At 37.7% G+C, this 1110190-nt stretch overlaps 7 protein-coding genes across 14 annotated transcripts in view; 4 read left to right on the top strand and 3 right to left on the bottom strand.

Annotated features, from left to right (window-relative positions):
• The window catches only part of LOC150087353 (uncharacterized), a 521069-nt gene extending 384338 nt beyond the window's left edge, over positions 1-136731 (top strand). For all 4 annotated transcript variants that reach the window (XM_090371151.1, XM_090371150.1, XM_090371149.1 and 1 more), the window contains 11 exons: positions 17334-17434; positions 39171-39316; positions 59918-60101; positions 65386-65765; positions 80551-80676; positions 83099-83299; positions 87028-87233; positions 91501-91804; positions 105196-105519; positions 124224-125111; positions 135899-136731. In XM_090371151.1, coding sequence (XP_090227277.1) covers positions 17334-17434; positions 39171-39316; positions 59918-60101; positions 65386-65765; positions 80551-80676; positions 83099-83299; positions 87028-87233; positions 91501-91804; positions 105196-105519; positions 124224-125111; positions 135899-136240 — 3202 coding nt within the window. In that variant the 3' untranslated portion in view covers positions 136241-136731. The remainder of the gene's footprint in view (positions 1-17333; positions 17435-39170; positions 39317-59917; positions 60102-65385; positions 65766-80550; positions 80677-83098; positions 83300-87027; positions 87234-91500; positions 91805-105195; positions 105520-124223; positions 125112-135898) is intronic.
• A 21529-nt stretch (positions 136732-158260) lies between these two features.
• LOC150087352 (uncharacterized) lies at positions 158261-246761 on the bottom strand. The gene is made up of 5 exons (XM_090372016.1): positions 246705-246761; positions 240881-241012; positions 209515-209591; positions 183882-183956; positions 158261-158332 (listed from the first exon to the last, which is right to left on the bottom strand). Exons 1-5 carry the CDS (start codon positions 246754-246756, stop codon positions 158285-158287), a joined length of 384 nt encoding a protein of 127 aa, XP_090228142.1. The 5' UTR covers positions 246757-246761; the 3' UTR covers positions 158261-158284.
• Positions 246762-321582: 74821 nt separating this feature from the next.
• On the bottom strand, positions 321583-913787 carry LOC150087350 (uncharacterized). 5 transcript variants are annotated; one of them, XM_090372014.1, is made up of 20 exons: positions 913421-913787; positions 859250-859423; positions 697903-697973; positions 562854-562942; positions 541375-541484; positions 535453-535567; positions 522293-522369; positions 520373-520390; positions 520111-520202; positions 499858-499911; positions 497028-497106; positions 490045-490126; positions 486909-487112; positions 461724-461787; positions 442491-442670; positions 404699-404789; positions 380833-380968; positions 361431-361575; positions 343041-343124; positions 321583-322471 (listed from the first exon to the last, which is right to left on the bottom strand). In XM_090372014.1, the coding sequence occupies exons 4-20, from the start codon at positions 562883-562885 to the stop codon at positions 322334-322336; spliced, it is 1701 nt and encodes a 566-aa protein (XP_090228140.1). In that variant the 5' UTR covers positions 562886-562942; positions 697903-697973; positions 859250-859423; positions 913421-913787; the 3' UTR covers positions 321583-322333. The 5 variants fall into 5 exon arrangements, with proteins under 5 accessions (XP_090228140.1, XP_090228139.1, XP_090228136.1 ...); XM_090372013.1 differs by lacking the exon at positions 486909-487112; XM_090372010.1 differs by lacking the exon at positions 697903-697973.
• On the top strand, positions 607608-607937 carry LOC150087351 (protein GVQW3-like). The gene has a single exon (XM_090372452.1). The coding sequence runs from the start codon at positions 607608-607610 to the stop codon at positions 607935-607937; it is 330 nt and encodes a 109-aa protein (XP_090228578.1).
• A 53779-nt stretch (positions 913788-967566) lies between the features above and the next one.
• On the top strand, positions 967567-1059431 carry LOC150087348 (clotting factor B-like). The gene is made up of 8 exons (XM_090371147.1): positions 967567-967655; positions 1030035-1030295; positions 1032680-1032922; positions 1037932-1038236; positions 1056245-1056351; positions 1056554-1056813; positions 1057045-1057211; positions 1059143-1059431. The coding sequence occupies exons 2-8, from the start codon at positions 1030208-1030210 to the stop codon at positions 1059359-1059361; spliced, it is 1389 nt and encodes a 462-aa protein (XP_090227273.1). The 5' UTR covers positions 967567-967655; positions 1030035-1030207; the 3' UTR covers positions 1059362-1059431.
• On the top strand, positions 1042847-1043967 carry LOC150087349 (uncharacterized). Its single transcript, XM_090371272.1, has 3 exons — positions 1042847-1043175; positions 1043328-1043478; positions 1043830-1043967. The coding sequence occupies exons 1-3, from the start codon at positions 1042847-1042849 to the stop codon at positions 1043965-1043967; spliced, it is 618 nt and encodes a 205-aa protein (XP_090227398.1).
• A 1301-nt stretch (positions 1059432-1060732) lies between the features above and the next one.
• On the bottom strand, positions 1060733-1093786 carry LOC150087347 (high affinity copper uptake protein 1-like). Its single transcript, XM_090372009.1, has 4 exons — positions 1093506-1093786; positions 1083174-1083258; positions 1064964-1065111; positions 1060733-1060990 (listed from the first exon to the last, which is right to left on the bottom strand). Exons 2-4 carry the CDS (start codon positions 1083256-1083258, stop codon positions 1060786-1060788), a joined length of 438 nt encoding a protein of 145 aa, XP_090228135.1. The 5' UTR covers positions 1093506-1093786; the 3' UTR covers positions 1060733-1060785.
• Positions 1093787-1110190: the final 16404 nt, after the last annotated feature.

The following is a 1110190-nucleotide window of genomic DNA, read 5'->3' as shown; positions in this document are numbered from 1 at the left end:
TGATATAATTTTTCTTTAAAACTAGAAAACCCATGCTGTTGTATGTGTTTACCATAGTGTAATTGTTCCTTGGCTGTGTCAGCAAACTGCTTTTCTCACAACTATCTCATTTATAACAGTAACAAACTATGAAATAAATAATACATCAAAATGGTTAACTGACAGGTGAATCATGTCAAAGTGGTGAGTTATCAGATGTTGAAAAAGATAATCTGCAAAAGAATTTCAGGAAATTATCTTGCCTATTAATTGAAAATACGGATATTTGGATAGACAGACAAAATAAAAACTAACAGTTTCATCAAGGAATAACATACTTGTGCATCGCTGCTAACAATAGCATCAGATGATTTAGCATTAGTAGAGGCAAATGATGCAAGAAAGCAAGCTTACACAGCATCAACCAAAAAAAAAAAAAAAACTCCTTTTCAGACAAACATTCACTTTAAATGTTTTGCCAGTTCTTCCTTGGATTATTTAAGCTATCAACTTTCACAACAGATGGAAGCTTGCTCCAGCAATCAACTACCCATTGGCTAAAGGGAAATTTCCAAACATCTTATTTTACAACTGTCCCCTTGGGCTTGTAATCTAAGCAAGGGGAAGTATTATCCCATCAGCATTGAACCTGCTCCAACCATTCAAGGCCTTATACACCTCAGTCAGATCACCTCGCAGTTCCTAGTCTCCAGAAGCTGCAGTTTGTAGAATTTAAGCCTTTCTTGGTAAGAGCCTTTGTTCCCCTCACAAATCTTGTTGCCCTTCTCTGTACTCATTCTAGCAACTCTACATCCTTCCTAAAATGAGGCCTCCAGACCTTTATGCAGTACTCATGGTGTTGCCTGACTGTTGCCTTATACAAGGAGATACTAACAAAATTCTTTATATCTTTGACAAGATCCCATTATCTGCTCTGGCAATGTCTGTTCTGAGCAGTGCAAACTGTTCTGAGCAGTTTGCACAGCTCAGAACAGTTCATATCTGACTGCACAATTTTACTCCCAGGTCTTTTTCATTCTATACCACCCTGAGTGTAGTACCACACAGTTGGTACATTTCTCTGCACATGCCAAATGTGCAGATTTCTGGTGAGTGTGATGGGTCCGGTACCACATTGATTTCCAGAAATTTTTGAATGGTGGAAAAGTTCAGGTTGTGCGTGAAATTGTCATCATGCAAACTTCGATTCCCTGAAGTCAAATTTTCCTGCTGGTCCTTAGAATTCCACTGTGCAATCACTGTTGAACTCATTTCTATCCTGCCCAGTCATAGGGAACAGTTTCCTGTGGGTTAAAACACACACACACACACACACACACACACACACACACACACACACACACACACACACACACACACACACACACACACACACACACACACTTGATGGAGATTGTTTTGCATGTAGCTAAATCTGGTGAGTGTGATGGGTCCGGTACCACATTGATTTCCAGAAATTTTTGATTGGTGGAAAGTTCAGGTTGTGCATGAAATTGTCATCATGCAAGCTCCGATTCTCTGAAGTCCAATTTTCCTGCTGGTTCTTAGAATGCTGGTTCTGGAATGATGTATATGGCAACAATGAAAATAGATTCACTATTGAATTTGCACAAAGATGCACAAATATCTCCAATTTCATGTGATACTGCTGTCGCATTGCTGCTGTTATGTTGTGCAAAGATATGTGGTGTCCTGATGATAGTTGAACCTTCAGGTTGATATATCACAACACCACTACTACGAACATCTGACCTTTTAAATTGAGTCACACATTGGAATGGTTTAAGTAATATATGTCCATCATTATCCTACCACGTTTCACTTAATATCGATATTTTGGATTGCCCATAAACTTTGTACATTCATTGACGATATAGATATACCACTTTGTATGAAATCTTGCAATTCATCCTGTAGAGATGGTAGCTTATTATTTTTCAAATGATGTAGTTCAGCATGAAGTTCTATATTACTAGTAGCTTTGCCATGGTGAAATGTGAAATCGTTGTGGGGATTTGTAATATATAAACCTTGCAATGAGGTCACTCAAGATAACACCACATATACAAGTTGCTGTTGATGATCTTTCTCATAATTATATACAACTTTGTCGAAGGTCTCTCCTTGAGATTTATGTATACTCAAAGCACAAGCACATACTAAAGGAAATTGTGTACATCTACATATTAACTTCCTCTTGTTCTTGAATGGAATTGTAGTTGATCGTTTTATAATAGGTACGGTTTGACTAGGTAAATGTTTATCTTTTGACTCAGGAAATTTCATCTGTAATCTTTTTCATCGTCCTCAAATTCGAAATATACTAAAGTAACGATTGCACCGTTTAATAATCCATTGACCACATCTATATTTGTAGTAATTGTACAGTTTTTCTTTCAATAATGTAGAATGTATGGAAGTCCTGCAGTTTCAGTCAGTGACACTTTATTCACTGAAAAGGAACCGACATTTTATGCTAATTGTTCTTCAGAATGATATCCTTATTAAAAAATCTTGTGCAACCACTTCATGGGTTTAATTTGCAAATCTTCTGCTGTATGCATTCGGATAATTTTCATTGCCACAAACAGCAATACCTCGCTTGGCACTGCTTCAAACAGCATAGATTTCACTATAACATGGTTTTCGATTAAATTTGTCTGTGAAAAGGCCTTTGGTATCAGGTTCCATAATAGTTATAAAATTTATTGTTTTATGACTGTAATGTTCCATCATCCCGAAAGCTCCTGTTGGTTTATATTTTTGTATCTTAACTTATAATAAATTTATTAGTTTTCAGAGGAAGCAATAAACTTTGACTAAATTTAAGTCAAATTTACACTAATAGCCTAGACTCTACATAATTATATGCTGCATTGTTATAGCGTTACGTGTACATATATGCCGCAGTGACAACTCTGTCTCACCTGCACATGTGCCGATAGCTCTCCTCAGGCAGTCAGCGGCAACGTGCAATAGTGTTCGGTGTTCCATCCTGACGAGACAGGTGATAGCTTTTCGAACTTTTCATTTCACAACTTATTTATTACCCCTTTAAATATGAAACAATGAGTCAAAAAAGGAAAAGTAATGAAAGCAGTGGAGCTACTAAATGTAAATGGCTTACATTAGAAAAAAAAACTTGATATTATCAAGTGCCATGGAGGTGGTGCATCGTATGCAAAAATCGTGAGGGGAAAATGGAATGAATGAAGCATCAGCGTGAACGATTATTTGAAAGAAGGATCAGGTTAAAGAGCAGGGAATTTCTACAACATCTTACATGATGAAAGTGATAACTAAGCAAAGAAGTTTGCTATTGATTAATATGGAACGTCTTTTATTAATATGGAGAGAAGATTGTAATCAAGAGAGAATTCCTTTGAGTCAAAACCTCATTCAAGCGAAAGCCATGAGCCTTTATAACCCACTCAAGGAAAAAGAAGAAAATGAAGAGGAGGAGACTAAAGAAATATTTACAGCCAGTTGTGGTTGGTGTTTCTGATTTAAAACTGCTTTGGGCTTCACAATGTATCTCAGGTGAAAGTGCAAACAAAGTCACTGCTGCAAGATTTCCCAGTGAATTGAAAGACATCATTGAAGAAGGTGGCTACAAGGACAAACAAATTTTCAATGTCAACAAAACTGGGAGGCTCAGGATTGGGCATACTCATCTCACTCACCTGCATCTATTAACTAATGACAGCGTTCCACAATGTACATCATGTCAAGTACAACTGACCATTCGCCATTTGTTAGTGGACTGTCCCCACTTTCAGAACATCCGCTTAGATACTTTTAAATCAATTGCTAAAACACAGTCATCAATAAATTTATTGCAGATTCTGGGAGATGATTCTAATAAAAAAGAACTATTTACTTTCCTAAACTGGATAGAAATATATCATAAAATATAGTTATTATTTCAAACTCACCATTAGAAGACACAATATGGCCCAAGTAGCCTATGTGTCGTTAAAACCCAACAACAACAACAACAAAACTGGACTGTTCCGAAATAATATGCCCTCACAAATTTTTTAGCTGAAAATGAAAAGGCCCAACCTGGATATAAAGCATCAAAAGATCATTTAACACTTTTATTGGGAGGAAACTCATCTGGGGATTTTATATTGAAGCCTCTACTCATGTTCAGAGCAGAAAACCCAAGAACTCTAAAGGGTTGTGCAAAAAGCACATTGTCCCTAATTTGGCGATCCAATAAGAAAGCATGGGTTACAAGAGAATTGTTTACAGAATGGTTCATAAATTATTTTTGTCCGACGGTTGAATGTTACTGCAAAGATGAAGGGATGGAGTTCAAAATCTTGATGCTTTTAGACAATGCACACTTTTAGAGTAGGATCATCATCATCTTTACAAACATTTTGGAAAAATTATAACATCAGAAATGCGATCGAAAATATATCTGCATCTTGGCTAGAAATCACTACCAACAACATGAGTTCTGTTTGGTAGCATGTTTTGCTCCATTTAGCAAATGATTTCACTGGTTTGGAACCACAAGTTCAGACAATTGCCAAAGACATGAAGATCAGAAAGACTTGGGTTTCGAAACTTTCAACACTGCCAATGTGATGATTGCATTGACTCAGTGCAAATGACTTAGACGATGAAACTCTCATTGAAATTGATGAGCAAACTGCATATGATAAAGAGGGAAACAATTCTGAAGTAGATAACACTGAAGTTGCAACAAAAGAACTTTCAACAGAAGAATTGGAGCAAGCTTTGTGGTGGAATCGACATGGCCTACGAGGAATGGAGATTCGAAAGTTGAATGTAGCATCAAGATATGGCCAATTTTACAAGATTGGATTCGATGCTACAAAGACTTGTAGGCCGAGAAAACGAAGAGACAACTTCACCAGACTTCATTATTGAAATACCTAAATAAACAAACCTTTTTTTCCCTCATCTCTCATTATGTTACCTTTTCATTAATAAAATTTTTCCAGTATTTTTTATTTCAAATCCTTTTAATTGGTATCAGGCGCAAATTGTTTATAGATTGTTTATAGATTTATTATAATTTGTTTAGAAACAGTTTCTCTGGTACACATTCAATTAAAACCCATTATAATTATACCTCAATCAGCATGGTTTCAGATAACACTGAACAGTTTCAGTACTAATAAAATTAGTACAGGTGACCCCCGCTTAACGCTGATAATTAGTTCACAAAAAACAGAATGCTAAGTGAATCAGCACTAAGCAAGTGCCGTATTCCCATAATGTTACATATGTATTTGTGTGTTGCGGCCTATGCCATAGGATATTTCCTAATCAATAATAAATGGTAGCGAAAAGATGCACAAATATCGGTCAAAATGTTTAATTTTAAAAATTTGTACTATAAAATATTCTCGATATACATACATATATAATTATGTGGTAAGTAACTACATTACGTATCAACTAAAAATCTTGAATTTATTAATCCAATGGCCCTGGTCTGTAGAGTTTTCGTAACTTTTGTCGATTTTGGGTTGTACTTTGGCCGTCTTCCTAGTAAACTAAAAGGGGTTTTACTTTAAAATTCCCACAATGTTACCACCCAACAATAAAGTCAACCAATCCTTCGCCGATTTTAGGCATTCGTTTCCAAAAAAAGTCCTGTTTCATATATGTTAAAACTTGTCGAGAAGTTTAACACCACTCAATAATTTTTAGACTTTCTTTTTTGAAAGTTTCGGCTCCTTCTTGATCTGCACTTGCGGCTTCTCCCTGAATTTTAAATCTATCTTACCAGCCCTTATTAGCTTTCAATGGTTCCACATTTTTTTTTTTTTTTTTTTTTTTTTTAAGGTGAGCTTTCTTCAGATTATCATATAGGCTAATCGCCTTTTCTTTAATAATATTTAACTTAATGGAATTGTGCATTGTCTATTATCTTCAATAAAATTATTTAGAAGTCTCTCCATTTCAATTATAATAACCGGCCTAGTTGCTTGCAGTGGAACAGCTGTTTTTCCCGCTGCCAAAATTAATTCTTTATTTTTTATAATTGTTCTTGCAGTTGAACCTGCCAGTCTTAAATTACTGCATACATCCACTTGTTGTTGAACGGAATCGATTCGCTTCAAAACGTATAATTTAATTTTCAAATTCAATATTTTTCTTACCTTAATAGGCTTCATACCGCGTCCAGACGTTGTTCCTTTTTAATTCTTATGCACCATTATTAATGTTCAAAAATGTAACTGTGTTGCATTAATTATGATACAATGTTCGATTAAACTGTACGTTACGGACGATGTCCGACACTGTACCAAATGAAGACTAGACTTTGGATAAATGTATATAATGCAAATATTACAAGCAATACTTGATCAGTTTTTTAAATTTTGATCGTAACAAGCCACCATATTGCAATTAAATTAGCGTGGGAAAATTTTACAAGTCAGTGTGGGAAACTTTGCTATTCATTTTCAAGCTATCGACTACATCAGATGAAACGTTTTCGTTAAACATGCCAAAAATTCAATCCGTATGCGGGTAAAAGAGCGTTATAGTGAGTTGTGACAGTGTTAGAGCGAGATATGGGTTATAACATAAAAACAGCGTTATGACGAATTAGTGTAGAGCAAACTGCATTATAATGAGGGCCTGCTGTATAGCAAATGTTGGGGAGTTACTCCACGACGATCAGATCTACAAATTTCACTTGATGCCATCATCAAGGGAGTAATTTTCAATCCATTTTTAAATTTTTGTCCATGGAAAAGAAAGTTCTTCTGCATTTATATCAAATATGAAACTTGGAGATGATTTCTGACCTGGTGCTATAAATAAATATTTATCTTCAGACCATAATAATGTTTGTTGTTGAATTAACAATAGTTCATCATCATTGTTGACAGGTTCCACAATTTCATCTGAATGCTCCTGTTCACTATCATTATTTGTCTTGGCCATAAAACTCTTAATAACCAACCAGTCAACCATCATTTGTCCACAAGAAATCGTCACTCACTTTTATGCTGTAGAATTTATACAAAGGCGAATTTATCAAATGCCGTAACCATATTTTCACTATTTTCTTCTGCACACATCCTTGTAGATATTATGATTTATGTACGAGTCTTTGTTTTCTATGTACATTAATGGCATAATCGACATCTAATCCTCTAGGTAATTGATGAACCATCGTATTTTCGTTAACTGGTACATTTATTACTTGTCCAATTATCCCATATTGGTGGAGGCAATCCCATATCTAGTGGAGGCAAATGAGTAGGATATGTTGGATATATAAATCCATTTGACTTGGCTGTCGTTGGTATACATCCCTCTTTTAATGAAGTATGACATGTATTACACGTCATGAAAGTACTCACTTCTTGTAAATGAAATTCATTTTGAAGTAATTCATATGAAGTTGTTGGAAATAGTTTCAAATCTAATTGAAACCATAAACAATCACAATAAATCCAAATGGGTTTTTGTACACTAGTTTTTCAAATTCACTGTCAGCTCGTGTAGACACTATAGGGATGTAATCAGGAATCTCAGTATTAGCTATTTCTAATTTCATTTTTTTTTTTCGTGCACAATATTCCTTCATCTAGTTTATGCAGAGTTTGTAAAGAGGAAGTTGTTCTTGCTCAGCTCTGCATAGACCATTGTCATCTGAAACATTCTTTTCAGCTGAGGGCCGATGACGTTCCTGTGCAAGCAGTGTGACACCATTTTATCTATCAAGCATGTTTTAAGACTCCAATTTTTAGAAGTGCATATTCTATTGCTTTTAGCCGTTTGACTGAGCCTTATACACTCAGTCAGAATTTATCTGACAATGACAGTGTCAGCAGTTGAACTTTTTGAGTGCTATTAATATGTAAAGATGTATATAAATTAGGAAATATAGTTTTTTACCCTTATATTGCCTTTTACTTATTTATACATATTATATACAACTTATGACGAGGTAACCTTTTTAATGTGTTACCAAAATCTTAATATTTTTTGTAAATTTAAATTATTCCTGGCACATTATAACCTTCGATGATTTTGTGATATAAAAAATGAAAAGAATGTATATAAATTAGGAAATATAGTTTTTTACCCTTATATTGCCTTTTACTTATTTATACATATTATATACAACTTATGACGAGGTAACCTTTTTAATGTGTTACCAAAATCTTAATATTTTTTGTAAATTTAAATTATTCCTGGCACATTATAACCTTCGATGATTTTGTGATATAAAAAATGAAAATCAAATCAAATCTGACTGTACAATTACCCCTAGATTCTTTTCATTCTCCACTACCTTGACTGTGGTACCACCCAGTTAGTACATTAGTCTGGGGTTACTGCTACATATATGCAATACTTTACCTTTGTCAACGTTAAATTTCAGTTACCACCTCTCAGCTCATCTGCTCAACTTTTCCAGATCCTGTTGCAGTATTGTACTATCATTACTGTCATTAACAACCCTGCCAACCTTTGTATTGTCTGCAAATTTAGACATTAACCCTTATCATCATCAATATCATTGATAAATACCGAAAACAACAATGGGCCCAACACTGAACCCTGGGAGACTCCACTAATAACATTAGTCCATGAAGAGCAGTGTCCATTGATAACCACTCTGTCTTCTCCCACTCAACCATCCTTTTATCCGTTCTAGCAACTTGGCCTTAATGCCATACTGCTCCAATTTGTACAGTAGTCTTCAGTGTCCCACAGTATCAAAATCTTTCCTAAAATCCAAGTACAGCAACTCCCCGACTTACAGAAATTCGACTTTACATACGTTTTTCCCAGCTTGTGCAAACTTAAATCGTTGAAACATATTTTGCACATTGGGGTTTTTTTTTTTTTTTTTTTTTGTAATCCATTCGAAGTCCTTGGAAGTTAAATTTCACTATATAACTAAGCTATTTATCTCTCTACAAGGTCATATTTACAATGGAAGTTGTGCTACCCTTTCATTGTTATCATACATTCATGTTATAAGAATCAATTTTGAACGTCTTTGTGACAACCCCAGGGGCTCACATCTTATGAGTATCCTTGGCACACACACAAGGTCCTTAGCTAGATATAATAATTTTTCTCTTTCTTGGTGATTCTCTTCTATTTCTAACTCTTGTTCTCTCTCTCTCTCTCTCTCTCTCTCTCTCTCTCTCTCCCCCCCCCCCCCCTTTAGGGTAACTTTTTTTTTTTTTTTTTTTTCTGGTGCAGCATAAGCCTTAGGCTTCCTTTCATCATATGGCTAATAATAATAATAATAATAATAATAATAATAATGTGCAACAGTATCAAAAGCTTAACTGAAATCGAAGTATATGATATCAAAATTATATTTTGCATCCAGCTGCCTTGTAACCACATCATAGTATCTAATCAAATTGTTTGGAAAACTTCCCCTTAAGAATTCCGTGGTGTCTGAATTATTATTGCAGTCTTGTCTATATGATCTTGCAAAGCTTCTTTAACCAGTCACTCCAGAACTTCTGGAATAGATAAACTAACTGATCTGTATATATCTGTATAGATTCATTCTACGTCACAACCATCAGCATACTTCCCAATATTGACTGTTGCAGCACAAAAACTCTTTAGGTGTGTGCTGCATTACTTTTACGAACATCATTAGATAATGTGTGTTTATATTGTCCATTGCTCTATAACTAGCAGTTCCCTGAACCTTTAAAGTAGTCTCCACAATATTAGCAAACACACCAGCTTCATTCAAATGTATTCTGTCTTTAATGTTCATTCTACCTAGAAGTATGGGCTTAGTTTATAGAAATTCCCCTTCCCAAAAGCCTTTCAGCTACTAAAAGTTTCATACCTATTAAGAAATATTGTTCAAGGTTTAGGCCTAAATGGTTATCAAATGAACTAATGAGACTCGAGACAGGGAAGAAAAATGCCTGGGATGCATATAAATTATCAAGCAACTCAGAAGCCTATGGTAGGTATAAGCTAGTCTGTAATCAGGTCACAGAAGAGGTTAGGTAGATTACAAGAAATCTTTGGCAAAAGATGCTAAGAAAAACAGCAAGGATTTCTTTACTTATATAAACTCTAAAAGGAAGGTGATAAATCTGATTGGTCCACTTGATATCGATGGTTCGACTGTTGATGATCCTGCTCAGATAGCAAACAAACTGAATAAGTATTTTGCATCTGTATTCACACATGAGAAGTTATTAAGGTTTGAAAATGGCAGAAAGTTATCAGATTGTAGCAGGATAGTTAATGATTTTGTAATAACTGAAAGCAAAGTAGAGGCGAAATTGTTGAAGTTAAACATAAGAAAGGCACCTGGGGTGGATGGGATCTATCCAGTTATATTAAAGGAGGCGGCAAAGCAAGTAAGCAAACCCTTAGCCATAATTATTGAGAGCGTCCTTGGACTCGGGAGGTCCCCATGGACTGGAGAAGTGCAAATGTATCCCCAATTCACAAAGGGAGTTCAAAGGGTGACACGATAATTACAGACCACTAACGTCTGTTCCCGGTAAAATAATGGAGTAATTGGTTAAAGATGCATTTCAGGGTCATTTAGACAAGACTGTAGTAATAGTTAAGACACAGCATTGGTTTGTTAAGGGAAAGTCTTGTCTGACAAATTTGATAGGATATTAGGTTGTGGTTACAAAGGAACTGGATGCAAAACATAATTTTGATATCATATATTTGGATTTCAGGAAAGCTTTTGACACTCTTGCGCATGGAAGACTATTGTACAAATTGGAGCAGAATGGTATTAAGGGTAAGTTGCTACAATGAATAAAAGTGAGATGGTTGAGTGGGAGAAGACAGAGGGTGGTAATTAATGAATGCTGCTCTTTGGGGACTAATGTTATTAGTGGAGTCCCACAGGGTTTTGTGTTGGGTCCACTGTTGTTTTGTATATTTATCAATGATATTGATGAAGGTATATCAGGCTTAATGTCGAAGTTTGCAGATGATACAAAGGTTGGCAGGGTTGTTAAGTTAATGACAGTAATGGCAGTGTGCTACTGCAACGGGATCTAGATAATTTGGGCAGATGGGCTAAGAAGTGGCAACTGAAGTTTAACCTTGACAAATGCAAAGTACTGCATATGGGTAGAAGTAACCCCAGAGAAACGTATCAACTGTGTGGTACTATACTTAAGGTGGTAGAAAATGAAAAAGACCTGGGAGTAATCGTGCAGTCAGATATGAAGTTTTCTGAGCAATGCAGACAGGCTGCCAGGGCAGGTCATGGGGTTTTGTCAATGATACAGGAATTTTGCTAGCAGGGAAAAGGAGGTGATTGTCCCTCTGTATAAGGCAATGGTCAAGCCATGCCTTGAGTGCTGCCTGCAGGTCTGGAGGCCTCATTTTTGGAAGAATGTAAATTTGCTTGAGCGTGTACAGAGAAAGGCAACAAGATTGGTGAGGGGAATGAACGGATCCCCTTACCAGGAGAGGCTTAAGTTCTGCAAATTGCAGCAGCTGGGAACTAGGCACCTGCGAGGTGATCTGATTGAGGTTTATAAGGGTTGAATGGTTTGAGCACGCTGAATTCTGATGGGATCCTTCCACTTGTTCAGGTTACGAACCTAAGGGGGCATAAATTGAAATTAAGAAAAGACAGATGTAGAATAGATGTGGGGAAATTTGCCTTTAGCCAGCAGATGGTTAATTGCTGGAACAAACTTCCATCTGTCGTTGTGGAAGTTGATAGGTTAAATAAATTTAAGGAGGAACTGGACAGGCATTTGGAGGGAATGGCGTGATTTTTTTTTTTTTTTTTTTTTTGGCTGATGCTACATAAGCTCATACACTTGCTTCCTTGCATCACATGCCACTACTATTACTTGTGAATATCGACTGTTGCAGCACAAAAACTCTTTAGGGGTGTGTGTATGCATTACTTTTACCCACATCATCAGATAATGTGTTTATATTGTCCATGCCGACCGGGCTAGCTGGGTGGGTAAAGTGCCTGCCTGGCAACCCAAAGGTCGCGGGTTCGAATCCCACCTCGCGCTTGGATCAAAGTACTGCAAAAACCTTGGGAGGTGCATTATGGCCACAGAAGCCGATGCGCCAACAACTACCAAAAAAAAAAAAATATATATATATATATTGTCCATTGCTCTATAACTAGATACCTGGATAGTTCAGCAATGGACCAAGGCACTGGCATATACTGGGAAATTCCGTGTTCCACCACATCCTGCAAATGCTTGGTAGGATTGCCTTGGTGGAATTTGGTGGCTAGGGGAGCACAGAAAATGCTTAAATGATCTTTGAACTATTCCTCCATGGTGTATGCCTTGTGACATGGGGCATTTTCTTGTTGAAAGAATCCCATGTCATCCTGTCACACGATCACCACGTAGGGCCATTGTTTCAGACCAATCTTGGTCTCAAACGATGCTGATGTAGGATCTGACACAGTGCAGGTGTGTTCAGCAGGAATGAGTTGACCGATTAAGGTTCATAAAAAAAATTTCACACACCATGATACCACTGCCACTGGCCTGTTTTTAGTTAGTCATGTAATCTGGTTGCATTTGGTCACCTGTTCAACATTGAATATTTACCTATTTGGCACGGAGCAGGAACTTTGATTCATCCGACCAAGTAATTCTTTTTGAGTCCTCTAGTGTCTGTGATTGATACTCCTGTGCCTGGTGGGGATGTCATTGATGGTCTACTCTGTAGGCTTATTTGCAAGAGCATTGGCCGGATGGTGTGCTTGGAAACATTGCTGTGGGTGCCTGGGTTGTAGTATGCTGTTAATTTAGGTATCGTGAGCTGTCTCTCGCTGATAGTACAATACTGCACACAGCACGTGCCATCTCCTATTAATCTTGAATGCCAACCACTGGTGGTTTCCATATCCTGGCATGTTGGGTAGTTGTGTCCCTCTTCAGAGCATTCCACTCCATGAGATGTTTGAAGTGGAATGCACTACCTTCACTATGGCATCCTTCAAAAGTGCAGAATGCCAACAGCTTCTGAGATGCTGGCCCCCTACCTTCCTAACTTCACAAATCATTCCTCGTGCAAAGTTCCCTTTCCCCGCTGTATGTGCTATGTATTGACGAACTTACAAGCGCTACCCATGTCATTATGCAATGCCATTCGGTGATGTAACTCCTTGGTGCTATTGGGTACATCCATTTTTGGAGACAGGTAATCATATTTAAGCTCATGAGTGTATACACAGTCTGACTTAAATCGTCAAATTTTCAGGATGGACCTATATATATCTGACTAACTGTCGTACAGTTTACGCTTAATATTGTTAGTCCCCCATTAATGATATTAGTGGATATAATGCTGTCTTTATTCCCCTGTCCTTAAGCTTGTAATCTGCTGGTTGCATCATAAATTCTTGCTCTTGGCAACTATTTTCCTGACAGTGGAAACCCACCCAACAAGTTTCAATCCCCTTGAACCAGATTAGTATGTACTTGACTATTCAGCTACCCCGTGGCCAGAATTATTGGGGGTATTAGATGCTGAGAGGAGTTCCTAATTTGTTTTTTCTCTAGGATGGCAATCTATATCTTCAGCAATTGAATTTTTTTTTTTTTATTTGCACCATGTTGTAATTTAAGATTGATCCTCTCCTTAGATTGGGAACTATGAGAACACTGAAGATTATTTCTAACAAGAAAGTGCAATGTGATATACTTCATATTGATGAGTCGTTCTGTTTCACAATTCATAGATTGCACCAGTTAGCCTGTAAAAATGTTATACATAAAGCTCTATCTACTATATGAATTGATACACTATAAATATTGTAGTCTGCCAAAGTCTCTTACCAACCGGCCATGTGACTGATCAAGATTGTCTGTACAGTTCTCACACAACATTCTTTCATCATCAACATCATGTGGCAACTCAGAAAATCATTTCATTTTTTCAGTTAACATTTTTTTAAATTGGACATCTCTTAATGATCTTGGACATTTTAGAATGGGTAAGATGATATTTCCCCTACTGCATAAATTGTAGAATATTTCTAGTAAAACTGTTCGTCACAGTTGGAGCTAACATACAAACTCTGGTTATCTTCCTTTTACTTGTGTTATCAGCATTAGCATTAGTAGAAACATTTGATGCAAGAAAGCAAGCTTATGCAGTATCAGCCAAAAAAAAAACCACTTCCACTTCACCCCTCTGTTCGTTCAAAATACCTGTCCAGCTGAGCCTTAAACTTATTTAGGCTATCAACCTCCACTACAAGGGATGGAAGTCTGTTCCACCAACCAACCACCCGCTGGCTAAAGGCAAATTTCCGCACGTCTATCCTACATCTGTCTTTCCTCAATTTGAATTTATGCCTTCTCAGGTGATTATTCTGAGCTAGTGGAAGAATCCCATCAGCATTGAGCATGCTCAAACCATTCAAGGCTTTATGCACCTCTATCAGATCACCTCACCAGTGCCTAGTCTCCAGACACTGTAATTTGCAAAACTTAAGCCTTTCTTCGTAAGAGCACCCCTTTGTTCCATTCACTAATCTTGTTGCCCTTTCTGTACTCGTTCCAGCAGCTCTACATCCTTCTTGAAATGAGGCCTCCAGACCTGTATACAGTACTCTAGGTGTGGCCTGACCATTGCCTTATACAAGGGAATAATCACCTCCTTATTCCTGCTGGAAAAATTCCTGTATATCATTGACAATACTCCATGAGCTACTCTTGCAGCCCGTCTGCACTGCTCAGAGAACTTCATATCTGCCTGCACAACCACCCCCAAGTCCCTTTCATTCTCTACCACTGTCAGTGTAGTACCACAGAGTTGATACGTTGCTCTGGGGTTGCTGTTTCCCATGTATAGTACTTTACATTTGTCAATGTTAAACTTCATTTGCCACCTCTCAGCCCATTATGTTAAATTCAGTTCTCGCACGATGTATGTTTCCTTTTATATTTAATAAATAAAATTGTAGCTGATCACTTTTGAATCACAGATATGTTTTCTATTCACTTGGATTAAAAACCACTTAAGTTTAAGAACAATTTTCTTCTGATTCGATGTAAGTAATACTGGATATTTTTGTCATGTGGTCTTTGCCACTGTCTAAGTGAGAAGAAAGCCAAAAAATTCTCTGCCCTCCCAATTACACTTGAACTCGCTACTATAATTTTTGAATTTGGTTCATAAAGGTCAAGTTGTCAATGAAAGAGTTAAGCAACTCTTCCATTTTTATCCAATAATTGATAACTTTAATAGACTATCTTTCATTGTTACAACTCAGACAAATCGGCATTCTCATAAATTCTCAACTGCCATCATTAATGTTAGTGTTCTTACTCCCTGACATGTTGCTCCCAAATGAATAACTTGATACATAACTGTGCAGTTGAAATGTGGGCTGTCTCTCAGTTTTATTTGTTATTTTGAGATAATTAAAAATAATTTCTGAACTTATATTTTTGTGAAATATATGTGAAAACCATGAGTAGATAAATTTCTAAAAATTTTTTGCTATTGGTATTAGCAGTGGCAAATGATGTTCTCCTCCCATTTTACAGTCTCATATTCATTTCCTCTAATAGTTTCTGTAGTTCTTCCTTCAATTTATTTAAACTATTGACTCCCCCAACAACAGGTGTAAGTTTGTTCCAAAAATCAACCACATGTTCGCTAAAGTCAAACTTCTGCACATCTATTCTGCAACAGTCCTTCCTCAATTTTAATTTGTGTTTCCTCGTGTGTGGTCTGAACAAGAGGAAGAATCCCATCAGCATTAAGCTTGCTCAAACCACTCAAAACCTACAGATTAACCTGTAAGGTGCCTGGTCTCCAGATGCTGCATTTTGCAGAACTGAAGCATTTCTTGGTAAGAGCACCCCTTTGTTCCCTTCACCAATCTCATTGCCCTTATCTGTACTTTTTCCAGCAGCTCCATACCCTTCCTAAAATGAAGCCTCAAAACCTATATGCAGTACACAAGATGTGGCCTTATATATTGGAGTAATCACTTTTGCTAGAAGGGATAACCCTTCTAGCAAAATTTCTGTATATCATTGACAAAACCCCATGGCAGCTTGTCTGCATTTCTCAGAAAACTTCGTATCTACCCCCAGTTCTTTTTCATTTTCCACAACCCTGTGTGAGTACCATACAGCTGGTACTTTGCATTTATCAATGTTAAACTTCAGTTGCCATTTCTCAGCCTGTCTGCCTAACTTTTCTAGATCCTGTTGCAGTAGCATACTGTCATTACTCTCATTAAACACCCTGCAAACCTTTGTAACATCTGCAAACTTGGACATTAAGCCTGATATGCCTTCATGAATATCATTAATAAATATAAAAAAACAGCAATGGAACCAACACTGAACCATGGGGATTCCACTAATAATATTGTTCCGTGAAGAGTGCCGTACATCGATTACCACTCTCTTTTCCCACTTTATCATCTCTTTATCCATAGCAGCAACTTGCCCTCACAGTATCAAAAGCTTGCCTGAAATCCAAGTATATATCAAAATTGATTTTTGCATCCAATCAAATTAGTAGACAAGATTTCCCCTTAACAAATCTATGCTATGTCTGAAGTGTATTTGCAGCCTAGCCTAAATGATCATTCATTACTTCTTTAACCAGTGACCCCCATTATTTTCCCTGGAACAGAAGTTAAACTTAACAGGTCTGTAATTACTTGTGTTACCCTTTGTGAATTCTTCATACGTTTTTGCACATCTCCACTCCACGGGAACCTTCCCTGAATAAAATGCTCTCATAATTATTATTGAAGGTTGCTTACTTTGTTCGCTGCCTCCCTTAATATAACTGGGTAGATCCCGTCCGTCTTTAACTTAGTTTTTCTTCCACTTTCCTATCAGTTATTACAAAATCATTTAGCTCCCTTTTAGAGTTTGATAAACTTATGGCATCACCTTTCCCAAAGAATTCCTCATGTGTGAATGTTGATGCAAAGTACTCATTCAGTTTGTCAGCTACCTGAGCAGGATCATCAACAGTCAGACCATCAATGTCAAATGGATCAATTTGATTCATGCCCTTCCTTCTGGAGTTTACATAAGTAACATTCTTTGCTGTTTTTCTTTGGATCATTTGTGAAAGATTTCTCCTAATCTGCCTGTGATTGCCTGATCTCCTTTGCGGCTGGAGTAGAGTAGTTTATATGTACCATAGGCTTCTGTGTCACCGTTATCTGTTATAATTTTTTAGTTGAACTACAGTTAATTTGGCCATCTCCAGATTGATCATTTGAAAAACATTTTTTTTAGCATATATAATAAGTGTTTTGTATTAAATCAGATAAAATATCTTTGTTTTTGTAGGTTTAAGCTAATTTTCTGTTTGTTCTCCTATAGGAGAAATGCAAAATCTGAAGCAACTGCAGTAGGCAAGGCTGCAAAACCAGAAAAGGAGAAAACTAGTGCTTTAGAAGCATATGATCTTAATAATTATGCCAGTAAGTAGAATACTTGGTTAGCATTACTCCTTGCAATTTTTTTTTCAATTTAAGAATGGAATTTTTATATTATAATCTTCAAAATAGGTACCATTCACCTTCAATATGATGTATCGTAGAAACCAAGACGATGCAAGAAGCAGTGAAAGAGTATTTGTAAAAGAAGACGCAAGAAGCAGCATTTGCAAATTTACCCCAGAAGTATGATTCAATGCAGGGAATGTCTATAGTAGTTTTTTAGATCTGGTTGGGAAGCATTATCCAGCAGAGGTGCTTTGCTGGAATTTAAGGTGGAAATTTAGTGGCTGTGTCTATTCATGTAGCCCAATTGAAGCTGCACAAAACAAAACAAAACAAAAAAAAAAACGTATTTTACAAATAACAATACAAAATACTTAAAATGAATGGTATTGATTAGAAATCTAAATATCAGGGTAGGAATCTTACATTTCCACAAAAGTTCAGGCTCATGGTTAGCTATGGCAGTGGTAAAATCTTCAGTAAGGCAGTTGAAATTGTAAACTTTTGAATACAAAAGTTTACAATTTCAACATACAAAATGTTGAAAGGCTCTTCAGAATACAAAGATTTTTATACACTACAGCATTGTATAGGTATTTCAATCACATAAAGAGAGCCTATCTGCTCTTTGCTGACTCGGGCCAAGTATTAAACTTTACGGTTTGTGGTTTTGTTCATATCGGATTTTGCCTAAGTTTCCAATATCTTTGTAATTGTATCACGTCATGTGAAAAGGTGGATCTGTTGTACATTAAAACCTCTGACACACTTCACAGGAGAGCTGTTTTGAAGCTTACTGGCTACTCGTCATCTAGTAGGTGATGTATTTGAATATTGTGGCATATGTTTGCTAATGGAAACACCCACCCACATGCCAACCAGAAGCCAGTAATCTTTGAAGCAGATATCCCTGCATTATCTTATTAAATTGTATAGTAGATTCACCTTTTCAGATGATGCTATACTAATTAAAAAGATATTTGTTGTTGTTTGTTATTTGGTTTTTAGGAACATTAGCAACTAAGGCCATGTTGCTCTGTGGATATGCGGTGGTCATTCCCTGACCTTGCCGCATCCTCCATATTTGGTAGTCACGGGCTCGAACCCCGGTCTAATCAAGAAGCTTGTGCTACTCAGTGCTGCTCCTGCCCACCTGGCTACAGAGGTGCCAAGATATTTGTCTGGGCTTTACTTAGCCCAAGCCATAAGTTCAAATATTTGGTCCTTGGTGTTCTGTATGAGCAGAAGTTCTCTCAGTGATTGAAACTGAATGCAGCTAAATCATATGAATTTTGATTTGATGTGAAGAATAATTCACTATATAATTATAGAAAAGGATCATAGCTATTTGAAGATAGTGTATGTAGAGGATTTGAGATGAGATTTATTGCTATTAAGATTTTATTTTAATAGCAATATTGCTATTAAGCTTTATTGCTATTAAGATTTTATTTTTCATTGAGTGAGTTTTTCCTCTCATGTTACATTATCGGCTGAAATACAAGAATCAGGAGCAGTGATGGTGCCAGGTATTTTGCCAAAGATACATCTACCATCTTTTAAAATCAGTGTATTTTGTGTGGCTACGTTTGGCCCAAAGTTCTTAAATAATCACTAAATTTTGACAATTGAAATAGTTGTCATTATAATTTTCAAAAATTAGCATTTGCCATTATTAATCAAAAAATGTTTAGATGAAGAATGGCAGAAATTTACGAGACTGGTTATTGCATCTTGTACAAACTTATGTGGATAGGAGATGTGCAAAGAAAGAAAATTCAAAATGCAGTGGTGCATCTGTAAAGTTGGGATCATCATCAGTAATTCAGTCTTGAGACTGGTCGGTTCCTCAGATGAGCTATCTCTACCTTTGTTTCTCCTGTGCTGTTTTAGTTTCTTAAAAATTTCAAAGTCCTGCTTCACCCACCAATGTCCTGATGATGGTATTTTTTGGTCTCCCCCCCCCCCCAAGGCATTTTCCCTTCACAGCCCCTCCATGGCATCTAGGATAAAATAAAAAATATTTGGTTACTAAACCTAAAATCCGTATTGGAAGGTAAAATGTAAAAGAGAATAATAATAAAAAAAAACCCTCCCACATCACCTGTCTAACCTCTCCAAATAATTTGACTGGTTCCTCCTTGAATTTATCCAAATTACCCACTTCCACAGCAGATTGTAATTATTTTTCTAAGTAACAGTATTTACTAAATTATGAGGCATTTATTATTTTAACTTCCTCCTCTCTCTCAATATATCGCCAGATGTGGAAAGTAGATAAAAATGCAAGACTCATTTCTTTTTTTCTTTTTTTTTTTTTTTTGTTTCTGAATAACATCATCTTTGAAAATGTAACATTATTGTTGTGTGTTGTTATTATTATTATTAATATCCATATGATGCAAGGAAGCCTGAGGCTTATGCTGCACCCGGAAAAAAAAGAGAGAGAGAGAGAGAGAGAGAGAGAGAGAGAGAGAGAGAGAGAGTCAAAAGTAGAAGGGAATCAACAAGAAAGAGAAGAATGATGATATCCAGCTCAGGACCCTGGGTGTGCCAAGCCCATACTCACCAGATGTGAGCCCCCTGAGTTAATGTTCTTATATTTTGTATTCCTTTGGATTACGAAATATGCCCTCAGTGCCACAAAATTCGAAATTTACTCAACACTGGGAATTTTCAGCACAAACCAGAAAGAACATCCTTAAAAGTTTTTCCAAAATATTGCAGATTAAACGAGGACTAGCTTAGCGTTTTATTCATCATGGTAAATTCAAAATTACTGTCTAATTCAATTAACGTATTGACGTATATACAAAATTTTCTGCATTTTCATTTTTTACTCTTCATTAAAATTATATTATTATACTATTTATTATATTAAGAAGTATATATTTTTGGTACTTGGGCAACTTAGGCCATAATGTGCAAGTACGATATAAAGATGCAAGGTGTTTGAGATATAAAATAGCATATGCATTCAAATTTAAGGTAATAAAGATAGATTATATCATTAAGGAAATGTGTATTTATATTCTGAAATTGCAGCTGGAAGTTAGAAGGCAGATATGGGGGTGGATGCATTGCAAATTAGTCTGGTCCTTGAGGTTGTCATAGACATTCTCTCAGATATGCCAGACAAACTGTACTTGCTACCTGGGAGTCTAAAACGATGATGGAACTGATATTCGGGTGACACTCAAGTCAAGTAGACCCAATTGTGGTGAAGTCCGGAAGGTCTGTCACAGCCAAATCCTCTGCTTGCACCTTCACAGTGGTGGGACTGTTAGTAATCCTGGGTATACCCTCCATGCATAAGTACATGGTGGGTGACCACCCAGGTGTGACCCAACGCAAGCAGGGGTCGAGGTGTGGTGCCCACACCACATGAAGGAATGCCGCCCCTCTACGTTACCAGGCAGTACTAGGTGGTAGATGACTCTCATCAACCGGGGCAATACCACCACTCTGCTTATTGGAGGCTTGAAGTGGCGGAACCCATTTTTAGTCTCTTGAGCTAAGTTCCGGCCAACCTTTCCCCATCTCTTCCATAATGAATTATGATTGACTTTTTGAAGTTATGATGAACATCGTGGCGAGATCCAATACTCCTTACATTTCGAGGGTACTGCTCTAAAATGGTATTCGCAGGCCAGCCGCCAGTTAGTACACCAGACCAAACCTATTGGTAACTTTCTAGGAGACTTCCGGATCAGCTAGTGTATAATCTTGCTACCTCTACTCTGCCAAATAGTGACTGGAGGGAGTCCAAGTGGGGGACATTGTCAAGGCCACGTTATGTCAAGAATCTAGGTATAATTTTACCTTGCGTAGCCCATATCCAAAAATTTCATTACTTCATATAGCATGTCCCACCCACTTTTTCTTACTGTTGAATACACCATCAATTGTCAAACTAATAGAGCAAGCTTATCTGCGAAAAGATCTAAACCTCCCAAGCACTTCCTAATTCATTTCACAAATATACGTGGTCTCAATTCTAATCTCAACGATGTCCATTTCCACTTGCAGTCTGTCAAACCCCATGTACTTTTTCTGACAGAATCTCAGTTATCGGTTGATTCAACTACTGCATCATCTCAGATGCCCAAATTATTCGTAGTATGATTCCTTTCGCCTCAAAGGTGGTACTTGTTCATATGTCCGTTCTGATATTCCCTGTCAGACTTGGTAATTTGGAATATCCTCTCTTCGATCTTCTCTGGCTTAAAATCTCTCTACCTCATTGTGTCAAATTCATCTTTTGTCACTACTGTTCTCCCAACTCCATTAATCACTTGGAGCTCTTTGACTTCCTCTCTTTGCAACTTGACTTTCTCCAGTCCAACTTTCCTAACAGTAAGGTAATTTTCCTTGGGGATTTTAATGTTCACAACTTCAGCTGGCTTCCGTTTTCTAGTCACACCGACCCAGCTGGTCGAGATGCTGAGGCTTTTGCAATTACTAATTACCTAGCACAGATTGTTCATTTGCCTACAAGAATACCGGAATCCTAATCACACAACCAGCACTCTTTTTTTCTCACAAACAACCCTTCTAAGTACACGGTCGAAGTGAGAGGTCGTTTAGGTGCCTCATATCACAACTTGGTGATTGTCTCTTCTCCAATGGAACCTTTATCTCATGGCTGTTCCCAACCTTGTGTTGTTTGGCATTACAAGAATGCAAAATGGGATGACCTGCAAGATTTTTTCTTTTCCTTGGTCCGATTACTGTTTCAAAACTTCTGATGTCAACGTTTGCTCAGATCATATCAGTGAAATTATTCTTGCAGGAATGGAATCCTTTATCCCAAACTCCCCTTTAAAATCTCGTCCTTTATCTAAACCTTGTTTTTCCAATAAATGTGCTAAGGCTGTTCAAATGTTGCATATCATAATTGGCTTGTTTCTAATTCTTCAGTTTCATTTTCTGCCTAGACCAAAGCTTGCAACAATTGTAAAGCAGTTATTAATCAGTCCAAACTAGAGATTGAACAGGCTAAGAATAGAAAACTTGCTTCTTGCCCTAATGGTAGCCAAGCATTATGGTCTCTTGCCAAAGCTATTGGCCACAACATTTGCCCACCTCTGTCCAAACCAGATGGTTCTGTTGTCACTTCAGCCAAGGATAAAGCTGACCTGCTAGCATCCCATTTTTCTTACAACTCATGTATTAATGATCTTAATAAAACACTTCCCACCATTCCCAACATGCTCCATTCAATGCCTCCTGTGGTCTTCTGTCAAAAGGATGTCAGAAGGATTTTGACGAATCTTGATGCTAAGAAAGTTCCAGGTCCCGATTGTATTTCTCCACTTGTTTTCAAAACCAGTGCTCCTGAACTTACTCCTGTTCTTTGCCCCCTTTTCTCACTTTCTTATTCCAAAGGTGTTTTTCCTTCTGCTTGGAAATTTGCTCATATCCAGCCAGTTCCTAAAAAGGGGTGACAAATTCCTCCCATCCAATTATCCCATTTCAATTAATTTCCAACTCTTAAACTACCTAAAAACCTTCCGTGTGATCAACGATTGCCAGTATGGATTCCGTCATTGTCGATCCATTGGTGTTATTCTGGCTTTTGTTACCCATTTATAGACTAATTCAGTGGAAAGGTTCAGTGAAACACAAGTAGTTGCTCTAGACATCTGAAGGGCTTTCGATCATGTTCGGCATAATGGTCTTCTAAACAAGCTTCCATCTTATGGTTTGCCAACCGTTTTTTGTAATTGGTTATCCAGTTTTCTCTCTGATCACTCACTGAGGGTGATGGTAGATGGCTCTCTGTCTTCTAACTGCTCCATTAATGTCGGTCTTCCCCAAGGTTCAGTTTGTTTCTCCCACTCTTTTCCTCTTGTATATTAATGATCTTCTTCCATTGACTGGAAATCCTATCCATAGTTTTGCCGATGATAGCACATTGCATTCCACTTTCCATTTTGAGAAACCTTGCCCTGCTCAATCAGCTTCAACTTCTCTAAAATCTACTACCAATTCCTTAAATGCCAATCTTCAGTTAATTCTCCAGTGGGGCAAAGACAACTTAGTTGATTTCAACCCTTCTAAAACTCAGTCTCGTCTTATATCTCGGAAAAAGGATTCTTCTGCTCCTATGGTTATGTTTAGTGACACTCAGATTTCTAGGCAAAATGATATATTTCTTTTGGGGACTACCCTGACTTCTAATCTCTCTTGGCACAAGCACATTGGGAATATTGCTTCCTCTGCATCTAAAGAAACTTGGTTTTGTCTTTCACTCTCAGCGTTACTTTTCTTCCAAACAACTGCTCACTCTGTATAAATCCCAAATCCACCCTACCATGGAATATTGTTCCCACATCTGTGGTGGTGCCCCCAAAGCCTCTCAGGCTTCTTGATTCCATTCAGAAGAGGCAGTTAGGTTAGTTAATGATTCATCTCTAACAGTCTCTCCACTCGCTGTCTCATAGATGTTCTCTTTCTGCTGCATGCTTCTTCTACAGATATTTCCATAGGTACTGTTCTTCTGAATTGGCTTCTATAATTCCTGTTCTCTCTCTCTCTCTCTCTCTCTCTCTCTCTCTCTCTCTCTCTCTCTCTCTCTCTCTCTCTCTCTCTCTCTCTCTCTCTCTCTCTTTCAAAACAGTCCGAACATGGGCAGCCACCACCCAACATCCATTTACTTTCCAACTTCAAACTCACAGAACCAACTTTTCATCTTCCTCGTTTATTCATTCAACTGCCATTTTCTGGAACAACCTTCCTTCATACGTATTTCCTGAAAATTAGAGTCTATAGAAGTTCAAGTCCAATGTCAACAAATATCTTCTTTCATCTTCTCAACCTCCAACCCAAGCACGGTACTAAGTACTATAGGTTCTAATACCTCTCGTGTTTGGGGTTTATATTTAAAAAAATGGTGATTTTAGTTTTGGGCAGTTTTGCAATTTCCATAAATTATATTAAAATTCAGTTTGATATGGCACTAACCTTTTATGCTGTACAGTTTTGTCTGGTCTTTGTCAAATACATTCCTCCTGTATGTTGGACAATGAGAGTGATTTAATTCTTTCCATTTCTGCCAATTGCAGCAAGTGATAATATTTTCTGCACCTGAATTTCTTATCCAAAGAAAAAGAATACAGCTTAATCTGGAAACTATTGATGTCCTGTTTCTGCACAGCAACTTATTATAAAATTATTTATGTTATGAATTTGTTTTATTCTTTTAATATATTTTTAGTATTATATTCAATACACTACAATAAAATATAAATTTAAATTAATGAAATTTATAGTATAAATAACGGAAAGGATAGAAATAAATTCATTTTATTACTGGCATATAGAAAATTTAACAATTTTCTTAATATCCGATTTCTTTGTTTTTTTGTTCTGGCAAGTACAAACAATGCAGGTTGGGATTGGATGCAGTTTCAGTTACTGCAGGTGCAAATTTAATGCAGTAGACCCACACAGGACTCTAATATAAGCATCCTGCCCTTAGTATACATAAATCATCTGGGTTGATATTAAGGTGACACTTCCAGAGGTACTATCCAGAAAAGAACCTATGATATTGGCTTGATGGATAGCTGTTTTGAGTTGACACATTCTGCATTTACGATGTATTATTTGATTTCACTACATACTCTGCCCCACCATTCAAACAGGCAGTCCTAGAAATTGCCCCACTCCCTTAAAGCATAGGAATTGTGTTTTTAGCACATCCTTTAATATGCTGTATCTAAAGTGAAATATATTTCACTTTAGATACTGCAAGCCATCTTGAATCTGATGTGGTGCTATAATAAAATACGATAGAAAAATATCATCTGTAACCCACACGTTTGGTATTAAGTAAAACTTCCTCCCAGTAGGGGCAACAAAGGTTGAGTAAACCTTTCAGCATTGGTGCTGATTATTCAAAATAGTATCATTGAAATTCAGTGCTCATAAGCTATGTCCTAGTCATTCTTTGATTCCAGTCTTGCTAATCTGTAGGACCAGTACCGTGAGGAACCAGAATGCTTTTATATTCTGTAACACGTGGGAATTCAAAAATGTAAATCCTGTGTGTTGAGAGTTCCAGCTCTAGCACACCATTTTATCTCATGCTTTAAAAGTATGGGGATCCTGGGATGGCTTGTCCAGTATCAGTTAGCTAGTATGCTTGCCTTTACAGTTCAGCCATGCTAACATGTCTGCGAATGTAGACTAGTCCAAAAGATAGGATGTGGGCTGCTCGAGGTGTAGGTATAGTGCTTGTTCCATAGCAAGAATGAAAGCCATTTTTTAACTTTTTTTAAAATTCAAACTGATTCAAAGGTACTTATATAGGACTTTGAATGGTATAAACTGAATTTTGTCTTGCCTGAGATGATCCCGAAAGTCAAGCACAAAAAAATACATATTTTATAAATATCACGTATCTCTCTCTCTCTCTCTCTCTCTCTCTCTCTCTGTGTGTGTGTGTGTATGAGTGTGATTGGATAACACATCAGTCTCTTTTCTGAACCTCAAAATCAACTTAGGTGCATGCTATTCAAAGGTGAAAGATCATAAGTGAAATGTGATAGCAGGGCCATCCAAATCAAAGTCTGGCCTCCCAAAACTCGTGGAATCATATAGAAGGTGATTTGGTGGGTGGGGGGGGGTATAATGAGGCAGCTAGTAGAACCCACAGGAGCATCCATCAGGAACATAGTGTCATTGCTTGCTTTTAGGTATTGATTTTTTTATGCTGTATGCAATTTAAAGAATAACTTAAGTATTCCACCAATTTGAACTTAATCTGTGAATATCAAATCAAACTCTTAATCCTATTGATGTGCCACCTGATCTGTTAGGCCCATCAGCAATATATGTTAATTCCTATTTCAAGAATACTAGCTTCCCCCACCTCCAATTATCTTTGAAAGTCATACGTTGGTTGTTGTTACTATTATTAGTAGTAATATTGGCAAATAAGGCAAGGAAGCAAGTTGATACAGCATCAGCTAATAAGAAAAAAATCTTCTCTAATAATGTGCCTATTTCTTTCTTAAAAGTCTTCAAACTACATATTTCCGCAACACTTACTGATTGAAAGCAAAATTTCACACATTATTCTGAAGCCATCCTTTTTAAATTTGTGTCCTATGTATATATAAAGTAAGGATGCCACCAATATTAAGTTTACTGAATCAGGTCTGAGGCTGAGGGCAACAGTGGGTCCCACTAGGGACCCAACAGCTAAATGATAGAGAAACAACAGAACATTACTGCAGTTTGCAGAGCCAAAGCCTTTCATGATAATAGTAACCCTTTGTATTCTTCACTAGTTGGCTTCATCTCTGCACCTGTTCCAAGCGATCTATATCTTTCTTAAAATGAGGCTTCCAGAATGTATGCTGTATTTAAGGTGCAGACTGACCATTGCCTTATATCAGCGGTTCCCAACCAGTGGTTCGCAAAAGTGTTCAGTGGGTTTACACTAAAAATTTGTAATGGTGTTTGCTTAGATTTACATAGGTATATTATTGTAAACCACAAAATATAATTAATAATAAACAATAAATTAAAATTAAATAAAAAGTAAAGAATTGTCAAAAAAAAACCACATCTCCCACAATTCCTTATAATTACTTTACTACCTTACAGTACATCATATTAAATAAATATCTAAAATTATTTCTTGACTAAGTGTCTGAGGGCACTTAGTCAAGAAAAAGGTTGTTTTTGCATTTGCGTGATTATATCTCATTGTGAATACCTTCACAACAAGTTGCCTAGATATTGCACTGCTTCGAATAAGTAACACTTCACCAGTGGAGAAGACTGATGTTACTTATTCTTGGTGTATACCATCCCCTAGACGGTACTGTTTCGAAGCTTGTTGACTTACTCATCCTTGGGTGGGCAGGTACCTGTTGTTGCAATAGTGACAACCCAGTTATGAAGTATAACTCCACAATATGAGAGATGCTTGATGGTGTGCATGGTTTAATCTAAACCTATTTCTTGACTAAATGACTAAGAGTATGAAAAAGGTTGTTTATGCGTGGGTAATGCGAGATATTAGCATTAGTATTAGTAGAGGCATTTGATGCAAGAAAGCAAGCTTATGCAGCATCAGCCAAAAAAAAAAAAAAAAAAACCCCACTTCCACTTCACCCCTCTGTTCGTTCCAAATACCTGTCCAGCTGAGCCTTAAACTTATTTAGGCTATCAACCTCCACCACAAGGGATGGAAGTCTGTTCCACCAACCAACCACCCGCTGGCTAAAGGCAAATTTCCTCACGTCTATCCTACATCTGTCTTTCCTCAATTTGAATTTATGCCCTCTCAGGTGATTTTTCTGAGCTAGAGGAAGAATCCCATCAGCATTGAGCATGCTTAAACCATTCAAGGCTTTATACACCTCTATCAGATCACCTCGCTGGTGCCTAGTCTCCAGACACTGTAATTTGCAAAACTTAAGCCTTTCTTCGTAAGAGCACCCCTTTGTTCCATTCACTAATCTTGTTGCCCTTCTCTGTACTCGTTCCAGCAACTCTACATCCTTCTTGAAATGAGGCCTCCAGACCTGTATACAGTACACTAGGTGTGTCCTGACCATTGCCTTATACAATGGAATAATCACCTCCTTATCCCTGCTGGAAAAATTCCTGTATATCATTGACAATACTCCATGAGCTACTCTTGCAGCCCATCTGCACTGCTCAGAGAACTTCATATCTGCCTGCACAACCACCCCCAAGTCCCTTTCATTCTCTACCACTGTCAGTGTAGTACCGCAGAGTTGATACGTTGCTCTGGGGTTGCTGTTTCCCATGTGTAGTAATTTACATTTGTCAATGTTAAACTTCATTTGCCACCTCTCAGCCCATCTGCTCAACCTTTCCAGATCCTGTTGCAGCAGCATAGTGTCAGTAGTGTCCTTGATAACCCTGCCAACCTTTGTATCATCTGCAAACTTGGACATTAAGCTTGATATACCATCATCAATATCATTTATAAATACAGAAAACAATAATGGACCCAACACTGAGCCCTGAGGGACTCCACTAATAACATTAGTCCACGATGAGCAGTGTCCATTGATTACCACTCTCTGTCTTCTCCCCCTCAACCACCCCTTTATCCATAGTAGCAATTTGCCTCCAATGTCACACTGCTCCAATTTGTGTAGCAGTCTTCCATGTGCAACAGTATCAAAAGCCTTTCTAAGATCCAAGTATATAATATCAAAGTTATTCCCTGCATCCAGTTCTTTTGTGACTGCATCATAATATCCAATCAAGTTGGTCAGGCAAGACTTCCCCTTAACAAAACCATGCTGTGTCTGAGCTATAACTGAAGTCTTGTCTAAATGATCCTGCAGTGCTTCTTTAACCAGTGCCTCCATTAATTTTCCTGGAACAGAAGTTAAGCTCACAGGTCTATAATTACTTGTGTCAGCCTTTGATCCTCCTTTGTGAATTGGGGTCACATTTGCACATTTCCAGTCTATGGGTACCTCCCCTGAGTCCAAGGAAACTCTCATAATTATGGCGAAGGGTTTGCTTACTTCCTTTGCTGCCTCCTTTAATATAATTGGATAGATCCCATCCACCCCGGGTGCCTTTCTTGTGTTTATCTTCAACAGTTTCTCCTCCACTTTACTCCCAGTTATTTCAAGATTCTGTAGCTTACTGCTAGAGTTGAATACACCTCTGGCATTCCCCTTGCTGAATAACTCCTCATGTGTGAATGTCGATGCAAAATATTCATTTAGTTTGTTAGCTACCTGAGCAGGATCATCAACACTTGACCCATCAATATCAAGTGGACCAATCTGATTCATCCCCTTCCTTCTAGAGTTTACATAAGTAAAGAACTCTTTGCTGTTTTTCTTTGCATCCCTTGCCAAGGATTTCTCGTAATCTGCCTTCGCCTGCCTAACCTCCTTTGTAACTTGGTTGCATATCAACTTGTATCTATCATAGGCTTCTGTGTCATGTGTTAATTTGTATGTATCCCATGCATTTTTCTTCTCTGCCATATGCCTCATTAGTTCATCTGACATCCATTTTGGCCTAAACCTTGAACAATATTTCTTAGTTGGTATGTAAAGCCTAGTAGCTTCCAAGATAAGTTCTTTGAATGCTTCCCATTTTGAATTTGCTGTTGGTAACATCATCAGTTGGTCCCACTGTATAGAATTTAAATACTGTCTCAGTCCATCGTAGTCGCCTTTACGAAAGCAATAACCCTTCGCTTTACCCCTAATGGTAGTTACCTCTTTGAGTAAATCCCACTTCAGCACACTGTGATCACTGCCACCTAGTGGTTCGTTAATCTGCAGATTCTTAATGCATGAAGAATCACTGCTGATAATCAAATCAAGAGTATTACTCCCTCTAGTTGCCTCCTGAACATGCTGATGTAGAAAACAATAAATCCACAAAAGCCCTGCTAGTGTGTGAGTAACCAGCCCCCAAATTCCAGTCAATATCTGGGAAATTAAAATCTCCCATTATAAGACTCTCTGATTTACTGGCCCACTCTATTTCCCTGTACAGTTCCTTATTATACTCATCAGAGTCATTAGGCCTGTAGCACACTCCTCTCAATTTTGATCTCCCAATGCTTATGTCACACCAAACTGACTCAACACCGCACTGTCCGGCGATGTTGACTGGCTTCACTTCCTTGGTTTTTATGTGTTTCTTAACTAATAGCATAACCCCTCCCCCCCTTCCTATCCTGTCTATCCTTTCTGTAGACGTTGTACTCCCCAAATTCCAGTTCTGCATCCCTTATATCTGTGTGACACCATGTCTCTGATATCCCAACAATATCTGCCTTTGATGTTTTGAGCAATACCTCAAATTCATCAAATTTATTTACTAAACTCCTAGCATTGGTGTACACGCAAGTATACCTGCACCTGTTTCTATTCTTAGCTACCCTAACACAACCCATGTGTTTACTTGTACCGCAATGGCTCCCAGCAGTCTCTGAAATACCATGCATCTTGTTTTCCAGGCTTCTGCTCATTCTAATAGAAGCAGTGCAAGAATCTCTTTCACCTCTGCCAGTGGCTACTGTCAATCTATTGGTCTTTGTCTCCCCCCAATCTAGCAGTTTTCCGACCCACCTAACACTGCCTCGATAGCATCAGCAAATATTCTTGCACCCTTTCTATTTAAGTGTATCCCATCCCTGTAGAAGCAATCTCTCCTGTTAACAAGTACAGTCCGGGCTGAAAAAAATTCTACCCCTTGAGCCTTGCACAATCTTTCCAGGGCCGAATTGATCAACAAGGCTCTCATCATATACTCCCTCCTATCGTGTCTGGGCAGAATATAATCTGAATATAATCAGAATATAATCAATATAATCAAACAATGCATGCATATTATGTTTATGCATTTCCCATGCATAAACAACCTTTGTTAAATGTTTTCCATTCTTTTTTTTTTTTTTTTTTTTTTTTTCTTCTCCATTCTCAATGATCATTAGTAGTAGTGGTGGCATGTGATGCAAGAAAGCAAGTGTATGAGCTTATGCAGCATCAACCAAAAAAAAAAAAAAAAAAATCGCCCTATTCCCTCCAAATGCCTGTCCAGTTCCTCCTTAAATTTATTCAACCTATCAACTTCCACAACAACAGATGGAAGTTTGTTCCAGCAATTAACCACCAGCTGGTTAAAGACAAATTTCCACACACATCTATTCTACATCTGTCTTTTCTTAATTTGAATTTATGTCCCCTTAGGTTCGTAATCTGAACAAGTGGAAGGATCCCATCAGAATTCAGCGTGCTCACCCCATTCAAGGCCTTATACACCTCAGTCAGATCACCATACAGGTGCCTAGTCTCCAACCACTGCAATTTGAAGAACTTAAGCCTCTCTTGGTAAGAGGATCCCTTCATTCCCCTCACCAATCTTGTTGCCCTTCTCTGTACACGCTCAAGAAAATCTACTCCTTCCTAAAATGAGGCCTCCAGACCTGTACGCAGTACTCAAGGCGTGGCCTGACCATTGCCTTATACAGAGGGACAATCACCACCTTTTCCCTGCTAGCAAAATTCCTATATATCATTGACAAAACCCCATAACCTACCCTGGCAGCCTGTCTGCATTGCTCAGAAAACTTCATATCAGGCTGCACAATTACTCCCAGGTCTTTCATTTTCTACCACCTTAAGTATAGTACCACACAGTTGGTACGTTTCTCTGGGGTTGCTTCTACCCATATGCAGTACTTTGCATTTGTCAATGTTAAACTTCAGTTGCCACTTCTTAGACCATCTGCCCAAATTATCTAGATCCTGTTGCAGTAGCACACTGCCATTGCTGTCATTAACAACCCTGCCAACCTTTGTATCATCTGCAAACTTTGACATTAAGCCTGATATACCTTCATCAATATCATTGATAAATATATAAAACAACAGTGTACCCAACACCAAACCCTGTGGGACTCCACTAACAACATTAGTCCACGAGGAGCAGCACCCATTGATTACCACCCTCTGTCTCCTCCCACTTAACCATCCTTTTATCCATTGTTGAAATTTACCCTTCATACCATTCTGCTCCAATTTGTACAATAGTCTTCCATGCACAACAGTGTCAAAAGCTTTCCTGAAATCCAAATATATGATATCAAAATAATTTTTTGCATCCAGTTCCTTTGTAACCACATCATAATATCCTATGAAATTTGTCAGACAAGACTTTCCCTTAACAAACCCATGCTGTTTCTGAATTATTGCTGCAGTCTTGTCTAGATGATCCCCTAATGCATCTTTAACCAGTGACTTCATTATTTTACCCGGAACAGAAGTTAAACTAACTGGTCTAATTACTAGTGTCACCCTTTGATCCCCCTTTGTGAATTGGCGATACATTTGCACATCTCCAGTCCGTGGGAACCTCCCCTGAGTCCAAAGATGCTCTCATAATTATGGCTAAGGGTTTGCTTAGTTGCTTTTCCGCCTCCTTTAATATAACTGGATAGATCCCATCCACCCCAGATACTTTTCTATGTTTAACTTCAAAATTTCTCCCTCCACTTTGCTCTCAGTTATTAAAAAATCATTAAGTATCCTGCTACAATTTGATAACCTTCTGCCATTTTCAAATCTTAATAATTCCTAATGTGTGAATGTAGATGAAAAATACTCATTCAGTTTGTTTGCTATCTGAGCAGGATCATCAACAGTCGAACCATCGATATCAAGTAGACCAATCAGATTCATCCCCTTCCTTTTAGAGTTTATATGAGTAAAGAAATCCTTGCTGTTTTTCTTAGCATCTTTTGCCATGGATTTCTCGTAATCTGCTTTCGCCTGCCTAACCTCCTTTGGTTAGGCAGGACTGCAGACTAGCTTATATGATGATTACAGACTAGCTTATATCTGCCATAGGTTTCGGAGTTGCTTGATAATTTATATGCATCCCATGCATTTTGCTTCTCTGTTAAGAGTTTCATTAGTTCATTTGATAACCATTTAGGCCCAAACCTTGAGCAATATTTTTTAATAGGTATGAAACGTTTAGTAGCATCCACGATTAATTCCTTGAATGCTTCCCACTTAGAATTTACTGTTGGTAACATCGTCAGTTGATCTCACTGTACAGAATTTAAAAACTGTCTGAGACCACTGTACTCACCTTTACGGAAGCAAAAACCCTTACCTTTACCCCTGATTGGTAATTAAATCTTAAAGTAAATCCCACATCAGTGCACTGTGATCACTGCCACCTAGTGATTCCTTTATCTGCAAATTCTTAATACACGAATAATCACTCTTGATAACCAGATGAAGAGTATTATTCTCTCTGGTTGCTTCTCGAACATGCTGCTGCAGAAAACAATCATCCAATAAATCCACAAAATCTGACTAGTGTGTGAGTGACCAACCCACAAGTTGCAGTCAGTATCTAGGAGGTTAAAATCCCCCATTATAAGACATTCCGATTTACTAGCCCACTCTATTTCTCTGTACAATTGTTCATTGTACTCATTCGAGTCATTAGGCCTATAACACACTCCTACTCTTATTTTTGCTTTAGCAGTGCTTATGTCACACCAAACTGACTCAACAGTGCACTATTCATCTATATCAACTTGGGTGCACTTCTTTTGATTTTATGTTTTTCTTAATTAACAGCATAACACCTCCCTTTCTATCCTGTCTGTCCTTTCTGTACACATTGTACTCCCGAAATTCCAGTTCTGCATTCCTTATATCTGTGTGACATCACGCCTTTGATGTCTTGACCAACACTTTTAATTCATCAATTCTAGCATTGGTATACATATTCTTATTCCTAGTTACCCTAATACATCCCATATACCCACCTATTTCACAATGACTGCCATCCGTCCCTGAAACCCCCAACACCCCTAGCTCCAGGTTCCTACTTATTCTATTAGAAGTTGTGCAAGAATCACCTTCACCTCTGCCTGTGGCTACTGTTAAACTATTAGTCCTTGTATCCCCCCTCCCAAGCTAGCAGTTTTCTGACCCACCTAACACTGCCTCCCTGATTAAGTGTGTCCCAGCCCTGTAGAAGCAGTCCCTCCTGTTAACAAGTACAGACCAGGCTGAAAAAAAATTCTACCCCTTGAGCCTTGCACAGTCTTTCCAGGGCCGAATTGATCGGCAGGGCTCTCATCATATACTCCCTCCTATCGTGTCTGGGCAGAGTTGCAGACACTTTCAAATTCAACCCTAATTCCCGGCTTTTTTTCAACAATGACCTGTACTTTTTAAGTAATCCTGCTGGTCTCCTACTCTTAATATCATTAATGCCAACGTGTACAACTATATCACCTTTTGTGCCCTTAAAAGATGATATCCGCTGTACAACATCATCAGTTGTTATGTATAGGTTTTTTTTTTTTTTTTTTTTTAGAACCTATAGTACTTAGTACTGTGCATAGGTTGAAAAGCTGAAAGAAGTTCTTGTTAGCATTAGACTTAAACTTCTGTAGATTGCAATTTTCAGGAAATACTTATGAAGGAAGTTGCTCCAGAAAACAGAAGTTGAATGAATAAATGAGGAAGAAGAAAAGTTGGATTTGTGAGATTGAACTTGAACAGTAAAAGGATTTTAAATGGTTGCGACATGTGATCGGACTGCTTTGAAAGAGAGTGGGAATTATAGAAGGCAATTCAGAAGAACTGTGCCCATGCACGTATCTATAGAAGAGGCATCCAACAGAAACAAAACGTCTATGAGACTGTGGAGAGAATCTGTTACAGATGAGACATTAATTAATCTAACTGTCCTCTATTGAAAGGAATCTAGAAGCCTGAGAGAGCTTTTGATGTCACCACCCCAGATGTGGGAACAATATTCCATGGTAGGCCAGATTTGCAATTTCTGCAAAGCCAACAACTGTTTTGAAGAAAAGCAATGCTGAGAGTGAAAGAGAAAACCCAGTTATTTTAGATGCAGCAGAAGCAATATTTATAATGTGCTTTATGCCAAGGGAGATTATAAGGCAGGGTAATCCGCACGATCTTTCTTAGAAATCAGAGCATCATCGAAGATAAGCATAGGAGCAGAAGAATCCTTTTTGTGAGATATAAGACAGGACTGAGTTTTAGAAGGATTGAAATTAACTTGTCTTTGCACCACTAGAGAATTACACGGGGATCAGCATTTAAGGGTTTGGCAGTGAAAACTTGAAATTCAAACTGCTTGAACAGGGTGAGGTTTCTCAAACTGGAGGGTGGAAAGCAATGTGCTATCATCAGCAAAACTATGGATAGGATTTCCGGTCAATGGAAGAAGGTCGTTAATATACAATACAAGAGAAAAAGAGTGGGCGAAAAAACTGAACCTTGAGAAACACCAGCATTAGCGGAGAAGTTAGAAGACAGAGAGCCAACTACCATCACCCGCAGTGAGCTATAAGAGAAAAAACTGGATACCCAATTACAAAGAATAGCTAGCAAACCATAGGATGGTGGCTTTTTTTTAGAAGACCTTTATGCCAAACACGATTAAATGCCTTTGTAATGTCAAGAGCAATGGCTTGAGTTTCACCAAATTTTTCCATTGAATTTGTCCATAGATGCGTAACATAAGTCAGAATATCACCAGTGGAATGATAATGGCGATCGTTGATCAGACGGAAGGTTTCTAGGTAGTTTAAGAGTTAGCGGTTAATTGATTTCTCCATTACTTTGTAAAGAGTAGAAGTAATCGCAATGGAACGATAATTGGATGTGGAAGGGATTTGTCAGGAACTGGCTGGATATGATCAAATTTCCAAGCAGAAGGAAAAACACTTTTGGAATAAGAAAGTGAAACAAGACAACACAAAACAGGAGTAAGTTCAGAGGCAGAGGTTTTGAGAACAAGTGGAGCAATACCATCAGGACTGAAGCTTTCTTAGCATCGGATACATCAAAATCTTTCTGACATCCTTTTTACAGAAAACCCCAGGAGGCATTGAATGGAGTGTACTGGGAATGGTTTGAGGTGATTTATCAAGATCATCAATACATGAGTTGGAAGAAAAATCGAATGCTAGCAGGTCACTTTATCTTTGGCTGATTTGTAGCAATAAAACCATCTGGTTTTGACAGAGGTGGGCAAAAATTGCGGACAAAAGCTTTGGCAAGAGACTGGAATACTCGGCTACCATTTGGACAAGAAGCAAGTTTTCGACTCTTAGTGGATGAATCTAGTTTAGATTGATTAATAACCGCTTTAAAAGTATAAATAAGACTTAGGGGATTTTGACCCCTGCTCGCTGCACTTGCTTCTTTTGATAAAATAAAATACAGAAGCTTTCAATACTGTGCGTGCGTGTGTGTGTGTGTGTGTGTGTGTGTGTGTGTGTGTGTGTGTGTGTGTGTGTGTGTGTGTGTCAGCTATGAACACATAAATACGCTGCATGTGGAAATCAAGAATGGTACCGCATGGTCATGGTAGATAAACAAAGTGCGTGCATAAGGTTCATCTAGCATGACCAAACTTCTGTTACGTATTTTATTATTTGTTATGTATTACCATGTAACACGCATCCCTTTTCTTCCATTGGCTGAATAAATATCACTAGGAGGAAAATTATTTTAATGTATAGAAAGATAATTTTTATTATTACGAAATGTTGCTTATAAAAACAGTACTGGAAATATTTTATAATAAAAATTCAGAAATACAAGATTTCAGAGAATATAGGTTTAGCGGTTCACATTAAAAATAAAGGGGTGTGCGAGTCAAAAAAGGTTGGGAACCGCTTCCTTATATGATGGAATAATCACTTCCTTGTCACACTGCTGGCATAGTTCCTATATATCGTTTAAAGAACTGTCCTAGCAGCATGTGTCTGCACTTCTTAGAAACTCTATATTAGACTGTATAATTACCCCTAGGTTCTTTCGTTCTCCAGCATCTTGAGGGTGGTGTTATGTAATTGGTATGTTATCATTTATCCTTTCATTTACAACATTAAACCACAGTTGCTATTGTCTGCTCATCTGTCTAACTTTCTGGGTTTTTTCCTGCAAGTTTTCTATGATTTCCCGTCAATAAACACCCTGCCAACCTTTGAATCATCATGAAAAATTATAAAATAAGCTTGATAGTCCGTCAGCATCAATGAAAAATATTGAAAACGGTAATCAACGTTTGTCTTCTTTTGCCATTCAAGTATCACTTTATTATCTATTGCAATAGCTTGTCCCACACTGTTCCAGTTTATACTGAAGGCTTTCATGTGGAACAGTGTCAAAAGCTTTACTGAAATCTAAATATATGATGTCAAAATTGTTTGCATCCATATCTTTTGTTACTGCATCATAGGAACTAAGCAGATTGATATTAAGACTGGAAGCCCCTTAACAAACTCATGCTGTTTTTTCTAGATATTTATATTTCTGGTAAGATAATCCTGCAGTACTTCTATAACCACTGACCACATTATTTTTTCTGGAACAGAAGTCAAGCTTACAGCTCTATAATTGCTTACATCACCCTGTGCTCCTCTTGTGTGAATACAAAACATTGGCAAACCACCCTCCTATAAGACCTTCCCCTGAATCCAAGAATACTGTCATAATCATAGATATAAGGTAAGCAAAGATTTTGCTTACCTCTTTCGCTGCTGCTTTTAATATTTAATAAATAGATCCCACTAACATCAGGTGCTGGGTTTACTTTTAGCTTGAGCAATCTCTTCTTTCTCTCAGTTATAAGAAAATCTTTGTCCCCATTTGAAAGTTCTGGTGTTCCCATCTCTAAAAACATTCTTCACACATGAACATAGATGCAAAATATTTATTTAGTTTGTCAAAATCTGAACAGGATCATCAATAGTTATGGCATTCATATCTAGGTAGCGAGTGTTGTTGAATCCTTTCCTTCCCTTCCCTTGTTAACCTAAGAAAAATATTTCTTTTCATTCTTAGTCAAGGAGTTCTCATAATCTGCCTTGGCTTGATTAAACTCCATAGTGACCTGATTGCAGACTATTTTGTACTTTTGTAAGTTTTCATGTTGTATGCTAATTTATAATCACCCCATGCATTGTCCCTCTGCTGCTAGTCAGCTCATCTGGCTTCCCGGAATGCTTTTCATTTAGAATTTGCAGTTGGTAAAATCATCAGTTGGTCCCACTAAAAGGAATTTAAAACAATATAAAATCACTGCAGTTGCCTTTATGAATGCAATATTCCTGGGCGCCTCCGTAGCCAGGAGGGAAGGAGCAGCAGTGCGTAGCACATGCTTCTTGATTAGACCGGGGTTCGAGCCTGTTACCACCAATTACGGAGGATGCGGAAAGGTCAGGGAATGACCACCGCATATCCTGGAGCAATATGGCCTTAGTTGCTAATGCTCCAAAAAAAAACAAACAAAAAAAGCCATATCCCCCCCTCCCCCCCCCCCCCAAGAGTAGTTATCTTTAAGTAAATCCTACATCAATAAATTATGATCAGTGTCACTTAGTGGTTCCTTTATCTGAGTACCCTTAATGCAGGGAGTCACTGGCGATAATCAGATGAAGCGTGTTGCTGTGTCTAGCTGCTTCTTTAACATGCTACTGTAGAAACAGATGTCCAATGTATGCATCTAATTTCTGCTACTATGTGAGTGAGTAATGTATAAGTTCCAATGAGTAGCTAGAAAGATAAATTCTTCCCCCACCCCATTATAAGACAAATCTACATTCGAATCTACTGGCCCACTCCACATATCTCCGTGTTGTTCGTTATACTCATTGCAGTTGTTTGACCTATAGCAGATTGCTACTTTTTTTTTTTTTTTTTGTAGAATGGCTGTTTGGATTTACAATTTTTTGCCTTTTGCAAGAAACATGCCAAAATCATTTATCACTTGCTAATTATAATTTTCTTGGTTGAGTTACCCCTTTGACTACATAAATTAGGTATGCTTATGTCATTTGATGAGTATTAATCAATTTGTTTGAAAAAAAAAACAATTGTATATGTAAGTTCAAATATTTATACATCTGAGTTTTATAACTCTGTTTTTTAAACTTGAAAATGGAAGTGATTGATAGGTTTATGCTTATTTTGTTTATTATATATGTTTATTATATTTTAAGAAGTCATAAAAGGTTTTGTTTTGTTGTAAATAACAGGGGAAAAATCCATTTTTGCATCAATTTGTCATCTAATTTAGAATTAGTAGATCTAATTCGATCAATAATTTTAGCAATAATCATATTTCTTGAAAAATAATTATACTCATGGAAATGTTTTTCATTTGCAACTAGGTGTGGTAATTATTGATGACAGACCAGAGGTCAGCATGGATGATTCGCCTTTTTTGTGTGATGCTGATGATGGCTTTCAAGAAGTAACATCCAAGAAACGACATAAAACAATGATTGATGGCGATATTAAGAAGATCAAAAAGGAGGTATTGTATCATTTTTATTGTGTGTGCGCGCGCCTAAAATTTTATTCCATTTGCTAACGCATAGGAAACTTCCAAAACTTTATTGGAATGTATCACTATCTCATACATGGGTGGTCCCAGGTAGGAGCTATAGCTCTCTCCTTATGGTAAAAACAATTTTGTTTAATGTGCTGATTGAGGCTTAATGATTCCTCAGAACAGTGCTTTTCGTACACTGCCACTTTAGCTGCATCCATCCCCCTTTAGAATATGTGCCACCGCTGATGTCATATCTCAATGTAAATAAATTAGAGAAATAAAAAAAAGAAGGTTGTGAGTTTTAGTTGTGTCAGCTCAATCCTGTAATACTAGTAACATTATACAAGGTTAGTAATTTAAAATGAAACCTTGTGTTTAGCAGTAAAAAAAAAAAAAAAAAAAAAAACTAATTTTGAAATTTTATGTGGGTGAGTCACTATTCTGTTAGCAATGGCCCTAGGTCCTGCATGTGGTTTATACAAGAGCAAGTGGTCTTTGCTTTAAGTTCCAGTCCCAGAAATGCCTATGTGCATTTCAAAATTTCTTTTCCAAATAAGGAACCTGGTAAGATTACCATTCATCAGTTGATAAGTCACTTCTGATTTGTTAATAACAAATAATATAGCTACCCTTCTGTTTAACGTAGAAAGAATAGCACAAGTTCAGGTTGTATTTGTCGTATGAGAGTGTTCCTAGGGTGATTACTTAAAAAAAAAAAAAAAAAAAAAAAAAAAGTTGGATGTATGTCACATTTGGGTAGTATAAACTGAAAGAACCTTGCAAAGGTGCAAGGACATAATGTGATTGTTAGGCAGTTGTGGTTCCCCACAAATATGTATTAAGTGATCAGTGAAGCTGCACAAATTTTCAAGACCACTGGGTGCGGGTAGTGTGGGTTCTGTTACAATTTGTTGCTCAACCTGTCCCCTAGGTACTGAGATGCACAACTCCAAGAAGGGATCTCCTAGCATCTGTCCATGGCACATGGAATGTGTAGTTGATAAATAACACTTACTGGGCCTACAGTGCTGAGACTAGAACAAGAGCAGAGGTGGTCTGGGAATAGAAAGAATACTTCAAAATGTTAAGAATGGGAAAGTCAGGTAGAGCAGGAACATAAAGGAGATGAGGAACCCTATAGAAGGATGAAGTGGTGAATGCTATAAAAGGGTGGAATGGTGTCAAGAGAGAAGTATGCGTGGATTCTCTGTACAATCTCCAGTTCCTATGCTGGAGGAATACTAGTGTCTGAAATAGCCACTACAATAGGAGGTTGAATCCCACCACTGAAAGAAGGTGGGCATCAGCATATCTCACTTAGCTGCCAAGTGTGCCCAGATCTAAAAGAAGGATCTGGTTAAGGAGCATGTCCAGGTCAAGCAAGTGAGAGAATGATGCCCCACTAATCATCCCACAATGACATCCATTGGATTGCTGTTAGCACATTCCACATGAGTAGGAAAATACAGAGCCACAGGATCTCACTATGGAACAAGTCATTCTATAGTGAGATCCTAATCAGTAGGGTACTGCAACAAAGTAAGGTGGGCATACTGGCTAGGCTTGGAATTATGGGTTGTAGAGTTAGAAGTGTCAGAGGACTAGGGGCAGTAGTTGTTACCGAGAAGCTTATGTCTGTCTGTTCAGATTAGTGTGATATTTGAACATCAGTGGCAAAGGTGAAGAAGGCTGTGTAAGCCTCTTTGATGTGATCAGTTTGTTCCCACAGAAATGAGGACATTCAAGATTCTCATTCTTATGACAGCTTTCTTAATTGTCACAGTTAGATTGCATCTCTCTCTCTCTCGCTCGCTCTCTCTGTACACTGAGGTCCTGTAGGTGTCCACTGAGAATGCTGTGGCCATTGTCAGTGTGGAAAAAGATAACCGTGATGGACTGTAGCAAAGCAAGTTACAGCAGACTTGTCAAAAAAGAATACGATTGAGATAAATATCCTGATTATCTTGCCTTTTTTGTCAGCCTGTCCATTGCTCTTGCTACTCAGATATGAGGATGTTCCATGCCCACTTTTTCTCCTGTTGGCATCTGTGTTCAGATTCTGACCCGGTCGGCTACTTGGTTGTTCCTGATGAAGTGGACAAATCTACATAAAATTTAAATGAAGTTTTGCTACAAGTTCTGGAGAAGTGGGGGAGCATTATGCATTACATGCTCAGTAGTTGGGTTGCTAAGTGTATGTTGCCTCTATGTTGGAACTACACTGCCGCCACCCCATAGGAGATGGAGGCAAACACTGCATTGTAGATTAGTTCTAGGGAATTTGCTTTGACACCCTAGACCATCTTGGTAGTCCTGTCCAGCAAGAAGTTAAACTTTTGATCTTCTGACCAAGGTGTGTGGTGGTTGGTGAGGGACTTTTCCTGATAATGGGTTGGAGGAGATTGGTGAGTTAACTTAGCTTTTTCTGGAAGAAACAGCTTGTGTAAACCAGTCTACTCGGACACTGTGTGGAGGACTCTCCTGGATTGCAGGACAGCTCTAGTGGAGCTATGGATGATGATGATCACTAGGTCATCTGTGTATGACACCTTAACTGCATTAGGGAAGAACAGGTCAGCCACCCACATTGGGAACTCTGTAGAATGGCCAGGACCATGTTCCATGCTGTAGGACATAACTGAGCTTGAGGGCATGCTCTAGTTACAGGTCGGGAGAGAAGATAGAATATAGTCTGGATGGTGAGCTTCCTGGTTCCCATATGAGCTATTTAAGAATTTTTAGCCAACAGAACATAAAAATCAGGCTGTTAAAACACATTTCTACAGTTACATTACACTCGCGTTATTCGAGGGGTGATAATTTAATTAGTGGATAGGTGCAAGATTTTATGTTTACCGAAGGAACTTTCCATATCATTCGCTAAAGGTACTCTCCCTGATCGCTACTGAGCAGACTGTGCATGCTAGTACTTGTTGAGATAGTGTTGCATGGAGATTTTTTTATCCTGCAGAACTGATAAAACGTGATTTTTCAAATATCAACAGATATTTGAAACATTGTTTATCTTTCAGTAGTTAGTACCAGCCTTCCCTGGCTTGTAGCCGTGAAGGGTATTGTGTACGGCGTGTGTGTTTTGTATGCAATAAAGAGTTATCCTTCTTCTAGTTAGCACTGGAGGACAAACCAAAAAGCTCAGAGGTGTGACGTCACAAAATGGGCCATACTTTATAGAAGTTTGTAATTGGAGTTTTTCTGTTATTTTCGAAATTTGTAAAACACCCTTCCTCCCTGATCCCCCCCCCCCCCCCCCATAAGTGATTATGAATCCCAAATTTATAATTTTTTTTTTACTTTCGCAAAAATTGCTGGAATCATAAGTAGCATGTACAAAGATAATGCAGTATTTCTTCTAATAAAATTTTTATAGGTGGCGGCATACATTTTACGTTCCACTTACATTGTGGAACAGTAATAATCCCTTTAACCCTTAATTTGTGCTTTCTAATTGTTTAAATTGCCTAAAGGCCAGAAGTTGAAACAAAACTCTTAATCCATTCGTTATATGGAAATTTTCTTCATTCTACAGAAACTTTTAAATGTAATTGCCAAAAGGAATCCAAAACATTTACTAACTGTAATTAAATCAAAAATGAAGCAATTTTAAAAAATATAACTGGTCGAATGAGCCCTTAAAATGCTGGCACCCTACTCACCGCACTCTAGTTCTAGCTCTGGGCAGAAGCACTTCAGGGAAGGCCATGAGTCTGTTGCAGATGACCTGCTCAGCCTTCCTCCTCAATAACTATTGAGCAAATTGGAAAAGCCCAAGAAATCATGGATGAAAAGCAAATTGCATTTTGTGAATTAGCTGTTAAAATGTCCATTTCATGTGGTAGTGCTCACAATATTGTGAAAGATCACCTGATAATGTCACATCTGTGCCCGCTAGATTCCATACAATTTGACTTCAGAACAAACACAGTAAAGAGCAAAGAAATACTCAGTCATTTTGAAACACAGGGTCAAAACTTCTTAAATCGAATAGTAACATGATGAAACTTGGATTTTTCACTGTGATCTGGAGACAAAACAACAGTCTGGTGAGTGGAAGCATTCTGATTCACCAAGACCTAAGATATTTCAATCTTCTCGTTTGGCTGATAAACAAATGTTTCTTGCTTTTTTTGACATAAAAGGCATTCTTATTACACATTTTTTGTGGAACAAATATGGATAAGGAAGCATACTCTGAGGTTCTCAGGGTCAAACTTTGCCGTGCCATTCATCTGAAATGTCAAGAACTTTCCAGTGCAAAGTGGTTTCTCCTTCAAGACAATGTCAGGCTATGTCCAACAACGATGCTCGCAGAGCCACAATGGAAGCATTTAATGTGTGGGTACATCAGTGGCGAAAGTGTGTAATGGTCAAGCGGTAGTATTACGAGAAGAAGAGATTCAGGTGAAAATTAAGATAAAATCTTGACCAGTCAGCAAATTAAATTATCACCCCCCACCCCCCCGTACGTAGGAAACACGGGTGAATCACTATTTTGTTATGAATAGCTAAGTTGCTAATGTGCTATATAAATAACAACAGCCATATAAAGAAATGTAATCAGTCCTTAACTCTGCTTGCCCACATCATTTTTTAAAAATCCTTGCATACACTAAAAATTTGTGTGGTGTGCTTTGTCATGAAAGTATGTTGTTGGACTAATATTTTCCATTGACAAATGTTGAACAATACAATACCAGAACATTGTCACTCAAATTTGGGATATTGTCACAACATATGCTTCCAAGACAATGTGACCTACCATATAGATATTTCAACTAAGAATTTTTTTTTAGTTTGTTTATCAAGTGCATTATTTTAAAAGGATTATGGCCACTGCATTCCACCAACATCGCTACTGGATTTCGTTTTGGGGGAAGCTTAAAAGAAAGCATATAGCAATAATTCACAAGTTTCTGGAGGAACTTGAACAGATGTAAAAGATGGACATATAAAACTTTTAAATTTGAATTGACTATAACAATGTGCTCAAACATTGGTATTATTATGTTTATTTTATGAGAGAATGTCTGTAACAGACATTCTCTCAGGTATGACAAGCTGGTCTTGCTACCTGGGAGACTAAATTGCTGATGGAACTGATATTTCAGGCTACACTTGAGTCAAGTAAACCGAATTTGGGGAAGTCCGGTCATGCTGCGACAATCAAATCCTCTGATTACACCTTTGAGATGGTAGGACTGTTAATACAATTGGCTATAATCCCTATGTGCAAGTCCTGAAATATGGCACCCTAGGATACCGGACGTGACCAGCCAAGGTGCAAAGAAAAGTAAGCAGGGGTCGAGGTCTGGCGTCCATACCACATGGACAAATGCCCTCTTTGTTACCAGGCAACACTATGTGACAGATGACTCAAGTGGTGTGGTTCCACCACTTTGCTGTTTATTGGAGGCTTGAAGTGGTAGAACCCATGTTTAGTCACCAGAGCAGCAGACCCCCCCCCCATTTTTCAGTAATGTGATATGATTGGTGGCTTTTGAGTTATGCCAAGATTCAGTCTTCCTTACATTATTATTATTATTATTATTAGCCATATGGTGCAAGGAGGCCTGAGGCTTATGCTGCACCAGCCAAAAAAAAAAAAAAATCTTCAACAATTTCTCCTCCACTTTACTCTCAGTTATTACAAGATTATCTAGCTTACTGCCAGAGTTGAATACACCTCTGGCATTCCCCTCCCTGAATAACTCCTCATGTGTGAATGTCGATGCAAAATATTCATTTAGTTTGTTAGCTACCTGAGCAGGATCATTAACAGTTTAACCATCGATATCAAGTGGACCAATCTGATTCATCCCCTTCCTTCTGGAGTTTACATAAGTAAAGAACTCTTTGCTGTTTTTCTTTGCATCCTTTCCCAAAGATTTCTCGTAATCTTCCTTCGCCTGTCTAACCTCCTTTGTAACTTGGTTACAGACCAGCTTATATCTATCATAGGCTACTGTGTCACATGTTAATTTATATGTATCCCATGCATTTTTCTTCTCTGTCACATGTCTAATTAGTTCATCTGACATCTATTTATGCCTAAATCTTGAACAATATTTCTGTTTTGGTATGTAAAGCCTAGTAGCTTCTAAGATGAATTATTTGAATGCTTCCCATTTTGAATTTGCTGTTGGTAACATCATCAGTTGGTTTCACCGTATAGAATTTAAATACTGTCTCAGACCACTGTAGTCAGCAAAAACCCTTCCCTTTACCCTTGATGGTAGTTACCTCTTTGAGTAAATCCCACTTCAGCACATTGTGATACCTGCCACCTAGTGGTTCCTTTATCTGCAGATTCTTGATGCATGAAGAATTACTACTGATAATCAGATCAAGAGTATTACTCCCTCTAGTTGCCTCCCAAACATGCTGCTGAAGAAAACAGTCATCTGATAAATCCACAAAAGCCTTGCTAGTGTGTGAATGACCAACCCACAAATTCCAGTCAATATCCGGGAAATTAAAATCCCACATTATAAGACACTCTAATTTACTGGCCCACTCTATTTCTCTGTTGTTGTTTTGGTTTTTAGGAGCATTAGCAACTAAGGCCATATTGCTCTGGGATATGCGGTGGTCATTCCCTGACCTTTCCGCATCTTCCGTATCTGGTGGTGATGGGCTCGAACCCCGGTCTAATCAAGAAGCGTGTGCTATGCACTGCTGCTCCTTCACACCTGGCTACGGGGGCGCCTCTATTTCTCTGCACAATTGCTCATTATACTCATCAGATTTAATTGACCTATAACACACATCTACTCTCATTTTTCCTTTCCCATTGCTTATTTCACGCCAAAAAAAAACTCAACACTGCATTGTGCACCAAAATCAATTGGATGCACTTCCTTAGATTTTATGTGTTTCTTAACTAACAGCATAACGACTCCTCCCTTCCTGTCTATCCTTTCTGTACACATTGTACTCCCCAAATTCCAATTCTGCATATCTGTACACCATGTCTCTGTACAGATATAATTCTGGACACCATGTCTCTGAAATCCCAACAATATCTGCCTTTGATGTCTTGACTAGCACTTCAAGCTCATTGAATTTATTAACTATACTCCTAGCATTGGTGTACATGCAAGTATACATACACCTGTTTCTACTCTTAGTTACCCTAACACAGCCCATGTATTTACTTGTTCCACTATGACTCCCAGCAGTCCTGGAAATTCCCATTGCCTTTCTTTCCAGGCTGCTGCTCAATTGCATTTCAATAGAAGTAGTGAAAGAATCACTTTTACCTCTGCCAGCTGCTACTGGTGATTTTTTTATTTATTTATTTTTACTATTTATATTATACCCCTAAACTTAAATTGCTAACTCACATGGCACTTTCAGATGCTAACTAAATAATAAATGTGCAATTCTAAAATACTGCAATGTCATTTAGAGAAAATTAGTAAGGAAAGATATGTGGGACAATATGACTCCACTAAACAAATTTTGAAAAACAGTTCTTTACTTCTTATAAAGCAACACGAATGGTGGAGGATTAGAAACTCATTTTAAAATGTTTGCAATAAGTAAAAAAAGAAAGTTATTTGGTTAATATTATCCATTATAATGTTAAAATATAAAATATAGTATAAAAACATTTTAAGGGTACGGCTCAAATGGTGATCATAGGCTGGCTGCTAGGTAGTCCACCTGACTGAATCTATTGGTAACTCTCTAAGAGACTTCCAGGTCAGCTAGTATACAGGGTGTCTCAAAAATATTGGAACAAACTTTTAGGGGAGGTAGGTAACATATAAAGGAATGTGAATCGCATAGGAACCCATAATCGGAAACGTCACACTAATACTTTCCTGTGACGTTTCCCATAATCGGAAACGTCACAGGAAAGTATTAGTAGCAGAGGCACAAGAAGCACAAATGACACAAGACAGTAATTAGTGGCAAACATTTGTTTGACATAATATTAACAATGGAGTACGAGATGGATGAATTTCATGATGCTCAAAGGTCCCACCATGAGACGCGATGCATGCGTGACACCGACGCAGCATGGATTGGCAGACACGGTCGAACACACCTGGAGTTTTTTGACAATAGCAGCAGCACAGACAAGTCTCGCCATGATCCATTTCCATCTCCCCAGGCAATTCATACACGATAGATGAATATATATATCTATTGTGGGCCCGCCATAGAAAGAAAGCAAGACTCCATAAATCAGGTGAGCGTGTGGGGCCAGGCAATGGGTCCACCACGGCCAATCCATCAATGCCCAAAATGCCTGTTCAAGTGGTCACAAAAATACCTTCCATAATGGGCAGGCGCCCCCATCATGTTGAAACCAAATGTTCTGTCTCACATTTGCTGGAACATCATCAAGTAATCCTGGTAGAACTTGTTCTAGAAATATCCGATATTTAGCTGAGTTCATGCGGGATGGTAACAGGTACGGGCCGACTAAACAGTCACCGACCATACCTGCCCACACATTTATTGCAAAGCAATGTTGTGCCGCATGGGGGGGCACACACACACAGTGTGGGTTGTCGTGAGCCCACACATGTGCTGATTGAATAAGCCTTCCCGAGTGAAATAAGCCTCATCCGTGAACAAAACATAGGCTGAAAAATTTAAGTCTTGAACACTTTCTTGGAGAAACCACTGCGCAAAAGCCACACGTGCAGGATGATCTTGGGGGAGCAGTAACTGAACCCTTTGGAGATGAAAGGGGTGTAAGGAATCATCATGCCAGACACGCTGTACACTGCAACGAGCCATTCCTAAGGCAGAGGCAATGGCACATTTGCTGGTAGTAGGATTATTCTGGACGGCATTCAACACACTTTCTTCCATGGTGGGAGTTCGTGTCAAACGTGGTCTGCCCGCACTACTCCTGTTACCTCTAAATGACCCATAATCGCACATATTTTTATGCACATTCGCAAACAAACGGTGGTCCGGTACATGTCTGTCTGGGAGGCATTCTCCATAAATTCATTGAGTGGCTCGTCCATTGCCCTCTGCTAATCCATACCCTAGGTGCATGTCTGCCAGCTCACAATTCACAGATCTGTGCATGCTCTTCGTGTGGCAACTACCTTCAATGAGTAAACCAGAAATTTTCCCTCTCGCGAACTGATGAACAGCGCCGTGTACTGACTTACGGTGACATTCCAGTTATGGGTTCCTAAGCGATCAACATTCCTTTAGATGTTACCTACCTCCCCTAAACATTTGTGCCAATATTTTTGAGACACCCTGTATAATCATACTGCCTTTACTCTGCCAGATAGTGACTGGGGCAAGCCTGAGTATGCAGGCGCCTCCATAGCCAGGTGGGCAGGAGCAGCAGTGCGTAGCACACGCTTCTTGATTAGACCAGGGTTCGAGCCCGTCACCTCCAAATACAGAGGATGCGGAAAGATCAAGGAAAGACCACCGCATTTCCCGGAGCAATATGGCCTTAGTTGCTAATGTTCCTAAAAACCAAATAAAACAAAAAACAAAGTGTGTATGCAGGAGCCATTGTTGAAGTCAAATTATGTCAAGGAGCTGGGTATATCCTTGCCATATGTACACCATAACCAAAAATGTCATTACTTCATGCAACAGGTTTGCTCCACCTTTTATTACTACTGAATACATCATGAATACTCAAACCAATAAAACAAACCTACCTATCTGCAAAAATATCTAAACCTCCCAAACATTTGTTTGTTCATTTCACAAATGTTCTGGCCCCGGGTGCCAAGCGTTTCTTGAGCCCCAAGCGATTTTCTGTGCTAAATAGTACTGCGATTTTCTAAAGTGACTGAGTTTTTCCTTGTTTCATTTCGTTCGTAAGTCTTTCTGTTGATTAGCTCTACATTTTAAAAGTATAAAAAGAGAGCCAGAAAAAGGAAAGTACCTTTTTCTTTATTGTATATACTAACCGTACTAACTCCTACGCTTGGCCACAAGCGGCACTGCTCCTGCCTCCCCGTGGCGGGGCCAGTAACCTGGGTGGAAAAGCTAATCCCCCAGGGCGAAAAGGAGCCGACATGGATAAAGAAAATTATCCAGCCTTAGAGCCTTCAAGCTCAAATACCATAGATTGGTATAACTCTGATGAAGGTAGTGCGCAACATAAGTGCTTAAAAGTAGATAATCAACCTGAGTATCCAACTTTCCTGATTATCCATTCCTTAACTAGTCAACCAGTGAGCAAACTCTCCCCATTTATTATACAGAGATTTCTAGAAAATGCTGCTGGATCACCTAAAATGGTCAAAAGGTTACAGTCAGGGGATTTGCTGATGGAAACTACACAGTCGAAACATTCAGAATTATTGTTAAAGATGACAACATTTAGTGGTATCCCTGTTAAAATATCTCCCCACTCAACCCTAAATAGTTCCAAAGGTGTTATCTCTGAGTGGGATCTATTGAATGTAACAGAAGAGGAGCTTGTACAAGAACTTAAAGACCAAAAGGTCATACAAGCTAAGAGAATTTTGACTCGTAGAGACGGCAATCTCATTCCAACCCGCAGTGTAATTCTCACATTCAATACCCCAAACTTACCAAATACTGTAAAAGCTGGTTATTTAAATTGCCATATCCGCCCGTATATACCAAATCCAATACGGTGTTTTAAATGTCAGAAGTTCGGACACTCTCAGGCAACATGTCGAGGAAACACAATATGCCCAAAATGTGGATCCCAGGATCACACTCAAACAGACTGTACTGCTACATCTCCAGTTTGTCCTAACTGCAGGGAAGAACATCCTGCATATTCTAGAAATTGTGAGTTATGGAAAGTTGGGAAAAAAATACAGAAATTTAAAGTTGAAAATAAAGTGACTTATCAGGAAGCGCGACGACAAGTACTGAAAGATACTCCTGTACGTACATATGCAGCTGTTACAAAGAAATACCGTTCAATTGCCACACAACCCACTGACTCAGTTCCACCGAACATATCACTTGCTGAATGGGCTAGAGCTCAGCTTTCAGTTCCTCAGCCATCCTTGAAGCAAAACAACAGAGACCAGACTTGCAATACTCCAATCTCCATCCCAAATACTAGTGGCATTAAGTCCCAAAGTGAGACCAGGATGACACAAGCCGAATCTTCTACTAAAACTCAAATTAATACTGCAGAAATGGATACAGATGACAAAACTGAACAAGAACCTATATTAGAAATTCATGCCGAAGAAGATATGGACACTGGACGGCCTACCTTTCCTAAAAAAGATAAAATTAAAATAGATCGCAATAAGCCTACTGCCTCTAAAAGGCAACCGGATCATCCTACCACTAAAACTAAATAATGAAGTGCATTTTACAATGGAACTGTCGAGGACTACGTACTAATACAGATGAACTTTATGACCTAATCCGAGATTTCAATCCAGCAGGCATTTGTTTACAGGAAACATTTTTAACTCCTCGAGTGACCCCCTCAATAAAGAAATATATTTTGTACAGGCGTGACAGGAATGCTGCAACTGCAGCCCATGGAGGTGTAGCGGTTTTGGTATCCGTTACTATTCCGTCTAGACAAATCCCTTTAAAATCCAATTTAGAAGTTGTTGCTGTGAGAATAGAAATTGGAATATCTTTATCTCTTATTTCTATTTATCTTCCGCCGAACCAAACGTATATACTCAGAGACTTTGATGAGCTCCTTGCCCAGATACCACCTCCTTTTTGTCTGATGGGTGATTTTAATGGACACCACCCATTATGGGGAAGTCTCCATATGGATAAAAGAGGGCAGCTAATAGAAGCATTGCTGGACAAACAAAATCTAACTCTGCTGAACACCGGTGCACATACTCATGTTCATTTTCCTTCAGGAAATACTTCAGCCATAGATCTATCTATTTGTTCCCCGGCTCTGTACCCAAGTATACATTGGGCTGTATTGGATAATCGCCACAATAGTGATCATCTTCCAATTACTTGTAAATTCCAAACTACCACCACCTATCCGGAAACTCGCAGAAGATGGAAATTTACAAAGGCAAACTGGGAAAAATTTTCCTTAAATACAGTTTTAGATAAAAACTTCATTCTGAACCAGTCAATAGATGAAGCTAATGACCATATTACTAAACGGATACTAGCAGCAGCTAACATAGCTGTCCCTCAGTCGTCGCCTCATCCACGCAGGTGCAAAAACTACTGGTGGAATGATGAATGCAATAGAGCAAAAAAAGAAAAGAACAAAGCTTGGAATATCTTCCGCAAGCATCCCACTATTATAAACCTTTTAAATTACAAGAAATTAAATGCTAAAGCACGACAAATAAGAAGGAAAGCCAAAAAAGATTCCTGGATACAGTTCGCTTCCACTATCACCAAAAACACCGATACAAGATTAATCTGGAGGAAAATCCAACATCTGAATGGCAAATATCCATTGTCATTCTCTCCAATATTGATCTGTAATGGACAGGAACTGTCTTCCTCCAAAGACATAGCAAATGCTTTTGCTGAAGCCTTTGCAAAAATTTCAGCAGCAAATTCATATGATGCTTCATTCCAACAAATTAAAGTGGTAGCAGAAAGGTATAAGTTAAATTTCAACACCGGTCTGTCTCTTCCATATAATCAGCCTTTTACTATATCCGAGTTAACGGATGCTCTTAACAGAGCACCCAATAGTGCAGCTGGACCTGATGGTATATTTTATATTATGCTAAAACACTTGAATGATACTGCTTTGCAAATTCTTTTAATATTTTTCAACAGAATTTTTGAAGAACATATTTATCCTAGCTCTTGGAAACATTCACTTGTATTAGCCATCCCTAAACCAGGGAAAGACCTCTCTAATCCAGGAAATTATCGTCCAATTTCCTTAACTAGTTGTTTGGGGAAAACACTGGAGAAAATGGTTCTGAAGCACCTCACCTGGTTTCTTGAGTCACATAACATCTTACATAAAAATCAGTACGGTTTTCGGCAAAATAGATCTGCATTAGATATGATGACCAAAGCAGAATCGAACATCAGAAACGCTTTTGTCAGAAATGACCACCTTGTTATGGTAAGTTTTGATTTAGAAAAGGCCTTTGATACAACATGGCGTTTTGGTATTCTGCGTGACCTTTACACCTTTGGTCTACGAGGCAGGCTTCCTCTGTTTATTCAGAGCTTTCTCCAGAGCAGAACCTTTCAGGTTAGTCATCTAAATACTCTATCTAGAATTCATATACAGGAGGAAGGGGTCCCTCAAGGGTCTATCTTGAGTCCAACTCTATTTTTAATAAGAATAAACAAAATCATCCATGATATTCCAAGCACAGTAGAATTATATCACTATGCAGATGACCTCACGATTTCGTGCCAAGGAAAAACTATGAATTCTATTGAGAGACAGCTTCAAATCTCAATTAACAAAATCGAGCTGTGGATGTCTCACAATGGCTACCGCTTATCACCACAAAAATCTAACTGTATTCATTTCTGTAAAAAACGTAAGATCCACCCTGAGCCTGAACTACATCTTAAAAATACCACCATACCTCTTTCCAATAGTATCAGATTTCTTGGCCTAATCGTGGACAATAAATTAAATTTCTTACAACACATCACGTATCTGAGAACCATTTGCTTGAAAAAATTAAATATCCTCCGAGTACTATCTTCATTACTCTGCTTCGGCTATATCGGGTATTAATCCGATCTCGCTTGGATTACGGAGCTCCAATCTATGACTCTGCCAGGAAAAGTGCACTAACTCGGCTAGACACCATCCATCACAGTGCCCTAAGAACTGCTTTAGGAGCATTCAGAACATCCCCTGTACAGAGTCTATATATAGATGCACACGAACCTCCACTCCATCTTCGGAGGAAAATGTTGATGCTGAACTATGCAGCAAAAATACGGAGTCTTCCTTTTCATCCTATCTTGCCATACTTATTTGAGCCCCAGTGGACCACATTTTATCAAAACAAGCCTATTGGGATAAGGTTGCTACAGTTAACACAATGTTGGAATCTAGACATGGGTAATGTCTTTCAGGAAATGAGCAATCACGACCCTCCGTGGTCTGATTATACACCAATTTGTGACTTCTCATTCCAACAATGGGGGAAAAAGCAAGCAGCAGACCTTACCATCAGGAAACTCCATGCTGCACATGTAGCAGAAAATTCTCGGTATCTTCAAATATATACCGATGGCTCGAAAACTAGTACGACAGTGGGCGCAGCAGCAGTTTCTTCTATCTTTTCTACTTCTGTGTCCCTTCCAAAGGAATGCAGCATCTACTCTGCTGAACTGTGGGCGATTAAAATAGCTCTGGATCACGTTATTAATCTGTCTAGTAAGCGAATTATGATCTACTCTGATTCTCTGAGTGCAATAAAATCATTGAAAAATCCATCCAAACCAATCCACCCCATCTTGAAGCAAATTAGATCACAGATAATTGCGTTACAAGCTGCAAACCAGTTAGTCCGTTTCTGTTGGATACTGGGTCATGTAGGCATCAAAGGAAATGAATATGCAGATCAAACCGCTAAACATCCAATCACTGCAAGATCTCCTAACTACCAAGTGCCATATGTAGATTACAAATCAGTCATAAAAAACGTGTGTGAAGAGCAATGGTTGCAAATCTGGCAGGCTCAGTGTGGAAAAAAACTGCTTCAATTTAAACAGGAACCTAAGTTATGGCCATCAAGTATGCGATCAAATAGGCAAGAGGAGGTGATCCTGGCTAGGACGCGTATTGGGCACATGCATCTAACCCATATTTATCTGCTCATGGGGGAAGATCCGCCTATTTGTACATATTGTCAGACTACACTTACGGTGAGGCATATTCTAATAAATTGCAATCATTATAATAATTATCGAAAAAATTTTCAAATCGCTTTCATATCTGCAAGAACCTTTGAAATTACCCCATCTGATTGGAGACAATGCAAATCTAGCTGAGTTCTTTTATTTCTTAAAGCAGACGGGATTATTTTACAGATTTTAACTGTAAATTGCACTATCAAATAGAATCAGGCACAATATGGCCTTAGCAGCCCTTGTGCCATTAAACAACACATCAACCAACCAACAAATGTTCTTGGTGTTTTTTCCAGTCTCAGTGATGTCTGTTTCCAATTAGTCTGCCAAGCCCCATGTAATATTTGATGAAATCCCAATTATCAATTGATTCAACCACGGCATATCTCGGTTGTCCTAATTATTCACTGTAAAATTTATTTTGCTTCAAAGGTAGTACTGTGCATGTCTGCTCTGACGTTCCCTGTAAGATTGATTAACATCTCTCTGCCCGTTCTCTCAAATTCATCTGTTGCCTTATTCTTCTCTCAGCTTCACTGAACCTTTGGAAGTCTTTGACGTCCCCTTAAACTTGGTTTTCTCAAGTTGTTCAAATTTCAGAACAGTGAGGTAATTTTCCTTGATGGCTTTTATATTCGCAAGTCCTGGCTTCCATTTTTTTAGTCACACAGTCCCCCAGCTGGTTTTCTGAGTAAACCTTAGTAAAAGCAGAAAATGTGCTTAGGCTTTCTGCTTTTACTAAGGAACTTGCACAGATTGTTCATATACTTACCAGAATACCAAACAATCCTAGCCACACAGCCAACACTTTTTCTCACACACACAACTCTTCCAAATGCACAGTTTGAGGTTCATGGTCCTCTAGGCACCTCAGATCACAACTTTGTGATGACCTCTTCTCGAATAGAGCCTTTCTCTTGTGGCCATTCTCAACCCCGTATTGTTTGAAATTACAAGAATGAAAAATGGAATGATCAGCAAGATTTGTATTCTTCTTTTCTTTAGTTGGAATACTGGTTTAAGTCTTCTGATTTCAACATTTGCTTAGATTGTGTCAGTGAAAGTGAAATTATTCTTGTACGAATAAAATCCTTTACCTGAACTCCACCTTAAAGCATTGTCCTTTATCTAAACCTTGGTTTTCCAATAAATATACTAAGACTGTTCAAGATAACATTGCATATCGCAATTGGACTGCCTCCAAATCACCAGCTTCATTTTTTGCCTACACCAAGTTTGCATCGATTGCAAAGCAGTTTTTAATCAGTCTAAACTAGATTTTGCACAGGCTAAGAGTAGAAAACTCTCTTCTTGTCCATATGATAGTCGTGCATTCTTGTCTTTTGCCAAAGCTATTGTCCTCAAAATTTGCCCATATCTATTCCCACTTCTGTCAAAACTGGATAGTTCCCTTGCCACCTTGGCTAAATATAAGACTCTCCCCAAGTTTGCAGTTTTCTAACTCACCTGACACTGCCTTGATAGCATCAGCAAATATTCTTGCATCCCTGTAGAAGCAGTCTCTCCTATTAACAAGCACAGGCCACATTGTGAAAAATTGTACCCCATGAGCCTTGCACAATCTCTCCAGGACTAAAAATGATTGATAAGACTCTCGTCATATACTCCTGCCTGTCCTGTATGGGCAGAACTGCATACACTTTAACTGCAACTTGCAACTTTTTTTTTTTTTTTTTTTTTTCAACATTGACCTGTGTTTCTTAAATAGGTCTACAGATATCTCGAACTCTTTAATATCATTAGTGCCAGCTTGTACAACAGTATCACCTTTTGTACCCTTAAATCTGCTGTACAAAATCATCAGATTTTGCTCCTGAGAAACATACACTAGTCCTATTACAGCTATCCTTATAGCACAATATATTTCTGATTTCCATGACAATCTGGAATTTAGTTGTTTACTGAAAGAAGGGAGGGGGGGCCTTGCTTTGGTTAAGAAGCATACAAATTTGAAATGAGTTTGACACAGACACACACCTTGCCAGTGTAATGTTGGAGTCAGTCTAGTTTGACACGAACAGTAGCCAAACATAAATGAGAATCTGTTATGGGAGTGTTATGAGTATATTGAAAATTATACAGACAGCGGCCCAGGAAACCAGTCTTTTCATGGGGAGATTAATTTTAACTTTTCAGATATCAATTAGAACTTGTGAATTCTCAGGGAATCAGAGCACACCTTTGTTAAAGGGAGATCATGACTCAAATCTGATTAGCTACTTTGAAGTTGTCACAGAGCAACTGGATGAAAGGAATGATCCTCACATCGATATTCACTTCAATAAAGTCTTTGTGATATAATGTACCACGTGTACAATTGTGTAATTTGGCATTAGGGGAAATCATTACTGTGGTTAAAGGAATGGTTGAGTAGTAGGAGACAAAAGAGGATTATGGCTATTGCTGTCTTTATGGATTAATGTGCCAAGCAGAGTTACACAGGTTTTGGCATTAGATCCCTTACTATTTTTAATGTTTATTAATGACATTGGATGCAGGTATTTCTAGTTTATCTAAGTTTGCTGATGATACAAAGGTTAATAAGTGATCAGGGTATCTTACAAACAGGTCTAGAAAAGGTAAGCAGAGGGACTATAAAATGACAGTGGATGCTTAAAACAGATAGGAGTAATACAGAATAACATACCATTTTTCATGGTACCAAACTCAAAGTTGTGGGGTATGAAATAGATGTAGGGATAATTGATATGTTACACGAAATTCTCTTTGCTGTGCAAGAACAAGCAAGTCAGAATAAGAAAATTAGCAGGAACAGAGAGGTGATTGTCCCGTTGTATATAAGTAAGTAGTTAGGCCACATCTGGACTTACTTCATACAAATTTGGAAACATTTTAGGAAGGACATAGATCTGCTGGGAATGGTGTAGAGGCAAGTAATAAGATTAGTTTTGGGCACAAAGGGACATTCTTACAAAGAAAGAAACACAGTGTTTCTGTAAATTGAAGAATGTTTGGCTTTGAATGACTAAGTAAACTAAATACTTATTCTATTTCCATGTTTAAACACACAAAATAAGGCATAAATTTAAATTGGAAAAGGAGTGCTCCTTACTAGATATCTTGATTTCCATTCTGCCAAAGAGTAATAATTTATTGGAATGATTAAGCCTTTCTTCGTAAGAGCAACCCTTTGTTCCATTCATTAATCTTGTTGCCCTTCTCTGTACTCGTTCCAGACCTGTATACAGTACTCAAGGTGCGGCCTGACCGTTGCCTTATACAAGGGAATAATCACCTCCCTCTCCCTGCTAGAAAAATTTCTGTATATCATTGATAAGACACCATGAGCTACTCTTGCAGCCCGTCTGCACTGCTCAGAGAACTTCATATCTGCCTGCACAATTACCCCCAGGTCCTTTTCATTCTCTACCACTGTCAGTGTAGTACCGCAGAGGTGATACTTTGCTCTGGGGTTGCTGTTTCCCATGTGTAGTAATTTACATTTGTCAATGTTAAACTTCATTTGCCACCTCTCAGCCCATCTGCTCAACCTTTCCAGATCCTGTTGCAGCAGCAAGCGTCCTTAACAACCCTGCCAACCTTTGTATCGTCTGCAAACTTGGACATTAAGCCTGATATACTATCATCAATATTATTTATAAATACAGAAAACAACAATGGACCCAACACCGAACCCTGAGGAACTCCACTAATAACATTAGTCCACGATGAGCAGTGTCCATTAATTATCACTCTCTGTCTTCTGCCACTCAACCATTCCTTTATCCATAGCAACAATTTGCCACCAATGCCACACTGCTCCAATTTTTGCAGCAGTCTTCCCTGTGCAACACTATCAAAAGCCTTTCTAAGATCCAAATATATAATATCAAAGTTATTCCCTGCATCCAATTCTTTTGTGACTACATCATAGTATCCAATCAAATTGGTCAGGCAAGACCTTCCCTTAACAAAACCATGCTGTGTCTGAGCTATAACTGAAGTCTTGTCAAGATGATCCTGCAGTGCTTCCGTTAATTTTCCTGGAACAGAAGTTAAACTCCCAGGTCAATAATTACTTGTGTCAGCCTTTGATCCTCCTTTGTGAATTCGGGTTACACTTGCACATCTCCAGTCTGTGGGTACCTCCCCCGAGTCCAAGGAATCTCTGATAATTATGGCTAACGGATTGCTTACTTCCTTTGCTGCCTCCTTTAATATAACTGGATAGATCCCATCCACCCCAGGTGCCTTTCTTGTATTTATCTTCAACAATTTCTCCTCCACTTTACTCTCAATTATTACAAGATCATCTAGCTCACTGCCAGTGTTTACTTCATCTATGACATTCCCCTTCCTGAATAACTCCTCATGTGTGAATGTAGATGCAAAATACTCATTTAGTTTGCTAGCCAACTGAGCAGGATCACCAACAGTTGAACCATTGATATCCAGTGCACCAATCTGATTCATCCTCTTCCATCTAGAATTTACATAGATAAAGAACTCTTTGCTATTTTTCTTTGTATCCTTTGCCAAAGATTTCTCATAATCTGCCTTTGCCTGCCTAACCTCCTTTGTGACTTGCTTACAGACCAGCTTATATCTATCATAGGCTTCTGTGTCACGTGTTAATTTATATGTATCCCATGCATTTCTCTTCTCTGCCATATGTCTCATTAGTTCATCTGACATCCATTTAGGCTGAACCTTGAACAATATTTCTTAGTTGGTATGTAAAGCCTAGTAGCTTCCAAGGTAAGTTCTTTCAATGCTTACCATTTTGAGTTTGCTGTTGGTAACATCATCAGTTGGTCCCACTGTATAGAATTTAAATACTGTCTCAGACCATCGTAGTCGCCTTTACGAAAGCAATAACCCTTCGCTTTACCCCTAATGGTAGTTACCTCTTTGAGTTAATCCCACTTCAGCACACTGTGATCACTGCCACCTAGTGGTTCCTGTATCTGCAGATTCTTAATGCATGAAGAATCACTACTGATAATCAAATCAAGAGTATTGCTCCCTGTAGTTGCCTCCCGAACATGCTGATTTAGAAAACAATCATCCACTAAATGCACAAAAGCCTTGCTAGTGTGTGAGTGACCAACCCACAAATTCCAGTCAATATCTGGGAAAGTAAAATCCCCCATTATATAAGACTCTCTGATTTACTGGCCCACTCTATTTCCCTGTACAGTTTCTTATTATACTCATCAGAGTCATTAGGCGTATAGCACACTCCTACTCTCAATTTTGATCTCCCAATGCTTATGTCACACCAAACTGACTCGACACTGCATTGTCCAGCGATGTTGACTGGCTTCACTTCCTGAATTCTAGGGATAATCTCTTATAGTTGTATAGCGTCTTTGAAGTTAGTTACAAAAGTCAAGCTGTTACCCTTTGTTTGTAGCCTCAAGTAAATGAATTTGCATAATGCTATTGTATCAAAAGATATTTTCAATATAACGATAGGGTATTACATAAAAATCTCTTTAAAATAGTTTTAATTAACTTGTGATCCAAAATTCATATCCTACTTTTAGTGAGTGTTTTATCGCAATCTAATTGAAAAAAAATGCACCTTTTTTTTTGTATATGGACAACAGTACTGACAAATGACTGCAAAATGGTATGTCAGTATTTGAGATATTTGACATCCACAAAAATTCTTAATCTTGATTCTGTGACTACAAAATATCATTTCTGTTTTCCTGGTTTTAGTTTAATATAGAATTGTAATTTACTACATTGTTTCCATAATTTTTTTCCTTATCTTCTGTGATTCTTCTACCTTTATAGCCCAGAAGTAGAAATAAAAGTGGATCAAGGGCACGTCAAAGTAGGCTTCCTCCCAGATTAGCAAAGCAGCGAGAAAACAATCAGCTGAACTTCAGTAAATCTCCTGTATCATCAAATAATAATTCCTGGGAAATTTCATCAGAATCTACTGGCTTGAAGCAAAATTTACAGTATTCTGTTAAAGGTAATTGAAAACATAGATGTGCAATTAGGCTGCTCCTTTACAAGGTTTGAACAAAATGTTTTGTGAATGAACTTATGATTCTTGAATACACAAAACAGTAGTAGCTAAAAGGTTGGGTGATTCTTACGCTGATGTCTTTTTTGACAAGTTTAACTCGTTATGCATCAGTCCAACAGAAAACTGCTTTAAGTGAAAACTTGTTTTTCTCCTTTCTTGTTCAAACTGAAAGTGAAAAAATTGCATGTGACTTGTTGTCCAGCAATTTTCTGTCAAGAAAACATTCTGCTTTTGCCGCACCCACCTAATTTACATGATTTGCCACTATGTGACTTTGACTATTCCCAAATTATTACAGGACTTGGAAGGAAAACAAGTTGAGTCAATTCAAGAATTCTAATCAAATACAATGGGCATTCAGAAAAGACTTTCCAAAAATGTTTTGATCAATGTCAGGCAAAAAGGAAGGTGTGTGTGGTTGCAGACATATTGAAAAATATTAACAATGTAAATATTTATTATCAAATATAATGAACTTTTTGATCAAACCTTGTATTTTTATTATTCAATTTTGACTGTTGAAAACATGGAAAAACTTACTAAATTCCATTAGAATACTACTTTATTTCTTTATCCATAAGTTGATGTCTTGTGATATTACTGTTTAACACATATTCCATTAATATTGGGTATTTTTCTGCGGGTTTTGATTTCCGTAATTAAAAGTCATGGACTATAAAAATATATAGTTACGTAGTTTCCATGAATTGCCATGCTGTTAAGTTGAAAGTCACACAATTTGTAAACTTTGTACTAAAAGTTTACATTTCAGTTCTGTGAATCATTACAATAGTTTTTCTATATATATTATAAGTAATAAATAAAAAAAAATTGAAGTATTGAAATTGAAAACTTATTATTAGGTAGTACTAATAGCATTGATAGGTGAGAGAACAAGTTGGAAATGAAATTAATGCAATTTAACTAAGGAGAGGGTTCTTGATCCAAATTGAGTTCCAGGTTAAGCGGGGGGGGGGGTGAGTTTGAAAAATCAGGAGAAATTATGAAGTCCGGACCAGAATATAGGTGATATCACTCAAAAGCATGAAAATAAATTGTTACAAAAATAAACTATTTGCATCTTGACATCATCATAAGAAAACAGAATAAACATAGTGTTTTCTTGTGTTTTAAGATTATTTAGAATTTATTAGCAATTAATTGAAAGTCAACTGCTACTTTTTATCAGAAGCCCAATAGCTGTTTCTAGTATTCATTGAGTAAATACTTTATCTCTTTTAGGTAATGTGTGCAGCTTATATCTCTTTTAGGTAATGTGTGCAGCTTAATATTGTTAGTTGTAGTTTGGATAAAGATTCCTTAAAATTATCAGTTTGTTTGATTTTGGGCAATGAGCAAAACCAACACTAAGGAAGTGCAACAACTGTTTATTCAGCTCTTTAGAATGACCATTACTGTCCTGTGCAGGGCACCAATGTACTAGAACCCCCACCCATCTGTACTTATGGATGACTATGCTGCCCATTTTTAGCTGCTTGAATTTTGTTATTAATGACAAAATTTGTGATTTTGTGCACTATAATTACATTCCTCCAGTTCAGTTTTCACTTAGACCATTTTCATTGTTTTGTTGCGCGTATATTTTGCATTTTATTATACAATTAAGAACAAGATAAAAGACCATTTGAAAATTTTACAACAATCGGCCACAATTGATTCCCTGTGAGTTAGTGGTTTTTTTTTTTTTTTTTTTTTAGCCTCCCACAAATGTGCATTGATGAGAACACAAGCTTGTACAAACATAATGAACATCAATACCATATGAATTAGAATGCAATGTAAATTGTCACACCATGGTCTGTGTATTGATGTTGCATTGTGGTGTGTTGTGGTGATGTGCACAAATGTGGATTGCTGAGAGCACAAACTTGTATATAAACATAATGAACATCACACCGTATGGATTAAAATAAAATGTAAACTGTCACAGCATGGTCTGTGTAGTTGATGTGCTATTATCTGTAATGTGCCTGATCACAGATATTTTTCAACAATGCTTTTCAAGTATATTATCTACTCACATTACTGAGTATTTGCCGTTAGTGCAGAACAGTGGTTTTTGAACCTTTTTTTTTTTTTTTTTTAATTGTGGCACTCCTACTAAATTTTCTGCCTGTTACATCTCTCTCTCTCTCTCTCTCTCTCTCTCTCTCTCTCTCTCTCTCTCTCTCTGTGCATGTGTGTGTGCGCGCGTGTGAAAAATAATAGGATTTAATCACATTACTGAATGACTAAGCGAGCAAGAAAAATTATTAAACTGGGTTATGGAACCGGGGCACTACTAGTTATAGTAGAAATACCTGGCAACCATAATGAAAATAGACAAAGGTTTATTTTCAGTGTATTGGGTAGGAGTGCTGACCTGTCATTGTAATTACCACGGAAAAATTGAGAATGCCAGCAATGTAAAAGCAGATAACCTGAAATTAAATTAGATTAACATAATAATGATGGTATCTAAAGTAGTGGGGTCCTAGGACTTTAACTAACTACTTCTTCAAAGGGTCAGCACACAAAACCATAGGAGCCACCACAATTAGCAGGGTCTCTGTTTCTGTTATGATGCACACGTGCAAAAGCTATACATCATAGCTGACCCGACAGAGACCAAAAGGAAGGAATAAAATTCAAACATAAATAAAAATAAATATATAAGTATAAAATAGAGCTAAAAAGCTAAAGTATTACCAATTAAATCTAGTTAAAGGAAATAAATGAAAGCTGAACATTCATAATTGTAAAGTCTCGATTAGTAATTACTTTTGCTGGGATAAACTTGCATTACTCAATTTTGCATTTAAAGGAGGAAGGGATCAATGGGAATTTGACTAACTTTTGATGATAATTTTTTTTTTTTCCCCCCACGAGAGAGAGAGAGACTAATGTGACACAATTACTATATTGAAGACTCATCAGGATCACACTAGCATCTCCAGCAGTAGTATGAGGAGTTTGTTGTACCATTATCTTGTAAACACTACACCTAACGTTTGCTATTTTGGCAATATTCACCCCTGAATATTTTGTCTGTATTCGTATTCATCTGTAATCTTTTCTCTGTCTGTGTAAGAGAAAGATCTGCAAAACAAATCCCAGTGATGTGCAGGCAGCTAACAATGTATACACACAGGTTTTTTTTTTTATCATGTGAGTTGTCAGAATCTTCTCCACTAAAAGCTGTTCTTTTGGCCATTGCAGAGGTTAAAAAAAAAAAAAAAAAAAAAAGGTAAAGTGCAGCCATTATCAACCCACTGCAGGATGGAAGCCTCCTCAACAATTCATGCTGAGGGAAAATGGACAATAATCTGCCACGCTGGTCCGGTGCCGGTTGCCAGATCGACCGTATTCAGCAATCAGGGGCTTGAACCTCGGTCTACTCAAAGAGCGTGTGCTACTGCACTCCTGCTCCTGACCACTCGGCTATGGAGCCATTGCAGAGAATGTACCTCAAATAAATAAAAAAATAAATAAAAAAAAAAAAATCACACCCAAGTGATCATTAAGAGCAGTTATATGAATATAATCATAACTATTAGTGTTTTGGTGTATGTGTCACTATTTGCAGTAATTGAATTGTAATATGCATTAAGTTTATGTAATTCCATGGTTTATCATGGGTTTAGATAACTCCACCCCCCCCCCCCTGTCAGAAATTTACCTAGTCACAATAGAGCCAAATCCTACAACCCTTTCCCCCAGAAATAAAATTATACACCCGTTACGCTGATGACATACTCATAATAGGCAATAGGTCCACTATAGACAATCTCTTTTTAAATTTTAATTCAATACATGATAGGTTAAAACTCACACTTGAAATTGAAACCAACAACCAAATAAATTTTCTCAACTTTACTGTTTACAAAACAGGTACCAAACTAGGCACAAAGATTTTCAGAAAAAAATACACATACAGGCAAATACCTACATTTTGCTTCGCACCACCCCCTCTGCACAAGAAAAAGCGGTTTTATACAACCAAATACATAATGCCCTCAAATATAGGACCTCACAAAATGACTTAACTAATGAACTTCAATACCTCACAGAAAAATTTACAGCTAGGAACTACTCAGCCCAACTCATTCAGCACACTATTTCTACCGCCAAAAGTAAAATTAATCCACCAAAACCCACCACCAACGCAAATATACGCATCATCCTCTCATACTATAATGAACTTGTCGGACAATTTCGCCGTGTGTTTACAGGTACTGATATTTCCCTTATTTTTCCAGTTTATAATAAACTGGGATCCTTATTCAACACTTACAAAGATACACACAAATACCCAACCAACGATTTGAACAATATAATTTACTTGATTAAATGTCAACCAAACTGTGATGCCTGTTATATTGGTAGTACTACTACCAAGTTTGGTTCTACCAAAACCTCCAACACTCGCGCATGCTACCACCATAATAGTTTTAGATCGGTACAAGCTAGTACAGAACTCACAATTCATTCCCAAACCCACAATCACACTCCTTTAATTGACTCCGCTATCACCATTATAAGACTTAAAACCAGCCACAAAATTCTTCAATATGAAGCCCTCATTATCAAATGGTTTTGACACAACACTAATCTCAACATCCTAAACGCAAAACTTCCCTTTCACCTTTCCTCGGCTTGGAATCTCTCACATCCGGGATTCCCACATGTCCCAAAGAGCATCACGAGAGTATAGAAAATTCGTTAAAATACAGCACGCGTTACTTCTCATTTAACACCGTCAACTGAAGACGTTATAACTTAACAAAAGTCTGTCGTCACGACTATTGGCAATATCAATTCTTTTATGTTCCAGATTAATTATTTTCTACTTTATGACAACCAGAGACGGAGTAGTGCACTTCTGCTTCCTTACGCTTATTTTAAAATTCCGTTAAATTAAATCTTATCCCACCTTAATGCATTAACTTAACCATTCCACCTTATATTTAGCCATCAGTCTTTTCATAAAACTATTGCAGATTATATTCAAGGTGAGTATCGCACTTTAAGCATTTCGCTATTTTTATATTTAGTTTATGTAATTCCTAAAATTTTTCTTGCAGAATGAAAGATTCTATGAAATGTACTGTATCTCATTAAAATGTTTTTTGCATACAATTTTGGCCATTATTAAACATAAATATGAATGATTAGAATTACTTTTATTAATATTAAGATGAACTAATATTATATATATGCATTTCAGATACAGCTCCTCCACCACCTCCACCAATAAATGCTTGGGAGAAGCCTATAACTCATACACTGCGGTCTCATTCTCCGATTATTCCAAGTTCAGTACCAAATAATTCCATATCGTCAACTTCTACATGTCCTAACACTACTGTAAGTGCTAGCAATAGTAACACAGCAACAGTAACAACTGAAATTCAAGCACTTACTTCATCAAAATCTAGTAGCTTTGATCGAAGTGATCAACATGACAGTGGTATTGATGTAAGTGATCAGCCAGCTTCAGCTGCATCATCACAAAGATCATCTCCTAGCAATGATTGTAAAATCATTCCACAAAAAAGTTCTGTTTCCTCTGGAAATTCTTCAGCTACAGACAGTTGTACAGATATGGTGAGTGCAAAATAACCAAATTTTTTCTTTTCTCCCACCCCCACCATTTGAGATTTAAGTTAATTTATATACTAATTATTAGCATTGCAAAGAAATTTTTTTAATATATATATATATATATACACACAGTGAAACTTCCCTTTAACGGACAGCCATGGGGAACGAAAATGTGTCCGTTAGAGAGAAGCGTCCGCTAACAAGAAGTCTGAGGGAGAAAAAAAAAAAAAAGAAAAATCAAATGTTTAATGTAAAATTAAATTAAAATATATACAGATTTTGAACAATATTTTTGTAAATAATATACAATAACATACACAAGAGATAAAGAAAAATCGTTAAATGCTTGATGTAAAATTAAATTAAATAATATACATACAATTGTGCTATGCATATTATGACTTTATCTTAAGAAAAACCTTCTTCCGGCTGATAATTTTGTTTTCCACATTTGTTTGGAGTGAAGAAACCATCGAAAGTCCTTCAGTATCTTCTTCAGCGGCGAAAAACATTTTTAAACGATTGATTTGTATGAGCGCTTCTTCTATTTTCATCGGTGGTTCATCATTAATATGTTCTTCGACAGAATGACCTCCTTCCATTTCTTCATCCTCATGAGGAACTTCTTGAAAAATATCGATGATAATGTCGCTGATATCTAGAGCACCATCTTCTGTAGTTAGGTTTGAGTCTATATCTTTGTAGCCAGGGTCACTTGTAGAGGAAGTATCGTACATTATCAATAGATGTTGAAGTTCTTGTTCTTCTTGGTGCTCCACATTGCTGTTCACAACTTCAATTTTTGCGTTTGAGAAGCCAGACTTTACAAAACAGTTCACGACAGTTTGTTTTCTAATTGCGTTTACTGAATAGGGAATCCATTGAATCGCATCTAGGATGCTGATTTTCTTTGCAAGGTCACTCGCACATGTTACATCGTTCATGTTTGCAATGAGATGTCTTAAAACACGTTTTCTGTAGTGAAGTTTAAAATTTTTTATTATCCCTTGATCCAAGGGCTGACACTCTGCAGATATGTTTGGTGGCAGAAAAATGATTTGAATTTTGGACATTTCAATGTGTGGGTGAGATGCAGCATTATCCATGAAAAGAATAATTTTTCTGTTTTGACGAATCATGTTTTGGTTAAAGTGACTTATCCATTCGCTCATGATATCTCGTGTCATCCACGCTTTTTTATTAGACTTCCAGTCAACATCCAAAAGATTCAATTTTATGCCCTTGAAACAACGAGGATTTTGTGGGTTTCCTATAACAAGAGGTTGTTCAAAGTCTCCCAGCATATTTGTACACAATAGTACAAATATGCTGGGAGACTAATATGTACAAATAGTACAGTCAAGCGATCCTTAGAAATTTTTCCGCCCTGGCACTTTTCGTTGTTTAGACTCATTGTGTTTTCAGGAAGAGGTTTAAAAAAACAACCCTGTTTCGTCACAGTTGTAAATATCCTTAGCTTCAAAATCAAGACATAAATCTTCCAATTTGACGGTCCACTCTGTTACAAGCACAGTATCAACAGATCCACCTTCACCACTTACGGTTTTCCAAGAAATTTTATGCCGAGTTTTGAACTTGTCTAGCCATCCCACAGAAGCTTTGAACTCATTTACTCCCATAGATTTCGCAACCTCCAAAGCCTTTTCCCTAATAATAGGCCCATTAATGGGAATTTGTTTAGCACAAGCGCGACAAATTTGAAGTCCAACAGTTTTTGGGAATGATTTTTGAACCTGATCATTTACGTGTTGCCAAAATTGTTTGAGCAATTCATTTTTTTCCTTTAGGATGTCGCTTACCTGCGTCTTCCTGATTTTGAATTTTACAGCGAGATTGCGAACACTATTTTTTTGCCGATCATTAATTAGTTCGACTATTTTTTTAAAGTTAAATGTTTACGAGAAGACATTGTGCACTTCACACGACACTGAAGGAAACTGAAAAGACGAAAGGCCGACCATATTCCCCCCCCCCCTCCCCGCACACACCGAATTCATCACAAGTTTTAAACGTGCCTTAAAATTCTTGAAAAAGGCTTTAGAACCGCAACGTAAAACTTGATAAAATTCAGAGAATCGGAAATAGAAAATAAACACACGATTGAGGCAATACGTGGAAGAAATGTTCCTAGAAAAAGGGCCGTGAGCTTGCCCGCTGTCCGTTATGGGGAGATCAAATTAAGTGCTAATCTAAACGAAACAGTGCCGATTGCCTGTCCGCATCCGTTACAGAGAATGTCCGCTAGACAGAAGCTGCAAACATGTTAAAACTAATGGAGGTGAGTTGGGGAATTTGAAAATGTCCGTTGTAGAGAGATGTCCGTTAACGAGAGGTGTCCGTTAGGAGAAGTTTCACTGTGTGTGTGTGTGTGTGTGTGTGTGTGTGTGTGTGTGTGTGTGTGTGTGTGTGTGTGTGTGTGTGTGTGTAAAAGATTATCCTGAAAGTGCTATTAAAAATAGCACTTTCAACTTTGATCATTTTCACAATATAGTATTTAGTAGTAGCAAATAATGCAAATGAATTCAGCGACTTTCCAACTTGATCATCAGAGAGATTTGGGATTTGAAAGACAATTTTACAAGAGTGAAACAAACGAGAGTGTGTGTGTGTGTGTGTGTGTGTGTGTGTGTGTGTGTGCGTGTGTGTGTGTGCGTGTGTGTGTGTGCGTGTGTGTGTGTGCACGTGCACGCATGCACAGGTCTCTTTGCCCATTTATTTTTAGTAGCACAGTGGAATCTCGTTAATACAAAGTTCAAGGGACGTAAATTTTCACGTTTTGTAGTAACGATTTTACCGTTATTTATTATTTTATTTTTTTAAATTTAATTATATATTTTTTTTTTTTGTACATACTGTATATCTAAGAATAATAATAAATAAATTAATAAAATAAAAACAAAAGCCTTATCTAACAATACAATAATAGGAATAACATATTTTTTAAAGATTTTATTTTATTTGTAGGATAAACTAAGAGAAAAGTAATATTAACGGAAATGAAAATATTGTACAGTATATATTTTGATATATACAATATTTTAGTATCACAGTAAAAATAATTACAATAATTATAAAAGGAGACATACAAACCATTAACTTCTTAATAAATTAATCTAATTTAAAGAAAGAATCCAATGTTGTTTGCACAGTTTTTGTTCTATATACATTTTTAACTACAGCACAGACATTATCAAATGCAATAGTTGTTTCTTTATCAATGTTACTGCAGGCCAAGACATTCTCTATGTTCAATTCATTTTGGGCATCTTTTTTAGATGGCAGTGTGCACGCGCACATCTTCACCTTCACTGTCGCTGGTAACAAAAACAGCATCGTTTTGTTTGGTACCCAGCAGCTCTTCTGGTGTTGGCATTGCAGTGGTAGCAACTTCATCATCCACCTTCACAAACTCTCAAATTTGCCAACAAAATTCATATCTTCTTTCAAATTCCTCCATTCCTCACTGTTGCTATCACATTTGTCTGCTGGACCATATTTTTCGATGATGTTTTCTCCAAAGCCACTCTTTCTGAAGCAGTTGATTATAACACTTGATGTAATACTTTCTGAAGCAATAACAAGATTACGGATAGCATAAAAGACATTCCAATTTGGCTGCAGATTGTTCCTACCTATCTTGCGGATCAAGTACCTTATTAGGTGGACTCTATATGCCCTCTTGAGATTATAAATAAAGCCTTGATCCAGTGGTTGCATTAAACTGGTAGTATTGGGGTGTAAAAACAACAGCCGTATATTTGTCGACTTAAGTGTCGACCCATTTGTGGTCAAATTCAATGGTAAAGTTTGGTGAAACACAAGCAGTTGCTCTTGACATATCAAAGGATTTTGATCATGTATGTATGATTTCGGGTTTTTCAACCTGCACAAGCTTCCATCTTATGGTTTGCCAACTGTTTTTTGTATTTGGTTATCCAATTTTCTCTCTGATTGCTCACTGAGGGTGTTGGTAGATGGCCCTCTGTCTTCTAACTTCTCCTGGTGTTCCCCAAGGTTCAGTTCTTTCCCCCACTCTTTTCCTATTGTATATTAATGACCTTCCATTGACTGGAAATCCTATCCATAGTTTTGCCGATGATAACACATTGCATTCCACTTTCCATTTTGAGAAACCTTGTCCTGCTCAATCAGCTTCAACTTCTCGAAAATTTGCTACCAAATTTCTTAAATGCCGATCTTCAGGTAATTCTCCAGTGGGGAAAAGACAATTTAGTTGATTTCAATCTTTCTAAAACTCAGTCTTGTCTTATATCTCGCAAAAAAGGATTCTTCTGCTCCTATGCTTATCTTTGGTGACACTCCGATTTCTTGGCAAAATGATATTCTCTTTTGGGGATTACCCTGACTTCTAATCTCTCTTGGCACAAGCACATTACAAATATGCTTCCTCTGCATCTAAAACACTTGGTTTTCTCTTTCGCTCTCAGTGTTACTTTTCTTCCAAACAGCTGTTCACTCTGTACAAATTGCAAATCTGCCTACTGGAATATTGTTCCCACTTCTGGGGTGGTGGCCCCCAAAACCTCTCTCAGGCTTCTAGATTCTATTCAGAAGAGGATAGTTAAGTTAATTAATGGCTCCTCTCTAACAGAGTCTTTCCACTCGCTGTCTCATAGATGTACTGTTTCTGCTGCATGCTGTTTCTACAGATACTTCCATGGGCACTGTCCTTCTGAATTCTATAATTCTCACTCTCTCTTTAAAAACAGTCCAAACATGTGCTGCCACCAACCAACATCGATTTACTGTCCAACTTCAAACTAGCGGAACCCAATTTTCATCTTCCTCGTTTATTCATTCTGCTGTCATTTTATGGAACAACCTTCCTTCATATATATTTCCTGAAAATTATAGTCTACAGAAGTTCAAGTCTAATGTCAACAAATATCTTCTTTCGTCTTCTCAACCTCCAACCCAAGCATGGTACTAAGTACTATAGGTTCTAATACCTCTCGTGTTTGGGGTTTTTATTAAAAAAAAAAAAAAAAAAAAAAAAAAATTTCAATTATCAAATAATGAAAACGCAGTGCATTCTGGATTTAGATAATCAACAAGTTTTGGCAACTTCATTTCCTTTTTTAAACTCTTGTAACTTTTTCAAAAAGACTATCAGTCAATGGAACTTCCAAGGTATTAGGTGCGGTAATATAGCAATGTATCAGAAATACACATATCTCCGTGACAAGGTAGAAGGAGTTGTGCCATCTGAAGAGCATTTTGGTTCCCACAGTTATTACTGGGTTGTTATTTGATTGACCGTAGCCCTTCTGTTACGCAGCTACCACAGTACAGTGGTTTCGCCACTTGTTCGATTTTCCGATTTTCACTTTGCTATGAGTGCAGGAAGTTTTAATGCCCTCTTCAATCAAGGCTGTAATTATCTGACATCAAGTGGACAAAATAGGTGTTCCCCGGTGAGTTATTTCGGGTTTTTCAACCTGCACTAGATTGAAATCAGCCTGCCAACCCACAGTTCTGCAGGCATAATACACTTATATGGCTTACTCTTGGGCTGTGAACATAACGTGTTATTTATTTTTATATTTCAATCTGTCTTTCTTTTTGGCTTCTGCACCTGGTCTATACACAATGAAATTTGCTGCTTTAATTTCATTTTTCTTTAGTTTAAATTGATCGTGGAATAAAAAAAAAAGATTTGTACTTGGAAGAATCTGTCTTGAAATCTGAATATTTTGTCTTGTCTATAGCTTTCTATTTGTTCTTGAACCTTTTGAAAAAAAAGGAATGTCCAGACTGGACATTCAACAAATCAACAAATTTTTTTCAACATCAATTTCATCATTTGTTGAGGAAAAAACCCAGCTAGCACTATCTCAAATGGTGATGGCATGGTAGCCACAAGATGTCTCGTTTCAACTTTTTAACAAAACCACCGATCCATTGACACATCTAGTATTTGATGCTGTGGTATTGAAACAAAATGCCTGAACTATATCCGTCAAACCCCACTCTTCTAAAGTGTCAAATATGGGAATATATCTACTTCTTGATGTGATAGCAGGTATAATAATTGTTCTTAATCTTAACTGCTGGCAATTCCAGGTAGTTAGTATTCTTTTTTCCCAAAATATTGGCAATATCTTTGAACCTCAATGGCAAACTATAAAACTGGAGTTCTTTTCTGCCAATTTTTACCAATTTTATTGATAAATACCTTTCTGCTCATAATGTGTCATATTCATTGGCAACAAGATGGCATCGTTACAAGCTGTTAAAATATGAATAGCATATCTTTCACTAATTTTGCATCTGACGTCACGAAATCAAATACAGCAGGCTCTCGATTAACCAGGACACGTCAAGATTCCAAAAAAAAAATAAAATAAATAAAAAAAAATTCAAGTAATAACTAGAATAGATATAAACCAATATTTTGCAAGTCATAAATAAGCGACAAGCGGCATTATAAGTCGTCATTCGGAGATTAGTGTACCTATTATCTTACAATCCCCACTGTCTTCACACTCTCCGCTCAAAAAAATGAATAATAAGAAAAAAGAGAGACCAAATGTTTTAGTTTGTTTTAGTGCATCGCATCAATTGTTGTGTTCCGTTGCAGCGCAAAAGGACAAATTTTGTTTCGTTATCGATGTCAGAACAAGTATCGTGCGGAATTCAGATTTGGCAATAATAATATAGTAGCAATATGTTATTGGTCATTCCCGAGTTATGTAAAACTCAACAAGCTAAGAAATCCTGGAACGTGTGTCGGGGGCTTTTGTATTTTTGGATTAACCGGGAAATCGAGAGTCTACTGTATATGATTTCAGGGATGAACTCATTTTCTGTTTGCTAATGAAATGAACTGCTCCTTTAGACTTTTTCAAGTTCTGTAGATCATCGTATAAATTTTTTAACTTTGTAATACAATTTTTAATAGTTTTAGAGGGCATCTTACTGCCTAAGAGTATGCTTTTCATTGGCACAACGAGATAAATTTACAAACTAGATATTTTTTACCTTTAGTTCCAAATTTAAAAAAAAAAAACCAAAAAAACACGTTTTTGCATACGATAGCATCTTTTGTTGCAGGCTTCATTCACCGACTGATCTCACCCCACTGAACCTTTTTTACACAATGAATGAAATTTGTTTGTTTAATGATAACACATGCCGCACTGACCTTGGAACTAGGTTACGGTGTCAGTTCGGCATGTGTTCCAGAGATCAAACTCATTTGAAATTCTGCAGTTCTTAATAACTGATAGAAAGGTGTGTGTGTGTGTGTGTGTGTGTGTGTGTGTGTGTGTGTGTGTGTGTGTGTGTGTGTGTGTGTGTGTGAGTGAGAGAGGGAGAGGGGGGGCTTATGGGAGAAGAGTAATAAATTGTAATTAAACTGAACAGCTAAGTTTACAGAATGTAAAACAATCTTATTAAGTACTTTGTTAATTGCAGAAAAAGAATAAATTCAATTTCATAAAGAAATTAACATGTCTGAAATGTGATGTCTGTTGGCTTGTATTGGCTAAGTTGTGCATTACTTTAATTTCATTTAGCAGTAGGCTTTTGCTACTCTGGCAAAAAATAGTTTTGTGCCTCTAGGTATTGACCCAGCTGAGTAATTATTTCAACCACTAACAACTTATTGCTAAAATAATTAATGAGGTGGACTCACATGTTGAACTTCCCAATTTCTGATAGTAGGAACAGAGAGGTTGAGGCAAGCTATCTCACTGGTTGAGCTGTATAAAAAAATATTAATTTTGAAATGACTTTCTATAGCATAAATCATAATTTCAAGAATACAATATTGTTGGTGGTTCATCGAGTTATTGTAATTATACTAAGAAAAGTGGTTAAGTTGAAAACTGATTGGTAAACTTAGTAATCCTCAAGTCTAGGCTCAACTACCATGCCTGAAACAAAAAAAAAAAAAAAAACGAACTCTCTCTCCCTCCCACTCAGTCTGATCCTTAGCCAATTCTGAAGAGTAACCATTAATTATAATTCTTTTGTCCTCCTATCATGTGATCATCTTGTAATACTTAAGAGGACCTTATGTTGCAATCTGTCATGTGGGTGAGAGAGATGCCTGTTAAAGTGCAAGTGTCAACTATTATTCAAATCAGTTTCATTTATTTGTACTTCTGAGCTTATTGCTTGTCACCTTTAGAGTGATATGAAAGTACTATCTTTGTGCACAAGTTTCAGTGTTTCTTAATCTGTGATGTCTCATTTAATTGAAAAGTATGAATATACAAGCTAAGAGAAATTTTCATTTTAGGGTTTTGCACTGGATAAAATAACTAAACCAGTGAACTTTTTTAAATTCGTAATTGTCTTCATACACAAATTTTCCATCAGTGTTCATTTAGTATGTCTAAACATGATATTTTACTAATGGTTGCCTTATTGACAACTTATTGACTTATGGACATTTTATATAACACTTTCCCGTGGTAACGTGCAACATATCAGCATACAAAGAATATAAGCTCTTGGTAAGCCTTAGTTCTCTAAAAAAGTAAATTGCCAACAGTTGAAACTTTTCCTTGGTGTTTACTATCAAGAATTAAAGATTCTTCCTTATTTCTTGCTAGCAAAGTTATTGCACTTAACTTTATGTGCAGTAGCTTTGCCAAATTGTCTCATAGAGAAAAATTCCTTTGTAGAACAACAGTATTATAAAATAAAGCTTACATATGTTTTCTCTTCATATTTTCCCTTTTTATACTTAGTATTTATCTTTGTTGCACAAAATTTATTTTTAATAGTGGGAGTGAATATTTTGAGTTTTACTTAATTTTGCTGAATGCTGAGAATACAAATACCTGCATTCTTCAAAAAGAAAAAATCACTGTGTATCCTCTTTAGAAAGAATGGCATTGAAAGTATTACTCAACAATAACTCAATATTAATCTTGCACACAGTAACCAAGTATGAAATTTGTTTTATGGTAAACATTCAACAGTAATCACATTTCTACTCCATGGTTCATATTTTTCTTTTCTGTTTCCATGTTTTGTGATGTTTTTTTTTATGTTAACACTTGAATCATACCATACTATTGCAATAGTGATAATCTCACTTTAGACATCAATTTATCACCATTTTTAAACTTAGGGAAGAAATTATTGCTATGTAAGAATTAATTGCATTAAAACTAGGAATGCACTTCTTCCACAATTGAAACTTGAAATACTGACACTTTAACCCCTTCGTGGATTATCCCAAGATATCTTGTTTTTAGTTTAAAAAGTTATTTGGACCTATACGAAACATCTCGGGATACAATAATACCTCTAAATTTAGGACTGAAATGCATTTATCTGGCTAATTTTGCCTTAGCCAGGTAAATTCTGAGATGTCTCAGGATTTTCTTATGCCTGGAAGCAGACGACTGGCTTTCATTTTACTTATGTTGTAGAACAATAGAAGAACAGTAGTGCACGTTCCTGTGCTGCCAGTAAGCAAAATATAATTTGCCGCCCTAAAGACAGAATACTGAACCCATGAAAACAATTCACAAAAATAATATTGAAAAATATTTCGGCGCCCTCTTGAACTGCCGCCCATAAGCGATGTTTACCTCGCCTATCCACTTTCGGCAGCCGTGTATCAGAATGTAGTTAATTCGCAATTATTGCTTGTGGCAGGAGGTTACTGCTTGTGCATTCCACTTGATTTTTTAAATTTATTTATATAATGAGTAATGAAGGGTTTTTCTGTTCCTTTCTTTAACTCAAGCGCTAATTTATTTTAAAAAATCTGTAATATAATTTGCACACTTTTTGGCATACACAAGATAACTCGGGATATATCCCAAATGGGTTAATTTCTACGAAAAAATTAATAAAAAAACAAACTACACAATGAGTATTTGCATGATGCATACTTTTAATCTGTAAAATAAAAAAAGTCGATCCATTAAGGCACATTTTCTGGGGAAAAAATGTTCCGGGAAGGGGTTAAACAATGCTTGAGTAAGATGGTTGATAAAAGGTCAGCACTGTAGAGGCATTGCCATCACCTTCAGCTTGATGACAGGACAACTGACAAACTTGTGATAACTTTATATAGCTCTTCCTTTAATCTTAGAGACAGTCTTGGCTAATGTTTGTATCATACTCTTGTATATTTTAATATATTTTCTGATTATCACTTACAATTAAGTAAAAATGATTGAATAAGATTTTTTATTTATAGAGATATCAAGTTGCATTATCAAGTTGAGTGCCTGCCATAGCAGATATCAAACACAAGGATGCAATAATACTTTTTTTTCCTTTTTCCCCCTTCCCCCCCCTTTTTTTTTCTCCTTTTTTTTCCTTTTTCTTCTTTTTTTTGAGTGTATTGTGGATCTAGCCCATGCAACTACTACGTACGGTAACGTTCATATGTTCAATCTTGTAAATTCTGATCCCCTTTGGCCATCTCAGAGTATAAACAAAATTTATTTAAATATAAGAATTATAAAAAAAAAAATTTTTTTTTTTTTTTTTCCCTCCAAATGAATATATATAGGAGAACTGTGTAGGGTGGAAGAGATAATGCCACATGAAAATTGGATGACATGAAGTGTGCCATAACTACCAGGAAAAGATAAAAAGTTGGGAGCCACTGTGCTGGATAACAAGTATGCGTTAGTGGAAGTTATAGTTTGTTAAAACTATAATTGTCTGTGAATAGATGTAAATAAAACAGCATCAAACAACTAAATAATCCAAACTGGACTGATGGGATGCAAGTAACAATAATATACATGCGTGTGTATTAAATGGAAAATGTTGATTAAAATTAAATAAACGTTTAATTCCGTGAGCTTATCGATCCTGTAATGCTTTGTATCCAGAGCCTTTCAATATATACTCAACTATTAAGATGTAATGTCATCAGAAAAATAAACCGTCTATATATATTAAATGTAATATAGAATCATGAGTATTAAACGTGTAGTTTGTTGTTGGATAAAGATAAATAATCAATGAAATGACAGTTACACCAAAAAGTCTAAAGGATGCAAAAGTAAATATATGTATTGTAAGAATTGATAAGTCTGATAGTTTGCATAGACAGACGTGAAAAATACACAGAGAGCCAGGTAAGGATACTAGAGGGGTAAGGATAGCAGGTACTAGAAGGGTAAGGATAGCAGAAAAAAAGTGTTGTAGATATGTAAAAGGAGAAAGAATGTGAATATCCTATAAATTATGATGAATTAAGAGAATTATAGGTTGAATTGCAAAGCCAATTAGAGGAAACTGCAAAGTAAAATGATTATAAACAAATAAAATAAAAGGTGGGATAGCTATCATCAGATACGTGTGGGCAAATTTAAAGTCAAAAACAGGGATAGCAAAAATCTGATGTCAGCTAAAGTAAATACAGTCGGTCCTCGTATAACACGTGTTTACATTACACGAATTCGATCATACACGATTTATAAATAGGGGAACGATATCTTATATAACACGAACCGAATTCGCTTATGCATGATTCGCCTTTGTGTTTACAAGAAATGGCAGTCTAATGCGGAATCACCCCAACCGAACGCAACACGATAGGAATGAAGAAGATTCTGAAAATGTATTTGTGTTTTATATCAGTGAAGGGGAAACATATTTCACCATAATAACGTAAAAACCAACACAATTCCAGCTATCGATATAATCGCAAATGCAATTAGATGGAGTTCACTACCACTTTATAACAGATTCCACTAGCAGAAACGAAACTGGAAATTGTTTTTATTGTTTTATGGTAGTAACCCCCAGAAATGTGCTTTAGTAAAATGTGGGGTGTTAATAGTGTATTAACACCCCACAACTGAATAAACAACACCTTTACGGTGTTGTTTATTCAGTTGCTATACGCGAGCAGCTTTGTTTATGTGTATCAAGCGTGCCTCCTCGTTTTGTAATTGCGCTTTATTCCCTAAAAATTAGTAAAATACTTAAAAGGTGTGAAAAGGAAGCGTCCTGGCGAAGACACTGCAGATTCAGAGAGAGAGAGAAAAAAAAAAAAGCAATATCGATAAACAGAGGCGGACTGGGTCAAAAATTCTTACCCGGGAAAATATATAGTGGCCTCATACTACGGTTTATGGCCAAAATCACACCGGCCTCCGGCCCACCAGGATTTCCCGGGTAAGGCTTATGGCCAGTCCGCCTCTGTCGATAGAGAAAAAAATATGAAATTGTGAAACGCTTTGAGCGAAATGAAAGACCACGTGATATTGCACGTGCTACAGACCTAAATGAGGCAACGCCGAGAATTACAAAGAATGCGGAGAAAATAAAAACAACTTTCGTAGCAGGAACAGCTCAAAGTGTAATTGAAATCCATTAGATTAAGACACAAGAATTGGAAGGGATGGAACGGCTGTCATCTGTTTGGAGAGAAAATCAAACAAAAAACAAGTTTGCTTACGATAGAAGCAAAAGCATTAGCAATATTTTATTACGTAATAGTCATTACGTATTATAAAATACGTAAGTATTTTATTACGACTATTTTATTTAATATAATAATTTTTTTTACGAATAACACGTATTTTATTCGTAAAAATACTTTTTTAGTATTAAAAAATACTAAAACTACTTTATTATAATGTAATAAATAATAAAAATATATATTATATTTTTATTACGTATTTTAATCGTTATAAAATACGTAAGTATTTTATAACGATTAAAATTACCCGATTATTTATTGTGTTTGGTAATGTTTTGGTTCCAAATGTGTGTTCAATCTTGGGTGGTCAGCACCTAACCCCACTTTTCCCATAGGGCCTGTTGTTTATATTGCACGATTTTGCATTGCACGAGGTTTTCTAGGAACACAATTATCGTGCTATACGAGGACAGACTGTATACATACATGGTCGGGTATTACATCAGGGAACTACACCTGACCATGTGTCGGGAACTGCATTTCTATACTTGTCCATAACAGTGGAAGAGAGGCTAAATAAAGCAAAAAGAATAAAATTACATGGGATAAAGCAGTACATTATCTTAACTTATAGGATATTCACATTTTTCTGCTATCCTTACCCTCCTAGTACCTGTCATTTTTGTGTATTTTTCACTTCCATCTGTGCAAACTCTGTCAGACTGATCAATTCTATCAGACTCTCAAATTCTTATTCAGGAGGAATAGTAAATAATTTGGGAGGTTATAGTATTGATTATTTTGAGTAAAAAAGTTCATATAAACATGTCCAATTCTCAATGGATATGGAGATACAGCAGTTTGAAACTGTCATGCACAAAGCCATTATAAGAGGTATTAAAGAACAATAAATGACTTATTGTTTGTATTTATTGACTTTTTGGATAATACAAAACACAAATCGACAAATTGTTTACAGTTCACAATAAATGTTTGAAAATTCCACCGCCAACCTCAGTGCACTTTGCGACTCTTGTGGTAATATGATGTGTTGTTCTTCTGAGGTCGTCTTGGTGTTCCTTTACGAGGGCAGCAGTATCCAAAATGCAAGCAAGGAATTCGTTCTTATATTCAACTTTTCTTTGTATACTGCGCTTTTCCTCCAACCCTTGGTGGCCATTGAATGGGACCACGGTGGCTGATCCATCATTCAAGGAAGGTTCAATTTAGATGTTGTATCACCAGATGGGTATAATATGCAGGGGCTCTGTCAAGCTGAATACCAATCCTTATAGCCAAGGGAACATTCTCCAATAGTAGTGGAAGTTCGTTTTGCAGAAATTCTAGGTAAGTGGGCCCTGTAAGAAGATTTTGTAATACAACAGGCCCAATCAACTGATTGTCGATGATACCACACATTTACAGAGAATCAATGTTGAAACTTTGTTTCTACAGTGGCATGTGGATTTTCATCTGACCATATATGTGAGAGTTATGGGTGTTGATACCGTCAAAGTAGCTTCATCTCTGAACAGTGTTAATGGAATTAATTGGCGATTAGCATTTGCCCACCGACAAAATTCCAATCGCCAGATGTTGTCTCCTGGTTGAAGGTATTGCACTGGCTATATGTGAAATGGATATAAGCCTTATTCATGCAAAGTTTGTCATAGTCTTGTCTGTGGAATACCGATACGCATAGAAATTCTTTGTGTGCTAATAGTAGGACTATAGGTCTACCTAATGAAAATGTCTACTATTTCATCCACATTTTGTTCATTTGCACGTTCAGAAGAAATATCAGCACTGGAAACTGTATCATTCTCATGCAGTTTGGTGTAAACACTCTTGAATCCAGTATTCTGAAGTTAGGAAACTGTCAATGGTATTCTCTACAAGCAGCAGTAGTTTCCACCACAAAAACCATATTGGCATATTCATCATGTGTGAAGATGTGCAGCATTCTTAACAACACTTCTAACACCAAACAGTGTCAGGTTATAACTGCCTCTTCATCACATCTAATTCAGGGAGCTGTGTGCGTCAGTTTCAAACAGGTGTATCTCTGTATGCATTGAGAATTGGACACATGTTTATATGAACTCTTTTACTCAGAATAATCAATACTATAACCTCTCAAAATATTTACTACTCCTGAATCTCTGTCTGTCTGTCTGGTAAATTATTGAAACTATCAATGGTATCAGTTTGACAGTATTAATCGTATGAACTGAGCTTAAGGTATTCAGAGTAACATTAATTTGGGAGAGGGAGGAGGGATGTAATGGGTACACACCAGAGTAGATGATAGCGTTATTTATGACAGTGGGCTCTCTTTTTTTCTGCTGCATAAAATTTATTCATTTTTCTTGTTTTTACTTTTGAATTTAGGAAGTTCCAAACCCAGCTTCAAATAATCTACAATCTATTGGGCTTTCCAAATCATCTGAACCGGAATCAGATGAATCGAAGGCAATACATCTTTCTGTTTCTTTTACAAAGGAACCATTTGGTAAGGTAAATATAACATTTCATATTTTCTCTTAAGTTTCAATAATGTGAATATTTTTGTGATAGACATTAGTTAAAATTAAATAAATCAATATGGAGTTGTTAGAGTAATCTGTATATATCTCTGTGGGATTTCGTTGATGAAAATTGAGGTTTTCAATTTTCAACAATAAAAATAACATGGTTGTCACCACATGTATGTAACATGGTTGTGATGTGATTTAAAATTGTTATCACCACCCTATTTCTGCTGCAAGGATCATGTTTTGAATGTATTTGAATTGAATTTGCTTTTCCCTTAGCAATGCAAATTTGCAGTGCTAGGGGAAGTACAAATCCAAGCCCTTTTGCATTCATTTCAGTAAACATTAAATATGGATACAGTATGTGGCTCTTGATATATTTTGTAAAGCAGTCTATTTCCATTTGCTTTTACATCAAAATTCTGAAAATTCAAAATCTTATATCGAAATTTCTTTCTTGCTACCCAGACTGTAAATAATAAACTTAAAAAAAAAAAAAAAAATTTTTTTTTTTTTTTTTTTTTTATACTAAAAGTTGTGTGTGCATCTGTGCAAAATGCCCAAAGTTGCTAAACAATGCAGTAGTACCTTTCAGCAGTTAGTCATTATTTTCAACCTGACAGTTGCTCACTGGTACCCACTTAAAAAGGACTGAAATGCCAAGCCATGTTACAGTATTTACTTTGCCTCTCTTTCGCTGGTGATCTATCACAGACCAGCACACCACCTGTGTTGCCAAGAATCGCACCCACAGCCTATTTTAATCTCAGAAATGGGGGTATATCCTAACACCCCGTTCCTGTTAATATTAAGCTTCATGTTGCTGAGGTACAGTGCCTCTAAACTCAGCATAGTAATAGTCTCTTGTTAGTCTTGGCATTGACCTTTGTACACCACCTCACTGTTTACCATGTTAATCAGAGTATAGCTGTGGTTAAAGTAGCTTTCAGTAAAATTTCATTAATATTTCTTGCCTTAGGAGTTGAATCAGTATATTATTATATTTATATACAACTCTCTGACAACCTTGTCCAATATGGCTAGGAAAAAGTGTTCTAAGCCACTCACTTTTTCTTAACTTGAATTTCAGTAGATCATAGTTTTCAGAAAATACATAGAATGGAAGGTTTCTCCAAGGAACAGAAATAGAAGTGAGAAATGAGGAAGAAAAGTTAGTTTGAAGATCAAGTTTGAATAAATATTAACATGCATTTTGGACTTTTTTTTTAATTTTTTTATTTTTAAACCTATCCATCCCCTCCAGGAAGAACTATAGATTCTTTATAGTTCTTCCTTGAATTTATTTAAACTGCCCACTTCCACAACAATGGATGGAAATCTGTTCCAGCAATCAAAACACCCTTTAGCTGAAGGAATACTTCTGCACATCTATTCTGCAACCATCCTTCCTCAATTTGAATTTATGCCTCCCTCATGAGCGTAATCTGAGCAAGAGGAAGAATCCCATCAGCACTGAGCTTGCTCTAGCTGTTCAAAGCCTTAAACACCTCAATCAGATCACTTCTCAGGTGCATAGTCTCCAGTTGTTGTAATTTGCAGAAATATGCCCTGACCATTGACTTATACAGTGGGATAATTGCCTCCTTATCCCTGCTAACAAAACTCCTGTGTCCAGTGTTCATATAACTTCATATCTGACTGCACAATCACTGCCAGGTCGTTTTCATTTTCTACCACTACATGTAGTACAACATAGTTGGTACGCTACTCTGGGGTTATTTCTACGCATATGTAGTACTTTGCATTTGTTGTTGTTAAACTTCAGTTGCTATTTCTCAGCCCATCCCCCTAACTTTTTGAGATTCTTTTGCAGTGTTTGTACCATCTACAAACTTCGACATTAAGCCTGATGCCTTCATAAATATCATTGATAAATATAGGAAACAACAATAGGGCCCAACACCAAACCCTGAGGGAATCCACTAATAACATTGATCCATGAGGAGTAGTGCCCATTGATTATCACTGTCTTCTCCCATTCAACCATCCCATTTCTTGGGGAAGTAGATAGAAATGTTAAATTTGAAGATGACAGTATACAATGTAGCAGCAAAACATTCATTATAAGAATGTTTAACTGTTGGTTTTTGGCAGTCTCTTTGAATTAGGCAGCCTATTTAACCAGACTACTTGTTTTCAATTAATACTTCCCATCTCAAATAATTTGATATCAAATTTACAAGGATATATACTGTATTACTTTGAACTAACTTGTACTGAATTAAGAGTTTTTTTTTTTTTTTATGATAAATATGTTTTGATGCAAAATGTTTTTGCTCTAAAATTTTAAGCAAAAACATTTTGCCTGTAAGCTCTGGGAGTGAATTTTTTGCATTAACTGAAAGGCAGAATGTTTAATTTCTTAAAAATAATCATTCTTGCAGGCAGAAGAAACAACAGACATGAAGTTGGATTTCACCTTTGATTCTGAACTCGCTCAGCTGGCAGAAAAGGCAGGAAATAGTAATAAAACCATCAATTTAGGACACAATATACAGGTTTCTAATGGGACATCTGTTGGTGTTCAGTCACCTATGTCGCCGTCAACAGATGAACTGAATATGAAAATTGCTTCTGTTAAAAAGGTAATAGGGGAAATAGCACTCATTGTTAAAGCAAACCTTTTCATATTTCTAGATATAATAAGGTATCAAGATTAATAATTGTATTCTAGTAGTCTTAGAAAGTTTTCCTATCACGTAATATTTTAGCAGCAGAGGACACTATTCTACCAAAAGGCATGGGATGCTTTCCTATTGGAAGAAATTGTGACTGAAAAATATTTGTAAATTTTAGATTAATAAAAGAGTGCAGCAGTTAGCCTGAACTGATTTCAGATGTGTGCACTGAATGATGAGCACATGGTAAGAGCTAACATAGTTTTAGAGGGGAATGATAGTGGGATGTTGTTTGGGAGAAATGGTTCTGTATGCTATTGCTCTGGAATTAGACATTCTAGAAGTGACATGGGACCCAAGAAGTGAGCTGGTGGAGTATAAAATGCTGAATGAAAAAGGAGCTGACATGAGACAGCTGATTACCAAATCTTGCTTAGGCTCTGAAGAATCTAAATTTGGAGCTTTGAGTGGCCATAGCAAATCTGTAGTTCTTTTTAAAACTCACAGAAATGAATGCTATGATTTTTCATAGAGGAGTTCTGGTCCACAAGACTAACAAAAATACACACTGAATGACAGCAATTGGCCCTGGGAACAGGTTATGCTACATGTTCTTCCAGTCCTATGGATGTTTGGGCATGGAGAATACTTGGAGAATGTTTGCATCCTGGGTGTTTTGTCCCAACTGCGAAAGTGTGGGGGGGGGGTAAAGAGCTAACATGTCGTTGGCTTTCAATCAAAACCTCGTATGCTGAATTCGTAAAAAAAAAATTTTGTTTGTGATGAGGTTCATTTTTGGTCCCACGTTGCCCTGCAAAACCCTTAGTAATCAATCGATCAAAACAAGTGTTTAAAGACTACAGAAACCTCGCATGTCGTTGGCTGCAAATTCCAACAAAACTTCGTATGTTATGGTTCTCCTGAAAAGTAGTCAATTTCAACTTATGAGGTTTTGATAGACTGTTTCTTGTAGTAGGGACTAAGTCCTTTGATTGCAGTGTATGACATACCATGAGTGCTGGGTCCTACATTGATATTCTTACAATGCTGAGTACTGTGTTCTGGCAATTTTGTGGAAGTGGCTCAACACCTTCCAATATGATAGTGCTCCATTACAAATGAATACATAACTATACATAAAATATTATAAGCTAACAGTTTTTATGAAAGGTATTATTCAGAACAGCTCGTTATGAGCTCCTTCACACATTGCACACCCTTATACCTTGAATAAGTAAAACTTCCCCAATACAGAAGTTTATTCTTATTCTGGTGCCATCTGAGTGGTGGTTGCTACCACCCAAATGGCACAGTTGTTTCTGTGCTAGTCTCCTCATCCTGGTGGGTAGGAACCCAAAGCACAAAATCTGATAATCGAGGTGTGTGACTTATTTCCATAATATGAGAGATTCCAAAAGATAAAAGTTTCAGATTTGTAGTTTTTTGGGGCTAAAGCCTGAAGATATGAAACATTTTAAACAAATGTACATAAGTTAATACATAGCTAAACCTGCTTTTAAATCAGAATAAGTAGCCTTCTACCTTGACTAAGTTGCAAAAACCTTGGGAGGTGCAATATGGCCACAGAAGCCGATGCGCCAACAACTACCAAATCAAAAAAAAAAAAAAAAAAAAAAAACCTTGACTAAGTAACATTTCCCCAATAGTGTAGTCTATTGTTGCTTGTTCTCATTTCAGTGCCACTGCCACCACCTCAGCTTTGTTTTAATGCCATCAGTCCACCTTTTGTCTTCTCTCCCTTCATTTTAGCTTAAATATCTGTTTAGCATTTTGCCTCCTCCCATCCTTCATATATGCACTTACCATCTAAGTTTACTTTGCTTACCTCTGTTTTGATATTTGTTGTCCCAAGAATTTTTTCTTATTTTCTCATTTGTAGCATGGTCCTGCTGTTGCTTCCATTTACAGGTGACTCCCGCTTAACGCTGATAATTCATAAGTTGGCAGCAGTGTTATTAGCAAAAATCCTGTAAATCATGGGCAGGATACCATGTGCCTTCCTAGCCATCTATTTTCACTTATTGGAAATTTTCATGTAAGATTGAATAGTAACACCAGACATTTCCATCTTAAACCACTTTTAGATTCCTCCTAGCTTATGTCACTCCAGTATTTTTGTATCTTCAAATGTATAACCTGACATTTATAAGCATTAAACTTTATTTGCCATTTTCTGGACCCTATATGCATCTGGTCCAAATCTTTTTAAGCAGTTAGGAAGAAATCATTGTGACATATATTGTTATTATTATATTATTTCTCCCTAGTGGGGTGGAAGGTTCCACCCCATGACAGGTACTGGTACGAAGTGCACTGGGTGGTTGCTATGTTTTGTGTTACTGACGGTCGAGGAATTCTCTGACTATCCTACAGGTGTTCAGAATTGCTGCTTTCTGGAGTTCCTTGTAGATGTTCTCTGGGAGACTTGATGCTGCTATTCTCTCGTGTAGGGTCTTTGGCACCAAAAAGATGGTTGACACAACTACCAGGCTGATTATTACATCTTGCATATGCTACATCTCTTTGATCTCCTGTCTTAGGTCCATGTACTTCTTGGGCTTTTCCTTGTCTATTTTCTGGAGTTTGTCAGTGTTGGGCACCACTGTGTCGATCAGATACATAGTCTTTTCAGTTCTGCCAATAAGGGTTGCAACCAGTCTGTTGTGTGGGATTGTCTTGTATGTTATGGTGCAGTCCCAGTACAGCTAGGAAATGTACTTGTAATCGGTACACTTTTTCTGATTAACTGGTATTTCCTTGCTAGCTTTTGATGTATTATCCTGGCTACCTGTCAGTGTCTACAAGTATACTTATTATTAGTGGCATGTAATGCAAGAAATCAAGTTTATAAATCATCAGCAAAAAAAAAACCTCCATCTCTTGTCCAAACCCTCCCCCCCCAATAATTTGTCTAGTTTTCCCTTGAATTTATTCAAACTGCCCGCTTCCACATCAGATGGAAGTTTGTTCCAACAGTCAGCTACCACTGGCTGAAGGCAAACCTCGCATCTATCCTGCAACCATCCTTCCTCAGTTTGAATTTATTCCCCCTCATGTGTGTAGCCTGAGAAAGAGAGAAAATTCCATCTACTTTGGAAATCAATGAATACTGTTATGGGCCTAAAAAAAAACAACTTTTGGGCTGCATACATTCTGCTCACTACTAGTCAGATATCTATAGTTTAATACATAGGTGGCTATTTGCTTAGAAATTTCACTAATTAAATCTCCTTTTATTATGGGAGTTTTTTCTATTAAGATATGATGTAATATATCTTTTTTATTTTATATTATAATACATTATTATTAATATAAGAAATTATAATATATTATAATACTACATTTTATTGGGGGTTTTTTTTGTTGTTTTTTTTATGATATTTCGGTATATTGATTTTATTTATTGATGTGTATTAAAAAACCTGAATTGTGCTGAATTTGCTAACAGAAATTCTTTTCAAATTCTAATTTATATTTTAATAGGCCAAAAGAAGGTTCAAATTTAACAGTCAAACCATGCCATTTAAATGCACCCCAAAACAGCAGAGAATTCAGTTTTGTATTAGCTCATTTCATATTCAAGACCATTTGGTGTAAAGTTTAATTATGTTAAATTGTGTGTTATTAATGTTCATTCCTGTTGATCCTAATTAAGTGGTACATTATTTTATTAGGTTTGGGAGAGCATTCCACCAATGCCCACTGTTTTGGAACATCCTCCTAATGGTCCCTCTAGTGTTGTGGAGGAAACATGTCCAACATCATTTAGTTCTTTTTCTGGAACAGCAGATCCATCAACGAATTCATTTTCCAGTAGTTTAGAGTCCACATCACAGACACGGAATGATTCTGCAGTTGAAGGAAGAGATTTATCTTTTAGGTGGGTTTTAATCATTATAAGTAAATGATTTCTGTTAACATAGGATTTTTGTATATACAGGTTGTTAGAATCTCCTCCCTCCCCCCCAACCTCCCAGTGCTATATCTGTTCATTAGTCAGTGTTGCAGCAATCTTGCCACCTTGGCATTCATATGATAACTTTTTGGGACCTGATTTTACAATGTTAGTGAGCATTCATCATACAGAACAGTATTGACAAATTATTGAATAGTTTTGTTGATACATTTGTATGTTACTATTGAATAGTGCTTGTTGATATCTTTGTATGTTAAATGATCGAGGAATGTATTTTTTTTAAATTAGATAGGTTCCTAGATTCTGGTATTATGCATTTTAACATTTTTCATGATTTCATAAATAAATTTCAAAAAATCACTTCAGTGTCTGATGTGGCAATAAGTGCTAAGCCTAGCGTTTTAACAGAGGACAAGTTGTTGGAAATCTCTGATAAGATGCAGCAAAGCCCTTCAATGCCTAGGAGAAATGAGCACAAGAGAGTACCATCTCCATTTTTGCAGCCCACAAAGTTGTGAGAAAAGAAATACTTTTCATAAAAATTGCGTCTGTGCAGTAGTTAAAGGAAACATCGCCAAAACAGGTTTTTATTATTATTTTGGATGGTTTCAAACTTTTGTTCAAAGTAAGGGAATTGATATACTTTTACTGATATACATTTGACTGTAGTGAGGTGTGGTTTCATCTTGCAAGGTATGTAAACTCAATAAACAGTCATCTGTGGACATTAGAAAAATCCCTGTTCACTTCATGATGTGTTGTTTTGTGATCAGAAAATTGGCATTTAGGTTGTGATGTTAAGCACACTGTTTTCCTCCCAGATAAACTTCCATAAGATACAGCTCTGAAATATTGCACCCTTTCAACAAGGTTACACACTGTGTAACGTTCCCAGGGGTTATTTGCAGATGTATTTGGAAACAACTTCGGCAGGAATTTGGCTGCCACAATCACCTGACTTGATGTCACTTGAATTTTTTTCATGTTGGGTAGCAGCAAAATCTAAAAATTTATATAGTTAGGCCGAAAACAATTGAAGAGTTGAAAACCTCAGTATCAAATTACATTACTTCAGTTACACTGGAAACATTAATGACAGTGTTATACGACACAATGGAAAACATTTTCATAATCTTTAATGTTTTATGTGAGTTTTATTAATTTAAACAAGATTAAATTTGAAATAATGAAGTTTGTTTTCATTCTGTTAGAGTATTAGTTTCCCTGCAGTTCCTTTTATAACACTCAGTATTTTCTAGTCGAATGGTTTCTTTGGCCATGGCTTGAACTGGAAATAAATTTTCTTATACTTTATTGTGATAGAAGAGTTTCTCAGAAGCAAGAGAAAGGAAAAACAAGTTAGTGCTTTCATCGTATCTGAAAGTGGTGTGAAAGTTCAGTTATTTTTAAAACTTGGATGGCTTGCAGACAGCCAGCATTCAAGTGTCAAAGGTGATGTAGTACATTCTGGTTTTCATGCATATGGCATGGCCTCTTCATGCTGTTTTAACAAAATATGATTATTTGAATTTGATAGACTGGATGTATTCCAAATTGTCTATGAAGGTTTGCACGTCACATTTCTGGATGCACAATAGTAACTAATGTGCTGTTGTGGACATTGAATATATGGACATGGAATCCTGTGTTCTGCAACACTCCTAGTGTATCTTGATTATTTTACCAGATTAAAAGTAACTGAGAAATGCAATTTCTAAAATTTTCTTGATTATAATTTGTGGGTTGTCTTTTACAGTGAATGAACAGTGCATGAAAGCTGTTGCATGTGAGATGCTGACTGAATAGTACTGATAAGAAATTGCTGTTGGACACTTCATCCAGTGATAAAATAACTTTAGCTCAATAATATGTGCTTATTGTACATCTCTCTCTCTCACTCGCACACTACTTTACGATGATGGACAAAAAACTGCATCACTTGTGCAAATAATGTGTAATACACATTATTTGCAAATAATGTGTACAATGCAGCACAATACACATTATTTTGCAAATAATGTGTATTGTGCTGCATTGTGGGTTGTAGAAATGTTTGAAATGCATTTGTTAGATGGCATATATATCTCTCTGAATGAAATCCAATAAAAAGACTCCACCTGATATAAATATCTTCCCAAAGGGTAAAATGCATAATTAATGGAAATATGAGAAATCATGCAAATGGCAATCATGACAACCAGACAAATTTTATTGCATTTACGTGTACAAACTGAAATGACAAGGTAACGTAATAGTATTATGTACTGTAAATATTTCGTTATTCCTCCTCGAGCTGCAATTACAGCCTTGCAACAATCTGGCATAGAGTTAATCAACTTCTGGATATATGGTTGCCCAATTTCGTGGTACCACACTCTTATTGTGCTCTCCTGCAGCTGAATCTTGTTGGCTTCTTCTGAGCAATTTTAGATGACATTATGTACCAGCAATTTTCAATATGGTTCAAATGTGGACTGTTGCCGGGCCAGTCCAACACTGTAATGCCAGCATTTCTGAAGTATGACTGCACCTTAAGGGAGAAAAACGAGGGGATACATTGGTTTAAGTATGTTTTAAGCCTTGTGAGACAAGAAGACAAACTCATCATTAAATCTAAATAGCATAAAACTTAACCAATTTTGCTGTGTGGCATGGTGCTGAGTCCTGTTGAAAAATGTAGTTTTGGATGTGTGGGTGGTGATCCCTAATAATAGGTTTCAGGCACTCCTCCGAGATAGCAGTGTAGGTTTATGCATTCACCATTCCGTTAATAAACTTAATTTGCCACACCCCTTTGTTATGTATCCCCAGACCATCTGACCGGCGGGGAACTTTACAGTTGGTGTTATGCAGTCAGAATGGTATGCCTCTGATTTTCGTCTTCTAATATATCGCTTCCCATCCAAGCCATTCAGGTTGAATTTCGATTCATCAGAAAAGGTGACGGTGTCCCATTGCTCCTTTGTCCATGAAACGTGCTTTAGCCCAAGCAAATCGCTTCTTCCTCATTTGTTGGGTCAGCAAAGGCTTCTTCTTCTTGGGCTTGACAGGCATGCAGACCACATTCCAAAATCCATCTTTGGAGAGTTCGTGCACTTGTTTCAACACTAGAGGCCATCTCAAAGTCCAGTTTTAGATCAAGAGCACCAGCATGGCGATTATGAAGGATAGCTGTTTCAAATATCGATCTTGCGAAAGCATAGTCACTCTCTTATAGGCCGATCCAGATGTTCTCTCCACATCACCATTTTCAGGCTTTAATTTCAGCACCCAGGATACTGTTGACTGGTGGCAGCTTGTTTTATCAGTGATAGCACACATAGAAAGCCCTTCCTGGGACAGAGCAACAGCTACACTTCTTTTTTTTTTTTTTACCTTGGTGTCAAATTGGAGCCATGTTTACACCTCCACAAAACAGGATACCAATGAGCATGTATACCCTTCCAATGCCGTATTTATAGAAACAGCTGATGTGTTATCTGACCCAATGCCTTTGCTCTGTAATCAAACAATATCTTATACGTTTCACTACAAATGTCACTTTTTTTTAAAGATGATGCAGGGTTTTTTTGTCCGCCATTGTAATTCTTAAAATGGACCTAACAATCGAAATTCATTTCTGTGAATTTTTTTTTTTTTTTTTTTTTGTCCTCGCATTTGTTCCCATTATATGTATGAGGTCAGTTTTTTTTTTTTTTTTTTTTTACTGTTTTGGCATGAGATTTTTTATGGCCGGGTGCCCTTCCTTGACGCCAGCCCTCACCCTTTATCTGGGCTGGGGATATGCGGTGGTCATTCCCTGATCTTCCGCATCCTCCGTATTGGGTGGTCACAGGCTTGAACCCCGGTCTAATCAAGAAGCATTTGCTATGCACTGCTGCTCCTGCCCACCTGGCTATGGAGTCACCATTTCTGTGATTTCATATACTTCTGTATATTTGTTTTTGAAATGGTATGCTATATTTCATTTGTTCATGAAACGTTTTATTCTTATATACTGTTCACTCTGACTTTAATTCTAATATACTCATAGCAGCTGATTAATGAGGGATTTACAACTGGCTTGTGTTTGTTTTTCATGATCATAGTTAGAGCGAACAGGATGTAGCAGTTTTTATTTGTTAAAATTTAAATTTTTAACTGACTTGAACAAATTTTTGCTGACTTTAACAACTCACCATGTAAACTATTAAATTTAAAGTATCTGTTCACATTAATCTTTTATATTTAGGACTAATTCACCACTGCAACAGTCCAGCACTACTAACCTTGGTTCAACATTAACATCCAAGACTCCACTGAGTGTTGAATCTAATACAGTATGTTCCATAAAGCCTCAACAAGTTCAGCTGACACAACATAATCAGATAACTGGTCATAGTTGCTCTGGACCTGTAAGTCCACCACCAATATGTGGATTAGATTCTACAATTCCTGGTGTCAGAACATTAGCAGGGATGGCAAGTTCGGTTCAAGTAGCAAGTATGCCAACCATTCAGAGCCCCCCTACTGTGCTGTTTAATTCTTCTCAACAGGTATATTATTAGAATTATCCTTTTTCATGCATGTTTTGCATCTGAATTGTGGCATTGACATAAGCACATTTAATGCTAACTTGTATTGTATGAGTGCTGTTGATTAATTATTTTTGCTTATCTCTTGGACAACCAAGTTTTTTTTTTTTTTTTTTTTTTTTTTGCTCTCTGCTGACATTGTCACTTCACTGAAAGTGTTACTTGGTAATAGCCATTCAGAATTTTTAGAATATTTTTATTTTTTTCTATTTTCTCTACTATTGCAGTGCAATATTAACACTGGAATTGCCATGTCAAGTAATTCGTAATTTTATAAACTTACTAAAATAATTAAAAAAATTTATTATTAGAATAATTAAAATTTGATTTTAATTGATGGTTTAAACATGTTCACTCCCTTTATTTATATGTGTCAAAAAGCACTAGAAGTCGTATGCCATAATGCATATTGAGCTGTCATTCTTAAGTGGTCAATAAATGTGGCATTAATGTAAAGGCACATCAAATTAACTACTACTCAAATATTGGCACACTGATTGAATGTATAGTACTTAGTACCATCTTAGGGTTGGAGGTTGAGAAGATGAAAGAAGATATTTGTTGACATTAGACTTGAACTTCCATAGACTAATTTTCAGGAAATACGTATGAAGGAAGGTTGTGCCAGAAAACGGCAGTTGAATCAATAAACGAGGAAGATGAAAAATTGGTTCTGTGAGTTTGAAGTTAGACATTAAATGGATGTTGGCTGGTGGCAGCACATGTTCGGACTGTTTTGAAAGAGAAAGTGGGAATTATAGAAGCCAATTCAGAAGAACAGTACCCATGTCGAAAAGGCATGCAGCAGAAACAGTACGTCTATGAGACAATGAGTGGAAAGACTCTGTTAGGGAGAAGTCATTAATTAACCTAACTGCCTTCTTCTGAATGTAATCTAGAAGCCTGAGAGAGGTTTTGGGGGCACTGCCCCAGATGCAGAAAAAATATTCCATGTTAGGGCAGATTTGCGATTTGCACAGAGTGAACAGCTGTTTGGGAGAAAAGTAAGGCTGAGAGCGAAATAGAAAACCAAGTTTTTTAGATGCAGAGGAAGCAATATTTTTAATATGCTTGTGCCAGTAGAGATTACAAGTCAGAGTAATCCCCAATCATTTTGCCTAGAAATCGGAGTGTCACCAAATATAAGCATAGGAGCAGAAGAATCCTTTTTGCAAGAGGCAAGACAAGACTGAGTTTTAGACGGATTGAAATCAACTAAGTTGCCTTTGCCCTGCTGAAGAATTAACTGGAAATCAGCATTTAAGGAATTGATAGCGGATATTTGAGAAGTTGAAGCTGATTGAGCAGGGCAAGGTTTCTCAAAATGGAAAGTGGAATGCAATGTGCTATCATCGGCAAAACTATGGATAGGATTTCCAGTCAATGGAAGGTCATTAATATACAAGAGGAAAAGAGTGGGGGAAAGAACTGAACCTTGGGGGACACCAACATTAGTGGAGAAGTTAGAAGACAGGGAGCCACCTACCATTACCCTCAGTGAGCAATCAGAGAGAAAACTGGATAACCAAATACAAAAAACAGTTTGCAAACCATAAGGTGGAAGCTTATTTAGGAGACCTTTATGCCAAACATGATCAAAAGCCTTTGAGATGTCAAGAGCAACTGCTTGTGTTTCACCAAACTTTACCATTGAATTTGTCCATAAATGGATAATATAAGCCAGAATATCACCAGTGGATCGACATTGACGGAAGCCATACTAGCAATCGTTGATCAGACGGAAAGTTTCTAGGTAGTTTGGTGGTTAATTGATCTTTCCATTACTTTAGAAAGAGTAGAAGTAATTGCAATGTGACAGATTTTTCACCCTTTTTAGGAACTGGCTGGATATGAGCAAATTTTCAAGCAGAAGGAAAAACACCTTTGGAATAAGAAAGTGAAAAAAAGGTGGAAAAGAACAGATGTAAATTCAGGAGCATAGGTTTTGAGAACAAGTGGAGAAATTCCATCAGGACCTCGAGCTTTCTTGCCATCAAGATTCGTCAAAATCCTTCTGCCTTTCTTTTGACAGAAGAGCACAGGAGGCATTGAATGGAGCATGTTGGGAATGGTGGGAGGTGTTTTACCAAGATCATTAATACAGGTGACCCCCGCTTAACGCTGATCATGTGTTCCGGAAAAACGAGCGCTAAGTGAGCGCCGCTTTCCCATAAGGTAACATATGTATTTATGAGCTGCGATCGGTGCCATAGGACATTTCCATAATGAATAATAAACAGTAATGAAAAGATGCACAAATGTCGGTCAAAATATTTAATATTCAAATATTTGCACATATAAAATATTCTGCATTGCATACGTATAATTGTGGTAACTACTTGCGTATCATAAGTAAATTTAAAATTCCAATTAAAATAATGAATTTAATTTAATTGATGAATTTAATCATGAAAAATGTGTGGAAAGTTCTTTTTTGAAAGTTTCGGCTCCTTGATCTGCACTTGTGGCTTCTCCCTGGATTTTAAATCTATTGAACCAGCCCTTACCAGTTTTAAATGGTTCCACTTTTTTTTTTTTTAGGCGAGTTTTCTTCATATTGGCTAATCTCTCTCTCTCTCTCTCTCTCTCTCTCTCTCTCTCTCTCTCTCTTTTTAATATTTAACTTAACTGAATTCTGCATTGGAATATTATCTTCAATAAAATTAAAGTCTTTCCATTTCAATCCTAATAGCCGGTCTAGTCCTAGTTGCTTGCAGTGGAACAGCTATCTTTCCCGCTGCAAAAATTAATTCTTTATTTTTTTTATAATTGTTCTTACAGTTAAAGTTGCAAGTCCTAAATTATGGCACACATCCGTTTGTCATTGACCGGAATCGATTCGCTTCAAAACGTCTAATTTAATTTTCAAATTCAGTCGTTTTCTTATGTTTATAGTCTTCGTACTGCGCCCAGACGTTGTTGCTTTTTCATTCCTGTCAGTCATTATTAGCTCTTCGAAAATGTAACTGTGTTGGTTGAATTAATTACGATACAATGTTCAAGTAAACTTTCCGTTATGCACGATGTCTAATACTCTACTGAGTGATGACTAGACTTCGGACAAATGCACATAACGCAAATATTACAAGCATTTTCTTGATCATTTTTTAAAACGTTGATCTTGGAACTACGTAACAAGTCACTGTACTGAAACTAAATTAGCGTGCGAGAAAATTTCACTGAGCGTGGGAGATGATTTAATGCTGTTTTGCTATTCATTTTCAAGCTATTGACTCCATCAAATGAAACGATTTCGTTAATATGTCAAAAATGTAATCTGTAAAAGAGCGTTATAGTCAGATACGGGTTATAATATAAGAACAGCTTTATAGCGAATCAGCGTAAAGTGAACCGCGTTATAACGGGGGCCTGCTGTACATGTTTTGGAAGAAAAATGGGATGCTAGCAGGTTCAGCTGTATCCTTGGCCGAAGCTACAACAGAACCATCTGGTTTTGACAGAGGTGGGAGCAGAGATGGGCAAGAGTTACGGCCAATATTTTTGGCTAGAGACCAGAATGCTCTGCTACCATTAGGGCAAGATGCGAGTTTTCTACTCTTAGCCTGTTCAAAATATAGTTTGAACTGATTAATAACTGCTTTACAATTGTTGCGAGCTTTGGTGTGGGCAGAAAATGAAACTGAAGAATTGGAAACAAGCCAATTACGATGTGCAACTTTCTTCTTTTGAACAGCCTTAGCACATTTATTGGAAAACCAAAGTTTAGGGAAAGGCAGAGATTTTAAAGTTGATTGTGGGATAAAGAATTCCATTCCTACAAGAATAATTTCACTGACACGATCTGAGCAAACGCTGACATTAGAAGGGACAAGGGACAAGGTATTCTTGTATTGATTGCGGCCTCCAGGGTTACCCCTATATACCGCTGTAGCATCTGTAGGTTATTTATAGCCGGCAAGTGTGTGTAAGTGTGTGTGTGTGTAAGTATATATGTGTGTTGTGATGGTTGTTGTTTGCCGGCCCTGGAGTCTTAGCAGCCGGGAGGCAGGGAGCAAGCTACCTGCGTCCCGACTCCCGTCCCTAGCCACGTGGAGGCGCTCCAGGAACTATCTAAATTACACTTAGTGGGATTCCAACAAGTGGAATCCCGGTTATAGTAAATAATGAATAGGGAGGATAAAGTAGGAGAAAAGAAAGTAGAAGAAGAAATGGGAGCAAAACACTCTCTCAGGAAAAAGAAGAAACAGGAAAGAGGAAAACACTAGTTGGAAAATCTGACATTAGAAGTCAAAACATTTTGAAACAGTAATCCGACCAAGGAAAAGAAGTAAAGACATCTTGCAGGTCATCCCATTTTGGATTCTTGTAATGCCAAACAACACTAGGTTTGGAATAGCCGTGAGATAAAGGCTCCATTGGAGAAGTGACAATAACCAAGTTGTGATCTGAGGTGCCTGAAGGACCACTCACTTCGATCGTATATTTAGAAGGGTTGTTTATGAGAAAAAGATCAAGCGTGTTGGCTGTATGGTTAGGATTGTCTAGTATTCTTGTAGGTAAATGAAGAATCTGTGCAAGGTCATTAGTAATTGCAAAAGCCTCAGCATCTCGACCAGCTGGGTTGTTGTGACTAGAAAACGGACGCCAGCTGGGGTTGTGAACATTAAAATCACCAAGGAAAATTACCTCACTCTTAGGAAAGTTTGGACTGGAGAAAGTCAAGTTGCAAAAAGAGGAAGTCAAAGAGCTCCAAGTGATTAGTGGAGTTGGGGGAACGGTAGAGACAACAGATGAATTTGACAGAATGAAGTAGAGAGATTTTAAGCCAGAGAAGATCAAAAAGAGGAGATTCCAAATTACCATTGTCTGACAGGGTATATCGAAATGGACATGAGCACAAGTACCACCTTTCAGGCGAAAGGAATCATACAGGGAATAATTTGTGCAACTGAGATGAGCAGTAGTTGAATCAACTGATAACTGAGATTCTGTCAGAAAAAAAAAAAAGTACATGGGGTTTGGCAGGCTGCAAGTGGAAATAGACATCGTCGAGATTAGAATTGAGACCACGTATATTTGTGAAATGAATTAGGAAGTGCTTGGGAAGGTTAGATCGTTTTGCAGATAAGTTTACTCTATTAGTTTGACCAATTCGTGGTGTATTCAATAGTAATAAAAAGTGGGGGGGGGGACATACTGTATGAAGTAATGAAATTTTTGGATATGGCGTATACACATGGTAAGAATATACCCAGATCCTTGACATAACGTGGCCTCAACATTGCCCCCCGCATACACACTACTCAGACTTCCTCCAGTCACTATCTGGCAGAGTAGAAGTAGCAAGATTATACACCTAGCTGATTTGGAAGTCTCTAAAGAGTTACCAATAGGTTTGGTGGTCCGATGTACTAACTAGTAGCTGGCCTGCGAACACCGCTTTAGAGCTGTACCCTCGAAATGTAGGGAAGATTGGATCTTGCCATGATGTTCATCATAACCTCAAAAGTTATCAGACATACTGCATGAAGGAAGAGATGGGGAAGGGTTGACAAGAACTTATCTCTGGAGACTAAACATGGTGCCCACCACTTCAAGTCTCCAATGAGCAAAGTGGTGGTATTGCACCGGTTGATGAGTCATCTACCACTTAGTACTGCCTGGTAACAAAGAGGGGGGCAGCATTTCTCCCTGTGGTGTGGGTGCCACACCTTGCCCCCCTTTTGATGTTGGTTCACACCTGGGTGGTCCAAAGTCTTGAAGTGGTCACCCACAGTGTGCTTGCGAATGGTGGTTATACTCAGGATTATTAACAGCCCCACCATCATGGAAGAGCAAGCTGAGGATTTGTCTGTCACAGACCATCCGGACTTCACCAAAATTGGGTCCACTTGACTTGAATATCACCCGAATATCAGTACCATCATCGTTTTAGACTCCCAGGTGGCAAGTACAGCTTGTCTGTGACAACATCAAGGACCATCATTGCAACAATGCTTGGTTTTTGTGTATAGACCTGGTACACAGTTTTATTTATTCTTTGCTACTTGATGATGTTACTTAATGTACATGAGTAAAATTTTTTATAAAAATAGGGTTTGTTCTGATTTACAGCTCAGCACAAAAGTAAGTGTTCACTTTTAGCTACAAATTTCAAACCTTACCTTTTCAACCATTTAGAAATTTTCAGAATTTGCTGGTTTTTAATTCTAGAAATTATGGCAAATTGGGCATTTTCTCCCAAATATAGATGGCAGTGAATGTGTTAGTTTATAATTTGTATTTTATTTATAATTTTAGATTAATTCAGGATTTGAACTGATGAAAGTTTAACTTTTATTACCATTAACCTTCAACAGCATATGGTTTAATTGCTGGATATTGGCTTACTGGTTTCCCAAGAACTGATTTTAAGAGTCTCTCATAATGCTGAGCATCTTCTCTTCTGTATGAGATACTGAAAAATTTTGGAATGCTAATGTTAATACTTGATTCAAACTTTGGAAATTTTCAAGAAATCCAACTTACTTTGGCATGACATTTGTGTGCTTCATTAATTTGTGAATGAATGTTTTTAAATTTTAGTACAGTCCAAAATTACTGGGAAAAAAAATGCCAGTAAGTTTGAACTGAGTTAATTTCCTCATTACATCCAAATATTATTTAAATAACATCACATGGGATTACTGAGTTTATAAAAATCAATTTAAAAGTCCATACTAGCCTTCTTAATTGATAAAGAAAGACAAACTACAAAAGTTTCAAACCATGAATGCATTGGTTCTTTTCGGTATTTAAAAATTGATATTTCAAAATAATGTAAGGCATTAAACAATGGAACCTGGAAAGTAATTAAGCCTTGAGGCTTAAACTTGGGAGATATTAGCTTGTGATCCACTATGTGATATTAGCTTGTGATCCTAGCTATCAGCTCGTGCACCTTTTGGATGTTGTGATTACTGGTTGTTGCTTGGTTAACTCACAGGGTGTTTACTTACCTGCCAGAATTTTAATTTATGCCATTAAATCAAATTATTAAGAAGAATGTATAAAAGGATAAGTGAAAACTGTAACTGTTGTGAAAACCTATGGAGGTGAGTTCAGATCATTTACAGACTGAGAGCTGAATCTGAATTCCACCTTAACCAGAACTTGCTTCACACTTAATTTCTGATTCATGAACTTTGGGATTAGACCTGATTTCTGTAATTTAATTACCCTCCTAAATTCTTAATGTGGAAATGGATACACATTTGAGCAAAATTGCTGATAAAGTCTGTTTTGACTAAATGGGTTTTAAATATTCATACAAGAACATCAGTATTAATGGAGAGAAATTTTTAGTATGAGATATTCCTAATAATACTGCAAAGAATTTCAGGAATTCTCATTTAAAATATGAAAAATCTTTATATAAGTTTAGTTATGGTAGCTGTTTGTGAATAGACAATTATTAATGTGCTAATTTAATCAATATGTAAAAGATAAATTGTACCAAGGGGGAAACCAATGAATTTATTGCACATAATAACAGAAATTGGTAACCTTTGCTTTTGCTGCTATTACTAATTGTACAGTTCAGTGTAAAAAGTGTGGCGATAAAATTCACAGACTGGTACTGTTGCACCATGTTGGACGAGTTCGAAAATAAATGGAAGTGGTATGTTGTAGTTGAAACTTTCCAACAGATGGTGGTAGAGATTGTCCAGTAGACTGACAGATTGAAAGTAACAACCAATTTCATTAGTAGTGTTAACGTTCTGTGTCGTGATTTTTCAATGGAGCAATGAAAAATATCAAATTTTAGCTTTAAAGTGGAAAATTCTGCAACAGAAACATATGAAATGTTAAAAACTGTTTATGGTGATGAAACTTTAAGTTGTACCAATGTTTTTAAATGTTATAAATGGCTCAGACGTGAGTATGTTTACAACAACCCAAGAAGTGGGCATCCATCAACCTCTGAATGAAGACAGAATTGCAAAAAGTTTAAGAAATTGTAGCAAGAGATTATTATTTGAAATAAATTTGTGACAGTCTCACAGATGAGCAAAAGCAACGAAGAATATCTTCATGTGAAGTCTTCATCCAGACTTTTAAGACAATCCTAATTTCCTCTACTGTATTGAAGTCCAGGACCTTGATGATACTGAAATTTTTTTTTGACAAACGGTACGATTCGTTAGGAATTTGTACCTGAAGGAATGAGAATCAATGCTGCATTCTATGTACAGGTGTTTTAAAGGATATTGTTGCTTTTCCCAGGTGAGCAGCAATTTCGAGAGAAAGACACCTAGTTTTTGTTGTGAAGACATTTCTGATGAAACAGTATTGTACAGATCAACCATCCACCCTACTCTCCCAATCTATCACATAAATCAACCAAAATAATGATGCATATGTCAAGAGGGCTGGACATATGAAAGAAAATACTTCAATAGTTTGATCTGTCACCTTAACTGTGGACAACAACAGAAGCTATGTAATCAAAACTAAATCATAGCATATGAAACTAAAAGTTGGCACTTATTACCTGAAAAGGGTCTAAAAGGGTAGAAAATAAATTCTCTGAGAATATTCCTTGCAGAATACCAACAGATAAACAAAATGATTCTTCAGCGTCATCATTTGAAAAGAATGGAAACCATTCTTGACAAAATCCTTTTTAAAAATAATGAGACCATAAATATCAAAGAAAATTACATCAGAGCAATTGTCTGTGGGGTGGGGAGGGGAGGCATGGGTATTATCAAATGCTGGAGAAACATTGAATAAAAGGGCATGCAAATCCTTATCATTCCAGGCAAGATGAATAAAAGTTTCAGTAATAAGCTTTCCAAAACCATGAAGCAGAACACACTGAGATGGAATGAAAATTACACTGTAAGCATGAGATATCTTGACCTGGAATACTTTTATTAACTTCAATATTTTAGGGACAATTTCTAATAAGACCTTGTTGAACAACTTTCTTTAACAAAATCTTAATTTAAATATAGTCCTTAACAGAAAAAATATCAGTACCTTTCTTAATCACGTTAGCCAACGTAATTTTTACCTCCGCTAATATAGCTACTGTTTGGAGTCAATTTTTATGCAGTTTCTAGAATAATTCTTAATTTTACAACACACACACACACACACACACACGTCTTGGTCTTTACCTTATAGTGCATTTTACTGCAATTTAAGAAAGCAGATGATACTGATCTGTTATTACCTGCAAATAATATATATATATATATATATGTGCTCATAGATATCAGTAATGTTGGGGAGGGTTAACATATTCAACCTTTAGTATTAGTAGTGGCAAATGATGCAAGAAAGCAGGCCTATACAACATCAACCAAAAAAACCTTCCCATTTCACCTATCCATTTCCTCCTGGTTCCTCCTTGAATTTATTCAGGTTATCCACTTCCACAACATAAGACGAAAGTTTGTTCCAGCAATCAACCTCCCGTTGGCTGAAGGCAAACTTCTGCACGTCTATTCTGCAACCATCCCTCCACATTTGAATTTATGTTCCCTCTTCTGAGCAAGAGAAAGAATCTTAATCAGATTGCCTCATCTAGTAACTTTGAATATTTCCATCAATGATTCTCATTTACTATGGACCCCAGTACTCCAGGCCCATTTGTCACTATTAGAATTTTTTGGTAACATCATTAGTTAGTTCCACTGTACAGAATTTAAAACTAGCTCAATCCACTAGTCTGCTTTAAAAAAAAAGCAAAAACCCTTCCCTTTACCCTTCATGGTAGTTACACCTTTGAACCATACATCAATACGCTGTGCTCACTGCTTCCTAGTGCTTTTATCTGCAGATTCTTAATGAATGAATAATCACTGCTGATAATCAGATCTAGAGTATTACTCTCTTGTTGCCTCTCTAACATGCTGCTGTAGAAAACAGTCATCTGATAAATCCACAAGTCTTGCTAATGTGTGATCAAAATCTGTAAAGTCAGAATCCCCCATTACAAGACGTCCTGATTTACTGGCCCACTATATTTCTCTGTATAGTTGTTTAGGATACTCAACAGGGTGATTAGGCCTATAGCACACTCCTATTTTCATTTTCCCTGTGTTTATGTCACACCGAACTGACTCAACATTTCACTTGCCCCGTGTATGAACAGCATTAGATTTTTAACTAAGAGCATGGCCCCTCCCTCCTTCCCTCATGTCCTATCTGTCCTTTCTAGATTCAAAAAAGTACTTATTTCAAGCATAAAGGTTTGCTCTCCTTTGCACATCCAGCTCTTTACGAACAGTTTCAACTGAAGCACTTGATTGTAGGAAGCCTTCCAATAGATCTTTAACTGTTTGGTCAATTTTCTCAAGGGGAAAAGGCTTTAATTCTTTAATTTTCAAATCCTCTTAACTGTGCGAACTCAAGTAATGAATACTCGGATACCAGGAACCCTCTGTATGTCGAAAAGCAAGCGCAGCATCAAATATCTTAACATATTACTGCAATATATTCAACATAGTGAAGACACAATGATAATGGTTCCCCCAAAATTACAGGATAGAGGAAGCAGTGGTGAATAATAATGGCAAGGATTCTTAAGGAGTTTGCTGGATTGTCCACTTCAATCAGCAAATTATGTCATGCTGCTCTTAAGCATGAAGAGTTGAATGACTTAGTTCGCAATTTCAACTTATCTAAAAAGTAAACATATCTCCTTTGTTCTGGGTTACAACAGTGTAAATTGCTTGAAATAGGAACTAAAATTACAGTATATCACAAAATGTTTTCAAAATAATTCTTTATGGAGGATTTTGTGTTTCCGTAAAGATATTAGTAGTCTTCTGAATGGACTGGACATTAAACACAATCCTAATGAATATTGTATATTTACTGATCCCTCAGAATCAAGTTTGAAAGGAGTTTTGCTGCACATTGGAAATGTGTTCCCATCAGTTCCCGTGCTTCATGCTGTTGGCTTGAAAGAAACTTGTATGTCCAAGATTCTGAGTGCAATAGTGTCATGAAATTTGTTTGGGATGTCTGTGGTGATCTTAAGGTAATTGGATTAATCACTGAACATCAGTGAGGTTTCCATGTAACAGAAAAGCATTACATTGTGCAGCAGTGAAATAAGAAAGAATTTTTACCAGAAGGTAATGTAGTAATATAAACTTTTTTTTTTAGCCAAAAAAAGGTTCTTCCCCCTCTGCATATAGAGCTTGGATAAAGGGAGGATTTTGTTAGTGCTCTGGATAAATGAGAGGGAAGGTGGAATTTGCTACTTAAGGGAAGTGTTTCCCAGTTTAACAGATGCAAAACTCAAAGAAGAAATTTTTGTTGGGCCTCAAAGTTGCATTCAAAACAAAGCTACAGGATACTGAACTACCAACTTGATGATTGCTTAAAGCAGTTGTGCATAGATTTTTTGGTTAGGAAGAAAAGACAATTATGAATCTCTGGTGTTGACTTTACGGCAATATTGTAAGCATAAGCTGCTGAATGTCTTTAAAAATCCATTTTCTTCATTGAGTTTTCCTCTTCAAAATTTTGGATATCTGAGTGGTCAGCAAGGAGAACACTTGGCTTTTGTCAGTTCCAAGTTTGCTAGGTACTGCCATTATCATTGCTTTCTTAAGAGAGAAAGCAAAATGGGTTATAGGAAAAACTCTGAGAGGAAAACATAAGGAAATGTAATGTACATATTACATTATGTTTGGTTAAAATATTTTTAAATGAATGACTCATTTTTAAGATAGCATATGTATTATTGTATGATATTTGAAATCGGTCATTCATTTTATCAATAAAATTTTGGAATATGTGGTAGAGACATCATTTTGGTATTTTTGCAGAGGTGGTCAGTGGATCAATTTCCTTTAGAATCTGCAATTTTTATTATAGAGATATTTTTTTTTTTTTTTTTTTTTTTTTTTTGCCACACTGTAATTATTTGTGCTACGCTTCCTTGTTAAGTTTGCATTATTAAGGGCTATGTCAGAGAATTTTATGGTGTCATTCAAGGGAGCCATTCCTTGAGGTTCAAGGAATACCACATAGAACCACAGTCGGGCATTTGTACATTCATAATTCCTGCATATATATATCCCTTGTGTAGATATTTCACCATGGTTTTTATAGTGTGCAAAATAATCTGGAATTTTTAAATTCAATCTTTAAATTTTACAACAGTACCAACAAGCTTGGGGGGTGGGGGGTTAATGGGTTAAACCAATCATTTTATATCTTGTTTAATTTTTACTGTGAATCCACTAGAGGGCATTTTTATATTATCCTTTATGTAGTTTCTAAAAAATCCTGTCACTGGGAAGTTCCTGTGAACTTCCCAGTATTGAATTGTTGTTAATAGCTCTGTATATTGTTCAAATCTTTTTATCACAAATTGATGTTCTTCATTTTTTCTGAATCTCGAAAGGATTTAGAGCCAAAGATCGCAGAGACCTTTATTTCTTTCAGGTCCTTGTTGGACAGTTCCAATGAGAGGCAATCAACTGACATTTTTACTATTGTCCAACTTATCCTATTCCATTAATATGGCCACTTCTGCAACATTTCTCCTGAAATATTGCAGAAGTGGCCACGGGTAACTTAAACCTTTAGAAATTTTGAATACAAATTATGGGTACAACATTCTATCATTAATATTGGAGGATGTAACCTCATTCCAAATTCTTTTAGTGGTGCTGCATTCTTAACTATCACTGAAGTCCAATATTGGACAAAATGACCATTTTGAAGTTTCCTCTTTAGAAATATTGATCTGTTCTGTATCGAAATGATTTGCAAATTCGGAAGTCTCATTTTTGGCAGGTATTTAACAGTATTTCTGTCTGATTATTATACGCGGATAATGCATTGCTACAAAACAAACTTGTAGATTGCTGTTCTTCATGGCATGCTACCACCCATTTGGTTTCAATGCCTATTTTACTTTGATCATAATGCAACAGTGTAAATACCTTTTTTTTTTTTTTTTAGGGCTGGGTTACCTACTGGTGAACTGCAGCAGTTAGAACTTAATTAGTGTTAATTAAGATCTATATAACATTAAAACAATCACTGTTACCTTCCTGCCACAGTGTAATTTTTTAAATGCAACACTCTGGACTACATCTGGAATATACTGTCTTGGTTACCATAATAAAGAGTACAGAAAAGTGAAATGTATGTAGTTCCACTATAAAAAAGTTACTGATTTGAAATTCATATATGGTACTTCTTTGCTAAATTACTTTTCAAGATTTTGTTTTCTGCTTTAAAACTGGGCTGTAATATCAGATTTTTAGTTGATTAAATATGGTTTTTCATTAAGCTCTTTCAATTATGGCAAAACATTCAATATTATAACCTTGTTGATAATTTTATATGAAGTGATTTTTGTCTTTTTCATTGAGATGGCTCAAACTGGACTGTTTCAACATCTGCAAATGGATGGTAGCCAAGTGTTAAGTCGCCAATCACAAGCAGCAATGGCTGCTGCTATGGCCCAGTTCTCACAGCCTCCTCATGGATATGCAGCTCTTAGTACATATGGTCTTTCTCACCAACCACCTAGTGCCCAGCTGTCCAGTGCCTTTGGTCAGCAGAGTATGTTTGTACAGACTGCTCATCCTGGCCCCCCTCCACCAACAGCTCATCAAGCTCAGGATATTTACTCATCAAGCCAGTTTAGGGTTCAGCCTGGTTATCCACAAAGTCAGCATGTCACATCAAGTCAGGTGAAATGATTTAACTCATTATCTAAAAGAAGAAAAGTTAAAACTAGAAATATAGTAGAACCTCCATACAGAAAGCCTAAATCAAACAAGATGTTTTCTGTTATAAAAGGGGCGCCTCCGTAGCCAGGTGGGCAGGAGCAGCAGTGCGTAGCACACACTTCTTGATTAGAGTGGGGTTCGAGCCTGTGACCACCAAATACGGAGGATGCAGCAAGGTCAGGGAATGACCACCGCATATCCTCAGAGCAATATGGCCTTAGTTACTAATGCTCCTAAAAACCAAATAACAACAGCTATTATAAAAGTGATCTGAAGTTCCATAAAACCATAGGTGCCATTTTTTTCATTCACTTTGTACATGCTCTGGCTGCATATTGAGGTTATACTGTAATTCCAGTTTAATCCTATAGCAGTGACTCCTTAACAGTGCAATTCTTTTCCCATCCTGATAACATAAAAATTTGGAATTTTTAGATGTTCATTATATAGTAACTCAGTTGTTGTTGTTGTTGTTATTTGGTTTTTAGGAGCATTAGCAACTAAGGCCATATTGCTCGGGGAATATGCGGTGGTCATTCCCTGACCATTCCGCATACTCCGTATTTGGTGGTGACGGGCTCGAACCCCGGTCTAATCAAGAAGCATGTGCTACGCACTGCTGCTCCTACCCACCTGGCTACGGAGACGCTCTAGTAACTCAGTGCCTTAACACAAAAAAAAAAAAAAAAAAAAAAAATTATTTAATCATAGTTGATTTTGGTTTTTAATATTTTCCTTATTTGTGCATGTTGCCTCATGAGACGTTCTCTTCGTGAACTCTGTGGATGAACTGAGCATTTCAGAATGCTATATTGAATAGTTATATTTCTAAAAGAAAATGTTATTTGCCTTTTCATGCATGAATATAAAAAATAATTAATATAAAAATTTTGGATAGAACATTTATAAAGTTTATATATTTAGCTAAAACTGTAACAAACTACACTGGTGTTCAAAGAAAGTGCATCATCCCTTAAAATTGTAATTGTCGTCCAAATAACGTACGTATATGGCAATGTTTCTTAAAGATTGCATCAGACAAGATTGACACGCATAGGTGATGATGTAATATTGCATCAGCTGTTACTTTCAGCTATATAATCGCACTCTGCAAAAGTTGCAGTCGTTCCTTGCTTGTCTCAGGATGGCGAGTTACGTGCAGTTGACACCACGAAGAAAGAGTGCTATTGTTGCTTAACACGAGAAAGGATGTTCTTCCCATCATATTGCTTATAGCGTGTCTTGTAATCGGTCAACAGTGAGATTTCTTTCCAAACTCAAGAATACTGGTTGTGCTGATAGGAAAAAAGGAACCGGACACAAACGAGTCTCCAGGCCAAAACAGGACCACACTTTGAAGTGCTTATGCCTTAAAAACCGTAAAGCTTCATCTGAGCTAAAAAGAGAATGGGAAGAACATACAGGAGTAGTAAATGCAGTAACAGTGAGAAGACGTCTCTTCAAAAATGGACTTGTAGCCCTTCATCCTAAGAAGACCCTCCTCACACAAAAAATGAAAAAGGCCCAACTAATTTGCAGTAAGGAGTATGTCAAATGGACACCCCCTCCCCCCAGGCAGTGGGAATCAGTTTTCTCGGATGAGAAGAAATTAAACCTGCATGGCTCTGATGGGAGACAAACAATTTGCCGTAGACGTGGTGAAGAATACCATCCAGACTGTATGGTGTCTGCAGTGAAATTCCCTATCAGCCAAATGACATGGAGGTGCATTTCATATTGCAGAATAGGTCACCTGCAGTTTATAAAAGGTTCCGTAAATGCCAGTGGATACCTGGCTATATTGAAAGGCAAATTAACTTCAGGAAGCCATAATTTGTGCTTGAAACCACAAACTGTTAGTTGATTACCTTCAGAAATTAATCTTGTCAATGCCTCAACAGTGTGCTGCTGCCATCAGGGCCAGAGGCGATTCAACTAAATATTAGTTTTCATCTGGTGAACTTTTCATTTTGTTTTCCATTTAAAATGATAAACTGAAGCAAATTGAGGGCTTCTGATAACATTTCAGCCATAATTGTCGTGTTTACCAAAACTGTTGTATAAAGGTTGCAAATGCTCATTCTGGAATATTTTGAGAGCATCTGTCAAATATCTTAGCTTTGCCTTAACTATTAATAAATATGTTTTGATTTATTACTATTTATTATTACTATATATTTATTACTATTAATAAATATCTTTTGCTTATATTTCTATTTGTGATGCCAGTCATTAATGTAACATACCATCGCAAAAAAGAGAAATGTGAAATTCCTAGGTGATGCACTTTCTTTGAACAGGATTCATAAAGTTATGATTATATTTATTCCAAGTCATAAAATTATGATTTTGTCTATTGTTCACGTAGCTAGCATGTGAATTAACTAGATTATTTTACATGAGAATATAGGAAGTGGGAAGCTCAATTATTGAAATATATGTGATGTCAGAAATGTCTTTAATATTTGCTGTTGTGCTTTTATAAAGCAGTTAGCATTTTAGAATGCTATATTGCATAGATATGTGCAAAAAAAAAAGTGTGGGAGACTATCAGAATGCAACATAGGAGCTGTATTCTGCTCTTAAATAATTAGTTTCCCGTAAAAAAAAATTTGTCTGCCCAATTCCCCAGTTAAAATTTTTGCTATATCTTTCCATTACTTAAACACCCTATTTCCATCAAATGAAAATGATAAGTGTCTTTACAAAAAATAATAGCTTGCCAGTAAGTTCGTGAAACTATAATTCCCTGGTGTCCAAATATTTAGATTTTATAAATGCAGTGAAAACTTAGCTAAACCAAGACCTCTGTACTGTCATCCCATTAGGGCAAAGTTCACAATTCTTGGGAAGGTGAAGTTGTCATATTTTTCAAAGACACTTTAAATACCACACCAGTTAAAATTGCCACTACAGCAGAAAAACTTCAAATGGTTCAGCTGCTCTTCTGAAGGGCTACCTGTTTGTTGGAGTGTTCTACTGACCACAGTGTTGAAGTTCGCTTGTATCCGGATATGATCCTGATTGTCATCCATGTTTTCAAACAAATGACAGTTCTCACTGGGAAATATGGTGGATCTGATCCTACATTTACTTGTATGATCCACCAGAACTTCACTCTAATGGCTTTGTGAGTAGCACATTATTGCAAAGTAGAATCCATTTCTTATTAGTTCATAACTCTATTCTCTTCTGTGTGCTTCCTTTAGACTATGCGACAACTCCAAATATACTGTTTAGTTAGCATTCCTTACCTTAAGGTTAAATTTTTAATGAACAGTTATCTTTTATAGTGCAGAAAGCTGTTGCTAAAAATTAACCTGATTTATATTACTGAAACTATCATTTGAGGCAAAGAATTACTTTTTTAACTTTTTATCTATGACTTATATAAGAAACATTTATGAACTTTTATTCCCTGGTGAGATGTACAGCTGCTACTTTTGTAAGGTTTTTAGGAATGATCTCTCTCTCTCTCTCTCTCTCTCTCTCTCTCTCTCTCTCTCTCTCTCTCTCTCTCTCTCTCTCTCTCGCGTGCGAACCAACCTATATGACATGTTTGAACATTTCTGCATCTTATGAAACGATTAATGTCTTCAGTGATCGTCACACATTGTATCATATATGGAATCATGTACTGGATATGCCCAATTACCAATATATTCATTTTTCACATTATCATCCTCTGAAAACTTAGGCCCCACAAATGTGTCTGGGTTTGTTGCCTCATCAGTATGCCTGCTGGTGCAACTACAGTGTCTTGACCAGCATAATTTCTGGCAATAGTCTGCATTGTTTAAATGGTAGCATTTTCATTAACTTGCACTTTGGCAACTTTACTTCTACTGTGATGTGCACATTCCCTGAATGTGTAACATTCAGGAAATAGTTGTTTCAGTCAGATATGGGTAAAATACTAAATGAACTATGAGAACAATGGGTAATAGAGGTTGAGAGCATGTCTACTAGGCAGAAACCATGAAAACACCATTTCAGTACCACTTGAGAAACCCCTACCAAATCAAAGAAATGAGGGACCAAAAAAATATCATTCCACCCTATCTCTGAAATGAAGTGGATATTGATGGTGGGGCATCAGATATTGCTGTACTCATACTCCAATTACCAGTTACAATTTGTGAAGTATGTAGAACATGTCATTGCAACATTCATTATATGATGGTAAAGAAAGGGAATGTGAGATTGTCAGTTGCTTTTAACCCTGTATAATTAAAATCTATACAGAAAAAAAATTTTATCTCCAGGCAATGACACCATGCTGTTATAGTTTTTCTGAAAGAGGAGAGATTATGCTAACGTATACTTCCCAAATCGAGGCAAACTTAGTTTTCAGATTTTTGTTACTCACCAAAGCAATTCAGCTGCTTGTGCAGGATGGAGATTTTTTTTAGGACATGGAATTATTTGATTGCAATTCATGTACAGGATTACCGACTCATTGATAACAAGCAATGGATTAAGGGAGCATTTGCCATTTATGAAGATTCTGTGATGTTCTGCCTTTTTTATGGTTGCAATCTGTTTGACTTTATTTCCAACTTTCCTCAGCTTTCTAATAGCACAATTCCAGAAAACTGAGATGTTGTTGCCTTACAGAACTTGTTCGTTTACTTATGCAATGTTTTATTTTAATGCAACATCACGAACAGCCCTTCAGAATATACTAGTAGTTGTCCTCTATAACTGGGATTAGAAATCTGATGGTTTCTTCTTCATTGGATCTCCTGTCCTGTGGTCATTATAAATTACAGTCAGTCCTCGTATAACACGTGTTTGCATTACACGAATTCGATCATACACGATTTATAAATAGGGGAACGTTATCTTATATAACACGAACCGAATTCGCTTATACACGATTCGCCTTTGTGTTTACAAGAAATTGCAGTCGAATGCGGAATCACCCCAACTGAACGCAACATGATAGGAACGAAGAAGATTCTGAAAATGTATTTATGTGTTTTATATCAGTGAAGGGGAAACACATTTCACCATAATAACGTAAAAACCAACACAATTCTAGCTATCGATATAATCGCAAATGCAATTAGATGGAGTTTACTACCAGTTTATAACAGATTGCACTAGCAGAAACGCAACTGGAAATTGTTTTTATTGTTTTATGGTAGTAACCCCCAGAAATGTGCTTTAGTAAAATGTGAGGTGTTAATAGTGTATCTCGGCCTTTACGGTGTTGTTTATTCAGTTGCTACACGCGCGCAGCTTTGTTTATGTGTATCAAGCGTGCCACCTCGTTTGTAATTGTGCAATTTTAAAATACCTCGTGTGTAATTTTAAAATACTTAAAAGGTGTGAAAAGGAAGCGTCCTGGCTAAGACACTGCAGATTCAGAGAGAAAAAAAAAAAGAAGCAATATCGATAAACAGAGGCGGACTGGGTCAAAAATTCTTACCCGGGAAAATTTATAGTGGCCTCATACTACGGTTTATGGCCAAAATCACACCGGCCTCCGGCCCACAGGGATTTCCCGGGTAAGGCTTATGGCCATTCCGCTTCTGTCGATAGAGAAAAAATATGAAATTGTGAAACTTTGAAATTTGAAAAAATATGAAATTTTGAGCGAAATGAAAGACCATGTGATATTGCACGTGCTACAGACCTAAATGAGGCAACGCGGAGAATTACAAAGAATGCAGAGAAAATAAAAACAACTTTCATAGCGGGAACAACTCAAAGTGTAATTAAAATCATTAGATTAAGACACAAGAATTGGAAGAGATGGAACGGCTGTCATCTGTTTGGATAGAAAATCAAACAAAAAACAAGTTTGCTTACAATAGAAGCAAAAGTATTAGCAATATTTTATTACGACTATTTTATTTAATATAATAATTTTTTTACGAATAAAATACGTATTTTATTCGTAAAAAATACTTTTTTTTAGTATTAAAAAATACTAAAAATACTTCATTATAATATATTATTTTTATTACGTATTTTAATCGTTATAAAATACGTAAGTATTTTATAACGATTAAAATTACCCGATTATTTGTGTTTGGTAATGTTTTGGTTCCAAATGTGTGTTCAATCTTGGGTGGTCGGCACCTAACCCTACTTTTCCCATAGAGCCTGTTGTTTATATTGCACGATTTTGCATTGCACGAGGTTTTCTAGGAACGCAACTATCGTGCTATACGAGGACAGACTGTATTTTTGAAGGGATGAAATCCTTTAACATTCCACCCTAAACCGTGATTTCCAGTAAATGTGCTAGGGATGTTGTCAGTATTTTTGAGCATAACACATTGCAAGCAATTGACACATCCATACTTCTAGTTTTCAATGAGTCAAAATAAGAAAAAATTAATATTTAGAAAGCTTATACAGCATCAGCCAAAAACAACCAACACTCCCATTTCACTTATTCATTTGCTACAATAGTTTATCTAGTTCTTTCTTCAATTTATTTAAACTTTCAACTTCCACAACCTGTGGAAGTTTGTTCCAGCCATCAACTAGCCAAAGGCCAAACTTCTGCACAACTATTCTGCAAGTGTCCTTCCCAATGTGAACCCCCCCCCCCCCAAGTGTGTGGTCTAAGCAAAAGGAAGAATCCCATCAGCATTGAGTTTGCTTGATCCATTCAAAGCCTTAAACACCTCAACCAGATCACCTTGCACATGTCTAGGCTCTGGATGCTGCAATTTGTAAAATTGAAGCCTTTCCTGGTAAGAGCACTGTTTTGTTCTGCTCACTAATCTTGGTGCCTTTCTCTGTACTCAAGACATGACCTGACTATTGCCTTATACAATGGATAATCACCTCCTTATCCCTTCTAGCAAAATTCCTGTACTATCTTTGGAAAAATTCCCATGAGCTCTCCTGCCAGCCGACTGAACAATTATGTGTGAGTGTAGTACCACACAGTTGGTACCATACTCTGGGATTACTGCTACCCATATGCAGTAATTTTCATTTGTCAATGCTAAACTTCAGTTGCCATTTCTTCTCCCATCAGCCTAAGTTTTCTAGATCCTGTTGTAGTAGCATACTGTCATTATTCACCCTGCTAACCTTCGTATCATCTGAAAACTTGGACAAAAAGATAAAACACACTAAGTTTCTTTCAGAAATTATGGGGGTGGGGGGCTAAAAGAAAAATGGATGGGCATGTCAAGTTCTATACATTATTTAGTGATACTACTGCTGTCAGGTTGATCAATTACACAACATGAAACATGCCAGAATAGATAAATCATACAAGGTGGTCCTTCTATACAAGGTGATACATCTATCCTCTATAATGGGAAGCCTTGTCATTCATCAAAGTTATCATAGTGAGGGATAGATTGAGCTGACTGGAATATTTTCCAAAATCTGTCAGTCACGGCCAATTAGTGGTGTAGTAAAGTACATATCACCAAATATTTTCAGTGCTGCAGAATTGTCAACAGCAAGAAGAACAGCACAAAACAAGACATTTTTGATGTCTTGGGATATTTTGATGATATCCACCATGTATTTGCAATATCTTGCATCAAAACAACTTTAGCTGTTTATGTTGTTGACTGAATAATGGTTGTATTTTGTAATTTCAGCATAAGTCTAAACATCTGAAGGCTGAAAACCAGTCATTGTCGCTGAAGGGACCACTCTATCCCTAAGACAAAAAGTGGACACAAATGTGTATAGATTATTTCATACTTGCATTGAAATCTAACTCTACAGCCTTTTCTATTTTGTAATACAGTTTGAAAATTCAAATTTTATATACCTATTTTTGAATATTTACCCAAGATGTAACTGAAAGGAAGACAGTTCTCACTTCAATTCCCGACTCACTGAGGGGAATATGGGCCACATTTTACATAGTTCTGTTTTAGAGCAATAAAAGTATGCTCCAATATTTTTAAATTACATTTTGCAATGACAATCACTCTTTAGGCAAGCCAAGGATAGTGCCTCTTAACTCCAAATGTGAGTTAGGTTTTCAGCCGGGGAGAACAGATATTGCTTATTTGGTACAAGAAGGGTATTTATTTGTTATCTAATGTTTCATTAGATTATCATGTAACATTTATGCTTGATAGCTGGAACTTTGTTGATTTTTGAAGTCATTAATACATTACAGCTGTTAATTAACTTCGTGCAACCCTTTTCAGTGCAGCTTTATTTCTGCTGCCTTCCCCTTACCGTCCATCTCTAACAAAAACAACTGAAAATGTGCTCTTCAAAAATTATTTGAGTTTACATGAATTATTATGTAAAACAGCAAGGTAAAACATTTTAAAAATGCTTCAGACATTAAATGTTGACTACTTATCAATATAGTGTGTGGTTTTATAGAACAAAACTCACAGTACCAAGCTTCTTTTCTTCTACCCTTAACCCCCTATCTCTACACAATGCAGTCTTATTTGGATTTTCATTGTTCGTCACAAAATGAGGATGGTTATTCAGTCTTTCTTAGTATGAGTAAGGCTGAATGATGCAATGAAGCAAACCTTTTCTGCATCAGCCCAAAAATAAATAAAATGATAACAGAAAATCAAATAAAATAGATTTTGTATGTCCTGTCTCATCCATGAGGGAGAACAGTCTTTTCCTCATTCATTTTACTTGATCCTTTCAGATCTTCTCCTTAAAAGTCTGATTGAAAAATCTGCAGTCCTTCTCCCTACTAATAAAGACTCTATAAATCATAGAATCAGGACACCACATGTCCTTTAATTTCATGCACCAAATTTCATATAATACTAAATCATAACATTTAATGAGTTTTATTTATTTATTTATTTTTTTTTTTGTCTTTAACCACTTTTGACATGACTCTAGGATTTCTCTTCCCCCAATGCAGCTTATATTTAGAAGCATTAAACTTCGGTTGACATTTTTCAAACCATATATGCAACTGAAGGTCTTTTTTGAAGCAACATGGCCTAGCTTCAATTGTTAACTGTCCTTCCCACCATCAAATCATTAACCAACTTTGACATCTTACCCTAAATACCCTCGTCAATATCATTTATGAAAATAAGAAATAGGAGACCAATGCCAATCCCTGAAGGACCTACTTGTTACACTGGGCCAGCCTGCATTCCAGCATAGGATTTTACCGGTGCTGCCACCTTATATTTCTATGAGCGATAAACCTGTCAAATGTTTAATTAAATTCTTGATATATAATGTTAAAATAGTTATCTGCATCCAACTGTTTAATTTGACTACATGGTAGTGATTTACCAGATTGGTCAGGCATGGCTTCTCTTTAATGAAGTCATGCGGTGCTTGGATCTATTCAAAATCCGGAGTGGCATTCATATCCATAGGCTCTGCGAACGTCTCTACTACAAAAATTCCACCTTTATGAACTGCTGCAATCTGAGCCAACATTTTTTATGGTGTGATACACTTGTATGCAGCCTGTTTAATTACAACTGAATAAATACCAGCTTTTCTAAAAGCTCTTATCTGAGATCATTATATCACTTATTTTACAGCAGTCTGATACTTTAATGGTCCCTGGAATTTGAGCTTTTTTCAACTGTAAATGTCAATAAAAGGTATTTGTATGACCCATCTAAGAAAGCCAACTAAGAAATACTGTCAAAGGTTTAGGCCTAAATGGATGACAGATGAACTAATGAGACTCATGGCAGAGAAGAAAAATGCATGGAATGCATATAAATTATCATGAGACACAGATGCCTATATAGGATAGTCTGTAATCAAGTCACAAAGCACATTAGGCAAGCAAAGCCAGATTACGAGAAATATTTGGCAAAGGTTTGAGGTTGGCAAACAAGTAGGGGCATTGACGAGGCCATGGTATGTCAAGGATCTGGGAATATTCTTACCATGTGTACGCCATATCCAAAAATTTCATTACTTCATATAACATGTCCCACCTAATTTTTCTTACTATTGAATACACCATGAATTGTCAAACTAATAGAGCAAGCTTATCTGCGAAAAGATCTAAACCTCCCAAGCGCTTCCTAATTCATTTCACAAATATATGTGGTCTCAATCCTAATCTCAATGATGTCCATTTCCACTTGCAGTCAGCCCAACCCCATGTACTTTTTCTGACAGAATCTCAGTTATCAGTTGATTCAACTACTGCTCATCTCAGTTGCCTAAATTATTCACTGTATGATTCCTTTCTCCTTAAAGGTGATACTTGTGCATATGTCTGTTCTGATATTTCCTGTCAGAGACTTGCCAATTTGGAATCTCCTCTCTTTGATCTTCTCTGGCTTAAAATCTCTCTACCTCATTGTGTCAAATTCATCTGTTGTCTCTACCGTTCTCCCAACTCCACTAATCACTTGGAGCTCTTTGACTTCCTCTCCTTGCAACTTGACTTTCTCCAGTCCAACTTTCCTAACAGTGAGGTAATTTTCCTTGGCGATTTTAATGTTCGCAACTCCAGCTGGCGTCTGTTTTCTAATCACACCGACCCAGCTGGTCGAGATGCTGAGACTTTTCCAATTACTAATGACCTTGCACAGATTGTTCATTTACATACAAGAATACCGGACAATCCTAATCATACAGCCAACTCGCTTGATCTTTTTCTCACAAACAACCCTTCTAATTACACGGTCAAAGTGAGAGGTCCTTTAGGCACTTCAGATCACAATTTGGTGATTGTCCCTTCTCCAATGGAGCCTTTATCTCATGGCTATTCCCAACCTCGTGTTGTTTGGCATTACAAGAAAGCAAAATGGGATGACCTGCAAGATATTTTTCTTCTTTTCCTTGGTCCGATTACTGTTTCAAAACTTCTGATGTCAACGTTTGCTCAGATCATATCAGTGAAATTATTCTTGCAGGAATGGAATCCTTTATCCCAAACTCCACTTTAAAATCTCGTCCTTTATCTAAACCTTGTTTTTCCAATAAATGTGCTAAGGCTGTTCAAATGTTGTATATCGTCGTAATTGGCTTGTTTCTAATTCTTTAGTTTCATTTTCTGCCTAGACCAAAGCTTGCAACAATTGTAAAGCAGTTATTAATCAGTCTAAACTAGAGTTTGAATGGGCTAAGAGTAGAAAACTTGCTTCTTGCCCTAATGGTAGCCGAGCATTCTGGTCTCTTGCCAAAGCTATTGGCCGCAACTTTTGCCCATCTCTGCTCCCACCTCTGTCCAAACCAGGTGGTTCTGTTGTCACTTCAGCCAAGGATAAAGCTGACCTGCTAGCATCCAATTTTTCTTCCAACTCATGTATTAATGATCTTGGTAAAACACCTCCCATCATTCCCAACACGCTCCATTCAATGCCTCCTGTGGTCTTCCGTCAAAAGGATGTCAGAAGGAATTTGACAAATCTTGATCCTAAGAAAGCTCCAGGTCCCGATGGTATTTCTCCACTTGTTCTCAAAACCTGTGCTTCTGAACTTGCTGCTATTCTTTACCGGCTTTTTCAACTTTCTTATTCCAACGGTGTTTTACCTTCTGCTTGGAAATTTGCTCATATCCAGACAGTTCCTAAAAAGGGTGACAAATCCATCCCATCCATTTATCGTCTCATTGCAGTTAATTCTACTTTAGAAAGAGTAATGGAGAAATCAATTAACCGCCAACTCTTAAACTACCTAGAAACCTTCCATCTGATCAACGATTGCCATTGTGGATTCTGTCAGTGTCGATCCACTCGTCATATTCTGGCTTATGTTACCCATTTATAGATCAATTCAAGGGAAAGGTTCAGTGAAACACAAGTAGTTGCTCTTGACATCTCAAAGGCTTTCGATCGTGTTTGGCATAAAGGTCTTCTAAACAAGCTTCCATCTTATGGTTTGCCAACTGTTTTTAGTAATTGGTTATCCAGTTTTCTCTCTGATCGCTCACTGAGGGTGATGGTAGATGGCTCTCTGTCTTCTAACTTCTTTGCTAATGCCGGCATCCCCCAAGGGTCAGTTCTTTCCCCCACTCTTTTCCTCTTGTATATTAATGACCTTCTTCCATTGACTGGAAATTCTATCCATAGTTTTGCCGATGATAGCACATTGCATTCCACTTTCCATTTTGAGAAACCTTACCCTGGTCAATCAGCTTCAACTTCTCGAAATTTTGCTACCAATTCCTTAAATGCCGATCTTCAAGTAATTCTCCATTTGGGCAAAGACAACTTAGTTGATTTCAACCCTTCTAAAACTGAATCTTATATCTCACAAAAAGGATTCTTCTGCTCCTATGCTTATCTTTAGTGACACTCCGATTTCTAGGCAAAATGATATATCTCTTTTGGGGATTACCCTGACTTCTAATCTCTCTTGGCACAAGCACAATACAAATATATTGCTTCCTCTGCATCTAAAAAACTTGGTTTTCTCTTTCTCTCTCGGCATTTCTTTTCTTCCAAACAGCTGCTCACTCTGTATAAATCGCAAATCCACCCTGCCATGGAATATTGTTCCCACATCTGGGGTGGTGCCCCTAAAAACTCTCTCAGGCTTCTTGATTCCATTCAGAAGAGGGCAGTTAGGTTAATTAATGATTCATCTCTAACAGTCTCTCCACTTGCTGTCTCATAGACTTACTGTTTTTGCCTCTTCTACAGATACTTCCATGGGCACTGTTCTTCTGAATTGACTTCTATAATTCCCGTTCTTTCTTTCAAAACAGTCCGAACACGTGCCGCCACCAGCCAACATCCATTTACTGTCCAACTTCAAACTCAAAGAACCAACTTTTCATCTTCCTCGTTTATTCATTCAGCTGCCGTTTTCTGGAACAACCTTCCTTCATACGTATTTCCTGAAAATTACAGTCTACAGAAGTTCAAGTCCAATGTCAACAAATATCTTTTTTCATCTTCTCAGCCTCCAACCCAAGCACGGTACTAAATGCTATAGGTTCTAATACCTCTCGTGTTTGGGGTTTACATAAAAAAAAAAAAAAAAAAAAGGATGCAAAGATAAACAGTAAACACTTTACTTATATAAACTCTAAAAGGAAGGGGATGAATCAGATTGGTCCATTTGACATCAACGATTCGATTGTTGATGAACCTGGTGAGGTAGCTGACAAACTGAATGAGTATTTTGTATCTACATTCGCACATGAGGAAATCTGTATGAAAGTGGAGGCCAGAAGCTTATCAATCTCTGGCAGAGAGCAAAATAATTTTGTAATAACTGAGAGCAAAGTGGAGGAGAAATTATTGAAATTGAACATAAGAAAGGCACCTAGAGTGAATGGATCTATCCAGTTATATTAAAGGAAGTAAGCAAACCCTTAGCCATAATTATGAAAGCTTCCTTGAACTCAGGGTAGGTCCCTATGGACTGGAGATGTGCAAATGTGTCCCCAATTCACAAAGGGTGACGTGAGTAATTACAGACCTGTTAGTTAACTTTTGTTCTACGGAAAATAATGGAGTCACTAGTAAAAGAAGCAATGCAGGATCATCTACACAAGACTGCAGTTATGGTTTAGACACAGCATGGGTTTGTTAAGAGGAAGTTTTGTCTAACAAATTTGATTGGGATGTGGTCACAAAGGAACTGGATGCAGAAAATAATTTTGATATCATATACTTTGATTTTAGGAAAGCTTTTGATAATGTTGCATATGGAAGACTACTGTACAAATTGGAGCAGTATGACATTAATGGATAAAAGGATGGTTGAGTGGGAGAAGACAGAGTGGTAATCAATGGACACTGCTCTTCATGGACTAATGTTATGAGTGGAGTACCCCACGGTTTGGTGTTGGGCCCATTATTGTTTTCTTTATTTATCAATGATATTGATGAAGATATATCAGGACTATACGAAGGTTGGCATTGTTAATGACAGTGATGATAGTACACTACTGCAAAAGTTGAGCAGATGGGCTGAGAGGTGGCAATTGAAGTTTAACATTGACAAATGTAAAGTACTGCAAATCAGTAGCAGTAACCCCAGAGTAATTTACCAACTGGGTGATACTACACTCAGTAGTGGAGAATCAAAAGGACCTGGGGGTAATTGTGCAATCAGTTTGCAGAATCATCCATGCAGCTGCAATTGCAATCCCAAAAACATCTGTCCGGTTCCCACTGGTATCCCACCATGGCCAACCTTATAGCCTTTAAACGCGCATGAGCCAAATCACGTTACACTTGCCATCAGAATCAGAAGGAATCGCGGATCTGTTTTGTCATTTATTGCCCAGTCTACCAGCGCTAAGGTGGTCTGGGTTAAAATCTGGAAAATTAAGGCGAAATATACATCTCACCCCTCATCGATCCTAGACTATAATGGATGCACTATTGCAGAGCCAGCCGACCGGGCTAGCCGAGTGGGTAAAGTACCTGCCCGACAACCCAAAGGTTGCGGGTTCAATTCCCGCCTCGGGCTTGGATCAAAGTACTGCAAAAAAACCTTGGGAGGTGCAATATGGCCACAGAAGCCGATGCGCCAACAACTACCAAATCAAAAAAAAAAAAAAAAAAAAAAAAAAATTGCAGAGCCAACTGCAATAGCCCTCTTTGGGAAACATTTTCAAACATCTCTGGGATATCTTCCTATTCTCCAGAGTTTCTGGTCCTGAAATATAAAAGAGAAAAAAAAAGGGCAGTAAATTTCACGCTAAAGGGCCTTTGTTGCTATAAATGAACCATTCACTATGCAGGAATTAGAAAGAGCTCTCTCACTTTCTAAAGCAAGTGCTGTTGGACCATATGGCATCCATTATGAAATGATTAAGCACGTTTCACAAACATCTATGGATCGTGTCCTCCTTTTATATAGCAAAATCTATACCGAAGAGCAGTTTCTGGATGCCTGGCGCATGGCAATTGTTCTTGCCTTTGCAAACCTAGGAAAGAATCTTAAAATCCTTGCTAATTATCGTCCTATTTCTCTGACCAGCTGTCTGTACGAAATTGTGGAGAGAATGGTTAATTTTCATTTAATGTGGTATTTAGAATCAAACCACCTTCTCTCCAACATTCAGTGCAACTTCTGCAGAAACAGGTCCACTCTGGACCATCTTATTAGACTGGAAACATCCATCCAGGATGCTTTCCTAAAACCAAACATTTGGTGTCAGTATTTTTCGACATGGAGAAAAGCATATGAAAACTTGTAGATTTGGCATCTTAAAAGATATGCACGACCTTGGTCTTAAGGGCACTCCCCATTTTTATTAAAAACTTTCTAGCCAAGCAGTCTTTCCAGGTTCGTGTAGGATCCTCAATCTCTCGCCCATTTTGTCAAGAGGAGGGAGTATCGCAAGGATCAGTAATAAGGGTCACGGTACTGGAGCATTTTGAACATATAGGCTCCTGTTCAGAGCCTATACGTTGAAGCAAAAGAACCACTGTTATTGCTTCAATGTAAGCAGTTGTCTCTTTAATATGGTTTAAAACTGAAATCCCTGCCAGACCATCCTACGTTGCCAATTGTTTTTGTGCCACAATGGGAAAGTTTGTACAACGCCCATCAGACTGCCAATCGTCCTTTTGATATTTGTTTCCAAGAGCTACTCAAGGTCACAGAGTTTCATTCCAAAATAAGAACAGTGCACATTTTTTACAAATTTGTAGTATCTTTTCTTTGCTTGAGGACTATATAACTTCTATAAGTATAACAAAAATAAGTTTGGGTTGTTTGATACGATTACCTCCAAAAATAAACTGAGCTCACTCTGAAAAACACTGCTGAATGAAACTCTGAAGGTCAAGTAAGAAATGATTGAAGGCAGTGTTGCCAACATGTGAATATTGTTTACAAATTCCTAGCATTTACTCCTAACTTAATACATTAAATAGTATAACTCTTGATGTGAACTCAGTGATTTGTGAAAAAATATGATATAACATTTCTGAAATCAGTATATAAAAAAAAGTTAAACTGCTATTAGTTTACAAACATTGAAACCATCAGAGTGGTGTTATTAGTTACTTATCCAGGTAGCAGTAATTCTAGAGTAGTGTACAATCTTGATGATGTATAGTCTCCTTAGACAGTTCATGAGGTTCTGTGCATGACATATATATATATATATATATATATATATATATATATATATATATATATATATATGTCATGCACAGAACCCCATGAACCTACATTTTATATATATATATATATATATATAATGTAGGAACTTAGCCAGTAAAGATAGAAGTAATTATACAAAGGACTACTTAGACCACACACCTTGAATATTGCATTGAAGCTTCGAGATACCACTTTTATGAAAGATATAGACCTGCAGGAGAGAGTGTGTGATCTGAAGACTGCGATTCGTTCAGATTACAAAAGAATTATCGAAAGAAATGTGAGTTATAAGCTATGAGGTACAGTCTGTCCTCGTATAGCACAATAGTTGCGTTCCTAGAAATCCTCGTGCAATGCAAAATCGTGCAATAAAAACAACAGGCCCTATGGGAAAAGTAGGGTTAGGTGCCAACCACCCAAGATTGAACACACATTTGGAACCAAAACATTACCAAACACAATAAATAATCGGGCAATTTTAATCGTTATAAAATACGTAAGTATTTTTTAACGATTAAAATACGTAATAAAAATATTATATTATAATAAAGTATTTTTAGTATTTTTTAATACTAAAAAAGTATTTTTTAAGAATAAAATACGTATTTTATTCGTAAAAAAATTATTATATTAAATAAAATAGTCGTAATAAAATACTTACGTATTTTATAATACGTAAGTACTGTATAAATTATAATACGTAAGTCGTAATAAAATATTGCTAATGCTTTTGCTTCTATCGTAAGCAAACTTGCTTTTTGTTTGATTTTCTATCCAAACAGATGACAGCCGTTCCATCTCTTCCAATTCTTGTGTCTTAATCTAATGGATTTTAATTACACTGAGTTGTTTTTATTTTCTCTGCATTCTTTGTGATTCTCGGCGTTGCCTGATTTAGGTGTATAGCACGTGCAATATCACATGGCCTTTCATTTCGCTCAAAGCGTTTCACAATTTCATATTTTTTCTCTATCGACAGAGGTGGACAGAAGCCTTACGGGGGGAACCACGGTGGGCCGGGGGCCGGTGTGATTTTGGCCATAAACCGTAGTATGAGGCCACTATAAATTTTCCCGGTTAAGAATTTTTGATCCAGTCCGCCTCTGTTTATCGATATTGCTTTTTTTTTTCTCTGAATCTGCAGTGTCTTCGCCAGGACGCTTCCTTTTCACACCTTTTAAGTATTTTACTCATTTTTAGGGAATAAAGCACAATTACAAAACGAGGAGGCACGCTTGATACACATAAACAAAGCTGCGCGCGTGTAGCAACTGAATAAACAACACAGTAAAGGCCGAGATACACTATTAACACCTCACATTTTACTAAAGCACATTTCTGGGGGTTACTACCATAAAACAATAAAAACAATTTACAGTTGCGTTTCTGCTAGCGAAATCTGTTATAAACTGGTAGTAAACTCCATCTAATTGCATTTGCTATTATATCGATAACTGGAATTGTGTTGGTTTTTACGTTATTATGGTGAAATGTGTTTCCCCTTTACTGATATAAAACACATAAATACATTTTTAGAATCTTCTTCATTCCTATCGTGTTGCGTTCAGTTGGGTGATTCCGCGTTCGACTGCCATTTCTTGTAAACACAAAGGCGAATCGTGTATAAGCGAATTCGGTTCGTGTTATATAAGATAACGTTCCCCTATTTATAAATCGTGTATGATCGAATTCGTGTAATGCAAACACGTGTTATACGAGGACCGACTGTACTATGTTTGTAACAAAGGTATGTGCAGGATGAACTGATTTGAGGCCTTGAAGAATTGCTTTTGCAAATAAGATTCCATATAGCTGTAATGACTTGAAACGTTTGCTGAAAATATCTCTGACTGAGTAAAAAAAATGAGATGGAACAATCAGCAAAACAATCTAATTTTTAAAAATTTATTCAAAAATTGCTTTTATGAATAAGATTTTATTTTTTACAGTACATAGCTGTATTGACCTAGGATGGTCGAGAAATGTTGAATAAACTTATGAACTTCTGAAAATTGAGCTTGTATAATCACTACTTGTATTAAGAATTTAAAAAAAAATAACCATTACCATTATAAAAATATTTTATTTTTACAATACTTATGGGTCCTTAATTTCTATAGTGCTTATTAACCTGGAAATAAGAATTAAACAGGCAAATGATGTCCTACTAAAAATTCAGTATTATGTATAGAATGTTTGGTTTTCATAAATTGTTTTTGCAAATAAGAGTGCTTAGAGCTGTAATGATTAGAAACACCACTGATGTTTTTAATCTAACTGTTGCTGCTGAAGACTATTTTACCATAAGGTATATAATTGCTGAACAATGTGAAAAATTCTTTGACAGATATTTTTTGTAACCATCATAAGCTTGGGGTGTGAAAATGTGCTATTGTAAAGATCTTGAAAGTTTTCATATGTGGTTTTGTTTAAGCTTCAAAACTGAGATTTGGAAAATGATTTGTATACCACTTATTACAAAATGGGAGTGTTCAGTAGTGGGTTCAACTTGCGTACAATTTCCAAATAAGTGAATTTTTTTTTTTTTTTTTATGGCCAGCATTTTTATTTAAATGTACAGCTAATTTATTTCTGGTTAAATTATAATAAGAATAGTAATATCAAAGTGTCATTACCATAAGCTGTTGTGTTCTTTTTATATATTTCCTTCTTTCATTTAGGTTCTTAATGCACAGCAGAATTTGGCAACATCTCATTTATTGGGTTCACAGTTAGTTCAGACAAGACCTACACCCGGACCAGCTCCTACTCCTGCTGGCCCCCCAAACCACCATCTTCAAGGTCTTCATAGCCTTCAGCCAGTTCAGCCAGGACCTACTACATCATACTATTCTTCCTCTGCCCAAGGTCAAACAGCAGCTAGCTTTTACCATCAGCCTCCTGCAGCTCCTGGTTCTCCAATGCAACAGTTTCCTTCCCAACAAGGATATGGCTCACAGTCTGCAATGAACATTATTCCACCATCTGCTGTGAATCAGAACTTTCGTAATTTTGGTGGTCATCAATTCAAAGCTAGCACTGTTATGAATAGTATTGGTCCTAGTGTAGAATCTTCAACTTCATTGAGGTCAAATTCGCGCTCTCCAACAATGGACACTGCTTCATCAAGTCGAAGTGGAGGAGTGTTTGCACTTGGAAATACCACCACAACAACAACAACAGTTAATTCTGGATCTGTTGTTGCTGTTCCACAGATATCAAGTCCTGGAGTAGTTGGAAAGGTGGCCCAGCAAAGTAGTGCTTCAGGTGGTGCTAGGCTTACAACTTCAACTTCAGGTAAAGGATCTCAGTATGCCCTAACTCAAGCCCAGCAACATTACTATTTTAGCCAGCAGAAGTTCAGTCATGTCCAGTCTCCTGGTGTAAGACCACAGGTGATGTTTCCAGCTATTGTTAGAAATAGCCCTCACCAGTCTCAACATGGAACTACAGCAGGTAGTATGCATTATCCCTCACCCATTCAGAGACCTGGTGGACATACATCTACTGCTACCACAACTACTGCTAGTAGTCAACAGCAACAATCGCAGAAAATCGGGCGCACACAAGTAAGTATTTTTTTATTTTATTTTTTTATTTTATTTTATTTTTTTAAGTTTTTGTTTCATTGTGTATTTATTTAACGAAATCTTTGCTTATGCTTCACCAGTGCCTATGAAGAATTAAAATTTAATAAAGCGGAAGTTATAGTACAAAAAAGAAGAAATTCTTTGCATTTGAATGGTTTAAGAAACTTAACTTCAGGTGTACGTAGTGCACCCATTTGAATTAGATTCTGATAAAAGCAAGTTTTTTTTTTTCTTTATGAAAACCCAAACACGAGAGGTATTCGAACCTATAGTACTTGATACTGTGCTTGGGTTGGAGGTTGAGAGGACGAAAGAAGATATTTGTTGATGTTAAACTTGAACTTCTGTAGACTGAAATTTTCAGGAAAAACGTATGCAGGAAGGAAGGTTGTTCCAGAAAACGGTAGTTGAATGAATAAACGAGCAAGATGAAAAATTGGTTCTGTAAGTTTGAAGTTGGACACTAAATGGCTGGTGGCGGCACATGTTCGGACTGTTTCGAAAGAGAGAGCGGAAAATTAAAGAAGCCAATTCAGAAGAACAATGCCCATGGAAGTATCTGTAGAAAAGGCACGCAGCAGAAACAGTATGTCTATGAGACAGCGAGTGGAGAGACTGTTAGAGAGGAGTCATTAATTTACCTAACTGCCCTATTCTGAATGGAATCTAGAAGCCTGAGAGAGGTTTTGGGGGTGCTGCCCCAGATGCGGGAACAATATTCCATGGTAGGGCAGATTTGTGATTTGCACAGAGTGAACAGCTGTTTGGAAGAAAAGTAACACCGTGAGTAGAAGAGAAAACCAAGTTTTTTAGATGCAGAGGAAGCAATATTTGTAATGTGCTTGTGCCAAGAGAGATTAGAAGTCAGGGTAATCCTCAAAAGAGATATATCATTTTACCTAGAAATCGGAGTGTCACCAAAGATAAGCATAGGGGCAGAAGAATCCTTTTTGTGAGATATAAGACAAGACTGAGTTTTAGAAGGATTGAAATCAACTAAGTTGTCTTTGCCCCACTAGAGAATTACCTGGAGATCGGCATTTAAGGAATTGGTAGCAGATTTTCGAGAAGTTGAAGCTGATTGAGCAGGGCAAGGTTTCTCAAAATGGAAAGTGGAATGCAATGTGTTATCATTGGCAAAATTATGGATAGGATTTCCAGTCAATGGAAGGAGAACATTAATATACAAGATGAAAGGAGTGGGGGGAAAGAACTGAACCTTGGGGGACACCAGGAGAAGTTAGAGGACAGAGGGAGACATCTACCATTACCCTCGATGAGTGATCAGAGAGAAAACTGGATAACCAATTACAAAAAACAGTTGCCAAACCATAAGATGGAAGCTTGTTTAGAAGACCTTTATGCCAAACACAATTGAAAGCCTTTGAGATGTCAAGAGCAACTTCTTGTGTTTCACCGAACTTTTCAATTGAATTGGTCCATAAATGGGTAATGTATAAGCCAGAATATCACCAGTGGATCGACACTGGTGGCATCCATACTGACTATCGTTGATCGGACAGAAGGTTTCTAGGTAGTTTAAGAATTGGCGGTTAATTGATTTTTCCATTACGTTAGAAAGAGTAGAAGTAATTGCAGTGAGACAATAATTGGATGGGATGGATTTGTCACCCTTTTTAGGAACTGTCTGGATATGAGCAAATTTCCAAGCAGAAGGAAAAACACCTTTGGAATAAGAAAGTGAGAAACGGCAGCAAAGAATAGCAGTAAGTACAGGAGCACAGGTTTTGAGAACAAGTGGAGAAATACCATCGGTACCTGGAGCTTTTTTAGCATCAAGATTCGTCAAGATCCTTCTGACATCCTTTTGACTGAAGACCACAGGAGACATTAAATGGAGTGTGTTGGGAATGGTGGAGGTGTTTTACCAAGATCATTAATACATGAGTTGGAAGGAAAAGGGATGCTAACAGGTCAACTTTATCCTTGGCTGAAGTGACAACAGAACCATCTGGTTTTGACAGAGGTGGGAGCAAAGATGGGCAAAAGTTGCGGCCAATAACTTTGGCTAGAGACCAGAATGCTTGGCTACCATTAGGGCAAGAAGCAAGTTTTCTACTCTTAGCCTGTTCAAAAATCTAGTTTGGACTGGTTAATAACTGCTTTACAATCGTTGCGAGCTTTGGTGTAGGTAGAAAATGAAACTGAAGAATTGGAAACAAGCCAATTACGATATGCAACTTTCTTCTCTTGAACAGCCTTAGCACATTTATTGGAAAACCAAGGTTTAGGTAAAGGCAGAGATTTTAAAGTTGATTGTGGGATAAAGAATTCCATTCCTACAAGAATAATTTCACTGACACGATCTGAGTAAACACTGACATTAGAAGTCAAAACATTTTGAAACAGTAATCCGACCAAGGAAAAGAAGTAAAGCCATCTCGCAGGTCATCCCATTTTGGATTCTTGTAATGCCAAACAACACGAGGTTTGGAATAGCCGTGAGATAAAGGCTCCATTGGAGAAGTGACAATAACCAAGTTGTGATCTGAGGTGCGTGAAGGACCATTCACTTCGATCGTGTACTTAGAAGGGTTGTTTATGAGAAAAAGATGAAGTGTGTTCGTTGTATGGTTAGGATTGTCCAGTATTCTTGTAGGTAAATGAACAAGGTGTGCAAGATCATTAGTAATTGCAAAAGCCTTGGCATCTCAACCAGCTGGGTCGGAGTGACTAGAAAACGGACGCCAGCTGGAGTTGTGAACATTAAAATCACCAAGGAAAATTACCTCACTCTTAGAAAAGTTTGGACTGGAGAAACTCAAGTTGCAAAGAGAGGAAGTCAAAGAGCTCCAAGTGATTAGTGGAGTTGGGGGAACGGTAGAGACAACAGATGAATTTGACAGAATGAAGTAGAGAGATTTTAAGCCGGAGAAGATCAAAAGGAGGAGATTCCAAATTACCAATGTCTGACAGGGAATATCGGAACAGACACATGCACAAGTACCACCTTTCAGGCAAAAGGAATCATACAGGGAATAATTTGGGCAACTGAGATGAGCAGTAGTTGAATCAACTGATAACTGAGATTCTGTCAGAAAAAGTACATGGGGTTTGGCAGACTGCAAGTGGAAATGGACATCGTTGAGATTAGAATTGAGACCACGTATATTTGTGAAATGAACTAGGGAGTGTTTGGGAGGTTTAGATCTTTCCGCAGATAAGCTTACTCTATTAGTTTGACAATTCGTGGTGTATTCAATAGTGAGAAAAAGTGAAGGGGACGTGCTGTATGAAGTAATGAAATTTTTGGATATGGCATACAGATGGTAAGAATATACCCAGATCCTTGACATAACGTGCCCCCCCGCATACACACTACTCGGACTCTCTTCAGTCACTATCTGGCAGAGTAGAGGTAGCAAGATTATACACTAGCTGATCTGGAAGCCTCCTAAAGAATTACCAATAGGTTTGGTCTGGTGTACTAACTAACACCATTTTAGAGCTGTACCTTCAAAATGTAAGGAAGATTGGATCTTGCTGTGATGTTCATCATAACCTCAAAATTCATCAGTCATACTGTATGATGGAAGAGGTGGGGAAGGGTTGACCGGAACTTAGCTCTGGAGACTAAACATTGGTTCCACCACTTCAAGCCTCCAATAAGCAAAGTGGTGGTATCGCACCGGTTGATGAGAGTCATCTACCACCTATTTGATTTTAGTGAAAATATTCTACCATCAAAGTTCAAGCACAGTGCACTTACTGGAGTTGCACTGACTGTTATCCACAGTGAATGGATATTCATCCACAATTTTGAAGAGAGAGAGAGAGTTCCCTTCAATAAAAAGACTGCAGGAACAAAAGGCATTTTACTTGTAAAAATGCTATTGCAGCAACAGCTTAATTTAATGAAAATATCAATTTTCAAGATTTTTACACAGATGTAAAAATATTTCTGTGTAAAATTCAAGCATAACAGGTGTGCTGCTTTAAAAAAATGACAGAGTTCACCTTTGTAGTCTCTTCATTTTTGGAAGAAAATACTGGAGCTGCCCAATGTCTAGATCATCAACAAAGCCATTTTGTGCCTCTCTGACATCAGAATGGCTACACAAAATTTTGTTTAAAGATAGTTTGGAAATAACATGAAGTTGACTGTAATGTCTAATTGATAAGGGTGGCTTTGAAAATAATGCCTCAGTTTATCTTCTTGGATAATACTGCAAGTTTGCCAATTTAAACTGCCTGATACGTATGTAAATTCTCTATTTACATTTCTTTTTCCACATTCACTACTTTTATGCATTGTCCCCACCACTGAACCAGAGCCGTACTTGAAGGCTGTAGTGCACCATCAGTAAAAGTGTTTGCCAGGAAGGCCATCCTTCATAAATCCAACCAAAGAAAAAGTCTGATAGCATAAGGATGGGACTGTACTGGAAGTGGCAAGAACAGACCACCCAAATTCTACAGTATCCTGGTAACACACACTTACTCTCAATTTTCTTTTCCCAGTGCTTATGTCACACCAAACACTCAACATTGCATTGTCCACCAACATCAATTGGATGCACTTCATTAGATTTTGTTTCTTAACTAACAGCATAACCCCTCCTCCCTCCCTTTCTGTTCTGTGTATCCTTCCTGTACACATTGTACTCCCCAAATTCCAATTCTGCACTGCTTATGTCTGTGACACCATCTCTCTGACATCCCAACAGTATCTGCCTTTGATGTCTCGACTATAATTGGTGTACATGTAAATATACATGCACCTGTTTCTACTTTGTTAGCCTAACAGAGCCCCTGTATTTATTTTTTCACTACGACTCCCAGCAGTCCTGGAAATCCCCATTGCTTTGCTTTCCAGGCTGCTGCTCATTTCAATAGAAGCAGTGCAAGAATCACTTTCACCTTTGCCAGTGGCTACTGTTAATCTATTAGTCCATGTATCCCCCCCCCAAAGCTAGCAGTTTTCCGACCCACCTAACACTGCCTCGATAGCATCCGCAAATATTCTTGTGCCCTTTCTATTTAAGTGTATCCCAACCTTGTAGAAGCAGTCTCTCCTGTTAACCAGCACAGGCCAGGCTGAGTTAAATTCTACCCCTTGAGTCTTGCACAGTCTCTCCAGGGCCGAATTGATAGACAAGGCTCTCATCATATACTCCCTCCTGTCATGTCTGGGCAGAATTACAGACACTTTCAAATTCAACCCTAACTCAGCTTTTTTCAGCATTGACCTGTACTTGTTAAGTAATTCTGCTGGTCTCCTACTCTTTATATCATTAATTTGAGGCTATTCCAAGCTATAGTGACCAAGCTATTCCAAGCTGTGGTGACCTTTTATACAAATAACAAGTTAGTTAATGTACTTGGTGCATTGCGATTTTTTTCTTAAATTAATGAAATTTCTGTAGTGATATAAGGAAATAATTCTTATTTATTAATTATGTAAGATTATATCTGTACAGATCGCTTAATAAAACTAGGTGTTCTTTTCTAAACTTAGTCATTCAGTTTAATTACAACTGTATAATATATGTACAAAAATTGGTGCAAATGCATCATATTAGTATACAGCTAAACTCTGAATTAGCAAATTTTTGCAAAGGCGGCATCGTTTAAGTTATATCTCATATTGTGAATATCTTCACAAGGAGTTGCCATGATATTGCACTACTTTGAATAAGTAACACTTCACTAAAGGAGAAGACTGTTGTTACTTATTCTCACTTATTAACGCTGACTTGTATATAGTCTAATTCTCTTGCTTCCTGAGGCATAAGCCCGTAATGCATCTTAACTGTATAATATTTATTAGTTTTCTCTTATACACTCTTTTTTAGTCTTCCCCCCCCCCCCCCTCTCTCTCTCTCTCTCTCTCTCTCTCTCTCTCTCTCTCTCTCTCTCTCTCTCTCCAGTGCCACCATTCGTGAGTTGTGATTGGTGGCACATTCATGAAGTGTGCACAGACTGTCTAAAGCTAACAAGATTATATTAAAACCACGTTTAAGCTATTCATTTCTTTTTTCCACACAAATTTGTATGAAAAAAAAATGTTTGCCATGTTTATATTTGGCTAGTTTTAATGAAATTTGGGATGGCTCTTCAAATATATTCAAAAAAACTAAATTATACTATTTCATGAAAATCCATTCCCCTGGGAATCGGGTTACATGTGGAGGCAAAAGCTGTGTGTGTGTGCACGCGTGCATGCATAAACACACCTACAAATGATCAAGTGAAAAGCAGCCTGCTCTCGGTTTCAGCGGTGGGGTGATTCAGAAGGTACAACATTGTGTAACTTGGTATGCATCCAAAAAATTTTGATACTGAAATGTTGATGATGATGTCTTGTTATATTCTCCAGTTTTTAGGCCTACCTAAAATCTGAGTAATAAGTATTAAAAGAGACAATTAGTTACTTGTTGGTAATAGGCTGACCTGTCCTTGGCATCTTATTAATTTGTGGATGAATATTTGGTGGACATTTACTACTATCTAGAAAGAAGTGTTAAATGGAAAAGTAGATTTGCCTAGGAAGTAAAAGAAGAAAAAAAAAAAAAAAAAAAAAAAAAATTTGAAGTTTATATGTATTGGCTGTCTTTGGTTAAATGTGTAAATAGCCTTGAGAACAATAGCAAACTGACAAGTCTGTTTAAAGGTGATTTTGTAAGGAAAAGCAAATCAGAACTGATAAAAAAAAAAAAAAAAAAAAGCAATATGAGCACTTTTCAGTTACCAGTTTGAAAAGTACAAGTGGTGGCTAATGAGTGGCACTGGCACGTGTTCAAATCCATGGTTCCATGGTCCAAAAGTTTTGAAAAGGGACAAATTGATGACATCAAGAAAACTTCTGAATTACAGACTTCTGGTAATAAACTGTAGTCAGTAATCCCAGTTGACTGACTGCAGAATGTGCACAATGGGGATAGATTGATTGACCTCAGCACTTATTAGATGGGGTCCACCCTCCACTAGGCACACAGTGTTAGTACCTGTGCTACCTAGGCTCTCATCCTGTATTATATCTGCTAATTCCCTTCGCCCCCCCCACACCCTCTACTAACAGGTACAAGTACAAGGATCACAGAGCATGATCATTGCATACATGCTAGGTAACAGCTACTGTACCACTGTGCAAAGTAGATCTTTCCCACCACCACCTCCAAATGCTGGAGTTTAACTGTACATCCAAGTAGGATGTATAGTTAGACTCCAGCTGGTTTTTTATCTTTATCTGGTTTTTTTTTTTTTTTTTTTTTTTTAAATTATATTTGTTAGCTATATTGGGGAGCTTCTCTTGTTATTTTTATTTTTGTCATTACGTGTCCAGAATTGTATGAGCTAGCATGAGCAGATGATAGTGGGAGGTCTTAACCCCCCACTCAACTAAAGTAACACTAGTCAACAAAAAATATTTTTTGTCATACCTCTGTAATGGAAATATGTGATTCTGGAGGAAATAAAACACACTGATTCTGAAAATCACCATAAAAAGTCTATTACATCTACACCAAAACATGGCATCATTTTAATGTTAAAATAAAAGGATATACAGGTAACCTTTATATAATGCGGATATTAGGTTCCAGAAATATCACGCGTTATATGAGGTTCATACGCGTTATATGAGTTTCATACAAAATGTAGGGTTATGTTCTGTAGTGTTGTTTTTTTTATTATTATAAAAACTACATTCAACAAAAACATTTTTATTCATTCAAGAATTCATGTAACTAACTATTTAACAAATACATAGCTTAAAATTATAAAGATTAGGAATTGTACATAAATTTCATTGCACATAATGTATAAATTTCAAAATTAAAGAAATGGATATTTTAATCATCATCACTATCTTCAGAAAAAATATTTCATACATATTCTTTATTTACGAGTGGCCTGATGTCTTTATCACTTGAAATCTCTTCGACATCATTTGTCGAAGAGATTTCATATCTACACCGCTTGTTCACCACTCACATCTCCCAGAGATGGGAATGAAGAAAATTAATTTTCAACGACATTAGACAGCCTGTGTTTTTGTAGCACTCGAGTAAATTGGACACCAACATTTCATAGTTTTCTTCTTTCCTATTACCCAAAAAACCATGTACTACCGCCTTAAATGATTGCCAATTCAACCATCCTTTAACTGGGTTTCAAACACATTGTCTTTTAGCAGTCTCCTAATTTGGGGTCCTACTAAAATTCCTTCCTTAAGTTTGGCATATGTTAAATTACGAAACACTTCTTACGTATGCAAATCTGTTACCTTCTTTTTCTAGTCCCTTCTTCTGTCACATGGCTGTCCCATAAATATAAAAAACAACATTTTGTGAACCCCCTGCAAACTAACAAGCAAACCAGTAACCTTAAGATCACTGCATATGTTCCAACCTGGTATTTTATAGCATGTAGAACCTTAGAAATGCTTAAGACTTTCTTTAAGTCTGCCTGAATGAAACACAGGAACTGATGGAAATTTGTTGCAATTATGAAGCAGAACTGCTTTTAAACTTAAATTTTGAGGCATCTATGAATAAATGCCATTCATCTGACTTATGCACGATACATAGTTCTTTCAGAAGTCTATTAATGTCTTTGCAAAAACACATACTGTCCTCCTTAGCAAAATATTTCGAAAACTTTTCATGTCTTTTTCGAAAAACTGAAATCTTTGTTTCTGCTGTGAGTATATTTCACTGGAGTACCCTAGAACCTAACAGTTCAGCTTGTTCTTTCGGCAAATTCAAGTCTCAAACCAAATCATTTAACTCATCTTGTTTGATTAAATGTACCTCACTACCTAAACTTATAGCTGATAGTCAACATCTTGTGAAGTCGTAGGAGGGCTGCACCCTCATACTATCAAGGGGCTGTTTATGTTTGGAGGATAGATTTACAACCAAGATTTCATCAATAGGATACTGATCGTGACATGTAGAACAGGTCACGATCAGTTAATACTTGGAAAACCTTGGCACAGCCTACAAAAATCCTATCACCAAAAATGCTAAGTGTGCTCTCTTCAAATTGTAAATTGTTGCATAGGAATTTGAACCTAAGAACCATAAGTAGGAGTCTGATTATGTTTATCACAAGAAAACAGAGGCCAGAATGGATTGTTAGAGAATTAGCATGTATCTGTTAAAATAAATCTGTGTCATATATTACTGGCTAGATTGGCATATTTTGGTAAAACATAACTCCCTCTATATTTAATAACTGTTGTGATGTGAAACCATCATGGTAATTTTCGAAATCTACGCATATAAATTGGTTAAAAACAGCATTTAAGTTCTTGGAGGTAAATACCGTGTTGGCTAGTGTAATCAAAAACTGTTGGTTACCTGAATCCTGCATTTTAAAGAAAGCTGTCGGTTGGAGTTAGAAATTATTATGCAGTTGTGATGTTTGGTTACACACTCAGAAGATGTCAAGCATGGGTTGGCAAAACAGTTGCACATGCCAGCTCATAAATTCATTTCATCAGTATTCCTGAGAATATCTGTAAAAATTGTTATTGGTTATTTATTCAGTGGAGTTCAGAGTGCAAATTGGAAACATGGTCTACACCTCAGACATGTCTTCTAGATGTCTGTGGTAAACACAAGTAGTGGACAAGAACAGCATGGACAGCCTAACTGCAGTAGTCAGCCATGCAGGAGGTCAGAGCTGCTAGTCCTTCAATTCCCCCAGCCGCCTTCCATTTTCCTGGTACAGCAAAAGCATGGGCTTCCTTGCATCATATGACTGATACTTAATAAAAGGTACTGTAGGATTTCTCTCATTAGATACTGAATGCAATTCTAGAAATCAGTGAATTTTCAGTGGAAATCTTTTGCCTAGAACCATTTAACATGGCCATGTGTCACACACACACTTAATAAAAATGCTGATTCTGCTTTTCTTCATATATGAATATAGGCTTAAAAGATAGAAAAGTTCATGTATCCATAACACTGCTTACAAACTCTTAACAGGAAACAATTTTTTCCTTTTGAAAAGAAACATGCAATGTCTAAATTAAGCATGTTTTTTTTTTTTTTTTTTTTTGCAACAGCATAATATAGAAGGAATGATATGAGCAAGTTTCAGTGCAACACTTTTCACATCTACTACAACCATTAGGGTTGCCAGGTGGCCTCAAAATAACTAGATAGCTGTCAGTTTCACATATCCACAGCTTGTGATTTTGCACATTAGTATCAATAATGGTTTCATAAAAATGCTTGAATCCCACAAGGAAAATTTGGTGGGGGTGGGTGGAATGTTCTTATTGTAAGTGGGTAGATTATAGTACATTTCAACTTATAATTTAAGTCTGATTGCATAATTTTTATAAAGATATATAGGAAAAAATGGCTTTCATATCCAAATAATTGAGTATATTATTGAAATAGTTAATTTTACAAGAATAATAAAGATTACAAAATATGGTCCTGCCTAAACAGCAACAGTGGTTGCAAAATTTACACAAACAAATTGAGGAAAAACCGGACATCTGGCAACCCTAACTGTCATTATTTAAAACCAGCTGATTAATTGTTCCTTGCATTATGAACTTAGTATTGTAACAGTTTGAAATAACAATTTTCTAGAATATTAAGTACTTATAGAATATACTGCAGCCATGAAAGATCACAATATGCAGCTGTAGATCTTAAAATAGTCTTTAAACATTATTCCAACTCTTATATTAATTTGTAATTTTAATTTTTTCTTATCTATTAAAAGTTACAGGGAAATTGAAAGTTTTATTATTACTAATTCTAATTTTTAACTTTCAGCAAACTGGAAGCAACAAGTCATCCTCACAGTTAACATCAGCTCAACAAGCAAAACTTAGAGCTGAAGCAGTTCATCAAACACACATGTTCTTTGCCCAGACCAAGGTCACCAAAGCAGATGAGGCCTTGGCTACTGAAGTATCGATAATAGAAAAGAATGGGATGCAAAATGGCTGCAATCTCAAAGGTCCTGTCTCCAATACTTGTGCTGACAAATTGGATGATAAAGAAAAGAGTGGAAAAAATGAACCTCCAGATCTTTCAACTTCCTTGGGAAAGGAAGTAAATCAGGCAGATAAGGAAATCCATGAAGATGGGGTTATACCTCAGGTAGAAGAATGAATTCCCAGTTATGAATTAAATGAACTTGCACACCTGTTCCCAGTACCCAGCAAACACCTCTTCTTCAGAGTGGAATGTCTTCAATAAATGTTCTACTCTCACTTATTTTTACTGCTGCTGGTCAGTGGATTTGGTTGTGTGCAACCAAGAGGTACCTGGGCTTGTTTCTTTTTTGGTAATGGTCATCAGAGGCAGTTCCGTTGCCATGTTTTTTCTGGAATGTGACACTATCCTGTATTTGTTTGAAACCTATCAGTACGATATGGCATCTAATAAATGGTTCGTAGCATTACTTAACAGCTGTGTATCAGGTTCTTCTGTTCTGAGAATTTGTCTGTTCTCGTGTTGGAGTGTTCTGTTCCAAAGGTAGGACATAAGAATAACATGTAGATGAGATGTTCCTTTTGTTAGTCCACACTGCTTTGGACATTGGTGTGGGGTGAAAAACTAAACAAGGACAAGCTGTACCATACAAGCTTGAGATTCCTTCCCCTCCCTTTCTTTTTTTTTTTTTTTTTTAATTTTTTAAAAATTTTTGTGTAAGTAATAACTAAGCTTCAGCACAAGTTTTGCCTGTGTATCAGGCTACCTTAAAACTGTGGTTGAGTGACAAGAGTACTTGTGGCGGTATGGAATTCTTGTATGGTGTAAAGCTAACATAGCACATATACCGTAACTCTTTACAGTGCAGTTGTCAGTATGGCAGTGCATTATTTCTATTGATGTTTGGAGACAGATTTTTATGTTGTGTTAAAGTGATTTAGAGACTAAAGTGGACCAAAATGGCGAACAAAGATAACTGAATACATAGGTTTCAAGTGTTTTCTTTTACCATATGAGCTGCACTGTGGTTGTCAGAAGTAGTTAATGTAATTTAAAAGACATTAGCTTCGCCATAGCTGCAGTGGCAAAACTACCATGTAAAAACTACAGCATCTCTTTCATGATTCCCATTCCCCAACTTTCTGCTCTCTCTCTGTCTCTATTCCCCCCCTCTGGACCTCCCATCATTTGGTGTATTTGTTTGGGATACTGGATGAGGAAAGGGCAGTGGATCCTTTCTTCTCCTTTATCTTCCAGTCATACTTTTTTTTATTTGATTACTTCATCCAGTGTTCAAGGTGATTCAAAGAACTGCTTACCAAACTTTGCCACTACTTGGTATCAGTTGGACATTTCGACATTTATATGCTCTTAATCCTCCCATCCCCTTCAAAACCAAGTTACCGGAATCCAATTTGGATATTCCATGTAAGAGTAAATCCATCTTCATTCAGTCTAGGGTTGTTAGGGCTTCTTGTAAGTGTTTTACACTTCCTTGAAAACTGGAGCACAGCAGGATTGGGCCATGCTTGTCATGACATCAGTAGATATGTAGGCTAAATATGATGACTACAGCTGTTTCTTATGGTGTGCCACCCCACTCAGTTTACCTTCCCACATATTTTTACACCATACAACTATTGTATGCATTATTAGACTAGTTTGTGCTCATGTCAGGAAGTGTGCACGATACAGCCTGCTGTCACTACTCCACCAGGGGTTTATGGAACAGACTTGTAAAGTGATAAACAATGCTATTCCCCTCCCCTCTTTTCCCCCATTTCATTTTTCTTTTCTTTTTTTTTTTTTCTTTCTTTTTTTTTCTTTTCTTTTTTTTTTCTTTTTTTTTTTTGTCAACAATGTTGTATGTAGTTGAATTTTTTGCTGCAATAAAGCACTGTATGGAAAATGTACCTTAATAAGAAATTTGTCTCACTTAAAAAAAAATATATATATACATATATATATATATATATATACTACAGTCCTTGTAAAGACGTAAATGTTTTCACCATTTACAAACACTATTCATTTTAACAAAAAAAAATATTTATTAATAAATCATTTAAAGTTTTATTTTTTTTTCCCCTCAAGATTCTAGTATCTGAAAATTGTTATTTAATTCACTATCTGCAGTTGTACAAGAATCAAATGCATGTAAATAACTGATGAAGATTAACTGTTCCTTTGAGTAGTTTTGGCAGGATTTACAAAACTATCAAATTCAAATTAATGTGAGATTTCAGCCATTTTACAACTACAGTGAAACTATTATCAACATAATCATTAAACTTGATTTAAATAAAAGTGAGAATCTGCCACTTAGGCTCTGCATCCAAGTTGATGTATAGCAGGGGTGGCCAACAAGTCGGTCGCGGCTTTAATTTCAGTCAATCATGACAAATTTTAAATATATATAAAATAGCTTGCTCAAAATCTAAATGTTATTATTATGAGCTCCACTGCATACGCTAATTACAAATCCGTTGCACTATGTAACTACTCTTTTTGCCGCACAGCCGCTAGGCTTGTCTAATGAAAATTCATGCAGTTACGTGGTGGAGAGCATACTATGTGTCGAATTCTTATTTAGCTTACTTAATATTAATAACTGGACAGTACTTATACGTTCATTTAATAACCTTTGAGATTTAAAATGAATACAATGAAAAAGAGCAAAACGTATCATTTTCATCAAGAGTGGGAACTAGAATACTTTTTTTTTTTTTTTTGTAATGATAAAAGAAAAATGCTGTTGTTTTATTTGCAATGCTTCCATGGCTACACCCAAAAAAGGTAAATTTAGAAAAGCACTTCAACGCACTGATTGGTAGTATTTTTGCATATAAATATCAATTTTTGGCAATGGCTAAGGATCTCAAAGGGGAAAAAAATCCCAATCATTTTGCAAAAAATATCCTGTTTTTTAATTTAATAGTGAGAAATATGTTTCTCACTATTAAATTTTTTTAATATTTAATTTTTAAATTTTAAACCAGATTCAGTGATTTTAAAACAATTGAAGACATTGTCAATATATTTCTTATCCATTTGATGTCAACTTAGATACGAAGCAAATTGCAAAAAAGATTTTAAAATTTATAAACATTTTTCAATATGTGGTGATTAACCTTTTTAAACATTTGCAATGAAATTCTTGAGATGGTAGATGCGGCATATTTTGAAGAAAAAAGTAGATCGCATCACAAATTAAGTTGGCCACCCCTGGTGTATAGAAAGCACAATGTAATGAGGTGACATTGACATTCATGTGGAGATATTTTTAATGGTAATTCATTGAAATAATACACTACTGTTATGGTTTGCACAGGTAGATATAAAAATATAACTCCTAACAGACTGTAAGCACCAACTTAAATTTTAATTTGTATATAAATATTCACCAAAACAATTTTCCTTCTTGGGGTGCCAGAAATACTTATTTTGCTCCTATTGATTTTAAACCTACAATATTTACTTATCAACAGCATTTTCCTCTGCTCGGTGCATTTGTAATAGTCTTCTTTTACCTTCTTTAAAGATTTCTTTCATCATGTAATGATTTACATAAGATTTTCCTTGAATAGTCTAGCTCAGTGTTTCCCAACCTTTTTTTTACCATGCCCCACCTAAGTCTTTCTAAAATTCTGATGCCCCCTATGTAACGTTGGGAAACACCGATATACATATTTTTTATATTCAAAAATTGAATTATTCCCTAAATGAAGCCTAATTACAACTTGTTCAGGACACAAAACTTAGGTTTTAGGAAGAAATCATTAGGAAATTATTAAGAAAAAAACAGTAAGTAAATTTTCAAAACATATAATGGACAACTAAAATTCAAGTACAAAATAATTTATATGAAAGATTTTTTTATAATATTTTAATTTTTAGTAATTATTATTTAATAATTTCAACATTCCATGTGAAGTCACTTCTAGATGAGTGCACTAAATTTAGTGAGACCCTTGTGCTTGATGCTTGCCGCAGAGAGATTTTATATTGGGCTCCAATTTAGTCAGCTTCAGTCTCAAGTCTCCCCGTTTTGTGATATCCAGTCGATTTCTTTTCTTTAGGAACAAATCATTTATGGCACTAAATCCACATTCAGCTAAATATGAAGATGGAAACGGTAACAATAGCTCTCTTGCAAAGTTGGTTGAATTTGGGTATTTAATTTCTGTTTCATCACAAAGCCATGCCATCGCTCCTTTTATATTGAATAAAGTTTTAACTGACTCATCATTTTGCATTTCTGAGAGTTCTTCTTGGTACTGCATTGATACATCAGACAAATCCACTAACATTGGTTGCATCATCCAGGTTGGAAAATCAATTTGTTTTAAATCAGAAAACCTTTCTTTTAAATCAGCGGACAGAATTTTCAGATGATCGACAATAACAAGTACAGAGGTATCAGTCACTTCACATTTTTGCAGCCAACGAAACTGTTCAAAATTTTTGTTACAAATATATTTTTGACATAATTCAATAAATGTAATGAAACCAAATATCTTCGCTTTTGCATCGACGAGAGTTTTATTTGTTCCTTGAAGTTGTTTATTTAATATATTTAGTTTTTCAAAGATATCGGCTAAATAACTCACAAATGCTTTACCATCGACCGTTAACAGATGCTTCATTTCAGGTTTGTCACTTAAAAAGTCACTAATAGTATCAAATAGTTCCATGAATCTTTTCAAGCAGTTCCCTTTCGAGAGCCACCTTACTTCAGTGTGAAGTAAAAGTCTCACATGGTCTCCATTTTGTTCTTCACAAAAAAGCTTGAAGAGACGCTCACATTTGGCATTAGCTTTAATAGCATTGACACATTTTATAACTGATTTTAGTACTTCATGAAGAACAGGCGAAATATTTTTAGCTACCAAGTTTTCCCTATGAATAACACAATGCACAAGAAGCATTTCTGGATTCTCATCTTTCATCAATTTTAAGCAGCCATTTTTCTTGCCCATCATATTAGGAGCACCATCTGAAGCGCAAGATGTTATATTTTTCATTGGTATATTATTGTCATCTAAGTAATTTTTTAGCTTATTATATATATCTTTGGAGGTAGTGGTGCTCTCTAATGATTTACAGAATAACATTTCTTCAGCAAAATTACCTTTATCAATATATCTCACATAAGTTATCAGTACGGCTTCACTGTCTCTCAAAGTTGATTCATCCATTTGCACTGAGAATTTTCTTGTTTTCAGCTTTCCAACAAGTTGTATTTCAATATCTTCACTCATTTCATCTATTCTTCTGCTAACAGTATTGTTATTGAGTGGCATAGCTTTCACGTCTTTGTCATCTTTTTCCAGAACTGTTTTAAGAAATGCTGATATTGATGGTTTGATTAAATTCTCTCCTATAGTATGATTTTTCCCAGATTTAGCAATGAGTAAAGAAATTTCATAACTAGCCTCAAGAGTACGATTGACAGTTGCAGTATGAGCAATAAACAGACTTTAATGTTGCTCTTTTTTCAAAATTCTTCTTTAAAGTTTGAAAGTAATCTAAATCTGAATTTACATGAGCATTATGTTTCGCCTTCAAATGCGCCTCAAGACGACCTCGCTTCATTGATTCGTTGGGCAAGCATTGTTGGCATAAAAGACAAAAAGGTGACCTTTGATCGTGGATAGCGGGTATGAAACCAAATTTTAAGTATTCCTCTGAATACTGACGAACTTTTTTTTTACTTGCACTACTCATTTTACTGCGCAACTGAAAGAAATAAATATAAGATAAATCAAAAACTAAAAATAAACTATGCATTAAAGTTAATTTAATTTTATTTTAATATATCAAAATTAATTATTAGTACGCTTTTTGAATGAATAAATCACACGAATTACTGAATTCGGGCTATTAAATCTGTGGTCTCTGTGAACAAGCAGATAAGTCTAATTTGTCAAAAATGAGATAAGTGCACTATAATAAAGTATTTATTATTTACTATTATGTGACACGCAGCTATCTTCGTTATTGTAGTTTTAGCGTGAGTAATAAATATTTGTATATTCGAATATATGCGTGTTTATATGAGAGTGTGAAGTTTATTTTTCCTCTCCTGCAAATTCGAGTTTTTGGACTTATTTGCTTATTTACTGAGACCACAGAAATACATATATGACAAATACATACCATTGTATATCACGGTTCTTCATTAATAATAATTCTGTGCGTGGACAAAGTAATTTTTATTTTAATCTGAGATCGTCAAACCTATCCAAATGTACAGTCACGATGCCCAAACGAGCGTTTGTATGAAAGGAATTACCTATTTCATATAACATGCTGAGTTTGTGGTAGGCTACAGTAGACAACCACTTTGCTTGCACATTGCATATGCCATAAGCAATCGTCCAATACAGTATGTACTATTCCTTCACTAGGCATAGTAAGCAATACTCTCCGAGCAAACTGTAGTTGATATTACTCCAAACTTTCAAGTGCAGCTCTATAGAAAGTACAACATTTAACGAATGCTTATTTAAAATTGAGATACCAACAATTCTTCTTTTGTACAAGTTAAATCATAGTAGGCGGTTGTTTTAAACTCTAGACGAGCAATTTTTGAATTGCCCCCCTGAACAATCAAATTGCCCCCATGTGGGGCGTGGGACCCACGTTGGGAAACACTGGTCTAGCTTCAGTATTGAAATAGTAATAATGCAGCAAATGGGGAAATTTTCATTCTCTAGTAATTCAGCTAATTCCAGTTAGGTGAGATAAGAAAAGGCCTAAATTATAAAAGTACATTTTTTTTTTTTTTTATTTGTGACAAGAGTGTCTCCATAGCACTTTATCTTGAATTTTTTTTTAATAAAATTACTCTTTTTTTTTTTTTTTTTTTTAAGTAAATTGGTGTTTCTCTTCAGTCACTCTGTGTTCTACATTTCAGCTATTCATTTATCTCATAATATAATTTCAGCAAAATAAAAAAAAAAAAAAAAAAAATGCAGGCATAAAGAGGAGCGACAATTTTAGGCAAGTTTTCTATTCATTGTGTATTTAGAATTTTAACTTGGCTGGTTATAACTATGTTAATTTAATGGTATATTATCTTTTAACTTTTGTAGAAAATTATGAACATAGCAAGGGGAACTTTGCCACAGAGATAAACTTCTCTTTTCTTTAAATTACTATCTTCCATTACAGCAGAATTAGTTATCCAGAAAAGGGTTCGCCCCCCCCCCACCCTTTTTATTTTTTCTGGTTAATTTTTCTGAAAGAAACAAAGCTATCATTTAGTGATATGAACATAATAAAATCATGGTTTCTTGGTGGTACAGGCATTCTTTCAGTTATTACAAGCTTGGGTTTTCCTACCTGGGGGACTAAGGGACCTGATATTCAGATGACACTTGAATGAACTGGGTAGAATTTTAGCAAAGTATGGTGTTCTGTGACATTCAAATCATCTGCTAGCACCTTCACAATGGCGGGACTGTTAGTAACCTTGGATATAATCAATGTGTATGTCGTGGAATACAGCACTTGATACTGGAGGTGACCACCCAGGTGTGAACCAACGTAAACAGTGATCGAGGTGTGGCATCCACATCACAGAGACCAGTGGCACCACCCTTCTGTGTCACCAGGCAGTTCAAGGTGACTCGAGGTGAGGTAACTCACCTCGACTGATTCAATACCACCACTTTGTTTATCGGAGGCTTGAAGTGGTAAAACTCATGTTTAGTCTCTGGAACAAAGCTCCAGCAGGCCCTATATCTTCCATCATGCAACTTTATTTGATATCTTGTGACACTATGATGGGCATCATAGGGAGAGCCAATCTTTCTTACATTTTTGAGGATACAGCTCTGAAAGAGTGTTTGCAGGCAGCTTCTACATAGTCCACCAGACAACTTATTAGTAACTCTCTAGGAGGCTTACAGATCAGCTAGTGTATAATCTCTCTGCCTATAGCGATAGTGACTGGAGGGAGTCCTAGTAGTGCGTATGCAAGGGGCATCATTGAGGCCACATTATGTCAAGGAGTTGGGTGTATTCTTGCTGTGCCTAGGACATATCCAAAAATTTTTTACTTCGTGCATGTCCTCCCCTCCTTTTCTTATCACTGATGAATACACTGTAAATAGTTGAAACAAATACACTTCTACGGACCAGTTGCAGTAAATATCCCATATCTAGCAACCTTGGGACCTGATCTTTGCCAAATCTTAATGGCTATATTATAGTCTCACATACATACGATCTTTTCTAGCGTAAAATCTCTCTACCTGAGTCTGTCAAATTCATCCATTTCTGCTGTTGTTCTCCCAACTCCATTAATTGCTTGGAAATTTTTGACTTTCTCCAGTCCAACTTTCCTAACAGTGACAATTTTCCTTGGTGATTTTAATGTTCACAACTCAAGCTGGCTTCTGTTTTCCAGTCATACACACCCAGCTGTTCAACATATTGCAATTGCTTTTGCAATTATTAATGACCTTGCATGGATTGTTTCTTTAAGAACCAGAATACTTGACTATCCTAACAACACACTTGATCTTTTTCCTCTCAAACAACTCTTCCAAGTACATAGTCAAGGTCCTGTGGGCATATCAGATCACATCTTAGTGATGATCTCTTCTCCAGTGGAACCTTTCTGTTGTGGCCATTTTCAGCCTCATGTTGTTTGGCATTACAGGTGACCCCTGCTTAACGCTGATCATTCGTTCTGGAAAAACAGAGCGCTAAGTGAATCCGCGCTAAGCGAGCGCCACTTTCCCATAAGGTAACATATGTATTTATGAGCTGCGGTCGGTGCCATAGGATATTTCCTAATCAATAATAAACAGTAATGAAAAGATGCACAAATGTCGGTCAAAATATTTGCACATAAAATATTCTGCATTACATACGTATAATTATGTGGTAACTACTTGCGTATCAAAAGTAAACTTAAAATTCCAATTAAAATAATGAATTTAATTTATTTAATTTAATGGATGAATTTAATCATGAAAAATGTGTGGATTTTGAGTTGAACTTTGGCCCTCTTCCAAATAAACTAAAAAGGGTATTAATTTTAAATGGCCCGCAGCATTACCACCCAACAATAAAGTCAACTGATCCTTCGTGGCTTTGAAACCTGGCATGTTTTTTTCTTCTTTCAATTTGAAACTTCTTTTAGGCATTCGTTTCCACAAAAGTCCTGCTTCATCTATGTTAAAAACTTGTTGAGAAGTATAACACATAATACCCCTTTTCAATAATTTTAACAAGTTCTTTTTTGAAAGTTTCGGCTCCTTGATCTGCACTAGGCTTCTCCCTGGATTTTAAATCTATTCTAACAGCCCTTACCAGATTTAAATGGTTCCACATTTTTTTTTTTTTTTTTTTTTTAGGCGAGTTTTCTTCAGATCATCATATTGGCTAATCTCTCTCTCTTTTTAAATATTTAACTTAACTGAATTCTGCATGGAATATTATCTTCAATAAAATTAGTCTTTCCATTTCAGTCCTAATAGACTGCCTAGTGCATTGCTTGCAGTGGAACAACTATCTTTCCCGCTGCTAAAATTAATTCTTTATTTTTTTATAATTGTTCTTACAGTTAAAGTTGCAAGTCCTAAATTATGGCACACATCTGCTTGTCGTTGACCGGAATCGATTCGCTTCAAAACATCTAATTTAATTTTCAAATTCAGTCTTTTTCTTACATTTATAGTCTTCGTACTGCGCCCAGACGTTGTTGCTTTTTCATTCCGGTCATTTTTAGCTCTTCGAAAATGTAACTGCGTTGGTTGAATTAATTACGATACAATGTTCAAGTAAACTGTCCGTTTCGCACGATGTCTAATACGGTACTGAGTGATGACTAGACCTCGGATAAATGCATATAACGCAAATATTACAAGCAATATATTTGATCATTTTTTAAAATGTTGATCTCGGAACTAGTCTTAACAAGTCACTGTACTGCAATTAAATTAGCATGCGAGAAAATTTCACTGAGCGTGGGAAAGTTTCTCAAGTCGGCGTGGGAAACATTTTAATGCTGTTTTGCTATTCATTTTCAAGCTATCGACTCCAACAAATGAAACGATTTCATTTAAATATGCCAAAAATTCAATCTGTAAAAGAGCGTTATAGTGATCTGTGACAGCGTTATGGTCAGATACTGGCCATAATATAAGAACAGCGTTATAGCGAATCAGCGTAAAGCAAACCGCGTTATAGCGAATCAGCGTAAAGCAAACCGCGTTATAACGGGGGCCTGCTGTACAAGAATACAAAATGGGATGACCTGTAAGATTTCATTTCTTCTTTTTATTGGTTGGATTACTGTTTTTAAATCTCCTGATGTCTGGACTTGGTGCATCGTGGCCTCAGTTGCTCACACATCATAAAACTTATACACTCATTCACTTACTCTCCTAATGTCAATGTTTGCTCGGACCATATCAGTGAAATTATTTTAGTGAAGGAATCCTTTATTCAACACTCCACCTTAAAATCTTTTAATTTATTTAAACATGGGTTTTCCAATAAATGTGCTGAGGCTGTTCAAGATAAGAATGTTGCATACTGCAATTGGCTTGCATCCAAATCTCCAGGTTCATTTTTTGCCTACACCACACTTGCAACAATTGCAATGCAGTTATTAATTAGTCCAAACTACATTTTGAACAGACAAACATGGTTTGCCTCTTCAAAATCAGCCAAAGCAGTTGCTCTTAACTGTTAAAACTTGATGGTTCTATTGCCACCTCAGCTAAAGATAAAGATTGACCTGTTTGCTTACTACTTTTCTTCTAACTTTTGTATTGATAATCTTGGTAAACCAACTCCTACTATTCCCAGTACACTCCACTCAATTCCTCCTGGGATCTTGTGTCAAAAAGGAAGGCAGAAGAATTTTGAATGACCTTGATGCCAAGAAAGTTCCAGGTCCTGATGATATTTCTTCACTTGTTCTCAAAACCTGAGCTTGCTCCTGTTCTGTGCATTTTTACACTTTCTTGTTTCACGGTTTTTCCTTCTGCTTGGAAATTTGCTCATATGCAGCCAGTTGCTAAAAAGGGTAACGAATCCCTGCCAGCCAATTATCATCCCATTTCACTTCTACACTAGTCCAAAGTAGTGGAGAAATCCATTAACTGCCCACTCCTAAGCTATCTGGAAACATTCCATCTGATCAATGATTGCCAGTGGGGATTCTATCAGTGTTGGTCCACTGATGATATACTGGTTTATGTTACCCATTTATGGATATGTTCAGTGGAAATGTTTGGTGAAGAGAAAATGTTTGAAAAGTCAAGAGAAACTTAAGCAGTTTCTCTTGACTTTTCAAAGGCTTTTGAATAGATTTGGCATGAAGGTTTTCTTAATAAGCTTCCTTCTTGTGGAGTGCCGAAGTTTCTGTAATTGGATATCTAGTTTTCTCTCTGACTGCCTACTGGCTGATAGTAGACAGCTCTGTCTTCTGACGTCTCCAGTAATGCTGGTGTTATCCAGGGATCAGTTTTTTTCTCCCATTCCTTTCATCTTGTATATTAATGATCTTCCATTGTCTTGAAATCCTTTCCATAGCTTTTCTGAGATCGTATCAGTGATAATAACACATTTCATTCCACCATCAGTTTAAGGAACCTTGCCTTGCACAAACAGCTTCAACTTCTCAAATATCCACTACTAATTCCTTAAATGCTGATCTCCAAGTAATTCTTCAGTGTGGCAAAAAATACTGTTATTTCAATCCTTCTAAAACTTAGTCTGGTCTTCTGTCTTGCAAAAAGGATTATTCTATTCCTATGCCTGTCTTCGATGACACTCCTATTTCTAGGCAAGGTCATATATCTCTATTGGGGTTTTATCCTGACTTCTAATCTCTCTTGGCATCACAAATATTGTTTCCTCTGCAACCAAAAAACTAGGTTTTTCACTTTCACTCTTGCCATTAATTTTCTTCCAAACAGTTACTTACTTTGTACAAATCTCATATCCATCTTACCATGGAATGTTGTTCTCACATCTGAGGTGGTAACCTCATAACCTCTCTTAGACTTCTAGACTCCATTCAAAAGAGGGCAGTTAGGTTAATTAATGAACTGTCTCTAACTCTAAGTCTCTCCACTCGGTCTCACAGATGTTCTGTTTTTGCTGTATGCCATTTCTACAGATACATCTTCCATGGATACCGTTCTGCTGAATTAGCATCTGTAATTCTCCCTCTCTTTCAAACCAGTCATCCTTTTACTGTCCAACTTCAAACTCACAGAACCAATTTTTCTTCTTTCTTGTTTATACCTTCAACTTCTATTTTCTGGAACTAACCTCCCTTCATGTGTATTTCCTGAAATTTTCAACCTTTACAGAAATTAGTCTGATTTCTGATTTCAAGAAGTATCTTTCATCTTCTTGGCATTCAACCCATGCACAGTAATAAGTACTACAGGTTCCAATACCTCTCGTGTTTGAGATTTTCGTTTAAAAAAAAAAAAACTTATGTAACACATGAAACAAAAGAATAAATTTTATTCATATCACTTGTATAATACCAACCACACTATATAATTAATAAAAATTTCTCTATAGAGAGGGGAAAAACCCTGTAAATTCACCATTACGTAAATTGCTGTAAATAAAAATTTAAAGTCCCTTTGTAGATATTTCTTCCACAGCCCATCAAAGTTCTTAGTTTTTTGATGTCTTTCGTGTAATTTTTATTTATATAGGCTGTTGATTAAATTTTCTGGTAACACTGATATGTCTGTACGGTCCAATTATGTCTGTAGCACAATTCTTTATATTTTTTAATAACAATGCAAAAAAAAAAACTAAAGACAAGTCATGGAGTATACTTTAGCATCATCAGTGTATAGGCTACTTTCATAACAGTATAGGTTATCACTTTATGACAGATGAGGAAACAGTTTCACTGTTAAATAGTAATCTAAAATAAACTGAAAAGAGCCAGTGAAACATTTAACACCCAATCATTTGTTAGATTGGCTAAATTACAAGAAAATTAGAATCCATTTATGTGTTCGAGAATTTTCTCTCATCAATTTTTGTTTTCCCCCTGCTTCCTTTTTCATATAGGTGCCTCCGTAGCCAGGTGGGAAGGAGCAGCAGTGCATAGCACACACTTCTTGATTAGACCGGGGTTCGAGCCCGTCACCACCAAATACGGAGGATGCGGAAAGGTCAGGGAATGACCACCGCATATCCCGGAGCAATATGGCCTTAGTTGCTAATGCTCCTAAAAATCAAATAACCAAATATAACCACCCTTTTTCATATGTAGATAGTACATTTAGAATTGATTATGTGACACACCATTTGTCCCAAATGTTTCAGATGACTGGGATTCTACTACTACACATGTTCAGACTGGGATTCTACTACATATGTGATAAATATCCTCTGCTACTTACTTTAATGTACACATTATATTTTAGCTTAATTAATCCAATCAGAGAGAGAGAGAGAGAGAGAGAGAGATGTGTGCTGAAGAATCAAGGTTGTTGCGGCTACATTGTTTTATTCTCTTTTATTCAGAGGGACTTTTGCCATGGAATTAAACCATCACAGAATTGAAACATTTTGAATACTTTAAGTGACAGTAATTGAAGGCAGTATTTTAAACTCATTTTATTTGAATTAATTAAACAGTAAACTATACTTTATTTAATACAACCTATAAGACCTGTGGGAATGATCGGTGTCTGCAGTATGATTAACCCATTATGATTAATTACATGATTGTGTTTGTAAATAACACATTATATAGGTAAACAGTACTGCCGGTTACTTGCTAGATTTGTCAGTAATATATTGACAAAACAGTGGTTCTAGACATCTACATATAAAAATGTAGAAATACATTAGTACTTGCTATACCAGTGGGGTCAAAAAGTTTGGAGACTACTAATATTTGGAAAATTACAAAGGATACCAGCTATTCAGATGAATTTACTTCCTGGTAAGCTTCTTTTTGTAATTTCTAATACCTTTCTAATAAGCATCTATTCAGAATTTCCTTCTGTCGCCTTCCAGGGGAACATTAAGTGTCCTGCAAGTGAGAATGACCTTTCCATTTGATTGAGATTGTCTTGATTTTGGGCATTTGATAGGACTGAGCTTCCCCCCCCCCCCCCATATAACTACACACACAAATGGTCACTGCCAGGGATGTGAGAAAAAAGGCATAGTTCTGTGGATCAGTAGCAGTGGAAATCATGTCGTCTGAGAACTGTCCACTTTGATCATCAGCGGTAATACTAATTTGACTGAAACAAGCCCTATTTGCAAACTTGTTAAAAATGATTAACACATGCCGTAAATAAATGGCTATAAAAATAATTAGAAACACTGGTTTCTGAAGTTGAAGGGTGGCCTGAGCAAGCATTAGCTTTGACAGTCAGCCTTCTTTAAAATCTTGACATGTGCAAGTCATGAACAAACTGCATTAGATCATGCCTGTAATCCAACACTAGTGGTCTAGTCTGTGCAGGACCTGTAGAGAGGAAGTTCTTGCTTTCCTCTGCACATGGCAATCATCTTAAACAAACATTCATTCCTTGTGAGAACATATGATTCCCCTATGTTTGAGTACTGTGACACCTTTAAACCATATGACATATTTTATTGGATTGTCCACGTTATAGATGTGAATGTATTTTACTGCTTTTAGTCATCTGACTTGTACAATGACCATATACCAGCCATTTTTAATTATTTAAAATGCTTTAAATACTAGGTGGTTGTAAAATAAGTTTCCCTCTTCAGAAGACCCTAGTGTCAAAACATGTCCTTTCACAGTTAGCACTGTGAAAATTGTGAGCATGTCATTTGGGGTATGGGGAAGAGATTTGTAGAAGGGAAAAAAATTAGCTCAAATTTCCACCACCAGTGGGGAAAATGGCACTGCACATATGTAAAAGTTGTTATTTACTTCAAGACATGCCACTTATGCCAATGGCATCCTGTTAGATAAAAGAAGAAAGGCCAATGCCAATAACCATTATGGCTCTTACAAAAAAGGAATGTGCTCTTATTAGTAAAACTATTCTATCAGAATAATAGTGATGTTAATGCAGCACTACATAAATATCGGAAACTTAAAGCGGTGTTCTCCCCAGGACCTACTGAATGGGTGCACCACCCGGCTAAAATTTAAGTGATTCTCACAGTACCATATGGTACTGATCTCAATCGATATTAATTCAACCATGGTATGCGATCGCAGTCAATGTGACGGAAGCAAATGTTAAATTAATATTTTGCTCTGGATCTCTTAATAACAGAGAATTTATAATACAGTAAACCCCTGCTATTGGTGATCGCCGATTTAATATAAAATTAAACCTAAAAAAAAAAAATGTGAATTTTAAAGGGCCGTGAATATTTTCCACCATAAAAAAAAAAGACGTAGCTAAAATTATCTTTCCCAGTCAAAACAGCGCTCAGTGAGTGGGGGGGGAGAGGGGTGACAAAATTGCGAGCGTGGATGTTTCTCGCTAATCCTTGTTCAGTATGTGTCATGTGCTTGTCATGGAAGGTTTCGTCGTTTGCTTTTAATTTATATGCTTATAAATTGATATGCTTACAAAAATGATAAATCTACCGTTTTGCAGTGGAAAACAGACTTTTTCGAGTGTGTTAACGGAAGAAAGTGACTTTATTGTAGACAAGTTTTTTCTAACCCCTACAAAATTATGGCTACGAATAACAAGAGAAATGTGAAAATATCAAAGAAGGTGATGATAACATTAGTGAATAAAATTTCTAATGGTGAAAGTGTCTCCTCAGTGGCAAGACATTATAAAATCAAGAGTCAATGGTACGATCAATCAAAAAATCGGAAAGAAAAATCTGCCACAGTGTCCGTGAAAACGTGCTAATTGCTTCAAAAATTTTCTCTGTAACTCGTGATGTTAAATTAGAAAAAATGGAAAAGGCTTTAAATCCATGGATAGAAGACCGAACTCAAAATAAAATTCCGTTAAGTTCACTCATCATTCGTGAAAAGGCTCCTTTATCAACACTTTAGCGAAACTGGTGATAGCACTGGCGGGATAAGTTTTTTTGCTAGCAAAGGCACTGGTTTGAAAGATTTGTTTGAAATTTCTAATAAATATTACATTTAATATTAAATTGTTTCTTATTTTCATTTCGATGCCATATGCTTGCATTTCACTATGTACATAGTCATATTATGAAGGTACATGTAATACATACATAGACAAAATTTTAGACTAGTTTTTCTTATATATTTCATACTTTGGAAGGGAACCCCTTTATTACTATGGGAGCCATAACTCAGTATTCGCGTTTTCGGTATTCACATTTCTCAGGAACGTAACCGCCGCGAATAGCGGTGGGTTTACTGTATTGCAAAGTATTACACTTCCCCCACCCGGCTGGCAAAAGTTTTTGGGGAGAATACTGTTTAAAGGTTTGCGTAAAGGACTTTCAATGTCAGTGGGGCTTCGAAAACTAATAAAGAAATTTGAAACAACCTGGTTGGGGGGGGGTGTAATTCCAGGCAAGGGATGACCACGTATCAGAACAGAGGTAATGAATGAAGTGGTGGGTGCAATGGCCTCCAGGTCAGAATGCAAAACACTACCAGTCAGTTAGTGCCATATGTGTGTCAAGAAGCTTGAACCTTCCTTGGTCTGCTGTACATAAAGTGCTTTAAATATGCGTTACAGTATGGTGTGGATTCACAGGAGTTTATAATCAGACCATTCTCCTTTGAAGAGTCTACACCTAACCCCCCCCCCCCAAACACACACACGGAAGGTGTACGGTAACTAGTGCAAGGTACTGTACTCTTCTAAAAGATCACATTATTCCCGCTCTGCAAGAAGGGCAATACTTGGAAACCGTAGTGTTCATGCAAGATGGTGCCCCTCCCCGCGTTGTTGGTATTGGGCTTAACAACACAAGGGCTAGTGAGGCCAAGTCCTCCCACGTTGGTCAACAAGTGAAGGAACTGCTCCATTCAACATTCAGAAATTATTGCATCATATCTAGAGACTTTCTGCAGTTCTGGCCAGCCCAATCACGAGATCTCAATCCCTGTGATTTCTGGCTATGAGGATACCTGAAAGACAGCTTACCATGGCGGCATACAGAAGCTGTAGCATGCGGTCCTCTGTTTTCAGAATGTCATCTCAATTGAAGGAAAGAATCTAGAACAATATCTGTAGATTTCTAAGTTCTGATATTAAAATCTAATCCTAAGTTAAGTATTCCATCATGTTTACAGTGCCAATTTCTCTTCTGGTGGCAGAAATTTGAACTGATTTTTTTCTTTTGCAGATCGCTTCCCCATACCCTAAATGACATGCCCACCGATTTTTCACAGCCCTATCTCAGGCCGTTTTGACGCTAGGGTCTCCTGAATAGGAAACTTATTTTATAACCACTCGGTATTTTTACTTTTATTTAAAATTATACCCTTTAAATATACTTTTATCATTACACTCTTTTTGAATTTATTTGTTTGGTCACTGAAATCTTTTTAACTGTTATCCTTTCCTTGACCTGATTTTGGTGCATTTTAGCTTTAGTTGCTAATACATTAATAATATCCAAACTAAACGAAGCCCTCTTTAAACTTTGCTAATTACTGAAAAGTGTTCAAATGACACATAGCATCTTCTCTGAAAGATGATTTGATACTATGATCCAAAAACTATTTTTAATATTTTATGTGTTTCCTATTGCACTTTTCTCCAATATGACCCATTTTAAAAAAAACATACCTTGTATTTGACATGCACTGATTCAAAATGACTAAAGATAAATGGATGGTTCATGAGTTACTATGTCAAGATTTAAACATGTAACTAGCTGCAACTCATTACAGCACAAATTTCAAGATACAGACTAAACTTTGTGATCATACCTCATACAATTTATAAATATTTAATCTTGTCATGGGAATTCCATTTGTCTAATACAAGGTCTGTCTAATAAAAAAACTCTTAAGACTTTATTGCAAAAGAAACAGTAGTTTAGACCACCAAGGTGATGAGTAAGTGTAGGGAAGGAAGTTACCAGATTACTGGCACAAACTGCTTTGTTCTACCAAATCAGTAATACGCAGTTCAGGCATGATATCATGTCTCAGGCCTGTTGCAATTGTAATGGGTACAAAAGCAGAACAATACATGGCCATCCAGTTTTGTTTGAATAATGAGAAGAACTGAGCAGGTCTTCTAAAAATTCAGAACCAAATTTGGTGATAATTTTTTAATTAAAGCTATTTTTAACTTGAAACATTTTTGAAAAACAGCTGACAGTTTCTTCAAGATGGCCAGTGTTGAGAATGATCTGCAACTTCAGGAAATAATGAAGTGTTTACTAAAGTGCTTGAAATGTGTTGTGATTAGCTGCATACTGGAAAAAAGCAATTAAATATGCTTCTAAGTGTATGGCAGTAGTGGCAAACAATGTGAAAAAGCAAGCTTATATATCATTAGAAGTAACACTTTACCCATCCATAGCCAGGTGCATTTGGGCAAGGAAATCATGGAGCCACAGAATTTTTGATTATTCCTGTTTACAAGGATAGAATACCTTTTTTATGTATTATGGTTTAGAAGGTGAGCTGCAACGTTGGACAAGTAGACATCTAAGTTGAAAATCTAATTAAAGTGTATAAGGCACTAAAGGGACTAAGTAAAATGAATGAGATGGGTCTATTCTTCTTAAATGGGTGAGACACAAACTGGAGGATACAAATAAATGTTAGGAAATAATAGAAGATTCAATCTTATGAAGTTTGTCTATGGGCAGTTGCTTGTTAAACTTTAGCATAAGTAGTCTTCCAATGTTGATTGGAGGCAATCATTAAGTTTAGAACAGAATTGGATGAGCACCTTGTGGAAATGATATGAAGATTGTTTTATTTTAGTTAATTTATTTTTGGCTGGTGCAGAAAAAGTTTGCTTAGTTGTGTAATTTTATACTTACTAATACCAAAAAGAGCTAAAAAAAGATGGATGGAATTTCATTCATTATATTGTTACTAGTAAAGTGTGCAGATATGACAGGAAAAACAAATTCCTTTTTTTTTTTTTTTTTTTTTTCAGTAGAAATTACCACTCACTGTATTCAAAAAAAGTGAAAATGTTGCTTTCAACTCTACCTAATATTATTATTAGCTATATGGTGCAAGGAAGCCTGAGGCTTATGCACACAGCCAAAAAAAAATTACCCTAAGGGAGAGAGAGAGAAAAGTAGAAGGGAATCACCAAGAAAGAGAAGAATGATGATATCCAGCTCAGGATCCTGGGTGTGTCAAGCCATACTCACCAGATGTGAGCCCCTGGGGTTAAATTGAAGGTATCATTCATTAAAATTTTTTTTCAAAAAAGACAGTAAGCTAGGCCTGCTATACATAGGTTCTGATTCAATTGTAGGTAAAATTAGAAAACTCCACCTGACCATGCCCTCTCCCCTCTCTGAACTCAAAACGAATGTGGAAGGACAGGGCTCTGGTGATATTCCGACTATCCAATCGCTTGTAACAGTGTAATCTAACCAGCAAACAGTTGAAGACTTCCAGTAATGCTTTCAGAGGAGGGGGGCTACTAAGGAAGGAGACCACTTATAATAATGTTTCATTCTTCATTAGAAAAATATTGTTAACTTTGATCTGATCTCATGGATAGTCAGCTTAATTATATATACACACACACACACACACACACATTATTAAAGCTCTTGATCATACCATCATTTTGTATCTACTAATATCTTACAAAATAAAAAATTCAAAAATTTATATATTTTTTGTATCATTCAAAAGGTGATAAAGAACCAAGTATATTATGATGTTAAATTGAGTAAAACTGTGTAACAAATGCTTCTACATTGTGACTTGTTCTTTAAATCTATTTGGTTTGAGCTTCAAGTATTGAAGTGGAATGAAAATTAAACTTGATAAAATTACCTTGGAGGTTGGGGGAAGTGTGCACTTTTTCATTGATGAAATTAAAAGTTGAAAAAGTAGCCCTACTTTTAACTTTTTCAGCTTTTGAGTTCATCACACCATATGGATTAAAGAAATGAGTCTTCCAATATAGTGCATAAAGCCATCTATTTACATCCTTAATTGGCTCCTTGCCGGCTAGACATTAAGTAAAAAAAAGACTTAGTAGGGTTATTTTCTCATAAACAACATATGTTATAAATAGGTAATTGATTCCTGAATATCCAAAATATTTTGATATTACTCTATTTTAATCAATTATTTGCACCACGTCTACACAATACTATCTATATCCTCAAGTCATTTAGATTACTAGAAGAGTATTAAAATTATTAAGTTAAACTCATATTTCCGTGTCTTTGGCATTTGTGAGCACCAACTTAAACAGTTTTCTGTGTATTCTCTGGGGTGTGTGTGGCTGTATCCTTCTTTGAACTAAAAAAATATCCAGTGATAATTGAATGGAATCTTTTTCTGTACTTCAGAAAAGGACGACTACTCGCCCAATACAGAAACATATTGCCACTTCCTGCACAACTGTATGATATTACCCAGTTTGTGTGAGAAAAGCTAAGAGCTTACTTGGTCATTTTGGGTTTTCTGTTTTGTGGGGAGGACACGGCCATAATTTCCAAAACAGCTGTGTAGGGTGTGGCAATATAGTCATCCTTTCATAGCCTTTATTATTTGTTGCTCCTTATGTCTTTGTAAATGGGTCTCAAACTTTAGGTGATGTCCAACAAAAGTGAAAAATACAGGGATGATATTTGTATATGTGGAACATCTTATTTCTTCATGTTAAAATCCTCTCCATATTAGAATTTTTCCTGTCCTTAATCTCATGAAATGCTTTTATAGCATCTCAAAGTTAAAACAACTACATACTGGAAATAACTAATAAACCAAAATAATTTCAAGTAGAGAAAACAAAACTTGGCTAAAGTAACATTACAGTATAATGTAGGAACAGTATACACAATCAACTGCCTCCAAAACGAAAGTGTAACAAAGGTAATTTTAAATCATACAGGAATGACAAGTTGAGTCAAATTAACAGATCCCCCCCACTATGGGGCAGTGTGTAAAAGGGAGACAGTCGGACAAGGTTGGCCAAAAGTCGATCGTGGGTTTAATTTCGGTTGATCATGACGAATTTTAAAAATACAATCATCCCTCGATTTGTGCAATGAAATTTTTGAGATGGTAGATCGCATCACAAATTAAGTTGGCCACTCCTGGTGTTAATAGATTATTCTCCATTTAAAAAAGAGAGGGAGAGATCCAAAATGCATTTTTAATATAAGCTGTCTTTTTATGTGAAGAAAAGATAATGAAAATGAGATAAATACATAAAAATGAAGTTATCTGGAACCAGACATTACCAAATATAATAAATTGAACCTATAATGTCAATGTAAAGTATACAACAGTTTACTAACATAGGGTCAAAATGCTGGTAGCTTTTGTAATAATCGATGATACAGAAAGTCCAGTAATCTGGCTATCCAGAAAAAAATCCATCCAGGCACTTGAGCAGACCAACTAGCATATTGCATATTTCAGCAATATCTGCAACCCAATATGTTTTATAAATACTGATGTCCTAAACATTTACCAAAAAATATTGTTTTATGACTTGTAACTCACATTTTAATTTATCATATAATGTTTTAATTATTTACATCATAATTTAATTCTGTTTGTTGAACTTCATATAGAATTCTGTGTGACTCATTACTAATGCATTTATAATCCAAATTTGCATTGCAGTCCATAGGTTGGAAAATGCTGTCCTAAATAGAGGCTGAATTAAGTATATCTGTGCCAGGAAAAGTTCCTGGGAATAAACTCAAGATGGGTGTCATTTGTATTAGAGGTTATATACCATCTGGCAGTGTAGGATAACTGGGATTTGCTTTCAAGCACAACATAGGATCTCTTGTGTATACTGCTTTAGGATAAATTTACACAAGTGACCCTGTTTGTTACTAAATACTTTTCTGCAGTTATAAAAAAATAAATGGAATAACTGCTTTCCTTGTTGGTGTAAACATTAATCATCTTTTATTTACCCACAACACTAAAAATAATAATTTTTGTATATGCACAACATGTTTTGAAATACATACTCAGCTTCCTAAATGTTACATTATTTGAGTGACATAGGTATTCTCAAAAATTTTATGTTGAAGATGAGAGATGCTTCTCTCCCTCCACCCCTTTTCTTTAGGATTATCACATTATATGACCGTCATCCTGAAGTCTGCTGGAAATAATCCTTTTCTCATCTATAAAATAAAAGAAAAAAAGTGTTTCTTCTGTATTCAAGCCCAAATATGCTGATCAAGCAACATGAATTTAGAAAGTATTTTCCACAGTTTGCATTACTTTTAAACAGTTATTACAGCTTCTACTGTATTCCTGTGCAAATAAGTGATACTACCTGTTTGAAAAATTCCATGAATTCTAAACCATCATAGATGTGAGAAATCTCTACACTTTTTTTTTTTTTAGGTGAGACTACTCAAGTGATTCTGTGGCAATGGAGAATTTCACTCACAAACTGACCTAGATAGACAATTTGGGATATATTGACTTGCATGCTGAGTACTGCATATTCCCTGACAAATGAAAAATGAGTGTGTAAAGGTATTTGCTCATCACTGAGTAATGAAGAAAAGAAAATGCATGTTGATAATAAATGGGTGCAATTTTTCTAAAAATTGCCGGAGGCAAATAATTTGTCTCAAATTATAAGTTCCATATTAAGCATTCCACATTAAATGCTTCATCAGAAAAAGTTTTCAGCGCAGTGAAAACTGCTTGGTGTAAAGAGAGAAACAGTCTTTTATTAGAAAATTTAGAAGCCGAACTTGTGGTGAAAGAAAACTATCATGTCCTGTTCAGAATTTAAAAACTTTAAAATCTTTGGAAGAAGAAGAAATTTTAAAACTAGTGAAATCTAAAGAAAAATATATAAAGTAAAAGTAGCCTTCCTCACTATTTTTAAAATAACTTTTAAATAAAATTATAGTTCATATAGGACATACATAATCGTATAACAAATAAATACTATGATTGATTGATAAAAAAAAAAAATGTATTTTAATTGTAATTTTATATTTTTATTTTACTTGTTGAAGGAAAGAATGCTATACTACACATTGTTTCAAGTTGTCCTGCTTACCAATTCCTCATTCACCTAACAAAGGAATTACTGTAGCATTGTTATACCCCTGCTAGAAATAGCCTCAGATGTGTGTTACAGCAGTAAAACCACAACTCACAAAAATTACCTGGAGCAGTTTCCCCAAATCTTGTTATTTCAAGGCTAGCTACATTTATTAGCTTTATCTGCTATGGTTACATTGTGTAAAAAAGAAAAAAATGCATTATACATTAGGTCTAATACTCCAGCTGTGGGACTGGTAATACTGTTTCTTGGATTTAAATGTTAATATTTATATCCTATATAGGCACCACTGCCAGAAGAGTTAACTTTATTGACAGCTAACTGTGTACAGACTTGAAATGTGCATGCCAGCATAAGCCATCCCATGATGGCCTATGCTGCTAGCCCTGCAAATTTGAAAATATTTGTATCACTTTTATTTTGTTACATAAAATTATACAAAAATGCAAACAGAAAAAACAATCTTCAGTTCTAGAGTATACTAGAAATATTTAAGTGCCCTTTGCTCTTTAACAAACATCATATATATATATAATACAAAGTTCAAGGGACCTACATTTTCACATTTTGTAATAATGAGGTTTGTAGTAACAAAGCCCCCAAAAATTTCAAAAAAATTTTTTTTCATACTATATATCCAATAATAATATCAAAAATAAATTTTAAAAAAGTCTTGTCTAACAATGCAGTAATAGGAATAACATTTTTTAAAGATTTTATTTGAAAGATAAACTAAGAGAAAAACAATTAACGGAAAGGAAAATAATTAAAAATATCCTTGGCCACATATTTTTGAAGACTAGACCACACAGAAAACAACTAGTCTATAGCCTTTTCTTTTTCAAGTAATCCAGACTTGCCACAGACATTTCACAAAACCAAGTTATTCTTGTTTTGGAGCTAGCCACTGCTGCATTTGAAGTCTCTAATTCCATATGGCTGAGCTGGATAATTTGCCTTTTCTTGCAAATTCAGACCTGATATTGGCAAATTAGATGCACACGTTTGTTCCTACCACTCAGTTTTGATTCAAGCTCTAGTATTGCATCACTAATTTGTTGCCTGTTTTTTTTTTTATGGTTGCTCTGGTGTCACGCATTATTGTAGGTAAAGTGATGTATTCCTTTGCAATGTCTGTTTTATTTTGATCCATCCCATCAGCCTCTATAATTTTCAGTTTAATTTCCATGCTTAATTCTGTCTGTTTACGTTTTGTGGCCATTACACTGCTAGATGAATTTAATATAAACAAACTTGAAATTAATTTAAAGACAAGTTCAAAGACATCAGCTCAGATAAAATGATGTTATACTGTACTTTTGAACTGGTGTAAAAATTGCAACTGACCTTAATCCCATGGAAAGTGAGTGATTGTAAACAGCTTAGAAAAACTGTTTTTATTCTTTTGTTAATTTAACGGTTCATTCTTCACAATGAGTGCATTTAAGTTGTAGCTACCATAAACTGCTTTTGTTTACACAAAAGTAAATTCTAACAAGTGGGTGGCCTCGGGAATAGGGGCAATAATTGCACAAATCTTAACTGAGTGGTCAAGAGCAAGAATGCATAGCACGCATTCCTTGAGTAGACCAGGTTCAAGCCTGTGATTACTAAATACATGAAATATTTGTATTGACGATTTATTCTAAACTCTACTGACTTGGTTGTCGTGCCGGAGTATAAACAGAAAATTTAAAACAAACTTTGTAATACATATTAACCAAATTTTGTAATAAATGAATAGATTTACATAGAAAAGCCTATCCCTTCGCAGGGGAGTGGTAAATGCTTAATATAAATGAATACTTTGTATAAACAGAGTTTTTATTAACGAGATCAGTAGTACATATGATGTACTAAAATATGAAGGTAGTAGGGCATATGATGCAAGAAAGCAAGCTTATATAGCATCAGGCAAAAAATAAAAAAAAACACCCCATTTCACTCATCCATTCTCTCCAAATGTTTGTCTAGTTCTGCCTTTAACTTATTTAAGTTGCTGACCTCCACCACTAAGACAGATGGAAGTTTGTTCGAACTATCAACCACCCGCTGGCTAAAGACTAATTTCTGCAGATGTATTCTACAATTGCGTTTCCTCGATTTGAAGTAATCTGAGCAAGAAGAAGAATCCCATTAGCATTGAGTTTGCTCAATCCATTCAAGGCCTTACACCTCAATTAGATAATCTTGCAAGTGTCTAGTCTCCAGAAGTTGCAATTTGCAGAACTTAAGCCTTTTTTTGGTAACACCAGCCCTTTGTTCCCCTCACTAATCTTGTTGCCCTTCTCTGTACTTGTTCCAGCAGCTCTACATCTTTCCTCAAGATGTGGTCTGACCATTGCCTTATACAATGGGACAATCACCTCCTTATCCCTGCTAGCAAAATTTCTGTATATCATTGAGAAGACACCATGAGCTACACTTGCAGCCTGTCTGCACTGTTCAGAAAACTCATAATCTGACTGCACAATTACACACAGGTCTCTTTCATTCTCCACTACCCGAGTGTAGTACCACCCATTTGATATGTTACTCTGGGGTTACTGCTACCCATATGCAGTACTTTACATTTGTCAATGTTAAAAAATCTCAGCCCCATCTGCTCAACTTTTCTAGATCCTGTTGCAGTAGTGGTCTATCATTACTTTCATTAACCACCCTGCCAACTTTTGTATTGTCTGCAAACTTAGACATTTACCCTGATACTTCCATCAATATCATTGATAAATATCAAATACAACAATGGGTCCAACACCAAACCCTGAGTGACTCCACTAATAACATTAGCATTTTAACATAGGCATAGGATGCAAGAAAGCAAGCTTTTGCAGAATCAGCCAAAAAATTAAAAAAACCACTCCCATTTCACCCCTCCCTCCCTCCATTTGTTTCAAATACCTGTCCAGCTCAGCCTTAAATTTATTTAGGCTATCAACTTCCACAACAAAGGATGGAAGTCTGTTCCACCAACCAACTACCTGTTGGCTAAAGGCAAACTCCTGCACATCTATCCTACATCTGTCTTTCCTCGATTTTAATTTATGCCCTCTCAGGAAGAGGAAGAATCCCATCAACATTGAGCATGGTCAAACCATTCAAGGCTTTATACACCTAGTCTCCAGAGACTGTAATTTGCAAAATTTAAGCCTTTCTTCGTAAGAGCACCCCTTTGTTCCATTCACTAATCTTGTTGCCCTTCTCTGTACTCGTTCCAGCAGCTCTACATCCTTCTTGAAATGAGGCCTCCAGACCTGTATACTCAAGGTGTGGCCTGACCATTGCATTATACAAGGGGATAATCACCTCCTTATCCTTGCTAGAAAAATTATTGTATATCATTGACAAGACACTACAAGCTACTTTTGCAGACCGTCTGCACTGCTCAGAAAACTTCATATCTGCCTGCAAAATTACTCTCAGGTCCTTTTTGTTCTCTACCACTGTCAGTGTAGTACCACAGAGTTGATACGTCACTCTGGGGTTACTGCTTCCCATATGTAGTATTTTACATTAGTCAATGTTAATCTTCATTTGCCACCTCTCAGCCCATCTGCTCAACCTTTCTAGATCCTGTTGCAGCAGCGTACTGTCATTAGTGTCCTTAAGAACCCTGCAAACTTGGACATTAAGCTTGATATACCATCATCAATATCATTTATAAAAACAAAACAACAATGGACCCAACACGGAACCCTGAGGGACTCCACTAATAACATTAGTCCATGATGAGCAGTGTCCATTGATTACCACTCAACCATCCCTTTATCCATAGCAGCAATTTGCCTCCAATGCCACACTGCTCCAATTTGTTCAGCATCTTCCATGTGCAACAGTATCAGAAGCCATTCTAAGATCGAAACATATGATATCAAAGTTAATCCCTGCATCCAGTTCCTTTGTGACCACATCATCGTATCCAATCAAATTGGTCAGGCAAGACTTTCCCTTAACCATGCTGTGTCTGAGCTATAACTGAAGTCTTGTCTAGATGATCCTCCAGTGCCTCCATTAATTTTCCTGGAACAGAAGCTAAACTAACAAGTCTGTAATTACTTGTGTCGCCCTTTGATCCTCCTTTGTGAATTGGGGTCACATTTGCACATCTCCAGTCCATGGGTACTTCCCCTGAGTCCAAAGCAGCTCTCATAATTATGGCTAAGGGTTTGCTTTTTTATGTTTATCTTCAAAAATTTCTCCTCCACTTTCCTCTCAGTTATTAGAAAATAATCTAGCTCACTGTCAGAATTTAACTCACCTCTGGCTGCGACCAAACCGTTTGTTGTTTGGTTTTTTTTTTTTTTAAGGAGCATTAGCAACTAAGGCCATATTGCTCCGAGGGGATATGCAGTGGTCATTCCCTGACCTTTCCGCACCCTCCGTATTTGGTGGTCACGGGCTCGAACTCCAGTCTAATCAAGAAGCGTGTGCCATGTACTGCTGCACCTGGCTACGGAAGCACCCACCTCTGGCATTCCCTTCCCTGAATAACTCCTCATGGGTGAATGTAGATGCAAAATACTCATGTAGTTTGTTAACTACCTGAGCAGGATCATCAACCATTGAACCATCAAAATCAAGTGGAGCAATATGATTCATCTTCTTCCTTCCTTCTAGTGTTTACATAAATAAACAAGTCTACTTTTTTTCTTTGCATTGTTTGCCAAAGATTTCTCGTAATCTACCTTTGCCTGCCTAACCTCCTTTGTTACTTAGTCATAGGCTTCCGTTTGGACACCTCCGTAGGCAGGTGGCCAGGAGCAGCAGTGCATAGCACGTGCTTCTTGATCAGGCTGGGGTTCGAGCCGATGACCACCAAATACGGAGAATGCGGAAAGGTCAGGAAATGACCACCGCATATCCCCGGAGCAATATGGCCTTAGTTGCTAATGCTCCTAAAAACCAAATAACAACAACAGCTTCCGTTTCACCTGTTAATTTATATGTATCCCATGCAATTTTCTTCTCTGCCACGTCTCAGTTTATCTGACAAAGTATATTAACACACAGTTTATTAAGCATAAATTTATTATTCAAGAATTAAAATAAGTAATAAGTAAAAATAATTTCATAATAAAGTTTTTATTGCATTCTCATCGAACATACTATGCCGACTTATTGTTTGTGGCTGTTGCTGATTGACGTTTCCAAAACAGCCACAAATCGACATATTTTCTGGTTCGAAGCGGGTCAGCGGTGGGCCACAATTTTAAGAAACAGTGAAGAAACTATTTTTGTCATCAACTAAGCTCTGCTTGGGCTGACGATCAGATTCATTTGTGAAAATCCTTATTTGCATCGTACTCAGAGCGTTCATCAAATGCTCTTCAATTTCCCCAAAAACTGTCGGCACGCCGTAGCCAGGTGGGCAGGAGCTGCACTGCGTAGCACAGGCTTCTTGATTAGACTAGGGTTCGAGCCTGTGACCACCAAATACGGAGGATGTGGAAAGGTCAGGGAATGACCACCGCATATCCCTGGAGCAATATGGCCTTAGTTGCTAATGCTCCTAAAAACCAAAAACTGTCTTTTCGATTAGTTATTCCCAAAATGGGCCAGTTGTATCTCTTTCATTTAACTTAAGCCCAATTGACAATTTTCTAAATTCATTCTCACCAAATGCCAACGTTTCATGTTTAGAAGGTTTAATACCTTCGTTGTCCTCATTTTCCTTCTCTCGTCATCGATATTGTCACTAGTTCTTAAATTTGAATTTTTCTTTTTTCTTTTTGAAAATTTCAGTGTCGTTCGGATATTCAGCTACTGTGGCCATGTAAACAGAAATAAAAATTTATGGAAAAATGTGGATAACACACTTCCTCGAAACAATTTGTCGAGATGAAAGAAAATCACTCCCTCCTAATTCTCGAACGGGGCGCTTACAGTTGATTCCCAGCAGTGTCCAACCTACGGCCTGCGCAGAAAGTGAATTAAAACAGCATTTTAAATTTTGCTAATTATCATAAAATTCTCATTAAGTGAGCATTTGATGGCAAAAGTAAGGTATTTTTTAGAAAAACAAAAAAAAAGTCATTTTTATAATTTTATATAATATTGGGGTAAACACACCATAGACACCTCTTAAACAAAAAACTACGTTAGTAGTGTGAAGGGCATCATTTTATCTGTATCTCATATTGTGCTCTTCCTCCACAACGAGTTGCCATGTATTTCACTACTTCGAATAAGTAACGCTTCACTAAAAGAGAAAACTACTGTTACTTATTCTCAGTGGGCACCACCACCCAGACAGCACTGTTTGAAGGCTTGTTGGCCTTTCATCTGTGGTTGGGCAGGTACCCTGGTATTGAAGACAATACCAAGTAACAATAGTCCTCTCTTTTTCTGAAGTGTTACTTATTCGACGTAATGCAATACATGGCAACTCGTGAAGAAGAGCACAATATGAGATACAGATAAAATGATGTCTTTCACACTACTAATATAGTTTTTTGTTTCAAAGTTGTCTATGGTGTGTTTACACCAAATTATATAGATTATTATACTCTTAAAGATATGATGCCTTGTTGCATTTAATTTTTACTTTTATAATTTTAATAAAATCTAAAAAATAAATTAGTGACATAGATTTGTTACACATAAAAGTATTGGGAATTTGCATTTTTTATATATAGCCTGAAAATTAAAAACGGTAGCAAAAACAGAAACTTCCTTTTACTTGTAACAAGATATGGAAAAAAATTTAACACACTAATTTTTCTCGAATCACTCAGTGCGGGCCCTGAAAGAATTCTAACTTTGAATATGCCCCTTGTACAAGAAATGGACACGACTGCAGTAGAAGGTGAACCAGTGCTCATTCGGAATACCCCTTGATCTGCTCACTGTTGACCAGCGCAGTCTCCGTATGTGGGACAGGTGGTTGGATAGGTTTTACTAAGTTGCCAGGTACCACTAAGTTGTAGAATGGTATACCCTTTAGCTCTCTCAATTCTTGCTTATCAGCAGTACTAATTTCCTAAATTGCCTGAAGGTCAAAAGTGCAAACAGTGTGTATGCAGTTAAGTCTCTTCTAAGCCATTCTATGAAAATTTTCTTCACTCAACTGAAACTATTTTAAATGTAATTTCCAAGGGGATTAAAAAAAAAAAAAAAAAAAACGCTCTAAAAGGAGGTCCTACTGAGTAATTTAGAACTCTGAAAATGGTTATAAAGTTTTATATAGTAGATATCGTAACAATAGACAGTCAGATGCAAATTTAGTTAAATAGCTTTAAGCTTATTTGAAAAGTAGCTAAACATGTGAAAAAATTTACAGAATATTACAAATTTTGATACAGCATCCAAATGTCACTGTTAATAAAGGTGCCGGCCGTCAGCATTAACTTAATCCATTCAAAGCCCTAACTACCTCCATCATGTTGCCTCATGGGTACTTCGTTTTGAAACACTTCAGTCTGAAAAACTAGTCTCTCAGTAAGTGTACCATTTTGTTCCCCTTACTAATATTGCACAGTGTATAGTGCTGCTTGTCAAGTGGCACTGTGGGGATAGGATCCCCCTTCCAACTTTGCATTTGTATACTCTGTGTTACAGTACAAACTGTGTAAAGGCCAGAGATGTTTTATAATCCCATTGCACAACAGGGCTTCTCAGCACCCATTGTAACAAATCCACATCCAAAACTGAAATGTCCACATTTATATACAGTACTCAGGATGTGACCTAACCACTGCTTTACACAATAGAGTGGTCTTCTCCTTATCCCTGCAGGCAAAATTCCTATATAATATTAACAAAACCCCACAAGGTCCCCCAGTACGTGGTTTTATCAATAATTATTTGTACCCCCAGGTCTTTTTCATTCTCCACCACATTGATGTGGTACCACACAGTTTGTTATTCTAAGATTACTGCTAATCATATGGAGTACCTTGCATTTGACACATCTCAGACCCTCTGCCTAATTTTTTCTAAATCTTGTTGCAGCAGCATGATTACTGTCATTAATCACCTTACCAACCTTTGTATCATCTGAAAACTTAGACATGAAGCCTGATATCTGTCAACTTTAATAAATATTTAAAACAATAGGCCCAAGAGAGAAGAGCAGTGACCACTGATACACTCCCTGTCTTGTCCCACTCAACCATCCCTTTATCTGTAGCTGTAACTTTTCCCCAATGCCACACACACACACACTACAGCTGTCTTTTGTATGAAACAGTATCAAAAGCTTTTCCTTAATTTTTCCAAAATCTAAGTGTCAAAATGTTTTTTGCATCCAGTTACTTTGTTCCTGTGCCATATCCAATCAGATTGGTCAGATAAGCTCTCTCCTTGAGTGCATGCTACGATTGCTATGGGCCTGTCAAGACAGTCCTGCATCACTTCTTTAACCAGTAACTCGATTATTTTTCCTAAAAAATCAAGTTTATAGGTATGTAATTGAAAAACTTGATTTCCCTTTGTGAATTGGGGAGACATTTAGCACATCTCCAATCCATTGGAAATTCTCCCAAATCCAAGGATGCTCCCATAATTATGGCTAAATGTCTGCTTACCTCTTTTGTTGCCTCTCAATATAACTGGATAGATTCCATTCATCCCAGGTGCATGAAAGGAATGAATTCATTCATGCTGTAGTATAAAGAATTTTTTTATAGATATATTTACTTTTAGCCTTTCACAATTTCTCTTCCACTTTCAGTTATCACAAAATCATTTGGCTCCCTGTTACAATTTGATATACTTCTGGCATCCCCATCCCTAAAAATTCCTCACATGCAGGGCTGTCTTTGTGTTCACATGCCATAGATACTCTTCATTCCGGATCCTTGCTACATTACATCAAACACATTAAAATGCAATTGTGCTAAATATTTTTTTCATTTTGAAGTTACTTCCACAACTCTTATTCTAGCAGTAACTAAAAATACAAACTAAATGATTTTACTAACAGAAAAAGCCTAAAAAAAAATTTCTTAGAAATCTGTGTTTAAAAATCAGTTCGAATAAAATCAGACATTATTATTTATTTATTTATTATATTTTTTTTCATGGTACCAAGGCATAGTGAAAGAGGGAAAAGAGCTCACGTATACATACAAAATATCTCTTCTGTCAGTAAAAGGATTGTCAGTAGTTATGCCATTCATATCTTGTGAGCCAGTGTTCTTTCCTTTCATTCTAGTGTTAACATAAGCAAAGAATATTGCTATTTTATTTGCATTCTTAGACAAAGACTTCATCCACATTAGCTTGCTTTAGGCAAGCTAATGCAAATTGAGACTGTACTTATTTTGGTTTTCTAAGTCACCTGATTATTTATAATTATCCTATTGCACTTTCTTTATCTAGTCTCATCACTTTATTTGATATCTGTTTACACCTAAAATTTGAACAAATCTATCAGCTGCTATATAAAAAGCCTATTAGCTTCTGTTACTTTCCTTAACACTTCCCATTTAGAATTTGCAGTTGGTGACATCATCAGTCAGTCCTACTGGGAAATAAAATAACTTTAAGACCATTGAAAGCAAAATCCCTTCCCTTTATCCTTGACAGTAGTTATATATAGGCACCTCCGTAGCCAGGAGCAGCAGTGCGTAGCACACGCTTCTTGATTAGACCGCGGTTCGAGCCCGTGACTACCAAATACGGAGGATGTGGAAAGGTCAGGAAATGACCACTGCATATCCCCGGAGCAATATGGCCTTAGTTGCTAATGCTCCTAAAAACCAAATAACAACAACAGTAGTTATATAGGGTGTATCCTTGTTTATGAGTTACAGCCATTTTTGTGTTCCAGCATATATCTGCTTACATTTAGGGGGAATGCTCAAAATGATCATTATGCAAATGAATACCAGCCTACAAAAGCCTCATCATAGCCCCTCACCCAAACAGAAGTTCCAGGTATCTGTCAGATTTGCTGTTCTGGTACTGATGGGTCTATCACCATCTGAAACTCATTTTCTAAACGAACCAGTTTCTGCAAGGCATTCATGTATTCTCTGAAAGGTCTCATTTGGCACAGGACAATCAGGAAAGTTTTCCGTATACAAACGTGTTGCATCTAGCAAGTCCACACATGGCTGCCATTTCCCAATTTAAATAAGCCTCCGTTATCAGAGCAAATTAACAGAATCAGATTGTTAATAACAAGCTCCAAATATAGTGCCCTTGTCAGTAGAAATATAACTGAAATCACTCAAAGAACAATACAGTATCTTGTGATACATAACTATCAGGAAGGCCCTCTATGAGATTTGTTTGCAAACAGTTGAATGGAGCCAGCTATGCTAACTCCATTTGTGGAAAGATCTGCTGGAACAAAAGTGACTGTAACTTGGAAGCAAGGTGAAATCAAACCTATGTTCACATGATTTTTTTATTTATTTTTTTAATTATTACGTTTAGGTCCTAAATCCATTCCTGAAGTGGGTCCCACATGTTATGATACACCCTATTATGGCCTGGATAGGAGGGATTTATTTGGGGAGCCATGGCTTTTCAACATTCCTTTTGGAGTCAATGCACTTTACCATTGATAAATGGTAAAAGTGCATTGACTTCACAGTATTCTAGTTGTGAAGAAAGTTTACCCTTGGACCTCCAGGAAAGCATCCACTACAGAATGATATCATTACCAGTAGGAAAATGGATGCCAGCCAGGTATTTTTTCAAATAAGGAAATAGGTGAAAGCCAATGGCGCTAGATTTAGTGAATATTGGTGATGGTTAAAAATTTCAAAACCGCATTGATGCAGTGCACCCAAGACAAATGACAAGATTTGTGAACATGTGTATTGTCCTGGTGGAACATGACTCCTTTGGTAGTTGTACTTGATGTTTTCATGCAAACCTTACAAGGTCTGCATAATGTGCCCGTGACTGGTCTTTTCTGAAGGTAATCCACTAGCAACACTTCATCCCACAACCGATGCCATTACTTTTCCAGGAGCAGCAGTGCATAGCACACGCTTCTTGATTAGACCAGGGTTCGAGCCCGTGACCACCAAATACGGAGGATGTGGAAAGGTCAGGGAATGACCACCACATATCCCCGGAGCAATATGGCCTTAGTTGCTAATGCTCCTAAAAACCAAATAACAACATTACTTTTCCAACAGAAGGAATCAACATGGCTTTCTTTAGAGGCGGAAAGAGCTGTGTTTCCTCTGTTTGGACTGCTCCTTTGTCTCTGGCTGAACATGATGGACCCACATCTCCATGGTCACAAACCTTATAAGGAAACTGGCTTGAACTGCTGTCAACTTGGGGATCCATCATGCTGACACTTTTTCGTAGTGAGAACCTGTTATGTGGTACAGATGTTCAGATGAAATGCAACAAACTGTCACTCATCAATCACTTATCACCATATTGTGCACACTCGCAACAACTTATGATGGAACTGACACATCTTAGAATGGGTCATTTTCCAGGCTCTCCCTCCCTTGTTAAATTCTACTACCTTCTTAACCATGGAATAGGAAGGGGCATCCTCCCCAATGTTGTAACCATATCCTCATGAATTGTCTTTGGCAGCAGTCTCTTTTTACTCAAATATTGGATGATGGCAGGGGGATTGATTTTGTCCATTTTTCCTTATTCGTACAACTTCGTTGTCCTCAGGACCTGTAATTAAAAAAAAAAAACTTTTTTTTTAAAATACATTATCCAAACTGCATGAAACTTGATGGGTAAATTATGAGTACTGCTACCTAGGACTGTAATTCCTTTTTCTGGAGATTTATAATGCACAGAGTCGCCACTGATAATCACAGTATTTCTTCCTCTTGTTGCCTTTATAATATGCTGCAATACAGAAAATGGTCATCTAATAAATCTAGAAAAGTCTTCCGATGTGAGTGACAACTCAAGTTCGTCAATATCTGGAAAGTTAAATTCCCCCATTTTAAGGCATTCTGATTTACTGGCTTACTCTTTGTTTTAAATTTTAAATAGAGTGTAACTCCCATCTTTTCATCCTATATATCCTTTCTGTACACAGTTCTGCATCCTTTATGTCTGAGTAGAACCATCTCTCTGATATCCCCACAATGTCTGCATTTGGTGACCAACAATTCTTGCAGTTCATTAAATAATTTATTCTATCTCTTTACCATTAGTATACATGTACCTATTTTTACTCCTAATAGCCCATATATTTGCTAGTCACACAAAGACCTCAAGCACTCCTTGTAATCCCTGACACTTGCTTTACAGACTGGTGTATGTCCCAATAGACACAGTGTGCAAGAATCACTTTCACCTCTACCTGTGGTTGCCATTAAATCGATTAATATGTTTCCTCCAAGCTAGCAGTTTTCTGAACAACCTAACTACCTCAATAGCAGCAAATATTTTTACCCTTACTTCTATTTAAACATATCCCATTCCTCTAAAAATGCTCTCTTCTTCTGTTAACAAGCACAGATCATGTGAAAAATTCTACCCTGTAAACTTTGCACAATCTCTCTCCAGAGCCAAACTGACAAGACTATCTTGTATACTTATTGTGTCTGGGCAGAATTACAGACACTGAAATTTAATACAAACTCACAACCATACTCAATATTGCCCTGTATTTGTTAAATCATTAAATCTCTTAATGTGAGTACCTCTGTGTACAACAATATCACCTTGTGTACCCTTAAAAGAGGATGGGTGCTTAACATAGTCAACTTTTGGCTCTGCTAATATACCTTTGCTGGTTCCTCCTATTTTTTTTACAAAATATATTTCCTGTTTCCATCACAATAGAGTCACTAACAATAACTTCTTCCTCTGGGATCGACACTTTCTGCTGTGGAGGATTTCAACGTATCATGTGATGCTTGAGCATAGTCTCCAGTGTTATGCTAAGTGCTTGTTGGTTCCCGCTTTTAAATTTTTTCGAGGACGTCAACCCTGTCACTCACATAAAAGTAAAAAAAGTAAAGTACAGCCATTATCAACCCACTGCAGGATGGAAGCCTCCTCAACAATTCATGCTGAGGGAAATGGACTATAATCTGCCACACTGGTCCAGTGCGAGTTGGCAGATCGACCGTATTCAGCAGTCAGGGGCTTGAACCCCGGTCTACTCAAAGAGCGTGTGCTACTGCACTCCCTGTCGTATGGACTTTAATCCCTCACACTCTGCAACCGAAGCACACAAAGACATCCCTCTTGGCCACATGCGTCACTACAGATAACTGCAAAAAAAGGCAATACTGTAATTAGCACACTGCTGGGAGTTGCAACATTGCTCTTTCTTGAAGCCAAAATATTCCCTTTAATCTGACCTTTTTTTTGCTTGTTTGAGCAGCAATGCTAACTATTTACATTCCAGCTAGCCATTTTAAAATGTGTGTGTTATGATCAGATTATCTAAATAGACCACAAAAAACAGTTTAAACACAAAATAATGCATGATTAAGCAGTATGTATAAATTAATTTATGCAGTTTTGTCCTGGTCAATTCAGCCAGTAAAGTTTAAATTCAATGGTGTACTGTGTACTGCAGGTTTATCAGTTTAAGTGGTTTCATTACTCTGTTGATTTAGAAATAAGTTGGGGAAAGTGCTGCTTAATTGTTAATAGTTTTACTGATAGCCACACAGAAAATAAATGGAAGCATCTAACACCAAGCTGAAGTTTTAAGAAAATATCAAGCTGAAATTTATACCAAGTTGCAAAATATTATTCCACATCCTAAATGTTACTACTCAATCGAGAAAAATATAGGATAAAATTAGTCTTAAGAATATGTAAAATTCACATCTCATTAAAGTTTTCTATAATGACGACTCTTATACCACTTGAATATTAAGATAGTTTATTTAGCTAATAACTAAATCCCTATACATTAAGGCAGGGTGGGGAACGTTTTTAGTACTAGGGGCAAATTGCAAGTGCATAAGAACCTGTGGGGATGCATCTTTGCTGAGAAAAATGAACTTAAATTCTTTAAATTCCAAATAATAATGAATCTTATATGCTTTAAATACCGAAACACCAAAGACACCACAGTTATAATGTTTAAATTTTAATGAAACTTTTACCTTGCACCTTAAGGAGAAGGTTGGCATTGCTTTGCTTTGGAAAGCTGAGAGATGTTAAGTTGGCACTGATGATAATGCCGCAATTCTTAGTTGGTTTGCAAGATTATTGTCTGTAAGTCTAGCATGCAAATGGTTCTTGGCTAAATTTAATGTTGAGAAAAACTGTTCACATCAGTAAGTGGTAGAAAACAGTGATGCAATTTTCAATGCACGAGTCCTCAAAATTAGATATTTTTCAGTATCTACATAGCATTTATAAGGTTCCAAAATAGATACACTATTAAATTTGGATTTCAAAGTATTATCCGATTGTAAATGAATTAATTCTAATTGCAAGGAATCCGGAGCTTCATCTGGCACCACATCAAAAAGGAGTTTCGCACATTCTTAGTTTTGTTTTTCATGATTTTGTAAATCTTGAAACCTCTTTTGAAATTGATTCAAAAGATTAGAATCACTCACTCTGCAGCATACTCCACTATCGATTCTGGTTTCAGTTTTTTCAGTGTTGGAAATGTACTATGCAGTGTTTTTTCAATTGAATTAGGAACAATTGCAGCATTGATTCAGGGCTCTTGATATCGACAAGAGAGATAATAAGCTGATTTGGCCCTTGTAATTTTAAATTTAGATCATTTAAGTGGCTAATAATATCGACCAAAAAATGCCAAATCACATAACCACTTTTGGTCCTCTAACCACAGTGGGCACCTTTAATGTCCATGAAGAGTTTCACTTCATCTTTCAGCTCATAGAAGTGCTTGAACATGCACCCTTTACTTAGCCAGCGAACCTCACAATGGTACAATAAATCACCGTATTCTGCTTCAAGGTCCCCTCGACATGGGCACCTGTACATGGTGAGGGGACCTCCCAGTGATGCAGCTGGGCTTCCACATTAGCATCACTGGGATCTAACACCCATACCTTGGTTCCAGGGTTACATCTTTGGAATCCGGCGTGTGCAGCCGTGCGCCATGACCCGTGGAATTCAGAAATGGGGATCCTGGTGGTTGAGGGGCCCAGCCTTAATACACCACTTTGGCCCCTGCTTTGACAAGACGGGTGGTCCCGGACCGGCCCCGACTGGGATCAATCGGCGGGTGGTTCTTACTGCTGGGGTCAACTGCGTTCCAATAAGTCTCCCTCCCTTTGGTCCTGGGACAGGATCAAGGCTTATTGGAAACGTGGGTATGGTGCTCCTAAGCTAACTTGGCATCCCATTCGTGTACGCAGTACCTGCTAGTTCACGAGTGGGCATCCCCTCGTAGGGCTCTGTGGTGGGTGAGGTACTTAGGGCATCGGAAATTTTTATTTTACTCCTATGAGTATTATAAATTTAAATTCTTCTGGGGCCCCAACAAGGCCCCTACCTAATCGAGATGATGACACAGAAAACACCTCTGCAAAAAGAGCCAGGACTGAGGATACACCACCACCATCAGTGACGCCGCTTTTCCTCATTCTCCATTCCACCGGAGAGCAGTCAATTGGAAAGATGTCACCCTTCTTTATCCAGAAAGGATTAGAAGGGTTGGCATATTCAGCAAAATCCATTAAATGACTGCGTTCTGGCGACATTTTGGTTGAAGCTTCCAGCACAAAACAAGCTGTAAAAATCTTGAACTCTACATCCATAGGGGGAATACCTATCACCGTAACCCCCCACAAAACTCTGAATTCTTCACAAGGTGTTATATCAGAGTGGGACCTTCTTTATGTTTCTGAATAAGAGATCTGCTCTGAATTAAAAGACCAAGGAGTGACAGCTGTCAAGAGAATATCTATACGGAAGGATGGGAATCTCGTCCCTACCCGAGTTCTTATCCTCACGTTTAACACCCCATGGCCTCCAAGTTCCATCAAGGCAGGCTATCTAAACTGCCCAGTGAGGATTTATATCCCAAACCCACTGCAGTGTTTTAGATGCAAAATACGGCCACTCACAAACATCTTGTCGTGGTAAACCTGCCTGTGCTCGATGTGGTGTTAAAGACGAAGAGAGCAAGGAATGTTCAGCTCTAAAACTGATCTGTGTCAATTGCCAAGGAGAGCACCCGCCTACTCTATAGCATGCTAGCGGTGCAAGGATGAAAAAGAAATCCCAAAACTGAAAACAGAGCTGAATATCTCCAACCCAGAGGCCAGAAAACATATCCAACCAATAAATAGTGGGAACCATATGCCCAGAAGGTTTCTGCAATGTGCACTATCGGTACACAAACTGAGATGTCTATACCACCAAGAGAGTCATTCACTCCGATTGCACGCTATTTATTGAGTTCACAAAAGCCCATCAAAAAAACACAATCAGCTGCCACTCCTATATCCATACTTCCTAGTGTTCCACCACTACTAAAACCAAGTGGTAAAGAAAAGCTAAAAAGTTCGGAAGAGTCACCCTTAACACCAGAAACAATGGATGTAGAAATAAGGAGGTACCGGATGAATCAGTCTTGGAACTCTTTGTGGAGGAAGAAATGGACATGGGACAGCATCAACACTTCCCCAAAAAAGATAAATCCAAGACTGACAAAAGTAAGCCCTCAGCACCTCGGAAGCCGCCTGATGGACCCACCAAGCCAAAATAATGGCTAAATTCCTATAATGGAATTGTCGTGGATTCCGGCGAAATACTGATGACATCAAGGCCCTCCTGCAAAAGCACGAGCCAGTTTGCTTTTGCTTGCAGGAGACTTATCTAAAAGCAAATGATGACCCCCACCATGCATAACATCACAATTTTTCGTAAGGACGGAATTTTGGATGGTCCTGCTCATGGAGGAGTGGCTATCCTTGTAGGCAACCAGACCCCAGTCCAGGCCTTGCTACTTACAACCAGCATAGAGGCTGTTGCAATTCACCTTACAGTGGGATTTCTATTAACCGTCTGTTCAATTTATTTGCCACCTGGGTCTGACATCTCCCAGGAACACCTTGATGATCTTGTAATGCAGTTGCCTCCCCCTTTCTTACTTCTAGGGGATTTTAATGGACATAACACCCTGTGGGGTAGTGCTAGCAATAATGGAAGGGGACGAGTCATAGAGCATATGCTAAATGACAATGACCTCTCCCTTCTAAATGTGGGAACCAACACATTCTTCCACATGCTTACCCATATGTTTTCTGCTATTGATCTTTCTATCTGCTCCCCCTTCTCTACTCCCTTCACTCACTTGGGAAGTGGAGGAGAACCCATACGAAAGTGATCACTTCCCTGTGATAACCTCGTTACACAGTGGGAGGCCGTGTCTTCCTTTCAGGTTACCACAGTGGAAGACTGATCAGGCTGACTGGACTGCCTTCCAACATCAGGCAAATTTTGACCTCAGTACCGTCAGTCAGGAGCCTATCAATGGTGCAGTAACGTACATCACAGAAATTATTGTCCAAGCAGCTGCAAATGCCATCCAAAAACATCTGCCCGGTTTCCACTATTTCCCAAACCATGGTGGAATTCATAATGCACAGCAGCAAAAAAGGCTCAAAACAAAGCATGGGGGATATTCCGCCGATATCCTACCACAACCAGCCTTATAGCCTTTAAACACGCATGAGCCAAAGCACGCTACATTCGCCATTAGAGTCAAAAGGAATCGTGGATCCGTTTTACTTCATCAATTACTCAGTCCACTAGTACTAAGTTGGTCTGGGACAAAATCCGGAAAATGAAAGGAAAATATTCATCCCACAATTCTTCAATCCTAGATTATAATGGATGCACTATTGCAGATCCAACTGCAATAGCCAATTCTCTTGGGGAAACATTTTCTAACATCTCTGTGACATCTTCATATTCCCCAGGATTTCTGGTCCTGAAACATAAAATCGAAAAACAGGCACTTAATTTTAAGTCTATGAGGCTTTATCCCTACAACACTATACAGGAGCTGAAAAGAACCCTCACTCTTTCCAAGGCAAGTGCTGTTGGACCAGATGGCATCCATTATGAAATGATTAAGCATCTTTCACCAAAATCTATGGATCATCTGCTCCTTCTGTATAGCAGAAGAAGATTCTATTATATAGAATCTTTATTGAAGAGCAGTTTCCGGATTCCTGGCGCAAAGCAATCGCTCTTGCCTTTGCTAAGCCAGGAAAGGATCCAAAAGTAATTACTAATTATCATCCTATTGCTCTGACTAGCTGTCTGTGCAAAATCCTGGAGAGAATGGTTAACTTTCGTTTAATGTGGCATTTAGAATCGAATGACCTTCTTTCCAACATTCAGTGCGGCTTCTGAAGGAACCGGTCCACTTTGGACCATCTTATTAGACTGGAAACATCCATCCGGGATGCTTTCCTAAAACGTGAAATTTGGTGTCTGTGTTCTTTGACATGGAAAAAGCATATGACACAACTTGGAGATTTGGCACCTTAAAAGATTTGCATAGCCTTGGTCTTAGAGGGCATCTCCCCATTTTTATTAAAAACTTTTTAGCCAATCGATCTTTCCAAGTTCGTGTGGGATCCCCACTCTCTCTCGTTCCTTTAGCCAAGAAGAAAGAGTACCACAAGGATCAGTTTTAAGTGTCACGCTTTTCGCCGTCAAAGTAAATTCCATCACAGAACAACTTCCTCCAACTGTAAACAGTGCCCTCTATGTTGATGACTTTAGCATATTTTGTCAGTCATGCAACATGAGGGTTATAGAAAGACAACTGAAAAAAGCCATTGATCACCTAAATTCGTGGGCACTGTCTAATGGATTCAGGTTCTCGCCGCAGAAGACCGTTTACGTACACTTTTGTTGTAAGCGTAATCTTCATCTTGAACCTGAATTCAGGCTTGGACAAAATGCTATTCCAGTAGCGGCGGACACAAAATCCTTGGGACTCGTATTTGATAAAAAGCTCACCTTTCTGGATCACATCCGTAAACTCTGCACAAAGTGCACAAGAGGCCTGAATATTCTGCACTCTCTTTCCTCCACATCTTGGGGTGTGGATTGATGCACCTACTACACATCTACCGTGCACTTGTACAATCCAGACTAGATTACAGGTCCCTGGCCAGAGACAGTGTACCTCAATGGCTGGATCCTGTCCATCATCAGGCTCTCCGTATCGCTATTGGAGCATATCGAACATCACCTGTCCAGAGCTTATACGTCGAAGCAAACGAACCACCCTTATCGCTTCGACGTAAGCAGTTGTCTCTAAAGTACGCTTTAAAACTAAAATCCCTGCCAGACCATCCTACATGGCCATTCGTTTTTGAGTCACGATGTGAAAATTTGTACAACACCCATAAGACTGCCAATCATCCTATTCGTATTCATTTCCAAGAGCTAGTCAAAGAACTTAAGATCAAGGTAGACAAAGTTGCCCAAACACCAAAGCAACCCCTTCCACCCTGGCATGCTCATGTTCCAGCACGTGAGTTGTCCCTTAGAAATTGGGGAAAGTCGGACCCTCCATCATCTGTCTACCTGCAGCTTTATTCAGCACACCGAGCTGAACATTCTGACTTCGCGCCAGTTTACACAGACGGCTCTAAATCGGAATCATATGTGGGATCTGCTGCTGTATTTACAGACACCACTACATCGGAGCAGATTCTCTCTGAATGCAGCATATTTACTGCAGAGCTGCATGCTATAGAGTTAGCCTTGGATCACATTAGTAAATGCCAATACCAACGGTTCGTTTTATATTCTGATTCTCTCAGCATGTTACAGGCTTTAATAACTGTGAGATATAATCCTCATCCAGTTCTGTCTTGCATTCAACAGAAGATTCACTTTCTCCATGAACGTGAATATGATATCCGCTTCTGCTGGATTCCCAGCCACATTGGGATTAGGGGAAATTATTAGGCTGACACCGCAGCCAAATCAGCAATTCCCAATAATAATCGCTGCCTGCCAGACTCCTATACAGACTACAGACAAATAATACACCAAAATATACACTCCCAATGGCAGGATTCGTGGAATAGACAGACTACGAATAAATTATATCATATAAAGCCTGTAATTGAACCGTGGCAGTCTAGTCTGCGCAGGAATTGTAGGGAGGAAGTTGTTCTTGCCTGGACCCGCATAGGACATAGTCATTTGACTCATTCGTTTTTGCTGAGGGCTGATGATCCTCCTATGTGCGAGTCCTGTGGCACAATTTTATCAATCAGACATTTTAATTGACTGTCCAGATTTTAGCAATATCCGTTTTACCGCTTTTAATCATCTGACTGAGCCGTATACTCAGTCAGATTTTATCCGACAATGACAATGTGTCTGCCGTTTTTAGCTATTTTAAATCAATAAAGGTTTTTACTTGTATTTAAAATTTACATGTTATTGTTATTTCTTTATTGATTTATCTTTTCTACATTTTATACCTTTGTTATTTTATATCTTGACATGGTGACCTAAGTAATTAGGTCAGTGAAATTCAAATTTTTATATATCACCTGATTTTGGCACATTATAGCCTTAGTTGCTAATGCGCCAATAAAATTCAACAACCAGCCAACCAGCTTCAAGGTCCTTAAACATTTCTTTAAATTCTCTTTTGCTCACATTTGTCATTCCTAGAGAATGTGCGCATTAATTTTGTTGGTGAATAAGACAGTGACACACTATTAACACATTAGATTCCAGCTGATGGCTCCCCAATTCTTTCTTAATTAAAGCAACAAGTCCTTTTTGAGATCCTACCATAGAAGATGCGCTGTCCGTAACTAAACCGCTCAGTTTTTTGTAGGATAAATCGAAATAACTTATTGCTGATTTTACTTCAGAAAAGAGATCTTCACCTGTGGTAGAACCTTGCATCGATTTTAAAGCAAATAAATCTTCTCGTATCGTGAAGTTTGCCGTTATCCTACGTACAAATATAGCCAAATGTACCATATTTGCTATATCTGTTTCCTCTACAGATATAGCAAATATCTGTAGAAGAAAACTGAAATAAAACACAAATTCTGATGCTGCTTGTTTCAAAGATACTTGGATTTTATTAGCCATGTCTTTTATACAGTCAGAAACTGTTCTCTGTGATAAACTAATATTCTCAAACAATCTGACTTTTTCTGGAGTTAAAATTCATGCAACAGCAACTATACACTCTTTAACAAACTCGCTTTCGATGTGTAGTTTTAGTTTCTTTGCAATTAGCTCACACACTTCATAACTTGCTTACGTTACAGATGTATTTTCGTGAATAATATGTCTTTTGAAAATAGATTGCTGTTTGCATGAGACACATACACTTTCCATTTACTTCCATGAAAAAATAATTATTCGTCCATTTTTCATTAAAGAAAGAACTATTGCCTGCAGCTCTTCTTTCATTATTACTAGTCATTGCAGGAAGGGGTTACTTTTATGCACTTTATAATATTGACTTAAATAGAACTAAGTAAATGAACCGTAAATGTTGCTAGCATTCAAAATTATTGCACTTAATTTTCAATGATGTGTAATGGTGCAACCGACAACCAACCAAGACAAAACTTAAATCAACACTCACTATCCATCACCAATAACATGGCCTAATAAGACAGAGCCATTGCACATGTGTAGTTTTGGGGAGAAACAAATGCTAAATGCAAATTGGCTGTAATAATGGTGTGACTATTCATCATCAATTTGTATGTATTGCAAATCATGATTAATGTCACAAGACAAGCATTACAGCTAACAGAAATTTTTTTTATGGAGTGCTTATAACAACTTATATTAAATGACTTTTTCCCTTAAAGCTTACGCCGTTTTATCATATGGCATTTTAGAGGATTTCGTCGGCAGGCGATTTCAAATTTGACTCGGGACGAAATTTTGCAGTTTTTTGCAAATTTTTATAAACTGCAAAATTTGCAAATTTTGCAGTTTATAAAAATTCTTTACATGATATAGTAAACAGAAGGTTTGATAGTTATCACACAGTTCCCCAAACAGTAGACTAAGCAGTTAATTGGTAACAGAGTGAAGGGAAAGGGGTTTTTTTTGCACAAAGCAATATTGTCAAAATGAGAAAAAAAGAAACAGCAAGATACATGTAAATGCTAAGAATGCATTTTGACCATAACATGAACAAGATTTAACTTGTAACTTCAGCACACTATTTATCCATTTAATTCTATATTATTTAATTGTATGAATTGTTTATTAAAATGTTTTGTTTTCATAAGGGGTTCGGTAAGCTGATATTCAGTGTTCTGCTTACCGTTACATTCACCTTATTAGACTCTGAACATGTGAGACAAAGCAGGTGAGTAGTGTGTTTGTTATTTGCCCTCTAGTTTTAAGGTGGAATCTGCTTACATACTGAGAAAAAAAAAAAAGTAAAAGGAGACAAATAAGAGCCTCTCTCTACATGGTTCGTTGTTGTTGTGGATGTGATTGAGTGTGGAGATTGCTTCCAGTCACCATATATATCATCTCGATTTGAATTTGGTGGAGGAAGTCCAATGGTATGAAGCTGGTTCAGGTTTAGCTGTTAGTCGTAATGCAAGAAACCATGACATTCATAGTTTCTTGCATTACCATTCTCTTAGACATTCTAGAAAATGACGCTATTTACATTATGGCATTACTACAGAAGTGGACCATCAGTATGATAATGCTCTGTCATACAGGACTGTTTTTTATGGAATGCTGAAATATTGGGTTGGCCAGCTCAAAAGCATTCAACACAATAAATTAATTGGACTGCTGACTGGGCTATAAATAAAATGGGTTCCTCCAAACCAGGTTTAGCAGTTGCTTTAGAGGATGAATGGAAGCAAATTCTGGCCAATACTACAAATGGCACAGTATATTGAGGATGGTTGAGGCTGTCATATAGCTAAAGATGGTGCTAATATCATCTGATGGAGTATCATATGTTCGCAATTTATAAATAACACAAAAATGATCACTATTTAGAATGCTTTGAAGATAGTCTGTTCACAGATTCTGTGGATACGAGATCAGTGAACAAAATACATTAATAGCTAGCTTGTGCCTATGGAAAAAATGCAAGCAATGTCTGCCATTATTTAGGAGTATAAGATTTTGTCTAATAGTTTTTCCTATCAGCAGACTTCATGCACTGGGTCCAGAGCTCTCTCTCTCTTGGGGTAACTCGGAAATTTTTTTTTTGGCTGGTGCAGCATAAGCATCAGGTTTCCATGCACCATATAGCTAATAATAATGGAATCCTCACAAGTACGGTGGCCAGATACTATATAAAATTGTGATTCAGAAGAAGGGATAGTAAAATTAATGTGAATCCACTTCTAACAACACAAAATGGAGATTTGTTGCAACAATCAATAACTTTCACATCTATCCTGCAATCATCATTTAAATATACAATTTAAATTTATCTCCCCTTGTGTTTTCTGAGGAGTAATTTTACCATCAATATTTATTTTAAGGAAATTATTCAAAGCTGTAAACACTTCAGAAGAAGGGATAGTAAAATTAATGTGAATGCCAAGTGCAACATGATGTGAGAAAAAAAAAAATGAAATTATTTTAATGGCACCAAGGCATGCTGCACATATCCAGATCATGTATTTGTCTCTAGAGCTTATTTCCATGATGTACAGGCTGAAAAAAAGGATGGGGAGGGGGGGTAGCACACTCTGTGAGCCTGATATCAGCTAAACACAGCATCGACTGAAAAGAGCGGCAGAAATTCCCCCATTCGTTGATGGAATTAAACACAGATCTCTCCCAACAAATGGTTGGTTGTTATGGGATTTTAGCACATCGGCAATACCATATTGATCCATATGTATTATGTCTGTAAAGTGAGCATGTTCTGTGGTTTGGTGTTTTCTGGATGAAAAACCTATGAGTGCCATAGTTTTTTTTTGTTTCCAGGAGAAAAAAAAAAATGCATCCTCACCTGACCATCTCAGTAAGTTGTGAAAAAGGCCCATAAAACTTCCTTGCATCATTGATGGCATTCAAACTCAGGTATTTTTCACGTGTTGTGGGGAGGACAGTGATTATACCAAATGTGCTACATATGAGGGCAAGTGAGTGGCATACAGCGATATATCATACACACTAAGCTGCTACAAAGAAAAGTTCAAAATGCGAACTGCAACTGAATCCAAAGATGTATATATAATGTATTAACAAACAGAGCCCTGAAGTCTACAAAAATGGCTATTACTCCACAATTGCTGTTGGAAGGGTTTGATCTTGCCTATGTATGTTTGTAGTAGTTTAATGTGACATTTACATTGGAGTTCGGTTTGTTTCTTGAGGACTGATGCCTGCATATTTTTATTGGGCAATAAGATCGCAATACATCTGGAAACTTTTGAAAGTCCAATGAATTAATGTACATATTTACTTTGGTTTAGAATATATTTTTGTTTGTTTCAGTAGCCAGAACACCATTCTCTGTTTTTAATTTCAAAAATTATTAATAACTGGTGAGCAGAAATTTCATATACATCCTGGACTGAAAAGAAGAAAAGGCTAATGAAATGAAATAAAAAAATAGAGGCTGAAGGAATGCTGCAAAAATTAAAAATTCAAACTGAAATAGCATCACAATAAAGTTGTGAGATTGTGACTTGCATTGCACCAGACTTTGGCAATACATTGGCTGTATGCCAACGTAATGTGGACATTATAAATGTACAGTACAGTCTGAATAAAAGAAAAGACCAACATACCTTTTTCCAGGGAATGGTTGCCTTAAAGAAACTCAATTTTCTAACAGTGGCAAGTGTTAGGTTATATTTTGGATTCTGAAAGAAAAATTTGTGATAGGTTCTATTAAAAGGAGAATAATTATTTCTTTGCTCTTAATGAATATTGGAATATTTTTTTTTTTAGTTTATTTATTTACATAAACACTCTATTTACAATCATTCAAACCTGTGTAAGAAACTCCAGCAGAAAATGGAGCTTCTCTTACAAAATTGTAAAACACAACAAAACTCTCAAGACTAAAAAGTAGAAGAAATGCATGTATGCGCACTCAATGACATTTATGTATAGGTATATGTATGTGGCCTGTTTGTAGCAGCTCCAGGACTGGGTCCATCTCCGCAAATTGTCTGTCTTGACTACAGAATCTGTGTAATTCAGGGCCTGAAATGGGAGCAGCCAACTGAGCAACTGCTGCCTGATGCCCATCCCAAGGCATGTGGAGCCAGACATAATCTACTATCTGCGCTTCAGTAGTACACTAAAATCCCACATCCACTGGAGGTAGTGCAATACCAGTGGATGCCAGCAATCCCGTACTCAGGATGCCCAGTCCTGAGTACCAGCAGTAAAAATAAATAAATAAAATAAAATAGTAAAAAATAAATAAAAATAATAATTTTAAAATATATAAATTAATAATAATATATATATATATATATATATTATAATTTAAAAAAAAAAAACAGTGGTTGACATCTCTGAACAACCTGAGATCAAAAGAATTCAAGTCCAGGATGACTGATAGGTGGACACAGGGAACAGCTCAGCAAGAGCTTGTTGAATTATTATCCAGTGTGGTGAAGCATCTGCATTCTTCTGCTGAAGATGTCATTGGTGAAGCTTTCAAGGGCTTGAAAGTTAGTCTGTCTTTAAGATTGACTTCTGAGATGTTCTGAACCTTATTTTTAAGTTGTCCTTTGTTCTTCGTAGTTGGGGCAGGACAATAGGATGTGGTTCCAGGATCCCTCTTCCCCACAGGAGCAATGAGGATTTGTCGCCAGTCCAAATTGGAACAGTTTCACTTTAAGAGCGCCATGTCCTGTTAGGATGTACTTATGGATGGGTAGAATCAATTACAATGTGGCTTATTCATGGTAAAGATGGCATCCGGGATAAAAAGTCTGGTGACCTCTCCAGTGGGACTTTCATCCCATCTAACCTGCCAAATGGAGAGGAGTTTATTCCACAGGTTTATTTTTTCCTGTTTGATATTTATAGCAGGATTGCAGTCTATTCCAAGGAGCGAGGTTGGTAGGCTTTTTTGTTTTTGTAGATGAAACCTCTATAAGCTATATATAGGTCCAGGGGAAGGGGCCCAGATAGAACCTGCAGTGCATTAGTTGATCTTGTTCTTGGTACTCAGTGTGTCGCAAGCAGCATAGTTCTTTGCATGGAAAGGAGTTTGGCCTGGATTTTACTGTTAGTGACCCTATGGAACCAGACCCGGGCAGCATAGGAGGCAATTGGCAAGAAGTAGTAGAGAGATAGGGTTCTTTTAGTGAGTTCCCACTCCAAACAGGAAATCCTGATGACAGCTGCAGTGAAAGCTTTGGTTTTGTTTGCTAAACTGTTCACGTGTGATTGGAAACAGCCCATCGTTCAATATTATGCCAAAGTGTTTAGTTTGTGCTACATATGGAATTTGCCTCCCGTGAATAAGCACTTTAGGGGGTCTGTGGTAATTCAACCTGTTTTGAAGATCATTAGCTTTGTTTTTGTGTTTGATATTTTTAATTTATTTGTGAGGGGTCCAGCTTACCAGGTCATCCAGGACAATCTTTGCTCGGTCCTCAAGGGTTTTCCTGGATCTTTCTGCAATGCAAATAACCAAGTCATCTGCATATGCGAAATTGACGCAGTTGTCAAAGCTTCTGGTGAGCCACTGGTCAAGTACGGAGTTCCAAAGGAGTGGTCCTAGCAGTGACTTGAATTGATCTGTTACTTAAGTAGGATCTTATGACTTTGTAAAGATATTGATTGCAGTTTGCCAGTCTAAGGGACCTGAGGGAACTCTCCCATCAAAGGCACCCTCAAAATCTACAAAGATGGCCATCTCATAGACTGCTGTGGAATGTGTACAGTGTTTTACAAGGGCTGCAATGGCATCTTCTGCAGAGGAGTCTTTCTTGAAGCCATACTGTGAGTTGGATGAAAGGTTTTGAGTTTAGGACAGTTTGGATTCTGGGACCAATCATTCTTTCAAACAGCTTTCCCAGGTTGGGTAACAGAGAGATTGGGCGGTATGCTCTTGGGTCGGTATTAGGTTTTCCCAGTTTTTGAATAATTTTAAGCAGTGCCTACTTCCAGAAATTGGGAAATACACCTTCCAAGAGGCACTTGTTGTAGATATTTAAGAAAATATTAGGGTAGAGCTCATGAAATCTGGTGATTTCAAGGCCTGGACACTTTTTAGGATTCAACTTGGCCACTGTAACACCAAATTCAACAGCAGTTTAAAGATCAACGTCCAAGGTACCTTCGTAAGTGGCATTGTCTGCTTGAATCTGAATTTGGTGCATATTGTCAAGATTGGGATCATCTTCGGGAAAGATGTGTTCAATGATATTCTCAACTGTTGAGTGCCAGTCATATGTTTCACTGTTTTGATATTGCACTGTGTTGTATATATTTGGGCAGATAATTTTGTTCCTACAGATCTTGTATATGAGCCCCCAGGGGTCAGTGTTCCCTGCTTGGGAAACCAATTGTCTTCAAGACCTTTTTTGTTCTCTGTGATGGCTTTATGGTAGATTTTTCGCTTCTCCCTGTACTCTTGCTTGAGAGCATTAACTTCAGGATCAGGCCATTGCCTGTGTCGTTGAAAGGCCACATGCCACATGCATTTGTTTTCTGAGATCTGTAAGTTCCTGTGTCCACCAAGGAGTATGAGGAGTGTGCATTTGTCTTCTGAGATCTGTAAGTTCCTGTGTCCACCAAGGAGTATGAGGAGTGTGCATTTGTTTTCTGAGATCTGTAAGTTCCTGTGTCCACCAAGGAGTATGAGGAGTGTGCACTTTCTTTCACTTGGCAGCATATTTGGTGGCTCTGAAGAGGGATGACTGTACATAAAAAGCATATTCAGCTGCAGAGAAGTTGTTAAGGTTTGGAGCTGTTGCTTTGAAGTCAAGGTTCAGAGATGCTCTAAATTTAGCACAATTAATGTTTTGGAATGAGAATCTTCTAAGGTCCTCCAGATTTTTGCCATTGTTCTTTGGTGCTGCAGCTGTGATAGTGAAGGAGATGGCACAGTGGTCACTGTTAGAATGTCCCACTCTGCAATGTGATTCGAAACTGGGGGCGAGGTTAAAGTGAGGTTGATGTTGGACTCCCCATGAACGTTGGAGAAAGTGTAAGGTTTACCACCTTCACTGTGTATCGTCCAGTTGTGGGCCAGAATGAAGTCCTCAAGGAGGGTGCCACGAGAATCAGTTTGGTTACTGTGCCAAAGGGTTTGGCATTAGAATCTGTTGTTAAGTTGGCATGTCCCATTCTGCTGTGGAAGTCCTCAAGTAGGTTTAGGGCTTCTTGAATATCACGTTGGTGGGCAGTAGCGGGAAACAAAGTAGAAAGATAGTTCTTGGGTAGCAACATGAATGCAGGAGGAGTTCTGGGTACACAGGCTGGATATCGATGTGGTAACGATTTGATTGTTCAGGATGATAATAGTGGCCTTTTGATAAACTTAGTGTAGAACATCCTGAATGCGATAGGATATCCCATGATTTGAAAGAGTTTCCACCAGCTTGGGAGGTGCAATATGGCTCCTGCAGACAGATAATATCGTATTTCCTCTCCAGGGCAGCAACCCTGATCTCATCCGCCACCATTCTTGAACAATGCCCATTCACCTGAAGGATTTTGATTCTGAGCTCTTGGTTGTGGTTTCTCTGGTTTGTGCTGCAATTTGTTGTGTTATTCATGGAGGATTTTTGTACTGGCTAATTCAACTGCACGGAGATACTCAGGGAATTTGGAGTCTCAGACAGAGTGGTTGTGATCCTTATTTCTGCGTTTGCAATTTACACATTTGGGGGAGTCCGCTTTGTGTGGACAGTCTGCAAAAACGTGCCCACCTTCTGCATAATGTCTGCAAGACACAAACTTGTGTGCGTAGTATTGATATGAGTGACCATAGGACAAGTACTTGAAACATTTAGACACCACTGTGAATATTCTAAATTTGTGCAAGGATACCCCTAAGAATATTCTGTCATTACCTAAGATGTGCTTTAGGATATTGGGTCATATTAGGATATGACCCAATTTGTCAGTTGGTTCTTGGACCCTGTGCTGAATCTAAGTGTTATCTTCTGTCTGATTTCATCCAGGGAAAATCCAAACTCCTGCAGGTTTTTGTAGATGTCTTCCAGTATTTCCTCTTTTGTGTACTCCTTTGGCACGTCGTAAATTAGTATAGTAGGATTCGAAAGTTTTGGTTTCTCATGAGTTAATCCTACTAAGTTAAGAGTTGTCATATTAGTAATCCTGCTCAAATCCTCTCCATTGATGGCCTCAACAAGGACTCCTTTATTTCTAACTGTTCTGATGCTCTTTATTTTAACTTTTGTGTTCAGTTTGCAAGGTTTCTTCCACTTTTTTCCTGACTGGATTCAAGCTGTGATTTTTCTATGGGACAAAAGATTACAATGGTGCTGTGGTTCTTTTTTGTGAGCCTGGGGTATCTGAGGTTGCATTCAATAGTTTTGCACATGGAGAAATGCCCTGGGCCTGGTCCTTAGTAACCTTATTTGGTACTCGAACTGTGGAGTGCTTCTTTACAGTGTCTGCATATGTTATGGGTCCTTGCACCCTTCCTGCCATAAGGTTGTCAAAATGATCAGCCCTGATTTGCAGTTCTGCTGTCTTCACCTTTAACTTTTCATTCCTGATAATGAATGCTGTGGTTATGGACTCCAATTCAGCCCAAAGTCCCTGGATGAAGTTGTCCAAGTTTGCATTTTTGTTTGTTTCAATTGCCATGTAGTCAAGCAGTGTCATTTTCAGATTAGTCATTTCTGCGTAAATTAGTGCAGGATCAAGGTTATCATTTTTGTCCAAAAGCAGAAGTGAGCCATGAAGGCCATTAAAACCCCTACACTCACTGTGGCCAGGAGAACTATTATTTTTAGCAGTTTCTTTTAGTGAAAGTGTGGTATCTTCTGCCTTAAATGTGGAGGGATTGTTAGTCTCATCAGACTCTTCAGAATGGGCCTCCAGTCTCACATCATCACAATCCGGGATTTCAGAGCTAGGTGGTGCCAGTTTTGCCTTTCTGTTTCTTTTTCTCCTTCATTTTAATTTGACTGATTTATTTTTCCTTAATGCACTCTTCCCTTGGGTACCTGGAGATGGTGGGGGGAGGGGGATTGATTCTTTCATTAACAGACATAGCGGCTTTTTGCAGGAACTGCACTACCCTTCAGTGGTGTTTTCTGAAGAAAGGGAGGAAATTCTTCCAAATCATCCTCTGCAGAATCCCTAGAGGAGCTGGGACTATCGCTTGAGCTCATGCTTACCATTTTACCCAGTGCTGTTTGTGCAGGTGAAAAAGTTACTTAACTCATGCAAAATAAATCAAAAATTACAACTTATTTTAGTTGGCTAGACTTGTCACTGCTGAATGTAGTAAATCTGCTTGTACGAGGCATAGACATGTGTTGCCATGGTCATCACCTGACTGCAAGTACAAACCCATAGTGCATTTGCCTGACCTTGACCTGTAGCCGGAAGCAGTAAATAGCTCTGGTCAGCCATGAGTAGCAAAACAGCAAATTTTGCAGTATGAGAAAACTATAAATAATAAATACCTGGGTGTCAAAGTTGCCACACAATGGGTATCCTCTTGTTCAGCATCAATTTAGGAATACATCAAAATCGTCATATAAACATAAGCATAATTCTGTTAATTTAACTGATTAACCAGAGGTACAAAGCCACACAGCCATACAACAGAAGAGCAGTGCCCTCGTTTATGAATATTGGAATAGTACAAAAAAAAAAAAAAGGAAATTGTTTATTCTGTAACTCAAGGTTATGTGTAAAATTTCCCTGCAGCCTTCTTTTTCAGCCCCTAAATATGTGCAGCAGAGCACCTAAATGTGACTGAATATTAGTAGTGGCAAAATGATGCAAGGAAGCAAGCTTAGACAGCATCATCGGAAAAACTTAAATTTAGTCAACTTCCACTTCTAGCAACACAAAATGGAGGTTTGTTGCAACAATCAATAACTTTCACATCTATCCTGCAATCATTATTTAAATATACAATTTAAATTTATCTCCCCTTGTGTGTTTTCTGAGGAATAATTTTACCACCAATATTTATTTTAAGGAAATTATTCAAAGCTGTAAACACTTCAATTGGATCTCCTTTCAGGTGCCCAGTTTCCAGGTGCTGCTATTTACAAAACTGAGTTAATAAATTGTGTAATCAAAGTACTGATTTTTATCTTCAACTAAATTTGTTGCTCTAACCAACTGTTCTCTGCACCAGTTTCAAAAAGATCCACATCCTTATTAAAATGAGGTTTCAAAGCACCTGTATGCAATACTCAAGATGTAGCCTAACCATTGCCTTATACACTCACTGACCAAGAATTTAGAAATCTTTTGCAACTGATGCCAATGGATAATTTAAACTATGTTATGCAAATGTGTGTTCCTTAGTATCAGGTAAATACTGTGTGCTTTCTGGGGCTTCTTAAGCGATCCAGTCATGGGGAAGACCGCTGATGTCTACAATTTTCAGAAAGATGTTATTGTTGGAGCACATTTAGCAGGAACCACAGTTGAGAATACAAAGAATATCACTGATCTGTCAAAAGCAGCCATCTCAATGAGTGGAAGACAAAAGGAAAATGCAGCTCTAAATGAAAAAAATGTGGCAAAAAGTCAGTATTCCAAGAATGAGACCACAGGAATTTAAAGATTATGCATCAGAATAGGAGATTCAGCATGCAGCAAATAATGACTGAAAAATTCAGTATAGGCAAAGAAAGTTCATGTAGTGTGCCTATATGAAAGCAGTTTTTTTTTTTTTTAAATTAAAAAGATGCAACAGTGGAAAGAGATCACATGGAATACTTTTTTACACCAATGGTAGGGTGAAAATATAGCGTGAACTTCATGAAGCAGTGTATCCAGACTTTCACATGTCCACCACTCGAGAGGCCGGAGGCAATATCATGGTATGTTCTGTTGGCACAGATTGGGCCTGCTCGTACCATTCGAACCAACTTCACTCTAAAATGCTCCATTTTTACCCAGATTACAATGGATTTTTCAAGACAGCAGAAATATCCACCATGTGCAAAAATTCTATCTGAATAGTTCAAGGAACATTCCCAAAATCTCTAATATTTACCATGACCATGCTGCATAAGCAAGCTTATGCAGCATCAGCCAAAAAAAAAAAAAAAAACCCACTTCCACTTCACCCCTCTGTTCGTTCAAAATACCTGTCCAGCTGAGCCTTAAACTTATTTAGGCTATCAACCTCCACCACAAGGGATGGAAGTCTGTTCCACCAACCAACCACCCGCTGGCTAAAGGCAAATTTCCGCACGTCTATCCTACATCTGTCTTTCCTCAATTTGAATTTATGCCCTGTCAGGTGATTTTTCTGAGCTAGAGGAAGAATCCCATCAGCATTGAGCATGCTTAAACCATTCAAGGCTTTATACACCTCTATCAGATCACCTCGCTGGTGCCTAGTCTCCAGACACTGTAATTTGCAAAACTTAAGCCTTTCTTCGTAAGAGCACCCCTTTGTTCCATTCACTAATCTTGTTGCCCTTCTCTGTACTCGTTCCAGCAGCTCTACATCCTTCTTGAAATGAGGCCTCCAGACCTGTATACAGTACTCTTGGTGTGGCCTGACCATTGCCTTATACAATGGAATAATCACCTCCTTATCCCTGCTGGAAAAATTCCTGTATATCATTGACAATACTCCATGAGCTACTCTTGCAGCCCGTCTGCACTACTCAGAGAACTTCATATCTGCCTGCACAACCACCCCCAAGTCCCTTTCATTCTCTACCACTGTCAGTGTAGTACCACAGAGTTGATACGTTGCTCTGGGGTTGCTGTTTCCCATGTGTAGTACTTTACATTTGTCAATGTTAAACTTCATTTGCCACCTCTCAGCCCATCTGCTCAACCTTGCCAGATCCTGTTGCAGCAGCATAGTGTCAGTAGTGTCCTTGACAACCCTGCCAACCTTTGTATCGTCTGCAAACTTGGACATTAAGCTTGATATACCATCATCAATATCATTTATAAATACAGAAAACAATAATGGACCCAACACTGAGCCCTGAGGGACTCCCCTAATAACATTAGTCCACGATGAGCATTGATGCTTTCTTGCATCAAATGCCTCTACTAATGCTAATGCTAATGACTGCCTAATTCTCTAGATATGAATCCAATCTAGAATGTCTAGGATACATTGGAAAGAGCAGTTCTGCTTCAGATCCTTTCAGACACCTAGTCAAATCTATGTGACTGTGTGTATGGAAAACTCAGGCAAAAGATGGTCCTATTAAATAAAAGTTTCTAATTTTTTGGCCAATGAATTCCCATGAGCTGTATTAGCTCATGGTATAAAAGTATCCTTTTTCATTCTCCACTGCCTTAAGTGTGATACCACCCAATTGGTATATTCTGGGGTTATTCCACGTTTCTTACGAATTTATTCAGGTGTTGTTTTAATAGCAATAAGAGTTCTTATCTGTTACCCCTGATTACTGTCATTAGCCATCCTTTGTATGATCAGCAAATTTAAACTTGATATGCCTTCCTTAATATTGTTAATAAGTATTGAAAACATTAAGGGCCCAGCACTGAAACGTGTGGGACTCCACTAATAACATTAGTTCAAGAAGAGAACTGTCTGTTAATAACCAGTCTTCTGTTACTCAACCATTCCTTTATCCATAGTACTAATTTTTTCCTAATGTTATGCTGCTCCAGTTCATAAAGTAGTCTTTTGTGTGGAAGTGTCAAAAGCTTTACTGAAATCTAAGTATATGAAGTCAAAATTTATTTTTGCATCTACTTTCTCGGTTACAGCATCATACTGTCCAATAAGACTGTCAGACAAAATCACCTCTTAAGAAATCCATGCTATGATTGCCATATAACTACATTCTGTCAGGATGATCCTGTAATATTTCTTTAACTACTTACCCCATTATTTTCCCTGGAACAGGTTTCAAGCTTACATGTCGACCTGGTGACTAATCCTACCTCACCTGGGGATTCTTTTCTTTGTGATCGATGTAAGGAGTGCACCGATCTTAAATTACAATTTGGTGCATTGATGGAACAATTTGAGTTGCTGAAAAAATGAGTGCTTGCCCTCGAAAATAATGCATCTGGGAGCTCGTCAGGGACTCAAAACTCCAGCAATCTACCAAGTGATGCACACCCGATTCGAGCCTCAAAACAGAAAAACCAAGTGCAAACAACTCTGGTTAAAAAGGACATTGTTTTATTAGGAGACTCCATTGTCAGGGAAACGGGGAATATTTTTTGTAATAAGGATAGGTGGAGCAGAACCAGGGTATGTCTGCCAGGAGCAACTATTGATGATGTCACCAACAGATTGTCAGATTTTAAAGGGGGTAAAGAAAATATTATTATTCATGTGGGGACAAATGATATTAGACGTACACGATCTGACGATTTGTTGGAAAAATACAGGACCATGCTGAGGAAATGTTGCGAGCTAGGCCATAATGTCTATGTGTCTGCAATTCTGCCCAGACACGATAGGAGGGATTATATATTAAGAGCCTTGTGGATTAACTCAAGACTTGAAGGAATCTGCAAGGCTTTGGGGGGTAAATTTCTATCAGCATGGCCCACACTTGTAGGTAGAAGGAATTTGTTTTGTAGAGACGGGATACACTTAAACAAAGGTGGTGCAAAAGTTTTTGCCAGTATTATTGAGGATACCTTAAAGGCTCAGGGAAACTGCTAGTTAGGGGGGGATGTGGGTAATACTGACACGCGTTTATCTGATAATATTGATCAAAATAACTCTTGCACATACCTTAAGAGTTCTTATCTGTTACCCCAACTGGACGTATTATCTAGATGCCCTGGGGGCAGAAACGTTTCACGTGAGCGGGTAGCTAATATCAGCAAAGAGAGCCTAAAAAACTTCAAGGGTTGTGTTAGGGTTGTTAAATATACAAGAACAGTAAATCTTAATTGTTTATACAGTAATGTTAGAAGTGTCGTCAATAAAATGAGCGAATTCGAGCTGCTGGTTAAAACAAGTAACACGGACATAATAGGGCTTACAGAGACGTGGTGCTACCCGGAAATTGGGGATGATGAGTTTCAGTATGGCTTGTATAATGTATTTAGGAAGGATAGGTTAGATAGAAGGGGTGGTGGGGTAATGCTTCTTATCAGAAGCAGCCTGAGTGCGAAGATAGCTTTCCCGGATTCAGACATTTCACATGCTAGTATAGAGTCTGTATGGTGTGAGATAGTTGGAAACAAAGGTATAATGCGAGTAGGAGTAATCTACAGACCAGGTGATTGTGAAGATTATGATAAAAGCCTCTACATGCAAATGGAATGGACAAGTAAGCGTCAATGCCTTATTATGGGCGATTTCAATTTGCCTCTAATTGATTGGAGAAAATGGGAAGGAAACTCGACATGGGGAACAAAATTTTTAAATCAACTAGATGACTGTTATTTGTATCAACATGTCAGGGAAAGTACTAGAGAAAAGAATATCCTAGACCTCATCATCACACATGAATCAGATGATATAACAGGGCTGACAGCAGAGGAATCAGTAGCAGGAAGTGATCACGGAGTTCTACGGTGGATGATGGCGAGAGAGGTAGCAGAAGTAAAAGGCAAAGGAATGGGTTTTAATTTCAGAAAAGGAAATTACGATGCCTTAAGGTACTACATGGCCTCTATTAACTGGGTAGATATCGTGTAGAGAATGAATACAATTGAACTGTGGTATGCTTTTAAAACATTAATCACAGATGCCTTGAATGCGTATATACCATTAAAAAAATACTCCACGAGAAGGGTTTCAAGTTGGATGAATAGTGAAGTTGCCACATTACTTGAGCAGAAAAAGGTGGCCTGGAAAGGTTACAGAGCAATAAAAAGTACTGAAGCCTATAACAGCTACAAGGTGACGTGTAATAGAGCAACAGAAAAGGTTCGACAGGCAAATGTTTATGAGAAATCACTAGCAAACAGAGCAAAGAGGGGGGATAAAGAATTCTTCACATATATAAATGCCAAGAAGAGCAGGACAAACCAGATCGGACCTTTACGTAAGGGAAAGGAGATAGTAATAAATACACCAGCTGCCGTTGCAGATGAACTCAACAGTTATTTGGCATCAATATTTACAAATGAAAAGCCTTTTGTGGCAATGGGAAATTGTGGGAACGAAGTTAAAAAATATGTAATTAATGATATTGAAATTTCTCAAGATTATTTAATGAAAAACTTTCGAGCCTACAGACCAGTAAGGCTCCTGGAGTTGATGGAATATACCCTATAATCTTAAGAGAGGCGGCAAGCGAGTGCATTGAACCATTGAGGCTAATTATGCGAGCATCCCTAGACTCTGGGGAGATTCCCTTGGATTGGAAAAGTGCAAATGTATCTCCCATACATAAGGGTGGCTCTAAAAGTGAAGTTGGAAATTATCGACCTGTCAGTCTGACTTCAGTAGTAGGGAAAATCATGGAGGCAATGATCAAGGGTGGAATTCAGGATCATTTGGATCGAATTGAAATTCTCAAGGATACTCAGCATGGTTTTGTAAAGGGAAAATCATGTTTAGCAAATCTGGTTCGCTATTTCGAAAGGGTCACTCACGAGCTGGATTTAGGGAATAATTTCGACATTGTTTATTTAGATTTCAGCAAAGCTTTTGACTCAGTCCCACATGAGCGGTTGCTTTATAAGCTGGAACAGGTTGGAATCACTGGGAAAATCCTTAGATGGATAGAAGGATGGCTTCAGGGCAGGAGGCAGAGGGTTGTGATAAATGGCTATTCCTCAGATTGGGTTGATGTAAGAAGTGGGGTTCCCCAAGGATCAGTATTAGGACCACTGTTGTTTTTAATTTTCATAAACGACATTGATGAAGGGATAGAGGGTGTGATGTCTAAATTTGCAGATGTTAAAATTGGTAGAGTAGTTAATGATCACTGTCAAGCTGAGCTTCTTCAGAGAGACCTAGATAGACTTCAGGAATGGTCAGAAAAATGGCAGCTGTGCTTTAATCCAACAAAGTGTAGGGTATTACACCTGGAAAACAGTAATCCCAAAAAAACTTATTCACTTGGTGGAGTTCAACTAAACCCAGTACTGGAGGAAAGGGACTTGGGTGTTACAATACGGTCAGACATGAAATTCTCTGAGCATTGTAAACAGGTTCCATAAAATGATCTATCGAACTTTTGCAAGTAGAGATAGGGACGTGATAATCCCATTATATAAGGCTTATGTTAGACCACACTTGGAATACTGTGTTCAAGTATGGAGACCGCACCTAAAGAAAGACATCGAGCTTCTTGAAAGGGTGCAAAGAAGGGTAACTCGCCTGGTGAGATCGGCAAAAGGGCGTCCTTATGAAGAAAGACTTCGAATATGTGGGTTGCAGAGTTTGGAAACTAGACACCTTAGAGGAGATTTGATTGAGGTGTTTAAGGCTCTGAGAGGCATCAGTAAAATGAATGAGGACAAAATTTTCAAGATTATAAATGATGCTAGAACTAGGGGACATAAATTTAAGTTACTTGGGGAAATGTTTAGATTGGACTGCAGGAAGTTTTATTTTAGCCAGCGAGTTATAAAATACTGGAATAAGTTGCCTTCATGGGTGGTAGAGGCCGACAGTTTGGGGAAATTCAAAGGTCATCTGGTTAGTACTTTCCTGTAAGGGAAGCGCATAGGATGATAGGTTTAATTTCCTTTTTTTTTTTTTTTTTTTATTAATTATTATTATTTAGTTATTTATTTTATTTTATTTTTATCATTGTTTTGTTCGGATTTTTTTTTTTTTTTTTTTTTTTGGCTGGTGCAGCATAAGCCATAGGCTTTCTTGCCCCATGCGGCCGTTACTAATACTACTACTGTCTATAATTACTCACTTCTCCCATGGATTTACCCTTGTGACTATGACAGACATTTGCACATCTTTTATCTATAGGAATCTCCTCTGGATCCAAGTATACTCTAATAATGATGGTTAAAGGATTGCTTACCTGTTTTGTTGATTCTTTTAATCAACTGGATAGATTCCACCAGCCCAGGTGCCTTAGATCTTTGGCTCCAATAATTTCTCTTCCACTTTCCTTTCAGTTATCACAAAATCAAATAGTTCTCATTTATAATTAGGTATACTTCTGGTATCCCCATCTGTTATTAGGGATCATTACCTATTATTAGGGATCACCACCCACACATCCAAAACTGCATTTTTCAACAGGACTCAGCACCATGCCATACAGCAAAATTGGTAAGTTTTATGCTATTTAGATTTAATGATGAGTTTGTCTTCTTGTCTCACAAGGCTTAAAACATACTTAAACCAATGTATCCCCTCGTTTTTCTCCCTTAAGGTGCAGTCATACTTCAGAAATGCTGGCATTACAGTGTTGGACTGGCCCGGCAACAGTCCACATTTGAACCATATTGAAAATTGCTGTACATAATGTCATCTAAAATTGCTCAGAAGAAGCCAACAAGATTCAGCTGCAGGAGAGCACAATAAGAGTGTGGTACCACGAAATTGGGCAACCATATATCCAGAAGTTGATTAACTCTATGCCAGATTGTTGCAAGGCTGTAATTGCAGCTCGAGGAGGAATAACGAAATATTTACAGTACATAATACTATTACGTTACCTTGTCATTTCAGTTTGTACACGTACATGCAATAAAATTTGTCTGGTTGTCATGATTGCCATTTGCATGATTTCTCATATTTCCATTAATTATGCATTTTACCCTTTGGGAAGATATTTATATCAGGTGGAGTCTTTTTATTGGATTTCATTCAGAGAGATATATATGCCATCTAACAAATGCATTTCAAACATTTCTACAACCCACAATGCGGCACAATACACATTATTTGCAAAATTCACAAGTGATGCAGTTTTTTGTCCATCATCGTAAAGTAGTGTGTAAGAGAGAGAGAGATGTACAATAAGCACATATTATTGAGCTAAAGTTATTTTATCACTGCATGAAGTGGCCAACAGCAATTTCTTATCAGTACTATTCAGTCAGCATCTCACATGCAACAGCTTTCATGCACTATTCATTCACTGTAAAAGACAACCCACAAATTATAATCAAGAAAATCTTAGAAATTGCATTTCTCAGTTTACTTTTAATCTGGTAAAATAATCAAGACACACTAGGAGTGTTGCAGAACACAAGATTCCATGTCCATATATTCAATGTCCACAACAGCACATTAGTTACTATTGTGCATCCAGAAATGTTATGTGCAAACCTTCATAGACAATTTGGAATTCATCCAGTCTATCAAATTCAAATAATCATATTTAAAACAGCATGAAGAAGCCATGCCATATGCATGAAAACAAGAATGTACTACATCACCTTTGACACTTGAATGCTGGCTGTCTGCAAGCCATCCAAGTTTTAAAAATAACTGAACTTTCACACCACTTTCAGATACGATGAGAGCACTAACTTGTTTTTCCTTTCTCTTGCTTCTGAGAAACTCTTCTATCACAATAAAGTATAAGAAAATTTATTTCCAGTTCACGCCATGGCCAAAGGAACCATTCGACTAGAAAAGTGTTATAAAAGGAACTGCAGGGAAACTAATAGTCTAACAGAATGAAAACAAACTTCATTATTTCAAATTTAATCTTGTTTAAATTAATATGAAACTCACATAAAACATTAAAGATGCTGAAAATGTTTTCCATTATGTTGTATAACACTGTCATTAATGTTTCCAGTGTAACTGAAGTAATGTAATTTGATACTGAGGTTTTCAACTCTTCAATTGTTTTCGGCCTAACTATATAAATTTTTAGATTTTGCTGCTCCCCAACATGAAAAATATTCAAGTGACAACAAGTCAGGTGATTGTGGCAGCCAAATGCCTGCCGAAGTTGTTTCCAAATACAGACCCTAAAGCATTTGCAATTTCTGCAGGAGTACACAGCTCCTGTCCATTCCAGTTGAAAATTAGGGAGGATAGAATAGGAAATTTGCCATTTAGTTGTTTTATTTTTCTCCATATTATTCTACAATCTGTATTTTTATTAACTGAATTTGCAAATAGGACCCAGGAGTCTCTTTTTGCTTTCTTCCTGATATGGTGAGCCTTGGCTGTGAGTTTCTTATAATTTATAAGATTATTGGTAGTAGGACATTTGCGGAATATATTCCAGGCTTGGTTTTTTTTTTCTTTTTTGGCACTCTTGCAATCCTCATTCCACCAATAATTTATGGATCTACGGGAGCTTTACTGTGACTGTGGGATGGCAATAGACGCAGCTGCTAGTATTTGTTTAGTAATATGGCTGGTGACTATGTCAAGTAGATGCGATTCGATGATCTGATTATCAAAGGATACATGATATGTGTACTTTGCCCAATCAGCCTTGGAAAATTTCCATTTCCTGCCATTTTCTGAAGTTAGAGTGTGAAGTTGAATTTTACAGATTAGTGGATAGTGGTCGCTGTTGAGTGGATCATCAAGAGCTGTCCACTCAATACAAGGAAAGAGGATCGGAGAGCAGATAGATAGATCGAGGAGACTGTTCCTGTTGGGAGATGGATGCAAGTTGGTGAACCAGTATTTAGGACGGTTAAATTCTACCTGTCAATGAGCATTTCAATAAGTTGTCCTCGTCCATCTGCATTGGGAGAGCCCAACAATGGATGGTGTCCACTGAAGTTGCCCAATAAACAGAAAGGGGTTGGCAACTGCAGAATTAAATCTTCAAGTTCATGAATAGTACAAGGCTGACTGGGCAGCAGACAGATAGAAACAAGTGTTATAGTGACTCCAATTGCTATTCGTGTAGCAACAGCTTCAGTAGAGGTTTGCAAAGGAATGTGTCTGCAAGGGACTCGTGAATCTATGAGAATAGCAATCCCTCCGTGAGCTTTATTTGTAACCGATATATCTTCTCTGAAAACAGTGTAATTTTTGATCGAGAGAGATACCTTAGGAATTAAATATGTCTCCTGTAAATAGATGCCAACTGGATTATGACATTTAATTATTTCCTGGATGTCATCAATATTGCTACGAAAGCCTCTGCAATTCCATTGGACTACGTTGTTCATTGTTTAGATTTAGATGAAGGAGCTGAGTCTGTCTGTTTTTTAAAAGTCTGTTTGATGCGGTCACTTTTAATTTTATCTCTTTTTGGGAAAATTGGTCTTGTGTCTATTTCATCCTCTGGATGGATCTCCAGAATGGTTTCTGTTTCATCTTGAATGAGGATTTCATTGGTATTCATAAGGATGGAGTGAATTGGCTGTTTGCTAACGGGATCTGGCTTCTCTGTTTGAAATGGTCTTACAGTAACTGCATGGGCAGCAGGTGGTATGGTGACTGGTGTTGTTAGTCCTGCTTGAAATATGTTGCTTTGGTGATTGTGGTACAGAAGAGAGCAAGGATCAAGCCCATTCAGAAGTGGAGATGTTTGGTGGAATTGATATATCAGTTTGGACTGATGCTGAATGAAATTTTTTAGAGGCTTCGGCACATGTACGTCTAGGCATCTGTAGTTGTAATTGCTTTCGTGCTTCTGGGAATGAGACTTTCTTTTCTGTTTTGTATTTCTGGATTTTTTTCTTGTATTTCCACTGTTCAAAATATTTAGAGAAGGCTGGATGGTTGCCTTTACAATTGGGACAAAGTGAAGACTGGGCATTACAGTCAGCTTGGGTATGCTCTTTTGATCCACAGTTTGGACATACTGGATCACCTCGACAGACTGTTTGTGAATGTCCAAATTTCTGACACTTATAACATCTCATTGGGTTTGGAATATATGGGCAAATGCAACAATGCAAATACCCTGCTTTCACTGATGAAGGTAGGTTGGGTGAGCTGAATGTTAGTATGATGCTCGAGTTGGAATGATCTCACCTTCTTTTTTCATCATAATTCTTTTGGCCTGTGTGACTTTCGGATCCTGCAGTTCCTGTTTGTTTGTTCCTCTGAGACATTCATTAGGTCCCATTCTGAAATTACACCTTGGGATGTAGTAAGTGTGGAATGTGGGGACACCTTGACTACAACTCCACCAAATGAGTTGAGTCTGAGTAAAGACTCAGAGTGTTTAGAGCTAGTGGTCTCTACATGCAGGTTGCCAGATTTTAGTCGTCTCGCCATTTTTGGGAAACCAGCTATGTTCTCAAGACATTTTTGAATGAGAAATGGTGATAGATTGCCTAGGGGCTGGTTTGTTAGTGAATGTAGAATCAGAAAACTTGGGTGTTCAATTCAAGGAGCATCTGTCTTCAGTCTCTTTGGATTGGAGGAGTCACTATCAGGTTGATGCAAATCCATATGATTCAGATTTGCAGTCTTTATCGGTGGGAAGTTGTCACATTCCATGTTTTGCTCCTTTTGGCCCTGGGGAGTTTACTTTACCACCAAGATTTCCGGCCCCAACACGGGTTTTTTTTTTTTTGTTTGTAGTTGTTGGCGCATAGGCTTCTGTGGCCATAATGCACCTCCCAAGGTTTTTGCAGTACTTTGATCCAAAGCCCGAGGCGGGAATCGAACCCGCGACCTTTGGGTTGCCAGGCAGGCACTATACCCACCCAGCTAGCCCGGTCGGCCCCAACACGGGGAGGCAGGAGCAGTGCCACTAGGTGACTAAGCAGCTGAGTTATTTGGTTAGTACTGTTAGAAACAGAAAGGTGGCCTTCCTTCTGGGCCTTTGCCTGCTTCTTGTAGTGCGAAAGTGCCACAGTAATTTATAAATAAAAAAATGGTAGACGAAACAAAATATAATTTGTTCAAAGGTTCTTTGGATATAATGCTTTTTGGAATGCACAGAAATCACTTGGTCACGGAACGCTTGGCACCCTGGGACAATGCATGAAGAATCATATTGATATTCAGATCAAGAGAATTACTCCCTCTGGTTGCCTCTCGAACATACTGTTGTTGAAAACATCCAATAAATCCACAAAAGCCTTGCTAGTGTGCAAGTGACCAACTTTCAAATTCAACCCTAACTCTTTTTTTTTTTCAACATTGACCTGTATTTATTAAGTAATTCTGCCATTCTCCTACTCTTAATGTCATTAGTGCCAACATGTACAACAATATCACCTTTTACACCCTTAAAAGATGATATCTGCTCTACACCATCATCAACTTTTGCCCCTGGCAGATATACTCTGGTCCTGTTCCACCCATCCTTTTTGCACAATATATTCCCTATTACCCTGACAATAAAGTCACCAACAACTAGTTCCTGTGGGACAAGTGCATTCTGCCTCAAGGATTGCTGCTTTGTTACCTGATGATTAAATGCAAGCTCCAGCACTTAAGTGGACAGCTGAGAGCTTGTTGGGCCTCCTAATTTAAGTCCTTCGAGGGCATCTAACCCTGTTCTTCATGCTCTCATAAAGGCCCATAACAATGCCGAGTTGGCACCTAGCTTCTTCACACTCCTTACATCGAGCACACACAAAGACATCCCCCTTGGCAATATCATTCTTGATAGCTCCACAAACATCAAACAAGCAGTACATTTCAAATGGCTGTGATTCAGAGGACAACTACCCCCTCGGTTCTCCCCAAGCCACAGCACTCCCACTAGCTTGAACTTTTTGCTTTGCTGCTCTTATCTGAGGCGTGATTTTGATTCAATTTCAATACAATTAAAAATATTACACTAAACTTATATCCCAATGCAGTAATAAAGCTATATATATATATATATATATATATATATATATTTCAGTGTCATTTTAATTTCTACCGAGTTAACACTATATGAATTTCATATATCCTATCAAGTTTAAGTTATGTGTATTAAGTTAAAAAGTTAGGTTTGTAAAATCTAAGTAGTTATAATAGATAATAAATTTAACTATCTATTGCCACCTACGTGGTTTGAACTCTCATGCTAGCTATTTGCAATATTATATCTATGCCAAATCACTGATTCTAAAAGCTCTGCGAATATTACTGTCGTATGTTATGGTCTATGTCACAAGTTCAATTATTAAAACACGTAAGTAGTGCTATAATTTACTTCTTCTATAGGGAAATTTACTTCTGCTACAGTGGACTTACTTCTACAGGGAGGAGATAATAGAAAGGGGGGCAACAATATTTGCTGATGCCATCAAGGTAGTGTTAGGCGAGTTGGAAAACTGCTGGCTTGGGGGAGGGAGGATACACAGACTAATAGATTAACAAGAGATGCAGGTAGAGGTGAAAGTGATTCTGCACTACTTCCATTGGAACCAACTTGAAAGCATGGTGCTGGAGATTTCAAAGATTGCTGGAAGTCATTATGAAACAAGTAAATACATAGGCTGTATTAGGGTAACTAAGAGTAAGAACAAGTTCATATATACTTTTATTTACATCAATGCTAGGAGCATAGTAAATAAAATTGATGAATTTGAGGTGCTCGTCAAGACATCGAATGCAGACATTTTTGGGATATAGATGTGGTGACACTCAGCTCTAAGGGATGTGCAATTTGAATATAGGAAGTACAATGTATTATTATTAGCCATATGGTGTAAGGAAGCCTGAGGCTTATGCTGCACCAGCCAAAAAAATTTCCAAGTTACCCTGAGAGAACGAGAGAGAGAAGTAGAAAGGAATCACCAAAAAAGAGAAGAATGATGATATCCAGCTTAAGACCCTGGGTATGCCAAGCCCATACTCACAAGATGTGAGCCCCTGAGGGTAAATATAGAAAGGACAGAGTACATTGGGGGGGGGGGAGTGCTCTTAGTTAAGAAGCACAAAATTTAAGGCAGTGCATCCAGATGACATCAAGGGTCAGTGCAATGTTTTTATTATTATTATTAGCTACATGGTACAAGGAGGCCTAAGGCTTATCACTCACAGACTAGCAAAACTTTTTTGGATTTACTGGCTGACTGTTTTCTACAGCAGCAGGCTAGAGAGGCAAAAAGAGAGAGAGAGAGAGAGAGAGAGAGAGTAATACTCTTAATCTGATCATCAGCAGTGATTATTCATGCATTAAGAATCTGCAAATAAAAGAACCACTAGGTGGCACTGATCACAGTGCACTGATTTGGGATTTACTTAAAGATGTTAAGTACCATCAAGGGTAAAGGGAAGGGCCTTTACTTTTGAAAAGATGACTACAGTGGTCTCAGACAGTTTTTAAATTCTATACAGTGGAACCAACTGATGATGTTATCATCAGCAAATTCTAAATGGGAAGCATTCAAGGAATTAGTCATGGATGCTACTAGCCTTTTCATACCAACTAAGAAATACCCTTAAAGGTATAGGCCTAATTGGATGTCAGATGAACTGATGAGACTCATAGCAGAGAAGAAAAATGCATGGGTTGAATATAAATTATCAGGTAACCCAGAATCCTATGGTAGATATAAACTAGTTCACAATCCATCACAAAGTAGGTTAAGGCAAGCCAGGGCAGATTACAAGAAGTCTATGCCAAAGAATGCCAAGAAAAGCAGCAAAGAGTTCTTTACTTATATTAACAGCAGAAGGAAGAGGTTGAATCACATTGGTCCACTTGATGTTGATTGTTGATGATCCTGCTCAGGTTGCTGACAAAATTAATGAGTATTTTGCATCCTCATTCACACATGAGGAATGCTTTAGTGAAGGGGATGCCAGAAGTTTATCAAACTCTAATAGCCAAAGGATTTTGTAATAATTGAGAGGAAATTGGAAGAGAAATTGTAAACATAAGAAAGGCACTTGGGGTGGATGGGATCTGCCCAATTATATTAAGGGAGGCATCAAAGGAAATAAGCAAACCCTTGGCCATAATTATGAGAGTATCAATGAATTCGGGGTGCCCACAAACTGGAGAGTTGTAAATGTATCCTCAATTCACAAAGGGGATCAAAGGGTGACACAAGTAATTACAGAGCAGTTAGTTTAACTTCTGTTCCAGGGAAAAAAATAGAGTCACTGGTAAAAGAAATAATGCATGATCATCTAAACAAGGCTGCAGTTATACTTCAGGCACAGCATGGGTTTGTTGAGGGGAAATCTTGTGAGACCAATTTGATTGGATACTGCAATGTGGTCATAAAGACACTTGGGTGCAAAAAATAAGTTTGATATCATATACTTGACTTTTGGGAAAGCTTTTGATACCGTTGCATATAAAAGACTGCTGTATAAATTGGAGCAGCATGGCATTAATGAAAAGTTGCTGTTATGGATAAAAGGACGATTGAGTGGGAGAAGACAGAGTTGTAATCAATGGACACTGCTCGTCATGGACTATTTATTAATGGGTCCCCCAGGGCTTGGTGTTGGGCCCATTATTTTCTATATTGTCACACATATTGATGAAGACATATCAGGCTTAATGTCCAAGTTTGCAGATGATACAAAGATCAGCAGGATGGGTAATGACAAGAATGACGGTATGCTACTGCAACAAGATCTAGAAAAATTAGCAGATGGGCTGAGAAACGGCAATTGGAATTTGACATTGACAAATGCAAAGTACTGCACGTGGGTTGCAGTAACCCTAGAGTAACCTACCGACTGTGGGGTACTATGGTCAGGGTAGTGTAAAATGAAAAAGACCTTGGGGGGGGGGGTAATTATGCCATCATGTACAGTTCTCTGAGCAATGCAGACAGGCAGGCTGCGAGGACAGCTCATGGGGGTTTTGTCAATGATATACAGGAATTTTTCTAGCAGGGATAAGGAGGTGATTGTCCCATTGTATAAGGCAATGGTTAGACCACATCTTGAGTACTGCACACTGGTCTGGATGCCTCATTTTAGGAAGGATATAGGGCTGCTAGAATGAGTACAGAAAAGGAGAATAAAGGGGTGCCTTAACAAGAAAGGCTTCAGTTCTGCAATTGCAGCATCTGGAGACTAGGCACCTGTGAGGTGATCTGATTGAAATGTTTAAGGCTTTGAATGAATTGAGCAAGCTCATGAGGTTCTTCCTCTTGCTCAGACTACACACACGAGGGGACACAGATTCAAATTGAGGAAGGATGGTTGCAGAACAGATGTGTAGAAGTTTTCCTTTAGCCAACGGGTGGTTGATTGCTGGAACAAACTTCCATCAGTTGTTGTGGAAGTTGATAGCTGAAATAAATTCAAGGAAGAATTAGACAAACTATTGGAGGAAATGAATAGGTAAAATGGGTAGTGTAATTTTTTTTTTGGTTGATTCTGTATACGCTTACTTTCTTGCATCATTTGCCACTACTAATGCTAGTTACTCTTGTCACCTTTTGATCCTCCTTTATGAATTTGGGACACATTTGCACATCTCCAGTGCTGGATTAAGGCATGGGCTACCAGGGCAACTACCCGGGGCACCAGAAACTGATTATAGCTTGATTATAGATTATAACTTGGCTACACAGATTTCTAGGATATGTGAAGAGGCACCAAAATAATCTTTTTGCCCAGGGCACGAATACCTTTGTCTGGCTCTGCACATCTCCAATCTGTAGGGACTTTCTCTGAATCTAGAGATGCTCTCATAATCATGACTACAGGTTTGCCTCCCTTAACATAATTGGAAAGATTTCATCCACCCCACGTGCCTTTTTCATGTTTTCATTCAATAATTTCTGTTCCGCTTTCCTCTCAGTTATCACAAAATCATTTAGCTCCCTCTTATAATTTGATAAACCTCTCTAAAAAATGCCTGTATTAAGTTGTCACTCAATGTGGCCATGCAGAAAATAGATTTCCAATTAAGGAATAAATGTGAGGAACTAATGATCCCTTCTAAAAATAGTAGCACAATATGATCCACTTTTAGCAAATCATCTTAAACATGATGGAGAAAATTAATTATCTGTTTCTTTTTTTTTTTTTTTTGCCAGTGCAGCTAAAGCCTCTGACTTACTTTCACTATATGGTGAATACTATCACCACAAATTCAAAATGAATTTATTCATTCACGTGCTTCTACAGTAAAGAAACAATTAATAAGCGACTTATGTGATCATAATCAATATTCACTTATGTGAAAGCTCCTCTGATATATCCAGAGGGGGGGGGGTCTCTTTTTTTTTTTTTTTTTTTGTGCATCGGCTTCTGTGGCCATAATGCACCTCCCAAAGTTTTGGCATTTTACTCTGATCCAAGCCCGAGGCGGGATTCGAACCCGCGACCTTTGGGTTGCCAGGCAGGTACTTTAACCACCTGGCTAGCCCGGTCGGCAAGGGGTTCTCACATGAGTGGATGTTGATTTTATGACAACAAATTACAAATTAAGTAATCAGTTCTATGTTATATTAAATATATGATAAAGATACAGTGAGCATTGAAAAGTAATTATGGAAAAAATTGGATTCAGGCAGCCTAACTTTGGCATATTGTTGATCCCAATGCTATGATACCATGGCTGTGATGTTTGGACACATATCAGGCAATCAACAAAGGATCTGTGACAGAAATCATTGAACACTGTTCTACTTGTTATAACATTTTTTGGTATTATTAAGGGTATTTATCTGTTTTTCTCTCATTCAACACTTCGTTGGGAAGAACACCATACAGATAACGGTAAAACATGAAACTTAAACATGGAAGAATGCAAGCACAAATGCTGTTAAGGTCATTGTTTATGGGACTTGAACTAGTGGGACTACTAAAAAAAATTGCCAGAACATGTAACTACAACACACAAAACTAGAAGTGAGGCAGATTGTCTATTAAAGTATATGTTCGACTTTAATTTTATATTTCAATAGAGATTGGTATGGTGTTCTTGGAAGAGCTGATCATGTCCAAAAAGGTTTACATGATCCACTATGAACTTCAGAGATGCATTTGATTTGGTATGTCTTTGAATGTGGAACTTTGTAATATGCAGGGTGATTTTTGTGAAATGCAATTAGAACTGCTAAAACAAAAATGTCAACAATGATGGACAGCAATTGAAAGAAAGAAAAGAGAACAGCGAAAAAAGACTGGAGAACTAGCGCTAGCCACACTCAAAGGAAGAGGAAATTATGCATGTAATGAAGAGTGTTATCAAATGGTTACAACAAAAAATATACTTTTTTCGCCTCCTAAAGATTTAAATTCTAAGTTTGGAATTCCTCTTTGATGTTAAAAGTCTTCTCAATAATGAGAATAGAAACCATATTCATAAAGATTGCATTGAGCTTGGTAATATTTACGATACTGATGTTTAAGGCAAAGAACTGTATACAACAAAATTTGTGACCTCAAAATGTTACTTCATACTCTAAATGGTGTCTTACCAAAGAAACCTCCAGGAGTTCTTACATTTATAATTTCTTATGGTGAAGATGTTTCAAATTTGTGATGCACTGCAATTTCTTTTTATAATGACAGTTGCAAGATTTCCATCACTAAGTTGAAGTTAATTCTCTCTCTCTCCCCCATAAGATCATCAATGGGACACAGACCAATCTGCATTAAAGGTGAGATTTTTATTTATTTATTTACATAAATTAGCATCAGAACATTTTTTAGTAAAGATGAATAGATTTATTAATTTTTAAATCTCTGGTTGTGTGACATTGTTTTACATTTGTAAAAATGTTCCTTTGTGAATAAAATAGTAAATTTTTTTTTTTTTTTTTGTATTTAAGTAATTTACATAAAGGAGAACAAATATATTACAGGGTGCCATATAACATGGTGCACCTATGTATAACCCCTTCTTGTGATCAATATAATATAGATTTTATTTTACTGCTATGATGATTAAAGTTTAATAATTTTGCACAATATTGCTTTAGTGCCCCCCAAACGAAGATCCTGGGACTACCCTGTCTACTTCAAACAACAAATATAGGAAATTGACATTTCATCATGCTCACATAGGGTCATACTGCTGTTAAATCAGTTTGCTTTGATTTGTATTATATTGAGAATTTCTCAACTCTTCTTATAAATTTCATTGCAACCTCAATATTTTATCCAATTACTTATATATTTTCACTTTCAAGAATAATTTAAAAAAGACAAAATATCTTCAGATGTTTTAATATGCTTCTTACAGTTATAAATGAAATTAGTATAAATTTTCTAATGAAGTTTACATCTGCATACAAAGCAATAATTTGGCAAAGTGCAAATGAAAAAGCTTTTAATGTTAGCCACAGACGGTTTGATTACTTTAGATGCAATTTTCTTTGTCACAAAGAACTTCACAAAAAATATAAAATAAATAAAAAGCATCCTCAGAAATGAACTGGTGATGTTTTGTTCACTTAGCTTATATTACGTGTAGTTTATCACCAACTGGTTGGTGATTCTCTAGGAAGGACTGTGGCAAAGAATGAGGGCTTCCTGTGAAATGATTGAGAAATTACGAATTGTAAGGGAAATGACTGCAGTTTACTCACTAGTGTTAGGAGTACTTCCAGGAGTTCCTTTTCTGTATTTCTCAACTTGTTAGGGATTACGGGGCTCCCTTCACTTTCTGTAATATAACAATGTTTACAATATAAAATGACACGGCAATGTTTACAATATAAAATTAGCAATGTTCACAACAATGTTTAAAATGTAAAATGCCAAATTGTCATTAACAGCTCTGTAATGTATTAAATTCTAAGTAGTAAATTGTTATTTCTCAGTATCCCAATACTTTTGATAACGTTGTACAGTCAGAATATTATGAAATGGAACATTTTAAAGTAAGTTTTTTATAAATTTGATATCAAAAATATTAAAAATTGACAATGCCCAAGTACGGCACTGATTGTAGTAGTCGCATTTTTCTGGGCTCTGGCATAGAGGATAAGTTTTTGATAAAATTTAGAACTTTTTCAATTTCTTTCTGTTCTAAATTTATTACGATCAATATGATTTAAAGTCCAAAAATCCCCAACCCAACTCATCGAGAGAAAGAAGACATTAAGTCCATACTTAAAATTTTTTTAAAATTATTTTAGCACTCGTTTTTTAAGTACAGACTTAATGTCTTCTTTCACTTGGTGATTTTGGTAGATGGTTTGATGTATTTGGGGTCGGGTTGGGGATTCTTGGACCATGATTCCTGGTGCATTGGATCATTAGTTTTATCTTCAAGTGATTACAATTCATTTAATACTCATAACTACAGAGAGAATAAGTATTGAAGTGTTCTGCAGAATATCATAGAGGTAATTCCTCATTTCATAGTTAATTATTACAGTATGAAGCCTGATATAACTGAGTGACCAGGATCAAGAGTACAGTAGCACACACACTCTTTGAGTGAACCATGGTTCAAGCACATGTATGACTGCTAAATACAATTAATGATTGTATTCATGATTTAATGTAAATTGCTCTGACAGGGATGTCTGTTGTGAATACTGTGTGTTTAAAATTCCATTTACCCCTGCAATATAGGATTTGGGCTACAGTCTGTCTCAAGACTTCAATCCTCCACATATTAATTTATTTTTCAAATTATTCTTCATTTTATATTCCTAAACATTCAACAGGGCTTTTCAAACGAATGGGAATTGTGTGGTCAACATGCAGTCACCAAGCCTCGAGAGCAACAAAATTTGCTTTTGTAATAAACTTTCAGTAATAAAAGGTTGGAAAAGAAGCTTCCTATATCAAAAAATAAAGGTAAGCCCTGTTGATTCATAATAGTAATAAAAGGGTGCATCCTATTGTTTAAGTCATCTTAGAGAGGTCAGCAGACTTCCAATAACAGTTTTCAATTCGTCTCCCATTCCCCCACCTTCATTTCTTTCCTTAGATTCCTTTTCTTTTCTTCCCTTGGCTCTCTCTCTTATATTTGCCCTATTGTATATTCCCCAGAATGAAATACTGTATTAATATTTTTGAACCCTTATTTACTTGACAGTAAGTAGTTTCTTCTCTTTTGACAGTTTGGGCAGACATTATTTAGTCCATGCCAAGCTGTAAGCATTTTTTAATCATGTTTGTGTACACGCACACGGCCACATAAATTACATCACCCTCAAAGTTCAATATTTCCTTAGACTCCCTCTATAGGTAAAATTATGTCATCCCAAGACACTATTACATCACCCTGTAAATTTTGTATGACATTGCATCATAATTTTGTAATATTGGAGTGGTACTGCATCATCTTGTTTATAAAAACATGCACCTTCTGCTGCTGCTATCTTCACTTCCTATTCAGCAGCAGTATTGTATACACTCAGTCAACTGCAAGGAAGAAAAGTAATTATTACTCTCAATAGAGAGGTGTTTTCCTGGAAAAGTTGGATGTAACCAGTCTAAGTTACTTAAAATTCATAATCATTTTACATCAGTGTATAACAAATTCGTGGCTATAGGAACAATTATTTCAATTGTAATGCTTATTTTTGGAGAAAATGTGTGTCCATACACACACACACACACACAGTGGTGGACACAAATTTTCTCCAAAAATAAGCATTACAATTGAAATAATTGTCCCCATAGCCATGTGTGTAGTGCACCTGTGTCCTTGCATGTTAACAACAACTTCACTCCCATTGACAGATTTTTATGAAATTTTATATTTTGCTCATTTAGAAAGATTTTCCAAGCCATCATGTATTTCAATAAAATCATGAAAAATAGAAATCCAGCCATTGTTATTTTTGTTTTGCATATCACATAAGCTATTCACATCTCATATATTGCAGTTGAAGCACTGGTTATTACATTTGTAACCATGCTGTTTGAGTGGGCAGTATGGTGGATGCACAATAACTAAATGAGTTAAAAGTGAATGAAAGAGAGAAAGAGAGCATCCCTCCCACATTATTGCCTCTTCAGATGTAGGAGTTTAATCTACAATAAGTTCGTGTTTTTCTACAGTTTTGTGTTTTCTCTCTTTGTTACATACTTCTTTGTTATGCTTTTAGAGCCCACCTTATAAGCCAGTTAAAGGGATTCAGTGGAGTAACAGAACATAGCCAGTTTGTATAATGGTAAACAACCCAGTGTTGTAATGTGACATTTCAATAAATATCATAATCCAAAAATTACGTGGTGTAATAGTGTTATTTCTTTAATTACAGCAGCATGTATTATCCCCTTCCAAATTAGTAATTCCCTAAAAAACTTTGAACTTTGACATTTGCCGAGATGGATAACAGGCAAGCAAATTGTCACAGACACTCATGGAAAACTTGCCAGATGGTTGTTTGTGATGTGTTTAACTTAGCAGAAATTGTCCTAGAGACAGTGCAGGATGTAATGTGATTGAGAATTTATTCTTTCTTGTTTACCGTGCACACTACTCTTCCCCCCACTGAACGTTTTAAGACCCAAACCTACCTGTCTTTCTAAGATGCATACAAGCACTTGAATGGTCTTATCATTGCAGAGAGATGATTGAGAATTTATTCTTTCTTGTTTACCGTGCACACTACTCTTCCCCCCACTGAACGTTTTAAGACCCAAACCTACCTGTCTTTCTAAGATGCATACAAGCACTTGAATGGTCTTATCATTGCAGAGAGATGATTGAGAATTTATTCTTTCTTGTTTACCGTGCACACTACTCTTCCCCCCACTGAACGTTTTAAGACCCAAACCTACCTGTCTTTCTAAGATGCATACAAGCACTTGAATGGTCTTATCATTGCAGAGAGATGTCCATTCAGAATCTTTTCTGGTACAGACATTTTGCCTTCACATGATAAACCAATTTCAAGCCTGTGCGTTAGATGGTTCTCTGTATTCTTCCAAAAAGTTATCAATTCTAACCTGTCACTTGCACTGCATAAAATAAATATCCCAGGCATACTTGTTTGATGACCATTTTCACCACCCTCTAATGTCTTCAATAATTCTGCTGTTAACAGATTCACTTCTTTTATTGCTTGTGCTGCTAAACTAAAAACAGAGAGAGAGACACCATTTACTTTCTTTCTTGTTTGGCAGCCTTCCTAAGATGATGGAATTAATAATTACCAATGAGGCTTATTCACTCAGCAGCCAGGTAACTTTAACGACCAAGGTAAAAACAGAGAGAGAGACACCATTTACTTTATTTCTTGTTTGGCAGCCTTCCAAAGATGATGGAATTAATAATTACCAACGAGGCTTATTCACTCGGTGTCCAGGTAACTTTAATGACCAAGGTATATATCAGCCTTTTGTTCTTTTTGACTGAAGAATTACTCATGAGTTCACTCTCACCTTTTCAGAATCACCTTTTATATGTAAATCATTAAATAAAAAACAAACTTTTTAATATTCTTTTTTGGCTCCTAATTTCAAGCCCACCTTTTCAGAATCACCTGCTATTTGCAAATCATTCAAGGGAAACAAAAAATACTTTTTACTATTATAGCAAAAAGATACTGCATTTATTAATTAAATTATTTTTATGCATTTAGCTTTGTCACAATTTCGGACATAGCTATATTTAGGTGAATAGCTAGATCTCCAAAAAGGACTGCAAGCAAGGCCTCTGGGATATAAATATGCCAGTTTTACTACCAAAAACAAGAATTTCAGTTTTTCAGAAAAAAATAATTCTTCTGTGTACTTAGTTTGTTCACCTTGTTTTAAACAGAAGTTCTGTCTTAAAGGCCTTCACACAATCGAGCCTTAAAGAAGCCTTCATCACTTCTCACTCATCATGTGGAAAAGGAATGAGGGTTCAATTCCTACTACCAGCCAAAGTTGAGGAAAAGTAATTTTGATGGACATTATTCACACAGTGACAAAGTTATTTAGGATAGCATTGCTTAGTTTTGTTACAAATTCAGATTTTTCATCCATAAAAACTGACTCCTGAATTTAAATGAGATTATCAATAAAAATCTACTGGGTTTCTTAAATGTATATAATATTAATTAAGTCTTGATGAAACAGTCTACTTTTGATGCCAAGAAAGTGTCAGTCAGGGCCAGATTTACACATAAGCTAAACAAGCTACAGCTTAGGGCCTCACATTACAAGGGGCCTCGCTCCATCTTAAAAAAAAATAATCCTTTTTTAATATTGTCACAGGTTTTAATATTGTCACACATTTTCCTTTCTGCTTGGAAATTTGCTCATATTCAGCCGGTTCCTAAAAGGGGTGACAAATTCCTCCCATCCAATTACTGAGATATTATAGAAATCTATTAATGCCAACTCCTAAACTATCTAGAAACCTTCTATCTAATCAATAATAAATTCCGTTTATTAGTTCTCAGTCACGAGTTCCTACAATGCAGAGAGGCAACAGCTACAGACGAGCCAGTGGCTGCAGGTTTGTCCAAGAGGCATTCTGGACAAAATGCCAGACCAGTGTGGCTGTGTAGAGATGTACCATCTCTACATGTACCTCTGTGTAGAGATGTACCATCTCTACACGGCCATACAGAAATTATGCTGTACAGTGCTGAGCTTGCCCCAGACAACTAATGCAACAGCTATAGGGGCTTACATTAAAGCATAAAGACACATACATTTAGAATAGAATACAATAGGAAAGGAAAAATTATTGACACATGTAGTTCCAATTAAATACACAACTGGTGTGACTTGACTATCACAAAATTCACGAGATTAGCTAGTGCATGAGAACTGCAGTTCAAGAATACATAAAGAGTTACCTGATGAGTGGAAGGTACGTTCTCTGTGGTCATTAAAGTTATCTAGCCATCTAGACTGTAAAGTCAGGGTGAAAGGAGAGGAAGAATGTAATATTGTGGTTATATTTAGTTTGGTGAAGATTTGTTAATATGAGTTTAGCCACTTGCAACAGGAGAGCTTTGTTTTGGGCTATTAAGACTGGGTCTATATTCAAACTGTTGACAAAGAACAGAGTGTTGAATAGGAAATGCTTTTCGATTGAACGGAGTTGGATTAGTAAAGGGGCTAATGTTGCTTTGGACCTAGCTGCTTTCCCGGGGATTTTCCAAGCTATGACTTCCAACGTCTCTGGGCAGTCAATGTCTGTGTTGTACATTTTTGTAACGAAAGGAAGATTGTATCAGATTGAAAGTAAAAAATCAGATAGTTTAGGCAGTCAACCATAAAAGCTCCAGTAGAGACAGATTCGGAGCTGGACTCAGTGGTGAGCCGTGAATATTTTAACAATGGGCTCGCAGTTTTTCTGACTTTCTACCGAGTAAATCTGATCGGTCATGGAAGTGACGTCATCCGCAACTTCCACTAGAGGTGCTTCCCACGCTCGCACTACTAGTAGTGTGATTAGAGCGCGTAACGCATTTCTCATGACCGGTGTGATATCTCGAGTCAAGGGTGGATTAAGGGGGATGGACAGATGTGGCTTATTACTCCCTTAACACATTCGCTGCCGATCACGCACCAGCGCGTGATGTTGCAGCAGTATTGAAGAGCCGATCACACTCAGATGCGGAATGTGGCATCATTACCCAGTAGCCAATCATGCACGGGCGCGGGATTCATCAGACTTTTGTATGAAGTTGTCAACTTCAGTTGGCATTATGTTTCTGCTGTGTATAGTTGTTTCGGCGTCAAGTAAAGGGTGTAAACTATATGTAGTTCTACGCGGTTGAACATTTTGTTACGTGACGTGCGGAAAAGCCTTGTAATATGATTGTGTAGATGACAGTTTAGCAGGCCAGTCACGCCCAAAAAGAAGAAATGTGCAATATAAAAAATCCCTTACAGATGAAGAAATTGCAAAAATGTTGGAGGATTTATCTGACGTATATCCCAGGGACGTCAGTTACGACGATTTTATCCCTCCAAAGGACGCTTCAGATTCGGAAAATGTAGATGAAGAAGATATACTTCCACTGCAGGATTCCGGTAAGTTGGATAATGTCATATGGGAAAATGACATAACATCGATGAAACAGTTTCGTTTCACAAAATCCAAGTCTTTGCTGCAACCCGTGTCAGGTGATAATCCTATAGATTACTTTTGTCATTTATTGACCGACAATATCGTGGATGAAATAATTACACAAACAAATGTTTATGCTCATGAAATACTGCTTCCCCGAGAAAATAAAGAACATTCTCAAATAAATGAATGGAAGGACACCACTACAGATGAAATGCTGGTATTTTTAGGATTAATTTTACATATGGGAACCATTCGACTGAACCGCAAACAAGATTATTGGAAAACAGATAAGCTGTTACATGTGTTCGCAGATAACATGAGCAGGAATCATTTCTTATTATTACTGCGGGCCTTGCATTTTGCAAAAAATCCAGAAAAGAAAGAGGTATGCCCAAGGGATCGCCTATATAAAATTTGAAAAATGGTGAATCTGTTCAATGCACGAATGTCGGAAATATATTATCCAGGACATGAGATTAGCTTAGATGAGTCTATGATATTGTGGCGTGGAAGGCTTGTTTTTCGACAGTACATTCAAAACAAATGCCATAAGTACGGCATCAAGTTATATATGATTACAACGCCTACTGGCATGGTTATTAAATTTCAAGTATATACCAGTATGTTGGATGATTCTGGTGGAAAAGGACATGCAGAAAAAGTCGTCACGAACTTACTTGATGGGATATTAGATGTTGGGCATAGCATATATATGGACAATTATTACAATAGCTATGAACTCGCTAAGTGTCTCCCTGACAGACAAACCCATTGAGAGGGCGCTGACTCTCTTTTAAAATTACAGCTGTGAGTTACAGGCTCCGAAAAAGCGATAAGTGTTTGCCTTTTTATTTACATAATTGTTATTTTATATTGTACTTAATACGTAGTCTTATAGTTAGTCACGCTGGTTATTTTTATTTTAATTTAGATAAAAAGTTTTGGTGGATTACTACTTAATTTACACAAAACCGTTATTTCGTTTGAATCTTGCAGCCATTGTTTTTGTATATAGTGGTAGGGAATATAAATTTTTCATTGAAGTAGCTAGGTAGCTCTAACGCATAATTATATAGAGTAATACGCTTCACTGTTTCTATTAGATAGCGTAGTATTGACATTTAATTAATTTAATTTATTGATCTTATTAATTTAAAATAGCATGCCCCAAACCAGAGCAGCAAAGCAACGGGCACAAGCAGCGGCAACCCCCAAGGCAGAATGCGCTGATCCCACAGGAACTAGCAGTTGTTGGTGACTCTATTGTCAGGGAAACGGGTAACGTGCTTTGTAAAAAGGATAGGTGGAACAGGACCAGGGTATGTCGGCCAGGGGCAAAGGTTGATGACGTTGTAGAGTGGATATCATCTTTTAAGGGCACAAAAGGTGATATAGTTGTACACGTTGGAACTAATGATATTAAGAGTAGAAGACCGGCAGAATTACTTAACAAGTGCAGGTCACTGTTGAACAAAAGCCGAGAATTAGGGTTGAATTTGAAAGTGTCTGCAATTCTGCCAAGACACGATAGGAGGATGAGAGCCTTGTCGATCAATTCGGCCCTGGAAAGATTGTGCAAGGCTCAAGGGATAGAATATTTTTCAGCCAGGTCTGTACTTGTTAACAGGAGAGACTGCTTCTACAGTGATGGGATACACTTAAATAGAAAGTGTGCAAGAATATTTGCTGATGCTATCAAGTCAGTGTTAGGTGGGTCGGAAAACTGATAGCTTGGGGGAATACAAGGACTATTAGTTTAACATTAGCCATAGGCAGAGGTGAAGGTGATTCTTGCACAACTTCTATTAGAATAAGTAGCAACCTGGAGCGAGGGATGTTGGGGGGTTTCAGGGACGGATGGCAGTCATCCCGAAATAGGTGGGTATATGGGATGTGTTAGGGTAACTAGGAATAGGAGCATGTATGCTTGCATGTATACCAGTGCTAGAAGTATAGTAAATAAATTTGATGAATTTGAAGTGTTGGTCAAGACATCAAAGGTGGATATTGTTGGGATAGCAGAGACGTGGTGTCACACAGATATAAGGAATGCAGAACTGGAATTTGGGGAGTACAATGTGTACAGAAAGGATAGACAGGATAGAAAGGGAGGAGGTGTTATGCTGTTAATTAAGAAAAACATAAAATCAAAAGACGTGCACCCAGTTGATATAGATGAACAGTGCACTGTTGAGTCAGTTTGGTGTGACATAAGCACTGCAAAAGCAAAAATAAGAGTAGGCCTAATGACTCAAATGAGTACAATGAACAATTATACAGAGAAATAGAGTGGGCCAGTAAATCAGAATGTCTTATAATGGGGGATTTTAACTTCCCTGATATTGACTGGAACTTGTGGGTTGGTCACTCACACACTAGTCAGATTTTGTGGATTTATTGGATGATTGTTTTCTGCAGGAGAATGTTCGAGAAGCAACCAGAGAGAGTAATAATCTTTATCTGGTTATCAGCAGTGATCATTCGTGTATTAAGAATTTGCAGATAAAGGAATCACTAGGTGGCAGTGATCAGTGTACTGATGTGGGATTTACTTAAATATATAATTACCATCAGGGGTAAAGGAAAGGGTTTTTGCTTCCGTAAAGGTGAGTACAGTGGTCTCAGAAAGTTTTTCAATTCTGTACAGTGGGATATAAACTGACGATGTTACCAACAGTAAATTCTAAGTGGGAAGCATTCAAGGAATTAATCGTGGATGCTACTAAAAGTTTCATACCTATTAAGAAATACTGTTCAAGGTTTAGGCCTAAATGGTTATCTAATGAACTAATGAGACTCGTAACAGGGAAGAAAAATGCAAGGGATGCATGTAAATTATCAAGCGACTCATAAGCCTATGGCAGATATAAGCTAGTCCGTAATCAGGTCACAAAGTAGGTTAGGCAGGCGAAGGCAGATTACGAGAAATCCTTGGCAAAAGATGCTAAGGAAAACAGCAAGGATTTCTTTACTTATATAAACTCTAAAAGGAAGGGGATGAATCTGATTGGTCCACTTGACATTGATGGTTCGACTGTTGATGATCCTGCTCAGATAGCAAACAAACTGAATGAGTATTTTGCATCTACATTCACACGTGAGGAATTAAGGTTTGAAAATGGCAGAAGGTTATCAAATTGTAGCAGGATACTTAATGATTTTGTAATAACTGAGAGCAAAGTGGAGGAGAAATTGAAGTTAAACATAAGAAAAGCACCTGGGGTGGATGGGATCTATCCAGTTATATTAAAGGAGGCGGCAAAGCAACTAAGAAAACCCCTAGCCATAATTATGAGAGCATCCTTGGACTCAGGGGAGTTTCCCATGGACTGGAGATGTGCAAATGTATCCCCAATTCACAAAGGGGGATTGAAGGGTGACACGAGTAATTACAGACCAGTTAGTTTAACTTCTGTTCCGGGTAAAGTAATGGAGTTACTAGTTAAAGGTGCATTGCAGGATCATCTAGACAATACTGCAGCAATAATTCAGACAGAGCATGGGTTTGTTAAGGGAAAGTCTTGTCTGACAAATTTGATAGGATATAATGATGTGGTTACAAAGGAACTGGATGCAAAAAATAATTTTGATATAATATATTTGGATTTCAGGAAAGCTTTTGACACTGTTGCATAGGAAAGACTATTGTACAAATTGGAGCAGAATGGTATTAAAGGTAAGTTGCTACAATGGATAAAAAGACGGTTAAGTGGGAGAAGACAAAGGGTGGTAATCAATGGGTGCTGCTCTTCGTGGACTAATGTTATTAGTGGAGTCCCACAGGGTTCTGTGTTGGGTCCATTGTTGTTTTGTATATTTATCAAAGATATTGATGAAGGTATATCAGGCTTAATGTCGAAGTTTGCAGATAATACAAAGGTTGGCAGGGTTGTTAATGACAGTAATGGCAGTGTGCTACTGCAACAGGATCTAGATAATTTGGACAGATGGGCTAAGAAGTGGCAACTGAAGTTTAACCTTGACAAATGCAAAGTACTGCATATAGGTAGAAGTAACCCCAGAGAAACGTACCAACTGTATGGTACTACACTTAAGATGGTAGAAAATGAAAAAGACCTGGGAGTGATTGTGCAGGCAGATATGAAGTTTTCTGAGCAATGCAGACAGGCTGCCAGGGCAGGTCATGTGGTTTTGTCAATGATATATAGGAATTTTTCTAGCAGGGAAAAGGAGGTGATTATCCCTCTGTATAAGGCAATGGTCAGGCCACGCCTTGAGTATTGCGTACAGGTCTGGAGGCCTCATTTTAGGAAGGATGTAGATTTACTTGAGTGTGTACAGAGAAGGGCAACAAGATTGGTGAGGGGAATGAAGGGATCCTCTTATCAAGAGAGGCTTAAGTTCTGCAAACTGCAGTGGCTGGAGACTAGGCACCTGCGCGGCGATCTGATTGAGGTATATAAGGCCTTGAATGGGTTGAGCACGCTGATTTCTGATGGGATCCTTCCACTTGTACAGATTATGAACCTAAGTGGGCAAATTAAGAAAAGACAGATGTAGAATAGATGTGCGGAAATTTGCCTTTAGCCAGCAGGTAGTTAATTGCTGGAACAAACTTCCATCTGTCATGGAAGTTGATAGGTTGAATAATTTAAGGAGGAACTAAACAGGCATTTGGAGGGAATGGTGTGATTTTTTTTTTTTTTTGGCTGATGCTGCATAAGCTCATACACATGCTTTCTTGCATCATATGCCACTACTACTACTACTACTACTGGGACAATCAGAAGTAATAGGAAAACATTTCCGAAAGAGGTTCGAGAAAAAAAAGCTGAAGAAAGGGGAATCTTTATCAAAATGTCATGTGGTGTAATGATTGCTAAGTGGAAGGACAAAAGAGATGTCAGTTACATATCTACAGAATACCAAAATGATATGATGAAAATGCAGAACAAACGAGGCAAACTGAAATCAAAACCATTGCCTATAATTGAGTATAATAGGTTTATGTCAGGCATTGACAAGCAAGATCAAATGCTTGCCTATTATCCTTGCAAAAGGAAAACCATTAGGTGGCCTACAAAAATATTTATGCATATTTTGCAACTAACAACTAACAATGATCAATAAATATTCACATAACAAGGTGCAACTTTATGAATTCCATTTATCAGTGATCAGATCTTTATTGAAACAGCCATCTGATCTCCCTCATACTGGGCATGATGTACCTGAACTGGAACATGTGCTCAAACCACGGGAAGAAAGAAAAGGTGGAAAGATATTGAGGAAGCAATGCAAACATTGCTATTCCGAAGGGAAACATAAGGATACAATCTCTATCTGCAGTGTTTGTGAAGGATCACCCGGCTATTGCTTAGATTGTGCGAACGTTATACATAAGTAACATTCTTACACCTAGTATTTGTAATCTGTATTGGATCGGTATGAAATAAAACGTATTTCTTAATGTTACCATGTTTTTTGTTTTATTATTTACATACTATATTATTATGTTTTTGTGTCACACGCCAGTGTGTGATGCGGCATTTAAAGCCAGATTTGACCTCTAGTGCCTATCACATGCTGGCGCATGAATCTCAAAATCTTTTGGAAACTGCTTATACAACACTTGAATATTGATATGGTATACCTAACAATCCCTTATTACCAATTTTCAAGCTTTTTCGTTATGGAAACACTGTCTGCTTCTGGCGACAGTCTCCTCCTTCTGTGCCGCGCTATTGGCGATAGCATGTTGACTCATGACCGGCAGCAAACGTGTTAACCAATGCATATAAATGAATGTGTAAAATGTTCCTAGGTCTAACTAAAAAAAAAAAAAAACCTGGTCATCATGCCTCTCCTTACAATGATAACTGGATACGACGGTATCCGGAGTTCTAACTTTTTAGAATTTTTTTAATAGTATGATGTCACAATCAGGCTTCCTGAAGTTACTACTGCAGTAAGTATGATTGCTACAATTTCTGTTTTCCTCTTGCATTTTCATTATATTCCATTGCTAGGTGCCCCTAACAGCTGCATATGTCGCTTCATCTAAAAGATTGGTAAATCAATCGGTGCTATTTTTCAGAGATATTTAGATATTTGCACTTGAAAGTATACATCTCTTACTTTAGTTATGATAAATTCATTGTATCTTGTCTTCCAGAAATTATGAAAATCTGTAAATGATCTATAAAATATTTACAATAAAAAAGCTCTTTTAGTTCATAATCGATATATACAAAACAAAATACCTAAAAGAAACGTGAAGGATGTTTCGCACAAACCATCTACCACGCATGCTCATCGCACGCACAACTTTTATATTTGTCTTTTTTTTTAACAACTATAATGGATAGATTTTTTTCATGATAAAACTTTAATATTGAGAATAAAAAATAACATGAAATACTTCCCATATCACAAATAACATAAAAACTATCACAAAGCATTCCACAATATAAAAACAAATATTACATAAAAAACAAACTTTCTAGAGAAAGTACACAAAAAAAAAAAAAAAAAAAAATATATATATATATATATATATCACAGATTACATGAATAAAAATTTCACAAATATTCAAAAAAAAAAATTCTAAAAATTGCCATATAGAATTTACTTCTTAATTAATATTTGTTGTCAATATGCTTTGCTCAATAGCTGAGCGATGATTACAGAGGTTGATTGATTTGACGTAACAATCCGGATAAAATTGAAGCAATGGTTTTCCATTTAGATGTATGGTCATCATAATCTGCAATGTGTTTAATTGTCACAATATTATTCATTATGCTGAAAGCTCACTCAGCTTCAGCACTGCTAATCGCAATGGCTTCAAAGATATTTCTGACTTCCTTAATTGAAAAGGGAATTTCACTCAAATTTAAAGATAAACTGTCTTCGACAAAATCTCTAAAATCATTAATTTTTATTTCATATTTTATGAGAAAACAAATTTCTTATTTGGTTTTCAGAACAGAGACAAAAGTTCTTTCACAATCCACAATTTCGGGTAGCATAAGTTTAAAATTTCTTTCAATGGTATCGCTATTTTCTTTATTTAATTTAAAATCACCCTGTTGAAGTAATGACTTATCCTTTAAGGATAAAACAATGCATTTAATAACTTGTCATGAGGTAATTTTTTTACTTTTGATTTTGATTCCTTTAAATTCTTTTAACTTCAACATGCTTTCAATTTTAGCTTCATAATTTCCTTCAAAATTTTTCAAATTAGCAATAGCATTGATAGTTCGAATAATTAATTTGTATGCTTTTACCATTGTGATTCTGTAAAGCTTCTGAAAGTTAAGAGAGCTTCTGCAGGATGTTGATCATTAGTGCTAAATGGTTAAGAAATTCCAAATTTAAAAGTCGATTTAATAATCCGGAATATTTAACTTCTGATTCAAAATTTTTGCACAAAGCGGGATAATTCTTCCAACCCACAATTGCCATTCGCAAGCTACAAGCTGCGCATCATGCCCGAACACACGACCAATCTTTATAGTCTCCACATCAAGTTCTTTAGCAATCATCCTTAATTCGCGCTAGTTTTTTGGAGATTGGTGATACAGTTTTTTTTTTTTTTTAATTATTGCCTCTATGCCATTATATTTTAGAACATTTTCTACACAGTGAAAGGCTTGACAAAGTTTAAAAATCTGTGACAGGAGAAATTTACTGGAAGGCAAGGATCACTCACTTCTCCGAAAAACATATGCCCATTTGTCAGAGTAGAGGGGAACCACAACACAGGTTGACCAGAGGCTATAATCAGTGTCGAGAATCTTCTTAATCCTCTGGCTGGCTATGGAAAGAAAATTGACTAGCACGACTTCTCAGTATATGACTACAGAGGTTTTACGGACACCACTAACATTGTGAAATGGTAATCCTTTCACCCTTAATTCGCACTTTCTAATTACCTAAATTGCGTAAAGGCCAGAGGTGAGAACAATGCATACACAGTTGTCTCTCCTAATCTGTTTGTTACATGGAAATTTTCTTCATTCAACGGAAACTTCAAATTTAATTACCAAAGGGAATCAAAAAAAATTCGCTATAAAGCAGTTCGTTACACAGAGGTCCAACTGTAATTAAATCAAAAATGAAGCAACTTGAAATTACAATAACCGATCAATTGCACCATTAAAATGCTAGGAATTGGGCCACGCTCACCCTATCGTTGTTTCGGCTCTGGATACTCAATAATTGCATCCAGGATTTCATTTGTAAAATAAATGATCATCTCAACAATGGGCTCGCAAATTTTCAAAAAAAATAACAATGGGCTCTCGTGAGCCCATGCGAACCCATTATAGCTCGCCACTGGCTGGATATAAGTCTATTTAAGAAACCAGTATTCAAGGGAAGAAATTTGCATTGGCCATGCCAGCCCAAACAGGGAAAAGCATAGAGAATTTCTGGCTTGATGATTTTCAAGAAGAATTGTATTATAATATGGGGAGAGTGTATATGTTGAAGGTTTTGTTTGCCAGACAAATGACTCTTGAGTTTTTTGGACAGGTAGTTTAGATGAGTAGCGAAGTTGAATTTTAAGTCATAGAAAATTCTCGAATCCTTATGGTAGGTTAGGATTGGAATTGTTTGCGCATTCAGCGAGGCAGTTATCAGAGAGATGCTCTTTTTAAGCAAAATTTGGAGGCAACTAGATTTTGAGGGGTTAGTGCAAGATTGAAAGATTGAACTCTTGGAGGGTGTTACAGATCAGCTCTCCAGTGCAGTTAGCTGATTGACTTGAGTCAGAGGGGGCAATGATTTTAACATCATCCGCATAAGTCATTACATGCTTATGGGTTAGTAGGAACAGTTGGAGGATTACAGAGAACATTATTGCTGATAGTGTCTCACATTGGGAGATTCCAGATGAGCAAATGGCACAATATGATTTGTTTTAGAAGTTTACTGTTAGGTTAGGACCCTTTCTTTGAGGAGGTTAGCAAAGAGATTTAATAGATTACTGTTGAATAGGTAAACCTCTCCAAGGAGATTCAGGAGAGTGTGTGGAGACTGCATCAAATGCACAGCTGATGTCTATGTAAATTATGTCGATTAGATTTTTGGAATAAAGACCCTTCAGAATTATTTGGTTTGTTGTGAGAAGGTTGGTCGATGTAGATCTTCCAATAATTATAGTAATAAAGGCATGTGATGCACGAAAGCAAGCATATGAGCTTATGTAGCATAGCATCAGCCAAAAAAAACAAAATTCCCACAACCATTCCCCTCCAGTTCCTCCTTGAATTTATTTAAGCTATCAACTTCCACAACGACAGCATTAGCATTAGCATTAGCAGAGGCATTTGAGGCAAGAAAGCAAGCTTATGCAGCATCAGCCAAAAAAAAAAATAAAGTAAAATAAATAAATAAAAAATAACCACTTCCACTTCACCCCTCTGTTCGTTCGAAATACCTGTCCAGCTGAGGCTTAAACTTATTTAGGCTATCAACTTCCACGACAAGGGATGGAAGTCTGTCCCACTTACCAACCACCCGCTGGCTAAAGGCAAATTTCCACACATCTATCCTACATCTGTCTTTCCTCAATTTGAACTTATGCCCTCTCAGGTGATTATTCTGAGCAAGAGGAAGAATCCCACCAGCATTGAGCATGCTCAAACCATTCAAGGCTTTGTACACCTCTATCAGATCACCTCGCTGGTGCCTAGTCTCCAGACACTGTAATTCGCAAAACTTAAGCCTTTCTTCGTAAGAGTACCCCTTTGTTCCATTCACTAATCTTGTTGCCCTTCTCTGTACTCGTTCCAGCATCTCTACATCCTTCTTGAAATGAGGCCTCCAGACCTGTATACAGTACTCTAGGTGTGGCCTGACCATTGCCTTATACAAGTGAATAATCACCTCCTTATCCCTGCTAGAAAAATTCCTATATATCATTGACAATACACCATGAGCTACTCTTGCAGCCCGTCTGCACTGCTCAGAGAACTTCATATCTGCCTGCACAACCACCTCCAGGTCCCTTTCATTCTCTACTACTGTCAGTGTAGTACCACAGAGTTGATACGTTGCTCTGGGGTTGCTGTTTCCCATATGTAGTACTTTACATTTGTCAGTGTTAAACTTCATTTGCCACCTCTCAGCCCACCTGCTCAACCTTTCCAGATCCTGTTGCAGCAGCATAGTGTCAGTAGTGTCCTTGACAACCCCGCCAACCTTCATATCGTCTGCAAACTTGGACATTAAGCTTGATATACCATCATCAATATCATTTATAAATACAGAGAACAATAAAGGACCCAATACTGAACCCTGAGGGACTCCACTAATAACATTAGTCCATGATGAGCAGTGTCCATTGATTACCACTCTGTCTTCTCCCCCTCAACCACCCCTTTATCCATAGCAGCAATTTGCCTCCAATGCCACACTGCTCCAATTTGTGCAGCAGTCTTCCATGTGCAACAGTATCAAAAGCCTTTCTAAGATCCAAGTATATAATATCAAAGTTATTCCCTGCATCCAGTTCTTTTACGACTGCATCATAGTATCCAATCAAATTGGTCAGGCAAGACTTCCCCCCTTAACAAAACCATGCTGTGTCTGAGCTATAACTGAAGTCTTGTCTAGATGATCCTGCAGTGCTTCTTTAACCAGTGCCTCCATTAATTTTCCGGGAACAGAAGTTAAACTCACAGGTCTATAATTACTTGTGTCAGCCTTTGATCCTCCCTTGTGAATTGGGGTCACATTTGCACATCTCCAGTCCATGGGTACCTCCCCCGAGTCCAAGGAAGCTCTCATAATTATGGCTAAGGGTTTGCTTACTTCCTTTGCTGCCTCCTTTAATATAACTGAATAGATCCCAGGTGCCTTTCTTGTGTTTATCTTCAACAATTTCTCCTCCACTTTACTCTCAGTTATTACAAGATTCTCTAGCTAACTGCTAGAGTTGAATACACCTCTGGCATTCCCCTCGCTGAATAACTCCTCATGTGTGAATGTCGATGCAAAATATTCATTTAGTTTGTTAGCTACCTGAGCAGGGTCATCAACAGTTGACCCATCGATATCAAGTGGACCAATCTGATTCATCCCCTTCCTTCTAGAGTTTACATAAGTAAAGAACTCTTTGCTGTTTTTCTTTGCATCCCTTGCCAAGGATCTCTCGTAATCTGCCTTCACCTGCCTAACCTCCTTTGTAACTTGGTTACAGATCAACTTGTATCTATCATAGGCTTCTGTGTCACGTGTTAATTTGTATGTATCCCACGCATTTTTCTTCTCTGCCATATGCCTCATTAGTTCATCTGACATCCATTTTGGCCTAAACCTTGAACAATATTTCTTAGTTGGTATGTAAAGCCTAGTAGCTTGCAAGATAAGTTCTTTGAATGCTTCGCATTTTGAATTTGCTGTTGGTAACATCATCAGTTGATCCCACTGTATAGAATTTAAATACTGTCTCAATCCATCGTAGTCGCCTTTACAAAAGCAATACCCCTTCCCTTTACCCCTAATGGTAGTTACCTCTTTGAGTAACTCCCACTTCAGAACACTGTGATCACTGCCACCTAGTGGTTCATTTATCTGCAGATTCTTAATGCATGAAGAATCACTACTGATAACCAAATCAAGAGTATTACTCCTTCTAGTTGCCTCCCGAACATGCTGATGTAGAAAACAATCATCCAATAAATCCACAAAAGCCTTGCTAGTGTGTGAGTGACCAGTCCCCAAATTCCAGTCAATATCTGGGAAATTAAAATCCCCCATTATAAGCCTCTCTGATTTACTGGCCCACTCTATTTCCCTATACAGTTTCTTATTACACTCATTAGAGTCATTAGGCCTATAGCACACTCGTACTCTCAATTTTGATCTCCCAATGCTTATGTCACACCTAACTGACTCGACACTGCACTGTCCAGTGATGTCGACTGGCTTCACTTCCTTGGATTTTATGTGTTTCTTAACTAATAGCATAACCCCTCCTCCCTTCCTATACTGTCTATCCTTTCTGTAGACATTGTACTCCCCAAATTCCAGTTCTGCATTCCTTATATCTGTGTGACACCATGTCTCTGAAATCCCAACAATATCTGCCTTTAATATTTTGAGCAATAACTCAAATTCATCAAATTTATTTATTTAACTCCTAGCATTGGTGTATACGCAAGTATACATGCACCTGCTCTTCCTCTTAGCCACCCTAACACAACCCATGTGTTTACTTGTACCCCCATGATTCCCAGCAGTCTCTGTAATATCCTGCATCTTATTTTCCAGGCTGCTGCTCATTCCAATAGAAGCAGTGCAAGAATCACTTTCTCCTCTGCCAGTGGCTACTGTTAATCTATTAGTCCTTGTATCTCCCCAATTTAGCAGTTTTCCGACCCACCTAACACTGCCTCGATAGTATCAGCAAACATTCTTGCACCCTTTCTATTTAAGTGTATCCCATCCCTGTACAAGCAGTCTTTCCTGTTAACAAGTACAGACCAGGCTGAAAAAAAATTCTACCCCTTGAGCCCTGCACAATCTTTCCAGGGCCGAATTGATCGACAGGCCTCTCATCATATACTCCCTCCTATCGTGTCTGGGCAGAATTACAGACACTTTCAAATTCAACCCTAATTCACGGCTTTTTTTCATCAGTGACCTGTACTTGTTAAGTAATTCTGCCGGTCTCCTACTCTTAATATCATTAGTACCAACGTGTACAACTATATCACCTTTTGTGCCCTTAAAAGATGATATCCGCACTACAACGTCATCAACCTTTGCCCCCTGGCAGACCTACCCTGGTCCTGTTCCACCTATCCTTTTTACAAAGCATGTTTCCCGTTTCCCTGACAATAGAGTCACCAACAACTACTAGTTCCTTTGGGACCAGCGCATTCTGCCTTGGGGGGTTGCCGCTGTGTTGCACGATGACCAAGTGCAAGCTCTGGCATTGGTGTGGGCAGCTGACAGATGGAAGTTTGTTCCAGCAATTAACCACCCACTGGCTAAAGCCAAATTTCCGCACATCTATTCTACAGCTGTCTTTCCTCAATATGAATTTATGCACCCTTAGGTTCATAATCTGTGCAAACGGAAGAATCCCATCAGAATTCAGCGTACTCAACCCATTGAAAGCCTTATACACCTCAATCAGATCACCTCGCAGGTGCCTAGTCTCCAGCCACTGCAATTTGTACAACTTAAGCCTCTCTTGGTAAGAGGACCCCTTCATTCCCCTCACCAATCTTGTTGCCTTTCTCTGTATATGCTCAAGCAAACCTACATCCTTCCTAAAATGAGGCTTCCAGACTTGCATGCAGTACTCAAGGCATGGCCTGACCATTGCCAAAGGGATAATCACCTCATTTTCTATGCTAGCAAAATTCCTGTATATTATTGACAAAACCCCATGACCTGCTCTAGCAGCCTGTCTGCATTGCTCAGAAAACTTTATATCTGACTGCACAATTACTGCCAGGTCTTTTTCGTTTTCTACCACTTTAAGTATAGTACTACACAGTTGGTACATTCCTCTGGGGTTACTTCTACCCATATGCAGTACTTTGCATTTGTCAATGTTAAATTTCACTTGGCCCTTCTCAGCCCATGTGCCCAAATTTTCTAGATCTGGTTGCAGTAGCACACTGCCATGACTGTCATTAAAAACCCTGCCAAACTTTGTATCATCTGCAAACTTCGACACTAATCCTGATATACTTTTATCAATATCATTGATAAATATACAAAACAACAGTGGGCCCAACACTGAACCCTGTGGAACTCCACTAATAGCAGCATCCATTGATTACCACTCTGTCTTCTCACACTCAACCACCCTTTTATTCATTGTAGAAACTTACCCTTAATACTATTCTGCTCCAATTTTGACAGTAGTCTTCCACGTGCAACAGTGTCTAAAGCTTTCCTGAAATCGAAGTATATGATATCAAAATTATTTTTTGCATCCAGTTCCTTTGTAAGGATAATCCTGCAATGCATCGTTAACCAGTGACTCCATTTCATTTTTTTACCCAGAACAGAAGTTAAACTAACTAGTCTGTAGTTACTTTTGTCACCATTCCAATCCCCTTTGTGAATTGGGGACACATTTGCACATCTCCAGTCTTTGGGGACTTCCCCTGAATCCAACGATGCTCTTTAATTATGGCTAGGGATTTGCTTAGTTCCTTTGCCACCTCCTTTAATATAACTGGATAGATCCCATCCACCCCAGAAGCTTTTCTTATGTTTAACTTCAACAATTTCTCCTCCACTTTGCTCTCAGTTATTACAAAATCATTAAGCACCCTGTTACAATTTGATAAACTTCTGGCATTTTCCTCCCTTTGTGTGTAAATGTAGATGCAAAATACTCATTCAATTTGTTAGCTCTCTGAGCAGGATCATCAACAGTTGAACCATCGATATCAAGTAGACCAATCTGATTCATCCCCTTCCTTTTGGAGTTTATGTAAGTAAAGAAGTCCTTTGTTTTTCTTAGCATCCTTTTCCAAAGATTTCTCGTAATCTGCCTTTGCTTGCCTAATCTCCTTTGTGACTTGATTACAGACTAGCTTATATCTGCCATAGACTTCTGTGTCATCTGATAATTTATATGCATCCCATGCATTTTTCTTGTCTGCCACGAGTCTCATTAGTTCATTTGACAACCATTTAGGCCTAATCCTTGAACAGTATTTCTTAATTGCTATGAAAAGCCTAGTAGCTTCCATGATTAATTCCTTGAATGCTTCCCACTTAGAATTTGCTAATGGTAACATCTAGAATTAGCATTAACACAGGCACATGATGGAAGAAAGCAAGCTTATATAGCATCAGCCAAAAAAAAAACACCCTTATTTCACCCATCCACTCGCTCCAAATCTTTGTCTAGTTCTGCCTTGAATCTATTTAAGCTATCAACTTCTACGACAGATGGAAGTTTATTCCAGCAATCAACCTGACTAAAGGCAAATTTCCGCACATCTATCCTACAACCATCTTTCCTCAATTTGAATTTATACCCTCTCAGGTGATTATTCTGAGCAAGAGGAAGAATGCCATCAGCGTTGAGCATGCTTAAACCATTCAAGGCTTTATACATCTCAATCAGATCACCTCGCAGATGCCTAGTCTCCAGACACTAATTTGCAAAACTTAAGCCTTTCTTTGTAAGAGCAACCCTTTGTTCCATTTACTAATCTTGTTGCCCTTCTCTGTACTCGTTCCAACAGCTCTACATCCTTCTTAAAATGAGGCCTCTACACCTGTATACAGTACTCAAGGTGTGGCCTGACCATTGCCTTATACAAGGGGATAATCACCTCCTTATCCCTGCTAGAAAAATTCCTGTATATTATTGACAAGACACCATGAGCTACTCTTGCAGACCATCTGCACTGCTCAAAAAACTTCATATCTGCCTGCACAATTACCCCCAGGTACTTTTCATTCTCTACCACTGTCAGTGTTGTACCACAGAGTTGATACGTTACTCTGGGATTACTGCTTCCCATATGTAGTACTTTACATTTGTCAATATTAAACTTCATTTGCCACCTCAACTTTTCTAGATCCTGTTGCAGCAGTGTACTGTCATTAGTGTCATTAACAACCCTGCCAACGTTCATATTGTCTGCAAACTTGGATATTAAGCCTGATATACCATCATCAATATCATTTATAAATACAGAAAACAACAATGGACCCAACACTGAAACCTGAGGGATTCCACTAACATTAGTCCACGAAGAGCAGTGTCCACTGATTACCACTATGTCTTCTCCCACTCAACCATCCCTTTATCCATATAAAGCAATTTGCCTCCAATGCCACACTGCTCCAATTTGTGCAGCAGTCTTCCATGTGCAACAGTATCAAAGGCTTTTCTAAGATCCAAATATATGATATCAAAGTTATTCTTTGCATCCAGTTCCTTTGTGACTACATCATAGTATCCAATAAAATTAGTCAGACAAGACTTCCCCTTAACAAACCCATGCTGTGTCCGAGCTATAACTGAAGTCTTGTCTAGATGATGCTGCAATGCTTCTTTAACCAGTGCTTCCATTAATTTCCCTGGAACAGAGGTTAAACTAACAGGTCCGTAATTATCTGTCTCCCCCTTTGAGGAGTGGGGTCCCATTTGCACATCTCCAGTCTATGGGTACCTCTACTGAGTCCAGGGAAGCTCTCATAATTATGGCTAAGGGTTTGCTTATTTCCTTTGCCAGCTCCTTTAATATAACTGGATAGATTTCATCCATCCCAGTTGCCTTTCTTGTGTTTATCTTCAACAATTTCTCCTCCACTTTACTCTCACTTATTACAAGATTATCTAGATTACTGCCAGAGTTGAATACACCTCTGGCATTCCCCTCCCTGAATAACTCCTCATGTTGAATGTCGATGCAAAATATTCATTCAGTTTGTTAGCTACCTGAGCAGGATCATCAACAGTTGAACCATCGATATCAAGTGGACCAATCTGATTCATCCCCTTCCTTCTAGAATTTACATAAGTAAAGAACTCTTTGCTGTTTTTCTTTGCATCCTTTGCCAAAGATTTCTCGTAATCTGCCTTCACCTGCCTAACCTCCTTTGTAACTTGGTTACAACTTATATATATATATATATCATAGCTTATATATATATCATAGGCTTCTGTGTCACATGTTAATTTATATGTATCCCATGCAATTATTCTTCTCTGTCACATGTCTAATTAGTTCATCTGACATCCATTTAGGCCTAAATCTTGAACAATATTTCTTTGTTGGTATGAAAAGCCTAGTGGCTTCCAAGATTCATTCTTTGAATGCTTCCCATTTTGAATTTGCTGTTGGTAACATCATCAGTTGGCTCCACCGTATAGAACTTAAATACTGTCTCAGACCACCACAGTCACCTTTACGAAAGCAAAAACCCTTCCCTTTACCCTTGATGGTAATTAGATCTTTAAGTAAATCCCACATCAGTACACTGTGATCACTTCCACCTAGTGGTTCCTTTATCTGCAAATTCTTAATGCATGAATAATCACAGCTGATAACAAGATCAAGGATATTACCCTCTCTGGTTGCCTCTCAAACATGCTGCTGCAGAAAACAATCATCCAATAAATCCACAAAAATCTTGCTAGTGTGCAAGTGACCAACCACAAGTTCCAGTCAATATCTGGGAATTTAAAATTCCCCATTATAAGACATTCTGATTTACTAACCCACTCTATTTCTCTGTACAATGGTTCGTTGCACTCATTATAGTCATTAGGCCTAGAACACACTCCTACTCTTATTTTTGCTTTCCCCCTGTTTACATCATACCATTCCATGGTGAATCTGGTTATGATGTATTGGGAAGAGTTGCTTCCTCACTGTCGGTAGCATATATCTTTCTAGGAGTTTTAGTACAGAGAATGAGATCAATATTGGCCTGATGTCTTTGTTGCTTTTGATGTTTTTGCATTTCAGTAGTGGGAAAATTTTTTTTGAAGCAAAAGTCTTTTAAAGTCTGGGGGGGGAAAGTTATTTATGACCTGACTGAAAAAGAAGACCAGAAGGTGTAAAATGTACTAGTGATTTTAATCATGAAGACCAGAATATTGTTGTGTCCTGTGGTATCTTTAGATGGGAGATTTTTAATTGCATTTTTCATCACCTCTTTCAAGACAGAAATACTGCTTAATTTGTTGATGGACGGCATACATTCTTTAAATTCTGGGCAGGGATCTGTTTTGCTGTTGAAGCGATTTATGTGTTCCAACCAGCAGTTGAAGTTGAAATCTGACTGTATTGGATGGTATATTTTGGGGTATATTGTTGAGTTTTCCTTAATCCTATTAGCTGTGAATTGTTGGATTTCTTTCCTCTTTAGTTTGTTAAACGTATTACAGTGAGCTAAGAAATTTAGATAGTCTTTTTCTAAGTTAGATTTTTTAAAGTTCCTGAAATCCTTTTGCTTTAATTTGAAAAGGGATTCAAATGATTGCCAATATGTTCCATCAACATCATTCCACTGGTAATATACTGGCTTATGTTACCTATCTATGGACAAATTCAATGGAAAAGTTTGGTGAAACTCAGTTGCTCTTGACATTGCAAAGATTTTTTATCATGTTTGGCATAAAGGTCTTCTAAATAAGCTTCTATCTTATATTTGCCAACTGTTTTTTGTAATTTGGTATCCAATTTTCTCTCTGACCGCTTGCTGCAAGTGATGGTTAACAGCTCTCTATTTTTTAACTTCTTCACTAATGCTGGTGTTCCCCAAGGTTCAATTCTGTTGTCTAACTTCTTCACAAGGCTGGTGTTCCACAAGATTCAGTTCTATCTTCTAATTTCTTCACTAATGCTGCTGTTTCCCTGAGGTTCAGTTCTTTCTCCCACTCTTTTACTCTTGCATATTAATGACCTTCCATTGATCGTAAATCATATCCATAATTTTGCTAAAGATAGCACATTGCATTCCACCTTCCAATTTGAGAAAACTTGCCCTGCACAAAAAATTTCAACTTGTCGAATATTCACTATCAATTCCTTAAATGATGATTTCTTGTTTGTTGCCACAGTGGCCAATCAGCATTGGCCACTGTGTTAAGATATTCTGAGGGTAGCAATATTTCAAATGAGAGGGAAGATAAAGCTTGGGAGTAAAACCTAAATAACTTCAAGTGGCTTCAGGGTAGTAAACTATAGAAGATTACTTAGTCTCAACTTTGTCTACAGTAATGTCAGGAGTATTGTCAATAAAATGGCTGAATTTGAACACCTGGTTGATTTCTTAGCCTGAGTGCAAAAAGAGTCAGAAGTTACGTCTGCCAGCATAAAATCTGTGTGGTATGAGTTAGTTGGAAGCGAAGGAACAATGAGAGTGGGAGTAATCTATAGACCAGAATATTGTGAAGAATATGACAGGAGTCTATGTGCAGATGGAATGGGCAAGCAAGCATGAATTTCTTGTTTTGGGTGACTTTAATCTGCCCCAAGTTGATTGGAATAAGTGGGAGGGAAGCTCATCATGGGGAAAAACTTTTTAAAATAAACTAGATGATCATTATTAATACCAACATGTTAGAGAAAGCACCAGGGGTTAGAATATCATGCAGTCATCAGATGGAAGATGAAGAAATATGTTGCAATTGATAAAGGTAAAGGCACGGGTTTTAACTTCAGAAGAGGGGACTTTGACAGTTTAAGGTGCTATATAGCATCTGTGAATTGGGTGGATTGCCAAGGGATGGCGAATAAATTTGAATTAAGGAATACAGTCAGTTCTGCTATAACACGTCTTTTCGCAATGCAGATTTGCTCCAACGTGATTGATATATTAGGGAACAATGAGACTATAATGCAATTTTAACATTGGCTCATGTGCAATTTCATCTGCAAGTAACACCAGGTGAATGCAAAACCCGGCACCAAGCTGAACATAGTGACCTGCATAGCAAAACATACAAGTTTACAAAGCTTAAAAATATGTCAAACGTCAAATGTGTGAGAGCTATATTTCCCATTTACTGTAACTGTGTTGGTCAGAGATACTGTTGTCATTCGCTGTATCCACAAGTTTTTTGTTCAAACAGAAATTTCGTGAGATGGGATAGTGTGAGTGGAGAAGCACATTTCTGGAGGTCACTACCATAAAACAATAAAATTAATTTGCAGTTCCCGGTTTATTGGGCTTTTCTGTTAGTGCAGTCTAATTATAAATGGGTAGTAAACTTGATCTTACTGCATTTGAAATAATAGCGATAGCTGAAATTCTGTGGGTTTTCACATTATGGTGAAATGTGTTTCCCCTTCCTCTTCAATCTTATAAAAAACATAAATTTTCAGAATCTTTTCTTTTTTGCATGCAGTGTTCATCATTATTGATTACTTATCTTTTTTACTGTTTTATATTTTACAATCCAAAAAGAAAAAAAAAAAAGTCTGTGAATAGAAATATCAATTAGTGTGTATATATTACATTAATAATTAAGCATGAACATAAGCATACATAGTCTCCTACCAATACAACTAAATGGGAAATATAGCTCTCATACATTTGAAGTTTAACATGTTTATATGCAGGTTCAACGTATGAGGTTCACGTATGAGTTTCTGCCTTAAAGGCAGAAACACACTACATATTCTCACCTTACACATGTGGACATCGTGTATCACTTACCTCAGTTCACCCATGTGTGTCTTGGACTGTTCTCCCACATTTGTTAACTTTTCTTTATAAAAAGTATATTCATACAGCATCCCAGACATGGGTAAGCATCCTGTTTCCAAGAAGCCAAGCAGTGAGTGCAAAAGGAAACCATTAAGTATAGAAGAGAAACTTGAAATAATAAAACGTTTTGAAAGAAATGAGAGAATATGTGCTATCTTGAGAGCAGCAGGCTTAAGTGAATCCACATTGCGTACCATCAGAGACAATACCACGAAAATAAAAGCTACGTGTACAGCTGGAACAACTTCAAGTGCGGCAAAGTCAATTAGAACAAGGCCTAAAGAAATAGATGAAATGAAAGGCTGCTAAGTATATGGATTGAAGACTAAACCAAAAAAAAAAAAAATCAGGGCAAGCTTTCTCACAGTGAAAGAGAAAGCATTAACTATATATGAAGACCTTAAAAAGAAATCACCAAATCCTGCAGAAGTGGTTTGTTTAGTGGCTCCAAACACCATTACTCTTTTCACAATGTTAAGCTATCTGGCAAAGCTGCAAGTGCAGATGAGAAAGTGGCAAAGGCATTTCCATCTGTGGTACAGAAAATAATTGAAGGCAGCAGCTACACATTGGATCGGATTTTCAACCTGGATGAAACAGGCCTCTATTGGAAACGTATGCCTTCAAGGACCTACATCTCTATTAATGACCTTCCATTGATTGGAAATCCTATCCATAGTTTTGCTAAAGATAGCACATTGCATTCTATAGGTCTATATAACTGATATTTTAGTTGAACCTTACAATGATGCTTCCAAGAATTATTGAAAAAAAAAGAACTTAGATTATAAAATTCTAATAACACACCAAGCCATCCTCAGATGGTTGCTGAACTCTCTCCGAATATCAAATTTATCTTTTTAACCTCTGAACACGTCTCTACTACAGCCCCTTGACCAGCGTGTGATAGCAGCATTTAAGGCCTACTAAATATTTAAGGTGAACATTCAAGATGTTAATTGCTGCTATTGAAGGTGACAAGGCACAAACTGTAATAGAATTTTGGAAGAGATTTAACATCAAAGTTGCCATTGATATGATGTAGAAGCCTGGAATGATGTTACAAAAGACTGCTTGAATCGTGTGTGGCGGAAACTTACCCCTCATTTAATTCGTGAGGTTGAAGGCTTTGAACCTTCAGAGCAACTAAAACAAATCAAAGCAGGTTGCTCTTGAAAAAGAAGTTGGTTTCGATAAAGTAGAAAATGAAGATGTAGAAGAGCTAAAATGTCACAATGATGATCTATCTACTGAAGACTTGCAACAACTTGTTGCAGCCGGTCAAGATGAGGATGACAATGAAGTCCAGCAGGCTGCCCCAAGAGAACTTAAAACAACAGTTATCAGCTCCTTTAAAGGGAATTGAAAAGCACCTGCAGTGGATTGAAGATAATCATTGTAATGCTGAAAGTAGCAGGATAGTGCTTGGTGGCATTTGGAACCATACAGGCACCTCCTGTATGAAAGGAGGAGGCAGAAAAGCAACAAAAGCTAAATAGCTATTTTAAACCAGTGCAGCGCAGAAGAAAGAAAAGCAGGACAGTGAATCACACCCTTCCACATTGGGTATAACAACATTTCGTCATAAGAATGATAACCCTCCTTCTACCTCTTTGCCTTCAAGCAAAGCCTACTACTCACCAGCTACAGCCCTTCACCACACCTACTTCAAACAAGCAAACGTCATAGCTTTCAAGATAAAGTGCTATATTTACTGTAATATTTATTTATTTATTAGAAATTTCAGATGTTTAAACCTGTATTAGCAATTTTATTGGGTTTCTATATATATATATATATATATATATATATATATATATTTTTTTTTAGTGTTTTACTTACCAGACTGAACATTTTTTTTTGAGTGCTCTGCCCCTATCCCTATTTTTCCCATAAGCCCTGTTGTTTTTAATGCACAAAATACCATAACACGAAGATTTTTAGGAATACATGTACCGTATTATAGCAGAACTAACTGTATTTTAAAGCAAAAATCACAGAAGCCACGAACGCATACAAACCTTTAAGAAAATATTGCAGGAAGAGGGTGCCGAAATGGATGACTGCAAAACTGGCTGGTAAAATTGAGCAGAAAAGGATAGCATGGGACAGTTACAGTGTGACAAAAGTAGTGAAGCATACAACAGGTACAACTTAAACCTGTAATAGTACCACAAATAGTATCAAAGTTAAACTTCAGTTGCCACCTCTCAGCCCATATGCTCAGCTTTTCTAGAACCTGTTGCAGCAGCGTAGCATCATTAACAACACTGTTGACCTTTGTATTGTCTGCAAACTTGGATATTAAGCCTGAAATACCATCATCAATAAATACAGAAAACACAATAGACTCAACACTTGTGGGACTCCACGAAGAGCAGTGTTCATTGTCAACCATTCCTTTATCCATAGCAGCAATTTGCCTCCAAGCCACACTGCTCCAATTTGTGCAGCATTCTTCCATGTACAACAGCATCAAAAGCCTTTCTAATATCCAAATATATGATATCAAAATTATTCTTTGTATCCAGTTCCTTTGTGACCACATCATAGAATCCAATCAAATCGATCAGACAAGACTTCATTAACAAACCCATGATGTGTCCGAGCTATAACTGAAGTCTTTTCTAGATGGTCCTGCAGTGCTTCTTTAACCAGTGCCTCTATTCATTTCCCTGGAACAGAAGTTAAACTAACAGGTCTGTAATCGCTTGTCTCACCCTTTGATCCTCCTTTCTGAATTGGAGTCACATTTTGCATATCTCCAGTGCAATGGTACCTCCCTGAGTCCAAAGAAGCTCTCATAATTATGGCTAAAGGTTTGATTACTTCCTTTGCTGCCTCGTTTAATATAACTGAATAGATCCCATCCACCCCAGGTGCCTTTCTTATGTTTATCTTCAACAATTTCTACTCCACTTGCTCTCACTTATTACAAAATCATCTAGCTCACTGCCAGAGTTTAATTCACCTCTGGCATTAATCCTCCCTGAATAACTCCTCATGTGAGTGTAGATGAAAATACTCATTTAGTTTCTGAGCTACATGAGCAGGATCATCAACAGTTGAACCATCGATATCAAGTGGACCAATCTGATTCATCCCCTTCCTTCTAGAGTTTACATAAATAAAGAACTCTTTGCTGTTTTTCTTTGCGTTCTTTGCCAAAAATTTCTCATAATCTGCCTATGCCTGCCTAACCTCCTTCATTACTTGGTTACAGACCATCTTATATCTATCATAGGCTTCCGTTACACATACATTAACATTTACCTGTTAATGTATATGTATCCCATGCATTTTTCTTCTCTGCGACATGTCTCATTAGTTCATCTGACATCCATTTAGGCCTTAACCTTGAACAATATTTCTTAGTTGGTATGAAAAGCCTAGTAGCTTCCAAGATTATTTCTTTGAATGCTTCCCATTTTGAATTTGCTGTTAGTAACATCATCAGTTGGTGACACTGTATAGAATTTAAATATTGTCTCAGACTACCATAGTCACCTTTACGAAAGCAAAAACCCTTTCTTTTACCCCTGATAGTAGTTACCTCTTTGAGTAAATCCCACTTCAGAACACTGTGATCACTGCCACATAGTGGTACCTTTATCTGCATATACTTAATGCATGAAGAATCACTACTGATAATCAGATCAAAAGTATTACTCCCTCTAGTTTCCTCCCGAACATGCTGCTGTAGAAAACAAACATCCAGTAAATCCACAAAAGCCTTGCTAGTGTGTGAGTGACCAACCCACAAATTCCAGTCAATATCTGGGAAATAAAATTCCCCCATAAGACACTCTGATTTACTGGCCCACTCTATTTCTCTGTACAGTTGTTTATTATACTCATCAGTCATTAGGCCTATAACACTCCTACTCTCAATTTTGCTTTCCCAGTGCTTATATGTCACACTAAACTGACTCGACACTGCACTGTCCAGCCATGTTGACTGCCGTATTTCCTTGGATTTTGCGTGTTTCTTTACTAATAGCATTACCCCTCACCCCTCCTCTCTTCCTATCCTGTCTATCCTTTCTGTACACATTCTACTCCCCAAATTCCAGTTCTGCATTCCTTATATCTGTGTGACACCACGTTTCTGATATCCCAACAATATCTGCCTTTGATGTTTTGACTAACACCTCATATTCATCAAATTTATTTACCAAACTCCTAGCATTGGTGTAGCCACAAGTATACATGCACTTGTTCCTGTTCTTAGCTACCCTAACACAAGGTAGCTAAGCACTGGAAAAAATTCAACCCTAACTCACCGCTTTTTTCCAACATTGACCTATACTTGTTAATACCTATGTATACTTGTACATACCTGTGTATGTAGTTGCAAAAAAAGTTTTAAACAAAACAAATCCAAAACAGTTTTACGATCGGTGTTTTTTGAAGCTATGCAAAAAGAAACCATGTTAAGTCCCAAAGCAACACTCGTCTGAGACCAACAAAATCAATCACTTTGCGAAAAAGACCATTAAAATCCAATTGCATACCATTGATGGAATTCAAACAAAAGGCTTTTCCATCCAGCATGGAGGGTGGAGGGAGGTAGTGATCATAACTGCTGTGCTATATGTGAGGAGCAAAAACAAACAAGCATTATAACATACTTTTCACCACCCTTCAAAATATAGTATGTCATATACATGTTATAGTAACATTTAAATTTGGTATAACGTTTGAAACTAAATGGAATTTTAAAATATTAAATGGTAATTACTTAAGACTGCTAATCACAACTCTATGCCAGCCAAATATTAACCTTTAGTTTTCCTTCCTGATGCAAGAAAATCAAAGTTAGGCTTGTCTCTTGAGTAACAATGAAATTTTGGACAATCGCCAGTCAGAAGTCTATAAGCAACTGCACCAATGCACCACAAATTCAGCTGTTTACCTGCATAGATATGTTAAATGAGAAAAACTTTAAATATACAATAATTGTAATTTACTTAATTTACACTGAAAGGACAGAATTTGTGGAACATCTGGTTCCTGGGCAACATGACGCTGTCAGCTCTCTCACTAGTCGACGAACACCACTTGAGAGGTATATAGGTACACTGCATCACTGCATTCACATAGACAGTAATTCAATGTCACTATGCATAAACATCGTGAGTTAACAGGCTTTGAAAGAGGGATGATAGTGGGTGCCTGATGATGTGTCACTCTACAAAGGGTACTAGGAAAGTTTTGCAATATGACGCAACAATGAATCACAGGAAGCTGCTTGTTGCTGCATGTTGAGACATGTTCAAACGTGCATAGTAGCCACCGTGCCAAGTCGATGGGCTCAGTTATTCATTAGTAGTGAGAGTGTAAAGTGCTTGCGATGGCATCGTGGTCACGAAATGAGATAAGGACAGTTTTGCGGTATAATTTCGTGCGTGGTTTAACCATAGACCAGTGCTTAGAAGAAATGACTCTTGCACTAGATGATGATTGTCCACATCGTACAACGATATTCAGGTGGTATAGAGAATTCCAAAGGGGAAATTTCACTCTGGAGGATTCTGAGAGGCCGGGAAGGCCACGAACGTCAGTTACGGAGGAAAACGTTACTGCTGTGAGGAAAATGCTTGACGAAAACAGGCGAGTGAATTACCAACAGATAGAGGATACTTTGGGCCTAAATGCACCAGCAATTCGTTCGATTCTGCAAGATCATTTGCACGTGAAGAAACTTTGTTCTCTCTGGGTGCCGCATCAACTGACTGAAGAGCAGATGACACGACGTGTGACTTGGTGCCGGGAGATGTTAAAAAAGTTTGATAAGGGACAATCTCGGTATGTGAACAACATTGTGACAGGTGACGAGACTTGGCTGTACTATTACGATCTGCCGACCAAGGCTCAAAACAAAGTTTGGGTCTTTGATGATGACGACACACCCGTAATTGTCAGAAAATCCCGATCTGTAAAGAAGAAAATGATAGCTGTATTTTTCAAATTGAGTGGAATTGTGGAACGTGTCGTTTTGGACACGCAGAAGACAGTCACAGCTAAGTGGTATACTGAACAATGCCTGCCTAAAGTCATTGGATCTATGAAGAACCTGCGGCCAAAGTCAAGAATGGACACCTGGTACCTCCATCACGATAATGCTGCAGCTCACCGCGCCAAAGCCTGCACAGAATATTTGACCACTACAGGACTGAAACTTCTCGAGCACCCTCCCTACAGTCCAGACCTTGCTCCCTGCGACTTTGCACTGTTCCCGCATGTGAAAATGAAGCTAAAAGGGAGGCGGTTTTCCAGTGATGAGGACCTTCTACGGGCTTGGGACAACGAGTGTGCTTTACTCCCTAGTGAAACTTGGCAGAACTGGTTTAAAGATTGGTTTCGGAGGATGGAGAGGTGTATTGAATGTAAAGGAAATTACTTTGAAAAAATTAAATAAACAAAGCTGTATTGCAAAACTTTCCTAGTACCCTTTGTATTGCGGAGGTGGTATAGAAATTGCACTATCCCCGTTCGAAAGTATCAAGTGTATCAGGAATATGCCATTGCAGCAATAACATCTCATCGTGAACAGGACTGTGGGTGGAGAAAGCTGGTGGATGAACGTGGCCATCGACGTCTGTCTCGCATTGTTTCAGCCAACTGGAGAGTGACAGTGGCACAAATCACCACAGACTTCAATGAGGGAGATGCCAAGAAACATCTCTACCAAGACCATCAGATGATCATTAGCCACAATAGGTTATGGGAGCCTCCGACCCACCAGAGTCCCATTTCTAACACCATGACACAGGACTCTATGTCTCAACTGGGCGAAAGAACATCAGCACTGGACCTGGATGATTGGAGACAGGTCTCCTGGTCTGATGAGTCTCATTTCCAGTTATTTAAAGTGGATGGGAGGGTGCATATCAGGAGGAAACTGCATGAAGCTGTGCACCCGTCATGTCATTAAGGAACTGTTCAGGCAGGTGGAAGGCCGGTAATGGTCTGGATGTATTCAACTGGCAGACATTGTGACCTCTGGTACATCTAGACATATCTCTGAATGGTCCAGGTCATGGTCATCGTGTACCCACAAGGCAATAGACACTTCCAGCAGAACAATGCGCCTCTCCACAGAGCCGTGGTGACTAGAACATGGTTCAAAGAACATTCCGCAGATTTTACCAACATGGAAATTGCCTCCCTGTTCACTGGACATGAACCCTGTGGAGCATCTTTGGGATGGTGTGGAAAGGTTCGTTCGAGCTTTGGATCCTCCACTCAAGGATGCGATGGAATTATGGACAGCAGTGCAGCAAGCATGGATAGAAATACTTGTGGAATGCTTTCGTGAACTAGCGGACTCAATGCCTCGCCGTGTGCCTGCCCTTATCTGGGCCTACCTGTTACTATGTTGGTATCCCATAATTTCTGTCCACTCCGTGTATATACTGTATATTGTAATTCAAAGTGCTTTCAACATTTTCAGACTTGCTGTAATGGTTGAGAAAATGCAAGGGTCAAAGAAATAAATAACAAAACACATTTACCAAAAAGAAATAGTTAAAAACAGGCACAGTGTAAATGGCATCCAATTTTACTTGCAATAATGGCATGTTCACTGATATTCCACAATTTTTTTTGTTTATATTGTAATTGTGAATTCTACAAGTCCAGAGCATGGTGCTGTTAAAGTATAACACAAAAAAAAAAAAAAAACTTTATATTTCAGCACAATCACTAGGTCAGAAGAGTTTACAACTAATCATTTTTGACAATACAAACATTAACTGTGTTTAGCAGTGACATAACTGAAACCATGGCCAATTGAAATGCATGCCCATGCTGACGGCTCATATTAAATAAGGAGTTTCTTATTTGAGAAGTGATTAGAGATTTTATTTTTATGAGAGTGGTTCAATATGAATGACAATTTTTTTTTATTTCCATCTTAAAAAAACATTGAGATGCAAAGCAGCAATCATTGAGTGGACAGATATCCATTGATGGAGCTGAGTGATTTGCACCAGAATGCAGTTGCATGCATTTTAGTTAACTGTCATTCAAATCTACATGACTAGTAAATATGGTTAATGATTGTATTCATTGTTAAAATTAGTTGTAAACTCTTCTGAACTAGTGGTCGTGCTGAAGTATAAACAGAACATCAGCATGTGTAGGCACAGAAAGACTAGTTAATCAGCTCAGTATCATGAAGAACCAAATTCTGTTGCATAATTTTATAACAAAAATATGAAACGGGATGAAAGTTTTACCAGATTTAAGTCTTGATATGAGAATGAATGTTTATGATAATCACAGGCATGATAAGTAGTTCATAGTAGGTCATGAAAACACAGCCAACTAATTCCTTGTTTGCGAACAGAGAACATTTGTTAATTCTAGGACCATTCAAAGAATTGATGACCTCAAAATGATTGAGGGGCATTGGTTCATTTGCCGACAACAAATATGGATATCAGTATAATGGAACAAATCTTCCATAAGAAGATTAAGTGTGGCAAAAGTCTATTCACATTACATACCTAATATTCCACTTTTTAAAAATCATTTTGCCATGCAATCCTGGTGCAACAAAAGAAGCTTCTACAAAAAGAGTGTTGGGAATTAGCAAGAGGAGATGGTAAAAATGTTTAGATAAAGAGGAATTTTATCTCAGGAAGTAACAATAATTTGTATTGCTGATATACAGGGTGTTCCATGTAAAACCGGCCCGCCTTATGCTGATGTGATATTCATTTTTGAACAACTCCCATTCGAAGCTGTTCAAAGAATGAATTTTAGGCAAATCATTTCAGTTTGTGTTGCTCAATATGCATTTGGCACTCATAAGTGATAAGTGTGTGAGATTATCATCAAGAATGCCATATTCTGTGCAAGAAAGGATTTGTATAGTGGAAGCCTATGTACATACTGGCTCTTTTAAGGAAACACAGGAATTTTTTTCTGAGAAATTTCCTGTTGCTACCATCCCAGCTAAGAGTACTATTCAGTGCTTACTTGCAAAATGACGGACAATGGGTTCCATTGTAAATGCACCGAGAAATCGTCTATCCTCTGTTAGGACTGCAGAGGTGGTGTTGAACATTCAAAAGAGAATTTTAGCTAGCCTTGGAAAATCTATCAGGAAATTGTCACAACAAATTGGAGTGAAAGCAACTTCTTGTTTTCGTGTACTTCATTACCTGAAATTGAAACCCTATTGCATGACATGTGTCCAAGAATTACTGCCTTATGCAGCAAAACGGATTGCAGATGGTGAACTCGACCCACTGCTTTATTTCATGAGTGATGAGGCATATTCCATCTTTCTGGTTATGTGAATTCATATAACACTCGATACTGGTGCCAAAAATCCTAACAGCTTACATCAGAAACTGCTTCACGACCAGAAAAATCGGGGTATGGTTATGTGTTTATCTCTATAGTTGTCTGACAGCACCAGGGGTTTCCCCCATCTCCGCATGGTGTGTGGTTTCTGGCAATCAAAACGTCAGCCCAGTATTTTTTGGCACTACGGTGAACATAGCAATTTATCTTCAGATTTTTGAGAACCTCTACACTCAGTTAACAGAACACGAGCATGAAAACTGCTACTTTCAACAGGGTGGTGCCACATGTCACAGTGTCTCATGAATCACTGGCCCATGTTTGTGACAGTTTCACAGAGGAACACACAGTTGGCAAAGGATTGTGGCCGCCACATTCTCCAGATTTGTCTTTGTGTGACTTTTACCTGTGGGGATATTTGAAAGGAAGAGTTTACCTCCACACAACAAATGAACTGAAGGACAGCATTCAAAGAAATATTGAGGCTATCACCGTCACTGTTTTGCATCATGTCACTTGAATGTGATTACACGTGCACAAAAGTGTATAGATGCACAAGGACATCATTTCCAGCATCTCTTATAACTGTGTACATTCGGAGAGAATAAATAAAGTTACTTTTGACTGAGTTTTTTGCATTTATCTCATTATACTCCTGTCTAGATTTCTCTCATTATTTTGCCAATGACTGGGGACGGTTTTACGTGAAAAACCCTGTAGTATACCAATAAATTTTTTTAAAAAAATTAACATTCCTATTTTAACTATTGCATATTTAATTATTTATATTTAACTGAACTAATAATTATTTTTATAGTTGAAATTGATAAAAAAAATTGATAAATAAAAATATTCATCAAACTTTTTAGTTTGATAAATATTTTCAATTGATTGTTATATTATATCATGGTGGGGTTTTAGAAATTTATAGTGCATCTTGCTTCATCTCCTTCATTGAATTTCAATCTTAACCCACAAAAAAAAAGGTGATTTATTAAAATACTTAACTTTTATTTTTGCAAGTAAATAAAACAAGAAAATAAAAAAACTAGAAAAAACTTTAAAGTAAATAAAAACCCAACTTTCATTAACATTTAACAAACTACATGATTTTAGATGTTACTGGAATGTTTACTGAACTTTCCAGTAAGTACACCCCCTGTCTTTGAAAGCTATACAACCCTATGGCATGGAGTGCAAATATTATTCCCTCTCTGGATCAGGAGTTCTTACTATAAGTTTGCTAGGTAATTATATTTAACACAAAAAAAAAAGGATTGAAGACTTACTTGAAAGATTTTCTAAGACTTTCATCCTTGATCTAAAAATCTGCTCCCACATCTTCCCTGCCCTCTGTTAAATGTAAAATATAATTAATATCCAAGTTCGTTTTTTTTCCCTTCAGAATGTTAATATTCTGACATTGTAAGACTCGTGTTTTGTTAATGGCATACTCCAATCACAAATGTCTCGAACTTGAGAGCGTAAGGTATAACATAAAACTAGATAGCGTAATACGTATCACTGCATTAGCTTTGTATAGTCATGTGTAGTATAGTATAGTCTATTAATCAATTAAATTTATTAACCTTATTAATTTCATTGTTAATTAATTAAATTGTATTTAAATGGAAATCAGGTCCCAGACTAGAGCAGCAAAGCAACATGCACAAAGGAGCAGGAGTGCTGTAGCTCAGGGCAGAACCGAAGGGGGCAAAAAATATGCCTAAAAAATGTGCAATTTGTGAAATGTTTGCAGAACTTTCTGGAACAGGACATGACCTGGCCAAGGAGGGTGTCTGTGTGTGTGTGTGCTAGGTGCAGAGAAACTAGGTGCCAACTCAGCGATCTGATGGGAGTCTATGAGAGTTTGAAGAGTAGGGTAGATACCTTCAAAGGAATTAAAATGGTGGACCCATCAAGCTCTCAGCTGCCCAACTCAACACCACAGCTCACTCTTGTGCATCAGGCAACACAGTGGCAATCTTCAGAGCAGGACGTGCTGGTCCCACAGGAGCTAGTTATTGTTGGTGACTATATTGTCAGGGAGATAGGAAATATATTGTGCAAAAAGGATAGGTGGAACAGGACATGTCTGCCAGGAGCAAAAGTAGATGACGCTGTAGAGGAGATATCATTTTTTAAGGGCACAAAAGGTGATATTGTTGAACATACTGGAACTAATGACATTAAGTGTAGGAGATTTGCAGACTTCCTTAGCAAGCAAAGGTCAATGTTGAAACAAATTTGCAAGTTAGGGTTGAATTTCAAAGTGTCTGCAATTCTGCCCAGACGTGATAGGAGGCTGTATATGATGAAAGCCTGGTCAATCAATTCGTCCCTCAAGAGACTGTGCAAGGCTCCTGTGGTAGAATTTTTCTCATCGTGGTCTGTGCTCGTTAACAGAAGAGACTGCTTCTACGGCAATGGGATACACTTAAATAGAAAAAATTGTGCAACAGTATTTGCTGATGCTATCGAGGCAGTGTTAGGTGGGTCAGAAAAGTGATAGCTTAGAAGGATTCACAGACTAATAGATTAACAGTAGCCGCAGACACCAGTGAAAGTGATTCTTGCACTGTTTCTACTGGAATTTTCTTTCCAGGCTGCTTAATGGAATATTTATTCCATTAAGCAGCCTGGAAAGCAACATGCTGGGGATTTCCAGGACGACTATTTTTTTTTTTTTTTTATGTAAACCCCAAACACGAGAGGTATTAGAACCTATAGTACTTAGTACCGTGCTTGGGTTGGAGATTGAGAAGATGAAAGAAGATATTTGTTGACATTGGACTTGAACTTCTGTAGACTGTAATTTTCAGGAAATATGTATGGAGGAAGGTTGTTCCAGAAAACGGCAGTTGAATGAATAAACGAGGAAGATGAAAAGTTGGTTCTTTGAGTTTGAAGTTGGAGAGTAAATGGATGTTGGCTGGTGGCGGCACATGTTCGGACTGTTTTGAAAGAGAAAGCGGGAATTATAGAAGCCAATTCAGAAGAACAGTGCCCATGGAATTATCTGTAGAAGAGGCATGCAGCAGAAACAGTACGTCTATGAGACATTGAGTGGAGAGACTCTGTTAGAGATGAATCATTAATTAACCTAACTGCCCTCTTCTGAATGGAATCAAGAACTGAGAGAGGTTTTGGGGGCACCACCCCAGATGTGGAAACAATATTCCATGGCTGGGTGGATATGCAATTTATACAGGGTGAGCAGCTGTTTGGAATTTAAGTAACACTAAGAGAAAAAGAGAAAACTAAGTTTTTTAGATGTATAGGAAGCAATATTTGTAATGTGCTTGTGCCAAGAGAGATTAGAAGTCAGGGTAATCCCCAAAAGAGATATATCATTTTGCCTAGAAATCAGAGTGTCACTAAAGATAAGCATAGGAGCAGAAGTATCCTTTTTGTGAGATATAAGACAAGACTGAGTTTTAGAAGGGTTGAAATCAACTAAGTTGTCTTTGCCCCACTGGAGAATTACCCGAAGATCGGCATTTAAGGAATTGGTAACAGATTTTGGAGAAGTTGAAGCTGATTGAGCAGGACAAGATTTCTCAAAATGGAAAGTGGAATGCAATGTGCTATCATCAGCAAAACTATGGATAGGATTTCCAGTCAATGGAAGAAGGTCATTAATATACAGGAGGAAAAGAGTGGGAGGAAAGAACTGAACCTTGGGAGACACCGGCATTAGTGGAGAAGTTAGAAGACAGAGAGCCATCTACTATCACCCTCAATGAGCGATCAGAGAGAAAATTGGATAACCAATTACTAAAAACAGTTCGCAAACCATAAGATGAAAGCTTGTTTAGAAGACCTTTAGGCCAAACACGATCGAAAGCCTTTGAGATATCAAGAGCAATTGCTTGTGTTTCACCGAACCTTTCCATTGAATTAGTCCATAAATGGGTAACATAAGCCAGAATATCACCAGTGGATCGACACTGACAGAATCCATACTGGCGATCTTTGATCAGACGGAAGGTTTCTAGGTAGTTTAAGAGTTGGCGGTTAATTGCTTTCGACATTACTTTAGAAAGAGTAGAAGTAATTGCAATGGGACGATAATTGGATGGGAGGGATTTGTCACCCTTTTTAGGAACTGTCTGGATATGAGCAAATTTCCAAGCAGAAGGAAAAACACCTTTGGAATAAGGAAGTGAAAAAATTCGGCAAATAATAGGAGTAAGTTCAGGAGCACAGGTTTTGAGAACAAGTGGAGAAATACCATCGGGAACTGGAGCTTTCTTAGCATCAAGATTGGTCAAAATCCTTCTGACATCCTTTTGACGGAAGACCATAGGATGCATTGCATGGAGCGTGTTGGGAATGGTGGGAGGTGTTTTACCAAGATCATTAATACATGAGTTGGAAGGAAAATGGGATTCTAGCAGGTCAGCTTTATCCTTGGCTGAAGTGACAACAGAACCATCTGGTCTGGACAGAGGTGGGAGCAGAGATGGGCAAAAGTTGCAGCCAATAGCTTTGGCAAGAGACCAGAATGCTCGACTACAATTAGGGCAAGAAGCGAGTTTTCTACTCTTAGCCTGTTGAAACTCTAGTTTGGACTGATTAATAACTGCTTTACAATTGTTGCGAGCTTTGGTGTAGGCAGAAAATGAAACTGGAGAATTAGAAACAAGCCAATTACGATATGCAACGTTCTTCTCTTGAACAGCCTTAGCACATTTATTGGAAAACCAAGGTTTATTTAAAGGACAAGATTTTAAAGTGGAGTGTGGGATAAAGGATTCCATTCCTGCAAGAATAATTTCACTGACACAATCTGAGCAAACGTTGACATCAGAAGTTTTAAAACAATAATCCGACCAAGGAAAAGAAGAAAAGAAGTCTCGCAGGTCATCTCATTTTGTATTCTCGTAATGCCAAACAACATGAGGTTGGGAACAGCCATGAGATAAAGGCTCCATTGGAGAAGAGACAATCACCAAGTTGTGATCTGAAGTGCCTAAAGGACCTCTCACTTCGACCGTGTACTTAGAAGGGTTGTTTGTGAGAAAAAGATCAAGCATATTGGCTGTATGATTAGGATTGTCCAGTATTCTTGTAGGTAAATGAAGAATCTGTGCAAGGTCATTAGTAATTGCAAAAGCCTCAGCATCTCGACCAGCTGGGTCGGTATGACTAGAAAAACGGAAGCCAACTGGAGTTGTGAACATTAAAATCACCAAGAAAAATTACCTCACTGTTAGGAAAGTTGGACTGGAGAAAGTCATGTTGCAAAGAGAGGAAGTCAAAGAGCTCCAAGTGATTAGTGGAGTTGGGAGAACAGTAGAGACAACAGATGAATTTGACACAATGAGGTAGAGAGATTTTAAGCCAGAGAAGATCAAAGAGAGGAGATTCCAAATTGCCAAGTCTCTGACAGGGAATATCAGAACGGACATATGCACAAGTACCACCTTTAAGGCAAAAGGAATCATACAGCGAATTATTTGGGCATCTGAGATGAGCAGTAGTTGAATCAACCGATAACTGAGATTCTGTCAGAAAAAGTACATGGGGTTTGGCAGACTGTAAGTGGAAATGGACATTGTTGAGATTAGAATTTCAAATCCAAGATTAGAATTTCAAATCAAATCCAAAATAGAATTTCAATGCCCTATCCAAGTAATGAAATTTTTGGATAGGGCATACACACGGTAAGAATATACCCAGATCCTTGACATAACGTGGCCTCGACAATGCTCCCCTGCATACACACTACTTGGACTCCCTCCAGTCACCAATCTGGCAGAGTAGAGGTAGCAAGGTTATACACTAGCTGATCCGGAAGCCTCCTAGAGAGTTACCAATAGGTTTGGTCCGGTGTACTAACTAGCGGCCGGCCTGCAACACCGTTTTAGAGCTGTACCCTCGAAATGTAAGGAATATTGGATCTTACCACGATGTTCATCATAACCTCAAAAGTCATCAAGAAAAAAGTAAATATATGAGCTGTGTTAGGATAACTAGGAGTAAGAATTGGTGCATGTACACCAATGCTAGGAGTATAGTAAATAAATTTGATGAATTTGAGCTGCTGGTGAAGACATCTAAGATGGATATTGTTGGGATATCAGAGAGGTGGTGTCACACAGAGATAAAGAATGCAGAATTGGAATTTGGGGAGTACAATGTATACAGAAAGGATAGAAAGGGAGGAGGGGTCATGCTGTTATTTAAGAAATACATAAAATCTAAGGAAGTGTATCCAGTTGACATAATGGTCACTGCAATGTTGAGTCAGTTTGTTGTGATGTAACACTGGGAACGCAAAAATTAGAGTAGGAGTGTGTTATAATCCTGACTCTGATGAGTACAACGAACAACTGTACAGAGAAATAGAGTAGGCCAGTAAATCAGAATGGGAGATTTTAACTTCCCAGATATTGACTGGAACTTGTAGGTTATTATTATTATTATTAGCCATATGGTGCAAGGAAGCTGGGTGTGCCAAGCCCATACTCACCAGATGTAAGCCCTTGAGGTTAATTATTATGCCCAACCCACGACCCCGAGATTAAGAGTCTTGTGCTCTACCAACTGAACTAGCCGGGCACAAAAGAATTTCAGAGGGATTTGAGCTGAGGTCTTTGAATTCAGGAGCAACTGCTTTAACCACTGGGCTACTGAGGCATTTTTAAATCGCACACTAGCAAGGCTTTTATTTGATTTATTGGATGATTGTTTTCTACAGCAGCATGTTCAAGAGGCAACTGTAGGGAGTAATACTCTTGATCTGATTATCAGTAGTGATTCTTCATGCATTAAGAATCTGCAGATAAAGGAACCACTAGGTGGCAGTGACCACAGTGTGCTGATGTGGGATTTACTTAAATATGTAACTACCATCAGGGGTAAAGGGAAAGAATTCTGCTTTCATAAAGGTAAATACAATGGTCTCAGATGGTTTTTAAATTCTATAGAATGGGATCAACTGATGATGTTACCAACAGCAAATTCTAAATGGGAAACGTTCAAGAAAGTAATCTAGGAAGCTACTATGCTTTTTGTCCCAACTGAGAAATACTGTTCAAGGTTTAGGCCTAAATGGATAGCAGCTGAACTAATGAGACTTGTGGCAGACAAGAAAAATGCATGGAATGCATATAAATTATCAGGTGACACAGAAGACTATGGTAGATATAAGCTAGTCTGTGATTAAGCCACAAAGGAGGTTAGGCAGGCAAAGGGAGATTATGAGAAATCTTTGGCAAAGGATGCAAAGAAAAACAGCAAAAACTTCTTTACTTATGTAAACTCTAGAAGGACGGGGATGAGTCAGATTGGTCCACTTCATATTGATGGTTCAATTGTTGATGAACCTGCTGAAGTAGCTGACAAACTGAATGAGTATGTTGCGTCTACATTCTGACATGAGGAAGTCTGTAGAGAAGTGGAGGCCAGACGTTTATCAAACTCTAGCAAGAAGCTAAATGATTTTGCAATAACTGAGAGCAAAATGGAGGAGAAATTGTTGAAATTGAACATAAAAAAGGCACCTGAGGTGGATAGGATCTATCCAGTTATATTAAAGGAGGCAGCAAAGGAAGTAAGCAAACCTTTAACTATAATTATGAAAGCTTCCTTTGACTCAGGGAGGTCCCCAAGGATTGGAGATGTGCAAATTTGTCCCCAATTCACAAAAGGGGATCACAAAGGGTTACATGAGTAATTACAGACCTGTTAGTTTAACTTCTGTTCCAAGGAAAATAGTGGAGTCACTGGTTAAAGAACTGCAGGATCATCTGCAGTAATAATTCAGCCACAGCATGGGTCTTGTCTGGCAAATTTTATTGGATACTATGATGTGGTCACAAAGGAACTGGATGCAAAAAATAATTTTGATATCATATCTTTGATTTTAGGGAAACTTTTGATACTGTTGCACCTGGATGACTACTGTACAAATTGGAGCACTATGGCATTAAGGGCAAATTGCTACAATGGATAAAAGGATGGTTGATTGGAGAAGACAGAGTGGTAATCAATGGATGCTCTTCATGGACTTATGTTATGAGTGGAGTCCCCCAGGGTTCGGTGTTGGGCCCAGTGTTATTTTCTGTATTTATCACTGATATGGATGAAGGTATATCAGGGTTAATGTCTAAGTTTGCAAACGATATGAAGGTTGGCAGGGTTGTTAACGACACTAATGATAGTATACTACTGCAACAGAATCTAGAAAAGTTGAGCAGATGGGCTGAGAGGTGGCAAGTGAAGTTTAGCATTGACAAATGTAAAGTACTGCATATGGTTAGCAGTAACCCCACAGTAACATATCAACTGTGTGGTACTACACTCAGCGGGGCAGACAGTGAAAAAGACTTGGGGGGATTTGTGCAGTCAGATATGAAGTTTTTTGAGCGGTGCAGACAGTCTACAAGAGTAGCTCATGATGTCTTGTCAATGATATACAGAAATATCATGTCAATGATATACAGAAATATCATGTCAATGATATACAGAGAAGAGCAACGAGATTAGTGAGTGGAACAAAGGGTTGGTCTTACCAAGAAAAACTTCATTCTGCAAATTGCCGCATCTGGAGACTAGGCACCTGTGAGGTGATCTAATTGAGGTGTATAAGGCCTTGAATGGTTTGAGCAAGCTCAATGCTGATGGGATTCTTCCTCTTGCTTAGATTACTCACCTGAGTGCCATAAATTCAAATTGAGAAAAGACAATTATAGAATAGATGTGTGGAAATTTGCCTTTAGCTAGCGTGTGGTTAATAGCTGGAACAAACTTCCATCTGTCGTAGTGGAGATTGAAAACTTAAATAAGTTTAAGGCAGAACGAGACAAGCATTTGGAGTGAATAGAGGGGTGAAATGAGTAGGTTTTTTTTTTTATTTTTTGGCCGATGCCAAATATGCTTGCTTTCTTGCATCATATGTCTCTATTAATGCTAATGGATGTGTTTTCTATAATATGAGTAGGAAGGTTCTCTAACTACACAAATATGCGGTCAGTCTGGATATTAAAAAGCAGACCTTCATATCCTTAATTAATTTGATAGGGCATGGATTCAACTAGTGGTCGAAAGGTACTGACCTGGCTTCATTTTTAGCTATTACAGTAGCAATGATTGCTCTAATATTTTCAGTAATATAGGTGGGATAATGTGCACTTTTGTATCATGGTATAATGTGTCTCAATTTTCAGCAGGGATTTAGATCTTAGTCCCTTCTTCTACAAATCTGGAGATTTTGGAGAGAGAGAGGCAACGCTGAATTCAAGTTCTTCCAACCATTCACAAACAGACCTAGTGTGATTCACAGTTTTATTATCATCTGAAAAAAGGGTATCTCTTTCAGAATAAAATTCATACGTCGGAAAGAATGGGAAAAATGTCCATCCTTTCAAACATATCTTGCATAATCATTAAACTTACCACAGCTTGTGACAACAAGTGGTAGTTGTCTCATGTGGTTTCCTCCAGCCATAGCCATTCAATCTGCAAATTGGGATTCCTCAGACTAAAATGCCTGTTTCCGGGCATTGGCTAAAGGAGCCCATATAAGATTTTCTGGTAAAACAGGTTCCTCCTTCCCTCCTCCACGATAGGAATGGCTAGAGCCAAACATTAGAATTTATAGTGCAGTTCACTGTGTACTGTTTCAGCATATATGAATGGGTATATTTTCATCTGCATTCAAACTGTCTTGCAATTTCTCAACAATTTTACTGGTCTGGTGCCATGATCTCCAGTCCCTCTTTAATTTTGGATATAACAGTTTACAACTTGAGATTTCCATAATTACTGCCCAAGAACCAACAGTCTTTTTTTGAAAATCTGTTATACCAGGCACTTTGCCTATCTCAATGTTAAATTTAGGTCCGTGTCTGTGCTGACAATATTGAACGCATCAAGAGTGATCACATTGCAATCCCAAAATACAAGTACATTAACTTTGCATTATGTACAGTGGCAGACAAAAAAAACTGCTTCACCTTAACAAAAGTAACATTGTAGTGAAACATATAAGATATTGTTTGATTACAGTCATTTTGTTTGTCACAAAGCAAAGGTATTGCATAAGACAATGCTTCTATTGCATCAGCCTTTTCTATAAATACGGCATTTGAAGGGTATATACATACTCATTAGTATTCTGTTTTGCAGAGGTGTAAGCATGGCTCCATATGTTCCATTGACACCAAGAAAAAAAGTGTAGCTGTTGCTCTGTCCCAGGAAGGGACTTCTGCACATGCTATTGCTGATAAAATAAGCGTATTTTTATCGCTGATAAAACACACTTTAATTCCAGTATCCCGGCTGCTGAAATTAAGGCGTGAAACCGGTGATGTGAAAAGAAGACCTGGTTCAGGCCATAAGAGAGCGACTATGCCTTCCCAAGATTGATATTTAAAATGGCTGTGCCTTCGTAATCACCATGCTAGTGCTCCTGATCTAAAACTGGACTTTGAGATGGCCTCCAGTGTTGAAATAACTGCACGAAATATCCAAGGACAGCTTTTGGAATGTGGTCTTCTGCATGCCTATCGGCCCAAGAAGCCTTTGTTGACCAAAAAAATGAGGAAGAAGTGACTTGCTTGGGCTAAAATGCATGTTTCATGGACAATACAGCAATGGGACACTATCATCTTTTCTGACAAATTGAAATTCAACTTGCATGCCTCGGATGAGAAGTAATATGTCAGAAGACGAAAATCAGAGGCATACCATCCTGACTGCATAACATCGACTGTAAATTCCCTGCTGGTCAGATGGTCTGGGGATTCATAACAAGCAAAGGGGTGGGACGAATTAAGTTTATTAATGGAACAGTGAATGCAGAAACCTACATTCTTGTAGGTTTCTACATTCACTACTATCTTGGATCACAACACAGACATCCAAAACTGCATTTTTCAACAGGACTTAGCACCTTGCCATGCAGCAAAATTGGTAAGTTTTATGCTATCTAGATTTAATGATGAGTTTGTCTTCTTGTCTCACAAGGCTTTAAACATACTTACACCAATGTTTTCCCTCATTTTTCTCCCATAAAGTGCAGTCAAACCTCAAAAATGCTGGCATTATAGTGTTGGACTGGCCTGGCAACAGTGCAGATTTGAACCCTATTGAAAATTGCTGGTACATAATGTCATCTAAAATTGCTCAGAAGAAGCCAACAAGTAAGATTCACTATATCCTTATAGTGAATTATTAATAATATCATTGCTCCTGATCTAAAACTGGAATCATTAATTATTATAGTATAGTAAGTAAGATTCAGCTGCAGGAGAGCATTGTATGGGTGTGGTACCATGAAATTGGGCAACCGTATAAGTTAACTCTATGCCAGATCGTTGCAACTCGAGGAGGAAAAATAAAATATTCAGGACTTATTTTGCTGATTTACAGTACATAATACTATTATGTTAACTTGTCATTTCAGTTTGCAATAAAATGTACGTTTGGTTCTCATGATTGCCATTTACATGATTTCTCATATTGCCATTAATTATGCTTTTTACCCTCTGAGTAGATATTTATGGCAATTAGATATATCAGGTGGAGTCTTTTTATTGGATTTCATTCACAAGGTGTCTCAAAAATATTGGTACAAACGTTTAGGGGAGGTAGGCAACATCTAAAGGAAGGTGAATCGCTTAGGAACCCATAACCGGAAACGTCACGGGAAAGTAGTAGCAGAGGCACAAGAAGCAGAAATGACACAAGCCAGTAATTGGTGGCAAACATTTATTTGGCATATTAACAATGGAGTACGAGATGGATGCATTTCATGATGTTACAACAGATGCTCGAAGGTTCCACCATGAGAGGCGATGCATGCATGACACCGACGCAGCATGGATTGGCGGACATGGTCGAACACACATGGAGTTTCTTTGACAGTAGCAGCAGCAGCGCAGACAAGTCTCGCCAAGAGATCCATTTCTGTCTCCACAGGCAATTCATACACGATAGATTTGAGGGCTCCACAGAAAGAAATCAAGGCTCGATAAATCAGGTGAGCGTGGGGGATAGGCAACGAGTTCACCACGGCCAATCCATCGACACCCAAAACGCCTGTTCAAATGGTCACGAACACACCTTCCATAATGCGCAGGCGCCCTGTCATGTTGAAACCAAATGTTGCATCTCACATTTGCTGGAACATCATCAAGTAACCCTAGTAGAACTTGTTCAAGAAAGATCCGATATTTAGCGGAGTTCATGCGGGATGATAACAGGTATGGGCCGACTAAGCAGTCACTGACCATACCTGCCCACACATTTATTGCGAAGCGATGTTGTGCCACATGGGGGTGCACACCACCATGTGGGTTGTCGTGAGCCCACACATGAGTATTGTGCTGATTGAATAAGCCTTCCCTAGTGAAATAAGCCTCATACGTGAACAAAACATAAGTTGGAAAATTCAAGTCTTGAACACTTCCTTGGAGAAACCACTGCGCAAAAGCCACATGTGCAGGATGATCTTGGGGGAGCAGTAACTGAACCCTTTGGAGATGAAAGGGGTGTAAGGAATCGTCATGCCAGACACGCTGTACACTGCAACAAGACACTCCTAAGGCAGAGGCAACGGAACGTGTGCTGGTAGTAGGTTTATTCTGGACGGCATTCAACGCACTTTCTTCCATGGCAGGAGTTCGCATCGAACGTGGTCTGCCCGCACTACTCCTGTTACCTCTAAATGACCCATAATCGCACAAATTTTGATGCACACATGCGCAAACAAACGGTGGTCCGGTACATGTCTGTCTGGGAAGCGTTCCCCATAAATTTGTTGAGCGGCTCGTCTATTGCCCTCTGCTAATCCATACGGTAGGTGCATGTCTGCCAGCTCACAGTTCGTATATCAATGCATGCTCTTCGTGCGGCGACTATTGCTTGAATGAGTAAACCAGAAATTTTCCCTCTCGTGAGCTGATGAATAGCGCCGTGTACTGACTTATGGTGAAGTTTCCGATTATGGGTTCCTATGCAATTCACATTCCTTTAGATGTTACCTACCTCCCCTAAACATTTGTACCAATATTTTTGAGACACCCTGTATATCCCATGTAACAAATGCATTTCGAACATTTCTGCAACCCACAATACAGCGCAAAACACATTTGCAAAATTCATGAGTGATGCAGTGTTTTTGTCCGCCACTGTATATGCAAATGAGGCAGAATCTTGAATACTGTCATTCTGGTTGACGGGATTCTAACCCAAGCCTTTTCACCTGGATGTGCGAGAATGGTGATTATAACCACTGTGCTACCTGCAAGGGCTGCACAATGGTTATAAAAGAAAAGAAAATTGCAGGACTACACACTGCTTGATTATAACTCTATAACAGTATAACATTCCTGAGAGGCAGTGCTTGGAGTAATGAAATTGAACTTCTAGTTGAAGTTAATTTCATTACACCAAAGAACTTCAATTCATTGCTCAAAATATTAGTGTTCTTTCATTTTTAAATGCAAATATTACAATAAAAAGGGTAAAAAACGAATTAGAGTGGTGGAAATTGGTAATTATAGTTTGTTTTCCTTTCAAGGTCATTTTAACAAATGCAAAATAGCATTTATGGGAAATCAGCCAGGTTGTAAGTCATTATCACATGATGAGACATTAAAAATGGGGTTAGCTATAAAGAGCTTTAGCTGTATTTCTATTTGTTATTTCTTCTCCAAACAAAAATGTCCGAACCAGCGTTAGTTTAACGGGTTATATCGAACCCCTGCAGTTCGGCAGTGATACCCCCAACTGTGAACCATCCCTACGCTTCAGTGTGATTAATACTGATGGCTTAAATTAAAAGTTTGCTCATATGTCAATACAATGTCTTCTCCACATCAGGGACTCTGCCTTTTGCCTGGGATATATATAGTTGAATCGTGTGACATTGCTGCAAGTCGCATATGACCTTGTGGTTTATCTAATAAGGAGGGAATTGAATCAGAAAAGTATTATTGCAGAAAAAAAAAAAAATACACCAATTATAGCTATTATTAATGCTACAATTAGGATTACATGTCAAGTTAAAAATTCTCTGATTATTTCCTTGTCACCTTGTCCAGAAATTTCACAAACCTTCAGACATATAGTGATGATGTACAAGTTTAGCCCTCTAATAGGCTTTTCCTTCGATTTTATTTAAAACTTGAGAGGCTGCAAGGGAAAAAAAAAAAAAAAAAAAACTACTGTAGGAAACCAACAAATAGTAGCATTCCAATTCCCCTCTCTGCAACACAATGCTCAAACATGGAAATATAAATTGCATGGCCAACTTATTAGGACCACCGCTGCCTCTCAAAGCAGTTGAGCTATGTATTAAGTACTAGTGTTTTGTGTTTATGGTTGTGCCTATAAGACTGATAACTAACACCTCCCACCATTTTTAACATAAGTACATGCCACAATAAAACATACTTCAACCCAGGGTTCTCAAACTGTAACCCCTAAAATGATAAATGAATTTGTGTAGTTCCCATGTACAAACCTGATTTAATTTGCATTACAGATGGCAAGAAAAAATATACCACTTTTTTTAATAATTAAATTTTAATCTATATATAAAATAAAATAATGATAGAGCTTTACAACTTTATGAAATAAATCTGTTTAATGGAAATAAAAAACAATTGAATAAAAAAAAAAAAGAAAGTTTCAACCCCCTTTCTATGTTACTCCTGATTCCCAGGAAGGTCAAGACCCACAGTTGAGAATCCCTGCCTTAACTGGTTTAGAACCAGAGGTAGGTGTCACTTAAATGTAATGAGTGGATGTGGAGTGTTCGTGCACATCATTACTAATAATGGGTCTCAGCTGAAAACAGCCTGTGACCAAATGTTTGTGTTCCAGGAAAATGGTCAAGATTGGGCAGGCATGTAATGGGCCATTTCCAATAACATCTTGGTAGAACCATAGTCTACAGTGATTGAAATGGGGATGAGATATGACCTATTCATAATCTATATGAAAGAGTACAGGTGTTCTAAAGATATGATACCACAAGACTACAAGGGTGTGATACTTCAGCTCAGTATTTGAACACAAAATCTTAAGCTTTTACTGAGTTTGATTTTCGATCATGAAATTATTCCGGTTGCAGTGAAGACTGATGCTGAATCCAAAGTGCTAAGCATTGGGCTTATGTTCAACTTAGAGACAAATGCCATTGTCCACAGTTTTGCTTACGATCATAATATATTTTTAAATTGTATAGTATCACCTGAAAATGTGAATCAGCTATACCTTTAAAAATCTGGGACACCGTAAGGGCAGCTTTTAAAGCTTACTGGCTTCTCATAAACTGCAAGCTGTCTTTATTAGTAAATGTAGGCTGAACAGTAAATAATGTATTTTTTCTAAGTAAACAGGTCAAGTGGTGTATGGACGTAAGTAAAACTTCAACTGTAGTGCATATAACAACCATTACGTGGACCTCATGCTTATAAATTTAGCAAATTGTTGTAAAGGTATTTTCTTAATCAGCAACTTGTCTTATGTAAATACAAAAATTCTTGTAAATTACTTACCACACTACCTGAAAATCCTAGTAATTTTATATGACCTCTTAATTTATCAAGCATGATGTTTTCTGGGCTAATATCACAATTTATCACACCTAGAGCAGCAACAATAATAAACCAGTAATTAATGTTTTCATATACCAAATTAAAAATATATCCACACTAGAAAATAATAATGTTAAATAACATTGTCTTTTAAAGTTGATGCTTCAATACTTTTTTCTTTTGGTATGATAAGTCACCAGTACAGTTGATATATGTATATTTAGGACCTTGGAGGTGTCGGCTGCTGGGCTGAGCTGCCCCAAAAGAGATGAAATAAAAATTAAAACAAACAAGTTATTCAGTTCATTACATTTTAGGCACATCAGCAAATAATAATTCATGATTTATAACAAAAAGTGAGCAAAAAAAGCAATGATTTTTATGCACAAACCAACAACATTTCATTTCTGTGCATCACCACACTGCCCATTCATTCCTTCAATCAATGCATGGCAAAAAACAGTATTTCATGCTTCAGATACAGCATATCATTTGAATATCCTATGTGATACGTATGAAAAAAAAAAAAAAAAGAAATAATAATTGTCCCATCTTATTAGTCCAATTTTAATGAAATTTGGGAAGGCCCCACAAATCGTTCTAAAAAGAGCCAGAAATAAAATTTCACGAAAATTGTTCCCCTGAGAGTTAAGCAATTACATGTATATAAAATCTTTATTGCAATCAGTGACTGGTTACATGGATGCCTGATGCAATGCCCATCACAGCAACAATGCTAGGTGTTTAACATAAAAATACATAAAAATTAACTAATACAGGAAAAATTACATAAAACAAATTAACACAGGAAATGAAAAACCATTTTTTTTTTTTTTCCATAGTACACACATTGCGATGAAAAACAATGGCAGTCACTCAGCTGAAGACAAAAGCTGTTCCCTCACGATGTGTCTTCAGTAGGATTTGTCCTCTGTGAACTTTTTGTAATTGACTTCCATCTCCTAGATGTTGTGAAGCATCTCCGTGGGCAAGAATCTGTCAATTATCCTGAGCCTCCACTACAGAGAGGGGGAGGGTCCTTAAGGGTTTCGGGGGGATTCTCCAGTTACACATCTACCAAAAACTTTGCATATTGATTTCACCCGCTATCATTTTAATTGAGACGAGTAAGTGGATGGTGAAGATCCATTTCGAGATGTTTCTGTAATTAAGTAGTTTGGTAATGTCTGAAGTGCATGTGAGGGGGGGGGTAGAAGTTATGCTTGAAGAGGACCCAGCAAAGAAGCCAGTACTCATCAGATGCAATGGTTTTTAGTGTGGTTTTTGTTGCCGATGCCCAGATTTCAGATCCCTAGGTGATGACTGGCTGCAGAGACTGGTATATGTATTGGAGCGTATATTCGGGCTCTGTGACATGGAGGTGTTGTTTGGCAAGCCATCTGTATCTGCAGACCTTGTTGTGAATACCTGCAACATGATGTTTGAAACTGAGCTTAAGGTCGAAGATAATGCAGAGATCTGTTACTGGGGTGATGGGGGTTCTATGGATTTCAAGGTTTAGTTGCATTGGGTTTGATTTAAGTGAATATGCCATTTGTGTGGATTTATCTAGAGAGAATTGAGCTAAGTATGTAATAAGATCCTTAAGGCTGTTAATGATGGTTTCGGGAGCAGAATCAGTTTGGGTGGTTCCATGGATCTGATAGAGGAGCTTAAAGTCGTATGCATAACTGATAAATTATGTCTGCTGGCAAGGAATGGGTGGATGGAGCGTAAAGAGCAGCCCAGAAAGAACTCCACCATGGGGAACACCTACACAAACTTTCCTTGTGAATGATTGTTTATTCGCAGTCAGGTGAAGGACCCTAGTTGTAAGTAGCGACTTCAAGAATTCTAGTATATTGCCTTTGATTTAGTATCCCTCCTCACAAAGTTGCATGAGGGGCCAGACATCTATGCTGTTGAATGCAGACTGGATACCAGATAAACAATTGCCATCTCAGCCCTATACTACAGAGCCCTCAGAATGGTGTTGGTGGTTGCCAGCAGGTTGGTAAAGGTGGACCTGTATTCAAGGCATAGTGAATAAATGGTGACTCACATGGTAGAACCTGGTTGGTCAGGATGGGAAGAAAGCATATCTCCATGACTTTTAGGAGACATGTGGCTTTCATTATTGGCCTGAATTGTGAAACTGAGGTCACTCTTTGTGTTTTGGTTGGACAATATATTGGTTCCAGTCTGTTGGGAAACTTTACATTCTGAAGGTTCTATTAAGGATTCCTAGAAGTGTGTCAATGATGAAAACACTAATGCTCTTAAGAATAAATTATTGGATCCCATCATATCCAGTGCAAGACATTGGTGGGATATCATTGATGGCCTGAATAAGCTCTCCTTTTGTAATGATGGAAGCGAGGGCATCTCGCTGACAACTGTTGTGAATGCTCTTAAGGTCTGATGCTGACTTTGGCTTAAATCTTGCTATGTAGTCTAGCCATTCATTTGGATCAAGTTTTTGGGGGAATTCACAATGCCTTGCCTTAAACGGTAACTTCCCAATCTTGATTGTTTTGTTGACATAGGCTTTCATGGTTTTAGATTTGCTTCTGTTGAACTGGGCACGGGCTCTCGAGTATGCTTGTTTGTTTGGTTTTTTTTTTAAGGAGCATTAGCAACTAAGGCCATATTGCTCCGGGTCATGCAGTGGTCATTCCCTGACCTTTCCGCATCCTCCGTATTTGGTGGTGACGGGCTCGAACCCCGGTCTAATCAAGAAGCGTGTGCTACGCACTGCTGCTCCTTCCCACCTGGCTACGGAGGCACCTTTAATCAAGAAGTGTGTGCTACGCACTGCTGCTCCTTCCCACCTGGCTACGGAGGTGCCAATTCTCGAGTATGCAATCCTGTCTGGTGGGTCTGATGTTGCTTTCCATTTCGCATGTAGCCTTTGTTTATTCTAAAATCCAAGGCTGAAAAGTTTATTCTGAAATTCATTTCTGTTGGTTCCACCATGCTTTGGTCCGACAAGAGATTGAAACTGTTTTTTGACACTGCGGTTCGAGCAATAGACTTCAGCCAGCAGGTAAGAAAGTGCAGCCCAAGCTACAGGTGACATTGATGTAGAGTAATGGTGTCCAAAGTAGGGTATGCACACCCCTAGGGGTGCGTGAGATAATCGGCAATAAATCAATATTTATTAATTATGAAAACTAGTTTTTCGAAATATAATTGAAAATAAAAATTATAAATAAATGTTTTTAATACTTCAGAAGGCAAATTTGTTTGATCATGCCATCAGTTTCACCCATATCCGAAACAAAACAGCCACGTGCTCGCAGTTGAACAAATGTAGATCAAGAAAACAAATGATTTTATAAATGTAATTTTAGATATAATATAAATCCATGTAAACGATTTATAAATAAAAAATATATTAAACTTATATATTTAATTTTTTTTATTCCAAGGTGCATGTTAGTCCTTTTAAGTAAAAAAAAGGGTGCACGACCAAAAAAGTTTGGAAACCACCGGTGTAAAGCTTCCCAAGGAAAAATTGATGCTGCGAAGCAACATTTATGTGAATTGAGAAGTGAAGGGCTAACCATTCTCTTTTTTTTTTTTTTTTTTGGTAGTTGTTGGCGCATCAGCTTCTGTGGCCATAATGCACCTCCCAAGGTTTTTGCAGTACTTTGATCCAAGCCCAAGGCGGGATCATTGTCTTCTTAACTAGTGCCTGATGTTGCCAAGATGTCCTGGATTTGATTTGAAGAATGAGGGCTACTGGTAGATGGTTTGACACAAAAGCTGTCTGTTCAGGCTGGCTGTCATAAGGTGAGGGTGTCTGTTACATAGATTAGGTCTAACAGGTTAGTGCTTCTGGTAGGGGCAAAATTCTGGAGGGTCAGACCGACTGCAGCCAGATTGGAAGATAACAATCTGGCTTCAGACAGTAGCAACTGTCTGAAGTGTTTTGGGTTATATATCGCTTCTTCAGGTCAGAGTGCTTGTCAGCCATAAGAATTTCAACACTGCCCAACACATGCCCAATCAACATCTGCATAGTCTTTAAGGAAAACTCATTAGAAGTTTTGCAGGGATAATTCTGAGACCAAACTGTAGAGAGTATTTGGATATGATTGATAATTTATCATTGATCTGGTTTGTGATAGTTGCTCTTTATCTGAGGCCATGATCTTTGTTAGCAACTGAGATTCCCCTTCTATATGCACAACAGTATTTTCATCTGGATGGTTCTATTTTGTTGTAGTGAAGTGAGGAAAATAAAAACATTTCCTTTAACATAATAATACATTCAGGGTGCTTCTGCAGCATCTAGAAAAATACACTGACACTGAGGCCGGCTGCATCTGATAGTGTATGTTATGGCCAGGTCAGCTCCAGCTGTCCGCATTAAGAGAATCTTATTTGTGGCCCGTATTAATTCATTTTTTGTAACATGCATGTTAGAGAGGGGGGGCATCAGTCATTACCAGATACAAATAATTCCCTGTTATATTTTCTGTTGTTGAATCTGGCAATTAATTTTAACCATATTTGCAGGTCAGGTTGCTTAGGGAAAATCAACATAAAAAAGGAAGGTATATATAAAGTTTTCTCAAGGTACTATTTGACAGCACCATATTTCAGGTCCTCTGTGACAGCATAGTAGTTTTCCCTACTTGTCATTCATTTGGAGAGGTCTGGGTTTGATTCCCGTCACAGGCTAAAGGAACTTCTGAAGTCCTTTTCAATCACAGCTGTAGCTAGCCAATCTCAGATGGAGGAGTAGGGTTTCCCCCATGCTCCTGGTTTTCCAGCCAGCACAACATGCAAATCATACCGTGAACCCACATCTACAGAATAATAAAAAATAGTGTAATATGGTAAATCATGAATAGACCCAAAAACAACAAGATTCCAGGTGATTAAATATGAACAGAACAGAATAATACTGTTTATTTCTTTTTTGAAACTGTCATAATAGCAACCAGTAACTAAGTTAATCAATAATTACTTCAATTTCATAAAATAAATATTCATATTTCATATTCCATAAAAATATTTCTGGCAATGGCTAACCTTTATGATAAAGAAAGTCCACTGCTTCACACAGTTGCGCCAAACATATTCTTGTGTTTTCTATGTCCATAGTTCCATATTGATCAAGGTAAGATTCCAAGGTCTCACCTTCAATATATTCCAGGAGTAGAAGAAAACTATAAGACATAAAATACTTCATTTGAGTTAAATAAAATAAGGAGCTTTCTATAATGTTAAGATAAACTTTAGTATAATGGAAAAGTCAATGAATTTCTGGAGTCAGATGAAGGCTGTAATTTTAAAAAAAGTATCTTACCATTTTGCTGTTTCAAGAGCTAACATCAGTTGGGGGAACAACAAATGATTTCGGACTTTTTCCAGAATCCTTCGCTCTTTGAGAACTGCCTATAAATATGATTAATGATTTTTAATTTACGTAAATCAAAAATGATCTTATATTTTTTAACATGCATCTCATAGTAAAAACAAAGCACAGTACACGGGATGGTTCAAAAATCCTTACACATAAAGAAACTGGATCATATCATCATATGTTAAAATTGCATGCCATATTGTTGTTTGCGCAGAAAGATTTTATCATAGCTCAATTACTTACAAATAAATAGTCACATTTAGCATTAGCATATGATGCAAGAAAGTAAGCTTATTCAGCATCAGCCAAAAAAAAAAAAAAAAACACACACCACTCCCATTTCACCCCTCTGTTCGCTCGAAATACCTGTCCAGTTGAGCCTTAAATTTGTTTAGGCTATCAACTTCAACAACAAGTGATGGAAGTCGGTTCCACCAACCAACCACCCGCTGGCCAAAGGCAAATTTCCGCACATCTATCCGACATCCGTCCTTCCTCAATTTGAATTTATGCCCTCTGAGCTGATTATTCTGAGCAAGATGAAGAATCCCATTGGCATTGAGCATGCTCAAACCATTCAAAGCCTTATACACCTCTATCAGATCACCTCGCCGGTGCCTAGTCTCCAGACTCTGTAATTTGCAAAACTTAAGCCTTTCTTCGTAAGAGCAACCCTTTGTTCTATTCACTAATCTTGTTGCCCTTCTCTGTACCCGTTCCAGCAGCTCTACATCCTTCTTGAAATGAGGCCTCCAGACCTGTATACAGTACTCAAGATGTGGCCTAACCATTGCCTTATACAAGGGAATAATCACCTCCTTATCCCTGCTAGAAAAATTCCTGTATATCATTGACAAGACACCATGAGCTACTCTTGCAGCTCGTCTGCACTGCTCAGAGAACTTCATATCTGCCTGCACAATTACCCCCAGGTCCTTTTCATTCTCCACCACTGTCAGTGTAGTACTGCAGAGTTGATACGTTGTTCTGGGGTTACTGTTTCCCATATGTAGTACTTTACATTTGTCAATGTTAAACTTCATTTGCCACCTCTCAGCCCATCTGTTCAACCTTTCCAGATCCTGTTGCAGCAGCATAGCGTCAGTGGTGTCCTTAACAACCCTGCCAACCTTTGTATCATCTGCAAACTTGGACATTAAACTTGATATCCCATCATCAATATCATTCATAAACACCGAAAACAACAACGGACCCAACACTGAACCCTGAGGAACTCCACTAATAACATTAGTCCACGTTGAGCAGTGTCCATTGATTACCACTCTCTGTCTTCTGCCACTCAACCATCCCCTTATCCATTTCATTTCAATATTGTTATATAAGCACAGATTTTTTTTTGAAACATCTGCACAAATATTCAGTGTACGTCTTAGATACCTGAAAGAAAGGATAGTTTCCTAAAATTTTAGTGACAATAATTTTTCTATAATTATAGATTGGTGCCATAGCCAATATCAGTCTGTGTGAGTAGCATGGTATTTATAATCACCATTTTTTCCACACCACGTGTAAAAGGATTGAGTTTCAATCCCATCAATGGCACAAACTTTTATGGTCTTTTTATCACTCTGTGGCTGAGTCAGCTGGTCTCAGGTTTTTTTCCCCCCAAGGAAACTTGAGTTTTTCATCCAGCAAAACAGTCAAATTGATCAGAGAAAATATGCAATTTATGGATATTATACATATAGGCAAAAAAAATAGCTCCTGGGTGGCCCTAATATGATAGTTTATATCTCCAAAAGATCTCCAAGTCTGCCATGGTGTTCTAGTCAGCATGATGCATATCCATCTGCCACTCATTTAGAGAGGTCAGGGTTCGATTCCCATCAATGACTGGAGCAATTTCTAAAGTCCTCTTCAACCAAGTGATTTGAAGGGTTTCCCCTGTGGATATTCCAGGTTTTTCAACCTATATAACATGAAAATTGGCCAGCAACCACATTCTTTTACAGAGATAATGCACATATGTTTATGAGTGTACACTTGGGGACCGTTAATACCAATATAATTACCAATATTTTTTTATATCCAAAATACTAATCATATACATGTGTTGTTGTTTGGTTTTTAGGAGCATTAGCAACTAAGGCAATATTGCTCCGGGGATATGCGGTGGTCATTCCCTGACCTTTCCACATCCTCTGTATTTGGTGGTCATGGGCTCAAACCCTGGTCTTATCAAGAAGCGTGTGCTACACACTGCTGCTCCTGACCACCTGGCTATGGAGGCACCATATACATGTGATTTCCAACTTGGTTAGGCCTTTCTACAATATAGATCACAGGTATTCTTGCAATGTCAAACTGATATAGTGATCTCAAACTAAACACACAGCTAAAGAGCAATTTTCATTAATGTAGATGTAGTATTTGTGAATTTCGCAGCACACTGGTTTGGTGTTAGGTGTTTGTTAAGAGCCAGAGAAACTAAGGCTTAGAGATGTCAATACAGTAATACCCCGAAGTTACGCGATAGGTGGGTCCGACGAAAATCGCGTAAGTCGAATTCGCGTAAGTCGGGGTACAACTTTGCATATAAATACATATAAATTTTACTTAATTGGGACCAAGGACTAACAAAAACACTAGTTTAGAAGAAAAATATTAATAAAATTGCAGTTCTTTATACATATTAATACAAAATATGTATTAAAAAAAACAAATGACTTACGTAAAAAAGTTATTTCGAGATCAATGGCTTCATAAAATCTAACAAATTCGTCTGACGACACAGCGCCTTCTTTTTTTCACGCAGAATTTCTTCGTAGCAAGCTAATAATTTTTTTATTCCTTGCTTTGTAGCTATAACGCGTTCTTCGTTGGAGTCTATGTTTTCTAAAATTTTTAAGCCCTTTACAATTGAGCCCTTTTCAATTTTCAACCTGTCAAGTTTGCAATTGTCATGTGCTTTTCGCCGTTGCTTCATTTAGGCCTGTAGCACGTGCAATATCACATGGTCTTTCATTTCGCTCAAAGCGTTTCACAATTTTATATTTTTTCTCTATTGACAGAGGGGGACTGGCCATAAGCCTTACCGGGGAAACCCCGGTGGGCCAGTGTGATTTTGGCCATAAACCATAGTATGACGCCACTATAAATTTTCCCGGGTAAGAATTTTTGACCCAGTCCCCTCTGTTTATCGATAATTGCTTTTCTTTTTCTCTCTGAATCTGCAGTGTCTTCACCAGGACGCTTCCTTTTCACACCTTTTAATTAAGTATTTTACTCATTTTTAGGGAATAAAGCGCAATTACAAAACGAGGAGGCACGCTTGATACGCATAAACAAAGCTGCGCGCATGTAGCAACTGAATAAACAACACCATAAAGGCAGAGATACACTATTAACACCTCACATTTCTAGGGGTTACTACCATAAAACAATAAAAATCCAGTTGCGTTTCTGCTATTGAAATCTGTTATAAAGTGGTAGTAAACTCGATCTAATTGCATTTGCGATTATACCGATAGCTGGAACTGTGTTGGTTTTTACGTTATTATGGTGAAATGTTTTTTTTTTTTTTTTTTTTTTTTTGGTAGTTGTTGGCGCATAGGCTTCTGTGACCATAATGCACCTCCCAAGGTTTTTGCAGTACTTTGATCCAAGCCCGAGGCAGGAATCGAACCCGCGACCTTTGGGTTGCCAGGCAGGCACTTTACCCACCCGGCTAGCCCAGTCGGCTGGTGAAATGTGTTTCCCCTTCACTGATATAAAAAACATAAAAGCAGCAAAGTTGAATTTTGTTGATCTTTCGCTCTCATTCTCCACCGTCGCACCGTATATCGATAACATATGAAAAACGACCTTGAAGATAGTGGGCGGCAGCGTTGCCAAACGAAAAAAATCAAGAACCGCGTAACTCCGAGTTCGCGTAAGTCGGGGTATTACTGTATATTGTGTCTGTAACTGCAGGTATTCTTTGGTCAGCTAGATATTTGCTGGATGAACAACTGAGTTTCTGGGAGAAAATCCATGCCATTCCTCAGCTGAGAATAACTCAGCTACACTGAAAAAAAAAAAAAAAAAACCACCACCGCATAAAAATTCCTCCAGGTATTGCTCAGATTTGGACCTCAAGCCTTTTCCATCTGGTGTGCAAGGAGGATGATTACAACCACTGTACTACACACACTGTTTGAGAAATAGGTCTGCACTATGAAAACTGACCATTTACCCATGGAAAGTCAGACTCCTGTCATATAAAAAATGTCTCTCTGGATTCCGGAAGATGTTCAACAATTACTTGACAATAAAATGATTATTAATATAAATTATTCATATTTTGGGGTAAAATAAGATTATTTTCTTGAACCCAGAAATCAACTGGAAATAGTAGTTTTTTTGAAATGGCAGTATATTATGTCAATAAACTGTTATTGTCAACTGTGACAATAACAATTAGGTAAGGTGTTTCATGGCTGTCAGTTTGTGGCCTCAGTACAAAACTTGGTCCTTCCCAAACAGATGAGTAACATCCATTTGGTCATTGAGGTACTGCCAATAAGTCATCAAGCAGACTTATTGACTAGTTACTACAATTTAGTTAATGTACACAATGCATTACATTTCAGCTATTTCAGTTTTTTTCTTAAATTAAATAATTTTTTTTTCTTTTTCTGCAATTAATAGGAGTGAAAAGTAACTACAGTTATCTTCTTATCAATTGATTATTATGATTATAACTTTATAGAACACTTAATAAAACTACAGTTTTGAATTTTCTAAACTTAGCTGTTCAGTTTAATTACAACTATATAATATTTATTACTCTTTTCCCATATACACTTTTTTTAAGGTCTCTCTCTCTCCCCACACATACACAGTCACAAGTTTTACATAACAATACAGTTGCATTAAAGCTACACAATCTATGAAAAAGAAATAATAATTACCAGATTTCTATTTATCTGACTAATGAAATTTAGGATGGCTGAATAAATATTTCTACACAAGCTAAATATAAAATTTCATGAAAATCTGTCCTATGGAAGTGGAGTTGTCACTTGGATGGACATGGTGAAGATAATAGGCACTTAGGCATATATACAAGGTGTCCATAAATAAATACCCTGATTACAACATGCTATAACTTTTTAATGAATGCTGGTAATCACAAACAGTTTTAAAAGAAATAAACAGATATATAAAGTTTTGTTGCATTATTAATAAACTTGGACATGTACATCCTTAGTGACCCTTAAAATGTCTAAACAATATTCACACTCAGGCAACACATTTTCCAGAATTTGTGGGTAACTGTAGCAATTGCACTCACAATGTGTTCATGCAAATCATTGAAATCAGAAACAACTGATCGTAAAAGATGTGGTTTTCCACATCTTTTACATAACCCACAGAAAAAACTCTAGCAGAGATAATGCATAATGATCTAAAGGCCATAGGATTGGTCTGTCCCTCCCAATCCATCAATTTGGAAATTTTGCATTGAGAGTTTCACAAATGTCAGTTGCCCATTGAGGAGGTGCTCCACTTGTTGTAAGATGACATCTGGCTGCCTATCCTACAGCCAAGGGATGGTGTAACTGGTAAGCATAACCAAGCATGCATTTGCAGAAAACAGCATTTTCAACAAAGACAGGACCAACCAATTATCCTATCTGCATCAGCCACACCAGACATTAATCTTTGGACTCTCCTGAATGTGCTCCCTTAGAATATGTGGGGGTTTTTGGATCCCCAAATACAGAGATTGTGTCTATTGACTGTACCACTAACATGGAACATAGCCTTGTCTGAAAAGCAGACATGTTACAAGTCATTATCCTTGTTAATGAGGATCAAAATGTCATTAGCAAATTTTTTATGTTTTGGACAGTCATCAGGTTCCAGTTCTTGAATAATTTGTACCTTATAGACTTGTAACTTCAAATGAGTTTGTAACACCTTATGAACCATTCACTTTGGTATCTGTAGCTGGCGTGAAGCTTGTCTCACTGATTTTGTTGGTGACTGTCCAAAAGCAGTTTGAATGTTTACTATTGTCTCATCAGAAACTGATGGTCTGCCACTGCTTCTTTCCTTTTCCACTGTTCCTATTTCCAAGAAATTTCTCATCTATGACTTAACTTCACATCAGGTGGATTCTTTCCATACTTTGTTCTGAACAATCACTGAGCACTTACAGGAAATTTTGTTTCAATAAGCCAAACAACACATTGTGACTTCTCTGTCACAGACACCATCTTTATTCTGCAACATTCTTAGTGGCAGATATGATAAAAAAAAAAAAAAACATCAGCACAGAAACTATGCATGTAAGTGCTTACCTCTAAAAATAAAATGTATGTTAGATTCTCCATTTAAAAATTATAAAGTAAAGTGCAGCCATTATCAACCCACTGCAGGATGGAAGCCTCCTCAACAATTCATGCTGAGGGAAATGGACCATAATCTGCCACGCTGGTCCAGTGCGGGTTGGCAGATCGACCATATTCAGCAGTCAGGGGCTTGAACCCCGGTCTACTCAAAGAGCATGTGCTACTGCACTCCCGCTCCTGCCCACTTGGCTACGGAGGCCTTAAAAATTATAGTATACTGTAATCATTTAAAAATGATCATCATTGGTATTTGGTATTGTAGGTCTTCCATAGTAGAAACAGTGATAAGGATTTTGTTTTCCTTGCTAAGGTGTTATATGATGTGCTAAATGGATGATTTTTCATCGTTTTTTATATTTCCAGAAAAGAAATTCTTAACTGAAAAAAGGTCGATGGGACTTTTTGTGCCTTCTTAATTACAATGAATGGAAGAATGAAAATGTCTGCATTTTGTTACAATGGCCCTACCATCCAATAATTTTTCTTAATTACATCATGAAGTTGCAGTATAGGTAACAGATTCTATAAATATAGTTGCATTAACCAAGCTATTTTATACAGCTATGAACTTATAGTTTATGAAGGTCAGTGAAAGTTGGGTGGAGTATCCATACAAAGTAGTTTGCAGTTTATAAATTAGTACATTAGAAAGTAATTATGGATATCAGCACTGCATACCATAATAATGAAGATTTAATGCCGATTCTTGTCACTCAAAACAGTTTGTATTGCACCCATTAAAAACCAAACACTAAGTGTGTCTTTCAATATTAGTATTAAAAAATTAGTATAAAAATTCAATTAAACAGGTGTAATCTCAAAAGAGAACTGTAAAGATTGTAAGTGTGAGGGGAATGTGTATTTATATTTAAATTTCTTTTTAACATAAATTTACTTACATTCATATTAGCAAAGGAAAATGCAAGCCTCATATCATGATGTGAGTAGATACACTGACCTACCACTGTTTGGAAGTGGTCAGAGGTATGCTTGATAAAATTCATATTGGAATAATTAAATGTCTGTTAAGACAGGATGGAATTTATAGTTAACTCAAATTGCCATTATTCATACGGTGCCTCCGTAGCCAGGTGGGTAGGAGCAGCAGTGCCTAGCACACGCTTCTTGATTAGACCAGGGTTCAAGCTTGTTACCACCCAATGCGGAGGATGTGGAAAGGTCAGGGAATGACCACCGCATATTCCAGGAGCAATATGGCCTTAGTTGCTAATGCTCTTAAAAACTAAATAACAAACAAACAAACTATTATTCATACTTTAGATCAAAAGACAAGGCAATCCATTACACTATTCCCTTTATACAGAGAAAGGGCATATAGTAGCATTTTTCGATCCGAGAAATGTCCATCCAAAAATTAGCACTTACATTTACATTTCAATATTTTCAAGAACTTAAAATAAAAAAGAGATACTCCAAATAGCTTCTTTTTTTTTTTTTTTTTTTAATTAAAGTGAAGTTCCAAAATAAAATTTATACAGATTTCGAGTTACACCAGTTTCTTACCAAATCAAAAGTGTTCCATTACTTAAAATAAAATTTAAAAAAAAAAGTATTTTTCTGTTTATCCTGTGTATTTTGTATTTTTACATAAAATAAATGACTATTCTATGCTTGTTTTTTCTGGAATTTGTTTTTGCAAAGCTATCAATTAAAACTTAACTGGATTCAAATCTAAGTCTTTTCTACACAGTAGAGAAGACAGCAATTATCTAGTGTTTTAAATATTGTATTGTGAGAACCGACCAAGACATTTATGTTTAAATCTGCCAATGTACTTAACTTAAGAATCAAAAATAAAACAAAAAAAATGCAATAAGGGATCAAAGCAAAGACGGATTTTAAAATCACAGCCCATGGCAATTTTGTCTCTACTACTGAGTATCATTACAGAGATCTGTAACAAAGGAATTGAAATCAAAGCCACAATGGCAGATTATAACAGGTGACACATTATGCTAATACTAACTGAGCTGGTATACTAGTTGTGAGCAGGAGTGATTAAATACTGAGAAATCGCACTAGTTTTCTTTTGATCTGACGATGTAATTCCAAAACGTCACAAAGGAATTGAAATCAAGGCAACAATGACAGATGATAACAGGTGACACATTATGCTAATGCTAACTGAGCTGGTATATTAGTTGTTGGCAGGAGAGATTAAATACTGAGAAATCGCATTTGTTTTCTTTTGGTCTGACGAGGAATTCCGAAATGGATTCCAAAACATAGCCTGAGAGTCAATTAGCTTACTGACCTGTACTAGGTATTAATGTATATAAATATTTTGTGAATTTAGAAACAATTTAGTTTACAATAAACTAGTGAGGCCGCCATAGCTGAGTGGTCAGGCATGCGGATGCATAAGTACACGTGCCTTGAGTGACCCAGGTTCAAGCCCGTGACTGCTGAATACACTGCTGTTTCTTGTATTCTCTCTACCTTGTGAACTCCTGTGTGGTCATCCCGGAGTATAAACAGAAAATTTATTTAATTATATAAATAAATGTGGGGTATAAGTGTTTCTGTTATATAATTTTGAATTAGTGCCAATTTCTTAATTCTTGGTAGTTTAAATAAGAATTTTTGAACAACCTTCATAAGTAGCATATTTATAAGGGTTAGGTAGTTCAAAAATTCTGTTCATCTTACTGAAAAGTCTTAATAGTAAGCTGACATAATTTACCAAAATTATTATACAAAAGTAATTTGATATGGGTAGGGTCTTGTAAATTTTTACCTACTGGATAAATGGTGAAGAAATCTTTGAAGAAAACCTTGATAGTGATTGTTTCTTTTGTGGCAGTGTTCTTTACTAAGAGAATGCATCTGTCAAATTTTGTAGCCAGCTTATCCACAACTTCAAGGTCTGTCAATGTCCACTTCAGTGCATTTTTCTGAAATAAAAAAAAATAATAAAATAATATACATATACATAAATGGAAAAAAAAGTGTTTCAAATATTCTACCATTTTGATCAGAATTTGAAATAACTTTATACATGATTATGGACATATGCAATTACTCAAAGTCAGTTTAGATAATACAATATTTAAGCGAGAGAAGGAATTATATAAAATTTAGTGTGAAAACATAGTTTCCAATAGTTATGTTTTTGGGATTCTCCAGATGGCCTTTCTCATCACACTTTCGAAACTTGGATGAAACAAGAAATGAAGTCCATTCCAGGTGGCATTAACAGTTGCAAAACAGTGAAATTGCTTGATATACAATTGAATCTCCAAAATTGAACCTCCTTGTAACTCATTGTACAAGTGTAGTAGCCTAGTGTGTGTGAGTGTGAGTGTGTATGTGACCCCAAGGGAAAGGTAGCATTAGCAAAGGCACATGATGCAAGAAAGCAAGCTTATATAGCATCAGCCAAAAAAAAACCCAAAAAAACCCTTATTTACCCATCCACTTGCTCCAAATGTTTGACAAGTTCTGCCTTGAATCTATTTAAGCTATCAACTTCTACAATGACAGATGGAAGTTTGTTCCAGCAATCAACCACCTGCTGGCTAAAGGCAAACTTGCGCGCGTCTATCCTACAACCGTCTTTCCTCAATTTGAATTTATGCCCTCTCAGGCGATTATTCTGAGCAAGAGCAAGAATCCCATTAGCATTGAGCATGCCCAAACCATTCAGGGCTTTATACACCTCAATCAGATCACCTCGCAGGTGCCTAGTCTCCAGACACTGTAATTTGCAAAACTTAAACCTTTCTTCGTAAGAGCAACCCTTTGTTCCATTTACTAATCTTGTTGCCCTTCTCTGTACTCGTTCCAACAGCTCTACATCCTTCTTAAAATGAGGCCTCCAGACCTGTATACAGTACTCAAGGTGTGTCCTGACCATTGCCTTATAAAAGGGGATAATCACCTCCTTATCCCTGCTAGAAAATTTCCTGTATATCATTGACAAGACACCATGAGCTACTCTTGCAGACCATCTGCACTGCTCAGGAAACTTCTATGTGCCTGCACAGTTCCCCCAAGTCCTTTTCATTCTCTACCACTCTGGGATTACTGCTTCCCATATGTAGTACTTTACATTTGTTAAACTTCATTTGCCACTTCTCAGCCCATCTGCTCAACTTTTCTAGATCCTGTTGCAGCAGTATACTGTCATTAACAACCCTGCCAACTTCGTATCGTCTGCAAACTTGGACATTAAGCCTGATATACCATCATCAATATCATTTATAAATACAGAAAACAACAATGGACCCAACACTGAACCCTGAGGGACTCCACTAATAACATTAGTCCATGAAGAGCAGTGTCCATTGATTACCACTGTCTTCTCCCACTCAACCATCCCTTTATCCATAGCAGCAATTTGCCTCCAATGCCACACTGCTCCAATTTGTGCAGCAGTCTTCCATGTGCAACAGTATCAAAGGCTTTTCTAAGATCCAAATATATGATATCAAAGTTATTCTTCGCATCCAGTTCCTTTGTGACTACATCATAGTATCCAATCAAATTAGTCAGACAAGACTTCCCCTTAACAAACCCATGCTGTGTCCAAGCTATAACTGAAGTCTTGTCTAGATGATCCTGCAATGCCTCTTTAATCAGTGCCTCCATTAATTTCCCTGAAACAGAAGTTAAACTAACAGGTCTGTAATTACCTGTGTCTCCTTGTGATCCTCCTTTGTGGAATAAGGTCACATTTGCACATCTCCAGCCCATGGGTACCGCCCCTGAGTCCAGGGAAGCTCTTGATTATGGCTAAGGGTTTGCCATAATTATGAGAGCTTCATGTGTGGGGGGATGCAAGAATTAAAGTTGGGCTACCTGTTCCTTGCCAAGACTGAGGAGTTGCCTTTGCTTGGATGAAAGGCTGTTTTCAGTCTGATGCCTGGTGTGCTTCGTAGACCTCCCCCAGGGATCAGCTTTACGTAGGGTTCAAAAAAGGTATAGTAAAGTAAATACACAGTTTGGTAAAAATAAAATTATTTTCCTCTTCCAAAACATATGGTATATTTTGGAAGAGGGGAAAAGCAAAATACGTCACACAATCACTAAACCGAATTCCCATGTTTAGTGTATTAAACAATACCTTTTTCACCATAAATGAGGTCCTGCGTATGCACATTGAAGGGCCAAAATCCTCTGGGCCACTTAATTTTTCTTTTAGGCGGCTGTTGAAAATACAAATTAATAAAAGTTGCTATATCGATCATTGACAAATGACAATCAAAAGGTCTAAAACATTCACTAAATAGTAAATTGATTAATCTTTACAAGCGGTTACCCCTACTGTTGATTTTTCCAAAGGTGTAGCGTGATGCAGCGTTTGACAATCATCGCCGATCACGATGTCATGTATATCAATAGAACTGCCTTAGGGGGGAAAACACACTATTATCACTTCACGAGACTTCACTTGTATACATATCTAACATCAAATATGGGGGAGCTATATTTACCAATTAGTTTATTGCTCGGAGAGTAGTGTTTTCATTGGCTGTATTCACAAGATAAAACGTCGGGCTTCAAGGAAAAATGACATTGTCAGGAGCTCAGATTTTTCTGTTCGAACAGAAATTTCGTTAGGCGTGACCGTGTGACAAGAGGAAAATGGAGGAAATGCTAATATAAAATTAAATTTGAAGTAAATAATCTGTTTTGAGCACATAAGTAAGAATATCCGAAAACAAATAACTTCAAGGACATTGCTCCTGTGCCCATTCTGAAGCACCCTCCACTTCGACCAGCTACTCAGCATACTCACCACAAATGTCCAGTCACAGGGACGCTCAAAAATGGCCAAAGGAGGGAAATAGACCAACAGAATTACAATTAACAAATTGAGAAGATGAACAAGTCGATCATTTCAATTTGCACAACTCATAAAAATTTCTTACAAGTTCAGTTTTTAGGGTTGAGAAGTAGTTTTTTGTTGTTATTAAATTTCATTAAAAATTTTTGTTTTGTATTTTGACAGAATAAATCCTTATTCGAAATTAAACTTGCAGTATTTTAACTTTCCTTTAACATATAACTAATTTTTCCTTAGCGCTGACTGAATTTCAAAATTGCGTATTTTGCCCTTGAATGTCATCCCTAATTGGATTATATAGGAAATTAAATTCTTCTTTATTCATCAGTAAGTACATCTTGAAACGATTTTTATCTTCTTCTAAGTCCTGCAGTAAATGATGGAATTCGCCTTTTTCTGTTCTCTTCCAGTTTATGTTGTGTATCCATTGCATACTTTTTTGTTTTCTCAGCCATAAGAGAAGTACATGCATTTTCTAAATCTTCTTCAAAATCTGAAGAGGATGATAAACTGTGGTAATTCATTTCGCTTCAGCTTTCCTCAAAGAGAATGACACATATACAACGTTACAGGTTGCCAGACGTACCTCTTTTGGAAGTATAATAAAATTTCCAAGATACCCCTTTTTTAACATTTGAAAAATGCAGAAAACATAAAGCACCCTGTTGAGATGATTATTTAGGAAGAAAGAATTAACTGACGATAAAGTTGTTGAAATGCACCCTTAATTAAAGACTCAAAAACGACATTCTATCCTATTTACAAAGAGGGATGTAGAATATTTATATTATGCTTACTTTGTAACCTTTTACATTCTACTTGACATGTTTTTTATTTCGTTGTAATGGTTTAAGGCTCAGGCAACAAACTTTTTTTTATTTAAAATTCCCAATATCAATATCGATTTGCTGTATGAAGAATATGTTCTGTTGAAATCATTCCGTAGAAATATTGAGACAAAAGACCTCAAAAATACCACAGATGTTTGGATAAAAATTTGAAGTACGTAATACAGAAAAATATGTTAATTTTGTTTTCGCTTTGCCTCACTCAAATGCAATGAATGAGCAAGTATTTAGCTCAATATTTAACACACGGAAAAAAGGATAGAAATAAATTAGACCTAAAGAATGTTGAAGGAGAACTGTTGCAGAAAATCAGTCACAATATGTTATGCAAAGAATTTTACACATTATGTACTGAAAAATGAAAAACTGTTAAAGAAAATTCACTCAAATGAAAAGTATTGCTAGGTAAATATTTTCTTTTTGATAAAATAAATCAGGTTTATTGAATGTGTATTGTAAACAATTATGTAAAACATTTGATATTATTTATAAAAAGTTTCCTTTAGTGTTCATAACTCTTGCAATATTTTCCGAATTAAAGCACAAGCTATAATTCAGTTAATTTTATTAAAATTTGACTAATTTTTGCATTCCACGAACCTGTAAAAATCAACAAAATATAGAAATAAAATGGTTGTTATTAAAATTGTTCGGTTTTCTTAAGATATAAGGCGAGTACCCCTAAACAAGGAATGAATACCCCAAACATAAGCACAAGTACCTCGAGATCAGATTTTTAATCTGGCCACCCTATGTTACAGTGACGTTTCTTCTCCGACCGACTTTGCAGTTTACACTAAACAGGGACCACAGAGTACTACTCTGTGACAGGAACTTGACGAGAGCCCTATGACGTGGTAATAGTGTGTTTCTGCCTTAACTGCGGCTTGCCTTTGTAAGCTGATCACGTGACATACATGTCGAGAACTGACTAGATTACACATTGCCTTCATATGTGACATATGTGCATTGACTAGACTGCACATTGCCTTCGTAAGCTGGCCATGTGACATCAACGGTGCTATGCCAGTGCTTTACTGGAATCTCAGCAACACACAGTCTGAGAGAATATGAGTACCTTTTTCTACAAATGCAAGAATGAAAGGGAAGTGACGTTACAGTGAATGTCATCTTTCCACCAACTGCATACCATGTGATCGATCACACCAGTCTTAAGATTAAAACACACTTAAGATAAAAATATAGCAAAAATCCATGGAAGAGGTACCCGCTTATAATGACTAATATTCTTAAGATTAAAACACACCAAAGAGTTACAGTATGAAAAATAGAAGGAATACATGCGCCCAATTTTTCCGGCTGTTTGTTAATGCTTTCTCTGTTAATCCTTAATTCTCAAAATAAAAACACATTATCGTAAGCTAGTCACATGACATCTATGCCGCCATGCTGCTGTTTCCTTTGGATCTAGGCGACAAGCAATCAGAGAGAATATGGGCATACTTTTCTACATACATTCACTCATCAGGCGGACAAGGTAAGCTGATCACATCACCCTTTCTCTCAGTTAATTTCATCTGATTTCCACACGTAGGACATGTACGTGCGGAACAACTCATGTACCATTCAGTCACTCTGAAATGCCATCTTTCTTGATATTAAAAAAAAAAAAAAAACTTATTCACTCTCCTGGGGATTCATGGCATTCAAAAGCAAAAAATATCCTCTTTTGCTAAATATAACAATACATCTTCAATGAAAAAGAGCCAGGGTTGATAGTCAATGAAAACCAATCCAAACCCAAATGAGCAGTAATTAGCAACTAATCAAAATGGGAAAATTACAGAGAGGTCTGCTCATTTGCTTCTGAATGACTTTCATTGGCTATCAGTTACCGCTCTTTTCATTGCCCACAAAATAATGTAGTACATTAATGTATTTTAATCTGATGCATTAGTGTGTTTTAATTTTTTTAATTTAAATTTTTTCACACATGTAGAAAAGGGTACCCATATTCTCTGTGATTGCTTGTTGCCAAGATTCAAGGACAAAAAAGGGTACATGTATTATTCTCTCTGATTGCTTGCCGATGAGATCTGAGGGAAAGCAGTGACATGGCTGCATAGGGACTCACATCTGGCGAGTATGGGCTTGGCACACCCAGATTTCCGAGCTGGATATTATCATTCTTCTCTTTCTTTGTGAATCCCTCCTACTTCTAACTCTCTCTCTCAGAGTAACTCAGAAATTTTTTTTGGCTGGTGTAGCATAAGCCTCAGGCATCCTTGCACCATATGGCCAATAATAATAATAAATGTCATGTGACTATCTTACCCTGTCCATCCGATGCATCAATGTGTGTGTAGAAAAGGGTACGCTTATTCTCTTCAACTGCTTGTCACCGAGATCCGAAAGAAAGCTGCAGCATAGATATGATCAGCTTATGATAATGTATGTTTATCTTGAGAATTAACAGCCAGTGAAATGAGGTACGTGTATTTCTTTTATTTTGCACTGTAACCCCTTTACACTGGCATGTTTTAATCTTGAGAATGTTATTACCCCATCCATTGGATGTGTTAGTGCTTTTTAATCTTAAGAATGTTAATCTTTACATGTGGGATACCCTTTCCGTGGATTTTTGCTACCCCATCTGATATGGTACGCTGGTGCGATCAATTGCATGCGGTGCCAGCATGGTATCATTCTTCGAATGTGTAGAACAAGGTACCCATATGCACGCACGCGCTTGCTCGCTCGCTCTCTCTGTCACTGAGATCAGAGAGGAAGCACTATGGACCAATTGATGTGATCAGCTTGTGAAAGCAAGGTGCAGTCTAGGCAGTTCTCTCAGCATTCACTGTAGCTCCACTTCCCTAAAAATGTATCGGTATTCTCTCTCTCTCTCTCAGCTGGTTGCCAAGAGGTTGGAGGAAAAGCAACATCATGACTCAATTGTCACATTACCAGCTTGAGAAGGCAAGGCGCAGTCTACGCAGTTCTCTTGGGATAAATATCATGTGACCAGTTGGGAAGAGCGCCGCTTGTCCATCACTGCATCATGCCACGCCTTCAGAAAAATCAATGGCAGAGGTACCCACTTTAGCAAAAGTTACATATCTAATATTTCATGTGCAAATCTTCTAAACGGAAACAATCAATCACTTTTTATCAGCAACTCACAAATCTTGTTCAGGAACAGCAATTTGACAGTTAAATGACTTAACAAATATCTCAGTGTACTTGGAACGGAAGTAAAAATTTATTGCTGAGGTCAAATTGCAACTAAAAAAATGCCCCAGAAAATCACCCCATCTTTCCCAGATATGCACATTTTCTTAAATACCTGGAAAATGGATGATTTATGCTAATCCCAGCCAAAACCAGTGTCATAATTTACATCACGCCCAAAACCACGGTGCTGTTCTAATTTTTTACATCACAACCAGAGTTTTCAGAATGCGGTGTGTGTGTGTGTGTGTGTGTGTGTGTGTGTGTGTGTGTGTGTGTGTGTGTGTAAGCTTCTGATTTAATGGTTATTTTAGTTTAATTTTAAGAAAAAAAAATGTCTTGTTTAAGAGATTAAAAGTCTTCTGAAGTAATACCAGCAGTTAAACCCATAAAAGTACTGTATTACTGTTATTATTGCATTAATACAATAAAAGACAGTCGTTGGGATTATGAAGTGGTTAGCTGTAAATATTTTAACAATGGGCCCACAGTTTTGCTGACTTTTTGATGTGAAACATCCATGGAGGTACCTACATCATCCACGGCTTCCACCCGAGGCACTTCTCACGTTCACACCACTAGTCTGTGCTACTCATTAGTAGTGTGATTACAGCGTCTGACGCATTTTTCGTGACCAGTACAATAACTCGAGTTCTAACTCTCTAGAATTTTTGAATAGTATGACGTCGCAATCATACTTCCTGCAGTTACTACTGCCGTAAGTATGATTGCAACAATACAAATATTTGTCAACAATTTTTTTTTTTCGTCTCGCATTTTCATTACATTCAATTCTTATGTTCCCCAACAGCTGCTTATGTTGTTTCAACTACAATATCGCGTACCTCAAGAAACACTGTTTTCCAGAGACATTTAGATGTATTGAAATTGCAAGTATACGTCTCTTCCTTTAGTTATCATTAATCCATTGTACCCTGTCTTCCAGAAATTATGGAAATTTGTGAATGATCAATAAAACATTTACAATACAAAAGTTCTTTTATTTCGTAATCAATATATACAAATTAAAATACCCAAAAGAAACGTGAATGGGGCCGCAAATTCCATTTTGCCATGGGCCTCATGAAGGTATAGATTGTACCCCAAATCAATTTTGCTTTGGGGCCCCATAAAGGTATAACGCACCACTGAAAAAATCTGTCCCCCTCTCTCAGTGGCTGTGTGAAAACAGAAAATCTTGGGCTAGTTATTCACTTCCAAGAAGGAGAGAGAGAGAGGTGCGTTATACCTTTATGGGGCCCCAAAGCAAAATTGATTTGGGGTACAATCTATACCTTCATGAGGCCCATCTAAATTAAAAACTAGAACATTTTCAATTTCATTTTATTGTGACCACAAAAGAAACAAATTATATGACATAAGAGGTAAATATAAAATTTCATCAAAATCGGTAAAACCATTTTTTGCAAAAAACGTAATTTCCATATTAATCTTCAAGTAAAGTTCATTGACCTTGGCAGGGAGAAAGATTACGTACTTTCCAACAAAGGTCACTTAAAAAAATATTAATAAAAATCAGCAATGAGTTTTTGAAAGAGCGATTTTGAAGCCCTCTGATCGGGGCCCTAGGCAGATGTGTTTTTTGCGATAGGATAACGCACCACTGCACGAAGGATGTTTCAAATAAAACCATCTACCGCGTGTGCTCAGCACTTTTTTCTTTTTTTTTTTACAACTAGCGAGTTCGATTAACCCGATATACAGTTAACGCTATTTGAAAAATGATACTTTTCACTTTACACGATGCAAACTTCCAGTTAACGCGATCTTTTTTTTTTTTTTTTTATGCGATAGTTGAAAAAGATTTGAATCGCGCGTTAAGCTTACCGCGAGTCGTATGGTCAATAAACAAACGTTTGCCTGCTGCCCGCCTCGGTGTGTTCCATCAACCATTGGAAGAAGACGTGTTTGTCTCCTGCTAATAAAGTCAATGCAGACGTGCATTTAAAAATTCAAAATTTTAAATGAGCCAGATGAAAATGTTACCGCGAAGGAGATAACGGTAAAAGAATTAGATGAAATCTTTCGTATCGCATAGAACCTCTAACAAAAGGTTTGATGTTCTCTGCGATATTTATTTCGCCAGGGCACAGAGAAGATTGTTGTCGGCTATCGGAAATTGATTGATGAAAAGAGAAAGTCAACACTGTTCAAATATTTCTGCAACAGTAATTTTTTCGTTGTGTATTTTATGTCCGTCCGCAAAGCTTCTCGGTTCACGGCGCCTTTAATGTCTCAGTAATTTTTTCAACGCTCACCCAGACCAAAAAAAATACCTAACAGTTTCGTTTAGTAGTTAGGTCCAAACAACTTAATAAGAAAAGCTGAAACAGTGAACTACCTCGAGCTAGTAGTTCGTGCGATGTCCGACAGATGTCGAGTATCGCTGTGTTTCCCTCGAAAATTTAAAATATTCCGCGGCGCACAGTTTAAGAACCGCTGTTTTATGCAATAAACATTTAATTCCATAATTATTTTCATTATCTTTCACATTATATACAGTTAAAGTTATTTAAAAGGTATTTTTAAAATTCTTTATGGACATTCCAGAAGGTCAAGGACCAATTATAATTTTTCCTATTGGTTATATTCGATTAACGCGTTTCCGTTTTGCGCGATGCGCTCGTGGGACGAATTAATCGCGTTAATCGAGGCCCGCCTTTATAATATAATCATGAAATATAATAAAATTTCATGATAAAATTTTGATATTGCGAATAGAAATAACATGAAACATATCCCATATAACATAAAAACTATCACAAGACATTTTAATATATAAAAACAAGTATTGCATTAAAAAAAAAAAAACTATTTTAGAAAAGGTACACAAAAATCGCAGATTACATGAAAAAATATATTACACAAATATTCAAGAAAAATTTGTTCTAAAAGTTGGCACAGAATTTACTTCTTTATTAATATTTGTTGTTCATCTGCATCTGTTGTCAATAGTTGGGCGATGATTAGTGATTAAAGATTTGTCGTAACGATCCCAATCAAACTGAAGCAATAGTTTTCCGTTTAGATTTATGGTTATCATATTTGCAACATATTTAATTGTCAAAGATGTTCTTTTTATTGTCACAATATTATTCATTACGCTGAAAGCTCGCTCAGCTTCGGCACTGCTAATCGCAGGGCCCGAACTACAGTGGCATGAGTGGAGCGCCAGCCCCAGGTACAACATTGGGCGCATTCGACCAGTTATATATTTTAAAATTGCTTCATTTTTGATTTAATTCATTCGGATCTGTATTTAACAAACTTCTTTATAGCGAATTTTTTTAAAAAAATTCCTTGAGGCTTAACATTGTATGGTTTGCTTCCACCTCTGGCCTTCAGGCAATTTAAGCAATTAGAAAACGAAAATTAAGGGGATTACTGTTCCACAATGCAAGTGGAACGTAAACGTATGCAGCCACATACTGAGAAGTCATGCCAGTCAAAAGATTAAGGCAGATTCCCAACACGGATAATAGCTTCTGGTCAACTTGTGTTCTTTGTTTAAAATAAAAATAAAAAAATTTATTAAATGAAATACTGCATCACCTTTGTACTTATGATTCCATAAATTTTTGTGAGAGTGAAAAAAATTATAAATTCAGGATTTATAATCACTTACGGAAAAAAATATCAGGGAGAAAGTGTTTTACAAATTTCGAAAATAACAGAGAAACTCCAATTACAAATTTCTATAAAGTATGACCAGTTTTGTGACGTCACGCCTCCGAGCTTCTTGGTTTGTCCTCCAGTGCTAACCAATTGAACACTGGAGATCAATAGAGCATTTGTGAATTGCACAAAAGTTCAAGTGTGAGTATTCGCAGGTTAAAAGAAACAAATGTGCAATTCGATTTTTTTTATTCAGTTGTTTCGTCTCCACATTAAAAAAAGTAAGTTTTAATAAGTTGTTATAAACAAACCTTTCTTATATGTATTTTAATTTCCTTTAGTTGAACTGTAACCATATACAATCGGACCTCTCTTTAACGAACTTCCATACAGCGAAATTTTCTTGATTTTTCCCTTGGTCATTACATTGAAAATAGTTTCCATATAACAAACTGATTTAGAGAGACCTGGATACGCATTGTTCGCACCTGGCCCTTAGGCAATAAAGCTGATGCTGTAGAAAGCACAAATTAAGAGCTAAAAGGATTAAGAATTAATCTGTTTAGTTTTTAATAGCTAATGGCTTTAATTCCAAGAATTAAGAACTAAAACATTTTACAATGTAATACTGCCTGTATTATAGGAGGAAACTGGACAACCATGGCATGGGATAGAAAGATTTAAGTTTGAGAGAAGCCTTTGCGAGGAGAGGGTCAGCAATGGCTAAAAAGAAGTAAAACCTATACAAGTTATATACTACTATGCCGAGAAGTTCCGCTGGTCAGCTGTTCACAGTCATTGGCAAAGATTAAGGCGTATTCCCGAAGTGGGCATTGGCTCTGGTCAACCTATTTTCTGCCGTAAGTATCCTATTAGAGAATTAGGCGAGAGTGGTTTTTCTTTATCTTGGAAATTCATCTGATGTTTCGAAGAAATGAGTCACCCACACTTTAACCAAATTTTCACCTGTCTCTGTTTACATTGAAAATAGTTTCCATATAACAAACCGATTTCGAGAGACCTGGATACGCATTGTTCGCACCTCTGGCCCTTAGGCAATAAAGCTGATGCTGTAGAAAGCGCGAATTAAGAGGAAATCCTTCAGTGTAGTGTGAAAAAGTAGAAGTGCTTAAGTGTAGATCGCGACGTTAAAAAAACAAGAAATCGCGTTAAAATTTGATGTCCCTGCCAGTAGTGTGTCAACCATTCTGAAAAACTCTGTTTCGATTCTCAAACTGTTTGAGGAAACGGGACCCAGACTGAGACGTGCGAAATTGTGCCTTTGGGAAGATGTATAGATGAAGCAGTTTTTAAGTGAAGTTGATTCCAGACCAAAATATGCCAATATCAGTGCTATTAATAAAAGAAAAGGCTATGGAGTACTCATCTTTTCTGGGGCACAAAACATTCCAAGCAAGTTCTGGTTGGTTGGAAAAATTTAAAGAACGTCATGGCTTGCTCAACAAAGTTATTTCTGATGAAAGTGGAGTTGCAATCGAATCCCCAAGGGCTCACATCTGGTGAGTATAGGCTTGGCAAAACCCAGGGTCCTGAGCTGGATATCATCATCCTTCTCTGTGCTTTCTTTGGTGATTCCCTTCTACTTCTGACTCTCTCTCTGGGTAAAGCAGGAATTTTTTTTTTTTTTTTTGGCTGGTGCAAGTAAGCCTCAGGCTTCCTTGCACTATTGGCTAATAATAATAAGACTGTACCCATTGGAAAGAAACAGTTTGAAAAAATTATGGAGGACTACGAGTCCAAAGACATATTCAACGTTGATGAAACATGTCTTATTTTTTAAATGTTTGCTGAAAATGACACTGACGTTTAAAGGTAATAAATGTTTAGGTGGTAAAAATAGTAAGGAGAGAATTACCAGCCATAGTTGCAAATCTTGGCTGATAACGAAAAACTGAAGCTTTTGGTAACAGACAAAAGTAAACAACCCTGATGTTTCAAAGGAATCGAATCATTTCCTGGAATCGACCTGTCAATCAGTAAGCTTATGATCAATGCCCGAAGAAGCTAGAGAAACATCTATAAAGGACTGGCCACGATGGGTCACACATGTAGGTGGATGTCCTTCAGTATTCAGAATCCTTAATTGGTGAGGATTCTGAATACTGAATTTTAATTGGTTTGGAGACTGTTCCACAGAACCGAATCTGCATTAGCATCTAACATAACGATTAGTTTTTGCCATAAAGAGCCTGTATTATTGAGTCCACATAATAAACAAAGGGTTGAATAATCCTGGTAGTACCAGGATCTCATTCGTCGCTTTACTACCAGAACACTGGCAGTAAAGCGACGCCACATATAATCTGTCCAAACCAGCCCTTAAGACAAGCACAGGCTGCTTGTCCTGAGCATAATTTAGCTATTCTCGTTACAGTTAACGATGCATCTGCAATTACAACTTCCACCCAAATTCTTCTCCTTGCATCACCACCAGAACCAAAATCCATAGGATCGGAAGGAACCATTCTAAAGCGCATTGGCAAACCTTTTACCAAATGTTTATAAGAAGTTGGTTCCTGTAATGCCAGAACCTGAATGCTTTGTCTAAGACACCTGTGTTTAGATTACTCATAACAGAGGTTGCACACATACAATTAAGCTGTAGAAACTTGATCTTTGAATGAGATAAACTACTTGGGTTATTTTCGGTACCTGGTGTTTTATTCATAGGAGGTCTTAGCACTAACTCTAGGGCCTTTAAATATTCCTGCATTTTGCGTCTTTAAACGAATGCGCACAATTTCTTTTGCGTTTTTTTTACAATTGTGGCACTCAGGGGGGTTTGTCCTTATTAGGGCACTCGCTGAAATTGTGTCTAACCAAACCACAATGTCCGCATGTCTGTTGCTCTTGAGAGCAAACTCGGGCTGAATGTCCTTAGCCTAGGCACTTAAAGCACCTATGCACAATGGTATAGTCCCTAACCGTATGTGACGTCCATCCTAGAAAAACTATGCGACAATAAGCATTTCTGCAACTGACGAGTGATTTCCAACACCCAATTTACATTGGATTTATTTGGTTTTGAACGTATTACTCGTCCTTCCATTTGCTAGTTTCGGTTTGGTGGGAACCTTGTATTACTACTCGGCGCATTGTGGGTGGTCAGTTTCGGTCCATCAGACATGAGGCTGATTTGGGGCGTATCCGTCATCAGGTCGGGTCGCCACAGGCATCCTCCTATTTGTTCATTGCCGTTTCTATTTAGTAGCGTCAAGTTTAGGTAAGTCACGTCCGGGTGTTCAGTCAGTAAGGATTTGTTGATAGGGACGCCATTCCTTTACTTAGGTTCCCTGCTCTTTTCTTGTTCCTTTGGTACTTGTATGATTTTTCGGAATCTCGCAAGTAGATAGGGCATTTATTATCCCTTTCTATAAGACGATGGAGCGACCACACTTGGAATATTATAACCAGGTCTGGACGCCGCATCTAAAGTAAGATATAGAACTTGTGGAAAAGTGCAAAAAATGGCAGCTCAATTGGTGAAGAGCGCTAAACATTACCGTTATGAAGAACAGATTATGTGGTTTGAATTGTTTGGAAACCTTGTAGCAGGAATTGACATTTACGATTTGGAGTTTGATTGAAAATTAGGAGACCCTAAGGGGATTAGTAGAGAAATATTCCCACTGGCGGGCGAAACAAGAACCAGAGGGCATAAATATAAAACCTTAGGGACCAGCAGTAGACTAGATCTTAGAAATCTTACCTTCAAGCAGCTGTTGTGAAGTTTGTTTCTTCGCAACATCAAGATCTGTCTCATATGTAATACACTTTTTGCACACGGGAACGCGTTCTAAAATTTTAGCATTTAATATGCAAATTACCTTTACTTTTGAACTTTTCTTAAAAACATGCAGTTTAATTGATAAGTTAGCATAAATAGATACCAAACATACCACATCATTCTGACTGCCCATTCGTTTCCTGATGCCACCCAGCCAAGAAACTCTACACAACTTCCTTTTAAGTGGAGATTTTAAATATGAGCTGTTTGAGACGAATTCGTAATCTCGTGGATGCCATGGTTCTGAGTCTTTTTGTAACTGCAAACGCAAAGTTGTTGGGGCATTTTCTTCCACCCATCTGGGGAAAGAAATACTTTCATTTTTTATTTCTTGCTCTACTTCAAGTTCACTAGTTTCAGCTGTTTCTTCCCACTTTTCAGTTTGAAGTCCCTTTGGAGGCTCTTCAGTTCGCAACTCTTGCTACGTTTATAGGATAAATAAATATTAGTATTCACAAATCGATTGAAATAAAAAACGCTAAATTCTGTTTCACTAAATCCTTCGTGATACATAATGTAAACACCAAAATATTCGGGTAAGATTAAAAGCAATTACCAAGAAATCTGAGGTTATTATCTCGCATTTGTCCTTCATTAACAGCTCCAAATCAACATCACCACGATCAGCTTCACTACACGAATCGTAACAAATCTCTTCATTTGCTTCTTTCTCTTCGGCAATGAAAGAACATTCTGCATCTGAAGTGCTTCCGACTGCATCTACACTCGAATTATCCCCAAGGTCTTTAAAATTTTCAGCTGATTCAGAAAACATTTTAGGATGATCCAATTTTTCCACCGATGAGTACCTTCTATACTAACGCTGTGATAGTAATATAATTCAAAATTTTAAACACGGTATTAGGCTTTAAACAATGACAATTATTTTATTCAGTTATGTGTTAGTCGATTATTGTTCTAAATTCGTCAGAACTATTTGTTGCAATGAAACTTTGTGATAAAGAGAGGCTGTAGCTTACAAGCATATTATAACATGCAATTATCAATTAATACAAATTATTTTTATTAACTAAATGCAGGTTACAGAAAAATTTAGGAAAAGTAATTTCTGCTAATAAAAACAAACTCATTAAATTATTTCAATCGCAGTTGCAGCTTCTCGCTCCTAGAAAGCTTGTTTCAGAACTAATATTTTTTGGCTATTTTGCATCGACATAAATTATATGAATGTTCTTTACAAGTCGTCGAATTATGTGAGGGATGCATTCTTAGATAATGCTGCATAAATTTGACTTAGTAAGAGAAAAAATACGAGACTAAGTGATATGACAAATAACTCATCAGAAAAGTCACTGAAGTTTTATTTTTTGCGTCTTCTCCAATATGCTTCAGTCGTTTCCTTTCACCCAGCTGCTTTTCCATCTAGTGCACAGACAGTGCTGGTCCTTTGAGAGGAGGATGCATATGTACAGTGTAGTGTTTACTGTCAAGCAGCACCGCCCCCTCCCCTCCCCTCCCCAAACTGAAAAGAGCCTAAATGCCAACAAAGGAAAAGAGCGTCTCCTCAGTTGAGACAAGAATTCTTCCTTCCGCTATTTTCGCAGACATTAATTCTTGCAGTCGGTTCCCTCGGTCTTAAACTTTGTCCTTCACTGCAGTAACTTTGCGGACATCGATATAATGACTGAGGGAACCGTAAAGTTTTTTTTTAACTTTACGGTTCCCTCGGTCATTATATCGATGTCCGCAAAGTTATTGAAGTGGAGGGCAAAGTTTAAGACTCTGGACTGAAAATGTAGCCTTTATTTTCCAGCGCACTAGATATATTAGTCACATTCTTGTGGTTTTACATGGGTGACAAGGTTCAGCACATTTGTCCTAGTCCTTCAAATAACCTCATAGCCAAAAAAGACAGGCGCTCAAGTTAGAATCAGGGCCGTGCCAACCCAGTAGCGCAAGTGGTGCACTGCACTGCACCGCACCAGGGCGATACGGCGATTATTATTATTTTTTTATGTATAAATATTTATTATATTTTATAATATTGTAACCGTTTAATATTTACTACTACAAAAACGGTATATTTTAATTTGTGTTTCAGTTTATTTTCAAACTTTTTTTGTGAGTCACAACAAAAACATAACTAAAATTTAATTCACATAAATGTTAATTGTAAATGATATTAAGTTTTAAAAATTACATAACTTTTCTTTTTATTAAAAAGGAAGCAAAAAATAATTCACTAAGTGGCAATACACCCTGGAAGGGAACTGCTTATAACAAATCCTTGAAATTGTATCATCATAAAAAGGGGATTTAAGAGTAATAACTATAGGCAATATAGTCTAACTTCTGCAGCAGTAAAAATTATGAAATCAAAGATACCATGAAGTGGTATCTTTGATTCATTGATACACTGTGGGAATCAATCCAACAATAATGCAATTGTAAGCGCGACCGTATGGATTTGTTAAAGGAAGATCTGGTCTAACTAATCTAGTAAGATGTACGGTGCTCACGGAGAAATTGCGTGAAAAGAATAACTTTTACATAGTTTACTTGACAGAGTGTTCTGGCAACTTGGCAAGGGCTGGTTCACAAATACGCTCAACTACTAACCGTGTCGCCCTAGCCGACATGAATGTCTTTTGGATATCTATATCGCCTTGTCCAACTTGAATGTCTTTCGCATAATTTAGAAACGAGTGAAACTGCTGCCTGCAAAATGATAAAGAGTGGCTAATAAATGGGCAGTGCTCCAGTCCTATTGAACCGATATCTTGAATGGGTCCCACAGAGTTCTGTGCTTGAGCCCATTATTATTTCTAAAACTGTTACACATTATCAAAGCTCTTGTTGAGTAATTGTATATTTGTCTATGAAAATGTTACCTTCTGGTTTTTTATCTACGAAAACACGTCTATCATTTGAAATTTATCAAGGAATTGAATTGACGAGTTTATGTGATTGACACGGGATTGCTTTTATTGATCTTACAAGAATTGCGAAGGGCTTAGGGTGTGGTAGAAGATCCAATGTGGTGTTTTAACCACTTTAGTAAGAATTTGAATAACAAAATGACTATGAATTAGTTCAAAAGTACGTATGCCACTTGTTGGTACACAGGTTAAATGTAACTGCGAGTGTTGAGCTTAGTTTATCCTGTTTATTCTTCTTGACAAAAAAAGAAGATATAGCTACATAGCTATAGTCCTCGCAGTAGCACAGTGGTTATAATTACCACCCTCCCAACACCTTAGCAGCCCTTGTGCCATTAAACAACAAACCAACAACAACACTGTAGAATCCCGAATTTTTCTGTCCCGCAAAACACAAGTAATTCGCTGATATAATACACACAGGTGGATGATTTTCTTCTCTCAAGTAATCCTAATATAAAATATTAAAAAAATATATAATAAAATAAATATATATATACTACGCCTCGATTTAACAGACAAAAAATTTGTCCTAAAAGAAAAATTTAGAACATATTTATACCTGCTAGCGTCGTATGTGCAGAAAATTCCTTCTAATGAAATAAAGGCTTTTTACTGCTAGATAATGCACCTGCTCATCCTAATACTGAGGTAGTTCGCAGCGATGGGAGAATTAAATGTGTTTCTGCCTCCTAACACTACTTCGCTGATAAAGCCGATGGATCAGGGTATAATCGTTGCATGTAAGAGGTTGTATAAGAAGAAGTTTTTGGAAACGGGATGACTGTTTTGTAAGAAACAGAAGATACATTCCATTTTTTTTACACACACAATTTTATGTACATTCTCATGATATAAACAATTTATATACAAGATTATATGCAGTTTTATGGACATTATCATATACATATATATATATATATATTATAATTAATATGATAAATAAAAGTAAAGATGGCAGTTCGAAATTCCGGAAAGCTTAAAAAATTACATCAAAACGTCAAAAGAAAGTTACGATAGCCTACATCAGATAAAGGCGGGAAAAATTTGCTAAAAACAGTACTCCGAAACGGGGAAGAAAATATGAAATTAATAAATAATGAAATCTGATGGCAGCAAAGTAAATATTGATGCTAAATCAGGTATTTCATCGGGGGACTACACCTGACATAGCATCAACGGACTGCGTTTCCATACCTGCCCATAGTTATGCAAGAGAAAAATTTATAAATGTAAATAAATAAATGTAAAAAAAAAAAAAAAAAAAACGAAAAAGTATCTCTTACAAAGTATGGACAAGGTAGTCCCTACGCAGTATTATAATTAAAATATAATTAAGATAAAAGGGTGAATATTATAAAAAGTAGAAGATTAAAAATATTATACCTGAAAATTGCGACGCGAAATTACATGAGGTCAATACGATAGCTGCAAACAAAACAAATAAAACAGCTACTAACGAAAAAATAGATGACTAGTGACCTCTATAATCAGTTTTTAAGCCAGTATTTTAAATATACAGAATAAGGTGAAATTTAGGTAGATAAGAAGAAATGTGGCGAGAAGTGTACCAGACAGGACCATATATATATATAAAAAAATAATAATAAATAAATAAAATAAAACGGGAGAGGCTGTGGTTTTAAGCTTAGCATCGCGCAAAGCAGCAGATGGCTAAAACTTAAATTAATATAAATAGTGCATTAAAACCAATAGAGATAACAGAATGATAAAAATTGTTTGGACAAACAAATGCGCCAAAGCGCGCAAAGCAGCAGCAAAGGATGCAGATGTATATAAAATAATATAAATGCCAATGCAAGCAACACTAAAGGCCACAAGGAAAAAATAGATTAACTATAGAATAAAGATTCTATAGTTAATAAATATATATATATATCTCCATTCTATATAATGGTAATCAAGGTACTGTGTGTGTTTGCATGTGTGTTCTTATATCGGGGTGGCTCCTAGGCCTTAGCCCATCTCCACCTTTGTACTCTGTTATGGTGCAGGAACTCTGCATAATGGGCCTGAAAAGTGTCAGTGTATGTATGTTGTTTTGTTTGTGACAGGCTATTATGCCACCAGGATGCAGCCAACGTATGGGCAGCTGCTGCTGCCGCCTGGTGCCCATCCCTAGCACCGGGCCTGGGTCAACAGTCCTTCTATACCGGTGTTATTACCACCGAAAGTCTCGCACCCGCCAGAGTGCGAGAGGCACCAGGACACTGCAAAGTTTACATACATCAGATCTGCAATCTTCAATTCAGCAGCTGCGTGGAAAGATATGAAGCCTTCGCCAATGCTTGGAAGAAGTTGTGTACGACGTAGAACCTGATATGGACTTTGAGGGAGTTGAGGCATCTAATTTTCGAGACACTCTTCGGAGGGCCAGCAATAAAAATGCAAGTGGGAGTGATGTGGAACAGTGGCTCGAAAATGATGGTGATCCGTGTTATCAATTTTTTCTGAGGTAGAGATTGCAGAAAATGTTCTTCATGGAGAACAAGAGGATGATGATGAAGAATCAAGTGCACATCATCCTAAATTATCTGTTAAGACTACATATGAATGACATCATACATTATATTGAATCATCATCAGACCCTGATGTGCTTCCTTATTATGAACATTTTAGAGAATTTCGATCTACAGTAATAAGCAGCACCAAGATGAGCAACTGAAGCTTTGATTTCTTCAAGACCACTTCATCAACTGGACCTGTTTCCCCAGAACCCTCTACCAGCAAGGAATTAACACCTCTCCCTCCATATGACAATTGTTCTGACTCTGAAAATTGTGATTCTTTTAATTAAGTTAATATTGAATATTATGTATTTTTTAAAACGTTTTTTGTATGTTTTTTTATTCAATGGAGTTTAAGAATTAAAGTATTTTTTCCCTCTAAAATGGATTTAAATGAAAAAACTAATGTTCACATTGAAAACAACTTTGTGTGAGCTTTAAGGGAAAAAAATAAAGAGATGGAAACACTCCATTAGTTACATTGTGTAGTTTTTGAAGTGTTTAATTAAAATAATGTTTGGTTCCTGTCGTAAATTTATTTTTATATTTTTAACAGATATTTTAGTGGAGTGTATAAATTATTTAATGTACATTATATTTTATTCATATTTACAACAACATTTTAATACATCCTGTACATTGTAAGCTCGTTATTAATACGTGTATATGTTTTTAAAATACATTCGATTTTTTAACTTAGGCAAAAGCGGACACCCCTTCTCCCAATTAGTCCCTTAAATCGAAGGCCTACTATATATACATACATACATACACACACACACACACACACACATACAACTTTTGGGACACACACACAGTATGTCCCAAAAGTCACTGCACATTTTGGTGAAATCCGAAGAATTTGAGAAGAATGACTTAATAGCACGATTACAAGTTTATTTTTATATAATATTCAAGTTTGAAACAGAAAAAAAATTATTACATACAAAGGGCAAGAATTTATTGATTTCCACATGTGCCCATCAGTGTGCCTGCAAATTTCAAATCGCTCATCCGTGTTCCAGAACACATTTGCCTACATTTCAGGAGTAATTTCCTGTACTGCCTCCCGAATGCGTTGTCTCAGATTAGGTAAATCTCGAACCTTCTTGCGATAAACCTTTGCTTTTATGAAACCCCAAGCAAAAAATCCAAGGGAATTAAATTCCCTTGGTCCAAGGTCTTCCATGCCCGATCTACCGATTCGCAAAGCGCCTGTTGAGGTATTCCTGGACAGTTTGAGATTAATAACATGGTGCCCAATCCTGCAGAAACCCTACACTTGAAATAACACCATCAAGAATTTGGGGTTCAAGAAACAGCTGAAAGATGCATATCAAGATACACAGTTCCTGTGACTGTTGCGTCTCCAAAAAGTCACAGAGTAACATGGCGCCGCTGTACAGAAGATACTATACATGTCCTCTCTTCTCCCCCCCTTTACTTAATACCAAAAATTGTCAGTGCTGGATTGTTAAATCGAGAGTGGGGGGGATTTATGCATTTAAAATTTGCTTGGCCACTTTTCATATACCATACTTCAACAGTGCTCCCCCCCTTTTTAATCATAACACCAGCTATGAACAGAAGAGTAAGGTGTAAGGTATATTGTTGTCAAGCTGCACCAGGGGTATCTCCACGTTGCTTTCTTTGTGGGTGTTCCAGTTTCCTGGGAATGCCAGAGGTTTAAGTGTGTGGGTATTGCACATGTGTAATGTCGTGTACGGTTGTATATTGTTGTCATGCGGCACCAGGGGGTTCCCCCATCTCCGCGTTGCTTTCTTTGTGGGTGTACCAGTTTCCCAGGAACACCAGAGGTTTAAAAGTGTGTGGGTACTGTACCTGTGTAATGTCGTGTACCGTTGTTGATCTGGTCATTTAGCGCTGGAGCCCACCTTTGCCCCATGGTGGCAGAGCAGGAACCCAGTAGACTTGTTACTCTGGCAGGTCCAGCCGTGTAATTTCCTAGGATTTCAGCGGCTAGGACCTACAAAAAAAAAAAAAAACTTATATACACATACACAACAGTGATACATGATATATACGCATCCATGCAATCGTAATTACTTTGGATGTTTGCATACAGCACGTGTGCATGCATTCATATGGCAGAGCAGTGCATAGGATAATTAGGCCGAGACTGGGTGAAGATTATTTTTGGGCTAGATTAAATTTAGTGTGTAGAGCACTTGTGTTGTGTATAGATACAGTGGGGGAGGGGAGGAAGAAGGTTGGGGGGAAAGGCAGAAGTATGGGGGACCCAGAAAAGATTTCCCCAGATGGTCAGTGAGGCATGCCCACACCTCACAGAAGGAAAGGTGGGGTAGCAGGGGGGGGCAAGGCAACTGGTCGTCTTGTCCTCCTGCCAGGAAGGGGTTTGGTTTGGTTTGTTTGGATTTTTTGGCGCATTTGCCAGGAAGGGGTATTAATGGAGAGCCAGGCTAGTGCTTGGCTCAGGCCGCCAGAATAGCTGCTATTCGTCCTTTGTTCAGATTTTTTGTCTATCTTCATGGTTGCTTGGTAGGTCATCTTTGGTGTTATGCGCATTTCGGTTTCTAGCCATTATGTGGCTAGTGTGCATTCAGGTCCTGTCTTCTGTACAAGGCTTCAGCGAACTTTGAGAAGGCAATATTTCCTGCCTCCCGTCCAGGAGGTGTTGCTCTCTATCTCTGGGCAAAAAGGTGATCCGAGTGATGAGCTGGCAGCAGAGGTCATCATAAAGCTGGCATTCATGTATGAGGTGGTGCCAGCTATCCACAGCAGCAAGTAGGGTAATCTGTAATGCCCAGGGCTGTAAGTTTAGCCTTAAAGGCACCATTGTCCTGTTAGCAGGAAGATCGCATGGAGTCCCGGCATGAACCATTGGATAGAGTTTTCCAACGTAGGGGAAGAATTGTTTGGCGACTTCTCCCATCTGGTTTGCCCGAGGGGATTTGCAAGTCTCTTTTTCTCAGTCAAATGGTTTGTAGTAGGATCTGCTTCGAAGCCGGCGAAGGTGCAGGCTCTTCCCTTGGAGAGTTCATATAATACTCCACATTTAGTTACTTCAAGGTCTAAAGGTAGGTTCCAGCCAGCACCTGCAGCGCAGCGGAGATGGGAGAAATCCCCTGAGCCGTCAGACCCTCAACATACCTACCTACCTACCTACCTGCAGCGCGTGGGTGCTAACTGTGCTGCAGGTCCAGGTTATAGCGAGCAGCATGGCTCTATGAATAGTCGAGGATTCTGCGATTTACAGCCATGGTGACTTTGGGGTACCATGCTCCGGAAGCATAGGTAGCTATCGGCAGGAAGGCAGCTTTGTAAAACAGCTTGAGGGTCTTCTTTTTCAATCCCCAGTCCCTTTTTTGCGACTCTGGTAACAAGGGCTGTATAGCCCCGTATCTTCTTATGTATGTATTTCAAGTATGCCTGGAAGGAGAGAATGGGGTCAAGTATTACTCCCAGGTATCTAAGTTCCTTGGATAGTTGTAGTGTGATACCATCAATCTTAATCTGTCGGGATCTCCTGTAATCTAGGGCACCCTTGATGAGAATGGAGTCCGTTTTGGTTGCAGAGATCCTAAGGAAGTGGATATTGGTCCACTCTTGTAGAATTTTAACAGCATGATTTGCCTTTCTTTCCAACTGGATTCTGCTGTTTGCTTCTATCATCAGGATGAGGTCGTCTGCAAAGGCTTGAGAAGACGCCTCTCCATTATCGGTATTTAGGAATTCATCCAAGATGATGTTCCATAATGTGGGTCCTAAAACTGAGCCTTGTGGACAGCCTCTGTTGATTTTTCTGGTGAGTATTTTAAACGGAACATTCACCATGATGAGTCTACTGGAGAGGTAGCTTTGGATTACTTGATAGAAGTTGCCTGGCATCCCATACCCCCGGAGCCGGCCCAGGATGCTCAGCCACCAAAGGGTGTCGAGTACTGGGGGAAGGAGATCGGGAAAATAGAAGAAAATGAGAAAAAAAAAGAATGACTTTTCGATGAGGTTTAGGTTGAGGAGGACCGGTAATAATGGAATAAATTCTACGAGAGATTAATCTTAAAACAAAACTTAGGTTTGGTAGTTCAACATATTCTTCGATTATACAGGGTGATTCACTACCAGTGCAGCAAACTTGCAGGAGGTGTAGGGGGCACAAAGACGAATCGGAATCGCATAGCATTGCAGGGTCCGAAATGCCTTCGTCATGCGGTAGAGGACGTTGAACGGGAGGTCGCGTGAACAGCGATCCCGCTGGAAGTCAGCATTTGCGAACCGGTTCCCGAGGCAGTAGGATAGACGAGTATTCAAACGTTGAACTGGCCGACATGCACCTCGCGTATGGAGCTGTGGACTGTAACGGGCGCACCGCTCTGCACTTGTACCAGGAACGTTTCCCGCACAGGCGTGCTCCTCATCATACGATTTTCGCACGTGTGCACAGGTTACGTGAGACTGGTTGTTTCACGAGAGGTTCCATGAATCAACAGCGAATGACGAAAACGCCAGACAATGAGAATGTCCTACATCTTGCAGAAGGCAATCCGAGTACGAGTACTCGAGAGATAGGCCAACAATTGGGTATTTCCCAATCCACTGTATGGAGGATACTGTCAACAAACAAAATCAGTTCATACCATCTGCAATGCATCCAATCAGTGGATCCTGCGGATTATCCACTCCGGAGGACTTTTGGTACTAGGTTTCTTCAACAGAGTGCGGCAGACAGCGCATTTGCTGCATCCGTATTGTTCACAGATGACACAAGTTTCCCAAGAGAGGGAACCTTCAATCACCATAATGTCCATTTGTGGGCTTTGGAGAACTCCCATGGTACGCAAACACGTGCAACTCAACGCCGTTTCTCTGTCAATGTTTGGGCCAGCATTGTTCGAGACCACCTCATTGGACCGTACCTTCTGCCCCCTCGTCTGGACGGTAGGGCATACTTGATCTTTCTACAGCAAGACCTGCCCGAACTTATTAGGTATGTTCGGGGTCTGACGGCACCTGTGATTTCTCCCATCTCCACGTATGTTCTCTGTATTGGACAAGCCAGAGATTTAAAAGTGTGGGGGATATGCATTATGTAGTTTGTTGTGCCCATTGTTTGTCCGGCCTGTTAGCCGCCAGGCCCCTAGTGAGACCCGATGTTACCAATACCTGCCAAAGGGAGGCCGGCCGGGTGTTACCAAATTTGTACTCTGGCTGGTCTTGCCTCTTACTTTCCTGGGATTTCAGTGGCTAGGACCAAAAAAAAAAAATAAATAAAAAATAACGAGGTTGATATTAGTGATACTTAACAAGTTAGTATTATTATTAGTATGCGATGTGGGGCTGTGCGGTGAAAGTGAGTTTTAAAAACCAAATAGGTTCGGGCACGAATTTTGATGTTCTCTTTTGATTTTGAAATGTAGGGCTAAACGCCATGCAAGACAAAAGTTTGGGGAGAGGATGAAGACTGGGGGGAAGAAATTGGAAATAAGGGGCCGCCAGAGTAGATGGCCCCTGCAGGTAGTGAGGAATGCCCGTGCCCCACTAGAGTGAGAAAATTGGGGAGGCAAGCCTCTCCTCCCCAGGGGTTTGGAAAGAAAGATCCGCTCAAGAGAGAGTGCGGATTTGGGTCGCCAATAGGCTATACCGGCGGGAAAGTGCCACCGTATGTCGTCTCCATCAGTTTGCAGGCCCTAAAAAGCTGGGCGTTGAGTCTCATCTAGGTGGGACACTAATAGGGGGTTAAATCTGGGATTTCATCCTTCCAGACTGCATGTGGTCTGGGTCCTATTTTCTGGTCATTATCTTGGGGTCATAATCAAGTCTACTGGCTGTCATTATGGGGTTTTATCCCTACCGTGATGTTTGCTAGTCCTCACACTACCTTTTGTCATTATGTAGTGGGTCTATGCTGCAAGGTCTTGGGGCAGTGTCCCTTTTCAGGATCATTTAGACAAGACTTCAGTTATAGCTCGGACACAGCATGACTTTGTTAAGGGGAAGTCTTGCCTGACCAATTTGATTGGATACTATGATGCAGTCACAAAAGAACTGGATGCAGGGAATAGCTTTGATATTATATACTTGGATCTTAGAAAGGCTTTTGATACTGTTGCACATGGAAGACTGCTACACAAATTGGAGCAGTGTGACATTGGAGGCAAATTACTGCTATGGATAAAGGGGTGGTTGAGGGGGAAAAGACAGAGAGTGGTAATCAATGGACACTGCTCTTCATGGACTAATGTTATTAGTGGAGTCCCTCAGGGTTCAGTGTTGGGTCCATTGTTGTTTTCTGTATTTATAAATGATATTGATGATGGTTTATCAAGCTTAATGTCCAAGTTTGCAGACGATATAAAGGTTGGCAGGGTTGTCAAGGACACTACTGACACTATGCTGCTGCAACAGGATCTGGAAAGGTTGAGCAGATGGGCTGAGAGGTGGCAAATGAAGTTTAACATTGACAAATGTAAAGTACTACACATGGGAAACAGCAACCCCAGAGCAACGTATCAACTCTGTGGTACTACACTGACAGTGGTAGAGAATGAAAGGGACTTGGGGGTGGTTGTGCAGGCAGATATGAAGTTTGAGCAGTGCAGACGGGCTGCAAGAGTAGCTCATGGAGTATTGTCAATGATATATAGGAATTTTTCCAGCAGGGATAAGGAGGTGATTATTCCATTGTATAAGGCAATGGTCAGGCCACACCTAGAGTACTGTATACAGGTCTGGAGGCCTCATTTCAAGAAGGATGTAGAGCTGCTGGAACGAGTACAGAGAAGGGCAACAAGATTAGTGAATGGAACAAAGGGGTGCTCTTACGAAGAAAGGCTGAAGTTTTGCAAATTACAGTGTCTGGAGACTAGGCACCTGCGAGGTGATCTGATAGAGGTGTATAAAGCCTTGAATGGTTTGAGCATGCTCAATGCTGATGGGATTCTTCCTCTAGCTCAGAATAATCACCTGAGAGGGCATAAATTCAAATTGAGGAAAGACAGATGTAGGATAGACGTGCGGAAATTTGCCTTTAGCCAGCGGGTGGTTGGTTGGTAGAACAGACTTCCATCTCTTGTCGTGGAGGTTGATAGCCTAAATAAGTTTAAGGCTCAGCTGGACAGGTATTTTGAACGAACAGAGGGGTGAAGTGGGGTTTTTTTTTTTTTTGGCTGATGCTGCATAAGCTTGCTTTCTTGCATCAAATGCCTCTACTAATGCTAATGCTTTGTTCTGATGTCACGACTATTTAAAGGTGTTTTTTCGCTTCCATTGGCGGTAATCATGACTCTTGTGGTCAGACAATATAGTCACTTGTCCTTTCCTAGTTCATTTTGTAGTCAGTCCAAGGTCTTTATAGTCAGCTCCTCTGTGTCATCTTGCTATTTGCAGGTTTGTTTTGTCTCATTCCGTTAAGGTCTTCTGTATATGGCGGTTAGTGTTTGGCACCTGGTAAATAATCCCTGGGCAAAATCAGTTAAGGCTAAGTATTCCTCTTGTGTATCTAGTAGATGTGACTCAAGATCCCTCGGTAGACAGTGAACTCTAGTTATTAGTCTGCATCTAAGGTCTTCATATTGGACACACTCAAACATAATGTGCACCCAGCTTTCTTGTTCCCCGCAAGTACCACGCAGATCCTCCACTATTCCCAATGCTGTAAGCTTTGCATTGAAAGCCCCATGACCCGTAAGGAGGTAGGTTGTGTAAAGTTTGGGTTGCAGCCAGGTTGGAAGAATGGGGTATACTCTGTCTACGTCCAGGATGAACTTTTTGGTGATTATTGAAGAAGCACATGTTCCTCAGTTGTTGCGCCGCTCAATGTGGTTCCAGCATGATGGGGCTCCCCCACATTAAACCAGTGACGTCCGCCAACACCTAAATGTTACATTTGGACAGCATTGGATAGGTCGTGGTGGTCCGGTTCATTGGCCTGCTAGATCGCCGGACCTATCATGCCTGGACTTCTTCTGCTGGGGTCAAATGAAGACATTGGTGTACGAGACCCCCGTTGATTCAGTTGAAGACCTCGTCGCTCGTATCTCTGTAGCTGCCGGGGCGATTCGAGACACGCTAGGAATCTCCCAGAACGTTAGGGATTCCATGCGGCGGCGCTGTGAAGCCTGTGTGACTGCTTCTGGTCGAACTTTCGAACACCTTCTGTAGCATGGCTATTTGCCAATGTAAAACTTGTCATTAAAATGATTTCTGTTACATTAACGAGTTGCTGTTTCTGTTTTTTCTTTGCCTCTTTGTTCACGCGACCTCCCGCATGACGAAGGCATTTCGGAACCTGCAATGCTATGTGATTCCGATTCGTCTTTGTGCCCCCTACACCTCCTGCAAGTTTGTCGCACTGGTAGTGAATCACCCTGTATAAGTTCTAAAACAACAACAACAACAAAAAAAAAAAAAAAAAAAAAAATATATATATATATATATATATGGAGGTGGTGGAAAATACACAAAGTGCCAGGGACTAGAAGGGTAAGAATAGTAGAAAAAGGAAGTACTGTAGATTTGTAAACGGCGAAAGGACGTTAATATACTAAAATTAATGATGAATTAAGCCAATTCAGCCCATTCAGCTGACATCAGATTTTGCAATTCCTGTTTTTGACCTATTACTAAATTTGCCCACCCATATCTGATGACAGCTTTAATACCTTCTATTTTTTAAAGAATTTTCTATATATATATTTCTTTAATTTTATTTGTTTAATCATTTTACTTTACAGTTCCCTCACCTCTAGTTGGCTTTGCAATTCAGTCCATAATTCTCTTAATTCATCATTACTTTTAGGATATTAACGTTCTTTCGCCTTTTACAAACCTACAATACTTCCTTTTTCTACTATTCTTACCCTTCTATTCCTTGTGTACTTTCCACCTCATCTGTGCAAACTTTATCACTCCATTCTTAAACTTATACTTTTGCATCTTTCGTTGCTGCTTTGCGCGTTTTGGTGCATCTGTCAATACCTTGCTTATTTATTTTTATCCCTCTACTGAAACTTTGATTTTATTACATTTAATATATATATAATGAAAGAAGTGGAATCTTTTTAGATTTAAAAAAAAAAGTTACTAAAATTTTTTTTAGTAACTTTTTTTTTTTATAGGAAATCCTGGGTTCTGCAACAAGTTTGCAGAACCCAGGATTTCCTATCAATGTATGGGTTCTGCACAACTCCTTGAAATCCGAGTACTGCTTGAAAGTTTTTTTTTTTTTCTTTGAAAAAAAAAAAAAAAAAAAAAAAAAAAAAAAAACAGAGAGAATGAAATTTCCTTAAATATTTTAATCCTAAAACGTTTTCTCCAAAATTTCCAAAGGAATGAATAAAAAAAAATTCTTACCTGCTATTTTCTGGGATTTGCGTCGGAGTTTGTTATAAGAACTTTCCGTTTTATTTCAAATGATTTAGCGTGGGTGAATATTCCTTCTGCTGGGTACCCCATGCATAACTTAGTTCGACTGTAGACATACATTATACAGTGCGGTAAAGCATTCTAACTTTGAGCAAAGCCATTGTAGCAGACGATCTTTTATGCTTAATTCCACAACACAGTTATAACGTGCACGGTTCCAAATTTCCACAAAGAAATAGAAAATAATACCTTTCATGCTTACCAAAAACAGGCGAACCTATCACAAATTAGTAACAGCTAACTGAATAGGAATTTCTCAAAACTTTTTCTAGCAATATAAGCTAGAAACAGTAACCTCTTTCGAAGTTACCGCCTCCCGCTTCACTCCCTTCAACACTGCATCCCACGCACAGTGTTGCCATTTTAGCGGTTTTCCCGCTAGATTTAGCGGAATTGCTTCAGGTTTAGCGGATAAAAATATGAAATAGCGGATAGCGGATTTTTTAGCGGGAAGAGTATAAATGTTTAGCATTTTATGTATTTTGGCAATGTAACATTTATATTAAGAAATATTAAATTAATTGTTTAATTAATTATTTAATTAACAATAAAAATAATTCATAATTGAAATAGTAGGGATATCATATTTCATAGTTTTTTTTTTATAAAGCGAAGAATCGGTTTTATATTATTCTGGATTTCCCTGAGGAGAACCCCAACAATTTTACGTAGTTACGCTCGCGGTCAAACGACCTGATCATTGGGTCATGGCTTTAAATTGTTGAATCAAATCTAAAATTGTGGAAAAAATTCTAATGACGCCTTTTTTTGAAACAGCGAAGGAATGGCATTCGATAATTTTTCTTCGTCGTATTTGTTTGCCTTCCAAGAAATGCGATCCGAATTACCGACATCTCTTTCAACGTTTCTAATAACCACAGAGCAATAAGTAATAAGAGTAATAAGTAATAATTATTTCTAATAACCACAGTGTAATAATATCTTAGTATAGTCAGTCCTCGTATAGCACGATAGTTGTATTCCTAGAAACCCTCGTGCAATGCAAAATCGTGCGTTTAGTAAATCCACCAGCCGACAAAATCAATTCAAATATTTATACAGGGCCATAAACGATGGTGCAGATCTGAAAAAGATAGTGCATTCATGTCAAACAAGGTGGTTATCCATTGAAGTTGCTATAACAAGAATTTTAGAACAGTATATTGAATTAAAAGCCCATTTTGAAATAACTCGTTTGACAAATGTTATACTGCAGAACTTCTTTATTCAATGTTCAAAGATGAAAGTAATTTAGCATATCTTTTATTTTAAAACCTATCTTATCTGAAGTACAAAGAATAAACAAATCTTTTGAATCAAATACTGCCGATCCTACATTATTACTACATGATTTAAACATGCTATTGTCGATGATTGCCAATAAAATGGTTTTACCAAATACATATATTGAAAGGATAGAAGAGGACATTAATAATTATTTAGACCCTAAGCCATATTTAGGTTACCAATTTGAAAGAAAAATAAATGAATTAATAATGAATAAACTTATCACAACAACAACAGATGAAATGGCAATAAGAGAGAGAGAGAGAGAGAGAGAGAGAGAGATGCCGTAATTTCTTGATTGATTTGTGTCAACAATTAAAACAACGCCTTCCGAACAACATAAAAGAATTAGAAAAAATGTCATTAATCTCAATTAACAATATATAAAAGCAACAAAAAGAACCACTGATAAATTTATTACAAAATTTAAAATTGTCTGAAGTAGAAATTGAAAAAATTGAGCAACAGTATACTCAGCATGAATTGTTGAGGAGGCTGCCATCCTGCAGTGGGTTGATAATGGCTGCACTTTACTTTTACTTTTTTTATATAAACATTACTCTCGTTAAATGGGAAAACATCAACAATACAATGAAGTTTTACTCAGAAGTTTCGAAATATCGAGATGCAAGCGGTAAAAATCCATTTAAAAAAATTAGCGAATTTGCATTGGGTATTTTAATTTTGCCATTATCCAATGCAGATGTGGAAAGAATATTCAGCAACTTAAATCTAGTAAAAAACAAAACACGCAACAGAATGAGTGTTGGCACGGTTAATGCAATCTTATCAGTACGATACGGGCTCAAAAGAGTTGAAAAGTGTTGTAAAAATTATGTTTTACCTGAAGAAGTGCTTCGCAAAATAGGTACACAAGAAGCATATGATGAGGCGGTATTGAATTTCGAAATTTAGATTTTTAGATATTGATTTTATATTAAAAACAGAAAAATAAATAACTATTTATATGTACTGTTTGTTTGTTTTTATTCACTACAAAGTACAAACAAATGAAAATTTAAAAAATTTGGCGGGTCAAGTGCTAAAAATAGCGGATTTTGAGTATGCGGCTAGCGGGAAATATTATTAAGAGTTGGCAACACTGCCCACGCAAAAGCGAAGTAGCACGCAACCAAATCTAACAGTCGTTTGGCGCAGAGAACAGTAGCGCCATTGCGGCAAAATCTCAAGCCCGCTATTTAACTTTACAATCCAACAGTAGTAATGTGTTACAACTCTGGTTTCAATGCGTTAAAATCGGGATTCGAAATGGAAAAAGTAGCGTCCTATACAATTTGCGATCGTCAGAATTTGAACTGCAATGAGTAAACGTTGGGTAGATAGAACAAACTTCTCTGAATAGCTTCGAGAAAGGTTTCTTGTAAGTCATCACCGAAAGACTAGACTATTATTTAGTGTTTTAACTGATTCGCTGCTATGACATGTGTTGCTAGTGTAACTGGCAAAACTGACGATGCAACTGTCATTCGGCACCAAATAGTACAGCTGCACTATTTGGCGACATATTTCAGCGAAGTACTGCAGAGGAATCATTATTTATTACTTATGTAAATTTTAAATATATCAATATTTTCCGTTAAACTAAAATTTTAATTTTTATTATGTATTTTTTTATTTTGTTTAATTTTTATGAAATACAAAATTAATGTCTACCTTTTTTTAGTTTTTAGAGCCTTTTTAACTAGCTTTAGCAAACATAGGCCAAATACCACATCGATCAGGATATCAGTATTTATACACTAGTTTGACTCAGTACATTTATTAAATATCAATGCACTTTAACCATAAAAAAAAAAAAAAAGGCAATTTCGCTCCCCACGAATTCCTATGTACAGTATACCATACACAGGACATGATTAGAATACAAGAACTCCCCGACTTACGTAATACGCGACTACGTAAGTTTTTGCCGGCCGGTGCAAACTTGAAAAAAAAAAAAAAAAAAAAAAGAAACGTATTTTGCATCCCGTAGGAATAAATGGAGGTATCTTGAAAATCTCGTAATATGAACCGAATAACAGCTTTTTTTTTTTTTTTTTTTTTTTTTGTAATTCGTTCTAAGTCGTTGGAAGTTAAATTTCGCTATATTACTAAGCTGTTTATCTCTCTAAAAGGTCATATTTATAATGGAAATTGTTATTTTATAATCAGCCATATGGTGCAAGGAAGCCTGAGGCTTTTGCTGCACCAGCCAAAAAAATTCTGACTTACCCCCGAGAGAGAGAGAGAGAGGGGGGAGGGTTAGAAATAGAAGGGGAAAGAAAGAGAAGAATGATGATACCCAGCTCAGGACCCTGGGTGTGCCAAGCCCATGCTGACCAGATGTGAGCCCCTGGGTGCACTACACTTTCATCGTTATCATATCATATGTTCCCGTTATAAAAATCAATTTCGAATGCCTTTGTGAAAATTTTCTAAAGCACGTTTCTGGAGGTCACAACCATAAAATACAAACAATTTGCACTTTCCAGTTTTTTTTTGGGCTTTTCTGTTAGTGTATTTAATTATATACGGGTAGTAAACTCATCTTATTGCATTTACGATTATACCGATAACTGCAATTGTGTGGGTTTTTACACTATTCTGGTGAAATGTGTTTCCCCTTCACTTAACTCTTCAAGCATATAAAAAACAAATTTTCAGAAACTTCTCTTCATTCCTACTGTATTTACGTATTACAATGATGAAGGGAAAGGGGCCAACGGAAAGTGCACGTGCTGGCAGTGCCAGGAAACGAAACAAAATTTATTTAGAAATGATTAAGTACGAAGCAGGACAAAGTTTGTCATCTATTGCAAGGGAATTAGGTCTCGCTGCTTTAAAAGTGAATACTATTTTAAAGGGCAGTGCGCGTATAAAAAAACATGTCAAAGGATCAAGCATTTAAGATTAATAGTGATCACAAAACAGCGTTCAGGTGCTATATCGAAGATGGAACAGTTGTTAATAATATGGATGGAAAATCAGATTCAGAAGCGAGTGCCCCTGAGTCTAATGACTATTCAAGCAAAAGCAAAAAGTATTTATAAAGATATTAAGGATAGGTACGGTGAGCCCAAACCCAAGTTCGTGGCAAGGTCTTTCTGTCTTTCTTGTATCACATGCTACCACCACCACTATTACTACAAGCAATGAGTGGTTTAATAGGTTCAAGTATTGCGCTGGTTTCCACGTCAAAGTATGCGGTGAAGTTGCCAGTGCCGATTCTGCAGCTACAGAGAAATTTTGTGATGTGTTGGAAAAAATTAGTGATGAAGGCAGCTATTCAATGCAGCAAATTTTTAACGTTGACGAGACTGGCCATTTTTTCCAAAAAAACTTGACTGTTCATTGAGGTACAGATTAATCTGTACCTTAATCTCTACTGCTGTAAGTTTTGACATGCCTGCTAAATGGCTAACAAAACAAAAAGCCATAAATATGAAAAGAAATATATGCACTGTTATATACAGTTTTTTTAAAATTTCCTTGTATGTGTTGCATGAGCAGAGATTATCTGAGAACTATAAAATTTCTTACTGCACCATTCCAAACACAAGTGAACAAAATTATTTTAAAACATGCACAAGTTCGTTAAGCCATGCAATTGTCCATTCCTATTCCAGAACAAGGTGAATAACCGGTAATATACAGAATTTTTTTGTGTGTTGTCCAGCAACAATTACCTCCCATAAAATACACCTGGTATATACCACAGTAAAACTGCCATACTGCTAAGTCTGCCATTTACTGAGGTGATTGATGGCATGTTGCAACTGTTTTTCCGGCGCCTCCGTAGCCAGGTGGGAAGGAGCAGCAGTGCGTAGCACACGCTTCTTGATCAGACCGGGGTTCGAGCCCGTCACCACCAAATACGGAGGATGCGGAAAGGTCAGGGAATGACCACCGCATATTCCTGGAGCAATATGGCCTTAGTTGCTAATGCTCCTAAAAACCAAATAACAAACAAACAAACAAACAACTGTTTTTCCATCACTTAAGCAGTTGGCAATAAATATTTGAGTTCTGGTTGTTTTTGTAGTGAAACAGGAAAGGAGGAGTACAAGCAACTAACTACAGCAAAACTGTGGGCAAGATTTCTAATCAGTGGTATATACTGTAGGAAAGAACAGGCTAAAGAACAAAGCTTTTAGTCAAGAAGGGTGGGGGAATTTACTTGTAACTTCATTTAGTTTTGGGAATTAATCTCTGCTCTGATTTTCATTCTACTTCCCATAGTAATGTTACACCTGAGGTATTTAAAAATGGTTGGTTTTAAGTGTTTTTTAAACTATTTTAAAATATGCGCAAGTTCATTAAGCCATGGGATTATCCATTACTAGTCCAAAACAAGGTTAATAACCAGTAATAAACAGACTTTTTAAAACATATGCATGCACAAACAAAATGTACGGGTAATTTAAAATGAATTTATTTTATAAATTCATTTTAAATTACCTGTACATAGGTTAGACCACTACTGCACACTCAAACGAACAACTGTAATTGTTAAATTACATAATAACAAACTATATTTTATATAATAACACACCTAAATTAACAAAACAAATGAAATTGAACGTTCAAATAATATTTTATTATTTGAACATTCAATTTAATTTTTATTGTAATGTATTTTGTTATGACAGTACACAACTGTTTAAACAAGGTTCTGTAACAGTGTGGTAGGGAAAAACCTTAGAAACCATGATTAAGAGTGCAATCCAGGGACATTTAGTTAGATATGGCATTCTGAATAACACACAACATTGTTTTTTTTTTTTAAGGGAAAATGATGTTTAACTAACTTAGTAAGCTATTTTGACACAGTTATTCAAGAGCTGAATGTAGGGCACAAAATTTTGACAGTTTATTTGGATTTGACTCAGTCCTTCATGAGAGGTTATTATATAAGCTGGAACATGTTGGGATTACTAGAAAAATTTTAAGATGTATTGCTGGATGGCTGCTGGACAGAAGGCAGAGGGTTGTGATTAATGAATATTCTTCAGACTGATGTAAAGTCAGAAGTGGGGTCCCCCATGGATCGGTTATTGGACCACTAGTTTTGATTTTCATAAATGACATTGATGTTGGGATAGAAGACTTGATGTTAAAATTAACAGACAACAAAGCTTAGTAGGGTAGTTAATGATCGGTACCAAGTAGCACTCCTTCAATATAACTTGAACAGGCTACAAAAATGGCAGCAAAATGCAAGGTCTTACACTTGGGGAATAGCAACCCCGAAATATATTATGCACTTGGGGTTTAGAATTAAAAACAGCAGAGGAAGAAAGGGATCTGGAAGTTATAATACAGGCAGATATGAACTTTTCTGAGCAGTATAAACAGGCAGCCAGGAAAGCCAATGGTGTTCTATCGATGATTTATTAAACATTATCCTGTAGAGATATGGAGGTCATAGTTCCACCATATGAGGCACTTGTAAGATCACATTTGGAATACTATGTTCAAGTATGGAGACCTAAACTGAAAAAAGACATTGAAAGGGTCCAAAGAGAAGCAATTTGCATGGCGAGATCGGTAAATGGGCGACCATATGAGGAAAGACTCCAAATATATGGGCTACAGTGCTTGGCAACCAGGCACCTCAGAGGTGACCTGATTGAGGTTTATAAGGCTCTGAGATGGGTTAGTAAAATGCACGAAGGCAGAATTTTCACTGTTATAGAGAATTTCAGAACTCATGGGCATAAATTCAAATTACAGGGGAAGAGGTTTAGACTAGATTGTAGGAATTCTTTTAGCCAACAAGTTGATTGCTGGAACAGGTTCAATGGTCAACTGAATAGTTACCTATATGAAGAGAGAAGCAAATAATTCTTTCTTACATTCTTATCTACTTTTTTTTTTTAAAATTGAAACTGGTATTTGATTAGGATTCGCAGAAGTGCTTACTTTTTCTTTTAAATTTCTTGTGCTCTGTGCATTATTTCACTTTTCTGTTATACGCATTCCTTCCCCTCAATTGCTATATTTTCATCCAGTAAACCCTCTTACAAGTGGCGAAAAAAAAATTTCAGAAAAACATGTACAATGGCCAAAAGAGTCAAATTATAACAGTGTTGGTGTGGACATATTACCCATAATTCATCCTAAAGGATGGTTGGGAGAAGAATTACAGTTGCCAGATGAAGTATTTTTTATTCCTGCTATATAAATTCAAATAAACTCTGTCACGTAGCATCTGTTAGACTTTGAACAAACAGTTATCCTTAAATCAAAATGGATAATAGAAAATACTGTATCATTATTTAGAAAATATTGATGGAAAAAGGTATAGGAGGATTTGATTTTATTCTTGAAATAAAAAAAAAAAAGAAAAATTTTTAAAAAGTAGTATCTGTCAACATGCCACAGAAAGGGATAAGAATAAGCCTTTCAAAGATTTGTATATGTTTTATAACTTTTTTTCACTTTCATGGGTGGTATAAATTAAGAAGAAAAGTTGTAGACTGAAAACCATAACATTATTTTAGTTGAGAGTTTATAAACCACTGTAATATCCTGCCACTTAATCCAGCAGAACTAGAGCTTATGCAATCAATCTTCAGGTTTGAAAGCCTTAAGATTTAAGGCTTTCAAACCAGTGGGTAGACAGATACCTGGATGAACCCAAGTGAGTGAAATTAGGTGATAAGGTTTATTTTTATTTTCTTACTAAATAAGTTGGCTTCCTGGCATGTATTTTTTGCCTTTATTCAGATTAAACAAATCCCACATCAGCACATTACTAAAACACAGCACTTCTAAAATAACTGTTATTTCTGATAGACAACAAAAACCATTACAAAATAATGAGAAATAATTGTTTACTGTCCAGTTGTTGATATACAGTCAGGTACAGTTGAGATTCAATGAAACAGTAGTAACAACCAACTATATTAAAACAAAGGAGGAATGCATGTTTAAGTGTGCATAATGGTTACTGCAGTTATGACAACATATTTATATTACAAAATGCAATGTTACATATGTTATACACTTTTATGAAGATACATGTTATTGCTATGGCATTATGTTTAAGAGGAAAAACATGAGATTTCATTTAATGGTTAATATGCTGATTTTACACATCACAAATATATTTTAATTTCATAATATTAATATTTTAAGATTATACTCATTACTTGTTTCTAGAATTAACACCATCATGATATGAATCAAGAATAAAAGCTAAATAGCTTCATATACAATATTTTATATTGACTTGCCAAATGAGAACACTATTTTTTCTGCATTTAATGAATTATTTAATTTAAAAATATGCTAAGAGCTGTTCACAAACTTAAAAAGTTATCCATACTAAATTTGATCCCTAAAATGTGACCTGAAAATAAGCCAATATTAGCAACAGTAATTATTTTAAATTTCATAAGATATTAAATATGACGAAGCCTTTGAAACTTCCTTCTACAGAAAAAAATTTATCGTTTTTTTTAAAGAATTTCGGTGAGCAGAATAACACATTCAGTTTGCTTAGCTAGCAATAACTGCCATCTGTTTCCTAAAATTATAGTGATGTTGATGGCAATGAATATATAGTATGAAAAAGGGAATATCTACAGCAACCATTTCTTCTGCCTTAATATTAAGGCATTCTAAAATATGATACATATCTACAGGTGTTTATAACACCAAAGTTGGAAAACATGAGAAGTTAAATATGATTCAGTTAATGAAATTAACTACATCATTAACTGGTAGTTAATGCAGATAATGGACAAAAAAAAAAAAAAAAAATTTGTTAATGTGTACTTGTCTAAGATCCTGTATTTAACTAAGTTAATGATAACAATTAAAGTTACATTACTACAGAAGTAAAAAAAACACACTTTCTGTACACTAGAACAGAATTCCAAAAAACCTGCAAATAATTATATTACATGTGAACATAAATAATAATAATAATAAAAAAAAAAAAAAACATAACAAAGCTTCTTTAGTTGAATTCGCCTCTAAAAATCGGCATCATTAAATTCTCATACAGAAAGTTAATATTAAAAAACAAGAATAGTTCTCTTCTTGCCACCACAGCTTATTAAGCCCAAGCTTCGGTTGTTTTTATTTTGTTTTTACTCCCTGTTTTTTGAGATTTTAAAAAGTTGACTCACATAGCTGAAAAACATTTCAAAATAGTCTTTTTAATAGTGATCGGTTTTTTGTTTTTTTTTTTCTTTTTAATTTTAATATTTCCGTATGAGAATATATAATAATGCAGATATTTAGAGGTCAGTTAATTCAACTAAAGAAGCTTTATTATATATTTTTTTAATTATTGTTACAATACAGTAATCTGAAGCTTTTGTGAATATAGCCTTTTGATTAATATTACATGTGAACACAATTCTTTCAACATAAGTTTCAAAAAAAGCCTGCCTAACCTAACAATAGACACTGAATGCTTTCAGGCCAATATAATCCATAAGAAATTAACAAAAAAAAAAAAAAAACAAACCTTATACAGTTCTTAAAATTAAAGCAAACACTATCAACTTATTTTAAGGCAAGCCATTTTGATACCATAAGAGCATGTATATGTGTTATTACCAAAAAGAATATCAAACATAATTTTAGTAAACATTATAAACAAACTTGTTATAATATTAAGTTGAATTTAGGTATGAGATTGGTCAAATAAAAACATAAAAATTTAAATAACTGTTTAATCAAACCTGTGGCAAGAACCTCATTATTTTTTAACCTAAGAGAATACAATCAGAGAAATTCTATGGGTGCTTGGTGAGCTATTCATTCGCTACTTTTTGGACCTTGTTATTGGAGTGGATGTTCTTTCCTCATAATACCTCTGACTGGTCCAATGACTAGCCATTTGGAGCCAAGGCAGGAGGATAACGAGGGTGTGGAAGTACTTCAAAATACATTCTGAATGGTATCAACAATTGCATCCTGTGAGGCTTGGCATGGTCATGATCTTGGCTGATCTCAACATCTGGTCTGAACTGCAAGCTTCAAAAGTTATTTTTAGTGGTTTTATGGAGCATCTGCATCTTAAGACATTGCAAACCCTTGCATGTTGTGCAGGATGAAAAACCCACCAGAGTTTAAACATATTGCATTATTGAGAAAAGGAATCACAATTCTCAGTTATTCCTTTCATGAAACTTTTCAAAATAAATGTTCCAAAATATACTGGCTCTCCTACACTCAGGCTGAAAATAATACACCCACAAGTTATCCCTCAGTCACTATAGAATCTAGGAAGTCATTCCCTTCGGCTTAATATCAAGCCAACAAAACAGAGCAGTGACTTAGTCAAGCTATCCCCCCTCTCAACCAAAGGCTGTTCAGTGGTGAAGCATATGCAATAAATTGAATAAAATTCTTCTCTGTATACCGCCAGAGAAGAATTTCTTTAGTAGCTTGACTAAGACTTAACTTTTTCAGGTCTATATTATGGCATTACAATAAAAAACCATTTGCACATATAAAAAATTTTCCACTGATAAGTTTTTTAACATACAAATTATTCAATTTAGTGAATATTTAGCTATGCAAAACCTAGAAAACGAGTGCAAAAGTTTCTGCTTAAATAATGTATCATTTAAAGACTAAAGCTTAAGTTGTTAAAATATATTGAAAACCATAACTTTAGCAATCTCTTAAATAATTTCTTTAAACCAGCCTAAATTTTTCTATAAAGTTTATCTCTCACTATTTAATTCTGATGTAATTATTGAGATTTTAGTGATAAATGATGCATTTCAGTATGATGCATTTCAAATGATAAATTCCAAAAGTATTATTATTTAAAACTTTTTGAATACTTCCCCCATGTTAAAAAAAAATAAACAGACAAATGCATACATTACCACAACTGTAATGGATGATTTGGAGAAAACAGCTTGCATAACTTTATTATTATATGGTATTAATTTGATATATTTGTTTTTGCAGTAATTGGTGTTTATTTTTCTAAGTAATCACTGTTAATGATCACGAGGCCAAGAATTTAGAACCGAAATCAAAATTAATTCAAAGTAAAATGAAGTAGATATTAAAGAAAAGAAGAATACTAAATAGAAAAGAATGCAAAATGAAAAATCTCTCACGATAAGACTGTTTGAAGCTGCTGTAAAGCTAGATGTGACATTAAAGGATTTTATATTGCTATATTTAAAGAATTAAGTCACAAAAAAATAACTATTTCAGAATTACAAAACATAAAATTTTTTATGTGAATGCAAATTGTGGGTTTCTGTATATTAACAACAAAAAAGAACGATTTTACTTTTGCAACTATCTATAAGGTATAGCTGAAATTATAATCCCTACTATCAAGAGTAGGTAGGTGTACATTTCATAGTGATTTTTTTAAAAAAAAATTGTTAACAAAGTTTTTTTTTTTTTTTTTTTTTTTATATTTTCACTCACCTGATGGATATATTAGAGTTTCAATAGTTCATGGCAATGATTTCTATGTGTTTATAAAACACTATAACATAGAACTATAGTGGGTTCAGTATAACCATAAAAATATAATAGAATAATTCCCAAACCTCATGCAATGAATTTAGAATTTGCATTGTTTTTGATGAGAGAATAGAAAAATAAACAAAAAGAGTCATAAATAAACATACATATATATTAAAAAAAAAAAGAGGAAAGAAAGAAAACACTTATAGACATGGTTAACATCATGGACAAGTGATATTATGTCAACTCTGAGCCAGTGATTCTCAGTTGGATGGACAGGTATTTTAATGACCTTTTTTAAGCTTATTTAAATATTCACACAACAAATTTTTGGACCAATTTTATGATAAATGTAGTTATAAAGGCATTATTTCTCCTGCATAAATCTGATCTACAATAATTATATAGAAACAAATCAGCCAAAGATTCAATCAAATGCCAAAAAAGTTGAACTTTTATCTTTGACATTTAGATAGCAGAAACTGAACATAGTGAATTTAATTTAAACCAAGAAAGAGAACAGAATAAAAAAAAGTTCTTACAACAGTGTTAATGCTTGATGTGTCTACAAGTCATATTAAAAATGAGAACATCACCCCTTTCTATATGACTTTACCATATATAAGAAGGATAACAAAAACTGAAACTGACCAAAAAAAAAAAAAAAACTACTCATTAAAAGAAATTAAGTATAGTCCTATCGCCATGGGACTAAACTCAAGGTCATCAGTCTATTTTAGAAGTAAACAGATTCACGAATTGGAAAAAGAGAACAAATGCAAACGTTAAAATTTACTATTTTAACAATAATACAGTGGTATTAACAAAAATTAAATAAATTGAGATATTTTGTAATATTAGCAAGTTAAAATAAGTAAAACCGACAAAAGACAACAGTCAGTCTCCCTTAGACTAATTAGATATTATACCAAGAATTCTTTCATTCATAAAATATACTTTGTCCAGTGGTGACCTCTGACATAGTAGTATGAAAGAAGTTGTACAAATTTTTATTTTCAAGATTTGTGTCTTTAATATTCCAAAACTATGTAACTAAAACTCATAACAAAATCAGATATTACCTAGTCTTGCCATAAATACTATATAATGCAAAATGACTCGCATTATACAGAAATGATAAATTAAAGACCTTACTGAAATAGAAGAAGGCACTTTAGCACTCTATGTAGAAGGCTGCCCTTGTACTCTTGCTTGTATATAATGTTTTATACTTATGTTTTTTTCTGGTTTTGAGAGTCATATTATTACAATCCTATGAACTTGTAATTTCTGGTAATTATCCTCCTTTGGCCTTCCTTTTCCTAGCCATGTAATGTAGCATGCTGTTGTAATTTTTACTAGGCCTAACAACCATTGCTTCATTCATAATCTCAGTGGTGCTCGCCAAACCTGTTGTGCATCCCTTTTTTCCAGGTATAACTTGCACTGAATTTTTTAAACTGAAAGCTGTTATTCTCTTCAAGTCACAATAACTTGTTGTCTTAAAGATTGGTGTTAATTGAATAAGCCTTATTGTTGTTTAACAAAATGAAACCATCAGTAAGCCGTTCGGAATTCTTGTTGCTGATGACAAATCACAACCCTTGCATGACTCTCTGGACCAGAGACAGTTTTAATATTGAAATTCCCATATTCAATTATGGTATGTTTGTAATGCATACTAGTTACTCTATTTTATGCTTAAAATCATTTTGATATTTTCACTGAAACATTTTTTTTTCTTAGTTTACTATTTATGCTTAAAATCTCCACTAAGAAAAAAATTAAAAAATAAATAAAAAATAAATAAAATCACTAAAACCATTTTAGTGAAACTTGTTTTTTTTTCTTAGCTTGCTATTCCAATATTATATCTTATACTATTTTAATTTTGTACATAAGCCCCCTTCCCCCTGTCACTGAATCAGCTGTGTCAGGGCAAGCCACTGTGCCCATTCTTGACAATAAACTAATACCATATTCTGCTCATTACGTAATCAAGGATCACTCAATGTCTTCCTTAGACTTTTATAAGTCTTCAAGTGAGCAGTCTAATCATTGACAGCAGTATACACAATATCCATCAGAAAGTTAGACATCTCAGACATGGCTTGACAGTTTGATTCACTCAATCCTCATATATAGTTTGCTGAAACCATGCAATCACATTTCCTCTTCCCATAGTTTATAATTTAATGTGTTCCAATCTGTGCTTTTAAGGATCAATATGAGGCCTTATACTGAGAATTGTTGATTGTAGGACTCTGTTAAGCGATTTTACAGAAAGCAGGAGCAGAATTTAGTGGAATTTTACTGGAATATCCAAAGCTGTCCAGAATATATATATATGTTTCATTTAGGAGCTTCACTACCTTCTCTACTCACTGGTTGTAACCCCTTTTATACAAAAATGCAGTGCAGTATGCACAGACAATTAAAAGGCAATCTAGCTAACAGTCATAATGTAGGTCTTCCATGTACCATATAAAGTTCTGGTGATTTTCTTGTTAGTAGGCTGTTGTAAAGTTCCCCTACAAAAGTATGAATGAAACAGGATGGTGACCTCTTTCCACCTTGCAATTGAGCAAAGATTCAAATTTTATGATGTTATTTAACTACACCCTGGGAACATCTGTTGTTGTGAAAGTTGATAGGTTAAATAAATTTAAGGAGGGAATGGTGTGATTTTTTTTTTTTTTTTTGGCTGATGCTGCATAACTCGTACACTTGCTTTCTTGCATCACATGCCACTACTACTACATCTCAAGCTTGTGATAAAAATATGACTCACACTTCTATAATTACATAAACATGGGCCATAGATGCTGATCATGATATTTATTACACTGGGCATTATATTCTGCTTTAAGAGTATATTTCTTCAAATGTTGCTACTCTTTATCCATTACAAGGATCCCCAAGGTCTTGTAATACCTTAGGGATCTTGTAGTGGATAAACAAGATGACTGGAATTATCAGTGCAACATTTTAAAAATCTTTAGGTGTCATACTAACTTTATGCACAGCATACAGTCAGTATGACAGTCGTACTATTCAATGTACAGAGCTTAAATTACTATCTGAAAGTTCTCACATTTGGGATTTATAAACCATATCGTTGCCAGATTATATGTACATATTTGCATACCTTGTAAACATTCACTTGCAAAATAGTATTTACAGCATGACTAGGTATGTAAGCTTTTCATTTAATACTTTGCCTTTCAGCTTATTTCATATTTAAGTTGATACTCTACTTTTTTAATGTAATGATGTGAGAAGACATTTTTTTCAAAATCTGAATTTACAGTAAAGTAAAGTGCTTGCCTTAATTGGACCTCAATTTAACAGACTTTTGAAACAACAAAGAAAGGCTACTAAATCAGGCTTTTCATCCAAGTGAGGCCAACTGATGGTATTTACTGTCCATTAAAATACTTTAACAATAAAACACATTAAACTCACAGTTAATGTGCATGATGGCCTTGCTTTCATAATGCCATCATACAGTATCAGATAGATATTAAAACCAAAATACTGTATGAAACATTTTTGTTCTCTTTTATATACCATAGGTATCTTGTTTAAATACTATACATAACTCATAATTACAGTTTCTGCTGTTACAAGTGAAATTTGTTGCACAAGGTGAGAAATTTTGCTCTTGTGAGTGTGGTAAAGCCTTCTCATTTCAGTACTGCCTTCAAACCAAAATTACCATAAGAGGTTAGAATTGGATACTCATAAAATTCAGGCGCCTCTGTAGCCAGGTGGGCAGGAGCAGCAGTGCGTAGCACACGCTTCTTGATTAGAGTGGGATTCGAGCCCATGACCACCAAATACGGAAAGGTCAGGGAATGACCACCGCATATCCCCGGAGCAATATGGCCTTAGTTGCTAATGCTCCTAAAAACCAAATAACAAACAAACACACACACAATCATAAAATTCATTACTTTATCTTTCAATGTCTGAAATATGGCACTATTATTATTATCACCTAATAATTCTCAGGCAGCATCAGACAAACCGTCTGACTAAAGCTTGCAAACTTCAAGACTATGCCTTTTACAAGATTTATATCAGTAAAGAGTGCCACACAGGCAGGATTTTTCCTATCATCACCCAGCCTGTTATTTGAACCTCCAGATAAGGTGGCTGACAGCTCTTCATACTCTGAATTAGCTTTTGTCAGAGTCATCACTATGTAGTAAGAAAAATTTCAAGCTCTTCTAACACACAACTAATAAGTGAAGTAAAATAGAGTATTACAACATTTTTTAAAATTTCTAATACAGCAGTTATAGAGGTTACTAGAATGCTGTCAAGAACTGCTGTATAATTTCATAATACAGCAGTTTTTGACAGCATTCTAGTAACTTCAACAACCAACCATATGCATTTCATTCTCATCAAGCTTAATAGATAAATGGTATTATTAGAGAGGCCTTATCCTATAATATCTGTTAAGTTCTCCAAATGGGGCAGTATGCAAATATATAAGCTGTAATCAGCATGAACTACTAAAACCAATAATTTATATTTAAAAAAATTGACTTATTGGATAGTGTCAACTTTTTTTTACTCAAACTTCCAATACAAGTGTACTTCACTATTATCAAAATATCATAAAGATAGCAAATCTTAAAAGTCCTACCATCTGGTTTTTATGTACAAGTATAACTTTTCCGAATTAGCTTAGGGTATTTAATAAAAATATAAGTCTATTTAGTGCTTTATATACATAATGGAACTTTCTTTCCAAAAGTTTTACTGAAAGGCAATTTTGTATTTTCTTTACAGACTAATAAATCAAATACATCATGACAATCCATTTAAGACATTAAGCAGGAAAAAATAAATAAATATATATTGAAAATATTTCTGAAAGTTTTTGTACCCATACAGCTGAAATGTTTTAATCTAAATTTGGATTTTAGTTGCTGAATTACCTTTTTTGCACTTTAATTTTCACAGAATACCTTCAGTAATTTGAAACTATAATTTATAATAATTCATACTGCTTGGTCTGTATGATTTATTGTGACAGTGTGTGTGTGTGTGTGTGTGTGCGTGCACTTTTTAACATTTGATATTTTCTCCATATTCATGTTTAATTACCCAAACTAATAATGAAGTGGTTATTGAATAAAACAATAGCTAGCATGTTATTCATTTAAAATAAGATTACCAAGATTATTTTCCCCTCAGCTGCTACTAATTTCAGATTTTATATATAAATTATCTTTCTGTGGTAGAATTTGCTTTAACAATGCATTTCTACTCTTTGTGTAGCAGAAAAGAATGAACCTTTTACAGCATTTGTTTTACTAAAATTAGAGGAAGCACATTTTATATTACAACAGAGATTCTACAGGTTTTCCAACTTGTATCTTGAAATGAGACAATACTATACAAAAACAGCAGACAGTTCACACAATATACAAGTCCATCCCATCCGACCATCTCCTGGCCTTAATGCATTATTACCAACTTCACATATTACCAACATTAATAACTCTTCGTACATAATCACATGTAATAAAAAACCACTTGGACAGACTTAACTGTGCGTGTTTGATAAAGTAGTGACAAAGGAAAACACAAAAGTATCTGGGATTTTGTAAGTTATTATTATCAGGTACCAGATTTGAAAAACTCTGAAGTTCATGAAAGTATCATTTTTCTGTCTATTTCTTTCTTAGTCCAGAAATTAATGCAAAACTTTTTTGTTTTGAAGCACCCTTCAATTAGGAATTAAGACATCTTTCAGCTGCACACATGGTAGCTTCTTTTATGTCTTCAAAAACAGGCACACCAGCTCTGTTCGCCAAATCTGAGAGGTAGACGCGTCCACGATTATAATCCTTAACTGACTGACAGGAGAGCTAAAAAAAAGAGGTTTATTAATTCTCCTCAAGATTTATTACTATTTAAAGTGAATACTTTAAATACAAGGGCAGGTTAATAAGTAACACACTATAAGCTGTAACATCTTTATTATCTCAGATACTGTAATCATACATCACATAAAACACAATCTTTCAACTTTGTGAAAATATCACTTAATGTAAGGACTACCACACTCACTCCATTTTCTCATGCACTCTTTCTAGAGAGTGAATATATTTTGGTAAAAATCAGGAGGTTAACATTTGCAGCAATGTTTCATGTCAGAATTGAGTTTCATATCGCTCTCAAACACCCTACAATGCAGGTATGTCTTCAGTCTACCAACAAAAAAAAAAAAAAAAAAATCTGATAGGGCAAAGTCAGGGCTATAGATTAGGTAAGGCTCTAATTCCTGCCAATTCTGTTCAGGTCTTTTGGTTTTCAGAGCTTGATTAAGCTTTTCCATGGAAAAATAGTATCTTTCTTTGCTGATGGTTGTTCAAGGTGTCATCATTTTTATTCCAGAAGAAGGGGCTCATAAGTTTTGTTGATGATTTGGCTTTTTTGTTTACAGGTGATGTCTGGTGTGCCCATTTCATGGATTGTCATTCAGTTTGTAGATCATAACGGAAGAGCCATGTATCATCACATGACCTGTTTGAAGCACACAGGACCACCAGCACCAAACCTCTCCAAAAGATCTTCACAGATCACAAATCCTTGCAGCTATCATCTCTTGTGTGAGCAGCTTAGGCACCCACCAAGAACAGATTTTTTCTTTACCCAAGTCTGTTGATGATGGTCAAAACACTTCCTTTTGACATTTTTGTAGCATTCATCACTTGTCTGGTGGTTATGCACCTGTCATTTCAAATGAGATGGTCATGAGTTCTTTGTTCGTAACAGACATTTGGTCTTCTGACTATTGGTTTGCCCTTGATATCGAAATCACCTTTCTGAAACCACCTCTAGATATTACTTCGATCAACTGTCTGGTCCCCATAGACTGCCAGGAATTTGATGGGTAGTTGTGGCCGACTGATCACCTGATTTTAACAGAAATTCCATCATACACCATTGCCTGAAATGTAAATGTATGGCTGTCACTTTGTCTATTCATACCTACAGATCTAAAAACACCAGAAAAATAATATTAGGTAGGTAATTGGCAGTAAAACAAGTGTACATCATAAATTTTTTCTCTCTCTTCCTTATGCACACACCTGTGTGAGTAATTGTACATTACTCATTGACCTGCTATTGTAATAATAAACCTTTAAATAAAGAAAAAATAATGCTTTATTTAACAAAAAAATTCTTTATATATATATATATATATTTTTTTTTTTTTCATATAATAAAGCAACAGTTTAAAATATTATTAATAATAGTTTATGGTTGTTGTTGTTTTGGTTTTTAGGAGCATTAGCAACTAAGGCCATATTGCTCCACGAAATGCGGTGGTCATTCCCTGACCTTTCTGCATCCTCCATATTTCGTGGTGATGGCCTCGAACCCCGCTCTAATCAAGAAGCGTGTGCTACGCACTGCTGCTCCTGCCCACCTGTCTACAGAGGTGCCTAATAGTTTATGGACCAGGGACACTGCTTTAATTATGCAGAAAGTACCCAATGACCATAATAGCTACATAAATTTGTAAGTAGGGAAAGGCAAAGTACTAACGTTACTGCAATCATCATTATGGAGAACAAAGGGTTAATGGAACAGAAATTGCAATCACAAGAACAAAGAAGATAAAAAAGAAGTAATAAGAATTACATAATGCTGTTCATCCTAAGACTTTGGCACTTTCTTCTGGGGCCGGAAGAAGGTGCCAAAATCAAAGGGGGGGAATGGCAATAAGTAAGTAAAGCCTCTGTTTCTGACATGAAATATACGCAGCTTGTGATACATGTGAAAAGTCGGTAATGTATATTAGAGTGAAAATTTAAACTTAAATCATAAGGCATGCATATATTTCATGGCTGGCTCGACGGAGGCTGGAAGTAAAGATTAAAAAGAAATAGAATAACTTACTAGGGTCGTGCAGGTCAAGGCAATCCGTACTGCTGTGGAGTAATAAAAAGTATCAACTAAATGTGAGTTAAAGTATATATGGTTTGAGCTAGTGACCCCTAGTGTAAGAAATTGGAAAAATGAAGTAATTAAAATTAAATTAAATTAAAGCTAGTTAGCTACCCCATGCACCGAAAGTTAGAAGCTAAGTTAGAGAAGTAGTAAAATAAATTAAATTACGAATGTAACCTGGGGTAGGGGTTAATCACGTGAAGTAATGCATCCCAGGATAGAAAGGAATAACAGGCTAACAAAGTAGCGGTAAATAGTCCCTAAACTTTGTATAGGTGAGAAAAGTGTTTTAAAGCAGAAAAGGAGCATCTCGAATATTGCATTTGATAAACTAATGGCTCATGAGAACTGTAATTACAAATCAGTTGCTACCAATATGGATAAAGTAGAATTAGACACCAACACATGCATTTTCCAAAAGGCGGAACTGCAGTCATATGTTAATCCACATTATGTGCATATAATAACCAGCAAACTGGAAATAATACCTTACCAGGATCTGAGAAATATTCTTTCATATGGTTAAAAATTCAGGTTGTATACAAAAACCAGCCTAACCACATTCAAAAAGCAGTTGCATCATGACCCCCTTAACTACTGCTTCATGCTTGCCTATAAATACAACACACCTATTGAATCTTTCAGCACATAGATAAATACTGTCATCAAATCTAATAAATAATTATAAAGTTTTAATACCGCACGGATCTCCACCAACAACTATCAACTGCAATATATCCATAATTAAAAAACAATTATCAGAGCTACATGACCAATTTATCACTACCCCTGTCAACAAAGCTGCCAGTAACTATGCCTTCATATGTAAAGCTTTTTACTTTCATACACTAAATGTTGAACTCAAATTCTAGTGATACATACAAGCCAGTGACAAAAACAGAAAATATTAAAAAAAAAAAAGTAATAGCTATCAACAAAAAATTAAAACTTTGTACAGTATTAATAATTATAATTTTCCATATATATACTTCATACAAAAATTCCATAAGTACCCAATTGGCTTCAGATTTATTACTTCATGCAAGTGCAGTTATGCATACAAACCTGGCAATACTGTAGAGTGGTTACTGAAACCAATCATTAACATCCTACCTGACAGCAGAATTATCACCAACAATATCCCTATTTTAAATGCCTTGCATAATAACAACATATACCATATACAAACCTTTGATTTCAATAGCCTATTCACTAACACTGATCAAACTAATTTGAAGCTTGACCTAAATAACCTGTATAATAAATATAAACATATAATAGACTGCAAACCAGCATATTGGAACAATTTATTGAATTTGTGCATTTCCAACATCTACATTTTTGATGGTAAAACAGTTTACCAACAAACCATAGGTATCCCTATGGGTAGCCCAGCTAGTTGTATTATTGCCAATCTACACTGAGTGATCACTGAATTATGACCACCCCTATGAGAACAGAATGCGACCCGTTGACCACGTGAGGTACAAGAGTGTGCAGTTAGTCGACCTACGTAGCATAGATAAGGTGTCAGTGGTTAAGTAGGTAGTAAAATTCCGGGTGTGATGGGTAAAAGGAAGGATTTATCAGACTTTGATAAAGGATACATTTTGGGAGCTTAACGAGCTGGTGCCTTGATTTCCCAAACAGCTGAACTGGTGGAGTGTTCGAGAGCCATCGTTGTTAAAGCGTACCAGGACTGGTGTCAAAATGGTCAAATAACAACCCAATGACAAAACTGCAAAGGTGAGCAAAAGGTTGATATTAGAGGTGAGTGCCGGGTCTGACGACTCGTACAGGCAAACAGGCACAGCACTGTTGAAGAGTTGACTACCCAATACCACATGGGCCAACCTGGAACAATATCTGGCATGACCATGCATCACACACTCGCATGTATGGGCTATACCAGCAGATGACCCCCACGGCATCCTCTCCTAATCAAGGTTCATTGGCGTAAAAGACTGGAAGAAGAAATAACGTGATTCATCTGACCACATCGGATGAGTCATGTTATTTACTCCACACCGTGGAAGGTCATGTACGGATTTGGCATCAACAACATGAGGCTCTTGATCCATCATGCATGGTATCAAAAGTGGAGGCAGTTGTATGGTGTGGGGCATGTTTCACTGGCAGGAACTTGGACCCCTGGTGCACGTGGAACAATGTCATCATCAGCCATTTTCAATCCACTGCAGGATGAAGGCCTCTCCAGCAACTTTCCAGTTCCTTCTGTTTTGAGCACTGGCCATCCATTTACTACCCACAAACTCATGAATTTCATCTATCCATCTACGCCATTTTCTTCCAGGTTTTCTTCTAGTTCTTCTTGGGTACCATTCTGTTATTTTCTTAGTCCATCTGTCATCATGTCTTTGAGCTATGTGTCCTGTCCAAGACCATTTTAGTTCTTTAGTTTTGATAAGAATGTCCTTTACTTGAGTTTGCTGCCTAATCCATGTGTTTCTCTTCTTATCTAACAGTCTGATTCCCAATATAATTCATTCCATTCTTTGCTGTGTAGTTCTCAGCTTCTCTTCCATTCTTTTGGTGAGTGCCCAAGTTTCACTTCCATAAGTCATGGTGGGGAGTATACATTGGTTCATTATTTTACGTTTCAGACAAACTGGGATATTGCTCTTCAGTATGTGACTATATTTCCTGAATGCTATCCATCCAAAATTTATTCTTCTCTTGACTTCCAGCCATTTATCATTATTACCAGCTAATAACTTGTCCCAGATAAGTATATGACTCCACCTTTTCAATTACTGCTCCTCCAATCATTATTTCCCTTTCTGTGGCATACTTGATCATCATTACTTTTGTTTTAGCCATATTCATCTTTAGTCCAAAATCCTTACTAACTGTGCATAACTGATTAAGATTTTCCTGTAATTCTTTGGGATCGTGGCTTATGACCACAATGTCATCTGTAAATGGATTAGGTACTCTCCGTTCACATTGACTCCTTTCTGCAACCAGTCTAATCTTCTGAAAGCTTCCTCAAGGGCAGCAGTAAACAGCTTCGGAGATATTGTGTCTCCTTGTCGAACTCCTTTCTCGATTTTAAATTTCCTACTGTCTTTGTCTAGTCTAATAAAGGAGGTAGCACTCTCATATATTTTCTTCAAAATCATAATATATGGAGTATCTATGCCTTGTCTTTCCAGTGCCCGAAACATTGCCTTATGCTGTATGTCAAATGCCTTTTCATAATCCACAAATGCCAGGCATAATGGTGTTTTATATTCATTTGCTTTTCTCCATTAGCTGTGATATTACGTGAAGGTGATCCATAGTTGAGAATCCTGTCCTAAAGCCAGCTTGCTCTTTCTGTTGATTCTCATCAAGTATTCTTTATAATCTGTTAGTAATGACCCTCGTGAACAACTTGTAGATGTGAGATAAGCTAATTGGTCTATAATTTCCAATTTCTGATTTATCTCCTTTCTTATGCAGCAAAACTAAGATTGCATTATTCCACTGCTTAGGCGTCACACCTTTTCTAATGCACTTTGTGAAGAGCCTTGCCAGTTTTTGTGTTATGTCTCTTCCTCCCAATTTTAACAACTCTACAGTAACTTCATCTTCCCCCAGGGCTTTCTGATTCTTCATTTTCTTCAATGCATGTTCTACCTCATCAGGAAGAATATCGGGTATGTCGTATGTGTTGCTACTTTGCAATCCATCTTCCCCACTGCTGGCATTATTCCCTCGTTCCTTGTATAATTCTCTATAGTAGTCTTCTTATTTGAATTATGCCTTCTCTGCTGTTTATAAGTACGCCATCGCTATTCTTCAGTTTCAGTATCATTTGTCTTTCTGTATTACTGCTCATGGCTGTTGATTTAAATCCTCTGTTTTCCCTTAATGTTTGTTCTACTTTTCTTGTGTTAAATCTTCTTATGTCCTCTCTGAGTCTCTTTCTAATGGCTTTGCATAACTCAGTATACTCAATTTTCTCCCTGTCAGTGTTTTTCTTGCTCTTCATTTGTCATCTTCGGTTCATCATGACAAGTGTTTCTTGACTAATTTTTTCTTCTTTGGATTTCTTTTTCCCTATAGGTTTCTTGGGCTTTATCACTTTCAGAAAGTTGTAGTATTTCTCGTCGATATCTTGGTCCTGAGCAGTCTGCAGAAGCTCAAACTTGTTCTTAAGTTCCAGTACATGCTGCTTTTTCTCCTCCTCTGTTATCTCAAAGACCTCTGTATTATTTACTCGAGTCAGTTTTTTCCTTTCCTTTCCTACATCTATATCAAGTGTACGTCTTACCATTCTGTGATCACTTCCAACATTTACCTTATTCAGGACAGTAACATCATTCACAATATATCTTCTGTTAGTGAGGATGAAGTCGATTTCATTAGTTGTTAATCCATTTGGACTCTTCCATGTCCACTTTCTGTTCACCCTTTTCTTGAAAAAAAGTGTTCATTACTGACAGCCCTTGAGATTCTGCAAATTCCACAAGTCTTTCACTTCTTTCATTTCTTTCACCAATTCCAAAATTTTCTATAGTTCCCCTTTCTGCACTGTTTTGTCTTTTTCCAACCTTAGCATTGAAGTCCCCCATAATAATAGTGTAGTGGGTTTTCTGCTCATCAAGAATACTCAATTTCGGTGTACATTTCTTCAACCTCTTCATCATCATGGCTCGATGTTGGTGCATAAATCATTATAACCTTTAGCTTGTATCTCTTAGAAATCTTGAGTATTAGTCTTGACACCCTTGGTGATGTGCTTTTGAATTCCAAAATGTTGTTTTTTAAAATCTTTATGGACCAGAAACCCAACTCCACCTTCACTCCTTTCACTGTTTTCATTGGTGTACAGCAGATTTTCACTTGATAAACTTATATGTATCAGTGGTCAATGCTACCGTTATGTGCTTGCTGACTGTGCACACTCCGCTATGTTACACTTTTTCCCGAATGGTGATGGTGTCTTCCAAGATGACAATGCACCGAGCCATCGGGCACTTGATGTAGGAATGGTTTGAGGAACACAGTTCTGACTTCCAGCATATTGATTGGCCTCCGAACTCCCCAGATATCAATCCCATAGAACACTTGTGGGACACTATGGAAAGGCATATCAGGCATCTGGATACACCAATCACCTGCATACCTGCATTTCTAGCCGCATTACACACAGCTTGGTTGGCCATACCTCCTGAATGCTTTGAACATCTTGTTGAATCAATGCTACGTCGAATAGCTGCTGTACTGATGGAAAAAGGAGGACCTACGATGTATTAGGTAGGTGGTCATAATTCAGTGATCACTCAGTGTATACCTATACTAGCATGAAACCTCACTGCCTCTGGAAATCTGCATATTTAGATATATCAATGATTTATTTGTAGCAAATTGCCCCAACTTCCTACAAAAACTCGCCAATATATACTGAGCTTACCCTGGACAAAAACCAATGATAATAACATGGCTGCCAACTACCTGGATTTAGATATAGATCTTAATAACTCCCAGACCAGGGTTCACATATACAATACATGCAAAGCCTTCAACTTTAATGTATATAGTTTCATGCATTGGCATTCAAATATTTCCAAAAAAGGCACATGCTAACATCATCTTGTCTCAAAGCATCAGAATATGCAAAAGCAAAAAATTGATAGTTAACAATATCATAAATCTCTACAATAAGCTTCTAAGCAACCAGTTCCCCACAGCCTACTTATATTACCACATCAAAAAAGCTCTCAGTATCATCAAATATAAAAAGTTGATTAACTATACAATTGATATCAATAATGTCATGGCTAACTGATATTCTATAGCTGCTAGGCTTGTACATATGTATAGTTTATACTCCCAGCCTCTTTGGGGTCTTAAAACCATAGAAAACTTGTACCCCCCCCCATTGGCTAACTAAAGGAGTATTTATTTATTTATTATTATCATTATACACATTCTTAAACACTAGAAAGATGCTCCCAGAGCTACGTTCAGGGTTGCTATTCCCGTTCCTACTATAGGAACTAGAATAGCAACCCCGAACCGCTGAAGCACTATCTTTTTGTCTTCTTCAGTATTCTTTATGCTTTCCTAGTCCCCTATATTTTTATTTCTTGTGAGCCATTAGTTTATTGAATGCTATATTCGAGGTGCTCATTTTCTGCTTTAAAACGCTTTTCTCATCTATACAAAGTTTAGCAACTATTTACCGCAATTACTATTTAGCAACTATTCCTTTCTATCCGGGGATGCATTACTTCACGTGTTTAACCCCTACCCCAAGTTATATTCGTAATTTAATTTAATTTACCGCTTCTCTAACTTAATTTAATTTATTTTACTACTTCTCTAACTTAGCTTATAACTTTCAACACATGGGGTAGCTAGCTTTTAATTTAATTTAATTTTAATTGCTTAATTTTTCTGATTTCTTACACTAGGGGTTGCCAGCTCAAACCATATATACTTTAGCTCACATTTAATTGATACTTTTTATTACTTCACAGCAGTACGGATTGCCATGACCTACACGACTCCAGTAAGTTATCCTATTTATTTTTAATCTTTACTTCCAGCCTTTGTTAGGTCAGCCATGAAATATATGCATGCCTTATGATTTAAGTTTAAATTTTCACCCTAATATACATTACCGACTTTTCACGTATACCACATGCTGCGTATTTTTCATGTCAGAAACAGAGGCTTTACTTACTTATTGCCTTTCCCTCCCTTTGATTTCGGTGACTGGCCCCAGAAGAAGGTGCCGAAGTCTTAGGATGAAGAGCATTATGTAATTCTTATTACTTCTTTTTTATCTTCTTTGTTCTCCGCGATTGCAATTTCTGTTCCGTTAGCCCTTTGTTCTCCGAAATGATGATTGCAGTAATGTTAGTGCTTTGCCTTTCCCTATGTACAAACTTATATATATATATATAGAATATATTTATATATATATTCTTTTTCTGTACAGTCCAAAGGTGGCTCAAGGAGTTTACATGTTCACTACCGCTGTCTTTTTTGCAGCTAATATATAAGCACCACATTTAAAAATTGGGCTGTGCATTTTCTGTGGCAGTCCACACACTTTATTTCACAACATGTGTCCTACACCCTGGACCACAGCTGATGTTTTATAAATGATTCTACCTTCAAGATGAACCATGCCTTGTAAAATTTAGCTCAATTTCTCTATTGATATTTCTTGTTTTTGTGGTGTGTGTGTGTGTGTGCGCGTGTGTGTGTGTGTGTGTGTGTGTGTGTGTGTGTGTGTGTGTGTGTGTGTGTGTGTGTGTGTGTGTGTGTGTGTGTGTGTGTAGAAGCAATATGGGGGGGAAAAACAGAAAATGAATAACAAAAACAGAAGTAGAAATGGAAGAAAGGAATGTGTATCTAAAAATTTAGAAAAATATTAAGTATGGGCAGGGCCGGCGGAAGTGGGCCTGCATTGCAGGCAGGCACCACTACAAGGTGGGTGCCGTTTCAAAGTGTTAGTGTGAAGTTTAGTATGTTTGGGGGCGCCCACCTTGCAATGCAGGGGTGCCCATTTCAGCTTTGAAGGCGGGCGATGTTCAGCCTAGCACCCACTCTGAGTATGGGGCAAATACAGCCAAAGTTATAAGCCAAAAAATAATAAGTTTATATCGGCACCACTGGACCATCTAGAACAATAAAAAAGTGTGAAATATCACTAAAATGATACAATATACCAACCACAAAATAAATCAAGGAACAAAAAATAGACGACCGCTATATCTGATCAATCAGAAGACTTTAAGCACTCACTGCTAGACCAGAATGACCAAAAAGAAAGAAATTCAGTTGATAACAGAAAATAAACAGATTACAGAAGGCAGTATGAGTAGTGCAAAGCAAAGCACTCACCACACCCATTAGAAACAAAACTGGAAAAATAATATGTTTAATAGTAAAAATAAGGAAGGAAAGAAAGAAAGAAAGAAACATGACCGCAAATGTAAATGAATAGTATATACAATACCTTTGTAGAAAAGCTATTAATTTCGAAATTTGATATTCCTATAAATGTGTATATATCACCAGCTAGTAACAAAGATATAATTGATATTACCATGTTGAACGGTGATAAGTAATGATGTGTATTAAATAAGCCAAAAATGGATTAATCAAATTTTTTATATATATACAGTATATACACCAATGAGCCAAAACATTATGACCACCTATATGATGTTGGTCCTTCACGTGCAGCCAAAACAGCTAATACCTGGCGAGGTATGGATGCTACAAGATTTCTAAATGTGTCTTGTGGTATCTGGTACCATCACGTAACCAGCAGATCATTTAACTCCTGTAAGGTCTGTGGTTGAGACGCTGCAGATCAGAGTTGCTATTCCAACACAAACCACAGATGCCTGTGGAATTTGGAGGCCAGGGCAACACCTGGAAATCTTCCTCATGTTCCGCGAACCAGTCTCGAACAATCCGGGCAGTGTGGCATGGTGCATTATCCTGCTGAAAGATGGCACCACCAGAGGGAAAGACTGTTGCCATGAAAGGGTGTACCTGGTCAGCAATGATGTTTAAGTAGGTGGTACACGTCAGAGTGCCTGGCACATGGATGACTGGACTGAGGATATCCCATCAGAACATTGCCCAAAGCACAACACCACCGCCGCCACCGACTTGTTTTCTTCTTACAGTGCATCCAGGCGCCATCACTTTCCCAGGTACGATGCACACGTACCCAGCCTTCCACATGGTGCAACAGGAAATGTGATCCATCAGACCAGATGACCTCTTCCAATCATTCAAGGTCCAGTTTCGATGCTCATGTGCCCATTGTAGGCGCTGTTGCCAGTGAACCATGGTTAGCATGGGAACACGGAGCAGCCTGCAGCCCCATTTTCAGCAGGGTTCGATGTACTGTGTGTTATGACACATTACTCCTGTCACTAGCATTCCAATTACCGGCGAGTTGCACCAAGTCGCCCTTCTGTTGCTATGTACCATCCGGTAGAACCTTCGCTCACCTCGAGTATCGATGAGCCATGGTCATCCAACACCTCGCCAGTGGTTCGTGGGTTTACCTCCTCGAACCACTTTTGGTAGGTACTAACCACAGCTGACCTGAGCATCCCACCAGCCGTGCCGTTTTGGATATGCTCTGACCCAGTTGTCTGGCTATTACAATTTGGCCTTTGTCAAACTTGCTTAAGTCTGCTGCCTTTCCCATCTGAAGAACAAGAGTAACACTGATTAACAGAGCTCGGTATCAGGTATATTTTATACCGTGTTCTGACCCGCATCATAGTTCACCTGCAGTTGCTTCGATTTGCATAAGGACTCACTGGTCATAATGTTTTGGCTCATCGGTGTACATATATATATATTAAATAAAATGTATAAAACTAATTACCATCTTTATACACTGACAGGTACTTCAACCAACAAGTTGAAGAACACATTGATAGGAACTTCAATGTACAAATAAAAAGTAATTAGTGGAATCATTATCTGTTTCTATGAACCTTATACCAGCATTCTATAGTCCTAATTATGAAAGCTCTCTGGCTTATAATGGAATAGCATTATAGATAATATAGTTATAAAAATTTAACATATTTTAATAAAACATTAGGGAGGACTAATTTTGTAATCTGGCATGAAGAGACATTGGTCCAATAGACAGTAATTTAATTTTAAATAAAGAAATAGTATTTTCAAAGGAACTAAGCAAACATGCTTACCATTTCATCTTCCAATAACAAATGGCTGAATATGTATTTCAAAGTTATTGCTGTGTTTGCAATTGCACACTCCCTATGCTTTTTGATAGTAGTGAAATTACATGAAAATTAACATAATTTATGACTTAATTAATCCTTTGCTGTGAAGGTAGTCAATAATTTACTCATATCGTTTACTAATATTAGTAAATGATGAGTCAAGCCAAAAAAAATAAAATGGAATCATGAATAAAATTAAAATAACATAAAATAAGAATAAAAATGGGCATAATTTTTATTGTCGTATGAAACTTCAGTCATTTAAGAGATTGCAATCTTCATCTTCCAAATCAGATTCCATTTGAAAGTGAGGAACATGGTACAAGAATTTTTTTCATTCTTGTATTCATTGTTCCAAATTTTACTTTTGAGGTCAACTAAACAGTAATACTGATTGGCAAACTGACACAAACAAAACCATACATGTAACAGTATGCATGAGCTGCCCCCCCACCTTACTGTACATGCCAAAAACCCGAAAGTGGTACTCCCATGAATTACTCCGTTAAGTATTTATCATGCCAAACTAACCAAAGTGAAACATTTGTGAATATGCATGGTGAGAAGCGTTTTTTTTTTCACAGATAAGTGAAAATGCATGTAACATTTTCAACCACTTGGCCTTGAAATACACATACGAGTCTTTGGCAGAGTGTAGTTGACCAAGAAACAACCTCAAGAATGCATTCGGGTAAAGAGTGCCAAATGCACATTTGTGGTTTTGGCGTGGTGCTGACGATATGTGCCAATATGGCTAATGTTATTAATAAAAATAAAATAAATTCATTACCCAATGAATTTATTTTGTTTTTATTAATAACAAGATACACAACAGATAACTATTAACAGTGTATCTGAGAGCAGAACAATGAACAGAGTTGATAACAATAATAAGAAATCCAACAGGAAGATAAACAATGATATAGATTCAAACATTAAAATCATATGTATAAAAGAGGTATGTATTAAGTTAAGTTATCGGTAAAACAAATAATAAATAAATTAATTAGAGAATAGAAAAATAATAAACTACAATAATTAGATGAGAGCTAGTCACTTTGCAGTTCAAGAGAAGAGGCAAACTTGTGAATGGAGTTCATAAGTGATTGACAGTTGTTAAAAAATTCAATGAGAGAGTCATTTGCTGATTTTCTGATTCTGTTCAGTGGACTGAACTTCATAAAGTCGGTGGTAGCAGAGTCATGGCAAAACAGTGTAAGACTTGTCTACAAGGAGCACTGAAGTTGATTTTACTAAGGATATCAGATGCTTCATAAGCTCCAGTGATTACTTTGGCTAGAAGGGTGACATCAGCAATAACTCTTCTAGTGCACAGAAGCCTCAGACGAAAGTAATCGCACAGTGATTCAAGTACACTGAATGATAAGATAGAGGATTATGGAATGTAAGGTAATGGACAAAATTTTTTTGGACTGCTTCAATTTTGCTAACTAAAGTCTTTGTGTTAGGATTCAGTGAACTGAATCCAAGGATTGACAGAACAATAGTTTTATAAAGGATAACAGCATATCTGTAGTGTTTGAACTTGTAGGTGTTCCATTTGATAAATCCCAGTTTTTTTTTTTTTTTTTAATGCTTTGCTGGTGATTTTAAAGACATGGACATCAAATTTAGCACTGCTGGAGAAGAGAGTCCAAGTCATTAACTTGGTCACGCCTTTCGATGATCACAGAGTTAACAGTGCACTCTGCATTTATTAGTTGTGGAGATCTGCAGGATGAGAAAGAGATTACTTTGCACTTCGAGGGGTTAGAAAACAAGCCATTCAGAGATAGCCACAGAAAGAATTTATTGAGGGCACTGTGAAGCTGTTGAGAATTGGTTATCTCTCTATCTTAAGACCTTAAGATAGAGAGAAACTGGAATGTTAAAGGAATAAATTCATTGCCCAATGAATTTATTGCCCTTAACACTGGAGAATTATTATTAATAAATTTAGCATTACATAAATTATCAATGATTATTTTTAGTAATTTTTCAAGTATCTCATTAATTACCTTTATGCAGCTGTCCCTACATGAAGTTATAAACCTAAACCACACTGGAGTTTTATGAAATTTTTGTATTAAATATATGCTGTTAGTTATGAAGCATATTAAATCTAAGGCAGTGCATCCAGTTAACATGGGTGATCAGCGCAACGTTGAGTTAGTTTGGTGTGATACAAGCACTGGGGATACAAAATTGAGAGTAATAGTGTGTTATAGACCTAATGACTATGATGAGTATATCAAACAGCTATACAGAGAAAGAGAGTGGGGCAATAAATCAGAATGTCTTACAACGAAGGGATTTTAACTTTCCAGATGCTGATTGCAATTTGTGAGTTGGTCACTCACACACTATCTAGACTTTTATAGATTTCTTGGATGACTGTTTTCTACAGCAGCATGTTAGAGAGGCAACAAGAAGAAACAATACTCTTGATCTTGTTATTAGCAGTGATTCTACATGGATTAAGTATCTACAGATAAAAGACCCACTGGGTGGCAGCAATCACAGTGTACTAATGTGGAATTTAATTAAAAACATAACTACTGTCAAGGGTAAAGAGAAAGGCTTATGCTTTCGTAAGGGTCACTACAGTAGTCTCTTACAGTTTTTAAATTGTGTGCAGTGGGACCAACTGACGATGTTACCAACAACAAATTCTAAATGGGAAGCAATCAGAGAAGTTACTAGGCTTTTCATACCAACTGAGAAATACTGTTCAAAGTTTAGACCTAAATGGAGGTCAGACGAACTATTGAGACAAATGGCAGAGAAGAGAAGTGCATGGGATGCATATAAATTATCAAGTGATGCAGAAGCCTATGGTATATATACATTAGTCAATAATCAATGTCGCAAAGGAGGTTAGGCAAACTAAGGCACATTACAAGAAGTCTCTGGCAAAGAATGCAAAGAAAAGCAGCAAAGGTTTCTTTGGTTATATTAGCAGTAGAAGAAAGGGAATCAATTACATTAGGCCAATTCCTGATGACCTTGATAAGAAATTGAATAGGTATTTTGCATCTACATTAACACATAATGAATTTTTTAGGGGAGGAGAGGCCAGACGTTTATCAAACTCCAATGGAAAACTAAATGACCTCATGATAACTGAAAGGAAACTGGAAGAATAACTGTTAAAGCTGAACATAAAAAAGGTATCTGGGGTAGATGGGATCTATCCAATCATATTAAGAGAGGCAGCAAAGGAGGTAAGCAAGCCTTTAGCCATAATTATGAAGGCATCCTTGGATTTGAGATAGATGGATTGGAGATGTGCAAATGTATCCCAAATTCATAAAGGGAGATCAAAAGGTGACATAAGTAATTAACATCTGTTCCAGGAAAAATAATGGAGTCACTAGTTAAAGAAGTAATGCAAGATCAACTGGACAAGAATGCAATTATACTACAGTCACAGCATGGATTTGTTAAGGGGGTGGTCAGGTCTAACCAATCTGATAAGTTACTATGATGCAATGACCAAGGAACTGGATGCAAAAAATAATTCTGATATCATATACTTGGATTTCAGAAGGCTTTTGCTACTATTGCACATAAAAGATACTGTATAAACTAGAGCAATGTGGCATTAAGGGCAAGTTATTGCTATGGATAAAGGAATGGTTAAATTGAAAAAGACAGAGAGTGGTTATCAATGGGCACTGCTCTTTGTGGACTAATTTTATCAGTGGAGTACCCCAGGGTTCAGTGCTGTACATTTGTTTTTGACATTTATTAATGATACTGATGGAGGTAATCAGGCTTGATGTCAAAGTTTGCAGATGATACAAAGGTTGGCAGAGTGGTTAACAACCGTAATCAGGGTGAGCTACTGCAACAAGATATAGGAAAATTGGGTCAGTGGACTGAGTAATGGCAGTTGAAGTTTAATCCCAAAGTAACTCATAAACTGAGTGGCACTACACTTAAGGTAGCAGAAAATGAAAAAGGACTGTGAGATAATTGTGCAATCAGATGTGAAATTCTCTGAGCAGTGCAGACATGCTCCCAGAACAGCTCACGGGTTTTTTTGAATGATATACAGAAACTTTGCTAGCAGGAATAAGGAGGTGATTATCCTTTGTACAAAGCCATGGTTCAGCAGCATCCTGAGCATTGTATACAGGTCTGGAGGACTCACTTTAGGAAGGGTATAGATCTGCTGGAATGGGTGCAGAGAAGGGCAACTAGATTGGTGAAGGGAACAAAAGGGTGCTTTTACCTAGAAAGGCTTCAGTTCTGCGAACTGCAGTTTCTGGAGATGAGACACCTGCGGGTGATCTGATTGAGATGTTAAAGACCTTGAATAGATTAAGTAAGCTGAATGTGAATGACATGCTTCCTCTTGCCGAGACTATACATGGGGACCATTAATTTAAGTTGAGGAAGGATGGTCACAGGATAGATGTGTGAAAGTTTGCCTTCAGCCAGCGGTTAGTTGATTGTTGGAAGAGGCTTACATGTTGTTGTGCAAGTGGGCAGTTTGAATAAATTGAGGAAGAACCAGACAAATTCTTGGAGGGTACAGATGGGAGAAGTATGTAATTTTTTGAGGGGGGGTGATGCTATATAAGCTTGCTTTCTTGTGTCATTTGCCACCACTACTACTACAAATGGGAATTTAGTATCATTACTTTTGATATTTATACTTTTTATGAAATTCAAGCAATTTTTTGGCAATACAACTTAAATAGTATTATAACCTCCTTTAGATTTTAGTGACTTGATATTGCCATTACTCTTTGTAAAAATTACTTTCTACAGTTTCCTAACTATACCACAATTAGGAGACATCCAGTTATTTGTTTCCTTGGAATTATTTCATGTTCGTTCATCTTTGGATTCAACTAGTTTTGTGTCCATGGACTTATTTCCTGTTCTTTCATAATTGGATTCTTAACTACACCACCTTGGTGTAGTTAAGATCCTAATATAACTTGGTGATCTAAAGTCACCAAGTTATTCATATCCTTGGAATTATGTCATATTCTTTCATCAATGGATTTAAACTAGTTCTTTATCCTTGGATTTATTTACTATTCCTTCAACCCTGGATTTTTATTTAAAGTGACCAGATTCTGATACAGGACAATCGATTTTCCAACTCCCCATATCTGATGACAGCTATACCACTTTTTATTTTATTTTATTTTATTTTTCAGTATTAATTTTACTTTACAGTTCACCCACCTTCTATTGACTTTGTAATTCAGTCCATAATTTTCTTAATTCATCATAACGTTTAGGATATTAAAAGTTCTTTCACCTTTCACATATCTACTATACTACCTTTTATACTATCCTCACCCTTCTAGTTACTGGCACTTTGTGTAATTTTCACATTCATTTATGCATACTTTATTCAATATAGTAATACAAATTTATATATATAATTACAATAGTAAGAGTGTATTAAGTACAATAGAAGTATTCAAAGTGAGCCTTTAGGCCAAACCTTCTTTTCCTACATTTTCTACCTTTCCATTATTATTTCATAAAATATTAAATATATATGTAGGTACAGTTGATCATACCATTGGCTATTATATACATATATATCTTACAGCCATAGAAATGCTGTACCCATATTGTTATGCCTGCCCATTTTAATCTTATTTTATTTTAATTTTATTATGATTTCATTTTAAAATTATATATTTCTTGGCCTGTACTTTTATCATTTACTAATATTAAAATATTATTACCAACTTAACAGCAAATCTGGATTAATTATGTCATAAATTAAGTTTAATTTTCATGTAATTTTGCTAATACCAAAAAGAAAAGAAGCATGCAATTGTGAACATAGCAGTAATTCAAAATAGTAAGCATGTTTTCTTTATTTGTTGCTTTATTTATCTGTTGGACTGACAACCTTTCATGCCAGATTACAGCAAAATTAGCCCTCTCTAATGTTAATTAAAATGTTAAATTTTTTTTTTATATATAACTCATTTATAATGCTACTCCATTATTGTTTGTTTGTTTGTTTGTTATTTGGTTTTTAGGCGCATTAGCAACTAGGGCCATATTGCTCCGGGGATATGTGGTTGTCATTCCCTGACCTTTCCGCATCCTCCGTATTTGGTGGTCATGGGCTCGAATTCCAGTCTAATCAAGAAGCGTGTGCTACGCACTGCTGCTCCTGACCACCTGGCTATGGAGGTGCCTACTCCATTATAAGCAACTTTTTTGAGCCTTCATAGTTAGGTCTATGTAATGCTGGTATGAGGTTCACAGAGAAAGATAGTGATTCTACTAATTACTTTTTATTTATGCATTGATCGAGGTTGGTCCCCATTAAAGTGTCTATCAATGTGTAAAGATAGTAATTAGTTTTATATATTTTTATATCTACTAAACCAATATTGTCTCAACCGACAACTAATAAAGTAAAATAAAATAAAATTAGTAGCATTTCAACTATAATCCCCATTCCAGAACTAAAATAATAGATTGGGCTAATATTTCTCACATCTCTCGTGATTCGAGGCCCTCCATATACCTATGGCGGGTTCCACCATCAATGTTAATGCTGGAACTCGCATACATACTATTATTGTTTGTTTATTTGGTTTTTAGGAGCATTAGCAACTAAGGCCATATTGCTCCGGGGATATGCGGTGATCATTCCCTGACCTTTCCGCATCCTCCGTATTTGGTGGTGACAGGCTCGAACCCCGGTCTAATCAAGAAGCGTGTGCTACGCACTGCTGCTGCTCCTTCCCACCTGGCTACGGAGGCGCCCACATACTATTATGGAGGCTGTCATTTTACAACGTGATGAGAGGTGGCGACCTAAAAACTTGCCTAATATACGTTGCAACGACAACACTGAGTCTGGCAGTTAATGTTCTCTTCTGTTATTCCTGCCCTCCCTCCTTTTCTTCACTAAGTGCGGTCCACAACTGGGTATCTATACACATGCGAAAGGCTATCTTTCTGTAATTTTAGTATGTTTAATCCTACAGCTTCAGGCCTTTTCTCTAATATTTTTATATCTATAAATTTAACTTAATATATATATATATATACACTGTGCTGCCACTTTATTAGGTACACCCCTGCTGTGCACACAAATGATTTGTCTCACAACGTTGCAAGTCACATGACCACAGTTGTGGATATAATTGCAGCAGAATAACCTTTCTAGTATCAGTTAAGCGTACAAACCGTAGCAAGAATGGGTAAAAGGAGTGATCTACTGGACTTCAAACATGGTGTGGTAGTAGGTACAAGATGGACGTGCTGGATAAAGCATCTCTGAAATGGCAGTTATCCCGAACTTTTCACACACTACAGTTTCAAGGGTGTATTGAGAATGGTGAAATGAACAGAAAACATTCTCTAAACGGCACTCCTGTGGAAGAAAATCGCTTGTTGATGAGAGAGGTCAGAGGAGAATGGCTAGAATTCTGCAAGCAAACAGATGGGCCACAATGTCTCACATCATGTCAGAATACAACCTTGGTTTGCAGAACAAAATATCGCAACGGATCATTAGTTGCACTTTGTCACAAATGGCTACAACAGCCGGTGGCCAAATTGTATACCTTTGTTATCAATGAAGAACAAAAGAGCATGCCTCTTGCGGGCACAGAAACACCGGCACTGGACTATCAAGGATTGGAAAACAGTTGCTTGGTCTGATGAGTCGAAGTTCCTAGTTCATCATGTTCATGGAAGGCTCAGAATTTGACAAAAACAGCATGAATCCATGGAACCGTCATGTCTGACAACTACTGTGCAAGGTGGTAGGGGCAGTGTTATGGTGTGGGGAATGTTTTCTTGGCACATGTTGGGTCCATCGATACCCACAGATACATGTCTGAATGCCACATCGTACCTAAACATCGTTGCTGACCAAGTGCCTCCGTTCATGTTGACAGTTTATCCTCAGTCAGATGGTTACTTCCAGCAGGATAATGCGCTGGTGCACAAAGCCCAAATCACTATGGAATGGTTCCAGGAACATGACAATGACTTTTCTTTGCTGCAGTGGCCCGCTCAGTCAGCAGATCTCAATCCTACTGAACATTTTTGGGATGAGCTGGAAAGGGCTGTTCGCTGCAGGTCTACACCTCTGTCGAATCTCAAGGAACTGTGTGACACATTCATGCCTGCATGATACTCCATTCTTTTTTTTTTTTTTTGGTAGTTGTTGGCGCATCGGCTTCTGTGGCCATAATGCACCTCCCAAGGTTTATGCAGTACTTTGATCCAAGCCCGAGGCGGGATTCGAACCCGCGACCTTTGGGTTGCCAGGCAGGATACTCCATTCCTGCAAAATGTTTTCAGCATCTTGTTAATTCCATGCCTAGATGAATTCAAGCTGTTTTGAAGGCTAAAGGAGGCTCGACACGCTCTAGGTAGGTGTACCTAATAAAGTGGCAGCACAGTGTATATATATATAATTTGATTAATCCATTTTCGCCTTACTTAACACAGTACAACGTGGTAATATCAATTATATCTTCCATTACTAGATGGTGCCATACACATTTATAGGAATATCAAATTTAGGAATTAACAGCTTTTCTAAAAAGGTAATATGTATGTACTTCAATCATGTAGTGTTCAATTTCTACAATGGCATTAGTGACTGCTAACAGAATAAATTCTTTTGCAATTGATAATAGCTATTATCAATTGTCAATGTATTATAATATCTATTATAAACAAAAGCTGCTAGGACTAAATAAAACTTAAATACCTTTTCTCCATCTATTTCTATATCATCTTCCAAATACTGGATGCAAAGTACCATATTACATCCCAGCCCAACATAATGTGCAGCCTACAGATAAAATAAATTGTAATGTTACTATGTGTATATAAAATGATAAATTAAAAAATATATATATATTCTTAAATTAATACACATATGGTAGTTCATTCATGAGAATATTTAGGAAGAGGGAGGGACACACCGTAAGCATCTAAATAAATAAAAAAATTTAGAAAATTTTAAAGTTCTGATTACTGTAAATTTATTTAATTGTCTTCATGAGAGAGAGAGAGATATTGGTTTTTTTTTTTTGGCTCAAGGGCTGCTATGGCCAAATTGCACCTGTTCCTGTAGAGAGAGACTGTACAGATTAGTAAAAAGAGTTTATAAGAGCATATATGTATTAATCTATTCTAGAAAGTGGAAAAATTCAGATAAATTGGAGTTGTCTCCAATAATGTCTTAGTTGAACAGGCTCATTCAAGTTATGGAGGAATCGGAATGATGTGGATCTGGCAGACTGATAATGATCGCACTCTATAAGAATATGTTTCAGAGTTGAATCACTGAAAGCATAGTGGGGGATTATTTCCTTGCAATAAGTAGAGATGTGTAAGATGGTTATGTCCAATACATGCTTTGGCAAGTATAACTTCTTCGTGTCTGTTTGAGCGTAAACTAGATTTCCATAGCTGTGGATTCTGTTTTATATTTTGTAACTTGTTATTTAACTGATTATGCCAAATTTCTTTAAATTTTTCGTTGCATATTTGGCATATGATTAGTTTATAGTCTGTGTAAGGAATTTGGATATTGTCATTGTGAGTGGGATTTTTTGCCTCTTTATCTGCATGCTCATTTCCTAGTATTCCAGTGTGCCCTGGGATCCAACAAAAAGTGACACTCTGCCTATTGTTATGAAGATCTGATATTTGAGTTATTTGATTTATCAATGGATGTGGAGAGTGAAAATTGCCATGGATAGCTGTCGCTGCACTAAAAGAGTCTGTATAAATTATAGTCTTTGGAGTGCAGTTATTAGCAATCAAGGTCAAACCCATCTTAATGGCATATAGTTCTGCAGTGAAAACACTGCATTCCTGTGGTAACAAGACAGAGACTGTTGATGTTGGTAGAACCACAGCAGCTCCCACAGCTGTTTCACTTTTGAAGCATCAGTATAAATTTGCAGAGTTTGTGCATTTGCCAAGAAGTGTTTCCCCCAACGTTGGAAGTAATCATCACATGAAGGTATGCATGCTTTCCATGGAGGCTGCACAATTTTTCTGTCTTGATGAGAATTGGTCAAATGCACATTCCACTGCTGAATTAGTTCTTGTAGGCAGATTCCTGTAGGTTTATTTTCATGAGATTTATTTCTAAAAAGGTTTACCCATTTATTTATTTATTTATTTCATATGATGTTATCAATACACGAAGGAACCAGTTTTTTCTTGCTTCCTTCGTGTATCGTGGCTGGGATATCCAACCAACTGGTTGGTTCAGCACCATTGTGATATCCAGCCCAAGGCGGGAATCAAACCCGCGACCTTTGGGTTGCCAGGCAGGCACCTTACCTACCCGGCTAGCCTGGTCGGTGGTTTACCCATTGAGGATCACAGAGGTGTGGCCAGATAGGATAAGATGTAAGACTATTTATTTTAACCACATAGTTGATGGGAGAAATCCCAGGTGTCGTCTGACACGAACATAAAAAAAAAAAAAAAAGTTGAGGAGCAGCATCTTTCTAAGGTGGATTGTTGTTGTTGTTATTTGGTTTTTTAAGAGCATTAGCAACTGAGGCCATATTGCTCCAGGATATGCGGTGGTCATTCCCTGACCTTTCCTCATCCTCCGTATTTGGTGATGACGGGCTCGAACCCCGGTCTAATCAAGAAGCGTGTGCTACGCACTGCTGCTCCTTCCCACCTGGCTACGGAGGCGCCACTTCTAAGGTGGAGTGGAGGTTCATTGGCTTCTATATATATGCTTTGGAATGGCAAAGTCCTGAATTCCCCAAGAGCAATCCTGAGCACACTGTGTTGTACTGTTGTTATTTGTTTGTTATTTTTGGTTTTTAGGAGCATTAGCAACTAAGGCCATATTGCTCCGGGGATATGTGGTGGTCATTCCCTGACCTTTCCACATCCTCCGTATTTGGTGGTCATGGGCTCGAACCCCAATCTAATCAAGAAGCATGTGCTATCCACTGCTGCTCCTGCCCATCTGGCTACGGAGGCGCCACTATGTTGTACTGTGTTAAGATACGCTAACAGAGTCTTTCAATCAGAATCATAAACTGGAGCACCATAGTCTAATTGAGATCTTATTAAAGCTCGGTAAAGATGAATCAGAGTATAGCAATCAGTTCCCCATGTCATAGATGAGATGACTTTAAGTATATCCAGCTTTTTCATACAGAGAGTTTGTGTTTGTAGTATGTTTCTGGATTGTCAGTTTGGTGTCAAACATCATGCCCAAGAATCAGATATTGCTGGTGATTGGTATCGGTGGATTTCTCAATGATAATTCGGGTTCTGGAGGTAGCTGACATTTTTTACTAAAGTGAATGGCTGTAGTTTTGGTTGCTGATAGACGATAGCCATTACTTGAAGTCCATGACACTATTTTGTTTATTGCAAGTTGCAGTTGTCTTTCAATGGAAGGCATATTCTGTGAATGGCAAGATATCGAAAGGTGAGCAGCATAAAGATAGATGTCTATGTTATCCAAAATGTTGTGTGCTAAATTGTTTACCTAAGAGCAAAGAGTGCTGCGAACCGATCCCTGTAGTACACCTTCTTTTTGAAAAAGACATTGTGAAAGAGCATTACAGTAGTTCACTTGAAAAGTTCTATTTTTAAGGTAACTCTCTATGATCATTGGGAGTCGACCTCTGAGTCCTATGGCATAGAGATCTTGTAGAATGCCATAGCGCCAGGTGGTGTCAAATGCTTTTTCAATATCTAGGCACACCATGACAAGATGTTCTTTTCGGATAAAGGCGTTCCGTATGTTACATTCAGCTTTCACCATTAGGTCTAATGTGGATCGGTTTTTGTGGAAGCTGTATTGATTACAACTGATGACTGAGTGGGACTGTGGGACTCTATGCACCATACAAGTCTATTGTGTATTATATTTTCTAATGCCTTGCCCAAGTAGCTGGTAAGGGATATTGGTCTACAGTTGCACGGATTCTTCTGACCTTTTCCAGGTTTATGAAAAGCTAGCACTCTTGAATGACACTATGAGTGAGGATAGTGGCTTTCAGAGAAGATCCAATTTAGAAACAACAATAGGGGATTTAATGCCTTTTTTGCAACATGAGGTAATAAATCCCATCAGGACCTGATGCCCAATTTGTTGATGTGTTTAGAGTGTTCTGTAGCTCCAAAATTGTTAAGGATTGATTATATGGGAGTGTTAGTCTTGAACTGAAATTTAATTTGTATTTCTCAGCCCTTGTTTTATGTTCCTGAAAAGATGATTCATATGCAGATATATCTGAGATTTGTGCAAAATTTTTTGTGAGAGCATTAGTTATTTCAACTGGAGATGATGTTTTGCCCATTCCATCTCAGTATTGTAGAGGATGCTGGTAGGAATCTACCATTCGGTTTTTTTATTTTATTGCAGATTATTCTGCTATTGGTATCCTTCGTTGTAGTAGAGGCAAACTGGATCCAAGAATCATTTTTTAGCCTTTTTCCTTACAAATTGAGCTTTTGCTTTAAGTTTTTTGAAATTTATAAGGTTCTCCATCGTTTGGTGTTTTCGAACAGGTTCCGTGCCCAGTTTTTCTCTTTTTTTGGCAAGCTGGCATGCACCACTCCACCACAAATTGGCATATTTAAAAGAACTAGTACGGATTTCGGGTATGGCCTTGGTTGCAGCATTTAGAATGTGAGTTGTGATGTGTTGTGTGACATCTCAATGGATTGATGTCTGATGATTTCATTGTCGAATTATATATCAGAAGCAAACAACTTCTAATCAGCCTTGGAAAATTTCCATTTTAAGCAGATATTATTTGCCTGAGTGATTCTAGTTGTTTGAGTTTCACAAATTATCAGATAACGGTCACTTTAGGGGATTGTCCAGAGTTGACCAGCAGATGAGTGGATACAATGTTGGAGAGTAGGTTGTTAAGTCTATAGCTGTAGTTGTTCTAGTAGTGAAATGAATGTAAGCATCTGCACCAGTATTCAACAGCATTAGATTAGATTTGTCAAGCAGTGATTCCAGAGGAATTGCTGCTTGAAACTGTTGTTAACATGATTCCTAAGGAGACATGTATTGCTACTGCTTCTATGGAGGTCTGCAATGGAATGTGTTTAGTAGGGATTCTTGAGTTTATGGCCACACCTCCAAGCACAGTGCTATTGTTATTTCTATTATGCTACAGTATAGTTCTTGATTTTTGGAATTACTTGTGGTGGTAGATTAGTTTCTTGTAAACATATGCTCACCGGACTGTACTGTTGGATTAGGTCATAGATATCATCGATGTTGCTATGTAGGCCTCCACAGTTCCACTGTATGATGTGATTCATTATTTGTTTTTAGTAGTTGGGTTTGATTCAGTCTGTTTTTGTCTCTCCAATTTTATTCTTTCTTTTTTTGAGAAGATGTTTTCATCTGTATCCATATTTGTTAAATTTGGCCGAGTTTTCTACAATGGGACTGCTGCTTTAGTTTTTATGGTTTCTGAGGAAGACTGCGATGTAGTTTGTAGTACTGTAATGGTGTGTTGTTGGCACAATCTATCACATGCTGTTCCTTAGTAGATTGCTGTGAGGTTGACAGTATTTCGCGGGTCCAATCTACAATGGACATGGTTGGAGAACTGACATGTCAGTTTCAGTGGCTGCTCACTGGAATTCCTTCACTGCTGTTGCATAGGTATATTTTGGTGTAGTAAGCATATAATTTGCTTCTTTGCCTCCTGGTAAGTCACTTTCTTCTCTACTTTGTATTTTTGGATCTTTTTTCTGTTTTCCATAGTTCACAGGCCCTTTAATAAGTGGGGTGTTGGCCTTGACAGTTCAGACAATGTGGTGCTTCAGAATCACATTCTGTTTGTATGTGGGATTTTGACCCACAGTTTGGGCACACTGCATTCCCTCAACAGATGGTCTGAGAGTGTCCATACTTTTGGAACTTATAGCACCTGATGAGATTAGGAATGCAGGGGCTTACACGGCAATTGAGATAGCCGGCTTTAACACTCAATGGTAAATTAGGGGTGCCAAATGTTAAGATGATGTTCTGTGTGGGAACAAGCCAACCATCTTTTCTGATCATAATCCGCTTAGCTTGTGTGACTTTCTGTTCTTTTAACTCTTGGACCACTTCTTCTTCTGTGACATTGATCAAATCACACTCACCAATTACCCCTTTGGAGGTATTTAGTGTTGCATGTAGGATAACTTGCACGGAAAAATACAACCAAAGGTTGAGAAGTTTAGCAGAGTCTCTGATTGCATACGACTTGCACTTTCTATTAGTAAATCTCCAGATCTAAGTCTTTTCACCATTTTAGGCGAACCTGATGAGTTTTCAAAGCATTTCTGTATCAGAAATGGGGAGAGCATACTCATGCATTTGTTTGAAAAGGAGTGGAAGGTAAGGAAAGATGGGAATTCCTGCTGCTCTTTGTCAGTTCTAATTTTCAATTAGAACTGTGTCTTTTCAACTGTGATGTGTCATGGTCAGCATCATTTACTTTTGAATATGATGAGCACTGAGGCTCAATTGGGAAAAAATTATCAAATTCCATGTTTGATCCTTTTAGTCCCTGGTATGTGGACTTTCTTCTCCCAGGTTACTGGCTCCGCCACATGGAGTAAGGAGCAGTGCTACCAGTGACCAAGCAGTTGTAGTAGAGTTTGTTAGTAATTAATATATATATATTTCATGTGTTTCGGAAACTGATGCTTATCTTGGGTGGCACCACTAAATTTTCCTTTAATTTGGACTCTATTTTCTAAATTATTTAATAATGCTTCTCCAATATTACTCCATCCTTAATTTTGCATGTTAAATTATTGCCACGTTTTTATTGAAACGTAATATTACAGTTATATATATATATATATATATATATATATACACACTGAATAAAGAAAGGTAGTTTTCCTGTCTGGGTTCTTACTTTAACACTTGAAGCACAGAACCACTTGAGGTAAACAAAAGAGAAAAAGGCACTAGAAAGAAAATTAAACCTTGTCACTTAGAAAGAGCACTCTATATATCTCAGAGAAAACTGCTTGTCACTTGGGGCCAGAGAGAGAGAGAGAGAGAGTTGACCTATGTGGATTGATTCTTTTTTCACACAAATAAAATTCTTTTGTCAGGCAGTATTCAAAAGGGAAAAAATATAAATACAACTATACTTGATTTTTTTAATGTCTCACATCCAAATCTGATTTTTTTAATTAAAACTTCCTTTTACGATCTATATATACTGTTCTTGGCATCTTACACCAAACAAAATACCCATCCCTTTCGATCCCATGATGCACCACAACTGCATTTTCCCTTGGGCATGCGTGGAGAGGAAGGAAGTCTGTGAAAAGTAACAGGGCACATACACTCTCCTTCACGTTCACTTGCCATCCAAAATTAGAAAAGAAATAGCAAGAATAACCAAAAAATTTGAATATACTATCATGAGCGACCACAGCCCCATCCCTCCAAAGAAGTTGTTGTTATTTGGTTTTTAGGAGCATTAGCAACTAAGGCCATATTGATCCGGGAATATGCGGTGGTCATTCCCTGACCTTTCCGCATCCTCCGTATTTGGTGGTGACGGGCTCGAACCCCGGTCTAATCAAGAAGCGTGTGCTACGCACTGCTGCTCCTTCCCACCTGGCTACGGAGGCACCTCCTCCAAAGAAGTCCATGACATTTTATTCTCAATGTGAAAAATGCAATATACAGGCAACTCCCATATAACACATTACTTCTACAACATTTCAGTCTAACACGATTGATAAATTGCGGCAATCCTCACACAACACGGTACTTATATAACATGGTTTCGCTCTAACACGGTTTGAGAATTGTAGGCAATCTCGCATAACACAGTATTTTTGAGCTTTTGTGCTGGAAAAACCCTGCTATTATGTTAGATGTAATTTTCAATGTTTCCATTCCTTTTTGTGAATTCCTGCTGTTGACTTGCTAGTTGTTATTGCCTTCGTAATATTTTTCTAAAGCACATTTCTGGAGGTCGCTACCATAAAACAATAGAAACAATTTGCAGTTTCCAGTTTATTGGTCTTTTCAATTATAAAAGGGTAGTAAACTCGATATTCTTGCATCCGCTATAGTACCGAAAGCTGGAATTCTGTGGGTTTTCAAGTTATTATGGTGAAATGTGTTTCCCCTTCCATGAAATATTCAATCATATAAAAAACATAAATAAATTTTCAAAAACTCATTACTCTGTATTTCACTTGTGCATATCATGTTTATTGCAACTTGTGCATGCCATGTTCTTTGTTATTAATTGCTTATCATTTTTAAGGTTTTAAATTTTACAACCAAAAGAAAAAAAAAAAAAAAAGTCAGTGAACAGAAATATCAATTAGTTAGTATGTACATATTACAGTATGTATTAATTAAGCTATGTATGTAGGCATAAATTTATTTTTATTTTGCTAACCAGAAAATATTCTTCCGATTTTCATATATCATTTAACTTTGTCAATTGGTAAGGTAATAAGATTAAATTTGTGCTTTATATCTTTAAAGCAGGGATCCACTGTATTTTGTTCGGAGATCCCTGGGTTCTGTGCTATTGAACATGTGCTTGTTTGAGACCATAAAAAATTGTGACTCCGAAGTGTGAAGTTCATGACTTTTAAAGAGAGCAGGAGGTACACGAAATCTAGATGCTGCAGAATAGATTGCGCTTAGCAGTGATGAAGAGGAAGAAAATTAAATGAACGTACATTATCTGACATATAAGTATCACAGTTTGTAAGGTAAGATGTTTGTTCAGTTATTACTATTTAAGTTGTAATATTAAGTTATTACTACTATAAAAATTAAGTTTCTGATAGTTATAAAAAAAATGGTGTATTTCTGTTAGCTTTTGGAATGTAACCCCCTTTTTTGTACTGGTTTTTTGTCCCGTATAACACGGTTTCGCATTACACAAGATTTTATAGGAACCAAACTACCATGTTATACGAGGGTTACCTTTAAAGCAGTTATATCAGAATAAAGTCAAGAAACTCAGGGAATAATAGTTGGGAATACAATAATCAGCAATATAGCCTTTTCCAATATCACAAAAAAGAACTCCTACAGCTATCCAGTATCCTATTCATTGTTTTCAACTACAGAAGAAGATATAGAAAATTATTGAACCCCAAATTTTTCTGTTGCAGGACGATTCAACAGACCAGTGTCCAATCCAGGGAGATTGGGGATGCCCTCACAGCCTCAATATTTATAACATTGAGAGGATCAGCTAAGATAATTTCCAGATTTCAGAAAACCAATATTACCCATAATATTCCATATTAAAAAGAAACTTCCACAGTGGTTTGCAGTGAGGATCTAATCAACAGCCCAGCAGCCTGAAAAAAGTTACCAATGCAGTCAGCCCTACATATCTCCATTCCAATATGTAGTACACAACCAACAGAAGTTTGAGGCCCCAATCTTATCCAGTCTAATCAGAAGCTCATCACATGGCCGCAAAACACAGGACCAGGTTATAAGAATGTTTTTCTTTTTTACAGTTTACCTAACAGGATGTAAAAGCATGTCTCTGAAAGTAAGTTTTCATATACAGCATGTAAATTTCAATTTATAGTAAGTCACTAGAGAAGTGGCTAGAAATATAACCTGAAATATGACTATTTTAAATTTAAAATATTCCAAATTCCATATTAAAAAACATGTCAAGTGAATACACTTACATGTACTTTCCTTTACTAGTCAGAACCAATATTATCAAAAATGCCCTTTAGCAACTATATCTCTTTTTTTTTTTTTTTTTTTGAAACTGAAGGTTTAATAGCACTGATGTAATTGTAAAAAGGTATTACAGCTACTGATCCTTGAGGTTGTCACAGACATTCTCTCAGATATGCCAGACAAGCTGTACTTGCTACCTGGGAGTCTAAAACGCTGATGGAACTGATATTTGGGTGACACTCAAGTCAAGCTGACCCAATTTCGGCGAAGTCCGGATGGTCTGCGACAGCTAGATCCTCTGCTTGCACCTTCACGATGATGGCACTGTTAGTAATCCTGGGTATAACTTCCATGGACAAGTACATGGTGGGTGACCACCCAGGTTTTAACCAACGTAAGCAGGGGTCAAGATATGGTGCCCCACCACATGGAGGAATGCCGCCCCTCTATGTTACCAGTACTAGATGGTAGATGACTCTCATCAACCGGTGCAATACCACCACTTTGCTTATTGGAGGCTTGAAGTGGTGGAACCCATATTTAGTCTCTAGAGCTAAGTTCCGGTCAACCCTTCCCCATCTCTTCCATCATGCAGTATGATTGATGACTTTTGAGGTTATGATGAACATCATGGCAAGATCCAATATTCCTTACATTTCGAGGGTACAGCTCTAAAGCGGTATTCGCAGACTGGCCGCTAGTTAGTACACCGGACCGAACCTATTGGTAACTCTCTAGGAGGCTTCCGGATCAGCTATTGTATAATCTTGCTACCTCTAATCTGCCAGATAGTGACTGGAGGGAGTCCGAGTAGTGTGTATGTGGGGGGGGGGCATTGTCGAGGCCACGTTATGTCAAGGATCTGGGTATATTCTTACCACGTGTACGCCATATCCAAAAATTTCATTACTTCATACAGCATGTCCCACCCACTTTTTTTACTATTGAATACACCATGAATTGTCAAACTAATAGAGCAAGCTTATCTGCAAAAAGATCTAAACCTCCCAAACACTTTCTAATTCATTTCACAAATATAATCTCAACGATGTCCATTTCCACTTGCAATCTGACAAACCCCACATACTTTTTCTGACAGAATCTCAGTTATCGGTTGATTCAACTACTGCTCATCTCAGAATCCCAAATTATTCGCTGTATGATTCCTTTCGCCTCAAAGGTGGTACTTGTGCATATGTCCATTCTGATATTCCCTGTCAGAGACTTGGTAACTGACAGGGAATATCAGAATGGAATATCAGGATTTTAAGCCAAAGAAGATCTTCGATCTTCTTTGGCTTAAAATCTCTCTACCTCATTGTGTCAAATTCATCTGTTGTCTCAACTGTTCTCCCAACTCCACTAATCAATTGGAGCTCTTTGACTTCCTCTCTTTGCAACTTGATTTTCTGCAGTCAAACTTTCCCAAGAGTGAGGTAATTTTCCTTGGTGACTTTAATGTTCACAACTCCAGCTGGCTTCCGTTTTCTAATCACACCAACCCACCAGCTGGTCAAGATGCTGAGGCTTTTGCAATTACTAATGACCTTGCACAGATTTTTCATTTACCAACAAGAATACTGGACAATCCTAATCATACAGCCAACACTCTTGATCTTTTTCTCACAAACAACCCTTCTAAGTACACGGTCGAAGTAAGAGGTCCTTTAGGCACTTCAGATCACAAACAAGAATACAAAATGGGATGACCTGCAAGATTTCTTTTCTTCTTTTCCTTGGTCGGATTACTGTTTCAAAACTTCTGATGTCAACGTTTGCTCAGATCATGTCAGTGAAATTATCCTGCAAGAATAATTTCGCTGACAACAAACGTTGACATCAGAAGTTTTGAAACAGTAATCCGACCAAGGAAAAGAAGAAAAGAAATCTTGCAGGTCATCCCATTTTGTATTCTTGTAATGCCAAACAACATGAGGTTGGGAATAGCCATGAGATAAAGGCTCCATTGGAGAAGAGACAATCACCAAGTTGTGATCTGAAGTGCCTAAAGGACCTCTCACTTCGACCGTGTACTTAGAAGGGTTGTTTGTGAGAAAAAGATCAAGAGTGTTGGCTGTATAATTAGGATTGTCCAGTATTCTTGTTGGTAAGTGAAATTATTCTTGAAGGAGTTATTTGTTGTGCCATTTATTGGTTTCAAGTGTCACATTTTGATTTATTTTGTGTCCATCAAGTTCCTCTTCTCAAGATGTGTCCATGGACATCAACTTCGTAAAGATCGGCCAAGGTAATCAGACGTTATGGTCATTTTTATTAGCGTTGATCTCGCCAGGTCACAACGTGATTTTGCATTGTATATTGTTATATTGTCAATTTTGTTAAAGTGAATAGTACCACAAATATTGCCTAAATATTGATGATAGTAATTATTGGGAACAATAATTGAACAATTCTACAGCCACATAACTTTCATGATGAATTTTGGATATTTTGATAGCTTTCCTTGTTTGACTTTAGTATGCTGCTTAATAAACAAAGGCCTTTGTTCTCGGTGTACACCACGTGGTCAAGCTCTGTTTGAGTGACCGTTAACGTAAGTTGGTAGCTACGTACCTCAAGATATATCCAGAATATTTATTGGTACTAAATTTATTTGATTTAAAATATGATGAACAGAAGTTACTAATTTTATTACATTTAATTTCATTACATTTAAGATATTGAGAACATATATATATAATAATATGCGCAGTGCCGTGCTCCCAATGGCTCCCCAGGACGAACACTAAACCAAGCTTATCATCCGGTATTCTTGATATCTAGGGGTTAAGACTTCCCCGCCCTCACACTCGTAAAACTCCGAGACTCTGAACTAAACACTGCACCCCAGCAGCAAAGCAACTCAGCAACTGCCCTTCAGAACCTTTCATCCCGCGGATTTTCATCCTGCTGCAAAAAATTATTTTGGAACCATTATCCAATTCTAGGAACACCAACATGCAGGAAGCGACCGATGAGATGAGGACTGTATCAGCCTTGAAAAAGAAGTGGAAGAAGCTGGACATGCCCAAACTTGACAGAGAAACGCGAAGCCAGAGTGCTCAGCTAAAGGACACCCGGGAGGATTCCATCCCACAAATTGATTTGACTGTGGAGAAAAAACAATCAGAGGCCTCTGCCCCCTTGGACCCCTCCTGGACAGAGGGCACATTGTTGGGAAAAAACTCAAATCCCGCATACTGCCCTTGAGGATCTCATGAAAGACTAAAAACCAGATAACCAATGGTGTTAGGGGACAGATTGTTTCCCTCTGGACAAAGTTGGAGACAATTCTCTACCAGACAAACCTAAAATATGAAACAACTGCTGTGAAACTGGAGGCATACTTAGATGGTGGGGCAAACAAAATGCAACAGCATGCCCCATATTATGCACAAGCGCTGAGGACGTCAGCTGGTGAATCAACAATAAAAAGCAGTGTACCTGCTATAACGAAAAAGACCTTGCCAAAACAACCAAACCTGGTGGTACTGCGACCAACAACAATTGAGGAAAATCAAACAAGTGAACAATTAAAGATGCAAATCATGACCAGCCTAAAAGAGGAATTCAAGACAACCAGAATAAAGTTGGTCAGGAAAATTAGAAATGTCGGAGTACTGATAGAGACAGAAACAAGGGAGGAAGCACAAAAAATTATCACTAATACCAAAATAACTGAGCTGGGGCTCACAGCAACTACCCCTAAAAGAAAAGGGCTCTCAATAGTTATATATGACCTGGATAAAGACCTGATCCCGGACCAACTGAGGAAATCTATCAAAGAAACCTGATGTCTGCTCTCCCAGAACACAGAAGGGACGAACTGCTGACACCAAAACATTCAACCAAGTCCAAGGATGGCACTCAACGAAACTGGAGAATTGAACTTGTGCCTGCAGCATGGAAACTATTAAGCACCCAGAATGGAGTACAGTAAACCCCCGCTATTCGTGGTATCTGTATTCGCGATCGCTGATTTAATATAAAATGAAACCTAAAAAAATGTGAAATTTAAAGCGCCGTGAATATTTTTCCACATAAAAAACATGGGCGTGCCTAAAATTATCTTTCCCGGTCAAAACAGCGCTCAGTGGGTGGGGGGGAGAGGGGTGACAAAATCGCGAGCGTGGATGTTTCTCGCTAATCCTTGTTCAGTATGTTTTATGCGCTTGTCATGGAAGGTTTCGTCGTTATTGCTTTTAATTTATATGCTTACAAAAGTGATAAATCTACCGTTTTGTAGTGTAAAACAGACTTTTTTGAGTGTGTTAATGGAAGAAAGTGACTTTATTGTGGACAAGTTCTTTCTAACCCGTACAAAAATATGCCTACGAATAACAAGGGAAATGTGAAAAGATCAAGAAGGTGATGACATTAGCGAATAAAATTGAGTTATTAGAAAAAATTTCTAATGGTGAAAGTGTCTCCTCAGTGGCAAAACATTATAAAATCAATGAGTCAACGGTACGATCAATCAAAAAATCGGAAGAAAAAATCCGCCGTAGTGTCCGTGAAAACGCGCTAATTGCTTCAAAAATTTGCTCTGTAACCCGTGATGTTAAATTAGAAAAAATGGAAAAGGCTTTAAATCTGTGGATAGAAGACCGAACTCAAAATAAAATTCCGTTAACTTCACTCATCATTCGTAAAAAAGCAAAACTCCTTTATCAACACTTTAGCGAAACTGGTGATAGTACTGGCGGGATAAGTTTTTTAGCTAGCAAAGGCGCTGGTTTGAAAGATTTGTTTGAAATTTCTAATGAATATTATATTTATTATTAAATTGTTTCTTATTTTCATTTCGATGCCATATGCTTGCATTTCACTATGTACTGTCTATGTACATAGTCATATTATGAAGGTACATATAATACATACATAGACAAAATTTTAGACTAGTTTTTCTTATATATTACATACTTGGGAACGGAACCCCTTTATTACTATGGGAGCCATAACTCAGTATTTGCGTTTTCGGTATTCGCGACATTTCTCAGGAACGTAACCCCCGCGAATAGCGGGGGTTTACTGTATATGTAAATTGGGGCAGCCACCGTTTCTGTGAACATGTGGCTGTACCCAAATGCTTCAGGTGCTATAAATACAGGCATACAATGCACACCTGCACCCAGACTGACCCCACATGCGGCCACTGCTCGGCAAAAGGCAACACTTACAGGGACTGCCCAAACAAGAGTACTGACCCAATCTGCACCAACTGCAAGAGTCTGAAGCTGGACTGCACCCACTCAATCAGGGATAACAAGTACCCCACCTACCTGAAGATTAAGAGCTTGTTCCAATCCAGGCTGGATTATGGGGGGTGCGCCTTAGAGGATACAATACTACAGAGGTAAAATTTCTGCAGATCAATGCACAGAGGGCCAGAGCAGTAGCGGATCAGATCCATATCAAGGCTGAAGAGAAGAATGTAGATGTCATGATAATACAAGAGCCATACTTCCCAACGCTAAAATTATAGTCGGTGCAGATGTGAACTGCCGGTCACAAATGTGGCATAGTCACACGCCAGACAGACATGGCACCAGAAACGGAACTATATTGGAAGAGTGCCTTGCAAATTCAATGTTGACAGTATTAAACCAACCAAACAATCTGCCCACATTCAGTAATACACTGTGGGAGGCCACCATAGATGTTTCCTTGGCTTCCAGGAACATCGCTAATAATACTACTAACTGGTCCATCCAAGAGGCCTGGACAACGTTCGATCATCGAGCCATTACGTTCCAACACAACAGATCACTGACTAGGGTACCAGCAGCTAGATAAACCACTCACAGATACTCCATATCCAAAGCAAACTGGGAACTCTTCCAAAGTACCTTAAAAACCAGCATACAACAGAGACAGAGGGAGCTTGAGCACCTCAAAGACCCAGATCACCTCCAAAGCAAGATAACAGAGATCATAACACACACAAGCGACATCGCTATTAAAAAGAAAAATCCAACCCCTGGGGCTGTGCCCTGGTGGAACCTAGAACTGCAACGACTCCAGAAAGAAACACAAACCAGAAGAAAGGCCTTTCAGCGGGCCAGGCACTCCTGGCCGACAGCGGAGGTCGAAGTACTCCGACAATACTACAAAGAAGCAAGGAACACTTACACAGCCCAAATCAGAAGCTGTAAACAGCAATCTTGGGAGCACCTGGTCTCCACTACGGGAAACGTCTACAAACTGACCATGAATAAACTCCCCCGAGGGGAAGTTATTTCTGCCACCATATTGACCCAAGGAGGCATGTCCACAACCTGGGAGCAGACCATTTCCAATATCCTGGACAGTCTTCCACCCAGCTATACAACCGGAGACAACAGAGCAGATCCAACTCTGCTTAGAAAATGAAAGCTATCAAACAGCAACGACAGAACCTCACTTCACCGTATTGGCGCCTCCGTAGCCAGGTGGGAAGGAGCAGCAGTGCGTAACACATTCTTCTTGATTAAACCGGGGTTCGATCCCGTCACTACCAAATACGGAGAATGCGGAAAGGTCAGGGAATGACCACCGTATATTCCCGGAGCAATATGGCCTTAGTTGCTAATGCTCCTAAACACCAAATAACAAACAAACACTTCACCGTGGAGGAGCTCAACAGCGCTGCCACCCTCATTAGGGGAAATAAATGCCCTGGAGAGCTGGCAGCACCTCATGCATGATTGCCAGCTCTATGACGACCTCCGCAATGCATTCATCACCAAAATACACTATCTACCATACGGCCAGGAGCACCACATCTTGGACACCAGGGAAGAATATCAGGCTTTCTCCAGCTATGCACCGGCCCTGTTCACAAGACGGAGAGCTCTTATCGCAGCGAACCGCAACCAACCACTGACACAATAAGGAAATGAACAAACCTCGAAGGAAATCGTCCCGCGGAAGACGCCTGGAACCAAATGGCCTCCAATAATCAAGGCACTAAACCCTGAAGTGGACCTAAAGTCGAATCAATGAGAAATGACTCTATAAACAACATTGACGCAAACACCACATGGATGGGAAATGATACAAGAAAGACCCACAAATGCCGACAAGCAAACCCGTACCTTTTGATGGTAAAGACTGCAGAACGGACGGGAACCACCCCATGAACGATCACACTTTGGTCCGATCGCTCTTGGAAATGGACTAGGACCACTAGCAGCTCTGCTGCCAAATACTATATGGCAAGCTGAATGGGGTACTCTAACCCTATTCATCTTTAATTCCCTATCCCTGGCAGGAGGGAGAGGAGACATGCTCTGTTTCCTCCCTCCCCTGCCAACCCATCTCTTCGCCTGGTGAGGCATGGGCCTGCCTCACTGACCATCTGGGATCGCCTTCTCTATATCGTCCCCATACTTCTGCCTTTCACCCCCCCCAGTCTTCAGCCTCTTCCCCCACTCTACCTGTGTACCTTATCCATGGCAGGGGGCGATAACTCTTCTTCGTCTCCCCCACCCGCCATCCAAACTCCCCTCTGGTGTGGCACGGGCATGCTATACTGCCTAGCAGGGGTCATCTCCTCTATCGACCCCTTACTTCTACTTCTACCCCCCTAGTCTTCAGCCTCCCCTCCCTCCCACTTTTATCTTTCATCTAATGTATAGCCAGGCGCCTCCGTAGCCAGGTGGGAAGGAGCAGCAGTGCGTAGCACACGCTTCTTGATTAGACCGGGGTTCGAGCCCGTCACCACCAAATACGGAGGATGCGGAAAGGTCAGGGAATGACCACCGCATATCCCGGAGCAATATGGCCTTAGTTGCTAATGCTCCTAAAAACCAAATAACAAACAAACAAACAACGTATAGCCCACACATCTAAATTTAATAACAACAAAACATCTCTAGCGTTAATAACAACAAAACATTTTGAGGATTACCCTGACTTCTAATCTCTCTTGGCACAAGCACATTACAAATATTTCTTCCTCTGTATCTAAAAAACTTGGTTTTCTCTTTTGCTCTCGGTGTTACTTTTCTTCCAAACAGCTGCTCACTCTGTATAAATCGCAAATCCGCCCTACCATGGAATACTGTTCCCACCTCTGGGGTGATGCCCCCAAAACCTCTCTCAGGCTTCTTGATTCTATTCAGAACAGGGCATTTAGGTTAATTAATGATTCATCTCTAATAGAGTCTCTCCACTCGCTATCTCATAGACTTACTGTTTCTGCTGCATGCCTCTTCTACAGATATTTCCATGGGCACTGTTCTTCTGAATTAGCTTCTATAATTCCCGCTCTCTCTTTCAAAACAGTCTGAACCCGTGCAGCCACCAGCCAACATCCATTTACTGTCCAACTTCAAACTCACAGAACCAACTTTTCATCTTCCTCGTTTATTCATTCATGTGCCGTTTTTTGGAACAATCTTCCTTCATATGTATTTTCTGAAAATTACAGTCTACAGAAGTTCAAGTCTAATGTTAACAAATATCTTTTCATGTTCTCAACCTGCAACCTATACACAGTACTAAGCACTACAGGCTGTAATACTTCTCATGTTTGGAGTTTTCATAAAAAAAAAAAAATAAATATATAATTTCACAACCAAATTGTAAAATTAATACCAAAAGAATGGAATGTATTCTTGTAATTTTTAAGAGCATCCTTTATTTACTGTATTCCAGTTGACTTCTGTTTTTTGCTTTAATTCATATTTAATCGCTTAATTGCCAAATAATTCAACCCTGTTTTGCAGTAACCTTTGCATCTCAACGTAGTGGAGTAAAATTGCATTCAGAACCACTGTTACATTTCATTACACTGCATATAAGGAAAGTGGTAGGTGCAGTATGCCCTGGTATAGGTCCCAAAATCAAAAACTACAGACAAAGATTATAATGCCCTTATTAACGTTACAGGTGTATATGTGAGGATTTGATTATGTAACTGAGCCATTCCTTATTGCTTGTTTAATAGCTTCTCTGTTAGTTAGTTTCTCTGTAAACGGTGTCTGAATGCATGCGGAAGACATTTACTAGAAGGAACTGACAATCTTGAAAGTTTACTTTGAGAACTCAAAGTAAACCCAAAAAAAAAAAAAAAAAATGATGAATTCCATGACATGTTTATCTAATGGAAAAGATTAATAAATTCTTGGGTTTTAAAAGTATATTTGTGTAAAAATATGTATAATGACGTGTAAATATATTGGTTTTAATTCATCTTTCTAAAAGATGAATTAATACCAATTACCATGTGTGATCATTGATACCTGATCACATGCCTTTAATTCAAGGTTAGGATTTTATACTTTGTATAAGTTGGATCTTAATATTTTAGGTGACTTTTTGGTGCTTAAAATGTCAACTTGTATTCTGGTATATACTGTAATGGTAATACATATTATACATTTAAATAAGCATTCTTTAAATTGTATCCATTAGCTTTATAAAATGAATAGTATATAAAACTACAACACTTACCACAATCATCTGTGCTAAGGCCCTTGTATCTTCTGTAATAACAAACAATAAAAGTTGGCTATTTTCTATTGCTGCAGCTTCTAAAGGGATTAATCTGTCACTCCAATGCCCTTCTTGAGGACTAAAATAAGTGAGCCCTTTTTTTCTGTAAATAAGTAATGTTCATTATTTCCTCCTCCCGGAAAAGTAATATTTTTAAGCTGCACAAAAAAAAAAAAAAAAAATTTTGTAATCCCCATCATTACACTGTTTTCTCCCACAGTTGGAAGGTTAGTGTATTATACATTATTGAAACTGTTCTTGAATATATGTGGTGTGATCAAGATATTTGGGGACTAAACTAATATTTGGGAAATTTAGCTTACTAGCTATTTAGATGGGTCTCCTCTGAAGTGGTCTCCTCGACACTGTAGACACAGATTCAAAAACCTTCGGCAACTTCTTCAAGTACTGCTGATAGCTCCTCTGTCACATTTTAATTAATTTACTCAGTTGTTGCAAACTTGTGACATTTCAAAGGAGCTTTAAGCTGGGGAGGGAGGGGAATCCACCACAAGGAGATAAATACAGTCAGTGGCAGATTGGGGCAGTCAGGCAGGACCAGTGTAATGGCATGTCTTGCAAGAAATTTTTGAATGAAAAATAGAAAGTGTGCAAAGCACACTTTTCCACCACTTTCTCTGAACAGCATTGCACAATCACTGTAGAACCATTTTATAGTATTCCTGGTTCAATGTTTGATCATGTGGCACAAATTCATAAATTAAGAATGCCTTATAAGTTTAAAAAAAAAGTGATCAGTATGATCCACATTTGGTTGAGATTACCTTGCTTTTTTGGAGAAGACCAAGTCTTCCAGTGAGAGTACTGGGCCTGTATTTCTGGATCATAGCCATACACCCACAACTGGTTGCAAAAAATGATGGAAGAAACAAACTGTGGTTCAGCAGTAGCATGTTGACAAAGATCCTGATTTCTAAGATATTTTCCAGATCTCACAAAACCAATGTTACTCATATTATTCCATATTAAAAAGAAACTTCCACAGTAGGTTGCAGTGAGGATCTAATCAACAATCCAGCAGCCTGCAAACAGTTACCAATGCAGTCAGCACTATATATCTCCATTCCAGTATGCAGCAGAAAACCAACAAAAGTTAGAGATGCAATCTTATTTAGTCTAATCAGAAGCTCACCACACAGCCACAAAACATAAGACTAGGTTATAAGAATGTTTCTTTCTTTTTTTTTTTGCAGTTTACCTAACATGATGTAAAAGCACGTCTCTGAATGTAAGTTTCTGTAAATAGCATGTTAATTTCAGTTTATAGAGTAAGCCACTAAACGTATCCTAAATTTAAAATGTTCCAAATTCCATATTAAAAATCATGTCAGAATACACTGACGTGTACGTCTCTTTACTGGTCAGACCCAATATTATCAAAAATGCCCTTTAGCAAACCGTATCCTTTTTTTGAAAACTTGCCACTCTCTGTAATTATGAGTGAAGATGAGAGGCAAACTTGGCTGAAACACATTCCATTCCCAAATCTTGTGTTAAAATTGAATGACATGTCCCATAAGAAATACCAATATCACTAGCAACTTTGTGGATAATTAAACATCAATCAGTCCTGATCAAATTAGGAACATGAGCAATTTATTCCCTGATTTCTGAAGTTGAAAGGTGGCCATAGCAAGGATCATCAATAGCCAAGTGGCCCTTTTTTTGAACTTTGCAAATCACCGAGTCTTCGAATGACACATAACATATTCTCCAAAGCTAATTTTAATATATATTAGGTAAAGCAACCTAAATATGTGTTTTCGTTGCTTTACCTAATTTGAGACATTTGATGCAAATTTTCTCCTTAGTAAAATTGCTCATTTTAAAATGTGACAAAACACCCAACATGTGCCAATTCAGACTAACTGCACACAAATATGTGATTCATGCATTACTATGCACACAACGGTCAAGCATGTTGCAACAAGTCAAAACTGATTATGACACAACAATATCAAGATGCAAAGTCAGTTCAACTTTTTGATCACACCTTATGTTTGTCCAGAGTATTGGCCTTTAGTTTTGCATTTGCTATGATAAATCATATATTATTTGGAAAATCTCAACCAAGAACTGAGTTTATGCCTAATATTAATGCTAATATCAAAATACTTAATATTAATGCTAATATCAAAATACTTAATATTAATGCTAATATCAACCTAATATTAATGCTAATATCATAAATACTGTGCAAGGATGCTACAGGCTTTTGCTGCACTAGCAAAAAAAAAGTAAAAAGTAGACAAGAAAATCGACAAATTATGCACTTTCCTTCTTATGTAGGCAAACTATCCACTACCTTTGAATTTCCTCAAGCTGTCAGCTCAACCACCTGAGGAGGCAACAGTAATCAACAACTCACTGGCTAAAAGAAAACTTTTTACAATTTAGCACATCTCTTCCTCTGTAATTTGAATTTATGGCCTTTAGCTTGTAATCCTTTATAACAGTGAAATTATTACCTTTATTCATTTTACTAACCCCCCTCCATAGGATTTATAAACTACATTCACCCCCTCCCCAAGATGCCTGGTTGCAAGCTCTATAGCCCACATAAATAAAGTCTTTCCTCGTACAGTAATCCATTTGTCAATATCATATGTTTTTATATGATACTGGCAAAAGGATATTATAAACTCAATAATAACAGTTGAACCAGAAGCGTAATGGATAAAAGAGTTTCACATGCATATTTGTTACTTGGGACATACATGATAAAATCTAGATGTGGTACCTACCGAATTGCTCAATTTGTTTTTTTTACATAAAATTTAATGGAGTAATACACAAGAGACATAAATTAAAAAAAGAAAGCATATCACCAGGAAGGGGATTTACTGATTAAATAAACTAACCACTGGTTAAATAAAGTTGCTTTGTGTATATTGAGATTTTTTCAAAACAGACAAAGCTATTCTCAAAATTTTTTATAAATTTCATTGGAACTTTAATGTTTCTGTCAATTACTTATACATGTTCAAGAATAATTTTTAAAAAAGCTAAAAATATCTTTAGATATATTAATGCACTTCTTACTATTAATAATGAAATTAATATAAAATTCTATACAGGAAAGTATGAAAACTTTACCTTGCTTAATGATGACCTCTAAACAGCCTGCAACAGCTACTAATAATTTTTGTTAGAAAATAAAATTAGTTGGAGCAACAAAAGTTGAATATTATCTGAAGTACGTGGATTTATCCATGCTGCAAACTTTGGTGAGATCTGATTTTGGGGGGGGGGGGGAACGATTACTTGTTACTTCCACAGGAAGTAACAAGTAATGTTATGGAAAGAATGGAAAATAGCCATCTGGATTAAGGAACAATCCAGATGGCTAAAAGTTAAAGCAAGAATACGTTGAAAGTGCAAATGAAGCTTTTAATGCTAGTCATGGATGGTTTGATTGCTTTAAATGTAATTTCCTCTTAAAGAACTTTATGGAAGGGGGGGACAACTGAAAATCAATTCTTTCTAAAATAATGCCAGAGTATCCAAGTCCTCGCAGAAATAAAATGGTGATTGTTTATTTATCTTATATACCTGAAGTTTGTAGTAAGGAGAAAAACAGTTGGCAACTCGAAGACAAGTTATGTAGGAAAAAAGGGCAAGGCACACTGAGTGAGAAGCTGAGCCACCAACTGTTTTTCTATTTAGTAATATTTTTATACTTCATTAAAAGTGATAAACATGATTTTAAAGAACATCTGTGCTTTTTATGCACATCAATTTTTTTTCCTCCTTTAGAACATATCTTCTGTGCAATACATGACATATGCAAGTCAACACATTGTGGTTAATCAGCCTGATTTTTGTTACTTTCGTTGTTCGGAGTTCTAGGAAAATAACTACAATGAACAACAAGGACTTTCTGTATTACAGACAAGGTAGACTCAGAACTCCATCAAGGAAAGGCTATACCAAAAATATTGCCTATCAAGAAGTTTAATAATGCATTCTCTAGTAATATACTGCTAATAACCAAACTAAACTAAAATTCGAGCAAACTACATAAACTTTTTGCTAATTCTTATTTTTAATAACTTTTGCTTTTATTGATTAACAATAATACTCACCTCTAATTTGATAATAAAATAATTTTGAAAAAATTTTACTTTACTGAAAGATTTGAAAATGTGTGCTGGTAAATGTTAGGGGTAATACTACATAAGTTTAGTATGCTTTTTAAAAAGAGAATTTTTTAAAAAGAATACTAAAAAATATTTAAAATGAAAATTCATATAATAGCGATAACTCCTTCCTCCTAATTTCTTCTTCTTCCCAATATATTTCTATTGAAGTCATTCTTACGAAAGAAGGCTTCAGTTATGTAAACTGCAATGTCAGGAAACTAGACATCCACAAGGCAACCTGATTGATGTTAATGGCTTTAAAGGATAAGGTACACCAGATACCATAAATTTAAATTGTTATTGTTATTTGGTTTTAGGAGCATTAGCAACTAAGGCCATATTGCTCCGGGGATATGCGGTGGTCATTCCCTGACCTTTCCGCATCTCCGTATTTGGTGGTCACGGGCTCAAACCCCGGTCTAATCAAGAAGTGTGTGCTACGCACTGCTGCTCCTGCCCACCTGGCTACGGAGGCGCCCCATAAATTTAAACTTAAAAAGGATAGTTGCAGAACACGAGTGAAAATTTGCCTTGAAAGAGAAAGAATGAAAAGAGAATAAGCTTGCTTCCTCCCATAACTTTACTAACAACCCTTCATTATTATTAAAATTATTAATTTTAAGATTTTTTTAAACTTTTTTTTTTTCTCTTGCTTTTAATAATACTGTCTCTAGACAAGATCCAATTTTTCTGCATATAATAGCATTAACTGCTAGCATTCTTGACATAAATTACAAATAATGCAAAAGTTGGCAGGGTGGTTAATGACAGGAATCAAAGTATAATGTTGCAACTAGACCTAGGAAAAAGTGGTTTGAGGACATTGAGAATTGCAAGGTATTGCATATGAGGAGACTGAGAATGATAAAGACCTAGGAGTAATTGTATAATTCAGACAAGAACTACTTTGAGTAATCCAAACAGGCTGCTATGGCAGCCCATGGGGTTCTATCAATGATATACAGGAATTTTACTAGCAAAGACAAAGAAGTGATTATCTCATTTTATAATGCAATGGTTAGGCCACACCATGACTACTGCATACAGTTTAGGAAGGATGCTGATCTGTTGGAACAAGTGCAAAGAAGAGAAACAATATTAGATTAGTCAGGGATGCAAAAGGGTGCTCTTACTGACGACGTGTTCAGTTCTGAAAATTGCAGCATCTAGAAATTAGGCATCTGTGAGCAGACCTCATTGAAGTGGTTAAACCTTTACGTGGATTGAGTAAACTAAACATTGATGGCATCTTTACTCTTTCTCAGACAACATACATAAAGAGACATGAATTTAAACTGAAAAAGAATGGCTGCAGAACAGATGTGAGAAAATTTGCTTTCGGCCAGAGAGCAATTGTTGAAACACTTCATCTGGTGTTATGGAAGGGGATAGCTTGAATAAAGTTAAGGAAGGATTAGACATATCATTACAGGGGATGTACAGATGAGGTTTTTCTTTTTTTTTTTGCTAATGCTGTGTAAGTTTGCATCTTTTACCGTTATTCATACCAATATCCCAATCATAGCTTCCCCAACATTCATATAAAAAGAGTTTTTAGGGGCATTAGCATATATGCATAACACACCTATTACCTTCACCATATCTGTCCATCCACATCTAACAACTCGACTCCCAGTGTACAGATTTCCACGAAATTTTATATTTGGGCTTTATTAATAGAGTTGTCATGCCATTCCAAATTTTATTAAAATCAGATCAATAAATAAAAATGCTTCAATTATTATTTATTTGTCCATCCATCTGCATGTCATGACTTGACTCCTAGTGGTTGGATTTACACAAAATTTTATATTTAGGTCTTTTAGAAAGATTTGTCTGCCCTTCCCAAATTTCATTAAAATTGGAACAATAGAAATCTGGCAATTATTATTATTATTTATTATTTTTTTTCCCTATATATCACACAGGAAAGCTATATAGCACATATTGTAGATTGTTTGTTGCATGTGTTCATCAGGGGAATGGATGGGTAATGTCATGGATAAACAGAAATGAAAATTTTCTGGGTTTGCATATTAAAGTCATTGCTTTTTGCTCTTTTGTTTTTTTTATAATAAATCATGAATTATTACTATTTATTAACATGCCTGAAATGTAATGCACTGCATACATTAACTAACTTTTTCTCCTTCACTTCAATAATTACTTTTACTCTGAATAATAATTAGTATAAAATTTTAATTTTATAGAAATCCTAAATCTTGTTCACTTAGAATACTACTGCTCTCTCATTTGAAAAAATGTTAAGGATTATTAACTCTTTCAAATGTTTATAATGATCAGTGGGCTCTCTTTTACACACTCTCCCCCCCCCCCCAAATTACCCAACGTCTCATCGCATTGATGCTCAGTTTCTGTTGCTTACTTTTTTAAATATACAGACATGGCATTCCAAAAGTCATGGAAGAAAATAAATATTTCCAATTGTCATTTTTTCTTGTTGCAGGTTTAATTTTTATGGGGCGAAAGATAAACTAACACTAGAGAAGGTTAATATCGGTATTTTTAATTTATGAAACTGGGATACCGGTATTCCAAAAATCACATTTTTCGTAATAAATTTTTATGAAAATTAGGTGCAATAAAATAAGGAAAAAACAAGTAATTACTTGAATTCACGTTTTAAATCAAACTTTTATTACAATAATAAATATTCTAGCAAAAATTATTAAACGTATAGTTATTCTAAAAACATAAAAATAAGCATCCGCACTACCTGTCTGTATAAAGTGAGCACTTAAGAAACTCAATAGTGTTATCATTTAAACTGGATCTAATTTTGGTAGATATTTAATTAGCGGTAGTAAATGTCCTTTTGGATTTTGTGCTGGTTGGTGCTTTGTACTGAGATAATCGCAGACGAGTTGCAATTTAAACCCCCCCCACCCTATTCCCTCATCTTCAAAAAATCCTTTTTATCCAAAAAAAAAAAAAAATTTTTCCTTTTTGACTTTTTATGGCACTATACCTGTATTAACGAAAGAAAGGGGCTGACGTTTAAGCTTGGTGAGAAAACCAAATCTATGTTCTTGGGGGGGGGGGGGGTATTAATTTTTATTTCCCTGTACCTTAGTATTGCCGCAGTGGCCATTGTTATGATTTTCATACAGCAGCTCCTCTCAAGCACTAAGCCCCACAAGCTACCGGACTGCATTAAAAAATGAGAAATTCCAGGAGCTGAGGGATATTCCCCCCCACACACACACACACACGAGTATATATATTATATATCGTATATATATATATATATATTATATGTGAGCTGTCAGTTTCTCAAGAGCAATGACACAAATATAAAACAAAAGTCATTTATCGTACAAATCTACTTACAATACATAACTGGCATTCATTTACATCTAATCCATTCATTTTTCCCATTTAATTTGTTAATACATGCTATCATTTCCATAAAATTTCTCTAAATAACAATCTCAACTCTCTCTCTCTCTCTCTCTCTCTCTACAACTTTAAACACAAAACTAATTCAATCTTAATCACTTCCTCATAATCACCAAAATCAATTCTCTTCACAACAGCAATCCATAAGTAGCTAACTTAATGCTAATAATACCATGTAATCTCTCTTAATTTAGCAATATCAATTTTCTTTACAACTTCAACCAATAAACCAACTCAAAACTAAACATTTCCTTATTTCAAGTGTTTCTTCAACTTCAACCTTACTCTAAAATAATCTCCCATTTTATCTAAGTACCATTTCCAAAACAACACAGTTCAGAGGACTCACCTTCCTTCTCTTTCACGGTGAGATTCCTTTGTGCGGGTTCTTTCCGCAGAGTGTGGTGATGTCTCTCTCTCTCTCTCATTTTAGTTTAACTGTGTATCTCTGCTACACAGCTCTCCCAATACTGTCTTATTTCAAGAACAGTTCTCTGTTAGTACTGAAGGAAATTACCACAGCAGTAGTAGAAGCCAGGGCACTATCTGACTGGCTTGTTATTCAACTTCGGGATTAACTTCTAGCACAGGAACATGCCCAGCGGAACCCTTCACTATATAGCTAGACACTCCCAGAACTGGACTCGAACTGAATCCAGAATTATCACTGGAAGTCTGCAACCCCCTCCGAACAACAACCACAAACCCCTCTTTTGGTGCGAGCACCTTATTTATTTCCTTCTCATTTATTAATTTATTGAATTGATTGAATTGATTACAATCTATTAATTAATACAATTACAATCTATTAAAATCTATTAATTTTGTTAAACTTCATTATCAATTAAATTGTACTTTTAACTAAATACATATAACGATTTAGATTACAAATGTAACATAATTAATTAATACATAACTTGATACGGAAGTTATATAAACAGAACTCGTAGATAATACTCGATCCTGAAAAATATATATAGTGTTATAACTGTGTTGGGATACAAGTTTAGGGTTATAATTTTGTACTGAAATTGGAATTTTATTGAAATTAAATCGAAATCATGACTCAGACCAGAGCAGCAAAGCAAAAGGCTCAAGCTAAAGGGAGTGCTGTGGCTCAGGGGAAAACTGAGGGGGACAGTTTCCCTCTGAATCACAGCCTTTTAAAATGCACTGCTTGCATGATGTTTTTGGAGCAATTGGGTACAGGACATGATATTACCATGGGGGATGTCTTTGTGTGTGCGCGCGATGCAAGGAGTGTAACAAAATCAGGCGACAGCATTGTTATGGGCCTATATGAGAGCTTGAAGGACAGGGTGGTTTGCTACTTAGTGGATTATTCAGCTATGTACAGAAAGAGGCTATATCTGACATGTACAATGAATTTGTTAACAGCATGACATTTTTGAACTTCTGCCAGTCCCTTTGTCATATGCACTACTCCCCTAAAAGTTTACATAAATTGTGGTTTACAAGGTGTGGCTATTAAATAATGAAACTGCCACCTGTGAAACAAAGCACAGCAGTTGACCTCGAACCTTTTCCTACTTGTCTGCCATGTCACATTCCAACATGCTCATTTGCTTTGTGGTGAGGCAGGTTTTCATTACCTTGGGTGTTTTTGCAGTTTCACGGAAAAATGACAGACAAAAGAATTGAACAATGAATCAATCTCAAATTTTTATCAATCTCTGGTTATGAGTTACTACATCAAGTTTATGGGGAAGATACTATGTCAAGGGCTCATATGTTTGAATGGCATAAAAGATTTTAGAAGGAAGAGAGAACATGGAAGGCAATAAATGACCAGGCCTGGTATCCACGAAAACTGATGAAAATGTGGACCATGTAAGGGCATTAATTAGAAGTGATCATCATTTAAGCATTAGAATGGTTGATTCAGAACTCAATATGATATGGATAAAGAAATAGACAAATTTTAACTGAAAATTTAGACGTGTGTGCCAAGATGGTGCCAAAAATTCTTAATGAAGATCAAACAATGAGAAGACTCCAAGTCTGCAAAGATGAAAAAAATTGAAGAAGATTTAGACTTTCTGAGTACAGTACTTTAATTACTTGCAATGAAAGTTGGCTGTTCCAGTATGACCCAGAAACTAAAGGACAATCAATGTAATGGAAGATAAAACAATCTCCCAGACCAAAAAAAGCAAGCATTTCAAAATCAAAAATGAAAACCATGCTTCTTGTTTTCTTCAATATTAAAGGAATTATTATGGCTGAATACATCCCACCAAATCAGACTGTCAATCAAACATACTATGAAGTTCTGACAAAGCTGCATGAAAAAATTCAGAGACCTAAACTGTGGAAGGATGGTTGGATACTCCATCGAGAGGCGCATCCGTAGCCAGGTGGGAAGGAGCAGCAGTGCGTAGCACACGCTTCTTGATTAGACCGGTGTTCGAGCCCGTCACCACCAAATATGGAGAATGCGGAAAGGTCATGGAATGACCACCGTATATCCCGGAGCAATATGGCCTTAGTTGCTAATGCTCCTAAAAACCAAATAACAAACAATAACAAATAACTCCATCGAGACAATGCTCCAGCACACAATGTGCTCTCTGTTCACTAGCTTTTGGCCAAAAAGCAAATCCCTGTGGGTGTGAACATGCACCCTACTAACCAGACTTTTTTCTCTTCCCTAAATTGAAAAGAGTACTTAAGGGAACCCATTTTCAGTCCACTGAAAACATTCAGAAAAACAACTAAAGTGTTAAAAGGGGCTTAAGAAGATGACTCCCAGAAATATTTCTGTTTGGAAGAAACACATGGGACAGTGTGTGCAACCATAAGGCAATAACTTGTAAGGTATGACAAAGTTCATTATATTTATTTTATTGCAACAGTCTCTTTATTTAATAGCTACACCTTGTATTAACTGTTTAAAAATTCACCGGTCAATGCCACAATGACATATAATATCTCTGCACTTATAATGACTGCTGAATCCTTCAAGCCTTGATTTGCTGTTTTCCATATTGCTTTTCATAGTTACCATCCTTCATCCAAGTTGGATATAATGTAAATTTTTTTTCATTTACATTAAAAAAAAACAGTTTGTAACTTATAAACATTAAATAAAATTAGCACACTGAATAATTTAACTGCTGTTAAAATAACATTATTTTAACAGTGGGCAATGAGCTCCATTTCTCCTATAGCTTATATCTTGGGAACCTGATCTCCAGTAATTTAACTCTCACAAGATGAAAGAAATTATAAAATACAGTTCATATGATTCCTGATTATAAATTTTCAAATAGTATCCATAGTGTTTCTTGGTCATAACATGTTGCTGTTATGACCAAGTGTGGCATTACAGTATATTAACTGGTAATTATTTCTTAATGGAAATAACCCACATAGGAAATGATTCTTTTAAAATCACAAAAAGGGAAATGACACGAGCACTGTCAATCAATTCAGCCCTACAGAGATCGTGCAAGGCTCACGAGGTAAAATTTTTCACAGCATAACCTGTACTTGTTAATAGGAGGAACTGTTTTCACAAAGATGGGACAGACTTAAATAGAAAAAGTGCAAGGATATTTGCTGATACAATTGAGGCAGGTTAGGTGGGTCAGAAAATTGCTAGTTTGAGGGACACACAATAACAGATTAATGGTAGTCATAAGCAGAGGGAAAATGATTCGTGAAGTGATTCTATTGAAACATGTAGCAGCCTGAAAACATGGTGTGGAGGATTTGCTTGTCCAATGAGTACAAGAAAATAAATGGGCTACGTTAAGGTGCGCTAGTGCACATATACTTGTTTATATATGTTAGAAGCATAGTAAACAACTGAAGAATTTGAAGTACACTTGTTAAGTTATCAAATGTGGATGCTAGAGGGATACATAAACATAGTGCTGCTCAGACATAGGGAATGTAGAACTTCAATATGATGGGTATGTGTACAAAATGGACAGACAAGTAAGGTGGGGGATATGCTCCTTGTTATGAAGCACAGATTGTAAGGCAGTACACGCAATTATATAGATGCCAGCATAATGTTGAGTTATTTTAGTGTTACATATACACTAAAGAAAACAAAAATGAAAGAAGTGATTGACTGGGTTGAGTCACATTAAATGACTGTGATGAGTCTAACAAACGACTATAGAGGCAAACAGAGTGAACCAGTAAATCAGAATGTCTTAAGAATGGAGAATTTAAATTTCTAGATACTAAATGGAAGAGCTTGTGTGTTAGTCACTCAATCAATAGCAGAACATTTTTGGATGACTGTTTCTATACCAGCATCATGTCAACTTTTAACTTTCAAAAAGCTGGAGATCAGCCATATGTAAGCAGTAGGAAAACAGGAGACTTTTGGGGCAAAAAAAGAGGGTTCTTGCTGAAAATCAGGAATTCATTGCAAGAAAAAGAAGGGATAAAAGCAGTTTTTCATTAAAAGCAGGAGGTTTTTGTAAAGTCCACAATGCACTAGAAATTAAATTTCATTGGAAAAATACATATTCTGCATTAAAATACAGCCATTGGATTGTTTAACAGTATAGCTTGCTTTGAAAGCTTACCTAATATTATCTTGCCTGTGGATTTCTGTTTGGATATTCTATTGGACATTGACTGATTTTTATTGCTTCAAGAAAGATACTGTTGCAGACTTTTTCCTCTTCAAAAATGCTGAGTCAAAGTTTTATGTATAACAAGAGTAATTCCAAAGCTTCACAAGAAAGGGAAGAACCGAGTTTTTTTTTTCTAACCTGGTTGAATATTGTCTCACACTCAGCACTGCTATGAAAAATTGTTAAATAGCAAGCATGACTTAGGATAATTTGTTATATTTCAGGCTTTCTCATGCACTGTCAGTTCATCCATCTGGCACTACTGCACGTAACATCAATTCTTTCTCTTTTCATAATAGCAAGTTAGTTTCACACACTGAAACTGACAGAATTGATGCTGAAAAAATAACTACTGCTTCATCTATTTCTTTATCTTTAATGACAAGAAATACTGGAAACTTGTTCACAAAAAAGTTTCAAATTTGAAAATAGGAGCTGCCATTTTATCAAATTTATATTGCATTTATAAGAATATACTTTTTCAACGGGAACTTGTGCATCACATAGCCATATGTAGCAATAAAGTACTTCCTTAATGAACAAAAAAAAACAGAATCCTCTTCTCTTGTTTTAGACCCTTCACAACCTTAGCAGCATAAATTCCTATAAGTCAGAATAATCCTTCTGGGTTAGTCTGCTATGGTAATGAACTTCCAAAATGGTAGTGGGATTTGAAAGCTATTGGTAAAATAAATCTGCACATAACATTCCTCAACAGATCTAGGAATAATGACCTCAGTACATGGGTGTTAGGTAACTGGATCAAAGAACTATGTTCAGATTTTCAAACATTGGCATATCATTTAAAAGAAACAAGAATTGCTTTATTCAAGTCAGAAGAAAGAAGCACAAGCAAACTTTTTGCATGAGTGGGGATAACATGCCTAGAGTTATCAACTTGCTTGGCCTGTTTAAGATTGTTTTCACCAGGAGTCTGTAATTAAAAATTTTTTTTTTCCCTTCAGGGAGTTAATTTGTCTTCTTTTGAAACTTCTTTGGGATCACAAAATGGATTTGGATGTGAGTGAGTGTGACTCACCGACTCACATCCAAAGTGCACACACACACATTGTCACATTTCTTTTATCCAGGTTTAAGGGAAGTACTTGGGTAACAAAAGCATTTATAGTTTTCTCCTTCACCTTGGCCCTCAGTGACTTGTCTAACTTTTCTGATAGTACAGGCAGGGTGGTTAATAATATTAATCAGGATATATTACTTCAAGAAGATCTAAATAAACTAGGCAGATGGGCTGAAAAATGATAATTGGGGTTTAACATTAATAAATACAAATTACTGCATTTGGATATTTTCTGGAATAACATGCCATTTGGTTAGTAAATGGTCATTCATAAGAAAAAAGATCTAGGAGTAATCACACAGCCTGACATAAATTTCTCTGGAAAATGTGTGTGCTTGACAAATAAACTTGAAGAGACTTATCTCAATATTTTTTTATGAAACCCTTCAATTCTGATCCTCACTATACTGCCTAAGTTCAAATTTTATAAATGCCTTAAATGAATTTTTTCAGCACTCAAATGAAAACAGATGATCCAAAATATCTGATATCAACAATTGAAAGCTCCAACTTGGACATTTGGAACTATAATAAATTATCCCAAATACAAACAAGTACAAAAAAAAAAAAAAAAAAAAGACAGCATCATAAAATGAAATGAATATAAAGAACAAATAGAATTATTAGGATAGTATATTTTATTCATAATTCTTTATATTTCATTTCATTTTATGATGCTAATGTCTTTATTCCAACCTTATTATTTGGAACTTATTACAGTTCCAAATAATAAGGTTGGAGCCTTCGATTGTTGATACTAGATATTTTGGATAGTCTGTTTTCTTTTGAGTGCTGAAAAAATTCATTTGAGTAATATAGTGAGAATCAGAATTGAAGGGTTTCATAAGAAAATATTGAGGTAAGCCTCTTCATTCAATTTAATTATTTATAATGTGAAACAAATTAAAGCTCGTTGTTCTTATATGTTTTAATACCATTACTATATTGTATATTAACATTTTATGATAGCCTTATGGACTAGGTCAGAGGTTCTCAAACTGTCTCAGTTCATGGTGCCCTTAGTGTCTCAGTAATTTTTTCACTGTGCCCCTAGGCCAAAATAAATACCTAACAGTTCCATTTATTAAGTAGTTAGGTCCAAACAACTTAAGTAATTTTGAAACTGTGAACTACCTTGAGCTAGTAGTTCATGTGGTATCCGACAGATGTCGAATATTCGAGGGAAACACATGGTTTCCCTCGAATATTCGATAAAGCACTCAAGCTGCGAACATTTGGACATACATAGTCCAAATGTTCGCAGCTTGAGGCTCTAGCCCTAAATGCGCCTTAGTCTAAATACATCGTACACTATCAGGCATCTCTCATATTGTGGAGTTATATTTCATAACTGTTTTTGCCATCATTGCATCACTTGGGTACCTACCCACTCACCGAAGAAGGGCCAAATAGCCCCGAAACGGTGCCGTCTGGGTGGTGGTGGTACCTATCTGAGAATAAGTAACATTAGTCTTCTCCTTAGGTGAAGCGTTACCTATTCGAAGTAGTGCAATATCATGGCAACTCGTTGTGAAGGTATTCACAATATGAGATATAACCTAAAACGATGCCGCCTTAAAAATTTTCTGTTTATTCAGAAATGGCTGTGTATTATGATGCTAAAGCACTTTATACATACATAGTCCAAATTTTTTCGCAGCTTGAGGCTCTAGCCCTAAATGCGCCTTAATCATATTAGGGCCTGTGATGGTGGTGAAATTTTTGTGTAATAGCATATCATTGTACACCTTACGAGGTGTGACAATAAAGTTTTGAGAATAATTTTGTTTCTGTCAAAGTGGCCACACTGTAAACCATTACGTCCTCCTGCTGTGTAGCCTGAACCCTCCTCTACCTACATGCAAAGGATAAATGTCATCAGTCATTATACAAGTTAGTTCACGTAACGACGTGTTTCAGTTCCATGTTACGTGAAAAATGGAAAACAATTTACAGCAAAGAGTTGGGATAAAATTTTTGGTGAAAAGTTGCAAATTGTCAATGGATATTTACAAGTATGAAAAGTTGATCAGAGTTTATGGAAATGATACCATGTCAAAACCATGCATTTTCAATTGGGCAAAACAGTTTTGAGAAGAATGTGAATCCATCAAAGATGCTCAGCGTTCAGGGCATCCTTCCACGACTCGAATGACGAAAACATTGTTTGTGTGGATGATCTTGTTTGAAGGGATAGGCGGTTAATCACAAGAATGATTGCTGAAAAGCTAAACATTAATCGGGAAAGTGTTAGATTAATTTTGACTGAAAATTTGTTGATGAGGAAAGTGTGTGCAAAGTTGGTACCAAAAAACCTCTCTCATTAGCAGAAAGAAATTCGACTGCAACATTCTCAGAGGTTGGAAAGCATTGAATATGTTCCAGATTTGCTTTCTCATGTGATTACAGAGGATGAAAGCTGGGTATCTGCTTATGACCCCGAAACAAAAAGGCAAAGTCAACAATGGAATTCCTCACCAAGACCCAAAAAGGTGAGAATGTCAAAGTCAAAAGTGAAAACCATGTTAATTTGCTTTTTTGATCGAAAAAGAATCATCCACAAAGAGTTTGTTCCACCTAATAAAACTGTCAATCGACAATTTTATCTTCAAGTTTTGGAAAGGCTTCACAAGCGAGTCAATCGAGTTCAACCTGAAACTGCTTCGTCATGAATTTTGCATCATGACAATGCTCCTGCACATTCTGCTATTGTAGTGAAAGAGTTTTTAACTTCAAAATTGATCACAACGTTACAGCACCCTCCGCATTCACCTGATTTGTCTCCTTGTGATTTCTTTTTATTTCCTTGACTAAAAGGAGTCATGAAAGGAATGCATTTTCAGTCAGTTTCTGAAATTCAGAGTAACGTAACATGGGTATTAAAACAGATACCAGAAATTGGGTACCCGAAATGTTACGATCAATGGATCCTACACTGGAATGCATGTGTACAATCTGAAGGGAACTATTTTGAAGGCGATGACCTCACATCTGTATAATTTTCAAAATAAAATTTTAAAATGAATTATTCTTGAAACTTTATTGCCATATCTCGTATATCCATTCTTTTCCAAAGTTTCTCTTCAGATGAGAAGCCTTTATCAAGTCTTCAGGTAATATACTGATTTACTAAGAATTATTCAGTGTTACAAACCATAATATCTATTTAATAAAGCACAAAAGTTGATTTATAGTTCAAATTTATTTAACTGATGCACAGTAAAAAAAAAAAAAGTTTGGTTGTCTCTTGAGACTGTGTAACAATCAACATAATCAATGATATTATAATGGATATATAATTTAGGGCAAGTGTTGAATTGTACATTATCTAGATCAGTGGTTCCCAACCAGTGGTTTGCGAACCCCTGGGGTTCACAATAAAAATTCTGTAATGGCATCTGCTTAGATTTACACAGGTATATTATTGTAAACTACAAAATATAACTAATAATAAACAATAAAGTAAAATATAATTAAATAAAAAGTAAAAATTGCCAAAGAAAGAAACCACATCTCCCATAATTCCTTATAATTAGTTTACTAACTTACAGTACATCATGTTAAATAAATGTTTTCCATACTAAATTTTTTTTCATCAAGGATCATTGTTGTGTATAGGTACTTTTTTTTTTTAGAACCTTTTCAACCTATTCACCATACTTAGTATGGTGAATGGGTTGAAAAGTTGAAAGAAAATAATTGTTGACATTAAACTTGAACTTCTGTAAATTGTAAATTTTCAGGAAATACGTATGAAGGAAGATGGTTCCAGAAAATAGAAGTTGAATGAATAAATGAGGAAGAAGAAAAGTTGGTTCTGTGAGTTTGAACTTGGACAGCAAAATGATGTTGACTGGTTGCGGCATGTGTTTGGACTGCTTTGAAAGAAAGAACAGGTATTATAGAAGCCAATTCAGAAGAACAGTGCCATGCAAGTATCTATAAAAAAGGCATGCAACAGAAACAGAAGGTCTATGAGACAGAAAGTGGAGAGACTCTGTTAGAGATGAGGCATCAATTAACCTAAATGCCCTCTTTTGAATGGAATCTAGAAGCCTGAGAGAAGTTTTGGGGGCACTGCCCCAGATGTGGGAACAATATTCCATGGTAGGCCGGCTTTGCGATTTCTACAGAGCCAACAACTGTTTGGAAGAAAAGTAATGCCGAAAGAAAAAGAGAAAACCAAGTTTATTAGATGCAGAGGAAGCAATATTTGTAATGTGCTTTATGCCAAGAGAGATTATTAGTCAGGGTAATCCCCAAGATTTTGCCTAGAAATTGAAGCGTCATCGAAGATAAGCATAGGAGCAGAAGAATCCTTTTTGTGAGATATAAGACAGGACTGAGTTTTAGAAGGATTGAAATTAAGTTATCTTTGCCCCAATGGAGAATTATCTGGAGATCAGCATTTAAGCATTTGGCCGTGGATACTTGAGAAGTTGAAGCTGTTTGAGCAGGGCAAGATTTTTCTCAAACTGGAAGGTGTAATGCAATGTGCTATCATCAGCAAAACTATGGATAGGATTTCCGATCAATAGAAGAAGATCATTAATATACAAGAGGAAAAGAGTGGGAGAAAGAACTGAACCTTGGGGAACACTAGCATTAGTGAACAAGTTAAAAGACAGAGAGCCATCTACCATCACCTGCAGTGAGTGGTTAGAGAGAAAACTGGATTCCCTGTTACAAAGAACAGCTGGCAAATCATAGGATGGAAGCTTATTTAGAAGACCTTTATGCCAAACATAACCAAAATCCTTTGAAATGTCAAGAGTTTCACTCAAGGCTTGAGTGTCACCAAACTTTTCCATTGAATTTGTTTATAGATGGGTAACATAAGCCAGAATATCACCAGTTGAACAACACTGATGGAATCCATACTGGCAATCTTTGATCAGATGAAAGATTTCCAGACAGTTTTAAGAGTTGGTGGTTAACTGATTTCTCCATTACTTTGGAAAGAGTAGAAGTAATCGCAATGGGACTATGATTGGATGGAAGGGATTTCTCACCCTTTTTAGGAACTGGCTGGATTTTTTTCCAAGCAGAAGAAAAAACACCTTTGGAATAAGTAAGTGAAAAAGGATGACACAAAACAGGAGTAAGCTCAGGAGCACAGGTTTAGAGACCAAGTGGAGAAATACCATCAGGACCTGGAGTTTTTTTAGCATCAGATTCATAAAAATCCTTCTGAACTAAGCCCACAGGAGCCATTAAATGGAGTGTGCTGGGAATGTTTTGAGGTGATTTACCAAGATAATCAATACATGAGCTGGGAGAAAAATAGGATGCTAGCAGGTCAGCTTTATCTTTGCTGATGTGGCAACAGAACCATCTGGTTTTGTCAGAGGTGGGCAAAAATTTGAGACCAATAGCTTTGGCAAGAGACTAGAATGCTCAGCTACCATTTGGACTAAAAGCAAGTTTTCTACTCTTAGCCTGTTCGAAATCTAGTTTGGATTTATTAATAATTGCTTTACAAAGTATAAATAATACTCAATAATAATTTATATTATTATGCAATGTTGCTTATAAAAACGTAGTACTGGAAATATTTTATAATAAAAATTCAGAAACATTATATGATTTCGGAGAATAGAGGCTTAGTGGTTTGATTAAAAATATTATGTTTAAAGGGGCTCGTGATAAAAAATATCACATTGAAAGGGGTTTGCAAGTCAAAAAAGGTTGGGTTTGTTTGTTTGGTTTTTAGGAGCATTAGCAACTAAGGCCATATTGCTCCGGGAATATGCGGTGGTCATTCCCTGACCTTTCCGCAACCTCCGTATTTGGTGGTCACGGGCTCGAACCCCGGTCTAATCAAGAAGCGTGTGCTATGCACTGCTGCTCCTGCCCACCTGGCTACGGAGGCGGCGCCTGAAAAAAAAAAAAAAAAAAAAAAAAACGGTTGGGAACAGCTGATCTAGATAGTATATAGTTCCTTGCAGGTGTAAACTGTTACAGGGCCTTTTTTTTTTTTTCTTTTTTTTTTAGTGAATTTCAAATAATTTTTTTGTGAAAATGAGTTAAACATTATTATAAAAAAAAAGTCACTAATACATTATTTTCATACTCACTTAAGTAGTGGAATAGCAAGTCTTTCCCTCCATGCTGAAGGCCTTCCTGACCCTCCTAAATATATATCTCGACAATGTGAAGCAAATGAAACTTCATCATTGTTACCATTTGCACTATGGGCAGGAAGAATCCACTCTGAAATGTTTGGAAAAAAAATACACAGCTGAAAATAAAACTGAAACATTTCTAGTTTATGGGTTATTCAAGAAAGACTTATACCAACTATATAAAATAATATAGTCTTTTTTTGTTAAACTTAATTCAAATAATCAGCTGCCACGTGTTACTTGTTTAATATGATTATAAACTTCCTTTAAAAAATAAAACTAATTACTTTCAGAGAAAGAGAGAGATTATTTAAGATGTCATCCAGAGATTAAATCAACTTTAGAATTTAAAAAACTATAAGTTTCCTTCAGATATTTCCCATATCCCTGAAAAAATGTATACATAAATTGCAGTGCATATTTTTGTGCTCAGAAATTATGGACCAATATGTTATCTGTAATGCATATGTAGCCCCTATCCCTTTCCCAAACAAATGCAAAAATAACTTTGCATTTATTTGGGAAAATACAGAAAGTAAAAGACTGCAGTCTTGGGATAACAAAGAAGTATGCACAATGGAAGCTCAAGAACATGACACTGCCACAAAAAATGAATGGCCCTTTGTTAACTGTTGTTCTGATTAGCTGCAATAAAAATAGTTACAATGAATTTTAAACCATACCTTGAACAGATGGCAATACGAAGTATACATTGAGTTTCCACTTAATTAGGTACACCTGCCTACTGGTGACTAGGTCCCCCTTTAGCCCTCAGAACAGCTTGGATTCATTGTGGCACAAACTAAACAAGATGTTGAAAACATGCTACAGAGATACTGCTTCCTATTCACTCAATTACTTCCCACAGTTGTTGCAAACTGAATGGTTACAGATCTGAAGGACTCTTTCCATCTCATCTCACAGCTGCTCATTTTTATTGAGATCTGGTGACTGGGAGGCCACCACCATAGGCTGAATTCATTAGTGTTCTTGGAACCAGTTTTTTTTACACTTCTGACCTGTGACATGGCAAATTCTCTTATCGAAAGAACTCAACCACAGATGGATACAATGCAGAAGGGATGCACCTGGTCAGAAATAATTTCCAGATAATTTGTGCATCCAAATATTGCTTGAATGTTATCAAGAGGCCCAATATATGCACATGAAAACACTCCCCCACACTATTACACCTGCACAACTTTTATTATTATTATTATTAGTTATATGGCGCAAGGAAGCCTAAGGCTTATGCTGCACCAGCCAAAAAAAAAAATTCCTGAGAGAGAGAGAGAGAGAGAGAGAGAGAGAGAGAGAGAGAGAGAGAAGTAGAAGGGAATTACCAAGAAAGAGAAGAATGGTGATATCCAGCTCAGGACCCTAGGTGTACCAAGCCCATACTCACCAGATGTGAGCCACTGGGGTTTGTCAGGCTCTGTTGACCTCTTCCATCAACTGTTTCTGATCACAGTTGTCTGGATGTTATCAGACCAACCTCAATATTCCCAAGGCATACTGTCAGTGAAAACATCAGGAGAGTTGCAGTTTCCAAATTACTCATACCAGCAACTGTTGCTGACTACTCTGCCATATTCAGAGTCACTTAAATCTTTCCTCTTGCCCATTCTTTATACTGTATATTACTAACATCTGATGCTATTACCGACGGAGAACTCCATTCTGTGAAGTGGGTAGGCTTACCTAATAATGTGGACAATCAGTGTAAATGGAAACGTCCCCCTTTTTCCTTTTTTAATTAAGAGTTGCTATCTATTCTTGGTTAGCATCCAAACTAAACACAGGAAGCTTTACAAGAAACACACAATACCCAGCTGTATCACACCTAAACTAAACCAAAGTAACAACTGCTATTGGTGTACACTGTGCAAATGGCTCCTCCTTGTGTTTCTTTGTTTGACAGCAGATATTTACTTTCTACACTAGAATAAAAATATGAACTAGTTATTGTTGGTAACTCTATTGTCAGGGAGACTGGGAATATCTATGCAAGAAGGATAGGTGGAACAGGACCAGGGTATGTCTGCCAGGAGCAAAAGTTGATGACGTTGTAGAGCAGATATCCTCTTTTAAGGGTACAAAAGGTGATATTGTTGTACAGGTTGGAACTAAAGACATTAAGAGTAAGGGATCTGCAGATTTACTCAACAAAGTACAGGTCAATGTTGAAAAAAAGTTGGTAGTTAGGGTCGAATGTGAAAGTGTCTGCAATTCTGCCCAGACACAATAGGAGGGAGTATATGATGAGAGCCTTGTTGATCAATTTGGCCCTGGAGAGATTGTGCAAGGCTCATGGAGTAGAATTTTTTTTCAGCCTGGTCTGTGCTTGTTTACAGTTGAGACAAATGCTCTTCGTGGACAAATGTTAATGTTGTTTTGTATATTTATTAATGATATTTATGAAGGTACATCAGGTTTAATGTCCAAGTTTTCAGAATATACAAAGGTTGGCAGGGTTGTTAACGACAGTAAAGACAGTATGCTACCCCAACTGGATCTAGATGTTGGGCAAGTGGGCTGAGAAGTGGAAACTGAAGTTTAACATTGACAAATGCAAAGTACTGTATGGGTAGCAATAACCAAAAAGAAATGTACCAACTGTGTGGTACTACAGTTGTACAATAGACAGTTGTACAATAGATGTGCAGAAATTTTTCTTTAGGCAGCGGATAGTTGATTGGTGGAACAGACATCCATCTTTTGTTGTGGAAGTTGATAGCCTAAATAAATTTAATACTGAGCTGGTTAGGCATTTGGAACGAATGGAGGGGTGAAATGGGAGGGTTTTTTTGGCTGATGCTGCATAAGCTTGCTTTCTTGCATCGTGTGCCTCTACTAATGCTAATGTGTTAATGCTAAAAAGTAAGGGATGAATCACATTGGTCTATTTGATATGAATGGCATAATTATTGACAATCCTTGTAAAGGCTGCTGACTCACAAACTGAATAAATATTTTGCATCTACATTAAACATGTAAATGTTTTATGGAGGTAATTAGCAAACATCTATCTATCTAATACTGATTTAAAGTTAAAGGATTTTATGGTAACTAAAAAAAAGCTCAAAGAGAAACTACTGCAACTAAAAGTAAAAAAAGGGCGGATGGAATTTATACAATTGTATTAAAAGAAGCAGCAAAAGAGGTAGTTCAAACCATTAAATATAATATGAGAGCCCCCACAGATTCATGGAAAGTACTTACAGATTGGAGATGTGAAAATCTATCACCTATTCATACAAGGTTGGTTCAAACAGTGTAGTGCAGTGGGCAATTACAGACCTATCTTCAAAAAGGCCTCTAAGGTTGGGAGAATGATTCATATCACAAATTTAAACAAGTACACCAACCTTTTAACTATAACAGTTTAATACTGAAAATATAAAATGTGCCAGACGATACAGTACTGTAAAATAATATTTACAAAAACTGACTTACAAAATAAAATGTATGATGAAATTTTAAAATACAATAAAATATAATAAAAGTTAAAAGCGATAAAACAATGATTGTAGCTTTCAGGGGCATCCGCCTCCTTTCTCAACAACAATGATGTTTAGGCAACACATCCTTAAATAACAGGTTCATGGCACACTTGGCTCACCAGGCGCATGCTCAGTATTTCTTCCATGTGAACCAGAACCGTAAGTGGCTCGGGAGCGTGGAAACGCAAAGCGCTCATCTTTTGCAAGGACCACAGCCTCCAGAAGGGGGTGGAGCTGAACACCCCTGTCCCTATTCATACTATTGTTTTTGGACGAGCCAATCCACAAACTCTCCAGCCACTTACGGTCACAGAACCTATGCACCCGGTCAAGGATGACAACATTTACTGGGGAGACCTGGTGTTGTTTTTCCCAATAATGCCCAGCAATGGCGGACTTATTAAACTCTGCGGTCTGTATGGCTCGCATGTGCTCCCCAGACGGTCTTTTAGTCACCGTCCTGTCTCCCCCACATAACATTCCCCACAATCTGGGCATTTGATCTCATATACAACCCCCACTAGTGGAATCCCCAGTAATGGGGTCTTTGACCTGTGACACCACTGTGTGCAACCTCCAGCCCGGAAGCTGCACACAGCGTGCCTGAAAGTCACGAAGTATCCTTGCAATACGATCTGACAAGCCCAGATAGTAGGGAATATAAACTGCGGTGACTGGAACGGAGGGTATTCCATGATTAGGCTCCATGTCTCTATTATATTTATCAATGACCCTCTGGGGGTAACCGCATTTTATAAGATCCGCCCTAACTTGCCCAATTTCTCTCTCTCTCTCTCTTCAGAGGTACTACAATGTGTCCTAACCCTACCCAAAAGTGCCCTGGCAACACTATTTTTATGCTGTGCAGTCTGATGTCGCTAGATGTAGTGTCATTATTTACTTGTATTCCCATAGCTCATGGGGTGGAAGGTGTAAAAGTGGCACTACAAAAAGATGATACCCTAAGTACTAATCACACCTAGGTGTGGAGGATATATGCTTTGGCATAGAATTATGTCTTTTGAGTACCACTTTGGTATATAAAGGAGTGATGTACAAGCAAGTTCACGGCACAGCTATGGGTTCTCCTATCAGCGCTATTGTGGCAAACCTAGCAATGGAAGAGTTAGAGAATAGGGTTTTTACAAGTTTTGAGTTCCCTATGCACAAGTGGAAGAAATACGTGGATGACACATTCACTTTGGTACAAAAGGGGAGCGAATAGGATGTAGTTAGTTTTCTCAATGGTTTCTCTCCTTTTATACAGTTTACCTCAGAGGTAGAAGTGAATGGTTCCCTCCCATTCCTGGATGTAATAAGGTATAAGGTATGTTAGTGTCTAACGGCTCCTGGGATTTCTCCCATCTCCGCGGGTGTACATTGTATCGGGGCCAGAGATTTGAAGTGTGTGGGGGTCATGTGCTGTATATTGTGTTGTGCCCTTTGTTCCTCCGGTCTATTAGCCGCCGAGCCCCTAGTGGGACCCGACGTTACCACACCATGCCACGGGGAGGCTGACCGGGTGTACCACTGTAGCTAGAGTACTCTGGCGGGTCCTGCCACCTACTTTCCTGGGATTTCAGTGGCTAGGACCAGATTTGAGAATGAGATGATCGCTGTTTCTTGAGCAACGGTTGTAATTTTAACAGAGCGTAGGGTTGTTCGCTGATAACTTGTTCTAGGGCCAAATAGGTCGGGCAGTAATTTTGATGTTTTTAGATTTAGACCTGTGGGGAATGCGTGTATGTGTATATATAAATATATGTATATATACACACACGCACATATATATATATATATATATATATATATAAACTAAATAAAAAAAAAAAAAAAAAAAACGTTGTGCAAGAGAAAAGTAAGGGAGGAAGGCAGAAGACTGGAGGGTAGGAAACAGAAGAAAGGGGCCAATAGGGAAGATGGCCCCTGATGACAGTGTGGCATGCCCAGTGCCTCACCAGAGAGAGGAGTGGGGTGGCGGGTGGACGAAAACCACCACCCCACAAAAAAAAAAAAATAAAAATAAAAATAAAATAAAATAAAATAAATAAATAAATAAATATAAAAAAAAAAAAAAAAAAATCATTCTGTAAGAGAAAAATAGGGGGGGGGGGATAAAAGAACGGATGGCAGGAAACAGAAGAAAGAAGCCGAAAAAAAAAAAAAAAAAAAAAAAAAAAAGGAGAGAGAGATATACTCCGCAAGTTCAGGGTAGGTACAGCTAGCACGGCCAGTCAGTTGGAGCCGACAACTTGCTGGAAATCCAGCAGTGTGAGTGCTGCTATGGTGGATGGGTCATGTTCAGTAAGGTCTAGTTCAGGTGCCGCCATTGGGCTCCATTTGGTGAGTCTGTGTCGCATCCAGACTGAAGGCTGGTCCAGTAGTCCATCAGAACGAACAGTGGGGGGGTGGTCAAAACCGGGAGTCCAAGATTGATGGTCAAGTCCAGGGATCGATGCTAGGCCTCTTCTTGATGAAATGTGTCACATCTGGGCGAGAGAAGTTTGTCCAGAAATCAATGATGAGGAATTTGTCAAGGTATGTGCGGACCCTGTCTTTTATTGCACTGCTAGTCAAGTCTTGTGCAAGTTGGTCCAAGGCGTTAGCATCCATGGCTCAATGATGCGTAGCAACAATTGGCAGTCATGGTTGTTATGACCTATTGATTCGGATACTAAGGTGGTGGTAGCGCTTTCTGCCTGGTAAATAAGTCCATTGCAAATTGAGTCAGAGCTCGGTAAGTTTCTTCATTCTGTAGGGTGAGGTGTTCTTGATTTTGGTAGTTGAAGCGTAGTTTTGTTATTAGGATCCTCCTGAAGTCCTCGTAGATTTCACAGCTGTGGGCAAGGTGCTCCCACGTCTGATCCTCTCCACAGTGGCAGCGGGGTGAGTCTGAAATTCTGAAGTCATGTAGTTTTTTCTGGAAGAAGCCATGTCCAGTGAGGAGGTAGGTAGCATAGAGTCCTGGTGAAAACCAGACAGGTGTGAGGGGGTAGGAGGCCCTGACATCAGGGAGGAATCTTTTGGTGACAGCGCCTTTAGTTGATGCCTGCCATCTTTCTTGCCAGGTGTCTGTTAGATGTTCATTAAGTCTCTTCTTTTCAGCGTTTCTATTATTTGCTGGGTCAGTGGTGAAACCTGCACAAGTAACTGCTCTTCCTTTGGCTATTTGGTAGAGCAACCCATGACGAACAATCTCCAGGTCCAGTGGAAGAGATCCAGTGAGGACCTGGAGCGCATGGGTGCTGACAGTGCGACAGGCACGCGAGGACAGAAGGAGAAGAGAGCGCTGGATAGTTCCTAGGCGCGATCTGTTTACTACGGTATTGGCCTTCTTGTACCAGACTCCAGAAGCATAGGTGATAACCGGGATGAAAACTGCCTTATAGAAGAGTGACAGCGTTCTCTTCTTTAAGCCCCAGTCCTTCCGGGCAACTCTTGAGACTTGGGCAGCATACTTCCTGATCTTAATCCTGAGTTGGTCTAGATGAGGAGTGAAGGAAAGGTTTTTGTCTAAGATCAAACCTAGATATTTAAGCTCTGTTTTTAGTTTTACTGTAACACCATTGACCTTGATTTGGGGAGGTCTTCTCAAATCAAGGGTGCCTTTTAGTAGGATCGAATTGGTTTTCTCTGGGGAGATCTTTAGGTTGTTATGCTCTGCCCAAGCTTGAAGGGTGGAGATGGCCTGGTTGGCAGTTGCTTCTAGTTGGGTTCTGTTATTGGCAGAAAAGAGCATGACCAGGTCATCTGCATAGGCCTGGGTTTGTACATTGTTGAGTTTGGTGTTCAGGAAATCATCCAGCACCAGATTCCAGAGGAGAGGCCCCAGGACAGATCCCTGAGGGCATCCCCAGAAGACTGGTCTGGAGACACTGCAGTGGGGAGCAGACACGACAACTCGCCGGTCCTGGAGATAGGTCTTGATGCATCTATATAAGTTTTCTGGGACATGCGCTCTTCGGAGCCTGCCCAGGACGCTGGGCCACCAGAGGGAATCGAAGGCACCAGCAAAGTCAAAGGAGATTAGTAGAAAGTATTTGGAGTTGCAGTTGGTAGCAGCTTCAATGATTGTTTCCAGTGCATCAATCGTGGAGCGTCCTTTCCGGAAACCGTACTGCTTAGGTGAGGAGAGACCAGCGTCATTGTAGTGGGCTTCTATTCTATGGGAGATCATCCGTTCGAGAAGTTTGCTGAAGACTGGCAGCAGTGCAATGGGCCGGTAAGATTGTGGCAGATCATGTGGTTTGGTTGCATTCTTCAATATAAGTCTAAGGATTGCAGTCCTCCATTGTGTGGGGAAGAATCCTTGGTGGAGACAGTGGTTTAACAGGTTGAGTATTGTAGTGGGAATAAGTTCAATGACCTTCTGGACGATTTCTGGATCGAGCATGTCTCTGCCCGGAGCCTTCTTGTTTCTGATTCTAGATGCAGCTAAGTTGAGCTCGGTTGTGGTGAAGGGTTCTTCAATTGCAGTTGTGTGATATGTTTCATTTTCCGTGCAGAGCTGTAGCTGTTCCGGTGTGTGTGGGTCAGCAGGCTGCTGGAATGTAGCGTCTAGAATATTATTGATAGTATCTTGCCACGATCTGGTGTACAGTCCGTTCGGTAATTTTGTGGTTGATACGACCTCACCTCTGGGGAGCTTGTTAGTGGTCACTTTGTACACAATCCCCCAGGGATCGGCGTTCCCTTCAGTGCTTACCAGGGCTTCCCATGAGCGCCTTTTGCGCTGTTTTATTGTTGTGGTATACTGGTTCCTGGCCACTCGATATTGCTGCAGTAAAGCCTCTGTTTCTTCTGGAGGCCATGTTCTTCTTGCACGTTGATAGCGTTTTCGTCGGTAAATGACTTCGCGTCTAAGAGTCTGGAGTTCAGGTGACCACCAGGGGACAGCACCAGGTCTGAATCTCTTCTTTTTGATAGCCTTGTTTGCAGCATTACTGACGAGCTGTGTAATTGCGCATTGATGCTGGTCTGGGCTGAGGCCGCTAGGATTGAAGCGGCTGGCTGCACTGGTCAATTCCTCCTTAAAAAGGTTCCAGTCAGCCTTATTCAGGGCATATCTTCTTTGTTGAGTTCGGTTGGTTGGTTGAGTGACTAGTGAACGGTGTAGTTGGAAGGTTAGTACCCTGTGGTCAGAGGTGGTCCAGTCCTCACGGACTGTCCAGGAAGCAAGGTGCTGAGCAATGGAGCTTGAGGCTAAGGTGATATCTATTGTAGCTTCCCACAGGGTACTGGAGAAAGTTGGCAGGCAGTTAGGTTTGTTTAGAATGACCAGGTTGCTGTTAGACAAGTAGTCCTCAAGACGTTGGCCATTTCTATTTCCTCTGTGATTTTGAGTTCGGCTGTGCCAGGCTGGGGACCTGCAGTTAACATCAGCCCCTATATGTAATAGTGTACAGAGAAGGCTCCAGGCTTAGTACTACAGTTTTTAGGAAACCAATGTGTAGAAGCCCATTATAGGTCAGCACAGACTGCGCAGCATAAAAATAGTGTTGCCAGGGCACTTTTGGGTAGGGTTAGGACACATTGTAGTACCTCTGAGAAGAGAGAGAGAGAAATTGGGCAAGTTAGGGCAGATCTTATAAAATGCGGTTACCCCCAGAGGGTCATTGATAAATATAATAGAGAGTGGAGCCTAATCATGGAACACCCTCCGTTCCAGTCACCACAGTTTATATTCCCTACTATTCGGGCTTGTCAGATCGTATTGCAAGGATGCTTCTTCACTTTCAGGGACGCTGTGTGCAGCTTCCGGGCTGGAGGTTGCACACAGTGGTGTCACAGGTCAAAGACCCCATTACTGGGGATTCCAGTAGTGGGGTCGTATATGAGATCATATGCCCGGATTGTGGAGAATGTTATGTGGGGGAGACAGGACGGTGACTAAAAGACCGTCTGGGGGAGCACATGCGAGCCATACAGACCGCAGAGTTTAATAAGTCCGCCATTGCTGGGCATTATTGGGAAAAACAACACCAGGTCTCCCCAGTAAATGTTGTCATCCTTGACCGGGCGCATAGGTTCTGGGACTGTAAGTGGCTGGAGAGTTTGTGGATTGGCTCGTCCAAAAACAATAGTATGAATAGGAACAGGGGTGTTCGGCTCCACCCCCTTCTGGAGGTTGTGGTCCTTGCAAAAGATGAGCGCTTTGCGTTTCCACGCTCCTGAGCCACTTTCGGTTCTGCTTCACATGGAAGAAATACTGAGCATGCGCCTGGTCAGCCACATGTGCCATGAACCTGTTATTTAAGGATGTGTTGCCTAAACATCATTGTTGTTGAGAAAGGAGGCGGATGCCCCCGAAAGCTACAATCATTGTTTTATCGCTTTTAACCTTTATTATATTTTATTGTATTTTAAAATTTCATCATACATTTTATTTTGTAAGTCAGTTTTTGTAAATATTATTTTACAGTACTGTGTCATCTGGCACATTTTATATTTTCAGTATTAAACTATTATAGTTAAATGGTTGGTGTACTTGTTTAAATTTGTGATATGAATTACAGACCTATAAATTTCACCTCATTGTCATAGAAAATAATGGAGTCAATAGTTAAAGAAGTAATGCAAGATTATCTTGATAGGAGTAGAAATATAAAGATATCACAACATGGATTTGTTAAGGGGAGATCATGCCCGACCAATCTGATTAGTTGCTATAAGGTTGTCACAAAGGAATTTTGACATCATATACTTAGATTATGTTGTATAAATTGGAGCAATGTGTCATTATAGGTAAGTACTACTATGGACAAAGGGATGGTTAAGTGGTAGGAGACAGTAGTTATAAATGGTCACTGCTCTTCATGTACTAATGTGATGAGTAGGATACCACAGGAGTAGTGCTGGACCCTTACTGTTTTTTAAGTGCATTCACATTTAAATGCATATTTGTCTGTTATCTTCACCATATCTATCTGTCTGTCTATTTGCATGTAACAGAGGGACTCCCAGTGGATAGATTTTCATAAAATTTTATATGAGCCCTTTAGAAATATTAGTTGAGCCATTCCAAATTTCATTAAAATCAGACAAACAGAAATCCAGCAATTATTATTTCTTTTTTCCATACAATTTGTTATTTACTCATTAATTTACTCATTAAAAATTAATGAGCAAATTAATTTGCTCATTAATTTTTTAGGCTGTTTGCAAGCTGAGCCAACACCATCACCAATGTTTCTTCATCAGTTACGCTTTTTGGTCTCTCACTTCAAAGATGACCAGCAACACTGTTTCTTTAAAATGGTTTATTCAAATTATTTTTATTGTAACAGATATTCAAAATGAATATCTGTTACAATAATAACCTCCAATTTGCAAACACTTTTGAATTCTTTAAGTGAATGATGCCTTGACATATATCAATGTCTCCTTTGTAATTTGATAGCATTCTGATGACATTACTTCCTTAAGTTTGTCAATGTTTCTTGGATGGTTCTGATAAATAGCAGACTTCAAATAACCCCAAGTAAAAAAAAAAAAAAAAACGATGGGTATGAGGTTTAGTAAACTAGGTGGCCATTCAACTTTGCTTCATTGTCCTATCCACCTGTTGAGCAACTGTTCATTGAGGCAGTTTCACACAACTAATGAATAATGCAGTAGTACTCAGTCTTGTTGGAAGAACACATTGATCCTTTGTTGTAAAGGTACATCATCCAGAAAATCATCAAGTAATTCTGTAGCATACATAAGTACATTTCAGTTATAATGTTGTTGCCAAAGAAATAAGGCCCAATTATTTGGCCATCTGATTTTCCAGCCCACACCATAAACCAGGGATCGTTTTGCACATTAGTCGCTTCCATCCAATTAGGATTACTCTCTGACCAGTAACGAAAATTGTCTATTGACGTTACCACCTAGGTAAAATACTGCCTCACTACTGAAGACTGATACATTTCTGTTTCACAACATCCACTCACAAAACTCTTGTAGTTGATCTGTGTTTTTACCATGCAAATCCAGAACAAGTTGCGCTTTTTATATAGGTGATAAAGATTCTTTTTCTGACAATGTACACTTTCAGTTGAACTTTGGCTAACCTCTGTTTCTTGATTTAATTTGCTCATTAATTTTTTAGGCTGTTTGCAAGCTGAGCCAACACCATCACCAATGTTTCTTCATCAGTTACGCTTTTTGGTCTCTCACTTCAAAGATGACCAGCAACACTTTGTTTCTTTAAAATGGTTTATTAGTGATGTGGCAGTTGACTAATCAATTGGAGGTCAGTGTGGATTCTGCCCGTTAAATTCTTCAGCAATTGAATGATGTGTGTGGCACCTAGTACCTCATACATAAATGTTAAGCTAACTCTGTCATCCTTAGATAATTTGTCAGCCATTTTTTAGCTATGAAACAAAAAAAGAAATATTAATTTGTGGTATTTATAATGGTGCACAATTTTTGAATTACCCTGTTGTTTTAATGCAGTACTGTTAGCTTTGTTTAATTACAACGGTGCTTGGAATGTTAACCAGTCTGAACACAGTTGTAATTAAAATTAATGGCTAAGTTTAGAGAATGCAAAAACCATAGTTTTATTAAGCATTCTATAAATTTATCATCTTAGTGATTAATTAATAAGGACATAACTATATTTACTTTTCATTTCTATTAAGCACAGGAAAAAAAAATTACGGAAAACAAAAATAAATCAAATGCACCTGAAATGTAATACACTGGGCAAATTAACTATAACTTGTTAATATTCTATTATATTATAGATTCTTTAATTGCAATATAAGATATATGCAATTAATCCCATCATGGCATGGTGGTGCCAGAGGCTTACAAGTATATACACTGGTGTTCAAAGAACGTGTATCACCCCATAAAATTGTAATTGTTGTCCGAATAATGTATGTAGGTGGTAGATGACTTTCATCAACTGGTGAAATACGACCACTTTGCTTATTGGAGGCTTGAAGTGGTGAAATCCATGTTTAGTCTCTAGAGCAAAGTTTCCTGCATCCCCCCTCCCCCCATACTTCTCCTTCAACCCATGCACGGTACTAAGTACTATAGGTTTTGATACCTTTCGTGTTTGGGGTTTTCATAAAAAAAAAAAAAAAAAATATATTTCTTACAGATTGCATGAGATAAGATTAACATGCGTAGGTGATGGCGTAATATTGCATCAGCTGTTACTTTCAGCTATATAAGCACGCTCTGCAAGAGTTGCAGTCATTTCTTGCTTGTGTCAGGATGGTGAGTTACATGCAGTTGATGCCACGAAGAGAGAGTGCTATTGTTGCTTTACGTGAGGATGTTCTTCCCGTCATATTGCTTACAGAGTGTCTTGTAGTCAGTCGACAGTGAGTAGATTTCTTTCCAAACTCAAGAATACTGGTTCTGCTGATAGGAAAAAAAGAACTGGATAAGAACGAGTCTCTATGCCAAAACAGGACAGCATTTTGAAGCTTGTTGTTTGTTATTTGGTTTTTAGGAGCATTAGCAACTAGGGCCATAATGCTCCAGGGATATGCGGTGGTCATTCCCTGACCTTTCCACATCCTCCGTATTTGGTGGTCACAGGCTCGAACCCCAGTCTAATCATGAAGCATGTGCTACGCACTGCTGCTCCTGCCCATCTGGCTACGGAGGCATCGCATTTTGAAGCGCTTATGCTTTAAAAACCATAAAGCTTCTTTGCCTGAACTGAAAAGAGAATGGGAAGAACATACAGGAGTGATAGCAAGTGCAGTAACAGTCAGAAGACACCTCTTCAAAAATGGACTTGTAGCCCATCATCCTAAGAAGAAGCCCCTCCTCACACAAAAAATGAAAAAGGCCCAATTAATTTGGTGTAAGGAGCATGTCAAATGGACCCCCGAGCAGTGGAAGTCAGTTATTTTCTCAGATGAGAAGAAATTCAACCTGCATGGCTCTGATGGGAGACAAACGATTTGCCGTAGATGTGGTGAAGAATACCATCCAGACTGTATGGTGTCTACAGTGAAATTCCCTACCAGCCAAATGATATGGGAGTATATTTCGTATCTCAGAGTAGATCACCTGCAGTTTATAAAAGATGGCGTAAATGCCAATGGATACCTGGCTATATTGGAAAGCAAATTGCTGCCAACCATTAGAGACCATTTCAACTTGCCAAGTAACTGCATCTTTCGGGGTGACTCTGCTCCTTGTCATCAGGTGAAAAGTGTAAGTAGGCACTTCTGTAGTTACTTTAGCTTTATTTTTGCAGTAGAAGTTTGACAGTAATGTGTTTACATTTGTTACAGGTGAAAAAATGGTTGGAAGAATGGTTCATTACAACTCTTAGCAGGCCAGGAAACAGCTCGGACCTGAATCCTATAGAGAACTGTTGGCATCGTATGGAATCTGCAGTTGCCAGAAAGAAACCAAAGACCCTTCGTGAACTTCGGGAAGCCATAATTTGTGTTTGGAACCATGAACTATCACTTGATTATCTTCAGAAATTGATCTTGTCAATGCCTTGACAGTGTGCTGCTGCTGCCATCAGAGCCAGAGGTGGTTAAACTAAATATTAGTTTGCACCTGGTGAACTTTCATTTTGTTTTCCATTTACAATGATAAACTGAAGCAAATTGAGAGCTTCTGATAACATTTCAACCATAATTGTTGTGTTTACCAACACTGTTGTATAAATGTTGCAAATACTCATTTTGGAATATTTTGAGAGCACCTGTCAAATATTACTTAGCTTTGCTTTAACTATTAATAAATATATTTCGTTTACAGAAATAGATTCTATTAACAAATAGAAATCTTCATTTCTATTTGTTATGCTAGTCATTAATGTAACATACCATCACAAAAAGGGTTAGAAATGTGAAATTCCTAGGTGATGCACTTTCTTTGAACACCAATTATATACAGGCAGTTCTCGCTTTAAGAGTTCCTGTGTTTACGAGTTTTTTTCCCTTGGGGAAAAAAAATCAAGTATCAACAAAATCGAAAATATGAACATTAATTGCAAAAAATGAATGTTAAACATTCATAAATACAGCAAACCCCCGCTATTTGCGGGGGTTACGTTCCTGAGAAATGCCGCAAATACCAAAAACACGAATACTGAGTTATGGCTCCCATTCCAAAGTATGAAATATATAAGAAAAACTAGTCTAAAATTTTGTCTATGTATGTATTATATGTACCTTCATAATATGACTATGTACATATGCAGTACATAGTGAAATGCAAGTATATGGCATCGAAATGAAAATAAGAAACAATTTAATATTAAATGTAATATTTATTAGAAATTTCAAACAAATCCTTCAAACCAGCATCTTTGCTAGCAAAAAAAACTTATCCCGCCAGTGCTATCACCAGTTTTGCTAAAGTGTTGATAAAGGAGTTTTGCCTTTTCATGAATGATGAGTGAACTTAATGGAATTTTATTTTGAGTTCGGTCTTCTATCCACAGATTTAAAGCTTTTTCCAATTTAACATCACGAGTTACAGAGCAAATTTTTTCTTCCGATTTCTTGATTGATTGATCATACCGTTGACTCATTGATTTTTTTTATGTTTTGCCACTGAGGAGACATTTTCACCATTAGAAATTTTATCTAATAACTCAATTTTATTCACTTTAAAATTCACATATTTTTAGGTTTCATTTTATATTAAATCAGCGACCGCAAATACGCGAAACCGCGAATACAGATACCCGCAAATAGCGGGGGTTTACTGTACTGCATTCCAAACCACCTGTGTAGCTATACAATGCAGTGTACCCCACTTTACAATATTAATGTATTAACATATTCCAGAGATACCATTGAATCATTAAAATATCATAATGTGAACCCAATAACACATTGTTTTTTGGTAATTTGTTTCAAGATCTCAGAAGTTGAAATTTTCGCTGTATAACTAAGCTATTTATTCTTTAGAGAGATGTAAAAATTACATCTCTCTAAAATGTAATTTTCAAGGTCACGAGCGTGACCTTAAGACCATATAAAAGGTCGTGAGCATGGTTTGTAAATTGTATTAGTTAACAATTCAAATCACGCACTACACTTTCATTGTTATCATATGTTATAATAACCAATTTTGAACGGCTTTGTAATATTTTTCTAAAGAACATTTCTGGAAGTCACGACCATAAAACGATAAAAACAATTTGCACTTTCCAGTTGTTGTTGTTATTTGGTTTTTAGGAGCATTAGCAACTAAGGCCATATTGCTCCAGGGATATGCGGTGGTCATTCCCTGACCTTTCCGCATCCTCCGTTTTGGTGGTCACGGGCTCAAACCCCAGTCTAATTAAGAAGCGTGTGCTACACACTGCTGCTCCTGCCCACCTGGCTGTGGAGGCGCCACACTTTCCAGTTTATTGGGCTTTTCTGTTACTGCAAGCAACTATAAATGGGTAGTAAACTCAATGTGATTGCATTTGCGAAAATACCGATAGCTGGAATTCTGCAGGTTTTTACGTTATTATGGTGAAATGTGTTTGCCCTTTACTGAAATCTTCAATCATATTAAAAACATAAATATATTTTCAGAATCTTCTCTTCATTCCTTTTTTTTAAAGCTTGGTAAATGTGTTACTCCGTGCAAATCGTGCTAGTTGCAATTTGAGTGTTCCATTAAAAAATTCACATCCATGCTAATCTATAAAGAAAAGAGATTATCTTGGAAATAAATGCCTCTGGAAGCATTTTGAATAAGACGACTCCTTGCGCAACAAACCAACGAGTGCCGAGCCAATAATGAGTGATCAAAGAGTGTGCATTTAGTCAATGATGAAGAATAAACATTCTTTAACATTTGTAAGTCATAAATAATTTCTCTATTATTATAACTTGCTCGATTTTACAGGCTACATTTTCATTTCTTTGGATAAATCAATCATTGTTTAAACATAAACTAATTAGCTAACTAATTTCATTGTTGATAACATAACCCCTATTTTTAACATAATATCTATGGAAAATAAATTCCTGCTTTATGAGTGCGCGTTAGGAACGAATTAACTTGTAAAGTCGAGAACTACCTGTAATTAAATAATTACATTAAACTAATAAGGAAACGCATAAATTGACATTTAGATATTATTTTAGTACAGTAGAGTCCAAATTAACCAAGACTCATTTAACCAAGGTTCTGCATTATCCAACGTGAATTGTCAAAAAGTTGTATATATACTTGGTCATCAAAGACAAGAGTACATAGTTCAGTACAGAGTGGGAACTCACACCAGTTGACTGTTGAGCTGTGCTGATCTTTTACATTTGTTGATTTCGTGAATTTTTACTCTCTAATTTTAAAGATTTAAGAAAAAAGAAATAAAAAAGATTAAAAAATTTTGCTCTCTAATTTTCTAATTTTTTTATTTGTCATGTTTTTCCTATGTTATTAGGGTTAGTGTAAGCACTACGAGTGGAAAATGGAAGTGTGTTGTTGTGTCTTTAGATTTTAAGTTGAATGCAATCAAACACTTGGATCAAGAAGAAACAGTAAAAAAAAAAGTAGCTAGTCACTGTAGGGGACTGGAGGAGAAAGGGGCAGAAATTGAAAAGTGGTTTTCACAAAGAGCATCTGTATGTGATAGTGAAAATTTTAATAGAAAATCAATGAAGAAAGGAGAACTTGAACAAACTTCTGAAGCTATTTTTTTGTGGTTCACACAGATAAGAGACAAAGGAAGTCTGATTTCTGGACCAATTTTACAGGCTAAGGCATTAGAATTTCATAAGCATTTTAATGAAGTGGAAGAACAATTTACCGCAAGTATTGGTTGGCTGGATCATTGGGAAAAAAAAGGTTTGGAATTAGAAATCTGAACATCACTGAAGAAAAATTATCAGCTAGTACAGAAGAAACAGCAACATATACTGATAAATTAGAAAAATTATTAAGGATAAAATTTGAATTTGGATCAAATTTACAATTGCGATGAAACAGGCCTGATTATAAAATATTCCCATCCAAAACACTTGCAGCTAGAAAATAAAAATCAGCTCCTGGTTATAAATGAAGCAAGGAGAGAATGACAGTACTGGCATGTTCGAATTCATCAGGGGGGCATAAACTTAAACTAACTCTCATTGGGAAGTCAAAGAAGCCCTGAGCTTTAAAAAATGTAAAATATTTGCCTAACTACAAAAATAAAAAAAAAAATTTTTGTATGTATGGATTAAGTTTGTTTAAAACATGGTTTCATGAAGAATTTGTCCATAGCACAAAAAAATATTTGAACAAAAAGAAACTTCCCCATAAAGCACTTTTAATTTTAGACAATTCTCCATCCCATCTAGATGAAAGCGAAGTAGTTTTTGTTGACACCAGAGCTATGTTTTTGCCACCTAATGTAACATCCTTTCTTCAACCTCTAGACCAAGGTGTTTTGCAGACTTTGAAATGCAACTATAGGCAATCTACATGTGTATTTAATAATAATTTACCAACAGTCTCTTAAAACATCTGCTTGAAAAGGTTGAAACAGGGACCAGTGTTGTTGAGAATCTTAAAAAAATAAACATCAAGGACATTATTTACTAGCTGGCTGAAGCATGGAATGATGTTAAAACATCTACTCTTATTAAATTTTGGAAACATATTTTATGCTTCCAAAACAAAGCCAACAAGAATGAGATGGCAAATGAAGATGAAAGAGGTGACCCTTGTAGAACTAGCCAACAATGTTGCTGTTTCAGACACTCTTACTAAGAGAATATTAAAGAGTGGATGAATTCTGATGAACAGCTGGAAATGATTGATGATATTATCATAAAGCTTGTTGACAAACAAAAAGATGAAAGTGACAATGAAGAGAGCACAGAAACTACAAAAAAATATCACACACACACACCACAGGTCTAAATGCTATTGAGTCAGCTTTACATTATATTGTACAGCAGGAGGATACCATGCTCCCCAATGTTTTGTTACTTAGGTGCCTACAAAATATAGCAGGTAAAAAGTAAGGAGCTTCTATGAAACAGAAACTCATTAAGGAATTTTTTTATATAATATTAAGTTGTAGTGCCAATGACTAAGTGTACATTTTTCTTGTCCACGACTTATAATTTTTATAATAAAACAGTTGTAAATAAAATTAAATAACTTTTAAATTGTATAATAACTTTCACATTGTATAATTTAAAAGTTATTAAGTTCAATAAGTAGGTCTAACCTAAAAATAGAATGTTCATCTTCATGTTAGTTTATTCAAATCTAGTTTATTTAATAATAATTTACCAAACCTTCCGTGTTATCTGAACTTTTGATTATCCGAGGTTCCCTTGGTCCACATTACCTTGGATAATCGGGACTTTACTGTATTACAGACACATTACTATAAGTTCTTATAGAGTAACTGTGATATATACTCTTAGTTTCCACAGCTGAAATGTGTGATGCAGCAGGAACTGGAATCTGGTGGCATCTTTGTTTGGGGATTTATTAAAAACATCAGCATCTATGGCCATAGTGTGCCATACATATGGTTAATATGTATGCTATTTCTTGTCAGATAGAGATAATTGCAAAATTAGTACCAGCAGATTAATTTTTAACTAGTTAAAGGAGGTAGTATACATTAATCATTTTGAGAAATTTAAAAATGCTTGAGACCTTTATTTTATTATCTAAAAGTGAAGTAAGTGTAAGAGGGTCTGATGTTGTGGCCAGAGTGAAAAGATTCTGGCATTCTCTTGTATATTTTGTGCATTTGACAAGGATATGTTTCACTGAAAGCAGTGTTACAGTGATGACACTGAGAGGGGAGGGGAGGGGATCTCCCCTCTTAAAAGAACCTGGTGGCAAAACTGGACCAGCACTCTGAGTCCTGATGATGTCCCAAGCATGGTTGGCCAGGGTTACAGGCGCACATCTGTGGTGGTCACGGGTGTCACTATTGGCAAGTAAAAGCAGAGTTGGCTGGGAAATGGCACTCTAAATTTTTAGTGTAGTGAGGGTTTCTTCCCTGTATTTCTTGTTGTCTACTCACTACCCACTTTGAGATGACACCTCTCAATGAATTTAATGTACTGTGAACACTAACCACTATTCCTCCAATCGATGTTGCTCAGAGTGTTTGTCATTTTTTGTTTCAATTAAGAGATCCCCAGAAGGAAGCCTCTTAACTGATGATTTTGGGGAACCTGCTAACCCCTCTAAACCCTTCTGTATGAAAAATGGAGACATTTTCCCAATAGGTTTCTCAATTTTTGAATGCATAATTAAGAATCTTGGAATCAGACCTGACAGTACTTCTGTTCAAGGTCTCTTTGCTGCATTGGCATTGTCTGTATCCTTGATTTTATTTTCAGATAGGGACCATGTTGGAGTCCCTGAAGAAATGATGTTATTAGGATTCATAGCGTTTTTAATATTTGTTCAGTGCCCATGCTCCACACCCACCACTGAGTCTAAATGGGACACCCACTATCTGGCAAGCAATAAATGTGCTTGGGAATGGGATGCCAGGGCTACGCAGACACCATACCCGCATGGCCACCAGCTTGAATCCTGTCCTTCGGACCATGAGGGCTGGGGCATGGCATTGGCATAGTTGACCCTTGCTGGCAAACCCATTAGCTGAATGATCCTGGCCAAGCCTTCCAGGACCAACCATCTTGTTGAAGCAGGGGCCAAAGTGATGCATTAAAGCTAGGCCCCTCGACCACCAGGATCCACCTTTCCGAGTTTCTATGGATTGCGGTACACAGCAAACATGCTGGATTCCTATGGTGCTAGCCTGGAACCTAGGCTGTGGGTGTTGGATGTCAGTCATGCTAATCTGAAGGGCCAACGGCATTACTGTGAGATACCATCTGCTGGCCTTCCAGATTAGCATCAGTGAGAGATTCCCTCACCATGTACAGGTGCCCACATGAAGGGGTTAAAAAAAAAAGCAACAAGAAATATTTTGGAAATCTTTATAATATAAAAAGATTTTGAATAATAAATAAATAATACCTATTAAATTAGTTTTATTATTAAGTTTTGTCCAATTCACTATACTTTTGTAATTTGAAATGTCAAATTAGCATTTATGACCGTTATTTAAAAGCATTACTGGGGAATAAAAATGCATACTATTTATTATGTAAGTGCAATATTATTGCAGTACCAAATAAAGGAAAAGGTGACTTTATTAAACATACTAAAACAAAGAAGCAGGGTGCAGAGCAAGTGCTAAAAGTAACAAGTGGCCAAAATGATAAAATAAATTTTTCTTGGGATCGTAGAAAAAAAATTATTCAAAACTAATTGTTTAAGACTGTAAAAACCCCCCAAATTTTTTTAATTAGTAGACTCTTGATTTACCAGGATAGATGGTAAAAAACAAATCCCGGATAATCAATTTCCTGGTTAATCCAAAAATACAAAAGTCCCCGTCATAAGTAAGAGATACATTCCAGGACTTCTTACTTCATCGAGTTTTATGTAACTCGGGAATGACTAATAACATATTGCTACTATATTATTATTGACAAATCTGAATTCTGCGCGATACTTGTTAATGTTTGGCCATTTTGATACATCTTTATTATATTGATTCCTTAGAAATTTAACAGATGCACTGTTTTCAAACTTTTGAATAATTCAAAGTTTTTGTTAAAGTATAACTCTTTTTGCGTTTACCCATCATTTTCGCGATTTCTAAACAAAAAAAAAATTTTACTATAAAAAAAATTCTGACATCCCTGACATAAATAACGAAACAAAATTTGTCCTTTTGTGCTGGGTTTCTGCTTTCGTAAAGGCGACTACGATGGTCTGAGATAGTATTTAAATCCTATTCAGTGGGACCAACTGATGATGTTACCAACAGCAAATTCAAAATGGGAAGCATTCAAAGAACTTATCTAGGAAGCTACTAGGCTTTACATACCAAATAAGAAATATTGTTCAAGGTTTAGGCCTAAATGGACGTCATATGAACTAATGAGACATATGGTAGAGAAGAAACATGCATGGAATACATATAAATTAATGGGTAACATGGAAGCCTATGATAGACATAAGCTGGTCTGTAACCAAGTCACAAAGGAGATTAGGCAGGCAAAGGCAGATTATGAGAAATCTTTGGCAAAGGATGCAAAGAAAAACAGAAAGCAGTTCTTTACCTATGTAAACTCTAGAAGGAAAGGGATGAATCAGATTGGTCCACTGGATATTGATGGTTCAACAGCTGAGGATCCTGCTCAGGTAGCTAACAAACTAAACGAGTATTTTGCATCTACATTCACACATGAGAAGTGATTCAGGAAGGGGAATGCCAGAGGTGAAGTAAACTCTGGCAGTGAGCTAGATGATTTTGTAATAACTGAGAGGAAAGTGGAGGAGAAATTTTTGAGAATAAACATAAAAAAGGCACCTGTGGTGCATGGGATTTATCCAGTTATATTAAAGGCGGCAGCAAAGGAAGTAAGCAAAATCTTAGCCATAATTATGAGAGCTTCTTTGGACTCAGAGGAGGTACCCATAGACTGGAGATGTGCAAATGTGACCCCAATTCACAAAGGAGGATCAAAGGCTGGGCTGACACAAGTAATTATAGACCTGTGAGTTTAACTTTTGTTCCAGGAAAATTAATGGAGGCACTGGTTAAAGAAGCACTGCAGGATCATCTAAACAAGACTTCAGTTATAGCTCGGACACAGCATGGTTTTGTTAAGGGAAAGTCTTGCCTGACCAATTTGATTGGATACTATGATGCAGTCACAAAAGAACTGGATGCAGGAAATAACTTTGATATTATATATTTGGATCTTAGAAAGGCTTTCAATACTGTTGCACATGGAAGACTGCTGCACAAACTGGAGCAGTGTGGCATTGGAGGCAAATTGCTGCTATGGATAAAGGGGTGGTTGAGGGGGAGAAGACAGAGAGTGGTAATCAATGGACACTGTTCGTCGTGGACTAATGTTATTAGTGGAGTCCCTCAGGATTCAATGTTGAGTCCATTATTGTTTTCTGTATTTATAAATGATATTGATGATGGTATATCAAGCTTAATGTCCAAGTTTGCAGACGATACAAAAGTTGGCGGGGTTGTTAAGGACAGTACTGATGCTATGTTGCTGCAACAGGATCTGGAAAGGTTGAGTAGATGGGCGGAGAGGTGGCAAATGAAGTTTAACGTTGACAAATGTAAAGTACTACATGTGGGAAACAGCAACCCCAGAGCAACGTATCAACTCTGTGGTACTACACTGACAGTGGTAGAGAATGAAAAGGACCTGGGGGTAATTGTGCAGGCAGATATGAAGTTCTTTGAGCAGTGAAGACGGGCTGCAAGAGTAGCTCATGGTGTCTTGTCAATGATATACAGGAATTTTTCTAGCAGGGATAAGGAGGTGATTATTCACTTGTATAAGGCAATGGTCAAGCACACCTTGGGTACTGTATACAGGTCTGGAGGCCTCATTTCAAGAAGGATGTAGAGCTGCTGGAACGAGTACAGAGAAGGGCAACAAGATTAGTGAATGGAACAAAGGGTTGCGCTTACGAAGAAAGGCTTAAGTTTTGCAAATTACAGTGTCTGGAGACTAGGCACCGGTGAGGTGATCTGATAGAGGTGTATAAAGCCTTGAATGGTTTTAGCATGCTCAATGCTAATGGGATTCTTCCTCTTGCTCAGAATAATCACATGAGAGGGCATAAATTCAGATTGATGAAAGATGGATGTGCGGAAATTTGCCTTTAGCCGGCGGGTAATTGGTTGGTGGAACAGACTTCCATCTCTTGTTGTGGAAGTTGATAGCCTAAATAAATTTAAAGCTCAGCTGGACAGGTATTTTGAACAAACTGAGGGGTGAAATGGAAGGTTTTTTTTTTTTTTTTTTTTTGGCTGATGCTACATAAGCTTGCTTTCTTGCATCACATGCCTCTACTAATGCTAATGCAAACCACAACCCAAAATGTCAAAAACATCTCTTTTATAAGGATTAAAAAGGGGAGTTTGGCTTGTGAACTTTACAGTCAACACTTTTTTTTTACTTTATTTATATATATATTTCACCACTGTGTGTATGTGTGTGTGTGGGGGGGGGGGGGTTCATTACCGGAAAGAATATTGCCATCCCAAACATCACCTCGGTTTTTGCTTCTTAGATATACCTTAAAATCATTACCTTTTATATACGATATCAACGATAAATGAATTCTTATTGTTAGCACTTTCTGATATATTTCATACTATAAAAAACAAGATGTGAATGTTTGCACGCGCGCACGCACATCTGTTTTCTCATAGATAACAGGAATTAATGCTGATCTTGTTCTTGTACTGATCTTAAAAATTTCTATTTTACCAAGATAAATAGTAAAATTTACCATTGAATACTTACCAAACAGTCGTGCAAAAGAGTGCAAAATTGAACATAGCATATGAGATGCTTTATTTGCTAATGAATCAAATAGCCGTGGTCCATTCTCCAACTAAAGAAAAGAGATTAAAAGAACTGTTATGAAATTATAGGGACAACATTTAAATCTTTGGTCATATAAATAAAAGAATCTTATTTAAAAACATTAAAACAAATTGTTTAAGCTAACTACCAGTCATTTAATTTAAAAAGAATGAACTAACCTTAAAACTGCCTAAAGCTAATTCTTGACTCTATAACTCCCTCTATATACAGTAGAACCCCCGGATAAGAAATTCCCACATAAGACGTTTTCCCCTGTAGTAGGTTTAGTTTAAGTCCCAATTTCAACTCTATATATTGCAACGTATTATTTTCCACGTAAGAAGTTTCCCGGATAAAAGGTTTTCCCGCATAAAAAGTTTTCCCGCATAAAAAGTTTGTGATAAAGAATACACAGTGTATTATTATAATGAAATTTTCCCACTTAACACATTTTTTAAATATAGAAATTCTTTATTTTCTTTATTTCCATATTTATTTCTTCACGTGTCAACCACGTGAAGCACAGTGAAATGTTTGCTATTAAGTTCTCGCGGTTCTGAATTACTTAGTGGATTGTTGCTGTATCTTATTGTAATTGTAACCTTTTAAGGTATGTTGAAAGCTGAACTTATAATACTGTACTTTATTTATTTCTGTAGATTACCATTAGTATTTTTGGTAATTCTTTAGAGAATAACCACGTTTTTGTCTATCTACCATATTGGCTCTAATTATTTGTACCTCCTTGGCAGTTTTATTTTAACGTTACAAATATTTATACTGATTATACTAATTATATTATAATTTTCTAATTTGGAAGGATAAACTCCAAAGGAATAAAAAGAAAGGCTATGACATTAAAAGAAAACTTGATGTATAAAAGCAGTGGAATCAAATCCCTCTTGCACATAAGTCAAGGTGGCAAAAAAACTTAATATGGCACTTTCTACAGTAATTGGACTTATGTCACGAAAAGAAGTATTGAACTCAAATGCCCTTAATGTTTCATGTAAAGTTAAAAGGACACGAACTGGAAAATATGGAAATAGCTTTAGTGGTTTGGTTCAAGCAGATATCGCCTACAAATTGCTGATAGGCTTGGAGTGGATTTCATTCCTTCCAGTGGGTGGATTGATAGATTTAAGAAGAAATATGGTTTAGTTTACAAAGTAATTTGAGGAGAATCTGCTAGTGTAACTAAGTTACAAGTTGATTAGTGGAGAAAAAGGAAACTACATGTTTTGATCAAACAATAGAAGGTGTGATATTTTTAATGTTGACAAATTAGGACTCTTTTATAAACTACTTCTTAATAAGATTTATGCATTCAAAGAACAGAATTTCAATGCTGGTAAACTGAGTAAGGAGAGAATTACAATGCTAGTGGGGGCTATTATGGATGGCTCAGAGAAACTACCATTGCTTTTGATAGGAAAACCCAAGAAACCATGCTGTTTCAAGAATGTGAAAACACTTCCATGTAAATATAGGAACAATAAAATAGCACAGATGACCTGTGCTCTTTTTGATGAATAATTGCGAGTTCTAGATTCAAAGATGGCAGGAGAGAATTGAAAAATTCTTTTATTTGTCAATAACTGCCCTGCTCATCTGAAAAACAATGAGCACTTAAACAATGTCCACAAAGTGCCCCTGTTCACCACCTTTGGATGAAAGTAATACACAATTTTTAATATTTTCATTAATTTATTGAAACATTAAAACAATACAAATTCTTTCTTTCGAAATACAAGTACTTTCTCCAACCGATCACAAAGCATTGGCTCGGCTGTACATGTAAATCAGCCAAACTTCACTTAATTAAAATATTGCACGTATTCAAAAAGTTGGTGAACAAAAAATTTATTCCCACATGCACCACCTTGCAAAATATCCTGCCGGCACCCACAATTGTGGTGTGGAGTTTTTCCCTGGGGATTCCACATCAGTTGTGCAACCAATGGATCATGGAATAAACAAAGTTTTAAAGATGCAATTTCATAAGTACCTTATACATAAATTGCTTACCCTCGTAAAACTGAATGGAAACACTGAAAAGTTCAAAATTTCTTTGTTAGATTCAATGCGTTATTTAGAAGCATCATGGGATACACTGAGCCCTACTGTTTTAATTAATTCCTTTAAAAAGGCTGGGTTCTATAATGATATAGAAGAAAATGTTGATAGTGTTTAAAGTGATGAATAAGAAGGGATTCCTTTTGACAAATGGGATTTCCTACAGAGAGTAGTTTGGGATTTACAGTAAATTTTTATGATTACGTTGATGTAGACAATGATGTTATCACATGTGAATTGCAAAGTATTGAAGACAATTGCAATGAAAATCAAAACATGACTGATAGTGAGTCTTGAACAAGAAGATGAGCCTGCTGTACCAACGTTCCAAGAAGCAATGATTGGCTTCTCTTCACTGCAGCAATTCATTAAAAGTGTGCCCGATGTTCCTGAGTCAGCATTCAAATGTGTTAGGAAAACTGATTTATTCTGTATGAAATTCTCCCCAAAATATTTGGAGCAGTCTTCTCTGGATAATCACTTGAAAAAATTATAAACATTTTTTTTGTACTACTTGTAATTATTGTAATTGATTTTTATCATTCTCGTTACCTTTCTTCTCATTGCATTCTTCAGCTAAGGTAAAGAAAGCCAACACGAGAATGACAAGAAAAGTCGGATAACTTACACGGAAAATTAGTTTCCCAATGCCAGACTCTAGCGCTGGTCGCTCGGTAAACAGATGGTAGGTGTTATCGGTCTGGAGCCGAAATCAAGAAGGATATATAGATTGACAGGTAGGCATGGCAAATGATGAAATGATTGGTTGGCATTATAATGTGTATTTATGAGTAAAGAATGGTGCATAATAGTTTTGTGATGAACGGTAAACAGATAATAGTAGTGATGAATCTTTAAAGTTGGAAGAAATTTGTAAGGAAAATAAAACGTTGGTTGATGAAAACTAAATTAATAAAAGTTTTGTTTTGTTCCGTTCATTTTTATGTTCTTCATTATGTTTTTTTCTCATTATTAAAAGCAGATTTTTGGAATTCATGAGTGTTTTTACTATATTGTTGATTTAGGTTTGGTTACGAAAAAAGGAAAAGATTTCTCTGTTTTTCATTATATTTCATAACCTGACTTTAAATGGTAGGTTAAGAAATAATAGAAAAGGTTTCCTTATATTTTGTGACCTAACCTTAAACGTTAGGTTAGGAAATAACAGGAAAAGAAAGAAAAATTCTTTTTATATATATATAGCGAATAGCTATTGAGGTGTTGACTGACATTACGATGTGTGTGTATCTGCAAGAGTGTCTTAAAAAATAAAAGTACAGTAATAAAAAATTAATATTTTGTTAATAAACAATTTCTGCGCTAGTCCATCCATGATTCTAAAGAAAAAAGGTTAGGTTACCCCCTCCATTTCGGGAGGGGTTCAAGCTCTCATGGGATTCAAGTGGAAGTAACCTGACCTTTTTTCACCATTACGGAAAGCAGAGATTAGGGCAAGTTACCATTAGTGCTTCTGAGTTACAGGATATTAAACCGATGTTATCGTGTGTTGTTGAGTTCGTGCACCAATCAGCACATTGTTTGCCACACCTACCAGTCAATCAATATATCGTTCTCGGCTTTGCTCCAGACTGAAAACACCTACTGTCTGTTTACCGAGCGAGTAGTGCTAGAGTACCATATCAGTAAACTAATTTTCCGCGTAAGTTATCTGATGCTTCTCGTCATTCTCGTGTTGGCTTTCTTTACCTTCACCCATTCTTGTTATAATTTGAAATCTTATTAAATCTGGACTAATAAATATTGTTTTACATTAAATGACAATTTTTATTCTTGATAGTTTTCCTACAATTTACATGATCATTCATATGTATGTATATCTTTTCATTTTTATTTGTGTTGTTAATATTTCATACCCTTAGGTCATTTTCCCTTCTAAGAAGTTCTAAACCTCTGGTCCCTTGTAAAACTTCTTATCTGGGTTCTACTGTAATTAATTTTACTGCCATGAATTTCCTACTAATTAATTATTGTTCAGGAAATTCAAGTTCTTAGTTTAATGCTGAAAATTTACTATCCTGTGGGCACAATGAATGAATGATTTATTTAATCCTTTTCAAATATGAAGGTTTTTCAATTAAACAAGTTTAAGACCTTTAAAACATTATTTCTCAAAGTAAAAAAGGAAGGTCACTTTTCGTATTCAGGCAGTTCTCCATGATAGATGAGTGGTTTTCCCACTTGTCTGGAGAGGTCTAGGTTTGATTTCCCCCCTCATTGACCTCAATGAATTTCTCAAATCCTCTTCAGTCGAGGCTGTAGTTAGCCAATCTCAGAGGGATAGAGTAGGCCCCTCCCTCCCCATGAATTAGTCTGAGATTTTCAGCCCACACAACATGCAAATTGGACAATGAATGAGTACATTATTCTACAGATAAAATGCACCACATGGAAAAAACTTATGCTCAGAAGCCATTAACATACCAATAATAATTTCTTTTTTTTCCTTTTTTTTTTTTTCTTTTTTTTTCCAATTTTGGTCCCATCTTTTATTATTATCATGATTTGTTCTCCTTGTGGGATTTTTTCCACCCATGACAGGTACTGGTACCAAGTGCATGGGGTGATTGGTTGTATCAAGTTATTATTATTGTAAAATTATTATATATTATTTCTCCCTGATGGGTGATTCCACGACAGGTACCGATACTAAGTGCACAGGGTAGTTATGCCTGGTGTTACTGTTGGTCGAGGAACTCTGTAATTATCCTACAGGTGTTCAAGGATTGTGACATTCTAGAGTACCTTGCATGTGTTCATTGCTGCTAGGCTGTTACATAAGGTCTTTGGTACCATACCGGTGGTTGACATGATGATTAGGATGGTTGTTGCTTGTTGCATATGCTACATCTTTTTGATCTCATGTCTTAGGTTCATGTACTTCCTGATCTTTTTCTAGTGAAGGTGCCAGTGGTGGGCATTGCTACATCAATTAGATAGGTAGCCTTTTCCTTCTTGTCGACAAAGGTTATATCCAGTCTGTCGTGTGGGATTGCCCTGTCTGTTATACTGGTGTGGTCCCAGTACAGCTTGTAAGTTGTGGTCAATAGCACAACCTGGGGTTCGTACTTATAATACAGTACACTTTCTTTGATCAACTGGTATTTCCTCACTAGCTTCTGATGTATTTTCCTTGCCACCTGGTTATGACTTCAAGTGTACTCTTTTTGGGTTCCAACACATCATCTTGCATTCTGCGGTGATGTGTTGGAGCATTTCTGAGACCAAGTGGCATTGTCGACATGTCTCATCTGACACTCGGGACACCTTTGTGATGTATTTTCTATAGATCCTGGTGTTGATTACTTGGTCTTGGATGGTGAGCGTGAATCCTTCAGTCTATGGGAAGAGCATCCTGCTTCTGAGCCATGCATTGGAAGCCATTTTATCTATGTGATCTTGATGGAGGTTTTTGTGCCAGTAAAGTCTAAATCATAGGTTCCCAAAGTGGGCGGTACTGCCCCCCCGTGGGTGCTGAAGCCTTCTAGGGGGGCGATAGTGGGTTCAGAAGCAATTGGGGGGTGTTCAGGCGGTCTAGGGGTCGGTGGCTCCTTATCCATATTTTTTTATCTATAGTGGACCCAGTTCATCTAATAAATTCTATAATTTTTACTCTATGGACACAGCTGAAATTCGCTAGGTGAAGCCAGAACTATTTTCTTCGATTTTCCCACTTCAATTTTCAAAACCTTCTATTGAATTTCACGCAAATGACAAGAGTGTGACATCAAGTGTGTATTTTTTTAGGCCTTTTTCTGTTATTTTTCTAAACCCACCCTGATTAGCCTAGGGCCTTTGAAATAAGACAACGCGAGCTACTGTGAGTTGACATAAGAAGCAATAAAGTGAAACAGTAGCAACAACTGTAATGCTAATGACGTAAGCTTGACCAGTCAATTATATCTCCGCGTCTGTTGATTCGTTTGAGACAGATTAAGCACGAATTTTAAACTAATTCAGTAGCGTGTTTCATCTTCAAAGCTTCCAAGGCTGTTTTGTTGATGTAATAATTCATGAACTGATATGTGATTGTACATTTTTGCTGTTTAGGAATAAGTTTCATTATTTTTTGTGTGCTTTGCCAACAATCATCAGTCGAAAGTGTGATAGATAAGTGGAGTCACATAAAGTGTAAATTAAATCTTTTATTTTGTGAATATTGTTGCAAATTTTATTACTTCATTATGTCTGAATCTAAGAAGAAATGTCGACAGTACAGTATTGAGTATTTGAAATATGGTTTTATTCAGTCTCCTACGAACCAATTATTACCTATGTGCTTGATTTGCCAAATAGTATTTTCAAATGAAGAAACGAAGCCGTCTAGGCTACAAGAGCATTTGTAGCATTTCTAAAATGCATGTTGATGAAAAGGATAAAGACTTGTCCTATTTTCAAGTACTAGAAGAAAAATATTTTAAATGTCCAACTATATCAAAACTTTTTGCGTCGTCCACTAAACAAGATAATGACTGATTACAAGCTTCTTATAATATTTCATTATTAATCGCAAAAGTGGGAAAACCACACACAATTGTTGAGGAATTAATCTTTCCGGCAGTAAAAGAAGTAATAAACACTGTGCTTCATAAGCCAGCATCAGATATCAGGAAAATTCCTTTGAGCAATAATTCAATGCAAAGAAGAATCAATGAAATGGCTGAAGACATTGAAAAATCATTGTGCGATTATTTGAAGACATACCAATTTTCCATTCAACTCGATGAATCAACTCTCCCAAATAATGAAGCAATACTCTTACATACGTACAATTCATAAAAGAAGAAAAAGTTTGTCAAGAAATATTATTTGCTAAAAATTTGGAAGCGGATACAAAAGGAGAATCTATATTTAATACCACGAATAAGTTTTTTCAAGAGAAAGACATTCCAATTCGTAATATTTTGTCTGCTGCTACTGATGGTGCTCCAGCAATGACAGGGTGCCACAAGGGTTTCATAGCGCATTTGAAACAAGCAGTACCAAATGTACTTGCCTATACATTGTGTTCTTCATCACCAACATTTGGTTGCAAAGAATTTAAGTGGACACCTGCATATGTCGCTCCATTACGTTATTAGAGCAGTCAACAAAATTAGAAGCAATTCATTGAGTGACAGATTGTTTAGCCAACTTTGTAGTGAAAACGATGAAGATTTCAATCATTTGCTGCTTCACACAGAAGTTCGTTGGCTTTCAAAAGGTATTTGTCTGAATCGATTTTACAATTTGTTTGATTCAGTACTAGAGTTCCTAGAAAACAGAGACAACGGATTTCGGGCCAACCTGATTACATCCAAAAATGACAGCGCTTATTTGACAGACATCTATAAAATATTTAATGAAGTAAATCAACAATTACAAGGTGATGAATTGAATTTAATTTAAAAAAAAACGTTACTGCCGCTTTTGTGGGGAAACTTCTTCTGTTCAAGCGGAATCTAGGCCGAGGGGAATATAGCCACTTTTCAAATTTATCAGCAGTGTCTCTCAAAATGGAAGATTTACTTACATACTGCCAACACTTGGAGGTTCTCTATGCTGATTTTAATGAGTGATTCAAGGATATTCTAAACATGAATATACCAAATTGGGTTCTAGATCCTTTATAACATATAAACACAGCAGGATCATCAAATTTAGAAGAGGAACTCATAGAACTCACAACAAATGAAGAACTAAAAATAAAATTCAAAAGTGGATACCAAGAGTTCTGGCTTCAGAAATCAATACTGACACTGTACCCTGGATTATGGGAAATAGTGAAGAAATTTTTAATTGCATTTCCATCTCCTTATTTGGCTGAGCGTGGGTTTAGTGCTGTAGCAAATTTACTATCTAAGAAAAGGAACCGATTGCATATAACTGAGTGTGGTGATTTATGACTGTTTTTAACGAAATTTGAACCCGATATTAACAAACTTTTAAAAATGCATCAGGTTCATCCTTCACATTAATTTGTTATTTTTTCTTTGTATTTTTACTTTGTAAGTTTGAAATAAACAATTTTCTAGTACCATTTATGGTGTTTTAATTATTACAATAAGATTTTTACTAATGTAATACAATCTCCTAATATGTATTCCGAATTTTCATATTTAAACCATTGTATGAAACTTCACATTAATTTGTTATTTTTGCTTTGTATTTTTACTTTATAAGTTTGAAATAAACAATTTTTCAATATATTTAATGGTGTTTTAATTATTACAATAAGATTCTTATTAATGCATTTGCAATCTCTTAATATGTATTCCGAATTTTCATATTTAAACCATTGTATGAAACTGTGCATAATGTTATTCAAGCATACACTTTACAATCTTTACATATGGGCTATGTTTCATCAAAATTGGTATAGCAATAACTGTATTCAAGATGAAGCACATATTGGCCACTACTTTTTCAATAATTTAACGGCATAAGCAGTAATGTATCATTAGTTGCTATTTACGTTGAAAATATCAAATGGCTTGAACGCGGAAAACTGTTATAATGGGGGGCGTTACAAAATTTATGTCTTGCAAAGTGGGCAGTGGCCCGAAAAAGTTTGGGAACCTATGGTCTAAATCAAATCAAAACTTGATGGAGGTCATTGTAGTGTCTATCATGGAATGTCTTTTTTACCCACCTTCCTAGGTTCATTTGCTCCATCTGGGCAGGAAGGGACCCCTCGATTAGGTTGAGTGAGCTATGGCACTTGTCTTTCTTCCTTATGGCCTGGTAGAGTATTTTTTGTCTGCTGTGTTTTTCTGGAAGTAATCCTACAGGTTAGCTATCGCTGTCCTCTGTTACTCGATGAGGTCTATCAGGCTCCTTTCCGAGCTATTGTCAGTTTATCCACGGAAGACTTCAGATGGTATCGGTGGCTCTTGGTCATCACTGTCCTTGTCTTTCTCATGATATTCTCCAGCTCAGTGTTAGTCCAATCTATGAGCCTTAGCACTGGGCTTGCACAGGTGTTTATGGCTTGAACTATGTTTCTTCTGTTCAGCTTTGCTTTGAGCAGGCTTCTGAGTATTTTTCAGTTGGGCAGACCTTAATCTCCTTGTGCTCTAACTGCTAAGCCTGCATCATCCATAGGTATTTGTAGGTCTCTCCCCCTGTCATGACTTCCAACTCTTTACCAGTTTGTAGTTGGTAGTTTCAGCCAACTAATTTTTCCTGATGCAATCTGAATTTGTCTAGACCAAATTCCATCCTGATATCATTGCTTAATTCGGTGGTGATCTGAAGTAGTTGTTGGAGTTGCTTCTCGGTTGCCATGTAGAGTTTGATATCATCCATTCACATCAGATGGAGATGGGAGAGGATGTACAGGTTTTTTGTTCCCCCCTTGAGGTTATATCCATACTTGCTGTTGTTGAGCATGGTGGATAGCAACTCGAGTGCTAGACAGAACCACAGTTGGCTCAGGGAATCTTCTTGAAGGATTTCTCTCCTGATGGGGATTTGTCTGATTGTGATATTCTCGACCTTGATGTTGGTACTCCATTTCACCATGGATGCTTCTAGGAAGTTTGTCAATGTTGGATTGACTTTGCAGATCTTCAGTGTCTCTATCAGCCAGCTATGAAGCATGGAGTTGAAGGCTTTGCAGTAATCAATGTAGGCCGTGTATAGGTTACGATGCTTCTTGTAGGCTTGCTCTATAACTATGGCATCAATGGTTAATTGCTCCTTGAATCCCTTTCTCATCTGCTTGCATCCTTTCTGCTGTTCAGCCATGAAGCTCTGGCTCTCCAAGGTGTCTGCTATCTTCTTGGTTATGCAGCTGGTCAGGATCTTGTACATCATTGGGAGACAGGTGATCGGCCTATATTTCACCGGGTTTCTTGTATCTTGGTCTTTAGCCTTCAGATATGTAATTCCTCGAGTAAGAAACTCTGGGATTATGTCTGGGTGACTTATCATTTGAGTTAACTTCTGTGCTAGTTCATTGGGTTTGCCAGTTGTGTCACTTTCTGATTGACTGTTATACTACTTCTTCCCAAATCTCTCATCTCTTGTACATCCTTGGTTTTATCTGTTCCAGTTCTATCAAGGGAGCGCAGCTGTTATGTCGTGCTTTACTGCTTCATATGTTGCCCCAGAACTCCTCGATCATCTTCTGCTCAGATGGTCCATTTCTGTCTTTCCTGTCTTGTCCAATACTCCCGTAGAAGGCTCATTAGTTTTCATTGAAGATTCAGTTGTTTATTTTCTGACAGGAGTTCTGCTTCAGTGTGTCTACGTATTCTCCTATTCTCTGATTTTTGGTCTCATGTTTGCTGTAAATGTTGCCTCTCTTGAGGATGCTCTTTACTTTTCCAATCAATTTCTTACTCCTATTATCCTGTTAGTACTGAGTCAATTGGTCTATGTTGACTCTTAATTCTTATATCTTTCTGCTGAAGTCTTCTTTCCCAAGCTGGTGGCACCTTGTGTTTTTGATTCTTCTGATGTTAGTCTCTCGTTTCTCTTCCATTAATCCTAGTAGCTGCTATGGCAGCACAGTACACAGCTGTGTGGGTGGCCTCCAGTGTTGTACCTTGCTGTTGAGGTAATGTGGTATTATTTTCTGAATGAGGTGGTCTGTGACTCTCTGCAGGATTCTGTTGAATCTCTGCTTTAGTATCACGTGGGTCTTTGTGGGGTCCATTCCCTCAAATTATGTTATGGCCTTCCACTTTTCTTCTAATCATGGCCTCATCTCTTTCCACTTCAACTGTTCTGGGTTGTATTTCTTCTTGCTCTTCTGTGTTGTCCATATTCTTTGTTCTGTGTAATTGGTCACTCACATCCTGCTTTATTTTTTCCACAATTGCAGGAGCTATCAGGTTCTTTGTGACAATGGTCCTTTTCTGGTCTGCTATTTTCTGTTCTGAATAACCTGGAATTGTTCCAACCACTTAGTACGCAGTCTTGACCTGTACACTGTCATAATGGTCTCTAGCTTCATTATTTCATAGTATGTTCATAAAATGTATAATAATAATAATATCTTTACTGTAAGGTTCACCAGTACACGCAGGTACCACGACTCTATAATACCCCTTCACAGCATCGTGCCAGATATAAGGTCTGCACATTATATGTATTCATTTAGATGCTCCACTTCATACATTGGCATTTTCTTCCTTTTTGGGTGGTCACTAGTGCAGATGCACAGGAAACACTTCCAGTCAGTTGGGCTGGCCTTGCCCTTCCCTTGTGGTAGCCATATGGGGTCAGTGCCACTTGTTCCACTGTCAGACAGTCTGACTTTTTGAACTGATCTCTCTGTCTAAGGCCTGATAGCAAGTGACTTTATCCTGCATCACACTCTATGCAGTACGATTATTACTCCTCTTCGACATCACCATCCATGTATGGAGGTGGATCTGTTTAGCTTCTGCTTACATCCACTGCGGTAGTGTTAGTTCTTGGGAATGACACCAGATGGTGGCACTATCTGTCTCAGCTGTCACTTTGATCCTGGGGGAGATTGGTCTGCTGAAGCAACTTTTGCGATGGTTTTCCCCCCCTTTATTTACCTTTATTATTACTATTATTACATCAGTAGTCAAGCATGACGGAAATGCATTCACTTCTGCCATGGCCAATTAGGCTGGTAATGCAGTGTTGTAACCACTGGGTCATCGTGCCCCTTATTATTATATTTATATTTATTTTAGGCATGTCACATAGACTCTCCGTATACTGAAGCACTGGATATTATGCATTTTGCCATGCTGTTTGGAAGAATGAACAAGCAATATGGTGAATGTGCCGAAATGAAATATTCTAGGTTTGTGCATAAAAGTTGTTTCTTTTCACTGTATTTTTTTTTTGTTACAAATCATGAATTGTTAATATTTGCTAACACGTTTAATTAAACAAGTTAATTAACTTGTTAATTAATTTGCTTCTAAACAAGTTAGCATTAGTAGAGGCATATGATGCAAGAAAGAGCTTATGCAACATCAGCCAAAAAAAAAAAAAAAAATACGCTCCCATTTCACCCCTCCATTCGTTCCAAGTACCTGTCCAGATCAGCCTTAAATTTATTTAGGCTATCAACTTCCACAACAAAGGATGGAAGTCTGTTCCATCAGTTTAGTTAACTTGTTTAGAAGTCTTGCTATAATTCCTTCTATTTACTTTTATTTATTTAGTTTTATGTAGAATTCTAAATAGATTTGTTATGAAATTTAATTAATATCCATTAAATATACCAGAGACATCTATATATAAAAAAAAAAAATCATAAAATAAAATAAATAAAAGGCACTTACAAACACACTTTATAGTTTGTTTTGAACGAATTACCACAGAGCACAGCTTCTATTTGATTTACATCTTTCATCACTTCATTTGCATTCCTCCCCCACCTATGATCAAATGTCCCAAATGTGTCTCTGCTTTTCATTAATATTTTATTAAATTATTATTTAAATAGATGAAATTATTTTCATTATAATATTATTTCAGTTAATTATAATAATAAATTCATGCATTCTGCCTTTAACTTCATTCAGTGCCTAAGATGAATTCGTGCCTATAACTGAGACCACATTTGCCACACCATAGTTACACCACTGCTCATATTGCACACCAATGTTTCAATGTTAAGATGGTTAATGTTTATCAGACATTAACTATGGTCCATCATCCATGATTAATGGATGATAGTCCTACTCTGGCCTGCTTTTTGCTGTTCTAAATATCCAGTTGTTCCAACCACTTGGGATGTTGTCTCGACCTGTACATTTTCATATTGATCTCTTTCTTGGTTATGTCATAGTATGTTATTACTAATATTATCATTATTATTATTAGCCATATGGTGCAAGGAAGCCTGAGGCTTATGCTGCACCAGCCAAAAAAAAATCCCGAGTTACCCTGAGAGTGAGAAAGAGACAGACAGAAGTAGAAAGGAATCACCAAGAAAGAGAAGAATGATGATATCCAGCTCAGGACCCTGGGTGTGCCAAGCCCATACTCACCAGATGTGAGCCCCTGGATTTGCATGAGGTATGTATTCATTTCAATGCTCCACTTCATCTATTGGTGTTTTCTTCAGCACAAGAAGCACTTCCAGTTAGTTAGTTAGTTGGGCTGTATGGTCTTGCCCTTCCCTTGTGCTAGCCATACAGAGAACAGTGCCCCACTTGCTCCACTGTCTCCGACTTTTAGAACCTCTACCCAAGGCTTCACAACATGAGTGATGAACCTGTGCCACACTCGATGCAATATTATTACTGCTTCTCTTCGACATAATCATCTATCTATGGCAGGGCTGCCGCAAGTGGGTAGGCGAGGTAAGTGTCATTTACGGGCGGAAATTCAGGAGGGCACCAAAATTTTTTGACATATGTCGGACCTCTGTTTAACGAACTTCTATTTAGTGATTTTTTTAAATTTTCCCTGGGTAATTACATTTATAATAGTTTCAGTAGAACAAACAGAATTTCCATATAACGAACGGATTATGAGACACTTTACTAGGAATGCACTGTTCGCACTTCTGGCCTTCAGGCAATTGAGTCAATTAATGCTGCTGCTAAGCACGAATTAAGAGCCAAAGGGATTCCACCTATCCCACATACCCAGAAGTCTCACTGGTCATCTGATTGGTTTTATACAATCAGGTAAATAATGCGATTTTCGTTGGTTTCCAGTATTCAACATGGCAAGCAAATAATTAATTTGAAATAAATACAGTACATGAAACTGCAGACACATTAAGTTGCTTATCTGGATCTGTGTTTCATATTTATATTTTCCAGTTATAAAATCTTCTTTTCCTTCAAGTTCTCTGCCCTCAGGCAGGTTCAGGGCTCCACTGGCACTATGCTTCTGTCTTACGCAAATGTATCCCCAATTCACAAAGTGGGATCAAAGGGTGATATGAGTAATTACAGACCAGTTAGTTTAACTTCTGTTCTGGGTAAAATAATGGAGTCACTGGTTAAAGATACATTGTAGGATCATCTAGACAAGACTGCAACAATAATTCAGACACAGTATGGGTTTGTTAAGGAAAGTCTTGTCTGACAAATCTGATTGGATATTATGATGTGGTTACAAAGGACTTGGATGCAAAAAATAATTTTGATAGCATATACTTGGATTTCAGGAAAGCTTTTGACAACGTCGTGAATGGAAGACTACTGTACAAATTGGAGCAGAATTGTATCAAGGTTAAGTTGCTACAATGGATAAAAGGATGGTTGAGTGGGAGAAGACAGAAGGTGGTAATCAATGGGTGCTGCTCTTCATGGACTAATGTTATTAGTGGAGTCCCACAGGGTTCGGTGTTGGGCCCACTGTTGTTTTGTATATTTATCAATGATACTGATGAAGGTATATCAGGCTTAGTGTCGAAGTTTGCAGTGATACAAAGGTTGGCAGGGTTGTTAATGACAGCATATTTGCTGCCCCAAATATGATTTTACTTACTGGCAGCACATCGTGGTCCTGAATTTTTTTTTTTTTTTTTATTGTTGTTAGTACATCGGCTCCTGTGACAATAATGCACTTTCCAAAGTTTTTTGCATTTTACTCTGATCCAAGCCTGAGGCGGGATTCGAACCCACGACCTTTCGGTTGCCAGGCAGGCACTTTACCCAACTGGCTAGCCCAGTCAGCAACCCTGATCTATGGAGGAGGACCTGTTTAGATTTGGCTTATATCCAGTGCGGTAGTCTTAGTTCTTGGGAGCTGCACCAGATGGTGCCACCATCTGCCTGGCCGTAATTTCCACCTTGGGGGAGATAAGTCCACTCAAGTGACTTTCACAATGTTTTTTTTTATTATTATTCTTATTATTATTGTAATTTATTACTACTATTATCATTATTATGCCAGTCTCCCAGAGTGATGGAGACTCATTTGTTTCCGCCAAAGCAAGACTTGAACCCAGGTCCATCAGGCTGGTAGTCCAGTGTTGTAACCACTGGGCCATTGTGGCCATATCATTAATATTATTATTACTGCTGATCAAGGAACTCTCTGACTAACAGGTGCTTAGGATTGCACTTTCTGAAATTCCACGTAAGCATTCTCTGGGAGACCTATTACTACTAGGTTCTTATGGAGGCTCACTGGCACCATGTCAAGGATTGACAATGTGACTTCCGGTTTTAGGTCTGTGTATTTCCTGATCTTTTCCTTGTAGGATTTCTGAAGGTTGCTGAAGTTGGGCACCAGTATGTTGATCAGGTAGGTTGCCATTTCCTCCTTGTCAATGAGAGTTATGTCTGGTCTGTTGTGCAGGCACATTTTGTCTGTTATTATGGCACGGTCCCAATAGAGTTTGTGAGTAGGGATTTCTAGTATGGCCTGGGGTTCATACTTATAGTATGGTATGCTTTCATTGATCAAGTGGCATTTTTGCACAAACTTCTGATATATTATGCTGGCAACCTGATTGTGTCTATGAGTGTATTCTGTCTGAGTGATAAACCTGCATCCCACAGTGATGTGCTAGATTGTTTCTGGCACCAAGTGGCATCATCAACACATCATCTGTTACTTTTGGGTCTTTGGCAATGTATTTCCTGTAGTTCCTGGTGTTGGTTACCTGGTCTTCAATGGTGAGTATGAATCCTTTGGTCTTGAAGAAGAGCCTCCAACTTGTGGGCCATGCACTGGAAGCCATCTTATCTATGTAATCTTGGAGGTCACTGTTGTGTTTGCTATGGAGTGCCTTCTTCATCCATCTTTCTATCTTTGTTTCTTCTGTCTGTGTGAGTGGGGTCTTCTTGCTGAGATGAGTGGTGTATGCCATTTGTTTGTCATACTTATGGCTTGGTAGACTGGTGATGGATTTTCCTGAAGGTGATCCTTTATGTTCTCAATTGCCTTCTTCTGTTGCTCAATGCGGTCTGTCAAACTCCTCCCTCCATCTTTTTTGGGCTATGGTTAGTCCCTCACTGGGTGCCTTTGGGTGGTTTTAACCAAACTCACCCATTTAGAGGCTCATGGTCATCATTTCCTGGTTGATCTCAATCTCCTCCAGCTCAGTATTGGTTCCAATCTATGACCCCGAAGAAGTATGTTAGTACTGGGACTGCATAGTTGTTTATGGCTCTGACTATGTTCATGTTCCCTCCATTCAGCTTTGATTTAGCAGGCGCCTCAGTCTCTGATGGTATTTTTCAGTGAGGTGGGCCTTAATCTATTTGTGTTTTAACTATTGCACTTGCATCATTCCCAGATATTTTTAGGTCTCTCCTTCTATCATGGATTCAATCTTTTCACTGGTTTTCAGCTGGTAGTTTCAGTTGACTGGAATTCCTTGATGCAATCCATGGGTCTTGCATTTGTCTAGGCAAATGCAAAATTGAAAACCAGTGATTTTCAATCGGGGTGCCGCAACAACATTGCAGGGGTACCACGTAATTTGGGTTTAAGTTACTTAAACTTACTATTTTTTAATTTATATGTTTATTTCATTATAAAAAGGTGTACAGTATCTTTTTAATTTTGTGGTGATATATAATTGATGTTTACTTAGTACCTCTATATAAAGAATAAAATTATATACTGTATATATATATATAACTTGTATTATGAAATGTAATTTTTATAATTATATTATTGTAATAAATATCATATAACATATATATTTTTAATATTATATATATATATCAGTAATAAGGAAAGGAAGTTAATAATTATAACAACTGTAACTAATATTTGTAAGTATTAGTTATTATGCAGAGCAATTATGCATTACAACCATAATGTGGATAAAATATTAAAGATAATAATAGAACAGATAAGTGAAATAATTCCATTCAGGAATTTTAAGAAAACGCAAAAGATTTAAAAAAAAAAAAAAAATTGTTATTGTTGTTTACCCACAATCCAGATGACTTCAACTGGGGCCAACCACCCAGACTGAAGGCATAAAACGACAAGAAGTTCTCGGTTCCTGTAATGATCAATATATGCTAAGTAATTTGAATTTAAACCAAATACAGGTGACCCCCGCTTAACGCTGATAATTCGTTCCGGAAAAACAGAGCGCTGAGTGAATCCGCGCTAAACTAGCACCGCATTCCCATAAGGTAACATATGTATTTGTGAGTTGCAGTCGGTGCCATAGGATATTTCCTAATCAATAATAAACGGTAGTGAAAAGATGCACAAATGTCGGTCAAAATATTTAATATTCAAATATTTGTACATATAAATATTCTGCATTACATACGTATAAAATTATGTGGTAACTATTTAAGTATCAAAATTAAACTTAAAATTCCAATTAAAATCATGAATTTAATTGATCTAAATTGATTTAATTTAATTGATGAATTTAATCATGAAAAATGTGTCGATTTTGGGTTGAACTTTGGCCCTCTTCTAAATAAACTAAAAGGGGTATTAATTTTAAATCCCCTGCAGCGTTACAACAATAAAGTCAACCGATCCTTCGCCGCTTTGAAACCTGGCATGTTTTTTTTCTTCTTTCAATATGAAACTTCTTTTATGCATTCGTTTCCACAAAAGTCCTGCTTCATCTATGTTAAAAACTTGCTGAGAAGTATAACACATAATATCCCTCTTCAATAATTTTAACAAGTTCTTTTATGAAAGTTTCGGCTCCTTGATCTGCACTTGCAGCTTCTCCCTGGATTTTAAATCTATTCAATCAGCCCTTACTAGTTTTAAATGGTTCCAATTTTTTTTTTTTTTTTAGGTGAGTTTTCTTCAGATATAGGCTAATCTCTCTCTCTCTCTCTTTTTTTTTTTTTTTTTTTTTTAATTTTTATTAACTCTTCGAAAATGAAATTGCGTTGGTTGCATTAATTACAATCCAATGTTCATTTAAACTGTCCGTTACGCATGATGTCTAATACTGTACTGAGTGATGACTAGACTTCGGATAAATGCATATAATGCAAATATTAAAAGCAAAATACTTGATCATTTTTTAAAATGTTGATTTGATCTCGGAACTACGTAACAAGTGACTGTACTGCAATTAAATTAGCGTGCAAGAAAATTTTACTGAGCGTGGGAAAATTTCTCAAGTCGGTGTGGGAAACGTTTTAACCGTATTTTTATATTCATTTTTAAGTTATCGACTCCATCAAATGAAACGATTTCTTTAAATATGCCAAAAATGCAACAATCTGTAAAAGAGCGTTATAGTGATCTGTGACAGCATTACAGTCTGATACAGGTTATAATATAAGAACAGCGTTATAGCAAATCAGCGTAAAGCGAACCGCATTATAACGGGGGCCTGCTATATAGGTAATTAAAAATAGTTAAGAAAATTTAGCATCAAAAGTAAGAAATTATAATGTAAGCATATATTAATCATCGTTGACCCGACAGAGAACGTAATTTAATGATTAAAATAAGGTTAAATATATAGTATAATGCATATTTACTGTATCCAGGATATAATGTAGTAACAACAATAGTCGTCAAGATCAAAATAATATGTGGTGCCTCCTATGTGATGGATATGGTAATAATAAATAAATAAAATTAAAATAATTAATTAACCAATCAAATTTAAGTAATCAGATTTAAGTTAACGCAAAGAGAAACATGCAGATAGTAAGAAGAAAAACTAAAAGAGTAGGAATAATAGAACCTGAACTCCATAAAGGCAAAAAATAGTAGTATAGATAAGAAGTAGTTTCTCCTACATCCTCGGATTACCCTAATAATTTTGGAGAAATAAAAATAGTGTAGGACAGCTTAAAGACAATACATGATATAAGTTGTGGCTCGGGTATGCCCGGGATCGCAAACCCATTCCCATAGTAGGACCCTGAGCTGAATTTGCATGTTACCTCCACGTGAACTTAAGTAAACTTAACTATGTAAAAAAAAAAAAAAATGACGTTGTTGTTTTTATTTGTTTTTTAGGAGCATTAGCAACTAAGGCCATATTGCTCCGAGAATATGCGGTGGTCATTCCCTGACCTTTCCGCATCCTCCGTATTTGGTGGTCACAGGCTCGAACCCCGGTCTAATCAAGAAGCATGTACTATGCACTGGTGCTCCTTCCCACCTGGCTACAGAGGCGTCCTAAAAAAAAAAAAAAAAATGACACACTATAATTTGCAAGCTGGTGGGTACAAGTTTTCTATGCCATAAGACACCAAGAAAGCAAAGTGTATCATATGTACATATATACATGGCTCGAAATCCGTAATTATGACAATTATATTGAAGCAATGGGTTCCGAAAACAAATTTTTGAAATTAATCATGTTTATCGCTTTTCTGAAGTGGTATTTCAAGTAAACGATGGGGAAATTATTATTAATCAACTTATTGTACAATGCTATTATGTTTGCTGAACAGTTTTTATTATTATTGCAAATGTAAGCAATCCTCAGACATTGGGATAAAATGATATTAACACTAGCAGAGGCATATGATGCAAGAAAGCAAGCTTATGCAGCATCAGCCAGAAAAAAAAAAAAAACTTCCACTTCACCCCTCCATTTGTTCGAAAAACCTGTCCAGCTGAACCTTAAATTTATTTAGGCTATAAACTTCCACAACAAGGGATGGAAGTCTGTTCCACCAACCAAGTACCTGCTGACTAAGGGCAAATTTCTGGACATCTATCCTACATCTGTCTTTCTCAATTTGAATTTATGCTCTCTGAGGTGATTATTCTGAGTAAGAGACAGAATCCTATCAGCATTGAGCATGCTCAAACCATTCAAGGCTTTATACACCTCTATCAGATCACCTCACCAGTGCCTAGTCTACAAACACTGTAATTTGCAAAACTTAAGCCTTTCTTTGTAAGAGCAACCCTTTGTTCCATTCATTAACCTTGATGCCCTTCATTGTACTCGTTCCAGCAGCTCTACATCCTTCTTGAAATGAGTCCTCCAGACCTGTATACAGTACTCTAGGTGTAGCCTGACCATTGCCTTATACAAGGGAATAATTACCTCCTTATCCCTGCTAGAAAAATTCCTACATATCATTATTTGTAAGACACCATGAGCTACTCTTGCAGCCCGTCTGCACTGCTCAAAGAACTTAATATCTGCCTGCACAATTACCCCAGGTCCTTTTCATTCTCTACAACTGTCAGTGTACCGCAGAGTTGATACGTTGCTCTGGGGTTGCTGTTTCCCATATGTAGTACTTTACATTTGTCAATGTTAAACTTCATTTGCCAACTCTCGGCTCATCTGCTCAACCTTTCCAGATCCTGTTGCAGCAGCACAGCGTCAGTAGTGTCCTTAACAAACCTGCCAACTTTTGTATCGTCTGCAAACTTACCATCATCAATATTATTTATAAATACAGAAAACAATAATTTACACAACACTGAACCCTGAGGGACTCCACTGATAACATTAGTCCACGATGAGCAGTGTCCACTGATTACCACTCTCTGTCTTCTCCCCCTCAGCGACCCCTTTATCCATAGCAGCAATTTGCCTCCAATGCCACACTGCTCCAATTTGTGCAGCAGTCTTCCATGTGCAACAGTATCAAAAGCCTTTCTAAGATCCAAATATATAATATCAAAGTTATTCCCTGCATCCAGTTCTTTCTACGCCATAAAACACCAAGAAAGCAAAGTGTATCCTATGTACATATATACATGGCTCTAAATCTGTAATTATGACAATTATATTGAAGCAATGGGTTCCAAAAATTTTTTTGAAATTAATCATGTTTATCACATGATTAATAGTCTGAAGTGGTATTTCAAGTAAGCGATGGGGAAATTATTATTAATCAACTTATTGTACAATGCTATTATGTTTATTATCCAATCAAATTGGTCAAGCAAGATTTCTTCTTAACAAAACCATGCTGTGTCTGAGCTATAACTGAAGTCTTGTCTAGATGATCCTGCAGTGTTTCTTTAACCAGTGCCTCCATTAATTTTCCTGGCACAGAAGTTAAACTCACAGGTCTATAATTACTTGTGTCAGCCCAGCCTTTGATCCTCCTTTGTGAATTGGGGTCACATTTGCACATCTCCAGTCTATGGGTACCTCCCCTGTGTCCAAGGAAGCTCTCATAATTATGGCTAACAGATTGCTCACTTCCTTTGCTGCCTCCTTTAATATAACTGGATAGATCCCATCCACCCCAGGTGCCTTTCTTGTGTTTATCTTCAACAATTTCTCCTCCACTTTACTCTCAGTTATTAATAGATTATCTAGTTTACTATCACAGTTGAATACACCTCTGGCATTCCCCTTGCTGAATAACTACTCATGTGTGAATGTCGATGCAAAATAGTCGTTTAGTTTGTTAGCTAACTGAGCAGCATCATCAAAAGTTGAACCATCGATATCAAGTGGACCAATCTGATTCCTCCCCTTCCTTTTAGAGTTTACATAAGTAAAGAACTATTTGCTGTTTTTCTTTGCATCCCTTGCCAAAGATTTCTTATAATCTGCCTTTGCCTGCCTAACCTCCTTTGTAACTTGGTTACAGATCAACTTATATCTGTCATAGGCTTCTGTGTCATGTGCTAATTTATATGTATCCCAAGTATTTTTCTTCTCTGCCATATGTCTCATTAGTTCATCTGACATCCATTTAGGCCTAAACCTTGAGCAATATTTCTCAGTTGGTAAGTAAAGCCTAGTAGCTTCAAAGCAAGTTCTTTGAATGCTTCCCATTTTTAATTTACTGTTAGTAACATCATCAGTTGGTCCCACTGCATAGAATTTAAATACTGTCTCAGACCATAGTAGTCGCCTTTACGAAAGCAATAACCCTAACATTAGGATGCATTGATTTTGATATATTAGATCTCCAGTTTGTAAGGCTGACTACTTTGAAATTAAATGCATCTCTTTTATATATATGTTTACATCTATATTATTATGAAATATTTCTATATGAAGTTAGAAAAGTTACTTAAAATTATATTAAATAACGCAAATAAAACTATTATAAAAAATAACAATACTCAGCAAATACAAACATTTGATTTTAACAGATTATTCACTAGTATTAATCTTGACAATTTAAAAGTTGTTCTCCAGAAGCTATATTTGGAAAATAAAAATGCTATAAAGTTCGATTTAAGCTACTGGGATACTCTAATAAATTTATATATCTTTAATAATTATGTATATGACGGAACATCGTTATACTTACAAGTGAATGTCACCCCTATGGGAAGTCTAGCATCAAGCATAATTGCAAACCTCTATCTATATTATCCCGCTCCTGACCACTCGGCTACAGAGGGCCTCCGTAGCCGAGTGGTCAAAGCAGGAGTGCATACCACACGCTCCTTGAGTGGACCGGGGTTCAAGCCCCTGACTGCTGAATACGGTCGATCTGCCAACCCGCACTGGACCAGCATGGCAGATTATGGTCCATTTCCCTCAGCATGAATTGTTGAGGAGGCTTCCATCCTGCAGTGGGTTGATAATGGCTGCAACTTTACCTTTTTTTTATCTATATTATACAGAAAGAGCATTCCAAGATAACCTACTTATATTTTTTATTTATTTATTTTTTTTTTATGTGAACCCCAAACACGAGAGGTATTAGAACCTATAGTACTTAGTACCGTGCTTGGGTTGGAGATTGAGAAGACGAAAGAAGATATTTGTTGACATTGGACTTGAACTTCTGTAGATTGTAATTTTCAGGAAATACGTATGAAGGAAGGTTGTTCCAGAAAACGGCAGTTGAATGAATAAATGAGGAAGATGAAAAGTTGGTTCTGTGGGTTTGAAGTTGGACAGTAAACGGATGTTGGTTGGTGGCGGCACGTGTTCGGACTGTTTTGAAAGAGAGAGCGGGAATTATAGAAGCCAATTCAGAAGAACAGTGCCCATGGAAGTATCTGTAGAAGAGGCATGCAGCAGAAACAGTGCGTCTATGAGACAGCAAGTGGAGAGAGTCTGTTAGAGATGAATCATTAATTAACCTAACTGCCCTCTTCTGAATGGAATCAAGAAGCCTGAGAGAGGTTTTGGGGGCACCACCCCAGATGTGGGAACAATATTCCATGGCAGGGCGGATTTGCGATTTATACTGGGTGAGCAGCTGTTTGGAAGAAAAGTAACGCCGAGAGCGAAAGAGAAAACCAAGTTTTTTAGATGCAGAGGAAGCAATATTTGTAATGTGCTTGTGCCAAGAGAGATTAGAAGTCAGGGTAATCCCCAAAAGAGATATATCCTTTTGCCTAGAAATTGGAGTGTCACTAAAGATAAGCAAAGGAGCAGAAGAATCCTTTTTGCGAGATATAAGACAAGACTGAGTTTTAGAAGGGTTGAAATCAACTAAGTTGTCTTTGCCCCACTGGAGAATTACCTGAAGATCGGCATTTAAGGAATTGGTTGCAGATTTTCGAGAAGTTGAAGCTGATTGAGCAGGACAAGGTTTCTCAAAATGGAAAGTTGAATGCAATGTGCTATCATCGGCAAAACTATGGATAGGATTTCCAGTCAATGGAAGAAGGTCATTGATATACAAGAGGAAAAGAGTGGGGGAAAGAACTGAACCTTGGGGGACACTGGCATTAGTGGAGAAGTTAGAAGACAGAGAGCCATCAACCATCACCCTCAGTGAGCGATCAGAGAGAAAACTGGATAACCAATTACTAAAAATAGTTGGCAAACCATAAGATGGAAGCTTGTTTAGAAGACCTTTATGCCAAACACAATCGAAAGCCTTTGAGATGTCAAGAGCAACTACTTGTGTTTCACCGAACCTTTCCATTGAATTAGTCCATAAATGTGTAACATAAGCCAGAATATCACCAGTGGATCGACACTGACGGAATCCATACTGGTGATCGTTGATCATACGGAAGGTTTCTAGGTAGTTTAAGAGTTGGTGGTTAATTGATTTCTCCATTACTTTAGAAAGAGTAGAAGTAATTGCAATGGAACGATAATTGGATGGGAGGGATTTGTCACCCTTTTTAGGAACTGGCTGGATATGAGCAAATTTCCAAGCAGAAAGAAAAACACCTTTAGAATAAGAAAGTGAAAAAAGGCGGCAAAGAATAGGAGTAAGTTCAGGAGCACAGGTTTTGAGAACAAGTGGAGAAATACCATCAGGACCTGGAGCTTTCTTAGCATCGAGATTCATCAAAATCCTTCTGATATCCTTTTGACGGAAGACCACAGGAGGCATTGAATGGAGTGTGTTGGGAATGGTGGGAGGTGTTTTACCAAGATCATTAATACATGAGCTGGAAGAAAAATGGGATGCTAGCAGGTCTGCTTTATCCTTGGCTGAAGTGACAACAGAACCATCTGGTTTGGACAGAGGTGGGAGCAGAGATGGGCAAAAGTTGCGGCCAATAGCTTTGGCAAGAGGCCAGAATGCTCGGCTACCATTAGGGCAAGAAGCAAGTTTTCTACTCTTAGCCTGTTCAAACTCTAGTTTGGACTGATTAATAACTGCTTTACAATTGTTGTGAGCTTTGGTGTAGGCAGAAAATGAAACCGAAGAATTAGAATCAAGCCAATTACGATATGCAACATTCTTCTCTTGGACAGCCTTAGCACATTTATTGGAAAACCAAGGTTTAGATAAAGGACGAGATTTTAAAGTGGAGTGTGGGATAAAGGATTCCATTCCTGCAAGAATAATTTCACTGACACGATCTGAGCAAACGTTGACATCAGAACTTTTGAAACAGTAATCCGACCAAGGAAAAGAAGAAAAGAAGTCTCGCAGGTCATCCCATTTTGCATTCTTGTAATGCCAAACAACACAAGGTTGGGAATAGCCATGAGATAAAGGTTCCGTTGGAGAAGAGACAATCACCAAGTTGTGATCTGAAGTGCCTAAAGGAGCTCTCACTTCGACCGTGTACTTAGAAGGGTTGCTTGTGAGAAAAAGATCGAGCATATTGGCTGTATGATTAGGATTGTCCGGTATTCTTGTAGGTAAATGAACAATCTGTGCTAGGTCATTAGTAATTGCAAAAGCCTCAGCATCTCGACCTGCTGGGTCGGTGTGACTAGAAATCGGAAGCCAGCTGGGGTTGTGAACATTAAAATCAACAAGGAAAATTACCTCACTGTTAGGAGAGTTGGACTGGAGAAAGTCAAGTTGCAACGAGAGGAAGTGAAAGAGCTCCAAGTGATTAGTCGAGTTGGGAGAACGGTAGAGACAACAGATGAATTTGACACAATGAGGTAGAGAGATTTTAAGCCAGAGAAGATCAAAGAGAGGAGATTCCAAATTGCCAAGTCTCTGACAGGGAATATCAGAACGGACATATGCACAAGTACCACCTTTGAGGCGAAAGGAATCATACAGCGAATAATTTGGGCATCTGAGATGAGCAGTAGTTGAATCAACCGATAACTGAGATTCTGTCAGAAAAAGTACATGAGGTTTGGCAGACTGCAAGTGGAAATGGACATCGTTGAGATTAGAATTGAGACCACGTATATTTGTGAAATGAATTAGGAAGTCCTAATTAGATACGTATTTAGATACGTAGATGATCTATGTGTGTTCAATTGTCCACATTTCGTTCAGGATTACAGTAAATTATATGCAGAAGAACTTGTATTAGAAAAAACTAATAGTTCTGATACTATAGCAAATTACCTGGATCTTCGTATAGAAATATTTCATAATAATATAGATGTAAACGTATATAATAAAGAGATGCATTTAATTTCAATGTAGTCGGCCTTACAAACTGGAGATCTAATATATCAAAATCAGTGCATGCTAATATCATTTTATTCCAATGTCTGAGGATTGCTTACATTTGCAATAATAATAAAAACTGTTCAGCAAACATAATAGCATTGTACAATAAGTTGATTAATAATAATTACCCCATCGTTTACCTGAAATACCACTTCAGAAAAGTGATAAACATAATTAATTTCAAAAATTTGTTTTCTGAACCCATTGCTTCAATATAATTGCCACAATTACAGATTTAAAGCCATGTATATATGTACATAGATAAACTTTGCTTTCTTGGTGTCTTACCGAGTAGAAAACTTGTACCCACCAGCTTGTAAATTATAGTGTATCATTTTTTTTTTTTTTTTTTTTTTTTTTTTTAGGGCGCCTCCGTTGCCAGGTAGGAAAGAGCACCAATGCATAGCACATGCTTCTTGATTAGACCGGGGTTCGAGCCTGTAACTACCAAATACAGAGGATGAGGAAATGTAAGGGAATGACCACCGCATATTCTCGGAGCAATATGGCCTTAGTTGCTAATGCTCCTAAAAACCAAATAAAAACAACATCTTTTTTTTCTTTCTTTTTTTTTTTACATAGTTAAGTTTACTTAAGTTCATGTTGAGGTAACATGCAAATTCAGCTCAAGGTCCTACTATAGGAACGGGTTTGCGATCCTGGGCATACCTGAGCCATAACTTATATCTTGTATTGTCTTTAAGCTGTCCTATACTATTTGTTTGTTTGTTATTTTGTTTTTAGGAGCATTCACAACTAAGACCATATTGCTCCAGGATATGCGGTGGAAATTCCCTGACCTTTCCGCATCCTCCATATTTGGTGGTGACGGGCTCGAATCCCAGTCTAATCAAGGAGTGTGTGCTATGCACTGGTGCTCCTTCCCACCTGGCTACGGAGGCACCTCCTACACTATTTTTATTTCTCCAAAATTATTAGGGTAATCCGAGGATGTAGGAGAAACTACTTCTTATCTATACTACTATTTTTTGCCTTTATGGAGTTCAGGTTCTATTATTCCTGCTCTTTTAGTTTTTCTTCTTACTATCTGCATGTTTCTCTTTGCGTTAACTTAAATCTGATTACTTAAATTTGATTGGTTAATTAATTATTTTGATTTTATTTATTTATTATTACCATATCCATCACATAGGGGGCACCACATATTATTTTGATCTTGACGACTATTGTTGTTACTACATTATATCCTGGATACAGTAGATATGCATTATACTATATATTTAATCTTATTTTAATCATTAAATTACATTCTCTGTCGGGTCAACGATGATTAATATATGCTTACATTATAATTTCTTACTTTTGATGCTAAATTTTCTTAACTATTTTTAATTACCTATATTTGGTTTAAATTCAAATTACTTAGCATATATTGATCATTACAGAAACAGAGAACTTCTTGGCATTTTTTGCCTTCAGTCTGGGTGGTTGGCCCCAGTTGAAGTCATCTGGATTGTGGGTAAACAACAATAATAATTTTTTTTTTTTTAAATCCTTTGCGTTTCCTTAATATTCCTGAATGGTATTATTTGATTTATCTGTTCTATTATTATCTTCAATATTTTATACATATTTTATTTATATATATATATATATATATTCAGAGAGAGAGAGAGAATCGGATCTAACAGGTAGAAAATTGAGTAGGGGTGCCGCAAAATAAAATAAATTACTTAGGGGTGCCATTATTAAAAAAAGGTAGAAAACCACCGGTCTTGGCCAAACTCTTGAGTGATCCAGAGCAGCTGTTGGAGTTGGTTCTTGGTTGCTGCATACAGTTTGATGTCATCCGTGTACATCAGGTGAGAGAGGGCATGTACAGCTTCTTCCCCCCCCCTTCTTTTAAGGTATATTTGTACTTGCTGTTGTTGGGCATGCTAGACAGTGAATTAAGTGCTAGACAGAACTACAGAGGACTCGTTGCATCTCCCAGGAAGATTCCTCTCTTGATAGTGATCAGTCTTGTCATGATGTTCTTGATCTTGATGGTGGTCCTCCAGTTCAGCATGGTTGCTTCTAGAAAGTATGTCAATGTCATGTTGGCTTTGTTGATCTTTAGTATCTCTAGGGCACAAAAAGTCAACTATAGGGCACAAAGTTGAAGGACTTGCAGTAGTCAATGTTATTATTATTATTAATAGTATTTAGAAATCCATCTATTGCTTCACTGCTCTATTTATTCTTTCTTCAGAAAGTTCTTTTGGTTGTTAACAGAATTATTCTTAGATGGAAATTTTTGACTTCAGCATCTGAATTGAAATAACATCCTGTTAAAGCTTTTTTAAATGAACTAAAAACATAAAAATCATATGGTTAAAAATCTGAACTATTTCTGAGTGCCTCCCAATGTATCATTTAAACAAGGACTGAATTAGGCTGGCAAACTGTGGATATTCATTATCATGAAGCAGGAGCCCTATGTAGCAACTTAATCAGTATCGCACATCACCATCTGTCACATATTTGGAAACTTTTTGGTTCAATTCCCATTTATAACGAGAGGAATTTCTAAACTCTAAAGTATTCTTCATTTTAGGCAGTACAGTAATACCTCGACTTACGCTACCCCGACTTACGCAAACTCGGAGTTACGCAGTTCTTGATTTTTTCGTTTGGTGTATATCTTAAAATTAGCTTACCAGTGATTTGGAAGTCAAATCATAAACTTGGGTTTCAGCTTCTGTTTTTGAGGACTGGTTTGGTCACCATTTCATACCTGAAGTCGAACATTATTGCAAGTCTAAACAGATTCCATTTAAAGTGATGCTTCTTATTGACAATGCACCCAGTAACCCTCCTGCCACCCTAATTAATTTCGACCCACGTGTGAAAGTTGTGTTTTTGCCTCCAAACACAACCAACTTGCTTCAAACGATGGACCAGGGAATCATCAAAACATTCAAGGCTTACTACACGAGGCATCGTTTGCACATCTGAATGAAGCTATGAGACAAAATAGTGAGATATCTGTTAAAGACTTTTGGAAACAATTCAATCTTTTAGATGCCGTATGAATCATTGAAGAATCTTGGGGTGAAATTCACAAAAAAACATTGAATGGTGTCTGGAAGTAACTTTGTCCATTTTTTTTTCAAAACCAAGACGAAAACAACACCAGAAACTGATCATGTCGCTCATGTGATAGAAAAAGTTGTTAATCTTGCCAGGCAATTAGATTTGGAAGTCAATGGTGATGATGTCAACGAGCTGTTGAATTCACATAGTCAGGAGCTGACAATGAATGAGCTCATAGAGATGCATGAGCAAAACATCACTGAAGTATCCAACACTTCAGACCCAGTTCCACCAGAAAAGCACATAAAGCACATGACAATTACAAGCTTGACAGAAGGTCTCAGCTCAATTGAAGAACGTGTTATAGCTACAAAGCAAGGAATAAAAAAATTATTAGCTTCCTATGAAGAAATTCTGGGTGAAAAAAAGAAGGCGCTGTGTCGTCAGACAAATTTGTTAGATTTTATGAAGCCATCGACATCGAAATAACTTTTTTACGTAACTCATTTATTTTTTTAATACATATTTTGTATTAATATGTATAAAGAACTGCAATTTTATTATATATTTTTCTTCTAAACTAGTGTTTTTGTTAGTCCTTGGTCCCAATTAAACAAAATTTATATGTATTTATATGCAAAGTTGTACCCCGACTTAAGCGATTTTCGTCGGACCCACCTATCGTGTAACTTCGAGGTATTACCGTAGTTAGCAGATCTCAGGTGGAGGGTGTACGGTTTTTCCCTGTGAATTTTTCTGGGAATTTTCAGCTTGCAGAATGTGCAACTTTGCCTGCTAAAAAACACACTTCTACAGACATAATGCACTTACAGTTATGAGTGCATACTTAGGGGCTGTTAATACCATTTTTTTAATATATACATAAGCACAAATAAAAAGATATATCATGAAGTAAGAAGATTCCTCTGTCAGTTGTTCAGTCACCTGTATTTTAAACTGAAATGCAGACAACTGAAAGTGTCAGCATAACATTCCAAGTTAATTTTGTCATCATGTTCTTTAAAGTTTATCAGCAAAAGAACATGGTGATTAAAGGAAATAGTTACCATAAACTTTCCAGGAAATATGAGATTAACATATTTTCAACCATGAAGACTGAGGATACTTGGTATCCCCATTATAAAAGCACTTGGGGTGGATGGGATCTATCCAATCATATTAAGGGAGGTAGCAAAGGAGGCAAGCAAACCCTTAGTCATAATTATAAGAGCATCCTTGGATTCAGAGGAGGTCCCTATGGACTGGAGATGTGCAAATGTATTCCCAATTCATAAAGGGGAATCAAAAGGTGACATGAGTAATTACAGACCTGTTAGCTTAACATCGCTTCCAGGGAAAATAATGGAGTCACTAGTTCAAGAAGTAATGCAAGACAATCTGGACAGGAATGCAATTATACTGCAGTCACAGCATGAATTTTTAAGGGGTGGTCTTGTATAACCAATGTGATAGGTTACTATTATGCGGTGACCAATGAACTGGATGCAAAAAATAATTTAGTTATCATACACTTGGATTTCAGGAAGGCTTTTGATATTGTTGCACATAAAATACTGCTGCAATTGGTGCAATGCGGCAGTAAGGGCAAGTTACTGCTACAGATAAATGGATGGTTCAGTGGAAGAAGGCCGACAATGGTTATCAATGGGAACTGCTCATTGTGGACCAATGTTATCAGTGGAGTCTCCCGGGGCTCAGTACTTGGGCCCATTGTTGTTTTCAATATTTATTAATGATACTGATGAAGGCTTAATGTCAAAGTTCGCAGATGATACAAAGGTTGGCAGAGTGGTTAAAGACAGTAATTGGGGTGAGGTACTGCAACAAGATTTAGGAAAATTGGGTCAGTGGGCTAAAAAATGGCAGTTGAAGTTTAACATTTAAAAATGCAAGGCACTGCATATGGGTAACAGTAATCTCAGAGTAACTTATCAACTGTGTGGAACTACCCTGAGGGGAGTAGAAAATGAATCTGGATAATTGTGCAGTCAAATATGAAATTCATTGAGCAGTGCAGACATGCTGACAGGACAGCTCATTAGGTTTTGTTAGTAGGGATAAGGAAGTGATTATCCTTTTGTACAAGGCCATGGCTTGGTTAGATGCAGCCTAACCATGGCCTTTTGTACAAGGCCATGGTTAGGCTGCATCTAGAGTATTGTACACAGGTCTGGAGGCCTCACTTTAGGAAGGATGTAGATCGGTTGAATAGGCGCAAAGAAGAGCAGCCAGATTGATGAAGGGAACAAAAGGATGTTCTTACCTAGAAAGCTTCGGTTTTGCAAATTGCAACGTCTGGAGACTAGGCATCTGTGGGGTGACCTGATTGAGGTGTTTAAGGTTTTGAATGGATTGAGTAAGGTGAATGTGAATGGCATTCTTCCTCTTGCTGAGACTACACATGAGGGGGTATAAATATAAGTTATGGAAGGCTAGATGTGTGAGTGGTTGATTATTGGAATAGGCTTCCATCTGTTGTTGTGGAAGTGGATGGTTTCAGTAAATTCAAGAAAGAACTAGAGAAATTCTTGGAGGGTAAGGATAGGCGAAGTGTGTGTGTGTGTGTGTGTGTGTGTGTGTGTGTGTGTGTGTGTGTGTGTGTGTGTGTGTGTGTGTGTGTGTGTGTGTGTGTGTGTGTGTGTGTGTGTGTGTTGGCTGATGCTATATAAGCTTGCTTTCTTGCAACATTTGCCACTATTACTTCCACTTTACAACTACAATTTGAGTAATAAATTTCACCACATACAGCCAACATGCTTTGATAAATTTCTTGTGGTTTTTTATAGTCTTGTGTACTGGCTGTTACATATATCTTGCAGTTCTTCGGTAGTTAAAAATTGATCATTGAATGTGCAATCATTCTATTTGAAATGCCATATGAAAAATTACACACTAGTCAAATTAAGCAATTCACAAAAATTGTAACAAAGAGTAAACAAAATTAAGCAGGATTGTTATGAACTAGCATGTAGACAAGTTTTTTTTTTTTTAAACACGCATGCACCTGAGAACTGTCATATATGAACAACCCTTATACAATACAGACGGCATCTAAGAAAAATATTTCTTCTCTGCTTCCTCAGCATACTGCTGCATTTACAATTATCAAAAAAACAGCAATAAGCAAAGCAGCCAAATAACAAGAAAAGATTGGCTGCTTTGCTTATTACTGCTTTTTTGCAAAATTCTTGTATAAGAAGAAATGTGTAGATAACCTGATATGTAAAAAAGCACCAAATAAATTGAATCACTAGTAGTCACGGGACGTTTTCCAGTTGCTAATATTTTATAGTTTTCTATTTGACTTCATGCTGAATTTTTGTGAAGGCTGCAAAGTACATAAAAAAATTAAATGTATTTATATATATATTTACGTTTAATTAGAATATCTGAATTCTTTATGGTTGAGTTTTATACACTGTTGTAAAAAAGTTATACAACCAATCCAGTTTTATCAATAATTACAAAAAAATAAAATAAAAAAATCAAACTTTTACACACACACATAAAAAAAACATGATGAATGAAATGAATCAATAAGCTGTTTTCAAACAAAAAGAGACCATATCAAAATATTCATCAAATCAACATTCTTTCTGCTTCACCTTGGAAAAAAAAACAAACTGGTGGAACATATGATGAAATGGTTAACACACTGAAGAATCCTCAACAAAATGACTATGCAATTCAGATTAGCATTAGCATTAGTAGAGGCATATGATGCAAGAAAGCAAGCTTATGCAGCATCAGCCAGAAAAAAAAACAAACTTCCACTTCACCCCTCTGTTCATTTGAAATACCTGTCCAGCTGAGCCTTAAATTTATTTAGGCTATCAACTTCCACAACAAGGGATGGAAGTCTGTTCCACCAATCAACTACCTGCTGGCTAAAGGCAAATTTCTGCACATCCATCCTACATCTGTCTTTCCTCAATTTGAATTTGTGCCGTCTCAGGCGATTATTCTGAGCAAGAGGCAGAATTCCATCAACATTGAGCATGCTAAAACCATTCAAGGCTTTATACACCTCTATCAGATTACCTCGCTAGTGGTGCCTAGTCTCCAGACACTGTAATTTGTAAAACTTAAGCCTTTCTTCGTAAGAGCAACCCTTTGTTTCATTCACTAACCTTGTTGCTCTTCTCTGTACTCATTCCAGCAGCTCTACATCCTTCTTGAAATGAGGCCTCCAGACCTGTATACAGTACTCAAGGTGTGGCCTGGCCATTGCCTTATACAAGGGAATAATCACCTCCTTATCCCTGCTAGAAAAATTCCTGTATATCATTGATAAGACACCATGAGCTATTCTTGCAGCCCATCTGCACTGTTCAGAGAATTTCATATCTGCCTGTACAATTACCCCCAGGTCCTTTTCATTCTCTACCACTGTCAGCGTAGTACCACAGAGTTGATACGTTGCTCTGGGGTTGCTGTTTCCCATATGTAGTACTTTACATTTGTCAATGTTAAACTTCATTTTCCACCTCTCAGCCCATCTGCTCAACCTTTCCAGATCCTGTTGCAGCAGCACAGCGTCAGTAGTGTCCTTAACAACCCTGCCAACTTTTGTATCGTCTGCAAACTTGGACATTAAGCTTGATATACCATCATCAATATCATTTATAAATACAGAAAACAATAATGGACCCAACACTGAACCCTGAGGAACTCCACTAATAACATTAGTCCACGATGAGCAGTGTCCACTGATTACCACTCTCTGTCTTCTCCCCCTCAACCACTCCTTTATCCATAGCAGCAATATGCCTTCAATGCCACACTGCTCCAATTTGTGCAGCAGTCTTCCATGTGCAACAGTATCAAAAGCCTTTCTAAGATCCAAGTATATAATATCAAAGTTATTCCTTGTATCCAGTTCTTTTGTGACTGCATCATAGTATCCAATCAAATTGGTCACGCAAGATGTCTCATTAACAAAACCATGCTGTGTCTGAGCTATAACTGAAGTCTTGTCTAGATGATCCTGCAGTGCTTCTTTAACCAGTGTCTCCATTAATTTTCCTGGCACAGAAGTTAAACTTACAGGTCTATAATTACTTGTGTCAGCCTTTGATCCTCCTTTGTGAATTGGGGTCACCTTTGCACATCTCCAGTCTCTGGGTACCTCCCCTGAGTCCAAGGAAGCTCTCATAATTATGGCTAAGGGTTTGCTTACTTCCTTTGCTGCCTCCTTTAATATAACTGGATAGATCCCATCCACCCAAGGTGCCTTTCTTATGTTTATCTTCAACAATTTCTCCTCCACTTTACTCTCAATGATTACAAGATTATCTAGCTTACTGCCAGAGTTGAACACACCTCTGGCATTCCCCTCGCTGAATAACTCCTCATGTGTGAATGTCGATGCAAAAAATTCATTTAGTTTGTTAGCTACCTGAGAAGGATCATCAACAGTTGAACCATCAATATCAAGTGGACACCAATCTGATTCATCCCCTTCCTTCTAGAGTTTACATAAGTAAAGGACTCTTTGTTGTTTTTCTTTGCATCCCTTGCCAAATATTTCTCATAATCTGCCTTCGCCTGCCTAACCTCCTTTGTAACTTGGTTACAGATCAACTTATATCTATCATAGGCTTCTGTGTCACGTGTTAATTTATATGTATCCCATGCATTTTTCTTCTCTGCCATATGTCTCATTAGTTCATCTGACATCCACTTAGGCCTAAACCTTGAACAATATTTCTTAGTTGGTATGTAAAGCCTAGTAGCTTCAAAGCAAGTTCTTTGAATGCTTCCCATTTTTAATTTGCTGTTAGTAACATCATCAGTTGGTCCCACTGTATAGAATTTAAATACTGTCTCAGAACATCGTAGTCACCTTTACGAAAGCAATAACCCTTCCCTTTACCCCTGATGGTAATTACCTCTTTGAGTAAATCCCACTTCAGCACACTGTGTTCACTTCCACCTAGTGGTTCCTCTATCTGCAGATTCTTAATGAATGAAGAATCAATACTGATAATCAAATCATGAGTACTTACTCCCTCTAGTTGCCTCCCTAACATGCTGATGTAGAAAACAATCATCCAATAAATCCACAAAAGCCTTGCTAGTGTGTGAGTGATCAACCCACAAATTCCAGTCAATATCTGGGAAATTAAAATCCCCCATTATAAGACTCTCCGATTTACTGGCCCACTCTATTTCCTGTACAGTTTCTTATTATACTCATCAGAGTCACTAGGCCTATAGCACACTCCTACTCTCAATTTTGATCTCCCAATGCTTATGTCACACCAAACTGACTCAACACTACACTGTCCAGTGATGTCGAATGGCTTCACTTCCTTGGATTTTATGTGTTTCTTAACTAATAGCATAACCCCTCCTCCCTTCCTATCCTTTCTGTAGACATTGCACTCTCCAAATTCCAGTTCTGCATTCCTTATTTCTGTGTGATACCACGTCTCTGATTGGTATAAGTGCTGCAGAGAAAAACCTAGAGCACTTATACATATAACGTATATTACCAAGGCCGCATATGGTGATTATATACCCATTTTAAAATTAAACAACACATAGTTTCCTTAGAGAACACTTACCAGGGTGAATCTAGCAACAGCGAAAGGTTGCTATCCCTAGTTCAGATGATTCTCTGAGATGTAGAGTAATACATTTAGTCTCCTTCTAATATTAGACCTATAATAGGTCTAATCCAAGATGAGAAAGTGTCTACCAAGTCTGTGCTAAGCAGGTTATGAAGAAAATGTATCACAAAAATCTGTTAAGTTTTCTAGGAACTACTTTGTCCCAAATGCATTATTTATAGTTGACATGTCATGTGGAAACATGCTACAAATTTAAACAGGGGCAGGTTGAGGGATGCCACAGGGGAAATCATTATAAAATGGATTTCATAGCTTTAACATTCTGAAGACCCTCCACCCAAGGACAAATCTGAAACATTATTTAAGTGGATGATCACACCAAAGTTGCACAATGGCCAAAAGAGTGGAGGGGCAAATACTTGTTTTTGATAAAGAGACCTCTAAAATAATTAAATATACTAGTGTATCCAGTTTTGTAATTCACTAGAAGTTTTTTAATTTGATCTAAGAATTAAAACCTTTTTTTGTAAATTTTAGTGAGCAATAATGGATAAAGGTAGAACTTGAAGTTTTTCAGTTACCAATCACACTAAATAATGAAAGTTTTAAAATGAATAGTAAACCTTCACTTCACCAACCTTCTCCAGTGAACCAGTTCAGTGGACAGCATCCAATGAACTGGCTCCAACATCTGAGCCTGGTTCAGTGCCCACTGAATCAAGCTTTATGCCTGTTTGGGACTGGTGTCATAACTGTCTCAATGTGATGGTATTTACCATGTGTTAAAATATTTGCTGCCAGGATTTGACTCATCATTGCCTTTCATCAGCCTATCAGACATGAGTAGGGAGTTGTCTGAACCTTCAGCAAAGGTTCTTGGGCTCTTTATTAGACTTCATACACTTTAGTCTGAGTTTCTACTACCATTATATGGCAAAGCAAAACTCACATAATAAGTGTAGTAAAGGAAAGTATTTTACTATTTTATGTTGTTTATCTCATAGTGCAGCATTTTACAATAACACTAGCAACTTTGGTGGCCTACATATATTTCTTTCAAGTTTAACGGACAATCAGATTTAGCGACATGCTTCCATGCAGTCTGTTAAAGTGTGGTTTTACCATATTACAAAATTCTAGTTAGATAGAGCATAGACAATTTGCAACCCAAACTCATCAGAATGAGAAATAAATATAAGTTGCAAGATAGAAGGAAATAGTTATTCAAAAATATTAATTGCTTAGGACAGAACAGATGAGACATTAATAAAGAAAATAATTATAAAATGGCTGGCATCACTCTTTTACAAGAAAGGTCTATGTGAGAAATTTAAAACAACAGAACACAAATATTAAACAGATCAAAATTTTAAATAAATTTAAAGTAAAATAGGTATCACGTTTAAGAATAAATCAAATTTCAGATGGAAGAAATATATACCAGCTGACATGCTCATGGGATATTAACTTAAGACAGATGGGGAAGAAATTTAACACTCAAATGAATAGGTATTTGAAATGACTAGTGTATACTTATACATCACTATCATGTACACAGGGCATAACAAATAATCTGAACTGAAACTTAAAGCAAAAGGCTAATTGAGTTTCTATAAAAATTAAAAAGTATTCTTTTTTTTTTAATAATAATATCAAAACTAAAGTATTCAAGAGGAAACATACTTGTAATATAAATAGCAACAGACACCTTTATTCTTTTAAGAATAAAAATAAGAACTTTACATTTCCTGCTAGATAATTAACTGCTACAGGTGGAAGGATGTTAATTTTATAGTAATGAAGTTAGGATATTAACTTAACAGAACATGGTTTCAGGAAGGCTTTCAGAGGTTAAATTTTCCAAAGTACTGATCCTTGCTGTTTCTAGCAATCATAAGTTAACAAGGCTGTAAACCAAATCATGGGTTGTTGTCATCATAGAATTAAATATGCCCATTGTTAGGGCAAAAATATTGTCATCATAGAACTAAATACGCCCATCGTAAGACCATTTGCTGCCAGTTATCTTTTGTAGGGTGTTATATGTGAGCACAGATTTGGTATATAGCCCGAAATGTAATAATGCTCTATTCTACAAAGTTATATTGCCAAATAAACAAATGAATAAAAAAAAAAGTTCCCATAGTACTAGAGTTTATTAACAATGATTAATATCATAATGATGAAGAACAAATGTTCGTTCTTTAAAGACGTGATTTATACACTCAAATTTTTCTGAAATAGGGACTGAAGAATGTGATTTTCTAAGGTGCAGGAATCAGGTGTTGTTTCATCATAATTTAACACTTACATGCCAATATCATGCACAGGAAATAATTACATGTATTATATATTTATACATTTATACAAACATACCTGATTTTGAAATTCTGTCATAATGCAGCAAAACTGGTCAAAGTTTATTTTAATGCTGTCAAGATCAAGAACTTTAAGATCCATACCATTTAGCATATGATTTTTCTGATTAGAAATGATAGATTTTAGATTATCAAGGGGTAGTTCTTGACATGTTACAATTCTGAAAGCCATACATACCTATTCAACAAAAAATTTCATTTCATTAAACATCTACAGTAAACGCTTCCATAGAAACACCAAAAATAAAACAATAATTTAAAAAAAAAAAAAAAAAAAAAAATATATATATATATATTGTTATGACCATTAAAGTTTTCCTTGTGATTTTAACAACAAAAACAAGGCCAAATGATTATATCCTTTATATCATTTGATAAAACTGATATCTTTTATATCATTTGATAAAAACACACTGTGTTTTTGCGCGATCACCTGGCAATCAAAATTAGTTTTGCGAGGTGATCTGATTGAGGTATACAAGGCCTTGAATGGTTTGAGCAAGCTCAATGCTGATGAGATTCTTCCTCTTACCCAGATTAATCGCCTGAGAGGACATAAATTCAAACTGAGGAAAGACAGTTGTAGAATAGATGTGCGGATATTTGCCTTTAGCCAGAGGGTGGTTGATTGGTGGAACAAACTTTGATGTGTCGTTGTAGAAGTTGACAGCTTAAATAAATTCAAGACAGAACTAGATAAACATTTGAAGCGAATGGATGGTTGAAATGGGAAGGGTTTTTTTTTTTTTTTTTTTTGGTTGATGCTGTATAAGCTTGTTTTCTTGCATAATATGCCTCTACTAATGCTAACTAACAATAAAAATGCCTTTTGGATTTTATGAATTTATAAATTTAAAAAAAAATAATAATATTGATAGACAAGTGCTGGGAAAACAAAAATGAGAGTAGGAGTATGTTATAGGCCTAATGACTGTGTGAGTATAACAAACAACTATACAGAAAAATAGTGGGCCAGTAAACCAGTATATCTTATAATGGGGGGGGGGGGTTTACTTTCCTGATATTGACTGCAACTTGTGGATTGGTCACTCACACACCAGCAAGATTTTTGTGGATTTAGTGGATGACTGTTTTCTATAGCATATTAGAGAGGCAAAAAGAGGAAGCAATACTGTTGATCTAATTATCAGCAGTAGTTCTTCATGCATGAAGAATCTTCAGGTAAAAGAACCTCTGGGTAGCAATGATCACAGTGTACCAACGTGGAATTTACTTAACAGACATAACTACTGTCAAGTAGAGGGAAGGGCTTTTACTTTCGTAATGGTGACATCAGTGGTCTTTTTTTTTTTTTTTTTGTTTGGTAGTTGTTGGCGCATCAGCTTCTGTGGCCATAATGCACCTCCCAAGGTTTTTGCAGTACTTTGATCCAAACCCGAGGCGGGATTCGAACCCGCGACCTTTAGGTTGCCAGGCAGGCACTTTACCCACCCGGCTAACCCAGTCGGCAGTGGTTTCTGACAATTTTTAAATTATTGTATACAGTGGGACCAGCTAATGATGTTACCAACAACAATTTTTTCATACCAACTAAAAAATACCATTCTAGGCTTTGACCTAAATGGATATCAGACTGATGAGACTTGTGGCAGAGAACTAAAATGCATGGGATGCTATAAATTATCAGGTGATAAGGTGATACAGAAGCCCATGGTAGATACAAAAAGTCTGTAATCATGTCAAAAAGGAAGTTAGGCAGATTACAAGAACGCTCTGGCAAAGAATACCTAGCAAAGATTTCTGTACTTACATTAACAGTAGAAGAAAGGGATTGAAACACATTTGTTTACGTTTGCTTTATTCATGCACAGGTTCTTTAGGGAGAGGAATTCCAGACATTTATCAAAATCTAACAGGGATAAATGATTTTTGATAACTGAGTGGAAAGCAGAAGGGAAATTATTGAAGCTTTACATAAAAAAGGCACCTAGAATGAATATTTATCCAATTATATTATGGCAAAGGAGGTAAGAAAACCCTTAGCTATAATTATGTGAACATCTTTGGGATTCAGGGGATTTGCACATCTCCAGTCCATGGGGACATCCCCTGAATCGCAAACACTACCAATCAAAAAGTGACATGAGTAATTACAGACCTGTCAGCTTAACCTCTATTCTAGGGAAAATAACGTGGTCTTTCATTAAATAAGTAATGCAGGACCAACTAGAGAGGAATGCAATTACACTAAAATCACAGCATAAATTTGTTAAGGGGCAATCTTGTCCGACCCATCTGATTGGATATTATGATGCAGTAACAAAGGAACTGGATGTAAAAAATAATTTTGATATCACATACTTTGATTTCAAGAAAGCTTTTGATGCTGTTGCACATAAAAGACTGCCATACAAATTGGAGCAGTGTTTTTTTTTTATGAAATCCCCAAACATGAAAGGTATCAAAACCTATAGTACTTAGTACCGTGCATGGGTTGAAGGAGAAGTAATGTGTGGCATTAAGGACAAGTTACTGCTTTGAATAAAGGTATGGTTGAGTGGGCAAAGACAGAGTGGCTATTAATGGATACTGCTCTTGAAGAAATGGCAATACCTAACATTGACAAATGTAAGGTATTGTGCATATGGGTAGCAGTAATCACAGAATTAACATATTAACATATGAACTATGTGGTATTACACTCAAGGTAGGGGAAAATGAAAAAGACCTAGGGTAATTGTGTGCAATCAGATATGAAGTTCTCTGCAGACAAGCTGCTGGGACAGCTCATAGGGTTTTGTCAATGATATATAATAAGTCTGGTATCAAGGATAAGGAGGTGATTATCCCTTTGCACAAAGAAATGGTTAGGCTGCATTTTGAGCAATGCATATAGGTCTGGAAGCCTCATTTCAGGAAGGAATGGTTGCAGATTGTTGTTGTTGTTGTTGTTGTTATTGTTATTTTTGGCGCAAGGGCTGCTTAGACCATATTGCGCCTATCAGTGATATGAAAGTTATCAATGGTGACTGTTATGGAAACAGTCAGAGACGATCATAAAGTTTTATTCGTTTAAGAAAACAGAATAACTCCAAGAGATTAGCATCGTTGCCTATGATGTGAGAGAGTTTTAGAGGTTCTTTTAGATTTGGAAGGAAGCTGAATGAACATTGCCGAGCATGTTTGTACAGAGTGCATTCAACAAGAATGTGCTTCATTGTTAGCTGACAGTTGCATTGAGAACACTGTGGAGGATCATTTCCTGTAAGGAGAAATAGGTGAGTAAACTGGCTGTGGCCGATTCGTGCTCTGGTTAAGATGACTTCTTCCTTTCTGTTAGTACGAAAACTAGAGGTCCATAACTGTGGTTCTGATTTTATTTCCAATAGCTTATTACCCCTTTGAGCTTGCCATAGAAGTGTCCATTGTTCCTTACATGTCCTTCGTATCATAGGTTTGTAATCAACATATGGAACACAAAAGCCTGAAGATAATGGGTTAGATGGATGTTTTGCAGCATGGTCTGCGCATTCGTTTCCTGGGATCCCAGTGTGACCTGGGATCCAGCAGAAGATGACTACTTGCTGGCGTTCCTGAATAAGAATCATCTTACTTCTTATGGTTTGTATTAAAGGATTGGTTGGTGAGGAGATGCTTTGTAGGGCTACTAGTGTACTCTGCGAGTCGGTATATATTATACTTTTTTTAATGGAGCAATGAATAATATTTTCTAGGGCAAGTTTAATGGCGAATAACTCAGCTGTATAACTGCTGCATTCAGTAGGCAGAGATACAGAGATGGTGTTAAAAGGGAAAACTGCTGCAGCACCTACTCCACTATCAGACTTTGATCCATCTGTGTATATTTTCATGAAATGCGGATAATTTTGTGTGTGAGAAGTATGAAGTTGTCGCACGTTAATATTTGCAAGGGAATCTTTTCCCCAGTTCAGGAAGTAATTGTCACAGGATGGATTAACCCAGGACCATGGGGGAACTGAAGTGTTTGGATCTTGGAGGACTTTTTCAAGGTGCACATTCCAGCTTTCAGATAGAGCCTGCAATCTGATGCCAGTAGGTTGGACTGCTCTGGGTTTATTTCTGTAGAACATTTTAAACTGTGGATCACTAAGTATAGGCCAAATTGGATGGGTAGGCATGCTTTGAATTTTAGCGGCTTAATTCAAAAGTAACACCTTCCTTCTGAGGCAGAGTGGAATTTCATGGGCTTCGGCGTAGAGACTTTGTACTGGCGATGTTCTATAAGCACCTGTAGCAATCCTAAGGGCAGAATGTTGAACAGGAGCAAGCCGTACTAGCACACTCTCCCTAGCAGAGTCATACACCGGGGCTCCATAATCAAGACGAGATCTAATTAGAGTTCTATACAGGTGAAGTAAGGTGTAACGGTCAGCACCCCATGTTGTAGAAGAAAGAACTCTGAGAATGTTCATTTTTTTCTGGCAGGTTGTCCGGAGATATTTGATATGTTCTAAAAAATTAAGCTTCCTATCAAAAATTAGACCGAGGAGGCGAATGCTACTCATAACTGAGATAGGATGATTTGTTAGGTGTAGCTCTGGGTCAGGATGCATCCCTCGTTTGTTACAAAAGTGAATGGCACTCGATTTTTGATGAGATAGTCTGTAACCATTCTGTGTCATCCATAGTTCAATATTGTTTAGTGAGATTTGTAGTTGCCTTTCAATGAAGTTCATATTCGGCGAACTGCAGGAAACAGTCAGATCATCAGCATAGAGATATGAGTTCACAGTCTTGGGAATACATTTGGTAATATGATTTATTCTCAATGCAAATAAAGTAGCACTGAGAACTGAGCCCTGTGGTACTCCTTGCTCTTGTATATAGATTTGTGAGAAGACTTCTCTATAGCGAACTTGAAAAGATCTATACTGAAGGAAGTTTTGTATGTAGCATGGTAAGTGACCTCTCAGGTCAAGGGAATGAAGATCTTTTAAGATACCAAAGCGCCAGGTGGTGTCAAAGGCCTTCTCTATGTCAAGGCAGACCATGACAAGATGTTCATTTCGTATAAATGCATTCCTGATATTTGTTTCAGCTTTAACCATAAGATCTAGGGATGAGCGATTTTTTCTGAAACCAAACTGGTTATCAGAGATTAGATGTTTTGAATCCAGATACCATGTTAATCGGCGGTGTATAATTTTTTCTAATGTTTTACTCAAACAACTGGTAAGAGAGATGGGTCTATAATTGTGAGGGATAGAATGATCTTTGCCTGGTTTGGGAATTGCCACTACATAGGAGTGATGCCAGCGAGTGGGGTATGAATGTTCAATGAATATACGGTTGTAAAAGGTCAGTAGCAATGACAGTGATTTATTGTCTAAGTGTTGAAGCATTATGTAATATACTCCGTCTGGACCAGCAGCACTGTTCTTTGAGGAATATATAGCTTTTTGAAGTTCAATCATAGTAAGTGTCTGATTGTATGGTAGAGAAGCAGCGGTTTTGAAGTTAAGTTTTGATTTTTCGGCTGAGGCTTTGATCTTCTGAAATGACGGATCATACGAGTTCGAGGCAGACAACTGGGAGAATATTGTCCCTAGAGTATTCGCAATTTCTGCAGGACTAGAGAGCTCCTGTCCATTCCAGTTGAATATTGGCGAGGATAATGGAGGAAATTTGCCATTTAGCTGTCTTATTTTTTTCCATATTGTTCTTACATCAGTATTTTTATTTACTGAAGTCGCAAATCGGATCCAAGAGTTTTTTTTAGCTTCCTTTCTGATGTGTCGGGCTTTGGCTCTTAGTTTCTTATAATTTATAAGGTTGTTGGTAGTAGGGTATTTGCGAAATATATTCCACGCTCGGTTTTTTTCTTTTTTGGCATTCTTACATTCATCGTTCCACCAATAATTTATGGGTCTGTAGGTGACTGATTGTGATTGTGGGATGGCAATGGATGCAGCTGCTAGAATTTCTTTGGTGATATGATCAGTGGCTGTGTCAATTGGGAAGGATTCAATGATCTGTTTATCAAATGAAACATGAGAGGTATACTTGGCCCAATCTGCCTTGGTAAATTTCCATTTTATTTGGTTTTTTGCAGTTGAAGAGCGTGATGTTTGGATCTTACAGATTAATGGGTAGTGGTCACTGTTTAGTGGATCATCTAGAGCTGTCCACTCAATATTAGGAAAGAGGGTCGGAGAGCATATTGATAGATCTATTGCAGACACTGTTCCTGTTGGGAGATGGATGTAAGTGGGTGAACCAGTATTTAGGATGGTTAAGTTTTGTCTGTCAATGAGCATTTCAATGAGTTGCCCTCGTCCATCTGCATTGGGAGAACCCCACAATGGATGGTGTCCATTGAAGTCGCCCAATAAACAGAAAGGGGTTGGCAACTGCATTATAAGATTTTCAAGTTCGTGAATAGTACACGGATGATTGGGTGGTAGATAGATCGAAACAAGAGTCAGAGTGATGCCAATTGCTATTCGGGTAGCAACGGCTTCTATAGAGGTTTGTAAAGAAATGCGTCTGCACGGGACTCGCGAATCTATGAGTATGGCTACTCCACCACGAGCATTATTTGCAATAGGTCTATCTTGTCTGAAAAGAGTATAGTTTTTTATCAAAGGAGATACCTGAGGAGTCAGATATGTCTCCTGTAGGCAGATGCCCACTGGTTTATGCTGCTTAATTATGTCGTATATGTCATCAATGTTGCTCCTAAAGCCTCTACAATTCCATTGGACAACGTTGTTCATTATTTCAATTTAGATGAAGGAACTGAATCTGACTGCTTTTTGGAAGTCTGTTTGGCACGGTCAATTTTAATCCTTTCTCTTTTTGAGAAAACCGGTCTTTGGTCTATTTCATCCTCTGGATGGATCTCCAGAATGGTTTCGGTATCATCTTGATTGGAAATTTCATTAGTATCCATAAGGGAGGAGTCAAATGTCTGTTTTCGATTAGAATCTGCGTTATCTGCTTGGACGGATCTTACGGGATCTGCACCGGCAGAAGGTGGTATCGTGACTGGTGTATTGTTAGCTCTAGTAGAAATCTGTTGCTTTGAAGGTTGAGGTGCAGAACTGAGCAGGGAACGAGCCCATTCTGAAATAGAGGTATTTGGAGGTATTGATGTATCAGTCTGCACCGATACTGAATGAAACTTTTTAGCGGCTTCAGCATACGTGCGTCTAGGTGTGATTAGTTGTATTTGCTTTCTGGCTTCTGGGAATGAAACTTTCTTTTCCATTTTATATTTCTGAATTTTTTTCTCATATTTCCATTGTTCACAGTTTTTAGAAAAGGCTGGATGGTTACCTTTACAATTGGCGCAGAGTGGAGCCTGGGCTTTACAGTCAGCCTGGGAATGATCTTTTGAACCACAGTTAGGACATACAGGGTCTCCTCGACAGACTGTTTGTGAGTGTCCGAATTTCTGACACTTGTAACATCTTATTGGGTTCGGGATATATGGGCGAATGCGACAATGCAAATACCCTGCTTTTACGGATGAAGGTAAATTAGGTGAGCTGAATGTCAAAATTATGCTACGAGTTGGAAGGAGTTCTCCATCTTTTTTCATCATAATTCGTTTTGCCTGTGTGACTTTCTGGTCCTGCAGTTCCTGAACAATTTCTTCTTCTGATACATTCATCAGGTCCCATTCAGAAATAACACCTTTGGATGAATTAAGAGTGGCATGTGGGGACACTTTAACTGAAACTCCACCAAATGAGGTGAGTCTGAGTAGAGACTCAGAGTGTTTTGAGTTGGTGGTCTCAACAAGCAGGTCGCCAGATTTCAGTCGTCGTACCATTTTAGGGGAGCCAGCTACGCTCTCAAGACATTTTTGAATGAGGAATGGTGATAAACTACCCAACGATTGGTTAGTTAGCGAATGCAGAATCAGAAAACTTGGGTTTTCCATTCGGGGAGCATCCGTCCTCAGTCTCTTTGGATTGGATAAGTCATTATCGGGTATGTGCAAATCCAGTGTATTTGGATTTGCAGTCCTAATCGGTGGAAAATTGTCACAGTCCATGTTTTGCTCCTTTTGGCCCTGGGGGTTGGTTTTACCACCCAGATTTCCGGCCCCGCCACGGGGAGGCAGGAGCAGTGCTACAAGGTGACCAAGCGGCTAAGTTAGTTAGTTAGTACTATTAGAAATAAAAAACAGAAAGGTAACTTTCCTTTCTGGGCCTTTGCCTACTTCTTCTAGTGCAAAAGAGCTACACTAATTAATAAATAAAGAAAACGGTTGTTGAAACAAAATATAATCTATCACTTGAAGGCTCTTTAGAGATAACGCTTTGAGATACGCAAAGAAATCGCTTGGTCACGGAACGCTTGGCACCCGGGGCCTGGTTGCAGAGCAAGGCAACAAGATTGGTGAAGGGACAGTCAGCCCCAGGTACCAGCCAGAAAGGAGTGGCATTAATTGAAAATACGAGAAGGAAAGTATTAACTGTAACAAAATAATTTCAACTTTTTTTAAAAAATTATCTTTTTCCACTTAAATTTACAGTTGTCAGTTGAAATTTCTATTTGACACAATTTAATCAATGACAAGATACTTTGATTTTTATATTAACTGACTGTGACTGTAATACTTGCATTCAAAATTTTTGGTATGTTATTAAGGCACATAAAACTGGGGATCAAAACAATATTCATCCTTTACAAACACATTTAGTTTAACCACAATTTTTTACAGAGTTCATCTTACAAGTCATTAAGTTAGTACCACATTTTTGGTGGGCAGATTTATACGGAGTATACAGGCGAGCCTTTGTATTTCCTAGAAACTAATTTTTCATTTTGATTTCTGCTTATTTTACATTTTACAGATACTTTCCATTTTTTAATGAACTTCTTTATAGAGATCCCTACATATAAGTACTAAATAAAGTGAAATCGACCCAGCAGATTTCAACAGAGAAAAGCAAAGAAAGCAAGAGAAGTTATTCAAGCAATGTCTGGATCATTGTTGAAGTATGTTACACCTTCAATATCTAGTGCAATAGATATTCAGCATGATAAATCAGAAGAGCAAGCACAAGAATCATCTTCTCAAGAGGATCTAACAGAGAAAGTTATTCATCCACTAAAAATACATGAGTAGAGAAAAGATTCTGAAAAAGGAAGAGGAAATAAACATATTTTTAAAGTATTCTGATGTCTATCATCAAAGTTTCTTGTGACGACCGACTAACTGGTTAAAATAAATTTATTAAAATGAAAATATAATATATGCATAAGATAAAACAAAAATAAAATAAAAGCGTTAAAATAAAAGCGTTAAAATATTCCGGTTATTTGGGACACCAGTTAATCGGGTCAGCCGTTTATTTGGGGCAAATCTTAAAAAACAGAAACCAATCGAGAAAATAGCCAGGGTTTACTTCGCTTAATTGGGACAGGAGACTGCAGCATTGGAGATTACCCTACGATTGTCTCCAACTGTACCACGTGGTTCGGTCGAAATTCTGGAGGTCACAACCATAAAACAATAAAAACAATTAGCAGTCACCTGTTTATTGGCTTTTCTGTTAGTGAAATCTATCATAAACGGACAGTAAACTTGATCTTACTGAATTTGCAATAATACCGACAGCTGGAATTCTGTGGGTTATTATGGTGAAATCAGTTTACACTTCCATGAAATCTTCAATCATATAAAAAAATTAATTTTCAGATCTTCTCTTCATTCCTATTTTTAAAGCTTTGTAACTCGTTACTCCGTTCTCACTTGCGCGTATTGTGTTACTTGCAATTTGTGTGTGCCATGTTCTTTGTTATTGATTGCTTATCTTTTTACTGTTTTAAATTTTAACCCCCACCCACAAATGTCAGTGAACAGAAATGTCAACTAGTTAGTATGTACATATTACAGTACGTATTAATTATTCCGATTATCACGTATCATTTAATATTTTAATTGGTAAGGTAATAAAGGGTAAATTTGTGCTTAATATATATTTGCTTTTATAGCCTGTGGATAATATTCCTCCTATTTTCACTAATTAGAATCGCTGTCAAAATTCAAATTAAAATTCAATTCACAAATATGATCACAATGACCGGCGCTTACTGCACATCGTATAGTGAACGGTACTTTACTATGTCAAGTTCGTCGTAACGTGATTTGGTTGTACAGTGAACCAATTGTAAAGGGGGGGGTACATTGTATTTTTAACTATTTACGTGAACCTTCAGATAATTGGGGCAGCCGCTTAATCGGGCCAAAATGCACTAATCACGATGTGTCCCAAATAACCGGAATGGACTGTACAATAAGATAAAAGTGTTAAAATACAATAAGATAAAAGAATTAAAATATATATAATAAAAGTGTTAAAATATATAGTAGCTTTCGAAGCGAAGTGCCTCTTCATCAGCTAGTCTGTGACTGGTGTACTTCAGTATATATTAATGATTACAATAGCACAAGTCAGCTGGGCATGATCATGTATCACGAGTCTGGTGTCGGTAAAGCAGAATTACGTACACACGATGATCGCCAGCGCTCATCGCACTGCAATACAGTACATTAACGTTCGATGTACTGTATTGCAGTGTGATGAGCGCTGGCAATCATCAGTTAAGTACACCAGTCACAGACTAGCTGATGAAGAGGCAATTCACTTCGAAAGCTATTATATATTTTAACACTTTTATTATATATATTTTAACACTTTTATCTTATTGTATTTTAAAGCTTTTATCTTATTGTGTTTTAACACTTTTATTTTATTTCTGTTTTATCTTATGCATATATTATATTTTTATTTTAATAAATTTATTTTAACCAGTTAGTCGGTCGTCGCAAAAAAATTTGATGATATAATGCAACCCGACGCACAAGGCCTGATTTCTAATATTCCGATGTCACTTTTTGACCTATGCCGGTACCATATAACTTGAGAATTTATTTTATTAAGAAAGGCAGTGAATATTTTCAAAACTTCCTGGTTTTATGAGACACTACCAAACAGAAAAATTTTTAAGAACATGGATGGTTTATTCGCCATCAGCAGGAAATTCATTTTGTTTTTGCTGAAAACTATTTTCATTGGAGAATAAAGAAATAGAAATATCCAACTTTATTATGGGATTTAAAAATTTGGTAGAAATTAAACGCAAAGGTTTCTTGCCATGAAAACAGTGAACAGCATCTCTTGTGCTTGGAGAAGTGGAAAGGAAGAGGAAATAGACATATTTTTTTATTTCCTGCAGAGAAAACCTGCAGGGTTGAAGTTTCAACAAACTAGCAACCACATTCATCAGACAGTACTGGATAAAGAAAGAAAAAAAGAAAGAAAGAGAAAGAAAGAAATGGAGAGATGCTTTACATTGGCTTTTTGGATGCAATCTTAATTCTGGCTCATCAGAGTCTTCCTTTTCATATTGAATCCATATTTTCTACAAATAAAGAAAATTTTAAAGAAATGGCAGAGTTGCTATCAAACTCATGACCCCATTTTGAAAGAACATATTTTAAGAACTGAACATTCATCTGATAGGAAAGAATCTTCATATTTATCGCCAGAGATTCAAAATGAGTTTATTAACATTTTACGGAAATTATGCGAGAGAAAAAAATTTCTAGCTGACAACATAAAACAAGAAAATTATTTTGGAATTTTATTTGACAGTACACCAGACATATCCCACAATAACAAAATGTGTGAAGTAATCAGATATGTTCACATTGTGTGTGACAAGGTTGAAGTGGAGGAGTAATTTTTAGGCTTCTTCCCCATTGTTGGAAAAACTGCTGCGAACTCACAAAAGAAAATTTGAATAATTTATAAAAGGATGGACTGGATATAAATCCAGTCCATCCGTGCCGTGGTCAAGGCTATAACAATGAGGAAATTCATGGTGGGGTCCAATCTAAAATCAAGGAAATTAATCCCAAAGCACTGTTTATGCCCTCTGCAAACCACTGTTAAATTTATGTGAAGTGCATTCATTTTCAAGCATTTTGTCATGCATAACCTTCTTTGGAACTTTGGAAAACCTTTATTCTTTCTTTTCAGTCTCTCCATACCATTGGGAAATAACGAAAAAACATACAGGAATGTAAGTCAAAAGACTTGCCTAAACAAGCTGGAGTACACATTATGAATCTGTAAATATGGCCAAAATGAATTTTGAAAAAATAACTTCCGCTCTACAAACATTGTGCAAACTTCAAGAGAATATAGATACCAGAGGGACCTCTGAAATTTTATTATCATCCATATGGGATTTTTCTTTTCTAAGTTATCTTTCTTTCCAGCATGAAATTCTATAAGAAGTTAACCTTATACAAAAATATTTAAAAACAGTCGGAATAAGCCTGGAAAAATGTGGTGTGAAGTTACAGACATTAATATTATTTATTAATGAAGAAAGAAAGAAATAAAATTGTAGAAAGGGCTCTTCAATTCACAAATACAACTTGTGAAGAAATAGGCATTTCAATAGGAAGAATAAGAAAATGAATGCCAGGAGAAATGAGGAAGGATGCTGGACCATCATTCCAAGAAGAATTAAAAGGAGCGATGCACAAAATGCCTGGATAGGTTTTGTCAGAATTGGAGGTTCGTTTGAAAGTGATGGATGAAATTCTTTCAACGTTTGCCATTATTCTACCATATAATTTGGTTGTTGCAAAGAAAGAAGAATATGAAATGCATATTTGAAAGCTGACTGAAATTTTTGATGAATTTTGTCATGAAGAAATTGTATTAGAAATTGGCTGACTAAGACATCACTTACAAGCTACAAAAATAACTGTTGAGGAAGCAAAACAGTGGACAGCTTTGCAGTTTGTATAGTTTATTATAAAGTGGGATTTTTCAGAATCTCTACCAAATTTATTATTATGTTTAAGGTTCTTTTTAAGGTAATCCTGCACTTTAGAGTCGCACATCACAGTCAGCATATAAGTCACCGCCAGCTCCAACCTGTTGTGAATTGTATTCTGACAGAGCAGTTCTGACTTGTCACTGAACCTGCAATTCTGACGGAGCATGCACATCACTCGATGAATATGATTACACAGAATTAAAAATAATGAAAAATAAGATCTTTTAGTAATTTGTTATTTAAAGAAAAGATGAAATAATGCCTTTCACACTACAACCGTATATTTTCTTTAAGAGTTGTCTATGGTGTATCTACACCGATATTATATAGATATAGTAATTTTTTATATACTTTTAATCTGTTTTCAGAAAGAATAATGAAATCTAAGAACTTTCAGTAATTGTTGTATACTTATAATGTGTTTAATGCATCGCGGCCAGATTACAAGTTACTATTAGCTCTGACTTGACTGAGCATGCATGAAGCTCACTGTATCTGCCAGTCTATGTGCTGGGAATTGTCAAGGAGCATGTGTGATGCTCACTGTATCTGCTGGTGGTCTATATAATGGCAATGTACTACGTACTCACAGTATTTTTTTTTTTTTTTTTCTTTCTTTTCTTCTTTCTCTTATCTGTATTCTGGAAAAATAGTTATTTCAATGTGTTTTCAGAAAGAATAAAAAAACAATTTCCTGACTACATAAGAATTTGATTATAAAAATAATAAAAGTAGGTAATTACAAAAACAATAATGGAAATAGGTAATTATTATTAATTTTTAATTAATAATAACACTGACATTTTGTATTACCTAAAAATAATAATAATATGACTATATTTTGTGATTATTTGTATATATTTGTAATAATTTGTATATATTGCACATTGCAGTGTTACCAATTAACATATAAGACTTGTTCCTGTCAATCAATGTACATCACTCTCCCAAGCATGCACCAATTATAAACCGTACCTTAATTATTCTGCAAATCATGCATATAATTATCCATTAATATTTAAATATACCTATGAATCCTAAGATTTCATTGCAAAAAAAAATAAAATTTATAATTTAAAAATGTGGTTAAGGTAAAGAAAGCCAACACAAGAATGATGAGAAATGTTGGCTAACTTACGCAGAAAATTAGTTTCCCGACACTGGACACTAGCACTGCTCACTCGTTAAACAGATGGTAGGTGTTATCGGTCTGGAGCCGAAATCGAGAAGGATATATTGATTGACAGGTAGGCGTTGGCAAATGATGAAATGATTGCCGGCGGGTGTGACAGATGACAAGCTACTGTGTAGTCATTGGTTGACATTATAATGTGTATTTATGAGTAAAGAATGGTGCATAATAGTTTTGTGATGAATGGCAAACAGAATAGTAGCGATGAATCTTTTAAAGATGGAAGAAATTTGTAAGGAAAATAAAATGTTGGTTGATTTTTTGATGAAAACTAAATTAATAAAAAGTTTCCTTCTGTTCATTTTTATGTTCTTCATTATGTTTTTTTCTCATTATTAAAAGCAGATTTTTGGAGTTCATGAGTGTTTTTACTATACTGTTGATTTAGGTTTGGTTACGAAAAAAGGAAAAGGGTTCTTTATTTTTCATTATATTTTGTAACCTGACCTTAAAAATAAAAGTACAGTAATAAAAAATTAATCTTTTGTTAATAAACAATTTATGCGCTAGTCCACCCATGATTCTAAAGAAAAAAAGGTTAGGTTATCCCCTCCATTTCGGGAGGGGTTCAAGCTTCCATTGGATTCAAGTGGAGGTAACCTGACCTTTTTTCACCATTAGGGCATATTATTGAACAAGAAAATAAAAATACAGTCATAAAAAATTTATTTTTTTATGATTGTATTTCTAAATATGACTGTGATTCTAAAGAAAAAAGGTTAGGTTACCCCCCCCTCCACTTCGGGAGGGGGATCAAGCACCCATGAGATTCAAGTGGAGGTAACCTGACCTTTTTTCATCATTATGGAAAGCATTCATTAGAGCTAGTTACCATTAGTGCTTCTGAGTGCTACTAAAGTGATACTAAACCAACGTTATTGTGTGTTGTGTTCGCACACCAATCAGCACATCGTTTGCACAATTACTCCCAGGTCTTTTTCATTTTCTACCACCTAAAATGTAGTACCACACAGTTGGTACGTTTCTCTGGGGTTACTTCTACCCATGTGCAGTACTTTGCATTTGTCAATGTTAAACTTCAGTTGCCACTTCTCAGCCCATCTGCCCAAATTTTCTAGATCCTGTTGCAGTAGTACACTGTCATTAACAACCCTGCCAACCTTTGTATCATCTGCAAACTTCGACACTAAGCCTGATATACCTTCATCGATATCATTGATAAATATACAAAACAACAGTGGACCCAATGCCGAACCCTGTGGGACTCCAGTAATAACATTAGTCCACAAAGAGCAGTACCCACTGATTACCACCCTCTGTTTTCTCCCACTCAACCATCCTTTTATCCATTGTAGCAACTTACCCTTAATACCAATCTGCTCCAATTTGCAAGGTAGTCTTCCATGCGCAACAGTGTCAAAAGCTTTCCTGAAATCCAAGTATATGATATCAAAATTATTTTTTGCATCCAATTCCTTTGTAACCACATCATAATATCCTATCAAATTTGTCAGACAAGACTTTCCCTTAACAAACCCATGCTGTGTATGAATTATTGCTGCAGTCTTGTCTAGATGATCCTGCAATGTATCTTTAACCAGTGACTCCATTATTTTACCCGGAACACAAGTTAAACTAACTGGTCTGTAATTACTCTTGTCACCCTTCGATTCCCCTTTGTGAATTGGGGATACATTTGCATATCTCCAATCCGTGGGGACCTTCCCCTGAGTCCAAGGATGCTCTCATAATTATGGCTAAGGGTTTGCTTAGTTGCTTTGCCGCCTCCTTTAATATAACTGGATAGATCCCATCCACTGCAGGTGCCTTTCTTATGTTTAACTTCAACAATTTCTCCTCCACTTTGCTTTCAGTTATTACAAAATCATTAAGCACCCTGCTACAATTTGATAACCTTCTGCCATTTTCAAACCTCATGTGTGAATGTAGATGCAAAATATTCATTCAGTTTGTTTGCTATCTGAGCAGGATCATCAACAGTCAAACCCATTGATATAAAGTTGCCTTTCGAGAAGGCAACTTTATATCAATTTATATTAATCAGATTCATCCCCTTCCTTTTAGAGTTTATATAAGTAAAGAAATCTTTGCTGTTTTTCTTAGCATCCTTTCCAAACATTTCTCGTAATCTGCCTTCGCCTGCCTAACCTCCTTTGTGACTTGATTACAGACTAGCTTATATCTGCAGTAGACTTCTGTGTCATCTGATAATTTATATGTATCCCATGCATTTTTCTTCTCTGTCACGAGTCTCATTAGTTCATTTGATAACCATTTAGGCCTAAACCTTGAACAATATTTCTTAATAGGTATGAAACTTTTAGTAGCTTCCACGATTAATTCCTTGAATGCTTCCCACTCAGAATTTACTGTTGGTAACATCATCAGTTAATCCCACTGTACAGAATTTAAAAACTGTCTGAGACCACTATACTCACCTTTACAGAAGCAAAAACCCTTTCTTTTACCCCTGATGGTAATTATATCTTTCTGTAAATCCCACATCAGTACACTGTGATCATTGCTGATAAACAGATCAAGAGTATTACCCTCTCTGGTTGCCTCTCGAACATGCTGCTGCAGAAAACAATCATCCAATAAATCCACAAAAGTCTTACTAGTGTGCAAGTGACCAACCCACAAGGTCCAGTCAATATCTGGGAAGTTAAAATCCCCCATTATAAGACATTCTGATTTACTAGCCCACTCTGTTTCTCTGTACAATTGTTCATTGTACTCATTAGAGTCATTAGGCCTAGAACACACTCCTACTCTTATTTTTGCTTTCGCAGAATCACTACTTATATCACACCAAACTGACTCAACAGTGCAATGTTCATCTATATCAACCATATTATTGGACTGGTCAACACTATTGCTAGTCGCATTCTTGGAGATTTTTGCTACACAAACTACTCCGTGTGGCAGGGCTTGAAGTACTCCAATTCATAAGGTTTGAAATCTGTTGTCTGTATTCACCTGTAAATCTGTACACTGGGCCAGCTGTGGTCTAGTTGTTAAATTCATGGCCACAAGTAAGGAAGTTGTTTCAGGACTAAACCCATATGTTGCCGCAAAAATTGCACAGCCCAATGGGAAATGGGGTACTGAAAATTCGGCTGCACTTAATAATTCAATATGTATGCAGTCACAATGAATTTGTAAACTCTTCTGGCTATGGCTATCTAGATAATAAATGGAAATGTTGGGCAGGCTTAAAAACTATGAAAAACTCAAATAGAAAACACAATTCTTCACATGGGATTGTCTAATTACAGCCCTGATTGAAGGAGGCCTTTAAGAATTTCTCCAATTTCTGATGGGATTAACATACCTCTCCAAACAAGCAAAAATATGACAAAACTTTGTCAGATGAACTGATAAATTTAGTGGCAAAGCAGAAAAAGGCATGGAATGAATAAAAATTGTCAGTAGACAGAATACCAGCCTTAATAAATTTGTCTGTAAAGCAAAAATAAATCTGCAATCAAGTTACTCAGAGGATTAGGCATGCTACAGTAGATTATAAGAAGTCTTAAGAGTGAAATGAAAAGACAAAGAATTGTTCCTTGATATGAATGGCAAAAGTAAAGGATAATCATGCACAAGTTGCTGATAAACTGAATAAATATTTTGTATCTACATTCACATGTAGATTTTCAATAGCAACAAGCTCTTTAGAGCTAATCTTTTCATTAAATTTTGTAAGAATGAAAAAAATGTACATAAATGCTTTATTCTGACTTTATTGCCCAATGTTATAGTAAAATTAGAATTTAAAACTTTTTCTTATTCAAAAATATCACTCTATACCTATTGTATTACCTAATTATTAGCTTCTGAATTCCATAAAAATTCTTCAGTTTCAGATTTTAAGTTCAAATCTGACCATTGAGATAAACAAGTGCGATGCTTCCCTTCTTCAATTTTCAAAGCTACATTCATGCTGCCATAAACTGTGTGTATAATTAGTCAGAAACACAAATTAGTGATATGTACTAAAAAAAATTAAGAAAATCCGTATTTTAATGGATGTGTTGTTTGAAGTGACCTTCAAAATATAGACCTATATACTCTTCAGAGTCCATACAGGATAAACATAGATCTACAGATGTACTTTTGAAAAGGTTAAAAGGGGTAAGTAAACTAAATGATGATAGCATCTTTAATCTTTCTCAGGTGAAAAGGGGCATACATTTAAACTAAAAAAGGGTAGTTGCAGACATGCAGAAATTTTCCTCCATTCAAAGAGTGACTGACTGGCAGAATAAACTCACATCCAGCTTGAATAAATTTAAATTGGCTTGGACAAATTATTAGAAGGAATAAGCAAATGAAGTCTTTTTTTTTTTTTTGCTGATGTTGTGTAAGCTAGCTTGCGTTCTTGCACCAATACTTATACTAAAAACCAACAATATACTCACACAGAAGATACATTAAGAAACAGTGTAAATTCCTTTTAACACTAATAATTAAATTCTTCTTCCACAACTTAATCTCATCTGTTTGGTTAGCTTCCTTTCTATCCTGGGCTAAGTCTCTTCCAACTGTGCTTCACATCCCATATTTTATCCACAATTGGGATAACACCTGAATTCCCTCTAATATACTCATTTCTTACTTTAACCTTTCTGCTAACTCCACTCATTCATCTTAATATTTGCATTTGTGCCACATGTAACTTCTGTCCTTGCCCCTTTTTTAATGCAGCTGGCCTCACCACTGATTTATAAAACTTATTCAGTCTAATCAGTACTCAGTCACATAACACCCTTGTCTGCTTTCACTTCAACTTTGAAGATACATTGAACACAGAAGATACATTAAGAAACAGTGTAAATTACGTATAACACTAATAATTACATTCTTCTTCCACAGCTTAATCCCATCTGTTTGGTTAGCTTCCTTTCTATCCTGGGCTAAGTCTCTTCCAACTGTGCTTCACATCCCATATTTTATCCACAATTTGGATAACACCTGAATTCCCTCTAATATACTCATTTCTTACTTTATCCCTTCTGGTAACTCCACTCATCCATCTTAATATTTGCATTTGTGCCACATCTAACCTACAAGAGAACCCTACTGTACTGTCCTCATCAATATCCTCAATATTATTCATCAATTATAATGTAAAATAAAGTTATGTTACAGCAAAAACTTTTTCCCTGATTTTCCCCACAAACATTACATTTCTGATTATACAGATTTATTTTAAGTATCAACATTAATACTTACATCATTTAATGTAATCTCTCCTAAACCATTAGTATCCAGATCATCAAATACTTCTCGAAGTTTACTGCAAGATAAAGTCAGCTATCACTTATTTTTAAGCTTCCCATCAGAAAGAGAGGAACAAAACTAGAACGAGGAATGTTAATGTAAATATAAATTTAACTCATTAGGCAGCTGGAACTGAAGTAGTAAGTGTGTGTGTCAACACATCAAGCTTTACAATAATTACACGAAAATATTTATTACCAATAACACATGACAAAATTTTTATTTTGAACTTTTGTTTTAAAGTCTGATCACAATTCACAACACAAAGGATGGAATTTATAAATTAATTCTACTCTTTATATTATGCAATAATATTAACACATATGCTGCCTGTTTGGCCTATGACCTAAATGAACCAATTTAAGAATTATGGGATTGAGTCAGTCAATACAGGACTGGAGAGGGCACAGACAGTTTGGACTTTCTTCTCACTACAGCTGAATTACTGGCTGCTAGTGAAGGTCAACTGACAAAAATATCCAGTTCTTCTTCCACTAAATTGGTAAAAAATGGTTCTTAAAGTCAGGTGATTTCCATCCAAATGGATTAAAAACCCCTTTGCTCACTCACTCACTCACTCACTCACTCACACACACACACACACACACACACACACACACACACACACACACACACACACACACACACCAACATGCAGTTAATGCGTTAAATGGTAATGAAACCAAGCTGAGATGACTGAAAAGTTAAAAATGATAAAAATAAGGACAAATCATAAAAATTGAAGGAATTAACGAATGCTATCTGCCTCTCCATAGCCGAGTGGTCAGGAGCGGGAGTGCAGTGGCACATGCTCTTTGAGTAGACCGGGGTTCAAGCCCCTGACTGCTAAATACGGTTGATCTGCCAACCCGCACTGGACCAGCGTGGCAGATTATGGTCCATTTCCCTCAGCATGAATTGATGAGGAGGCTTTCATCCTGCAGTGGGTTGATAATGGTTGCAATTAACTTTTTTTTTTTTTTTTTTTTATCTGCCTCTCCTTCAAATTGCAACAAGGAAAGAGCAAAATCCATGATATGAGACACAGCATGCAATGGTACCCCAGTTATCGTACAATCCCCCCCCCCCAAGTTGCTTACCAGAGTATTATGCATTTTTTAAACCTGCTAAATCAAAATTATACCATTTCATTTCATTTCCCAGAACTACCTCCCCGTACTTAATTAGTGAAATTCCAGTGACTAAGTTTGCATTATATAAATATTTCAAATCATACTTTCACTTCTCAGTTATGCTAAAAAGCTGGTATCATGACTTTCTAATGTCGTTTAAAGTAATTTCAATATCATGCATAACATACTATGAGATTATCAAAAAGCAATAAGAAAAAAATCTTAACACCGATACCATATTTTGATTCTGTACCTGAAAAAACTGGTGCTTTTTGTAAACCAAAAGAAAATCTCAGTTTCTTTTAGCCAACAAATGTGATGTCCTTTCACTGATTTGATCTCAGATATGAAAATAAATAAAACTCTCAAATATACCTGAGCAGCAGAAAAATAGGGCAGTGTTTGTATTCAGTATTGTATCAGAATAGAAAGCTTTTACATGTTAGAATGTTATATATTTTCAATGTGCTGCTTAACAAAATGCCTCAATTCATTAAGGAATGGTTTCTGAAAAAAATCTTTAAATCTGTCAGGCCTGGTTGTGTTATTGGGTTTTAGGGGCATCGGCGACTAAGGCCATGTTACTCCGTATATACCAACTGTAAATTGTGTGTTCTGAAGTCAATTTTCTGTTTTGCTGGACGAAAAAAATCAAGTTTTTTTGGGGGGGGGGATGCTACCCTTGCCCGAGACAGACTAACTCAGCCACGTTGTGAAAAAGACCAATAAAAATTCCTCCCGTCATCAATAGGATTCATTTGAACTCAGGCCTGGTGTGTGTTAGAGAGAAAGAGAGTGCATAAATGTTCCTGCATACCATCTTTGCTGACCTAATGTCGGCATCTAATTCAATACTTATTTTCCCCCTACTTATCTCCTATAGGAGATGGAGTATTATTATGAAATATTAGGATCTGTGATCAGGTACTTCAAATACATGCTGCAAAAGAAAATTTTTAACTATTAAAAATTGAATAGCAAAATACACTAACAAAACTTATCCAAGTAGATATTCCACGCAGCGCAACTCCTTTGTTCTACTTTTTGCTTCATTATTTATGCTGGTTTCTGAGAAATACCTTATGTGGGTAGCATACACAGATAATGTAGCACTGTCCTTTCCTGCTTCCAACTGTTCTGATGTAAAACTCAGAAGTTTATCCAATGAGGTCAATTATGACGATATAAGCATTCATAAACTAAAACTCGTCAATATTTGCTTAATTAGTTGCCATAACAAACCATTTTAAGGAAATTCCAAGTAATCCTGGAATTCTTATCAGATACATATACAAGCTTGAGAATTAAAATTTTAAGATCCTTTTGTCTTATGGGAACTGACTTCATCCGTACACCCAAAATTAAAATACTATCATATTTACATACACTTTTCAATTTGCAATGATCTCAAATCTGGTTTCATGCCATACAAAATACACTTTGACTGCTAAATAAATCTATTCGAAGGACAGATTAAGAAAAAACCAACATTCACTCTGCATTGTCAATGTGGACAAGTCACACCCTACAGATGTCTGAACTTCTCATATAACACGACTCCCACCTGAAGAGATGGAAACTTGTTGAATGGGGAATGTAGCCTCATCTGCTCAGGAGTAAGTTGCATTTGATTTGGTAAGTAGGACCTCTAGGTTAATGAGGAGTAAAGTTTTCTTATTAATAAAGAAAAAAGTTTTTAAGAGTTGAACAGACATGACTGGTGAATGAAGGGCTATTCATACAGGCAGAGCCACTGGTTACAAGACATATACTATTAAAATTGTAGGCAGCAACAAATGAGGTAGTTAAAGTGGTTAACATCATTAAATTCTGCGACTTATTTCAGGAATATTTGAAAATATTTTCCAAGAAAGGGATGGCAAATACAATCAGCTTTTGCCGCATTCTGAAATATACTGATTATTTCATGGAAAAATGTTCAGGATGAATGGATGTTAATGGTGCAGCAGCATCAAAGGCCATATTGTGCTAGGCCCAATATCTCATATAAATAAAAGGATCGGTATGCTCTATTTAAAGAAGTACTGTAAGATCACAGGTTAAAGGTTAAAGGAAACTAAAGGAAAGTGTATGAAATCAGGTATATTAGAAAATATAATACAGTTAAATAGAGTGATATAAATTTGTTCTTTAAGAAGGTAAAAACATCACATATATTATCATCATCAGTTAAAATACAAAGTGTATAAGGTTCAGCCAGATGTTTAAAAATGGTAAAAGATGCATGGCAGTCATTTGTAAAATGTGGACAATTGATAATTATATGTTTAATACTTAAAACATGTTTGCAATACTTACATAAAGGAGGTTCAACAACCCTCTAGTCAAGGATTTGGGAAATTCTAACCCATGGAGACTCCTTTATAAAATCTCCAGGGGTAAGACATACACCCCGGATGTCTTTGGCTCAGTACAGCTTTGCGAACAGGAAACCATAACCTGGTACAATTCAATCAGTGCCATAATTGATGAGCTTTTTCCCACAGTCAATCCAATAGAAAACCAACCTGAACATGCAAATATCAGAAGAAGAAATTCACTGTACATATCAACCTCACCTGATGAACCTTTTACATCCCAAGAACTTGAGACAGCAATGAACAGAATGAATCTAAATAAATGCCCTAGCACAGATCTTATTGAGTATGCATTCATACAAAGGATGTTCAAACTCAAACCAGAGCACCTACTTCTCCTTTTTAACCAATGCCTTACAGAATCTTACAGGATGGGAAAGACCCTTGAGAGACTGCACTCTTGCTGATTGCCCACCACAACTCTACTGGTTAATCAGGAGCTATTTCAGCTACAGAACCATTACAGTTAGTAAATTAATAAGAGGAGTTTACCTCAATATAGTACGTGGAACACTTCCGTATGATACCCTCCAGAAATTAAAACGGAAAAAACGAAAAAATCGACAACTTACCGGTACATTAAAGTAAAATATAAATAATTAAAGTAAAATATAAATAATTAAATAATCAATTTAACACAATTCAAAATCAATTCAAAACAATTAAAATTCAAATTAACGCAATTAAAAGAATCTAACGAAAATATTCAAAACGATTTTCCTTCCTGAAGCTGACAATGCTTTTCGACCGACTGTCGTGATCACAGGAATGAAAATTACCGAATCAGGCTAAACCTGCAACTTAAATAGTGATTATATGTCTTCGCGCATGCGCGTAAAGGTCCACGCATCGGAGATCAAATATGGCCGCCGAACATTAACAGAATTCTCGTGTAATTTAATTTCAACGGTTTCTGCAATTAATAGTCGCGTATAATTACGTTGAACGTTAAGTATTTTGGCCTCGTTAAATAAAAAAGTATGTTTTTCGTTAATGGCATGAAAGGCTAATTCTGACGCTGCTGAACGAGAAGCACGCACTGAGGCTTCGTGTTGATTTACACGAATATTAAGAGAAAACCGCGTCGAACCCTGGTAAGACGAGTCGCAATCACCGCAAGAAATGTTGTATACTAGATCATTAATTTGTGTTGTGAACGCGGAAAGAACCGAGCGATTGTTCAGTATAGTGTGTAACTTCCGTATAGGCCTAGCTATAATTTTAAATTCGGTATCTTTAAAGAATCTGTTAAGTTGTTTGTGCCACTGTTCAACATATGGGACAGAAATAAAGTATTTTTTGATATTACTATTGTTGATTGGTGTAGTATTTTTTATCCTATCCTTAGCTTGTACCCTAAGTCGATTTATTGTGTTAATGGGATAACCCCTGTTCAAGAATCTGCTAGTTAATATTTGTATTTCTGAGTCCAAAGCAGAACCAAGCAGAGAACCATTACAGTAGAGGCAAGACATAGGCAAATCACATGATCAATTTACAGACGATGCCCATGGGGCTCTGTATTGGGCCCCTTAAGCTGGAATCTGGTTCTTTAGGACTGGCTTCACCACAGCTTCGACAGTACCAAGATCATTGCATTCACAGACAATCTCACCATCATCTTCACAGGTCGCTCTTGGCGAGCCCTTGAGACCACTGCAAACTGCATTCTTGACGACTGGACTAAAACCAATAAGCTCCAAATCAATCCAACAAAATCCAATATGATGATCTTTGGAGCCAAACTTGACCTTCAGAGCCCCCCCCCCCAGGTTAAAATCCAAGACACACAGTTACCTCTTGTGACTCAAACTAGAGTCCTAGGGGTCATCACTGATCATAGACTTTCTTTCCTCCCCCATCTTCAGAAACTCAACATAAAAGTAAGAAACTTCTCAGCCTCGATAGTCAGGATCTCCAGGAGTGACTGGAGGCTCTCCAAGTGCACAATACTCCTTTACTACAAGGCAGTGTTCCTCCCCATAGTCATGTTTGCTGCAGGGGGGGTGGTTTCACTAGGCAGTTAATTGTAAAATTAAAGAGAAGCTGAACTCTGTCCAATAGCAAATTCTCCTGGCCACCCATCGGATCTGCAGAAAGGTCTCCACTGTGGCAACATAAATCATTACAGGGGTTCTCCTGCTGGACTTCTTAGTAGTTTATAGGGGACTATGCTACAGAATATAAAAGAGGAGTCCTGCAGCAATCCTAGGCATCCACCTTAACTTAGACACAGATGTGAAAAGAGAGAGACTGCACTGCTATAATGAGCTGGTTAATATACAACAGACTTTGCAAAAGAAGTTTTCGCTCAGAGAAAGATGCTTATTCAGAGGGTGAACCCAGACCAGCCCTGGGTTTAAAATAAGTTTTTTCTCTCTCTCTCTCTCTCTCTTTCCTTGTGTTCTGCACTGGCTCTGGGACTTGTTCCTGGAGCCAGCATAGTAATAGCACTCACACTAGTCTTTCCCAGTCAGTCCCATGTGGGATGGAAAACTTTTTCCTTTTTTTTTTTTTTTCTCTCTCTCTCTCTCTCACACTATTTCTTTAGCTGGCATCCCAGCTGCTGCTCTCTTCCTTACTGTGGCTGAGTGCAGAATCTCGTGTTTTTTTATTATTTATTTATTTATTTAATTATTTTATTATTATTTTTTTTCTTATTTGTACTTGCTCTGACCAGGACAGCCTCACCCACTACTGTTCTAAGGAGTGTTTCGCCCCTTTTATTCCTCCTCTCTCACAGTCAGTCCCAGATTGGGATTCCCTGGGCTGGGAAGTCCCTTCCTTATTATCTGGAATTGATTCCTCCTTGAGAAATTCTTTCCTCAGGGAGGAGGGCGAGATAGTAGTAGTAGGGAAGGCATTGCCTTCCTGCAGCTAGGGACAAGTACCTGGAAGCACTCTTCCAGGTGATTGTGCTTCTAGGTAGCCAAAAGGCCAAAACTACACCACAGCACACACACTAACGCTCACAAACAGTTTTATTTTTTCCTTTCCTGTCATTCTCCTTTGTGGGATGAAAAACTTCCCCCTTCTCTTCTTCTATCTTCATCTGGCGCAGGATTTTCTTGTGTGGAATGAAAAAAAATTTTTTTTTTTTTTTTTTTTTTTTTTTTTGCCCTATACACATATGGCCTAACCTTAACAGAGTCTGTAAAAATGAACAGGGCAACGAGGCAGAGATGAACCTATGTTCTAGGAGCCACCCAAATAGAAAATGCAAACAAACAAAAAAAAACCTCATTAAAAAAATTAATGTGTTGGATGAGCAGGCTCAATATGGACTTTCGCATGAATAATTTCTTCTTTTCATATCTTGCATGGACTAAAGAACCATGGAATAATTACAGGTTTAATTTGATATAGTTTGTCCTTCATACGCTATAATATCAGCCACCATTCAAAGCATGTACAACAAATGATAGGCCTATAGTTTGCATATGAGACTAAAAACAAATGTGTCCACTCAGGGACCAAGCTTATCTGGTTGCTTTATCTGCTACCTCATTTCCTTTGATTCCAATATGAAGAATTCGACAAATTCGAAGAATTCGTTTTCTGAGGTCGAGGATTTCCTGTGCGGACGTGCCTTTCTGCCGCTCTTGGAATAGAGAAGTTTTTTCTGATTTATTTTCTGCTTTATTAGTTTAAATTGACATATTAACTTATTTCTAGAGTAGCTTTATATTCCTATTTACGGTACTTAAAGTTAAAATAACTTAGATAGAGATTTTGTAGGTATTACTTAGTGTCGGAAAGGGTATCAAATCCACGTGTTTACCGTTCATAAACGGCCGCCATTGCTACGTGAAAATTAATCAGTAAAATCTATTAATCTTGTCGAACTTCATTGGCAATTAAATTGTAATTTTAACTGTACATATAACCACTTAGGTTACGGAACATAAATAATTAGTAAAAATAAATAATTAATACCTAACTTGATACGGAAGTTATATAAAGGGATTTCGTAGATAACACTTGTTACTGAAACGCAATACAGCATATCCGGAATTCGATAGCATTAGCTTTGTATAGTATAGCGCATAATATAATATTGTCAATTAATCAGTAGATCTGTTAATCTTGTTAAACTTCATTGTCAATTAAATTGTACTTTTAACTATATATATATAACGACTTAGAGTACAAACGTAACAAATAATTAATACATACTTGATACGGAAGTTATATAAAGGGAACTCGTAGATAACACTCGATACTGAAAAATAAATATAGCGTTATAACTGTGTTAAGATACAAGTTTAAGGTTTTAGTTTTGTTCTGAAATTGTAATTTTATTGACATTTAAATCGAAATCATGACTCTGACCAGAGCAGCAAAGCAAAAGGCTCAAGCTAATGGGAGTGCTGTGACTCAGGGGAGAACTGAGGGGGGCGGTTGCCCCCTGAATCACGGCCTTTTAAGATGCACTGTTTGCTTGATGTTTGCGGAGCAATCGGGTACGGGACATGATACTGCCATGGGGGATGTCTTTGTGTGTGCACGATGCAAGGAGTGCAAGGAAATTAGGCGACAACTCGGCGTTGTTATGGGCCTATATGAGACCTTGAAGGACAGGGTGGATGCCCTCGAAGGAAATAAATTGAGGGGCCCATCAAGCTCTCAGCTGCCCACATCAACACCAGAGCTTGGACTTGGTCATCTTGCAACACAGAGGCAGCCCCCAAGGCAGAATGCGCTGGTCCAACAGGAACTAGTAGTTGTTGGTGACTCAATTGTCAGGGAAACGGGGAACATGCTTTGTAAAAAGGATAGGTGGAACAGGACCAGGGTATGTCTGCCAGGGGCAAAGGTTGATGACGTTGTAGAGCAGATATCATCTTTTAAGGGCACAAAAGGTGATATAGTTGTACACGTTGGCACTAATGATATTAAGAGTAGGAGACCAGCGGAATTACTTAACAAGTACAGGTCACTGTTGAAAAAAAGCCGTGATGTAGGGTTGAATTTGAAAGTGTCTGCAATTCTGCCCAGACACGATAGGAGGGAGTATATGATGAGAGCCTTGTCGATCAATTCGGCCCTGGAAAGATTGTGCAAGGCTGAAGGGGTAGAATTTTTTTCAGCCTGGACTGTACTTGTTAACAGGAGAGATTGCTTCTACAGGGATGGGATACACTTAAATAGAAAGGGTGCAAGAATATTTGCTGATGCTATCGAGGCAGTGTTAGGTGGGTCGGAAAACTGCTAGCTTGGGGGGAGACAAAGACTAATGGATTAACAGTAGCCACGGGCAGAGGTGAAAGAGATTCTTGCACTGCTTCTATTGAAATGAGCAGAAGCCTGAAAAACAAGATGCAGGATATTTCAGAGACTGCTGGAAGTCATTGCGGTACAAGTAAACACATGGGTTGTGTTAGGGTAGCTAAGAATAGAAACAGGTGCATGTATACTTGCGTGTACACTAATGCTAGGAGTTTAGTAAATAAATTTGATGAATTTGAGGTATTACTCAAAACATCAAAGGCAGATATTGTTGGGATATCAGAGACGTGGTGTCACACAGATATAAGGAATGCAGAACTGGAATTTGGGGAGTACAACGTCTACAGGAAGGATAGACAGGATAGGAAGGGAGGAGGGGTTATGCTATTAGTTAAAAAACACATAAAATCCAAGGAAGTGAAGCCAGTTGACATTGCTGGACAGTGCAGTGTTGAGTCAGTTTGGTGTGACATAAGCATAGGTAAATCAAAATTGAGAGTAGGAGTGTGCTATAGGCCTAATGACTCTGATGAGTATAATAAGATACTGTACAGGGAAATAGAGTGGGCCAGTAAATCAGAGAGTCTTATAATGGGGGATTTTAATTTCCCAGATATTGACTGGAATTTGTGGGTTGGTCACTCACACACTAGCAAGGCTTTTGTGGATTTATTGGATGATTGTTTTCTACACCAGCATGTTCGGGAGGCAACTAGAGGGAGTAATACTCTTGATCTGATTATCAGTAGTGATTCTTCATGCATTAGGAATCTGCAGATAAATGAACCACTGGGTGGCAGTGATCACAGTGTGCTGAAGTGGGATTTACTCAAGGAGGTAACTACCATCAGAGGTAAAGGGAAGGGTTTTTGCTTTCGTAAAGGAGACTATGCTGGTCTGAGACAGTATTTAAATTCTATACAGTGGGACCAACTGATGATGTTACCAACAGCAAATTCAAAATGGGAAGCATTCAAGGAACTAATCTTGGAAGCTACCAGGCTTTACATACCAACCAAGAAATATTGTTCAAGGTTCAGGCCTAAATGGTTGTCAGATGAACTAATGAGACATATGGCAGGGAAGAAAAATGCATGGGATACATACAAATTAATGGGTGACGTGGAAGCCTATGATAGATATAAGTTGGTCTGTAACCAAGTCACAAAGGAGATTAGGCAGGCAAAGGCAGATTATGAGAAATCCTTGGCAAAGGATGCAAAGAAAAACAGAAAAGAGTTCTTTACCTATTTAAACTCAAGAAGGAAAGGGATGAATCAGATTGGTCCACTGGATGTTGATGGTTCAACAGTTGAGGATCCAGCTCAGGTGGCTAACAATCTAAACGAGTATTTTGCATCTACATTCACACATGAGGAGTTATTCAGGAAGGGGAATGTCGTAGGTGAAGTAAACATTGGCAGTGAGCTAGATGATTTTCTAATAACTGAGAGGAAAGTGGAGGAGAAATTGTTGAGGATAAACATAAAAAAGGCACCCGGGGTGGATGGGATCTATCCAGTTATATTAAAGGAGGCAGCAAAGGAAGTAAGCAAACCCCTAGCCATAATTATGAGAGCTTCTTTGGACTCAGGGGAGGTACCCATGGACTGGAGATGTGCAAATGTGACCCCAATTCACAAAGGAGGATCAAAGGCTGACACAAGTAATTATAGACCTGTTAGTTTAACTTCGGTTCCAGGAAAATTAATGGAGGCACTGGTTAAAGAAGCACTGCAGGATCATCTGGACAAGAATTCAGTTATAGCTCAGACACAGCATGGGTTTGTTAAGGGCAGGTCTTGTCTGACCAATTTGATTGGATACTATGATGTAGTCACAAAAGAACTGGATGCAGGGAATAACTTTGATATTATATATTTGGATCTTAGAAAGGCTTTTGATACTGTTGCGCATGGAAGACTGCTGCACAAATTGGAGAAGTGTGGCATTCGAGGCAAATTGCTGCTATGGATAAAGGGATGGTTGAGTGGCAGAAGACAGAGAGTGGTAATCAACGGACACTGCTCAACGTGGACTAATGTTATTAGTGGAGTTCCTCAGGGTTCAGTGTTGGGTCCATTGTTGTTTTCTGTATTTATAAATGATATTGATGATGGTGTATCAGGCTTAATGTCCAAGTTTGCAGACGATACAAAGGTTGGCAGGGTTGTTAAGGACACTACTGATACTATGCTGCTGCAACAGGATCTGGAAAGGTTGAGCAGATGGGCTGAGAGGTGGCAAATGAAGTTTAACATTGACAAATGTAAAGTACTACATATGGGAAACAGTAACCCCAGATCAACGTATCAACTCTGTGGTACTACGCTGACAGTGGTAGAGAATGAAAAGGACCTGGGGGTAATTGTGCAGGCAGATATGAAGTTCTCTGAGCAGTGCAGACGAGCTGCAAGAGTAGCTCATGGTGTCTTGTCAATGATATACAGGAATTTTTCTAGCAGGGACAGGGATGTGATTATTCCCTTGTATAAGGCATTGGTCAGGCCACACCTTGAGTACTGTATACAGGTCTGGAGGCCTCATTTCAAGAAGGATGTAGAGCTGCTGGAACGAGTACAGAGAAGGGCAACAAGATTAGTGAATGGAACAAAGGGTTGCTCTTACGAAGAAAGGCTTAAGTTTTGCAAATTACAGAGCCTGGAGACTAGGCATCGCCGAGGTGATCTGATAGAGGTGTACAAGGCTTTGAATGGCTTGAGCATGCTCAATGCCGATGGAATTCTTCCTCTTGCTCAGAATAATCACCTGAGAGGGCATAAATTCAAATTGAGGAAGGACGGATGTCGGATAGATGTGCGGAAATTCGCCTTTAGCCAGCGGGTAGTTGGTTTGTGGAATAGACTTCCATCGCTTGTTGTTGAAGTTGATAGCCTAAACAAATTTAAGGCTCAGCTGGACAGGTATTTCGAACGAATTGAGGGGTGAAATGGGAGTAGTGGTTGTTTTTTTCTTTCTTTTTTTTTGGCTGATGCTGAATAAGCTTGCTTTCTTGCATCATATGCCTCTACTAATGCTAATGCTAATGCTAAATCTGAACATCTAAGCATCTAAACTTAGGATACTTTTGAAAATGAAATGCACAAGGCAAAATTCTTACGTGTTTTGGTAATTAACTATATAGTATCGGTGTAAATACACCATAGTTAACCCATAAATTTAAACTACGTATGTAGTGTAGAAGGCATCGTTTTAATTTTATCTCATATTGTGGTTGCCTTCACAACGAGATAGCGGTATTGCACTACTTCAAATAAATAACGCTTCTCTAGTAGAGAAGATTGCTGTTATTTATTTTCAGAGGATACCACCACCCAGATGATCGTTTTGAAGCTATTGGGCTTCATCATCAGTGGGCGGGCAGGTACCCTGGTAATACAACATGCCACTTTGCAACCGTGATGGTATGTTGTATTACCAGGGTACCTGCCCGCCCACTGATGATGAAGCCCAATAGCTTCAAAACGATCATCTGGGTGGTGGTATCCTCTGAAAATAAATAACAGCAATCTTCTCTACTAGAGAAGCGTTATTTATTTGAAGTAGTGCAATATCGCTATCTCGTTGGGAAGGCAACCACAATATGAGATAAAATTAAAACGATGCCTTCTACACTACATATGTAGTTCAAATTTATGGGTTAACTATGGTGTATTTACACCGATACTATATACTTAGGATACCGCACAGTTTCAATATGACTTGTCACAATTTCTATTGCATGGATCTCTGCAGTATAAATGTTGCCAATCACTCTAAATCCTTTGGTATGAAAGGGGGGGGGGGTCATCTTTCCAATGGATTTCTTGATGTTAGAATGCATAATAAGAAACCTTGGTATAGGCTCTGATGCTACTTTTGTTTGGGCTCTCTTTGTGGAGGTGGTGTCACAATTTTCTGATAGAGACTTTATTAAGGACCCAGAAGAATTTCACAATTGGGATTCATAAGTATTTCATTTTGCGTTAGCATTATAGGCCCCAAGCCATCGTGGAGCCCAAAGGGATGTCCCTATCCATCAAGCAATAAATGTGGTCAAATGTGCCAGGCCACCCAGACACCATATCCATACTTCAACAGATTAAGTCCTGTTTCTTGAACCATAAGGGACAGAGCATGGTTAACCGTTGCAGGAAAGGCTACTAGATAACTGATCCCTGGATGGTACATTGAAGCTGAGCCCCCTCAACCTGAATCCCCCCCCTACCAAATTTCAACAGATCATAGCATATGGTAATCATACTGAATTCCTCTAGAGTTAGCCTACAACTTAAGCTAGGAATTGTGAATGTTGGAATCCAGCAATGCTAATCTGAAAGACCAGCAGCACTGATGGGATGTCCCTTACCAGACACAAGTACCTATGTCAGAGAGGTACCTTCCAACTGCAAGCAGAAATACAACTATTTTTTTCAGTATATACCATCTATTACAAAGCAAGCCTTTAAATGGCTCTTAATGATGTATTTATGTATTTTCATATAATTTGAATGTACTAAATTTGAGACTGTAAGGAGTAGGTGTAATTGTATTTAAAACTGACGACAAAAGTTGAAGCAATCATTAAAAATTTAGAAATGTGGACTAATATTTCAAACCACTGTATGAATATATGTGATTTAATTCCAATGCTCAATACTTTATGGAAATGATGCATGAACAACTGACAAAATGAATTTTTAATTATTCAATACATGTAAGTTCTGATGAACAGCTTACATGATTATTTTCTTCTACTTTATTTAAACCAAAACTATATCATTGATGTCAGTAAGCATTTAAAGTTTGACATCATTAGAAGAAACAGTTCCTGTGGAGGAGCATTCTTACAATTAATGCTCAAAATCAATTACAATTAATATACAAATCAGCATTCTGGCTGATTTTTGGTTATGTATAATAACGATTACAGTTCTTGGAACTTTAAAATACAACAATGAAGATTTTAATGCAGTTTCCTAAAAACTTATGTGACAGTGTTTTTAAAGGTTTCTATATGTGAAATCTAAATACAGGAATTGATGAATGCAGATTCAGATTTGAATATTCACTTTCCAACATCAAACTAAATGTATATACACTTGCGCTAGCCAGAAACTAGACTCTCCATTAATATGAACAAGTGTCAATATTCTATCTGAATTTTCCAGATAAATCTAAAACCCTCCTCTCTCTCTCTCTCTCTTCCCAATATTTAAGATTTAAACTCAGAGTTGAAAAATTGTTAATAGTTTACAATTTAAACACTCTCAATTCAAATTTTCAATTTTAAAAAATTTAAATTCAAATTCGATATACTTGCATCTGCTTTGTTTTATTATTATTATTATTTACTTAAAATAAGAATAAACACCCAACTAATGGTTACAAACCACCAATCTAAATATCTGAAACAAACAAGAAGTGGGCTAATTACCCTACTAATCAATGCACTGGATTAACACAGATCACAACACGTACTTTTTGTTTTATTAATGGCACTGAAAATAAGATTAAAGAAGCATACCTTAAAAGAATGGCCTTTGTATATATAAAATGTTAAAATAAAACAAATTCCATGCTCAAATTTATCACAGAACATTTCATATTCAATATATAAAAATTTTTTTTTTATGTAAACTGATCAAACTGTCAAACTTCATCCTGAAAAAGGCCTCTGAGGTTGGGAAAATTCATATTTTAGCATTAAATCAGCTCACACGCCAACCATAAGAATAAGTATTTACTGTGACTAAAATATTTACATATTAAAATAAAATAAAATAAATATTTACAAAAACTGCTATTATATTAAATTAAATTATATACATGTAAAAACATTAAAACTGTGATAAGATCCTTAAGATAAAATACACTAAAATAAACCGGATTAAAAGCGATAAAAAAACAATAAAAGTCTCTGGAGCTTTCAGAAGCATCGGCTTCCTTCCTCAGCAGTAACAAAACTTCCTGCAGCACGTCCATATATAACAGGCTCACGGTACCTATACACGTGGTGCAGTCGGCGCATGGTCTGGAAGCGGAAATAGCTTGGGAACATGTTAAGCAGAACCGTTCATCCGTACTTAGGATGATAGTTTCAAACAGAGGATGCATACGCATACCTCTGTCCCTATTCATAATATTGTGGTCGGATGAACAGATTCGTAGGCTCTCGAGCCATTTACGGTTCCAGAACCCATGCGCTCGATCCACGATAACCGCATCCACTGGGGAAATTTGATGCTGCTTCTCCCAAAAATGTTCGGCCACAGCAGACTTATTGTAATCAGCGGTTTTTATAGCATTTGCATGCTCCCCCAGACGATCCTTGAGCCGTTGTTTTGTCTCGCCCACATAACATTCCCCACAATCCGGGCATTTTATCCTGTATACTACTCCACTACTCAGGTCCTTAGCTATTGGGTCTTATTTCATAGCAAAGGACCTGAGTATTGGAGTAGTATACAGGATAAAATGCCCGGATTGTGGGGAATGTTATGTGGGCGAGACAAAACGACGGCTCAAGGATCATGTGGGGGAGCATGCAAATGCTATAAAAACCGCTGATTACAATAAGCCTGCTGTGGCCGAACATTTTTGGGAGAAGCAGCATCAAATTTCCCCAGAGGATGCAGTTATTGTGGATCGAGCGCATGGGTTCTGGAACCGTAAATGGCTCGAGAGCCTACGAATCTGTTCATCCGACCACAATATTATGAATAGGGACAGAGGTATGCGTATGCATCCTCTGTTTGAAACTATCATCCTAAGTACGGATGAACGGTTCTGCTTAACATGTTCCCGAGCTATTAACACTTCCAGTTCAGACCATGCGCCAACTGCACCACGTGTATAGGTACAGTGAGCCTGTTATATATGGACATGCTGCAGGAAGTTTTGTTACTGCTGAGGAAGGAAGCCGATGCTTCCGAAAGCTCCAGAGACTTTTATTGTTTTTATCGCTTTTAATCCGGTTTATTTTAGTGTATTTTATCTTAAGGATCTTATCACAGTTTTAATGTTTTTACATGTATATAATTTAATTTAATATAATAGCAGTTTTTGTAAATATTTATTTTATTTTATTTTAATATATAAATATTTTAGTTACAGTAAATACTTATTCTTATGGTTGGTGTGTGAGCTGATTTAATGCTAAAATATGTCAAACTTCAAACAGTGAGTTTGAAGTTTGACAGTAAATGGACGTTGGCTGCACGTGTTCAGACTGTTTTGACAGAGAGAGAGAGAGAGAGAGCAGGAATTATAAAAGCCAATTCAGAAGAACAGTGCCCATGGAAGTATCTGTAGAAGAGGCATGCAGCAGAAACAGTACATCTATGAGACAGCAAGTGGAGAGACTCTGTTAGAGATGAATCATTAATTAACCTAACTGCCCTCTTCTGAATGGAATCAAGGAGCCTGAGAGAGGTTTTGGGGGCACCACCCCAGATGTGAGAACAATATTCCATGGTAGGGAAGAATTGCGATTTATACAGAGTGAGCAGCTGTTTGGAAGAAGAGTAACACTGAGAGCAAAAGAGAAAACCAAGTTTTTTAGATGCAGATGAAGCAATATTTGTAATGTGCTTGTGCCAAGAGAGATTAGAAGTCAGGGTAATCCCCAAAAGAGATATATCATTTTGATTAGAAATCAACTAAAATCTTTGCCCCACTGGAGAATTACCTGAAGATCAGCATTTAAGGAATTGGTCGCAGACTTTCGAGAAGTTGAAGCTGATTGAGCAGGGCAAGGTTTCTCAAAATGTAAAGTGGAATGCAATGTGCTATCATCGGCAAAACTATGGATAGGATTTCCAGTCAATGGAAGAAGGTCATTAATATACAGGAGGAAAAGAGTGGGAGGAAAGAACTGAACCTTGGGAGACACCGGCATTAGTGGAGAAGTTAGAAAACAGAGAGCCATCTACCATCACCCTCAGTGAGCGATCAGAGAGAAAACTGGATAACCAATTACAAAAAACAGTTGGAAAACCATAAGATGGAAGCTTGTTTAGAAGACCTTCATGCCAAACACGATCGAAAGCCTTTGAGATGTCAAGAGCAACTATTTGTGTTTCACCGAACCTTTCCATTGAATTAGTCCATAAATGGGTAACATAAGCCAGAATATCACCAGTGGATTGACACTGACAGAATCCATACTGGCGATCATTGATCAGACGGAAGGTTTCTAGGTAGTTTAAGAGTTGGCGGTTAATTGATTTCTGCATTACTTTAGAAAGAGTAGAAGTAATTGCAATGGGATGATAACTGGATGGGAGGGATTTGTCACCCATTTTAGGAACTGGCTGGATATGAGCAAATTTCCAAGCAGAAGGAAAAACACCTTTGGAATAAGTAAGTAAAAAACAGGCGGCAAAGAATAACAGTAAGTTCAGGAGCACAGGTTTTGAGAACAAGTGGAGAAATACCATCGGGACCTGGAGCTTTCTTAGAATCAAGATTTGTCAAAATCCTTCTGACATCCTTTTGACGGAAGACCACAGGAGGCATTGAATGGAGCGTGTTGGGAATGGTGGGAGGTGTTTTATCAAGATCATTAATACATGAGTTGGAAGAAAAATGGGATGCTAGCAGGTCTGCTTTATCCTTGACTGAAGTGACAACAGAACCATCTGGTTTGGACAGAGGTGGTAGCAAAGATGGGCAAAAGTTGTGGCCAATAGCTTTGGTAAGAGACCAGAATGCTCAGCTACCATTAGGGCAAGAAGCAAGTTTTCTACTCTTAGCCTGTTCAAACTCTAGTTTAGACTGACTGATAAATGCTTTACAATTGTTGCGAGCTTTGGTGTAGGCAGAAAATGAAACTGAAGAATTAGAAACAAGCCAATTACGATATGCAACGTTCTTCTCTTGAACAGCCTTAGCACATTTATTGGAAAACCAAGGTTTAGATAAAGGACGAGATTTTTAATTGGAGTGTGGGTTAAGGATTCCATTCTGCAAGAATAATTTCACTGACACGATCTGAGCAAACATTGACATCAGAAGTTTTGAAACAGTAATCCGAACAAGGAAAAGAAGAAAAGAAATCTCGCAGGTCATCCCATTTTGCATTATTGTAATGCCAAACAACACGAGGTTGCAAATAGCCATGAGATAAAGGCTAAAGGATTTTAAGCCAGAGAAGATCGAAGAGAGGAGATTCCAAATTTCAAGTCTCTGACAGAGAATATCAGAACGGACATATGCACAAGTACCACCTTTGAGGCGAAAGGAATCATACAACGAATAATTTGGGCATCTGAGATGAGCAGTAGTTGAATCAACCGATAACTGAGATTCTGTCAGAAAAAGTACATGGGTTTGGCAGACTGCAAGTGGAAATGGACATTGTTGAGATTAGAATTGAGACCACGTGTATTTGTGAAATGAACTAGGAAGTGTTTGGGAGGTTTAGATCTTTTAGCAGATAAGCTTGCTCTATTAGTTTGACAATTCATGGTGTATTCAATAGTAAGAAAAAGAAAAAGTGGGTGGGACATGCCGTATGAAGTAATGAAATTTTTGGATAAGGCGTCCACATGATAAGAATATACCCAGATCCTCAACATAATGTGGCCTTGACAAGGGCCCCCCCCCCCCCCTGCATACACACTACTCGGACTCCTTCCAGTTACTATCTGGCAGAGTAGAGGTAGGAAGATTATACACCAGCTGATCCAGAAGCCTCCTAGAGAGTTGCCAATAGGTTCAGTCTGGTGTACTAACTAGCGGCTGGCCTGCGAACACCGTTTTAGAGCTGTACTCTTGAAATGTAAGGAATATTGGATCTCACCACGATGTTCGTCATAACCTCAAAAGTCATCAATCATACTGCATGATGGAAGAGATGGGGAAGGGTTGACCGGAACTTAGCTCTAGAGACTAAACATGGGTTCCACCACTTCAAGCCTCCAATAAGCAAAGTGGTGGTATTGCACCAGTTGATGAGAGTCATCTACCACCTAGTACTGCCTGGTAACATAGAGGGGCGGCATTCCTCCATGTGGTGTAGGCGCCACTCCTCAACCCCTTCTTACGTTGGTTCACACCTGTGTGGTCACCCACAGTGTGCTTGTGCATGGAGGTTATACCCAGGATTACTAACAGTCCCACCATCGTGAAGGTGCAAGCAGAGGATTTGGCTGCCACAGACCATCTGGACTTCGCCGAAATTGGGATCCACTCGACTTGAATGTCACCCGAATATCAGTTCCATCAGCGTTTTAGACTTCCAGGTAGCAAGTACAGCTTGTCTGGCATATCTGAGAATGTCTGTGACAACCTCAAGGACCAAATTTGCTGTAGGGAAATTCAAAAAATAAACAGTTTTATGTTTACATTCCCAAATGTAATGATATTTTGTTTTACAATAGGAAATTCACAACGACACAAACATTTCTGGGGCGATGCAAATTATTTGATTACTTTAGTTACTTTATTGTGTCTGAAGAAGTTGGTGGAGCTGTTCTGTTGTTGGATCATTCATTTCCTGTAATGCTGAATGATGCCCCGGAATCTAACAAAAAAGTAATTGTTCTATTAGTCTTTTGGAATTTATTAGTTTGGTCCTTATTTGTCTTAAAATAGGATTAACTGAAGATTTGTTTGTTCTGTAATGCAGATACACTACTACTGAAGGAATCGGTAGGTTGTGAGCTGTTGTTTGAAGAAATTTATGATACTATCCAAAGCTAGCTTAATTGCATACATCTCTACATTGAATATTGCTACATTCAACTGGAGGTGCTACTGAGAGTGTGGAGGTGGGAAGTATGACTGCTGCACCCACAGTCGATTCTGTTTTTTGAGCCATCTAAATAAATTTGGTAAGACTGGAAATAGGGGTAGGATATTTTCAAAATAAATTCTATGCTTTATTCCTTTTTTTTTTTTTTTTTTTTTTAGTATGACAAGCACCATTCCACCAGATAGCCCAACTTGCTAAGGAGTGTTTTCCCAATGAAGGAAACAGTCAAGGGGGATGTACCTTGAAGGATCAAGCATTTCACAACCTCCTGGAATATGAAAATGTATATTCCAATCTTGTATCAGTTCCTGTAATCTGATTCCAACAGGTTTATTTTCATTAAGCTTGCTTCTGTCATGATTTGTGAGCAACACAAAATGGAGAGATTATCATCATAAAAATATATTTAAAAGGTTCCTGGAATATCCTGAGTCGTGGTTTATTCTGGTGGCATATGTGGTACTGAACACAGATCCCTGTTGGACTTCTTCCTGGATAAACTATTGGTACCAAAATAGAGCATTTTGGTACCAAACTTGGAAAGATTTGGACTGTAAAAAAAAAAATTAGGAGTGGTTAGTTACCCACAGCCTTAAGAAGGTCGTTAAGAATTCTTTAGTGCCGTGTGGTGTCAAATGTTTTTCAATAACCACATTAACCACAACAAGATGTTCCTTTTGTATATATAAAAGCATTTCTTATGTTTGACTCAGCTTTAGCCTAAGGTCAAGAATGAATCTATTTTTCCAAAATTTGTGCTGATTACAATTCATCTACCCCTGGGAATTAAGGTACCAAGTGAGCCATTCCCATATCAATTTTCCAGAATCTTACCTAAACAACTTATAAGAGATTGGTCAGTAATTCTGTAAATGTTGTAGTTATTTTCCTGGTTTAGGGATTGCTAGAATGCCTGAGCGATGTCAAGAGACAGATAAGAGTTTTCAGTAAATAATCAGTTGAAAAAATATTAGTACAGAATGCAATGCAATATCACTTAAATGCCGGAGCATTAGGTAAGGTATTCCATCTTGATCAACAGTGCTGTTGGTTGATCTTTTGAATACTTGCTGTAGTTCAGATATTGTGAATTGTTGGTGAGGAAAGGAATGGAATGATAGTTTTAAAATTTATTTCAAATTTTTTTTGCTACTGCTTTAGCCTGTTGGAAGTAAGTACTATAAGATGACATTGCACATATTTTGGAGAATGCTGCTACAATTCTCTTCAAGAGAGGCTATCCCCTGCCCACTACAAATTAGTATTGGAAAAGCAGTCAGTAGAAATTTACCACTCAGATGCCTAATCTTCCTCCAGGTTAAATTGATATCTGTCTTTTGTAAAAGTAGAGCAGATTGGATTGAAGTTTCTTTTTTAGCATTCCTTCTTAGAGCTTTTGCTTTGAGCTTTTTATACTGAATGAGATCAATAGGGGTAGGATATTTTCAAAATAAATTCTATGCTTTATTCTTTTTTTTTTTTTTTTTTTTTTTTTTTAGTATGACAAGCACCATTCCACCAGTTATTGTCATGCTTGTCTTTTCCAACAGTTGACTGTGGTATAGAGGCTTGTGCCACAGCAAGTATGTTTAATAATATACTCAGTAACATTATTAATGCTGGTGTTGAATAATTTCATCAAAAGAAATGCATGAATTGTATTTAATCCAGTTTGCCTTGAATAAAATTTCGATTTTATTCAAGTTACTGGTTGTAATATGGCAGTTGTTTGTATTTTATAGATGATTAGTTAATGGTCGCTGTTAAGAGGATTTTCTAATACTGACAACTCAATGCTTGGAATTAGGGTAGGGATGCAGATTGACAAGTCGATTGCTGAAGTTAATCCTATAGAGAAGTGAATATAAGGGGAGGAACCCACTTATATTCACTTCTCTATAGAATCTAGAGTAAGATTGTATTTATCTAAAGTGATTCTATCATCTGTCCTCATTTATCCATTTGAAGAAATCCCCATAATGGATGGTGCCTAGTGAAATCTCCTAATAAACAGAAAGTAGTTGCTAGTCACATAACAAGATCTTTGAGCTCTATTAGGTTATATGAGCAGTCTGGTAACAGATATATTGAAACTAAAGTCAGCATGATTCCGGTTGCAATGCAAACAGCAACAGCTTCTAAAGAAGTCTGTAGAGCAGTGGTTCCCAAATTGGGTGATACCCCAAAGGGTTGGCTGGACAAATTTAAAGAGCGCCATGGCTTATTCAAAATGTTATCTCTGATGAAAGTGGAATTGCAATCGAAGAAACCGTACCCATCGGAAAGAAACAGTTTTGAAAAAATAGAGGACTACGAATCCAAAGACATAGTCAAAGTTGATGAAACATGTCTATTTTTTAAATTTTTGCCAAACAAGCCACTGATTTTTAAAGGTTATAAATATTTAGGTGGTAAAAATAGTAAGGAGAGAATTACACTCTTGGTTGGTGCAAATATGTCTGGTAATAAAAAGCTGAAGCTTTTGGTAACAGGCAAAAGTTATTTTGTTATTTGGTTTTTTTTTTTTTAGGAGCATTAGCAACTAAGGCCATATTGCTCCGGGATATGCGGTGGTCATTCCCTGACCTTTCCGCATCCTCCATATTTGGTGGTGACGGGCTCGAACCCCGGTCTAATCAAGAAGCGTGTGCTAACGCACCGCTGCTCCTTCCCACCTGGCTACGGAGGCGCCTCAGGCAAAAGTAAACAACCCCAATGTTTCAAAGGTGTAAAGACGTTAGAGTTGGACTACAACTACAACAAAAAATCTTGAATGACAAGTGAAATTTTTAAGCCGTAGATTTTAAATTTTGATAGAAAGATGAAGAAAGAAAGCAGAAAAATCGTGTTGATTGTTGCAATAGCCCTGCCCACCTTTACTCAGTAATTTCGAAATTACAAGTGTGAAGCTTGTTTTCTTCCCTGTGAATACATCATGTAAACTGCAGCCAATGGGGCAAGGATTTGAAAATGCACTACCGAAGGCACATCTGAAAAAAATTATACTGAGAATAGAAACCAACCAACCTATAGATTTGTGGATGCGCATATCAGAGTTGGTGAAAGTGTGGAGTCAAGATGTGATGGAAACAATGATTAAGAATTGTTTTGCAAAAGCAGGTTTATCTAAAACACTAATTAACAGCGATGAGAGGGATGAACTACTAAAAGACATTGAGCAATCTTGGGAAGAGTTCCAAGGGAGGTTTGATCAGTGGAGAAATTGTTCTTGACCAATTTTTAGGAGGTGATAATGATGTCATAGTAGTTGAATATTCGAGTGACTCCAACATCTTGGAGGGCATTTAAAGAACTAGTGACAATATCAATGATGAATTGGATGAAAATGAGGGCAATATTAAATATTTCAAACAAGAAATGTTGGCAGCATTTGAAACTTTGTGTTGAGGCCTTCAGTGGAAAGAAAATGCAACAGAAAATATATTTGAGTGTTTAAACAAATGAAAAGATTTTTATGAATGATGTACAGTAGAATGCAGTACAACAAAAAATAACCAAATATTTTACGACATAATTCTTAAAAGTGTACTAATCAATTGTACGCATCATGTAAGTAGCCATTTCTTAATATGTATGTATATTAATAAATTAATTGCTTTAAAATGTTAGAAAATTAATTCATTCCCACTTATTTCTGATTTATTTCCCATCTCTTATTATATTTCAGAATTTACAGTGTTTTTCATTGTTGAAAAGGTCATATTTGTTTATAACGAAATTTCTGTTTAATGAATTTTTTCAAGAGATTGATCGATTTTGTTATACAGAGGTCTGACTGTACTTGATGTTGATTGTACTGTTATCTTTATATATATAAATATTCAGATAAGCAAATGTCAGAGAAATTGTACTATGGTGCTTTCAAGTACCAAGCCAGACAGATAACATGTGGCCATATCCTTCAAAAAGTTAGGCTCATTAAATACTAACAGATCATCAATAAAATGATAAAGAATAAGACTGCTATTTAATTTCCTTTCAAAATAGCATAAATAAAGATTTGCAACTATACTGGAGCTGCCAGCCACTACAGCAATGCCACAATATTGCTTGTACAAATTAGAACCATTAATTACACAGCAATTAAGTAAACAAGTTCAAATTCTCCCAATAAATTTGGCCACATTTTAATACATGCTGGAATTCTTCATAATAATCAATTAAAACATTTCTAAGGCTAACATGGAGAATATTTCTAAAATGGTTTTTAATATCAAAAATGCTGATGTGTTCTATGGTATATTTATCATCATTAACCATGTTTAAATACAGGGACATTATTAAAAATAATTCTGGTAAAGCTTAAATTATCAACAATAGTTTTAAGTAAAACTCCAATTTCTTGTGTGGTATTTTTGCATAACTGTTTTTACAAAAATTAATGAACCTAAAACCTACAGGTGATTTATGAAACTTGGGAATCCAATATACATAAGAGAATTTAGTATTAATTTTTTGTGTAGTGCTAGTATTTTTTTAGTAGTGGTGGCAGGGGTAATAGATACCCATTTATAGGTTGGACTGCCATCTAGTTCATTTAACAAGTTACACCAAAAAAAATTAACAAGGTACACGTGCAAAGTTTTTTTACTGTAATGCTCTAATTATTAAAAATTATATCAGTAGTGGTAATAATAAATTTATCTTGTAAATTACTTAGTTGCTGTCAATTTCAAGTAAATAGCTTAGCTGGTTGTTGCATGTTATATAATCCATAGAAATGCTTTGTAGTAGCATCAGAAGTGAGAGCTATCCACATATTGAAAGTGTCAAAGTTGATACTATATTTACTAGCCATTTTTAGGCAGAATTGTAAGAAGTCCACGTTCTGGTGCTCCACCTATTAGGGAATGCATAGTGGCTCTCCACAGTTTACTAAAGGTTGAGAACACTCCTCTATAAAAAAAAACTTATCAAAAAAAAACTCTTCAAAACCATTTTTAACTTGTATATTATCTTCAGAAATGAGGTACAGATAACTGTTATTAAAGAAACACTTCTGCATGAGAATGATGAAATTATTATAATAATAGACTAATAATGTTCACAAATCAATCAAAATATAAAAAATTTATTTATTTAAACAAGTGTTTCTCAATCTCTAATAACACAATTCAACTATAAATACAGGATTTATATATAGATGTTACTCAAAATAACCAAATTTCAAATATTGTTAATTAAAAGAGTCTGAGTTGAAGATATTACATATATCTGATTCTCAAGTATTGCAAGGTTATAAGCAATTAAAGTTATACAAATGATTATTGCTGAAAACTGGGTCAATGAAGAGGAAATCACATTGATTTGTAAAACATTTTGCTTTTTTTCAAAATAAAAAAGCATAAAAAACAAAATACACATTTTTAAATTTAAGATTTTCAGTAAAAATAAATAATAATATTTAATAAGTATTTCAATTCATCAGGAAAAGGTCAGGCATTAGTATGTTGCAATTAGAATTTTAAAACATCAAAATATTTTCAGAAATAAGTGGGCCTATTAGGGTCCACCACCACAGCCTGAATTCTTGATGCAATCAAATAAGTCTGTCACCCCAAGTCCTACCATTAACTTCATAAGAAAATTAAAAACATATTCTAAAAATGTAACTCACATAAGCTTGTCTCCTAAATGAAGATAAGCCATCTTAACTGGATGAGCTGCATCTTGAACAGAAAGGTCTTGCGGCCTAATTCCTTCATGCAAAACTCTTCCACAGCATAAAAGAGCATGGTGAATATTTTGAAAGACAGGGATACCTTGCCTTTCTACAAGATCTTGCAAATATCTCTGACCTTGCTGAAGATCTTTAAATTCTCTATAAAATAGAACACAAGAATCAGCAATCTTAAAATTGGAAAACAATATTCACATTATTAGCTCATTATAATGTGAATATTGCATTATCTCTGTGTCATAATAGCATAATAGACAATTCCTCGATTGTGATGTTGCTGCTTGGCTTGTTAATAGCTGCATGGTCACAGAGTCGAGCTGTGGCTCCCACACCACATGGAGAAATGCTGCCCCTCTGTGTTACCAGGCAATACTAGGTGTTAGATGAATCTCATCAACCAATGCAATACTTCCACTTTACTTAGTGGAGACTTGAAGGACTGGAACCCATGTTTAGTCTCCAGAGCAAAGCTCCGGCAACTGTTCCATCATGCAGTATGATGTCCATCATAACCTCAAAAGAGATTATGATGGACATCATGGCAAAGTACAATCTTCCTTACATTTTGAGATTAGAGCTCTAAAATGGTGTTCACAGGCCAGCTGCTAGATAGTCCACTGGATCGAACCTATTGGTAACTCTCTAGGAGGCTTCTGGATCAGCTAATCTAAGAAGTCCAAGTATGAATCCAAGAAATGGATCTTTAGGAACATAATACCTCCAATAACTTCATAATTTCTGCCTTGAAATTTCCCAAAAAATTTCAATAACTTTTTTAAGTGCATTCCATGCAATTTGCTCATTTATAACCAAGTTTTAGGCCTATTAAAAGAGCAATCACTTTAAGGTCTACAGATGTACCAAGAAAACCATTCATATTTGATGCTTATCATGAGAAGTTTCATGTTACCAAAAGTTTCTTTCATTTGTGCAGCACATGCCAAGGGTACTGATGGTAATGTATTTCTGTTATGGAGAAACACTGGTTTCAAACTCACTTTTGAGGAATTGACAAATAACTGCCATTCAGCTGGATTGTGCAGGTGTCCTAGAGTTCCCATTAGAGAATTTACATCACTGCAATAAACCAAATCTTATTGAGAAAATAAATGTATAAATGTTTGCTGATATTTGCAAAAATTGCATATTTTGATGTCCTTTTGCAGGAGATTTCAACCTTTCAGCCTAGAAGCTAAAAGTTCAGATCACGAACAAGATCATTTAGTTCCTTTTGAGATATTAAGTGTGGTTCCGAAGACGAACATGTCACTTCATAAGTGGGGTCCCTAACTTACTGGTTGTCTCCAGTCATTCTGAGTCTCACTATCAAACTCAAAATCATCTGGTTCTTCTTCATCCAAGTTGTAAGTTTCCAGTGATTTTGGTATTGCTAGTTTTTCACTGTGTAAAACAGTTCTTATACTGATAGTATATTTAGATATTTTGTGGTATGTTTAGATTTATAGGTAATCCCTGAAATGTTTGTTGAACAAAAATAACAATCAGTACAATGATATTTTGGTTACTTCCAAATCATATGAACTGCAAATTGCATATGATGGTGCGATCCATTTAACCAGGCTGTAAATAATTTAACATAACTTATACAGCAGAAATGAGGGGCATAAGACTTATCTTGATCACCGACTTTACATCTGAAATAAAGCTTGTACGCATTTTATTACTGTGATTTTAAAGTTAGCTCACCATATATGTAACAAAAATTGTAAGGATGATGATACATTTACGAGGCATCTTAGGTTGTAAATGCACAGAAACATTTAAAAATATGCAACACTTAAAGAAAAAAGATCACAGACAATAATGACCTTAACTAAGTGATGTTTAGCACACAACTGAAAGAACAGTCTACTCTGCAGAAGCAAGCAATGTTACATCAGGTGTGAACTTGTTTGAAGAGCCATCTGTTACGAGTATAGAATTTCATGGAAGTTACAAACATATTTGAACATGCCTTGGCCTGTCAGACCACACAGCACACAAAACAAACCTTTCCACACATTCATTAATTTTGTAAAAACCACACTCTTACTATTTCATTATTCTATTATTTATATCAAAACTTCTTGTGTCACATAAAAATTTTGCATGATAGAGAAATTCTGTTTGCATTTTTGAATTTAGAAATAAAAAATACACAAGAATTCGCTAGAAATATTCATGTGACAAAATGTGTGTTGACCAGTGTTATTAGCAATTTATTATGCAACTTGTACAAAGCTAGATGTCCTTATTTCTAAATTGTTGTAGCTTTAAACTTTATTTGTGTCATCTATTGGTAGGATGTTTTTCTTATAGAAAAATAAAATTATTCAGCACAAAATATCTCAACCACATTTCAAGATATTAACAAGCCAAGCAGCAACATCACAATCAAGGAATTGTCTATTATGACACAGAGATAATGCAGTAGTAGCAAAGGACAACATGAACAGAAATGAAAGTTGATACACAGCCCACACACTACATTTATTCATCTAAGGATGGCATATGCTCACAAAATGATTTTGCACAAAGTACATTATAATTACAGTAAAGTCTGATTGTATGATCCACAATCATGGTCAACCATATATTTTTTCTTTTTGGAACATTTTGTGTATATAATTTATTGATTTAGTTGCATTTTTTCATATGCAGGGATCTGCGCATTGTTTTGGTTCACTAATTTGGTTCACCAACTAATTATCCACTCAAATATGAGCTGACTTTTCTTTGCTCATATAAGAGCGTACTTCTCTAGGTTCACATAAAAGCTTAACTCTTATCTATATTAGCTCATTACATATATACATATATATTACTTATCTCTTAGCTACATGCATATATATCCTTATATACATACACTTTTCTTTTCTTTTTTTTTTTGCTATGGTGTTTAATAGTTTGGATGCCAACAAAGTTTTTAACTGAGGTTTAAAATAAAATAGAAGTCCAACTAAACTAAATCTTTATTCTAATTTCTAAGTTATACACATTAAAAGTAACGTAGAGCCAAAACAATTGAAAAATTATCACTTGAATTTAAATGCAGAATAAAAATTGCTCTTACATTTCTGTAATACTTTCTCCCATTACCACCGATCCCGGTTGTTCAAATTCATGGATTACCAGTATCAGCTTTCTCTGTGTTCCTTATAAAAAAAAAAAAAAAAAAAAAATCAGTTTATAATGCATGAATTCACACTAACTGTAAATTTCACAAGAAAATTTATGTAATTATTTTGTGCAAAATTATAGTTAAATTAATACCATAGTTTACCATATGATACGCCAGAGGAACCACACGAGTGTGCACGTGCGAGTGTGTACAGAGAGAGAGATAGAGAGAGAGCAGCCACATTATTAGGTACGCCATAATGTTGCACAAAAATGAGCTGATATGTCACATGATTGTGATAAACACGTTCAGCCTACATCCAGACAGAAGGAAACATCCCCAGTCAGTGATAAAGCATAGTTGACACAAGATAACTCACAATAGTAATAGAGGCATGTGACAAGAAAGCAAGCATATAAGCTTATGTAGCATCAGCCAAAAAAAAACAATTTCACACAACCATTCCCTCTAAAAGTTTGTCCAGTTCCTTCTTTAATTTATTTAAGCTATCAACTTCCACAATGACAGATGGAAGTTTGTTCCAGCAATTAGCCACCCGCTGATGAGTAAAGGCAAATTTGCGCACATCTATTCTACAACTCTTTCCTCAATTTGAATTTATGCCCCCTCAGGTTCGTAATCTGAGCAAGCAGAAGAATCCTATCAGAATTCAGCGTGATCAACCCATTCAAGGCCTTATACACCTTAATCAGATCACCTTGCAGGTGCCTAGTCTCCAGCCGCTACAATTTGCAGAAATTAAGCCTTTCTTGGTAAGAGGAACCCTTTGTTCTCCTCAACAATCTTGTTACCCTTCTCTGTACACGCTCAAGAAACTCTATATCCTTCCTAAAATGAGGCCTCTAGACCTGTATGAAGTACTCAAGGAGTGGCCTGACCAATGCCTTATACAAAGGGATAATCACCTCCTTTTCCCTGCTTGTAAAATTTCTGTATATCATCGACAATACCCCATGACCTGCTCTGTCAGCCTCTCTGCATTGCTCAGAAAACTTCATATCTGACTGCACAATTACTCACAAGTCTTTTTCATTTTCTACCACTCTAAGTGTAGTACCGCACAGTTGGTACTTTCCTCTGGGATTACTTCTACCCATATGTAGTACTTTGCATTTGTCAATTTTAAACTACAGTTGCCACTTCTCAGCCCAATATTCAAGCATGAAATGCTCATAGGTAGTAGTAGTAGTAGTAGTGGCATGTGATGCAAGAAAGCAAATGTATGAGCTTATGCAGCATCAGCCAAAAAAAAAAAAATCACACCATTCCCTCCAAATGCCTGTCCAGTTCCTCCTTAAATTTATTCAACCTATCAACTTCCACAACGACAGATGGAAGTTTGTTCCAGCAATTAACCACCCGCTGGCTAAAGGCAAATTTCCGCACATCTATTCTACATCTGTCTTTTCTTAATTTGAATTTATGCCCCCTTAGGTTCGTAATCTGAACAAGTGGAAGGATCCCATCAACCCATTCAAGGCCTTATATACCTCAATCAGATCACTGCGCAGGTGCCTAGTCTGCAATTTGCAGAACTTAAGCCTCTCTTGGTAAGAGGATCCCTTCATTCCCCTCACCAATATTGTTGCCCTTCTCTGTACACGCTCAAGTAAATCTACATCCTTCCTAAAATGAGGCCTCCAGACCTGTACGCAGTACTCAAGGTGTGGCCTGACCATTGCCTTATACAGAGGGATAATCACCTCCTTTTCCCTGCTAGCAAAATTCCTATATATCATTGACAAAACCCCATGACCTACCCTGGCAGCCTGTCGACATTGCTCAGAGAACTTCATATCTGACTGCACAATTACTCCTAGGTCTTTCATTTTCTACCACCTTAAGTGTAGTACCACACAGTTGGTATGTTTCTCTGGGGTTACTTCTACCCATATGCAGTACTTTGCATTTGTCAAGGTTAAACTTCAGTTCCCACTTCTTAGCCCATCTGCCCAAATTATCTAGATCCTGTTGCAGTAGCACACTGCCATTACTCTCATTAACAACCCAGCCAACCTTTGTATCATCTGCAAACTTCGACATTAAGCCTGATATACCTTCATCAATATCATTGATAAATATACAAAACAACAGTGGACCTAACACAGAACCCTGTGGGACTCCACTAATAACATTAGTCCAAGAAGAGCAGCACCCATTGATTACCACCCTCTGTCTTCTCCCACTTAACCATCCTTTTATCCATTGTAACAACTTACCCTTAATACCATTCTGCTCCAATTTGTACAATAGTCTTCCATGCGCAACAGTGTCAAAAGCTTTCCTGAAATCCAAATATATGATATCAAAATTATTTTTTGCATCCAGTTCCTTTGTAACCACATCATAATATCCTATCAAATTTGTCAGACAAGACTTTCCCTTAACAAACCCATGCTGTGTCTGAATTATTGCTGCAGTCTTGTCTAGATGATCCTGCAATGCATCTTTAACCAGCGACTCCATTATTTTACCCGGAACAGAAGTTAAACTAACTGGCCTGTAATTACTCGTGTCACTCTTCGATCCCCCTTTGTGAATTGGGGATACATTTGCACATCTCCAGTCCGTGGGAATCTCCCCTGAGTCCAAGGATGCTCTCATAATTATGGCTAAGGGTTTGCTTAGTTGCTTTGCCGCCTCCTTTAATATAACTGGATAGATCCCATCCACCCCAGGTGCTTTTCTTACGTTTAACTTCAACAATTTCTCTTCCACTTTGCTCTCAGTTATTACAAGATCATTAAGCACCCTGCTAAAATTTGATAACCTGCCATTTTCAAACCTTAATAACTCCTCATGTGTGAATGTAGATGCAAAATACTCATTCAGTTTGTTTGCTATCTGAGCAGGATCATCAACAGTCGAACCATCGATGTCAAGTGGACCAATCAGATTCATCCCCTTCCTTTTAGAGTTTATATAAGTAAAGAAATCCTTGCTGTTTTTCTTAGCATCTTTTGCCAAGGATTTCTCGTAATCTGCCTTCGCCTGCCGAACCTCCTTTGTGACCTGATTACAGATTAACTTATATCTGCCATAGTCTTCTGAGTCGCTTGATAATTTATATGCATCCCATGCATTTTTCTTCTCTGTTACGAGTCTCATTAGTTCATTTGACAACCATTTAGGCTTGACAACCATCGGAGTCCACTGTACTCGCCTTTACGGAAGCAAAAACACTTTCCTTTACCCCTGATGGTAATTAAATCTTTAAGTAAATCCCACGTCAGTACACTGTGATCACTGCCACCTAGTGGTTCTTTTATCTGCAAATTCCTAATACATGAATGATCACTGCTGATAACCAGATCAAGAGTATTACTTTCTCTGGTTGCCTCTCGAACATGTTGCTGCAGAAAACAATCATCCAATAAATCCACAAAAGTCTGACTAGTGTGTGAGTGCCCAACCCACAAGTTCCAGTCAATATCTGGAAAGTTAAAATCCCCCATTATAAGACATTCCGATTTACTAGCCCACTCTATTTCTCTGTACAATTGTTCATTGTACTCATTCGAGTCATTCGGCCTATAACACACTCCTACTCTAATTTTTGCTTTCGCAGTGCTTATGTCACACCAAACTGACTCAACAGTGCACTGTTCATCTATATCAACTGGATGCACTTCTTTTGATTTTATGTTTTTCTTTATTAACAGCATAACACCTCCTCCCTTCCTATCCTGTCTATCCTTTCTGTACACATTGTACTCCCCAAATTCCAGTTCGGCATTCCTTATATCTATGTGACACCACGTCTCTGATATCCCAACAATATCCGCCTTTGATGTCTTGACCAACACTTCAAATTCATCAAATTTATTTACTATATTTATATCTAGTATTGGTATACATGCAAGTATACATGCACCTATTCCTATTCCCAGCCACTCTAATACATCCCATATACCCACCTGTTTCACGATGACTGACATCCGTCCCTGAAACCCCCAACACCCCTCGCTCCAGGTCGCTACTTATTCTAATAGAAGTTGTGCAAGAATCACCTTCACCTCATGCTACGGCTACTGTTAAACTATTAGTCCTTGTATCCCCCCCAAGCTAGCAGTTTTCCGACCCACCTAACACTGCCTCGATATCATCAGCAAATATTCTTGCACCCTTTCTATTTAAGTGTATCCCATCCCTGTAGAAGCAATCTCTCCTGTTAACAAGTACAGTCCAGGCTGAAAAAAATTCTACCCCTTGAGCCTTGCACATTCTTTCCAGGGCCGAATTGATCGACAAGGCTCTCATCATATACTCCCTCCTATCGTGTCTGGGCAGAATTGCAGACACTTTCAAATTCAATCCTAATTCACGGCTTTTTTTCATCAGTGACCTGTACTTGTTAAGTAATTCTGTCGGTCTCCTACTCTTAATATCATTAGTGCCAACGTGTTCAACTATATCACCTTTTCTGCACTTAAAAGATGATATCTGCTCTACAACGTCATCAACCTTTGCTCCTGGCAGACATACCCTGGTCCTGTTCTATCTATCCTTTCTACAAAGGATGTTTCCCGTTTCCCTGACAATAGAGTCACCAACAACTACTAGTTCCTTTGGGACCAGCGCAATCTGCCTTGGGGGTTGCCGCTGTGTTGCGTGATGACCAAGTGCAAGCTCTGGCGTTGATGTGGGCAGCTGAGAGCCTGATGGGCCCTTCAATTTAGATCTTTCGAGGGCATCCACCCTGTCTTTCAAACTCTCATATAGGCCCATAACAACGCTGAGTTGTCGCCTGATTTCCTTACACTCCTTACATGCGCACACACAAAGACATCCCCCATGGCAATATCATGTTCCGTTCCAGACAGTTCGGCAAACATTTCACAAGTTGCACATTTTTTAAGGCTGTGATGCGTTGGAGAATCGCCCCCCTCAGTTCTCCCCCGAGTCACAGCACTCCTGCCACTTTGTGCCCGTTGCTTTGCTGCTCTAGTTTGGGGCATGATATTTTAAATTAATAAGATCAATAAATTAAATTAAATTAAATTAAATGTCAATACTACGCTATCTAATAGAAACAGTGAAGCGTATTACTGTTTCTATAATTATACGTTAGAGCTACCTAACTACCTTAATTAAAAATTTGAATTCCCGATCACTATATACAAAACAATGCCTGCAATATTTGAATGAAATAACGGTTTTATAAAGTATTACGTATATCTACAAAAACTGTTTATACAAATAAAAATAAAAATAACCAGCGTAATTAGAACTATAAGACAACGTATTAAGTACAATATAAAATAACAATTATGTAAATAATAAGCAAAAGCTTATCGTTTTTTTCGGAGCCTGTAACTCGCAGCTGTATTTTCTAAAAACAGTCAGGTGTGGAGGACAGTTGCCAGCATTTCTTCATGACCAAAATAACGAGACGTGCAAGGACAAACAGTAGAAAGGATAACACAAGGGTTGTATACAAGATATGGCAGATAGCTATGTGTGGAGGATAATTTACATGCTCCTCCAGTAAAACATACCAAGGGCTATGATTCTGCTGGCATTATTTAAGGATGTACTGTAGCTATAAAGTCCCACTGTTGAAATGGAGGCAATCACCTTTGAAAGCTTTGGTGTTGTTTTTATCACTTTTAACTCCATAATATTTGTGTCTTTTTGATTTTATCTTTTTATTATTTTTTATTGCTTTTAACTCCATAGTTTCATCAGTGTATTCTATTTTTATATTAAATATACAGTTTCATTCCATATTTAATTTAATTTGATTAAAGTCTTTATCATATATAAGGGTTGGTGTATTTATTGCAGTTATAAGGTGGCCGCTGTAGCCAAGTGGTCAGGTGCATGGGTGCATAAGTACACGTGCCTTGAGTGACCTGGGTTCAAGCCTGTGACTGCTGAATATGGTGCTGTTTCTTGTATTTCTTTCTCTACCTTGTGAAATCCTCTGACTGTGTGGTTGTCCCGGAGTATAAACAGAAAATTTATTTATTATTTATTAAGAGTGAAAAATTTCCCAACCCTTGAGGCTTATTTGAAGAGCTACTAAATCTACTTTGAATACTTCATCTAAGGATACTGATTCAACAACAATTCATAAGAATACTGATGGAAATGGCCGTAGACCATTTCCATCAGTATTCTTATGAATTGTTGTTGAGTTTGTTGGTGCATCAGAAACTGTGGCTTTAATGCACTGATTTCTGTCTAATATTATCTTATTTGTTTGTTTTTCTACTGCTAAGAGTTCACCACACAAAGTGGTATGTATCAATTTTAGGATAACAAAAATGTCATCCATATTCTGACGATCTACTAGAACATTCCATAGTGTCATTGTTATTGTTATTTGGCTTTTTAGGAGCATTAGCAACTAAGGCCATATTGCTCCGGGGATATGCGGTAGTCATTCCCTGACCTTTCTGCATCCTCCGTATTTGGTGGTGACGGGCTGGTGACTTAAAATCGATACCACCACCAATATTATTATTATATATAATGTCTCAAAGAGTTTTTTGTAAATTTATAAAGATTATGCAATGCCAAAAGAGGCAATTACCAAAGGTACAGATCTTGTTGAAAATTAAATATGTCATAAAGATCTTATGTAATTTATTATGCATTCTCTATGTACTAACCTGCTGCCTGCTATATTTAACATAACAAACACTGGTATTAATATGGTATGTTTGTGAGAGATATAAAATTAAAAATATGCTATTTTGCCAATGGTGCAGTAAATGGTTAGCCATTCCTCTCTTGGTGTTTTATATTGATATCTTGTTTTCATGCCATGCATCTGGGATTTCACTGAATAAATAAAACAACTTTGTCATTCCCACCAGCACATTAACTTCCTTAGCAGCATGTTGAACCTAATTATGTCTTAAAAACTTCACAAAATATAGCTTTATATCAAATATGAGTATATTTACCAGCAATATGGGATGCTTCAATCATTGATGCAACTGAACGTGTTTGGTTGTCAATTACAAAAAACATTACTTCAGCATTCTAGAAAAGAAATAAATCTGTTTTTATTAATATAAAAAAACTTCATATAATGACAGTAATAACAAAAAATAAGAATTTTATGAAAACAAAGCAATCAAATAAGAAAGAAAAGGAATATTATTAATTAGAATTTTATCAAAAGGTTAAATTTCTAATTAACTACTCTCTCATTTTGCCATGTCTGAATATTAAATTATCAATTCTCAAGGATTAATCTAGTCATACTTAGTATATCCAAAAGAAACCTGTTGGAAGCATTTATCTGAAAACAATATACCATCCCATTCCAGAACAGACCACGGTGTCAGTCAGTCATGCAACATGTTCAAGAGTAAACAGTTGCATGACGACTATTAGTCAAAAAAAGGGACAATATGCTATTATACAGTTTTTGGGTGCAAAGGGCTGTAAGCCATAGCAATTCATTGTGATACATACTGTGTGGGGAAATTCACATTTCCAAAACAACCACAGTAGAGCTGATGTAGATAGGTCTGAAAAGGTTTACCAGTCAATTCTGCAATTCATTCGGTAAAGGTGCCATCCAGTAGGCAGAGGTGTGCATGCATGTACACACACACACCGTTGGGCATCTGAACCCCAAAAAAGATTGTTAGATGGCACATAATGAGATGCTGGAATCCCCTCTTACAGCCCTACCATTTACATATATTTGAGGTTCTAAAAAAAACAGATACTGAAGGATTATATTGCTTCACTTATATTCACTTAATATTAAGAGTGAATTTGTGTGAATCAGCCTAACAGATCATAGGCAAATGACACCAAACAAGTTTCCACGATAAAATTGCAGAGCTTGTGTAATTTTCCTAGCATTATATTGCACATTTTTTAAGAACTCATACATTACTTATAAACATTTTATAGGGCTGTAAGAATGACACTGATTTGACCGTTGCTTTTGGAGCCTCCTGTCTGAAAAATCTGTTTTATACAGAAGTAGTACAGTAGCACTAATGTATAACAATCATTCCATATGATGTTCCTTGTACATGTGCATTTTCAGTGTTTGGAACATCATATTAATTAAAATTTTTAGCTGAAATTTAATGCCATTAGATCCTAATACGTAGAATGGAAAGAGAGGAAACAGAATGGGAAAGGAAAGGGGAAAAAAGGCCAGAGATTTAAAAAAAAAAAAAAAAAGATAAAGATGACATTCTTCTGTTTTAAGCAGTAATAAATATTACTCCCATCTTACTCAATTAGACACATATACAGGTTTGCTAAAATAAAGCAAGTTGAGAACCACGATTTTACTGTAGTATCACTCTAAGGAAACCACAAAGGAAATCTGCAATAACATGGAGCTGTTGCTGGACAATGCATTATCTATCACATACTACTTGTAAATGAAACCAAACACATCTGAGAGACAGTTGAAGAGGGAGAGCCTTATTGTGGGCACCCAGCCATGGACAGAAACTTTATCCAAGTCCAAATGCATTATATTGTATCATTCCAGAAGACCAAAAGGTGAGTATCAGATCCAATAAATTGTACATGAGAAAGTTATCCACACTTGAATCCCAAAAATCTTGCAGCAGTATACAAGGGCATGGTTTTAAGCCCAAAACCATTTAACACAGATGACTTTTTATCATTAGTTCATGATGCAATAAAATATCCAAGTCTAGTATTTGGACTCAGAAGTGCAGCAGTTGAAGCTGGGTAAATATGCTTAATGACTAATATCAAGACCTCAAGGAGCAGGCATCTGCTAGCAAACTTATGGCAATAACTTTTTTGAAAAGTAGAGGATGATCCACTCTATTCTTTCCAGAAAATATAATTGTTAAATAACCTGGAAAAATGGAACACCAAGTCTTTTCCACCATGAAAATGTGCTACACTTCATGGTTTGCTTTGCAATCACTGCACAACAGTGAGTTTAAATTGTTATTTCTCTCTCTATACCCAACTGATTTGGGACCATCTGACTTTTTCTTGCTCACAAAATAAAGAACACATTTTTGATAGATCATTCAATTATGGAGCATTGTGTACCAGACATTTTTCTGGGAGAATATGGGATATGGGATAGGAAAAAAATATTTAGAATAGTTTTCACAAGTGGAGAAATATGAAAGGAGAGGCTGTTAAATTTGAGTGGAAGAAAATAATTACTAATTTCATTATAATTTTATGCAAAGAACAGACAAAATACTTATGATAAATAATAAATAATAAGCAAGAATCCCTGAAAGTGTCTCATGCAGTGCTGTCATGCTCTCACATTGCAACAAAACTGGAGGCTTCTGAAAATGGTTTAGATATACAGCAGTGAAAGAGCTAAATAAAAAAAAAAAAATACAAGGAAACAATCAATCCCAAATTGCATAAGTATTAACACTATGTGAGTAATCAAAAATAAACTCTAAATTAAATCTACACCTTTAGTTTATATGCAATTTTATTCATTCATGACTTGAGAAAAGAGTGGATAATGAACCCAAGATTCTCTGAAAACAACTGTTCATGAGATTAAGATCTACACTTCGCTAAAATTAGGATTTCCATGTTATAGGATTTCCTAAAAGAATTTCTGCACAATTAAAATATGGTGGTGGAAAAATCATATGGAATGGATGTGAGGACAAAAAGTAATAAAGAAGAAACAGGAATCAGACTATAGGGGAAAAAATCTGTAAAAAAAATTTCTATAAATTTTTCTACTTTTCAATAATGCAAATCAAAAATTTTAAACATATGAAAAAGAGTATTCCTTACTTGCTTAGCCTGATTTTCTAGTTGTATTAATTCTGGTCCCCAGTGGGCTACTTGCTACGAAAAATAAATACAATACAGATTAACTACATTTCTTAATTACTGGGAAATTATAAACTCAAAAGTATAAAATACACACACACAACTTTTACAAAAGGATGATAGCAATCATTCTTCCCTTTTTCCTGAGAAATAGATCTAAATTTAAATATATAAATAAAATCTGAAATCTAAGTATTCATAACTTGTTAACAATTTTTAATTGCAACATAAACATCAAAGTTCTTTTCATAGTGAGTTGGTACAAAAATATGTGCAACCTTATTATCTGTATCTCCTATTATTTTTGCATAAATTGCTTTCTAATTTAAAAATAAAAATATATGGAGATGTAGTGGTTGAAAGTTGTAAAGAGGCCAACCTTGTCCGAGGAAAGTTTCTCTGCCCTTTGGTGATATTCACTAAAAATTAAAATTTTCAACTTTCATAGAACACCTCAGAATTTGTGACCCTTTCATTTTTTGGCCAGCAAATAACATTTCAGCTTTATCAAATTTGCATTTCTTATAAAGCCGAAAATATAAATTGAAGTTCTGTAGCATCTGATACACCTTAGCAAAAATAATTTGACAGTCTTTCAAAATAACACCTACGAATGCTCATGAGAGTTTGTGGTCAACTTGGCACTGATCATCCAAAACGATACATGGTAATTCAGTGAGACAACTGATACATTATATTTGGAAAATACTGTCTATCGGTACTTATATAACATGGGTACTTAACAGAATGCAGTTGGCCCACTTTCCAAGAACTGGTAAACTGGTACCTTCAGTCAATAAATACATGTTAAGTTAAAAGGAGCGCAGACATTAGCAGCATGTCAGGACTGGTTATCGCTAGTTGCGATAATCTACCTGTTTATTGGAATAAATTTAGTTTAAACTCGTTAAGATGTCAGAAGTTGAAGAAGTGAATATTATATTGTTGCTACAAGGAGCAATGAATAAGAAATGTAGAGGTGCACAGAAATAAAATCTTTTTTCCTTCATGCAAGTCTAGTCAAACAATACAATAGAAAACTGTTTGTAAAAAAAAATTCCACAAAGATTAATTTCTCATCTGAAGGATTACATCTTAAGACATGTATGTGTGCATTCTCCTCAATTAGCATTGGCATTATTAGAGGCATACGATGCAAGAAAGCAAGCTTATGCAGCATCAGCCAAAAAAAAAAAAAAAAAAAACCACTCTGATTTCACCCCTCCATTCGTTCCAAATACATGTCCATTTCAGCCTTAAATTTATTTAGGCTATCAACTTCCACAACAAAAGAAGAAAATCTGTTCCACCAATCAACTACCTGCTAGCTAAAGGCAAAATTCCACACATCTATCCTACAACTGACTTTCTTCAATTCGAATTTATGCCCTCTCAGGTGATTATTTTGAGCAAGAGGAAGAATCCCATCAGCATTGAGCATGCTCAAACAATTCAAGGCTTTATACACCTCAATCAGATCACCTTGCAGGTGCCTAGTCTCCAAACACTGTAATCTGTAAAACTCGAGCCTTTCTTCGTAAGAGCAATCCTTTGTTCCATTCACTAATCTTGTTGCCATTCTCTCTACTCATTACAACAGCTCTACATCCTTCTTAAAATGAGGCCTCCAGACCTGTATACAGTACTCAAGGTGTGCCCTGACCATTGTCTTATACAAAGGGATAATCACCTACTTATCTCTGCTAGAAAAATTCCTGCATATCATTGACAAGACACCATGAGCTACTCTTGCAGACCATCTGCACTGCTCAGAAAACTTCATATCTGCCTGCACAATTACCCCCAGATCCTTTTCATTCTCTACCACTCTCAGTGTATTACCACACAGTTGATACGTTACTCTCAGTTTACTGCTTTCCATATGTAGTACTTTATATTTTTGTCAATGTTAAACTTCAATTACCACCTCTCAGCCCATCTGTACAGAATATACAGAATAAGAAACTGTACAGGGAAATAGAGTGGACCAGTAAATCAGAGAGTCTTATAATGGGGGATTTTAATTTCTCAGATAATGACTACAATTTGTGGGTTGGTCACTCACACACTAGCAAGGCTTTTGTGGATTTAGTGGATGATTGTTTTATACATCAGCATGTTCGGGAGGCACCTAGAGGGAGGAATACTCTTGATCTGATTATCAGTAGTGATTCTTCATGCACTAAGAATCTGCAGATAAAGGAACAACTGGGAGGCAGTGATCACAGTGTGCTGAAGTGGGATTTACTCAAAGAGGTAACTACCATCACGAGTAAAGGGAGAGGTTTTTGCTTTCGTAAAGGCGACTACGGTGGTCTGAGACAGTATTTAAATTCTATATGGTGGGACCAACTGAAGATGTTACCAACAGCAAATTCAAAATGGGAAGCATTCAAAGAATTTATCTTGAAAGTTACTAGGCTTTACATACCAACTAATAAATATTGTTCAAAGTTTAGGCCTACGTGGATGTCAGATGAACTAATGAGATATATGGCAGAAAAGAAAAATGCATGAGATACATATAAATTAATGGGTGACATGGAAGATATATATAAGCTGGTCTGTAACCAAGTCACAAAGGAGATTAGGCAGGCAGATTATGAGAAATCTTTGGCAAAGGATGCAAAGAAAAACAACAAAGAATTCTTTACCTATGTAAACTCTAGAAGGAAAGGGATGAATCAGATTGGTCCATTTGACATTGATGGTTCAACTGTTGATGATCATGCTTAGGTGGCTAACAAACTAAATGAGTATTTTGCATCTACATTCACCCATGAGGAGCTATTCAGGGAGGGGAATGCCAGAGGTGGGTTACACTCTGGCAGTGAGCTAGATGATTTTGTAATAACAGAGGAAAGTGGAGGAGAAATTGTTGAAGATAAACGTAAAAAATGCACCCGGGGTGAATGGGATCATCCAGTTATATTAAAGGAGACAGCAAAGAAAGTAAGCAAACCCTTAGCCATAATTATGAGAGCTTCTTTGGACTCAGGGGAGGTACCCATGGACTGGAGATGTGAAAATGTGACCCCAATTCACAAAGGAGGATCAAAGGGCGACACAAGTAGTTATACACCTGTGAGTTTAACTTCTGTTCCAGGAAAATTAATGGAGGCACTGGTTACAGAAGCACTAATGGATCATCTAGACATGACTTCAGTTATAGCTCGGACACAGCATGGTTTTGTTAGGGGAAAGTCTTGTCAGACCAATTTGATTGGATACTATGATGTGGTCACAAAGCAGCTGGATGCAGGGAAGAACTTTGATATCATATATTTGGATCCTAGAAAGGCTTTTGATACTGTTGCACATGGAAGACTGCTGAACAAATTGGACCAGTGTGGCATTGGAGGCAAATTGCTGCTCTGGACAAAGGGATGGTTGAGTAGGAGAAGACAGAGAGTGGTGATCAATGGACACTGCTCGTCGTGGACTAATGTTATTAGTGGAGTCCCTCAGGGTTCGGTGTTGGGTACATTGTTGTTTTCTGTATTTATAAATGATATTGATGATGGTATATCAAGCTTAATGTCCAAGTTTGCAGATGATACGAAGGTTGGCAGGGTTGTTAATGACACTAATGAAAGCACACTGCTGCAACAAGATCTAGAAAGGTTGAGCAGATGGGCTGAGAGGTGGCAAATGAAGTTTAACATTGACAAATGTAAAGTTCTGCATATAGGAAGCAGTAACCGCAGAGTAACATATCAACTGTGTGGTATTACATTGACAGTGGTACAGAACGAAAAGGACCTGTGAGTAATTGTTCAGGCAGATATGAAGTTTTCTGACCAGTGTAGACGGTCTGGAAGAGTAGCTCACAGTGTCTTGTCAATGATATACAGGAATTTTTCTAGCAGGGATAAGAAGGTAATTATCCCCTTGTGTAAGGCAATAGTCGGGCCACACCTTGAGTACTGTATACAGGTCTGAGATCTCATTTTAAGAAGGATGTAGAGCTGTTGGAACGAGTATAGAGATGGGCAACAAGATTAGTGATTGGAACAAAGGGTTGTTCTTACGAAGAAAGGATTAAATTTTGCAAATTACAGTGTCTGGAGACTAGGCATCTGCAAGGTGGTCTGACTGAGGTGTATAAAGCCTTGAATGGTTTCAGCATGCTTAATGCTGATGGGATTCTTCCGTTTGCACAGATTATGAACCTAAGGGAGCATAAATTCAAATTGAGGAAAGACATATGTAGGATAGATGTGCGAAATTTTGCCTTTAGCTAGCAGACTGCTGGTTGGTGGAACAGACTTTCATTCTTTGTTGTGGAAGTTGATAGCCTAAATAAATTTAAGGCTGAGCTGGACAGGTATTTGGAACGAACAGAGGGATGAAATTGGAGTGTTTTTTTTTTTTTTTTTTTTTTTCTTTTGGCTGATGCTGCATAAGCTTGCTTTCTTCCATCATTGCTTCTACTAATGCTAATGTGTTCAACTTTTCTAGATCATGTTGCAGCAGCGTACTGTCATTAGTGTCATTAACAACCCTGCCAACCTTCATATCATCTGTAAACTTGGACATTAAGCCTGATATACCATCATCAATATCATTTATAAATACAGAAAACAACAATGGACCCAACACTGAACCCTGAGGGACTCCACTAATAATATTAGTCCATGAAGAGCAGTGTCCATTGATTAATACGCTTCTTCTTCTTCTCCCACTCAACCATTCCTTTATCCATAGCAGCAATTTGCCTCCAATGTCGCACTGCTCTAATTTGTGCAGCAGTCTTCCATAGAATGAGCAGCAGCCTGGAAAACAAGATGCAGGATATTTCAGAGACTGCTGGGAGTCACTGCAGTATAAGTAAACACAAGGGTTGTGTTAGGGTAGTTAAGAATAGGAACAGGTGCATGTAAACTTGCGTGTACACCAATGCTAAGAGTTTGGTAAATAAATTTGATGAATTTGAAGTATTGCTGAAAACATCAAAGGCAGATATTGTTGGGATTAGCATTAGCATTAGTAGAGGCATATGATGCAAGAAAGCAAGATTATGCAGCATCAGCCAAAAAAAAAAAAAAAAATCCACTTCACCCCATCATTTGTTCGAAATACCTGTCCAGCTGAGCCTTAAATTTATTTAGGCTATCAATTTTGACAACAAGGGATGGGAGTCTGTTCCACCAACCAACTACCCACTGGCTAAAGGCAAATTTCCCGATATCTAACTTACATCTGTCTTTCCTCAATTTGAATTTATGCCCTCTCAGGTGATTATTCTGAGCAAGAGGCAGAATCTCATCAGCATTGAGCATGCTCAAACCATTCAAGGCTTTATACACCTCTATCAGATCACCTCGCCGGTGCCTAGTCTCCAGACACGGCAATTTGCAAAACTTAAGCCTTTCTTCGTAAGAGCAACCCTTTGTTCCATTCACTAACCTTATTGCCCTTCTCTGTATTCGTTCCAGCAGCTCGACATCCTTCTTGAAATGATGCCTCTAGACATGTATACAGTACTCGAGGTGTGGCCTGACCATTGCCTTATACAAGGGAATAATCACCTCCTTATCCCTGCTAGAAAAATTTCTGTATATCATTGATACTAAGACACCATGAGCTACTCTTGCAGCCCATCTGCACTGCTCAGAGAACTTCATATCTGCCTGCACAATTACCCCCAGGTCCTTTTTGTTTTCTACCACTGTCAGTGTAGTAATACAGAGTTGATACGTTGCTCTGGGATTGCTGTTTCCCATATGTAGTACTTTACATTTGTCAATGTTAAACTTCATTTGCCATCTCTCAGCTCATCTGCTCAACCTTTCTAGATCCTGTTGCAGCAGCATAACGTCAGTAGTGTCCTTAACAACCCTGCCAACTTTTCTATCGTAAACTTGGACATTAAGCTTGATATACCATCATCAATATTATTTATAAATACAGAAAACAATAATAGACCCAATACTGAACCCTGAGGGACTCCACTAATAACATTAGTCCATGATGAGCAGTGTCTATTCATTACCACTCTCTGTCTTCGCCCCGTCAACCACCCCTTTATACATAGCAGCAATTTGCCTCCAATGCCACACTGCTCCAATTTGTGCAGCAATCTTCCATGTGCAACAGTATCAAAAGCTTTTCTAAGATCCAAATATATGATATCAAAGTTATTCCCTGCATCCAGTTGCTTTGTGACCACATCATAGTATCCAATCAAATTGGTCAGACAAGACTTTACCTTAACAAAACCATGCTGTGTCCAAGCTATAACTGAAGTCTTGTCTAGATGATCCTGTAGTGCTTCTTTAACCAGCGCCTCCATTAATTTCCCTGGAACAGAAGTTAAACTAACAGGTCTATAATTACTCGTGTCGCCCTTTGATACTCCTTTGTGAATTGGGGTTATATTTGCACTTTCCAGTCCATAGGTACCTCCGCTCAGTCCAAGGAAGCTCTCATGATTTTGGCTAAGGGTTTGCTTACTTCCTTTGCTGCCTCCTTTAATATAACTAGATAGATCCCATCCACCCCGGGTGCCTTTTTTATGCTTATCTTCAACAATTTCTCCTCCAATTTCCTCTCAGTTATTACAAAATCATCTTGCTCACTGCCAGAGTTTAGTTCACCTCTGGCATTCTCCTCCCTGAATAATTCCTCATGTGTGAATGTCGATGCAAAATACTCATCTAGTTTGTTAGCCAACTGAGCAGGATCACCAACAATTGAACCATTGATATCCAGTGGACCAATTTGATTCACCTTCTTCCATCTAGGGTTTACATAGATAAAGAACTCTCTGCTATTTTTCTTTGCATCCTTTGCCAAAGATTTCTAATAATCTGCCTTTGCCTGCCTATCCTCCTTTGAGACTTTCTTACAGACCAGCTTATATCTATCGTAGGCTTCTGTGTCACGTGTTAATTTATATGTATGCCATGCATTTTTCTTCTCTGTCACATGTCTCATTAGTTCATCTGACATCCATTTAAGCCTAAAGCTTGAACAATATTTCTTGTTTGGTATGTAAAGCCTAGTAGCTTTCAAGATCAATTCTTTGAATGCTTTCCATTATGAATTTGCTGTTGGTAACATCATCAGTTGGTCCCACCGTATGGAATTTAAATACTGTCTCAGACCTCCACAGACATCTTTACGAAAGCAAGAACCCTTCCCTTTTCCCTTGATGGTAGTTACCTCTTTGAGTTAATCCCACTTCAGCACACTGTGATCACTGCCATCTAGTGGTTCCTTTATCTGCTGATTCTAAATGCATGAAGAATCATCACTGATAATCAAATCAAGAGTATTACTCCCTCTAGTTACCTCCTGAACATTCTGATGTAGAAAACAATCATCCAGTAAATCCACAAAAGCCTTGCTAGTGTGTTAGTGACCAACCCACAAATTCCAGTCAATATCCAGGAAATTAAAATCCTCCATTATAAGACTCTCTGATTTACTGGCCCACTCTCTTTCCCTGTACAGTTTTTTATTATACTCAATAGAGTCATTAGGTCTGTAACACACTTCTACTTCAATTTTGATTTCCCAGTGCTTATGTCACACCAAACTGACTTGACACTGCACTGTCCAGTGATGTCAATTGGCTGCACTTCCTTGTATTTTATGTGTTTCTTAACTAATAGTATAACCCCTCCTCCCTTCGTATCCTGTCTATCCTTCCTGTACACACTGTACTCCCCAAATTCCAGATCTGCATTCGTTATATCTGTGTGACACCACGTCTCTGATATCCCAATAAAATTCACACATAACTAGCTTATTTTCTGAATTTAATACACCTCCAATAAAATCTATCCAATCATGTGTTCCATGCAACAATACCAAAAACTTGCACTGGTAAACTTGCTTTCAATGTTTCCCTTTGCCAGCAAGAAGATTAATGCATATTCCTGATACAGACAATAGACACCTGTCAACATGCATTCTATGTGCAAGTACTCTATGATAAATCACTCTTGCATAATGTAATAATACAGAGGGCATTATGCTGCTGGAAGAGGAATGCTAGTGCTGTGGAAGATGCTGGAAGTTCTACATTGTCCATAATGTCAAGATAATCAATTGCATTAAGCACTTCCTGAAGAAGAAGAAGGGGTGAATTCAGGATAAAAATATCCATTTTCCAATAATTAGCATTAGTAGAGGCATTTGATGCAAGAAAGCAAGCTTATGCAGAATCAGCCAAAAAAAAAAAAAAAAAACCCACTTCCACTTCACCCCTCTGTTCGTTCAAAATACCTGTCCAGCTGAGCCTTAAACTTATTTAGGCTATCACCCTCCACCACAAGGGATGGAAGTCTGTTCCACCAACCAACCACCCGCTGGCTAAAGGCAAATTTCCGCACGTCTATCCTACATCTGTCTTTCCTCAATTTGAATTTATGCCCTCTCAGGTGATTTTTCTGAGCTAGAGGAAGAATCCCATCAGCATTGAGCATGCTTAAACCATTCAAGGCTTTATACACCTCTATCAGATCACCTCGCTGGTGCCTAGTCTCCAGACACTGTAATTTGCAAAACTTAAGCCTTTCTTCGTAAGAGCACCCCTTTGTTCCATTCACTAATCTTGTTGCCCTTCTCTGTACTCGTTCCAGCAGCTCTACATCCTTCTTGAAATGAGGCCTCCAGACCTGTATACAGTACTCTAGGTGTGGCCTGACCATTGCCTTATACAATGGAATAATCACCTCCTTATCCCTGCTGGAAAAATTCCTGTATATCATTGACAATACTCCATGAGCTACTCTTGCAGCCCGTCTGCACTGCTCAGAGAACTTCATATCTGCCTGCACAACCACCCCCAAGTCCCTTTCATTCTCTACCACTGTCAGTGTAGTACCACAGAGTTGATACGTTGCTCTGGGGTTGCTGTTTCCATGTGTAGTACTTTACATTTATCAATGTTAAACTTCATTTGCCACCTCTCAGCCCATCTGCTCAACCTTTCCAGATCCTGTTGCAGCAGCTTAGTGTCAGTAGTGTCCTTGACAACCCTGCCAACCTTTGTATCGTCTGCAAACTTGGACATTAAGCTTGATATACCATCATCAATATCATATATAAATACAGAAAACAATAATGGACCCAACACTGAGCCCTTAGGGACTCCACTAATAACATTAGTCCACGATGAGCAGTGTCCATTGATTACCACTCTCTGTCTTCTCCCCCTCAACCACCCCTTTATCCATAGCAGCAATTTGCCTCCAATGTCACACTGCTCCAATTTGTGTAGCAGTCTTCCATGTGCAACAGTATCAAAAGCCTTTCTAAGATCCAAGTATATAATATCAAAGTTATTCCCTGCATCCAGTTCTTTTGTGACTGCATCATAGTATCCAATCAAGTTGGTCAGGCAAGACTTCCCCTTAACAAAACCATGCTGTGTCTGAGCTATAACTGAAGTTTTGTCTAAATGATCCTGCAGTGCTTCTTTAACCAGTGCCTCCATTAATTTTCCTGGAACAGAAGTTAAGCTCACAGGTCTATAATTACTTGTGTCAGCCTTTGATCCTCCTTTGTGAATTGGGGTCACATTTGCACATTTCCAGTCTATGGGTACCTCCCCTGAGTCCAAGGAAGCTCTCATAATTATGGCTAAGGGTTTGCTTACTTCCTTTGCTGCCTCCTTTAATATAACTGGATAGATCCCATCCACCCCGGGTGCCCTTTTTGTGTTTATCTTCAACAGTTTCTCCTCCACTTTACTCCCAGTTATCCCAAGATTCTCTAGCTTACTGCTAGAGTTGAATACACCTCTGGCATTCCCCTTGCTGAATAACTCCTCATGTGTGAATGTCGATGCAAAATATTCATTTAGTTTGTTAGCTACCTGAGCAGGATCATCAACAGCTGACCCATCAATATCAAGTGGACCAATCTGATTCATCCCCTTCCTTCTAGAGTTTACATAAATAAAGAACTCTTTGCTGTTTTTCTTTGCATCCCTTGCCAAGGATTTCTCGTAATCTGCCTTCGCCTGCCTAACCTCCTTTGTAACTTGGTTGCATATCAACTTGTATCTATCATAGGCTTCTGTGTCATGTGTTAATTTGTAAGTATCCCATGCATTTTTCTTCTCTGCCATATGCCTCATTAGTTCATCTGACATTCATTTTGGCCTAAACCTTGAACAATATTTCTTAGTTGGTATGTAAAGCCTAGTAGCTTCCAAGATAAGTTCTTTGAATGCTTCCCATTTTGAATTTGCTGTTGGTAACATCATCAGTTGGTCCCACTGTATAGAATTTAAATACTGTCTCAGTCCATCGTAGTCGCCTTTACGGAAGCAATAACCCTTCCCTTTACCCCTAATGGTAGTTACCTCTTTGAGTAAATCCCACTTCAGCACACTGTGATCACTGCCACCTAGTGGTTCATTTATCTGCAGATTCTTAATGCATGAAGAATCACTGCTGATAATCAAATCAAGAGTATTACTCCCTCTAGTTGCCTCCCGAACATGCTGATGTAGAAAACAATCATCCAATAAATCCACAAAAGCCCTGCTAGTGCGTGGGTAACCAGCCCCCAAATTCCAGTCAATATCTGGGAAATTAAAATCTCCCATTACAAGACTCTCTGATTTACTGGCCCACTCTATTTCCCTGTACAGTTCCTTATTATACTCATCAGAGTCATTAGGCCTATAGCACACTCCTACTCTCAATTTTGATCTCCCAATGCTTATGTCACACCAAACTGACTCAACACTGCACTGTCCAGCGATGTCGACTGGCTTCACTTCCTTGGTTTTTATGTGTTTCTTAACTAATAGCATAACCCCTCCCCCCTTCCTATCCTGTCTATCCTTTCTGTAGACGTTGTACTCCCCAAATTGCAGTTCTGCATCCCTTATATCTGTGTGACACCACGTCTCTGATATCCCAACAATATCTGCCTTTGATGTTTTGAGCAATACCTCAAATTCATCAAATTTATTTACTAAACTCCTAGCATTGGTGTACACACAAGTATACCTGCACCTGTTTCTATTCTTAGCCACCCTAACACAACCCATGTGTTTACTTGTACCGCAATGGCTCCCAGCAGTCTCTGAAATACCATGCATCTTGTTTTTCAGGCTTCTGCTCATTCTAATAGAAGCAGTGCAAGAATCTCTTTCACCTCTGCCAGTGGCTACTGTCAATCTATTGGTCTTTGTCTCCCCCCAAGCTAGCAGTTTTCCGACCCACCTAACACTGCCTCGATAGCATCAGCAAATATTCTTGCACCCTTTCTATTTAAGTGTACCCCATCCCTGTAGAAGCAATCTCTCCTGTTAACAAGTACAGTCCAGGCTGAAAAAAATTCTACCCCTTGAGCCTTGCACAATCTTTCCAGGGCCGAATTGATCGACAAGGCTCTCATCATATACTCCCTCCTATCGTGTCTGGGCAGAATTGCAGACACTTTCAAATTCAACCCTAATTCTCGGCTTTTGTTCAGCAGTGACCTGTACTTGTTAAGTAATTCTGCCGGTCTCCTACTCTTAATATTATTAGTGCCAACGTGTACAACTATATCACCTTTTGTGCCCTTAAAAGTCGTAGTCGTAGTCACTCTACAACGTCATCAACCTTTGCCCCTGGCAGACATACCCTGGTCCTGTTCCACCTATCTTTTTTACAAAGCATGTTCCCCGTTTCCCTGACAATAGAGTCACCAACAACTACTAGTTCCTTCGGGACCAGCGCATTCTGCCTTGGGGGTTGCCTCTGTGTCACGCGATGCCCAAGTGCAAGCTCTGGCGTTGATGTGGGCAGCTGAGAGCTTGATGGGCCCCTCAATTTAGTTTCTTCGAGGGCATCCACCCTGTCCTTCAAGCTCTCATATAGGCCCACAAGAACGCCGAGTTGTTGCCTGATATCGATACACTCCTTGCATCGCGCACACACAAAGACATCCCCTATGGCAGTATCATGTCCCGTACCCGATTGCTCTGCAAACATCAAGCAAACAGTGCATTTTATAAGGCATCTTCATGTTCCTACTTCCTTTAAATGTCAGCACAAAATGTCGAAGTTTATGGGAAACATAATGGGAACATAAGCAATGGGAAACATAAATCACTAATCTAAATTATAATCTCCTAACAGTTTTCTTACGATGCTGCCCCAAAAAAAACTGAATTCAACCTCATCAAATTCATATATTCTTTGACACCTTCCCTACTATTTTATCATCTAGTATAATTATAAATATAAAAGTGGCAGCCAATGTATTAAACTCTGCGGTCAGTTATGAAAATTCATGTGGAAACATTAATGTTTCAGCAATGAAATGAAACATTAATGAATGTTTAATTTCTGAAACATTAATGGAAGCATTAATGTTTCAGAAATTGTGATTAACCATCTTCGTTTTTAACTTAAGAAATAGAAAGAAGTCAGCTGGAGCAAATCTGATGAATGGGAGGGTGTAACTCCCATTTGCAAATAAAAAAATAAAAAAGAGCATGTGTGTACTCTGTACGCAAGAAAGATGTTTTATGCGAAAATATCTTTGACAAAAATGCGAAACAGAAATGATGCAAATTACGTCACTTCCTAAAGGACGTTGATGCAGTCATTAATGTTGAATCGGTAGAGTAAGCAGCAGGCATGAGCCCGCTACTTACCGATGGATGATCAAATGTCAATAACCCTACTCTTTATCCTGAACGTGATGGCAAATTTATGGATGACAATGCCACAGTAGTAACGAAGTTCATCGACTTCTTACTACAACTGTAAAGTAAGAAGTTAACTGCTAACTATTACTTCTTACAGAATAAAGGACTTCTTACTCCTATTATGGAGTAAGAAGTCCAACACTGGAAGAGTTAGTAGTAATAACAGTTAATGATTACTATTACTACTAACTCTTCCAGTGACAACAGTTAAAATATTAACTATTATTACTAATAATTACTGTTAACAATCCAGCAAATACTCCTATTCACTGTACTTCTTACTCCTACTATGGAGTAAGAAGTCCAACACTGGAAGAGTTGGTAGTAATAACAGTTAATGACTACTATTACTACTAACTCTTTCAGTGACAATAGTTAAAATATTAACTATTATTACTAGTAACTACTCTTAACGATCCAGCAAATACTTCTATTCACTGTTATTTAATGTTAGTGGTTATTACTACTAAAATTAAATTGACCAGTAATAGTTAGCAGTTAACTATTGGTTAACATTAACCAGTTAATGTTAGTAGTTATTACCACTAACATTATACTCCTAGTTAACTATAAACTTAATGTTAGTAGTAAAAACTATATACAGGCTGGCCTCGATTAACGCGATTAATTCGTCCCACGAGCGCATCGCACAAAATGGAAACGCGTTAATCGAATATAATAATCAATAGGAAAAATTATAATTGGTCCTTGACCTTCTGGAATGTCCATAAAGAATTTTAAAAATACCTTTTAAATAACTTTTTAACTGTATACAATGTAAAAGATAATGAAAATAATTATGGAATTAAATGTTTATTGCATAAAACAGCGGTTCCCAAACTGCACGCCGTGGAATATTTTAAATTTTTCGCGGTGAGAGATAGTTCACAGTTTCAGCATTTCTTTTTAAGTTGTTTGGACCTAACTACTAAATGGAACTGTTAGGTATTTCTTTTGGTCTGGGTGCACCTTGAAAAAATTACTGAGACACTAAGGGCACCATGAACAGAGAAAGTTTGGGAACCTCTAACATAAAATACACAATGAAGAAATGACTGTTGCGGAAATATTTGAACAGTGTTGACTTTCTCTTTTCATCAATCAATTTCGGATAGCAGACAACAATCTTCTCTGGGCCCTGGTGAAATAAATATCGCAGAAAACTTCAAACCTTTTGTTTGAGGTTCTCTGCAATACGAAAGATTTCATCTAATTCTCTTATCGTTATCTCCTTCGCGGTAACATTTTCATCTGGCTCATTTAAAAATTTGAATTTTTATGCAAGTGTGCAATGACTTTATTAGCAGGAGACAAACAAGTAACACGTCTTCTTCTGATGTTTGATGGAACACACCAAGGCGGGCAGCAGGCAAACGTTTGTTTATTGACCGTACAACTCGCAGTAAGCTTAACGCGCAATTCAAATCTTTTTCAACTATCGCTTAAAAAAAAAAGATTGCGTTAACTGAAAATTTGCATCGTGTTAAGTGAAAAGTGGTACAATTTTTCAAATAGCATTAACTGAAAATGGCGTTAATTGAACTCGCGTTATGCGAGGCCTGCCTGTACTCTACATTACTAGTTTTAGAAATATAACTACTAACTGTATATACTCCTATTCATAGTCCACTATATACTATAACTACTAATCATATACTACTATACAGTATATGATTAGTAGTTATACTAACCATACACTATATACTAGAGTGTCTGCATGGACCGCGGCTGGCTCTCGGCCTGACCTGACCTGGCCCAAGTAACACGAATGATGTTTGGGCTCGGCTTGGGTACAAATAATTGAAACAAAGTGTTATTTCAAACATTTTGGGCTATTTGTACCTGACTTCAAGCCCAAACATCATGTTTAGGCTCAGATCGGGCGATGTCATTTCCGTCTCTTAGTATGAATGATGTAACTTTTTATTCTCACACTTACTATTTACTCTACCGAATCGACGTTAGTGACTGAATTAACATCGTTGCCGCCATTTAGAAAGTGACGTTATTTGCATCATTTCCATAAGAAAATTTCGTTGCCAATTGGTTTTGCTTCAGTCCGAAAATATAATAGGTGCCGCCAAAGATGTTTTCACATCAAAAATACCATCAAACAATAAATATGGAATGCACAGTGCACTGTCGTACAACAAAAACAAGTTCTTATTTTCATATAAGTCTGGTCTGACCCATCAAATTCTTTGCAATGATCATATTTAGAATAATAAGTAAGCTTTCTGTTTATACTCCAGAATTACCACACAAGGAAAGGGGAATTCAAGAGACAGGGAGAATACATCACCAAATTTAGTAATCACACAAGCTTGGACGATGGTCACTGAAATGCATTTACAGGCAACCCACATATAACATGGTACTTGTACAACACGGTTTCGCTCTAACACAGTTAGAGAACGAACTGCAGGAAACCTCGCATAACACGGTATTTTTGAGCTTTTGTGCTGGGAAAACCCTGCTACTATGTAATTTTTCAACCTTTACAATCCTTTTTGTGAATCCCCCTAGTTGTTATCGCCTTCGTGATATTTTTTTAAAGCACATTTCATGGAGGTCACTACCATAAAACAATAAAAAGAATTTGCAGTTTCCCGTTTATTGGTCTTTTCTGTTAGTGTAATTAATTATAAAAGAGTAGTAAACTCGATTGTCTTGCATCCAATATAGTACCGAAAGTTGGAATTCTGTGGGTTTTCACGTTATTATGGTGAAATATGTTTGCTTTCCATGAAATATTCAATCATATAAAAAACATAAATGAATTTTCAGAAACTCATTACTCCATATCTCACTTGTGCATATTGTGTTTGTTGCAACTTGTGCGTGCCATGTTCTTTGTTATTAATTGCTTATCATTTTTATTGTTTTTAATTTTACAATCAAAAGAAAAAAAAAGGTAAGTGAACAGAAATATCAATTAGTTATTACAGTATGTATTAATTAAACTATGTATGTAAGCATAAATTTATTTTTATTTTTCTAACTGGAAAATATTCTTCCGATTTGCACATATCATTTAACTTTGTTAATTCGTAAGGTAATAAAGTTACATTTTTGCTTTATATTGCACCTGTGGATTTTTATATCCTGTGGAAAATATTCCTCTTATTTTTGCTTATTAGAAATGCCATTTAAAGTGGTATTTTATTATGAAGAGTCCATCATAAATTGATTTCATTAGAGTGAACCAATCGTAAAGCGGGGGTCCGCTGTATTTTGTGGGAGATTCCTGGGTTAGGTTCTGTGCTATTGAACTTGTGCTTATTTGAGACCATAAAAAATTGTGACTTCGAAGCGTGCAGTTCGTGACTTTTAAGGTATTTGTAAGGTTACTTTGGTTTTTATTTGATCTTTTATAAATTTTTCTGAGTATGTATTACTAAACTTTTTTCTTAAGAACCTTATTGGAATACTGTAATTTCTTTATTGTGAATTAAATTCCAGCACTAAATTATGTCTAGAAAAAGTATCATATGTTGCAAAAAGTTTAAATTTAAATGAATAAGCATTTAATCTCATTCAAAAATTTTACAAGGTTTCTCTCTTCCTCCTTTTCAAATGAAACACTTAATTTAATACTAAAATTGTCCACTCATCACGAAGTCTTACAGAATGTATGTAATAAAATCTTTAAACATAATATTAATATGTAGTTATTTTTTTATTATTTATTTTTTTTTTTGTAGTTGTTGCCGCATCGGCTTCTGTTGCCATAATGCACCTCCCAAGGTTTTTGCAGTACTTTGATCCAAGCCCGAAGCGGGATTCGTACCCGCGACCTTTGGGTTGCCAGGCAGGCACTTTACCCACCCGGCTAGCCAGGTTGGCAATATGTACAGGTGACCCCCGCTTAACGCTGATCATTCGTTCCGGAAAAACAGAGCGCTAAGTGAATCCGCGCTAAGCGAGCGCCGCTTTCCCATAAGGTAACATATGTATTTGTGAGCTGCGGTTGGTGCCATAGGATATTTCCTATTTATATAATAAACGGTAATGAAAAGATGCACAAATGTCGGTCAAAATATTTAATATTCAAATATTTGCACATATAAAATATTCTGCATTACATACGTATAATTATGTGGTAACTACTTGCGTATCAAAAGTAAACAAAATTCCAATTAAAATAATGAATTTAATTGGTGAATTTAATCATGAAAAATGTGTGGATTTTGAGTTGAACTTTGGCCCTCTTCCAAATAAACTAAAAGGGGTATTAATTTTAAATGGCCCGCAGCGTTACCACCCAACAATAAAGTCAACAAATCCTTCGCCGCTTTGAAACTTGGCATGTTTTTTGTTCTTTCAATATGAAACTTCTTTTAGGCATTCGTTTCCCCAAAAGTCCTGCTTCATCTATGTTAAAAACTTGTTGAGAAGTATAACACATAATACCCTTCTTCAATAATTTTAACAAGTTCTTTTTTGAAAGTTTCGGCTCCTTAATCTGCACTAGCGGCTTCTCCCGGGATTTTAAATCTATTCTACCAGTTTTAAATGGTTCCACATTTTTTTTTTTTTAGGTGAGTTTTCTTCAGATCATCATATTGGCTAATCTCTTTCTCTCTCTCTCTTTTTTTTTAATATTTAATTCTGCATACTGAATTCTGCATTGGAATATTATCTTCAATAAAATTAGTCTTTCCATTTCAATCCTAATAGCCGGTCTAGTCCTAGTTGCTTGCAGTGGAACAGCTATCTTTCCCGCTGCTAAAATTAATTCTTTATTTTTTCATAATTGTTCTTACAGTTAAATTTGCGAGTCCTAAATTATGGCACACATCCGCTTGTCGTTGACTGGAATCGATTCGCTTCAAAACGTCTAATTTAATTTTCAAATTCAGTCTTTTTCTTACATTTATAGGCTTCGTACTGCGCCCAGACGTTGTTGCATTTTCATTCCTGTCGGTCATTATTAGCTCTTCGAAAATATAACTGCGTTGGTTGAATTAATTATGATACAATGTTCAAGTAAACTGTCCATTACGCACGATGTCTAATACTGTACTGAATGATGACTAACTAGACTTCGGATAAATGCATATAACGCAAATATTACAAGCAATATATTTGATCATTTTTTAAAATGTTGATCTCGGAACTACGTAACAAGTGAGTATACTTAAATTAGCATGCTAGAAAATTTCACTGAGCGTGGGAAAATTGCTCAAGTCGGCGTGGGAAACGTTTTAATGCTGTTTTGCTATTCATTTTCAAGCTATCGACTCCATCAAATGAAACGATTTCGTTAAATATGTCAAAAATGTAATCTGTAAAAGAGCGTTATAGTGATCTGTGATAGTCAGATACGGGTTATAATATAAGAACAGCATTATAGCGAATCAGCGTAAAGCGAACCGCGTTATAACGGGGGCCTGCTGTAGTTATAAATCAAAATAAATCATAAATTTAATGTGATTGTTGGGTTTGTTTTTTTTTTACCGAACAAAGTGTAGCAATATTTGGTTCAATGGAAGACAGACAGCCTCAAATTTGGTTCTGCATCAGGTTTGTTCCGGTACTGTGACTTCAACAAGGTATAAATTGCAAAAGCTCTCTCTCACAAATACATAGCTGAAAATGGCAGCAGGGTTTTCACAGCTTTTTCACTAAGTGATGGATATTCTGTTTTTAATCCATGCCAAAAGGTTATAAGATTTTCAGTCTTGAATAAGTTTTGAAGTTCAAATGCTGTTAATATATCAAAAAGGTTTTCTTTTTCTGTCAGTTTTAGGTTAGTCATTGCCACAAAAAACTCGTCAAATGGAATAAGAATTCAGTTCAGATTTTTTGATATTTGTGGAAAATACTCTCTAAAAGTGACCTGTAGGAAGTTGAGATGCTCTTTAATATTTTTCTTAACTTTGTCCAAAGTCAGTTCATTTTCAGTTAAAAAATTGTGTAAAGTGCTAAAAAACTCGGTACTGTTATCAATAAAGTTGTCCCAAATTTTAATTTTTTTTTTTTCCATGCTTTCCACTTGGTTTTGAACAGCGAAAAACGTTTTATTTGCATCTTGTAATGATAAATTGAGTTCATTTATCTTCAAAAAAATATCTGACAAATAAGCTAAATTTTGAAGCCATATTTGGTCTGTTGTATACCCACTGAGATGAAAAGGATGATCCACAAAGAAAAGAATTAATTCTTGTCTTAATTCAAATAAATGTGTAATTATTTTGCCACGTGACAGCCATATAATATCCGTCTGTGTCAAAAGGGTTACATGCTCACTGCCCATTTCTTTACGTAAAGAAGTGAATAGTCTGGAATTTGTTGGTCTCGATTTCATAAAGTTAACTATTTTGACAGCATCATCAAGTACATTTTTAAGCTGTCGAGACATTCATCTTGACATTAGAGCTTGTCTATAAGTGTTGCAATGTGTCCACGAGATATCAGCACATATATTTTTTATGCGAATAATAAGGCCCACAAATTTTCCTGTCATTGATTTTGTTCCATCTGTACAAATTCCACAAGACAAAGACCAGTCAATTCGTTTTTCTTCAAAATATGAGTCATCTAATAAACGGAATTAGGTCTCACTGCTTCAACAGTGAATACTATTTTAAGGGACACTGCATGTATAAAAGAACATGTTAAAGGGATCAACATATTTCACACCGGGGCCAGTCCGTCCCAACAGTGATCACAAAACAGCATTCAGGTGCTTTATCGAAGATGGAAAAGCTATTAATAATATGGATGGAAAATCAAATTCAGAAGCAAGTGTCCCTGAATCTAATACGTCTTGCTGAACATAAATACATCTTGCTTGAACGGCCGTTCAAGCAAGACGTATTGAAGATAGCGATAAGTACGGCAAAACCCAAGCCAAGTTAATGGCATGCAATGGGTGGTTTAATAGTTCAAGCATCACACTGGTTTCCAAACATTAAAGTATGCGGTGATGTCGCCAGTGCCGATTCTGCAGCTGCAGAGAAATTTTGTTATGAGTTGGAAAAAATTTCTTCTAAATCTCCACAGCCCTCAACTTCTGCAGCGATGTGCTTATCAGCTGGAGACTTAATTCTGGAAACGATACTTGAAAGATAAAACTTGCTGGTGTTATGCCTGTCTCTTCTCTCTTTTTGTAATTTTATAATTTTGTACACTTTTATCATTTTTCCTGCGCATGAGATAAAAAAATTGAATAATGCTATTTACACATTTGTTGAACATTTCTTTTTTGCTTCTATCAAATTCAGTGCACATAGTTGCGAGTGCGGAATTTCCCTAAACGCTTATTGCTTATTTATTAATTCCAACTTATGTAGCATTCCATGGAACACAACCCTTACATTAATCAGGGAGTGGCTGTACACTTATTTTAGAGATTTTTCAATAAAAACTTTAGAAGATACAGGAAGAATTAAAAGCCATGGGCAATCCCCCCCCCCTCGGAGTTCTAGCGTTAATGATTTTCATAATATTATACTAATACTGCATTTATTAGGCTTTTAAAATAGTGCAAAAACAGTGCCTTGTAACAAAAAGAGAAGATAATGAGGTTATGTACCTACTGGATTATAATACGTAATTCCCATATTCTTTAGCGTAGGAATAGCAAGATCTGTCCTCCATGTAGTGGGATTGCAGGAACCTCCAAGAAACACTATAGGGTAAGAGAGAGAGAAGTTGGAAAAATCTTTATGAAATGTGCTTAAATGAAACATTAAATCTTAAAAATACTTTATTTTTCCAGAATGATTTTATTACTATTGCTTGTTACAGTTATATTAATATTTATATTCTCAAGGTATACAAATTTATGCATAAACTTACCTTCATATTTTGAAGGACCTGAAAGAGAAAAAAGATGTTTAAGTATTTAATGAAACTCAACCATTTTACTAAAACAATGATTTTTTTTTCTTTTGCTGTAAAATGTACATATATCAGATGACAATAGTGAAGTCAATTGAATTAAACCAGCACTGGCTTAACAAATTATCATAATTAACTTAGTGCAAAATACACTATACTCCTATATGTATCAACAAAATTACAGGCAACCCCTGTATAACATGGTACTTCTACATGCGTGTAATGTTATGTTCATGCAGTGCATGCGTTGTTGTGTTGTTTAGTTGTTTCTGGCCGTTTGTCACCTGAAACAACAAAACAACACACACACACACACACACACACACGCACTGCACAAACATAACATTACGCACATTTCTGGCCTGTTACCGTGCTCTGTAACCATCACAGTGTACAAAGACGGAGTTGAACTCTCAGGTGCTGTCCTACATAAGATACTATACATGTCTACACATGGTACTTCTACAGAACGGTTTCACTCTAACACGATTGATAAATTGCAGCAATCCTCGCATAACACAGTACTTATATAACACAGAGTATTGCGGCAAGCCTTGCATAACACTGTATTTTTGAGCTTTTGTATGGAGAGAACCGTGCTATTATATTGGATGTAATTTTTCAACATTTCCATTCTTTTTTTTGCGAATCCCTGCTGCTGACTTGCTAGTCGTTATGCAAGAGGGAGCAAAGATTATTGGGAAATCGCTGTATTTTATTTTGTTGGGAAATCCTTGTGTTCAGTTCTGTGCTATTGAACTTGTGCTTGTTCAACGTCATAAAAAATTATGACTTTGAAGTGTGCAGTTTGTGACTTTTAAGGTTTTTGTAAGATTATTTTGGTTTTTATTTGATTGTTTTTAAATTTTTCCTGGTATGTATTACAAAACTTTGTTCTTAAGAACCGTATTGCAATAATTTCTTTGTTGTGAATTAAATTCCACCAAAGCATAATCAACAAATCATGCTTAAGGAAAGTAAAAAAGCACCACTCAAAAGACATTTTTCAATTTTCTGTATTGGAATCATAGATTTATCACTCAAAGAAGTAAAACCGTCAGTAAAGAAGTAAATGAGTGTCAGAGTCAGTTCATTTAGGAAATATGATCGAACTGGCAGAAAATGGAATCGGTGTGATAGTAGAACTTGCTAAGGCGGTAGGAGGGGATAGTTTTGAACGGATTTGGTGGAAACCAAATCAATTCAGAGGATGAAAGCACAGATGAAAATTCTGAAGTTCCAAATTTTACACTAAAAAAGTATACAGGAAGGCATAAACTTAACTGAGCAATTAGAATCTTATTTTTTGAATGCAGATGCTTCACTAAAAGGAGCACAAAATTCAAAAGGGAGATTCAAAAATGCTTAGCTCCATACCATGAAATTTACAAAGATCTATCAAGTAAAAGCAAACAAACCCAGATTACTGATTTTTTAAACAGAGAGCAGAAGATACATGAAATCTAGATGCTGCAGAAGAAAGTTCAGAAGGTGAAGATATTCTGCAACAGAGAAAATGTTCTCGTTTGATTGTGCTTAGCAGCAATGAAGAGGAAGAAATTTAAATGAACGTGCATAATCTGACATATACGTATCACAGTTGGTAAGATGTTTGTTCAGTTATTACTATTTTTAATAAAAATAAAGTTTCCGACAGTTATAAAAAAATGGTGCATTTTTGTTAGCTTTTGGAACGTAACCCCCCCCCCCTCATTTTTGTACTGGTTCTTAGTCCCATATAACACAGTTTCACACCACACAAGATTTTATAGGAACCTAACTACCATGCTATACGAGGGTTACCTGTATATCCAAAATAATAACTCAAAAATTATTTCCAAAATTTCCAAGCAAATTAATAACAACCATTTAACTTACGTGACATTGTTCTTCTTCTTGTATTAAGACATTTAGCCTCTTTTGAGAATTTTGACAATGGAGTTGGTCGGGATATTCTGAATTAGTAAAATAAAATGTCTTGATAAATGATAATTTCGTGAATTCATTAGGATTTTCATTAAAAAAATGACAGATGGTAATTAAATCAAAAGATGAGATTCGGTTGATGAAGTCCGTTCTACAGTTTATTCATGCAGTGCAGGAATGCAGCAACTGGGAGTTTGAGAGAACATAGCTAAATACTGTTTAGTTGAATGACATGCCTGAAAGGCTAAAATCACCAACTATGACAGTGGAGTGCAAAATAAAATTTTCAGTGACCCAGGATGCCATTCAAAGATCACATTAATGTCATGGTTGGATGGAAAACAGCAAAATATTATGTTATATTCTTCAATGAAATGTGGATTAAAGATTGCTTCAAAGTTGTTAAAGTTAAATGGGCTTTCAATACTTGGTAATTTTCAATTTATTGAAGAACTACTCAATTTTGATTAGTAGAAAATTTAATATAGCAACTATAGCCAGCTATAGCAGGAGCAAGCAATTAAGTAAGTAATTAACTTCTTTACTCAATATTCAGTGAGATATAATCACTGAATTCAGTGATTATGTCTCACTGAATAAAATAAAATGACAAAGGCTTTGTCATTAAGTATAACTAGTTCAAGCTCAGATTATTTCTTAAGCTTTTAGCATCTCCATATACTAATAAACATGGCCAACACAAACTAACTGGAATACAAATATTACATTTCTCGTGTTATTAAGGTGAGTCAAACAATGAAACAATGACCTAAATGGATGTCAGATGAACTAATGAGACATATTTTTTTTTTTTTTTTTTTTTTGATTTGGTAGTTGTTGGCGCATCGGCTTCTGTGGCCATATTGCACCTCCCAAGGTTTTTGCAGTACTTTGATCCAAGCCCGAGGCGGGAATCGAACCCGCGACCTTTGGGTTGCCGGGCAGGTACTTTACCCACTCGGCTAGCCCGGTCGGCGATGAGACATATGGCAGAGAAAAAAAAAAAAAAAAAAAATGCATGGGATACATATAAATTAACACGTGACACAGAAGCCTATGATAGATACAAGTTGATCTGTAACCAATGTTACAAAGCAGGTTTGGCAGGCGAAGGCAGATTATGAGAAATCCTTGGCAAGGGATGCAAAAAAAAACAGCAAAGAGTTCTTTACTTATGTAAACTCGAGAAGGAAGGGGATGAATCAGACTGGTCCACTTGATATTGATGGTTCAACTGTGGATGATCCTGCTCAGGTAGCTAACAAACTAAATGAATATTTTGCATCGACATTCACACATGAGGAGTTATTCAGCGAGGGGAATGCCAGAGGTATATTCAAATCTGGCAGTAAGCTAGATAATCTTGTAATAACTGAGAGTAAAGTGGAGGAGAAATTGTTGAAGATAAACACAAGAAAGGCACCTGGGGTGGATGGGATCTATCCAATTATATTAAAGGAGGCAGCAAAGGAAGTAAGCAAACCCTTAGCCATAATTATGAGAGCTTCCTTGGACTCAGGGGAGGTACCCATAGACTGGAGATGTGAAAATATGACCCCAATTCACAAAGGAGGATCAAAGGCTGACACAAGTAATTATGGACCTGTGAGTTTAACTTCTATTCCAGGAAAATTAATGGAGGCACTGGTTAAAGAAGCGCTGCAGGATCATCTAGACAAGACTTCAGTTATAGCTCGGACACAGCATGGTTTTGTTAAGGGGAAGTCTTGCCTGACCAATTTGATTGGATACTATGATGCAGTCACAAAAGAACTGAATGCAGGGAATAACTTTGTCAACTGTGAACGATATTTCGACTTCACGAACTTCATTGTGGAGTACAAAGATTCAGAGCAATATGTTGTACCAAAAATTGAAATTAGACAGCAAGCAGCTTTCTTTAAATGTGGATATTTTGATTCTGGCACGAGTTTCCAAAATTCAATTACAGAAGAAGATTTGTGCTGCATTTGCAATGCCTGATCCTCTTTCATCTCTAATAACTCCAATTCCCCAGCCGCTTTATTTCAGAAATCGGAAATACATCTTCAACAATATCACAAATAAATGGTTTCACAAAATATGCAAATATAGATTTCAAATCTTCAAACCTATGTTTGAAATCTGCTTGCAATTCTTCCAATTTTTCTTTGTATTCATCTAACTTTTCTTCTTTGATATTAATTATATTTGCTTTTACTTGTGGAAAATTATTAAATATTTTGTTCTTAAGATTGTAAACAAAAAGCCGAAGTTTAGCTTCAAAACTAAATACAGTTTGTGACAAATCAATAATAATTTTTTCCTTTCCTTGTAAAGCCAAATTAAGTGTTTGCAAATATTCTATAATGTCTGTAAGGAACATTAAGTCAGAAAGCCAAGTTTCAATTTCTAATTCTGGGTATATTTTTCCTTTTTCTTTTGTAAATGTTATGATAGGATTTAGGAGTTCCACAAAACGGCTCAAAACATTGTGATAAATGGGATAAATTACTGGGCAATTCATCTGTTTCGTCATTCACTCGCAACTCTTCTAAAAAGTTCTTTAAATTGACGATGTGCTTTGGCATTTGTTCTAATGAAATTCACAATCTGCAAAACAATCTTCCACACATTTTCGTATTTGAAGTACTTCGCTATGAGATGCTTGCGGTGAATTATGCAGTGAAGAGGTAAGAAACATGGAATTTTAGGATCATTGGTTAAAAGACCAATGAGACCTTGGTTTTTCCCTATCATTGCAGGTGCTCCGTCAGTCGCAACACATACAAGTATATCACGAGGCAATTCAAACCTGTTCATTACTTCATCAAGCGCATTTCTAACACTGATACCGCGAGTTGTTTCAATAAAGGCTACTAGGTACTAACATTTCTTCCAACACATTTACATCTGCAGATACATATTGGACAAAAACGGCTAATTGTGGATCATCCTGAATGTCTGTAGACTCGTTGAGAGCTAAACTAAATGCTGTACAATTTTTCAAATCACACATCAAACTATTTTCAACATTTTTACTAATTGCACCAATACAACGCTCAGTTGTACGGCGTGACATAGGAACCTGTGCGATCGATTTATGCAGTTTTCTATTATTTGGATCCAAAACTTTAACCATTTCTTCCAAGTTTCTTTTAATAAATTCTCCTTCTCCATATGGATGTTTGGCATGAGCAATATTCCAAGCGATCAAAAAACTAGCTTCGTTTGCTCTGTCATCTTCGCGACTAAAAGAAGACAAGAGTCTTGTTGCTTATAAAGACCAGTTTGCAAGGACTTAAGTTTCTCTGTTCGCAATTTTGAATTGAGTGAACATTGAGTTGAAAAGTGGGGATGACTTACTTCGTAATGTCGACGTAAATTGCTTACTTTGTAGTTTGCAATTGTAACTTTACAAATAAGACACAATGACTTTCCATTATTGTCAATAAAAGCAAAATTTTCTACCCATTCTTCTTGAAAGATTCTATTTTCTTGTTCGTATTTTTGTTTTGTGATATTTTCTGAGGTCATATTATCAAAAATTAGATCATATGTATCAAAAATTTTAAATAAATTTAATTCCAAAATCTGAAATTGAAACAAAATAATTAAATTAATTTACGGTGCGTTTAAATTGCTTAATAAAAAAGTCTACTTACCAAATTTTTTGAAAAAAGCACGAAAAGCACTGCTGGCTGATGGCACCAGCAGTGTAAATGAACGCAGATTTATTTATAATCCAAATAAAAATAGCAAAAAAAATAGCAAAATATTTAGAATAAAACCAAAAATAAACACAACATAAAATCCGTATAACAAAATATTAGTTAGTTAATTAATTTAACAAGATTCAGTGAAAAAAGTTCTGAAATAATTAAAAAAACAGATTCAAATTTTCAATGGGAGCCGCACTTAACTCAACGAAGAGCCGCATTTGCCCACTGTTGATATAGGATCTTCCTTTTTTTTAGTAAATCAAAAAACAATCAAGGGAGAATACAATTCATTATCAGAATAAATAACAATTTTTTTTTTTTTTTTTTTTATGAGAACCCGAAACACGAGAGGTATTATAACCTATAGTACTTAGTACCGTGCTTGGGTTGGAGGTTGAGAAGACGAAAGAAGGTATTTGTTGATATTGGACTTGAACTTCTGTAGATTGTAATTTTCAGGAAATATGTATGAAGGAAGGTTGTTCCAGAAAACGGCAGTTGAATGAATAAATGAGGAAGATGAAAAGTTGGTTCTGTGGGTTTGAAAATAGTAGCTTATAAACAATTCTGGAGATGTCCTCCATTGCAAAATATACATAAGACTTTGTTCCAAGTAAGATTCCAGTAAAAAAAAGAAACACATTTCTCGACGGTATGTGGTATAACATTTACTCACCAATAATGAAACATGCAACTTCAAACACAAATGACAAACTGAACACTTTAAAGGTTACACTGTCACTTCCTCCAGTTACATAACAAACTCCACTAGTGCCCTCATGTAATTATACCAACAATTAATACTTGGTGGCATGATACAGATGGTCCTTGTTATTTGAGGATAATTGGTTCCAGAAAATTCCACTTAAAACGAATCCACGTAAAACGGGGACCAAATATTCGTAATGTGTATTATGTATTTGCACATAGTAAAAAATGGACTGAGCAACTGAAAAAAGATACAATTATTTTCTTAGATATTTTTTTATTATAATATTTTGAACAATGTAAGGTTATGTAAAGTTAATTGAAGTTTCACTATTTTTTAAGTTTTTTGAATAAAGAATGAATCCAGAGTTGCTGGGTTTTTTGGTTTTTTTTTGCCATATTTTTTCAGATAAAATTGTGTTGTAAAATTAGTTTTTAACTTTGCACAAAAATATTCAGTGCTTGTTTAATTTTCTCAAGGGCTTTCTTTAATTCACAAATCCTCGTAACTGTGGGGACTCAGATACCGGGGACCCCTTGTAGCCCTCTATAGCGTAATTCGCATCCCTGCATTTAGGATTCTATTAGACAGTGTGGTATTGACAATTAATTGATTTAACTTATTGATCTTATTAATTTAAAATATCATGCCCCAGACTAGAGCAGAAAAGCAACGAGCACAAAGTGGCAGGAGTGCTCTGCCTCGGGGGAGAACTGAGGGGGCGATTCTCCAACACATTTCAACCTAAAAAAATGTGCAACTTCTGAAATGTTTGCCGAACTCTCTACAACGGAACATGATCTAGCCAAGGAGGATGTTTTTGTGTGTGCCAGGTGCAGAGAGTGTCTAGAAATTAGGTGTCAACTCAGCGTTCTGACGGGGGTCTATCTTGAGGTGTAGGGTAGATGCCCTCGAAGAAATTAATATGAGGGGCCCGTCAAGCTCTCAGCTGCCCAACTCAATGCCAGAGCTCACTCCTGGACATCAGGCAATGCGGCAGCAATCTCCAAGGCAGAATGCGCTGGACCCACAGGAGTTAGTTATCGTCGGTGACTCTATTGTCAGGGAGACGGAGAATATATTGTGTAAAAAGGATAGATGGAATAGGACCAGGGTATGTCTGCCAGGGGCAAAAGTTGATGATGTTGTAAAGCATATATCATCTTTTAAGGGCACAAAGGGTGATATTGTTGTACACGTTGGCACCAATGACATTAAGAGTAAGAGATCTGCAGATTTACTTAACAAGTACAGGTCAATGTTGCAAAAAAGTCGTGAATTAGGGTTAAATTTGAAAGTGTCTGCAATATTGCCCAGACACGAGAGGAGGGAGTACATGATGAGAGCCTTGTCAATCAATTCGGCCATGGAGGAAATGTGCAAGGCTCAAGGGGTAAAATTTTTTTCAGCCTGGTCTGTGCTTGTTAACAGGAGAGTGCTTCTACAGGGATGGGATACACTTAAATAGAAAGGGTGTAAGAATATTTGCTGATGTTATCGAGGCAGTGTTAGGTGGGTCAGAAAACTGCTAGTTTCGGGGGGGGGGGGATTCACAGACTAAAAGGTTAAAAGTAGCCGCAGGCAGAGGTGTAGGTGATTCTTGCACTACTTCTATTAGAATAAAAGAGGCGTGGAGCGAGGGGGTGTTGGGGGTTTCAGGGACTGATTCCAGTCATCATGAATCAGGTGGGTATATGGGATGTGTTAGGGTAACTAATAATAAGAATAGGTACATGTATACTTGCACATATACCAATGCTAGAAGTATAGTAAATAAATTTGATGAATTTGAAGTGTTGGTCAAGACATCAAAGACGGATATTGTTGAGATAGCAGAGACGTGGTGTCACACAGATATAAGGAATGCAGAACTGGAACTTGGGGAGTACAATGTGTACAGAAAGGACAGACAGGATAGGAAGGGAGGAGGAGATGTTACGCCGTTAATTAAGAAAAACATGGAATCAAAAGAAGTGCATCCAGTTGATATAGATGAACAGTGCACTTTTAAATCAGTTTGGTGTGACATAAGCACTGCGAAAGCAAAAATAAGAGTAGGAGTGTGTTATAGGCCTAATGACTCGAATGAGTACAATGAACAACTGAACAGAGAAATAGAGTGGGCTAGTAAATCAGAATGTCTTATAATGGAGGATTTTAACTTCCCAGATATAGACTGGAACTTATGGGTTGGTCACTTGCACAATAGTAAGACTTTTGTGGATTTATTGGATGATTGTTTTCTACAACAGCATGTTTGAGAGGCAACCAGAGAGGGTAATACTCTTTATCTGGTTATCAGCAGTGATCATTCGGGTATTAAGAATTTGCAGATAAAGGAACCATTAGGTGGCAGTGATCACTGCCACCTAATGGTTATTTAATAAAATAAACCACCTAATGGTTATTTTATTAAATAAACCACCTAATGGTTTATTTACTTAAAGATATAATTACCATCAGGGGTAAAGGTGACTACAGTGGTCTTGGACAGTTTTTAAATTCTGTACAGTGGGACCAGCTGATGATGTTACCAACAGCAAATTCTAAGTGGGAAGCACTTCAATTAATAGTGGAAGCTACTAAATGTTTCATACCTATTAAGAAATATTGTTCAAGGTTTAGGCCTAAATGGTTGTCAAAATAACTAATGAGGCTTGCGGCAGAGAAGAAAAATGCATAGGATGCATAGAAATTATCAGACGACACAGCAGCCTATGTTATATATAAGCTAGGCTATAATCAAGTCACAAAGGAGGTTAGGTAGGCGAAGGCAGATTACGAGAAATCTTTGGCAAAGGATGCTAAGAAAAATAGCAAGGATTTCTTTACTTATATAAACTAAAAGGAAGAGGATGAATCTGATTAGTCCACTTGATATCGATGGTTCGACTTTTGATGATCCTGCTCAGATAGCAAACAAACTGAATGAGTATTTTGCATCTACATTCACACATGAGGAGTTATTAAGGTTTGAAAATGCCACAAGGTTATCAAATTTTAACAGGGTGCTTAAAGATTTTGTAATAGCTGAGAACAAAGTGGAGGAGAAATTGTTGAAGTTAAACATAAGAAAGGCACCCGGGGTGGATGGGATCTATCCAGTTATATTAAATGAGGTGGCAAAGGAAGTAAGCAAAGGAAGTAAGTTAACAGGAGAGACACTTAAATAGAAAGGGTGCAAGAATGTTTGCTGATGCTATCGAGGCAGTGTTAGGTGGGTCGGAAAACTGCTAGATTGGGGGGGGATACAAGGACTAATACATTAACAGTAGCCACTGGCAGAGGTGAAAGTGATTCTTGCACTGCTTCTATTGGAATGAGCCGTAGCCTGGAAAATAAGATGCAGGATATTTCAGAGACTGCTGGGAATCATTGGGGTACAAGTAAACACATGGGTTGTGTTAGGGTAGCTAAGAAAAAGAACAGGTGCATGTATACTTGCATGTACACCAATGCTAGGAGTTTAGTAAATAAATTTGTTGAATTTGAGGTATTGCTCAAAACATCAAAGGCAGATATTGTGGGGATTTCAGAGACATGGTGTCACACAGATATAAGGAATGCAGAACTGGAATTTGTGGAGTACAATGTCTACAGAAAGGATAGACAGGATAAGAAGGGAGGAGGGGGTTATGCTATTAGTTAAGAAATACATAAAATCCAAGGAAGTGAAGCCAGTCGACATTGCAGTGTCAAGTCAGTTTGGTGTGACATAAGCATTGGGAGGTCAAAATTGAGAGTAGGAGTGTGCTATAGGCCTAATGACTCTGATGAGTATAATAAGAAACTGTATAGGGAAATAGAGTGGGCCAGTAAATCACAGAGTCTTATAATGGGGGATTTTAATTTCCCAGATACTGACTGGAATTTGGGAGCTGTTCACTCACACACTAGCAAGGCTTTTGTGGATTTATTCGATGATTGTTTTCTACATCAGCATGTTCGGGAGGCAACTAGAGGGAGTAATACTCTTGATTTGATTATCAGTAGTGATTCTTCATGCATTAAGAATCTGCAGGTAAATGAACCACTAGGTGGCAGTGATCACAGTGTGCTGAAGTGGGATTTACTCAAAGAGGTAACTACCATTAGGGGTAAAGGGAAGGGTTATTGCTTTCGTAAAGGCGACTACGATGGACTGAGACAGTATTTAAATTCTATACAGTGAGACTAACTGATGATGTTACCAACAGCAAATTCAAAATGGGATGCATTCAAAGAACTTATCTTGGAAGCTACTAAGCTTTACATACCAACTAAGAAATATTGTTCAAGGTTTAGGCCTAAATGGATGCGGATGAACTAATGAGACATATGGCAGAGAAGAAAAATGCATGGGATACATACAAATTAACACATGACAAAGAAGCCTATGATAGATACAAGTTGATCTGTAACCAAGTTAAAAGGAGGTTAGGCAGGCGAAGGCAGATTACGAGAAATCTTTGGCAAGGGATGCAAAGAAAAACAGCAAAGAGTTCTTTACTTATATAAACTCTAGAAGGAAGGGGATGAATCAGACTGGTCCCCTTGATATCGATGGGTCAACTGTCGATGATCCTTCTCAGGTAGCTAACAAACTAAATGAATGTTTTGCATCGACATTCACACATGAGGAGTTATTCAGCGAGGGGAATGCCAGAGGTGTATTCAACTCTGGCAGTAAGCTAGAGAACCTTGTAATAATTGAGAGTAAAGTGGAGAAGAAATTGTTGAAGATAAATACAAGAAAGGCACCTGGGGTGGATGGGATCTATCCAGTTATATTAAAGGAGGCAGCAAAGGAAGTAAGCAAACCCTTAGCCATAATTATGAGAGCTTCCTTGGACTCAGGGGAAGTACCCATGGACTGGATATGTGCAAATGTAACCCCAATTCACAAAGGAGGATCAAAGGGCGACACAAGTAATTATAGACCTGTTAGTTTAACTTCTGTTCCCGAAAAATTAATGGAGGCACTGGTTAAAGAAGCACTGCAGAATCATCTAGACAAGACTTCAGTTATAGCTCAGACACAGCATGGTTTTGTTAAGGGGAAGTCTTGCCTGACCAACTTGATTGGATACTATGATGCAGTCACAAAAGAACTGGATGCAAGGAATAACTTTGATATTATATACTTGGATCTTAGAAAGGCTTTTGATACTGTTGCACATGGAAGACTGCAGCACAAATTGGAGCAGTGTGGCATTGGAGGCAAATTGCTGCTATGGATAAAGGGGTGGTTGAGAGGGAGAAGACAGAGAGTAGTAATCAATGGACACTGCTCAACGTGGACTAATGTTATCAGTGGAGTCCCTCAGGGTTCAGTATTGGGTCAATTATTGTTTTCTGTATTTATAAATGATACTGATGATGGTATATCAAGCTTAATGTCCAAGTTTGCAGATGATACGAAGGTTGGCAGGGCTGTCAAGGACACTACTGACACTATGCTACTGCAACAGGATCTGGAAAGGTTGAGCAGATGGGCTGAGAGGTGGCAAATGAAGTTTAACATTGACAAATGTAAAGTACTACATATGGGAAACAGCAACCCCAGAGCAACGTATCAACTCTGTGGTACTACACTGGCAGTGGTAGAGAATGAAAGGGACCTGGGGATTGTTGTGCAGGCAGATATGAAGTTTTCTGAGCAGTGCAAACGGGCTGCAAGATTAGCTCATGGTGTATTGTCGATGATATATAGGAATTTTTCTAGCAGGGATAAGGAGGTGATTATTTCCTTTTATAAGGCAATCGTCAGGCCACACCTAGAGTATTGTATACAGTTCTGGAGGCCTCATTTCAAGAAGGATGTAGAGATGCTGGAACGAGTACAGAGAAGGGCAACAAGATTAGTGAATGTAACAAAGGGGTGCTCTTATGAAAAAGGCTGAAGTTTTGCAAATTATAGTGTCTGAGGACTAGGCACTAGCGAGGTGATCTGATAGAGGTTTATAAAGCCTTGAATGGTTTGAGCATGCTCAATGCTGATGGGATTCTTCCTCTTGCTCAGAATAATCACCTGAGAGGGCATAAATTCAAATTGAGGAAAGACAGATGTAGGATAGACGTGAGGAAATTTGCCTTTAGCCAGCGGGTGGTTGGTTGGTGGAACCGACTTCCATCCCTTGTCGTGGAAGTTGATAGCCTAAATAAGTTTAAGGCTCAGCTGGACAGGTATTTCGAACGAACAGAGGGGTGAAGTGGAAGTGGGTATTTTTTATTTATTTATTTTATTTATTTTTTTTTTTTTGGCTGATGCTGCATAAGCTTGCTTTCTTGCATCAAAGGCCTCTACTAATGCTAACTCTTAGCCATAATTATGAGAACATCTTTGTAGAATGTTGTGCATGGAAGATTACTGTACAAATTGGAGCAGAATGGTATTAAGAGTAAGTTGCTACAATGGATAAAAGGATGGTTGAGTGGGAGAAGCAGAGGGTGGTAATCAATGGGTGCTGCTCTTTGTGGACTAATGTTATTAGTGGAGTCCCACAGGGTTTGGTGTTGGGTCCACTTTTGTTTTGTATATTTATCAATGATGTTGATGAAGGTATATCAGGCTTAATGTTGAAGTTTGCAGATGATACAAAGGTTTGCAGGGTTGTTAATGACAGTAATGGCAGTGTGTTACTGCAACAGGATCTAGAAAATTTGGGCAGATGGGCTGAGAAGTGGCAGCTGAAGTTTAACATTGAAAAATGCAAAGTACTACATATGAGTAAAAGTAACCCCAGAGAAACATACCAACTGTTTGGTACTACACTTAAGGTAGTAGAAAATGAAAAAGATCTGGGAGTAATTGTGCAGTCAGATATGAAGTTTTCTGAGCAATGGACACAGGCTGCCAGGTCAGGTCATGGGGTGTTGTCAATGATATACAGGAATTTTGCTAGCAGGGAAAAGGAGGTGATTGTCCCTCTGTATAAGGCAATGGTCGGGCCACGCCTTGAGTACTGCGTGCAGGTCTGGAGGCCTCATTTTAGGAAGGATGTAGATTTGATTGAGCGTGTACAGAGAAGGGCAACAAGATTGGTGAGGGGAATGAAGTGATCCTCTTACCAGGAGAGGCTTAAGTTCTGCAAATTGCAGCAGCTGGAGACTAGGCAACTTCGCAGTTGCCTAGTCTTCTTATACACCTCAATCAGAGGTGTGCAAGGGTTGAACATGCTGAATTCTGATGGGATTCTTCCACTTGTTCAGATTACGAACCTAAGGAGGCATAAATTGAAATTGAGGAAGGACAGATGTAGAATAGATTGCGGAAATTTGCCTTTAGCCAGCGGGTGGTTAATTGCTGGAACAAACTTCCATCTGTCGTTGTGGAAGTTGATAGGTTAAATAAATTTAAGGAGGAACTGGACGGGCAATTGGAGGGAATGGTGTGATTTTTTTTTTTTTTTTTGGCTGATGCTGCATAAGCTCATACACTTGCTTTCTTGCATCACATGCCACTACTACTACTACTTTTAAAATAAACACATTGTATGTCATTCAAAACGTCTTAACAAGCAACTGAGTTTTAAATTAACCACAATTAATTTCATAATTAAAAATTAATTAATTTGCATAACTGAGTGAGATTTATAGTTGCTTTCAGAGATCTTTTGCGATTTTAGAAGTTAGCTGATTGCACATTATAACATGACAGTACACCTAAATAAGTACTTTTACCAGTTTAGTAAAAAATTAAACAAAATCAGACAAGTATAAAATTAAACAAATATTAAAGATCAATTCTAGGTTGAAGTGTTTTTTAATAGATTTTGAAATTAATTTTTACAAAAAAAAAAAAAAAAAAATCGGAGTGAAGCTATTATTGCTATAAATGAGAAAATCACTGAATTCTGCTGACAGTAAAAAACCAAATGTAATCTATAAAACTACTCTATCAAAATCATTCTTGAATTTCAACTACATACTTATTTCAAGAGATATGTTATATAAAATAATTCATACAAAATAACTCAACTAAGTTAATGTTTGACGACATACTGCTTCAAGTCTAATAACTAACATCCCAGACAGAATGTTGAGAAATTGCAAGTTTAACATATATAATTATATTGGCTATTTTCTCTTTGAAAGAATAAAAAATTAAAATCAGACATTTAATCAATCAGTGCAAACCTTATAAAATAATCTGTTAGAACCATAAAATTTTACTGTTACAAGATTAACCTAAACAACTGTTCTGATATAAAACATTTATTAAATTTATACAAATTGAAATTATACAAATTATACAAATTATACAAATTATACAATTATACAAAGAAAAAAGAATTCTTTACTATTCAGTTAGTACAATTTACTCAGAAATAAGAAATTAGTTAATTAACAATTTCATCAAATACTTTACACTTTTACATCATAAAATGAGATTGTCTGTATATCCATCTCATGTATATCATAGAAATAAAAGATTATGTATATCATAGAAATAAAAGATTATGTATATCATAGAAATAAAGATTATGTAAAGCACAGAAATATATGATATTACATATATTATAGAAATACATGAAGATTATTATATGATATTTTAAGGAAGAACCTGAAGTCAAAATATTGAAGAGGATGGAAGGCCATTAAGGAGTACTTATGGGGGCATAAGTAAGACATTTTGGGAGAAAGCTTTTAAATTCATATAGTTTGAGAAGTTGATAGAAAGACAGTTGTATAAAAATTCTGATTAACCAAGGCACACTTACTTGTGTTCAGTACATGTTTTCAATTCAGAAGCATATACACAAAATTCCCCAAATGTAAGGTAGTCTCCATTTGGGCGTTTGGAACACTCATTGGCACATTTTAACATTTCATGGACTGTTTGAAAAAAAAAATAATAATAAATAATAATTCATAATTAACACAGAGCATAAAACTACCTCAGAAATTAATTTTTTGAGACTTTTAATGCATTTCACTAATAATCCATTATCTGTGGTATGATGCCATTCAAATATAAAAATCATAGGTACATAAGGAACATACAGATAAACATTATATAGTATAGCACCGATACTCCAATTTTGGTATATGTGGGAAGTAATATAACATTAAGGATTTCAACTAAGGTTGAAACTGCGAAGAAGAGGTAGTATAAACTCACACATCTTTTATAAAGGTATAGGAGCAAAAAAATTTGAAAAACCACTGTTACAGAGCATTAAAATCTATTATTACTAAAATGCATTAAGAGCTTATGCCTCAAGGCTGCAAGAGAATTAGACTATGTACAAGTTAGTGCAAATGCATCATATTAGTATATATCTAAACTCTGAATTAGCAAATAAATGCAAAGGCGGCATCATTTAAGTTGTATCTCATATTGTGAATACCTTCACAAAGAGTTGCCATGATATTACACTACTTCGAATAAGTAACGCTTCACCAAAAGGAGAAGACTGTTGTTACTTATTCTCAACGGATACCACCACCCAGACAGCACCGTTTCAGGACTATCTGTCCCTTCTTCGGTGGGTTGGTAGGTATCCTAGTGATGTAATAACGGCAACTAGGTTATGAAGAATAACTCCACAATATGAGAGATGGTGTATAAGATGAGAATAAGTAACAACAGTCTTCTCCTTTTGGTGAAGTGTTACATATTCGAAGTAGTGAAATATCTGGAAACTCGTTGTGAAGGTATTCACAATATGAGATACAACTTAAATGATGACATCTTTGCATAAATTTATTAATTCAGAGTTTAACTGTGTATTAATATAATGCATTTTGCACTAACTTGTACGTAGTCTAATTCTCTTGGCCTGAGGCATAGGCTCAATGCATTTTAGTCTTAATTCATCTTATACACCATCAGGCATCTCTCATATTGTGGAGTTATACTTCATAACCGTGTTGCCATCATTACATCACTAGGGTACCTACTCACCCACCGAAGAAGGGCCAAATAGCCCTGAAACGGCACCAGGGGGAGCCTGATGATGTCTGGAGCTTCTGAGAATAGGTAAGAACAGTCCTTCTCCACTGGGAAGTGTTGCCTATTCGAGGAGTTTATGAGTTTTTGAGTGGTGTGAGTTGAAGGAGTTACTGTCCCTTTCATTCTTCTACACCGTTTCTTTTCCTCTTCCACTCCTACTATTACTTTCCCTCTACCTTTTTGCTTTTCTAAGTCTAATAGGGACAAGTGGATAGTCGAGTTATTATCCCACACATATACAAAATAGCCCTGAAACGGTGGTATCCACTGAGAATAAGTAACAACAGTCTTCTCTTTTGGTGAGGTGTTACTTATTTGAAGTAGTGCAATATCATGGCAACTCATTGTGGAGGTATTCACAATATGAGATACAACTTAAATGATGCTGCCATTGCACTAACTTGTATGTAATCTATTATTATTAAAGATAAAAGAATTTTGTAAATAAATAAAGCTTATATAGCATCTGCTACAAACAAACCATACATCTAGTTTCATGTTTTATCTACTTTTTCCAAATATTTATCTAATCCCACTTCAAAACCATATAAGTTTTCTAACTCAAGATGATACTTTGTTACCCAAGCCAATAAGAGTCTTGTCAATTATATATAGGAATTTGCTAGCAGAGACAAGGTGATTATCCCTTTGTATAAGGCAATGATCAGGCTACACCTTGAGTACTGCATACAGGACTGGAGGCCACATCTTTTCTACAACTGTCTTTCCTCGATTTGATATGTACCCCCTCAGGTTCGTAATCTGAGCAACCAGAAGAATCCCATCAGCATTGAACCTGCTCAAACCATTCAAGGCCTTATACATCCTCAATCAGATCACCTCACAGGTGCCTAGTCTCCAAATGCTGCTACTTGCAGAACTTAAGCCTTTCTTGGTAAGAGTACCCCTTTGTTCCTCTTACCAGTAAGGTGATCTGATTGAGGATGTAGGCCTTGAATGGTTTGAGCAGGCTCAATGCTGATGGGATTCTTCCGGTTGCTCAGATTACAAACCCGAGAGGGCACACATTTAAATTGGAGAAATGCAGGTGTAGAATAGAGGTGCGGAAGTTTGCCTTTAGCCAGCAGATAGTTGATTGCTGGAACAGACTTCCATCTGTTGTTGTGGAAGCTGACAGCTTAAATAAAGTTAAGGCTGAACTAGACAAACATTTGGAGTGACTGAATGGGTGAAATGGGAAGGGGTTTTTTTTTTTGGCTGATGCTGTATAAGTTTGCTTTCTTGCATCATATGTCTCAACTAATGCTGATGCTAATAACCCATTGACTACATGCAAATTTTCTTATGCTTAGGTTATAATTATCATTCCTTAATTTCAATATCCTCTTGATTGCATCGTCTTAGAAAGAAAAAATATATCTCCAACAAAAATTTTAATGCCAAAACACCTTGAAACATCCTTGCAAGATGTTTCGAGATTATGAAATTTGCAGATCTGTAGCCTCTTCATAATGAGCTCCCTTTGAATCCTGTGTTAACAGGATTAGTTATGGATATTCTGTGTTAACAGGATTAGTTATGGATATCTTGGTCTACCCCTAACCGATTATTTTATCATTTCAGACAAGTCTATATCCTTCCTGAAATAAGGCCTCCACACCTGTATACAGTATTCAAAGATATGGCCTGCACATTGGTCTATACAGCGAGATAATGACCGCTATCAGATTTTTAGTAGCTTTAACATACTGCTGAGAGAATATCACATTTACAGTGCATACACAGAGAGAGAGAGAGAGAAAATATCTTTATTGAAAATTATAGAACATGTATATTTTGTGATTGCCTATCAAAGCAGAATGGTAAGACTTTCCATTATTATTCCATTTTAGCTTGAGTTAGATTCTTGACAATTGCCGATAAAAACTTGCAATCTTCCTCCCCAAAGCATGTCTAGTGTAGGCTATAGTAGGATTCTTAACCAGGAAAGCTCTTCTCCCTATACAAAATTAGGCAAGGGTCCAGGGGAAAGCAAGACCTCCCAAAATTTAACATTGAATCTAGAATGGAATGTAGGAGAAATGGAATGTAGGTGATCGTACAAAAAGGTTAAGAACCTCTTTGTATACAACGTTCATGTTTAGGGGTTCTGACGAGCCACTTCACTCTCCAGATATCTTTGCTTTTCAAAAATTCATCAACTGAGCCCTACAGAGAAGTGTGCTATCAGTCATAAAATGGAATTCAGGGCCATTTTTCAATCCCTAAGCAATCTCACTGAGGTCTCCAAGGTTTCACTTCTATATTGTCAAATAACCAGAGTTCTGCCATCTAATACTCTCAGGGACATGTGGGCGTAAATGGTGATGCCTTCCCCACACTATTATTTTTCCATCACTAAAACTTATTCCATATGCTGAAGGGTTGATATTGTGCACCATGTTCTCTCCAGATGGAAAACCATTCAGAATCACTATTCAGGCTGAATCTTGATGTAGAGAAAAGAATTTGGCTCCACTGTTCAGAGTCCAATTTAGTACTCTGTAGCCCATAAGTAGGAGTATCTTGTGGGAAACTATACTCTGAGGCAAATGAGAGCTCCAATAAAAGTTAACACACAAATATTATTCTATTGCATTTGCCTACTCAGAGCAACTAAACATCTTTCAACGCTGTCACCCATGGATGGCCTTCATCTTACCTGTAATTACATGTTATTTTTTCACCCTGTCAAGTCCATGCTATGACAGATCCAGGCTGTTCTGAGAGTAAAAGGGAAAAATACTTGCTATTAGGTAGGTGTACTTAATAAAGTGGCCACTTAGTGTATATACATTTAGATATAAGACCAATTATTATTAAATAAAATTTATAACAACAGTATCCAACGAGTATGGGACTTCAAAATACTACAGTAGTGTGTGTGTGTGTGTGTGTGTGTGTGTGTGTGTGTGTGTGTGTGTGTGTGTGTGTGTGTGTGTGTGTGTGTGTGTGTGCGCACATACACTTTTGTAACTGAAATCTCACACATAAAATAAATTTTGATATATTATATAATTATGATATCAGACATTTTAATGAGAATAATGTGCAACAACAAAAAAATCCTGAGATAAATAAAAAGGAAGGCTAAAGGGTTATGCACCTCCCTCTAACCATTTTATTATGTGGAAGTTACATAAAGCAGAATAACAACAGAAAGTATACTTTTCTATATATAGTTCAGGTGGGAGAGTAGGTTATAATTCAGTGAGACACCAGTGCACTTGTCTCCCAACTAAGGTACTCAAGATAAATATTTAACCCTTCAGTCATTGTGTGACCTTTCATGACACCATTAATCACATGGACGACTACTGTAATCCAATTTAAAAATCCATTTTTGCACTTGTGCATTTCTTTTTTCTTTATAATCTCATGATAGGTGTTTTGGTAATATATTCAAAGACATGTTATGCAGCTTTTAAGTTTTTGAAAAAAAAAAACACTGCCTTAAATACTGAGTCATCAAATTCACAACAGTGCATAAAAAGGAATAAAGGTGTTGGTTTCCAGCATATTCCTATTTTTAAGAAATGTTTCTCTTTAAAAATAGTAACTAAGTTGTTCTTTCAGCAGCACAGTGCACAGGTAAATCTAAATGAAAATTAGTGAAAATCTAAGCGCTTCAAGTCAAGTGAGATCTTATTAATTTCTTGAAAAAATGCTGATTATTCTCTGATATTTTGTGGTACTTCCTGTACCACTTCTTCAGTTTACATATAAATCACCACCATAACTGAGAAAAATTCACCAAAACCATTTTGCAGTGTCATCTGGTTGTAGCAGAATAATAGTCACATCCAGTACTGTTCACTTCAATATCATTGTTTCGTTCAGAATTATTTAATTCCCGGAGTGTAAAACGTCACAATGGACCCTAGGACAAACAGTCTCACTGAGCCAGTCTTCCCCCTACAATTTATCTTTTCTATAATTCATGGCTGTGGTCTGGGCTCTTACTAAAATTGGGTTCTGTCAATGATACATAGGAACTTTGCCAGTAGAGATTTCCCCACTGTGTAAGACAATGGTTAAGCCAAACTGGAATACTACGTACAGGTTTGTTGCTCTTCTTTACTCTCTCAAACCTATGTCGTTCCTAAAATTAGGTTTCGGGAAGGACATAGATCTGTTGGAAAGGAAGCAGAGAAGAGCAACGATATTACTCTGGGTCACAAAAGAGTTTTTTTTTTTTTTTTTTTTTTTTACCAAGAAAGACTAGGGTTCTGAAAACTGCAGTGTCTAACATCTTTATGGTTACCTAACTGAATGTAATAAGGCTTTAAAAGGGTTAAATAACTAAATGCTGATGGCATCCTCACTCCTTCTCATAGGACACATACACAACAGAACAAATTTAAATTTAAACAGAATGGTTGCTGAACAGCAAGGAAATCTGCATTCATCCAAAGAGTAACCAACTGTTGGAATAAACTTTAATCAGGCATTGTGGAAGTGGGTAGTTTGAATAAATTTAAGGAAAGTTTGGACAAATAATTGGAAGGAATGGGCATATGAAATTGGAAAATTTTGTTTCTGGCTGGTGCTATATAAGCTTTGATGCCTTGCATAATGTTAACAATATTAAGAAAGAACCTACTATATTTTATTCAGTTTTGTTTAGCAGTGCACCATGAAGTGAATGAAAGTATTATGGAGTGAATCAAAGCAACTAGTTACTTACCTTGAGAACTGGAAGGAAAAATGTCCATGTCATGGAAAGTAAATGGCACTGATTGGGCAGGGAGTTTATTGGAAGCTTCAGCTCGCTCAATCCAGACTTGAAATAATTTCCTGAAATTTTTTAAACTAGTTATTTAATGAGCATATGAGTAATAATATTAAAGTTTATGCCATTATCCTAGTTCTTAATTAAAATATGAACAGGTTCTGCAAATTAGTCTGCTAGTTTTGGCATAAACTTGCAAAGTGAAAGTGGTAACATAGGGGATTAAAATCCACCCCATCTTACAGCATGGTGTGGAATTTAATTTTTGAAGTTTTGAATATTTTCACCCCCCCCCCCAAATCATAAACTAAGTGGCGATTTTCACATACCAACATTCAAAAGCATATAATGCTACGGAGCCTCCGTAGCCAGGCTTAAACCAGGGCTTGAACCCCGGTCTAATCAAGAAGCGTGTGCATAGCACACGCTTCTTGATTAGACCGGGGTTCGAGCCCGTCACCACCAAATGCGGAGGATGTGGAAAGGTCAAGGAATGACTACCGCATATCCCGGAGCAATATGGCCTTAGTTGCTAATGCTCCTAAAAACCAAACAACAACAATATAATGCTACTTTAAGTGAATGTAAAATTTCTAAAAAAATAAAAAATAAAATAAAAAAACTTGAATGAAATTTTATTTCCTAGTTAACATTATCGCATTTATTTTTTAAAGTTGCAAACTTTAAAAAATAAATTATCACATTCCCAATTAGAGTAATTAATTTTTTTACAAAAGGATTTTAGATAACTATAATGGAATTTCCCCAATATTCTAATCATTTTCCTAAAACAATAGATCTTAGATAAAATAGACAGTGCACAGACAAAACCTCCTATAATAAAATCAAAAGGAATATTAAACATTCTTAATAGCAAAATGACTGTTTTACTGCCCCAAGAAATCTGCTGTTTTTATGTATTTCTTGCCTCTGCAAGCAACATACATTGCTATAAGTAGAAAGCATCAATGTCTCATATTATTAGTAGTAGCAGTGGCAAATGATACAAGAATGAAAGCTTACAATAGCAAAAAAAAAAAAAAAAAAAATACCAACAATTCTCATTTCACCTGTCCACCTCCTCTAGTTTTTCTAGTTCTTTGAATTTATTCAAATTGCCCATCTCTGCTCACCAGGGGGTAATTGATTGTCCTAACAATCAACTACCCTCTGGCTGAAGGAAAATTTTTGCACATCAGATCTGCAATCATCCTTCCTCAATTTGAATTTATGCCCCTTGGTAGTCTGAGTAAGGGGAAGGATTCCATCAGCATTGATGCTTACTCAATCAGATCTCACTACAGGTGCCTAGTCTCTAGGTGCTGCCATTTGCAAAACTGAAGCCTTTCCTGGTAAGATTTCCTTTCCTTTTGCTCCCCTCACAAATCTTGTTGCTCTTCTCTGCACCTATTCCAACAGATCCATGTGATCCTAATGAGACTTCAGACAATACATAGCTGACAAATGCAGTACTCAAGATTTGGCCTAACCATTGCCTTATAATCACCTCCTTATCCCTGATGGCAGAATTCCTGTATATCATTTACAAAACCCTATGAGCTGTCCTGGCAGCATGTGAACCTAACCCTAAATTTCATGAACAAAAAAATTAAGGAAGAAAGGTGGGAAATCCATCTGACGAATTTCTTATCACACATATGTCTGTAAGCCCAGGACAACCAACTAGGTTCTCGACTCTTAATTATACTGAGGGTATCCTAGTTACCCACCAATCACAAATATCCCTGAAAGTCCATCTGGGTAACAGTCCTCAATCAAAATTTTCAAAGTTTATCTCTGTGCTAGTCACGTAGGGTCAATTTGATCCCAGACAATATTTCAGCAATTCATATTCTTCACCTACTCCATCCACACAGCTGAAACTCCTAATAGCTGTTTTTGAAAATATTTTCTTTGATTTCTCCACTGAAAATTCCAGAAAACTCTGTTAATTATCACACAATTAGGAAAATATTCATGAATTAAATTAAACTTAATTATATGCATGTGTTGATTGGTCTGTGTCACTTTCAGTTATAGATACCAAGTTGTGTTTACTGCCATGCACTTTCCTGTAATTGGTAATGATCTCTAGCTTCACAACATCAAAGAATCATTGGAAACCAAACTGCTGACACAAGCACTTCACATTTCATGCAGCAGGCACACCTGTTAGTGACAGGCTGTTGTCCAATTGCAGGCATGCAGATTTTTAAATTTGCATTCCACTCACTGACAGGTCTAAAAGATGTTTTAATTGCAAAAATTAATTAAAAATATGTGCTTTTAAACATAAAAAATGGAATTTTTATTTTTGAAATCTCAAAATACAGGTGAGTAGGGTGTAAAGTAACCCTATACGACTAGAGGAAGAACAATCCTTTTTGCTCCTGTGGATGGGTAGTGAGGAAAATTTGTGATTTGTTTCACAATATGAAATGTCATTTTTGATGCTTTTTTTTTGTGCAACTTATATTTACTGACATAGGAACAACTTGAAAAATACATCTGCACTACTGGGGCATGATATTCATATACTTCCTTGAACTCAGGGAAGGTCCCCATAAACTGTAGGTGTGCAAATATATCACCAAATTCACAAAGGGGGTTCAAAAGGTGACACAAGTAACAACAGACCTGTTAGTTTAACTTGTGTTCCGGGAAAAAAAAATATTCGAATCACTGGTTAAAGAAGCATAGCAGGATCATCTAGACAAGACTGCAGTAACAGTTAAGACACAGCATGGGTTTGTTAACAGGAGGTCTTATCTGATCAATTTGATTGGATACTATGATGTGGTCACAAAGGAAATAATGCCAAAAATAATTTTGATATCATATACAAAGGGTACTAGGAAAGTTTTGCAATACAGCTTTGTTTATTTAATTTTTTCAAAGTAATTTCCTCTACATTCTATACACCTCTCCATCCTCCGAAACCAATCTTTAAACCAGTTCTGCCAAGTTTCACTAGGGAGTAAAGCACACTTGTTGTCCCAAGCCCGTAGAAGGTCCTCATCACTGGAAAACCGCCTCCCTTTTAGCTTCATTTTCACATGCGGGAACAGTGCAACGTCGCAGGGAGCAAGGTCTGAACTGTAGGGAGGGTGCTCGAGAAGTTTCAGTCCTGTCGTGGTCAAATATTCGGTGCAGGCTTTGGCACGGTCAGCTGGAGCATTATCGTGATGGAGGTACCAGGTGTCCATTCTTGACTTTGGCCGCAGGTTCTTCATAGATCCAATGACTTTAGGCAGGCATTGTTCAGTATACCACTTAGCTGTGACTGTCTTCTGCGTGTCCAAAATGACACGTTCCACAATTCCACTCGATTTGAAAAATACAGCTATCATTTTCTTCTTTACAGATCGGGATTTTCTGACAATTACGGATGTGTCGTCATCATCAAAGACCCAAACTTTGTTTTGAGCCTTGGTTGGCAGATCGTAATAGTACAGCCAAGTCTCTTCACTTGTCACGATGTTGTTCACATACCGAGATTGTCCCTTATCAAACTTTTTTAACATCTCCCGGCACCAAGTCACACGTCGTGTCATCTGCTCTTCAGTCAGTTGATGCGGCACCCAGAGAGAACAAAGTTTCTTCAAGTGCAAATGATCTTGCAGAATCGAACGAATTGCTGGTGCATTTAGGCCCAAAGTATCCTCTATCTGTTGATAGGTCACTCGCCTATTTTCGTCAAGCATTTTCCTCAAAGCAGTAACGTTTTCCTCCGTAACTGACGTTCGTGGTCTTCCCGGCCTCTCAGAATCCTCCAGAGTGAAATTTCCCCTTTGGAATTCTCTGTACCACCTGACTATCGTTGTACGATGTGGACAATCATCATCTAGTGCAAGAGTCATTTCTTCTAAGCACTGGTCTATGATTAAACCACGCACGAAATTATACCACAAAACTGTCCTTATCTCATTTCGTGACCACGATGCCATCGCAAGCACTTTACACTCTCGCTACTAATGAATAACTGAGCCCATCGACTTGACGCGGCGGCTACTATGCACGTATGAACATGTCTCAACATGCAGCAACAAGCAGCTTCCTGTGATTCATTGTTGCATCATATTGCAAAACTTTCTAGTACCCTTTGTACTTGGATTTCAGGAAAGCTTTTGATACTGTTGCACATAGAAGACTGCTGTACAAATTGGAGGGGTATGGCATGAAGGGTAAGTTGCTACAATGGATAAAGGGATGGTTGAGTGGAATACGACAGAGAGTGGTAATCAATGGACACTGCTCTTCGTGGACAAATGTTATTAGTGGATTCCCCAGGGTTCGGTGTTTTGTATATTTATCAATGGTATTGATGAAGCATATCAGGTTTAATGTCCAATTTTGCAGATGATACAAAGGTTGGTAGGGTTGTTGACGACAGTAAAGACAGTATGCCACTCCAACTGGATCTAGATAAGTTGGGAAAACGGGCTGAGAAGTGGTAACTGAAGTTTAACATTGACAAATGCAAAGTACTGCATATGGGTAGCAATAACTAAAGAGAAACATACCAACTATGTGGTACTACACTCAGGGAATTGAAAACTGAAAAAGACCTGGGGATAATTGTGCAGTCAAATATGAAGGTCGCTGAGCAGTGCAGACGGACTGCCAGGGCAGGTCATGGAGTCTTGTCAATGATATATATATAGGAATTTTGCTAGCAGGGACATGGGGGTGATTATTCCATTTAACAAGGAAATAGTCAGGCCACATCTAAAGTACTGTGCTCAGGTCTGGAGGCCTCATTTTAGGAAGGATGTAGTGTTGCTAGAACGAGTACAAAGAAGGGCAACAAGATTGGTGAGGGGAACAAAGGGGTGCTCTTACCAAGAAAGGCTTATGTTCTGCAAATTGCAGCGCCTGGAGAGTAGGCAGCTGCAAGGTGATCTGATTGAGGTGTATAAGGCCTAGAATTGGTTGAGCAAGCTGAAAGCTGATGGGATTCTTCCTCTTGCTCAGACTAAGAACTTGAGGGGGCACAGTTTCAAGTTGGGGAAAGATAGTTGTAGAATAGATGTGCAAAAATTTTTCTTTAGCCAGCGGGTAGTTGATTGGTGGAACAGGCTTCCATCTTTTGTTGTGGAAGCTAATAGCCTAAATAAATTTAAGGCTGAGCTGGACAGGTATTTGGAACGAATGGAGGGGTGAAATGGAAGTGTTTTTTTTTTTTTTTTTTTTTTGCTGATGCTGCATAAGCTTGCTTTCTTGCATCGTATGCCTCTACTAATGCTGATGCTAACTGCCTATAGCTCTAAAAATTATATGGAATTTACTGCTGACCTGTCATGTGGAATTTCCCTAACAAGGTTCTGAAGGGTGTGGGAGGGTTTCAGAATTCTTTGACCTCTTGAGTGGGTATATTACTTCCCATGTAAACATTATGGACTAGGAAAAAGATTAGAGGCCTAACCTGAAAATCCAAAAATCATGATATATAGGTAAATAAACAAAGCAAAAAATCAGATATCATATAAACATCTGGAGAGGAGAGAAGAGAAGAGCCATCCCATAGCAACAGCAGCAAACCAGTGGCATAAATGCCACAAAGCAAAACATCAGTAACTATCATTCACTGATAGCTGTCATAAAACTACATTATATTACAAAATTTAAATTTTATAGTATATTAATATTCTGTTTTAGAACTTTGGAATTATAAAATACATTTTAAAAGTATTTTGGCCTTTTCTTTTATTCCTCTTTTAACCCAGCAACCACTGTGAAAGGTTTTTGGAATCCAAATGTGCAGATCACTTAGAACCCAGAAGCCTACATTTGAAAAATCAGCAAACCATAATTCAAAATCATTCACTTTTTTTGATGCCACCTTTGTTTTCACTCTTTTCTGAACAAAACTGTAAAAAATCCAGTTTGGCTAAGGTAAAGAAAGCCCACACGAGAAGCATGCAAAAGTTCGATGAAATTTACCAGTAAAAGTACTTTGCCGTAACGGCATTTGTATTGTTGCTCGCTTGGTAAACAGACGGTGGGTGATATCGGTCTGGAGTAGAAGTTGAATCCCACGGGAGCTTGAAACCCTCCCGAAGTGGAGGGGGATAACCTGGTCTTTTTTCTTTAGAATCACTAATTGAATTAACTAACTGAATCACGAACAGAGTCATACTGGAAGTTCTGGCATCGTAAAAAATGTTCGTAACGTAGTTTCACCGGTAAACGTTTTCGAAGTTTGATGTGCTTCTCGTGTGGGCTTCCTTTACCTTTGCCTTTTTTTTTTTTTTTCCCTTAATAAACAATTTATCCACTAGTCCACCAGTGATTCTAAAGAAAAAAGGTCAAGTTACCCCCTCCACTTTGGGAAGGTTTCAATCTCCCATGGGATTCAATTTCTACTCCTGACCGATAACACCCACTGTATATTTACTGAGCAAGCAACGATACAAATGCCGTTACGGCAAAGTACTTTTACCGGTAAATTTATCGAACTTGTGCATGCTTCTCGTGTGGGCTTTCTTTACCTTTGCCTCCAGTTTTTGTATTAAAATACATTTTAATTAACTTTTTGAAACTATGTCATTAGGTAATGCATTTGCATCATTACTACATAGTTGACAAATTGAAGTTTGTACACTGGCATCATTATAGTCTCATCTACATCTGATACAGTGAAATCCTTCACTCAGAAGCAGCCATAAGTCTATCAGCGCCCTGTGCGAGATTTTTTGTTACACCCTCTCTGACTTGAAATTTACAGCAAATCAGTGAATTTTCGGGGCATTTTGCACTCCCTAAATTTTGGTGCCCTATTCGGTGGAACTGCTCGATCGTGCCTTAAGCCAGCCCTGCTTAAGGCACGATCTAGTTGCTCTCCTTATATTTCAAATAAATAACACTAATTTTAGAGAAGACTACTGTTACTTATTTTCAGTTGAGTACCACCACTCAGCACTATTTGTAAATGTATATGGGACAATAAACACTCTTATCCACATCTCTGTCCTATTAGACATAGAAAAGTGAAAAGGTGGAGGAAGTGATAATAAGAATCAATAAGGGCAGGCATCCATCGAAAAAGGGCAGGGCCAGTTACTCCTCAAATTCACACTCACTTAAGTATTTCACTCATAAATCCCTCAAACAGGCAATGCTTCCCCAGTAGAGAAGACTTGTTACCTCTTCTCAGTAACAAATGATACTATCAGCCTTCCCCAGATAGTACCATTTCGAAGCTTGTTGACTTCTCATCAGTTAGTGGGTATATATACCCAGAGGTATAAGGGTGACAACCTAGTTGTGACTTATTTACACAATATGAGAGGCATAAAAGTTAGACTAGTAATATTTTAAGGCAGAAAGCCTCAAACTATGTCATTAATTAGTGCATATGCATCATTACTACATAGTTTAATTTTTTTGACAAATCAAAGTTTGTACAATAATGATGCCAATGTACACAATTTGGTTTGTCTAAAATATTCAACTATGTAGTGATGACACAAATGCACTAACTAATGACAGTTTCAATTTTACATAGTTTGAGGCTTTCTGCCTTAAAATATTATTAATACAATGGACCCCCGCTTTACGATGGGTTCACTATATGATCAAATCACTTTACGATGGACTCTCCATAATAAAATACCTTTCACTATACGATATGTAGTAAGCATGGGATATTCTCATCACGTTTGCGAATTGAATTTTAATTCTATCTTAATTAATTAATTCTATTAAACAGAGCTTAAAAAATAGGAATAAAGAGATGATTCTGAAAATTTATTTTTGTTTTTTATATGGTTTCAGTGAAGGGGAAACACATTTCACTATAATACTGTAAGGTAAAAACTCACAGAATTCCAGTTATCAGTATTATCGCAAATACAATAAGGTCGAGTTTACTACCCATTTATAATAGCTTGCGCTAACAGAAAAGCCCAATAAACTGGAAAGTGCAAATTGCTTTTATTGTTTTATGGTCATGACGTCCAGAAACGTGCTTTAGAAAAATAACACAAATGTGTTCAAAATTCATTCTTATAACAAAACAGAGCAATAAAAAGTGAAAGTGTAGTGCATTTTAATGATTTGAATGGCTGATTCTACTAACCAGTGATCACTGGTGCCTACTTATTTCGCTCTACAATGGCTTACGATTGTCTCCGACCGAACCACATGGTCCTTTGTCTCAGCCAGTAGCAGCATTTGTAAATGTGTTGGGCATGTGTTTTGTTTTCGTATTCTTTAGTATAAGTAATTTTTTTTTATGCTTACTTTCCATAAATTTACTGTATTGAATTCTTGAATGTACAACATTGCATATGTTGTTGTTGTTTTTTTTTTTTTAGGAGCATTAGCAACTAAGGCCATATTGCTCCAGGATATGCGATGGTCATTCCCTGACCTTTCCGCATTCTCCGTATTTGGTGGTGATGGGCTCGAACCCTGGTCTAATCAAGAAGCGTGTGCTAAGCACTGCTGCTCCTTCCCACCTGGCTATGGAGGCGCCCCAACATTGCATAATATGGCCCTTAACGAGCACAGCAAAAAGAAAATTTCAATTAAAATTAAACAAGAAATAGTGAAAAAACATGATGATGGTGCTAAAATTAGTTCATTGGTGTGCAAATATGGTTTTTCACAGTCAACCATTTCTACCATAGTGAAACAAAAAAGAAAACCTTAAAAAAGTTAAAGTAAGTGATGAATCTAACACAGTCCAAAAAGGCAGAGAACTGATTATAGAAATGGAAAGGCTTTTGTTGCTGTGAATAAAAGAAAAACAAATGAAGGGTGATACAGTTCCTGGACAATACATTTGTGAATGTGCAAAGCAGATTTTTGAGGATTTAAAGACTAAAACACCTTCAGCTAGTGATACGCGATATGGGGACTTTAAAGCCAGCAAAGTTTGGTTCGATCCTTTTTAGAAAAAGGTCCGATATTAAAAGTGTCATAAGGCATGCAGTGCTGATCAGGAAGCAGCTGAAAACTTTAAGATGGAGTTTCAAGAGTTCGTTGAGAAGGAGGGTTACCTTCCTCAACATCTTTAATACAGACGAAACAGGCCTCTTTTGGAAAAGGGAATGCCAAAGTGAACATACATTACAAAAGAAGAGGCCTCGTTGCCTGGTCATAAGCCTATGAAGCATAGGCTTATTCTGTTATTAGGGTCCAATGCCTGTGGTGATTTTAAACTTAAGCCAATGTTGGTTTACCACTCAGAAACTTCCAGAGTGTTTAAACAGCAAAATGTCATCAAAAGCAGGTTGGGTGTCTTTTGGCGAGTAAAAAGAAAGTCTGGGTGACAAGCCACCTCTTCAATGAATGGGTATTTGAAGTGTTTTGTCCTCCAGTCAAAGGTTACTTAGAAAGAAAAAAAAAATTCCTTTAAAGGCACGGTTAATTTTGGATAATGCTCCAGGTCATGATCCCCAACTTGCCCGATCTCTGGAGGAGCAATTTAACTTCATTACTGTCAAAATTCTCCCACCCAATACCACCCCTCTGCTTCAGCAAGTGATTGCTAACTTTAAAAAAATTTACACATAGAAGATGCTTGCAAAATGCTTTGAAGAGACTTCAGGAGACAAAGCCATCGCCTTAAAGGAATTCTGGAAGACCAGGTTTAACATCTTAGACTGTGTATAAATGATCATTAGTTCTTGTTTGTTGTTGTTTTGGGGGCTTTACAGCACAAGGACAGCAAAGGCCATGATGCGCCTAACTATGGTGATGTTAAATCTTGAATTGCGTCTGTATAGATGCTATTCAAATTTATATTGTGTTGTATAGTTTTATATGTTTGAGGAAATCAAAAATTTTGGACACATGTGGTGTGTCTCCTAGTAGATCAGAAATGCTGAGAGAGGTGTTCGTCGTGGGAAATGAGATAAACATAGCTTGTCGCTGAATACTGTACTTGGGACAATCAATAAGTAGATGGTGGACAGTGAGCTGAGTGTTGCAGTTTGTACATAGTGGTGGGTCAGTGGCTGCCAGCAAATAAAGATATGTCAGGTGTGTGTGGCCTATCCTTAATCGGGCTAATACAACTTCTTCATGTTGGTTCTCACGGATACTAGATCTCCATGGTTTTAGATATGTTTTTTATGCCAAGTAGCTTATCGTTGGCTTGATTCTGCCAGATATGTTGCCATAGTTCAAGGCATCGCTTATTTATAATGTACTTATAGTCAGATATAGGTGTAGTGAAGGATTGGTCTATAGGATCGGTAGCAGTTTTGGCAGCTAGGTCGGCCTGTTCGTTTCCAGAAATGCCAGCGTGACCAGGGATCCAACATAACAGAACCTGTTGTTTCTTCTGGTTTAACTTGGTCAGAGTATTCTAGATCTGTCTAAGTAAGGGGTTATAATTTTTTGTATTGTGTTGTATAGCTTGGATAGCACTAATGGAGTCGGTATAAATAACGCTGTGGAGTCTAGTTCTTGAGAGTGTGTAGTTTAAGGCTATGTGGATAGCACAGAGTTCTGCAGTATAGCTGCTACATTCAGTGGGGAGTTTTTTGGACAAAGTGATGTAAGGAAATACTGCTGCTGCACCAACATGCTTTTCAGTTTTAGATCCATCTGTGTAGATCGGTGTGTACTGGCCGTGCTGGGTTCTCAGTGTGGCATGTATTTGTAGCAAGTTCTGTTGGGATATGGTGTGTTTTCCCCAGGCTGTGAATGAAAAGTCACATGGCGGTATATGATACATCCATGGCAGGACTGCATGAGAGGCAGTAGGCTGTATCTTACTCGGGTCAATTTGCCAGTCAACTTGTAGTGAGCGAAGACGTATCCCAGTTGGTGGGTTTATTGATGGGTAGGCTCTATAAAGGTTTTCCCATTTAGGATAGAAAACACCATTCCAAGTGGGGTGGTTTGGATGCCCTTTGAGTTTTGCGGCATAATTTAATAAAAGCATTTGTCTCCGTAGCTGTAAGGGTGTTTCATGCGCTTCGGTATATAGGCTCTGAACCGGTGATGTACGGTACACCCCCAGTGCAAGACGAAGAGCGCTGTGGTGTACAGGATCAAGCCAACGTAAAGCGCTTGGTCTAGCAGAGCTATATACGACAGAACCATAATCCAGACGTGACCGTATTAGTGCACGGTAGAGATTTAGCAGCGTGTAACGGTCAGCTCCCCACGTTGTGCCCGACAGAACTCTTAAAATGTTAAGCTTTTTAAGAGTGTTAGTCCGGAGCATTTTTATATGATCAAGGAAAGTGAGTTTTTGGTCGAATATCACACCCAGAAAGCGAACACTAGGGACCACTGGTATGACCTGATTTTCTAGTCTAAGTTCCGGATGTTGGTGTTGGTTACGCTTTCTACAGAAGTGTATCCCAACTGTTTTTTGGTGTGAGAGACGAAAACCATTGTTTTGGGACCATTTAGCTATTTTGTTGATAGCACATTGCAACTGCCTTTCTATCATTCGCATGTTAGGCAAATGGCAGGCGATACTGAAGTCATCAGCATACAGGGTAGTGGATATCGTTTATGGTAGGTCGTGTGTTATGGAATTCATTATTATACTAAAGAGAGTAGCACTTAGCACTGACCCTTGTGGTACTCCTTCTTCCTGGATGAATTTTGAAGATAAGTGGTTGTGAACTCTAACTTGAAATGAGCGGCAATGCAGGAAGTTTCTGATAAACTGTGGTAGGTGTCCGCGAAATCCCAGATCGTATAGGGTTCGCATAATACCATATCTCCAAGAAGTGTCAAAGGCTTTTTCGATGTCAAAGAAGACCATTGCAAGATGTTCTTTTCGGACGAAGGCATCCAGGATGTTTATTTCTGTCTTGATCAAAAGGTCAAGAGTGGATCTACCTTCCCGGAAACCACATTGCACAGGATTTAGGAGATCATTTTGAGCTAGAAACCAGGTTAGTCAGGCGTTAACCATTTTTTCCATGACCTTGCTCATACAGCTAGTGAGTGCAATAGGTCGATAATGTTGCGGATTTGTAGGGTCTTTGCCTGGTTTTGGAAAAGCCCGAATGTAAGCATGGTGCCATTTGTCGGGGAACATATTTTCTTTGAATATTCTGTTATAGAGGAGTAACAGAGTCTTGAGAGCCGGTTCGGTGAGTTTTGCTATCATGATGTAGTGGATTCCATCTGGCCCTGCTGCACTGAGTTTAGTAGACGATAGAGCATGATGCAACTCTGACATTGTGAAGGGGAGATTGTACACAGAAATTGATGCTGATTCAAAATTGATACGTTTTTTTTTCAGCTTGTACTTTGTGTGCCTGAAAATATTGCGAGTATGATGTTGCGGCTGTATATTCATGAAAGTTTTACCCAGGGTGTTTGCAATATCCTCAGGTTTTGTGATATCATGGCCACTGACAGGGAGCATGGGACAGTTGACACGTGGGTGTTTTGCGTACATCCGCTGTATTTTTGCCCATATTGTTTGAGATTTTGTCGTGCTTGTAATTGTGGATGCGAAGCGTCTCCATGCTTCCCTTCTGCTAGTCTGCCTGACTCGTTTTGCCCTTGCTCTTGCCTGTTTAAAGCGGATGAGGTTTTCTGTTGTTGGAAACTTCCTGAAGACATTCCATGCTTTGATCTTCTGTTTTTTTAGCTGCATTACATTCATCATTCCACCACACTTTTGATTTGGCCGATATTTTTGTGGATTGTTTTGGAATTGCTTTGTCTGCTGCTGCCTGCAGTATCTGATTAGATATGTATTCTACTGCCAGGTTTATGGATGTTTGTTGGATCTAGTTTTCTTCTAGTATTGCTAGCTGCTTGTACACATCCCATTCAGCTTTTGAAAAGTTCCATTTGGGGATCCGATAAGAAAGGTGGGGAATGCTTGTGTTAATGCGACATATCACAGGATAATGATCACTGCCCAGAGGATTGCTGTGAATAGTCCATCCAAATAGAGGATATATGGTTGCTGTGCACAGAGAGACATCAATAGCTGATGTAGATCCTGTCGGAAGATGTGTATAGGTGTGAGCCCCATTATTGAGAGTTATCAGATTCTGTTGATCGAGTAATTTTTCAATGATTTGTCCACGCTTGTCCAGATTGTGGTTTCCCCACAGCGGATGGTGACTGTTGAGGTCTCCTAAGATACAGGAGGGTTTGGGAAGTTGTATTACTAATTCTTCTAAATCGGCATAGCTTATATTTTGGTTAGGTGGCAAGTATAGTGAGACTATGGTTAAATCAAAGTTAATATTGACTCGTGCAGCAACTGCCTCAAGGTTTGTTTTTAGCGGGAGTGGCTTTGAGAGTATCTGGGCGTTGATGATCAGTGCTACTCCTCCATGGGCAGGATTGTTCGAATTTTGTGCAACACGATCTTGACGATGTATTATGTATTTCTGAAGGGAAACATTTATATTTGGTGTCAGATTGGTTTCCTGTAAGCAAAAGGTTTGTTATGTTTGTTATTTGGTTTTTAGGAGCATTAGCAACTAAGGCCATATTGCTCCGGGATATGCGGTGGTTATTCCCTGAATGACCTTTCCGCATCCTCCGTATTTGGTGGTGACGGGCTCGAACCCCGGTCTAATCAAGAAGCGTGTGTTACGCACTGCTGCTCCTTCCCACCTGGCTACGGAGGCGCCCTAAGCAAAAGGCAATAGGGTCATATTGTGAAAGAAGATCTTGGATGTCGGACAAGTTACTGCGATAGCCTCTGCAGTTCCACTGTAAGAAAGTAAGCATTATTTGGGTTTAGTGGAACCCTCGACTTCTTTTCGAGGGACAGAAGATTTGCCTCGGTCAAGTTTAACTTTCCTCTTCTTTGGGAAATAAGGTTTCCCTGTATCCATGTCCTCATTGGAGAACAGTTCTAGAACCTGTTCGTCGTGATTCAAATTGTCTTCTGAGTCCATGTATTCTGTTTGGTTTGAGTCAGGAGTAGTAGATACTGTGGTATTCTGTTGAATGGCATCAGGTTGTACTGAGATTGGCGTATTTATGGCTTTGGTTTGTTTGTTTTTCGTTTGGGGCGTTGGTACTGGGGACAACAATGACCTTGCCCATTCAGCTAGTGATTTACTTGGTGGTATAGTTACTTCCGTTTGGGTAGAAATTGATATGTGTTTTGTGGTTATTTGTGCATAAGTGGGCTTATTAGTATTTGGAACCGGTAGGGATTTTTTGGGCTCTTGGTAGGTTACGTTATGTTCGGTTTTGTACCGCTGTATCTTTTTTTCACGCTGCCAAAGGGAACACTCTTTGGAATATGCTGGGTGTGCCTCTTTACAGTTCAGACAAATTGGTCTTGTGGCTGTGCAGTCAGTACTAATGTGTTCAATGGATCCACACGTGGCACAGGCAGCTACTCCTCTGCAGACTGTCTGTGAGTGCCCAAATTTTTGGCATTTATAGCAGCGTAGTGGGTTCGGGATGTACGGTTTAACTCGGCAGTTAAGGTAGCCTGCTTTTATCACTGTTGGTGACTTGGGATTGTCAAAAGTAAGTATTATGTTCCGTGTAGGAACTAATATGCCATCTTTCTTTGTCATAATTCGTCTGACATTAATGATTCCTTGGTCGTGTAATTCTTGTTTTAGTTCTTCGTCTGACACGTTCATGAGGTCCCATTCGGTGATGACACCTCTTGACGTGTTCAGGGAAATGTGGGGTGAAACGGTGATAGAAGTTCCACCAAAAGTTTTCAGTTTTTGTAGTTGCTCAGCCTGTCGAGCAGTGGCAAATTCAACTAGTAGGTCACCTGATCTTAGACGACGAACTGTCTTTGGAGTTCCTATTGTGCTTTCTAGGCATTTCTGCACTAGAAATGGAGAGAGCTTTCCAACTGGTTGTTCTTCAGTTGAATGAATAATCAAGAAGGTTGGAGTTCGGATTCTGCCTACGTCAGTCTTTTGACGTTTTGCTGCGACAGAACCAGACTCCTCTTGTTCTTGCCTTGTCAAGGTTTCTTCTATGCACCCAGTGTTTTTCTGGGTTTTATGGACTTCTTGCTCCATTTCACCCTGGAAGGGAGACCTTTTCCCCTCCAGGTTACTAGCCCTGCCACGTGGAGGCAGGAGCAGTGCCACCTTTGTGACCAAGTGGTAGTGGGTTAGTAGTAATGCAAAATAAAAGAAAAAAAGAAAGAAGGTTACTTTTCCTCCTGTTCAAGTAAAGTGATTTCTTTACTGAAGCTTATTTAATTGATTGTTAGTGTAATGCTGTAAATAAAGAAGACGATTTTATTTATTCAAGAGAGCGCAAATTCACTGGCAAAGACACTTGATCACAAAATCGCTTGGCACCTGGGGCCATTAGTTCTTGGAAATGAAGTTTTAGCTCAGTGCCTCAATGCAGCCTGGAAGAACTTATGGCCTTCGGTCATCCATGATTTTGAAGGATTTGAAGCTGAAGGTGTTCTAGAGCAGGAAATTATCACTCTTGGTGAGTCCTTGGCTCTAGAGATTGATGTGACAGATGTGTAGGAGTTAATTGTAGACCACGGAAGGGAGTTAACAACAGAGGAGCTCCAGGAATTAGAGCAGATGGGCGAGCATGACAGTGGGGATGAGGAAAATGAGGAGAATGACTGTGTAGCAACAACTCAAGAAATTAAGGAATGTTTGCTGCGTGGGATGTTGTAAAGAGTACAGTAAGAAAAAACCCAGATATTGAAACCACTGAACTGATGACTTGCAAATTTGAAAATCAGGTGTTAAATTATTTCAAGAACCTTCAGAGAAAGCACCAAAAGCAAACCACTTTGTACAGTTTTTATACCATAAATAGCAAGAGGCAGCGATCAGAAAGAACACAAGATCCTGAAGGTTGTCTTGATATCTTGATGGTAAAAGATTCTCTTCCAGCTCCATTACCACACCACCATTGACACAGCTTTTCCAATGTAAGTTAAATGAAAATCATGATTTTTTTTTTTTAATGTTTATAATTATCAATTATCATTTTAAACAACATTGGGGGGGGGGGGGAATAAGTAAAAATGTGTAGCGCCATCAGCATTTTTTTTTTTTTTTAAACTTGTATCATGCTCTACTGTTTATTCTGGTGTATAAGACGCACCACAATTTTAGGGCAAGTTATTTTTAGATAAAAGGTGCATGGTATACATTGGAAAATACAGTATTCAGTATTCTATATAAAACTAATAGAATTTCTGTTATAAAAATCACCTTTTACAGAGATAAATAGCATAGTTATATAGCAAAAATTTCAACTTCCAAACTTGGAACGAATTATCAAAAAACAGTGTTACTGGGTTTACATTATGACATTTTCACGATATGATGGTGTCTCTGGAACAAATTAATATCATAAAGCGGGGGTCCACTGTATTTGAAATTAAAACTGCCTTTAGACCTGTTAATGAGTGAAATGCAAATTGTAAAATCCACATGCTTCAATAAATGTGTGCAGTTTTATGCCAGCCTGTCAATAATAAGTGCACCTACTGCATGCGGTGTGAAGCATGAGCATACCAAAAATTTGATTCCAGATGACACTTTAATGTTACAAAGCCCAAGAGCATCACCATTTGGAGGAAAGCATGCATCAGTAAAGCCAGTTTTGCAATCAACAACTGTATGTGATGTGACAGGTTGTTGTTGTTATTTGGTTTTTAGGAGCATTAGCAACTAAGGCCATATTGCTCCGGGATATGCGGTGGTCATTCCCTGACCTTTCCGCATCCTCCGTATTTGGTGGTGACGGGCTCAAACCCCGGTCTAATCAAGAAGCGTGTGCTACGCACTGCTGCTCCTTCCCACCTGGCTACGGAGGCGCCTGTGTGATGTGATGTGACAGGCATCACTCAATTAGGTTTAACATAACTCATGAATTTTCTCTAATCTGTGCAGCAGAGATTAGAACCATTATTGTTTGCAATGGAGAACAGGACCATTATTGTTCGCGATGGCAATCTGCGCTATACCAGGACTATTACAGCTGGAGTCCCACAAGGTGGGGTCCCGTCCGGAATCTTGTTCTCAGCTGTTCTCGTGCCATTTGTGACAGGCCAAACTGACATCCTCACTTTTGCCGATGACATAAAACTGTTTACTCCCATCAGCCCTGGAGACACTGCTGAATACACCAATACCTTAATCCTTCAGAAAATCCAGAACCTTGAGGCCTTCCTCTCCAGTTTCGGACTTCAAATCAATCCTGAGAAGTCAAAGCAGTTGACTTTCTCTCTCAAACAGAGCCCAACAATAGTACAACCCATTTTAAGAGGATGCGCGATTTCTGCCATCCAACAACATACAAATCTGGGCGTTATTTTTGATCAAAAGCTCTCCTTTCTACCGCACATAGACCACTTGCAAATAAAGTTCTGTCGACTTCGGTGGATGATTAAACAACAACTAACGCACGTCCATGACCAGGGTGTTGGGTGCAGATATATTAAGACGTGTTTATCCGGTCATACTCTATGGCGCTGAAGTCTGGACTTCAACTGCTACGACCCATCTTAGACAGATTTTCGCGAGGGAATTCTGGCTACTGAAGTGGGCCATATGAAAATTTCGGCTTCCCCCTACACCAAGGACCACCCAGCTGGCGGCAGTTCTCAACATCAGACGTCTTCCTGCCATCATTCATGAGAGAAGACTCGTCTTTGCCATCAAAATGATGGTCGGCATTATTTCAGTACCAGATTTCTGGGCTAACTGCGGATGGAGGATCCCGGTCCCAAGCCTTAGGGCTAATCCAATCCTACAGGCCATTCCAAACCAGTTAAAGCTAACTAATCGGTTCCTACCTGTGCAAATGCTACAAGACATATAGTCCTTGGATGGCGACCTCTACAAATTCGCAGTCGACAAGGAATATAGGCAAAGTACTTGGTCGACTTCCTTCCCAAGACCACATCAGAGAACATTAGAACCTGCTCCCGGAGACCTATTCATCACTGCCTTGAATCCATTATCCCAGTGTTCAAACCTTTCAGGAGTCATAATGCTTTTTTTTTTTTCTTTTTTTTTTTGTGTTTATTATGTTGTGTGATTTTTTTTTTATGTAAACCCCTTGGCTTGTAGCCATGAAGGGAGTTGTATACAGCAATGTGCTTTCTGTATATAAATTTGCAAAGTGGCCAGTTTTATATTCAGTTTATATGAATGAGCTGACATTATGCTACTGGATGAATTCCTGCATTTTTTTTTTACCACTATTTACATTTTGTTGTTGTATCAGAATGCTGCTGAATGAATGCATAACAGGAAAACTTGTTGATAGACAACTGACCAATCGCACATGTTCTCCATTTACCAAGCATATAGCAGAAAGCTGCTGGTAGAAAGATAGAACTTTTCCATGGTTTTCATACTTTTTTCTTTATCTTCAACATACTTGGCATCGAAGAAGTTTCAGCTTGAATCTATGTTTGTTATATATTCAACTGCCAAGTCTTCGGATACCCACAGAATTTCTCGTTTGTCTAATATGGCAATTCTTTATACTGTTTCCAGTTGCTTTGTACAATTTCTATATGGATTTCATTTTGGCTAGAAAAAGTATTTCACATTAGGATGATTATAAATAGGATAATGACTGCTATTCAGAAGATTGTCATAATGTTATATCCAAAAATAGGGTGCAAGGTCTAAATAAAGGAGGTGGAACCTATTAGAAGGTGTGCGGGTGTGTGCGCGCGCGCGCGCGCGCGCGCGCGTGTGTGTGTGTTTCATCAATTAAGGGAGTTTTCTCTCTGACTATCAACCATTTTATATGTTGTCCTCTTCAATTTTCTCACAGATGGTGACGACGATTCATGTTTCCCAAAATATCAAAATATAGAAAGGAAGAGGTAACTGGTCAATCAAGGTTTACCAATTAATTATAAACTGCTTTTTTTTTTCTTTTTTTTTTTTAATATATGGAGAGTATTCTGATACTCTCTGATATTCTTATAGCTTTCGGCAATGCATTTATCTACAGCCTCCAGATCTAATCTTAACCAAGTCAGGCACATGAGTTCATTGTGATCCCAGACATGCTTTTCATCTACTCTGTCTACACAGTTAAAACTCCTAATAGTGTCTTATTTTATTTTCCCACTGAAAATTCCAAAAAAATCCCTGTTAATTATTGTATAATTAGGAAAAATACAAGAATTAAGTTAAACCTAATTACATGCACATGTTGAGTGACATGTCATGTACAATTACTGATAACATGCTGGCTTTACTGATACGCACTTTCCTCCAATTCGTAATGCTCTCTGACTTTATGACACAATAACACCATCTGGAATAAAACTGTTGATGTGCACACACTTCACACAATGCCACTCTTGTGATAGGGTAGCATCCAACTAAACATGTTCGCTGAAGTGAGTGGGTTTTTCAATTTACATTTTGCTCACCAACAAGTCTAGAGGAAATTTTAATTTCAAAATTTAAAAATGTTTTTAATATAAAAAACAAGGATTTTTCACAGTTATGTCCAGAAAAAATTGAAAATAAATGAGGCATCAAAACACTGCACAATTTGAATTATTTTTCACTGAATTTTCAAACATACACATGGGTTCAAAGTGACCCCAGTGCCTATATAATAAGAATTCTTTGCACTACTGGTGATAGGTTAAATAGACCTGTCAGAGGCTGTCACTGTTCTTCCAGTCTTATTAAATGTTTACCCAAAGGCAGCCAACACGTACATACATGCCTCAAAATCTCTTTTTAAGCACGTCTGCATATTACACTTCAATGGTGCACTAATTTAAACTATTTAAATATATCATATTTTCTTTTAGCACTTCTTTCTCAATGGTAAATGTCCACCAAATAGTCATTCACTTTCACAAGAAGAAATTCAGCAACTTTTCAGCACACAAATTGAGATGACAAGGAATATACTTGCTACTCCCATTTTTAGACCTACAAGCTCATTATCAACACTATGTGCTAGCCAGTTTTTTTAAACAAATTTCACATGTTTTCAAGTTGTTCTTCAGAAGAGATTATCCGGAGTATTTATGAGAACCAAAAGCAAATTTCACTGCTCGTTCAAGGCCATGAGTGGTTACATTGCTTTTCTGCAAAACAGTTTCCTTTATGAAACTCCACAGGAAATTATCACATGTTGACCGGTCTGGCTTTGAGGTGGCCAGTCGACTAGAGCAAGCCACATGGGTAACCCATGATCAATCCAAAACTACAGGTAAACTTTGCTAAGGTAAGGTTTACTTAACAGTGATTGAGTCTTGAATACCAAGGTTTTCCAGCTATGGCAAGAACAGAACCAGTTTTTGCAGCATGCCAAAATATCTGCGCTTATCAACTGAATCATTAAAGAAACATCTCTTTATCTGTTCAGCCAATATCACGGTATGTGGAGGATTATGTTCCAATCCCTCCACGAAATGGAAGGATATGCCTTAGACCAGAGCACAACTGGGTGGTTGTTGTATTCTGGTCCAGTATATCGCACATTGAGTAATGAATGTGTGAAATGCTGAATCAAATTGAAGATGACTTTACCGCATTTTCGGTATTGTGTCTACTAGGCTATTCATCCTTGCATGGGCATCCCATCGCCTGTGGTTCACAAAATTTAACTCCTGAATATACAATAGGAGATATGGGTGGAAGTTTAGGTCGAACTTCATATACTTTTTGTATTCTTGAACAAGGTATTCCAAGTTCCATGGATTGTTTACGAGTCAACTTCTTTGGTGACATGGCAACAGAGTATGAATTCGTCTAATAGTTCTAATAGTTATTAGATGAATTCACACTGCTGATCTCTGGCCGATGACCTTCCAGTTCTAGGATTATCTTTTATGCTGCTGCTGCTGCAAAGAGATCATCTCCATTGCAGAAGTGCCTGTTTTGGAGGACTTCTTTTCTGAATTGTTGCCTGTTCCGCACCTCATTCGGTGACTCTCATTTTAATATGCAAAAGATAATCATTTCTACGAAGGTAATAAGACATTCTGGCTGCTCTGTATATGCATATTTTCACTGAGAAACTTGTTTTGAACTTAGAACTCTTTTTTATGATCTAATGACTGCAGTGACACACACACACACACACACACACACACACACACACACACACACACACACACACACACACACACACACACACACACACACACACACAGGTGCCTCCGTAGCCAGTGGGCAGGAGCAGCAGTGCGTAGCACATGCTTCTTGATTAGACCGGGGTTCGAGCCCATGACCACCAAATACAGAGGATGCTGAAAAGGCAAAGAATGACCACCGCATATCCCCAGAGTAATATGGCCTTAGTTGCTAATGTTCCTAAAAACCAAATAACACACACACACAATGTCAGCACGAATAAATACCGAAGTTGAATATCTATCTTGTGCTTCGGATTTTCGACTGAATATTTATTAAACAGTTGTTCTGTTTGCTTTAGACAGCCATGATATGAATATTTTTAACAACACTCAGTGAGAATTGAAACTACATTATTAATACAAGAATATAAGCTTTTTAAATTCATACCTTGTGAAATTTCCATATAGGACAAATGACATCTTTCAATACAAACGATAGTTCCGCAGCTCCTTCCCTGCCCTGTATACGGTCACTCCCTACCGAAAAAAAGAAAGAGAGAGAGAGAGAGGGAAAATATATATATCACAAAATGAATCTTTCAAAAGTAATAACATTTTATAATTCAAAGAAATGTGCATATGAAAGGCTTATTTATCAAACTGTACACGAATTCAAAAAAATCTATCCTATTGAAAAGGAAAAAGAACCACCTAATTCAACTTCTGGAAAGAAATTTAAACAAATACAGACAGAAGTATAGAAAAGAGAACTGATGCCTGAAACAAATACATAACACAAAGAACATCATGACATATGATATAAGGGTGCTTTATCTTAAAAGATTCAGCCTGAGAAATCATATAATTTGTTCAAAAGGAAACAACATTTTTATATTACGCAATTTGTAGAAAAGGTGGGAGACTAATAAATACCAATCCATTGAGCCCAAAAAAACAATATGTACATACTCTAAAGGTGAGTGAAATATTTCCTTTAAAAGTTATTTAAATAGAAGGCAGAGATTACAAAATCGCAGCAATAAGAAAAAACAGAAATTTCGACAAGGAAAATTAAAATACTCGAATTAATTAATTAACAGAAGTAAATACAGGTGACCCCCGTTTAACGCTGATAATTCGTTCCAGAAAAATAGAGCACTACGTGAATCTGCACTAAGCGAGCGCCACATTCCTGTAAGGTAACATATGTATTTGTGAGTTGTGGTCGATGCCATAGGATATTTCCTAATCAATAATAAGCAGTAGTGAAAAGATACGCAAATGTTGGTCAAAATATTTAATATTCAAATATTTGTACATATAAAATATTCTGCATTACATACACATATAATTATGTGGTAACTACTTACCACAAGATCAAGTTTACTATCCGTTTATAATAAATTGCACTAACAGAAAAGCCCAATAAACCAGAAAGTGTAAATTGTTTTTATTGTTTTATGGTAGTAGTGACCTCCAAAAATTTGTTTTAGAAAAATATCATGAAGGCATTCAAAATTGATTCTTATAACAGAACTTATGATAACGAAGAAAGTGTACTGCAATTTTCCATTATAAAAATGAAAAAAATAAAAATAAAATTTAATTATGATAATGTTCATATCCAGAACAAAATTTAATGGGAGTGCAAATAAAATAACACAAATAATACGATTATTAATCAATACACTTTAATTAATGTGTTAAATGTCAATAATTAAGTTTGCTGCTTAGTGCAAACTATATTGCACTTCGTTAATATCATATTGCGGAAGCTAATCCACAAGTTGCCTTGGCATTACAGTATTCTAAATAAAACACACTCCCTATGGAGAAGTATACTGCTGTTTTGTTTTACTTAAAGTGTTTGCCACTATTTATTATTATATTATTATTTAAAACCCTTTTTATTTAAAGGCTTTGAAACTCAACCCAAGCATTGAGTTTCAATCCATTTTAGGATGTCACTAATGGGCAGGTAGGCAACCCAAACAACCTGTGATGGAAATATCCATATGTGAGATGCAAGAAGCTGCAGTAAATAAAATTACTGCAGCTTCAGGTAAGCAGGTTTATAGCAAAAGCCTTATGCTACATGGACTTATATTGTCACTGTACGTGAAGGGCAGCGGCGTAACTATCACACCACCAGGTCCACCACCACGGAGGGAGTCAGGAGGCCCGACGGTTGTGTTAGTTGTTTGTTATTTGGTTTTTAGGAGCATTAGCAACTAAGGCCATATTGCTCCGGGATATGCGGTGGTCATTCCCTGACCTTTCCGCATTCAGTGGTGACGGGCTCGAACCCCGGTCTAATCAAGAAGCGTGTGCTATGCACTGCTGCTCCTCCCCACCTGGCTACGGAGGCGCCGAGGGCCCGACGGCTGGTTTGGTATGGTTGCTATAGATCACATGGGGCTGTTCAGCAATCTGGCAAAGGAAAAGAGTCAATAGCAACACATGCCTCAGATCTGTCACATGCAGTCAACATTTTGGTAATCTTTTTTACTTATCTTCAAGTGAATTTTAATAAAAATTAAAATACAACACTATATCAACTGAACAGTGAAATATTTCAAGTTTCTCTTGTGGTTAATATAATAAGCAAACAGCAAGAAGCTTTTCCAAAAGCAATAACTTTTAAATCTGCAGTGTTAAAACTGAGAACTTATTTTCTGTGAATCTGCCATATTGCTCATTCATTTCTTAAATCAGCACAAGGCGTTATAATATCCAATGCTTCAGCTACAATATATAGTATATGGGTATTTTATGTGATATGTATGAAGAAATAAGAATTGCCAGATTTCTGGCAATTATTATTTCTTCATACGCATATGCCAACGTGCCCAAAAGAACAGAAACAGACACTCCAGGGGCTCACATCTGGTGAGTATGGGCTTGTCACACCCAGGGTCCTGAGCTGGATATCACCATTCTCCTCTTTCTTGGTGATTCCTTTCTACTTCTCTCTCTCTCTCTCTCTCTCTCAGGGTAACTCAGGAATTTTTTTAGCTGGTGCAACATAAGCCTCAGGCTTCCTTGCACCATATGGCTAATAATAATAATAATAAATTTAATTTAAATAAAGGTTTTGGTAGACACAATTAATCCTGATAACCAGGGGAATTAATCTAAGTTAACATATAAGCTAAGGTTCCATATATGTGAAGTTGCCTGTGCTATACAATAACAATGGCACAAGTTATGCTATTTAATAATGGGACTAAAATGCATTACATTTCAGATAAAGATTTTATTTATTAAAATAATAACAACTAGAGGGCTCTGCCTCTGCTCCCTTTGCTCGCAACCACCCATGCATGCTTTTCTACATAAAAGACACACCTGTTGAAACGCACTTATCGATATCTAATCAGGAAATGACCTATGTAATTATTTACCTGTGCATTTGTAGTGCGTGGCATTCTCCAGATTGTATAAATATCACTATGTAATTGTTCACATAGGTCACTCAGGAAAAGGCCTGGTAAAAATTCATATCTTGGGTATCACTCCATACTTTGACTAAAAGTCAGGAAGAAGGCAGACTGGCAGGTGCCATTCACTGTTTAGCCCTGCCCCTTTCGTCCTAGGTTGACATGCCTAAGGTGTTTACTCCCCCACTTTCCACTGTTTTAAAATCGGGAACTCGTTTTCTGATTTTAAAACAGTGGAATGGGGGGATAAACACCCTACCTAAGCTAAACCCCCTCCTCGATGACACAAAACCATCAGAAACAAAATGCATTCAAATTAATCACAGAATCCCAGAACTGGACCGCACAATCACTCTGTTCTACAACCACACCCACTGCGCAGAGACGAGTGGTACCCAAATAATAGATTTTTGCCAAAAGCGTTTTGCTTCAGGCTCCATAATGCATGAGGAATATTGTTGCATCCGAATGAGGACTAAAATATTTAACTGAAATATTTACAATTTTTATAAAATACTAAACTATTTACAAATATACAATATTCATTAATATATAAAAACATGTTACAATGAAACATCAAATGTTAGACTATGAAGCATGAGGTTGGTGAACATTATGGAGGCAGTTGGCAATAATTAATTGCATTTGTAGCGGCGTAATTGCCTCGCTCTCTTCTCCCATTGGCGTGAATAAATATCACTAGGAGGAAACCCTTTTTAATGTATAGAGAGATAATAATACTTTTATGCACGAGCAGAAAGCATTTCGTTTCAGCGCATCCACTATGTTGTGCACAGCAACAAACATATTATCCAGCTCTTCAACATATGGTCGAAAAGCATTGTCTGCTTCAGGAAGGAAAATCGTTTTTCAAAATTTATGTTTAATTTTAACAGATTTTAATTAATTTTTTTAAATTGTCTTTTGAATTTTAGTTAATTTTTGAATTGTGTTCAATTGGTTTTGTTTGCTTTAATCATTTTGCATTAATCTTTTATTCATTTTAATTTCTGGAGAGTATCATGCGGAAGTGTTCTACATATCATATTGAGGTAAATTTCTCTTATTCTTCTAAAAAGTGCTTCAGCTAATATATGGGGGGGGAGAAGAAATGTTGTTGTTGTTGTTTTTGGTTTTTAGGAGCATTAGCAACTAAGGCCATATTGCTCCGATGGGAGAAGAAATATTCACTGCCGGATTTCTGTTAGTCCGATTTTAATGAAATCTGGGAGGTCTGACAAATCATCCCAACGGTATTGAATATAACATTTCTAGAAAATCTCTCCACTGGGAGGAATGAAAATAATAATTGTCGGATCTTTATTTGTCCGATTTTAATGAAATTCAGGATGGCTCGATATTTTTTTCTAAAAGAGCCAAATATAAAATTTTATTAAAAAATCCATTCATTATGAGTTGAGTTATAACATTCGGGCAGACGGACAGGTTAAAGGCAACAGACGTTTTACACATATATGCTAAAGCATATTAATGATGTTTAATAATTACTGTTAAAAGAGTTTATCTTTTTTTTTTTTTTTTTTTAATTCCCCAGAATGTAACACTCCTGTTCCAACGGACCTGATGGTATGCATCGTCCCTGAGCTTGGTCCTATCTGTAGGCGTACCAGGTGCCACATTTATTAATTAATCTTATTTTATACAACTGCATGAGGAGAAGGTAAGGAACGTTGATTACTCAAAAAAACAAAATCTGTGCATGGATTATCATAACTAGTAAGAAGAGCAGCACAATGCAAAAATCTACGTGCTATTTATGCATGCAAATAAATCAGTTTATTTTAATAAGTTTAAACATTTTAATAATTAAGTAAAATTTACCTTGTAACTAATAAAAAGGCTGTCAATATCGCAAACAAGCATAGCTACTTTCATATTCCTGCTCAATTGATTATAAATTATTCACCAATAAATTTAACGTTAGATTACCACCCTGTCTTGTAGTTCACACTTTTTGTGAAAACTATCCTGTCGCGTCATCTGTTATGCTGCAAAAATGTCTAAGAAACTATAGACTGGTGCAATCGATCAATGACAAAACAGCTATCACTGAAAAATTGCAGAAATGTGGTAATGATACCAAATCGGAAAGTGTACAGGTAATAAACAATTTTTGTTTGACATATAGGTCAAAAATTGTTTATTAATTAAAATAAATAATTAATATTATTAAAATAATTAAAAGAAAGATCAATTGTAAAATCTGCATCAGAACAAATTGAATCGATCAGTTCAAAATGTAATCATTCTAGAATGGTACCTTTTGAAACTAAGAATCAATGTCCCGTTGTCCAATGATTTGGGACATTCTCTACATCTTATTTGTAACATGTGATAAGCAAAGTGGACAATTCTCTTACAATGCTAACCCTGGGATCAACGCTGGCTTGTGTCTATAGAAGAGCTTAATGGTAGTATTTCAGCAAGTAGTGTTTTAATCCGGTATAATATACCAATTCTAATGATGAAATTAATAATAATAAAAATTTTGTTAAAAATCTATAGAAAGGATAATAAGCACAGAAAACAGAAATAAAAAATAATACTGTATTTAGAGTTAAAACATACCTTTGCTGTTTATGTTTCTGAACTGCTTCAAAATCCACGCAAACAGCATACATTTTGTAACCACTCCCCCACTAGGCATCCCATTAAACAGCCAAAAACAGATACAAATTATTAACATAGTAAAAAGTAAAAGTGTGTATACAGGGTGTCTCAAAAATATTGGTACAAACATTTAGGAGAGATAGGTAACATCTAAAGGAATGTGAATCGCATAGGAACCCATAACTGGAAACATCACAGGAAAGTAGTAGCAGAGGCACAAGAAGCAGAAATGACACAAGACAGTAATTAGTGGCAAACGTTTATTTGACATAATATTAACAGTGGAGTAACGAGATGGCAACCTTAGCCTAGTGGTCAGGCGCGTGGGTGCATAAGTATACATGCCTTGAGTGACCGGGGTTCAAGCCCGTGACTGCTGAATATGGTGCTGTTTCTTGTATTCTGTCTATCTTGTGAACTCCTCTGACCGTTTGGTCGTCCCGGAGTATAAACAGAAAATTTATTTATTTTATGAATGCATTTCATGATGTTACAACAGATGCTCGAAGGTTCCACCATGAGATGTGATGCATGCGTGACACCGACGCAGCATGGATTGGTGGACACGGTCGAACACACCTGGAGTTTCTTTGACAGTAGCAGTAGCACAGACGAGTCTCGCCACGAGATCCATTTCCTCTCCACAGGCGATTCATACACGATAGATTGGAGGGCTCTCCACAGAAAGAAATCAAGGTTCGATAAATCAGGTGAGCGTGGGGGCCAGACAATGGGTCCACCACGGCCAATCCATCAACGCCCAAAACGCCTGTTCAAATGGTCACGAACACACCTTCCATAATGGGCAGGCACCCCGTCATGCTGAAACCAAATGTTGCGTCTCACATTTGCTGGAACATCGTCAAGTAACCCTGGTAAAACTTGTTCAAGAAAGATCCAATATTTAGCGGAGTTCATGCGGGATGGTAACAGGTATGGGCCAACTAAGCAGTTACCGACCATACCTGCCCACACATTTATTGCAAAGCGATGTTGTGCTGCATGGGGGTGCACACAATGTGGGTTGTCATGAGCCCACACATGAGCATTGTGCTGATTGAATAAGTGTTCCCGAGTGAAATAAGCCTCATCCGTGAACAAAACATAGGCTGGAAAATTCAAGTCTTGAACAATTCTTGGAGAAACCACTGTGCAAAAGCCACAGGTGCAAGATGATCTTGGGGGAGCAGTAACTGAACCCTTTGGAGATGAAAGGGGTGTAAGGAATCATCGTGCCAGACTCGATTTAGTAAGCACGTGATAGAGCCGAAATGCTTTGGGCATTGCAGGTTTGGCCACACCATCCATACCTGCAACCAGACAGAAGCCACCTGTGGCCACCTCTCTGGAAAAGGTCACAAATACAACAATTGCTCAAATAAAAGCCAAAACCCAGTATATGCAAACTGCAAAGCTATAAGAACGGAATCAAACCATTCTTATAGCTTTGCATTCACTCAGGGACCTGAAATGTTCATTATACAATAAGGCAAAGAGTAACTATGGTAATACGAGCTCAAATGTACAGCACCTCAGAGGTCAGTTTGCCAACAGAATGCACAGCGAGACAGAGCAGTAGCCGAGCAGCTCCATGTCAGGGCAGATGAAGAAGGTGCAGATATCCTCCTGATCCAGGAGCCATACACCCTTGCCAGGCAAGTGTGAGGTTACCCCTGATCCAAGCAGACAACGAAACACCTTGGGCCACAGTTTTGTTCCACAATACTTTTTAAGCTTTCGCTATTATTTTCTAATATAACAGCTATAAAAATAAGTAAATACTGCACACTATGGGCGGCCTGTGCACACATAATTTCCCCAATTGTTATTATTATTGTTATTTGGTTTTTAGGAGCATTAGCAACTAAGGCCATATTGCTCCAGGATATGCAGTGGTCATTCCCTGACCTTTCCGCATCCTCCGTATTTGGTGGTGATGGGCTCAAACCCCGGTCTAATCAAGAAGCGTGTGCTGCGCACTGCTGCTCCTTCCCACCTGGCTACGGAGGCGGCTTTCCCCAATTGGCTCATTCTATGTAGTGTCCCACCTTCACCACAAGTTACCTACAGCTCTCGCTGAAACTCTCCCGAATCAGAAAATAATAATTGTAGCCGATGTGGCCTGTCGCTCGCCTGCATGGCATAGCCCCACGCAGGGCAGAAGAGGAACACACAACTGAGAAGATCTTGAGAACTACATAGCTGGTACAAGACTCACAATCTTAAACCTGCAGAACCAATTGCCAACTTTCTGCAACACCATATAGGAGATGACAAGGGATGTATCAGTCGCCACCACCAACATGGCTATACACATCATTGACCAGACGGTTGAAAACTCATGGACTACATCTGACCATCAGGTCATCTCGTTCAAAACCTCAAGAACACTTGATCATGACTCTGATTGTCAGAAAAATTGAAAACAGGTACGCCCTCAAAAAATGAGATTGAGAAGCCTTTGCAAACTTCTTAGACTCCACTGTAAGAAGCAAATAACAGTAAATGGAAAACGAAACTGACCCAGATGCCTTACAACGGAACGTTACTGAGATGATAACGAATGTAGCTGGAGCAGCAATCAGGCAGAAAAACCCCCTCCCCGGCGCAGTGCCATGGTACAGCCGAGAGATACAAGCACTAAAAAAGAAACTGCTAAAAGAAGAAAGGAATTCCAGTGCACTGGCAAAACTTGGGCAGCAAACGAAGTGGAAGAGATGAGACAGTGGTATAAAGCAGCAAGAAACTGTTACACAAATCTGATTAAGAAAAGTAAAAAGAAAGTCTGGGAGCAGCTAGTTTCGACCTCAGGAAACGAAAACACCTGAGGGTGGTATATAAAGTTGCCACCTACAAACTCCCCAGGGAAGATGTTCTCACTACTACCAAAACCCCACAAGGCCTAATGACAACAATGTGGGAACAGTCAATTAATAACATTCTAGGCACTGAATTCAAACAAATGGCACTGCCACTCACTGAAAACCGGCAGAGGATCTGTTGGCAAAATGAAGACTATGAAACTGAAACCCAAGAACAGTCGTTCACGTTGAATGAGCTGCAAGGAGCAGCAGAGCTGATAAGAAATAAAAAATGTCCGGGGAAGGACATGCTAGAGCCCGAGATTATTAAGCAAGTAGCTTGGCTCCAACCAAAGCTCTTGCTACACTTGTACAATCAATGCCTAAAACTAGGGTACTTCCTCAAGGATTGGAGAACAGCAAACATAAAATTGATACTAAAAAATACCGAGTAAGAAGCCAGAACCACCAACACCATACCAACTGGCGCCTCCGTAGCCAGGTGGGAAGGAGCAGCAGTGCATAGCACACACTTCTTGATTAGCCCGGGGTTCGAGCCTGTCACCACCAAATACGGAGGATGCGGAAAGGTCAGGGAATGACCACCACATATCCTGGAGCAATATGGCCTTAGTTGCTAATGCTCCTAAAAACCAAACAAACCATACCAACCCATGGCCCTCTTAACGGTCTTAAGCAAGCTCTACGAAATACTCTTGCATAGCAGAATACGACAACGCTACTTGGTGGCAATCTGGTTGCAGAAAACCAATACGGCTGTTGATGCCATGAGGTGCCTCCTGATATTGGGAAATGACTGTCAAAACAAGTACTTCCACATCATCGGCGTAGACTTTGTTGGGCATTCAACTCCCTTTGGTGGCCGAGTGTCTGGCAAGGCTTCGCTGTGCCCCGATCCCAGCTAACCTATACAATAATATAAAGACATACCTCTCAGATTGAAAAATTGAAGTCGTAGAACCATACCAGAGAATCACAAGAAGAGTCTACAGAGTATGCCCATTTTAGGTCCCCTACTATGGAATATTGTCCTGGATGAACTCCTGCGTACTGACCTTGGGGAACTTCATACCCAAGCCTTTGTGGTCTTGGGTATGAAGTTCTTGTCTTGCTGGTTGTGGATGACTCAAGCCACATGCTAATAATGCCCTGACCATCCTGCAAAGGTGGGCTGAAGGCAACTACCTCCAAATAGCTTCAGACAAAACCACGTCGCTCCTGCTGAAAGTTCCCCTGGATCACAGGAGGCCACCACAAATAAAATTAAACGGAACTGCAATCAAATTAGATGCTGAAATGAGATACCTCAATTTCCACCCCATCTACAACGACTTCAGAACAAAATCAGCAGATATTCTGCAATGATCGTGCAAATCATGCACAAGGACTGGGAATAAAAAAACCAAACGCTCTCACTATATTACAAAACCATGTTCATCCCTGCGGTCATGTATGCGGCCGCTGTCTGGTATCACAGGACTAGGATTGCCGCAAATAAAGAATAATTGACTCAATCCTCATAATAATGAAAGCATGTAGCACGGTCAGCACTCAGGCACTCCAAGTGCTGGCGGGGACTCTCCCGTTGGATCTGGAGATCATCAGACATGGGCTCCACTACTACCTCAAGTGGAAAATCACCATCGCCTTCTGGGATATACTGCAGAACAGAAGAACCACATGATGACAGAAAAAACTCACCTCATGAACCACCTAAAACGGGAATGGCAAAATCGATGGATTACCACAACAAATGGGGATGTCACAAGAAAATTCATCCCCACAATCAACAGGGTATATCCAAAATTACTACCCTGGTTCAACCCAGGACTCCGTTCCACATACACAACACCTACTTGCTCATGGGGCATGGTCCCTTCAACGACAAACTTACCACAATTGAAATACTTCAAAACTCATTCTGTTGCTGCAGGGAAAGAGAAAGTTGGATACACCTTATGCATCAGTGTACACGGTACGACGACCTGCGAGGAATACTGATAACCAGAGTGACTTACATCCCATATAGTCAGGAACACCATATTTTGGACACAGGAGAGGAGTACCTGGCCTTTGCCACTTTTGCTTGGGAACTCTTCGCTAGAAGAAGAACCCTGATTGCAATCACAAACTGACAAAAGAAACGGCTCACAAATATAGGACAAGTCAAGCTTCCTGCCTGCAAATCCAAGAAAATGGGATGAATCCCACATACAACAACACCTACCAACAACCCAATCCAAGAAAATGGGATGAATCCCACATACAACACCTACCAACAACGCAAACTGGAAGGCACTTGGGTGTGACTATTAGACCCGGACGGGTCCACCTCCCATGTTAAACTTCACTACTGGACTCCTGATCCAGAGTGCTGAAAGGAAATACATGGTCGGACTTTCCCCATGAGTGAAAACTGAAAATAATGACGAGACCAAGCTTAGCTTAGCTGCCGACAGCCATTTGGCGACCTGAAGAGGGAACCCAGCCCCTTCACCTTTAAATCTTACTTCATGGGGGGGGGGGGATCTCCCGTTCCCCCTTCCCGCCACCTCCAAGTTTCCTCTCTCTGGTGAGGCATGAGCATGCCCCACTGATATCTGGGGCTACCTACCCTATCGGCCCCATATTTCTATCTTTTACCCGCAGTCTTCAGTCACTTCCCCACTCTATCTTTATGCTAGCGAAAACCCATGCACCAAAAAATTTAAACATGTCAAAATTACCTCTCGCCCATATTTCGGACTTCCAAATTCAAGCGACAAAACCCCTACATCAATGCCTCTTTTTTTTTTTTCTTTTTTTTTTTTAAAAGGTCCTAGCCGCCGAAATCTCAGAAAATTAATCGACGGGACCTGCCAGAGTAAATCTAATACTAGGTTTCTGGTCTGTCGCCACGGGGAAAAAGTGGGGCAAGGTTGGGCCTCAGCAGAGGTCCAGAGGTTAAATTACCAGAAGAACAACGGTATACGACACTACACATGTGCAATATCCATACACTTCTAAATCTCTGGCATTTCGAGCGAACTGGTACACCCACAACGAAAGCTACGCGAAGATGGGGGGAACCCCTGGTGCCGCTTGACACTAAATACACTTTACCTAAACATCACTGCTGACTAGGTACACCCTTTCGTGGCAACGGTCTTCCCCTCTGGAGGTGCAGCCTTTCAGCAGGATAATGAGCCATGCTACACCGCCCGGATTGTTCGAGACTGGTTCGCGGAACACGAGGAAGACTTTCAGGTATTGCCCTGGCCTCCAAATTCCCAGGATATCAATTCCATCGAGCAACTGTGGTTTGCGTTGAAACAGCAACTCCGATCTGCGGCATCTCAACTACGGACCTTACAGGAGTTAAAGGAGCTGGTTACGTTTTGGTACCAGATGCAACAAGACACATTTAGAAATCTTGTAGCATCCATGCCTCGTCGGGTAACAAATGTTTTGGCTGCACGCGGAGGACCAACATCATATTAAGTAAGTGATAATAATGTTTTGGCTCATCGGCGTATATATGAAAGGGGAAATCCCTGGCCCTTCTGTTCCAGGAACCATAATTCCTTAACATGATATATCAGGCGAGTTACGTTCTTTAACGAGTGTAAACGAGTTATGACAGAAGTATAATACCGCAAAATCGTCCCAACACTTAACTGCAAATCGATATGGTGAAATTAAATCGGCAGATTTAGATTATTGATCGAAGAAAGCCAAATACTGCAGATATGATATCCACACACAGTGTATCAATTCTTGTTAATACCATCGTTCATCACTCCAAAGGATTCGATTCCAAACTGACATTTCGAAAATAAAACATGTAACTATTCCACGAAGATGGTCACCACAGCAGATAGTGTCTATGTTTCATTTTTTTTTTTTTTTTTTTTTTGTGCTAAAGCAACTAAGGCCATAAGTGTTCAATTTATTGTATATAAATTGTATATATTTGATTTGACGGTTGAACTGGCTGATTGCTAGCTAAAGAACACGACTTTTTGGGAGGAAAAAATCACGCAATTCTCGCCCGGGGCGCACTAAATCGACCATGATTGCACAGAGCTCCTATTTAGCCGGGACTCAAATACAGGTCTTTTTTGCATTGTACACGTTGGAAAAATATAGGGTTAATTCCCGTGGTCAGTGGAAGTCGAGAATGTCACCTCCCCCGTCAAGGCACGCACAATTTTTATAAACTTTCCCCCCCCATAATCGAGGATAATTTTATTACCTACCTACGAATAACTCCCCCCCCTTTCCGGAAACTGGTTTTGTTTTTCATCCCATAAAACAGGAAACCCCCATACAGACATAATATGCTCACCTTAGCTGCTTCAAATTCTAAGCAACCCATTCCAAATAAGTTGTTTTGTTATTCTGAGTTCTTTTTGTTATTAAACAACGCAACCCAAATAAGTTTTTGTTATTGTGTGCATTAAGTGAAACCCATGTTTAGTCTCTAGAGCAAAGTTTCCGGCATCCCCATCTCCCCATACTTCTCCTTCAACCCATGCACGGTACTAAGTACTATAGGTTTTGATACCTTTCGTGTTTGGGGTTCTCATAAAAAAAAAAAAAAAAAGTGCCTACGCAACCAGTTATAAGGTGTCCACACATTGTCTGTATCTGCGTATAGCCTTCAGTCGGTATGCCTGTTCGGTGGCATCTTAGTTTCCAAGACAGGTCAGCGGAACGATTTAACATGAAATATCCTTTTCTCGGTGATCTTAATTTGTCTGTATAATCAAAAAACCATCACTTAGAAAATCATGGCGTAAAGTCTGTTATAAAATTTGTTGACAGACCAGCAGGGCAGCCTTTACACAATAGTGGATTCTACACTTAAAATCATTGAGGCTTCGTTAATAATCTTGCACAGGTCAAAATGTCTACTTTTTCTGAACCCTTATCAACTGGGACCAAGCATATGATGGGTGGGGAGAGAGAGAGAGAGAGAGAGAGAGAGAGAGAGAGAGAGAGAGAGAGAGAGAGAGAGAGAGAGAGATTTAGATAGTCCATATAATTATAGGGGTGAAAGGAATTTTATCAAAGAAAAATGGATACATCTTTATTATTATAAATTAGTAATAAAATATTTCGTTTTTTTCATGAGATTTAAAATCCATGTAATTAAATACAAGATAACTCTTTAGAGCAGTGGTTTTCGACTTTTTTTTTTTTTTTTTGATAAGTTAATTTATTTTATTTTGTGGCACCTCTATTCAATTTTCAGCCTGTTAGATCCGATTCTCCCTCTGTGTGTGTGTGTGTGTGTGTGTGTGTGTGTGTGTGTGTGTGTGTGTGTGTGTGTGTGTGTGTGTGTGTGTGTGCGCAGAGAGACTGAAAAAAATATATGTTATATGATATAGTTAGATAGTTATGCTATATACTGTATATACAACAAAAGTTAACCGTAACGTAATATTGTATGTAATGAAACTGTTATCTTTCATAATGTGAAGCTTTTTGTATTTTTTTTTTTTTTTTTTTTTTGGAATTGTAAATAGAATGATCAGTTGGTAAATACTATCATTGTGTTTTATCGAACACAATAATAAGGATGTACCTTTTATAAGGAAATAAATATATAAATTTAAAAAAAATTATATATATATATTTTTTTTTAAGTAACTTAAACCCAAATTACGTGGCACCATGGGAACGTTGTTGCGGCACCCCGGTTGAAAACCACTGCTTTAGCGGGTAGAATTGGTTATTCGGTCTTTCTTACTGACCAATCGGGGAGGGGGGGGGGGAAGTTAATCGTTCTCTTATCACGTCGTTTCCCTTCTCTTGCTTACCTGGACGTTCCGACGACCAAGTGGAGTTGTGCATGTGATCAAAGAACCGGTACAGGTTCCGGAACGTGTTGCTCTTTAAAAAGTTAAATAATAGTGGTTTAAATTAAAGTTATCTTGTCATAATAATTTATCAGATTAGTAAGGCAAGATCTCCCCTTCACAAAATCATGATGAGACCCATTCAGGATATATTCTTGTCGAGATGATCCTATACTGGGTCGGTAACTACAGATTCCATAATCTTACCAATCACAAAAGTCAAACTCAAGATGTGTAAAACTCAAAGTCAAGGTGTAAAATTGGCCATCACTTCTTCAGCTACTCCTTAAAATGTAAAACTCAAAGTCAAGGTGTATAATTGGGTTTCACTTCTTCAGCTACTCCTTAAAATGTAAAACTCAAAGTCAAGGTGTATAATTGGCCATCACTTCTTCAGCTACTCCTTTATGAATTGGGGAGACACTGGCCCTTCTCCAGTATAAAGAAGTAATCCCCGAATGTAATGATGATCTCATTAACATTACAGTGCGTAGCACACGCTTCTTGATTAGACCGGGGTTCGAGCCCGTCACCACCAAATACGGACGATGCGGAAAGGTCAGGGAATGATCACCGCATATTTCCGGAGCAATATGGCCTTAGTTGCTAATGCTCCTAAAAACCAAACAACAACAATATACTGTATATACAGTATATTGTACCATTCACCCCAGAGTCTTTGCATTCTCTCAGCCTCAGTAGCTTTTCAAATAGACGCTTCTCTATTAACAACGTGTCACCTATTTTACAATGATTCTGGTTCACTAATGTGGTTTCAACAGTAAAGATAACTGCAAGATACGTGTTCAACTCAGATGCCATTTCAGCTGTATTGTTGATCATACCATCGCTTTCATCTTGAAACATAGCCTGCTAATTTTCTCCCATTCTCAGCTCTCTTTTCATACTCAGCTTTTGCAGCTCTTATCCCATTAGTGGTTTTATTACATATTTGCTTATAGTTATTGTATGACTGCATTGCGCAGTTAGAGGCTATCAGTACCATACGATAGCCCGTAACCGTGCAATGACTTTTTTTTTAATTTTTTATTTCGCTCGATTAAATCTTGCGGCTCTCTTGTCAACCATTTTGGCATCTTTCTTTTGCAGCTTCTGGAACGAATGTGGTTGTAGCCTCCAGAATAAGTCCCTTAAACACTTCCCATAATGCTTTAAAGCATGAAAACAAAAAAAAAAAAAAAAAAAAAAGGCGGCTCAAAGTCACTCACTTGGTTTCCAAAGCCGTACCAACGCTATGAAAGAGAAGGCCCAATGAGTGAGCTTTAGCCGTCTGTCATTTTTATCCCTCATATAGTATCAAATAGCATCCAACTGCTATTTGATACAAAAAATACCCACCTGAGTCCGTCCTAGCCTCCATTCCTGTAATTAAAGCTTTGATCTTTTCCTTTGAATACTGCATGCAGTATCAAAATCAGGTTCTTGGAGACCCAGGGCTGGCGTTCTTAGTGGGTCCTTTAGTATAATGCGCATGGTACAATCAGTTAAATCAATGTGGTCACTTCCTGAATAATATAATCGGTTAATTAAGAGTAGCTATTAGCTACTCTTTCACTAATATTCCATTCGTTATTGTTAGTAAAGATAACAATCGCAGTGTCGATACATAATATGTTAGGAACATATTTTAGAACGTTGTTCGACTATGAAAAGGGGAGTTTCTTTCTACCAGGGTCGAGTCTGCGTAAGTGTAGTATCCACTGCCGCTAGCATTCTAATCGTGAAAACCTCGCGATTGGTAGAGGATTTTTGTTGAAAAACTGCCTCAATGTAATAACCGTTAATCATTCCTCGGATAAACGACGCACACGTACGCGGCCGTCCACATGGTGCAACAAGAAACGTGAGTCATCGATCAGACGACCTTCTTCCAATCACTCAAGGTCCAGTTTCGATGTTCGCGTGCCCATTGTAGGCGCTCTGGCCGGTGAACCGTGCTTAGCATGGGCACTCGGAGTGGCCTGAGGCAACACAGTCCCATTTTCAGCAGAGTTCGATGTACTCTGTGTGTTGTGACACATTACTCCCGTCACCAGCATTCCAATTACCGACTAGTTGCGCCACAGTCGCCCTTCTGTTGCCACGTACCATCCGGGAGAGCCTTCGCTCACCTCGAGCATCGATGAGCCGTGGTCGTCCAACACCTCGCCGAGGTTCATGGGTTCCCCCTCCTCGGACAACTTTCGGTAGGTACTAACAACGGCTGACCGTGAGCGTCCCACCACCCGTGCCGTTTCGGATATGCTCTGACCCAGTCGTCTGGCCATTACAATTTGGCCTTTGTCAAACTCGCTTAAGTCCGCTGCCTTTCCCATCTGAAGAAGAGTAACACTGATTAACGGAGCTCAGTATCAGGTGTTTTTTATACCCCGTGTCCCAACTCGCGCACGCGCCGAAGTTCTGCAGTTGCTTCGATTTGCATAACGACTCGCTGGTCATAATATTTTGGCTCATCGGTGTATTTCGCACTAAAGCTGATCATGAGTCTGCTGATCTTGTTTACAGTATGTCTTTCACACGAGGAAATATTTAAATGTTTCACCTCACCGCAGAAAGTCGACTTTGCATTCATTATATAAAATCACAATCAGGATAACCTAAGTGCTTTGTAACAATAACAACATATGCAGCTGATGTGCCCATCACATAACAATTTTGAAGCCGTAATCAAGAATAGCACTGCTCAGGAAATGTAACGCGACCCATATACAAGTCCATACAGTAATGGAATGTAGCATCCTTTCATTAACTACTAAGGAATACGCAGCTCAGTAGCAGACCAGTCCGAACCATCATATACAAGAAGCAAAGAAAGAAAGATTGGCTATTCAACCATCGCCATCCCGGTCTCTTCCTTCACAGGAGCCCCCAAGTTTCTCCGAAACGAATCCAGCGACGACAGGTGTTCTTCAAGGGTGATGGATCACAAATTCAAACTCAAGTGTGGTCCCTAATGTTAATGTAGTAATAACCTATACAGCTTCTTAAAGCTTTTGAAGTGAAAATTTTTGAAAAAGTCTATCTTCCAAACAACTGAAAGCCTGCAGTGCGTAGCACACGCTTCTTGATTAGACCGGGGGTTCGAGCCCGTCACCACCAAATACGGAGCATGCGGAAAGGTCAGGGAATGACCACCGCACTGGAGCAATATGGCCTTAGTTGCTAATGCTCCTAAAAACCAAATAACAACAACAACAACTGAAAGCCGATGGGTGATCAGTTCCGTTCGAAAACAGTGCTTTCTCATAATCAAAATAATAAGTTCACTATGCGTATAGTTATTTCGCTTAAGACTGACATCGGCAAAGATTTGTCTTGGAAGATTTTCCACTGGTATCTGCACTGTAAAAGCTGTTTCTCTGCACTACCTTTCTACGAATATTTTTTTCTTTTATTTTTCAAATTATATTCAAAATTTCAAACTACGAGTATTTTTCACTAGTTTTCTACGAATATTTTTCTTGATTATTATTATTAAATCTAATTCTCTAAACTATCTGCTTTGGAATTATATCATTAGACATAATACATCTTTGCATTCGAATTCCTTTTCAACTTTCAGGTAAATTTCAGATAAAAAAAAAAAAAAAAAAAACATGGTGATACTAAAGATTGATTTTTTTTTTTCATCCAATGAATTTTAATATGTATTGATGCATTAATATGTACATATTATCCAACACATGGACTTATCATATAATGACAGTTTTTCGAAGCTACTATTTGTCTAATCGCTTAACCCCATCCTATGAAAGCAGGCACAATTTCGAATCTTGATCGCAAGAAGTCCCTAGAACTTCTGAGGACCTCCTTTGGAAATGCTCTTCATTCTAAATTATCCCAGAGCCCAATACTTCTACTATTAATCTACAATCACAGATAGATTGCGACTATTATACGAAACACAGCCTATTTTGCTTTGTAAGTTATGCTGGCTGGACAACACAAGTCAAGAACCTTGCATTAAGCAGTGAAATCTGAAAGAAGTTTGACGCAGTAGACTAGCAACACATTGAAAATCAATTTTTTCTCCCGAAAAAAATTTATATTCTTACAATTCGGTGGAGAAGTACTTATAATTACGCAAATATTCGCAACGCGAGGTCTCCTGCTAACTACTGATTTGGTTGTTGTCGTCATGCATGAAAATACTGTCTTATTAGGAACATCCAAGTCTCGAACTTACAAGCGTGTATTCTATCCATAAATTGCGTGCGTTCTATAGTCGATTCGCCTGTTTTTCTGGACGAAAAACCCAAGTTTCGTGGGGAGGGGACCTTGCTGTCCAAGTCTGAGACCGACTAACTCTGCCACATTGAAAACAGCCCACAAAAGTTTCTTGTGTCATGCACGGAGATAGACAAGACAATCAGACAAGGGTTGAAGTTTGGATTCTTCTTTCCTTCCTCGCAAGAAATGCCGTCAAAGTGCCAGTGTTATAATTTTCCGTAAGGGAGAAAGATGAGTCTATTTACAGCCTGAGAATGACTTAGTGGAATTAGACAAAAAAAAAAAAAAAAAAAAACAACAACAACAAAAATTACCAAGACTTCTGATAAGATTCAAACACTGCTCAAGTAAGTTAGAACATCATGGATCTTTGTGTATCTAACATCTGTAATACTAAGACCGATTTCTATCACTAAGAATCATCCTCTGTCATTTGGTCTAAGCAAATTTCGACTTATATTATTAACACCCAACTGTTCGATAAGCTGCAAAACAGAGTTAGTTTAAACCTGCCTTTACTTCAAACACTGCATATAATACGAAAAACTGAACTGAATATATACAATATTGATGTCATTAAAATACGAGTACCCCTTTATGTTATAGTTCTCAGTCTTATAACACTAAATTTGAATTTAAACTATAAGTAGAAAACTAAACACTGAACTTGTTTGTTTGCTGCATGTGAATAAATATCGCCAACAACCACTTTGAGACTTGGAGTGAAGAATTCTAGTAGCTGAGCTTGATTTCGCCACGTACTTGTATTTCCTTCCGGATATTTTTTCTAAGATAGCAGCGACTGTAATTTCAGCGTCACTAGCCAAAGGCCACTTCTCGTGTGACAAGGAATCAAGTGACAATTATCCAATGTCCATTATTGCGCAACGGCTGGAAACAGCTTACTATCTCGGAAACTGTAAACTTCGTTCAGCTACTGAAGTCGTAGTAGAATTGAATTATTATAGTGCTAAATTTAAGCACGCGGAAGATAAACAGTTCGTTGTCAAAAATAAGTCTCTATTAAGTAGATAAGCTCGCAGTGACAACGAATAGTCATTACTAATCATTAAAATAATGAATTTTTAAGTTATTAAATGACAGCTAAATTAAATTTTTTCTAGAAATATGAAGACAAAAAATAAAAGGCTACACCACTAGGAATATGATTCGAAACGTTTTAATGCTCAATACTGCATTATCTATCTATACTTTAAAAAATGTTTTCCTCCTAATGATATTTATTCCAGCCAATAGGAGAACAGGGCAAGGCAATTACATCACCTATTCGAGCCAATGGGAGAAGAGGGTGAGACAATTACGTCACTACAAATGCACAATTAAATAATTACATTGTCGTCCACTGAAAGACAACTGCCTCAATAACGTTGGCCAGCCTGGTGCACGTGCTTCACTGTCTAATACATGACCACGACTGGCATCATAACATGTTCCATTGTAATGTCAGCTGATGAAGGGATCCGATATAGTCTGTAAATGTGTAAATAGTTTAGTATATTGTAAATATTTCAGTACTGCTCTTTCGGATGCAACAAAGAATATTCCCCATACATTATGGAACCCGAAGCAGAAGGCCTTTTCCTAAGTGACCTATGTAAACAAAGGTAAATAATTACATAGTGATATTTATTCCCCCTTGAGAATGGTGGTGGTGAGGGGGGTAGCCAATGGGAGAAGAGGGTGCGGGTCACGTAGTAGAAGTGGGCGGGGAACTTGTATCACTACAAATGCACAGGTAAATAATTGCATAGGTCATTTCCTAATTAGATACCGATCAGTGCGTTTCGACAGGTGTGTCTTTTACGTAGAAAAGATTTGACTTCCTCCGTCATACCTCTGCATTTTACGTAGAAAATACGCGGTTGGCGAGCAAAGCCCCCCTAGTTATTATTATTAGCATTAGTAGAGGCACACAATGAAAGAAAGCAAGCTTATGCAGCATCAGCAAAAAAAAAAAAATCGGATTTCACCCCTCCATTCGTTCCAAATACCTGTCCAGCTCAGCCTTAAATTTATTTAGGCTATCAACTTCCACAACAAAAGATGGCAGTCTGTTCCACCAATCAACTAGCCGCTGGCTAAAAGCAAATTTCCGCACATCTATCCTACAACTGTCTTTCCTCAATTTGAATTTATGCCCTTTCAGGTGATTATTCTGAGCAAGAGGAAGAATTCCATGACCATTGAGAATGCTCAAACCATTTAAAGGCTTTATACACCTCGCAGGTGCCTAGTCTCCAGACACTAATCTGCAAAACTTAAGCCTTTCATCGTAAGAGCAACCCTTCGTTCAATTCACTAATCTTGTTTCCCTTCTCTGTACTCGTTCCAACAGCTCTACATCCTTCTTAAAATAGCCGACCGGGCTAGCCGGGTGAGTAAAGTGGCTCCCTGGCAACCCAAAGGTCGCGGGTTCGATTCCCGCCTCGGGCTTGGATCAAAGTACTACAAAAACTTTGGGAGGTGCATTATGGCCACAGAAGCCTATGCGCCAACAACTACTAAAAAAAAAAAAAAAAAAAAATCCTTCTTAAAATTAGGCCTCCAGACCTGTATACAGTACTCAAGGTGTTGCCTGACCATTGCCTTATACAAGGGGATAGTCACCTCCTTATCCCTGCCAGAAAAATTCCTGTATATCATTGACAAGACACCATGAGCTACTCTTGCAGACTATCTGCATGCACAATTACCCCCAAGTCCTTTTCATTCTCGTCCACTGTCAGTGTAGTACCACAGAGTTGGTACGATATTCTGGGGTTACTGCTTCCCATATGTAGTACTTTACATTTGTCGATGTTAAACTTCATTTGTCACCTCTCAGCCCATCTGCTCAACTTTTCTAGATCCTGTTGCAGCAGCATGCTGTGATTGGTGTCATTAACAACGCTGACAATCTTCGTATAGTCTGCAAACTTGGACATTAAGCCTTTGTACCACCATCAATATCATTTATAAATACAGAAAACAGCAATGGACCCAACACTGAACCCTGAGGGACTCCACTAATAACATAAGTCCACGAACAGCAGTGTCCATTGATTACCACTCTCTCTCTTCTCCCACTCACCCATCTCTTTGTCCATAGCTGCAATTTGCCTCCAATTCTACGCACTGCTCCAATTTGTGCAGCAGTCTTCCATGTGCAACAGTATCAAAGCCTTTCTAAGATCCAAATATATGATATTCCCTGCACCAGTTGCTTTGTGACCACATCATAGTATCCAATCAAATTTGTCAGACAAGACTTCCCCTTAACAAACCCATGCTGTGTCCGAGCTATAACTGAAGTTTTGTCTAGATGATCCTGCAATGCTTCTTTAACCAGTGCCTCCATTAATTTCCATGGATTATATGAATGACTCCGCAGGATATTCTGGGGCGTCGAGATCAGCTAGGTGAGAACCGCTCATTAAGCTTTTCTGAAATCTCAAGAAATTAAGTGGCAGGACCTGCCAGAGTAAATAATTTTAATACTGATGTACCTAGTCTGCCTCCACGGGGCGAAAGTGGGGAAACGTTGAGCCTTAGCAGGGGTCCAGCGGCTAAATGACCAGATGAACAATGGTACACAGCACTACACGTGTACAATATCCATACACTGTTAAATCTCTGGCATTTCCAGCAAACTGGCACACCCATCCCAATGCAAGCAACGCGGACATGGGGGAACCCCCGGTGCCGCTTGACACCAAACACACTTTACACTAAGCACTGGTGTAGACTAATGCTTACAAATTAGGACTGTTATTTATTAAGGTTACTTGTTACTCGCTGTTGTGTGTATATATACACATATATTTTTTTTTGTTTGTTTGTTTGTTTGTTTGTTTGTTTGGACAAGGAGTTGTTGGATAGTTCTCCCAATGTCCGATTTTTTTAATTTTTTATGTATGATTATTATTTTTTATATATTTTTTTATTTATTATTTTATTTTTGTTTATTTATTTAATTTTCTTTGTGTGTGTTTGTGGGACATGGGGTTATTGTATTGTTCCCCCCCCCCTCGTGTCTTTTTTTTACATATTTTATTATCATTATTTTATTATTATTTTTAAAGTTATTTATTATTATTTATTTATTTTTTTTTTTTTTGCTGGCTCCCAGGTTTGGGCAGCCTGAGAGTGGGATCGCTGGCACCCACAGGTATAGCACTACTTCCAGTAGGTGCGGGACTTTAGTGCACGAGGCACTGTCAGAATTGTGGACTCAGGCCCGGTTCTATTATCCTGGGAACGACCAGGTAGCGGCTGCTCCCCGGTGGCGCAGAGGCCTCTTCCATACTGGCCCATTTTGCAGAAGTTCTGCGTAAATTCGGCTTTTCAAGTGGAGATAGACGGAAGTCTAAGTGCCACCGTAGACACGATGATGATAATAATAATAAGCTTTTCTGATTACCCAAAGTAGCGATTCTGTCATTACTTTTTATAAGTGTAATCATTACAAGTTAATTGCATTTATTTTGTCGTCAGGTGTTAGTTTTCAAATGGGGAAAGTAGTCCATTTGCAATATTTATTCTATAGGGTACCTCAAAAATTGACTTTAATTGTGAATACGGGGTACATTAATTAACTCAGTAAAGGGCAATGTTTGGTGTGTGTGAAAAGCAATGGCGGTGAAAAACTGATCGGCACAGCTTTCTGTTCTTGACTAATCAACATTTCCATATCTATCCATCTTCCTGGAAAGTTGACACCGAGATAAGACCTAAAGCCGTGATGGAAATAGGAGATTCGCCGTCTTAGCTGCAGTGCACCTCCTCATCAACTATATCTGGTGAATGGCAGGCAAGTAGATTTACACTGAATAAATCGGGCATATTCGAGTACATGCCAATAACAGTTCACTAAAGAGTAGTTTGTCTTGCGGGAGAATACTGTCAAACCTAGCAGATCCACTATCATGTCCCCATAGATTGCAACAGAGTTATTTAGGCTCGGAGTGCCAGTGGGCTGTAAAATACCTCGCTGAACCATATCCCACTCGAAGCATATCTCGCAGACAATCGTGTCAACGAACTGTGCACCTTCAATCCTCATCCCACTTCTTTTGAAACCACTGACAGAAACTGCTGATATGGAGAGGGTGTCCTAGAACGTTATTTATACATGTCCTGCGCAGTACAGTCAGACACAAACTTATAACGAATTCTAAAAATCGTCAGTCGTATTGGATCCTTCTCAGTTGGTGAAGTTGTCTTCACTTTCTTGCCACCTCACACATTTCGCATTTGCACATCCATTTTAAAGCAACTTATGTTGCTCGAAGGTTAAGGAAACTCGTTCCATCTTTTGTTATCACTGTCTCATGGATAACAGTTGCTCGACAACTCGCAGGTAAATTAGAATGCAATTATGAGAAACTCAAGTACTTTACCCTGGCTTGAGTCGGAATCTCTTTTTCTTGTTAGGAAAAACTACAGGTACTGATCAGACGTTCCGTGTAACTTTCTGTACTTCTTCATCAGTGATTGAGATGCTGTCTCTATGATAACGTCAACTCGCACACATCAGAATAAATTCCTTGTAATTTATTTCGATGCGCAGTGATTTGTACAGTATCGCCATCTACTAGCCACAAGTCACACTAAGCATCTTAACATCTATGCATATTTTTCTTTAAAATGTGTATATATTTTTGAAGCATCTTATATTAAGCACCCTGTTATCGTGCCTCAAATGTATACTACAATCAGAAACTGAAAATATTCTCAATGAGAACTGCACTCTTTACAAATATCGCTTTGACCAGGCAGAGGAAAAATTAAAAATTCTGGGCCTCCCCCAATCAAATTGCCCAACTTGACTTCTTTCCCAAGCCCATCGCGGTGCCGGACCTGGCGATATAATAAATAAATAAATAATCTGTTTATACTCCGGGACGACCAAACGGTCAGGGGAGTTCACAAGATAGACAGAATACAAGAAACAGCACCTTATCTACATAAAAACACACGGTATTTATAACGACATTTTGAATAAGAATCCTTTGGCTTTTTTTTTTTTTTAACTGCTTTCTTCCATAAACTGCTAATTTTGAATTACCGAATGAAAAACTCCAGTCCTGCCTGCTTTTCCCACACTATCTGGCCATTAGACGTTGTTGGTATTACAACAACTGGGATATAGAGGAAAAATACCGTTATCCTCCCCACAAAGTTTTGCTAGGTTCATGCGAGAGAGCGCTTTCCCCATTAACTTCAGGAAAAGTGGATGATCTGGAGTGGTGGCCTAGAACTGGCCCCAAGTACACAATAAAAATGTATAAACAAGATTTTCTTGATTATGACCATCTAAAATCCAAGCAATAGACAATTAAAAAAATAAATAAATAAGACGGACACGATTGCAATATTTGTAGATCTAACTACTGTTTTACAAAAATATGCGTATGTACAAGTACAAGTACATAACGCATATTTTGGAAGACAATGGGTAACCCACCACCACCAGCGAGGCAAGGTAAAAAGATGGAAGAAACATCGCCTCAACGTTTTACCATTACTTAACTAGCATGTTCCAGCAATGAATACAAGTCAAATCACTCATTAGCTGAAGGAAGCGTGTGAGCAAATAAAGACATCAGTAATTAAATCTTTGAAGTGTGATGGTAAAAGTAACACCACTTTTAGGGATGCAGAGCTTTAAGCGATAACTTCCAAACAGTGTGAGACAATCAATGAACTAAAAAAAAAAACTTTAATTTTCCTTTAGCAATGAAATAAGACCACGATTTTCATCCAAACAACCGCCATTAGGTTTTCTAAGTTTTTTAGCACTTTTAAGATCCAAACTCTCTGAAACAAGACGTTTTCTTTCAAATTAAAAAAAAAAAAAAAAAAACAGCCTGCGGAAAAAGCGGGCTAAAAATTACATCTAAATTCAAACAGCTTAAGGTAGTTAACGACAACACAAATGATACATGGTCCTTCAGTCAAAGCAAATCATATCACATGAAACAATTAAGTGGCACGAGGTCGTATAAAGTTGCAATCACGAAAACACTAGCGATAAATGTTGATAAATTTGTTAATTTATTAACGTTTTCTGGCTAGCGTACTCCATTTCAAGTTCACAGTTCTCATTTATCACTTACTTAACCAAGTACCTCAAGACACCAAACCAAGCAACGCACCGAAAATTTTAGTTTAGTTGCACCTTGCCTCTAATTCACTTACGAAACTTGTTCAATTTTTTTTTTTTAACTTCGCAAATCATGAACAAATATGGAGTGACTTTCTTTTTAATGAACAAGGATGAAGAAACATTGATACTAAGAACGAACAGATAAAAATGCTTATTTATTGCTCAAGGTCCTGCCCCATTTCCAAATCGAGCTAACAACGAAATAGTGACGCACAGACTTATTTGTCCGGATTTACCCCACCCTCTCAAGAACTATGAAAAATAGCACCAGACGTTAACGTGCGTGCGTCATAGAGACGATGGTATACATCCTAGCAATCATCGGAAGTAATACTTCGTGCAATACAGATTATATAGCCAACGTGATAACATCATCTGACTTGCTCAGTCAATCTCGTTAGTGTCGTTTGGATTAGAAGAACATGTTATTGATGAGCATTACACTAAGTGCGAAAGTCAAATCTTGTTTAGAGTTTCAGCGCTTTTGGAAGTCACAAACCAGTCAGTAAAACGGAAGTTCTTAGAAAAATTCAGAGAAACGACGTGTGAAGTGATAGGATATCAAACATTTAATTTCCACTACTAAATTTATGTTTTAATAATTAACTGAGGCTATTAATTTGAATATAAAGTTAATTTTAAATCAGTAGATACCAATATATTAAATTCTTTCTTGAAAATTTTCAAAATCCAATTAGACTGCGTCTAATCGACTACCTCCATTCACATTCATTAATGATAAGCAATTAAGATATTAGCTGTAAAATATAAAGAGGAGGAAGAAATACGAGTCCTTTAGTCTCTGGGTCAAAAAAATTAATTTATATTTTATTCATGACAGTAAGCCACGATAAACCTAGTTTTCTGGTCTTTACTTCCTCCTTTTTCTTTTTTCAACTACAAACATTTCGTTGATCGCTGAAGCAGAATTTACTTTAATTCGTCTCTCACCATTAGTAGCAATCATTCTGGCAGACAATCCCTCTAAGCACAACCGCAGCCGATTGGTTTGTTTGTTTGTTATTTGGTTTTTAGGAGCATTAGCAACTAAGACCATATTAATCCGGGAATATGCGGTGGTCATTCCCTGACCTTTCCGCATCCTCCGTATTTGGTAGTGACGGGCTCGAACCCCGGTCTAATCAAGAAGCGTGTGCTACGCACTGCTGCGCCTTCCCACCTGGCTACGAAGGCGCCCGATTTAAGAGGTACACCAATTTAATAGCGAGTAGCAAATCCCATGATGCTCAACTGGGTTGAGATCTGATGAACGACAAAGCCACCCCCGTAGTCCTGGAGGCAATAGCGAATGATCTGTGCCTAATATGGTGCATTATCCTTTTGGGATAACCGTTACAAGACGGATAAACTTTGAGCACGAACGGATGTACTTGGTCTGCAACAACATTCAATAGGCTGTGGCATTGAAACGTTAATCTATTGATATCAAGGGATTTAATGCATGCTACGAAGTCACTCCTCACATCATAAATCACACCACCATCATGTTGTGTTGACATTTGGTATAATGGATCCACTGATTGATAATGCTGTCGCCATACTCTGCTCCTGCGATCAGTATGGAGCAAGTGAATACGGACGCACTACTAGGGGGCAAAAACCCTTTTCACTCATCGATGTCCATGTCGGTGTTCCTGTACTCATTGTACCAGTAGTTGCTTATTTTTATCTGACAATAGCGGAATACGGTGAGGTCATCTGCTGCTTCATTCATGATAGGATCTGACGCATTATCTTTTCCAACACACTCTCTTTGTACACCATTGTTGCACTGCTGTACATCTATTGCACTGCACGATTCTTTCCACCACCCCCCCTTTGGCAAGCTATCTTCGGCCAAGGACTTGGCTGGATATTTTTTCGCTATTTGGACCATTCTCGGTACACTTCAGAATTCGGGAGATATACACTTCGGTTGTGTGCATGGACATTCCAGTAGACAGACAATGTCATTAATACTTTCACCAGTATGTCTAGCTCCGAAAATCGCACAGAGCTCAAAGTCACTTCGCTCCCGGTGTCATGAGCTAACTTTCCTCGACATCTACTGACTTCGGTATCAGATCACCTGTCTTCTATAGCCCAGTAGGGAGGCGCAACACTTTCTCTGACGGAGCCATCAATTCCGTGACCTAATAATCTGGTCACTCGGTATATACATCTTTAGCAGAGGTTTTTCTGAGTTTAGAGTGAAATAGCGAAACAAATCCTGTACGATTCTCCCTATATTTTCTTGTTAACTTGAATCGCGCATTAGTAAAACCTAAATTCAGAACCATTTTCTACACAAAAGATACAAAATGCAGAAACAAAACAATCTACTTACCAAATCACTCACTTCTGGGATGAGAAAACAGGAATGTTCAATCTGTTATTCCAAGATAGTATCAATTCAGAAGTAGCTGGTTCAGAGAATATAATCATAACGAATCTCGTTTTTTAAAAGTTCGACATTTTCTTCAAAATTCTACGAACAAAAACATTAATTACTGCAATTATTTTTCGGCAACAAGGATACAAAACGGGAACTTCACTTCGCTGGTCGAAACTTATTTCATTTTCGTTAATTCACAGAAAGCACTGAAAACGCCTTGAGTTTTGCAACGTTTCTCAGAATGCACATCCTTATGAATCGCACAGTGCATTTTTTTCCTTCGGACATCCCCAAAGTATCTACCTTTCATGTGGGTTACGATAACAGCTCACTTGTTAAGCATGTTAAAATACAAACCACAAACTAAATCCTGGTATGGCGCAATACAACTGAAATACAACTCCCGGTATGCGGTTGATAGACCATTCCTCTCTCTCGTAAAAGGCATTTATAGATTACTATGAGCGTAGGGGTCGCCATGTAAACAGCTGTAAGGCGTCGCGGGGCTATTGGTGGTAACGGTCTACGTCGATAGCATCGCAAGTGACACATTCTTATCTCTCATGGAGTCTTCTATAAATGTGTAAATGAGATTCATACGACGCATTTCTGGGGGGGAAAAAACAATACGAATTTCACAGTGGCGATAGGGTTTGTCTCAAAAAGAAGAGCGTGTATTACTGGGGTTGATTTTTAAACCAAATTGCATGATATAAGCGACAATGTCAAGGACAAGTTCGATAAAGGCGTTATTATTCAATTTTTAGAGTTGCTATCGGCAGCGTTGATTTTACACAATGAAATTACAGGCTTTAAAAGTAAAGAATGCGTTGAACTTAAACGTAACAGACAACGCATCAATATAAATATTAGCTATCTAGCTCGCTTTTTTGTACTTCAAAACTTTAAAACATTTTCTTCACAAACATACCGTTTAACTAGCATTGACTTGCTTTATTCATTATTTTTTAGAGTTTTTTCCAACTCCGACAGCATTTTTCTTTATATCTGTAATTCAATTTTCTACATTTTTTATTCTACCTTCTTTCCCTTCCTCCCCTCTTTCTGAGAGCGCCACGAGTATCAAAAACACGAGTCAAACATCGCAGCAATTGTTGCGATAGGCTAAACAGTACAACCGAATTATGACAGAATGGATTTCTGGAGTTTGCATAAAGAGCTTACTTTCGTCACCACGTCCGTCCGTCCGTCTGCATGTAATAATTCAACTTCTTGTTTTCTATTAGTTGATTTTTTCTAGGGTTTTCATGAAATTCGATATTTGGATCTTTTCTAACGATTTATATTGCCATACAAAATTTCATTAAAATCGGACCAATAAAACTCCAAAAATTATTATTTCTTTTTTTTTTATTATTATGCATATCACATCCGCTATGCTTATACCGTATATTGTAAATTACGCATTGGATATTATGTTTCTTTCCGTGCGCTGATTGGAAGAATGAATGGGCAGTATTGCGGATGCGCAGAAAGGAAACGCGTTCGATTCGTGCATAGTCGTTGCTTTTTATTATTACTTTTATTATTTGTTTATTACAAAATATCGGTGTAAATACACCATACATAGCTCGTAAAAGAAAAACTACAATCGTAGTGTAACGGCATCGATTTAATTGTATCTCATATTGTGACTACCTTCACAATAATTTCAACACCAGGGGTACCTGCCCACCCACCGACGATAGGCCAACAAGCCTTGGAACGGTGCCGTCTGGGTGGTGGTGGTGGTGCCCACTGAGAATAAGTAACAATAATCTTCTCTATTAGTGAACCGTTATTACTTATTCGAGGTAGTGCAATACATGTAACTCGTTGTGAAGGTAGTCACAATATGAGATACAATTAAATCGATGCCTTTACACTACGATTGTAGTTTTTCTTTTATGAGCTATCTATGGTGTATTTACACCGATATTTTATGATATATTATCTGCTCAAATCGTATTTTGCCTTGTGCATTTATATTTTAATATGTTTGTTTATATATCATGTTTTATTTACAATTTTCTAACGCGCTATACACGACTAATTCGTTATAAATAACGTATAAAGCTTTATCTATAAAAGACAAGTATGTATTTAGTAAGTATTACAAACAGCTTTCTGCTTAGGAAATTACTAAATTAAGTTCCCGTACCTATGGCAGAAGGTCGTTCACTGACACTTCGATCAACGAAGCGGGCTAAGGCTTTAAAAATTACGATGTCCAGACAAACATCTTAGGGATCCCCTAAGATAATTCTGAAAGCATGTTCTTGCATGATATGCTTCTACGTTGTATGTAAACAAAACAACTTTCATATGCTCATACAATCCCCCGCTCCAGTCCACATGACTTGATCCCCCTCTCGTTTTTCTAATATATGTTACCCACCCACCCCATCCAAAAATGAAAGCTGGATCCTCCTTGAGTCCTATGGCAAATCACAGTAAAAAAGAATCCCGGTTATCTGAAACTTCTTTTATCCGATTTTTTTCGAAAATTTTCTTATTTTTCCCATTAATTTCACTCAGAGAAATTGGCACGTCTAATATTTAACTGTAAGGCATAAAATTCCTTCCTTCAAGCTTCTTTAAATTCAACCCATGGGCGGGGAGAGGATTACAGAAGCATTTAAGTGGTTCAACAGGAAAATGCTGTTACGACTTCTGCTTTTTAACATCAATAAAGAAGAAATTATGCGCATTAAGAAAAAAAAAAAAAAAAGAAAAGAGAGATTTTAATGACCATACTTATAGGATAGCTTATGCGTGGGAAAACGCTTCGGATGTCACTGAAGAGAACTTGGTCATGGTCAAGCTGAAACTGAAACAGAAGCACAACCTGTTAAAGTTGTACAGCTGGGTTAGAAAATTTCAGGTTTCCAAGTCTACCACATGGAAGATACTGATATGTGGCTGAACGAAGATGTACATAATCCAAATTATCGCTTTTTGACAGATGAGGAAATATTGTACTTTTCATCATTAAATAGCCCTGTTTCGAACCAGAAAGAAATTTAAAACGAAGAGGGCCGGACGTTGTGGTGAATATTTTTAGACCGATGATTTAAAGCTACATAAGCATCTACAGTATATAATGCATATATAATAAATGCGAATTACTATAATTTTATCTCGGTAGTTTTATTCATTTAGTTTTCTCTGCTTACATTTTACGCTATAGATAAATGATTGCATTTAAAATCAATTATCTTAAAAAAAAAAATCTACTATAACAACGCCCGCACTAAAAAGTCTTTCTTATCTTCTCTACTGCAAATTATTCGTCTAAGTTGTACAGGATAACGCGCGTAGAATGCTGGGATTTTTCATAGCGAAGCTCTATTGATATAAAATACATTTTATCTCAATATACATAAACTATATGCCATCATAATTATTACAAAGCCTATACAATAATGCAAAGCATAAGTCAGTGCCATTCTTTTTCCTTCCAAAATAGTACTAGAGTTTTCTTTACTACTTGCTTCAAAAAAATTAATGAGTATCTTTCATTTGATCAACAGAACTATCTTCGTGAAGATACTGTGCATCTTCGAAAGTGAAATAAATAAATAAAAAATGCAGCATGTAATGCCATACTGATTACAAGGCTAGAAAATTGAATGAAATATTTGGAGCCTTTAACCTGAATGTCAAATGAAATAAATGAAGTTGGAGAAGGCCTTCTATACGAGAAAGAATGAAATGCGATCGGAAGGAGAGATACGATCTCATTTGGCGAGAGAGAAAAAAAATATATAATAATAATAATAAATTCTGCAACTAAGAATGACAAATAATTCGCTCGTCTAAAATCATTGGGGTTCGGCATAATATGACAAGAGTAGTGTGCAATGATCATATTTCATTTGTCCAACAAGTAGCAAAGAAGAAACTCCCAGTGGTTCTTTGGAGGACACCGGAGACGTCATAGGAATAAGAAATCGCCGTAGCTAAAGTGGTCACGGCAGTGCTCCTTATACAATTACAGAGATAAACATGCCGCGCGAACTTCGGTGACTATGTTGTCGTCACAGAGTATAAACAAAAATTTATTTATTTTAACTTTGGCTAAACAACTAACCAGAATAAATACACTAGACATCCAAGCGGAGGGAGCAAGGTCGAAAGAGTCCCCCTCAATGAGCTATTCCGGATTTTTAAATTTGCACAACCTGTAAAACGGCCTATAAACATACGCCTATACAGAAGGATGTAATTATTCCATTGAATCAGGCAATGGTTAGGCCGCATCTTGAGTATTGCCTACGGGTCTGGAAGCCTCATTTAAGGAAGGATGTGGATCCGTTGGAGCAGATGCAGAGGAGAGTAACAAGATTAGGGAGGGGAATAAAAGGGTGCTATTACTAGAAAAGGCTTCAGTTCTGCAAACTGCGGCGTCTGAAGATTAGACACTTGTGAGGAGATCTGATTGAGGTGTTTAATTGAGGTGTCTGAATGGATTGAATAAGCTCAGTGCTGATGATGGAATCCTGCTCTTGCTGAGGATAGGTAGTTTGAATAAATTCAAGGAAGAACTAGATAAAGTGTTAGAGGAGATAGAGAGGTGATATGGGAAGAGTTTGTGATTTTCTTATTCTTTTTTTTTTTTTTTTTTTGCTGATGATATATAAGCTTGCTTTTGCCATTACTAATAAGCATTACTGCGATATGGCCTATGCTGGTTATGCGCTGTAAAAACAATAATATTCACATCTTGGTCCTTATGGCTGTCACAGACATTGTTGCAAGTATGACAAGCTAGGCCTTGCTAACTGGGAGTCTAAAACGCTGATGGAACAGACATTAAACGCTGCAGAATATTGGCTTCTGAAGTGGGCGACCTGGAAGTGTCGTCTCCCACACAACAGCAGCAAACAACACCGATGGCCAAAGCACTCAATTTAACTAGATTTTCAGCCTTAATCCATGAAAGAAGACCAATCTGCACCATCAAAATGATCGCTGGGGGAATCCCAACCAGCTCTCTGCTCCACTCCCAAATGTATTGCTCTCTCTTCGAGGCTACATCTTAAAGATCGTTTTCTCCTTTATCAGAAGCTCCATTTAGTTCAACTCCTGGATGCCGATATGTGTAAAATTGTAGAGGACAAGTACAGATGTCTCATCTTAGATGCGCACGTTGTTTCCACAGCCATCAACTGATCTGAGATCGTTCCTGCTCGACAACAGTGCATCCAGTTGATATAGATAAACAGTGCACTGTTGAGTCAGTTTGGTGTGACATAAGCACTGCGAAAGCAAAAATAAGAGTAGGAGTGTGTTATAGGCCTAATGACTCGAATGAGTACAATGAACAATTGTACAGAGAAATAGAGTGGGCTAGTAAATCGGAATGTCTTATAATGGGGGATTTCAACTTCCCAGATATTGACTGGAACTTGTGGGTTGGGCACTCACACACTAGTCAGACTTTTGGGGATTTATTGGATGATTGTTTTCTGCAGCAGCATGTTCGAGAGGCAACCAGAGAAAGTAATACTCTTGATCTGGTTATCAGCAGTGATCATTCATGTATTAGGAATTTGCAGATAAAAGAACCACTAGGTGGCAGTGATCACAGTGTACTGACGTGGGATTTACTTAAAGATTTAATTACCATCAGGGGTAAAGGAAAGGGTTTTTGCTTCCGTAAAGGCGAGTACAGTGGTCTCCGACAGTTTTTAAATTCTGTACAGTGAGATCAACTGACGATGTTACCAATAGTAAATTCTAAGTGGGAAGCATTCAAGGAATTAATCGTGGAAGCTACTAAAAGGTTCATACCTATTAAGAAATATTGTTCAAGGTTTAGGCCTAAATGGTTGTCAAATGAACTAATGAGACTCGTAACAGAGAAGAAAAATGCATGGGATGCATATAAATTATCAAGCGACTCAGAAGCCTATGGCAGATATAAGTTAATCTGTAATCAGGTCACAAAGGAGGTTCGGCAGGCGAAGGTAGATTACGAGAAATCCTTGGCAAAAGATGCTAAGAAAAACAGCAAAGATTTCTTTACTTATATAAACTCTAAAAGGAAGGGGATGAATCTGATTAGTCCACTTGACATCGACGGTTCGACTGTTGATGATCCTGCTCACATAGCAAACAAACTGAATGAGTATTTTGCATCTACATTCACACATGAGGAGTTATTAAGGTTTGAAAATGGCAGAAGGTTATCAAATTGTAGCAGGGTGCTTAATGATTTTGTAATAACTGAGAGCAAAGTGGAGGAGAAATTGTTGAAGTTAAACATAAGAAAGGCACCTCGGGTGGTGGGATCTATCCAGTTATATTAAAGGAGGCGGCAAAGCAACTAAGCAAACCCTTAGCCATAATTATGAGAGCATCCTTGGACTCAGGGGAGGTTCCCACGGACTGGAGATGTGCAAATGTATCCCCAATTCACAAAGGGGGATCGAAGGGTGACACGAGTAATTACAGACCAGTTAGTTTAACTTCTGTTCCGGGTAAAATAATGGAGTCGCTGGTTAAAGATGCATTGCAGGATCATCTAGACAAGACTGCAGCAATAATTCAGACACAGCATGGGTTTGTTAAGGGAAAGTCTTGCCTGACAAATTTGATAGGATATTATGATGTGGTTACAAAGGAACTGGATGCAAAAAATAATTTTGATATCATATATTTGGATTTCAGGAAAGCTTTTGACACTGTTGCGCATGGAAGACTATTGTACAAATTGGAGCAGAATAGTATTAAGGGTAAGTTGCTACAATGGATAAAAGGATGGTTAAGTGGGAGAAGACAGAGGGTGGTAATCAATGGGTGCTGCTCTTCTTGGACTAATGTTATTAGTGGAGTCCCACAGGGTTCGGTGTTAAGTCCACTGTTGTTTTGTATATTTATCAATGATATTGATGAAGGTATATCAGGATTAATGTCGAAGTTTGCAGATGATACAAAGGTTGGCAGGGTTGTTAATGGCAGTGTGCTACTGCAACAGGATCTAGATAATTTGGGCAGATGGGCTAAGAAGTGGCAACTGAAGTTTAACCTTGACAAATGCAAAGTACTGCATATGGGTAGAAGTAACCCCAGAGAAACGTACCAACTGTGTGGTACTACACTTAAGGTGGTAGAAAATGAAAAAGACCTAGGAGTAATTGTGCAGTCAGATATGAAGTTCTCTGAGCAATGTAGACAGGCTGCCAGGGCAGGTCATGGGGTTTTGTCAATGATATATAGGAATTTTGCTAGCAGGGAAAAGGAGGTGATTATCCCTCTGTATAAGGCAATGGTCAGGCCACGCCTTGAGTACTGCGTACAGGTCTGGAGGCCTCATTTTAGGAAGGATGTAGATTTACTTGAGCGTGTACAGAGAAGGGCAACAAGATTGGTGAGGGGAATGAAGGGATCCTCTTATCAAGAGAGGCTTAAGTTCTGCAAATTGCAGTGGCTGGAGACTAGGCACCTGCGCGGTGATCTGATTGAGGTATATAAGGCCTTGAATGGGTTGAGCACGCTGAATTCTGATGGGATCCTTCCACTTGTTCAGATTACGAACCTAAGGGGGCATAAATTGAAATTAAGAAAAGACAGATGTAGAATAGATGTGTGGAAATTTGCCTTTAGCCAGCGGGTGGTTAATTGCTGGAACAAACTTCCATCTGTTGTTGTGGAAGTTGATAGGTTGAATAAATTTAAGGAGGAACTGGACAGGCATTTGGAGTAAATGGTGTGATTTTTTTTTTTTTTTTTTTTTTTTTTTTTGGCTGATGCTGCATAAGCTCATACATTTGCTTTCTTGCATCACATGCCACTACTACTACTACTACTACAGTCTCACGGAAAACCCGATTGAAGTAAACTATCTTGTGTTATTCTAATTGATTTTATTATTATTTTTTTTTTATAATTTGATGTATTATTATTTTTTATGTTAATATAATCTGCTTGATGTTATTGACACATAATTATCTTTTACTTTACTCGTATTTAAGCTTTGTCCTTAACCTGTATTATATTTCCGGCGAGATGGTATCTCTGCCGCTGCTTGTTAACGCCTGGCTTAGTGCCGTGAAGGGTTTATAAAGGTAGGGTACCTGCGTTTTATAAAGGTAAGGTACATGCGTGAACCTACGAATCTTACAATAAAAATCATATTTATATTCAGGTGACACTTTAGTCAAGGGGGCCGAATTTAAGCAAATCCGACAACAAAATCTTCAGCTTGCACCTTCAGGATGGTCGCACTATCAGAAACCCTAGGTATAACCACCAGTGTGCAAGTCCTGAAATATAACACCTAGTATACTGGGAGTCACCTTCAGTATACTAGGCGCCGTATTTCACCACCCAGATGTGAACTAATGCAAGTAGGGGTCGAGGTGTGGCGTCCAGATCATACAAAGGAATGTCGCCCTTCTGTGTTACCAGGTAGATAATTCTCATCAACCGGGTGAAATATCACCACTTTGCTTACTGGAAGCTTGAAGTGATGAAATTCATGTTTAGTCTCCAGAGCAAGGCTCTGACAATCCCCCTCAAACCAATCCCTTCCATCATGCAGTACGTTGTCTTTTGAGGTAATGATGGACATCCTAGCGAGATTCAATCTTTCTTACATTTCGAGGGTACAGCTCTTAAGCAGTATTAGCAGGCCAGCCTAAAGATAGTCCACCGGATCGAACCTATCGGTAACTCTCTAGGAGACATCTGGATCAGTTGGTGTATAATCTTCCTGCCTCTAATTTTCCAGATAGCGATTTCATTCACATATTTAATCTTCTAGCAGTCTTTTTAATCCATTTTTAATGACCCTTCATAGCACTAAGTCTAGAACGGCAAGGTCTGGCGCGTTAACCATTCGGCCAGTGAATGGAGCGAGTCCGAGTAGTGTGTATGCGGGAGGCTTGGTTTGGTTTTTTTTTTTTTTTTTTAGGAGCATTAGCAACTAAGGCCATATTGCTCCGAGGTTATGCGGTGGTCATTACCTGACCTTTCCGCATCCTCCGTATTTGGTGGTCACGGGCTCGAACCGCAGTCTAATCAAGAAGCGTGTGCTATGCACTGCTGCTCCTGCCCACCTGGCTACAGAGGCGCCGGTTTGCGGGAGGCATTGTCGAGGACACGTTATGTCAAGGAGCCGTGTATATTGTTGCTGTATATACGCCATATCCAAAAATTTCATTACTGTATACAACATGTCCGCCCCATCTTTTCTAACTACATCATGAATAGTTAAACTAATAAGATAAACTTATCTGAAAAAGATATAAACCTCCCAAACACTTTCTCGTCCATTACACAAATATATGTGGTCTCAGTTCCAATCCTTAACGTCCATTTCCACTTACAATTTGCCAAGCCCTCACTTACTTTTTCTGAAAGTATACCAATTATCAGTTGATTCAACTACTGCTCATCTCAATTGTCATAATTATTCGCTGTACGATTCCTTTCGCTTCAAAAGCGGTGCTTGTACATATGTCTGCTCTGATATCACCTGCCAGAGATTTAGTAATTTTCAAACTCTTATTTTCAATCTCCTCTGGTTTAAAATTTCTCTACCCCATTCTGTCAAATTCATCTGTTGCCTCTATCACTAATTACTTGGAACCCTTTGACTTTCTTTCTCCAGTTCAACTTTCCAAACAGTGAGGTAATTTTCTTTATTGATTTTAGTGTTCACAATTCCAAATGGCTACAGTTTTCTAGTCACACAGACCAGCTGGTCGAGATGCTGAGGTTTTTGCAATTACTAATTAACTCACGAAGGAAAATTACCTCAAGTACACTGTAGAGGTTGTGATCTGAGGTGCCCTATATGCACCTCAGATCACAACTTAGTAATGGTCTCTTCTCCAATGAGACCTTTCTCTCGTGGCCATTCTCGGCCTCGTGTTGTTTGGCATTATAAGAATGCAAAATGTGACCTGCGAGATTTCTATTCTTTTTTGTTTGGATTAGTGTTTTAAACCTTCTGATACCAATATTTGCTCAGAACGTGTCAGTGAAATTATTCTTGTAGGGATGAAATGCTTTAATTCACACTCCACCTTAAAATCTCGTCCTTTATTTAAACCTTGGTTTTCCAATAAATGTGCTAAGGCTTCGAGATAAGAATGTCGCATATCGCAATTGGCTTGAATCGAAATCTTCATGTTCATTTTCTTGACTACATCGAAAGCTCGCAATAATTTTAAAGAAATTATTAATCAATCCAAACTAGATTTTGAACAAACTAAGAGTAGAAAACGTGTTTCTTGTCCAAATGGTAGCCGAGCATTCTGGTTTCTTGCCATAGCTATTGGCTGCAACCATTGCCTATCTGTACTCCCACCTCTGTTAAAATTTGATAGTTGTGTTGCCACCTCAGCTAGAGTTAAAGCTTAGCTGCTTGCATCTTACTTCTCTTCCAACTCTTGTATTAATGATTTTGGTAAAACACCCCCACCATTCCCAATACGCTCCATTCAATGCCTCATGTGGTCTTCCGTCAAAAGATGTCAGAAGGATTTTGACGAATCTTGATGCTAAGTCCTGACGGTATTTCTCCACTTGTTCTCAAAATCTGTGCTCATGAACTTACTCCTGTTCTTTTCCGCCTTTTTTTCACTTTCTTATTCCAAACGTGTTTTTCCTTCTGCTTGGAAATTTGCTCGTATACAGCCAGTTCATAAAAAGGGTGACAAGTCCCTCCAATTCAATTATCGTCTCCATTGCAATTACTTCTACTCTTTCTAAGGTGATGGAGAAGTTCATTAACCGCCACCTCCTCGGCTATCTTGAAACCTTCCATCTCAATGATCGCCAATATGGATTCCGTCATCCACTGGTAATATTCTGGCTTATGTTACCCATTTATGAACAAATTCAGTAGAAAAATTTGTTGAAACTCAAGCGGTTGCCCTTGATTTTCAAAGGTTTTTATTGTGTTTGGCATATAGGTTTTCTAAATAAGCTTCCATCTTATGGATTGCCGACTGTTTTCTGTAATTGGGTATCAGTTTTCTCTCTGACCGCTCAATGTGGGTAATGATAGACGGCTTTCTGTCTTCCTAGTTCTCCCCTAATGCTGGTGTACCCCAAGGTTCAGTTCTTTCTCTCACTCTTTTACTCTTGTATATTCGTGAGTTTCTTTCATTGACTTAAATCCTACGTTGAAAATCACAATCTACAGAAATTCAAGTCTAATGTCAACAAGTACTTATCTTCTCAACCTTCAACCCATGCATAGTACTAAGTACTATAATTTCTAATACCTTTCCTGTTTGGAGATTTCATAAAACAATTTAAAAAAATACGTTAATCATCGTACATACTAAGAGCAAAAGAAACTTAAGAGAAATCTTCAGCAGTGCGTATCACACAAGACAATTAAATAACAAGCCTCCAGTACATGTTCTCAATAAACACCATAGTTCTCTTCAATTACAAGAAAATAAATAGCGAACTGTTTCATATCAAACATACAAGACTCGTAGCTTTTAAGAGGTTTATTCTATTATTCTGTACTAATCATTAAAGTCGTATCTTCATTTGATATTAGTTTCTACTGTAGCAGTTACGTTGGTGAACTTTATAAACACTATAGCCAAAAATTTATGCAATAATGAACACGCATGTATTTCGCTGCAATAAACTAGTTTTAAATAAACAAATAAATAATTTAGTTACCAAAAAAAAAAAAAAAAGTTAGAAATAAAAAAAGGATACGGTGGTGGACACAGAAAAATGCTGAAATAACCGAGTGACAAACTTTCCTTACCTTTAATACTACACATATCACAACTGGGAAAAGCAACAAATTGAAATAAAATTTAAACCATTATTGTATAAATTAACAAATAATCAGGTCGATGCACCGAACCGCCGAACGTGCTGGGCTGCCCAATGTTTTCTTAAAGTAACTACTAGTGCTGCAGCTTCCTTAACAGCCATATAATAATCAGGAGTTTCTCTTTTGTCACTACAAATTACAACACACACGGAAACAGTCATCTAGCATGTGGTCCGTGACCTAATGACAAGAACCCACAAGGCAAACATGATGGTCACAGTATACAACGTTAGCAAATAATATATATATATTTTTTTCCCCCCTCTCCTTTTAAGAAGAATGGTTTCTTAAGCGTGGCACTTGTAAGAGTTAAATTCGAGCTACATTTAATCAGAGGATCGCATATAACGATACTGTCATAAACTGATCATGTGACAACCTCAACTAGTGAGATATACAGTGAAACACTTTATTTCTTATGATAAATGCATAAGGAATTTTTTCACAGAAAAATGAAAGGCACAAATCAACCGAGTAATCAGTGTACATCAGTATACTGATAGTGATAAATTAATTAAAGGAATATATAAATTGAAAAAAAAATAAATAAATAATGCGACCAAAAGATGATTTAAATATTAATTAATCTACTCGTTTTTATCATATGTCATAATTTAAATGTAAAGGAATATTACCTAAAATACTCGTTGGTTCATTACACGTTCTAACAAGAACGTGTTATGTGTTCTTGACAGTGTAAGGTGTATTTAGTGTCAGACGGCACCAGGGGTTGGGGTTCCCCCATTTCCGTGTAGTTTTCATTGTGGGTGTATAAGTTTGCTGGAAATGCCAGAGGTTTAAAAGTGTATGGATATTGTATATGTGTAGTGTCATGTACCGTTGTTCATCTGGTCGTTCAGCTACTGGATCCCTGCTGAGGCTCAACGTTGTTCCACCTTCGCACCGTGGAGGCAGACCAGGAACCCAGTAGTTTTAGTTTCACTCTGGCAGGTCCTGCCACCTAATTTCCTGAGATTTCAGCGGCTAGGACCTAAAAAAAAAAAAAAACGCGCGCGCTCTTTTATATGCACATACGTACAGACAGATCCATATATATCCATCATCGTCGGTTTTGATGATCATTACGTGAGGGGAACAACGCTTGCATAATAAAGGCCGAAAAAATGGGCTAACGGTAATTTTAACATAATTAAGTTTTTGTGTGTGGGGCATTCGCTGGCATAAAGATAGAGTGGGTGGGAGACTGAAGGCTGGAGGAGTTGAGGTAGAAATATGGGGATGATAGTGTAGGCAACCCCAGAAGTCAGTGAGGCAGGGCCATGCCTCACCAGGGGGACCCGTCTCACCACCGGCGCAGGGGGAGGGGGTGGAAAGGAACCAGACAAGGGAGCCCGGTGCGATCGCCAACAGGCGTCTGCAGGAAAACAATACAATGATCTTGCTGGTGGTGTCCAATCTGGTGTCATGTCCGAGTTGTCATCCGTGGGACCAGAGTCCCGTCCATGTTAGTCCTTTAACTTAGTATGGCTTATTTCCTAAGCCTTCCAGTTCTCAAGAATGTGTCTTGTTCACATAGACCCAGCTGGTGAGGTGTCTTAAGTTTGGTAATCTCCATTTGTCATTCATGGGACATAGGTCCCGTCCATGTTAGTCTACTTTGGTATAGTTTGTTTCTTGAGTTTTCTAATTCTTGGGGGTGGGTCATTTCTGGTGTCCCAGTCCAAGCGAACTGAAGAACAGATTTTCTTTGGTTATAATGGTAGTGGGTTGTGGGCTGCGGCGATTTGGTTTCTCCTCCTCGTGAACAGTACCTGTGCGTAATCATAGAAGGCTTGATACTCCTCCTTCGTGTCTAGGAGGTGATGTTCTTATCCCTGTGGTAAATAGTGGATCCTGGTGAATAAAACACCACGTAGGTCTTCATACAGCCGGCAGTCATACATGAGGTGTTGCCAGCTCTCCAGCTCCCCCCAAGTGTAAGTTGCATCATCCTGGATCCCAAGTAGAGACAATTTGCCATTAATCGCTCAGTGTCCAGTTAAGAGGTAAGTTACCTGTAGGGAACCAGTTTGGTGAGGTTGGGTAGTTTTGTTTCATATTGGGTAGAAACTGCTTTGTGATTTATCCCTTTTGAGAGTTCCTCCACCTTTCATGAGAGGTTACTCTGTAAATTAAAACATATTGGGATTACTGGAAAAATTATAAGATGGATTGCTGGGTGGCTGCAGGGCAGAAGGAAGAAGGTTGCCATTAATGGATATCCTTCAGATTGGTGTAAAGTCAGAAGTGCGGTCTCCCAAGGATCTGTTCTTGGATTAATGTTGTTTCTGATTTTCATAAACGACATCGACGAAGGGATAAAAGGCGTTATGTCAAAATTTGCAGATGGTGTAAAGATTGAGAGAGTCATTAATAATCAGTATCAAGCAACACTCCTTCAAGATGACTTGAACAGGATTCAAGAATGGTAAAGTGAAGTGGCATAAATGTTTTAATGTAGCAAAATGGAAAGCCTTACACTTGAGGAGTAACAACCCCAGAATAAATTATACGCTTGATGGGATTGAATTAAAAACAGTAGAGGAAGAAAGGGATCTGGGAGTTACGATATTTTCTAAGCAGTGTAAACAGGCAGCCAGGAAAACTCATGGTGTCTTATCCATGATGTATCGAACATTATCCTATAGAGACAGGTAGCTCATAGTCCCACTGTATAAGGCAATTGTGAGACCATATTTGGAGTACTATGTTCAAGTATGATACTCACCTGATAAATGATATTGAGCTTCTCGAAATGGTTCAAAGACGGGCAACTCGCATAGTGATATCGGCAAAACGGCGACCATAAGATGAAAGACTCCGATTATGTGCGCTGCAGAGCTTGGCAACCAGTCATCTCGGAGGGGACCTGATTGCGGTGTTTAAGGCTCTGAGAGGGATTATTAAAATGAATGAAGGTGGAATTTTCACTGTTAAAAGAATTCCAGAACTGGGGGCGATAAATTCAAATTACAGGGGAAGAGATTTAGGGGTTGTTCATTGCTGGAACAGGTTGCCCTCGCAAGTGGTTGCGGCTGACAGCCTGAATAAATTCAAAGGTCAACTGGATAGTTACTTATGTTGGGAGGGAAGCAAATAATTTGTATTTCCCTAACTACTTTTTTTCCTTTCGGCCACCAGTGCAGCAAAAGCCTGTGGCTTCCTTGCACTACTGTATATGGCTATTACTATAATTACTAAGATTATTATTATAATTTTATAGAGCACTTAGTAAAACTCTAATAGTTCTTACTTTCTCCAAACGCAGTCGGTCAGTTTAATTACAACTGTATAATATTTATTACTCTACTACCGGATACTCCTTTTTTCTTTTCGTTTTTGTTAAGTCTCTCTCTCTCTCTACGCATGTATCTCTTCACAAGAGATACCACGTTCACGAGTCAATAATAAACGCGAAGCACGCATGGATTGTCTAAAACTAACTTTAATCTATGTTTTTTTTTTTTACATACAAACTTTATGAAAAGAAAAAGAAGAAGAAAAAAAAAAGAAATCGTAACTACCAGATTTCAATTTTTCTGATTTTAATGAAATTCGGAATGGCTCGATAAATATTTCTGAAAGGTCCAAAAATAAAATTACATGAAAATCCTTCCACGGGTAGTCGAGTTGTTACTTGCGGGCGGACGAAATGACGAAGACAATAGGCGCATATGCAAACGCACCTAATAAAATGAACAGTTACTTTAAAATTACATTAATAATAACAACGCATTTGATACAATTTTATTAGCAAAACCGCTCGCTGGAATGCATTATTTTATAAAACATATTGACAGATAATATTTTCGGTGTAGACTTGCTACATATTATCTTCAATACCATTTTTTGTGAAGTTACGCTACAAAATGCGAAATAAAGTTAACAACAAACAGCGCGTTGGGCAGATAAATTAAAACTTTATCGAAGGAATGCTCTGTGGATTTCTAATACTAAACAAATTTGGTCCCTCACGGGCAGCATATCTTTTGTGACGCAATACAGAAGCTGTAAAGGCCTGTTGTTCATCTGACCTCTTTGGCATTGGGCCCTTGGGAGACGAGGTCCTACCATTGCAAGTCCTTTATCATGTAGAGGTAGACCAGGAAATAGGGTCGCGTAAGCCTCTGGCGGGACGAACGCTGGCATTGCGAAATGTTTTATTAGAAACTAGAAATGGGTTAACAGTTTGTTTTGAAGAAAACAAGGGGAATGTAAAGGGTTGAATGACAGGGAGGTTTCCACCAGGAAATAGAAGAATAGGCGGGTAGAGTATACCCCTGAGAGGCAACCCACCCTATACAGGGGAGTCTGTTAAGAGCAGTACTGTAATAGCGTTTGGGGTGTAGGGCCTACTAGGCGAAAAGTATGGATGGGGGGCTTTCGAGAATTCTGCAGGATATACCAGAATATTTGTGATTTAGGTTAACACAAGCAACGGGGAAAAAATAAATAAAATAAAAAAATTAATATATATATATATATATATATATATATATATATATATATGTGTGTGTGTGTGTGTGTGTGTGTGTGTGTGTGTATACGAGGGGTATTCAAAAAATAAGTTACGCCTGCCGCCATCTCTTGATATAATTGCGCAAGAAATGTGGCGCCTGCGCGGAATGGAGTTTATAACGTGTGCCCCCTGGTAGGTGAGTTTCGTTGACGCAGCATAACAGTTGTGTAGGAGCAAGCGTTCATAATGGCACGTGAGCTAGAATGTTACTCCAAGTTCGAGGTAAGCGGAACAGTACGATTGTTGTAGGCGAAACGTCTGAATTGTTCCGAGATTCATCGTGAAATAACGGCGGTGTATGGAGAAAATACAATGTCGCATCCAGCCATAGCGAAGTGGTGCCAGCAGTTCGAGAGTGGTCGCACAGAACTGACGGATGCTGATCGAAAAGAAAGGCCATCAACGTCGACCACTGCAGACGTGACACAGTTTGATGAAATGATTCGCAATAATCGAGGACTGAGAGTCGCAGAAATGGCAAAGAAGTTGGATATTTCGATAGGCAGTATTCATTCCATCGTCCGTGAACACCTTGACTATCGCAAATTGTGCGCACGATGGGTTCCTCGTTCACTGACAGAAAGGTCAACGTGTTTTGTCTTCTCTAGCCTTCCTTCAATGCTATTCTGTGGAAAGCCATGACTTCTTACGCAGCACCATCACTAGAGATGAAACGTGGATGCACCATTTCACCCCAGAAACGAAGAGAACGTCTATGGAATGGAGACACACAACATCGCCTGTGCGAAAGAAATTCAAAGTTGCACCATCAGCAGGAAAGGTCATGGCCACTGTGTTTTTACACATGTCAGGGAGCTGTTTACACGGAATTTATGGAAAAAGGTATAGCAATTAATGCTGCCTCATACTGCCAAACATTACGGTCTTTGCGAACAGCCATGAAAAACAAGAGGCCTGGAAAGTTAAGCAAAAGTGTTGTCCTCATTCAGGACAACGCCACGCCACACAATGCACGCACAACACGACATTTGCCCCAAATATTTGGATGGGAGGTATGGCAACATCCACCGTACAGTCCCGATCTTTCGCCTTGTGAGTATCATATCTTCGGCAAACTGAAAGGACATCTAAGGGGACAACGATTTGCGAAAGCTGGGCAGGTGCAAACGGCAGTTCGACGGTGGCTGAATGACCAAATATAAATGTCTCTTGGGCTACAATGGTCAAGTGTAACTTATTTTTTGAATTACCCTCATATATATATATATATATATATATATATATATACTGTGTGTGTGTGTGTCCAATTTCAAATATCATACAATAATATATATGCGGTTTTAGAAATGAGTCTTATTTTAAAATATTTTAATCGAAAGTATAATGTACTACACACATACATTCTATTTCCTTAGAAATCTTTGACACTCAACGGTTTTTCATATAAACATTTTACTTCCCACTTAAGAAACTAGCGGTAATCTCCCACTGTGGCAGTATCCCAGAAACACTGATACTGCTTTTGCATCATGGATATGCCCTGACAAAAACATTTACCCTTGCTCATCACTTACAGCTCCCAAATTTTAAGGGAAAAACAGATGGAAATGAAGGAAATGAATTGTCCAAGACATTAAAACCATATCTTTATAACATTGTAGTAAAGCTGACACCAGAGATTATTTTCTTTCCTTCTTCCAAGAAATCCATGCAAAACTGCTTTATAAATGAGCCAAGATCATTTAAAGCAGTTGTGTATGGTGAGAGTTCAAGCTGCTAATTCAGTATCCTGTAACTTTGTTTCAAATGCATCATTTTTGAGGACTTTCTTTATTTGAGGCGGCTCAATGAAAATTCCTTCTTTCAGTTTTGCATCAGTTAAATTAGGAAACACTTCCAATAAGTAGCAGAATCCACTTCTTTCTTTCTTTATTCAGAGACAACAAAATTCTTCATTAATCCAATCTCTATATGCTGTTCTTCTATCTTTCTAAAGTAGAACCTTTTTTTTGGTTCAACCAGTGGAATATATTTTATATTACTTCTGGTAAAAATTCCTCTCTCTTCTCATACTACTGCATAATATAATGTGTTTCTGTTGCAGGACTGTGCCACAAACATAGAAAATAAATATGTTCAGCTCTTCTTTAAATCTGTATTTATTATTTTTTTTTCTTTTCACCGCTGGCATGCTCGAAGTACGTAGGGTACTCTCCTCAGCAGTTTTTTTTCGTCTATGTTTTGCAGTTGAATATGATGCAATTTCGTGGTCCTTTGCACACACCGAGAGCATACAAGTGCTTCATATGCGAAATGACCGTATTTAACGCACTTAGTGGGTTAGGTATGTATCGCCGTACTGGGCAGTGACGATAACCAGCAGTAACTGAATTCGGAGAAGTTTATGAATTGAATTGAATGTAAGAATGAGGTTTCAAGTGAGGACTAGGTTCCCATCCCTACGAATATTCGTTTTGCAGCTGTCAGTCCTTGAGAATTTAACTCAGAACAGATTTCCTCTTCTGACACTTCAAGTAGGTTCCATTCGGAGATTAAGCCTCGGGATGAGTTTAGTGTCTTGTGATGGGTAATGGCAACTGGAATACCTCCAACTGTACTGGTTTGGCAGAACTGATCTGAATGCTTTTCACATTTAGTTTCTATTGAAATATTAATTGACCTAAGGGAGTTTTGCCAACCCTTCTGAATAAAGAAGGATAACATTTTCCCGATGGACATTTCGCTGGTGGAATGCATTATCAGGAAGCGTGGTGTAAGTCCTAATATGTCTTCCATTCTAGGCCTTTTTGCTGCGGTGGGAGCATCAGTATCGCCATCACTGTATTCTTGGAAGGGCTCGTGTTGAGTTCCCAGCAGAAAAGCTTAGATTATCAGGATTCGGGAAGTTTTTCTTTATTTCCGCTGACGACCTGCAACACTGGGGAGTAAAATGGAAAACTACGAATAAGCAAACTATGAACGGAGAGAGTTGCAATCGGAAAGGAATACTATAAACAAATCTCACTCATGGTAGCAACAGGTATTTTGCTAAGTGGTAATCAGACAACTGAATCCCTTGTTTCGCCCTATAGCAAAAAAGAATGAGCAAATTTCGTGGTAGCCAAAGTTTTCAGCATGAAGAGGTTTTGAAAATGTAAAAAAAAAATTGACGTAAATACAAAATCAATTCACACATACCCCCACCTGCTTATATATAAGTCATAAGCAACTGCCAGCTTAATCGAGCCCGCGATAGTATCTGTGACTAACACAAAAAGAGGTTTTCCGTTATGCTAATGATTAAGCGAAAATTCCCACATCCTTGTGACATAAGGATAATATTTTATCGTATCTGCTACGCAAACGGTGATCAAAACGAACAATAATTTAACATGAGCTTGATAGTCATTTTTAACTTGATAGTCTTCAGGTTTCTACACTCCACAACAGCACTTAATTACTAACACTCTCGCGTAACGCGAACGTGTTGAATATTTCATGGAGATAATGATTTCGAAAATGCACTTCCCGTGGAATATTTCAAGGCAACAGAGGATTTTGATAACTAAATAATGTAGATATGCATCTCGCAATGACATTTATTATGATCAGCGCAAAGTGAGAGAGGATGTCATTAGCATGATTAAGCTACGACCTTTACACTTTTCCACTTGACTACCACGATAATTCCAGCACGCTCTACATTTTCCACTGATTGCTCAATGCTAGTTTGAGCAACCAGTGTTGTCATGCATTTGCAACATAACTGGGAGTTGCACTTCTTCCTTTTTTTCTAACTATTGCGAAAGAAGGGATTGCTTATAATGAGAACGTCACAAAACGTGCATAAGCAAACGACTCCGATTTCGCTCCTTGTAATAATAATCCTTGACAGGGAGCGAATCCTAAAACATCGCAGTTTCTGTCCCCATCCCGGAAACGAAACGAAACGAAACGAAACAAAAAAAAAAAAAAAACCGGAACTGTGCGGGACAGATTTTATAATATATGTCTCCCCAGAAGTGAACAGAATGGTTCACGTTAGTTCCAAGGAACGCAATCCAGCAGAAGTCAATGTATTGTATTCTGTTCCAAGGACGGATTGTCTCTTTGCATCTTAGGATAATAAATTCTAGCAGGAAAAGCCGCACTCTTTGGCTTAAGCCCAACAAACTCAGCCAAACTGGAAAATCCCTCAATTTACTGGAGAGGGCGTACTGATAAGGGGATGCATTTTTGGCAAGATCAGTTAACAAGGAGAAAAACATGGGGACTGGTCATGAACCCAAACTGAAATGACCATCCAGTTCTCAGCACCTGTCATAGTTATCGTGCATCTAAAACAACTAAAGAACTGGATAAAGGCAGAGTCATGCTGATCACTGCGTACAACAGCGACGTTAAATACGAACAAAACCCCACGAATTCCTTTCACATCGCGAAAGGAGCTCATGGGGTTTGGGGATTTATGAATCGGTCTGTGAAAGGAGCTAATTTGTATGTTTAAAATAATCCATAAGCCCGCAGAGGATATATCGTTGCGTCATAACGAAGCTTTCATGTCAAATTTCATTGAGTGGCATCAATTATTCTGAAAATTACTGCACAATTGTCATTTACATCTTAACTTTCGTCCATATACATTTACACAGTAAATTTACTTTACATTGTCCATGTAAAGTAAATTTCCATGCTAGCTGCTCCGCCCAGCTGGTATTCCCTAATTGCTACATTCAGCTAAGCCAGTCAGGACACATGCCAATTAGCTAGCGCCCATACACCGTTCAACTACAACGAGGAAGAGAAAGCAAACTTAACGGAAGTTTGCTGTTGCTTCGTTTAATCGCTGTACTTCTTTCTGTGGAGAAGTCATTTTTTCTTATGTAGTTACCAAAAATTCAGTAACAATTTTCTTCTGGTTCCTAATTCCAAAAATCCATCAATAGCGGTTCAAGAACATATAGTTCAACGCCTTTTTTTTTATTATTATTATTATTTTGGGGTTGTCATCAAATATTATATCCGCGAGATTTGTGTTCCCTCCTCCAATAAAGCAAGAATTTATAAAAAAAAAAAAAAAAAAAAAAAAGCAAAAAGCTGTAATCTAAAGAAATAGCATTTTTTTTTTATTTATTTAAATATTCTCTTTCACGAATTACCGGTTGAGAGGAGAATTTTAATGGCATAACAGCAGCTGCAAAAGTGGTCCAGGTTTCACATCAGCCTCCTCAAATCCATTACTCCCTTCCGCATAGATCCACTGTGACTAATCTCTTAGCCACCAGCTTATCCTCTCTGTGTTTGAATCCCAAACAGAGCTTGCAGTCACCTATGTAAACCTTGAAGCAGCTTTCGACTCTATAAACGTTCCTGCAATGCTGAAACTACTTTCAGACCACTATCAGATCAAGGGAGACACTCTACAGTTCCTCACGTCACTCCTTCAAAACAGAATAATCCAGCTTACTGTCCATGGGCACATATACAAGCGAAGCATCTCTTCTGGGCTCTTGTTTACAGCACTTATCTCTCCACTTGTTGGGTCCAGGTATGATACCTTACATTATGCAGATGATATAAAGCTCCTCACACCGATTTCTCCATACGATGATCTTCTCGTGATAAGAGGATCAATTAATAATACACTCACGGAAATTGAAAACTGCCTCAACCAGTTCGGATTAAACCCAGAAAAAAATCTGAATTTATGATATTCTCTTTAAAGAAAACTCCTCCTTATATTCAGCTAACTCTGTGTAATTCTCCTATTCCCATCGTCAATAAACATACTGATCTCGGGGTTGTGTTTGATCCTAAGCTCTGCTTCAGTTACAACATAGACAAGCTCCTCACCCTGGCAGCTCGACTCCGATGGATTGCCAAACAGCATTTACATTATATCAATGAAGTCACAACTACTTGAATGGGATGAGCACGCTGAATTCTGATGGGATCCTTCCCATCAGAATTCAGCAAAGGGCAGATGTAGAATAGATGTGCGGAAATTTGCCTTTAGCCAGCGGGTGGTTAATTGCTGGAACAAACTTCCATCTGTCGTTGTGGAAGTTGATAGGTTGAATAAATTTAAGGAGGAACTGGACAGGAATTTGGAGGGAATGGTGTGATTTTTTTTTTTTTTTTTTGGCTGATGCTGCATAAGCTCATACACTTGCTTTCTTGCATCACATGCCACTTCTACTACTACTACTAGAAAATATATAAAACCACAGTATACTCTCCCCTTTTATATGCTTCACAGATATGAGCATCACCTGCAACTAGCACAATCAGGCCACTTTTTTCCGCTGAGTTTTGGCTCTTAAAATGGGCCATAAACTTCCTCTACAGCTAAGGACAACTGAAATTGCCAGCTTGATTCAAATTCACAGGCTCCCCACGCTGATCAGGGTGAAACGTCTTACCACGACTATCAAAATAGTGGTTGGCGAGATTTCGACACCATCATTCTGGGACCTGTGCTCATGGAGAGTCCCTCAGCCTTCCCTCAGAGCGACTCCAACTCTATGCCTACATCTCAGCTGTCTCCACCTATCCGACAGGTTCCTGCCTTTTCAGCTACTTTCATGTGCCCAGTCCTTGGATAACCTTAATAAGTTCGCTTCTGACAGGGAATACAGACGTCTCATCCTTGAATTGTACTTCCTTGTCCCTGATTCTTCTCCTCGAAGTTCGTCTTAATGCTGCAAACCATCAGTACCACCTGATGTGAAGGTGGCATACTAACTTTTCAGCATGACTGTGTGTGTGTCCTGATATGAAGGGTAACTCCTAGACATAAGCCCATCTCCACCTATTACTCCTGTAAAAGCTCAGAACCTCTGCAAAACAGGCCTGAAAAAAAAAAGAGTAATGATGAACTAACTACTTCTGTTCAGTGCAAAGAACGTTGCCTGTTTATATTACTATTGTATATGAAATTATTTGTTTCCGCCAATATCTTCTTTATATATTGTACTGTAAATAACTATTATACTTGGAGTTTTGAGCTGTACTTCGACTTACGCATTTCCTTATGTTTGATATATCAATGCTCTCTATTTATTATTATATTGTATTATTACTGTTAACCTCTAGCCTGGTGGCCGTGAAGGGCAACATTGCAATGTATCGAATTGTATTATCATCATTATTATTATTATTGCAATAAAGATTTCTTCTTTAGTGTGCACAGGTATCCATCAATGTACGGTTAAACCCGGAATCAGTAAATACCCAAAATTTCCCCCAGAGAGAAATGAACTGTTAAGTTGTTGTTTCAAATTTTCCACAAAATCTGAAACCAAAGGCAGGAAAATGAAACTGGTGATAATATGGAGGGGATATGAATAATTGTCCTTGTACTGCTGCGTAAGATGGAACATAACATATCTCCTGCTCAGTACTTAAACCATTATGTATTCTGAAGAAAATAGCACAGTGTATGCTGGTTGTACGCACGGCAGCCAGCTTTTAGTGACACGAAAGTACTTTTCACTGCTATGTCGTTAATCAAGAATGATACTGAAGGCGAAAATCATATAGTTTCCATAAAAATTAACTGAACATGGTCAATTACAGGAATTTACGTCGTTAAAAGCAGCTACTAAATCCAAACTCATCTCCTTAAAAATACTGCAAAATCACAATAGGCTACGCTTATCATATTCATCTATAATTAAAGATAAAAATATGCACGTCATATTAGGATGGCCTTATAACATAGCAAGTTTTATAGCGCTTTTATTTGTAACAACAAATAACATTATTCTGAAACCTGAGCTCTCCTATACGCAACAGATTATAGCCCAACAGATAAAAGAAATGAGCTGTCGAAGATAAACTGCAAGTAGCATTAACAACTGTGACTGTGAAAAACACAGGTACAGGGTAGGAGGGCTTTATTATTATTAATGTCCTTCTATTTCCACATCCGTGGACAGCCCCTAGTATGGCTTGGTTCAGTTAGCAAGATGTACATTGTAAATAATCAGGCATTACAATAATTGTATTTATAAAAAAAAATTACAATTGAGTTAATAAAATTGGACAGCTGCAATGTAATAGAGCAACATACACAGAATGTAATGTAGAAAGATGCACTGCTGTTGTTGTTGTTTTGGTTTTTAGGAGCATCAGCAACTAAGGCCATATTGATCCGGGATATGCGGTGGTCATTCCCTGACCTTTCCGCATCGTCCGTATTTGGTGGTGACGGGCTCGAACCCCGGTCTAATCCAGAAGCGTGTGCTACGCACTGCTGCTCCTGCCCACCTGGCTACGGAGGCGCCAGGTGCACTGCACTGAACAGATTTAATCACAATTTCGGAAATCGATGACAACGAACTCAAAAGTAATTACTGAGAATCCTCTAATGATACTGAACTGATCTTAGTGTAGTAACGTTCCGCTGATTACTTATCGAAATGTCAGCTAGAAAACCACTTTATTCATGTAAGATAAATTTAATATCTGTTTTGGCCGATACACGTAATCATCCTTAGCGTAGAAATATGCATCCGTTCGTTTCATCAAGGACTGGACACCTTCCCAGTACAACTCCTTTGGTTGCTGATGGTCTCAACAGCAGATATTCATTGCACATCGGCCGTCAGCATCAATTTTATGGAGTTCTGAAGACGTGGAAATTAAATCCAACACATCCCACTGCATTTAATATAAACGCGTGAATAGGTACACCAGGAGTCTCTGATCTTGCGGGTAACAACAGTGGTTACAATCGCGCAGGGTGGTGGGAAATCACAATTTTCCACACTATATGGAAAAGGCTTGGGTTCGAGCTTCATCCAGCCGGGTGAGGGCTACAGGTCCATGGAAGCCTTTTTTTTTTTTTTTTTATTCCCGACCAAAGAATACACTGACGACTCGGAGCATCAGTTGCTTGGCACACAAACAAAACAACGCAGTCTTCAGTGCATGCACACTCCTATAGGGGAAAAGAAAACGCTTCCCACATCACCAGTAATATACCCTCTAATAATTTCTCTAGTTCTTCCTTAAATTTATTCAAAGTACCCACTTCTACAACACCAGATTGCAGTCTGTTCCAACAATCAACTACTCGCTGGTTGAAAGCAAATTTCCTCACATCTATCCTGCAACTATTCTTCCTCAATTTGAATTTTCACCAGGATGTGTGTTGTTTGAGAAAGAATGCATCAGCATTTCACTTAATCCATTCAAAGTCTTAAACATTTCAATCAGACTTTCTCGAAAGGTACCTAATTTCCAGACTCTACAATTTACAAAAAATGAAGTCCTTGGTAAGATGCACCCTTTTCTTTCCCTCATTAAGTTTGTTACTCTTCTCTTCACTCTTCCAACAGATCCACATCTTCCCAAAATGATACTTTTAAGCTTGCAAGTAGTGGTATAACATTGCCGTAGATAATGGGATTATCACCTAATCATCTTCTTATCCCTGCTATCAAATATCAATTGACAAAACCCCATGAGCTCTCCTGGCAACCCGTCTGCAGTACTCAGAGAACTTTATGTCTGGCTGCACAATTGCCCCCAGATCTTTTTAATTCTCCACTACTCTCAGTGTGGTACCACATAATTTTTATGCTATTCTGGGATTACTATTACCTATATGGAGTACCTCGCATTTGTCACTTTAATTACTAACTTTTCTAGATCCTGCTGCAGTAGCACACCCTGATTTCTCTCCTTAAGCAACCTTTGCGTCAACTGCAAACTTAAACATTAAGCCTGATATGCGTTCATCGATATCATTAATAAAAACTGAAAACAACAATGGGCCCAGGCTGAACCCTGGTGGATTCCCCCTAATAACAGTAGTCCAAGAGCAGTGCACACTGATAACCACTCTTTGTCTTCTCCACTCAGCCACATTGCTCCAATCTGTACAGCAGTCTTTCAATCGGAACAGTATAAAACATTTTTCTAGAATCGAATATATGTCAAAATTATTTTTTTGCATCTAGTTCCATTGTTACTGCGTGATGGTGTCGAATCAAATTGGTCAGACAAGATCGCCCCTTAAAAAATTCATGCTGTGACTGCATTCCCTGTATAGATGTTTCTGCGATACTTTTTTAAAGTTTATCATGTGGATTCAAACTAGGCACGTATTACTGTATTTCTACGCTGGAAGTATAGGCATGAGAGACTTAGGTATATCTGTGCCCAAAGCAAGTTCCTCGAAGTGCAACCCCGTCCTATTTCAAAAAAAAATAAAAAAATAAAAAAACCCATTGCGTTCTGTGAATGCGTCCCATCTCAAAATGGAGTGGCTGCTCCGTTTGTCTACCCCTAGGTTACTTCACTGTCTGAGCCGCACTTCTTGAGATTTTCGCACGGCAAGAAATAGCTATTTCATTTGGTACTGCTAAAAGTTATTTACTTAAACTACCAAACTTAAGAATGCATGAATGATACTTTATTTTAATTTCGTATCTTATTTCTGCTTTTTATCCTTTCGTAACGAAAGTAGCCCACTCAGAAGCCAAAAGCAATTTTCTTTGCCAAGAAATTCTACCATCTATAGAAACATATGAGGAAGAACTAATTGGCTGAAACTAATTTTAAGTAATTATTGTAAATTACTTCATTTTAAATTGTCTCCCAAATGGAGGGAGAATTTAAAACTGCCTACATCCTTCGATAAATCCCTGAAATAATATGTAAGGAGTCCTAACGGAACTTACTTTCCGTTCCTCTTTTTTCAATCTCGTTTCAAGACAGCATTGGGAAATAAAAATACATGTATCTCCGTCCGGATAGCTCAAGGTCTCCCTTCCTCACTCCATATACTCACTGTAAATGTCGTCTATCAGACTGCAAATACACTCCACTCGATTTCAGTTTTGAAATCGAGTGGAGACTGCCTTGCTTCTCGAATGCGGAGCCAATCCAAACCAAATTTATTATACGTAGCAATTTATTATACTTTATTAAAAAATAAAATTATTTTATTAACCGTTTTATTAAAAAAATAAAATCACCCCTTATATATTATGAATCTGGATTGGCGTCTAAGCACAAAAAATAAACAAAAATACAGAAATGATAACGGGCAAGACTTGACTAATGTTCCTCCTCGTGGCAGGGGGGGGGCTTGATAACTTGAATCGGAGTCACCAATATTATAGGATAACATTAAATGGAATTTAAGCATCGATCATTTTATTATATTATTACTAAGAGATATTTATATAAATCCGGCACCAGTCAAATAAGCCAGATTTTCAGCACCACGCAATGATATGATACTCGTAAACTCGTGGACATTCTATTTTATCATAAGACTGTTTCCAGTTCAACTGAATTGGAAACAGTCTGGGTAAAACAGATCATTTCTGATTATTGATTGTCTAGTACTTACTTTTTATATTATTTGTAAAGTGGAGAAGCAGAGAAACCCATAATTTATTTTTTTTTTTATGGAAATATATCTAAAATCAAAATTTCAATGTAAAGATAATTACCCAAAATAAATGATCACAAACAAATTATTAACACAAATTTAAATAACTTTTTTTCTGTATTTTCTCAAAATACTTTGGAGTATCTCTTACAAATCACTCATCCTTCATCTTTTCTAATTCTGAGCTCCATCCTACACCTCAGTCCCACGCTGCAGTTATAATTCTCATCCTGAATTAGTTTCCCAATAATAATGCGAATTTTGCGGTATACGAAGGCTTCTCAGCTTTCAACTCCCAACTTAGCTGACGTTGGACTGTGGCCAATCTTGCCATTTCCACCTCGCGAAATACAAGCCTGTAGTGTTAACACTGACAGAAACTTGGCAATTCTTCATGATTATCCTTTCTGAACCTTACATGAGTTACCAAAAGGCAAATATAATATCATAATAGCCGTTACCAAAAAAAAAAAAAAAAAATGGCGTTATGTAATTCAAAGACTCCCTCCCCCAATGTTTAAACCCTTCCAAAAGCTTGTGTACCTCTCACAGTCAAGCAATGCAAAAAAAATAAAAATAAAACTTACAGACGTTTATCTTGAAGTATCTTCATGATGATGAGCCCCACTCCACCCCCATCCGAAATATGTCTCGGACTTGCTCAGTCAATGTGACTCAAACTGAGAGGCAATTATCGAGATCCAAAATACTTTATACTGAGACCTTTGAAGTGTGAACTAGCTTTCGGCTTGTAAGATTTGAGGATCCGAATAACAAAGATGATCTTATGACACCATCATCCCTAATTGACAAATTAATGTAAAGTTTAAATTTTTACAATTAAGCAAATAAAATCAATCTCATGTAAAACATCGAAAACAGGATACATTAACGTTTGGAAAATCATCCTGGTATTTTCAGGTCTTCGAGAACAGCCAAACTCGCCGTAGGTTTAATGCAGGGATTCTCAGGTAAGTCGCCACAAGTTTTTCTTATTATTTCTTTTTTATTATTATTTTATAAAGTTATACGGTTCTATCATTGTTTTTTTTTTTTTTTTTGATAGATTAAACTTATTAAAAGTGGAATTTCTTTCCTAATTCTAACCCAAATGAAATCATTAGCTATATTCACGGGGGGGTCACACAAATTCATTTATTATTTTTTTTAGGGATTCGCAGTATCGCAAACTGAGAATCACTGGTTTAATGAAAGCAGCAGTCCTGTGGGTTATATTATCAACAGTAGAAATCGGCAAGGGAGAGAAAAAAAAAAAAAAAAAAAACACTGTTCCTGAATAAGGCAGTGGCTAATTCATTCAAATAAAATGGGGTGCTTCTGTTTAGCTTTTAGCTGCTGCTTAAAAACATCGCAGAGGTGCTTGGAATTAGATAAAAGTTGAAGCTCTTAGCCAGGATATCCATAGTATTTTCCTCAAAATGCTATGTTAAGTGAGTTGTGTGTCAATCGGCACTCTCATGCTGATATGAGAATTCTATGGTAAAGGGACATGCGTGCCTTTCTCCACAGAATTCTTACATAGATGTGCAAGCTGTTTTTAAGTGACATTAGCATTATTAGCATTAGTAGACGCATATGATGCAAGAAAGCAAGCTTATGCAGCATCAGCCAAAAAAAAAAAAAAAAACCCTTCCACTTCACCCCTCCGTTCGTTCGAAATACCTGTCCAGCTGAGCCTTAAATTTATTTAGGCTATCAACTTCCACAACAAGGGATGGAAGTCTGTTCCACCAACCAACTACCCGCTGGCTAAAGGCAAATTTCCGCACATCTATCGTACATCTGTCTTTCCTCAATTTGAATTTATGCCCTCTCAGGTGATTATTCTGAGCAAGAGTGACATTAAGTGACATCCTGGATGTCACTTAAAAACAGGCGCACACAATGAGTTACATTATCGGAATTAAACATAACTGTGAATAAAATGAATGTATTATGCATGAAATCGATTCTTGGAGTTATAGTAAGGAAGAAGGATTTTGAAATAGGTATCAAGTTAAACAAAACGATGTTAGGCATTAGGCCATCAATGTTGAGTGTAATGAGCAAAAAGAACAAGAGAGCGTGGTGAGATGTTCTGCTATCAATTGTTATATACATATCTTGAGAACTGATTTACCAAAAAGTGAAAGAATGGAGAAGTTCTATGTTCTTCTCAACTAAAGGAAATAGGATAGCAAAAATTATCATTTTTCCTAGTTTCACACATCAGCGTATTGCAAAACGTCTTTTTTCATTTTCTTTAATGATTTCCCAACCCTTCTTTCAAATACCATCTGATGAGAAAATATAAGTGCAAGATGAAACTCACATGTACCGTTACATAATCTGCACGATAGGCAAGGCCATCTGTTTTGTACCGTTATGATTAATGTAAATAAATATTCATAATTCAGTAGACATGCAGAATTCCTTGGCTCAGTTTAGTAAAATCAAAAAGACAGTTATTTAGAGTTTCAGTTTTACATAACTTCTGTTTCAAGTTTCCCTCGATTTAAGAGATAAAATATACGCTTGTCTCGCACACAAACGTTAAATAGGTGCTTTCATTTATAAGTAAAAATACGTTAAGTTTGGGAGATCCGCGAAAAACTTTAAAGAGTTGACTTGCTGTATGAAAGTAATACAATTTTACCACACTAACTTAAAAAAAAAAAAAAAAAATCTGTGTTAAAAAGATAAAAATTAAGAGAGACCAAAGTATATCCTCAATTATCGACTGAAAACCTATCGAGGGACACCGTGTAATGCAAAAATAAAGTTTGAACAGCTCAGTGTTTGAACAGTAATCGATTTCCGGTTCGGTTACTGCTCATTCAGGTTGAACAAATTTTCCCTAGAGATTAAACTGATTTTATCAGTAATTTCATCCAGAGATCACTCAGCATTCAAGTGTTCAGACATTACTAAGGAAACAGAAATGGTGAAACTTTAAAATATTTGAGAAATTCGAATATTATTATTATTATCCGTTTATTTCCATAAGGAAACCACCCCGGGACGGCAAAGTGCCAGGAGGGTGCTATGTACATATCAGGGTACGAGATACTACGTGCAGTGGGTTACATATACTGAATACGTAGTCTCGTCCCGAAATATTATATACACATTTTATGTTTAATATATATAGTATTTACACATTGATGATTCTGTACATACATTATACAACTGATATATTTACAATTCACTAATAATTCAATCTATAAATTACATATTAACATAACTGTTACAGAAGGTATATTTTTACAGTCAACAAATTATTATTGTTCTTAAAGCAGAAAGTTTCTCTTTTACTCTAAATTCTTTGGTACTTTGCAGCCGATTCATATTTTGGTAAGTCTATACGAATCCTGGAAGATCTCTTTCCGGTATGTTGCATCCTCACACAGTTTTTCGGCATCTATGTGTAGTGAGTTAAATATTTTCGCTGCATTTGATGGGAAGAATCTTTGCAGGCTACTAAGATTGTTCAGGACTGAACGCAGTGGATTATTTACTTCTCCGCAACGTCTAGCAGTGGCACGCGGTTTGACTAGAATATTATCCAGGACTGGAGCATCCACTCTGCCTGTGAGCATTTGTGCGAGAGTGTGTATGTTCCTGTTAATTGTCCGCTGCATCCAGGGTACGATGTTAAGGTTTGAGTAGAGAATGGCCCTTGAGATAGTAAAAGGGTGGCCAGCAACTCTGTTAAGCCATCGCAAGAAGCAGTACTCGATCCCAAGGACGGACTTATAATGTGAATCTGGAGCTGAAGACCAGATTTGCGAGGCATACATTGCAATTGGCAGGACACACATTAAAATGTACTTGGTCGCTAGCTGAGGATCCCTAATTCCTACCAGTTCCTGTCTGGTAGCCCATAAAGCGGCGAATATTTTTGTCTTCATATGAGCGAAGTGTTGAGCAAAGGTGAGTCTGTCATCCCACTTAAGACCCAGGTCCAGGTGAGAGTGCACTTTTACCACATTAGACCCGTTCACAGAGATCGAGATGTCATTTTTATTCTGCTTGCAAGTTATGGTCATTTGGGCAGACTTCTGCGCATTAATACGGAGCCCGATGCAATCCAGGTAGCTCTCAAATTCTCTGATTGTGCTATTTGCCATCTGACAAATACCTTCTGCTGATTCACGGTCTTTGGAAGTGATGAAGAATTTTACATCGTCAGCATATGTTATAAAATTGTAGTACCGTGCAAGAAACGGCTCCAGGGCGGCCGCGAAGAGAGTAGCCGAAAGAACTCCCCCTTGTGGCACTCCTCGCGAGATGGTAAAGCAAGATTGTAGCTTTTGGTGCTTAACTATAAGTTTCCTATGTTCTAGCAGGCTGGTTATTATAGTTAACAAATTTCCTCTTACATTAAAATAATTCTTTAAAATCGCAATAAGCGCTGGAATTGAGACGTTGTCGTAGGCTGCGGAGATATCCAAAAAAATAATATCGATTTGCTTTTTCTCATTTAGTGCTTTCTGCACGCGAAAAAGGGTTTCCAGTAAGTTTGTTATTGTTGATCTACCGGAAATAACTGAGTGCAAATGTGGTGGTCTATGGCTGAAGCAGTGTTGATTGATGGTGGGAAGCAGTGCTTTTTCGAATACCTTCTGTAGGGTGCAACTGACAGAAATTGGTCTGTAATCCTTAGCCAATTTTGGGTGTTTAATCTTTGGTATTGGGGTTACAATGTAATTTTTCCAGGCTTGCGGGAAAGCTCCTGACCTAATGATTTCCTGATAGATGTGCAGTAATAGATCTATTATAAATGGGCTACTTATTTTAAGGATGAACATTGGAAATTTGTCTGGTCCAACAGTGGCCTTATTGGGCAGATCGTTGATTGCTTTCATTACGCTCTCTTTGGTGATTTGTATTTCACTCAAAGGAGGTCTTGTTGGTTCCTCTATTGCTGAATGGTTTCGCTTGGTTAAATCTTTCAGGAATTCAAAAATTTTGTTGCCATTATCAGTGTTCTCAATTTGATTCAGTCCATGCAGGTTACTAAAAGTGTTATTAGCCCATTCCTTGAAAATGCATTCGGTCATATTCTCTGTGCTATTTCTATTGCTAGTAATTCTTTTTGCTCTTTTTAGTTTATTATGAACAACACTGCAGTGTGCCTGTCGTTTTGCTTTGATGAAATGTGCTCTTTCTTTCTTATAACGAATGTGATCGGAAGGATGACCCGTTCTTTGCCATTTTCTATACAGTTTTTGCTTCCTGAGGAAACTTGCTTTCAGTTGTGGGTTAAACCATTCTTTTGTTCTCTCAGATATTTTGATTTCTTTTGCTGCTCCTTCCAATGCTGTTTGGTGTAGCTTTTTAGTGATCATTTCTAAAGCTTCGTCTACTGGCTTTTCTTGCAGGTCATTCCAGTTGTAACTAGTCAGGTGACTGAGAATGACCTCTGCATTAATATACTTCACGGAGAAAAGATACTTCCTTTGCTTTTCCCAGTTCGTGTGGTTACCCTGCATGTATTTGTGTATCTTCAGTGCTGCTTCTATTTCAATGGGATTGTGGTCCGACTTAAATTTTATGCAGTTTTGCGCTAGCCTTATGTCTAAGGAACTATGATACAACAGGTCAAGTTGCTGCATTCCCCTTGTCACTGGTGTCGGAAGCTGCGTTAAGTGCAATGCACCCAATGTCGCATCCAGCTCTTTCTTGGCCTCCCTGTGTTTCGGAAGAGGCAAATTAAAATCTCCCGCTATTATTGTGTCGACTGATGGCTTTAGATTTGCAGCAAGCCAAGCATAGAGTTCGTTTCTTGTCTCCTTTGTGTGCTCAGGTGGGAGGTATATGATGCATAACTGTATTTTCACGTGCTCTTTTGAAAAGGTAACGCAAATCCCTTCAAAATTATTTGAATTGGTTTTTCGTTCTCTTATAGGCTGGTATTTATTTTGATAGCAAATTATAACTCCCCCTCCTCGCCTATCTGTTCTTCCGGTTCCCACACATTTGCAGTTTGCTGCCGCAGTTAGCCGATCCAACTGTTTTCCATTTCCCAACCAGGTTTCGATTAGGCAAATGAAATCCAGGTCCTCGTACATCATCATCGTTTGTAGGGTGTGGAGCTTATTTGAGATGCTTCTCACGTTTTGTACAAACAGGTGGATGTGATGTTCTGCATTCCCAGCTGGGGGTAGTTTTCTTGATTGCTATTGAGCCCGATTACTTGCATCATTTTTAACCAGTGGTCTGGCCCATCTGTCTCTGTAGGGCTTGACTAAGGTACCTACTGGCCAGGCGCTTACGTCTTGTAGGCGAGTTGCTGTATCTGGTGGACAAGAGATTATAAAGGAGGAGTAAGCTGGGTGTCGTGTTTTCACTTGCTTGACTTCCACAGTTATCCCATGTTCGCCCTCACACATGGCTTTAATGTTTCTGGGCTGTGTTGTGGGTCCCAGCCTTGATACAAAAATTTGCTCTCTGGTTGCAACGGAAGTAATGTTGTACATTTCAGAAAACCGTTTGTTTGTTTCAGGTGTGTTACAGGAAGACACGTTAATACTTTCTCTGTGAACTGGATTACGTCGTCGGCTGTCCTCGGCAAGAGTAGGCATGAAATTTTGGGATGGGCGGGTTTTTCTACCCTCAAAAGTGTTATGCTTTTTAGGTAGCATAGTGATGTGCGCATAAGTGAGTGGGTTTGCAGGAACATGATTTGAGGGGGAAGATGTAATTCTGGAGTTCGTACTCTTGGAATACATGCATGCTCCAATCATTTCAGTTGATTCCTGTTGTCCTAATATTTCTGAGGCTTCTTTATTTTGGTTTCGACTATTCCTAGTGGAATGTGTGGAGCCATTTCCTTGTGCTGCCCCTAAAGTTTCACTGGGTTTGGTGCTATTGCTTGCGAGGTCCTGCTGCAAACAGACAGTTCGCGGCTGGGCTTGAGATTCACATATTATTTGGCTGTCTTGTAGTTTTGCAATTCTTTCTGATATGTTTTCCCCCGAATTCAATTCTTTTCTTGTCTTCTGTTTGTGATTTTCAATGCTTTCTGTCCTCCTGTACAATCCATGCATATCACTTCTACTTTTCTTTGGGTAGCTCTGCCTCGCATAGCAAGTTTCGTCGGTTACGGGAGCCGTTGAGCCACCTTGTGCAACGAGGACGGATTCAAAGCATCCTAGCTTTTCCTCCAGTCGTTTAAGGGTGTGCAATATTTTACTGTTTTGTTCTTTGAGAAGAAAATTCTCTTCCTGCAGTTCCTGTAGCATTTTATGTACAGGGATGAAATTGCTCGCGAGGTTTTCAGCGTATTCCACAGCCTGCATCGAAAAGGGGCTGATGCAGTCTGCAAGGATATCCTTTAATTCCGTACGCGAGACATATTCTTTACGGTTCTCTTCCTGCCTTTCATCCGGGCTATGATTGCTCCTCTTTCTAGCGAAACCCCCTTCAGAGTGCTCGCAGTCTTCCGGGCAAATATCGCATCCCAAGGTTTCAAAAATTGATCCTTCAGGATGGCCCAAGATGCCATTTCCAAGGTCAGTCTTCGAGAGGATTTCTTTTGTTGCTTGTTCAAGGTCATTAATCTGTTCTGTGCAAGAATCTTCACAAATGACTTCATTGGGTAATTCTTCATTATTTTTCCCTGTTTGTTGCCTACAGGCGTTACATTCAAACTTGCGTTTTCTAGTTTTGTTTAATTTCTTAATATCTACAGAAGTACAATCAGGCTTATTGCAATAGTTTTGGTGACAAGTAACGCATTTAATTATGAAGTCGTCATTGGTCAGACATATGCAGCAAGTAAGCGGCACGGCTGATGCGCTGAAATCTGTCATTCTGAAATGCAAATGGGGGCTGGAATTTCAGTAATTTCGAGGCAGGTAGTCTTTAGTACAACAAGATAGGGCACTTCTATCGTTCTATGACTAGCCGAAGAAATATGCAGGTGGAAATGGGGGAGGTTTTAATCCCTAACTTTGTCACCGCTTGACCTTGTCCAGAGCTTAAGTGCCGTATTGCCTTAAGCAGAATATTGCTATGTTCCGCTGCACTGAATCGCTATAAACCAACCGTTCCTTTCAACTATTACGCGAAGTATGAATGCTTAAAATCAAGATTAGACATATTACCTGTTCAGGATTCCATTAGTAGACACTATATCCAGATTCCACTTCTCATAAGCTTTCTGTCAATATGCAGTTCATTTATGATCCTTTCAGGTTAACTTAGGTATTTGAGTATTTTTAGGAGCACATAATTCAGTAACTCACTGACCTTCGCCACCTAGCGGATTCTCCTATTACTGATCACCTCGACCTTTTTTAATTATTATTATTAATTTATTAATTTTTTAATTATTATTTCATTATTTCATTTTATTTATTATTATTTTTTTATTATTTTATTTATTATTATTATTATTTTATTTATTATTTTTTAAGGAAGACAAAGTTCAGCCATCTAAGAACCCAATACTCTAGGGCAAGGAATTTCTTGACGGTAACTTGAGGAGCACCAGACTAGATTTCGGAGGCATAAGACAGAATAGGGAAAATTCATCTCTGAACATGGCTTATGACTCTTTTTCTATCTTGAATCGCTGCTGTTTCTTGCTTGATTAGCCATTTTGCTTTTGAATTTTTTTAGCAACATATACACAGTGAGAATTAAAGGAAAGATTTTTGTCAAAAACAACTCCTAGGTCTTTGTGAGCATATACATTTGGAATTGAACATCTGCAATTTTAATTTCTATGTGGATGTGGTTGTTTCTGTAAGGAATAAGTTAATTGAGCAGATTTGTTTGCACTTACAGTCAGATTGAGATTCTTCAGATACTTGATGACTCCGCACATCTATAAATTCGCATCATGGCTAACCTTGGAAATGTCATCACAGGATTTGGAAATAATAAACGACTTTAAATCATCGGCATAAGCCAGCAGATTTGGATTTTCTTGTAGAAGTGGTTGTACAGATGCTGAAAATATAGTACTGTCGAGAACACCTCCTTGAGGAATGCCTGTTGTGGTTGTGAAGAGAATATTATCGGTATTAGTGGGGAAGATGAGATTTCTGTGATTTAGACTGTACTGTAGATAGGATATAACCATTGTCAATGAGGAAATGATTTTTTAGTATTTCAATGGCCTTCTTGTGATCAATGTTGTCGAAAGCACCTTTGATGTCTAAGCAAAAGACATCGCATTGTGCTTTATCTGAAACGCAGTTTGGATGCGCACAATAGTGTCAGCTAGGCTTGTTGTTGTAGAGCGCCCTCTAGGGCCAAAATGCATATTGACAGGTGCATTAGCGAAAATCGCATCCTGAAGATATGGCAGCATGATCTTATCAATAATTTTAGCGATTATTGACGATACAGCAATTGGACGATAGCTTATATGGTTATTACTACTAGCCTGTTTTGGAATTAGGATAATTCTAAAAGTCTTCCATAGTCTTGGAAGGAATGGCTGGGAAATGCACCTGGAAATAATATGAACTAAAGAATCAGCGATGAATGCACTGGACATTTTAATAATAAATCTAGGGATGCCGTCAGGGCCTTCACTACTATCAATTCGTAATTGGTTAATTTTCTGAACTGCGTTCTTGTTTACAAGTTGGTTGATTAGCAGGGCTTGACTAGGAAGCATTTCATGTTGCACGCTATTTGTGTGTTTATAAGAATTGAATTCTTTAAATCTGCTTTGCATATCTTCAGTGCAGATGTCAAAATTGCATGTTTGCATAACGAATTTTATCCATTCCAAAGCCAGGTCATGCTGCACGGTAGCTCTTGTTTTTGAAGAAAGTGCTCTTTTATTATGCTTGCTTGGCGCCTCCGTAGCCAGCTGGGTAGGAGCAGTAGTGCATAGCACACGCTTCTTGATCAGACCGGGGTTAGAGCCCGTACCCACCAAATACGGAGGATGTGGCAGGTCAGGGAATGACCACCGCATATTCCCAGCCCGGATAAAGGGTGAGGGTTGGCGTCAGGAAGGGCATCCGGCCGTAAAAATTGCATGCCAAAAACAATAAAAACGCTGACCCCATATAATAATGGGAAAAGGCGAGGACAAAAAAAAAAAAAAAAAACTTTTATTATGCTTGAGCCTGAACATAAAATAATTTTTGTACGCCTACATTTTTTTTTTTTTTGAGCTGAAACAATGCTCTGCTCTTTTTATACTTTATGTATGTTGATGAAGTGCCGTACTTCTTCCACTGCCTGTGGCATTTTTGTTTCCTTTTAAAGTATGGGTTTAGATGGGATTTGAACCACGGTTTGGATTGAAATCTTACGAGTTTGGATGCCGACTCTGTTTTTAATTGATTCAACCATTTTGTTAGTAGAAACGTGGCATCCTGAATAGGTATATTTTTGAGAGAGTCCCATGGGTAATATTTCAAGAGCTGTAAAAACTTTTCTTTTTGAAGGAATTTAATTGATAATATTCTTCTGGTGATTTCCAGAGGGGGGCGAGGATTCCCACAGCAAATTGCTGCTTGCAGGTCTATACTTTTGTGGACAGATCTAAATGTAATGTTGCTGCTACGTTTTTCTTAAAGTTGAAGATTAGAGTAAACAAGATCAAGCGCTTGGTTACCTTTTGTAACAGAGACGTTGATTTTTTTAGCTACTAGAACTAATAAGGAGTCGGACAGCAACTTCATTTGTAAATTATATTTGAGCAGGGGAGATTAAAGTCGCCTATTATAATTATGTTAGATTGAGATTTATGAACAGTGGTAATCCAGGTTATTATTTTATTAATAATATCATCAGTAGGTCCAGGGGGAATATAAATATTATATATTTGAAGCAGGGAATCTTTAACTTAGATCAGAAGAGAAATTCCTTCAAAGTTGTAGGAACAGGAGTTGCAGGTGTTAATAACTTTAATGTTGGATTTTAAAATAATTGCTGACCCTCCACCTCTTCGATTAATCCTAAATATCATGTATGGCGTGTAGTTGAGATTTTTTGGCAGTAAGAAAACATCCTGAAGAGGTTCCTGCATCCATGTTTCAACTAAACAAATTATGTTATGAGATTCTTCAACCAAAAGTGCTATTTATTTTTTACACTTACATTCTGAAGAAATATGCTGAGATGAACATAGATGTTAGAAGGATGTTTGCAAGTATTAGGAGGAAGGATAAATGATGGACTATGATGCGAACCCGGACTGGTATTCTCTAGCTACGCAGACAGTTCAACAGATCGAGAGTTAGACGTTAACTTCTCACTAGAGTTGTTGACAGAACCTAGAACTGTTCCATAGCATGGCATGACGAGTAGACCATTCGGCCAAGGTATCAGGATTTAGATACTTTTGAAGGTCACAATCCTTTAGCTCAATTCTGAAGGATGCATAAGTAGGATGTTTGGATTTTTATCTTGAAAGCACTACCCGGAATTTCCAGCCCTAATAGTAGCTGATCCATCTACTGGGAGGTAGTACAGTATTGGGATCTAGTCTGCTAACAAAAATATTATTACTTCTAAATATCGGACGATATCTATTTCTAATTTTAATACAAGACTGCATATTTCTTGTTCATATTATGCAACCATATCTGTTTTTTCGGCGGGGAACCTTGAAACTTGGGAAGTTTGAAGGCAAGCTATTATGGGTAGGCACTTCAGGATTAGGATCAGATGGATAATTTTGACAGTGCACGTACATACTGCCAGGTTTCTGTTGATTGCTAATTGTGGTGGGGATCAGTTGTATGCCTGTGTCAACAATACGTTGCGAGGATACATGATTCTGCTCTCGGAGAGAATGAGCGATAGAACTAGATTTTATAGATGGCGCTGATGTTGTTTCTGGAACAAATTCTTCAGCATCTGGACTGAGGACTGGAGGGCTCTCAACCATTGCCTTTAGGTCAAGAAGCAAGTGGCAGAATTTACGTTGTTGATCTTCTATTCGGAAAAGATGCTGTTTAATGTCATCATTCTCTCTAAATCGTTTTCTCAGCATTTGTTCCAGGGTAACAAATGAGATATCGTTGTTCGGGAATGTTGTAGGCAGGGGGGGGGGGCAGGTAGGAAATGTCCTCAGTTTGTGTGGAGGCATCTAAGGTTGACTTCCTTGTATGATGTGAGCGCTTAATAGATGGTAATAAATTGATAGAAGAAGATGAAAGATTGTCGGAGCTGCATGGGATATATACACGTGCCTTAAGTGACCGGGATTCAAGCCCGTTACTACTAAATACGATGCTATTTCTTGTATTCTTATGAACTCCTCTGACCGTGTGGTCGTCCAGGAGTATAAACAGAAAATTTATTTTATTTTTAAATTCAATTAAGAAGGACGCGTCAGTAAGTGACACGTAGTCTTGTTAATAAAGTGGAGACAATTTCTTCGGAGTTTGGTAACACGTTATCACTTAAAACCAGGGGTTTGAGAAACGTATTCCGAAAAGTTGTTTGCTCTACTTTTAATAATTCTCCAAATATGGAGCAGTCATCACTAACAGCTAATGTTAGTGATGTAAAGTGAGTGATAAAAATGTGCTTCGCCGTTCATTTAGATCAACAGCATTTCATAGCAAATGACATTAAAATATTTACATTTGTTATGACATATGATGAAGACATAAAATGATCATAAAAAATAAATATTCTTCGTCATGATTACCACGCAACCACAGCCGCGCACATAGCAGATGTGGTTGTGTGGTGACTTGGTGACTAATCCATCACGTGTCTTCTGGTTGCGCAATGTGTGAGCTCACAGGCCGATATGCAAAGTTGTGCGAGCAGAAAAACTCGGAATAACTTACAGAGAAGTATAGAAAAACCTTACTCCCTCAACCTGGAAAGCGCGTACAACAGCCCCGATTGAAGTGGACGAAATAATTCCTCCACTCGCAGACAGGAATTAATACTTTGCCGCCTGCCTTTCCAAATGAGCGACAGGTAGCGATGTATCGTGCCAACTAAGCTGCCACAGTATTCAAACTTAAATTGAGGGTTTATTATTATTATTATTTATATCATGGGGGGGGGGATTTATAACCATTCCCGGATACGCCACTGATTTCAAGGTGTTCAGGAATAATATTGTCAGTCTTTGAAATTTCCACATAAATTCTATCGTCATTCAAATTGTATACCAAAATATTCAGCAATTACGAACTTTTAATACCAATTTTCAAAGTCAACTAAGCATATTTGAGGTCGGCAGGAAACCAGCCTCTTGGAAATCATCAGAAAATTTATTAAATAAAATAAGCTAGTTTAATGATGAATACAGTAGGTAAAAAAAAAAAAAAAAATTCACATTTACGGGAAAAATTGAATTTAAAATTTCGACGATGTGCGAGGGGCGAGAAAACTACATTTTAACACGTAGATCCACTTACTAGCTTCCTATGCTCCGTGGGTAGACGTTGTAGGCATGAGCAAACAGAAGTAACTGCTACAGCATAATTCTTGGCACGAAATGCGATTTCCCCCACCTTATTTTTCCCCCTTTATAAAATCAACTCTTAGGCTGCATGTTTTCCTTTCGCTATCAAGTTAAAGCCCTGCTGGCCTTGATTACCCGCCTATCCACGTAACATCCCCCCCCCCTCCCGAGGAACCCGCTTCTCTCGTTTCTTGCCAATGAAGACCACTAAACTGAACACCCACGAACCGCCTACCGGATCCAAAATATACGAAATACGGTTGCCAGGAGTCACGTGAACCTCGAAGAACAAGGGACAAAAGAGTAACAAATGAGAAGTCAGGGTGTAGATAAAGCCCCACAAATATGACCGAAATGTTGAAGTCAATAACATGACAGTGACACCGCGATAAAGGTCGTAAATAAGATGAAATATGCATGAGGTGCTTGAAAACGGATACGCGGAACCACAATTAAGGCTTTTATTGAGAGTTTTATGATGCCCTGGCATCTTTGGATATTGTGCGCCAGTCACGTGATAAAACAGTATAATACGGGTGGCATTTAATGCAAACTCGTTTGAGATGAAAGAAACTTACAAAGCACCATTCCCCTCCTGAACTGGGAGCGTCTTACAGCTTGTAACAAATGAGTACCCAGGGTAGAAAAAAATCAAGTGAGACCACTGCAGCGCAAACCATTCATCAGGGAAACAAAATAGCAAGCAGAGATCTGATTCACACAATGAAGATGAGAAGTATTCAAATAAATAAAGAAAAGTTCCGGTTTATTCTGAATGTTGGATGACTAAAATCGGACTGAGATCTGGGAAAAAAATAAAGTTCCGAAAGTAGCTAGGAGTGGCCAGTTACCAGCCCTTTGTTCTACTTGGTCCAAAGGAAGTTTAAATTTAATTACAGTATTACAATTCTGAAGCCACCTAGCAAACTAAAAGAAAATACGCAACAGGCTATCATAATAATTTATTTATTTCATATAAAGTGAAAATCACTAATTCAACTGTATGCAGAAATACTGTACCGACTTTTAAAATTAGCATATACAATAACCAATAAATAGAACTACCAGCAGATTATTTACAGTTAAATATAAAATAGAGTGAATTATGAATACTAATGGTACAAAATGACAGACTAACCATTCTTGATTAGACTGAGTTCAAACGTTTTAAAAAATAAGACAGCAATAATAAGAAATAATATAAGATTCCTGGTGCCACCGCAAATCTATATCTGCCATCCAATCAAATAAGCAGGCGAACAACGTTTAAGATAGGTTTATTTAAAGAGTCCCGTAACGGCTGGTCGAAGGATAACTGTTGTTAAAAGCTTGATTTCAAACCATTTTGCCAGCATCTTCGGGAAATTCCAGAAAGATGTAGAGTATGGTTGTCAAACTCAATGTTTGTCAGCAGCACAAAATTCTATTCTCGGTGGGGAGGGGCTCTCAAAGTAGTTCCACTAGCGTGCATATAGCGCACCAAAGACATTAGAGAGAGAGATATTGGATAATTTCAATACTTCCTCGAAATACGTAATCTCATGACATTTATAAAAGTTCCTATAAGTTAAGAATTTTATTTAAATGCTTATGTTAGCGTATCTCCATTTATCATTATTTTCGTATAGGACCCTATTAACCGATGAAAGCTGACATTTGGGAGGATGGCCAGTTGAACATGTCTGATGTAGCATTATCCTATCTATAAATCGTATAAACTTTCTTAACTTTCTCTTATCTTATATTTCAGTTTAGCTTTTCGGTACGTTTACCTTTTCGTTTTGTTTTCTGATGGTTTCATATTTCTCTTGTTCTGTTTGTAATATAATCTTTTATGTGGTGTTGCGTATCATGTGTTCACTGACTTAAGAATAATGTCAAATGAATATACCAGTTGCAGTAGCAATACAAAGGAAGCTCTGTAGATTACAAAATATAAAATGAACAGTACAGTTTCGACACATTGGACGAGCTAAAATATCCTCACAAACGGAAAAATACACCACGAAAAAACGCACAAAACTTCATAAATTTAGTCATAGTCATAATTTTTTTGGAAAGTGTGTTGCCATATACTATACTCATTATTTATACACGTAGTATTGTCTATTAACATCTATTCAGGAAAACGGAACGAAGATCTTTCTAAGTGTACATATGAAAGTTCAAAGGTTTATATAAAATGGTCCCAATTTTAAATATACTTATTTTTTTTAATCAAATAATGTCTGATACAAGTTACAACGTTGAAAAAGCTCAACAACACGTGATGTCTGGTGATGGTACGGATATTTTTTGTGCCAGCCGTATCAGAAAGACAACTGCTAAACAATCCGATATTGCTCTTTATTTTGTTCACTGCAGAGACCATAAATCATTGAGACATTTAGTGTGGTTATTTTGTCATTCTAGAATTCTGAGTTTATACATTGTTCACGTAAGCAAAACACTTGTATTGGAAGTTAATGAACGATCTGACTTGTATAATAAATGTTGAAATTAAGCAAGTATAATTTGGGTGACAACAATAATTTTTATTTTTTAAAGTTGTAAGAATTATTTTCAGTTTTTTCATTTTTCAAAGACAGAATCCATGTTCTTCATTGTTTTAAAATAATCATGATTGGTCTCCCTGACTTAACTGACGGGCAAACCTAATGCAAACTCCTCTGACTTGTTATTACTAATGTGTTTCTACTTTTGATTCGCCACTCGTATTTTTAAATGAATACCTATAACATATAAAGAACTTCTATATGATTTAATCTCTATTGCGATTTTCTGCATCTGCTTGTTACTTACGACCAAAGTTGAAAAGCGAGAATTGAGCCTGCCTCGATCTTGTTTCAAGATGACAGGCAAATCAAAATATAAATATCTCCATCTGGATAGTCTTGGACCCATTTACTGTAAACACTTTCAAATGAGTGCTGCTTATAATTTGAGTAGAAGCCATCTTGTTTCAAGCTCAGCACGGCCACTACCCGGATGCCCAGGGATAAACATGATGGAACCAGAAATAAAGAAAACAGTAGAATATGCACCTCAGCTACTACTGAACCTCTACAATAGATGTCTAGAGATAGGAAAATTTCCAGAGAAATGGAAATTAATGGAAAAAGTCAATCTAAAACTCATCATAAAAAAATCCAACAAAAAATCCTGAATACCCAGAATCGTACAGACCCATCGCGCTGCTCCCAGTGGCTAGTAAACTATTTGAAAGATAAGGCTACTAAACCACTATGAAACACTGGCCTCGTGGCTAGAAATCAGTACGGCTTCAGGCCGGTGGACGCATTGGGTAATCTACTCAGGACAGCACAGGAATGCAGGAAAAAGTACCTGCTGGTCATCTCCATTGACTTCGCCAGGGCGTTTGACTCACTTTGGTGGCCGAGCGTCCTGGCCAGGCTGAGGGTGGCTGCGGTCCCAACACACCTCTACAAGGTCATGGAAGTGACCTTGTAGAGGTGTGTTGGGACCGCAGTTACTTATCACATAGAAAAGTTGAAATAAACGTCCAATATCGAAAGATTAAGGAATACACACAGGGGCTGTCCGCAGGGGTCGGTCGGTGCTTGGTACACTTTTGTGGAATATGGTCCTCAACGAGTTCCTGGGGATAGACCTGGACCCGTCGGGGCCAGGCTTTTGCGAACGACCTCATTATGACTATAGAGGCCGACTCCAGGGCTCACTTGGGAGACCCAGGCAAATAGGGCGCTGCAGCAACTACAACAAGTGTAAAGTGTATTCGTGTCTGACGGCACCCCAATTCCGCGTTGCTTTCATTGTGGGTGTAACAGTTCACTGCAAAGGACAGAGATTTAAAAGTGTATGGATTTTGTAAGTCTAGTGTTATGCAGCGTTTTTCTTCTGGCCATTTAGCCGCTAGACCCCAACTGGGGCCCAACGTTGCCGCATTGGGCCTCGGGGAGGCAGACCAGGTACACAGTAGTTTGAAAATTTTACTCTGGCAGGCCCTGCCACCTAGTTTCCTGAGATTTTAGTGGCTAGGGCCTTTTAAAAAAAAACATCGTGGGGGTAAAAACTAGATTCTGTACGGCTTAAAAGTTTGGTACTTAGTTTAATTTATACATTGTTAGAGTTTTACAGTGTGGGACATGTGCTAGCGTATAGATAGTGGGGGGAGACTGAAGGCTGGGGGTGAAAGGCGGAAGTATGAGAACGACAGAGAAGGCGTCCCGAAATTGTCAGTGAGGCAGGTTTCAGTGTTTTCTATTTTTTTTTTTTTTGCTGGTGTGGGCGACCTGGGAGCTTCCGGCTAATGTGATTAAGAGTTTTTTTTTTCTCTACATGACAATTGGTGGAGATGGACGAATAGTCCTGGTGCCACTGTGAGACAAGTATACATATACATAAAATGACCTTAGTGAGGCAGGCCCATGCCTCACCAGGCGAAGAATGGGGAGGTGGCAGGGGAGGGAAGAGACTGCAGAAACTGTCTCCTCCCACCCCCGCCAGGGGGTGGGAAAAGATAGGACCACACAATGGACCATGGTGAGGAAAGCCAATTTGGCCATACAGCAACGCTGCTTCTCTCTTTTGCCGTCATGTTATTCCTATCCGGGTCACCAGAATTTGGGAGTCACTCATGGGACCAGATTCCCGTCTGGTGTGGTCAGGGTCATATAGGCTTTGGTTGCACATGAGGTGCGGTCTCATCCATTTGTAGGTGGAGTCATCTTCACCTGTGTGGACGTATTGTGGTAAGTGGGGTCTGAGAGGTTCTTTGTCCTCATGCTGGTGCCCCCCCATCCGTTGTCACTTGAGAGTGGGTGGAGGTCAGAACTCTGATATAGCTCAGTGAAAGACAAAGTCGCTCGTGGGACCTTTGTCCTTTCAGTTCATTGGTGTTTTGTCAACGAGGTGGGAGCACTTTAATCCTTAGTCGCTCGTTAAAGTTAGCACTTTAATCCTTAGTCCTTGGGTTGTAGTTCTCCTTTGTGGTTCCCTGCGTTATCAGGTAGCAGCTTCTGTCAGCTCCATGGTTCCATCTCCTTTACTTGACTGTGTCCGTCCGTGTGCTGATAGCGCGTTCTGCGTGTCCCGTGTTTTACGGGACCGCTCGTTGTTTTCTTCTGGCAAATAGTTTTTGTGCATAGTTGCTGAAGGCTTTATATTCATCCTCGGATTCAAGGAGTTGCTGTTCCCGGTTTTTAGGCAGGTACATGATTTGCGTAATAAGTACAAATCTTAGGTCTTCGTATAATGTGCATTCGTACATCAAGTGTTTCCATGATTCTTCTTCGCCGTAGGTGCCTGCCCCGTCTTTAATAATCCCAAGCGCTGTAAGTTTGGCCTTTATCGATCCATGCCTCGTCAGCAAGAAAGTTGCATTTAGCCCTGAGGGGAAACTGGGGGGAGGAGGAGGATTGGGATACATTGTGTCTACATACGGTATGAATTTTTTCGCTACTTCTCCCTTTGAGACGTGGACCAACAGTTCTCCCACACGTGCTGTAAATGCGGAAACAGTCGCTTCTTTTCTGTATTCAGGCATTTGCCAAGTGTGTGGTATATGATATATCCAATCAGGTTTGTTATTTTCCCTTTGGAAAGGTGGTATAACATACCGCAGCGCACGACCTCCAGTCCAGCGGCAGGGCCTCAGCCAGGACCTGCAAGGCGTGCGTGCTCACTGTCCTTCAGGCTCTTGTTATGGTAAGGCGTATGGTTCGCTGTATACTATCGAGAAGTTTTCTATTAACCACGGTGATCGCTTTCCTGATGGCGTTTTTTACCTAAATTTTCACCTTTTCTAATTCTATTGATAATTTCCGTTTTTTGTTGCAATGATTAAACTACGCGTTTTCTTTTCGTTCACATTTACCGTAAAAAATTAAAAAAATAATAAATCGCACAGTTTCGGGCCGATATTATTCTTACCAAATCTGGAGCTAAACTAATCTGAAATTCACTCATGGTTTCCCAGAAAACCCAGTAGTCTCTGATAATTTTCTACAGCACATTTCTGAAGGTCACATATAATTCTAGAGGTCACAACCATAAAACAATAAAAACAATTTTCAGTTTATTCGGCTTTTTGTTTGTACAATATGTTATAAACAGGTAGTAAACTCGATTTTCGCTTATTATAATCAAAATTCAATTTGCAATGGTGATCATTATAACCGGCGCTTAGTATACTACCGTTAATAATAATAATAATAAATAAAAAAAATTAGCCTTTCAAATTATTCCGGATGACTGACGTTCTACTGTACTTTTAAATCTCTGGCCTTCCCAGCGAACTGGTACACCCACAATGAAAGCAACGCGGAGATGGGGGAAACCACTGGTACCGTCTGACACAAATCCACCTTACCTTGGGCGTGCAGCGAGATCAGGAAAAACTGCACGGAATTAAATAGCAACCACTCTTTAGGTATGCTATGAATATAGTATTTTAAACTCCAGCTGTTTGACATACGGTATATGACTGCACTCTTAGCACTTAGAAACGTGTAGAAGGCGCACTGTCCAGAATCCCTAGCGAAGAGTAGTTCCACTCATTTGAAAGGTATCGTTGCAAATCCTGTTGACAATTGAAAGAAATCAAAAACTTTACTTCAGACTTTAATTAGCCATTCTCAGAATGCCCGATGCCGTTTTTGAATTTATTGATCCCCTGGTAAACTGAATCGACATTCTACAAATTTCGGCTGGTTTTATCCCTTCTGCGCTCAAAAAACGAATTACAAATCGCATCTCAATCTTCGAGCCTAACTACGCAGCGGCCACCTTGTATATCAGGGACCCCTACGTGTAGCTGGCGAGCTACAGAAGTCATATCAAGCATTTCTTGACTACGTATAGTTTCCTAAAGGTATTTACTCTTTTAAACGACTTTTGCAACTTTCAATAGAAAGGAGTGAATATTTAAGTTGTGGAACTCTAAAAGACAGAAACTAAAAGTTTAGAAAGGTTAAGAATCTTATAATTATATGAATTAAAGTTTAAATAATAGGTTTCTTTATAGCCATTTTTTTTCTTATTTTCATAATCTACCTATAAGTGTCTCGCCAGATAATTTGAATTTTAAATATGAGTCGGGGTCGACAAAAGAAAGGACCACTAGTTATTATCTGCTTTAAAGCTGTTAATAATACAGTAGTGGGTAGGGCAACACATGGGCTCAGCAACTTTCTTAAAGCTATCAATTTATACCACCTCCTCTAAGGAAGTGAATATAAGCAACAGACTAACACAAGAACGTATAAATCAGGTTAAAATGAACAATTGAAATCGAAAGTAAACACCCCTGAAACACATCACACCGTATGAACTGGCGCATTATGACCCGCGTAGTCCATGCGCCATTAAACCTCAATACAAACCAAACCAAACCATGGGCTCAGCATTACCAACAGACTAAAAAAATAACGTGCTAGAAGAGGTTTTTTTTTTTTTTTTTTTTTCCCCTCTCCTTTTCACTGTAATTTACGGCAACTTTGAGGTTTTCATACCCCTCCGTAATTTAACAACAAATCCGCTAAAGATTTCAATCCAATTACTCCGATTTTTGTTAATAAAAAGTATGGCTAGCTCCAGAACAAATGAAAACTATGAATTCTTGTAATAGAAGAACAACGACGTCAATAAAAAGATGATTACGTGTGAAAAAACTAAAACCACTTTCCACCTTAAACACGACTCCACGCAGAACTTCCAGGACTTTAAAACCTCAACTTTGATAAAGTGAGGTTTAAAGTGGGGTGATGGCTTTCTGTTGCATACTGCGAAATGGGATTCAGCGTCATAAACATTATTATGAACTCAGAATTTTCTTGCGTCGATGTTCCTCGCGTGCCATCGTTGGTTTACAGTGACTTACCTTTAGTTCAACGATTCGACACACAACATTACTGTACGTCAAACTTCAGTTGCTTCCAGAATCCATCTGCTCGACGTGCAATCAAAGGCGGTTGAAATAATAAGACTGACTGACACAATATAACTCGTAAAACACAAAAGCCAGACCGAAGCAGTATGATTATTTGTAAAATTAAGCGTCTAGTATGCAATGCAGATTTTTTAATGACCAAAGAGAGCCTTTATGTTTCAATTTTATTTTAAGAACTGTCGCTCTTACTAGGCGACGAGCTGTGCATTAGGACCCAGGCAATACGGCGTTTTCCTCAACTGACAAACTACCAACCCGTTGACACAGAACTCCAAGTAGCCTTTCACTACGATATCCCATCTATGATATCCCTACACTTACCCTTACGTTCCGTGCTATTCAACTTCTTCTGCCTTAAGAATTTTCCCCAAACAATACAGTAAACCTTTTTTTAATGGCTAAATTGAGTGGAGTCTATCTGAAACACGCAGCTTACATCAGCTACAGAACGAGAGCATCTCGAATAAAATTCAATATTTATATGGCTTTGTCCTGCCCCATTTCCTCAGATTAAAAAGAGAATAAAATAAATAAATAAATTTTCTATTTATACTCCGGGACGACCAAACGACCAGAGGAGTTCACAAGATAGACAGAATACAAGAAACAGCACCGTATTTAGCAGTCACGGGCTTAAACCCCGGTCACTCAAATTAAGAGTGACCACTGGTTATTATCTGCTTTGAACGAATGGCAAAGGTATTACGTGCCAAAAAACACTTTTAATGAAAAAATAAAACTACTTATTTTTATCTAATAATTATATATATTATCAGAAAAATGACTGAAGTAGAAGATTACAATCCAGAAAAGAAAGTGAAAACGCAAAGCCAACTATTTTCGGCTGTTAAGTGCATATCATTAAATTCGTTTGTCTGTAATTTAAAAAAATAATAATAATAAAATAAATAAAAAATCTACGTATTTGAAAAATAATACAAATTCAACCAAAACTGGAAAGAAAAATAAACTTATCAGAACACCTTGAAGAATTTTTTTAAGTTCTGCAAATTGCAGCTTCTGGAGACTAGGCACCTGCGCGGTGATCTAATTGAGGTGTATGAGGCCTTGAATGGATTGAGCAAGCTCAATGCTAATCGGATTCTTCCTCTTGCTCAGATTATTCACCTGAGAGAACATAAATTCAAATTGAGGAAAGACAATTGTAGAATAGATGTGCGGAAATTCGCCTTTAGCCAGAGGGTGGTTGATAGTTGGAACAAACTTCCATCTGCTGCTGTTGTGGATGTCAGCAACTTAAATAAGTTCAAGGCAGAACAAGAAAAACATTTGGAGTGAATGGATGAATGAAATGAGAAGGTTTTTTTTTTTTTTTTTTTTGGCTGATGCTATATAAGTTTGCTTTCTTGCATCATATTCCTCTATTACCGCTACTTCTAAATCTAACAGAGTCTCTCCACTCACTTTCTCATAGACGTACTGTTTCTGCTGCATGCCTCTTCTACAGATACTTCAATGGGCACTGTTCTTCTGAATTGGCTTCTTTAATTCCCGCTCTCTCTTTCGAAACAGTCCGAACACGTGCCGCCACCAGCCAACATCCATTTACTGTCCAACTTCAAACCCACAGAACCAACTTTTCATCTTCCTGATTTATTCATTCAACTGACGTTTTCTTGAACAACCTTCCTTCATACGTATTTCCAGAAAATTACAGTCTACAGAAGTTCAAATACAATGTCAATAAATATCTTCTTTCGTCTTCTCAACCTCCAACCCAAGCACGGTACTAAGTACTACAGGTTCTAATACCTCTCGTGTTTAGGGTTCACATAAAAAAAAAAAAAAAACTAAATCGGACGAGTGATAGGTATTGCTATTACTGCTTCTTGCAGCTTAAGCGTGATCTGGGTCTGTCTCTTATACCTATTAAATATCTGTGAGAAAACCGGAAAAAAAAAAAATAATAATAAATAAACAAAAATCTTGTGAATTCAAGTCTCAAGAATGCAAAAAAACATTCGTCATTGAAGGACCGAACAGTGTCGCTGCTCTTTCCCATCAACCGGCCGAAGCTGAAAAATTATTTCGGTATTAATGGGAGAGGCTCCCCCCACCCCACTTCACACGGTGGTCAAGCTGTCGGACTATGGGTTTTTTTTTTTTTTTTTTTATACCTCGGGAAAACTGGGGTTTTTCATCCGTAAAACAGGCAATATCGATACTAGTGACAAAAGACTTTACAATACATCAGAATACAAGAACAGCACCGTATTTAGCAGTCACAGAACTAGAACCACGGTAAATTCAAACCCGACATAATCTCGTTAGACCACGACTTCGGCGACCTGCAAATTTTTCTGTTTATAATCCAAAATGCCCACATATGGTCAGTGGAATTCACTTGGAATATAGAATTCAAGAACATCACTTTAATTAACAGACACATAGGCTAGAACCGCGGTCAACTGAAACGAGTTTTTTATTTGTTTACTCAAGGTTGAATCATACTTGATTCTCCCCCTCAACTGCCGATCGGCCAGTTGGTGCATAGTCTAATATAACATAGTAATATAAAATAACTTGCAGATAATTATACAACACCCTGTAGATTGACAGTTCACTTAAGCATATTCAAAATTTGCTTAAACTGAAAGGGCTAGAACCGATACGGTCCACCAACGTGAAACTATAAATTCTGTCCGGCCTCCGCAAGGTTGACGAACCACCCCACATTGTCGATAGAAAACATACCAAACTAGCTGTCGAACCCCTTTACTCGCTCTCTCTAGCCATGGCAGCCCTGGCGGTACAGTAGTTTCGCCAGTGTAAATAATGGTAATGGCAGCTTCTCAGTACCTCTTACTATCAAAAGAGCTGAAGTATTAAATGAAAAAAATAAAAATAAATAATAGGTCAGAACACCTCCACACCACTACAGCAAACGCAAAAAACATGAATCCAGAAAGACAAGAAATGTCTTCTAGATTTCCAACGCAGCGGACAAAACACCTATTCCAGTGGTTTCAACCTTTTTTTAATAACGGCACCCCTAAATAATTTATTTTATTTTGCGGCACCCCTACTCAATTTTCTGCCTGTTAGATCCGATTCTCTCTCTGTATATATCCGTGTGTGTGTGTGTGTAAAATTAAAAAAATATGTTATATGATATTTATTACAATAATATAATTATAAAAATTACATTTCATAATACAAATTATATATATACAGTATATAATTTTATTCTTTATATAGAGGTACTAAGTAAACATCAATTATAGATCACCACAAAATTAAAAAGAAACTCTACACCTTTTTATAATGAAATAAACATAGAAATAAAAAAATAGTAATAAGTTTAAGTAACTGAAACCCAAATTACGTGGCACCCCTCGAATGTTGTTGCGGCACTCTAAGTTGCCGCGGCACCCCGGTTGAAAACCACTGAATACATATGACGTTTTGCTACAAAACAATGCAACATCGATAATTAAGGTATTAAATATCTCAAGGGAGTTGAACGGAAACGTTTTCAAGAGAGGTAAGAAGACAGAGATGAAAGTCATGTTATTCCCACTATTCCTACCTCATTGTAGTGGAAAAGCAAAAATAAAAGTAAATTTTTTTATATACTCCGTAACGCCCACATAGGGTCAGAAGAATTCACGAGAGAGAGAATACAATGACATCATCGTATTTAATAGTCAAGCGGGCTTCAACTACGGTCACTCAAGCGCGTGTACTTATTTATGTATCCCCGCCCGCGCCGTTCGGTTATTCCCTTTGTGATGAGCTGCACAATGAAAAGAAGGTTGTAAGTAACCGCTTTCCTTTTCATAGGCCTCCTCAGCCGAGTGGTCAGGAACGAGAGTACAGTAGCACACGCTCTTTGAGTAGACCGGGGTTCAAGCTCCTGGCTGCTAATGGACCAGCGTGGCAGATTATGGTCCATTTCCCTTAACATGAATTGTTGAGATAGCTTCCATCCTGCAGTGGATTGATAAAAAAGGCTGCTGTTTACCTTCCCCCCGCCTTTCCATAGTACAGTACTCAAGTTCACATGGAGAATGACACGCAAAACAGTAAAGGGTTAGCCTGCAACCCTATTTATCCAACAATGAATCCAGTATTCAATTCCAATCAGCTTACGACACGCATTAATTAGTAATCATCAATCCGGAAGAAAAGCTGCCGTTTGGACTGTGCTGAAATATAATCTCAATAAATGAGACTTTATTTATTTATGCCTCAATCATCCAGTCCTTGGAAGCAAAGAATTAGATGACTGATGCCATCTTAGCTAAGAGTATGTGACGATCACCAGAAAAACTCAGCAAAGGCACTCGCAGTCTGTAAGGTTTAATAAATAATACCGAAGAAATAATTTCATCTATAATCCACACGCGACCCATAAAGAAGTCATTGTTCCACTATATTTAGCGTCACGTGACGATCACGAAAAATAACTCTCCATTTCTGTTTACGTAAACATAATATCTATCTAAGCATGACAACTACGTCATCATTACGCAAGTTGAACGATCAGCGATGACATCACACGAATGACGCCTATGCAAAGTTCATCCTTTTGCTAATATTTGGGCCATAAAACCAGTTGTGCTGACGCTTATTCAAAAGAAAACTCAACACGCACTACTTTTGATGGCAGCCATCGCTAAGCGCCAACGTATCTAGCTGTTTGCGGAAGTCACACACAATTTATTTTCTTTCTTTTTTGAAAATCCTCCAAGCATTTCTAAAACATAAATTTTCCGGCCACATTTCAGTCTACTACAGCAACACTTCGGAACGTCCTAGAGTAAAAGTTGTGATTAAACAAACTAAAAAAACTTACGCGAATTAAATGAGATAAAATAAAAACGGCAATCGTAAAGTTGCAGGAGCCAGGGATTTTTAATGGAGATATATACAACTGAAAGATCCATAGACATCTTTTACCATTTATCTCATTGTACAACCCGACTGTCAAGTTATTTATTTATATGCGTCTATACGTACAACTTGAAAGGAAGAAATTTAAGGACTAATGCCATTCAAATGCATTAGCATTAAGAAAAAATCCCATTACCCTGTCCAAATGTCGTTTGTATTCATCTGTGGTATATACAGAACTCATCAGACAGTTGGCTGAACCTACAGAAGCAAGACACTTGCCAGATATTTTACTGTACTTTACGCAGTATCTGTTTACAGTATCTGTATCGAGCTGAACTAAGAGTGGTGCTGCCACAATTGATATTTACAGACTCAGAAACTAAAACAGAAGACTTCCTAATAAGGCTACAATAGAAATACAAGGATCCAAGTTTACCGGATGCATCTTCACAAAAAAAAAAAAAAAAAAAAAAAACGAGGTGCTACATGGAACCAATTATATCCACATCCCCTTCCCCTGCATATTTGCTTGACACACGATTAGAGCTACCACTTCGCCGGCTTGGTCCAGAGTCTCCGGGCTTAAGCATAACGTGTTCGGTCTCTGGGTTTTGTTAGAATTTCATCGGATTGTAGAATGTTAAAGAAAAAAATACAATTATTATGTGATATGGAACAATAATAACATACAATCAGGGGCTAAAACATTATGACCACCTACCTAATAGAGTGTTGGATCGCCTTTCGCAGGGATAACTGCTTATACCCGGCGTGAAATCGACTCCACGAGACCGCAGAAGGAGTCCTCAAGTATCTTGGACCAGTTGGACGGATGAACGTCCGAGAATTCAGCAACGGAGCAAGCACAAGTTGGGCGAATGCTGCGTTCCACCGCATCCAACAAATATTAAATGGCACTGATGTCAGGGGAATTTGGCGGCCAGGGAAGCACATGAAATTCTTGGACATGATCCTCGAACCATTCCTGCACAATGCGGGCCTTATGATACGGGACATTGCCTTGTCAAAAGAGTCCAGTGCCATCTGGATAAAGGGTCACCATGTAGGACAAAACTTGGTCCGAAACAATGTTGAGTTGTTTGTTTGTTATTTGGTTTTTAGGAGCATTAGCAACTAAGGCCATATTGCTCCGGGGATATGCGATGGTCATTCCCTGACCTTTCCACATCCTCCGTATTTGGTGGTCACGGGTTCGAACCCCGGTCTAATCAAGAAGCGTGTGCTACGCACTGCTGCTCCTGCCCACCTGGCTACGGAGGCGCCACAATGTTGAGTTAGGATCTGGAGGTGAGGATGATGTGTTCAATGGGGATGACAGTAGACATGTATAGCATCTTATGTAGGGCGGCCTGAACGTCAGTTCAACTCCACCTTGGTACATTGTGATGAATACAGAACTCTATAAAAGGCCAGAAATATGTGTAATGTTATGTTTGTGCAGTGTATGTTGTTTAGTTGTTTCTGGCCACCTGGAAAGCCTGCCCAGTGTTCGTCTACACCATGGGTGGCCAACAAGTCGATCGCGGCTTTAATTTCGATCGATCACGATGAATTTTAACTATATATAAAAAATTGATTAGTCAAAATCTAAATGTTATTATTATTATTATGTGCCCCACTGCATACGCTTATTACAAATCCGTTGAACCACTGACCACTCTTGTCGCCGCGCAGCCGCTAGGCTTGTCTAGTGAAAATTCACGCAGTTACGTTGTGGAGAGCATAGTGTATGTGTCAAATTCTTATTTAGCTTACTTAACATTAATAACTGGACAGAACTCATACGTTAATTTAATACCCTTTGATTTAAAATGAATATTACGAAAAATAGTAAAACGTATGATTTTCATCAAGCGTGGGAACTAGAATACTTTTTTGTAATGATAAAAGAAAGATGTTGTTGTTTGATTTGCAATGCTTCCGCGGCTATACCTAAAAAAGGAAATTTAGAAAGGCACTTCAACGCACTCCATGATAAATACCAATTGGATTTTCCGCCTAATAGTGACCTTAGAAAAAAAAATTAATTAAAAGAACTTAAATTAGACATCTAATTTACAATATAATGCAGTAACTGTAGCATCATTTAACGTGAGTAGTTTCTTGCAAAAAAATGCAAACCATTTTCTCATGGTTAATTCATCAAAGACGCATTTTTAAAAATAACAGATTCTCTTTTTAAAAATTTTAAGAACAAAAGTGAAATTAAAAGTGCTCTTCAAGAACTGCAATTATCTCGAAATACTGTGATGCGACACATCGAAAAAAATGAGTAAAAATGTGGGCGAACAATTGCGTGCTCATATTACTAATTGTGTGTCCTTTTCTTTACAACTGGATGAATCTACAGATGTCAGTGATACAGCTCTATTGCTCGTTTTTATTCTTTTGGTCCATCGTTCTGGACGAGTTGCTTGGGATGGACTTGGGGATGACTCAACCCCTTGCGTTTGCTGACGATTTGGTTTTGGTGGTGCATGGTGACACAAGAGCTGATCTAGAGGAGCGAGCAAATTACGCACTAACTAAGCTCCAGGATTGGGCAGCCATTCACCGACTAAAGATCTCGGGAGAGAAAACCAAATCTATATTGCTCAAGGGAACGCTCCAACTACGAAGACCACCGATTATCAAAATTGACAACACCTCCATAAGATTATACCCAGAAATCAAGTATTTAGGAATCGTCTTAGATATGAAGCTAAATTTCCATCCTCACTTGAAATATATGTCACAGAAAATAAAAAAATACTCGGACATGATCATCCGTATAAGCCGTGCAGACTGGGGCCTTAAGCGCCGGGCTCTGGCCATCATCTATAATGCCATATTTGTCCCAATAGCTTGCTATGGAGACTCAGTATGGTGTACTAGGGCCTCCCTCGACCGAAATCGCCGTAAACTAGACTCCATACAGCGTTCTATGCTCCTTGCCGTAACAAGGGCGTGCCGTACAGTGAGCACCCCAGCTCCATAGGTTCTAGCTGGATGTATATATCCCTACACCTTGAGGTAATAAGAAGAGGATTGTATCAACGATTAAAGAAGAGTATTCCCACCGAAACAGCAGGCATCACTCTTAACCTTGATAACAACCCGAAACAGGAAAGCAAGAGAATCTCTGAAATGATGTACAGGACCTGGAAAGAGACATGGGACACCACCAACAAAGGATTGATAACCAAAAAGTTCATTCCCCCTGTGAACTTCATCAGTCCAAAGCCTCCTCCCTGATACTCACCAGGCCTCCATACTACATTTCTATTGACAGGCCACGGACCTTTTAAAGCGAAGCTAACATCCCTAGGCATTGAAGATGATCCACTGTATCACTGCGGGGCTGAAGAAATGTGGGATCACGTAATGTATAATTGCCATGAATATGACGAGTTGCGGCTAAGGTTTGCCACTAAAATGCAAGAAAATCCCCAGCATTGTGAGCACCTGATTATGATGGACGAGCAGCACTACGCAGCCTTTACAGAGTTTGCGCAGTCTTCACTGCTAGACGGGTTCGGCACCCAAACACCACCCATTGAATATCAAAGTAAGAAACTTCCTGGATATGACAGTCCTCTCAGGAGAAGGGGGGGGGGGGGAACTCTCCTTCCTTCCTTCGTCCCAGGAGTGACAGAACTCACCAGCACAGCTTAGCTGCGCTGCCATTAGGCCTCCCTAACCACGCTCCCTTGCGTGATCCTTTGCTTCCACTCCCCGGCAGGAGGGGGAATTCATCCCTGGTGTACTTCCCCCTTCGCCACCCCTCTTTTTCACTCTGGTGGGGCATGGGCCTGCTCCACTGACTTGGGGTCATCTTCCCTATGGACCCCATATCTCTATCTTTTCCCCCCAGTCTTCAGTCTCCCTCCCCTTCTCTAACTTACAACTAGCGTCCGAATCAACTCCAAATTGCTTGAGTCCTACACCCAAAAACGTAACAACATCAAATCGCCCAACTAGTACTCCCTTTGTTTTTTTATTTTTTTTTATTTTTATTTATTAACACACAACTGTATATACATTCTCAAGATATCTTAATCAATTTATATACAATATTAATCAATTTATATACAATATTTATATACAGATTTTATATACAAGCTCTTATATATACTGTAGTCTTTCTGTACATTGATTGTGTGTGTCCTGATATGAAGGGTGTCTCCTAGACACAAGCCCATCTCCACCTTTTACTCCTGAGAAAGCTCAGAACGTCTGCAACACAGGCCTGAAAAAAAGAGCATTATGTCAGGCCATTTCGCCACCAGGGATTAACTAACACCTGGATCCACCATTCTCTATGTGTGCTGTAATGCACAAATCCTGCACCTACCGGAAGTAGTGCTATACTGGTAGGTGCCAGCAATCCCGCCCCCAAGGCTGCCCAAACTTGGAGGCCAGCGAAAAAAAAAAAATAATAAAATAAAAAATAAATAAATAAAATAAAAATTTTCCAACTAAGAACAATGTACACTTGTTGAACAAAAGCAACATTATACGATTATCTACATGTACATAGCAAATACATACACTTAGAATGACATTAACTTAACACTTAGAAACATTAACATTAACATTATCTCCACTTTAGAGTCCATCCACAAATGCAAGCCTGCAATTGGGTGTCCAGGAGCAGAAGATCATCTCGCTGTAAACAAGAAACATCCTATAAAGATGACATTACACGAAGTGTTCTGTCGTCAAATGTGCAGCACTTCCCTTAATTGGTATCCTGCAATAGATTTCTTAGCTCCTGTCTTCTTTTAAAAACTTTGGCCGAGAATTCCTGAAGCAAAGCAAAGATGTCCCACCTCTGAACCAAGAGAGGTAAATTATTCTCCGTGAGGGTTGGCAACCTATTTAGTAATTCCTGCCTGTCTGAAGTATACAGCCCGCATTCAAGGATGACATGTCTCCAAGATTCCACCTCACCGCACGAACAGTAGGGGTCAGGTTCTAATCCTCTTTCAAATAGTTTGGTCCTTAAGCCATGTCCAGTGATTAAGTAACTCGTAGTCATGGTGGGAGCAAACCAAGACAACACCCTCCTGTCCATTGCAAAGCTTACGGCTGGAATGAAGCCTCTTGTAATGGTTCCATACTCACTCAAATCCCAACGTTGCTGCCAGCAATTCACAAGCTCGCCCCAAATTCTACGTTTTTCCTCCTTTATGTTGTTATTTGGATTAGAGGTGATATTCAATATTTGTAACGCCCTTCCCTTCTTTAAGTTATATACAATACCTCGGAAAATAATGTGTAAATCCAAGGGGATGGTACCTGCAATAACCTGTAAGGCATTTGTCGACATTGTCCTTGGAGCGCGTATTACTGTAAGCAACATTGTACGTTGCAGGGACAGAAGCTTGGCTTTAGTTGTAACCTTGGTAGCAGCCGCAAACCAAATACCAGCACCATAATCTACAATGGGAAGAAATATCGTCTTGTAGTACAATACCAGAGTTTTTTTGGATAAACCCCATTCCTTGCGGGAAATTCTAACAACTGCAGCTACGAACTTTTTGATTTTTTCATTGATTTTAGTGACATGTACATGAAACCTGAGACGATCATCTAAAGTTAAACCCAAATACTTGGTGTTCTGTACATATGGAATTTGAGTTTGAGTACCATATAGGGTTACCTTTGGCGGCCTTCCATAATCGAAGTGATGTTTAAACACCATGAAATTGGTCTTGGTGGCAGAAATCTTTAGTTTATTCAAACCCGCCCATGCCACTAAATTATTCAAAACTGACTGAATTTTTTGTTCGAGAATTTGTCTTGATCCTCCCTGCACCGCCACCACCAAGTCATCTGCATATGCAACTTTGATGAACTCATCGCTATCCTTCGTGAGATAATTTATCATACACGGTAGTCGTGTATGATAAATGCTTTGCACATACTCTAATTTGTCGATCCTTAAAGTAAGATCTCAGGACTCTGAACAGGTAGTCATCACACTTTGCCAGTTGCAGTGACCTGAGAGCACTCTCCCACCAAAGGGAATCGAAAGCGCCCTCAAAGTCAATAAAAACAGCAAGAACATATTTGCTGTTTGCCTCCTGAATGTAAGTCAGCAGGGTTGAGATTGCGTCCTCAGTGGAACGTCCTTTTTTGAATCCAAACTGGCAATCAGAGGAGAGTTTATGTTCTATAAATAATTTAAAAATCCTTGGGGCAATCATCCTTTCAAATAATTTGCCAAGATTTGCCAATAAAGAGATTGGCCTGTATGATCTGGGGTTTGTTTTTGGCTTTCCCGGTTTATGCAAGATTTTTAAGAGCGCACTTCCATTCGAGAGGGAAAAGCCCTTCTAGCAAGCATTTATTAAATAAGTTTAATAAAATCTCAGGGAAGAATTCATAAAATTTTTCAATTACTTGATTCTCAATGAGGTCAATGCCAGGACATTTTTTATGGTTCAATTTAGCTACTGCAGCACCTAGCTCAAGCATATTAAAAATGGCAGTTTCGGTTGTCCCCTTATATTCACGATTACTGCGTCTAATTTCCGCTTGATCAGGGCTGTCCATAAACGGCAAATCTTCCGGAAATAGGCTACTCACTATCCCTTCGACTGTAGATTCCCAGTCCGAAGTTTCTTGATTCTCTCTAATTATCGTGTTGTAAATTTCACCACACAAAAGTTTATTTCTTGAAAGCTTATAGATTATACCCCAAGGGTCAGCATTTCCTATTTCCTTCACCAGACGTTGCCAACAATTTTGCCTGCTATCAGCAATTGCTTTATGGTACCTCTTCCTCAAGTCTCTGTAATCATTTTTCAAAGCCTGAGTGTCTGCGTCCGATAGATGCCTATTCCTTTGGTATGCTTTTCGTGCTTGTTGAGTTTGTTGTCTCAATTCAGCTAGTGCCGAAGACCACCACGGGACAGAAGTTCTTCCTGTCTGTTTTCTTTTCGTCGAGTAGGCCATCGCCTGATATAAATGATATTGAACCAGAAAAACATATTCTTTTGCTGTTAAGGTGTTAATGATTACTTTGTCATCTCCATTAAAAATTGTATTCAGATATTCACGAAACTTGGTCCAGTTCACCCTGTCCATCCGAAAACGCCTTAAATCCCTTATTGTTATATTCACTTGCCTATCCTCCGGTAAAATCGAGAAGGTGATTGCTCGATGGTCACTATTAATTAGATACGGATTGACGTCCCAATTTTGCACCCTATCCACCAGATTAATGGAGGTTAAAGTAGCATCTATATTAGATTCACCATTTGTCGTCGAGAATGTATATGGTTTATTAGGCAAGTTCTTTACACAGATATTATGATCCAAGATTAGATCAACCAACTGCTCGCCTCGAGCATCAGAAAAGCCGCTTTTCCAAAGTGTAGACTTAGCGTTGAAATCTGCTGTAATTAGTAAGTTTTTAGCTGAAAATCTGCTACATACCCTGTCAAGTCTGTGTAAAGCTGGCTGAATATCTTCTGAAGGAGGAAAATACTGGGAAACCAGATAAAACGACCGGTCCCTGGAGGAAACCAGGATACAAACTGTGGTAGCAGAACATTCACTTGAGATAGTTGTTATTACTAGTTCACTGTTAAAGATAATTATGGCGGCCTTGGGTCGATCGTCACTTGAGGCAATAATCCTTGCCGAAATTGGATATCCTATAACTTTATACGCTGAACCCCCTACCTGAGAAGAGTAATACGGTTCTTGCAAGCATACAATATCAAACCCCAGATCATCAGCAGCTTTCCTAATCTCGTCCGCCGCTGCACGAGATCTTTGGCCATTAATTTGAAGAATTTTTATTTCGCCGTATTGCAGGTTAACACTTGTTGAATCAATTACCGTTGTATTATTCATGTCTGGTTCTTCGGTCTGTCAATTCAACAGCTTTAAGATACTCAGGGCATTTATTATCCCTGACCGAGTGATTACAATCCCTACCTCTACGTTTACAATTAACACACTGAGGTGGTTCCTCCTTGTGAATACAGTCAGAAAAAACATGGCCTCCACCCCCGCAGTGGCCACAAGATACAGCTTTATGGGAACAGAACTGCGCACTGTGACCATATCCCAGACATCTGAAGCATTTGCTTACAAGTGTAAACTTACGAAATCTATGTGACGTGAAACCTAGATAAATTTTGTCACTCTGAATCACGTGTCCCATAAGGCGTGGGCTGAAACCAATAACCCAATTGGTCACTCTGGTTCCGGTGCCAGAGTTAAATCTGAATGTAATCTCATTCTTAACTTCCTCCTGGCTAAAACCAAAGTCTTTTAAATTTTTATTAATTAAATCCTCCAAAATATCCTCCTTAGAATATTCCTTCGGGACACCGTAGATCAAAATTGTAGGATCGGACAATCTGGGTTTTTCTATTGATAATCCTGCTTTTTTTAATGCAGAAGCACTTGAGATCTTCTTGGCATCATCAGGATTTGTTGTCTCTAACAACACACCTTTATTTCTCAAAAGACGTACACCCTTGATTTTCATGTCCTTGTGATCTTTTTTAATCACTTCAGTAACTGCCTTCCTGATATCCTGGCTAGACGCCAGGGAAGATTCTGCTGAGGGCCTAAGTATTAGTATGTTTTCGGAATCAGAGATCCCACTTCCGGAATCCATCCTATCTTCACCAACAATTGGTCTGCCCGAAGAAGCTGCCACCTCCACTGAAGACGTTAGCAGTGGAATCTCTGTTATTTCAGGAGTCTGTCTATTTCCCTTTGTACCACCACGAACAACTTCCGTAAAAGTCTTATGAGGATGCAGATCACGTTGGATCTGTATCATCTTGTCCAAAAGACCTGCTCTGATTTCCAATTCAGATGCTTTGGTCTTAAGTCGTTCATTGTCAATTAAGATTGCGGTGGTAACTGCCTCTAGATCCGCCCATAGACTATGAATGCGGTTAGAGGCAGACTTAGTTATCTTGCTAGAATCCTTTGATAGAAACTCTCCCAGAGCTTTCCTGATTTTGGCAACCGTCGCATATACAATTGAAGCATTCAAAGACCCACCCAGATCCAATCCCTCTGTTAGAGAAAGATCTTCAGAAGATTCCGTTGGAATCGAGTTACTATCGACAGTGACCATCGGCGGCTCAGAAGCCAACGAAACAGAGGGACTCTCCTCCACCACAATGTTTTTATCTCCTCGAGCTTGAGTAATTCTAGGAGTTTTGGGAGTTTTCTTCCCCCTGCACCCCTTTTTTTTTCTTAGATGAATCCGTAGACTCTGATCCAGAAGAATTCTCAATGTCAATATCTTGTGTCAGTATCCTAACTTGGTCATGGTCCAAGTCAGTATCCATGTCAGATAAGTGTAGGAAAAAAAAAAAAAAAACCACACGACTATTGTCTATCCTCTTGTTCTAAACTTGTCTTCTCAATCCTAATAGGATACTCATTAGTACCCTAAAGGCAGAGTTATATCAATATGTCTATGTTTAATATGTATTTCACTTATCCAGCTGGATGGAAAGTGGAAGGGAAGTTCTGAAATCTTCGAAAAGCAGTGTCTAGATCTCAGTCCCTAATAGTCTGAGGGCGCCAGAAAAATTCTTGAAATTAAGTATTTTTATAAGATCCTCACCTACCAATAACGGGGTCCCAAGGACCAATAGATGAGGAGAAATATCAACTTTAAGATTGAGAAATGATAGCCCAAACAAGCCCACAATGTTATCCAACAGAAGGCTTAAGTAAACTAATGAACAAACGATATTAAGTCAATACTGCGATGGCGCTAGTAAATGTTTTCCGTCTCCATGACTAATTTCAAAAAATGGAATATTTCAAGTCGCCATTATCATCCATACAAAGTCTATGGGATAATGGTATCTCTATGGGAGATTTCAATGATATATGTATAAGCACTATGCAATGCAATGTACGACTATGAAATCAATTACTCAGTTTGTAATATAATCTCATGCAAATAATTCCACAACCCCACGGTCCCAACAACCAAAAAATCACCTATGAACTCACCACAACTTTAACTTCTAGGAAAACATATTTACACATAAGGGGGTTGTCAATGAACGCATTAAATATCTCAAAAAGCAGGAGCACATTCACTACACATGAGCCACACTGGACGATACAGCGCCCTCCTCACTCCCTTTGTTTTGGCTGACCCCTATCTATAGCGGTTTTTTTTTTAGGTCCTCGCCATTGAAATCTCAGGAAATTAGGTGGCAGGACCCGCCAGAGTAAATAACTATAATAGTGGTGTACCTGGTCTGCCTCCACGGGGCAGAGTGGGGCAACGTTGGGTCCCATTACGGGCCCAGCGGCCAAATGACCAGAGGAACAACGGTACACGATACGACACATATACAAGATCCATACACCTTTAAACCTCTGGAATTGACAGTGTTCTGTTTCACACCTACAATGTATACTAAGCGGAGATGGGGGAACCCCTGGTGCTGTTTGACATTAAATACATTCTGCATTGGTGGAGTGCAGGACCAATGGATGCCATGATCCCGTATCTAGGGTGCCCAAATCCAGACACCAGCAAAATCCCGCCTCAAACGAAGATCAAGGAAAATCGAGGCCAGCAGAAAAATAAAAATATAAATAAAATAAAAAGTAAAAAATAATGAATAATTTTTTAAATTAATTAATTAAATAGATAGAAATAAAAAATAAAAATGAAATGCGAATAAATGGGGGGGGGGGGGTGGAGTCCAGTTTTGAGAGATTAAAGAAGTGGCGAATCCCAGGCTTCCCTGGATGGTTCCATGAAAATGAGGAAGGCACTGTGATATCTATGATACGACCACCGCCGGTCTGTTTTCTTCCAACCGTGCAGACTACAACAGACCACCTCGATTATTAGTAAACAGTAAACAAATTCCTCTTGTTTCCCAGGTAAAATATTTAGGGGTTATCTTGGATGACAAGTTATTATTTTTCCAACATTTGAATTATTTAAGTAGGAAAATAAAAAATTACACTGCTTCTATAGTTAGGGTTACCAGAAAAGATTGGGGATTAGGTAAACGCATTTTGTATCTATATTATAAAGCTATTTTTATTCCGATTGTGTCGTATGCTGCATCAATTTGGTATGTTCGTACTGTCAATGTAAAATTTAAACAAAAACTATTATCAATACAAAGAATAATGTTGTTAACTATTTTGCGTGTTTGTAAGACTGTTTCGACTAATGCTCTACAGGTGATTGCGGGGGTGTTGCCTTTGGATTTAACAGTCGTGTATAGAGCTTTTTGTTATTTTATAAGAAAAGGAATACAAATTACATTTCTGGGGATTACTAATGAAGTTTCTTCTGCAGTCAGCAAACAGAAGAAAGAAATTTTGGTGAAATTAATTAAATTATGGCAGGACCGTTGGGATTCCAGTAGTACTGGTAGAGTAACTTATTTATTTATACCTAGTGTTGAATTTAATTTTAATAACAAATTGCATCGCTGGTTTTATCCAACTATGGAATGCTCATATTTGATTACCGGGCATGGTTCCTTAAAAAGTAAGTTGCATCAGTTTAGTTTAGTGGAGGATCCTTACTGTGTTTGTGGAAGGTTGGAAACATGGGATCATATCTTATATGAATGCAATTTGTATGATGAATTTAGATTAAGACTTATTTAATTTGGTACCTAATTTTATTAGGGGTTCTGAATTAATTTGGCTGTCTAATGAAAGGAATTTTGTAGAATTTCAACGGTTTTGCAGGTTGACATTTAATAAAAGGAGGAGTATACAGGAGGAGGAGTATTAGTAACAACACTGACTAAAAAACCTGGTTTTTTTTTTTTTTTTCCCTCCTCTGGATGGATAGGCATTCTGTCTTGGAGGCAGGGAAAAATTTTAATTTTTTTTTTTTTTTGGGCTGGCCTTGTGGAATGACCATGAGGCGGGATTGTTGCACTCACTAGTAAGATGTATTCTCCTAGTTGGTGCATTTTTTTTTTTTTTATTTATTTATTTTATTTTATTTATTTTTTTTTTTTTTGCTGGCTCTTGGGTGTGGGCACCCCAGGAGCGGGACTGCTGGCACCCACCAGTCTTGCACCCTTACTGGTGGGTGCGGGATTTAGGTGCAATATGCACAGCCAGAGTTAATAGATCCAGGCATAGCTCCTCGTGCCAGGGATGGGCACCAGGTGGTAATTGCCCAATGGACTATCACCTGGTGGCAGAGTAGCCTGTTTGACTTATAACACATTACACACACGTGTACACACACTTACACTAACAGGCCATTATGAGAATATGATATTATATGATAAATTGGTGGAGATGGATGTATGTCCGGGTGCCACCCTTCGACAGTTAAATACATACATACATACATTCCAACCGTGCAGTCTGGTTGCAGCTGTTCAACTGCTCGCCTTCAAACACGCACCCGTCCATCGGAATGTGGCTGGAACCTTGATTCATCAGACCAGGCGACTCTTTTCTAGTCGTCCAATGTCCAAGAACGGTTCTCCTGTGCCTGCTGCAGGCGGAGGTGGGTCCACATGGGCACACGAACAGTTCACCTCCGTAGGCCTATCTGAAGAGCATCCACTGGTTGGTATGTGGGAAATGTTTCTCTGTGCGTCCTGGTTGTAGTCTGCCGTTAATTAAGTGACCGTGAGCCGTCTGTTGTCCCAGATAGCACGTGAAAATCGCCGTTCACCTCGACTGTCAAACAGTGGGGTTCTCCCCATCCCGGCACGTTGAGAAGTTGTGTACACCTGCACACTACAGTGGCTTTCGAACAGCGGACAATGACTGTAGTTGCTGAGATGCTGGCCTCCGTCTCTTTAGCGCCGCAAATCATTGCCCGTTCAAACTCTGGCACTACTCGTGTCGCCACTATACATGCTTCACTGGTCGATGACGTCATTCCTAGGTGCTGTGGGATTCTTCCACTCATGGAGACATGGGTGGTCATAATGTTTAGGATCATGACTCTACATAATATCGCCTACCTATAATAATATATTATTATGTCTTTTGATAATATCTATAACTTATGTTAAGCCAGGGATCGGCAGCCTTTCTCACCATGTGATCGACTTTTTAAAAACAAATAAGATCACGAATTCGACTTATCAATTTTTTTTTTTTTTCCAGAATCATATTTATTATAATAAATACACATTGGTTACGTAAGTACATAAAAATCTGAAGTAAATTTTAAAACTAAATCAGACAAGTAAAGATTTCTGGCATTAGTGCTCTTCACAAACTTTTTTTATTTCTATGCACCGCAATCTACCATTTCCCAACTCTGTTTTAAAATTATGCCTTTGATAAGGTCCTACGCTATAAATCAAAAAGGTATACAAATAAACGGTTATCACAAAAGCCCTATTAGGAAATTTTTTTTTTTTTTAAGAATAATTAACACATTAACTTTTTTAGTCAGAAAGTAATCTAAAAAAGTGTATTTTAAGGGAAAAACTTGGAGAATTTACTTTCATTAACCAGAAGCCCTTAAAGCCCTCTTTCAAGGGGGGGGGGGGGTTAGCTCGATAAACAATAACAGATTTGCAACATCTGAAAAAAACTATTCAGACCGTGACACATTAACTATTCGGAATTCCAAAATAAGCTCATCAGAAATGCTTCCAGAAACGTTGGAATCGGTAAACCCAGTGCCAAGAAGACTGCTCGCCATCGAATGACTAAAAAACGAGAAACTGTACATCCGAATAGATGGTAAGTATCGTCACTTCCAAAATATTAGTTCAATCCCCGAAATTTTTGATCACACCTCATGTCTCCCCTGAAGATCTCTGAAGCAAAATAATAAGAAGGTTGTCACCATTCGGAGTTGTTTCTCGTGATTTGGGCTTGGATCATCGGTCGCCGTTCCTGGAACGATGAATGCCATGCGGCACAATGTAATGCTGAACAATTCCACTCGTGCACACTGTGGCAGCAATATGGAAAGAGTTTATTTTTGTTTCAGCATGACAATGCACCATGTCATTGGTTAGTGGTGACTTGGTCTGAAGACTTAAGCGTGCAAAAACTTCACTGACCTTCCTAAATCATCGACTTTTGGGACGAACTGGATAGTCGATTTCAGGCCAATCCAACAATCAGTAGCTGATTAACCGTAGTGTGGAAAAAGAAATGGTCCAAAATACAGCCTTTCTGCAATCGAGAAATGGTGTCCTCCATAACAGTATAGTTTCATCACTTGTAACTGGTTTAGAGAAGTGTGGGTTCGAGTCTCCTGTCATCGAATGGAAGAATTTCTGAAGTCCGCTGATCTCAAACGTTGGGAGTAGCGTCCTCTCTCCCGTGAGTTATTCAGATTTTTCATCAATCACCACATGCAAATCGGTCCATGAACATATCATATTCTGATAGTAATAATAATTATTATTATCATCAAAAATTGGTCTGGAATCTTCTGACGATACAGTGCGTAATTTAGATGTGTCAGCACCTTATTAAAAGGTTCTTTGAAAAATGCAGGTGTTCTGTTACCTTTGCCAATAAAGTATATATATTTTCCTCCTTCGTCAATATAGAATATAGTTATAGCATATTACTGTATTCAAACAAATAATGACAAAACTTTTTGTCAGTATTCAATATAATGTACTTATAGTATTCAAAAGATGACAAAAGTTATTATTATTATCCGTTTATTAACCACAAGAAACTGTGGGTCACCTCGGGACGGCAGGGAGCCTGAAGGGTGAGAGATTTACATACTGAGGTGCGAGGAACCACATGTACAATGTACAAAAGTACATGCGTGCTCGACCCGAGATATTTACATAATTGAACTTACATATGCTTGAAATAAAAACAAAGTTTATAGCAATAGACATCAAAATTAAAAAAAAAAAAAAAAAATGCAGCAAACAAAAAGACCAGGTGTAGGTGATCGTCACAGGTTCAATAGTTGGTAGCAGTTCTTGAGCCATTCCTTTCTGTAGAGTTTGTCCTCACAGAACTTATGTTGTTGGATTTAGCTGCACGTATCAACGACGTAATTACTTTAGGATTCTAGAAAATGTTGTCTTTATTTCTTTTTCATGTTATTACCTTTATTAACTATCATCTTATAACTATTAGTAGTGTGAAACGTTGCTGTTGTCGTTATAGTAGGGTTTTAGGCACATTAGCAATCCCTTGCGCCAAAAATAACAACAGCAGCGACAGGCCATACTGAGCCATATATAATGTCTGTAAATTCGCATGCGTTCTGTGGTCGATTTGCAGTTTGTTGAATGGAAAACCATGTATATCACCTGTCCATCTCCTCAATTATAGCTTGTCTAGTTCTTTCTTGAATTTATCAAATTACCCACTTCCAAAATAACAGATGGAAGTCTGTTCCAACAATCAAATACCCGCTAGCTAAAGACAAATTTCCTCACATCTATCATGCAACCATCCTCCCTTAATTTGAATTTATGCCCCCTCGTGTGCGTAGTCTGAGCAAGAGGAAGGATTCTATCGGCAGTGAGCTTACACAATCCATTCGGAGCTTGAAAAATCTCAATCGGATCTATTCGCAGAGTGTCTAGTCTCCAGACGCTGCAATTTTGAGAACTGAAGCCTTTTCTGGTAATAGCACCCGTTTGTTCCCTTCACTAACTTGTTGCTCTCCTCTGCACCCGCTCCAACAGATTCACATCCTTTCGTAAACGAGGTTTCCAGACCTGTAGCAGTACTCGAAGCATGGCCTAATCACTTCCTTATCCCTGATGACAAAATTTCTGTATATCACTGACAAAACCTCATGTCCTTTTCTGGCGGCCTGTCTGAACTGCTCAGAGAATTTCATATCTGACTTCGCAAGAATCCCAAGACATTTTTAATTTTCCACTAACCTGAGTATAGTACCATATAGTTGATACATTAATATGGGATTACTGCTACCCATATGCAGTAGCTTCCTTTTGTCAATGTTAAACCTCGACTGATTTTTTTTCAGCACATCTGCCTAATCTTTCAAGACCGTGTCGCAGTAGCATACCCTGATTACCGCCATTAACCATCCAGCCAAACTATGTATCACACTTGCAAACTTAGACATCACACCTGATATGAGAGTGTGTGAGAGAGAGAGAGAGAGAGAGAGAAAATTTTTAATGCAACTAAATGAATACAATGTACATATATAGATGTAAGTGAAGTTGCAATTGTCCCGTCACGGCCAACGGCCAGGGGCTCACATCAGAATCGATAATTAGTTAATACTCACATCAGAATAGATAATGCACTGTAAAATTAAAAATGTAAACATGTCATTACACTTCCTCATATTACGCAGTATTAACTATATTTACAAGTTACATCATACGGTTATATTTACAATAAAAATATCTTATTTACAATTTTATTATTTAAAAATTTTATTTACAATAAAATATCTAATATACATGAATGGCACTTCTCTATCAAAGGAATTTTATCGTGGCACAGGAGAGCTTGGCAGATGATGTGGAGGGCACACGAACTTCTTATTCGATTCTAGGATTGGAGCGAACTGCTAACACTTCTTTCCTGTAGGTTTTATTGCTGCAAAACCTATGCAAGTCAGCGTCGAGGTGCTGTACTTCCGGTAGCATTTGGTTTGGAAGGAAGCGGTCTGCGGTATGAAGCTTCCAATTCCTCGAGCAGAGCATCGGGGTTGACCGAAGTTCTGGCTTGGGTATTCGCTAGTAACATGAATCCCAAATGGACGGTGTTGAGATCTGACCCATGATCATTTTAACTGTAGCTATCAGTCGTTGTATTTCCATGATATCAGGCAGTCGCTGCATCCCCAGTGAGGTAGCTAAAGGCTGTAGTTCTGTCTTGTGGTGGGAGACAAGCTCTCCGGTTAGCCCATTTAAGTAGCCAGAATTGTGCAGCGAGGATTCGTTTCTTCGTTGTAGTAGTTGCTGATGCCCACACTTCAGCAGCATAGAGGAGTGGAGAATAGATTACTGTTCTGATGAATTTCTTAATTAAACGAGGCTCCTTAACATAAATTAGTTGTTATTTAGCTAGCCATCGGAGAGAGGCTGCTCTGGAAGTCAGCTTGTCTACATGAACATGAAACCGGAGTTTTGGGTCAAATACTATTCCCAAATCCGCATGTGTAGGAGGTGGCAGATATTACAATTTCATCAAGTGTTGGGGCTATTATTGTAAGGGTTGGTCTGAGAGAGAACACCATTAGCTTTGTTTTTTGTGGGTTGATCGAGAGTTCATACTGTTTGAGGTAAGAGGCGATATTGATGAGACTATCATTAAATGCTTGGTGTAGCTTCAAGGTAATTTTTGGAAGCAATAGGCGTTAGAATTTTTATATCATCTGCATACGTGATGATTTTCTCATTGTTACGGACAAGAGGCGCAATGATAGCTGTAAATAATAAGCCAGATAGGACTCCTCCTTGCGGAACACCAGCAGAGATCGCCTTCTTGTGTGATTGTCCATAGGCATCGATTTGTAGTACCCTATCATCGAGGAGTGATGCTATGAACCAGAGGATATTACCTTGGATTAGATAGTAGTCTTCCAGTAAGCGGAGGAGCGCCGACACGTTGATGGCGTCAAAGGCAGCTTCAATATCCAGGCACGTGATTGCCAGTTCCTCTTGCTGTTCAAAGGCGGGCAATATATTACATATGGTTGCAAGGAGGTTCGTCACTGTGGATCGGTTTCAAATGGCATAGTAGATCTGTGGCGGCTTATCTCGAAGAATCTGATTCATTAAAGTGGGCAGCATAGTTTTTTCCAGGATTTTCAGGAGCGTTAAGGAGTTAGATATCGGCCGAAAGTGCCTGGGTAGAGTGGGGTTTCGAACTTTTGGATATGGTCTGACGAGGTAGCTATTCCAGGCTTTAGGAAAATTTCTTGTGGTTAGAATTCCGTTGAAGATGGACTTGAGCGGTTGGAGGATGAATGGACTGAGGCATTTTACCATGAATTGTGGCACTTTGTCGGCCCCCGCGGTTGCTGTCGCTGGAAGGGAGTTTATCGCTGCTGTCAGCTGGTGCGTAGAGATGGTGATGGAATGCAAGATGTCTTGTTGTAATTCATTGTCGGGACATAAGAGAGTTTAGTTGATCTGCACGCGTATTGAATCTGGTAATATGATCTAGCCATTGAGCTGGGCCCAGCTGACTAGGAAAGCTATGGAATCCGAAGCGGTATGGGATTTTCACTTTTTGAAGTTGGGTGCCCAGATGTGCTGTTATTGCTCGTAATTTCTCCCTATTAACTTGCGCTCGTGCTCTTGAATAAGATATCCGGTCGGAAGTCTGTTGAGTTCTTTACAAGATCTGGTGTAGCTGCTGCTTTAACAGGAAGGCCGTGTGTACATTTGGATTCCACCAGGCTTTGGAGTAAGATGAGATCCTTATCTTCTTTGATGCGGAATATTGTGCAATGGTGTTTACCTATAATGTTACCGCAAGCGAGACGTCACACGTTTCAAGAACATGCCAAGGTATAATGGTGGCGGCTTGCGGCATTTTTGGATGTTAAGGAGCTTGATGCTGAAGATGACGGCGGTTTGAACGTTTTTTCGGGCAGGTGGTCCCCGAGCAGGAATAATTAATTTTGCGTAGATAGGGTCGTGATCCGATTTGTAGTGCGTCTCAGGTGGTTCTTCAATCATACATGCTTAGGAGGAAAATAACAAGTCAAGGTGGTTTTCTCCTCTACTAGGGCTGTGATCGATTAGGTGTATATTTGCTGACTTCATGTAGTCAACAAGGATCTTCTTGTGGGCAGTGAGCTCTGGAGTGAGGTTGAAATCCCCGATTGTGATATGGTGAGCTGAGGGGTGAAAGTGGGTGATTGCCCAGTTGGCTGCCTCAGTGATGATATCAATTGTGGGTACCGGCGGGAGATACATTATGCAGATATCTATTGTGGATGCGTTTCTGAACAGTGTCATGGCTAGGGCTTCGAAATTTGGTGAGTCACTGTAGATAGTGTTGATCAATTTGAAGGCCGCGTCTTTGAAGAACATAGCAACACCACCTCCCCTTCTATTCCTCCTGGAGGTGAACTCTGCCACATAGCCTGCTGGTGTAGCTATCACTATGTTCTGCTGCTCATCCTCAAGCCATGTTTCGGATATAGCTAAAATATCGAATTCGCCTGCTAGCAGGATTTGCTCAGATGTCTCTCTTTTATTTCGCAAGCTCCTAACGTTCTGATACATTACACTTACGGTATCAGAGCGGTGCACTTGAATTAAATTTTTGTATCTCAAAAAAGGAAGTACCACATGAGGTCGTGGGTGTCTCATTGTGATCACTGTTGGGATCGGCCAGCGTAGCTTGTCTTGCTTGCTTTGAGAATTTGGGCTATGGGGTAAAATGGGGCCATTGTCTACTGCGATGGTAGAACCGACTGTCTTGTTTTGTGTATGGCAAAAGGGGCGCGACCAATGTACAGCCTGGATCTTGAGTCAGATTTCATTTAGTCGGGTGTCCGATGCGTGCTCCGCGATGTTTCTCCTTCCGACGCTGCTGCTTGGGTAGAACGGTCGGACAATAACACCGATAGGCCAGAAAGAAGGGTTACTGAGGTTTCGACGGACGTTGCTTCACAGGATAACTTGAATGAAGCGTAATTATTGCTCTTGGTAGGTAGCTTAGTGACTTCCGCACTGATGTAGATGTCTTGGAGGAGAACGTTAGCTACTTGTTCAGGAGTTGTTAGGAGATGCAGCCTCGAAATGGAAAAATTCTTAGATGTTCTGTTGCGATGTGGCGTCATGGCTCTGAGCCTAGAAGAATTTGACGTGCCTGTTACACATGCATTTTTCATTCGTGCACCTGGTTCGTGTGCCTGTTTGACCTTTGGTGATGGAGTGTTGTGAGTGGGACGGGGCTGAGATCTAGCCACAATCCCTGCCCATGTTGTTCTGATGGGCTTTTTATTAGGACGAATTTCAGCGCCGTGAGCTAGCGGTTCTGTATGATGGCTCATGTCACTTCTTGGTGCAATTCTCGTGGGTACCGATGGCATAATTTCTTGACTTTCTTCACGACTGCATGAATTGACTGATGAGTTGTGCACGTGTATAGGTTGTGAGGCACTCGTGATGGCTGTGCTACGGCTGGTTGGAAGGGACATGGAATGCTCACTCGCTGGAATTTTTACCTTTTCATTTGACGTGTCAGTTGAGGACCACATTGCAGGTATATTATTGCCTTTTGCATGGGAATGCGATATTTTCTCTGTGTAGTGATCGATTTCTGCAGCTTTTCCACAGCACTGTGAGTCAGGAATAGAATGACTTATGCTGCGTTTCACATCCTCATTAATTTTGCTAGAGAAAAGCTCGTAACACTTATCGTAGAATGTATCAAACTCCGATTGTACACATTTTAGTAGCGCAGCCTTGAAGTTACTCAGCATTGGCAACAGGAACTCATCAGTTATATGAGGTTGGGTGGAACGAACAGGAAGGTTTTTATTTCGCAGCCCTATTGAATACTGCATATTCGTCTCCGTTGTGACTTCCGCATCAGGGTACATGCTGACACTCCTTGCCGTCCAAATCGACGCGGCGGCCTCGGGTGCGTGGGTCCAATCTGTGAGGTAGGATTGAGATCCTGCTGTGTTCCGATGGTGGCTTGGTCGTGGGGATCTCTTTAGCATTACTGGTTTCACTGGGAGTATCCTCAGAGTCAATTAGTCCGAGGAACAGAATGGCACTTTCAGTATCAGTGGTCGATGTAGCTGACTGTGTGGCCTCCGGTTTCTGAGCTCGATTCACGTCTTGAGACGTCGAACCGGGTTTCTCCGGTGAGATTTCAGATTTCCTTGGGGATACCCTCCGTCAGTGAGCAAAAATGTAACGCTCTTTACTAACTTTGACATTTTAAAGATTTGTGACCATCCAGAGCAGTTTCCGCATAAGGAGCAGCCGCAGTTACTATTGCATATTAGTATGTTTGACCTTCTTCAGACAGGCCTGACAAGTACGTATACAATTTTCCACCTGCATATTGCCTATTTCCCTGCTACTATTTGAAAGCAGCAAATTTTAACGTTGATCCGAATTTTTTTACAGTGACTTCATGTATAATTCTTTTAGAACAGCAGACACAAAGAAGGAAGGCCACTATTGTTTGCGAGCTTTCAATTTCGTATGGGGTTAATACTTCATCAATATCATTAATAAATATTAAAAACAACGGGCCCAGCACTAAACCCTTGGGTACTCCACTACCACTACTTATCCAAGAAGAGCAACAACCCGATTAATAATAACTCTCTATTTTCTCCCATTCAACCGTCCCTCTATCCATAGCAGTAACTTGCCCTTAACGCCACACTGCTCCAATTTGTATAGCAGTATTTTAGTAGCATATAGTTGTGCAAGGAAGGTTGTGTTACTCAATCACAGAATTATGGAAGTCTGTTATAAACCTAAAGGAACGGTTTGTGAAGCTGGTACTGAAACATTTGGCAGTTTCTCTTTCTCTATCAGAAGAGGGGAAGATCAAATCTTCAGATAAAATACCCACAAGGGACTATATACATTGTTAATAAGTTGCAACTTATTACCATTAATCTTGTGTGAATATCCTGAAATACAGGTATGTGCTTTGTACATATGAACGTGTACATACCTTGGTGTACTGTATGTCTTATATTCATATCTATTGAATGGTTAATGGTACGTTTTTAAGTTAATTTCATGTTATGTTATATATACTGTACATATTTTTATATTACCCTATATCAAAGTCAAGCCCCTGGCCTCCTGGCTGTGGCGGGCACATTATTGTATCTTTAGTGTACAATAAAGATTTTCTTCTTATTCGATTGGATATTAAACAATGAATTGTGGAAAACGCGCTTCCATTTGCGTTTTAAATATCCTGCGCACAAATAAAACCATAAGACCCAACTACGCAATTCTATCAAACTTTCTACGCCTAAAGGTGCCGTCTTTACAGAAGACGTATCCGTTGCCAAAATTCACCTCGTCTCTGCAATGACGTAGCAACGACCGACATGGCAATAAACTGGTTCAAAAAGTGCCGGCAGGAAGAAACGAAAATAGCTGACAGAGCAGGTGTGCATGCATGCGCGTGTGTACACTGCCTGACTTCTATTTTGGCCGCGTGGCAACAGCAATGAGAAACCAGTCGGTACGAGCTAGTCGTACTACGGAATTCCTTTTTCTTTTCTCGTCTATCACAAAGTGAGAAAATGAATGGACTCAGCGACTATCAAGCTGATTAAGCAAAGGGGAGATACGCGGAAATGGTGGATATTGTTCATGCTAGAAAACTAATAAACTACGATTTTTAAAAAATTATTTCAATTGGCAGCGGTGCACATTAGGAAGGAAGTCTCTTTTTTTTTGTGAACTGCAACGACTTTTGTTAATATTCTTTGCCAAAAATAAAAAAAAAAAATTATACAAAAAAAAAAAAAAAAAAGACACACATGTGCGACAGTATAGAATTTGATTTTATTTTAACCTAGAAGTCAGCAAACTTACAAAAATGGCGTGCTAAATTAATTAAATAATTTATATAGTAATTGTACTTGTCGGGCATAGCCTCTTTCTATACAGAAATGAGAAAACTGGGTTTACTACGTATTGCATCAATTTCATATCGTGGCGCTTAGCCACAAGTTGCCTTGGTATTGCACTCCTCTAAATAAAAGATACTGCTCCAATGGAGAAGTATATTGTTTCAAAAGAGTCGAGGTTTCGCCTCTTTTGTTGTGGTCGAACTCACAATCTCATTTTAGCTTCAGGTTTCGAATTAGGGTCTCATCGGTGGGCACGTAGACATTATGAAGGCCTGAGAAACCAGTGACGAGATATATCCACAATATGTGAGATGCAAGAAATTGCAGTAAGTAAAGTAGAATTTTCCTTGACTAGTTTGGTCAATACCAAAGAGAACTCGTCAAGAATGCTTCCACAATATGAGATCGATGCACTTGCAAACTCAGTTTGGAAACAGAAATATAAAGAACGAGCTCGACATATACAATGACTTTGTAGCTTTCATAACTTGAGGCCTTTGCGCTAAACTTAGCTAAGTCTACTTCAAGTTATTTATATAACAATTATTCACAGAAAATAAGTGATATCAAAAGATAATTTCACTAATAGCGGTGATGAACATACAATACATGCGATAGTCAATATGAATTTTTACAAACTTTAGGTAGTGATTTACGATTTACTATTTGAAACTGAAAGAACTTCTTTACCTAACTTATTTACAAGGCAAACGTGTCAGAGCTCTATGGCTTCCCCAATCGGAGACTATAATACAAAGAAGACTTAACAAGCTGCCAGCAAGAAACCAAAACAAAAAAAGTGAAATGGGCTAGAGAATTCTGAAACGTCTGACGTGTAAAGAAGTTACTTAAACAAATTGTTCCAAATTAATGTAAATGAACAGCACACAGCAGCATACCTTTATTTAAAACTAGTTATCTTGTGCTTTTCAGCAACTTTTCGTTTCAATTTTCTTAAAAATGTTTAGGGCTCAGACTACGGAAAATTCACCAGTCGAACAAGTTAGTGCACAGCATCATGTTAGTTCGTAACATGATGCTGTGCACTAAATGATGCTATTTCACCAAAGTAGGTGAAATAGCATCATTTTTGTTATATCTCATATTGTGACTGTCTTCACAACGAGTTGCCCTGATATTGCACTACATCGAATAAGCAACCCTTCGCCAGTGGAGAAGACTAACATTACTTATTCTCGGCGGATACCACCACCCATACGGCACCGTTTCAAGGCTTTTTTTGTAGAAATTTGTGGGATAAACTCTGTTATCCACATCTAGCTCTGTCCCTATTAGAACTCTATCCCTCTACTACCAAACGCTTTTTACACCAGTCATAACCTACGGAGCCCCTGCCTGATTCTTAAAGGCAGGAACCGCGGTCAACAGACGATTACTAGAGACAAACCAAAGAAACATCCTCCTCACGATCTCCAGGGCAAGCAGCACAACAAGCACTGCGGATCTTCAAGTCCTAACGGGAGCTCTCCCGCTGGACCTTGAGGTGTTCCGATGTGGACTGATGTACCACCTTTCACGGAAAATTCCCATAACAATGAATGGATACACAATGGATTTGACTAATGAGTATAAAAAAAAAAAAAAAGCAAGAATATCGGATCATCTAACGCAACAGTGGCAGACTAGGCGGAGCGAGACAAGTAAAGACAAGATCACCCTAAATTCATATATAATGTCACGAAACTATAACCAAAGGCTCCAGAATGGCTTTGCCCAGGACTGAACATCACCTTCCTCCTCACAGGCCATGGATCTTTTAAAGAAAATCTCCATGGTATGGATATCATTGAGGAATGTTACTGCTCCTGTGGCGAGATAGAAACCTGGAAGCACATCATCCATGAGTGCAAATTATATGAAGACCTAAGAGGAGAACTCATCACGAGAATAAGATACACTCCTGCAAACCAAGAATACCGCCTACGTGACGCCAAGGAGGAATTTGCTGCCCTCAGCAAATTTGCGGAGGCATTATTGAGTAGACGAAAAACAATGATAGCAATTTATCAAGGAGTGCACTAAGAGGCAAACATCAGATGTGGTGTTGCGACACCGCTGATTCCCCAAAGACAGCAAATCAACAAGAAATGCATTAAAGAGACACACATCAGATCTGAAGATCTGAGATAACACCATCAAGCCTGGTGATTCCCCAGAAGAGCAACTCATCAAGGAATATACAAAAAGACAGAAGTGAAGACATGACTCCCGGACATGATTCTCAAGACTGGGTTTCACCCCAGGAGTGACCCCTAATTATGACTAAAAAATATAACTGCTGAGCCATATGGCGAACTGGGCTGGATGCCCTCGTCTCAGCCTGCATTCTCCTCCCCTCCCTGGCAGGGTGAGGTGACGGCCCTGCTGTCTCCTTCCCTCCTGCCGCTCCACTCTTCCCTCTGGCAGCGCATAGGCATGCCCAGTGATCTAGTTGAGTGACTGTAAGGAGTAAATGCCCCTTTCCTCTTTCAACGGCATTTCTTCTTCCTCTCTTACTATCTCTTTCCTCTACTTTTTTGCTTTTCTGAGTCTAATAGAGACAGGATGTGGATAACAGAGTTTTTATCCTTTTGCAAACGGTGCGTCTGGGTGGTGATATCCGCCGAGAATAAATTAACAATAATCTTCTCCACTGGCGGAGCGTTGCTTATTCCAGGTAGTGCAATATCAGGGCAACTCGTTGTGAAGACATTCACAATATGGTATAATAAAAACGATGCCATTTCACCTACTTAGGTGATTTACTACGAACTAAAAATTACTAAATGATGCTATGCAACTAACTTGTTCGATTAGTTTCAATCTTCTTTACGTAATGGTAGTTTAATAAAATGCCAAAGTAAATGTCAACTTCATAACTAATTATACGTAATTTTATAACTAACATAAGTGGGGGAGGAAGGGTTCTAACTCATTTACCACTTGTAAAGTTCAAGTTTTTAAAATTAAATTAAAACGAGGCAAACGTATCTTCCTTCGTTACGACTTTCGTAACATTTGAATAATTAAATGAATCCATTTCGTAGCAGTTTATTAGTGCGAGTGCCGTAAATTGCACACCCTTACTCTAATCTTTAATTTACACATCAATAAGTGATATGATTAACAGCACTAAAAGAATATATAAAAAAAAAAGTGGTGGGGCCACTAACTTCCATATAAAGAACCGCTTTCGCTACTCGGGTCATTCCATCATCCGGATGCAGGCCAACTAAGTTTTTTCACTGCGTAGATAAATATTCAGCCTCACCTAGGTCATCACAGGGTAAGCTAAAACTTCCAACTGCGGGGATTGGTAGCCGCACTACTAATTTCTGAAAGCTATAACCTGCATCAGAAAGGCTGATAGCCGCGGAAACAATTCAACTGTGTGATTAGCAAAACCGCTCTTGATGTATTGCTAATTATCTATTAAAAAAAATAAAATTTATGAAAGTAGTCATATTTTCACAGACATACCATGAAAATTTATATTAGGAACACGAAAGGTAGCGGTATGACAGATGAAGGAGGTCAAATACTGTAAAAAATCATCAAGAAGTTTTTGCAGTGAATTAAAATCTAACAGCAAGAGCTAAACTAATCTGAGCTGGTTCCAATATCACAATTAAACTATCAGTACAAGATAATTCTGAATTCTGTCTTAAGAAAAGAATTCTTCCACACACACATGCAGACTAGGAATCGTTTTAGACAATTTCTGAGAAGTCGAGAAAGGTAACTAGTGGATACAGCTGTGCGAAATCATTCCGAAAATGGCACTCCAACGTATTTGACCATTGTACTAAATCAATAACAGGGCAAGGTATTACAAGGAGATTCGACATCTTTGTGACAGGGGTGGAGGAAAGGAACTTAAAACTATTCTGTTTACATTCCGACACAACCAGGTCTGAAAAGTTTACTAATAATTTTGATAAGAATATAATCATTACCTAATATAAAAAAAATCAGTAAAACATAAAAAAATTACAAGAAACATTATATTGCTTAAAAAATTTTAGTAGTTTGCTAATACGTTTAAAAATCTGCACTTTTAATCTTAGACATGTGTCATGAAATCGTATCAAAAGAGCACTTCATGTGTACCCTCCCCATTTAACGAACAACAACGAGAAAATTATCGTTGTTCATTTCGACCTCAAAATAAACGTCAAAATGCAGAGGCACTTATTCATCAAATCACTCATAGAAACAAATACACTGCTGAATAAATAGGTGGGAGGTATGCAACTGTGAATCAGCAATTGGTTGCCCAATCCTTAGAGGAGCTATTTTCAAGTGCTTCTATAGCATCCCGGTTAAATCTATTTTTAATCGAGGAACAATGCTGTTCTTAGAGAGCAATCTGCCAATTACTAATCTCAATTCCTATAAGCAACTGGCAATTTTTAAATCCCTTGGTTTGGGTTAGGTTGCTTAAATCAACATCAAAGTAAACTTCAGTCCCCTTAGGTATCAGTGATCGTTTATTCTAACTCGGGGTTGTCTGTGAATGAAAAAAATCAAGAAGTGATAAAAGGTCCTTCCTTGTCGATAGGAAATGAACCCTTTATAATTTACTTCATACTGTATTTTTATATATATTTTTATGTTGTTATGAATTTTTTTTTTTTCCCATAGCGAAATTCGTCATAATGTTAATATGCTCTTTCGCCACTGGCATATTCTGCTATTGAAGGGCGAAGTGGATAATTTAAAATTAATTAAACAAAATACATAAAAATGAAAAAAAACTTAAGTAGTGAATGGAAAATCCATTAAGCCACAAAGATATACAGTCTTTGGGTAATCAAATTGCAATAATGCATTAGTGATTGTAGTATTAACTCTGGAATGTTACACTTATAGATAATCCTTTTAATACTACACCGGAAAGCTGCGAAATTTGATTGAAAAGAATTTGAATAGGTACTTACTGAATTAAAAATTTTGTAAGTACTATACCGAATACACTTTATATCATTTTAAAATTTTTTTAAATGAGAATGAGCCAGAGAACTTTTGATGCCATTCATGGCACTTTCAACCATCGTTTTGTGGCCATTTCTTTTCCTCTTTTTCTTTCAAACACAACGCTGGCTTTTAGCTGAACCCTTGACATGATGAGCGGCTTGTTGAGCTTTATGTGGTGCATTAACACCTAGAATTTTCCAGAATTCCCTTTATGGCCATTATTTCCGTTGAAATTTCAGTTATTTCTTCTCAAATTCCCAATCATTGTCTGCATTTTATGATCATCAGCAGAGAATTAAGCCAGTTATCAATGATAAAATTGATATCTGTTTCAAAAATTGGTTTTGTACCTTCATGAAGTAATCAGTTAGATAAATTCCGACCATTGTGTGTACTTTGTTTTAATACATAACAATGTGGATGGTGTAAAATGTTATGTGGACTAGAAATTAATGAAATATATATTTTATCAATTGTAATCTGAAAGCGTGTAATAACGAAACAAAAATAAAGAGCATTCACGGTGATATTTGAATACCACACTGGGACGCTGTTCCCCAAAAACTATTGGGCAAGAACATAACCACTTCACCAAAGTTCACACGTTCTAATAAAGAGGTATTTCTCTGTTAAGCGATTACTATGCAGATAAACCCATTTAATACATCTATCTCTTGACAGTAACTTAAACAAAATCAGTTGGGGATCCAGTGACCAATGACCAATAATGTCTCTGCAACGCTGCTGGATTGCTCAGAGATACTATAATACATATGACGAAAAAATTCAAATATTACACAATATCTCATAAGAGAAAGAACTAAATAAAAAAAAGCAAATGTATTAAGTATGCTCTGCACAGATGAATAATAATTACAAGAAAAATAACTGACTTATTCCAATATGGTTTTAATGGATTCTGTTGTTACCAAATTTCACATAATAAGCAATAGATGAACTTTCCTTTTTGAAACAAGATGATTAAATCTAGATGTAGTCACCCAGATAAGCGTTTAATTTACATCGCAATGACGCCCTATGCATTTTTAAAGAAATATAAATATATATGAAGGGAAATCTATGATCATGTGCACACTCACTTGTATCAATCGACAAAAGGGTTAATTAGTATTCTCTGAAATACTGAGAATTAATTAACTGTTTACATGGCTGCATAAAAGCACTCAACTCTCTTGATAACGGTTATTACACAGGTGAAAAACATATACACACGTACATGTCTGTGCGTATATATATGCACACAGAGATGTACTTAGTCTAAGTAATGTCGTGTATTTTTATTCTTACCTAGTGAAGACATTGAGAAGGTGTCGTTGATCAACTATCCCGACAGTTCTATGTAGATAAATGAAGCATGGTGCGATGCCTGCCACGTAAACACGACACTACTCAAGCATCTCCTTCGTAACGCGAGCAAACAAAACAAGGAAACACGCGGAGTAAGCTGATGCACGTGCCAAGATGCGCGCGCCAGACGATACAGCACGTGGCTGGAACAAATCAATATACAGCACAAAACTGGCGATAGCCAGACACAAATGCTTGAGCTCTATGTGCTGCGAATAAGTGTTCAGCTTTAAGAAGTGGTTCAACTCTTTTCTTCCGTCCACGCAGTCTCGCGGCCTGCTTCCGCCCACGGGACGCGTACTTTGTCAAGGCGGCCATGGCCCGAAACAACTATCAATCTTGAACGGATGAGTGGGAAGCATGGAAGAGAAGAAGCTGCACGTGGGTTCTTTTCGAGCAGGCTGTCCCGAAGATGGGCTGGCTTCAAAAACTACGTCACGTGTTATTTAACTACGCAATTCTCACGGCAGCGTGTGAGGTCAATGCAGCTCCCACTTTCATTGATGTTAAAAAGTTTCATTAGTGTTTATCACAGATGAAGAACTTATCGAATCCGAATCGCCATAGCATCAAAGTAATTTTACTCCTCTATGTCGATACTAAGATAGCTTTAGGATCTCGCCTCCCCTCACTTATCTCAATGATTGTAAAGAAAACAGTGACGAACCTGGATCATCTTCATTAGTGGTCAGTGTAACTTGCCACACTCTTCAATATTAGTCAGTACTGCAATGGTTCAACTGCCGCTCTGTAACTTGCATGTTTTCTGCTAATGTTTTGCAAATGTTTGTTTTGCTTATTTTCTTGTATATATTTGTCAACTGATGAATGAACGATGGTGATGATTTACAATAGTGTGCATTTTGGCTCTAGAAGCAATCATACAAATCTGTATCAATTCAAAAAAATTAAAAATGAGATAAAGAATCAGGCTATTAAAACAACATGAGTGATATGTAACTCGGAACAAAATTAACCCAGCAGAAAAAAAAAAAAAAAAACCCTATTTCAGCATTATTTTGATATGACAGGCAGTAAAATATACAAATCGTACAACAAATACCTCCATTGGGTTAATCGTACATGTGGTTTAAGTTCCTTCTCAAGAAACTATTGCAAATAAACTTAGGTCATTTATGCATTTAATTGGAACAAACTCAAGGCATTTCTGTAACCTCTTTGAAAGTAAAAATATATTTATTTTTAATATACATATCATCTATAAAAATGAGTTAGAGGTGTAAACATACGAGGGTCGCTCAAAAAAGTATCTACCTCAGTAATAAAGAAACAACATAGCTTATTATTGTTATAAAAAAATATATACATATATATATTACTTTTTTTTTTACTCAGTATATGTCCCCTTGAGTTCAATATATGTCCTACATTTTGAGTGCACTCAAAATGTAGGAGTAAAAAAAGTAGTTTCTATTCTGGTCTCTGAAAAAAACCCTTATCACTTAAAAATCGATGCCCATACAGGTGTTTCTCCAGATTTCTGAAGAGGAAATAATCACTGAGGGCCAGATCTGGCCTGCAGAGTGTTGGTTAACTCCTAGAATCCGCAATCTCTCAGAACAGTAAATACTTTAAAGAATTTGTGTTATAGGAGCACTGCCACAACGGAGCAAAGACAACTCTTGTCATTTCCCTCTTCTCTGTTCCTTTATGGCCACTCTCACATTTCTGAAAACAGCAGCATAAGCACCAATGATTATTTTCTCATGTGTAATGCAGTCTATCAAAGAATTTCATCCATATCTTTACGGCGCAAAAGTTCAGTCCTGAATTTTTTAGGCAGTGGTAATTGATGGATCCCCCCCCTTTTCTGTCCTGATCACAGTGAAGAAAACGCGGTTCATCACCAGTTGCAATTCTTGAAAGAAACTGTCGTGGGTCTTCACCATGGATGTGTAAATTTTCCTCACAAATTTGCGCCCTGCACTGTTCCTGAAGTGGTGTGAGAGCATTCTTGACACTCGGCAAGAACTGTTTATCCTCCATGAACACTTGACTTTTAACATGGTCAAGTGTTCGTGGAGGATAGTCGGTATCGACCGCACAGGAATATTACATTCTTTGGCACTTTAATACATCCATCCATCCTGTCTTTGCCGGTAGCACAGTGGTCATAATCACTGTTCTCCCCATACCCGATGTGATGGAAAAGGATCGCGTTACGTCAATGATCCGAAGAACTTTTAAGGACTTTTTCACTCCATGGCTGGGTTAATCAGTCTCAGACGAGGATAGTAGGGTTTTTCTCCATAGAAACTCAAGTTTTTCGCCCAGCAAAACAGGCAAACCGACCAGAGGACACACGCAATGCACACACATAACACAGGCAGGTGGATCGGTAATTCTCAGGTGGCTCTAAATGACAAAAAAAAAAAAAAATCTATCCTGCATAACAAGGCCTCCAATTTTTTACACACTTCTGTCTGGAGTTGTCGCTTCCATCGGTCATCCCGAGCGGGGATCATCAGATTTTTATGGGTTGTCGATCCTATTTAAACTGCTGAAGGACCAAAAATTTATCAGGTATTTAAAAGGCGCAGGATCATACCATCTTTCGTACGTTTGTGAATAACTTTTGATCCATACCCCCCCCCCCTTTTTTTTTTTTTTTTTTTTTTTGTGAAAAACTTGAACCCTCAGTGCTCCAAATTTGTCCGGGTGGGCCCTTCACCTTGGTCCATCTCTGTTACTTACCCTACATTCTGACCCACTCTACTCTTACTCTAATTCCTAGTGTGCTCTCTTCAACGTTTTTTTTTTTTTTTTTTTTTTTAACTTGGTCTCTGCCAGGGTCGCCTGAGCTTCCTGACAGAGACCAACCAGAGTATAACGGGCAGCCTGGCTCACCTCCCAGTGGTGGTGGCGGGCAACGTAGGATCCCACTAGTGGCCCTGCGGCCAAGCAGCCAGAGACACAACAACAGAACAAAACACAGTACTGGTGTTACCACCGGTGGCGCCTGACCCAAAATACTATGCTCCAAATTTGTGACATCCATGTTTTCCTTTGTGCTGGCTACTTCTATTCTAGTTTTTTTTTTTTTTTTTTTTCTTACTTCATTATATTGAGCTGGACCTGTGCAAATAAGATGCAGACATTTATGAGAGTATCATAAAAAGTTTTTCACATATCAAGCATATTTATAGCAAAGGCAAATAATTCACGTAATTAAATATCAGTTCAAAGGATTGAGTACTAATTATGACTATTAAAGTGTTTGTGAGTTTCCTAACTTAAAAAAAAAATATATATATATATATGTTATTAAAAAATTATTTTACTGGAAACTGAACTTCTTCGTGTCACTGCATATTATTTTATTCATAATCATTGGAGCCAGACAGCCTTCACTCCTGTGATATTGCTCCTAGTGTGTGTGTGTGTGTGTGTGTGTGTGTGTGTGTGTGTGTGTGTGTGTGTGTGTGTGTGTGTGTGTGTGTGTGTTATGGTTTTTAGGAGCATTAGCAACTAAGGCCATATTGCTCTGGGGATATGCGGTGGTCATTCCCTGACCTTTCCGCATCCTCCGTATTTGGTGGTCACGAGCTCGAACCCCGGTCTAATCAAGAAGCGTGTGCTATACACTGCTGCTCCTGCCCACGGAGGCGCTTGTGTGTGTGTGGGGGGGGTATTTTCTGGCGCAAGGGTTACTTAGGCCATATTGCGCCTTCCAAATTAATTCAGTTCACTTATGAAAACTGAACGGGGAGCAGTTAGAAACGGTCATACATTTGAATTTGCATTATTATTATTAGCCACATAGTGCAAGAAAGCCTGAGGCTTAAGCTGTCCAGCTAAAAAAAAATTCCGAGTTAGAGAGAGAGAGAGAGAGAGAGAGAGAGAGAGAGAGAGAGTCAGAAGTAGAAGGGAATCACCAAAAAAGAGAAGAATGATGATATCTAGCTCAGGACCCTGGGTGTTACCATGCCCATATTTACCAGATGTGAGCCCCTGGATAGAGAAATAATTCAGAGAGATTTGCTTCTTTACCTATGATGCTATTGAGAGACGGAGGTTGCTGTAGATATGAAATGAAACTAAAATACGTTCGTCGGACATTGTTGAACAAGCTACATTCAAAGAGTATACGTTTTACTGCGCACAGTGCGGAGGATCATTTCCTGTAAGCTGGTAGAGATTAGTATTAGTATCAGCAACGGCCACATGGTGCAAGGAAGCCTACGGCTTATGCTGCACCAGCCAAACAAAAAAAAAAATATATATATATATATATATATATATATATGTGTGTGTGTGTGTGTGTGTGTGTGTGTGTGTGTGTGTGTGTGTGTGAGCTGAATATGACTTATTCGGGCTCTGGCTAAGATTACTTCTTCTTTTCTATTTTTACGAAGACTAGACGTATACTTGTGGTTCAGGTTTTAGTTCAAATGGTTTATTAATTGTTTATTATAAAATGGTTTATTATTGGCAAACCACTAGACTGACAAATTTCATTTGTCAGTCTAGTGGTTTGCCAATTCTCAATTTTATTTTGCATGTTTATTAAAAAAATAATAATAAATAAATAACACCTGAATACAGTATTCAAGGTTTTATAAATAAACAAACAAAACTGGAACAATACTATGGAAGTGAACGCTTTCTGCTCCAATGATTATTGAATAAAATAATATGCTATGATACAAAGAAGTTATGTTTGTTTCTAATAAAATACATTTATTAATAACACATTTAAAAAAAAAAAAAAAAGGTAAGAAATTCACAAATTCTTTATTAGTTATAAATAGTACTCATTTATTTAAACTGATATTTGTTTAATTCCAAAGAACTCGGGCTGTCCAGATTTAGGAAAAACACCTTCGCATTATCCACTTAAATTACACTAACGTACTGCTATTAAACTACACAAGCTAATTTGTAATAATGGAAAGTAACTTTTTCTTGTAAAATAAAGAAATTCTCTGTTAACTACTCAATACCAAAAAACATGTAGAAGAAAGCGATAATCATAATATCGAAATATATCATACAATTGAATATATATCATGAAACTGAATATATCATAACGTGTATCGATTTGTATTATTATTATTGCAATAAAGATTTCTAATATTCAGTTTCGGTGAACGTAAACGAAAATGCTAACAAACGCCAGATGGTGTTTGACCCTAACGGGTCCCGAAGATGTCCAATAATAGACAACTGGAAAGTTTTACTCAGCAGCTTCTTTCCTTTTTAGTTTTCTGATTTTATTAATACCACGCAGAGGGTTACTCTTTACCCTTTACATTAAATCTGATCAGAATTACAGTATTATTCCATATTAAAATGGTCACAAACAAAATCAAGAACAAAAAAAAAAAAAAAAATGAAGCCTGTCCAAAACGACCTAATACACTTCACAAATATAAGTCGCAATTTTGATCTCATTGAAATCTGTTTCCAATCACAATCTTCTAAGACCCACTTACTTTTTTTTTTCTTCTTCTTCTTTTTACAAAATCTTTAACTATAGCTTTCCTCAGAGTACCTCTCATCACACTTGCCCTAATTATTCACTCTAATCACTTCCCTTTTAAACGTGGTGTGCTTGTACATATGTTATTCCTTGCCAGACTTCTTAATCTAAAATATTTTCTTTTTGGCCTCCTTTAGCTCACAGCCTTGCTACCCCATTCAGATAATTTACTGCCTTTATCTTAATTCATTTACTGCCTTTATCGTTAAGGTTAACAAACCACTCTGATCTTTGACTTTCCTCAAATCTCTTCCAATCTACTTTTCGTCAAATTAAGTCATTTTACTTAGTGATTTCACTGTACATAACTCAAAATGACTATTTTTCCAACTATAGCACAGTTTAAAAAGGTTAAAAGGTTTCTCTCTGGCAAGTTTGCCCTGGTCAGCTTTTTCCAATTGACAAAGTAGGCAGTTTCTCGAGAATTCAACCGTGTAAGCATCAGTTCCCAGGCGCCTCCGTAGCCAGGTGGGAAGGGGCAGCAGAGCGTAGCACACGCTTCTTGATGTAAACCGGGGTTCGAGCCGGTCACCACCAAATACGGAGGATGCGGAAAGGTCAGGGAATGACCACCGCATATTCCCGAGCAATATGGCCTTAGTTGCTAATGCTCCTAAAAACCAAATAACAACAACAGCATCAGTTCCCAAACTATTTCCAAATATCTCAAGAATATATTTTTGAACTTTTTTAAGTCTATAATATCGAAATTTTACAATAATTGCCGCAGATGTCACTAGCATACAGACGGCAAAATAGTTCAGCATTGTGCTTTTACGTAGATGTGTGGAGCAAGATCAGAAATAGGAGAAACAGTGAGGCATAGTCAAAATGTAACATCAACAACTGCACAGACCAAACTATTTTCTCCATGAAATTAGTTACGGTATCCATCCTCACACATAATTTCCCTGTAAACACGAGAGTGGACAAAAAGTTCTGTGAAGAGGGTACATAAAATGTATTAATAAATTATAGAATAGGTTATTTTGATAGCTTAATACCTTATAAAAATCACATGAAAAAATGCGTGTCAATGTCTTATGCAATTTCTAAAATTTTATTTTTCGTTGATAGGAAGGAGAACGAATATCCAACAAATCGCGCATCGTTCAGTAATCAAATTTTTAGCCAAAGAGGAATGCTAACGAAATTCATGAAAGAATAACTAGCGTGTTGGGAGAAGTATCACTCAGTTATGCTACTGCAAAGTGTTCGGCAGAGTTATAAATCGGACGGAGTCATATTTGTTGTTAACCCTTTGTAGATTAAATATAATAATAGTATTGAACTTTGGGATGAATATATTGAAAAATAAAAGAATTTTGTAGTGAATTGCGAGTTATCTTTTCTTAATATAAATACAATTTCAATTGTAAGTTATTTTAAGGTTTTGCTATCCTAATAATCTCGTACAAATTGTCTATTTGCCTACTAGTATATCAGTTACCCAGAACTTCTCAAAACACACAGTTAATGTAATCTGTTCTCTAGATGTGTCACCATAACTTGATAACTCTCTTCTAACGAAAACCCTCTCTCTCTCTCTCTCTCTCTCTCTCTCTCTCTCTCTCTCTCTCTCTCTTTGGCCTGGCGCTGTTTGGGCAGTGTCAAAGTGTCATTTTTATTCTTGTTAGACTATTGTTTTAAATATTCTAGTCCTAATTAATTGTTCCAATCACAGTATTGTAATCATTCCTTACTGCCACGTCCGTACTACTACCATCACTTCCACATCCAAATGCGAAAATGGTAGCAATAATTTCTCTTTCAACTTTTATAAAGACTAAGTGGACTTAGGAAGCATCGTTTTCCTCCAATTCCTGCACTCACGATCTTTGTAAATCTTCCACTATACCGAACACACCTCAATTACTCTAAACAATTCAGAGGTATTAGAACGGATTTTGTACAAAGGCCTTCTAACCCTTTGGCAGTCAGTTCTCTTGTTTATCGCAATTTGGTAACTAGTTTCTCTATATGGTGCCTTCGTTGCTTTCAATAAAAAAAAAAATGAACAATCTTAACATTAACACGCTTCCTGGTACATTTTTCAAATAAATCAGAAACTTGTACTCTTGCTGCGCGGAAGTTCGATCATATCTAGCTAATTCCTAAGAAAGGTAAAATATCTGCCCTACAATTATTATCATATTTTCCTGTCAAATTTTTTCACTATCTCGAAACGTTCTGTATGATTAATGATCGACAGTATGATTTGCATCATTACCAACCACACTGACCCTTCTGTGCACAAATTTAGAAAAAGGTAAATAATTGCTCTAAACAATTCAAAGATATTCGACAAGGTTTTGTATAAAGGCCTTTTATGTGGCACCCGCCCGTCTTTCTATCCTTCGCAATTTAGCAGTCAGTTGTTTTGTATGGCTGGCTCACTAGCAAGCATGTATTCCAACAATAAATAAACTAGAACATCTATCCTACATATTTATGTGCAACACATTTCTTTACTTCAATTAATTTTTAACTTATAACCAATTCTAGCACAAACATGTATCATCTCAAAAAATGAGATCACAGAAAACTGTTTCCATATTTAAGGTGACTCCCTCAACCTCTCTACAAATACTCACAATTATCCAAAAGAGAGATAACTAAAACGATGTCACTCTTCTTTCACAAATCCACTTCACTCCTTATCATACAAAAGTTCAATCTCTGTTACATGTATTTTCTACAGATAATTCCACTTTCTAAGTGACATCTGTAATTCCCGTCTTCTCCTAAGCCAGTCAGAACATATGCAGCAAACAACATTCTATATAAGTATTCCAGGACAACACACTGTCACTAGCTTTCGCAAAAATAGAAAGACCCCAAATAGCACAATGCCATTTATGCAAATAATTTTTTCCAAAGCATTTCTCAATATTCACGCTCATCCAGCACCCATTCACTGTAACTTCAAAATCATTGAATTAACGTTTCTTCATGTTTCTCGTCCACTCTTATTGTCCGAAACTCTTCTTCCTTATGCATTTCTTAAAAATTACAGGCTAAAGAAATTGAAGTCAAACACCAGATTTTTTTCGGCTTCCCAATTCTCGACAATACCGAACGTTTCAACAACCTTTATTAATTTGGAACTACCATAAAATATATAATTCATAACAATCACTAACAAGTTAATGTAAAGCAATACAACGAAAGTGTAAAGGCTCTTTTTCGGCTTCCCAATTCTCGACAATACCGAACGTTTCAACAACCTTTTTTAATTTGGAACTACCATAAAATATATAATTCATAACAATCACTAACAAGTTAATGTAAAGCAATACAACGAAAGTGTAAAGGTCTGAAAAGAAACCAATGAATGTGCAATAAACAGAGATCCTATTTGACTCAAACTCCAAAGAGCAGATAACTGCACATAAACTTCTAATTCATCCAATAAAAGTGATGTCAGACTTCAGGCTGGTTTTGGAGTCCAGATAACAGTTTCTTTATTTCTTCTAGTATGTACATAATTCGTGCGAAGTACGTTAAAATCATAAAATATTTCATAAGCAGATTTGCAGGTTGAAACTAGCATAGAGGTCCATTAAAAATGGAAGGTATACACCGGACAAGAGTATAATGACATATAATAGTAAAAAATTCACATCATTTCAAGCATTATGGAACAATTTTAAAGTCCTAAGTCAATAATTCAACTAAGTATTGCTGCACTGTACAGTATTTGCTGTTGCCTTGCCTTCGTATACATCCTTACGTATTCGCCTCTTTATCATTAAAACTCAAAATATCCTGTGACCACAGACACTTTAAATCAACAACGAGGAAACTTCACCGCTAAATCAACAACAAGGGTGGCATATTACAATAAATAAATATCTTTACTGCCTCTTGAGTATTTACAAGAGATGAAATCCAAATAGAAATAATACGGCACACAGTCAGGGTTATCATAAAACTAGAGAAATATCAACAATGGCAAGCTCACATTAAAAGCTTGTCCCTGCTTATAATACCAGTATAAAGAGCTGAGGTTAAGTTGTACCAGCCAGGTGAAAACTGAAAAATTGAAACAAACAAATGTTTCACAACGACAGCTTCAATCAGCCACATAATTTAAGCTACCACTTAAATAATTATTTATGACATTACTCGGGACATCGGCAGATCAACTGGGAACTCATACAATTTTATTTTTCCTTCTTATATATGTAATTATATTCCGCAGAAAATACCTCAAGCTATACGAATTCCAACTACATAATTACACCAAATTACAGAATTAAATGTTTTATGAAAAATTTCCGTAGATGGTCACTCAAATAGTAACAAGATCAGATGTCTCTGAAATCAACGGACTAAACACCCAGGGTTTTAATATCCTGTACTCAAGAGTTCAATAACAAACACAAAACTATGAATAAAACTTTTAAATATAAATAAAAATACACCAAATATAATTCATTTAAGAAACAAAACAATCTCATCCACGTAAAGTGAATTATTCACTTTACCTGGATTCCTCGTTCATTTCACAAATATACGTGGTCTCAGTTCTAATCTCCATGATGCCCATTTCCACTTATCGGTTGACTCGACCATTGCGCATCTCAGTTGTCCGAATTATTCGCTGTATGATTCCTTTCGCTTCAAAGGTGGTACTTGTTGTTCAAAGGTGGTACTTGTTGTTTCCTCTTGTATATTTGGTTTTCAGAAGCATTAGCAACTAAGACCATATTGCTCCGGGGATATGCGGTGGTCATTCCCTGACCTTTTCGCATCCTCCGTATTTGGTGGCTCACGGGCTCGAACCCCGGTCTAATCAAGAAGCGTCTGCTACGCACTGCTGCTCCTGCCCACCTGGCTACGGAGGCGCCCGATGGTACTTGTACATATGTCCATTCTGATATTCTCTGTCAGAGACTTAGAAATTTGGAATCTCCTCTGGCTTAAAATCTCTCTACCACATTTTATCAAATTCATCAATTGCTTCTATCGTTCTCCCAACTCCACTAATCACTTGGAACTCTTACTGTCTTTGAAATTTGACTTTTTCCAATCTAACTTTCCTAATATTGAGGTTAATTTTCCTTGTTGTTGTTTGTTGTTCACAACTCTAGCTGTCTTCCATTTTCTAGTCACACGGACCTAGCTTGTCGAGATGCTGAGGCTTTTGCAATTACTAATAACCTCGCACAGATTGTTCATCTACCTACCAGAATACCAGATAATCCTAACCACGCAGCCAACACGATTAATTTTTTTTTTTTTTTCCACAAACAACCCTTCTAAGTACATGGTTGAGGTGAGTGGTCCTCTTGGTACCTCAGATCACAACTTGGAGATGGTCTCTTTTCCAATGGAGCCCTTCTCTTGTGGCTCATCCCATTGGCATTACAAGAATGCAAAATGAGATGAGCTGCGAGATTTCTTTTCTTCTTTTCCTTGATCAGATTATTGTTTCAAATCTTATGATGTCAAGGTTTGCTACAGATGGTGTCAATGAAATTATTCTTGAAGGGATGAAATCCTTTATTCCACACTCCACCTTAAAATCTCGTCCTTTATCTAAACCTTGGTTTTCCAATAAATGTATTAAGGCGGTTCAAGGGAAGAATATTGCATATCGTAACTGGCTGTCTTGTTTCCAAATCTCCAGGTTCATTTTCTGCCTACACAAAAGCTCGCAACAATTGTAAAGCAGTTATCAATAAGTCCAAACTAGATTTCGAAAAGGCTAAGAGTAGAAAACTTGCTTCTTGTCCAAATGGCAGCCGAGCATTCTGGTCTCTTGCCAAAGCTACTGGGCCGCAACTTTTGTTCATCTCTGTTCCCACCTCTGTCAAAACCAGATGGTTCTACTGCCACTTCAGCCAAAGAAAGCTAACCTGATAGCGTCCTATTTGTTGTCCAAACCGTGTATTGATGATCTTAGTCAACCACCTCCCACCATTCCCGGTAAACTCCATTCAATGCCTCCTGTGGTCTTCTGTCAAAAAACGATTTTGATCAATCTTGATGAAAGCTCCGGGTCCTGTTGGTATTTCTCCACTTATTCTCAAAACCTGTGCTCCTGGACTTAACTCCTCTTCTGTATCACCTTTTTTTTTTTTTTTTAATTCCAAAGGTGTTTTTCCTTCCGCTTGGAAATTTGATCACAGTTCCTCCAGCCATTTCCTAAGAAGAGTGACAAATCCCTCGTATCCAATTATTGTCCCACTGCACTTACTTCTACTCTTTATAAATTAACCGCCAACTCTAATTATCTATGAACCTTTAATCTGATCAATGATCGCCAGTATGGATTCCGTTAGTGCCGACCCACAGGTGATATTCTGACTTGTATTACCCATCTGTGGACATTTTGTTATTGTCATTTGTTTTTTTGTTTTTTTTTTAGGAGCATTAGCAACTAAGGCCATATTGCTCCGGGGATATGGGGGTGGTCATTCCCTGACCTTTCCACATCCTCCGTATTTGGTGTCAGGGCTCGAACCCCCGGTCTAATCAAGAAGCGTGCGCTACGCACTGCTGCTCCTGCCCACCTGGCTACATTCAATGTCCACAGAGACGCCTCTGTGGACAAATTCAATGGAAACGTTTAGTGAAACTCAAGAAGATGCACTTGACATTTCAAAGGCTTTTGATCGTGTTTGGCATAAAGGTCTTCTAAATAATCTTCCATCTTATGGTTTGCCAACTGTTTTTTGTAATCAGGTAATTCAGTTTTCCCTCTGACCGATCACTGCAGGTGATGGTAGATGGCTCTCTGTCTTTTAACTTCTCCATTAATGCTGGTGTTCCCCAGGGCTCAGTTCTTTCTTCCACTCTTTTCCTCTTGTATATTAACGACCTTCTTCCATTGAGCGGAAATCCTATCCTTAGTTTTGCTGATGATAGCACATTGCATCCCACCTTCCAGTTTGAGCAACCTTGTCCTTCAAAAACAGCTTCAACTTCTCGAATATCCACTACCCATTCTTTAAATGCTGATCTCCAGGTAATTCTCCAGTGGAGCAAAGATAACTTAGTTTATTTTAATCCTTCTAAAACTCACTCCTGTCCTATAATATATCTCTCAAAAAGGATTCTTCTGCTCCTATGCTAATTTTTGATGAAACTCCGATTTCTATGAAAAATTATACACCTCTATTCGGGATCACTGACTTTTAATCGCTCTCTTGGTATAAGCAGATTACAAATATTGCTTTCTCTGCATCTGAAAAACTGGGTTCTCTCTCGGCATTATTTTTTTTTCCCCAAACAGCTGTTCTCTCTGTTCAAATCGCAAATCCGTTCTACCATGGAATATTGTTCACACATCTCGGGCGGTGCCTCCAAAACATCTCTCAGGCTTCTAGATTCCTTTCAAAGGAGCGCAGTTAGGTTAATTCATGACTCATCTCTAACAGTCTCTCCACTCTCTGTCTCATAGACGTTCTGTTTCTGGTGCATTCCTTTTCCTAAGATACTTACACGGGCACTATTCTTATGAATTGGCTTCTATAATTCTCGCTCTCTCTCTTCCAAAACAGTCCAAACACGTATCCCAACCAGTCAACATCTTTTCACTGTCCAACTTCAAACCTTACAGAACCAACTTTTTTTTTCTTATTTATTTATTCAACTTCCATTTTCTGGAATGCCTTTCTTCATACGTATTTCTTGAAAATTACAATCTGCAGAAGTTCAAATATCTGCTTTCATCTTCTCAACCTTCAGCCCATTCACGGTACTAAGTACTAGAAATTGTAATATCTCTCGTTTTTGGGGCTTTCATAGGGGGAAAAAAAAGAAATCTCGCTTAAAAGTACGACTTCGATGCAGCTATTTACGATGCCTCTCCAGACATTAAATGCGCCCCAAAAGTGATTACTGGCAGTAATTTCCTTAAATGTTTGTTAAAGGAATTGGAATATTTTTCACGTTCTCTACAACTGAAAAAAAAGAAAACACTGAGTGTCAACTTCCTGAAGCTCAATCATACAATTTTCTTGAAAGTGCCATTCCTGTGGCTGCTGAGTGAGAGAGATTGTCATCTCCCTATGACTTGATTCTAGCGATAGTACCGTCATCATGAGATGTTTTTCGCCGACGACAAATTAGCGTTCGAGATACTGCAGTTATCTCAAGATATTATTTCCATGACACTTTTAAGAACCCTCGGTTTGGGGGGGCCTGTCCTGCAATTATCTTGTCAACTGCTATACGCCACGACGAATTTTTCAAATGTCTGTTTACATTCTACTTGAAGAGAAAACCTAATCAGTTTCGTTCTGTACCGCATATGATTAAAACTGAGTGGTGCTGTTATAGTGCGCACTATAACAGCACCACTGATTTACATACTCCGGGGCTTGCGCCTCCGTAGCCAGGTGGGAAGGAGCAGCAGTGCGTAACACACGCTTCTTGATTAGACCGAGGTTCGAGCCCGTCACAACCAAATACGGAGGATGCGGAAAGGTCAGGGAATGACCACCGCATATTCCCGGAGCAATATGGCCTTAGCTGCTAATGCTCCTTAAAAAAAAAAAAAAAAATCAAACAACAAACTCCGGGGCTTAAAATGTATAAGACACCACATCGGCCATATCAGGTTAAATTACATCAGGACATCAAATTTCATGTTTTACAAAATTGTGTTTAAAAATTCAAAACACATGGCTTTACGTGTGTGTGTGTGCGCGCGCGCTATGTTTGCGCATTTAAAACATTCTGAACACGCTTCGCAAAAAAGCGTAAACAACACAATAGCTTGTCTGTTCGTTCACGACTGCAATTAAGCTACTGTAAGTCTTCACTAAGTATTAATAATTGTAATAGGCACTTGCAAACTCTTCATTTGTTTATTTTTAAATTGTGATCTAGAAATGCAGATAATTAAGTGCTATATTTTCCCTTCACACGCATTTGCAAGTTCCATCCTAATTTATTTCATTCTGCTAAGAACGTAAGTTCGTTCCTTTTTTTTTTTTTTCTAACTTTTCTCAAGATGAATATAGTGCACTTATATAGTACACAGGGGACGTAGATGAACGTTGCTTTGCATACGATGTGTGACTTGAACGTGGGTGGGTGGGTAAGTTTATCCGTGGGTGTCAGACCCGACGTGCCTTTGCTGTACAGTCGTAGCCCAGGGTCAAACATTCTCCTAATCTGGAATGTTAATACAAGCATTCCATCCTTTTAACTGTCGCTACAGAAACGAGGGTAGAGTTGAAGATATGCTGAACTCGTGTGAGCGTAGGCATTCTGTAGGTGTAGTGGGATAAAAAACCTTCGTTAAGTCTACAGTGATATGCAGTTGTGTCCAACAAATGTATATAGGACAAGTCGCGAAAAACGCTACTCCGCCTATTGAAAAAGAAATGCAAACTTCTTAAAACATTCCAATCCATTTACTGGGTTGAACAAATTTCATATTACAATTTTTAAAAATTTATGTAACAGTAATAACAAGAAGGAAACATTAATATTATATAACAGCTAAAACAACAAAACGAAATCTGTTGGAGTACAGAATTCTGAAAGTGATTTATCTTATACAATCTATACAACAGCTATAAATATATTCATAATTAGTAGAATTTCATCCGTTTGCTCGGATTTTGCCGTTAGAGCAAACCTGTGATGCGAAAACTTGCCTAATAATTCTCACCCTTTTTTTTTTTTTTTTTTTTGAGTTAATTCAGATTATTTATCTTTATACGTGAGACTGAATTTTGAAGACAGAGTGAAGAAAATTCATTAAATACGAAGGCTAACACATAAAAACAAAAATTGAAATATCATCATTGATATAATCTACCACACTGAAAATAATGGATTAAGTAATTCAGAACAAAACATGAATTTATTTAGACAATACCGGGTTAGGCCAACTTTGAACATGTTGTGGAGGATTTCCACCAATTTCTAGCAAAAAAAAGCAGGTGTTTTGCCAATTCATTTTACCTTTAATGCAGAAGGTCTTTTTGAGCGCATCCCAATCATGCGTTCGAGTTCATTAATCATCTTACTGGATTGAGATCGCGACTCTGTATAGCCACGGAATTCTTCCAAAGCTGTTGTCCACAAGCCGTGCTGGAAGGTGTACGAAGCAGTACCATAAAACTGCCACAGTGTAAGACACGTATCATCCACTACATTATTATTATTATTATTATTATTATAAAATCGGTTTTATTAACCATTTTGGTACACCCCCTGAATAGCCTGCTGGCTAGAAGGTGTACAGTGTTGGGAACACAGATCTAATAATAACAGCCATAATAGGATTATATAATAACAATATTCCCATATTATTATAGCATTATATATAGAAATTTTCAGTTTTACTCAACAACAATGAAGGCAATAATGCGCCAGTGCAAAGTCAATATCAAAGCAAGCTACCTTTTCGAGAGTTATATGTATGATAGGAATAAAAAGACAGTACTGTACAGTATATGGGGTGAAAATAAATTGTCTATTTTATATATGTGTATACAGATTAATAATTTGTAAAAACTTGAAAAGAGCCAACATACGATCATTGTCGGAAAAATCTTACAGTCAGATTTTATTCTATTTTATCCCAAGTGTATCTGACTGATCAGATGATTAAAATGGGTAAAACGAGTATCAATAATACTTGTACATTCGATTCGCACATGCTGCCATTAGCAGAAAGGAATGTGTCTTGTTTGTTACCTGCCCATGCAACGAGTTCTGAGCGAGTTCTCAAGTTATCCGGAATAACTTGAGGAAAGAAACAGGGATTCGTATACTACATTATTGCAATATATACTCTGACTCAAGATCTAAATTACAAAATTCAGCGAACAACTTAGCACAAAGCAACGAAATAGCATCAGTTGACTTCGTTCTCTGCAACCATTCTCTACTGAAATATTCAATAAAAAGAAACAGAACCTCTTAACACAACCAATTCTTAACAATCTTCAGTGACCATTCCTGTCTTAATGTCATCACAAGTTACAACTTATAATGGATAATTCTTTTGACCACCTTGAAGATTTATTCTACGATCCAGATTTACATTTGTCTTTTTTGCGGAGCAAAAACTTTTAAGATCTACCTGGACTTGGCCTCCTGATCTTCAAAGACGCTTCTCTGAGAGCAAAAGAAGAAAAGTCCCAGTCAAGGAAGTTTTGGGAGTCTAAGCCGAAAAGGTCAAAGTACAAATCGAGGAAGATTTTTTTTTAATTTATTTATTATTATTTTTTAATACCAGTCACTTTCAGGCCAAGATCTTGATGGCCTCTAGTTTTGATAAAGGTGAGATCTTATGCTGGAACCCTGAGTTGGGCTCCCAGTAATACGGGATATTGCTGGCATTCACTAGTATTGCACTGCCTCCACTGGATGCGAGATTCTTGTGGTTTTTCGCCATTAGTACGAGTAGAACTAGCCCGCCTCCTCGTTGGCAGGTGCAGGAGCTGCCTATGAGGTGCTCGCTGTTCCCGTGGCTTAGGGGCCACCAAGAATAATTAACCGCTTCGGTTCGGGGTTACTTGTGACGCACATCCTAGTGGTGTAGACGGGCATTGGACGAGCTCTCCAGGTGGAAAAAGAGGCCAGAAACTAAATAACTAAACATACACACACTGCACAAACATAACACTACACACACACACACACACACACACTTATTGCTGTTATTACAGTTCTATATCATCACGGAGTACAACAGTGGAGTTGAACTAACGTTCTGCAGCCACCCTACATAAGATAATATGATGTTTACATATACATGCAGTATCAGTAAAACCATTTGCGCTAATCCCGGTATGTCTGGGGAAGCGGCTCACGACTGAGCACTTTTTCCAAAAAACAACGCGATTGAGCACTAAATGAAGAACGACTGAGCACCTCGATCAACCTAGAGTAATGACATGATTGGGGACTAATATATTTTTACTTATTTATTTTTTTCTTTTTGAACCACATCACAGCAAAATATTAAAAGAAAACAAATATATACATATAATACAAACACGTACAAACATTTATTATGCACAGTATATAATTTAAATCCTTAAAACCCCTGGATAATAATATGAATAACTAAAATATTACATAAGAGAATGTATACACAGAAAAGAAATACAGTATATCAGTTATTGTATATTCTTTTCTTGTCTTCTTATATTTTACTTGCCTGGGAAGCGGGTTGCATTACTTTCATGGACGACAAGAAATCTTTTTTTTTTTTTACTGTAATCAACCCATGTTTCTTTCCTCAAGTTATTCCGGATATTTCTCTTTAAACTGTTTAACAAGTTAAAAATTTAAACTTGTATTATTAAAATTTAAAGTTTTACATCCTCATCTTAATAAACATCAAGTTAAAGCTTGATGTATATTAGGATGAAGGTGTAAAATTGCTGACTGTACTGAACGGAAGGGTTTCGAATTGTTTGTCGTTTTTGGTTCACATGAAAGTTTCTCTGCTCATACTTCTGGAGGATAAAAAGAGTTTTCTGCCACATAGTTGTCTATTATGCGATCAGGAAAAGATATATCTTCTGTCAGAGCAATAGTAATCTGTGTTTTAAACCCGTCACTACTTCGTGAAAAAGTAAACACTGAGTGCAAACAAAATATTTTCACTACTGTCCTATTTCTGTATTCTGACTATAGTAATTCCTCAAGCTTTTGTTCCTCTTTTTTTTTTTTTTGGTAGATGTTGGCGCATCGGCTTCTGTGGCCATAATGCACCTCCCAAGGTTTTGGCAGTACTTCGATCCAAGCCTGAGGCGGGGTTCGAACCCGCGACCTATGGGTTGCCAGGCAGGCACTTTTACCCACCTGGCTAGAGCGGTCGGCTTTGTTCCTCTGTTTCCAGTACCAACACTGCCCAAGATGGAATCGACAAGCTGCTATTTGTACTGCTGAATGAGAACTTGTTTCGAAATCCAATTCAATTTCAGTAAGGTTTAGCTCATGATCAGTTAAGTATTGGTATGGTTATTTCTGGCGCAAGGCCTACTTAAGCCATATTGCGCCTATAAACGAGATGAAAGTCACAGGGTGTCTGTAAAAACAGTTTGAAACAATTATACAGATTTAAAAAGCAGAAAAATTCCGGGAGATTTGCATCATTACCTATGAGATAGCGGAGTGTCAAAGGTTCTTGAAGAAAACTGAATGAGGCTTTTCAGGCGAAAATGTGCTTTACTGTCAGAAGAGAGTTGTAGTGCGTACAATGCAGAAGATCATTTCCTGTAAGAAGAAAAATATGGGTGAGCTGGCTGTGCCCGATTCGTGCTCTGGCCAAGATAACGTCTTCCTTTCTGTTTACAGGAAACTAGAAGCCCATAACTGTGGTTCAGATTTTATGCTATGGAGCTTGTTATGCAGTTGAGCTTGCCATATAAGTGTCCATTGATCAGTTAAGTTCCAGATAAATTTCCATTAATGTGGTCTTGATATTATTCAACTAGAGAAAAAATTTTGGGAAATAAGAAACATGCCATTTTCAAAAACGTCGTTGCACCTCATAAAATTTCCATGTTTTCTTTACTGGTACACACGTCGGTTACAATGCATATGACAAAACTTTTCGCCAAGACTGTTAACCAGCTGATTCTGTTTTTCATACAGTTGAGTAAAAGCATCATTTAATTTTTTTTAGTATGGCATGCTTTTTTTTTTACTACTTTCATCATATATATTGCTTTAATTAAAAGATGAAGATCAGAGTGAACATTATCAGAAGAGATACTGTTTTGCGGTTCTCTCCTAATCAATTTGCTTGTCTTCTAACATTTTCTTGCACTTTTCACTTAAGAAACGAAACTGATTTTTAAGGTTCTATTAATTTATTACAGAGAACAGAACGGTTATGTTCATATCGTACGATAATTAAGCGTTTGTTTTCCTTATGATAGTGAAAATGTAATGTTAAAGGTAACATTACATTTTCACTTTCTGTTAGTGCACCGAAATAAATTACCGTCTTAACGTTTTATTTCCATTAAATTTATAATTTTCTGTAAGAATGCAACGTTTATCGCTTTCCATTTCAAATATGTATAGTCAATTTAACTTCCATTACTACAGTTGTGATAGACGGCCATCAACGCTGGTACAACTGGAAAACAACCGAACTTGGAAGAGAGAATCACTATTTGCTTCGACAACTCTCACAACAGAAGATATTGTGATCTAGTCATTTTATTACTAATTGTAACAAAAGGATATGGTGCCCAATCGTGTTGCGATCATGCTCCTGCAAACTGCCCAATCGTGTTATCGCTTACCAGACATTTGGGATTTGGTACTAAATCGATACGCACTGCTGAAGATCAAGCAGAAAGGGATATCAAATCCACATTCATAGAGAGAGCATTATTTGCTGAACTGGAGATTGGGTTGGATGAATAGTGTATCTCATCGCTGATTTTTTTTTTTTTTTTTCGTTAGCTGTTGGCGCATCGACTTCTGTGGCCATAATGCACCTCCCAAGGTTTTTGCACTACTCTGATCCAAGCTCGAGGCGGGATTCGAACCCGCGACCTTTGGGTTGCTAGGCTCATCGCTGATAAAGCCTGTAATATGCTCAAAGAAGCAATGTATACAATATGACTAACCTTACTCGCAGTTATTTAAGTGAGCACTGAAATTAAGTTTCTCGTCCAAAATAAAGTCTAAATATTTGGTTTCTGTAACAAGAGGCAGTTATTGATTATTATTCTTAATCTGCAAGCGCTCATAGAATAGAATTACCTGCAGCTCTTTGCATCCCAAATAAAACGTTAAGAGCGGCTTAGAGTTGTGTCCAAATTTTTACCTGTTCGTAAAAATTTGGACCCACTGGCCGTTTCTTCTCCGGACGTTCACCTTCGATCTCCCATTTTCGCAGCACGTTGGGAGCTGAAAATGTTTAATAACATTTTTCAATATGACATTCAATTATACCCCCCTCATCTAAAAGTCCGTTAACTCTGACACAATTAACCCAAGACATTATAGGGGCACTAGACTAAGCGTTAACAGAAAGAACACAAATGACACAACGTTGTTCAGAAAGCAGGAATTTAAATCAAAGCAATTTGTGTTCCTTCTTTAATACTTAGTCCGTTAACTCTTTCCCAATAATTATTCTGCTGCAACAAGTGTGAACTATATCATTCTGCCGCAACCAACTGAGAAGAATATCAACCTGCTGTAAACAAGGATCAATGTTATATTTTTCATTTAAGTTTATTTCCTCTTCCGGTTCATACAAACAGATGGGCATCCTAATACCTTAGATAAGGTACAGTACGCATGCAAGCACTAAGAACAAAGTATTTAATACGAATTTTTCTCTTTCTGTTCTTTTTCGGAGGAATTCCTTTTACAGTTTGGTGTGGAGCAAAACTTCATCACAGTTTTGTTTACAGCTAAGCTGACATCAATTTTCTTCGCGACACTCGAAAATATCTCATGACACCACTGGCTAAGGAAACTTAGATAAATGCATTTTCCAGAGAAACAACAAATATCTAATCCTAAATTCATGTTTAAATGCTTATTAAGATGTCAATTCCTTTCAGAATAGCAATGAATATTGTTGCCGGTTGCACTCTAATCAGCAATGACGTTGAAGTAAATAGTAGAATTTACGGTACTTGTAGATGCTAGCAAAACAGTCCAATGAAAAGTAAAAGACAAATTGAGATGCTCGTGAGATTTTTTTCCAATGTTTCCTCCTGTTCCAGAGCGAGAGAACTAATATTTTTTCCTATCCCTAGAGAGAGACCCATTGTCTTGCATTCCTTGTCGATTTAGACTTCGTGCACTTTATTATTCAATTTTGTCTTGTACAGTTATCCGTAATTTTCATTCTGAAATCGGGTACATTTTTTTGTCAGCCCTGTAATACTAATAACTACTGTCCCAACCGCTTCTATTACATGACAGCTATATCATTCAAATAGATCTGTGTCGCCCACTACTAGGTTCATAAAGAGGCATTGTCCCTTGAAAGCTACTTGTAACCGCGTATTTTTGACACTTTTTTATTTTATCATTTCGTTCTTAACCTTCTTTTACCTTTTTACCCGTATTTTTATCTCTTTATACTTATTTTTTTATTGTTTTATATTACTTTGTTAGTTAACTTATTTTTATTTTTGCATATATCGTCTATTATTAAAGTTGCATTGGTTGTTCCAATAAATTTTTATTGATAAAACATTTTAAAAAATAATTTTCTGTTTATACTCCAGAACGACACATAAGGTCAAAGGGACACAGGATAAAGAGAACAGAGAGAGAGAGAGAGAGAGATACAAGGACATCGCCGTACTTAGTAGTCAAGCGAACTTGAACCGCGTGCTCGTCTGTGCCCTCGCGTTTGCTTACTTAAGTCTGCAATGCCAGTTTTTCCGATAATACTAGAATAATAATAAAAACAGAAGAGAGATACTGGGTGAAAAGAAGGGAAAATAAAACTATAAATAATACACACAATGTTCGAAAACTGCTGCAAAACGCTTCTCGAATTAGCCAATACCAGTTGTAGGAGTGCGGTAACTTTCAAGGGCGTTTTTTTTTTTTTTTTTTATGGTAAAAAAAAAAAAGAAAAAAGAAATACGGGGTTACCACACAGTCAGGGAAGGTAACAAGATAGAAAGGAAGGAACATAAGAAACAGCACCGTACTTAGTAGTCACGGACTCGAACCCCAATCAATCAAAAGACGTATACTTATGCACCCTCGCACCTGACCACTCCGAAAGAGGTGGCCTCACAGGGGTGGTGAGACCTGGATCTTCCATTATGACCCTTATTTTAAACGCAAGTCTATGGAATGGACATCTCCCTCTTCAGTGAAGGTGAAGAAGAAAAAAACTCGAACTGTTAAGATCATCCAAAAAAATTACTGCTACGGTGTTTTTTGGGAGAATGAAGGCTCAATTCTAGCTGATTTTCAGAGTAAGATAAGACTATATATAAGACTAGATATAAGACTATATATATATATATATATATATATATATATATACAGAAAGAGGACTCGATGCAAACTGTAGGCCTAAGGCGATGAGTTTTCCTTATCCTGCATATATGCCACACTTGTCTCCGTCTGCTTTCCCCCACCCCCTATTTATACATATGAAGAGATATCTTCGTGGAAAGCACTTTTTCAATAATGAGGGGTTGGAAAAGACAGTGACAGGCTGACTTCACGATGACAATAATGTATTGATAAACAACGTGGATACATAAGAATAACGTATATATGTTTCTTAGGGTGTTTTATAAATGATATAAATTTTAACTTTGTCTCTATTGTCTTTATACTTTTATGGCCAAATACACATTACTTACTCGTGCGTGCGCGTGCATTGCATTGTAATTCGAGTAAAAAAAAAAAAAAAACTTTCTCCAGACTAGCAAAATGCTGGCAGACTTTTAACGCCTTGAACATAATACTTTATGATTATCAATTGGAAGCCAGCAATAATTTTACATAATATACACGCATTTTCTATGTTACGCGAGTTCGATAAGTATTTTGGTTTATAGGCGATTTGTGTTTTTTTTTATATTAGCCACCGACCAGCCAGTCTGACCCGCCACCAACAATTTCAGGAATTTTTAGAACTGCATAAGTTGAATGTAACATTTTTAAAGGAATTTTTTGTACAATTATTATAATTCCATAGGCGGACAATGTTATCAATCAGTCAGTGTTTCTTGCTACACTTTTTTTTTTCACAATTTCAATAATTTGCATTTATTTATTGCGAAAAACATTGAGGTAGGAGAGAGAGAGAGAGAGAGAGAGAGAGAGAGAGAGAGAGAGAGAGAGAGAGAGAGAGATTAGGACCGAAGGCCAGGGCATCTATGCGCATTCAAAGAAAACCATTAAAACTCTACCAGTTACAATTCCATGTGATTCTCGAGAGATCAATCGAACTTCTGCTGGGCTGCTCTCACTTGCATGTGTACAAGCATCACTCGAGTTTCACCATCTTGGTGTGCCATGAATTTTATTCATTCTTTTATTATTGAGAGTAAAACTATTACTTTTGAGTTCCCCTAACCGCATATGGCTGTCTCGGTGTAAGAAAACACTCCACGAATTTGTATATCATTACAAATAATTTAAATATAATTAAATTCTAATTCAACTTAATTTAAAATGGTTATAAAAGTCAACGTGAACTAGCAGATCCGATCCAGAAGTAATCCATTCTGGTTTCGTTAATAATTTTTCCTCGTGGAAAAATTATTAACGAAATACATACCTTAGGCAATGATTTCCAGGAACGCATTAAATATAATTTCACGCTTTTACTAACATCATTAACAACTGCTTCACCTAAGGCTTTCTCTTGATGATTCCTCTTGAAGTACAGTATCCAGCCAAATATGGCAGTTGATTATAGTTAAAATTAGAAGTTTTATTTAAGAGAGGATCTACGTAAATTGATGATTTATTTTTCTACTGGATCCTAATTATTATTATTATTATTAATATGAAATACAATAAGCGACTAAGCTGCCACGTGTGAAGATTAAGCTCTGATCTCTCTTCCGGTCTATGAGGGACTCAAACTGGATAGAATCTCGTCTAAACCTACTGTCACAGAGGTCAGGTAACAACCTATGCACACTTATTTCCTCGTGTTTTAAATGGCAGTATATATTTTCAAAGAGTAAAAAGTGAAATTTTTTGCTTACCGAAAAATAAGCACCCACTAGAATGCGTTTGACCGTCTGCAGACCGTTGGCCTTTAGACTGGATGAGCGAGCTGGAAAACAAAAAAAAAAAAAAAAAAAAAATTTAAATAAATACACAGAAACGAAACAATGGTTATAAAGGAAATTTTTATGCATATTTTTCCCTTATTAAAAATAACAGTTGATATTCAGAAGCTCTTCTCCATTCTTAAAATTGGAATTCTTAAAGAAACCAGCATTAACAAAAATATCAGAACAAATCAACAGATATGCAATTAAATTCACATGATATATCTTCACACGTTCATGTTATAAAACGACATGAACATCAAGCTAATTTCCATTGCTATTAATGGTTTTGAAAGATTTCTGCAGAAAGGAAAGGTTCAGCATTTCGATCATTAAAGCTACAAAAAATAAAGAGAAAAAAAAAAGCACACAGAGATCCAATATGGATTTGAATTCAAGGAAGCTAGTTACTGCAGTATGAAGAGATAATTGTTTCCAAAACTCGAAGGACGACACCAATAACACTACCAACAAAAAATATTTTTGGTCATACCTCAGCAATGAAAATATGTGATTCTGGACGAAATAAACGGACTGATTCCGAAAATCACCATAAAAAGTCTCTATCACGTCTACATCAAAAGATGTACCAACGTTTATTGTTAAAATAAAAAGATATACAGTATACGTATATTTCATGTTTTAATACAAGTGTAAAAAAATATTATACGTTCTCTATAACTCATCTAACTTCGGAAAAAATATCATGAATCATAGCATGTTATATTTCAATAGTATATAATCAGTATAGTATATTGTCCTTAAAAATGTTTGCTACTAAGGGATTTTCTCTTGTATTCCTAACTCTCCCTTACAAAGAACCAGCAGTAATCCTCCATTATTACAGGATCCCAGCGACCTTAGTACGCTTTTCCATCGTGGAAATATCTTGATGAAACCGCTCCCATTGTTCATTGCTCACATCTCCCAGATTTTCGGGGGGAAATTCGAGATGGGAATGAAGAAAATGAATTTTCAATATTCGACAGCCCATGTTTTTGTAACACTCGAGTAAATTAAACACCAACATTTCATAGTTTTCTTGTTTCCTATTACCCAAAAAACTACGCACTACCACCTTAAATGATAACCAAGCTACCAATTCAACCTCCTTTAACTGGGTTTCAAACACATCGTCTTTCAGGAGTTTCCTAATTTGAGGTCCTAAGAAAAATTCCTTCTTCAAGTTTGGCATATGTTAAATTAGGAAACACGCTTCTTAAGTATGCAAATCCATTACCTTCTTTATCTAGTCCCTTTACGAAATTTTTTATCAATCCAAGTTTGATGTGCAGGGATGGAAGCAGAACCTTATTTGATTGCACTAAAGCAATGCTTTTCGACCTTTTTTTTAAATTACGGCACCCTTAAGTAATTTATTTTATTTTGTGGCACCCCTATTCAATTTTCTGCCTGTTAGACCTGATTCCCTCTCTGCATATACATATACTGTATATAGCTAATATTAAAAAAAAACATGTTCTATGATAGTTATTACAATAATATAACTATAAAAAAATTACAATTCATAATACGAATTATATATATATATATATATATATATAATTTTATTCTTTACATAGAGGTACTAAATAAACATCAATTATAGATCACCACAAAATTAAAAAGATACCGTACACCTTTTTATAGTGAAATAAATATATAAATTTTAAAAAAAAGTTTAAGTAACTGAAACTCAAATTGCGTGACACCCCTGGAATAACGGTTCGGCTTCCCGGTTGAAAACCACCGCACTAAAGGAATATATTTTACATTATATTGCCCTGGTATGAACTCGTCCCGCTTGTCCCAATGTTGCACAACAATGTTCTTCTGTCGCACGGCTGTCCCACAAACACGAAAAACAACAATATTTTGTGAAACCCCCCTGCAAACCAACAAACAAACCAATAACCTTAAGATCACTGCATATGTTCCAACCATAATCCTCATATTTTATAGCATATAGAACCTTAGATATGCTTTCATGACTTTCTTTAAGTCCAACTGAATGAAACACAGGAACTGATGGAAATTCGTTACCATTATGAAGCAAAACTGCTTTTACACTTATGTTTGGATTTGGTTTTGGTTTGGTTTGGTTTTTTAATGGCGCATTGGCAGCTAAGGCCATAATGCGCCAAGACAAATTTAAAATGTTATTAAACATTTTGGTAGCAAAAGCTACCACGTCAAACAAAGAATTATTACGTTAACAAGGTATAAAAGTAAAACCATAAAACTTACATCTTTGTATAAACATTAATAGATTGTAAGAAGTTAAAAACGTCAGACATATTGTCTCTGTCACCTATAATCTGACTGAGTGTAAATGGCTCAGTCAAATTATTAAAATCAGTAAAACACAAGCGTCGTGCTTCAGTAATAACAGGACATTCTATAAAAAGATGACTGACGGTTAAAATAACATTACAATTCTCGCACATAGGTGGGTCATCCGCCCTCAGCAAATAGGAATGTGTTAGATGACTATGACCTATGCGGAGCCGAGCAAGAACAACTTCCTCTCTTCGGACCCTGCGTAGACTGGACTGCCATTGCATAATTACAGGCTTAATGCTATGTAATTTATTTGTGGCCTGTCCATGCCAAGAATCTTGCCATTGGGAAAGTAGTTTAGAACGTATTATTTGCCTGTAGTCTGTATAGGGGACTGACAGGCAATAATTATCCAGGGAAATGGCTGATTTGGCAGCGGCATCAGCTGATTCATTTCCCCGGATCCCAATGTGGCTTGGGATCCAGCAAAAACGAATATCGAATTCTAATTTCTTGAGGGAAAAAAGAATCTGCCGGATCCCGGACAGGATCGGATGAGGATTAAAACTCACCGATGCCAGAGCCTGTAACACGCTCGACGAATCACAATAAATCATATACCTCTGGTAGTCGCGATTTTTAATGTGATCTAGGGCTGTTTGAATTGCATGCAACTCTGCAGTATAAATGCTAGTTTCTTGTGGGATCTTATAGGATAATGTTTTGTGAGGGAATACAACAGCAGATCCCACATGACATTCTAACTTTGAGCCATCTGTGTAGACTGGCAGAAAGTCAGAATACTGCTGTCTATGTGATGCAAAGAGTTGCTGGTAGACTGATGGCGGTGTAGTAGCCTTCTCCCAGATCTTAAGGGAGAAGTCGCAAGTTGGAAGATAAGCATGCCAGGGTGGAAAGAATTGCCTTGGTGACTGGGCAACGTTGTCTACCGTCAAGTTTAACTCATTCAGCAGCCCTTGAATGCGAATACCAAAGGGTTTGTTGGCAGTCCGACGGGTGTTGTAGAGGTTTTCCCAGCGCGGCTCAAAAACGGATCGCCACGTGGGATGATCGGGCAGGGATTTTAATTTGAATGCATACTGTAAGGACAACTGCTTACGTCGAAGAGACAGAGATGGTTCATTTGCTTCAACGTAAAGGCTTTGGACAGGAGATGTGCGAAATGCTCCAGTGGCTGTCCGGATGGCTTGATGGTGGATTGGATCTAACCACCGAAGTGCACTATCTCTAGCAGAACCATAAACCTGAGACCCATAGTCAAGTTTGGTGCGGACAAGTGCTCGGTACAGGCGAAGAAGGGTAGAACGATCTGCGCCCCATGAAGTTGACGAAAGGGCACGAAGGATGTTAAGCCCTTTGATACACCTTGTCCTCAGCTGACGAATGTGTTGTAAAAATGTCAGCTTTTTGTCGAAAATAAGTCCAAGGAATTTGAATTCTGCTAAAACTGGGATGTTATTTTGCCCAAGCCTTAATTCTGGGTCAGGATGAAGATTACGTTTGCGACAGAAGTGTACACAAACCGTCTTCTGTGATGAAAATCTGAACCCATTAGCCAAAGACCAAGCTGTAAGATGGTCAATGGTTTTCTGCAGTTGCCTTTCAATGACCCTCATATTGCATGAGTGACAAAATATAGCAAAGTCATCTACATAGAGGGCATTGTTTACAGTGGGTGGAAGTTGTTCTGTGATAGAGTTTATTTTGATTGCGAAAAGCGTGACACTTAGAACGGATCCTTGTGGGACTCCCTCTTCCTGAGAGAAAACTCGAGAGAGGGTGGATCCTAAACGGACTTGAAATTGGCGATTCGAAAGAAAGTTTTTAATGAAAAGAGGAAGGTTACCTCTAAGACCAAAGTTATAAAGGTCTTTCAAAATCCCAAATCGCCAGGCTGTGTCGTACGCTTTTTCAATATCAAAGAAAACTGCTACCAAATGCTCGGATTTAATAAAAGCATCACGAATGGACGTTTCCAATCGGATTAAATGATCCAGAGTGGATCTATTTCTTCGGAAGCCGCACTGTGTCCTGGAAAGCAGACCGTTTGTTTCTAAATACCATACCAGTCGTGCATTAACCATTCTTTCCAGGACTTTGCACAAACAGCTTGTCAGAGCAATAGGCCGATAGTTACTTGGATTGCTAGGATCTTTTCCTGGTTTTGGGAAAGGAAGGACGATAGCCCTTTGCCAGGAATCCGGAAATTGTTTGTAAATAAAAATTCTGTTAAACAGAATTAAAAGGTGATCCTTAGATTGTGGTGAGAGGTGTTTTAGCATTTCATAGTGGATGTCATCGGGCCCTACAGCACTTGCGTGTGTGAGAAAGAGTGCAGCATTTAATTCCTCCCGTGAAAAGGGCTTGTTATATGATTCAAGCCCTTTTGAATAGAAGTTCAGGGGGTTTTTCTCATTTTTCTCTTTCAGGGCCAAAAACTCTGCGGGAAAAGATGTTATTGCAGATATTTTTGCAAATGTTTCCCCTAGAGTATTTGCTACTGCAGTTCGATCTGCAATTGGACATCCGTTATGCTCGAGGATCACAGAAGGGCATGGTGGATATTTTCCCTTCATTTTCCGGATCTTATCCCAGACTACTTTTGAGCTAGCAGCCTGAGTTATGGAAGATGTAAAACGAATCCAAGATTTCCTTTGGCTCTGACGTCGTACATAACGCGCTTTCGCACGTGCACGTTTGAATGATATTAAATTTTCAGTGGTGGGATATCGGCGGAATATCCCCCACGCTTTGTTTTGTGCTTTTTTTGCTGCTGTGCATTCGGAATTCCACCAAGGTTTGGGAAATAGTGGGAACCGGCTGGATGATTTTGGGATTGCAATTGCAGCTGCTTGGACAATTCTTTCTGTGACGTACATGACTGCATCATTGATTGGCTCCTGACTGACTGTAGTGATGTCAAAGTTTGCCAGATATTGAAAGGCATTCCAGTCAGCCTGATCGATCTTCCACCGCGGTAAACTAATTGGCAGACAGGGTCTACCATTAGTTAGGGTTGTTATCACGGGGAAGTGATCGCTTCCATATGGATTTTCTTCTACCTCCCAAGTAAGTGAAGGAAGGAGAGAAGGGGAGCAGATAGAAAGATCAATGGCAGAGAATGTACGGGTAGGCATGTGGAAGAAGGTGTTTGTTCCCACATTTAGGAGGGAGAGATCATTGTCAGTGAGCATATGCTCTATGACTCGTCCCCTTCCATTGATGTCAGCACTACCCCACAGAGTGTTATGTCCATTGAAATCCCCAAGAATTAAACAAGGGGAAGGCAATTGCATGATAAGATCATCAAGGTCTTTCTGGGGGATGTCAATCCCAGGTGGCAAATAAACAGAGCAGACAGTTAATAAGAACCCCACTGTAAGGCGAATTGCTACAGCTTCAATGCTAGTTGTAAGCTGCAAAGCCTGAAATGGGATCTGGTTGCCGACGAGGATTGCGACTCCTCCGTGGGCAGAACCATCCACAATTCTATCCTTACGAATGATGGTAATGTTATGCATGGTGGGGTCATCATTTGCCTTTAAATAAGTCTCCTGTATGCAAAAGCAAACTGGTTTGTGCTTTTGCAGGAGTGCCTTGATGTCGTCAGTATTTTGCCGGAATCCACGACAATTCCACTGTAGGAATTTACCCATTATTTGGGCTTGGTGGGTCCGTCAGGCGGCTTCCGAGGTGCTGAGGGCTTAATTTTGTCAGTCTTGGATTTATCTTTCTTGGGGAAGTATGGACGCTGTCCTGTGTCCATTTCTTCCTCAGCGAAGAGTTCCAAAACTGACTCATCATGTACCTCCTTCTGCTCGACATCCATGTTTTCCTGGGTACTAGGTGTTACTTCCCCTTTCTTATTCTTTTCTTTTGCTTTTGTTACTTGTGGAGCATTAGGAGGTATCGATATAGGAGTGGCAGCTGATTGGTCCCTTTGTGCAGGTTTTTGGGAGCTTAAAAGATAACGTGCAATGGGAGTAAATGATTCTTTAGGAGGGACAGACATGTCCGTCTGAGTCCCAATCGAACATCTCCCTGCTACCTTCTGGGCGTAGGTAGGTTTTTTGATGTTAAGAGGTTTCACTGCTTTTCTTGCCTCCTGGTACGATATGTTTAGCTCTGCCTTCAGCCGTTGAATTTCTTTTTCTTCTTTCCACCTCTGGCATGCCCTTGAATAGGCCGGATGTTCTCCCTCACAGTTAATGCAGGTGGGTTTAGTGGCTGAACATGCTGTTGTTTCGTGGTCCTTTGCACCGCACCGGGCACATGCAAGGACTCCACGGCAGGCCATTTGAGAATGTCCATACTTCTGACATTTAAAACACCGTAAAGGGTTCGGAATGTATGGACGTACTGGACAGTTGATGTATCCAGCTTTAATCTCATCAGGAGGTTTGGGAGAGTTAAAAGTCAGGATAACACTCCTGGTTTTAACAGTTCTTATGTTTGGAGGATAGCTTTACATTAATATTTGGAAAACCTTGGCACAGCCTACAAAAAACCTCACCAAAAACGCTGTGTGCTCTCTTCAAATTTTAAATTGTTGCATCGAAATTTGAACCTAAGAACCATAGATAGACGCCTAATTACGTTTATCACAAGAAAACCGAGGCCTGGATCGATTGCTAAAATTAAGAGAATTTGCTTATATCTGTTAAAATAAATCAGTATATCATACATTACTGGCTAGATTATGCGCAATTGGCATACTTTGGTAAAACCTAACTCTCTCTATATTTAATAACTGTGGCGTGATGTGAACCTATCATGGTGATTTTCGAAATCTACACATAAAAATTGGTTAAAAACAGAATTTAAGTTCTTGGAGGTAAACATCGTGTTGGCTAGTGATACATTGTTATTCGTTGAGTTTCCAAGTGACGAAAATATGCAGATTCGTATGATATTTTATTCATTTTTTTATTCTATAATACCGGTATTTTGTGTAGCCCCTTTAAATACCACGATACAATTATTTCTATATAAGTATCTGCTACATCTTCGTCTAAAGATAAAGACGACTTATTAGCATCTTACATTAATTCTTGCATCGATGATCCTGATAAACCTCCTCTCATCATGCTGGACCTAATCTCTTCACTGCATCTTTTGGTCTTCTGAAAGAGAAGAATCCTGAATAATTTATGCCATTAAGTCTTCTAATTTGATGCAATTTCGCCCGTTGTAATATTAAAACCTGTGCTCCAGATTTAAATCATGTCTTATGTTACCTTCTACTCTTATATCACGAGCATTTTTCCTCTGAATGGAAATTTGCTCATATCCAGAAAATTCCTAAAAAAAAAGTGGGAGGATAAATCCTTTCCAATTTATCGTCCCATTTGCGCTTACCTCAATTCTTCATCAACCGGAACTTCTTACACTATATTAAAACCATTCATCTGTTTTAACGATCGCCAAAATGGATTCTGTCAAGTGTCAATATAGTAGTCATATCTCAGCTTATGCTACTCAGCTTTGGACAAATTCCATGGATGATGTATTTGAAACAAAGCTACAAAATACTGAATTAACAGCCTGCCGATCATTTAAAGCAGTTGTGTATGAATTTCTTGGAAGAAGGAAAGAAGATAATTATGAATCTGTGTCAACTTAACTGCAGCTGTACAAAGCTGTATATGGGCCGCCGAATGTCCTTGAAAATCCATTTTCTTCATTCTCATATCAGTTTTCCTCTCAAAATTTGAGAACTGTAAGTGATGAGCAAGGGAAACACCTTCATCAGGGGCATATACACGATGGAAAAGCGTACAGTATCAGGATCGCTGGGATGCTGCAGCAATGGAAGATTACTACTGGTTTCTTAAGAGGGGAAAGCAAAATGGACTATAAGAAAAACTCTCTGAATGGCAAATATTTCTAACTTCCTTAGTTCCAATAGATGGAAGCCTGTTCCACCAATCAACTACCCGCTGACTAAAGGCAAATTTCCGCACCTCTATTCTACAACTATCTTTCCTCAATTTGAAACTGTGCCTCCACAGGTTCTTAATCTGAGCAAGAGGAAGAATCCCATCAGCATTCAGCTTGCTCAACCCATTAAAGGCCTTATACACCTCAATCAAGGTAATCATTTACCTCAATCAAATGTACAATTACATCATTTCAGTACATAACCAACTACTTTAGTTATAAATTGGCATCATTAAGTATATCTCATATTGTGAATATCTTCACGAGTTGCCATGATATTGCACTACCTCGAATAAGTAACGCTTCACCATAGGAGAAAAGTATTGCTACTTATTCTCAGCGGATACCATCGCCCATACGGAACCATTTGAAATATGATATGGGATAAAGATCTCTGTTACCCTCATATTATCCCTATTAGACTTAGGAAAGCAAAAAAGATGTAGGAATGTAATAGTAGGAGAGGAAGAAATGCCGTCGAAAGAAGAAAGAGACAGTTACTCCTTCAACTCACACTACTCAAAAGCTCATAAATTCCTCGAATAGGCAACGCTTCCCCAGTAGACAAGATTGTTGTTACCTATTCTCGGAAACTCCGTGGGCATCAGGTCCTCCCCCATATGGCACCGTTTCGGATCTTATTGGCTCCTCATCAGCGGGTGGACAGGTACACTTGTGTTGCAATGATGACAATCCAGTTGCAAAGTATAAATACACAATATCAGAGATGCCTGATGGTGTGGAGCAATTTAGATTACGGTATAGTTTAGGGCTAAAACCTCAGGTTATGTAAAGAGTTTAACTAATGTACAAGTTAGTGCAATTGCATAATTTCAGTACATAGCCAACTACTTAAGTAGTTATCAATTGGTATCATTTTAAGTATATCTCATATTGTGAATACTTTCGCAACGAATTGCTATGATATTGCACTACCTCGAATAAGTAACGCTTAAAGGAGAAGACTATTGTTACTTATTCTCATGGGATACCATCACCCATACTGCACCGTGTCAGAGCTTATTGGCTCCTCATCAGTGGGTGGGCAGGGTGTTGCAATGAATATTGTGAATATCTTCACAACGAGTTGTGAAGGTATTATAATATGAAATATACTTAATGATGCCAATTTATAACTACTTAAGTAGTTGGCTATGTACTGAAATGACGCAATTGCACTAACTTGTACATTAGTTAAACTCTTAACATAACCTGAGGCTTTGGACCTAAAACTATACCGATAGCATATGTATTATTGTATGATATTTGAAAGTGGTCATTCATTAAGTTAACTGGAGCTGTGACAGAGACATAATTTTGGTATTTTTGGAATCAGCGGATCAATTTCCTTTAGAATCTGCAACTTTTGCTCTGGAAGTGCTTTTTTTTTTTTTTTTTTTTTTTTGCCTGTTTTATCAGTGATTTGAGCTTTAAATTTCGTGCAATTACCATTCTAATATCATTCCAACACTTCTCTTGCGGGAGCATACTTAGTATCATTTTGATTTTCATAATAATGTTGCACGAAATTCTTTTAGAGAATTATCGACGATATCTAAAGAAAACCTATATTTGACTTAAATATTTAATTTTAGCGTCCTATAACATTAAAAACAAAAATCAAGGTTTACACTTCCTCAAATGCTGTGAGAACACCTACATGTATTTTGCAGTTGACAAGGAAAAATGTCACTAATGGGAATGAACCCGAGCCTACGTAAATGCGGGGCGAGGCTACAATCCTCCACGCACAGCCTGTGTATGTTCATGCCTTGACTAAATAAGGAAACATGTTCGTGCCTGATTAGCAGTTACTATAAACTATATCTAGTCCGGTGTGGATTTCTCTCCACCTGACAGGTCAACCAACAAGTGACAGCATAATGTGTATATGTCAATGTGTTTTTTTACGGAAGGAGATTGGTCAGTAATTCAAGGAGCTGTGACAATCACAATTTTACTCCAGTAGTTTTCCAGAAAAAGGCTGATAATACAGTTGCCATGCTATAATCCTGCTGATAAAACGCTCAGCTTTCCTTCAAACATTAGGCTACTAATCTTATCATTTACTAAACAGCTACAGGCTTTCTTTCTATTACTATATGCTTACACATAAATCACAGATATGGCAGTCATCCAGTGTGCATCTATCACTTCTAAATACAAACCAGTCTAGTCCACAATTGCTGAACTCATTCCGGATTTTAAAAGGTTTACTCAAATTGATTGATAAACAGAAGGAAAGCTGAAATTCTTCTTATTCTACAGGGTGTCTCAAAAATATTGGTACAAACGTTTAGGGGAGGTAGGTAACATCTGAAGGAATGTGAATCGCATAGGAACCCATAAAGGGAAACATCATGGGTTCCTATGCGATTCACAAACGAAATTAGGCAGAGAGGCATAAGAAGCAGAAATGACACAAGACAGTAATTAGTGGCAAACATTTATTTGACATAATATTAACAATGGAGTACGAGATGGATGCATTTCATGATGTTACACAGATGCTCGAAGGTTCCACCATGGGATGCGATGCATGCGTGACACCGACGCGGCACGAGACCCATTTCCGTCTCCATAGGCGATTCATACACGATAGATTTGAGGGCCCCACCACAGAAAGAAATCAAGGCTCGATAAACCAGGTGAGCGTGGGGGCCAGGCAACGGGTCCATCACGGCCAATCCATCGACGTCCAAAACGCCTGTTCAAATGGTCACGAACACACCTTCCATAATGGGCAGGCGCCCCGTCATGTTGAAACCAAATGTTGCGTCTCACATTTGCTGGAACATCGTCAAGTAACCCTGGTAGAACTTGTTCAAGAAAGATCCGATATTTAGCGGAGTTCATGCGGGATGGTAACAGGTATGGGCCGACTAAGCAGTCACCGACCATACCTGCCCACACATTTATTGCAAAGCGATGTTGTGCCGCATGGGGGCGCACACCGTGTGGGTTGTCGTGAGCCCACACATGAGCATTGTGCTGATTGAATAAGCCTTCCCGAGTGAAATAGGCCTCATCCGTGAACAAAACATAGGCTGGAAAATTCAAGTCTTGTTGAGTGTGTGTGGTATGGTTGTTTATTGGCGCATTAGCTCTTATGGCTACAGCGCGCCTATTCGTAGTTATATCAGAAAATAATTAAGAACGTAGAAGTTCAAATTCATTTCAGTTCTGAAACTTATTCATAAAAGATTATACACTCCAATTTGTTTCAAAAAGCAAAAAAGTTCCTTAATATTTGCCTCCTCTCCTATGATATGATGTAGTGTCAACGGTTCTTGAAGATTAGCCAGATTTTGAAGTGTTGAAGTACGATGTGGTTGATAGTGTGGACAGTCAATCAAAATATGTTTGACTGTTAGATGTTCAGAGCAGTGTGAACACTGAGGAGGATCATTTCCGGTGAGTAAATGGAGGTGAGTCAGATGGGTATGCCCTATTCTTATCCATGCGAGTACCACTTCTTCTTGCAGAACTGTCTGAGTGCATGAGTGCCATAATTTTGGTCCTGTTTCAATTGGAAAAGTTTGTTATTTATTTCTTTATGCCATAGCTCTGTCCACTGTGCATGGTATGCTGTTTGAATTCTTTCTTGGAGAAACCACTGCGCAAAAGCCACACGTGCAGGATGATCTTGGGGAGCAGTAACTGAACCCTTTGGAGATGAAAGGGGTGTAAGGAATCGTCGTGCCAGACACGCTATACACTGAAACGAGACACTCCTAAGGCAGAGGCAACGGCACGTGTGCTGGTAGTAGGATTATTCTGGATGGCATTCAACACACTTTCTTCCATGGCGGGAGTTCGCGTCGAACGTGGTCTGCCCGCACTACTCCTGTTACCTCTAAATGACCCATAATCGCACAAATTTTGATGCACACGCGCAAACAAACGGTGGTCCGGTACATGTCTGGCAGGGAAGCGTTCTCCATAAATTCGTTGAGCGGCTCGTCCATTGCCCTCTGCTAATCCATACACTAGGTGCATGTCTGCCAGCTCACAGTTTGTATATCGATGCATGCTCTTCGTGCGGCGACTACTGCTTGAATTAGTAAACCATAAATTTTCCCTCTCGAGAATTGATGAATAGCGCCGTCTACCGACTTACGGTGACGTTTCTGGTTAAGGGTTCCTATGCGATTCATAAACGTTTGTACCAACATTTTTGAGACACCCTGTATATTCCTGAACTTATTTACTACAAGCAATAAAGTGAATTTAAAATAAATTAAATAAAAACTAATCATATATATAGTATAATCTGGTGAGATTATACAGATTATTTAGCAGTATATAATAAACAATTCGTTATATAGATGCGAAATTGCTTAAACCTGAAGAAAGAGTGGTAGTAAGTCATGCAGGAATTAGAGTTCCTTAAAACCACTTGTGAATGATCATGGAAGTTTATAAGTTTAACCTCATGCATCGTACTACACTTGACAGTTCCCTTATTAGAGGCATGACACTTATTATTGCTTCTTTTCGTTACAAGTAATAGAAACGCCTACACCAAAACTCCATTAAGTCCTTCGAATATGCAAAATTAGGCACCGACTCGCTAGCAAATAACTGAGTTTCATTTCACTTGGCCTCAGCGTACGCGTCTCGCTTCACTGTTGTCATTATTTCACCTTGTTCGCTTTTTATGCCATTTTAAGATAAAGAAACCAAAATATATATCAAGTCACAGTAAGAATACTGACTAGGAAAGCGTCAGGTAGATGCTCAAGCACCACGACAACTAGAACGGCAGCAACACAATCCACAGTCGAGATTCTCCAGTCTGGAATTTAGGACTGAAGACTCGAGTGTAGAAAAGGTCTCGTTGTTGAATAAGCACAGAATTAAGCAACCATCTTTAAACTAATTAACTAATGAGAATTTAAAGTCCTGAAATTTCGTTTTCAATCTCCGATGCGTTCACAAAATTCTCACTGACATTATGATACCAATCCCTATCCCCCACCACAGTGCACACAACAGTATGCGACACAAGATCCGCTTTCTTGAAAGAAAGAGGAGGCAGCTCAAATTACATTTCGATACTTTGTAGCGCATGGGAGAGGATTTTAAGGTATCTAGAAAGGGTGGGTGAAGGGTATTTTTTATTTCGATTATACACACTACTCATACGAACACCAAAAGACAGCCCTGCATGTATGGCCCATTTTTTTTAAATGTCACACGTCAAATTAAAAGAACTTACAAAAATGCAAAACTAAAAAATTACTTGACGGCGCCTACCATATAAAAATATGATTTAGTCATTCTAATTTGCTTGTGAGAACTAAATGCTGAATTTAATAAATTTAATTTCCTGAGACGGAGTTGAACTGACGTTCAAGTGCCGTCCTACATAAGATACCATAACATACATTGATACTTTTATTTCCTGAAATTTAACACATCCAAGAAAAATGGCATTGATATTAGCGATATTGATCAAGAAAATAAGTAAATGTCTATTTTAAACTGATGCAAATATATTGTACAATATTTTAAGTTTTTTTAAATAAATTAAGGTGAGATTTTACTTATTCAACTGTCCAACACAGTCGACATAAGTAACATTTCGCTGTTGGCTAAAACATACATGCAGTGATCACTGAATTATAACCACCCATCCATAATGGACAGTGCCGCATAGCTCGCAGCGTAAAAAAACAGCTTCGTACGCTAGAGCAGTGGTAATTTGCATCTGGTCGTGCAAGACAAAGTGATAAAATAGCAGTTAATGGACGTAGTAAAGATATCACGGAAGCTGTATGATTGTGGGAGCTCGTGCGTCGCATGCTTCCATATCGGAAACTGAACGTTTTGACGGCTGCTCACTGCCCGTTGTGGTGGCATGTGGGAAGCACGACCCAAGAAACACCCTCTCCTCATCGCTGATCATCGACGGCGACTGCTGTGGTTTCAAAAACACCCTGGAGGACTGAAAACGAGTGTGTTGGTCGGATGGGTCAAAATACCTGGTGCAACACGCCGACGGACGCCTTTTGTAGCGCAAGCAACACGAGACCATAGACCAATCGCGCATTGTGCCCACTATCTAAGCGTGGTGGTGTTGGTGACAAGAACTATGATCCCTGGTGTGTATGGACCAAAGTTTCACTGGTGAAGTTTATAGTGTATACACTGCACCCGCCAGTATTGCACTACATCCGGCGGGTGGACATGTGTTTTGGTAAAAGGAGGCACCTAGAACGTCTGTTCAACCCCGCCTCGTATCTCTACAAATGGGCCAGATATGTGTGTGACGTAGGTCTGTGTTCTGTTGTTGTCTGGCCGCTTGGCTACCCAGAAGCATCAATCACCTGGAGAGATGATTCTGGGTACTCGTCCACACCACAGAAAGGTGGGCCAGTCCCAGTAATGCATGTAGTCTCAAAAGAGACTGACTCACCTGATGTTGCCAGCAGGTGGGCCAGGATCCTTGGGGGGACCCATTCCAGAGGGACAGACAAAATAGAGAGAGAATAAAAAAAAACACCAGTGGTGCAGGTTATGGGAAAAAAAATAATAATAAATAAAAAATAACAATAAAAAACAAAAAATAATAAAAATAAATAAATAAAAAATTCAGTAAAAAAATTAAATAAATAAAAATAAATAAACTAAACTGGAGTGGCTGACTCCAAACAGAACGCAAAGGGAAAAAATAAAATAATAATAAAATAATAAATAAATAAAAATAAAATAAAAATTTACGCGAGAGAGAGAGAGAAACGAAAAAAAAAATAATTATATATATATATATATATATATATATATATATATATATAATAAAATAACATAGCTACTTGAGGGAAAAAATAAAATAATAAAAAGTAAAACATAAAGGAAGAAGCAGAGAAAAAAAAAACCTTTAATCTAATCCACTGGCATTGGGCCACTCTATATGATCTCCTTCGAGAAAAGAATTCCGTAGCTTTTTTTTTTTTTTTGATTTGGTAGTTGTTGGCGCATCGGCTTCAGTGGCCATATTGCACCTCCCAAGGTTTTTGCAGTACTTTGATCCAAGCCCGAGGCGGGAATCGAACCCGCGACCTTTGGGTTGCCGGGCAGGTACTTTACCCACTCGGCTAGCCCGGTCGGCAAATTCCGTAGCACAGTTTTGAAGAGCAGATAAACGTTCGGGGGTTAGGAGTAACTGGTCTAATTGATTTTCAGATATTGGGATGGTGTTCACTAAACCTTGCCTCAAATCTTCGTACAGAATACAGTCAAAATGGAGGTGCCTCCAGTTTTCCTTGGCTCCACAATAGCACAGGTCAGTCATGCACAGGGCTAATTGGCGCAGTTTTTCATTAAGAGAACCATGTCCTGTAACCAGGAAGGAAGTCGTCATGGTGAGGGAATTAGAGGTTGTAAAGGTGACATCAGGAAGGAATCTTCTAGTAACCACCCTAACCTGGGATGTATCCCAGCGGGTCTGCAAGATTTTCGCTAACTCATTGTAGCATCTGGCTTTCTCAGCTTTTGGGTCGATGTCAAGGAACTTAGTAGGTATGTTGTTTTTAATTCTAAATATTAGTCCTCTGCAGGCGGCATACAGATCCAGAGGAAGAGTTCCAGCTATGACCTGGATGGCTGCTGTAGATACTGTTCTGCAAACTCTAAGGGTAGCCAGTAGCATTGTACGTTGGATGGAATTCAATCTGTCTCTCATCTTGACCAAGCCAACTCAGTGAAACCAGGCACCGGCTGCATATGAGACAATCGGCAGGAAGACCGCTTTATAGTAGAGACAAAGCGTCCTCTTGGAAAGGACCCCAGTCATTCCTGGAGATACGAAAAATGGAGCCAGAGAGCTAATTGACTTTTGATCTGAGATGGGTGAGGTGTGGCAGGAAGCTCAGTTTGTGGTCAATTACCACTCTAAGAATGGTAGCTTCAGTAGTTATGGTTAGCCAGATTCGAGATTTTAACCTATGGTGGACGCCTGAGGTCTAGCTTGTGCTTAAAGAGCATCATTTTGGTTTTATTTGGGTTAATGCGGAGTTTGTTCAATGCTGCACAGTAGGAAAGATCAGACAGGATCAGATTGGTGTTATGATCAATGGCACTCCTGGATTTTCCAGACACAACGATCATAAGGTCATCGGCAAAGGCTACAACTCTGGTGTTCTCAAAAGGCGGAAGAGCCAATTCTGTAGAACCATATTCCATACCACAGGCCCCAAAACCGACTCCTGGGAACACCCCCGACAGACAGGTCTGAGGACATGTTGATACTTGGATTTTAAGATAACAGTTCTTTCAGAGAAGTAGCTAAGGAAAAGTTTATAATTGATGGGAACAGGAAGAAGACCGGAGGCGCTCCAAAGCGCTTTCTCACCGGATAAGGTCGAACGCTCCCTCAAAATCACCAAAGATTGCCAATTCAAACTTGGTCTCGGAGTTTTCTATATGTAACATCAGATCAAAAAGGGCCTCTTCACAGAAGCGTCCTGGTGTGAAGCCATAGTGATGTGAAGAGATTAGATTTTTCGCCTGGAAAAGCGCCCAGACTCTTGTGACCATAAGACGCTCAAGAATTTTCCCGAGATTTGCCAAGAGTGCAATGGGACGGAAGGAGCGAGGATCTGAAGGTGGCTTACGTGGTTTCTTTATCAGGAGCAGAAGAGCAGTTTTCCAGACGTTGGGAAAGAAACCTGCCTGGAGGAATTTATTGTACAACAGGAGGAGGAGGTACAACGGCCTTAGTTTAAACAGACGAAAGAAGGTATACTCTATCAGGTCTAGGCCAGGGCATTTGTTCAGGTTTATTTTCTGTAATACTGCGGTCACCTCTTCCAGTGTGAAAGGATCCGTTGTGCTTTCCGTGGTGTAGCTTCGATTTTCTCTTCTGATTGCTGTATGGTCTGGGAGATCCTCAGCAACGTAGTCTGAAGGAAGCAACCTGTAAAGGATTACATTGGCTGAATCATACCAGTTGGAAGTTTCCTGGGAGTTAGCCTGTACAGTGTTGAAAATTTCAGGGGTGAAGGTTTTATCTCTCGTGATTTTATATACTAAACCCCAGGGGTTGGAGTTCCCAGTTTCCTTAACAAAGCTCATGCAGGTTGCTTTCTTCCTGGCTGCTATGGCTTTAGTATAGTCGTTTTTCTTTTGGATGTAGTCACTGTAGAGACGCACAACTGCTGGGGGCGGCCAGTCCCAGTGCCGCTGGTATTAGCGATGCGCCCGCATTGCCAATCTATGTAGTCTAGTGAGATCATTGGTCCATCAAGTGGAGACAACAGGTCAAAATATTTTCTTTTTGGCAGATTTGTAGGATGCGTTGAGTATTGCTTGCTGGAGAGCAGTTAGCAGTTCATTGGTTTATGTTGATTCATATAGATTTGACTCACTTTCAGGGAAGTCTCCTTTAATATGACTCACTTTAATTTGACTCACTTTCGGGGAAGTCTCCTTTAATAGAACATTCAAAGGATTGCCAGTCGACATTTCTGGTGGTGAATCTCATAACTGCAGGCAGTCTTATCTGGTTGTCTTTTTTCAGTGGGGTTAAGTTTATGAGGAAAAGTATGAATCTGTGGTCGCTGAGGGTCGACTCTGGGATAACCTTCCAGTCGGAGACAGGGGGCCAAGGTCCCTAGTGGAGAGGGTGACATCGATGTTCGATTCACCCGTAGAGCTACTATACGTGGTGTAGGAACTGGGTTGGTTGTGTATTGTTAGGTTTCTAACAATACACAGCCAATAACAATAATTCAGGACAAGATCCTCCAGAAGTGATCCACAGGCATCAGCAGTAGGGCAAAACCAGAACTCAGACTTGGCATTAAAATCCGGCGGGTGCGGGATTTTAGTGAGCTGAGCACTGAGAGTGAATAATGGACCCGAACCTAGCACCTCGAGCTTTGGACGGGAATTAGGCGGCAGCTGCCCAGATTGGCTGGTTCCTAGAACGAAGAAGCCTGACACACACATACATCAACACTTTTTCAGGCCGTTTCACAGAGGTTTTGCGATGTCGCAGGTGATCAAAGTGGAGATGGGCATTTGCCTAGGAGCTACCATAACTCAAGAACAAAAAAAAAAAAAAAAATTAGTATATACACTGAAGGAAATAAAAACTCTTAGGATTTGGTTCACAAGCTCATAAAGAACAAAGTAGGGTCCACGGGTATCATTAATTCTGTTCTGAGGGCTTCTCGGAGACGCTTTCCTGGGAAGAGACAATGAACAAGATTCTAGATGGAATAATCTACCAAGATAATCCTGATCGTGACACCGAAGTACACAGAAACGTCATCACTGAAAATCAGGGCTACTTGCGCTCGGCCACAGAAGAACCCTTCACGGAAAAGGTGGATGCATTAGCCATAAATAAAATGAAAAACGGGAAAGCTCCCCGAATGGACCTCATCGAGGGGGGGGTGTCGTCAAACACCTTTGGTCTGTTGCACCGATGTTCTAGAACAACTATTCAACACGTGTCTTAATGTCTCCTTTCCTACACGATGGAAACATGCCAACCTTAGGATTTTACCCAAAGATCCAAATCGTCCCATTGCTCTTTACCAATATTAGGAAAAGTATTTGAGAAGTTACTTCTCACCCGTCTTCAGTCCATGAAAACAAAGGACTCGCCTCCACACTTCAGTTTGGCTTCAAGTAGGGGTGCTCAACTATTGAAGATCTCAGCTAGCAGATAATTCTGATGCCCATTACGTACTTGCGCTTTTTACAGATTTTCAGGGAGCTTTTGACACCGTCTGGTGGCAGGGATCCTGTGGTAAACCAGAATATCTGGCTGCTCCTTCAACATCTTTAAATGTCTTACAGATTACTTCTCTAATAGGAAAGTTAGCATGAAAACCAAATTTCATAGTATCATCCGCCAACTCACCAGATGCTGCCCGCAGGGCTCTGTTCTGGGGCCTGCTGTTTGGAATATGATTCTGGATGAATGGCTCCTGCAGGACTTCCCCATACCACGCAGCTCTCATATGCAGATGACCTGGTTATCGATGATGAGGGCCTTACTCGTGCCGCTATTGAGACCAGGGCCAACACAATCTTGAATGCCCTGTCGGTTTGTGCTGAAGAGGATACGCTGGAAATTTCTACAGATAAAAGTAGAACCCTATTTCTTGACGTCTTGACATCAACAGACTACCAACCATTCGTTATAAAGGACATGAACTCAAGAATCAACGTTCATTCAAATATTTAGGTATTACCCTAGATGATCACAGAACTTTCATGTCACTGGACCTCATCGAGGGGGGGGTTGTCCGTCAAATACCAAGGTGTTTGACGGATACCCCCCCCCCTCGATGAGTCCATGAAAGAGAAGGCCAAAAATAATATCAATATGCTTGTTCGCTTCACCCGCAAAGAATGGGGTGTTAAGGGACCTGCACTCCATCTTCTTTATTCATCTGTTTTTGTACCGTTCGTAACATACGGCGCTGCCGTATGGTTCCATCGTTTGTCCATCATCAGCACTAGGAGCGTTACCCTGCAGATAACACGGCTGATGTTATTAAAAATGACTCGGGCTTGTAGAACGACATCAACAGCAACACTACAAGTATTAACAGGCTGTATCCCCCTTTACCTCCAAGTGGCCTTCACAGGGCTTTCCCATGCTATCAAAAAAAAAAAAAAAAAAAAAAAAAACAAACAAACAAAGAAACAGAATTCCTGGGAATAAAACTATTGTCGATGAAGATCCGAAACAAGAACTCCAGCGTACTTCACAGGAACTTGTTTCTCTCTGGAAAATCTGTTGGGATAATTCCACCAAAGGCAGTACTACAAAGCTATTTCTACCTGGTGTCTCCTACCTCAACAAACAAAGAGTTGGCTGGTTCTTCCCTAATTTACATACTCACTTTCTTCTGACAGGACATAGGTCATTCAAAAAGCGACTTCAGGATTCTGGGCTTGTAAACGATGCCTACTGTGTGTGTGTGTGGAGAACTGGCAACACGTAATGCACTCGTGTAACATCCACCTGAACCTACGTAACATAATCAACTGTTACTGGATCTAAATTTAACCACACTTAGTCCAGTCCAGAGAGCAACCTGTTAAAATCAAAAGAAGCGTTTTTAGCTTTTAGCAGGTATGTCTCAGCAGTCTTCAAAAGGCGTTGGTGTCATCTCTCCACGTCTGATCCCACAATATAGACATGCAGATCAGACGTTCCTGAAACCGCTATGATCTCCACTCATACCTGCTCTTCTCTCATCACCGGCCACAATCAGAACTGAATGAACACACAACCGGACGTCTTCCTCGTAGGAATGATGGCCCTGAACTGATAGCAATCAAACTCGCACACTTCCTATTGCACCTACCTAACTTTGCAGACTTCCCTTGTTCTGCAAGCCGTGTTCCTTTCTCCAGCCTTCGATGGGCTCCCAGACTAGGAGTGATTCCTACTTCTCCCTTCCCACCTCTTCTTTCCGCTGGAGGATGCCTTCTTTCCTCATCCTTCTCCTTTTGCCTATTTTGACTCCACCATTTGTATTACCTTCCCCACGCTTTCCTTTTTTTTTTTTTTTTTTAAGTCTCCGTCCAGAAAGCTCTGCCAGAATATTAGGGCAGAGATCTACATTAGCGGAGATCAGCCAGAGTATGAAGGCAACCTGGCTCACCTCCCAGTGGTGGCGACGGGCAACGTAGGGTCCCACTAGGAGCCCTGCGACCAAGTAGGCAGAGACACAACAACAGAACATAACACAATACTGCATAAACAGGAAACAACACTTTTTTCTGGCTTATGCAGTAGTTCTGCATTCCATCACAGAGTACATACGACGCAGATGTGGGAAACCACAGGTGGCGCCTAACCCTATATACTATGTTACTATAATGTTTACACTATAGACCTCACGGTTACATTTTAGTGTAACAGTGAGGTCTATAGTGTACAGACCTCACGGCCTTACCGTTAGGATATGACGCCACTAGTGGTTTCCTACTACTGAGCCATCGGTACCGTTGTGTGAAAAACAGAACTATATAAAAGCCAGAACTGTGTGCAGTGTGTTGTTTATGTAGAGCAGTACAGTACTGTGTTCTGTTGTTTTCTGACACTTGGCTGCAGGGTTCCTAGTGGAACCCAATGTTGCCTGTACACACACCACTAGGAGGTGAGCCAAGCTGTCCATCATTCTCTGGCTAATCTCCGCCAGGGTCGCCTGATCTTCCTAGCGGAGATTAAGTTAAAAAAAAAAAAAAAAAAAAAAAGTTTTTTTTTTATTAAAAGAGCACTAAGAAACAGGCAAGAGGGCAAGTTCGAATGGGGGAGTTAAAATAGTGGATCACAGTGAAGATATCCCGCTAGAAGAAATAGAAGGAGGCGGTAAGGGAGAGGGGAAAAGGTCCTAGGAACAAGCGTTCCCAAGTGATCGCCACCGGGGCCCCAAAGACTGGAATTCCACACTACAGCATCAGCATTTATCCTAGCCAAATAGGGATTTCACTACGAAAATTTATTTTGTTTCTCAGAGCAAACTAAACATAATTACAATAATAAGCTGTCGGCTGGGAGGCAGCCTTCTTCAGATTGAATACTGTACATGAATGGCAGTTGGAATAGAGATGTGCACTGCCAGGAATGGTGCGTGAGGCGCGTGGTTAATTGTTTGTTGATGTTTGTGGCTGTGACATATGATGGTGACGTGGCCAGCGTTTGTCTATGGATAGCATTACTGCCTCTGTGATGGGGTTAACTTGACAACCACTGTTCCTGTTCAAAGAGGCATCCGAGCATTTTATATTTAACGATTCCAACCAGGTGCGTTTTAGGTAATGGTGGGACCAGTCCACAACCACGACATCGCAGTGTGGGTCGATGTCGTGGCGGGTTGTCGTACCTAAAGCGCACCTGGTTGGAATCGTTAAATATAAAATGCTCGGATGCCTCTTTGAACAGGAACAGTGGTTGTCAAGTTAACCCCATCACAGAGGCAGTAATTCTATCCATAGACAAACGCTGGCCACGTCACCATATGTCACAGCCACAAACATCAACAAACAATTAACCACGCGCCTCACGCACCATCATGGCAGTGCACATCTCTATTCCAACTGCCATTCATGTATTCAATCTGAAGAAGGCTGCCTCCCAGCCGAAAGTTTATTATTGTAATTATGTTTAGTTTGCTCTGAGAAACAAAATAAATTTTCGTAATGAATCCAGAGCACGTAGGCCTTTTTTACTATAGGGATTTCAAGAAAGAAATAAGATACCATACCGTTATTGTGCCTGCATTGTAATTATAACTCAAATGAGGACAGCATTTAATGTCAGTGTTCCTGATTGGAGGCACAACAGCAGTGAAATCCATACTGCAGAAGCAGTGTCAGCATCAATCCTATCCCAGAAGGAAGATAGTGCATAGCGTTACTTGTCAAGCGGCACCTGGGGGAAACCAACCTCGCATTTTTATGCTATGTGTCACAGTACAAACTCTGTAAAAGCCAGAGATAGCATAAGTTTTGGTATTGGTCTGCATAGTGTGGTGAAGGGTTGCACTAGGGGCCCAGCGTTTAGCCGCTGGGCCCCTAGTGTAACACCAAGTTTCAAATTCACCACCATAATGAGGCAGCTGGGTACGATAGGGAGTAGGTATAGACTCTGGTGGGGAAAAACCCTGGTCTGCGCCTGAGTTTTCCAAGGAGAGCCCCTAAAAAAACACACACACTGGAAATTTGTTTATTGGAAGAGGAGCGTAGGGCGACAGTTCAAGCGTCTGGGAAAGAAAGAGGATGAATGATGGGAAACTATCCACCTGGAAATTAAAAGTAAAGGGATAGAGGAGCATCCTGTGGAGGGGACCCACCCTTCACAGAGGGGGGGAGGGAGGGCCAAGACCAGTAAAAGGTTAGTGGTGATAGAGTCCACAAGGCGAAGAAGTCGGGATGGAAGGTGGGGAACGGAAAGCTGGGATTGTAGGGGAGGCAAGTCATAGGTCCAGAATGCCCTATGTGGGGGGGGGGACGTACTGTGGAAGTGCTTCTCTGTTTACGATTACACACTTGAGATCTACTGGCAGCTCAGGAGACCATGTGCACCTTACCATGCAGCATTTTTTCCCTGACAGAAATGGCATCATCCAAAATAATACGCCATGCCATCGGCCCCGCAGTGTGCATGAGTTGTTCGAGGAACAACTCATGCACACTGCAGATATACCCCATTTTTATTGACCTCCAAATTCGCCTGCCCTCAATCCAATTGAACACCTCTGGGATGTTTTGAAACTGGAAGTGAGGCGTAGTGTGGTGTGGACATCAACTGTCATCTATGTTGACACTGTGTAAAGCCTTACAGGCAGCATGGCTGTATGAGATCCCTAATGACGTCTTCAGACATCTAGTAAAATCAATGCCTAGGCGAATAGCGGCTGTTATTCGTGCGAACGTTGGCCCAACATAATATTAGGTAGTTGATCGAAATTCAGTGTTGTTGTAGTGGGGTTTTTAGCAGCATCAGCGACTAAGGCCATATTGCTCTTTGTATACTGTTTGTAAATTGCGTGTATTCTGTGGTCGATTTTCTGTTTTCTGGACGAAAATCCCGAGTTTCGAGATAAAAACCATGTTACCCTCGCCTGAGACAGTCTAACTCAGCCAAGTTGTGAAAAAGGCCCATTTAAATTCCACACATCATCGCCGGGGCTCGAACTCGGGTCTTTACCACCCCGTGTGGGAGAACAGCGATTCTACTAACAGTGCTACCAACGAGGGCCAGAATTCAAAGATCGCTGAGTATATTTCAGCCAACAATCCTGTTTTGTTGGTTAAACAAAATAGGATTCTTGATGGGATCCTTACATAATCGATTGGAAAATTTGGATAAAATAATGCCTTAATCTCCGTGCATTCCGAATCACAAAAGTTGCTAATTTATTAATTGAAATGCCGCAATATTTGCATAATTTTTTTTTATTGCAGGACAATGCTGTTTTAAAAATTCAACCATCAGCCATCAAACATATTTAAACTCAAACCTGCAAAAACACACAAGAACGATCTTCCTTTATTCTGTCGTAAGGTCTCTAAGCCAGTTTCCTAGAAAACTTTTAGGTAGTATCATGTTGCGGTACTTCCGACAAAGCGTGCCCATGGTAGAATTAAGCACTTTTGTTTTAATCTTCTACTTCAAAAAAAAAAAAAAAAAGAAAGAAAAAGGAAAGAAATAACAGAAAAGACAGGAGACATAGCGTGCATTAAAAACACAAGATTATAGAAAAATTCGAAATATGGGAACAAAATGGAAGATAATAACTACTAACACTTGTTGCTTGCAAGCAGGATACAAATTAATCGATCGACACAACACACGAAATGCTTCGGAAAAACTCTTAGAATTTTAAATTTAAGAAACAAGTTAAATTTTTGAATAGTGAAAACTGACCTGTCCAATGGACATGATTGATTCTATAGATTTTATTGATATAGTATTTTTGATCTAATTTGTGACCTATTATTTCACTTACTTTGTTGCTGCTTTATTGGAAAAATCATCCAATCATGCTTTTAAAAATTTGTCTTATACAGTCGAAATTGTGAAAACTGAATATTGTCGTTATATGCACTTTATTTCCTGAAATTAAATCCATACAAGAAAAAAAATATGTCGCAGAAAGCAATGGATTGTACATATGGTGATGAAGATCTGGTCATAAAAATAATTCACTAAAATAGATGAATACAGAACACTATTATGCATAAAAATAAATTCAGGGGGTCCTCGTTATCCGAGGATAATTGGTTCCAGAATATTCCATTTAAACCGAATCAACTTAAAACGGGGACTAATTTTCGTAATGTGCATTACTTGTACATAGTAAAAAAATAATGGAAGAACTGAAAAATGAGACAATTATTTTATTAGACATTTTTTATTATAATATGTTGAACAATGTAAAGTTAAATAAAAAAAAAAAAATTTATTGAAGTTACACTTTTTTTTTTAATGCCGTATTTTTTCAGATAAAATTGTGTCTTTAACTTCGCTTAACTTAAGAGAAGTTAACTTGAACTTTTTCTGCACGATCATGAAGAGGATCGTTCTCACAAGAATATTCAAGTGCGTGTTCAATTTTCTCAAGGGATTCCTTTAATTTCCAAATCTTTAACCTGTGGTGGTCATCATTTTCGACTTCCTCTTCTTCTGTGGCTAGAAGAGGAAGTCGAAAATGATGGTAATTTGGTCTAATTCTGATAGCTCCTCATTTGTGAGTAGTTTTGCGCTTGATTCAAGCAATTGTGCAATATCCCAATCATTAACTTCGTGGAATCCCTCTTCTTTTGCAAGACACAATTTCAGTTTCCAGAGTGGGCAGAATCGCCTTCCTCCCCACAACGGGTGGAAAAGACCCCAGTTCGAATCCCATCGATTACAGGAGGAATTTTTATGGGTCTTTTTCACAACGTGGCTGAGTTAGTCGGTCTTAGGTGAGGGTAGCACGGTTTTTTCTCCCGGAAATTCGGATTTTTGTCCTTGCTGGACAGAAAATTGCCCTCAGAACACACGCAATTTGCAGACAATATGCACGGAGCAACATGGCCTTAGTCGCTGATGCTCCTAAAACCCAACAACCAACCAACAATTTCATTTTGTAACCCGGTCAATTGCATTCTTCATATTCACGAAAGGAGTCAGGATATAACTTTTTCCATGAGCTATTCATTAATCTACACGAAATTTCTTTCCAAGTTTCTCCAATCATACTGTGCAGAATATTAAAACTTTCCAAAAATCGTCCACGTTATTTTCATTGCATTCTTCATATCGTAATCTCGTAAGCTTGCAACCTCGTAACTGCGGGGACTCAGTTAATAAATACTCGGATACCGGGGACCCCCCCTGTAAACAATAGAATAAAATGTAAATAAAACGCCAGAGTTAAGTAAACAATTTCTCAAACTCACCTATTTTTTAATTATTATTATATTTCGCCCTGATGGGAGGTGCCCACCCCGTGACGGGTACTGATACCAAGTGCACAGGGTGGTTATTATATTCAGTGTTACTAATTGTCGAGGAAACTTCCTACAGGTGTTCAAGGCTTGCGACTTTCTCGAGTTACTTGTAGCTGTTCTCTGGGAGGCTTATTGCTGCTAGGCTCTTGTGCTGGGTATTTAGCACCATGCCGGTGGTTGACACGGTGATTGGGATGTCACATCTCTTAGACCTCCTGTCTTAGGTTTGAGTATTTCCTGATCTTTTCCCCGTGTTCTGTGGGGTTGCTGGTGTTGGGCACGGCTATGTCGATCAGGTAGGTAACCATTTCTTTCTTGTCGATGAGGGTTATGTCTGATCTGTTGTAAGGAATCGTCTTGTCCTTTATTATGCCACAGTCCCAGTTCAGTTTGTGCGTTGGGGTCTCTTCTGGCCTCTAATACAGCCTGAGATTCGTACTTGCAATACTTTTTTTTTTTTTTTTTTTTTGATTTGGAAGTTGTTGGCGCATCGGCTTCTGTGGCCATATTGCACCTCCCAAGGTTTTTGCAGTACTTTGATCCAAGCCCGAGGCGGGAATCGAACCCGCGACCTTTGGGTTGCCGGGCAGGTACTTTACCCACTCGGCTAGCCCGGTCGGCACTTGCAATACGTTACACTTTCTTTGATCAATTTCCTCGCCAGCGTCTAATGTATTATCCTGGCCACTTTGTCGTGTCTGTGAGTGTACCCCGTCTAGGTGATCACCTTGCATTCTGCGGTGATGTGGTGGATTGTTTCCGGGGCCAGGTGGCATCGACGACATGTGTCATCTGTTACTCGGGTCTTTGGCGATGTATTTGAGTGACAAGGTTCAAGCCCGTGACTGCTGAATACGGTGCTGTTTCTTGTACTCTCTCTACCTTGTGAACTCTTCTGACCGTGTGGTCGTCCAGGAGTATAAACAGAAAATTTATTTTTATTTTATTTCCTGTAGTTCCTGGTGCACCCACCAGTATTGCACTATCTCCAGTGGGTGCGGGATTTGTGCACATAGCACTAAAGGTGATAGTAGACCCAGCCCCAGTTCCTTGTACCTGGAGGTGGGCGCCGGACGGCAGCTGCCTAGGTGTTGGCTGCTCCCTGGTGGCAAGGTGGACTGACACACCATACACTAATATAGAAAACTCTGCACAGTTTCTGCACCAACACAGGTGCACAAGGTGGAGATGGGCGCCTAGGAGCCACCTTCGATACAGGTAAAACACACATGCACCACTTTTCTTGGACTTGTCTTCGAGGAGCTGTGTTTATTTTGCTGATTTATTTTTACTGTTATATAAATCTTGTATATATATTTTGAGAATGTACATAAAATTGTGTGTGTAAATAAAAATGAAAAAAAAAACATGGAATGTAGTTCCTGTTGTCTGAGCGGTAACACAGTGGTATCGTCACCGTCCTCCACACTCTGGGTGGAAAAGGCCCGGGTTCGAATCCCGTCGATGACGCGAGGAACTTTAGTGAGGTTTTTCACTCCGTGGCTGAGTTAGTAGGTCTCAGGAGTAGATAGCAAGGATCCCACCCCCCAGAAACTGGGGTTTTTTTCGTCCAGCAACAGGCAAATCGACCAGAGAACACACGCAATTTACAGTCATAATACATATATGAGTATATGAAAGAGATTACAGGTAGCCCTAATATAATAATTTGAATTTTGTAGTTCCTGGTGTCTGCGCGGTAGCACAGTAGTATCGTCACCGTCCTCCCCACACTGGGTGGAAAAGGCCCGGGTTGGAATCCTGTCGATAACGCGTGGAACTTTAGTGGGCTCTTTCACTCTGTGGCTGAGTTAGTCGTTCTCAGGCCTAGATAGCAAGGTTTCCCCCCCCCCCCACAGAAATTGGGATTTTTTTTATCCAGCAAAACAGGCAAATCGACCAGAGAACACACTCAGTTTACAGACAATAAATATATGGGTAGATGTAATCATTTACGGGTGACCCTAATATAATTTGTAATTCCTGGTGTGGATGAATACTAGAAACATCTGTCCAGGTGACTGATGCTTCTGGGTAGCCAAGAAGCCAGAAGAGAACACACACACACAAACATACACTACTCGTTTCTGGCCCTTCTACAGTGGTACTGTTCTTCACAGAGACACGAGGCAGAGATGAATTGACGCTCCACGTGCCGCCCATTACAAACACACATGTAGTTCCTGGCGTCTGCGAGTGTAGCACAGTAGTATCGTCGCCGTCCTCCCCACAACGGGTGGAAAATGCCCGGGTTCGAATCCCGTTGATGACGCAAGAAACTTTAATGGGCTTTTTTCACTCCGTAGATGAGTTAGTAGGTCTCAGGTGTAAATAGCAAGGTTTTCCCCCAGAATCGACCAGAGAACACGTGCAATTTACAGACAAAAATACATACGTGGGTATATGTAATCAATTACGGGTGACCAACTCTAATATAATAATGTGGTTTTGTAGTTCCTTGTGTTGATTACCTGGTCTTAGATGGCAAGCATGAATCCTTGGGTATCGGGGAAGAGCTTTCCTTTCGTGAGCCAAGCGTTGGAAGCTATCTTACCTTTGTAGTCTTGATGGAGGTCATTGGAGTGTCTTCTTTGCCCATCTTTCTGCCTTTATTTCTTCTGTCTGTGTGAGTGTGGTCTCCTTGTTGAGGATGAATTCCGTTTGTCTATCTTTCTCATGATTTGGTAAATTGGTTCTGTGTTTTCCTGAAAGTAATCCAGCAGGTTCTTAATCGCCTTCCTTTGTTCAAGGAGGTCACTGAATCCCCTCCCTCCTTCATTACGTGCTATGGTCAGTCTCTCGATGGCCGACTTCGAGTGGTGTTGGCGGCTCTTTGTCATCATTATCCTGGTCGATCTCACAATCTCCTTCAGCTCGGTGTTGATCCAGTCTACGATCCCGAAGCAGTATGTTAGTACTGGAACTGCATAAGTGTTTATAGCTGTGACCATGTTCCCACCAGTCGGCTTTGATTTTAGCAGGTTTCTCAGTCTCTAATGGTGTCTCCGAGTCAGGCGGGCCTTGATCTCCTTGCGTTCTAACTGGTGGGTTTGTATCATCCCCAGATATTTTTATGTCTCTCCCTCTGTCATGGCTTCAATCTCTTCACCGGTCTTCAGCTGGTAGTTTTGTCCGACTAGACGTCCTTGATGTAATCCATGCGTCTTGCATTTGTCTAGCCCAAATGGCATCCTGATGTCAGTGTTGAACTCTTCGGTGATCCGAAATAGTTGTTGGAGTTTATTCTCAGTTGCGGCACAGAGTGACGTCATCCATGTACACCAGGTGAAAGATGGTGTACAGGTTTAATATAATTAGAGAAGGACGTTACATGCTTGTTTTCGATTAAGATTATTACTATAACTAAAGGACATTTTTATGTCTAGAGCCTTAGACTACGAACGAATTTATTGACATATGGGTTAGTGCAATCGCATCATTTTTATACGCAGTAAACTACCATGCTACCCTCGCCTCAGACCGATTAACTCAGTCATGTTGTGAAAAAGACCCATAAAAATTCCTCCCGTTATCGACGGGATTCGAACTCAAGTCTTTTCCACCCGGTGTGGAGAGGAAAAGACTTGAGTGTTCTTGTGCTACCCACGAGGGCCAATATATAGGATATTAAGAAATGAATAGGACTCATATATGTTGAAACATACCAACAACCTTTGAAAAAAAATTTCCAAAAGGTTTTGAAACCTGACATTCGGCAACTCCAAGAAAATATGGGCATAAAAATTTAACAAAGAATAATAAAACAACAGATTTTAAACAACAAACAAACATAGTTTATGCAATTCCTTGCACTCCACCCTGCAATTGAATATATATATATACACACACACTAAGTGATCACTGAATTATGACCGCCCCTATGAAAACTGAATGCGACCCGTGGACCATGTGAGGTACGAGAGTGCGGAGTTAGTCGACGTACGTAGATAGAGAAGGTGTCAGTGATTCAGTAGGTAGTAAAATTCCAAGCGTGATGGCCAGATTGTGGGTGTTCGACAAGCTAGTGGCCTCGATTTCCCAAACGGCTGAACTGGTTGGGGTGTTCGAGAGCCGCCGTAGTAAAAGTGTACCAAGTGGGCATCAAAATGATCAAACAACAACCCGACGGCAAAACTGCAAAGGTCAGCGAAAGGTTGATGTTACAAATGAGCGCCGGGTCCGACGACTCGTACAGGCGAAGCACCGTTGAAGAATTCACTACCCAATACAACATGGGCCAACTCGGAACAATATTTGGCATGACCATGCGTCGCACGTATGGGCTATACCAGCAGACGACCCCTACAGCATTCTCTCCTAACCAAGGTTCATCGGCATAAAAGACTCGTTAGTGCAAAGAGCATGCAAGTTGGACGTTAGAAGACTCGAAGAACATGATGAGCCTCATAATGTCGTCGACAATATGAGGCTCATCATGCATGGTATCAAAAGTGCAGGCCGGTGGAAGCAGTTGTATGGTGTGGGGCATGTTTAACTGGGAAGAACTTGTACCCCTGGTGCATGTGGAACAACGTATCAGTGGTCTCCGCTATCGTCAACTGTTTACTGACTGTGTACACTCCGCTTTGTTACACTTTTTCGCGAATGCCGATGGTGTCCTCCAAGATGACAATGCGCCGAGGCATCGGGCACTTTTTGTGCAAGAATAGTTTAAGGAACACAGTTCTGACTTCCAGAATATCGATTGGCCTCCGAACTCCGCCGATATCAATCCCACAGAGAACCTGTGGGACTCTATGGAAAGGCATATCAGGCGTCTGGATACACCAATCACCTCAATATCTGCAGTGCTGACTGCATTACACACAGCTTGTTTGGCCATACCTCCCGAACGCTTCCGACATCTTGTTGAATCAATGCCAAGTCGGATAGCTGCTGTATTGAGGGCAAAAGGAGGACCTACGAAGTATTAGGTAGTGGTCATAATTCAGTGGTCACCAAGTGTGTATATAGGAAGCACAAGAACACCGTTAAATACGAGAATCCAAAAGCATAAACGCAGTTTAAAAGTAGCTTCAAACAATAAAGAAAAAATAGTCCGGACAGAAAAATATAGTTCTGAGTTTGTAGCTCACCACTTAGACACAGGACATTACCCATCATTTGAAAACACCATAATATTAGACAATACACAAAATTTAAGTTAGAAACCAGTGAGACTCTAGAAGTGAGATCAACGAATAAGTTAATAAATATACATAGACCAATAATAATTTCTGAGGAGTGGGATCTAAAACAAATATCCTGTAAGTTCAAATTTAATCACTAAACATAACACCTCCCCCAACGGGGATGGGTAGTCACGCACACGGATTTCCGCGTGTAAATTTTCATATCTTTTCCTCCAAAAAAATCCTTTAAGCTGTTCTAAATCTCTATTTTTTTCAAATTCATAAACTATTAGTGAAATACGAGGGGGCGAGAATTTTCATTCTATCCTCCTTATCTTCCTTTCGCCTACTTAAACACCCCCCACCACACTTTTAAAATACTACAATGGAACGTACCTGGGCCATATAAATACGGCCTTCGACAAGTGTTTGCCACTTCTTCGAAGATGGTATAAGCCAGCGTTTCCCAAATTGGGATCCGCGGAACCCTAAGGGTCCGTAGACCAGTTCAAGGGAGTCCGCGAAACGGAACCTCTGGAACCGGTCAAATTATTCGTTCTATGTATAGCAAATTGATGATAACTAAAGTTATTATTATGTAGTTATGTAAAAATTAGAATAAAGTTGAGTTGTTTTAAACATAAAACTTTGAATTTTCTCCTCAGAAAACTGTGTTCACACACACATTGTATATACTGTACAGGGGTCTGCAAACTTTTTTTTCATTTTTGAAGGGGTCCGTAAATTTCAGTAGTTTGGGAACCACTGATATAAGCGAACAACCCCATGAAGCTTCGGGTATTTATCTCCCTTTATACTTCCAATTATTCGCCATGCTTTAGGGCCAAAGTTGGCTTTTATTCCTTTGTCCTCTTACAAGGTTCATCTGTCTTTAGGCAAGTCTATCAATACTATTTCCACCTATTCTAATTATACCTTACATGAATGCAGTTATTATCAGGTAAACGAATTCTTGACTTAAAATTTCTAAAATATCTATAATATTTCTTAATATCCTAATAATATATTTCTATTTAATATTTTATTTTTATTTGATTTAAAATTTAACCATTGATTTAAAAATTGAAAATTAAATTCAAAATGAGGACACAGAGCATCTACAAGAGAAAATCACAATAAGTTAGTATTTGTCGGATTTTACGAATATTAGTGGGTCTCGATTAACAAGTTGTCTGTCCAACATGTCGTAGTATCGAGTTTCGAGACAATAGGATGCCCATGTTTTTATACGACTTAAATTGTATAGTGATTTAGGCGATTAGCTTAATAAAACTATATTATTAATTTCACATGGTATATGAGTGGTATTAATTATAATAATAATCTTAATGCTGTACAGGTTCTTCCTCCCTTCTTTTTAGGGAATATCCGTACTTGCTATTAATGAGCATGGTGAACAGTGGGTCGAGCACTAGACAGAACCATAGTGGACTCAGAGCATCTCCCAGGAAGATTCCCCTTCTGATGGGTATCGGTCTGGTCGTGATGTTCACGACTTTGATGGCGATCCATTTTGCCATGATTGCTTCTAAGGAAGTGTGTCAATGTTGAGTTGACTCTGTAGATCTTCAATGTCTCTATCAGTCAGCTATGGGGCACGGAGTCGAAAGACTTGCGGTAATCGATTTAGGTCGTGTACAAGTTGCGGTTCTTCTTGTAGGCTTGCTCCATAACTGCATAATTGCAGCACAATGGTCAATTACTCTTTACATCCCTTGCTCATCTTCTTACATCCCTTTTGCTATTGCTATATTAATACAAAATCCTGGTATGGTCTCAGGATCCAAAGGCATATAGGCCTATTTCAATACCAGCTAACTTAGAAAAAGTATATGAAAGACTTAGCAATACGAATACACGAGTTAATTAAACCAATGGCACCAACCAATACCGTTTTAGAAAAATTAGAAACCAATAATGAAAACCGTCAAAACATATTTATATGTTTTGACGGTGTTCACTGATTGTCAGGGAGCCTTTGATGCATTGTGGTGGGAGAGTGTGTTAAGTGCCTTTGTGAAAATGAATTGTTCCAGACAATTATATAATGTTTTACGTAGTTATTTTCCGATTAGAAACTTCACAAACACACTAACTACACGTCAAGCCCGCTTTACAGATAGATTGGTCTGTACTTTGAAGGGCTTGTGGTGTCTTTGTCCTTAGCCTTCAGGTAGGTGATTCCTTGAGTCGGAGATTGGGACTGTGTCAAGGTGCCTTATTATATGGATGAACTGCTCCGCTATATGCTTGTGTGCAGCTGAACTTCTTGTACCAGTAGTTGTGGATATTATGTATTCCTTTGGTTTGCCAAGTGTTGGACTTCCTAATCGACTGTTGTATTTTTCCTCCCGAATCTCCCATTCTATCATCTCTTTACGTTCTTGGTTTTCTTCCTTTCTAGTTCTATCCAGAGGGCACGGCCGTTAGGGCTAACTTCACTGCTCCACAGGTTACCCCAGAACCCCTTGAGTGCCTTCTGGTTGGGGGAGGTCCGTTGCCTTCTTCTCCGATTTTCCTGTAGAAGGCTCTCTGGTTTTCATAAAATGTCCTGTTGTCTGTTTTCCTCTGGGCACTCTCCCTATAACGGCGAAGTCTCTTGCTGAATACCAAGAGTTTCTGCTTGAGGGTGTCAAGTTTGAAGTCATCCATGTACATCAGAAGAGAGAGAGAGAGAGAGAGTGTACAGGTTCTTCTTCCCTTCTTTTAGACTATATCCGTACGTGCTGTTATTGAGCATTATTATTATTATCCGTTTATTTAAATGTAAGTTTTACGCTTACACAGCCTGAAAGCAAGGATGGCAATGATACAAACTAAAATGCGTCCATCTCAGAGAAATTCAAATATGCATTCAATCTCAATTAACACAGAATCGTGATAACATTTCTACTTATTTACAGATGATTACATCTGTAATCATCTTATTTACAGATGATTACAGATATTTACATTCAAGTAAAAGGCTACAGATAACAAAAAAAACGTATGTCATTTGAATTTACAGATTAAGCAATACCTGGGACTATTACCAGGATATAGCCTATAATTACTTTCAGCTAATATTCGTATTTACAAAATTAACAATTCGTCTAAATTAGTTTATAAGGCGTGGCCTGCACCAGTTATGCAGTCCAGCACCAAATATCACCCCAAGACAAATCGACCTGGGATGATGATTCCAATAACAATCACTTCTAGACGATTTCAACATCCTTTCAAGAAACTATCCAGAATCCAGTCCCTCACGAAATTTCATATGAACCCAACGCTTACACCAATATCATCTACGGAAAACTGAGCAAATCCTCCTGTCCACAAATTTTGATATGCTTTGTTTCACTAAAAATTGGCTTGTCGGGAGTCCGCTTCCAGTTATGGCTCTGCATTCACGTCCAGCGATGACACAACATCATTATTCTATAATTATGTCTCTGATTACACTGGGAAACAGCGTGAGTGTATAACATCCTTGGTTATTATTATTATTATCATCATATCTACAGTGGCACCTAGACTTCCGCCTATCTCCACCTGAAAAGCTGAATTTACGCAGAACTTCTGCAAAACGGGCCTGTACGGAAGAGGCCTCTGCGCCACCGGGAAACAGCCGGTACCCGGACATCCCCCTCTGATGGCCGTCCCCAGGTTATAGATCATCCATATTGAAATCACAGTCACTACATACCTACTAACCCGTCACTGAAATTATCTTTGAGGCATCTAACTGCCCTTGCCGGTAGCACAAAGGATGGATATAATCACCGTTGCCGACGTACTGGGCGTAAAGGCACAAGTTCAAATTCCATCTATGACACAAGGAATTTTTATGTATGAATTCTTAAGCAAGGAATATTTAAGAGCATAAAAATTTTTATGCTGTTTCAAAGGCGGCTCGGTCTCAAGTTGCTATATTGTTCCATATATACTGTCTGTAAACTTTGTGTTCTGAGGTCGATTTTCTATTTTGCTGGACGAAAAATCCAAGTTTTCGGGAGGAAAAAACTATGCTACCCTCTCCTGAGACCGGTTAACTAAACCACGTTGTGAAAAAGGTCCATAAAAATTTCTCACATCATTGACGGGACTCGAACTCGGGTCTTTTCACCGGGTGTGGGAAGGACGGCTATCCTACCAACTATAATACCCACGAGGGAGTAGAAACTCGTGGTTTTTCATCCAGCAAACAGGCAAATCTACCACAAGAATACACGCAATTTACAGACACTATATACTGACTCCTCATAGCTTTTTCTTTGGCGCTTAACATACACATAAAACTAATGCTTCCAACTGGATCCTTCAACAGCCCCATTCTCGCCAGAGAAAACTGTCTTGAACGATTTTAATATTTCTCCTCAAATGGACCACTTGAAAGTGGTCCATTCGAGGAGAAAGGTTAAAATCAAGAGTTCAGAGCAGCAGGTCTCATGAACATAAAAGCCCCCCTCCATAAGGGGCAGGAACCAGTTAGATCTTATCCTTCCCACTACTTTATAATTTTGGTGTTCCTCAATATCCTTTCTTCTATTTTAACCACGACCCAACCTTGGAATTCTTGAAATTCCTGATCCAAATCTACAGCTCCAAAAAACATGGAATGAATATGGAATGGAAAAAAAAAAAAAAAAAAAAAACACAGTCAGACCGATACCCAAAAGCAGTAGCAATTCCAAATGTGCATAGGTCTTCAGTGCATTCTATAGATGACTCCCTTCTGGCCGACATCTGTTTGTTTGTTTGTTTGTTTTGTTATTTTGGGTTTTAGGAGCATTAGCAACTAAGGCCATATTGCTCCGGGGATATGCGGTGGTCATTCCATGACCTTTCCGCATCCTCCGTATGTGGTGGTCACGGGCTCGAACCCTGGTCTAATCAAGAAGCGTGTGCTACGCACTGCTGCTCCTGCCCACCTGGCTACTGAGGCGCCTGGCCGACATCTATAGAATGCACACTGCTGAAAATATTTGAGAAGGCTATATACAACATCAGACGATATTCTTGCACTGCTTCAATCACATGCGGCATTATCTGCACACACAAGGTTACTTATAGTCAACAGGTCGATCATAACTAACCTTCTAAACATCAGCTTCAGGATACAGCACACAATCAAGAAGCCCCAATTGGACATCAAGTCTGCACATAGTAAGTGGTACATTCTAGTCCTCGTGCATATCCTGAAACAATGCAATACTTTCAAATTATAAGAAATTTTGCTGACGACATTGAAAACAATCATGCAGCCAAGACACCTTACAATCACATGCCAAAATTTTCAGTAGCGCACATCTGTATCTGATGGCTCCCCAAGGAGGAGTCCTCTCAGATACCCTCTTTTTTCCACTCTACAACCGGATTTCTGACAAGACGCCGCAATTTTCTGTCATATGCGGATAACTTGAAATTCTTGGCAGCTTCAGATAACCCCAAACAGGTATCCTTAATAAATGAAAATACTTCAAGGCAAATGCTAATCCTAGAAAACTATGCGGAAAGCATCCAGTGTAAATCAACGTACAAAATCTTGTATGTCCTTAACATACAAGAGAATTAAAAATGAAATCAACAAGTCTCTCTGGTGAACTATGGCCATAGATGCCGCTGCGCCAAAAAAAAACCCCAAACAAACAAACAAGTCTCTCAGACTGAACTGGGATGACAGCTCACTCTTCAGGGCAATTTCAAGTAGTACAAAAAAAGCAATCTCTTTCGCAGCTATGCGGATCATTGGACAGGAACGGATTGCGTTACACGATGCCGCATACCAATCCTAATGTATGCCTCATTGCTCTTGTGTTCATTCCAAGCCCCCAACCCCGTACTCACTTAAATAAATTCCTGGAGTTAGAATACAGGATCCTGAGGTTGTTGAATAGAGTCATAGGAAACCACCTCATCCCATCTAGAGGAATACTACACACAAACCTAGGCGTCACTTCACTCCCCATGTAGGCAACTAATGACAGACAGGAACTTGCGTACTCTAGCCCAACTCGTTACAGGGCGAATTGAATGTATCTGAATTTTTCTGGACCACAGCTCCAGAACAGCACGGAAAACCAATGGTAACCTGTACCTCAAAAGGCACAATAACCTAAATAACTTTGCAAGGCTAAGAAACATGTTCCCGACAACTCCCCTCCAATTTTTAAACACAATGGAAACTGATGTAAATAAATATTGTGAGAACAGGAACGTACAAGTCACAAATACTGATGGAAACATATTCCCTTATGCAGTTTTTAAACTCGCAAGTGTGCCCGATACTACCCTGGCCTTCATTAGCTCCGGTAGTGCAGAGACTAGTAGTCAGAGTCAGCCATGGACGGTTGCACTACGTCAACTGATAGCTTTCTCAAGTTCTTTAGAAATGAGCTGAGCCTGACCTTTTTCATGCGACTCTGGTTTTCCCCTAAGCTCGTATTTTAACTTCGCAGGCAAGGTTAAAATAATTATTTATAATGAGCCCTATAAACACACTAGTAAATTAGCGATTATATTTTCTTCTGTTTTTGATGTATGCCCTATTATACAACTTGTACATGATTTCCTGAAAATACAAATCAGTGTACACCCTCAAGCCATTTTGGCTGTTCCAGTGGTAACCACCAGTTAGTAATAAATTTATATTTATTACTAATTGGTAGGATATTTATATTCATTATATTATTATTATCATTATTATTAATAATTAAAACTTATGCGTTTTTTTTTAATTAGTAACTTTTATACTGATCTTATTATTTCAGTGAGATTTTAATCTATTTAAAGCTTCAGTGCTGACTTTTGATCTTCATTATACATAAACTATTTCATTTCTTACAGAACAGTATCTTCCTTGAATATATTAAATTAAATAAATAAGGAAGGAAGATATTTCTTAAATAGTTATCTTCATTTTTTGCCTCCCTCTCACTTCCTTGAGGTGGGGTAGGCGAAAATATACCTCTGTATAGCAGGCAGACTCATTGAAATAATACATTTCTTCAAGAAAATCATCATTTCAACTTTATCCTTGAAGTCGGTCCTTGAGGTTGTCACAGATATGCCAGACAAGCTGTACTTGCTACCTGGGAGTCTAAAACGATGATGGAACTGATATTCGGGTAACATTCAAGTCAAGTGGACCCAATTTCGGCGAAAGTCCTGATGGTCTGTGACAGCCAAATCCTCTGCTTGCACCTTCACGATGGTGGGACTGTTAGTAATCCTGGGTATTACCTCCATGCACCAGCACACTGTGGGTGACCAGGTGTGAACCAACGTAAGAAGGGGTCGGGGAGTGGCGCCCACACCACATGGAGGAATGCCGTCCCTCTGTGTTACCAGGCAAAACTAGGTGGTAGATGACTCTCATCAACCGGTGAAATACCACCACTTTGCTTATTGGAGGCTTGAAGTGGTGGAACCCATGTTTAGTCTCCAGAGCTAAGTTGCGGTCAACCCTTCCCCATCTCTTCCATCATGCAGTATGACTGGTGACTTTTGAGGTTATGATGAACATCATGGCGAGATCCAACCTTCCTTACATTTCGAGGGTACAGCTCTAAAACGGTGTTCGCAGGCCGGCCGTTAGTTAGTACACCGGACCGAACCTATTGGTAACTCTTTAGGAGGATTCCGGATCAGCTAGTGTATAATCTTGCTACCTCTACTCTGCCAGATAGTAACTGGAGGGAGTCCGAGTAGTGTGTATGGGGGGGGGGGGCATTGTCGAGGCCACGTTATGTCAAAGATATGGGTATATTCTTACCATGTGTACGCCATATTCAAAAATTCCATTACTTCATACAGCATGTCCCCCACTTTTTCTTACTATTGAATACACCATGAATTGTCAAACTAATAGAGTAAGCTTATCTGCGAAAAGATCTAACCCTCCCAAACACTTCCTAGTTCATTTCACAAATACATGTGGTCTCAATTCTAATCTCAAAGATGTCCATTACCACTTGCAGTCTGCCAAACCCCATGTACTTTTTCTGACAGAATCTCAGTTATCGGTTGATTCAACTACTGCTGATCTCAGTTGCCCAAATTATTCGCTGTATGATTCCTTTAGCCTCAAACGTGGTGCTTGTGCATATGTCCGTTCCGATATTCCCTGTCAGAGACTTGGTAATTTGGAATCTCTTCTTTTCGATCTTCTCTGGTTTAAAATCTCTCTACTTCATTATGTCAAATTCATCTATTGTCTCTACCGTTCTCCCAACTCCACTAATCACTTGGAGCTCTTTGACTTCCTCTCTTTGCAACTCGACTTTCTCCAGTCCAACTTTCCTAACAGTGATGAAATTTTCTTTGGTGATTTCAATGTTCACAACTCCAGCTGGCTTCAGTTTTCTAGTCACACCGACCCAGCTGGTCGAGATGCCGAGGCTTTTGCAATTACTAATGACCCTGCACAGATTGTTCACTTACATACAAGAATACCGGACAATCCTACCCATACAGCCAACACGCTTGATCTTTTTCTCACAAACAAACCTTCTATGTACACGGTCGAAGTGAGTGGCACCTCAGATCACAACTTGGTTGTCTTTTCTCCAATGGAGCCTTTATCTCATGGCTATTCCCAACCTCGTATTGCTTGGCATTACAAGAATGCAAAATGGGATGACCTGCGAGATTTCTTTTCTTCTTTTCCTTGGTCGGATTACTGTTTCAAAACTTCTAATGTCAATGTTTGCTCAGATCGTGTCAGTGAAATTATTCTTGTAGGAATGGAATCCTTTATTCCACACACCACTTTAAAATCTCGTCCTTTATCTAAACCTTAGTTTTCCAATAAATGTGCTAAGGCTGGTCAAGAGAAGAACGTTGCATATCGTAATTGACTTGTTTCTAATTCTTCAGTTTCATTTTCTGCCTACACCAAAGCTCGCAACAATTATAAAGCAGTTATTAATCATATCTCTAAATAGGCCTACAAGGCTGGGACAATTCATATTGAACAATTAGACTTTACACCAGCCGGTATTCAAATAAACAAATTCCAATCCTGCAACTAAAACACTTTATTTACAATAAAATAAAATATATAATAGTCTAAAACTGATGTGATTTAATTTACAATAAAATACAAAAATATAAAATATGATGATAAAAGCGATAAAAACAATTAATAAAATACCGTAGCAACTGGAGCTTTCGGAGATAGCGATCCCCTTTCTCAACAGCATATTTCTGCTGTGTGGCACATCCTTAAATAGCAGATCCACGGCACTCGTCACATGGTTCCTCGGGAGTAAGGCCGGAATTTCCTATTTATGCACCGGAAATGGCTCGGGAGCGCGCTAGCTGAAACCGTTCATCTCGCCCAAGAACCACGGTTTCCAAGAGGGGATGTAAACGTACACCCTTGTCTCTATTAATGGAATTGCTAGCTGCCCCAATACGTAAACTCTCAAGCCATTTACGGTCCCAGAACCCCTGTGCATGATCCTGAGCATATGAGTGCAATAAAGTCCGCAAATTATGGGAAGTCTGCCGTGGCAGAACATTTCTGGGAGAAGCAACATCAAATCTCCCCGGAGCATGCTGTCATCAGGGATCATGCACAGGGGTTCTGGGACCGTAAATGGCTTGAGAGTTTACGTATTGGGGCAGCTAGCAATTCCATTAATAGAGACAAGGGTGTACGTTTACATCCCCTCTTGGAAACCGTGGTTCTTGGGCGAGATGAACGGTTTCAGCTAGCGCGCACCCGAGCCATTTCCGGTTCCGGTGCATAAATGGGAAATTCCAGCCTTACTCCCGAGGAACCATGTGACGAGTGCCGTGGATCTGCTATTTAAGGATGTGCCACACAGCAGAAATATGCTGTTGAGAAAGGGGATCGCTATCTCCGAAAGCTCCAGTTGTTACGGTATTTTATATTTTTGTATTTTATTGTAAATTAAATCACATCAGTTTTAGACTATTATATATTTTATTTTATTGTAAATAAAGTGTTTTAGTTGCAGGATTGGAATTTGTTTATTTGAATACCGGCTGGTGTAAAGTCTAATTGTTCAATATAGTTATTAATCAGTCCAAAGTAGATTTTGAACAGGCTAAGAGTATAAGACTTGCTTCTTGCCCTAATGGTAGCAGAGCATTCTGGTCTCTTGCCAAAGCTATTGGCTGCAACTTTGGGCCATCTCTGCTCAAACCTCTGTCAAAACCAGATGGTTCTGTTGTCACTTCAGCCAAGGATAAAGCTGACCTGCTAGCATCCCATTTTTCTTCCAACTCGTGTATTAATGATCTTGGTAAAACACCTCCAACCATTTCCAACACGCTCCATTCAATGCCTCCTGTGGTCTTCCGTCAAAAGGATGTCAGAAGGATTTTGACGAATCTTGATGCTAAGAAAGCCCCAGGTCCTGATGGTATTTCTCCACTTGTTCTCAAAACCTGTGCTCCTGAACTTACTCCTGTTCTTTGCCGCCTTTTTTCACTTTCTTATTCCAAAGGTGTTTTTCCTTCTGCTTGGAAATTTGCTCATATCCAGCCAGTTCCTAAAAAAGGATGAGAAATCCCTCCCATCCAGTTATCGTCCCATTACAATTACTTCTACTCTTTCTAAAGTAATGTAGAAATCAATTAACCGCCAACTCTTAAACTACCTAGAAACCTTCCGTCTGATCAACGATCGCCAATATGGATTCCGTCAGTGTCGATCCACTGGTGATATTATGGCTTATGTTACCCATTTATGGACAAATTCAATGGAAAAGTTTGGTGAAACACAAGCAGTTGCTCTTCACATCTCAAAGGCTGTCGAACGTGTTTGGCATGAAGGTCTACTAAGCAAGCTTCAATCTTATGGTTTTCCAAGTGTTTTTTGTAATTGGTTATCCAGTTTTCTCTCGGATCGCTCACTGAGGGTGATGGCTCTCTGTCTTCTAACTTCTCCACTAATGCTGGTGTCCCCCAAGGTTCAGTTTTTTCCCCCATTCTTTTCCTCTTGTATATTAATGACCTTCTTCCATTGACTGGAAATCCTATCCATAGTTTTGCCGATGACAGCACATTGCATTCCACTTTCCATTTTCAGAAACCTTGCCCTGCTCAATCAGCTTCCACTTCTTGAATATCCGCTACCAATTCCTTAAATGCCGATCTCCAGGTAATCCTCCAGTGGGGCAAAGACAACTTAGTTGATTTCAATCCTTCTAAAACTCAGTCTTGTTTTATATCTCGCAAAAAGGTTTCTTCTGCTTCTATGCGTATCTTTGGTGACACTCCGATTTCTAGGCAAGTTGATATACCTGTTTTGGAGATTACCCTGACTTCTAATCTCTCTTGGCACAAGCACATTACAAATATTGCGTCCTCTGCATCAAAAAAAACTTGGTTTTCTCTTTCGCTCTCGGCGTTACTTTTATTCCAAACAGCTGTTCACTCTGTACAAATCGCAAATCCGCCCTATCATTGAATATTGTTCCCAGATCTGGGGCGGTGTCCCCAAAACCTCTCTCAGGCTTCTAGATTCCATTCAGAAGAGGACAATTTGGTTAATTAATGACTCACCTCTAACAGAGTCTCTCCACTCGCTGTCTCATAGACGTACTGTTTCTGGTGCATGCCTTTTCTACAGATACTTCCATCTGACTGTTCTTCTGAATTGGCTTCTATAATTCCCGCTCTCTCTTTCAAAACAGTCCGAACACGTGCCGCCACCAGCCAACATCCATTTACTGTCAAACTTCAAACTCACAGAACCAACTTTTCACTTTCCACGTTTATTCATTCAACAGCCGTTTTCTGGAACAACCTTCCTTCATACGTATTTCCTGAAAATTACAGTCTATAGAAGTTCAAGTCAACAAATATCTTCTTTCGTCTTCTCAACCTCCAACCCAAGCACGGTACTAAGTAATATAGGTTCTAATGCCTCTCGTGTTTGGGGGTTTCATAAAAAAAAAAAAAATCCTAGGAATATTCGGTGATTTTTATTTGGTATCCAATTACCTCTGGAATTTAAACCAAAACTGAATATAGCAAAAAAAAAAGCACTTACTATTATCTCTTGATTTGCATATTACGCGAAACGTGAACAGTTGATGAATAAGCAACATCTTCTAATATTTCATGTGTGTTTCATAAAGTGCATTTTTCTCCCATTAATTAAAGTACAGTGTGGAAAAGTGTTTTTCGCAGGGTTCGAATGATCTTCTGTAGACTGTATAAATATCTCCAGGGTAAAATTTCAGCCCCAAACTGTGGGTTTACCAAGCTTGATGTACCTCGTTACTTATTATCCAAAGGGTATTTTGGTAGTCCCGTCAAACGCCACACACAAAAATGAAATGAGATAAATCTAAATGAAGAAAAAAAGTCGCTAACGGTTACTCATTCAAGGTATCTGAGTGTGTACCGTCATTTATGCTACACAAAATTATCCGCCTCTACGTGTGGTTGAGAATGGATACAGCCTTGCCGGAGTGACAGCGCCAGGTGTGTCCCAGGCAACTTGTTTGTTGTAGCGCCGCTGTGTCACTTTTTTGAATGAACTTGTATAATGTATTATCACATGATGACAGATCTGGACTTCGGGGCGACCAGTGAAAAGAAACAGGAAAATTTTGCGAGCCACAGCCAATCCACTTGTCTCAGAAAAAGTTCGTTGAAGAATTCTTGAACACGAATGGCAAAATTAACGGGTCCCGTCTTACTGAAACCACAGATGCCCAAGCAACCCTATACATATATCCCTACCCGAAGATTACGATAACAAAATTATTACAGTAATGTTGTGACAGAAACTGTTTGGCTGATTGTATCCTCAAAGCAATATGTACTGAAAACCCAGATCAAAACGTGTGACTTTTGTTCCAATTCTTCAAAAAGAGTAAGGTCTCCAAGCTCCAAAAATAAAACACTTCTCATTTTTTGAGCAAAATAAACTGCGCACTCGTGGAGAACATTTGTCCAAAGGCAGAAACTGTAGGGTTGGGTTCCAGTTCTTCAAGAAGTGTGAGGTCCCCAAGCTCCAAAACATTTCTCATTTTTGAGCAAAATAAACTGCGCACTCGTCGGACATTTTTCCACAGGCAGGAATTATGAGGAAACTTCACGGACATAGTCATTTCCAAAAGTAATACTGTATTCGTTTATGGTATATCGCATAAAATCTGCCGTACTGAATTTTGCATTGAAGTCATTCTTGATATCATTCACATTTGTTCCGTTATGAGGCCTCTCACAGACCCATGTGCTCATCACTGCCCTTTCCACTGGCTCACCCACTATTTACCTGACTTTGCTAGGAACAGATTTACACTTCCGTTAGGTTTCACGTAACACAATTAGATAAAAAAAAAAAAAAAAACATCAAAATAACAACTACATTTATTACAAATCGAATTTTGTGGTGGTCAACGGGAATTTTCAGAAAATCCCCCCCAATGGTCTCTTATAAACGTTTCACTAGTCTGATATGTGTAGTTTGATAGTTTACATATTAAAATAGGTGTAGTAACCAAGCATATTTGGAAACGATAATGCCCAGCTGCAAGGGCACAAGTTTATGCTACTTGCAATTACTTTAGAGCAATTTATATTCAATAGTTATCTGTAATGTGCAGCATTTCTGATTCGGTTACTTTACACTGCTGAGTTAATTATTCGGCGGCATTCCGTGCATGCCTTCTTTCAGAAGATATATGATGTCTACCTGTTAATTAGGCATTCCTGACATGGCAAGATGAAATAACGATCTGTAAACTTTTCCACATCTACCGCTAGCCAACGCTCATCAAAAGCAAACAATCTCTCTCTCTCTCTCTCTCTCTCTCTCTCTCTCTCTCTCTCTCTCTCTCTCTCTCACACACACACACACACACATAACTTAAGCTAGAAATCTGGGAGCTGAGAAATGCTATTCAGAAAAGCATGCAAGTCACGCAATAGCTGCCACACGACACCGTAACATAACATGACAGTCGCCGTTCGCTGCCCACTCTAGGTCAGTGAAGTGAGGCCACTCCCAGAGGGTCCAACAAGGCGACAACAGGCGGCCCGTTTTCAGGGTTGTCGCTAAGTACGCCTACGTAATCACCTTTCAAGAGAAGGAACATATTCCTTCTTGTAAACAGCATACACACTTAGGGAATAGTAGCGCTCTGGTGCAGCTAGAAATTATTGAAAGCAACATTTTCAAGAAATTCGTGAGATCACAGCGAGCCAGCTACCAAATGTTGTTAATACTCAAACTGCATCCAGTTCAGTAGCACTGGATGGATTTTACACGCAAAAGATTGCATGTTAATTGCAGTCTTCGTGATTTTAGAAAACCTTTACTGCGCTATCAAAATGACGCCATTTCCTACAAGTGCTCAAACACAGCTGTATCTTGCATAGCATCAGGAACTTCATGATACAAGTGTGTGTGTGTGTGTGTGTGGTTTTTTTTTTTTTTTTCCCAACTTCCGGGAAGTTTAATTAAATCAACCAGCGATACATAAACATTCAATGAATGCTTATGTATCGCTGACTTGCTAACAGTATTTGCATAAATGAATATTTATAGAAAAACTGTTAGCATGGACGAACGGAAACAAACTACATGATATTCTTTAAGTTGAAAAACCACCAATATCAAACAAGTTCATAACAACAGCATCTTTGAACAGGCAAATAAAGGATACAGACATTAAAATTAGTCTCTCCTATATCATTTCATCTTTAACTACGAATTTCTCTTCGTGAAATATACTGAAATAGGATGTTCTAAAATAAACAAGATAGTTTCTAAATAAATGAAGACAAGCTTCATTTATCAAGCATTGCTACTTTGCATTGGCGTTTTTCATTCGAGAAAGGAGAATATCAAAGTGAAGGAGACAGATGCTAAAAATTATTTCTAAAAATATAATTTTAATTTGACCAATGAGAATAAATAAAAGAGGCGAAGATTTTCATCGAAATTCAAAACTAACAAATTGTTAACAATGACAAATTACAATAATTTCTGTTCTCTTCGCTGTATAAATCGCATTTCATTGAGAGCTGAGAAGAATCCCAGTTGCATCAATCAATATCTAAAGCATGAAACTAATAATTGACGTAGCCAGTATTATTTACTTTACATAAAGCACGATTCACATTTTTATATGAATACATTTTTTCTTAAATGAATATTGTCTGCATTCTGTCTTATGACCACTGGTCTACAACGAGATCAAGATTTTCACTAGCCGTATTCCAGAGTTCGGAAAGTGGTGATCAAATTTCACCAGTTTATTCAGGACTAACTAGTGAGTAAAGTTCCGCAAACAGGCTGGTGGAATTCGTAATTCTCCTGCCATTTGTTTCATCATAAAGTTAACCTTAGGTACTGCAATATGGTGCGCAAGAGTGAAGAAAATTAAATTCCTCAAAAAGCAGCAGTCTGAACTGGGAAGTGAGAAATTTAACATGATTCCAAACCCAATTAAGGATCCACGCTTCTGTAACAAATACACATTTCAGATCGAAACGTAAGAAGATACTGTCCAGAGGTTGGCAGCATGCATAATTCCGGAAAATATATATAAATATTTATACAATGCAATACAATTTTATTTATCAAGAGAATTCGTTTACAATAAATGAACTTGTTAAGAAAAGTAAATTTCTTGACAACAAGTTGTAATTCTTCCTTTACAACAGTTTTGTACAAATCTGTTATCTTACAGAAAAGACTATGAAGTCACTACACACAGTATATTCCACACTGTAAACAGAGGTAGTAGTTTATCTGCATATCAATTCTAATCTACTGTGTCATTGAGTATCAAGAATTTTCTTATTAGGATTTTTAATTTGGAGATGGGATAACTTCTCCTGAGCCTGAAATCAATGCTAACCAACAAGTTGTTTATTATATTCATTGTGTGCCTATCTCCAAATCTATTTAGTATCCTAGGGTGAGGCAAAGTAATTGCTTTTGGGTTCCTTAAAAATAATATGTATTTAAAAATAATAATTTTTAAAAATATTTAGTATATCCAACTTCACTAGCCAGCAGCCTTTTTTTTTTTTTTTTTTTTTTTTTGCTAAGATGCGTGGGTTTTGAAGGCGAGTTTCGAGTATAAAATGACTCCAAAAATCTGAAATTCCAATGGCATTTACAGGTTAGCCTTACACAAGAACTGGCAGAAAAGAAGGTCTTGGTGCAAGCGAGGAGTTGATGTACTGAGTTTTAGCTGAATTCAATTTCAGGTTAAAGAAAGTAAGGCATTCATTAAAGTTTGAAATGGCAGAAGAAACTTTTTAATGCTTCTTCAGCTAGTACTGGCAAAGATTTCCGATTTGAGTGTATACGCTAAGTGAATAGGATATCATCGGTAAATGAGAGAAACTCCTGCTTTTTATTTAATAACAATGGTATAAATATTGCAACGAAATGCAAAACTCATAAGGAGCCACTTTGGGAAATCCCGTCTGAGTCTTTGGTTAATTAAAAAAAAAAAAAAAAAAAGGTTAATAATTGATCCTCAAATTTGAAATGAAATACTTGCGTTGATAGAATGAGCTTAAGGATCTTTGATTAGAAAAACTGTTCAAACAGAGGAAGGAGGGAATTAAGGGAAAGAGTCAAATGCTGCAGATATGTCAATGTCAACAGCATGAAGGAGCTATCTCCTAATTGTTTTGTTATTTTGATTTTTAAGAGCATTAGCAACTAAGGCCATATTGCTCTGGGAATATGCGGTGGTCATTCCCAGACTTTTTCTGCATCCTCCGTATTTGGTGGTGACGTGCTCGAACCCCGGTCTAATCAAGAAGCATGTGCTACGCACTACTGCTCCTTCCCACCTGGCTACGGAGGTGCCTGCTATCTCCTCATTCCAACGATTAACAACGACGTTAAGAATTAGGACATTTAAGCTTGTTATGATAGAGTTTCCTCATTCCATGATGGGCAGGTATTGGTGTTTCACTGAAGATTTGGGCTGATAAGTAGTGAAGCATGCATTTTTTTTAAATATACAAAGGGTACTAGGAAAGTTTTGCAATACAGCTTTGTTTATTTAATTTTTTCAAAGTAATTTCCTCTACATTCAATACACCTCTCCATCCTCCGAAACCAATCTTTAAACCAGTTCTGCCAAGTTTCACTAGGGAGTAAAGCACACTCGTTGTTCCAAGCCCGTAGAAGGTCCTCATCACTGGAAAACCGCCTCCCTTTTAGCTTCATTTTCACATGCGGGAACAGTGCAAAGTCGCAGGGAGCAAGGTCTGAACTGTAGGGAGGGTGCTCGAGAAGTTTCAGTCCTGTCGTGGTCAAATATTCGGTGCAGGCTTTGGCGCGGTGAGCCGCACCATTATCGTGATGGAGGTACCAGGTGTCCATTCTTGACTTTGGCCGCAGGTTCTTCATAGATCCAATGACTTTAGGCAGGCATTGTTCAGTATACCACTTAGCTGTGACTGTCTTCTGCGTGTCCAAAACGACACGTTCCACAATTCCACTCGATTTGAAAAATACAGCTATCATTTTCTTCTTTACAGATCGGGATTTTCTGACATTTACGGGTGTGTCGTCATCATCAAAGACCCAAACTTTGTTTTGAGCCTTGGTCGGCAGATCGTAATAGTACAGCCAAGTCTCGTCACCTGTCACGATGTTGTTCACATACCGCGATTGTCCCTTATCAAACTTTTTTAACATCTCCCGGCACCAAGTCACACGTCGTGTCATCTGCTCTTCAGTCAGTTGATGCGGCACCCAGAGAGAACAAAGTTTCTTCACGTGCAAATGATCTTGCAGAATCGAACGAATTGCTGGTGCATTTAGGCCCAAAGTATCCTCTATCTATTGGTAGGTCACTCGCCTGTTTTCGTCAAGCATTTTCCTCACAGCAGTAACGTTTTCCTCCGTAACTGACGTTCGTGGCCTTCCCGGCCTCTCAGAATCCTCCAGAGTGAAATTTCCTCTTTGGAATTCTCTATACCACCTGAATATCGTTGTACGATGTGGACAATCATCATCTAGTGCAAGAGTCATTTCTTCTAAGCACTGGTCTATGGTTAAACCACGCACGAAATTATACCGCAAAACTGTCCTTATCTCATTTCGTGACCACGATGCCATCGCAAGCACTTTACACTCTCACTACTAATGAATAACTGAGCCCATCGACTTGGTGCGGCGGCTACTATGCACTTATGAACATGTCTCAACATGCAGCAACAAGCAGCTTCCTGTGATTCATTGTTGCGTTATATTGCAAAACTTTCCTAGTACCCTTTGTAAGTTCAGCCAGACTGAAAAGATTCAGATCGGTCGAAATCCGGTGGACTGACTGGCGCGTTTGTTTTAGACAAGGGAATCATTCATATACTCAAGTCAAGAAGTAGTCTTGTTATTTTTAAGTTTATTTTAAGAGAATTGAAAATATCAAATTATAAAAGCAATTAAGAAGCCAGTATAGTTTTAGAACTTTTATTTAATTCTATTTAAATAAGTGATTATTCTGGTATAAATTGTGTTTATTATTTTTTTAGTCTTTAGATGAATATATTCCATGAATATTAATGAATTTGTTAATGGCCGAATCTGTTAAAACAGTACGTGAATTGGCTGCAATTTTCAGGAAATACATATTCAGGAAAACAGTTCTTTGAAACGGAAGCAAAGGAAATAAATGAAGTGAATGAATAAATAAAGTAGGTTCGATAACTCTGGAATTTGATTTGATTTGAGTTTTGTTTTTATGGCGCATGAGCTACTAAGGCCATGCGCGCCAAGTCTGATATTTAAATATATTTAAACACAAGTTACTTAACAATGATAAAGCAATATGTACAAATGGCTAAAAGACAAGTAAACAAGGTAAAAAAGAAATATACATGATGCGTTCTAAAAACATTTATATACGTGTATAAAGGTTTGTAATTTTTAAAAAGTTAAAAATTGCGGACATATCGTCTTTGTCAGTTAAAATCTGACTGAGTGTATAAGGCTCAGTCAGATGGTTAAACGCGCTAAAACATAAACGGCGTGCATTTAAAAATTTAGGACACTCAATAAATACATGTTTCACAGTTAAAATGGTGTCACAATGCTCGCGCATAGGACAATCATAAGCCCTCAGTAGAAAATCATGCGTCAGATGACTGTGTCCTATGAGGAGTCGAACTAGAACAACTTCCTCTTTACAGTCTCGCGCAGACTAGACGGCCAATGTTTGATTACAGGCTTAATCTCGTATAACTTATTTTCAGCCTGACCATGCCAAGAGTGTTGCCATTGGGAAACCAGTTTCTTTCGTATTACTTGGCTGTAGTTTGTTATAGGGGACTAACAGACAAGAGTTATAACGAATTACTGATTTGGTTGCGGAGTCCACCAAATCATTTCCCAAAATCCCAATGTGGCTGGGGATCCAGCAGAAGCGAATATCAAATTCCAATTCAGAAAGGAAATGTATCCTCTGCTGTACCCGAGACAGATGACTCTGGAAGAATAATCCTATGAATGGATGCTGGCTGATGTTTTAACTAGTTCAGAAAAAAGAAGAAGATTCACAGAGACGGAACAGAAGAAAAATCCTCACTAGAAATTTAATATCTCATTTAGCGTGAGGCAGGGATGTAAAGTGGGAAGAGTTCGCAAGCCGCACCATTTTCCCTTGGTATACGCAGTGTGGCATTACAGAAAGAGATAAACATTTTAGAAAAACAAACTAAATATTTTAGCCTATTGATCCTTATACAATAAAAACAAGGCCTCTGATTAGCAAGACTTATGGCCGTTGGCCTGGGCCGTCTCAGAGAATAAACGGATATTTACTTATTTATGAAGATTCGTACAAGTTAAGAACTTTTATAAAATTTAATATGACCCCTTTAGCACCATTATTTATTTTCATATAAATATAACACCATGAACTTGCACAACTTGGGCGGTATGTTTTAACAGAACAATCATTGGGCTAAATAAATAGCACTTCTGCCTTAACGTACTACCTTTTTTTTTTTTTTTTTTTTTTGTTCTGCATGATCCCCGCAAAAGACCAAACAACACCAAAATACATTAAAATTCATTTTTAGGCACTATGGAATATTTTTAATACTGCGCTTTCTTTGCTACCCATGGTCAGGGATCATTTCAGTAAATTCACTAAAATATAGTACAGTAATAATCTTAAGAGAAAAATCATCTGTATACATAGAAATACAGAACTACTGTAAATGCCAGAAAAGTGTTCTACGCAATATGTCATATACAACAGACAACGCTTTTCTGGCATTTACAGTAGTTCTGTATTTCTTCACAGCGTACATATGGCGCAGATGTGAGAAATCACAGGTGGCGCCTGACCCTAACACTATGCATACATAGACAGTCTGCCGCAAGTAGCAACAGTGGTATCACCATCCTCCCCACACCTGGTGGAAAAGGCCCGGGTTCGAATCCCGTCGATGACGCGAGGAACTTTCATGGACTTTTTTCACTCCGTAGCTGAGTTAGTCGGCTTCAGGCGTAGATAGCAAGGTTTTTTCCCCAGAAACTGGGGTTTTTCGTCCAGCAAAACAGGTAAATCGACCAGAGAACACACACAATTTACAGACAAAAAAACACATGGGTAGATGTAATCAATTACGGGTGACCCTAATAAATAAATAATTTGGTTGTATACATAGACAAAGCACAAAGATTTTTTCTTCTCGCTGTAAGTAAAGCTTGTCGAACTGTCTCTACAGCTGCTCTCCAGGTCCTCAATCATCGATTGCCAATCGAATATGAAGTAATGTTACACTATCTTTTATATTGTAGAAGGGGGGAAAAATGTTTCTGCGGTTGTAAATGGTTTTACTTATAATACTGACTTACAAGAAAAAAGTAGACATTAAAAAAAATGAGAAATGAATGTTGTAGAGCCTGGCAAAATACTTGGTTTGCTTCTACCTTGGATAGGGAGACCTTTAGGTATTTTCCCGAGGTTGCTGATTATGATAAGAAAATGGACTGGTTCAATTTTGGCTTATTATGTTACGTTTATATTAGATAGTATGAATCAGAGCTGTAATGCTCAATACGTTCTACGTTGATATTAATATTTGTAAAATAATAAGAGGAGTTTACCTCAATATAGTACGTAAAACACTTCCGTATGATACTCTCCAGAAATTAAAACGAAAAAATCGAAAAACTTACATTAGAGTAAAAAATAATTAAAAACCAATTTAACACAATTAAAATCAATTTAAATCGTTTTGAATATTTTCGTTAGATTCTTTTTAATATTTTTAATTGTGTTAAATTGATTTTAATAAGCCGTGAACAAAACACAGGCTGGAAAGTTCAATCTTGAACACTTTCTTGGAGAAACCACTGCGCAAAAGCCACACTTGCAGGATGATCTTGGGGGAGCAGTAACTGAACCCTTTGGAGATGAAAGGGGTGTAAGGAATCGTCGTGCCAGACACGGTGTACACTGCAACGAGACACTCCTAAGGCAGAGGCAACGGCACATGTGCTGGTAGTATGATTATTCTGGACGGCATTCAACACACTTTCTTTCATGGCGGGAGTACGCGTCGAACGTGGTCTGCCCGCACTACTCCTGTTACCTCTAAATGACCCATAATCGCACAAATTTTGATGCACACGCGCAAACAAACTGTGGTCCGGTACACGCCTGTCTGGGACGTGTTCTCCATAAATTCGTTGAGCGGCTCGTCCATTGCCCTCTGCTAATCCATACACTAGGTGCATGTCTGCCAGCTCACAGTTCGTATATCGATGCATGCTCTTCGTGCGGCGACTACTGCTTGAATGAGTAAACCAGAAATTTTCTCTCTCGCGAACTGATGAACAGCGCCGTCTACCGACTTACGGTGACGTTTCCGGTTATGGGTTCCTATGCGATTCACATTCCTTTAGATGTTACCTACCTCCCCTAAACGTTTGTACCAATATTTTTGAGACACCCTGTATACCGGTCATGGCAGTCTTAACTCTAAATTGTTTTCATTAGGATTAAGTAACACTCCTCTGTGCAGTTGTAGTGCTCAAGAAACTGTTGAGCACCTCGTCTTTCATTATCCTCTGTATGATGATTTAAAACTGGACTTTCAACTTCTCACAAATGTATTCGATTGCTCTGAACTGCCAAGATTAGTTAACTGTCTGAGTATTATGCTGCCTTCTCCACCTATGAGGAGAAAATGTTTAAACGGAGGAAAAGAATTCTTACTCCTGAGGTTCAGTAAAATACTAACTTAATGTTAATCGATAGTAAAAGACCACCATCTTGTCGGTTGGTTGGTTGGAAAGACTTTACTGGGTTTTTCGAATTTTAGATGGAAGGGTTTACGACCCTTTGTATTGTTTTGGAAATCAGAAACTGTAACTGTTCTTTTGAAGTATAAATCTTTCTAACACTCAGCTGGTTGTTGGGGACTCATCATTTGGCTTGTTTGTAGACTGTTTCAGTTTTTGAATTGTCTTACTTGATGTACTGATCAATCTGCTGGACTCCGAAGCCCAGTGTTTATTCTGTATCATTATCATTGTAAATAGCCTTTAAATTTTACACAATGTATACTGTTACCTTTTAGAGGCGGATAAGGAAACCCTGGAGCCCGCAAAAATTTAATAAAATACTTTGTATACATAGACATAAGAGAGCAAAACAAATGAACATTGTAAGCTCATATAGTACAACTGCCCCTGTGAATATTTTTTACATTTATTTTAAAGTTTTAATTTCAAAATTTTTGCGATTTCTTTTTCTGCATTAAAAAAAAATATAGACATTATACTACAATGAACAGCTGCTGATTGGGAATAACCTAAAAGCCTCATAATGTTACTATAATCTGTCGGCAAGGCACTGAATACAAACTGAAAGATTTGATTGTTTAGCATAGTTGCCCTCTTTCGAACAGAAACGAGTTTTTTTTTTTTTTTTTTTCAATTCTTTTCAAAAAGAGAACTAACCTAAATACTGTTTCTGCACATGGCACAAACTTAATGAACAGTATTCTAGGTCAAAGCATTTTTGCTTTGAATCGACTTACGAGTTCTGCAGGGGGATAAAAAAAAACGGGGGAAAAACAATAATAACCATAGAAATAAAGGGTAAGCATAGTTTTTTCGATAGCAAGGAACTAGTTTGTGATATGCTTGTGCCAAGCAGAGTTAAGGGTCAATGCAGTACTGATATCTGATTTTGACTATAAATCATGATATCACTGAACTAAAATAAGAACAATCGACAAAAAAAATTTCATTACGTAATTCTCTTAATTTCGCTCTCATTGCCCCATTAATATCTTTTTACATTCAAGTATAAGAAAGTTTTAGTTACAAATACAAGCGTATTATTGCTAATGACTGCACATTCTTGCACCACCCAACTATTCACGCCACGGCTGCAAATATGTTACGAATATTTGTGCTGAAGACCATTGAAAGGCGTTTAGCCTAGTCAGTCTCAAGCAGATGTAGTCAAATTGTTCAATGTTAACCATGGACTGTCAATAAACTTTGGAGGAGGCTCTAAAAAAACAGGAATTAATTACAGAAGACCCAATGGATGTAAACTAAAGGCAACGGCCTGCATTAAGACATATATTTGATTTTCAGCAAAGGTTAACGATCGATGAAAAGTCTTTTTGGAACTGATGGTATAAATCACTGTCAGTCATTTAAAATTCGGTGCTCTTAAACTATCTGGAAATAGATATGCGAACCCTTCGCTTCGCGTAAAGGAATATTTAATTCTGTAACAGCTTATAAATAAAACAAAAGCTGGGCAAAAGCTAAATATCTGAAAACAACTATACTTGGTCGAACTAACCTGTGGCTGGAGGGTTCAAGGCAAGGCAAGGCACCTACACAAAAACAATAATAACCATAGAAATAAAGGGTAAGCATAGTTTTTTTTAGTTTTTTGGATACCAATTGGACACAAATGATATAATTTCTATATAACTTAGCTCTGATTGAAAATGCACATTTCTGTACATTTTCAATGCACAGAATTATTCAATGCACAGAAAAATTATGACATTGTAATTAATGGATATGAATGCATAATTACCTATCAATCAGGTAACGCTGTCCTCGTTAGTACTTTCAACATTGCGTTTTGCTCGTTATATCAACAAGTTTTACCCGGCAAGCCATTTCAATAAATTTTAAATGATTAAAATGTGTTTATACTGGGGGGAGCGTAGGGTTTCAACCATACCTATTTACAAGCATTATGACATATTTTGTGGTACCACGTATATCTGAACATGTGATATGCGTAACACTATACTTTAAAACAGGCATGGGCAACCTTTTTTGTTCAGCGGGCGACACAAGACCATTCTGATTCGGGCCACACTACTAAAAGAATGGCAAATTTACCTAATAGTTGTAACTTATAACATAAAATAATAAAATGGCAACTATTTTATTACACATAAATCGTAAAAATTATAAATTAAGAAATGACATAGTAGAAGCAATATTTTCATATATTTTTATACATCTAATCGCCATTCATCAAATTCCAAAAATATATATTGTAATTATGGTAATTCTATAATTATAGAAACAAAGTTTATTAGAAAAAAAAATTTAACCAATTTCGTGTATTAAGAATTTGGAGATAAAGGAACCACTAGGTGGAAGTGATCACAGTGTACTGATGTGGGATAGTACACTGTGAAGTGATCCGTAAAGGTGTCTACAGTGATCTGAGACAGTTTTTAAATTCTGTACAATGGGACCAACTGATAATGTTACCAACAGCAAATTCTAAGCGGGAAGCATTCAAGGAATTAATCGTGGAAGCTACTAAGCTTTTCATACCGATTAAGAAATACTGTTCAAGGTTTAGGCCTAAATGGATGTCAGATGAACTAATGAGACTCGTGGCAGAGAAGAAAAATGCATGGAATGCATATAAATTATCAGGCGACACAGAAGAAGCCTATGGGAGATATAAGCTAGTCTGTAATCAAGTCACAAAGGAGATTAGGCAAGAGAGGGCAGATTACGAGAAATCTTTGGCAAAGGATACTAAGAAAAAAAAGCAAGAACTTCTTTATTTATATAAACTCTAAAAGGAAGGGGTTGAATCAGATTGGTCCACTTAATATCGACGGTTGATGATCCTGCTCAGATAGCTGAAAACTGAATGAGTATTTTGCATCTACATTCACACGTGAGGAGTTATTAAGGGAGAAAAATGCCAAACGTTTAACAATGGTGCTCAATGATTTTATAATAACTGAGAGCAAAGTGGAGGAGGAATTGTTGAAGTTTTTGAAAAACATAAGAAATGCACTTGGAGTTGGTGGATCTATCCAGTTACATTAAATACAGCGGCAAGGGAATTAAGCATACCCTTAGCCATAATTATGAGAGCATTCTTGGACTCAGAGGAAGTGCCACGGACTGGAGATGCGCAAATGTATCCCCAATTCACAAAGGGGGGGGGGGATCTAAGGGTAACACGAGTAATTAACCAATTAGTTTAACTTCTGTTCTGGGTAAAGATGCATTGCAGGATCATCCACAGAAGACTGCAGCAATAATTCAGACACAGCATGGGTTTGTCAAGTGAAAGTCTTGTCTGACAAATTTTATTGAATGCTATGATGTGGTTACAAAGGAACTAGATGCAAACAATAATATTGATATATATACTTGGATTTCAGGAAAGCTTTTGACACTGTTGCGCATGGAAGATTACTGTACAAATTGGAGCAGTGTGGTATTAAGGGTAAGTCGCTACAATGGATAAAAGGGTGGTTGAGTGGGAAAAGACAGAGATTGGTAATCAATGAACACTGCTCTTCGTGGACTAATGTTATTAGTGGAGTCTCACAGTGTACAGTATTGGGTTAGCTTCGATACTAAGCCTGATTATATCAGGCTTAGTGTCGAAGTTTGCAGATGATACAAAGGTTTACAGGGTTGTTGATGACGGTAATGACAATGTGCTACTGCAACAGGATCTAGAAAATTTGGGCAGATGAGCTGAGAAGTGGTAACTGATTTTTAACATTGACAAATGCAAAGTACTGCATATAGGTAGAAGTAACCCTAGAGTAAAGTACCAACTGTGTGGTACTACACTTAGGGTAGTAGAAAATGAAAACGACCTGGGAGTGATTGTGCAGTCAGATATGAAGTTTTCTGAGCAGTGCAAACATGCTGCCAGAGCAGGTCATGAGGTATTGTCAATGTTAAAAATATGTACAAGAATTTTAATAAAAATATACAAGAATTTTGCTAGCAGGGAAAAGGAGGCGATTATCCCTTTTTATAAGGCAATGGTCCAGCCACGCCTTGAGTACTGCGTACAGGTCTGGAGGCCTCATTTTAAAAAGGATGTAGAGTTGCTTGAGTGTGTACAGAGAAGGGTAACAAGATTAGTGAGGGGAACGAAGGGGTCCTCTTACCAAGAAAGGCTTAATTTCTGCAAACTGCAGTTGCTGGAGACTAGGCACTAAATACACTTAGAGAGCTAACTTTTCCTCTTCATCATTCATTCCATCTACATCTGTTCTTTGGAACAGAACTAGGAGGAATGAAGAAGAATGGAAGCAGGAAGAAAAATGTACTTCTGTAATTTTTTTTTTAAATTAAATTTTAAGTATATATTTTTTTACTTATTCAAAGTATGGCAACTCAGCATAGTAAGCGTTGAAGAACAGTACAAATAAAAAAAGGCCAATTAGTATAGTGGTAATCATTGTAGTGTAGTGTCATGGTATGCTGTTTACGTCGAGCGACTGGCCACTTGACCCAAGTGACTGCAATTACCTGGTTACCATCCTCCATGGCACGGGAACCAAGACATAACTTGAGGATATGCCCTAGACAAGTTCTTTTGAGGCCCTGTAAAAATTTTTATTATGAAACACCTTACTTTAATAGTAAAAAAATAGAGCAGAGGGGACCTCGGAAAATTAGGATTACACAATCAACATAAAAATGTAAAACAAAATAAATATGCATATATTTCTAAGGAAATATATACAATTCTGATCATAACGGCGGCATGCGCATTTTGACTAGAAGCTACATTACGGTTTGAAAGTATATTTTATTTGCAAATTTTATAAGGAACACGAGCACTAGTGCTCGTCGTTACGCTACTGGATATCGCGATTTTAGCTGTGTCCATTGCCATTTCTCAAAAGTACGGGCCCAACATACTTGGTTTGCCTAGGCCTAAGTGGGCCCAGACAGGGCAGGATTTAAACTATGGTTGTAATCTATAACACATATCAAGCCCTCCCCCCCACCAAATAATAATAAATTAAAAATTTAAATTTAAAAAATTAAATGGGCTGTACAATTAAGAAAGCTTCGATAGGCATGAAATATGTATTATAAAAACGAAAGTTAGATTTGTTTATATTCTTCATTAACTTATGTTAAAGAAATAACAAAATTAAATAATATAATTTAAAATTATAATCTATAAATTATGTATATCAGGAAAATTATTCTTTGCACATATTCTTTGGTTTTTGTAGAAAGAAAAATAAATAAAAAAATCAAATAATATATAAAACAAAGATTAAGGAACTATAAATTCAAAACAAAATATTCTGAATATTTGTGTATGCAACTTAGTCACAGAAAAATCTAAAATTATAAAATAAATTTAAATTTTCTGTTTATACTCCGGGACGACCAAACGGTCAGAGGAGTTTACAAAATACACAGAATACAAGAAACAGCACCGTATTCAGCATTCACGGGGCTTGAACCCCAGTAACTCAAGGCACGTGTACTTATGCACCCGCGCGCCTGACCACTAGGCTACGGCATGATAAGCGTCGAAGTGTTTCGCTCTTGGTGCATAAAATTCTCAAGGAAGAAAGTTTGCTTTGGAGCACTGTTGTAAAACGGGCTTTAAAAATACCGGCTTACAGAATCAGTTTCCCATTTTTCCTCTAAAGATATAAATTTCTGCGAAAAGGAAAATTTCCCTCCATTTGACAACACTGATACTCGTATTTGCAATTAACTCGATTTCGTGTATACTTATCTCGCCACACACCAGACAGAGAGTGGTAATCAATGGATACTGCTCTACATGGCCTAATGTTAATAGTGGTGTCCCTCGGGATTCGGTGTTGGGCCCATTGTTGTTTTGTATATTTATAAATGATATTGATGAAGGTATATCAAGCTTAATGTCAAAGTTTGCAGATGATAAAAGGTTGGTTACTGCTGCAACAAGATCTAGAAAAGTTGAGCAGATGGGCTGAGAAGTGGCAACTGAAGTTTAACATTGACAAATGCAAAATACTGCATATGGGTAGCAGTAACCACAGAGAAATGTTCCAACTGGGTAGTGGCTGCACTCGAGTAGTAGAGAATGAAAGAGACCCGAGGGTAATTATTATTATTATCCGTTTATTAACCACAAGAAACTGTGGGTCACCCAGGAACGGCAGTGTGCCAGAAGAGTGAGAGATTTACATACTGAGGTGCGAGGAACCACATGTACAAGAGTACATGCATGCTCGACCCGACATATTTACATAATTGAACTTACATACGCTTCAAATAAATACAAAGTTTATAGCAATAGACATTAGAATTAAAAAAAAAAAAATGCAGCAGGCAAAAGATCAGGTGTGGGTGATCGTCACAGGGTCAATAGTTGGTAACAGTTCTTGAGGCATTCCTTTCTGTAGAGCGTGTGCAGACAGATTTGAGTTTTCTGAACAGTGCAGACAGGTTGCCAGAGTAGGTCATGGGGTCTTGTCAATGATATATGGGAATTTTGCGAGTAGGGATAAGGAGGTAATTATCTCCTTGTATAAGGCAGTGGTCAGGCCACACTTTGAGTACTTTATACATGTACTGAGGCCTCATTTTACGAAAGATGTAGAGCTGCTCGAACGAGTACAGAGAAGGGCAACGCGATTAGTAAATGAAACAAAGGATTGCTCTTACAAGAAAGATTTAAGTTATGCTCAATCCATTCAAGGTCTTATACACCTCAATTCAGGCGCCCGAGAGGCGATCTGATTGAGGTGTATAAGGCCTTGAATGGATTGAGCAGGCTCAATGCTGATGGGATAATTCCTCTTGCTCAGATTACAAACCTCAGGGGGGGGGGGGGCATAGATTCAAACTGAGGAAAGACAGTTGTAGAATAGATGTGCGGAGGTTTTTCTTTAGCCAGTGGGTGGTTGATTACTGAAACAAGCTTCCAACTGTTGCTGTGGAAGTTGACAGCTTAAATAAATTCGATGCGGAACTGGACAGGCATTTGGAACAAATGCATCAGTGAAATGGGAAGGTTTTTTTTTTTTTTTTTTTTTTGGCTGATGCTGTATAAGCTTGCTTTCTGGCATCATATGCCTCTACTAATAATAATCTGCTAATAATATTCTGTATAGAATCAGCGCAGACGATATGCCCACCGGCGCATATGAACCCAAAAGGCCACACCACGTTCTCATCCTGCCGTTTATTGTTATTGTTGTCGGCAAGCGAGCCGCTTGAAGTAGCAACCGATTAGTGATTAACAATGATAGTCAAAACCATAACAAAAATTATCGTAATTTTGTATGATGTTTACGGTTCATCTTTGATAATATCAAAAAAGGATTTTTTTTTTTTTTTTTTTTTTACGTGAAACATCCTTGGGGGCACTTACAACGGAGTAAATTTGATCGGTAACGAAAAATGCGGCGGAAGAATCCCATAAGAATTCACCGTGCTTAACCCATTGAAGGCCTTATATACACCGCAATCAGATCTCCTCGCAGGTGCCTAGTCTCGAGCAGCTGCAATTTTCAGAAGTTAAGCCTTTCTTGATAAGAGGAACCCTTTGTTCGCCTCACCAATCTTGTTGCCCTTCTCTGTACTCGTTCTAGCAACTCTACAAATAATGATCCTAAAAATGAGGCTTCCAGGCCTGTATTACAAAGAGATAATCACCTCCTTATCCCTTCTAGCAAAATTCCTGTATATCTTTGACAGGACCTCATGACCTGCTCTGGCCGCTTGTCTGCACTGCTCAGAAAACTTCATCTGACTGCACAATTATCCCCAGTTCTCTTTTGTTCTCCACTACCCAGTTGGTACATTTTTCTGGGGTTACTGCTACCCATATGCAATACTTTGCATTTGTCAATCTTAAACGTCAGTTGCCACTTCTCAGCGCATCTGCCCAACTTTTCTAGATCCTGTTACAGTAGCATACTGTCATTACTCACCCTGCGGACCTTTGTATCATCTACAAACTTAGACAGTAGCCTGATATACACTGGTGTTCAAAGAAAGTGCATCGCCCTTTAACATTGCAATTGTCGTCCGATTAACGTAAGTATGGCAATATTTCTTACAGATTGCACGAGATAAGATTGACACGGGTAGGTGATGAGGTAATACTGCATCAGCTATATAAGCACGCTCTGCAAGAGTTGCAGTCATTCGTTGCTAGTGTCAGGATGGCGAGCTACGTGCAGTTGACGCCATGAAGAAAAAGTGCTATTGTTGCTTTACGTGAGGAAGGATGTTCTTCCCGTCATACTGCGTACAGAGTGTCTTGTAATCAGACGACAGTGAGCAGATTTCTTTCCAAACTCAAGAATACTGGTTCTCCTGGTAGGAAAAGAGGAACCAGACGCAAACGTGTCTTTACGCCAAAACAGGACCGCGTTTTGAAGCGCTTATGCTTTAAAAACAGTAAAGCTTCTTCGTCTGAGCTGAAAAAAGAATGGGAAGAACATACAGGAGTGGTAGTAAGCAGTAACAGTCAGAAGACACCTTTTCAAAAATGGACTTGTAGCCCGTCGTCCTGAGTAAAAGCCCCTCCTCACACAAAAAAAATGAAAAAGGCCCGATTAATTTGGTGTGAAGAGCATGACAAATGGACCCCCGAGCAGTGGAAGTCAGTTATTTTCTCGGATGAGAAGAAATTCAACTTGCATGGCTCTGATGGGAGACAAACGATTTGCCGTATACGTGGCGAAGAATATCATCCAGACTGTATGGTGTCTACAGTGAAATTCCCTACCAGCCAAATGATATGAGGGTGCATTTCGTATCACCTGCAGTTTATAAAATGTCCCGTCTGGCTGCCAATGGATACCTGGCTATATTGGAAGGCAAATTGCTGCCAACCATTAGACCATTTCAACCTGCCAAGTAACTGCATCTTTCAGGACGACTCGGCTCCTTGTATATCAGGCGAAAAGTGTAAGTTACTTTAGCTTCATTTGTGCATTAGAGGTTTGACAGTAATGTGTTTACATTTGTTACAGGTGAAAAAATGGTTGGAAGAACGGTCCATTACAACTCTTAGCTGGCCAAGAAACAGCTCGGACCTGAATCCTATACAGAACAGTTGGCACCGTGTGGAATCTGCAGTTGACAGAAAGAAACCAAATACTCTTCGTAAACTTCAGTAAGCCATAATTCGTGTTTGGAACCATGAACTATCAGTTGATTATCTTCAGAAATTGATCTTGTCAATGCCTCGACGGTGTGCTGCTGTCATCAGGGCCGGCCAGAGGCGATTCAACTAAATATTAGTTTGCACCTGGTGATCTTTTCATTTTGTTTTCCATTTAAAATGATAACTGAAGCAAACTGAGGGCTTCTGATAACATTTCAGTCATAATTGCCGTGTTTACCAAAACTGTTATATAAAGGTTGCAAATTGGAATATTTTGAGAGCACCTGTCAAATATTACTTAGCTTTGCCTTAACTATTAATAAATACCTTTTGCTTATATTTCTATTTCTGATGCTAGTCATTAATGCCAAAGACATCGCGAAAAAGGGTTGAAAATGTGAAATTCCTAGGTGATGCACTTTCTTTGAACATTAGTGTATATTCATCAATATCACTGATAAATATACAAAAGAACAACGGGCCCAACACCGAACCCTGGGGAACTCCACTAATAACATTAGTCCACGAAGAGCAGTGTCCATTGATTACCACTCTCTGTCTTCTTCCACTTGACCGCCCTTTTATCCATTGTAGAAACGTTTCCTTATTGTTACAGTCACATGACAAATACTTGTATTGTTGCAATGATACTAATCAACAAATCACATCAATAAAGACGAAGGTCACAAGTATAGGGTATCTCAATCGACGCTGATTTCCGGAGACATTTAGATACGTTGCAATCGCAAGTGCACGTTTCATTAGTTATCATAAATCCATCGTAGGTACCCCCCAAGGTTGTTTCACACTATCTTAAAAATTTTTTTTTTTTAAGATAGAGCTGTAACTTGTTTTAGCTTTAGCTTATATGTATATTCGGCCCTGCAAGGGGAGCTATGACAGGGTCTACTATTTTATTAATTTTTTAAAGATCGTTTTCCTTTAATTCATATTCAAATCTTACCAACCACTGTCTTGCTCAAGAACAGAAGCACAAAAAAAAAAACCTGCCATACGATAATAACCACTGCCCATGTGCAATAGGTCCATAAATTGTGCGTTCTCTAGCTGATTTGCCTGTTGTGCTAGACGAAAAATCCGAGTTTCCGGGTAAGGGAACCTTGTAATCCACTCCTGAGACCGAATACTCAGTCACAGAGTTAAATAGAAGCCACATCAAGAATTTTCTGTCTTTTCAACCTTTAAACTATACACGATACTAAAATAATTATAGGATCATAATTTAAAAAAAATCATAATTATCTTTTTCCAATCATCTGCATCCAATCGCACATAAACCCACCTATGGCGTTTGAGACCCCCTTTGTTTCCGATTCCCCCCTTAAAAGAATAGTTTACAGATATGGTGGCAAACTGCTGATCCCCTCGGTTTCGTGCTCTCGTGACAGCAAAATGATTGTTCTCGCTTTCCTTCTATACCAGGTGCAGAATTTTGAGTTCAAAGCCCGCTTCGACTGGAAGAACTTTTATGGGCATTTTTACACGTGGCCAAATTAGTTGGTCGCATAAGGGTTTCATTTCTCTTTCTCCTACAAAATGCAAACCGGCCTTAGAACACATGTAATTTATAGAAGCGATGCCACATGGCCCTTGGTTACCTCAGCGAAAATCACTAGTAAAAACAATCGTGCAACCTGATTTCGCAGTACATTATTCCAGAAAATATGGGTTGTTCTCCGCCTTGTTGAAAATATCCCGCAATTGATTGATGGCAAATAGTTGATTCGACCTCGCAGTCCTACGTCAATCTCACCCCCTTACAGAAACAGCTGCCCTAATCCGACCACCTCTTAGAAATTCAGAATAGTTTATTATTAGTATAAGCCATACGACGAAAGGAGGCCACAACCTTTTGCTGCACCGGTTCAAAAAATAAATAAATAATATATATCAAAAAATCAACAATAAAAATAGAAAATAAATATATAAAAAAGAAACGACTGAATATGTTTCCCTCCTGAAGCAGGTAACCATCCAGCTGACTTTTGAATTTCTCCAAGCCGTCAGCTTCAACCACCAACAGGGGTAACTTTGTTTCAGCAATTTACAATTCACTAGCTAAAAGTTGTTGTTGTTGTTATTTGGTTTTTAGGAGCATTAGCAACTAAGGCCATATTGCTCCGGGATATGCGGTGGTCATTCCTGACCTTTCCGCAGCTTCCGTATTTGGTGGCGACGGGCTCGAACCCCGGTCTAATCAAGAAGCGTGTGCTACGCACTGCTGCTCCTTCCCACCTGGCTACGGAGGCGCCTACTAGCTAAAAGAAAACTTCCTGTAATGTAGTCTAAACCTCTTCCGACATAATTTTAATTTGTGGCCTCTAGTTCTGGAATCATTTATAATAGTGAAAATTTCGTTTACATTCATTTTGCTGTCCCTCTCAAGTCTCTTTATTCGTCTACTCTTTTCAATTCAACCCCACTAAGAGTATAAATATTTCTGGATTGCTATTCCCCAAGGCGTTGCATTTTTCTGCATTAAAACACAACTGCCACTCTTCTGGAAATAAATGGAGACTGGCCAAGTCGTCCAGAAGAAGCGCTGCAGTGTGCTGATCATTAACAATTCTCCCAATTTTAGCATCATGCGCAAATTTTGACATTATTCTCTCTTTCGACATCATTTATAAAAGTCCTAAAAAACAGTAATCTCAGAACCGATCCTTAGGCAACCCCATTTCTAAAGTTGACTAGTCTGAAAACCTGAAATCAATCACAACCCTTTGCTTTCTGCCTTGAAGCCACCCTGTGATCAATCTTAGAACCTACCTGTGATTTAACAAGTTCCAGCTTATACAGTAACCTCTGATGAGGGACTGAGTCAAATGCTTTGCTAAAATTCAAATACACAATGTCGAAATCATTTCCTATATCCAGCTCATGAGTAACTGAGTCAAAATAGCTAACTAGGTTAGTTAAACATGATTAGTTAAACATGATTTTCCCTTAACTACACTGAGCTGTGTATCCTTCAGGATTCCATTTCTATTTAAAATCCCCTATACTGAAATCTCTACCACTGTATCCATTTTCAGCATCATGTGCAAAGTTTGATATTATGCCCTCATTAATTTTTACCGACAAATCATTCTTAGACCGCCTTTAAATATTGGTGATACACTGGCACTTCAATTCAGAGGAATCTCACCTAGCTCCAACAATACCCTCATAATTAACCTTAATGGTTCAAGACACTCTCTAGACACGTCCTTCAAAATTACTGGGTATATTCCATCAACTCCGGAAGCCTTACTTGCCATTAGGTAATTTAGCCATGAAGAATCTTTCAATACTTTTTGATATTGTATAAACAACTTCTTGCGCATCAACACTAAGACCTTTTTTGAAGTCAGTGACCTCAAAAAAATAACCTCTCATGAGATTACTTTGTGGTCAATGTTGATTGTGTTAGCAGTATGACCATGTCAAAACAAACTGAGAAAGATTTCTAATATTTTGGCCGTGCGGTATATATATAACTGTTGAGGAAGAGGGAAATAAGAATGGACTGAACTATCGAAAAATTAAAGTCATCAATAATCTCTCCCTTCCCAATCCTTTGAGCCCTCCATGTCGGATTAGCAGGCATGATGCACTGTCGTCTGCTACTCGTTTGAAGAAGTCTGGATTCAATTCCAGTCGATGACTATAGGAATTTCGGAAGTCCACTTCAATCGACGCTGGAGTTCGCCAATCTCAGGCGTATGGTTTCTTCCAGTTGGCGGTTCTGGATTTCAGTCAGCACAACATGCAAAATTGCCCATGTACTCGTACACAGTATAAAAGTTCCATAGTCACACTAGTACATAAGGAGCAATATGGCCTTAGTTGCTAATGCTCCTAAAAACCAAATAACAACAACTAGTAGTACATAAGTAAGCTACAATGCTGCTTAAATAATAACTTGAATTTTTTCCTCTCCACTTGAAGAATAACAAGGTCATTTGATGGAACATCAACAGATCTTGGATGTTTGATTGGATTTATTAAGTCGTTCAGACAATAAAGAGAAGTACAATTTCAACCATATGCAAAGCTACAGATAACGCTATTGGTAAAGAACCATCTACCGTCACATTGTGAGTGGCCAGAGTTCTACAGCTCGTTTTAGCGGTCACCCAATAAGCGTAAAAGGCAAAAGATAAACTAAAGAACAAAAGTTGCTTAGAAGACTTTTATGCAAAACTGGTTGAAGCTCACTAAACTTTTTAATGCAATTGCACAAATGTGGATTACGTAGGCCAGAAGAATCTCATGGAATCACAGCTACGGAATTCACTTTGACAATCGTTAATTATGCGAAGGATTCAACAAGGGCAGCGATTGCGTGTTAACGATTAGATTAGTTCTTTTCTTTAGAGAGTGTGAAGTAAAGGCCACACAAGATTAGCAATATGATAACAAGACTTTTCAACCTTTTTGGAAATAAAAAAATTTTCTTGTTTATACTCCGGCACAACCACCCAGGTCAGTGGAGTTTACAATAAATCATCGATACAAATGTTAATCGTATTTAGCAGTCACAGGCGTGAACCCCGGTCCACTCAAAGATCGCGTGCTACTGCACTCGCGTGAGTCAGGGCTTAGATTAGATATTAACGAATTTCCGTAGAACGGTTTTAATAATAGCTATAGAAATGTTCGCTTCAGAATACTCAATGTTAAGATGTTAAAATTTTTCGTATCTCATTCTAGAAGAGTATCAAGACATTAAATAGATGCATACAAGACGTTCGATTTTCTGAGACGATACATGAGCTCAAGGAAAAATAAAACTCCTGTATATCAGTTTTAATATTCAGATACCAAAATAAAGGTATATCGAGAAAATTGCTATGGACAAATGGTTTTAATATATGGAACCTCAGCACTAACGGAATTTTCACACGACGCGAATTTTCTATTCTTGAAAGTTTCAAAAAAGATAGAAAATGAACATGAAGTGATGAAGATCTAATGCACCAAACGTGACAAGCTTTATCCTTATCTCAAATGGCTTCGGCAAATTACTAAACTAGGATTTAGAATAGAGATAAAGTTTAAGATGAAGTTTAATGAAGATTAAAAGAGTTCCATTTCCCCTAAAATGATTTCAGTGATATGATCGGAGCAACTATTGTGATCACTGATAGAGTGGCTACTAATCGATTCTCTTGAATATGAATTAAGCTAAAAGTATTCTTAGATTAATAATGTCTTAACCTACAGAAGTCAAAAGCAACCTCCAGATGTGATACTAAATTGATCCTAGAATTTAATAAGGCGTTCTATTCTCTAACGATGATCACGAAAAGTTTTATTTCTAGGATAGATAGAAAAAGAAATTAGCTCAAGTTTCCTCATCGTGATTTCTTTGTAATGTTCCCTCATTCATAAGGTGATTGCAATTTTCTTTTCTTTATTTATTTATTTATTTTTTTTTACTAGAAATAATAATGAAAAATCATCAGAATGTGCTGGAAGCCTCCATCTTGCTCCTGTAAATGCATTCTGCTGTTTTCAGTGGATATGACGGAACTTTATGAAGAATATTTTCATGAATAGTGCGAATGCAGTTCTAAATGTTTTGCTTCAGTCTTATTTGGTGGAGAACCGTTTGGATATTTATTACTGAATGTTCTTAATTTTTATTCATAAAATTTAATGTATCCCTTTACGTACCACCATATTTCGATATAGTTATAATACTATGAACCTGTAAAAGTTAATACTTGGGTAGAATTAAGCGAGGACTGCGTGTTTTGGATCCAGGGTATAGCCATTCTTAGAACCTAGTTAATCACTGCAATTCAACGTTCTGGAGAATCACTTCCGCGTCTCTGCTCTTCTCATACACATCTTCAGAGAATTTATGATCAACCGGGATATCCACGCGGCTCCTACAACATCACCCTCAAAAACATCAAAAACACCAGGGGGACAGGAAGGGAGGGTGTTTTTCAGCCATTTTCATTGTGACCACACTTGATCCCTTCCAATCTCTGCACAAGAAATTCATCTCCTACGCAGATGACCTGAACAGGTTCGTCACCACACAAAATATTCGGAGCGCCTCGGAATCCCCCAAGAATGCTTCTGTTTAGATCTCGGAGATAACTGCAGATCTCAAAGCCCACACATCGACTTGGAACCCAACCTGTCCAAGTCCGGGCAAAAAAAAAAAAAAAAAAATCACTGATAAAAGTCAGATCAATGTCATTATCCTCTTAGATCAGTTTTCAACCGGGGTGCCGCAACAACATTCCACGGGTGCCACGTAATTTGGGTTTAAGTTACTTAAACGTATTATTTTTTAATTTATATGTTTATTTCATTATAAAACGGTGTACAGTTTCTTTTTAATGTTGTGGTGATCTATAATTGATGTTTACTTAACTCAATATAATTTGTATTATGAAATGTAATTTTTATAATTATATTATTGTAATTTGTATAACATATATATTTTTTAATATTATATATATATATATATATATATATATATATATATATATATATATATATATATATATATATATATATAGAGAGAGAGAGAGAGAGAGAGAGAGAGAGAGAGAGAGAGAGAGAGAATCGGATCTAACAGGCAGAAAATTGAGTAGATGTGTCGAAAAATAAATTAAATTACTTAGGGGTGCCGTTATTAAAAAAAAAAAAGGTTGAAAACCACTGTCTTAGATGGTCACTCCGTCCACAGAGTCCGGCGTCTCGAAGATCTTGAAATGGTTTGGGATGGTCGGCTTTCCTTCGGCCAACACTTTGTCAGTTCTAAGAGAAGAGCCCTCACTGTCCTATGACTGGCGTCTGTCATTCATGCTACTCACCCAATACGTGGTAAGATGCGTGTCCACAGTGGCCCTCTATGCCTCAGTCATTTGGCCGTCTGCTGCACAGTCACAGCTTAGAATTATCGTAGGCATGGAATATTTGACCTTGCGGTGACTCGACGACATTCTGAGAAAGACTTTTACCATCTCCCTAGGACAGGGGTCGGCAACCTGTGGCTGCCGAGCCGCATGCGACTAACTTTTAGCCCACATGAAGCACAATTTGAAATGGAATTAGAGGACTTAAAAATCAAGGGCATGTGGAGGGCAAGACTAAAATATGCCTTGAAACTGAAACTGAGGATTTGGAAAGGCAAAAGGCTGCCCTTGCAATTCTACACAAATGGACGGCGATACACGAGTTGAACATGCAAGACCAAATTGTATTCGATGCGTGGAGTAGCTTACCGGACACATATATTTGAAAATATTTACGTTTGGACTTCTCTCAGTTTTTTGTTCGACATATCTGCAGGCAAATATTTTCGAACATGAACTATATTAAAAATAAACCAAGAAACCGTCTGAACAATGCAAGTCTCTCAGCATCTTTAAAGATGAAAATTATGGCATACTTGCCTCACGTTGAAAGACTCGCTCAAGACGTTCAGGAGCAAAAGTTACATTAATTGGTACCTAATTGGATGTTTGTTACGTTTTTCAGTATTAATAAATAATATTTCAAAAAATATATATTTTTTTAATAAAACATTTATTTTTTTGTCCTCTTACGTCCATAAGTTTACATTACCTTTTTTAATATAAAACTGTTTACTATTCATATTATTTTTCCTCATGTAAATAAGATATAGCATGTTAAATTAACCCCTGGCATATATTGCCGTTTCTGGGAGAATGTGTACTTCAGATTGATTAAAAAAAAAAAAAAAAGTCTCCATTACTAGTTTCAACCTTAAGACCAGTCTGCACAATAAGGGAAGTGAAGGCGACGTAATTCTAATTGTTATGAATTACGTTCACCGAATTTCATCATGGCCAAAAATTGACACACTGGATAATGAACAACATTCACACTAAGAGAAATGGCGTTTTTCCATTGGATTTTTTTTTTCTTACTGCCCTTGATCTACATAGTTGCCAAGATTAAAAATAACCGGGTTAATGTCTCAGTGAGCAGGAGACAATGGTATAAATCTCAAGTCGATATATCAGTAACACAAAAAAAAAAAAAAAAAAAAATTATTTTTTTTCCCTTACTAATTCTGCAAAAAATTGATTAAAAGCGATGTACATAAAGGAATAAAAAAACCAGATAACATTTCATTACAAGGTAACAATTCATTACTTCTTATTTAAAAACGAGACGTAATGAACAAATAAAACAAAGCATAAGTCAATAATATTCGTAATTTTCTCCATCTACAGAAACAAAACAAGTGTTTCATATGAATTGCTGCTACATCAGATGACGTAAAGAAAAAAGGGAACACGAAAACAACTATCGATTATTCATGCTTTTAACGATTATTAACAAAACATAATAAATTGTGTGAAATATCTGAAGAGTACACGGACTAAAATCCTCAAGAATAAGAGAATTCCGCCGAATTCAATCAGCACCACCCCCAACATCATTTTAAATACACACAAAAGAGAGGTGCAGTGCTGTATTCCTTTCTCTGAGTACGTAAGAGAAATATCTCCAAATTATCTAGATCCAATTACAGAATATTAACAGAAACCAGCAGATTCCTTAATTTCAACCCCCATTCCTTCAAAACCAAAACAAAAATCTTCAGAACCTATCAACGAAGACAGTTCTCTCAACTATAAAACTACAAAAGATTTTTCGTTTAAAAAGTAACGATTAGGATAATTGTTACTTTTAAACGAACAATGATTACTCTCTTCATACCATCAAAAAAATTACTAATGTAACTATCAACAAATACCCAAGATAGGATTCACATAAGATTCACATAATCCTCCTAATGATCCTTAACAGCTCCGGCATCGTTGAAAAGCCCGCTTAGCAATTAAACATCGTGGGCATCTCCTTCTCATCATCTTCCCAACAACAAGTTCACAAATTACGTTCCTCCAGTATATTCCCACATGCAGCCCAGATACCATTCCCAAATTCCTGGCAAGCGATTGGACTATGCTATCGAGGCCAAATGTCACTCTCTTTCTGGTTAAATCTCTTTATTTCTTTGCATCTAAGTCGACCGAGAGTTTGGGGTCTCTGTTTATAGTTGTTGTTTATTAATACACCGAGAGTGTTTGTTAAGATACTAAGAATAGACTAGACCTTTTTTCATATGTGCAGAAGCACAGGAGACAAATAGGCTTATTGGCTCGCTTAAATGTAAATATATTCCTCCACATGTAACGGAGGGACTCCTATGGATGGTTTATGAAACTTTATATTTGGGCCTTTATATTTTTAAAAATATTTGTCGAAAAAATTTCATTAAAATTGAACAAAAAAGAAATCCAGCAATCATAATTTCTTTTTCCTTACAAACTGTAAGAAAAAGAGAAAATAGTGTCAGTTGAACTTGGGAATGAACTCATATGAACAACAGAAAGGAACTTTCTTTTGAGGGAGTTTCTAATTCAAAGCTTCCCTACAGTTTATGTCAATATATCTTTTATTTCAGTAAATGTTTCTGCACAAAGGGCTATTCAATACCACCGTCGGGTCTTCAAATAAAAAGTGTGAAAAGCATACACAAATCATTATAAATTTATTTCCCTGACGTGCAGTGAAGACTCCGCTGTAAATCGATGGAAACAACCACCATTATTATCAGGATGTCACTTAGGATTGCGAAGGCGAAAAGTACATAAAGTTACGGCGGTGTAAAACATGTGGGCGGCCGCCTACATTAGACACCCACAGACCCCGGAGGGCATACGTACTTACGTAGATCATGAACCCCATTGTTTGAAATGATTACTTGTTTATATTAGCATCACGATTCGCTGTATGGCAAATTCCGAAGTTACCAATGACAGTATTTTGTTTTTTCCTCCTTCAACTTGTACTAATATATGCATGCTGAAATCGCTGGTATAATATTCTTTGCATAATCCAATGAATGCATTTCATGTCTACTAATATGATAGTTTTAAAAAGAATCCAAGTGGTACATATATAGCTTTCGCCAATTAAAAAAAATAATAGTAACTGATAAAATCTTTCACATGGAAAGATATAGAATATTATTTTATACGAATTCAAATTCACGATAATTTAAACAAAAAAAAAAAAAAAAATCAGGGTGTTGTCTGTACACAAAATTCGTACGCTTTTTTATAAAGGGTTCATAGTACCGTATAAGCTATTCGAATTTATTACAAAGGCATTGCCTTTTGTGATGAATATTTAAATTAACTATTAATATCAAGACAATTAATTAACTTGCATAATTTTATAATGTATAAAGTGCACACCCTTTATTTCAGTTCATGAAGATTTTAGATTAAAATAATAAAAAATTTTAATTTCATGAAGCTTAATAACGTACTGTAAAGAGAATGCTAGTATATTACGCCATATGTAAAAGCTGGCGTTGGAACTGGTTTTCCATAGTTAGCAAAATCTCGTTCCATTCTTAGAGCTCTAAATTATACTATATCAAATCTTGCCTCGTGAATTAAATAGTGACATAGTGTTTGGTGTCAAAGAGGCACCGAGGATCTCCCCCAACAGCGCGTTTGTTTTTCTTCGCTGGGAAAACTTACCAGTAAAACTCCATGAGACGAGATTTGATTCAGAAGCCTAATATACAATATTATATTAGTTTGTTGCTTTTACGTCAAAGCAACTAAGGCGATGAAGTATCAGTGCAATATATCTGTAAATTGCTGAACGTTGTGTAGTATTCGAACTGACTGCACGTCTTGCTGGATAAAAACCAAAATTTCGGGAGAGGAGACGTGCGATCCTCGACCGAGACAACTGATTCCACCATCGTGTGAAAAGAGTTTGTATTCATTAAGTCAAATTTACGTGGAGCGTATTTATTGGTTGGCTGGGGAACTGCAAAATCAGGTCATTGTATATTAAAAAAATTACGTGTACAGTATATCTATGACTGAGATCCTGTTTTGCGGGATGAAAAACATGAATTTCAGATAGAAAAAATCATGTAACCCACACCCAAGACCGACTAACTCGGTGAAGGTGAGGGGGGGGGGGGAGAAATACATATATGTCATTTAGTGACATATATACACAATAAATAGATACTTTTAAACAACATACGTCTCTTCCGCAGTGCTTCTTCAGGAGACCAAAACCTTCGGCATTTGGAGATACGAAGATTCACCTTTTTTTTTTTTTTTTTTTTTTTTGTTGTTGTTTCTTTCTTTCTTTTGCCTAATAATACCGAAATTTGGTTCAATTTAGCTGATCTGAAAAATGACCTTTGGTCTAACAATCAAACAAATTAAACAAAGCTCAGAGCAGAAATTCTAGCATAAGTCAATCTTAAATTATTACCGTAGAGTTCCTTCCATAAATTTCTATCTTTTGGAGAATGTTCGGGAAAATTCAAAATTTCAATTTAATAAATAGTGATTTTTCAGATAACTTTCACTGTTACAACTTTTTAAGTTAGATTTTCTTTTCATTATTGCTTTTTTTTTATTATTATATGTACAGAAGAATATACTTATCAGGTATCCTCGCGTATTCCCATGTAGTTTGTGTAGAATTAATATCCATAGGGAGATAAAAGCATGTACGTATATTTAAATTCTAGAAAAAGGTCACTATCAAGTAATCCGAAACTAATATCTATGAAACTACTCACATATGAAGTTAAGTATCCGCCACTTGTCTTTCACGCTGTATTTTCTTTGTGTAAATACAATATGAACCAAATATCAAAATAAGTCAATCAACGTTGGTCACATTGAATAGTTTCTTTAAACATCTCCTGTTTCTCTACTCGGGCATATACGACCATAGCAACCGGTTTGGTTTTTGTTCCTTAAATGTGCGGCACCTCCCATTAACATAAATAAAGGGTATTTATTGGCTTTTTAATAGTATCTCGCAGTCTTTATTTAGGCGTCAATAAGAATATTGTATATGACGGCTGGCCTCCAGAAGAGAGAAATCAAGAAAAATGTTGAATGTAAGAGAGAACTTTTATTTCCGAAATAAAAGTTCTCTCTTACATTCAACAAACGTTCGTCCACACATATTAGGCAAATCCCAGGCAGCAATGAGGGCGTCTTATCCGATAAAAAAATTCATTCAGTGCAGTACAGCTGCACCGTGTACAATCGAGCCATCTCGCCTTGATAGCCATTGCTGTACAGAGAATTCCCTAAACACAATATATGAAATACTTTTGCTGAATTTGGTCCGGTGATGTATATATGTTTGCAGTAAGAAACCTTTCTTTAGAATTAATAGAAATATTCCACCCACCCAATCACGCTACGAATGGAGAATCTGCAGGATACTTCACCTCTTCCTTCAGTTTCCGAAATTCTTTTTCTTTTCTCTTCCTTTACTTGAAGTTCATGTCATCACTGTACCTGTTTTAACAAGCAAGCAACTTCACAGGTGTAAGTAAGCTTGAGAAGAATAATTAACATGCATTTAACCGTATTCCTGTCCTCTGAGTAGTCTACAGCGCACATAACAAGTACTCTTAGTACCTGAGTACGAACACAGGAGGATAAGTAAAAGTCGAAAGGAAGCATGGCAGAAGATATATCAATATAAAGTGTTTTATATAAAGCCGGTGGTATTTTTTATTGGAGTGAATATACCGACACTTAAAAACTGGAAAATTATAAACGACACTTAATACTGATCTTCAAGTAATTCTCCAGTGATGCAAAGATAACTTAGTTGATTTCAATCCTTCTAAAACTCAGTCCTGTCTTATATCTCGCAAAAAGGATTCTTCTGCTCCTATGCTTATCGTCGATTACACACTCCAATTTCTAGGCAAGATCATATATCTCTACTGGGGATTACCCTGACTTCTAATCTCTATTGGCATAAGCGCATTACAAATATTGCTTCCTCTGCATCTAAAAAACTGGATTTTCTCTTTGGCTCTCGACGTTACTTTTCTTCCAAACAGCTGTTCAACTCTGTACAAATCGCAAATCCGCCCTACCATGGAATATTGTTCCCACATCTGGAGCGGCGCCCCCAAAACCTTTCTCAGGCTTCTAGATTCCATGCAAAAGGTTAATCAATTATTCATCTCTAATATTGTCTCTCCGCTCTCTATCTCATAGACGTTCTGTTTCCGCTGCATGCCTTTTCTATAGATACTTCCATGGGCACTGTTCTGAATTGGCTTATATAATTCCCGCTGTTTCTTTTAAACATGTGCCGCAACCAGTCAATATCCTTTTACTCTCCAACTTCAAACTCACAGAACCAACTTTTCTTCTTCCTCATTTATTAATTAAACTTCCGTTTTCTGGAACAACTTTCCTTCATACATATTTCCTGAAAATTACAATCCACAGAAGTTCAAGTCTAATGTGAACAAATATCTTCTTTCATCTTCTCAACCTCCAACCCATGCATAATACTAAGTACTATAGGTTCTAATACCCCTCATGTGTGGAAGTTTAATTTAAAAAAAAAAAAATCTACGTAAACCTACATTATAAATAAAATTAACTATTTCAGAAAATTTAGAAATGCATAACGAATTTCTATTTGAATTAAGAATCATATGGTGTGCTGTGCTATAATGTAATGTACTGTACTGTTTAAAAACCCAACAATCCTAAGGAGTACATAAAGTAATAATTTCATGTTATTAATTACTTATCAAAACTCCCCATTTTTTTCCCATTGGTATCCCCCCCACATTTTAGTAAATACATTCAATCAGTTCCTCGGCAGCCATTGGTAAAGGTTACATTTTACCACAGAGGGGAAAAACTGAGATTGTGGAAACCAATAAAAAGAAACAACTTTCTTTTCACAAAGGTAACGTCGTTGGACGTTAAAAAATTCAACCGGGCATTTTCAAATGTACAATGTATATTTAGCGTGTCCACGAATTAAGAACGCAGTCGGAAAAGTTTTTATTTTTAATATATTTATTTTGCTGTCAACATGCATATGCATGTCGGAACTACTTTCATCCAATACGGCTCCTGGAGCCTTGCAGTTAGGTTTCCTACCGCAATCTAGGCAGTCGCAACTTCCCCTAATTCAAGAACTCACTCGTTCAAACTTCCTCGAGTTCCTCTCGCCCAAACGTCCGCTGGTATTTGTTGCGTCAGCATCGCTTTCATGTCCCACAGCCTTACTGGTAAATTGTTCATATTCTTATTTATTTTTAATTATTTGATTACTTTTATTATCATTCTTTAACCACTAAAAACTCCATAGTTATTCTTTAAAAATTCATAGTTCTGTAAGTGAGAAGGCTGATTGTTGACTGGTATATTTTTCTCATGTCTTTCCAGAATACCTGTACAAAGCTCGCCCATGGTTGGCGAAACAGAATTACATTAGGGATGTCATCTGTCAGTTACAGTAGACAAAACGGAAGTTGCCATAATGGTAATAAACGCTCCTGAAGGTGTTAATACTGGCGTTATAGACTGTCTATGACATTAGGCCGCCGTAGCCTAGTGGTCAGGAGTGCGGGTGCATAAGTACACGTGCCTTGAGTGACCGTGGTTCAAGCCCGTGACTGCTGAATACGGTGCTGTTTCTTGTATTCTGTATATCTTGTGAACTCCTCTGACCGTTTGGTCGTCCCGGAGTATAAACAGAAATTTTATTTATTTAATTATGTAATCAGCGAACATATAAGAAAAGCTGCATTATAGCCATAGTAGCTAGCTTATGCGCCATCAACCCCCCCCATAAGAAAAGCTATTGGTGAATGAAATGCACGTTTATTCATTCACATTTTAAAAGCACACTAAACTGCCACTGACAAATCTATAAAAAGAACATAGTTTACTAATATGTAACAACTTAAAATTCACACACAAACTCCGAACTGACCTCTGGGAGGTTTGCTTTATATATCCGTCCGATGTCAAAGTGAAGGTGAGGTAGCATAGCCTAGAAACTGTCGGAAACTGACCTCTGCAGCCAAATATAAAAAACTCCTTACTCCAGAACTTTTCAATCAGCAGTCGAACTAATGAACACATACACTAAAATTAACTAAGTGAAAACTATCTGAAATATCTTGAGAAACAAGAATGCTAGGGAAAAACGGACTGCACATTCGAAATAAGCTTAAACAAGTTAGTTCATGTACGCAATGCGTTACATTTAAGGCGCATTAGTAAATAATCATAATATATGATTTATTAAAAATAAAAACGAGAAAAAAAACTACTTTTATGCATGAACCGAAACCGTTTGGTTTCTGTGCATCCACTACACTGCCCATTCCCTCTTCCAATCAGCGCAACGGCAAAAAAGCATATCCCGTGCTTAAGCTACAATATAATGTGTATGGACAGCCAATCCGACATGTATGGAAAAAATATAATAAATAACTGTAACGCATCGAACTGCGCACATTAACCAACTGTTTTTTTTTTTTTTGTCTCTCTTTCCTTATGAAGGGTCCCGAAAAAAACAAAAATTCAAAAGTTTCATTTCTATATGCCTAGATAATTTTCACAGCTAAATTTATGAGTAACAGCTTTCAAATTTGTCACTTTTTCTTTTAATGAAAACCCCAAGTTCAGGCTTTTGTACAGGGCAGTGTTTCTCAACTGGAAAGTGGAATGTAGTGTGTCATAGCAGTAGTGACAAAATAATGCCGCCTCATGTGTGCAGTCTAGGCAAAGGGAAAATGCCATTAATATTTAGCTTACTTAATGCATTCAAGACCTTGAGATCTGTTTAAGATCTCACCTGCGGAGAGATCTTAAACAGATCTCTCCGCAGGTGACTAGTCTCCAGACACTGCAATTTTCAAAAATGAAGCCTGTCTTGGTAAGACCGCCCTCTCGTTCCCATCACCAATCTGGTTACCATTCTCTGCACCTGTTCCAGCAGTTCTACATCCTTACTAAAGTGAAGCCTCCAGACCTGACCTATATACAGTAATCAAGATGCGGTCTAACCATGGCCTTGTATAATGGGATAATCACCTCCTTATAAAGTTTTTATATATCATTGACAAAACTCCATGAGCTGTCCTGAATCCAGAGTAACTTATCAACTGCGAAGTATTAACATTTGGATATAGGAAACAATTCCCTATACCCAAATGTTACAGGTGTATGACGTTTGGGCACACTTCTCATACCAGTTCTCAAAAAAGGGAGCACACGTAGCCACTGAGCAGTAAAGGGACATAACTATTTACGAGTAGTAGAAAAAAAGGGACTTTCAATGGGTAGGAAATTTGCAAAAAGACACCGGATGCCAAATGTGCAAATTGTAAATCTGCTGAGCTAGCCTTCAACCATTCAACGAGGGACGCTTAGTGCCCAATCTACATGAAGGCATTTAAACAACTAAAGCAGAAAATAAATAACGGACATAACTTGTAATCAGAATCAGTACCAGGCCTTGAAGTTCCTTTAAGGGCAGGTATGCGAGCTCTGTGCTCGTGCAGTAGTTGATCAGCTAAAACTAGTCATGGAAGGACGTCAAATAGAATATATTGCATGTATCTAGGAGCCCTACACCCATGGTGGTAGGGTTCAGGGATAGCCTACAATTACAGAATTATTGAAATCACCATGGACACTACGTGGGCAGTAATATTCTAATATTCTAACAACCAGACTCCGTACAGAACACGGACTTTCAATGGGTAGGACCTAGAGGACTTCATAGCCACAACACCACTCCGAATGTTAAACAAGCCACACAATCTGCCAACATTCAGCAGCACGTTGCATGAAAGTGTGATTGGCATTACTATGGCAACACAAGCCATAGCTTACAAATTTATTAACCGGCAAGTGCAGAAGGCCTGGGCTATGTCCGACCACCGTGTCATTACCTTTCAAATGATCAGATCCCATCCCCAATATATGATATCTTCAGATACAATATTAGAAAAGGAAACTGGCAGAGATATCAAGAAACCCTAAGATCCCTCCTATCAGGGACATTCCCAGAAGAAATTAACCAGATCCATTCAAATGAACAAGCCTAGAAACTCTCAGATACTATTATCCACGCAGCAAATATCTCCAAATATCCCTTGGTTCTTTCTTCCTATGAAACAAACAAGATCTTATGCAGTTCCCTTGTGGTGCCCTAATCTGGATATTCTCCGCGGCAAAAAAGTCAACCAGGCGAGGAAGCACATCCAGAGATCCAGAGTAAACTGGCCACCAGCACAGGTAAATTCCAGACAGGAAACTTACCGAAACTTGAGAAATCAATACACAAGCCTTATAAAGCAGAAAAGAGGAAATCCTGGCAAGTGCGTGTTGGTACCACTAGTAATGCCGATCCATAGGAGTGTGGTTTACCGTATTGTTACCAACAAGCTGCCAAAAGGTGATGTGGTAAACATCACAAACACCGAGGCTGGCCAGACTAATATTGCTGACTGTTTCCACCTGGGAGGAAACAGTCAGCAATATTCTCGATGCACTGTTTCCAGTAAATGACAACCCTATTACACAAGACCAGTCAACTATATGCACTGAAAACAACAGCTAACAAATTCTGGAGACTGAGACCCCATTCGCCATGGAGGAACTATCCATAGCACTACATAAAACCAAAAGCAATAAATGTCCAGTTAACGATCTCATTCAAATAGAAATGGTAAAAGAACTAGCCAGAAAGCTATCTGCACCACTTATTGCAACTGTACAATAACTGTTTACCAAAGGGTATCTTCCCCACATCCTGGAAACATGTTAACATAAGATTAATACTCAAAAATCCAGAAAAACCCAACAGATCCAAAATCATACAGGCCTATTGCCTTGTTACCAGTTTTAGGCAAAGTAATGGAGATGCTGATACTACTCAGGTTACAGACTAACTACCTCAATACAAATTTATTTTTATTTTTATTTTATTAATAACAAGATACACAACAGGTAACCATAGTGTATCTGAGATCAGATCAATAAACATAATAACAATAATATGAAATCCAACAGGACGATAAACATTGATATAGATTCAAACAATAAAAGCATATGTACAAAAGAGGATTGTATTAAGTTAAGTTACCGGTAAAACAAGTAATAATTAATCCGTTAGGGAATAGAAAAATAATATAACAAATAAAAATCTACAATAAGTAGATGCGAGCTAGTCACTTTGCGGTTTAAGTGAAGAGGCAAACTTGTGGATGGAGTACAATCAAACAGTTTGGATTTAAACAGGGATGCTCCAAAAAGGATGCTGCCATGGACTAACTAGTCAAAACAGCACATACAACATAGGAAAAATATGTACTGGCTATATCCATCGATTTTGCAGGAGTCTTCGATGCATTGTGGTGGCCCAGAATACTTCGCAGACTGCAATGTACTGGAACACCACAAAACCTATACCTGTCTATCCATGAGATAGTCTTAGACAGGTCTCAGTCAACACAAGATATCAGTGCATCACCAGACGAATGACAAACGAGTGCCCCCCAAGTTTCAGTGCTCGGTCCTGTTTCTGGAACCTGGCACTGCACGAATTCGTGGGAGTGGATATTGGCCCAACTGACAGAGTTGCCTTCGCTGACGTCCCTGCTTGTTCAGGCCAACAGCATGCCAATTTAGCAATCGATACCCTCCAGCAATGGGCAAGTATGCACAAAATAGAAATATTCAGCAGCAAAACTAAATAAATTCTGTTAAAAGGTAAGTTGAATAGACGTCCACAGATCAAAATAGCAGATAAAAAAAATGGCCCTAGTAAAAGAAATTAAATATTTATGTATAATATTTGATAATACGCTAACTTTCCATCCCCTCTTGTGCACTTGGCCAAAAAAGTAAAATTATGCTGGGGAAAATTATGCGAACACTGGGGAACGCAAGCATTAGTGGAAATATCAGAAGACGGACCGCCATCTACCATCACCCACAGTGAACGGTCAGAGAGAAAACTAGATAACCAATTGCAAGAAAGAGTCGGCGGCCATAAGATGGAAGCCTGTTTAGAAGACCTTAATGCCAAACACGATAAAAAGCCTTAGAAATGTCAAGAGCAATTGCTTGAGTTTCACTTGCTCTATTAAGTTTCAGATGCTCCAGGTATTTGCTAAAGAAGTATTTGACCTAAGGAAAAATATGATTCCAGTGATACGAGGTTGATAAAATTCATCTGGCTGGAGGCACCGAAGTGTTTTTATGCTGCCGTTCTTACTGGCTGCACAACTGGAAGATCTACCGTTTTCATGATCTCTCTCTCTTCCCCCCCCCCCTTGGTTTTTCCCTTTTCACTTTTTGATATATATATGTACGTATGTTTTCGAATATATGCTAAAAACCAATATATACATATTTAGTATATATATATATATATTTTTTTTTTTATTTACTTTTTTTTATTATTAATATTTTTTTGTTATCTTAGTTAATTATTTTTATTCATTTCTTTCTCTTCCTTTCGGGTTTTTTTTTTTCCCCTCTGGAGTGGGCCCCAGAGAAGGGGAAAAAAAAATTTTTTTTATTATTTTTTTTATTTTTTTTATTTTTTTATTTTTTTTGTCTCATACTCTGAGACCATAGGTGTCCCATCTACTGGAACTGGCCCACCTTCCCGTGGTGTGGACGAGTACCCAGAATCATCTGTCCAGGTGACTGATGCTTCTGGGTAGCCAAGCGGTCAGAACATAACAACAGAACACACACATAATACACACAAACCGACGTCACACACATCTGGCCCATTTGTAGTGATACTGTTCTTCACAGAGATACGAGGCGGAGTTGAACTCACGTTCTAGGAGCCGCCCCTTACATAAACACATGTCCACATGTTCACTTGCTCTATTTTATTGCGTTACAGTTCTATATCACTGATTATTTGGAATCTGTTTTTTAATGCCATATCTTTGGTTTTGTTCTTAGATGGGATGTAGTGTGCCGGTAACACCAATCTCTTTGTAACATCATTCAATATTTGTAATGCCTCTTATGTTTCTGTGCAAAATTCTGATCGTCTGAAAAACAATAGAATAATTCCACATTTTGCTCAATTTTAACCCCAGTTTACTGATTCCCGTTTCATTCGTCACTATTTCATTGATTTAAACATCAAAGGGTATGGATGACAAGAAGCATCCTTAGCTTAATCAGGGATGCCGTTTATTTAATTAATACGCTAAATGTACACTGCGAAATATACACTGAACTGATCCCAGATGCCATCTTTACCTGGGAGAGTTTGACAATAATCAACTCTCTACGTAAATAACGTTAACCTTGGGTATGATAAAGACTACCAGGGATTCAAGAGTACAAACGGATCGAGAACTGGTCAAGTATATTTACACTAAGCACCACTCATGGGTAAATAACGAGCATACTGTAACTGTAAATTGCGTACAGTATATCCTAAGATCTGTCTGCAGGATGAAAAATCAGTTTCCGAAAACGCGCCATACAACCTCGACTTAAGTTAACAATGTGTGAAAGAAGCCAAAAAAGATCTTCGCGTGCAGACAGGAATCGAATCAATAGCTTTACAATAGAATACAAAAAAAAAAAAAAGCAAAGGAAGCGACTGTGACATCGGTAAGAGCCGACAAAACATTTCTTAAAATAAGGAACTAAATACGACGAATTAATAAAATGTTAATAATAATTAAACCAAGTGATATATTTAAGTGAATTTTATTGCGTAAAAAGTATTCTCTCAACAAAGTAAATATGGTGAATTTAATGGCAGCATTTTACTGAGAGTAAATAATATGCAGTAATAGCAATGTACATATTTAAGAAGTGAGGCAAAAAATTTAACTGAATCCAATTTATTAACCTAGAAACCAGTAATACTTCACCTTAGCTAAATTCTAATGCAGTGATTTGAGTTCACATAAATTAAGTGTAATGCAAAGATAATCGACTCAAATGGAGGAGCTGATCTCTGGTATGACTAAATGTGCATACACCCAAAGGATGTCTGCACATTTAGCCAATTATTACAATTCCAATTGTAGTTATTAAAATACAGTTCATTATACTGTACTGTATTTTAATAACTATAATTGGAAAGAGTTATCCACCGGCATGGCTGCCCACGATGTATATATAACGCACTGTGAGAGACATCTTTAGTAAGTTTTTTTATTGCAGTCAACAAATTCAAATTTTCTACTTTGTCGACATTATCCTCATTTTGTGAATCAGGATTCTAAGAATCCTGAATCACAAAACATGGGGGGGAGCGATGAGGATTCACTGGAATATAAATTAATTAGTCGTCCGGAATTAATAAACTTATTAATTACTTTATTAATAAAATTAATTACTCCAAAGGAGTAATTAATAATAATTCCGGACTTACGAATAAAATACAACCTTAATTTAATGGTCGCAGCTCTAGTCCCAAAACGTTTTATGTTCTTAACAAGCAAATTATTTCTAAAATATTATTAAAAATTCAGAATGAGCAAAAACGAACGAAATTTAGAAAGAAAAAAAAAAGCGTTACACAAAATAAAAGAAAGTGTTCATAATACAGAGAGCGAAACCTTTCATTCAGTAAATGGGTACCTGTGACTGATACTTTTAGCGCGATATAAGATCTACAGTTCTTGGCAAGGGACAATCTAACAGAGATGTGAAGGGACCAAGTTAATACTTACTGGCGAAACAACCAGCTATGTCTAAATACGCATCAATGTATATTATTATCATAATTCACATGGGCGCTATAATAATAACGCTTTCTGATTAAAAAAAATTAAAAATATGCAACCAGAAAAGCGTAAAATATGCAGAAAATGTGAAAATATGGCATTTAAAAAAGCATCAAAATATGTCACTGCAATTTTATTTTGGCGTTAAATTTTGTCTGTCAGGACGAAGAGACTTAAATTATAAACTAAAATGAGGCGACATCTGATTGTTTTACACCGAAAGTTTGAAGGTTATTTAGCTGTGAGTGAATTGAAAACCTTATTCGGGTTTGAATTAATCGTGGTTTGAGATCTATATGTCATTACTTAATAGTACCTTGGGCTCGAATAGAGAATATAAGAATATGGATGACGTTCTTGTATTCTCTGTTTTATAAACTCCTCTGAACCTATGTGGTCGTCCCGGAGTACAAACATATTTCCACCCCCCCCCCCCCAATACATTGTCTATAACCGTTTCTCTGATATCATACGGAGCAGGATTCAAATTAACAGTTCGTAAATTATTGCACGTGACCAGTGGAAAGCTGTACTATGAAAGGCGCAACGCGAATTAATATTCTAAATGCCATCGATAGTTACTGAAATTTCTAAACATCTTTTCACTCAGAGCATTTTAAGGGAGATGAAGGGTTTTTATGCAGTGAGGTACTGAGCGTTATCCATTTAACAAAACGTAAAAATGAACATATGCATACGCGCCAAACTGCACTGAAACTTATATCGTTCTATATATCTGGGGCATAACGCCCCAACCTAATAATGCCAGAATTCCAGGGAAGACGCAGCTCTTCTTTAACCCATGCATTGTACTAAGTATTGTAGGTTTTAATACCTTTGGTGCTCGGGGCTTTCATTATAAAAAAAAAAAAAAAAATGTTCTCTTGTGAAAATGGCAGTGGAGCCTTCTATATCTTTCCAAAACTATTTGTTGAGAACGTTGTCCTTCTCCATTTCTATCTCTGTTACTTGTACATTCTGATGGTTCTGTTACATCTTCATCAATAGGTAGAGTTAATTTATCAGCGGATGAATAAATAAATAAAAATAAATAAAATAAATCTTCACCTCCAACCATACCGAACACATCCCAATCAAGGTCTCCCTTGGTTTTCTGACAGACAGAAATTGGAAGTATCTCGATTAAAAAAAAAAAAATCCAGGTCCTGGTGTCATTGCGCCACTTATTCTTATAACCTGTTATCCAGAATTAACTACCATTTTGTACCACCTCTTTAGACTTTATTTTCACTGCTGCTACCCATATACAGTCAATTCCTCCCTTCTAATTAGTGTGCTACTGCAATTAACTCAACTCTTTCCAAAGTAATGGAAAAACTATCTTATATATCAAATCGTACCCTATCTCAAACATTTCATCTGATAAATGATCACAAATATATATATATATTATTCTTAAAGTGTCGATCCACTGGTGATATCTTTCCCTGTTTCTTAGATAAAATGTTGAAATGTAAAATAATACTGCCTGATGTCCTAAATTTATTTGTTCTTTTCATGTAGCTGCTAAAAAATAACAGGCAAAAAAATTCATTCTGCTTGCTTCAGTTATATTACTGATTCAAGTTATACTCGTACATCGCTTTATGCGGATTCGTTAAAAGGTGTATACCGTTAAAAACTCAGATGTAATCCAATATGATTCAATTAAGCAAGTATAACAATTAAGAAGGTTAATGATACTGTTTTTCTGAATAAGAATGAACAGTAGTGAAAGCTGTGGCCCAATGTTACAAAAGATTTCTTTGTATTTGAAGAGAGCGTGCCAGCAGTCATTAGTGACATCACAATTTGGCATCTATTTAGAACAAGCGAGAGAAATTCCATCAGGATCCGGGGACTTTTTTTTTGGAATCAAGATGTCGAATCTGAAGAGGACACCGTGGAGGACGTAAAAGAGCTGCTGCAGCTTCAGTCACATGGAACAACACTGCCAAACGAAGAAACTCGACCTGCAGCATCATGATCACACACAGGAGAGTAAGAGGACAGGTGATGAATAGGGCACAGATGAAGTCGTAGTAACCAAAGTGCTTCAGGAAGAATGAGTCCTAATAAATTCAAGCACGGATCTTTTTCAGCAGAATTACAAGGACTGGAATAAACTTCGCACTAGCATCTCTGCTATTGGGAAGATTATCAACCAAGGTACTGCTTGCTGTGAATTAATTTTACACAACCAGAAGGGAAAGGTGAGGCAACTCATGCCTGACACCTTCATCAAGAGGCCATCTTCCACACAGCTACAACTAAAAAAAAATTCACGTACGGAGGGCAAATAGCAATTACTTACATGTTACTAAACATTATTATAAAGAGTTAGTATTTTTATTATTCATTTAATTTTTTTATGGTTAACAACGTATTTAAGTTAATATTTCACTTCACTTTTTGCATCATTTGACACAATGTATTTATGATCTCGTTTTGCGCTAATTTCACTTAGCGCAAACTTGTCAGAAACCTATCTATCAGACAAATAAAGATATTATCCCTATAAATTCTCTCCAATTCCTAGATTAACACAAGTGATAATCCAGAAATCGGTTTATTCAACAGTTACTGCAACTTGAGATAAATGCATTTACAGACATGATAAACTCACCTATCTCAGTAACTAATACTTTCCATCTTATCGTGTTCCTTCTTTTCCCCAGTTATACATCTATCCACTACTAGGAGGGCAGACAGAAAATTAATACATTTCAGTCATTGCTGGGTAGCACAGCAAGTTCCAACTAAGTTCTCCATATTTCTAGTTAGTAAAAGAAAAACGGCGATTCTGGTGGTTGTTCATTTACAAGTTACATTGTTTTAAATGTAAGTATATTTGAACACTCAACCCAACGTGCAGTTATTGCGCCTAACTGTCGAAAATGTTATAGTAGTAGTGGAGGCATGTGATGCAAGAAACCAAGCGTATGAGCTTATGCAGCATCAGCCAAAAAAAAAAAAAAAAAAAAAAACAATTCCCTCTAAATTTGTCCAGTTCCTCCTTAAATTTATTTAACCTATCAACTTCCACAACAACAGATGGAAGTTTGTTCCAGCAATTAACCACCCGCTGGCCAAAGGCAAATTTCCGCACATCTATTCTACATCTGTCCTTCCTCAATTTAAATTTATGCCCACTTAGGTTCGTAATCTGAACAAGTAGAAGAATCCCATCAGAATTCAGCGTGCTCAATCCATTCAAGGCCTTATGCACCTCAATCAGATCACCACGCAGGTGCCTAGTTTCCAGCTGCTGCAATTTGCAGAACTTTAGCCTCTCTTGGTAAGAGGATCCCTTCATTCCTCTCATCAATCTTATTGCCCTTCTCTGTACACGCTCAAGCAAATCTACATCCTTCCTAAAATGAGACCTCTCTTGGTAATTCCCCTCACCAATTTTGTTGCCCTTCTCTGTACACGCTCAAGCAAATCTACATCCTTCCTAAAATGAGGCCTCCAGACCTGTACGCAGTACTCATGGCGTAGCCTGACCATTGCCTTATACAGAGGGACAATCACCTCCTTTTCTCTGCTAACAAAATTCCTGTATATCATTGATAACACCGATGACCTGCCCTGACAGCCTGTCTGCATTGCTCAGAAAACATATCTGACTGCACAATTACTCTGAGGTCTTTTTCATTTTCTAGCTCCTTAAGTGTAGTACCACACAGTTGGTACGTTTCTCTGGGGTTACTTCTACCCATATGCAGTACTTTGCATTTTTGAATGTTAAACTTCAGTTGCCGCTTCTCAGCCCATCTGCCCAAATTTTCTAGATCCTGTTGCAGTAACACACTGCCATTACTGTTATTAATAACCCTGCCAACCTTTGTATCATCTGCGATACTTCGATACTAAGCCTGATATACCTTCATCAATATCATTGATAAATATACAAAACAACAGTGGACCCAACACCGAACCCTGTGGGACTCCACTAATAACATTAGTCCACGAAGAGCAGATCCCATTAATTACCACCCTCTGTCTTCTCCCACTCAACCATCCTTTTATCCATTGTAGCAACTTACGCTTAATACCATTCTGCTCCAATTTGTACAGTAGTCTTCCATGCGCAACAGTGTCAAAAGCTTTCCTGAAATCCAAGTATATGATATCAAAATTATTTTTTGCATCCAGTTCATTTTTAACCACATCATAATAACCAATCAAATTTGTCAGACAAGACTTTCCCTTAACAAACCCACGCTGTGTCTGAATTAATGCTGAAGTCTTGTCTAGATGATCCTGCATTGCAGGATCATCTAGACAAGCTATGTAAAAGGATACAACTATGTATAAGGATGATTTCATCCTTATGCTATTAGTAAATCAATAAGAGGAGTTTACCTCAATATAGTACGTGGAACACTTCCGTATGATACCCTCCAGAAATTAAAACGGAAAAAACGAAAAAATCGACAACTTACCGGTACATTAAAGTAAAATATAAATAATTAAAGCAAAATATAAATAATTAAATAATCAATTTAACACAATTCAAAATCAATTCAAAACAATTAAAATTCAAAGTAACGCAATTAAAAGAATCTAACGAAAATATTCAAAACGATTTTCCTTCCTGAAGCTGACAATGCTTTTCGACCGACTGTCGTGATCACAGGAATGAAAATTACCGAATCAGGCTAAACCTGCAACTTAAATAGTGATTATATGTCTTCGCGCATGCGCGTAAAGGTCCACGCATCGGAGATCAAATATGGCCGCCGAACATTAACAGAATTCTCGTGTAATTTAATTTCAACGGTTTCTGCAATTAATAGTCGCGTATAATTACGTTGAACGTTAAGTATTTTGGCCTCGTTAAATAAAAAAGTATGTTTTTCGTTAATGGCATGAAAGGCTAATTCTGACGCTGCTGAACGAGAAGCACGAACTGAGGCTTCGTGTTGATTTACACGAATATTAAGAGAAAACCGCGTCGAACCCTGGTAAGACGAGTCGCAATCACCGCAAGAAATGTTGTATACTAGATCATTAATTTGTGTTGCTAACGCGGAAAGAACCGAGCGATTGTTCAGTATAGTGTAACTTCCGTATAGGCCTAGCTATAATTTTAAATTCGGTATCTTTAAAGAATCTGTTAAGCTGTTTGTGCCACTGTTCAACATATGGGACAGAAATAAAGTATTTTTTGATATTACTATTGTTGATTGGTGCAGTATTTTGTATCCTATCCTTAGCTTGTACCCTAATTCGATTTATTGTGTTAATGGGATAACCCCTGTTCAAGAATCTGCTAGTTAATATTTGTATTTCTGAGTCCAAAGCAGAATCCGTCGTTGAATATTTATAGGCATTTAGAAATTGATTAAAGATAATCGATCTTTTGTAGGTGAACGGGTGGTAGCTATTATAATGTAGAAGCATACCGGTGTTTGTGGGTTTTCGATAGATGCTAAATTGTATTTTGTTCGAGTCCCGGGTAAGCGTGAAATTTAGAAAGTTTAATGACTTAGTATCCGTATCTTCCCTTTCCAATGTAAATTTGAGTCTAGAATGAATATTATTAAACGAATGTAAAATGTCTTGGATAGTACTACTATCGATAATAACTAGAATATCGTCTAAATACCTCCCATAGTATGTGATACGGGGACGAAAAGGTGTCAAATGTATCTGCTCAATCGTTGAGAGATAGATCTCTGACATTAAGCCACTCAGGCTCAAACCCATTGGTAATCCAAAAATTTGTTTGTACACCTTGTCTCGAAAGGTGATGTAGTTAGCCTCAACTAATAGTTTAATTAAGTGAAAAATTTCCTTAATAGGCAGCTTCGTATAATTAATCGGTGTCGAGTTTTTATTTAACATATCCCAAATAATATCTAATGTGTATTCAACGTTTACATTCGTATATAATGAGGTAACATCTAATGAGAATAAATTGTCATTGTCGCCGAGTCTACAGTCTTTAAGATTATTAAATAATGTATCGTAATTCTTAATCCCAAATTGTATAACCTGTCTAAAAGGTTTTATAATGTTATATACATGTGTGGCTAAGGCTGAAAATGCCGAGTTCCTGTAGGAAACAATAGGTCGAATCGGAAATCCAGGCTTGTGTAATTTTACCTGACCAAAAAGTGCAGGAATATTGTATGTTCTGGACTTCAATTCCTTCAACTAACCATAGTAATGTAGTCGTTTTTACGGTATGTGGTTAACGTTTTATTGTATTGATTTACCAAATTGGTAAACAGTGTCGGGTCCACTTCACGATAAGTGGATGTATCAGACACAACTGAATCTAACTTATTAATATGATCATGTTTATCTAGTATTACCACTGTATCTCCTTTATCTGCCCTCTGTATAATAATGTCCTTATTTTCTCGAAGTTCTGGTAAAACTGAACTGTCATGTGTTTTCAATTTAGGAAGTCGCGTTTCTTTTATGTTATTCACTACCTGGTTAACTTGTTGCATAAATACATCTTTTTGTGGAACACTACGAAGTCCAAATTCAATATCAATTACGCATTGTTTTTTTGGCAGCTTTCGAGGTGGTAAATTATAATTTAATCCTTTGGATAAAAATGAAATCTGGTCCTGCGATATTATATATAATGCGTGCGATTCGTATATAATGTTACCTCATTATATACGAATGTAAACGTCTGCTAGTTAATATTCAACGACGGATTCTGCTTTGGACTCAGAAATACAAATATTAACTAGCAGATTCTTGAACAGGGGTTATCCCATTAACACAATAAATCGAATTAGGGTACAAGACAATCAACAATAGTAATATCAAAAAATACTTTATTTCTGTCCCATATGTTGAACAGTGGCACAAACAGCTTAACAGATTCTTTAAAGATACCGAATTTAAAATTATAGCTAGGCCTATACGGAAGTTACACTCTATACTGAACAATCGCTCGGTTCTTTCCGCGTTCGCAACACAAATTAATGATCTAGTATTCATTTTTTGCGGTGATTGCGACTCGTCTTACCAGGGTTCGACGCGGTTTTCTCTTAATATTCGTGTAAATCAACACGAAGCCTCAGTTCGTGCTTCTCGTCAGAAGCGTCAGAATTAGCCTTTCATGCCATTAACGAAAAACATACTTTTTTTATTTAACGAGGCCAAAATACTTAACGTTCAACGTAATTATACGCGACTATTAATTGCAGAAACCGTTGAAATTAAATTACACGAGAATTCTATTAATGTTCGGCGGCCATATTTGATCTCCGATGCGTGGACCTTTACGCGCATGCGAGAAGACATATAATCACTATTTAAGTTGCAGGTTTAGCCTGATTCGGTAATTTTCATTCCTGTGATCACGACAGTCGGTCGAAAAGCATTGTCAGCTTCAGGAAGGAAAATCGTTTTGAATATTTTCGTTAGATTCTTTTAATTGCGTTAATTTGAATTTTAATTGTTTTGAATTGATTTTGAATTGTGTTAAATTGATTATTTAATTATTTATATTTTACTTTAATTATTTATATTTTACTTTAATGTACCGGTAAGTTGTCGATTTTTTCGTTTTTTCCGTTTTAATTTCTGGAGGGTATCATACGGAAGTGTTCCACGTACTATATATATATTTTTTTTTTTTTTTATGAAAACCCCAAACACGAAAGGTGTCAAAACCTATAGTACTTAGTACCGTGCATGGGTTGAAGGAGAAGTATGGGGGGAGGGGGATGCCAGAAACTTTGCTCTAGAGACTAAACATGGGTTTCACCACTTCAAGCCTCCAATAAGCAAAGTGGTGGTATTTCACCGGTTGATGAAAGTCATCTACCACCTGGAATGAGGTAAACTCCTCTTATTGATTTACTAATATTGTTATCAACGTAGAACATATTGAGTATTACAGCTCTGATTCATACTATCCTTATGCTATGTATAAGGATGAAATTGTTGACGCCAGCACTGTTCGTCAGTGTGTTTTACAAGTCAAAAGTAGTGATCACAGTTGAAGCTGATGACCGGTAATGCCGACTAATAAACGGCATAAATAAAAAAAGTAAATGAATTTGTTTGTGATGATCGTCGATTACACACACACACACATCTGCAGCTTTAGGGATTTCTTAGAAGTTTGCCAACTTTTGTCTCATTCGAATGCGAAAATGCCGCATTTTAAAATGCTATCGTGACTAGGAATGAATTCTGGATTCGCCACTATAATTCATCATATCAACCATAAAGACAGTTGAAGGAATTTTGTCATAAAACATTTTAACGTCCAAAATTATTCAAACACCAAACATTAATCAGCAAAGTGATATTGATTGTTTTGAGACTGTCAGAATGTTATTCACACCGTATTTTTAGAAAAAATTTATTTAAAAGGGGGGGGAGAGAACCACAATCAATTCAGTCGGATAACGTACTGAAACATTGGACAAGCCAAAAAAAAAAAAAAAAATTCAAACAAATAAGAGCTGGCAATGCAACAATGTTGCTTCAATACGATGCAGCCATACAACCTAGACAATTTTGTAGCTGTAATTTTAAGGTGTTCCACATCCCCCCCTACTGACCAGATTTTGCTCCGAGAGCTTTTTTTCTTCCCAAAGCTTAAAAAACATCACGAAGCATCAGATATGACTCCGATAAAGATATGACTTCGATAAAGACATGAACACATTTGTAAAGAAATGGCTGGCCTCTCAGCCGAAAGAGTTTTACTTGAACGGCATACAGAAACTTGATGGCGATACAAAAGGAGTTATGTGGAGCCTATGTACAAAACTGACACATCAACAGGACGGAACTTCTCACTTTGATGCTCAAAGTGACGAGTTCTATTCAAGAGGTCTAAAAAAACTTATCCTCCACAGATGGAAAAATTAGTACCTCCAGAAGGCAGTACGTACAGAAGGATTAAATTGCCAGCTAAGTTTCAAATCCCTAACTCAAGCACTTCTAGGTGAGAGTAAATACTTATTGACCGCCCTCTTGTATTATGCATTTATTCTCGTTCTTCTTATAATACAAATAAATAATCTTTATTTGTCCTACCATACTAAACAAAGTGTTATAATGGTCAGTGACAAATTCCCTTCACGGCAGTAAATTCCAAGGGATAATGTTCAGGGAAGGTAATCCCAATTTTATAATTAAAAAGAGAATTGCTGAGGAATCATTTGGTCAAAATCCGTACCTTTTTCATTTAAACTGATTACTTTTCGCAGGATAATATATAAGTTATTGAGCTACAGGCTTAAATCCTATCATGTATGCGGATAACTGTAATTAAACTAATTAATTCTACGCACGTTGAATATTCGTTACGTCAAACTGCACCTTCATGTATACAGGATAAGCTCGCTTTCTCTTTGTTCCACTGGTTTAATTGATGGATCACTCTACTGTATACGTACATTGTCAGTATTTGTTCTCCGCACATTTACATCTCTTGCGCAAAATATTTTTGTCACTTGTGTTAAACGTTAATTTACTGTCTCATTTTATTAGTTTGTAATAAGTTTTATACATTGTTATTGGAGTTATCTTTTTAATGTGCGTGTTTCTCTCTCTCTCTTTTTTTTTTTTTTTTTTTTTTAATTAAATAGCGAAAATTATCGGAAGTACCGGGCATTGACGGTTAAATTCAACATACGAGTATGATCAAAATACTCGTATTTTGATCATACTCGGCTGGCGCTCAGAAGCGTGCAGTTTTGGATAGTGCTCTGATCTATCGATTGTTTGGATGAATATTTTAAATAATTTAAAAATTATTCTAAAATAAAAAATAAAAACCCTTCTGGGCAAAATAGTTGCATCGCATTGAAACAATTTTTTTATGAAAAACTGATCAGAAAAATTTCTGGATCGCTGCCTACTTGTATTGATCCCGTACCTTGAGAAGTAAAAACTTTGGATCTAAACATAGCCTCCGATCTCACCCTGTATGAAAGCGGTCAGGCCAATTTTGGTTGTGCTGGCTCGTATAAACGTCGAAGCAGATATAGAACAGATAGCTTAACTTCTTTATATTAATATTAGATATATATGCGCATAAAAGTATATCAATCGGCGCCTTTTTACGCTTACGAAAAGGTACACATCTTGTCACAAATATCAAAACAAAAAAAGTGAGTACCATCAACATTACTGATATTTAACTAATACGTCGGGATCACTGATTTCTGAGCTACACCTTAGATACTGATTACAAGGTAAAATAATGACAGTCAGTTTTTATTAACTAGCATCGGAGGCATCGGCAAGATTTTTTCTAGTCGAAATGGAAATATGCAGCTGAGATTCAGGTAAGTGTGGTGAACAAACCGAAAATCAAGGAATTGTCGTTTATATTCCAAATAGAAGTCAGATGGTGCCTGGAACCAATCAGGAGAAGGCAAGGAGAGGTGTGTGTGTGTGTGTGTGTGTGTGTGTATGTGTGTATATATATATAATTTTATAGAATAATAGTGGAGAAGCTATTGGTATATGCGGGGGGGAAGAAATTAAGATTTAGATAAGCAGAATTACGATAACATGAAATATGGATCAGGGTCACTGCTAACGTAAAAAGTACCCTACAACCATAATGTATATATATGAAATATATATTCCAATATAATGAAATATTGGAATAGATGTAAAAGGTATGTCAGATTAGATTAATCATTACATCAGTCTATAATCTAATTACTACTGTAAGAGTATAAAACATTGGCATAAAAATACTCAGCGGGCCATAAGGCCAGAAGAACCTATAAAGACTAAGGTAGCCTGTTTTGGTTTACATTACTATACCCTAAAAATAAACATATAATTAGCAATAGAATAAAAATATAAAATAAAATAAAATAATGATTATGCGGCTAATTATTGATAATCGGATACATTAAATGGCACTTTTACGAGGGCTAACACCATTCAATATATCCCACCAATAATTAGAAAGGATATCTGTTTCTGATTGTTATCTGCCTGTTTAACTAAGTCCAAATAATAAACATAAAGGCAATATAGGCTAAACTTTAAATTTAACAGCAAACAGGCAAGATAACAGCTAGCTCGACAGATAGCTTTGAAACGAATATACAAAATATAATACAGAAAAAGAGGGCCAAACATAATTTTCACTTCAGTTGTGGTGTTTTTTATTTATTTTATACATGTGCAAAAGAAAGCTTATGCTGACATAAGGAGAAAAGAGGTAAATTGAGGTGGTATTATTATTGTACTTATTCTTACCTCCTTTTCTTTTCTTTCCTTTTTTTTTTCTTTTTTACCCCAAACTATAATGTGTTATCCGAAATAATACATAATTACCGGCTAAGTATATTTTAAATATTGCGTTGTTAAAGTAAATAAAACACGGACAGCAATTACTCAAATCAATTCATAAAAAAATTAAAATGGGTTTCCTTGAGAACCACGGAATCTCCCAAATACGATATGACCACATAACACAACGAACACCATGACTACATACTCTCCGTAATACAAACGGAATGCATGACACATCTAGATCCTATCATGATTTCATGAGCCAGAGACGGATTTTTAAAGCGTATGATGTAAAGTACAAATGTTCGACGAAGGGGAAAAAAAAGCAAAGGCAAATGACATCTGCCTAGTGACATAATCTTGCAGCAACGCTATTTTACTTGCAGAGTTCACTGTACCGTTTTAAAATAAGTATCTAAATATACGGTCGATGATTAAGTACGTCTTACACCTTAGTCTAATTATGGAGAGTTGCGCTTTTCTTGGTAGAGTGAATCCACTGATCACAATTAGCACCAAGTTCGATTTATTTCTGTCTGAAAATTTATTTCGACTACCTTATCCGAAGTTTGAAAGCATGCCATTGTTGCTGACGAGTAATAGGCTGTACTGAAAAATGTTATAGTAGAATATTCAAGATCTAGAATATCCGTGGTGAATATTTCGACAAAACTATTTCAGAGGAGTAAAGGTTAATATCGAAGTAATTACAGAAGCCTTTCCCTCAGCTCCCTTCGACGGACTTGGGTAAAATTGCAATTTGATAATTTTTTTTATATGTAAAACTACATATAACTACATCGTCCTTTAAAAAAAATTAAAATAATTTCAAAAAAATTATCTGGAACTGAAAACTGCTACGTAAAATTATCTGTCTATGAGAAAAAACGCCAAGTTCTTGATATTCTAGCCCTGAGATTTGTTGATTGTGGTGACAAAAGCTAAGAAACTGTCTTCTCTTCAGAATAAACGGCACGGCACGCTAGTTTCACTGGGAGCTAAATCAATTATCGGCATTTGAAAATAGGTCGGATTTTTTTTTTTTTTTTTCCCTCAATTTTACTGCTAAATAAAGCCTATTGCAAAAAGAATCAGATCAAAAGTTTGTTTAGCTTTTGATTTATTCAAGTTCAAAGAGTGTTCTGGACGGAGGAACATAAGCAAATTATTACATAGATATTTTGACTAATTTATAAGCATCACACTAGTGCCTTTTCATTAGAGCCACCATAACAACAAAGCTTCAAAATGTCTTTTTGTTTGGTTATAAAATAATGAAACAAAGCAGAAATGTAATAAACTATTATTACATTTCTGTTCAAAAGAAAATGCGACTATTTGGAGAGTGCGAATAACTTAACCTTACATAGCCGAGTGGTCAGGAGCGAGAGTGCATAGCACGCGTTCCTTGAGTGGACCGGGGTTCAAGCCCGTGACTACTATATAGGATAAATATTTGTATTGACGATTTATTGTAAACTCTACTGACTTGGTTGTCGTGCCGCAGTATAAACAGAACTTTTATTTATTAACCACTGCCAATCAGACATTTCCTGAAATAAAATTGGGTTATTTAAAATGGTCTTTCGTGGTTATTTAAAACCATAAAATGAAAAAGGAGAGAATTTGTGTTTGTTATTTGGTTTTTAGGAGCATTAGCAACTAAGGCCATATCGCTCCGGGGATATGCGGTGGTCATTCCCTGACCTTTCCGCATTCTTCGTATTTGGTGGGCACGGGCTCGAACCCAGGTCTAATCAAAAAGCGTGTGCTCCACACACTGCTGCTCCTGTCCACCTGGCTACGGAGGCGCCAAGAGAGAGAGAGAGAGAGAGAGAGAGAGAGAGAGAGAGAGAGAGAGAGAGAGAGAAAGAGAGAGAGAGAGAGGTGAGCGTTTTCTGGTTAGAAGTACTATCAGATCAACAAACTCTTACCAAAAAAGATTCCGAGTTTAAAAATAAACAAACAAATAGTTAAGAAAATAGTAAACAGTAGATGACTAAATTTAAATAAATAGAATAGTCTTATGACGTTCTCAGGACTCAAAACTATATAATTTCAAGTAATGGTAATAATGTCCAGATACTATAATAAGAAAACCTTTATACTAAATGACAAATTATGACAAGCTTTTATGTAAATGAGTAGAACATACACATACATTCATTATCCTTGTTATCATCTATATTATGAAAATCAGTGTATTTACCATTTTGTATATTATATTATGACCACTGTAGACGAGTGATCAGTAAACCAGATGAGTTACGCAGCAGCTGTGATACTACTAAATATAGTAATATTCTTGAAGTCTCTATTTAGGAGGTCTGCACGGGACCTGGGTTTGAACCGGACCCTGAGCAGAGCAAAAGTGGTAACATCGGGCTCGGGTAAAATTATGTTAATAAAATGTTGTTACAAAATTTTTGGCTTCTTTCGGGTTGAAAACTGCAATATTATCAGTTAAAAAGAATTCGTTCTTTATTGAACATTTAATAATTTAAAGAAATATCATATACTGTACATGCGATACAGTACCCAGAGAGAGAGAGAGAAAATAGAATAGGCGTTAATAATCAACGTCACTCTCATCGAACATTTGTTCGATGAGATTAACGTTGAGCGAGGCACTGGAGTCGACTAGTTTTTTTTTTTCTTAGTTGTTGGCGCATCGGCTTCTGTGACCATAATGCACCTCCCAAGGTTTTTGCACTACTCTGATCCAAGCCCGAGGCGGGATTCGAACCCGCGACCTTTGGGTTGCCAGGCAGGCACTTTACCCACCCGGCTAGCCTGGTCGGCGTGGACTAGTGTCCACGCCAGTGCCCCGCTCCGTTTCCGAAGTCTGGACGCCCTTCCTCTCTAGCTGATTCAGGAAACCTGAGGACACCCTACGCGGTCTCTTGGAATCGATACCATGCCGGGTGCAAGCGGTTATCACGGACAAAGCGGCCTGATAGGTAGGTGGTCATAATGTTTTTGTTCATGAGTGTATGTTCAATTCCCTGCATCTCCCTAACCTACTGAACTGTAGTGTCCTGACCTATTGAGCATTTTCAATAGGCCAGGACACTCCCAAAATAAGTATTAGAGTTCAATGTCATGTTTTTCAAACAATCTGAGAACTTTCTTGAATCTATGGATAGTGGTATTGTCCTGGAGGGTTCTATCAGCTATAGAATAAAAGGATATCATCACAAGGTGCACATGGTCAAATAAGATATTCATCTACGTTTGGGGAACCACTTAACCACAAAGCGCAACATTTTAGTCTTCCCAACAAATGGTACTCCAAATAATTAAACAGCCACCACTAGCTTGAATCGTAGAGGTAACGTGTCCTAGACGCAAACTTGCATATGGTTTTTGCCAAACTTTCGCCTTCCGATCACTGTAGATAAGCATGAATTTTGATTCACTGGACCAAACAACTTACTGCCAATGGTAAACACCATTGTAGGTGGCACTTTCTATTAATTCACAAGATGAGAAGGTTCCGCACAGGAAAACTGCTGAAAATTTCCTGCTTATGCAGTCTGCACGCGGTGCTATAGTCGAAAGTCTCTTTAGAACATATGTTGAATTCCATCGGCAAAACATATGCCGCAACTTGTATATTTGCTATGGCAATTCGCATAAGACGTCGAAAGTCCCTGTCATCGAGTTTTACCATTCGGTCCAAGTTGTGGTTGCACTTTATCCTCATTTCCACATGAGGAATAAATCAACCACTGCCCCCACTGGTACACCAGTTAAATTCGGTGGGGCCTGTAATAATTGCCCCAAATGCGCAAGCCCAACAAACTAGGGTCCTTTGGAAAGCAGTGATATCCATGACGCTTAACGTAAATAGTAGGTTGCCACTGCATGCACACTTTTATACATTCTCTGAGCCATTTGCTGTACAAACTGCGTCATAAAGCACATGTGATGACCATTTTCGGTATACACTTTTTTTTTTTTTTTTTTAGGCACTGTATATCGTAAGTGTTGCTTTGAAAGAACAACCAAGGTCAAGCTGTGAATTAACTAGTTGTTCCAATCAAAGAGTAAATCTACATGCATACACAGAGAAAATACTCAGGTCCTTTATTCTCTCTTTCTCTCTGATCGAGTCTCTTCATGGGGACTGATAAGAGCGCCCCCCCCCCCTAAGTAAAATCTGTTATTAATGACGCCATATCAGTACTAATCCCCAGTGTGATGGATGTTTTTCTATATCTTCTATTCCCCATAATACATAAAAATTACTTATGAATTTTGCTAGTGTATAACCCAAGTTAAGTGTGGAGTTTGTCTGTTTCCCAGAATGTGTTAATTTTTATAATGCTGAATCTGTGATCCGAATATTAATTCAATTATATAAACAATTACCTATAAAAATGGACACTTTAAATCTCATAATGATTATGAAAATATTATACATCTATCTCTGTAAACTGTTCCTTTATTTAAAATGGGTCCTTTTTTGAATGAGAGTCTATACAACTACGATAACTAAACAAATAGTAGAATTTGTTAAAAATAGCACCATATGCTATTAAGTATTCTCCTTGGACCTAGAGGTAACGCGTTCATATAGGCCAACTAGACGGTTCCACTGAGCGCCAAAAACTTTACTATACATTTACGAATAGTAACCCTTGGAGTTTAGTGAAATGGACGGTTGACTCCATGGTTTGCTCAGGATGCAGCTGCTGGAAGTTACTGTAGGGTCGCTTCTCTATATAACTTAGTTGGTTCCGGATAGGTTGCATAGAACTGCCTCCGTAGCAGAGTGGTTAGGAGCGGGATGCAATAGCACACGTTCTTTGAGTAGACCGGGGTTCAAGCCCCTGACTGCTGAATACGGTGGATCTGCCAACCCGCACTGGACCAGCGTGGCAGATTATGGTCCATTTCCCTCAGCATGAATTGTTGAGGAGGCTTCCATCCTGCAGTGGGTTGATAATGGCTACACTTTACCTTTACCTTTAGGTTGCATAGCGCTAGTGTGGCTAGTCTCTTGTTTCTTGCAGTCCCAGTATTGACAGGGATTACACGCGCTACATGACCAGCCACATGGCAATAATTTGGCAAAAGTTACCAAGTTTTTTTAAAACGGATCTTAAAGCTAAATGCAATCGGTAATACTAATGCCGGATTGTTTTCTTAATATTTCAGGATTGTAAAATGATTATTTTACAAAAAGTATAAGATTTTATAACTTCCGGACTGTGAAGTGCCAGATTTTACAGTTTCCTGTTGTATTTATTATCATGTAATGTAAACAATAAACAAAGTACATATTACACGCGCTTTTTTTTACAACCTCCTAGTTGGCCATGCTGTATAGGAGTGAATCCAATTGTGAAATAAACTGATAATAATATTTCTTCGTGAGGTATGTATTCGCATCATAAGATGAAAGAAGCAACCATAACGTAAAGAGAATGCACAAAAAAGAGACAGCAAAAAAAAAAAAGAAAAGAAAATACCCCGCCAAAAAACTTAAAATTGCATACGATTTAAATCTCACCACCCACTGATTCAAATAAAAGTTCATGGCTGCATCTCTATTTCATGCTATCGCCATAATAGTTTCCTTTAATAGTCGGTTCTTTCTTGGAGTATATTTTACTCACATATTACTTAATATCCTCTAAACCAGGGGTCCCCAACCTACGGCCCGCAGGCCGGATCCGGTTCGCCAGCTGATTTCATCCGGCCCGAAAGATTTTCATCCGCCTTGTGAAATTTATTCTATAGAAATCTTTTTTGGTTGATACATATCGTATATAATGATATTTTTTAATCAAAATATAATGTAAATGCGTCCAAATATAATTTTGTAACATTGTTGCAACTCTGTGCGCTTCCACTTGGCAGCAGTGCTTCTTGCGATGTCGGAAATCCCAAAAGTGCGAGTGCCCAAGGCTATAAGTTTATAGCCTCGACTATTTCCGGAGACACGAGTTGTCAAAAAGTGAAATAGTAAAGTTAAAATAAGCGACTGTTAAAACAATTGCTAAACACTAATCTAAATATCAAGTAAGAATTAGTGAAAGAATTGTATGCAATGCGTTCTTTACAGTTTGCAATGTAAAGACGAGTACGCGTATTAATCTTTCTCCTGGTCAGCTATTCTCTTTCAGACCGTAGTCGTCGGGCCGCTGCACCGATTATCATGCGCAACAATTTATTAGTGCTATTTGTATAAATGCATATTATTTTTAATTTTATTTAACTTTGAATGAATTTTTAATTTTAAATTTTAGCGAATCAAGATGTCAAGGAAAAGAAAAATTGATTCCGAATGTTGTGTCTTCAATGAAATTTGGTCGATTAATTATTTTTTTATAAGGGACAATAACCAATGTACCAGCCTTATATGTAAGGAAGCAGTTTCTGTGTTGAAAGAATATAATTTGAAACGACATTATACGACAAAACATACCTCAACCTAGAATAAACTTCAAGGAGAGTTGCGAAACAAGAAATTACAAGAGCTGAGCTTTGATTTCAAGAGGCAACAACAACAGATGACATGTTTCACTAATCAGAATTTAAATTTAATTAGAGCTAGTTTGCGAGCATCTCAAATCATTGCTAAAGAAGGGAGGGCTTTTACTGATGGCGAGTTTGTGAAAAGAGTGTGCCTATCAATTGCAGAAGAAATATGCCCTGATCAAGTTAAGCACTTCGCTGCTATAAGTTTATCAGCGTCAACTTTAGCAAGAAGAATCGAAGACTTGTCCGCTAACGTTAAAAATCAGCTGAAACAAAAAGTTACAGATTTTATAAATTTTTCGATTGCAATTGATGAAAGTGAAGATATTACCAACACAGCACAGTTACTCATTTACATACGAGGTATAAATAAAAATTTTGAAATCACAGAAGAACTGGCTGCACTTGAAAGCTTGACGAATAGAACCTCTGGTGAAAACATATTTTATAGCGTATCAAAAGTGTTTGAAGACCGGCAGCTTGATTGGGAATTGTTGACAGCAATTACGACCGATGGTGCAAAGAATATGGTTGGAAAAAATATTGGTTTCATCGGCCATGTTAATAAATATTTTGATCCCAAAAACATCGAAAGACCTATGCAATTTCATTGTGTTATTCACCACCAATCGTTGTGCGGTAAATTTTTGTCTTCGAGCTCAATCATGTAGACTATAATTCGCATTGTTAATTTTATACGCAAAATGGCCTGAACCATCGTCAGTTTAAAATTTTCTTGGAGGAAATCGAAAGCGAATATGGTGATTTGTTGTATCATACGGAGATGCGATGGTTGAGTCGCGGTAATGTGTTAAAAAGATTTTTTCAACTCAGAACCACAATAGACATATTCATGAACGAAAAATTAAAGCCAGTCCCAGAATTAACTGACTCTAAATGGTTATGGGAACTTACATTTTTAACAGATATTTGTGAACATTTGAATACATTGAATAAAAAACTTCAAAGTCACGATCTACTTTTAAATGACTTGTTCTACAATATTAAAGCATTTCACCCAAAATTAGAATTATTTAAAAATCAAATTGAACAAAATAATTTTTCCCATTTTTTGTGTTGTAAAAGTTTATATAATATGCCCAATTGTGATTTTTCTACCGACAATTTTGTTCGAAATCTTGAATTATTGATGGAAGCATTTGTTAATCGATTTGTTGATTTCGAAAACAATAGAAAATTATTTACGTTATTTCAGAATCCATTTGATGTAAACGTTTTACTAAATAAATAAAGATCTACAATTAGAAATCATAGATCTTCAAAGTAACGATAACCTGAAAACATTATTGAAAAATGAAACATTAACTTTTATAAAACTCTGACAGAAAATGAATTTCCAGAATTAAAAAAATTAGCAAGAAGAATAATTTCTGTTTTTGGTAGCACTTACCTATGTGAATAAACATATTCAAAAATGAAATATATAAAATCCAAACATCGATCAAGAATGACAGATGAACATTTGCAAGACTTTTTAAGATTGGGAACTTCTACCATTAAATCTAACATTTCAATTATTGCTAAATCAAAACAACTACAAACATCTCATTGATTTGCTATTTCTGTAATATCAAATGTGATTATAATAATAAAAATTGTGATTTTTAATATGACTCTTTATTTACAATAAATATCCCTTGTTTATAATTTTTTATAGTTTTTCTATCTTGTACGCCCCGTTTGACCTGGTGAAGTCGCTAAAATTGCGTTTTTTGGTTTACAGTGTTTTTAGTCGTCAAAATTGCACCGACTCCGGCCCGCCATTTGTTATGAATTTTTTATGTGACCCTCGATGAAAAAGGTTGGGGACCCCTGCTCTACACTGTCATTAGAATATTGCTATTGCCCAGTCAATTTCAGAACTCGATACCACAGAATATAACCCACCTATCTGCAATAATCTCACTGCATTATGCAAAATAAAATTAAAAAAGTGAAAAAATATAATCGCTGTTTTAAGCAATTACCAATACACCTATCGCATGTTTGAAGGCGAAAGATGAAAACGGTGGACAAAGGTTTCCCTTTCTAGGTCATATCCTTGTCTGACTAGTCCATATCAAAAGACAGTTTGCTGTAACTTATACTTATCACTACGTCATCCCCTTCTTCCAGCAGTGACTTCATATTTTACGTCACGTCAGCTGAAGTAATCCACAAACAGATGGCAATAACAACCATCACTTGCAACCAGTTATAACAGCTGCATGTTACCAGCTGCTAAAGGTATCCTCCCTTAAGGATCAAAATTCCTTTTTTTTTTTTTTTATTTTTTTTTTTTTAATAATCATTCTGAAGACAAGTATAACAATAAACCCACTAAACTGAAACACTTTAATAGCTTAAGCCTCAGGCTGAGAGAATTAGACAATGCACAAGTTAGTGCAAACGCATCATATTAGTACGTAGCAAACTCTGAATTAGGAAAAACAGCATCGTTTTAGTTAAATCTCATATTGTGAATACCTTCACAACGAGTTACCATGATACTGCACTACTTCGAATTAGTAACGCTTCACCAAAGGAAAAGACTATTGTGGTGGTATCCGCTGAGAATAAGTAACAATAGTCTTCTCCTTTGATGAAGCGTTTCTTATTCGAAGTAGAGCATTATCATGGCAACTCGTTGTGAAGGTATTCACAATATGAGATTTAAATAAAATGATGCCGTTTTTGCTAATTTAGAGTTTTCTGCCTATACGTTGTCTATACCCACTAAAGTAATTTTCCATCACTAAATCCGAGACCCGTAATATCCGACAATGAAACAAAACGTATTGTGGTTGTGCCAAAAAAAAAAAATTGGTAACTATTTCGCAGTAGAATAGTATTATCATTGCATTACTCTTCCATTAAATCAGATTGGCAGCTGGAGGGGGCGCGAAAGTTCTGTGCCCGTTTTGCTAACACTTCTACCAATTAGAATTACAGAAGGAGCCTCAAATTTATATGAGCGAAGTCAGTAAGTTAAAAATGGAAGTAGACAGGAAACTGTCCTGAAAACAGAATTTATTTTTCAACATATTCACCAAAAACATTTATACACTTGTCTCATCACTTTATCAAATTCTAGAAAAGTAAAACGATGTCGACTGCTTCGAAGTCATTTGCGTGAATTATTTTCGCTGTCCCATCGTCAGAAAAACATGTGCCAAATAAATTAAATTCGCTAGGGTAGAGGTCAAGACTGTAGACAGGATGATCAAGTACAATCTCCATCCTATATCATTAATTGTCTCTTGGGTTACACGCGCTATATGCAGCAGCAGTAGTACTGAACACCTCAATAACCCAAGTCGTTTTCTGTGAATTGAGACTCCGGATTACTTCAGAAGTGTGCAATACGATGTAGCGCTCATTGTACCTCCAGGGTTTTGAAATTTTCTTGCATAGATTGTGATATCGAAAGCTTTGGTAAAGTAGCCTATAACATTTTTAGCTGTAATAGCGGGATCAGCTTAGCCGAGTGGCCATAATCGAGTGCAGCAGCACACTCTTTGAGTGGATCGTGGTTCAAGCCCGTGACTGCTAAGTACAATTGTATCCATCCATGATTTATTGTAACTCTTCTGACCTTGTGGTCGTGCCGGAGTATAAATAAGATAAACGATTTGGCTTGGATTAACTGATTTTACACGTGCTTAAACGGTAATGTCGTTAGATTATTTGATTATTCGCCATATTCGAAGTCTTGCTTCGTAAGGGCACCCTTTTGCAGATCTCATTAGACAGGATGTGGTCTTTAGACCCTTATAAGGATATGGATGTCTTTTTTTTTTTAAGGTGCGTTCTCTATACTTGGACACAGTATTTCAAATGCAGCCTTACAACTGCCTTATAAATTGGGATTATAACCTCCTATCAAAAAGAATAGTTGCACCACCTATGTACCCAGTAACAAGAGACCGTGAATTATATAACAATAAACATTATAAAAATGCAATAAATAAAAACAATACTTAACAAAACAATAATTTATATTAAAAAATTACTTGAAAATATTTTTTTACAGTTGACCAACAGAGAAGTCTCTCCTTCCTTGCGTAATCGCAGCCATTAAACCGGGAGTCAGCAAACGTTAGATGGCAATCGACCTTAAAGCATATGTTGGTCAATCCCGTTGCGTAATAAATATAAATAAATCGCTTACCTGATTTAGTTTGTTTACTTAAAATTTTTTTCGAGTAGACGTTAATCTTAAAACAAACTAGATATTTGTAGAAAATTAAAACAAGGTGAAAATCGTAATGTATAAGTACAAGTATTATCCTGGCTTTTGAGCAATAGAAGCACAATCAGTTTAAAATTAAAAATAATATGAAAAGTGGTTTTTTTTTTTTTTAGAAAATGCAGGAAAGTTCGCTTCCTTGCATCATTATGCTATTTTAAAAATTCTTTTTATACTCCAACGCCACCACAACGTCAGAGGAATTTACATTAATTATTTTGACAATGAATACAATCATTAATAGTATTTTGCAGACATGAGCCTGAACCACGTTCACTCAAAACAAGTGTGCTTCTGCACCCTCGCGATTCACCACTCGGTTCTACAAGTATTACCTTTATATAGTCGTGTAAATGATCAGTAAAATAAAATGAACAATTAATAAAAAATAATTTATAATATATATTTTTTAAATTATGTACAATATTCAACTTGAAATCAACAATTCACAAAAACTAAGAACTAAATCACACGAATTCATCATATCACACATTTCAAAATATGAGCCAGGGGGGGAGGGGGCGTTAAAATAAGCATAATTTGGGAAAAACCCAAAAACACCAGTTCTGTACGTTTTGTTAGACAGGACAATTCACGGTTTATACTAAATCTGTTGAAGTAACAAATCAGTATTTGTCGGGAAACATTGCTATAAACTTCTTAGTTGATCAAAGAACGAAGAGATGTACCTTCGCAAATCCTGCATGCCTCTTTCGCTGTGTGGATGCATGAAACTATGTCCTGTGAACTGAGTCTAAATGTACTCTTTTTTTTTTCTTTTTTTTTTTCGAAATTAATATATTTGCTTTATGAAAATATAAAATTCAAGGATTATAAATGATGCTTGAATTTTAGTTTAGCTTAATTCTTAGCAACACCTTTCGGTAAATGAATGGATTATATATCGAGAGGAGAAAAGCTCCAGTTTTCAACACACAATTCGGCCCACTATCACCCCTCAAAATAAACCGACTAACTCAGTGAGTTCTGGGAGATAATTGAGAAAATAAAAAAAAGCCTATAAAGGTTTCTCCGGCTGCGATGGAAATAAATCCTCCAACGAACAGGAATCGAACCTAACCATTTCCACTCAACATGAGAGAGTAGCCATAATAACCAATGCGCTGCCCTCGAGATTGATACATCGGTAACAAGTTGATCATGGAACCAAGCATACCATCGAGTCCCGGGATCTGCTCGTTCATCATAATTGCCGTTCACAGTATAATTGCAAATTACAGTAAAACTTCAAAATGACTTCACAACAAATAAGATTCCTATTAACTGAAACCCTCTCACTAAGCATACAAGCTACAAATAGTGAAAATGTTATGTGCATTTCTTTCTCATGCGCTAATGGCTACAGATTGGGACACGACAGCAAAAGAAATGAAAGCAGCAACAACTTTTTTTCTTTCTTTCACTGAAGGTCAACAGTTCACTTCATAGCAGGTAACAGGATTGGGGTATTCGTCCCTATCCAGGTCAGGGTTGCTTGCTATAAGCAATTATAAACACGAACTTGGAAATGCATTTTGAGGTCAACTATTCCGTTTTATAACCTGGGTCTTTGCTGATGTTTATTTTATGATCAACTATCGAAATATCGCTTTTTTTTTTTTTTATCTGTCCTATTTTTAACTGGTGTAATAATCAATCCAAATTTGGCTCCGAGTACTGAATCTTGCAATGTCTTCATCCCAGTACCTCCAGCGGTTCAAGTACTGTTAGGTTTATAGCAGCATAATGATGGAAAAGAATTTATCCTGGTATCACTGTAATTGGGAGCGCAAAATTCGACATCGAATTTCCATTGAAACTTTTCCTTAAGAAAAGAACGCGAAAAATTTACTTCTGGTCCTGCTGTGTCCTATCGCTGCCCTGTACTTCTAAGAATTAAATAGGGAGTATTTATCTGCCCAACTGAGTGTTCTCAGCGGCCCGAAGATACCAGAATAGTAAAAGCGACCAACTGTTTCTGTTATGGCTATCAGATATTTTCTTTAGCTATCCATCAATTCTCAATTAAATGGAGAATATCATAATTAATACGTGGTCTTACTTCTAAGCCTTATTCGAAATAGCACCTCTGGCTGTTCAAGTACTGTTAGGTTTATAGCTGTAAGTACACTTCTGTAAACCTGCTTATGTTTTACTCGTAACTTCTGCCTCAGTCCATTGTTATGGAAGGAATCAATAGCTCGTCTTTCACGACAGAGCATCTCTCCAACCGTAATCTCCTACCGCTTTGTAATCTCTATGGGTATGTTCTGTCACTGGTTGGCAGAAAGGTAGATAAACCCTGATGGTTTTGTGAGGGAGTCTGTTTCTGTGGGTCGACTGTGCTTGTCTGACGGTGACGTGGATGAGAGTTCAGTTCCAGAAAGCGAAATTTTCCATGCTTGTCATCTTTTATCAAATTGTTTCATTGCTATCTGTACATCTACTCCAAGACCCTAGTCCCCACTTGTCTAAATAGACTGGCTGAATTTTTGGTGATCTCAATACTGTATTAATATATAGTATTATAGTAGCAACAAGAGCAAATGATGCACGGAAGTGGACTTTTCTGCATCTACAAAAAAAAAAATAAATAAATAAAATAATAATAATAATAATAAATAAATAAATAATTTCCCCTAGTAACTTGTACTTTTCCCCATTACCAAAAAATAAATATCCAATTCCGGTTGGATATAGATAGTCACTTACGAGAAGTTTTAATATGAGTGCATAACACGTTCCAGTAATAAGATAAAAATTCATATCAGGAAGCATTAAAACTTCTACAGGAAATTAGTAACGACTGGCATGAACCACAAAATCAAATGCTTAGAATTTCAGAGCACGTATTGGAAATAAATGCTCAATTTTTCACTCCATGAAAATTTACCAGTACTTCGAACCTGTTCTCTATGCCCTAGTTTCACTATATTAATATTCAACATATCGCTCATATAAAAGCCATTAAATTGGCTTTGAATCATATATGAAAAACATCCATAATAAAATATCACGCATATATAACGATTGTCTAAGTTTTCACTACTAATATAAACCCATTGCCTTCATCAGAACATCACAATGTCTTTCTAGGAAAGTTACTCAATTAACATATTATTTTCCGGGTTGTTGTTTTTTTTTTTTTTTTTTTTCCCCCTTTCTTCTCAATCCCAGTACACCGCGATTCAGTTAAACTTATCTAAAAAATTATCATTTATTAAATAAACTTAACTAAAGCATGCTCGCAAAATTGATTTTTTTTTTTAGGCGCGTTAGCATATATCACCTTCACCATGCGGGTCCGTATGTCCGCATATAATAACTTAACTCCCAGTTGATGGATGTTCCTGAAATTTTTTATATTTGGACCTTTTAAAAACATTTGTCGAGCCATCTCAAATTTCAATAAAATCGCAAATAGAAATCCAAAATTTACTATTTCTTTGTCCATCCGTATGTGATAACTTCTCCTACTGAATGGACTTTCATATGTTATATTTCGTTCCGTCCGAACGAATTTTCTAGCCTTCCCAAATTTCATTCAAATCGTATCAATACAAATCCGGCAATTATTATTAATATTTTTTCAATACACATCACATAGGCTATCTATGTATTACCATACATGTGGACATGTGTTTTTGTAATTGGCGGCTCCTAGAACGTTAGTTCAACTCCGCCTCGTATCTCTGTGAAGAACAGTATCACTACAAATGGGCCAGATATGTGTGTGACGAAGGTTTGTGTGTATTATGTTTGTTCTGGCCGCCTGGCTACCCAGAAGCATCAGTCACCTGGACAGATGATTCTGGGTACTCGTCCACACCACGGGAAGGTGGGCCAGTCTCAGCTAATCACGTACTGTCTCAATACGAGACTCTGATCCACCTGATGTTGCCAAAAGGTGGGCCAGATTCCTCTAGGGGCCCACTCCAGAGGAGAAAAAAAAAAAAAAAAAGAAACATATATATTTGGACCTTTTAAAACATTTGTCGATTTTAGATTTAGATTTTTCTAAATTAGAATTTAGAATTTAGATATAGTTAGAATTAGAATTTAGATTTTCCCGTGGTGCAAAAGAAAGGAAAAAAAAAAAAAAAAAAAGTATTACCATACATTGTAACTGAAACACTGAACATTATGCTTGTTGCCATTCAATTAATGGCTGCCCTCGTGGGTAGAATTGTACAGTTGGTAGAATCGCCGTCCTCCCCACACGGGTGGAAAATACCTCAGGACCTGAGTTGGAGTCCTGTCGATGAAGGGAAGAATTTTTATGGGCTTTTTTCACAACATCACCTGAACTGTAACGCATTATGTATATCAACTAACTTGTTTTAATCTAACCTGTATATTATCAGTTCTGGATGCACAAAAAAAAAAAATAATAATAATAAATAAATAAACCTAAGTTCAATGTAGTTGCAGTGGTCTTTGCCATAATTATTATTAAAATTTTAAAAAATAATTTTAATGATTAATTAATTAAAATTAAAAAAGTATTACTATTAAAATGGTTAAATAATTCAAGGAAGCGGACGTTTTCTGCATCTGCCAAAAAAAATTCTATCACTCCTACCTTTCCGCCCCCCACTCCTTGCCAAAAGAAATGGCTATCCAATTCTCCCTTTGAACTTTACCAAACTATATCCACTTCGATCACTGGTAAGCAATTCATCCCAATGACCTTCAATACGCCGCCAGAAAATAAGCTTCATGTTACCAGTCTGCGGTTACTCCCAAAATTTGTATCTGTTACCTTATGGGTACTACAGTAATTATAATCATCGTCCTCCCCACACTGGGTGGAAAAGGCCTGGGTTCGCATCCTGTCAATAATGCGAGGAATTTTATGAGCTATCTGCACTCAGTGGCTGAGTTAGTCGGTCTCAGGCTAGAACAAAGGTTTGAGGTAGTGTTTTTACCCACTCCCGGAAACGAAGGCTATTTTCCAGCAAACATAACAGAGAACACACAATTTATGATATATATACACGCGGGTGGATGAGGTTGTTCTCTGATAACCCTAATATGACGGCTTTTTTTTTTTTTTTTTCAATCTGGTTCTTCTCTCTTCTGCCAGTGAAAATATAACACTGACGTTATTTTACTGACTCCACTCAAGGGCTTATATTCCAAATGCGGTCTCACAATCGTCTTTATATAAAGGGATAATGACTTCAATTTCTCTGCTTGCAAAAGTCCCATGCATCATATAAAAAGATACATGTGCATTCCTAGCAACCTGTTTTACTGCATGAAAAATTTTGTCTGATATTTTTCAACCTGAGCCACTTTTAACTCTATTCCCCCTTGCTTTATAACTGCTGGATTTTTGTTCCCCGGGCAAAACCTTACATTTAGAAGCATTAAACTTCATTTGCCATTTTTCAGACCATTTTCGCAACTGATCTGTCATTTGAAAGCAAAATACCTGTTTCTCGTAAATCATCAGCAAACTTTGACAACTTACCCGGAACTTCCTCCTCAATGTCATATTAAGGAAGATAAGAAACATAAGTGACCCAAACGCTGATACCTTATGGACTACACTGTGAGGTATATCCATTTATGACTACGCTGTCTCCTATCCTTTAGTCATCCCTTGATCCAACGAAGAACCTTACCAGTAATCTCAATTTGCTCCAGTGTACATAACAGCCTTTTGTGGGGAACAGTATCAAAAGCTTTACTGAAGTCAAGGGTTTTTTTTTTTTTTTTGCATTCAACTGTTTTTATGATTTCGTCATAATAATTAACGAAATTGTTCAGGCAAGACTACCCCTTCACAAATTCATGGAGTGATATCAATAATGGATATCACTCCAGAATCTGTGAAGGAGTTATATCCTTAATGGATATCACTCCTATCGAGCTGGTCCAGTATTGTATCTTTAATCAAAAACTCCATGACCTTACCTACCACTGAAGTCAAACTCACTGGTCTATAGTTGCTCATCACGTCTTTTGCACTTCCTCTCTGGACTGGGGAAACGTTAGCGCTTCTCCAGTCCATGGAGATCGTTCTGGAGTTTAATAATGATCTCATTAAGTTTTCTAAAATCCCCAACGGGATGATAAAACTCAAATGCAGCCTTTTTCCGTATGATAGGATGTATAGTTCCCATTTCGGAATCCTTATCTTCGCTCAGCTTCCATATAAAATCTTTTCATGAGGAACAGCTTCAAAAACTTTACTGAAGTCAAGGTTGTTGTAAGTTTTTACTATACAGTATACTCTTCTCCGAGATTGATATATCACTTAATTTACAGAAGTCCCTGTCACTAATGCCTCGAGGTTCGAAAATGGTCTTTCAACTACACTGGTGTGCAAAATTTAAGGACCAGTCAGGTTTTCACCTGTAGCTTCTCATAGGAATGGCCTGGATATGGGAAAAGCATACCAAAGGAACCTTGTGAGGTACAGAAATGAAGGAAACAACACCGACACAACAACGGAAACAAAACGGTACAGAGGGACTTTATGCAAAAATGGCAACATAGCACTGGTTGCCATGATACAGAAGCATCACTGCCAAAGATGGAACAAAGGGAAGAGGTGGTCCTCAGTAGGAGATATGGCCACCCCTAATGTCGATGCAGGCTTTGCACCGCCTGTCCATACTAATAACAATGTTGTTGATAAGTTCTTGCGATAACATCGTCCGTTCCTCTGTCAGCGCCATCTTCAACTGTGAACATTTTCTGGTGGGTGTGGACGTGTCGCTAGGCGTCTCCCCAGAGCGTCCCATATGTGTTCGATGGGATTTAGATCGTTCAACGGGCAGGCCAACCAATACAAACAATGTCCTCACTTTCAAAAGCATATCAACAGCTACAGTGCGACAGGGTGTGGCGTTACCATCCATAAACACGAACTCGGGGCCAATGGCACCTCGGAACAGACGCACATGGGGAAGGATTACCTCAGTACAGTAGAGTGTAGAGTGTGTTTAGTGTCAAACGGCACCAGGGGTTTCCCCCATCTCCGCGTGCTATACATTGTGGGTGCGAAACAGAACACTGTCAATGCCAGAGGTTTAAAAGTGTATGGATTTTGTACATGTGTAGTGTCGTGTACCGTTGTTCCTCTGGTCATTTAGCCGCTGGGCCCCTAATGGGACCCAACGTTGTCCACACTCTGCCTCGTGGAGGCAGACCAGGTACACCAGTATTATAGTTATTTACTCTGGCAGGTCTTGCCACCTAATTTCCTGAGATTTCAGTGGCAAGGACCTTAAAAAAAAAAAAAAAAAAAAACACGTTATAGTTATGGGTCAGCCAAAATGAAGTACTATTTATGCAAATAAATGTTAAGTTTTTGGGTGTAGGGCTCATGCAATTTAACAATGGTTCAGACACTAGTAATTATAATTAAAAGAGAGAGAGGGGTGGGGAGACTGAAGACTGGGGGGAAAAGAGAAATAAGGGGTCCATAGAGAAGATCCCCAAATCACTGGAGCAGGCCCATGCCCCACCAGAGGGAAGAGAGGGGAGGAGGAGACTAGAAGTCACCTCCCCCTCCCGCCCGGGGAGTGGAGGCAAAGGGCCACGCAAGGGAGCGTGGCTTAAAAAAAAAAAATCTATAGAATCCCAAAGGAAGGTCTTGTATCAGTCCAAGAATGGTTAGTTTAGTCGTGGTGCCTGTTCTTGATCCCTGTAGATAGCATTAAGTGTCCTCCTTCGGGTGAACAGTCCCTGGGCGAATTTTGTCAACTCCTTACACTCCTCTTGCGAGTCCAACAGGTTTGATTCTCTTTCACGAGGGAAGTAAGTCAGCTTTGTCATCAGGAGGCAGCGAAGATCCTCATAATTTTCACAGTTGTACATTATGTGAGACCATGTCTCCCTTCCCCACAGACACAGCGGGGATCGTTTACTAATTTAAAACTGTTTAGTTTGGCATTCAGGGCTCCATGACCTGTTAAAAGATACGTAGTGTACAGTCCAGGGTGAAACCATGATGGTGCTTTTGGGTATAATCTTCCGACATCAGGCAGAAATTTCCTCGTTATTTCCCCTTTTGTGGATTCTGACCACCTATCCTGCCAGACCTGCTGTAGGTGGGTGGCGAGTTTTGTTTTCTCTCTTTTTAGGTTTCCTGTAGGGTCAATGGAGTGGCCCAGGAAGGTGCAAGGAAGCCCTTTTGCGAGATGCTGCACCATGGCACAACGCAAAACCTCGAGGTCAAGGGGGAGTGCTCCCGCCAGAACCTGCAGAGCATGTGTACTCACAGTGCAGCAGGCCCGTGTAATAGAGAGGAGTATTGTCCGTTGGATGGAATCGAGTGTCCTTCTGTTAAATGCAGTAGTTGCTTTCTGGAACCAGATGGGTGACGCGTAAGTTATGGCTGGTATAAATGTTGTTTTGTAATACAGTCCCAAGGTGTGCCTCTTGAGTCCCCAATCCCTTTTAGCTATTCTTGAGACGAGGGCAGAATATCTCCTTATTTTCTCTCGGATATGTTTCAAGTGTGGGTTGAAAGATTGGTTCTTGTCCAGTATGATTCCTAGATATTTCATCTCACTGAGTAGTTTGATAGTTGTATTTTCTACTTTAATTTGCGGTAGTCTACAGAGATTTAATGTTCCTTTCAGTAGCATTGAGTAGGTTTTCCCCGGTGAGATCTTAAGAAAATGGACCTTCATCCAGTCTTGTAGAATTTGAATTGCTCGATTTGCCTGGGTTTCCAGTTGAAGTCGATTGTCTGCGGCAACAGTCAGTATCAGGTCATCTGCAAATGCCTGTGAGTGGACTTCCCCCAAGTCGAAGGACAGAAACTCATCCAATACCATACTCCAGAGGAGTGGTCCCAGTACCGATCCCTGGGGGCAGCCCCTGTAAACAGGCCTGGTCAGTTTCTTGTACGGAGTCACTACTTGTATTTTTCTCTTGGATAAATATGACTTCATTATTTTGTAAAGGTTGATGGGTGTTTTTGCCTTCCTCAGTCTGGCTAGGACGCTCGGCCACCAGATGGTGTCGAATGCCCCAGCAAAATCGACCGAAATAACCAAGAAATACTTCCTATCACAGGCAGCAGCCAAACTTAGGAGGCTGTTGAGAGCATCCACTGTTGAGGTTCCGGGTTTGAACCCAAACTGTGTGGGCATCACGAGATTTGCAGCTTCATAGTGGTGCAGGAGTCGTTTGTGAAGCATCTTTTCAAGGAGTTTACTAGCAACTGGGAGCAGGGAAATTGGCCGGTATGATTCAGGTTGTTCTGGTGGCTTCATTGGATTTTTTAGAATTAATTTGACGTTGGCCATTTTCCAGTGGTCTGGAAAGACTCCTGTCTTCAGGCATGTGTTGAAGAGGTTTAGTAAAGTGCACCGGTTACAGTAACGCCTTCCAGTGTTTGCGGGGTGGCGAGAGGTTGGCACACGGTGATACCGTGTGCCAACTTTACCGCAGGACTTTGCATTTGTCAAGATTAAACTTCAGTTGCCACTTCGTAGCCAATCTGCCTAAATTATCTAGATCCTGTTGCAGTAGCACACTACCATTACTGTCATTAACTTAAAAACCCTGCCAACCTTTGTATCATCTGCAAACTTCGACACTAAGCCTTTTATATCTTCATCAATATCATTGATAAATATACAAAACAACAGAGGAACCAACACCGAACCCTGTGGGACTCCACTAATAACGTCAGTGCACTAAGAGTAGCACCCATTAATTACCACCCTCTGTCTTCTCCCACTCAACCATCCTTTTATCCATTGTAGCAACTTACCCTTAATACCATTCTGCTCCAATTTGTACAATAGTCTTCCATGCGCAACAGTGTCAAAAGCTTTCTTGAAATCCAAATATATGATATCAAAATTATTTTTTGCATCCAGTTCCTTTGTAACCACATCATAATATCGTATCAAATTTGCCAGACAAGACTTTCCCTAAACAAACCCATGCTCGGTCTGAATTATTGCTGCAGTCTTGTCTAGATGATCCTGCAATGCATCTTTAACCAGTGACTCCATTATTTTACCCGGAACAGAAGTTAAACTAACTGGTCTGTAATTACTCGTGTCACCCTTCGATCCCCCTTTGTGAATTGGGTATACAATTTCACATCTCCAGTCCGTGGGGACCTCCCCTGAGTCCAAAGATGCTCTCATAATTATGGCTAAGGGTTTACTTAGTTTCTTTGCCGCCTCCTTTAATATAACTGGATAGATCCCATCCACCCCAGGTGCTTTTCTTATGTTTAACTTCAACAATTTCTCCCCACTTTGCTCTCAGTTATTACAAAATCATTAAGCACCCTGCTACAATTTGATAACCTTCTATAATTTTCAAACCTTAATAACTCATGCGTGAATGTAGATGCAAAATACTCATTCAGTTTGTTTGCTATCTGAGCAGGATCATCAACGGTCGAACCATCGATATCAAGTGGACCAATCAGATTCATCCCCTTCATTTTAGAGTTTATATAAGTAAAGAAATCCTTGCTGTTTTTCTTACCAGCTTTTGCCAAGGATTTCTCGTAATCTACCTTCGCCTGCCTAACCTCCTTTGTGATCTGATTACAGACTAGCTTATATCTGCCATAGGCTTCTGAGTCGCTTGATAATTTATATGCATCCCATGCATTTTTCTTCTCTGTCACGAGTCTCATTAGTTCATTTGATAACCATTTAGGCCTAAACCTTGAACAATATTTCTTAATAGGTATGAAACTTTTAGTAGCATCCACGATTAATTCCTTGAATGCTTCCCACTTAGAATTTACTGTTGGTAGCATCGTCAGTTGATCCCCACTGTACAGAATTTAAAAACTGTCTGAGATAACTGTACTCACCTTTATGGAAGCAAAAACCCTTTCCTTTACCCCTGATGGTAATTATATCTTTAAGTAAATCCCATATCAGTACACTGCCACGTAGTGGTTCCTTTATTTGTAAATTCTTAATACACGAATGATCACGCATTAAGCCGCTGTAGCCTAGTGGTCAGGCGGGCGGGTGGATAAGTACACGTGCCTTGAGTGACCGGAGTTCAAGCCCGTGACTGCTGAAGACGGTGCTGTTTCTTGTATTCAATCTATCATGCGAACTCCTCTAACCGTTTGGTCGTCCTGGGGTATAAACAGAAAATTTATTTATTATTATCACTGCTGATAATCAGATCAAGAGTATTACCCTCTCTGGTTGCCTCTCGAACATGCTGCTGCAGAAAACAATCATCCAATAAATCCACAAAAGTCTTACTAGTGTGTGGGTGACCAACCCACAAGTTTCAGTCAATATCTGGAAGTTAAAATCCCCCATTATAAGACATTCTGATTTACTAGCCTATTCTAATTAGAAAAGTGTAACGGGTCAATGAAACGAGGACCCACGGGTCGGCCCCGATAATATTTTTCATAAATGTTATAAAAAGAATATATCAAATAATAACATTATTATTATCTAAAAATAGAATTAGATATACGTTATTGCCATACGTTTCAGGTAACGGTAGCTAGGGTTGAAAGGTCGTTCAGTAAACTAAAAATAATAAAAATGAATAATAATAAAAAATAAGATTTGAATTAGTAAATTTAAAAAATAAGAGACTACAAAAGAAATTCTATATGGCAAAACCAGATTAAGTCTGGTTTTGCCATATAGAATTAACCGCTATACTAGCTGTTAAACACAGAAAAGGAGCTTCTTTGTGGAAAATGGACCTTAAAGAACTGCGTCCAATTACGGTTTTTCCACCTTGCTCGTTTGGACAAGTGGCTGGATCCGAATCTAATCGATGACTGGTAGAATTCTCAAAAGTCTCTCTCTCTCTATCGAGGATGTAATTAGCCGGGCCATGAAGGTGGGAATCGGGAATTGGTTATTCTGGGTTTATTGGTCTTCACATATGAAAATCAACCCGTAAACACACATACACACACGTCAACGGATATAATATACGACAGAGCATATTTATGAATCGGCGTACTGTGCGAACTGGCGCACTTTTACCACAGTAGTGCACTAAAAAATCCTTAAAATTACTAGAGTTTACTGGTTGATTCAGAAACGTTTCTTACGTTGTAGTTATGGAGCAGCACCACTTATACTTTGCTGATTGGTTGTTTTTTTTTTTTTTTTTTTCCAATAGCGACATTCAGTTTCTCTCAGCTGGTGGCGATTGAAAAAAAAAACACCTGTGCTGTACATTCTGAGATTGATCTCAGTCATAAAGTAATTAATACTAAAAAATACGAACCATTATTATTTTTGTAATAAAGGGATGTTACGCCGGGATTTAACCATCCTGGAAAATAACCCCTTCCCAGGATGTTTAAACTTCAGAAACATCTATTTTATCCCAACATTCCTGCTAAAAGTAATTAGTACTGAATCGATAACAATTTGAATATCTTCGGTGCTGGGGGTGGACAGGGCCAAAACACACCACGGATATATACAAGATTACAAAAAATTCTACCAAGCCAGTTCGTTTGTCCTTGTCCTGTCCTCCTATAAGCTTCAGAATTTTCCCACAGCTGTGGTTTTTTTTTTCCTTTCCCTACTTCAATCAACTACAATTTCACATTATGGTGCAATGTGGGCTGTTTCACACAGGCTTTCACCTTCAAAGGAATTTTCCACGTGATCAACAGCTAAGTTGCTTGTCTGATAAGCATTAACTATCTTAACATTGAAACACCGTGGCGTATAATTATGAGCAGAGGTGTAACTATGGTGTGGCGGATGTGGTCTCAGTCACAGGCGTGAATTCATCGTAGGCGCTAAATGAAGTTAAAGGTAGAATACATGAATTTATTATTACAATTAACTAAAACAATATTATAATAAATTTAATTTCATCTATTTAAATAATAATTTAATAAAATATTAAAGAAAAGCAGAGACACATTTGTGACATTTGATGAAAGATGTAAATCAAATAGAAGCTGTGCTCTGTGGGAATTCATTCAACACAAACTATAAAGCGCTTTCGTAAATGCCTATTAGTTTCAACAATCCCTCCATGTAACAAATGCTCCTAACGAACAGATTTCGATGAAAGTTTACATTTGGCTCTTCTCGTTTATCGAGCTATTCAAAATTTCATTAAAATCAGTTCACTGAAAAATAAGAATTCAAACTTTTATTTATTTTATGATTTATTTTCTCTCTCTCTCTCTCTCTCTCTCTCTCTCTCTCTCTCTCTCTCTCTCTCTCTTAATATATATACACACATATCTCTAGCTATATTCAACGGTTAATTAAATTTCATAACAAATATCTATTTAGATGTTACATAAAAAAAATAAATAAAAGGAAATAGAAAGAATTATAGCACAGCTTCTGGTTCTAATACCTCTCGTGTTTGGGGATTACAAAAAAAAAAAAAAAAGTTAAACACGTTAATAAACCGCGTAACCGACCGGGCTAGCCAGGTGGGTCAAGTGCCTGCCTGGTAACCCAAAGGTTGCAGTTTCGAATCCCGCCTCGGGCTTGGATCACAGTAAAAATGCAAAAACTTTGGGAGGTGGCATTATGGCCACAGAAGCCGATGCGCCAACAACTAACAAAAAAATAATAATAATAAATAATAATAAACCGCGTTAGCAAATGATAACGTATATCAATTAATTTGCAGCCATCTACCAAAGTAGTTATACTGGCATCGTTTTAATTATATCTCGTGTTGTGAATGCCTTCACAATGGGTTGCCATGATATTGTACTACCTCCGAATAAGTAACGCGTCACCAGTGGAGAAGACTGATATTACTTATTCTCGGCGGATACCACCACCCAGACGGCACCGTTTATAAAATGGTATGGGATAAAATACTGTGTTATCCACATATCTGTCCCTATTAGACTTAGGAATGCAAAAAAGGTACAGGAAAGTGATAGTATGGAAAGAAAAAGAAGTGCCGTTGAAAAGGGAAAGGGGACAGTTACTCCTCACTCATAAATAAACCGAACAGGCAACGCTTCTCCATTAGGGAAGACTGTTGTTACCTATTCTAGATAACTCTGGCAGCATAAAGCTCCCGCAGACGGCATCGTTTCGCGGCTTATTGGTGGCTCTTCGGTGGGTGGGCAGGTACCCTGGTGTTGCAATAGTGACAACCCAGTTATGAAGTATAATTCCACAATATGAGATGTGTCCGATGGTGTACAATAGTACCGACTATAAAGTATTTAAGGGCAAGAGTCTCAAGCTACAAGGTAGAATGACTAACGTATAGGTTAGTGCAATTGCATCAGATTAATTCGTAGCCATCTACCAAAGTCTATACTATTGTACACCGGCAGGCATCTCTCATATTGTGAAGTTATACTTCATAACTGGGTTTCACTATTGCAACACCAGGGTACCTGCCCACCCACCGAAGAGCCACCAATAAGCCTCGAAACGGTGCCGTCTGGGTGATGTTATCCGACGAGAATAAATAACATCCATCTTCTCCACTAGTGAAGCGTTACTCATTCGACGTAGTACAATATACTGGAAACTCGTTGCGAAGGTATTCACAATATGAAATATAATTAAAACGATACCAATTTAACTACTTTGGTAGATGGCTACGAATTAAACTGATGCAATTGCACTAACCTATACGTTGGCCATTCTACGACGTAGCTTGAGGCTTTTGCCCTTAATTACTTTATAGCATTACTTTATATGATTTGTAAGGGGAAAAAAAATACAGCGAAAAGCAACGTCTTCTATGCACGACCCTAGAATATTTCGTTTCTGCGGAAATTGCAAGTTCATTCTTCCAAGCAGTGCATGGAAACAAACATAATAGCCAGTGCTTCAGCTACAATTTTTGCGGTATATGGAGAACCTATACGACGTCTTAAATAAATATGATAACAACGGTCGCAATGACCCAGTGGTTATGACACTGAATTACTAGCCTAATGTACCCGGGTTCAAATCCCGCCTTGGCGAAAGCAAACACATCTCCATCGCGGCGGGAGACTGGTATAATAATAAAAACTCAAACTATTATATTTACGGCCACCCGTAAATTCTTACATATACCCATTTCTTTATTATGTCTGTATTTTGCATCTATTCTCTGGTCAATTTGCCTGTTTTGCTGGACGAAAAAAACCCCCCAGTTTCTGGGAGGGGACCTTGCTATCTACGCCTGATACCGACTAGCTCAGCCACGGAGTGAAAAAAGGCTATTAAAGTTCCTGGGTTCATCGACGGGATTCGAAAGCGGGCCTTTTCCACACAGTATGGAGAGAACAGTGACGATACCACTATGCTACCGCAGACGTAATAATAATAATAATAATAAAAAAACATCAGCGAAAGTCGCTTTAATGGGCCTACCCACACCAGGTAGTAGTAACGGCTCAGCCAGATAGCAGCGCCATGTGGTGTCACTCCAAAGAACTAACCCTCTCACTACTGCATTTTCTTTTTTTTTCCATTTTTTTTTTTTTTTTTAAACTAAGCACTGTTTGTATTACTGTATATGCCGAGTGTAAATATGTTCTGTTTACTGATGTAACCATATTAGTTTACCTTAACTGTTATTGAATGACTCGGGTAACTTAATACGTTTTTGAACTCCCGCTTTTTTTTCTCCCCTCCTCCTGATTTGATTACGGGACATCTGTATTCTTCTGAAGCCCAACAGGACTGGTTGTTGAGGCCCCCTCTCCGTGCGGACAGGATGGGTTGCTGTGGAGGCTTTTTGGTTTTACCTCTTCTAAATTTTAAATTCACAGTGTCCTGTATAAAGTGTGATGTTTATATTTGCAGATGATGTAAAGATTGGTAGAGTAGTTAATGATTGCCGCCAAGTAGAGCTTCTTCAGAATGACCTGGATAGATTTCAGAGATGGTCAGAAAAATGGCAGCTATGCTTTAATCCAACAAAGTGTAAAGTATTGCACATGGGGAACAGTAACCCCAAAATAACTTATACACTTGGCGGAGTTGAACTAAAGCCGGTAGTGGAGGAAAGGGACTTGGGTATTACGATACGGTCAGATATGATGTTCTCCGAGCTTTGTAGACTGGTTGCAAGGAGGTTGCAATTATTTTATTTATTTTATTTTTTTTTTTTTTTGTAACGTAATAAAATTTTGTCCATAATTTTTTTTTTTTTTTTTGCTAGCTCTTTAGGGGGCAGGATTTGCTCGTCTCCAGTTTATTAGAGAAGGGATTTTAAATTGCTTGTACCCAGATTTGGGCTTCCTGGGTATGGGAACTGCTGGCATCCATTGCTATTACACTTTCTGCAGTGGATGAGGGATTCTTTGTAGTATTCACCACCGTACGTGATTAAAGGAGGCTGCTGCACCCATAAGACTTGCGCTTATTCCTATGGATGCTTGAAATATTACATTTAGTTAGTACGTGTATAGTTGGGCCTGCCTCCTCGTGGCATGGACGGGTACTGGGAAGCAGCCCTCCTGGTAGCAAAGCGACAGGAAACAGCTAAACAACATAACAACGCAAACATAACACTACACTCATTTCTGGTCATTGTATAGTCCTGTATATCATCACAGAGAACCACGGCGGAGATAAACTAACGTTTAGGGGCCGCCTTGCGTAAGACACAACACATATCCACATAGTTGTTGCAAGGAGGGCCCATGGTGTCCTATCGATGATTTATCGAACAATTGCTAGTAGAGATAAGGACGTCATAATCCCATTATATAAGGCTATTGGAATGTTGTGTTCAAGAATGGAAACTGCACCTAAAAAAAGACATTGTTCTTCTTGAAAGGGTCCAAAGATGGGTAGTTTGCCTAGTGAGATCGGCAAAAGGGCGTCCATATGAGGAAAGACTTCGAATATGTGGGCTGCAGAGCTTGGAAACTAGACACCTTAGAGGAAACTTGATTGAGGTGTTTAAGGCTCTGAGAGGCATAAGCAAAATGAATAAGGACGAAATTTTCACGGTTATAAATGATTCTAGAACTAGGGGCCATAATTTCAAGTTATGGGCGGGAGTTGTTTAGACTGAATTGCAATTGCAAGAAGTTTTATTTTAGCCAGCGAGTTATAAATTACTGGAATAAGTTACCTATATGGGTGGTAGGGGCTGACAGTCTGGGGAAATTCAAAGGTCAGGTGGATAATTACCTAAGGGAGAAGGGAAATGCATATGTTGTCCATTTCCCTTATTAATTATTATTTTATTTTATTTTTCTTCTTTTTATTATTTTGTTTTTATTTATTTTTTATTTTATTTATTTATTTAATTAATTAATTTTTTATTATTATTATTTTATTATTTTTTTTATTTTTTTGGCTGATGCAGCATAAGCCATAGGCTTCCTTGCACCATGTGGCCATTACTAATGCTAATACATACCGCACTGGGCGTGAGCTGAAGCTAAACAGGTACATCTCCATTGATGGATGATGTCAAAGAGAAGTAATGATCATAGTGCATCGAGTGTAACGCAGGATAAAGTCACTCGCGTTCAGACCTTAGGTCGGCTCGAAAAGTCGGAGACTGTCTCCTGCGGAAGCCAGTGAGGCAAGTGGTGCTGTCCCCCGTACGGCAACCACAAGGAAAGGGCAAGACCATCCAGCCCAACCAAATAGAAGTGCTAATTGCGCTATGAACACCCAGGAAGGAAGAAAACGCCAAACTACAGACCAATATGACAATGTACAGTTCAAGACTACATATCAAGTGATTGGAACGATTCCCGAATATTCAGCGAATAGCGGACCAGAGAAGGACCATCGTCATGAAGAACTTGATAGTTGCTGAAATCTTGGAAAAAAATCAAGCAGGATGTGACCAACCAACTACAAAGAACATGAAGAACACGGAACCAGAGGAGGAAGAGCAAGAATAAATACAACCCAGTACAGCTGAAGTGGAAAGAGACGAAGTCATGATATCCAGAGTAGAAGACGAGTGGAAGAAGGCCCTAACGCAATTCGAGGGAATGGACCTCAGAAAGATCCATAAGATACCGAAGCAGAGACCCAACAGAATCCTGCGGAGAGTCACAGACCACCTAAATCGGCAAATAATACCATATTACCTCGACGACAACGGTGCAACACAGTATACTGCTGTGTGGAGGCCATCCACACAGCTGTATACTGTGCTGCCATAGTAGCCACTAGGATTAATAGAAGAGAAATGAGAGACCAGCAACAGAAGAACCAAAAAAGCAAGGAACCACCAGCTTGGGAAAGAAGACGTCAGCAGAAGATAGAAGAATTAGGATAGGCCAATTTACAATTTACCCAGCACCAACGGGGTAATAGGAGTAAGAAATTGATTGGAAAGCATCCTGAAGGGGGACAACGTCCACAGCAAACACGATACCAAAATCAGAGAATAGGAGAATACTTAGACACACTGAAGCAGAACCTCTTCGCAATCTGCAAGAGACTACGCCGATACAAAGAGAGCTCCCGGAAGAAAATAAATAATCGAGACTTCAATGAAAACCAAAGAGCCTACTACGGGAGTCTCGGAGAGGACGGGAAAGGCGGAAACAGACCACCGAGCAGAAGAAGATAGAAGAGTTCTGGGGCGACATATGGAGCAGTAAAGTAAGAAATAACAGCCAAGCGCCTTGTATAGAACTAGAACGGAAGAAAACCAAGGACATACAAAAGATTATCTACTTACTGATTTATATTATATTATATTATATTATTAGTTACAAGCCACAAAATGTCAGTGGCTTCAAACTAAGCCCCCTAATTTATTGTTGTTATCCACTGACTATCTTTTGTCATAATTTCCTTACTGTAATCCCATAAGCGACTTGTAAATGATGTAGACTCTGCTGGCACTTTGCTGTCCGGGGATGAGATTACGTTCTCAAATTAAATAGGGCGCCTCCGTAACCAGGTGGGAAGGAGCAGCAGTGCGTAGCGCACGCTTCCGGGGTTCGAGCCCGTCACCACCAAATACGGAGGATGCGGAAAGGTCAGGGAATGACCACCGCATATCCCGGAGCAATATGGCCTTAGTTGCTAATGCTCCTAACAACAACAACAACAAATTAAATAAATAAATATATAAATAAGCAAAACTGAAACAACGAATGCAGATAGCACAGGCCTAACAGCTACTACAATATTCAGCGTAACGTCGAATGAATCCTCTAAAACTTATTTTCACTTACGTCTGTCTATATGCAAACATTCTACATCTTAAAAGGTTAACATTTGAGAAGTAATACAGAGAGCAGGTTCATTCTATTCATTTCGGCCCTCAACAAAAAGTCAAATAAAATCTTGCAAATAAAATTATAGATATTATGCACAAGAAATATTTTTGAAAACCCTCGTGAAAAATCAGATTTCCAGTTTAATCAAAAAATAAAAATAATAATTAAAATCAGAGATTTTTTTCTTTTGAAATTTTACACACATTTCAGGACCTTGCAAATAACGGGCGACAGTATGTTAACTTCCCGAAAAATAATGGAGGAAAATTAATCTTGCAAACGAATCATGCAGAAACAACAAGTCTGTAGAAAAATTCGCCGCACCAATTACATAATGAGGTAGTATTTACTATCACAATTGTCATTAATTTTTCTCGGAATTGCGTATAAATTGAGAAAATTGCGTAAAAAATTGTGCATATAAAAGCAGTCCATGCGGAAATTGCTCTGAAAAAAAAAAAAAAAAAAAAATGAAGTCAAATGAGGCCATTTATTAGTACTCAGGTGCTCGTATTTAAGATGGAGGTATTTTAATTACGTTAAACTGAATGAGTCACCTTCTATTGGTATTATTTATTTTGAAATACTGTCTTGGTAATATTTCGCATTATACAAAGTGCTATAATTGCTGCTTTTAACATACTTTGTGATCCAGTCATCTCTAATCATTCATATGTGCGCGCGTGCTGCAAGTACTTTAGATGGACTTTTTAGCTGAAACAGCTAAAAAGCCTTTGAAAACCAGCATAAAGTTTTGCCATCCTACTTACCTTATGGTCATGTGGGCGGCTGCTGGTCTGCACCAGCGGTCTCCAAACTTTTTTGGTCGCGCACCCTTATTTTAATTAAAAGGACTAGCGGGCACCCACGAAATAAAAAAATGCATACATAAGTTTAATATATTTTTTTTATTTACAGCTAAGTGGATCTTGTTAAGTCGTACATATAAAACTGCACGTGAAAAGAGAAGTTAATTTATAAAGCTTATATTTTTACCTGTACTAACGGCAGGTTTGAGCGATGCACTGGGTCAAATAACCAATTATCTGGCAAATTAGCCAATCTTATAGGATGAGAAAAAAACGACGAATAATCCCTTTGACTGGGTTGCTACTGTCATTATTTCTTCCTTGTATTTCTACAACTATGATGGGGGTGGCTTCAAATACTTCAAATCGCTCACTGTCTGCGATGCCTTCCAGTAACCTAATTCCTTTTCACATCGAATCCAGAGATCGTCGTACGGACGTCTTTGTTCCATACAGACCGTAACTTATTCCGTATTGTTATGGGCCAGTATTTTTCGATCCACTGTGGACACCATGCAGTCGCATCCTTTTGCGAAATCTGTAGCTTCAACTGTTGCGAAAATTACCGAAAAATTCCATATCGCTTGTCAACTTTTTCAGTAATTCTAACAGTTGAATCTGCTGATTCCACAAAAGGAAGCGATTGCTCTGTGGGGTAACAACGTAATAAGCAAAATCCTCAAAAGCTTTGATATATCGCAGTTAAGAACAAAGCCGCTTTATCTAATCAAATAAAGCACGTTGTACTGTCCCGATTCAATCTGGATTCAATCGGTTTATTAAAATAATTCATCTAATTACCTCCAGTTTATTATTTTGCTTGTAGAACTGAGTTTATAAGCTGAATGGTATATCAGATCTAAAATATTGATCTTTTTAGCGAGATATTTTAATTTTCCGCTGCCAACACACCTATCTGTAGAACAGATTATAAAGCCACTGCTGAAACCTACTTCTCATAGACTCGAAAGTGGGCTCTGTTTGGCTTACATAATGCAATGTTTCCACATAATGCGCTGAATTTGTTAAACTTCGGAGTGACCCTTCCACTTTCTGCAAAGACAAGAAATGTAGAACACATTCGACAGAAGTATTTGTATTTAGTCAACTTTAACTGAAGCATACGGGTTATACAGAGGCAGATTACCCATTAAGGCAATGAGGCATGTACCTGGGGACCCCAAGCCAAGACATTTTCCTATAGTGTTTTAAAATAGATTAATGTTTTCAGTAAACATAAAAATCTTGATTAATTTAAGCAAAAAATTCAAAAGTACAAAATTTCATTTATTTGCCACCTAACTTTTATTTATTTTTTATTCTTTTTTTTTTTTATTATTATTTTTTGGGGTGCCCCAACTATCCTTAATCCGCCACTGGGGCTATATCTTCACGATACTGAGAACTTTAACTGAATGCGATTTGTTGCCCGAACAAATCTATTAGAAGACCTATTCGAAGTTTCGTTATGATATGATTATGCCACATCTCCCTCCTAAGGGCTTAATTTTTATTTATTTATTTTTTTTATGTAAATTTGCTGTAATATAGTAAATGTTGGTAAGAAATTTCAAAGAGCATAGGTTCCGATTTATCTTTCTTGGAGCATATTCTCCTGTGGATTTATAGTACAGTAGGAAATGTTGAACTTAGAAATGTAAAATACTTATTTACTGCAAGCATTATAAATGTTGATAAAATTTTAAAATATAGACGATTTGAAAATTTGTAAAAGACCCAGCCTTCCAGAAACCTGCTGTCCTGGAATGGGTATATATAGTCAGGGACAGTCCGGTATAGGGGTTAAAGATGCTGTAGTCTCTCCCCTTTGTCCCTTATAATCAAAATAATGTGTATTTTGTTCTTTTTATTTTTTATTTTATTTTATTACTGTACATGACGATTAAAACACTGATTCTCTGGAACATTGCTTTACCTCCCCCTTTCAAAAATTCTGGGACAGGAAAATCCCCTGTATATAGCTAAACAGAAATAAATAAAAATGCTTACGAGATACGCACAACCTACTGCACAAGGCATCCCGCTATAATTGAGCGTCTCAGGGAATCAGCATTCACAATTTGTGACGACATGATTTTAATTAAGTTGTGTTGTACAGCACAGGGTACAAAATTCCAGCAATAAACCTAGCCCTATTACTAGCTACAGGAAATACAGCAAGTGTCATTCCCATCTCAGGACATTAACAGGTTGTAATGCATATTTATACAATACAACCTGCCTATCACAGCATGCCTATCACAAGCTGCTTGACATTAACACAAAATCGATTAATTCGATGACATTAATAAACGCTTGAAGACAAGAAGAAGGAAGACAAAATTACAGATGCTGGGAATCAGAGACAGCAAATCAATTTCAGAACGCATCCATCGATCCGTTCTGGATGGACAATGAAACGCGTTCTGGTTTTTCCTGTAATGATGTCACCCCCGAACGAACAAAATTTTTCTAAGCCCGTCGCTCGGGGTTCGACAATAATTTTGCGTGCTCTAGTACTAAGAGTACTAGAACCAATCAAGAAGACACAAAAAAAAAAAAAAGTGGTCCAAAGAGATGCTTCCTGGCTCATAATAACTGCGATGCAACACACAAACCGTCTACAACAGAAACTTTATTAAAATAATGATAAGACTGGATCAAATTTTGTAAAAATAAAAGTATACAAATAAAATTAAATACACTGATTGTACAATAACAGCGATAAAATTATAGATAAAAATAAACTCACACTATACGGAATTAAAAGCGATAAAAACAAACGTAGCTTTCAGAGGCCACCGCCTCCTTTATCAACAGTAAGACAACTGTCACGGTACATCCTTAAATAATGGTAGGATCATGGCTCACAGCATGTGTTATCATGGGAGCATGGGCACTATCCTCCACACATGCATGGAAACCGGAAATGGCTTGGGAGCGTGCCAGGCGAAACCGTTCATCCCGTCCAAGAATTATGGATTCAAAGAGAGATGTATACGGACTCCCCTGTCTCTATTAATGGTATTATGTTCTGAAGAACAAATCCGCAAGCTTTCGAGCCATTTGCGGTTCGAATATCTGTACAAACGATCAACTATGACGGCATCGACTGGAGAAATTTGGTGGTTCTCCTCCCAGAACCGTTCGGCCACAGCAGATTTCCCATAATCTGCGGCCTTTATTGCGTTAATATGCTCTCCCATACGATCTTTGAACCTGTACTTTGTCTCACCAACATAGCACTCCCCACAGTCCGGGAATTTGATCTCATATATGACCCCACTTGTACCCTCCATGGGTACGGGATCTTTTACCTTTGACACGACTGTGTGCAATATTTGCCCTGGCTGCTGCACAGAGCGTGCCTGACAGGTACGTAATATTCAGGAGATCCACTCTGTTAAGCACGATGGTAGGGTATGTATGCGGTAGCAATGGGTGAGAACGACTCTCTTCGCCCGTGTTCCACCTCCTGAATATACACTGAGCGATCACTGAATTATGACCACCCCTATGACAACTGAATGCGACCCGTTGACCACGTGAGGTACGAGAGTGTGGAGTTAGTCGACCGATGTAACATAGATAAGGTGTCAGTGGTTCAGTAAGTAGTTAAATTCCGAGGGTGATCTGTAAAAGGAAGGATTTATCAGACTTTGATGAAGGACAGATTGTGGATGCTCGATTTCAAAAACGACTGAACCGGTGGGGTGTTCGAGAGCCGCCGTAGTTAAAGTGTACCGGGGCTGGCATCAAAATGGTCAAACAACGACCCGACAGCAAAACTGCAAAGGACAGCAAAAGGTCGATGTTAGAGGTGAGCGACGGGTCCGACGACTCGTACAGGCACAGCACTGTTGAATTGTTCACTACCCAATACATGGGCCAACCCGGAACAATATCGGGCATGACCATGCATCGCACGTATGCGCTATACCAGCAGGCGACCCCTACGGCATCCTCTCCTAACCAAGGTTCATCGGCGTAAAAGACTCGCCTGGTGCAAAGAGCATGCAAGTTTGACGTTATAAGACTGGAAGAAGATGTGCTGGTCGGATGAGTCGCATTATTTACTCCACACCGTGGATGGTCGTGTACGGATTTGGTGTCACCAACATGAGGCTCTTCATCCATCATGCATGGTATCAAAAGTGCAGGCCAGTGGAGGCGATTGTATGGTGTGGGGCATGTTTCACTGGCAGGAACTTGGACCCCTGGCGCAAGTGGAACAACGTATCAGTGGTCTCCGCTATCGTTAACTGCTTGCCGACAGTGCACACCCCTCCATGTTACACTTTTACCCGAGTGGTGATGGTATCTTCCAAGATGACAATGTGCTGAGCCATCGGGCACTTGTTGTGTAGAAATGGTTTGAGGAACACAATTCTGATTTTCAGCATATCGATTGGCCTCCGAACTTTTCCCCGATATCAATCCCATAGAGCACTTGTGCTCTATGGGATTGAAAAGGCATATCAGGCGTCTGGATACATCAATCACCGCCATACCTGCATTGCTAGCCACATTACACACAGATTGGTTGGCAACCGAACGCTTCTGACATCTTGTTGAATCAATGCCAAGTCGGATAGCTACTGTACTGAGGGCAAAAGGAGGACCTACGAAATATTAGGTAGGTGGTCATAATTCAGTGATCACTCAGTATTTATCTAAGGGTTCTCCTCATGCTGATTATTTGAGGCAGTCGCGGGATTTGAAGTTGATCGGCCATGCTGGCGGTCTTATGTTGGGGGGAGTCGATGTTTTCGGGTTGCCCACTTCAGTATCCAGTATTCGCTGGCGAGTATGGACTTCATGAGAGTTTTTTTTTTTTTGGTAGTTGTTGGCGCATAGGCTTCTGTGGCCATAATACACTTCCCAAGGTTTTTGCAGTACTTTGATCCAAGCCCGAGGCGGGAATCGAACCCGCGACCTTTGGGTTGCCAGGCAAGCACTTTACCCACCCGGCTAGCCAGGTCGGCCTTCTTAAGAGAAGGTACCGCGGGGGCCCATATTTCAGAGGCATACAGGGAGTTGATTTTGACATTCTGAAGGGTTTCTGTGGGTACCCACATTTTCGGAGATCTGCTGTGACACGTTTCATCGCCTCCTTTCTATCCTCGGAGGAGGGTCTGCAGTGGGACCCAAGCCCTATCCCACAAGGCCTTAATAACACTGTTATGATTGTCGGCTTGCACAGTGTTATAATGCGTGTATTGCCCCCACATAGGTTTTCTATATACTCTCGTTTTCACTCTGGAGCCATCTCTATAAACTAACAAATTAAGGAAAAGGAGGGCACTGTCCACTTCCACCTCCGAGATAAACTGAATAAACGGGGAGAAGCTATTTAGAAAGCTGAGTACAACGGCGAATGTATCATCGGAGTATCGTTTCCATGCACGCATGGGGAAAGAAGAAGCAGACCCGTAAAAAACCTTATAGACTCTAGCTCCTCCATGGCTAGGTTTGCTACAACAGCATTAATCTGAAAGCCCATAGCTACGCCGTGAACCTACTTATACAATGTTTTGAAATAATATAGTAGTGCTGGAGAGACATAGTTCTACACCTCTGCAAATATCTTCTATGCTCAAAGAAGTCCTATCCCTTAAACCTTAAAGTGTAATCCCTCTCCATGCTCAATGGTGACGCCATGTAAATAGACACACCACATAAAATGACACCATGGCCTCACCATCTGGAATTACCTGAGCACGTATAAACTGCACAAAGTCTCTTCTGTCTTTGAGGTAAAGTTTGAACGTCCTACAATAGGAGATATTAGCTTAGCTAAAAATCTGGATAGTGCATGGGTATTTTTTTTATTTATTTATTTATTTTTATGGGAACCCCAAACACAAGGGTATTAGAACCTATAGTACTTAGTACCGTGCTTGGGTTGCAGGTTGAGAAGAAGATATTTGTTGATATTGGACTTGAACTTCTGTAGATTGTAATTTTCAGGAAATACGTATGAAGGAAGGTTGTTCCAGAAAACGGCAGTTGAATGAATAAATGAGGAAGATGAAAAGTTGGTTCTGTGGGTTTGAAGTTGGACAGTAAATGGATGTTGGCTGGTGGCAGCACGTGTTTGGACTGTTTTGAAAGAGAGAGCAGGAATTACAGAAGCCAATTCAGAAGAACAGTGCCCATGGAAGTATCTGTAGAAGAGGCATGCAGCAGAAACAGTGCGTCTATGAGAAAGCGAGTGGAGAGACTGTTAGAGATGAATCATTAATTAACCTAACTGCCCTCTTCTGAATGGAATCAAGAAGCCTGAGAGAGGTTTTGGGGGCACCACCCCAGATGTGGGAACAATATTCCATGGCAGGGCTGATTTGCGATTTATACAGAGTGAGCAGCTTTTTGGAAGAAAAGTAACGCCGAGAGCGAAAGAGAAAACCAAGTTTTTTAGATGCAGAGGAAGCAATATTTGTAATGTGCTTGTGCCAAGAGAGATTAGAAGTCAGGGTAATCCCCAAAAGAGATATATCACTTTGCCTAGAAATCGGAGTGTCACTAAAGATAAGCATAGGAGCAGAAGAATCCTTTTTGCGAGATATAAGACAAGATTGAGTTTTAGAAGGGTTGAAATCAACTAAGTTTTCTTTGCCCCACTGGAGAATTACCTGAAGATCGGCATTTAAGGAATTTGCAGCAGATTTTCGAGAACTTGAAGCTGATTGAGCTGGACAAGGTTTCTCAAAATGGAAAGTTGAATGCAATGTGCTATCATCGGCAAAACTATGGATAGGACTTCCAGTCAATGGAAGAAGGTCATTGATATACAAGAGGAAAAGAGTGGGGGAAAGAACTGAACCTTGGGGGACCCCGGCATTAGTGGAGACGTTAGAAGACAGAGAGCCATCTACCATCACCCTCAGTGAGCGATCAGAGAGAAAACTGGATAACCAATTACTAAAAACAGTTGGCAAACTATAAGATGGAAGCTTGTTTAAAAGACCTTTATGCCAAACACGATCAAAAGCCTTTGAGATGTCAAGAGCAACTACTTCTGTTTCACCGAACCTTTCCAGTGAATTAGTCCATAAATGGGTAACATAAGCCAGAATATCACCAGTGGATCGACACTGACGGAATCCATACTGGCGATCGTTGATCAGATGGAAGGTTTCTAGGTAGTTTAAGAGTTGGCGGTTAATTGATTTCTCCATTACTTTAGAAAGAGTAGAAATAATTGCAATGGGACGATAATTGGATGGGAGGGATTTGTCACCCTTTTTAGGAACTGGCTGGATATGAGCAAATTTCCAAGCAGAAGGAAAAACACCTTTGGAATAAGAAAGTGAAAAAAGGCGGCAAAGAATAGGAGTAAGTTCAGGAGCACAGGTTTTGAGAACAAGCGGAGAAATACCATCAGGACCTGGAGCTTTCTTAGCATCAAGATTCATCAAAATCCTTCTGATATCCTTTTGACGGAAGACCACAGGAGGCATTGAATGGAGCGTGTTAGGAATGGTGGGAGGTGTTTTACCAAGATCATTAATACATGAGCTGGAAGAAAAATGGGATGCTAGCAGGTCAGCTTTATCCTTGGCTGAAGTGACAACACAACCATCTGGTTTGGACAGAGGTGGGAGCAGAGATGGGCAAAAGTTGCGGCCAATAGCTTTGGCAAGAGACCAGAATGCTCGGCTACCATTAGGGCAAGAAGCAAGTTTTCTACTCTTAGCCTGTTCAAACTCTAGTTTGGACTGATTAATAACTGCTTTACAATTGTTGTGAGCTTTGGTGTAGGCAGAAAATGAAACTGAAGAATTAGCAAGAAGCCAATTACGATATGCAACATTCTTCTCTTGGACAGCCTTAGCACATTTGTTGGGAAACCAAGGTTTAGATAAAGGACGAAATTTTAAAGTGGAGTGTGGGATAAAGGATTCCATTCCTGCAAGAATAATTTCACTGACACGATCTGAGCAAACGTTGACATCAGAAGTTTTGAAACAGTAATCAGACCAAGGAAAAGAAGAAAAGAAGTCTCGCAGGTCATCCCATTTTGCATTCTTGTAATGCCAAACAATACGAGGTTGGGAATAGCCATGAGATAAAGATTCCATTGGAGAAGAGACAATCACCAAGTTGTGATCTTAAGTGCCTAAAGGACCTCTCACTTCGACCTTGTACTTAGAAGGGTTGTTTGTGAGAAAAAGATCAAGCGTATTGGCTGTATGATTAGGACTGTCCGGTATTCTTGTAGGTAAATGAACAATCTGTGCTAGGTCATTAGTAATTGCAAAAGCCTCAGCATCTCGACCTGCTGGGTCGGTGTGACTAGAAAACGGAAGCCAGATGGAGTTGTGAACGTTAAAATCACCAAGGAAAATTACCTCACTGTTAGGAAAGTTGGACTGGAGAAAGTCAAGTTGCAAAGAGAGGAAGTCAAAGAGCTCCAAGTGATTCGTGGAGTTGGGAGAACGGTAGAGACAACAGATGAATTTTACACAATGAGGTAGAGAGATTTTAAGCCAGAGAAGATCAAAGAGAGGAGATTCCAAATTGCTAAGTCTCTGACAGGGAATATCAGAACGGACATATGCACAAGTACCACCTTTGAGGCGAAAGGAATCATACAGCAAATAATTTGGACATCTGAGATGAGCAGTAGTTGAATCAACCGATAACTGAGATTCAGTCAGAAAAAGTACATGGGGTTTGGAAGACTGCAAGTGGAAATGGACATCGTTGAGATTGGAATTGAGACCACGTATATTTGTGAAATGAATTAGGAAGTCCTTGGGAGGTTTAGATCTTTTCGCAGATAAGCTTGCTCTATTATTTTGACAATTCATGGTGTATTCAATAGTAAGAAAAAGTGGGTGGGACATGCTGTATGAAGTAATGAAATTTTTGGATATGGCGTACATGTGGTAAGAATATACCCAGATCCTTGACATAACGTGGCCTCGACAATGCTCCCCGCATACACACTACTCGGACTCCCTCCAATCACTATCTGGCAGAGTAGAGGTAGCAAGATTATACACTAGCTGATCCGGAAGCCTCCTAGAGAGTTACCAATAGGTTTGGTCCGGTGTACTAACTAACGGCCGGCCTGCGAACACCGTTTTAGAGCTGTACCCTCGAAATGTAAGGAATATTGGATCTCGCCACGACATTCATCATAACCTCAAAAATCATCAATCATACTGCATGATGGAAGAGATAGGGAAGGGTTGGCCGGAACTTAGCTCTAGAGACTAAACATGGTTTCCACCACTTCTAGCCTCCAATAAGCAAAGTGGTGGTATTTCACCGGTTGATGAGAGTCATCTACCACCTAGTACTGCCTGGTAACATAGAGGGGCGGCGTTCCTCCATGTGGTGTGGGCGCCACACCTCGACCCGTGCTTACGTTGGTTCACACCTGGGTGGTCACCCACCATGTACTTGTGCATGAAGGTTATACCCAGGATTACTAACAGTCCCACCATCGTGAAGGTGCAAGCAGAGACTTTGGCTGTCATAGACCGTCCGGACTTCGCCGAAATTGGGTCCACTTGACTTGAGTGTCACCCGAATATCAGTTCGATCAGCGTTTTAGACTCCCAGGTAGCAAGAACAGCTTGTCTGGTATATCTGAGAGAATGTCTGAGACAACCTCAAGGCTGCGCACAAACGATACAATTGGCTTAAGCGGAATCACGGCCTTTTGAATTTTCGGTAGGCCATAAAACCTAGGCAACTGGCATTCCGTGGCATGAAGTGTACAATAGGTATCTTTGGAGATCTCGGCATTCAACCAACCCTGCAGAATTTTCTTGACGTGCCGTTTCAATCCAAGTCACTTATAAGTTGTCCAATCATTTAACAGTTCCAAGGCTTTGTTATGGTAATCTACTTTGAGGATCACAGTTGATCCCCCTTTACATGCGGGTAAACTAACAATGCTATCGTCCTGCCTAACTCCCTAAAAATGAATTAGCCTAAGCGGCCCCGCCTTAAATTCATAAGGCGGGGATTCAGCGACAGTAGTTATTTATGCCTTTAATCAAATTCCACATTAGTACACTGTGATCGCTGCTACCCATTGCGTCTTTTACCTGCAGATTCTTAAGGAAGGAAGAATCACTAGTGATAACCAGATCAAGAGTATAGCTTCCTTTTGTTGCCTCTCTAACATACTGCTATAATCATCCAAGAAATCCACAAAAGTCTTACTATTGTGGTAGTGACCAACCCACAAATCAAATTCCAGTAAACATCCGGAAAGAAAATCCCCCGTTATGAGACATTCTGATTTGCTGGCCCACTCTATTTCCCTCTATAGCTGTTTGTTATACTCATCACAGTTATTAGGCATATAACACACTCAGCCTCTCAATTTTTTTTTCTCCAGTGCTCATATCACACCAAACTGACTCAACATTGCGTTCGTCACCTAAGTCACTGGATGCATAGCCTTAGATTTAATATTTTTCTTAACTAAGAGCATAACCCCACCCTCCTGTATACCAATGGTTTTCAACCTTTTTTTAATAACGGCACCCCTAAGTAATTTATTTTGTTTTGCAGCACCCCACTCAATTTTCTGCCTGTTGGATCCGATTGTGTGTGTGTGTGTGTGTGTGTGTGTGTGTGTGTGTGTGTGTGTGTGTGTGTGTGTGTGTGTGTGTGTGTGTTAGTAAAAAAATATATATGTTATATGTATGATAGGTATTACAATAATATAATTATAAAAATTACATTTCATAATACAAATTATTATATATAGAGTATATAATAATTTTATTCTTTATATAGAGGTACTAAGTAAACATTATAGATCACCACAAAATTAAAAAGATACTGTACACCTTTTTATAATGACATAAACTTATAAATTAAAAAAAAATAATAAGTTTAAGTAACTTAAACCCCAAATTACATGGTACCCCTGGAATGTTGTTGCGGCACGCTAAGGTGTCGCGGCACCCCGGTTGAAAACCACTGCTGTATACATTGTGCTCTCCATATTCAAATTCAGCATCACTTATTTCTGAGTGACACCACGTCTGCTGTTCCTACAATTGAATTCTACGACTTAATCAGTACTTCAAATTTATTTACAATGCTCCCTAGCATGCACATATTCTTACTCTTAGTTACCCTAACGCAGCCCATGTATTCATTTGTTCCGTGATGACCCATAGCATGGCCTGAAATCCTAGACACCTTGCTTTCCAGGCTGCTGGACGTACCCAAGATCAAGAGTATAGCTTCCTCTTGTTGCCTCTCTAACAAAGCTGCTGTAGTAATCCAAGCAATCCACAAAAGTCTTGCTAGTGTGTGAGTGACCACCCCACAAATTCCAGTCAATAGCAATGCAAGAATCACTTTTACCTCTGCCCAGAGGCTCTAGTTAAACTATTAGCCTGTGTATCTCCCCCAAGCTAGCAGTTTTCCGACCCACTTCAATAGCATTAGCAAATATTCTTTCACCCCCTTCTACTGAAGTGTATCCCATCCCTGTGAAAACAGTATCTACTGTTAACAAGCACAGACTATGCTGAGAAAAATTCTACCCCGTGAGCCTTACACAATCGCTCCATTGCCGAATTAATTGATAAGGCTTTCAACACATACTCCTTCCTATCGTGTCTGGGCAGAATTGCAAACAGTTTCAAATTCAACATTGAATCCTAATTCGCAACTTTTTGCCAACATTGCCCCGTACTTGTTAAGTAAGTCCTCAGATCTCTTACTCTTAGTATCATTAGTGCCAACATGTACAATATCACCTTTTGTCCCCTTCAAAGATGATATCTGCTCTACACCGCCATCTACTTTTGTACCTGGCAGACATACCCTGGTTCTATTCCACCTATCCTTCCTTGACAACATATTTCCCTGACAATAGAATCACCGACAATAACTAGCTCCTGTGGTACCAACACATTCTGCCTTGAGATTGTCGCTGTATTGTCTCATGCACAAGAGTGAGCTCTGTCGAGCAGCTGAGAGCTTGATGCCCCCCCATTTTAATTCCTTCGAGAGAATCTATCCAACTCTTCAAATTCTCATAAACGCCCATCAGAAAGCTAAGTTGGTGCCTGATTTCTTCACACTCTCTGCATCTAGCACACACAAAGATGTCCTCTTTGGCTGAATCCTGTCCCGTTCCAGAAATCTGTAAACATTTCACAAGTTGCACAATTTTTTAGGCTGTAATGCGTTAGAGAATCGGCCACTTCGGTTCTCCGCGAGCCACAGAATTCCTGCTACTTTGTGCCCGTTGCTTTGCTGCTCTAGTCTGGGCATGATTTCCGTTTAAAAACAATTTAATTGATTACAATGGAAATTAATAAGATTAATAAATTTAACTGACTAATTGACAATACTACACTAAGATAATACATTCCTAAATGCAGGGATACTTATTACGCTTTCTAGTTTTACGTTATACCTTACACTATCAAGTTCAAGATATACGTTACACTAGGCGTCTCCGTAGCCAGGTGGGAAGGAGCAGCAGTGCGTACCACACGCTTCTTGATTAGACCTGGGTTCGAGCCCGTCACCACCAAATATGGAGGATGCGGAAAGGTCAAGGAATGACCACCGCATATTCCGGAGCAATATGGCCTTAGTTGCTAATGCTCCTAAAAACCAAACAACAACAACAACAACGTTACACTATATCATAACGATTGCAATGTTAAATTAGTTGTATCCTTGCTAAAAAATAAAAATTCCTTAGCGACAAGTAATTAGAACCGTCAAGCTACTCGTTTATCACAATTAAAACCTTACTATTCCTCTGCACTGCGATATTCGCGCTAAAACACCGATACAATAGTTGTAGCTTACAAAATCTCACTATCTAAATCTAAAAAATAAGCTAATGAACGTGACTACGACTATTTAAACTATTTGTAAAACAATTTAATATGTTAATTATTCAAAAAGACGATAAAAATTTCAAAAACCTTATCCGTTTCCACGAGCCCAAAATTCTGCGACCTGGAACTTATGATCTCGAAATAATATTGATCTCGCAAAGAGAAAGACGTATATTTAGTATCGCCAGGGAGATTTTTTACAGTTGCAGTACAAGAATTGTGGGAGAGTGCCAACAGTAGAGCAGAAACGTTATTATTCTTGATTGATGTTCTTAATAGTATTTACACTGGACATGTTAGCGGTAAAGAAAATGAAGGAAGTTGAAAACGAGTTAAGTACAGTAAACTTTCAGAATAACGGCACCTTCGGGGTTTCAAGGTGATGTTATTTCGATTTTTTTGTTATCTGTAAAGTTTTATTTATAATATATTTAATGCAGAAATAATGAGGCTAAATAAGAAATGGAGAGATTAAAAATGCAATTTTATTAACTGCACATAAAAGGCGTAAACATGTTGACGATCCAATATTATACACTCCTTCTTATACCCCGTTTTACAGTAAGTACCCGACTTACGTAAATTCGGACTTGCGTATATATTTTTTTCACTGAAATTATATATATATATATATATTTTTTTTTTTTTTTTTTTTAGGATTGTAAAATTTGCAACTAAAAAAAAAAAAAAAAAAACAATCAATAACGCTTCTCTACTGTTACTTATTCTCAGTGGGCACCACTGAGAATAAGTAACAGTATCTTCTCTACTAGAGAAGCGTTACTTATTCGAAGTAGTGCAATATCTGGTATCTCGTTGTGAAGGTAGCCACAATATAAGATATAATTAAAACGATGCTTTTACACTACATACATACATTTAATTTTATGGGTTAACTACAGTGTATCTACACCGATATTATATATATATATATATATATATATATATATATATATATATATATATATATATCAGTTTTTAAGTACAATAACACGCGTTTTTCTTCCTTCCATGTTTTCTTTTCTTATGTGCCTCTCCGTCTACTTCACAACTGTCCTCAGAAAAAGTTTTTAATTAAATTAATTAAAAATATATAACTAATTAATTTAAAAATACAGTATATAACTATTTTTCTTCATTCTTCTGAGGATATTATGTGGTTTTTGTAATTTTGGCATATCAGGGATATAGCAGAAATATTTTATTAGTCATTCTCGAGTTACGTAAAACTCGACTTATGCAAGGAGTTCTGGATTGTATGACTTATGCATGTCGGGGACTTGCTGTATTTTCTTTATGATATCAAGTTTAGTCTGCACAGTAGAACGGTAGTATCGTCACCGTCCTCCCTATACCGAGCGGAAAAGCCCGGGTTCAAATCCCGTCGATGACGCGAGGAAATTTTATGGGCTTTTTTCTATCTGTGGCTGAGTTAGTCGGTCTCAGACGTAAATAGCAAAGGCTTTATCCCCAAGAAACTGGGGGGGGGGGGGTTCATCCAGAAAAACAGGCAAATCGAGCAGAGAACACAGGCAATTTACAGATACAATACACATGGGTATACGAATTAACTTTCCGGGGAACCCTAATGTAACAGTTTGGATAATAAAGTTTGTCACCAAGCTTTAATATTTTTCTGCTTTTCTTCTCTGTATGAGATTTATTAACTTAAGCAGCCATAGTGAGGGGTTTTTAATTTAAAATAAATGTAAAACAGCGGTACAATTCATGATATCAGTACATAATTCACTTTCAAAATGGCGAAAGTAAACAAATACAGTAATCACGTGATTAAACGTTTTCTTTTTCCTGCACTGCGCTGTATGTAAGCATCCGATCTCAATATGCGGTTAGCTCGAATGTTCCGTTATTTGGGGTGTCGTTATTTCGACAGTATTCTACTGTAATATACACAGAGCGTTATATTTCAGGCGCGTTCCATTTTTTCTTAACTGAATTATTTTTCAGTTTCTGTGATTAATAGAAGAAAAAAAAAGTAAATATAGTTATATCCTTATCAAGTAATTGCTAAGATTATAACTTTATAGAACACATAATAAAACTATAATTTTACGTTTTCTAAACTCAGCCGCTCAGTTTAATTAAAACTGTATAATATATGTTACTCTTCTCTAATATACTTTTTTATAAGTTTCTATCTCGAATTCTTCGCATAGCAATACGCGCGAACTGTCTATAAAGCTAAACAGAGTTGATAGAAGTGCGACATCTGAAAAAAAAAAAACTTATTGCATACTGTACTTTGCTCTCCATGCACATCTTATTCTTGCAATGTTTAAGTTTTAAATTTTTAGCGATTAATGCTTAAAATAAATTTTAAAAAATCAAATAATAGTTTCGTGTTCACAGAAATATTTAATTTACATTAAAAAAAAGTTCAACGAATATGAGAATTATACATCGGAGTTAAATATTTAAGGAAGAGGGGAGGAAGGTATGCCTCATAAAGACTGGATGAGAGTGTGTCGCGAAAGTAAAAAGGTTGGAAACCACTGCTTTAAAGAACAGTTCATTGTGGAAAAGCATGGCTAATAAACAAAAGAGATTTTCTAAACGAAAATTAAATGGAAACAGAATATTCGCTGATAATCAGTGGGCAAAGCTTGCATTACAATTCATGCAATGTGCGTAGGCGTAAAAAACAGAAGAAATAGTAATTTACAAATATGCCTCTCTGTTATTTTGTGTAATGTTATGTTGTTCGAGTACAGTACTTCGTTTTACTTTGTCCTGATCGGTAACTATAAACCTGTACGTATGTAGTTATTTGCATTCTCCTACGATTTTGCCTTTAAAAATTGTGGCGAGTATTATGACCCAAGAACTATGGTAAACATCTTTGTCCATACTTTTCATTTCGCTAATATAACGTCTTATCAACCCAAGACACATCCATCGTCCTGAAAATAAGGTCAAGGTAGAGACAAAAGACTTAGCTGCCTCCTTGAATCGTGACTAAAATCGATTTCCTCTTATCGAAATACATCAACACCGGGTGCTGCAGATAACATCGCCTTCAAAATTTCAAATTGCAAACAAGTTCTTGAAAAATTCCAGTTTTTTTTTTTTTTTTTATTCTAACTTCATACATTTAAAAAGTTAAAAAAAATTAATTTTTAAAAGTTAACTTTTTCAAATGGCAAAATATTGTTTTTTATTCTAATCAAAATTTCGGCAAACCTCTCTGGAGAGTTATGCTGGGATACGACAGAAATGTTATTCACATTCAATGGCGATGTAAGAAAGGTGAAATTGGATTTGAATATACGCAATGTAATACAAATGCATACTAGTAGTATTGTTTGGGCTAAAGCCTCAAGCTATGAAAATTTTTGACTGATTTACAAGTAAATGCGCGCCTCCGTAGCCAGGTGGGAAGGAGCAGTAGTGCGTAGCACACATTTCTTGATTAGACCGGGGTTCGAGCCAGTCACCACCAAATACGGAGGATGCGGAAAGGTCAGGGAATGACCACCGCATATCCCGGGGCAATATGGCCTTAGTTGCTAATGCTCCTAAAAACCAAATAACAAACAAGTTAATGCTGAAAATGCTTGAAGCAAATAGTTTTCATGTAAGGCGTCATTAAAGAATATCTCATATTGTGAACTCCTTCACAATAAGTTGCCCTACGGCCCCTACCCTTACACGAGAATAAGTAATGCTTCTCCAATAGAGAATTACTTATTCTGAGTAGAGTTCCACTAGTCAGACGGAACTCTTTCGAGGAAAATTATCCCCTCATCGGTGGGGGGTGACAGCGAAAGGACAAGAGCTGACAACCCAGTTGTGACTTATTTCCATAATGAGTGAAATTTACATGCAAACTTGTTCAAACATTTTAGCTATGTACAGATATGCAAAGTACAAATTTGTACATTCCAAACGACATTAAATAATACAATATTGTTAAAGCTATTTTTAAGTGCTACATTATTTGAGCATTCCAATTACAGAGTTTTTAATGAGAAAGTGCCATAAAATGAACAAAGTTACAGCCAAGTACTTATCATTCGAAAAAAATTGGTCTCTCTCTCTCTCTCTCTCTCTCTCTCTCTGTGCCAACTTCTCTGACTTAGGGAAGAAGTTATCCCACACCCACACGGCAACAATGAGAGTAACTTTTAGCATAATCAGTGATTCTGAAATAAAATACAGCCATTCCATTAGTTTTGTAGGCTTCACTGGGAACGACACTAATAGAGAGTTTTATGATAAGAACCGTAAGTGTCGGTTAATAATATGGAAAATAAATACACACTAATGATGATAATATCGCCTACTAGCATGCAAACAACATTCAAGGAAGCAGTTCTTACCCCACTGGTTATCCTTGAAATCTATAATGAACGTGACAACAGAATATTCGCAAACAGCTGATTCTACAACACGCATACACACACATTTATATAAACGTATGACGACCTCTCCGTTTGAATCCAGTTTTACCAAACCCCTAAAATGTTCCTACACTGAATTTTAGTACGCTAACATGCTCGAAGTTACTGCATCGGTTTATTTCGATGTTGAAGTTGTTTCCTTCTAACCAAAACGTGGTAGATGCATAGACGCTTTTGCGGTCGTCATGGTAGCGCGCAGACCGTAGCTGCATGTGACGTCAAGAATAGCGCTCTAGAAAATACGGATCTTTAGCAGCTTATGATTAATTATGATTCTGATTACAGGACAGTAACACACGGAAATAACGTTTATAGAAAACTGTCTATTGTGCAGTTGTCCTGGAAACAACACCCATAAGTTCATACAAGTATTTAATAAAGACCTTAAAATCTTAATCTCAACATGAAATAATGAAAAAACAGTTGTGTTCCTACATCCGTATTTGATGATTGAAAGTCAAGTTAAAATAACACGGCATAGAAATTTAATTACGATAGGCACTGTCTTTATAAGCGATTAAACAATAACACTGCAATGATAAATAAACTCAAACGCCAAAAACGCATTTTCAACTCTTGTTATATACACTGCCCCACACTGGTAGGACTGTATATAACAACATATAAGGTATTAAATCATATCTGTTCATGGTTCCATTAAGTACTAAAATCTGTGAAGACAGCTTTCCTAAAAAATAATTACTTATTTTGAATTGTTGGCTTTTAAAAATCTTCATTATCCTTTTACCGAAACGATCTTGCAGTATCAAATTGGTAAAAGTGGGAAATGGAATGAAAAGCACTGATATTTCAGATTTTTACCAAGGCAAACTGGTAGATTCTAAGATTTTCAGTTAAGAGATACACGTTTGTTGCCGTGCGCTGATTGGAGAAATGAAGAGGTAATATGGGGGATGAGCAGAAACGAATGTTCTCGATTCGCGCATAAAAGGCGTTTTTTTTTTTTTTTTTTATCAGTTTACTCAATACATAAATTATGAATTATTACTATTTTCTTATTATATTTAAATACGTGTCATATTTCAATTGTTATTCAATGGTGGCTCCTAAGCATATGCCTATCTCCACCTAATGTCTGTGATGGTATACAGAATCTCTGTAAAGTGGGCTTGACATAGTATTGTGTGTTTGCGTTTGTATTACAGTTAGTACATTATTCATTATGTATGTACTTGTCTAAGGTGGCGCCCAGACTAACGAGTCCATCTCCACCTGTATATTCTGTATTCAAGTAGAAACTCTACAAATGGGCCTGCAGTGTAAAGCGTGTGTAATATGTTATACTGTATATATAAAAACAGGCCTCTATGCCACCAGGAAGCAGGAATCACCTGAATATCTGCTACATGGTGCCTATCCCTACGCATGTGAATCCGGGCCAGGGTCTACTTCACTGTCTGTGCTGTTTGCACTAAAACCCCGCACCCGCCGGAGGTAGTGCAATACCGGTGGGTGTCAACAACCCCGTTCCCAGGCTGCCCATACCTAGAAGCCAGTAAAATGAACAAGGGAGCTACATTTCCACTGTCAGAAAAGAGAATCCCGCATCAGTTTTCTTTCTGATGCCTGCAAAAAAAAAACTCGGAGTTTGGAAGGGGAAAAAAAATAATAATAAATAAAAAAATAAATAAAGAAAGAAAGAAAAATCATAACAAAATAAATAAAAAATATATATATAAAAACCGAGAGAAGAAAAAAAATAAAATGGGAGGAGGAAAAACCACAACCTGCAAGTTTAATCCTGCATCAGTTTTCTTTCTGATGCCTGCAAAAGCAATTGAATTTAAAAAAAACAACGCCCTCCAGCAAACTTGTGGAGAAAAAATAAATGAATTAAGAAAAGTGTACAGTTCTAACCTACATTAACAAATACAGATAACTGTTTCCTCTTTTTAAATACATTTCTATAAAATTCCTGGAATACTGAAAAATTCTCAGAACCCTGCACCCATTGAGCTTTGGCTTCTCGATTAAAATCTGGTATAACTGATCTTTAATTATGTCTAAATTTCTCATAAATACAGTAAAAGCATTACGAAAGTATTGACAATATACTGCGATTGTTTAGCTTATTAATTCACAGAACCTGAACTACGTGCTGTATTTCACGCGCGCTAATCGGCAGAAACCAATCTTCAACTGTTGCAGAGTTCGGAATGGACACCGGAACAGACGTTCCGGTTCGTCATACGCATCGGTTATGTAAGTATACGCGTTAACTGCCTTCTACATGTATTATCCGGTGCTAATCTAAAAACTCCTTCATTGCCTCAAAATGCTTAAAGAAATTTAGTTTCTGCTTCTCCATCTTTTCCAGGTAACCCTCCCGAGGCATTGAGTTCATTCAATTTCACCAAGTCATGAGGGCTGGACTTTTCAGGATGTGCCACCAATGGTTTTTCAACATGATAAGGCTCTAAATGCAAGCTGGACGATCTTCTTCTTCTTCTGCATTTTTTCGAATGTCTGCTCTTAGAATCCAGGGAAATATGCCTGTATTCCGAGATGACACATCCTTCAAATAGCATTCGTACAACACAAACTGACTTCACCATAGTGATTGCAATGTTGTCTACCGCATTCTTGACATTGAAGAAGCTGAATTTTAATGTTCACACAGAATATCACCGGAAGCGATTTAACACCCTACGCTGGAGAGCGAAGCAACACTTACTTCATTCCAACGATGCCGCAACCACTACCAGATATCTTCAAACCACTGTTTATCCGGTTATTCAATACGCTGCTGGAATTTGAGCATCTGTGTCGCCCTCACTTCAAAAACTGGTGTTCTCGTGTGAATACTGGACCCTGAAATAGGGCACAAATAAGCATCGCCGACCCCCTCAATTGAGAACTGACATGGCTGTGTAGCTAAATGTACCCAGACTCCCTAAGTTAATTGACAGCAGACGTTTAATGACTACAGAAAAAATGTACACAGGAGTGATAAACGCCCCAAACATCTGGGATTTCTGTCAGTGGCACAATCCTCTGCCATCCCTGAGGTCAGACCCCACACTAATCCTCAAATACAACCGGTTGAAACTGTGTAATCGTTTCCTACCTGCACAGGCATCCCCAAAATTCAGGCACTGCTCCGTCTTGAAGTTAACCTGCAGAAAATGGCTACCGACTACAAATACCGTTGCATTCTCCTCGAGTGGATCGCATCTGTTGAACTGGGATAAATACTTCCAAACTGTGTTACGATGTTCAGTTCTGTTTCTCTTTATATTTTCCTATTCATTATAATTTCATTTTTACATGTTTTAATTTTTGTGTAACTCATAATTTCCCATGTAACTTATTTTTACCAATTTAATCACATGTATCATTCCTTCTATAAAACTTTTCCTTAGTGTAAAACTTTTCGTGTAAAACTTTTCCATAATGTAAAACTCCTGGCCATGTCGCCGTGATGAGAATTATTGTTTTTAGTACTTGTACCGTACTTAGCAGCAATAAATGAAGTTTATTATTATTATTACTTGACACTGAAGTGGCCCATTTTCTCTATCTGAATATGATCACACGATAATACTACTTCAATTAGCAATCACATTCTGGTCCGTAGGCTGAAAAAATCGATTTCGTATTGGGAAATGAATATAAGTATCTTCTATGGGAAGATCAATTCTTCTCTCATCAAGGTTGTCCGGGCGATGATCTACAATGCTTTCTCTGCCAAGTCGTTCTTGCTGTGGTAAATTTTTACAGCAGGACAGAAATGAAGACAGGAACCACCTCTTGGAATAAGGACCTGGTAACCCAAGCTTTTTTGTATGCGCTTTAAACTACAGGAAAATAAATACAGGAAAGTCATTCAAAGCTCTTGGTCTCTTGTAATGGTAAGTGAGTGAGTGTCGGTTTGAACTTGAAATCCCACGTGGTATTGCCTCCCAGATGAATTATGACCTAGCAAGCTTCATTCGTAATAAAAGCTCTTTTGGCCATCTTTTCCAGAACAGTTTTGTTTCAGCGAAGTAATAGCAAGAATGTTAAACACACTCTGATCCGAAAACTACAGTAATATCAAAAAAGGTTAAACTAGAAAGGATTCTAGGGAGATACGCAAGGGCGAATTAGGACACCGGGAAATTTCTTGGTGCCCCATCCTCCCTGCCGTGAACCCCAAAGTAGCAAGACCTACAGAACATATGAATTCAGCAAGTACAACTGCACATGTAAAACTAATAAGGGTACGAGGATCCTTATTAGTTAGGACCTTGTCTAGTGTGGGGAGGACCGTGCTTATATAAGCATGGTCCTCCCCACTATACTACTTGCAAGAGCTGAACAGTTATATAAACGAACAGTGAGTCTGGACATTTCACTGTTCGTTACTAGTTCCTCTAAACTATTTGGGACTCTGACGTCGCCGTTTTCATACCGAGGTCTGTCCCTTTCATTTCGATACTGAAAAATGTTATGTTACGCATAACATTCTCTCTCTCAGCTGGGCGGTTCAGCTAATTTTCCTTCGTGCACAGCCAATATTTTGCCGCGCATAACTCCAAACATCGTAAAAGACCGCATGTCATCAGTCATACTCAATACATGTAGTACGTCAGTGATTCTAAACCAGGGATTCTCAACGGGTGCGAAAATTGGTTTTTGGAAGGGGCGAAAAAATCATAGGTATTACAATGGTTTGTGATCCTCCAAAGTTCAACCGTAACCGACGAAATCTTATTCCTTAATATTAATTTCTCTCATTGAGTTTTCTTTTCCCCTCAGACAACCAATTTTTAACATATAGGTGTATTATATTAGGAGTGACTGAGAAATTTTGATAAAAGGAAGATAGTGGGAGTGATTTGATTCAACCACCTCTGCTTTTCACAGGCATTAAAAGCCTGAGTGCTTTCAGAGGTAATGTCTCTGCAATCCTTGGCGTTTGCGCCTTTCCGACAGCTGCGACCTTAGCGGCAACGTGGTGGGCGTGGTTTATTTATTTATTCTTTTGTGGCTTGGATGGGATGAGGGAATATTTCAGTCTATTGTTACTACTTTCTAAGCGACAATTAGTATTGATATATTGTTTCCTTGTGGAAGTTGTTTATTTTTGATCCACAGTACTTTTGTGAGTGACATGGGCTATGAGAGTTAAATAAAAATAGTTTATATTTTATTATTTAATTCTTTGTAGTTATTAAACTCATCATCAATCATGTCAAGTGGTGAAAAGAAAAAGTATCGACAGTATCTGGATGAATATCTAGCTTATGGTTTTATTGAAAGCCCATTCGACTCAAAACAACCTATGTGTGTTATGTGTAATAGTTATTTTTCAAATGAGGCTATGGAACCATCAATTTAGATCACTGAAAACGGAAACATCCTCCTGATAAAGTTGGTAAACATATCGATATTTTAAAATTTTAAAACAGAAATTTTTGAACAACGTAACACTGTTACTTCCTTATTTAAGAAGACCACACGAACAAATGACATGACGATGGAATGATTGCGTCTTATAAAATTGCAGAAATCATTGCAAAAACTGGTAGTGCTCATACAGTTTCTGAGACTTCTATACGACCCGCATTAGAGATTGTAATTTCAACAGTGATGCATTAAATTCCTTCCAGTACTTTAAAATTACTGCCATTGAGCAACGATTCAATTTGAAGACTAATCGATGAGGTGTCAGTTAACATTGAAGAGCAGCTAATTGACAAACTAAAAACGAGAAAATTTTCAATTCAGATTGATGAATCCACAGTATTGACAATAAGGCTCTTCTAATGGCATCATTTGTCATTTCGATGATGATTGTAAATTGCAAGAAGAGATGTTGTTTGTAAAAGCTATAGAAACTGACTGTACTGGAGCTTTAATTTTTGCTGCTATAAAAATATGGTTGGGTGAAAAACAAATACCATTGGAAAATTTGGTATCCTATACTACCGATGGGGCTACTTCCATGGTTAGAAGACAAAGGTTTTATACCCCACCTAAATAAATATATCCCGAAGTTCTTGCAATATACTGCAGTGTGCAGCGACATCATCTGGTTGCGAAAAATATTAATCCAGTTCTTGATCAATCTCTCAGTATAGTTATTAAACCCATCAATAAAAATAGTCACATAGCATGATCCTCCAGCATTGTTAACTAATTCCCGGAAACAACAGTGGAACAAACTGAAACCCTTCTGAAGCAGCTCGACATACCCAGATTGAGATCAAAAGTTCCAATTGTAAAGCTAAGCACAGCTATCTGGCCCGCCGGGCTCTTGGTAATGCCATCGTTTGGTAATCATAATGAACAACCAGCGGTACAAACGATCTCGAGAGACTAGAGATTTGCAGTGTGCCTCTCTCTGCGTAGCTAGGCAGCGAACCACTGTCTCTTCCAACTTACAATCATGCAGATCAATGCATAACACTCTAGATGCGTTGCTGATGAGATCAGGCTCGTTGCAACGGAAAATTTATTTGATATTATATGCATTCAGGAACCTTATGTCTCTAAGCACTTTTATGGGCAATCTTCCAAAGTTATGGGAAGATTGCCCATAAAAAGACTTCAAGAATCATGCAGTCCTCTGAAACAGATCCTAAATCTGCCATCATAATCAACAAGCTGGATATCACTGTTATCTCTGGCTTGTGTAATCAAATTTCCACCCGTATTTTAGTCTCTACATCAACATTTTCATTCTACTTACTGTCACTATATTGTCCACCATCAGCAGATATTAATTTATCACAAAGATATCTAGAACAGGTGTTTGCTACTTTAAATCCCACATATTTAATAATTACTTGGTACAACTGATTCTAACTCAAAATCTTTCTTATGGTTCAGCAGTGTCTTGGACAACAGAGGTAGGATTTTCGAGGAATTCTTATTCACAACTTACCCGATCAACTGCACACCTTCTCAAACGTCCACGGAGAATCAAACATTGATTTAACCATTTCAACATCCGCCATTTCCTCGAGGATCTCTGACCATACATACGGACTACACAAACAGTGACCACCGAGCAATCACTTTTAAGGTATCTCTCCTTCCAAATACTACAGGTCCCCTTCTTTCTCCTCCTCCAAAAGATCTTAGATTTTCTATCAAAACCATCAAATGGCCTTTATTTGTCTTCAATTCACCAGGATTTTAACGTTGACACTCGCCGGTCTTTAAACCAATTCAATGCCTCTGAATATGCATTCTATGTACAGGCTGCCTTACTTCGTGCTACAGAACGCTCCGCTAAGAAGACAATTAGCAAGCATACAAAAGTTCCATGGTGGACAGCTGAACTTTCTACTCTGTGCAAAAAAGTACACAAAGCACGCAGAGACTTTCAACGGAGAGGTCCTGGCCTGAACCAGAAGTCACCAGACTAAAAAATATCTATAAAGGCCAGCGGAAAGAATATGTAAATACAATTGCAAAATAAAAACTTGCCTCCTGGCAATACTTAGTTCACTCCACAGGAAATTCTGATCCCCGGGGTCTATTATATAAAATTAGCAAAAACAGATTTCACTCTCATGAAATGAAAACGATACAGAAACCACTAACTGGAATGACTCAGTTAATGCCATCCTGGATCGCTTGCTTCCCTGAACGATCTCACCACAGAAACTCCAGAACAAATATCTATTAGGAATAGCAACTCAACCTACCACTCCTCATATGAAACGGATCTCTTCACTCTTTCCGAACTAAAGCTGGCCCTAAGCAAAATAAACATCCATAAATGTCCAGGTTTAGATCTTGTGGAAAATGTTGTAATTATCAAATTTGCCGAAATCCTTCCAGAAATACTTCTATGTACAGCAAATGTCTTACTGAGGGGATTTTTCCTAATCTCTGGAAGGTAGCTTTGATCAAAATTATTCACAAGCCTGACAAAAATAAATCTGATCCCAAAGCATACAGACCCATCTCTCTTCTGGAAAACCTTGGAAAACTATTTGAAAGATTGTTAGAACCCAGAGTAGCAGATTTAATTGAAGGTCAAAACTTAATGTCTCCATCCCAATTTGGATTCAGGAAGGGAAAATCCTGTGAACACGCCTTGGTCTCTTTAGTTAACTACATATCATCTTCGAGGGCTAAATATGAATTGGCCATATTCATTGACTTCGAGGGAGCTTTCGATTCCCTCTGGTGGGAGAGCGCTCTCAACTGTCTTACCAAAGCTCTCAGCAACTATTCCAAGTTATAAGCTACTTCCAAAATGACTCATCCAAGTAATCTCGAAACAACAGTTTCTCTCAAGGACCATCTCAAGAGGATGCCCTCAGGGATCAGTTCTGGGACCCTCTTCTGGAACATAGTTTTTGACAGCTGGCTCATGCAAAAACCTTACAATATCTCTGCCTCCGTCTACGCCGATGATTTGGTTCTTCTAATTCCAGGTAGATTGCGTCTTCAACTAGAACAATCAGCCAATACAACTCTTTCTGAGCTAATCAAGTGGTCAAGTGTAAATAAACTGCGAATATCTGCCAGCAAAACAAAACTGGTGGTTTTTAAGGGCTAGTTAGATTACAGAAGCCCTCCTAATATAAAGTTAGATGGTAAGCAAATCCCTTTTGTACCTGAATTAAAACATCTTGGCGTAATTTTAGATGACAGGTTAACCTTCTCCTCTCAATTAATCACCTCGCCTCGAAGATTAAGAAGTTCACTGCAGCAATTATCCGCATTTCCAAATCGGACTGGGGACTAAATAAGAAGACTCTTACTATATTATACTGCAGTATTCATACCAATAACAACATATGCTTCGGGAGTCTGGTTTCATAGAGCGCCGTTAATGTTAAACTCCGTTCCAAGCTCATCTCCATTCAACGGATTATGCTGCTTGCCATGCTCTGGGCTTGCAGGTCCTTGCTGGAGCCTTACCACTAGACCTGCATATCATCTTCAAAGGACTAGGCTATCGTCTAAAGCACAGAATTCCTGGAGAGATTCTCGGCATCTCATGCAACCTAACTGCTAACATCAAAGACGAGAAACGGAGAATCTGGAATGAACTTATCAGTGTGTGGCAATCACGATGGGATTCCAGTACTACTGTCAAGTCACCCGCTCTTTTGTTCCTGCAGTTACCTTCCCTCGCAACAAGAACGTCAGCCAATGATTTTCTCCCAGCTTAACAGCATCATATATACTTACTGGGCACGGCTCCAACAACTCCAAACTATTTCAATTTGGCTTGACTGACACAAATCTCTGTGTTTTCACCACAATTGTGTGGTGCTGAGGAAACCTGGACGCACATTCTGTATCGCTGCAACCTGTACTACGACGATAGATCTTCACTACAAGCTGCTGTCAGCAACTTCTCTGAAGGAAATGAAGTGGCACTGACTGAAAATTCTCAATCGTTCTCAGCTCTATAACAATTCTGCGCTGCTGTTTTCACCAAAAGAAAGCAACTCTTCTCAAGTCTATCAACAACAAGGAACCAACTCAACACCTACAATGTCTATCGATATCTCTTAAAACTGATATCACCTGCCATCTATTTTTTTTTTTATTTTTTATTTTTAGCTGGTACCCCAGTTTGGGCAGCTGTGGATACACGATTAGCTAGCACCCACCACTGGTATAGCACTACCTCCAGTGGTTTTCATTCTTCCTAGGACAGAAAAAAACTGGTCTTGTGGTTCCTGTGCCACAATTTATACTTCTGATTAGTTACGTGATGTGATTTGCTGTGTGGACACGTTACATGTTCAATTCACTTATGACAGTGTAATTAACATGATTCTATGTATATTATTGTATATAATATGTATGTATCTACATAGCAGATTTGCCAGTTTCTGGCTAGGGGCCGCTTGTTGTTTTTGTTAATAAAGAATATAGCAAATATGATCGTCTTTTCAGTAAATTTTGTGTTGATAATGAAGAAGAGTATATGAGACTTCTTTTACATACAGAAGTCAGGTGGCTTTCTAAAGGAAATTGTCTAACAAGATTTGTAAAATTTTTGATACGATAAGTAGTTTTTTAGAAAGCGAAGGTTTGTTATTTGTTTGTTATTTGGTTTTTAGGAGCATTAGCAACTAAGGCCATATTGCTCCGGGATATGCGGTGGTCATTCCTGACCATTCAGCATCCTCCGTATTTGGTGGTGACGGGCTCGAACTCCGGTCTAATCAAGAAGTGTGTGCTACGCACTGCTGCTCCTTCCCACCTGGCTACGGAGGCGCCAAAGAAAGCGAAGGAGACACAGATTTAGCAAAGGAGATCAGCAAACACAAAAACAACATATACTGTATGTCTTGGATTTTTCGAAAACTTAATGAAGTACCACTTCAACTTCGAGGGAAATTAATTTTGGTGATAGCCTGTAAATGCATATTAAAAGCCATCACTGAAAAACTGGAAATATTTGAAAGCAATTTAATGAGAAAATAATTTCATTGTATGCAAGGGTTAGCTTAAATCAACGAATCTCTCACCGAGAATGATCTTAATAATTATTCAGATCATTTGCGCTTTAAAAGACGAAATGAAAAATGGATTTTCAGATTTATTTTCTTTTGAAGTGAGTTCATGGATGTTATATCCAATTGGATACGATTCCGGGTGTGCTAGTGAAGAAATTCAAAAAGTCATTGAATTAAAATGTAACGAAGAATGCAAATATAAATTTGAAAAAGTTGGAATGGCTGAGTTGTGGGGATCAAAACAACTAAACTGCTTTATCCAACAATGTTATCTGAAATGGCCAAAGTATTTCTATTCTTTCCAACGTCTTATATGGTTGAAAGTGGTTTTAGTTCAGTAAATAAAATATTAACAAAGGAAAGAAACAGAATTGATATATGTTCAAGAGGAGAAATTAATGTAGAATTAAACTTACTAATATCATACCGAACATTGAACTTTTAGCTAAGAAGCATCAGGCTCAGGGATCTCCATTGAATAAAAAGTGTAAGTATAAAGCATTTTCCTGTTTAAAGATTTCAGGGGGGGGGGGGCATTAGGAAAAAAAATTGTCTATAAAAGCCCTTTAGGGAGCGATAATTAAAAAAAAAATGTTGAGAAACACTGTTCTTTCTGAGAATTTCGGTTTGCCAACTGAAATTCCCAGAAAAATATTGTGTACAGTCACTGTATTCGGTATATTTAGGTTGCACATATTTTACTTCATGACTTTTTCGTAGAAACTGAATGCGTTTAGCAAATTATAATTCACTGATTTTCATGTTATAGCCGGCAACAACTGCTGTTTATCGTCATTAAAAAATTAGCGGGAATATCGGTCACGCCATCGATCCATTTAGAGAACGGAGGGATCCGGTTGGAAGGGGGATAACTGGTGTAATTATCCTTATTCCAAAAGCACGTTATACTTCGTTATCTGTAATGAAGCAGAAGCATAATCATCGACTAAAAAAAAAAAAAAACATCATATAGGCTGAATTCACCTCGAAAAAGATTTCGCAAGCAACGAGGCACTGGATCAGCTTCGGTTCATCGGTCGTCAGTAATAGGTAAGCTTTGAGAAAATGGATGAAATTTCGTAGAGAGCACTTTCACCAACATTCAAAACGGCACATGAATTTTGAATCATTTGGACCAAATAGAGTTACCACTTTACTCGAAGACACTTCATTAGCATTAGTAGAGGCATATGATGCAAGAAAGCAAGCTTATTCAGCATCAGCCAAAAAAAAAAAAAAAAAAACACCACTCCCATTTCACCCCTCCGTTCGCTCGAAATACCTGTCCAGTTGAGCCTTAAATTTGTTTAGGCTATCAACTTCAACAACAAGTGATGGAAGTCGGTTCCACCAACCAACCACCCGCTGGCCAAAGGCAAATTTCCGCACATCTATCCGACATCCGTCCTTCCTCAATTTGAATTTATGCCCTCTGAGCTAATTATTCTGAGCAAGATGAAGAATCCCATTGACATTGAGCATGCTCAAACCATTCAAAGCCTTATACACCTCTATCAGATCACCTCGCCGGTGCCTAGTCTCCAGACTGTAATTTGCAAAACTTAAGCCTTTCTTCGTAAGAGCAATCCTTTGTTCCATTCACTAATCTTTTTGTCCTTCTCTGTACCCGTTCCAGCAGCTCTACATCCTTCTTGATATTCCACAATGTTAAACAGTACTCAGGGGCGAATTAGGACACCGGGAAATTTCCTGGCGATCCGTCCTCCCTGCCGTGAACTTCAAGTAGCAAGACCCAATGAACATAAGAGTTGAGTAGGTATAACTCGTATGACTGCACATGTAAACTTCGTATCTTAAATTATTCTTAAATTTATGAAAAAATGCTGTTAAAAAAGATAAAGTTATTAACGGTTGTTAGCGTTTTGCAATTTTTTGGCGGATCCAGTGCTTTCTTTAAGCTCACGGGTTCGCACGGTTTACTGCATCTTGTGTCTTTTACAGACACAAGATGCAGTAAACAGACAAGGCCAGTTTACATGTTGTGGGCGCTGAAAACCTGAAGCTCAAGTATCACCTTATAAAGAACTCTATAAAGAAATTAAAAAGAATGATAAGCGGCTTTCAATCATATAATTATTGAAGTTGATTTCTACCTCCAATGCAACCACCTTCTCTTTTATCCAACTTTTCCGTCAACAAATCAGTAAGGCGTGTCATGCTTCGTATATGGTCTTATTTGAATTACTAGTAAGTCAAACACTTACATATTTTTTGCCTGTTTTTATTATTTAAAAATTGCATTTTTCTTCCCCCTCCTCGAATTAGTCCAGAATATCCCGCTACTTGCAATATTTTAAGTATTTATAGTTTGCAAGGGAGATAGGCTTCCTTGTAACTATCTATTCGCCCCTGCTCACACTAGTGTGAAATTCTGAAAAAAGAATTTATACGAAGATCGGTATAATTTACACATTTTCATAATATCAGTGTGCCAACCACGTAACGCTGTTTTCATCTAGGTATCGTACTGTGAACATGTAAATATTGCCAACAACGCTGGGCTCGCGCATCAAACATTTGAAGGCCCTACCACGCAGTACGCCTGTTTAACACCTTATTTTAAAGGCTTTTTCTCTTTGTGTGTGTGTGTGCTGCCCATATAAAACTTTTTTTTTTTTTTTCATTTTATTTAGATTAGAAAAACACAGGTTTGCAAAATGCACCTACTTACAACTACACAATTCCTAAATAAACTTGTTTTTAGGCGTTCTTTCCACCTGGAAAAAGGCGGAAAGAATTCATCGTTAGAACATCATACACCTGTTCAGCATACGCAAGTGCATTACATTTTACTCGGCCTTTACTAGGTTGTTTTTAAAAATATATTCATTTTCTGCTTATACTCCGGTCGCCACATAGGGTCAGAGACGTTCACAAGACAGAGAGAATGCAAGAATATCACTGTATTTATGAACCACGTGGGTTTGAACCGTTGTCAACTCAAACGCGTTTACGAATGTATCTCCGCGTTTGGCCACTCGACTAATGCGGCTTAAAGGATAGGTAGAATATAGCGTTTAACTACTTTTAAGCAGTGGTGATGAAACAGTTGGGCGAATGGCTTATCGAACTTGTTAAACAAAATTCAGATCCACTTGTGATCTAAATTACCTATAGTCATATAATCATGCTAGTTTATGAATTTAGTTTTTAATAAGAGCCTGCTGACGATTTATTTAAGTACTAATTTTTGCAAAAAAAATAAAGGATGGGCTCTTTAACCCGAATCGGGTTAACTGCGAATAATTACGTTAATTCCTTAAGCTGAATAATTGAAAATCACTCGTATAAGGCAAAGTTTCGATTTGTTACACAGGGGTAACTGATCAATTTGTTCTGGGATGCCACAGTTATTTATGGTAACGAAATTAGTTATAATGTATTTATTAAATAATTAAATCGCAATAAATTACTATAAATAAATGAATTGCAATTAATTATCGCATTCGGTATTACCTTGTCAGAAGATTAATTAAAAATTATGTTCCCCGCGAGATTTGTGAACAGGGCCACTATGGTGACAGAATGTAGTTTTACCAATGGTAAAGAGCTGTTACCTCAAGACAAGTCATTCCGAGAAATTTTCGTGGCGAAAAATAAAACTTATATGGAAGCACGGGTTTTATTTATTGATTACAAAACAGAATGAATTTTAATCTTAATTTTATTCATAAAATATTATAAACGCACTAAGAATGATCTCTAAACACGGTGTACGCTCCAAAATGAAACTCATTATTCAATAATTAAATGAAAATAAATCGCTATCACTGGAACGTACAGCCGAAACTTCGAAAAGTATATTTGCCAAGACCTACTGTTACCTGTAAACACACAAAACGGATAAAAATAACTCATAATTAATTAATTAACAGAAATTAATAGAGAATTGGAAAATTAGGGAGAACCTACCGTTACCTTCCCGCAGAATGCGGATACTGCTGCCAGGAGAACTAGCAGGAAACTATGGAGCTTTCAAGCAGGAAAACTATGGAGGGACATCATACAGGTGAACGCGGACACCTCATAAAAGGAATGAAATAAACTAGAAAAAAAGATAAGGAAACCAACAAGTGCATTTCATCAGGGATGCCTCACATCTACAGAACCCAAAATGTCGATTTCCACAGTGAACTGCTGGGAAGCAGGCAAGCGTTCACTGGTGCCCCTAATACAACACATGACAGAGTAAACTAAGAAAAGTATGAACTTAAATACGGCGAGTCCTCCGCACACTAACACAAGAAAATGAAGCTACGAAATGTAAATTTTGAGTAAGTAAATTTTCTGTGTGGGTGGGTGGGTGAGAGAATGTAAATGTTAATTACTATGTAATAACACCACTTATGACTCCTTTCCTTCTTATCTTTAATAAAATGAAATTCATTATTGCATATATCGGAGGATGAACTAAAACACGACACCAAGTCTTAGTTGAACCTATTATATCAGCATTACAACCTATTATAGACATAACCAGTAGCTCAAAAACATACTTTTTTTTTTCTTGACAAAACGCATTTTACTACATAAACAGTTTAAGCCTTGTACTTCCTCATTATTAATTTTCCTTATAAATTCCATGTTGTGCCGTCGCTTGTCTGTCATACATGATTTTTTTTTTTTTTTTTTTTTACATCCTTTCGTAATTCACCAATGACTGATCATCCGTGGATCCTTGGGGCAAGGCTGCAGTTCACTCCTGGATTCTGAAAGCCTGCCTCAAATATTCGAAAAATATAATGATGCTTGTTTCCATGAACAATAAAAGTAGTAGCCAATCAATCCTAACTAAAATTTTATGACACGGACGAAGAATGACAGCTCTTCAACCAATCAGACTATGACGTTAATCTTTAAAAATGTTATGCATTAATGATCGACTTTTGATAGTAATTCACAATCAACACCGTACGTGATTATAGGAGTCTACTGCGCCCATACTACTTGCGCTTCTTCCTATGGGTGCTGGTAATATTACATTTAGTTTATTACGTGTATGGTTGGGCCCGTCTCCTCATGGCGTGGACGGGTACTGGGAAGCAGCCTTCCTGGTAGCTAAGAGGCCAGAAACAACTAAATAACACACGCGCTCGCAAATATAGCACTACACTATTTCTAGCCATTGTACAGATTTTTGTATATCATCACAGAAAACTATGGTGGAGATAAATTAACGCCTAGGGACCGCCGTACATAAGACACAACACACACAAAATAAATCGTACTTTGTTTTGCTTCCTGGGTACAGGAACTGATACAGTTTATGCACTTTTAACATACTCTACGTGTATAATACATTTGTACAGTACACTGTATTTCATTTTTCCTGGAAATTTATAAATATTATTTACAAATGTTTATTATAAAAATTAATTTTTAATAAATTTTTTAATATAAATGCATAGTGCATCATTATTGGAGCCTCCAACCAAGAGAGAAATTTTTGAAAAATAAGCAATTAATACATATGAAGCTAGAAACACGTATAAACACGGGGCCAGATCACTGTGAGATTTCGGAACAAGCTCTATTTTGGCAGTTGTATCTCTTTTCCATCATCACATAGCATAATACTGCACTGCGCTTTGTTTTTACTCTGCTACATTCATTGTACAAAAATAAAGTGCAATTAAATAAAAAGTACGCTAGGGTTACTGTAAAAAAAAAAAAAAAAAAAGAATCAAATTTCGGCACTCACCTCACATCATGTGCGCGAGAAAATCGCTCCCGATTTAGGACCCACTTCTGAGGTACGCATGGTTTTCGCAAAATCAGGAGAGCACACCCATTATTAACTAATATTGCTAATATTAACATTGTTCACAAATATTGTTATAAAACTAAATTACAATTTGTAACAATATTGTTACAAATATTGTTATAAAACTAAATTACAATTTGTAACAATATTGTTACAAATATTGTTTACGGCCTTAATACCGTGTTAGAACAAATTTTATTTTATTTCCTAAGAAATATATACATACATCCCTGTGAAACCCATAAATCCTCGGATTTACCAAATCACTTTGGTAAAAGCCCAAAATTTGGACTTTTATCAAAGAAAATCGGTAAAAGTCTGAATCTTTTCATAATTGGAAAGATTCGAACTGAAGAACTGTGTAAGCCCGAAATATCAAAACATTTCACTTTATTTCGGCATTTTATTGCTCTAATACAGTATATCCCAATATTAACAAATCGCATTGGTAAAAGACCATTTGATAATGGCACTTATGAATTCTTTTCCATTACAGAAATATTGTATATCGTAAATATGTTTAAAAATTCGATAAAGTAAATGACACAAGAAATCATCATTGATTTCTTGTGTCATTTACCTTAACGCACTATCCGATTACTACTTTTCCTATTTTGAAACGATAAGAAGAGTATTTAAACACTGGTATTTCCTACGCCTGAAAGTTGGTAACAGCGGGAAAAGGCAAGCAATGTTAATTTTCTGGTTCTTTTTTTTTTTTTTTTTTTCTGATTTTTAAACAAGGACATAAGGAGATATATCCCCTATGCCATATTTCGTGTTTAAAAGTCGGAAAGGCAAATCCATTAATTTGGAACATTTTTTGATATTTCGGGTTTTGGAACGAATTGGTAAATCCTAGAAATTGCCAGATTTCGAGCTTTCACAGTAACGAACACAAAATATACGTGGTATGATTCTCAACTACTTGTTTTGTTCAGCCTTGAGTTAGTTTGTAAGTTACTGTATCACGAAATATTTGTTTTGTACATATTTCTTAGTAAATGAAACGTAAATTTATTCTACCTTAGGAAGAAAATCTCATTTTCTTGACTTAAAAAAAAAGTGTGTGTATAATCCAGCAGGACCACCTAGGTCAGAAGAGTTTACAACTAATAATTCTGACATTAAATACAATATTTAGCAATAACGTGGACTACAAGTTCAACTGTAATGCGTGTGTTACGGCACTTTGGCAAAAAACCACTCGGCTAAGCCTGTAGATATTATACCTGCACAATACGCCATTCAGGGTTCGTATTAAACAATTATTTGACGCTTTCCTCCCTCTCCATCACGCAGATTTACAAATCGGTCTCAGTAAGGCAAATCTGGATCCAAATATACACCAGTTTTAGCAGTAGGGACTTCAAGTAGAGACTTCAAACTGGACGCAAGCTACTCTCAAAGATTATAATGCTTTCTATTCAAAGAAAACAAACACAAAAAAAGATTGAGCCTTTATATACTTACCCACTCTTCTCAGTACTCTACACGAAAATTTATATCCATTTCTTTGGATCCTTCTTCCGCGTCTAAAACAATATCGAAAAATTGTGATGGCACGTTCACTTCTGAACTCCGATTCCAAAACATGTGAAAAGTTTGAGTCACTTGGTTAACCGTTTTGCTCAGCAATAATCCAATCTGTTTTAAAAAAAATTAAATAAACACAGTCAGTAGTAATATTGCATTTTGAAAAATATAAACAGTACAACAGATAAAGTACTGTCCCTTCCTAAACAGTTATAAGGAACAGAACGTCACGGTTATCAAAACCTCTGGAAAATAACGTTGATCTTCCCAGAATATAGTGGGTACGTACTTTTCCAACAAAGCGGAAGTTTTGTCTCTCGCTTTGCTTACCCAACGAGTTCATGAAATACTACATTTTTGTAATCACTTTGAAATACTTTGAAATTAAAATGAGTACTAGAATATTAATATTCATTTTAACTAACTATTTTAAACTTAATTATTATTTTAAAATTACTATTAAAATAATAACACATGCTGCTGAGACAAGAGATACAACAGAAAAAATAAAACAAAAAATGAAAACATTAAAATAAAATAAATATTTATATTATGAGATAAAATTAAAAGTTAGGAAATCATAAAATAACAGAAATTACCTTGAAATGTAAAATACGACCTATTATGAGTGGATACATAACAGTAAACAAGAATGAGAAAAACATATAGATGGGATGGAGAGTGGACAAAATTATTAAAAGAGTGGAGACCTGTAGGCAAAAGAAAAAAGAGGACCAAGAAGATGGAAAGAAAGATGATTGGATACATTGTCGGGTTTATGAGTTACTGCTTTGGGAAAAGAAGAATATTAACATTAAAATGGATAATTAAAATAAAAATTAAATACTCGAACTAACCGCATCGGACTAATTAAACAAGTCGAGTACCATATGAATCTAGATAACAGAAGGCAGAATAACAATATCAAATGGCTGGAGAATATTCCTTAGAGTGAAAGCAAAAACGACTGACAGTACGTTTTTATTATCATTTTATCTAGTACAGTACTCTGAAGTATCGTATTCAACAAAAGATATCGCTAACTAATCTATAAACAACAATAAATCATCAACGAGTTAGACGATATATATTTTTTTAAAAATACTTAATTGATAAACACAAAAAAGCATGAGAGCTAACACAACCTTTTTTTTTTAAATGGACTGAGGAATACTCCGCAATTACTAGCTTAGATGAACAAAATTAACAAGAAAAGTAATTCTGGTAAATATTTTCACTGCATCAGTACAATTCAAAGAAGCAGTTTTCTTACAGAGAACGAACCAAACGTTAGTTCGTCTGTTGAACTCACGTTTCTACACTGAAAGGAGAGAATTCATAGGATACCTGCTTCCTGGGCAACGCGACGCTATCCCCCCTCTCGCTAGTGGACGAACCCACCTCTTGGCAGGTATATAGATACACTGCATCCACGTAGACAGTAACTCGATGTCAGTATGAGTAAACGTCGTGAGTTAACCGACTTTGAAAGAGGGGGTGATAGGGGGTGCCCGACGTATGGGCCACTATCGCGGAGGTGGTACTGAAATTGCACTATCCCCGTTCGACAGTATCAAAACGGGAATAAGCAATTTCCGGAATAACATCTCATCGTGGACAGAGCTGTGGGCCGAGAAAGGTGGTGGATGAACGTGGCCGTGGACGTCTCTCTCACATTATTTCAGCCAACCGGAGAGCGACAGTAGTACAAATCACCGCCGACTTCAACGACGGAAGTGCCAGAAACGTCTCCATCAAGCGATCATTAGCCGCAATAGGTTATGGGAGCAGCCGACCCACCAGAGTCCCATTGCTAACACCACGACACAGGACTCTACGCCTCAACTGGCGAAAGAACATCGCCACTGGAACTTGGATGATTGGATTCGGGTCTCCTGGTCCGATGAGCCCCGTTTCCAGTTATTTCGAGCGGACGGGAGGGTGAGTATCTTGCAGAAACCGCACGAAGCTATGCACCCGTCATGTCAAGAAGGAACTGTTCAGGCAGGTAGACAGTGGGTAATGGTCTGGGGAGTGTTCAACTGGCGTACGTTGGGATCTCTGGTACGTCTAGACGCATCTATGAACGGTCCAGATTACGCGTCCATCCTTGCAGACCATCTGCATTCCTTCATGTTTATCGTGCACGCACAGGGCAATGGACTCTTCCAGCGCTCCCCACAGGGCAATGGTGACTAGAACATGGTTCAAAAAGCATTCCGCAGGTTTTAGCACCATGGAATGGCCTCCCCGTTCATCGGACATGAACCCTGTGGAGCATCTTTGGGATGCTGTGGAAAGGTCCGTTTGAGCTTTGGATCCTCCACCCAGGAATGCGACGGAATTATGGACAGCGGTGCAGCAAGCATGAATGGAAATACCTGTGGAACGTTTTCGTGAACTAGTGGCCTCAAATGTTACTCGCCTCGCCGTGTTACTCCCCTTTTCCGGGCGAAAGGTGCGCCTCCCGGTTACTAGGTATCCCATAATTTCTGTCCACTCAGTGTAAGTAGTCATTATCATCATAATTTCCGTTACCCCAACAAAACCTTTTTTGGTAAAGCTTCCAGACGGTTTTTGGCATCTTGTCCAGATGTCTTGAAAGGCCTTCTGGGATAATCGAATATCCCAGTTTCAAGCATACAAAATCACTTGAAAACATGCGGCAGGTTTTAAGATGTCAAGCGATAATTGTTGTGAATGTTGGATTACACAAAGCAAGACAAAAAGAGTAATGAAGATTGCTATATCAATAAACAGCACGAGTAAATACGTTTCTTTTTTTTTTTTTAGTAATTTGTTTAAAAAGTCGCACTTTATTTACTTTTTGAGAGAAACATTTTATTCATTTTATTTTGATAAAAATCAATACTGTATATACAAATTTTATATGAATATGTATATTACGCGTCCACATTTTAATATTGAATTAATTTTTCTCTCCAGGTTTGTCTGTCAAAAAATGTGGCATGGTTATTAAAAGTGGAACCTTTTACTAAGACAGAGATGAGAACTTATACGATTTCTGAATGCAGAAAATTCACTGCAATTGAGCCTAAGTTGGTCAGTGTTTATGGTGAGAAATGTTTGTCACAAAGGATGTCTATAAAATTTGTTCAGAAGTTTAAAAATAGAAACCAAATCATGCCATCTGTAGGATGGGTGATGCTGAACGTATTTTTGGACAAAAATTGGGTTATTTGGATAGTTAACATGAAGAAGGAGAATTATATCAACATCTTCGTACTGTGATATACTTATGAGCAATATGAAGCCTGCACTCTGGGCCAAAGATTGAGGATTTATCTCCCAAGGGATTTTTTCAACAGCAACCACCTCTCCTGACGGGGGGGGGGGACTGTTGACTGACACTATTCAAGATATGCGCGTTTTGAAGACGGGGGGGGGGGGCTGTTGACTGACACTATTCAAGATATGCGCGTTTGAAGTATTATCACACTCCTTTTTTCAACCAGTCAAAGGTGCGCTAGGGACGAAGGGCTTCCATACGTAGACGAGGACCAAACCAGTAACGCAAGAGTGACTCGGAAAAAAACAACCACCAAAAAAAAAATATATATTCTTGATGCATCCGAGCATGAGTTGCGTAGTGGAAGAAGTGTACTCAAAAGGAGAAGGAGACCATGCTTGGATAAAGAATTGAACTCTTGCTGTTTTCATTTGAACTACAGTATTCTCGTAAATCCACAACCAAGCCCTATCCCCCGGATAAACTGCAGAAATTTATTTCTAGTAAAAAATAAAATGCAGAACAAAGTACAGTACGTAAAATAAATTAACTTTTATTTTTATACTCTGGATAACCACATAGGGTCAGAGGTGTTTGCAATATACAGTACAAATTTGCAGGGCTAGTTTTGTGAGAAAATGCAGAGAAACTGCTTTCTTAAAAAGGGTGAAAACCGGAACAGTGTCAGAAACCTCGTTTAGACAGACATCAGGCGCCGGTTGATATTTTATGGTTCAAATAAAATATTGCTGACTGCGTTCCTGAAGCTATTTTTCACAAAAATCGCACTGTCCATTTATATTGTACAGTATAACTATATGAGATGTGACAAAAAAGCAACCAGATTAATTCTGGTAGTGAAAAAAAAAAAAAAAAAAGGAGATATACTATATATGCATATACAGTATATCATTAACCTTTCAGGGGTGTGGTCAGCTTCTGAATACTCTCCTTCTGATTTTATAGAAACATTCCAACTTCTTCTGCCAGTCTTGGAAACACTGCTGAAATCATTTTCTGGAAGGCTTTTCAGTAGTGCAACTACATCCACAGAACTTCTTTAATTGATTCAAAATAAGATCCTTTCAGCGCACACCGCAAAATCAGAAAATTACAGTGGAGGATGTTCCGATACAGTACTTTTTTTTCCAGACAAAAATGATCTTATCGAAAGAGTGTAGCGTAAACTGTACTTATCCTGCCAAACAGGATCTCTGACGAGGTAACCAAAAGATGTGCTGCCATAAGCTTCAAGTCAGAATGCTTGATTGACTTTGTTGTTGTGTAGGAACACTTTCATAAACAGCAATAAATTCTTTTTATATCGAAAAAGGAGATGGCATGATTTCAGAGTATTGCGACGGCACTACTAAAAACTCCCACAAAATGATTTTCATAGACGATTCAAGATATTCGAAACATCATTTATTAGTCAGGAGAGTACTGGACATTGTGAGCACAGGAACAGAAGATTAATACTAATTATTTTTTTTATTATTTATTAAGGAATTAATCTGTTTACGTAAATTTCTGGTTCTTCCCGGGCTTGCACCTGACCTCGTTACTCACAGGACATGGACCCTTCAACCAAAAACTGTTCGGCTTCGGCCTTACCGATGACCCAAATTGCACGTGCGGGGAGGTCGAAAACTGGTACCACCTGCTTTACGACTGACCACAATACGAAGATCTCAGATGCACACTCATCACGAAAATCCATTACCTCCCCAAAGGACTTGAACATCACTTCACTGACACGGAAGAGGAGCACCGAGCGCTTTCCCAGTACGCACAGGACCTCTTCACAAGAAGAAAGGTGTTAATTGCCATACACCGAAACTGATAGTACAGTATCATAAACAAATCGCATAAGACAGAGAAACCGCAGAAACAACTCCTGGAAAAGAAAACTCGACGAACAAGAAAGGAAAGGGAAGGAAAAAGAAGAAAAGAAAGGGGAGGAAAAAAGGGATAAAGAAAAGAAGGGGAAAAAAGGACGATGCTTGCCCAATGAACGTCCAATGAGCACCCTAGCCCCTTCACCTTTAAACCCTACTTCCAGGGGGGACGATTCTCTCGTCCCCACCCTCATTTCTACTCTGGTAGGGCATGGGCATGCCCCACTGAAACTTGGGGCTGTGTTCCCTATTGGCCCCATACTTCTTTCTTTATCCCCCCAGTCTTCAGCCTCCCCCTCTCTATCTTCACGCTAGCGAAGCCCCCACACACCTAAATTTAAACACATCTAAAATATCTTCGCCCACATCCCGGCCTATCAACTCAAGCGACATCAAGCCCCATGATTGACGCTGGTATGTTTATGCACGATGTGTATATATGTGTACGTGTGTGTATACATGTATATATATATATATAATACAATATAAAAAAATATATATATGTATTTTTTTTTTTTTTTTTTTTTTATAGGCCTTAGCCACTGAAATCTCAGGAAATTGGTTGGCAGGACCCGCCAGAGTGAAACTAAAACTAATGGGTTCCTGGTCTGCCTCCACGGGGCGAAGGTGGGGCAACGTTGGGCCTCAGCATGGGTCCAGCGGCTAAACGACCAGAAGAACAACGGTACACGAAACTACACATACAATATCCATACACTTTAAATCTCTGGCATTTCCAGCGAACTGGTACACCCATAATGAAAACTACTCGGAGATGGGGGAAACCCCTGGTGCCGTCTGATACACCTTACCTAAATATCATTCCTGACCAGGTACACCATTTCATGGCAACGGTGTTACTCTCTGGCGGTGCCCTTTTTCAGCAGGATAATGCGCCATGCCACACCGCCCGGATTGTTCGAGACTGGTTCGCGGAACATGAGGAAGACTTCCAGGTATTGCCCTACCTTCAAATTCCCCAGACATCAATCCCATCGAGCATCTGTGGTTTGTGTTGGAACAGCAACTCCGATCTGCGGCGTCTGAACCAAGGATCTTACAGGAGTTTTCTCCTGCTGAACACAAGAATCTGCTGGTTACGTGCTGGTACCAGATACCACAAGACACATTTAGAAATCTTGTAGCGTCCATGCCTCGCCGGGTACGAGCTGTTTTGGCTGCACGTGGAGGACCAACATCATATTAGGTGTGATCATAATATTTTGGCTCATCGGTGCATCTTTATTGTGCTATAATTAAATTAGGAATTAGTTTTGGAACTGGTTGAGTTATTTAGGCCACGATGCGCATCATTAATAGTGAGTCTTAAATTCTGTAAATTTTGAAAGGTCGTTTGTCAGTTTTGTAGGACAAAATTCTCAAAAAAATTCATTCCAAGAAAAAGTCAAATCACCAGATAGTGAATATTTATTCACTGTCTACTGACATTTTTTTTTTTTTAATGAAAGATTCCTGTTGAAATAAATGCAAAGGTCACTGATGCTAACACATTCTTCGGATAAAAAGAAAATTAAATTCCCTTACAACCAAAACTAAGCTTTTCCATTAAATCACAGCTATTCGGGAAAATCAGAAAACACAAATGCATTAAATATGCTAATACATTGATACCTAAACAATCACTGAGATTATAAAAAAATTCTCTCTTTTGGCATTTATAAGACAGCTAATGATCTCAGTAGGTCAAGAGTAACACTGGGAACAAAACAGAACTTTGAGAAGAGCCATCCAATCCAACTAGTGATCAATAACTTGGTTGGATGTTTGCCAGAGAATTCTGAACAGGACAAGCAGGCGTCGTGGTATCTACTCATTTCCTAGAAACCATCTCAGTTATAGGAGCTTAATGTTAAAACAGCTGACGAAGAGGATTGAAGGTCTTCCCGTAGTACTTGGAAGAGTATATTAATTAGAACATATACAGCTGTGCAAGTGTTCAGAAAAAACTCCTTCCGTATAAATAACAACACAGGATATTTTGTTATACTATACCTACCTTTATCGCGCTATTTTTGAGTTTTACAATCATTTTCAAATACGACTTCTTTGTAATATTTTAATTGAATATCTACAGATTCAACTAAAATTACTGCTGTGGTTTTATAATTTCAAATCATAAAATGGCTTGATCATTTCTGTAAATGTGAAGGTTGTCTCCCGTAATCCGTTTATAATCAAAAACCACCAAAATTTTATTTAAAAACGGTAAACTGAATTAAAATAAAATAAGTAACAGTTTTCTCCTTTAAAGTTTATTTTCTCCAAAGAGTCAGTAACTGAAAAAAAAAAAGAAAACATGCACTTAGTGAGTGATGTGATAGCACATATTCCGAGAGACTGAGAATATCCTTGTGAATATTCTCCAGAATTTACTAAAGCAGAGCGCAAGTTTCGGATGCACTGTGTGTCTGCCTAAGCGAAAATTTTATTACTTGGTGGAGGCACGATCCGTAACTACGTAATCAAGTTCAAATACAGAGTTATACGTGCTGCATGTTGAAATTCAGGTGAGAACACAAAATGCAGCAGTCAACTCATGCACGGTACTAAGTACTATTGGTTCTAACACCTTTCGCATTTGGGGGTTTCATAAAAAAAGAATATATATATATATATATATTATTCTTGTAAACCCCTCTGACTTTATGTACCCGTCCTGGAGTAAAAATAAAAATATATACAGTATGTATATGGTAAAGGCAACTATTTTATTTACTTCTCAACTTCCAATGCGTAAAATATCCTTATTTCTCCAAAAGTTTGCAACAGCCGTCGCCAAAGTAAATTCGATGATGCAGCTTGAGGAAATACAAACTTAAAAAATAAAAAAAGGCAAGCAGCGATCTTTTGTGAATAAATTGTTTACAAGAGTTTTTTTAATATTATTTTTATTTATTCAATTTTTTGGGGGAAAAAATTAAAAGTTAAATTTTTGCTCAATTTTAATACACAGCTAAAATAGTTAGGATAAATTTATTTATAACGATAGTCAAAACGCTCCCACCCGATTACAGTAAAAATTATAAATGTTATTATTCTTAAAATCCTGTTCTAGCATAAAGATTATAATACGCAGAACGAGATTGAAAAGTACAGAAGATTGAGCAGAAAATGAAGAGACTAATAACTGACAGAAATCTTTATCCGGACAGCAAATCAAACTACTGTGTTACGCGTCACCGTTTACGTGTACCTGTGTGTTCAACAGCTTTTCATCATGAGCAAGCAAGAAAAAGTGTGCAGGCGAAAGCGTGGCCACGTAAAATCTCAAATAAAGTGACAGCAATATAAGCAATTAACTTCACCACAGAGTGAAGTACACAACAGTTAGTAGGCTGAACATGGCCGCACCCAACAACTACCCACGCAGCGAACAAAGTGCTCCTCGTATTTCCGATTAACAAACTTTTTTTTAATGCCCTGATTCCAGATGACTTTGTAACACTTCGAACATTCCACGATCATCGAATACAATCTGGTCAGACACTAAATCGTATTTCAAAACACGGGGGGGGGATTAATTCTAGAAGAAACATCAAACAGTACAGTGAGCTGGTATAACTTCGTTTGTTTCCTATGATAACAGCTTAAATTGTGATCTTTAAACTATTTAAACGTTTAAAATTATAATTTTAAAATATTATGTTATACGTCGAGGTTAGATTTAAAGAACTGTTGAAAATTACTACATTTTAACTTGAAGTGCATAAAAGAAAGAAAGAAAGTGGACGAGGAAGGCATTGGTAACTTCAATCTCAATCTAAATGGATGTAATCCCATGTAGGGTAGAGAATGAGAAGGCAAAAAGTGGAGGCTTCATCGTACCATCTACAGTGGAGAAAAATTCTATAGACGGCTGAAGGTCATTCTACAGCCGTCCACTTCTCTTATTCCGTATGCCTTCCACCCACATCGTGGTGTGGTATCGACTGCTTCAGAAAGCATTCAGTTTTTTAGATCAGCAGTTTGTTGATGAGAAGAGATAGAATTTATAGAATGAATGCTTCGCAGAATAAATAAATAAATAAATTTTCAGTTTATACTCCGGCACGACAACCAAGTCAGTAGAGTTTACAATGAATCGTCAATACAAATATTTATCGTATTTAGTAGTCACGGGCTTGAACCGCGGTCCACTCAAGGAACGCGTGCTATGCACTCTCGCTCCTGACCACTCGGCTACGTCAGTGAGTGACCTTGACTCGCCTATTATAATTCTCTTTACTATACCAGAGGGATACACCGTCACGGTTCCCCAATATGGTCACCATGGATTACCAAACTCCACAAATACATCTGCTCATACTCCTGTGACGGTCACGTAGGGATTATCAAGGAGTAGAGTATTCCTCTGATAGTTGGTGTAAGTAACGGATTAGGACACCAGCTTCTGTCCTAACAAATTTAAGTCAAATCAGTCTTACTTTATTAGCATCGCTTCTGTCAAATCATGATAGGGCTCGTCACAAGTCCCATCGCCTCCAATGATTATTTTTTATTTATTTTTACCATACCGAGGTGAACTACAATTATACAAGTAAAAATTACTCTTGAGTTAACTAGCTGCTTTCAATGACAATTTCATGTTTCATAAACATAAATATTGATATTGCAATTTCTTTTCTTTTTCTGAAGATGAGGTCAGTAGTTGTATTCTTGTAAGGATTTAAACAAAACATCCCAAAAAGAGAACAAACTAAAATTAAAGACTTAAAGAAACGCGTTTGAATGATCATGATTTTATCTTTGGGCCAATATGTATATAACATGGAAGAATTCTTTTTGAGTCTATAACCGAATATCGAAAATCCGTAAAAAGCATCTCTGCTTTTTCATTAATGTGCCAACACAAAAAAACACACCATAATAATCATCAAGTTCGTGAAGTAACGATTCTGCATCTCCACCATATCTGAACATAGAAATATTGCACTCCAATTAGATGTACAGTATTTCTTAACATCAGAGCCTATTTTCAGGATCTGAAAACAACGTAAGAAGTGCAGATAACAGGTGTCTAATTCTGAAAGTCAAGGAGCTAGTGTAGTAAAATGTTTATCAATAGTAGATACATGTCTGCTTATTCTTGTTTATTTTTTAGCATTAAAAATGGCTATGGCATTTTCAATAGCCATTTTTATTTAAATTAAAATAGTCATAGCTCCGTAACCATTCTGAATCGATCCTGAAAGTACGGCCCACATATTATAATACACCGTGTATATACAGGATGATTGGAAAGTGACTGCAAATTTTGAAACTTGTACTATTTGATTAGTAGGTAAGAGAGAGCTATCACTGAATGCGCATCCAACAGAGAATTTTATGCCATGAAGTATTTCCAGAAAACCCAGATGTTGGCGCGCAGAACACGGACAATATAAAACGCTGGACCAAAAAAAAAAAAAAAAAACCATTAAAATAATTTGAATTAACTTCGTTCGGCGACCACATTTGCCAAAGTCGACTTAACACTGTCCTTTTGTATCCTGCCCAAACTAAGAAAACTTTTATTTCAGCTTGATACATAGTTGCAACCTAGTTGGCACGATACATCGCCGAGTGTAATTCGTTTGGAGAGGTCTGTGTTCAATTCTCGTTTACGACTGGAAGAATTTCTAGTCTTCTTCATTCGAAGCTGTAGTTAGCCGATCTCAAGAAGAGAGTATATGTTTCCCCTCCCCCCCCCCAAGTGAATTATTCCGGGATTTTAAACCCACATAACATGCAAATCTACTAGTATACGCGCACTTCTACAGAAATAATATACTTACGGTTATGAGTACACGCTTGAAGACTGTTAATATTCATATTTATTTATACGTAACCTGTTGATTAAAAAAGCATAAACAGCTTCAGATTATGTTTTCTCCTAGTTCAAAATATCTACACTTTTTTTTTTTTTTTTTTAAATGGATAGCTGTTGACGAATGTACGCCAGGTTTAGCTAGCGAAAAATATTTCGCTATAAAGAGTACTAAAACCTATTTTGCTGCTCTCTGGTCGTTTTGGTGATACTTTCTTTCTTTATCCCCCCAGTCTTCAGCCTCCCCCTCTCTATCTTCACGCTAGCGAAGATAGAGAGGGGGAGGAATATCCAGCAATCTTAAACCCACGGAAGATTGCTGGATATTCATTCTTTCATCATATGTGCCGGCTAACATGCATGGCCATGCAATGGTATCTTAAGATTGGTGTATGCATGGCTAGTTTTTCGGCCCCAAACTTTTGCTATAACAATCAAAACAAGCATTTATGGTTGTACCCGTTCGGTTACTTCACATACAATGCATCCCTATTTTTATTACACGATCACGCTGCACAGAAAAAGCCTCTGTGAGAACTGTGCTTGAGATTTTCAGTTCCCTTTTTCAAGCTTCCCATGAAAAAGTAAGAAAATCCTTCTTCAAACTCTTGAAATTATTTCTAGCATAGAAGACTAAGGAGACAAATGCCATTAAGGAAATCACATAATTATTAGCCTATCTAAAAGATATGAAAACATAGAAATTTGTTCGGTTATAATGTATTTCGGTGGCCAACACAATTCCAATAAACTGAAACATTTCAAATGTTTCAGTTTATAAAAGTAGCGAAACCTAAAAAGACAATTACAGTACTGTTCTCTTTTTTAATATTTATGAGAAAAGAACACGAAAGCAGGTGTAGTTGCAAAGCGTAAGAATATAACATACAAATCAGATTACTTTAAATTATTGCCTATCTTGTGTGAAACACATGAAACCGTTAAATATGAAGGACTGCCAATAAGAATGACTACAGGTTTTCGAGACGAAAAGTTTCGCAACTTGCCAGGTGCAATGGATTACCTTCGGATTACAAAATCTAAGTTCACATGTGGCAACAGTTTGTCTTCAAGGTCAAATAAGATACGGCATAATTAAATATCATATAAATGGCTACTATTCGTGGTTTAGAAACAGTCGGGGAAGAAAAACGAGTTTTCTTCCCACCCAAGTGTATGTTCAAATATTTGTTCAAATGTTATGTATTTTGTTACCACGTGCTGCTCAAACATATAAACACACACACACTATTTTGTATTAGAAAAACCAGATTCAAAGTCCTACAATGGGCTGATTTGTTTCGGCATCAGTATTCTGCCAACTGCATACATTACAGCCGGTTTGCATTTACGTGGGAGCAAATCCAAGTTTCCATAACAAAGCCTCGATTTCGCCTAATACCGGCATTGTCGGAGCTCAAAATAAAGTACTCACAAAGGAATACATTTATTTGGATCTATGGATAAGTGTACCGGGGGTTAGGGAAGAATTCCCAAGTCCCAGTGATTGAGTTCCCTCTTCCCCGCCGAGATTTTTTCGGTATCATTCCGGTCTAGTCCAACCTTGGAGACCGCACTATACTTTACAAGGCTTTTTATTTTTAATAGGGAATTAGTCCTTCCTTCACAAACTGAATAATGCGAGTTCGACATCCAAGTTTTACCTTTAAGACTAAGTAATTGTAAATACAATATAATTATATAAGATGCTTTCCGGCGTTATAAAATTATAGTTGGACAGTGAAATTAAAACAAATTGTAAAAAAAAAAAAAAAAACTTCCAATTTATGTCCCTTATATATCTGCTGTACAATTCAGAGATTTTTTTAATATGGTTTAAAAACAATGAATCGACCAGATGGAATACCCAAGCAGAGGTGCAATAAACTTCAGATTCCTTTCAAAATTTAAGGATAGATGAAAATAGGAATTATTTTTAACCGACATTATTAATACCAAAACTTCAAGTTTTCTGGAAAAGGAAATTAAGTGCGTGTGTGCCCCCTATATGACTATACAACCACCTAACTTATTATTTTTTTTTTTTTTTTACATTGTCTAATAGATAACGTAAAAAAATGAAGCTGGGCGGTTGGAAGTTCCTAAGAGATGTAAACATTACAAATTTTTATTAATTAATTGTCGAAAACTGCGAATTACAATACACTCTAATATTAAACACAAATCAAATGTATTCGATGTCCTTGGAAGGATGAATGAATGCATAACTATGAGCTCAGCTATCAACTGGCTGATGAGTGTAGAGTGTGTTTAGTGTCAAACGGCACCAAGGGTTCCCCCATCTCCGCGTGCTATGCATTGTGGGTGTGAAACAGAACACTGTCAATGCCAGAGGTTTAAAAATGTATGGATTTTCTACATGTGTAGTGTCGTATACCGTTGTTCATCTGGTCGTTTAGCCGCTGGGCCCCAAATGAGACCCAACGTTGCCCCACTCCGCCCCGTGGAGACAGACCAGGTATACCAGTATCATAGTTATTTACTCTGGCAGGTCCTGCCACGGACCTGAGAAAAAACCGCTAAATATAGAGGTCAACCAAAACAAAAGGAGTACTAGTTGGGCGATTTGATGTTATTAAGTTTTTGGGTGTAGAGCTCAAGCAATTTCGAGTTGATACGGACGCTAGTTGTAAGTTAGAGAAAGGGAGAGAGACTGAAGACTGGAGGGAAAAGATAGCGATACGGGGTCCATAGAGAAGTCGACCCCAACTCAGTGGAGCAGGCCCATGCCCCACCAGAGTGAAAAGGAGAGGCGGCGAGGGGGAGGAGACCAGGGGTAACCTCTCCCTCCCGCCCGGGGAGTAGAGGCAAAGAACCACGCAAGGGAGCGTGGCTAGAGAGGCCTAATGGCAGCAGCTGGGCTGTGTTGGTGGTTGTGTCACGCCTGGGACGAACAAAGGAAGGAGTGTTTTTTTTTCCTCTCTCTCTCTCTCTCTCTCTCTCTCTCTCTCTCTCTCTCTCTCTCTCTCAGAAGACTGTCATATCCAGGAAGTTTCTTATTTTGATCTTCAGTGGGTGTGTTTGGGTGCCTAACCGTCTAGCAGTGAAGACAGACTGCACAAACTCAGTAAAGGCGGTGTAGCGCTGCTCGTCCATTATAATCAGGTGCTCACAATGCCAGGGATTACCTTGAATTTTAGTCACAAACCTTAGCCGGAACGCGTCATATTCATGGCGATCATACATTACGTGATCCCACGTTTCTTCAGCCCCGCAGTGACACAGTGGATCATCTTCTATGCCTAGGGATGTTAGTTTCCCTTTAAAGGGTCCGTGGCCTGTCAAGTGAAATGTAGTATAGAGGCCTGGTGAGTACCAAGGAGGAGAAGGCTTTGGACTGATGAGGTTCACAGAGGGAATGAACTTTTTGGTTATTAATCCTTTGTTGGTAGTGTCCCATGTCTCTTGCCAGGTCCTGTACATAATTTCAGAGATTCTCTTCCTTTCCAGTTTGGGGTTGTTATCAAGGTTAAGAGTGATGCCTGCTGTTTCGGTGGGAATACTCTTCTTCAACCGTTGATACAATCCTCTTCTTATACCTCTAGGTATAGGAAGCTCTACAGCTAGCACCTGTAGAGCTGGGGTGCTTACTGTACGGCACGCCCTTGTTACAGCAAGGAGCATAGAACGCTGTATGGAGTCTAGTTTACGGCGATTTCGGTTCGAGGGAGGCCCTAATACACCATACTGAGGCTCCACAGCAATTTGGGACAAATATGGCATTATAAATGAGGGCCAGAGCCTGGCGCTTAAGGCCCCAGTCTGCACAGCTTATACGGATGATTATGGCCGAGTATTTTTTTTTATTTTCTCTGACATATATTTCAAGTGAGGATGGAAATTTAGTTTCATATCTAAGACAATTCCTAAATACTTGATTTCTAAGTATAATCTTATGGAGGTGTTGTCAATTTTGATAACCGGTGGTCTTCGTAGTTGGAGCGTTCCCTTGAGAAATATAGATTTTGTTTTCTCTCCCGAGATCTTTAGTCGGTGAATGGCCGCCCAATCCTGGAGCTTAGTTAGTGCGCAATTTGTGCGTTCCTCTAGATCAGCTCTTGTGTTGCCATGCACCACCAAAACCAAGTCATCAGCAAACGCAAGGGGTTAAGTCATCCCCAAGTCCATCACAAGGAACTCGTCCAGGACGATGGACCAAAAGAAAGGCCCCAGGACCGAGCCCTGGGGACAGCCTCGGGAGACCTGGCTAGTGACAGATTTGTACCTGGTACTAACATGGGGTGTGCGGGGTCTCAGGTACTCCTTGACACAGCTATAAAGGTTGAGGGGTGCTTTGGCTTGGCAGAGTCTTCTGAGAATACTTGGCCACCACAGCCGATTAAATGATCCAGCAAAGTCAACTGTAATGATAAGCGCATACTTGGCTTTAGTGCTTGAAGCAGTAGATATTAATTTAAGAAGAGCATCTTCAGTGCTGCAGTCAGCTTTGAAACCGTACTGAAGTGGAGAAACGAGGTTTTGTTTAGAGTAGCATTTTGACAACCTGTTGAGTAGAAGACTTTCCAGAAGTTTTCTGAGGACTGTCAGAGAAATTGGCCTGTGAGATTTTGGCTCTTTAGGTGGTTTGTCTTGGTTCTTCAAGATGCGTTTAAGACATGCCTCCTTCCAGGTAGCAGGAAAATGGCGAGTATGGTGTTAGGGAAATAGGTTGCAAATTTCTTGATAACAACCACCTCGAGGAGGTCATTGCCAGGAGTTTTTTCTTTAGTTTTGTCCAGTGCAGCTTTTAGATCGTCATTTGTAAAAAGGTTCTTCAGTATTTTCTGTTGTGCAAGAATCGTTAGCGGTGACAATCTGTAGTTGCTCTTCAGTTAACTGTGCATCATCTGTTGGAAAGAGGGCATTTAGCATATTGTGGACAGAGTCCTCCCAAGTGAAGGTGTACTGAGGACTTCACCTCTAGGGAGTTTGTTCACAACGATATGATAGACAGGAAAAGATAACCCCCAGGGGTTATCTTTTCCTGTGATGGAGACCAAATTCTGCCAGGAGGCTTTTTTGTAGCATCTAATCATAGTAGTGTAATTGTTCCTTAATAATCGGTAAGTGTCTCTTGCAGCTTCGACCTCCAAGGGTGGGAGGTGAGCATGGGCTCTCTGAAAAGTTTTACGAGCTTGGTGGACTCTCTTACTCATATCTTGTAGTTAAGCATTCCACCAAGGGACTGCGTTTTTGAAGGGCCTTCTCTTGGGGATTGCCATAGCACAGGCCTCTTTGATGGTCTTGGAGAGGGAAACTGCACAGTCCTCAGAGGTGATGTGATTCAGTTGTGAAGAGTCTTTATGAAGTCGTCTTACAAGTTCAGCTTGAAAACGTGGCCAGTCAGCTTTCTTTGTGCAGAATCGCACTACTTCTCTTGGTATTGGGGGAACGCGATCCACAGAACGGCCAAGAGAATAGGTGATCGCTCTGTGGTCAGAAGTTGATTGATTGATTGATTGGTTTGGTTTTTTATGGCGCATTGGCAGCTGTGGCCATAATGCGCCAAGACTGTGGTCAGAAGTGGTCCATGCTTCATTAACCTTCCACTTTATGAACTTTCTAGAAATAGTCGGCGTAGTCAGGGTGATATCGATGGTACTTTCCCACAGGGTGCTACTGTATATGGGGAGTTTTCCAGGCTGGCCAATTTCCAGTGCCAATCTACTTGTAGATTGGCACTGGCTGATGATTTGTTAAATGATTTTATTACAGAATAAACCATCTTCTTGGTATAAACCCAAAAGTTAAGTTGCGTTAAAGATATACTGATGTGCGCCAATTAGCTAAAACAAATTAAAAATGCAATTTTGGTCAAAAAAGTATTTTTAATTTTAAAGTAACGCAACAACCGCCTGAGAAGTCCCAAAGGTTTGTGGTAATTTTGTGATGACAATATGAGAACTGCACACTGAATAGCAAATATCGATAAGTGTGGTCAAAAACAGGTGAAGAAGCCTGAAGGAAAATGGGGTTCAGTAAAGGGTAGTCAAAAACAGGTGAAGAAGCCTGAAGATGGAAAATGGGGGGGGGGGCACACAAAGGATACTGGAAATCTGGTTCAGTGACAGTGATATTTATATTAGTATGTTGTAAACGCTTTTTGTTACTTGAAGTGGCAGGTCCAGAAATTTTGATGAACAAGAGGCATAGGATCCGCGTGACGAAATAAATATTACATTTGCAAGTTAAAATGAACTCATACGTAAAACATCAATACTGTACAATGGTTCCAAAAAATTGGTTATACATCACGAGAGCAAGTGGGGAAAAAAGAGCGAACGCCATCCTCTGGAACATCTCTACACATTTCTTAATTGTGTTCTAAGCTGGGAACGGTCTGAGCTGCTCTGCTAGAGACGGATGGGATGACCTTGTGGACTAGGGAAGCACGTCAATATCATCGAGATATCTGTACTGCAAGTGTGCAGGCACTGCCTTGCTGAAAATTTTGTCTTGAAGAGAGTATAAACTGTAGAAGCAAGAGCTCAGCACGGGAGGTTATAGACGGTGAGCATTTTCCATTATGAATGCACACGACCCTGCACCCATAATGAAGTACAGGAAGTCTAAGTGTTTAGGTTCGAACACAAAACACGCGGGAGTGCATCAGCCATAAAGCATTTCGGTGTGCGTTAGAATTATCTCATCTTTCTAGATTAATACACATCTTTCTAGATTAATAAAAGAATTGCATTTATTATTATTATTTTTTTTTTTTTGAAAGTCTAATGTATATAATTGCACCTAGCGTTCTTGTTCCTGTAATGGTTATCAAATATTATATGATTTTTATTAATTAATTTTTATAAAAAGATCCTTCGAATACTCCGCTCCGTGGTCAAGTGCAAAATAACTCCACTCCGCAAAGTTATTTTTCACATCCCATCCCTTTTCACAGTCATCTTTCCCATACAGGGTAGTGGCAGTGGGGTAGCTACCATGTAGGCAGACAAGGCAATTTCCTCCGCGCTCGGGGACCCGGCGTCTTTGGCTGTCTCCTGATTTTGCAATTTTCATTAATTAAGTAGGGGCCCGAACATGTTCTTTGCCTCCGAGCCCGAAAAAGAGTAGATACGCTAGTGGGTAGTGGTGTAATATAGTAAAATCTATATTACGCATCACTGTGTACTTTATAATTCAATTAGTTATAATAATGATTTGTGAAGTATAAAGCGTTTAGGGCGTAAGCCTTATTGATGCTTTCGCACTATACTTATACATAGTCTGATTTTTGAAGTTAAAACACTATTATACCACGTTGAAGGGAGTTGCAACCAGCAATGCTGAAGAGATGGCAATTGCCACCTGCTTACGAGCAAAAATTAAAAATAAAAATTAAATAAGCAGGAGAACCTACAGCACGCTGTAGGTTCTCCTGCCTAAAATATGGCGTAACTTTTGCCAGAAACAAACTAGGAACCCCTCCCCCCCCCCACACACACACACTCCATTTAACCCAACGGGTGAATGCAGATACCCACCAAAGAAAAAAAACCTAAAAACAAAGTTCAGAGAAATACAATGGCTACTTTTTCAAAAGGCATTAGTCCTGTGGAAATTCACCGAGAATGCAAGGAGAAGCTGAGGTACCGGGAAACGCTTTTGATGGGTAAGAGTTTCCCGAAGTTTCCCGCGATTCTCGTGTTTGCTTTCTTTACCTTAGCCCATCGCTCTTATTTTTACTGCATTTGTACACGGTATGCGTTGATTATGTAACCGAGCCATTCATTGTTCCTTATTTAGTGAAGTGTACTTCCCTCAGCATGAATTGTTGAGGCGGCTTCCATCCTTGATGGAAATGGCTGCACTTTACCTTTTTTTTTTTTACTTCAAATTTGTTTCTCCATAAAACGCCAATATGGAAGCGAGTTTGTTCTAAGATCTTGAAAGTTTACTTTTTAAGAATTCGATAATTAAATCCTGAAATATAACTCCCGACGAATTCCATAAACTGTTTTCGTCTGATGAAGATAATGCTCTGGAGACTAAACATGGGTTTCACCACTTCAAGCTTCCAATAAGCAAAGTGGTGGTATTGTACCGGTTGATGAGAGTCATCTGCCAACTGGAGATTACCGTGAAATTCTTCTCGAGCGAACCCATTATTAGATATCTTCAGAGCCCCAAATATTGGCAGCACATCCCTGCCTTAAGAAAAGTAAATCTGAAAGTAGTCTTGCCGTTTAACACGATCGCAGAAGACCCCACAGAATCATGTGAAGGGCCTATTTATAAAGCTCAGTCTTGTACTAGAGGCAGGATGAGGGGATAGGAAAATTCTGTTTCGGAAATTCGGTACCAAGAAGTATATTGAACCTTAACTACGATGTACCCTTCACCAAATAGGGACTCCCAAACAGGGTGATAAAGATGTCTAACAGATGCGAAAGTTGTCAGGTCTCGAGAAGCAGTTTTCCATTTTTATCCCAGAGATTAATGAACATAGTTTACATAGACGCAAAATTTTTATACAGGATGGTTGGTGTTAAGCCCCATATTGCCAATAATGGCAACAGCTTCAACGAGACACCTTCGCGGTAAAACAAATTATCGTTCGCCATCTTCTACATCCCTGGCCTGCAAGATCGTCCGGTTTAACTCCAGCGGACTTTTAACTACTGTTTAGCCTTGAACATTCGTGCTTAATCATGCATTCATCATATAAATCGACTGCCTTTTTTTAACGTTATTTTTTACATCTCGCGTAGTGGTATATAACTGTAAATTCGGCATTATGAACTACTGTCTACATTTTAAATCAATTATTTCTGCTCTTTTTTGAAAGGTTAAATTATATTTTATTACAATGTGACATTTTAAAAGAAAGGCTACATTGTAATATTACAATTACGCCGCACGGAAAACTACAAAGACAGTGTAAGTGTATACACTTTCTTATGTAAAACCAAAATCAATATGCATAGGTGACGTCGCTCTTATTGAGGCTGTATATATGCATGGGAGGCTATATGTAACCAAACCATTTCTTGATGTCTGTTTAGTACTGTAATCCGAATTGGTTTCTGTGTAAACAATGTCTCATTATGGAAGAAAGTTCCATAACGAAACATTGTTCTTGTATTCACCATATTGTATTGAGATATCAACTATCCCACAGTGACTTGCCGTCGAGCCCGTACAATGCGCTGCACCCATTGTTTTCCACGAACATCCATCCATCTTGAGTAATCTTTCACAGTTCTTTCGGCATGGGGTGGTTTGACCCATTCGACACCATTCTTTGGAAAATAGTAGGCCGTGGGCAACCGATAACACATGCCGTTTCCAATATGGAAGCACCCGACGCACAAGCTCTAACAATCATGCCCTTTTGAAACTCCGTGATATCTTTACTACGTGCCATAACTGCTACCTTATCACTGGATTATGAAGTTCCGGATTTCACACAATTTATTTACTATATTTATAACAAAAATATAAATTTTTGACAAAAAAAAAAAAAAAAAGGCTGTGACTTGCAATGGCTACAAATAGAAGCAAGGCGTATTAATACACTGTGCCATTTATTTTGTTCTGAGAGGAAGCCCTGCACTTTTCTCAGTGTTAACTTGGGTTGAAACAAAGTACTGTATTGTTACACCTGTGTATACGTTGATTATTATTTTTATATATACTGGTATACAGAAGATTTAAGGATACCAGTCTGGAATAAAAATGTAAAATTTTAAGAAATCGAACGCTCATTAATAAGATATCTTAGTTTTAATAATCAAATATGCACATGAAATTATCAGTGTGCGCGACAAACTGGAACGACATTCCAGTACGCTCCAGTCCATTCCAACACCTGAGGTCAAATAGAAACAAACAAAAAAAATTGAAATTGACTTGGTTCAATCATTATCTAGCGTGGCGCCATCTATCGAACAAAGCGTAAATTGTTTAATTTGGGAATACTGTACAATAATTAAGGCTGCGCTAGACGCTCAAACCAACAGTTCAAACTTGAGATTAACAATTTCGTCCCAGTTACTGAGCGCATGTCGGTCGATCAAGAACTTAAACAACGCAATAAACGAAATTTTCACATGATCGATATCTCGATTTTATTTTCATTATTTTTTCGCTACATTCAGCCCGATTAAAATAAACAAATGAAAACAAAAAATATATAACTATAAATTAAGATAAATAAAAAACAGAGCTATGATGCTCAATGGGTTCTACATTTGTACGTTAATATATAGAAATAAAGAGGAATTTTCCTCAATACTTTTTATTGAATACTTCAACAATACACTCCTGAATTCAATCGAACGTAAAATTATTTCTTAATGGCTGTGTCTGACAAATTTGATAGGATATTATGATGTGGTTACAAAGGAACTGGATGCAAAAAATAATTTTGATATCATATATTTGGATTTTAGGAAAGCTTTTGACACTGTTGCGCATGGAAGACTATTGTACAAATTGGAGCAGAATGGTATTAAGGGTAAGTTGCTACAATGGATAAAAGGATGGTTAAGTGCGAGAAGACAGAGGGTGGTAATCAATGGGTGCTGCTCTTCTTGGACTAATGTTATTAGTGGAGTCCCACAGGGTTCGGTGTTAGGTCCACTGTTGTTTTGTATATTTATCAATGATATTGATGAAGGTATATCAGGTTTAATGTCGAAGTTTGCAGATGATACAAAGGTTGGCAGGGTTGTTAATGACAGTAATGGCACTGTGCTACTGCAACAGGATCTAGATAATTTGGGCAGATGGGCTAAGAAGTGGCAACTGAAGTTTAACCTTGACAAATGCAAAGTACTGCATATGGGTAGAAGTAACCACAGAGAAATGTACCAACTGTGTGGTACTACGCTTAAGGTGGTAGAAAATGAAAGAGACCTGGGAGTAATTGTGCAATCAGATATGAAGTTTTCTGAGCAATACAGACAGGCTGTCAGGGCAGGTCATGGGGTTTTGTCGATGATATATAGGAATTTTGCTAGCAGCGAGAAGGAGGTGATTGTCCCTCTGTATAAGGCAATGGTCAGGCCACGCCTTGAGTATTGCGTACAGGTCTGGAGGCCTCATTTTAGGAACGATGTAGATTTACTTGAGCGTGTACAGAGAAGGGAAACAAGATTGGTGAGGGGAATGAAGGGATCCTCTTATCAAGAGAGGCGTAAGTTCTGCAAATTGCAGTGGCTGGAGACTAGGCACCTGCGCGGTGATCTGATTGAGGTGTATAAGGCCTTGAATGGGTTGAGCACGCTGAATTCTGATGGGATCCTTCCACTTGTTCAGATTACGAACCTAAGGGGGCATAAATTCAAATTACGAAAGGACAGATGTAGAATAGATGTGCGGAAATTTGCCTTTAGCCAGCGGGTGGTTAATTGCTGGAACAAACTTCCATCTGTCGTTGTGGAAGTTGATAGGTTGAATAAATTTAAGGAGGAACTGGACAGACATTTGGAAGGAATGGTGTGATTTTTTTTTTTTTTTTTTTGCTGATGCTGCATAAGCTCATACGCTTGGTTTCTTGCATCACATGCCACTACTACTACTACTCCTGAATTCAATCGAACGTAAAATTAATTCATAATGGCTTCCTTCCCTCAAAGACACATGAATGGTCTGATGACGTGTCCGCGATCGATAGCTAAGGTCCCCCAGCCCGACCACCAACACACAACTCTGAGTCTCAGAAGACATTGTCTAATAATAAAATCGTTAGAATGATTGCGGTGTGTAAAAGTTAAAAGCATTAAATTACTGTAGTTAAAATATTTAGTTAGTTAATAATTAGTTTATTAATCAACTAATTATTTTAATAATTAGTTAATGACAATAAACTATTAACTAACTAATTATTTTGAATTCAGGAGTGTTGTGCTGAAGAATTCAGGAGTATGTTGTGCTGAAGTATAATGCAAAGGAGCATTGAGGTAAATTCCTCTTTATTTCTATATATAAAATATAAAATTAATTAAAATCGAAGTAAATATATAACATAAATTAATATAAATTAAATTAAATTATAAATAAATATAACAGATTAATATAAATTAAATTATAAATAAATATAACAAATTAATATAAATTAAATTATAAATAAATATAAAATATAGATAAATGTAAAATAATTAAAATATAAAATAATCAGAGGAGTTCATAATAGAGAACACATAATACAAGAAATAGCACTGTATTTGGTATTCAATGGGCTTGAACCCCAATGACTCAAAGCATGTGTATTTATATACCCTTTTTGCTAACCACTCAGCTATCCTTGCAGTTTTAACCTTACACCTGAGGTCTCTAAGTGATTACCAAGATGAGGTCCTTTCATTTCAAGTGTAAAAAATGGAAGAAAATATCAGACAAGGGTTTGTTATTTTCATGCTTCCATTTTTCACACCTGCAGTGAGATTTTATCATCAGTACTCAAATTCCACCTTGGTTATCTCTTTAAAAACCTCAACGATGAGATTAAACCACAGAATCTAATCCTGCCATGCTGAAGATGTTAACTGACACTAGTCGGGAGTAGAGATGACAAATAAGTACAGTAATAAAAATAAAATCAATATATCAATCATATGATAATCGAACAACCATACATTGATACTATAAATATATACTAGAAATACAGGGTATGTGCAACTTAAGTGAGACAGAAGTGCTAATCGCAAATTTGAATTCTTGGTTTGAGAGTGCAGGGTAGCCTTTAGAGATCAATGCTAATATGTACTAATCTGGGAAATAAATATCAATATTAGATTTGGGAAATTGGATGTTCACCCAAGGCTCACTTTTTAAGGTTCCCACCCTGCATCTCATACTAAGAATACATTAAGTATAAATTATATTGCAGTACACATTAAGTAAAAAAATAAGCAAAAATAAGCTATACAATTAAATAAATCAGAAATTTTTGTTAAGTAATATCTTTAAAATGTCCAAAAAATATTTGATCAAGATTCTGCAAAAACCTTTATTTTTATTTTGGTACTAATAACCTAGTCCTATTTCATAAATTAAATAAAAAATTAAAATATTCAATCCCCATGTCAAATATACTTGACCGTGGGTGAAATTACTAAATAAAAGTGGAAAGTGAATAGTATCCGAACGGATTTTAGCTTATTAGCATTAGCATTAGTTGAGGCATATGATGTAAGGAAGGAAGCAAGCTTATACAGCATCATCCACACAAAAAAAAAAAAAAAAAAAAAAATCCTTCCCATTTCACCCATCCAGTCACTCCAAATGTTTTGTCTACTTCAGCCTTAAATTTATTTAAGCTATCAACTTCCAAAACAACAGATGGAAGTCTGTTCCAGCAATCAACTACCCACTGGCTAAAGGCAAACTTCTGCACATCTATTCTGCATAGATTCAAATTTCCTCAATTTGAATCTATGCCCCCTCGGGTTCTTAATCTGAGCAAGCGGAAGTATCCCGTCAGCACTGAGCCTGCTGAAACCATTCAAGGCCTTATACACCTCGATCAGATCAGTGCCTAGTCTCCAGATGCTTCAACTTTCAGAACTTAAGCCTTTCTTCATAAGCGAACCCCTTTGTTCCTCTTGCCACTCTTGCTGCCCTTCTCTGTACTTGTTCTAGCAACTCTACATCCTTCCTAAAATTATTATTGACATCCCTAAAAATAAACTACCAACCAAATCCAAACATGTTTTAGAATCCAAAACCCCACTTAAGAGGTCGAACTCTACCATGGGATTTAGGTTTTCTTCTATTCAACTTTTAATATATGTATATTTTTTTAAAATCTTGTACCTTCCATGGATATACAAGTGCAATGCTGCAGAGGGATTAAATCTAAATAAATAAATGTTTAAACTGGTTTTAAACACATTACATGTTTAAATCTGTGTGCTGCCAAGAAAACTGTAAGAAATCATTAATTGAGCAGTGTTCAGGTGCTGCATAATAATGAAGTCATTTCAGAGGATATACACAGAAATAAGCGTTAGAATGCTGAAATCAGCTGGTGTAAATAAATACTTTAAATATTCAAAAATAATAACAGAAAAAATATTAAAACTGTCAATCTTTTTGGATGCAAATAAAAGAGACTACAGTAGAGTTTCAGACTAGAAAAAATAAGGTTTTAAAAGCTGAGCAATAACTGTTGAAATAAAACTGAATACTATGACTGCTCTTCCCCTTTTCTGTAGATAAGCCTACCATTCACTTTCTGAAACATAAGATCTACTCCAGCAAATAAGCAGTCTGATTTTGCTGGGGCTTTTTGTTTTTTAAACAATCTTTCAAAAGTTTGTTTTAAATTACCTTGTGATTTCATTAATTTATATTAAACTAGCATAAAAACTGTTGCTAGACCTTTATTTCAGTAACTAATTGCTAAATGTAATTTTTGTTTTAATGCATCACTGTATGTTAATTTTCAATTATTATTTTTTAAAGATGCTTACCATTTCTTATTAAGATCGTTATTATTCTCTTTCTATATATATATATATCAGGAAGAAAGGTTAGCTGTTCCAGATCTGGACATCACAGGGATGGTGCAGCTGATCTGGTAAGTCTGTCTGCTACAGGACACACTGGCTCTCAACATTTTTGAACTCTCTCTCTCTCTCTCTCTCTCTCTCTCTCTCTCTCTCTCTCTCACACACACACACACACTTTTTTTTTTTTTTCCCCTAAATACTGTATAAATCTTTTGCTTCACTATGACTTTTATCTGCAAAATTCTTGAGCTGATACAGATATTTGCATTGGCATTAGTACAGGCATATGATGCAAGAAAGCAAGCCTACATAGCATCAGGCCCCCCCCCCCAACCAAAAAAAATCCCATTCACTCCAAAAGTTTGCCTAGTTCATCCTTGCATTTATTAAACCGTCAACTTTCACAATGACAGATGGAAGTTTTTTCCAGCAATCAATCACCTGCTGGCTAAAGGCAAATTTCTGCACATCTATTCTGCAACAGTCTTTCCTCAATTTGAATTTAGGTCCCCTCAGGTGCAGAATCTGTGCAAGAGGAAGAATCCCATCAGCACTAAGCTTGCTCAAATCATTCAAGGTTTTATATACTTCAATCAGATTACCTTGCAGGTGCTTAGTCTCTGGATGCCTCAATTTGCAGAACTTAAGCCTTTCTTGGTAACAGCAACCCTTTGTTCCACTTACTAATCTCTTTGCCCTTCTCTGTACTTGTTCCAGTAGCTCTACATCTTTTCTGAAATGAGGCCTCCAGACCTATATGCAGTACTGAAGGTGTGGCCTGACCATTGCCTTATACAAGGGGATAAACACCTCTTATCCCTACTGGAAAAATTCCTATATATCATTGGGAAGACCCCATGAGCTACTCTTGCAGCCTGTCTGCACACACACACTGCTCACAAAACTTCATATCTGACTGCACAATTACCCTCAGGTCTTTCTCATTCTCCACTACCCTGAGTATAGTACTGCAGAGTTGGTACGCTACTCTGGGATTACTGCTACCCATATGCAGTACTTTGCATTTATTAATGTTAAACTTCAGTTGCCACCTCTCAGTCCATCTGCTCAACTTTTCTAGATCCTGTTGCAGTATCGTACCATCCTTACTGTCATTAACAACCCTACCAACCTTTGTATCATCTGCAAATTTGGACATTAAGCCTGATGTATCTTCATCAGTATCATTGATAAATATAGAAAACAACAATGGGCCCAACACCAAACCATGGGGAACAACACTTATAACATTAGTCCACAAGAGCAATGTCCATTGAGTACCACTTTCTGACTTCTCCCACTGAACCATCCCTTTATCCATAGCAGTTTGTTTGTTTGTTATTTGGTTTTTAGGAGCATTAGCAACTAAGGCCATACTGCTCCAGGAATATGCGGTGGTCATTTCCTGACCTTTCTGCATTCTCCGTATTTGGTGGTCACGGGTTCGAACCCCAGTCTAATCAAGAAGCGTGTGCTACGCACTGCTGCTCCTGCCCACTTGGCTATGGAGGCGCCTCTATCCATAGCAGCAACTTGTCATTAATGCCATACTGCTCCAACTTATACAGTAGTATTCCAGTACAACGACATTAAGAACTTTCCTAAAATCCAAGTATGTGATATGCAACTGTGTACAGATTAGAACTAAAATGTTCCAATCTATGATACCTATCTACCTATAGATATTGTTCTGATATTGTAAATTCTGAGACTGTTATTTCTGTTCAGATATTCTGTAAAGATAATATCAGAACAGAAATAAAACCTTATGCTGTAAGCACACAATATCAAATAAAATTGGAAAAAATTCAGATTACAACAGTATAAATAAGTACTATATTAACGATCTTAAATGTGATTAAATATTTCTAAATAAAGCTGGATAGTTATGGTTCAGACATGTTAAAATTGCATAGATTCATAAAATAACCCTGACAAACAATTCACGATCAAAAGAAAGTTAATCAGTTAATTTATATATGTACAAAGCATTAGCATTAGTAGAGGCATTTGATGCAAGAAAGCAAGCTTATGCAGCATCAGCCAAAAAAAAAAAAAAAAACCCACTTCCACTTCACCCCTCTGTTCGTTCAAAATACCTGTCCAGCTGAGCCTTAAACTTATTTAGGCTATCAACCTCCACCACAAGGGATGGAAGTCTGTTCCACGAACCAACCACCCGCTGGCTAAAGGCAAATTTCCGCACGTCTATCCTACATCTGTCTTTCCTCAATTTGAATTTATGCCCTCTCAGGTGATTTTTCTGAGCTAGAGGAAGAATCCCATCAGCATTGAGCATGCTCAAACCATTCAAGGCTTTATACACCTCTATCAGATCACCTCGCTGGTGCCTAGTCTCCAGACACTGTAATTTGCAAAACTTAAGCCTTTCTTCGTAAGAGCACCCCTTTGTTCCATTCACTAATCTTGTTGCCCTTCTCTGTACTCGTTCCAGCAGCTCTACATCCTTCTTGAAATGAGGCCTCCAGACCTGTATACAGTACTCTAGGTGTGGCCTGACCATCACCTTATACAATGGAATAATCACCTCCTTATCCCTGCTGGAAAAATTCCTGTATATCATTGACAATACTCCATGAGCTACTCTTGCAGCCCGTCTGCACTGCTCAGAGAACTTCATATCTGCCTGCACAACCACCCCCAAGTCCCTTTCATTCTCTACCACTGTCAGTGTAGTATCACAGAGTTGATACGTTGCTCTGGGGGGTTGCTGTTTCCCATGTGTAGTACTTTACATTTGTCAATGTTAAACTTCATTTGCCACCTCTCAAAGATAATATATCTATGCCACCCCTCAAAGATAATATATTGTACATATATAAATAGCCTAAATGATGATTATTCTCATCATCACCTAAAGTTAAAAGATGACCATCAGGTGAACATTTCATGTAAACAGTGGAACATTTCCTCTAGGAACATAAATATTAACTAGTGATCATATTTAAATAAGCAACCTAATACTTTTAACAGGTTTTTGTCTCGAAATATAACAAAGGTACTGTACCAGTGTTCTCCCCAGGACCTATCGAATGGGTCCTGGGGCCCAGTGAATTTAACTTACTGCCCGGATAAAATTTAAGCAATTCTCACAGTACTGTACAGTACTGTTCACTGATCTCGATAAATATTAATTCGAACATACTATATGATCGAGGTCAATGCGACAGGGGCATATAATGTTAAATTATGCAATTAATTTTTGCTCTGGATCGCTAAAGTCATATTTATAAATAACAGAAAATTTTACAATATTGCAAAGTATTACACTTCCCCACCTGGCTACTTCATGATGCCATCTGGCTGGAAAATTTTCCGGGGAGAACACTGTACAGTACTTAAGTAAATATATATGGATCACAATTATACTTTCCCAAATTTATAATTAACTATTTAGATAGTATGAACCAGAGCTGTAATGCTCAATATGTTTTATGTTAATATCAATATTTGTAAAATAATAAGAAGTTTACCTCAATATAGTACGTAGAACACTTCTATCCAGAAATTAAAACGAAAAAAACGAAAATCTTACATTACAGTAACAAATAATTAAAAATCAATTTAACACAACTAAAAATCAATTTAACACAATTAAAAATAAGAAAATTAATTAAAAGAATTTAACGAAAAAATTGCAAAACGATTTTCCTTCCCGAAGCTGACAATGCTTTCAACCACATGTTAGACCCTATTTTCGACCCTATTCAGTAATTTTCATTTGTGTGATCACGACATATGGTCAAAAAGCGTTCTACATACTATATTGAAGTGTTCTACATACTATATTGAGGTAAACTTCTCTTATCATTTTACAAAAATTAACTATTTAATATAATTAAGCATTTCTTGTAATCATTACAATTACATGAAAGTTTAAGTGAAAATGTAATATTTTAATGTGGTACACAATTACTTACTCAATACACCAAAAGTTAACATGATTAAAATGGGAACCAAGATGAATTAATCCAAAAATCAAAACAAAATAACATATATGCAGCTGGAGAAGAGCACTTGAAAACAAAAGGAGAGCAAATTCAAGTCTGATGATATAGTAGTACACACTAATCTGAAAACAAATAATCCAAAGCATGAAAGACAAATAAATGAAAACTGCAACTACAATAACATTAATTACTAATTCTGAACTTTATTTTGCAACTCTCTTATTTTCAATGTTTCAACATGCATAATGCTTTTAATAAAAATACCATCATAAGCACAATGAAAATGCTTATGATGGTCTATGAATAGCATAACAGAAGTCACCATTTGTCACTCATCTGAAGGGATCTCAGTTCAATTCCTATTACAAAATGGATGAATTTCTAAAGGTTTCTTTAATCAGGGCTGGGGTTAGCTAAGTTCAGGCAGAACTGGTACGGTTTTCACTTGCTAGTTATTCTGGGCTTTTTTAGCCAAAAAACAACATAAAATCATCGCCTGAACACAATCTCATACATATAATAAACAATGAAATCTTCAAATCATTAATACGCTTAAAACCTAATAACAATAACAGAAATGCATTCAGCCCAAAATTTCTTCTCTATACATTGCCATTTCTTAAAATTATCTTTTAGTCCACTAAATTAAATGGATATTTTCTTTGTGCCCCACCATTTATATTGCACATATAATTTTTAAAAATATGAAAACAGTTTAAAATTTAATTTGTGATATTCAAATATGTGCTTCCAAGTGATAAAACAAACTTTCATTCTTTCAAATATTTTTTCTATCCTTAGTATAGAGCAGGGATTCTCAATGGGGTGATATTGGCCCCCAAGGGGGCAAAAAAATCATGTGTATTACAATGGTTTGTGGCCCTCCAAAGTTCAACCCTACCCGATGACATCTTATTCCTTAATATTTAATTTCTCTCATTGGGTTTTCTTTTCCCCTGAGACAACTGGTTGTTAACATATAGGTATATTATATTAGGAGTGAGTGGGCGTGATTTAATTCAACCATCTCTGCTTTTTGTAGACATTAAATGCCTAAGTGCTTTCAGAGGTAATGTTGCTGCAATCCTCGATGTTTGCGCCTTTCCGACAGCTGCGACCTTGGCGGTGGTGTGGTGGGCATGGTTTATTTATTAATTCTTTTGTCTTTTAATTCTTTGGTCAATATATGAAGCATGGATGGGATGAGGAAATGTTTCAGTCTATTGTTTCTACTTTCTAAGCGACAATTAGTATTGATTTATTGTTTCCTTGTGGAAGTCGTTTAATTTTGATCCACAGTGCTTTTGTGAATGACATGGGCTATGAGAGTTAAATAAAAATAGTTTATATTTTATTGTTTAATTCTTTATAGTTATTCAACCCATCATCAATCATGGCAAGTGCCGAAAAGAAAAGAAAAAGTGCTGACAGTATGGATGAATATCTAGCTTATGGTTTTATTGAAAGCCCATTCGACTCAAGACATCCTATGTGTCTTATGTGTAATAGTTCTTTTTCAAATGAGGCTATGGAACCTTCAAGCCTTTTAGATCACTGAAAATGGAAACATCCTGATAAAGTTAGTAAACATATTGAATATTTTAAAAATTTAAAACAGAATTTTGAGCAACATAACACTTACTTTCTTATTTAAGAACAACACACAAACAAATGATGATGGAATGATTGCATCTTATAAAAATGCAGAAATCATTGCAAAAACTGGTACGCTCATACATTTGCTGAGACTGTTATATGACCCGCATTAAAGACTAATTTCAACAGTGATGCATCAAAATCCTTCCAGTATTTTAAAAGCATTGCCATTGAGCAACGATTCAATTCGAAGATAAATCGATAAGATATCAGTTAGCATTGAAGAGCAGCTAATTGACATACTAAAAACGATAAAAATTTCTATTCAGATTGATGAATCCACAGATACTGACAATAAGACCCTTCTAATGGCATCATTTGTCATTTCGATGATGACTGTAAATTGTAAGAAGAGATGTTGTTTATAAAATCTATAGAAACTGACTGTACTGGAGCATCCATTTTTGCTGCTGTAAAAACATGGTTTGATGAAAAACAAGTACCAATGGAAAATTTGGTAACCTATGCCACTTATGGTGCTACTTCCATGGTTAGAAGACAAAGGTTTTATAGCCCACTTAAATGAAATATGTCCCAAAGTTCTTGCAATACACTGCATTGTGCACCGACATCATCTGGTGCACAATGCAGTGTATTGCCAAAAATATCAGTCCAGTTCTTTATGAATCTCTCAGTATAGTTATTAATACCATCAATAAAATAATCACATAGCAAATATGATCACATTTTCAGAAAATTTTGTGTTGATAATGAAGAACAGTACGTGAGACTTCTTTTTGACCTCAAAAAGACTGGCTTTCTAAAGGAAACTGTCTAACAAGATTTGTAAACCTTTTTGATATGATAATTAGTTTTTTTGAAAGTGAAGGGGAGACAGATTTATCAAAGGAGATCAGCAAACGCAAAAACAACATATACTATATGGCTTGGATTTTTTGAAAACTTAATGAAGTATCACTTCATCTTCGAGGGAAATTAATTTTGGTGATAGCCTGCAAACGCGTATTAAAAGCCTTCATTGAAAATTGAAAATATTTGAAAGCAATTTAATGAGAAAACAATTTCATGTATGCAAGGGTTAGCTGAAATCAATGAATCTCTCACTGAGAATGATCTTAATAATTATTCAAATCATTTGTGTTCTTTAAAAGGCAAAATGAAAAATATATTTTCAGATTTACTTTCTTTTGAAGCAAAGCCATGGATGTTAGATCCAACTGGATGTGATGCCAGATCTGCTAGTGAAGAAATTTAAGAACTCATTGAATTAAAATGTAATGAAGAATGCAAATATAAATTTCAAAAATGCGGAATGGCTGAGTTGTGGGGATCAAAAGCAACTAAATTTCTTTATCTAACAATGTGGTCTGAAATGGCCAAAGTACTTCTTTGTTTCCCAACGTATGGTTGTATGTTGTTTTAGTTCAGTAAATAAAATAAAATATTAACAAAGGAAAGAAACAGAATTGATATATGTTCAAGAGGAGAAATTAATGTACAATTAAACTTACTAACATCATACCGAACGTTGAACTTTTAGCTATGAAGTATCAGGCTCAGAGATCCAATTGAATAAGACTAAGTATAAAGTATTTTCTTGTTTAAAATTTCAATGGGGGCAATTAAAAAAGAAAAAGAAAAAAAAAAAGAAACACTACTATAGAGCAATCAAGGCCAGGAAATCCAAATTTTACTTATAGAATAAAAAACACAGTTGGTTGGTTGGATTGGAATTTTTCTGGCACATTAGCAGCAGTGGCTATTATGCACCAAGACAAAGGTAAAAGTAGATTCTGGTATTAAAAACATAAGATACAGAATAATCTGAAGCATAATGAAGGTGGTCTTTTCATGACGCAAACACTATATAAAAGAAAAAAGAAATTTAATTTAAAACTGGTGCAAAGAAGGTAAGTCAAAAGTAAGTATTGAAGGCAGCTGCCACAAATCTTTAAACACATTGCAGAAACAATATAAATCTCACTCACTACGAATACTATCAATAAGGTTTAAGGTTTTTTTAATATCCTTGAGGGAATGCAGATTGTTCTATGAAGTACATTCCACAAGATAACCTCATAGTAAATAATCTGCCATACTTGGATCAAGAGATCAACAGAAGGTTACAAGTTTTGGGATAACAAAAATTCCAAATACTGTAGGAATGTAACAAATGCAACAGCATGAAACAGCCAATGCAACAACATGAGAGACATGGCACATTGCACCATCTCTTGTTATTCTACCTGCACATCCTGAGTTGTCTATAGTGTTATAGACAACTCAGGATGTGCAGGTAGAATATTCTGTGTGACAGTCAACCAGTAAAAGAACAGACCATTCTGGGCCCTAAGCCCAGCCTCAAGTTTTGGTTTAAATGTTGGCATTGCTATAGATACGATCATTTAGATAATTCATTTTATAATGAATTATTTAAATCATACATTGTGAAACAAATAAATTCAGTACATACTTGTAAACAGTGGTTACAAATACTGATTTTATTTGACATTATTTATAAATTTAAGTTCATCGTTATTCATTATTTATAAAATAAAAAAAAAACTTCTGACTTATAAACATAGTGTATATGTTCCTGTAAAAGCCCAAAAACTAATAAATCCTAGAATTATCAATTTGCATAGGTAAAAATGCAAAAAAAAATCAACACATTTTACTTTAGTTCTATTTATTATTGCTGTGATACCCTAAATCCTAGAATTTAACAGTCCCTGTTGATAAATGCCTGTTTGATAACAAACAGGCATTTATTTCAGAATTCTTTTACATTCTAACTAAAGTACTGTATATTAGGTGCTCTAAATATAGTGAATACATTATCTGGAACTTCATGGGGATAGGAGATATATCGACCCCATGCCTTTGTTTAAAAATCAGAAAAGAGTTAGGCCTGACGTAGCCGAGTGGTCAGGAGCGCGAGTGCATAGCACACATTCCTTGAGTGGGCCGGGGTTCAAGCCTGTGACTACTAAATACGATAAATTATTGTAAACTCTACTGACTTGGTTGTCGTGCCGGAGTATAAACAGAAAATTTATTTAAAATTTATGAAAATGAAAGAAATGATAAGTTCCTGCTTCATTCACTTTTCTAATTTTTAAAATAAGTGCACAGGGATGATATATCTACCATCCCTGCAAGGTTGCCTGTGCAGCACATTTCCTATATTCTGAATATAGTGAATATCCACCTTTACCCTTGTTTAAAAATTGGAAAATGGATAATTGAACAGTGCAAAAATTGAAGCAATAATTTCCTATTTCAATTCACCTTTCCAATTTTTAAAAAAGAGCATGGAGGATATATCCACTATTGCCCCCATGCCCTTGATTTTTAAAAATAAAAAAAAAGCCAATGAATGAGGAAATTATCATTGATTCCCTTTTCACAATATTACCAACAATCTTTGATGTGTAGTATACAAAGAAATCAGCTTAACAGGAGATGTGAGGCCATGAATCTATTTGGAGGACAAGATTCAAAAGATGCAAATACACAGAGCAAGAAATGTTTGTGAAGATCAATTTAACATTCTATGCAGTTTGAAGTGCAATGGAAACTTACATCACAAAAAATAAGGTATTATACCATACTTGTTTATAGTACATGTTCATAATACACTAAAATTTGTGAAGACAACTTTCCTATAAAAAAATAAGGTATTAAATCATACATGTTTATGGTATATGTTCATAATGCACTAAAATTTGTGAAGCCAACTTTCCTATAAAAAAAATATTCAATAAAATAATTGAATTTTTGGTTTTTAAAAAATCACCATATCGGTCTACCAAATTGAAACAAATGTAGGCTTACCTACATTTGTTTCAATTTAAATGTAGAAAAAAATGTAGACTTGCCATATTAGAGTGGCAAAAGTTGTAAATAAAGTGAAAAAGCATTGATATTTCAGACTTTTACCAATGCAAATTGGTAAATTCTAGGATTTACTGGATTTTGAGATTTTACATTAACACATATGTAAATAAACATTTTTAATAATGTTTGGAGTCCTCCAGCTCAAAAAAAAAAGAAAATTTAAAACCCCTTGACATGCATGCCTTTTGCTCCTTGTAATAAATTTAGTAAGAAAGGGACACTTTTTGCTCTCTTTTTTTTTTTTTTTTTTTTTTTACAAATTTTTAGAACTATGAGAAAAACCCACTGTACAGCCATCTACAACAAATGAATATTTCTATCATTAATATATGGAACTTCATCACTCATTTATAATTTTGTTTCCCAGATATAAGGGTATTTCTTTCCTCTATTAAAAAAACAAGAAATAAGGTATATGCAAGAAAGGCATTAAAACATGCAAAATTTTGCAGCCAAGCTTATTTACTATGTGTAAGTCAGTAATAATGTGTATTCTATAATCTCTTAAAAATTTTAAACAGCAGCTAACTTAATATACTTAATGTATAATTACATCAGAACAGCATTGTTCAGATATGCCATGAAAAATCTGTTTTAAAATACGATCATGAAATTTTCAAGCTTTATGCCATTATATGTGCCTTTTTAAATGACAGTATCATTTCAGCATTCTGTCTGAGGAAAATATTAATCTGATACCAATTATAATAAAAGATGACAAATTTTCAGTACAGCAATTAATTGTATTACAACTAAATACAACTAAATTTCATTTAAAATCTTTACTAATTATATTTAAATGAAAAAATTTTAAAATTTACATAATGATGATCCATGTCAAGGGTCCAAAATGCAAATCACAATTCCCACTTGATCACAGATGAATTACAGTTAAGCAAAACAGATGTCATTTGAATTATCTGAGATTGGCATCCATGACCATTCTCATGTTTTATAACCTGATATTTCACATATTAGCATTAGCAAAGGCACATGATGCAAGAAAGCAAGCTTATAGAGCAGGGGTCGGCAACATTTTTGAGTGAAGAGCCATTTAAAAAAAAAAAAAAAACAGAATCCGAAAAGCTACACTTCAGCTCAAGCTGGGGGGAAGGGGGTTTTAAGAAATGGAATAGTGGAAAGGTGTTTTATTAAAAATATATATATTTTGAGATATTATTTATTAATAATGTTTCTATTTAATGTGACTTTGCTGCCAAACTTCTTGAGCGAGTCCCTCAACATCAGGGAAGTATGCCGTAATTTTGATCTTTAAGCATGCTGAGAGACTCACGTTGTTTAGACACTTTCTTGATATATTTTTAATATAGTTCAGGTTCGAAAACATTTGCCCGCAGAAATTTTTCGGACCATAACTGAGAGAAGTCCAAACGCAAATATTTTCAAATTTATGTACGTGTCCGGTAAGCTACACCACGCATCGAACACAATTTGGTCTTGCTTTTTCAACTCGTCTATCGGCATCCATTTATATAGAATTGCAAGGGCAGCCTTTTGTCTCTCCAAATCCTCAATTTCAGTTTTAAGGCATTTTAGTCTTTCACTCCACATGTCCTTGATTTTTAAGTCCTTTAACTCCATTTCAAACTTTGCTTCATGTGGGCTGAAAGTTAAAGAGCCGCAGTTACATGCTCAAAGAGCCTCATGCGGCTCGCGAGCCGCAGGTTGCCGATCCCTGTTATAGAGCATCAGCCAAAAAAAAAAAAAAAACACACACACACACACACACATGCCCTTCTCATTTCACCCATCCACTCGCTCCAAATGTTTGTCTAGTTCTGCCTGAAATTTATTTAAGCTATCAACTTACAACAACAGATGGAAGTTTGTTCCAGCAATCAACCACCCGCTGGTTAAAGGCAAACTTCCGCACATCTATCCTACAACTGTCTTTCCTCAATTTGAATTTATGCCCTCTCAGGAGATTATTCTGAGCAAGAGGAAGAATCCCATCAGCATTGCGCATGCTCACACCATTCAAGGCTTTATACACCTCAATCAGATCACCTCGCAGGTGCCTAATCTCCAGACACTAAGTTGCAAAACTTAAGCCTTAAGCCTTTCTTCGTAAGAGCAACCCTTTGTTCCATTCACTAATCTTGTTGCTTTTCTCTGTATTTCCTGATATAAACTGATATTTAATATATTTTCTGATGTAACCTGATATTTCATATTTTATAACCTGTTTGCAGCAAAAACTGCCTTTAGAAGAATATAACTTTTTAATGATATTATCATTAATTTATAAAGTTGTCCTACTTTTCAATGTTATCAGATAATAGGTTATAGTTGAAAATTATTTTCTGGTCACACGTTACCAAATAAAAGTTGTGCAAGCCAATCCCCACTGAAAAAATCTAGCTTTCACTAGTCTGCACATGTGAATTCTATTTGACTGCAGTTCAGGAACAAAATACAACAGGTAAAAGAAGCAAAAAAAGATTTCAGATTATAAAAACAGAATAATTAATATACTAAATATGAATATTCTACATATCAATTTTGTATGTACACAAAACTGATAATTAGAAAATTTTCATTTCAAAATCTCTTACTAAAAGTCTATTACTAAACCGCCTAAATATTATACAGTATTACAAATAAACAGCACTGATAAAGTGCCTAGCCTTTCCCTAATGATGTGACAGCAACTATTTACACAGCTGCTAGAGAAAATGTACATTACAAATAAATAGCAATCTGCAGTTAACCAAGAAGGGTTGCAATTTAGTGAGAAGTAAATTACCAAAAACAGTTTGAACAATTGAATTAAATGTCATAAATTTAATATTCATGTTAATAGAGCAATAGGGACAGGAAACTGATTTTTGGAATTAAATTGTGCAAATTATTTCTTGGTAAACTGAGATATGACCACCCCCCTGTATTTCTACTAAAAATGCTAATTCTTTTTATTTTTAATTATAGTTCATGTTGACATTTATATTGCAATAGGGATTAATGCTTCCAACATAAATACGTGTGTCTATGTGTGTAATATTATGTTTTTAAGAGAGGAGGTAAAGAGTATGAAATGTATAAAAAAGTATGAAATGAATAAAGGATTATAGTTCTAGATTACTACATTCATAGTAGAAGAATTTTATCTATAATCTACATTATAGATAAAAATATACAGAGCCCACTGGTATAAGGATGAAGAGTAGTCTAAAGAACTATCTGTTGAATCCATAGTAAAATTGCAAGAAAGTACCTGTAAAGAAAATATAAAATTAATAATGTTGTTGTTGTTTTGGTTTTTAGGAACATTAGCAACTAAGGCCATATTGCTCCGGGGATATGCAGTGGTCATTCCCTGACCTTTCCGCATCCTCCGTATTTGGTGGTCACAGGCTCGAACCCAGTCTAATCAAGAAGCTTGTACTACGCACTGCTGCTCCTGCCCACCTGGCTACGGAGGCACCAAATTAGTAATACATATATGATTGCTTATTGATGCAATTACGAAAAATGCCAAAATCACCATAATTGCAACGATTAGCAATCACACATTACTAATTTCATATTTTCTTTACAGGTACTTTCTTGCAATTTTACTATGGATTCCACAGATAGTTCTTTAGACTACTGCTCTTCACCCTATATCAATAGGCTCTATATATATATATATATATACATACACAAATAAAAGTATATATATACACAAATAAAAGTGATAAGATGTACAATCTTAAGAGCACAGTGCAGAAATAAGTCACAATATATACACAAGAACATACACATAGCTGCTAACTTAAGAAGCTGAAGAACAGACAACTGTAAGGGGAAAAGAGAATACCCCCCGAGACATTTTTGCAAAAAGAAAATTCATTCAAAAATAGGAGGAAAACAGAAAATTTTTCAGAACAAGCAGGAGATTTTTGAAAAGTCCACTCTGACCATAACTTAAATTTCACTGACAAAATATACATTTTACATTAAAATATAGCCATAGGACTGTTACTGTTATAGTATGCTTTCAAACACATTAATTTACCTTGGATTTTTCAACTGATTACGACCTCTTCAAGAATGATACTGTTGCAGATGTTGCACCTCTTCAGAAATGCTGAGTCAAAGTTTTGTTTATAACAATGGCACTGCTGTTCAGACCAGAAAAATTAAGATGTGAATTCAGTTTTGTTTTTTTCACCTAGTAAAACATTCTCTAACACTCAGCATTGCTATGAGCAATTATTAAAATACCAAGAATGACTTGGAATAATTTGTTATGAAACTTGTAAATTGGTAGTTTCCTAAGATTTAAAAACTGTTGGTATAATAAATTTGCACATAACATTCTTCAACATATCTAGCAGTAATGACCTCAGTACATGGATGTAGGATAAGTTGGATTGAAGAGATATGTTCAGATTTTCAAAATATTGGCATAACATTTAAAAGAAACAAGCAAATTGCTTTATTCAAACCAGAAGAGAGGAGTATGAACTCTTGAGGATAATGTGCCCAGAATTATCAGCACGCTTAACCTGTTTAGGATTTTTTAATCAAAAGTCTGCAATTCAAAAGTTCTTTTTCTTGGGAAGTTTCATTAATTTGTTTTCTCTTAAAACTTCTTTTCATTGTTTTCTCTTAAAACTTCTTTTCAATCATAAAGTGGATCTGGACTTGTACTTTTCAGTTTGGTAACTGAAAAATGCTCATATATTTTTCTCACCATTTTAAACTTTTTCTTTAACCTATAACTGGTCACAAGAACTGTTATTTTATATCTACTACTATTTGATCTGTATTATTAATGTAAATAATTATAGAAAATATTTGGGGTATTTTTACAAAGAGAACACATCGTGTTCCCTAACCATATTCTTGGGATTCGATTACTGCGAGCAATTGGGTCGGGTATTTTCGCACATTATTTGACCTTGCACAAGTCTGAATTATTGTATTAACATATCATATTAAAAATAAGAAATTGCACAATTCTAGATGTTTTACTTCAAGGGAGGTGCCGGGAAAATTTTACAGGTCAAGGGAGGCATGGGCTCAGAAAGTTTGAGAACCGCTGCCTTAAATGATCATGCAGGTAGGATCACTTAGATCCTACCTGCATGATCCTAAATGATTCAGCAAGAAATAATTCAAATTTGTTCACTTTTTGATGTCACCTGCATTCTAAATCTATTCTGAACACAACTATAAGAAATCTCCATTTTATATTTTAAAAAATAATTAAAATTTTTTTTTGAAAATTTAATCCCTCTATGCCTAGCTCAGAAGTTATACAGACTTGTCAAAAGCTGCCCCCTATTCTACCAGTCTAGTTACACAAGTAACCAAAGACAGTTAATGTGTACACATATGTTTCAAAATCTTTTTTTTTTTTAATTCACTGTCATGCCACAACTGAAACTGTTTAAATCTATCGCTTCATTTAGCACTTCTTTCTAGGTAGTAGTAAATAAATGTCCACTTCTAGAGGAAGCAGCTCCCTTCTCAGCACACAAATTGATTGAAATGCAAGGAACGGTCTAATTATTATCAAATGCTCAAATCTCTTTTAATACCCTTGCTATGCCGGTTTTTAGGCTGACCATAAAGAGACACTATCAACACTTAAGTACCAGATATTTTTTGAAGGAATCACACATGCTTTCAGGTTGTTCAGAAGAAGATGATGATGATGCTCAATATTGTATCCTGCAACGTTACCCCCAATGCAGGCACTGGCAGCAAGCTGCTTTTGATATATATATATATATTTTTTTTATTACTAAAGATTACTGCGACGGTATATTGCTTGGAATTGCTTTCATTACTGCCATCTGTAAAAATCAAAATTGGCCCATTTTCAAGACTTGCAATTTCCCCAATGACTGCTATTTTTTTTTCTTCGATAACCATATATTTTTGCTATTAGAAAGCAAATTTCTATTCAAATGTCTCTATTAGGAAACAATGCACTTGCACAATCACCACAACTCAGAGGAAGATTATGTTCTACAACAAAGGATGCAAAAATCATTCAGCATGTATTACATCATCGTCATTATAAAATGCTACATCTATTTTGCATTTCTTTCTATGCTTATTTGTTTGCAAATGTCTGATTACACTGCATTTCCCACTGCTTGAAACTGAAAAATTATAACTACACATAGCACACAAGGCAAATGTGTTCCCTTTTATATTTTACAGTATATGTAAAATCTTGCATATGTGTCTACTGAAATTTTACTCTGTATTTCTTTGGCATTTTATTGAGCCAATGAAATTATCAATTAGTTGAACACCTCCTTCCAATTAGTTTTGGAGACTTAATTTTGCACCCCACAAGCATGATGAAATGACTGCACATTATAGAGAACTTTTATTCCTATGTTTCTATTTTTCAGTGTAGATTAGCAAACCTGATTTCCAATTTATTAATGAAATTAAGCAGAAATTTGCAACTTTTTTAAATTCCAATTTTAACATAATTATATTTTTTTTACAAAAATAAAAATACCAAGGAAACTGAATTTCTACAAAAAGACAGAGGAAGCTCTTTTTCACAACTATATCACAACAGTCAGATGGAGAAGGGGTTAAACAGAGTAAAAAAAAAGAAAAAAGATTCTCAATTTGTAAATCCACAGAGTTGGCAGCTAAGCATATATAAAAAACACTACTAAAAGTATTCCCACACCATCACATCTGGAAAAATACCGGTTGTAATAAATTGTTGGCTCCCATTTTTGGCTCCAATGAAATTATCAATTAGTTGAACACATCCTTCCAATCAGTTCCTTGTAGCAGGCAGCATGAAGTTTTGTCCATTCCTAGGGTGAGAAAAGTTCTGTATTTTTGGAATTGCTAGTATAAAGAGCACAGGCCCAGTGCTAGGGGTGCACAAGCAAACACTTCCCACAGCACAGTCCAAAATAGGTGCTGCACCGTTAATAAAATATGTTTTACATTTAACATTCAATATCAAATTTGTACTTTCTCTCTACCCATTTTACAACTCAAAATTTTGAAAATATTGGAATTATTCCTATTAGGAATTATTAATTAAACTATTTTGTTAAGTGCTTTCTTTTAATGATTCTGCAGAGTGCTGATGCTTTTCTGTGGGAGTGCGGGTAATTTTGAGAGAGCTTTTTTAAGTTGTTAGTAATTTTCTCTGGGTTAACCCCGCAAACCGAAATGCTAGATGTGCTATTGCATATATATGCATGTTAAGATACAATATGAATTAAGCGCCATTACAAGGTTTTGGCTCACAAATGCTAGCACCAGCCCTGAATGAGCATAATGTCCCTCTCCCCAAACTTCTTTGAAGAAGCCGGTCCCATTTTTTTGTAGAGCTACTTCTCTAAACTGACTATACAAAGTTAAAATTAATAATATAGAACAGCAATTGACACCATCATAATAAATAACAACATTTGTACATTTTATATCTAACACTGTTGAAGTGCAAACTTTAACCAAAGCATTAACACAATCTTTATATTCTTCTTTCTCATTCCCCGCTTACTGACAGCAGAATCATTTTATAATTATTGACAAAATAGAGTATCAAATATTTTTTTTTCTCCAAATTCAGCAATTAAAATGCCTATTAATAAATGCATTCATAAAGAAGAATATTCAAAGGAATGGACATTACTCAAAAAATATCGCCTTGATGATGAAATTGGATGCACAGTATTCATGGCACTTTGAAGTACTAGACATTATGGTTGTACCTATATAACACTTACGTAAAACAAAAAAAAAAAAAAAAAAAACAAGAGGAAAAAAACACAAATTCTGTAGTTATAACCTATTTAAATAGGTTATAACTGCTGAGCTGGCATCTAATGAGTAAGCCTCTTTTAAACTGATTCTGCAGTTTCAAAAAGGCTGAATCATTGCCAATGAGTCATTCTTGTTTGTAATAATCTCTGATATTGTCTGCACAATTTTTAAACCTATTTCTGCTTTGCACATCTCATTTTTACCATTCCCTCTATTAGGAGGAGTATCCAAATGCTTTTGGTATGGTAACACGTGTGTGTGTATGTGTACGTGTGTGTGTACGTGTGTGTGTGTACGTGTGTGTATGTGTGTGTGTGTGTGTGTGTGTGTGTGTACATATGCAATCTAATGCTAAGGCAATTCAGAGTGATTGCCACATAGTAATATAAGAGAGATCCATGCCATTTGAAAAGGAACTGTTTCTCTCCGTTTCTTTTGCAAGTGCCTATTCTATAAAAAGTGGATGCAGGTTCTGCAGATGAAATGAATTTAAACATAAATAGGCAAATAATCTTTTGTGCTCATCCTTTTAAGCAAAATTCCTTTATATATATATATATATATATATATATATATATATATATGCCTATATACTGTATATATAAATTTCATAACATAACACGTTTAACCTACATAATCATTTCAGTTATTTTGATAACCTAGCATTTCATTTCAATTTCACTGAGGTTAGGTTACCCTTTCTATAGAAGTGAATAAACCTAACCTTCAATATAAGCAAATTACATGATATAATATATCCAGAGTAACCTGATTATTTATATAAAGAAATTAGGCTGCCTTCAATTTCATATAGAGGGATTTTAACTGAACAAACAAGAACTAACTACAATTTATTTACTTTATCATTTACATTATTATGTTACAAGCATAAAGTAATAAATTTGTAAGTCAAATTGTTTATATCCTTTCTGTTCAACATGCAATTTCTGTTCTAATTTTGACTGACAGTAGCTGTCAGTCAAAATTAGAACTGACAAATCAGGCTTGTGACTGACAAACAATCAACCAATAATATGTTAACCGTAACCAGCTTAAGGAATAAAGTGAATCTAAATACTCTCCGACTTCACTGAGGAAGTAATAATGAAATAACACAGTCAACAACCCCAAGACCTTGGCAAGTACAAAAAAAGCCTATAAACCTGAAAGCACAGGTTAGTCACTCTTGGCTAGGTAAGAACAATAGGGCAAGCAGACCAGGAGGGGATATATTAACATCACATACAAACACCAAAAGTCAGGAAGACACTAAGCAGGAGAGGGTAAAACTACAGTGAATAACAATATTCAGCAAAGGTACAATGTTCTTGAAGCTCTCTTGCAAGCACCCACAGTAGTTACAAAATTATGACTGACTTTAGTGGTCTACCAAAACACATAAAAACAGATGGGAATGAAGTTGTCATCAAAAGGAAATATGATAAAATTTATGAAACATAATTCTTTCTTAGTCACAGAGAGTGTGAAAGGAAATTATGTATATTTTCACATGATATGCAACTTATGATATAAAATTATAATTAAATGTTTTTTTTGATAAATATAAGATTTTCTGTATAAACTGTTTTTTTTTTTTTTGAAATATAAATAAATATTCTGTTTATACTCTGGCACAGCTACATAAGTCAGAAGGGCTTACAACTGTATTTAGCAGTCACATGAACTTCAACTAAGGTCAACTCCCTGGTGCCGTCAGACAACTAACAAACTTATGCTACTGCGCCCCCAACTAACCACATCAGTTAATAATTACCACATAATAACATAACCCCAATTTTCATTACATTCTTTACCCTCTGTTAAACCACATCATATTTTTGATGTTCAGAAAAATGTGAATATTAAGAACAGATTAATGCTCTGTATAATATTTATTCTTTAATAATAAATATGTAACATTCTGACTCATGTTGCTGTTTTCATTTTTTAGGAACGCAAAACTTAAAAGGCAAATAAAAGATAAGAATTTAGGTAAAAAAATGCATTTTGTTTTCAAAGGTTCAGAGTACTTTAGTAAAAAGGTAATGTAATACTCTAGTATTCTACATAAATTCAAAATTTGTAAAGTTCAGTAGCCTTCACTTCAAGTACCATTTATGAAAACAAAGCTGACTGCCAGTTCGGTGCTACTCTCAAATTCTTAATTACATTAGAAAAAAAATCATTTGTTTGTTTCATAAATGCCTATCTAGCAATTTTATAAATAAATATAGAACCATACATTTTCCGAACAATAAAACACCTTAATGATGTAAAATTATATACATCTGAGCTGGTGTGCCAGATCAAACCTAAAACATTAGCATCTATATAATAATTTGCTTATGCCCCTCCATCTGGAATGCTCTTTGAACACGAATAACTCAAAGACTAAACAAGCTTTTAATTTGATTCCTTTTGCAATAGGTTTTATTCGGCAGTAAAATTAATAGGAAAAAATTTCCAAAAAATATTCCCACTGATTTTCAAATCGCAAAAAATGATTTAGCTCCTAGTGAAACTAACTTGCTGTTTACTTTGAAGAGATGACAATTTCTTAGCTTTTTCTCATCACAATCAACCAAATGTCAGGGTCAGACTTTCAACAAAGTTGGCATGTTTGCTGAAGAAGAACTTTTATATAGCAGTTCCAGGCCCAGATAATTTTTGTGCAATAACTAATTTTTTAAAGGACAATATAGTCAGTTGTAAATGTAAAAAATAATCAAATTGAATTTTTATCCAAGTCTAAGCTATCCCACTGACACTTTAGCTAGCAGCAAAGGAAGCCAAGGGAAAGGATTTTATTAATCTTTACTTCTTCTCCGAAACAGTTTTGACAAAATATTCACCATGGGTATTCTAATTATTACATTACGCATTTTTGATTTTTCCTTCTCACTGTAGAGAGTGTTCCAAAATAAAGAATTCTCTGATGACAGCTACTCATCCAAAGTGTCTGAGTGTGTACTGCCATTTTTGTAACACAAAACTGTGTAACACTGCAGTGGCACCAAATGCATCTCTCACAGCTTTTTAGTTCTTCATCTGTGCATGTAACACCTTCTGTTTAATGAACCCCCATAATGCATTGTCACATGACAGATCTTAACTTGGTAAACAGCAAAGAGGAGCAAGTAAAATTTGCAATCCATGGCCAATCTACTTGTCTTGGAATTACTACCTACTAATGGCAAAACATTTCAGGGTCTAGTCTTGTTGAAACCACATCTGACCAAGTAACTTTCAATGTTCCTGTAAGATGTTGAGTAAAGTTCTTAGTTGATGAGACCACAAAAGTAACACAGACCAAACAAATGTGTGAAAAATACTGAAGCTTATGTTAATTGTGTGGTGTGGTGTGGTTGTATTCCATTTGGAGCAAGGAGAAAACATTCTTTGGGTGTTTTCTCCTAGCTGCAAATTACACACATCAAAGAACATAATTTTTACACTTTCAGGAATTGTGAAACCTTACATGAAACATTCACAGTATAAATTTCTCCACGTCAGCATTTCTTAATTAAAAAAAGAAGGGCAATATTCCTTCGTGGAGAGATCTTTAGTGATATGATCTCTCATTGTAGACATGAAGGCACCGTATTTCTATGACCATTTCCATTCTTTATCTTTAGTGAACAATTAACATGTGCAGTCACACTCACACCTGTGCATTAGTACTAGTACTGGCAAAAAGAATGCAAGGATACAAGCTTAATTGGCATCAGAACAAAAAAAAAAAAAAAAAAAAAAAAAACATTTGCCCATTCCTTCTAAATAATTTGTCAATCCTTTAAATTTATGCAGACTACCCACTTCACACAACATCAAGTAGAAATTTATTCCAGTAATCTCTATGGATGAAACCACATTTCTGCACATCTATCCTGCAACCATCCTTTTCCAATTTGAATTTGTCACCGTGTGTGTGTGTGTGTGTCATTTGAGAAACTGTAAGCATGGCATCAGCATTTAGTTTACTCAACCCATTTTAAAGGGCTGAATAAACTAAATGCCAAACACTTCATTTGGATCTCCTCGCAGATGCCTAGTTTCTGGACACTGCAATTTACAGAACTCAAGTCTTTTGCTGATAAAAGTACCCTTTTGTGCCCCTGACTAATCTTTTTCTCTTCTCTGCACTAATTTCAAAAAATATTTGCTTCCTAAAGAAGGCTACCAAACCTGCATGTATTACAATAGGGTAATCACCTGTTTGTCTCTGCTGACCAAATTCCTGTATATCATTGACAGAACCATAAGGGCTGTCCTAGCAGCCTCTCTGCAATGCTCAGGAAACTTCATGACATTTACAGTACAGTTACCCTTAAGTTTTTATCATTTTCCACTGCCTTAAGTTTAGTACTGTCCAAATGGTATGTTATTCTGAGATTACTGCTATCTAAATGTAAAACCTTAACTGCCATTTTTCAACCTATCTACTTAACTTATTGCCTATCTTGCTTGCCGTCTTGTTGGAGTAACATATCCTGCCCATCTTTGTATCATCAGCAAACTTAGCCACACTTGATATGCCTTCACCACTTACATTAATAAATACTGAAAACAGTAAGGGGCCCACTAATGAATCCTGAGCGACTCCACTAATAACATTAGTCCATGAAGAACAGTGGTCATTAACAACTATTCTCTATCCTGCCACTCAGACTTCAAATCCCTTCACCCACAGCAGTAACTTTTCCCCAATGCCACACTGTTCCAATTTGTATCTAAAGCTTTACTGAAATCCAAGTACATGATGTCAAAATTATTTTTTAAATCCAGTTCCTGGATATGATTTTTTCACACTAGACAACTATTCTGCTTGCCTCCCCAACTAGAATAAAACTAATTCAGTTTCTTCTCCCAGCATAATACAGCAATACCCCGCATAGCACTATAATTGGTACCGAAACTGTTCCATGTTATGTGAAACCATGCTGATTGAGGTATAATTATGAGTTTTAAATGAATGCGTACTAGAGAAACAGTCTATAAACAAATTATAATAAATCTATAAATAATTTGCACTTCATAGCCAATTATTAATATTATTATTAGTCAGTGGATTTGAAATAAAAAATACTGCAAAAATTTTATTAATGAAAAGGTAACATCATGGGAGATGAGAAAAAAGCTTTATTGTTTATCTGAGTATTTCAAAAATGAAGTTTGGTGAAGTCATCTCTTATTTTTCTCAGTATACAAGTCTTTGTAGCATTGAATCCCATCTTATAAAATTTGTCATATCTGGATGCTACTTCCAACATTTGGATCTCCATTCATAATTGCCTCACAGGCAATGTCAAGCCTCGAAAAACTTTCTTCAATTCTTCTGTTGAAAATTCTTTTGGTGCCACTTCGGTGTTATCCACTTCAGAATTGTGTCCTCTTCTTCATTTGCAATTTTCTTATCAATTTCAAGGAGAGTTGCATCATCTAAGTTATTTGCATGTGAGTCAATGCAGTCATGTATATTGGCAGTGTCCAAAGTTTCGAATCCCAAGTCTTTTCTGATCTTCACAATCTCTTAGGCAATTGTCTGAACTTGCGATTCAAAACCAATGAAATCATTTGCCAAATGGGGCAAAACATGCTGCCAAACATAACGCATGTTGTTGGCATTGATTTATAACCAAGACGCAGATATATGTTGATCGTATTTAGAGGGGAAAAAATAAATTGTGAAATTAAAAGTTTGAAAAGCTATCATGTCGTCTCATCAGGATGGAATTAAGAAAAGTGGACACTGTTGCCACTGACTGCCTGAGGGGACCACTGTCATATGTGCAGCACATATGAGACAATACAACACAGCACATATGTACCCGTACCTAGGCTATGACAACACAGCATATATGTAGAGTACGTGTCTAGGCTATTGAATGAGTTTTAATATGTACAGTAAATTTTCAACTTAAATTTAATTGAAAACCGTGTTATAGTGAAACCAGTGCTGTTTGAAGCCGTGCTAAGAGGGTATTGCTGTACTGTATTCTTTGGTGATACTGCTTTATCGAATCTTGTGCTGAAATCATCTGGATATCCTTTCTAGTTTTACCATATTGATGAAGGTATATCAGCCTGTGTTGAAGTTTGCAGATGATACAAAGGTTGGCAGGGTTGTTAATGACAGTAATGGCAGTGTGCTACTGCAACAGGATCTAGAAAATTTGGGCAGATGGGCTGAGAAGTGGCAACTGAAGTTTAACATTGACAAATGTAAAGTACTGCATATGGGTAGAAGTAACCCTAGAGGAATGTACCAACTGTGTGGTACTACTGTTAAGGTGGTAGAAAATGAAAAAGACCTGGAAGTAATTGTGCAGTTAGATATGAAGTTTTCTCAGCAATACAAACAGACTGCCAGGGCAGGTCATGGTGTTTTGCCAATGATATACAGGAATTTTGCTAGCAGGGAAAAGGAAGTGATTGTCCCTCTGTATAAGGCAATGGTCAGGCCACGCCTTGAGTACTGCGTACAGGTCTGGAGACCTCAAATTTATGAAGGATGTAGATTTGCTTGAGCATGTACAAAGAAGGGCAACAAGATTGGTGAGGGGGAATGAAGGGATCCTCTTACCAAGAGAGGCTTAAGTTCTGCAAATTGCAGCGGCTGGAGACTAGGCACCTGCAAGGTGATCTGATTAAGGTGTATAAGGCCTTGAATGGGTTGAGTACGCTGAATTCTGATGAGATTCTTCCACTTGTTCAGATTATGAACCTCATCATCAGCCATTTTCAATCCACTGCAGGATGAAAGCCTCTCCAGCAACGTTCCAGTTCCTTCTGTTTTGAGCACTGGCCATCCATTTACTACCCACAGACTCATGAATTTCATCTATCCATCTCCGCCTTTGTCTTCCAGGTTTTCTTCTAGCTCCTTTTGGATATCATTCTGTTATTTTCTTAGTCCATCTGTCATCATGTCTTCGAGCTATGTGTCCTGCCCAAGACCATTTTAGTTCTTTAGTTTTGATAAGAATGTCCTTTACTTGAGTTTGCTGCCTAATCCATGCGTTTCTCTTTTTATCTAACAGTCTGATCCCCAGTATGATTCGTTCCATTCTTCGCTGTGTAGTTCTCAGCTTCTCTTCCATTCTTTTGGTGAGTGCCCAAGTTTCACTTCCATAAGTCATGGTGGGGAGTATACATTGGTTCATTATTTTACATTTCAGACAAACTGGGATATTGCTCTTCAGTATGTGACTATATTTCCTGAATGCTATCCATCCAAAATTTATTCTTCTCTTGACTTCCAGCCATTTATCATTATTACAGCTAATAACTTGTCCCAGATAAGTATATGACTCCACCTTTTCAATTACTGCTCCTTCAATCATTATTTCCCTTTCTGTGGCATACTTGTTCATCATTACTTTTGTTTTAGCCATATTCATCTTTAGTCCAAAATCCTTACTAGCTGTGCATAACTGATTAAGATTTTCCTCTAATTCTTTGGGATCGTGGCTTATGACCACAATGTCATCTGCAAATCATAAATGGTTTAGGTACTCTCCGTTCACATTGACTCCTTTCTGCGACCAGTCTAATCTTCTGAAAGCTTCCTCAAGGGCAGCAGTAAACAGCTTCGGAGGTATTGTGTCTCCTTGTTGAACTCCTTTCTCAATTTTAAATTTCCTACTGTCTTTGTCTAGTCTAATAAAGGAGGTAGAACTCTCATATATTTTCTTCAAAATTATAATATATGGGGTATCAATGAATTGTCTTTCCAGTGCCCAAAACATTGCCTTCTGCTGTATGGAGTCAAATGCCTTTTCATAATCCACAAATGCCAGGCATAATGGTGTTTTATATTCATTTGCTTTCTCCATTAGCTGTGATATTACGTGAATGTGATCCATAGTTGAGAATCCTGTCCTAAAGCCAGCTAAGAGGGCATAAATTCAAATTGAGAAAAGACAGTTGTAGAATAGATGTGCAGAAATTTGCCTTTCGCCAGTGGGTGGTTAATTGCTGGAACAAACTTCCATCTGTCGTTGTGGAAGTTGATAGGTTAAATAAATTTACGGAGGAACTGGACAAACATTTAGAGGGAATTGTTTTGTTAATTTTTTTTTTTTTTGGCTGATACTGCATAAGCTCATACACTTGCTTTCTTGCATCATATGTTACTACTACTACTATCAAAACGAGAGAAATGGGATCAATGAGCAGTAAATTTTCAACTGCTAGAACAGTGATAAAAGTTCCAGAACTTTTATTACTTGAATCACATTTGGAGTTAAAAGGCGCCATACTTTCAGCAAACTACAGCATGGTTACCAATGAGCTCAATGAAGTTTTTCCTAATCTCACAGCACAACGTGAAGAAGCTTGCAGCCCAGTCAACCATTAATTACAGGATTTTGTAATATCGAGGACAACTCAAATTAGGACATTGCATATGTAAAACATATGCAATGCCCTATATGGTAAGATGCATATAAATAATATCTATATCAAAATTTAATTTTTGTATATGTAGGAGACAGCAAGCTCTGTTTTACAGTTCAGTTAGGCGTGGGTACAAAAATTAATGTTACAGCCACCTGGCCATCAATGCTGGGACTAAGGGATCCCATTTGTCTAGATTTGGGGTCCTTTTTCAATTTGTGGCCCATACGGATTGTGCCAATGTTTTCAAAGTCCCTCCCCCTTTGAAAACCTGCCATAATAAATGATGCAGTTTATGATAAAATCTGTTTAATTAACTATTAACCACAGCAATATTAATTGTACTAAGATATGCATGTAAATAAATATGCCAATAAATGTAATTATTGTTGATTCATTAACTATAATATATAAATAAAATAAACCACTTCTGTTACATAAATGTTTGATCATTTTTAACTAGTGGATTATCATTCTTACAATTATTATTATTAAAACTGACCACATTTAATGAGACATATGGAAACAAGCTTCAGTCACTCGTGCCCTCAATTTGCTCACAAATATGCTCACATGGCTTCTGTGAGCTTTTTTTGCTGAATTAAAAATGATCTATATCAAATCAAATCAAAAATATTAAACAAAATCAAATAGATTGAAACACAATCTTGTGTCACATCTTGTTCAGCTGTTAACAGTTAGCCAGTGAAACCAAAGCTCTACGACAAGATCAGACACCTGTCATTCGGCTCACAGATACCATGTGGGAAAGGAAGTTGCCTAGAAGAAATATAGATGCTTTTGCTCATCTGGTGTCTGTTAAACACCAGACAAAAATTTAATGTCTCATAATTCAAAATATATCTAAAAGAATGAAAAAAATACTGTATAACCAGTTAGATAATATTGGTGGGCAAAGGTATACAGGAGTACCTGATTTCATTTTACAAATTAAAAAAATATATAAGAAATATTTAAAAAAGTGACGTCTGTCAGATACAATACTAGCAGCAGAATGTTAAAAAATCTAATGACTAAAACTGAAATAAACTAAGTAAATAAAGACTGTGAAAAACAAAAGGCTAATTCTTCTTATTATAAAAAAATATCTATCATGAAAAATGCTTCCACATAGTGCGGAAAAGCAAGCCACAGACATACCAGTTGCATATCAAATGGTGCATGTGCATCAGGACCCTTATCAGGACACATTTGGGTGGGTGGGGGAATGCAAAAGAAAAATGTAAATGTTACATAAAAATTCATTGTACCAGGGGCTGAAGCTCGTGTTGATAGGGAACTGAGATATTTCAAGTCGATGATGATTTTAGTAAAGTGGGGGCATAAGTGCTGAATGTGATGCCTCTCTATGTCCTTGATTGACCCAAAACAAATTCCATTCATACCATTTAATGAAACTGATATAAAAGAATAAACTGAGTAAAACAATTACATAAACTATTGACTTTACATAGAATTAATATGAAAATTAATATGATCTTATTACAACATGCATAAGAAATGATTTCTACATAAATATGATTTCTACATAAAAACTAATTTCTAATTTTCTAATCCCAGAGGGTTACATCTGGTGAGTATGGGCTTGGCATATCCAGGGTCCTGAGCTGGCTATCATCATTCTTCTCTTTCTTGGTGACGCCTTTCTACTTTCTCTCTCTCTCTCTCTCTCTCTCTCTCTCTCTCTCTCAGGGTAACTCGGAAATCTTTTTGGTTGGTGCAGCATAAGCCTCGGGCTTCCTTGCACCATATAGCTAATAATAACAATTACAAACAAAAAGGAAGGCCACAGACAATTTCACAAAAAAAAAATAAAATAATAGGACGTCTTGCAAAATTAAGTAATATTTATTACCGAATATTTACATTAATATCAAACTTTCCCTTACATGTTTATTTTGCTGAAAATGTCTACTAAACAATTACGCAGCAATTAAATTTGCTTTAATAGGGTTTTGTTTTGTTTTTTTCAACAGTCAAAAATTGGGACCCAGATTCCTATATAGCATTTCTTTTTTAAACTGGTTGTTTATTGTTTATTGATTAAGAGTTATATTTTTTCTGCTGCTCTTTTGAAGTTTGGTGCCCCTCCCCCTAAACTTTGGTACCATGACCCAATGCCATACTGGTTTACCCCTTTAGCAGACCCTGCATACCACACACACACACACACACACTTTTTCATTTTATTTATTTTTTATTATTTTTTTTTAATTTCCATTTATTGAAGTTGTTCACTTACATATATCAAACTTACTAGTTTTTGCCAGCTTACATATACAAATTGAGTTATGCTCTTTGAGGTGCTATTATTCTTCTTTAATAGTTATTATTATTACTATTATTATTATTAGCCATATGGTGCAGGGAAGCCTGAGGCTTATGCTACACCAGCCAAAAAAAAAATTCCAAATTACCCACAGAGAGAGAGAGAGAGAGAGAGAGAGAGAGAGAGAGAGAAAGAGAAAGTAGATGGGAATCACCAAGAAAGAAAAGAATGATGATATCCAGCTCAGGACCCTGGGTGTGCCAAGCCCATACTCACCAGATGTGAGCCCTACGGGTTAAAGTTTTACAAAGTTTGATAAAGAATTTTAAAATGAATAGGACATGCTACCTGTATAGTACACAGAAATTACGATACAGAATTAATTTTCAATAGGATTTTTCAAAAAAGAAATGAAATGTGTATGAATATACATGTCAGAGCGAAGAGATATGAGTTTAAAGTTTTGAAAAAAAAAATACATGTCAATAAGCAATCTATAAAACTCAATTCAAAAAGCGATTACATTCTAAGCTGTATATCAGAATAACCAATGAATTCAATCAGCTGTTATTCTGAATTAACTATATAGAACGTATTACCGCCGCTGCTGTGCTGGAAATATTGCGCTATATTAATTAGAAAATATAGGTGGAACTATGCTTTAAAAGATCCAGCTGTCTAAAATGTTTTTATTATATTTAGGCCACTTACCAGTACACACCAGACACTTCCTTGCTTGAAATAAGTAAACTCCCACAACTTGGCAAGCACGTAAAACGAAAAGTACAGTTTATCTTCTCAGAGCTTGGGTTTTAACACACACACACACTATTAAACTGTGGTTAATTATTCAAAAAAATGTAAGGTACCATTACCGATGCGAATGCTATTTTTCTACCCAAAATTTGAAGTTCCCCCACATCTGAATACTCCAACAGTATATCCGAAATGGTAGACTGCTAACAGGATGTCAAGGCACATCTCCCTGCGTATGGATGAGAAACCTTGCTATAATCGTATTGGAGTAAATCCAAAAATAGTAACAAACTTTTGGACTTGGTTCAACAGAAGTTAGGGTTCGCTCGGTTCATACTTCGATGTTGACATTAATTAAAAAGAGAAAAAAGCTATACTTCATTTTGATATAACTTCAAAAACATATCGTGTTCATCACTATACATTACAGATATGACTGACTGAAAATTAACATAGACTAATATTTTACTAAACATCCAGCGACATCCAATACCATACATCATACCGAGAATTTGACAACACAAACCATCGATTAAGCATACGAGACATGTTTGTTATTATTCTGCAGCGCCATCTAGAAGTGGCATGGACCTATAAAAATCTTGTAAGAGAAACATTTAAGGATAACGGCCGAAGATACTGTACACTATATTGTGTGCGTAAATTGCTGTTATTTGGTTTTTAGGAGCATTAGCAACTAAGGCCATATTGCTCGGGGAATATGCAGTAGTCATTCCCTGACCTTTCCGCATCCTCCGTATTTGGTGGTCACGGGCTCGAACCCCGGTCTAATCAAGAAGCGTGTGCTACGCACTGCTGCTCCTTCCCACCTGGCTACGGAGGCGCTATGTAAATTCACCTATTCTGTGGTCGATTTGCCATTTTTTTTGGAAGAAAAGACATGTTTCCGGGAGAAAAAACTATGCAACCGTCGCCTAAAACCAACTAACTTAGCCACGTTGTCAAAAAGAAAAGGTCATAAAAATAATTCCCCGTGTCACCGATGGAATTTGAATCCAGGTATTTTTCATCCGATACCAGGCAACATTCCAGGCCTGCGAGAGCCTGAAATATTGCCTGGTAGTTATAAAGTGGCCTTATGTGCTGTAAGTTTGACGCGTTTTTTAAGCTGCATAATTGTTGATTGAAAAGTGAGCAATGTTTGATTATGCGCTATTGTGTTCGACGTGGTATGAGCGATACAGAGACTGTAAGAGAAATATCGAAGGTTTATGAAGAGAAGTATTTATAGAAAACTGAATTTTCAAGTGGCACAAGTGCATTAAAGAAAGTCGAGTATCTGTAACTGGAGACTAGGGGACAAAGACTCCCAATATTCTCAGAGCAATTGCAATGTCCAAGAGATTCTAAACGGACAGAACAATCGCACTCTGTCAGCTTAAGCAGCAGAATATGAATCTCAGCGGCGGTGCACACACCATTGTTCTGTACAGAGGACTTTAAAACGTTGCAAGTCCATGCTTGCTGGATGCATACCACTTAACACCAACAATGCTCAGTCATCAAATCTTCCACCATGTAGCTCAAAAACGGCTCAGATTGATACAGCACATAACTCAGAGCCACTGTCTAACTACTAGGCAACACGTCAAAAATTGCAACTATGTCAACGTATCCTTGGAAAGGGACATACACTCTCCAGACATCTACTGGCAGTTTTGCCGAAACTTCAGTGGTTAGTTTTACAGTGGGGCTGATATTTGCAAATTAAATTATCAGCCTGTGTAAATTAGTATTCAGTTTTTTCATAGCAAACACTGGTTTACTAATACCACATACTAAATGCAAAATTCTAACAAAGCAAACTCTGCTAATAAGGATTTTAAATGGCAAAAACAATGTAAGGCCAGCCGTATAGGTGGACCTAGAGCACGCCATTTAGGCAAATTAGGAGGTCAGCTAGGGTGCCAGATTCAATAAAAAAAAAATAATAATATAAAAAAGATGAAAAATGTATTAATAAAATAAAGATTCCATTGTTTCAATTCCGTGCACATATGGAGCGATTATGACAAAATTCATTTCTCTACATTTGTGAAAGTTTATCAAAATTTCAAATATTTTATTTACTGCAAATATAAAAATTAACATTGTAGCAAAATATTTCTTTAATTTGCGATGTGGGATCAAAGTACTCCACTCTGCAATTTGTATAAGAAATAACTAATCCATAATGGATCAGCCGCTTAGTAAATGTTTCCCAGTTTACAAAAAAAAAAAAAAAAACCTCAGTCTATATTTACTCTTGGGGTTTGTGAGTGAGAAAGAGAGGGAGCGTTGATTTCACGGTTCACCTAGGGCAACAGTGTCTGACAGATACCCTGCGAAAAGCACAAAGTTTAGCTTAGAAATAAAACGGGGTAAACTTTTGTGTCGTCATTTATTTTAACCATATTAAATCCTTATTAGCAGAGTTTTTTGTTGAAATTTTATATTTAGTAAATACATAAATAAATAAATAAATCTTCTTCAATATTGTAGTAGATAAGTGTATAATAATAAATGTACAATTTGTGCATTTCCATGGACCGGTCAGGAGTGAACAATGTGATATTACAGATATACTCGTAATTCGTAAATTAATACAAATAATAGATTTCCATTTAAGTGAGGTGAAGTCAATAAATGGCAATTGATAGACCGGTATATATCTAGCATAATACAAAAGTACATAACTTATTCCCCCTCCAGCGCCGGACGAAGGAATTTGGCGCCCCAAGCAGAGAGATATTTTTGGCGCCCATTTATTAAAGATATATAATATATACAATTGCAATTGCACGGAAAGGACAGAATTCATGGGATACCTGGTTCCTGGACAACTCGATGCTATCACCCCTCTCGTTAGTGGACGAACCCACAGCTTAGCAGGTATACATAGGTACACTGCATCACTGCATTCACGTGGACCGTAATTCGATGTCAGTATGGATAAACGTCGTGAGTTAACCAACTTTGAAAGAGGGATGATAGTGGGTGCCCGACGCATGAGTCACTATATCGCGGAGGTGATACAGAAATTAGACTATCCCCAATCGACAGTATCAAGAATGCATCGGGAATACGCCATTTCCGAAATAACATCCCATCGTGGGCAGCGCTGTGGGAGGAGAAAGGTGGTGGATGAACGTGGCCGTCGACGTCTCTTTCGCATTGTTTCAGCCAACCGGAGAGCCACAGTGGCACAAATCACTGCTGACTTCAACGAGGAAGATGCCAGAAATGTCTCCAACAAGACCAACAGGTGATTATTAGCCACAATAGGTTATGGAAGCCGCAGACCACCAGAGTCCCATTGCTAATACCACGACACAGGACTATATGCCTCAACTGGGTGAAAGAAGATTGGAACTGGCCCTTGGATAATTGGAGATAGGTCTCCTGGTCTGATGAGTCCCGAGTGGACGGAAGGGGCGCGTATCTGGCAGAAACCGCACGAAGCTGTGCACCCGTCATGTCAACAAGGAACTGTTCAAGCAGGTGGACGGTCGGTAATTATTATTATTATTATTATTATTAGCCATATGGTGCAAGGAAGCCTAAGGCTTATGCTGCACAAGCCAAAAAAATTCCCGAGTTACCCTGAGAGAGAGAGAGAGAGAGAGAGAGAGAGAGAGAGAGAGAGAGAGAGAGAGAGAGAGAGAGAGAGAGAGAGATCGAGATCAAACAAGAGTCAGAAGTAGAAAGGAATCACCAAGAAAGAGAAGAATGATGATATCCAGCTCAGGACCCTGGGTGTGCCAAGCCCATACTCACCAGATGTGAGCCCCTGGAGTGAATGGTTTGGGGAGTGTTCAACTGGTACACGTTGGAACCTCTGGTACATCTAGATGCATCCCTGAACGGTCCAGGTTATGTGTCCATCGTTCCAGACCATCTGCATCCCTTCGTGGTCATTGTGCACCCACAGACAATGGACTCTCACAGCAGGAAAATGCGCCTCCCCATAGAGCCGTGGTGACTAGAACATGGTTCGAAGAGCATTCTGCAGATTTTACCACTATGGAATGGCCTTTCTGTTCACGTACATGAACCCTGTGGAGAATCTTTGGGATGCTGTGGAAAGGTCTGTTCCAGCTTTTCATCCTTCGCCCAGGAATGCGACGGAATTATGGACAGCGATGCAGCAAGCATGAATGGAAATACCCATACCCCAATTCGTCTGTAAATAATTCACCACGATGCTCCCTTTTTATATATATATATATATCTTCGGACTGAAATCTTCGGACACTAGGTGGCCGGGCCTACCAGAGTACTTAAAAAAGCTACTGGGTGCCTGACCTGCCTCCTCGTGGAAAAGTGCGAGCAACGGTGGGTCCCAGTAGAGGACCCAACGGCTAAATGCTGAGAAGAACAACAGAACATAATATTACACGACATTTCACTACCCACACACTTTTTTGATACACAAACAGAGTATACAACGCGGATATGGGGTAACCACTGGTGCCGTCAGGCAGCTAACATACTTTACACTGTATCAAGACGATCGGTGACTGTAAATCTCTTGGGCATGGCAAAATGGAATTAGGACGGCTGTGATAAAAACATGTGTTGAATTAGCGCTGAAGGGAGGAACTTTTCAACTATCTCTTAGGAAATATGAAGCTTTTACTATTGTTGAAGAATGGAGTTTACGAACAGCCATCATTTTGCAGAAGTTCCAAACAAGGAAGCAGTAATTTTGGTATAAGAGGTTGTGAATGATGGACGGTAATGCTGGATGGGAATGGTGGACTTATATCGTTTAGATATCAAGTACAGAGATTAGATTGATTGCATTCATTTGAAGGCGATTAATTTATGCTTAAATTAAAGTTCAGTTTAACTGGTATTCTAAATAGCCTTTTATTGTTTCTTTATTTAACTGAGTCTAGTTTTGCAGGGCTAATTCTAATAGCTTTAAATATTGAATTAAAAAAAAAAATAGAAAATAAATGTGATTAGCAAATTGTAACCTTTCTTATTTTAATAATTTCTTTTTCTAAGGTACATGTCATTTGTGCTGTAAAAATGGTGAAAATCAGGTTTCGTTCACCCTTTCTCCTTTCTCCACGATTTCTTGCTCTTAATACTTAATGTTACGGCTTAACATTAAGGTAACACACTGAAATGGGACACAAAAACCAGGGTACAGAAACTATTGTGGGAATACTAAGAGATTGGACCTCAGGCAGTTTATATTTGTCACCATGTTGTCAATCACTAATATAAACTGCCTTTTCTGTTGCTGAAGTTGGCAATATGGTAAAGTTTAAAGAGCAATTTAAATTTTACCATCTGGCAGCGAGAGGAGTATGATAAGAGGAACACAAGGGTTGCATAGATAGATAATTTTTATTTATTTATTATTTTATTTTATTTATTTATTATTATTATTATTATTGAGTAAAGAAATTCAGTTCGCCCGGTGATTTCTTTACTCATCTGTGAAACCCAGCGCCACAGGCCTCTTCAATTTCATTATTATTATTATTTATTTATTTTTATTAATTTTTATTTTTTTGAAGCAGAAAAAGCCTAGCTTCGTTGGCTACACTTATGTACTTATCTTTATCTTCAAGCCCGTGACTACTAAATACGGCGCTGTTTCTTCTGTTCTCTCTACCTTGTGAACTCGTCTGATCATCCCGGAGTATAAACAGAACATTTATTTTTGTTCTCTCACCTCTGATAACCATGTTTATCTAAAAACTTAAAAATTCAAATGCACAATATGGCCACTATAGCCCTCTACCAAAACTATATCAATGTGTTTTGTTCTTTGCTAATGCTAACAGAGTTACAATTGCTGATTATTCATATCGCGTGGAAAAGACCTGGATTCAAATCCCATCGTGATAGGAGGCGTTTTTCTCAAGCCTTTTTTAATCCGGAAAATGACAAACCGACCATAAAAAAAATGCAATTAACGATAGACAAACGGACCATGCTGCACACAATTTGCGGACACAATAGTACAAGTTTTGCTGTTGTTTTGTACTTACTCCTTAATGTGTTGAATCTATTATTCACTTTGTAATAATCTTTCTCTTTTAGCCAAATGATAGCATCCCAAATAGGATTCAGAAGCATCACCCCATTATTTGGTTATTTACCTGAGTGACAGTACCAATGTTCAAATCAGGCCAGGAGGCAGTGAAACGTCGTTCTGGACTCAAGCTTGTTAAACTCTCCAAAACGTTTTCTAAGACGCTAATATGATCATTAGTATAACTTCTAATAATTCGTAATTAATCTTGGCTTTCGAATATCAGAACATAAGTGTACATACTGTTTGCATGTGTTGTATAAACATTTGGCCAAAAACACGTTTAATCTTGTTTTCCGTTCCAAAGATTGGCTTCTCGGTTGTTAATATTTATTAATAAGATCACTGGATAGCACTTACATTAGTTTAATTCATATACTGTATATGTACTTAACGTAATAGACAGTCAATAAACTATTTTGAATATAAATAATATAAATTTTTGATAAGATAGTGAACTTTTGAAATTGATAAATGCCAAAAGTTTCGAAAACCTAATTTCTGTAATGACGCAGATCTCTCATTCAATGCACCCTTCATCTTCAAAATGGGGTCCTTTGGTATTTTACTACTTCAGGTAAACAAGGAAAAAAAACAAAGTTTAGAACAATAACAAAATTTTCTGCAGAAGTATAGAGCAGTATGAGAAAGGAAACAAACAAAAAAAAAAAAAAAAAAAACTAGCACAGATCTCTTTAAGACCGTGTCAAGGCTTTGAACAGCATGGATTTAAAAAGAAATGTTACCTTTCACCACCATGAAAAGAGATCTCACTGTTACTATTCATTTTGCTGCTTCTGAGAGCTGACACATGGATGCGGTCGCTTACGATCATAAAATGGCCCTTGATCCGGTGCACTCGCCACCTTCAACAAGTTGAAGTTGACTTAGTATTGCACTTATACAGTACAAATAAACAGGTTTGTAAAGTATTAGAAAAGAAAGAAAGGTTGTATAATGGCATAGTGCAATATTAGAAACTGGGGATAAAAAAAAAAAAAACCGTCTTCCTTAATGCCAACAAACAATATACGGCCTCCGTATCCGAGTAGTCAAATCTAATGTACAGTCGTACACCCGTTCGAATTCATTGTGGTTCATGCTCACGTAATGTACGTCGGGTAAACTCTTCTGTCGTATGTGGTCATCCCGGATTATATTAAAAATATATTTATTCATTTTATTTAATACGAGCAAGAATAAATTTTCAGTTTCTTAACTTTTCAAATATAAATATCGTTATTTCCCTTTCGTACAATTACGTATCCATTTTGTAACTAAACGAAATACCTAGAGTCGTACCTTGATACAGCCAACCCAGGGTCAGCTCAAGGCTGTAGGGCACCCAGGCCACATTGACTGATGGCGCCCCCCTTCCCCGATGATTTTAATTTTTAACTTTCTAGAATGATTAATTTTAAGTTTTATTTACATACAAAATTTTAATTATATTATGTAAATTATGAATTTAATATTGTTTATTTTTAACATGTTAACACATAAAATATTTGTTGTGGGCTTTGTTTTTGGGAGGATGGGTGCTCCATTGGCGTCCCCTTAACCTTGGTACCCCTGGGCCAGTACCTACTCGATCTTACCTTAAAGCCCTGAGCCAACTCAAAAACCTTTTGAATTGATTGGAATCCATAAATCGCAAAAATAACATTTTCAGCTACCTTTGTTTTTCGTCTGTTAGGAGCTGTCCTAAAGATACTACTTTTGGGGGAAAAAAACTTAAAAATCTTCTCTTTGATATCCAACTCTGTAAAAGCATTATCAGTATCATTATTTTTTTTTTCTAGTGTGGAAGATTTCCACACTAGTAAAATCTACAGATGTGTCAACCAAACACAATTCCCTTTATGTCCCTCCCACCTATCGAGCAAATATATAAATACAAAATATAGAAATGGAATTTATTTCATGCTTTAAGAAGCAGGAGAATAAGTTAGATGACTGGCACGATATCATCACTATGCTTCTGGCAGCTTTGTGAGTGGCACATCCCGCCATCTGCATTAAGAGGCACAAAATCCTCGAGAATGAAGACTGAAGATGGCCGACAGGTTTATACCCGCCAGTGCGTTAAAATCACTAGCGTAGCTACCCTTTTTCGGGCCAGGAGGCAAAGAACATGTTCGGGGGCCTACTTAATTAATGAAAATTGCCAAAGCAGGAGACAGCCAAAGGCGCAGGGTCCCTAAAGGGGACCCTGCGTCTTTGGCTGCGTCGGGTCCCCTTTAGGGGACCCTGCGTCGGGATGCAATTGCCTTGCCTGGCTACATGGTAGCTACGCCACTGGTTAGAATCAATTCAGCGCCTAACACATATCCGGAATTGACCTACTAAGGCTCACAGAAGATCCGAAATATAGGAAACAAACCGCAGTGTGGTTCGCTGAGCTACTGTTGCCTAGTAATTGTATGAAGTTCTGTAAAGAACTGTGTGTACGCAATTGAATAGTGTATATCTCGCAGAAGTTGATTCAGTCAACCATTGCGAACTCGTAATCCACGTGTCCTCCGGCCACAACAGAATGTTTTGTATTTATCTGTCTATATATAGATGGATGACTAACCGATGTAAATATAAAAGTAAAACCATTTGAACCCTATACCCTTGATGCTTATCGTACCATAAATCAAAAATGTTTTCCGCACCGTTGTTGGCCGTCACTCAACTACGGGATATCCGTCCTCCTATTAATGAACGTGGTGTTAACAGATCTCGTGGTGTCATAAAGCCCCGGAAATGCTACCAGCTTTGTCAAATACAAAACATAATGGGAACATTAGCTTTAAATTGATTTCAGATAATCGCAACGTACATTATCATGAACACTTGCGAAATACTTTCTGAAATGTTTTTCTGGACATTTTGTAATTACAATACATAAATTTGTAAATACAATACATATTGGTTATAAATTAAACTGAAGGGCGTAACCAAAACTTATGCTTGATTTCAGTATAAATATTAAAAAAGAAAACTAAACTAGACTTTGATAAATTATACTTTTATTAGCTTCATGAAGACAGACAAATAACGTACACATTTTTATCGTAATTCTGTTATAATAATAACAGACAACGCCACCTATAGCTGAACTAGTATAATTGTAATTCCACTGTAGGTGTCGCCAAAAGGTGAATATCTGACATCCCAGAAGTGAACAGCAATTGTCGTGACCAGACGAATACAAATAAAAAACTAAATCAGGTAAAAAAAACTGTCAGGTAAATAGGATCACATGGAGAATTAAGAAATGATACAAAGAATGCGTAAAACGGAAGTTAATACCTAATATGGTGACAGTGATTTCTTGGCAACTGTTAATTGTCTAGGATGTCAAATTTGTTGCCTTGGCAAAAATCCTTTGGCATTTAAAGGGAAGCACAAGGCTTTTCACGCTTCCCAGTTGTGCTTTAGTTACAAACATGAAAAGGCTTAGCTAATAAATTCCTGATTTTCAGGAATTTTACAGCAATTGATATTGTCCATCTTTGCTCAGGTGTCCTCCTAGCTTGGTCAGTTGTGGCATATCACCATTTTTCTTATTTTAACGATGTACTTGCTGCATTTATTATATGGCAATATAGGACCTGTCACTACATTTAATGCTGACAAGTTACTGCGAACTTATCTGACGTTGTATCCATTCCATATGATACGAAATTCGTGTATACACTCCTGGGTAACTGGCTTCTGCACATCTGTATCCAAATGAAACAACGCCTATTGCTATCCAGCGACTGTTACTTTTTATCATCAATGGTCCTCCGGAATCGCCCTGTAAAAGAAATTTCAAAAAAGGATCATTTTTAATTATAAAAATTAATCAGCTAGCACAAAAAAATGGCTTCTCCATTATTTACAGGGCATAAAACTCAGGTTTTCTTTGGTTTGTAATAAATAACAATAATAAATCTGAAGGCTCTTTAAAAATTGGCTTTGACAGTGGAGACTATCACTCTTTACGCGTTCTGTAGACACTGCCAGACACACGCCTTAGTGCTTCGTGTATAATTCTCAATATATTTCTTGATGTGAATTAAGCAAAGCACGCGTGCCTCTGGCAGCGTGTTCAAAAGTGCGAAGAGTGATTAAGAGCCGAGGATCAAAACTTTCAACACCTTTAAAATGGATAAGCAAGACTGAGTTTAAAAACGTTGAGCTTGCGATTGTTGAGATCATTGATAAGAATGCTTATAGGAAAATATTTTTTCTATAAAAAGTTTTATTAAGAACATTAAGAAAAAAAAGAAGTGTATCGTTTAATCGGGATGGGGAGGGGCCATCAACATTGCATTTCTACTGTTACAGAATGGTAACAGACTAACTACAAATGGTAACTGCCGCCAATCCACCCTTTAATCCTGATATAAACAAAATACGTCATCGAGTAAAGCTGTCATTGGTCACTTGCTAAAAATCACAGGGGTTCTTCGGCAATTGACTTAATAAGAGCTTTACTCAATTACTGACGTACATTTAGTTTATGTCAGGTAAAAGTGAACAGAGTACAGTGATCCATTTTCACTTCAATCACTTGGGACTTTTTTTATATAGAACACTGAATGAAATAATACTGATAAAATACATAAATAATACAGATATAATACTCCTATATAAAAGCAAACAAATAAAAAAAAAATACGTAACGCAGATTTCATTACAAAGGAGCTATGTTTGTTTCTTATTGGGTTTTTAGGAGCATTAGCAACTAAGGCCATATTGCTCCGGGATATGCGGTGGTCATTCCTTGACCTTTCTGCATACTCCGTATTTGGTGGTGACGGGCTCGAACCCCGGTCTAATCAAGAAGCATGTGCTACGCACTGCTGCTCCTTCCCACCTGGCTACGGAGGCGCCCCAAAGGAGCTATCTTTGTTCACATGATATTACAGGTCTCACTAAGCTTGTAGGCACAGATCTTTGCGAGGAAAACATTCCTTCCATTACGTATTTCTCCTTCTAGATTTGCTTTATTTGTGGGTAGAGTAATCCAGTATTTGCATTTTTGCTCTAACAATGATTTCACCTTACTATAAGAAAAGGAAATCTCTTTAAATTTAATAACTTTATTGAAATTTTCGTTAAGATTCAATAAACCTAAATAAAAAAAAGGTAAAGTGCAGCCCTTATCAACCCACTGCAGGATGGAAGCCTCCTCAACAATTCATGCTGAGGGAAATGGACCATAATTTGCCACGCTGGTCCAGTGAGGGTTGGCAGATCGACAGTATTCAGCAGTCAGGGGCTTGAACCCCGGTCTGATTACTGTACTGTATTTGTTTAGGTTCGCCATTTTGAAAGTGAATTCTATTGATATCACGGATTATACAGCGTTTTACATTTTTTTTTTTTTTTTTTTTTATTAAAAGCCCCTCATCATGGCTGCTAAAGTTAATAACCTCATACAGAGAAGAAAAGAAGAACAACATTAAAGCTTAGTGACAAACTTGATATAATCCAAACTATTACATTAGGGTCATTCAGAATGTTAATTCATATACCCATGTGATTGCGTCTGTAAATTGCGCGTGTTCTCTGCTCGATTTGCTGGGGGGAAAACCTTGCTATATACGCCTGAGACCCACTAACTCAGCCACGGAAAAAAAGCCTATAAAAGTTCCTCTCGTCATCGACGGGATTCGAACCGGGGCTTTTTCCATCCGGTGTGGGGAGAACGGTGACAATACTACTGTGCAGACTAAACTTGATATAATAAAGAAAATACAGTAGAACGGGGCGTAATCAGAGCGTATTAATGCAGTCAACAAAACTGAAGTCTTAATCTCTCTATTTCTTATTTGGCCTCATTATTTCTGCATTAAATACATTAAAAATAGAACTTTCTAGAAAACGGAAAAATCGAAATAACGACACCTTGAATCCCTGAAGGTGCCGTTATTATTATTATTATTATTATTATTATTATTATTTGCTATATGGTGCAAGGAAGCCTGAGGCTTATGCTGCACCGCCAAAAAATAAAATTTCCCCAGTTACCCTAAGAGAGAGAGAGAGAGAGAGAGAGAGAGAGAGAGAGAGAGAGAGAGAGTAAAAGGGAATCACCAAGAAAGAGAAGAATGATGATATCCAGCTCAGGACCCTGGGTGTGCCAAACCCATACTCACCAGATGTGAGCCCCTGGGGTTTATTTCGAAAGTCTACTGTATTTTCTGTACTGTACTGAACAAAGCACAAATTTTAAAAATAAATTTATTTTGTACAATAAAGATATTTCAAAAAATCACAAAAATGCTACTATAGGAGAAAATTTGTTTCTTGACTATGTAAGACTAATTTTAACATTTGATATACCCCTTTTTTTTCTAACTCCAGAAACAAATATACACTTTGAGCTAACAATTAACGTTGACGTAATATAGACATTCTATATTAAGCTTGTTTGTTTGTTTGTTTTGGTTTTTAGGAGCATTAGCAACTAAGGCCATATTGCTCCAGGATATGCGGTGGTCATTCCTTGACCTTTCCGCATCCTCCGTATTTGGTGGTGACGGGCTCGAACCCCGGTCTAATCAAGAAGCGTGTACTACACACTGCTGTCTATATTAAGCTTCACCCCTTTCAGGATTAATGGATTGAATTATGGACTTGTTTCTAATTGAACGAACTTCTGTGCCCGCAATGTTATTTTACGAAATATGTCAACGAAAACGCACTTTAACTTCATAATTCCATGGGTCATACAGTTCATTGTTAAATTTAAAAAATTAAATTTGCTGTTTATACTCCGGCACGGCAACCGAGTCAGTAGAGTTTTACAATAAATCGTCAATACAAATATTTATCGTATTTAGTAGGAAACAGCCATTTTCTCTAATAAATATTGGATATTCAATTAGATGTTTTTATTTTAGTTCATAGTCGAAGTGGATAAAATCTTCAAGCTCTCGTTAATAGAGAGAGAGAGAGAAGTAAAAAAAAAAAAAAAGGTAAACCGCAGTCATTATCAACACAGTGCAGGATGGAAACCTCCTCAACAATTCATGCTGAGGGACATGGACCATAATCTACCACGCTGGTCCAGTGCGGGTTGGCAGATCGACCGTATTTAGCAGTCAGGGGCTTAAACCCCGGTCTACCCAAAGAGCGTGTGATACTGCACTTCCGCCCCTGACCACTCGGCTACGGAGGCCTGAGAGAGAAGTACTCCAGTGTATAAAGGCTAAATAGGCCATGGCCTACAAAAATGTGTAGCGGTTACTAGTTAGAAAAACTTTAATAAAAAAAATTGTTTGGCGTTTTATTTGTTCGGTTTTCTTGAAAATTCTTACTAAACATGAAAATAATCACTACAGCGTAATGAGGATACAATTTGGGAAAAGGAAATTTTGCTTTGATTACAGCAGAGAAGACATACACATAGGCATGTGTATAATCGGCAAAAGGGCGTCCTTATGAAGAAAGACTTCAAATATGTGGGTTGCCGAGTTTGGAAACTAGACACCTTAGAGGAGATTTGATTGAGGTGTTTAAGGCTCTGAGAGGCATCAGTAAAATGAATGAGGACGAAAATTTCAAGATTATAAATGATGCTAGAACTAGTGGACATAAATTCAAGTTATGGGGGGTAATGTTTAGATTGGACTGCAGGAGGTTTTATTTTAGCCAGCGAGTTATAAATTACTGGAATAAGTTGCCTACATGGGTGGTAGAGGCTGACAGTTTGGGGAAATTCAAAGGTCATTTGGATAGTACCTTCGGGTCAGGGAAGCGCATAGGACGATAGGTTTAATTTCCTTTTTTTTTATTAATTATTATTATTTAATCATTGTTTTGTTCGTTTTTTTTTTTTTTTTTTTTTTGGCTGGTGCAGCATAAGCCATAAGCTTTCTTGCACCATGCGGCCATTATTAATACACCTACTAGATAAGGCCCTGATAACAGACATAACTTTCTGAACACGCAACGATTTCTAATCCATTTAAAACTAGCACACAAAAAACTACCTACACCGATTAAAATCATGCGCATGAACAGGAGTGTGGAACGTTTTGTCACTGCTGTCACGCCACACTGGCAAGGAAACTGACTTGTAGAACTTTCGTAATCAAGTTTTTTGAACAAAGAGTTTCATTTTCATACTCTTCGACGGCCCGGTCAAAGGAGTTCGCAACTTCACTGTTACCGCAGCTATGCCAAAAAGTGCTCAATTAACTTGTTAATTCAGTACAAAGCGTGAATAATGATCAAGTGCCTACCGCAGGTCCAGAGTCAACCTTACTGTACGAGTAACCAATAGTGTGGTAAAAGCACTGTGGCTATTGCCGGTTTCGTAGGTCAAATATTTCAAAACTGGGAAAGGACTGACTCTAATTAACTACAATGGATCCCAACTATTTTAGCTTCATCCTCCTAGAAACAGCTTGTTCTGAATAAACTTCTAATTTCCGCAAATAATTTACAAAAAGTAGAGCGAAATGGACTTAAAAGATTTGGAGTACAAATTTTCATACGTACTTGACATGCATCTTTCTTGCCGGTGGGAAAGCCGGCACATATGAACTCGTCCGTGATTCCCCGTGTAAACTGCATCCTGAAACTGTTTAATTTATTATAGGTGGCATCACAATCGCTCGTCGAAACCACCGGAATTCCTGACAATTCCTGGAGTACATTGGTACGGCTTCTTGAAGCTATAGAAAGACAAAATAAAAGCCTGGTCGAATTTACAATTACATAATTTATCCTAAATCGTTCATGAATTTATAGACACTACACTATTATATCACGTGGTAGATTTAGTAATTTATTATTGAAATTATACAGTTTATAGGAAGTGAACTGCCTCAATGCCAAGCACTTACACAATTTATGACTACGTTTCGGAAATTCAGTTTCCTGTCATCAGATACACGAGAGTTAGAACATTGTTTAAGGAGTGATACTACAAGTTTTCAATTTGATAATGATATTTGCATTGATTGAATTAGGTTAAATATGGATTATTTACACATAATACAATATATTCTGATTACATCTACAAATATTACAATATACTCCACTGAATATACAATTTGCAGTCTAATTATTACATGTTTGCTTATTATTTAATTAATTCATTAACAGTAAGTATAGTTTATGAGAAATCTCTAGAGTTACTGTCAAAATGATGTGGGAAGAACATACCTTGTTAACGTAATTCTGGAGTGCAGTTTCTTGGTCCGGTTGGCGAAGGAGTAACTCTAGAGATCTTAAATATACGAATTGTATCGTAAATAATCAAATTATCCTTTGTTTAACTTAATCCGATCAATGCAAATATTATTATCAACTTATAAGAATATTTTCTATTATTAATAATATTTGCGATGCTAAATGATAAATACATTATCATTTAGCATAGCTATGTGAACTGCTATAATGTCAAGACAGCATTGATTATCATAATCGTTATAAGAATGCATTACAGAACTTTTTTCATCATACAGCTCCTTGCAGGTTGCTTTGTCCTTCCGTTAAATTTAGAATATCTCTGGCTTCAATTATTTCATGAAATTTTACTTCTTTATTTTTATATAAAATCACGTCTAGTACTTAGAAAATAAAACACAGTATAGTAATTTATATGTGCTCTCCTGATTCAATACTTACCATACGCTTGATCTCCCCATCCTAAAACAGTGGTTTTGTAGTTTTCTAATTTCTGTGATGCAATGTCCGGTGTTGGTAAACATATGGGTCCGGCGCCAGGGTTATCAACTACTTCATATAATCGCAGCACAGCTATATCGTTGTAAAACCTGCCTTCTTGAAATCCTTCGTGAACATATAATTTAGCGATCCAAATCCCTTGGCCCTGCTCTACATCGATGTCTCCAATTCGGACGAAGAAATTCTCAAATTTCCTGAAAAATCCTCATAAGTATGAATACGATCAAATCATGCCTATGTGCGTGTGTAAAGTAAAGGCATGCAAATGTAGAATAATATTCTGTAAAGTAAGTTTAACAGAACTGATTAATACCATCGAACCAAGGATTAAACATTGTATTGGAATGCGATATAACAAAATATGGAGAACTATATATATCAAAAATATGCGACTTAGAAGAGTGAAAGCCAAGAATGACAATAGCAGATATTAGTGACCGGCATAAGAAACAGGCTGGTTAATAATACTGCAAGGAAAGGGTACGAGTGCCCTGAGGTATAATTGCTAAACATTAGTAAAAGTATTATTGAATAGTACATTATCTAGCACCATTCAACACATCCAAATAATAATGAAAAAAGCTATCTGTTTCTGATTGCTATTGCTATTTGCCACCTAAAGATGGGCCGGGGACTTTAGTGAGAAAAAGGTAATAATGTCTTAACAATTTAGTAAAGATTACTGGCAGAATAATCGCTAGCCCAACATATAGCAGACAGAACAATTATATACTTATGATGAGAGGGGGGTTAGAAAAAAAAAGTAATAAGCTGAGGTTAAAATAGACAAAATGAGAGAAGAAACAGGATAGCAATAGTACCCCAATCATCCTCAAAAACCAATAATTCATGGGGTATAAAAATTTGAATTAGAAAACATAACCGTATCTCATGGGACGGTAGCATAGCTGCCCGTCCCATGAGATACGGTCTTGGTACTACAATAAGGCAAAACAGCAGTCAGAATATGCAATGAATAAAAAAAATAAGTTAATTAGTTTAGCAGAAATTAATCAGTTAAAAAGTTAATTAATTTAGCAATCAGTGGGACAATGATATTATTGCAGATAAGTCGAAATTGAACTTCTGGCTGAGAAAGGGGAACAAATTAATTCAAACTATTTTCCAGAAACAGTTAGTACTGATACGGTTATGCGATGTGTGGAATTGCATTGTTTGTTTGGTTAGTTTTTTTTTTTTCAAAGTTGCAATTTTATAAAATAAAATAATAATTAAAAGAAAGTATAGCAGCTATGGCTGATCATATAAACGGAAAGTCAGTTCTTTATTCTCCGCAATATTGCTAACATGATAAGACCTTTATTCTTCACAGTCTTTATTTCTTAAGTCCTTTATTCTCTGCAATATTGCCTTACATAAGATCACTTAGAAGCTTATATTATGTAGATACAGAATAGATATAACTCAGGAAATTTTCTTCGACTAATATCCCTCGTCTCTGCAAAATTTGTCCGGATTAATCCATAGAGTAATATATATATGTTAAGACTACTGGATGGAAATAGTTTCATGAGCACAACCGCATTTTTTCATTTTTTTGGGAATTGGATGAAGTGCCCTCACCCATCTCACTGAGATATGGTATTTTTGGATGCTTTAACTATATTCGTCAGAGCAAGACCATCATGTTGCCCTGAACTTACAAAGAAATTTTATAATGCAAAATAAATCCGTACTTTTTTTTTTCAATTTTATTAGATCTTGGTCAAGTTGACTGCACAACAGAAAATAATACTTAACGCTGCCGGACTAAAACGCTCATAATCTCTTATACCTGTAACGTATAAAATTTGAATAAAGTTTTAGGTTAAAAGTATTTAAAAGAGACACTCATAATAAAATAATTAATTTAATTAAGCAACGTAAATCAAATTGGCAATTCGGCAGGTGTGTCCCGATTTTTATTTTTAAAATCTGATCATTATATAGTAAAAGCTTTTAAATAAATACTTTCAAATTTCTGTTGGTGGCGATTTTTTCTACCGCTGATATATATCGTTATAATTAGTGATGGGCATAATCGATTACTTCGATTATACTCATAATGATTCACCACCAGGTATAATACCAATGTTTAATCCAGATTTTAATATATATATAGCATCATCATTATTAGCCATATGGTACAAGGAAGCTTGTAAACTTGATCGGGCTTAGGTCTTTTAAGACCTGTTCCGTTGTAGCTCTTGATCTTGCCATTGTTTTCTTGGTCGACCCACATCTCCCTTGCTTGTTGGTTTGTAATTAAAGGCTAATTTTGGGATCCGGTTCGGGTTCATTATTTCTATGTGGCTGATCCATTTTTTCTGATACCGTTTTATGTCATTTACTATGTTATCTACTTTTAATTTATCACAAATATCTGAATTCCTTTGATGATCTAGTCTTGTAAAGCTTAATAATGGTCTTAAAAATCTCATTTGTGCTGCTTCTAGTTTTTGTGCATCTTTCTTATTTATTACCAAAGTCTCACAGCTGTAGAAGAGGGCTGATTTTGAAGTGATGTTGTGCAGTCGTAATTTTTTTTCGGTTGTCATTTGTTTTCCGAAGTGGCGTTTAATCGTTCCATTCATTTTTATTATATTTTTGTAGTTTAGTGTGGATGTCTTTCCCTTCATTTGATATTAAATTTCCCAAATATATGAAATCAGATATTTGTTCTATTATTTTGTCATCAATATCAATTTAGACTCTTAATATATATATATATTTTTTTTTTTTTACTATCACGCACGCCTAGTGTTCTGTGTATGCAATTAAAATCAACTATTAATGAAATAATATTGAACTACAAGAGTGAGTATGCAAGCAAGTGCCATCTACAGGACATTTCACTCACTAAACTGGATTTAATTAATTGTTGATCGTTTGCACGTAAATCATCACGCTAGCATAAAGCACACCAGCCCAGGACAAAACTAGAAAGTCTTGATGAAGTCATATATTTTTTTTTTTTATATGATTAAATAAATGTCTATTTTTAGACTAAGTTTCGAGCATTCTAAATATTTTAAAAATACAGTATATGGGACTATTTTAGCCAATCAATATTTTCTTCATACTGTCGGTTCCAAACCCTAAATTAAATTCTGGCATATCTACTTTAAAGCGAAATTTAAAAATACATTCAGTTCTCGATAACAATAACACTTTACTTTCCCTTAAGAATTTTATTAGAAATTTCACATTATAAAAGAATAGATTTTCTATTATGAAATGCTTCTTACATAGTTAGAAAAAATGATGACGTACGATTATATTATACATAACCCCCTTTTTTTTGCTAATGTCACTTCTTCCCACTCTAATTCTCCGTCCACCCAATAACCCTATTCCGTAACCTAGCCCGCTACCTGTGGGCGGATTAACCGTGCCGCCATCCAGGAAATCCCACGAGTTCTATTTCTGTGTAGCTTTTGAACTGCTTTCGCTGCAGTTCCTCCATTTGTTCCAAATCCATTCTATTGATCTTGTCTTTCTTTTTATCGTTTTATATTTTAACGGTACATGGTCATGTGCTACTTAATTATTAAGAACAAAGTCAAAAGGTTAACGAATTAATTGCAAACTCAATAAATGCTCCAGCTTACTGATGAGAAGAGGAAATAAGTTAATAATATTTCACCTTTATAGATAGGAAGAGAGCGGAAAAATGAGAGTTCTATTGATACTAATTTACAGCAAGTAAATCATCTGAACGTAAAACTGGTGAAGACGAGTAAGGATTAAAACTGGAAATTATTAAGAGTGAAAGCTAACCGTTAAATCTGGAATGATTTTTAAATTAATTTTTTTTCGCATAAATGAATAAATTTTCTGTTTATACAGGACGACAGGTCAGAGGAATTCACAAGGTAGAGAGAATACAAGAAACAGCACCGTATTTAACCCCGGTCACTGAAGGCACGTGTATTTATGCACCGTAGTGCCTGACCACTCGGCTACGGTGGCCGTTTTAAGGTTGAAGGGTAATGATTAATCCGAGATTAGTATTATAATGGCTAAATGATGCAAAAATTGTTCTGCATGTACCAAAAAAAAAAAGAAATTCTCAATCACTGATACTGGTAACCAAAAAAATGGATGTCCAATTCCACTTCGAAATTTAACAAACTCTGCTTCGACTACAGCAACGAGCAATTTATTCCAATGATCTTCAACATCTGCCCAAAAACAAACTTCGCGAGATCCAGTTTTCTGTTTCTCTCCAAAATTTTGCATTTTTGCCCCTGCGTCTTCTCTTTTCTGACAATGAAAATGTAGATCAGCTCCCTTGTTCATTTTACTGACTCCCCTAGGGGTTTATATACAGTATGTACTTCTGGCAGAGCTCCCTTGTTCATTTTACTGACTCCCCTAGGGACTTCTGTCAGAGCTCCCTAATATATCTAGATGCCTACCTCGTAGGTAGCAGTTGATAAAATCGTCGTCCTCCCCACACCAGGTGGAAAAGACCCGAGTTCGAGTACCGTCGATGACGTGAGGAATTCTTATGGGCCTTTTTCACAACGTGGCTGAGTTCGTCGGTTTCAGGCGAGGGTAGCATGGTTTTTTCTCCGGGAAATTCGGATTTTTTCGTCCAGCATACAGAAACTCGACTTCAGAACACCCGCAATTTACACGGAGCAATACGGCCTTAGTCGCTGATTCTCCTAAAAACTCTACTATTACTCCTTTATTACCAATATTATCTAGATGCCAAGCTTTGCAGTCTGCACCTTCTAAGACACTCTTCGCATGGATATCAATTAGCACTCATCACGAATTCAGTTGCCCTTATTTGAATCCTTTCTAAAAACTAAGTTTATCTCCACATTATTCTTCACGATGATATTGTAAATACCGTGTGACCATCGTCTTATATAAAGAGACAATGGCATCCTTTTCCCTACTTCCGAAGGTCCTATATATTATAGAGAAGATACCATGTGCCGTCCTAGTCGCATGTTTACACCGCATGGAAAAATTTATGTATAACCGAATCTTAACTCTAGAACTTTTCGTCCTAAACCCCCACCCCCCATCTTTAAACAACCCTTGCGTTTCTGTTTCCTAAGGTGCAAAATCTTACATTTAAAAGCATTAAAGTTAAGTGGATATTTTTTTAGACCATCTGTGCAACCGATCAGTTAAAGACAAGTCATTTCTGAAATAAAATAGACTGGTTCTGATCGTTAACCACCCTTCCAATCAGCATATTTTGACAAATGACGAAGGTTAAAATATTAATACGAAATTATTAAGATTAAAGATTAATAATTAAATTCGAAGTGAATAATGTTTAAAGATCCTTGAAATTGATTATTAAACTTGAAAGCAAGTGGTTCATTTATTTTATACTTTTTTACAGCCTGTTTCGGAGTTAAAGTGTGGAGTTAAAGCAGTGTTCCACTTCTGAGTTGGAACACTGCTTTAGCTCCCTTCCCCCACTAAATGGGAAGACTTGGCCCTCCTTTAGTCCCAATCTGGGACAATTACTGCCGGCCCGTACTTAGACCAGCCCATGTAGAACGTGACATTTTCGTGCGGCAGTTCATCACGACTAGATTTGTGTACAATGGAGAAGTTCATTTAATAAATTAGTGACATTCGGCCCAGGGCTGTGCACATAGGGAGGGAGGGAGAATGTATTGAACGCGATGTACCTGGGCGCCGACACAGAAGAGGAATCCTTTAACCGTTTCTTAAATGGTTATAACATGGGGGGGGGGTTGGAATCGGAGGATTTCAAATAAGGGCCAAGACAACTAAAGACATGATGCGTCGGAATATTGTGCTAGTAATTTCTGTGCCATGATATTCTGCCTACTTTGAGGGATGTAAAACCAAATTTCGGGGGGAAAAGGGGAACCATGCAGTCCTGGTCGTACAGGAACAGAGAAAGACTCAGATTCGAATTCCTCTTCGAGAGGATTCGAGCCATAGCCTTTTCTACCCGATGCAAGAAATCAGCGATAGCAGCCACTGTTTAGGGGAATATACACAAGTACTCCGCACAGTATAGCTGGCACTCAACTTGTCATACAGACTAATAAAATATGTGAAAATTACCCCAATTAGAAATAGGGATAAGCCTAACTTATAGGAAACACGTTACTATTTTAGAATAAACACACTCCCTCCACAGTAAGCTCTAAAATTATATTCGCCCAGCGGACCAGTTTCAGCAAATGAACAAAATGCTGAAACACATAGAAGTAACTTTTTACTAAAAGATATTTCTTGGCTAATGCCTAAGAGTATGAAGGAATTTATTTATGCATGGGTAATGACACGCATCATTTCTACTACCAAGGTAGTTTTAATGGGTAGTCTTCTCTATAGGTGAAGCGTTACTTATTCGAGGTAGTGCAAAACCATGGCAACTCGTTGTGAAGGTATTCACAATATGAGATATAATCACGATGCATTAAAACTAAATTGGTAGTAGAAATGATGTGTGTGTGTGTGTGTGCATAAATAAATTCCTTCATAAAGTTTTTACTGTTGTCAAAAAAGGATGATTTTATTTAAACTAGACACATAAGAGCAAAGATACTTACGGATTCTTAGGGAAACAGTGAGCTGCAGTGATCACGTGAAGGTTATCAACCAGGAAACCACCACACTGGAAAGAGGGACGCTGTGTGCGCGGGGAGATATAATAAATCGCAACCTGTCCGGAAAAAAGAGGAAACAATGGTATTAAATGCTAGATGAGCTGTGAATTTTCATATCTTTGCTTTTTTTTTTTTTTTTTTTTTTTTTCCATTTATACAAACACATACATTATACACTGCTCGACAAAATTATTAGAACACGTAGAAAACGTGGTGTAACTCGTACACCTTGAGATGAAGTGGGACAAAATTTGGTATGGGGATGTACCATAGAAATGAGAAACATTGAAATGAGGAGACAACGAAAAACTTCGGCTGGTATCAGGGACATTTATAAGGGAAGTATAAGAATTACCAAAAAGGTCACATTACAGAAGTCGATACAAGATGCTCGAAAATACGATAACATGACATCAGTACGGCGTATGATCCTCTCCCACTGCTAAAGAGGCATGTCAGCGGTGAACCATCCTCAATATAAGGGCGTTTATAAGATTCTGTGGCAATAAATCCAATTCTTCCACCAGCGCAGACCTTAGCACACCAAGTGACCGAGAAGTTGGCTGTGGGCGTGCAGTGCGACGCCCAAGAGGGTCCCACACAGGTTCGATCGGATTTAAGTCTGGTGATCGTGCCGGCTATGGCAGTCTTTAGTATCTTCAGTATCAAGATATTCCCGCTTGAGTTCTATGTGCAGTGGCATGGTCGTTCATGAAAAGAAAACCTGGGCCAACCGCACCCCCTAAATAGTCGCACATGGGGTTCTAGAATCTGTTCTCGGTACCCCCTATCAAAAATGTGAAGAGGAATGTGGCCGTTGATCATTATTCCGCCCCACACAAGAACGCCGCCTCCACCGTATATGACCCTTTCTCTGGTGTTGGAGGGATTGTACCGCATTCCTTGTTGTCTCCAGATGAAATAACGTGTAGAATCTGTTTGTAAGCTAAAACAGGATTCATCAGAGAACAGAACTGTACCCATTTTGTCATGGCTCAAAGTCACATATATCCATAGCACCAGTTTCAACGAGCTCTGCCGTGGTTTGGGGTTAATGGGAATATAGTGTACACTATATTCCCAAATAGCGGGTTTTGATGGAAAACAAACCATTGGCTTCCATGCGTAGAGCCTACTTGAATGAGCCTTTTTAACACAGCCCGGTTGAAAATGTTTTCATCTGTGGTCGCAGCAACCTCAAGAGACAGTTAATGACTGGAGATTGTAGGGCTCCGTCTTGCTGTTAGAGACAGATAGCGGATCTGGGTGACGTAGCCCTCGGGCGACCTTGGCCAATTCTTCTTGTAATTGTTCCTGTCTCCTGCTTCCATAGTGTCAGAGACTACACTGCGTGACACATTAAGCCCACGTGTCACCTCCACCTGCGACTACCTGGATTAAAGTCGTCCAACAGTCCACCATCTCAAAAAATCATCTAAACGACTACTTGCCATCCTGAGTACTGAAGATGTGGCTATCCCATTGAGCAAGCCAAAAAAAAAAAAAAAAAAAAAAAAAAACGGAAACGAAGTGATATGGTCGCAATCCGTGTCTTTATAGGCATGAGTAATTTGCATAATGTGCAGCTCTTAAGGTTGTAGATCGATTTCTATTGGATACTCGGAATTTGCATGCCATTACATTAGCATGTGCCTATTATATCAAATATTAGCCTTCGGCGAGAGTGTTCACAATAAAATATTCATGAATAAACATTTTGTTCTGTTAATTTTGTCGAGCAGTGTAGAATACTGGTGATTCATGATTTTATCCTTTGCAGAATACACCTGTGGCATGTATTCCAAGGTCAACCTAATGGATAATCCTAGCTCACTTGGAGATTCTTTTCTTTGTAGACGTTGTAAGGAGTGCACCCATATTAAGTTACAATTTGGTGCATTGCTAGAACAATTTGAGTCACTGAAAAAACGGGTGCTTGCCCTCGAGAATAATGCAACTGGGAGCTCGTCAGGGAATCAAAACTCTAGCAACCTACCAAGTGATGCACTCCCGATTCGGGCCCCAGAACATAATAATCAAGTGCAAACTACTTTATTTCAAAAAGGACTTAGTTCTATTAGGAGACTACATTGTCAGGAAAATGGGAAATATTTTTTGTAATAAAGGTAGGTGGACTAGAACCATGGTATGTCTGCCGGGAGCAACTATTAATGATGTCACCAACAGACTGTCGGATTTTAAGGGAGAAAAAGAGAATATTATTATTCATGTGGGGGACTAATGACATTAAGCATACACGATCTGACGATTTGTTAGACAAATATATGACCATGCTGAAGAAATGTCGCGAGTTGGTCACAACGTCTATGTGTCGGCAATTCTGCCCAGGCACGATAGGACGGATTATATGCTGGTAGGCTTGTGGATTAACTCAAGACATGAAGGACTCAAGACATGATTAACTCAAGACATGAAGGGTTGCTCTTACAAAGAAAGGCTTAAGTTTTGCATATTACAGTGTCTGGAGACTAGGAACCTGCGAGGTGATCTGATAGAGGTGTATAAAGCCTTGAATGGTTTGAGCATGCTCAATGCTCATGGGATTCTTTCTCTTGCTCAGAATAATCACCTGAGAGGGCATAAATTCAAATTGAGGAAAGACAGATGTAGGACAGATGTGTGGAAGTTTACCTTTAGCCAGTTGGTTGGTGGAACAGACTTCCATCCTTTGTTGTGGAAGTTGATAGCCTAAAAAAATTTAAGGCTGGGCTGGACAGGTATTTGGAACGAACGGAGGTGTGAAATGGGAGCGGTTTTTTTTTTTTTTTTTTCGGCTGAAGCTTGCTTTCTTGCATCGTATGCCTCTACTAATGCTAATGCCAGTAGATTCCAGCAGTTTCAGTACCCAGGAAACTCAAATCTGGGTACAAGAAGATGAAAATCCCGTCTCTAATAAACTGGAGACCAGCGAATCCTTCCCCGAAGGGGCTATCATTAAAAAAAAAAAAAAAACTGTACCCAAAGGGACTAGCATAATTAACAATTTTAGAATAAAAATATTTAAATGGACAAAATAATATTTAAGTTTCAAAAAGAAAATTTTAAAAATGTAATAATAATAAATTTAATTAGGTAAACGTTAAAATAATAATTATTATTAAAGAAAAAGAAATAAAATACTTAAGAGGAAAAAAGCGAGAGATAAACGTTGACACTACCCTAAGGAAATAATGAAGCTCAAATAAATAAAGTTGAACTTCGACACAGGAGGATGGTAAAAGTAGTTTTGTTGAGGTCAAAAGTCAGCGTCGTGTGATAAAAACCTGTGTAGCAAATTCTTGTAGAGATTTATGTATGTACAGTATATTGAACATTTCCTGGTTGCTTGCTATGTTGCTGGATGAAAAGCTTGAGCTTTTCATGACAAAAAACCATGAAACCCTCTCCTGGCCGACTATTTCAGCCACGTTATGAAAGAAGCCGATAAAAGCTCTGGAATAATTACCATAAATTCATACAGAAAACATTTCTGGAAAACTATAGTTTCTATGCACTATTTACTGAGCAAGGTACTGAGCAAGGTGCTGTTGTTTTTGATCGGTTTACTGATTGGAGTTGGCCGTGGTCCTGGAGTAAAGTATGCAGATACTATTGCACACATTACAAGATCGAATTAAAAAGTATCTACTAACTGCATGAAGATTGAAGTATGGCAAATTAAAGATATTTTTTCACGTTATTACGTATGACTTTTACATTACAGATATATATGTTATTTTGCATATCTAATCTACACAGTCCTCGCGTATGTTAGACAGGATAATTTCTGACCTACACTTGTGGATCAATATTTGTAGCTTTTTTATGATACCGGCATGTTATAAAAAAGTTATCAATATTTCATTTTGCGATAAGGAGTTGTCAAATGTTCTTAAAATATTAGCCACTTGGGAGATTGTTGAGATATTCACATATGAGTCGTGTATATGTGTGTGTGTGTGTGTGTGTGTGTGCACGCGCTCGCACGGTTTTTTTTTTTTTTTTTCTATTTGCTGTACTATTTATTAACTTACCATCCATGGCCATCTACCTTCCTTTGCATCTTTCCCACCTGCAATAAGGGGACGAAAGGGATTTGAACCTGATTTTTGGCGAGCATCCAGAGTTCCATATTCGGTTTCAGCTTGCAAGGAATACCTGGATTCTTGAGAGGTTTGATTGACTTTTTGCAGTGGAATTGGTAGTTGGGTGGATACCCTTTGGGTTCGAATATCACTTGAAAGATTAATAATTCCACTGATTCCACAGCCTGCAAATAATAAAAAAATGCTGTTTTAATGAGATTATTTCATCATATTTATTCGCTTTCACTTTAAATATCTTACAGATTTCTAGGGCTGAAGTGATCTTGTCAAAGTTATCAACCTAGAAACCACATTGGAAAGAAGGCTGCTGCGTGCGCGTGAAGATATAATTTATCAATATTACAGTGAAGAGGGATAAAAAAACAAGAATACAACACGTTGCTAACAATTAATACAGAAAAGGTAGTACAACTTTTCTGTGAATGAGAACCATATTGAAACATTCGGGCTGTAGGCGGGTCGTATAGCTTCTACAAGCGTATGAAGTTCATTTTAATAATTATGGTTTGAGAGGGATGGAGTTTCAAGCACATCAGCAACTTAGACCATATTGCGCCTTATATAACATGTCCGTAAATTTCGTGTGTTCTGTTGTTTCGTGTGTTCTGTTTTGCTGGACGAAAAACTCGAGTTTCCGGGAGAAAAAACCATGCTGCTTTCGTCTGAGACCGAAAACTTAGCTACCTTATGAAAAAAGGCTCATAAAAATTTCTCTTCTCTTCTCATTACAGAATTGAAACTGAGGTCTTTTCCACCCGGTGTCGGGGAAGAACAGTGATTATACCAGCTGTGCGACCCACGAGGGCCCTTGGACATGGACAAAGGAAATAGTATTTATGAGTATATTTGTATTAATATATAAAAGGCAGTCATGATGGTCTCAGAACAAATGCCTGTATCAGACAGAATACAGGTCATGTTTTTAAAAGCTACGATTACCTAGAAAGTGTACATGCAAAAGTGGCTCAGAAGAAGATAAAATATTTATTGGGCTGCTCTAAAAGCCATAGCAACACTTTTCGACAAGCCTCGGCCTGTAGGCTGTATACTACTGGCTCCCAGTACAGTCTAGGCGTCCCATGCAAAAAAAATAGAACGCAATTTTTTGGAAGGATACAAAGAAGGTTGACTAGACTGGTTAACAGCAAAGGCAGGACGAACTTGCCCAGTCGATCAGACGGCAATGGCTGCTAGGGAAAGAGCAAGTTTGGTCATCCTGTCATGACATGACCCAAAGTCGTAGTCATGACATGATAAATGTGATCAGATTTGTTGGAAGCTCCGGAACAAAAAGCAAGGGAATGTAGCTACGAGGAAAGACTCCGAAGATATGATCTGCAAAGATTGCAAATTAGGCACCTGAGGGGAGGTGAGGATCCAATTAAAATTCTAGGAACTTAAAGGGAAGATGAGTTAACTGCGATTAATGTCTGTATTCTTGTCTCAAAAATTGCAAATTTCTCTGGTTGTCCTGGAGTACAAGCAGAGCATGCTTTTGGAGTACAAGCAGAAAGTATGCTTTTGGCTTAATGAATAATTAACTGACCCCCGGAATAAATTACCTCCTAGGACTGGCAGTTAAAATGAGGTTAATATGAACAGCAATTGGACAGGTATTTATTGTCAGCCGAAAAGCATAAATACAATCGCAAAAGTTTTGTTATTGTTGTTGTTTTGGAGAATGCATTAAAAGTCTGGCTTTCTTGCATTATTTCGCTATTTTAATATTAATTCTAATATTTATATTTTATTAAAATAAAAAGTCAAGTTGTAGAAGTGGTAAATAAGTCCTATAGGTCCATGGGAAATGTAATGAGTTTTTTTTAGATTTGCTTAGTTATTTTATGCTAAATTATTGCGCCAGTAAATTGCATTTATTTTGTGGTTGATTTGCTTCGGACGTTTTCTGGGTGAAGGGTACAGGACGACAACCATAGATGAAATCATGTAGATATTTTTACGCTTCAAAATCTGATAGCTGTTCAACGTCAACTTTCCAAGTTAAGATGCTATAACTTGACTTTCCAGAGAAGATGCTATAACTTGACTTTCCAGATAAGATGCTACGATTTGTTACGAGTGGGAGGTGTTAGATGTGTTTGTTAAGCGTCAAATCGACTAAGGCAATGAGGCGTCAGTAACCCTCGCACGAGACAGACTAACTCAGCTACATTGTGAAACAAGCATCACAAAAGTTCCTCGCATCATTGACGGGATTCGAGTTCAGGCCTTTTCCACCCGGTATGGAGAAAATGATGATTGTCACCACTGTGCCATCTTCTAGGACATAAGTGAAAGAAAGGCAGAGATCGTAGGAACGTTAAGACTCAAAAGACTTTTCCAATAAAAATAAATAATGTGAAGGTAGCTGGAGTATTGTTTAATGTAATAGTGGGGAGGATTTGACAACAGTAAAATTTAATAAAAATAAAATAAACTAATTTCCTATTTAACATGATGAATTCATTTTTATTTCTAATAAAGTGTATATATATACACACACTGGTGTTCAAAGAAAGTTCATCACCTGGGAATTTCGCATTTCTAACCCTTTTTCGCGTTGGTATGTTACATTAATGACTAGCAATATTTATAACAGAAATATAAAAAAGATATTTATTAATAGTTAAGGCAAAGCTAAGTAATATTTTACAGGTGCTCTCAAAATATTCCAAAATGAGCATTTGCAACCTTTATACAACAGTTTTGGTAAACACGACAATTATGGCTGAAATGTTATCAGCAGCCCTCAGTTTGCTTCAGTTTATCATTTTAAATGGAAAACAAAATGAAAAGTTCACCAGGTGCAAACTAATATTTAGTTTAACCGCCTCCGGCCCTGATGACAGCAGCACACCGTAGAGGCATTGACAACATCAATCTCGGAAGATAATCAACTGATAGTTCTTGGTTCCAAGCACGAATTATGGCTTCCTCAAGTTCACGAAGGGTCTTTGGTTTCTTTCTGGCAACTGCAGATTCCACACGATGCCAGCAGTTCTCTATAGGATTCAGGTCCGGGCTGTTTCCTGACCAGCTAACAGTTGTAATGGACCGTTTTTCCAACCATTTTTTCATCTCTAACAAGTATAAACACATTGCTGCCGAACCTCTAATGCAGAAATGAAGCTAAAGTAACTACAGAAGTGCCTACTTACACTTTTCGCCAGATGACAAGGAGCAGAGTCGTCCTGAAAGATGCAGTTACTTGGCAGGTTGAAATGGTCTCTTATGGTTGGCAGCAATTTGCCTTCCAATATAGCTAGGAATCCACTGGCATTTACGGAACCTTTTTTTATAAACTGCAGGTGATACGAAATGCACCCCCAAATCATTTGGTTGGTAGGGAATTTCACTGTAGACACTATACAGTCTGGATGGTATTCTTCACCACGTCTACGGTGAATCATTTGTCTCCCATCAGAGCCATGCAGGTTGAATTTCTTCTCATCCGAGAAAATAACTGACTTCCACTGCTCGGGGGTCCATTTGACATGCTCCTTACACCAAATTAATCGGGCCTTTTTCATTTTTTTTTTTTTTTTTTTTTTTGTGTGTGCGGGTGGTGGGGGGGGCTTCTTCTTCTTTTTAAGACGACCGGCTACAAGTCCATTTTTGAAGAGGCGTCTTCTGACTGTTGCTGCACTTGCTACCACTCCTGTATGTTCTTCCCATTCTCTTTTCAGCTCAGACAAAGAAGTTTTACGGTTTTTAAGGCATAAGTGCTACAAAACGCGGTCCGGTTTCGACATAGAGACTCGTTTGCGACCGGTTCCTTTTTTCCTATCAGCAGAACCAGTATTCTTGAGTTTGGAAAGAAATCTACTCGCTGTCAACTGATTACAAGATACTCTATAAGCAATATGACGGGAAGAACATCCTCCCTCATATAAACAACGATAGCGCTCTCTTCGTGGTACCAATTGCGAAATGCGATTGCAGCCAGTTTGTTGACACGAGAAAATGAACCACCAATTGTGAACTATTGCGCTGAGATCTATGTAGCACAATGAATGTCAACTCTTCTTGCCTCAGTTGTTTCTAGGATAATTAACAATTTATTATTTATATATTATTTATTATGCATTAAATCAAGTAAAATTATTTATATATTATTTAGGTTAGTCTTTACAAACTGCTATCTCTTCCGATTGATCGTTACGAGTAGCAGTGATTGACATGCTTAGCCCGCTATGATTAGTCTTAGTTAGTGTGTTTATTCCCCTCCCCTTGACGCTGTTTTAAAATCGGAAAACGAGTCCCCAATTTTAAAACAGCGGCTAATCCTAGGCATATCAATCACTGCTACTGGCGACGATCGATCGGAAGGGGTACCAGATTGTAACGACTAACATTTATTTATTATGCCCATTAAATCCTGGACCAAATTTAAGCAAGACTTGCAACACGAATTTTCAGATGATAAAATTGCACAATTGAACAGTTTATCTGTAATAGAATATGCTTATGCACAATCTAAGTTTGGACTGCTACTTGGATCTAGTGAAAATTACTCTAGGCTTTTTTCGTATTTTTTTAAATTCTTATTATTATTATTATTTTATAATTTTGATCTAATCTCTTTTGGAAATGGATGGCTGAAGCTGGATGGCAATATCATTTCCATGCTAATTTATATGAACCTTCGTAAATTTAAATTTTTATGCAAAAATAGTTTCCTAATTTTAAGAACTTCAACAAAGCACATTCAACAAAAAAGTATCTCAGAAAATAATTTAAAATTGTCTCATTAATACTGTTATCAATATTTTTCTCAACAATTATTGTAAAAAGACAAATGATGTATTAAAAGCAACACATTAACGTAAACTTTGAACAAATTTAAGGCCCCGGGTGCCAAGCGTTTCCGTGGCCAAGCGATTCTCGTGCGTTTAAAGAGCGATTTTGATAAGCGACTAGGTTCTCTTTTGTTTTCTCCCTTACTTATTAAACCTTTTCGTTAAGTAGCTTCATTTTCTTAAAAACTCTAAGAAGTGAGCCCAGAAGAAGGAAAGAACCTTTTTCTTTAATTTAGTACTCCTACTAATTATACTAACCTCTACGCTTGGCCACAAGCGGCACTGCTCCTGCCTCCCCGTGGCGGGGCCGGTAACCTGGGTGGTAAAGGTAAACCCCCAGGGCCAAAAGGAGCTAACATGGATACAAATAGTTATCCCCCTTTAGAGCCATTGAGCTCAAGACAAGAGACTCCCGACATTGACCATGACTGCGGTCACCCAAAAAGGCTTCGGACGGAAGCAAAATGTCCAAATGAGATACTGAATTTCTTGGTGGTACATTCGTTATCTGCCCAACCTGTAGGCAAGTTATCACCATTCTTGATACAAAAGTGTTTAGAGTCTATTGCAGGGTCACCAAAAATGGTGAAGCGACTACAATCCGGAGACCTCCTGATCGAAACAGCCACCTCACAACATTCTGAGCGGCTGTTAAATACAACATCATTTGGGGGGCTGACAGTATCAGTTACTCCCCATAGAACCTTAAATTCATCAAGAGGTGTGATCAGTGAGTGGGACCTAATTACAGTCTCCGAAGAAGAACTACTCCAAGAACTTAGTAGTCAAAAGGTAACAAGTGTAAAAAGAATCATGAGTAGAAAAGATGGGAATCTAACTCCAACTAGAACCATCATTTTAACATTCAGTACTCCAGACTTACCATCCTCAATCAAAGCTGGCTATTTGAATTGTCGTATTAGACCATATATTCCGAATCCTGTTCGTTGCTTCAAATGCCAGAAATATGGTCATTCACAGCAGGCATGTAGAGGTGACTCCATCTGTCCCATATGCGGATCTAAAGAACATACTCAAGCTGATTGCTCGGCCGCAACCGCTGCGTGTCCAAACTGCAAGGGAAGCCACCCTGCCTTTTCCAAATCTTGCGAATTATGGATTACAGGGAAAAAAATTCAAAAATATAAAATAGAAAATAAAGTTACTTTCCCTGAGGCACGTAGGCAAGTTATGTTGAGCATGCCTAGCAGTCGATCCTACGCTGTTCGCGCTAGAAACTATGTATCTACTGGAGCACAAACAGATGTATCAATCCCGCCTAATACCTCAATGGCTAATTGGCTTAAATCTACTCTTTCAAATTCAAAAAAAGAAAATCCTCAAAATAAAACTAGCGAAGCTACAAATACCCCAATCAGTATCCCTAGTGATACTGCATCGGTCCCATATGACACAGAGCAAAGGATATCTGACACAGAGCAGAGGAAATCTGACAGAGGTTCAAAACAAAAGGAAACTCACACCAACAGTATGGAAGTAGATGAGCGTTTAGATAATGGGGAGCCCATTTTAGAACTCCATGCAAATGACACCATGGATTCTGTACGCCCCTATTTCCAGAAAAAAGATAAAATAAAGCAAGACAGACCGAAATGCTCCACTTCTAAAAAACAGTCAGAGCAATCGATCACAACTAAACTCAAATAATGTCTAATATTATACAGTGGAACTGTAGAGGACTAAGAAGCAATTCTGACGACATAAAAGATTTACTGATTAAATACAATCCGATAGGAGTATGTCTACAAGAAACTTTCTTATCATCTGAAGCTTCACCAAAATTTAAAAACTATACAATATATAGAAAAGACAGGATTTCTGAGTCTCCTGCTCGCGGAGGAGTAGCTGTGCTTATAAAATCAAACAAACCGTCCAGGCAAATTCAGTTACAAACTAGTCTAGAAGCTGTGGCAGCACGTATTTCGGTCGGTATATCAATTACCCTAACTTCTATATATATTTCCCCTTCTCAACCATTTTCAAATACAGAACTTGATAATTTGGTTATGCAACTACCATCTCCAATCTGCCTTTTTGGTGATTTCAATGGCCACCATCCATTATGGGGGTCGCCTGCGATTGACACAAGGGGCAAATTAATCGAAACATTCATGAATAACAACAACCTAACTATACTAAATTCTGGATCTCCCACATATATAAACCTATCTACAGGATCTACCTCTGCAATAGACTTGTCAATCTGCTCACCAGCAATTCTCCCAAGTATGTCGTGGTCAGTGCTAAACAATCCTCTAAACAGCGATCACTTCCCAATCCTTTGCTCATTACAAACACGGGTAACTACAAATCTCGAGTTCCGATCCACCTGGAAGTTCAAGAAGGCAAACTGGGAGAGCTACTGTACCCAGGTTCGGTTAGACAGGAGTTATGTTCAACAACATCCAATTGAAGACGTAACTAACTACATTACCAATCAGATACTAAATGCAGCAAAAAATTCAATCCCGAAGTCACAACCTCACAAGTACTCCCACCATAACAACTGGTGGAATACAGATTGTTCTAATGCAAAGCGTGAGAAAAACCGTGCTTGGAACAAATTCCGTAAGTTTCCTACAACCACTAATCTAATAGAATACAAAAGACTTAAAGCCAAAGCAAGGCAGATTAGGAGAAAAGCCAAACGTGACTCCTGGATCTCATTTGCCTCAACTATCACCAAAGACACTGACCCACGATTCATTTGGAGAAGAATTAAGGCACTAAATGGAAAATACACTCGACCACCATCTCCAATACTCTGTTGGAATGGGAAAGATCTATCGGCACCTAAGGAAATCGCCAATGCGCTAGCAGAATCATTTTCTACAATATCTGCTTCTGCTTCTTATTCCCTCTCCTTTCAGCGCATCAAGGCAGATGCAGAACGCCCTAAAATTAACTTCTCCACACGGCTCTCACTTCCATACAATCAACCATTTAATATAACAGAACTCAAAGAATCCTTAAATAAATCTTCAAATAGTGCTGCCGGCCCAGACGACGTACATTACATCATGCTGAAACAATTACTTGAAGAGGACTTATGTACCCTATTGATCTTCTATAATCGAATCTTCTCAGAAAATGCTTATCCACTTTCCTGGCGTCATTCTCTCATACTTGCCATACCAAAACCAGGCAAAGATTCTTCTTTAGTTAACAATTATAGGCCAATATCTCTCACCAGCTGCATGGGGAAAATTTTTGAAAGAATGGTACATACGAGACTTACCTGGATCTTAGAAGCAGAGAACCTTTTAACAGATCATCAGAGTGGCTTTCGTAAGAACAGATCCACTCTTGATGTCCTTATCAAAGCTGAATCGAATATTCGCAATGCCTTTGTCATGAAGCAACATCTAGTCATGGTCAATTTAGATATTGAAAAGGCATTTGATACCACCTGGCGACATGGTATTATTATGGACCTTTATCACCTAGGGCTAAGGGGTCATCTCCCTCAGATAATTGAGAATTTCCTGCGCCACCGCTCTTTTCAGGTCCGTTATCAGAACGTACTGTCTACACCCCATATTCAGGAAGAAGGAGTACCACAAGGATCTATACTCAGCGCAACGTTATTTGCAATTCGAGTCAACAGCATAACCAGAGACATCCCCAAAACTGTGGAGGTTTATATGTACGCGGATGACCTCGCCATTTCCTGCCAATCGCAAAGCATGAACACCATTGAACGTTAACTCCAACTTGCCATTAACAGAATTGAATCCTGGATGTCACGCAACGGATATCGACTAGCTGAACAAAAGTCTACCACCACTCACTTTTGTAAGAAACGTGCTGTCCACCACCATCCTGAATTACGGATAAACAATAATCCGATACCAGTAGTAAACAGCATCAGATTTCTGGGCCTGATATTAGATAGTAAGCTTAACTTCCAAGCACATATCACGTATCTACGAACTACTTGTCTAAAACAGTTGAACATGCTTCGATCAGTCTCATCCATGTCGTGGGGAGCTGATCGGTACTCCTTACTTCACCTCTACAAATCTCTGATCCGTTCACGCTTAGATTATGGTTCTCCCGTATATGACTCAGCTAGGAAAAGCACATTAGATCGGCTAAATGTCATCCAGCACAGTGCCCTGAGGACTGCTCTGGGCGCATTCAGGACTTCTCCCATGCAAAGCCTTTATATTGAAGCCCACGAGCCTCCATTAAATCTTCGTAGAAAAACATTATTGCTTTTCTATGCCTCTAAGATCCAGAGTCTTCCATCTCACCCCAGTTGGGAGTATCTTTATCACACTCGGTGGGATTCTTTTTATGAGAATAAACCACATGAAAATCGACCTGCCTCACTCAGAATCAAAGATCTTATTCAGAGTTGGAACATTGATTTAGCTGATATTTTTCAGAACACAACTGCACCTGTTCCACCTTGGACGTATGTTTGTGCCTCCCATGATACACATTTTCTCCAGTGGGGGAAGAATGTCATACCTCCCAATAACATGAGACAGTTGCACTCAGCTCATGCTACTCTTAACTCCCATGCCTGTAAAATATATACCGACGGGTCGAAATCTGACAGTATGGTAGGTGCTGCAGCTGTTTTTCCTTCAAGTACAATTTCAGCCACACTACCTTTATCATGCAGTGTCTTCACTACTGAGCTTTATGCCATCAAGTTAGCACTTAGTAAGATTATTGAACTTTGCATCTCACCCGCAATAATTTACACGGATTCCCTCAGTGCTATCTATGCCATAAGGAAGAATTTCTCCTCTTCTCATCCTACATTGAAGGAAATTCACTCTCAACTATACTTCTGTAGCATATCGAATCAATCAATCAGCTTTTGCTGGATCCCTGGCCATTCTGGCATTCCGGGAAATGAAAGTGCAGACTTAGCCGCTAAACATCCTCAATCCACTTTCTCACAACATCCTCAGGTTCCATACTCTGATTACAAGACTGTTATTCGTAAAGCATGTTTCAACAACTGGTCACAGATATGGAAAAGGAATACTAACAGCAAACTTTACCAAATAAAGCAAAAACCAAAGCTGTGGCTCTCTTGCTTCAGATCAAACAGACGTGAGGAAGTGGTGTTGGCAAGGCTAAGAATTGGACACACGCATCATACCCATCTCTACTTGCTATTGGGAGAAAGCCCGCCTCAGTGTTCATCCTGTAACAGTCGGCTTACGGTCCGCCATTTTCTGCTTGAATGTCCCTTGCATTCAACCATCTGGTCAAACACTTTTCAATCAATTTCCAAGCTTAACGTATCACCTGATATATCTCATATTCTAGGAAACGATGCAAATATTGAAGAACTTTTAATGTACTTAAAATGTATTGGCCTATACAAAAGTATATAATTTAACAACTATAAAGATAGGGTCATGCAAGTAAACGATGAATAGACACAATTTGGCCTCAGTTGCCCTTGTGTCTTTAAACCCAATAACAACAACAACAACAACAAATTTAAAAGTAAAATAATTTCTATTCAATTATAGTAATCAAATTATTAGATTTAAATAATAAATGTATGCACTGTTGGATTACAAATTGCGTGTAAAACATTCAAAATGTAATAAAATAGTTAACTATAAATGTGCTGTCTTCATTTTTTCAGAATATTATGATTAACAAAAATTATCACACTTATCAAAACTGATATTTTTTATTTATTCATTTATGTTTTCATATTGTTCCTTGCAACATATATTATCTTTCCGTTATGCACAGAAAATAAAGAAGATTTACATTAAATTCTTGCTTTCGCTTTTCTCATTTCTGTGCAGCGATGTAGCTTTGTGTACTTCTTATGGTCCACTTATGATGACGTCAAAAACGAAGTGATCAGGCATTATTATTACGGTGGCAACCCTTGAACCCCAGTCTATTCAAAGAGCGTGTGCTACTGCACTCCCACTCCTGACCACTCGGCTACAAGGGAATAAGTATTATGCATTAATTCGAAATATATATAGTAGATGGCGCCATAGTCCAGTAGCGTTTTTCCTTTTTTTCTCACAATATTTAGAAAGAATATGTTTGTTTCATTCTGTAGTTATAATTCATATTTCTTTTTTTTTTTTAAGTAGAATGCAGAAATAAATAAAACGCATTTTAATAAAGTTATATTAAATGTTAAAAAAGAAGAGCTTTAATATGTTTCGATTCCCATTCTAAGATATAAAGCACGCTAGACTGTGCAGTGCTTTATGCACTGCACAGTCTAGCTTTATGCAATAAAAATTATTAACTTTAGAGTGTTGAGTTAATAACTTTCATGTCGCACGCGTGTGAGATAGAATCCCATAAAAGATAAATAAATATATATATATATATTTATTTATTATTTTTTTTATTATTTCGTCTATGGCTTCATACTTAATACTTGCTTTTTTGTTCCGTTTCGTGATGAAGTGTTGTTTTCCTCTGTGGATATCGAGTAGTGCTTTCGTAATGATGGTGATGATGGTGATGATGATCACCATCATCATCTGGAGCATAAAAAATATCTGGTAAATCATCGTGTGGACTGCTGTATTCACAGCAAACTTTGGGAAAATCGCCATTCCATCCGCATTGCACCGGCAAATATCCATTATCAACTTCTTCTCGAGCTGCACTGCAATCTCTGATGTCAATACAGGTTCCACGAAGCCTTCTGGCTGTAGAACAAGATTCGCTCCTTCTTTGGGAACCTTTCTGCCGAGAATTTCCTTGCACTGAAATCCAAACAGAAAGAATTATAAGAAGAATAAAATGCATTAATCGATAAAATATACCACTTCGCCAATTAAAATCGCAGGCAATATTTTAAAATAATCATATGAAAGGATTTTTGTCCAGAAAGCCCAGATGTCCGACACGACAGAGAAGAAATTGTATATATACATATTTCATAATACATATTATAAAAGTATTATAATAAAAGAAATATTATAAAAAATATATATATATCGTTTCAAGGCATTTAGAGCGTTATAACCTACTATTGTAGTTGGACAAATAGTTTCCATGTGCCCAAGAAATTACCGAAACCAACATTTATACTATCGAAAACCTCCCTTCTCTCTCTCTGTCTCTCTCTCTCTCTCTCTCTCTCTCTCTCTCTCTCTCTCTCTCTCCGCTCCCATCGGCTCTTTCTGCTTTCAATCAAGAAGTTTAATATCATTCTTGTGGAGCCTTCAACCTCTTGCTAACTATTATAACCAAGGCCATTTCTACAAGTATTGCATACTAAATATGCAAGCATCCAACACAAGGAAGTCTCCGTGGCAGAGTAGGCTTTTTTTTTTCTTTTCTTTTTTTTTTTTTTTTGACGAGTAGACAGTTCATAATTTGATTTTTAATTGATCTAGACTCTAGAGTAACGTTATTCTTTCTGAACAGTGCTGCAATCGTGATGCAATCAATATATATATATATATATATTTAGACTTAATAAAAGGTAAAGTGAAAATGTTTGGATGGGATTGCAGGAAAAGTATGAAAAGTAGGAAAAGAGTCCCAGATCAGATTAATGCCCTCAAATTATTGATTAAACATTAAATCAGTTTGTAAAATAATTACAATAGTATGTAAGATAAGGAATAAGGATTTAAGATAAAGGATTTGAACAGTGTTTAAAGTACAATATTGTACAATAAAAGCTATACTGTACAATAGAACCCTAAGGTCAAATTAATAGAATAAGCGTGTATTGTGCATACAGAGTTAGCCTTTAGGCCAATAAGGAAGATAAAATTATACCCAGTGAGCCACGAGGCCAAAATTCGTATAATTAAAGGTATGTAAAGCATTATAAACATAAACATGCAACTTAGTCCCTTCAACTTTTAAGTTTATAAAAACTATTGAAATTCAAGAATATTCAGGCAAAAAAAAAGTCCATTCATTTTTTTTTGCCTTGAAACTTCGCATCTAATCAATCACTTAATCATCGTGTGTCCACGCCCATTTGAGCAGTCATTTTTTACACTGGACATTCTGACGTGTTTTTTTTTTTTCTGTTCTTTTTTTCCAAAAGGAATAAAAGAACTTACTGCTGTTCTTTTATTTCTTTTGGAATAAAAGAACAGAAAGAGTTAAAGAAAGTGAGAGAAACAGAGAGTGAAGATAACATACAACTAATAAAAATGCATAATTACATAAAAATTGATCAAATGAGGATGTTGCCACACAGCTTACAAAACCGGCGTCTCATCAGGTGGCAACGGCCGGAATTGCAAGCAAAATAGCAACGTGTCTTCATTTCTGTTGTAACATTTGTAAACCACAGGCTAATGTGTAAAAAACATAAACATTATTAATGAAAATAAAATTATCAGAATTAAAAGGGAGATTTCTTAGAAAATGGCTGGCGAAATTTATAATTGAAACAATGAAGATGCAAAATAAAAACTGGAAATGATAATTGAAATTTCTATCATCGTGTAAACCACCGGCATGGTACCAAAAAGCCTCCATTTAGCCATTGTGCCAAAATTTTTAACATTTTAAAAACATTTTAGCTATGCTGCTAAAAAGCCTCCATGAGACACAACATTTTAGCCTAATACTAGTTAAAGAGATTTGAAAACATAAATAAAAGTGAGTAGCCTAGAGAAGTATAACTTTGCTTTAACATTAATTTTTGGGGATTTTTTTCGTTAAAGCAAGGTTTCGTTAAAGCTTTTTCTCATTAAATCCTTGCTTTAACGGACTTGTGAAACGAACAGCGCCCACCGGACCAGGATTTTCGTCCTTGTGGGACCCGGTGGCGTAACTGCTTTAGTCTGATAGTACTGTATTTGCAACAGTTGTTTCACAAAAAAGGAGATTGACAAAGAGCCAGGATTTTCCTCACCATCACCCTTCATCAGCCTGCCAAGCGTGTCAGACAATAGTAATGAGTTATTTGAACCTCCTGAGAGGGTACTCGAGAGCTCTTCAAGCTCCGAATAAGCTTCAGGCAAAGTTTTCACGTACAATACAAATCCACTACACAACAGAGCAAAATTCTTAGCTCTTTTATTCAACACAATAAGTGCATTAAAATGCATATATTTTTTTTTTTTATATCTAGTACAGTATTTTCATAACTTAGAAGACATTATATGTATTTCTTTCCAGTCTTATGGGCAATCGAATTTAGGAGACAGTTCTAATCTCTATACATACCGTTAAATTGAGGATTTACTGTATTCTTCAATATGTACGCATATATTGTCATTAGCGGTGTCACCCATAATATACGTTTTGTAAAATAATAATAATGCACAGCACCAATCTACCAAGTCATAAGAAAGATAGACAAACGGCACTCAACCTCAACGAGAGAACCACACTCACACAGACAGAAGAACTAAAGGCAGGGAGAGATGGGACATTCCAACGAAGGAGATATTCCATGGCAGATACTACAATGATCTCCATCAAGACTACAGTACTTAGATAAGAAGGCTTCCAACGCTTGGCTCACGAACGGAAGGCTCTTCCCCGAGACAGAAGGATTCATGCCCGCCACCAAGACCAGGTAATCAACACCACCAACTACAAAATATTACATTATGGTCACCCAATAAATTATTACATATACCCATGTGTATTTTGTCTGTAAATTGTGTGTTCTCTGGTTGATTTGCCTGTTTTGCTGGATTAAAAACCCCAGGTTCCGGGAGGAAAACCCGGAACCGGGGAAATTTAAAATCGTTTTAAATTTGATTTTAAAATTGTTTTAATTTTATTCATTGCCGTAATCATTTTCACTTGTTTTTATTTATGGACATAATGTCTTCTTCCACTCATAGTTTCGTGTTTGTGGTTTGATGTATTTCGGGGTCGGGTTGGGGGGCCATAGCCTTCGATTCCGGGTGCATCGAATCATTGATGTTGCTGTGGGCATGAGAATTCATTTGATGTAATTTTATATTCGTTTTAAATTCTGGAGAGTGTTGTACAGAAGTGTCCTACGTATCATATTGAGATAAATTTATCTTATTCTTCTACATATTGAAATAATAATATATGACAAGGAACCATTTTATATAGCAATATCGTCAACTGGCAGACGAGAAAAACAATTGTGACACAAAAGGTAACACGGGGTCTGTCACACCTTTTTCGCATATAATTCCAAAAAAAAAAAAAAAAAACAACGTTTCACTTTCAGAACTAAGCATAATTAGGAAGGTAGACAAGGGCCACTAATCTAGAACCAGCCAATAGAAAATAACAGTTTCATTCGGTATTAAAATTTTTGAATTTGATCACTAATAAGTCAAATGAGAGCGATGCTTGTTTTAAACTCATAGGCGGCCCATAAACAATCCTCCCTACAGCAAACTGCTCTTGCTTGTATTCCTTCTCTAAACTTCTTTACATTAGTAAAAAAAAAAAGACTACATAATTTGTTCCCATGCAAAATTCTCGATCGCTACATCCGCCTCCCCATGTCCGTTAACAACTATAAAAACTAACCTTCAAAGACCCCTGACTCTTCGGACCCATTGTGACGGTACGAAATTTGATTTCACTGCTTTCAACCAAAGGGCAGGCTTCCAAGGTCGTATTACGAGAATCTGCACCCTCTGTAACAATAAAGAAGATACTGGTCGAATGATCATGGTCAGCGTCATGAAATATAGACAGATATCTATATTGGGTGACGCCTCCTCACAAACGACCTTGAAAAGTTCATCTTTCGTTTAAAGAGGAACAGGTAGCACTGAATGAAAAAATTGTAAACAGTGTCCCGATATAGAACCCAACAATTATATCCGGTTCCTTTGCACTAAATAGTAAAGAAATAGTTTATTTTAGTCTTCACTGCTTCCATTTTCTGGAATTTTCTTGACAACCCTGTTTCTTCCAAGGACCCTATGACCCGTTGTCATAAATAACTCGTAATTGCTATACAGATTGTATACAACCTACCTTTGTAAAGTGTGCTTGAAGAGAGCTCTCTGTCATTTTGATGTATAAGGGTTAATGAGCGCCTCATTATAGGGATGAAAATGTCAATTACGTAAGTCGGGAAAAAAATTAGAGTTTTTCTGCCTCGTCCGCTCTCTGATGGGGTACTAATAAGTGCTTAACCATGCCGGAGTGGCACGAGAACAAAGATATGGTTTTTCTCTTTCAGGTGACCACTGTTTATCTTAAATTTAAAGGCATGCAATATCAGATAGCCTTGTGATCTGATTCCGATGCTTTTGAAATATTCAATATTCACCGTGGTTAATCCCATGTAATTAATGTTATTGTCATCTGGTAGTATACTAGTTTCCGGGGTTGTAGCAGTATAGTGGTTTTCAGGGCCGTGCCTAGCTAATTTATCCAGGGGCAAACAGTTCGTCCTTTTTGTTTTTATGAAAACCTCAAACGCGAAAGGTATTAGAACCTATAGTACTTAATACTTCGCGTGGGTTGAAGGTTGAGAGGACAGAAGATGCTTGTTGACATAAGACTTGAATTTCTGTAGACTGTAATTTTTCGAGAAATACGTGTGGAGGAAGGTTGTTCCACAAAACAGAAGTTGAAGTGATGAATGAGAGAGTAGAAAAGTTGGCACTGTGAGTTTGAAACTGTACAGTAAATGAATGCTGAATGGTTGCAGCACGTGTTTGGACTGGTTTCGAAGACAGATGGGGGGGGGGAATTATAGATGCCAATTCAGAAGAACAGTGCCCATGGAAATATCTATAGAAATGGCATACAGTAGAAAGAGAACGTCTATGAGACCGAGAGTGGAGAAACTTTGTAAGAGATGGGGCATTAATTAACCTAACTGCCCTTTTTTGAACGGTGACCAGAAGTCTGAGAGAGAGAGGTTTCGGGTGTATAATCTCAAATGTGGGTACAATATTCCATGGTAGGGCGGATTTGAGATTTTTACAGAGTGGGTAGTTGTTTAGAAGAAAAGTAACGCCGAGAGCGAAAGAGAAAACCCAGTTTTTAGATGCAAAGGGAGCAATATTTGATATGTGCTTATACTAAAGGGAGATTAGAAATGAGGGTAATCCTAATAGAGATATGTAATCTAGTGTAGCGATCTGAGTGCCATTAAAGATAAGCAAATGAGCAATAGACTCCTTTTACTGCTTTCTGCTTTCCTACAACTTAAAATTTATTTGATTTATTTCATTTTTGCACTCCTAGCAGAAATATGCTCGGGAAAAGCTCAAGTTACCCATGCCTGGGAATAACCTTGACATTTTCACCATCAAAGGTTTGGATTTAAACCCCGCTAGCAAAGAAAGGAATTCTTAAAGACCTCTCCTACCTAGACTTTACTCGCCGAATTCAGATGGTGAGTAGGGTGCAGGTTGAGTGTACAAGGTTTCCTTGAGTTATTCCATGTGTTTCATTCTGCACAGCAATAAGTCGGCCCATGAACACATTTCACGGGCAGACATAATAAACTTTATGAGGTAGCCCAATATGACCAAAGTACCCTTAACAAGTGTAAATAAAAAGTGATCAATAATAAATCGATTTGAGGCCATAATATGCTGACACCTTCAGTCAGTATCAGTTATGCGTGCGTGTTATAAGTTGCCTAAGATTTAAGAAAGGCAGAAGAACAGTACCAATTGCAAGATGAACGCAAGATTTCCAAGAATCCGTTACGCACTGAACAGAATGACTTGAAATCATCATGTAATTCTGCGAGCAACTAAATTTCTCGTGTTCATGTCTAATTTTCTTCACGATTCTTTGAAAAAGTTTCCATGAATTTATTCGCAATTACTGGAATAAGTGACGATACCTGACGGTAAGGAGTGACCCGCATAATTATTATTATTTCTTTTCCCTCTAATGCTTCAAAAGCATGGGGCTTCCTTGCGACTGTGTGGCTAATACTAGTTAATGCTGCTCACGTAAAAACAGCTAATGTTCGAAATTATGAAAATGAAACACGGTGAAGGTAGACCTGCAATCTCACAATATATGATTATCGCTGCGATGCTGGATTTGGGGTCACGAAGCCCTGACGCTCTGGCATGATCTAACCACATAATGAACAGGGGAAAAAAATTACAAAAGATTCATTTATTTTCCTGCTTAGTCTTATTTCGCTAGGGATCCCTGAGATTTCGAGGCCCTACTGCAGTTTCTCTCTGTTAAATTTGCCCCTGATCATACGGCGTGAGTTATATATAACAGCGTACAGCACACGATTTATCTCGGGCATCGAGATTTATATGCAATGGGGGAAATGAGGTCTTGAAACAATATTTTGTGGTGATAGTCTAGTTTCGTTGCCTTCAATTCATAAACTGCCTTTGTCGGTAATTATGGGAGTTTCTTTGCTGCCTTTCTTGTTCAATCGCAGGTTTTACCCAAATTCGTAAGCACCCTCGGCTCTTTACTGTCAAAACGTGTAGAGGTCATTCGATTTCAGTTTTAGAGAGGGTCTTCTACTTTGCTAAAATCGATGGTAAATTGATTATAGACTGTCTTGCTAACAAAACTCAACGATCAAAGGTAGATTACAGATAGAGAGCGAGAGAGGCACCATACCATGATAGTGAATGACTGAATAGAATAACTTACCATATACGTTTTGGGCGCCAACCATCACGAACAGGCCAACAAGAAAAGCTCCAACCGGAGTACTATACCTGCACATGTTTCTCCTCTGGGACGTTATCAATCACTACTGTATCCTTAACCTAGCTCACCTTCTTAAACGTCAGTCTACAACACTTTTGCTTTCACCTTCTGATGTAAAGAGGTCATGAAGTTCACGGCAAACTGCAGAATGCGTGTGAGTCGGTGTATATATGTATATGCATATATACGCACGCACCCACACACACACACATGGGGGAAGACACCCAGACACTCGTCATGCATTAACAAGCTCCCTTATAGGATGCGCTGCATGACGTAGTCAAATAACTTCAGAGGAACGCACCGTTTACTTGGGGGTCGTTGTTCCTAACCGCAAGTTCTTATATGTCCGCCCCGAGGCCTCTGTTCGGTGACTTTTCCGTGAACTGGATGGACACTTCTCGTTCGATCCCCCCAAAGTACAGTAAGCATCAGATAAGGGAATCGTGATAAATTGAAATTGATGGGTGTGCCTTTGTGCTTCGAAAATTATTACTGCAATTACGGTCTTTTAGTTCTGTAGACTCTAAGGAGTTGACCCCGAGTAAGGTTTTGTTACACCACAAACATAAAAGACAGCATATAATTCTGTGGGCTTAAAACTTAATAACAGAGGCCGATAGCAGTTCCCTAATTACTGACATGAAATTATGTACAATTGAATTACGTAAACAGCACAGTAAAAAAAAAAAAAAGATGCGAATTTCTTCTTAAGATTTTGCGTAATTTCAGAGGTGAAAGCTTTTCAATACAGTAGCCAAAATTTTCCAATTCAGAAATTTTCAAATAAAGAAGCCAAATCTCTCGAACAGGCCTTCCTGTACTGGTCAAGAACGAAAACTGGGTAGCCACGAAATATCAATGAGTGCCGTGCTTAACCAAAGGTTTTATTTCAAAAAGACATTAGAATAAAATCTTGTCATCGGTAAAATAAAAAATAATTCATATCAGGGCCACCTGCAAATTACCTCATCTACCCGTGTGTATAATGTATGTAAATTGTATGTTTCCTCTGGTCAGTTTGACTGTTTTGCTAGATGAAAAATCAGTTTCTGGAGACAAACCTTGCCATCCTCGATTGAGACCGATAAACTCAGCTACGAAGTGTCACCTCTCAGATGGACTGAGGGGTAGCAAATGAAGTTTAACATTGACAAATGTAAAGTACTGCATATGGGAAGCAGCGACCCCAGAGTAACGTATCAACTTTGTATTACTACACTGACAGTGGTAGAGAACGAAAAGGACCTGGGGATAATTGTGCAGGCAGATACGAAATTTTCTGAGCTGTGCAGGCAGATACGAAATTTTCTGAGCTGTGCAGGCGGTCTGCTAGAGTAGCTCATGGTGCCATGCTTAACCAAAGGTTTTATTTCAAAAAGACATTAGAATAAAATCTTGTCAATGATAATACAGGAATTTTTCTGGAAGGGATAAGGAGGTGATTATCCCCTTGTATAAGGCAATGGTCAGGCCACACCTTGATTAGGTCTGACGTAGCCCAGTGGTCAGGAGCAAGAGTGCATAGCACGCGTTCCTTGAGTGGACCGGGGTTCAAGCCCGTGACTACTAAATACGATAAATATTTGTATTGACGATTTATTGTAAACTCTACTGACTTGGTTGTCGTGCCGGAGTATAAACAGACTATTTATTTTATTTATTACTGTATACAGGTCCGGAGGCCAGTATACAGTAATCAAGCATTTTAAGAAGGATCTAGAGGTGTTGGAACGAGTACAGAGAAGGGAAACAAGATTAGTGAATGGAACAAAGGGTTGCTCTTACGAAGAAAGGCTTAAATTTTGCAAATTACAGTGTCTGGAGACTAGGGACTGGCAAGGTGATCTGATAGAGGTGTATAAAGCCTTGAATGGTTTGAGCATGCTCAATGCTGATAGGATTCTTTCTCTTGCTCAGAATAATCACCTGAGAGGGCATAAATTCAAGTTGAGGAAAGAGAGATGTAGGATAGATGTTCAGAAATTTGCCTTTAGCCAGCGGGTGGTTGGTTGGTGGAACAGACTTCTATCCTTTGTTGTGGAAGTTGATAGCCTAAATACATTTACGCCTGAGCTGGACAAGGTACTTGGAACAAACGGAGGGGTGAAATGGAAGTGTTTTTTTTTTTTTTTTTTTTTTTGGCTGATGCTGCATAAGCTTGCTTTCTTGCATCAAATGCCTCTACTAATGCTAATGCTAAAAAGTTGATAGCTTATATAGATTCAAGCCCATAAAAGTTCCTTGCGTCATTGACTGGTTTCGAGTCTGGAAATTTCACAGCTGGTGCGAAGAGGTGATGGTTATAACCCCTGCGTCATCCGCATACTTTGGTAAACTTTAATTATATTTTTTTATTAGAAAGAAAAGGGTAAAATAATAAAGAAAAAAAATAAAGGCCATCACGGTAAACAAACCCAAGCCCGAGTTACGAAATGCAGGTATGAATCCCGATCTGTTACTACGCTTCATATAAATTCGTACAGTATATTCTAAAATGCCTCTATTATTTCAGATATTTCAAACCGATTAATTAAGAAATTTAATTTTAATTACGTAACAGTTTTGAAAATTTTAAAGTATAAATGTTTTACCATAATTTAAATATAACAAGTTAGGTAATGAATTTATTGCATTACATTTTGGGCAGAGCCCGTTATCAATTTTAACGTATCAAATAACGTTAAAAATTTCTATATCGTATAAACAATATTTACTAAATCTTTATCACGTGATGGGTAGCCACAAGGTGCGATTTGTGCATGAACTCTTTTAAGGGAGGGGGAAAAAGGATAAATGGTTAACCTAGCGACGTAAAATTTAGTACACAGATCCAAAAGAGTATTCTAAATAAGAGCCGAAAAAGAAAAAAGGGAACTTCTGTTCTTAACTTAGAGCAATGTTCTGCAATGGAAAACTGGAGAGGTTATGAAATCGGAACTGACCCTCAAAACCTTCTGAGAAACTAACAAAACTTGCTCTGAAAATTTGGCCTAAATGCTGACGCTTAGAAAAACAATAATAACAAGTGCCCAAACATTAGAAACATAGGCTGCTTCCATTTGTATACAGATAAGTCGAAATTTTGTGTGTGTGGTGGGGGAGGGGAATTGCTGAAACAGCATTAAAATTCAATCCATTATAGGTGACTTGGGCAACCAATCTAAGTTTAGCTGTTTCTCATCTTCCTTAATCCTCGAAGTTTGTTTCTTTTTGATTGGCTTTTGCTTGGTAGTCATTGATGGCCATCCTCACAACCACCGGGGAAATCATCCCCTTTTTCTCTTCCCATAAGTCTGGATTCATCCGACTGACAAACGGCTTGCAGAAGTTGTTTGTCTTTCAACAACAAACTTCAGTTTGCGGGGATCTGTTTTTTTAAAAAAATATGTACTGTATACATTAAAAAAATTAAAATTATAATTAAGGACTAACGACGAAATTCCATGTTTATTTAAATACCATACAATATAGGAGAAGTTAGGGATTTAACATATGTCCAAGAAGTAGTTATGAACAATTAGAGATGGTACCAAATTAGAAACTGATTAATTCTGAGAATTTTATGTAAGGTTATTGAAGTGACTAGCTAATGAATTTGGCTCTTGAATCCTTGTCTTATAAACTTCCACATGAATAATAATAATAGTAATAATTCTTTCTTGTCTGTCTACCAAACATTTGCACTATAATTATAAGTGCCTACGATGAAGAACAAGAAATCAGAATTCTCGCGAACAACGAACCACTTGCTACAAATTTCCAGATATTTTTGCAACTGCCTGCATAGACGCGTAGTCGTGCCGATGAAAACACCATCGTCAAATCCCATCAGCCACATTAACTCGCAATACATTTCACCGAATGCTGCATCTGCCGGAAACACCAATAAAATGTCAGACCAAGAGGCCAAGGCTGCATTGTGGTGGCAGGATTTTTTGAATTGTTTCTAGGTTCTTTTTAGCATTTTTCCTTTATTGGAAAAAATGATTTACTGAGAATTGCAGAGATTTTTACTAACGAAAAGGTGTCATAATCATTATCTCGAACTCTCCTTTATTTCAAAGCGATTTGGATTATAATGGATTTTGCAATAATGGAATACTATTAATGAAACGGAAATTTTCGTTACTATGGATGTGAGGACTTAGCTGAATTTGAATTTGTCTTACATTTTCTGTGTTACCGCATATACCATTTTAAGGATGCTTCAGTCTAAGGGGACTTTCATTTCTACTCTGCATAATCTGTTGGGATACTTGGTTAACTTAGGACCACCTATTCTTTTTTTGGCAGCCACCTGTTTTAAGAAAAATAATTGCTGATAGTAATCACAAAATTTCAACCTTAGCGATTCGTTTTAATTAATTCATTCATTTTTATCATCAGCTCTTCATTCACTCTGATTTTAACATCCGAAATTATTTTACTATTAACAATAGGGAAAAGGATAGCTAAGGAGGAGGAGGAGGTCTGATTGTTTGGACAGGTATAATGTGCAATAGGTGTAAGGTTGTTTCACATCTTCGAGAGGCGCCTACGTAGCCAGGTGGGCAGGAGCAGCAGTGCGTAGCACACGCTTCTTGATTAGACCGGGGTAGGAGCCCATGAACACCAAGTACGGAGGATGCGGAAAGGTCAGGGAATGACCACCGCATATCCCCGGAGCAAAATGGTCTTGGTTGCTAATGCTCCTAAAAAAAAAGCCAAATAACAATAACATCTTCGAGACAGGGATTGTAACTACTATGAGGTATAGTACCAAAATTTTTGAACGCTGTCAGACACCTTTTTGTAGTGATGTCCTCCCCCCCCCCCACTTCCTTCTTCTAGATGACAACGTTCTTCCCCAAAGAGCTTAACTGGTGAACGACTTTGTTCAGTGCAGCTATTTTCCGAATGGAGCTGCCAGCAAGGCCACACCTGAATCCCATTGAGTAAGTAAGGGATAAACTGGGGAGATAAATATCGAATTGTTCCTCCCCCACCCAAAAATAACTTTAAATAAGTTAAAACTGCTCTATACAGAGTTGACTTTTTTCATGAATGGGACACTGCTAACGACATTAATTTGTTCACTATACATTCTTGTTCTGGAAGAATCATGGAAACTTAACCTGCTCGTGAAAACCCTTGATGCCTATCTATAAGTGATTGCAACAATGAAAAAGTACCTATCATTTCCCATGGGTGCATTTTAAAAATAATATGTGAACTTTTGGGAATGTCCCCAGTTTGTGCAAGATGGATTCCCAAAAACCTTCCCATTCACGACAGACATCAGAGGATGGAGTCGTAAAAAGAGAATTTAAAATTAATTCTCGCTAATCCAGATAGATTTTTATCCTGTTTGATTTAGAAATTTAGTACTGAAAACAAGATGATCCAAATTCCGTACTGTCTAATAACTTTGTCTGTGAATTACTAATTTAGTCTTTAAAAGTCTAGAAGTTCTTATCAGCGAATAGAGGCGACCTCTAACCACTCGAAACCAGCAGCATGTGATAGATCCACTAAACCACAGACAGTTTACATCGGACCGTGTACCTTGTCTGCACACAGGGCCGAAACGATACACGAGTCGATGATGCAACGCCTTAGGAGAAACTTTTAGGCCGGGGGGGGGGGGCATTTTACAAAGAAAAGAAAAAGTCAGAATAGGGGAGAGGAAGAACCAAATTCAAGGTTCGTCTCAGGCGCCGAAATCATTGTCTCGTCTATCTCCGAGCAGTCCTATTTACACACTACGACAGAACAAGTTTTTATAAGTAGTTTTCCACCTTAAACTGAAAGCTGCATTTTTATTAAAAGGAAAATTGAAAAAAATAATAAAGCAATAATAAAAAAAGAAAACGAATGTTAGCTTTTTAAATTTTTTTTTCCATTTGAATATTATTCGATATTTTATTTGAATATTATTGCTTTTTAATTTTTCGTTGGGACTTTTACAATAGTCTTTTACAAATGTAAACTGGCTGTGGTTTAGTGGATCTATCACGTGCTGCTGGTTTCGAGTGGTTTCACTTTCATTTACATCCTTGTTCGCCAGGGGCACCGAATAACAGCGATGGTTGCATAAGCTTAACTACCACCTGAAATCCTGCTTCCTGTATCACTCGCCTTCCTGAACACCAAGACCACTAAAATATAGAACAGCCAGATCAAGGACAAGAAACTTATAGTTTAAATACTACAGGAAGGTTGTAGGGTATTTCCTGACTAGGGGGGACTCCCCTTAGTATAACCTGAAACACATGCGTAAGGTACACAGAATAAGAAGTAAAAAGATAGCCGTAATTTTGTTTTCTAAGTGCCAATTATGTTGAGATTTCCCAACCATTTGTTCTGAGCCACCACACTCAGGTGCGCTTCAGTTTAGACACAGCAATCTTTTGCAAATCGCCCTTTTTTTTTTCCTTTAAATATCGTAATTCTACTGATTGTTGTATACACTAAAAAAGAAGGTTTACTGTTAGCAATTTTAAATTTTATGTTAGTGTCTTAATGTTTCAGCTAGCGACCCTGCTCCTCCTCTGTAGGCGTGTTCAGGTCCTCCTTTTATAAGAGGTGACAGTGTGGTTACCTCCCTATCTTTTTGGGTACCAGCACTAAAAAGGGAGGAGTTTAATTCCAGTGCTTATGGTTGTTAGCCGATTTCATAATATGCAACGGAAAGTGGTAGGGTTGTGGTCAAGAAAGTGACGATACATGAGCTAAAAGTATCATCCAATTCTTCCTTCTCGATATTATATTATATATTACATAATACAGCACTTTTATTATTATTGATTTGAAATTGGTTTTGAATTGAACGATTTCAGTTTGAAATTCCTTCATGACTAGTTCCACAGTTGCTATTATGGGGAGAAGGATGCCGCTAAAATTTATTAGCGCTATTTTACAGTATCGTTGACGCATTCTTTATTAAATGCACATAGTTTGCACACATTTTTATGTATACCGTACATTATGTACAGAACAGGGTAAAATAAAAAGGCATATTGTACGCTATACTTGTTATGCAATGATGGAAAAGGAGATCTAATTCTATAAGCTTTTATTACAAAATCCAGTCTGGTCCCAATGCAACCAGATATGAGGGTTTGTTCTGTATTTATTTACTGTTTTTATTTTAAATTTATTGTCTAAAATTTCATTGTTGTAATACTGGTGAACTGTGTTTAACTGTGTATATTAATAAATATCAGGAAAGAAATTTTTTATACTAGACTAACCCTCCAGGGGGAACTGTTGGAGGGTTAACAGCAAGAACAACTACTGTACTACAGTGTTAACTACACTTCTGAACAGCCATGAGTTGGTTAGTTCAGTGCTACTCAAAGTGTGGTCCTCGAACTGTTTGTTACCGGTCCCCGACGAATTGGAAATTCGTCGTGGACGTTACTGGTCCGCGATAATTCTTTCGTTACCAGTCCGTGACGATTGTATTTTACAAAAGTACAAGTCCGCTACGGATCGGAAATGAAAGGAACTGGTCCTTCACCACAGATAGTTTGAGAAGCACTCTTAGTTGGTCTTGGGCGAGCGTTGCAGCCCTCGCCCCGTACGAAAACCGATATACCCGTACGATAACCGACGTTGTCCTGAGTATGAAGGGTTTATTTTAGGAGTCTCCTAACATGCTACTTTTCAACATGGTCCCGTTTCGAGTTAACACGCTTTTGCCATCAGTGCTGCAATTCGTTGATTCCAGATGCTAAGAGAGTTTTCTCTTGGGCTACTGCAACAATGACGTCACTATCAGCAGGCAAATGGATGCCAGTTAGGTATTTTTTTAATTAGGAAATAGGTGAACGTCCAATGGCGCTAGATCTGGTAATAGGGGGGGGGGTCCAGGGATTTAAAGCTGTACTCATGCAGCGCAGTCATGTCAATGACAGACTTGTGAGCAGGCGCGTTGTCGTAGTGGAACAAGAGTCCTTCCCTGAGATTTTCTCGGCGTTTATGTTTAATGTTTTCAGACAAACGCCCCACAAAGTCTGTGCAATATGCCCCTGTGACTGTCTGTTCTTTCTCAGGGTAATCGACTAACAACATTCCTTCTCATCCTAAAAACGGATGCCATGACCTTGCCAACAGAAGGAATCTACTTGACTTTCTTTGAATGGAGAGAAGAGCTGCTTTTCCACTCTACTCTTGCGCCAATAGCCTTCCACTGTTTAGACTGCTTCTTTGTCTCACGATGAAAGTGATAGACCCACGTCTTCTCCACGGTCACAAACCTTGCAAGGAAATTTGCTGGATCTGCTTGAAAATGATGCAAATAAATAATTAATTTTCTGTTTATACTCCGGGACGACCAAACGGTCAGAGGAGTTCACAAGATAGACAGAGTACAAGAAACAACACCGTATTCAGAAGTCACGGGCTTGAACCCCGGTCACTCAAGGCACGTTGTACTTATGCACCCGCGCGCCCGACCACTAGGCTACGGCGGCCTTCATGTTTACTTGACTTGACAACTCTTCTGCGTTTTTAATTTGGTCTCAACAATTTTGGCACCCATCATGCTGATAGCTTTTTCATAGTGAGAACTTCTGTTATTATGTGATACACACGTTTGGAAAAGACGCCCAAGGCGTTGTAAATGTACCAAATTGTCACTCGTCGATCACTTCAGTCATGCACACTGACAACAACTTCTGGAATAATGGACGTTGCAGGTCTTCCACAGTGCAAGTCATCTTCCACGCTCTCCCTCTCTTGTTTAAATTCTTAATTATGGAATAAGAAGGGGCATCCTCCCGTAGTGTTGTAATCATATCTTCAAGAATTGCCTTTAGTATCACAAAATATTTTCGAGTTAAAAACCTACCAGGTATATACATATTTCATGTATATACCTGAAATATACCTGAAATTTCATGTATATACCTCTTGCATGTGCGTGCATGGATTTTTTTTTTTTTTCATTTGGCAATTCACTCGTATACAGACGGAAAAAAAAAAAAAGGAGAAAAAGAAAATCTGTAATTTAATTGCATTCTGCATTTTCAAATTGGTATCGTTTTTTGTCATATTTAAAAATAAAACATACTGAAGGTTGAACATTTAGCTAGTTATCATTTTGTGGAAATAAATTAATTGACAGTTTTTTTAACATAGTCGGCGCCATCGAGGCTACATTTAGATAAGCGCAGCTAGTTATGTTTGGCGCTTGGCAAGTGTGAGTAACGCGCGTGCAGAACAAAATATAAAAGAAATGGCGTTGTGTTTATCTTCCAGTTACTGTATTTTATAAATATAATGTTCTCTTCTTTTCTTCCACCGAATATTCTAGTTGTCCAGGTAAGAATTTTAGTGCAGTTGTATGAGTTAAATATTAATTGTCAGATAACGACAAGCTCTGACGTAGTATCAGCATAATTTCTTATATGCATTTTTAGCAAATAAGTATTAGTCGAATTATTCTTACCAATTGTGAAAAATGCAGCATTTAGCTATGAATATTAAATTCGTAACCGCTCCTCCCATAAACAGAACTGCTTTGCGAACTGATATTTGACCTGGTAATGAATGACCTTATTGGCTCAGAAATTCTACGTTATCTGAAGATTTTGCTTATCCTTTCAATATTTGCCCAAATTGTAATGTTATTTTTTGATGATATTAATAATACAATAGAATATTAATGACCCAATAATTCATATTTATTGTGACAATTAATAATTATATTATTATTACAATACGCCTTTTATTTGTTTCCATAAAATAATACACCAAAAAAATAACTGTCAGGAAATAATATTCCATATCAGCAAGTTATAATTTTGCTTTAATTATCAAATAGTAATAAATGAAGTTAGTATTACGATTATAATTCAGACCCCCTCCAAGTAGAGTGGAGAGAGAACTATAAATTATAATTCAAAAATTTTTAAAATTGTAACATTAATTCTTAATAATAAATGTACAGTGTTCTTCCATTAGTTATCCTGTAAGTTGTTCTAATGTTAAAATCAAGGTTTCATTCGAGCAATCTGATGACTCCATATCTGTTCAGAGAATGTTCAAGTACGTTTGATTTTGTATTCATAAAGCTATAGTGAGAGGTGTTAAAGAAATTTTCCTTTTGTGTCATAAATTAAAAGTTATCACAAATAAGATGGTACTTTAATTTTTGCACTGTCAACAGGGGTGTCATAAACTAGCGATTTCATATGACCCCAGAAATAAAAATCAAGACATGAGAGGTCGGGTGACCGAGCAGGCCAACGCACGGGACCACCACGTCCGATCCACTGTTGACCAAATGTGACATCCAGGTAGTTACGAACATCTCCGCTATAATGGGCAGGGGCTCCATCGTGTTGGAACCACGTTGTCTGTTGCGTCGATGCAGAAATCTGTTCATCTCTCAAAAGTTGTGGCAATACTTGCTGCAGAAAGATCAAGTAGATAGGTCCGGTTAGACGACACGGTAACAGGTAAGGTCCTTCCCTTGTGAAAATTCCTTCCCTTGTGAAGGAATTTTCACGGTCATATGAAATCCTAGTTTATGACGCTCCTGTTGACAATGCTGAGGAGCTGGTTGCAAGAATCGCAGTAGCTGCCGAAGAAATTCGAAATTCGCCTGGAGTATTCCAGAATGTTCGGATGTCCATGCGTCGGAGATGTGAGGCGTGCATTGTAGCCCGTGGAAGAAACTTCGAACACTTACTTTAATCCATGTACCTTTTGCTTCTTTTCATGTATTATTAAAACGATTTCTCACTTACGGTCTCTTTTCTTTATGGTGCTTCTGTGTACAACACCGCTTCAGGAAAGCATTTCCGACCCCACATTGCTATATGATTTCGAGTTGTCAGGATGTACCCTACCCCTCTTAGAAGTTCTGAAACGTTTAACTGAAACACCCTGTATATCAAATATATACATATAAGTGTGTGTATATATACACACACGTGGGGTGTGTGTGTGTGTGCATATATATACACACATCCCAGGGGCTCACATCTGGTGAGGTATGGGCTTGGCACACCCAGGGTTCTGAGCTGGATTTCATCATTCTTTTCTTTCTTGGTGATTCCTTTCTGCTTCTCTCTCTCTCAGGGTAACTCGGGAATTTTTTTTTTTTTTTTTTTTTGGCTGGTGCAGCATAAGTGTTGCACCATATGGCTAATAATAATAATAATAGTAATATACTTTTCATAGGCATTTCGCTCTAAATGGTCTAGCAGTTAAAAAAAGTGGATAAAATTTGAATTTTTGTGTGTCACTGGTGTCTAAGGAACTTGTTTGCAAAACTTGCGTAATTATTATTAAAATTACTGAGGTCTTTTCAACCCGGTGTGGAGAGGACAGCTATTCTACCACCTGTACTAAGGCTGCATTTTGTGATGGTAGTAATAATGTATAGTCTGAAAGTTGAACTGGTACTAGAAGTCACTATCATCACCTTTCATCTTCAGACAACAGCGTAACCATCGAATATGGAATGTCACAAAAAAAAAAAAAGGTCCTCAGCTTTTGTCCAGTTTGTGCCTTATTTACAATTTTTTTTTTTTTAATATAAATTGAAATCGTTTTTGTTTATACTCCGGCACGACCAGCAAGTCAGATGAGTTTACATTAATTAAAAAAAAAAAAAAAAAACAGGCGACCATCGGTAGACCGACCATCTAAGCCACATTCTTAAAAAAAAAAAAAAAAGACTAAAATTGCCTCGCATCATTGACGGGATTCGGACTTGGGCGTCTTCCACACCGAGTGGAAGGATGGCGATTATAATCAATGTGCTACACGCGAGTGCACAGTCCATTTTATCTCGAATTTTCAGTTGCCTCAGGATGGAATATCTTGCCAAAATGTATCTTGTTACAGGGCTGGTCCTAGAGCTCAGGGGGTAGAGAATTAATGTTGGGGAAAAGGAGGGAAAAATTAACGTTGGAGAAAAGGAGAACTCAAGGGGAGAGGAGGCGGACAACCCAAAACTGAAGGTCAGGAAAAGCGATCTCTACGTACGAGGTCTCTGATGGCAGATATAATGTGGTGCATACACTGAGCTACAGATCTTCAAAGGGGGGAACTGCTGTGATTGCAATATTTCGTTTTTTTTATAGAATCACACAGAATTGAAATAGCCTTCAGTTCTTTCTAATGGACAATGATATTGCCTCCAATATAGCGCATTTGATAGAAAATATTTCTTGAATGGAGTGGCCAGCGAAGTTTTACATCTGAATCCCAATGAGCACTTACGAGAGAACACATTTCGAGTCTTCAACACATCCCCCATAACCTTACACGCGTTACGAACTATTTTCTGGTAGAATGGGCTTCATTAGTACTAGGATTCTTAATTAATTAAATCATTTCATTACCTGAATGAACGGCTTTTCTGGAGTGCCTAGCCGCCAGGGGTAATCATATCCACTCCTGTGTACTGATTTCATTTTCAGCTAGATGTAGGCTAATTTGCATATTTTTGATATGTCAAACATTACCCACAAGTTCACGGGTAATGTTGCGTCAACTACTTTGAAAAGGATCATATTTCGTTATTTGTACCTTAAACTTTTGCCTATTAGTGTATATGGGAACTGAAATAAACGATCACTGCACCGTTAACTGGTCACGTGAGTTATAGATGGATTAAAAAAAAAATCTGTTCTGATCCAAAATTTGGAGTGAGTTACACTGACAGCGATTTCGACAGGAATCATCACTTGTGATAATTAAAGGTTGTCTGATTAATCATAATGAGTATCCAGCATTCAGTTCATTCTCACTTGAAGGGAGGGGGGGGGGGAAAGACTAATCAATTTAAGTGTATCAAAATAGTCTGCCCGTGATGCTTGATCCTTTAAAATCTCGAAATGCCACTCACTGTCATTTGTTTCCTCTTAACGCTCTGCAGTGGTTCGGTTGTCTGACACATGGGGATGACTACTTTCTGGTAGCCGTTTTTATGCTAATTTTCTTCGCTAAGCCCTGTTATAATGATGGAGTCTGCCGGATAGAAAGCTGCGTGGGACGTTGAGAAGGCAAAGACCGTTCTTCTTCCTTTACATTCTTCTGTCTGGGTTCCCCACCCCCCGCTTGAGCTTCACGCATTCCCGCCAGCTTATCTTCTATCTTGATTTGGAGTCTGGCAGCGTGCATTCCTCCGATGCTCCACAATGTATATGAGCATATTATTATCGCCTGGAAGTTCCCATCGGCAATATAACTATAATCCTGATCGCATAATTGTTATTATAAAAGAAAGACGAATCGAAGGAGGGGTTGCTTGGATCATTAAATGCCTTCTGCATCCGGGTGTAGCCATGAAATCTTTTGGAAGGTGGACTCTGAATACTAGAAATTTTTCTCGGAATTTTAATAAAAAGCACACTTAGAATATACGCACGGTTCAAAAACAAATGAACATAACTGTAACTGCACGCAACTAACATGTACGAAGCTCTTGGTGATAAAATAACGGACGAAACTGCTATAAATTACCGTTTTCGACGACCCTAAATGTCAAAGGCGATTATGAGCAGACGAACAGTGAGGTGATTTGTAAGCTGCAGATGTACGAACTGATAACACTATCGCCAGTTATTGCAGCACTTTCCCTTAATTATTGCAATTTTCAAAGTTCATTGAGTTTACAGATTAAACGTTTCTTCTCGCTTTTAAAAACCTGCTATTTGATTTATGTTAATAACTGTTTTCAAATCATAATTGCCATCCTGCGCTCGCAGGATGACAGCAATTATCGTATGAAACTGTTAGATATTTCTAGTATCGCCATTTCCGTTCATGTATCTGCTTTTTTAACCACTAACTAGAAAGGGTAAAAATAACAGCTCCTTATTGCGTGACCAGACTTTCATCCACCTTCCAGTAACTGTAAATCTTTATAATAGTCACATTTAATTTTCCAGCAGTCTCTACTTACTATGCTTTGATCATATGTCAAGGCTGAAATTTGAAAATTTACTTCACATAATGGCCTGGGAAAAATGATAACACTGATTTGCCTGAATGTGTATCGAAATTCATTCACTGTGGAGGGAGAATTAATGTTTGGTTATCTGGTAGAATACTAAACGTTATTAAGTCTCCTATATTTTCTGGTATACGAGGTTACTGCAGTGTACAGCACTATTTGAGCTTAATATCAAATTTCACGTCACAGCTCTGTTCTAGGAATAACCTAGTTTGTAAATTGACACGGTATGTCGAATCCTCATGATTTAAGTTGCCTTGGTGCTAGCTCAAACAATCCGGTTCTACAGAGAAATCAAGAAATGCTCATCTTGTTGCAACGAGGCGTTCACACATATCTTCCAATAGCCTTCACCCAAACTAACTACTCTCCCCCCCCCCAGCTCTGTCGTAATCATACAGCGTATATAATTATGGGAACATTTGCATATAATTATATGTTAAACATCTCACAAGGGATTAATTTAGTGAAAATCCTCGTGGAAAATCGAAATTTGGCCAAGTAATGTGTGTGTTTGTTCCATTATTTATGAAAAACACCCAGTTGTGTGTTAGTGACTTGAGCTATAGAAGCAAAAACGGTAATGATTTTGTTATACATCTCGTATTCAAAGTGAATACGAAAATGAGCTTTTGTATCCGAATGTGCAGTTCGGTTCAGTATCTCTGCTGATATACCCATCTTTTTAAAATCTTTTACCCTGATTTTGGTAGTGATTGTGGAGGGGGGAGGGGCTGTTAATGAAAGCAATTCCAAAATTTTTTTCACTTGAAATACACACTTTTGAAATATTTTGTAGTAAAAAAAAAAAAGAAGAAAAAAAAAATGTAAATATTACACATAGCCAAAAAAAGATGCTATAAGGACTCCTGCGATAACTACTTAAAGCTAAAGATAAACTCACTTTGAGCTTTTTAATAAAGAATATATTCAGACTTAACACACATCCTTGAAAATACCACAACCTTATTTCCCTGTAATACTTGCCTGTTATATCTTTATACTTCTATAGATTTCTAATTTCTAGTTTGTCTTGACGCCACGCAGTTTAAAGCGTTGCGGTACATGATACAAGTATTAAATAGTTTCTGTATTTGTAGAAGAATAAGCGAAATTTACCTCAATATGATACGTGGAACACTTACGTATGATACTCTCCAGAAATTAAAACGAATAAAAGATTAACGCAAAATGATTACAGAAAAAAATAAATTGAAAACAATTAATAGGTAACGATTAATAGGTAGCATACATATTGACCCAGTGCCTCGTCATCTAATACATGACGCCTAGATATGGACCCAGTGCCTCGTCATTTAACATGTGACGCCGAAATATGGACCCATTGACTCGTCAATTAATAGGTGACGCCAAGCAACATTGGCTGCATTGTTTACATCTTCCCTGTCAGCCCCTTCCTTCTGTTTCCTACCCTCCAGTCTTTTGCCTCCCCACCTTACTTTTCTCTTACACAACGTTTTTTTTTTTTTTTTTTCATGCCCTATGGTTACACCCATGGGCCAAGTGTCAAAATTATTGCCCGACTTATTAGGTCGGGCAATAATTTTGATGTACAGTATTTAGATTTTTTTTTATCAGCTCACAACCTACTCTCTGCTAAAATTACAAAAATTATGATATTAGGATCCCCTGTAAATGATTACATCTACCCATATTTATTTTGTCTGTAAATTGCGTGTGTTCTCTGGTCGATTTGCCTGTTTTCTGGACGTAAAAACCCCAGGTCTGGGGGGGGGGGAACCTTGCTATCTGTGCCTGAGACCGAATAACTGTAAAATTACAACCGTTGCTCAAGAAACAGCGATCATTTCATTCTCAAATCTGGTCTTAGCCACTGAAATCCCAGGAGAGTAGGTGGCAGGACCCGCCAGAGTACTCTAGCATCAGTGGTGCACCCAGTCAGCCTCCCCGTGGCATGGTGTGGTAACGTCAGGTCCCACTAGGGTCTTCGCTGCTAATAGACCATAAGAACAAAGGGCACAACACAATATACTGCACATGACCCAACACACCTTCAAATCTCTGACTCAATACATCCGCGGAGATGGGAGAAATCCCAGAAGCCCTTAGACACCAACATACCTTACAACCAGAGGCGGATTTAACGGCGGGCGCACCGGGCGCGCGCCCTGGGCCCCGACTTCTGAAGGGCCCCTCAAAACCCCAACTTTACACTTTTTTCTAATGACACCAAATTTGGTTTCATATGTGCAATTTTAATTACGTACAAGTTTAAAATCGGCGGTAAAACCTGATAGTATGTTGATATTCGCTTATTTTCATTATTTCATCACTACGCTGCATATTATACATCGCTACCGCTCATCGGAGCAATAGAATCGTATTTGCTACTTTGTACTTCAAAGGTTCTCCTCCAGTGCAGACTTACGATATACGCAAATATCGTATATTGTTGAAATTATATTAAGATAAAATTAATTCCTGTTGTTACATCAGCGCCTGGATTTTCGTAGTTTATGAATAATATTTGAATTTTAATTAATCATTAATTTATTGCACTATAACGAAAAATCTCTTCTCTAGTATTCTAATCATCAGACTATTAAATTTTATGTTTTTCTTTTCATTGGTAGGCTACCAATGGTAGCTAGAAAAATGAAACGACATCAATCAGGGGCTGAAAAAAGACGCGAATATAATATAATACATATATTATATTCAAATTTTATTGGAAATAAAACATGAATAGTAGTACATAATATATTTTATTTATTTAAAAAAAATGGTTAACATGTATTTTTATTTTCCCTATCTCTTTTTTTTTTTTTTTAAGGGGCCCATTTTCTTCTGCGCCCGGGGCCTTAGCCGACCTTAATTCCGCTTCTGGTTCTTCCCTGTCACAAATGGTGCTCCTCCTGTCATTTTTTTTTTTTTTTGGATCCGCCACTGTGGGTAGCAGTAATCCCAGAAGAATGTACCAACTGTGTGGTACTACACTTAGGGTGGTAGAAAATGAAAAAGACCTGGGCGTAATTGTGCAGATATGGAGTTTTCTGAGCAATGCAGACAGGCTGCCACAGCAGGTCATGGGGTATTGTCAATGATATATAGGAATTTTGCTAGCAGAGAAACGGAGGTAATTATCCCTTTGTATAAGGTAATGGTCAGGCCACGCCTTGAGTACTACGTGCAGGTCTGGAGGCCTCATTTTAGGATGTAGAGCTGCTAGAACGAGTACAGAGAAGGGCAACAGGATTGGTGAGGGGAACGAAGGGATCATCTTATGAAAACTTAAAAACAAAGCCTCTGCAACAGATGATAAACGAGTCTGGAGTCATGCTTCTTGCAAAGTTAATTACGTCTGCAACCAATTCACCAAATCTAGCCAACATAAGAGCTCCCACCAACAGGGAAAATTCAAGAAACCAACAACAATTCAAATCCAAACTCTGCAGACTAAAACAAATGGACAGGATGTTCCCTAATGCATCCCTACACCTCATAAATTATCTCAACATTGATTGTAAGAGGTTGCTCAACTCTGAAGCCTACAGGAGTTTCATTTCCAATCAAATTATGAGAAATAAAAACAGCTGCCTGGCTGCAACCCAATAACTGCATCCGAGAGCCAAATGTGATGTTCTGCAATATATATTTTTGATCATTATAATTCTTATTCATTGTTAATGTATATATAGAATATGCTATGTATTTTTTTTTTAAATTTATATTTGTCTCCTTTGTACTGAATTTATACCCCTAGCCTAGTGCTGTGATGGGTTTGCTGTAGTTGCAATAAATGAATATTTATTTATTATTTATTTATTACCAAGAGGGGCTTAAGTTCTAGACACCTGCGAGGTGATCTGAATGAAGTGTATAAGTCCTTGAATAGGTTGAGCAGCTCAGATTACGAACCTGAGGGAGCATAAATTCAAATTGAGGAAAGATAGTTGTAGAATAGATGTGCGGAAATTTGCCTTTAGCCAGCGGGTAAAGGATTGCATGAACAAACTTTGTATTTAAGCTATCAACTGCCATCTGTCGTGGAAGTTGATAGCTTAAATAAATTCAAGGCGGAACTGGACAAACTTTTAGAGGGAAGATGTGTGAAATTATTATTATTTTTTTTTTTTTGGCTGATACTAAATAAGCTTGATTTCTTGCATCATATGCCTCTACTACTACTTTGTCCGCCGTCATGTAATAACTCGGATTTTCCATCGACTGGAAGCCGAGTTATTAAATGCATTCTATGAAATATTATATTCAAAAATTTCATTAAAATCAGACCAATAGGCTGTCCATATATTGTAGCTGAAGTGTTGGATATTGTTTGTTTCCATGCGCTGATTGGAGGATGAATGGGCAATATGGCGGTTACGCAGAAATGAAATGTTCTCCGTTCGCGCATAAAAGTCGTTGCATTTTGCTCCTTTTTTAAAATAAATTATGAATTATTTGCTAATGCGTCTGAAATGCAATAACAACGTACTGCGTACATTAACTAAATTAATTAATATTAACCAACATTAATTAACAATAACTAATTTTTATATATTATTATTTTTTTATTTATTTATTATTATTTTTTTTTTGGCTATATGTGCATTATACGGGACCACTCATTCCCTTACTGGCGTTTTTTTTTTTTTTAAATATATTGGTATATATATTCAAAATCCGTATATAAGTTTAAAATTATTAAAATAAATCGATATATATGTTTATAGTTAACAAGGTCTGCGCAGTACCAAGAAGATGGCTGTGCATGTGTGCTGATCGATAGTTGGTAAATTGGCCAGCACACATTGGCTTGCGGTAGACTGTTGTCTTCAAGTGGGTGCCCTCACGTCAGACAAGGGTGTCTAAGTATGGTAGCATATTGTCCGACTCTAGTTCGATGGTTAATTTTATGAAAGGCGACAGAGAGTCGAGGTGGTCTAAGAGTTGGTCGCTCGAATCTCTGAGGGAAACTACAAACACGTCATCCACGTAGCGACACCAAAAAGTAATGGGACCAAACTAAAATCGGATGATATTTCCACCGCCCTCAGAGTGTGCTTAACTGGTGGCACAATTATGTTTGACTCCATTTACCAACAGGTTCACGGCACAGCCATGGGTTCCCCAATTAGTTCGGTCATGGCAAACAACTTGATGGAAGAATTGGAGGGTCGTGCATTTATGAGTGTACCAGATCACATTGCCTTTTGGTGTCTCTAAGTGGATGATGTGTTTGTAGTTATCCCCAGAGATTCGGGCGACCGGCTCTTAGACCACCTCAACTCTGTCACCTTTCATAAAATTCACCATCGGCCAATACTCTACCCTACCACCCTTGTCCGACATAAGGGCATGCACTTGAAGATAACAGTCTACAGCAAGGCAATGTGTGCCGGCCAATTTACCAACTATTGGTCAGCACACACACACAGCCATCTTCTTAGCACTGTGTGGACCTTGTTAACTCGTACCTGGACCCACTCTAGTTCTATAGATGAGAGGTGCACCGAGATTGCTAGGGTCAAGACATATCTTGTGAGGTGGGGCTATCCCACCAGTACTCTAGACAGGTGTGACCTGCAGGAACATGACCACGTAACGACCAACAGGAACATTCAAGGTAATGACTCCACTGCGAGCGCCTTTGTCCCATACTACCCTAACCTATCACAGCAGGTTTATAGGATCCTGAAATCTCATGGGAAAAAGTGCGTACAGCTCACGGGCAGGAAATTGCGATCCCTCATCTCTAGAGTGAAAACACTGGTTCCCATCTTTACTACAAAGTGGACTAGTCTACCGCATTTCTTGCCGTGACTGCACTGGCTGCTACATCAGAGAAACTGGTAGAAGGCTCGGCAAACGTATTTCAGAACACGAAAGAGCCATCCGCTTAGCGGACATAGAATACTTGGCCATTGCTGAGCACTTCTGGTCGACCCGACGCGACATTGACCCACACCGCGATGTCATTACCGACGCAGCGCCTGGTTGGAGTCGTTGCACATCACCTGCTCTAATACTTCGATCAACAGAAGCAGTGGATGTCGTGTCCACCCTATTATTGAATCAACCATCCTCATGAGTGACAAACGCTGGCAACGTTCGCATACGTCACAACCACAGGCTTCAACATCGAACAGTTAACTATTACATCACGCAGTTTACTGTGCATGACTAGCACTACACGCCCTTATGTTCTACGTTCCTAAACCGTCAGTTTTGCTGTCAATAATAACTGAAAGCTTTTTGTACTGTATGTATTTAACATATTGCGTTTTACAATTTAACATTAAACTTGTCGATTATTTTATTTTATTTTGTCTTCCGTTTCGCTCTATGCTACATAATAACTTAGCATGAATCCAGAGCGCACAGGCCTCTTTACCTATGAGTTTATAACTAAAATTACTATTACAATAATAATTATTAACAACAACAATTATTGTAAAACTTGCAGTCTTAGAAGTATTTCTTTATATAGGAGATTAAAGGGAAGATATATTATCATCTTCGTCATTATTATATGTACCTGTGTATCGAATTATACAGGAAGGGTTTAAATTTAAGTAAAATTAAACAGCCGTAGTAGACGTAAAAAGCAGTAGACGTTCCGTAAAAAGCAGTAGACGTTCCTTAAGTCAGTATGGTAATTGATATTATAAAAAAATTATTTTATATACCCTCCATGGCGGCCTGGTCGTCACAATACATCGCCGCCTGCTGCTCATTTGGAGGGGTCTGGGTTCGAGGCTGCTGTTAGCCGATCTCAGGCGGAGATCGGAGAACAACCGATCACAGGCGGAGAGTTCCCCTCCCCCGTAAGTTATTCCGACATTTTTAGCCCTCGCAACATGCAAATCACCTGTGACATGAGCGACATGAACATGAGCATACGGGAGGGAGAGAGAGCGTTAAAACCAATATGTAGAGGAGAGAGAAGATGTATTATTATAAGTACATAATAATAAATTCCTTTTTCTTTCTAATTTTTAAAATATATTAAAAATTCCTGCCATTTCCCTATAATTTTAATAATATCTAAGTTTTGCAAAGCAAACTTCCTTCTTATCTTTGCCAAAGAAAGTAAACAGGAGAATAGATGTTTGTTTGAAAGACGCCTTAAACAGAAATTTGAATATATTTATAAAATTGAAGGTTTAGACGAATAGGAAAAGGCACCTACTCAAAAGTAAGTTTTCATTGAACACTTTAATAAGGATGAGTGGTGATATTCGGAAGAGATGTGTGCAAATTTTTCTGAGGAAATGAATGTGCAGAACCCATTTTAAGTGTGGAACGCAGTCGGCGGATTGACTTTAAGGATTCACTCCTTTCAAAGTGTGCAGGGCTCCCATCTGGTGAGTATGGGTTGGCACACCCAGGGTCCTGAGCTGGTTATTATCATTCTTCTCTTTCTTGGTGATTCCCTTCTACTTCTGACACACTCTCTCTCTCTCTCTCTCTCTCTCTCTCTCTCTCTTCTCTTTCTTTTTTGGCTTGTTGCAGTATAAGCCTCCGGCTTTCTTCCACCATATGGCTAATAATAATAATATCGTGCTTAGGGCAGGCCCGTCCTGCCTTGGTTCAGATAAAGAAAAAATAAGTGAAAATATTAGCAGTGAAACATAGGTTTCAATAGAAAAATTTATGTGATAGGGAAAAAGGCCAAAAAAAAAAAAAAAAAAAATTAAGCCCAAAATATGGAACAGAAAGACGAAGTAGATGTCGGAATCTAGCATTCCGTAGGCAGACTGTGATCTGTTGCTTATTATGTACCAGGGCATAAGCATATTGAAATTACCTGGTAATCTGAGGTGTTATTAACTAGAAGAGGTGGGAACTAGAGACATGAAAATATAATGGTCTGGAGAAAAAATAAATCTTTTGTTTTTACTCCTGGACGACCACACGGTCAGAGGAATTACAAGATAGGGAATACATGAAACTGCATCGAATTTAGCAGTCACGCAAGCTTGAACCGCAGTCGCTCAAAGCACTTGCACCTGTGTACCTTCGCGTTGACCACTCGGCTACAAAATGAAGCATTCTTATGCCAGAAGAATGGTCCGGACGCTGCAGATAGAAGACTGCATGGAAAAATGTTAGAGATCCATCAGGGAATGTCAATAAACATGAATAGTGTAAAAAGTAACATAATTATAGTAGATAAAGGGCTATGTACGAATAATAAAGCTTTATGTATTTAAAAGTGAATATTAAGGTAGCTTATATTATTTTTGGGTTGGTCGAATCTTTTAGACTGCCGTTCACGTGACAGATATACACTAAGTTTTCTTTGCATTAGCAATGCCTACTTAAAGCCTCATGGGGGCCACCTTTTTTCCGTAATACAACAGCCTGTACTCGGAATCGTGTGAGAGATTGTTAGATTGGTTACCTAAGATTGAAGACCTGTTTCAGTTGGGTGAATCATAATTTTCAGCCTTGAAACACCAGTATGTTTGAAAACAGTATTAAAGTAGCAAAAAGACAGTAATAACAGATGACCTTGGTGCACACTTATTATTTTCCTTAATTTGTACAGTGTACAAATTAAGAAAACAGAATCAGCAATAAAAAATTATGGTTTATTTTGTGGAGAAACTGGATTCTGCAGGATGTACAATGCACAAGTTGAAAGGCATTATACAAATATAATATCTGGTCCTCTTTACGAATGGTTTAGCTTCTGTCTCTCAATGGACATTGGTCACAACACTTCATCTAATTAAAGCTCTTATCTGTAAAGTTTTGAGTAGATCAATCAGTCATTATGCTGTAGGTTCCGATCCCGTTTGTAGTATAGTACAAATGTATGGAACAACTGAATTATTTAAATTTACTTATTTTAAAACATGGACAAGTTAGCTGGAAACTTACAATCAAAATATACTTCTTACTTGGGCATTCTTCATGACCCTGAAAACAAGGATTGTGCTTGCGCAAATCAGTCACGATTAACCCTTGGTTAGTGTGGGACATTATGCAGCAAGAGCTATCTAAAAGGGCAGAAACTTTGACGTGATTTATACGAGCCTCTCCGTGGCTTTAGATAATGTATCTCATGACTTACTGTTGTCTGAATTGGAGCACTGATAATAACCCATTACTCCTTGGCTGAAAACTTTATGAGAAGCGATCAACTAAGAGAAATAATCAGAGAAGGCGCTTCTTTCTCCCATAAATCCTGGAAAAAGGGTACCGCAGGACTCAGAAATAGGGTGACTTGAGTGATATGACGCCACAATTTTTCAGGTATCGCAACAGGATTCTGCGCGATGTACAGTTACACACACACACACAGATTCTTATGTGCTGATATATTGTTTGCTGACTGAAAATTAAATCAAAAGGTGATTATGTTTTGCTGCAAGCATTGTATTTCTAGCTAGTTACATATCAGCATTGTATCTCTAGCTGCTTACATAGATCTGTGAAGTAGTCGACTGAGTAGGATGTCTGCTTTTTCTGAAGACACTTCAGTAATTGGAACTTGACTCCTCGTGAAGCTACATATATTTCCAGAAATAGAAACATTTCCAAAATGTAATAAAAGATTTGTGAAACAACCCGCTGTGAGATTTCTTGATAAAGCTGGAAATAGAAGAGAAAACGTTAACTTGATGTCTGACAAAACTACAGTCGTAGAATAGGAAGTTGTTGCTGTAGGAAGTAGCGTTAAGGATATTCTGCTGGCGAGCAGAATATCTTTAACGTGAAGTATATGGAATTATAGTTAGGATAAAAGAAATGGTGAATCAATACGCGGGGGAACAAGGTTTTAAAATAAATTGGGGGCTGTGTTTTTTCATGCGCAGAACTAGCGATAGAAAGCCGAACATCATGCAAATCTTGTATAGTCTCCACAATGATATAGCATGCTGTAGGAAGACATGGAATTAATTTGAGTTCTGTTGATGAGTTATTTTTATAGTTGTGACCGGATCACACTGCTGTAATCAACAACGAATAATGGAATTCTGATTTAAATCTGTGAGCCAATCTTTAGTGTTTCTAATTCACGAAGACGCATTTAATTTTGCCATTTTCCAAGGATATAAGGCCACGAGGCATCATGGTATTGTGTCTGTAAATTATGTTCATTCTGGCTTGGGTTTGCGGGATGAAAAACCAGAATTTCTAGGAAGAAAACCATACGACACTCCCCCATCCCGAATTCGACTAACTCGACCACGCAATAAAAGCAAAGCACATAAAAGTTTCATTTTAGATGGGACTCGAACCCAGACCTTTGCCATACTGTGGGGAAGCACAGCGATCATAATCATTGTGTCAGCCCCGAGGATAAATATAAATAAGACCATAGGAACTAGCGTACTATTAAATTGGCGCAGTATGACCCAAAATAGTCGATGTGCCACGAATCTCAGCAACAACAGCACCAAGTTGATTAGAGAAAGGATACATATACAAGAGTTTAATGAATTCAGCGATTCTCTCTTCATTCGTACTGGTTACGATGGCATAATGTAGCATGTACGGTAAAGGCCTGGGTTTTGATCCCGTTGCACATGCAACTCCTCCCCTTCCTTTTTAGGGACCGTAGTCTAACGAAGAACCCTTATAATGTCACTCGGTTCTCTACCTGTCCGTTCATCTGTCACAGCATTGTATCTCTGGAACCACTCAACCTATTGACTTGAAATTTTGCATGGGTTGTACATCATGTGGGCCAAAAACGCTATATTGATCGTTGTTGACAAAAATTTGTCTGAGAAATGGGGGGAGGATAAATGTGGGGGGATAAAATGTTGTCGACAACCTATAGCTTATTATACACCGTTGGAAAGAGCTCAACGAATAGGTTTAAAACATAATTTCAAAATATTTTTAAAATTAAAAATAGCGGCGCCAGACAGGAAAATGTGAGTAATTTTCGTGTCCCCCCCTCTATTTCCGTCGCTAATGGAGCTAAAAATTTAAAAATCACATTAGCTATGAGTTATTTGATGCTTATCAAGGGAAAACTATTCCTATTAAAATTTTGGTCATTTATAAATTTTGCGACGAGAAGTATTTTTTAACAATTTTCAAAGCTGGAGTTGTCCCGGCAAGGAGGTACTCAGAGAGCCAGCTGTGGTGGAGAGGCGCCTGCGCGGAGTCTTGCACGGCCCTCACCTACCAGTCGCTTCTTCCAAAGACTTTAATCGCTTTTCCCACCGTTGTCATTCACAACAACTAGAAAGACTCAAATACACAACGTTTTCGTTAGCTCCCCAGTTTTAGGCCAAGCCGGAGGAGTACTAGAAACTTTTTTCAGTTACCATAAAGCTCTCTATTTGAGATACTACACAAACGACCATTCGTGACTACGGACCCTTCATCCTGAGTGCCCGGCAACTCAGCAGTTGACCGATTTACTTTTTTTTACTACGGCTGAGTTAAACAGGCGACGATTGCGTATTTTTAATTTGGAAAATTCGGGTGCTTCATTCCGTGACCATAGAATACACACAATTTACACAAATGTCTTAGGTTTGAATCTCATGTGCGACTTCAGAAGCTTTTTTTTCTTTTCAATTCTGTAAACTTGCGTTTTTCATACAGCAAACAAACAGAACCGACCAGACAGCACACGCACAGTTTACAGGTATTTTTTATTTTTATATTTGTGTTTGTATGGCAGTCTCCAGGGTTTCTCCCATAGCCGCAGTTTACAGGCATAATAAAAACGATGGGCTTATGAGCCTTTTTTTTTTCTAGACTACATACGATTTATAGATAAAATATTCTGACGTCTCATGATCTTAGCTGCCCTGCCTCTTATTTTAAATAACCAAAACTATCTTAAACGGACAAACGACCCAGGAATGACTTAAATTTTAAAATAGACAAGTGGATCCCACTTTTGCCGTTCAGTTCATTTAGTAGTACAGCCTTAAGCAGTGGATGAGAAGGACGTGTCCAAAAATGACCTCAGCTTCTTCTACACCACTTTATTTTGTTTTTCTAAGTTTTCTAATTGTAGGTCTGTGAAATGCACTGCCTTAGGAACCGATTTAACTCGAGTTATTTTCAAGGACAACACTAATAAATATATAATAAATGAAAATAAATTCCAGTGCGAAGGTATTGACCCAGTGTTTCCCTAGAGCACAGGCGGTATAATCAATCAACTTAAACGCTTCTCCCGAAGAGAAAATGGGAACTCGTGGAATGGCAAGAACCTAAAACATTGTAAGTAGTTACATGGTACATCAAACTGATGGCCCGAGAACAAGGTCACCTCAGAGATCATGTTAATAGGTAGTTCGCTTATTACGATAACACTTCATGACATGAAATCAAGCTGATATTTAAAATATTATAACAAACCATATCATTTTATTTATCTTACTGAATATCAACCAAATCACTGTTTTTCAACCCATACCCATGGAGCGCTGATATAGGTGATACACTCGATATTCCGTGCTCAGTAATAAATTTTGACATCATTTATTTACAAGTATTATCCGTGTAAATATGATTGATTCAGTTTCTAAAATATGAATGCGATCTTATTTAGTTCATTTTGGATATAATGTTAGTGTTTTTACGTTACGTTAATGTAATGTCCAAAAAATGTAAATTTGTTCTGGTGTTCCGTCTAAATTAGGAAATACTTTGTGGTGCCTCACGGTTTATTGAAGGTTGAAAAACTGAAGTAAATGAATAGAATGAAATGAATGTAGAGTAAAATTCAAAGTGAAGCAAACTTCAGTGTTGAAAAGAGCCAAAATATATTCTACAAAATCATGTTTAGAGAATATAGTGATTATAGTCGTAGCTTAAATTCTTCAGCTCGTGTTGTACGATCGTTGTTCAATGTTTATCATATCAATTAGCCCTCTAATTTCAAGAAATTTCCTTGTGTTGATAAATCTGACAGAAAAGATGAATTTCTGTTGTGCTTGAGTTCTAAGCGTTGCTCTTATTCAACATAAGTATGCTGATAGTTATTGGGTTATGATCAGATGAAAGTTTATGAAGTTGTCCATATGTTGGGAAGTGTCTTGATGTTGGGAATGTTGTAGTAAGCCTGGTCGAGATTACCTTTAGTGTACAAGGTCTCTAGTGAGGAGAATATTACTGGGGTAATACTCTTCTCACTAGAGATTAATATCCAATTAATATCCCAGTGATATTAATTGGTATGACTTGTTTAACGTGCAGTGTGATCTACTTTGTCGAGTATACTGCACTGAAAACAAGTCGTGTCAACCGTCTACTCCAGTGGTGTCCAACCTGCGGCCCGCTAATAATTTTTATAAGGCCCGCGCGGAAAGTGAATTACATCAGCATCGATCGCCACTGCGTGTATAGACATGCAATCGTCCAGCTCGACTGTATCAAAATGTACATGTGGTTCAGATGTATTTTAATATAGCTTGTTCATTGCGTGGAATTAATTATTAATTTGCATTGAATTAAAAAAGATCATTCTTAAAAATGTTCCAAAAGGGGAAATTCGATTTGGAGTGTCGTGTTTTTGATCCAAGGTGGACTGAAGACTATTTCTTCATTGATTACGACGAAAAGGCAGCGTGTTTGGTGTATCAGGAGACTGTGTGAGTTTTTAAAGAATATAATTTAAAACGACACTGATTCAAATCATAAACCTTACGATCAACATAAAGGAGTGCTGCGAAAAGAAAAGTCAAGAAATTTATCTGCTGTACGATAAATTATATATAATTTATCTGCTGTACGTGCCAGTTATCAAAATTTTCTAGATCTTGTTGCACATTTGATCACTTTTGAAAGTAAACCGTTCAATGATGGTGAATTTGTTAAGCGTTGTTTGTTAAGAGCTGTGGAAAACAATTATTCGAAGAATAGAAGATATTGGAAAGAATTTGTTCGAAACAACTGTTCGAAAGTTTGAAACAACTTTTGGAAAACATAAAACAAATGAAATATTTTAGTGTGGCACTGGATGACAATACTGGTGTAAATGACACAGCCCAACTCCTCATCTTCATACGTGGAATTAATGATAATTTTGTACCAGTTGAAGATTTAGCTGATCTACAGAGTACAGTACGCGGAACAACTACAGGTGAAAATCTTTTTGAAAATTTTTGCGAATCTATCGAAAAGTTAGGATTAAATATTAAAAACCTGGTAGCAGTCACAACTGGCGGTGCAAAAAATATGATTGGTAAAAACATTGGGCTTATGGGTAGTTTAACCGAGAAAATGATAGATAATGTTTGAATTCTACAAGGCTTTCCCATCTGAATATTTTCCGCTAATAAAAGAAAATGCCATGAAAATAGCTACTTTGTTCGGATCAACGTATGTTTGCAAGCAGATTTTTTTTCACTCCTAAAATAAAATATTTAAAAAGAAACAGAATAACAGATGAGCATTTTTTTTTTTTTTTTATGTGAACCCCAAACACGAGAGGTATTAGAACCTATAGTACTTAGTACCGTGCTTGGGTTGGAGATTGAGAAGACGAAAGAAGTTATTTGTTGACATTGGACTTGAATTTCTGTAGACTGTGATTTTCAGGAAATACGTATGAAGGAAGGTTGTTCCAGAAAACGGCAGTTGAATCAATAAACGAGGAAGATGAAAAGTTGGTTCTGTGAGTTTGAAGTTGGACAGTAAATGGATGTTGGCTGGTGGCAGCACGTGTTTGGACTGTTTTGTTGTTGTTGTTGTTTGGTTTTTAGGAGCATTAGCAACTAAGGCCATATTGCTCCGAGGCTGTTTTGAAAGAGAGAGCGGGAATTATAGAAGCCAATTCAGAAGAACAGTGCCCATGGAAGTATATGTAGAAGAGGCATGCAGCAGAAACAGTACGTCTATGAGAAAGCGAGTGGAGAGACTCTGTTACAGATGAATCATTAATTAACTTAACTGCCCTCTTCTGAATGGAATCAAGTAGCCTGAGAGAGGTTTTTGGAGGCACCACCCCAGATGTGGGAACAATATTCCATGGCAGGGCGGATTTGCGATTTATACAGAGTGAACAGCTGTTTGGAAGAAAAGTAACGCCGAGAGCGAAAGAGAAAACCAAGTTTTTTAGATGCAGAGGAAGCAATATTTGTAATATGCTTGTGCCAAGAGAGATTAGAAGTCAGGGTAATCCCCTGAGATCTCTCTTGAATAGAAGTCAGGGTAATCCCCAAAAGAGATATATCAACTTGCCTAGAAATTGGAGCAGATGAATCCTTTTTTTTTGCGAGACATAAGACAGGACTGAGTTTTAGAAGGACTGAAATCAACTAAGTTGTCTTTGCCCCTGGAGAATTACCTGGAGATCGGCATTTAAGGAATTGACAGCGGATATTCGAGAAGTTGAAGCTGATTGAGCAGGGCAAGGTTTGTCAAACTGGTAAGTGGAATGCAATGTGCTATCATCGGCAAAACTATGGATAGGATTTCCAGTCAATGGAAGAAGGTCATTAATATACAAGAGGAAAAGAATGGTCCTTTCTATTTCTTTTTGCTGTGAAGTAAGTTCTGCAAAGAACTGACTTCACAGCAAAAAATTTAATTGAGTATTTAAATTCTTTGCTATGAAATTTGCAAACTTGTTTCCTGATATTTAAATTTCTTTGTTGTAATCATTATACATAAAATAAATAAATTTTCTGTTTATACTCCGGGACGAGTAAACGGTCAGAGGAGTTCACAAGATAGACAGGATACAAGAAACAGCACCGTATTCAGTAGTCACGGGCTTGAACCCCGGTCACTCAAGGCACGTGTACTTATGCACCCGCGCGCCTGACCACTAGGCTACGGCGGCCTTGTCACGTAACGGGTGTTAGAGTAGAGGACTATTCCATGACTGAATCCATCATTGGAATGGAGTTTCTCCGTAGTTTCCAGATTAGTGATAACGTTTCTCATGAGACTGCTTTAGAAGTTATATAGCCAGTAGTAGTGGTTGGGGATGGGGGGGCAGGCAACATTCTCAAGAGATCTCTAGCTAAGATCCCTTGAGAATGTAATTTCATGCGGTCAATTGAAGTATATGCATGGTGTTTGGTGGGAGGGACTGTCACTCTCTGGTAGCCAAGTGATCATGAACAAATCGCAAATTCCTTCCGCTTCCATCTAAGTAGCAGAAACTGGCTGACTGAAATTTTTGATTTACTTAATTTCTGGCTCGCCTCCTGCATTGCCTTGTTGAGGATACAGACTTGATGACGCATAAAATTTTCCGCCTATTGCTTTTGCAGTATTACTGGATAATCTCATTAGTCTCTTGCAGGATTTACTCTCCTCTCTGCAGGAACTGAGCAGGATAGTGATTGGAACAATTGGCTACCGAACGAGCTTTGACCAATATAAAAATAAATAAATTTTTTGTTTATAATGATGGACTACCACATGAAGTCGGAGGAGTTCACAAAATAGAGAGAATACATTAGCATCACCATATTTAGCAGACTAGCTGGTTCGAACCACCGTTGACTCAAATGCACTCAAATAATGTACCTTCACGTTCGACCAATGTGCGAGCTACTCAGTGTCCAGGTTTAGATTTCTCACTGTCTGGAACACAGGATGTGTAAAATAGTACACTGGACCTGTCTTTACATTGGATAAGGCGAGTATCACGAGTGAATAGCCTTCCTTAACTGAAGCTCCCCAAGGCAGAGAAAAACCGTCTTTAACAAAAATCTCCATTTAACAAAAATAACCCACTGGCTGGGAGAAAACATAACTTACCGAGTTTCTCTCAGCAGTTGCACACAGGAATACAGTGCACCACGGTCATCTGTAGTGGCGGATTATTTATTTATTAATCTTTATTATTTTTGCCTTTCCCATCTTTTCTCCTTGAAAACGGGTTAACTGAACGTCTATGGGAATGAATATGCCCTTCTGGTGCGGAAAATTCTTTTCTTTCGTTTTTTTTTTTTTTTTTTCCTCTATCTGTTACACGGAGGAAACTTCGGGTGTTTTTTCGCGCGGTTTCTGGTTTTCGTTACCCGTGTGAAGATGGTGACTGTTCTGTCCGAGCATTTTCCAGTGATCAGTGCTCCTCAATGTCTGTGTGGTCTGGTGACTTTCTGTCTCCTTGATAGAAAGCACTCTCTGTCCTTGTGCACTCTGATGGGGAACTGTGAAATCCAGGTGGAAATATACAGGATTTTTCCTGCACCTTGAAAAATCAGCCCGCATGATTACGATCGTTAGTAAGAATAAAGTAGGAAGTATAGTATAGTGTATAGTGTGTTTAGGGTCTAACGGCACCAGGGATTCCCCCATCTCCTCATAGTGTACATTGTGGTGTGATACAGAACACTGTAGAGGCCAGAGGTTTAAAAGTGTGTGGATATTGTGGTGTGTAATGTTTTGTACCGTTGTTCATTTGGTCTTTTAGCCGTTGGGTCTCAAATGAGACCCACCGTTGCCCACACTATACCTCGTGGAGGCAGACCAGGTACACCAGTATTTTAGAAATTTACTATTTACTCTGGCAGGTCCTGCCACCTAATTTCCTGAGATTTCAGTGACTAGGACCTAAAAAAAAAAAAAAAAAAAAAAAAAAGTGGAGGGGGGGAGAAACGCTAGAAATTGGGTCAGGCCGAAAGAGATATTAAGTTATGCGGGTTACAGTTCATTTCTTTTTATTTTTTTTATTTTAGTATGGGGCTTGTGTAGTTTTGGCAAGGGTCAAACGCTAGTCGCAAGATAGCTAGAGAGGAAGGGAGACTGAAGACTGGGGAGTGAAAGACAGAAATATGGGATCAATAGTGAAAATAACCCAAAAGGTCCGTGGGGCAGGCCCATGCCTCACCAGGTGAAGATAGGGGATGGTTACTCTTCCCTTGGCAGAGTAACCATCCCCTGGCAAGGGAAGGGAAAGAAAGTGAACCGAGTGAGGGTACCCGGTTCAGGTCGCCTAATGATGTTTCGGCAGAAAACTGCATAATGTCTTTGTCAGGTCTTCGTATGCCGTTCCTGGGACATGTTGTCCCGTCCTGTGAGTGGTCAAGTCCAGATTATGACTCCAGTTTAAGCCAGTGGTCAGATCCAGGTTAAGTTAATGATTAGTTGTTCTTCAGATTGTAGCTGTTAAGTTTTTGTTTGGTTGACACATCTAAGGATCTTTATTATGGATGACGAGTGTGGTTAGTTTGTGGGAGAAAATTCCTGCTAAGGTTGGTGGGTATGTTCTTCTTCTAGTAAAAAGATCCTGCGCAAACTGCGTTAAGGCTTTATAGTTGTCCTCGCTCTCCAGGAGATATTGTTCTTGGTTTATTGGCGAGAAACGTATTCTAGTTATTAAGAGGCAGCGGAAAAGTCTGATCTTTCTTCTGACTTCTGACTTGTATCTGCGGCATAGTGGAAGACCTAGCAGCCCGGACAGAAAATTATAGGATCACGCCACTGAACGGACGTTAGTTCCATTTGTTGAGTTTTATTGGGTCTCTTGGTGGCTTGCCTACCTGGATGATTTTTTTTTTTTGTCGGTCGTCCTGATTCCTGAGATTCCGTTGTCTGGATCTCCGATTTAGGAGTTATGCCACTATTGCTATTTTGCAAATGGAAGTGGCTGATGCATGGTTTGGTGATAGCAATTTCAGTTCTTAGTATGGTACCTGGTACCACAGCTCGTTCAGCTCCAACACCGTAGCCGAGGGAATAGGTGTGGAGGTGCATAAGTACCCTTGGTTTGAGTGACTGGGGTTCAAGCCTGTGACTACTAAATACTGTGTTTCCGTTGGCTCACGATTGAGCATCACCTAGAAACAAAGTCATGACACGATTCGCACTAATTTCTTCCCTCCACCTTTTCTTATTGAAACACAGTAAATAGCACTTTGACAACAGTGCATATACACTGGTGTTCAAAGAAAGTGCATCATCTAGGAATTTCACATTTCTAACCCTTTTTCGCGATGGTATGTTACATTAATGACTAGCATCACAAATAGAAATATAAACAAAAGATATTTATTAATAGTTAAGGCAAAGCTAAGTAATATTTGACAGGTGCTCTCCTGTCAAAAATATTCCAAAATGAGCATTTGCAACCTTTATGGCTGAAATGTTATCAGAATTTGCTTCAGTTTATCATTTTAAAGGGAAAACAAAATAAAGTTCACCAGGTGCAAACTAATATTTAGTTGAACCGCCTCTGGCCGTGATGACAGCAGCACACCGTCGAGGCTTTGACAAGATCAATTTCTGAAGATAATCAACTGATAGTTCCTGGTTCCAATCACGAATTATGGCTTCCTGAAGTTCACGAAGGGTCTTTGGTTTCTTTCTGGCGACTGCAGATTCCACACGATTCGAACAGTTTTCTATAGGATTTGGGTCCGGGCTGTTTCTTGGCCAGCTAACAGTTGTAATGGACCGTTCTTCCAACCATTTTTTCACCTGTAACAAATGTAAACACATTACTGCCGAACCTCTAATGCAGAAATGAAGCTAAAGTAAATACAGAAGTGCCTACTTACACTTTCCATCCCCGATGACAAGGAGCAGAGTCGTCCTGAAAGATGCAGTTACTTGGCAGGTTGAAATGGTTTCTAACGGTTGGTAGCAATTTGCCTTCCCATATAGTCAGTTATCCATTGGCATTTACGGAACCTTTTATAAACTGCAGGTGATACGAAATGGACTCCCATATCATTTGGCTGGTAGATAATTTCAGTGTAGACACCATACAGTATGGTTGGTATTCTTCACCACGTCTACGGCGAATCATTTGTCTCCCAACAGAGCCATGTAGGTTGAATTTCTTTTCATCCGAGAAAATAACTGATTTCCACTGTTCGGGGGTCCATTTGACGTGCTCCTTACACCAAATTAATCTAGCCTTTTTCATTTTTTTTTTTTTTTTGTTTGTGTGTGTGCGGGGGAGGCTTCTTCTTTTTAGGACGACCGGCTCCAAGTCCATTTTTGAAGAGACGTCTTCTGACTGTTACAGCACTTGCTACCACTCCTGTATGTTCTTCCCATTCTCTTTTCAGCTCAGACAAAGAAGCTTTACGGTTTTTAAGGCATAAGTGCTACAAAACGCGGTCCGGTTTTGACCTAGAGACCCGTTTGCGACCGGTCCCTTTTTTCCTATCAGCAGAACCAATATTCTTCAGTTTGGAAAGAAATCTATTCACTGTCGACTGATTACAAGACATCTGTAAGCAATATGACAGGAAAAAATCATTCCTCACGTAAAGCAACAATAGCATTCTTCCTTCGTGGCGTCAACCGCACGTAACTCACCATCCTGACACAATCAAGGAATGACTGCAACTCTTGCAGAGCGTGCTTATATGCTGAATGTCACAGCTGATGCAATATTACGTCATCACCTACACCTCGCGTGTCAGTCTTATCTGATGCAATCTGTAAGAAATATTGCCATATACTTGCGTTATTCGGACGAAAATTACAATTTTAAGGGGTGATGCACTTTCTTTGAACACCAGTGTATATTTTCTAATTCTCTTATCATTCTTGAGTTTTCCTTCCTATCACAAGCACAATTAATTAGTTTTAGAAAATTAAACAATTAATTATTGATGATATATTTGCTGGAAACATTCTTCTAATCCTAGGTTTGCAAAGATGAGGCCGAGTGGTAAATAACAGTTAATGGAATTTATTTACAAAATAAAAAAAATTATTCAAAATACATTTACAAAAATATTAAAAATGCAGCCATTTATACAAAGCATGTAATTTAAATCCTTTAAATCCTATTTGCAACACCATGACAAACTAATATTACATAAAAAAAAAATACTTCCTGCCGTTGTATATTCGCTTCTTAATTATATTTTACTTGCCTGGAAGCGGGATCCAATTATTTTCCTAAACGACAAGTCAATTTTTTATTCATCATCCCATGCTTTCGGGATAAATTCATTTCAATCTTTAGTTTCTTTCCTCAAGTTTTTCTTTAAACTCTTTATTTTAAAGTTTCAGTCTGAATATCCAGAAGTACATTATAGACTTGATGTATATCGGGACGAGGGGTGTAAAACTGCTGACTGTAGTGAGAATTGAAAGGATTCCGGACAGTTTGTAGTTCTTGTTTCGCATGAAGGTTTTTCTGACCTTACTTCCGAAGGATAAGGGAGTCTTCGGTCACATAGTTTTCCAAAATGTAATCAGGAAGAGGCATATCTTTTGTCGGAGCAATAGCATTGAATGTACTAAACCGCTTCACCTACTTCATAAAAATGAAAAAAAAACTGAGTGCAAAAAAAAAAAAAGATTTCAACCATTGTCCTATTTCTGTATTTTAACTATAATGATTCCTGAAACTTTTGTGTTACTCTGTTTTTTGGTTCCACCACTGCCCAAGATGGAATCGACAACTGCTATTTGGCAATCCAGAAACACGCTGAATATTTCTGAATGACCACTTCTCTGAATACATAAATAAAATAAAATCTTTATTTGTCCTACCAAATATAAATATAGTGGTACATTGGTAAGGGACAAATTACATTACGGCACTAAATGCCAGAGGATTGACATGTAATCAAATCTAAAAGAAGGGCAAAAATATATAATGAATAGATTTGCACGTTTCTGTCTAGAGTCTTGGCACTGCATAAATTGTTCAGTATAACACTATAACCAATGAAGTACACCGTATACGAGATATACATTGGTGTTCAAAGAAAGTGCATCACCCCTTAAAATTGTAATTGTCGTCCGAATAACGTAAGTATATGGCAATATTTCTTACAGATTGCATCAGATAAGATTGACACGCGAGGTGTAGGCGATGACGTAATATTGCATCAGCTGTTACTTTCAGCATATAAGCACGCTCTGCAAGGGTTGTAGTCATTCCTTGCTTGTGTCAGGATGGCGAGTTACGTGCAGTTGACGCCCCGAAGAAAGAGTGCTATTGTTGCTTTACGCGAGCAGAGCCGGCCCGAGGGGGTGCGAACGGTGCGAGTGCACAAGGCCCCGCGCCGCTGACTGATTTTGCAAAATAAAAATGGTTTCATTTTTTTTTTTTTTTTTTTTTGTTTTAATACTGTCGCAAAATCTAGCGACATCGCCATAAAATGGCCATATTTTTAATATACATAAGAAATAAAATGTCAATAATCATGTTATTAACATTATCTGAAAGCCCGCCAAGAATTCTCCAAAGAACACGGAAAAATATATTTTCTTTAAAATATATTTAAAATATCTCTCCTTACAAGTCGCTCAGACGTACGGTTATATGTTGCCAGCGTTTGCATAGTTATCGTACTCTAAAGGCTATATATACCACCGACTAGGTTTACTCTGCCCTTTTTCGCTTTCTACCTTCGAGAGATAGACTGAATTCGAAATTATTCAAAAAGTCGACTTAAATTTTCTTCTGAGAAAATTTTTTTTAAGTTAATAATACTGGTTTGACCAAAGCACTTATCCTGCAAAAGAATTCCAAAGCACAGTATATGCCCTGCTGAAGTCATTATTAGAATTTAGTTCTTGGAGACATTTCAAAATTATCTTCTCTTGCAAATTCATTTTTTGGAACTTTACAAAGCATATATAATATTTTTGCAAGTTCTGTGATACGCTGGGAAATATTAAAAGAGCGTGTCAAACATCTTACTCCAAAACCACTGTCAGAAACGAGGTGGGAATGTCGCCTCGAAAGTGTGAAATCTGTAAGATACCAAGTACAGTACCACAATTTTCTCTAGCTTTGAAATATCTTTATGAACGTACCAGTGCATGAAAACGAAATCCGAAATCCAATCATGGGAGACAAACGATTCGACGTAGACGTCGTGAAAAATACCATCCAGACTGTATGGTGTCTACACTGAAATTCCCTACCAACCAAATGATATGGGTGTGCATTTCGTATCACCTGCAGTTTATAAAAGGTTCCGTCTGGCTGCCAATGGATACCTGGCTATATTGGAAGGCAAATTGCTGCCAACCATTAGAGACCATTTCAACCTGCCAAGTAACTGCATCTTTCAGGACGACTCTGCTCTTTGTCATCGGGCGAAAAGTGTAAGTAGGCACTTCTATAGTTACTTTAGCTTCTTTTCTGCATTAGAGATTCGACAGTAATGTTTACATTTGTTACAGATGAAAAAATGGTTGGAAGAGCGGTCCATTACAACTGTTAGCTGGCCAAGAAAGAGCCTGGACCTGAATCCTATAGAGAACTGTTGGCATCGTGTGGAATCTGCAGTTGCCAAAAGAAACCAAAGACCCTTCGTGTATTTCATAATTCGTGTTTGGAACCACGAACTACTAGTTGATTATCTTCAGAGATTGATCTTGTCAATGCCTTGACGGTGTGCTGCTGTGATCAGGGCCAGAGGCGGTTCAACTAAATATTAGTTTGCACCTGGTAAACGTTTCATTTTGTTTTCCATTTAAAATGATAAACTGAAGCAAATTGAGGGCTTCTGATAACACTTCAGCCATAATTGTCGTGTTTACCATAATTGTCGTGTTTACCAATATAAAGGTTGCAAATGCTCATTTTGGAATTTTTTGAGTGCATCTGTCAAATATTACTTAGCTTTGCGTTAACTATTAATAAATATATTTTGTTTATATTCCTATTTGTGATGCTAGTCATTAATGTAACGTACGATCGTGAAAAAGGGTTAGAAATGGGAAATTCCTAGGTGATGCACTCAGTGCCGGTGCCAGGCTGTTTTGCGCCCTAGGCAAGGCTAACTGCTTGCACTCTCCCAAAAAAATTGCCAAGTTCTATTTTCAGAAACATATGTCTTGTAGAAAAAAATGAAAAGCACAAAACTTTAAACATTGTAATGTTTAAATTTAGGTCTCTTAAAAGTTTCAATTTCAGCAACATCAAAATTTCATTTTTTGTGCCTTTTCCTTTGCAAATTTTGTAACCAATTCCTTCAGGTCAAGTGCTGAAACTTGGGCATGTTCAATTGATATAGATACCAAGCCAACTACTCTCTTTTGAAACATCGTTGAGAGTGTGTAAGTTTTTATAAGTTTGAGCTTTGAGAAACTACGTTTGCCACTGACACTGGATGTGTGAGAAGGATTCTTAGAGCAACAGAAATATTAGCCACATTTTCCAGGAGTTTTTGCTATAGTATGAAGAAAAGTACTCCTTGTGATGGCATAGACTTTGGAAGTCTTCGAGCTATTGCTATAAGTTCACAGCACAGATCTTCATCATCAATATCTTTGTTTCCATTGTGCATCAATGATTTTTCCAACTTCTTGCAGGCTTTTAAGTACATCTTCAGTAGATTTTTTGTTGATACTGTATCATACAGAAAGCCAAATAGAGAATTATACTGTTGTTGCTGTTAGAATCTCTTTCTTCAACAGATTGTATGGCCATGTCTAAGACAGCATAGTAGAAACCTATTTTGAATTTGTGCTTTGGATATTGTGATGCCTCTTCCTGCGAATCATACTCAAACTGCCGTTTCTTTCTCCTTTTTCTAACTTGTTTTGTCTCGAAGTTTGGTAGTTTCTCTAGCTCCTTTGCAATCTCAGTAGCATCTATTAAAACTTGTTGAAAACCCTTATCACACCTGTAGCCCACAAGATAATTCTTGGTCATTTGCAATTGGCTTGTAGCTGAATTTAAATCACCTTCCTTATTTTGTAGTAGCTTGCTTGTAAGATTGGCTTCAAAAAGGATGTTGTACCATGTCATAAGGGATACCACAAACTTGAATTTACAAATTGCATCAGCAAGAGCCTTTGCTTCAATTCGGGAAGTATTTCCAGATGAACCTTTTAGGTTTTTCATGAAAACATAATATAACGTATCCAGCTGTAAATAACACATGTTGCCAACTAAGAAGAATAAGATTAAGATTTTTTTTTTCTTAGCCAAAAATAGCACCAAATTTCAAAAAGAAAAAAAGAACAATATATAAAAAGGATAAATAAGAAAACAGAGTATAGAAATTTTTTATAAGAATTTATAATTAATTATAATTCATAGCACTGTTGTGGTATTTATCTTAAAATAAAAAAAACATACAGTAAACTGTCAGTTGTATTTTTACATGGGTTAAAAAAACTAAATTTATTTATTTAATCAGTATAGAACTGTCCCTCAAAGGTCAGTACTGCGCCACTCTGTGGTATGCGCCCTAGGCGACTGCCTAGTTGGGCTAATGATAGCAGCGGCCCTGGATGCACTTTCTTTGAACACTTGTTTAGAGGTGCGCGCGCATGTGCGGTGACTGTGTCAGTCTAGTTATTTTGTGCTCCTACATTTACTTAAAATTCAAGTACAGTATAATTAAACAACGAAGTAGAAAGTATTTGGGATATTCTGAAAGCTAAAGATGTCATCTACACAACAGAGACAACTATTGTACCCGAATCTTTGAGGTAAATTTACTTTTGATAACGCACTTGGAACATACCACTTAGAGTGAATGCCAACCTAAAGCAGCTAAGTGGTTAATCCCTGCCTCAAGCAACAAATCACCAACCCTCTGCCTTTTGTTTCTCTCAGAAGAGCAAGTAGTTAAAGCCGTTTACTGTATGCTTGTTCGAGTTTCACAAGGTCAAGCTAAATGGGATTGTCCACGTATACAATATGGAAATCTGTTCACAGCGCGCTTACAAATTCACCCCACTTGATCAGTGTTCATATAATTTTCGAAACAATTTAAGTCAGCCTGCAAAGTAAACAAAATCTCCTTCGATTCTCTAAAAGACTATAGTTGTGGAATCCCGAAAATTTGTATTGCTCTTTTCTGGAATTTTGCGCTGAACTACAACCATGTCAGGTTCCGACGTTGAATATATGAACAGAGACCGCGCAGACGCACTAGAAATGCTAATCTCCTTCAAGAAAATGATGAAGCTATGAGAGAACTAAAGAGGCAAGAAAGCACGTGGAAAGCTAGGAGGACAAGACAGAGATCTGGCATAGAGTCCCCCCCCCCTGTAAGGGATATACTTGGGGAGCCAGCTAGGGATATATCCAGCCGACAGGATACAGATATCACTGATAAGGAAGAATCATTACAGGGAACCCCAATTGACCAATTCTTAAAACTGCGCGACATCCTTGAGAAACATATGGCCAAGAAGACAAACAGAATCACTGCTGTCACTCGCACAGGCATTATTAGAATATGGTCGAAAATGGAGGGCATTGTTTACCATCTGCATACAGATAACGAGAAAATGTCGGCCAAATTAGACTTACTCACACAAGAACGGGAAAACAAAATGCTACAACGCCCCCGTTCTTTTGCCTTGGCGTTGAGGAATGGCACTTCTTCGCTCAACGAAGAGGCCCCTGTGCAAAAAAATACAATCAGGAAATCTGACAATAAATCGCACGTTATCCTGGTGAAGCCCACAGAGGATGCGCAACTAACAACTAGCGACGCAGTTAAGGATGTTTAAACTAGTAATCTCAAGGAGAAGATGAAAACCCTAAAGATCAAAAGCATAAGAAAAACCAGGATGCCTGGTGTTATCATTGAAACGGATACTAGGGAGGAGGCACTCACTATACTAAAGAGTTCAGAAATCTGCAACATAGGACTGAAGGCGGAAACGCCAAAACGAAATGACCTTCCATTATCCTCTTCGGTCTGGACAAGAGTATTACTCCTCAAGAGCTAAAGGAGGAAATATATTACAAAAACCTTAGCGCTCATACAGCAGAGGACGACGTTGATGCTGACATTATGCCGAAACATATCACGAAGTCCAAGTCAGCTGCTACAGTTAACTGGGTAGTCGAACTTTCCCCCAGAGCGTGGAAGGTTATTAGCCAACATGATAGAATCTACATCGGATGGGGAAGCCACCGATTCAAGGAGTACGTTCCAATTCCCAAATGTTTCAAGTGTCTGCAATTTGGGCACACATCGCACACCTGCAACCAACGGGTCCCAACGTGTGGTCACTGCCCAGCTGGGACATGAGTTTAAAGACTGCCCTAAAAGGGAGGAACCAGCAGCTTGTGCAAACTGCAAACGGTCTAAAATACCCCACCTGCACTCCGTCAGGGATGCAAACTGCCCTGTATATATAAAATTTAAGGGAATATACCAAGATAGAACAAATTATGGGTAGACGGTCCACCCAACCATCAACACAGAAGAAGCTGAATTTCTTGCAGATTAATGCACAGCATGCCAGAGCAGTGGTTGAACAAATTAAATTTAAAACAGAGGAAGAAAATATTGACATAATTATGCTCCAGGGGCCTTATGCCTACAAGGGTAAGGTTACAGGTTATCCAGCTTCATACAAAATCATTCAAGGTACTACAGATGCACCACGTGCCGCAATCCTAGTCAGTAACACTGAAATCTCTGTAACTAAAGTAGCCCCACTTTATACATCCCTTAGTGCCTGTGCTCAGGTTCTTACTGCCATGGGATCCTTACATCTGCTCTCACTCTATAGCAGACATGGTGAAGACATCTCAATTGCGATCGCCATAATACAAACAGCACTTGACCTTCTCCCGGGGGGTAAGCTACTTATAGCCATTGACGCGAATTGTCGCTCCCCCTTGTGGCATAGTCAAACACCTGATCGTACGGTCACTCGAAATGGGGAGGAACTTGAAAACTTCATCCTTGCCTCCAGACTACAAGTACTCAACCATTAACCTTCCACTTGCTGAACTTTCCATTAACCTTCATTAACTTGCTACATTAATCTTCCATTTACTGAACTTTCCAGAAATAGTTGGCGTGGTCAGGGTGATGTCGATGGTAAATGAAGCATGGACCACTTCTGACCACAGAGCGATCTCCTATTCTCTTGGCCGCTCTGTGGATCGCGTACCGCCAATACCAAGGGATGTAGTGCGATTCTGCACAAAGAAAGCTGACTGGCCACGCTTTCAAGCCGAACTTGTAAGACTTCATGAAGATTCTTCACAACTGAATCACATCACCTCTGAGGACTGTGCAGTTTCCCTCTCCAAGACCATCAAAGAGGCCTGTGCTATGGCAATCCCCAAGAGAAGGCCCTTCAAAAATGCAGTCCCTTGGTGGAATGCTGAACTACAAGATATGAGGAAGAGAGTCCACCAAGCTCGTAAAACTTTTCATAGCCCGTGCTCACCTACCACCCTTGGAGGTCGAAGCCGCAAAAGACAGTTACCGATTCTTAAGGAACAGTTACACTACCATTATTAGACGCTGCAAAAAAGCCTCATTGCAGAATTTGGTCTCAATCACAGGAAATGATAACCCCTGGGGAGTTGTCTATCGTATCGTTGTGAACAAACTCCCTAGAGGTGAAGTCCTCAGTACAACTGTAAAGCCTGGTGGTTCTTCCACCTTCACGTGGGAGGACTCTGTCCACAACATGCTAAATGCCCTCTTTCCAACAGATGATGCACAGCTAACTGAAGAGCAACTACAGATTGTAACCGCTAATGATTCTTACACAATAGAAAATACTGAAGAACCTTTTACAAATGACGATCTAGAAGCTGCACTGGGCAAAACTAAAGAAAATAAAACTCCTGGCAATGACCTCCTCGAGGTGGATGTTATCAAGAAATTTGCAACCTATTTCCCTAACACCATGCTCGCCACTTTCAACAGATGCCTAATGGAAGGCCACTTTCCTGCTATCTGGAAGGAGGCATGCCTTAAACTCATCTTGAAGAACCCAGACAAACCACCTGAAGAGCCAAAATCTTACAGGCCAATTGCTCTCTTGCCAGTCCTCGGCAAACTTCTGGAAAGGCTTCTACTCAGCAGGTTGTCAAAATGCTACTCTAAAGAAAACCTAATTTCTCCACTTCAGTACAGTTTCAAAGCTGGTTGCAGCACTGAAGATGCTCTTCTTAAACTAATATCTACTGCTTCAAGCACTCAAGGCAAGTATGCGCTACCATCACAGTTGACTTTGAGGAGCGTTTGATCGGCTGTGGTGGCCAAGTATTCTCAGAAGACTCCGACAAGTCAAAGCACCACTAAACCTTTATAGCTGTGTCAAGGAGTACCTGAGACACCGCACCGTCCATGTTAGTACCAGGTACAAGACTGTCACTAGCCAGGTCTCCCGAGGCTGTCCCCAGGGCTCGGTCCTGGGGCCTTTCTTTTGGTCCATCGTTCTGGACGAGTTCCTTGGGATGGACTTGGAGATGACTCAACCCCTTGCGTTTGCTGACGATTTGGTTTTGGTGGTGCATGGTGACACAAGAGCTGATCTAGAGGAGCGAACAAATTGCGCACTAACTGAGCTCCAGGATTTGGCAGCCATTCACCAACTAAAGATCTCGGGAGAGAAAACCAAATCTATATTGCTAAAGGGAACGCTCGAACTACGAAGACCACCGGTTATCAAAATTGACAACACCTCCATAAGATTATACTTAGAAATCAAGTATTTAGGAATCGTCTTAGATATGAAGCTACATTTCCATCCTCACTTGAAATATATGTCACAGAAAATAAAAAAATACTCGGCCATGATCATCCGTATAAGCTGTGCAGACTGGGGCCTTAAGCGCCGGGCTCTGGCCCTCATCTATAATGCCATATTTGTCCCAGTAGCTTACTATGGAGCCTCAGTATGGTGTGTTAGGGCCTACCTCGACCGAAATCGCCGTAAACTAGACTCCAAACAGCGTTCTATGCTCCTTGCCGTAACAAGGTGCCGTACAGTAAGCACCCCAGCTCTACAGGTGCTAGCTGGATGTATATCCCTACACCTAGAGGTAATAAGAAGTGGATCGTATCAACGATTGAAGAAGAGTATTCCCACCGAAACAGCAGGCATCACTTAACCTTGATAACAACCCCAAACAGGAAAGGAAGAGAATCTCTGAAATTATGTACAGGACCTGGCAAGAGACATGGGACACCACCAACAAAGGATTGATAACCAAAAAGTTCATTCCCTCTGTGAACCTCATCTGTCCAAAGCCTCCTCCCTGGTACTCACCAGGCCTCCATACTACATTTCTATTGACAGGCCACAGACGCTTTAAAGCGAAGCTAACATCCCTAGGCATTGAAGATGATTCACCGTGTCACTGCGCGGCTGAAGAAACGTGGGATCACGTAATGTGTGATTGCCATGAATATGACGAGTTCCGGCTAAGGTTTGCCACTAAAATGCAAGAAAATCCCCGGCATTGTGAGCGCCTGATTATAATGGACGAGCAGCGCCACGCCGCCTTTCTAGTAGTGAAGACAGACTGCACAAACTCTGTAAAGGCGGCGTGGCGCTGCTCGTCCATTATGATCAGGTGCTCACAATGTCGGGGATTTTCTGGTGTTTGGGTGCCTGCTCCACTGACTTGGGTTCATCTTCCCTATGGACCCCATAGCTCTATCTTCTCCCCCCAGTCTTCAGTCTCCCTTCCCTTCTCTAACTTACAACTAGCGTCCGAATCAACTCCAAATTGCTTGAGTCCTACACCCAAAAACTTAACATCAAATCGCCCAACTAGTACTCCATTTGTTTTGACTGACCCCTATCTATAGCGTTTTTTTTTTTTTTTAGTTCCTTGCCACTGAAATCTCAGGAAATTAGGTGACAGGACCTGCCAGAGTAAATAACTATAATAGTGGTGTACCTGGTCTGCCTCCACGGGGCGGAATGGGCAATATTGGGTCCCATTAGGGGCCCAGCGGCTAAATGACCAGATGAACAACGGTACACGACACTACACAAATACAAAATCCATATACCTTTAAACCTCTGGCATTGACAGTGTTCTGTTTCACACCCATAATGTATAGCACTCGGAGTTGGGGGGGAACCCCTGGTGCCGTTTGACACTAAACACACTCTACACTTTCTACACACTCTGGACCAGCGTGGCAGATTATGGTCCATTTCCCTCAGCATGAATTGTTGAGGAGGCTTCCATCCTGCAGTGAATTGATAATGACTGCAGTTTACCTTTAAGGGAATAGTATAGGGTAGTTATGATAACACTTTTGTGATGACTGTAAGCTATGCGACGGAAAAAATGACAATAAAAATGTCCGATAGAGTTGGATGATAGTTCCGTCAATGGCTTGTTCATGCTAAAAGGATTCATCATGGATCATAGTGCACTGCTTTGAACACTTTTTTTTTTTTTTTTTTGCACTAACGCGGACCATCAAAATGCATGGCCGCACGACTGCTCACTCAGGAGACAATGAAATCTTTCGAAGTCAAATTAGTTCTAATAAGGTTGAGCTCAGGGCCGGCGCTATCGTTTGTGGAGCCTGAAGCAAAAACTTGTAACGACACCTAATTCATATCGTATCTTAACACACATATAATATATATGCAGTAGTGCAAGTAGCAGCGCCTATTTTAGGCGGCGCCTGTGGCAAGTGTCTGATTGTGCATCCCTAGCGCAGGCCCTGGTTGAGCTCATGACCTGTAAGTTCCATACAAATTTCCTTTAATGTGGTGCACATTTCAGTGTAAGCGTCACTTGATTTTGACTGACGTCAACGTCGATACAAGTGGAAAGAAACTTAACTTGGAACAGAGTAAGCACATACAGTTTGCTTCAAAAATTCGCATAACAATTAAAGACATAGTGACCCCAGTTCAATCGTTTTATGACTAATTGGTAGTAAAAAGGATGCAGAAGATGTAATACCCAATCTTGTAATGGCTTACTAGGTATTAAAAAGGATTTAGTGCCCAATCGCGATATGCCCGCCGTTTCCTGTATTCTCTTTACTTATGAACTTCTCTGACCCAGTGATCGTCCCAGAGGATAAACAGAAAATCTTTTTATCTTCTGCTCATCCGGGAAGTCTTCATAAGCACCAACTGGAATGTGGTCCTTTGAGCGGTTGTTTGTTAGTAGCGCCGAGTTTGTTTCGTACTTCGCAGCGTGACCCACGTATTGGTTTTGAGTTCAATTTTGCTATATACAAATAAATTCGACATGCCGAATTTGATTTCTTTATTTTCATTATTAGTGAGATGTATATTACAAGTTTACCATTTTTCTGTTAAAATCTGGGAGTAGAATAGTAACATAAAGAATAGGAACATAAGGACATACCATTCCGTATTTCCATGAATTTATTTATTGCTTTTTTTACAATTTTCTCTGAACAAATGTTAGCTAGAAGGGTGTGCATAAAGTAGTTACAATGATATATACAATGACAGTATTGATCTACAGAAATATTTTCAATTGTTATTTTATATTTGCATAAATACAAGGTGTCCCAGAAGTTATTATTAGGCTTAATAAGATAGTGATTTTTGGGACACCCTGTATAAGGAATTGGATTAACTGGACTTTAGACAGGAGAGTTCACTGCTTCCTCGGATCAAGGGAAAATACACAGTTGTTTTTTTTTCTTACTAGACATCCCCAAGGGGTTTAGTCCTGGCTCGCTCAAGGCTGCGATAACGGTTCACCCGGAATTGACCCGTTGACCCGTGACAACTTGAAATTGACCCGTTCACTTTGAACGGGTCAATTTCAAGTTCATTAAAATATTTTAAGGTGTTTTCTGGAAACATATTGTTCAATCAGGAAAGGTTGTGGAGTTTCATTCTTAAGGGAAACTGGTAATGCAGTCTTTTTTCTGTGACGGGATCTAGGGCCTGTAACAGTTTCATATATTGGGGACTTCAACTTTTGTGGTCAATAACTTCGAAAGAGTGACGATATTTTTTTCTAGGACGAGGAACTTTCAAGGTGTCGTGTCGAGGTTGGCGTGTAATGTTATCCGGGATATAGTGAACGGCATCCCTCGTATGCGGTTAGCCATCTTAAAATCCAATATTCGATGCCAAATATCTTTTTCTTTTTGGCCGCCCGATTCAGAGGACCAGATCTCTGAAGCATAGAGAGGGGTGGATGTGAGACATCTTTGTAATATATTGGCATATTAGGGATACATTGTGGCAACCTGTTAGGTCTTGAGGGATTGCCCAAAATGTATCATATGTTTTGTTTCTAGTTGGGCAGAAATGATCCTGAAATGTGAGGTTCTCATTCCAGGTAAGGCCGAGGTCTGGGTGGGATGAGACTTTTTTTTTTTTTTTTGTTTTTTACCAGCTTGTTATTGATGAACGCCTGGTTGTTGTTTTGTAGTGCCTCTTCGTGAAAGTCGTCTGCGCCTTTTTATCATGGTTCAGTTGCAGCCCGGCCATTGCAAGATATTTAATAAGGAGATAATGACAACAATGATTAAATAAATGAAATGATTAATAATCAAACAAATTAAATTATTATAATTATGTTAATTTATAATTTTAATGATTTTTAACATTAATTAAATTAAAAATAAATTAACATAATTGTTAACTTATATGGAGTTAAGACTGCGTTATCATCTGTTTATTCATTATTATTATTATTTATTTTTTGTGGCTAGCAGGTTGTAAACTGCATAGATAATGCAGTTTTAATTAATGTGCATTAACATTCACATCAGAACAGACTTCACCTTTACACCGAGTTGGCCTGATATTGCACTACTTTCAAATAAATGACATCGCCAGAATTCTGTCATTTGTTTAAAAGAGACAATGGTTAAGTAAGCTAAACAAGCTACAGCTTAGGGCTTCGCTCCATCTTAAAAATCCTTTTTTTAAATTTTGTCAGAGGTGAACTGTAAGAGAGAAGGGCCACGTACGTGTTATAGTTTAGGGTTGCGACAAATTTAAATCCGGCCCTGGTTAAATGGAAGATTAACCTTCTGGCAATGGCATTACATCATCAAAATGTTAATTGTCAATACCCGAGAAACGCGTTTTGAAAGCAAAGTTTGTTTTGTTGTGAGCATCCAGGAATCAGCGAGTCTACTCAGTGTGCGCATGCTTACCCTAGAACTTCATAGCAGCAGGAGCACGCGCAGATAGGAAGCGGCGACAGTCCCCCCCCCCCGACCTATCAACAATGACTAGTACGTCTAGTGATACCTGCATATTCATGCTTATTTTACTCAGCAGATGCATGATTGTGGCTACTATCTGTCTGGCGCACAAATGCAGTAGCACATTTTCAGGTCTAGCGAATCGATTCTAGCTTGCCAGCGTTAAGTGTATTTGCCCTGAATATGATGAGCTTCCATGGGATAATAACTGGCAACGTTATTGCATTTAGTACTTTAATTTCAAGTTAATTTGATTATTAGCAACACCACTGGCTAAATGCATTACTTCATAAAGCGTTTTGATAGGTAATATTTTCGATGAAAACTTCTTAGAGGGATGAGCAGGATCGTCTTTTCCATTATTGCACTGTCTAGGGCCTAAGAAGTTTTTAGAGCCCACGGAAAAATAGGCACCCAAAAAATATAATTCGAAGAAAATTGAACGATTTTATTCTGCAAAGTAATTTTTAAATTCTTTCTTGTGCTTTTACAGTTAGAAAAATCATTAACAACGCCACTGCAGTTCTTATTGCGAGTACGAGTGCTCGAAAAAGTGTTGTGGAAATAACTTCAAAATCACATTTATTGAAACGCTTTCAGATTTCTTTAAAATCAAAAAAAATTGTTTTAACGCAAGGGTACTTTAATATGTTTGACATGATGCAGTGAAGGCTCGGAATGAACGAAGGCAAAAGGAACACCGAACAAAAAAAAAAAAAAAGTCAGTGTGAGCCTATTTATCTTCTGGGACAACTACACAAGGGTAGAGAAGTTTACAACATAGAAAATTAAAGAATATTATCGTATTTCGCGGTCACGTAAACTCGAACCACTGCCAACCCAAAAGCGTGCAAACGCTGAGCTAGCCAGTCAAAACCAAATTATTAGGGTTACTCGTAAATGATTACATTTACCCATATATGTATTTTATCTGTAAATCGCGTGTGTTCTCGGGTCGATTTGCCTGTTTTGCTGGACGAAAAATCCCCAGTTTCTGGGGGGGGGGGGGGTAAAACCTTGCTATATACGCTTGAGACCGACTAACTCAGCCACGGAGTGAAAAAAGCCCATTAAAGTTCCTCGCGTCGTCGACGGGATTCGAACCCGAGCTTTTTCACCCGGTGTGGGGAGGACGGTGACGATACCACTGCACTACGCGGCCAGACCAGTCAGGTCAGCTCAGCGTTTATAATATGAAGCTGACCACGAACAAACACTGGGGTTTTTCAGATGAGTTCCAACTTCATGGAATGACTCGCCCTGTGATTTGGTAATTATTACAAAACCTAAACGGAATTACCACACTTTAGTGCGGCTACTCTTTCTCACACCGAGTAAAATGGTCTGGGGTTCGTTCCCCATCGCCGACCAAATTTGAGCGATATTTCCCAACCAGGGCGAGGAGAAACATTAGATTTTGCCGTACTAGACTTTTAGCGCTACCTAGGGTCGTTAAAAATGGACTAAGAAAGCTGCTTGAAGATTAAATAATTGAATGAAAGTGATAAATATCATATGTAATACGCCAGTTATGAATGGGGGGAAAAATTATGAGATACTGTTACTCTGTACCGAGTTTATCAGTCTCGGGTGAGATAGATTATGCTCTCTCACTCTCAAACCTCGAATTTTTTGCCCAGTAACAGACAAACTGACCATAGCACATACGGCATACAGATAAGCTTTCAGGGTTTGCAGTGGGACCAGTTGTGGCCTCAGTAATGTTCTCTCCCCCTTCACCCCGAGAATCTATCCATCTAATGCATCCTAGCAAAAAAGGTGTATGCTAATAATCAAATGAAACTAAAATTTAAGCACTGTACGTATATTTAATATGGAAGCCGTTTTCTTTCGACAGTCAGTGTGAACGATAGGCTTAACCGATCGGGGTGGAAGTGGTCTCAAATTTAAGATATTTCTTCATAGGTGTGCACAAAATTGTTAAATTTTAAAAATTCTGAATAGTTTTATTTTAAGGAACGGACCAGTTTTGTACTACAAACGAGAATAGTTCAACATTCACATTATAGATGGAGCCACAGGAAGATGTTAGCTATTAAACAAAGAGTGATATATCTTGATTAGGCATTTTTTTCCTGATTAACAGTTTGCACCTTCGCACAATCGAATTGAAAATACTGTAGTTTATTCATCAGACCAAATTATGCCAGATAGTTGTAATGCTGAAGCATACAACTCTGTAACACCCGAAATACTTTATTCTCTGGAGCCTTCAGGTTTACCTCCGCATTAACTACTTTTAATGGTAAAAGCAATTTTTATGATTTTAAGAAACTTAGATATAAAAAATGGAATTTGCAATGGTACAAGACTACGTGTAGTGGAAATAAGGAAGAAGTGTTTGGTTTGTGAACACATCACAGGTGACAGAGCTGGATCGAAAGCATATATTCTACGGATTCATATGTATTCAAACGAAGGGGAATATAACTTCGTTTTTCAACGAACACAGTTTCCTGTGAAATTGGCTTTTAGTATGACAATAAACAAAAATCAAGGTCAAACATTATCTAAGGTTGGTGTTTTGACTTAACATCACCTTGTTTGTCGCATGGACAGTTTTGCGTTGCATTAAGTAGAATGAAGGAAGCTAAAAATCTTTGTATTAACGGAAAACGAATCAAAAAGTAATAAAAAAAAACAAAAAAAATTGGACAAGAAATGTTTATAATCAAATATATAAATGATGGTTTCGTTATTAATTTGTTTTTAGTTAATAAAATAATATAATATAATTTTTATACATCTTTTGATTATTAGAAGGGGATGTGGGAGCTTCCCCCACTAAAAAATAAAATAAAATATTAAAGGGGCGTGGGGGGTTCCTCACACTATAAAAAATTTTAAATATAAAAACGTATAATTCAGGTTCCTGTGACACAAGTCAAAGGGCAGCGAAGCGACCTTCTGGCTTGTAATAATAAAATTTAAAAATAATAATAATCAATACTAATAACAAAATAATCAAATAAATAAAAGAAAGAATAAAAATATAATCGAAGGTATGAACAAAGATATGTAAAAAGGAGTGGAGAAAATAGACTCTGTAGTAAAATAAACTAAATAGAATAAGAGAATAGTTACACTTCTGTGTATGCCCAAGGCAGTAACTTTATTTGTATCCAGCGGAATGTTAGGTTTTGTGGTCAACATGTACACTGTATTTAAATTATTACAGTCACTGTTGTTCATAATGTTCGCTAGATGGCAGGGCAATCCAATAATTTTAGCAGTGGCTATGGAATACTGTGTTATTGAAACACAAATTCAGTAAAAAAAATAATTAGCAAATTGCATTTTCATAATTAAAACAAAACAGAAAATTGATTTATTTTCCATGGGAACTTAATTACATTGATTTTAATTTAGTGCTTACCATATTTGTATTTCTAAGTGGATGAAGAAAGCGAATTAGCTGAGTACTTGTGACAGGAACTGTAAAGTGTATATCATGCATACTTGCGCAAGAAGTACGGCACCGTCCTTTTGCCTCAAGCCATACAACTATTTTCCCAAGCTCTTGCACCTCTAAGAAGCAAACTCTCATGCCTGGAAGTTTTTCTCGTTTGTATGCACAAGTCAGTGTCAAGAAGGGGAAATGCAATGGCTCACTTTAGGTGGAGAAAAGGAACAGGAACTTAACATTTGTGATTACGTCGGTCTTTTTACGAATCGGTGGCACCTTGTAATACGTAGAAAGTTGGTCGTAGTGAATATAGGTAGCCGGGTCAAGCTTAGTAGAAAATGCTTTCTTTTCTCTCATAGTGTCAGTAGAATCATAATGTAAGGATGACGTCACAACATGCTATCTGATCGTAAGCTAACGAAGTTTTCTTTCCCTTCTGACAGTCCGTTATGGATTTCTTTAAGTTTTTGTAATGAGGATTATTCGCAGCAGTTCTTCTAAATGAAGACATAAAAACAAACTATCATCAGCCTAATATTTTTGGAAAACTTTTTCTGATACCATGCTGACAACACGATTTTCATCTCTGTTTCTTTGTATTTATGCAGGAGTCTTCGGCGGTGAGTTTCTATATTAAATTTCACTATAATGATATCCTTAATCTATGTAAAACTGACTGCGGTTCTGTCAATAATTTTCAAATAAAATGTAATTGCTAACTTCAATATGTATAGATTACATATTTAAAGATGTGATCAATAATTATCGGAATGGTTAATATAAAATCAGTATCACCACATTTTCGAATTACGTGATACCACAATATACGGCAATGTTCTTGTAATATCTATCTTGTCAGTTATTTAAATATATAAATATGACCCTATGTGGTTGACGTGAGCATAAAAAAGTCTATTTATTAAAATAAGGGAAGGACCAAAGTCTTGCTGTTTTGACTAAATTTAAAACCAAATATTTCAACATTTCTCCTCTAATACAAAGGTAGTTGACTTCCAGAAGAGGACAAAGAACATACAAAGGTGATATTTGATTTTCGTCTGTTGATTATGCTTAATGATAAGAACTGGATACTACGTATTTTGATACTTTGTTTTTATATTGAAATAACTGCCGAGTCCGATGTTCAATAGTTTCACTAAGTACTTATATAGTTTCATAAGTAGGGATGGGAATGGGAGAGTATCGGAGGGTTGTACTATCTAGTTCTATCAATTAAAAACAATCCGGAGAGTAAATAAAATCGATAACTGAGCTGAGTGGTCAAATCGTGGGTGCATAACTACATTCACTTTCAGTGACTATCCTTCACGCCCGCATGGCTACTAAATATGGTAATGTTCTTTTATCTCTTTCTGTCTTGTGAATTCCTCTGGGAGTGCTGAGTACAGAGGAATGTGAATTCCTCTGTACTCAGCCCGAAGAAATATATAAAATATATGAAATATACAATTTAGATACTATGCTATGATTTGATCCATGCATTTTGAAATGAACCTCTCTTATATCAAGCGAATAATGCAAAATTAGTTTATTAAGTAATTAGTAAAGAATTATTTCAAAGCACACACTTAACAAACTAATTTTGCATTATCCATCTTGGTATAAGAATGGTTCATTAAAAAAATCTATAAACAGAAAATTGAGTCCACCGAATAATAAGTGATTGACACTCCCATTTTCATCACTAGTTGAAAGCAGTCGAGAGGGGTTTTGAGAGTGGAAGAGCTTCATTAGTTATTATTTATTTATTTTTGCAAAAAGTTTACAGTTTTCGTAATGTACACTCACTTAAAAAAAAAAAAAAACTCTTTGTTAAAATGTATAAGTAATGATCTGATTTCGAAAAATTATACCACTCTGCATGGTTTTCTGTGTTTGTAAACTATCTGTTTTTAACTCAGTTTTTTACGCTGATTTCAGAAATGTTATTCGTGGTTTGTTTTTTTTTTTAATCTGTCCCGTGCCGTTTTTCATAAATCGTTTATGTCATGAGTTGTAGTATTAAAGGTATTAAGCTAGGAGTAAATTCAGGGAATTGTAAACTAAATCTTCACATGTTGGTAAAACTGCCTTCGGTCATTTGTTTCTTGACCTTGAGAACTCCATGCTGCAGTTTTTATCAGCATGAGTTTAGCTTATTTTTGAGGTTATCGTGTTAAGCTTGTGCTGAAAAGTGAGTAAAATGTCTTAACCCAAGTGTGTTTGAACAATCCGATCTTATTTTGTTATATCTGCTTGTGGAAGTTATTTAGTCCTCAAACAAAGACAAGGTATTACAGAATTTATAAAATAGGTGTGCTTGTTTTGGAGTGAAACTCGGTGACCCGGTGACCAAGATAAACAATGGGTTCACATAAAGTTTACCGAACTTGTGTTGAAGCATTGAGATTGAAGAAAAATGGTAAATAGAAGGCTATGCCATTTGCAGTTCCCATGATTTGGCGGGAGCGTACAAATCACTGTGATTACTGTTACTTTTGCTTAGTTAATGTAGGGGGATACAATGCAGTGCTGAAAGTGAAGCTTCTGAAAATGAAATTAAAGTCTACACGCCTGGAGCCATTGAGTCCAGCTTAGGAATTAGTTACAATCCTACACAGTGGAGACGTTTTATTGACTCATCAAACAGGAGTCTCAAAGGTGTGTTGCTCCAAATTGGAAATAAATTTGGGTCATTTCCAGCAGCTCACTCTGTGCATTTGAAAGAAACATGAGAATTTCAAGTTGTTGACAAATATTAAGTACGAAGAACATGGTTGGCTGGTCTGTGCTGACTTTTGCTGTATCGCTGTCATTCCTGTTTCGTATGCTGTACGTTGTTTGGTTGTAAATATTTGTGTTTATGTAAATATGGCGAAACTCCCACTTGTGTGTATTTAAGCAGAAGGTATGCTTCAATTGGCATGGTATTATGTTCTTACCAGTTTACAGCCTTTGCGAGTAATTAATAACTCAAATATTCTATATTCCAGATAAAGTGTACTTGTAAATCAGATATTATGTATTTCATGTATTTTATAATTGTGACATAGATGTATATTTTGTAACATAGTTGTATATCTATGATCACCCTCTAGCCAGTGGCTGTAACCAGGTGTTCTCCTAAGAGAAATAAACTAATAATAATAATAATAATAATAATAATAAGTGATAGGCATGTTACTTGGACAGCAATCTGGGTACACAAAAATGCCTCGCTTTTTGTGTGAGTGGGACAGTCGGGCAAGGCGTAAGGTCTGGACAAAGAGGGGCAGTTTGTTGCCTTGATCAAAGAACATAACTCGTAAACCACTGGTTGGCCCCAGAACTAGCCTCCTTCGGGTTTGATGAAACAGTTTGGGAAAGCGTTATCTCAGGGATGTCTCTTTTTCAACTACCTTTGTACTCAATTCCCATCAATTCAAAGAGAAGCTTTTGTTGGACTTCAAATTCGCACACATGTGGGACTGAGATTTTGTGGGAACTATGGATAAAAGAGAAAAACAGGCACGGATCAGCTTCAGGTTTGTTGTTGTTGAGAACTTCTTAGGGAACAACAAGGATCCAGACTACAAGAACATATCTGAAAATATGCTGGTAAACTTTAAGAAGTTGGGCTGCGACTTGCGTATCAAGGTACAATTTTTTAGACTCCAGCATCGACTACTTCCCAGAAAATCTAGTAAGTATTTGTGAAGAACAGGGTGAGAGGTTTCACAAAGACATTAAAGAAATGGAAATGAGGTACCAGGGGAGGTGGAATGTCAGTATGATGGCTTACTATTGCTGGATGCTGAAGGACTGTAAAGTAGAAGGACCTGCAAGAAAATCAAAGAAACGAAAATTTGACCCATCGTAGATCAGTTTTTAAAATGAGAATGAGTGTTTAGTGGACTTTTTTTTTCGCACTGCCCTTTTTAATGTTTTTAATATAAAAGTCTTGTAAAAGTAGCATTTTGTTAAAATTTCAGTGTACAAATTCTGCCAAAATTAATAAAAAATTGTGAAATATCAAATATTCTTTTCGTGATTTTTGAAGAAACTTGACGTGATGAAAACAAACGGAAGTCATTTTTGAAATCAGCATTAGAAAATGATTCAGAAACACCCTTTCCTGAGTTTTATCATTGAATTTTTTTTTCAAAATGCGAAGTAGTGTTATTCATAAAATTAAAAGTCTTGTTTATCAATTGAAACTTGCTACAACCAAACCACCAATTTCTTTTCTACGTTTCTGCACATTTAATGCTTGTTACTGTAATGTGTCTTTATAGATAAGAAACAACGGAAGATAATGCAAGTGTATAAGCATCTGTAGACGATATTTCTGGAATGAGAAAGGAAGGGGCGCGTGCAGGAAAAAGTAGCTGATCTGTGAGACAAAGATATCAGTCAACAAACTTTTAGATTTATAAAATAAGATGAACCGCGGATCTTCATTGCGTACATTAAGAAATCAAATTGTTACATTCGTAGCTATTTGCGATAGAAATTTGTGTCATTGAAGGATCTCTTTATCAAAATAGATGTGTAAAATCATTTTACGTCACAATTTTTGGGGTTTTATGACCGGCTGTGCCTTTTAAAGCAAGGTTGGAAGAAAAGAAAGAGGATGGCACGATGCCAGTGAGGTTTGCTTTAGAACAAAAGCAAACTACAGCCAGCAAACGTAACCTTCAACAAAGAATAAGTAGAGTGAAATATAGCTTCTAAATCTCATTATTTGTTTCATACATCGGGTTCTTAGAAATTATTCAATTTTTTCTTCCATTCAGCTCACGTTTCGAGGTCAAGGTTTATTATTTTTTGTTGAATTTATCTCGGCTGCTACATCCTTTGACATGCACTATTCACAGCATAGTTTTTAAACTTTAAACTTCATTTGATTATGACCATTTTTTTTACTAATTTCTAACTCCTTTCGGGCGGAATTCTATGCACAATATGTCACTTGGTCCTCTGTGTTAGATACAGATGTCTTTAATGTTTCAGTAAAATTGCATGGTCATATGTGTTTTCAAAACCTTTTGGTACGCATCTGATAAAGTAAATATATCCCTGACAAGATTAGTCGAGGATACAAATGGGTACTCTTAATACGAAAGACTTCAGTTATGCAAATTGCAGCGTCAGGATAGTAGCCATCTGCGAGGAGACTTGTTTGAGGTGTTTAAAGCTTTGAATTAATTGAGTAAAATAAATTTTCTGTTTATATACCTGCACGACCACCAGGTAAGAGGAGTTTACAATAAATCATGAATGCAATTGTTCATCGTATTTAGCAGTCATGCGAGCTTGAACCATTGTCCACTCAAACGCGTGTGCTGCTGTACTCTTTCTCGTGATCACTCGGCTACGTCAAGCCTACTTGCTGATGGCATCCTTGCTCTTGCCCAAACAACAGACACAAGGGAGCATAAAAGTTGTATACCTTAATTGGCATAAGCACATTACAAATATTGCTTTCTCTGAATCCAAAAAAAAAACTGGGTTTTATCTTTCGCTCTCAGCTTTACTTTTCTTCGAAACAGCTGCTCACTGTATAAATCACAAATTCGCCCTACCATGGAATTATTATTCCCACATCTGGGCGGTGTCCCAAAAACCTTTCTCGCGCATTCAGAACGCATTGTAGATTGCATTCAAAGGAGGGTAGTTAGGTTAATTAATGACCCATCTCTAACAAAGTTCTCCACTCTCTGTCTCGTAGACGTACTGTTTCTACTGCATGCCTTTTCTACAGATACATCCATGGGCACTGTTTTTCTGAATTGTCTTCTATAATTCCCTCTTCCAAACCAATCGGAACACGTGCCCTGACCAGCCAACATCCTTTTACTGTCCAACTTCAAACCCACAGAACCGACTTTTCATCTTCCTCATTTATTCATTCAACTGCCGTTTTCTGGAACAACCTTTCTTCAAACGTATTTCCTGAAAATTATAATCTGCAGAAGTTCAAGTGTAATGTCAATAAATATCTTCTTTCATCTTCTTAACGTTTAAGCCATGCACGGTACTAAGTTGTTATTTTTGATTTTTAGGAGCATTAGCAATCAAGGCCATATTGCTCCGGGGATATTCGGTGGTCATTCCCTGACCTTTCCGCATCCTCCGTATTTGGTGGTCACTGGCTCGAACCCCGGTCTAATCAAGAAGCATGTGCTACGCACTGCTGCTCCTGCCCACCTGGCTACGACTGTACTAAGTACTATAGGTTCTAATACCTCTCGTGCTTGGGGGTTTCTTAAAAAAAAATTCTGAAAGTAGTTTACTAACTCAGAGTTCATTCTTTTTTTATATGGATTAAACTTTAAAAAATATATATATTAAAACTTCAAAAATTGCTTTGTCTGTAGCCCGAACTTATTTATGACTGTTTATTAATTAATAAGAATTGCAGACGTTTAATTTAAGTCATTTTTTTAATATATATTTTTATCTACCATTGCATTTAATCGTGGAGAAGATTTCAGATGAAAATGCAAGTGAGCCCGGAGCCGGCACGAAAAGGACCACTGGATCCAAGGGTTTAGCGGTTTATAAACCGACGATTCAAACATTCCTCTTTTCTCTCTTTTTTTTTTATTTTATTATTTTTTTTTTTATTATTTTTTTTTTTGTGACATGAATAAGTTGAACAAAAAATATAAAAAGATAATTAAATCAGTATACAGGATATAGTTTTCTTACATCTGCTGATGCTTTTAAAACTTAAAAAAAGAAATGAAAATTAAATTGTAAAAAATCCGTCACTAAAAATAGTTATATAGATAAAATAAACATTTCAAAACTATAAACGGAATCAAGAGTCATGAAAAAGAAATAAAAAATATGACGAAACCGTCAAATCAGTAGAGGATTTCAAACTGAGAACTGAACTGATTCCTTCCGCGATTGGGAAAAAGTGAAAAGGAAATTACTGATACGAGGTATTAAAAGTTCTGATTCAAATACATGTTTACGTGTACGGTGTTTTATACCATGTGTCTTGTACTTTCCAGATCGATTCAGGACTTGAAAATAATAAAAGAAGTTTATAAACATATGTCCTATTCTGAGCAGTTACGGAGTTATGGTTCTCTGAATTAAAAAAAAAAAAAAAAACGGCTATGGAGTTTTCAATGGCAAAAAATAAGGATAAGCAATTAAGTAACCATGCCTTTATGGAATGTGCTTTCAACACGTTCCACACTTTTGGAAAATACTAGGCCTTTCGCGGAAGGAAATGGAGTACAACTCCTCCATTACTCTGATCAATATTGAGCCCACTCAGGCCATCAATAGTTTCCCAAACAAGGCTTAGTGTTTTGTCGAAGGCGCCACCGGCGGTTTCCTACATCTGCGCCTTAGTGCTTTGTGAAGAAGTACAGAATCCCTGTAAAAGCCAGAAAAAGTGTAAAGTCTCCCAAACAAGGCTACGGTAGGGCCTGATTGCTTCTCACTATTCATTCTCAAGATCATTATAGATCTACTTCTCCAAGTATGTAATTCCTGCAAACCTCCAACGTACCCCTGATGAGCAAACTTTACCTCAAGAGACCTGTGTCTAAAAATGTACATCTCAAGACTTCAAAGGATTACAGCACCATTTCAATTAGTTGCCAAACCCTGAATTTTTGCAAAAGCTCTTAAAGTATTTCAGTATACGCTGCTTTGGTCATCGGCCTGCAAGTCTTCACAAATTAAACGGAGATCTACCACAGCCAACCTTCTTTGTGACCTTTGGCTGAGTACAATGCTCACTTAATAATGAAGGTCAAAAACTCCAAACTATCTTTCAACGATCACATAAACCTCATACAGTCGAGGCTGAACTCACTACGCTGGGTCGCCAAACAACAGCTGCTCCACACCACCGACCCACAACTGGTAAAAAGATACATCGTATCAATCCTTTACCCGACAATACTGTATGCTTCAGAGATATGGGCCTCGGCCGCCGAATCCAACATCAAAAGAATTTTCTCTGCCGAATTCTGGCTTCTAAAATGGGCCAACAGCAAACTCCACCTTCCCCCAGCTCTCAGATCAACGCAGTTAGCAGAAGCTCTTCAACTACGCAGGCTCCGGTCCTACATCGCAGAAAGAAGGCTGCTGTTCACCATCAAGATGGCCACCGGTAAAATTACAGAGCCGAACTTCTGGGATCACTGCTCTTGGCGCATTCCTCCCCCTTATCTCCGGTCTTCAGCACAGCTGCTAGCAAACCGTAACCGGCTAGTACTAACCGACAGATTCCTGCCAAAGCAAATGCTGCCCTCACTGCAAGCCATCGACGGGGACCTGCAAGAAGTGGTCAATAATAAAAAATACAGGAAGGGTATCCTCGTCGAACTGAAAATGTAAAACTGTGCTTTGTTAATAATCTGATTTATCTTTTTTTCTCATGTGTATCTCTTTTGTAAATATGTTTTGTTAACCCCTGGCACCACCATGCCGTGACGGGACTAATTGTATGTCTATCATTGCTGCAATTAAAGATTCTATTCTATTCTATTCTATTAAAAGGACATAATTTTTTTGGGTATTGCATCCATCTTTGACACATTCTCTGTGGAAACCATTCAAAAAATATTGCATGGCTACCATCTAATTAGAACCCCCCCTTGCCACAATTGAAGCTCTTCTAACAAATAGGAAAACACAAGTATCTCTAAACAGTACAATCTAACTTACACTCTGAACAGAGGAATTCCTCAGGGAAGAGCCCTTTTTTGTATTTCTTTTCTTCGCCGTTATCGATCCCTTTCTGTCGCTATATGCAAATTTTCTTGTTATGCAGATGATTTTAAGATGTTCATTCCTTCCGGTGACCATCTAAATCCTCAACTGATTTCTAAGGATGCTTCTAGATAACTTAGTCTAAGCCTTCTATTTTGAATAACATTAATCCGACACAAGGATCTAAATATGGTAGGGACAACAAACCCCTCACTTTACAGATTTCAGAAAGAAAACCCCTGGGACACTGCGGCGCATGATACAAGAGCTTCCTGGAATACGGTGTTCCAGCCTTGTAAAATACGCAATGTAGTGAGATATGTATCCTCAGTCGCCCTTTGTACGTTTGCTGTGTCTGCGTGGGTAGCACAGTGGTATCGTCACCGTCCTCCCCCACCGGGTGGAAAAGGCCCGGGTTCGAATCCCGTCGATGACGCGAGGAACTTTAATGGGCTTTTTTCACTCCGTGGCTGAGTTAGTCGGTGTCAGGCGTAGATAGCAAGGTTCCCCCCCCCCCAGAATCGGGGGTTTTTCATCCAGCAAAACAGACAAATCGACCATAGAACCACACGAAATTAACAAACATATGACACACAGCACGGCAGATGAATTTAATTATTCGAGTGGCCTAAAAATAATAGTTTAGTTTTTTTGTACCTTCTCTGTATAGGCCTCTGCTCCAATCTCTGGTTGGACAGAGGCCTATACAGAGAAGGATTGTCATGCAAATTCTTTTTTATTGTTTTATATCACTGAAAACTCCATAGCCGATTTTTAAATTTAAACACCCATAACTCCATAACCGTCCAGAATCGGACACATGTTTATATGAACTTCTTTTGTTTTCAGGTCTTGAATTGGGCCTACTTTAAAGACTAATTGAAGACCTGAAAACAAAAGAAGTTCAGGTCTTGAATTACTTTAAGGACTAATTCAGGACCTGAACTTCTTTTGTTTTCAGATCTTGAATTAGTTCTTAAAGTAGTCCCAATTTATATTTATAAACTGCAGTACGGTAGATGAAGACTTAAGCTGTTGAGAACCACTAAATTCTTCACGTTCTTAATGAAATAAAAGATATAATTCGTGCTTTTATAAAGGTGTTTTGAATTGTAAGAGACGGCTCTGAACGTTGCTACATTTTAGACTTCCCTAGAAAAGAGATTGACAGAAGCAGAAAGTAAAAAGTGAGAAACATTTAGTTGATTTTTATTTTGTTTGTCAGTTTTTTTCATCTGACAGTGATCTTAAAACAAGATTGTCATCAACAAAAAAATAGAGTATTATTTGAATATTATTTTATATTATTATATAATTAATTATTAATTTAATTTATTACGTTGTATATTATGTAATTTAATATTATTTTTAAATTATTCTTTTATTTTTTAGAAAATTTGCTGCTGCCTGTTAAGAATTGGGCTTCCTTGTAAACAGGTTTTGATCATTCGAATACATTTAGTAAAAGCTGCAATCATTTACAAAATAGTTAATCACATCTTAACTAAACAAATTACTCCACCTTACCAAGTGCATAATTAATAAGAGCACACAGTATTATTTTTCTAGAGTGGGTTGTCAATGTTATTTACTATTACAATTTTTAAATACTGATAAAATGTATTGAGCTAGGGATTCTAAAAACCACTTTTTGAAATTCGATGTGTAAAATTTGATGTATAAAATATAAAACTTATTTTTTGCGATATATTTGTTAGACAGTATTGAAAATAAGACAGTACTGTAATGAAAATAATAAATTTTACACAATTGAGAATTTTGTTCTTTTAGTATTGAAAATGCATTATATGTTAATATGATACATCGCAATTTACAAATTACAGTTATATTTGGACGTAAACTGCAGCCAATGTCAATCCACTTCAGGATGGAAATCTCCTCAACAATTCATGTTGAGGGAATTGGACCATAATTTGCCACGCCAGTGCGGGTTGGCATATCGACGGTATTTAGCAGTCAGGGGCGTGAACCCCCGTCTCCTCAAAGGGCGTGTGCTACTGCACTTCCGCTCCTGACCACTGGGCTACGGATGCGCCTCAGTATGCATAAATGTACATTTTTTGAATCTTCTGTAACTTCAGAAGAATTATTTATATACACTTGTATTAGAAAGATTATTGGTCATTCTAGAGAATACTGGGCTGCTTTTATTAAATTATTCTACTATTAATCCTATTGATATTTACTACTACATACATGGGTTTCCAAATCTGTAGCGGGGGGGGGGGCGGATTTATTACTTTTACTTTCCAGTGCTGACTTCAAACGTTGTATACTTTTTGGTTCATTCACGTCAAGGTTTATCTTCGATCGACAAATCATTTTCCTATACATATTTGGTTATATTTATTATATTACGATTTTATCTGAACCGTTTCTGACTATGAACAATGGTTTATTTTGATTGATTTAATTTGACAAATAAAGCATCAAAGCTGGTAGATCTTTACTTAAGTGAATAATTTATTAATTTTATTGGTAATAAGTATGAAATTAAATCTACTTTGTGTGTGTGTGTGTGTGTGTGTAGAAACTCGGTTTACCGCCTGGGTTCGGATCCTGCCAATGGCGCGAGGAATTTTAGTGGCTTTTTTTTTTTTTTTTTTTTTTTTGTAAATTACAAAAGTTGAGTTAGTTGGTCCCGGGCGAGGTTAGTTGTATGCTTTTTTTCTCCCGGAAAGTTGGGTTTTTCACCCAGAAAACAGGCAGATCGACTACAGAACACACTCAATTTACAGACACAATGTACTGTCGCTTTATAGCTTTAGTTGCTAAGAATTTGCTGCAAACGCACCATCTTATCCACTATCTTCATGAATTGCTCCTTTAAGTCCTATTTTATGCGGAATAAAGGGAACAATACTCCGGTTGGGTCAGCCAACAATATTTTTCGAACCATTTTCAGACAGCATTCACAGAATCTTATTCTTTTCATACTGATCTCTCTCTCTTTTCCACAAGGCAGTGCAGTGTTTACGCATAGGGGCAGCAGACGTGCGCATGGGCCCCCAAAAAGTTGAAACATACATCCAAATGCCCAATTTTTTTTTATAACTGGGGGCTCCAAAATCCACTATGCCTTAAAACCCGGATTGATTTAAATGCGTTTCTGCCAGAAGGCCATTTTCACATGGACTGCTTGTGTCTAAAAAAAAAAGTAATCCCACTTTACAGAAATTTCCAGTTCTCAGTCATTCTTTGAAGCGAGCGGGCACTATTTACAAATGAATAAGTGGAAAACACGTAGTACTCACGGAAATAATATCGAATGTAAGAGTAAGAGCGACTTGTTTCAGTGTAATTTAGTAGTGATGCTGATGTGAAGAAAAAGTTTCGAAACACTGCATTTAAATTCCATGTTTGAACCGTTGTAAATTGCTGTTACTTCATATGTCATGTACGAAGTGTCTGTATCGCATTGTGAAACTCTGAAAGTCAAGGAATTAGGCAATCAGTATGCTAATTAAGTACAGTACTGTAGTAGGAAATATTGTATGCGGGCTTATGTTTCAAAATTTGTTAAAACCTATAAAGTACTCGCCAGTATCTGGAGTAATGAAGTGGAATTTACACCAATGGGTAGCCTCCAAAAGAAAAAAAAAAAAAAGAGTAGAGACGGAAAGAAGATATTTATAGTTAGTGAAATTAAAAATGAAAACATAAGTAAGAGAGTTATAAGATCTCACAGAAGCCATGAATCTTATTATTGCAATACTGTAGCAGTCCATATGACTTCAGTGTTCATATGTTCTATGAAATTTTTATAAATGATTGTAATATTGGATTTGGTCCTTCAAGTATTAATAAACCAAGATTTGTTCTTGAATAAATATCCATAAGATTCTAAAGCGATCTTTTTAAGAAATAATGAATATGAAAGGAGTGAGAAAAAAATTTAAAATAACAAATGAAAAGCCAGACATACACATCAGTTTTTCTTCATTTTTTTGGTTTTCCAGCAAGTGTACATGTGCTCCCTAAATCAGTTGCCAAAAAAGCATTCTGTTTATGTCATCTAGCACTACACAACTTCCACGTGGTAGAACATAACTTCAAGAAATATTGTATAAGTCTGTACACTTGGACAGAAAATTAATTCACACGAAGGTACAGATGAAATTGATAGTACATCTTAATTTTATTTTTGCGTATTTTGGACAACTTCAGAATATAAAAGAGATGAGATTATCAGATGAAATTCTGTAACTGTTATACCATCACACTGACGATGAGAATTTGCATTTCAAATCTCGAAACATAAATTTATTAAACAAGTATGTTTAATAAATTTATATTCTATAATAACCTTCCTGACAAACTGACGGTTATTCTCTGGCTGTTTGTTGGGAAGGTTGTGTTATTAGACCGCAAGCAATAAATAATATTTAGTTGTGAATTTATATGATCCGTAGATATGCCTGTTGATACGCTTTTTCATTTATATTACTGTCTTAGTTTTTTGGCCCTTGAGGTTGGCACATTAGTTATGAATGCAGTTCTCCCCACACCGTGGAGAAGTCTGGATTTGAATCCTGTCCTTACAGGAGGAACTTTTCGTAATTGATTAAAAGCAAATTAAAAACAATTTTAATTTGTTTAATATAATAAACGTATAAGTTTATTATATTTAACATAATAAACTTAAGTTTATTATGTTAAAATTAAAACTGCGAGTCGAGTCCACCTCTCGGTGTCTTTGTGCACGTCAAAACAACGCATGTTAAGAGTTAATACATCGCTAGGGGTTCATTATATGGCTTCTTGAGGCGATAAGAAACTTTGATATTGCTTTATGAAAAGCAGAAAATTTTACTGATACGATTTAATGAAGAAATATTTAATGACTTCTCAAATTTTTAGGTAAAACTATTGATTACATGAATCTCCTCAGCCAACCCCACTGCTATACAATAGCGACAAAACTGTTTTGTTATTTTCAAGGTGATTGGTTTTATGGCCTCTTTCAGCATATTGAAGAGAACTGATCTTCCTTGGACACAATGTTCATATCGCTCAGGACTTCGGCTTGGTAGGGGGTGCAGTGGTTGTTTTCACAAACCCTCTAAGTTTGTTTGGTCGTCATGTAGTCCTCGAGAGCGGACAACTTGACGAGTTGATAGCACAATGGTAATATCACTTTCCTACCACACCGGGTGTAAAAGCTTTTGGTCTTTTCCACCTAACTGATTAGGTCCCATCAATGACATGAGGAATTTTTAGGGGCTTTCCCCCCCTTAACTAAATTAGTTAGTCAGTCCTATCAATGACGCGAAAATCTTTTAGGGACTTTTTTTTCACAACCAAGTTAGCATGGTTTTTATCTTTCAGAAACTCGGTTTTTCTGTCCTGAAAACCGACTCAAGGATTACGCGATTACAGACAATATACGGACGCCGGTATAGCCTTAGTTGCTTTGCGCCTAACACACAATAGAAGGTCGTCGTGTTTGCCACCTTCAGAACATACGGTATGTCACAGCAGAAAACTATATACCTACACTGATTTTGTCAGGAGCTCCTGGAGTCGAGTATTCCATTGACTCTACCAGTAATTTAGTTTATGTATGATTGTCTCTTGCTTCCCACTTGTCCAGTGAAATACTTGTCTGCTTTTGGTATGCGCCTTTTCTGTCTTGTGGTCACAGACGCATCCTGCCTTTTTCATTTTGTTCACATAATAACGTATCAACTGAGTAACAACGTATCGTATAACATAACAACGTATCGTATCAACTGAGCTGCATAGATTGTAAAAATAATATTATAAATCATGTCCCTGTAAAAATAATACTGTACCTAGAAATGATACATTTAATTGTGGATATTTTCTGTACACAAACGGCAGATTTCTTCTTTTGTCCTTATCGCGACTGCAGAATTTATCCCTGTTTGAGCCACTGAGGAATTTTAGTCGCTGTTAAATTTTTCTCTTTCCTCTTAAAATGTAACCTTAACAATGCAAGAAGGCAACTTAAATCTGTCTGATTGGTGGGGAGTAGCGTCACAAAGACGAAACAAAACCTGAAAGATCAGTGATATGTAAGTAGCTGCAGAAAGAAGCGAAAGAACAATTCTTGGTATGTTTCTCTTAGGAATGTTGATCACTAAGGGGCTATTGTATGCAGTATCTACTGCATGCAATACCACAACTGTGTCAACTACGAACTGCATTACGGCGGATAATCCGTTGTAATATAGTTGGTATAATAGTTTCTGTCTTTTTTGCAAGAACACAATTTTTCCCCGTATTTTTCTTTTAGCAAAAAATAATAAAACTGCATTAAAATTGGAACTTAAAAAAAATAATAAAAAAATAATAAAAAAAAAATATATATATATAAGTGCAACTTTATGCCGCAGATTTTTCATTCGTTATGGCTCTGGATTGGTATACTCTTCAATTTAGAAAGAATAACGATTAATAAAAGAATTTAATCTTTATTAAAAACTAATATTATTAAAGATTTCTTTTAAAATAAAATAAATTACCGGTTTTCAACTCCTGTAACTCGTTTTGCAGGTGGAGTCTGGAAATAAGAGCCAAAACACTGCCCTGCCCTGTCAATTAATTAGCAAAAACCGCTATCCTTGTAAATTATAGTTACAAAAGACCAACTAGAGACAAATGATGAACATCAAAACAGGTTGACCCTGTAAACCTTACCATAGTAAGGTGTTTTTTATATATATATAACGTTACGCAGTTCTGTCAACTCTTTGCTGTCGAGGTGATTTGTGTGCTGGTGGTACAATCCAAAAAAGGTGTACAGCTTCAAATATTTATTACACTCATAGCGGAAGCTGTATAATTTTATGCATGACAAACTGATCACCACAGTTTTCAGAACTGCAGTCTTTAAAGGCTGACTTTCTGTTGTGAATTCCTAAGACCCAAGTGTGTTTCCTTACAGCAGTCGAAGGTCTGCCGACGCCAAACAGAATTCATTGGTAGCAAGTTACCCAACCGAGCGTTTGGAAGTGTTAAGTATTATTTATTTTAAACTTAAATACGATCGTATTTGTAAAACGAATTCTTCAACCAATAACACTATTCGGAAAACATGAAGAATAAAAAAAAATAATAAATAAAAAAAAAAAGACAAGAAGTGCCATCAGCGGACAGAGGAGTGATCACGGAAATCTGTAATAAGATCATAGCTCTCTTTATCTCAACCATTAAGACCAAAATGGTTGAGATCATAGCTCTTTTTATCTCAGCCATTTCGATCTTAAACTGAACCCTCAAAAATCCTTTGAAGAAGTGTCCCACACTCATGCAATTATTCCAAGTGTAACTAAACACAAAGATCTCGGTGTAACTTTAAACCCAAAGCTTAGGTTCAGCTGTCACATAGAATCTGTTCTACGCAAGGTAAGCCGAATGCGCTGGATTGCCCGTCAACATCTTCATAATACGGATGCAAAAACTGCAATCAGATGTCTGCAAACTGTTGTGTACTCCACTGCTCTGTATGCTTCTGACCTATGGGCCTCCGCGCCACCTTCTCTCATGAAGCCAATCCTCGCCAGCGAATACTGGATGCTGAAGTGGGAAACCCGCAAACATCGCCTTCCCTCCCCAACAGAGAACCACCAGCATGGCCGACCAACTTCAAATGCCGTGGCTGCCTCAAATAATCGGCATGAGGAGAACTGCAGCCAGTATCAAAATGCTGGCTGGCAAAATAAACTCCCCTGACTTCTGGGACATATGTCAGTGGCATGTCCCAAAGCTCGGCGACAGATTTCTACCCGGCCTAGTACTTCCCGTAATACAAGCTCTGCTAATGATCGGAGTAGACCTCCAGAAATTCGCTTCTGATCGCAGTTACAGGCCTTCCCTGGCCGAATTTGATTCGCTACTTTATGGCTCCTGATGTCGACTCAAACTGACATCCCCCACCTATTATCTGCTACGAGGAGCAGAACGGCATCTCGCATTTACACTGACGAACTCTTTCACAAGAAAATGCGAAACCCCGTCCGTATACAGACCAACCTAATGCACGCCTGTGAAATATGCTGACTTATGAGCATATTTGTGCTTTGTAATTACCTTGTACAAATGTACGTGTATACCTTGGTGTACTGTCTGCCTCAAAACTATGTATATACTCAGCTATATATTTGGTTATTAATTGATCTAATACCACAATTAATTGATCTAATAGTATGTTTTAATACCACGCTTTAATTTAATTCAATGTCATGGTTTAATTCTCATATATTTGTAATACATGTTTTTATATTACCCCATAACCTTGTCAAGCCCCTGGCCTCCTGGCCGTGGCGGGCATATGTTGTATCTTTACTGTAGAATAAAGATTTTTTTTTCTTCTTCTTCTACTTCTCGATATCATTGAAGCTAAAGAAAACAAACAGATATTTTGCAGTATCAGTTTTGTCAGCTTCAGTATGAGAACCTACCAGACGCTATTATGAAAGAATAATTGATATGCAGTGGTCCTGAGTCGGGGAGCTAACTAGTGCACAAGGAAATTATCCCAAGTCGTCCAGGTGGAAAAGCTTGAAATCTTGATTTCTTTCTGCTAAAGATTTGGAAATGATCTTGACAGCCAACTGTGATCTGCAGTGCCATAAACAAATCGTTAACTCAACATTTCTAAAGTGGGCAAAGCTTGCAGCTTACCTTTCTTGATGCAATCATAATCAGTTGATGTCTAACAGACAATCCCAATAGAAATCCACAGAGGGAAAAATCCTATGTGCGCTAATGTTTGAAAGCATTCTGTACTGGTAAGCAGGCCTAAGTATATATTTTAATATTAAATATGTATGCTGTCAGTTTAATTTAAGTTCTAGTGTACACTTTAAAAAGACCTTTACAAACCTCCGCGATAAATTAAATTCTTGTTTTTTGGGAAGAAAAAGAACTCCCTACTTTTTGCAAAAAAAAAAAAAAAAAAAAGAAAAAGAAAGAAAAAAGCTCGTTTTCCTCCTGCTTGATTTTCAGAAAAATCACTTGATTTTCAACTTTTCAAAATCAAAGGTAACAGCTATGCAATACCTGGGAAATACAGTACGATAACCCTGGGAGTAGCCCACTCCCAAAGTGGAAGTCAGAAGATATTACTAAACTGGATATGCTTTCGTCATTGACCTAAATAACAGTATAGACGACCAGTTTAGAATGTTGGCGCACAATCCCCGAGATTTTTTTTTCCTAATCCCGAAACTGAGAATGACTTAATTTTACTTTGATATTACTTTTCACACTGCTTCTGCAGAAAGATTGGCTTCTTTTATGCAGAGGTATTGGACTAAAGAACTAGTCTCTTTATTCTTTCTTAATCCTCAATTTAAAATCGAGAAATTTTGGTTAACTGGGAAAGCCTTTTTAGGTGTCTAATTAAACAGATAAAGAAAAAATAGTATAACTGTAAAGGAAATGTACAAAGCTGTAAAATTAATAAGTGAGAAAACTGACAATAAGTTGTCCCCATTAATCAGATTATAATGGTTTATTGTACTTGTTGCAATGCAGTGCAAGATGCCAGTACGGGTTTATACTTTAGTACAGGTACAGGTACTAAAATACAGGTTGTCGTACCTTTTATGTTTCATACGTTTAGTTAAGTGTTTCGTGTATTATTCTGATGATAGCACAAAACATTAAAATGTTTTGAAAAGCAAAACAGCCAGCTTAAAAGCTGGCTGTTTTGCTTTTCATCAAAAGAAACTTAGGCTGTGAGGTATTCAGTGTATTGCCTCTGTAAATTGCTTGTATTTTATGGTCGGTTTACCTCGTTTGCTGATCGAAAATCCCGAGCTTTTAGGGAAATAAAGAGCAACCCGAGACCTACTAACCTGCTGCTATATTTAAGAGACACGTGGCCTTCATCGTGGTTCAAGCCCGCGGGCCAGTTAAATACTGACAGTCTTATGCTGTCTATCCTTTGAACACCTCTCATCTTATATGTCGACCGGAGTAAAAGTAGCAGATTTATTTTTATTTTATTTTTGAATCCGCAGTATGTCCTTATGTAAACTAAACTTGTCATTCTATTTCTTTTCATATCAGTCAAAGTCAGCGACTGTTACGAGGTGTGATCAGAAAATTCGGAGACTGAATTAATATTTGAAAAATGGTGATGTTTGCCGGCTATTCGTATGGATTTTTTCCTTGGCACCATACAGATTCCAACGCTTCTGCAAATTCTGGGAGCACTCCTGATACGCTTCTTTTGGAACTAATAGTTTCTTGTCGCTTAGGTGAGGTGTGTATTAAGCGCCAAAGCAACTAAGGCTATGAGGTGTCAGTGTATCATGTCTGTCATTGTGTATGCTCTTCGGTCGGTTTGCTGGACGAAAAAAGCCAAGTTTCCAGGAGGGGAAAAAAAAACACGACACCTTACCTGAGACCGCCCACTGAGCCACGTTATGGAAAAGCCCATAAAATTTCCTCGCTTCATTGAGGATCCGAATTCAGGTCTTTTCCGCCTGGTGTGGAAGGAAGATGTTATATTCACTGTACTTGTTGCATTTATAATAATTTCCTCAGTCGTTGAAAATCTTTGACCTATCGCGGGGTGGGGAGGGGACTTTAAGCATGTAAAAAATTACAGGGAGCTAAATGCGTTGAGTATGTCAGGTTGGACCACAGTGATCAAGTTCTTCGCAAGAAATTCTCGAATGTGCCAATCTTCTAGGCTCTAGGCCTTTTCTCCGATCAGTATTAAGGTTCACCGATCGTGCAGCCAATTCACATTGCGCAATGCTCTGTGAGTCATAAAATACGATAATTGATAAGAATCTATTCTTTCATGAAATTGTTTCCAATGGGCAAAAGTGGAAAATAAACTCACGAACTGTTAAAACCAGCTTTCAAGGAGGATGCTGTGTTGTTGCACGATAAGAATCATATTTATATATTCACATTTGATCGAAATTGTCTTCCTTTTTTTTTTTGTCTGTCTCAAGTCTTCCACTGAGAGGACTGCGTCATTGCTGAGAACCAACACCAGCAATGATGGAAGAAACAAAGTGCTGCAGCACATCGATATGCGTCGCATTCCCAAAACTTGTTAAAATTGAGTGACATAACCCATAAATACCAATTTCATTAACAACTTCGCGGATAATTAAACGTCGATCACTCCTGATTAGATCACGAACATGAGCAATTGAATTATTAGTTGCTAACGTTGAAGATCGAGGATAATCTTTTACGGACAAGCTGCCCTCTTTAAATTTTTCAGATCACTATTTTCGAACAACACAGCATCCTCCTTGAAAGCTGGTTTTAACAGTTCGTGAGTTTATTTTCCACTTTTGCCCATTGGAAACAATTTCATGCAAATTCTGCTCAGTAAAAGCACTTATTTTAAATTTTAAACACATAAAACATCTATCCAAGATATTCAACATCAGACTGACTGAAGAGAAACGGATGATTCATGCGTTATTATGGTTAGATGAGCCGCCGAACATGTTGTAGTGTCGTAATGAGTTAGGACAAGCCTCTATGACAACGCAGTTTCTTGATACAAAGTCAGTTCCTGGACCTTTTGATCGCCCCTCATGTTATTAGATTAAGAAGGAATTTAATACATTTGTTTTGGCGTCACTGTAGCTTTCGTGATTGCAATTTATAACTATGAAAATTTGTGTACTGTACGTAGGCTGTGAGGCGTCAAAGCATACGTAACCTCATAGTATATTACCCGATGAGTATATTTCCTCTTAGCTATTTGTTGAGTTCAGTAACATCAAGTTGATTTTATTACTTTCCAGACAGTTTACACTAATTTATGACCGTCTTTTTATTATTTCTAGCTTTTCTATATGCAGGAGCCCAGTCTGGTGTAATTTATCCAGAGGATGAAACGTGTTCAGACATCACCAAAGTTCCAAGCGATTGTCGAGATATCCGTCAATGTAGTACAGCTCAAGCTAATATCAGAGCAAGGAAATTTCCTCATACATGTGGGTGGATTGACGACATACCGATGGTGTGCTGTGAGATGAACCTACTCAATGTATCCACTCTACAACCAACCACAACTACAGAACTGAAAAACGAATTGAACTTCGAAGGTTAGCATAAATTGATTTTTTTTTTTGCAGTGTCCCTTTTTCATGATATTTATTCTTTAATATAGTTAACTGATATTAGTTTTTTTCTGCAAATCATTGTACTGTAGACTCTCGATTACTCGTGTTGCGAATTAACTGAATCTCTATGATGGAAGTCTCAGTCGGATAACAAGAAATACGTGGAATCTGCGGTTTTATATGTTGCGGTGTTCTTTTTTAGCAAAACCCTTGAATTTCTCAGAAACTTTACCTGCTTTCTACCTATAGTTCGCTGTGGTCATGTTTCGGCAATCCTTCAGTTTTATATTATCCGCTTAATTTTAACACTGTTGTCCGAGTCAGGGTCGTGCCAAGAAAAATGGGACACATTTCTTCTGGGCTGCAAATATGAATTAAACAAAGAAAAATTGAAGTCGTGGGAGACGCAATTTGAGCTTTTGTCCGAGGCAATAAATTCGACTATATATAAACTAATAAATAAATTAAACTTTTTACCCGAGGGGATAAATTAAACTTTGCATAATCACTCTGCTCTGCGTTTGTTATTTATTAATTTTTAAAATTTTTAATTCCATGTGTTTCCATCATGTTAAAACGAAAAGTTTTATTTCTATTGAGAAAGACTTCATGTCATCAATAAATACGAAAAAGGTGCTCGCGTTAACTTTATCGAATCCCTCCTCGACTGCATGGAACAGCAATTAGCCGCCGCTCTCGCTGACAAGATGATGCTTCGAAATCTACGTATTTAAATTCGCAGGCGCGTAAACTAAGAGAAAAATGAACTTAATTGTATTTCTTTTTCAAAATATGTTGGTATTAAATTTAGCGTCAAATTTTCTCACGCTGTAGTTTACAGGGTGGAGCCTATTTAAGTTTACGAGAAGTAAATTACCGAAAACAATTCATCAATTCGTCATAAGTGGCACGTAAATGCGGCATGATATTAATATTAATAAGGTAATATGAATCGTGAAATTGAAATAGACTGTGCAAATTATTTTTCTTGAACTGACAATATGGCCCACTCCGTGCTTTTATAAATATGAATAAAATATATGTATTATAAATTTACGTTTTGTCACATTTTACCAGTACTTCTTGTATTTTGAGAATGCTCTAGGGTTTCTTATTGGAACACATTTATTTCCTAACACCCACCCGGAAAATTGCGGGTGTATTGTACTTAAATTGTGCGAGATTTCTTGAAAGAAATCTCGTAATGTGAATGTATTGCGTGGTATTGTTCCAGGAACGACGACCAGTTGTTCAATCCCAAACCACGACTAACAATCGCATATCGTTGACAGCTAAATTTCTCCACCAAACTTCACTAGGACGACACACTCTGATACCTAATTTTCTCCGGTCATCCGCCAGACTCAAACTTGGCTTTCAGATTGGAAAAAATTATCGACCTTGATTCGCAACCCATAACACAACTTTTCAACGTTCCAGGGACCAGTTATGACTGATTGTGCACCAGGCAAGTCGAAGCAGTGCATTGTGTGGCTGACTTCGATGTTGCAGCTTTTCCGTAAAATTTGATGTGATGTAGCTCTCTATATATCGGGTTTGTATTAATATCGGTTCCTGTGGCTAACCTTCCTGGCTAACAGCGAGATTAGAATAGTAATTTATTTGTTATTAAAATCAGTTCTTGCTATTCAAAATTCCATGGCGATGAAAGGAATCTGAGGATGTTCTCGACCCATTCTATTGGCTGTAGTGTGCATGTGATTCTCGGTTTGGTGTGAAGAGCAGCTGAAAAGATTCTCTTTCATTGCTTCGCATTTTTCAAATAGTTCTTTCAAGTAATTCTTTTTCATTACTATTTCAAATAGGAATTTAGTACAGTAAAAGACTGCCAGAGCTGTCTTAGGCTTTACTGGACAGTAAAGCTTAAGAGTTTAGATTGTCAACCAGGTTATTTGGTGTCTGAATGGGCCCTGGGTTGATTTTGAAGCCTCTTTGCAAACTTTTCCATCGCAAGCCACAAGCCAATTGTAACCGGGTTAAATTATGGGTTAAACGGCACCATGAGAAAATGAGAGATATATGTGGTCATTACGGCTTCGAAATTGTTGTCTCCCAAAAACTTTTAAAAAACTCTTAAAATATTTTGAGTTTTAGATGTACATGTATATGCATCTTTCGTTAGGTTGAATAAAAGGATTGGGTTGGATGCCTGAGTTCCCTGGTTCAGTTTATTTCAAGGCATTAGCCATTTTCTTCAAGAAATTAATGGTGTCCTACAAAACGCGGCATTTCCTCTAAAATTCGTCGTTCACATTGCACTTAGGATACACCAAGAAATTATGTATGGCAGTATTGTGACTGACCCTGTACTTTCTTTTTAATATTTCCACATTTTCTTTATACAGGAGTCGAGTCTGCTTTAATTTATCCAGAAGATAAGAAGTGTTCAGAAGTCACTAAAGTTCTGAGCGAATGTCGAGATATCCGTGAATGTAATACAGCTCGTGCTAGTATCAGAGCAGGAAAATCTCCTCATACTTGCGGCTGGATTGGTGATGACGTACCAATGGTTTGCTGTGAGGTGAATCAATTCAATGTATCTACTATACAACCAACTACAGAACTGAAAAACGAGTTGATCTTCGAAGGTTAGCGTAAATCAACATTTTTTTTTCAAGTGTATTTTTGTCAGACCGTTTATTTCTAATACAATTAACAGTTATTAACAATGTTGATTCTCCAAATCAGGTTAGGTGAGAAGTGATTCGAGAAATCATTATACATAAATTTTGCTAAATTTGTTGAGAGAAGGATAATAATGGCACGAGTACATGAAAAAGAAGACGCTTTACCCATGTGATATAAAAAAAATAATAATTTATTTTGGAACTTTAAAATTTTCATAGCTTACAAACTCTGAGTTTTACAGCGCTCCAGTGCTAAACTAACTGAAATGTTATTTCTGAATTTTACTGTAGAATCCCTTCATCGGCCCAAAGTGGTGTCAAAAATTATTTACTAACGCGAAAATATTTAAACTTGAATTCAAGCGTAAATTATTTTAGACCCGATTTTAGCTCCAAGGAGGGATTCCATAGTAGAATCCATAAATACAGATTCAAAAATTTTTAAAATTCCAAATTAAATTTTGGAAAAAGTGACACTTTTTCCATGTAATTAAAGTTTTTCCAGTCATTTTTCCGAGCTGCCTTTTTTCTAAGTATCTACACTGGTGCGCAAAAGTTAAACAAATATAAAAAATGTAAATAAATCACGGGGTATCAATCAATAATTAAATTTCAAAACACACCCTGAAATTGTATTTACGGATTAAATGATTTGTTGATACCCAGTGGTGGAAAAGAATATTTTCCGCGCAAAAGCACCTTCCAGTAACTAAATAAACATAAACAACCTTTCGAATCCGCTCTGGGATTCGGTTCTCAAGACAAGTTTCTATAGAGACGACTGGACTCCTGGGACTGGTTGTTAACTGTTCCAGGGGAGTCCAGTCGCTTCTGCATTATGGCCTCTTGTCTTCATAACACAATCGCAGAGCTGATTGACAGCGTTGATTGACAGCGTTGATATCAATGCATTTATTAAGTTAACTGAAAGTGCCTTTGTTTAGGAACCTCTTTTCTGTCCCTGTGTATCGATCAATTAACTATTTAATTTGCAAATATGCGTGGAATCTGTGTTTTTACCTTTTTTGAAATTTAACTTTTAATTAGACTATAGCAAAACGTTAGTGATACAGCTATTTTAATGTCTTAATAATGCACAAAAACTGAACAAATTACCGCATAGGACAGAAACAACCCAATTCTAGGGATTAAAGGTACACATAATTATCGTTCTGTGATTAAATGGAAGTTTTACTTCCATACACCGTTTGGTTGTTCACTTAGACAAAATGCATTATTCACAGTTCATCATACGTTCGCTAATAGAAGCTGTCTGCAAGCTAATGAGAAACAATTAGTTTTAAAAACAGCCATCCTGATGGTGTCTCATACGCAGGGCTCCCAGGCCTGGGTTTTCCACCCAGATCTGGGTTTTTTGATTGTCATCTGGGTTGATAGGTTTTTCTCACAAAAATATCTCATTATCTGGGTTTTTTCGGTAATTTTTAATTTTAAGTCAAATTTTATTTTTATTTCTTGTAAATACAATAAAATTTAATACATTTAATAACAGTTTACAATTTTCTTAATTGTATATTCTAACAATACTGATCATAATTTGTAATATCTCAAGTGCTTGTACAAAATACTACAAATGTAAAAGGATTTCAAAGTTTTCGCAGGGTTCTACACTATGGTTTTCGTTTGTGGTACTAACATGTATGCGCAGCCTATTGAGCAGGCGGAAGGCGGTCTTTACTGCACAGTCTTTCGTGATCGTTCGTGGTATTATTGAATTATTGGTGTGATTTTTATATTTATGCGTGTACTACATACAGTGATATAATAAATTTAAATTGTAGTGACTATTTCTATTTTATGTTAATGGATTAGTGCTTTATTTTTTATTTTATAGAACATTTTTAAATAAGATAACTGCTAACTAGCCATACCCACAAATTGCCCACAATGTCTGAAACTTGTGCCCCACAGAGAAAGATGAGTAAACGGTGGTATACTCAAAATTTTAGAAATGAATGGTTAGAAGATCCGGAATTAAAGGATTGGTTGAAAGAAGACAGTAATGAAAAAGGTGCGTCTTACTGTATTCGTCGTGAAATGAAATTAAAGAATGCCAATAAATCGATATTACTAGCTCATGAAAATGCAGTTAAACATAGAAAAAGTGCAAATATTGCTAAGACAAATTCAACGTTAGACACGTTCTTCACAAAAAGTAAACCTACGGAGAATGAAGAATTAGCAAAGGCAGAGTTAACAATTGCTGCACTCATTTCTGGGCATAATATTCCATTTGCGCAATGTGATCACCCTATAGAAGCATGTAAGAAAGCATTTCATGATAGCAATATTGCAAAACAAGTTCAGATGAAGGCGACTAAAGTCTCTTATCTTATACAAGATGGCATAGCCTATCATGAAAAAATATACATTTCTAACATATGCAGAAACAACAAGTTTTCAATGATAATAGATGAAAGTACAGATTTATCTTTATCGCAAGTTCTAGCTGTTGTTAGATATTTTGATATTCAAAAACTTGATGTTGTAGATGTGTTACTTGACACTGTTTGTGTAGAAAATGGTACTTCAGAAAGGCGTTATCAAGCTGTAAAAGATCTTTTCATAGAAAAAAACATTCAAATAAGTAATTTCGTTGGCTTTGGAAGTGATAATTGTGCCACTATGATGGGTACTAAGAGTGGGTTCCAGTCATTGCTAAAAAAGGATGTACCATCAGTATTTATAATGGGATGTGTTTGCCATTCTTTTGCATTATGTGCTAGTCATTCAGTCAAGGTACTACCCATCATATCTAGAAATATTTATAAAAGATATCTCTTGTTATTTTTCCCGTAGTAGTAAAAGATTAAACGAGTTCAAAATGATTCAAGATGTTGTAGATACTGCTAAGCATAAAATCCCCAAATTAGCACAAACACGTTGGTTATCCCGTGGCAATGTAATAAAAATTATTATTGAGCAGTGGGATGCGTTAGTTCTTTATTTTCAGTTTCAATCAAAAATTGACAAAATCGATGGTGCAGGGAATATTTACAATACTATGATCACCAAAGGAACTAAGCATATGTTGTTGTTTTTAGGATATGTACTGGAGAAAATAAACTGCCAGAATATTGAATTTCAATCTAAGCATTTCAGATTGCACTTACTTCATTCAGTGGTTTCAGTTGAGTATAAAAATATTCTTAGTTTTTTCATAAAAGAAGAAGTCATTACTTCGTGCAAGCTGGTTGAAATTGATCCAAGCAATGCAATAAATCATAAGCCTCTGAATAAAATATATTTGGGAGGCCGTTGTATGGCCTTATTAAATTCAACACCACTTGGTGACAGTGAAAGCAGGTTTAAAAATGATTGTTTAAAATTTCTTGTTGAACTTTGTATGGAAATCAGAAAAAAATTTACTCTAAATGATGATGGAATTATCGCCAGTCTCAATGTTCTTGACCCAGCAGTGATACATGATTGCCAAATCGCCATCCTCAATTTTCCATTTAGCAATGCGGTTCTCTCACCTTGTTTCTGAAGACAAACTAGATCTTCTAGATGATGAATGGAGATCATTTCGTTTAAATCAAGATTTAGATCTCTCTTACAAAACCATCCTTGAGTTTTGGTATCTGTTACGTAATGTAAAAGATGGCTTTAATAATTCTAAATATGAGATTTTATCTAACTTTATGACCAGTCTAACTATTTTACCTCACTCTTCGGCAAGCGTAGAAAGAATCTTCTCCCAAGTAAACCATATAAAAACAAAAGCCACAAACTCCCTTAAACCAGAAACTGTGAAAGATCGACTAATGGCAAAACAGGCGATAAATAGATCTAATCAAAATTGCTATACATGGAAACCTAAATCAGAATTGGCAAAAGAAGTCAAAGAAGGAACTTGTCAGAAAAGATACGAAGAACGTTTGAAAAAAATGGAAGAACTTCAAAATATAAATGTGGAGGGAACTGAATGGGATGAAAATTCTGATTACAATTAAATAAAAGATATTTTTGCATGGTAAGTTTTATCTTATTTGTGTTGCTATACTATATGATGAAAACTAGGTTTTTTTTTGGGTTTATTTAAGTTGCAATCTAAGTTTTTTTAAAATTTGTGAGTGGGAGCCCTGCTCATACGTATAGCTCTTTTACCTTTTCTGGTGTATGTTGTATAATTTAAAAAGATATTAACAACTTCGGCGGAATTGTGAATGGTATTTGTGTCTCTTAAGTTGAAGCCGAAGCCGTAAGATCGAATACTGGACCTCGGGCCCCACTGGGAACAGAAAGATCCCCACCATGATGGAAATAATAGGAAATCGAAGTGTGTGAATTTTATTGTCACACATTTCAGTCACACTGAAATATGTGACCGACTGATTCACGAGTGTTGGTTTACGAGGCGAAACTTTACATTCACAAGCAAGAGAAATTGTTTGGAATGTCTTTCACTATTTAAAGCAAGAGATAAATATAATTTAAAAATAATTTTAATTAGAGTGCTTATTTCATTAATATACACGGATATATTAGCAATATTCACGTTAACAGATTAACATGTACATTGAGTTGACTGTGATTCAAGCTCGCGTGATTGCTAAATACGATGATGTCTTTTTTTCATATCTTCTTGAACTCCTCTGATCTAATGTGGTTGTCCCAGAGTATAAACAGAATTTGTTTTATGAGGTTATCGCCATTGATAGAGAGTGACTTATCCGAATAGAAAGCCGACGAATTGTAATGACTGAACTAATCGATCATCATGACGTAATCTATCTTTAGCCGTTATTGGCTATTTCATATCACGTGCATTTCATCTCTAGCGAAACATGCTATAGAGAAGTGATTTAAAATAGCCAATAATTATTATTAAACAGAATTATTAAAAAGATTTCTCGTGAAAAAGAAATGTATTTTTCGTTTTCATAAAGCATTTAGTGTTCACGTCCATCCTTCAGCCCTTTTAAATATGCATATTTCTCTTATAGGATGCGGCAAGAAACCCCAAAAACAGGTAACGTCAGACAAAATCACTGCAACCGAATCTGGAGGAATTGTGTTTCCGACCGATGGTCCTGAGCCTGTCGGCATCATTCAACCAAGACGAAGAAACTCTCAGGAAAATGTCAAAATGGGAGATACAAGCAGTGGCAACGAGGATGAACCAGATATTCTGACCACCGTTCTAATTAGCGGCCGTCGCATTCCAACTGCACAAACTCACCCATTTGCGGTGATTCAGCAGTTTGCTGTTGGTGGGACCACAGCAAAACAGGGGAACTGGCCGTGGATGGTAAGAGTTTCACTTTATTTATCTTTAATAACAGAGAGAGAGAGAGAGAGAGAGAGAGAGAGTATAAGTTACGGTTCTCTATAATACATGTTTTCAAAAAGAACCTTACAATATTCATCGAGGTTGTATATAAACACACCTCACACAACATAAAGCTATGGTTCACTTATTATTATTATTATTATTAGTAGTAGTAGTAGTAGTGGCATGTGATGCAAGAAAGCAAGTGTATGAGCTTATGCAGCATCAGCCAAAAAAAAAAAAAAAAAAATCACACCATTCCCTCCAAATGCCTGTCCAGTTCCTCCTTAAATTTATTCAACCTATCAACTTCAACGACAGATGGAAGTTTGTTCCAGCAATTAACCACCCGCTGGCTAAAGGAAAATTTCCGCACATCTATTCTACATCTGTCATTTCTTAATTTGAATTTATGCCCCGTTAGGTTCGTAATCTGAACAAGTGGAAGGATCCCATCAGAATTCAGCGTGCTCAATCCATTCAAGGCCTTATACACCTCAATCAGATCACCGAGCAGGTGCCTAGTCTCCAGCCACTGCAATTTGCAGAACTTAAGCCTCTCTTGGTAAGAGGATCCTTCATTCCCCTCACCAATCGTGTTGCTCTTCTCTGTACACACTCAAGTAAATCTACATCCTTCCTAAAATGAGGCCTCCAGACCTGTACGGAGTACTCAAGGCGTGGCCTGACCATTGCCTTATACAGAGGGACAATCACCTCCTTTTCCCTGCTAGCAAAATTTCTATATATCACTGACAAAACCCCATGACCTGCCCTGGCAGCCTGTCTGCATTGCTCAGAGAACTTCATATCTGACTGCACAATTACTCCCAAGTCTTTTTCATTTTCTACCACCTTAAGCGTAGTACCACACAGTTGGTACGTTTCTCTGGGGTTACTTCTACCCATATGCAGTACTTTGCATTTGTCAAGGTTAAACTTCAGTTGCCACTTCTTAGCCCATCTGCCCAAATTATCTAGATCCTGTTGCAGTAGCACATTGCCATTACTATCATTAACAACCCTGCCAACCTTTGTATCATCTGCAAACTTCGACATTAAGCCTGATATACCTTCATCAATATCATTGATAAATATACAAAACAACAGTGGACCTAACACCGAACCCTGTGGGACTCCACTAATAACATTATTCCACGAAGAGCAGCATCCATTGATTACCACTCTCTGTCTTCTCCCACTCAACCATCCTTTTATCCATTGTAGCAACTTACCCTTAATACCATCTTGCTCTAATTTGAACAATAGCCTTTCATGCTCAACAGTGTCAAAAGTTTCCTGAAATCCAAATATATGATATCAAAATTATTTTTTGCATCCAGTTCCTTTGTGACCACATCATAATAACCAATCAAATTTGTCAGACAAGACTTTCCCTTAACAAACCCATGCTGTGTCTGAATTATTGCTGCAGTCTTGTCTAGATGATCCTGCAATGCATCTTTAACCAGCGACTCCATTATTTTACCCAGAACAGAAGTCAAACTAACTGGTCTGTAATTACTTGTGTCACCCTTCGATCCCCCTTTGTGAATTGGGGATACATTTGCACATCTCCAGTCCGTGAGGACCTCCCCTGAGTCCAAGGATGCTCTCATAATTATGGCTAAGGGTTTTCTTAGTTGTTTTGCTGCCTCCTTTAATATAACTGGATAGATCTCATCCACCCCAGGTGCCTTTCTTATGTTTAACTTCAACAATTTCTCCTCCACTTTGCTCTCAGTTATTACAAAATCATTAAGTATCCTGCTACAATTTGATAACCTTCTGGCATTTTCAAACCTTAATAATTCCTCATGTGTGAATGTAGATGCAAAATACTCATTCAGTTTGTTTGCTATCTGAGCAGGATCATCAACAGTTAGTTCTCTGTTTGGCTTAGGATGCTTTGTGTTGGATGGCTTGGTCTTCTCTCACTTTTAATTGTAAAGCATCCCAAAGGTGCTCAATAAAATTGCTGCTGTTCCACATGATAAAGGTCTGGATTTGAGTTTCGCGTAGATGGAAAGGAGCTTTTATGGCCTTTTCGCATTGTGGCCGAAGTTGTTCTGGTGAGGGCTGCATAGTTTTTATTTCTGAAACTCGTATTAATAGAGGTTTGCAAAACTTTATGGTTCCGAATCTCAAAGATATGACTCATAGACAGATACGGCACGAAGATTTTAATGTGTGACACTTACATAAGTGCCCAACACATTTGTTAAAAATTAGAGAAATCTGGCCCTGTTAAAGGGAATTTTAACCTACAAGTCCAAATCGATCTCAGTGGTTGAAAATTTCAAGTATCGCATCAGGAGAAAGATTAAAATGGACACTAAATTAAAAAAAAAAATCGCGTTAGAAAACAAAAGTAATATAGAATATAACTATCAGAGTTTTAATTATGTCAGTACGCTTCTACAAGTTTTTGTTATGTGGAAATTGGAATCTTTCTCTGTCCCTCTTGGAAGGTTGTGGTTAGTTCTCTGTTTGGCTTAGGATGCTTTGTGTTGGATTGCTTGACTTTTCTCTCATTTGTAATTCTAAAGCATCCCAAAGGTGCTCAATAAAATTGCTGCTGTTCCACAGCGTGTGATAAAGGTCTGGATTTGAGTTTCGCGTAGATGGAAAGGAGCTTTTATGGCCTTTTCGCATTGTGGCCGAAGTTGTTTTGGTGAGGGCTGCATAGTTTTTATTTCTGAAACTCGTATGCTTTTTAATCTCTAAAAATAGAAACTGACAAGAGAACGCCCAGTTTACAAACACAATGTGCTGAAACCTCGTGGCCTTTGTTGCCCCTGTGCGAATTCTAGAAAGAGTAATTTGATAGGCAGTGATGTACACTGCATTGCAGTCGAACGTAAGGGTTCTGAATTTCATTTCCAGTTTGAGCCACTGTGTTTTTTTTTTAGCCTTTCTAACCTTTCATAAAATATTGGATAGAAAAACTATCCAGTCAACTATAGAACGGGAGCAGCCGGATGGAAACTCCTCGGATAAAGCTGAGGCCACACAGAACGCTACGCTATGTTTGCTACACTAAGTGGCCACACTGGCTACGATTCGTACGAGACTTCAGCAGAAAAAAAGAACTAAATTTCTTTTTCTATCGTCATCAGTCTTGTACAAGATATTGGCGTGTAGATTGCCCTGGGATTTGTTGTTGTTGTGTTTGGTCTTTAGGAGCATTAGCAACTAAGGCCATATTGCTCCGGGAATATGCGGTGGTCATTCCCTGACCTTTCGGCATCCTCCATATTTGATGGTGACAGGATCGACTGCCTTGGAAAAGTGATGACAGTGACGATGAGGTTTGTTGTTATACGCATTGAGTAATAAAGGTGAAAGAAAGTGGGTACACGAAGTTAACATGAAAAGAAGAGAGTTTGGTGAATTTCATCATCTGATGAAACAGTTTCGTGAAGATGAAATGAGTACTAACCAGTTTGAGCAACGTTTGTCCCTTATCAAGGATGACATTGAAAAGAAGAAAGTGAACTACAGGGAAAGCATTTCAGCAGAGGAACGATTAGCTGTTTGTTTAAGGTAAGAAAACACATATTTTATTTGTGATTTTTGTTTATTGAATCATTGTCCAAAAACGACACATACAGGTTACTATAATTGATGAAAGTAAGTTTCACTGTCATGGACTCCTGCATTTCCGTACGTCCTCTTTGAAGTATCTTCTTGCTCCTGATTTTGACCACATGGGTAAAACGCAGCAGGTGAAGGTGTTGATGTTTGACTAGCAGGTGAAGGTGTTGTTCTTAGACTGTAACCAGGTATTTGACAGCTACTGGAGGATGCAGGACTTGTAAACTGCTCATGGTCCAGGCACTTCGTTTCTGCATTTATAACTGCCTTCATAACTCCCGCCTTTACTTTCAGTTGTAAATGGTGGGGGAGGCGCTTAATGCACTTGCAAAGAAGATGTCAAGCCCTCCTGCCCGTTTCCTTACCTTATTTTTGTCACGAAGGAATGTCAGTATCTTGTCAACATTGCCTTCCTTGTCGCCTATCTGAAATTTATTGAAATCTTTCCTGCACTTTTTACTTCCCCTTTCTATATTGATTGGCATCTCTGATCCTGTTTGTTCTCCTTCCTCCTCATTTTCATTATTTCCATCTATCGGTCCCGAGCTCTCCTCGTTCTCACTGTGATCACCAACGTCGACATTGGATCGAGTCCTGTGCAAGGAAAAGAAAAAATATTCATGTGATACTTTGAAAAATAGAAGCATATACAAATCTTAAAATTACACTTACTTTCGTGCAGTTAAGTCAGACAGAAGGAAAGATATCAGCTCTTCGTATTTCCAAGGTTTTATTTTCATCGCAGCGTCACCACTTTGTCTTTCTCCTTAGCATAGCTTGCCTGTGGGAGTCTTGCAGTTTCTTCCATTCACCTTTCAGTTCCTCTACTGCAAGAAAAATAGTAATATGTATTATAACACATGCCTACCCTAATCCGAAAACTTTATAATAGCGTGTTATTATAATTATTATTTCAATTTACGTTTTATAATTATGATTTCCGGCTCTTAGCAACTGGGAATTCGTTCCGATCTTTGGCTTTCACCTACCGCATGGGTAGGTCTACAATCAGTGGAATTGACGAAGAGTTCTGTGAAGCCCTTTGGAAAAACCTTCAGTCCATAGTAATGCCTGAACTGAATGAGGAAATTTGGAGATCATCGGAAAAAATTTTCAAGGAAAAGTGGAACTTTCCTCACTGCGTTGCAGCGATCGATAGCAAACACGTTCGTATTAAGGCACCCCTCCCACAAAGAGGGTCAGAATTTTTCAATTTCAAAAAGTATCACTCTATTGTTCTGCTGGCATTGGTTGATGCTAATAAAAAAAGGTTCCTTACTATAGATGTAGGGCAGTATGGGAGAGTTAGTGATGGAAACGTGTTTGCCAATAGTAATATTGCTACGCGTTTAGCAAGACAAAACATTGGCTTGCCTCCATATGAAAACTTAGGGGGCGTCCCGTTACCATACATCATAGTTGGGGACGAAGCATAAATCCCCTTAAAAAATACCTCATGAGGCCTTATCCCAGAAGCGCTCGAAGACTCAGCGAGGCAGAAAGAATTTTCAATTACAGGCTTTCAAGAAGCAGGAATACGGTAGAAAATGCTTTTGGCATCCTTGCTAACACTTGGAGGATATATCATCGCCCATTCGAATGCCGTGTCCAGCTTCCTGATAAAGTAATCCTACTGTTGTTCTGCACAATTACACACGCGAATCACCAACCGAGACCAATCCTGCACTTGGAGAAGAACACACCAACCCGTTAGTATCAATGCGCGTTGCTGCTGCAACAAATTCAACAAGAGAGGCTCTAGATGTCCGAAATGCATTCATGGAATATTTTATGTCCGATGAAGGCCGCGTTGAGTGGCAACAGAGAGTAGTGAATCGTGTGGCTTAGTAAAAATACTTCTATATACTTACTTTTGTAATAAATACCTACCTACTAAATTCAGTTCTTGCGTTTCACAATAATAAATAAAATTAGATATTTACCTGTTTTTTTTTTTTTTTTTTCAATTATCCAGAAAACCTCTCCCAGGCATTATTCCGTATGGTCTGGTTCCGGTATTCTTCTATGGATTTATTCCAGAGGCATGGGTACTTCCTTAGCTCTTCGATTAAGTGCTCCAGGAACGTCATATTCAATTAAATATAAACAGTAATATCTCTGAACTGACACAACAGACAACAGGTTAGATACTGCCGGTTGCACGTGGCTGCATGCGGGTATACTGCGCATGCCCGTCGTCAGCGACGTTTAAAAATATAGCCACAAATCAAACAACACGGTGACGTAGCTAGAGAGCGAACATAGCATACATAGCGTACGCAGTTCTGTGTGGTCCTTACTATTTTTCCCACGCATAGCAAACATAGCTTACGTAGCGCTCTCTGTGGCCTCAGCTTTAAGAAGATAGGAGATGTAGTATTATGTTAAGAAGTAATACCCTGTAGTAAGTGAGCTTTAGTAATATAATATAAATATATGTAATAAGCAAGTTGTTGTTTTGGTTTTTAGGAGCATTAGCAACTAAGGCCATATTGCCCCGGGCATATGCGGTGGTCATTCCCTGACCTTTCCGCATCCTCCGTATTTGGTAATAAGCAAGTAAGCAAATCTTAATCCAACATAAAATCGCTGTTGAACCTTTGCTTTTGTAAGATTGCCAGTAAATTAGTACTGCTTCTTGTGTCAGTAATTCCTTTTTGTAAATAATTATTATCCTTGCATTTTTGTGCACCCTTCTAGCCAGTCGGCTGGATAAAACGGGTGAAAGCAAACATTTTCTAGAAATAAACATAGTAATAATAAAAAGGGCGCGATTAGCCCACTGGTTACTACACTGGACAACCAATATCACGGAGCCTGGTTCGAATCCCATCACGAAAGTCGCTTCATTGGACCTACCTCTACCAAGGTCGAAGTGACGGCTGAGACATAGTGGCGCCATCTAGTGTCTCTCCCATAACTACCGCCCATCACTGGATATCAATGCCAAACAGGTCCACCTCCACAGCTGCATGATGATGGGGTGTAGAAATATTGAACATGCTGCATATTAAAGTCACTCGCGTGCAGGCCTTAGGCAGAGGGGTCAGTTCGAAAAGTCAAAGAAAGTCTCCGGCGGAGCGAGTGGCGCTGTCACCAATCAGCCCAACCAACTGGAAGTGCTTCCTCCATAACTGTGCTAGTGACCACCCAGGAGGGAAGAAGAAGAAGAAGCAAACGCATGAAGTCGAGCATCGAAATGAATACGTTCATCATGCAAGCATATTCCGAAGTAATGAAGCTAGCGACAGACATGACAACGTACTAGACGAAATTACACACTAAGTGGCTGGAACGATTCCCAACTGTTCAGGACACCAAACAGCAGACCAGAGACAGATCATCATCCATAGCTCCTGCAATCTTGGAAAAAATCAAGTAGAATGTAAGCGACCAGCTACAAACAACAACGAATATGGACACAATAGAACCAGAAGTGGAGGAGGAACAGCAAGTACAAGAACTACAAGCCAGAACATCTGAAATTGAACACAGACAAGATCACAATGTTCAGAATAGAAGAAGAGTGGAAGAAAGCGCTAACAGAATTCTGGGGAATGAACCCTAGACAGACCCACACCATACGAAGCAGAGACCCAACAGAATCCTGTGGCAAGTCACAGACCACCTCCAATAAGCGAATAATATTAGATTATCTCAACAACAACGAAGTAACATTAGACACCATCTGCACAGCCATTTACGGTGCTGCTGTAGCAGCCACCAGGGTTAACGGAAAGAGCCCCCAGAGACCAGCATAACACAAAACACAAACACAAGGAACCACTTACCTGGGAGAGAAGGCTACAGCAGAAGAAAGAAGAGATAAGAGTGAAGATAGCCCAATACCAGCGGGGTATAAAAAGTAAGAAGCTGATCAGAAAAATGAAGGCCATCCACAGCAAACACGAGACCTGTAATCAGAGGATCAAAGAATACCGTGACACCCTCAAGCAGAAATTTCTGGCACTCAGCAAGAGACTTTGCCGTTACAGGGAGTGCCCAGAGGAAAACAGACAGCAAGGCATTTGATAAAAACCAGAGAGCCTTCTACAGGAGAAGGAAGGCAACAGACACCCCCAACCAGAAGGTACTCGAGGAGTTGTTGGGAAACCTGTGGAGCAGCGAAGTTAGCCATAATGGCTGTGTGCTCTGGATAGGTCTAGAAAGGAAGAAAACCCAGAACATACAAGAGATGGAAGAATGGGAGGTTCGGGAAGAAGATGTACAATAGTTGATCAGAAAAGTCCCATATTCATCAACCGGTGAAATAACACCACTTTGCTTATTGGAGGCTTGAAGTGGTGAAACCCATGTTAAGTCTCTAGAGCAAAGTTTCCGGCATCCCCCTCCCCCCCCCATACTTCTCCTTCAACCCATGCACTGTACTAAGTACTATAGGCTTTGATATCTTTCGTGTTTGGGGTTTTCATAAAAAAAAAAAAAAAAAAAAATTTGGCGAACACGAGGAATAGATAACACTCACAACTACTGTTACTAGAAGTTCAGCTGCACACAGTCACATAGCGTAGCAGTTCACCCAGATAATAATGCACCCTGACACAATCCCAGCGTCTCTAGCTCCAGGAATCACCTACCTGAAGTCCAAGGACAAAGATACCACAAACCCAGCAAAAGTACAGACCAATCACCTGTTTCCCAACAATGTACAAGATTCTGACCAGCTGCATAACTAAGAAGATGTCAATCCACTTAGCGATTGATGTTCTGGCTCTTAGGGTATATTCGTACAAGTACAAATATACTCTAAGAGACAGACATCACGGCCGAGCAGCAGAAGGGATGTAAGCAGAGGATGCGAGTAGCAATTGCCCATTGACGCTTCAGTTATGAGGTAAGCCTGCAAGAAGCACCGCAACCTGTACACGGCCTACATCGATTCCGTGTCCCATAGCTGGCTTATACACTTTCTAGAAGCAACTATGGCAGAATGAAGGACCAGTATCAAGGTCGAGAACTTCACGACCAGACCAATATCCATCAGAAGAGGAATCTTCTAGGGAGATGCCCTGAGTCAACTATGCTATTTTCTAGCGCTTAACCCACTGTCCACCATGCTCAAAACAGTAAGTACGGGTATATTCTAAAAGAAAGGAGGTAGAACCCGTACACCCTCCTCACCTGATGTACATGTATGACATCTATGCCGCAACCGAGAATAAACTCCGACAGCTCTTTCAGATCACGGAAGAGTCCAGCACTGACACCAGGATGCAATTTAGCCTAGACAGATGCAAGGCCCATGGATTACATCAAGGACATTGTTGTTTGGTTTTTTTTAGGAGCATTAGCAACTAAGGCCATATTGCTCCGGGGATATGCGATGGTCATTCCCTGACCTTTCCGCATCCTCCTTATTTGTTGGTCACGGGCTCGAACCGCGGTCTAATCAAGAAGCGTGTGCTACACACTGCTGCTGCTCCTTCCCACCTGGCTACGGAGGCGCCACATCAAGGACATCCAGTCGGACGAAACTACCAGCTGAAGAGTGGTGATGAGATTGAGAACATGAGAGAGAGAGAGAGAGAGAGAGAGAGAGACCCAGACCAGTACCCGTCATGGGGCGGGAAAATCCCTTGTAAAGGAGAAAAAGTTATTTTTATAATAATAATAAAAACTATGAACGTTTTTTGTAAGATGTTACTTGTCATTACTGAAATAAAACCAACCGCATTTCTTCTAAAACGGACGCAAGTAAAACGAAATAATAGCAGGTAGACGTTGTGTGCCCTAGGTCAAGCAGGTTTTTAATCCTTTTCCATTCAAGGAAAGAAAAAATTACGTTGCTGGGTCCTCTCGTCTACAGAACCGAGAAGACCGGATTATTGGTCATTGAACCCTCCTTCCACAAGGTCTTCTGGCCTTTCTTTCACTACCTTATTGTTAACCGCGTCTGGGTTGCCTTTGCCCGCCATTATATATTATTTAATTTTTTTTTTTTTTTTACTCTCAACGTCGAGAGCCTCCTTAGAAACATATAACGTTTATTTCACCTTCGTTTAGTGCTAATAGTGGCAAAAAATGTCAAGAATTCAAATTATTGTTTTAACAGCACCTAATTACCCATATATTAGCACGATGTATTTTGTCTGTAGAATGTATGTTCACGCAGGGCCTTTTTTTCCATTAGGCATTTGGGCCTCGTGCCTAGGACCTACAAAAAAAAAAAAAAAAAAAAAAAAAAGGGACCCTAAAGAAACATAGTTCAAAATACAATTCAACGATTTTATTACAACGATAAAATTTTACAAACTAATTTTTAAACACAGATTTCTAAGATAAATTCTGTCTTTGGTTTTTTCTGTTAGCAAAATCGTCACAGTTCTTATTGCCAGTTAAGTAGTTATTGTGTAAATAACTACAAAACCGTATTTATAGAAATGCTTTCGAATATATTTAAAAAACAAGAAAGTAAATTTAACCAAAGAACCTTTTAATATAATATAGTGAGGCTTTGGAAGGAAGAATATCTAGGGTCCACGAACACCAGAAGATGGTTTTGTATTCACAGGTAGATTTGTATATTTAGCGGTCTGAAAAATCCAGAAAACCATACTTTTTCACTCTGCAATCGACGAAATTGCAACCTCTGTTAAAGAGGACTTCAGAAATTCCTCTAGTTGTCTACGGAAATCGAACCCAGATATCTCCAAACTAGTGGTGATGTATCGTGCTGATAAAGTTGAACTGAAAAATGATGACGACAAGCAAAGTTTATTCTTGTATTCTTATACGCGTTAGCATAATTATATGCATGTCTGTTGTCTTGACGATTTCTGTCCGCATGTAATAACTCTGCTCCTAATGAATGGATTTTCATGATGTTTTACATTTGGGCCTTTTAGAATGATTTGATCTTGCCATCCCAAAATTCATTAAAATTGTACAAATAGAAATCCGGCAATTATTATTTATTTATTTTTCGTACATGTCGTATAGGCTATCCATATACTGTACCATATATTCTAGCTGAAGCATTGTATATTATGTTTGTTGCCGTGCGCTGGTTGGAGGAATGAATGGGCAAAGTGGCGGAACCTAGAATATCTTGTTTCTGCACAGAAACAAAATATGTTCGCGCATAAAAGTCGTTGCTTCCCCCCCCCATTTTTTTTTTTTTTAATTTCTTGGTATGACTCGCTTCTCAATCTTGCCCTTGCACATATTGCTGGAAGATACTTCAGAATCACTGAAAACATACAAGTATTTTAAAATCTTCGCTCTAGAATGCATCTGCTGTATTACCTTGGCCTTTTTTGTCATGAAGGTTCAAATTTGTAAACATCTACCTGTTATACAGTATACATATTTCTAACAATCTCCCTCTCTATGTCTGTAGGCTATCTAGTTGCAAGTATATATATGGGCAGTAAGAGTGAAAATATCGTACATGTAATGACTACCTGATTGGTACCGTTTCTCGAAGTTCAAATGTGGATGTTTAGCTACTCCCAGTTGCTTTTCTATCTATACATTAAAAACATTTTCCTCCTAGTGATATTTATGCGAGCCAATGGGAGAAGAGGGCGAGGCAATTACGTCACTACAAATGCAATTAATTATTGACAACTGCCTCCATCGTTCACTGACTTCGTGCACGTGATCTACAGTCTAACATTTGATGTTCCATTGTAACGTTTTATGTATATTAATGAATATTGTATATTTGCAAATACCGTAGTTTAGCATTTTGTAAATTTTAAATATTTGTTTAGTTTGTAAATATTTTAGTTCTGCTCTTTTCGATGCAACAATATCCCTCATGCATTACGAGAACCCGAAGCAATAGGCCTTTTCCTAAGGGATATATGTAAATGCAGTTAAATTACATAGTGATATTGGCTGAAGTCAAGGATATTATACACCGGCAGGCACTTCGATGAAAGCGAGGAAGACGGCAATAATTGACAGGTGAAGGCAACTCCCTTTTCTGATTGTTTTGCCTCGTCATCGAGGGGAGGGGCTTAGCCTAGTTAGGGTTTTTTTTTTTTTTTTTTTTTGATTTGGTAGTTGTTGGCGCATCGGCTTCTGTGGCCATATTGCACCTCCCAAGGTTTTTTGCAGTACTTTGATCCAAGCCCGAGGCGGGAATCGAACCCGCGACCTTTGGGTTGCCGGGCAGGTACTTTACCCACTCGGCTAGCCCGGTCGGCTCCTAGTTAGGGTGTTTATACTTCCATCCCGCTGTTTTAAAATGGGAAAAAGAGTTCTCGATTTAAAAAACAGTGGAAAATGTGGGGAAAAACAACCTTAGGCATATCAACCTAGAAGGACAGTGAGCGGGGAAAGCAGTGGCATCTGCCAATCACTGCTTTGTTCCTGTCCGTTTGTCGAAATATGAGTCAACTTGTCAGTCATTGCTTTCCCACTGTTTTGCTTGCTGCCGTGTTCGAGGGGATACCTCTCAGGATTTTTACCGACCTTGAGAATGCCGCGCACTACACATGCGCAGGTAAATAATTACATAGGTCATTTAACATTGCGTTTCGACAACGACCTCCATCTTTTTATCTTATTATTGGTATTTATTTTTTTACTTATGCTTATTGTGGTCTTTAGTATCCATATTGATTATTCTCCTTCGGTTTAGCCTCCCTGTTTATTTACACATTTTGGTCTTCCTCTGCCTTTGGAAAATATTTAAAATTTCCCCAACAGAACTGTAAACTTGTATCAGAAAGAGCGAAGTATACTTACGAGTAACTGGGGACATTTTAGTATTTCATGTGAACTGATGAGTGTTTTCAGATTGGTCTGTAGTGTAAAGTGTGATGTATCTAAACATACAACCTTTTTATATTATCTAATTTTGTTTTCATTTTAAAACAGAAAATCTATACAAAAGTTAGGCTTTATTAGGTACGTTCGCTTCGCATGTAGATATGCATAAGGGCATGTTATATTCACCATTTCCACCCATATAACAACTCGATTCATCCCCTGTGAACAATTCTAGTAACTGAGCGAGAAGCAGACTTCACAGACTTTCCTGTTGTTGAAATAATCCTTGATTATTGAATAAATTTGAGGGGAACGTTTAGCCTCGCGTAACACCATTAAGACACTTTGCCAGTTTATTGTATCAAACGCTCATGCAAAATCAATAAAAATACCTAGACAGAATTTAGCCTGTGATTGCTGCCCTATAGTCACTAGCTGCCTAAGCGCATCGTCCGTTTCTTTTCCTTCTTTGAGTGAAACTGTTAGAGTTCATGAAGATAATAACCCATTCATCTGTCAGGACGCTATTGTGGCAAACATATATAATTATTCTGAAACCAACATACATTCATAAACTTTCCTAATCCGCTCAGCAATGCTGTCGGATGGTATGGATCCACCATCCGACCATCAATGGCCATCTCAGAATTAATTCTGGAGGCTTCAATGGCCATCTCAGAATTAATTTCAACAATGCCTCTTTCCAGATATCTGGGAAAATCCCATCCCTCAAGCAAGCATTATATACAGTAAGCAGATAAGCTGGCATCATACGAAAACTTCTTTTAATGATCTCGCCCTCAACCAGATCCATGCCAGGACATTTGTTACTTTTTATTTTATGAGTTGCCATCTCCACCTCCTCTGTTTGAAATTGGGGCTCATTTCCCATGCCCGAGTAGTTCTCATTAAGCAACATCATATCTTCGTATGCTGAAATATTAGTTTAATTCTCACTGTGATGGTTCAAATCTCCCACCAAATGTTCCAGTATTAGGATCATACTTTCCTCCCAAGTATGAAGCGTCCTTCCTGCAGCCTGAATTGAATGCGCAACATCTCCAGCAGAGTGCCGTAATTTGTTACTACACAGTTTATATACCGATCCCCAGAGATTGTTGTTTCCACATTTGTATCAGGCTCTTCCATGCATTATACTTTTCTCTAACGATTATTCGTATATATTCCCGTGTTGCTCGGCTATATTCATTTTTGAAAGCTTGTGTTTCATTCCCTCCCCCACACTTGCACAGCTGATACAGTTTTCTTGCTTTAATTGTTTCCTTACGGAGAGATGTCAGCTCTGGTGTCCACCACTTGACCGGAGCACATCTTATCTGGGTGCATCTCATGGCCTTTGCAGGCACCCCCCTGTAACCAATCTTGTAATAATTGGGCATCCTTCATTCCAAGTAGCGCACCAATCTCGTCCAGCGTTACCTGCAGTTTTGGAACGCAACTGGTCATCAAAAGTACATGTATCCCAGTTTGTTGATTTTAATGAAAATCAACGAAATACACCCTGTGTATTCCTAGGTGGCTAGTTGTTCTTGGGTCGACCGGTAGCCAGGTGGGTAAAGTGCCTACCTGGCAACCCAAACGTCTTGGGTTCGAATCCGTGCCTCGGGCTTGGATCACAGTAAAATGCAAAAACCTTGGGAGGTGCTGATGCGCCAACAACTAAAAAAAAAAAAAAAAAAAAAAAGTTGTTCTTGGGTTTCTCCTGGGTGGAGTTGAACAAGTTGATTCTTGGCTGCAGGAACTGCAGTCTTAACTAAAAATCATTGAATTGTTTGGGTTGCAAAGTTTTGCAATTATATCCTGAAATCATTGTAAATAACTGTTAAAATTGTACATTCACTAGTACTTTCACTTCTAATTCTTTGAAAATGTGGCTGAAATCAATTGTCTGTTAATGGGAATGGTTAAATTGTCGAGGTTATGGTATTTCAATAGTTAGTTGATAGATTGGTAGCAAAAATTTGTTAAGCATTTTCTTTTCAAGACTGGGTTTTATTATGTTACTTGCTGTCTATAGGTTATAGACTTGTATATAATTTTCATATGATACTTCTTGGTTGCCAGCTGTGCAGCTCTAATCAAATATGTCTAAGAATCTTAAGATTAGATTTTAAATGTAAATAGAATATAGTTCACTATACACTTTGTCTATTAACTATTGTCAACTTTTCTCTTCTGTTTCAGGGGATGTCTATTTCTTCTTCCCCTTATCCTCTGTCCAAATTTCCTTTCCCTTCCAATCCCCATACTTCTCATTCTTATCTCCACTTCCTTTCTATAAACACCTTAGGGTCCCAGGCTTGCCTGATAGTCCCAGTAAGTGTCCCTGGTCCCCTGGCTGCGAAGTCACCAGGTGCCAGCACTCAACACAACAACACGGTCTGTGCGGGTAGCATAGTGGTATCGTCACCGTCCTCCCCACACCAGGTGGAAAAGGCCCGGGTTCGAATCCCGTCGATGACGCGAGGAACTTTAATGGGCTTTTTTCACTCCGTAACTGAGTTAGTCGGTCTCAGGCGTAGATAGAAAGGTTTTCCCCCCAGAAACTGGGGTTTTTCGTCCAGCAAAACAGACAAATCGACCATAGAACACGCGCAATTAACAGACATAAGACACACAGCACGGCAGATGAATTTCATTATTCGGGTGGCCTAAAAATAATATAGTATAGTGTATAGAATAACAGAACACCACACATACACACCTACATATACATACTTGCCAGCCTTGGCCTTTTGCCTTTTCAGATGCTACAGCGGCATATAGAGGAAACCCTGAAGACCGCAATTAAAGCAAACACACGTTGACCCCCGACCTTGTGTATTCCAAGGTTCACAATGGGACGTCAGTCTCAACTGCAACTTGATTACTCGGTGATTACTGGATACTCAATCTGGTTCGACAGCCCAATTATTGATTAAATCAGATGTCTGAATAGTTGACAGTATCATATCAATATTGAATTTTCCGTTTACTGTCAAAATTTGCTCTGTTCAGATCGCGGTTTATGAACGAACAATTCATGCTGAGTAATTAACTCCTACAACAACGTTCCCGTTCATTAGTAGCTTGACTGAACCGTAACGTGTTTTTCAAATTAGAGTCCAATCAGATAATAACCCTCTCACTTTGCAGTGAACCAGCAAGCTTTCAATGTAATTTAAATGTGACGCAATGTCACCGTCATGATGAAAATAAATGCTTGCCAAATAAAATTTAATCTCCTCAGTTTCAGCACAAATGCAAACCGCATCAAGGGTACAATATCGATGGAGCAGGGTGGCAGATAAGTTGCGATTAAAATCGAGAATTGCTGAACTAAAATCGTAAATTGCTCCGACTGCATGAGACAATTTTGGTGCTCAGTGAATAGCCCGTGACTCTTCTGTCGCTTTCTTACGGCTCCTGAATATAGGCAAGGTCAATTCATTTTGCAGGCTATCCGCAATTCATCTGCAACGTTTCTGGATCTTTGCCCATTAAGTTGTATTATATTAGTAGTCCTGTAATTCTTTGTCACTCCATTTGTGCTATAGATTGCTGCGTACCAATATGTTGCATGTTCCTGAATTATGTTATTCCACTTATGTTTATTCCACTGATACATTAATATGTAAGGAGTAATCCGTCCTGTCAGGTATAAATTTCTGCGCCTTTTCATATTCCGTACACTTTTTATCTCTGACCGAGTGGCTCAATCTATTCCCTCTCGATATACAATTCGCACATGAGGGCGGTTTGCGAATAATTACGGTGTAAATGTCCATTCTTAGCGCAATGACAGCAGACTGGTTAACGACGTCTACAAGTTTTTGAAGTGTGCCCGAACGATTGCCAATTGTAACAGATGGTTACAAGACGAAATGGATTTATTCAGTAGGACCTCATTCCTATATACGAGATTTGTAGAGGTCATTCATTACTTATGTCCTCTTCCATAGGCATCTTCATGGACTATTAATTTTGAAAAGAGAACCCCCAGCCGCTTAATTCTCTTATTCTGTTTTATATGATCAGTGTCGTCTTTATTTTCTAACTCCAAAACAATACCTTTGTCGATATTGTTTTGGAGTTCGAAAATTTTTCTCGGTTTTATTTTACCGCCGTTTTCTTCACCTTATGTATTCTTATGGACTTCAGCATATCTGTCAAAGCTCTGCTGACAGCTTTTTGAACGTTATTACTTGGTTCCAGGTGAGGATCATCCTTAGCCTTTATTAACAAGAGCATGACAATTTATCTCTTTGTTCCTCAACAGATTATTTTACAGATTATTTTCCACAGTATTGTCCCCTGAACTTGTCCCAGCATTCTTTTTTAATAATATTGTTCCCAAAGCCAAGACCCTTGACTGCATCACTATATAGAATGCTATTCCATCGTAGACCAGCAGTTTCACCCAGTTCCACCGATAGCATTCTCTGTAATTCTCTTATTTGAGTTTGATATTCCTCAACTATTCGCCGCAAACACGACACTTTCTCCTTTAGACTCTAATTATGTGCTCCCAGTTCAATTGCCGTGTTTTCTGGGCAATCTCTATACCGTCTGTTGGAGGATGTTTGAACTGCAATGCATGACTTCTTTTTATTTTCAAACTGATTGAACATAGCCGCAACAGCGCCAGTCCGGGAATTTTATTGCCACATCTCGTATATACATATACGAGGGGGCATCAAAAAGTTCGTACCCTGATCTAAATAAAACATCTGTAGGAAGATGCCGTTTTTAATATGTTGTCTATATATTCAGTAGCTAACATGTGAAATTTCATTCCCGTAGGTGATCGTACACCAGAGGCGAAGCCCGGAATCTGAGGAAGGACGCTATGGTTGACAAAGTGGAGTATGGAGCAGTGATCAAGTTCCTGCATTTGCAGGGCTAGAAAGCTTAGGAAATTGACGAAGAAATGAAAGCTGTGTATGGGCAGAATTGTCCATCCTATGACACTGTAAAAAAGTGGAAACGGGAGTTCCAGTATGGTCGTACAAGTGTCTTTGATGAGCCAAGAGAAGGAAGGAAGGCCATCAACATCCACAGCAGACAGTGAGACGGTTGCAAAGGTTGAGCAGCTGGTGCTGAGTGACAGATGTGTGACAATTCATTTAATCGCAAATGCAGTGGAAATTAGTTATGGGACTGCCCACTGCATTTTACATGACCATCTGCACATGTCTAAGGTCTCCGCACGATGGGTTCCAAGATTGCTGACGCTTTGCAGAAGTAATGTCGAATGCAATGTTCTCGCCAACTGTTGGATTTGTGTAATGCGGATGGAAAGAACTTTTTTGATCAGTTGGTGATGAATGCTGGGTGTACCAAGTATTCGTCATCAACTGATCAAAAAAGTAACAATTACAGAATTAAATTAACTGTTTATATGGCTTGTGACATTAGCCGGTGTCGCCTTCACAAGGGTAAAAAAAAAAAGAGGCCAAGCAGTAGAGTAGCACAGATATATTTGTCTTTGATAATTCTCACTACAATTGTCTTTGGGTATCCAAGATAAATATGACCCCTGCATATTCCTTGCATTCTTTTTTTTTAATAAATTCTCTACATACACTTAATCTGTTTAATCCATTTTTCTCTTATACTAGCTTATTCTCTTTATTTTTTTTCTACAGACTGCAATATTTACTAAAAACGGAGAAGGTCCAAAGTTTCTCTGTGGAGGTGTGCTTATAGATGAATGGCATATTGTCACAGCTGCCCACTGCTTTGATGGGAGAAGGTAAGCTGTATTTTTGTTCTGTGTGCGGTCTAAGAGGCCAGGAATCGCGCATAGCCTGGTATGGATATTTTATGTTGTAACTGACTCCTCTAAAATGCTCGTATTATCATAATGAAAATGGTTACAATTTCAGAATTATGCATTGAGATGATTTCTCAAGTTTAGTAATATGTACTATTTTTTTTTTAAATATTTTTTGCAGCCCTCGACCCCAGAATTATTATGTGCGACTTGGAGAAGTGACTCTAGATGGAGGCTCACATCATGATCTTATAGACATCACCACTCACGAAAACTACAAACCAGCCACCTATTATAACGACATCGCTATTCTCCGCTTGAAAAATAACGTCACGCTGTCTGATGAAGTGTTTCCTGTATGTCTCCCATCGACAGAAGTGCTTCAGAATAGCCTCATTGGAGAAAACGCTACTATTTTGGGTTGGGGAGATCTAGCTTTTGGTGAGTAAGGCTATTGTGACGTATATATTTTTAAGTCTGTCATTTCCTAAATATGATGTAACGAACAGACGTATTGGTTTCTTGTAATAACAGCTTTTCCATTATTAAGGTGCTTGTTTCGTATTAGTCTGGACTCTGGAAAGCATTAGCTGAAAGCAAAATGTAACTGTATAAAAATATAGTATGACCTCTTTCTTTTGAGACTGTGACGATTCCAGTTTTTCCCTGTAGGTGGTCCATCCAGTCATCTTCTGCAAGAAGTGGAAGGAATCCCCATAGTCCCAGTATCGCAGTGCGAGAAGGCCTACTCGAAAGTACTAGATTCTCCTTTTCCAAGAGGATTTAGCCCTGATTTTGTGTGTGCCGGTTTACAAGAAGGAGGTAAAGACGCTTGCCAGGTAAGGAACGTTACTATGTACAGTATTTATATTTTTGGCAACTAAAAATTTAAACTAAAACTTTTTTAAATTTGTTTTGGCCAGTATCAAAATATCGCTCTTAGGATCTTACTTAGTATGCTTTTTACTTGCAGCTGGTGAGGAAAGTTACAAGGAACGTAGTTAATACTGTTTGAGGTCACTTCGTTCCATTTCATCAGTTTTACAATTATATTCATACAGTGAAGTCTAAAATCTAAACTTTTAAAGAAGTCCAAGCCTAAGACACATCATTTGCTCCAGGGAATATTAAACGTGACAAATCAGTTAAGACATACGAGTATATAAATACCACAGTAAAAATAGTGAGTTATGACTTTTCCGATGTCTCATAATCCTTCACTGCAGTTCTGTCTTGCTACTGTAGTGTATGTTACGCTATATTTACATTTAAGTTCTAGCATTTCTAGTACATACTACCTTTTTTTTTTTTTTTTTTCCAACATTAATTTTTATCTAACAACGCAGTGTTCATATATTACATTTTTTTTTTTTTCTATTGCGATGAATTTCATTTCGTTACACTAGTCGGTACGATCAGGTTATATGGAAATTTCTTCATTTTTTTCTTCTTCTTAGAGAGAAAGAGCAGAATTTATTTCTCTTTAGAAAACAAAGAAAACTTTCTATCCTAAAAATAGTCTTTGTTCGCAATCATATTGAGTCAAAGCCTTACGTTCCTGGATTAAATTCTGCCATTCCCAAATATGAAAATATGTTCTTTCTTTCCGCCCCTTGGAGCTATCTCGTGTATATGTTCGCTTCCTGGTTTTGGTGTTAACACGACGCCTTATCGCAAACATTTCCATTAATGGTTATTCGCAAAAACAAACAAACAAAAAAAACATTTTTAGCCATCATTAGAAGAATCAGCAAATGGAAGATGATAGCATAAGATTGCAGTGCCTATTGAATGAAAATGAGATGGATTCAGATTGGCTGCCGACTGTAGGAAGTTTTCCAGGCCTCTCTGCAAGTGCTAAGTTGCTTGTTTCAGGAAAGACTGTACAGCCAGCCACACTGCACAGCCAATTATCGACAGTTACTGTGGTCAGAAAGTGGTTATCACTCGTTAAGCATTACCTCAGGATTTCATAGGACATCAAGTCAGTACCATATCAGGTCGCCCACTTATTACATGTGCTACGTCGGGAATGCTGCAAATGGAAACTGTTTAGGGTCGCCAACATACCTAGAACTGGTCCCGATTGTGTTTACCACGAGGTTGGAAGCAAAGAGATAAGATTTAACATAGAACCAGAAATTCTGATTAAAAACTTTCATCTGAGTACCAGTTTATAAGCGACTTCCGCAACTAGCATTCGAAACACGATTTAAGTATTTTGGTATGTAGTCAAGCGTGTTTACATCTTTCAACAGCATTTTAACGTTTTGGACATTCATAAAACCTGAAGTGTGAAACTGCACGAATTTTCCTGCGAAATTTCACTTAAAAATTCGCTGCTGCATGTTTCAATCAGTCGAAATTATGCGAATTCTGCACCAGTCCAGTTCGATTGGCGCATTTTAGTTGCCTTAATAATTTTGAATATTCAGAATTAAAAATCTGCAATTTGATCAGATATCGCTTGATTTTAATTAACTTCTAAACGAGGATAAATTTCTGTATTAAATTGTTTAAATTCACTCTTAATAACTTAGTGGAACTTACTTTATAAAGCTAATGTTAAATAAGATTTTGCTATTTCTGCATTATGTTGTGTCGCAAATTCAAAATCCTTGCTTGCTATATTATGCTAATGCTATATGAGGATATTAATTGTTTACTCTCTCTCTCTCTCTCTCTCTCTCTCTCTCTCTCTCTCTCTCTCAACAGGCTGCTTATTATTATCATAACACCATATTTAAACAACTGTAAATGATTTTTTTAGGGAGATTCCGGAGGGCCTTTAATGATCAATCACGATGACTCCTGGATAGTAATCGGCATCGTGTCCTTTGGCTTCAAGTGTGCCGAACCTGGATTCCCTGGTGTGTACACTTGGATACCTCACCATGTGAACTGGATCGAGAACTACATCAGACAAGCAAATGAAATATTTATGAAGCAGCTAGAAGACAACTTCCTGGACATGATATGTTTATGTTGATGAAAAAACAATTATTCTCTGGACGTTGAAATAATAACATCAAATACCATGCACCTTCAATTAAGTGCCATTCCAATAAAGTTTCTTCATAAAGAAAATATATAATTCCTTTTTCCCTTCTCGGCTGTATCGCTTGTTCTTTCGTGAGATTTGCGAAGCTCCCATGTACACATTTGAATTAAAACAGCTTCATCATTTTGAACCATTGTTTTAACATATATCTTTCTGGAAGTACGCCCATATTAACCATCTTTCAATATCTGTGCATTTTTCCTCATAATTTCATACTCACAGATGTTGTTCTTTTCAATTTTGTAATTTCTTAAGGTATTTGACTCTCCCTTAAAGAATATTCACGTTATTATCATCTCAATAACGATTTTCTAGGATATTTCTTTTCATTCCATTTATTTATCAGGAAAATTATTTAAAGTTAAACGTAATTAAGTTTTGATAATTGACTGAAGGCTGTCTCTTATTGAAATGAAATAATAAAGACAGCACTATTGAGCTGCCATCTTAGGACATGTTATGAAAGTTTTTATATCAAGAAAAGGAAACGTTTTCTCACTAGATCAAAATCGACAGATGGTGTTTTCAAAACAGTAAAAGTTTTTAATAATGATAAGAATTGGAGGAGATTTGTGAAAAACCATTTATGAGGTTTGAGGGCATACTTTATTATTTCATTTTTAGTAGGTTACGAATTAAAGCTTGGAGTACAGGAAAAGAAGAAGCTGGAAAGAGAGGTGTTTAAGTAAAAGTTGCAAATATTATGATGGGTAAGAGAGGTTGGAGGAGAGAATAAAAGGAGCAAATTTTAGGGACTTTTTTCAATCCATGGTTAAGTTGATTGATCTTCGGTGAGTATTATGCAGTTTTCAGCAAAAACAGACAAACCAACCAGAATATATGCAAACACAATATACTTATTTCTCATAGTGTCAGCTGCTTGGGCACAAAACCGAACAAGAGTGTCACAACTGTTGAATTTTAACTCACTCCTTTGGCCTCACAACAAACACAAATATGACAGCTAATATAGAATTTTGTTGTTAGGCAGTGGGATCCATAGACATCTACCTTATCAAACTATTAACTAAAACTTGAATATCACACAGATTCTATTTCCTCACATAAAATCGTATTCAGCAAGCTTTCTAACACTCGTTAATTTTTCACTTCAGTAATATACGTAGATGACTAAAATACTGCGTACCTATAAACAATCGCTGAATATTTAAAATTAATTTTTAATTTTGTGAGAACCACATTCAGAGAACACAAATTGCCTATAATTAACTCGTAGTATCTATTAAGGTATTTAATATTAAAAAAACTTTAAAAAATTTCGTTTAGTAACAAGTTCAAGGATTGTAAATATACAAGATTTTGCAAGTGGGTGCAAGAGGTAAGTGTAGTGGTCAGGTATCTCCAGAAATTTGCATTTCCATTGGAACAGCTAGAGGTTTATGGATTAAAATGGCTTCTACTAGATAACTGACACTTGCTGCAGTTACGACAGTCAGAAAGAGCCACGCATTGAAACTCATTACCACTAACATTATTATATAACTCATTGTGATCTCGATCATGTGCAGCACAGTCTGCAGTAGATGTAGCTGTAACCTAAAAAAAAGAAAGGGAGCAAAATATAATTTATAAATAATGATTAAAATAAATTATTTTTAAAAATTAATTGAAGTTTCATTTTCTGTGATTAACAGAAGTAAAAGTTTAACTAATTCATTTTAACAATTAATTCTTTCTTCTTCTTCTTCTTCTTCTTTGGTCCTTAGCTGGCAGCTGGGGGAGGCGGTTGGCCACGCAACCAGTATGCTGCTGTAGGTGCCGCAGGGTTTCGGACTTGCTCTGTGATGTTCTTCCATACCTTACGATCCATGGCTTCAGTCCTGGCCTGGTTAAGGTCGAGACGTCGGCTCTTCAAGTCATCTTCCACTTGCTTGGCCCACGTTTTCCTAGGCGCGGTCCGTTGGATGCTCCATTGGGTGGGTCGTTGTCTCCAAAGGAGTGTGGATGGTATTCTGTTCGTGCCCATTCTACATACGTGGCCAAACCATCTGAGCCTTCGCTTCTGGATTTGGTCGGCAATGGTTGGTTGCTGTTGGCATCTGGCGCGGATGGTATCATTAGTGATGCGGTCGCGAAGAGAGATGCCCAAGATCTGCCGCAGGCATCGCATTTGGAATACCTCAAGTTTGTTCAAATCTAACTTGAGACAAATCCATGTTTCCGATCCGTAAAGTAGAATGGGCAGGATCAAAGTCCGGAAGAGTCGGATTTTAGTCTTTGTGGAAATGTTGGTCCTCTTCCACAGACACCATTTGAGCGAGGCGAACGCAGTGGCCGCCTGTCCAATTCTGCTGTGGATTTCCATGGTGGATGCAACTTTCTTCTCCTGGACCAGCGACCCAAGGTATTTAAAGTCCTGCACTTGCTCGATCTGGACGCCTTCGAGATAGATGGTGGCTTGCGACCCATCTGTTGTCAGGGCCTTTGTCTTACCAGCATTGATCTTCAAACCGTATGGCCGGGCAATGCGGGCAATGTCGTAGAGGATGTCCGTGGCTTCAGCGTCGTTACCGGCAAGGATAGCACTATCATCAGCAAACATCAGGTCAGTCACATAGTGATCCTTGTCATATTGTATGCCCTGTCTGTTTCTGAATGCTTGCCTCATAATGGCGTCGACCACGATGTTGAAAAGCAACGGGGAGGCTACATCCCCTTGGCGGACTCCAGTTTGGATGGTAAATTCCTCAGATAAATCATTCTGGATGCGCACCTGGCTGGTTAAACCGTTGTATGCAGTTTGGAGGAGTGTGATGACTTTTCGAGGTACATGTTCAACCTCTAGTAGTTTCCATAAGGCAGGCCGGTGGACACAGTCGAAAGCAGACTTAAAGTCAATGAAAACAATGACGGTTCGCTGTCCACACCGGATCCTCTCCTCCATCAGCTGACGAATGGCAAAGATTTGATCACAGCATCCTCGCCCTGTCTAAATCCTGCCTGTTCTTCTCGACTGGTTTGCTCGCGATGTTTTTGCAGCCTTGACTGGATGATCTTCATAAAGACCTTTCCGATGATGGAAAGGAGGCTGATGCCACGGTAGTTCTTGCAGTCCCGGTTATCACCTTTCTTGTGGATCGGTACGATAATAGCTTTCCTCCATGTTAACGGAATTTGTTCAGTGCACCAGATGGTTTTGAGGAGTGAGTGTAGTCGGCGAAGCAGTACATCTCCCCCGGCTTTGATCGCTTCTGTGGTGACTTGGTCCACTCCTGGTGCCCTGCCATTCTTCAGGGATTGTATGGCTGCTTTCACTTCTTCTACTGTAGGCTCAACATCGACCATGGAGACCTCAGGGGGGTCGATCGAGAGTGCTGTTGCTGGCGGTCCCTGAGGTGGGTCGTGATTATACAAAGCTTTGAAGAATTCACTCCACCGTTGCAGGCGTTCGGATGGTGATCGCACGAAGGTCCCATCAGCATTCTTGATGTTGTCACTAGTCAATTTGGTCTTTCCACTCAGACATCTGAGGGTGCGGTAGAGAGTGCGGTACTCGTTTTTGGATGCCGCCACTTCAAGATCGTCTGCCACTTGGTTCCAGTATGCTTCTCTTTCTGCTGTCATTCTTTGTCGGACTTCTCGGTTTAGCTGCCGGTACCGTTCAAAGTCGACCAACTTTGCCTGTTTCCGTTTCCGTTAACAATTAATTAATAGTTCATTATATATACGTTGCGCATACAATCATATCTGTAATGTCCATTCAACCGAGTGCCAATGTCTTATTAGGGGTGGGTGTTTTCAATTTGCCCTTTATTGGCTCTCACAGTAGCACAGTGGAGGATAATCATCAATTATCGTCCCCATGCTGAGTGGAAAAGGCCCAAGTTCCAATTCTGCCAACAATGTAAGGAATTTTATGGGCCTTTTTCACAACTTGGAAGAGTTAGTCGATTTCAGAGTGTGCATTTTACAAAATAAAAAAAGAACTGACTGTAAACACGATCTTATGTAAATACTGATCTTGCAGCTGTCTATAACGCGCCTACTACTTGCTAGGACAATCAATTTTCCATACCTTATGTTGTGCCGATTCACCATGTGGTAGAGGCCTGGGTCCGAGTCCTGTTAAGACCTGTGAAACTTGCAGACGTTTTTTGTCACACCATGACCTAGTGGTCTTGTGCAAGAATTGCACAGTCCCCTTTCTTCTTCCTCCAAAACAAAAACTCGCGTTTTTCATCCAGGTAAACTGGCAAATAAACCGCAGCCTCACAGCTTTAGTTGGTTTGGCATAAAATCTGGTTAACTCTGTACCGATTTACTTTTCCTACCAAGTGAAACGGTGCTTTATCACTGAACATATTTGTGAGAAAATCAGCCTTACAACCAGAACGATAACAAAAATCGTGAACAGTGAAAGCCAATGGTGCTTTTCATGATTCCCTTTCATTATTGTTTGCATCATTTGAAATGTGTAGGATTTCCTTAGAAACAGTATCCTCACAAAACTATGTAGAAACGTAGTTGTCTGAGGATCACTTAACACTTTATCTTACTTTCGTTGTATGCATGGACTGCCCAGAAAACTCGCGCAGACACTTTCCGCTGTTTTTTCACCGATATTCGGCCCTCCTGAACACTTTCCTTTCTATTCGCCATTGGTTCTCAAACTTTTGTCACTCAAGTTATACTTAGAATTAAAAGACTATATTTGCGGAACGCCTAAAGAATGACTACCATTGAACGCAATGAAATTTTTTCTAATCTTACGGTCCTAGTTTGAAGCAGGTCGCGACACGGTTTTAGAACTGGTGTAAATGTTCTTCAGTTGTAAACGAGTAAATCGCAAGGCGAGATTCATTCTTGGACTAAATAAAATTGTGCATAAAAGTAAATGGAAAACAATGAAGCGTTTTATTCATGGAACACTTCCATAAATTTTTCGAAGCGCATGAAAAATATTTCTTGAACTCTCATTTACCAACATCAATTAATGGGCTTTCCTAGAGGCCGCCATACGTCATGGTTGCGAATTAAGAACAAAGCGGTGAACAAAATGTCATTCTCGAGGACATTTTTTGGTTTGGTTGATCTTAGGGCGCATCAGCACCTTAGAGGCCATATTGCGCCTGCTGAAGGACGTATTTCCAAATTTGTACTCGTCTTTTAAGATGGTAAACAGTTGAGTATGCTGAGTCGCTGAGTAATTGAACATTCTATCGTGGTCGTCCGGAATTTTCTTCAGAGTACGATCGGATGCCCTTGTGGGCCAGGAAGGCATATTAATATCATGGAGATATTGACATGCGCAGATACTAGCACATTAAAATATATGTAATTCCACTATTTTGCTGAAATATGCTGTTTGGAGTTCTGTTTACTTTGCGTAGGTAATGAGCCCGTACTTGAGCTTAGGCCTAGACGTCGCTAGAAGATACAGAATTTAGTTCACTCTTTTAGTACAACGATGTACTAAAACGTTATTTGAAATATGTTGAAATATGGATTTCAGCATATTTCAAATAAGTATAGAGCTTAGATAATGATTTAGCTGTGATGTGCTAATTACCTTTCGTATCTTTCGTTAGTTGATTTGTTTAAACTTCTGTTCCTTTTCATCTTTCTATTAAAAATTTCGACCAACTTTATCTTAAAGAATTTTATCCCTTCCTGTAGAAATACAAATAACGCCACTCCTGCACACAGGATCACCATCTCTGAAAAAGAAAACAAAATTCGTGTTTAATTAAAATTAAGTTTCTCAAAGATTTGGTTAAATAACTTTGCAGTTTATCTAATTTATACTGTTCTTTCTTTTTTCAATAGCTTGAAAAAAGAGACATTTTAAAAAGAATTATACATTTAATTATAGATGCACAAAGTTGAGGAATTGAGCGAATTCATATATTCTACATTTTTATTAGACTATCTTTTTAATTATATATTTATAGTGATACCATCTGTTAATGATGTTGCAAGAATAGAGACGAAACTATAAATTCTGGGCCTTTCACTTGATCTTTAACAACCTTACTACCCAAATCGTCGACGCCCCAACCCCGCGGTGGCGGACATAGCGAGTACGTATAGTAGCTTCACCACTGCACAAAGTATAGTTTCTGCGAAGGTAGTTTTCTACACACTGATTTGTTTAATTTTTTTTAGCAAGAAATGTTAATGGCTCTGGCTGTTATCTGTGTGGACTCAGAGATCCAACTGGAAAATTTTACGAAACAGAATTAAATATATCAATTCTAATTCCCGTTAATAAAATATGTTACTTTTAATAATCAAGTATTTTATGCCGTTATCCACGCGTGTAACGAACCGGAATGGGGCTTGGGTGCGCTCCGATCCATTTTTAAGCCTTTGTAATGGACCTCATCAGTCTTTGGCTCGGTTGAACGCCTATTGATTTATGCTGACGACTTTAAATATTATTAAAGTTTAAATAACCATACTTAATATCAAAAGTTGTTGGAAGTCGTGAGTTTTGTTGTCGATTCAGAATTTAGCATCTTACAATAGATGTTTCTAAATTAATGCGATTGTGATTCGTCATGCAGAAGTCCGAGTAGTCTGATTAGCGGTATTGACTCAGTGTGTTTAATAGACTGTACTTCTATCAGACTTCGTAATTAAATAAATACATTTTCTGTTTATACTCCAGGTCGTCCTGGAGTATAAACAGGTCCATCAAATGTATAGATCTCCGAGCTGAGATCAATCTCTCAACGATTGAGCAGATACATTTGACGCCTTTTCCACCCCGTATCACATACTATGGGAGGTATTTAGACGATGTTCTAGTTATTAGTGATCCAAGAAGACATTTTACATTCGTTTAATAATATTCATTCTAGACTCAAATTTACATTGGAAAGGGAGGGTAAGGATACAAAGACATTAAACTTTCTAAATTTCACGCTTACTCGGGACTCGAATAAAATCCAATTTAACATCTACCGAAAACCTACAAACACCGGCATGCTTCTACATTATAACAGCTATCACCCGTTCACCTTCAAAAGATCGATTATCTTTAATCAATTTCTAAATGCCTACAAATATTCAATGTATTTCTGAGCCCAAAGCAGACGGAATCTGCTTTGGGCTCAGAAATACAAGTATTAACCAGCAGGTTCTTAAACAGGGGTTATCCCCTTTCCACAATAAACCGAATTAGGGTACAAGCTAAGGATAGGATACAAAATACTACACCAACCAACAATAGTAATATCAAAAAATACTTTATTTCTGTCCCGTATGTTGAACAGTGGCACAAACACCTTAGCAAATTTTTTAAAGATACCGAATTTAAAATTGTGGCCAGACCAATACGGAAATTACACACTATACTGAACAATCTCTCGGTTCTTTCCGCGTTCGCAACACAAATTAATGATCTGGTATACAACATTTCTTGCGGTGATTGCGACTCGTCTTACCAAGGTTCGACGCAGTTTCCTTTGAATATTCGTGTTAATCAACATGCGGCCTCAGTTCCTGCTTCTCTTTCAGCAGCGTCAGAATTAGCTTTTCACGCCATTAACGAAAGTGATGTTTTTTTTTTATTTAACGAGGCCAAAATACTTAGTTTCCGTAATTATACGCGACTATTAATTGCAGAAACCGTAGAAATTAAATTACACGAAAATTCTGTAATTTTAGTCGGCCATATCTCATCTCCGATTCGTGGGCTTTTACGCGCATGCGCGAAGACAAATAATCCCCATTTAAGTTTCACACACACCCCTATTCGGTAATTTTCATTCCTGTGATCACGGCATACGGTCGAAAAGCGTTTTCAGCTTCAGGAAGCTGAAAACGCTTCCTGAAGCTGAAATTTTGCAATTTTTTCGTAAAATTCTTTTTATTAATTTTCTTATTTTTAATTGCGTTAAATTGATTTTTAATTATTTTTTAAATTATTTGTTACTCTAATTTAAGTTTTTCGATTTTTTCGTTTTAATTTCTGGAGATTATCATACAGAAGTGTGTGTTCTACGTACTATATTGAGGTAAACTTCTCTTATTATTTTACAAACTAAGTATGAATAAAGTAAGACCTGGAGAGATAATGAATACAGTGATTGTTAATGGTGTGGAAACAGCTGATTGGATTACAACAGTGCAGGCAATAACATCTGAGTTGTTTCCTAATGAGGAAGGAACATGGGGAGGGAGACAATAGAACAAGAAGGTATCGGAGACTCTAATGTAACATACCTTGGGTCAGTCGATATTGACTTATTTACTTTAGAGGAACGGAGAGCCATTTCTAAGCAATTTAACATTTCCAAAGCTCTGGGGATCAATTTAGTAGAGAATGTCGCTGTTCTTAAAGTGATTGAACTTTATCCTACCATTTTTGTTAAACTTATGTAATAAATGCTTACTTCGAGGTACCTTTCCTGGGATCTGGAAAGTTAATTTGATTAAGCTGTTATTTAAGCCGAGTAAAAAATCGAATGTCCCAAGGGGGAGTATAGACCAATTTCGTTATTGGCCAATCTTGAAAATATTTTTGAAAGATTATTTTTAAAACTGAACCAAGTCATGGATAAAAATGGTTTGACCCTGCCTTATCAGTATGGCTTCAATAGAAGGCATTCTGCGGAGGATGCCATCAATATCTTATGAATTTCTCCAACCAGGCAGAGGAATAGTATGCGTTAGCCATCTTTATAGATATTACTGGAGCTTTTGACATGGTATAAGATGCATACTTGATATAGATGTAAGAAAAGAAAGGAAAAAACACTGACTAAAGGAAAAAACTGAGTAAATGATACAAAGATCTTTGAGATAACAGAAGAAGATAAAAAGCAGTATGTACTGGAACTTAAGAACACGTTTGAGCTTCTGCAGACTGTTCAGGACCAAGATATCAAAGAGGAACATTACAACTTTCTGAAAGTGATAAAGTCCAAGAAACCTATAGGTAAAAAGAAATCCAAAGAAGAAAAAATCAGTCAAGAAACACTTGTCATGATGAACCGAAGACGACAAATGAAGAGCAAGAAAAACACAGACAGGGAGAAAATTGAGTATACTGAGTTATGCAAAGCCATTAGAAAGAGACTCAGAGAGGACATAAGAAGATTTAACACAAGAAAAGTAGAACAAACATTAAGGGAAAACAGAGGATTTAAATTAGCATCCATGAGCAGTAATACAGAAAGACAAATGATACTGAAACTGAAGAACAGCGATGGTGTACTTATGAATAGCAGAGAAGGCATAATTCAAATAGCAGGAGACTACTATAAAGAGTTATACAAGGCGCGAAGGAATGAGGCCAGCAGCGGGAAAGATGGATCGCAAATTGTAACATATACAACATACCTGATGAGGTAGGACATGCGTTGAAGAAAATGAAGAATCAGAAAGCCCCCGGGGGGGGGTGAGATGAAGTTACTGTAGAGTTGTTAAAATTGGAAGGAAGAGACATAATACAAAAACTGGCAAGGCTCTTCACAAAGTGCATTAGAAAAGGTGTGATGCCTAAGCAGTGGAATAATGCAATCATAGTTTTGCTGCATAAGAAAGGAGATAAATCAGAAATTGGAAATTATAGACCAATTAGCTTGTTATCCCATATCTACAAGCTGTTTACAAGGGTCATTACTAACAGATTAGAAAGAATACTTGAGGAGAATCAACCGAAAGAGCAAGCTGGCTTTAGGACAGGATTCTCAACTATGGATCACCTTCACGTAATATCACAGCTAATGGAGAAAGCAAATGAATATAAAACACCATTATGCCTGGCATTTGTGGATTATGAAAAGGCATTTGACTCCATACAGCATAAGGCAATGTTTCGGACACTGGAAAGACAGACAAGGCATAGATACCCCATATATTATGATTTTGAAGAAAATATATGAGAACGCTACCTCCTTTATTAGACTAGACCAGTGCTTCTCAAACTTTTTTGGATCACCGCCCCCCTAAAAAAAGCCCTCGCCAAGGCTTTTTTTTTAGCCCACCAATTTAAAGTGAAGCTAAATAACTGAAATAAATATTTGTCTGTTTGCCTCCAAAAAGGTAAATGCAGCCCTGCATATATGTGTATGAATTATAAAGAAAACTATTTACTGCACCTTATTCCTTCTTCGTAAAAAATTACAACTACATAAATAAAGTCAGTTATAGTCACTTAAATGAAGTCATAAAAATTAAAGTTAATTACATAAATAAGTCATGATATTAATGGAAATAGTTAATTATACAGGGTGTCTCAAAAATATTGGGAGGTAGGTAACATCTAAAGGCATATGAATCGCATAAGAACCCATAACCGGAAACCTCACCGTAAGTCGGTAGAGGGCGCGGTATTCTCCGCACGAAGAGCATGCATCGATATACGAACTGTGAGCTGGCAGACATGAACCTAGTGTATGGATGGACGAGCCGCTCAACGAATTTATGGAGAACGCTTCTCAGACAGACATGTAACGAACCACCGTTTGTTTGCGCGTGTGCATCAAAATTTGTGCGATTATGGGTTATTTAAAGATAACAGGAGTAGTGCGGGCAGACCACGTTCCACGCGAACTCCCGCATGGAAGAAAGTGTGTCGAATGCCGTGCAGAATAATCCAACTACCAGTACACGTGCCGTTGCCTCTGCCTTAGGAGTGTCTTGTTGCAGTGTACAGCGTGTCTGGCACGACGATTCCTTACACCCCTTGCATCTCCAAAGGGTTCAGTTACTGCTGCCCCAAGATCATCCTGTACGTGTGGCTTTTGTGCAGCGGTTTCTCCAAGAAAGTGTTCAAGACTTGAATTTTTCAACCTATGTTTTGTTCACGTATGAGGCTTATTTCACTCGGGAAGGCTTATTCAATCAGCACAATGCTCATGTGTGGGCTCACGACAACCCACACGGTGTGCGCCCCCATGCGGCACAACATCGCTTCGCAATAAATGTGTGGGCAGGTATGGTCGGTGACTGCTTAGTCGGCCCATACCTGTTACCATCTCGCATGAACTCCGCTAAATATCGGATCTTTCTTGAACAAGTTCTACCAGGGTTACTTGACGATGTTCCAGCAAATGTGAGACGCAACATTTGGTTTCAACATGACGGGGCGCCTGCCCATTATGGAAGGTGTGTTCGTAACCATTTGAACAGGCGTTTTGGGCGGCGATGGTTTGGCCGTGGTGAACCCGTTGCCTGGCCCCTACGCTCACTTGATTTATCAAGCCTTGATTTCTTTCTGTGGGGGGGCTCTCAAATCTATCGTGTATGAATCGCCTGTGGAGACGGAAATGGATCTCGTGGCGAGACTCGTCTGCGCTGCTGCTACTGTCAAAGAAACTCCAGGTGTGTTGGACCGTGTCCGCCAATCCATGCTGCGTCAGTGTCACGCATGCATCGCGTCTCATGGTGGAACCTTCGAGCATCTGTTGTAACATCCTGAAATGCATCCATCTCGCACTCCATTGTTAATATTATGTCAAATAAATGTTTGCCACTAATTACTGTCTTGTGTCATTTCTGCTTCTTGTGCTTCTGCTACTACTTTCCCATGACGTTTCCGGTTATGGGTTCCTATGCGATTCACATTCCTTTAGATGTTACCTACCTCCCCTAAACGTTTGTACCAATATTTTTGAGACACTCTGTATTTTAATATTTAATGCGATGGATGAGCTTGGTGGAGATTTATTAGCTTATCAGTATTAGGTTTAATATCTGTAAGTAGAAGTCGTAAATTGCCACGTTTAACAACATCCAGACAATTTCTTTGTTTTGTCAGCAATTGAGATAGCACTGAAACCGGTTTCGACTAGATATGATGTTGGAAAAGAAATAAGTATTTTTTTACAATTCCCCACAATGCAGGATAATGGTCAGGGATTTTCTTTTGTAATCAAAATTCCTGATATGAATTTTGAAATTTTAGCTTCAGTTCAACTTCATTTTGTAACTCAATCAATTCTTCTTCTACAAAACGTTCACCATCGTCGTTATTTAAAAAAGGATTTATAACCCAATCTGAAATTTTCAAATTAAGGAGATCTTCGAACCTTTCCTGCATATCTCTGTGCAACATTTCTAGATGATTACAAAAAGGTAGAGTTTCATCGGCTATTTTTTCTTTTTTCTCTATTTCCAACAGATTTGGAAATTGATACAATCCTACGTTGCGCATAAAAAGCTTTCATTTTGAAATAAATACTGAAATTTGAGTTTTCGCCTTAATAAGAGTTACATCTTGTCCTTGTAAATGTAAGTTCATTGAGTTGAATCTAGTAAATCTGCAAGATAAGCAATATCAGTTTTCATTTTCTTGAGGTAATTACTAAGGTCGTTGTTCCTATCTTCAAAAAAACTCGACAACAGTATTAAAGAGTTCATAAAATCTGTTGAGACAGTTGCCTTTTGACAGCCACCGAACCTTGGAGTGAAGTAGCAATCGTTCAAAATCTTCACTGCTTTGATCACAAAGCTTTCGAAATATACGATCATTCAAAGAATGTGCTTTAATTTTGTTTATAGCAGTAATAACAGTTTGTAGAGAATTGTGGAGCTGATCACCAAGTTTTTTCGCAACTAAATGCTGACGGTGAATGACACAATGAACAGTAATAATATTTGGCACAGCATTTTTTAAATAAGCCATAAAACCCTTGTAACGGCCAATCATTGATGTTGCTCCATCGGCCCCCTGTCGCCCTCTGTCATGCCTAACGCCCCCACGGATAATTCAAACGCCCGGGGGCGATATCGCCCACTTTGAGAAGCACTGGACTAGACAAAGACAGTAGGAAATTTAAATTTGAGAAAGGAGTTCAACAAGGAGACACAATATCTCCGAAGTTGTTTACTGCTGCCCTTGGGGAAGCATTCAGAAGATTAGACTGGTTGCAGAAAGGAGTCAATGTGAACGGAGAGTACCTAAACCATTTACGATTTGCAGATGACATTGTGGTCATAAGCCACGATCCCAAAGAATTAGAGGAAAATCTTAATCAGTTATGCAGAGTTAGTAAGGATTTTGGACTAAAGATGAATATGGCTAAAACAAAAGTAATGAACAAGTATGCCACAGAAAGGGATATAATGATTGAATGAGCAGTGATTGAAAAGGTGGAGTCATATACTTATCTGGGACAAGTCATGATCTGTAATAATGATAAATGGATGGAAGTCAAGAGAAGAATAAATTTTGGATGGATAGCATTCAGGAAATATAGCCACATACCGAGGAGCAATGTCCCAATTTGTCTGAAACGTAAAATAACTCCCCACCATGACTTACGGAAGTGAAACTTGGGCACTCACCAAAAGAATGAAAGAGAAGCTGCGAACTACACAGCGAAGAATGGAACGAATTATATTGGGAATCAGACTGTTAGATAAGAAGAGAAACACATGGATTAGGCAGCATGAGTTTGCTGCCTAATCCATGTGTTGATAAGAGTGTCTTTTACTTGAGTTAGTAGTTGTAGTATTCTGTCTGCATTAAGGGATATGCAATGTCCACATTTATTGTATACAACGATACAGAGTTATTTGTATGGTAGGAAAATTATACTTAAATCTAATCATCTACAGTTTAATAGAAATCTTTCTAGAGTGTGGCCTCAAGGGTCTGTATTGGACCCACTTTTTTGGACCTTAGTACTTAATTTATGACTAGAACAATCAGCTGAAAATCTGCATAAGATTGCTTATGCAGATGATTTGGTTTTTAGAAAATATCTGCTCTTTTCTTGAACAAATTTCTCTTCTGTATTCTGGTAAGATTTTAATTTTTCCAAAGCAATAAATCTATAAAAATGATCATTTAACTTGGAAAGTAGAGAGTTTATTAGATTAAACGTTAAGTTGAAAAGGATAGAATGCCGTTTTTGAGTCTTTAAGGGTGCATTTCAACAACAACTTTATCGTCAGTTAATTCTTTCTTCCTAAATAATCATCTAAACAGGGTGTTTTATGATTTATGCTTTTTTCAAATGCTACATTTCAAATTTTAGAAAAGGGGTATCTTGGAAATATAATTCCAAAAAAAAGGGGATATTATACCCCGAAATGGGGTACGTCTGGCAGCCTTATAAATAAATCTTTAAAATAAATGGAAGGCTAAGGAAGAACCTTTCGGTAATGTCATTTGTTTTAAAGTGGCGCATTGACTTAAGCGTCGCGTGCTATAGGAGTTTGTTCTGAGTACTAAGACCATTGCGATATACACTAAAGTTTATTATATGGTCGCCGAAAATACACACAAAGACGAAATAGGTCAAGCGCTTTTACATATATAAAATGATTTCCCCATCCAAAATATGCTGTACACGGTTGATGAAACAACGTCAGAATTTTTGCAGAATCGCAGCACCGCAGTTCCGCTGTCGCGTATCGTACCAATGCAACATTTTTTCACAATAGATGATGGATGACCTTGTTTGCGATTTTTTTTTTTTTTTTATTATTATTGTGCATTTTGATCCACAGCAGTCCTCTGGGCTACTTTTATTCCTGTAAAGCGGCACAAAAGCTAATACAAATGGATGAAAGTTGACGTGTCGATATTGTTCATAATTTAAAATTTGTTAAGTGCTTTACGTCAGCATAATGTTTCATATACGAATTGCAACATCCAGAAAATGAGTAATCCGTTGCCATTCAATAGTGAATCACAAATCTTGTTCACAAATAGCAGATAAATTATCCCATGGCCTAATAATTTCTCGATGTGGTAAAAATCAACCCGAGAAATATAAATTTGCTGATTCTCTGATGGTTTGCCGGATTCACCCATTGTCCTCGTGTATCCGAAAAATGGGTGGTACCAGATAATGGCTTGCTGGATTCGGGAGGTTCAACTATATTGTTTTGGTGTCATTTTTAGTTCTAATAGCGCGTTCTGATTATACATTAATATTTTTCGTTGGCGCAACAAACCTATTAAATGGCTTGTTAAACAGGTTTATTTATCCTCTGAATCCCTTTTCCCTTTATACACTGCAGTATCTAGCGTTTGTTTACTTGTACTTGAGTATCCTTCCTCTTACACAGCTTACACAGCTATTAGAAAAAAATACGGGGGAACTGCTATTAAAGATACACACGTTAGCACTAGACAAAATATTTAAAAATAATAAATAATTAAAAAAGCAAGGACTATCTCTGGAGGTACGATCTCCTTCCTCTAGCTAAAAGACTAGTTATCTGGACAAGTCACTTCATAATTTTCACTGTGTATTATTTAAATCTACATGTATTTTCTGATGTTTCTGTTTTTTTTTTTTTTTCATAGAGTTATAGCTAATTATGGCGGATTAAATCTTTTATTTTAAATTTTTAACACGTTAGTAATTTGAAAACTTCATTTGAGTACTGATTTGAAAACTTTTTTGCGCTCTTTTAATTGGCGTTCACAAAACTAACTTTGTTTAGCTTTACTTTAATTATTTTAATTTTACTTTAATTTAATTATTGAGAATATATTGATAATTGTATATAGCCGAAAATATCTTGGAGGAGGGGACCTTAATTTTTTACTGAATAAGTTCGTTTTTTTAAGCCTTAATTTTTATCATATTAGTGCTGTAAATATTATGAATTATATATATACTGAATCATTGTGTTCAGTCATTATATGTCTTGAATTACATGCTCTGTTCTTAACATCTCGAGAAGTGTAGAACTCTGGGTGCCCGCCACGGTTTGACAATATTAAATCCTACCCTGATGGTCCGTCACGATTAAATGAAAAATAAATGTAATTAAGAATCTGAGGATTGGCAAAAATCTAAGTGAGCAGTATAAGGTTAAAATCTGATATACGTTTCGTGAGGTGTACCAATTTAGTGAGAAATTCTTCGGATTCTGGTCCTAAGGAGAGTGTGAAATAACTCTTCTCCACTCGTAATCCTATTAATTTTAACATTATCACCGTGTTACGAAACTGTTAATCCTATAAGAGTTAATGTTGCGCCGACCGGGCTAGCCGGGTGGGTAAAGTGCCTGCCTGGCAAACCAAAGGTCGCGGGTTCGAATCCCGCCTCGTACTTGGATCAAAGTACTGCAAAAATCTTGGGAGGTGCATCATGGCCACAGAAGCCAATGCGCCAACAACTACCAAAAAAAAAAAGTTAATGTTGCATATATTCCACAGAAGATGGCGTCACCACACACATAAGAAAAAAAAAAAAACTGAATTATTTTCAATAACAGCCTAACAAAAATGAATTACCATCAAATAATTAACAAACACGAATCATAAACAGTAGCGATACACACAGTTACTTAAACTTAATGTCGCATGAGTTACAGTGGAATGAGTTTTTTGTGTTTATGTACACGGTTAGGAAAGAACAGTTTCCGCCTGGAAATAAAAAAAAAGATCTTCAAGATATTTTATATCCTAGGCGAACCCGGGAAAGAATATGCAAATCTCCTAGAAAACATTTTTGTATAATATAATTGTACTTGCGCAACGGGAATATACGGACCCCAGGGCAAGAAAGGATGCCCGTTTTGTGCCAAGTGTATTTCAATTTAATATTAATCCTTTAATATTAATATAATTTATAGTAATTAAATATTATTCATTTAATATTAATTGCTCTTGGACGATGTATATTAAACTTGTTTCGGAATAACAATAGAGCAACACGTGATCCAGCAAATTAGCTCAATTACCGCATTGTGTCTTCAAAGGATTTGGAGCGGCACGGTAAGAAGTTAATAGCTCCGAGATAATCTCTGACCGACCACAGTCAGAGAAATTTAAAAAAATAATAATAATAAAAAATTGTGTATATAACTGTATGTATTTCTTTTTTCATTTTTATGACTTTTTTATTGTTAATTGCAATAGTACTGATTTCTGTTTTTCAATGCAAATGTATAGTATTTTGTGCACGGTCCATTTAAAGTAAAACTGGAGGAACTGCAGCCCTGCCCCCCCCTCCTTTGCCAATAGGGGACCCAAAAATTTACTTATATATTCGGGCAATCTTTGGTCTCCAACATTGCGCTCAACTCCGGGAACCGAGAGTGCTTAATTGGGCCATTACAGTACATTTTAACTATACAAATTTGTATTATGGATTACGAGCTAAATAGCCTGTAAATGAGCTTTTACAGAAATGAGCTTTCTGAGAAACTAACCACTATTATGGGAAGATGCATTCAGAGCAATCGAATTAAACGAGCTTAACAGAACCCATTCGTAATTTCTACCTCTTCAAATGTAATATAATGTGATATCAAAGCTAAAATAAAATTTCTTAAAAAATTCTTGAATGTTAGATAAATTAAAGAATAAAAAGTATTTGTTAGATAAATTAAAGAATAAAAAGTATTTCTACTGTTTATGGTGGAGTACCGAATACGCTTGCGCCTCCGTAGCCAGGTGGGAAGGAGCAACAGTGCGTAGCACACGCTTCTTGATTAGACCCGGGTTCGAGCCCGTCACCACCAAATACGGAGGATGCGGAAATGTCAGGGAATTACCACCGCATATCCCGGAGCAATATGGCCTTAGTTGCTAATGCTCCTAAAAACCAAACAACAAAACAACAAACCGAATACGCTAATAGTTGAATAAAATTTCTAAGAACTGTAGTGCAAATTTCGTCAGAAGGAAGAAGAATCTGAACATAGGAACAATAGCAAGTAATCAGTTGATTTGGGCATATTGGTTTCATGAGAACTGAAAGGAGATCAAGGAGGAATTCTTGCTTGGATTGCTTTCTCACTCTCTCCCGCGGTGGGATTTGGGTCCTTTCAGTGGGAGGAAGTGCATTGCGCCCGCTGCATCCTTCTGTCACCCAAGATCAGCACTGATTCGACTCCTAATAATGATTTAACTACTTGAAAAGTGGGAAATACATTTCCACAAATTTGTTACTCTTATTATAATTGTTAACCTCTCTGTAGTAAAATAAAATGATTTCAGCACAACAGCTCTGTATATTCCTCACCTCACATTTCTGGTCCGCTTCGTAGGTCTCCTGTGATGTACGGTGTAGAGGTTTCCGGAGTACTGTCCCAGTTGGTCCGCCCTACTTCCGGTATCGCTTGTTAGCAATCGTTAGAATAATAACATCGAGGTTGCCACTTCTTCGACATCATTCTCAACTCAAAGCAATGACAAAATAAATTTTAAAAACAAGTAGTAAAAATTAAATAAGTATTGGTTGTTTCAGAGCATAAATCATAAAAGTGAAAGGATTGTCTCATCTGTGAGAATGTTGGCTGATGCTGTCGTCCGCAATCACAAATGAAGTTCTGCTGTCGCGTTCTGTTGGATGGTTGGAATGCCATTAAATCGTCCTTTTGGCTTTATTTCAAGTCTGTAGAAGAGACAATAATCACATGGGGCGAGGTCAGATGAATATGGAGGATGGGATACTACTGGAATGTTTTCTCGTACCAAAAATCCTTGAATGGGTAGTGCGGTGTGTGTGTGTGTGTGTGTGTGTGTGTGTGTGTGTGTGTGTGTGTGTGTGTGTGTGTGTAGGAGTAATGTTATGGTGGAACTATCCACCAGCTGTTTGAAAATTTGTTCTCCTAACTTTCCCTCAATCAAATCAAAACCGCTTTATAACAGGCCTGGTTTGCCGTCTGACTATTTCGTACAAATTTTTAACGAACGAAACCCTGAATGTTGGAAAAAACAAAGAAAAAAAAAAACAACACTTTTCACATTTTACTGAACCAGTGGTTTTTTTGGACAAGGTGAGTTTGGTGGCTTCCACTGAGACGACTGGAATTTCTGGGTAATAGCCGTACACCCATTTTTCATCACAGTGCGATTGATGAAATTAGGGTCCATTTCTTCCTCCCGTTTCACTGCAGTTCTTATTCAACAGTCTTGAAATAGATTCTGCTGATATTTGCCAATTTCCTCGCTTCCGCACAAGTTTGGAGCATGACACCGAGGATAGATACACTTTTCTAAGATGTACGGATAATTATTTTTTTATAAATACTGAAGGTGATCATTATTTAATTTCAAAAGTGATTTCAACCTTGCAAAAAAATTACTTCTTCCTAGTTAGCGCCATCCTTAATAACAAGTTGTGTGCAGTGTTCAATCCAAACGTGTCTCCACGATGGGGTGGGAGTGAATTTCAAATTTTAGGAAGGTTTTTATAACCCTTAGGGAATATTTCATAATAGTTTCCAGTATAGTATACACATTTCGGATAACTACGTTTTATAATATACAGAATTCCCCCCCCCCCCTTTTTTTTGTGAACGACAGTCACGAATATTAGCAGCTATTCCTTCAGTATACTCCTTGATTTAGCGCATTCATTGGTTATTGTTTTCATTTCAAGTATGCTTTAGTTTTCAAGTAAGTTTTAAGAACTTACGGTTGAAACACGATTCTCCACACACCTGGTTTTAAACATATACATGCTCCTTTAGTGCAACACGACTCTTCACACTTCTACAACCATTTCCGGGTACTTTGGAAACAAGCTCTTTTGGACTTTGCCACTGCTTGTTTATATAAATATACCATTTCGCATAAAAGTGCAGTATAGTGCATTACTAGCTAGACAGATACGCAAGATGCTAAGCATCAATATTTGTTCAAAGTACTGAGTGAAAAAAAAAGAAAGAAAAAAAAGCACTTTTGTCTTAAGTGTCAACTAAGAGAGAGACGAAGAAGATCGATTTATAGAGTATTTTATCATGATAGAGGATCGATTTTGGTTAAAATACAACGCCCTTTCCTTCCTCGAAACAGCTTCTTAGTAAAACGGTTTTGGTCTCCATGCACCGTCATACTCCCCAGTTTATTCTACAGTGGAATTGCATGTGTTCTGTGGTAGATTTTCTGTTTGTAGGACAAAAAACCATGCCACTCTCTTCTGAGACCAACTAACTCAGCCACGTTGTGAAAAAGGCCCAGAAACTTCCCCACGTCATCGATGGGACTCGAACTTAGATCTTTTCCACCCGGTGTGGGAAGCACGGCGATTCTACCAACTGTCTACCCACGAAGGCATTGGTGGGTACACAGTTGTTCATTATTGACACCTTATTCTCCCTGGAACAAAGCCATCATATACCGAGTATTGACATCGCCCTGTTGGAAACATACGTAGGTCCCGTTCCGCGAAACTATTTTTTATTTTGTATGGTGTCATCGAGGATGCCGGAATACGGCATCTGCAAAGTATCATGCATAAAAATTGTTGATCCAACACCACAAGCGTCATATTGCCATAACTACTTCAGCGGTGGGACGATGCGTTCCATTTCATAACGATGTCAGGAGTAGCACCATTCTCAAGTTCTTCCATCTGATGAAAAAGACTATATCAAGATTTATCACTCCAGACAATTTTTTTACACTCTAGCAGGGACCAATCCATCTGGGCATAACTAGTGGTGAGCTATAGTGGGCTCGCGAGAGCCCATTGCTATTTTTTTTTTTTTTTTTTTTTGAAAATTTGCGAGCCCATTGTTGAGACGATCATTTATTTTACAAATAAAATCTTGAATGCAATTATTGAGTATCCAGAGCCGAAAGGTGGGGCGAGCGGGGCCCCATTCCCAGCATTTTAATGGCGCAATCGATCGGTTATGTATTTTAAAATTGCTTCATTTTCGATTTAATTACAGTCGGACCTCTGTTTAACCAACTTCTTTATAGCGAATATTTTTGATTCCCCTTGGTAATTACATTTAAAATGGTTTCCGTTGAACGAAGAAAATTTCTATGTAACGAACGGGTTAGGAGAAACAACTGTGTATGCATTGTTCTCACCTCTAGCCTTTAGATTTATTTAATTTAGGTAATTAGAAAGTGCGACTTAAGGGTGAAAGGGATTACTCTCGACACGGATTATAGCCCCTGGTCAACCTTTGTTGTGGTTTCCCTTTACTCCGACAAAAGGCATATGTTTTTCGGAGAAGTGAGTGATCCACGCCTTCCAGTAAATTTCTCCTCTATGTTTACATGGTCACAGTAGCAGAATATCCGTGTGATTCCGACATTTTGCACTGTATTCAAAGAACCAGTGAGAATAGCAACGTAGAGGAGGGGGGTGGAATATAGGCAACTAAGATATATAAACTTTACGAAGATGAAATGTTGGCAGAGTTTGAAATTTCGTCGATGTGTTCACTGTGTAGAAAATGTTCTAAAATAAAAAGGTACAGCATACATCAGAGGCAGCAAAAAGCATATTCCTCTACATGATGCTTCAAATATAACCATACAAATAAATTAGAATGAGAGTTAAAATAAAAAATAAAATAATGCCAGCAGTATGGCAAGACAAGAGCGAAAAAAGTCGAAATTAAATCAAACCAAACAGGGAAGGAAGAGACGGATAACAAGAGTAAAAATATTGCAGCAGAAACTCTCTAAAATAATTTATAAAATCGAAATGTAAGAATAGTAATTCATTGAATTTTGAAAGCCAATTAAATAAAAATTTAACGGCGCCCCCTCTGACGGGCACCAGGTCCAAATTTACCAACAGATGTAAACCACTACAATAAAACAAAACAAAAATAAACCAAAAATAGACTGACCATTATGCCCTATTCGACAGAGCACCACAAGGCCAATAATGGTCAGGGAATCACTGCATTTCGATCGCTAGACAAATCGCCGCAAAGGCGAATCGATCAAAAGATCAGTCCGCCACCCGATCCCCAGATCGAACCTCCAATGCAGGGGATTTGAACAGCGGTTGCCCTGATGCAGCGAAAATTAAAAAATAGAACAGATACAAGCACTCCAGTGCAAAGTCATACTACTGACAAAGCCACATTACTGACCATCGTGTCACACTATTGACAAAGTCACACTACTGACAAAGCCACACTACTGCCCATATATATATATATATGGTCAAAAAAGAAACATATACAAACAAGAAGCACATCCTCTTAGGTGTACCCTCTCAGAAGTATGAGAGGTGGTGATTTAAAGGTAATCGCCATTTTATTAGGACTACAAAAGAGTTACACAAAGTATCGTTCCTTTCTCTGTGAGTGCCAAGGATATGCACTACGAGAGGAGTTGGCCTCAACGAAAATCATTAACACCTGGAATGAAGAACGTAGCATTTGAACCTCTGGTATATCCAAATAAAGTTTTTCTCCCACCACTCGGCATCAAACTGGGGCTCATGAAAAATTTCTTGAAGGCTCTGGAAGTGAATGGTTCTGTATTTACATACTTGCAAGAGAAATTCCCAAGACTTTGTACAGAGAAGATTAAGGCAGCATTTTCACTGATCCCCAAATAAGGCAACTTTTCAAAGACGAACAGTTGGAATGTGTCCGTAGTGATAGTGAGAAAGCAGCGTGGAAAGCCTTTGGAAATGTTTCGACTGGTTTTCTAGAGAATGTTAAAACCGACAACTACAGGCAGCTTTTGGAAGATCTCATTACTTCTTACGAAAAACTGGGGTGCACATGTCATTGCAGATGCATTTCTTACACTCACGCCTGGATTTCTTCCCGCCAAACTGTAGTGCCGTCAGCGACGAACGTGGTGAGTGCTTCCATCAAGACATCGCAGCGATGTCTTGAACAAAGATACAAAAGCAAATGGAGTGCCGCCATGTTAGCCGATTATTGTTGGATGGTGAAAAGGGATGCTCCCGAAGGTGAATACAAGCGAAAAGGTTCCGTGTTTGATCCAGGTATGTTCGTAGCTACATCGTACTACCATATAAATAAAAAAAAAAAACTTGTATAAATATAAAAACTTTTTTCGAAAACAAGAGCCAATCTGCCATTTTAAGCTCTGTTTCCATGTTTAGCACCCCAAAATTTATAAAGTAAACTTACTTTCATGCTCGTAACGAGATATGTCCCAAATTTTGTGTAATTATAAGAGAGGGGGGGAAGAAACCGCTTTTAATGTACATTAGGTTTAATTATCTGCTTAATTCCAGCTAGAAATTCTGTACGAATGGCAATCAGACTTTTCGTGTTGTTTCCACTACTTCATCAGTGACAGCAAAGACCAAATAAAAGTGGGGGGAATTGTTATAAGTTGCTATTATAAATTTATAACTTACTATACAAAGTTATTATTATAAGGTTAGAAAAATATCAGTTAAGGCTAGATTTGAATACATTTTAGGATGAATTTTGTATTAAATTTTAACTAAATACAGTTTAAGTTGAATTTTAACTAAACTTTCTTAAATTTCGGAAAACCAGTAAAGTTTTCAGCTTTACTTCTCAAAAATCGAAAAGGATCGCACTCCTTAAATGAGCCAAAGCTTTATCATTATTATTAATTTGCTGCAGCAGCAAGACAGTGGCTATGTCACTCTTCATCCGTTTCTTGGCCTACTAGAGTACGGCTATGATCTGTTTAGATAGCGAGTGGCATAACTACTATTTTTAACTACTATCCAGGGAAGTTATGGAGAGTTTCTCAAGAAAGGTTCGGCTAGTCTCAGGAACTCGCAATGTTCCCTAGAATTTTTCATCCACAAGTAGACAAACCGTACACAATTTTACGCAAGGCTTCTTGAGAAGTCAAAAAACAACCCGATCTTAAGATTACAAAACGTAAGAAGCTGGCGTGGAGCATTAAAATTTAAATTGCGTATAAGCGCCTATTTTGCTTCTTAATTATTTGAATTAAAGAACTATGAAACCAAATTTTGGAGTTGAAAAAATAATAAATAAGCCCTATTATTCCGAAAAGCTCTAAATTTTAAAAATTTATATCAATAAACTTCTTATGACATTCATTCAGAAATATATTAAAAAAAAAAAAAAAAAAAAAACCCAATAATAAAAGTATAAAGTAACTTACCGGCAGGCAAAGATAAATTAAGTCCTTCGAATAAGAAGTTTTGGAGATGGTATCCAAAAACGAAATAGCTGCCTCCTGAATACATCTGAAATATCGATTTAACGAGTCACTAGATTAATGCATTTTGGCAACAATTAAATCACTGCACAAACTTTAAAAATAATATGACTTGGAAGCTCAAACTAATCAAGTTTGCGTTTAATATGAACAACAAATTATCCCAATAGTGAAGAAGAAAAATGCAACGAATTATTTTAGGGTGACTTCGGACAGAGACATTAATCAATTCTGCGTCCTGTGGTCGATTATTTGGCCCCTCTCCAACTGACTCTGGGCTCGGAAATTCTATGGAATAAACACGTGAAACGAATATCAGTGTTTATCAATGACGTACATAAGTGGGCTACAAAAACATATGTTAGTGCGAGTAGCAGCTCCATATAAACTAACATTTAAAAATTACGTAGTTTTCAAACCGGAGTTATCGTTGGTGATCCTAAATTTTAGAAAGTTCATTTCCGTGTGACTCGCAAAGGACTGCGACAACTGTTTAATTCCAGACTATCTATATTTTTATCTCATCTTACAAAGAACCTTGCCCCGGTTTTGTTTGTTTACTCTCCCATCTTCCTCTTGACTTTGAAATTCGTCATAGCTGTCATTTCTCTGCGTGCTCATTTGAGAGCTTATAAAATTACGAATATTTATTATTATTATTATTTATTTATTTATTTTGTTTTTAAATTTTGACTACAAAAGAAATACTATTAGAACCTACACTTCTACTTCAGTGTCGGTTGAAGATTCAGACGGTAGATTATACTTATTGACGTTTGTTGGACTTCAATTTCTGTAGATTGTACTTTTCAGGAACTACATGGAAATAAAATATTTCCAAAGAACAGAAAAGATAAATGAAAAGGAAGAAAAATTAGTTCGAGTTTGGAATTGAACTGTGAAAGGCAGTTAACTAGTTTATGCAGAATTAAATGGACATTTGCCTGATATATGGAGTGGCGTAGTTTGTAAGAGAAGAGTCACTACTTAACTTGATTACTCTCCTTTGGATAGAGTCAATAATCACAAAACTGTTCTTCCATCAATATTTGATGGAAGAACAGTTTTGTGATTTCTAAACATGTTCAACTCTGTTGCAGATGTTTAGAAAAGAACACAAAGAGCGAAAGGTAAATCCTACTTTTTTATGATACAGAGGAAGCAATATTTATTATATGCTTACACTGAATGACTATTATTAGGTACATCTACCATTTTCATCAAATGGGGCGCTCCTTCAGTAACAGCATCACTTGTTTCTATCATGCGATATAAAGCAAATGGACAGATACGAAGGGATAGTGTATAAAGTGTTACAGGTCATGCAGCACCGGAGGTTTCTTCCAACTCCGCTTATGTACATACTTGGCGTCGCAGAAGAAACTCTGTCAACGCCAGATAGTGTGTGTGACTCTATGATCTGCGAAGTCTTGTCTTCGATTGTGTTGGTCTGTTGTTCATCTGGCCACTTAGCCGTGGGCCCTTGGAAAACAAAAATCCTCCCATTGCCCGTCCAGAACCACGAGGAGGTGGGCCAGGAAGTAGGGTGTAAGAACTACTGGGGCGATCCCTAGCATCGCCTGTGCTTGACAGGAAGGGTCTTTAAAAAAATCAGAAGTTTTTGTTGGAAGACAACGATGGGGTGATAGTATAAGTTGAATACAGGCAAAGGCGAAGAAGGTGGATGATGGGAAGACTTCTATCAAGAATTTGGAGGTTAAAGGGATACAGAGGGTCCCCTGTCGAGGAACCCACTGGGGTGCCTCTGTTCTTAACAGTGGGGACTGTTAAGAACAGTAAAAGTATTTTGGGTAGTAGGATCCACCAGGCGAAGAGTTGCGGTGGGCAATACCCTGAGTGTTGAGGGGAATTAATGTCATATGGTTAGAGTGACCTATGTGGGAGTGGAGGTCGTTATCATGCTATCGGAACAATGTAATCCCACACTGGCCAGACCAGCTGAAGCCAGTGTCAACAAATCCCTCGTCATGCAAGCCGAGATTTTTTTATTTATTTTATTTTTATTATTATTAGCCATATGGTGCAAGGAAGCCTGAGGCTTATGCTGCACCAGCCAAAAAAAAATTTTCTGAATTACCCAGAGAGAGAGAGAGAGAGAGAGAGAGAGAGAGAGAGAGAGAGAGAGAGAGAGAGAGAGAGATACTTCTCTTTCTCTCTCTCTCTCTCTCTCTCTCTCTCTCTGGGTAATTCAGAAATTTTTTTCTGAATTACCCAGAAGGAAATCACCAAGAAAGAGAAGAATGATGATATCCAGCTCAGGACTCTGGGTGTGCCAAGCCCATACTCACCAGATGTGAGCCCCTGGGGTTAATGCACCCAACTACGGTCATGTTTGGGGAAGGGGAACGCTATCAACCGGACAAGTACACAGGACATTTTAGAGTTTACACACACAATCAGGGTGCAACAAATAGGACAAAACACAGCTTTCGCTCTCAATATATTCCCTGTTTTACACAACTATCTTGCATACTGACGGGATCACAGCACTCTGAATATGAACAGTGCACAATTTTGTTTTTCCCCTTCACAAACCACAAGTGGTCATTTTGCATAGTTTATGTGCAGTTCATTGCAAGAATGAGCAAGACGAAAGATTTAAGTGACTTTGAATGGCTTGGTAATCGGCGCCAGACACGTCTGTATGAGGAACTCGGAAACTGCAACTCTTCTGGGGTTTTCAAGTACCACTGTGTCTCGTGTGTATTAAGATAGGTCCAATATCCAAATAGCCAATGACGATCATCTGATGGGATAAAACTTATTGATGCGAGGCCAACGGAGGCTGATGAGACTTGTGCAGGGTAACAGAAATATTACAGTCAGTTAAATAACAAGCCGGTACACTAGTGGTAACCAAAGACGCATTTTAGAATGCACAACTCGTCGTACCTTGTGACCGACGATTTAATCGCATCGTATTCGCGTCAGCAATAAACACCAACACTGGAGAATTGGAAAAACGTTTCCTGGTGTGACGAATCTCAGTTCCTGCTGTTTCACACTATCGTAAGCTTCAGCACAAGAAGTGCAATAGCGGCTAATGGGGGGAACCCTGGGGTCCGCCACAACAACACATGAATATCCCCTCCCCTGTTTCACACTACTAGGAGGACCATAATACGACGAAAACGAAGAAATCCGTGGACGCATCATGCCAGGTATGAACAATGCAAATTCTGTTGAATCCCTTATTGCCAGTGGAGCAACATTTGGATATCACAGGTTATCTGGAAACGTTTCTAACCAGGTGCATCCTTTCGTGGTTGCAGTATATCCATCTGCGAATGAGTTCTTCCAATAGGACACAAGGCCAGAATTGTACAGAACTAATTCCAGAAATATAAGAGTGGATTCAAGCTACCCCCACCCACCCTGGTGGTCTCTTCAATCACCATATCGCAATCCAATTGAGCACCTAAGAGGTGAAGTGGAACGATCTCTTCGGAGAAGAGATCCGCAAACCATCCAATGTGGAATAAATTGGAATGTGCATTTCAGTTAACGTGGAGTGGCCCCTCTGTGGTACAATAAGAACAATGTGCCAAGAGCGAGTACCTAATCAATTTTCACTGTCTTGGTCAAACGAAACAAACGCAGTTTGTTTCTATGACGTGAGTTTGCTTATGCTCGTTCAGAGCTGTGGGCTGAGAATTACACATAGGAGTACATTTATAATTATTTTTCGGGGGCCGTAGACTAAGATGACCAAATTTAAAATAAAAAGAATCCATCTGGCGTACTAGTAATGTGACACAAAGACTGCGTACAGCGCATGCAAATCGCGAAACTACGAGGTGGGGAGAGGATGAAAAGTTCGTGATCTGAGTATGAAAGAGTGGTGATACAATGTTAAAAATTTTTGTACTTAATGTACAATACTTCAAGTAATTGTAACCCACCAAGTTTCATGCAGTTTCAATAACGTATTTTTTAATTACAGATCATTAAAAGGCAATTCATAAGGATATGGTTACAACACTGGGAGAGGCTGCCCTTCCTATTCCATGGTTAAGAATTGAGTAGCAGAATTTGAACGGGGGAGGGAGAGCCTGGAAAATGACCCACGCAGTGGAAGATCTGTAATGTTTATCACTCCAGAAGGTTTTGTCAATGGGCATGATCTAGTGATGAATGATTGACGAGTGACAGTCCGGTACATTGCTAACGTCTTGGGCACCTCATCCGAATGTGTGTATCATATTATAGCAGAGGTTCTCGCTATGAAAAAGGTGTCAGCAAGATGGGTCCAAAAATTGTTTACAGCAGATCCAAAACGCATAAGAGTGATCATCTTTTGCGTTTTTGAGTTAGCATTAGCATTAGTAGAGGCATATGATGCAAGAAAGCAAGCTTATGCAGCATCAGCCAAAAAAAAAAAAAAAAAAAAGCACGCTCCCATTTCACCCCTCCCTTCGTTCCAAGTACCTTTCCAGCTCAGGCTTAAATTTATTTAGGCTATCAACTTCCACAACAAGGGATGGAAGTCTGTTCCACCAACTAACTACCCGTTGGCTAAAGGCAAACTTCCGCACATCTATCCTGCATCTGCCTTTCCTCAATTTAAATTTATGCCCTCTCAGGTGATTATTCTGAGCAAGAGGAAGAATCCCATCAGCATTGAGCATGCTTAAGCCATTCAAGGCTTTATACACCTCAGTCAGATCACCTCGCTGGTGCCTAGTCTCCAGACACTGTAATTTGCAAAACTTAAGCCTTTCTTCGTAAGAGCAACCCTTCTTTCCATTCACTAATCTTGTTGCCCTTCTCTGTACTCGTTCCAACAGCTCTATATCATTCTTAAAATGAGGCCTCCAGACCTGTATACAGTACTCAGGGTGTGGCCTGACCAGTGCCTTATACAAGGGGATGATCACCTCCTTATCCCTGCTAGAAAAAGTCCTGTATATCATTGACAGGACACCATGAGCTACACTTGCAGACCGTCTGCACTACTCAGAAAGCTTCATATCTGCCTGCACAATTACCCCCAGGTCCTTTTTATTCTCTAACACTGTCAGTGCAGTACCACAGGGTTGATACGTTGCTCTGGGGTTACTGCTTCCCATATGTAGTACTTTACCTTTGTCAATGTCAAACTTCATTTGCCACCTCTCAGCCTATCTGCTCAACCTTTCTAGATCCTGTTGCAGCAGCATACTGTCATTAGTATCCTTAACAACCCTGCCAACCCTCGTATCGTCTGCAAACTTGGACATTAAGCTTGATATACCATCATCAATATCATTTATAAATACAGCAAACAACAATGGACCCATCACCGAACCCTGAGGGACTCCACTAATAACAGTCCACGATGAGCAGTGTCCATTGATTACCACTCTCTGTCTTCTCCCACTCAACCATCCCTTTATCCATAGCAGCAATTTGCCTCCAATGCCACACTGCTCCAATTTGTTCAGCAGTCTTCCATGTGCAACAGTATCAAAAGCCTTTCTAAGATCCAAATATATGATATCAAAGTTATTCCTTGAATCCAGTTTCCTTTGTGACCACATCATAGTATCCAATCAAATTGGTCAGGCAAGACTTTCCCTTAACAAACCCATGCTGTGTCCGAGCTATAACTGAAGCCTTGAAGAAAAAGTCGAGAAAAACTCAGAAAAGGAGGCCTATTCTACCAGGACAACGCGCCTGCTCACAAATTTATCATTGCCATGGCTTCACTGCAAGGGTGAGACTTTGAAACCTTTGAGCATCTCTCATATTCGCCAGATATAGCACTATCGGACTTTCGCTTGTTACCTAATTAAAAAAAATACCTGGCTGATATCCATTTTCCCACCAACAGTGTCGTCATTGCTGCAATGGATGCATTCCTAGAGGCCCAAGAGAGAACTTTCTTCACAGCTGGAATCAATGCATTGTAGTATCGGTGGAAAAAGCCTTCACACTCAAGCCATGAACCTTTCAATCGCTCTTCGTACCTAATTAACTTTATTAGTCAATACATGCGGTATACAGTGAAATTAAGAAAGCTCCTGCTGCTAGTATATAAAGAAAGATCGGGAAAGCATAAAAACTTACTAGAAAAATGGATCATTAATAAAAGAATGCGATTTCATCAAACCTACATACTGGGAAGCATCAATATTATATGGAAACAGAATTCACAAAGAAGGTAATCCCGTTAGGCTAGAGGTTCCCAATGTGTCGGACGTCCTTCCCCCGGAGGTGTACTTGGGTTTTTGGGGAGGCGTATTCTTTTTATTAAGCACTTTTTAACAAATACGAGAAAACCATCTCACTAACCCAGGTAAAAAGTGTATTTTGTTTCAATCTGTGATTAAATGTATTAAAGTGTGTATATTTATAGATATATTTTATAGATATATATTTTCTGATCCGTGTATTTCCACTTGTTCTGAAAGGGGCGTGAAATTTATGAAATATTTTAAGGGAAGCACAAGTTAGAGAAGTTTGGGAACCTTTGAGTTACTCCCAATGTTAGAAGTAAGTACAGACTAGCGCAAAATTTAGGCAAATGGTTAACTTTATTTTAAATACATTCAAATATAATCACTTAAAATTTGGATTGATTTTGACGTTATCAAGAAAGAAAAATTTAATAACAACACTGATGGCGAGTATGGATGTAGAAGATATGTTTTACGAACATTTCGATGAAAGAAGCAACAGAGATGGTAATAAAATAAGAGGGTAAAAAATTAGAATGACACAAACGAATAGCATAAAGAGAAACACTGATAATTAAATTATTAAAACGACTGGATTTAGAACCACCGTATTTCCAATTTGAAAGGGAAATTCGCATACAGTGATAAGGGCTAAATATGGGGAACCCACCCTCACCGCTCATGGCGAATATCTTTTTGGAAGATTTTGAAGAGAAAGTCATTGGTTTCGTCACTACAAGATCTTCTGTATGGATAAGATATGTGGATGATATATTTTTTGCAATGTGAACCGGATTTTGTATGTATATGAGAACATTTAAAGGTAGGACAATAAATAGAAATATTAGGAAGGATACAGATTCAGCTATTCGGCAACAGAATATAAATTTATATATATAAAAAAAAATAAATAATAAAAATAAATAAATAATATACACTGATGTTCAGAGAAAGTGCATCACCCCTTATAATTGTAATTGTCGTCCAAATAACGTAAGTATATGCCAATATTTCTTACAGATTGCATCAGATTAGATTGACACGCGAAGTGTAGATGATGACGTAATATTGCATCAGCTGTGACATTCAGCATATAAGCACGCTCTGCAAGAGTTGCAGTCATTCCTTGCTTGTGTCAGGATGGCGAGTTACATGCAGTTGACGCCATGAAGAAAGATTACTATTGTTGCTTTACGTGAGGAAGAATGTTCTTCTCGTCATATTGCTTACAGAGTGTCTTGTAATCAGTCGACAGTGAGTACATTTATTTCCAAACTCAAGGATACTGATTCTGCTGATAGGAAAAAAGGAACCGAACGCAAACGAGTCTCTACGCCAAAGCAGGACCGCGTTTTGAAGCTCTAATGCCTTAAAAATAGTAAAACTTCTTCGTCTGAGCTGAAAAGAGAATGGGAAGAACATACAGGAAGGGTAGCAAGTGCAGCAACAGTCAGAAAACGCCTCTTCAAAAATGGACTTGTAGCCCGCCGTCCAAAGAAGAAGCCCTCCTCACACAAAAAATGAAAAAGGCCCCATTAATTTGGTATAAGGAGCATGTCAAATGGACCCCCAAGCAGTGGAAGTCAGTTGCTTTCTTGGATGAGAAGAAATTCAACCGGCATGGCTCTGATGGGAGACAAACGATTCGCCGTAGACGTGATGAAGAATACCATCCAGACTGTACCATCCAGGTGTCTACAGTGAAATTCCCTAATAGCCAAATGATATTGGGGTCCATTTCGTATCACCTGCAGTTTATAAAAGGTTCCGTAAATGCCAATGGATAACTGACCATATGGGAAGGCAAATTGCTGTCAACCATTAGAGACCATTTAAACCTTCCAAGTAACGGCATCTTTCAGGACGACTCTGCCCCTTGTCATCGGGGATGGAAAGTGTAAGTAGGCACTTCTGTAGTTACTTTAGCTTCATTTCTGCGTAGAGGTTCGGCAGTAATGTGTTTACATTTGTTACAGGTGAAAAAATGGTTGGAAGAACGGTCCACTACAACTGTTAGCTGGCCAGGAAACAGCCCGGACCTGAATCCTATAGAGAACTGTTGGCATCGTGTGGAATCTGCAGTTGCCAGAAAGAAACCAAAGACCCTTCGTGAACTTCAGGAAGCCATAATTCGTGCTTGGAACCACGAACTATCAGTTGATTATCTTCAGAGATTGATCTTGTCAATGCCTCGACGGTGTGCTGCTGTCATCAGGGCCAGAGGTGGTTCAACTAAACATTAGTTTGCACCTGGTGAACTACTTTTCATTTTGTTTTCTATTTAAAATGATAAACTGAAGCAAATTGAGTGCTTCTGATAACATTTTAGCCATAATTGACGTGTTTACCAAAACTGTTGTATAAAGGTTGCAAATGCTCACTTTGGAATATTTTGAGAGCACCTGTCAAATATTACTATTAATAAATATCTTTTGTTTATATTTCTATTTGTGATGCTAGCCATTAATGTAACATACCATCGCGAAAAAGGGTTAGAAATGTGAAATTCCTAGGTGATGCACTTTCTTTGAATACCAGTGTATATATACTGTATATATATTTTTTTTACTGCACATTAATTTTAATGTATATAATTATAGGAGAATCTTTAAAGGTTTGGGTAGGTTATTGGAATTCTCTGATTCACCAATAAGGGGCAAATCTCTCTTATGGTGTCATTTCCTTTCTCTTTTTTCCTTGGGCATTCTGATCATCGAGAGGCATTGACATTCTGACCATTGTGAACCTGGTTGAAGTTCCGGAAGTGACGGCATTGACATTCTGACCTGTTGAAGTTCCGGAAGTGACGTCATTCATAAAGGCAGTAAACCCGGTGTAACTGTGTGTTAAATGGTAGTTATCTCTTAACGGATATAACTCGTAAAAGAAATCACTATTTTAAAGTTAATTATTACTATTTGCTAATGCGTCTGAAATATAAAGTTGTGCATGCATTAACGAAATCCCTCTCCCCATTAAATCTAATACTAACGGAACGCAAGCTCCCTCTTGCCAGTCAATGTCATGAGCAAAGCAAATAACGAAATATAAGCAAATAACGAAAGATAAGCAAATAAGCGAAAGATACATTTGGCAGAAGTGCTATGAAAAACGCGTCTTCGCAATTGACTACGTCATCGATATTTCAGGCTGCCGTGACAATCATCCTTTAGAGATGATACGCCTATTCTATTCATGCTTCTTTTCATACTTATATATCCTCCAGGAGTCTTCAGCTGCTTTAACTGCTTATGGCAGTCGATAATTCAGGACCACAGTAATAGAACGTTCATTTTATGTGGCAGTGTAGGAATTCGATCGCGCAGTGATCACGTGCATTACCCCAGGACGAAATGTTTAGTAATTCTAGGAAGATTATTTTCCCCTAAAGCTTAGGGGAAATTAAATGCATGCAAATGAAAACTGCAAAATAATTACTGAAATATGAAATACTTAAGGAGTCGTTCATAAATTACATGACGGGAGGAGGTGGGGGGGAGGAGTCGTTAAATTTTAAAATACTGAAAGGTTACACACAGTACTTAAATTTTAAAGGTCACAATAATAGACTTTTTCGTGGAAAACTGACTAGAACTGAAGTTTCGTTGCGTAATAAGGAAGAAAAGTTAATAAAGCTGTTTTTGTTTTGCAGGTCAAAAATTAAAAAAAAAACAACTACATTACATAATTTTTGAATGACCCCTAGTGCTCGAAATGTGGCCTTTTTTAATAACCAGATGTTTATCACATTTGAAGATTCAACCCTTAAGTATCACGGTTCCCTCTCCATTACGAAGTCGTTTATATTTGTTTACATATAATCGTGCGTTTTATGTAGGTACGCATTTTTTAATAATCCCAGGCTAAAATCAGTACACTCCAAAATGCATCATTACATGCTGCATCTTTCCCTGGAGAAAACACTTTACACAAGTTATCAGCGAATAAAATGAAACTGTTATCAGGAATTGAGGGGGGTGGGGGAGGGTTGTACATAGTTTACAAATTGGGTGGCTTACAAAAAATTCAATTATGTATTGTACCGCTGTAATCTTTTAATGCAAAACACCAGCAGTATTTCTAAATTAAAGCTTACCTTCCGGAAATTTTGGGAGACATAAAAGCAGTACAGGCCTTCGTTATAAAGCGACCATTCCAGTGCACTTTCTACAATCGCTACTTGAGCACGTGATACGTGCCTCTTTTGTAAAACTGAGAGGCGCCCTACAGTTCTAAAGTCGTCTGCTGAACTGCCAGCTGATTCAAAGTTTACGATCACAGCATTCACGTGATACCACTGAATAAACAAAAAAGCAGATCAGTTGTCCAAGGAGAAACTATCCTCTCTACGATGGTTATGGCCTAAATTTCCTCATCTTTAAATATGAAATGGCAGCATAGATTTGTTGTGTATCAGTAAACATGAATATGTACATGTACAGCGTAGCTGAGAGCGTCAACGGAAACGCACGCTAGTCTTTTGGCGATTTGGAATGTTGTAATGATTGGGAACGTCCTCTGCACTTTTTCATGCTTTCTTTTGCCACTACATATATATATATATATATAGTAATATTATTTATTTATTTTTAACTATTAACTGTTTCAAATAGGTAGAGGCGGTTATTAACTTATTTTTATGTTTTTTTATTGACAAACGTCATAGAATGTTATAGCAAAATATTCCCTTACTTCTAGTTCCTTTTAGGAAGAGCAAAGTTTAAAATAATTCTAAGTGGTTCTTAAATATTCAGTTAAGATCTGTGAATATTTGACATTGAACTCACTTCTACCTCTTTTATATTTCAGTGTTTCAAATTGCTGGGTACTTTCAATTTAAATTTTTAAGAATGCAACTGTCTCTTTTACGCGCATATAGTATTCCATTGTTTTTACAATATTAATCGCATATAGGACAGGCTGCCCTAGCCGAGTTGTCAGGCACGCCGGTATAAAGTACACACGTGCCTTGAGTGACCGGGATTCAAGCCCTTGACTGCTAAATACGGTGCTGCTTCTTATTTTCTCTCTACCTTGTGAACTCCTCTGACCGTATGGTCGGCCTGGAGTATAAACAGAAAATTTTAATTTATTTAAAAAAAAAAAAAAGATACAGAAAATTACAGTGGAGGCTCCTGGCACGCAGCTAAGGTGGTTGCTATCGCTGATGGAAGTTACCAATAAAAATGCAGTTGTTGTACGTATGAGTCAAACAGGAAAAGTGATGCTACAATTGTCATCCATAGATACGTAATATAGAGCGGCAGGTTTATTAGAATTAAAATTTAAATAAATAATTAAGTGATTTTCTTTGTTTTCTCAATTGTGGTTCCTGCATAATGTGCTCTAAAAATAACACTTTTCTAAAAAAAAAAACAAAAAAACCGGAAAGATCCGCTATCTTCCTCCTGACTAGATCGATTAAGCCCCAGAAAAGCGTACAGTATTTATCTGACAACTAAGGAACCTGTAAGCATACCATGTGACAACTTATATTTGCATGCAGTAAGTTTAATTATCCGTTGACGCTAATTGCAAAAGGTTTCTAATTTTTTGGCCAGTGAATGTAGATATCATAACTTCATTTTGGAGAATGTTTTCTAGAAGATGAACTGGGCTATATTATTGTTCACAGAAAAAAATAAATAAATAGATTGAATATTAATTCTTTATTGCAAACTTTTTTTTTATAGGTGAAAGAGCGAAGAGGTGGGTAATATTAAAAAATAATAAGAAGAAGAAGAATAAGCAACATGTACCTAGTATGAATAAACATTATACTAGCTTTGTGACTGCTTATTCTTATTTATTATTTGTTTTCCCTACTGAAAACTCCATAGCACTTTTTAAAAATTTACAGAGCCATAGCTCCTCAATCGTTCATAATTGGACACATGTTTGAATTTTTTAAAATTATTTTCAGGTCTTGAAATTATGGACCATATGTATTATGAAACGCTTTATATACAGTATAATGTTCTGTTTATTATTATTATTATTAGCTATATAGGGCAAGGAAAATTTCTGTTACCCAGAGAAACATAGAGAGAGAAAGAGAGAGTATGTTAGAAGTAGAAGGAACAACCAAGAAAGAGCAGAATGATGATATCCAGCTCAGGACCCTGGGTGTGCCAGCCCATACTTACCAGATGTGGCCACAAGTCTGGAGACGGTCGCTTAATAACCGTGTGAAATATGGCTAATATTGTCGTATGTTTAGGTTAGGATAATTTAAAACAAACAACTTTGCATTCCCTTGTTTTTTTGGGTTTTTTTTTTAAGATAAAAAAGCAAGCTAAATATTCTTTTGAAAGCTTATTGATGTGAGAAGTGCTATTCGCGCCATCTCTCGAGTAAATCGCCAATTACACTAGTAACACATTTCCAAAAAGATTTCTTGGTATTTCTTTATGAATTTCGATGTACTGATTTGGAATTGACTTCACTTTTTTGCATAGCATCAATATCTTGCCCAGAAATTAAAGAAAATAAAAAATAATATATTGGATTTATTAACAATTTTAACTTTTATACTTAAACATAATTCTCTTAAACTTTTTGTATCGAATAGACTCATAGCGTATTAATCTTTGCTACAATTAAATAAGCCGATATTATTCTACTGCGTTTTATTCTTTGAAAAAAAGAGAAAAAAAACATTGTATTGCACAAACAAAAATTGCTTTCAAGCTCATATATATTTTTTTAAATTCTTATGGTATTGGGTCACTATCTCGAAAACTTTTATTAAAGAAAATTGCCAAATATTCAAAGTTTTGCATATGCTTAGCATGTTTCGAGTTATACGAAGTGTGGCTGGAGTTGCAGGAATGACTTTATAAGTCAATTAAAATTGAACTTTCCAGTTACGCTATGCAACAAATTTGAAAGGTCCAGTCGGGCTGTTGTTGTTGTAGGGTTAGCATTAGTTGAGGCATATGATGCAAGAAAGCAAGCTTATGCAGCATTAGCCAAAAAAAAAAAAAAAAAACCTTCCCATTTCGCCCATCCGGTCACTCCAAATGTTTGTCTAGTTCAGTCTTAAATTTATTTAAGCTATTAACTTGGACAACAACAGATGGAAGTCTGTTTCAGCAATCAACTACCCGCTGGCTAAAGGCAAACTCCCGCACATCTATTCTACAACTGTCTTTCCTCAATTTGAATCTACGCTCCCTCGGGTTCTTAGTCTGAGCAAGCGGAAGTATCCCGTCAGCATTGAACCTCCTCAAACCACCCAAGGCCTTATACACCTCAACCAGATCACCTCGCAGGTGCCTAGTCTCCAGATGCTGCAACTTACAGAATTTAAGCCTTTCTTCGTAAGCGCACCTCTTTGTTCCTCTCACCAATCTGTTGCCCTTCTCTGTACTCGTTCTAGCAACTCTACATCCTTCCTAAAATGAGGCCTCTAGACCTGTACGCAGTACACTCAAGTTGTGGCCTGACCATTGCCTTATACAAAGATCTCTGATAGGGTTTTAGGAGCATCAGCACAAAGACCATATTGTCCCGTGTATACTGTCTGCAAATTGCTTGTATTCTATGGTCGATATTCTGTTTGCTGGACGAAAAACAGTTTCCGGTGAAAAAACCATGCTACCGTCACCCGAGACCACCCAGTCTCACATACCAAATATAACCTTACTTTTTGCGTGAAATTAATGGTTTGCACAGAAAGGAAAGAAAACTAAACATGCAATAATACTATATCAGATTTAAATATTATATCAGTACAGTATTCTGTACCGAATAGAGTACTATTCTAATCTTTGCTACAAGTAAACTAGGTAAACATATAAATTAAAAAGGAGAAAAATTCTTCGGATTAATATAAAATTTGTTTCGAAATGTACATTTGAATATATTTGTCTTTTATGGTCAGTGTGCTCATCCCGAACTAAGAGCAAATATAGTCGCCCATTATTGCTTCATTCCACCTTCTTTAGTGCCGCTTCTCCATTGGCTGTATGTCCTGTCCTGGTGGCATCTTTTCCCATGGTGTTCGCTAACATCGCCAAGATTTGGTCTGAAAAAAATTCAGGTAAGAATGCAAGTAATTCAGTTTGTTTGATTTTCAATCAACGTATCAAATAGTTTGTAATTTTCAATATTAATGTTACCAAGGGAACCATTCACTGTAAGGCGAAACAACTGCCAGGCATTTCAAAACAACAGTTATTTTGTTTTTCAGTTCTTGAGAAGCTAACATCTGCTTAATTGGACTTGGATCAATAAATATATGCCGTCTGGCATCATACGATTTTGGGAACATTCTGTGTGCTTGAGAATTTCACCTTGAGGATTCAATGTTTTAACAAATTGATTAACCAGTCCCAGTTTAATATGGAACATTGGGCGTAAGACTATTTCTTCAAATTGTGGGATTGTTTACTACATATGTATGCTAGGCTGCAATTCAATTCTATCAGGCATTCTCTGCCCCTGTAGTGCTGATATACTGCACTGCTCTCCCAGAGATATAGAAGACAACGGAGCTTAGTGAAACTACCTTGATAACTCAGAAGGAACCTTAGCATCTTGAAGTCCCACAGACATCCCTTTTATATTAGTAATGCTTGAGTTTCTCTAGCACATGCTTCACATTTCCGTAGTCCTCTATAATATGAATAGAGTTCAGTACCTTACGTAAGGCTGCTCATAATATAAACAGAGTATGGCAGAGTATATAAACAGAGCGTGCAACAGGCAGGGGTGTTCCTAGGATATATGGCGCCTGGGGTACCAATTGAAATTTGGCGCCCCCTTTAAAATTTTCTTCATATGTGTATCTAAGTTTCAGGTTTTCAGGAGCCTCTTGAACGTTGGCGCCCGGGCACAGTGCACCCCATGTACCCTCGGGACGGCCCGCCCCCTCGCAACCGGAATCGGTGGTGTATACTGTATATCCATTGTGAAGCAATACTGCTTAAACTATGACTTCAACTGCATAAGAAAAAACGCCACTTTTTTGGATTGTTATTCCTACCAATTTATTCATATAGACCAATCAAATCAAAGTAATAGCCACAGTGTAAAAATTTGCGTAATTGACATGTCTTTTTCTGCATGTAGAAGCCTGTAGTTGGGATCCAGTAGATTCCACTCTTTTAAACGAGTTGTCAGGAGCCATGTCATTTGCACTGGATTCGTTTGGTCCCATTTCCCTCAGAAGCTTCTTCGCATAAAGCATCACATTTCTCCAAGTTAGCGATTGGAAAAATGTAATGCTTTACATGAACAGGCTTCGCTTCTGAGGTGGATTCCAAATTATCCAAATTCCAGTTATCTCAATAATCAGTTCGCTAGATTCATCATCCAATGCCGAAGGCGCTTCTCTCAAAGGTGGATTTGGAAACTATCAAGTCTTTAGTGCGTGGCACTAGAGAAATAGAGGTTGTTATGCTGGGATACATTACAGCTCTTCGATTCGCAGACTTTATGAACTGATATTTCCACCAAACAAAATTAGTAGTTGTCATGATAGTAGGAGGCTCTCTCCATATTCTAGGTATAGCAAAAGCATACACGTACAATACCGCGACATCATTCTAATTTTCCTGCAACTACAGAAGCAGAAATAAGTTACAACTTGTTTTAATATAAGCATTCTCAAATAGTCTTTTATGCACTGCAAGAATTTATGCCGCCAACGATATTATGCGTTACCTGCATGAGACCATAAATAATACCACAAACATACGCTGCTGAACAAAATTGACAGAATAAAATGTTTTTCAGGAATATATTATTATGAACAATGTCGCCGAAGGTGAATATTTGATATAATAGGCATCCTGGCATGCAAATTCCGAGTATCCAATAGAAATCGATCTATCACCTTACAGAGTCGCACACTATGCAAAATATTCATGCCTATAAAACATTTCATTATGCAAAATATTCATGCCTATAAAACATTTCATTCCTGTTTTTTATTTATTTTTGGGTTTGCTCAGTGGGATAGCCACATCTCCAGTACGCAAGATGGCAAGTCATCGTCGTTTAGATGATTCTTTGAGATGGCGGGCCGTTGGATAACAGAAGCTGGACCGTTGCAGGCGGAAGTGGCACGTTGGCTTAATGTGTCAGGAGACAGGCACCATTAAAAGATGAGCTGGGCAAGGTCGCCCGAGGGCTCAGAACACACCGTTATCTAGCTCTAACAGCAAAACGGAACCCTAAGATGTCCTGTCTTCAGCTGGCTCTTGAAATTGCTGCAGCCACAGGAGAAAACATTTCCAACTGGACTGTCTTAAGCAGGCTCAATTCAAATTGACTCTACGCAAGGAAGGCAGTGGTTTGTATCCCATTAACCGCAAACTATCACAGAGTTCGTCGAAACTGGTGCCATGAACATGTGACTTGGACCCTTGACAAATAGGGTACAGTTCTGCTCTCTGATGGGTCCCGTTTTAGCTTACGAACAGATTATAGACGTTATTTCATCTGGAGAAAACGAGAAACGCAGTGCTATTCTTCCAACATCAGAGAAAAGGGGAAACCGTAACTGCGTAGAGGTACAGAGAACAAATGCTCGTACCCTATATGTGACTTTTTAGGGGGTGCGGTTGGCCCAGATTTTCTTTTTATGCACGACAACGCCACTGCACATAGAGCTCAGATGGTGGAGGAATATCTTGAAACTGAAGATATCGAACGACTGCCGTGACCAGCACCGTCACACTTAAATCCGATCGAACATGTGTAAGACGCCCTTGGACGTCGCTTTGTGAACCAGTTTTTGGTGGTAAGAGTACCCCTTTGTGTTCTTCACTGATCTGGTTGCACTTCTCGGCACGCGTTCCAAAAAATCCATATCTTTCTTAAAATGAGGCTTCCAGACGGCTATACAGTAGTCAAGATCCCACAGCTGCGCTATAAGTATTCGTGAAGTATACAGTACTCTGAAAAAGCCAGACAAAGAAATATATTGCGTGTGGTATGTGAAAAGTATTATGGTGGGTTCTGTTGTTGTGGTCTGAGTTTTGGTCGCATGACCCCACGTTGCCCGTACACACCGCTAGGAGGCAAGCCACGCTGCCCATTATTTCTCGGCCAGATCTTGCCACCTAATTGCCTGATATTTCAGTGACAGGACCTAAAAGAAGAAGAAGAAAAAAATAGACAGAGATTGAGATTATGAAAGTCAAGTGGGGGAAATAGTAAGAAATATTGAGGCGTAGAGGAAGAAATCCTAAAAATTATTAGGTGGAGTAAACACCACTAGGCAAATGAGGCAAGGGAATGGGAATCAAAAGATACCAGACAAGAGAGTCTGGTATTGATCCTCACTTGGCACATAAGTCATGATCGAGAGTCAAGGTCCTTTTCTATGGTTTAGTCACGTCCAGGTGGTCAAGAGGAAGGTCCTTTTCTGTGGTTTAGTCACGTCCAAGTGGTCAAGAGGAAGGTCCTTTTCTGTGATTTAGTCATGTCCATGTAACAGTCACAATTGAAGATGTGCAGGTCACAGTTGGGAGAACAAGTCCCCTCAGTGGCTTAGTAATGTCCAGGTATTTGTCACAATTGAAGGTTCTCAGCCTGTGTCTTGTTTATAGGTTTTAGTCACATCAAGATATTTAATCACATCCAGGTGTTTATCACAATTGTTAGGTCTCGATATCAGCAGTTGGATGTATATTATTCGCTATTCAGTAACTCTTCAGCATACATGTTCCTAGGATGGATGTTAGAATTGTTTCTTCATCTAGCAAAGAGCCCCTGAGAAAAATTTGCAAATGCCATATATTCCTGTATGCTGTCCAGTATGTGGAATTCCCGATTTTTGGGTAAGTACATGATTTTGTTGATTAATATAGAGCGAAGTCACTCGTACAGGGAAAAATCATATTTTACATAAGATGGTGCCAGCTTTCCAGCTTCCCACAAGCACAAGATGGATCTTCAGTGATACCCAGTGCTGTTAGCTTGGCATTAATGGATCCATGACTAGTAAGTAGGTAAGTTGTGTACAAACCATGTCCCATTAATGTTAGTATAGTGTGCATAGTGGTAGGGTCAGGCGCCCATTATTTCCCACATCTGCGCCTGTGGTTTCCCACATCTGCGCCGTTTGTACGTTGTGAAGAAATAGAGTACTACTGTAAATGCCAGGAAAGTGTTGTGTGTTGAATGTGTAGTGTCATGTGTTCTGTTTTTATGTCTCGGAATTTGGCCGCAGGGCCTCTGATGGGACCCCACGTTGCCCGCATACACCGCTAGGAGGTAGCCAGGCTGGTCATCACAAAAAAAAAAAATAATAAACAAAAAAAAATAATAATAATAAATAAATAAAACAAAAAATAATAAAACAATAATAATAATGATAAATAAATAAAATAAAAAATAAAAGAAAATTAAAAAAATAGTAATCATCAAATAAATGAATAAAAATAACAAAAAAAGTTAGTGTGTGGGGTTTAGAGAAGGAAGGAAGGGGTAACAAATATTGAGGAGGTAGGTGAGGAATTCCCAAGGTAAGGAAATTAAACTCCACCAGGTGCAAAAAGGGGTGAGGGTGGGGTGGTTAAAGGGCACTAGGCAAGGCGCGTAGTGCCAGATCGCCAAGAACCCTTGGCTGCGGTATTCCGCTGATAGTATCCAGTCAGGTGTTGTCAGTCCGGTTGGCCACTTCTAAATCTGTGGTTGTCGATTTCAGCATGTTTGTCTGGAAGAGGTCAAGAACCCTTGGCCTATGTACAGTTCTGTTTTTACTGGCGGGCGTCTTGGTTCTGTGGATTTATCTTTCACTGTTCTGGAGCATCTTGTTAGAGTCTGTCTTTGTCGTGTCAGGAGGGTTCTTCATCTTGTGAGTAAAATGTAAAGTGTGTTAGTTGTCTGACTGCACCAGGGGTTCCCCCATCTCCGCGTTCTGTACTCTGTGTAACACAGAATTCTGTGGAGACCAGAGGTTTAAAAATGTGTGGGGAATGGTTATGTCATGTTCTGTTGTTTCGTGACCATTTAGCCGTTGGGCCCCTAGTGGGACCCACCGTTGCCCACGCTTAGCCGCGAGGAGGCAGGTCAGGCAACCAGTAGAGGGACCGTAAGCACTCTGACAGGCCCTGCCACTCAGTTTCTGATTTCAGTGGCAAGGAACTAGGTGAAAAAAAAAAAAAAAGGTAAACGCTACAAGTTAGATTAAGGCCGAATTATAGGTTAAATGAAGGTGAGGTTAAATTTGGACTCTAGTTATAATTTGATTAAGTTGAGTTAGGGGCGTACGCGTCTTGTGAGCAAAAAAAAAAAAAAAAAAAAAATACAACAAACTATTATATTAGGGTCACCCGGTAATTTCTTATATCTACCCGTATTTGTGTTTGTAAATAGCACGTGTTTTATAGTCGATTTGCCTGTTTTGCTGGACGAAGTAAACCCAAATTTCTGGGGAAAAAACTTGCTATCTACGCCTCAGATCGACTAACTCAGCCATGGAGTGAAAAAAAACCTATTAAAATTTCCAATATAAAAAGGCGCCTTGTCAAGGAAAGCGCTATTGGGAAAATAATAGTCTACAAATTTTAAACTGAATTATAGTTTTCGTTTGTATTTACAACAAAGTACATTTCCAAATGAATTTTGTATGTATTCATTAATCAATACGAAATATATTGAAATGTATGATTACTACTCTTTTTTTTTTTTTGGGACATGCAGGAAGGTCCGTAGTCGTGCTCTTTCCGTTTTTTGACTGCTTTCTGGGTCGGTTGTGAAGTCCTGATGATTTGCGGCTACTCCCTTTGAGTGCAGGTAGAGCAGTCCTGCTTTCACAGCTTCTAAATCCAGGGGGAGCGCTCCAGCAAGCGCCTGCAGCGCCAAGAACCCTTGGCTGTGGCATTCCGCTGATAGTATCCAGTCAGGTGTTGTCAGTCCGGTTGGTGTGCTTACCGTGCAGCAAGCTCGTGTGGTTGTCAATAGGATGGTCCTATGTGTCATGTCCAGGATTTTCTTGTTGGTTACTAGTGATGTTTTGGTTATCCCATACTGCAGCTGCGTAGGTTACGGTTGGGATGAGGGTTGACGTATAATATAGCATTAGAGTTCGTTTTTTCAATCCCCAGTCGTTCCTCGTAATCCTAGCCACAAGGGCTGAGTATATTCTTATTTTAATTCTTATGTATTTTAGGTGGGGTATGAAGAATAGGATATCTCCTATGTTGGGTATGAAGAATAGTAGTTATCTCCTATGTGGGGTATGAAGGATAGGAGATAGGAGTAATGAAGTACTTAGGAGTTATCTTATTATATAAGACAACTCCTAAGTACTTCATTTGCTTGGTGAGTTTGATGATCAGGCCATTTATTTTTATTTGGGGCGGACGCTGTACCTGAAGAGTTCCTTTCAGCAAGATGGATATGGTTTTCGTCGGTGCAATTTTTAGATGGTTTTTTGTGGCCCAGTATTGTAATTTCTGCATTGCTTGATTACCGATGTTTTCCAGTTGGACTCTGGAATCCACCTCAGTAGTAACAATGACATCGTCCGTGGTTGATGTCAAAGTGCCCAGCACATGGATGATTGCATCCAGGGTATCCCAGCAGAACATTGCCCAAAGCATGACACCGCCACCACCGGCTTATTTTCGTCCCATGCTGCATCCAGGCGCCATCACTTCCCCAGGTAAACGATGCACACATACCCCGCCGTCCACATGTTGCAACAGGAAACGTGATTCATCGGATCAGACGACCTTCCAATCACTCAAGATCCAGTTTCGATGCTCGCGTGCCCATTGTAGGCGCTGTTGCCGGTGAACCGTGGTTAGCATGGGCATTACTCCTCTCACCAGCATTCCAATTACCGGCTAGTTGCTCCACAGTCGCCCTTCTATTGCCACGTACCATCCGGGAAAGCCTTCGCTCACCGCGAGAATTGATGAGCCTTGGTCGTCGAACACCTCGCCCGCGGTTCATGTGTTTTCCCTCCTCGGACCACTTCCGGTAGGTACTAACCACAGCTGACATTGAGCATCCCACCAGCTGTGCCGTTTCGGGTATGTTCTGACCCAGTCGTCTGGCTATTACAATTTGGCCTTTGTCGAACTCGCTTAAGTCCGCTGCCTTTCCCATCTGAAGAACAACAGTAACGCTGATTAACGGAGCTCAATATCACGTGTTTTTCATATCGTGTCCCGACCCGCGCACGAGCCACAGTTCACCCGCAGGTGCTTCGATTTGCATAACGACTCGCTGGGCATATGTTTTGGCTCATCCGTGTATTCTCCGTTTATTTCTTCTATCATGCTTTATGAAGGGTAGAGAAACTTAAACTCTTTTAAATGTGTTAAATCAATGCAGCAATCTGCAGTATTTATTAACATTATTGATAACAGTATTGCTGGCAATAGGCAGTGCTGTAATTCTGAACACCTTGGAATCACATATGTGAATTCAACCTAGACTTAAGCTTCTCCCTCAAGCATAGCAGGTGTTCTGTGATATTTTAAAAAAATCTTATAATAGTATTAATGAAATTCTACAACTGTCTTTCCTCAATTTGAAATTATGTCCCCTCAGGTCCTTAGTCTGAGCTAGCGGAAGTATGCCATCAGCATTGAGCCTGCTCAAATTACTCAAGACCTTATACACCTCAATCAGATCACCTCGCATGTGACTACGCTGAAGGTGCTGCAATTGGCAGAACTTAAGCCTTTCTTGGAAAGACCACCCCCTTTGTTTCCCCTCACCAATCTTGTTGCCCTTCTTTATACTCCTTCTAGCAACTCTACATCCTTCCTAAAATGTGGCCTCCAGACCTGTACTCAAAATGTGACCTGACCTTTGCCATGTACAATGGAATAATCACCTCCCTGTTCCTGCTAGCAAAATTCCTATATATCATTCACAAAACTCCATGACGTGCTCGGGCAGCCCGTCTGCATTGCTCAGAGAACTTCATATATGAATGCACAATTACCACAGGTGTTTTTCATTCTCCACTTCCCTGAGTGTAGCACCACACAGTTGGTACGTTTCTCTTGGGTTACTGCTACCCATATGCAGTATTTTTCATTTCTCAATGTTAAATTTCAGTTACCACTTCTCAGCCCATCTGCCTAACTTTTCTAGACCCTGTTGCAGTAGCCTACTGCCCTTAGTGTCATTAACAACCCTGCCAACCTTTGTATCATCTGCAAACATGGACATTAAACCTGATATACCTTCATCAATATCATTGATGATTACACAAAAGAACAATGAACCTATCACCGAACCCTGGGGGAATCCTCTAATAACATTAGTCCACCTAGAGTAGTGTCCATTTATTACCACTCCCTGGCGTCTCCCACTCAACCATCTTGTTATCCATTGCAGTAACTTGCCCTTAATGCCATACTGCTCCAATTTGTACAGAAGAATTCCAAGCGCAATAGAATCAAAAGCTTTCCTGAAATCCAACTATAGGATATCAAAATTATTTTTACCATCAAGTTCCTTAGTGACCACACTCCTTCATTATAACTAGATAGAGTCCATGTGCCCCAGGTGCCTTTTTTATGTTTAACTTCAATAATTTCTCCTCTGCTTTGCACTCAGTTATTACAAAACTACTTAGCTCCTTGATAGAGTTTGATAAATGTCTGGTATGCCCCTCCTTGAATAACTCCTCATGTGTGAATGTAGATGCAAAATACTCATTCAGTTTATCAGCTACTTGATCATCAATAGTCGAACCCTGTATGTTAATTGGACCAATTTGATTCGTCCCCTGCCTTCTAGAGTTCACATAAGTAAAGAACTTTTTTTTTTTTTTTTTTTTTGATTTGGTAGTTGTTGGCGCATCGGCTTCTGTGGCCATATTGCACCTCCCAAGGTTTTTGCAGTACTTTGATCCAAGCCCGAGGCGGGAATCGAACCCGCGACCTTTGGGTTGCCGGGCAGGTACTTTACCCACTCGGCTAGCCCGGTCGGCTAAGTAAAGAACTCTTTGCTATTTTTCTTTGCGTCCTTTGCCGAAGATTTCGCGTTTGTGACTTGATTACAAACTAGCTTATATCTGCCGTAGGCTTCTGTGTCCCCTGATAATTTGTATGCACTTTTGTTCTCTTCCACGAGTCTCAGTAATTCATCCGATATCCATTTAGGCCTGAACCTTGAACAGCATTTCTTAGTTGGTATCAAAAGCCTAGTGGCTTCCAAGTCCCTGTAGGCTTCCTATTTAGAACTCACCGTTGGTAACATCATGAGTTGATCCCACTCTATAGAATTTAAAAACTGTTTGAGATCTCTGTAGTCACCTTTACAAAAACGAAAACACTTCCCTTTACCCTTGATCGTAGTTACATCTTTAAGTAAATCCCACATCAGTACACTGTGATCACTGTCACCTAGTGGCTACTTTATCTGCAAATTCCTAAAGCATGGGTCATCCCTGCTGATAATTAGATCAAGGATATTACTCCCTCGGGTTGCCCCTTGAACTTATTTCTGTAGAAAACAATCCTCCAATAAATCCACAAAAGTGTTGCTAGCGTGCGAGTCACCAATCCACAAGTTCCAGTCAATATCTGGAAAGTTAAAATCCCCCATTACAAGACATTCTGGTTTACTGAACCATTATATTTCTCTGCACAACTGCTCATTGTACTCATCAGCATCATTAGGCCTATAACACACTCTTACTTTCATTTTCCCTTTCTCAGAGTTTATGTCACACCAAACAGACTCAACATTGTACTGTCTACACGTGTCAAGTGGATGCACTTCCTTAGATTTTATGTGTTTCTTAACTAACAGCATAACCCCTCCTCCCTTCCTACCCTGTCTGTCCTTTCTGTACACATTGTACTCCTCAAATTCCAATTCTGCACTGTTTATATCTATGTGACTCCATGTCTCTGATATCCCAATCATATCTGTCATTGAAGTCTTGATCAGCTCTTCAAATTCTATTTACTCTGCTTGTAGTATTAGTGTACATGCAAGTATACGTACACTTTTTCTTACTCTTAATTACCCTAACACAGCCCATGTATTAACTTGTTCTATGGTGACTCCCAGCAGCTCTTGAAATCCCCAGCAACTTGCTCTCTAGGTTGCTGCTCATTAAAATAGAAGCAATGCAACAATCAATTTCGATTCTGACTGCGGCTGCCGTTAATCTTTTAGTCTGTGAATCCCTCTCCCAAACTAGCAGTTTTCCGACCCACTTAACACTGCCTCGAAAGCACCAGCAAATATTCTTGCACCCTTTCTATTTAAGTGTATCCCACCCCTGTAGAAGCAGTCTCTCCTGTTAGCAAGCACCGACCATGCTGAAAAAAATTCTACACCGTGAGCCTTGCAAAATCTCTCCACGGCCGAATTGATTGACAAGGCTCTCATCATATACTCCCTCCTATCGGTTTTGGGCAGAATTGCAGACACTTTCAAATTTAACCTTAAATCGCGACTTTTTTTTTTTTCAGCATTGACCTGTACTTGTTAAGTAAATCTGCAGATCTCTTACTTTTAAGGTCACTAGTGCCAACGTGTTGAACAATAGCACCTTTTGTGCCCTGAAAAAATGATATCTGCTCTACAACGTCATCAACTTTTGCCCCTGGCAGACACCCTGGTCCTCTTCCACCTATCCTTTTTTGTATATATATATATATATATTTTTTTAGGGTTTCCCGTAATTAAATACATTAACCCGTATTTGTGTCTGTAAATTGCGTATGTTCCATGGTTGATGTGCCTGTTTTGCTGGACGAAAAACCCCAGTTACTGGGGTAAAAAAAACCTTGCTATCTACGTCTGAGACCGACTAACTCAGCCACGGAGTGAAAAAAGCCCATTAAAGTTCCTCGCGTCATCGACGGGATTCGAATCCAGGCCTTTTCCACCCGGTGTCGGGAGGACGTTGACCATACCACTGTGCTCCCCCCGCAGACATCCTTTTTTGTCTAGAGTGTGTTTAGTGTCAAACGGCACCAGGGGTTCCCCCCATCTCCGCGTGCTATACATTGAGGGTGTGAAACAGAACACTGTCAATGCCAGAGGTTTAAAAGTATATGGATTTTGTATTTGTGTAGTGTCGTGTACCATTGTTCATCTGGTCATTTAGCCGCTGGGCCCCTAATGGGACCCAACGTTGCCCCACTCCGCCCCGTGGAGGCAGACCAGGTACACTACTTAGTTATTTACTCTGGCAGGTCCTGCCACCTAATTTCCTGAGATTTCAGTGGCAAGGACCTAAAAAAAAAAAAAAAAAACACGCTATAGATAGGGGTCAGCCAAAACAAAGGGAGTACTAGTTGGGCGATTTGATGTTAAGTTTTTTGGATGTAGGGCTCACACAATTTGGAGTTGATTCAGACACTAGTTGTAAGTTAGAGAAGGGGAGGGAGACTGAAGACTGGGGGGAAAAGACAGAGATACGGGGTCCATAGGGAAGATGACCCCCCAAGTCAGTGGAGCAGGCCCATGCCCCACCAGAGTGAAAAAGAGGGGTGGCGAGGGGGGGAGGACACCAGGGATGAACTCCCCCTCCCGCCAGGGAGTGGAGGCAAAGGACCACGCAAGAGAGCGTGGCTAGGGATCCTTTTTTGTATACTGTATTATCCGTTTACCTAACAATGAAGTCACTGACAATAACTAGTTCCTGTGGGAACAGCGCATTCTGCCTTGGAGATTGTCGCTGTGTTGCGTGATGCACAGGGTGAGCTCTGGCGTTGACTTGGTGAGCTGAGAGCTTGATGGGCCTCTCATACTAATTTCTTCGAGGGAATTTGCTCTACACCTCAAACTCTTATAGACGCCCAAGAGAACGTTGAGTTGACGCCTAATTTCTTCACAGTCTCTGCACCTAGCACCCACAAAGACATCCTCCTTGGCTAGATCATGTCCTGTTCTAGACAGGTCTGCAAACATTTCGCGCATTGTTTTAGACGGTGATGCGTGGGAGACTTGGCCCCTTCGGTTCTCTTGTGAGCCACGGCACTCTGGCTATTCTGTAAACGCCGCTTTGCTGCTCTAGCCTGGGTCACGATTCCGGGTAAACTTAATTTAATTGACAATGAAATTGAATAAGATTAATAAATTGTACTGATAATACTATACTAATTTAACCGATTTCTAATACACTGCACCGTATTTCGCTATCTAGTTTTACGTTAAGCCTTACGATATTCCGTATCGTATAACACGGTGGCAAGTTACACATGGAAAATCTACAGACCCTAAGTATTAACTTTCAAAATCGCTATCAAAATTCAAAATAAACTGCGGAGCTTGTCTAGAATTATAAGCTACTTATAGAAAATAATTTTGTATAACAATTAAGTGAATAAAATGGCTAAATATGAATGAAAACTTAGCTTTCGCCGGAGCTGCAAAATCTTGGCTAACGTGGAAGCAACTCCGAGCTAGAAGATATCACGAGAAAGACAAGGACAGTGATGACCAACAGCCGCCAACATCACACGAAATCAGCCGTGGAGAAACTGACAATTGCTTGGAAAGAAGGGGGAAGGGGCCTGATAGATCTCTTCCAGCAACAGAAGACAGCGATTGCTAACCTGAAGGATTACTTCCAGAAACAGACAACAGCACTCCACCAGGCCTTAAGGAAGATAGACAAACAGTATACCCCATTCAACAACCTAAGCGAGGAGTCCCCTCCCAACCTGGAAACACAAACGAAGCTAGAGAGATGGGCAGAGAAGACACTGCATGGCAGACACTACAATGATCTCCATCAAGATCACATAGATAAAATTGCTTCCAATACATGACTCACGAGCGGGCCGCTCTTTCCGGAGACTGGAGGATTCATGCTCGCCATCCAAGTCCAGG

The sequence above is a fragment of the Mastigoproctus giganteus genome, chromosome 4 (genome assembly GCF_048544385.1).
Source record: "Mastigoproctus giganteus isolate SK-2022 chromosome 4, ASM4854438v1, whole genome shotgun sequence".
In the NCBI taxonomy this organism is placed as follows: Eukaryota; Metazoa; Arthropoda; class Arachnida; order Uropygi; family Thelyphonidae; genus Mastigoproctus; species Mastigoproctus giganteus.
Note: the sequence above shows the minus strand (reverse complement) of the source record. Positions and strands in the feature narration are given on the sequence as shown.

Bases quoted from the DNA above. Each gene is read 5' to 3' on its own strand.
- LOC150087352 (XM_090372016.1), bottom strand. From the start codon at position 246,756: ATGTGGGAGCAGATTTTTAGATCAAGGATGAAAGTCTTAGAAAATCTT. The intron at 209,592-240,880 runs GTTAATATTTGG...GTTATATTACAG, and splicing joins ATCAGGAAGGAAAACTAAAG to AAAGTGAAGGGAGCCCCGTA. The intron at 183,957-209,514 runs GTGAGTAAACTG...TTTTTCTTTCAG, and splicing joins TGGAAGTACTCCTAACACTA to AATCCAAAATATAACCTAAC.
- LOC150087350 (XM_090372014.1), bottom strand. From the start codon at position 562,885: ATGTCATTTGTCCTATATGGAAATTTCACAAG. The intron at 535,568-541,374 runs GTAAGTAACTAG...TTTTTCAAACAG, and splicing joins TTTTCCTTCCAGTTCTCAAG to TCCATGAAATGTTAAAATGT. The intron at 499,912-520,110 runs GTAGGTACATAA...TATTTTTCGTAG, and splicing joins GAATTACGTATTATAATCCA to CAAGTAGCCCACTGGGGACC.
- LOC150087351 (XM_090372452.1), top strand. From the start codon at position 607,608: ATGTCGCATCCAGCCATAGCGAAGTGGTGCCAGCAGTTCGAGAGTGGT.
- LOC150087348 (XM_090371147.1), top strand. From the start codon at position 1,030,208: ATGGTGTGCTGTGAGATGAACCTACTCAATGTATCCACTCTACAACCA. The intron at 1,056,352-1,056,553 runs GTAAGCTGTATT...TATTTTTTGCAG, and splicing joins CACTGCTTTGATGGGAGAAG to CCCTCGACCCCAGAATTATT. The intron at 1,057,212-1,059,142 runs GTAAGGAACGTT...TGATTTTTTTAG, and splicing joins GAGGTAAAGACGCTTGCCAG to GGAGATTCCGGAGGGCCTTT.
- LOC150087349 (XM_090371272.1), top strand. From the start codon at position 1,042,847: ATGGGTAGGTCTACAATCAGTGGAATTGACGAAGAGTTCTGTGAAGCC. The intron at 1,043,176-1,043,327 runs GTTTGCCAATAG...GCCTTATCCCAG, and splicing joins AGAGTTAGTGATGGAAACGT to AAGCGCTCGAAGACTCAGCG. The intron at 1,043,479-1,043,829 runs GTAATCCTACTG...TCAATTATCCAG, and splicing joins GTGTCCAGCTTCCTGATAAA to AAAACCTCTCCCAGGCATTA.
- LOC150087347 (XM_090372009.1), bottom strand. From the start codon at position 1,083,258: ATGTATTCAGGAGGCAGCTATTTCGTTTTTGGATACCATCTCCAAAAC. The intron at 1,065,112-1,083,173 runs GTAAGTTACTTT...TTTCTTTTTCAG, and splicing joins TAATTTATCTTTGCCTGCCG to AGATGGTGATCCTGTGTGCA. The intron at 1,060,991-1,064,963 runs GTAATTAGCACA...TCTTTTTTTTAG, and splicing joins ACTAACGAAAGATACGAAAG to GTTACAGCTACATCTACTGC.